Source organism: Thermobia domestica, chromosome 1 (assembly GCF_964235325.1).
Source record: "Thermobia domestica chromosome 1, izTheDome1.hap1.1, whole genome shotgun sequence".
Taxonomy (NCBI): domain Eukaryota; kingdom Metazoa; phylum Arthropoda; class Insecta; order Zygentoma; family Lepismatidae; genus Thermobia; species Thermobia domestica.
Genome location: NC_137454.1, coordinates 226,348,340 through 227,466,048, shown reverse-complemented (window position 1 = coordinate 227,466,048; position 1,117,709 = coordinate 226,348,340). Strand labels below are relative to the sequence as shown.

General features: G+C 35.7%; 8 protein-coding genes across 16 annotated transcripts; 3 read left to right on the top strand and 5 right to left on the bottom strand.

The window, feature by feature from the left end:
* Positions 1–40,816: 40,816 nt before the first annotated feature.
* On the bottom strand, positions 40,817–66,290 carry LOC145678849 (phospholipase B1, membrane-associated-like). Its single transcript, XM_081749417.1, has 6 exons — positions 66,126–66,290; positions 63,497–63,704; positions 61,593–61,819; positions 52,252–52,411; positions 41,223–41,377; positions 40,817–40,864 (listed from the first exon to the last, which is right to left on the bottom strand). The coding sequence occupies exons 1-6, from the start codon at positions 66,288–66,290 to the stop codon at positions 40,817–40,819; spliced, it is 963 nt and encodes a 320-aa protein (XP_081605543.1).
* Positions 66,291–97,018: 30,728 nt separating this feature from the next.
* Positions 97,019–189,133, bottom strand: LOC145694442 (phospholipase B1, membrane-associated-like). 6 transcript variants are annotated; one of them, XM_081770710.1, is made up of 10 exons: positions 188,911–189,133; positions 118,449–118,643; positions 116,971–117,105; positions 116,031–116,165; positions 109,361–109,568; positions 106,762–106,988; positions 105,942–106,101; positions 102,435–102,592; positions 99,696–99,843; positions 97,019–97,411 (listed from the first exon to the last, which is right to left on the bottom strand). In XM_081770710.1, the coding sequence occupies exons 2-10, from the start codon at positions 118,632–118,634 to the stop codon at positions 97,245–97,247; spliced, it is 1,524 nt and encodes a 507-aa protein (XP_081626836.1). In that variant the 5' UTR covers positions 118,635–118,643; positions 188,911–189,133; the 3' UTR covers positions 97,019–97,244. The 6 variants fall into 6 exon arrangements, with proteins under 6 accessions (XP_081626836.1, XP_081626826.1, XP_081626816.1 ...); XM_081770700.1 differs by lacking the exon at positions 188,911–189,133 and adding an exon at positions 188,719–188,900; XM_081770690.1 differs by lacking the exon at positions 188,911–189,133 and adding an exon at positions 159,657–159,803.
* A 27,950-nt stretch (positions 189,134–217,083) lies between these two features.
* Positions 217,084–259,071, bottom strand: LOC145694435 (phospholipase B1, membrane-associated-like). 2 transcript variants are annotated; one of them, XM_081770667.1, is made up of 8 exons: positions 258,870–259,071; positions 252,162–252,344; positions 240,514–240,721; positions 234,277–234,503; positions 232,541–232,700; positions 226,822–226,976; positions 225,491–225,635; positions 217,084–217,294 (listed from the first exon to the last, which is right to left on the bottom strand). In XM_081770667.1, the coding sequence occupies exons 1-8, from the start codon at positions 258,918–258,920 to the stop codon at positions 217,101–217,103; spliced, it is 1,323 nt and encodes a 440-aa protein (XP_081626793.1). In that variant the 5' UTR covers positions 258,921–259,071; the 3' UTR covers positions 217,084–217,100. The 2 variants fall into 2 exon arrangements, with proteins under 2 accessions (XP_081626793.1, XP_081626784.1); XM_081770658.1 differs by lacking the exon at positions 258,870–259,071 and adding an exon at positions 256,033–256,226.
* A 13,322-nt stretch (positions 259,072–272,393) lies between these two features.
* Positions 272,394–721,797, bottom strand: LOC145694414 (phospholipase B1, membrane-associated-like). Of its 3 annotated transcripts, none has more exons than XM_081770617.1 (8): positions 721,560–721,797; positions 317,319–317,505; positions 289,949–290,162; positions 285,694–285,920; positions 284,395–284,557; positions 279,052–279,206; positions 275,037–275,202; positions 272,394–272,647 (listed from the first exon to the last, which is right to left on the bottom strand). In XM_081770617.1, exons 1-8 carry the CDS (start codon positions 721,613–721,615, stop codon positions 272,505–272,507), a joined length of 1,311 nt encoding a protein of 436 aa, XP_081626743.1. In that variant the 5' UTR covers positions 721,616–721,797; the 3' UTR covers positions 272,394–272,504. The 3 variants fall into 3 exon arrangements, with proteins under 3 accessions (XP_081626743.1, XP_081626752.1, XP_081626757.1); XM_081770626.1 differs by lacking the exon at positions 721,560–721,797 and adding an exon at positions 594,467–594,729; XM_081770631.1 differs by lacking the exon at positions 721,560–721,797 and adding an exon at positions 400,101–400,713.
* On the top strand, positions 435,444–508,674 carry LOC145665537 (phospholipase B1, membrane-associated-like). The gene is made up of 8 exons (XM_081732841.1): positions 435,444–435,666; positions 436,957–437,135; positions 462,477–462,690; positions 480,383–480,609; positions 486,643–486,808; positions 493,633–493,787; positions 502,328–502,493; positions 508,195–508,674. The coding sequence occupies exons 1-8, from the start codon at positions 435,444–435,446 to the stop codon at positions 508,359–508,361; spliced, it is 1,497 nt and encodes a 498-aa protein (XP_081588967.1). The 3' UTR covers positions 508,362–508,674.
* Positions 593,263–759,122, top strand: LOC145694431 (phospholipase B1, membrane-associated-like). Its single transcript, XM_081770643.1, has 8 exons — positions 593,263–593,436; positions 666,922–667,114; positions 727,315–727,513; positions 730,891–731,117; positions 736,994–737,156; positions 740,653–740,807; positions 744,781–744,946; positions 753,411–759,122. The coding sequence occupies exons 2-8, from the start codon at positions 666,923–666,925 to the stop codon at positions 753,569–753,571; spliced, it is 1,263 nt and encodes a 420-aa protein (XP_081626769.1). The 5' UTR covers positions 593,263–593,436; position 666,922; the 3' UTR covers positions 753,572–759,122.
* Positions 759,123–894,062: 134,940 nt separating this feature from the next.
* On the bottom strand, positions 894,063–894,407 carry LOC145678842 (protein GVQW3-like). The gene has a single exon (XM_081749404.1). The coding sequence runs from the start codon at positions 894,405–894,407 to the stop codon at positions 894,063–894,065; it is 345 nt and encodes a 114-aa protein (XP_081605530.1).
* A 78,246-nt stretch (positions 894,408–972,653) lies between these two features.
* Positions 972,654–1,094,071, top strand: LOC145667117 (phospholipase B1, membrane-associated-like). Its single transcript, XM_081734862.1, has 7 exons — positions 972,654–972,861; positions 987,991–988,198; positions 1,019,335–1,019,558; positions 1,034,431–1,034,593; positions 1,035,532–1,035,689; positions 1,057,538–1,057,694; positions 1,093,795–1,094,071. Exons 1-7 carry the CDS (start codon positions 972,667–972,669, stop codon positions 1,093,968–1,093,970), a joined length of 1,281 nt encoding a protein of 426 aa, XP_081590988.1. The 5' UTR covers positions 972,654–972,666; the 3' UTR covers positions 1,093,971–1,094,071.
* Positions 1,094,072–1,117,709: the final 23,638 nt, after the last annotated feature.

Here is a 1,117,709-nt window from a genome sequence, read left to right as displayed (position 1 = left end):
CCTCTAATTCTATTTTCTTTATATGAAAAGTGTCTAATATACTACATTCCGAATTATAGGTGTTTAAGTTGTCGATAATGATGATATTTGGAGTTCCAGGCAGAAGCGAGGATTACTGGTTCTAGCAGGACCGATATCAGACGAGACATACTAATTATAGTAGGATACGAGCTACTGCTTGGGTTTGCATCCGAGTTAATCATATCTATTTGGAATCAAACGTAGGACCACGCGTGTTACCCACTAGACCACGAAGGGAGTTGTACTATCCGCTGCGCTTTAGTTCAGCATTCAATTCTAGATGATACAGCATTAAGAACTGGAATGCAATACGGGGCCCGCGGTGGCTCAGTGCTGCCCTTCCCGCTGGTCTAGTGGCTAACAGCTCCTTTGGTGTATGGGGTCTTGGGTTCGATTCCCGGTGGGAGAGCTTTTGGAATTTTGACTGTTCTCGATGTTTGAGTGCTCGTGTCCTTGTCGTTCCAGGTAACTGTTAAAACTTGTTAAAAAACGAGTAGAAGCTCGTAAAATTAAGTAGAAGTCTAGTAATAAGTAGTAAAGCAAGTTAATGAGACACGTTCGGTGAATCAGTTAACTATAAAAAAAATGGTAGAGCGTTCATCTCTGGTCCTTGGTTCGATCCCCCCTCACGCCAATTAACTTTTGTGGTGGACAAACGCCGTGTGTGTGATTTTTCTCGGTGTTCTTCCACTTTCTTCATTCTACCATTTCATTCATTTTTCATTATCGTCTCCTTTAGTCTAGTCGGCATAATCCTGGGACATGAAACAGAAAGATTTCATTTCAAAGATTTTTTGAATGCAATACGATGGTTCGGATTCCTCCTTAAACTGTGGGTTCACTTTTCATACAGCCTCGGTGCTGTAAATGTAAGTTAAACTTCTACAAATAAACAAACAAACAGGATTATTAAGTTTGCCCAGGCGAATTCTTTGCTGTATCATGCGAGTTTATTTCCGTTTTTATATCTTTGTTTGACAGATTGTGAGTAGTGCTTTCGATCCGATTGTAAGTAGATTATACTGTACTATGCCAGTTTACCTTATCCTTGGATAAATTTGATGGCAAAATTTGTGCTGTCAAAATTGATCTCAAAACATGGTATGCTAGAAGGGGATGTTAAAGCAGTGTGTCCCTCTTAAATGGTTCTCTCACTGATACAAACTAGAATTTTTATTTTTGGAATGTATACGCTCGAGTGTTTTCAAAAATATAGTATATTCCCTGCCCCATATACTTATCTTCCGTAGATTTAAGGTGAGTATACTGTACGTTAAAAATATGGGATGAATACACATTCCATTACATCCCTAATTCTCTCCATTAAGTACATAGAACAACATTGAGAAAGTTGTACTATATCTCTTAATACATGTAATTTATGCTCTTCCTCCTCTCCCCCTCTGTACAGTTCACAATTAGATACAGTCATGTTAGGCTGTATTAAGCAATACGAAGCTGAAGTCAATCTCTATTTGTCTCGGTACTCTCATAAGCAGTGAGGGTAAACAATAAATATTAAATCGTACTTATAGATGGTTTTAAACTATAGCACATATTCAGCATTACAATATGCAAGGAAATAATACGAAAATCGATGTTGATACGACGTTAGAAATTTGTACGATTCATTTTACCATTGGTGTTTTAGGAAATCACCAGCTGTCAGACGCGAAATTAACAAAATTTTGTTGTGTTTTTAAATTGTATTATTATTTCATAAAGCTTACTACAGAACAGATAGACTAGGCCTCCTACTAGAACTTTTCTCCGCATTTTATTCACATTCTTTGTGTCGACTGCTTCGCCATCACTTATGCATAATTGGATTCTTCGGATAGGTGTTCCTTTGATATTTTCTTACCCTACATTCCTTTTTCTCTCCGTTACAAAGATAATTTATTACTACATTCCACCTCCCATAGTGTTCCTACAGTGTAGCCATTGTTGCCTTAGTTCATTAACATTTGTTCCTGCATGTTCCATGTAACATCTTCTCCTACAGTTTGTCAGTGTAAATTGTTCACTTTTCTCCGCGTTTCATTCACTTTGTTTGTGCCCCCTGGCGCCGCCACTGTTTCGCCATCACTTATGCATAATTGAATTCTTCGGATAGTGTTTCCTTTGATATCTTTTGACCCGACATTCCTATTTCTCTCCGTTACAAAGATACTTTATTCCTACATTCCGGCTCCCATAGTGTCCCTACAGCGTAGCCATTGTTGCCTTTGTTCATTAACATTTGTTGCTGCATGTTTCATGTAATATCCCTCCTACAATTTTTCCATGTAAATTATTCACTTTTTTCATGTTTCATTCACATTCTTTGTGTCCCCTTCCGGCGCCGCCATTGTTTTGCCATCACTTATGCATAATTGAATTCTTCGGATAGGGTTTCCTTTGATATCTTTTGACCCGACAATCGTATTTCCGTTCTTGCGAAATTGCAAATTGCCGCCTCGGAAGGTGACATTTCAGATGCCTCTAGCGTCCAAACGAAGCCGCATTCACCCATATATATCACTTTTTTTCTGTATATATATCTGAAACGTATTTTTGCAGTACTGAATCCATATTATATATATAATATGGATTCAGTACTGCAAAAATCAGTGGCGGCTAATGTTAGTGTTGCAGCGTTGCGCAACGACCAAAGTATTTCAAGAAAAAAATATTATTTGGTCTAGGAATTAATTCGTGCGGGTGGACAAGAGATGGCGCAACGAACGGAGCGTCCCACAGTTCCGTGTATCCACACATGTGTTGCAAACCCCTGTCATCGCGTATCGTTCGTAGTATAGGGCAGTGGATTAAAGCGTCAACACCAGTTTGTAGTTAAGTGAACATGGCGCAATTTGTGCCTGATAAAGTGTTTTTGCGGGGTGTCCTGCTGCATTACTTTAACATGCAGAAAAGTGCGACTGAAAGTCATCGTATTTTGGTGGAAGTGTATGGTGACCATGCTCTAGCTGAGCGAACGTGTCAGAAGTGGTTTGCACGGTTTAGAAGTGGTGATTTCGGCTTGGCAGACCAAGAGCGAGCTGGACAGCCAAAAAAATTTCAAGACGAAGAATTGACAGCATTGCTCGAGCAGGATTCGTGTCAAACGCAGGAACAACTTGCAGCAGCATTAGGCTTGATCAAACAACAGTCTCCAAACGCTTGAAAGCCATGGGAATGATTCAAAAGATGTCACATTGGGTTCCACATGAATTGAAAGACAGAGACGTTGAAAGACGAAAAACCATTTGCGAATTGCTGCTTCAACGACAGAGCAGAAAGGGGTTTCTGCATCGAATTATTACGGGTGATGAGAAGTGGATCCATTACGAGAACCCTAAACGAAAAAAGGCCTGGGTGAAACCAGGTGAACCAGGTCCATCACAACCAAAACGAGATATTCACTGTGCAAAGGTTATGCTGTGCATATGGTGGGATATGAAAGGTGTGGTGTACTATGAGCCGCTGCAACCGGGTGAAACTATGAATGGAGAACGTTATCGACGACAATTAATGCGTTTGAAGCAAGCTCTGGCCAGAACACGACCAGAATGGGAGAACAGACATGATAAACTTATTGTTCAACATGATAACGCTCGCCCACATGTCGCAAAACCGGTCAAAACCTATTTAGAAAATGTCGGATGGGAAGTTTTACCCCACCCGCCGTATTCACCAGACGTTGCTCCTTCGGACTACTACTTGTTCGATTGCATGAACAACGATTTGATTGGACAGCGGTTTACTTCTTCAGAAGATATCGAAACATGGGTCTCTGACTGGATCGCTTCCAAGGATGAGGACTTCTTTCGCCACGGAATCCGTACATTGCCTGACAGATGGGCGAAAGTGGTGGCTAGCGATGGACAATATTTTTCTTAAGGTATTTATGTATTTTGTGTTTGTACTACAGCTTCAATGTGTGCGTACCAACCGCACGAATTAATTCCTAGACCAAATATTATTAGTAGTAGTAAAGAACAGAAAAAAATACTTTTTAATACTCGCATATATACAATTTAAATAACATATTTTTTTACTTCTGGAAATGTCTGTTCCGTTAATCCGTTTTAAAAAGCGAAAAATAATCCGTCACAGAGTCTCTAACTTATATTGCGTTGCAGCGAGCATACAACGACCAGATTCCTTCAGCGCGGCAATTGGAGCAAAAGTTAAGTCTCCTTTCCCCTATCTCAGAAGTGAAAGGGACTGGTCGTTGCAGTGCTTCTGCAACACAGCACGGTTTCCAGTGAACGAGAAGGTTTTTCGCGCTAAATAATATTTCTGAATTTTATTTCACTAGCAATTAACAAGTGGAATTTGTTTTATGCATTCATATTTTTAAATGACGGGACCGTACTGAAGCAAATCAATATAAAGACAATTTTAAAAAGTGATTGAAGAATTACAAAATAAGAAAGAAAATATCTAGTAGAGGAGAAAAAACAAATGAAAGTAGACCCGCATTTACAAGTTAATTCTTAGTTTATATTGATAATGAAGGCTTCTTCTACAGTAATTTGTGAATCAAATATTAATAAATCAGCATGTAGAATCGCTCCCCCCCTCTGTGGATAGTACCGTATTTTAGTATAAACATATTTCTTTTATAAAATAAGTATATTTTATACTCTTTATAATTTCCACATAAAACTGTATGATGGGGAACGCCACATTGAATTTGGGACTAGTTAGCAATGCTCAGGGTCGTAGCCAGAGTTGGCGTGGGTCAATGAAAACTTGACCCACGACCCACTGACCCACGACCCACCTTGACCCACGACCCACTGACCCACCACCCACCATGACCCACTCTGACCCACGACCCACCACCCGCCGTGACCCACCATGACCCACCACCCACGGTGACCCACTCTGACCCACCACCCCCATGACCCACTGTGACTCACCATGACCCACCACCTACGGAGACCCACTATGACCCACCACCCACCGTGACCTACTCTGAACACGATCCACGGCCTCTTCTGAACTGACTAAAGAGTTTACACTTGTAATAAAACAAGACTGTGAAATTGTCACTAATCGGAGTTTGAATTTCTAGTCAATCGCTCAAGCACCACTCTGTTACAATAACGGTGGATCTGAGCTTTACTATATAAAATGGTAAAGTGTTTGTTAGTGAGGGAATTGAAACAGTTCGAGGTGGGAGGAAATTAGTGTGTGCCTAAAATATACTTGTACTAAGAGAGTATTCTTGCAAGTGTTAATTTCTGAACGCATTCCATAAGAAACTTCTATTCGCAGGAAAATACCCCTGTACAATATGGAAAAGGTTATTGTTTCTCAGTTCACAGTATTTTTCTCACAAAAGACTTGAAAAATCAGTTGTTCATAGGGTATAAAGGTGCTCGGGTACCCTATGTGAGAGCATCTCCATAAAGCATGCTCGTAATTGTAATTTGTGTAATTACTAAAACACCACGTTAAATTTAAGTTACAAATATGCATAATTGCAATTATTATGAATATTTATTCAAAGTAGTTTACCTAAAGCAAAGAAGAGACTTACTAAAAATTAGGTACAAAGTTGAATAACACAAATAAGCCATTAGTAATACAAGTATACATTTTCCGTAACTCGTAATTTTCCACCTTAAAACAAATCTGAAATCAGATTTATTTCCTGTTGGTAACTTTTTGGCGGTAAATCATTTGCAGTGGAATGATATCCATCCTTCAGCCAAGAAATAACTAGCTCGTCTACTTTGAGCTTGTCTAGCGATAGGTAATTAACATTGATGAGCAACAAGTTAGACAATGTTTGAGCACTTAGTCTATTTCTAATATCAGTCATCTGTAAATTCATAAGGGAAAATCCCCGTTCGCACTCTGTCGTGGAAATTGATAATACTTCTAACCGATTTCTGCAACTTCTCATCGACAATCTACTTGTTAGACTTAAGTCTGATAACGATTTTTCTTGGTCAGGTTTGAAATATACAGCAAGTAGTATCATCTCTCTATCACCATACAACATCTTTCCCATATCGACCATGTCAGTTGGCAATGTCGACCCATGTAGAACAGAAACTTCATATACCACGCTTTTGATAGGGAATCTTGTGAATAAATTATCAATTAAAGCCTGATAAACTGATGATTTCTTATTTGTTTTTAAATTTAATTTTTGTAATTACACATGAAGGTTTGATACCATTACCAAGTTCCCTCCCCGTCTAGAAAGCGAAAGGGATCGAGGTTCTTGGAAAGTGTTCAGAGGTGAATCGGAATTTCCCTCCTTCTTCAACTTCAATTACCACACTGCTGTTTACCATGTGCCAAATTACGATTAATTTCAATTAAATTATCATAGTATAATTATTTCCTTGTTGAATTATCAATACTTTTCAGTGGAAAAAAGTATGAAATTTCAAAGTTCCAAATCAAAGGAAATAGACCAACGTAAAGGAAAAAAAATGTAAAATTTTCCATACAATTATGCGTACAATCCAAACTTCAAATTTCCGTGTAATTAAGCTTACAGTACAAATTTTATGCCTATTTTTCTCACAACTTTATGGGTTGATTGCCCTGTACTGTAAGCGCTCCATGTAATAAACATAAGCTTCAGCAATTATTATAACAGAAAGCAATGGATATATGAAGCCAAGCACTATATTGTTTGTTTCTGATTTTTTTTCTTAAATAACATCGATCGTTTTCGATCATTTTTACAAACCAACTCACTACTAATTTTCCATATATAGAAAGTACCCCCCCCCCCCCACACACACACATAAAGGAGCATTTTAAACAATGCTAGGACACATTCTGTTTATTTTCAATGAAGAGTTAATACACTGAATTTCAGCTCCATAAGTTTACCGGCTTGAGAGATACTTTTTTTTTTTTTTTTTTTTTTGCAAAAATTCGGATCCTCACTACCCCCTTAGGATATTATACATTATAATGAAAGCAATATAACATCCCAGTTTGGATTAAGGCGATGATCAGGTACACATAGTTACATTCAATTTTTTATATAACAATTTATATATTACAGTGATTCAAAAATGTATTTTTTCTAGTAGTTAGCTCTAAAAATTCACAGGTCTCGAAAGCCAAGTTGTAGTGTAAGTCCTATTGGTATTATTACTATTAAAAATATCAATATCCAAAAGTCCTGAAGTTCTTTTTTCACTTGGTTAGATATACTCACCTCAGGTAAGTAGACAGAAACAAGTGGAAAAGGAAGGGAAATGAAGGTCTTGAAAGTAAAACGGAGACAAATTTACCAGTCTTCAGAAGATACAGTCTACAATGCAGTGAGCATTGAGGGTCGGTAGATCATACTGAGTCGGTGGGTCGCAGTGGGTCACGGTGGGTGGTGGGTCGCAGTGGGTCACGGTGGGTGGTGGGTCACAGTGGGTCATGGTGGGTGGTGGGTCGCAGTGGGTCACGCTGGGTGATGGGTCACAGTGGGTGGTGGGTCACAGTGGGTCACATGCTGTTGACCCACGACCCACTGACCCACTCAGAAAACTTGACCCACTTGACCCACTGACCCACCGACCCACTGACCCACTCCAACTCTGGTCGTAGCCACGAGCGGGGTCCACCGGGTCCGGACCTCCCAAAAATTTCGAAACTTGACTAACATTTGTAGACTTTACAAAGAAATGATTGATGTAGGCTAAATATTTTATTTTACGCCTCATCATGTACTCTTTCTTTTCTTATAGAAATAATCGTTCTATCATTTTTTTTCTAAAAAGTACAGGTGACAGTAAGTAAGAATTACTTATCGTCTTTTCGAGTGCAGTATAAGACAGGTTCCATATTATGTAGACGTATTGGACCTCCCTGAAATACTTTGAATTCCCCAGTTAACATTTCTCGATGTAGAACTGGCAGTGCTGTTTGTTTTGATGTTCTTTGATTTTTGGCTTCTGTTACATGTTGATCCTTCATCTGGCGGGTTTCGAAGTTTCCTTTCCAGAACATATCACATTGGTAAGCATTGTTTCGCCTCATGTGGAAGTAAAGAACCTACAAATTCTGAATGAATTGTATACCATGACTTCTGTAAATAAATTACAAAAAAGATTGACCAGCTTTCAACTGAGGAAAAACTTGCAATTAAGGCTTAGACAAAACAAGCAAAAGGCAATTCAGGAGAGTGTTCGAAAAAAAAATCCAGTTTAAATTTACAGGATATCTTACGGCAGTAGTGTTGTTTGCACCAGATACATTTCCTCAGTTTATTTTAAATTTTCCTGGATAAACTGTGAATAAAGTGTGTTCAATGTACATTTTTTTATAACAACTAATCTCTGCTACGAACTCTCTTTCATCATCATCATAGGTATTCTGCCTTTATTGGCAGGTCACTTGCTGCAGCTGAGAAGCTTCCATGCTCCACGGTCCTCCGCTAACCTTTTCGTCTTCGTGTATGATCTTTCTGTTTTAATATCATCCATTAATTGTAGTCTCTTTCGGCCCCTCCCTCTCTTTCCCGCCACCATACCCTCTAGGACGTCCCTCATGATACAATCTCTTCTTAGGCAATGTCCCAACCAGTTTCTCTTCCTCTTCCTAATAATATCTAAAAGTGTTCTTTTCTCACCCACCATTTCTAACACTCTCTCATTCGTTTTCCGCTCGACCCAACTAATTCTTTCCATTCTTCTCCACACCCACATTTCGAAGGCTTCCAGTCGATTTTCGTCACCTTTACGTAATGTCCACGTTTCCGCCCCATACAGTACAACACTCCACACGAAGCATTTTATGAGTCTTTTTCTCAACTCTTTGTTCAAGGTCCCACAAAACAGACTTTTCTTTCTTTTAAAGGCTTCTTTCGCCATTCCTACCCTTGCTTTTATTTCACGTTCGCATTTCATGTCATTACTAAGAACACTACCCAGGTATCGAAAACTATTCACTTGTTCTATTTTCTCCCCTCCTACTTTTATATTTGACACAGACCCCTTCGTTCCAATCACCATGGCTTTTGTCTTTCTAACATTTATGTTCATCCCATATTCCTCAAAGCCCTTTCTCATTTTTTCTAACATTTTATTGATTTTCTTTTCAGATTCTGCAACAAGCGCCATATCGTCTGCAAATCTTATACATCTAATCATTCTACCTCCTACCGAAATGCCATCATCATCATGTAGGCTCTTTTTCACTATTTCTTCTAGATAGACATTAAATAGTGTTGGCGAGAGGCAGCATCCTTGTCGAACTCCCCTTCCAATTGCACTCTCTTCCGTCAGTTCTTCCCCTATCCTAACACTTACTTGTTGGTTCATGTATAAGTTTCTTATGAGTCTTCTATCTTTCCATTCCAACCCTATCTTTGTTAGAACTCCCAACAACAATTCCCAATTCACGCAGTCAAAAGCCTTTTCTAGATCAATAAATACAACATACACCTCTTTCCCTTTTTCTATAAACCTTTCACCGATCACCCTTAATAATCCAATTGCATCTCTTGTACCCTTGCCTCTTCTGAACCCGAACTGCTCTTCCTCAACATCTTTATTTGTTCTTCCATATAACCTTCTGTTTAGTATTCGGAGCAGAATTTTAGCTGCATGAGATATGAGACTAATAGTTCTATAATCCTCACATCTCTTTGGGTTCGATTTCTTAGCCATCGGTATCATGATCGTTTTCAGAAAGTCTCTTGGCCATTCTCCTGTTTCATATATTTCATTGCATAGTCGCCACAATTCTTTCTTTCCATTGTCTCCTATATATTTAATGAATTCAATTGGAATGTTATCTATTCCTGTTGCCTTTCCATTCCTAATCTCGGATATAGCCTTTTCAAACTCATTCCGAAGAATACTAAATCCTTTATCATCCTCGTCTACTTCATTTTCCACTTCAACATTTAGGCTACACGGTCTATCCCTACTCTCATATAAGTCTTCAACGTATCTCTCTCTTTAGTCAACGCTGAAGAGGAATTCGGATCACTGTCAGGGACTGAGTTTGCTAGAATGAATCGTTCGCAATAATCTAGAAAAAAATATTTAGTGAATCTACAAAGCTTCTGAAATTAATGTTAACTGTATCTATGGCGTCAGCAAAAGACGAAAAGTTTTTTTTTTCCACATGAGAAAGAATTGACACTTTCAAGGAATTGAATGTCCCAAGAAAGGTTATCACCATTGGTTATGCTTTCCATCGAAAAAGACCTGACCATAAGAATACCAGAGTTCAACCAGCATGTATTAGACAGATTTGCTCCAATCAAAGAGAGAAGAATGAACTTACTAATTAATTAAGGTGATTAATCGGATAAGATATTCTGCATTTTTTATTTTTTAAAAACAATTTTATTTAATTTAACATGTCACATAGCATTTGCATCTAAAGTTATGCTGATTAGTCAATGAATCAACTTTATACCTTCTGTCTCTTATCGTTCGTACTGCAACACCCGAAACCACAATCCACCGGCCGCCACTGGCAAAAATACGTTTCAGATCTGATTTCATTCTATAGTGTAAGATTAGAAAAAGATATCACGAAGCGTAAATTCATGATCCGAAGTTGAGGTTCCGTCTCCTCCGTTAACCCACTATTGTAAGTGGAAGTGATTAGATATCTATAAGCACTTCTGGTTTCAATATTAATACTCATAGAGCGAAAGGAGTAAGAGATAGCGAGTAAGACTTTTTTGATGTGAATTGATTGTCCGAGGAACAGCTTCTATCTTTCATCTTATTTCTCCATTCAAATACAGTTATAGATGTATTACCTCAAGTTTGAATACTTGCTAGTGTGGAAGTCTACCGTAGTTTCACACTGTGTTGTATGTAATCAGTAGGTGGGAAATTTAAACCTGACAGCGAATGTTCAGGTTATAGAACTCGCGTCGAATTGCGATCGTGACAATAGTTTCTTTAAGGTTTTGATGGAGTTCTACAATTACATTCGCTCTATGCCTCGGTGACAATAATCTTCAATACTAGGAGATCACTGTCACTGAAGGTTGTGTTCCATTAAGTACAGGGCTGGGTTAACCTATCTGGAAGCCAGGGACTAGAAAAAATATGTGGTCCCTGCTGACTTCACCTAGTACATTTCTGTGAAAATACAGTAGGAGAGTTAAGGGAATATGTTTCATAATTTTGATCATATTTTATTTTATGATCATGATTGTAGCTTCATAATTCTTTTTAGATGGCCAGTTGAGAATTTAAACAGAGTGGAGGCCCCTGTCCACCTGAAGGCCCGGGGCTATAGCCCCCCTAAACCCCTCCCTTAATCCGGCCCTGGTCAGGTATTACTTTTCACTGATGTGGTTTTGATATAAGTTTTGTAGGCTGAGATCACCTTACACACACTGTTGTTCTCGATACGCTTAAGTCACAGGCCAATACAGACACCTTTCACCAATTCTGTATTCATTGACCTCTTTGAAATCTCAAATTTTGTAACAGCTGTTTGCACACTTCGACACTTACACCTCAATTTTACTCCGCCTGACGTACTGCGGACGATCAGTAAACATACCACTAATAACAGGCAAGTTATGCATAGTGCATATTCATCCTCAATATTATATTCACATTAACACATTACGTGCTATAAACTACAGGTATTTCTAAGGCTACCGTATTTTCAGAGCGTGGCAGACATATTTCTGAAGCTTTTCAGGAGAATGGTGGGAACTTAAGAACAAAAGGCAATTATTGGCAATTCACATTAGTACGAAACTTACGAGAGCAAGACTTTAAAAAACTGGACACTGGGCTTCTGAGCAAGATTTATCTCCTAGCAACATTTGGAAATTCGTTTTAGTTTATTCTTATTTTTTAATGTCCCTTGGCTGTAAATTTCCAAAGGTGTTCGCAAATTTCAGTTGTGCCATCATATTGATAATTGCTTGCCAGTTCAAGTGAGCAAATTGGCCACAAAAATATCATATTACCATGAGACACAGAACAGAAACTACTTTGATCACATAAGAGTTTATAGAACTAGAATAGAAAATACTGCAACAGCTTTTGCTTAAATTCTATCAGCCTATCATATTCTTTCTTGCTCGCCAACGATCACCACCATTAAGTTTATCCAATGCATAAAGTATGCCGCATAATGTGCTACGAAGAGCTTGTTGTTTACAGTCTTCATTCAACTATCAGAAGTTTGTTTTGGTATATAAACATAATACCTAATAAACAAGATCTAATGCGGAATATACGAGTGTATATGGTGTATTTTGTTTTACAGCCCAGCGTTGATTTAGGTTAAGTTTATGAAAGAACGAGGATTTATGTACGCTATACTTTTGAGATGGTCTAGCGTATACTCAACAAACATTCTAGTCTTACATCACTGCTGGTAAATAATGACTTGCTTTCCATTTTTATTCTTATTTTTTTAACTTTCGGTCTCACAACCACAGAGCAGTTATATTGTTTCTGTTTTAAGAATATGCATATGTAATAATTGAAGTTCGCATGCTATTGATGAACTTCGTAAGTTTTGTAAGAAATAACAACAGCTATGTAAAGGAAAATGAGTGCTTAAGGAATGTAGGGATATTTTGGTAGGTAACGTAGGGGTTGAAAGAATGCTGGGACAATGACCAGAAAAGAAAGGACACTCTTGATTAAATCGGTACGCCTGGTAACATTAGATATATCTATTATTTTAATACTCTCTGTCTCTATCTATATAACAACTCGTTTCTTTTGAAACTTTTGGTTTAAACTTCATAAGACAACGGTCACGAACAAATTGATAACATTATCTATTCTATTACGGTGCTAAGGGCATTAGATCATAATAGATCCACCAAAGAAAAGAGATAAGAGAAATAATTAAAATATCAGTTAAACTATTCACATAACCTTACCTTGCTTATTTACTTCGAAAAAGTAATCCCTACAGATGTTAACTTTGTAATCGTTCCTCGCTTACAAATGTAAATGAAGCTGCAATTATAGGAGGATACCACTGTCCGGAAGTAGGTTGCTTTCGATCTGATTGGCGTACAAGCAATAGTGTATGTGTCTTCTTGAATCTCATATATCAATCATGAAACGTGATACTATTTGATCATTCCATTTGTTTCATAACATTTTAAGGAATACTCTATATGTCACGCATCGTATATATATATATCTACAATTCCTTTCTAAGCATTTCAATGTAATATTTCTGGATATTTCGTTAATTGTGTGTATAAACACGTATTATTGTATTCAGAAGTGTTTACAGCTAAATGTATTGGAAATATTTGTATAATATTAACCTAACAGTAATTACATAATGCAGGGTAATCTAACTTTGTAATATTGCACCACAAATGTGAGATACATGTTAATTATTTCACTAGTAAATCTGTAACCATATCCTATTTGATTTTCGTCAAATTTACTGGTTGCTCCTTCCCAGCATTATGTGAGGCTTATGGTCTATCAGATGAACTGGTGAGACTACACAAAAAATAACGACACTGAGCACATTTATATACCTAGTATTTATTACATAAGCTTTTAGTCTTTCTTTAATTCTTAAGTTCAACAATTTCATTTTGAATTTCAGGCAAAAGCAAAGATACTCTCTAAATACAGGATTTTTCAACGTAGCAACTCACGGGTGGTGTAAAGGTAAGGCTTCACTTTCACGACCGTTCACACTGTGAGGTAGCTTTTACGCTTCGCTTTCACAGTGCTTATGACAATAAGAAATATCGAACCAAGGAGTCAGCGCACTAAAGGTTAGCGGAGAATGGGGGAATGGCAGTCACCTAAGCAAAAATCGTTATAATCTAGCTCGTAAAGCACGAAAAGTTTCCGCGATAAGTCGATCCTATAGGTAATTTTGTCTAGTTTATTGTGACCAATTTCAAAATATATCTCTCATTTCATTGCCAAGCTAAAAACGAAAATATGAACATACTCAATTGACCGTTATTTCCCACATGGTTGGGTAATGGCGGTCAGGGATTTTCCCATGCTTTACATATGGAAAAAAGAAACTTCAACACCATTAAGATTTCAAATTTGTTCATTAACTTTAGAATAGTTGGGTATCTACAGGGACAGATAATAAATCGAAGTTTCGTGTAAAGAAGATTTTTAAAAAAACTACTTTTTCATTAAAGTTCCTATATTTTTAGTCAACACCTTAATGTATTTGAAATATAAATCTATTGGTATTAGCAAAAAATCATCAAATGAATATATATAAACTGAATCCAGTAGAAGTTCCTTGTTCAACTTCATCACCTCTGGCCTCTGAGTTAGATTACACTTGAAGAGCTTTGTTTGGGGGGTTGACTGTCAAGACTTATTTATTATCGTTTATTTTAATGTCGGGGAGCCCCCGTCACTGATTGCCATTACCCTATCCGTTTGACCGGGGCCACCCAAAACGCATGTTTTGAGTAAAACACGGTCAACACCAATACACAAACAAATGAATACATTAATTTATAGATTGCTTTAGAACTATATAAGCATCACTTAATAAAAATATCAAATGGAATAGTACTTACAGTGTCGAATATTTTCCCTAATTTACATGAAATGCAGCGAAAAAAACAACACGTCCTCAACAACCTATCACTCCTACAATGGCGTCGCTCTCAAAATTACTTTATCTGACAGCTGCCAGTAAGGCGCCATCATCTGCTTCTATTTACGACAAGTTTTTAACGTTATATTTACTGACTGGGGCTACCTCCTGACCGGGGCTGCCCCTCTCTCCCCTACAGTGAAAATCCCCAGGTTAGAAAATAAATCTCGCCTTTCTACACTGCACGATCCCACTAAACTATGATTTTCTAATTGGAAATGTACAGAAGTAAGTTATATCGGAGATTTTAACAATATCATATTACACATACTACTCACAGAGCTCGATTTTAAATAGAAATATTTTCACCATATTTTGCACTCATAACATTTCTAAAAATCACTAACATGCGTAATTATATGAATTTAACCTACTTACCGTACATTTTCCAAAGTTAATAAGGAGGATCATTAAATTTGGATACATTCCTTCTGCAATTACAGAGTTTTAGTGTATACAACATCCTTAAACATTTAATTTAAATAGGTACGGTAGCTTATATCGTCGGTAAAGGCAGGTACAGGCGTATTTGAATGTTTTAATTTTACAGGAAAGCGATTTGAAATTGTTCGTATAACGTTATACCCAGTGATGTTATTCCAATTTTTTAACAACCGGTCCTGTATATATACATACATCATTATATAGTATATTAGAGGTTTGCACAGGCTCGGGCTGAGCCCGTGGGCTGGGCTCGGGCCATAAAGTTTTAAATATACAACCATATTTCTCGGGCTTTTTCGGGCCTAATTTTGTAAATATGCTGGACAATGATATTTATCGGACCATTCTTTCTGGAGAACTTTCAAAGTACATCTAAATTTGTAACTTGGGACGCCCATACTAGAAATGTATCATTGTGCAATTGACAATAAAGCTAACTGTGTAGTGGAGAAAAAAAAAACTAAAAGTAACAGAAATAAACATGCTTAGCTTATTTTTGAGTAAAAGTTTGAGGATCCAGAGTGTGAATTCCACTCTTTTTTTTTTTTATCTTCACAGCAATCGACACTGACTGTTTTGAGGACTATCTGAGTAAGTCCAGTACACATCCATCTGTATAAGAATTTACACACATTGACAATTTATTTTAAGGATTTCAAGTATTCATGTTTCCACTTCATGAGAATTTATATAAATAAAACGAAAAGAAAAAATATTTAGCTTAACGTCCCACAATATGCACCTTGGCTAAGGGAGACGGAATTTATATAAATAACCATTTTCTTTAGAGATGCATATAGTTTGTAAGTGGTCGTTGTTGTTCGCTCTGAATCATGTAAGCTTTTAAAATGCAAAATTAAACATCTAATTAAATAAAATACAATTTTACGTTAATTATTAAGTTTCTGTAATTTGATTATGACATGAGCTCGGGCCTAAAGGCTAAAACATTTTTCGGACTCGGGTCGGGCCTTTCATTATAAATTCACGGGCCGGGTTAAAAATTCAGGTTCGTGCAGACCTTTAATATATATATAGTGCGTGTGTGAGAGAGAGATGTATAGGTAGATATATAGATATAACTCTCTTAGGAAACAAACCATACAAGGTAGACAAAAGCATTTTTTTTTACTGGATACCACAAATGACAAGAAAAAATCTACATAGCATCCTAATACAAGGTGGCGTGACGAAATTAGGTACTATTGCGAATATCTTAGAAACAAATTACCGAAGATAGTTGTCAAAAAGTATTGGAAAGACCTTAATCCATCAATGGATCGACACGGATTGTGTGCTCGCTGAGGGACGTAATCTCTCAAAACGTGAAGGGCTAAACGGCCTTAAATGCCGAAAGCCCAGAAATCTAAAACCTAAAATCCCCTGCGTTTCAAATATGAATAACCCTCACCGCTATACTCGTGTGATCTCAGTTCTTATTCTTGATATCTGAGCATTTCAGAATAAGAAATAAACCACTTATACCTTGTTCTGCGATTAACCCTTTAGCTGTAAGAATTTCTAAAATCAAAGCTGTAAGAATCTTTGTTTCTACGTTTATTATTATTATTATTATTATTATTATTATTATTATTATTCGCATTTTGTGTAACTTAAGAGTAAATGTTTTAAAATATCAGTATTCTTAGAATTTTTTTTTTGCAATATTTTAAAATTTGAAGATAACTATTCAGGTCAAGCAACAGGGTTCATAGTTGAATTTTTACAATAATTAATTATCCGGGCATCTTTCGGGAATTTGCCGGGCCTGAGAAGATGCCAATTAATTGTATATAGAGCCTCAGCTCCCATGGACTGCAAATTACAAAAGAGAAAGGAACCTGAGGAAGATACCTTTAAGGTAAACAACCGTCAAAGCTTCCTTTTCATAGAGGGTCTTGTTCCGGGGCGCTGTTCCCCTTCCCTCTGTTGCCCTAAAGTAATCTTAACAGCCAAGTTATAAATTAGCATATTACACAAATTGATGCTAGTCCTTATGTGCAAGATTTCATTCAATTGCTAGTAACAATTTTAGCCTCAAAGTCACTAGAAAAAAAATTGCCGATATACTAAACTTGCCTCCATTTGTTGCGTTTTGCGGCCCATGGCCCTGCATTCTTAGCAACTGTTTCGTTGTTTAGAAATAACAATGATCTTGAACAATTTTTCTAATATCTAAATTTGAATTTAAATAACTTTGATACTTAATATCAAATATATGGTTCATTTGAAAACTCATTTTCCTAACTAGCGCTAATTCATTAACTACGCTTATCAGATTATCCGTTTTTACTGAGTACCATCCGTTTTAAAGTTGTTGTTTTTTTTCGTAATCAATAGACCACATATTTATAAAAGTTCATATGACCATTTGTCCGGAAATGCATGGTTACGTAGCTACAACCATTACCTGGCTGACATTGGACGGGGAACTGATGAATGTCATTCTCTTCACCACTGTTTCCTCGATAATGAGCAGGGGACCATGAGTGATACACAGTGGTGCTGTGTCCCACCAGGAAAGGTTATATTTTGAGGAATGATAGTATGGATCATAACAAGCAATCATTCGAGATATCGATGAAACGACCAGTCTATTTCGTGCACATTGTTCCGAAGGCGCATATCTCCAGAACTGATGAAGACATCGAAGTCATCGAGAAACAGGTAGGTAGCACACGTAGTAGGCATGATATATGTATCACATTCATCACACTCACATGTCTCAATATTCCGCGCAAAATCCTGGAATTCATATTCAAATTTCTGTCTACCTGTTGAATTGAAACAATTCAAAGTTGCTTGCTTTCACAACAATGCAAGCGAGTGGGAAAATAAGAGATATTTTCACAAATTTATTTGTCTTCTTTCTTTCACTCGGTCGACTAGGTCATGTGTGTGAGTGTGTGTGTTTATGTCTGGGTATAACAAATGGTTCTGCGAACTCCAAATGTTTTAATAACCGGTTCTAGCGAACCGGCTGAATAGCACCACTGGTTATACCTTACTGCACACTTCATTTTCAACACAGTGTTGCGAAGTTTTGTACCAAGAAAGCTTTGATATTAGTGTTTCTGAAGATCGTATTAAACGTTGACCACGTTGTAATTTCGGAGGGAAAATATGTGCTTCAATCAGTTAAGCGTTCAAGAATACGGTGATGACCAGGAATGATGTGAAATTTTCAAAATGCTGTATAAGTTCAAAATTTCCATGCAATTATTGTATCGCATTGTCCAACAATTCATTGAGACTGTAGCTCTAAAATATCGCTTTAAGCAAGTCCCGCACTATTCAGACTACAGAACTGGTCAAACCATTAGCGGGTGCTCAAGTACACAAAAATCCTGTAAAGAGGCAGACAATGATTTTTTCTAAACACAAAACTATCTTGCTTGTGTATGGTTAGTGCGTTGAGTTCTGCTCGGGAATTACTTCCTTACTCCTTCACACACGAATTAAAACACGAGAAATGCATAAAAGCAGAGTGGTTAGTTATGACGTGCTACGCACCAAATGGATACAGAGGAATCTTACTCATTGATGAAAAGATTTACAGTATTGAGCAAGTTTCCAATGCAAAAAATGAAGTGGCAAACACCACAAATTACCAATAAGGGTAAAGGATCAATAGGGTGAAACGTTCTACATTGATCATGGTGTGTTGAGGAATGAGTTGCGACGGACCTTCTGTAACAAAGGTGTTAAATATCAGTAAAAAGTACAACAGCAGCTAGTGTTGAAGGGACTGGCCAGTCATATCAACAGCTCACTCTTTCAAGGTTGGTACTTTAACTTTCAACAAGGTTCATCAACTATACATGAGCTTGTATAGACTAGTAGTGGTTTGTGCTGAATACCCCTGCTTCATTTCTATCTTATTGGCCTTCTGGTAGTCCGGACCTAAACACAGAAGACTACAAATTATTGTCTGCGATTTTCAAGAAGAAACAACAAAAGATTGTAAGTTTAAAAGATTACCTTCTGAAGGAAACAGCAGATTGTTGATGGTACAAACCTTTTAGAGTTTCTGCTTACTAAAAATATTCAAGTTGAATATGATATGTGATTTGTTTTCATTAGATATCCATATCACTGGTATAAGGACAAAGTCTTGCGACGAAAATACCCAAACGCAAAGATATATGTGTGTGTGTGTTTCTGCGGTCATAATAATAATAATAAGATGAAGAAGAAGGAGGAGGAGGAGGAGGAGAAATGCTTAAATAACATGATACCTGAAATGCTTTTATTAGACAGTACGAAGTTAAAAAAATGATAGATCCACATTGAATGGATAAAATAAACCCAAATTAGGTTAAATCTTCATCGAATCCAGCAGCATCATTTAAGGTCTTGCTGTACTGGTGGGAACAATACTCTCCGATATGTAAAGGTAACTAAGAAAACTCTGTAGCTTTTTCACCCACTACACTGACAATAATCCGTTCTCCGGACAGCGGTATATTGTACAAATATACGGAATCATCTTGCTTACTACAGAAATCAGTATGGAGCATGCGTTACCCATATGCTACATACGTACTGCCCTTAGATGTCACATCATGCCGATGCAGGAGTAGTAGGCCCCGGCGTTGGCGCGAATGACTCATCCTCACTCTCTTTTATGACCGGGGTGAAAGGTCAATGCCCTTGGCCCGGGGTCAATGACCTAGGGGTACCTAGGACCACCCCCTCTAAATTTTGGCAGGGGTACCATGGCCCACCCCCTAAATTTTGGCAGGGGTACATAGGACCACCCCCCCTTAAATTTTGGAAATTGCCAAATCTAAAAATTTAGTGTGGTAGCCTAGGACCATAGTATGTACCTCTATCAGTATTGGGTGTCTATGTCGTTCCCTTTCATGGGTAAAAAATTGCCAAAAATTCAAATTTCGGGGGTTTTTGACCTAATTTATCCCCTTTGATGAGGTATTATTACCCTATATAGTTATATGGGCGTATACAGGGGTCCATTACCTTTCATAAGACATGGGTATATTAATGCACCCCTTGAAAAATTTGGGAGGGGGTACGTTGGCCCACCCCTTAAATTTTGGAAATTGCCCAATTTAAACATTTGGTATTATAGTACCGGACCCTAATATGTATCATGATAAATTTGGGTGGTCCACCTCATTTCCTTCTAGGGGTACAAAATTGCCAAAAATATAAACGTAAGCAATACGTTATACCACGTGTTTGGTTTTTGGCTCAATTTATCCCCTTTGATGAGGTGTTATTACCTTATATGGTTATATGGTCATGTATAGGGGTCCATTCCCTTTCATAAGATGTGGGTATATTAATGCACCCCTTGAAAAATTTGGGATGGGGTACCATGGCCCACCCCTTAAATTTTGGAAATTGACCAATTTAAACATTGGGTATTATAGTACTGCACCCTAACATGTATTATGATAAATTTGGGTGGTCCACCTCGTTCCCTTTTAGGGGTACAAAATTGTCAAAATATAAACGTAAGCATTACGTTATACCACGTGTTTGGTCTTTTGGCTCAATTTAACCTCTTGGATGAGGTTCTATTACCTTATATGGTTATATGGGCGTATACAGGGGTCCATTACCTTTCATAAGACATGTGTATATTATTGCACCCCTTGAAAAATTTGGGAGGGGTACCTTGGCCCACCCCTTAAATTTTGGAAATTGACCAATTTAAACATTGGGTATTATAGTACAGGACCCTAATATCTATTATGATAAATTTGGGTGGTCCACCTCATTTCCTTCTAGTGGTACAAAATTGCCAAAAATATAAACGTAAGCAATACGTTATACCACGTGTTTGGTTTTTGGTTCAATTTATCCCCTTTGATGAGGTGTTATTACCTTATATGGTTATATGGTCATGTATAGGGGTCCATTCCCTTTAATAAGATATGGGTATATTTGTGCACCTCTTGAAAAATTTGGGAGGGGCACCTTGGCCCACCCCTTAAATTTTGGAAATTGACCAATTTAAACATTTGGTATTATAGTACTGCACCCTAACATGTATTATGATAAATTTGGGTGGTCCACCTTGTTCCCTTCTAGGGGTACAAATTTGCCAAAATATAAACGTAAGCAATACGTTGTACCACGTGTTTGGTTTTTTGACCTAATTTATCTCCTTGGATGAAGTCCTATTACCTTATATGGTTATGTATAGGGGTCTATTCCCTATCATAAGACATAGGTACATTTGTGCACCCCGGGAGGGGTACCTTGGCCCACCCCTTAAATTTTGGAAATGGATCATTTTATATATTTGGTATTATAGTACTGGACCCTAACATGTATTATGATAAATTTGGGTGGTCCACCTCGTTTCCTTCTAGGGGTACAAAATTGCCAAAATATAAACGTAAGCAATACGTTATACCATGTGTTTGGTTTTTGGTCGATTTTATCCCCTTTGATGAGCTGTTATTATCCTATTTAGTTATATGGTCATGTATAGGGGTCCATTACCTTTCATAAGATATGGGTATATTTGTGCACTCCTTTAAAAATTTGGGAGGGGTACTTTGGCCCACCCCTTAAATTTTGGAAATTGCCCAATTTAAACATTTGGTATTATAGTACAAGATCCTAATATGTATTATGATAAATTTGGGTGGTCCACCTCGTTCCCTTTTAGGGGTACAAAATTGACAAAATATAAACGTAAGCATTACGTTGTACCACGTGTTTGGTTTTTGACCTAATTTATTCCTTTGGATGAGGTCCTATTACCTTATATGGTAATGTATAGGTGTTCATTCCCTATCATAAGACATAGGTACATTGATGCACCCCGGGAGGGGATTCGGTATCATAGTACATGACTCAACATGTATCATGATAAATTTGGGTGGTCCACATCGTTCTCTTTTAGGGGTACAAAATTGCTAAAATATAAACATAAGCAATATGTTGTACCATGTGTTTGGTTTTTGGTCCAATTTCTCCCCTTTGATGAGGTTTTATTACCTTATATGGTTATATGGTCATGTATATAGGTTCATTTCCTATTATAAGATATGGGTACATTGATGCATGCTTTAAAAATTTGGGAGGGGTATCTTGGCCCATCCACTCGGTTTTAGAAATTGTTTAATATAAGCATTTGGTATCTTCGTACAGGTCTTCAATATGTACCACTATAAATTTGGATGGTCCACATCGTTCCCTTTCATGGGTAAAGAACTACCAAAAATCAAATTTCGGAGGTTATTGACTCCTATTTAGCACGTTATATGGTTTATTACCTCTATATGTTTATGTTCTCTTTTAAATTTGGGAATTATAAAATAACATAATTTGGTAAACGTTTTCTAGGACCCATGGTGTTTCTCTTATGGCCAAATATTCAAAATTTAAAGGTTATTAACCTGCTTTATTGTTAAATGAGTACAGGATTTATTACTTTTTCATAAGACACAGGTGTATTTGTGTACCAATCTTAAATTTTGGGAGGGGTACATTTCTTATTGTCATATCAATAATTGGTAATTGTTATTTGGGTAAATCATTGTGATCACGTGATCAGTTATTGACCTATGATGGGATTAGGAGTCCAGGACATTGGTACATTTAAACTTTGTAGGATAATTTGAGAATGCGTCATTGGTATTGATTATTACAGCCAAATATAAACGTAAGCAATACGATGTACCACGTGATTGACCTTGATGAGGTAGTGTACAGGGATACATAGCTAACCTTATTGAATCTTATGACTCATAGTCTTAAGGGAATACATGCTACAACACTGGCAAAGTTATGGTTGATGTAATTTGATTGGTTGATCACTATCTTTCGTGCAATCTGATTGGCTGATCACTATCTTTCGTACAATCTGATTGGCTGATCACTATCTTTCGTGCAATCTGATTGGTTGCTGATTTTCAAATCTTTGCTGCATTCAGTTTTAAGTTTTGTTTAACATTTAAAAATCTTGGTTTCGTTCAACATTTTGCACTCACTGATAAATATGATCAAAACAGTTTATTTGTTAATCGAATAGTTAAAAACCGGATAAAGTTTGACGGTTAACCGTGAAACGTAAAATTTTTTTAGTTTGAAATTTTTTTGTTTGAAACTTTTTGTTTGAAAATTCTTGCTTTCAAATTTTTGTTTGAATTTTTTGTTTCAAAATTTTGTTTGACATTTTTTTTGACAACTTTTGTTTCAAAATTTTTTTTGTTTAAAATTTTTTTGCTTCGAATTTTATTTCAAAATTTTGTTTAAAATTTTTGTTTGAAATTTTTCGTTTCCAAATTTTTTGTTTGAAATTTTTTGTTTCAAAATTTTGTTTGAAATTTTTTTTCGTTTCAAAATTTTGTTTGAATTTTTTTCGTTTGAAATTTTTTGTTTGAATTTTTTTTTCGTTTCAAAATTTTGTTTCAAAGATTTTTGTTCTAATTTTTTGTTTCAAAGTTTGGTTTGACATTTTTAAAAGTTTGTGCACTCATTAGTAAGGAACCGGAACTGTTTAGAACAAAAACCTTTGACAACATTGTGGTGCAATAGTACACGTCAGAACCTGGGGTTGTACTTGAAATGAAAAAAAAAAACACAATTCATTGAAATGGATCATTTTATTACACTCCACATACATCCATACCAGATACTGGTTCTGGATATTGTCGATACAATGTATTTTGAACTTCTTGCACTAGTTTGTCTTTAGCATATAATTTTAATTCCAGTTGAAGTCTTTTAAGGTCTAATGCAATATCAATTGGTGGAAACTCAATGTCCATTTGATCACAAATAAACTGTTTATCAATACAGGTATGCACCCACGAACGATGTTGACAACCATCACAATGTCTAGATACATGATGTACAATATGCATAACACATTTTTCAAAATAGTACTTTTTCAGGAATATACTAGTTTTGTTACACACTTCCACTGCATGTTTCACACACTGAAATACGCTGATGAATTTGTTCCATTCCGTTTGTGTTAGATAGACCATATTGCGAGGGACATGGAATGTACTCTTTTTACGTAACAGCACCATCTTCTCTTCGAGGACTGTACGCAGCACCACTTCATGATTTGAGCCTAATGATTTGACTATGGTCACATTTAGCTCATCATGAAAATAATCATTCATTTGGTCGATTCGTGAACATAATATTTGCCATTCTTCACAGGTCAGTTGTACACCAAATTGTTCTGCTTTGCCCAATCGAATTACTGGTTCAAATGTTTTAGCACTGATACCAATCATCACATGTTTTGTTTGAAATATATTTATTGGATAATAGCTTGCGAAGATGAATTCTTTATCGTTAGAAGTACACATCTTTCCTCCTGAAAAGCACTTGCTCAAATGATTTCGTGAAATGACAGAGTATTGGTTGATTTATAGAACTACAGCTGACGTCATTGGAAAGGAATGTGCTGACATTTGAAAGGAATGTGCTGAATTTATGATTTCATCACAGTTGCTGACGTCATGCTGACCAACCAAATTCATACAACTACGGCTGACATGTTGATGTTTGAATTCATGATTTCATCACAATTGCTAACGAATCCGGCTGTGTACTAAATTCAAATTGATGACTTCGACCCAAGAGTCTTTTATAGCATAAAGATACAGATCCAGTATTTAAGAAACGTAACAGTTCTTCTTGTTTTGATGCTTCCATGGGTAAATATCTTGCTGGTAAAATTATATTCTTATCATTTTCAAGCTTCACTACGATTCTTAATCCAAACTCTGTAGGGATCATTTGGCTAGCTAAGGTTCTATAAGGTACATTCTGTTGTAAATCAGTAATCTTGGTAAATGATTTCATCACATCACGCGTGTTTAGAAACTGCAGACAAGTAGCCATGATGATGTTATCATGAATACTAACTCGAACGATACTTATATATGATGAAAAACTGATGACGTTGCATTATCATGTTCTGACGTGTACTATTGCACCACAATGTTGCCAGAGGTTTTTGCTCTAAACAGTTCCGGTTCTTTACTAATGAGTGCACAAACTTTTAAAAATGTCAAACCAAACTTTGAAACAAAATTTTTGAAACGAAAAAATTTGGAAACGAAAAATTTCAAACAAAAATTTTAAACAAAATTTTGAAATAAAATTCGAAGCAAAAAAATTTTAAACAAAAAAAATTTGGAAACGAAAAATTTCAAAACAAAAATTTCGAACAAAAAATTTTAAACAAAAAAATTTCAAACAAAATTTTGCAACAAAAAATTTCAAACAAAAAAATTTTCAAACAAAAAATTTTGAAACAAATTTCAAAAAATTCTGAAACAAAAAAATTCAAACACAAATTTGAAACAAGAGTTTTCAAACAAAAACTTTCAAACAAAAAATTTTCAAACTAAAAAAAATTTTACGTTTCACGGTTAACCGTCAAACTTTATCCGGTTTTTAACTATTCGATTAACAAATAAACGGTTTTGATCATATTTATCAGTGAGTGCAAAATGTTGAACGAAACCAAGATTTTTAAATGTTAAACAAAACTTAAAACTGAATGCAGCAAAGATTTGAAAATCAGCAACCAATCAGATTGCACGAAAGATAGTGATCAGCCAATCAGATTGTACGAAAGATAGTGATCAGCCAATCAGATTGCACGAAAGATAGTGATCAACCAATCAAATTACATCAACCATAACTTTGCCAGTGTTGTAGCATGTATTCCCTTAAGACTATGAGTCATAAGATTCAATAAGGTTAGCTATGTATCCCTGTACACTACCTCATCAAGGTCAATCACGTGGTACATCGTATTGCTTACGTTTATATTTGGCTGTAATAATCAATACCAATGACGCATTCTCAAATTATCCTACAAAGTTTAAATGTACCAATGTCCTGGACTCCTAATCCCATCATAGGTCAATAACTGATCACGTGATCACAATGATTTACCCAAATAACAATTACCAATTATTGATATGACAATAAGAAATGTACCCCTCCCAAAATTTAAGATTGGTACACAAATACACCTGTGTCTTATGAAAAAGTAATAAATCCTGTACTCATTTAACAATAAAGCAGGTTAATAACCTTTAAATTTTGAATATTTGGCCATAAGAGAAACACCATGGGTCCTAGAAAACGTTTACCAAATTATGTTATTTTATAATTCCCAAATTTAAAAGAGAACATAAACATATAGAGGTAATAAACCATATAACGTGCTAAATAGGAGTCAATAACCTCCGAAATTTGATTTTTGGTAGTTCTTTACCCATGAAAGGGAACGATGTGGACCATCCAAATTTATAGTGGTACATATTGAAGACCTGTACGAAGATACCAAATGCTTATATTAAACAATTTCTAAAACCGAGTGGATGGGCCAAGATACCCCTCCCAAATTTTTAAAGCATGCATCAATGTACCCATATCTTATAATAGGAAATGAACCTATATACATGACCATATAACCATATAAGGTAATAAAACCTCATCAAAGGGGAGAAATTGGACCAAAAACCAAACACATGGTACAACATATTGCTTATGTTTATATTTTAGCAATTTTGTACCCCTAAAAGAGAACGATGTGGACCACCCAAATTTATCATGATACATGTTGAGTCATGTACTATGATACCGAATCCCCTCCCGGGGTGCATCAATGTACCTATGTCTTATGATAGGGAATGAACACCTATACATTACCATATAAGGTAATAGGACCTCATCCAAAGGAATAAATTAGGTCAAAAACCAAACACGTGGTACAACGTAATGCTTACGTTTATATTTTGTCAATTTTGTACCCCTAAAAGGGAACGAGGTGGACCACCCAAATTTATCACAATACATATTAGGATCTTGTACTATAATACCAAATGTCTAAATTGGGCAATTTCCAAAATTTAAGGGGTGGGCCAAAGTACCCCTCCCAAATTTTTAAAGGAGTGCACAAATATACCCATATCTTATGAAAGGTAATGGACCCCTATACATGATCATATAACTAAATAGGATAATAACAGCTCATCAAAGGGGATAAAATCGACCAAAAACCAAACACATGGTATAACGTATTGCTTACGTTTATATTTTGGCAATTTTGTACCCCTAGAAGGAAACGAGGTGGACCACCCAAATTTATCATAATACATGTTAGGGTCCAGTACTATAATACCAAATATATAAAATGATCCATTTCCAAAATTTAAGGGGTGGGCCAAGGTACCCCTCCCGGGGTGCACAAATGTACCTATGTCTTATGATAGGGAATAGACCCCTATACATAACCATATAAGGTAATAGGACTTCATCCAAGGAGATAAATTAGGTCAAAAAACCAAACACGTGGTACAACGTATTGCTTACGTTTATATTTTGGCAAATTTGTACCCCTAGAAGGGAACAAGGTGGACCACCCAAATTTATCATAATACATGTTAGGGTGCAGTACTATAATACCAAATGTTTAAATTGGTCAATTTCCAAAATTTAAGGGGTGGGCCAAGGTGCCGCTCCCAAATTTTTCAAGGGGTGCACAAATATACCCATATCTTATTAAAGGGAATGGACCCCTATACATGACCATATAACCATATAAGGTAATAACTCCTCATCAAAGGGGATAAATTGAACCAAAAACCAAACACGTGGTATAACGTATTGCTTACGTTTATATTTTTGGCAATTTTGTACCACTAGAAGGAAATGAGGTGGACCACCCAAATTTATCATAATAGATATTAGGGTCCTGTACTATAATACCCAATGTTTAAATTGGTCAATTTCCAAAATTTAAGGGGTGGGCCAAGGTACCCCTCCCAAATTTTTCAAGGGGTGCAATAATATACACATGTCTTATGAAAGGTAATGGACCCCTGTATACGCCCATATAACCATATAAGGTAATAGAACCTCATCCAAGAGATTAAATTGAGCCAAAAGACCAAACACGTGGTATAACGTAATGCTTACGTTTATATTTTGACAATTTTGTACCCCTAAAAGGGAACGAGGTGGACCACCCAAATTTATCATAATACATGTTAGGGTGCAGTACTATAATACCCAATGTTTAAATTGGTCAATTTCCAAAATTTAAGGGGTGGGCCATGGTACCCCATCCCAAATTTTTCAAGGGGTGCAATAATATACACATGTCTTATGAAAGGTAATGGACCCCTGTATACGCCCATATAACCATATAAGGTAATAGAACCTCATCCAAGAGGTTAAATTGAGCCAAAAGACCAAACACGTGGTATAACGTAATGCTTACGTTTATATTTTGACAATTTTGTACCCCTAAAAGGGAACGAGGTGGACCACCCAAATTTATCATAATACATGTTAGGGTGCAGTACTATAATACCCAATGTTTAAATTGGGCAATTTCCAAAATTTAAGGGGTGGGCCAACGTACCCCCTCCCAAATTTTTCAAGGGGTGCATTAATATACCCATGTCTTATGAAAGGTAATGGACCCCTGTATACGCCCATATAACTATATAGGGTAATAATACCTCATCAAAGGGGATAAATTAGGTCAATAACCCCCGAAATTTGAATTTTTGGCAATTTTTTACCCATGAAAGGGAACGACATAGACACCCAATACTGATAGAGGTACATACTATGGTCCTAGGCTACCACACCAAATTTTTAGATTTGGCAATTTCCAAAATTTAAGGGGGGGTGGTCCTATGTACCCCTGCCAAAATTTAGGGGGTGGGCCATGGTACCTCTGCCAAAATTTAGAGGGGGTGGTCCTAGGTACCCCTAGGTCATTGACCCCGGGCCAAGGGCATTGACCTTTCACCCCGGTCATAAAAGAGAGTGAGGATGAGTCATTCGCGCCAACGCCGGGGCCTACTACTGCAGGATATCTGACATCTAACAGTTTTCCGTATATCACATGCATATACTTATGATACATTCCTCAACTATATGTTATATACGCCTATTTGTATGTGAGATCCTGACCGCCTGTATTGTTTCATACGGAAAGTACGTATAGATGGAAGACTTATACGGAAAGTATTATAAAACATGAGCTTTCAGTTATACATCTGCTGTACGTTAAGTCCAAAAACTACAGAAATCACGCATGTAACCTACCTTTTTAAGTACGCCACCTACAATTTTTTTCTCAGTGTACCTTCAAACATCGATATCTCACCTAAGACGTACCTGGAAAATCAAAAATAGTCCCCAGCAGTATCAACGACCTTCTAACCAATATTCTTCAAGGCCATGGAGTCCATCGCAATAGGACTTGGTGGGTCGTGAAGCGAAGAAGGTATCAAGTGCATTTTCATTGCAAGTGCATTGGATCACTCTACTAGGGATTTAAACTGGCGTCCTCTAAGGTAATTCTCCAAGGAATGGAACAGCTAATAAATAGACTGTGCAATGTCCAGGGAGTGTGGCGGATACAATAGTGTTTCCCATCCAAGGCGTACAATGGTGTCCAGGGTCATCTTAACCACTTGAGGATTAACGTTGTCTTGTAACAGGAGGACCTTTTTGAGATTCAGAAGTGCTGGTGGCTCAAGAGTTTGGAGTTTGTCTTGAACGCGGCTCAACTGTTAAATATACATTTTCATTGATGCTCTGACCAGCTGATAGCAGTTCCCGATGCACGATCCCGCGAGCAGTTCACTAGACACACAGAAGGACCTTCTTCTGGTGCAGTGCTGGTTTCGGCTATTTTGGAACCGGTTAATTGAATGCTAACTAATGATGACGGCGCCATAGAGCTTCGTATAATACCCACTTCTCATCATATGTTAACACCCTGTCCAGACATGACTCCTTCCTCAGGCGAGACAGCAAAGAAACACAGGTGTCTGCTCGCGTTACCTTCTGGTTCGGAGCCAAATCATGCGGGACCCATGAATTCAACTTGTAATGCTTCCAAAGTTGATGCAGGTGCTACCGAATAGTTCCTCCACTCACACTGTATTGTAGACCCAGTTCCTCACATGTCTGGCCACTGTTCGCCTCAATTGTTGCCTGAAGATCCTCATTTTGTAAATGTGTTGGTCTTCCGGTAATTATTGCATCTTCGAGTGTTTGATCACCACCCTTAAACTTGTTGAACTAGCGTTGCACTGTCTGTGTAGTTACAATACCCTCACCAAATGCCTGGCATATTTTCCACTCCGTTTCAGCGGCTTTTAGCACCATTTGAACTCATACAGCATATACGTCCTTGTGACGCTCTGTTGGAGTCAAAATTCATTCTGTCTTTACGCAAGTTCACAGTGTAACTAAACTACCACGACTAGGTAGTATGTTGGATATACCCACACCTTAACGACTGACCTTCACCTTATCTCCATTGGCATTGAACTCACAGTGTAAGGGCCAATTGAACACAGACTTCCATAAAAAGCGATAGAGCTTTCTTGGTTACCTTTGTAATTAGAATTTCATGTTTTCCACAACTTCGTTACTACAATATTGATTAAAATGTGTATACTAACTAACTAATTTAAGACTGTGGCCTATGAAGCCCGGAGGTTCATATCCGCGTTGACAAAAGCTTTCTATTGACTTCTGTCCTTAACCAACTGGATCTAGTTTCTACTGTGTATTCGTATTTCTGCGAAATCCATCTTAATATTGTCCTCCCATCTGCGCCTAGGTCTTCCTAATGGTCGTATTCTGATTGGACTTCCAGTCGAAACTTTGAAAGTTTTTCTAATTTCTTCCCTTCTGGTTACATGACCTGCTGTCGTAAGCTTCCTAGACTTGATGACCTCTCCTATCCTGTACACATATATATACATACATATACGCAAACTTGCCATTATAAGGTATATATCAAACTCAGGGTCTTTTGCTCCTCCTCCCTGAAGTTTCAAATGAGGGCCCTGGTCGAATTTGTTTTAGTTAAACTGTTTGGTGATTGTGAACTTCGAATCCTAACGTGAGTTCAAAATTTTATGCCAAAGATCTAGTATCTCAAGGAATCCCTTAAGGTTCTTTGCTTATTTATCTTCACTTTGTGATATTTCTTATGTGTATTTCTGTGATTAACTTAAATGCAGACAGATTTTTGAAGAATATGCAAAATGTAGAAAGTGTCGCATAGTATTACAAAATACCATTAAATAAGGTAATAGTCAATTGCAAACTTTTATCACAGACCAAAAATTTGAGTGCGCAGTTTGTGAGATTATAAGTTTTATACGAATTTTTAAACTATATGAAAGGTCTTGAAAACAATTATCACTTCATATACTATCGTTCAGAAGATACTATCTGAGCTACTTCTTACAGGTTGCATATTCTTAATTGTTCCTATGCTATTCACTAAGGTTAGAAGGAAAAGAAGGATTTAGCTTTGCGAAAAGAGTTAAAAAGATGAAACTCTGTATATGAACTTCTCACTGGAGTAAGCGATCACTTATCCTAAGGTTTTCGAGAATTCAGTTTCAAGGGGGAAAGGGGGCAATTTTCTTAGTTTCTTTTTACATTTAAATTGACATTTTTTACCTGATCATCATAGGAAAACGAATGAAGCGTTCCAAATGAGTTTTCTGTCTACTCTACTCAAATTTATTTTCAAATTGTAGAAAGTTTTACTGTTCTAAATATTTGATTTGAAAACAGTTCATGTCCGTTATGAAGATTTTACTAATATCTTTTGGAGGAGAAGAAGATGGTCAGAGTTCTGTCTGAGTGTGCCACTTAAATAGAGGGCTGTCCCGTATAAAAGAAGTTATGTTTTGTCGAGACAAACAATATGTCCGTATTAAGATGTTCGTTATTAAAACGTGTCCGTTAATTTAGACTTTACTGTATATGCTACACACAGAAATGTTTTGAACGTTCTACCTACACTGAAAAAAATACATATGGCGACATTTCGTGACGCGAGATTTTGTCCTAGGCGAGATTTCATTCCTCGATGTTCTGGCCAGAAGGATTCGTTCTGCCAGATTTTAGACTTCTAAGTTTCGGTTCACGAGGTTTTGCGCAGCAAGATTTGGCCACTCGTGATTGTAGTCCGCGAGATTTTGGATGCGAAGTTTTGGTAGCGACAATTTGTAACCAAACTTAAATAACTGATTATATTAGAATATTATAAATTATAATATATCTCAACATTTTTCTCAATATATCTAAACTCGCGCAACAGTATTTACGATGAGTCCAAGTACATCTATGTCTCATAAAAGTGGGATACAAGTAAAATCTGGTACCAGATCTCCATCAATCCTCCTATTTAAAGCTTTGCAAATATATATATATATATATATATATATATATATATATATATATATATATATATATATATATATATATATATATATATATATATATATATATATGGTGTTTTAAAACAACACCGGCAAAGTCTGGGAGGTGATTACTGACACCAACATAAGACGAAAAGTATAGACCAACTTGGGTGCACAAATGCTTCCTTTAGGAGTTACAAGCTGCCGAAAACACGAAAAAATTAAATTTAGAGTTCCATATCTCCAAAACTATGGGAACTACTGTAGTCGGGTTAAGAATTTAATTAGGAACTAGTATGTACCCTATCCAAATATTAATGTTTCAGAATCGTGCGGTACTTCCGCAACAACTTTTATAGAAGTAGTTAGTGAGTACTTCAAATTAGATGCCCGTAGTCAAACTCTTTCTATAAAAATTGTTACGTGCTTAACTGAGAATTCTGAAACATGTATTTTTGTATAGCGCACATAGTATTAGTTTCTAAGTGAAGTCTGGTTTGGGTACAAAACCTCGCGGCCAGAACCTCGCAGTGACAACCTCGCGGCCCAAAATCTCGCCGGGCCGAAACCTCGCCTGGCCAAAACCTCGCCACCCAAAACCTCGCGGGACAAAATCTCGCTAGTCCAAAACCTCGCCGCCCAAAACGTCGCGGGCCAAAATCTCGCGTCCCAAAATCTCGCCTGCCAAAACCTCGCAGTCCTGATCTGTGGACACATAATCTTGCCTAGTCTAAAGTACGCGGGACGTAATCTTGCCTAGGAAGAAATGTCGTCAGTATAAAACAGCTTTACGACGATTTCTTTGACGTAGCTATATATTGCTATATGTAAATTTTGTAATAAGATATAATTGAATTAAAATAATGAGAAGAAAATATTCTAACGCGTGCTTTGAAAATCTGTATACCTAGGTATATAAAAATGAAAATGACCATGTTTGTGACATCATACCTCTTAAGTCACCAGACCGATTTCGATCAAATTTTCAACATAGATGAGATTCGAGCCTGGGATGTTATTTGTAATTTCACTTTGGCGGCATAATGAAGTGGAGGGGGAGATATATATAAATAAAACTTAATAACTCTTGAACCACGAGACCAATCTCGATCGAATTTGCCAGACAGATCAGGTTCGAGCCTGGGATGGTTTTTATCATTTCACTTTGACGAGAAGGCGGAGACACATAGAAATACATAAAAATTAAATTGGCTTCGTTTGTGGCTTAATAACTCTTGCACCACCCGACCTGTCTCGATCAAATTTCCAATATAGATGGGGTGACCTTAGGAAATTCTAACAAAATCGAACAATATTTATGAAAGTATGAAATAACATGTGAGTTTTTACGTTCCTCAATTATGTCTTGTAGGTTAAAGGAGACGTAGATGATTGGTTATGAACACACAAGATATAAATTTGGAGGAGGCATCTTTAAAAAAATCATTAGTATAATTAAAAATAACTTTTAAACGAATGATGACTTCAGACGAATTTCGCGTGCGGGGGATTTCAATACCCAGGAGGTTAATGTAGTGTCATGATAATACTGGTAATCCTAGTTGAGCATGATTAGAGATGTGCCCTGGAAAGAATTTCTAATTTCGGAAGAAGGAATTCTCCCGAGCTGAACCTCCAAATGAAATAATTATTGATTATATATAGCATTTTTTTAAAAAATTTAATCGGGGTACTAGTCAACCCGCCTTAGCCACATGAACACACACCACGCATGACATTTGAAACCATACGTATAATGAAGCAACGACTATTTGAGTTTCTACTTTTAAAAAGAAAAAAATGCTATGTAAATTCATATAACAAAGAGGCCAACATGTAACAATGTGTTTCAGATTTCATTACACAGAATATTCTTTTTTTTTTTTTAATCTTGTCTTTTGTTTGAGGACGTGCTTCCAGCCAGTGTTTCTTTCAGATGTATTTTTAGAGGGGGCACTGGACCCCCGGAGTTCTGATAGTGCCACCCCAGAGGAGACTAAAATAATAGATCTATAATATAATAGTAAATAGAATAGTACCTTCAGTCCCCTCCCGGAATACCGAGTGTGCCCCCTTCCCGGAACATTGTTTCTGATAGAAACACTGCTCCCAGCGCTAGACGCGTCCAGCCCGGAACAATTACATTCCACTTTTTACTTACGTGACTTTCCACAAAAGCCGTTACTGCTTATTCGTTATAAATAAGAAGAGATACTAAAAGTAGATCTAATAATTGTTCAAGAAAAACAAGAATTGTTTACTATAGCTTCTCATAAATAGTAAATGTCATATTCTCATCTTCTATTGTCGTTCTTGCATATCAGATACAATCCGATAAAGATACCAGAAGTATGTTTCGGAAATAATTATTGCTTTTCATATTTTAACTTTCAAGGCAGGTTTAAATTAGTATCTTCTATGACAATTTAATATAGAATTAACTTTATTATCAAAAAGAAGGTATTTACAAGTGAATACAAAATTAATTTACAAGGTATTTACAAATTAATAAAAGAAATATTTGTAGCCATTAGAGGTGTTAAGTTGATTCAAATACAAAAATTATGTCTATTTGATCATGTTCAATATTTCTTTTAGACAACGCTATAGTCTCGCAACTCCATGCTTTTATGCAAATAACTTTATTATCTTTTAAATTACATTCATTTAAGCAGAAATATCACTACTACAGTAAAGCAGGATTTTTGTACTTGAGTTGACATAGCTGTATATAGGTTAATCATGAGAGTTTTTCTTTGTGTAAATGTAAGGCTTTTCTTTAGTTGGACACAAAAATCTACTAAATTCTGGCTGCACCCAATGCTCTGTTTTCTTCCCTACGGGCTCCAAGATATTGTTCCATAATGAATTGGCCACTACAAAGGAAAAATGAACAGGAAAGTATCAATTTTAATCTTTTAATTTAATATTGTGATTGAGGTTAGGATTTCTATGACATGTAATATTTATATCCTGGTAGTCTTGTTTTTTCGCTTTTTTTACATGTCAATTTAATTTCTTACTCTTGTGAACAGAAAAGAACGGTTTTTATAGACAATATATGAACAAATGCATATCTGTCTCATATTTTTAGCTATAATAAAATAAATGTAGATTTAGATCATATTTGGAGACAAAAATGATACAAAAGCTTATTTTCGGTACTATTTTAGGTAAATTTAATTTATTACTCAGAAATATATTTACCAGCTATCTTCAACGAGGTTATTTGTAACTTAATTTTTTAGAAATGTTTGGCCCTGTGTAACGCAATTTGAAGAAAGGATAACGGTATTTCATGTGGCATAATAACAACCACTTTGAAAAGGAGAGACATTGTTTTCCTATCCTGTAGTGACGCCAGTCCAGTTTCTTTGTTGCAGATTGGTGAAAAATATTTCTATCCAGAAGCAAAGGAGTTTTTAGAAACACAGGAAATAAAAGTAATACTGCAAAAATCCTGATAATCTTCATTAAGCATGATCGCGATATGATACCGGGACAATTTTCTCTCCGGCCACCCACTAAAATCATCACTATCGGTTTTCATTAAAACGGTATTGGCAGCAATGGGAGGGGGGGTCATAAAATTACTCTGCGGACCTATCAAATTTATGGGTGGTCGTAGAAATTGTAAATTTGTCAAGTGGATTGTGTCAAGGCAGGTCTATTAATCATAATTTCCAACAAACAAGAAGTTTTATTCGAATTGTCGCAGATCTAAATTTATATATGCCTCTTAATATAAATTTAAATTTATATATGCCTCTCTCTCTTTTTACATAGTATATTCAATACTCACACCTTCATCGCAAAAAGAATCATTCTTACTCTATATATCTTTGAGACTTTCGACAAAGCATGTGGTACTTACGACGAGCATTTCCTTTCTGAGTGAAGTGAAAGCAATCGAGAGCAAACACGTCATTTTCAGGGATTGTTGAAAGAGGAAATTCTTCTTTGCTGAAAGGTTGAAGGACAACTGCAAAATCATCCTTGTCATCGTAGTCGCCACTTTCAACCTTTTAACAAATAAAAGAAAATAATTACATACAATAGAGCGTCGATTATCCAAAGTAATCGAGGGACATGGGTGTTCAGAAAACTGGTTTGTTCGGATAATCGAACTGTACATGTTTATTTGCCAAAAAGAAGTACTGTACAGTAAATTTATTCATAAAAAGAAGTGTGCTGATTGTTGAAACACAGCGTCTGGCGGCTTGGCAGGTCAGCAGCGCCTTATGAAGGCTCCATTAGAAGCAATGTTCCGCCAGCGGTGGCTCAGTGCGGCGACTACTGTGGGAAACTTGGTTTGGGAGTGAAGGGGATGATGGACGGTAGGGTGGGAGAGTAACAGGTGCGAGCGAGTACACAGTTCGGTTGACCGACCTTCGGATAATCGACGCTCTACTGTAATTGAAAAATCACAGACATATGACATGCTAATAGTAACAGTTATTTTTACAAGGGAACATTCCACTTTGGTGAATTCAATTGCTGGAAATGATTGCTAGCACTGCGTTCAGCACCAAAAGAAATAGAGAAAAAGATTGTGTTTAGTGGCAGACTGTATGCAGGGTAGGGTATAAGTGAGGGCAAAGTGCGAAGATAGAACGTAGAAAATGTCTAGAAATGCCATGTTAAAGTTTGAAACGAGTGGAGGGATTGAGGTCAAATGTTGGATATGAGGATTGCATGTAGAGCTCCACTGAATAGGCGTAATGTGAATCATAGGGGATATCTGAAAAATCGCCATGTTGGAATTAGCGCATGAAGAATATACAGAAAATTAATCATATCGTCGACAGCGTCACAGACTGTCGTATCTCAGTTTCCTAAACTTTTCAGGAGAGCGATTTTTAAGTTTTTACACAACTTTGAACAGTCATAACTCAAAATCTATTTTACCGAAAGCAGAGAAAATTTACCAAGTTATAACTTAAATCATAAGAAATCAGTGTAGAAAGTTTTATGGAATTTGCCTGTAAAAGCTTGTGGAAAATTTGGCGGGAAAAAGATACGACAGTTTGTGACGATGGTAATCCTCTCTTGTATGTAAGATACGACGCATATTTCTTATACTGAGAACTACAGTAATAGATGAACATTCGGAATATATTGCACTTTTATTGAACACCTTCGTGTTTATTACACAAAATAATTTAACAAATGCTTCCTGAGATTCTTGTGGGTAAAACGAAATTCCTGAGAACACACGAGAAACAATATTAAGAACATACTAACCATAACATAAAATAATGCTATGAAGTTGTCATTGCCAGAATATAGAATCTTGCAAAGTAATTTGCAAATTGCATGCTTTGATATTGCACTTGAGAAGGATGGCTAATGTGGTAAGTTTATGTAAAATTGAACATGTTCAGGGTTTTGAATGATTGGAGATGGGCCCGGACACAATGATAACGAGTCCTCGTAGGCGTGGGAGACCCGGGTTCGATTCCCGGCGGGAGCTCATGTGGTTCGGATTCCACGTTAATCAGTAGGTCCACGTCTCATATAGCCTCGCTACTGAAAGGGACGTTAAAAATCAATCAATCAATCAATCAAAACGAGTCCTCGTACTTCTCTGGAGCGATAATTTTTGACAAGTCTGCAAAGCAGGAACTTCTATCTGGTGGATTCAATCTGCGTTCTTTTCAGGGAAATAGTTATGTAAGTGTCCTCAAAATGACTTGTCTTAAACTGAATGCAGTTTGGATAGTCTTTGTTCACTTTCACTTCGGGCATTTCCGTCCAATTGATTGGATCTCCATTTTCGTCATGTCTAACTGACAAAATACAAAGACATTGGGACAGAGATCTAGTCTCATACATCGCTTCTGTCAACACAATGAATGGTATATGGGTTATTTTTCCTTGCCAGTTTAACAATCGGTTCAAGTTGCGAGGGTACAAAATTACTGCCACAGTGCTTAATAGATGTGCTTATAGCACTGTGAACTGAATCTCCCTCATTTTGTCCATGCCTAGATTCAAAGAATCGGAGAGAAATTTCTCTGATGTTCTTACGTGTTTGCACCGCATACCCCATCATAACAACCAACCTGAACTCCTACTAGGTCCATCCTGTATTTCTCTAAGTCATTCGTTACGGATTTTAACGCGCCTCCCTATAAAGAATTTTAATATTCCATGTTCCAAATCTCATGTCCATTTTCTTTTGCTGATGTCGTGCCAAGTTATCAGTCTTGGTCCGAGGCTTCTGTGATTGTTTCTGAAAAAGTGTTTTTTTTTTTTTTTAATTACAGGATGAGTTTGTTAGCCTCACCCAAACCCCCAAGCTGGAGGGCCACTCCTTGTCTGCCCGCGACTGCTTATTCAGTATCTTCGCAGCTAACCTATATATCTAAAGGCCTTCTCCTCGATCCGCAACCGGGGGCCGCGGTGGCTCAGTGGTAGAGCGTTCACCTCTGGTTCATGGGGTCGCGGTTTCCAACCATGCTTCCGCCAAGTGAACTTTGTGGTGGACAAACAGCGTGTGCGTGGGTTTCCTTGGGGTTCTCCCGTTTCCTCCCACTTTCTTCATTCCATCATTTCATTAATTTCTCATAATCACCGTCTCCTTTAGCCTAACCGGCATATCCGTCGGACGTAAAACTCAAAAATGTCATGTCATGTCGATCCGCAACCTGAGGACGCCCCATGCCGTGTAAATATATATGTATACAGCCCCGCATTGATCAAGTATAACATTCTAGCTTATAAGTTTATTTGCTTCGGCTGTTCCGAGCTTAAGATATAAGTAAAAATACATTAGGAACAAATGATAAAGATACTAAGTGGATAACAATAAGAAATGATATAAAAAGCTATGAGTTTATCAGTACGGGACTGTATACCTACTTTTGGGCCACTTCGTATATATAAACAAATTAATTTGAATATAGGCGTATCTATCCAGTTGCGAAAGATCTGTTGCTCACAAACTGTCGTAACTCAAGATACGACTATTTGTGAAAATGGTTTATATGCTTCATCTTAAGATACGACACAGTGACGTCATCACCACCGTCAAAACAACGCACATTACAGACGTGTCGTTTTGAGAAATTGTAGAAGTCAGTGTATGCAACTACATAGTAAAATATCTCAATTTTCGATTTTTTTGAGATACGACACTTTGTGACGCTGTCGACGATATGGCATATTAAAATAAAAATGAAATTCAATAGTGGCCAATACAGTTTGAGATCTCTGTTTAATTGCAACTGTTATGGAACTTAAGAATTATTGTGTAGTTGATACAAAAATGGAGAAAGCAGTGTGCTCATTTGAAAAACGATAAAGATAGACAATCGGGCTCGTCACAGCTGTCTCCAGTATTGAAATTGAAGCAGATTCGACAGGTATCATGAATGCGCCAGGTGCTATTTGCAAACATCCAGTTTTGTAGAAAGCATATATAATCATAGCTTGGAACATTGGTGCTGTAAACTGGAAGTGGGTGAATGATTGCAGGTTACTGAAGTTGTCCCGTTGTTATATTTTGAAGTCAGATGACAGAAAAAGGGTGCCTGTTATATATTTTACGAAATTAGTACACGAAAGGAAGAAAAATATATCTAACAGTTGTATGAGTGACGTGCAACCATCAGGGATAAGGAGTGAGGTAGGTTCAAGATTGTCGGTTTCTATGCCAACTCTTCACCTCTATTGGTTCTCCATGAATCAATGAGGAGCAGCAGTAAGTATATCTTCTCTATAGAAGGCCAGAAAACATCAGTTATGAACTCTTTCAGGATGTCCTTGGTCATATTTGTACTTTTATCAGCATATGAACGAATATTGCGTGGATCGGAACGTTTGTTAGCTGGAAAGTGGCCTCATTCACGTTTGTGATTGTTCCTCATTCACGCCACCTTTACGACAGTATTGATATATTGCCAGAGCGTGGAATGCCTCCTGTTGCAGAGGTCTCAAACTGTATTGGCCACTATCAATTTGAATAGACGATGTGCGCCACGAGCCATATGCTACATGACCCTTTCCCGTATATTCTTCTTGCACTAATTCCAACATGGCGGCTTTTCAGACATCCCCCATGACTCACATTACGCCTATTCAGTGGAGCTCTACATGCATTCCTCATATCCAACATTTGACCTCAATCTTTGCTCGTTTCAAAATTAACATGGAATTTCTAGACATTTTCTATATTCTATCTTCTGACTTTACCCTCACTTACGTCCCACCCTGTATACGGTCTGCCACTAAACACTCTCTTTTTCTCTTGTTTCTTTTGGTGCTGAATGCAGTGCTAGCAATCATTTTCACCAAATCGGAATGTTCCCTTGTTAGTTCAAAATATCCTCAATAGATAATAGACTTCTGCGCATCCGAGAAATACATGTGTTTGTAAAGGTGATGTCCATCGCAAAGGAAATTTACATATGAATTTATGCATTAAGGTTAGAATAGGGAAGGAAATAACAGACGGAAATGTAACTGGAGACAGGAGTATTAAGTTTGGATAAGATTATTTACTTAGATTTACAGGAAGTATTTAAGGAAGTTGTAGATAAAGAGGACATATTGAATTAGGTGGTGAGGTTGTTAAATATATTCGCTTCCAGATACAGAAGTCTCTGAAATGCAAATTATTAAAATATTACATAAATTGACGTTAAGCTATAAACAAAGTGAAAATAAATGTTAAAAAGAACGAAAAGAATTATTAAGGAAAACGAAGAGATCTATGTTTAATGAGAAAATTGGATGCGATAAAGAGATTAGAGGCGAGATAATTAGCTTTAATAACTTAGATAACAGATATTTAAACATGCTATTAAATTTAGTACAATCACTTCGCGCCATCTTTCAAGTTTACTACTAAACTGAAAGAGCTTATACCTAAGTGTTGAAATTATTAACTGAATTGTCCTTATTATTCACATAATTAGTTGTAACTTACTTCTAAGGTTAGGTTTTATAACTTATACTTGCCAACTCTTTTTCTGCTTGCCAATACAAATTTTGCATTTCCCACAGTCTTTGGAATTTGTAGTTTTCATCTCCTCCGAATAGGCATGAACATTCAACCTTATTGAAAATTTTGCACGTTATAGGCCTATTCCTTAATTGTCCATACACCGTTATATCTTTCAAAAGAAAATAAAAGAATAAAAATTATTACAATTGCGCAGAATAGCATAACTGAATCTATAAACCAGAGCTTTCCAAATTAGATGACGTTTGGTACAATAGTATCAAGGAATCAAGGATGTAACGAATTGTTTTGTTTTAAATTCAGAATATAAAACGAATGAAGAGCTCATCATAAAATAATATTATTTTTTTTTTAAATAAAATGTTGATCTTGAACTCAATTTATCACTCATGGTTTTACTTCGTGTACGTTTTGACGACAGAAGAACACTAGATTTTCAGACGGCAAATAGTTAATTATGACCATTAACTCAAGCATGCAATGTTGCAATGATTTAAGCAGAAAAAAAAACTGATGCATTAAGATACAGCCTCTGGAACACAAAACTGGCTTTTCTTTCTGGTATAATTGAAATACTTAAATCAGGCTAAGGGTACAAATCTTAGTAAGTAACAAAATTGCAGCTTTAAGAGAGATATATGAGAGAAAAGAAACGAAAGTAATTCTAAAATGTTTATATTGATTTCTAAATGTGCAATTAGAGACAACCAAAGGAGGGGTGCCCACAAGCAAGTTTTAGGGCACAAGTTGTACCCAAGAGGAATTATTTGGGGGAGGGGACATTTCGCTGAAGGAAATGTATGTGTATTTATTGCTATTAGTGACTAACGTTTAAAGCGCACATAATTTTTTATTTTGCACTCACTTCAGAAAGCTCATTAGAAGTACGAATTCAAAACTATATATATAGTGCATCAACCAAAACTAAATATAAAATGTACTGATCTCATGCATATATAATAATTAGTTTGCATACTTTCACGTTTCGATCAATACAACTCTGAAAAATTCGTTCTTTGTTTATTTTTTTTTTACTGCTATTTTACTTTACAATGATGATGGTGAGGAAAATATGCACTGAGAAAAAAAATGTAGGTGGCGTCCTTAAAAAGATAGGATACATGCGTAATTCCTGTAGTTTTTGGACTTAACGTACAGCAGACGTATAACTAAAAACGCATGTTTTATAATACTTTCTGTATAAGTGTTCCATCTATACGTACTTTCCGTATGAAACAATGTAGGCAGTCAGGATCTCACATACAATGGACGTATATAACATATAGCTGACGAAGGTAATATAAGTATATGCATGTGATATACGGAAAATTGTTAGATGTCAGACATCCTGCAACGGCATAATGTAACACCTAAAGGCATAACGTATGCTGCGTATTGATTTCTATAATAAGCAAGAGGATATTGTATATTTGTATATACAATATACCGCTGTCCCGAGAACGGATTTTTCTCTGTGTGGGGTCAATCCATGCAAAGTGATCGAGAAAAAAGAAAAATTGCCGCTCGACCTTTTCAAAAAATCTAATTTTTTCATGAATGCTTATCCTATATCAGGGTACTTCAAAACCACAGTTAATTATTTTTACATCCCATGGCGACACAGCGGTTGCCGTCATTTTGCTTTTTTTTTATTTTATTTTAGACGTTTGCGTTGTTTTGAATATCTCAGCATGCATTTCTCCTACCAAATTGAAAATTGCTGGACGTTTTTAACTCGCGCAGAGCTAAAACTTGGATCTCAACATTTTTGCCTAAAACCATTTGAAGGGGGCGAAATCAGGGTCTACAGTACCAACATTTTTGGACATTGAAAACATGTTTGGGAAGAGGAAACAACTAACGTAGAGGTCTAAATTTGTGTGTGCATGTAGTCCGGGGTCATAAGTTAATACACAAAAATGTACAGAACTGTAGCTGCTCTCAAAGGCCTGAAGAAAATCGTAAAGTTGGGGAATTATGCCAATTTAGCACGTTTCACTGTCAAGTATCTCCAATTGGCCTGGATAAAAAAAAAAATCTGAAATTTTGGGAATAGATAACTTTAGTATACTGTAACACACAACAAAGCGCGTTTTTTGTTTTTGAGGAAAAGGGGGTCAAAGTATTAAGTAATAACGTCATACTCTAGGAGGTGTTTTGTTCATAAAATCTTCTGGAAATTTACTGGAAAATAAAGTAGGATGAATGGTTAATCCAGTCAAGGCTCTCAATCTCGTTTTTCTCCTGTAGTTGTAACACTGTCTTATCACACCCACAGCAGCACCGGTGATGAATGTCACTATCAGCAGAAGTCGAGTCAAAATGCACACTTGATAAAAAGTCCGTAAGTACTCCTTGATCTTGCTGCTTGCTATATCAATGATATTTAATCATGTTTATTCTTGTTTCAACTGTCAACTCATTCAGGAGACTGTTATTCTTTCGATTGATCTACATTCTCAAGTCAGTGAACACTTAGTCGCTGTAATCACTGACTGCGGAATGCAGATTAAATGAAAGGACAACAGTCTCCTGCATGAGTTGAAAATTACAACAAGAATAAACAAGATTGAATATCATTGATATATCAAGCAGCAGGAGCAAGGAGTACTTACGGACTTTTATTATTATTATTATTATTATTATTATTATTATTATTATTATTATTATTATTATTATTATTATTATTAGTGTTATTAGTATTAGTATCATTATTATTAATAATAATATTACACTATGTATGTACTACCATGAGCAAAATAAATGACGCGTCTCTTTATTTTGAAGTTTTTTGAAAATATCTCCGTTTTCTTTATATGTTCGAAATCTCGGAAGGTTTCCCCAGCAGGACAGGTTAATAACAAACCCGTTTTTAATATTTGTGTTAGATATTAGCTTAAAATAAAGAAATTAGAAGCAAAAAACATTAAATCGACAGAAATCTCGAGAATTACCAACTCTGCTAAAGTGGGAAATTTTCAAGAACGCGAGGGAATTCTGCAGTTCAACACGAAGCAGCGACATCTATGTCAGTGAGAGAAGCGTGGATTAGATCTACAAACGAAAATTTTAACGAAATATTTCTAGTATGTCTTATTATATGCATTATCAGCGAACTCCAAATATATGAATCTATGCTAAGTATTAACGTATAGATAGTGCAAATAGTGGAAATTACCTATGGAAAAAGACGAATTGTTAGCCCAATCGTAATGAAAAATCGTCTTTACTGTAGAACAGATTCAGCTTACGTAAGAAAGCAAATAGCTCAGTTAGATAAAGCAACGAGTTTGTAAACCGAAGGTAGGCGGTTCGAATCCCGTGAAGGACTGTTGTCATTTTTATCACTAAGGTTATTTTATTTATTTTTTATTTGGGAAAGAATAAAATTGTAACATATGTGTAAAACGCATGACGATACCAAAAAAAAAAAAAAAAAAAAAGTGTCGCATTTGCATTAGTGTCTCTAATTTTTGTTTGCAAACAGATTCGTAATTATTTCCCCTGTGCTCACTGATGCATAACGAATGTTTTCCAGTAAATGTTAATTCTAATTTGGAGAATTTTATAGTTTCACAATTCCTCACTACATAGTCTTCTATCTACGTGTTTGGATATTTTGATAACAGATTTCCCTATTAAATGTTTAATTTTCTCTATAAATATTTGTCTTAAATTGAAATTGTTTTGAATTTACTACATAAGCAAAGTTGCCCGAAGGAGGAGAGCTCAAGTAACAGATATTCTACGTAAAAGCAACCTATTGTAGAATGATGATGCTTCTTACCTTCAGCACATAATCTTAACGTTAGAGAGTCAGAGAGAGAAAAATCCTGTTTTTCCTCCCCTAAGACCACTCATCTTAAAGCTCTACCTTTAATGATTCGTGTCACATACTTTCGGCTCTCCAAAGACATTCATATTTATTATTATTATTATTATTATTATTATTATTATTATTATTATTATTATTATTATTATTATTATTATTATTATTATTATTATTATTATTAATCCTGTGACTTTTTGGCGCCCTTCCCCTAGTAGTAGCCTATATTTTACATTTTATCATAGTGTTTTTAATAGTTTAAACCAGGAGCGTCATTTCAGATTTTGCTTTGGGGGGGGCAAGACCTCTTGATATAAGTAAAATTTCGCGTTTTTCACTGATTTACTACTATTCTAATGATAAACTCTATATACATCTCAAACTCAGGGGGGGGCAAATGCCCCTCCCTGCCCTCCCTAAATGACGCCCCTGTTTTAAACCCATTTTCAAAAAGAAATCCTTACCTAGGAAAACTTCACAAAGAATATGGCCCGCTATAAACAATACCAACTCCACCCCCCCTGGTCTAGTGGCTAGCACGCCTGCCTTCTGTGGTACCGGGTCCAATTCCCGGTGGATTACTGTTGAACGATAAAAGTGGTTCGGATTCCACTATAATTAGTATCCACATCTCCCTTGCCCATTAAGGCATAACCGTGGAACGCTAAACTCAAGCAAACAAACAAACAATACTTAATTCCCGGCACTCTTTATTCTACATGCCATCTCTCAATTTTTCGATACAGCCCCCTTAGTACTATGAAACTCTCTTCTTCCATAGTGAAGTGGAAAAAGATCATATAATTGCCACTACTTTACAAGAATATAAACCAAAAACGTCAGTAGAAAGCACATTATAAAATTTACTTTTTGAGGCTCGTTTTGGTGCCCCTCTTTCTCTGGCGCCCCGGGCAGTCGCCCGGCCCTTAGTCCGCCCTTGAAAGTACGGACGCATAACTAAGGACTGCGGAGGAGAGGTTAACCTTCATGTTATGCCACTGGTTTGACGTGTTTGAAATGTTCAGTAAGTGATCGGTTAGTGAAATAATTTCGACAGTTACTGATGTTTAAAGTTTAGCTAAGACAAAGCTACCTAATCAAATACATTTGATATCGGGATGTCACAATTTGATTTTTCCTCACATAAAAAAGATAAAAACAATAGTAATAAAAACCCTTACTCGTACTGGGCTCCTAACTAACTAACAACCTAATTCTTACAGACTAGTTGCTCTGACCAACTGAGTTTCGATTTCTTACACGAAAGAAGTCTGTTATATTAAGAGGCATGCTTTTCATTATCAAAACTGTTCGAAGTAATACGAACATGGCTTAAGAACAGAGACGGAACTGAATTACCACTCGATTGACCTTGAGGGCAAATCACCAAAGCGTAGCTATAAACGTAAGTTCAGCATGCATTTCTCTGGAGTTGTGTTCAGTATTCCTATCTGCCAGTCATGCTTGTTCGTAGGAGTAATATGTTACAAACCTGACCTTTCGATACAGCACAATAGCAAAAGAATAAAAGGGAAGGAATTCTTGCCCTTGTGAACGTTGGATACCACCATGTGCAATAAAACTGTCGCGTCTCCTTGAAGTGATATTTTATCGAAAATAACTCGTTTTCCTTTATATAGTCTATCCGAAGTTTTTGAGGGTTTCAAAATGAGGAAATGTTACTGACAAACAAGAACGCATTCAGGGGTGGGTCCAGGGGGTCCGGACCCCCTCTGAAACCCCAACTTTTCTGTAAATTTAGCCTAATTTTGGGGATTATCTTTTAAAATTTTATTATAATTTATCCTAATATTGAAGTCGGACCCCTCCCGAAATAAATTACTGCATACGTGTCTCTGACAATTTTCAATATATTCGTTAAATAATAAAGTAAAATAACTAAATTAGGAGCAAAAAGCTTTAATAATAATAATAATAATAATAATAATAATAATAATAATAATAATAATAATAATAATAATAATAATAATTGAAGCGAGCTTAACGAGTTTCAACTGTACGACTCAACCAACGTTTGGGTGCCTGTTCGTTCGTCTGCTCCTCTCATAAAAGACATTTCATTTTAATGAAACTAGTAAGTGCCTTCTTTTAGCTCTGCGGAGTAACTATTGCTTGGAATATGAATCTGCAAAACATAAGAGGTAAAATTAACCAAATAGTGCAAGTTTCCACTTATGTATATAAAACAATTTTGCAATATCAACTACGTGAATCTTGTCCCATAAAGAAGCCGAAACCCCTACACCGAAGAGCCCTCCGAGATTTGATCATTGTCCACACGGACTGAAATTGTCATTTGAAGCCAAGACTTTAATATGAAGCCAATAATTTCTTTAAAATAGACGGAAAATTCGGAAGTTATAAGCATTTTCATATTTTTGCCTTTTCCCATAAGGGAGCCGTAGCCCCCTATACTGAAGAGCCCCCCCCTACCCCGCGGAGATTTGATCATTGTCCACTCGGACTGAATTTGTCATTTGGAACCAACACTTTAATACGAAGCAAAATATTTCTTTAAAATAGACGAAAAATTCGAAAGTTATAAACATGTTAACAATTTTGCCTTTTCTCACAAGGGGGCCGTATTAGCCTACACTGAAGAGCCCCACGAGATTTGATCATTGACCACTTGGACTGAAACTCTCATTTGAAACCAAAACTTTAATATGAAGCCAAAAATTAAACTTTTACATCAATTTAAACTGACTGGGTTCCGGTTCCCCCCACTATTGTTTAGTTTAGTTAAGTGGTAATTTGTGACAGCTTCACATCATCAAAAGAATGTTTCACTTCCCCTCTCCTCCCCCAGGAGTTCGTGCTGGATCCACCACTGGAATCAATAGACACTCTTCCTATTCTTTTTGTCACCCTTGATTGTGTAGGGGCTCCTTCGTACAAATAAAGAAGCGGCAATATTACAATCAAGGGGCGCTATATATTAGGTATTCTTTTAGTTACCTACCCCTAACCGCACAGGGCCATCTTTCGTAGAATAAAAAATATTACGTGATATTCCAATCATGAAAGGGGAGAGGATGCTGTAAATATATTTCTTATTCATTTTGTCTGTCCTGCTTATCAAAAATTACTTTCTGTTGGAAGGGTACTGAAATGAGAGGGGCAAAATAAAAAGTCGTACCCCCTCCTACGTGGTTGCTCAAATAAGTACTAAAGAAAGCATTTTAAACTAAGATATTTAAGATTTAAACTAGGAAACTAAGATATCCTTACATTATGTAAGGATGGCATATTCAGGATTATTATTATTATTATTATTATTATTATTATTATTATTATTATTATTATTACTATTATTATTATTATTTGAATGTTTTTGGAGCACCGAAATTTTGTGAGACGAACAACGATATGTAGAGGTTTAAGATGGGTGGTCATAGAGGAGGAAAAACAGGATTTTTCTCTGTCTGACTCTCTAACGTAAAGATTATGTGCTGAAGGTAAGAAGCATCATCATTCTACAATAGGTTGCTTTTACGTAGAATATCAATTACTTGAGTTCTCCTCCTTGGGTCTACTTACCTTATGTAGTAAATTCAAAACAATTTCAATTCAATACAAATACATTGTAAAACTTTTCCGTAATTAAACATCTAGGGAAAATTAAAGATTTAATAGGGACATCTGTTATCAAAATATCCAAACACGTAGATAGAAGACTATCTAGTGAGAAATATTGTGAAACTTTATAAAATTCTCCAAATTAGAATTAACATTTACTGGGAAACATTCGTTATGCGCCAGCGAGCATATGGTGAGCAGTGAGCACAGGGGAAATAATTACGAAACTGTTTGCAAACAAAATTAGGGACGCTAGTGCAAGTGCGACAACGGCATTTTTTCTTTTTTTGGTATCGTCATGAGTTTTACACATACGTTACAATTTGATTCTTTCCCACATAAAAAAATAAATAAAATAACCGTAGTGTAGTGATAAAAAAGTGACAACGGCATTTCCAGGGGATCGAACCCGCTACCTTCAGCATACAGACTCGTTGCTTTAACTAACTGAGCTATTTGCTTTTTACGTGAACTGAGCCTGTTCCGGTAAAGACGATATTTCATTACGATCGTCCTACCAATTCGTCCTTTTCCATAGATAATTTCCACTATTTGCTCTATCTTTATGTTAATACTTAGCATATATTCATATATTTGGAGTTTGCAGATAATGCATATAATAAGACATACTAGAAATATTCGTTAAAAGTTTAGTTTGTAGATTTAATCCACATTTCTCTCAATGACATAGATGTCGCTGCTTCGTGTTGAAATGCAGAATTCCCTCGTGTTCTTGAAAATTTCCCACTTTAGCAGAGTTGGTAATTCTCGAGATTTCTGTCGATTTAATGTTTTTTGCTTCTAATTTCTTTATTTTAAGCTAATATCTAACACAAATATTAAAAACGGGTTTGTTATTAACCTGTCCTGCTGGGGAAACCTTCCGAAATTTCGAACATATAAAGAAAACGGAGATATTTTCAAAAAACTTCAAAATAAAGAGACACGTCATTTATTTTGCTCATGGTAGTACATGAAAGATACCGGTAGACGGTTTGTATCTGAATACTAAAAACTATTTGATTGCCAACCTCGGTAGTTGTGAAGTCTAGAAGTCAAGGACATTGGACACGAGCTTCTAAATTTGGGTTGAGTGTCTAGGTTGAGTATTCGGGCTCGAGTCAAACATTGTTACAAGTTATAGTGCGCTGGCGAAATATGTTCCAAACTGTTCGCCCCGGGTTTAGAATTGTCAACGACTCGTGCAACTCGGCTCACAGCTCATTCTGTATTGAGCCGAACCGAGAAGTGAGCCCAGGTAACAGTTTACCCAACCGAGCCGGCTAGAGCCCTCGGCTCAGTTGAGCAGAACCGAGCCGGCTAAAGCCATTGGCTCAGTTGAGCCAAGTCGAACTGAGCTCGTTATAAAAATATCTTGTGGTCTCATTATCAAGACGAGATGAGATTCGAGCAGTGTACCCCCTCGTGAGCAACACTAAAAGTAGGTCAATTCTATTTTACTGCTTACACTTCTCATGGCTTTCGCTTTCCAGTGTAATTAGGCCATGATTTCAAAACAAGTTAAAACGAGCTGAACGAGAGAGTGATTTATCAAACTCGACGTCAAAAACAGTAAATCCATTCGGAACTCGACTCGAGAAAATTTTCTTTGACTCGACTCAAAACTCGACTTCAATTCTAGTCGAGTCGAGTTTTAGCTCGATTTGTGCCCATCCCTATGCGTTAGAAAAAAATGGCTGCTATTAAAATTAAAGTATATAGAGAAACGTTACACTACAACTAATAAAATTAGAACACATGAAACTGGGGATGAATCAAAACTTGCCAGTAACTCTAAAATCGATACATGCTTTCGATTCCTTTTCCAAACTTTATAGTTATTTCAAACTTCATTCAACTTCATAGTTATTCAACGGGATTCTAGGATACGTAAACTGATCTGAAAGAACTCCAATATTACAGAGTATAGAGAATTCTGTGCATACCTTCAACGAATTATTTTCTAGTAATAAATTAGGCCTGCTCATCAGAACACAGTTTACTCATATTAACCCCTTACTATATATCGTCAATTATGCCAACCTAGTTGTTTCCCGCCGGGAAACTTCAAACACTTTACTTTCAAATTCTGTCTACCATCATCCTCAACCTTTAAGAAAAAGTATTCTTTCAAATGTTTCGAACGGTAAAATATTTTCATTCTCCATTTTTATAAAAACAACAGAAAGTAAAATAAACTACCGATGCCATTGCACTCGTAGTTCACTCACTGAATGTATTGATTTGGAGCTGTCAAAATCTATAACAAAATCTTCCAGGTGCTGCTTGCAAACAGTTCACGTGATTTCTTTGAGGCTGTCTTCATCTTCCAAAAACAACAAGGAGCACTATGATACCTGTTTCCCTATGTGTGTCGACGATTGTCGGTCACTGACATACGTAGTTGATGCTCCATTAGTCCATTCTGGGAAATTCACTTAAAGGAAAGAATATTTGTTTCCGAAAAAAATACATATATTGTAGTTACTCATCCGAAATGTAACGCAAACTAGGTACGTTACTTAAAAAATTGTAACGCGTTACTGTTACAAGTAATTTGGAAAAAATGTAAGGCGTTACTAGAAAACGTTACTTAAAAAGTAACACGTTACTTCCCAAGACTACAGCTAAACTTAAATTGTAGAACAAAAGTTATCATGATACAAGCCTCCGTTAGAAATACTATGAATCATTAACGATCTCAAATATTTATAAAGGAAATAAAATTATTAGTTTAGCAGTTTACAATTATGCCCATAAAATGAAAGAGATAGGGTCTTATTATTTGTCTAGTTCGTTGGTGACAACGCCGTGTTCCCTGAGTGTTCGGATCCCAGAGGAAGAGCATCGAACCTACTACACTGGATCAGATACTATTTTAAATTGGTCGTCAACTTTATGTAATGTCGCTGCTGGCAAAGAATTTAAATATAAATCAGCCAATTAATCAAATAAAGGAAATGGATTATTCGCATGTGAATATCACGGAAATGTTGGTGAAATGAGGATATAAATGAAAGCGGCAGAATCATGAGAAAATTTGTATACCCAGCATGCTCTCACACTCCTAAGATCGAATCATCACTCTAACGCGAAACCTAGGGCGACATGGTGGCTCAGTGGTAAAGCCTTCTTCTCTAGTGTGTGGGGGCACTGGTTCGATTCCACCTTGTGCCAAATGGGATTTGTGGTGGACGAAGATCGTGTTTGTGAGTTTTCACAGAGTACCTCGTTTCCTTCGACTTTATTCAGTCCACCATTGCATTCATTTCTCATCACCGCCTCCTTTAGCCTAACCGGCATAAGCTTGTTGAGTTGAGTTAATTTTGGGTTTAACGTCCCTTTCAATAGGGAGGCTATATGAGACGTGCACCTACTGATTAACGTGGAATCCGTTCCATATTAGCTAACCTCTTAGCCACAAAGGAGCTCTAGTCTGCATAATCGTGTAACGTAAAACTGGAGTATTTCATTTCACTTCTAGTGCGAAACCATCAATTCCCTTAATGTCGAACTATATTAAAAACAGTTTTTATTAGCAAATACTAGTGCTTATGATGTTTTGAATGATAATCTCAAACGAAATTCATACTTACTAAGTCCATGTGCCAAATTAACAAATGAACGTGGAATGTTATTCTTAATATAATCTAAAGCTTTTCGTAGACTTTCTTTGTGCGATTGAACGCTCTTATTCCGATCTTCATAACACTGGTAAGTACACAAGTTGTTTGAACCAAGACTAATGGTGATCATCTGAAAAGAAAAGTAGGATATACAATATAAAAACAATAAAAAAATTATATAGTAATCATGGTGGTGCGAAAAGTATGCCTACACCGATTATATTTCAGTAATATTAGACCAATCACTTAATTATATTACGTAATCAAATCAACTCATAGTAGCTTTGATAGAAAAGCTACACAGCAACGCCAAATATAACCCTTATGGTGTTGAAATTAGTTCTAAAAGCTACAAAAATTTTATGTAAAACATCGCAGGTGAAATTATACTCCTCCCCTAGGTAGTATTTGTGTCATTTTCCACCGATGTTAACCTGAAGTAGTACCAATATTCAACTCACTCTCATGAAAAGCTAATGAGAAATTGTGTCAGTTTATTAACGTTCAATCTGTTTAAAATCCACTTTATCTAAAAAAAAAAAAAAAAAAAAAAAAAAAAAAGTTCTTCTAAATATATATGGTATTCCCTCGTTCTAGTTTTTATATTCAATGTCTGTACATTCGGTAATTTCGTCTTGACTTAGGTAAAAACTACCATTTGAAATCAGCAATATTCGAGCTGATAATTCCAAAGTAGGGTATAGAAACATCTTAGTTTTGGAAACTGCAAACTGGCTGGAAAGATTGTTAATGTGTAATTGAAGATATCGTACGGTTTACAATATTTCATATAGATAGTGACAACGTTTTTTTAAAAAAAATATTTACTTACTATAGAATAAAAATGTCTCATTCTTTGATATACATACGGGCCGCGGTGGCTCAGTGGGAGAGTGTTCACCTCTGGTGCATGGCATCCCTGGTTCGCTCCCACCTCGGTCCAAGTGAACTTTGTGGTGAACAAACACCATGTGCATGGATTTCCTCGGGGTTCTCCCGTTTCCTCCCAATTTCTTCATTCCACCATTTCATTCATTTTTCATCATCACCGTCTCCTTTAGCCTAGCAGGCATAACCGTGGGACGTAAAACTCATTTCATTTGACTCTTTTTTCCTTTGATGTACATACTGGCATGGTGTTAATAGTTTTAAGGTCGTCGGAGAACGCTACAAGTGTACTTATGTGTATGTATTACAGTTTGTATCTGCAATAAAAGAACAACGCTGAAGAATGCCTTTTATGTAATTAGGTAAAATTAAGTGTTCTTGTATAATGGAGCTTTGAGATATCAGACTATTATTCCGCAAAATTATTCCGTTCGGATGGATTGTAACTTGCCAGTGGTACATCGATGAAAGGCAGAAGTATACACAGCAGAATTAGTTGTAATTTTTTCAGCTGAAATAGTGTTTCCTAAATGTTCATCATTATGTCAAAACTAGATTGATACATTGTATTCATTTAATCACTTTAATACTAGTCAAGTCATATTAAAACATCCTTCTCTGTTCAGCCCTGCAACTAAAATACCATCTAAGAAAACGAAAATTTATTTTAAGTCTCTCCAAACTCCCTTCATCATATTCTAAAAATTGTTGGCAACGTTGGAACTCTTTGCTGATAGAGTATATATATATATATATATATATATATATATATATATATATATATATATATATATATACTCAATCTAGCCATTCGTCACCGGACACCCCTAACTAGTACGTTAATACGGTTTCAACAGTCCATCAAGTCCATCAGTATCATGTGGAGCCACCTTTTGCCGCAATTACGTCCACAACCCTTTGAGGAACACTTTCCATCAACTTGCGATAGGTTTCGACGGGAATCTTGCTCTATTCCTCTTGCAAAGCGGCGAACAACTCTCTAGTGTTTTTTGGGCGGCATAGCCTGGTTCTCAAGCGACGCTCCAACTCGTCCTAAAGATGCTCAATGGGGTTGATATAAGGACTTCGGGCTGGCCAATCAAGTTTTTGCACACCTATGGCCTCGAACCACATGTTTATAACATCTGCAGTGTGACATGGAGCATTGTTTTGCTGAAACAGATATGAACAATACCGAATTGTGCCCACAGTGCAGCATAATTGTCCAGGATCGTTTGATATGCATCGGCGACCATACCACGAGAAGCATATCCACACCATGATGCCACCTCCACCGAATTTCACTGTGGGTACGATACACTCTTGTAAACATCTTTCTCTGGGCGTACGCCACACCCACACACCTCCATCGGACCGCCACATCTGGTAGCGCGATTCATCACTCCATAGCACGGATTCCCATTGCTCAAGAGTCCAATGGCGGCGTTCCTTGCACCACTGTAAATGACGGGTCGCATTGCGGGCTATGATAAGCGACTTGTGAACTGAAGCACGACCATGAAAACCAAATGCGATGATCTCTCGGCGGACAGTACGATCACTTGCAACATTACAGAAAGCCGATCGAAACCCCTGTGACATTATCTGTAGCGATGCCTTCCGATTTGACTTCACCACACGTTTCAAGCTTCGACGGTCACGATCTGTTAATATTGTCGGTTTAGTTGGTCTGGATCGGCATGTCATGACTCCCTCCCGCTTCCACTTCAAGATAACATCGCTCACTGTCGATCTGGGTATCTGAAATTTGTTGGAAACCTCACTGGTCGAATACCCAAACTTGCGGGCTTGAATAATCATCCCTTTTTCCGCTTCTCCAAGTTCGCGTCAGGCCCGCAACTTGAGAGCTGCCTCCCTAAACTTTTCATGGCCCCTTCAAACCTCAATACAAAATACTATTATTAATAGGAAAATCACAATTTAGATATTTGTAAGATAATTTTTAATGACTTGGCCCCCCTATCTTATTCATGAGCCCCCCAAACTTCAGTGTCGTGCCACGTGCACAGACGATCCCAAGCACTTTCGGAGGGGTGTCCGGTGACGAATGGCCAGATAGTATATATATATATATATACTCTCTGTATATATTTCTATTCTAATACTAGTTGTAGATATATCATTCTGTGATCGATATCTACAAAGACATTCTGTGGAAATGATTAAATATAGCTCTATTTTTTGTTCTCAGTCCATAGGCATCTTTGTCGAGAATGTCATACATTGTAATCTTAAATCTGTGCATAGTAATCTTGATTCACTGTTCATTTTCCTAACTACAAAGGTAACCAAGAAAGTTCTATCGCTTTTGTGGAGGTCTGTTCAACTGGCACTCACACCATGAGTTGAATGAGAATGGAGATAAGGGAAGGTCAGTCGTTGGTGTTGGTATGTCTAACATACTATAGTGCTGCCAAAATGTCTTGAGCCGTGGCAAAAATGTGAACTAAAGCTCACACCCTCAACACACCCACGCCTTGAGCCAATAAGAGTTCAGCTACTGCTAAGCGAGAGAGCCTTGTAGCCGTCTGTGCCAAAGGCAGTGGAATTCCTTCAGCCGATAGCAGCGCTTGGAACCGAAGACTAGGTATCAAGTCAATGTGGTATATTTATACCTGGTTATGGCATTTCAGTTACACCATGAACTTGCGTAAAGACAGAGTGAACACGGGACCTCCAAAGAGCGTCATAAGGGCGTGTATGCTGTACAAGTTCAAACTGGCGTCAAACGCCGCTACAGCGGAACAGAAGATACGCCAGGCCTTTGGTGAGGGTGTCGTGACTACGCGGATAGTGTAGCGGTGGTTTAACAAGTTTAAGGACGGTAACGCCAACGATACACTCGAAGACGCACAACGTGCCGGAAGAGCAACACATGTAGAAAATGAAGATCTTCAGGCAGCAACTGAGGTGAACAGTGGCTAGACATGTGAGGAACTGGGACTACAATTCAGTGTGACTGGAGAAACCATTCGCAGCACTTCCATCAATTTGGGAAGCACTACAAGTTGGGTCGATGGGTCCCACATGATTTGCTTCCGGCTAGAAGGCAACGCGAACAGACACCTGTGTTTCTTGGCTCTCTCGTCTGAGGAAGGAGCTATTTCTGGACAGGGTGTTGACATGTGATGAGAAGTGGGTTCTGTACGGAGCTCCACAGCTCCGTCATCATTGGTTAACATCCCATGAACGGTTCCAAAACAGCCGAAACCAGTACTACACCGGAAGAAGGTCCTCTTGTGTGTTTGGTCAACTGTTCGCGGCATCGAGCATCGGGAACTGCTACCAGCTGGTCAGAGCATCAATGCAACTGTTTACTGGCAGAAGTTGAGCCGTGTTCAAGAAAAATTCAGAACTCTTGTTCCAGCACTTCTCAATAGCAAAGGAGTTCTCCTGTTACAGGACAGCGCTAAGCTTCATGTGGCTAGGATGACCCGGGACACCATTCTGCGCCTTGGATGGGAAACGCTATTGCATCCTCCATACTTCCCGGACATTGTACCGTCCGACTATCACCTCTTCCATTCCTTGGACAATCACATTAGAGAACGCCAGTTCAAATACCTAGTATAGGTGCAAAATGCACTTAATACATTCTTCGCTTGACGGTCACCAAGTTCTAGCACAATGGAATATATGGCCTTCCAGAACATTGGCAGAAGGTCGCCAATGCTGATGGAAACTATTTTTGATCTTTCAGTAGGTCTTATCGATGTTCGAAGGTGGTGGGTGAGAAAGCGATAGAACTTTGTTACCTTTATATTATCATTGGTGTCGTCCGTTCAGAACAGATAGTAGGAATCAGTTGTTTTACTAACTGATCAATTTTCTACTTCACCTTATTACGAATACACGAAAAATTAAAATTGCATTAAGTTTAACCGAAATGTACCCTTAAATGCCTCCTAGTGCTGCTGAATGGATCTTACTAAATTCAATAAAATATTCTTGTTCCATCCTGTTTTCACTTCCGGTTGATTTTGCAATCTTATTTGCATTATTATTGCAATCATTTGTCGTAAGAGAGGAGTTTGTAATTTTTCTAAAACTAAACCGATCCAGATACTCTCCGATATAGGTCACCTAATTAAACCACTTACTACTATGACATGTAGACTATATTCTAATTTATTTATTTCAGCCAGCGCCTTAAATTGTCTCATAGTTGTCTGGAAGTTTGTTGTAGTAATTGGCTTAAAGTGATTGGTTTGGTAATTTTCTCCCTTTGACCAACAGTATACTATGTTCGTTCTGGTACTTACCGCTTTTTTGTTTGGTCTGATCATCCCCTTCGAAGTAGCTCCCTTCGGTGTTCACACACTTCTGCAGTCGCTGCTGCCATGGTTGGTAATGATAATGAGAGTTACACTCTGTGAATTCACGTAGGGTATGCTATTTTCGACTTGACCTCTTCAACTGAACAAAAGTATCTTCTTTGAGGCGATATTTTAGTCTCGAGGAAATAAAAAATCAAAAGGTGCCAAATATAGAGTGTAAGAGATTATTCATTACACTACTTTTTAATAACTATCCTGCTTTCGCGCTACAGAAATTACCTTGTGGGTCAATGCGGTATTCTGGCGTAGAATCCATATATTTTTTAGAGTTGAGGCATGTTGTCCTCACGTTTTCATGAAATCTGGTCAAGGCATCGGTATAGGTCAAGTTGTGTTAAGTAACTGAATTAACTGTTCTCATCGGGAACTCATTCAAACGTTAGAGTTTGATAAATATCAAAGAACTTAAATAGCCTTAAATTTTGAGCATGATTTTTCTTGGTCTGAGACAACATATTTTCCTCACGTTTAATTATTCTGTAAAAATCTGCAGAAAAAGTTCGTATTCTAAGTTCACTTGTTCAGAGACTGCACACTTGTTCAGAGACATTCGATCTTTAGTCACTTCTGATCACCTTGCTTATATCGTTGATGTTTGTGTAAGTAACTGAGGACTGTGGCTTGCCTTAACGATCATTCTTAGACGCTTCATTCCCCCTCTGAGAAGCGTTTATACCACTAGAATGTTTATAGTCTGGACATACATGTATTATCTTATTCATGTGTTAACATTTGTAATATTTTAGTTGGAGATTATTACAGGGAATTTGATGTTAATCCTTTGTTGGAGATTTAAATTAGTCAGCACACATATTCACGAAATGACTTCTTACAGTAAACTTCATGCAGATGGATGATGCTTTCACACAACATAACCAATTTAACCCGACTGTTTTCCTTCATGAAGCGTGAATTTAGTATTTTGTGTGTGTACCAAACCTCGGTCTATAGTGTAATCATTCTCTCTTGAGGTTTAAACATTTCGAATGATTTCTATCAGATATGATTAACTCGGTTTCGAATACTCGAATACCAAAATTACTAACATTGCCCATATATTTATTTCACTTATAAATACCCGCGTGTTCAACTATGGTAACACTTAATTAGCGCCTTCAATGCATAATGGAATCAAGTTCATTTACCGAATCATTTTGAACATATTTCACCTTCAAGATCTCTATCTGAAGCTCCTTTCAGAGCTAGAAGATTCATGTCCGGAATTGTAAATAATTCTTATAATGAAAAAAAAACTGTTATTTTTCCATGTGCTAAAGCGTAGCACGTCTCTTTTCCTCACAACTTTGGAAATTGGCCCTTAATGTCTTGAATACCCCAATCCATGCGTCACAAACACCAACTACAATTTCTGTATTACGACCTTCATATGTTAGGGTTATCAAGTCTAGGATCCTAAGATGGGCAGGTCATGTAGCCAGAGTGAAAGAAAATAGGGACGTCTTCAAAATTTTAACTCGAAATCTAATCGAAAAACTACCATTAGGAAGACCTAAGCATAGATGAGAGGACAATATTAGTATTGATCTTGCTGAAATAGAAATACAAAGTAGAAACTGCATCCAGTTGACTCAGGGGAGAAGTCAGTGAAAAACTTTTGTGAACACGGCTTTGAACATACGGGTTTCATAGGCCATAAGGTGAGTGAATTAGTTATATGTATTGTTTAGTCTTACTTTCGACTAAAATCTTCAATAAATCAATACAATAAATTAACTTCACAACAATGACATATACCTAACCCAAAATACAACAGGATCCAGATTTACTTAACTTTCAGGACATGAAAATAACCATCAACAAAAGTGTTACCTCCCCTTTGTTCTTCCTCCTGTCCCGGCATATAACACTTTTAAAACTTACGGCCTCCACCGTTATTTACCTCTTAGCGTATCCAATACTCCTGACATTCGTTGCGAATTGTTGCAAACATGACTGATCTATATCATGTCTTCTTTGGAGTTGAGCATATCTTTTCTTCTGCTGAGGTTCGTACCATGCAGAGATCTTCTGTCCTTATAATCTTCAATTGTCACTTATGAATGTTAGTTTATGTATAGTCATTCCACTAATATTATTCCGAGTCATTCCACTAAGATTATTCCGATCAACATGGTCCATGCAATCTGTCAAGTTTATTGAGAAATTACTTGCGCACTTATTGTGTACATTTGATTTTTTTTACTGTCGATGGTCCATTTTATGTTCGTTTGGGAAGGCTGACTATCTAGCATTGTATGAATTATCGTTTTGCTACTATTCACCTCGATATAACATTTTCCCGATACTTTCGAATACCTGTAACACCAAATGTAAAATTCGATTTTCTATTTTTATTTTTGTGAAATTATCTGGCAAGCATTGTAAACGAACACTAGTACATCTACTGAGTTAATATATTCTGTTTTACGTCAGGTGGAACATTACCCTCTGTATCGTAACCCAGGGATGATCCGAGGTCAATGTACGACATCAGAAATTCCGTACATTAGGCTGGAACGCTAATCATTCAGGAGGTAGTATGTTGCTGAATAGGGTTGTCTGAAATCGCAAGACAATGAAACTGGAGAAACAATTAGGAGTGATTTTCTTCTGTGAGTTCAAACTGAAGCACAGAAAACACTAATAATGCATTTGGGCCAGACGTGATAAATGAACGCACCATATGCTGTTGGTTTGTGAAATATCGTAAACGGTGACACAACATTAAGAAGTGGCACTTCTCGGCCACCTGTTAAAGAATATGCTGATGAAGTCCTCTGAAACGCTGTGGAAGCGAATACTCTAACATATGTTGATGTAGGTCCAGACGAATTAGGCATATACTCTACAAAATCGCTCGGCACCTCCGCTCAATCATTAATGTGAAAAAATTGGAGTCACGTTTCCCACGTAAATTTATACCAGCTAAGAAGGATCGCAATCTGGTGTTGTGCGGTTCTCTAGCGTATGAAATAATTAAGGAGATATCTTACTTTCGATTGCCTGTTCTGATAAAAAATTTATCCACTTGAATCTCAAACAGTTGGGCCAAAGGTTGGATCCAAAAGTATCCATCGCTTGCAGAAGGTGTAGTTGGTCATTGTGGTATATGCTCCAGGTGATCCATCATATCCTTCTCCGTCGAGGAGGAATGATTTACTAAAGATCATTAAGAATGGTGAACTCCATGAAATAACCTGGTCAACAGATATGATGTCTTTATGTTGCACTTCAATGAAAACCAATATATTGCAGAGGAAGAGTTGCTGTCCCTTAGTAAGTTACAATATGAAACCCCTTCTCTCCCACAATGATCTCCTGATGACACTTTAAACGACTATTGGCCTCTTCCGTCATCTTGGGAACTTCTCTAATGACCGGACAAAGCAACATATAGTTGAGAACTTCTTAGCAATGTAGATTCCAGATTTTCCTCTCATGGAATCCACTGATACATTGGTTGCCTCTGGAAACTGTTCTGACAATTCAGGTAAACGAGGTTCTTTTCCGAGGTGGGTTTGAAAGTGGCATAAAACAGTTGAGCATTTTAATCGCATCAACATAATATAAAAGTACTCCGCAGTGAATTAAATATGCGTCTTGAAACTTATAGGACATTAATGAGAAAGAGACAAAGAAATGTGCTGAGATGATTTTATTGAAGTTCAACATGTTATAGCTACTATTCTTATATTTCCTAAGTATGTTTTTAATGAATACGTAAGTGAACCTATGGTTTTATTCGTAATGAGTTCTGAGTGCATTGCTTATATTTGTCAGTTTTCTTTCTGTTATATTCGTCAGTTTTCTTTTTGTTTCTGTTGTACAACCTTTAACTAATCTACAAACTCCATTTTCAAAATTTCAATATTTTTTATGCTCCATCAGAAACCAAAAGGGAAAGTTTTGTGTCCTTGATATTCTTGGTCTCTTTTAAATAAAGTTTTACTGCCTACGGCTATTAAAACATTTCAAATGAAAATAAGTATTTTGAAGTGTTTTTTTTTCTTTAAAAGAACTAGATTGCGCACAAAATCATATTTTTAACAGAGATTATCGACCTACCTTCCAGTCATTTTGAAAGTCAACCTGTGGATCGCTTTTCATTCTTTTCTTCAGTATGGCAGCCTCATATTGGGCATCTTGGACAGTAGCCCCATTTACTGTTATCATGAACTTAGAGTCCCTGTGTTGATCGAATATCATTCCTCTTGAATATCCTATTATGTTGGGATTAAACTCCTTTAGAATATTTGGCAATGTTAGAAACTTATCCCAAGTGCCGTCACCCCCTGGTAAAGAAGGTAAGATTATTTATCAGAACATAAAGTTGACTAAATAACTAAGAAAGCAGGATATAATAATAAGAGCATACACTGGGTTGAAAAAAATAGATGTAATGTACAGCATATCAGCAAAAACGCGGGGGGATTTTGTCCCGTGGGGTTTTGGACGGCGAGGTTTTGGCTCGCGAGATTTTGGGCGGCGAAGTTTCGGCTGCGAGATTTTGTCCGTATCCTCCCGTCTATTTTACAAGTAATGATAATTAGAAATTATACTCTGAATAAGTGCAGTTATCTGTAGTCAGGTGTCCATGCTAATTAAATATTCGATAAACGAGAAGAAATTCTAAATATTTACAGGAAAATAGCCTTAAGGTTACATTTTAATATGCAGATACTAATTTATTTAAATATTAATATGCAAGATAATATACATACAAACCTGTACTTTACACCTTGATTCGAATACCTAAATCACACATAATCATCTCGCGTAACATAGTCGCTAACGTTTCACGTATGGTGCAATCGGTCCCGAGTTCGATTCCAGGTGGGGGACACTCAGTCGACCTGCCCTGCGAATCTGAGATGGGGTGCGTGAATGGAAACTTGCTCCATGAGCCACTGACCTATTTCCCACCGTGTCCCACTCTCACCAACGACCCACCACAGCCCATCACCACTTTGAGTCACTCTGACCCAACATAACCAACTCTTATCCACCATCCACCATGGTACACTCTGACCCACAACCCACCAAAACCCATCGTCATAAACTCTGACCCATTATCTAGGCCCTTCCCTCTACTAACTTCAGGGTTTACACTTGTATAAAACAAAGCTGGGAAATTATCACTACGCGGAGTTTGAATTTCTATGGCCAATCGCTTACGCACCGCTCTGTTACAATACCAGTGGATTTGACCTTTATGATATAAAATGATAAAGTATTTGTCATGGGCCATATTACGAAAAATTTAATTTAATTATCATATATCTGTATCATAGATCATGTATCATATACCTGTAGTCATTTCCTTGCTGAATTACAGATACTTTTCAGTGGAAAATAGGATTAAGTTTGAAGGTTTCAAATCAAGGTAAAGTACAGTAAACCAAATTAAAGTTGGTAAAAAGTAATGTAAAACTCGACTGTGTCTCAAAAGTCAAGTAGTAAGTCCTATTGCTATTATTACAATTACAAATAACCGTGTCCAGAAGTGCCTGAAGTTCTCTTTCTCTTAGATATGCTCATCTCAGGTAAGTAAATAGAAACAAATGGAAAAAAGGAAGAAAATGGAGGCCTTAAAAGCAAAACGTAGACAAATTCATCAGTCTACAATGCACTGAGCAGAGTTGGTTTGTGGGTTGGTAGGTCAGAATGGGTACGATGGATGGTGTGCTGCAGCGGGTCACGTCCTGTTGACCCACGACCCACTGATTCACTGCATCTCTGCTGCCAATAATGGCAGAATACTTATGATGATGATAAAGCAAGAACATTTTAAATAATAGTAATAATCACACAATATATTATTAAATAGTTTCAATGCTACATTTGGCTAATATAACGTAACATATACAAAATAGACTAGAAATGTGTAAGTACAATCAAATTCAAATAAACTCACAGTAGATCATAGTGTGGAGCTAAGTTCCTAGAAGATAAGTGTAAATATTACTTACCTCCGACCCATGCTACTCCCTTGTAACTGTTTAATATATCCAGCAAACGCACAGAGAGACTTCCAGTGCCTGAAGAAAAACTTTCTCCGAGAGCAGCGATTACATCGATATCTCCTGGCATCAATTGATGAACACTGGTAGGCCTACTAGGGGATCGGAACCCTTTGGTCTCACACGGAAATTTATCTGGCACATTCTTTTGAAGTAACTGTAAACAAATGCAGGCTATGTAAAGTGATAAAATTATAGTCTAATAGTTTTACCGCTGTTAAAATTTTACGGAAGTGACGAGCTTTCAGTTATATAAGCATACCTCAGGTTCTAACTCGAGTGTAGAGAAAAGTTACGACTAATTAAAATCGTACTCTATTTAGTCCTTAAACTATATTAGATACTTCCTGTATTTACTGAAGAGAACCAGAAAACCATGTTAGATTACATATCAAATTTATCTTTAATTACTTGATTATCACACAAATGGAAAATTTAACGTTTCTGGATATCAGTTTTTTTTAATGCTGAGTTTTCTATTCTGTAAATTACTTCAGGAAGTATCTATATCTTAGCCTGTAATTCCAACTGTAAGAGGAGTTCAAACACCATATATATATATATATATATATATATATATATATATATATATATATAGGTTTATAATTGTCAAATTGCTGAGTAATAGGGTATTACTGGTTTTCTAAAAATATCAGCGTTTATTAGAAAGCCCTCTTAAGGAGCCTATAGTAAAGTACTTCTTATCAAAGTAGCACTGTGAGGCAAAATTAATAGAAATTGCTTTCTCTGTTAAATAGCTATGTAGATGGAACACTTATACAGAAAATATTATAAAATATATATTTTCAGTTAAACATTTGCTGCAGGATGTTACATAGGGTTGTACGTGAAGTTCAAAAACTACAGGATTTAGGCCTACGCATGTAACCTACGTTTTTACGTACGCCACATACGGTTTTTTTCTTTGTGTGAGATATCACTACTTCATAATAAATGTAAATTCAGACTTCCAAACCACTGCCCATCAACCAGATCGTCAAAAGTATTTATTCAGTAAAATCCTTAAAATTCGCATTTATGCCAACGTAAAGAATGTATTTAAATGAAAGTTTTCTGTATTTTGAAAATTGTTTGTAGTACGTATAATAACCTTGTTTCCAACATATTAATATTTTTATTACACAATAACGAATCTAGATAATATTTTTTAAATTTATTTCAGAATAACTTTTCTTATGATTTCCCCAATTATTCGAATATATTCATATTCAATTTGTGTCCAAGAGTCATTAATTTTGACAATTGGAATTCTACTGTATTTCGTAGTAAGGAAAACAAGTATATCAACCTGATATTGAAAGTATAAATCTAGTAAACTTATTTCTTTTTGTCAATCAATTGATTGCAGGGTACGGAGATACAAAATTTCTCTCTGTTGTCATAATCCTCATCATGATGAGCATCGATTAACTGAATTTTGGTTGTACTATTTTCACATTCACACTTCGTGTATTAAAAATTATTCCCTGCGAGAAATCTTCTGAATTCACCATTGGACCCAATACTTACGACAAATATAATGCTAAAAACATTTTGGTAATAATTCTCACTCTTAGTATGCATCAATTACATTGTCGTTTTCCATCTTTGAGTCTTTGAAAGAAAGTATAGGGTATACTTACGCTTATCTCGAAACCAATTATTTCCGAAGCTTGTCGAGGTTTGATTTTTTAATGGCCGACGTTGCTTATCCAGAGTGAGTCACGGGAAATGGGACACTTGAAAGCTGCAACACTGATAAATTGAAGCTCTTGCTGGCTCTAGTTGCCATACCGTCTACATCACAGAGGACCCACTACCCTTTAGTTTACCATGAGACGTTGGCCAGTGCAGGTGCGTGTTCCAGCAGTGGAAGCCTTTATTCGCTAGAAGAGTATCGTTGCTGCTCAGTGGGAGCTGCGATTTCAGTGGCATTTCAGTGTTCCAAACAGGAAAGGAATTACCAAGTGTATGAAACAATTGAGAGAAACTGGTACTATCGTCGACAAGAAGCATGAAGGATCTTCAAAGAGAGTCCATACACCAGAAAACATCGATCTTGTACGCCAGGCTTTGCAGGAAAGTCCGCGCAAAAACACTGCACACATCGCAAACATCAGTGCGTTGCATTTTGAAAGTAGACCTACACTATCATCCATACAAGATATAGACTGTACAACAACTACGTCTGGTTAACAAAAACCTTAGAAAGACTTTTGTGAACTGCTTTTAGACAAACTGAATTGCGATGAACACTTGATTACATCATTAATAGCAAAAGTTGTACATGCCATAGGGGCTAGTAAATTTTTTCTAGGTCTAATTATCTTTTTAAATGAAGGTTTTAATTCGGCTCATTTCAAGTGACTCAACCTGTAGTTATCGACATATCTTCGTCAAACAATGAAAAATATCCGTTTGACAAGTTCAAGAAGACACTCTGCCTACGTCAGTATCTAAGAAACACTGTTTTAAGGTCCCGATCTAAACTTCAGTTAAAGAATGAAGCTAAAAGTTACTTTAAAAATAATTTTAGGAGTCCATAAGTAACAACATAGTGCTCTGAGATGAATCTTACCTTTTGATATTTTATGTGTGCTTTTATTTCGCTCCCTGTGATATTTAAAATGCGTGTAAAAGCCATATATGATTTTCCTAATAACTCTTTGCCAACTATAGATATTTTTGGTTGAGTATCAGGAACCAGTCTCTGTGACAAAGTTGCAGAAAGCATGGTACACATTACTAATATAGTATATATCATATTTCGTCCGTGTTAACCTGTAAAAGATTTTTAAAAATTGCGTTTAATAGCGTTTGTTAAATACAAAACATCTCAGTGAAATACAAATTCAATTTCAGTTCTTGATAATTAATTATATTTGTACATAATATTGTGTATGAAAAACAACGTCTTGAAAGAATTTGGATAATTAGTTAAAAATAAAAAAAAAGTTAACCGATTTCAAACAGAAGAGATGAAACCCAAGAAACGTTGTTTAAAAGCGCTTTTAGAAAGCAGAAAATATTACTACATAGTAAAAAAAAAAACATTAAAAGCAATATAATTCATTTGTCGCAATAAGATAAGTATTTATTTAATCTAATTTGTAACAAATCTATAACTTTACGATCCTATCTACTTCAATGTCTATATTACATTGCATTTTCTTGTTTACTTCCTGTTTTGCAGAATGTCTTATCAGTGTGTAACGTTGTCAAGTTTACCCATTCCTGTTTCGCAGAATCTCGTGAAAACTTTTGGTAGCACCTCAATATTAGAAATATTTGGCGAAAGGAACAAAACACTGACATAAATTTATAAAGAACTGCAACTCGCAATCGTGATTTACTGCAACAAGAACAAATTACATACCCACAGACTTATAAATAAAACAAAAATGGCATTGAACAATAATGGTATGAACCTTAATTAATTTAGTATATAGGTGCGACCTCTTAATATCACCTTGTCTTCATTGGATTCTAATTTCAACTATCCAAATGAATGCAATGAGATACTGCATTAAAGTACGGAATAAGGTCAACCTCGCCACACAAACCTACTCTTAAGGACCCGAGTACTCTGTCTAAACGTCTCCACAATCTTCACCGCAATGTTAAATTGCCTTCTCCAGCAGCCGTATTCTGGTACTGTTTTTGCTTCAAAAGTAGAATTAATCTGTATATATATATATAGATAGATAGATAGATAGATAGATATAATTTATTAATATATACAGTATATACATTAATAATTTATTTCTACTTCCCATTAAACTTAAAAATTAGCTCAACTTAAGGAATCAAATAATAATCTAAACTTTCAAATATTGCTGTATTTACGGGTGAAAGGATGCATTCAGTTCATCAATCTAATTCTCCGCCAAGTAGTCTAGGAAAACCTGTGCCTCCGGGATGTGGGATGCATAGTTGCATAGTCTTGTATGTATGGAAATGCATCAGGAGTATCTTGAGAAGGAACGAGTGGAAGTGTACCTGCTCTCCTAACCTATTTCCTCATATCATTATCAGCCTAGTAAAGTGGAGCCAATCCAATATCTTGTATCTTTCTCTATATAGATTAAGTAAAATGAAACAAACAAATGCGTAATGTCGCTTGCTGGAATGTTTCTCTTGCAGCGTTTGTTGCCGCTTGTCCAAAGTTGGTCATAAATTCTTGCACATGAAGCTGGAAGCAACAATCTTTAACTTTTTTTCTCGATTTTCTGAAACATGCGCGTGTACAATGACAGAATTTTGCATTGCAATAAGCAAAAGAGGAATGGAATAATTATCCGAAATACTTTCCGTGCATTGTATATAACTATGAGAATAGACATGGACAAATTTTAGATGTTCAATCCGTCACTATCCGTCCTTCGTTCCTTTTGCTTCACGGTATGCTGATATGACAGTCATCTTGACTTTCTCAATAATTAATGAAATAATTTCTTTGATACGTGGCTAAACTGTTGGCGTACACACCTTTGGCGCGGGAGACCCGAATTTGATTCCAAGTTAATCACGTGGCTCGGATCCCACGTTAATCAGTAGGTAGTGTCTCATATGGTCTCGCTGCTTAAGGGACGTTAAATTCAAAATGACGTTCACTGTCTGGAAATAATATTACGTGGTAGGTCAGTACTCATACACGCAGATTAAAAGATGGAGGACGAGGTAAATGTCACTGTGCATGGTTGCATATCTCCTGAAAAAGTACTAGTAATGACGTTGTACAAGAGTTCTCTGGAAGCGTCACGTCGGTACAACGTAAAAGTACGTACAACACAAGCCATAGGTAACAAAAAATAAAGAAATTCCGATTTCCGATCTGCTCATATTAAAGACATCCGAATGCTTTTAATGATTATCTGTTAGTACTGATACTGTCGTTTAGTTTATTTGTGTTTCGTAATATACATACTCGTGTGCCATTCTCTACAGTATCTTTTTAAGATCCTTCTTGGCTAAGCGGTTAGAGTACGCCTTTTCGCGTGGGAGACCCGGGTTCAATTCCCGGCGAGAGCTCATGTGGTTCGAATTCCACATTAATCAGTAGGTCCCATTCCGTATAGCCTCGCTGCTGAAAGGGGTGTTAAACTCAAAATGAATCAACTCTCCAATATCTTTGCAAGAAACAACAGAACTTCGGCAACTTAATATTTGTTTGGTTCTTTTGTCATCCTCTTTCATTTGCTTGTTACATTGTGCTTGCGCTGGAGTCATTCCGTCGCTTACGGAAGAACGGGATCAACACTATGGACAGTTAAATGAATTCTTTCAAGGCTAGTTGTACTCGTGTGTTTCTCATCAACCGTTTCAGAACGAAAAACTACGTACTGTATACCACCTCTGTTAAAGGCTACGTTCGTTTAACTGGGTTCATTATAGTGCTAATAATTAGTGCTCCTCTAATTTGGATGTATTGTGTTGTGTGTGTTTCTTTAATGACCAGAAAATCGTTTGAGACATTAAGCGTCCTTACACGAGGGCTATATGATATTTGTGAATGTGTTCGATAAGATATTAAGGTACTACGTCTGTCGTACTAGTGGATGTGCACTTTTCTGTCTTGTGGTGTGATATTTTCTCCGTCATGGTGTAGTCGTGTACATTTGCTAATCGGTATACACAAATATCAGTGGTGTGTGTACTTTTCTGTCTTGTGATGTGGTGTCTTCTCCGTCATGCTGCAGGTCTTGTACAATTGCTAATCTGTATACACAAACATCATTCTTTGGCCGAAAAGTTGCACTAAGTTGCAATCTAGCTATCTTCGATTCCGGTCAGTGACTACAACGGTGGAAGGAACATCTACCATTTCCGATTTAATTTCGCTTCATTTCATCGTCATACGGTGTGCATACCCAACGCCAGTGGTTACAGAGGAGATGGAGCAGTACACACGCGAGGAATTAGCTGACATTCATCTAGCATACGGAAAAGCGGATGGTAATGGCCGTCTGGCACAATGGCTGTACAGACACCAGTTTCCTAATCGTAGAATTCCACACCACGCAACTTTCTCCAGTGTAGATCGAAGACTACTAGTAGCAGGATTGCTATCTCATCGGACAGTAGCTACTACCACAACGCTTGACCGGGTGGGAGTATCGCATACTTTTGAAAGTAGTTCTGCCTAAATTATTAGAGATTGTGTCACTGGCTGTTCATCGAAACATGTGGTTTATGCATATCAGTGCTCCAGCATATTTTGCAGTGGAATTGCGAAATTTTCTCAATACACCCTTTCCGAGCAAATGGATCGGCAGAAAAGGACCAGTATTTTGGCCACCTTGTTCATCCGACCTTAACCACGTGGATTTCTTTTTCTGGGGTTATATGAAACAACTAGTCTATGCGACGCCTGTACAGTCAGAGGAGGATTTGGTTACTTGAATTTTTGCTGCTGCCTGGAGCATTAGGGAATCTCCAGGATTGTTTCAACGCGTCCGCCGTTTCCTTCGCAGCCGCTGTAACCTTTGCATTGAAGTGGTGGGTCGAAACTTTGAACACCGTTTGTTCTGACAACCATCCTCTTTTCATTTCAAAAAAGACTCTCCTCTGTACTTTGCTCCCCACAACTATCTTCGGTATGCAGTTCCGTTATATGATTTGGGACCATAAATATCAGCCCCTGTTACAACAAATATTGCAAGTGGAACAAATGTTTTGTTCACGTCCGTCAGTTTAGAACATTGATTAAAAAAAAGAACGTGCTGTAGTTGCATTTATGTCATATACTGATAAAAATGAATGTACTTAAACAGTTCTGTGTATTATTATTATTATTATTATTATTATTATTATTATTATTATTATTATTATTATTATTATTATTATTATTATTATTATTATTATTATTATTATTATTACCCGCTCCTTATTTGTCTTTTAATAATAGTTTTAGTTCATTTCCTGCAGTAGTAAAATTAGACGCATTCTCAAAACCGTTGCGATATCGTTAATACGATCAGATCAGCAATCGGAATTTCTTTATTTTCTGTTACCTAGTGGCTTATATTACACGTAGTTTTACATTGGAGCGACGTGGCGTTTCCAGTGATTTTTTGTACAACGTCTTTACTAGTACTTTTTCAGGAGGTATGCACCATGCACAGTAATAATTACCTCATCCACCATCTTTTAATCTGCGTGTATGAGTACTGACCTGCCACGTAGTATTATTTCCAGACAGTGAGACGTCCTTCACATGCTCTTGTCCACTCAATTTACGTCATAAAGTGTCCGGGAGTTCCTTAGGGGAATCCCTCGCGCCGCCATTGCACAAATCTTAAAACTGTAAATTTGGATTGAGCAAGTTAGGATCCTTTAACTATATCATACCGCATCACGTCTACGCTCAGTAGTTAGTGCAATATTTAACTCTAAAGTTTGTTTTCTCACGCTTTCGGCAGCCTATAACACGTAAACGTCGCGGTTTCCGCCCTATGTTTGTTGGAACATTCAAGAAATACTTAATTAACTGACATGCCGTCACATGTAGGCCTATACAACTTAAATAAATTTGTAATAACTTAATTAATTTGACACCAAAACGATCAATTAAAGGGGAAATTATTGACTATATTGCATTTATCATTGGATCTACATGTATCTGTTTGTATAAAATTTCATAGCTTTAATTACTATGGAAGTACTTGAAATGTAAGTGGGAAGATTTTTCTATCCAATAAGTAGAAAAGTAATCTTATAAAAGGACTAGCCTTTGGCTAGAAATGGGCTCCGCCCCTAAGCCACCACGTTTGCTCGGTCTAAGGCCTCGCACTTCTTAAAGCCCATAATTCTATCAAATTTCAAGTTTCTTTTCCTATTTCAACTATCTAAAAAATAAGATTTTGTATCCCAAGAAAATGACCATTGAAATAACACTGGAATTTCTTCATCCCCCTTTAGACCCTTTAAAAACTAAAAATATTCATTTTTGGCAATTTTCCTGTGAATTAGTCTCGAAAGGCTACAATTATGCGAAATTTTATCATCCTAATTCTGATGGAAGTGACTAAACGCTTTGGTGTGTAGAAGATGTCCCATATAAATAATTGGGAAAGATTTTTCAGTTCCCCATAAAACCACTCTAAATTTGGAAATTTTTATTTTTGACGATTTATTTAGTTAATGATAATGAAAATGTATAAGCGTACCGAATTTCATGTTTTTATTCCAATTCAAAGTATCTAAAATATGAGATCATAAGTCCAAAAAACAAGCCATTTAAATAACATGGGGAATTTTTTCATCACCCCTTTAGACCCCCTAAAACTTAAAAATATTCACTTTTGGCAATTTTCCTGTCGGTTAGTCTCGAAAAGCTACATCAAGTCAAATTTAATCATTGTAGTTCTACAGGAAGTGCCCAATAATTTTGGAGTGTAAAAGGTGTCCCATATGAGTAACACGAAGATGATTTATCAGTTCCCCATAAAACCACTCTAAATTTGGAAATATTAGTTTTAGTTACTTACTTAGGTCATGCTAGCAAAAACGTACAAGCATACCGAATTTCAAGTTTCTATTCCAATTCCTAGTACCTAAAACCTGAGATTATAGGCTAAAAAAAAAAAAAAAAATTAAATAACATGGGGGATGTTTTCGTGCCTCCTTTAGACCCTCTAAAAATTAAAAATGTTCAATTTTGACAATTTTTCTGTGGGCTACTCTCAAAAACCCACAATCATGCCAAATTTTAACTTTCCACGTCAATCGGAAGTATTCCTTGAATTTATGTCAGTTCATGTAGTTTTATGTATAGTTAGGATAACAAATGTTCAAATTGTGTTCATTGTTGTTTGATGATGATTATGATGACGATCGAAGTCTGACATTCCATTTCAGCTTCGAGATTATGTAAGACTTCATGTAGTACTACCGATAAAAGTAAAATCTAAGCCACTACTAGTTTGTGAACGGTATTGCCACAGTCCTAGCTCTGGAGTCGGCTGAAAAATAGTACGAAATTGAAACAAAAAGGGCTGAATTCATTATTTTAGACCAGTGTAATACATGGTTATACAATACGAAACTAAAAGAGTCAAAGTTCTAGAACACTGTTCCCACTCTTCCAAGACTACAAATCAAGAAAGTACTCATTTTAAAAATTACTTTTTAAAAACATAGGAGGACCCCGAACAACCATAGAAGTAGATGATAAAACTTTTCTCGCACGTAGGAAGTATAACAGAGGCTGCAAATTAAGAGGGAAAACAGTTATCATCTTCGGTACGTACTGTAAGGAAACCAAACGCGCCTCTACTTTAAAGTGACCAATAAACCAAAACGATATTATGGCCATACTGTATATGAAAGCATATGTAAAACGAGGAACAAATCAATCATCTCCGAGTTCGTGTGTAAACAGCACGTTATAATAAAATATTAAAATATAAATTGTTACACCTTATTCTCGCTTATTTCACGTCCAAAGGAGAATAATAATCTGTAAGAAGAATATAAAGTAAGTAAATTGACATTTGTAACGTGAAATGTAGGAAAAGTCTTACTGACACTTTTGAAAATGTGACAAATATTTGTAAAATGGTGCTGAATTGGGTAGAATTGTACCAACTTTTCCACAAAAGGGGCTGAAAATGCAAGCGTGGTACCAACGGGCCGATGAATGAGAAAAGGGCTAAAATTGGCACAATTATACCAAGTGTGGCAACACTGGGTCTGTATTCCGGAAGTCTGGCGTTCGGTCACTAGGGCAGAAGACATTTAAAAAGAAGAAGAAGAAAATGAAATGAAATTTTGAGTTTTACGTCCCACGGTTATGCCGGTTAGGCTAAAGGAGGCGGTGATAATGAGTAATGACTGAAATGGTGGAATGAAGAAAGTGGGAGGAAACAGGAGAACCCCGAGAAAACCCACGCACACGGTGTTTGTCCACCACAAAGTTCACTTGGCGGGAGCAGGGTTTGAACCCGAGACCCCTAGCACCAGAGGTGAACGCTCTACCACTGAGCCACCGCGGCCCCAAGAAGAAGAAGAAGAAGAAGGAAAAGCGATACTCGTGTCGCACCGATATTGGATAAATGCCATGTTCGAAACTCTCTTGCAACTGACAAGTATATTGTGTATATATAAGCCTATGTAATTTGATTTTTTGTTGGCGGACTGTTCAATTTATATACACACACGAACTGCTATTTCGTAATGCAGGCTACTGCAGTTGTAACATTTTCTTAAACAACTTGTGGTACGGTAAGAATTTGCTCGGTCGAAACCGATCTCGAAACAGAATACAAGATAGAAATGTTAGAGAAGGATTCCCTTCAAATATGTTAGTCCTATTAAATATGTAGAACAATACTGGAAACACTATGTGCCTTCAAACGTTTATTTTCCCCAAAAAAGTTCCTTCTTACATGTTAGATAGGTTCTTTTTTTTTATCTTTTAAGCAATACAAACCAGAGACAGTGTTTATTTCTTTTGGTACTTTCCTAAGTAGTGAGTGGTTTGGTTAGATCATGCAACGGCTCAAGTCTCGAAACAGATATATTGCTTCCCGTTAATGCAGTTTTGCGGTAAAAATAGACTATCAAAATCACAAGAGCGGATGTGCTACAAAAACGGTCAGAACGGATAATAGCAGAAATACTCAAATTGCAGATCACCCAAAAATCAAGATGGACAAATCACCCATAAAATGGGCTGAAACGCCCATTAAAATGGTCACAAATGCGAAAGTACAGTGTAGAGATTGTGTACACAAATTGATAATAATAAAATTGGAAAAAGAAGCTACCTAGTAGTATTATGAAGCTAAGTAATTCTAAACTAAAATATATATACAGTATATATATATATATATATATATATATATATATATACAGTATATATATATATATATATATATATATATATATATATATATATATATATATATATATATATATATATATATATATATATATATATATATATATATATATTAATGACAGGGTTAAGGTTTCGATCCTCTTCCTTATTTAATCACAATACATATTAAATTTTACATCCAGATCTATTTAATTAAATCTATACAACAAACGTAGATTAGCACTACATAAATTATATGAAAAGCGTGTTACTTATTTATAGAAGCGATATCTGCTTAGCATTTACATCTTTTTTTTTTTCTTCTAAATCTTTTCCCCCAGTTAGTTGGGGTCGGCTTTTCAAATCATTCTTCACACAATCTCCCTAATTCTTCTTTGCTCGGCAACTCTTCGTTTCTCATTTACTTCTATAGGATTGACTTAGTGAGCAACGTATTTCGAAGGTTTTCTTCTTACCAAACCATCGAAGTTTATTTTCTTGTAGCTTTGCTAATATTGGTATTATCTTTATTGTTTCAAGGATCACTTTATCATAATATTAAGTCCTACCACTGTAAACATCCATTGCAGCGTCTTCATCTCCTCAACATGCAACCTTTTTTCTCTCTCTTCTTCGTCGTCCAACATTTTGCTCCGTATAATGTTGCAGGTTTGACTGCTGTTTCGTAAACTTCCCCCACAATACAGCTCACGCTTTTCTCCATTTTATTCAACCGCTGCTAATTCTACTCTTGCAGTATTCTTTTTCTTCTATTCCTGCATTTTCCTGTAGTATATGACAAGATGGACTTATATAAAGTTTTAAATCAACCCTCGTATTTCCCAATGTCAATTCTTGGAAGCAATTCGTAGCCAGCCAACATTCGCAGAAGTGCGAAGCACAGGAATTTTTTACCCAAAAGGTGCCTCATTTTTCCAGACAGCCCTGCATCTCTCGTCAGACCAAACAAGGTGAGGAATTTGCTACTCTCTTCACTAACACCCACGCAGAATAGACTCGAGCAACGACAACAGATTCTACGTGAGAATGTAATTTTTACCCATCATCAATTTCCTGCATTACTGGAAGCATCAGTATTTTCAATGTAATTTCAATTGAACGATAGATTATTCATTGTATATTATTAGTGAAACAGTGAAGTGAAAACCAAATGTTTCATACGCACTATATTTTAGTTTGGTAGTGTATTCTTGCGCTGCTCAAGAGACAAGCAAATGACGCTCACAAAAGGCGTGTCAGAGTTTATCCAAGACTTCGTGGTGGTATAACATATTATAGTGATACTCTCAAAAAATATCCCACCAAGCTGTAAAGATGAAGATATAACCTAAAGAAAGTTATTTTAGTGACAAATTGCGCGTCGAAATTATCAAACAAATCTAGCAAGAAAATGCAAGTTTGTTTCTAACATTTTATTGTGTTAAAACCTCAATGACGAACTCACAATAGTTTCATCTGCCTATATAAGTGATGTCGAATATGAAGAAGACATAATTGAAATTTGTACCATGACGCTTCTGATATTCAAATACGCCAAATATAATCTTTCGTATCATGATGGAAGTGAAGTACCTACAGTGAACTCCATAATCATCGTATCTGTTCCGTCAAAATCGTGCGCGTTAACGGTATCGCCCCGTGATCGTATAATTTCAATGGGCCTGTTTGATTACAAGTGAAATATTATTTATAATCCAAAAGTGTTATTGTGTTGTTGCATATACATATGTGTTTTGTTTAGTGAAAATCAATATCAAATATAAATGTTATCTACAAATCAAGTTTTATTTCTCAAAGCATGAAATAATATTCAATATTGATAATATATGATTGTTAAACTTGTGCTTCCTTCACAGTGAATGAAAGATATCACCTCAGATATGTACGTAACTTGAACCAGGACTTGATCAAGGTTTAGTATCTTCGAAGTAGGGCAGAACAAACATTTATTTTCGTCTCCCGCTACTCATCTAGCGTTAACCATGCGTATGAATCCCACTTCGTACTTTCTTTTACAGGTGTCAATGAATTTACCCTCAGCCTGACACGACAGTGACGGTGGGCACACGGCATATGCCTCTGGTTTTTCAGATCCTAAGTCCGTGGGAGTGGATTTCTGTTATTTTTACCAGTATTTCAGTTCACTGATTTTTAGTAAATGATCCCACTAGATTTTGAAACTCAATGATGTCGTAAAGTGGTTTTCTCTTTCAGCGACATCCAAGTTCAAACCCGCCACCATTATATCTGGCTTATCCCTCGTAGGGCCACCATTATATCTGGCTTATCCCTCGTAGGGACAGGTACAATGGAAATCCTTTCTACCATTATAAGTATTGATCCCAACTACTTGAATTTCTTAGTTATTACCACCTCTTCTTCGGCTATTCGTATTCTTGTTTATTCGATCATATTGTTGCTAAATGGGCAATATAGATATTCTGATTTCTTCTGATTGGCACAAAAACAAACTAGACCACACAAATTTATTCCTTCGATTATTTGAATAGCACAAAAAGGTATAAAATGCTGAGTTAGTCAAAATGATCCTTCTTCGCCTTTTCTGGTCAGTACAAATGTATTCCTTTGTTTACCTGATTAGTACAAAATTTTAATTCTTTCTTTTTTCTGCTTGGTACAAATCTAAATACTCCATCCGAATTTAGTTCTTCGTTTATTTGAGTATTACAAAATAATATACAATTCCGAGTTAGTTAAAATGGTCCTTCTTTGCTTTTTCTAGTTAGTACAAATATTTTCCTTTGTTTATTTAAATAGTACAAAACGGTACAAAATGGTGAGTTAGTTAAACTGGCTTTTCTCGTTGTTATAAAAGCAGAACACCCAAATATATTCTTTGGTTTATTTGAGGAGTACAAAAGTTATACATAAATTCTGCGTCCGTTTCGCTTTTTCTGGTTAGTACAAATTTATCCGTTTGTTTATTTAAATAGTACAAAATGGTTTAAAATACTCAGCTAGTTAAAATGGCATTTGTCGTTGGTACAAAATTGAATAGGTCACTCAAATTTATCCCTTCGGTTGTTTAAATAGTACAAAATGGTACACAAATATTGAGCTAGTTAAAATGGTATATCTTTGCTTCTTTCTCGTTAGTACAAAAATAAATACTCCATCATTTTTTCGTTTATTTGAATAGCCCAAAATGTTAATTCTTTCCTTTTTCAGCATGCTGCAACACTGTATAGGTCACACAAGTTTATTCCTTCGTTTATTTAAGTAGTTCAAAATGATATAAAAATTTGAGTTAGTTAAAATGAAACTTGTTCGCTTTTTCTACTTAGTACAAATTTATTCCTTTGTCTGCTTCAATAGTACAAAAAGGTATAGACATTCTGAGCTAGTTAAAATGGCATTTCTCATTGTTACAAAACTAAATAGGTCACAGAAATTTAACCCTTCGTTTGATTAAATATTACAAAAATGTATAAAATCCTAAGCCAGTTAAAAAATGGTCCTTCTTCGCATCTTTTCTCGTTGGTACAAAAAACAGAACACCCATATTTATTATTTCGTTTATTTAAGTAGTACAAAAGGTACATAAATACTGACTCCTTATTTGCTTTTTTCTAGTTAGTACTATTTTTTCCTTTGATTGTTTAAATATTATAAAATGGTATAAAATACTCAACTAGTTAAAATGGCACTTCTTTTCTTTTCTTCTGATTGGTAAAAAATTCAATAGGTCACTCAAATTTATACGTTCGTTTATTTGAGTAGTACTAATTTTTTCGTTTGATTGTTGAAATATTACAAAATGGTATAAAATACTCAGCTATTTAAATTGGTCCTTCATCTTTTTTCTGGTTGATACAAATGTATTCCTTCTTTTGTTTACTTAGTACAAAAGTTATAAAATTCTCTGTTAGTTAAAATGGCGTTTCTTGATTTTTTCTCGTTAATACAAAAGTAAATAAGCCACACAATTTTATTCCTTTTTCGCTTTTTTCTGCTTGGTACAAAACTGAATAGGTCACACAAATTTATCCGTCGCTCTGTTTACAAGTTATTAAGGGCTAAATATTTGACCTTTGACCTCGATGGTTAGTACTTTTAGGACCTGTAGTACTTGATAGTTTATCACTAAATATGGAAAGAGCACCTCAATATGTGACTCCGTTTAAAAGTTATTAAGGCTTAAATATTTGACCTCGATGGTCAGTACTTTTCGGACATTTAGTAGTGGATGACCTATTACTAAATGTGGAAATACCACCTCAATACGTTGTTCCATTTGCGAGTTATTCGGGTTTAAACTTTTGACCTCAATGGTCACTACTTTTGGTACATGTAGTAGTTTATGACCTATTACTAAATGTGGAACCAGCACTTCAATACGTTGCTCCGTTTACGAGTTATTCAGTTTTAAATATTTGACCTTTGACCTCTATGGTCAGTATTTTTGGTACATGTAGAAGTTGGCGAAATATTACTAAATATGGAAACACCGCCTCAATACGTTGCTCCGTTTACGAGTTATTCGGTTTTAAATATTTGACCTTTGACCTCGATGGTCAGTACTTTTGGTGCATGTAGTAGCGGATGACCTATTACTAAATGTGGAAACACCACCTCAATACGTTGCTCTTTTAAGAGTTATTCGGCTTTTGGCCTCGATGGTCAGTACTTTTGGGACATGCAGTACAAGATGAATTCTTGTGTAATAGGGGTTGGTAAAATGAACTAGTATACTCCTGCTATTGGTTCATATTCTCTGCTGTATTAAATAGGGGTTAAATTAGGTCATACTCTTTTATACACAGAGAGTTGCGAAAATAGGTGTTCGTAGTCTCTGTGTAATCTCTGCTGTAATAAAATAGGGGTTGAAAAATATGATCACTGTCTTAAGTAATTTCTGCTATGTTAAAATAGGAGGCTGAAAAAATTGCTCATAAAGGAGAACGAGTAAACCCCCATTATTCTCTGTTATGTTAGTTGTCTTTTCTATGTTACATAGGAGTGCGTTCGTACTCTATGTGCTCATAGTCTTATGTAATTTTTGCTGTATTAAAATAGGGGTGGAAAAATAAGTCGAACTCTTTTATTAGGTCTGTTACCTGTTCGTAGTCTTATGTAATTTCTGCTATCTTAAAATACGGGTTGAAAAAAGGACTCATAAAAGAGAACAAATACACCCCTGCTACTGGTTCATATTCTCTGCTGTATTAAATAGGAGTTAGAAAATAGCCCATACTCTTTTATCAGCTCCGCTATATTCGTAGTCTCTGTGTAATCTCTGATTGGTTTGTGTGTTCATTGTATTAAATAATTTCTGTTATGTTAAAATAGTGGTTAATGTTAATAGTGTTATGTTAATAGTGTTATGTTAAAATAGTTGCAAAAAGTGGTCATAAGAGGGAACGAGTACACCCCGATTATGTTAGTAGCCTTGCTATGATAGCACCGCCCGCTGGAGTCAATCCTCTCGCTCGCTCTACTGCCTGTCGAAACAACGATTCATAGCGTACGAGCAAAACAAAAAAATTGGCCGCTAGGTGGCAGGGACAGCCGATGCTTCTCGTCAATTTCAATGTAGCTCTACAGCAATTCGGTATATTTTCCCCCAATTTTTGAAAGAACTAGTACAATTTTTCAATAATTTACTTACATACGTCAAGGTTGTATATATATTTTAAATAAAAATTTTACTTTTAATTAATAAAAGAACAAATTCTACATATCTATTATCACAAAGTAAGAGAATGGTTAACACACAAAAAGAGCGCAATAGACATGTAATCATCGTTAGCTGTATCAGTCAGTAACGCCATGTCATTTGTGATTCGGTAAGTATTTCTCTCACATATAAAAAATAAATAATATGTAATTGAAAATGCATAAAGTATCATCGTTAGTTTCCCAAAGAAGTACATCCAAAATAGAGCAAACACACTCCAAGTAATTAAATTATGATCAACTCAGTTAATAAGACCAACATAAGCAGCTCACATTGCTGGTGTTGACTGAGCACCATCACAATTATATTATTATTATTATTATTATTATTATTATTATTATTATTATTATTATTATTATTATTATTATTATTATTATTATTATTATTATTATGATTATATTAAAATTATAGACAAAAAGAGCGATGGGTCATCATCTCAGAAACACGAGACGGCCGTTGAATCTTATCATTGAATCTACTCACTATAAAATGAAATCAGGATTTACTATCCATCTCCCCAAGATACGTTCTCATATATCGTACATATTTTCTATGCCAACCCAAGAAAGGTACCTGATTTGTATATATCCTGTGCAAGACTGGATTTAACACTATAACAACTAGACACGGGCCTAAGGGTAGAACAATCTTACGATCGCCTGTTGGACCAAAATTTTCTGGTCGCCTTTGGCGTAGGAGACTCGGGTTCGATTTCCGGCGGGAGCTCATGTGGTTCGGATTCCACGTTAATCAGTAGGTCCAGGTATTATATAGCCTCGCTGCTGAACGGGACGTTAAACTCAACTCCACAATATTTTCTCGCGAATTACGCGCTCCACTCACTCCTCCAAATCTCAATGTTATTATCAATAATAATAATAATAATAATAATAATAATAATAATAATAATAATAATAATAATAATAATAATAATAATAATAATAATAATAATAATAATAATAATACGAAACATAGTGGAAATTGTCCAACACTCATTTTTAGAGTTTCAACTGTCTTTCTGGAAATGAGTTTGAATTTTCAAGAAAATGAAAAGCCTTGTCTATGCTTTCTGCACATATGAATAGTGGTTTCTCAATTTTTTTCACTATTATTTCTGACTAGCAGCGTTCACCCCGCTTCGCTGCGGTCACCCCGGAACGCAATAAACTTTGTTACTTAGATAATTTTTACTTTTTCGCTTTCAAGTGATATGATAAAAACCATAGAAGATTGCAGTAAATCTTAACATTATATCGCCTGTCATTTATGTTAACCCGCCCCGCTTCGCTGCGGTCACCCCGGAAGTTTTCGCTTTCAAGTGATATGATAAAAACCATAGTAGATTGCAGTAAATGTTAACATTATATCGCCTGTCATTTATGTTAACCCGCCGAGTGACACGGTCATGCGGGTTGCATATAAATACGTTTATTTTTATACCTATGATGAACTAACAAAGGATTTGTACGTTATGGACACTTGAATGGTCAATTATCTCAAGACACTGGTAATTAAAAATTAAAGTGATATGATAAAAACCATCTAGGGTCCAAATCCTAATAACCCCCCAAAAATAAAAGAAATTGGTTCAGCCGTATTAGCGTGATGAGGTAACAAAGGATTTGTGCGTTCTCTTTTATATATATAGATAATAGCAATTTGTGCTTTTCTTGACTGGGACAGTTCAACAAAGTGCATTCCGCAGAACTGGCAAACATAATGTCTCAGATTTCTTGAAATCCGGTATAGCAGGCTCAATGAAGTCTTAATAGTCCTTTTAATGAGGTGAACGTGACACAGTTTAGAGTATGGAAGTTTACCTTTCTAGATGGCTCTTCTAGTCGTCTATTACTAACATTCAGAGAACACATTGGGCACAGAGTCTTCTTCAGCTTCCGAACTTTACATTTTTTTTAAAAAATCTTCTTTTACAGAATGTTGACAACAAACAACATATCTGGGTAATAGTATACAACAGTTCCTCATCGTGTTCCGTACTTGAGAATAGTTCTTACTCTTGCACCACGTACAGAAATGGTGGTATGTCATGTACAAGTGGTAATAGAACACAGAAGAAATCCAGATCATGTTGTACTCACACTGGAATATGCAGTATGAGTACACCGTGATCTGCGTTTCTTATGTGTGCTATGACAACTTCTACATGAAATACCATAACGTTTGTACGTAATGCAACAGTAAGAACTATCCACAAGCACGAGACATGCAATATGCGTTCAAGTCTCCCCCCCCCCCAACACACATAGTAAAATATAAAGTACAAGGGCACTACAGAGGCGCACATAAAGTAACGGGTACGTACAGGTCTTCACGAAAACCTGTACGAAATGACCCCCAAACCTTCCTTTCTGTCTGCAAACACCGCTAAGCAATCACGCTTGACATGGTACTACTCCGTACACCTCAGACATTTGAAGATCAGCAGTCGTGAAGAAAAACAACACGTAAGAAGAACAACAAAGGTGAATACAGGTTCGTTCTTTTTTATTTTCGTATCAGTCGATAAGTAAATGAAAATCGCTTTGTTACCCCATTTTCAAGTTCCTAGATCCGCAATGAATAATCCGTAAAAGACTGAAATTCGTGAGTCCTCGGGAAATGATGAGGAACTGTTGTATACTATATCCATCTGTCTGGAGGAATTCAGTTACTATCATTCGTATCACCATGTCGTGATATTTTGCTTAGCCATTTTTCTGTAGTTGAATACTCAATGGTGTTTCGTTAAACGATACCCCAACGTTTTCTAAAATGTCTCTTTCTGCCTTAGAAAAGGACATATAACCGTAATACATTTTAATTTGCGAAAACACTGAACCGCACAATGTATTTTCCTCTATGAAATTTATACACTCAAGCCTCGCTTAGTGCTGCACCCATGCGGCAGAATTAGGAAAAATATTCGTACGGTGATCTCCATGTTATTGTCGATGATTCGACACGCAGTATAGAGAGCGAGCGAGAGAAGAGTGACTCCAGCGGGGGGTGTATGATACATAGGAGTGCTGCTAAAATATGAATTCGCAGTCTCTGTGTAATTTTTGCTATGTTAAAATAGGGGTTGAAAAAGTGCTCGAAAAAGGGAACAAGTACACCCCTAAAAAGTGGTCGAAAAGGGAACGGGTACACCCTCGTAAAATCGAACGAGTTTTCGGAATGTTCTATTTTCCATGGTTGGATGGTACGTGGGTCGTGGGGTAACGTGCGACACTGCAAAATCGAGTCCTTGCTCTCAGAAGGTCCTGGAAAAAAACGCGATTTTTAGGGTAGTGTTAAGTCAAGTGTCGCCATCCTAGTAACCCACTTTTCTTACTGAATGGCGGGTTTAGCTATTCCCAATGGTTGACATGTGTGCGTCGTACGAATGTTTATTTTAGCTTCTTTGTGGTTAAGTGGTTAGAGCACGCACTTTATATATTATATATAGGGGTAAAAGTGAACCTGAAAAGGTAAGGGGACGGTAGATAGCGGCGGCATGATGTCACGCTGTCCCTTGCCTATCTTTGACCATTGTAATTCTTTAGGAACCGGGGGGACGCTGTACATATTTTTTCGGTTTGGGGACACGACATCCCCCGTGTTGCCCCTCACTTTTACCCATATATATATATATAGGGAGAGAGAGAGAGAGAAAGAAAATATTCTATTTTTGTTTGGTACAAATTTTCCACCTCAGACAGACCATCTACGTTTTCGTGGTCTGTTATATACTCTTAACTATACTACTGGACGAACTAGATACCACACAGTTTATGGAACATTATGATTAGAGTATTGTTATCAAAGCAAACAGACAATAGTTATAATGAAAATATGAGATTAATTTCTATATAGCCTTACCTTTTCTTATTTTACTAGTGAACAAAAATTGCAACTGAGTTTCCTTCTGATGCTAATTAAATAAATACACTCGCTCTCAGATGTAAATGAAAGACACAAGCAAGTATAACTAATTATAAGAGTCCACAATTACCCGCAAATAAATTTGTTTCGATCTTATCGGCGTAAGCAATAATATATGTTACATCATGAACGTTATAAATCTTATTCTGCCATCATGAAACGTGATATTCTTTCATATTTACTTTTGTGTTATAACACTATGGGAAATCGTTAAAAAGTCACGCATGATTCCTCTACAAATGTATCTACATATTTTAGTGTAACGATTGTATATATTACGGTAACTCAGTATCTAAATATATACTATTGCGTTCAAAACTGTTCATACGTAACTAAACACTATCAAAACGTTTGCATAATATTCAACCATCTTATTTGTGCTTTAGACATCACTGTCGATAACAAGCATAAAGGAAATATTTGAGTTTTATGTCCCAGGATTATGTCGGCTAGGCTAAAGGAGACGGCGATGATGACAAATGAATGAAGTGCTAGAATGAAGAAAGTGGAAATAAACCGGGGAACCCCGAGAAAACCCACGAACACGGGGTTTGTCCACCACAAAGTTCACATGGCGCGAGTTGGGATTGAACCAGGGACACCATGCACCAGTGGTGAGCCATCGCGGCCCCACGATAACAAAAATATTCATCCTCATGGTTCCGTCGATCCAAGAAGCCATCTCTTTCATGGTGTGGCCCACAGATCACAAACTCTGGTGAGGCCTATGCTTTGAATTGCTTCCCGATGCTGTAGTGGGGGATTGGGGGCTTATCACCTTCCCAATGATCATGCCAAATGTAACAACGTTATTTAACGTTTTCTTTTTTTAAATTTTCAATGTCTCTGCCACATGTAATTTAGTCAATTCCGTTTTTTCTGTAAAGAGTGTCCTTCCGCACTTCGCACCATCGTTTCCGTTGGGTATGACTTTCTTTACATTCCTTCAACCCGCCGACAAATCTCTATTTGTTCGGCAGATGTTGCACTCAGAAGAAGGTGCAAGGCATTATGACGCAAGACTCCTGCTCGAAAACGCCGCCTATTTGGATCTATGTTAAAATTTGGACTTTTTCCTTGCTTTAAGTTAAAGAATAGCTCCTGAAATTTTTCGGTAGATCTACCTTCCACCTATACAGGGTGTTTCAAAACAACACCGACAACGTTTGGGAGGTGATTCCTGACACCAAGAGAAGAAAAAGTATATACCAGCTTGGGTACACAAATGCTTATTTTCGAAGTTTGGAAAATAAGCCGAAAACATGAGAAAATGAAATTTAAAGGTACATAGCTTCAAAACTATGGGACCTACCATACTCGGGTCAAGACTTCGCTTAGGAACTAATATGTGCACTATCCAAAAATATATGTTTCAGAATCCTAAGGCACTCAACCAACAGTTTTCAAAGAGGGAGTTTTTCTACGGCTATATAATTTGAAGTACTCTATAAAAATTGTTGCATGAGTAGGAATCTGAAACATGGGTATTTCGATAGGGACATACTAGTTCCTAAGTGAGTCTTGACCCGACTACATAGTTCCATAGTATTGGAGATATAGACCTTTAAAGTTCATTTTTTCATGTTTTCGGCAGCCTATAACACCGAAAGGAAGCATTTGTGCACCCAGGTTGGTCTATACCTTTTGTCTTACCTTGGTGTCAGAAATCACCTCCCAAACGTTGGTGCTGTTTTGAAATACCCTGTATATTGTCCAACCATGAGACATATCTCAATCGACAAATCACATCGAGCTGAACAAAATAGCATGTCTGGGGGTAAATTTGCATGTGTAGTTCTCCAGGAAACCAAAAAAGAAATGAGTTTTTATGCCACTAAAAGTTACGTCGATTGTTACCATAATAATTGACAGTTTTTATTCTTTTGGAAAAATATTACGCTGTTGACGACTAGATACTATCAGGGACGTACGCAGGGGTGGATCCTGGGAGGTCGGACCCTCTAAAATCTCGACTTTTCTGTAAGCTTAGTCTAATTTTAAGGATGATTTCACAAATGTCAATATAATTTATCCATATATTTAATTTGGACCGCTCCGGAAATAAATTTCTGCGTACGTACCTGGCAGTGACGACGCCAGAGGGGGGGCAAGGGGGGCGAGCGCCCCCCCCTAGTAGCTACTTCTGCCCCCCTGACTGCCACCTAGACTGCCCCCCCCCCAGACTCCTACAGTCTTTAAACATTCTACATATAGTATTTTATATGAGTATCGTAACCAATCTCATTGTCAAATTATAGTCTACTTTCTATGCATTTACTATGTGGCAGATTAGTTCTGTCTCTCTTCTTTGAGCGTCTTAGTATGCACGCATATTTCTGTTTTCTAATTTAGCATCTTTAGAGGTAAATTTTTAGTTATACTTCTTTCTTATGATTTTTAATTATTATGCCTAGCGAACAATAGTAGATTTGGTCGACTTGTTTTCTTCTCATTGGATCAACTTCGATTGGAAACAAAAGAAAGGTAAAACCAGTTACGTAACTTGTTTGTGTTTGGTGCTTGGGTTCCCGGGTTCGATCCCAGCCCCCGTCAAGTGAACTTTGTGGTGGACAAACACCTTGCGCGTGGGTTTCCTTGGGGTTCCCCGTTTTCTCCCACTTTCTTCATTCCACCATTTCATTCATTACTCACCATCACCGTCTCCTTTAGCCTAAACTTCATAACCGTGGGACGTAAAACTCAAAGATTTCATTTTTTGTTTGTATTTATCCAGGTTTGAAGTTTTCAGTTTCATATTTTGTTTTATTTAAAACTTCTTTTTTCTGAAACATTATTCTCGGCTTTCAATATTCAGAGGATGTGCTTATAACAGCTTAGTTTGCAGCTACCAGGGCTTACTTTCTTGAAGGGGATAAAAAGAGTTGTCTTTTCCCTTTGTGCAAATGATAATAATAAATTTATGGAATTAAACTGATTCCCAATAAAACGTATTGTCAGAGTGCTGATCTTTCGTTAGTAATTGGTATATACTAGTGCTCCATTACTTATTTTGTTTCAAAGTACTGACGTGACGTCTACCGTATTGACTAGGAACTGTTGAAAAATTCGGAGCCCAACCCAGAAGGAGTGCACGAGGAATGGTGAAGTTTTACTTCTTCTAAGCTTCCCCCGAGAGTCAATAAACTACCTTGTACAGTGCTTCAGTTTTTGCAGAAAAGTTAAAAAATCTGAAGATTTCCTTGCACCACTGTTCGTAGCACTACCTCTATCAGATCTAAAATGGAGTCCTTTCAAGTGCTATTTAAGTTTGGGAAATAAGTACACGTAATAGTTAGACGGAGCTAAATCTGCGGAATAAGAATGATGATCTAGACATTGAAACCCTAGATTATGCAATGCCAATTGTGTTCGCAGGGGCTTGATGGACAGGTGTATTCTCCTGAAGGAGCATAATTCCTTTCTTTTCATTCTCCGCGGCGTTGAACTTTGATTTCTTCTTTCAGTTTTGTATGTAATGTAGAGATTCTGGATTAAATATCTGACCGTTGCGGAGGTAGTCTATGAGTACGACTCCATACTTATCCCAGAAGAATGTTGCAAACAGTTTCTCAACCTACTTCTGTGTCTTGAACTTCTTGGGGCGATGGAGAAATAAGTGCTACTACTCCATTGACTATTGTTTCGTTTCAGGATCATGGTGGCGCAACCATATTTCGTCTGTGGTTACTATTCGTGAGCGAAATTGATCAGCATTAGGGTCAGAAGAAGACTTCTCTTAATGCCGTTACTCTTTTATTCTCCTGATAGATATTTTGGGAACCCATTACGCCGTGAACTTTGCGCATACCCAAGCCATTCTGAGTTATGCTACCGACGAGTTCCAAAGAAATGCCCAGAACTGAGAAAGCGGGGTGCAGCCAGACCTCAGACTATAATAAGTATATTGTGAGTTTACTATACACTTTAAAAACTATATAAATAATAGCTTAAATTATTTTTGTCAGTTAAAAACTGGGGTGGCCTAGGCCCTCCAGCCCCAAGCTATATCCACCACTGGCTGAAATCTTGTAATTTTCAAGAATAATGTCACAAATTGCATCCATGACTTCGGGAAGAGTCATTGCTTTTAATCATCCTGGATGTAAAGCATAATTTGTTGAGAAAACGCCACGTTTATACTAACAAGGAAGGTTCATAAACCGTGAGAGTTGGATTTTGATGAAAATTAGTGACAAGATTCAGTTCGAGTCACTAAGTAAAGTAGTAATAGTCACTGCGCAATTGCTTCGTTGAGCTGCTACATCGACGCCATTTTGAAATCCGGTAGGCAATGTCCAAGAATACCCTTTTTGCACAAAACGGAAAAGGTTTTGGAAGATCTGACTTCACCAATGTAAACCCGGATAGGGCATTTATATGTGGGACTACTTCCGGTGTATGGTCGCCATCTTGAAAGGTGCCCTATTGAATCATGGTCAAATATGATAAATGGCAAGGGGACCATGTGGGGTATCAAATAGCACTGAAATATATTCCTGAATCCATTTCCGTAACCAAAATTTACATATCTGTTTTCACTACAAAGTTAAGAGCTCTCTCACCCACAGGAATATACAAAAACTGTGCGAGTTTCATTTGTGTTAGGCAGTAGTAGTCACTTGCTATGAAGACTATGTTGCGAATAGAAAATAGTATTTATACTGATGAAGATTGTGACAAAAGTGCATTTGTTAAATGTTTGAACTCCTCCACGATCTTGTAAACTAATTATGTATCTCCAGGATCACAACTGAAGAGCGAAAGATTAATATCTAGGTAGGTCAATATTTGCTTATGTGCACTAGTTTCTATTATTTTTCGAATATATATCCGAACAATCCTTTTAATATTCTCTGCTCGTCAGTACTATTAAATGTGTGTTTTATCGTCCATCAGTCAATTCTTTAGCGTTTCCAAATAGGTACAATTTGTTGCAGTATTGCTATTCCATTTTTCACTACAGGTATTTCAATTTTAATTAACGATATCTCTCACTAGGCTCAAGACCTGATTGGTATAGTGGCTATTGTACATCAAGTGACTACTACTGCATTATTTAAAAAGCTGCGACTGCTCGCATGACCGCATTTCATAACACAAATCTAACTCGCACAGTTTTTATATGTTCCTGTGGGTGAGAGATCTCTTAACTCTGAAACGAAAACAGATATATAAACTTTGATTACGAAAATGGTTTCAGGAGTAAATTCCAGTGCTATCTGATACCCCACATGACCCCCTTGTCATTTATCATATTTGACTACGATTCAATATGGCACCTTTCAAGATGGCGATCATGCACTGGAAGTACTCCCACATATAGATGCCCTATCTCGGTTTACAATGCTGAAGTTAGATCTACCAAAAGCATTTTTCATTTTTATGCCAAAAGCGTACTCTTGGACATTGCCTACTGGATTTCAAGATGGCGTCGGTGTAGCAGCTCAACGAAGCATTTGCGCATCGAGTGACTATTACTACGTTACTTAGCATCTCGAACTGAATCTTGTCACTAATTTTCATCAAAATTCAACTCTCACGGTTTATGGACCTTCCTCGTAAGCCACTTACATCTTCACCACTGTATATAACGGAGGAGAGCCCCATGGTGTTTCACTGATTTCCTAATTAATTTACTTCGATGACTTTCCTTGGTGGAACAAAAATGTTATAACAATTAGGATCTGGATGTTCGTGAAATTCGCTGTTTGGGCACACATAATCACTTCAGAGGCTTGAGAAACAATAAGAATTTCATTATTAAAATGAAAATTTGTATTTGTACATACAGAGATATGTTTTTCTAAACTACGGTTTCATTTTTCTACCTAGTACCTACACTCCTTCTGGATTCGACTACGATATTTTCAGCAGCTCCTCGTAAATTCTCTCTCTCTCTCTCTCGATATATATATATATATATATATATATATATATATATATATATAGAGAGAGAGAGAGAGAGAGAGAGAGAGAGAGAGAGAGAAGTAGCATATAGTTACTAGACGAATGTGTTACTTGTAGCATACGCGAATTCCATTTATGTTTAGGCTTCAAAAGTTTCATTGAAAAATATTTCATGTGGAGACGTTACTTATTTGTGTAACAAAATTTACTTGAAATAACTTTAATTTATAATCATATAGGTCTAATATAAAAACAGCAACGAAATACACAATGTAATGTAAAATAAGTCAAACGTAATAAATATGTCATTTCTGGTATGGCAAATAGCCGCCCCCCCGAAAATGTATCTGCCCCTCCTTTGCCCCCCTAAGAACTTAAAGCTGGCGTCGTCACTGGTACCTGGATTTTTATCTTAATTTGTTTAGCCTTTACCTATCGTTGCTAGGAGTGTGTCAGGCACACTTTCCCAAACAATTGCGCACATACTTGTAATAGTAGAATTCTTTATTACGAATAGACTGATATATTTGTTATTAAACGTGATACATTCTGTGTTTTTTGAGTCCAGTGGATGTGCAATCGTCAAGATATAGCTCTTGATTTATCTATACGACTGCCTCTAACTTTCCATGTATTCATGTACGATCATGTAACACAGAATCGTACACCAAATTACCTAATCAAATTGTGATAGATATTTTCAAACAAAATAATTCGTCATAAGATAAAAATCAATAGAAATTACTCTATTCAGTGTTAAGAAAGGTTACGTAATTTACAATATTTTGTGTTTTCGTCTCTAGTATTTAAACCGAGAGTGCAGTATGTAGAGATATGTTTTTCGTATGCATGATCCGAAGGTTCGTTCTGAATGTGTAGCTTAAGGGGTGATATATATATATATATATATATATATATATATATATATATATATATATATATATATATATATATATAATATACACTAGCCTTTGGCTAGCTGGGGGCCAACAAACCCCGCGTTTCCTAAACCTACGACCTCGCATCTCTTATGTGTCAGCCTTTGCATCAGGAATGAATTTCGTGTATTTGCTCTTTAATAACATTTCCTGTATTTGGCACAGCTGGGAGATTCTTCCTCTGACTCTCATGTTTACTCAGCCTACGACCTCGCACCTCTTAAAACCAGCAATTCTACCAAATTTCAGGTTTTTTTTTTCAACTATCTTAAAGATAATATTTTGTATTCATAGAAAATGCCCATTTAAATAAGATGGGAATTTCTTCATCGTTCCTTTAGACCCTTAAAAACGTAAAATATTCACTTTTGGCAATTTTCCTGTGCGTTAGTCCAAGTTCGTTATAAGAAAGTTCGTTTTTAGTTTTATTGTTCTTATTTTCTGCTCTTTTGACATGAAATTTTTCACATACAAGTCTTGGGCGATTATACACATAGTACCGTTATTTCGTTATCAAATTATATTCCTACAACAACATATTTATAGACATGCGAAAATAATTTTGGTCATGAGTGTACAAAATAAGTTGCTTAGAGGTAAATTCTCATGCGTAGTTTTCGAGAAAATAAGATAATTTTGTTGCTCTAAAAATTTACATCGATCGTAACTGATAGTCGTTATTTCGCATTAAGAAATTGTAATTTTAATACAGTTTAAAGTAGCAGAATATGTATCTGTTGTTGTCACTTCCTAATAATGACACATACACATACACACACAGACACACACAGACACGCACACACACACAAACACCCATACACACATACATACATACTCTTTATACACCTATTATTTTAATAACACAAAAGTGCCATTCAAATTTTATAAAAAACCGAAAATATAAAATATACTTAAAAAAGTCTTATTTACTATCCGAAAGTAATAACACACTAGTTAAAACACATAAATTAGCGTGTCTTAAAACACACTAATTAAAATTTATTGCTTATACTAAACGTTTGCACTACGAATAGTAAAGTTGAAACAAGACCCCCTATTTTGTAAGAGTTCTATTGCTAAAGAATGATGAATGAGGATGACTAACAGTTGGTTGAAGATCCGATGTGTCATTTGTTCGTTGCTGGTGGATGACAACATAATGAAATATTTAAAATTTTAGTAACTTCCAAACAATCAGGTACATCGGGCTTATCCTTCGATTAAGGAAGATATATCACTGTGCAAATATCAGTACGAAAAATATGGATGACGATTGTGGCAAAGTACAAGTTTAAAATTATACTTGAAAAATTTTCTTCAGAATATCACCATATTGTCCAAAGTGACTTTCTTCAATAGGGACTTTGTTTCAGTACTTATAACTTTGAAGATGGGTTGGAGTTAATAAAATAATTTCGTTAAATTTACACCTACTCTATAAGTAAATATTCACGATACAGAAGATGGGCGTTTGCTGCACAAGATAAACTGCTAAACGCCGTGAACCGAGCAGTATCAATTGAGTCAAACTGATTCTTCATTTTAGAAAACCACTTAAACTCATATCTTATCGAAGGACGTGTAAATGCTTCGCGTGTTACAATATCTGCTTTTCCATGAAAACATATTCCTTTGTTGATGAATGAAGATTATTGTTGGTGCATGACATATAATTTGAATATATTAAAGAATTCCATAATTATTGTTGACTTTATATACTGACGGGACGGCGAATAATTAATTAAAATATATTAGCTGAAAAGGAGGTAGCCATTTTCAACTTTTAGTGGTAATTGAAACACCAAGAAAACATTTACTAACACGGTTAGTCCGTTTGTAATGCATGAATAATTTATGCATTTGTAGCTCCAAAATCGACATAAAATCAGGAACTTAAAATTGTAAGAATTGGCTTTATTAATATGCTGAAACGAGATTTCAACAGTGGCAGTTCTAGAGGAAAGTCATATTGATAAAAGTTTCTTTATCGCTTCCAATTAAGGGAAGAGAATTTCCTTAATGTCCTATGTGCAAGAATATACCAGAATTAGTATACAGGGTTATTCAAAAAGAAAGAACAGATTTCAAACATTTATTTCTTCCAAACTACAAAAGATAGAAACATGATTCGAACGTTACTTGATTTAGAAAAGTTTACAATTTAAACAGCCCGGATAGAAGTTCCAATCACGGCCGCATTGGCGCTGTTGTTTGTTGTTGTTTGTCTGTAGTGAAATAGCGGCGTCACCGCAGAAGTCTTTTTGTGTGCTACAATTCGCAAAACTTGAATCCATTGTTGCAGTCCAGCAAGCATTTCGACATCAATTTAATAAACAACCGCCACATCATAAGCAAATTTATGAGTGGCATCGAAAATTTGTAGAAGATGGTTGCATCTGCAAAGGGAAAAGCACGGGACGTCCACGCACATCGAACGAGAATGTCGAGTGTATTCGTACACTTTACGAAAGGAGCCCAAAGAAATCCACATCACGAGCAAGCAAAGAACTTCACATTCCTCAACCAACTGCATGCCTGTCACTCTTGAAGATCTACGACATCGAATTGTTGAAGCTGTGAATTCGATAACTAGAGACCAGCTGATTCGTGTGTGGCAAGAAATGAGCCACCGTTTTGACATTTGTCGTGTAACACACGGTGCTCATATTGAATGCACACCATAGTAACTAACAATAAATTGTAAGCTTTTCTTAATCAAGTAACGCTCGAATCATGTTTCTATCTTTTGTAGTTTGGAAGAAATAAATGTTTGAAATCTGTTCTTTCTTTTTGAATAACCCTGTATTAGGTACTTGTCTATCCTTCGCTTTGAAATGATGCGCTCTACCTTACGATGATGCCTCAATCAGCAAAATAAATGCTGATATGTGTTGCCTAAAGGTCAACGGATTTAGTTTTCTTCTAGGTAACAGCTTCGGGAAACTAAGTAACTCCCCCATCCTAATTCTGCAATATTATTAGCATTTAACGAAAGCAAACATGTCCAAAGATGAGTCATGTACCAATCGATAATTTTATTGTGCCGAACAAATTGATATGTGTCACTCCAAACCTCATGCGTAGTTTCCCGGAAAAAAGGGAGGAAATCGAATTTCCTTGTAAAGTTAAAACTTGATGCTCTACAACAGTGGTTCTGAACCTAACTCCTATCACGCCTCCCATTTTATCACATCTTCTTGCCAGTGACTCCCTTATAATTTCTGGTTTGTTAATGAGTTTGTGCGGAATTTTTAATATACCTATTTCGGAGATCTCACGATATCCATCTATTTCTACAAAGGTAGAATCCATTCCTTGTATATAGTGTCCACACTAACAGTAATATATTCTCTATGATGAAGATGCTTTCTCAAGATGGATATTAAGAGGTCATCAAAGTAGCTGATCTAAGCCTACAAGTTCTTGACCAACTGATAGAATTATCGTGCGACAAGTCCTTGCAACTGGTTTTTCTGTAACGAAGACTTGGACAAGTTCTGGATGAAGAGAAGAGAAGAATCCTTTTCTGGTATCTGCTCCTTTAAAAGTAATAATTCCATTTGCTACATTGTACCTGTGCGAAAGTGTTTTTTTCTTCCATGGTAAGCATTAAAACAAAGATAATAAATCGCGTGTCAGTTGAAAATGACTTGACAGTGTGCGTCACGAATATTGGACTAGTTAGAACTGTTATCAGCCAGTTGGTCTTTTTTTTTTAAGTTGTTACTTACGGCAATTTACAAGAGAACTTTCAATGAGCTCACATCAACACCTACCGTGAAATTGCACTCAGAGCAAGCAAGTCCCATTAAAACACCACAAACAAAATAACATCAGTGATTGTGAGCTGGTAAGACTCAAGAACAATGATGAAATGTTGCTTCCTTTCGACAGTTCCACATTACACTTCAATGCAGAACGAAAGTAGAAATGAGGCTCGGCGATGGAATAAAAAAAAAACTAATTGCTTTGACACCAGGAACAACAAATAAGCAATGTGTTGTCACATTGCCCCTCACATTCGTCCATAATTATCCGTAGACAATATTGCGCTCTATGAACTTGGGAGACCGCTTCTGTGTGTAGTCGATTGCTTGCATATCATGAATATAAAATTATGTCCTTGAATCGCGGACAGGAAAATTCAAAATGAATGAAAGACTATATTTTTAGCATACTGCCTCTATGGTAAACCTCAAAATTAACATCTTCTTTGGCTGTCAGAATTTCTATTAATCGACAACAAAAACCCTTCCATTACCCAAAGAAAATCTTGTCCAATTGGTAGTTTTCCTTGTGATACCGAGCAGTTTCTGGAGAAGCACAATAATTGCACAACCTACTGAAAGGACAATATTCAAATGGTTCTTTTTCTCAACTGGCGTTTATATTGATAACACCCTGTATATAGCTTCTCCAAATCACAGAATGATTTGCTACTGGAAGTGTAAAGACATGTACTCAAATCTAATGTACACATTCATCAAAACTAGTTGGAAAGAAAAGCATCTCTCGAAACTGACAAATGTACCTACTACATTATCATTTCCCGTCAGTAAACGTTATATATATATATATATATATATATATATATATATATATATATATATATATATATATCGGTGAACCGTCTGTCTTGATACATCCTTACAACTTTTAAACTAATACATACAAATTGATGAGATTTTTACTATGCAATCAATGCCTGCAATATTGATTGATATACCCTGCGACACTTGTTAAATAACAGAGTTATCAACTCAAAAACATTATATTTTTCAGTTAGTAGCTACTACTTTAGGTTATTACATATTTCACATGTACAACTTCGAAGAAAATTAACAAAATAAGCTATCTTATTCACTGTTGCAAATTAAGGACACTACAGTATCACAAAATGTCCAAATATTTGAGGACTCCACAACAATAATGACGCATGTGAGAAGGATGGGACAATGCAAATACATTGCACTTTGATGGCTAATATTATTATAGACATGATATAGCTTCTTTTGGATGAAGAGATAGAAAGTTAGAAGGAATTAAAAAGAGTGGCTTGTTTCAAAAGATTTTATTTCAGAAAATTGCTTAGATAAGTACCACATCAATCATATAGACGACTTTCAATAGGCGTAAGAGTGATAGTGCCATTTACAGCAATTTGAAATCTCAAACCTACTTTATATGGTCAAAGTTTGCAACACACTTTAAAATTATGTAATTCCGAAATCTACAAAAAAGAATTACTGTAATGTATAGTATCAAAGAAAAGCAACAATTGTTTCAAAATATAATACAAATATACGCCATACCAATGCTTCTTCTTATCATAGGAACAGTTTCGGAAATCGTAAACGGTATTATTAATTTTATACCTATTGAAAACCACCTATGAAATTGAATGTGATGCGTATCTAAGAACTTTTTTTTTAATTTGTAACGGAAAGGCCTGATGGATAATGGAAAGGCCTATTTTCAATTCTTTGTAACATTCTACTTGTTTGAATGATCATAGTACTACTTAGGATGTACATTGTCCCATCATTTTAACTACGCAATAATTGTTGTATTGTAGAAACCTCCAAAGTTTGGTTGTTCTTCAATGTTTATGATTCTGTAGCGTCGTTAGTTTCTAATATTGAATAATAAATGTGGTACTGTAAGTTATGTAGACCTATATAATAATCTGCCATAATGCAATTTGAAAAAACAAATAATTGTTAAGTTGGGAATACTGTTATTCTGGTAACATCGCAGGGTATGCCAATGTTCCCTGTTCATATTTGAACATTATGAAATTTCAGCATTTTGTGTCTATTAGTTTAAAAACCAAAGGAGCGTATCAAGGTAAATGGTGTGTTCCTAATTTACCTTAACCTGCCAATTGACAGTGGGACATACGAACATAGCTCTTTTGTTTGTTTGTTTGTTTCTTAAAGTTCACTGTTCCTCTTCAACACCGGATGTGTATGAGACGTTTATCTACAGTTCAATGTGAACTATCGAAATATATTCAAATTTGTTAATGGCATTTTATAGAACTAATCACACTACCACACTAATCAAAATCTTGGCTATTTTATAAAACATGCATGGAATAGTTTCGTAAGCAGAATGAAAAAGAAATTAACAACATTAAAAAAATAAAAAAGAATTAGTTTATTTATTGTCAATAGCATTTATTTACAATAACATCATAAGTAATAACAATAATAATACTTTAGCTGGTATTTTCAATTTAAAAATTATAAATAAATCTTAATAAATTAGCATTTTGAATGAAGAGACTAGAATTTTTGAAGGTGTTATCAATAACATTTTTTTCACAGCTTATGTTCTTGGGCTTATTTGCTACGGAAATTAAAACAACGCAGAAATGCTTGTGTCTTATCTTCCATGTGTCAAATTGTCAGGATATCGCTGTGAATTTCTGTTGGTGAAAAAGTAAGGATTTTCTGGTGTTGGACACAAAAATCTACTGAATTCTGGTTGCACCCAATGTTCCGTTTTATTTCCAACAGGCTCCAAGAGGTTATTCCATAACGAATTGGCAGCTAGAAAAAGGATGGAACACGTTAAAATCTTCAAATATTTCAAATGAATCACCATACATATATTACATAGACTAATTGAATATGACTCTGGAACCATCAAATTTAACACTATAGGTTGTTTGATTGGATCGGACCTTATGCCTTTTTTTAGCTCGGAGGCTATATAAAACGTGGCCTACAGTTCAAAGTGGAACCCGAACTATCGTAAATGCGTTCAAATTTTCCAAGGCTCTTCCACCAGGAATCTAACTCGAAACCCAGTAAACCAGAGGCACTCGCGCTAGCCATTAGACTAATGGGAAGATATATTCCTACAGAAATAAAGTTGTTGTTACATTTTTTCGCAATAATATGTTTAATAGTTTTAAATACGGGAAAACATATAGACCTATATTCAAGGACATATGATAGGCAATCTTAAAACTTGAACTTCAATAATATAGCTCTTGCCGCTATTCTAGTGACCCACTGTAATATGCCTTTGGTATACGTAATCATGTGTTCGATTTCCCACGGGAGAATATCGAAAATAATTTCACAATCATTCATTTTCATTAATCATCGTCTCTTTTAGCCTAAAGGGCATAATAATGGGATGTTGAACTAAAAATATCTTTGAACTTCACTACACTAAGCCTAGAACAGAAGTGAACCACGCAGGAAACATCTTTTATGTAAGCTGTTTAATAATCACATTGATTGCGTGGACATTCTGAAAGAATTTATAATTCAATTTCCAGCTCCTGAACTTGAAGTCAATGTTAACAACATAAGAAAGTTTAGAGATGGACAAATAGTTAAATAGTTAAGAAAATCTTAGTTGATTATCTTGGTAAGAAAAGTGCATGCATCAGCTCACACGCAATTGCATGTAAGGAATATTTTAGGTAGTCAACACATCACTGAATTGGAATACCTCCTCATTTAGCTGGTCTCGTTCCCAATGACTTCTTTACTACAGGTTGAGTGGGGATAATTTTGATTAAATTTAGAACATCAAAGGCAATACGACGATATCTGCAATGGACGTTCTAGAAGAAGGCTCTAAAATTGATTTGACGATTGACTTCCAAGAATGAGTTTCCGTAATCAATTCTCATACCTAAGCCCTATAATATTATGGAGATTCGTTGTAAATTGTAAACACGTAAATACTGTTTGAACACGTAAGCACTGTATACTGTTACATACACTGTAACTGGGCTCTATCTATAACCTGTTGTGTCTTTATTGTGTACTTCTATGAACCTGATTAATTAGATTAGACTTTAGTCCCTTTCAACATCGACGCTATACGATACGCGGAGCTATAGCTTAACGTGGAATGAGCTTCCGCTTTCTATGAGCCTGATTATCACAATTAATTAACCTTTTAGACATGCCGTGGCATATAAACACACGGCCGATTATTATATTATAGTGTAATATTATAGTAAGTTTTGAAAGTATACCCAATTTGTGCACTATATTTTCTTGTAATCCTTTACTGAAAATATAGGAAGTAGTCATGAATTCAGAAATATACGGTATTTATTTATTGTGTTTGTAAAAGATGAGTGATTTAAAATAACAGTTCCTAAGGGCTAAAAAGATGTTTGCTCAATAAGTTACTGGCAGATTAAATTACAAGAATGTAATTCCTCACTATCTAGTGTACACGTCAAATAAAATCAGGAATAATATTTCCCAAAGAGATCCAAGAAAGAAGGAAGAAAGGCATATTCTGCGAGTCATTGAATACAAAATTATGTAAAACGATTCATCAAATATTTCTTGTTAACACTTTTTTGTTATACAAAATGAAAATAGGGACGTTACTAAAAATATTCGAAATTAAGATAAGAAGATAGGTGAATGCAACGGATGACAAAGTATTAGCAACGATTGGGCAGAATAAATATATTGAAGAACATTCTGCCTTACAGAATTCAGTAAAATATTAAAGAACGGAAAGGAGAAACTTAAATATTGAGACTAAAAAAGTTATATCAATATATTTGTAGAACTTGAAACATACAGCATATATACAGATTACTAAGGTGGTATTGCATTTAACACAGATTATCTGAACAAAGTCGGAGGTAAACAAAAAAAAAGTGTCAAAATTATCAGAAAGACAACTTGTTCAAAGTTCCTCAGTTTGTCAAAATTGAAAATATAGAAAACATATTTATACATCATCTGCTATTGTGATTGTATTTGTTAATTCATCATTACTAAAAGCAACTATCATTACTAAAAACATTCTTTACAAAAATAAACTCTGTGATGTTCCAATTCTTACCTCGAGCATTCCCTTTCTGGCTGTAATGGAAGCAATCAATCGCAAACACATTATTTTCGGGTATATCTGAGAATGGGAACATTTCTTTGTTGAAAGGCTGAAGAACAACTGTGAAATCCTCTTTGTTATCATATCTTCCGCTTTCAATCTTGGGAAAAATAAAACATAAAAAAAGAAAGAATTACTTTCATCGATTATACTATATGAACGTGAACCTACTTGTAGTTTTAATGTTGAAAAAGCACTGAATATTTTACTGTTCAACGTCAATTTAACTTAATATTAAAGAAAGTTTGTGTGCCAACGTATTATTTTAGCAGAAGTTAAAATTATGAACCAATAACTTCTTTAAAATTTTATTCAATGCGAAACTTTATGTATAAAATAGGCAGGGACGTACGCAGGGGTGGGTCCTGGGGGTCCGGACCTCCCTGAAATTTCGACTTTTCTGTAAATGTAGCCTAATTTTAAGGGCAATTTCACGAATTTTAATATGAAATACCCCCATATTGAATTTGGACCCATCCCGAAATAAATTCCTGCGTATGTTACTGGAAATAGGTACCTAATTTGTACCTTTTAAGTAGCTACAGTTTCATTTCTACCATTCAAAACAATATTTTATGTTAGTAGTAATTGATAGAAAAGTGAACGAGTTATTCAAAATTCATTTATAAACTCCTTCTTTTCCATGCTATAGCTGTAACTTAAAATACTATTAAAAATGATTTTTTCTACGAGTGTTCAGCTTGAATCTGTGAAACAAACTGCATACTCTACGGCTGCTTAATATTAATCTTTTATATAACACGAGTACCCATTTAATTCTGATTGCTAATCTTGACTCCCCCATCTTGAGTAAAACAGTGATCAAAATTATTTTTTTTATGTATTACAGAGTGCCCATAAAGGTGTGTAATGATACAAACAGCGTCATTGACATTTTATGGGGGGAAGGTAAAATGAGATAATAATATGAGTTAATAACTTAAAATTTGTCCAAAAGACATATAATTTAGAAGTACGTCACAAACGCCATATGACACACGTCACATCACAGAAACGGCCGTAGAAGCCATTAGACATACATACCGTTGCCACTGGTCATAGACGCCAATGGTCGCTGCAGACATATAAGATAAATCATCTATATAAGCCACATTCACGCTCTGTCATTAGCCACTATATACTAGAGCAGACACTGATCACCGACGACACCAGTGATAGACGCCAACGATACTGGAACCAAGTATGTGTAACAGTGCAATGTCCAGCTGTTTTCCACGCACGTAGTTTAATTTTTCAGTCGTTCCAATTATCATGAAGTATTTTTGATTGAAGTTTCATTGTTAGACTAGCAAACGTGTGGAGAGAATAGTTTATATTAATATTGCCAGTTGATATCGTTTCATTCCAGAAAGTATGCTACTTGGCCGCTACTTAACTAGTTTTGCATCTATCCCAGTTTAGAGTTGGGTGAATCTAGAGGGCCAACAAGGGGTACATCCATAGATAGAGCCATGGCAGGCGCGTTAACTGATTAAATATATCAAATGGCAATGATAATATAAACTTGATTCAAAGTGGGAAGTTATGAAGTTTTATGGCATTAGAAGACAATTTCTCTGAAACAGAGAGTATAGACGACTTATTTCCATTCTATATCTATACCAGCATTGTAGAAGTAAAAATGGAGAATCGCTAATAGAACAGCCCTTTTTAAGGTAATACTCCAACAGATGCTGTGTCGAAGTTTCCACTTTGGCAGTACTGTACATATGTGACTCTGTCAGTGACTAGTACATTACCAATGGGGTGTGCCCAATGAATCCCATCCATGGCCAGTTTTTTGATGTGGCGTGTGATATACGGTACCTGTGACCTAGACTCTGTAATTTATAAAACATTTTAAATCAAGGTTGTATATGAGGAGGAAATATTATAGACAAGTATTATGAGAAAATTTTAAACGTAGGTCGGAGGTGGGCTTTGAATTTTTGCACTTATCGTGAAACGGTTTCTACTGAAAAAATCCATTACCTAATAAAGCCTTTCATTAATATAGTTATAAAAACACCTAAACGTACTGCGAAAATAGCGAAGGTCTATGAACTTTGTTTCTTATTTCTACATATGCATATCATAACATCGAAGATTTCTTCCATTGTGCAAATTGTAGTGTTTACATCTGTTGTTTGTTATATGGTATTACTGTTAAAATATATTGCAATATGTATTAAAATTAATTGTAATCTTATAATTTCCTCTTTTCATGGACTTTCTTTCTCTTGTTACCCTTAAAGACTAAAGAGTAAGCAATTGTATATGTTGGAAATTTTACGCGAAAAATAAATTTAAGAAAACGGTATATTATTGGACACTTTACGGAAAACGCTTTATGAAAGTAGATAGTATATTTATGAACACAACTTTTAGTTGTCTGTGCTTTCTTCTGTCTTTTGTTTTTCGGAAATAGCTACGCCTTCTTTTCCCTGCTTCATTTTTGTCTTTTTGAATTTATATTTTGAATTGCTTATGAAATTTTTACACTAGCTCTGGCGACAAAAGAGCATATGAAAATTTTACACTAGCTCTGACGACAAAAGAGACTTCATAAAGACAACTAACGATGGTAGTTACAGGCTAAACCATTATATTCAAAAAATTCAAAAAAATACCAACTTCCAAAGAATTTGTATTCAAAAGATAAATCAAGTTTTGCTGAAAAAACAAACTTACCAACTCTTTCTCTGCTTGCCAGTATTGCAGTTGAAGTTGTCTAGTTCTTTGTACTTTCTGTCTTTCATTCTTGCCCCCAAACAAACAAGAACATTCAATATTATGAGAGAGATAGCACCTTGGAGGTCGATTCCTGATGTCTCTGTACACTCTGACATCTATAATTGAAGGTAGCATACAGGAGAAAATAAATTAGAATTATTGCATGGATATACAGGTACGTATTTTCATACGTACAATTATGTATATAAAGTTCAAATGCCTAAATTACCTTGTTTACTTTACTTTTGCTATGACCGACTACAGCGTACGCACAAATAGTCGAGTGTGATTATTGCATTGGCTTTTGCTGTCTTTACTGACTTTCAACAGTTAGTAGTAGATAGATCGAGATTGACATGAATTTTTATCTCTTTTCAAGACCAGACCATATAAGGCAGACCGAACCATGTTTCACCAGCAGATATACAGGAAATCGGTCCTGATCAAGTTTACGCACACCATATTTTGCAAAATTTACAGGTAAAATTCAATATTCTACATGGAAAGATATGTTTATAAGGAACAAATTTCTGCAGTTGGCAAATTAAATAACTGCAAGTAATATAACTGTATTTTAGATTTACAAGTGTAGGGTTACTAGTGTAAAATCATTACAAGTGCATCACGACGGTTAAATTAAATGAGTGCATATGAAAGATGACTGTATTAGATACAATTTTTCATCGCCAGAATACATGTGCACAGTGTACAAAAGATTTAATTTGTGCTTACAAGTTTGACGTTACACGTGTAAAACCATTACAAGTGCTACTAGGACTCGTATCATTGCTAAAACCCATGTGTTTTTACAACTCTGGCTTAGATGTATAGGCCATACACTGGACCAACGATTTCATTAAAGGTTTAAGAAAGAACACCAAACGGCGGTCATCAATTTTGGCTTTGATCCTGGTTTTGATCTTTGGTTTTGCACTTCTATTGAATAAACGCACTATACCTACATACCCACACCTAGAGATGCGCGCAATATCTGTTCAGAACTACTAAACTTGAGATCGGACCACGGATATTATGACAGTTTCAACACTTGAAGTTTAAATCTCCATGCTTTGGGTAATCCATTGGGTAAAGTACCTAACCGCAAGACGCCCTTTTTCTGGTAGGACAGGAATAAACTGAACTCACTATTATTAGATTACTCAGGGTTTTGTTCAGTGTTCAGAATCACCGTAATCGAACTTGGAGCCATATGTACACAAAAAGCACTTTTCTTAGTACTCGACCAGAAGCGGGTACATTTTTCTGTGGACAGTTCACACCTCAGCATTAACTAATACCGATAAGTAATTATATCGCTTTATTTATGGCTGTCAAGTCTATCAAAGTCTCTGTTTTAGGTGTGGAAGTAATGTATTTACCTTTAGATGTTGAAATTAATGGGTAATTTCTTTCACGATTTGCAGGTTTCTTCTACATGGTTAATGAAATATTCTTCATTTGGCAAAATCAGGATCTTTACCATCTTAATCTTATGGAAGTTATATACGTAAATTCTACAACATTCTAACCGTTAAACGAAATATCCAAAAATGAGGCATATACCAATCGATAGATTTCATTGAGTTGATATATATATATATATATATATATATATATATATATATATATATATATATATATATATATATATATATATATATATATATGATACTTGTACCGATTATGGCCCGGGTCCCTAATATGGTCCACAGACAATAACTCTGCAGATTTACGTTGTTGCTACTAGATGACAATATAAACTATGTCCTCATGACAAGCGTAAACATATTTGAGCGGCTCAGAGGACATAGTTTATATTGTCATCTAGTAGCACCAACGTAAATCTGCAGAGATATGGTGGGTGGGCCATATTAGGGACCCGGGCCATAATCGGTACAAGTACCATATATATATATATATATATATATATATATATATATATATATATATGTGTGTGTGTGTGTGTGTGTGTGTGTGTGTATGTATGTATGTATGCCAAATTCTTGAGAAAAGGGCCAAAAGCTAATTTCTTTGTAAATTTAAAAATTGATGCTGTACTATAGGATTTATGCGGACTGCATTAAGAATTTCAAAGAGGCACGATGGTCATCAAACCTTACTGAGCTATTTAGAGTTATATTTGATCGTTCTTTTTCTGTGTGTGTGTTAAATACTTACTTTATAAAAAGAACGTTTGGCTACGGAAATGGCAACGAGTTTTGCAGGACATCTCCGGCCCCCGAGCAATAAGTTGAAGAGCTTTGTTGTACTAGAACCATTACAGTTATTGCGATCAAACCGATACCGATACTGAAAGACATCCTGACTAAGCTCTTCATCGTGGCCCTAGCAAAACGATAGTACACTCCAAAATCATCATAAATTCTTAAATTTTAATTTATGTTTAACTAAAACATAGTCCAAAGTTAAGAAAAATATATTACGATAAATATCATCGAGCCTAATAAAATGAAAGGCTTGAGAGCGAATCCTCATGCGTAATTCTAAAGAAAATCGGAAATATCGAACTTTTCTGGCGCTAAAAAGTATGTCTTTAGTTGCTAATGATGCTTAACTTGATAGTTTTTATTTTTCTGGATCTTGAAAACGCATCGTCAAAGAAGTGTATCGGCTCCGAAAGTGTATCTAGTTCTACTGTTAAGAGCTCTGTTTTGTACCTCATCACGAAAATTCTATCTGGTCTCGTCTCGTAAAAAACCCTTTATTCAGAACGCAATTAATTTCCAAGTATTTAGTTGTAGATAAACTATTATTTTTCCTTGAAGTATGATTTTCGAGTTTCTTTGTACATACTCTATTCGTAGCATAGTTAGTCCTTAAAAATAGTCGTTGGTTACGTTTGATATCAACGATGTTGTCATATTAGTCATAATGTCGTAAAAGCAGTTTTTTCTTTTTAAATTTACATCAGTTCATTATTATGGTCTGGGACGGTGAAAAAGTGGTAATCATCTTTCTTAACGATACAAATGCACCTAGCCACCCATTAATCTTCAAGTTTGTCCGAAACCCATTCGACATTTGTTCTGTATTGCTTTTTTTTTTTTTTAAAAAAAAAAAAACATTTTGTACCAAAAACAAAATCACACCTTCGCATATTTCTTTCTATATGGCAGACCAATATCCATCTCCTTCACTATGCTTAGTATTTCAGAAAGCTCCACACAGGCAAGACTAATGAAGATTGACCGTTTTATTCCTCACACACTTGAGGTCCAAGAGTTGTCTATTACACTGCAAAGTCTGAATTGCGCGACTTTTCCGGACACATTGTAGTTATTCCTTGTATAACTTAATCAAGATTAAGATTTATAGGTAGAAAATATATCTTCTAGGAATACAAAACTCATAGTTTCATAATAAATATTATCCATCAATTTAGTAACTGATTTTCTACCTTTATAAGAACAAAGGGTAATATAAATTCAAAGAACAATAACTTACCAAAAACGTGAGTCAAGCTCACTAGTAACCTGGGAACGTTTTGTTGTAAATAATCAAGCGTAGCTTGAATATTGCGTTTATGCCATTGGGCACTTTGTCGCTCTCCTTCATAGCACTGGTAACTGCATAAATCATTCACGCCAATGTTGATAGTTATCATCTATTAGAAAGAAAAAAGAGGAAAAACTAATCACAGATAGTACTGTACTTCATGAAATTTACAAAGGCAATCAGATAGTTGAACTCGGTTATAGCAGCACCGATTTCTGCTACACTTCGTCTACTAAGTCAAATATTCAGTGGGACCCGGTAATTCCTTGTAAGGAAAGTGATTTTATTTCATGCGTAGAACAACAGTTAAAAAAATAAATAAGGATTTTAGCTGTACAAAGTTTTCCATGATAGTTTACGGAAAATGCTGGATACATCCAAATATATAATTTTAATTGCTGAAGTTGCTCGAATATATAAAAACACCTAAGATCTTATACAGAGTCATTTTGATGTATAATTAGCGTCATACTAACGGCTTGACTACTGCAGGAAACATGTTAGTCGAACTCTTTAGTATGGCACTAATCACGCGTCAGAACGACTCTGCATAAGGTCCCTAGGATCTACCTTGAAACTATTTGATTCAACGCACTTAGGGGCAAATCAGCTTTCGTTATATCGACATCAAAATTTTTCAACAGGCGTACCTGTAACAATGACTATAATTGCTATAGACTGTAATAATGATTACGTCATTTCTTATCATTATCATGGTGACCACTATATACTTCTCTATACACGTATACATCCATCCGCTGGCACCTACCTTCCAGTCATTCTGGAAATCCACGTGCGGATCACTCTTCATTCTTTTGGTGATGATAGTGGCCTCGTATGGAAGATCCTCATCAGGAACAGTGTTGACAGCAACATTAAATTTAGCCTTTCTACTATAAGAGAACGAGGTACCTGTAGCGTAACCGACTAGATTAGGATTGAATTCCTTCAAAATATTTGGCAATGTAAGATATTGTCTCCAAGTGGCTTCTCCACCTGAAAAATAAACAACCACCAAACTTTTAGGTAAAATCTAAAAATGTGAACACATGATCTCAAATCTTTATAATACTGTACTAAACAAAGCGAGTTTCGTTTCACAGTGTGAAACTACGGTAGACTTCCAAACCATGCGAATTCAATATTCAAACTTGAAGCAGTACATCTATAACAACTGGTTGCATTAGATGAATATGATCAAAGATAGAACCTGTTCCTCGGACACTGAATCCATATCAAAAAACGTCATTACTAGCCATCTGTTATAGTGTTTGCTCTATGGCGATCAACGTTGAAATAGGAAATGGTTAATTCCTACAACTTTCGGTTTGAACAAAAAGTTAACAGCTATCGAAGCCTATTGTTGAGGCACTGAATTCTTTTCAGAAAACCGTTTGTCAAAATCGCTTACCATTTTTGCTCAATGTACAGTACATCAATATTGAAATCGGAAGAACAGTAGTAGTAAATTTCTACCACTTCCGTTTTATTAGAGAGGTGCGGGTGAAGATACTATCTTTTTACAAAACATTGAATCGATTCCAGAAAACCGCTGTTACAGTTCTATGGTGATCAACGTTAAAAAAGGAAATGGTTAGTTTTACCATTTCGGGTTTGATTGAGGAGTTGATAGATGGGAGGAACTCTTTCTTGGAACACTGAAGCGATTTAAAAAAAAAACGCTTTAAGATATCTTTTACCGTTTTTGCTCTGATACTTCTTCAGACAAAGATGGATAGACGTAACTTTTCTGTAAGACTTTCGATTCGTATCCATAGCGTAGTTTGGAAGTCTAAAATCACTATCTTATGAAAGTTCAATTATAATTTTAATAGCTATAGCATTTATTTAAGAATAATATTTCTAAATTATCGTTTTTTATGAGCTGCTGTTGCCTATAAGATATGTAGGCTACAACCTTGATCTGACCTGTTGCCCAGATGAGGCTGTCGCACGAAGAGATATTTTAAAAGTTGTGTTTCTCTCGTCTCGTTGGCAATTTTACTTTGGAGAAATTTGCTTAAGTGCTTTTATAACTCGCTAGACTTTCAACAGAGCATGCAAAACACTCAGTCACCTATTTAGGGATTATTTTCATATGGCTACTGCATGCTATAATAGGAATTTAACAAATCCTTGGAGTGTGGAAATAGTTTTAATGTATTTATTTATGAAGATAGGCCTTGTATAATAATTTTTGTTAGCCACACAGACGACTATTACCCACCCAAAGGGACATATCCTAGGGAAACCTTGCAGGAAAATTGAAAATGTAGATGTTGGAAACCAGATTTCATTTATTTATTTATTGTATCTTTAGTTTCGCATAAAATCACTAACATTATAGAGGAAAACACCAATTCGTTGCACTGGGACTGTCTTTAAAGCTGCAAGGATATTATGACGTTTAAGCATAATCATATAAGTAGAGTGGTATGGGACGAGAATGAAGTGCAGAAGACATCAGAACACAAGGGATATGATTAAATTTGACAAATGTAGGTTATCTTCTGATCCAGGGCTACTCTGGATCGTGATAAAGACACTGAGAGACAGAGAAAAGACAAGCTGTATGGCGAAGTATTTTCTTTTGCCGTATAAATTACTGTGAGGCTAGGATGGAGTGCATGGCTTTCCAGAACTTGAAAGAGTTTGTAGAAGGAAGAAGGAACATCGACCCAAGTTATAACGCCATATGTGAGAACCGGTCGAAGGAAAGCTTTATAGCATGCTTAGGCAATCCTTTATGGGACGTTTTTTGTTCTTCGAGAGATTTTTCAGCACATCCTTGATACAAACTCCCTGTCCGACTTCACTAGCTCAACCACTGTACACACGCTCAATCTCTGGTCATATCTGATCATCTCGCATACTCTGTTGATGTTTGTATCAGTAACTGAAGACAGCGGCTTGCCTGGATGGTCATTATCTTCAATACTTTCTCTCCCTTCCTAGAAACGTTTATATCACTAAGAAACTTGCACTCTTGACATGTCTCGATGAGCATATTTTCAGTTGGCAACTGTTTAAGTTTCACAAGAATCTTATTGTTAATCCTTTGTTCCACTTTCAAACTATCCATTCTCAGACACAGCACGGGTACACATGTTTACCTAATTACTTTTGAATCTGAATTACCAGAGTTGGGGCAAATCCAAACTGCATGCAGTCGGAGTGAATGAATTGTGCTTCAACACATTACCTACTATTACTGCTTCTGTTATAAAGTATACATTCAGTACGTCATTTGTTGGTCACAGTTCGTATTAGTAAAGTGCTGAAGAGTCCATACTGTTTTTTTTTGTTTTTTTTTTTTTTGTTTTTTTTACAACAAATATTGTGAAAGAAAGTACAAGTCTCTCACTTACCTCCGCTCCATGAGACTCCTCTATCATTTATTAGGAATTCTAGTGGTCGAACACTAAGACTTCCAGCAGCTGCCGTTAGACTGTCTCCAAGTGCACCAATAACATCAATGTCTCCAGGCATCAGTTGATGGACACTGGTTGGTCGAGTGCGAGACCGGAATCCTTGGGTATTACAAGGGAATCTCGCTGGAACATTCTTCTGAGTTATCTACAATACACGAATCATTACTAATGACTTGATTTTTGAACATGACTATTTTATAACCATTCACCTGCCCTCCTCCCCATTTTGTACTTTCTTCATGATTTGGTCGTTGATTATTCCCCTAATATTTCTTTGGATTTTAATTATTTTGTTTGCTTCCTCTTTTCTTCTCATTTAGTCTACGTATGCAAGGTAAGATAGAGCTAACATCTATGAGTTTATTTGCTCAAGTTCCAATTTTGTTATTGACTTGTGTTTTGTCTAGGTGGTTTACAACATACATATTTTTAATATACACATAAAGCACATATAATATATATTTACATTCTTCTACTACTGACTTTGACCCCAGTGTTTACTGGTGTATTGAAATCTAATATAAGTAGTTTGTGTGTCTATATGTCTCGGTCTGTGTGCGGCCTGGTGACTAGATGAGTGAACCGAAAGTTACCAAATTTGGTGACGGGAAGCCCTACCTTGGTCCAGACTCTAGATCAAGATGAAGTGTTTCTTTCCGCGGTCCTTTAGAAAATGACCAACATAATATATTCGTTGTTCAGTTTCTTTACATAGATATTTTATTTGACCCATGCGAAGAATGGGTATTTCAGCTAGTTTACAATAAAATTTCTGTTCTTTCATTGATTTCTTCTCTTTATTTAGTATTGTGTTATATCGACTTTTTTGTATATAAACCGCTATATTAAATTTTCAGGCATACTATGATATACAGGGTGTTTCAAAACAACACCGACAACGTTTGGGAGGTGATTCCTGACACCAAGATAAGACGAAAAATATAGACCAATCTGGGTGCACAAATGCTTCCATTCGAAGTTACAGACTGCCGAAAACATGAAAAAATCAACTTTAAATATCCATAGCTCTAAATATGGGACCTACCGTAGTCAGGTTAAGATTTCACTTAAAAACTAATATATGCGCTATCCAAAAATACATGTTTCAGAATCCTAAGATACTCACGCAACAATTTTCATAGAGGCAGTTTGGCTACGTGCATATAATTTGAGGTATTCATCAACTACCTCTATAAAAATTGTCGTGGAAGTACCGCAGGATTCTGAAACTTAAATGTTTGGATAGGGCACATATTAGTTCCTAAGTGAAGTCTTGACCCGACTGCGGTGAGTCCCATAGTATTGGAGCTATGGACCATTAAAGTTATTTTTTTTCGCGTTTTCGGCAGCCTATAAATCCGAAAGGAAGCATTTGTGCTCCCAGGTTGGTCTATACTTTTCGTCTTATCTTGGTGTCAGGAATCACCCTCCAAACGTTGTCGGTATTGTTTTGAAACCCTGTTATTCTACATTAATTTACACTCTTATTTTTGTCTTGTTTGTTATCAGTATTTACAGCAGTGTTTCTCAAACAGATTTGTTTTCCTTCCTCGTTCTCCTGCCACCTAATCCACTTCAACAAGTTGAGGTGGAGGATAATATCAATGAGTGTGGATCACATATTCAATTTTACTACGATCGTGTTAGTGGACCTTTTAAAATTGTAACATTAATACATCCTACGTCTGTTACTCCACACGATAACTCTTGAACGAAAGGTATTTTATTTTATTTTATTTTATTTTATTAGACTTCCAAACTATGCTATAAGTGTAGGAAGTCTCATAGAACCGGCCTTGGCCGTCCGTCGGTCGAGAGGTTATCAGAGCAAAAACGGTAAGAGGAACAGATGCGGTTTCTCGCAAGAGATTCCATCTCCTCCGTTAACTCCCTATTCAAAACGGAAGCGGTTCAAATTAGTTATTTCCGGTTTTAACGTTTATTGTCATATAACAAAAACGAAAACAGATTGTAAGAACGATTTTTTTTAAACAATTCAGCAACTCAATGCGACATACCACATGGATGAACATGTTTAAAAATATTTCTCTTGGATTCAGTACCATCAAATTGGTATAAAAGCACAATTAGAAATATATCTAAGCGTGGACACTTTTACCACTGGCATAAAAGAAAAGTCACAGACTTTTCCCAGGAAGTTGTTAAGTATTAGTTTGTTTGCCAGAATTTTTTTTTTTAAAAAAAATGAAAACTGATAATGTAGGTAATTTTTGTCTATATAATTACAAGGTATTCTCGCTGATAAAAATCGATTATTTTTTCATGTTTGTGCCGTTTCCGCATAATGATAACAAATATCTTTTAACAATACATGAAAAGAACAAATCACTTTCACTGTCAGCAACTTTCTTTTGAAGGAAAAGGTAATGAGGAACCTTTTCGCCATACAGTAAACAACAACACGAAATTTGATAAATCTCATGTTTGTTACACTAACGGTTATTTGCGCAACAGTCGTTCTTTCAGAAAAAGTGTTCGGGAAGGGGGGGGGGACTGCTGGTACTATTTTATTATTATATTCTACAGGTATTGTTTTGGTCTCGTCCTGGGGAACACTCTGAGAGATCCGGGCGGCATGCCTGGGGGCCGCGGTGGCTCAATGCTAGAGCGTTCGCCTCTGGTGCATGGGGTCCTGGGTTCAAACCCTGCTCCCGCCACGTGAACTTTGTGGTGGACAAACACCGTGTGCGTGGGTTTTCTCGGGGTTCTCCCGTTTCCTCCCACTTTCTTCATTCCACCATTTCATTCATTTCTCATAATCACCGTCTCCTTTAGCCTAGCCGGCATAACCGTGGGACGTAAAACTCAAAGATTTCATTTTTCATTTCCGGGCGGCATGCCCCCTTAAAAAAACATGTCTGGAAGAAACACTGTTGCGCAAAGGAAATAATTTACGAGAAGTTCCTATTTATTTTCTGAAGTCGCAATATCCTATGTGGTTTTGTGTAGGATTTTAAATATCCTAAGTGCCATATGAGAATTAGATTTATAATTTTACGCGTACCACATGTTCTAAAGTACAGCCAGTGAATCAAATCCTGAATCTGTTACAGGAAACATTTTTGACAGACATTAGTGATACTGTCCATTGTGGAAGCGATGATGATGATGATGATGATTATTATTATTATTATTATTATTATTATTATTATTATTATTATTATTATTATTATTATTATTATTATTATTATTATTATTATTATTATTATTTCTTATCTCTCTTTAAACCAGTTTCAACTTAATATGACAGCTGTTTCTGGCAAGTGCAGATTATTGCACAAGTTATTATTATCATTATTATTATAGGAATCTTTCATCACATTTTGAGCTGCCTGATTTCCAAAGTGAAAAAGGAAGATATTTTGCACCTTTATCAGTAAACTGTTCCACGATTGCCTATATATAAGTTCGGCAATCCTATTGAGTTATATAAAGCTTCTTCCTTATAAAGAATTATACGTCTTCTTTATAAAGAATAACAAAGGTAACAGAGGAGACATTTATGTATACTTATGGTTCACCAAAAGAAATCAGGTTTAGTACTAGAGAAAGGGTCACTTTCGGGTGCTTCGACTGGAGTTTTGTCCCTAAAACTTAGTATACATTGTAACATAAAACTTCTTTTTAGATTAGCTTTAATCATCATCACAACTTTGTTCATAGAAAAATTGTACAAATTTGAAGTTCTACTTTTACTGTAACAGTGAGTCTATTGCTAGTCTGCGGAGATTTTATTTTTGAAAATATTCTCTCTAACATTAGATTCATCTGTCATTTACATTTCAACCCTTTGTTTCTCTTTAATCAAAGGTACCTAAAGATTACTATTTCGATATTTGGCTGTGATGTTGCCCTGGAAGGTGGTCCTATGCACCCCTGGAAAATGAAATGAAATGAAATTTTTGAGTTTTACGTTCCACGGTTATGCCGGCGAGGCTAAAGGAGACGGTGATGATGAGGAATGAATGAAATGGTAGAATGAAGAAAGTGGGAGGAAACGGGACAACCCCGAGAAAAACCACGCACACGGTGTTTGTCCACCACAAAGTTCACTTGGCGGGAGCAGGGTTTGAACCCAGGACCCCATGCACCAGAGGTGAACATTCTACCACTGAGCCACCGCGGCCCTATGCACTCCTGGAACATGGCGTCTGAGCAAGGGATCCAGGGGAACAAAAGTGTCCTCAAGTATCCAAAATACTACTACACTGATGTGAGTTGAACTATTTGCACACTTCAGGTCACATGTAGGGCCATATTTACTACTAGGCCTAATGTCGAAAACTTAAAAACCAAGACGAAAAATGCAAAAGTTGAATAATAATAATAATAATAATAATAATAATAATAATAATAATAATAATAATAATAATAATAATAATAATAATAATAATAATAATAATAATCATGATTCAAGTAAAAGTAAACGTCTAGCACGTAATAACCTATTTAACAAGTCTATTGGTTTCAATCATTGATGGTTCCAATGGAGTGGTATTTTAACGTTGTAGTTGCACTAGAAAGTTGCATAGAGACGGCGAGTAACGTCGTTGTACTGTGCACAGAGAGCCTTGCGGATTTGCGCCTTGCAATAACTTACCAGCTTACTAAATATTCATTACAACTTTCACAAAAATGTAGAAACATAGATAGCCCTAAGTTTTTTTTTCTATTGTTTAAAATTTTGTAGGTCGGGATGAAAGGCGGAAAACACTTTACAGCATAGGTGCGGTAAAATATTAAATCCGACCCTGGTCACATGAGTAATATCATTGTTTTTTCTGTACCCAACTCACTCCTTTTTAATGAGAGAGGGCATTGTTTCCCTCCATGCTCCTCTAATGTTTCTAAAAGAAGGAATATTCGACTGCAGCACGCAGCATACTCCAACTTCAAATCCTCAGTTCGAGCTGGACAGTCACTTTTTCTTCTGAATGACTCTCCTATAATCTCACTACAATATATTAAGATATGCATAATATATAATATGCTATGCATAATATACAGGGTTTTCATAAAGTCTGGACGGATTTAATTCGCTTATAATTTACATAAAAATGCTCATATTGAAATCAAATAAAGTGCAAACGGTAGCGGAAGGATTAAATTTTTACCTGTAATCTGCACCAGCTCAGTTCATTCACCGCCACACCACCTCCAATTGGACCGTCTAGGAATCGACTTCTGTGGGCTATTGATGATGCTTTCCCTTACCCTGCTCATTGTTGCAGGCGATGTTGGCGGCCTCCCACTTCGAGGACGGTCCAGGACGCTTCCTGTCTCCAAGAACTTAGCATGCCACTTTCGGATTGCACTCTCAGTCGGTGCCGGCTTTTTGAACTCTTTGGTGAACTTTCGACACACCAGAATTGGTGATTTTAGCTCTGCGTACCACAGAACACATTGCGCTTTCTCTTTCACTGACGCCATCTTTGATACGGTAAAAAAATAGTCTTCTCAGAGGAGTTTTTTCATTTATTTATTTCTTTAAAAGACACACACACCAATACAGCTTACAACTTACTTTTAACAGTCAAAATTGAAACAACAATTAAAACAACAATGGATGGAATTTGGTAAGAAACTGACCCTTGCTCTCCCTCTCCCTCTCTCAACGTGTTCAGAGTTGCAGCTTATCTAACAGTGTTGCCAACTAAAAATTTAATCCTTCCGCTACTGTTTGCACTTTATTTGATTTCATTATGAGCATTTTTATGAAAATTATAAGCAAATTAAATCCGTCCAGCCTTTATGAAAACCCTGTATTAAGATACACAAGGAATATAAATATTAAGACAGATGGGTGCCGGTATCGTTTTACAGTGTGAAACTACGAATGACTTCCAAACTATGCAAATTCAACACTCAAACTTTAAGTAGTATATGTATAACTACTGGTTGCAATAGAGTAATAAGATCAAAGATACAACCAGTTCCTGAGACGCTGAATCCATATCAAAAGGCCATTATTCGCTGAGCTGAAATAAAAAAATCTTTATTCTGGTTTGAATAAAGAGCAAGGGGAGGAGATGGAACCATGATTTCTTGGGACACTAAATCGATTGCGAAAACCGCATCTTGGTGGTATTTACAGTTTCTGCTTTAGGGAAATCAGTATTGAACCGGATATTAGTAAATTTGAACCACTTTCGATTTTGGCAGAATGTTGTGGATAGTCATGAGATGTTATCTTGAGACGCTGAATCGTTTGCAAAAAAAAAAAAAAAAAAAAACTGCTTCCAGCTACCTATTATCGTTTTCGTTCTATGGTAATAAACAGTGAAACCGTACATGGCTAATTTGAACCACTTCCGGTATGAATAAAGAGTTAACGGAGGATGGAACCTATCCTTGGGATTCCTGAATCGATTGCAATAAATCGCATCTCGATATCTCACTTACCGTTTTTGCTCTGATACCTATCAGATAAACCGACGGATATACGGACGAATCCATTCTATAAGACTTCCGACACTCACGCATACCGTAGTTTGGAAGTGTAAAAGAAATGCACACAAGAAAACAAAGTTGCATTTGTTACTCACCACCATCCTGTACATTATTCTAGTTGTATAATTTTAATTACCTGTGATACTGGAAACGCTGGTGAAATTAGAGGAATAGAAATAGGAAGAAGACCCAGTGCTGCGAAAGTGTTACTAGAAAGAATATCAGGAAGAAGGCTGGTCAAGTTTGTTTGAGGAAGAAGAAGTTGCCCCAACTGAAAATGCATTAAAATAAGTTAGAACTCAACTAGTTTTATCGCCAAGATGTACAAGAAACACAAATTACTTAAAGTTACCTATTTTTTTTAAAAAAAAAGGAAACTTATAATGAGAAAATTAAAGTTATGGAATGACATTTTATTTAATTTAGTGGTGATTATAGCAATAAACTCTTTACGTTTAAGTTCATATGAGAAATCTTTGACTACCTTAATTACTCTGATTCTGAATGATACACTACAAAAGGAAAACAGGAAAAAGTGTTTATCACCAACATACAAAATTAACCCCCCCCCATTTCTTTAATGTTCTATTGACATTGTTGCCACTTTTCCTATGTCTTTAGTGCTTATAGTTTTGTAGCTGAAATGCGCGGCAGCCGAACAGACGTTAGACATGAACCAATGAGCTCGGAACAAGTTGCCAAACTTCCGCTGAAAAAAGTTGATTTTAGTAAGAGGAATATTGACAAGGTTTTCGTCTCACTTAGGACATACAGCATGCCGATTGAATGTGACTACTATACCACAGTATAGACAACATTGCTGTAAGTAGATTGGTCTACGCGAAGGTATTGCTTAACATTAAAGGTCAAAAGACTGTAGCGCACAATAGCTTCATAATAACAATCTTATTGATATTGCTGGTGCTTATGTATGTAACAACACTGTATTAGAGAACACTGTGTAACTACGCATACCGTAGTTTGGAAGTGTAAAAGAAATGCACACAAGAAAACAAAGTTGCATTTGTTACTCACCACCATCCTGTACATTATTCTAGTTGTATAATTTTAATTACCTGTGATACTGGAAACGCTGGTGAAATTAGAGGAATAGAAATAGGAAGAAGACCCAGTCCTGCGAAAGTGTTACTAGAAAGAATATCAGGAAGAAGGCTGGTCAAGTTTGTTTGAGGAAGAAGAAGTTGCCCCAACTGAAAATGCATTAAAATAAGTTAGAACTCAACTAGTTTTATCGCCAAGATGTACAAGAAACACAAATTACTTAAAGTTACCTATTTTTTTTAAAAAAAAAGGAAACTTATAATGAGAAAATTAAAGTTATGGAATGACATTTTATTTAATTTAGTGGTGATTATAGCAATAAACTCTTTACGTTTAAGTTCATATGAGAAATCTTTGACTACCTTAATTACTCTGATTCTGAATGATACACTACAAAAGGAAAACAGGAAAAAGTGTTTATCACCAACATACAAAATTAACCCCCCCCCCATTTCTTTAATGTTCTATTGACATTGTTGCCACTTTTCCTATGTCTTTAGTGCTTATAGTTTTGTAGCTGAAATGCGCGGCAGCCGAACAGACGTTAGACATGAACCAATGAGCTCGGAACAAGTTGCCAAACTTCCGCTGAAAAAAGTTGATTTTAGTAAGAGGAATATTGACAAGGTTTTCGTCTCACTTAGGACATACAGCATGCCGATTGAATGTGACTACTATACCACAGTATAGACAACATTGCTGTAAGTAGATTGGTCTACGCGAAGGTATTGCTTAACATTAAAGGTCAAAAGACTGTAGCGCACAATAGCTTCATAATAACAATCTTATTGATATTGCTGGTGCTTATGTATGTAACAACACTGTATTAGAGAAATATAACCTTAAACTATAATATTTTCGGCTACCGAATTCATACTAAGCTCACGTCCTAAATACGAATAATTTTCTAGAGATAAGATCTGTTTTGAAACAGTTTCTACTCACGTTTAGTGTTGTTTATCTTTTACACTAGTTTAATTTTCATTAGTAGACAATATTTTTCTTTCTTTTAAAGAAGTATTTTACACTTATCAAAACTTTATCATCAATAAAGTTAAGTTTACCACTGCTAAGTCGTACGCACAACACCAAGCGATGAGGTGTGTTGAATTGAACGTATGACTCTTGTATCACGCTTGTTTCCAATGCTTCGTTATAATAATAACAAAAACATAATGGTTTTAGTTTCGGGCCACTTTTTCGTAGCCCACCTTATATTATCACATTTTGCCCCTGAAACTGAGCAAAAAAAATAAAAGCAGAACAAATGTGTTGGAAACTTATTTTACATAGAAAGTTTTACTAGTTGTATGTTTCTTAAAAGCTGTCATCGTAGAAACCGTTGTAAATAATTCATTTGGTGACTATTATCCAAGAACGGTATAATCAACAAGAGGGAATCCAAATTAGTGGTAATTAAAAAAGAAAAATATTAAAAGATAATGCATATCGTATCACAACAATAAAATAATTTAAAAGAAAGTAAAAATACCTTATCCAGTTCCTTTTTTACCCTGTCGGGATTGTCTTTGAGGTTGCCTAGAAGTCTAGTGCTGAGATAAATATCGCTTAGCAATGTAGTAAGAATCTGCGGTTCTCGTGGTTGTGGATACTGAATAGTCTGAGCCAATATTGTTAGAGGAAGACAAGCACATGCCAGAAGAAGAATATTTGCCATACCTTAGTTCTGTAAAGAAAACGAATAAAGAAAAAAATATTACGTTATGTTGATTTGAAACAAACTTTAGTATTTACGCAATCTACTTAGTTTGAACTTCAAATACTCATACGTGACTGAGATCTTAAACAATGAATCTTCAGAATACTAGTAATAAATTATTCATTGGTTACACAATGTTTAGGACTACAAATTATCTCGCTCATATTACTTTAAAAATATTCAGAAGTAATCAATTTCAACTAGAAACAAAGAACAAGAATTTTTCTTTTTAAATTTTCATGTGTGTTGAATGGTATTCCACATACAATATGGATTTACTGATGACTTCTGGTTCATCCTCTGTGCATTATAATGATTTAGGGGCTTGTGTATAGTCCGCTCCCCCCAGTTCTTTGTCACCGGAACTGGAAGAGTCACTACAACTACTTATATCGAGAACAAAACCCAACTAGCCCCTGCGGAGCTTCTAACCCGTTCTACTACTACTACTACTACTATTGCTACTAACTACCACTACTACTACTATTATTGCTACTAACTACTACTACTGCTACTTCTACTACTACTACCGCTACTACTACTACTACTACTTGTACTAAAACTTCCTTACCACAACATTTACATCTTAAATCTTTATAACATGCGATTCCGATTCATTATGAACTAGTATGAATCGTTAGAATCACTATGATTCGTTAAAAATCACTGGGGGGGCGGGCTATACTCAATCCGATTTAGGTCTCATTCGAATGGAAGTTTTACGAAATGTTGATGCAGTGTGGACTTTTTGATAGCCTCTGGTTCATCTTCTGTGCATCATAATAAGAACAATGTTTAGCAGAAGGGGTCCAGCTATTTTTTCTGAAAAATTTTACAATTTTGGTAGCTTCTGTTCACATTAGGTTAGATTCTGTTAGGTTATTTTACGTTATGTTGGATTATATTAGTGTAGAGGTTCAGGATAATTTTCGAAAAAATTATAGAATTTCACTTATTTCTAATGATATGAGGTTAGTTTAAGTTAGTTTAGTTTAAGTTAGGTTAGATTTGGTTAGGTTATGTTAGGTCTAAGTACTTGCATCTTTCATTTCTTCCGTAAATTTTGCATTTTTTATATACTTCTGGACCCCTTCTGATAAACATTTACCCATAATAGTTATCAGTGGCGTACGTACAAGTTTATCAAAGGACAGCTGGTTCATGCTCATATATTACGATTCAGGTGTTTGAATCGTAATATAGTAAATTAGAATTTTGCATAATATCTTGCTTAAAGCGGGGCGAGGTTAAAACAATAAAATCTCTTTTTGCGTTCGTTACTATAGTTGTCTGCTGTTCAAAATGTAACTGATCGCAAAAGTTAATGTGCATATTTTATCCTTTTTCATACATTGTTGGAGAATGAGATACATGATGAATAAAAGTGAACGATAATAAAATAGTTCATGAAGCTAAGATTACTTGCGGAAACAGAAAACTTCCCATAAAATGAAAAGAGTGCGGACATGATGGAGCCTGACAAAAATTAACATATCTAGGGTCGAATCTACACTTAGAGAAAAAAGATACGTGACAAACGAAAAGATATATATATATATATATATATATATATATATATTAAGAAACACATACGTAAATCTTGTAATTTCCGAACTTAACGGCCAAAGTATGTATTATACGTACATTTCGTATAAGTTTAATGACGTCATTCATGTGACATCATCTACAGTAAAAGTATGTACGGTACGTATACCATCTATTCATAGCTGTTATATACGGATTGATATAGACTGAAAAGAAAATAGTATGACGTCACATCCTTTTCGTTGCCATGGCGATCGCCATTTTATTTTCTAAACAACAAGTAGCCTAAATACCTAAAGGACCTAAATGAGAAGCAAAAACAATGATGAAATATTTCGGAATAGCAAACATTAGAGTGAATGAAACATTTATGTTTCTTTTTAAATATTTCTAATCAATGAAACTAAAAGAACAGATATAGAAAAAGAAAAGTATACTCATCTTTGTTCATAATCAGATATTAACTTTAAATAATTCTGAAAAATTTTTGATTTATCAATAAGTATATCATAGCATTGCATACGTGAACAGGATTAATGTTTAACAGTTGGTTAGAATATACGCTGAACCATTCATAGTTGAAAATTTTCTTATTGTACTGTTTCTAAATGCTTTAAAAAAAATAAAATAAAAGTAGATAGGGAATATAAGAAAAGATCTGACCTATATCCACTGATGGTCCGGACTGAAAATTTCCAAAGGCTTGCTTTTTCCTCCTTTCTTTTGTAATATTGTAGATATTAATATTGTGCACTTCCATTATCAAGAATGAACATAAGGAAAGTAAATGTCCCGATAGAATTAACATCGTTGTAAAATATTTTTAAATTGTATATTTTTACAGCTATCCTTGTGCCACAGTTTGTCAATCTGCACCTTAGGGTGCTTATATTGTGATAATTGCTTCTTAAGTTGGATTACATGACAATGACGTTTACATTAATTATTTGCTTTCTACCTTATCACTTAAAGATCCAGGGATTTTAGGAATAAGTTCCTTAGATATTACTCTTTTTTATATACATTTTATTGATTTTCTTCGTAATTTCCTTATTCTAAATCTGTATCCTTTCTCACCAATTGTATTAGTCGTTAAAACATTTTATAATTACAAATAAATTTACAGCCGTTGTCCATTGTACTAGACTTTAAAATACAGCATTCACTTCACGCGTTTGTATAGAAAAAAACTTGGCGATCACCATGGTAACGGAAAGGAAATGACGACATCACTATTTCAGTCTATTGAGAACGCATACTGACTATCAGTATGCAGCATAATTGCAAGAAGTACGTAACATACGCCCTGCACATATGTTCGTTACGTTCATCCATAAGACAGCATCTCTACTGTACGTATGTCCCTTTCGTATGACTAGATACAGCATGCATACTGTATGTATGACTCATACGAATTTTCCGTAGGTCGAATATAACTTCTCTATATACAGCATACATACTATTGGTATTCTCACTGCAAAAATGAGATGGTAAAAGAAGTGTTAAAAACAGACTTTGACCATCACTTCAATGTGTTCTATGTTTGTTATTATTAACTTAGAAATAATTTCATATCTATCCGGGGTTAGGCGGTTCGTACAAGACACGACATTCTTTTAAGCCAGATTTGTTTGCGAGTTTATGGAACCTAAATTTGGAGGACGGTTGCAGGGCTGTATGCCACCATTAGCTGGAGTTGTAAGATGGGGATACGGACAAAATCTCGCGGCCGAAACATCGCCGCTCAAAATCTCGCCGGCCAAAACCTCGCGTGGCCAAAACCTCGCCACCCAAATCCTCGCGGGACAAAATCTCGCCGGGCCAAAACCTCGCGTTGCCAAAAACATCGCCGCCCAAAATCTCGCCGGGCCAAAACCTCGTAGGCCAAAATCTCACCTGCAGCTTAATAAAAAAATCAGTGTAGTATAACAATATCTGCTGCTTTTCTTATAAGTAAAAAGAAAAAAAGGAAGGAAGACTTGGTGTGGTGAGAGTAGGGGCGCCGAATTCTACTTCGCCTGAATTCTAAATCTTGCTATGGTTCTGTACGTATATATATCCCACTCCCTTTTGTTGTGTCGACAAAGTGAAATTATAAAAGACATCCTAGGCTCGAACCTCATCTATGTTGAAAATTTGATTGAGATAGGTAGGATGGCTCAAGAGGTATAATGTAACAAACACAGTCATTTAATTTTTTTATATATATAGATGTCCAGAGCATGCATTAGAATTTTTCTTGTCATTATTTTAATGTAATTATGTGTTATTACTAAATATATACATATAGTAATATATAGAACATTCTACATTGAAGAAATCGTCGTGAAAAGGTTTTATCCTGACGACATTTCTTCCCAGGCGACACTACGTCTCGCTTAATTTAGACTAGGCGAGATTCTGTATGGCGAGATCATTACAACGAGGTTTTGGTCAGGCGAGATTTTGGGTATGGCGATATTTTGGGGCGCGAGGTTTTGGAAGACGAGGTTTTGGCAAGGCGAGGTTTTGGTCCGGCGAGATTTTGGCCCGCAAGGTTTTGAGTGGCGAGGTTTTGGCTAGGCGAGGTTTTGGCCCCGCGAGATTTTGGCCCGCGATGTTTTGGGCGACGAGGTTTTGTTCCGCGAGGTTTTGGGTGGCGAGGTTTTGACCAGGCGAGGTTTAGGCCCGGCGAGATTTTGGGCCGCGAGGTTTTGGAGGCGAGGTTTTGGTCCGCGAGGTTCTGGCCACGAGGTTTTGTACCCAAGGGCGGGGAGGTCTGGTTGGACAACGTAACCAAATAAATGGTTAGAGTAGACAACAGTGGTAAACTGCTGGCATGCGGCTGCTTAAGCCATGAGAGATGGAGAGAACTCTAGTATGAAGAGCATGAAATGTTTAATAATGAGCTAGTATTATGTGCAATGAGAATGGCATTGATAAAATACGCGGCTAAGATTATATCGGTCTATGACAACGGTGCATTCGTATATAGTGGGAAGGTGATCGTGGGTAGGCATATCGTGCTAAAGCTGAAACTTCATCTAGTAGCTCATGTTAATTGGGTGTACCAGATCGATGCAGTTTGTAATATAGCGTTAGAGAAGATGGTAGAGGTGTAGCAATGGGGTTGAAAATTATGGACGACGACATATTTTAGCAATGCGGGTATCGAAAACCTTGAGTAGGTCAGATGGAAAGTGTGTCGTTAAAGAACTTTAACTTAAAAGTTCGGAACTATTGATAACCAGGTGTGATTGCTAGGCTCAGAAAGACTTTATACGCAAGCACTAAAAGTTCAAACGGTGACGTATATTAACGTTCAATTGTGTGAGATGATATCTCCAGGTAATATGTTTATCAAATGTTGCACCCAAGTGTTTGAAAAAGTATTAGAGAGCTAAAAGGAGACAAACGTAAACGTCCTGGTCTGCGACTGTTACAATATTTTCGCCGTTTGAGCCAAAATAGAGTCATTTGAATCTTCTTAGAATTTAGCTTTAACTTCCACTTGAGACAGAATGTAGTGAGTTTATCCAAAGTTGGTCATAGGAGTTGATTAATGGAGTCAACAGAAGATTCCAACGTAAGGTTAGCACTGTCATCAGCAAATTATAATGCATTTATTGGAGGCTGAAGTTGATACATGTCGGTAACATAAAGGGTACAAAACTGAACCTTGTAATACACCAACATTGATTGGAAAGTTGATAGATCTGTCATGTGATCTGTACGAAATCAATGGGCTGGTGAAGAAAATTCGCAACTAATCGAACATAGGAATGAGGAAGTAGACGTTTTAGTTTGACAAGTAATCCTTCATCTCAAAAAATATTAAACGCTCGTTCAATATCAAAGGAGATAAAGATGGAAGGCGAATGCTCGTTCAAATAGTTAACAGCAAGGGTAGAAAGCCTAAGTAACTGGCCACTAGTACTATAGAATGGGTGGGATCCAGTTTAAATAGTTGTTGGTTTGTTCTCGACTTCTAGGTAATGAAGCCATTTCCTCAAGATGAGTTCAAGTGTCTTGCTAAACACATTAGTAACGGGCCGATAACGGCTAACGGGTCGATAACGGTTGGATACTTGTGAGGCTTTAAAAATGCTTAAATTATTGCAAGTTTCTATTGAATAGGAAAGTAACCTGTACACAAAATAATAGTATACAGAGAGGCAAGTAAAACTAGAAACGGCAAAGGTGCATTAAGAAGTTGGCGATAAGTAATATAATCTGCTCCCGGAGTTGTCTTACATGGTGTTGAATACCAGTTGTAATATCATCAGATGTGATGGGAGTACTAAGTTGATTTGTGGGCCCAAGCTGATAGACAAAATCAAGGTGAAATGATGGTTGCGTAAGAGATGCCTCGTGCAAGATACAGGTGTTTGCAGAAACAGTGAAAAACGGAGTAGCATGTAAACATTCTCTCACGATAGGTAGTGAAAACTGCCGTCTTTTCTGTATCCGTCATTAGTATTTGGTCATCATTGACTATGGAGCATTGTCGGCTTTGTTTCTGAAAAGCTAGGTCCTTAAACAGATTCCAAAATTTAGTTGGTCTTGTCTTATGACGTAATGTATTGCAGAAGATGCACTAGTCAAGTACTATGTAGTTCTTAACCATACATTGAAATTGGTGGTATAGTAGAAGAAATTGGCTGTCATGTATGTGACTACACTCAGTTAAATATTTGTGTGAACGGTTAAGAATAGTGATAGATACAAGGTATAGAGTAAACAAGGTCTGGAGGATTGGTTGTCAGATTTTGGAACTCTATAATCAACAGTCTGAGATACTAAGGTAGTCATAGTAAGAGATACTCAATACACTCAACAACATTGATTAGAATAGGAGTAGTGTCTGGGAAATGTTCAGTGATATAAGTGCTGTGCTGGTCCCAACGAGCTTTAGTAAAACTATACCTTGGCTGGCGCACGCGATGGTAAAAACGCGTTGGACTTCAGACGTGGAGTTATAGAGAAATATTGTTAGATGATTACTACCGACGGAGCCCAGAACATAAATTACTACATTAAATAAAATTAAATCTTTCAGTTTAACGTCCCACGATTATGCCCTTTAGACTAAGGGAGACAACATCGCTAAGGGAAGTAAATTATGATGGAAGAATTGGTGGAATAGGAGCGTTGGAGGAAATGAAAGTATCCCGCCTAAACCCACGGACACGATGATGTCTCAATAGTAATAAGAGATAACAAATTGTTAGAGATAGTGACTACGTTAGAACTATTATTATACCACATTGACTTGATCTCTAGTCTTCCGTTGCAAGCGCTGCTATCGTCTGAAGGAATTCCACTCGCTTTCTCTCACTTAGCAACAGCTGAACTCTTATTGGCTCAACGCAAGGGTGTGTGAGGGTGTGAGATTTAATTCGTATTTTTGCCACAGCTCAAGACATTTTGGAGCACAATAGTATCGCTTTCTGTACATATAGGGTGTATGCAGAAAGGAACTATGTGTGGTTTAGGAAAGAGTTATTTTCTAACCTGGTGTATGAGAATGATAGATGATGTCTGCTAAGAGAATGTATATTCGAAAGTTGAAATCTAATAAATCAAGAAACGATACTGAAGAAATTGTGTCGATCGAACATAAAATGGTGGGGAAGTAGAGGGTCAGTATAACCTGTTCGGAATTTTTTTTTTCTGGAGTAGGTGGTATGATATGGTGCCGTGGAAGAAAATATTCAACAAATTTAGCCGTACCACCATGTGCATTGTTTTTAGGCTGGTCAAAGTTAGACAATAACGTAGAAAATAAAAACAGTCAAATTATTTTAAACTGGTTTCATTAGGAAGAATACTATCTGTATTGTGCTACGTTGTCAAGGTTTCTCAGAGAACTTGGTTGGTGGGTAGCGAAACAACATTATAAAATAGCAATGAAATATCTTTCTCCTCTATTTTGTACAACTAACGATGAGTGTCGGTATAAAAAAATGGAGGAATGTATAGGGGCAAGAATATATAGCTGCTATGTGAAGTTGGAAAATATCGAAGGCAGCCTTTGTTGCGTAATTGAGAATAGCCTCGCATTGGAGTGGAAATGCATTTTGAAGAACAATAGTGATAAACTAGTCAGTACATTTTCGAGAGCAGGTGGTAGTAAGAAGAATATTTGGGTGGTTGCTGAGATACTTGTTGGGTGTCATGCCACATAGTCGTGAAGAGGCACAACAGTATTAGGCTTATCTGGGAGTGGTTTAGGGTTGCCACCACACTTGTAGGAAGCTGGATTTTTCTCATCGCAAGTTTATACCTAGAAGATTTATTGAGCTTAGGACACTTTAATTTATGATTTCCTTTGTAACGTGAGGAGATGGAAAGATTGGTGCATTTGTTCGTAGGTGCATTATAAATTAAGCACTTTCGCATCATATTGAGAGAGCCGGAAGTAGTATGAAGCTCCACCCAGTGGTGACAATGGTAGATGTAGACATCGTTATTCAGATCATCTACCAGTATCAAATCAGCTATTGAGAGTCAGATCGTGCATTATTATTATTATTATTGTATTATTATAGCAGTATTAAACAGAATTCTCAAGTGGGATGAATGCCATCCTGTATCAGTTCATTGAGAGTATCTTGTTCCATGTACGCAGAATCAACTCCACATATAACCATATATAGTAACAGAGAGTGCCGAAGCGTAGGTAGTGTTTGATATATAGAATTTTGAGAAGCTGAATTTTCATGTTTTAAGATCAAGCATTGCTGATCCTACTTTATAGATAAGATGTTCATGAAAATCAGGCTTCTTGGTTTTTAAGATGATTTCTTTTGAAGTCTTACCATTGATGTTCATCGATTCTGGAACAATATCGGACAAGTTTGAGATAGAATTTCATGATGTCCATGAATTCAGAAGGAAAGTTGACAAAAAGAATGGGAAAAATGAAAGTTTGAGTAGTTTCCAAAGCGTCTCCAGAAACAGATAGTTCATAATGAAGTTGGGTGCTGTTCTTGGGCGAGCGTGAGCGAGAGTGAGATGCAAGAGTTCGAAGGTACTAGGAAGATGAAAGGGGACGCGCTCCTGTGTGATGATCAGTTGGCGGAACCATAAGAGTGGGCGGAAGTTTATGTTGTTCAATTGAGTGCTCTGATGGGTCAATAAGACCCGGCATTTTAGCGAACGTTTGTATAGTAACCCTGGTAATATTAATTCTCCTTTAGCTCAAAAGATTTGTGATTGTTCGGCTAATGTGCTATGCACTGAAGTATTGTTGTTTTGCCACTTAAAGCAGCGCATATAAGTTACTGCTTGACTAGCGTGCCAAGCATCGAAGTTCTGGTGCTTTGCCACGTAAAGTGGATTGATAACCGTGTTAAAACAAGAAAATAAAGCATAGGAGAGATGAAATAACCCACGAGTATCGTCTGAATATTGCGAGAGATGCAATCAGTGTAACTTCCCAAAAAGCCAATTGGAGATCTTTTGTCTGACGTACGCCATGTGTTTCGAAATATAAATTTCATCCCCGTCTGACAATGGAAGGCCATTGAAGGTAGCAACTTATCTATGGAAAGAAAGCAAACCATGGAAGTCTTGTTCATATTATGGCATAAATATCCAGTAACTGACAATGAAAATTTGTATATTAGTTTTCATTTTTTCTGTAAACAAAGTTTCAGACAGTATATTTGACATTTATACCACTACTTTGAAAAGCACCTTATATTTCCTGCAATCCTTCACGAAATAATGTTGTACGGGTATGAGTTTTCTGACAACATTTACGTAAGTGGAAGCGCTGTCGTCTGTGTGTGTGTGTGTGTGTTTTTTTTTTTGGTTATTTGTACTAGGAACATAGTGTGAATTGTATTAAGACATCATATACAACGATGCCAATTAATTACTTGAATTCGAAGAATGTGACCTACGTAAAACTACCATAGGCAGCGGGAGAAAGCACAGTATGTCTATATGGTTCAGTGGGAAAGGCTAAATATGAATTACACGCGAATTTTCTGTCATCTACTACTCATCCAAATAAGCCAAGTTTCCAGAAAATAAGCTAAATTAGCAATTTTGACTATAAAGTTCACGATGGCTGTCGTCTATTTAGGTAACGTAACAAATTACGAAATAAACTAGATACTGTACATGGGTGGTCAGGATGTCACATACACGTGGACTTACGTAACGTACAACTGATGTATGTAACATACAAAAGAGTGATAAATGTCAGAAGTATGACGTAATATCTAAGCAAGAAAAGGGCAGTATGTATGTAGCACACATATAACATATGTCACATATAGATTTACATAGTAAACATACGTATTCCATATATCTTGAAATATACTACTCTCCGGATAACTGTTTTTTTCTGATATACTTATATATACATATAGGCCTATATATATATATATATATATATATATATATATATATATATATATATATATATATATACAGGCGCAGATCCAAAGGGGGCTATAGCCGCCCTTGACGCTCAGGTATATAGTGGATAAAATGGACTTCAATTCGGCTTTACGCTGGATAAAGCGGCAAACTATGGTTTAGTCCCTCTCTTGATCATATCCTGGATTCGCCTCTCTCTCTCTCTCTGTATATATATATACGCACTGTGTTTCCGAGTCATTTTAGTACCTACGATTTCTCCTTACTTCACTCGTTTATTCCTGACTTTTTTGTCAATAAAGTTCTAAAATAACTATTACTGATGAAATTATTAGTCATAGTAGAGAATTATAATTTATAAGAAGCAATTCAGTCAATAACAGACACGTAATTGTTAATAATAAATCCCAGTCAAGAAGTATTTCGAAACATACTCAGACTTTTTTCAATCAATAGTAACAGTCCATTTCCATTCAACTAAGTATAACTTTATAAAACTGTTAGATAAGAGAGTTGAATATCTTGCATTATATTTAGGAAATAAATTATGTTAAATTACTTGCCTCCCGGAAATATTCCAATATGATGATCACTAATGTTTAATATGGAATTTAATTCGATTTCTTAACTATCTGTCTCTTATTCACAGATACAATGTAACAAGCACATAATAACGATGTTTTCAAGTGCATAGACGGAATGATTTGTTGTTTTTTTACAGAAGACTTCCTGTTAAATGATTGAAACCGGAAATGCGGTTATGTCTATAACTTGTTTTTAGGAAGGTCAAAAAACTTCTTAACGAAATCATCTATGAAGGTTCAGATATTCTTCAAGGATAGACACATATACATCATTCATTATTGGGCTTATTTGACACGCAAGATATATAAGTAGGTAAGCCTAATTATTGGGTTTGTCCATCAGTAGTTATATGGAAATTGTGACGTATGAAGTACATATGAGTTACTAAAATATTAAGTTAAAATAAAAACTGCTCACTATTTTTTTAAAATCCTTTCTTCAGTATGATAATAGAGGGCGCGGTGGCTCAGTGGTAGAGCGTTCACGTCCGGTGCTTGGGGTGCCTGGTTCGATCCCAGCTCATGCCGTGTGGACTTTGTGGTGGACAAACACAGTGCTCGTGGGTTTTCTCGGGATTTTCCCGTTTTCTCTCACTTTCTTTATTCCACCATTTCATTCATTTCTCATAATCTCCGTCTCCTTTAGCCTAACCGGCATAATCATGGGACGTAAAACAGAGATTTCATTTCATTTTCAGTATGATAATTTGTGTAAGGAGATATTTTTTGAATAATTGATTAAAGTGTGTAAACAACAACAACAAAAAAAAAAAAAAAACACACACACACACACAAATATACTTATATAAATCAACAGAAAAAGGTATAACTAATTTATATCTTAATGATTTATTTAGATATATTGAATTTAGACTTGTGTATCCCAACGTAAGACGCAATTTGAATTTTATGGAGAGCAAATCAGAGCATTTATGAACGATAAACAATACATAAAATTAAATGAAAGAATACCAGTACATATTGATGACATTTCCGATTACCTTTAAGCTCAAGATTATGCAAGAATGGACAAGTCAGCTGTCCTGGAAATTGATAGTGGCCAGGCGCGCATCCAAAGTTTTTGTTGGGAGAGGTTTAATCTTTGTGGGGAGGTTCAATACTACTATAAGCAACTACGTCAATGTAGTATTGAACGGGATTATTCTGCACCCGAAAAGACGATAGGTAATTGTAAAGTATTTCCACCTATATTTAAAAAAAAAAAAAAAAAAACAATGATAGACCTAGATTGTTTCTATAAAAGAAAGAATATAGATGAAATATAAGTACATTTATTTATAATAGTCCTCTCCAGAGCCAAACTCCATTTACAGAGGAACATAGATATAGTCATATAATTACGTATGATATATAGAAAGAAAAACATTATACATGTAAAAGAGAAAAAGAAAAAACAAGTAAAATAATAATAATAAAATTAAAATATTAGTAGTGTAAATACGAATTTTAAAAAAATGAAAAATAGTTTCCAGTATAGGTTCAAAATTCATAGAGATAACACTTCTTACTAGTTAATTAATTGTTATTCCATACCTAATGTCTCTTCAAAATATTATATTTGAGAATACGCAAATATATATGTAGAGATAGGATAACAGAAGTCAACATCCTCAACTGATAAAACCAACTGATTGAACGTTTTACAGGCTCTAACTATGGAAGACTTCTGGTGGTTTCTAATGTGACGCTATATCAATTACTTTCTTGTTAAAGAAGTATAGTTTTATTGAGAAAATGTACAAATGTATGGTCAGTTAGAAACTGTCGGAGAGGTCCGTATCCGCTGGAGCGCCGTGAGTGCACCCCCTGACAGTGGCAATATCTAAAGCGTTGTTCTGTGATATGTATTTATCTCACTTATTTCTTCAACTTTTAAATGTTTTTGAATAAACCTTAATCTTCCCGTGCGAAGACTGGGAATTTCATCCACTTTACCCATTTATATTCTTGTTTTAAAAGTAAGAAATTGTATGATTTAACCCAAAATGAACAAAAGTGTAGGAAAGCTAAACGATTATGACTAAACACTTCTGAAAATTTAAGTAAACAAGACAATTATTTATATATTTATTTATGAAATGACTGAGGGTGCTCCCAAGCAAGTGATAGTACGCAGTCATGGATCGATGTTCAGAAAGCTACACAGTGCAGAACTTATAACAGCTACAAGTCATCGAAAATGATACTCCAATAGGAAGTATGCACAGTTCTAGTCGGAAAGCTTAAAAAAATCACATAGACCGAAAAAGAAAGTGGAAGGCTAATATAAACCAGTACTGTCAAGAGATAATAGCAATCTCGGATGAATTGGCTCGTTACATGATAAAATCAAGTCACAAAATTCAGTTTTTGCGGCGATGAACTTTTATGATAATTAAACTATAAAGTGAGTTAATTACTCACAGGCGATATTGTGTTGATTTCTTCAACTAACAATCTGTATAGCAAGAAGTAGGTAACTAAATATACAGCTTATACATAATAATACTGAATTCGCGAAATGAAAACTTGGCTTAGCATCATACATAGTAGATTTCGTATAATCCTATCTTTCTGTACGTATTCGTGTTTGTTTTTATGCGTAGTGACACATCTCCAAAGTCATAAACATTGAGCGTATACAGTATATGATATTTTCTTAACTGTACAGAATACACTTAATTATTGTTTACTCTATAGAAGTAATAATTACAAGTACCTTATTAACTTGTTGTGTCAACATTTATCAAGCATTAAAAAAAATGCATTTCTTTGAGAATAGGTTCATAGAGTTAGCATTTTGCGTGTCTTCTATTGTATGACGAGCAAAACTATTTGCAAAAGTATATACAAACATAGTGAAACATAAAAACAAAGTCATTAATGTATGATTAGGATATAGTATTCTCACACTGAATGATAGGTTCAAAAGTGGAAATGACGATCTTCTCTACAATATTCGTCATTTTTTCGTTGTGTAATACATAATAAACAAAATTACGTAATTATCCTTGATTTTGTTGTATTTTCTGGTCTAAAGAATACTTTTTCTCTCTCAGCGTCAAATTCCATCTCAACGAAGGACAAACGCGTAACGTCTTACACCTCTATACCGGTACCATAGAATACGCTGGTGAAGTAAACGTCATTTCCGCTTCCTGTCCAGCTAGCTGGTTACAAACAAACCAGCTTCGAGCGGGTTATATGAAGAAGTTTACATGGTACTCGCCTATGAAAATGATTTGTTTCGTTTTCGGATATAACCATAACAGTTTAAGAGGTACATGCAATGTCTTTTTTTGTTTGTTTGTTTGTTTTCCCAAGAATGAAATTAGAAATATTGTACTATATAACTTATTAAAGAGAAACAAAAACAAAGCCACACTGTACAACAAGCGATATAGTGATTAATTACTTATTGGCCGAACATATATATATCTCAATCTTTTTGAAGAACACTCTCTCCTTGCATATTCTGCCAGAAAGAAGTTAAAACACACATATTTTTAGCAAAAGCTTCCTTGCTCTATCTTTCTTTGTTTGGTTGTTTGTGACATTTTTAGGCTAATTTCGCTGTTTCATATATATTAATACTCAGAACACTGAAAAATCATTTCTTAGTAAACTGATAATTGAATCACACGTTTAAAGGCATACTATAATCTTCGAACAGTGAATGCCCCAGCATGGAATATGATACTCGTCTGCGTCCGCTCTTTCCGATCCCCACCAGCGTTAAGTTCGATAACAATTTTACCTTTGTGATTACATATATGTGTAAAAATTTGAAACACTTGATTCAATTGAGATTTGCAGGTAATGGATGATTTTAAAATTGGTAAATCGGCATTATACCGGTACATATACATATGTAAGACAACCGCATTTAAGTAATCATAATCTAACCTAACCGTACCTTACCGCATATGAATTTTAGTAAGAGTATAGTACAGCCAATATAGTAAAGTTTAAACCTGTTAATTTATCTCATACCGTTTGACATAAAATATAATTGTTACATCCTATCGATCTACGCTAAGTACGCATGTAAAATACGGGATCATTATTTGAAAATTTATGTGTAAAATTTGTCTAATCTACGAAAATACTTCCGTGCAAGAAAATTATTTATGTAGAGGGAGAATATAGAAACAGCGTTAAAAATGTGCCATGGTTATTAAGAAATTAAAATGCAAATCCATTTGTAGTGACTACTAGTCCTGGTTAGTGTACGCTTTTCGTACTTGTCTTTCTTTCACGCATACCCAACTTCACTGATCCGCCTGCTCCCTACAAATGCATCCTTAAGGACAGCTTGAAGCTCGAGCGCATGTAATCATCATAGATGCAGTGTTACGTGAAGTGACCACCCAGCGTAAATTGGTACGTGTTCTTCTTATGAATTTTAATACATGTATATGCTGGCATGTTACAAAACTATACTTCGTTTGTGGTAGACGCAAAGAAAATTATTCAGATAACATTAGGACATTATATAGGATAGTTAAAGAGTCATACTTTTAAATTATTTAATTATTTCTGGTGATGCATTTCAACTTTACCAGTGCCAAGCAAAGAATGGACACCCGCTAACAAAAGAATGAAGAATAAATTAGCAAATTATTTCCACGAAGATGCTAAGTTTCTGAGATTATGTATTTGTAATTGTATGCTTTAAAATGCATTGGTCTGTGATCTGTGCCATTGGTTATTCTAACGCTGTACTTCTTTGTTCCGAATATCTGATCACTAATTTTATAAACAAGTTTCTTCCATATTAAATATTTTCACTGAAGCTAAACAAAAATATGACAGAAGTATATAGCATAACAATTTTCAATAATTTTAATTAAACTCAATCTAAAATTATTATTAAGGGGCGCTCATGTGCATGGTTGAGATTCTCACTCACTTGTTGTCTAGCAAGTTATTGGCGATTGAAGGAATTAAAATGTGGAGTCATTTTATTTCATATTATGATAAATATAGCCTTCCTATACGTAAAAAGTAAATATATTCACTGCTATTCGTGAACATTTTTTTTTTTTTTTCATAATTTTAAGTTTGTCTTTCACAAAACTCACAGCTGCCACATACAACGCCATTGAAACTGCCTTAACAACCACCTTAGCAACAGATTGTTTGTAACCAATATGGCTGCGCCCAGTAAAATTCACAGCAGACGACTTCACCAGCGTATAGTCATTGCTCTGGGCGGTTCGTATCAGCAGTGTTGCAAATTTTTCGTCTCAAAAACGAGACGGAAAGTTCATTTTCGAATTCAAGACTGGAAAAGAAAGTTCTCACGTCTCGTGGGTAACACTGGAGATCTCAAACCTTGATTTGATATATATATATATATATATATATATATATATATATATATATATATATATATATATATATAAGTTTAGCGTCCCTTTCAGCAGGCTATATAAGCTGTGGGCCTACAACTTAGCGTGGGATCCGAACCACATGACCTTCCGCCGGGAGTCGAACCCGGATCTCCCGCACCATAGACGTGTAAAGTAATCACTTAACCATAAGGGAGCTCTGTTTTACTCTTACATGATTCACAGTAAAAAAAAATTATATACTGATAAAGTAATTGTACGAACATAGTAAAGAGCATTTATCTACGCGTTACACAATATTTTTTTCCTCTGTCTATTCCCACATGTGATATATCAAGGATAAATATGGTTTAAAGATTGTTATGTCATACCCTTCGTGGACCACTCGTGACGCGGAAGGATTTTGATAACCTCTAGGTGAAATGAATTTGAAAATCAGGGCATACATTTTATACATAAACTAGTGTTAATTGCCCGCTTCCCTAGGTTAAAATAAGAAAAAATAGTATGTTCCTTTAGTCAGTCACTTTTTGCTATCACTGAAGCGCTCTTTGATATCGGTCATCTTCGACCATTTTGATATATATCCTCCTCCCTCAAGTTGTGGGGCTGAATTTGGATTTAAATGGCATTGGAAATGTCACTGTTCATCTCGGCGACTCCGAAAACTATGGATACGACACTAATATCGGTCAATTTCGATTATTTTTATGTATCTTCCCCGTCCCCCAAGGTAGGTGCTAAATTTGGATTTAAATGGTATCGGAAGTGTCACTGTTCATCTCAGAGACCCCGAAAACTATGGATTTGGCTCTCCCCTAAACTGTACTGTCAAAGAGAAGTGATAAAATCAATCCCGGGCTCGAACCTCATCTGTGTTGAAAATTTGATCGAGATCAGTCGGGTAGTTAAGGAGTTATTAAATCACAAACATAGTCATTTTCATTTTTTTATTCATATTGATGGATTAAGTAAACAAGACGAGATTTGTACAAAATTTACGAGACGAGATGAGAAAACCTTATTTCACGTCTCACCTAGTCTCGCCGGCAACACTAATTTCCATAATTTATGTTATATATATATATATATATATATATATATATATATATATATATATATATATATATATATATATATATATATTTCAAAGAATAGTAAACAAATAAAGAGTTGTTTAAAAAGCAACTGGAATAAAATAAGAATAAAACCAGTAAAAATTTACATACTAAAACACAATTGAAAATAAAGGCTCGTGTGAAATTTGAGTACAGATTTTACAAGATTTTACACCATATTTTACAAGCAATAATCAGAAAGCTTATTACAAACCGAAGATTACATATGGAGGTCGGTGACAAGAGGATATCATTAAACGGTGGTCGTGATATGAAATGGATTGAAAACTCTTTTTTAATAGGATCCAATCTTTCAACGAATGCAAAACTATCGGTAGCATTATTTAAGTATGAAATCAGTTCTAACTTAATTATAATAGACAAAAAAATGTAAATGATACTTGTAATTATAACTAATTTAACGTCGTTAGACTTTTTTTTTCTTAACTCACTGCTATTATAATGGAGACAATGATAATAATTACCAAATATGATAAATAACATTTTATTTGCTGTCAATCAATAGTAGTAACTTTGCTATGAACGACCTTGTTGCTGTTTCGCAAGTAATTAGTATATGAATGTGTAGATAATGAAAATGTGTTTACATCGCTTGTATCGCTGTCGCAGCAGAAAAGTAAGGATCCAAATGTGGACACCTACGTAAATCCACAGTGACACGCATACATTGTATGCAAGATAAATTACGAATTTGAGACATTTATATTGGCGCGATAGTAGAAAAAAAATTCCGTTACTTGATTCTCTCCTGTGTTAAAACCTTGCAATCAGTACAATGACCAATGACATAATTAGGATCTAGCTTAAGAATATCTATCTTCCTCAAGCCCTTCCCATTTTTTTAAAAAATAATCTTTCTAGTCGTCCATGCATTCCATACGTATTTCCATTCTAGCAAAGTTCTCGCTTATCTTAGATCTTTTATTAAGTTCAATTTTGGTCAATTTCTGACATATCTTTAAGATTTCTACAAGGATGTTATAAAATAGAGGATCTGCCCATACGTATCTTCATCCTATGAACTCAGTAAAGCCGAAAAACAACTGAGCATTGTCTGAGCTGGTACGTCTGATTGGCTACTCTCATTTCCGCCATGTTTGTTGGCTCGAAACATTGCGATCTTAGTGGTTCGGAGTGGGCAGAGTAGGTGTGGCAAAGCTGTGACGTATGGCTTCACGATTTTGTTGTATGGGCAGATCCTCAATTTTATAACATCCTTGGATTTCTATCTGAAGCTCCTTTCAATGGTTAAAAGATTCGTTTCCAGATGTTGTAAATACACTGTTATATTGTTGTGGTGGACAAACACCGTGTGCGTGGGTTTTCTCGGGGTTCTCTCGTTTCCCCCCACTTTCTTCATTCCACCATTTCATTCATCTTTCATCATCACCGTCTTCTTTAGCCTAAGCGGCATAAGCGTGGGACGTAAAACTCAAAAATTTCATTTCATTTTTACTGTTATATTGTTAAAAAGAACTGTTTTCTTGTAAGACTTTGTTTCCTTTTCTTTTTCCTTTTCTTTTCTTTCTCTCTCTCTCTCTTTTTTTTTTTTTTTTTTTACAACCTTAGTGATTGTACTTGAATCCCATATGCTTTGAATGCCCCATATCTTAGTTTAATCATTCGTACTAGATTTCATGACAAATCTTGACAACGATGCTCTAGTCCTTTGTTCAACTCTTTAGATACCGTATATTTTCATTCTTCATCGACTATTTCCTTAGAAAATCAAGGACACTATATTTACTACGAATTCAACCGAACTTATCCGATTTCGATCAAGTTTAGTATCTCGGTAGACCTTGACATACTATATAATGTTGTGAAACATTATTATTTGCAGGTGTTTGTCCCAAATTACCAAATTTGGAGATTGGACTTAGTCAGATTTTTGCTTTATTATTTTTAAAATCCTTTATTGACCAAACTTCACAAGGTCGCAGAGATTTACAACTTTAGTAGTTATATGAAATATTATGGTGCGTAATTTGTGAGTTTGGTTCACGGATAATGGAAAATTAGATTTAGGTTTGGGATTTAGTACACTTTTCGCAAATAAATAATATATCGAATTATATTTAGTAGGGAAACGCATCGAACAAACCTGGTTTTAAATGTTAGTTTGAGTCATAAGGAAATAAATGTTGAGATGGTTAATTTTCTCTTGTAAAGGGTGTGTACTCGTAATATTTTTTTTTCAAAGGACTTTGTTTTATTCTTTTTTGAGAGATACGGAAACACCTCAAGATTTATGTCTGCTAATCCTCGAGATTTATTCTGAATCACATCCATTGCGTTCGCTCATGCAAGTTAGAGCACAATATTTATACCCATGTGTGCAGTAAAAATTAGAACTACCCTCATGTATTTACACATTTTTTTTTTCAAAAGGTTACAGATAAAATTTGAGAAGTGATTCATCATGTCATATAGAAGGGGAACTTAAGATCAGTGAAGCCAAAGTATGCAGATAAACAGGATTTCCAGAAGTCTATATTTGACTGGAATATAGTTAATGTTAGAAGTGGTTACAAAATAGACATTAACAATATAAATGCGGGGAGGATGTTACGGATGAACATTTAGCACATTCCAAAACTTTGTGGGATGACTTCAAAATATACAAATTGAAACATGGCCTCTTACGTTTCAAAGATAGAATTTGTAGAGAAGGCCATTGATGAAATCAATTTAACAAAAATCTGCCGCACGAGCATAGAAAGGATATATTTGCTCCATCAACTCTACGTTTTTAATCTCTTAATGCTCAATATATCATATAACCTCATTTCTCAAATTTTGTCCCTAACCTATTGAAATATATTTAGTTACGAATCTATGGTAATCAGTCGTGTATTCACAGGGAGAATGGTGCGAGCGACGCTCCCAGCAAAAGGCTACCTTTTAATAGGTCTATGTATGAAATATTGCACTACTGTATTCTAATTTGATGTAAAACTCCTTTTTTGTATCGTCCAAGAAGCGATCTGCTCCCTTCTGGATCCGATAGTGGTAACAATATGTTGAGATTGATATATATAATTACCGGGGGCGGTGGCTCAGTGGTAGAGCGTTCACCTCCGGGGCTTGGGGTAACTGGTTCGATCCCAGCTTGCGCCGTGTGGACTTTGTGGTGGACAAACACAGTGCTCGTGGGTTTTCTCGGGGTTTTCCACCATTTCATTCATTTCTCATCATCGCCGTCTCCTTTAGCCTATCAGGCATAAACGTGGGACGTAAAACTCATTTCATTTCATATATATATAATTACCGTGCACGCCTTCGATGCAGAAGACCCGATTTTAATTTTCCAGAACCTGAATTTACTTCCCGGTGGGAGCTCATAGTCTATAGTTTGGTAGCATCTCATTTATAGCCTTGGTGCTGAAAGGGACTATAAACTTCAAATCAAGGAACAATGTTAAATATCAAAAACATTCGAATGTTTCTTGCACTTCATTGAATATATATATATATATATAGATATAGATATAGATATAGATATAGATATAGATATAGATATAGATAGATAAATAGATAGATAGATAGATAGATAGATAGATAGATAGATAGATAGATAGATAGATAGATAGATAGATAGATAGATAGATAGATAGATAGATAGATAGATAGATAGATAGATAGATAGATAGATATAGACATATACGAGACACAATAAAATCGAAGAAATTTAAGATCAACGGGTTTATGCATACCATGTTCCGTACATGTCGCTAGACTAAGAAAAACAAGGGAAAGTGTTGTAATACAGCGTTTTAAGGTCGCGGTCAATAGCAATCCAGAATAGACACCTCATTGTCAGTATATGCTGTACGTGATAGCATCAAATTCGTTTTACCACAAGTAACTATTATGTTCATTAAATCATAGGGTTCATTAGTTGCAATCACATAGTATACAGCATATGAGTTATTTTTGTGGGTGTAGTATTAATAATAGAAACGAAAAATACATTACTATTATTGTTATTATATAATAATAATTTCTCCAAGGAATTGCCTTCAATACCACTCTCTATATGAACAGTCTATTAAAACAAAGAACAGTTAACTAAGCATATAATACTGAATTCACAGACAAAGATTAATTCCTTTGGTTGGCTTAGATTTTAGTATCCCTGTAAGCACTGAGGCTATATGAGATATGAATCTACAACTTAACGTGAGACCCCAAACACATGAGCTATACGAAGAATTGAACTGGGTCTCTCCACCTAACACGTGTATGCTGATCATATAGCCACAAGGGAGTTCTAACGTTCTATAATTTTATCTTACTGTGCAAATACTTAATGTACTGATTTTAGGATGCCAACCCCTCTTTTGTTTCTTCCGATGTACAAATTGTTATCAAAATACAATAATGTTGAAAATATCTGTGATTTGTAACACGAAAGTTGTCCCAAGCGGTACACTGAATGTCTGTATGCAGCCACTAACCGTTCTTGAGGTGTGTTATGTTATCTGTTGTAGTACGTTACGCGGGGTAGAACGGAAATGTATGCTAAAATGGGCAGACTGTTATAATGTGAAATGGGAGACCAATCTGAGTTTCGAAAAGGCAATTTTGTGGGTGCTCGGTTAGTTGGTGCAGCGTAGAACGACAGCATGTATTATTCGGCATGCATGTATTATTCTTTACCTGCACCATTTAGATATTTTAATCAAAGGTGTTATAAACTAGCCAACTATTTAATTATTTTATATAGGTTAGAAGAAGAAGTTATATATATTTTAAGAAGATATAATTATATAAATGTTTTGTATTTTAGAATGTTGATTCGGTAACGATAGCAACGATATAACATATGGTAGTAAGATGGCTGTAAGCAGCCTAGATTTAAATATACAATAAATACATACGAATAAGCAACATTTGCAGTTTTTATGTTAATTTAATACGTATGCAACTCACTTATTTGGACTAGGGCTCAACGATTACGTTGTATAATGGTGCCTTCACACCGGGAATAGCTAAAAACTGGTAAGAAGTTTAGTAAACCAAGTTTAGCAGAAAACACAAGTGAGTGCTACAAAATTGTTTTATTCATTGTGTACTGTTTGAAAGTATAGCTAAACTACATACATCATTGAGTCGATTAATAATTATACCATCTTGAGGAGTGGAAAGTTAATATATAGAAACACTAAGATGGATTTATCAGATAGTGAAGTTAACGACATTAGGACTAATCAAAGTGAAACTGGTACATCTGAAAATTTGGCAGATGTCCTCAAACAAATATCCCGTCAAATGAACGACTTGCAACAGCAGCTGGATGACAAAATGGATGCTTTGCAGCATAAAATTAAAGAACAATTTGAGGATAAAATGGATGCTTTGCAGCATAAAATTAAAGAACAATTTGAGGATAAAATGAACAAGTCTCAACAGCAGTTGGATGACAAAATGGATGCTTTGCAGCATAAAATTGAAGAGCAAATGAACAAGCAGTTGGATGACAAAATGAATGCTTTGCAGCATAAAATTGAAGACCAATTTGATGACAAAATGAACCAACTTCAACACAAACTAGAAGATAATATATATCAGCGGATGGAACAGTTACAGCAGAGAAACGACCATAAATGGGAACAGTTACATCAGCAGCAGAACCAAATGAATGTACAAATTAATGCCAGATTTGAGAAATGCGAACAGAAAATGGAACAGGTAGCTGAAACTTATACCGAAGTACAAAATACCGTCGAAGTTATAGAATCGGTTGTAAACGAACATTCTAATAGGATTAAAGGACTTCAAGAGGAGTTTCATACTTTCCAGGAAAAGTATATTTTTGCTAAGGAAATGGAGCGCGATGATGGACCTAGGAATATCAATCGACCTCCTGATAATGGGACAGAACCAACGCCTCATTCCCAAGTAATTTTTGAAGATAGTGGATCATCGGTTGATAGTGAAGCGAGCACCGAATCAGGAAGAAGAACGAAGCATCCTACACGGAAGAGTAAGAACTCTCACGGTAATTGTAAGTGTTCTAAATCTTATGAAGAGAGCACCGAATCAGGAAGAAGAACGAAGCATCCTACACGGAAGAGTAAGAACTCTCACGGTAACTGTAAGTGTTCTAAATCTTATAGTACTGATACGCCTTTGCGATTCAGTGAAATAAAATCCTTAACAAAATTCAGTGGTGTACCTGAGGATATCCCGGCTAGGGTATTTATAGAAAAGTTCGAGGATGAGTGCGAATTAATGGGAATTAAAGAGTCGAAATTCATGAAACTTCTTCCTCATGTTTTATTGCCCCCATGTTTGACTTGGTACAAAGCAATCCGAGATAACATTAATGGGTATTCTGATTTTAAAGAGGCGTTATTGGCAAACTATGAAAACGACTTCATGTTAGCAAATAGGGACGCATTGCTAAGAACGAAATCATTTGACCCTAAGATACATAAAAATGTTACTGAATTTGTAGTGGCCACATATAATGAATTAAAAGCACTCAACCCAAACCAACCAGAATCACGTATAATAGCTTCTGTCCGTATTTTATTACCATTTAGATTACAACAAATGTTGATGACCGCTCAATGTGTCAATTTTAATCATTTAATCATTTTAGTTCAGAGCTACGAAAGTCAATTTCTAGCACAAAGAAATAGCAGAAATCCAGAAAAAAGTCAGGTTACTTCTAGACGTAATAATATTAATTATGCACACATTCGAAATTTAAGTATTCAAAATAAAGATAGTGTTAACTCTCAAGGAAATAGTGTCCATTATTTTGGTACTAGAACAAATAATCAAAATAGTACCGGCAACTCAACTCAACCTAATTATAGATATGGTAACGGTAACAGAAGTTACCGGAATTATAATAGGAATCCTAGTAGAAATCGCAATACGAATCAGCGTAATTGGTCACAAAATAGACTCCTAGATGGACAAGTTTACAGTAACAGAAACTCAAATTCAGTATCTTTATGTAATCGATCAGAACATACTCAAGAGTGCGGAATACAATGTACTTTATTGGAATCTACTAATCCTTTTAATTTAAACTAGATCGTGCTAATGTGGCTTGGATTGAATCCACATCAGCGTTAAGCGTATCTAATCAATCAATTGAGAATGAAACTAAATAGCTATCAATTTGATATTCTAGATTGTACTTAGGATTTTGTTAATGTTTATGTTATCCTTATATGTTAATTTAATATTTGTATGTTAACTGATATTTCATTTTAATCAGTTGTGATCCAATATCAAACCACGTTATCTTATAATTTAATTAACATCAATTTTGTTGATTTTTCCTATCATAATTTCACTTTATCTTTCTTCTTCTAAATTCTATACTATCTATGTTGTATTTTACCTATGTAATGAATATATGTGACACCTAATTATCAAGTGCAGGAAATATATTTTGTAACATCCTTATTTTTAATGAGTTTAAAAATTCAGAGAGCCTCGACCATGTTTCTTTTTTTTAAAAAAAGCTATGCTTGGACCAAAAACAAACTTTTAATTGTTCATAATTTTTGGAATAGACCCTCCTCCACGATATTATAAAGAATTTGAAGTATAATTAATTATAAAAGAATATAATTGATATAAAGAATAAATAAAATGGAATATAAAGATATGTATTTATATGTATTGTGAATTTTGTATATACGAGGGCTATCCAATAATTAATGTATACTTATCTTTGTAAAGTTGTCATACGGTCCAGAATTCTTTCTAGAAGTGCTAAATCACTTCAAGAAGTCCTGTCGGGAGCCATAAAGATAGAACGACAGCATGTATTATTCGGCATGCATGTATTATTCTTTACCTGCACCATTTAGATATTTTAATCAAAGGTGTTATAAACTAGCCAACTATTTAATTATTTTATATAGGTTAGAAGAAGAAGTTATATATATTTTAAGAAGATATAATTATATAAATGTTTTGTATTTTAGAATGTTGATTCGGTAACGATAGCAACGATATAACATATGGTAGTAAGATGGCTGTAAGCAGCCTAGATTTAAATATACAATAAATACATACGAATAAGCAACATTTGCAGTTTTTATGTTAATTTAATACGTGTGCAATTATACAACGTAATCGTTGAGCCCTAGTTCAAATAAGTGAGTTGCACACGTATTAAATTAGCACAAAAACTGCAAATGTTGCTTATTCGAATGTATTTATTGTATAGTTAAACCTAGGCTGCTTACAGCCATCTTACTACCATATGTTATATCGTTGCTATTGTTACACAATCAACATTCTAAGATACAAAACATTTATATAATTATAACTTCTTAAAAATATATATATAACTTCTTCTTCTAACCTATATAAAATAATTAAATAGTTGGCTAGTTTATAACACCTTTGATTAAAATATCTAAATAGTGCAGGTAAAGAATAATACATGCATGCCGAATAATACATGCTGTCGTTCTCGGGGAAACAGTTTCCAACGTGATGGTCACATATTGAACTCATTGTAAAATAATTGGCGAAGAGTAACAGTGAATGAAAAAGAACTTCCAGTGGGAGAGACTGGCAAGCATTGAAGAAGACATAACATCGCGACACTTATTTGATTTACAGTATTATTAATCTAAAAATTGAAAGAAACTATGTTTGTGACTCTTAATGTCTTCAACCGCCCGACCAATTTCGATCAAATTTTTGACGTAGATGATGTTCGGGCCTGAGATATTTATAGTTTTTATCATTTTACTTTGACAGTGCAATTTACGAAAGGTATGGAAGGAGATATATATATTTTATAAAAATGGAAGTGACTGTCTTTAGGACTTCATTACTCTTGAACCACTGAACCGATCTCGATAAAATTTTCCATAGATGAGGTTCAGTCCTGGGATGTTTTTTGTCGTGTCACTTTGACGGTAGAACTTGGAGGAGGGGAAGGAGGAGATATATAAAAACGATCGAAAATGGCCAATATTAATGTCTAATCCATAGTTTTTGAGATCTCTGAGATAAACAGTGACACTTCCGATCCCGTTTAAAACCAAATTCGGCCCACAACTTGAGGAAGGGATATATATAAATGAGCGAAAATGACCGATATTAGTATCGAATCCGTAGTTTTCGGGGCTGCTGAGATGAACAGTGATGTTTCCAGTGCCTTTTAAATCAATGCCACTAAAAATGAAAACAGCATATCTCACGGGTACCAAACACTTGAGATACGAAGTTATGCATTTAAATTTTCCGGGTAATCGATGCTAGTAATAATATAAATTACAATATTATAAGATAAGTTTCTATAAAATAATGACTCTTTTTTTTAATATTGAGCATTGCTGCTGCCCTCGAAGGCGTTGACTGCTACAGTCTGTCTCAAAATTGATTGTAACTAATTATTAAATGCTTCATGATTTTTAAATTCTAAAATTTTGCATACCCTATGGCTCTGCGGAACACCAGTGTGTCGCAATACACTGGTTGGGAATTACTTTACTAGCCTATCATGTGTATTGTAAGTATCATTAAATTTACCTACTTCGTAAGAGAATTCAACAAACATATTGTACAAACTTTTCCTATTCACGACGTTTCGTATCAGAACATAAGCGTTCCTCATGTTTACATTATACTATGTTAGCTTACAAACAACACTGATGGAATGGAAAGATACATGGCATGAACAGTTTCCAGAAGAATATTGTACCGTTGCTCATGCAATTTAGTATTAAGTACAGTCAGCGAGGAGGAGGAAGTGAGCTCAAGAATTGACCAAAACTATTCAATGATGTTGCGGTCTGGGGACTGGACGATATAAGGAAGGTGTTCTAGTTTATTCAGAATTAAAAAAATGAAATCTTTCAGTTTAACGTCAGAACGAGTATGATTCGAATCAAATGTTAAGCTGTAGGGCTATAGCTCATATAGCCTCTGCTAAACGGGATGTTAAATATCAAATTCATTAATTACCAAACCAAAAAACGTAAGCACATACAATATATGAATCACAGTTGCCCAGGGGTGTCCAACTTCAACCTTATCACCGTGAGTTACAGTAATGTTGGCGAGCGCTAATTCGAGTGAAGTTCTTGCCGAATGAATACCTTCGTCCCGGACCACACAAGCTGAATATTCCTAAATAAGAGTGTGGAAGGAAACAAGAATACCCGAGAAAACCCACGGACACGATGCTGTCCACCACAAACTAACGGCCAGGGATCGAACCAGAGACCCTACATACTCGAGGTAAGCATTCTACCACTGAGCCACGGTGCCTCCCCCATTATTCCCAATTAGAGCATTGCCATTTTGCAAAACTGGGTCATCAAGGTCTGGACTAAATGATGCACGTAGTCACCTATAATGTCCATACGCGGTGCGTTTAATAAGTTCCGGGACTACTCCGAAATAAAATACATATCACTGGAAGAAATGTTTAACTACAGTAGGCTATGATAGTTTCGAAATACAGTATATTCCTTGCCGATCCTCACTCTTGGGGCCAATCGTAGAGGCTCTGGAACGCCCAAGAAAATTCGTCCATTTTAATGCTGTTCGGAACCAATATGACACTCTGTATGCGTTGTCGGTGTTGAAAAAATGTAGCAACGTGTTTCAATCAAGTTTTGTGTTACATGCGGTGAAACAGCGACTGAAACGTACAGAGTAATGCAGAACGCGTACGGACATGATTGTCTTAGTCACAGGTCTACACGAGTTGTAGAGGCTCATGAACGTCCAATGAAAATCGTCTATTGTTCAGCACTGCCATCACATCCGTGTTTCTGTACTTGTCGTGAGTGTTGAGAAAATGAAGAAAGAAACGTGCTGCAATTAAGTGTTGTAAATGCGGTAAATAAGTGACGACGATGTGAATAGCGGTAAAACGTACAGAATAGTGCAGAACGCTACGGAACGTTATTGCCTTAGTAAAAGCAACGTGTGCCGGCGCACAGCAATATTTTGGGCCAAAAGAAGAATAACAATCCTTTAACATACCCAAGGGAAAACATATAACTTACTCGTATTATTTTTTAAAAAGAAAATATATAGTAAACAATAAACATATAATTTGATTTTTCCCCTCTTTATTAACAAAACTTGAACTATGACGAAATAACTTTCTAATATTACAGATTGCGTTAGTCCTTTGATCATTTTCTTGGAATATTTAAGTAATTCTGGGTTTTAAAAATCCTGTTAATTATTATTCACATAATTAACTTTGACTTATACGAGAGCTATTAACCTTGATATCATTATACGTGTCTATTCCGCGAATCATCAAGTTAAGTTTTACACTTGAGTATTGCAACAATTAGTAAATTAGAGCTTCCTCGTTCCTGTATACTGGCATACCCGTCTTTGGCGCGGGAGACCAGGGTTCGATTTCCAGTGGTAACTCATGAGGTTCTAATTCCATATAAAGCTGTAATTTTACGTGTCATTAATCTCAGTGCTGATAAAGATATTACAAATCTCAAGCCAAAATTCAAATAAGTAAATTAATTCGAATATTATTATTGTATTGCTGAATATTATATGGTAGACCCTATATATTAATTTGAAGGCATATATTTAGACGAATTATTTATCATTTATATGTCATTAAGTAAAGCTAAAAAGAAATGAAAAGTCTGCCCCAGGATAGGGAAGGGTGGAAACCTAAGTCAAACCAATCGAGAGATTGCTGGCCTGAGATGAAGATGATACGCCATTCGGAAATTAGTTGAAGCAAAAGAAACACATTAAAAACGAACGATCAAATTCTAAACTAAAAAATTCTAATTCTAATTTCATGCTTACTATTAACAACAGCTTAACGTAGTATGTGTTGCCAACTTAACATAAAGCTGTATTTAAAAAAAAAAAAATGACATTACATCAGATTGTTACGTATTTTGACGCTACACGTTAAGTGAAAACATTCAGTACCAAAGTTGTTTGTTAGTGACACAAACCAAGGACGCTACAGCGTCACAAACATCCAAATTTTGGACGCCTCTACAAAAATTATAATACAAGTGGGACAGTTTTCTCAAAATGCTTTACTTCGAAAATGTGGTTACATAAATTTTACATGTAATCAGGCAATCACTCTGATGGTTTTCGATAGAGATACGAATCATAATTGGTATTTGGAGACACACGGTCGAAAAAGTGTAAAAGTCTTCTTTTTAGGCCAGCCTTTCTGAATCAGGTTTTTCTGGGTTTTTCTTATTCACACTAAGCAAATGCCGGAAGGTACCGTACGTAATATACAGGCTCTAACTCGCTTCCTTCCTTCCCCAATTATTTCTTTCTTCCTTTTCCTCGGATAGTGTGATCACCGAGGGACGTCATTCTTCATACGTGACGGGCTAACATGATTATAGATGCCCAGAAATCTAAAATCTTAATCCCAATCCCATAATTGCAGGTTGATGAACCGTTGCGGAGATATGACAAACTATTTGGTCAAGTTGGCAACACGGTTTAAAATTGTGTAATTGCAAGAACTTGTTGGAATTATACTGATTAAAAATGTTCCTATAATGTTATAGAAACCAGCAAAAGCAACAATCATTTTAAATATACCTAAGAAAATATGGTAGACCAGTCAATTCTGTGATTTAAAAAAAGTAGTAGTTACCGAGAAACTGAAATGGGTGGCTAGAATGGGATTCACAATTACTGATGTCATCCTTACGAACTGAATAATTATAGATTCTCACATGTCAATTGATATTTCTTCAATGTAAGGTACTTTGACTCCTTCTGATGTGAATAAGATGAATCTTTACAGAGGTAATGTAGAAATGAAATAAACAAACCAAGTAAAGACTCCAAAATCAAATATCAGTGGTAAAGCGTTCACCTCTGGTGCTTGGGACCCTGGGTTCGATCCCAGCCCCCGCCAAGTGAACTTTATGGTGGACAAACACCGTGTGAGTGTGTTTCCTCGGGGTTCTCCCGTTTCCTCCTACTTTCTTCATTCCACCGTTTCATTCATTACTCGTCATCACCGTCTCCTTTAGCCTAACCGGCATAACCGTGGGACGTTAAACTCAAAGATTTCATTTTCATTTTTCCTCAATCATCTGTCTCCCTTAGCCTAAAAGACCTAATCGAGGGAAGTTAAACGAAAAGATTTTGTTTTATTTTTAGATTCAAGACGAGGCAAGAAACGTGATAATCCTCGTCTCATTTTCGAGACGAGATGAGATATTTCACGATTCTCGTGAGCAGTGCTACTCAAGTATTATATCTCAAACACTGTTGTAGTGTTTCATAGTTCACAATATAGAAACTTTAAATTGATAATGAAGAGCATGTGTCGACATCTGAAAATACGGAAATCATTACACAATATCCTCCAATAATTGAATACGATTTGTTATCATTTTGTGGACCTCTCGTGACGCGAAAGCATTCTGATAACTTCTACATGAAATTAAGGGGAAAAAATTCGTGATTCAGCTTTGTACAGAAATTTACAAAATAACACGAAAAAGTTTCTAGACAAGACGAGAAAGGCTTTCCGAGAATCAATATGAAACGAGAAAACCTTGGAGAATCGATAGGAGAACCGTACGAAATTTTCAATAAAATACGATAAAACCTTATTTCTCATTTCGTTTCACCTCGTGAACAACACTAGGGTTACCTAGATCATTTAGAGAATTTGGGCTCCTTTCAGAGGTACCAACGGAGTGATCCAGATTCGATGCCCGGTAGAGGCTGAAGTTTCTCTCAGCGTCTGAAAAACTGGTAGACTAAAAGTGGTCCGATTTTTGTGTTGACTACGTAGCTTATTGTAATGTAGAAAGTGTGGAACCTAATGTCCACTCAATCCTTGAGCTTCCTATGGCCTGACTCGAACGCCCTATCCTACCCTTTTTTGTATATCTTACCGTTTCTGTCCAGAGTGCATGGAATTTATGTACTCGTATTTTATAATTTTTGGAACAATCAGTAAATTTCTGAAAATCGTGCTCATTTCTAGTTAATTGTTAATGTTAGATGACACGAGCCGGAATAGAAGTAAAAGTTTTGTAAGTTATTTTGATCCGAACCGGGAATTCAAACGTTTTCCCACACTAGGGTTGCTCACAAGACGATGCGAGACCAAATCTTGCGAAGAAATTCGAGACGAGGCGTAGGGATACGGTGGCTCAGTGAAAGAGGGCTTACCTTAGGTATGTAGCGTCCCTGGTTCGATTTCCGGCCAAGTAAGTTTGTGGTGAACAACATCGTGTTCAAGGATTTTCTCGGGGTACTTCCGTTTCCTCACACTTTTTCATTCCACCAATTCTTCCATCATCATTCACTTGTTTCCCTTAGCCTAAACGGCATAATAGTGGGACGTTAAACTCAAAAATTTCGAGACCAGGCATAGCATAGTTGGTCTTCCAATCGAAACAGCTATACTTGCCGAGACTAAACATTAAGGGCCTTATGCAGAGTCCTTTTGTAACGTGATTAGTGCCATACTAAAGAGTTCGACTAACATATGTTTCCTGTAGTAGTCAGGTTTTTAGTAGTATGCTAATCATGGGTCAAAACGACTCTGCATAAGTTGGCAACTCTCTTATGGGATAAGTAACCCTACCTTATACAAACTTTTATACAGTTGTCTTTCTTGCGCTACCCACTGGTCTAGTTTCTGGCGTACACGCCTTTGGTGCACGGGATTCCACATTCGATTTCCATTTAGAGATCCTTGAAATTTAACATATTATGCTAGTCCGGACTCCATCTTAAACTGTAGGTCAATGTCACATATAGCCTTGATGCTAAAAAGGAACGCAGGCCAGCCAATCAGCTTGACCTTCAATATCTTATTTGAAGTAATTTACTGAAAATTTTGGAATATTGTAGCAAACAGTTCTTTATAGTACACTGACTTATTATACTACTTAGTATTGGTATATCATTCACGCTAGTAGAGACTAGGTGTTCATCGTAAAAGGATTCTAGATTCTAGACCCAAACTAAGTACCCGGATACTTGCAAGATTTTTTTTAGCCACTTCATTAGACAAAGTTTTGAATTGCCCTTCATACAACAAAATATATGCTACATACCTTTACGTAATGGAAACAAGACCTGGTGACATCCATACAATTTTAACTACCATCTAGTGCTTCTGTTCAAACTCACATCCATAACTTCTCTGATTTGTTGAAGAAAGTCTATTGTGGATATGTTAAGAATATATAGTTCAGTTCGAAAAGAATGTTTGTTGAATCAATTGATGTGAGAACATTTTACGTAAAATCCAGATAATATAAACAAGGACGTTTTCGTAGAAACAGCGGAAGTAGCTGGTATTACACAGGGAAAATAAGTATAGTTGGTGTTGAAATTGAGTAGCAGCAGGTCATTCACTATGCTGACGAAGAAACAGTGAATTCAAGGTCATCGAGGAAGAAAGCGAAGCGGAAGGACAGGAAAGACTCTGAAGATCAAGGCCGTTCAAGGAAGTTTAACAACGTGGTTGGGAGAAAGTATGATAGGTGATTCCGTAAGGAATTTAAATGCGAAACATAATCCACGCTACGATACAATCATGATGTGGGCGCATACTGCGGTGGCGTAACGGTATACCTTTTCGAACTCAAGCAAAAAAAGGCTTCTGCTGACTTTAATAGAAGCACGAAGTTAACTGATTTTTTTTTTTTTTTTTTATCTCACTTTCTTTCACCATTTGAGATGTCTGTGATTCTAATTTACCTTTATTCGGGTTCGGAACATAACTGTTCCTTCTTGTACGTGTACAAGACGTACACGTAAAGTGTTGACTCCTATGTGATGGAATGACGCCAGTAGCGTATGCAGAATTTCGTCAAAGGGAGGGATTCAAGCTTCCAACTTGATATCATTTCAAGTGTTTGTGTACATATCTTAATAAGGTATTTTGTTATTTTTATTTTTGCATAATGTCTTGCTTAAAAGATGGAGGATTAAAACCAGGACACCTCGCTTATGAACGCTACTGATGGAGAGCATGTTTTTCATGCGCATGACAGCGGAGAGAGAGAAGACCTCAGGATAAACTTACCACTTTGAAGCAATTCATGAGAAATCTCAACAAGAAGTTTTCTATTTCACTAATAAACTCCATATTCTATAAAGACTCTATGATCGAATGGGGCCACCATCTCTATGACATACCTGTAGTAAATTAAAATACCAAAAATTATACCAGTTCTAAAAATTTAAAAATAAATTCTATTACGTAGGCCTATATTGAAATATACCTACTGCAATCATACCGGTAGTCTTATTTCCAATTCTACCACTACAAAGACTTCTAGTCAAATCGTCAAATACAGGAATCTATACCGGTATCCATTATAAGTACATTCACTATTAATAGAACTGACATATTTCTCCACGGTAAACACGGGATAGAAGATGTCAAACAAAATATATTTAAAAACAAATACAAACTGAAAGCAGATTTCTAAACATCGCATGTAATTCCTAAGTTTTTTGGCATTTAGCGGAACGTTCGCAAACGTCATACAGATCCACGTTCCCTGAACATTCCCGCTCCTATAGGACCGTCACTTATTTCTAGCGAGTCACAGTTCACGCGCTGATTTCAAAGTTTTTCAGGAGATCCGACTCGTTCGCGAGAGCATACCATCAGAGAGTGTACTGTTACATTTCTTCCACGAAGCCAGCAGAATGAGTATCTTTGAAATGACTCAAAAATTTGAACTGCAGGTACTAGTAACCAAGTAGAAGACAAATGTGTTTCTTGTACTAAAATCTTCATACAGGACATGAAAATAGATTGTAAAATACAGGACAATCGTGCAAATACAACGCTTCTGGTAATCCTATTAAAGAAAATAAACCTCAACTATTCATTCTTAAGGATAAATTCCAAGATTACTGACTGACATGGATGTGATCTTGAATATCCGATCATACCACAAGAAAGAGGCAAAACAGAGAAGAGAAAACATAGCTACTGTAGAACGGCTATACCTTGCTAACCTTCTAAATTTCCAAAACAAAATTACTTTTACTCTAACAAGTCCTCTATTGTTCTTCGTTAATACATAATTAGCGACTTATTGAGTTGGGTACTCGAGTTTTAAACCTAATCTGGATCAAAGTTATTGTTTTCCATTTTCACACACTCGTAACTTGGACAGGAAGCCGTTAATTTATCATCCGTCATCGCCTAGAAGATATAAGTGTGATACGTTAACAACTTCGTTCCAGTTAAATTCTTCTTCCGAGAGATATGTGCATATCTCTCTCTTTTGAATTCTAAGTGTTATAATTTAAAAAAAAATGAAATGAAATCTTTAAATTTTACGTCCTACGTTTATGCTAAAGGGGTGATGATGAGAGATGAGTGATATGGTGGAATGAAGAAAGTGCGAGGAAACGGGAGAACCCCGAGAAAACCCACGAGCACGATGCTTGTCCACCACAAAGTCCACACAGCGCCGAACCTGGGACCCCAAGCACCGGAGGTGAACGCTCTACCACTGAGCCACCGTGCCCCCATGTGTTCAAATTTGAATGATGTACTACTATTTTTCATTGTTGATATCTTGCACTTCATTGTTGTTCATTTCCTTCTTCGAACGTTTGATAAAATACTCAAAAGAATATTCCAGTTTCTTTGGGAGTCACCTTTGCACCGCCACTGCACTATATCCAATTGTAAACTAATGGAATTTACGATTAAAACTAATGGACATTCTCTTTTATCCGACTTCGACTCGACGTTTTGTTCTTGAGTTATGGCTGTTTTCATTTTTCCGACAAATTTTCGGGTAATCAAGGCCAGTGTTTCTTCCAGACATGTTTGTGGGGGCACTGCCCCCCCGAGAAGAAGAAAATAATACGTCCATAATATAATAATAAATAGAATAGTACCAGCAGTGCCCCTCTGGAATATTTTTTTGAAAGAACGACTGATCAAGGCGCCGAAGGGAGGCTTTTTTTTTTTTTTTTTTTTTTTTACACCAAGTTGATCTATACTTTTCGTTTTATCTCAGTGTCAGGAATCACCTCCCGACGTTTGTTATATTAATTAGGTCACACCTTGTATATAGGACTATATGGGAGCAGGCACGTAGCCAGGATTTCGTAATAGGGAGGGTCCGTGACGAAACACTGTGGTTATCACACCAGGGGCTGGATCGTTCTAAACTATTTTACTGGCAAAATATATTAATTCGTTTTGCCAGGATTTCGTAATGGGGGTGGTAGTGACATGAAATATTGTGGTTACACACCAGGAGCTCGAACAATCTAAACTATTTTACTGGCAACATACCCATATTGGTTTATTATGACAATAAAATGAGGATATTATTTAATAACAAAGAAATCTCCAGTAAAAGAATATTTTTAAAATATTGAAAAAGATATAGTCTTCCGAAGTCATTTGAACTCGGTTCGTCCTGTCTTCTTCCTTCTTTCTCTTATCTTCGTTTAATGCCGTCAAGGATAGCAATAAGACCTCATTGGCAGTAAAAACATACTATAAAGTGGATTAGTGTTGCTGCGAAATTGATTTTTTTTTTTAACACGTGCAACCGGAATCTATGTTTTCAGGCTCATATTATTGCTGATTGGGGGCATTTTTTAAGTTCTACCTGAGAGTCTATCTGATCGAACCGGTTTATCGATTGTCATTTGTAGTCCATAGGATTAACATGGAGCTAGATGGAATTCGGATTGTTCCGTTCTAATAATGTCCATTTTAAACGTGAACCTCTTTCGTTTCCTCCACACAAAACTCCTTATAAAAAAGAGTAGCCAATCGTTTGCTGTAGTTTTATATTATTAACGCTGATTCTTGTTTTTCTCGTTCCTTTCTATTTCGTCGTTCCTTAATTTTTTCATTTATGGTTTTGAACGGGAAAGTCTGGACCCCCCGGACCCACCCCTTGACTACGTGCCTGATGGGAGACATGTTATGTATTAACCACCAATTTTGTTTAGTAACGTAAATAGGTAAACTGTGAAAACGTCTTTACTAGAGAAACACTTTTTAGTTCTTATAATAGTCTAACTTTTTTGTCAAACAAAATGAAGCTCGTATATACCAATAAATCAATATAGCTATATTTTATTAATACAATAGGCACTGATTATTCGAACGCTGCTCTAAAACACACAGAAACAATCTGATTTGTAAATAAAGAGCTTTTTTTTTTAAAAAAAAAAAAATAATAATTGTATTCTTTAAACTGCACTATATCGATTGCACTTCGCTTCTGAAGGTTTTTTTTGGGGGAGGGGGTTAAATGAGTAGCAGCACGAAAAGCTCCTATATTAACTTACCAAATAGACCTGCAAGTTAATTCTTTAATTGATTTATATATATTTTTTGAAAAGTGATTGTACTCTTTATCTGTTCTCTGCCAATGGCAACTGTATGAATGTATATACAATACAAATCTGGTATACAGAATGTTTTTTTTTTTTTTTTTTAATATTTATAATGTAATATTTCGCAGGCCGCCTTTTATAAGAGCGCACTGTACCCTTCACAAATTCCTTACCAGCAGCCACTATATGAATTTACTATACAGAACTGGTATATAGAAGAACAACTAAAACCACTTTTCTATAATGTGATATTTCGCAGGGCGCAATTTACCCTTCTTCACGGGTTCTTAATCAACAGTAGCAGTATATATTTATTGTCCAGAACTATGCTATACAGAAGAATAAATAAAACAGCTTATCTTTGACGTGGTTTCGCAAGGGTGCATTGTACCCTTCACGGTTTCTTTACCAACAGTAACATCATGTATTCATTGTACAGAACTGTGCCATACAGAATAAATAAAACCGTTTATCTTTGATGTGATTTCGCAAGGGAGCCTTATGTAAAGTGCCCATTCTACTTATCAAGGGTTCTTTACCAATAACAAATGTAAGAATTTATTATTAAAAAAGTTTGTACCTTTACTTATAATGTGATGTTTCGGAGGGCGCAACGGGACATGTCCCGGTGTCCCGGTGGGACAGCATGGGCCTCATTACACCCATTTATTACTCGCCTTCTTGAAGGAAATTTTGAAGCAAGAAGACTATGGAAAGCTCGAACAGAGTCTTGCTTCTAAGGGCAATGCCAGTACCTGTCGAGCAACACAAATTCAGTCAAATTCCTTGTCTTGATTTTGATAATCTTACTTATTTTTAATCAGTATTAGAATTGAAAAGACGAGTAGCTGCTCTTCAGGGAAACCACAAAAGTTATCATTTAAATTTTAGTTGTAAGTTACGGGAAGAAAGCAAATCTAATGTACTAATTGTTGTATTCAGCTTTTTGAAGCTGTACAAGAATTTCTTCCGTTAAATTATAGTGATAAAATTTTAATTTTTAACAAGGGGCTTCCATCGAGAACCGCCACTGGAAACGACCTAAAACTAAAAGGGAATACATATTGCCATCAGACTAAAACGTGATTACTGGAACGCAAGGTAAAGTGAAGTTCGAAATTCAGTAATCTTTAAGTGGTCTGCAAGACTCGGAGTAAATAAGAGTTGTTCACTGAAGAGTGAAAATTATATATGTATTATCAAAAACAGTTCTAACGCTTTTGATTATTTTTCATAAATCAATATTTCATTAACAACCTTATAATTTAATATATAAAGGCAACCAAGAAAGTTCTTTCGCTTTTTGTGGAGGTCTGTCTTCAATTGGTCCTCACACCGTGAGTTGAATGCGAATGGAGATAAGGCGAAGGTCAGTTGTTGTGTGAGTATATTTTCTTCAACGTACGATTTTCTTCAAGACTCCTTAGACAATTTTCTTAACGTTTCATACATGAATGTTCCATTAAGAAACGTACAATATGGTATAAATAATTTTTCAATAAAAATTATACAAGCGGTAGTTTCCATCCAACAAAGTAGTAGAAATCAGCTATTTTCCGTTTCAACGTTAACCACTAAAGACCAAAACCGATAATGGATAGCGAGAAGTGGTTTCCTTATTCCATTTCCAACCTTAACTCTCTGGAAATGATAGAAATTCACTACATCTTCCGGTTTCAATATTAAGCTACATTGAGTAAAAACGATAAAAAAAAAAAAAAAAAAAACATATCGACAAGCTGTTTAATTGGAATCGGTTTAGCATTCTAAGAGTAGGTACCGGTACCATATTCTCTTTTAACCTTCTATTCAAACCGGAACTAGAGGAAATCAACTAATTCTGGCTTTAATGTTGATCGCTATAGAGTAGAACGGTTATAGAAAGCGAGAAGTGGTTTGCTGTAATCAATTAAGAGTGGCAAGAATATATGCAGTCTCCACTGCAATCTCTCTCTACTAAAGCCAGAAATGGTAGAAACATACTATCACTTCCGGTACTTCCGGTTTCAATAGTAATTGAGAAAATATGACGTCACACAAATTGACCCTTAAGATATTGCTGTATACATGACATTGATATTTGTTATTTTTGTATTTTCGACGTTGTTCATAAATGTAGCGTGGCCCTGCGTAGCATAGTCGCTAACGCTTTCGCCTTCAGTGTGAGCGGTCCCAATTTCAATTCCCAGTGCGGACACTCAGTCGAAATGTGTAAAAGATGTTTTCAGGCCAGTCATCCTGAGTGAATTTATTTTCCTGCAGTTTCCTCATTCACACCAGGCGAATGCGGGATAGTACCTCACATAATGTTCTCAGCTCGCGTCCTTCCTTCCCCAATCCTTTCTTCTTCTCCAATTCCTCGGGCAGTGTGATCGCCACAGGATGTCATTCCTCATACGTGATGGGCCATATTGCCATAGATGTCGAAAGCTCAGAAATAGAATTCCTATAATCTTCAGTTCTCTTGCACACACCCCAAATCATTTTAACGTGAACTTTCGTTTTCTAACTAAGGTTTTCTCGTAACGTTTCAGCCACTTCTTACAACTGAACGGACATCTTTTTTATAACCTGGTACTTCTATTTTACAGTATAGACCTAAAAAATCTCTCGTTAGAAATATTTAAGTTTCATACAAGATATGAGTAAGCGAATGATTATTTTACCAAACAAGAGTAAATCTTATTTTAAGATTTTATATAGAAAATAATAATAATAATAATAATAATAATAATAATAATAATAATAATAATAATAATAATAATAATAATAATAATAATAATAATAATAATAATAATAATAGTGAATCGTCTTAAATCCTGAAACTTAAAAAAAAAAGTGATAATGTATTAGTATAATGTTGAAGTGTGGCTACTAAAGTAGCTGCATATATGGACAAACAGTTAGATAAAATTGCAAAATAGAGACAAAATTAGAATTTAGAAATAATGACAGTAAACTCGTTGTAATCTCTACTTATGTTCTAGCCCATTTCCAAAATTTTCTTTACAGATGTAGCATTTCGAAAGTAAAATACATTCAGACACATTTAATTCATCAAGTTTGCATGACAAGCGCTAGAGTCAATTTCGTTTCACTACACTTCAATTAAAACTTCTGTTAACTGCACTTAATTGTTGCATAAGATAATAATGGTTACAAACATATACATATAAACTTTTTTGTTTCATAAAAATTAGGGGAAACAGGTGGAAGACATACAGAAATTCTGTTATTGAGGGAGTAAAATGTCAAGTGATAATAGGTGCAAATAAAATGTGAATTTCAGAGTGGTTTTGACAAAGAAGGTATTCGAAGAAAAAGAAAACATGTTAACAGAAGATATCGACAATCAACTGAAGACAATGATAACGATAGCAAGAAAGAAAATGTTAGGCATAGATTTTAGAAGAAGAAGAAAAACGTAGAATGAAAGCCTTCGAAGTTTTGTGCTATAGAAGGATGTTCAAAATTGAGTGGATAGATATATCAAATGAAAGTATGCTGGAAATGCTCAGAGAAAAAAGAAGTATTCTAAAGACTGTTTCGAAGAGAAGAAATATTCAGTGGCGACCTAGCCTGGGAGGCCTAGGTCCCATCAATTTTTGAGTTACAAAAATTATTGAAACTATTATTTTTGAAAGTTTATAGCAAGCATACCTTTTATTCTTTATTGAAATTTATTTGAAGCATTAAATATAATTGCAGTTGCAGTTATACAACATGTGAAACAATACTTGAGGTCTAAAATGTCAACGTCCAACCTAGCCATAATATCCATTAGAAGAGAGTTAAGTTGAAAACTTCTGCAGGACCCATGAAAAATTATAAACTCATGATATTTCTATCGTAAGTTTAGGCTCTGGCTGCCCCCCTCCCCAATTTTTACCTTATAGATCCGCTAATGGAAATAGGATGATCGGATACGTTATGAGAGATGGAGGAATCACGTTATTAACAATTGAGGGAATGGTAGAAGGAAATACAGAGTGGACCAAAAGTAGGTATTCATCAAGTATAACATTCTAGCTGATGGGTTTATTTGCTTTGGCTGTCCCGAGCCTAAGTTATAAGTAAAAAGGCTTTAAGAGCAAATAATAAGGAAAATAATTGAGTTGATTTGGAGTTTAATGTCATGTTCAACAGCGATGCTATATGAGACGTAGACCTACTGATTAACGTGGAACCCGAATCACAGGAGCTCCCGCCAGGAATCGAACCCGCGTCTCCCACGCCAAAGGCGCGTATGCTAACCGCTTAGCCACGAAGGAGCTCGAATAATAAGGAAACTAAGTCTACCTGATGGATAACAATAGGAAATTATATAAAATGAATGAGCTAATCAGTACGGGACTGTATACCTAGTTTTTGGGCAACCCTGTATATTCAGCGAAGGGCCGCGCTTGACTACCGATCAACAACAAGAAATAAGAATAAGAAAAGTACATGTATATAAAAAAATCTGGCTCATGATGAGAAAGAGTTCTATGGTAAACTCAAACCAAGGAGAAGTTTAAGATTACTGACTCGAGAAGGAGAAGCAGACAATACATAAAACGTTGTCTTTATATCAATTCGAATATTTACAAAAAATGTCTAACTGAAAAATAATGACAGAACATCAGAATGGTTTATGAGTCGACTTACCCAAAGTTAATTTTCCAAAATCGCTTGTTGTCACCTAAAATAATGCGTGACAATATGCGTACGCGTGCTTGCGTTTATCCTAACACACGCGGATGTACAGTACGGTCTGTTTCACTTTTTTTAAGTTACTTGTCTTCGTGAGGGCTCCTGGAGCTGAACTGCTAAATTCTCTTTTATAACAACCACCTTTCAAGGTTCTGATACTAACGGTCATGGACCATGCATAGAAGAAAGAAAGAAAGAAAAAACAGAAGTATGATAAAAGAAATGCTGACCCAGACAATATCAAACCTAACGTTCCATGAATTTGAGATTCCGCCCCCTTAGGCCATACTGCCAACGGTGAGTTCACCAAAGCAGTATTTTAAATCTTCGAAGACAAAAACAAGTTTGGTATCTTACCATTTGGTGATGAGGTATCCGGTATAAAATACATTGAACGCTACTAGTAACTGCAGCCGTAAGCAAAAAAAAAAAAAAAAAAAAAAAAAGTTTATGCACTCCCCTTAGGCGTTGTAATATTCACTTGCGGTTCTATTAATCATCACTTTAGTTCACCTAATTGTACGTTACCAACAAGTAACCTTGCCAATGATACAGACTTTTAAAACCCATACAGTGCTGCGTTTTTTGAATGACTTGTACAGAAGAGGTATTAGTATAATATTTATGGTTACCAATGATATAATTGTTCGCCACACAAGGTCAACCCGAATACGTAACGTAAATGAAATTCTTTTTGGAGTGTAATTCCAAGATATTCCATCTTGTTTACAATAAGTTAGCCAGAAATGTAGGAATCTTGTTAAAGGATAATTGTTAGGTAAATTCACTTAAAGATTAGTCTTGAAATATACGAAAGACGTAAACAATACTCTCCATGTAATAATAATAATAATAATAATAATAATAATAATAATAATAATAATAATAATAATAATAATAATAATAATAATAATAATAATAATAATAGTAACTTTATTTTCAGTGCCGTAAACACCTCATTGACAAAAATACAGCACTATGTTAAGACTATTATACAATCATTTAAAACACCAGAAAATTTGTGATATAGAATGAATATTAGTAGGTGAAGACCCTTGTCAGAAGTTTAATATATTAACATTAAAAGATTAAAGCTGATTATAAAATAAGATTAAAATATATAGATTCAGTCAAAAAATCATAAATATATCATAACAGTCTTCGACATATATCATAAAATACGATTAACAGAACTATGGAAATTAAAGCTTCATTTAACTATCGTTTAAATAATGAGTCAACTTTGCTTAAAATTTCGTATCCTCTATGTAAAAGACTGGTTACCTATTGTCACATTTCCACATAAAATATTGGTTCTTTGAATAAAATGTTATAACTAAGGATATTCTGAATATATATAATAATAAAACAATCCAGACCCTTGACATGAAGTTAAAACAATTTAATCTTTGGAAAAAAATATAATAAAATAAAATAATTGCTCTATTGTTTCTCCCAACATATGTTCATTTTAAACTGTTATAAGACATTGTCACTCTTCTCAATATTTCACGTTTTGAATTTAGTGCTACTAATGTTGACTGACTTCTTACACTATAACACGGCACTCTTATTCCTATATTTTTCAAGCAGTAATCGCTACTATATTTGTTATCCAATACATTTGAATAAAGTATTTATCCATAAAATTTCTTCTTTCTGCTAGAGATTGAAGTGCCCAAAAAGTTAACCAATATTCACACTCGTGTGAATAGTGGTCCTTTTTCATTTTATAACATAGTAGTCGTATAAAACATTTCTGCACTGCTTAAAGTTTGTTAAAATAAGTATATTAGACAAACTGTTCCAAACGACTGAACCAAATTCAAGTTTGGATCTAACAAGTGTCTTATATAAGTACATATAAGAACTACCATTTAATAATAATAATAATAATAATAATAATAATAATAATAATAATAATAATAATAATAATAATAATAATAATAATAATAATAATAAACGAAGCCTTTGCTGGGAGTCCTCTCCTTTTTTATTGTCCATTTTCGTGAAGGATGTTCTAGTGTTGAAACTGGATCTCATTAATTAAGACTCGATCAACTGAAGTTGCACATTTTGTACTGGATTTCTTAGGAAATGGCGAACTATAATGCAAAACAAGATAAATGTTCTTTTTCTTTATTTTGTAATAAAAAATAGTTTACTGTTCGAAAAATCTTAAGAGAACTTCAAGAAGACAACTATGTATATTAGAAACATAAAAGTGAAATTGCTAGCTCCTAGTTTTACTTGTGGAGAATCAATATACAGACCTTGCAAAGAATACAATTGAGACCGAGGATTTGCAATGTACAGTTAACGTTATTAATAAATCTTGATCATACTCATAACGCTGAAAAAGGAACATCCAGGCCTATAGAGGCCGCGGTGCCTCAGTAGTAGAGCGTTCACCTCTGGTGTGTAAAAGTCCCTGGTTCGATTACAGCTCGCACCCAGTGAACTCTGTGGTGGACAAACACCGTGTGCGTGGGTTTTCTCGGGGTTCTCCCGTTTCCTCCCACTTTATCATTCCACCATTACATTCATTTCTCATCATCACCATCTCCTTTAGCCTAGCCGGCAAACCGTGGGATGTAAAACTGAAAGATCATTCTGGGAAAATTGTGTGATTCTGGGAACTTGCTAGGGATGCGCACGAGAGAAGATTTGAGGCTGCCTCGTCTCGAAAATGTGCTGTAAAAGTGATGTCTCGACTCGAAGAATGTATATTTCTCTATTGGAAGAGCTTTGTCTCGACTCGAATTTTGTGAGAAAAATTCTGTCTCGACTCGTCTCGTGCGCCACCCTAGAACTTGCTGTAATTACATCTATCAAAAACTTTTGTTATAACGTTATAGAAGCAAAGTAAATAAAAAATGCTTTAATAAATTTCCACAAATATGCCATTTTAAGAAATATATTGAATTTTACTATTTTTTTATATTTTCGGAGTGATTTGATATATCGAATTGTGTTAAACGGCATTATGTTCTTTATGTCTATTGAATACCACCTACGTAATTGAATACGATATATATCTAAAAAAAATTCAAAATAAACCCCTTTGAGAAATGTCAAATTTTAAATCCCTTGGAACCTTTTTCCACTTGTTCGAAATGCATCGTATGAGTATTCGACAATACATAAATAAAATAAAATAAGGAAACGGAAAAAAATGAACAATGAAAAATTCACAGCAACCATAGTTTTGGACTTTGTACATAAAAAAAAGACTGCTAATGTTTTGTTGCTAAAATGATTGTAGTACATTGCGGTAAGGCACAATGTAAAATCAGTCACATCGTCAAATGATCAAAGCATCAAAAGAAATTGTTATTTCTTAAATGGACAAGTGGCTCTTCTTGGTATTTGACGATGTGTCTAATTCATTTTGGGGAGATGACCGTTTACTTTGACTATATCGTTGTTTTGAGTTTTTGACGATGTGACTGACAAGCTGTCCTAAAGCCCTTCATACTGAATGTGTAAATGAACAGTTATCATTCTTTGCTTTCTTATTAGAAATTTCAGGCTCGAATGTTGCGAAAGGCCAACTTGATAGGAGTTGACGTTCTTTTTAGCTATCTTTAGTCTCATTAAATGGATGAATATGAAGTAAAATATAAATATGTTGAAATAACACATTCAAACACATTCACAACACATTCAAACATATAAATAACACATTCAAAAATACTGTATTTGAAAACGAAGGGGAAATCAATAATGATAAGGTGGGTTCTAAGGAAGCACCGTCTGGAACTGGCTGTATGTGACTTACTGTTGAATATGGCCATGTTTGAGAAACCTTCAATAAACAGAATGATTTGTAAAACTCCCTTTGAAGAAAAAAGAACCTTAATAGTACAGGTAATTCCTCGCCGGACTATTTCGCCTTTAAAGGCCGCGGTGGCTCAATGGTAGAGTGTTCACCTCTGGTGCGTGACGTCCCTGGTTTGATCCCAGCTCACGTCAAGTGAACTTTTTGGTTTACAAACACCGTGTGCGTGGGTTTTCTCAGGGTTTTGCCTTTCCTCCCATTTTATTCATTCCACCATTTATTTATTTATTTGCCTGTTTTCCATACAAATGAGAGTATTCTCGAGTGCGCGTGCAGTTGTCAAAAATTACAAAATAATTACATATATGCTATAAAAAACTTACAAATAGAGTAATACATACATAACTATGACTTTAATAAGGTTGCACATTCATAACATAATTGACAGAAGACATCTATATATTGCCTTCAAAAACTCATTTACCAAGTAGTAACGTTTATCTACTACGAACTTGTGAAGATCGGATTTAAACATAGAATATGATTTGTTTTACTTTAGAAAGTCAGGTAACTTATTGAAAATTTTTATACAGTTAATATATACGCTTTCAAAAAAAAAAAAAAAAAAAAAAAAAAAAAAAAAAAAAAAACGAGAAAATTTTGGGGGATAACATGCAAATTATTAAGGAATCGAGTATTGTATTAATGGACATTAGTGTTTTCAATAAATAAGTGTTTGTTACTTTCGGTAAACAAGATAATTTTATATAGATACACACAAAGTAATAGTAATACTTTTTGTCCTCGAAATATGGGCTTACAAGACTTTGCTGACAATCCAAACACAATCCTTAGTGCTTTCTTTTGTAAGCGAAACGTGCTAGTACATTCAGTAGAAAACCTCAAAAAAAAAATAAATAAATAAATAAATAAATAAATAAATAATAATAATAATAATAATAATAATAATAATAATAATACCGTAAGTTATTAAAGAATGGAATTTTGCATAGTACACTGAAACTAAATCCTGTGTTGTGACATTACCTCTTAGTCTACGGAGGCCGAAACAAATACTACTTAATTTTTTTGTTGAGTTGAAAAATAATCCATTCATTGCATTCATTTGTCATCATCACCTTTAGCCTAGTTGGCATAAACGTAGGACGTAAAACTTAAAGATTTCATTTCATTTCTATCTCACCTTTAAGGGAGTTGGATTACAACGTCATGCTGATCTCGGCAATACATTTCTATATATTGTATTCAATTTGTATTTAGTATACGTGAAATGAGGAATTCTTGCGATTCTTCTTCTATTATTGATTAAATATTCATATGACATGATTAGAAGGTTTCTTTATGATCTTTATTGTTTGTCTTCAATTATTTCTCTTAGTTAGTAAATGATGAAATCCATATTGTAATGTTTCTCTTCTAAATTGATTAAATACTTATCAACATTTGTCTTTCTTTTTCACCACTGCGAAATTGACACTTTGAATTGGAGAAAATTCACTAAAATATCTTATGATAAATATCATGACGACATTGACACGATAAAAAAAAAAAGTAGTGGTTATAATATAGGGTTGTCATTCGTCCCGGAAAATCCAGGACCGTGACGGAATCGAGATTTGCATCCCGGCGTCCCGAAAATATTTCTCGGGATGCTTAAATGTCTCGGATTTCAGCGAAGAAGAAAGAAAGGGAATATTATAGTTTGCTTTTTACACAGGATTAGGTATATACGTAATTATTCTCTTTAACTTTTGTGTATGACAATTCAAAAGCTGCAAAAATGTCTTGCTGACATGACCATACATGCGAGTTATTGAGTTGTTAATTTGTTAAAAATAACAGAAATAAAGTAAAAATTCAACGAAAGAAGTTCTTTGAAGATAACAAATGCCACCAGAACATATTGTCAAATGAATTAATCGTTCAAAAAAAGAAAAAAAAAGAATCGTGTTAAAGGAAACATTATACAGTGAATGAACTAAAAACACTCTGAAAGCAACGAAACATAACAGATCCTGAAAATTAAAAAGAAATGTTTACCAGGGGGAGAGGGGATAAATCATCTGCTTACGTTTGTTTAACTAGGGAGCAAAAGGTCTACTAAAATGACTAAAAATGTGATTACATAATACTTCAACAACTATCTAATGGAAGAAATTACATTAGTATATAACAGTTCTTTTCATTCTAAGCACTCCAAAGATTAGGGATGCACACGAGACAAGATTTGAGGCTGTATCGTCTCAAAAATGTTCTGTAAAAGTGATGTCTCGACTTAAAAAAATGCATATTTCTCTATTGGAAGAGCTGTGTCTCGACTCGAATTTTGTGAGGAAAATTCTGTCTCTTCTCGTCTCATGTGCATCCCTACCAAAGATTCTCGTGATTTAGTAGTCGTGTTCCGGATTTTTATTTTTGAAATATGGCAACCCTATTATACTATGGCAAAAACAAAAAAAAATCATTGAATATAGATATATCATTGAATATCCACACATTGACATTCACTGATGGCTCAGTAGAAGAGCACTGACCTCTAGTACTAGGGGTCATTGGATCAATCCCAGACTACGTGATGGGTTTTCTCGAGAATCTACAGTTTTCTCTTACATTCTCATTCCACTCTTCTTTCATAATTGTTCACTGTCAATAATCATCATTAGAGCGACCCACCTTATGTTTTATTTTTTCCAAATTATGCTTTATTGTTAATTTCAACCATTGTTTTATATTAATCGTGCATAATATATAATATTTACTATATATTAAATATCCTAAGTATCTTGATCTATTGATTAATATTTTATACAACCAGTTTTTTTTCCATATTTAATGAACTTTCGACTTAATGCACTGTAAAGAGAGATGCTTTACACGAGTCAGTTTTTTGTGTGCGCCTTACAGGTGCATATATACAGAAAGGGTAGTAAGTATGATGCCAAAAAAAAGAAAAGAAAAAAGAAAAAAAGAAATTTCTGAAGTTCAAGTGGTACACATAAAATATAGTATGAAGTTCTTGTGCACTTTTTGTACATTTCGAATTATCATTCATAACTACGCAGTTATACTTAGAAGAAAACTATTGTTTATTCTTTATTGGAGGTTTTCTTTTTTTTAGGTTTTTTCTTTTCTCCATTTCAAAGGATTACACCAAAAAGTTTACAGAAATAAAAATAAGCTTTTCATTGATGCATTGTTATCTTCTCAAAGATTTTGCATTGTAAATACTGGTTTTAAATATTAATATAGTATGTGAAACTTTCAGTTCAACAGAATTTTCCAAGAATTGTGCTATATATTTTAAATTATGCTTTATTAAGGTGATCTGGTACCCCTAGCAACCTTGAAAGTTAGTCCATTTAAAAAGCATTGCAAAGTTTTTCACTATTTTCTTCTTTATTATTAAAGTTACAAACTTCAAAATTTGAACAAACCTAGAGGAGACACACATCTATGCCTTGTGTGTTTTAGATTTTGAAAAAAACACAGTAAGGAAACCTTTATCTTCAACTTTGAAAACATGGCAACAGTAAGACCTGAACTCCCTGCTACGGTATAGTTTTTCCTTTCCGCCCGAGTCGAGCGGCAAGTTCAGTTCTCTGCCTCGCTCAAGTTGTTCCAATCAGGTGACTCATAAACAGCGGTACAACCGAAACCTTCTTTTCTCATCTCTTTCCCTCTCTCTTTTTTTCTTTCTTTTCATTCTGCGAATTTCTGGAAGGGAAGTTGTCACTTGTCAGCTTACCATTTCCGCAACGTGATCTTTGGGAAAGATTATAGAAAAAAAAATGTTGGAATCAATCTAGGACAAAATTACCCTTTGAAAGCGAGGTCAAAACCCTCTCTTCAGAAATAATTGAAAGATATTTACATGAATAATTTTTTAGGGAAATATGATCAAGTGAAATGGCATGTGGGCAAAATTCCTAGGGCCTGCTTTTTTAAAAATCACTTTCGTTCTTTGTTACCTGCCCACATGGCCAATTCTATACTATCCCCTAGAACTTTTTTTTTTTTTTTTAAATTTTTCATGCACATGTCCGGTGACAATACAATATTGTATAAATTACCATATACTCATGTGTAATGTCTATATCTCCCTTTTCCTGGAAGCGGAGAAGGAAAAAAAATATAGATCCATGTAATGTTCACACTAGCAGTTCCTAATTTTAGATTTTTTTTTCTAATAAATGAAGTTCGCAAGGCGCCTGAAGGCTGTGAGATTCTACCTGGGTATCATGTGCATAGATACACCCTCGATCAAATTCGTATGAAATATCTTGTGCAAACTTTCATTGTGAGTTCGAACAGAAGAGAACCAAGTTTGATAAAGCTGGGTAACGGCTCACGCAACATTTTATGTTCTTTGTAAGTAAATGATGTTGGCTTATTTTAAAATTGAGCATGATTAGGGATGCGCACGAGACAAGATTTGTGGTTGTCTCGTCTCGAAAATTTGCTGTAAAAGTGATGTCTCGACTCGAAAAATGTATATTTCTCTATTGGAAAAGCCGTGTCTCGACTCGTCTCGTGCGTATACCTAAGCATGATTTAGTAGTAAATTTATTTTGCATTATACAAATTTGTTTAAATTATGTAACATCTGTGAAAACCTTGTTGACCAGGCTCGCAACCAGCCACTGAAGTTTGGGGAGCATAAATATACTAGGGGGGCAATCGTAACAATTCTGGGTCTCCGTATCAATGTCATAGGATGCATTGTGGTTTGAGGGGCTAAAAAATTTAGGAAGGGAGCAGGCCCCCTAACCCCCGCCGTAGTTGCACAACTATGTAAGTAGATTCCTCAGTACCGGTACTTTATTTCACAAAATAAACACCACTACTTTATTTCGCAAAAAAATTCTTCACTACGTTATATAAAAATTGTATAACTCGACGGGTCAGTGTGCGAATTGAATATTTTTCCCAGGGCGGATGAATTTCACTCATATACGCACCCAGCTATCACACACGTAAGAGTGGGGAAAAGTTATTCCTGTCTGAAATGAAAATTTTCTCTTGCAGGGGGATAAAAATTTCTCAGAGGAGAAATCCCTGGCATCCCCTCGTCAATTAGCACACTAGGACGGGCCTCTCACAATTTATAAGGAAATCGACGCAAAAGGCTGTAAGATGACATTTTTCATACCTTTTCTTTTCACATGACATATTTTCGACTCCAGACGACACAGGGACCGATCCAGGATGGATTCCTGAGGGATGGGGTAGCGGTGAGTTGTAACACTGCTACTTAGGGTTACTTTAGTTTTATTATGTACAGACTTGAACTTTTGCATCACTGGTGCTTGTGCCATTGGAGGTGGCGAACGACCCTTCCCTCAGGATCCGCCTACAAGTCTCTATGCCATCCCTACAGGATAAAATAAGATACACAATAATGTTTTCCACTTATGTTTGAAGGCATACGCGTAGCCAGAAATATTCGTTAGTCGGGTTTAAATATAGAGCCCATAATAATAATAATAATAATAATAATAATAATAATAATAATAATAATAATAATAATAATAATAATAATAATAATAATAATAATAATAATAATAATAATAATAATATCCGCTTAGTATTGTGTTTCGTAGAACAGATGTAGACTTCTTCATCTGACACTGTCCGTCTCCATATAAACATTTCCCACCCCCACATCTTTAGATTCCAATCAGTCTCGGTGGTCCGTCTCTCTGTTTATTGTTAATTTCACTGGAATGCATTTCTTTATAGTCTTCAATCTTTGCATAAAATTAACAGTCCTCACCTAAAAGATGTGTGGTGTAGTATGCGACGCAATACTTCCCTGTGGGAAACCCTGGAAATGTACGTATTGCAATCGGGCATCTCACCTGAGTCTCCCGTTTAATCAGTAAGTACGCTGGGAATTTTATTTTGTGAGGTGTTCAAAACCCAAGAGGGAGAGCATTTAGAATAGTGATACATATTTTTACAGAAACGCAAAGGAAGCAATATATTTTGTTACGCCCAGGGATGTGTGTAAAGAAATTTTGGTTGGTGTTAGGGGGTGTTTATGGGGTTGGGAAAGATTTTAAACAATGAAACTTCATTTCCTAGTCTTCTCTGGATTACAGGGGTGCCCACAGTCAAGTTTTGGGGCACAGGTTGCACCTATGTTTTTTTTTTGAGGAGGGACATAATTTGTCATTGAAAGTGAAACGATCGAATTTTAATTATACCACAATGATGCTTTTATGAACACGAGTGGCGTATTTAGGAATTTGTTTCGGGAAGGGGTATGCACAATACGAGAATAAGCACTTATATTTTTCCTTTTAGGTGCCGATAAATTTTAATGAAGTTGTGAATATAACAAATTTATTTCGGGGGGGGGGGAGTTGAGCTCGATAGCCACCGACTGATGAACACTAGGTATGAAGGAGAACTTAGCATGAATAACATTTTTAAATAAGTAATTGTCATAATAAAGAATGGTAAATTTGGGGGGAGGACAGTAAATGGGAAGAATGGTAACCTTCAGGGGAAAATAGGGACCTCTGCCTGGGTGTGTATATTCTCTACTCATTTACATTTTCGATTTACACATCATCGAAACATTGTGATGTGTCGTCGTACGTATATGTAAGCCCCTTCTCCACACAGGAATATTGTTGTTGATCCAATTTGAAAGCTAAAATCTTCTAATTTCAATAGATATGAAAGGAGGGATTACAACCTGTACCAACACATCTTAAAGTACGCCACTGTTTGAAAGTATTTCTTTACTAATGTACATACTTTCCAAGAGCTTCAGTTTGATGTGTTAGGTCCTATTTATCGTTTCTAGCTATTTATCATTTTTAGAAAATATTTTTTCTGCATTTATATGCTTATCTATCTATATTTATATCTATGTCTCTCTCTCTCTCTCTCTCTCTCTCTCTCTCTCTATATATATATATATATATATATATATATATATATATATATATATATATATATATATATATATATTACTTCTATCTGTTTACCTGTCTATCAACCGTTCGATTTATCATCTTTCATTCAACATTCAAATACTGCATTGAAATAAAGCTACATAGAAACAGAAGTAATAACCACAGAAATATGAAACACAATAGCACTTCTTTCTTCTCTTTTCTTATGTTTCTGAAGCCGAAAGTCGTGCGATATTTTTCCTCGGTCGGCAGGAATATCTCGCTTTCCGTTGTCTTTTCACGGCACAGACATTTGTACTGCTATCCCTCCTGCTGTCACTCATAAAGTGATTATCCGTCGATATTCACATTTCAAGCAACCACGACTCGAAGGACAGGCAGAAAGACGACCGCTAAACGCGGACAGGGAGGTTCACACAGGAGTCAATAGACATTTCAACAAAAGGAGACACCAACTCAAAATTTGAGTGGGAGGGTTACATCTGCGTTGCCAAGTTTTTAAAATCAAACATGGAAGCTTTTTTACTGTGTTTTTTTCAAAATCTAAAACACACAAGACATAGATATGTGTCTCCTCTAGGTTTGTTCAAATTTTGACGTTTGTAACTTTAATAATAAAGAAGAAAATAGTGAAAAACTTTGCAATGCTTTTTAAATGGACTAACTTTCAAGGTTGCTAGGGGTACCAGATCACCTTAAGCCTGCCATATTTTTTCATGGGAATACGGGACATCTTTAATCTCTCCCTCCCGCTCAACTTTCCAGCACGATACATATTTTTGGAAACATTTTCACTGCATTATTTGAAATGAATACAAATAAGTAGCGAGTAATTAGTTCTCAGAAAACTTTATGCTTCTGGAAAACTCCTATGCATGTTTTGCATTTACACATGACATTTTTTTAAAAATCTGAATATGCTATATTACGTGTAGCAAACGAAAGAAAATCATGCACCTACACAGCAAAAAATGAGGTGTTGAAACAACACAAAATGACTGACACTTTAGCGTATTACTTGTGTGTTGTTTCAACACCAACCATTCAGCACCAAGCACATCGCCCTCACGGTATATCAGAAATACCTCGTTACAGGCTGTGAATATTTGCATTGTTTTTTATTGTTTGGTATGAGCAAAGCGCTGCAAAATATATTTCGCACTTATAGCAAGTAACTAATTACATTCTATGTTTTCTATAATCGGTGACAATACTGTTATTGTAAACTTGTGAATCTTCTGACAACAATTACACAGATAGCAGTGTTTCCATCTGTTTTCTTTATCTCTTATTCTTGTGTCTTAGCACGTATGAACAGAAGATGGCAGAACTTTTGCCTATGTAATTGTAGTCAGACGATTCACAGGTTTACAACACTATTATTGTGACCGATTACAGAAAACATAGAATATTATTCGTTACTTGGCATAAGTGCCAAATATATTTCGCAAAGCTTTGCTCATATTAAACGATAATACCAATGCAAATTCTCTCAGCTAGTAATGAGTTATTTCTCATATGCTCGGAAGGTGATGTGCTTGGTGCTGAATTAACACACAAGTAACACGCTAAAGTGGTAGTCATTTTGTGTTGTTTTTTAACACCTCATTTTTTTACAGTGTACAATGTCCTAAATAGACACAATAATACGCTATTGGCATATAATATGCTGTCTATAAGCATTGTTTTAAAGTTGTAGATGTAAAATAAACAATACGTTCTCACATCTTTGTAAACAGCGCGTAACCGATCCTTGAATTCCGGGATCATTTCACATTATTTCGGATACTTTTGTTCATATTTTGGAGTCAAAGTAGTTCTGGGACAGTTGAACTTAACATCGTAGTTTTTTTCTTTTTTTCTTTTTCTTTTTTTTTTTAATGACCTTTGATGTGTAATCCAATGAACTGTAGCTCTGGTTATAATCACTTAATCTTCCCTGTGCTTGTACATGTAGAAGCGCTTGAAGTCATCTTGTATTTGCTTGTTTTCTGAAGTTGAAGAATGTCCGTGGTACGTAAAACTCGAAATATCATTTCATTTTCATTTATAATCAAAGTTTAGGGATGCGCACGAGACGAGTCGAGACAGGATTTTCCTGAGAAAATTCGAGTCGAGACACGACTCTTCCAATAGAGAAATATACATTTTTCGAGTCGAGACATCACTTTTACAGCACATTTTCGAGACGAGACAGCCAGAAATCTTGTCTCGTGCGCATCCCTAAGTTCGTATAAGCCACTTTTTCCACAATTTTAGTTCGAACATTAGCAGAATAAACTGGCCAATAATAAAACACTGCACAATATAAACGCGGAATACTATTTTATGTACACTCGTGTCCAAAATTATTGTCGCATGTCTATAAATATGCTTTGTACGAATAAAATTTGATAATGAATTCGCCCGGTACTTCTTATAATGTTAGTATGTGTATAATCGGCAAATACATGTATGTGACAAATTTCATGTCAAAAGAGCAGTAAATAAGAACAATAAAACGAAAATATAATTTTCTTGTCCATTCAGCAACATTTCATTTTACTCATTATAATGTTCATATTTACAATCCTTTTCCTATGAAATTTACCACAAATATACGTTTCCTGATTATACACATAGTTTCAGTATTAAAAGTACCCTGCAAAATCATTATCAAATAATATTCTTACAAGAAGACAATTATAGATATGCGACAAAAATTTTGGACATGAGTGTACCTGTACACATGCTACCAGAAGCATTCTGTGGCAAAAGGTAAAGCAGTGTTACGGTTGAATAGTTTGTCAACCAGTCCCAAAGAGAACAAAGGAAAACGATAAGTTTATTTATGCTACCGGTATATAATAAACAAACAGATAACTCCACGTGTTCTTGTGTATTGAAGGGCACACGCTCAAGGGAATAATAAAGATACTCTATAAATTACCAACAAGCAACAAGGACATCACGCGTGAAGGAAGTAAAGGAAAATGTAAATTAGGCTATTAGCCGTTATTGACTTTTGTTGTACTGGTAGAAAGCATTCACTGATGGTAGAGAACATACTTTTGTATTCACATCTTTTTTATACAAACATTATTATTATTATTAGGTTACTTCTCTCTTTGTTCGCATGTTAGAGTCAAATCTCACAACTGAATTTTCACGCGATTCCATTCTACCTAGAGCTCGGGAAATTTTGTACACATACGTAAGATCAATGATCAAGACTGGCTCTAAAATGTGTAACATGTGAATCTGCACGGGGCACAAATTTCGAGGGGCGTCAAAATCTGTCATAACTACAATATTTTATTTAAAATATATTTCTTGTTGGACATATTTCATAATGATAGTAGTTATATTTACTAAGCTGATCTTCTATTTGAATACTACATTCATAAATCATATTTAGGTCGCATTAGTTTAAAGTCACACGGACAGTGCTAAAGCAATGGTCAAACAAATTCCAGCATGAATTACTTCATTGTTGTCAAATTCAAGAACTCAATTCTCTAATAGTAGCGAATACTTATTCCGTTTAGTTAGTTATCACAGTTTTGGTATGAAAAGTAGTTTTGTGTTTGTCACAAGCAAGTTCCTTATCATTGAAGGTGGAAACAATGTTTTCTTTTTTTTAAAAAAAAATAACAGATGTAGAAGGAAAATCAAGAAAAAAAATGCACGTTTAACTGGAATTGCAAAGTGATATATTGAGATTGAAACTCGATATTGAGTTGTATAAATAGGATTACCATCTTTCCTCTGCAAATATGTTTGCTTTACCTTTCACTAACAAAATAGATTATTGTTTAAAGAAAAAAAAAAGCAGATATAACGAGATTGGATTTGTAGTGTTTAGTCCTTTCTGAGTGCGAGGGTTCTTTCCCTCCCCTTCGTTGTTCACGATGGAGTAGCACACTTAAGGGTCTTCACTACAGCGAAATTAAGCTACTGCTAATTTTAGAGGTTTTCTGTAATATCTTCAAAACAAATAAAAATATTCGAAAAGGAGAAACGTAGTGAACTATACAATACGATTTTTCATCTGATACCATTATTACAACTCATCTATCTACTTTCGATTTGCAACTGTAGATAGATATAGCATTTTTTGCGGGTTTTGTAAATAGCGGCATACCAAAAGCAGATAGGTAAATTGTGGTAAAGGTATCACCCACAAAATCGTATTGTCTAGTTCACTACGTTTCTATTTTTCGAAAAATTTTATTTGTTTTGAAGATATTACAAAAAAGCTTTAAAATTAGCAGTAGTTTAATTTCGCTGTAATGAAGACCCTTAAATCCGTGGCTTTTGAGATTTATTCTTTCTGGAGAAAGGAGGGGCGGCAAATCATGCCAATGCACGGGGCGGCAAATTGTCTAGGGATGGCCCTGCCGACGATTATATAATATCTTCATGTGACTTTCATTCTAATACCATAAATTAATTTAGGTTATGTATATGCATAGGCACCATCAGTTAATTAAACAGTGCTTCAACAAATGGCAGAGTAGTTCAATGTTGGTTTGAGTTATTTATGTGGCGGAAAAAAGATAGTAATTACTGACTTTCACTAGTGGTTTATCACCCCTTCGAACACATCGAAATCAGGTAGAATGTTTGAAGTTAAGCAAATTAAAAAAAAAAAAAAAAAAATAGCAGGATATTGAACAAAGGCTAAAAGAATACGTAGCAAACGTGGAGAACCTTTTTTGAAAAACAATATACTTTTTTAACATAGGATACAGTAAATAATATTTTTTAACGTTTGTGAGATAGAATGAAGGAATGAAATTAGAACTATAAGTATTGGAACCGATTTAACTTTTAAGTAACGTATTTTAGTCCTCGATCTCAGTAATGGTGCCTAGTGATTTTAGTCTTAATCCCAATTTGTCATTTCACTCCTCCAAACTAATTAGTTTTTCCATTTTAGTGCATTATATAAAAGTATTGTTTTTAAATACGTACATTTTTTTACGGTTATTTATAGTTTATTTACAGAGTGGAACTCGCTTTTACATACCGGTAGTGTCCTATTTCAGTAATTATGACTATCTTTTACGCAACTAAGTTGTCAATAGAACAGACAATTCAAAAATTATAGTACCTAATAATCTCAGTTGCTAGTTCTAAATGACTATTTCTTCCTTTTCTGAAATTAAATGTCCGAACTTTTTTAAGGCTTTGTGCATGATTATTCACAAGCTATTCACAAGCGGGAAATTTGACAAGAATCACACATCCAATTATTCTCAGACTTTAACAGAATGTAATATAGAAAATTTACTACAAAGCTTACAGCAACATTTAGTACCCAACATCGCGTCCAGAGAACAAAAATAAGGGAGAATATATTGTATATAATAACAAAAACAAGTAACAATGTCAGAGCGTATACCACATTAAGGAGTTTGGTTAGATATTTCGTAATTTTACTAAGGTAAGCTTAAATGAAATTAAGTATACAATAAGTTGAATGCATATTTAAAAAATATCATAGAAAATATTTAAATATTCATATTTGTCGAGTACTGAGTTGTTTAGTTTCATTTTAATGTTGCATTCCAGGGAGAGATTAATAATTTGCACTGTGAGCATTATTCTTGCCTACTAATCTGAAAAGAACTGCGAATAGTCTGTCAAACAAGCTTGGTATCCATAATTTACTCGCATAAGAATAGATAGTAAATCTATTTTTCATTGCCCATATCTTTACCAGAATGAATGAGAGGGTGCTAGAAATGGTGGTGGAGAAAAGAACAATGTGAGATATTAATTGAAAAGAGGAAGATAAACTTGTTGGGACGTTGGCTAAGAAGGAACTGTATCATGAAGGACGTGATAGAGGGTATAGTGACAGGAAAGAGAGAGAGAGAGGAGACGAAAGGGAATACAATTGATAGACGATATCAAAACGAAAAAAAAAAATCATACGTGAAGATGAAGAGGATAGCGGAAGACCGTGGAGCATGGAAGCTTCTCAGTTGCAGCAAGTGAGCTGCCAATAATGGCAGACTACCTATGATAATGATAATGATAATGATATTTTGGGATCATCTGGGTGGATCACCTCCATCAAGGAACTTCATGCGTAACTTTTTGACCCTCTGTATCCTAAACCAAATTGATGGTGATATATCTAGTAGGTCTTGTGCTTTGTGTCTTCAGGATGGATACAAGTACAGACGGAATAAACTAAACCGAATTTTTTTTTTTACAAAAAACAGGAAAAAAGAAAGATAAGTAAAAGAACTTAAACTGAAAGATTTAAAATAAAATGTTTTTAAAATTTTCTTATTGTAGACATGTCCATTTTTTTAAAAAAACTAGTCCTAATTTCCTTTTTTGGATACAACCGTGACTTGATCTCAACACGCTATGCTAGTAATTAATGGCTTAAGAATCTGAACTAAACTGCTCACTATGTTTTTATTTTTGTTGTGTAAGAATTTTAGAGGGTAACTTAAATATAATAAAGTATTTAGAAAACATACCTGAAGAATACTCTACAATGTGGCATTAAACATACTACTAACTTTTCATCAGCTCTTCTCTTAGTGGTCGGAAATATGGATGCACAGTTAATAGTCTGACATCATAATTATGACATACTCGAATCTCTGTGTACTATGAGAGGTCTTGATATTAGCAACAAATTTATTTAAAATAGTATTTGAAGGTAACTATGACCTACTTTCCAAAATTGTCATTAAGATTGTTGTCATTGAATTATTCAGCAAAAAATACACTAATTAATTTTTTTAAAAATAAAAAGAGATGGCGAATGTACTGCGAACATTCAAGTAGATGAAGGTCTCCCTCAAATTCCTCAAGTAACATTAGAATGAGGGATTTCTTTATTAGGACAAAGAAAAAAGAAAACTACTCAAATATCCAATACGGCGACACAAAACATTCTTTTTTCCTAATCTTTACTCACCTTTCTTCATACCCTCAAATAAACCTTCCTCTCCCTTGTGTAACACAGGGGTGCCCACAAGGGGGGGGGGTTGTGACGCAAACTGCGTCATTGAAATATTTGGGGGGGGGGTTAAAAATCTATATAAATATGTTTGAGGGGGTGTAAAAATTAATCGAAAAGTTTTTTTTTTTCATGGAAGAACACCTACGGATAGACAATTGAGGGGGGGCGTGCGTCATGGACATGAGGGGGGTGGGCACCACTGTGTAACATTCTCTCCCACATCTTACACGATCCTCACTCTCAAATAACATTTACACCCTAATTCTAGTTCGCCATCATCCTCAAATAAAAAATTGATACCCTTACTCTTTCACTCGCTCTGATTCTCGATTTGAAGTGTTGTCCTCCCTAAAAAAAAAAAAAAAAAAAAAAAAAAAAAAAAAAAAAAAAAACCTTCACACTCACGAACAAAAATAACCATGAGTAAGAGTGAGAACTACCATCATCAGGGGACAAAGTGAGGAGACCTTCTGTGAATCATTCTTATCCGATTAGAATTACAAATAGTATTTGCTTCACTGTTGCAAGAAATCAAGCAACATAGGTATATATCAATGATTAGATTTACAAAAAGTTCGTTTTTCTCCATTTTCTCGAATACTACCCATAAGATTTTATACAGACATACATAATTTTGCCCTGCTCAATGATGTAAGTGTATTCCATAATGAATTCAATGTTTGAAATGCTCGTCACTTAGTGTTCTTGTTCTAGTAAGTTGGGAGTACTGAACGTTGCATGATCTTAAGCTGTTGCCTTTGTGGTTAGTAGTCACGGACCGCCAAATAGCGCATGATTGTCATGCATTTTCTGTACGGTAGGAATGGAGCCCTTCATGACGGAACAATATGTTGTCATAGTGAAAACTTACTACAAATGTGGTGAATATTATGCAGTGATTTGGCGAACTCCGTGGAATATTTGATCAAGTTGACTTATTCGGTGCAGTTGACTACTAACCGCAAAACCAACGGATGAAAATAATGTAACGTTCAGTGCTGCCAACTTATGAGAACAGAAATGGCGGACATTTCAAAGTCGTGCTCCTTAGCCCCCTTATATCGATTGGTATGTCTCATCTTTGAACATACTTTTCTTTTCATTAAACACTTATAATGTAGGATTATATTTCTCTTCTTCAGATACAGCTGTCGTATACTCTATCTTTTACTTATTTTATGGAAAGGTCCTTGGGAAAGAACGGGGCTACGGTAGCTCGGTGGTAGCCAATGTAGTTAGTGCAAGCGAGCTGTCTGAGGCGTTAGGTTGACATTGTGAGAAGAAACTGAGTTATCCGTCGGAGGTTTGAGTTATTCTGAGTAGCCAGGGCATTTTATAATTATCTTTGATGTTTATATGTTCGCATACCTGTCGGATCCTAGTAAGAGAAACGTAGAGTATGGAAGGTTAAAAAAAAAAAAAAAAAAAAGAATGCTCATCTTTGTAGCAAGTAATTTCTACTTCGATCCCTAGGCGTGTGAGTTTGTAGTAGACAATATCATTCTCACTTTGTCTCACATTCTCATACCACAAATTCTCACATTTCACTATCATTAACCAATCGATTCCTTTGGTCTAAAAGCGGTAACTGCTGGAAGTCAAAGATTCCATTTCTCATTTTCATTTTCTGAAAGTTCTTTTCAATACTGCTTACAATACTCGAAAGAGCAAAATAAAACTTTGATCTATAAGATTTCTCAAATTGATTAGCAGAAACTTTTATACCAGTTATATATAATATCATTTCCCAAATAGAAGAAAAATTATATATGGGACTTCATGATTTCTTTTTTAGTACAAGAATTCATCATAGATAATAACATAAATTTCCCAATAAACTAAATACTTGTATACCTTAGAATGAATTAACCAAAAGTCATCACTAATCCCTTATTGAATACGCCAATTCAGCAAAGTTAGTGTTAAAATGAAACCACAACATCACAGTCACCCATAATGTTCATTTAGGTCCAATGTGAAATGGACATTCTACAAGTATTGAAACAAAAATATCCACTAAATATTAATATATGTTTATTGCCGATCAGAAGGTGTTCATAAACACAATGCATATATATCTTGAAAATAAATACCATTTCTCTTAAAATTGGAGCGGTTTGGAAAAGCATAATGGTATGTCATATTTTCTAATTTTCAAATAAGCTGGAAAAGAAGGTTCAACATTCTCATGCAATTCAACGCAATGACACATACCAAGCAAGCTTCCCCTACCATCTACAGTTCATTTCCCAAATTAAACTACCTACATACTGCTCTATGGTTCAATCCTAATCTATTCTACCTAATAATTCAATTTTACCGAAATTGGCGTGTACCATTATGTTTGCCCGAGCCGGTAATATTGTTAATGAAAGTGTACTATAGTGTTACAGTATCTTTCTCTGTTTGACGGGCGAGCGTAACCTATTTTTGATTTATTAAAAATGTGGGTCACGCTGTAGGTAGTTTACTCTTAAGAAGCCTAAAGGTTCATTATTGGCATAAGCGCCGACCCTGTGCTCGAGGGGCTCGTGGTCCCTCCAAGCTTACTTGGGACCACCTAGGATCTGGGTATCGTTGCTTGGATATTTGACAATGGAACACACAAACCTGATTGCCATTCCCTCCCCCAAAGTTATACAAAAACCAACATGCTAGTTCTAGAATCCAGCATTATATCTTAACCTGCCTATTCAAATTGGAGCTGTGGGGGGCGCGGTGGCTCAGGGGTAGAGCGTTCACCTCCGGTGCTTCGAGTCCCTGGTTCGATCCCAGCACGCGCCATGTGGACTTTGTGGTGGACAAACTCCGTGCTCCTGGGTTTTCTCGGGGTTCTCCCGTTTCCTCCCACTTTTTTCATTCCACCATTTTACTCATTTCTCATTATCACCGTCTCCTTTAGCCTAACCGACATATGCGTGGGACGTTAAGCTTAAAGATTTCATTTCATTTTTTTTTTCAAATTGGAGCTGGGAGAAGCACGATGGCTCAGTGGTAGAGCGTATACGTTTAGTGCATGGGGTCCCTTGTTCGATCCCCTACCAAGTAAGTTTGCAGTGGACAACATCAGGATTCCCATTCCTCCCAGTTTCTTATTCTACCAATTCTTCCATTATCATTCACTTGCCATAGTCATCGTCTCCCTTAGCCTAATATGCATAGTCGTGGGGTATTAAACTTAAAGATTTCATTTTTCATTTCCAAATTGAAACTAATGTTATCCTAATGTTACCCTATCATATTATTTTTCGTGCATGGCCCTAGGTTATTGGTCTTGCTTGTTGTGAAAAGACGCCGCAACGAAGCATCGTATATTTTACAAGTCAGCACATGCAGTATCTACTCATTCTTAGGCGTAAGAATCCTATTATTTGAACATGTTCAGTCCATGTTATGAAATTTCTCTTTTACCCATTTATTTTGTCGTTCCTTTCTTGCATGTTTTTCATTTTATTTCTTCCTAAGTCAAGCATATAGAGCATTTTCTTCTCAAATGTACTGGAAATATACATTTTATTTTTCAAAATTCTTATCATATTATGGTTTCAAAAGTGCTATTACTGCAAAACATACATCACAAAGGGCTATTGTAGTCCTTCGTGTCAAATGGCATATTGAATCCTGTGTCCACGTTTGATTCCTGTTTGTATTGCTGATTGAACTTCCTTCTCATGTAGTTTCAATGTTGGATAGAAACATTAAAACTCAACTGCTCACTGTATCTAAAATGGACCTGCTATTAGGATTCAGTTGTGCATCTTCGCTTGCTAATCAACTTTCGAATTTTAGTAAATAAATTGCAAGACAGTAAAGAATATCAAAAGTTTATTATTTGAGGCAAATATAACCTACTAAATTCTATTAACTGTTTCTGCTTCTGTACGCCAGAAACTTATGTATACTTGTGCTGTGCAGTTTATGACGTCATAACGTATAGGCATTTAGATCTTTGTATTATATGCAGTCTTGAAAAACAACTATTGCTTTATTTAATAGCGTATTTTGTAAGTGTTAAGCGGCCTACTTTCAAACAAATTTTACGTTGTTTATTGTTATTGAATTATTTAGAAAGAAAATAAATAAAAGTAGAGTGCGAAGATGTTTTCTATTCCTAGTTTCGTCCTTCGTTCGATTTGCCATAAAAATAATATCAATCACAAAGGATGGTAGGTAAATATCGTACGCGGTCGATGAAACTTATCTGATATAGACCAAAAGTTTGCATGCTGATAGACCTTGATGAGTTTAAATATTTTGGTATGTAGAACTTTCGTTGCTGAGTTATCAAATTCGGAGTTTGCACTCTAAAAGCACTACTAATTAACTCTATGGCCTATAGAACCCGGAGGTTCAATGCTGCATTTACGAAACCTCTTCGTTCATTTCTGTTCTTAGCTAACTGAATCCAGTTTCTACTTTGTATTTCTATTTCTGCGAGATCCATCTTAATATTGTCCTTTCATCTGCGCCTAGAGCTTCCTGATGGACAGATTTCCAGTGAAAATTTTGAAAGCGTCCCCACTTTCTTCCATTCTGGCTACATGTCTTGCCTACCTGAGCCTCCTAGACTCGATGATCCTAACAATGTTTGGTGAACCGTATAGATTACGTAGTTCCTCGTTATGAAGTTTCTCCAATTCCTCATTTCGTTCCTCTTGGGTCCGAATATTCATCACAGGATCTTGTTCACAAATAGTTTTAGTCTTCGTTCTTTCCTCAGAGTAAACGACCATTTTTGCACTCTCGGATAATAAATAAATAAATAAATAAATAAATAAATAAATAAATAAATAAATAAATGGAGAATTTCTCTAATTGCTATTGCCTGTATAACTATCCAGTTCTTAAACATTGATTTCAAGCAAAGGAAAGTAAATGATAGGACAGTTGATTAACTACTTTAAAATGTAGCATCTCCTTATAATAGAAATTTGGGTATTATTACTGTTTATTACTCGTTTGAGAGTTACTTATAACTGATTATGGGCGATTTTTCACTAATATCAAAACTTATTGGTTCAATATATCGAATTTGTAAACGACAAACCCCTCAGTGCATCACGGTAATTCGTAATAGTAAACAGTCACGCTAACAGATATCGCTACCTACGCTGTTGTTTTCCTGCCTGACGCTAATAGATATTGATATCTACGCTATCGTTTGCCTGCCTGACGTTAATAGACATCACTACCTACGCTATCGTTTGTCTCCCTGATGCTAATACGCTGCTGAAGTCGTCTGCTGTGAATTTTACTGGGCGCAGCCATATTGGTTACAAACAATCTGTTGTTAAGGTGGTTGCTAAGGCAGTTTCAATGGTGTTTTATGTGGCAGTTGTGAGTCTTGTCAAAGACGAACTTAAAATTATGAATATGAGGCTACATATTTAACGAATAGCAGTGAATATATTTACTTTATACTTACAGAAAGGCTATATTTATCATAATATGAAACAAAATTGCTCTATATTTTAATTCCTTCAATCGCTAATAACTTGCTGGACAACAAGTGAGTGAGAATGCCACGCATGTATGTGAGCGCCCCTTAATAATAATTTTAGATTGAGTTTACTTAAAATTATTGAAAATTGTTATGCTATATACTTCTGTCATATTGTTTGTTTAGCTTCAGTGAAAATGTTTAATATGGAAGAAACTTGATTTTTATAAAATTAGCGATCAGATATTCGGAACAAAGGAATGTAGCGCTAGAATAACCAATGCATTTTAAAGTATACAATTACGAATACATAATCTCAGAAACTTAGCATCTTCGTGGAAATAATTTCCTAATTTATTCTTCATCCTTTTGTAAGAGTGTCCATTCTTTGTTTGGCACTGTTAAGGTTGAAATGCGTCACCAGAAATAATTAAATAATTTAAAAGGTATAACTCTCTAACTATCCTATACAATGTCCTAATGTTATCTGATTTTTTTTTTTGTGGCGTTTACCACAAACGGCGTACAGATTTGTAACATTCTAGACTATACATGTATTAAAATTCATAAGGAGAATACGTACCAACTTACGCTGGGTGGTCACTTCACGTAACACTACATCTATGATGATTAAGGGCAGCTTGAAGCTCAAGCGATATAAGGATGCATCTGTAGGGATCAGGTAGATCAGTGAAGTTGCCTATGCGTGAAAGAAAGACAGGTACGAAAAGCTTACACTAGCCAGGGCTAGTAATCACTACAAGTGGATTTGTATTTCAATTTCTTAGTAACCATTGCACATTTTTAACGCTGTTTCTATGTTCTCCCTCTACATAAATAATTTTCTTGCATATAAGTATTTTCGTAGATTAGACAAATTTTACACATACTTTTTCAAAAAATGATCCTGTATTGTTCATGCATACTTAGCGTAGATCGATAGGATCGAACAATTATATTTTATGTCAAACGGGATGAGACAAAGTAACAAGTCCGGTTTAAACTTTACTATATTACCTGTACTATACTATTACTAACATTCATATGGTAAGGTTAGGTTAGCTTGTGATTGCTTAAATGTGGTTGTCTTACATATATGTGTAACGCCATTTACCAATTTTAAAATCATCCATTGCCTGTAAATCTCACTTGTATCAAGAGTTTCAAATTTTTACACATATATGTAACCACAAAGGTAAAATTGTTATCGAACTTACGATGGTGAGAATCGGAAAGAGCGGAGGCAGACGAGCATCACACTCCATGCTGGGGCAGGCATTGTCGAAGATTATAGTATGCCTTTAAAGGTGTGATTCAATTATCAGTTTACTAAGAAACGATTTTACAGTGTTCTGAGTATTAATATATATTAAACAGCGAAATTAGCCTTAAAATGTCACAAACAAACGAACAAAAAAAGATAGAACAAGGGAGCTTAGGTAAACACACACACACACACACACACACACACACCACACACACACACACACACACATATATATATATATATATATATATATATATATATATATATATATATATATATATATATATATATATATATATATATATATATATATATTAATTTCAATCTGACAGAATATGCAAGGAGAGAAAGTGTTCTTCAAAAAGATTTAGATATATCTGTTCGCCCAATAAGTAATTAATCATTATATCGCTTGTTGTACAGTGTGGCTTTGTTTTTGTTTCTCTTTAATCTATTATATAAAAGAGAACGCACAAATCCTTTGTTAGCTCATCACGCTAATACGGCTGAACCAATTTCTTTCATTTTTGGGGGGTTATTAGGATTTGGACCCTAGATGGTTTTTATCATATCACTTTAATTTTTAATTACCAGTGTCTTGAGATAATTGACCATTCAAGTGTCCATAACGTACAAATCCTTTGTTAGTTCATCATAGGTATAAAAATAAACGTATTTATATGCAACCCGCATGACCGTGTCACTCGGCGGGTTAACATAAATGACAGGCGATATAATGTTAACATTTACTGCAATCTACTATGGTTTTTATCATATCACTTGAAAGCGAAAAAGTAAAAATTATCTAAGTAACAAAGTTTATTGCGTTCCGGGGTGACCGCAGCGAAGCGGGGCGGGTTAACATAAATGACAGGCGATATAATGTTAACATTTACTGCAATCTTCTATGGTTTTTATCATATCACTTGAAAGCGAAAAAGTAAATATTATCTAAGTAACAACGTTTATTGCGTTCCGGGGTGACCGCAGCGTTCCGGGGTGACCGCAGCGAAGCGGGGTGAACGCTGCTAGTATATTATATAGTACAATATTTCTAATTTCATTCTTGGGAAAACAAACAAAAAAATGCATGTTCCTCTTAAACTGTTATGGTTATATCCGAAAACGAAACAAATCATTTTCATAGAAGAGTACCGTGTAAGCTTCTTCATATAACCCGCTTAAAGCTGGTTTGTTTGTAACCAGCTAGCTGAACAGGAAGCGGAAATAACGTTTACTTCACCAGCATATAGATAAAGCTTCCTACGTTATCGTTTGCCTGTCTGACGCCAATAGATATAGCTACCTACGCTATCATTTCCCTGCCTGACCGTAATAGACATCACTATTTATGCTATTGTTTGCCTGCCTAACGCTAATATATGCCGCTACCTACGCTATCGTTTACCTGCCTGATGCTAAGAGACATCGCTACCTAAGCTATCTTTCTTTCAGTTTTATGCTCCTTGGTTATGCCGGTTAGGCTGAAGAGACGGTGATGATGAGAAATGAATTAAGTGTTGGAATGAAGAAAGTAGGAGGGAACGGGAGAACCCCGAGAAAACCGTCGAGCACGGTGTTTGCCCACCACAAAGTCCACACGGCGCGAGCTGGTATCGAACGAGGGTTCCGGAGGTGAACGCTCTAGCACTGAGCCATCGCGCCTCCTACCTAAGCTATCGTTTGCCTGCCTGACCGTAATAGACATCATTACCTACGCTATCATTTGCCGGCCTAATGCTAATAGATATCGCTACCTAAGATATCGTTTGCATACCTGACGCTAGTAGATATCTCTAGCGCAGCGTTTCCCAACCTTTTTTCAACTCGCGGCACACTACAACTGTAATTTTAATTCTCGCGGCACATTCATTTGTAAATATAAAATACCGTGTTTTTGTGTATATGTGTGTGTGATTACTGATCTCCTTCTCACAAAGAAGAAAGCTCGGTCACTGGTTTTCCCCGTGGTAAATCATTGAGCTAATTATTTCATTCTAATTTAAAAATAGAAAAAAATCGCAATGAAATACTGGTATAGGACTCAGGTTTTCTAAAATACACTTTCTTTTTCGAAAACTAGATGCAACCTTTCACTAAGAAGGAAAATCACCAAATAACGAAGGAACAAACAAATCTCTTGTACTTTAAAAGTATAAATGTAGGTAATTTGTATGCATGTTTACCTTGTCGAAAGGATTGAATGATATTTTAAAATTTCAAGTTGCAAAATAGTTTGAAACAATAAAGAAGCAATAATGGTTATAACAATGATAAGTACTTTTTTCGACATTAAAAATGTACAGAAAAGTAACACAGTAGGGAACTTATAATTTATTAACACGGTTAATATACGTTACTATTTTAAATATTACACAAAGGTTAGAATTGTTCAATAATATTTTCTATTATATAAAGATTACAATATTTCAAAAATAAGGAAAACAGGTTGGTGCACGAACCAAAATTAATGTGCAACTTGAGTACAATATTCTTTCACCATCTTCTTCAATTGTGGACGGATGGTTGATAAACACACCCTCATATCGTGTTCCGGAGTTAACAGTTGTTACCCGTTCTTACACTTGATTGTGTTCATTGCAGAAAATCCTGCTTCACTTAAGTAGGATGTAGAAAAGGGAATGACAACTTTCACAGCCTTTGCAGAAATAGCTGTAGAAATGTGTAAGAGGCTGCGGCAAATAAAATTCTGTTTTCGAAATAATACCTGCTACACAGTAATGTATGCAGAATAATATATTACAATTACAGTATTTTTTCCATTGTAGATGATCATAGTAATGTGTAATACAAATATATATTTTTCTATTTCTTGCAATTTGGTTGCTATAGAATTAATAATTTTGTTTCGATTTCCTCGCGGCACACCAGCGGCCCATTTGCCCGCGGCACACCGGTTGGGAAACGCTGCTCTAGCGTGTAGGTAAATTGCCGGGGTTAAAACTATTGTGAAGATTTAATTGCAACTTTAAAAATGTGTATATTTTCAATTGAATTATTTCAAAATATGTCAAACAGGATCATCATTAGCGCAGAGCAGGGGACAATTGTCCCCATCTCGAAGCTTGAGTAATGCATATATTTTAATAAATTGTATAGACCTACTTATATACTAATAAGATAAACATGAAACTCTTATTTCGGTGGAGAACCTTGTCGTATTCCCCTCGCAAGTAAAATGTGAAATACGCTGCTGAGGACGAAGGCCGTAATCATATTTAGATTTGAGTATTAACATTTATATATTTCTATCGTAATATATTGTGACAATTTGATTCCAACTTAAACTGTAGTCTTTCAATTTAATTATTTCAAAATTGATAGTGATGACACTGAAATATGAACATGTTTTGCTGTTTGTTATATGAGCAAATACAGTAAGCATATTTTCAACGAACTTAAAAAGTTCGTTGCTGAATTCTCTCTCTCTCTCTCTTTGTGTGTGTGTGTGTGTGTCTGTCTGTCTGTTTGCTATTTTTTTTTTTTTTTTAATTTTGAGCTCTCCATTCGATAGAGCATCAAAAACTGTCTGAGAAAGTGATGGAATTTTTCGTGTCACTCTTACTGTTCCCGAGATATTGGCCATGAAAATTCCAATTTCGAGAGATTAAAGGAGCCATGTCTCGTGAACCGTAAATCATAAAGAGATTATATTTTTCAATTTTGAGCCTCCATTAACAGCACGTGCCTGCGTAACACAACATATTGTAAGAATGCGTTAACAGAAGTCTTAAACAAAACATGTGGAAAAAATTTAGTACTCAAGGAAATCATAAATGGATTAGAGACTTGCACGGGCTGGGCCCAGCCCGAGGACCGAAGCCCGGCCCGGCCCACAGGCCGGGCTTGGGCGGGTCGACTCTGTTATTTCTTTGGGCCGGGCCGGGCTCGGGCGGGCCGACACTGATTTCTCTTCAAGTCGGGCCGGGCTAGGGCCGATTAATTGCAATTCTTTAATAATTATTGACTTTCGTTAAACAATAATTATTAAAATGAAGGCAATCGAAGTGTGCCCGTGAAAAATGTTACAAAATGAGACTTTTAAAATTTTTTGGGCCCGGGCCGGACTTGGGCCAAGAATTTTAAAAATCTTATCGGGCCGGGCCGGGCTCGGGTCGAAAATCTCAAAAATTTTCGGGCCCGGGCTGGGCCGGGCCTAGGTACATTTGGGCTGGATTGGGCTCGGGCCGAAAAATTCGGCCCGTGCAGTTCTCTAAAATGGATAGATATATTATAAGAATTGTTTAAAGAGTATAATAATGAAGTACATAGAAGAATTCGTATAAAACCTGTTGAAGTTAATAAGAAAAATTATTTCCTTTTAAGTTCGTTCTGGAAATGCTCTTGGAGCATTCTCAAATGGTTAGATTTGAACTTTAATATTTATGTTACCACATATTAGTTGGTGTGCAAACTTAAATAAATACATAAAAACAAATGTTAAAACTAAATAATGAGAGCTCTTTAACTAAGCATGATTTTAACTTATAGAAACGGAAGGCTCGGAAGCAACAACTAGTTTTACTACTTGAGAGACGAACATTGATTAATTTTTAAGTAATTAATTTAAATATAATTATAACATTACCTTTTTATCCTTGCAACTACATCATAGTGTGTGCGTGTGTTCATCGTTGCTTCGTGGCATGTGGCGGAACGAAATCCTTTGATTCCTTACTCGTGACGCACATTTTTTGTTGCACATTAGATAACATTACTGCACTACACCATAAACTTATCACACTATTTCCTCGATTGGCAGATAAATGTAACGTCTTACCTTCTTCTGATGCTCACGTTCTACTGATATAACACACCCATCTTTGTGTGTATGCAAGCAGCTGCGTGTACTGATTCGTAAAGATAAACATGGTATTTAGACGTGGTACATTCATTATGCAGCGGTACACAGATACACAATGAAGAATAAGCAATTCTTTAAATTAGAACAAAAACACAAAACACATTATTGTGCTACAATATCCTGTTTTTCTTCTTACTAGAAACGAACGTATCGCACTGACTGGAAGGTGTAAACAGAGTTTAGAAAATATAATATTTCTCCTTCACTTCCAAGTCTCATAAGGCATTGAAATATGTTGTTTTGTTTCAAATGTGGATGGCATTGCCAGTCAAACGAGTATTTTTTTTTTTTTTTTGTCTTTCTAGTTTCTTGAATAGACTTTGTTGGATAAAGTTTACTGGGTTCTGGGAACAAAATGATAGAAACAAGAAAAATGTGTAGGGTCCGTTATTCAAGGCTCTGAACTTAACGGAAATGAGGAGAAAATCCTGGTAGCTTAATCGGATGTAAAACCTTGCGAAGTACAAGAGAAGCACAGTACTGCGCCTGGCTGATCTTTATTTGGTAACACGCAATAAAAGCATAGTAAACACTTGATGAATTTGATGTAACACAAGCGAGAGTACACTATGTTCATAGATCAAGGGCGTTACTTGTTTTTCTTTTTACGATGTTAAGATTCTTATTACAACTATAGGAAGTAGAGAAACAAGCAATTAAAAATATAATGATGATAAACTACGTCTAAGAAAAGAAGAGAAAAGGAAAGCTGTCTCTATTTAAAAACAAATCTCTTTTGTGAAGTTTACGTACCCCTTCCTGTACAACGGGCGTTATCCATTGTTCGATCCCTGGTCGCATCACAATAGATCTCTACTCATATTATATAACTTCCATGTTAGAAAGGACCATTGAATTTCCGATCAACTAATAAAGCTCCTAACGAGAGATGTTAAAGTATAGATTTATATATAGAGAGAAAATTAAATAACTAAAATAAGCATTTGATTTGATTTTTAGTTTATCGTCCCCTGCAGCAGCAGGGCTATATGAGACGTGGACCTACAGTTTTATCTTAGAATTCGAACCACATGAGCTCCCGCCGGGAATCGAACCTGAATCCCCATTACCAAAGGACTAGAAAAGTTAAAAATGTTAGAACTATCGTCATGTTAGAACTCTATAGGAAGGTTCCGTTAACAATACTGTACTTCTGGCCATAATCAAAATATGACCTATCTAAGCACGTCACGTGTGAGCGATAATGTCTCTCGGCGTTCACACTGCCCGGGAAATCTGCAAAAGAAGAAAGGAATGAGGGAAAGATAGGAAGCGATTTAAGATCATTACGTTTGGTACGATCCCGGCGTTTACCTGGCGTAAATAAGGAGAACCCAAATAAAACCTCATTCAGGATGGCTGACCTGAAAAAATCTTTTACACGTTTTCGACGGAATATCACACTGGGAATCGAGTTCGGAACCCTCGTGTTAGAACCATGGTTAATGTGAGAGTGTTATATATATTGACAATGGTGGCATCATGTTAACATTGGAACCAATATACAAGGACACTCACTGTGAATATAGCATTTCCCTGCGCTACTAGGAATGTTTTTTGTTTCGTTTATTTGAGATTTTAACATGCCCTTCCAGCACTAAGATTATGGAATAAGTGAGATATAAAATTTCATACTTAACTATGAATGTCTAGAGAAGAAGAAAATATCATATCTCCAAAATTTTAGTTATCAGTACTAATTATTTAACTCCTAGCAATTTGTATGCGTTACATGATCTTGGATACTATTTGTTTATATCTATACTTTTAAATATAATCAACTAAAATAATAGAAATACTTGAGTTTAGAGAAGACCTTCTATTTCTATATAGCCTATAGAACAAATGTAATGATTATGCTGCTTAAAATGTTTACTAGGTGCTTAGAATCCCCTATCATCATCATGGGTATCTACCACTATTGGCAGGCTGTTTGCCTTAACTGAGAAACTTCTATGCTCCACGGTTTTCTCCTAACCTTTTCGTCTTCACGTACAACTTTTGTGTTTTGTTATCATCCATTAAAGTCTTCTTTGCCTCCTCCCTCTCTTTCCTGCCACCATACCATCTTGCACGTTCCTCATGATACAGTTCCTTCTTTGCCAATTTCTCAACAGTTTCTCTTCCTCTTCTTAATAATATCTCAAATTCTTCTTTTCCCCATTTCTAACACCCTCTCATTCGTTTTCCGCTCGATCGTTTTCCGCTAATTCTCTCCATCCTTCTTCGCACATACGTACATTTCGAAAGCTTCCAGTCATTTCTCATCATTTTTGCTTAATGTCCACGTTTCTGACCCATACAATACAAAATTTCAAACGAAGCATTTTATGAGTCTTTTTCTCAGCTCTTTATTCAAGATCCCACAAAATAGACATTTCTTCCTCCTAGAGGCTTCTTTCGCTATTGCTATCCTTTCATTGCATGTTCACACTTCACATCATCACTAATAATAATACTAATAATAGATATCGAAAACTAGTCACCTGTTCTATTTTCTACCTTCCTACTTCCATATTTGATACCAACCGCTTCGTTCCAATCACCATAGGTTTTGTCTTTCTGACATTTATTTTCATCCCATTTTCTTCGCAGCCCTTTCTCAAGTTTTCTAATATCTTATTATTATTATTATTATTATTATTATTATTATTATTATTATTATTATTATTATTATTATTATTATTATTATTATTATTATTATTATTATTATTGTGAATTTTCTTTACTTGAACACCCTATAAAAGAGGAACATAGGAATGCCAATCTGACTAAAAAAATGTATTTGGTATTTCATATATGCGAATTGCCCAACATTATTGAATATGACTTTCATCGTTGGGTAACTCAATGCTAAAATGATTGTCTACTGAAAATTAAAAGACTTGTATTTGTTTAATGTTTGCTCCATTACGTTGAGGAGAATGAACAATGGGAGTAAAAATTGGTATTTCCTTCATACATCTTCCGATCCACTAATTCTATTCAGAGAGAGACTTCCATTAGGTAGAGCCGAAACCAGCACATTAATTGTTAGAGGTAAGTACCTCTGGTTCACATGCCCCCGTTAGTTGAATTAAGGGAGGTTTTCCGTGTTTTGGCCGCCTATGACAAATTTGCCAACCCACGCTTTGCTATTGATTGCAGAAATTTAATTTTTAGTCGGTAGATGTGTATGGAAGTTCAGCATCTCTGTGGTATTTTTTCATTCTCTATCTTTCCTTCTACATATATGGAATGGGCTCAAATTTTTAGCACAGCTCTAAAAGTGTTTAGACCTTTTCTTGGAAACTATTGAAGGTATTTCTTTACTTTTTATACCACGCACCCTACACTAGCTGGTAAAGCTACCGTAATAGGATTATTTTTCTAGGTTACATACAAAGCTAATAATTACTTTTTTTAAAAAAAATCAAAGATTTTATTAACGTGATTTTTTATATTCATCAAAGAGTAATAGAGAGAAATAAAGAAACTATGCTATAATTGTAGAGGTACATATAAGATTTGTGCAAAATTTTGTTACTTTAGCGTTAATACTTTGTGAGAAAATGGTATACGAGTGTCCCAAAGCGCAATTTTGAGAAATTAAAAGTTTAAAATTTACAATGGATTATCATCAATATGGCGGATCACAACTTTCAGAAAGCATCAAAATCATATTCTTCGTCTTCGGCTTTGTGTTCTTCATCCTTTCTACACCTTCGTTTCGTCATTCTTGATTCCTTGGAAGCTTCAGGGTTGCCAACTCAGATTTGGTTATGCGCTTTTTGTCCATGTCTCGAGGTACTTTGGAGGTATATTCACCGCTTAAAATTTCAGTCTTTTCCAGAACAAAAGTTCTTGCTTCACGCTCACTATTAAAACGCAGAACAGCATCATACTCTGCAATTTGGACGATTTTAGAACCCACAAGTGTTGTTTTTGGGCATCGTTGACATATCAGTGCATTTAAACTTTCATTGGGGTTCTGTGTTTTCCCATGCAAACACTTTCCCAAAAGGAATAGATCTGCAAGAGCTCTGTAGATAGGTTTGATAGCATCTATTACTGCAGCACGCAATGAAAGCTTATGTTCATAATGTTCTCCAGTTGCCTGAGATCTGTTATATCCACACCAAAATGTTCTCCTTTGTTACAAAGCATCTACGATGGTTTTTCGTTAGTTGAATATTTATGAAAATAAGTTGCTCACACTACTTTCTTCATCTCCTGAGCGTTGCCAACGTTTTCCCTTATTGCTTTTTCCATAATATACCTGTAAGTTATCAATTTCTTTGGCACTAAGTTTGCTTACACAGACTAATAAGGAAAACAAAGAACTGTTAACACAGAACAGCAATCAACAGTAAGCAAAATGATCTGTGTATTTTTTTGGGACGACAAAGTAGAAATATATTTACTACGTTGTTACAGAAGAGTGAATGAATAAACAACCTAGAATGAACGCCAAATCAACTTTCGTTTGATTGGCCTTTAATTGTTTTCGATGGTCCAGTGAGAATAATGCATTTTTTAAATTTTGTTTGATTGGTATAGAGCAAAGAAATTTTATATATCCTCATTCCAAAAATTCTAATGTCTACCCGCTGCCCATCCGCTAAGTGTGTTAAGCTTTTGCGGCCCTTCATTGAGTGGGACTCACATTTAATCAATAGTAGTACGTATTAATCTGATGTCGTCACGCTCAGCGGCGCAAATCTGTCTTTAACATTAAGGGAGGGGGGAGGGTAAGACCGTTGTCATAACTTTTTTTAAGCGTTGCAAAATATTTATGGTTGAAAAATAATGCTATGGAGGATCTGGGGAGCAGAGCTGTCTTCAACATTGGGAGGTGGGCAGATTTCAGGCTTATCCTGGGGCAGGGTGAGATGAGAATCATATTACTGTAGATGAATCTGATTTCTGAGTTGAACCTGTTGTATATTATGTATCAAGCGATATAGATGAAGTGGCAGTTTCAAATTGGATTATTGGAGGGACAGTCCTCCCAGTTCCAAGGTTAAGGGGGACATGTTCCCCTCACCCCCCCGGGATTTGCGCCAGTGGTCACGCTCGACATGCTTGTCACAGTTGATTTAATCCAATATCGGGTGTTAGTAACTTGATTCTTTTTATTACTATATCTGGATCCCAATCTGTAAACCATGATTTTCACCCCTCATTTAATACGTATCGTTAATGCAACTATGTTTTAACTTTGAAAACCTATCATTATATACCAAACACTGTAATTTGGCAAATTAATTGAGACCAGTGGCGTAGGGAAGGGGGGAGCCCAGAGAGGCCGCCCCCCAAAAGAGGTCCGGCAATGTACTTTGGTACTTTGATGTTTGTAATTTTTTATATATTTTTATGTTTATATATTTTTATGTTTGTAATTTTTCTATATGTGCCTATAACAGCACTTGCCCCCCCCCCAAACACACATCCTCGCTACGCTACTGATTGAGAACATTCAGACAAACTCGGGAAATATAAAAGAACCTCAAAGAATTAAGTATTAGCTCATATTGTAATCGAAACTTATTCTCTTTTTATAACAATATCTTTAAATTAAGAAAGAAACTGAATTAACTGTAAGGTGTAACAACGTTTGCAACTTGTGACAATTGCGATCAACTAAAAATATCAAAATATTTATTCTGATTCGATAATTAAAAAAGGATATTATTATTATTATTATTATTATTATTATTATTATTATTATTATTATTATTATTATTATTATTATTATTATTATTCTATTATTATATTTTTTCTATAGTTAAGAATGGCAAAATATTCGGGACCCCGAGCTGATGTGAAACTATTTTGTTGTATTTGAAATCGGTGTTAATTTTCACTTCGTGGTCTATCTTGTACTGTCATTGTAGGTCATATATGGATATGTTATATCTACATTGTGAGTTTTCATTAATCCAGCTTTCGAACATGCATTAATCCACACTCTCAGGAATTTTCTGAAATCATCAGCAACTTCGTGCTTCTCAACCATTCTCTCATCTGCCTGTATGTATATAGCCCAGAAATTTTAGACAAAATTTGGGTCAAACTATGCGAAAAATAGTCTAAAGCTGAAAATTGGCAGATTTATTATATTGGATGCCCTGAACGACATATCAAAAGTTCCCTAATCTCCCGTGGTCACTTCCTGCAATTCCAGCCGGTTAAAGTCCAGAGTGCTGGAAAAACAGAAGTTATCACTGGAATGCCTGTTACATACAAACGGCTAAACCAACCTTGCTAAAATAGGTCTCAAATGAAAGATAAAAAATAGGGCTTCAGTTCAAGATGTATATTGTTTTAAGTACACACCATCCAGGGCCATACGAAACGATTGTATCTCTCAAAAATCGAAATGAAACGAAGTTGCTTTTTCTTCCCTTCGTTATGGATGTCTTGCTATCGCAGATGTCGTAAAACTATCCGAATGAAAAAAGTTTCAACAAACTTTCATCTCTCCATCAGTATCTTTGTACTGCATCTACGACTAGTAGTTACGGAGTTACGTGCATTTAAGTGACGCGCACTGCGGGCGGCATTCACGTGGCTACTATGTGAGCATCTGTAGGCCAGATACTTTACGTAATAATTGTGTGAAACAAGTACAATACAAATAATTGTGTGAAGTTGAAAATTTGTACATTTGCTCTATTTGATATCCTGAACAACATATCAAAAGTCCACTAATTTCACGTGTTCACTTCATGGAATTCCATGCGGATGAATTACTGGAATGCTGGAGAAACGCAAGGAATCGCTGGAATTGCTCTTAAGTCCAAACGAATAGATCTACGGAGTTCAAATACAGGGCTCGAATGAAAAATAAAGGAATGGGCTTTATTGTGAGGTGTTAATCACACATCATGTACTGTCGCACAAAGAAATAAAACTTCTAAAAACAATTAAAATAACCCTTTTGTTTTCCTTTTTTAACTCTGGATATTTTAGTATCGCGGTTAGTCCAAAAACTCGATAAAAATCTTTTGAAGCAAACTTTTAGCTTCCTAATGGCATCCATATTGTTTATATAGGACCACTATTTGCAGAACTACTAACATTTAAGCGACGCACTACACCTGCATTGAAAATTCGTCTTGCGAAGGAAATAATCCACGTGAAGAAAGACAAGGGAGATGCTGATGCCTTATAGTTGCTACTACTTAGGAAAAAGTTGAATGAAATCGCAAAGTGACTGTGGTAGCTTCAGATAGTGATATTCTGGTAATGCTTGTGGCTACAATCCCTAATGAACCAACCATCAATCTCCTCATGCCCAGCGTTGGGTCACATGCGGTTCGATTGCACAATATTTCAGATATCCCAAACAACATTGGTGATATGATAAAACATATACTTTTGTGCACGCCATGAGTGGAAGTGATACTGCTTCTGCTATTTACATGAAACGAAGAAATGGCTTGGAGTATACTCAAAAACAATCACAACTACAGAAAACGCTGATTATATTTAATCCGATTGACACAGATTTTGGCTGGGTATCAGAAGCGGGAGAGAAGTTTCTCATTGAACTTTATAACGGCTATGATTTTAAATTATCAGTCAACTCAGGGTATACAAATACAACAGACTTGTAGCCAAGAATGCAATCACTACCTCAATTAATTTAGCAATTCTGCCTCCAACGTCTCCCGTTTCCTCCCACTTTCTTCATTTCACCATTTCATTCATTACTCATCATCACCGTCTCCTTTATCCTAACCGGCATAATCGTGGGACGTAAAACTCAAAGATTTCATTTTTTTCTGCCTCCAACGTCAGCTGCAGCACTTCAGCATTTCCTTCGAGTATACCACCTATACAACAATGACTAGGAAATGATCTAGATGCTTCACAATGAGGATGGAGACTTTTAAATGGCAAATATATCCTCATCCCATTATACTACCGCCTCACCCGAGAAGCTACTACACATCATATCCTGCAACTGCAAGAGAGGCTGCACCGAAAGAAGGAACTGCAAATGCAGAACGGCTGGACTCCCATGCTGCAAAATGTGTAGATGACGTTATGAGTTGTGTCCAAAAAAGTAGTTGACCATGAAGATGAAGCAGACGAGGTCGAACTTCGTTACTAATGAAATAAGGGAAGAAAATATTTATTTTGAAAAAGTTCATTTTTACTTTGTATATCACTGTAACCGTGTTTCTTATGCACCCATTGTATTACGTTAAAGTAACTCAACACTTAATAATGAATATAACTATCTAATGATGATTGGAAATATACCCTTTAGCTGTAAAATGCAGAAACGAGAAAGTGTTGAAGACTAAGCAACCTACCGTCAAATAAAATAGGGAGCTTAGTGGTCAGGCAAATTACGTGAAAGCGCGACGTGTTTTGTTTGAATGTTTATATACACTCAACTACTGATTCTACATACAAATATATATATGTAGAAGTCCGTGCTAAGTGAAGAAAATGGAAACGTTTGGTTTATATATCAAAATGTGGCCTATGTGCCTAACACTGCTCAGTAAAAATCGAACTGTCCTGTATTCACTGTGGAAGTGGTTCAAATAATCTCAGAAGAATGCGCGTGGATATGTCCCACCAGTTCTGAAGTACAACATTTTCATTTTGGCACTTAGCATGGATTTTATAGTTACTCTACAATATGTCATTGGAAAGCTATATCATTGGATTTATATTAAGCTTTTGCAATACTTGTGGTACAACGGCTTTCAGAGTTTATAGAAAGGTTATTCCTAAGGTTATAAAAAGGTTTCCATAAGTTTCATTTCTTTGTGCGACAGTATATGATGTGTGATTAACACCTCACAATAAAGCCCATTCCTTTATCTTTCATTCAAGCCCTGTATTTGAACTCCGTAGACCTATTCGTTTGGACTTAAGAGCAATTCCAGCGATTCCTTGCGTTTCTCCAGCGTTCCAGCAATTCATCCGCCTGGAATTCCATGAAGCGACCACGTGAAATTAGTGGACTTTTGATATGTTGTTCAGGATATCAAATAGAGCAAATGTACAAATTTTCATCTTCACACAATTATTTGTATTGTACTTGTTCCATACAATTATTACCTAAAGTATCTGGCCTACACAGTAGCGTACCCAGGAATTTATTTCGGGAGGGGTTCAAACTAAATATGAAGCTATTTTATATTAAAATTGCTAAAATTGCCCCTAAAATTAGGCTAAATTTTTAAAAAGTCGAAATTTCTGGGGGGGGGTCCGGACCCCCGTGTCCCCCCCCCTTCCGTACGTCCCTGGGCCTACAGATGCTCACATAATGGTCACGTGAATGCCGAGCAATACTGCAGTGAGCGTCACTTAAACGCACGTAGCTCCGTAACTATTAGTCGTAGATGCAGTAAAAAGATACCGGTACCGATTAAGAGATGAAAGTTTGTTGAAACTTTTTTCATTCGGGTAGATTTACAATATCTGCGATAGCAAACGTCCATAACCAAGCAAGGAAAAAGCAACTTCGTTTCATTTCGACTTTCGAGGGCTACAATCGTTTCATATGGCCCTGGATGGTGTGTAGTTAAAATAATATACAGCTTGAACTAAAGCCCTATTTTCTATCTTTCATTTGAGACCTATTTTAGCAAGATTGGTTTAGCCGTTTGTATGTAACAGACATTCCAGTGATGACTTCTGTTTTTCCAGCACTCCAGACTTTAACAACCTGGAATTCCAGGAATTGACCACTGGAGATTAGGAGACTTTTGATATGTTGTTTAGGACATCCAATAGAACAAATCTGCCAATTTTCAGCTTTAGACTATTTTTTCGCAAGATTCAAACCTAAAATGACTGGGTTAATAGTGTTTCTTTCTCTCGATCTCTTTTAGGCTGAATTCCATTCTGACAAGCATCATATTAGTCCTTTCTGCTTCCGACTTGAAGCAGAAAATCAAATCTTGAAACTTCGGATGTTCTTAGCTATCTATGGGATTTCTTAGCTTGTCAGATACCTATTGAGTAATGTTTTCACTCAACAGTCTTCGACTAGTTTTTAGCCTCGATATAAAATATGAATCCTTAATTTGATGGAAACGTATAAGATGAGTAACAAGTTGCTAGCAATCATCACAACTTTCACTTTTCGAATGACCTTAATCGAAAAAAAAAAATAAGTAGAAATCACCCATTTCCGGTTTCAACGTTGATCACCATAGAGTAGAAACGGTAATAGATAGCGAAAAGCGTCTTTCTGTAATCTATTCACCATCCCAAGAATGCATTTTTCCCCCACCCTACTCTGTTAAACCGAAAATGATAGAAATTGCTACTCTGATTGAAATTTGAGAGAAAGTGCTAACCTGGTTTCACTATCAATCTAATATGGCAAACACAGAAATGAAGTGAGAAATGGCTTTTTATCTGTGATCTTCACATTGTAGACGTAAATAGCCTACACTTAATGTGTATTCGTTGACAAGTACATTTCTCATTGCTAGTGATGGTGAATTGTGAAAGTACACAACAGACTTAGGAGTCATAGGCAAGTTTCCTTTCTCGTTGATAACACTGTATGTCGTTAAACTTGAGTTATGACCAGTAGCGTATTTAAGGAGGCTTCCGGGATTAAGCCTTCCCCCGAAATCTTCCTTACTATAGTTAAGTATATGAAATATCTTGCAGAATTTTCACATTTTCAGGCAAAGTCCCCCGAAAATTAGCAAAGACCCTCGAAACAAAATCGTAAATACGCAACTGGTTATAACTGTTCCTAATCGGAAAGATCGTTCGTAATAACTCTTCATCCTAAATTCTTGTAATGACATCTTACAAAAATACATTTGTTTTAAGTACTCTTTAGCAGGGGTAAAAGTGAATCTGAAAAAGTAAGGGGACACTTGACGTCATGCCGTACCCTGTGCCTATCTTTGCCCATTGTAATCTTTTAGAAAGTGGGTGGACGCCATAGATATTTTCTCGAAGTGGAGGGACGACGTCTACCTCTGTTCCCCCTTACTTTTAGCCTTGCTATTTAGTATAAAAGCTTCAACCATCTCGTTTGAATCAACAGTTTTAGTATGTACCCCTAACCCTTTAATTAAAATCTTTAACCCTTTATTTATGTAATGAAATTTCCTTCATTGATAATTCACCCGCCTAGGCTCTACACCAATCACAGAACTGCTTTGCCTCATATGTGATGCATCGGAAGATTCGGTACGATTCGTGGAGCTGTCTTCCGAACGGACACTTGAGAAAACGTAAAAGAATGGAAATGCATCAGCAATGATGGCGAACTTAAAAGACATGACGAACTAGTGACAAAAGTAATAGCACTTAATGAACTATAATACGAACACTAACAATTATTCGAACTGAAGGTAAGAAAATAATAACAAAAATATAAAACTATAACCACATGAAACTTTGCGGAACCCGACAACACTGTAGAGCTTATCCTCAGGAGATTTTTCCATAAAGTGCGAGAAATGAAATAGTTAAAATTTCACGGATGAAGGTTGATAGCCGGGACACATCCTCACGTTCTATTGGATGCTATAATTGGTTGATCTATAGATCAAGGTTCACGACTCGTTGCGATCACTATAAATATGACATCATTTATTGCTTGGATTTGTCGAAACAAAAACAGGAATATGCCATTATATGCATTTTCATGTTGTAATATGTTAATAAATGACATGGTTATCCACTATTCACATTACTGTACTGGTAATACTGTATTTATCCAGTTGCCCATGGTTGCTTCCGGAAAAAGATATGTATATTGTATTGTCATATCACACGTCTTGTTTCTCAAAGACCTTTTAACATTTTCTTTTTTCAGATGAATTCGTGAAAAAGAAGAGTTGAGTATTTAAATGATATGTAAAATGAAATACAAAGGTAATCCAGTTCCTAAGAGTGATTTAGTAATATCATATGTAATGGAGCTTCACATCAAAGTGAAATTAGAGTTAAATATTTGAAACAAGGAAGCTTGAAAAGGATAGTAACTTCTTAGCAGTTATCATTGCTTTTAACTATTGGCCTTGACTGTTGCTTCAGTATGAATAATTCATAACAAATAAACACACTTAAAGAGAATTGTATGTATACTGGAAATTAAAATAACTGAGCAAAGCGATAACCATGATGTAGGGGACGTTGAAAAGACCAAAAAAAGAAAAAAAAATCGAATAAACAAAAGATGGGAAGTTGTTAATATAAAATACTTCAGGATTTGAAATTAATCCATAATAGAACCCGTTTTGAGTTCCAAGACATTTTTTCTTCTTTAAAATAATACAAGAATGAAATGAACTCTTTTTAAGTTTTACATCCCACAGTTTAAAATAATAGAAACTGAATTAATTCGTTTATGGTTGCCACGAACTCGAATTTGCAAATGACTTTAATAGTAAATACTCTCAGTTTTACGGTAATATTACTACTCGTTTATTATTATTATTATTATTATTATTATTATTATTATTATTATTATTATTATTATTATTATTATTATTATTATTATTATTATAAGAATTGGGTTTACAACTAGAGTCCTATCTGTTTATCTTGCATGTGAGGGCCGCAAGTCTGCTATAATACTAGTGTCCCTTATTCTGTGTTTGTCTCTCTTTCCGTTTAGTGTGGGTGTTTATTTTTGAGCTGTTACGCTTTTATATTAAGCCTTTACATTATGTAACATTGTTATTTCTTTGTGATATATATATATATATATATATATATATATATATATATATATATATATATATATATATATATATATATATATATATATATATATATATATATATATATATATATATATATATATATATTGGAAAAAGGAGAGAAACTGCTTTCCTCTGATATCTATTTCTTATTATTCGTCGTGTTTGAACTCCTTAAGTAAGATCATTTTGTAACCTTTGTCATCCATTGTCCTCACGATAATAAAATTGTCATTCTTAACAATTTATTTTATTCTTTCATTTGCAGTTTGCCACACTGCTATATTTGTAAAAAAAAATTGAGGTTTGGTCCAACGCCTTTCTAATTCTCAACCTCCGAACGACCGTGTTTTTGGTTTGATTATTATTGCAGGAAAGGGAGAATTGCAGGTGGTAATGCATTTTTGGAGTCATGCATACAAATACCCTCAAACAACGTGTTTGACGTTCGGATTCCAACGGAGGGCTCGGATTCCAGAGCAAAATCGAATTTTTCTTTTGAATTCAAAGTTCTTTCAGTGGTGTCGTGCATTTGTGCACGGTGGAATTTCACACGGTGCCCATTACCGAGAAATTTCGCACTGTGCTGTTTATTGGATTAATCATTCTGCAGGTGTCGTGCATTTTCACACGATTCACCTGTCAATCACGTGACATCCTGAAACCACCTTCACCATAGGGGAGGGAGGACACAGATCAAATGTGAACTATGTAAGAATATAAAAAAGAGGAAACGTAAGTTAAAATAAATACAAACAATTACAATTAATACTAGAAAAGAAGAGTTTAGAAAATGATTCACTTTCACAAAATGGGTAATAAAAGAAATAACGAAAAAAGAAAGAAAGAAAGAAATAATGAAGAAAGAAATAATAAAAGAAATAAAGAAGAAAGGGTAATAAAAGGGTAATAAGGACAAAATATATAACAAAAAATAAGTACCGGTAAACGAAAGCTATAGTAACGGAGAGAAAAATAGTAACATAAACAATTGGAAAATGAAATAAATAAGAGAAAAACAATAACAAAAACTATCACAAATCGAAATAGATGCAAACGAAAAGAATAACAAATAAAAATTGATAAAAACAGAGAAAAATCATCCAAAATTAAGATAATTAGAAATATAAGATAGAACAATCACAAATTAAAATAAATACAGAATAAAATAAGATAGACGTCAAAGAATTCACTCAGGAAGTTCAAAATCGAAGAAAAATGTGCCCGCCCCAGGGCATATAAGTTTTGGGATTTGTGAAACACACAACATTAGTTCCATACTCGAGGGCGGTTTTAGGAAGAACTTTGTCATCTTGTTATTTTCTGAGCGAGCAGCACGTCACAAAGGTGGATTCTTCATACCTCTGTACATCGTCAATTCATTTTGTTCATTTCATAGCTCATAATTTCAGCTTTTGCAGATAGCTCAAGCTTCTCAAGCACTTTTTTTTAAGGTCTCCAAAAAATAAACCAAAAAATAACGTTTCGTGAAGGTAACATTAATAATATTACAAACGCAGGTAACTATACATTAAATATATAATAACTTAGACTACTACAAGTTTAACGAATTCGGAATTTTCATTAGTTTTACAAAATTTGTTTTCTTTTCTACATTTCTACCAATGGAGATAGCAATGATGTTCTAGAATGTCTACGGCTGGTAAGATGTCCCACAATATGCACGACTGGAAAGTCCTCCACGAAGTCCTTCAAGTGAAGATGTCCTTTGGTGACGTAAGTATTTGTGGATGTGGGTGAAATGCATCCATATATGTAACAGTTGGTTTTATTTTGATCTAGTCCATTATTACTTGGTAAGTCGGCTTGTAATTTTTAAGTATTTAGGTTAGTACTTGTTCCTTACTAGCTTTTGTTTATAATGTAACTGTAGAATCACGCTGTTCACTATAAAGATTTTGATATGTATGTATTGATAGTTGCTTTCGAGTTATCCCATTTTATGTAAACATACTTGTTGTAAGGAACGCACTTTGCATTTCGTATTTCTATCTTATTTTAATTATATGTGAGAAATAAAATGCCGATATATTTTGATTAGTTATACAATCTTATTGCGAAATCAAATAACATATTTCTTCCGTAAATTTTGCAAATTTATGTCCCCACGAACTGGGATAGAATCGTTACTTTTTAAGGATTCAATAACGTATTTTATAATATTACATAGTATTTCTTATTCTATTTTTGTATTATTTATTTCTTCTTTATATTATATTTGTTATTTATTTCCTTGTCTTTATTGAATATTGTATTTGTGGTTCATAGGTTAATTAATTCTTCATAACTGCGACTAATATAATATATCCGTATGTTAAATTCTTATTAACAGTTGAGTTTCAAAGAATTATACTTTACGTAATACCATTTGGCTTTGTACGAGATGTTAATTGTAATGTTTTCAGGTACTACTTATGTGCTTTCAGAAATAAATGACTCTACATAGATTCGATCTTGTATGGTTTGTCATTGTGTAATAGTTATAATTCATTTATTCACAGTTTCGAATTGAATTTTAAAGCTATATGTTAACGCATCTTTAGGCTATCTATCAGTTTCATAGGTAGGAGCACTGATGAGTAGTTCACCTTATTAATGGATAAACATCATAAACATCAATTAAATATATAAATTTAGATCCTAAGATTGACCTTCGAAGTTGTCAATCCAGACATTTCCATGTTTAGTTTATGAACCAACAGACTTTCCACATATTATTTGATCCAGTAAACTAATAATTAGCTGCATAGCTGTTTGTATTTGTTCAATTTTCGATAAATTATGCAGCAACAATCATATCTTCTTCTTTCTTTCTTCTTCACCATATAAAGATGTTTTTTCTCTTTTCTTATGCACCCTCTTATTGCTGTGCAACAAATGTTGATATTAGATTTTTTTTTCAATGTGGGGTTTTTCTTGGAAGTAATATAGTCTCTATGTTAGGTTTATTTTCCTTGTTTCTTTGATTGGTTATTGCAGGTTTTCTGTGAGTTTATTTTTTATTACTTTTTTTTCCTTTTCCATATTACTTCCTTGTAAAAATTAATTAGAATTGAAAGTATGTCCAAAAGAAGATAGTACAGTATATTGTTGTTGATATTTGTTATTATTGTTATTTTATTTATTTATTTATTTATATGTCAATTCCTGATTTCACTATATATTGTATGAGTGTTTTTATTCCTTTCCAGTTCCTGGATGCCAAAATACTTTCATATGAGAGAGGTCCATGTCCCAAAATGAAATGCAGTTGTTGAAGTAAATTGTTTCGATGTGCTTGAAATAACTCACATTCGAATATTAAATGATTCAAAGTACCAATACCTTTATCACACCAACAATGATAAGTGTCCTTTTTTTTTATTTGAAATAATTTGGTCGGAGTTAGTGCAGTGTTAAATAACATGCGATAGAAAATTATCACTTCTCGTCTATTCCATGATGATAAATTTTTTGAAAAACTTGTAGAATTGTCTTCATAAATTTCCCAATAGAGTTTTCCAGGTAAAGAAGGATTTTTATGTCTCCATTGTTTGATTTCCGTCTTTTCATACTCTGATATAATATGTTTGAAATTTTCTGGTGCCAGTTTAATATTCATATTTTGGCCGTTTTGACATGCATTTTTAGCAGCTAGGTCGATGATATTTAAATTTGGATCTAAGTTGACATGAGCTTTACTGAATACAAACGTTATTTGAAAATTGTTTATTGACATATTTGCATAAAGATGTTTTATATTTAATATGATCCAGGTAGACTTTTTATTCCAATGAGTTGAATTTAGAGTCATTAATACACTTAAGGAGTCAGAACATATTACTGTCTTTAATATTTTGTTTCTTTTTATGTATAATAGAGCTTGACGTATCGCAAAAGCTTCTCCTTCGAATATAGAAGTATGTTGTGGTAGTCTGTATTTGATAATTTTGGACTCTTTGGGGATAAATATTGCTGCTCCGACTTTTGAATTTGGAAATTTTGAAGCATCAGTATATATAAATGTATAATCTTCGTCAAAAGTATGAATGATGTTTTTCCAAATATTCTGGTAAATTGATTGTTTGAGATCTTCGTGATAAATTTTTATATAGTTCGGTATTACTGGTTTGATCTGCGTAGTATTTACTTGGTAGTTCCAGACATAACAGCTTAACGTGGGTACTTTCTGAATATATGGACAGACATTTCTTAAATTCAGATATGCTTGAATGAACCATGGTCTGTTTTTTGAATACGGAATATTTCTTTTTTTCAGTATTATATCTATTTGTTGCAATTTATTTACGATTGGAGTATTAGATTTTCCAAGAACATTTAAAATGTATTTGTGTGCGTATTTCAAAATAATGATGTGACTTGGATTACAACCTATTTCTGATAGTAGACCTCTTTTTGGGCAGAATGCCGGTTGAGCATAAATCAATCTTGCTAGTGAATAAAACATCTTTTCCAGTTTGTCGATATGTGGCTGGATGTGGTACATGAATATAATACCATAAAATACTTTTGATATAAAACCTTGTTTAAGAATTGTAACTAGTAATATAGGATTGATGCCCCATTTTTTTGATGAGAGACAACTGAGAAGGTTCTGATATTTTATAAATTCAGACATTAAATGTTGCATGTGTATTCTCCATGTTAATTTTCTATCAAGATACATTCCTAAATACTTCATTTCGCTCACTGGATTGATTATGTTATTTTTCATTTTTATTTTATATTGTAAATTGTTCTTCTTTCTATTAAAGATGATAAATTTAGTTTTTCTTTCATTGAGTTCGAATCCGTTCTGATTCATCCAATCGTTAATTTTGTCTAAGTTCCTTTCTAATATAGGAAGACTGCTTTCGAAGTTATTAGTTTGCATGCTTATCAAAACATCATCTGCGAAGCTTATCAATTGACATGGCTGTAAATTCAATTTCATTAAATCTGAAATGTATATGTTAAACAAGATAGGACTTAATTTGCTACCTTGCAGTAAACCCAATGAAGTTTCCCTAGGAAGAGAGTATGAATTATTCCATTTTATGTAAGTTTCCTATTAATTAAAGAATTGTGTATAATTCTTATCATTTTTCCTGGTATTTTTAGTTTATGCATTTTTTTGATAAGAATATCTAATATGACATTATCATATGCGCCCTTAATGTCTAGAGATACTGCTAGTAGTGAACGCCTTAAGTAGAAAGATTTGTAAACATCTGTTAACAATAGGGACAAAGCGTCTTGAGTTGAAGAATTTTTCCTGAAACCAGTTACATTAGGAGAAAGAATTTGAAAATGTTCTATAAACCACATGAGGCGATTCAGTAAAAGATTCTCAAATATTTTCATAGAACAATTTAGTAGTGCTATAGGTCGAAAGTTAGTTGAATTGTCATTCTGTTGTTTAATTTTTGGTATTGGAGTTACTAAAATTTTCTTCCATGTTGATGGTATAATACCAGAGTTCCAGATATTATTGTAGTAATTTAGCAGTATTTGAAGTCCTTCTGGAGGAAGATTTTTATAATGTTTAAATCCAATGCCGTCTATTCCAGGGGCTGAGATTTTATGTATATTTTTAAGAACTATTTCCAGTTCTTTTATTGTAAAGTCTTTGTCTAATTGTGAATTTGGGTTGTTAAATAAATAAGTGTTTAGTAGCATTCTGTCGTTGTTGACAGAGCAAGGTGTTAGCTTATGATGAAAGGTATCAATCCACGTGAGGTCGTTGATTGTATTCAAGTTAGCATTATTAATTTGGTAATTTCTGAATTTCTTCCAGAGATTCCAGATTCTGTATGTTGACGTGTGCTCTGATAAGGAATTACAGAAATTTTGCCAGTATTGTCTTTTTGCTTGATTGATTATGATTTTTGTTAGATCCTTCTTTTGTTGATAGTTTATAAAATTTTCTGGAGATTTTACATTTATAAATTGTTTGAATGCATCTGTTGACGCTTTTTTGGCATTCTACTGTCCACCATATTGGTTTCTTATTTGTATTCTGTTTTGGGTTTTTAGTTTTATTCCGCTCCTGATTTTTTCTCTCTGATAGTCTGGAAGCAACAATTTTAATTAGTTTGAACAAGTCTTGTTCTCTATTTAATTTTTCAATGTTTTCTTGTATTAAGCTGGTAAATGATGTCCAATTTATTTCCTTTTCCACATGCTGGAGTTTAGATTTAAACGGTGCCTTGCAATTATATGAATTGTCAGGAATCTGTTTTATTATGTGAGTTTTGAAGATAATAGGATAGTGGTCACTATTGCACGTATGAAAGTATGTGGACCATTCTGTTTCGACGTAATGATCTCTTTTTGTTAGAGTTAAATCTGGAGCACTGAAGGAATTGTTCTGTACTCTAGTTGGAGCCCCGTTGTTTATGAAAGTGTATGAAGATTCTGTGAGAATTTTAAGAAATCTGCGGCCTTCTGAATCTGTTCTATTTGATCCCCATATGATATGAGATACATTTAAATCACCACAAATATAATCAAATTCTTGCTGATTTTGTAATAAAGATTTCCAAAAAGAATTATTAACTTTTGTTTTGGGAGGAATATAGATATTCATTAGCTTTATGTTATATATTTGAATTCCAATGTATTGAATATGCTCGTGATGATCGGCTAACTGAACGTTAATAGTTTTAAATGGTATATTTGATTTAATACATGTAGCAATTCCTCCGTGTGAATCGTGTCTGAAGTGGTTGATACAAGTAAAACCCTTAATTCTTAATGGAATGTTAGGTTTACACCATGTTTCCTGTACCAAAACTATATCTGGAGCGTATATGTTGATTAGTGATTTTAAATGATAAAGTTTTCCATATATACTTTGTGCGTTCCATTGTAAAATTACCAGTTTTCTATTAATTTTGGTAATTTTACATATCTTCCTTCCTTTTCTTGTAAGGAATTCCTTAGCATGAAAATTAACAACATTCCTGCCCCTTCATTATATCTTTGTATATACATTGATGTTTGTATGGAATTATAAATAATGTTGGAATAAATTCCTTCGGAAATCAGACAAACAAATGAACATCAAACATTCACAATTAAATTGTAAACAAATAAATATAACTAATGTTAATTATAATCTCGATGCTTGATTTAACTTGAACAGACTTGTAATGGAGCGTTATAAGTGATCCATTACACAGCGGTCCGGTACGATCCATTGAATTGATGTTATCTACATTCGGAAATTTTCGTGTTCAGTGGAAGCAGTTGAGTACGCAGTTCCCATTTGTATTCACAATCGCATTCGGATCCTCACCGAAAGCACTCCTGTGATAATTCCGACACGGACTGCATACATACATAGGGGAGACCGGAGCCCGTTTTCTATAGGGGCACGTTTTCCAACTGGCTTTAATTGTGAAAGGAACCGGTAGATCACTGGCTGAAGCAGCAATGCTTGGCACGCTATCTACACAAGTTTCAGTTGAGTAGCTGAGTTGACGTAGGCAGGAGATCTTGTGAAATAATTTTTTCGAAGGTGTGTAAAGTATCAGGTCTGCATTAAAACTTAAAATAAATAACTAGAGTTAAACATACTGCTTTGACATTGCATATACTAAAGATGGTGTTTTTCCTTTACGTAATGATGTGTTTGTTTTGTAAATATTATACACCATTACTCGTCAAGGTTATGTTGAAGTTCAAAAATAGCGATGGGGCAGGTTTACCAACAACATACGGGGCACGCATTCCAATATTTTTCCGGTCTCAGTCAGTTTTTCTAGTTGTAGTAGGACTATAACAAATGCATGTAAGGCCTACCGTATAAAAAAATCTCCGAAATAACAATGTATGGTACAAAATGCGTAGCCCATGACCAGACACGCAGCCAGGTGTGTGTGTGTGTGTGTGTAAAGAAAGCTAATGTTATTCTATGCTGACACTTTTTTCTTTCTTTTTCTTTCTTTCTTTCTTCTTCTTTTTGCAAAAATGACGTCCGAACAACCCCCTCAAAATATCGAAGCTGCTGTGGCTCTATTCCTGCCTCCCCCCCCTCAAATTACTGAATACGTGTTTGCCATTAACCACATAGTCTATTATGTAAGAAACTTTAATTCTAGTGATGAAGATGATGAAAATTGTTTATGCATTTATTGCTTTGAACCTTTCTCCAACTCTCAGGCAAAGGAAAAGTGGGTGAGGTGCACAAAATGCAACACCTGGGTACACGAAAACTGTACAAAGGGAGGTGTTTTTTTTTTTTTTTTTTTTTTGCGTTCACTGTGATTCAGACGATGATGACTTTTGTTAACTTGTTGATTAGGCCTACCATAATCTCACTTCTATATACTGTCCAAGCAATAAACAAAAGGTACATTGTCAATAAGAGCAACGATTTATTACCTGCGTTTTAGCATGTGAAGTAGTCGGAACACTTTCTCCTGTATAGTTTTAGTAGGCTGGCCAACTTGCCCCGCATACGGGGCACATTTTCCAACGTCAGGTAATCACACTTAACCATTGGTAGTGAAAATCAGTATTTATTTTGTGAAAAAATACCTGTTCCACTTCGTTCATAAAGGTATAAGGAATATAATGATATCCTGTTTACCTCTAAATAGGTTTCAGATAAAATACTACACATGCAATTTTAAAAAGTTGGCAAATGTGCCCCGGTCTCCCCTATGTTCGACTGCAAACACTGCAACACTGTTCGATTCAGCACACATTGGTATGATCTGATGCGGTAGACTCAGCTCAGCTGATTCGGGTCAATCCGGTGGGATCCCAGTGCAAAAAGGCCTTACATATGTCAGACGATTAGTTCACTACACACTCACTCACTCACTCACTCAAACACACACACACACACACACACATCCACACACACACACACAACAGCAAACAACAACAACAACAACAACAACAACACTAATTTTCACCAAAAGTGAGAGACAGAGAAAGACCTAAGGAACACATTCTCATCTTGTACTGATGCATTCATAGTTTCGTTTTCAATGTCCCTTTACTAAAGAAAATTAATTATTTCGAATTTTCGATGTTATTATAATACTAAGAGACAGTGACTTTGTTGTAGTTAATTTCTACTTATGTATGTTTAAACAAGGTTATACTAGAGCTGACATAGACTGTGGAAAAAAATGAAACCTATTTTGAACCTTGGTGGTTTTCATACTTTACACTTGGCTGGTTTCAGCTTCAAATGAATGGAATAATTTAGCCTTCAAAGCAAAGTAAAATAATCTTTTAGAGTCTGTCGAGCCCCTAATTACTATTACATTAATTATATGGAAAGTAATAAAATATGTAGTGGAATGTAATGGTATGTATTTTATTTAGATAGGTTTATATATTTTCACATGTTTATTACATGTTTTGAAGATAATAGGTTATACTTACATATCTACTACAGCGCTTTAACCATAAATATTTCTTAAATGCTCAGACTTTATTGTATTTATTTACAAATATGAAACTTCACCTTCTGGTCACAATTACATTTTTTCGGCATCTAGCACTTATTTGTTATAGTATTACTATTTATTTTCACATTGTCAGATGAACTATTAATATATACTGATGAAAATGCATTTAAGAATTTCACGTATGTAAAATCAAGTTCGGACGAAATTGCACTGGAGAATGTATGTTTGTAGTGAGTAGGTGGTTTTTAGTTTCATGGTCCTAGTATACCGGACACTGGAAAGGACAGGATGATTATAGTGCCCATAATAGGCAATAGTTTGAAGTTAGTCGGACAACCGGTATGCGAACTATGAACGAACATTATATGAAGTATGACTTTCAAGCAGATTTTTCAATTTATGAACGTTAGATAAAATGCTTGAGATTGTTCTCAAGGCGGGAGTTCAGTATGGAAAGCTTTCAGTTTTATGTTTCATGGTTATTCCGTGTAGGCTAAGGAAGACGGTGATAATGAGCAATGAAGGAAATTATGGGATGAAGGAAAAGGGAGAACACGGCAGAACCTCAAGAAAACCTACGTACACTGTGTTTGTCCAGCACAAAGCCCACTTGGTGGAGCTAGCATCGAATTCGGAACCCCACGCACCAGAGGTGAACACTTTACTACTGAGCTACCGCGGGCCCAGGAGGTTGGATTGGGCTTACAGAGTCTTCCGCTAATCCACTATTTCTTTTCATGCCAAATACAACTTTAACATGGCTAGTTCAGTCCGATCGGTTCTGTTTTTTCAGTAGTACTGAAAAACGTACTAAGACAGTCACATATTTCGGACATTCTTATATGAACAGGTGAAAACCTACAAGTTCTTAAATTTTGCTTCCGAGAAAAACGAGTTGAAAATTGCTTGATACTATAAGCTTCTTAAGAAAAGTGTATTACAAACAACTCTATCTTTGATTAATGGCATCATTGTGCTTAAATCTCCTTACCAGTTAAAATTTTTGGTGCGTAATTAATTGTCTTTTATGAACTTTTCTCAATTTTAAGCAAAATGCTACATATACCGTTACCCAGGCACGTACGTAGGAATTTATTTCGGGAGAGGTCCAAATTCAATATAAAGATAAATTATATTAAAATTAGTAAAATAACTCCCACTAAATTTCATTTCGAGTACAGGGGTTTCGGACTTCCTGGACTCATCCCTGTGTATGTCCTTGCCGTTAACTTTTTCATTCTCCTTAGTGAGAGAAAGTGAGAGAGAGAGAGAGAGAGAGAGAGAGAGAGAGAGAGAGAGAGTTAGAGAGAGACACCATATACATTAAAGAGAAGATTGATTGTGCAGTGAAACCTAGATCTGTCGAACGTGTCATCAGCCTTAAAAATTAAGTTTATTTAAAAGATAAAGAAGAAAAGCCAGCTAAAATATTCAGTACTTATTCACACATATGAAGCTTCTTATTTACAGGATTATATTGAGATCATATTGAATATTTGATTGGTTGACCATGTTTATTGTGTTATTCTATAACTTAATTAAAAAAACATAAAATGCTTGACGACTAGAAATCCTGTTGAGCAGCGTTTCCCAAACTTTGCTTCGTGGCCCTTGTGGTTCTCTTAGATTGGATATTAGTTTTAAAATAGACAAAAATAAAATCAAAGCGAATTGCGTATCACTTGTTGTCCTAATACTAAACTGAAATGCCGTTAAGAATCTTTGGATAAACTAGAGAAGGATGACCGAGGTGCTGTGTGACAAGAAAGGACCATAGACCGGAATGATGTGCTGTACTGAAACTTGGGCAATCACAACGGTTTGAAATGATGGAGATGAGATTGTTAATATGGTTATGTGAAGTGACGGGAAAGAATTGAATAAGGAACGATTAAAGAAGAAGCACTGTTAAGGTGAAATCCTTGATTTCAAAGTTTCCAGAATGAGGCTAAGATTGCTGGGATGATGTTGGAAAAGAAATGAAAAGCTGGACTTAATAGATAAAAGAAAGAAGGAAAGATTCAAAATGAAGTGGAAGGACAAGATACAAAATGATTTGAAGGAGAGGGAATGGGGAATAAATGATGTCCATGATAAAAGAAAGTGTAGGAAAAGAATTAGATGGGAATGCTAAGCCTATATAAATATGAGAGAAAGCGGAGACAAAGAAAAAGAATAGAGATTATAGAAATAATATACTATACAATGGAATAAGGTAAAGCTTATGTGAATGCTCTTTGCTTATATAGGTCATTCCATGTCAAATCAACTAATTTTAAAGCATGACCGTGCTTCAATGTCTCAGATTCTCTTCAATTTTTTATATATATTAATACCAATGAAATTACGCTAAATTAATTTTTTCCGATTTTTTGGATGAGAAATGGGTCGGGGAGAATTTTTTTTTTAAATGTGAATTTTGCTTCAATTTCACTTACCGGCACTCAGCATCATGGAAGTAAATTACCATAACTTCCTTATTTTTGAAGTTATTGGGTTCATCCATGTGTTAAATGAAAGCTTGATTTTCGCTCTTTCAGTATATTCTAAGCAACCTTGCAAAACGTTACACTGTCAAACATTAAGAGGCACACAAAGCAAAGGTTTTTTTTTTTTTTTTTTTTTTTTTTTTTTTTTTTTTTTTTACAAATTGTGTCGTTGCTCAAAAGTTACAACTATGAAACTTTTGAAACTGTTTTTGCGTATTCATGTTAACACGTACACGGTATGGTTAAAAATAAAGAGGGCGTTTTTTTTTTTTTTGTAGTTTTGTGTTTATTATTTTTTATGTACGGAAATATACAGTTTTAAGTTTTGTTACAAATTGTGTCATTACTCGTAAGTTACAACTATGAAACTTTTTAAATAGAATTATCTTAGTACATAAATGATATAGATAAAAAGTAAAGAGGGTGCTTTTGGTATTTTTGTAGTTTTTTAATTTTACGTGTACGGAAATAGACAGTTTTCAGTTTTGTTACAAATTGTATCATTGCTCATAAGTTACAACTATGACACTCTTGAAGCTTCTTTTTATAGAATCATTTTATCACATACATGATATGGTTAAAATATAAAAAGGGTGCTTTTGGTATTTTTGCAATTGTTGTTATTATTATTATTATTATTATTATTATTATTATTATTATTATTATTATTATTATTATTATTATTATTATTTTAAATGTACAGAAATATATAGATTTATTGTTGTTAACAGATTATACCTTTTGTCTGAAGTAGTGATGGCCAATTCCGGAATTTTTACTTTCCAAATTCCGGAAAATAAAATCGGAAAAATTTCAGAATTCGTAAAAATTCCGATTTCGGAAAAATCTGGAATTCGGAAAAATTCCGTAAAGTGAAATTTCCAAATTCGGAAAATTTTGCCCATCCCTACTTTGAAGTGACAACTGTCACACTTTAAAACTTTTTCAAATAATCATCTTAGTAAATATTTAAAAATAGAACTGTTGAAATGTGTAGTTTTGGTATTACCATAATATATTTTGTACTTTAACTATGACTTTTAACTTTTTTCCCAATTGTAAAATCGCTTACAACTATCAAATTTTAAAACTCTTTATTGGATTAGTTTGCATTTACTAGGTATGATTAAATAACAAAAAGTTTAAAAAGTTAGCGATACTTTTTTTGTAATAATCTTGCGGTTTTGTGAATGGAAAATATAAGCTAAACCCTATCAACAGAAATAAGAGTTGAGTTGAGTTTGAGTTTAACGTCCCGTTCAGCAGCGAGGTTATATGAGACGTGGACCTACTGATTAACGTGGAATCCGAACCACATGAGCTCCCGCCGGGAATCGAACCCGGACCTCCCACGCCAAAGGCGTGTACGCTAACCGCTTAGCCACGGATGAGCTCCAACAGAAATAAGAAATAATAGACTAACGTACATAGATGAAAACAATAAACATACATACCAGTAACACTTCTTAGAATTTCATAGATTTACATACAAAATGTTGTGTCCTATATTTCACAGCTCATTCTTTTCATTGATGATATGATGTCTTCTTTTAACTTTGCTTTAAGTTGTGTAAGTCCGGGCTGATTGGCTTGTAAAAGATGGAACAGGAACTTTCCAGATGATATTTTCAAAAGGTATCCAACAAAAGTCTCCATTTTCTAGCCAGTAGAATATAGAAGGGCCAGAGCGATTCATGAATTGCACTTTGACATACAACAATAATAATTACAAAAATACCAATAATACCCTTTTTATACTTTAACCATATCATGTATGTGGTAAAATGATCCTATAAAAAAGGTTTCAAGAGCTACACAATTGCAATTTACGTACAATGATACAATTTGTAACAAAACTTAAAACTGTATATTTCCATACATATAAAATATCAAAAAATAATAATTACAAAAATACTAAAATCACCCTTTTTATTTTTTTAACCATATCATGTATGTGCTAAGATGATTCTATTTAAAAAGTTTCAAACGTTTCATAGTCGTAACTTACGAGCAATGACACAATTTGTAACAACACTTAAAACTGTATATTTCCATACATGTAAAATATCAAAAAATAATAATTACAAAAATACCAAAAGCACCCTTTTTATTTTTTAACCATATCATGTATGTGCTAAGATGATTCTATTTAAAAAGTTTCAAAAGTTTCATAGTCGTAACTTTCGAGCAATGACACAATTTATAACAACACTTAAAGCTGTATATTTCTGTACATAAAAAAATAATAATTACAAAACTACAAAAAAAAAAAACACCCTCTTTATTTTTTAACCATATCGTGTACGTGTTAAGATGAATATACAAAAAAAGTTTCAAAGGTTTCATAGTTGTAACTTTTGAGCAACGGCACAATTAGTAAAAAACGCTAAAATTTGCTTTGTATGCCCCTTAATGTTTGACAGTGTAACCTTTTGCAAGCTGAAAGATCTACTAAAAGAGCGAAAATTAAGCTTCCATTTGACACCTGGATGAGCCCAATAATTTCAAAAATAAGGAAGTTATGGTTATTAAGTTCCATGATGCTGAGTGTCGGTAAGTGGAATTGAAGCAAAATTCACATTTTTAAAAAATTTCTCCCCAGCCCATTTCTCATCCAAAAAATCGGAAAAAATTAATTTAACATAATTTAATTTGTATTTATGTATGAAAAAATTTTGAAGAGAATCTGAGACATTGAAGCACATTGCTCTAGGTGATTTGACATGGAATGACTCATATACATGTATTATTATAAAAAATATTGTTGGTAATTTTAAATTATGAAATATATACAATATATACAATATATATATATATATATATATATATATATATATATATATATATATATATATATATATATATATATATATATATATATATATATATATATATATATATATATGTGTGTGTGTGTGTGTGTGTGACCGGATCCAGGATTTTCTGAGGGGGTGCACCAATAACAATCAGTACATCTGAATCAAATTTAATTTTTTAAAATGCTTTTAGGTATCTGTGATGTGTATGAGGAACTGACTTAAACTATTGTGTTTAGCAAAACCGCTTTCTTTTAAGCCCGAAACGGAAACATGACATGAAATTTTAGGAAAGTATTGTTATTTGCACTGCCAGTTTCTCATTTTAGATACCGTATATTCAGAACGAAGGTGGGGTGTACGTTCTCCGGTGTACCCCCTAAATCCGGCAAAGATATATATATATATCCTTTTCCTAATACCAATATAAGAAATCGTAGTTAATACTAAATGAGTATACTAGCATATGTTCAAAACATCAAAGAAAGCGATAAATTTTCTTTCAAATGAGGACGAAAGTAGATTGGTCCCTAGAACATTTTGACTAATAAAAATGATCCCCACTTGAAGAAAGTTTGAGAAACGTTGCTGATGTACAGTAGTGTATTAATTGCATGTATTTTGATTCACCAAACTTAATACTGTCTGATTTGCTTTTTCTGTTAAAAAAAAAAAAAAAAGTTAATTATACTGAAATCCAGTGTATCGAGATATCTTTTGTCTCCTTGTTCTGAAGTACGTTCGGGAGTTTTTGGTCGTGAAGATGTAAGGATTTTGCCGTGATGGGCAAAGGAATCGCTCAAACTCCATTGTTTCCCAGTGACGAGTCTTGTTACCAACTGGTTCCATCATGTTATTCCATAAAGAGTTGGCAGCTGCACAAAAGAACAAGAGAAAGAATAATTTTATTATTTAGGAATATGATAAATTTTGAAAGTTTTTATTTAACTATTAAGAAATAATATTAAGAATGTTATTAAGAATAAAGATGGAATGTTACTCTCGAAACGACATGAGACGAGAAATAAGATTTTTTTTTCATCTTGCCTCGTAAATTTTATAGAAATCTTGTATCTTCTCGATTTTGGAACAATTCTTTATCTGCTCGTCTCGATTCACGAAAACCTTTTCTCGTCTCGCGAAAAACGTTCCTCGTCTAATTCCTAAATTTACATACACTTCTTAGGGTTGTTTCTTAATTTTATCTAGAAGTTGTCAAAACCCTTCTGTATCACGAGAGGTCAACGTAAGGTGTGATATAACAAGATTTAAACCATATTTATTATAGGAATGTGTTTTACAATGACTTGTGTACCTTTAAACTTTGATAAATGACTTTCACTGTCTTTGTAGAATCATTTGATCAATTTATATTTTTTATACTACACTGTTAAAAATAATTTCTTAAATTTGAGAAAGTGTTTCTTATCAGTACACCGAGATAATATTTTCTTAGAAATGAGATTTGGAAATTCTCATTCATACGGAAAGTAACAGTATATTTTCTCGTTTCACTTTATGCAACCTCATCTACTTTACTTCATTTCTCATTGATGAGAGTTTTAAACCCTTGTTTCTAAGAAAAGATATTCTCGGTGCACAGATAAGAAACGGTTTCTCAGATTTAAGAAACTATTTTTTAACAGTGTATGAATCATACAACACTAAAACAATCTTTGAGATGTAAAACTTGGGTAAAGACTCAACAAATTTCTCGTCTCATCTCGAATTTGAAAGTGTCCTTTTCGTCTTGACTTTGAGACGAGAATCGAAATGACACGATAAATTTCTCATCTCGTGAGCAGCATTAGTCTATACCTTCATGTAGAATATTACTATATCCATCTTAGAATCTCAAACAATGTAATAACTAAATCCCTAACCCCGATCTAATTTCGTTAACTATGATAGATACACGTGGAGAAGCGAATGAATAGAGATACTCATTAAAGAAGTGCAATGTATAATACTATTACAATTAAATCTATTTTACTGCTGTATGAAACTGAAGAGTCTTATATAATTACCTTAAACTTAGACTATGGTACGCTGAACGGTATGGTCTCTAGGTAAGTGAATACGTTTACATTGTGCGAACGCCCGCCCAGACGAAAAGACGACCAGGCACCTAAAAATCCCTTTTCCGGCATATAAGGTAAATTCGTTGAAATCTCGAATTTGATATTTTCTTTTTACTGAGCTCCATACATTCTTCCTTTTTATTGTCGGTCGAAAGGATAAATGGGAAGTTAAATGGAGAAAATTCCTTTCTGAGTACATAGGAAAATCCCTTCATAGTTTTTTTTCTGAAAGTGGACAACTGTCCAAGTGTGCGATAATTGGATAGCTTAAACCATCCAGCGAAACAGGAATAACACCTACCAGCTATAATTACTTGGTGGGTTATCTTCGGCGAACCACTGGTGAAGTGGCTACTGATCTAACCTTTCCTTCTACACGAGTACTTTCCAATTATTTCTGAGGTTACATCACAATTTAATGTTATGTCTGTTACAGTTACCATTTTCAAGTCTCAAAATGTATCGGTTTCTTCTTTTAGCCTTCGGACCGATTTCAACGGATTTTGGTAGGATATTTTAATAAGTCACCAGTTACTTTAATATCAACTCCAGTTTAAATCGATGAAACTATTCCTCAGTAATCAAATTTAACTAACACATGACGCGATGCAGAACTGATAACTTGCTGTGAGATCACTACCAAGAATCCACTATCAAAGATCTTCCTTCTTGATATATTTACAAGTTTTAAATATTACAATATCTTATGTCATAGCAATATTAATAGGCGTGTAGAAGCGAATATCTATCTAGTTATTTTATTCACCTTATCTCGATAATCCTCAATTGATAACTTTTCCCTTTTATATTACATGAAAAAAGAAATTTTCTATCGGCTGCTCTGAGCGCTTAGTGATTCAACTAGCTACTTTAAGATAATTGCTCTCGAATGTGCACTGAGAAAAATAATTTCATATTTACGAGGATTTTTTTTTTATTTTTTTTGAAAACATGCTTTCCGGTGAAAACACCATGCCAAGACTGGATCTCGGCGTTCTCGGACAATGGTGTCGATCGTATTAACGGGCAGGCTCGTATCCAGAGGGGGTCTAGGGGGGCCGGCCCCCCCTAAATTTTTGCTGGCCCCCTCTAAAATTTTCACGATAGGCTTGCAAATGAAGTATAATATGGTGATGAATTATAATATTGTTGGATCAGGCCCTCCCTAACTTCAGCCGGGCCCCTCCTAAATTTTTGGGCTGGCTACTGGCCTGTTAACGGGTGAAACATCCAAGCTTAATGTGCTGATGCATGCCAGAAAGTGATTGTTACTTTCAACTGCTGATGTGCGTAAACATATTAAGCTTCGATGTTATCTAAGAAATCCTCGTAAATTTGTAATTATTTTAGTCAGAGTGCCTTCAGGTAGAACACCAAATAAATGAACAAATTGATACATTCATAAAATTTGTTAAAATAATTCAAAGAAATATGTACAAAAGATATGAGCCTATCTTGCACTGAAAACACTAGGGTACTAATTTTCGGAAGGAAGCGGACCAAAATTTATGTACTTGAAAATACTATCCTAAAGTTTGTCAGACTAAACTGAAGCAAACCTCTGGGAAAATACACTCATGGTATGTGTTCGTGGAGCCATACACAGAACTTTCAATAATAAATGGAATAAATTAATCGGTCTCCTATTTATACTTGTTAATTAAATAATTTGGAATATGCTTCAGTTGGAATAATTTGGAATATTATTCTAAAATAATAGGCCTACCCCTCATTATCTCCAGTTGTTTAATTTTCGCATTTTTAAAAATCATTTTGAACTACAGTCCTGGTCTTGTTTCTCAGTGTAACTGCGCATAAATAGGTTAGAACCTTACTTACTCTATGACCTATGGAAGCCGAAGATTAAATACTGCATTCACAACAGCTCTTCATTGACTTACGTCCTTATCAACTGGATCCAGTTTGTTTATTATTTCTCTATTTCTGTGAGATACATCTTAATAGTTTCTCTTCTTCTGGCCTTCCTAATAGCCATTATCCAAATGGGTTTCCAGTTAAACTTTTGAAAACATTTCTACTTTCTTCCATTCTGACTACATCACCTGTGCACCTGGGCCTCCTAGACTTATTGGCTTTAACAATATTAGGTAAAGGTATAAATTATCCAGTTCCTCGTTATAAAGTTTCCGCCATTCCTCATTCGCCAGATCTAGTACTTTTTTCCTGCAAAGTTTAGTACGAATTAATTTTGTTGGATGGTCACACTGCTTCGGCAGTCATGCTGGTGATGTAATCAGTGCCACATTCAGGTCCCTTTTCTTTTCCAGATTGTCGTAAGTATCCACTGTAAAGAGTCTGGGTGAAGCACAAAGCCATATTTGAAAGAGGAAAACGATGAGAAGTTTCGTCTCTATTAGCGATCAAACTCGGTCCACCTAGTTGATAGGTAAACGCCATACGATCTATTCCACCGCATATTGCACTGTGTGAGTATCTTGTTCGTTGCTTATATTTTATTCCCACAACCACTAAAACATCCCTTTAATCTCAATACCGATGGCAGAATGTCGCATTCAGTCGCTCTGCTGCAATTAGGCTTCAACACAATTTTATACAAGAGACTGAAAGATACAAGAGAGATATTGCATAGACTGAAAGTATTTGAGAACAAGATCCTGAGACGAATATTCGGACTAGGGATGGCCAGATCCGGAAATTTCGGATCTTAGATCCGGATCCGAAAAAGCGGATCTTGGATCCGGATCCGAAAATACGGATCTTGGATCCGGATCCGAAATTTCGGATCTTGGATCCGGATCCGAAAAACCGGATCTTGGATCCGGATCCGAAATTTCGGATCTTGGATCCGGATTCGAAACTCCGTGTCAGAAAATTCGGGTGTTCCGAATCAGCAAAATTTTCGAAATTATTGACAAAGTGATTTTCATTCCTATGCTTAAAATAAGATTTTAAGACACTTTTGGTATCTGATCGTGTGACAGCTTTGCGTTCCCTTCATTCTGTTGATATTTGGTTTTCGTGCCTTAATATGTCACAATTACTCCAAATTTGATTGAGTAAAACTGTCGAGTTAGATGATAGCAATCTCATTGTCAGATTAGATTCTAGTGGAAATACTTGACCGAAAAGGTAGTAAATCTTTTTTAAAGCTGTCGTCCTGGTGGAAATTTGTCCTTTGTTTTCTGTAACACTAGTCAAATGCTGGGATGAAACCTCAGTCTCAAGCCCAAGCTTCTTCATTAGACTCTGGCTGCTTACTTTTCTAATTCTTTCTGAGTTATTGTGGTCACTGAATGAGGCCATTTCCTAGTCGTGATGGGCTAGGCCATTGCTAATAGAACAGCCCATAAAATATAGATCAAATCAAATTAAGGAGCAACTTCCTTTTCTTGCTCTTGATGAGCATTTTTTTTCTCTCTTTAAAAATACGTTTCTCTGTGACCGTACCACTACAGTTAGAATTAAGAATTGTAGTAGAGATGAAGTTCTAAATGGCAATTAATGTATCAAAATCAATGTATTAATGTACTGTATGTGTATACAAAATACCATATGGAGCCTCGAGCAGTAACACGTATCTTTGTAATTAGTAATCCACTACTATTAACTCTGCATAGGTTGTATAAGGAGCTATATCATTCATGTAAACACATAGGCGGATGCAGGGGGAGGGCGAAAAGTCGTTTGCCCCTACCCAGCGCCACCATTAACAGTGTACTTTAGTAGTAATTTGTGGCAATTTCAGATCATCTAAGTAATTTTTCACTGCTAGCATCCCCAACCGCCCCCTAAGAATCCATCCGCCCCCTCCAAGAGTCCGTTCTGGATTCGCCCCTGCGCAAACATAATTTTATACAACTCATTCAAGAGTACATTTTGGTAGCTTTTTAAAATTTTTATCTTAAAGGATTGTCATTTCTCGTGGCTACTTATGCAATTTTGTCCACAGGCATACATGCAATTTCCAGTCATTACGCAAATACATTTATATACTTAATAGACCTCGGCTAGTTGGGGGCTTCGCCACTAGACCCCCGTTACTAGGGCCTCGCACCACAAAAGCCTCTAATCATAATCAATTTAAAAAGAAATGTCTGGGGATTTGCCCTTAGACCCTCTGATATCTCATTTGATCGGCCTATGACCTCGTACCTCGTAAACCTACAACCATACCGAATCTCAGTTCAAATATCAAATTGTATGTAATAACATTCCGGTATCCCGAGACATACCGAATTTCAGTGCGAGTACATGGGGGCTTTCCCCCCAGCCCACACATTTGCTCGGTCTACGGCCTCGCACATCATACGCCTGCAAACATAACGAATTTTTAAGGGGCCGCGGTGGCTCAGTGGTAGAGCGTTCACCTCCGGTGCTTGGGGTCCTTGTTTCGATCCCAGTTTGCACCGTGTGGACTTTGTGGTGGACAAACACCGTGCTCGTGGGTTTTCTCGGGGTTTTCCCGTTTCCTCCTACTTTCTTCATTTCATTTATTTCTCATAATCACCGTCTCCTTTAGCCTAACCGGCATAAACGTGGGATGTAAAACACAAGCATTTCATTTCACAAGATAACGAATTTTTGTTCAAATAACAAGTTTCATTTCTCTAACATTCCAGGATTCCGAGATATAAAAGTCTTTTCTCCCCGCCCCTTTACTTCCCCTCTAAGACATACATCAAAAAAACGCTTAAGTACATACCTAATTATTTCAAATGTAAAGTCCAAATACCAAATTCTATGCTCCTAATCTTCAGAGGTTCCCAGATATCGACATGTTATTATAATAATTACAATCCCCACCCTCTTTCCTTTCCATCTCTTTTCTTTTCCTTTTTACTAAAACGCCAAAAAACACTGAAACACATGTCAAATTATTTTCAATGAGAAGTGCAAATACCAAATTTCAAGTCTCTAACCTTAAAGGATATAACATATTAATACAATAATTGTAATCCCCACTTAATTTTTTTCTCGCCCCTTTTCTTCCCTTCTGGGCCACACATAAAAAAAAAACGTTGAAATACGTATCTAATTATTTTAAGTGAGAAGTCCAAATACCAAATTCCATGTTTCTAACCCTTTAAGTTTCCGAGATACAGGCATATTATTATACTAATTGCAATAATTGCAATTACCACCCGTTCTTTTACTTTCTACATCTTCCCTGCCCCTTCTAATTTAAATAAAATCAAAAAGCACTTTAACAAGTATCAAATTATTTTCAATGAGAAACCCAAATACCAAATTTGAAGTATCTAACGTCAAGAATCATCAATATTTTCCACCCCATTTCCCCCCTTCCTCGTCGAATTTCCCAAAGTCCTTCCTTAGTGGTATCCTACGTCACAAACCCTATAAACTGTCCAAATTTCAAGTTTGTAGCTTAAGCGATTTGGTCTGTACGGTGATCTGTCACTCACTCACTCAGTCACTCAGGACTTTGTTCTTTTTATAAAGAGATATTTAAGATTTTATGGGAAAGCCATGGATTTTGTCCTAAGGCCGCCAGTGTCTTAGAAATGTAATAGCTTTGCTATAAACTTTAAGCAATCAACTGACTGATCTGCGTCTATATGTATTATGTAAAATACCGCTTATGATATTTATTTTGCTCGTAATAAAAAAAAATAGAAATGATGACGAAAATTCAAAGACATCCATGATTTTAGCGTAATGCTGCAGGAGTTCAGATCATTGAATTAATCATAAGAGCCGATTGTATAAGATAGACTACATTAAATTCCAATGTGGCACAAAGAAAATATGCAGCATTACTATGCAGTTTTTCAACGTTATAACTCATTCTGAAAATATTATCATAGGTCTCACAAACAATCGAATTTTAATCCTAACTCGATTAATATATAACAAAAGGCAGATCTATACAACTACTGACTTCAGATGAAAGTGGCATACTTGTAGTACGTTTAAAGATATACTAAAGACTAAATGATGGGGTGTGCGGAACAATGGTCTAACCCGAAAAATGTGAAAATGAGATTTTGATGTAATCTTTTGTCATTTAAATTGAATTGTCTTCCCATTGAGTTAGATAAAATTCACCTAGTCAATTTTATACATATGGATATTTTAGTTCTGGGTCTCAATCTAAGGCCTAAAATATTCAAAACAGGAGTATGAATCTGAACTTCGAATTTTCGGGTGTGGATCCAGGAACCGGATATCCGGATCCGGATCCAATATTCAAAACTTCGGATCCGGATCCAAGATACAAAACTTCGGATCCGGGTCCAAGATCCGAAATTCCGGATCCGGATCCAAGATCCGAAATTCCGGATCCGGATCCAAGATCCGAAACTTCGGATCCGGATCCAAGATCCGAAATTTCGGATCCGGATCCAGGAACCGGATATCCGGATCCGGATCCAAGATCCGAAATTCCGGATCCGGATCCAAGATCCGAAATTTCGGATCCGGATCCGAGATCCGGATCTTATAGGATCCGGATCCGGATCTTGTAGGATCCGGATATCCGAGATCCGGATCCGTCTGGCCATCCCTAATTCGGACCCAAGAGGAAAGGGAATGGGGAATGGCGGAAACTTCATAACGAGGAACTACATAAGTTATATGGTTTACCTAACATTGTTAGGGTCGTCAAGTCTAGAGGCTTGGGTGGGCGGGTCATGTAGCTAGTATGGAAGAAAGTAGAAACGTTTTCAAAGTCTTGACTGGAAGACCAATCGGAAAACGACCATTAGGAAGACCTACGCGCAGATGGGAGGACAATATTAATATGGATCTCGCAGAGATTAGAATACAAAGTAGAAACTGGATGCAGTTAGCTAAGGATAGAAGTCAGTGGAGAGCTTTTGTGAACGCGGCATTGAACCTCCGGGTTCCATAGGCCATAGAGTTAGTTAGTTAGTATATTGTATATTCAGAGTTCTTGGATTAAAGAGAGGGTTCAATTATTTAGTAAAAAGTCTTGTTATATCCGATTGTACAGTATAAGGTCATTAAGAAACTTGAATTGTGATTTACCTCTGGCATTTCCTCTTTGGCTATAGTGAAAACAATCAATTGCAAACGCAGAGTTATCTACTTCAGTGTCTTCAAACATTTTCCCTGAAAATGGCTGCAGAACAACAGTAAAGTCGTCCTTCACATCATATCTGCCACTTTCTACCTACGAATAGAATGAAATATTTTGTGTATATGTACATAAATACAATATATATATTGAATTGTAAGCAGAGGCGGATCTAAAATGTAAAAACTGGGGGGGACAGCCTGAACTCAGACTATGGTACTATCATTAGTTTATTATAAACTTTCAAAAATATATAAATAATAGCTTAAAATATTCTTGTCGCTGAAAAACTGGAGAGGCCTAGGCCCACCGGCCCTGGGCTAGATCCACCACTGACTGTAACTTACACATCTCAAAATATTATTTTTAACTGATATTTGTAATGCTTCGAGAGAGCTACACAATAGAAAGTTATTAATAGTGATATTTTATTTGTAGTAAAAGGCATGCTTTGCAAGCAAATAGTAAACTCCATAAACAATCTTCACTTCAATACTGTAGGAATATACTAATTTGCATAATGTAAAATAAGGTAAGCTATGTAGCAATGAGGCGAACAACACTAATGTTATCGCTCGAAAGCTGGTTTGAATTTTGTTTGAACCTGGTCAGAGCTATAATTTGGTATCTTATATATTGACGTTTTTTTTATTCTTAAAAAAATTTTTGCAAATGTATGCTAATAAAACTATGTATCCTTTAAACAGTATTTTATAACAATAAGAATAATTATATGGTTTGATTGATTAAACTCAGTTTAATGCCCCCTTTTAGTAGCGAGAGTACACATCAAAAACTTACGGGGCCTTATGCAGGGTCGTTTTGACATGTGATTAGTGACATACTAAAGAGTTCGACTAACATATCTTTCCTGCAGTAGTCAAGCCTTTAGCATGAAACTAATCACATGTCAAAACGACTCTGCATAAGCCGGACGGTGTTAATACAAGATAACCACCCCTTTAGTATGTTATTTCGTCACCAAGGGACGGTATTGCGGCAAACACTGGTCTTGTTATACCAGTTTGACACAGAGGTAATATTGAGCGGTATTAAATTTTATAGAAGAATTTTACAGTCTCTTATGGCAAATAGTCTCCATTTAAGAACAAGTCACCCCATAATGATTGTATTCGATAAATTAAGTTCAACAAATGCAATTGTTGTGTTGCAAAACATTAAGGTATATACTATGATGGAATCACTAATCACTAATTAATATAAACACCTTGTATCCCAAACCTTCCCAATGGAAAATTCCACTAGTAAAATGTAGGCTTACCAATTCCTTCTCTGCTTCCCAGTATTCTTGTTGCAGCCTCAACGTGTTTGGAACCTTCTCCTCTTCGCGTCCCCCGAACAAACATGAGCACTCAATGGTATGAGACAAATAACACCTAAAAGGCTTGTTTTTAATATCCCTATACACCTTCACGTCTTCCAGGACGAAACACATAAAGGAAAAAGAAAAAAGGGAAGTAAGTTAACTATTTTCGTTACCCATTTTACAATGAAATACTTTCCATTAACATTATTTTCGAAATTACAAAGCAAACTTTTTGTATTATAGCTACAGTGGATTTGATGAGACAATGCATATTTCAAATTATGATACATATTTACTCATTATTACACAGGAAATTGTAACAACAAAATTTAGTGGCACTATACATCGTAGATGTTAACGCTCTCATCTTTGGTGCGAATGATCCCGTGGGCCGTGTTAGATTCCCAGTGCACTCGGTCGAAGAGGTATAGCAGCTTTTTCAGGCCTGTAATCTTAAGTGAGAATTTTTGTGAGTTTTCTAACCTGTTTCTTCTATCTTAGATGTTCCAATTGTATGGTACTTGGTATTCTTAATATATATTTGATAATTACTGCTGATGGAATCACATGTGTGTAAAACTTTCCACTTACCTGTTCGTTTACCTTTACATCAAACACTGTATTTTAAAGAAACAATTTATTTGACTTTATTACTCGGAGGTGTTCAGATAATAAATAATTATAGTGTAAATTTACTATCACCAAATAATAGTAGGTACTCATACGTATGTAATATTCAAAACATGACTTAATTCGAGTTTAACTTAACGTTAATACAGGTCATACTTCGCTGGTTTCCAGCTTTCTCACTGGAGGCACTGCTTGCATTGCCAAGTCTAGGCTAGGATTATTACGTGCTTGTGGACGCAAGCACGGCAAGTCTTAGTTACGGGCGAGAGAGTGAGAGAGACTAAGGGTTTCACCCAAGTGGATACTGCCTTACCGTACACATCAGTGTACAAGATTTTTGGAAGCTTAGCTTCATCATTTCTTCTTCTTCTTCTTCATCATCATCATCATCATCATTTCCACTATACCTTACTACAGAACGGAGATTACCATCAACCCAAACGTGCCTTATGGCATCTCAACCTGTGAGTGGCCAACACTCCGGTTTACCACCAGTTATACCACAACCCTCTTGTTCTTCCGGGACATCGGTCAGACGAAGATGTCATTCATTGGAATGGATTTCTGCCAGCCAGGGCTCTTCAGCTCGCTCCCGTTCACCAGTAGCATCAACAAAACTGCCGCCTGCTAAACGACAGCATAAGATCAGTGACGCCAGCTCTGAATCTTCCATGAATATTGACATTCGAGACGATAACCAGTTTCCTAATCTACCTCCACCGGGTCGCCCTGCTATCTATTCTTATTTACTTCAGAATTTTGACCCGAAATTCACTAACACGAAACTTCTTTTCGTTCAGATTACTAAATACCTACCTCGTGTCAATATCACTCAAATCATAAAGACCAGGAACGGAATGATTATCAAGACACCTGATCCAGAGTTTCTCCGTACAATCCGGAACAAGTTCAGTTTCGAGATTTTCGGAAAGAAATCTACAATGACCAAGCTCAGTGACCAACGTACCAAACAGCCACCTCCGCCGAAGAAATCACCTACTCTTTCTGTTGTTATTCGTGGGGTAGATTCGAGTTATACCGACGATGAGATCCTCGAAGAACTCAAGTTAGAGGGCTACCTTATCATCAAATGCATCCGGATCAAAGGCGACCATGGTCCGACATACATGGTGCGCGTACTTACCAGTTCACAGCAGACCATTGATGACCTGCTAACTCGTGGTGCATATATCTACAAACAGCGCCATCGTGTAGAACCATCCAGGACTTCTTCTCCATTACCTCTTCGCTGTGAGCGCTGTCAGGTCTATGGACAACATTCTACATCTCAGTGTAGAAACCCATTTAAGTGTGGCTACTGTTCGGGCCCACATCCTACACGTAGTTGTACTAATTTGAAATCACCTCCGACGTGCTCCACATGTCAAGAAAATTCACACCCAACATATAGTTACAAATGCCGATCCAAACCAGCTCCTGAGCCATCAAAACCAGAGACAGTAGTGCCACTGCGCATACCCGAGCAAATCCAACCACCTACAAATCCCGCTCTTCAACAGCCTGTAACTGTCCATCAGCTTTTAAAATTTCTTACTCTGTCTTTACAAAACATCCACCCATTCTTACGTAACCATATCGCTCAACAAATTCAGTACGCAGCCAAGGCAATTTTCAACGTTACCATCTCTCCCACATATTCTGGCAATAATGTTTACTATCATTCAAATGTACTGGAAACCGAGGTTTAAAAGCCACCTTGTCTCTCTTCATTGCATTATGGCGCTCTCCTTCTTGTTTTTGAACATACGTTCTCTGACACAGCACAAGCCGCTCTTTGAAGCGCTTTTGCTTGAAGAAAAGATCCATGCCTTTCTGCTTAATGAGACTCATCTCTCACACAACATGGCATGTCGCATACCTCGATTTCAATTGTTACGGCAGGATAGCACCATAGCAGCCAGGCGAGCCAACGGGGGAGTAGCGATTGGGTTTTCTCCTTCCATCCCATTTTGCAGTCATTCACCCGTCTTACAAAATATTCCTGAACATCTTATCACATCTTTATACTATAAAGAACTCTATGTAACAGTTGCCACTTTTTATATCCGTCCTGGTCATGATATTCCATTCAGTTTCTTTCAATACATCTCCAATAATTTTCGCACCTATATAATCATGGCAGACGTGAATTTACACAGCCGTCCGGCGACTCAGCGAGACCAGTTTCTCAATTATATCACTAGCCATACTACCGGTGTGACACTACCACTGCCGAAACCTACCAGGCCTTCTAGCCAGACTACCCCGGATATAGTTATTGTGTCGAGCAACATATCTCATCGTAGCTCTGTTGAAGTACTTGATCTCATTGGCAGCGATCATGCTCCTATAAAACTCCTTATTACAACTCGTTCGGCTACCTCTTTTCAGGATATACCTCCACGAACTACCTATCGTTATGATAAGGCAAATTGGACTGCATACAGATCGCATCTCACAGAAAATCTTTCTGAGCTATCGCCACCAAGTACCGAATCAGACCTCTATCATTGTCTCGAATCTCTGACTACTGTCATGCGAAATGCTACTGCCAAGTACATTCCTACATCTACTACTTCTGCCTTTCGACCATCTTTGCCTCCACAATACCTGCCGTTGATAAAACGTTCTCGTCAGTTTTATAGGGATTTCGTCGCTACTGGCAACCTAGACTCCCTGCATCACCACCGACAACTTCAACGCACCGTTCACAACTATCTCAGAGCTTACAAACTACGGAGCTGGATCAAAACTTGCAACCATCTCGGTTCTCTTTCTCATCCAACGCAGTATTGGAAGCGTTTTCGGCAACTCACTGGGCAAAATACTCGAACAACTTACCCTCTTATTGACAATAATACGCCTCTTCATACCGATACTGACAAGGCTAATGCGTTTGCACAGTACCTTCAGGAAATATTTACACCACTGACGCCTGATTTACCTCATCGTCCTCATCCCGTCGACAGGCTCAATCTGGACTCTCCACATTTACAACCAAATATTCAACATACTCTTCCCGAGAACAATCCTCTTACTGAGCCAATTTTGATATCTGACATTACTTCTGTTGTTGCTCATAGACGTAACACAGCTCCTGGTATAGACTCTATTACATACAGGCACGTTCGAGAAAGCCCCTATATTGTTTTATATTTGCTTGCTCTTATATATACATTTATTCTACGTACTGGCTATGTCCCTGTCGACTGGAAAACATCCAAAACTCTCATGTTTCTCAAACCAGGCAAACCTGCTCACACTGTCAGCTCTTATCGTCCCATTCAATTAACATCAACATTTTGCAAAATTCTGGAGCGTATCATTGTCAAACGTCTTCACTGCTATCTGGCACTACACAACAGCCTTCCTCTTGAACAAGCTGGTTTTAGACCGTCTTTCAGCATCAACGACCAACTACTTCGCCTTACTAATTCCATCTACAACCATTTTAACACAGGACATCCATCTTGCTTGGTCCTGTTTGACTTGGAAAAGGCATTCGATAAGGTCTGGCATCCAGCTCTTATTTATAAACTGAAGCAGCTCAGATTGCCTATTGCCTACCTCCGCTTCATTTGTAATTTTCTCACTTGTCGCCTGGCCTACGTCTATATTAATTTCAGTTGCTCCTTTCCAATTTTTCTTCATTCTGGGGTTCCACAAGGATCGGCTTTGTCACCCTTACTGTACATTCTGTATGTTGCCGACTTTCCTGCTGTTCCAGCTACAGTACAATTCTTTCAGTATGCAGACGATACTGCACTGCTCGCCACTGGCAAAACTATCCACCATCTTAATTTGGCCTTACAAGATGCTATCAATACCTTTGTCGATTGGTGCTCTCACTGGCGCTTGAAAATAAATCCGACAAAAACGCAAGCTATTGTATTCCTATCACCGAAATACCGCTCTCGTATACACCGTAATCCTAGTCTCTTGAATCTTACTGTTCAAAATGTACCTCTCAAGCCTTCTCGTACTGTCAAATATCTTGGTCTTACTTTCGATCACCGCCTTACATGGTCGGCCCATTTGCAAGCTATCGCAAAAAAGGCATATGGTCGTCTCAATTTGCTGAAAAGTCTTACTGGAACAACCTGGGGACTCTCTGCGACTACTATCCTGAACACCTATAAAGTTTTTCTGCGACCTATACTTGTTTACGGTTTTACCGCCTGGTTATCTGCACCACCATCATACTATGAGAAACTACGAATTCTTGAACGGCATGCCTTGCGCATTGCTTTTCGAATTAAGTTGCCCAGTCCAACTCGGGACCTCTATGATCGCCTCACATTTCCACACATCCTCTATCATCTGGAAACACTTCGCACAAAATATATTACCCGGCGTCTGCAGTCAAACCATCCACTTTTACAGCAAACATTTGAAGAACACGCCCGCAATCTCTCCCCCTCTGCTGCTTTCATTCCTCCGCTTTCATTACTGCTTACTCTCTACCGCTACACTATTCCCCCTGACCACCCAGACAGTCGTTACTACGAACCATATTCTTCAGATGCTCATCTCCCTCATATCTGGCCATCATATGCACAGTAATACCTACCGTTCTAACAGGGCACCCTTGTCTTCATTAATGCCTAGCGTCGCCCCTAGGCGAGAAGATAACACGCATTTGTCATACTAACAAAACCTATGTGTTGTGATGTGAACTGCACCTCATTCTCATCTGCTCTCATCCATCTGCTTTGATGCTCTTTCACATCTAAACCTTAAACCAACCTCATGATTATGGTTATTAAAACCATAATGACCTGAATTGTTTGTTAATAAAAATGCTTCTTTAACAACCCATAACCCATCTATTGTTTTCCAATATATTGCAATAGTACATCTACCTCTCTTCCCCTACAGAGGGCGTAACCCTCTTCGGGTAGTTGCTAGCAATTGCTAGCAGGCAAAAAAAAAACGTTAATAATGAGAATATTTCCAAAGCTACTTTTCTTACATTATTAAACAAAAGTTGTAAATGTAACCAACATGTTCTTTTGACAATTACAACACTACTTGAATGACTTACCGAAACCACGCACCAAATTTACAAGAGCTCGCGGAACATTTTCTTGTAGGTAATCCAGTGCTTCTTGTAAATTATTTTTATGCATTTCAGCTGTATGCCTTCCTGGTTCATGGCAATGGTAACTGCACAGATCATTCGTTCCTATGCTGATTGTAATTATCTGTGGCGAAAAAATAGGTCAAGGTGAAAGTACAATACTTTAATTTACTTCTTTGAAAGGTAAAGATTTAATATTTTGAAAGGGAAGTATTCGAAAGATTCGAATTGCACCCTGGGTGTCCTCTCATCTCACTTAACGGCTTGTCAACCCCTGATTTGTGGAAGATGAAAAATTCCACCATTTGAAGTGAGATAGTCCATATATGCTGACAAAATTATTATTGTTTGTTTGTCAGTCGTATATTTTTCCATTCATCAATTGGTGTGTAAACATACGTAGATATCAAATTTTATGGGCTTCATGAGGTTCTAGAGTGATTTTTCGATTTTCAGCTCTTTCTCCAATGAATAAGGGCAATATTGTAAAGGAAAAAAATCAAGATTCGAATTACTCGAAAACAAATTTAATATTTTTATTTATATTTTAGAAGTAAATCTTTCATATTAATTGGATAACTGACATACACAATCAATATTGAAATATTAGGTTATAGATTTTCATATATACGTTCATTAATAGATATTAATCAATTATGTAGATTTGTTTCTAATGTGCTTATGATTTCATAATTTTGTAGTGTTGATGGTCATTAATTTAATACAAACATTTTCTCAAAAATATATATATTTCCGTCTCCCTTCTTTTCCTTTTAGGCAAGATGGGAATTTCTATGTTGCCTAAAATAGTGCAAATTATTATCTTGGAGAAATCAGTGGTTGTTAAGCCTATAGGCGAAATGGGATTAGGTAAAAATGGGACTCAGTTTTGTGTGACAAAAATAATTTAATCTATTATTTATATATTTTTGAAAGTTTATAGTAAACTCATGATAAACCTATCATAGTCTGGATTCCGGCTGTCCCCCCCCCCCAGCTTTTACGATCTAGATCCAGCACTGGTTTCAAAGTTCTGAACGTTCTCTTATTCAATGCTATCCATTACAGATATTCTACTGTAATAGGAAAAGTTATCAATATATGTATGTAAATAATCTGCAAAACTAATTAGTTTACAATAGGTATTTTTCTACCTAGAATTAATGAAATAAAGTTTTAAGCGCTGTTTTTAAGACGTAATTGACTCCTGGATAACTAAAGATTTGAAGAAAAAGATTTTTAAGAAGCATTTGAAAAATAGAACATTTAGAAAAGATAATTCGTTACTTTTTAGGGGTTTTAGTTTTATTGAGGTGTCCCAAACGAATATGTAACTATTTATTATATGTAAATTTAGAAACTGTACGTATGGCTGAACATGTGGAGGGAATAACGATTTTCAGAGCCCTCTTGCCTCTCAAAATACCCAAGATCATGGGGTAAAATGCGATTTTTTTTGTTTAGTTATGTGTATTTAATGCTCACGACACTTTTAATTTTAAAAAAATCAATTTAATTTCTCGAAAGTATAAAGAAGAATATCAATATTTGGGTTGTGCCTTGTTTAACATATGGAAAAGTGAAGACAAAAAGATTAGTAATTTATGTTTACTTTCAGAAGCAACAAATCCAAATCGTGTGAAAGTAGAAAAAATAATTTTATAGTTCCGTGCGTAATATTTCTTGAAACTTAACAGTACCTTCCAGTCGTTTTCAAAATCCACCTGAGGATCATTTTTCATTCTTGCAGTAACTATTCTGGCCTCATACGGCAGATCATCATCTGGGACTGAGTTGACCGCCACATTAAAACGAGCCTGTCGTCCGTAAGAAAAGGACGTCCCTTTACCATATCCAATAAGCCGAGGGTTGTACTCTTTTAAAATATTGGGAAGAGTTAAATATTTCCTCCATGTACCTTCTCCACCTGTAAAAGACAGAAAATTAATGGGAATTCTTGAAATAATAAGAATATTAGAATGGTATTATTGTTTGAAATATTACAAGTGGTATTCTATATGCCTTGTATTTTATTGAGTCTAACTAATCAATTGATTTAAAGCCAATACTACACTTTATAATTATTCACTCACTGTCAATCGATCTGCACCAATAGCTTTCTACCTTCAAATAGACGGGATTAAAGTATATTATAATTCAAAGAAAATAAATAAAGTATAATACGTATTTATATAGATACACAACCCATTAACAGTTTCACAGCATGTGTGATGTGAGGAAAATGATATATTTGAATGAATTCCTTGGTAGTTGACGTTAAATTCGTATTGGATACGGACTACTAGGATGCAGAGATGGAGTGGGTCAAGACTTTTGAGTGGGCCACCCACCGTGACCCACTCTGACACACTGACCCACCGACCCACTGTGTTCAATGCATTGTAGACAGCATCTTCTGAATACTGGTCAGTTTGTCTACGTTTTACTTTCAAGGCCTTCATTTTTCTTCCTTTTTTACTTGTTTCTATTTACTTACCTAAGATAAGTATATGTACGTGAAAAAAAAACTTTAGGCTCTTTTGGATATTGAATTTATAATTGTAATAAAGTAATAGGACTTACTACTTCGCTTTCGAAACACAGTCTGTACGTTTTTAGAAGAGCTGACTAGTGAAAATGTTTTTCTTGATTTACCTCTAACATCATATATACAAAAATAAGTGTAATTATGTGTGTGTGATCATCACGGCCAAATGTCAAAGACAAATGAAATTACTTTTGGTATATAGTTAGGCCCCCAATCCCAATTGGGATGTTATCATATCGCTTTCATTACAATACAGGGTGGGTTCCTTCGTAGCTAAGTGGTTAGCGTATGCGCCTTTGGCGTGGGAGGCTCGGGTTCGATTCCCGGAGGGAACTCACGTGGTTCAGATTCCACGTTAATCAGTAGGTCGGTCCCGTCTCATATAGCCTGGCTACTGAAACGGACGTTAAACTCAAATTCAACTCAACTCATATCCTAAGGGGCATTGGGGGTCCGAATTTTTGCGAAGAATTTAGTATTTCATGAGGGGGTCACAGTGGGTGGTGGTGGATCGTAGTTCAGAGTGGGTCACGACTGATAGTGGGTCAGTGAGTCGTGAGTCACGGTGTGTGGTGGATCAAGTTTTCATTGACCCACGATATCACTAATAGGATGTTGATTGAAGTCCTTCGTTCGAAGTGAACGTCTTCTCGGGGGAAGATGGTAACGGTTTTCTATTATCTCAATTTTATTACAAAGTGACGTTAACGAACAAATGAAGAGATCTAATGGTTAGCCAATGATAATCAACATCTTATTCTCAAATATCAGTCCTATTCGCTCTCGGAGATTTACATTTTTTTTGGGGGGGGGGTCACTTTAGCATATTTCTAACCACATTTGCTAATCGCGGACAAGTTTTCAAATTCTATTATTTTAGAGGCATAGTAGAAAACTGTATTCTAATGTTAGAATTTAAATAAACTGTTACTGAAAATTGAATTTATTCTCTCTTATTAATGGGCTACATATGAAAAATTGATTTGGATAAACATTTATATAGTATATTGTTTTGAATCGAAATGCGTTCTATTGCATTGAGTAAGAGATAAGGATAATGGCTTCTGTCCATGCAAAGCTTACCAAAGTATGTGTCACATTAAGGCAATGCGATGAGAGCTCATGTGGTTTGAATCTCTCGTTTTATATAGTTTTAATGCTAAGGGGAACGCTAAATTCTAGTTTAACCTACCAAAAAGGCTAAGTAAGACAAATTGAACAAACTATGTAGAAGATAATAAGAAAAATAAAAATTTCCGCAGTGAAATTTCAAATTTTTTTACAAGAGTCCTTATCCAAATCAACTCCTCAGTTCGTCCTTGCTTCCTAATCTTGGAACCAGAACACATGTCACTGATGCACGATTCTCGGAACCGATTTCTGGTGGAAGAGGATCAAAAGCATTACACTAATTAGATTCCAGTCTAAACTGTAGGTCTCGACCTATGTAGCCTCACTGTTAACAAAGATTGAAAATACGGACTCTTTCGTGATTATATGGTTAGCGTACACGCCTGATGTGCGGGAGACTCAAGTTCAATTTCCAATGGAAACTCACATGGTTTGAATCCAACGTTAAACTATAGGTTCACGTCTCATATACCCTTTGCCGAACGGGACTTTAAATCTACCAACTAATTAATCAAAAGACAGTCAATACGTATGTCAGTCAGAATTGCCTAGAGATGTCCAACCTCAATCGTATCATTGTGTGTTACACTGATGTTGGCAAGCGTTAGATCGAGTGGAGTTCATGCCAAATGGATACCTTCGTCCTGGATAGCACGAACTGAATATTATTCATGTTGCATACAAGTAAACTACAGTGTGGCTTCGGAAATGAAATAAAATGGAACTTTTCAGTTTAACGTCCCACGTTATGCTCTTTAGGTTAAAAAAGCTGATGATTAAGACAAGTGAATGATGATGGAAGTATTGGTGGAATGAGAGTATGGGAGAAAACGAGAGTATCGCGAGAAAACCAGCGAACACAATGTTGTCGATCACAAATTTACTCGAACCAGGGACACCAGAGATAAGAACTCTACCACTGAATAACCGTGCGCTCCCCTCCTCTTCCCTTTAATTAGTAAGATATAGGGAACAACTAAGACTAAACCTCTTGGCCGACTCATGAGCTTTTTGACAACATTCATTTAATCTCATATCTGATATTTATTATTGTTAACTAGCGTACAGGTAACCAACCCGAAACACTCTACATTCAACGTTATATGTCTACTAGTACAATGTTATTTAACAAAATGGATAACTACATTTCTTTAAAAATCATATTCTTATGATAATAACGCAATGCAATTTATTGTTTTGGATCGAAATAAGAATCTTGAACAGCAAAATATAATTCAAGTTTATTTTTAGAATACACAGCTTTATAAAGATATACGAGGAAGTGACTAGGACATTTTGAGCAAAGTTGTTCTTAATTTGATTTGATTTGAGTTTAGCGCCTCTTTCAGTAGCGAGCTATATAAGGCGTGGAAATACAGCTTAACGTAATAACTGTAATATTTGAGCTTCCGCCGGAAATCGAACCCGGTTCTCCCACGCCGAACTGAGCATACTTACAAACGTCCTTTTAACTTAATCTTACTCTCACTACCCATAAGTTTGAAAGAATTCAGATGTGTTGTACTTCCATTTTTTTTTTAAATTATCGTTATTACTTTTTGTCATCCTGTTTACAATCAAATGAGATAGAAATAAGCCTTATTTGTTTTAATACTAAACCAGTGAGGTTATGTATACGGCTCCAATTTGCTACTTCATATTGAGTAGAATGCTCTAATTTGCTACTTCATATTGAGTAGTTTTGCTTGTGGAAGACAAACTACCCTTTTACTACAGGTCCCACAACCAGTACACACGTTAGAGGGCAGCATGCTGTTTAAGGAGCAAACAGTACACTATAATTTGGCATAAATTACGGGGGTAAATACAAACTAGGAAGACGTGGACCTTGACCAGCCTGACTGTGGTTTTGTTCCCAATAGTGGTCAAAACTCTTAGGCCGTATTTCCTTTCCTTTATTCATAAAGAAAATTTTTAAAAATTCTTCTCGTATTTGTAATTATTTCTAGATATAGTTACCTGATTCAGACTACGACTAATGATAACTTACTTGAACTCGAATATACTGTAAGTCATTAGAGTGCTCAAGTAAATATGTTATCTCGTACATGGATCCTTCAGAGCACAAAGTAACCTGACATTTAGAATAGAAAATCCCAATTTTTAACCCCATTATATTCTTTATGAACGTATATAAGAGTAAAAAAAATTGAAATCTATCATAGAACTTCTAAAGTGAGGTGAACAATCATTAAGTATTTAATTCGATATCATGTACACGTAACATGATTTGCTTTCACGAATAATATAGTAAAACATAATTTTTAAATGAAAAAGAGAGTATTTTCTTTGTTTGGTATTATTGAAAATAGATTATGTCAAATGTGCATCGTCGATTTTATAAAATATTGTATTTGTGCTTAATATCCGTTCTGAGTAATAACGTTTTCTACATATGTCGTTGATATGAGTCGTTTGTAAGCAGATGTTTGGTTAACAGGAAGGAGAGATCATATAATATAATAGACTGAATTAGTGTGACGTCACATCCTTTTCGTTGCTATGGTGATCGCCATTTTATTTTCTATACAAACACGAGCGAAGGCTGAGAAATAACGTAAAAATGGTTATGTGTTATGTACCTGATTGTAAATATTATAGCGATAGCGATTTTTTACATTTCCCATGAATGAAGCAGGAAGAGGAGATGGGAAAAACAATTAGGTAAATAATATTTAGTTTCATAGAGAGAAAATTATAGCCTATATTGACAAGTATTAAAATGAAATGAGTGCAAGTTTACATTTCCTCGGAAATGCTCTTTTTTATGTCGTACTTTTATTGTTTTTTTTTTTTTTTTTTCATTTTGATATTTATAATATCTGTCAAAGTGCATTCATCTTATTCACTGTAAGTTTAAATTTTTCACTCAGTGGTATCGATATTACACACAGTGTTCCAAGCACGGAGAATTACTGTTTTAACAGTTGTTCAAAAATATGTGCAGAACCACTCATGACTAGTTGTTTCTTGTTGTACCTTTTCCCACCAACTTCACTTCGCCCTCAAAGTATTTGAACATTCTAAATAATTTCACAGTCATTGTTTGTATCACATGACACTACACAACACCTCATACTTCAACTCACGTTTGTGTAGAAAACAAAATGGAGATCACTATGGTGACAGAGAGGAAATGACGTCACTACTATTGCAGTCTATAACACAAAAATATGTGTCTTCCCTTACTGAAAAATTCCAGAATTAAGAAAACCCCACAGCGTCCGATGAACATCAAACAGTATACAGCAAGCTTCCCTTGATTGTAAAATCAATTTAAAGCAATCACTAGGATCGCCTACGAGACAAAAGTTGAACCTGTCTCGTCTCGAAAAGGCATTGTCGAATTGATATCCCGTCTCCGAAAGTGTATCTATAAAAAACTTTCTCTTCTGGATATATTACTACAATGTTGTTTGATATTCACTTAGTTATCAATTATTTCACGCTATTTTTGATTATCCACAGAATGATATATCGTATGCTGAGTTCATTTACGTTTCTAATTGGAACATAGAATCTATATGCCACAACAAAGTTTAGTCAATATAATTCTACTGTATAAAATACGTTAGCTTTGAATTTATTGATAAACTAGCTGAACACTTCTTCTTTACACAGGAAATAGGCTTATTGTAGGTATTTGAAACAATTTCCTCTTTAGGACAAGTATTTTAATGAAAGCATACAGACAAAATTTCTTTATGCCACCTCCTTCCACCGTGAATGCCACTATTCATCTCAGCGAACCTTAAAACTATTGATTGGTTACTACTAGTAACTTATTAGTATCAGTCTTCGATTATTTTATGTCACCCCATTTCATAACATGCACATGCTAATTTAGGAAAAAAAATGAATTTAAACGGCACCGGGAGGGTCACTATTCACCTCAAAAACCCCAAGAATTATGGATTGAATGTTAATATTGGTCATATTCGATTATCCATGCGTCATTCGTTTGCGTCTCCACCCCTCACATCTCAATGTTGATGAAAGATGAATTTGTACTTCGCGGGAGTCACTGTTCATCCCAGCGATCCAGAAAACTAAGGATTGGATAATAATGTCCTTTTTCCTTCCCATTCTTCCATGCACAAAATTATCACTGTAATATCGTAAGATCCTTGGAAAGTGGTAACCATATCAAGTATCATTTTGATTGGTTCAATAGTTATTGCATGATGAAATCACACATACTCATAATAAATATAGATCATTGTAAACAATAACTTACCACCACTCCATGAAACTCCAACATCGTTAATGAGGAACTCCACCTCTCTAAATGCCAAACTGCCTGCGGCTGAAGTAAGGCTGTCACCAAGCGCAGCTACTACGTCGATATCTCCTGGCATTAGTTCATGAACGCTGGTAGGTCGAGTTGAAGAACGAAATCCTTGAGTTTCGCAGGGGAACTCGTCTGGAACATTGCGCTGAGATAACTGGAAACCATAAAAAAAAAAGTTCTAATAATCAGATAGAAATGTTCTTGAAAGGCGAAAATATCCTCAAGAAATCAGAGGGCAAAAAATTCAATAGTTCGTTTAGGAGTTTCCAATATCGAAAATATCAGAATAAAGTTAAAATTTTGTTCAAAGAATATGAACTTGGAAACTAAATTTAAAACCAAAGAACAACATAAAAATACTGACGTTTTCGTTGCTTATATTTTGTAAAGCCTAAGGCTTCATTCCAGCCCACTTGCAAGCATTATACCCATCGGTGACGTCATAATTTAAATAGCGTCTGTGCAAATGAACATTTTAGCGGCACAGTTAGGAGTATTGGGTGAAGATTTTTTTTTGTAGATTATCGTAGCAGAAACTAGTTTCTTTGATTTCTAAAAATCATGTGGCAACACAAGTACAGTTCAAAAGTTATAATGAATAGGTGTAATATAAGCTGTATAAAAACAACTGTGTTTTCACTTTTTCCTCGGATGCAATATCAACATAGATACTTCTGTGAAGTTGTCTGGCCCATCTAATGAGTTTATCTTTTTTATATCTACATTTTCAGTATACCTTAGTTTTCTAAGACTCATTAATTACACAAAAATACACTTTTTATTGTAGAAATAAAATTTCCCAACAAATATATAGTTATACCTCAAATAAACAATTTACATAATTTTGCACCTCGTATCGTAAGTTTACTGTAAATTTATGTTAGTTACTGTCGGTTTTTTTTTTTTTTTGGAAAGAAATCACTTTTTGTTCAAGAAATAAAATTGCCCGCCGAGTGTAAAGTCAGCCCATAATCAATTTTTATAATTCTCGAGCTGCTATCGTTGACTTATGTTAGTATTGCCAAGACTAGGGTAGTTGCGCGAAAATACACATTTTATTGAAGAATACTTGCCAAGTGTGAAATTAGTCTGTTTAAAGTTCCAAATGGGGGATTCAGTACAAAAAGGATTCAAGTTCAATTACTAAAATTGTAGAAAAAGACAAAGCTTTTATGCTTCGTTTAAATACATGGAAAAGTGAACCCTTTTTTTTTTTCATTACAAGAGTCATTTACAATATCTGTACGTACACTCATGTCCAAAATTATTGTCGTATGTCTATAAATATGTTGTTGTAGGAATATAATTTGATAACGAATTCACCCGGACTTCTTATAATGTTAGTATAGGTATAATCGGCAAAGACATGTATGCGGAAAATTTCATGTTAAAAGAGCAGTAAATAAGAACAATAAAACGAAAATAAAACTTTATTGTCCATTTAGCAACATTTTGTTTTACTTATTCTAATTTTCGTATTTATAATTATTTTCCTATGAAATTTACCACAAATATGCATTTCCCGATTATACACATAGTAACAGTATTAAAAGTACCCTGTAAAATTATTATAAAATTATATTCTTACAAGAAGACAGTTATAGATAGAATATACGACAATCATTTTGGACATGAGTGTACATGAATCGTTTAAGCACTGAAAGTAGCTTTAAGTAAATAAATTGGACTTGAATCCTTTTGTGCACCAAACGTCTGAAATTTCCATTTCATTATGGTAGTTTATGCTATTTTCTGTAAAACTCATTAGTTTTTATTTATTTATTTATTTATTTATTGTGTACTATATTTCTTTATCTGTTTAGTTTGTATCTATTATCATTATTATTTTGTCATTATTATTGCTTGTTCTGTTGGTTTTCAACAACACTAGCACAAATTTTATTTTGCTATACATAGATTGTATGCCAATGCCACAAACTATACATTAATGTAAATATCGACTCTTCATGAAACTTTGGCTCATTGAGTTGCTTTTCAAATAAACGAAAATATAGTTTTGGTAAAACAAAAAAAATCAACAAATAAGGTTGAGTGTTACCTTTGCTGGCCCGTAAACAGTTTATACAGTTTTCCATTTCAGATTGTTAGTTTATCTGTTGTTCGTAAATAGGGACGATATAGAGACCGAAACTGAGACGGACTTTTATATATCAAGACGAGACCTAGACGGACTTTTATATAATGAGACGAGACCGAGATCGAGATAAACTTCTATAAATCGAGACGAGACCGAGAGGAGACTGAGGTCAGCCTCGGTCTCGTCTCGAATATTGATAACTATTAAAATTGCCTTTACTCAAAATTTGTGTCGTCGCTGTGTTAGATAATATGGGAACGATTGACTGATGTACAGTGGCGTATTTAGGGGTGGTTATCGGGCTCAAGCCCCTCCCGAAATAAATTTTTGATAACCACAAATGTTTCTTACACGTTCCTCAAGCCTCACCCGAAACAAAATCCACTGCTGATGTATATAGCCTTTTCTGTCTCTCTCTCGCTCTATAGGCATATATATATATATATATATATATATATATATATATATATATATATATATATATATATATATATATATATATATATAGGGTGTGTCAGTTTCCTGACATTAGGTAACTATGTTATTATCAGATTTACATAAAAATGTAACCGAGGAAACCGTCTACAAATATAAATTTTTCTATCTAAAGTGAAGGAATTTTTCTAAATCGGACGAGCCGTTTGAGCTGTGCACTCTTTATGCGCCCAATGTTAAATGAAAGTGCAACGTTGTCATTTACCTGGACCCACAACATAAGTGAATAAAGTTATTGTCTTTTACGCCAACGAGTCGATGGCCAGCTCCTTTTTCAAACAGTAACTTCATTCATTTATGTTGTGGGTCCAGGTAAATATCAAAGTTGCATTTTCATTTAACATTGGGCGCATAAAGAGTGTACAGCTCAAACGGCTCGTCCGATTTAAAAAAAAAAAAAAAAATCCTTCACTTTAGATTGAAAACATCATATCTCTTAACATGCCATTCCAGGAAAACTATTTCAGTTGTACATGCATACCAACAGATGATTAAATAATATGACAAAGAGTTGGATATTTTCGTTTAGCGGGGTAGTAATAAAAGAAAGAAACATCAGAACTGTCCAGATTCACCCAACTTACCCTATTTTAATGTGTCCCAAGTTTACAATAATTATTTTAATTACATTCCTTGTTAACAGTTAAATGTTCATATACTGGAATGTAACACACAAATGCCAAATACAAGCCAAATTGTCAACAGTCTCTGCAAAAGCACTAGTAGAGTAAAAGGAGAAAAATCATATACAAATAGGTAAAGCTGTAAAAGGCTACATTGTTAGAAAAGTTTTCTTCCTACATTTTTGCTCTGGGCGGATTCTATTATGTCATTAAACGACATTGAATTGACAGGGATATTTCAAAGGAATTGTTTCCACAAACTAATAATTTGGTTTGTAATAGGGGCCCAAAATAGCTCACTCCCTCACAAAATAATTATTGTGAAGATGTTGATGGAGAAAGACTTAACTCTAGCGATATCTCGAGCGTAGCGAGCGGGAAAAAAATCTATGGGTCTGAAGCCTATATACTAATATAAGTTGATTGATATATTTTAGTATTAAAGAGAGGGACTTTTGGGTATCCCCTGAGTCTGGGAGCCCCGGAGTCTCGGCTCCATTGGCTCCGTTCTTAATCCGCTCCTGCGTATGCCCACATTCATGTCCAGTTACATGTAAAGAAAGTAAAAGCAATTTTGTGTCCAAGTGTTAAAGTATTGTATGATATCATTCCGCATATATGAAGGCTCATAAATATGCAAATTACCGGTATGGGCCGCTAAAATTAGAACAATACACATTGGACCGGGAAGAACTTTGCATCTGAACCAATTTTACACCAATCTGGAGGGGGCACTTCGTGAATGTACCTTGTAAGACGATAATATGCCTCCTTGGCTAAATGCTTGGTAATTTTAGAAATAATGACCTTCAAATCTCACTTTTGAACGCTTTCAGCAGCCTGTAGATGAAACAAAAATGATTTGGTATAAATATTTACTGGATTTATTACTTGTTTCAGCAGCAGAGAAGTATATTGTTTATATTAAGTAGTTTTCAGTTCCATAAAGTAGTTGATGGTAATAACTTTTCTTTCATCTTTTTTTTCTTTCAACTTTTTGCTTTCTTTGCATGAAAACTGCTTCTAAAAATCCTAACCGTGGTTACTAATTACAGTTGTTATAATGAAGCCAGCACTAATCATTTTTTTTTCTATACTAGCTAATCTTTCAGATATTCTTTAGTTATTAGATTAACGACATAAAATTTCTTGTATTTTAAAATAAAAGCAGGCTTCAAGAAACAGCTACTATATGTTTATATTACGTAATTGAGTATCCTCTGCACGAGAATTCTCTGACAAGTGAGTTCAAGGTTCTCTTTACTTCCAGCTACACCTTAGTTGATGGTATTGGATTTGGTTATTGAAAGCACGTTAGTGTTTATAGTGTGACCACCAAAGGTCTTCTTCATTGCTTGCGTTGTAAGGTCAACCAACATTGTGAAGGATGTTTTCAGAAACTTTCTAGTTTGTTGTGCTGCAGGAAAATGCAGAGCGATCACGAAAAAAAAAAAAAAAAAAAAATCCAACATACGTATTATTTTCCTTTATCTGAAGATCGTTAAGGAGTTATTAATAACCTAAGAACCCAGTAGGCCTATGAGTCATTTGTCTGGCACTGGAAACTCACTAACCGTTAAGTTACAAATATTATTTGTAGCCACGTGGGATTTCCAATTGAATTATATCAACTTATTGTTACCTATAGTTATTTTTTTTGTTTTATAATATGACGATACTACTCGTAATTCTATCTTGATTATTTACTAGTTATTGCCGGAGCTTTTGGCTCATTGTACATCATAGATAATTTAACAATGTTATTATAAGTTTCACCAGCAGCCAAAATGCGGTTACACAAATATTAATACTGAAATCTAAATATGATTACGGTCTTTGATTTTGAAATGATATAATTAAGTTGAAACAGTGTATTTTTTTTTAATTGAAATTGATTTGTCACAATAGTTTAAATCTGTAAATTTGCCTACATCCTAATGACATCTAGTAGTGTCAGACAAGCAAATGACAGTACAGGTAGTGACATTTATTAATATGGCTGTGTTCTATTATGAATTTGCGTGGCGCACTTAGCCTTTTGCTGTAGTAATAGTAATAATAATCCTAAGCATGAAAGGAAAAACTGTCAGTCTATGGGTCACATACTAATATGTCACTACCTGTGCTGCCTGCCTGCCTGATACCAATAGAGGTTGTTAGCATTCAGACTGATTTAAAACTATTGTGACACAACTTTAAAACTATGCTGTTTCAAGTTATTTATTTCAAAATAGTGTTGTAGTCATATATAGATTTTACCATTTATATTTGTGTAACTGTATACTAGTTACTGAGCAGACTCAAAAATAAAGTGTTAAAGGTATATTCTTAGAGCTCTTTAAGCACAAAGTTAACCTATAGAGTGCAGCGAGTACAACAACAACAACAACAACAACAACAAATAATAATAATAATAATAATAATAATAATAATAATAATAATAATAATAATAATAATAATAATAATAATAATAATAATAATAATAAAGTTTAATGCCCCACGGTTATACCCATAACAATTGAAAATTTTCTATTTCTATACTTGTGAAAGCAGACTAACGCTGATAAACTTTGTGTGTGTGTTAATTTAGAAAAGATTTTGACGAAACTGCGAAACTTTGTTAGATTGGTAAAGAAAATTGGAATGAAATGTCAGAACAAAAATAACATAACATCATCATTTAGCTTCTGTGATGTTTCTGTAAGTCAGAATGAGTCAGCAATCTCAATCGAAATCTCTATACTGTTTTGTAATGCACACCATAGAATTTATTCTACGTAAAAGCTTTTGTTAGTCAAATCATGCCTAGTGTAAATATGTACAAGTGAATAATGAACAGATTAGATTAAAAGTCGTTTTTCCTTAGGTTTTGGTCCTTTTGACCCCACTGTCTTCCCCCCTTACGCTACTTCAATCTTTGCCCCATTTGAGCCGCGAAATGACGAAAACTAGTACCGATCAATGAATGATATTTACAAACGAATAAACCTGATGTAAATCATATCAAGCAATTTGAGTTGATCTTTCAGTTAGAGCGCACGACTAAATTTTGAAGAGCCCGGCACTGTGTGCCCTCCCTTGGCTACGAGCTTGCTCAAGACATGTTGTTGTATTGGAATATAGGTGAAGTAATATATATACTACAGTATAAGGGACCATCCACATATTACGTAACGCTATTTTTGACCAATTTTTACCCCTCTCTTCCCCTTGTCGCACTTCGTAACGCAAGGCTGAATCCCTCCCCCCTTCGTTACATAACACTTTTTGATTTTTGTTCTTTCACCAATTTTGCTTATTTTGGAGGTTATTACAACATTTTTTTTTAAAAAAAAAAACTGTTTTTAATGGTAGAACTTTTTTTTTTTTTTTAGGAAATGTTTGTATTCTGAATATATTTGTAGTGTTTCTCGCCAATAAATCAAAGTACGTATTAGAAAATGACAGAACCGCAATAATATTTTAACCCCATAAAGTTGTTTAATTAGCCAGCCCTAATTCTTCAAAACTGCACACTGTCGTTTTCCCAAGGAGAGCACACCCATCCTCTTAGGTAACCGATGATGACAAGGTGAAAATATTTGCCGGAAGATGCAGGTGAAAAAGGATCTAAAGAACTGACATCGACCTCTTTTTCAGTGATCCAGGTTGCTTCGTGCATTTGAAGTTCGCCAATGTTGATGATACGAAGTTCTCTTCCTCGTCAACCACAGATTCGAAGTGGCTACACCGTGAAGAAGCAGGGAGTTCTCTTTTGTGAACAAGCTTTCGAGCATCTTTGCTCCTTTACAAATTCCCCTTTTCAAATTCTTCCCAATTCCCAGTTTACCCGTTTTCAAATTCTTCTTGTCCTAAATCAGTGCAATATGCGAATAAACCCGATTTCTTCAGAAATATTAAAATCCAAATATCAACAAATTTAGTACCAGATGAATAGCCGACGAATTAGGTTTTCATTTCTTATTTTGGTTTGCAAATCGTGGATCGTTCCGTCGCGGAAAATATTAATTCACGAAAAATAATTTCTTCTGTTTCACATGCGAAATCCCTTAGAAGAAAGGAGTAAGTAATGATTCAAATCAAAAGTTTTAAATAATATTTTCACAAGGAAGGGACACGCAGTGGCTCCTTTGAGATCCGAACGAGACAATTGTGTTTGCATTTGATATGTTATAACTAGATGAATCCCAAAGTTATACGTACCACCGGGCGGAATATTGTGAGTTAAACATATTTTGTAATGTAAGAACTACAAAAAAATTACCTGGCAGAATAGTTTGAGCTGAGTCATTTGTTCGGAAACGGTTGGGTAAGTGGAAAACTCGGCCAACACTTATCCCATCATTTTCAACGACAAACTTTTTGGGATAAAAAGCTTTGTCCAGGGTCCCCGGCAGGGTCCCAGACCGGGTCCAACTAAAAATTTCCAAATGGCAAGGGGGGTTAAATGGCACATCATTTGAAAGCTGTAGTAAAATGAAAGAAAATGCAGCAAGTCTCGACTCTTTACAACAACCCTGTTCAAAATGGCGACCAAAGTGTGAACAAAAACTTAATTTAAAAGTTCATGGTTACCCCTATAAATCGGAAACGGTGAGACAAATGTGAAAACAGGAAAGGAAGTGTGACATTATTTTCGAAGTACAACTATTTAAGTGAAAACGTCTTGTCCAAGGGTCCCCACATGGTCCCAGGTTGGGTCCAGCTAAAATGTTTCAAATAGCAAGAGAGGTTGGACATCGTTTGAAAGCTCTTGTTAAGTGAAAGAAGATGGAGCAAGTCTCGACTTTCTTTCTACGACAACCCTGTCCAAAATTGCGGTGGGTCAAAATATAAGCAAAAGCTTAATTGAAAATCTATGGTCACTTTGAATCCAAAATTACCGCTTAAAACCTATATCGCAAGGATAAGCATACCAAACTGCTGAAGCTACGAAAACAAATTTGACATTAATGTTGATTAGTAAGTGACTAAAATATGCAAAATGTTAAAAAAAAACGCGACATCTTGAGTTCAAAATGCCGCACTATGTATCGAACGCATATCCAGCTCACACCACTGGTGTTGGAGAAACGAACGTTTATGGTTAATAGTAGATATCCACAAAATATCAAAGAGTATAATCTGTAATCTAATATGGCTGCCAGCGTGAAAAATGAGTTTGTATATAAATATGTTATTTCTTGGAATACTGTGACCAAACCAACAAAGTTTGACGCAGCTCGATGTACTGAAGTGACTTACACATGTTTGGTACTACTCCCCAATCTTGCAAATGATTGTTTTTTTGGTATATTTGGTATTGCTTGAAGTATTGCGATCAAACTAACGAATGACATACAAATGTAACCATCACGAATACGTTACAATAGAGCCCCCAACCTACTGGTGCAGCAAGATCTTTCTGTATGAACTACGTATGGCAAAATTAGAAAAATACCCGAAGGTATTCAACTTTTGTTTACCAGTATGAGTAGGAAGTCAGAGTTGTATGTTCATCGCACATTCGTTATATTCAAGTAAATAATGTCGAAAGAACCGTGACGAACGTGCATTAAGAACAAAACATATATGTGTTGTTACCGAATGAAATAATAGTTAAAGTGAATCGAAATTCAATTGTTCTTTAGTCTTCCTATTATTTCTAAATACATAATAGAGAAAAATAGGGATTTAGTTTTGTACTGTTATAAATGACATAGGTTTTAAGCGACCATCTTGTATTCAAGGTGGCCATAGTTTTTTTCAATTAAGCTTACATTTTGACCCGCCGCAATTTTGGACAGGGTTGTCGTAGAAAGTCAAGACTTGCTCCATTTACTTTCATTTAACAAGATCTTGCAAACGATGAGTTTCTTAACCTCTCTTGCCATTTCAAACTTTTTAGTAGGACCCCACCTGAAACCATGTGGGCACCCTGGGACGAGACGCTTTAACTTAAATTATTGTACTTTGAAAATAATGCCACACTCCCTTTCCTATTTTCAAATTTGTCTTACCGTTTCCGATTTATAGGGGTGACCATGGACTTTTCAATTAAAATTTTGTTTACATTTTGACCCTTAGCCAATTTGCACAGGATTGTCGTAGAGAGTCGAGACTTGCTACATTTTCTTTCATTTTACAACAATTTTCAAACGATGGAAGACTTAACCTCCCTTGCCATTTAAAAAAATTTGAGTTGGACCCCGTCTGGGACCCTGGGGCAAACTTTATTTATTTATTTTTTACCGAAAAAGTGTGTCCTTGAAAATGATGGGATACGTATTGTCCGAGTTTTCCATTTACCCAACCGTTCCCGAACAAATGACTCGGTTCAAACTTTTCTGCCAGCTTTGTAGATTTTATATTACAAAATATGTTGTAACTCACGACATTCCGCCCGGTGGCACGTATAACTTTGGGATTCGTCTAGTTATAACATATCAAATGCAAACATAATCGTCTCGTTCGGATCTCAGCGGAGCCACTGCGTGACCCATCCTTGTCAGAAATAGCGATACGAGTGGGAAGGCGATGGCATTTTCAAGCGGTGGTTACAATTACTAACAACTAACTCGAGAAAAGCGTGTGCCATAAATGCAATGCTGCGATAGTCACAAAACGGAGTTTTCTTGTATTGTAGTATACGCAGAGTTCGTCACCAGTCATGCTGGTGTCTAGTGCATCTTCTAAACCCTTCTGTATGATTCAATTTATATAGTTCACAGTTTTCAAAACAGTAGGAATATTTATTTATCTATATATAAAAATGAAAGTGACCATGTTTGTAACTTAATAACTCTTGAACCAGTCCCATCTCGATCAAATTTTCATCAGATGAAGTTTGGGCCTGTGAAGTTTTATTATTATTATTATTATTAATTATTATTATTATTATTATTATTATTATTATTATTATTATTATTATTATTATTATTATTATTATTATTATTATTATTATTATTATTATTATTATTATTATTATTACTATTATTATTATTATTTCACTTTGAAAATACTACTTGGGGTAGGGGGAGATATATAAAAATGATCGAAAATGACTGATGTTAGTGTCAAATCCATAGTACTTGGAGTCGTTGAGATAAAGGAGTGACATTTCCGATGCCGTTTAAATCCAATTCAGCTTCGCAACTTGGAGGAAGCGGAAAGGTGACATAAAAATGTTTGAATATGACCGATATTAGTGTCGAATCCATAGTTTTCGGGATCGCTGAGATGAACAGTGATACTTTCCATGCCGTTTAAGTTAAAATTTACCCTGCAACTTGGGGGAGGGGAGACATATTAAAATGGTCGAAAAATGTCCGATATTAGTGTCGAATCTATAGCTTTCGGGGTCACCGAGATGAACTGTATCACTTCTGATGCTGTTTAAATCCAAATTCCCAATTAGTACTGCTAAGGGAGGATGCTAACATGTAAAAATAATTGAAAATAACCTATATTAGTGTCGAATTCATAGTTTGTGGGGTCCCTAAGTTGATTGATGACAGATTTGGTGTTCTTTGTGTCCAAACGAAAGGTGTTCACCCTGCGAAGAACGGATAAGTTGCTAGTTTATAAAAAAAGAAAAGAACTGAACAAAATTATTTGTCCAAAAGATTGCACATAAATCTAACAATAAAACCAAAAAAAATACAGGAAAAACATGCATTACGTAACGAAGACCTAAACCCCCTCCTCTCCATTTGTCACACTTAGTAACGCAAGGCCGAACTCCCTCCCCACTTTGCCGCGTTACGTAATATGTGGACAACCCCTAAAACAATTATCTTCAATATACAAAAAATAGCTGCCCCTCAAAAAATGTCTCTTTCTCTCCGCTTGGCCCCCTTCGAAGAAATTCAAGCTGGCGTTATGCATTCCGTTAGGCACCCACTGGCAATAAGTTAAATAAAACTAACAGTAATTGTCTCTTTCTATTTAAAAAAAAATGAAAAAGAAATGAAATTTTTGAGTTTTACGCCCCATGCTTATGCCAGTTAGGCTAAAGGAGACGGTGATGATGAGAGATGAATCAAATGGTGGAATGAAGAAAGTGGGAGAACCCTGAGAAAACCCACGCACACGGTGTATGTCCACCACAAAGTTCACTTGGCGGGAGCAGGGTTTGAACCCGCGACCCCAAGCACCAGAGGTGAACGCTCTACCACTGAGCCACCGCGGCAGCTCTTTCTGTTCAGTTCAATAACAATAGTAAAATTTTATATCTCAAGAAATTCTTGTTCCTTTAACACTTAACATTTTCTTACTTCCGTCGATGGATGATGTTATTTGCAATAATTGCCTATAATAGTGCGTCCAATGAAACGGATTATCGCGAAGTACCTAATTAATTAACAATTTAATAGCAACAGTATTGTCGTATTACTTACCTTGGCAATTTCTCTTTCAATTCTTCTTGGGTCATCTTTCCAATTTTTAACAATCCTAACTCCTCTGTAAATGTCTCCCAGCAATGCAACAAGAAAGTCAGGCTCTTTTCTCAGGGTGTTTGAACAAACGACTGGAGATACCAGGAACCAGAAGAAGAATGAAATGTACGTTGTTCTCAATAACTATACAAATAACAACACAAATATTGTAATTTATGTTCAGTAATAATAACTCTTCACGTTATTTAAAAAAAATTTTCCCTTGACATACTAATTTTCCAATTTATAAATATCGACAAGGTTATAAACATAAAATATGTTTTTTCTGTTAGTGTAACAACCTGTAGTTAAATTTTAACTGCGATGCTGAAAAACTACTGTTTCGCGACCTGAACTTATTAAATGGCGGTCAATCGCAGTATTTTCATTTCTTTTGCTCCAGGAATAGACATACAATAAATATTTGGACCTCTTGACATATGGCACTACTATTTGATGCCAATACATGCTGGAAACACATGCCTTACAGTACGCATTAGCTTTCCTTTATGTATAATTTTTATATAGTCTACATGAAGGAACTCTTAAACTTAAGAAAATTGTTCACTATATTTGATAAAAAGTTGTAAATGAATAAAATGCAAGAAGTCAACAAGTAGGAAAATGGAGGAAAAAAGATGCTTTCCTGTTGTTATTTTCTCAATATGTAAATAATACACATGAGCAGAAAGCATACCAACGTATGGTCGTGTGCTCACACATAACCGCTGCTTTTAATGACTACTAATTGCTATTGGAGTGTCTCACTATATTTAGTGAGAAAGTTTGACAAGTGGTTTAGAAACTGCCGTTGCTCACGAACAGGAGCTGTTAATAGCGTTGTATAGCTTAAAGTGAAAAGTGTAATATATTGTAAGTAAAATTCCAAAGCGATATAATGTTTAGTATCACTATTTAAAATTTCGACTGTTTTTGAATTCCTTAGAAGCAAAAGAGACGATCATAAGGAGTCAAATATAAGTATAATCCTACTTTAGACATTGGTCAGACACAGAACAGCATGGCCTAGTCACAGTACTGTGAGGAATGGAACAAAACGTAGTACTGCATATTTACTCAAGTACATGCTAGGCAAAGGCCTTTTCAACATTGTAAATGAAACACACGATCAATACCTTAGGGTTTTCTCTTTGCATCCTCTCCTGCTTTCCTCTATCCCGGTTTTGACTGTCCTGCCTCTGGTCAGTGTGCGGCCGGCTTTATTGAAGAACATTTTAACTGACTCTCACCAATAAATTTTAACTGTACACCAGATGAGTTACGAGTATGCGATTTTATGCCGTGTGTTTTTGTTTCGATTTTATTCGTGCAGTTTGCGATATATGACAAAGCAGATGAAGTCATATTTCGCAACTTAAAACTATTATTTAAGTGTTCTCTATATTTTTCTTAGTTTTCGATTCGATTTTTGTAAACAACACTGTGTGTCGAAGTCACTGCGTAGAGAAGTCAGTTAAAAACTTATCAGTTCTATTAGGATCCAATCAAAAAAACTTAAAATGTCATTTTTAGGCTTCCAAATCATGCTATGAATAAGTATAGAAAGCATTATAGAAAGAGTCTGTCCATTCATCCGTCTGCCTGCCTGTAGACACACTTTCTGATATGAATTCAACATCCTAAGAAGAAGTATCATCTCCGCTCTTATATCTTAATTAAAACAAAAAGTGATAGAAATAGACTGAAAGTATTTGAGAACAGGATCCTGAGAAGAATATTCGGACCCAAGAGGAACGAGAATGGGGAATGGCGGAAGCTTCATAACGAGGAACTACATAGTTTATACGGTTTACCCAACATTGTTAGGGTCGTCAAGTGTAGGAGGCTTAGGTGGGCAGGTCATGTAGCTAGAATGGAAGAAAGTAGAAACGCTTTCAAAGTCTTGACTGGTAGACCCATAGGAAAACGACCATTAGGAAGACCTAGGCGCAGATGGGAGGACAATATTAAGATGGATCTCGCAGAGATAGGAATACAAAGTAGAAACTGGATGCAATTAGCTAAGGATAGAAGTCAGTGGAGAGCTTTTGTGAACGCGGCACTGAACCTCCGGGTTCCATAGGCCATAGAGTTAGTTAGTTAGTTAGTGATAGAAATATGTCACTTCCGGTTTCACAATTTGTTCCCCAGATATTAAAATTTAAGAAATATCGAGGAATGATTTTTTTTTTTAAAGATAGACTCATGGTGTCAAGAATACGTTTCATCTATGCTTTTACTTTTCTACTTTAGGTCCCTTAGCAACTGAATGACGGCCTCCTACACGCTATTTGTCAGTGGGATTTTTACAAGAATCTATACAAAGATAGGGCAATTGCTCCGTTCTGTTATTACAATGGTTGGAACCTTATTTCTAATTTCAATTTAGAAAGAAAAAGGCAGTCCGAAATTGGAATAAGCTCTTCTATTCATATCCTCTTCAAGAAGTTTCGCTGGATTGCTTCGAATGAGAAAATTCTTTATCCTATATTCTGCGGGGACAAAAGAAAACTAAGTCTGACTGATCCTTGCCAAAGAAATAACAACACTTAGCAGTGCATTCCTTCCCTTTCGTATAACCATCATTAACAAACGTATAGATCAGGAATTTGGAGGGACCTTTTACATAATTAGAGCATTCAATAATTCCTTTCCTCATCCATTCTACACACCTGGTCAATACTCTCAATGACTTCTGGCTGTTTCCAAAACTGAAAAATTAATTATGGGGGAAACAGTCCTGGCCACAGAAATATCTTCAGAAGTATAATTTCCCAGTATCTAAAGCATATTCACCAAAACAACTCCTCAGATGTCTTCAATAGTTAAGTTAAAAGAGTGCAACGATGTATAGAGGCAAGTAGGAACTGTGCTGAAAAATGCCTGAAAAAGTCGCTCAGAAAATAATAACTCTTTCAGACATCAAAAGATAAGTACGGGTCATAGCATTAAGCTTTCTCATCGTTTTTTAAATAAAATTATTTTATGCTACAGTTATTACTAAAACATTTGTTTATGAAATAGGAACATTATAAACATTATAGTTAGAACCACTCTTCAGAATATTTTGATTTTGGTGTAAGACTATTTTGTAGTAGGCCTACTACACCTTGTATTATGGCGTAAGAGTAAAATTCGAAACTGTTTCTTCCGAGAATCGGATTAAAACAATATTTTAAAAATTAATCTCAATGTGTTGAAGGATTTAGCTCACAGGCCTCTAAATACTGAAATAAACAGATAGATTAGCCCTGAAACCCTTCATAGGCATATGCAGGATACCACATTTTGATGAAACATTTAAATCCGTGTAGCCTCCAGGTTATTGTTTTCTTTTTCACGTGCATAAGTCTTTCGAAGTCAAAAACTTACTCACTGTGTTAACTGTCCCCTTCTGGGTTTTTCTAAACAAGAAAAAAGGCCTGCTAAATTTCAGAATTGTTTATGAAATATTCATTTCCTAAATATAAATAAAGTCACTTTAACAGTTTTGAAGAAAATTGTCCGAAAAAAAGACTCACTCCAGAAGAAAACTACTTTCTGCTGTAAAATAGGTGTAATGCCCGTTCTTCTTACGGAAAGAATTGTGTTAATGCAAAATAATTCAAATATCTCAAAGCTATGCAACTTGAACCACAGGAGAAATATTTGGGTTGCATACCTCACAGACACTATTATTCACTACACACACACACACACACACATATATATATATATATATACAGGGTTTACATAAAGTATGGACGGATTTAATTCGCTTATAATTTACATAAAAATGCTCATATTGAAATCAAATAAAGTGCAAACGGTAGCGGAAGGATTAAATTTTTACCTGTAATCTGCACCAGCTCAGTTCATTCACTGCCACACCTCCAACTGGGCGCCATTTACGTCCACACATTCGCGTAGGCGGCGCTGGAATCCACTCACACTCCCACTTCGAGGACGGTCCAGGACGCTTCCTGTCTCCAAGAACTTAGCATGCCACTTTCGGATTGCACTCTCAGTCGGTGCCGGCTTTTTGAACTCTTTGGTGGACTTTCGACACACCAGAATTGGTGATTTTAGCTCTGCGTACCACAGAATACATTGCCCTCCCAAACTGACCCTTGCCCTCCCTCTCCCTCTCTCAACGTGTTCAGAATTGCCGCTTATCTAACAGTGTTGCCAACTATAAATTTAATCCTTCCGCTACCGTTTACACTTTATTTGATTTCATTATGAGCATTTTTATGAAAATTATACGCAAATTAAATCCGTCCAGACATTATGAAAACCCTGTATACTGAAGCTATTGCTATAATGCTATAGAAGAGAAGAGAAACAACAATAATTTTAAATATTTTCTACAAATACGTCGTTTTCAGCAGTGTTACGAACTTTATCAATGTTTATCATATCTCCGGAACAGTTAGAGATATAGAAGTGCTGTAAAATAATTTACATATCCATTACAAACCATAGAAGTAACCATATATAATACTTATCTCACAGTCAGCATGTTTTCGAAATAAAGGCTTTAAAAAAAATATTCAAACCCTGGTAACTTCGTTCCTATTCATTCGAAACAAGTCATACCATGACCATGGTATCCAACACTAAAGTACTTTCGATGTGCATTATCCTGTGCATCTCCGTTGTGCTGTATGTGCATTAGAGGCTTCCGAATATGTGATGCTATAACATCCTTAGTTTGCAACACTGAATAATAAAAGTGGTATTTTAAGTTTGCGTTTGACATGTTGATTTCAAATATGTAATAACCTGACGTAGTGCCCTTCGAAAAAAAGAACTAACTTTAGATTGGTTGAGTTGCTTTTGACTTTAAGGTCGAATTCAACAACGATGCGATATAAGACGTGGACCTACTGATGAACGTAGAATCCGAACCACATGTTGGCTTGGTACATGATTAGATTTGATGAAGATCTTTCTGAGTACATAGGCCTAACATGGTGGTTCTAGGTCACACCTTTCTATCCAAAAATCTGATAACACACACATATTACATATTAGTATAAACAAAATTGTCTATGCTTGTTGATAAAATTGTCCGCAAGAAAACTCTCTGTCAAGAATAAGCTACTCTTTGTGGATTTTCTCCAGAAACAAATAATTATGTCATTTAATGAGACTGTTAATGAAATATTTATTTTTCAATGAAATATCTTAGGGGAAGCTAATAATGCCATGTAGAGGAATCACGCATAAGCCCTCCCCAACGCCATATATATCGAGGACATGGTGGCTAAATGATAGAGCGCTCACCTCTAGTGCGAGAGGTCTCTAGTTCGATCCAAGTCCAATGTCGTCTGCCCAATTTTATCATAAAAATTCACTCTCATCGACCATCTTTCCCCTTCAACTTAAAGAGTATATGTAAAAGGTTTCTTTTAAATATGACTGTACTATAGCTCTATTTATTATTATTATTATTATTATTATTATTATTATTATTATTATTATTATTATTATTATTATTATTATTATTATTATTATTATTATTATTATTATTATTAGTGATAAATTATAAAACCCACGTATTATCGGGAAACAACCAGTGCAACATACTGCATGAAAGCAGAATCAATTTGTGATATGAGTAATATCTGTATTAAGATTTTTATGACATTGTAGAAGTAGATCTTTCGAACTTTATTCCTATCCTCCAAATAAGAATATTTTACTAGCAATAGTGTAGGCAAGGACGGCTAATCTTGCTCAAGCACCCACCTTAAGTTTATATTTTAGTCTTGATACGCTGAATGGTAGGGCCTTTAGGCGAGTGTACACTGTACAGTCTTATTTATTTTTTTTTAAAGTGACCTTCTATCTCTGTTTCAAGACCTATATTCTAACCCAGAGTTTCTCAAACTGGGAGTCGCGGGAGGGTTTCATGGGATCGCAAAAATAAGCGAAAAATGAATAAAGTGATCAAATTTTTGTTTAAATCCATTCGCTTTTAGGGAAGTTACTCTATCTACTATATACAAGAAATGGATTCCACTATTATAGAAATAGATGTATATTGTGAGACCTCCGCAATAAGTATGTTAAAATTCCACACAAGCTTATTACAAACCAGAAATTATACAGGAGTCGCTGGTAAACGATGTGATAAAATGGGGTCGTGATACTAATTAGGTTGAGAACCACTGGTCTAACCCATAGTTAGAATCTAACGGAAGAAATGTACATATTCCTTGGTCAATTGCGGTATGTATTTAGAGCTAAAGTATTAGAATTTCGTGCTTACGATTCCCATGGCACTTTAAAGTGAGAGGGATAGCTAAGATTTTTTGAACAAGATTATGTAGGCCTATACATCAGGACGAACGGACTGACAGATTTCGGAAATTAACTCTTTCGGAGTATAAGAGCCACGAAACACATAAATTCGTTAAAATTCTTGAATTTCTTTTTTTTATCACCATATTTTCTCTTCTATCGTCAAATATTGCTGTATGTGTCTCATTAAGAAACAAACAAATTCTTTACACATTTCTACTATTTTCAATGCTAATATCTCACTACGGTAGCTGTACAAATGTTAATAAAAATTGCCTGTAGCAATACAGGTTTGTTTTTTCCGAAAGAAAGTTGCGTGATCAATTTACATAGAGATGAAGGAAATTAAATAGAAAATAACATAAAGTCATTTGTACAAACCTGAGAGCTTATTATCCTTAATTTGAAGTGTATTTTATATTCATTCTTCATTGTTTTCTTTTAAGAAATAGCCCAAATAAAGCTCTTCAAATATTTTCACACACTAGAAGAACAAGGAACTCACATGCAACATACGTATGATCTACACTACACAGATACTATACCAGCATAACTCATCTATTGTTCAAAGATCTGAAAAGTAGTTTGTTATACCTAGTTGATCATCCTTTTTTCGGCAATGATACCATAACCTTCTGGATATGAAGAAACACAAATCAGATAAAAGGAAGGGTTCTTTTTCAGTTGGTCATCGCTAAGAAATCAAGGTTAACATCTTTTTGGTAACCACTGGCAGTTGTAGCTAGAACAAAGGTCAACAATTTCCATAGAAAAAAATATACGTACGTATGTCCACATATACCTATATCCATACTCATGTAGTCGTCAAGGGTATGTACGACCATTACTATTCTTTATAGCATGCATGTTCTCTACCCAAGATGAAAATTATGTCACGGTTATCCGGCTTAATTCAAGGTTCGATATTTTATATTTCAGGAACATAGTATATTATTATTATTATTATTATTTTCCTTTTTGTAATTTAGTGATATACTGCTATTTTTATCTAGAAAATTGTCTTTGTATTAGGTTCTTGGATCTTCATGCTATTTTTTCTTGTTTTCCTTCTTGCATCTTTTAGTTTGAGAAATCGAAATTTGTATCTAAAATAATTCTTGATTAAAAGTGAACAATACAAAGGAACGGATTCACTTTTCTAAGAAGAGCAGTATGTTTATGGAAACTTGGTTTCAAAAGTAGTCATGCGAGTTCATGTTGTGACAAAAGAAAGCAATTGACTCCCTCCTCCTCCCTCTTGTCACTTTATAACATTTACTTTTAAACAATAATTGCAAAATACGTAACTATACTAGATAAAATAACACTTTACGAGTGTTAACTTTACTATTCATATTTACACATAAATTTTACTATTCATATTTACACATAAATAGAATAAACATGAAAGATTCAAAAAGAGAAAAATTAATAGTGACACGACAGTCTATTTGATTTGTTAATAGATATATAAAGCAACTACATTTACTATGGAGGGGGCGCAGTGGCTCAGTGGTAGAGCGTTCACCTCCGGTGCCTGGGTCCCTGGTTCGATCCCAGCTCGCGCCGTGTGGATTTTGTGATGGACAAGCGCAGTGCTCGTGAGTTTTCTCGGGGTTCTCCCGTTTCCTTCCACTTTCTTCATTCCACGATTTCACTCATCTCTCATCATCACCGTCTCCTTTAGCCTAACCGGCATAACCGTAGGACGTAAAACTTAGATTCCATTTCATTTTATTTTCCATTTATTATGCACATTTTTTTTAAAAATAATATATCCTTTAAAAAAATAAATTCACATGGTCTCAAAGATTAGCTTTTCTGATTTTTTCATGCACAAAGTAAATTCTATAGTACATAAAGCTCTTATTGATTCTAGTGCTTTAACTACGTTTTAAAGAAGTAATTACAACATACTGTATATTGAACTTTAAAATATGAAGAATTAATGAAAGGATGTGACCATAGTCTACATTTTATGTATAATTTTCAGTACCAATTTCAAAATTACATTTGCAAAATGTATTAGTATATATTAGAAGTAATAGAGATAAACAGAGTTAAATTAAGCATCCATATCGAATCAGAAATGTAGCAAACAAAAATTTAAAAGTTATTAGAAACGAAACATCTATAACTCAATATCAAACATTTTACGGAGCTGAAGATTTATACTTAAAATTCAAACTAAGGTAGAAAGAAACATTAGAAGGTTTAATTTACAGTGGTTAAAAAAAATAAAAGGTATGCATTTTTTTTAAAAAAAAATAAATGTTACCGAAAATAAAGAATTATGAACATATATTACGGTAAAAAAAAAAGCTCGAAAATCAGGCTCACACGGAAACATTTACTTTGCAAACCATTAAAAAAAATCCTTTCTTATAATTGTAAACGTATGACTATAATCAGTGATAAGGATATCGTTTTGAATCGCCAGGATGATGTATCATCTGTAGTTCCGAAGAGTTCACCCTTGGAATATTTGAAGTTGTCATGCGTGAATATAGTTCATTATTTTTCTGTATTTTTGTTCACACACACACACACACACACACACACACACATACACACACACACACACACGCACACACACACACACACACACACACATATATATATATATATATAAATATATATATATATATATATATATATATATATATATATATATATATATATATATATATAATATTGTGTTACCTGTTAATATCATTGTAAAAGTATTAATTACTCATCAGTACAATTCTATTACATTGACGTATCTTACATAGCAATAATATCTGATTGTGTTAGTATGATAAATTAGAGATTCAATGTAGATAACACCGGACTGCAAAAAATGATTTGTTGAATGTTTCCTTTCCCAAATTAGTTAAATCTTACTAACTGAGGGACAAGAAAAACGAATTTGATCTCACATTTCTTTTATTAGCTACTGTTTTTAAGAAACAGTTGTTTTAATGTAGCATTGGATATCAATATTTTTTATGTGTATTACATATTTCATTGATACATTTCTCCTGCGTACCAATAGAATTCTGCTACTAAATGATTGTGTTGCAGTAAAAACTTACCTAAGTTGCACAAATGTATATATTATAAACATAAAAAGAAAAATGTTTACAAGAAAGTGTTATGCGATATCAGCTTTTAGTTTCATTCACGTGAGAGACTTTTCTTGGCCTCCGTATGAGTATTCTTCAGTATAGCACAAGAATTATGATTGCATAGAATTAAGTGCACAAGTAAATACGTAATTATGACATTCCTAACTATTATAAATGAAAGTGTGAAAACTACAAACTGAAAAATATGTAAATAGAAGTGTTAACGTATGGTGAAAAAAATTGCACAAAGTTTGCAACACTGCAAATCCTGGCAACAGTGGACCCTGGCACACGATATGAGCTATGCAGGAAGATTAGTGTATCTGTTGTGCATTAGCAAGTGCAGGAGAAGACTGACGCACAACGAAATGAGTTTGACGTTAAATGAGGAACAGCGTCGTAAAATAATCGTGCAATATTGGAAAGACAATTCGAATGTTAAAAAGTCAGACCTTGTGTAACGCTTCCAGGATGTGGGATATTCAAGACGAAAGGTGTATAATATTGTGTCGAAAGTTGAGAAGGTTATGAACGTAGAGAATATGGTCGGTAGTGAACGGAAATCGACACAACTTCGACACGACAAAATCGTACCGAGAACTTGGTAGGAAATTTCACTGTGATAAAAATACAGTGAAGGATGCTTTACAGAAAATGGGAATTACCAGACGTAAACGGAAAATTATGCCGAAGTTTACGGAACAACAAATTGTGATTCAGAAACAACGTTTAAGAACTCTGGTCACCAAAACGTTCACTGCAAGAAATAATGTACTCTGCATGATGGACGATGAGATCTATTTTACTTTAGACGGTCACGAGTGGCAGCCAAAATCGTACTACGATCTAGGAACTGGTGATATGCCTGATTCAATGCGTTTTCCTCCGAAATCAAAATATCCACAAAAGGTGTTGCTATGGCTTGCGATGAGCGAAAAGACTCTCTAAACGTTATGTGAAGTTCTGTCTGCCGAAAGTTAAACAGTTTATCAATACATATCATGTGGAGACAATGTGGTGTTTTGGCCAGATTTAGGCTGCCACTACGCTACATCAAGTCTTGGAGCCATGGCATACGCTACATCCCCAAAATCCTCCTAATGTTCCTCAACTTCGGCCTATTGAGGACTTTTGGTCAAATTTAAAGAGACAAGTGTATGCCAATAATTATCCCTCAACATCCGTTGCAGGTCTTATCCGACGAATCCGTAGATGCTTGAATGAAATTGATACATCGTGTTTCGCGTCACCCATGCAAAACGTTCCCCGCAATTGTCGTAAGGCCAGCGGATACGGCGTAAATTTGTTTGCACATTAAAGTGCAGATGTCATTCTTGTTTATCAATCAGAGAACACAACAAAATTGCGGATGTTCAGTGTGGCAAACGGATTATAATTTTGTGCAAATTTCTTTTTTCAACATACTTTATACATCACCAGTGTTGAATTTGATTCACGTGAACCTTCTCTTGGAGTTCGCATTGGACTTCCCCTGGTGGAAACAGAATACCACCAAATGATTGTGTAGCACTAAATTCAGAACGAAATACTTAAGTATGATATACCTAACTATTACAAATGTACGTTTTATGAATATAAAATGAAAGACATTTGCATGAAAGTGCTTTGCGGTATCAACTGTGAGTTTTATTTACTATAGCGACTCCTCTTTACCCTCCTGTTGTGTTCCCCCCGTGGGACATCTCTTATCAGTGTCCTACAATAGTCAGCAATAATAAAAGCGTTCTAGCTACCTTGACACTTGTGTTCCATTGTGCTAATATCTTGGTGTTAATATCGCCATACTTATCACTAGGGCCAGGAAGTTGAGGAAAAATCCTCTTTTTTACAAGTGCCCGAAGACGAGGCTTAACATAATATATGTTCATTTTGGATCATTGTTAGCCAGAAAATGGTGGATTTTATTTGTCCTTTATTGCCTTTCTCGGCGGTTTTTCTTTTATTGGTCTTTTTAAAAGCTTTTCATAGGTCTTAACGTCTTTTTATGCACTTAATATTTCGACAATAAATTTACTGGCCATTAATTTGAATCACCACCACCTCTTAAACATCTTTTCTTTAGTAAAGAAAATTCAAAAGATAAAACAATCTTCAAGGACTGGACTGATAAGACCAGATCTGCAACAAGCACAAGTCAGATAAGGAGGCTTAAGAATGTCCTCCAGCAAGGGGGCTGAGGGTGGGTAAGTTTTCTTATTTTAGTTTGTACTTCAGTTTGTGGAAGAGCAGACCGTTGTTAACCCATCAGAAGCTTGTATTTCTTGAACATTATATTCACTAAATATGTAATTCTAATTAAATTGGGTCTTAGGTTTTACGTCCAGTTTTTAGGTCCTTTTTTTAGATATCTTTAGGTCTTTTTATGGACTCTTTTTAGACAATTTTTAAATCTTCAAATTCCGAGCCCTACTTATCACTCACTTCGCCGAAGTTATTGTGGAAAAAGTCTAAATGTGAGTGGAGAAAGTGGACTTTAAATGACATATTACAGCATGTCTCATGATACTTCAACAACAGTGTGTTCACACGCTCATTGTAGTTTTCCATTTGCAACTATACAAGAAACCTGTTACTACATCTTTATAAACGTTCCATGCAGCCTTTTCTTTACCACAAAGACCTGATCAAAGGTTTCGTCATACAATAGTTTACGAATTTGAGGACCTATTAAAATTCCCTCCTATTTGTACGCATCATCATCTTTATCCAATGCCTTTACTGACTGTCTCATTAACTCCAGTTTGATATATAATGGGGACAGGAGAATATTCTTCGTAGTAACTGAAGGGAATGTTGTAAATTCTTCTCGCCCGTAACGAAAAATATATTTTTGATTTGCGTCGGGTTCGAACATAGGAACCTTGGATCGTAAACCACGATGTTACCTGTGTAGCCACGGTGCCAGTGTTGGAAGGGCGATTTTTGTTATATATGATATGGTTTGCAAACTTTAAGACGCGTATTCTACGGCGTTTGTGGCTAGTGCGTTCTAGACCTTCCCAAATGAACAGTATATGTTTGGGTGTAACACTTCAAACAAATAACACAGGCACTGCTAACATTATTAACTTACTGGAATTTCACCTGCAAAATCTGTTCCAGTGAATTGTAGGTGATTTTCACGCGAAACCCCCTAAACTGTTTACAGTGTATATTTTATATGCATATTACGCGGCTATATTGGATACGGTGTAGAAATTATGACCCATTTGTATTATTTTCCTCACCTACTAGGTGTAATGGACCTTTATACTAAATTTTGTTTTCGTAGTACGAGCTGTTTGGTTCAGGATTATGTTCAGCCATATTGGTTTTCAGATGGCGATATTTTGAACCGTTTAATGCATTTCGTACACGTCTAATGATACTGTACTATCATAATACAATTCGTTTTCCAGACACGAGTCGTTAACACATTGACATTTTGTCACCGACCCCAAGCTCATTTTATCAAATTTGGAAGAGTTTGAAAAAGACATTGTTAATTTTGAACTTTATTAACCGAGCCTCGTATATAAAGGAATAATCTCAAAGCTTCTTTCATCAGTTTGGTATGTTTTTGTATATGTGTTAGTAAGCCTAGTTTCGACTCTACGGCCGTATATGGTTAAACGGCAGATGAACTGATCACTTGATCGCAGCATTTCTGGTGACTTTCTTTGTGTCTGATTTTCGGGACTCTCACCCGTCACCCACGCACTGTTGTAGCTGAGAGTTGATTGGGCAATGACACTCTCTATATTTGATTTTCGGAACACTCACCTTCCACCCACGCTAAACTGTATCTTAAAAGCCATAGTTAGCTAAGCGAATATCCAGTGGTGTTTCTGCTCGCGTTGACGCACGATTCGTGTTGATCGTTGCTCTGTAGGCCGCCCCTGATCATAAGTCGGGTGCGACATCCTAAGTGATTCGCACGCCTGTCTCATTGAGAGCTGAACTGCTTGTGTCCGTGCTTTATTAAGAGAGCTCCTCTTTCTTCGGGTAGAGCACAAAAATTAATTTGAGTTAACCAAAGATTAAAATATAATCTTTAAATGTGAAAAGAAACTCAGAGTCATTTTCTTCTGTTGACAATATGCGTTATGTGAAGTTACTCGCATATCCCAGAACACCAGTCTATGTTTTCATGTGCTTTTGGTTTTCCCACGAGTGAAATTCTAAAGTGATTATCAGGCAGTTGACATTGGATTAGTGCGAACCAGTTTAAATTTTCGTCTGTGGAACTTGTTTCGGACCCTTGTATCCAGTTGAGATTCGACACCTGGACAGCATCATCAGCGAATCGATTGACCGGTCGAAGAGCATTGTGAATGAAGCCAGGTATGAATTGTTGAACATACTAAAAAGCCACCACAAACCTTTACAGTTAAAATCGGAAACCGCCGTAATAATTACAAAGTAAAACTTTGTTTAAAAGTTTCAATGTTATTTTAAATGTAGGAATATATATTGTTAAATATTATTACGTGCCTAATATATCTTTAAATCAGGTTTTATTATTGACATGTAAAATTGATTTTTAATTCGTTGTGCATGCTTATGCTTAATTACAATTACACATTCGTATTATACGGTACTTATACCCCCGACTTCCGCTCCTCAGCTCCCAGTTGGCGAGGATATAGGTATGGGTGAGTTCGTGATTCGTCGAGGCATTGCTGGGATAGAAACATAAAAGTGAGAGAGAGAATACAAATTAGGTAGAGAGAGAATAAGATAAAAGGGAGTGTTGCGTACACCACACAGTAAATTCTAACCATGACGAAAACCACGATCTCAATTTTGATTGGCCATATTGGATTCAATACGTCAACGTCCGCGAAATTTTAAACCAATAGATGTGTAGTGTTCATACATATATCAATCTGCAAAACATTAAGTCAATCTGCCCATCTTAAGTGGATGAGAGGTTGCTTGCAAAAGTCGATTGGCATGATCTTCGGGCGGCCATATTAGATTGATCCTTTGCTGTCGGCCCGGCATATTTCACCAGTATCCCTTCGTGATCCTCCTCTATCTAAATATATGCTCAGTTTCCGGATCCCCGATTCTTGGGAGAAAACTTTTACTTGTAGGTCCTAGGCGTAAAGGTACACATATTTGAAAAATATTTGTTTCTAAAAATGTTACGATGTTTTTTGAGGGTGTGGCTTGCAACCATGCTCCAGACTCTTTGACATAATGCTTTGATGCGAGCTGAATCAAAATCATTTTGCGAAACTGCCTCGTTTTCAGCTATCTCGTTGATTACAATTTCATCCCATTTTCTTTTCGACTCCTTTGCAAGCGGAATTGTGTTATAAATGCCTCTCGATATCTCTAATGCCTCTGTCAGATGAGGAATATTGAGAATTTTAGAGACGAGCGACAACACTCCATAAGAAGAAGACAAAAATGCAGGGAGGCTCAAATCTGAAACTTGTCATACCCCTAAACCTTCTAAACGAATCGGTAAGCTTGCTTGTGCCCATTGAGTTTAATTTATCTTATAATTGAGTATTGATTGCAGACACATTTTCAAAATGTCATCTAGTTGAAAAATTTAGTTGGTCTGAACCATGTTGGAACGGTACGTAAATATTAGTCAATTTAGGAATACCTAAACAATTTTTTAAATGGAAAAAGGCTATATGTGCTGGTACTTTTTTCAACCTCTCGGTTACTTTTTAAAACTGTTTAGATGATCCTCCAAACAATTATCATATCCATCTTTGTGTAGTGGTGCTCCCAATAATGATATCTCATGAGTTGGTATTGTTCGTATTCCAGGTAGCACAGCTTGAAATTGAACTTCAATGGTAGGATCTGGTGTTCCCGACGTAAAAAATAGCTCACATTTTAATGGATTTATTTGTAATCCTATCTTACTTGATTCCACAAATAAAATATTTAAGTCCTGTATGACTGTCTGTGGTGAACCACCTAAAGTACCATCATCAAGATAAAACATTTAGTTCTGAACGTAACGTACTAATTATTGGGTGAATTGCTAAAACAAATAGCATCGGTCCTGCAGTATCACCCTGCTGACATCCGACCTGTGATGAAATTGTTCTATCTGAAAAATAGCATGGACGGATTAGCATAACTTTGCCAAAAATAGGGATATAGCTGGGGTATAACTCATTGCACTTCTTTTAAAATAGAATCTCTTTCCACAGCGTTAAATGCGTTTTTATGATCTATTTTGAGGATTATATTGTTAGAGTTTTGGTGTGACTTAATGAAAGCACGGGTAGATCTCTTTCCACAGCGTTCCATGCATTTTTATGATTTATTTTGAGGATTATATTGTTAGAGTTTTGGTGTGACTTAATGAAAGCACGGGTAGCATGTATGATTGTTTCACTTTCTTTCTTCGTCGCAAAACAAAGCAGATGTGGTTGCAAATGATTTGTGCACTGATTATAGACTGATGATACAGCTATTTTGGAAGCCAATCTTCTGAACACACATCCAACTGCTATCGGCCTTACACCACCATCTTTTTTTCCGCAGGGCACACAGGTTAGCACCAAAGAGGTATTTACATATATATCCTGATTTACTTTTCCATCTAAAATCAGGTTTACCAATTTCGTTATTGAACTGAGTAAGATCCCCGCCGATTTCGATGTTAGATCTTTTAAGTGTTGAGGTGACAGTCCATCTATTCCTGAAGCAGAACCACTGGGAAAGTTATGAATTGCTTTTAGAACCGTATCTTCCATTACTCTGATGCAAGGGTCTAGTTCTTCTGGAGGATTTGGCATCTCAAGGACCCTGGAAGGAGTTGGATGTTTAGTTGCAAGTATGTGATATGTTTCTTCATTGGAAGGAGATAAACTGTCATCTGATGCTAGTAACTTCAATGCTCCTCTTATATCAAAATCAGAATTTTTTGATATTATTCTGTTTGTTATATCCGATTTGCGTTTCTTGCCAGAAGCTTAAGGACAATCCGTGAAGGAGCTCTCTTTTAAATTGTGCTTGATGATGTTGGTAACTGACTCCGAACTTCACTACATTTCATTTTATTACATTTCAGTATACTTAAAACCTTATTTTTTCACTTGCAGACAGGAGTAAGAATAATGACGTCACCATATGCGATATCGGAGTGGTATTTTTCATTAACATTCACAGTATATCAATGCATTTTTTAAGTTATACTAATGTTTCGTGCTCTCACCCAGAGTCACTCTAGAGGGCCCCAAACGCTCAGAAAAGAATTTTTTCCAAGGACAGTTCCCAATTCTTCTAAACTTCCCTTTTCTCGTACGTCATAGCGGCATCATTAATATAGAATTTGAAAGCCTACAACATTCTCCAGAGAATAACTTATTAATCATGATATTCTGATGAACAATGTTGCAGCAGTATCTATTTAATAACAAGGTCTCCAAAATTCCTTTAAAACACTCCCGTTAATCACTGAAACAACACTGTTTCTTGAAAACAAGAGCTAACGGTACCATTTCATTGTCAATTTCGTGTTTGTGGGACTCAATTTAAGAATTTGGAACTATATTCATTTCAGAAACATTTTCAGTGTTGACCAGTGTAATTTGTGGATTTTCATGTATTTTCTTCTACAGAAATTGAAAATGCAAATGTTTAATATATTCAAATGTTTGTAAGCAGTTTGTAATTAGTTGTGCAAATGAAATTATTATTATTTCTGGAAGTGGAATCAAAATAACTCGAAGCTTCTAGCTGAATTTGAACCTGAGATCACATGCACACATACTAGCTCTCTATTCTAGTTGTTAGACTTGAGACGAATCCTCGATTTCTAAACTATAGTATCCTAGCATTTCAATTCATTGATACGAATTTGTGATTAATAAACTAAAATAAAACGTTGGAAAGAACCAACGAAGATCAAAGCTGGGATTAACCGAATTTAAGCTATGTACGTTACTGGCTGTTTTACTTAAAGTAAATAAATAAAATAACTTTTCAAAAACTAGTTTGTAATGCAGATGAAGCCTAAATGATAGGGAAAGAAGATAAAGTGCTAAGATAATTTTTTGAAGAAATAGTCTGAGTAACATTCAAAGTCATAAACAGTGTTGAATGTTAGATTGCTTCTGCACGTAGACTCGACTTTTACGCGTATTCTAGTAAGAGCGTAAATTTTCATGCAAAAACCCAAGTAGTTATTCGGATTCAATTCGAAACTACAGTATATGGACTATCCTATATCCTCTTTTTTAAGAAACGACTAATATTAAATCAAATAACTAAAATTAGTAGTAGTAAATCAAAAACTATGTTCTTGTATATAAAAAAACATTAATCGTATAAACAAAATGACTATAATTGACACGTTCAGTGTACAAATCTATTTTTAGTCATTTTTGACATATTTCATCTTTAAGACCTCTTTCTCAAGCTCCTTACAGAGCGTAAATATTCGTGTGCAGATATTGTAAATAATTGTTCTATTGTAAAAACCAGTGCTAACTTTTCCATATACTTAAGAGTACCATACAAACTTTATGCGTTCTGTTCTCACAAATTTGGTAATCGACATAATTCCTTTGAGCTCTGAACACTCCATTTATCTTCTACTAGATCATATCTGTTAAAGTTATATATAAGGTTTGTGTATCATTAAGGTAAGATGTGCTTTTGCAATATCGTAAACATAATACTAGAAAAAAGAATGTGTTCATGAAATATTTTTATTTAGTAATCTCTTAAGAACAGAAAAAATACGAGAAAAGATAGGTTTTTCTTTCTTCTTTTTTTTTTTTACTTCAAACGATTCCAAATTTAAAAAGAGAGGAAAAGAACGCTGGTTCTTTTTCGGGTTGAATCAACTGTGCCAAATCCTATCACGACAAAATGAATGAATGGAATAATAGAAGAAATCTTGTTAATAAAAAAAATAATGATTGAATAAATCAGAAATGGATTTATGAACTGTCCAATTTAAGACTATCAGACAATAGAATTCGAAAACAAACAAACAAAAAAAAAAAAGTAGCAGAGAAAAATAAAACAAATTTTTAGTTTGAAGTCTTAGATTGGTATTTGAACTTTTAAACGCTAATTAATATTATCTAATTTGAAAGGATTTAGAGCTTGTCTGTTATTGTCATACCAGAATATTGTGAAAGATTGGATCGAAACTGAATATTACGTTCTTAGCAGTAATTCCTAAGTATATGGAAAGAATGTTTAAGCAACTTAACTTTACAATAATTCAATAAATCTCATTTCTTATTATTTGTCCTAGTAGAAACCTAACGTCCTAGTAGAAAAGTCAGATCCGAAACTTCTCCCGGAAGTTCTACGTTTCTTTTGCAAATGTTGCGTTACACGTGTTTATTTTCCTCTTAAAACGACTTTTACCCATTTTAGAATAAAATTAAAGAAATGGTGCTCCTAGATACTTTACGTGTTTATTTTCCACGTAAACGACTTTTATCCGTTTTAAAAATAAATGTAAAAAATGATACTTTTGACTATATACTTTGAAATGTTTTTTATAAGTTAATGCGAAAAGAATGATTCTTAATTAGAGGAACTGATTTCTCTGATACTGCTAAATATGCGAACAATTGGAGCTTAGTGCTCAAAGAGAAAATGTAACAGACTACGTTTTTATTTTTTATCTAACAAGCTCTCCAATCTCATATATTCAATTAAAGCGCAACAAAAATATTTGTGCTATATTTTCTTGTAGCATTTAAAAAAAATGAAAATGCCCAGTTTCCAATTCAAATGGAAATGCCAGTCTACCTTACTACGTGAAACCTTCCCTAAAAGTTCTCCCATTTTTCTCCGAAAAATCTGCCTATGCTACGTCCTAACCTCACGGCTTTTCCCTAAAATTATATTTGTACTTTGTATTTGTATAGGTAATGTTTAATTTACACTTAGTGATATTATAAACATTATAAATAGTATAATGTTAGTCACAAAATACAAAGTATAATGACATTTTATGATCCACTACGGAGTCTACAAATAGAAAATTCGTCATTTCTGCAACACCTTGCTATAGAAAGTTAAACTAAGCTGACTCAAGAAATAAAATACTGAAAAGTGTCTGAAGAAGATGATATTTAAATTTGACTACTCAAAAATTAAAACTATTTTTCTGGATTTACTCCCTGGTACTAAAAGTCTATGGCATAACACTTTTTTTTTAACGAAAAAGTAGCCGAATAGTGATTTCCAACGTCAATGACTTCACTTGTTTTTTAGTTGAAATATAGCGTCCCTTTTAATAGCGGATATATATGGGGCTGAGAAGTAAAGTAGTATTAAGTCAAAATATTCACCTCACAGGAGAAGAGAAAAGGTGTTTCAAAGACAATATTTTCTTTTGAATCGATTGCTTATTGGCACAAAAAATTTTTCACTTTCTGCTTTCCAGTTGTCCACATCTCAAACCTTTCCTATTGTCCCTCGTACTAATGTAAGTAAGAAAAGATATGATAACTCAATGTCGACCAAAAAGTTACTTGACATAGTTTACCTCTCAGCCCCAGATATGAGATGTGGTCCTATTGTTTAAGGTGGAACCCAAACCATCGAACTCAGGAAAAATAATTTGACATCATAAAAGACTGCCAATGATTCCGCCTTTCCAAACAGTTTTTCATGCATGATATTGATTAATATATGATAATATAATGATATATGATTAATGAAAAATCAACAACCTCCTATATCGAGAGAAACTGGGCGTGTTTTTCGTTAAAAATATTAAGATACCTGCTTATAATAGGGCTAAGTACATAAAAATAATGTTCTAAATGAAGAAATAGCAAAATATTTATAAATTAAGTTTATTACACTATATACATCAAACAATTTTGAAATAAAGTCTCTCATTGGCAACAAATACAAAATGTTCTTTTATGAAATTCATGGAATTCATTTTTCAGTTACATCCGGGAGAATTCTTGGCTGTGCAGATGAACGGATGTTCCTCCGAAGGGCAAAGAAATTTTTTAAATTCAACATCCCAGTCAGGAGTTTTGTTTCCAACTGGTTCTAACATGTTGTTCCAGAGAGCATTTGCAGCTGAAAGGAAAATTAAAAATGCATATATATATATATATATATATATATATATATATATATATATATATATATATATATATATATATATATATATATATATATATATTATAAATATGTAATGAAATTCGAATTTATAACAAATTTAGAAATAAACAAAAGCAATTAAAGAGTTTACAAATATATAAAATTTCATAAATATATGAGCCATATCTTTCTTAAAATTAAATAATAAGCTATATAGAAAATCAAGAATTGGATTTGCAGTCTAACATACTTATTTTTGTCGTCCGTCTAGGACACTGTATTTCCTACGAGTTCAACCGAGCTCACCCGAGATCAAGCGTGGTCTGGTAATAGCCGTTTGACCTGATATACTGTAGAAATGTGTAAACTATTATGCAAGTTTTCACTTCCCGGGTTATGAGGTATCAAATTTTGCATCATATTTATGAAAACAAAAATCCATACCGATGTCATCCCGTTGGGATGAAACTTGTCACCTTGGTAGATTTTGATCTGTTATATAAGCGTGTAAGGTATTACGTTGTGTAGGTTTTCGGTTTCCGAATTATACAAAATCGAAGTTCTACATTAAATCATTGGGCATAATAAACCCATAGTACATACGGTTTAAATTGCAAGTAAACGTCAGTTTTGGATAGAAGAAATCAAATGAAGGATGCTTTTTTTTATCAGCTTTGCGTATTTTTTGCTATTTTGAAAAAAGTTAACCCAAAAATCTAAGTTTATTATTACCTTATAGTATTCTTAATACAGTATTTAAATTATTATATTTGTCCTTAAGAAATTCTCATTTGGTAAACATAGGAAAGTCTTTCCCTGTTTGTCTAGTGGGGAGCAGTAAGAGTGCCTTTGGTGCAAGGGATCCTGAGTTCCTTTCCTGGTGGGAGAGCTTTGAAATGTTAACGCATTACGGTGGCTATGGTGTCAACTTAAACTGTAGATCCATGTCTCACTGTCTCCAAAAACGTAAGGGAAACTCCAACAAATAAACCAACTATAGGAAGTTTCAACTTAAGTTGACATGCATCTAGGAGTTGTATGAGAAGTATATGGTTTATTGTCCTGATAATAACTGGTAATGCCAAGCGATTAAAGCACGGATTTTTATGTCATATTTCAGCAATAAGATTACATTAGAAGGCGGTAACTACCGTAAAACTGAGATACCAACTTATACTCAGGTTTGTATCTGAGACGAGTTTACTCATCAGGAATCCAATCTGGAATCCGCACACAGAAAGCATGCGCCATTAGTCACGGAGTGGAACATGTCCATATAATTAAGAATGTCATATGTTTTAGGTTCGAGAAATGTCAGCCAAAATACTCTTTTTTGTGTAATGTTTGTGTCACTTAAGAGAGTTAATTGTATACGGAAGCTTTGTATAAATTCAATAAGTTCTTTGAAATTTCACCCCATCTGGTCTGCTTATCTCTAAAATTACTGTAGACGGCGACCGTACTACAGTCGATAGCCGATATCACGTGTAGCACCCCACCTTCTCACCAGTGGTAGCCTTCGTGACCTAACACCTGGAGGACACAGAAACAGTCATACGCATAACCCGGTGATCCCGCCGATCCATAATCCAGAGTGATCAGGATAAACATGTGATCCGAAGAAACCCAGCAAGACCCAGAGAGACCCGCAGAAGACGAAACATTCTCATGCACGTGAGGTGTATGTGTGAGGCTGGTAATGTAATTGTAACAAACACGATCCTCTCCTCTCTTCTTCATCTGACTAAATCTATGATTTTCTTTCTTGCTTGTTGTGTGCGTTAATGTGTGTCAAAGCATTACAGCGAAAGATAACTACCAGGTTTAACAGAGTACGAAGTGTCAGAATAGCATAAAAGATAATACATATGGTTTTCTTATGAGAGGTCTCGAAAGTTCAATCGAACGAACCTGCAAAACTTGAATATGAAAAACTGCTGAGCGCTAACAGTGTATAGTTAAATCTTTTTAATAGTCTCTATCCAAAACTACTATATTTTTTCAGTATAAGAAGATGAATAAACATTAAATTATATTTGAAATAATGAATGCATCATACCTTGACAAACAAATGTCACACCTGAAATAAAGTAAATGAATGTTCAAGATCGAGTAGTTAACATAATTAATCCAGTATGAAATCTTGAAGTAATGGTTTACAGCAGATATTTTGGGTCTCTGGATCTGTCTGAGAAGCAACACCCAAACCTAGATGACGCGGACCCAGTATGAATGGAATGACCGTTGTGTCTCTGCCACCCGTTCCACCACAGGTTCTTACCACTATTTAATTAAAGTATTAACTAAAACTTGCTTTGAGCCCAGCTACTGTACTATACTAACATTCAATCTAGTTGATGCTTACCTCTGGCATATCCTTTTTGACTAAAATGGAAACAGTCTTGTGAGAGATATGTGAAGTCCGTTACGTTACCATTTGGTGTCTTTCGTTCAGGAAATATCAAATCAAAAGTAAATGGTTGCACCACAACTGTGAAGTCGTCTTTTACATTATACCTTCCAGATTCCACCTAAAACCATAAGTAAACCATAGAAATACCTAAATGTTATACTTTGTAATAAGCATAGCTCTATTATGTCATGTAACATTTTAGACATAACTTACTTCACTGCTGGCTCTACTGATTATATTGCTTATTTAACCAGCTTATTTACTGTATTTACTAATATTTTAGATAAGTTATCCAGATCAATAATGACCAAATGGCTTCCGGCGAATAAAGGCTAAACACTTAGTATAGTTTGCTCCTTTTTTAAACTCCATGCGTAATAGGAAGTGTGTGATCGGTCGTCATAGTATAAATGAACCGAGATATGACTTTTAAATGTGAAAATATTGTATTTTCTTTAACGTCTTGGTTACCAAGTTCACTCTACAAGGTAGCATCTCTGTTACCAAGCCTTTATTTTAATAAGAAAAAAATCAGGTTTTGTACAGTTAACTTCAAGTGTTCGTAACTCGGGTTTCAATTGGAATGAAGAAGAATAGAAACCTGAAGTAGGATAGAACAAAGGTTCAGAAAATATGTGACTTACGTAAATTCAGCGAATCATTGCCTCAGGAGGGGGAGAGGGAGAAAAATGGGAAATAGCCTCAAAGTATGGTTCCTATTTTGTTCTGACTCACAGTACAATCTGAATGTTTTGTACCAGTAATTTGTTGTACTTACAAATTGCGTTGAGCGCGATGAAGCCCTGTATAGTAATACCTGTATGAAATACAACCAACATGTGAACTCAAGAACTACGTCTTGAAACTTTTCTCTGTTGGAGACTGAAATGAAACACGAATATTTACTTTGAAGTGGAAACGTTTGCAGGAAATATCTACACTGCTAACTATATAACACTCCGTAATACAAGCACACTTCATCGGGAATGAACTAGGGATGACCAGAACCAAACCATGATACGCCTGGCTCCAGGTAATAAAAAAATCAATTACCCGATTCTTAGTTCTAGAACCGGGTACCCGATTCTCGGTTCTGGAAAAAGATACACGATTCTCGGTTCTGGTTCTACTGATTCTCGGTCCTGATTCTCAGTTCTAGAACCGAACACCTGACAGTTCCGAAACCGGACAGGTATCTATTATCGATTCTAGGACCAGCTACATGAATATTGATTTCGGAACGGAATGCCCGATTCTTGATTCTGGAACCGGGTACCCGATTCTCACGAGATCCGGAACTAGGTAACTTGGATCTGAAATTGTCTGGCCATCCCTAAAATGAACATAGACGAGATTCAGAGCTAACGTTTCAAACTTTAAAAAGGTAATATCTGAGAAGGATGAAAATGTGAGTTTCATCGTTATTCCTCCGTACTCTTCAAGTGTACATTTTATAACGACATAGTGCTATCAAGCAAATATTTTTCTTCTTTCTCGTCTGTGTCCAATATCGCACCAATTGAACTTCTCGATCCGTGAAAAAATGCTTTTACGTAAGAAAATACTGTCCTCGTATTGTGATAAAAACTTACAACGAATTTCAATCCCTTTGATACCCTTCGACCAAAGAAATCGAACCAGTGCTCGTTATTTCTCCTTGCTACAAACGGCTAACGGAGCGGGCACTATAATAGCCGGAAGGTGATTAACACGATCGAGATCAAATTTCATACATGTGACCAGAGTCGTGCTAACTCTAAGCACTTATGGGCAGTAGGCATATGTCGACCGTGAGGGTGTGTTACGGCTGAAGTATATATATATATATATATATATATATATATATATATATATATATATATATATATATATATATTGGTATAATTACATACTAATCTCAGAGTTCTTTCGTTTCTTCCCACATTTTAATTCCGCAAAATTCTTTTCCAATTATTTGTTTCCATTAATCATTAGTCTCCTGTAGTCTAAAGAACATAACTTTAGCAAGTTGAACTGTGAATTTCATTACATGTACTTTCATAATCTTCAAGAAATAATAATATTCAGAGTTGAAAGGGCTGAAGGGTGGATAAATATAGGTGCACATGACTTAAGAGATAGAAGGATAGTGTAGTACACTTGACTTAAGAACTGGCGTTACCTTTCCAACTTTCTATAATTTCTCACCTTTGTTTCTTAAAATACGCAAAAATAAAAGAATAAAATAAAAAAATAAGACTCATAACATTACATTACGCTTCAAGGATAATGCGTTATGAGGTATGAACTTATTCAATTGAATTAGCATACACATAAGTCTGTAAATGCTTCTTTACAATTAAATAAAGGACTCCTTGCATATGGTAAATATAGTAATATCTTAAATTTTATAACTAGACATTGGATTTTTATGCAAATGCACATTTTGTTTGCTTATATGCATCTGTGTTAAACTTCACAGAGATTTCTAACAACAATAATACAGCTCGAATTTGAAGTTTTATAGTGCATATAAATGCATATTTCGAAGTTTAGAGCACATATTAGACTTAAGCGCATATTCAGCATATTTTATAAGGTTTTATTTCAGACGTATGCTTATAGCATGGAATAAATAGTTTTAATTTGTATTTTCAACGCATTTACATATTTATGCAACAGAACGGCTATTTGCATGGGAGGATGGAAGAATGCCTAGTTTATGGAGAACCAATAATGTTAGCAACCGATCAGCAGAGCATAGACACTTACAATTGCCAAAATGTTACGAGAAATCTGATAGTGATAACGAAATTGCAATATCGTGTCGATCAATTCAGAAACAAGAGACGCGACGAATGCTGCTCAGTGAATGCTTAGCTGTAGTTGATGGAGTTCGGCACGAGCGCCAGTTAGCTCTGGTGAATTCAGGCGCTCTGTGGAAATTGACGCGTGTCATTGCAAGAAATTCCAACTACAAAACCATTGAAGCCATAGAAAAATAACTTCAAGGATTAAATTTTTGCTTGCCTGGCTACAAATGTCACTATCTGACATCAATAAATGAAAAGAAGCATCTTGTGATATACTGTAAGGCTAATTACGGGAAGGGGTAAATCCTTAAAAAACGAAAACTTTCTTCTTTTTGTGTGTGTGTAGTGGAAACATTTAGAAAAGTGAGGTTTGTATTATGTCGTGTATAGTAAATCCACTCTACTGTACAAATGCGAAGAAAAACTAGAGATTGTGTTCTCATATCATTCTGTTTATTATTATCTCCTAATTTGTGTGTGTTTTAAAAAATTAGGAGTATATAAACTGTAAGTGCCATACAAATAAATTCTAAAGGCAGGTCCCTGAAAGAAAAGTACACTTTCGATGTTATATTTCACCTACAAAACTTTGTCACAACTGTGCTGCATATTTGAAAATGCTCTGTTTTACAGCATTGTTAGTGCATATTTTAACACACTTAACAACATAGTTGGATGCATGTTTCACGAACATTAAGTGCATAAAAATCCTATGTTTAGTGATAACTAAGCTAGTCATTAAATAGGTAACTGCTTATCAGGTCTTTAATGACTCAGATAGTATTCTTTAATACCGTTTATTGATCTATCGTCTTCTTAAAACTATACATAAGAATTTCAGGTACTTGTCAGTTGACGATCTAAATACCAGAACGAAACATCTATTTCAAGAAATATTTCTTTCATTTTGTACTAGCTTTAATCCAACAGAAGTAATGAAAGATAATCTAAAATCACTCTAAATATACGCATTTTGCATTAAAATAAGAAATAATCTCTTTGTTCTTATCTTCAAAAAATGAAGTTTCTTACTTTCCTGTAGACCTTTACCGTTCAATAGTTGCATAAGTCTTACAATATAAACCCATCACAAATTGAAGCACGTTTTATTAGAGTGTCTAGACCAAAAGGGCCTGGTAATTTATTTACGCATTCAGATTATGTTTCTTTCTTACCAATTCATTTTCTGCAACTTGCATGTCTCGCATGATCTTTCTAAAAGCTGGTTTCATCTTCCTGAATCTTAGACCAAACAAACAGGGACATTCCATTACGGACATTATCTTGCAGTTGTCTGGTGTACCGATGAAATCTTGAATTGTTTTCAGATCTAGAGGAAGACAATACGCTCATTAATACAGATGTTGGAACATAATACTATATTCTTGTTTATTATAAATAATAATGAACACATTAAAAGGTTGGTTGTTCAAGAAAAGCGCTTAATTAAATTTTTTAATAGGTATAATTTGGTAATGCGGCTTTTAGAGAAGGAATAACGTAGTCTGTTTGTGTCATATATTCTATAAACCTTACTTTGTTTGAGATGAGGGTTGGTTCATACGTTTCTGATATGAATGAAAATTCAGTCGAATATCATGCAGTTCTGACCCTTATATTCTACTGCTCAAGTCATCTTATCGAAAATTAACAAATGGCACATGTCATTGATATTCTAGAGACTTCATACAATATTATATTAGAACGTGTTGATGTAACAAGTTTCTTTCTTCTTTCTTGTGTGAAGATTTTCTATACAAGAACTATACGCCAGCATTATGAAGATTTCATTTTCACATGTTTCTTCTTCTTCTTCTTCTTCTTCTTCTTCTTCTTATTATTATTATTATTATTATTATTATTATTATTATTATTATTATTATTATTATTAAAATAGACTATATAACAAGAAATTTGAGACAATTACTCATTTGAACCTATCTTGATTGCCATGCAGATCAAAAGATGAAAAAATTAATAAATAAGATTCGTAAGACACATAAAGCGCATAATGAAAAAAAAAAAAAAAGGATGGATCATATTGTAAGGCTGTTGATGGAATATTGAAGCTGCACGTCTTCCATGGGCTCTAGAACAGTGACACTGAATTGAACGGGGCTTCAACTTTCGCCTATTCAAGATTCGCCTAATACCTTCTACCTATGCAAAGTTTCATCAGGCAATGACACAGAGTTAATTTTCTTATTAGGCGAAAGTTGAAGTTCTTTTAAAACTTGGTTCAGCTCGCATAAGTTTGTAGTCCTACACCTCATTAATAGTTACTAGTCCAGTATGTAGGGGAAAATTTTGACAAACCCAGCAAAAATGAGTAGCTTAATGAAACTTTCAGGATAGTTTCCTTTCATCAAGTACAGTACTATCTTAAAAGTCCCTGAAGATCCCTCTTGAACTTCATTCAATATGGCTGCCGTATACAATTTGGCCGGAATTATATTTTCCTTAATTTTTTACCTTAGATTCTATTCTACAGTCATGAAACTTGTTTCAAAATATTTTTGTAAATAAAATTTCCTTTGTTTGATATATAATTAATATCTGTAGGCCAGGTAGATATAAAGTTACAAATGATAGAGCAGACTTGGATCGCTTAACCTTGTACCTGTGTTTTTCTCAAGCGTATTTTTGTGAGTATAATAGTTATATAAGTAATAAATAAATAAATAAATAAATAAATAAAATATTTCAATATGATATAATTACAATTGATATATAAACTTCATATAAAACAGTATAACATCATCCATGTTTCCTCGTGTATCTTCAAGTATTCTAACATTTTGGCTAGATGATGATATCTGCCTTCTTTATGAAAGAGTTTTAAAGGATCAGAAAAATACGCTTGAAGAAACAGATACAAGATTAAGCGACACAAGCCTACTTTATCATTTTCACTTTATATCTACCTGACCTACAGATGTATATATATATATATATATATATATATATATATATATATATATATATATATATTGAAGAGGGAGTGTCAGAGGTAGGAAAGATTTAGGTAAATTGGCTATAAGTTTTTTTTTATACTATTAGCTGTAAGAAAGAAATAGCAGGGGATTTAGCTTAACTTGAGGAGTTTTTGGGATTGGATGGCTGTTTTTAGAATAAAAGCATGGATATACAGAATTGAATTTAGAGAGATGATTTTCTTTTCTTTCTTTTCTCTCTCTCTTTTTTTAATTTTTTAAAGAGCGATTGGGTTTGGGAAGAAATTAGGTGTGGGAAAGGAATATTTTTATTGTGATGTTTAGATATTGAGTGGTTTATTTTTGTAGATTGGGTTTTGTATTTTAAGTTTTTATTTTTATTTTCAAGAGACTTCGTTGTTTGTTTGTTTTGAACTGTTATTTTAGTATTTTTTGTGGTTAAGAATTATATTTATTGGCTATATTTTTAAGGCGAAAGTATACGGTTTTATTTAACTCCTTTCTGCATGATATTTTTATTTAGCGAAAAAAAATCAGTATTGGAAATCCTCATATGGGAACTTGACAAATGAATTAAAATTTGAATTTTAGATTTTTCACTTGATTCCGACGAGAAATAAGTAAGTGCCATATATGACACACTTACAACTCACAAAGAATATGACAGATGACACCAAAATCTCTTATTCATACACGTCAATATCTCACACAGCAGACAAAACAGTTATTTGATGCCTTTGATAAATCACGAAAAAGCTAAAGTGAAAAAAGGGTATATGCCATATATGGCACGGTAAGCGGTAAGGGGTTGACGATGGGCTTAGAGGTTTGCTAACTATTATTAGTGATTCAAATAGCAAGTTTTAGATGTTATGACAGGTGTGGTATAGGATTGTGGGAGGAGTTAGAGAGAGTTTTTTAAACGTGTATTTTAAATGGCAAAACAATTATATTAATTACATTATAATAATTATAAGATGCTGAATTAGCTAAATACAGGATAGCTGGTTACTGTTTTTTCCGGGCAATAGTTTATATTTTGCTTTTTTTTTTTTTTTTTTTTTTTTTTTTTTTTTTTTTTTTTACGGTGCAATATAAACACACGATAACAAGGCAAAAGTTTTTGTCCTTGAACAAAATACACTAAATTTTACAAAACACAAAGAGCATGGACAAAAATGCACGCACCACATTATTGTTTGCTGAAAAATAAATGGTATTTAAAACAAATTAATCAATTACTGTTCAATCACTATCAGTCTTTAATGTGGGCGCTAGCACCAACACACAGATCCCTTTACAATATAAAGAAGAAACGATTTAACACATTCCTAGGGGGAATAATGAAGTATTTGCTTTCAATGAATGGAAAGTGTAATTCAAGCAGGAAGAGGTTCTGTGATTCTCCGGGGATATTTTTCATATCATGACTTCTCTACTTTGCTAGAACCAATGACGTAATAACGTCTTTTGGAGATCAAAATGGGCAATTGTCCCTCCTCTGAATTTGAGATATATATATTTAAAACAATAGTACAGTAATATACTAATAAAATAAAGTGAAACTCTACTTACATTGTTGCAGCATCTCCCATGTCTCCCAGGGGCGGCTTTAGGACTTTAATTTTGGGTAGGCCCGCTCCCTCCCTTATGGATATATATACACATTTAATTGATTAATGAGAGTAGGAAATTATTTTTACAGTAGTGGTTGACGATATTTGTTAAATAATTATCTACCGTTAATAGAAATAGTGGAAAATATATTTACTCTTTATTATATATTTTAGCGTTTATATATTTTTCAAAATTTTTGGGTAGGCCAGTGCCTACCCCGTGTACCCGCTAAAACTGCACTGATGTCTCCCCTTCTTTCCGCTTTCAGCAAAATCTGAAATGATGCTCCTGGCTGAAACTACATAATCGATTCACACGGGAAAGAATCCTCATAATGATGTATCTACAACGCCTCATGGAGTAATTTCATATAGTATCTAGGCTGTTACGCAAATGAGAGGCGTTGTTACTCTTTATCAGATACTTTGTATACGGGAATTACTCTTTATTTATATATTTTCTGAAAAAAAAAATGGTAGCTTCTAATTTTGACTGTTTTTAAGTTAATATTATCATTTATATAAAATATTTTATGCTTCTGCACTAGCCTATATATATATATTTTTCCGAGGGACTTTATTTCTACGTAGTAGGACGTCGTAACATTAATCACCATAAACTAGAAAAATAGTCTCTAATAAAAAAGGCATCTTCTGTTTTCATTATCTTTAGAAATTGTTTTCAGACTAATGATGCCAAGAAGACCTTACATTTCACTAAATTCACGAGAATTTTTCTATCTTCCCTTTTCTTTTTCTTAAAGTTCATCCTATTCTTAGTTCTTGCACTAATTTCTGTGTTAAAACGAAGAAAGCAAAAAAAAAAAAAAAAAAAAAAAAAGATTCGAAGAAGTCGCACTGCGAAACTACAGTAGACTCCAAACTATGGGAAATCAATATTGAAACCGGAAGTGATAGGTCTATCACTTCCGGTTTTAATAGTGTGATTAAGATCGAAAATGTCGCTTGTTCTTGGGATGAGAAATCCGTATCAGAAACCGTTCCTTAGAGTCTCGTACAGACTTTGCTCTATCAGAAATAATATTCCAAGTTGTAGTAAATTTCTAACACTTTCGGTTCCAGTACAAGATTAAGAACTGAGATGAAATCTATTCATGGGATTCTGAATCCATATTAGGATAAGACTTCTATCTGTCTATTACTATGTTTGATATATGATAACCATTGTTGAAACTGAAAATAATTGAACAAAAAAAAATGAAATATTTCAGTTTAACGTGTCATGACTATGTCCTTTAGGCTAAGAGAGCCGGATGATTAAGGCAAGTGAATGATGATGGTAGGATTGGTGGAATGAATATGTGGAAGTACACGTAATTACTCCCGAGGAAATGTACGGACACGATGCTATCCACCACAAAGTTACTTGGTCGAGGATCGAACCAGGGATCCACGCACAAGAGATAAGCATTCTGCCACTGAGTCATCCTGCCGCCTGAAAATAATTGAGTTCTATTCTGCTGGTTTGAATAGAGAGTACACAGCTGCTTTGCTCCGATACAGGTTAACAGACGGACGACATAGCTTCTATCAGCAGCATCATTTGATGTTTTGCTTGTGAAAGCGAGGGTCAACGTTTTCCTCATGCAAAAAGAATTTCAAGTTTTCCATTAGTATTTTATTGATTTACATTTATCAAAGTCAAGGGAATAGAATAATACTGTACTTCTCTTCTGTAACCTCAAATGACGACCATGGGCTCTGTAAGATTTAGGCATAGCACAGTTTGGAATTCTAAAAGTAAAATCTACATCTTTTCTCACGTTTATACAGAATAATAAATTGACTCACTAACATTAAGTTTCTTTTGAATACTTTTTATTATTCTTTCATTATTATATGTTCATTAATTCGACTTAGCCTATGCACGATCGTGTTTAACAACGGCAGATTTCAGTCAGAGAATATTTGGATACATTTCACTTACTTGGCACATTAACTAAGTTAACAATCGTTCTTGGTAGATTCTCTTGCAGATAATCCAGCGCCTTCATTATGTTGTTCTTATGCCTTTCAGCTGTCTTAAATGGATCGTCCTCATAACACATGAAGGCACACATGTCATTACATCCAATCATCATGGTAATTAGCTGAAATATATATATTTTTAAAGAAGTTAAATTACGGATTCTACAATATTATTGGTGAATGTTTAACGAAACAATAAAATGTGAAAACATAAGACGTATACCAATCGATATGTGTTAATGAGCTGAACAAATTGATGTGCAGGAATATAAAAGCTCATGCACATTGATCCATACACTTGTGCACATTGTAAAAGCTCATTCATATTGATGTGCACAAGTGTTAAAGCTCTATTGATGTAGATGAATATAAAAGCTCATGCACACTGATGTGGGTGAATGTAAAAGTTCATGCATATTGATATGCATGAATGTTAAAGCTCTATTGATGTAAATGAATATAAAAGCTCATGCACATTGATGTGGTGAATGTAAAAGCTCATGCATATTGATGTGCATAAATGTTAAAGCTCATGTGTATTAATGTGCATGAATGTAAAAGCTCATGCATATTGTTGTTAAAGCTCTATTGATGTACATGAATATAAAAGCTCATGCACATTGATGTGAATGAATGTAGTGATAGCATGGAGTCGTGAAACTTGACCTAGATCCGCCATTTCAGTATGCAATAGAATGCGAGGATGTTTCCTAGTCGTCAGAACTCCCGTCCATGAAAGTTTGCCAGTGTTGTCTCTCGCGCTTTACAGAGAATATCTGATTTCTGTTGCTGTTTTTTTAAATGTTTTTGCTATTATTATTGTTACAGTTTAATTTGAATAATTGATATTGTTCGTATTATAGTTCTTTAAGTTTGTTGTTGTTGTTATTGTTGTTGTTGCTCGTTCACCATTTCTTCTAAGTTTGGCATTCACGTTTTCTCTAATGTGCGTTCTTAAGGCAGATCCACAAATCGTAACGAATTCTTCCGATGCATCACACGTGAGGCATAGACATTCTACAATTAGTGTAGAGAACAGGCTTCACGAGTCGTCTCGGTCTCTATAGTACTGTTTGAAATTTTATTTTCACTAGAATAGACCAACAATAAAGGAAACCGATATTATCTCAATTATTGTTCTGAATCCTGGAGATCAACTACATAAATATCGGATAACTTAATACAAAATTCTCATAATACGAAACTTTAACAGTACAGTAGTGTACCTAGGTATATTACTTTATTTTTTTTTACTAACCTTCCAATGTTTATGAATATTGACCCTTTTATCTGCTTCTATTCTCTTGACTAGTACTTTGGCCATGTAAAGCATGTCCCGAGAGAGTCCTCCAATCTCTGCCACATTAAACTGTGCGTCCTTTTGACTTGATATGCTGTCACCCAAAGCATAACCGATTAACTTTGGGTTAAATTCCTTCAAGATGTTCGGCAGGGTTAAATAAGTTCTCCAGTCACCTTGACCTCCTGGAAACGAAAACGAAAACTGTGTTAACAAGTAAAATTAATCTCTTTCTGCATGCGGTGTCTAATATATGGTATCGTGTACAGTAATGTGTATTGCTGTAGTTACACAGAGAACAGCGGTAATTGTATTTAATACAAATGTCTTATTTCGTGTTAATTATAAGATATGCTTTAAACCAATACGTGGTGTAGAATTTGGGTGGAGAGTACAGGTAGGTTATTGATCTTCCTTTACAGTCAGAAGGCCGGGTTCGAATCCAATGAGCTTACTGAGATTTCTCTAGAATTGTCTTCAGTGTTGCCAGACAAATGGCAAACTAGTCTTTTAATATGTCTATAGGCTCCAGCCGACTTCCTTTCACTTCCATTCGTGTTGTTATAGCTGTGGAATATTGATGTTCACAGTACAAATCATTTCCTCAGGATAATCTGGAAGTTTTATTGAAGAAATAAATACATGAATAAGTAAATAAATAAACTCTGCTAACGTTAAAGTGGGACGTTAAACTGAAAGATTTCGTTTTACTTTAGAAATAGACTGAAAGAATACTACGTCTAAAGATAGTAATGAAAATTTTCGTAAATGGTAAAACGTTTAATGCTCGTTTTAAAATATTATTCCTACTTCTGAAAAGTTCCTATAGTTCGCGTCACCCGAATTGGCGTGTGGCATCAGCCAATAAGCTCGCAGTGGCTGTTACTAAACTTTCAAGGAGGAATCTAATCATTCATAATTGATTTTGTTCGTATTTGTGGACAATTATGAATGATTACAATAGATTCCTCCCTGAAGATTTAGTAACAGCGCACTGTGAGCTTATTGGCTGATGCCACACACCAATTTGGGTGACACGGACCATAAAATAGCCATGTTTCAAAACGTAAATTAGGCTTAATCATTACTAAAATAGACTCTAAAAGACAGAATAAAAATACTTGGTCAGTTGAAAGGAAGTACACAATCTCGCTTAACGTGAAAACAAATCAGCAATACACAGAGGTGCATATTGCAACTTGGCTGCTAGCTTCCTCCTACAAATTTCCCTTGGACGTCCAAAGGAAGCGTTCCTCAAATTGTTTAAAATGAGAGGCTATTTTTGTTCGACAGAACGTCCTACGGACCATACTCTTCTCTTGTCACCATCGATAGCAAAATTACCATGTTTTATGTGTTTTGAGCATATATCAGTATCAACAAGTCTATATCTGTTTTTCTCACGTAAGTTTTAACATCATATTATGAACAAAGAAACCTGAAAAAGAAAATTATGTAGGCTAAATCAACAGCTTGTTCAATTCATCACATTGCTTTCGAAGAACATTTTGTCAAAGTTCTTCCTCTCCCTCCCTCGTGATTCCTTTCCAGTGCGAAACCAAACTTAGGTTTCTAAAATAGTATTAGTTAAGATTAACTATTAGTTATTTTTAAAAATAATAATTCAGGATATCAAGAATAATTTATAATCATATATTTACATAAGCTATTAGAATTCTATAAATTTTATCTCAGTGAGTTATATAATCTGTTATTTGTACAATCTGTACTTGCTTGTGAGATGCAATTCACTTGAATTTATCTCTTTCTGTTTTAGATTACTGCCCAATCTAAGAGGATCACAAAAACAAACTTCAAGGAGCACTTGTTGTCCACGGACGACAGTTTGAGAAACTCTGATTCAAAGACTATCATTTTCTGGATACCAGGATGCCCATGGGATGTTACTTTTTTTATGATACCAGCGTACCGTTGGATATTCTATAGAAAACCAGATATCCAAATACATCTGTTCCTGAACCTTTCTGCGGGATTCCTGAGGGGTATTTCTGTGGTATTTCCAGGATAATAATAGGACAACTTTTGGATATCCAAATTCTGTACTGTGCTTTCTTCTGAAATCCAAGAGAAACTGCAAGCAAGGGCGCCGATCCTGGGGGAGCGGGGCACGGGTCCCCCATGTATTTTTTATGAATATGTACTTCTTTTTGTTGTATGTATTTTTATGAATACACTATATTTGGCATAATTTGAATTCAATTTGTCTAATAATCCTCATGTATGCCTTCTTAGACCCTTGTCTGCAACCAAATACACCTGAATGCACCTCCAAAGTTACAGATAAATCGGAGCCCTTGACTGCGAGTCTAAATATACTGCACTGCAAAAGAGATACCAACCAGTGTTTGAACATGATTTGGACATATTCTAGAAAGGACCTTTTATTAGTTATTGTTTAACGTGCCTAAAAATGTCTCGAATTGCTCTATTAATGAAAAAAAAAAAAAGATAGAACGTGCCAACAGTAGCTGATGGGAACTGGGCTACGATTGTTCAAACTGTACCTGAACTTCTGATGTATACATTGAGGACATGGGCACAGAAACGAGTTTTAAACTGTATTATTACACTTTACAAATTGATATATTTTCTTTCATTGTTTAAACACATCAAAGCATATTTGGACATATTAAGAAGTTACCAAAAGTTGTTTCTGAAGTATGTCCGAACATTATGGTTACCAGATGTCAAGGCGCTCGTCAGGGGGAGCAAGGTGGGGCGCTTGTCTTCCCTTTAGAGGAAATTGTGCTTTGGAAGATCGAAAACCCAATAGATATTTTAGAATAGATACCGCAAAATTTGAGACTACATTTGAAATGTCGCTTATACTTGCCCCCCTTGGAAACCACAACATGGGCGCCCTTGCCAGATGTCCTCTTTTAACAGAAAATATTTTTCGACGCCCACAAAAAGTCTTGGCATTTTTTCAAAAGGCAAATGGGGAAATATTCTTTTATTTGGGGGTCTAAAGACAACTGTTTGAATTTTAAAATTTGCATTTTATATATTTGTAAATTATGTATTATAAAGTAAATTATAACGTAAATTATAAAGTATTATTACATATATTTATCCTAATAATAAACGGCATACAGGCTATGCCAGCCAGTGCGCCATCCTAATCCTAATAAACAGCGATGCTAACAGTTGTCACTACCTACGCTATCGCTTGCATATATAACGAAGCCCTTGAAGAACTGGATAAGTTGGGGTAGTTGGTGGTTGGTGGGCAAACTTAAAAAAAAAAAAGAACTTTAATGTAAAGAATTACAACTTATAATTAACTACGATTCTAATCCATAACGCACAGAGTGCCATAGGCTCGTACATTACAAGTACTAATTGTTAATGTTGATAATATCACAATGTTCAATTTCCAATGAAATATCTAGTAGTAAGCGTAAAAGAAAGAATCTTAATATTTTCGTAATCCGTGGAAATGAAAATCATATAAAATCTTTCAGTTTAACGTCCTACTGGTATGCCCTTTAAGCTGAAACGATGATTAAAGCAAGTGAGTGATGATGCAAGAATTCGAGGAATGTGAATGTAGAAGGAAACGGGAGTACTTCGGCAAAACTCACGGACACGATGTTGTCCACTACAAATTTACTAGAACGGGGATCGAAGCAGTGATCTCACGCACCAGAGGTAATCGCTCTACTACTGATGCTCTGTTACCCCCCGCTTTTGTAATCCATATTCCATAAGCTTGGTTGTATATTTACTCGCTATAAAATTAGGAGATTGGTCAAATAATACAAATATTTCTGTAAATATTTAAAAAAAATATCCTCCTTTTCGAAGTTTGCCATATAGTTAAGGAACTCTACTGAAAGCTCATGTATTTTTTGCAGTGTGATGCAGGATGAATATTGGATGGATATATAAACTATTTAGAAAGATCTGTGAAATTCCACTTTTTCGTTCTACATGTGAGTAGTCTGTGAAATTGAATCAAGTGTTCCTAATATGTGAATGCAGCTAAAAAATCTCAATGATTAAAATTTTGACCTATGAAATTCAAGAAAACAATTTTACTTGTAAATTTCAATAACTTTATACACACATTTACGTAAAATGTAAGATGTGTTCATTGAATAAGAATTCCAATTCCAGTACACTTCCTTCTTGATTACCTACACATAACAAGTTAAAATAACATTTTTAAAGTTTATAAACATTACTTCACCTATGCTCCAAGAGATGCCCCTATTCTCAATCATGACTTGCAGAACTCTCGTAGCTGCTGCGCCATTCCCCGCTGTCAAACTGTCTCCCATTGCAGCAATCACATCAATGTCTCCTGGACGCAATTTATGAACGCTTGTTGGATGGGTTGGAGATCGAAATCCTGTTACATTACAAGGAAATGGTTCATCTGATCTTCTTGGAATCTGCAGTCTCTGAAGATAATGAAAGAAAAAATATCTATGTACATTTCCAGTTATTATTAAAATGCATAAGGTCAAAGTAAGTTAGCAGGTAAAGGAATTGGGTGACTTCGTACGCGACTCACGAGCAGAAATTTTGGTGACATCCAATATCAAATCACTGAACTCTTAATATAAATGTAGGGGTGCTCACGAACTAGCTTTAGGGCACAGTTGAGCCCATAAGAACATTTTGGGGGACATAATTTTTACAACACATGGTGCAATCAAAATGAAGAGCGGTAAATTTGGGGCCAAAAAGTGTACATTTGGGGTATAAAATAGTAAATTTAGGGGTAGAATAGTACAGTTGGAAAGATAAGAATTATAAATTTGTAGGAGAATAAGATGTAAATATCAGATAGTGATGGGCTTCCCTGTACAAATGTGTTATTTTAAAGAAAAACAAAAGACACATTGAGTACCAACTAGAACAACTTCAAGATGAAATTCCCCACAATAAATTCCTGATTACACCATTGGTAAACAGGCTCAGTGATAGAACGCTTACTTTTATTGCGTGGGTTTCTGGTTCCATCTCCGGCCAAGTAAGTTTTTGATGGACAACATCATGTTCGTGAGTTTTCTCGGAGTACTCCCGTTTCCTTCCACTTTCTCACTCCACCAATTAATTCTTACATAATCATTAAGTTGATAATTTAATCACCATACTCCTTAGCACTAGAGGGCATAATCATGGGACGTTAAACTGAAAGAGTTCGTTTCATTTCATTTTACCATTGATACACACACAGTGAAAAATCCGTTCTCCGGACAGCGGTATGTTGTACAAGTATATGGTATCCCCTTGCTTACTATAGAAATCAGTACGGAGCATACGTTATCCATATGCTACACACGCATTGCCCTTAGATGTTACATCATGCCGTTGTAGGATGTCTGACATCTAACAGTTTCCCGTATATCACATGCATATACTTATGTTACCTTCGTCAGCTATATTTTATATGTGTCCATTTGTATGTGAGATCCTGACCGCCTACATTGTTTTATATGGAAAGTACGTATAGATGGAACACTTTTACGGAACGTATTATAAAACATGCGTTTTCAGTTATACGTATGATGTACGTTAAGTCCAAAAACTACAGGAATTACGCATGTAACCTATCTTTTTTTTAAGTACGCCACCTACTATTTTTTTCCTCAGTGCAGGTAATGACATTGGAAACGACTGGCTATATTGAGAGTGACTAAGACCCGCAGCCAGAACACTAAGACAGGGGGGAGGGAAGGAGACATTTCGGAGAGGAGAACTTAAGATCACGTTACATCCATAGTTTCTTACTAGATAAATGTTGTTATTATGAGATTTCCTTAATGAGATATTTATACAAACGCACACACCCACACACACTCTCTGTGACTGGTGGAAATACTGACGAAAGGCCTTTTTTGGTATCTTCCGAAATTCAGTAGTCGCATTCGTTTCGATCTTTTCTAGGTTGGTGAAAAAAAAAACTATTTTTTAGCTTTGGGAAGTTTCAAACATCCGATGGTGATAAACTGTTTTTAAGATTATCAAACTTTCTGAATCAGATATTCCCCAATTTGTATATGAATTTGATGTTTGCGCGTTGTTCGATCTGTAAAATTACACACACTCCTCCTGTTCATCTTCAGAATAACCGTCACGTTCGTTCATATTTTCATCTTCAAACTAACTGACATTTTCGTTCTTATCTTTAGAGTTCTTTCAGTACGTTCGTTGGTGAAGGTTTCTTCATAACATTGAGAGGGACATCTCTAGATTCTGACTCGGATTGTCCTGTTGCAGAATATTCAGTTTCAATCACAGTTCCATAGTAATATATTTATCTCTACAAGTCAATAGATTTTAACTTTAACTCCTTGGCGTAATGAATTGTTATCAACAGTTTCAATATCTTTGGATGGTACTACATTCAACTCACTTCACTAACACATTCATTGTTATTGTCCAGTATTCAGCGGAGAAAAACAAAGCGTGGGTAATTCTCGGCTGCCTCTTCTGGACTGTATTAACACTCTATCTGACAGCAAATGTTACCGGATTATCATTATTTCTTTCGTCTGTAATAGCGAAACTATAACCGTTCATTGTTCTTAATAATCAAAGTCGGCTTTACAAAATCGACTTTCAGTAGGAACCATCAAATGATACCGCTCAAAAGGCGGCATTGTAACTGAATAAAGCCCAGTCTTAGTATCATTTACTGTATAGTGCCAGGGAACGTAACGACCAATTATATTACACATTTTACATGATGGAAAGACGTAAGCGACACCAATGGCGCTTATATTTATACGTAAAATAACAAGCAATACAAGATAGTCATTTACGCCAGTTGAACATTTCTTACTGGAGAAAAACTATTAGAGATAGAGTTACGTCAGTTCGTCAGATGATAGAGTAAGGTTTGAAGAGTCCACAGTTGAAATATCTAATTTTTTACAGTTTTGGCGCTTATGTCTGTACGTCATATAAGCGACGATAATTTTAACACTTTCATATTGAATGTAGGAAATGTTGTGTATGATGCTTTTTTAAGGGAAGAAAATAAATAAATAGATAAATAAATAAATAAAATGCACATGATCAGTACAGCTACCAATTTTAAAGTAAGCATATTCTCCCTCAGATATACACATCAGTTTATGTTGAATGATCCTTGGAACATTTTATTTCAAGATTTCCTTTCGTGATTTTGTTAAACTGAGTTATTATCAATTTCCACATTACTAATAATAATACTACTACTAATGAATTCAAATCATTTATTTATGAATTTGTTACGTACATCATCATATGCAAAACCATTTTTCTCTTTTTAAAAGAAAGTATTTTGCAAGTGCTGTATTGAAAAAAAAGGAGAAAAAAATTCTATGTGTGTTGTTAAAGAACGAAAAGAAAAGACGAAAGAATCGTCACATTCCTTTGGAATTCTTGAAGGCAGAAAGCATCTGTATCTGTGCTTTATATCAGAATTTAAAGAATTCTTTCAAAGTGCAAAATTATTGGAGACCCGAAAGTGGAGGGAAAGGAAATGGTCTCGTCGTCACTGCTTAGAAAACTTTGTGCCCTCTAGATTGAAGATTTTTTATTCTATTGGGATAAACAGTATTGTTTCTAGTTGACAAGTTTTTATATTTTCCGTTAATTTGTTTCAATTACAGGCAGGTTATAGTAGGTTGAACTTGCTGTTAAAACTCGAGCATTAATTTTACAGAACTCAGTATATTGTATTAATTCATTTTTGTAGTTTAAATTCAAGTGTAACGAATGAAGTACAATAGCAGCGAACTTAAGTAATATGTTGAGTGTCACAATGTCCTCCGAAACTCAATCTTAAAATTACACATACTTACCTTCCACTTGTATCAAACAATATCACTACTTGATACTTATGACCGTCAGTAGGCCATAAGACCGCGCTTATTGGATAAACTGTGTATTTTCTTCAATTTTTAATATACACAGGCCGAATGATGTGAAATACGAACAATGTTTTGCTTTTCCTAACTGACAGTGTTCCTTATATGAGGAAAGATGGTAAAGCTCTTTCTGTACGCTACCCTGATATGATTCACGTGATATGTGTCGCACACTCCCTACATCGATTGTTTGAAAAAAATCCGAACCCTTGATCCTAAAGTGGACAAGTTAGAGTCAAGTGGGGGGAAAATTTGTAAAATCGCCAACTGGAATTGAAATTTTCAAAGAAACAAATTCCGATCTTTTACTTCCCCCAACACCCGTAACCACACGGTGTGGTACCTGGCTTAATGCAGTACTATATTATGCGGAGAATTTTGATGCATTTGTATCTGTGGTAACTAAACTTAACTCAGACGATACTTCATCCATTGAAATTGTTGAAAATTTAGTAAGTGATAGTAGCTTGAAATGTCACTTGGCTTTTATATCTGCCAAGATTTATTGGCTCAGTCTATCAAGAAATTAGAAACTACGGGAGATTTATTGAGTACTTTGGTTAAAGAAGTACAGTGCGTTGAAAGACGAACGTTCTTTCTGTTTCGAAAACTGAAGTCGTAGGAAAGAAAATTAACAATTTGTTTGAAAAAAACATTAGCTATAAAATCCTATATAAAATATCTGAAGTATTGGAAAGCCAAAACACAAGTGAAGTTGGCATGAATATTCGTGATATGCCCCTTTTCAAATACGAGAGGTTAACATCGTGTGACATAGAACGTTCTTTTTCTCAATATAATGTATTATTCCGTGACAATATAGGCATGGCTTAACGACGGACAATTTGGAAAAGACGTTAGTTTTTCAGTGCAATGCCCATTGAATTTCGACATCTGGTGAATAGTAGCTATTGGCGAGTAACAGTATTTATTTTTCTTACGTTAGGCGTTATCCCATACTTTTTCTTGTTATTTTTGGTTAAATACTTTTTAATTCTTAGCAAATATTTTTTTGCATTTTTAGTACACAAAAATAAATATTTTACGGTTTTTTAGCACATAAAAATCCGGGCCCTAATAATTACAATGCATTCCCCAGTTCCGTGAATCATCTAAAGTCCTGTGTAGACGAAACGCAATTGTGAGCAGGGAGAAGAACGAGTCTGTACTCTGTAACCAGTATTCAGAAGCCAAGTGAGAGTTTCCAGGAGTTATTGTAACTCTCCAACAAAAAGTAAATAAATAAATAAATAAAAATAATAAATAAATCTTGGTTAAAAAAAATTATTTTGTATCTACCCAGAAATAAATAAATAAAAGAAAATGTAATTACGCATCTGACTTATGTATTGTATGACGTTCACCTTCCCCTGATTGAGGTATGCCCAAATGCATTGCAGGTTTAACCAGTCACAGACCTGTTTGGGCCCCCACAGAAGTGCGCCTGGCAACCCACAAAACATTCGTGCACTCCACTATCATGTGAGAACGCTGAACTCAAACGGGGTAATGTGTGAAATATTTCTTTGATTCTACGCAACGACCGAAAGAAAGAAAAAAAAATAAAAATAAATTTTGAAAAGGTTGTTATATCTACTTTTGGGTTCCCCTCAAACGCTATCTGTACCGTTTCACTTTCAGTTGATCTTTCACTATAATTATTACAGACCGTTGTTACTGAATCTACCCTTGTACCATTTGAACGTACCTAAAATTCCCTAAACTACTGGGTTTCTCTGTATTTATTCGAAATGAAAATATTAAGTTTCATATTTTATCCATTTAATGGGTATCTCAAGAAAATTTTAATTAAAATAAACAAATAAAATAAAATTGTAATGTATACAGTTATGCTACATTTCTTTTGTTCAGCTGCACGCATGCTCACCTTCTCTATCTGTATTACATTTACTATATTGAACGTTATTACATGCTCTTTACCACAAAATAAAAAAAAAATCATCTTTACAAAAGTTCGCTTTCAAATCTTAAAAAAAAATCCAAATTGTTACTACATCGTCCCGGTTACTTATTAGAATCATTATGAATCATAGCATTCAGTTTTATATTTTATATATATTGCAGGGAATTAAACATCCTGCCCCTTCAAGTTTTGTGTGTGCTATATTACTTATTTTGTCATAAATTATTCATTACAAATTATTCAAGCAGGAATATTCAACTGCTATCACAACACTCATTAAATTTGCACACATCAACATTACATTCTTACCCTAACTTAACCTAATCTTAACCTACGCACAAGTACATACATAAACAAAACACAAAATATCACACTATATAGCTATATATGCACATATTAAGTATAGGGACGTGCCAGAAAGCGAAAACGGATATCTTACCATAGTCTAATTTTCATCATTTTATATCTAAAATTAGCGTTAAAAAAAATCTTTCAAGGTGAACAGCAAACTGATGTTTTTAAATAAAAGTATCGAAGACGGGATACGAACTTCGTACCATCAGTGACGTGGTGCAGCTGTACACACAATAAATTTTCCTTTCTTTCGAGAGTGTACAAAATATTACTACACTATAGATATTTTAGAACGCGTTACTACCGAATTCTCAAATTTTTCCTTGTATGAATCATTACGGTACTACCTAATTAATTTGGTACAGGATTATATTAAGTAAATTTTGTTATGCAAGCCTAAAGAGATATCGAAATTTCTATGGATTTAGTTACCTTCTACATTACATACGAAAATAAGAGACTGTATGTTACGTACATTTTTGATAACCCCCCCTTTTCCAAAGAGAAACTGTTTGGCTTACATGTGAATGATCGAAAAGTAGCTCTGTAGGGAACGGGGTTCTTTACTCGCACATCGTGAAAATGGTAGCTATCACTAACATAACTTCTTGATCGTCAAACTGTACTGTAAAGTAATATGAATTTGGTTCACTAACCTGGTTTCCTGTTTACACTTTCCAAACCACTGTTATACTCACAAACTCGAACACAATATTTTAGAACAAATGTTACATCAAAAAACATTTTGGATTCCACTCCTCGGACATCGAACCTGGACAATCTGCAGGAAATTACTTTATTCCAGTATTCTGCCTCTACCCATAGTTTATTATCTAGGCATTTGGAGACGGGTATTCCTCTTTACGTATTCATTTTCTACGATTCGCTAAGTGCGAACAAAACCGTAGTTACAAAAAAATTTTATCCGAAGATACCAACTTCATCACAATAGCGTTACTGCGCCATGAAACCTTCAGCACCGAAACACCAACTTGCTATTTTGTCCTCGTTTCGCTCCGTCACTCGGTCCTTTGTGGTTTTTTTATGACCACTTTTAACATTCACCACTTTGGTTTTCTTTCGAAGTTAATTTTTCACTTAAAATCATCCAAAATCTTTTGTATTTCGCCGAAAATTATTCACACTAATAAAATCCGTACCATCCACTATGGATGCTACTCTTCAAGGCGTCTGTCTCACAAAGATGATTACGGGGATTGGCTGATAAATCTCGACAACAATAGGATGAACAAATCGTGATTTAAGATGAAAAATACCGACCAATTAACTTTTGACACCTGATAATTCTTCGTTTACGTCAGATGATGCATGTAGAAGAAAGTAATGTTCGATTTAAAGGACTTTTTAAGAATTTATGTTAAGATGGCCGAAAATATAGAAACCAGAAATTATTAAAAATTTACGTAGAAAATTATGAAACTTTTATAGATGACTCCTAACTTCAGAATTCGATAGGAAAATGTTCTGAAGACATGAAAAACACTAAAATATGAAGTTTTTACCACAAAAAATCATAAAACCCAAGAAAATATACAAAATGACACAAAAATTCAATATACTACACTTCTACGAACTAAACTAACCTAACCAAGACACCATTTTTCCTAATGACACGAAATACGACCAAAAAAAATAAGATTTTATACCATGAAATACATATCTATCTACAATATCTAAATTATTTATATATATAGGGTGTTCCAAATTTTCGTCACATGATACCTGTCATCTTGGGAGGTATCATCATGATTTTAAGATGAAAGACGAGAGTTTGCATAACGATTATTTGAAGATATTTAAGAATGACTGGAAATCACGCTGGAAATGAAAATGAAAAGTAAATACTTTGAAAACCATTTTACGATTTTGAAAAATATTCAAACTACAACGTGGTCCGGAATTGGGCGTACCCCTAATTGTGTTTTCTGACGGTTTTAGGTTTTACCCACATTTGTTTGGTAATATTGCTAGGCTTGTTACCAAAACACTGTTAAAGACACTGTTGTGATACCGCAGGATGGAGCACCAGCGCACTTCACGATTCACGTGCGCAATTACCTGAATCAGACGTTTCCTGGTCACTGGATTGGAAACGGTTTTGCATCTTCACCAGCTCCCTTTGCCTGGCCTCCAAGAAGTCCCGATCTGACGACACCAGACAATGCTCTTTTCGGTTTCATAGAGTAACAGGTAAGAAACATTCGATATCACACAACGCAGGAATTACGTGCAGCTGTGGAACACGCCTTCATCCACGCCTTCATCCTCCGAAGTATTTCCGCAAAACATCTGCGAGAACTTGGCGCAGAATTCAGCTGTACTGCGACATGGATAGTATTCAAACCAATGTTTAAGACTCTTAAGACTTCAAGGTAACTGTGTACAGACATTCTACCATAACTAACACTATACTGTTGAAGCTACGTCCACTTCTGGACCAACCTGTATACATACTGTTATGAATTTCACATTTTAGAAATGTGATATTCAAAATATTTCAGATTTAAAAATTTCTCTCGATGTCTTCTCTCGATAATGCCATGGGACGCCGGATGGTAGGGCGTGGTTCGTATATGTTGAATACGATGTTTTTGACAAAACTCCTTCCAGATACGCGAGAGGAACTGTGGTCCTTGGTCACTCACCAAATATTTCGGGTAAGGTAGATGATGATAATACCTCTTTTCGAGGACTGTCACAATCTCCCTTGTATGCGCCGTTCGCAAAGGAAAGAAGCATACAAAGCGACTGTATACGTCCAAGACAGTTAAGATGTATTTATATCCGTGGCTATTAGGAAGTTGTCCCACCAGGTCCAGGCACTGCTTTTCATGACAAAAAGACGCCTCCACATGGTAGGGCTCCTTCCTAATCACCCGATATGAATATCTGGTGCGTGCACAAGAAAGACAGTCCTGTATATACTTCGTGAAACTCTCACGCATACCCCTCCAGTAAAACATGGCTTTTGCGAAAGACAGACATCGTTTCACTCCTAAATGACCACGGTCGTGAACAGCCGAAACTACCAATTTTGTGAGACTGGCTGGAATGACCAGTAACCAATTGGAATTTTGTGAATTTCTAATATAAATTAAACCATTATCCTCGCATATTCGTGCATTGCCTGGACAACCCTTCCAAATGTGATGCAATTTTCTACAATACTCATCCTGTTTTTGTTCTCGTCTAACATCCGCAAGGTTTAAGGAATTTGAATCTGCGGCTGTTAGAAAATTTATGAAATGTTCCTCCTTAACCTCAGGAACCTCAGGAGGGTAGCGACTCAAAAGATCTGCTATCTCATTATCCGTCCCCCGAATATGAACGAACTGAAGATCGAAACGTTGAAGTTTCAACAGAAGTCGTGTCGTTCTAGCATCTAAGTTACGAAGGCCAAACGCATAAGTAACTGCCGAATTGTCACAATGGACGATTGTTCGACGACCTAAAATAAAGTACGAAAATTTCTCGCATAAGAACAGAACTGCAGCCAATTCTAACTGAAAGATAGATAACGAAATCTCATGCGGTTTGATCCGCCGGCTCGCATAGGCAATAACCTCCGGATCATCCTGTCCCGGTGGAAATTGCGCAGCGAATCCAGCGAGGCACTCCGCAGAGGCGTCACTGTATAAATGAAAATCCAGGGAGAAGTCTGGTTGAGTCAACGCTGGAGGATTACTCAATAGTTCCCTAATATAATCAAAACGCTTAAGTAACTCCGTAGAATATTCTATTTTTCGATCTTTCTTAAGGAGATCATAAAATGGAGCTGTCAGCTCTGCAAAATTTGGAAAATGCCGTTTTCGCCACCCCACGAGACCAAGAAATCTTCGGAGAGCTTTCTTCGTCCGTGGAAGAGGAAAATGGCGAATGGCCTCATTACTTTTAGGATTTATTTTTACTGATGATCCGGAAATGACATGACCTAAGAAAGGAATTTCGGTATTAAGAAAATTACATTTGTGGAAATTTAAAGAAAGATTTGCCGAACAAAGAATTTTGAAAATCGTTTCTAAATGATCGAAATGCTCCTCAAAAGAAGTCGAAAAACAGAGAGTATCGTCCAAGTATATGATAAGATAATCTTTGAAGGATGAAAGTTTAAAAAGAGTGTGCATTACTGACTGGAAAATGGCTGGTGAAGATTTTAGACCCATTGTAAGCCGTGTCATTTGATACTGATGACCCTGATACACAAAACTAACATATTTGTAAGAATCCGGATGGAGTGGTATACTGTGGTAAGATTGAGTACAATCCAACGAAGAAAAGACTCGAGCACCACTAACGCGAGCTATCAAGTCGGCAATAGGCTCTACCTGAATTTTTGGTGCAATAACTTTATCATTAATACCACGCAGATCTAGGACTGGCCGAAGACTCCCTGAGGATTTTCGCACAACATGAACTGGACACCGGTAAGGTGAAGGTCCTTCAATAATGATCCCTAATTTTAACCACTTGTCCAAGACTTCTTCGAACTCTTTTTGCAGATGAATCGGCACAGGATACAACTTACCCACCACAGGGACGTCGTCGGAAAGTTGTATCCTATACGGCTCAACTCTTACTACCCGAGGATTCTCAGTGAAGAGACACCGGTATTTAATGAGTAGTGAAGCTAATTTCTGCTGTTGATCAGCCTGAAGATCTGTTCGTTTCGCTACGAACTCTTGAATTTCCTCCTTAGTGACTGAGGGTGTATATAGAGACTCATTAGGTTCCTCTAGGGACGATTCCGTGATAGCGACTAAACAGTAGTTAGGCTGATCCATCGAAATCGTAACAGTTTTAAACGAGTCTAATTCCAAAAAAATTTTCTTGGATTTACAATCTAAAAGCACCTTGTATTTAATGAAGAAAGGAAATCCGAGAATACAATCAGGTTTTAACTTCTGAACTACATACAGAGGAACTTCAAAAATATAACCCTGGATGGTAAAATTTAATACTTGGAAACCCTTCACATGGAATGTCTCTTCTCCCGCAAAACCCCTAAGTGCTAGGTTAGTTTTGGGACGAAGCTTCGCTGACGGATAGACAGCTTGTATTTTTCTCCAGGCATCGCCTGACAAAAGACATACGTCTGCTCCTGAATCTAATACACAAATAAGAGATAAATCTCCTACCGAACACGTTAAAGTTGGTGAGGGATAAGAGAGAAGAATGCCTTTGTCTTCTTCAGACTCATACTCCCTCTCATCAATTACAAAATGTACTGAGAACAAAGGAGTGCTCAAGTTATGTTTCATTTTCTCCGAATTGACTGAATCTATTAATTTAGAATTTGGAGGATATTCATTCAACAAAAGAGGGTTTAATACCAAACTTGAATTTTGAATTTCCGAAAATTTCTCTACTTTGTTTTGGGGAGACAGGGAATCCATCCCGCAGTTCGCAATCTCCCCTACTGTGAACTGCGATATGCATTTCCCGTTCCATTCGCATTTTGTTCCGAACTCACTGTGGTTGGCACGAACTGCTGATAAGACGGAAACGAACCCGCTGCCGTAGCCATGTGCACCGCCTGGGGAGGCACAGTGTTGGGCACTGCTCCACCTCCAGGAGGAACACCTGACGCGTACATCGGATAGGTCGGCGTTCCACCAGAAGTTCCTGCACCTGTCATGTACGGCTGAGATGTACTCAGGTTGTTAAACTGTGGGCTTGCACCATATCGATACATCTGTCCTTGCTCCCCGATATACGGTTTGAAGCGTGGTCTTCCATTGCCTCTTTCCTGCGAGTTCCAATTTTGATGATTCCAATTTCTCCAATTATTCGATCTGAAGGAGGCTCTTCTTCCTCTATTACCAGTACTTGAAGTACTCTGTGAATCATTCGACGGATTTTGTTTCTTGTTTTTCTCTTCCGTTTGGGACGAGGAATCCTTCATCTGTTTCAAGTTCTTCTCTGACTTCTTGGCAATCTTAACTTGACGCACGTATGGTCTTTTCCACTTCCGTTCAATGACAGACTCTGAGTTCTCGGGATAACCTTCAATTTCGGTTAGTTTCAGGATCAGCTGATGTATAGTTTTCGGTTCCACTGCTCTCAGAAGCTTTGATTCATTGGCTGGTAGACAGTCGAGTAAAATTTCCAACAGTTCTGCCTCATCGGGATTTTGAATGGCTGTATAATATTCATCAATTACTTTCCAAGCAAAATCAGTGAACCTTTGATATTTGTTCTTATCATATCGCATGCCTTGAATAAACTTTTTCTGAATTCTTTCCATCTTGCTCGACAAGAAATTTTCTTTAAAAAGTTGTACAAAGTCCGAATAACACTGAATTTTGTCTACTATCGTTCTATACCACGCTTTTGCTCGCGCCGTAAGACACTGTGGTAATAGTAATAATTTACTACGCTCTGAAACGGCTAACAACTCAAAAGTCCGTTCAAGGTCTTCTAGAAAGGATCCAGCTAAACCATACTCACCCGCAAAAATTGGTAAATTTCTTATCTCGGATAAATTAAAGTTTAACGGTCTATTACCTATTAAAGTTTCATTGCGATAGTTGGCGTTCGGAAGAGTGTTACAACCAAGTACGGTACTCTTTGCCCGTTGAGAATTTTGTTTCGAAAAGGGTATAGTTACACAATTTTGTCCTAAATGATATGTTTCTGGCGCAGAGGAAACCGTATGATTGTAGACACCCTCCGGAATTCCAACGTTCATGGAAACCGGATTGGAAACAACCTGGCTAGACATAAGAGGCGAATGACTTAACCTACAACAACCTTGCGAAGCATTACTAACAGAATTGGACACAGATAAACCAGAAATTCCTACAACGCTCGGTATTCCATCAATTCTTTCATTGATCCGTACCGTTCTCCCATCAATCGATGTCAATTGACCTGTTTTAATTATTGAACCCACATTCACAGTATCACTGGCCGTTGAATGGCAGATAGACACCGTCATCGTGGTGACCGCTCCAGTTTCTCCAGTAGAAGATACCGGAACTTCCACCCGGATATCGGAATCTGACGTATCCGATCCAGCGGAACCAGTATACACACGCTTGAGCGACCGTTTACGTGATCTAACTTCAACACGATTGACGCGGTTAGTTAAAGTCTGCACCTTCACATCAAGTAAGCGAAAGCAATCTTTTTGCTTTGATTCCAGATGTGATAACTCTTTCGCAAGAGTATCGCATCTACGATTCAAAGTGTCTTCCGACAATGTCAACTCTTTCTCTATTTCCGTGACTTTGTTGTTCACCTGTCCTTGAAAATTACTGAATGTGGACTGAAGGTCCTTAACTTCCGTTCGAATTTCTTCAACGTCCCTACTCACAGATTCTACTTTTTCAGAAACAGATTGAGTTATCTCAATTTTGAACCTTTCAAATTTTTCATTAAAATTATCATTCATCTTAACAAAGTTTTCATTTACATTCTCATTAATTTGTTCGATTTTTCTGTCTAAATTTGTACTCAGCATTTGTGCAAATTGTTCTAGCATAGCAGTCATATTGACTGAAGACCCTGTCTCAGTCGGCACCTGATCTACACTTGCATTTTCGCGCGCACTAATTGAGGGAGTTTCGTTCGTGCGACCATCGATATCATCACAATTGTCCAAAGACTCAGGAAGATTGACACGTGAGATCTTATTTAACTCACAATTTTTACACAACCAAGGGTCTGTGCTTTTATCTAATTTTGCAACTTCCTCATCGGAAAGATCATAACATTTTGCATGTATCCACAAGCGACAACCATCGCAAAATACACTATATCCTTCTATTTGCTCTTGGCAGCACATATATTCTTCCACTTCATGAGTTTCTGTGCTAGACTTCTGACTTGTCATTATTCTTTTTCTATTTCACATTGTTCCCCAGAGACTACCTTCCAAGCACTCACATGTAACCACATTACTCTCGAGAAAAGGTAAGTAACTATGATTTCAGACTTTTTTTTTTTAACCTTAACCTAGGCTTTCGATTAGTACACTGTTATTCGTAAATTAGTTAAGATTTATTTACACACAAAACTATTTTACTAACATCTTCACTCTTTTAAGGCTTGCATTACATTGATGTCTTCCGGCACAAATAAAGTTTGACAGTTCCAAAACCAGACATAATCCTGGCTGAAAAGGCGCCATTTTTGTAACTCTCCAACAAAAAGTAAATAAATAAATAAATAAAAATAATAAATAAATCTTGGCTAAAAAAAATTATTTTGCATCTACCCAGAAATAAATAAATAAAAGAAAATGTAATTACGCATCTGACTTATGTATTGTATGACGTTCACCTTCCCCTGATTGAGGTATGCCCAAATGCATTGCAGGTTTAACCAGTCACAGACCTGTTTGGGCCCCCACAGAAGTGCGCCTGGCAACCCACAAAACATTCGTGCACTCCACTATCATGTGAGAACGCTGAACTCAAACGGGGTAATGTGTGAAATATTTCTTTGATTCTACGCAACGACCGAAAGAAAGAAAAAAAAAATAAAAATAAATTTTGAAAAGGTTGTTATGTCTACTTTTGGGTTCCCCTCAAACGCTATCTGTACCGTTTCACTTTCAGTTGATCTTTCACTATAATTATTACAGACCGTTGTTACTGAATCTACCCTTGTACCATTTGAACGTACCTAAAATTCCCTAAACTACTGGGTTTCTCTGTATTTATTCGAAATGAAAATATTAAGTTTCATATTTTATCCATTTAATGGGTATCTCAAGAAAATTTTAATTAAAATAAACAAATAAAATAAAATTGTAATGTATACAGTTATGCTACATTTCTTTTGTTCAGCTGCACGCATGCTCACCTTCTCTATCTGTATTACATTTACTATATTGAACGTTATTACATGCTCTTTACCACAAAATAAAAAAAAAATCATCTTTACAAAAGTTCGCTTTCAAATCTTAAAAAAAAATCCAAATTGTTACTACATCGTCCCGGTTACTTATTAGAATCATTATGAATCATAGCATTCAGTTTTATATTTTATATATATTGCAGGGAATTAAACATCCTGCCCCTTCAAGTTTTGTGTGTGCTATATTACTTATTTTGTCATAAATTATTCATTACAAATTATTCAAGCAGGAATATTCAACTGCTATCACAACACTCATTAAATTTGCACACATCAACATTACATTCTTACCCTAACTTAACCTAATCTTAACCTACGCACAAGTACATACATAAACAAAACACAAAATATCACACTATATAGCTATATATGCACATATTAAGTATAGGGACGTGCCAGAAAGCGAAAACGGATATCTTACCATAGTCTAATTTTCATCATTTTATATCTAAAATTAGCGTTAAAAAAAATCTTTCAAGGTGAACAGCAAACTGATGTTTTTAAATAAAAGTATCGAAGACGGGATACGAACTTCGTACCATCAGTGACGTGGTGCAGCTGTACACACAATAAATTTTCCTTTCTTTCGAGAGTGTACAAAATATTACTACACTATAGATATTTTAGAACGCGTTACTACCGAATTCTCAAATTTTTCCTTGTATGAATCATTACGGTACTACCTAATTAATTTGGTACAGGATTATATTAAGTAAATTTTGTTATGCAAGCCTAAAGAGATATCGAAATTTCTATGGATTTAGTTACCTTCTACATTACATACGAAAATAAGAGACTGTATGTTACGTACATTTTTGATAACCCCCCCTTTTCCAAAGAGAAACTGTTTGGCTTACATGTGAATGATCGAAAAGTAGCTCTGTAGGGAACGGGGTTCTTTACTCGCACATCGTGAAAATGGTAGCTATCACTAACATAACTTCTTGATCGTCAAACTGTACTGTAAAGTAATATGAATTTGGTTCACTAACCTGGTTTCCTGTTTACACTTTCCAAACCACTGTTATACTCACAAACTCGAACACAATATTTTAGAACAAATGTTACATCAAAAAACATTTTGGATTCCACTCCTCGGACATCGAACCTGGACAATCTGCAGGAAATTACTTTATTCCAGTATTCTGCCTCTACCCATAGTTTATTATCTAGGCATTTGGAGACGGGTATTCCTCTTTACGTATTCATTTTCTACGATTCGCTAAGTGCGAACAAAACCGTAGTTACAAAAAAATTTTATCCGAAGATACCAACTTCATCACAATAGCGTTACTGCGCCATGAAACCTTCAGCACCGAAACACCAACTTGCTATTTTGTCCTCGTTTCGCTCCGTCACTCGGTCCTTTGTGGTTTTTTTATGACCACTTTTAACATTCACCACTTTGGTTTTCTTTCGAAGTTAATTTTTCACTTAAAATCATCCAAAATCTTTTGTATTTCGCCGAAAATTATTCACACTAATAAAATCCGTACCATCCACTATGGATGCTACTCTTCAAGGCGTCTGTCTCACAAAGATGATTACGGGGATTGGCTGATAAATCTCGACAACAATAGGATGAACAAATCGTGATTTAAGATGAAAAATACCGACCAATTAACTTTTGACACCTGATAATTCTTCGTTTACGTCAGATGATGCATGTAGAAGAAAGTAATGTTCGATTTAAAGGACTTTTTAAGAATTTATGTTAAGATGGCCGAAAATATAGAAACCAGAAATTATTAAAAATTTACGTAGAAAATTATGAAACTTTTATAGATGACTCCTAACTTCAGAATTCGATAGGAAAATGTTCTGAAGGCATGAAAAACACTAAAATATGAAGTTTTTACCACAAAAAATCATAAAACCCAAGAAAATATACAAAATGACACAAAAATTCAATATACTACACTTCTACGAACTAAACTAACCTAACCAAGACACCATTTTTCCTAATGACACGAAATACGACCAAAAAAAATAAGATTTTATACCATGAAATACATATCTATCTACAATATCTAAATTATTTATATATATAGGGTGTTCCAAATTTTCGTCACATGATACCTGTCATCTTGGGAGGTATCATCATGATTTTAAGATGAAAGACGAGAGTTTGCATAACGATTATTTGAAGATATTTAAGAATGACTGGAAATCACGCTGGAAATGAAAATGAAAAGTAAATACTTTGAAAACCATTTTACGATTTTGAAAAATATTCAAACTACAACGTGGTCCGGAATTGGGCGTACCCCTAATTGTGTTTTCTGACGGTTTTAGGTTTTACCCACATTTGTTTGGTAATATTGCTAGGCTTGTTACCAAAACACTGTTAAAGACACTGTTGTGATACCGCAGGATGGAGCACCAGCGCACTTCACGATTCACGTGCGCAATTACCTGAATCAGACGTTTCCTGGTCACTGGATTGGAAACGGTTTTGCATCTTCACCAGCTCCCTTTGCCTGGCCTCCAAGAAGTCCCGATCTGACGACACCAGACAATGCTCTTTTCGGTTTCATAGAGTAACAGGTAAGAAACATTCGATATCACACAACGCAGGAATTACGTGCAGCTGTGGAACACGCCTTCATCCACGCCTTCATCCTCCGAAGTATTTCCGCAAAACATCTGCGAGAACTTGGCGCAGAATTCAGCTGTACTGCGACATGGATAGTATTCAAACCAATGTTTAAGACTCTTAAGACTTCAAGGTAACTGTGTACAGACATTCTACCATAACTAACACTATACTGTTGAAGCTACGTCCACTTCTGGACCAACCTGTATACATACTGTTATGAATTTCACATTTTAGAAATGTGATATTCAAAATATTTCAGATTTAAAAATTTATATATATACTTTTTCGAAAAATAATATGACGTGCCGCATCAATCGGGTCACTGGAAGATCGCCACTGCATTAAAGACTACCAAAGAATGGATTCTTGGTGACGCGACTGACAGATCATGATTGAAATCATCCAATGTGCTTATTGCGAATCTGAAATACTTATTTTTTCGTTCTCGATATACATTTGAGGTCCCTCCCAGCCCTACTACGCTATTCCTAATAGGTAGAGATGGCATTACAAACGAAAAAAAAAGAAAAAGCTGATTTCGAATCTAAGTAGGCCTACCTATGTCGTTAGTAGCTATTACGGTCATTGTGAATACCGTGACAGTCAAACCAAGGTAAAAACGACTTTGCTGCAGAATTAATGAGTCTTTATAGGCATGGGAAATAGGCAAGTGGTGCCATCTATTATGCAAATATGAAAGCACTTGCAAAACTTTAACGATATTATTTCGTAATATAATGTAGTAATAAGGCAAAAACGTTATAAAATATTGAATAAACTGTTCATTCAGTTTCTGCCCTACTGGCTCCAATTCTTACATTAACTATTATAAACCACTATAGATACTGAAATAATTCCTAAAACTAAAACTTGGTTCTGTCCCTTTCTTAAATTATGCAAATTTAAACTCGGTGTGAAAATGTAAGAACGCAAGTTTGATATTATTCATGATGTCGGGAAAGTAGGTCCAAGAAAATACTTTAACAAAAAAAAAAAAAAAAAAAAAGTATCAAGAAATAAGTATAGGTAAAAGAGATGTAGATTCTTTTTAGAATAAATTCCTTGCATTAATTTTTCCAGAAATATTTCAAGAATAACTAGATAAAATATTAGTAATAGCAATTGGTATCCGTACAAACTGGTACGTTTTAAATCAGTGGCGAAGTGAAAGACCCACACATCTAAAACTACATGAGGGTTGGGAGAAGGTATGACGGTGTCAAGTAGGTAAATATGAGAAGTTATTGGATTGTAGAAAGTAAAATTAGGCGTAATATTCGTAGATACATATGAATGTCTAGATCTTCCCTGGTTAAATAGTCACACTTTAACTTAACTGTGTATGATTCTAAGTAGTCTGCAAATTCACTTTTGACGCACAATTGAAAGGAAGGAAGGAATGCTATATTTATTATATAAAAATGAAATTGATCTTGTTTGTGATGAAATCGTGGGAAAACAGCTGACCCAATTAACTTTCTATATATAGTTATCTCGGAATCGTGTTGCCACGTTTGGCCTAATCCTCGTTTCGCCTAACCAATTATCTGACACTTTTATGACAGATAAATGATAAGATTTTTGTCCGCCATTTTAGGCGAAAAAAGGATCCTCGTTTGGCCTAATCCTCGTTACGCCTAAAATGGCGGACAACAAGAAAAAAGCGTGGAAATTCAACTAGAGGGAAATTATATAAGAGAAAATTCCCTAGTATATAAAGAATTAAGAAATGCAAAATATATAGATTAAAACTATATTAACTATTTTCGAGGAGTTAGGAATACCAAAATTCCTTTATGTATTTACTAGGACCATGGATATATACGAATATATATGAGTAAGCGAATAGCAAAACCCGTTAAATTCACATTTTAAAATTTGTGACAAATCGAGAAAAACTGTTTAAACACGTCATAATTGTAAAATAACATTAGAAACTAGTGAACATTAAAAAATTAAGAATAATGTGTGTTGGTCTGTCGAAAGCTGTATAATCACACTAGTCTGTGAATTGCGTTATTGAAGAAAATAGTTTGGATTTAACAAGTTTTGTGTATGTAAATGGAAATAACAGCTTTTGCATCTGGACGAGCGGCCATTTTTGCTGAGGCTCAAGATACAAAACCTATCAAAAAGAAAGGGAGTCAGAGTTAGAAATCAGTATTATCCCTACTAAAATATTGGAGAAGGAAGGGAATGTATTATTAACTGTACATTGCACAAGATTGGCACAAATGAATATGGATACATAAATGCTACATTAATTTTGTTCTAAATTGAAAACAATGGATCTAAATGTGCAAAAAATTGAGTTATGTAACCTCCTCTTCATCATCATATACTAAATGGAAATCCATATCGTCGTCGTCCTCTGGTGCATCACCATTTTCTCGGTTTTCTATTCCTCAAAAACCTCTTTGTAAAACGTGAGATTTGAGCTGCTTTCAATCGTCAAACCCTTCGTAACTACAAGCGGAGTTAATTATACCTATCCGTATACATTTCTAAACTGAATGACTATATTTTGGAAGAGTTTGTAACCTTTTATAGACTAACATATGGTGAATATTAATTGGCCAAGTATCCCAATATATGAATTTGAAATTTAGCAAAACAAAATGTGCAAATGTTGAGTTTGAGCAAAACAGTGGCAGAAAGACAATCAGAAATGGTAAATAAGTGGCAAAGTTTTTTAACATGTTGTACTAGAAGCATGTTATAATTTTGAATGATAATTGACACGCGACATTTTAAGAAAGAGGTTCTGCTGAAGCTGAAGAGACTGTTTAGAGAAGAACCTAATCCAACAATGTTCTGTTCAAAGTAAAGAGTTACCCTGAAATCCAAAACAAACGACTTTTAAGCATAGGATAGTCCACTCACTTTGTCTTTTAGGCTACATTTCGTTTCCAGTTTTTCATGTGTTTTGTACGTTTTCTAGACAATTTTGGTGTTGTCTGATAACAAAATTATGATCATCGTTGCCTAAAGTATCGTGTTCTTTCGATTTTGCGTGCATTTGTCTAGTAATTATTAAAGAAAAGCAAATAAGCAAATAAGGTTAAGACATATAGTGTCTCCATTTTCAGTCCAGGGTACGCGGTGAGTCAGTAGTAGAGCGTTCTCCTCCGGTGCTTGGGGTCCCTGGTTCGATCTCAGCCCGTGTGAACTTTGTGGTGGACAAACACCGTGCTCGTGATTTTCCCGGGGTTCTCCCGTTTCCTCCCACTTCCTTCATTCCATCATTTCATTCATTTCTCATCATCACCGTCTCCTTTAGCCTAACCGGCATAACCGTGGGACGTTAAACTAAAGATTTCATTTTCATTTTTTTCAATTTTCAATCCAAAAAAGAAAAAATGAAAGCACACACTTCAAATTCTGCCAAATAAAATTTCGAATGATTTACGAAGAGTTGCAATAAATATTCAGATTACTAAACTAATCCTGTACAGTACGAAACCTCAAATTATTTGAAATATGGAATTAACCGGGTTTGATTCTGCTTTTCTCATGAGGTTATTTGCAGCTTTGGGATTTAACAGTTTATGGAACTGAATATGGAAAATGGATTTAACTGGTTTTGCAACTGTTGCCATGATGGATTTAACAAGTTTTGGTAACTGGCACATATTTCAATCTCAATTTTGAACTAGTTAAAATGGCTTTTTCTACTGAATACTATTTGGAAATAATAGCTTTCCAACTAAGGTTTCCAGAGCAACCACTATCTCATTTTTTTTAAAAGTTAATTTAACGGGTTTTGCCATTGGCCTACACATATATCGTATATATATCGACACGTTCTCTAACGATCCAAACGATTTATGGTATGGATTCCAAATCTTAAGAATAGATTTCATCTCAGCTTGAGTCTTCTATTAAAGTAAGAACTAGTACAACTTTCGGTTTCAATATTGATTCCTAAATATTAAAAATCGTAAGAGATAATGAGAAATCGCTTTTGATGAGAATTCAGCTTCCGATAAACAGGTTGCATATCTCACACTATCACTCTATTCCTGCCGTAAGTTATAGATATATTTCCGGTTTCAATATTGAATCTGCATAATTTGGAAATCTACAGTAATTTAACAATGTAAAAAGAAACTCAGATGTAAGAGAACAAGGTATAAATGTTTTCATAACTTTGCTCACTGCACCGAACACCAGTAAACCTTAGCCCAGACGGACACCCAACTGAATAAGGGATTCGATTTATCAATAGTAAACATTATTAAAACGAAACAATATTTAGAATTTTTCTTTGATTGAAATTGCATAACTATAATAATAAACTATTTAAAAAATCACAAAAGAAGCATTCATAAACTTATAAAAAAATTCAAAAGTTGCTTTTGTAGTATAATCTTTTTGAGTAATGAATGGGAAGTTTAGGTCTGAATATAATACGAATAATATACGGGAGTGAAACGTGATAACCCATAAATGTGTGTTCATCAAGATTTTACGAACACTTACACTTTTACGAACATTTTTCGTGTTTTGGTTTAAACCTGTTTCTTTTCTTTTCTTTTCTTTTCTTTTCTTTTTTTAACAGCTGGTTTAAACTAGCAAACCCTGGTGCAATGAGTCTCAATTTCAATCTCATCACGCCGATAGTGATTTATAATTTGGTGCCAGCCCAACGAAATCATGTCAGGTTGGAATTGTACAAGATAACGGAGACCTTGTTGATTTATAGTGTTTTTCTGTAAGCAATGTTTTGGACCTTTGGTACCTACTATTCACCCGTATTGTATCCAAGTACGAAGATCACCAGAGTCAACTATATCTTTATTTCTGTCATACGAGTGGAAATGGAGTGTACCAGCAGGACAACCACCCTCGTAACAGATCCCTGTTGACCACCATCTGTTTGGAGGAGCATTCAACTTATTCCTGCTGAAACAACCACCGAGAAGCCCGGATTTCAATCTCATTGTGCATCTCAGAGACTAATGCTATCGACATTCCCGATAGTATGTGAAACGAGTGAAAATTCGACTCAAAAGTTGTAATTTAAAAAGTAATAATAAGAAATGAAATGTATATTTCTTCTTTCTTTGTCAGTAACACATTGAGATGTTTGAATTGTGGAATTATCCAAAGAGCAATTTGTCAGAAATCACTCATTTGGATCACAGTTGTCCATTGTTAAGTTAGAGCAAATTTAGGGATCTTTTGTCAGATCTAGCTCGAAATAGTTACAAATTTCATACGAATTGTAATTACAATAGAATCACAATAGGATCCCTTGTAAAGCATTAACAGTTTCAAAAAAGCGTTGAAACTGGAATGAAAACGTTTGAAAGATCAGCAAAACCAACAATAAAATAACTTTTGCACCTACATAAGAAGAAACACACAAACTATATTTCCTGTAACATACCGATTAGCAGTACCATTTGACAATATCAGATATTTGGAAACAAACTTCAAACTAAAAGTTACTTTTGAACAGCACTCGCCTTTAAACAAAATTTATAACAGGTGTAACTTTTTGTTTTTCTCTCATTTCAAATATAGCCACTATACACTCTGTAAGGGCATTAATATTCTCAAAATGGAACGGAAAAATAACTGTATAATTGTCGAAACACTTTTCCGAAAGCAAATAGTCCTATTACAAATTAGTTATGGGAAAACTAATTTGTATTTCTCAGTTCTTCACATAGTAGGGATTTTATTTTTCGAAAAATTTCCCTCCAGTTTTATCTCCGCGATTTTTTTATAGTTCACCATTTTAGGCAAAACGAGGATTAGGCCAAACGAGTATCCTTATTTCGCCTAAAATGGCGGACATAAAGCTTATCTTTTATCTGTCATAAAAGTGTCAGATAATTGGTTAGGCGAAACGAGGATTAGGCCAAACGATGCAAGATCTCTCGGAATAGAATGGGAACAAAATTTACGCTCAAAAATTGAATATTTGACTATTCTGTCAAGTTAGGAAGATGAAACTCGGTATACAAGCTCCTGGATCAAATTAAATGTACTCATGTCTCAATGGTTTTGAAAATTCTTGTTTTCAGGGTGAGAAGGGGACTTTTTTTTTTACAATTTATTTTTTCACATTTCACTCTGAGCTGGGTTTTTATCATATCATTTTAACCAAAGGATATATCCTAAATGGGTAGAGGAGATTCAAAATTAATGTAGAATACACGGTATATCAAGAGCTCGTCAAGTTAGGAAAATAAAACAGCAGTGTTTTTGAAAATTTTCATTTTTAGAGCTGAGAAGAGGGATTTTCAGTAACTCATTTCTTCACATTGAAAGCGATATTGCCTATAGTTTGCGCTCATATCAGGAGGAAACGTTTGAATAACGTGAAATGAATTTTAGAACAAAGTACCTATCTTGAGGTTAATTTCTATCAAGTTACTGTGATTAATGGGGGTATTCTGAATAGGGTAGACGGAGTTCAATATTTCTTCCCCCCCCCCAAAAAAAAAAAATACATTCTCACGAGCCCGTGAAGTTAGGAAGACGAAATTCGGTGTATAAACTCTTTATTAAAAATAAGGGGGGAAATAGATCACCATTTATGAAAATTTCCATTTTAAGGGGGAAAAATTAGCATTACCTATAATTTCCTTCCTTACATTGAAACCGATGTTGTCGTTTGTTTGTAACCGCATCACAGGGAAACGGTTGACTCCTTTGGAATGAAATTTGGAACATAGTGCCTCCTTCAATCTGAGAGCTTATCATTTCACTTTCATTAAAGGGCGTTTCCTTAGTTGTAAGAGTTCAAAATTTTTGTGACAAATAAACTACTTGATTGGCTTTTATCATTACATGTTCATTCAAATAAGGATTGTAAAGGTGGCTCTAAGATTTTGACGTAAATCTATTCTCTCCGTGCGAAGAACAGCCATTTCACGCTATAGATTTCCCAACTGCAAAAGAAAGACGTCCCTCATTGATGTTTCTTAAAGCAATTCTTTGTTACAATTGTTTAGCGAAAATTTCACTAAACCAGGTTTGTTAATAAACGACTCTTTAACTGAATAATTAACATGATTATAATGTTAATGGGTTAATAGTTAATGACATGAATTAACATGAGGGTTGTTTAAGAGATAGATTTGAAGCTGTCTCGTTTGGAAAACGTTATCATGAAAATAATGTCTCGACTCGAAAAATGTGTATCTGTTTACTATTGAAAGAGGTGTATCTCGTATCTTGTTAGCAGAAAAAGAAGCCTAATCTCGTCTCGTGCGTAACCCTAGCCGCAACTAAATTCTGCTCATACGCAGGAATATTTATAAAAAAATATTCATTAAAGAGTTTGAGTTGAGTTGATTTTGAGTTTAACGCCCCTTTCAGCAGCGAGGCTATGTGAGACGGAACCTACTGATTAACGTGGAATCCGAACCACATGAGCTCCCGCCGGGAAGCAAAACCGGGTCTCCCACGCCAGAGGCGCGTACGCTAACCGCTTAGCCACGAAGTAGCCCATAGGGAGTTTGATTTTATGGAAACTTTTATATATTTGCCCTAACTGTCAACGTGTTTGTTCATTAACGAGACAGAAAATCTCAAAACCTGCTTGATTGATCATCATCAATTTAGAATGTAGAGGGCCGACAGTTAGGAACTGAGTTCTTTAAAGAAGATGATATTCAAAATGGATATGGCAGAAATTAAAAATTTCCCGGTTTTAACACTGATCATTATAGAGCAAAAACGATAATAGTTAACAAGCAATATGTACTATCTTCTCTCTTAACCCTCTACTCAAACCGGAAGTTGCAGGTATAAACCACACTTCCAGTTTCAAAGTTGATTCCTCTAGACTAAAACAGGTTATGCATACCGAATAAACTGTTCTCTGGTATCAATTAAGCGTCCCAATAATATATTCTTTCTCCACTCAAATATCTCTACTAAAACCAGAAATGGTACAAATATATTACAATTTCCGGTTTCAATATTAATTGAGAAAATATCACTCTGCGCAAACCAAACTTATTCACGTGGTGTACATGTGACACTGCTGCTTGTCATATAACATTATTTTTCTCATAAACTAATCTGAATTTAGTGTCAATCAGATACAAAATTTTCAATTTTTCTTTTAAGGTTCTTTTCTTTCTTTCCATTTCCTTCGATCTTCTTTTCTATTTTTCAACAATATGTTTTAATACGAGATAAGATCAAAAAGTACGGTGTATGTAGTTGGACAATGCCAACTATCGATGTTGTGGCAATTTCAACTATAAAGGTAATCAAGAAAGCTCTGTCGCTTTTTGTGGAGGTCTGTGTCCAATTGGCCCTCACCGTGAGTTGAACGCGAATGAAGATGAGGCGAAATCAGTTATTGGTAGAGGTATATCCAACATATTACCTGGCTGTGGCAGTTCAGTTATACCGCTAACTTGCGTAAGGACAGAGTGAACATGGGAGCTCCACAGAGTGTCATAAGGACGTGTATGCTATACAAGTTCAAACTGGGGTCAAACGCCGCTGCAGCGGAGCGGAAGATATGCCAAGTCTTTGGTGAGAGTGTCGTAACTACGCGAACAGTGCAACGGTTGTTTAACAAGTTTAAGGAGTGTGACGAAACACTCAAAGCCTCACCATGTGCCGGACGACCAACATATGTACAAAATTAAGATCTTCAGGTAGTAATTGAGTCGAACAGTGGAGAGACATGTGAGGAACTGGGATTACAATTCAGACTGAGTCGAGAAACCATTCGGCAGCACTTCTATCAACTTGGGAAGACTACAACTTGGGTCGATCGATCCCACATGATTTGACTCCGGGCCAGAATGCAACGCGAGCAGACACCTGTGTCTCTTTGGTATTCCGTGTGGCTAGGACGACCCGGGACAGCATTCTAGTCCTTGGATGGGGAACAGTATTGCAACCGCCATAATCCCCGGACATTGCACCTTCCGATTATCACCTGTTCCATTCCTTGGACAATCACCTTAGAGGACGTCAGGGATCAAATCCCTAGTAGATGTGCAAAATGCACTTGATTATCTTCTTCGCTTCACGGCCCACCAAAGTCTACCGAGATAACATATCGATGTTCGAAGGTGATGAGTGAAAAACTGACAGAACTTTCTTGGTTACCTTTATAGTAAGCCAGGTATTCTAAACCTTTGGTACAGTCAGTTTCGAGTTTGAACGAGTTGTGACATGTTAGTTGGCTGGCTTATAGAGGCAGAAGGGTGAGGACGTGTTAAGAATGTCTGTCGCGCGCCAACATTAAGCTTTGTTCTAAGCTGCAAAAAAGTGCCAAAGAAGCTCACAAAATGTAAAAATCAGTGTACGGCGATGAAGCGATGGTATTGAAGACCGTTTACAAGTAGTACGACCGATTCAAAGTCGGCAAGGAGTCGGTTGAAAACGAACAACGATCGAGACGACCTTCGATGTTAAAAACAGATGAAAACGTGTAAACAGCGGTACGAATGCTTTGTTCAAACAGGCGAATGACTATTCGACAGCTTTCCGAAGAACTAAACATCTCGTGTGGTTTCGTGAAAAGCATTTTAACCGCCGATTAAGTGGGCAAATGGCATCCTTCTTCATTACGAAAATGCGCCGTGCCACATCTTGCTTTTGATCCTCGAGTTTTTGGCCGGAAAAAGTGTTCTTGTCTGCCCACATCCGCCTTAGTCACCAGATTTAGCACCATGCGACTTCTGGCTCTTCTCAAACTGTACTTAAGGAAAACGTTTGGATACCATTCCCGACATTAAAAGGGCCAGAACAGAACAGCTGAACGCCCTTCCGAAAGAAGCCTTTCAAAAATGAAATTTCGATTTTTTTTAAAAAAATAATGAAATCAATTCACATTTTAATATAAAATATATACATTTATAGTTCCCTTATGGAGAACAGCAAATAAGAGAAAATAAAATATCACATCATTCTAGCAAATGAATAGATATTAATCTGCGAATGTTACCTTCTGCACTCTGGCCACTCGTAAGTTCCTTACATTTGCGGTGCTTCTACCTATCATTTCAAACAAGACAGAGCGCAGTGCATCTTCCGGAGTTCGGGCTAATGCGATGGCACGAAGAATATTTCTTTGGCATTCCACTTCACTTATCACAAAGCACAGGCTTGTAATCAATAAATTTGAAAGAACCCTGTAAAGAAAGCGAAAACAAATCTTATTCATGCTTGAAGTAAGATGATTTACAATACATTTAACAAAGTTTAATATGAAAGAAGAGTGCATAGTTATCAAGGATAGTATAAAATAGAGGATCTGCCTATACAACAAAATCGTGAGACCATAGGTCAGTTTCGCCACCCTCACTCCGTCCGCTCCGCCCAATAATATCGCAATGTTTTAAGCCAACATTCATGGCGGAAACGAGAACAGCCAATCAGATGCCGATGTTTTTTTTTGGGGGGGAGGGGGGCTTCATTTAGTTAATACGATGAAGATACACATGGACAGATTCTCTATTTTACATCACTGATAGTTATGGTATGATTTTATTTTGACAGCTTCTGACAGGACTTACAAGTCAATTCGACTAACACTTTTTCAGTTGTTATTCACAGATTTAAATTACATCTCCATTTTAGACGAAACGCGAATTCGTATTTGGTCTTATTTTCATTCCGCCTAACGAAGTTATCAGAGGAAATTGTATCCTTTTCGGAGGGGGATATTTGTGTCCTTTCCAACATTGGATATTCCTTCAGTCAAATAAGGGATCAAATAAGAGTGAAATATCTTTAGCGGTTTAGGCTAGCTGGGATCGAACCAGGGACTTTATGGTAAAGGTAATTACGTGGAATCCGAACTACATGGAATTCTTAACGTGGAATCCGAACTACATGAGCTCACGCCGGGAGTCGAAGGGGGGTCTTCCACGCTAAAGGCGTGTACGCTAATCGCTTAGCCGCCAGGGAACTTTGTGATGAAAGACGACTAAAAGTTTACGACATACTTTACTAAACGTCCGGGAAATTGCGACATACTTGTTTGATATTATTATTATAACTATTTATTATTATTATTATTATTATTATTATTATTATTATTATTATTATTATTATAATTATAATTATTATTATTATTATTAATTTTAATAATAATATTATTTATAATATTCTAACCCTGTAAGTTTTACAATGTAATGACTCTATGTGGTAATGAGCATTATTGCTGCCACTGGAGGCGTTTGACTGGTACAGTCTGTCTCGAAGTTGGTTTTAACTAATTATTATTCATTTTTTTTAATGATTTTTAAATTCGAAAATTTCGCGACATACCAATGAGTAACGACACAATGGTTGAGAACCGCTGCGAGGACATTCATATTTCAGCTTCCTACATCTCAAAATTTCAGAGATCTGGTAAATAACAAAAGAAAAAATGAAATCTTTGAGTTTTACGTCCCACAGTTATGCCGGTTAGGCTAAAGGAGACGGTGATGATGAGTAATGAATGAAATGGTGGAATGCAGAAAGTGGGAGAAAACGGGAGAACCCCAAGAAAACCCACGCACACTGTGTTTGTCCACCACAAAGTTCACTTGGCGGGGGTTGGGATCGAACCCGGGACCCCAAGCACCAGAGGTGAACGCTCTATCACTGAGCCACCGCAGCCCCTAATAATAACAAAAGAAGTTCAAGTGTTATTCCACCCTCTTCCTTAGGACAGTTCCCAACTGGCATGTCGCAAAATTTGAGAAATTAAAAATTATGAAACATTTAATAGTTACTATCAATTTTGAGACAGATTGGACCAGTCAACACGTCTCCAGCGTCAGCAACAATGGTCAGCACTACATAGAGCCACTACTTTATACAGACATATAATATGATAATTTACTGTGTATCAGGGGTGAAAGTGGATCTGAAAAGGTAGAGGGACGCATGACGTCACGCCGTCGCTTGTGCCTATCTTTGTCCATTGTATTTTTTTGTAGAAAGTGGGGGGACGCCACGGATATTTTCTGGAAGCGGGTAACGACTTACCCCGCGTTGCCCCTCACTTTTACCCCTGCAGTATATTATTATTATTATTATTATTATTATTATTATTATTATTATTATTATTATTATTATTATTATTATTATTATTATTATTATTATTATTATTATCATCATCATTAACTAAAAATCAAAGTGTCGTGTATGTTCAATAATGTGTGGTCAGTACAGAAAGGTTGGCTTACGAGGAAAAATTTTTCGAGAATGTTCGTCCAAAAGTTGAAATTTCTACGCTTAGCAGTTTCGGGGATCTGTGATGAATGACAGTAAGTTAATCAACGAGTTCATTTCTTTATCTATATATGGATTAAACTAATTAAATTAGAAGTTGTATTAGCAACATATTTACCTGTTTTACATGGTTTCTGTCAAAGTGATTTAAAAAATAAGAAAAAAGAAGAAAAAAAAGAAACTTTCACTTTCTTTCTGTCGCAGTTGTTGTTGTTCTTGTATGGACTGGAAGGTCTCTGACCTTGAACTCGATTTTGTAACTTGGACGTTATGTAATCGGAGCAGGAATGCTTGGAGTGTTGACCTTCGTAAAATAAAATTGTTGAAATCGGACTGGCATTGAGCCCAAGCTAAAGTCAACGTCCGATATACTGTGTGGTGTGTAGCATCAGTCAAGGTAAACCAACATAATGGTCATATATCTCACGACCACGCTCCCAGCTTACTGCTTTGGAAGACAATCTGAGTAATCGACCCAAGTTGCGTGCTCGCCAGCCAAAAGTCCATGACAAGGGATGCTGTTCCGTTAACAACGCTTATCCTTTCACATAAAGAGCTATATATATATATATATATATATATATATATATATATATATATATATATATATATATTATCGTGTATCGAAAGCAAGTGGATATCATCTGAATCCTTGGTTATTGGGGATCATTAGAAACCTTGGTTAGAAAAAAAAAACTTGGACATACAGGTATGATAAAGAATATACTCGTATTACCAAGAGACGGTAACTGTTTCTTGTATAGGGCAAAATTAAGCAATAGTAAGATGATAGTTACTTATGCAATGAAATAACTCTTTATTAATTGTGGAAATTAATTATTGACTGCAGTGGTGGCTCTTGAGAGAAGTAACAAAAATAAACATTAAAAATTTATTGCTAGAAGGTAAGGGAAGCAAGCTTTCACGTCGACAATACCCTGAAACAAGAATTTTAGGAATGATCCAAAAAATGGATCAAAAGATTGCGACCTTGGCCAATAATTAGATGTTGGGTCAGGAGCCACAAACTTTTTGAACGGCCTCTAGATAAATCGAGTTTTCGTTTATTTCACGGAATAAGACATCAAACTGAGTTAAGTGGTAGTTTTGGTTTTGCTTTTTTTTTTTTTTTTCGGAATAAGAACATCATACTGAGTTAAGTGGTAGTTTTGGTTTTGCTGCACTATATGTAGTTCTCCAGATATAAGGCGTACAAAAAATTTATAATTTAATGGAAAACATTGGATTTTTTGATTCAGGGCCCACAACATTTTTGAACGGACCCTAAATCGAGATTTCATATTTTTTTTACGGAATAAGCACATCATACTGAGTTAAGAGGTAGTTTTGCTTTGGCTTCACTATATCTAGTTCTCGAGATAATAGGCGTACAAGAAAATGCTTGATTGAATGAAATGTATTGGATTTTTTGGATCAGGGGCCACAAAATTTTTGAATGGCCCCTAAATCGAAATTTCGTATTTTTTTCGGGAATAAGCACATCATACTGAGTTAAGTGATAGTTTTGGTTTCGTTGCACTATATGTAGTTCTCAGATATAAGGCGTACAAGAAAATATTTGATTGAATGAAATATATTGAATTTTTTGGATGAGGGACCACAAAAATTTTGAATGGCCCCTAAATCGAGATTTCATACTTTTTGCGGAATAAGCACATCATACTGAGCTAAGTGGTAGGTTAGGTTTGGTTACAGTATATGTAGTTCTCCAGATATAAGGCCTAAAAGAAAATTTATAATTGAATAAAAAACATTGGATTTTTTGGTTGAGGGACCACAAAAATTTTGAATGGCCCCTAAATCGAGTTTTCGTATTTTTTACGAAATAAGCACATCATACTGAGTTAAGTGGTAGTTTTGGTTTGGCTACACTATATGTAGTTCTCCAGATATAAGACCTACAAGAAAATTTGTCTGAAATATTGGATCTTTTGATCCAAAAAATGTGATGTCGCCATTATTATTCAGTTTTGTTCTGAAATCACAAAAAGGAAAATAAAAAATAACAACCATACTCTACAGCTGAATGATACTTACCAATTATGGCGTAAGATGATGTAAATTTGATAAATGATACAAGTACAGTGGAAAGAAACGCAGAAGTCTTATTAAACACTTTCAGGGACATGGGTTTATTAATAAATGTAGACAAAATACGAAAATTCGTCGTGATCATAATACTGCAAAGTATGAAACGTTAAAATATCAAATAATACATTTGATAAAAATAATACTATCACAAATCTAGGATTAACATTAACAGACCCAAACCATGTCCACCAAGAAATTAGATGTCAATTGCAAGCTGGAATTCGAATTATTATTCAGTCCAAGCACGTGGTGGCTGTAGAGTTCTACAACGAGAAAGTCATATAGGCAATAAAGTGAAAACTTTAGTCAATGGAATCAATCCACTAACGTATTAACGAATAGCGATTTTAACGGCGGTTATCTATAGCCCATATCAAAAACACGTAAGGTAAATTTTGTTTTTCTGTTTTACCATAGATAGAGCGATTATCTCGTCTAGGTTCGTTAATAGATAATCCGATAACATATTAACGGATAACGGTGACTGTAACGGTAGCTATCTGTAATACATATCTTCGATACGTGTACATAAAGGTTATATTTCAGTTTTTTTTTTTTTTTTTTTTTTTTGTTTGTTTGCAACAGATAGCTGGAGTGATTAGCACGACCGATTTCATTAATAAAATCAATCCGTTAACATCTTAGGAGGAAGCGGTGACTAACGCGTTCTATCTGCATCTCATACATGGAAACAGTTTGCGCGATCCTCTTTACTGTCTTTGCCAGAGTTTATTATTATTATTATTAGTAGTAGTAGTAGTAAAAATATGAAATCTGAGCTTTACGTCCCACGGTTATTCCGGTTAGGCTAAAGAGACGGTGATGATGAGAAATGAATGAAATGGGGAATGAAGAAAGTGGTAGGAAATGAGAGAACCCCGAAGAAACCCACGCACACGAAGGAACCCATGTTTATCCACCACAAAGTTCACATTGGTGGGGGCCGGGATCGAACCCGGGACTCCAAGCACCAGAGATGAACGCTCTACTACTGAGCCACCGCGGCCCCTTGTAGTAGTAGTAGTAGTAGTAGTACCACCACCAATTCCACATCAAAGGAGTTAGTAAACTTTTTTTTTTTATTTTTATGATAAGTATTGCCAGTGCTAATAGGCTGGGAATAAGTTATTTATTTATGAAGTATGAACTGTTGGAGTGCCATTTGAGGAAACCAAAATTTCGAATTTTATACCCCGGAAATTTACTATTGTTATCATTTATCATTTTTAGGTATAGAGCTTTATGTAATCCGATGAAAACTAGTGAATTCTATGAACATTTGAAGTTATTAGTGATGCTGCGCATTGTAGCTAGGCAGAAGCGAACGAGAGATTTGTTATAATTTACATACTACCATATCTCAGTTTAAACTGGTATTGATTTAATAATCTGACGGCCATCTCTAGCAAGTGCAGATTATTGGAAGAGTTATTCTCCTAATAACTTTCTGATCACATGGCATTTGTCCAAAATTACTGATTTCTGTAGGTTTGTTAAAAGATATTTAGCGTTTATTTGTTTCAATTACCTGACAGAGTTTTGGGCTTTCAGGAACAATAGCTGTAGTTGAGATAATAATTGGTGTTATTGCAATTTTCTGATTTCCATATCTCTTTTATGCCTCCTGTCAGGTCTTTATATTTGCTTTATGCTGCATATTGTCCATACGATGTAACTAAGTGGCACTATCATATCTATGATGGTTACTTCATTATTCATTTTTGTTGATATAATAGTTATGTTGGGTATATTTGCAGGTATCGTTACATCCGTTCTGATTTTTCAATCACAATATAGTCTGTAGGTATTTATCGTTTTAAAACTCCGGATTTGGCTGGTATGTGTAGTCTGATTTGGTATCGATAATTAGTTCCATTTTATGTATCAGAATCTGATTAATTATTTCTGCAACATTAATATATCTTTTGTTGTTGAAGCTATTATGCGGGATGAACCGCTAAAATGTCCCCCCTTCATTTTCTTCATTTTTCATCCGGTATTTTTGCTTTAAGATGTATTTACAGTAGTTTTAAGTTGGTACTATTTTATCCTCGATGGCCATGTACTTCTCCAAGAAAGATTCCAGTTTTCTTGAGCCAGGTATTTGATTGTCGTTTATCTATTTCGTATATCACTGTCTTCCAGGCAAATTTTAAAGGTTCCGTGGAGTTCTTTTGTTCTCCATTTGTTATGTTTTTGTTCATCTAATATTCATAGTTTGTGATTTACTGTCTTGGCTACATAGAGTTAGGCTACGTTGCTTTTGAATCTACATTGCATATTACATGAAATAGATTTATTTATATATTTTGTATGAAATACTGCCAGGGGTGTAGCCAGCAGGTTTGTGTAGGAGGGGCCCGTCGTCTTTTAGGGGGGGGCAACTACAAAGCCCAAAAATGTGTTGCTGCTAGTGTTTTTGAGGTCTAAAAGAAAGGAAAATTTTGGTTTCCTTCTGGAAAACTAAAAACACTATTTTAGCTTCTTCTTCTTCATCTTCTCCATATTATTATTATTATTATTATTATTATTATTATTATTATTATTATTATTATTATTATAATTATTATTATTATTATTATTATTATTATTATTATTATTATCCATATATTATATTCAAGATAGCTTTTATTATGCTTAATCAAGAACTACTGCCCGGGACCAAACGCTATACTTTTGTGCATAACTATAACGGTAACCAAGAAAGTTCTGTCCCTTTTCGTGGAGGTCTGTGTTCAATTGGACCTCACACTGTGAGTTGAATGCGAGTGGAGATAAGGCGAACGTCAGTTGTTGGTGTGGGTATATCCAACATACTACCTGGTTGTGGCAATTCTGATACACCGTGAACTTGCGTAAAGACAGAGGGAACATGGGACATCCACAGAGCGTCATAAGAGTATGTATGCTGAACGAGTTCAAATGGAGGTCAAACGCCGCTGTAGCGGGACAGAAGATATGCCAGGCCTTTGGTGAGGGGGTCGTGACGACGCGGACAGTGCAGCGATGGTTTAACAAGTTTAAGGACGATGACGAAACACCTGAAAACACCACGTGCCAGAAGACCAACACATGTACAAAGAGGAGCTGGGACTACAATTCAGTGTGGGGAAACCATTCGGTAGCACATCCATCAACTTGTGAAGCACTACAAGTTGGGTCGGTGGGTCTCACATATTTTGACTCCGGGCCAGAAGGCAACACGGCAGTCGCCTGTGTTTATTTACTGTTTCGGAGCCATTTCTGGACAGGGCGTTGACATGTGATAAAAAGTGAGTCATATAAGAAGCTCCACGGCGCCGTCATCATTGGTTAGCATCCCATGAACCGATTTTAAAACAGCAGAAACCAGCACTGTTCCAGAAGAAGGTCCTTCTGTGTGTTTGGTGCATCGTGTATCGGGAACTGCTACCAGCTGGTCAGAGTATCAATGCAACTGTGTAGTGTCAGCAGTTGAGCTGTGCTCAAGAGAAAACTCAAAACTCTGGAGCCATTCTTCTGAATTGCAAATGAGTCCTCGTTTACGGGACAACGCTAAGTCCCACGTGGCTAGGATGACTCAGGACACCATTCTCCGCCTTGGATGGGAAACAATATTGTAACCACTATATTCCCCGGGTGTTGCACTGTCCGATTATCACCTGTTCCATTCTTTGGACAATCACCTTAGAGGACGCCAGTTCAAATCCCTAGTAAAAGTCCAAAATGCACCTGATACCTTCTTCGTTTCACGGTCCACCAAGTTCTACCGCGATGGATTCCATGGCCTTCCAGATCGATTTCAGAAGGTCGTCGATGCTGATGGGGACTATTTTTGATCTTCTAGGTTAGGTGACATATCGATGTTCGAAGGTTGTGGGTGAAAAAGCAACAAAACTTTTCTTGGTTACCTTTATATTTAAATTTAAGACCTTGTATACAGAATCTATCTACACAACATTGATTTTCTTTGAAATTTCAGTTAATTTGTTTACGGTTTCCTGACAAAATAATTTATTTATTATTCGTGGCTAAAAAAACATAATTATTTTATTACACTGAGTAGAAATAAAAGAGAGAGCGAATGAAATCCAAATTGAATAAAAACATTGTTTCTCACCAAATTTTCCATCCTCTATGTCTTTTAAAACACTTGTTAAAGCATATAAAAATATACTGTACTTACAAATCAGTTTAGTACCTTTGTTTTATGGCTGTATTTGTAGTACCTTGTTAAAACGTTTGTCTTCAAACTGTCAAATATAAATCGCAATAAATTGTGTAATTTGCTGTCACAAAAAAGTATCCTATTTTTCGATCGGTATAAGGAAGAAATACTATACTATTTTTCGATCGGTATAAGGAAGAAATACTATACTATTTTTTGATCGGTATGGAAAAACAATATTTCTCCATACTATTTTACCGTAAATTATTAATTGTCAATAAACTTTGTTACTTTTAAATGAATGAAGCGAGATAATTTTACTATGATGTTTTAAAAGCTGGTCATTTGGGGGGGCCAGGAAACCATTTGGGGGGCCTGGCCCCAATGGCCCCCCCTTGGCTACACCCCTGAATACTGCAGAAGGTCTTTAGTCTGTTCTTTGTGGAGTTTTAGGATATCTGCGACACCAACGCTTTCTTTTGTATTGCAGCTTTTGAGTGTTTCATTCTGATCATTCGGATCATTCATGTTGAATTATTTAAGACAGTCTGTTCATTTTATAAAGCAAATAAATATGCAGTAATGGGAAAATTTGTTGATGTTTTAACTTCGTTAACATCAGTAAGCTGAGTTCTGAGAATCACTTTTTTTCTTGACTGAAAATCTTCCTGTAATGTAACTTTTACCCTTTTAAGATTTCCATTTTTTTAAAGGTAAATTTTAGACTTTCTCTCAAACAGCTACTGTATCCTTACTATTTATCGTAGGATCATGGTTCATACCTCGTTTTCTTCAGGATAAAGCGTGCTTTCCGACGGTATCATTCACATGCCCATATCATGCATCTGAACCGGAAAATGTGGGAAAACTCGTAATTTTTATTGAAAAATTCCACCGAAACAATTTTTTGCCCCTCTGGCCCGGGCCTGGGTTCATGTAGGAAGCTAAACATTTTTTGAAAAATACGTACTTATGTATGCAATGCGTGTACAAAATTTCAATCTTGTATCTTGAAAACAAAGATCGGAAAAAGTTTTTGAAAATCTGAATTTGGGCCATATATATATTTTGAAATTTGCCTTAAGAAAAACAGTCACTCCCCTCCACCCCACTTGGCGCCGCCAAGTTGACCATCCGATTCCAAAACGCATCTGGGGTGTTCTTTGATCCATTCTTGACATGACCAATAAAAAAGCCAGGTTTATATAGCTGTTATATACACTCTGTAAAGAAAAAATAGCGACACCTCAATTCTCAAGGTAACTTACACAGAAAACCATAGTTGCAGCCGGCTAGAAGAGGAATAGAAGGAAATTATGAGTGTGATAATTTATTTCCATTATCTGTGACACCTATGGTGTATAAATACAATGGCGCTTACTAATTATTTATGTATCAGTAATATTCTCTCTAGATGGCACCTGAGAGCGTCTCGTAAATTATTGGGGTGAGAATTCTGCATTGCATTTGTGATGTGTAAGCCCAAGTAATTACCATTTTGTGATTGTTCTATGCTTTGTAGTTGTTTGAACAGTGTCAAGTGGCAATATTGTTGTTGTACAGTATTGTTTTTGTATGAAATTGTTGCTACATGTGAACTGTAAACAAGTATGATTGGTAAGAAATATGACTTGTCGTCACGTGAACAAGACATACTTCTTGCTTTGCACAGCTAAGTTACATCTCTAAGGGAGATGGCTGGAATACTCTGAATTTACCATTCGACGGCAGAAAAGCAAAAATAGTATCCTTCGTCAACAGTGTAATAGAAAAAAGAAAACATCACCCAGAGCTGATCGCCAAATAAAATCAATGGCACTGCAGAATTAAGGAATGACTTCCCCAAAAATCGTTTTGATCTTGGGTCTGCAGTCAGTCGTACGACTGTATTGTCTTAACTGTATGAGGAGGATATTACGAAGAAGAAACCGCCTGGAAAGTCGAAACTAACAAAAACACTGAAGACTTCAACACGTACGTTTGTGAGGCGATATGCTACTTGGACTTATGACAACTGGAAGCATGTTCTTTTCTCCGTTGAAAAAGGTTTAGAATAGTTGGAAACGATGGTAGTGTGAAGTTGTGGATACGAATGAGCGAGAAACTTGATACGGATTTTGTTTAAGAGATGCAAATATTCAGTTACTGAGTGATGGTATTGGCTTGTTTCACTGTCAAAGACGTCAGAACAATGGATATATGTGAAGAGTCATTTGATGTACAAAAATGTCTTCAAATTCTGGTACGTAAAATTCTTCAAACAGCTAAAGATAACTTTCCTGAAGAAGATATGGACTACTTCATTTTCCAGGACGTAAATGCTTCATGTCAATGAATGAAAATCATTAATACGTGGTGCAAGAATATGACTATTCAAAGACTCATGTGGCCTCCAAACTCACTTGACATGAATCCAATTGTAAAGTTTGGGTCGATATGAGCAGAAGACTCAATAGACAACTATCTCGGATAGAATGGAACTCACGTAACAGATAATCCGGGAGTGATTCCATGAAATCAAGGTTTCATTTTGCAATAACCTTGTCACCAAAAGGCCTCGACGATTCCCCTGCAAGTCCTAAAAGCCCATGGTCTACATATGAAATCTAGTTTGATGTATTGTAAATCTCAATGTTCGTACACAATATGTCTTACTCTTAAGAAATTACGTTTTTTGTTTTGTGCTATTATTATTGATTTTTCATACTTTTATGTATAATTCTTCCCACAGCCGTTTTTGCTGAAAACATACATAGCTACTAATATATGCATATAAATTCATTATATGCATATAAAAAACCTGAAACTGTGGCGCAAGTATTAAGAATGAACTGCTCATTAAAAATATGCATTGTGATATTATCAGTAATTCATTTAAAAACTCATATTGGTTAATGTATGTTGTGAAAACTATATCCGAGCGAGTGTCGCTATTTTTTCTTTACAGAGTGTAGAACCTGAATAAGCGGTCAAAGACAACACTACGCCATGGTATCGAAAGATACCATACGTCCTGTTGGGATATAAGAGTACGTAGGTGAAAAGGTTTTTAAAATGTGACACTAGCCGTTGCTAAGATAGTTATGAGTATGTGCAAATAGTAAGAAATAAGATGTAATGAAGATATGGATTATGGATGTTTTGATTTAAAGTTCAAGACTACAAAAGATATTACATTGATGAGAAATATGATTTAATTAGATTGAAGATACGAATGAGATTTAGTTGAAGCTAGTATAAAGGTATAGATGAAGAATAAACAAGCTTTAAGTGGACATACGGAATATTGATTTGAGTAGACGACTGTTGTAGTAAATTATATGAACTAAGTAATTTTAACCTAACAGATTTGGCGCAGTCGATATACATATAGATAGTTAGATAGATATTTGAGTAGAAGAAGAACGAATAAATCAGTATGTCTTCGTTACCAAGTTTTCCGCCATTCAACAGTGAGACAGATCGTTTATAGTCATATTTAGATCGGTTTGAGCATTTGTGCATTGCCACACAAGTTCCAGAAGAACGGAAAGTATCAACCTTGTTTGCAGTGATTGGATCAGAAACCTTTGAGCAAATATGCAATATTTGTTGGCCTGCTTCCCCTTCAGATAAGTCTTATGACGAAATTAAAACAGCGATGAAAACATTTTATGCTGCCAAAGTTAATCTTATCTCAGAAAGATACCAATTTCATTCAATGAAACAGAAGCCGTACCAATCCATTACCAGTTTCGTATTGGACCTCAAGAAGCAATCGTCATATTGTGGCTACACTTGTTGTTTAGAAGAAAACTTAAGAGATCAGTTTGTATTCGGAGTTGGTGATGAATCGATCAGACGTAAGCTATTGAACACCAAGGATCTGACATTCCAGTTAGCTACGGAAATCGCCCTCAATATGGAATGCACGGAACAACAGTTACGTTTATATAAACCGAGGACAGAAAGTGGGATTAATATGGTGAACACTACGAAGAAGCGTTTCTCAAAATGGAACGACAGACAGGTGACTAGTTGCAGTGTATCATCGCCGAAATCGTCTTTTCCAACGCAATCGTCTCCCCAATCAACATCGCCGAAATCGTCTTTTCCAACGCAATCGTCTCTCCAATCAACAACTAGATGTCGTTTTTGTAGATTGCGTCATAGGAATGGAGAATGTCCTGCGTGGGGGCAACAATGTTTCAAATGTGGTCACCAGAATCATTTTGCTTTAGCCTGCCAGTATAGCACATTTCAAACCCAGGAGAATACCATTGTTCACAATCCCAAATCACAACAGGAAGAATTGTTAGAGATGGCTAGCCAGTTGAACATGGATCACATATTTTGTGACAGTATAGAGGAACCATCATCACATGAAGATCCACACATAGGTTTATCGGATGTCTTATGGTTTGATCAGAAGAGCAAGGATGAAACGAGAGACAGGAAAGTAGTAATGGAAGAAGTACCACAAGTGTATATGTCGGATTCAAAGGAGGTAGAGTTACTTGGTATAATTGATGATAAGCCAACCAATTCTAGCAAACAGGTCTGGTCTAAGTGGTTAAATAGTAGAAATAAGAAGGAGGAGTCTCTAGAAGAGAAGAATACTTCGGAAACATATGGACTGCAAAAGCAAGAACACGGACTGAAAGATCAAGAACGGGATGAGCTTATTATGCGGTTGATCGAAAAACAAAAATGCATGCAAGGACAGATTGACTTCCTGCTGGACAGATGGTATGCTCAGCCAAGAAGATGGAAGAGAAATGATGTTTATTCGATTGAGTCTGACAGTTCTTAAAGAGCATTAACTTTAGGTTTTTTGAGATTAGGTTCTGTTAGAAGCCGGTAGATTTGATGTGTAATGTTAGGTTAGGTTACCGGTTATTAGATTAGGTTACAAAGTGATTAGATTTTGGTTGAAAGATGTATAATTCGTTTTTGTAAAGAGGGGAGAATGTTGGGATATAAGAGTACGTAGGTGAAAAGGTTTTTAAAATGTGACACTAGCCGTTGCTAAGATAGTTATGAGTATGTGCAAATAGTAAGAAATAAGATGTAATGAAGATGTGGATTATGAATGTTTTGATTTAAAGTTCAAGATTACAAAAGATATTACATTGACGAGAAATATGATTTAATTAGATTGAAGATACGAATGAGATTTAGTTGAAGCTAGTATAAAGGTATAGATGAAGAATAAACAAGCTTTAAGTGGACATACGGAATATTGATTTGAGTAGACGACTGTTGTAGTAAATTATATGCAACTAAGTAATTTTAACCTAACACGTCCTAAAAGGGTTAAGTGTTTTCTGTTCAGTATCTCGAAGCAGATTATTCCTAGAAATTTGATTTGTCCTCCTTCTTTTAAGTTTTCTATTTTGCAATGTTCATGAACTGGAAAGCCTTTTGTATGTGTATTTTTCTTCTTTAATGTTATTGACTTACATTCGTCTGTTCTTAAAGCCCTATAGAGTCACGGCTAAAAGCTGTTACTATTTTTAGCAGTCTATAGAGTTGGATTGGGTTGGGTTGGGAAATTGGCGTACAGCCTTAGGTCATCTTTACATAGAAGTTTCTGTGCAATTTTACCTTAAAGTCATAGGAAATATTTGCTTAAGATCTGCTGAGAGGGCGAGAGCTATGCAAAACCATAGGGCACTGACAGAATCGCCTTAGAATATGCTTCTGTTTATATTTTGGGATATTTTCCTATTCTGTTCATTGAATCGATGTTCGTGGGATTTGTTTTATACAGTTGTAATAATATATATATATATATATATATATATATATATATATATATATATATATATATATATATATATATATATATATATATATATATATATTTGGTGGAGGGGATTTAATTTATTGTTTTCACTGTATCAATTATGGCCTGGTCTTTGAATCCTTTGCCACTTGCTTTTCTGTCACAATCTTATTGTTATGTAGGGGACATTTTATTTTCTGAGTTAGTAGTGATGTCATGTATTTGTACATTGTAGAAAGGCACGTGATCGATCTCTAGTTAGCGAAGTTTTTGGTGCTTTTATTCTTTAGTAGAAGAAATGTCATTCCACTTGTTAGAAAGTTGAGGTTGTCTCCTGGGGTTTGAAGAATTTGATTATAATACATAGCGATGCTGCTGTGTAATGTTGTGAATTGCTCGTACCAAAAATTCTGCTTTCTGACATCTGCTCAGTTATGAAAAGTGCTTCCACATTTTCAACAGTTCTGATCTGATAATTTCTTTTTTCAGAGTACTACTTTTGGTATCTTGTGTTCGCCTTTATCTTTATATCTGAAACCAATAATTTATTATTTCATTGATCGTTGGCAATATTCTGTTTGATTATTTTTCTTGTTCCTAATACTCTGGTAGAACTGTTTTAGGTTTTGATGAAAATCATTGTTATGCTTCTTTCAAACAGTTGTTTTCTTGTATCAACGGAGTCTTTCTGCATATACAACTAGTTGTTCTGTGATTTTATCCAGGATTTTAATGAGAGATCAGCAATAATATTCTTTATTTCTAATGGTTAAATTATGTGTTGGACTTATTTCTTCAGATTGGTTGATCTGTTTCCGTTTCTGAATTGTGTCAGCTGACCGATTTTGCTCCTTAACATATTATTGTTAGTAGTATTAAAGATTTCCAGAGCATTATGCTTTGTCAATTTCACTGTGCTTCATAAAAGTAGGACTTTTTAAACAGAGTTTTTGGCGGAACATATTTTCCTAAAAGAGTGAATGAGAGTAAATTCATTCGTTCATTATTAAGTGATTTTTCTATCCCAAGCAGTGCTGATTATGGGAATATCTCACAGAGCATACACACCATTTCGTAAATCGTAAAGGAGGTAGAAGTTAAATTTACCCTTTCATTATCGACTAATTTTAACTCCAAGGACTGGAGATAATTGGGAATGCTTAGAAAACTAAGTATGTGAAATGTTTCCAAATTATGTTTAATTGAGGAGGGTGATCCTTTCTTTTACTCTTCGCTTGTTTTAACTACTTGTGGGATACAAATGACAACGTATGTACGTAAAATTTGATAATTTTTTAATAGTGAATCGTATTTCCAACTTTAAGGTATTTCAGACAAGCTACAATAGGATTGGTAGTGTGGTAGGATATGAAAGGATAGGATGACCAAAGAAGAGTGCGAGGAGGGGCAGTCGAACAGCAAGTTCAAAATAAAAACAACTTTAACAAGAAATTGTGTGTGAAAACTTTTTTTTTTTTTTTGCCCCTACATATTGTTTCTAGATGTCTTTCATAGTTAAGGAAATAATAACTTAAATAATAACATTGAAACCTCACGTAACGCGTATAAATTAAAGCTATTTCCGTCAGATAATTACATTCATCAAATACTCACAAATAAGTATACGGTAATTCATTACATAAATTCTCAGTTTTCAAAATAAAAACAATTCTCTCGTACTCTCTGTAACTTAAAACAAGTATTTTATTACGAAAGGTTCTCTGCACTGCAATCACACAATATCTCCTGAAAAAGAAAATAATTTCTCTATTTGCAGCTCGCAAGTCTAGAAACAAACACTACTCGAGAATGTTACATCATTTTTTTTTTTTTTAAATATACACTTACATGTATTAATATCGTGCTTCGATATCAACAATATTTTTGTAAATTGAACAAATCTATGCGCAAACAGTGGTATGTACGTATTTTCAACAGAATCAATATCTTCGTAAATTATAGAAGGCGCGCCCAGGCGATAGCCAGTCGGGAGACTGTGAATTTAGCACAAAGAAGCCGTCATAAAGTTTGTGGTCCATCTGGAAGAAGAAAAGACCAAACGTTGCCATACGTAGTTTCTTCGTTTTCATCGCCCCCTTTTCTCTCTCCTTCTTTTTTCTTCCATCCATGTGTCTAACAGTGTGTGGGGGCGGGAGGTGTGTGTGTGTGGGGGGAGAGATTGTGTCAAAGAAAAAAGATCATTGACAAAGATTTGGCAACAGTTTGGGTTCAGTTTATCGCCTCTCAGTTACTTTTCAAGGGAGAGAAAAACGAAACAGGACAGTACGAAAAGAAATCTCACACGAGGGTGGCATCCCTTTGTGAGCAAGTGGCTGTCTTTAGACTGAGGCTACTATACATACTTTTTAGGACCAGAAATGTATGTTATTGTTGTTCTTCCCGAGCCTTCAGTTTATCTGAAAATTATTTTCACGCGACATCTCTTGGCGTCAGGTAAGAGGTAGTACAGCTAGGGACAACTATATACAGGGTGTCTCAAAAGTCCCCTGACATAGCGTAACTGTTATTATCAGAGCTACAACGAAATGTGGGAGGAGAAACCATCTCCAAATATAATGTTTTCAATCTAAAGTGAAGGATTTTTTTAAAATCTAACGAGCCGTTTGGGCTGTACAGTCTTTATGCGCCCAATGTTAAATGAAAATGAAACGTTGCCATTTAACTGGATCCACAACATAAGTGAATGAAGTTACTGTCTGTTACGCTAACATGTCGATGGCCAGCCCCCATTTCAAACATGCCCTCATTCATCATACCCTTACAAAATTTGTCCACCTTCCGTCCCACCCTTACCTCCCTCAGTCCCAGGTAGATGGCAATGTTGCATTTTCATTTAACATTGGGCCCATAAAGAGTTTTCAGCCCAAACGGCTCGTCCGATTAAAAAAAAAAGATCCTTCACTTTAGATTGAAAACATTATATGTGGAGACGGTTTTCCCTCTTACATTTTATTGTAACTCTGATAATACCAGAGTTACTCTTTGTCAGGGAACTTTTGAGACACCCTGTATTAGTCTGCGAACTATTGTTAATAATCGTCGCTAACAGACTGAGACGTCTTGCGTTTATAATAAGGATTAAGAATATCTAAAACATTTCCGCCTAAGTATTTGTGCAACCCGTAACTCTTAAATGATTTGAAGTTTACATATTGGCGTTACTCACAGACTGATATACGTTTGTTTCATAATAAGGATTATTACTATTATTATCTTATATTAAAATCAGATTTCCTCTGGTGTTGCAGTGGAGTTACCCAAGATCATTTCTTCTCTACTGAGTACCCTCGTCATCGGGAGCTTTCTTACTATCCTGTTTGCTTGCTGATAGCAGTATTCGCTTTTTGCAATTTAGGAACGAGAGTTTGTTCCTCAGTTCTATCTGAAGAGTGTTTGGTATAACTCCTGTAGCAGATATTAACAGTAGTACTGTGGTTTACAGTTTCAACTTTCCACATGTCTCTAATTTCAATTGCTAGGTCAGTGCGTTTTCCTTTCATTTTCTGCTTACACAGTATTTCTTTTACATGTTGTTTGTTGTCCGATAGTATTTGCAATATTTATTGCGATGGATGATCATTTTGGGGGGTATACTAACTTACTGACAGCACATTTTTGTGGCCATCACCGAAACTGTATAAAGGGCACTGACATCAAATACAGTATAGGTAAGAACCTTCATGATGCCAAAATATCTGACAAAATTATATCAATATCATATTTAATGTATCTTTATCGCGGAAAACTATGAAAAATGTGATATAATTTTGACAACTATCGAAAATATAATGCTCAACGATACCAAATTGAACAAAAATAAGAACCTTTATGATGCCGACATATGTCAAAAAATCATACAAATATCATGATATTTTATATTTATCTTTATCACGAATTTATAAATATGATATAAATTTGACCACTACCTGGCCAGTGGCTCAGTGGTAGAGCGTTCACCTCTGGTGCTAGGGGTCCCGGGTTCAATCCCAGCCCTCGCCAAGTGAACTTTGTGGTGGACAAACACCGTGTGCGTGGGTTTTCTCGGGGTTCTCCCGTTTCCTCCCACTTTCTTCATTCCACCATTTCACTCATTACTCATCATCACCGTCTCCTTTAGCCTAACCGGCATAAACGTGGGACGTAAAACTCAAAGATTTCATTTTTTGACCACTACCGAAAATATAATCATCACCGACAGCAAATGTGACATAAATAAAAACGTCTATGAGGCCAATACATCTGCCAAAATTCACTCAATGTCATGATACTTAGTGTGCCTTCATCACGAGAAACTATAAAAAATATTATATACTTGTAAATTATGTGACCACCAAAACTAGTATAATAACCACCGAGACCAAATGAAGATACATATTTATTATCATGACATTGATATAATTTTTGCAGATAAGTCTGCGTCATGAAAGTTCTTGTTTCTCTTGAATATGGTGTTGATGATCAATATAATTTACGTAGTGATAAAAGTTATATTTTTCAAAGTTTTTCATGATAAAATATGCTAAGTGTCATGATATGAATATCATTTTTGGTAGATATATTGGCGTCATAGAGGTTCATATTTATGTTGAATTTAGTGTTGTTGGCCATTATAGTTTTGAGAATGGCCTGAGGAATGTGTTTGTTGGTAAATTAGACTCACCATATGAATTCTTAATATACGTAAACACTGAGAATGTACACGTTGTTCTTTTTCTTAATTTTAAGGTCCATATTTTAAAACAGTGATAGTATATAATATAACAAGTGGTCACTGTAAATAATAATTTCTTATGTATTTTCTGTGAAATGAAGCAAGAACGAAGTTTTCATTTTGAAATATCGAGAAGTTGCGACATTTTAAAATTTAAGGGATAGTTTCTGTTGGAGAGCATTTTGAGATGCCACATACGTTTCTGGAAGGGCAATTTTTCCTTTTTCTACTTTGAGATATCATTTAGAACATCATTTTGACATCTCCACCAATTGTCAGCTTCTGATGATAAAATTCCAAGTTTGAACCAGATTTTCTCTATAGTGAGATGTCTTTTTACGAAGTATGAAGAAAATAGTTAGGTATGTTTTTGAGAATATCTTTCGAGAAACAACCGCTACCAGTAGAACTACCCTTTCAGGATTTGCGTGAAGTCATATTGTTTTTTTTTTTTTTTTTTTTTTTTTTTTTTTTTTTTTTAACAGATGCTAGCTTTTGGCTAGCTTAGGACTTCGCCACCAGATCCTTGCGTTTGTTCGGCCTACGACTTCGCATCTGTCATAATTCAGCATTTGTTGATTTGTTTCCTTTACGGAAACTCCTGTTTTAATTTATTGGAAGGAAACAGAATAAACAGTTGTGTAGGATATTCCATGAACAATTTTAGAAGTTGATCTCGATAGATTAAAATTCTAACAAAGGATATGATATCTAGGATTTTACACATGCTTACGGAGTAATGGAGGAATGGATAATCAAACAAATGCACTGACAGAATCCAACAACTTAATCGGCATATAGATGTATGAAACTTAAAACTTGTTGAAATCTCGTATTCATTTTTTTTCACTCGTATTTTCAAGCGAAAGGAAAAGAGAGGTGGAGGTTTTGGTGAAGTTAAACATAATTTATTATTTGTTCACAATCACAAACGTAAATATATCATTGTAATTAATTAACTGTCCTGAGTCGTAAAGAACCTGCAGGCACAACTACTTCAAAGGAAACGTCTTTGTTAGAACTTTTATTTGTCTGGCTTAGGTCTTCATATTTTCTCACACAAGGATTTTCCCAATCAGGTTGCTAACAAATATATATATACTCTATGAATTCCCTACAGATATTTCTCATGCGAGGCAATTATGCAGAACATGATCAAATTACCTACAGTATACTCAATATTCCTTAATACTGTGGAGTTCCACATTGAGTTGTCTTCTCTTTTCACCAGTTTGAGTATTTTTGTACCAAACATTGCCATAATTTGCTCGAAATTAAATAAACAACTAGAGGAATACAAGACAGAATAGAATTCTGATCGCCTAATCCTAGATAATTGCTCATGCATATACAATAAACCCTGCAACATATATATTGCTATATAAGATGATGCTTTTTATTAGCTTACCTACCCATATAGCCTATAGAGATATACGAGACTAGCAGCGTTCACCCCGCTTCGCTGCGGTCACCCCGGAACGCAATAAACTTTGTTACTTAGATAATTTTTACTTTTTCGCTTTCAAGTGATATGATAAAAACCATAGAAGATTGCAGTAAATGTTAACATTATATCGCCTGTCATTTATGTTAACCCGCCCCGCTTCGCTGCGGTCACCCCGGAACGCAATAAACGTTGTTACTTAGATAATTTTTACTTTTTCGCTTTCAAGTGATAGGATAAAAACCATAGTAGATTGCAGTAAATGTTAACATTATATCGCCTGTCATTTATGTTAACCCGCCGAGTGACACGGTCATGCGGGTTGCATATAAATACGTTTATTTTTACCTATGATGAACTAACAAAGGATTTGTACGTTATGGACACTTGAATGGTCAATTATCTCAAGACACTGGTAATTAAAAATTAAAGTGATATGATAAAAACCATCTAGGGTCCAAATCCTAATAACCCCCCAAAAATGAAAGAAATTGGTTCAGCCGTATTAGCGTGATGAGGGAACAAAGGATTTGTGCGTTCTCTTTTATATATAAGATAAGAAAGGACCAATATACAATAATAAGATGTATTAAATTAAGATTCTCAACAAAAGCAATTTCGATCGTCTCGGCTCACATGATGAGCATAACAGGCTGTCGTCAGCAAATTCTCAGCGTCGCTGACTATAGCCTAGTTTTAGTGGCGGAGCGTGACATTTCCTAAAGTGTTAGCCTATTTCATACTTACTAGTAGTATTAAATATTTAGGAAAATATGTGCCAATTTTTCTTAAAGGGAGAGTAAGTTTACAGAAAGTATAATACTTGAACACGTTCCCCCTTAGTATGCGATGGGATGAATTTGGACTTAAACGGTATCTGGAGTATAACTATTCATCTCAGCGATCCCGAAAACTATGGATTGGACATTAATATCGATAGCTTTGGAATATTTTCATATGTGACCTCCTTTTCATACCATTCTTCAACTATTTTAGCAATGGAGATGAATTTGTACTTAAACGGCATTGGAAGTGTCACTATTCACCTCACCAACCCTAAAAAACATAGATTGGACTCTAATTTCGGTCGTTTACGATTATTTTTACATGTCATATTTTCACACCTTCACCTTTTAATCCCATGTCAATGCAAGATGAATTAGTATTTAAACGGCACCAAGAGTATATTTACTCATCACATCTATCCCAAAAATTATGGATTTGTCACTAATACAGATCGTTTTGGAATATTTTAATAGGAAAAGATACGAACACAGCAGCACGAGAGAACCCTGTTATGCTGTCAAAACTAAGTAATTTAATGCGCGAATACGTATTAGTTTTTTAACTTTTGAAAGTGTTGGCCGACCTAACACTTATTTGAGTAAGAAATTCCATTTTATAATGGACGGTCGAAGTACCTTCCACGCATAACACTAAGGCCCGTCTCCTGAAGAAACCAAAGCAGATAGAAGCTTGAAACCTTTTGTAACCTTGAAGGGACACAAAAGACAACATTATGCTGACACGGAAAATGCCCCATGGGGTTACGAGGTTACGGGTTACGAGGGGTAAGTACGAGTACTTCGACCGTACTTACGGATGGCCGCCATGATGGATAGAGATACGAGAGCGACAAGCAGTTTCCAGAACTGGTCTCTACAAGTCATTAGCTTTCAAACGAGGTACCACAAGTTTAAAATTTTGTAGTTATCCCCGTAACCCCCTTGAGCGCACCTCATGGGGAGTTCTCCATATTAGCATAATGTTGTCTTTTATGTCCCTTGAAGGTTAGAAAAGGTTTCCTGTTTCTATCTGCCTTGGTTTCTTCAGGAGAAGGGCTTTACTGTTATTCGTGGAACGGACTATACATAGATACTGTACTGTGTAGGTAGATTTACAATGGGTCCACGGCTTACGAACAAGTTTTATGAACTTTTATTCCCTCGGCTTACGAAAAATATTTCGATGTACGAATCCAAACATACACCTATACCGATAATTAATTATATATGTCACGTAATGTTTTTTGTGATTTTGCTATAAACATTACCTCATAGAGTCTGTGTTCAAAAACTACTTCTTCTTCTTCTTCTTCTTCTTCTTCTTTTTTTTTTTTTTTTGCATTTCTTGTGGTTTTCAGACCTCATATAGTTTTGTTTAATATAGTATTAGTTATTCTATATTCCTTATTTTGTTGTATATTCTTCGCCACAGAAAAAAAAACACTTTAAAATGTAAAAGCAACATACAGTAATATGTTTATGTGGCTAGAACGAATTAATTGTAATTTTATTTATATTAATTTCAATGGAGAAAATAGTTTCGATTTACGAACCACATTAGGGAATGGATGAAGTACGTAACCCGAGGGTCGATTATGTGTAATATAGATATACAACGTCTGTCCGGAAAGTAATGCCATAAACTATATTGTGAAGCGACTGTACATTGCAGCACGCATTACCCTCCGGGATCGATAATGGTGTAAGTCAACTACAGGATGAATACTTATTCAGTTGTCTCCGAACTCTCGGAGGTGAATGGTGGGTAATTTCATAAACCTCTGTTTCGTCTCTCCTACAAGTCACGATGCAGTGCTCACGGAACGAAGATACGTATTCAAGTTTTGTGTGAAACTCGGCACGTCTGCAGCGGACCTTTTCTAATGTTTCAATATACCTTCGGGAATGAACGTTTATCACGAAGGAAAGTCTACAGATGGCGCAAGGCTTTTTTTTTTTTTTTTTTTTTTTTTTTTTTTTTTTTTTTTTTTTTTTTTGGAAAATTGTGTAGAGGTCGAAGACGAATCTCCCCTAAGACCTCACCAACCTCCTCAAACGATGAAAATGTGACTAGTGTGAAGAAACTTTACAAAAAGACCGTCGAATGAGTGTTCGTTTAGTGGCCAATATGTTAAATATTCCAAGAACTATCGTCCACAAGATTGTGACAAAGGATTTGCACATGGGAAAAGTGCGCGAAACTTATATTAAGAATTTTTACCGACGGCCAAAACTCTCGGAAAGTGCAAATTTGTCAAGATTTTTGAAACGTGTGAAAATGGTCCTCACATTCTGGACAATGTTATCACCGGTGATGTAACGTGGACATTTCAATACGACCCCGAAACTGAAAGCCAAGGTACCGAGTGGCAAACCTCGGCGTCTTCTCGGCTCAAGAAGGCTCAAATGAGCAAACCAAACACCAACACATGTTTGTTTTGTTCTTTGATATAAGGGGGATTGTCCACCGTGAGTTTATACCTCCCAGGACAACGGTTGCAACTATTTTTTACGTATACATCCTTATGAGGCTAAAAGCAAAGATCCGGGGCATCAGACTAAACATCATCGGCGATTGGAAACTTCATCATAACGACGTGCCAGCCCACACTGGCTTCGTCGTGACCAGCTACTTGTCCAAATCTAACGTGGCAACGCTGCCCCAACCACGATATAGACTGGACTTGGCTCGCTCAAACTTCTTTTTCTTACCCCTTTTAAAATCCCCTTGTAAGAACATTGTTACAGAACAATTGACGACGTGAAATCAGCTTGTGAAATGCCTTTAAATACAACAGGGCTTCCAGAATGCCTTCGCTGACTGGAAATTCCGCAGGTAAAGTTGTATCGACGCGGGAGGATAACATTTAGAATAATGTTAATGTACAAGTATTATTATTCTTATTATTATGTAAATGAATTTATTTTAATACTTGTAGACCTGGTGACATTATTTTCCGGAAACCTTGTATGATAATAATAATGAAGAACAACGTCAGAATTTAAGATTGGAAGGCGGAACATCTCATGGTCATGAGAATGAAATACGAAAATTGTACGTTTAGTTCATGTGTTTTCCAAGGTTACATTTTACTGTGTTGAACTAGTTTCTGACATGTAATCAGTTAAATTCTGAGATATTAATCTACGGTATATGTAATGAAGTCAGTTAAATTAAAAAGATTATCTTGCAGAGTTCTCACAATTCAATTTCTACGCATTAACACTTATATAACGTTCATATATGTGATAATTTTTTAATTCTGATGTCTTGAATAATACTCGTATTTCGTATTGATGAATATATTCCATATTTTTGAGAGTTTTTACCTGTAAACAGACATAACCAGTATTGATCAACCTTATATTTTTATATGATTAGCATTTCTCTTTAATAAATAGCTTTAGCAAATAGAAAAACGCATTCTGAAAGATTGTCCGTCAAGGAGAAAAATGAGCACCACTTTGCACTGAAAGTAAATACTATGAACTTACAGTTTCCCTTTTCTGATATAATTGATGATATGTTTAGCGCAAATGATAGGTCTAAAGCAAGGATTGAATACATTCTACGTTCTTAGCGAAATTGGCACAGAAAATACTATAATATTGGCTTTATTTGTTTAGTACCAGTTATGGCATCATATTAGGCAATACGTCCATTCTTTAATAATTGAGAAATATAAAACATGATTGAGGTACACGCTGGTCTCTAATTTTTCAGGAAGGATGCATGTAAGCATGTATATTTTGCCAGCTTCTGGAAATTCTATTTCTACTAAGAATGACATAAGCTCATAGTTTCTGTAGATAAATATTGACACTGGTTAATAGATTATTTGGACACTATAATCTCAAATTTTACAACTTATTTTAACACTTAGCTCATTTATACTTTTAAGGACTCAATTAATGTATAATTTAGTTCGTTTAATATATTTTTCAAAGATATTACTGAATGTTTCCTACTTTCATTGCTATTCTGAATTTTCTTGGTAAGGAGGTTTGAGAATTTCCAATAATTTTGTACCTTAACCATTATTATCTCGTTGATTTTATTAACAATTTGGTGTATTTTCTATACCCACAGTTGGGATAACGTATAAATACATTTTACCACCAATGTTTTACAACTCGCGTAAATTAGATAATTAGTTTTCTAGAATAATTACTATGTGAATATAAGGGATCTACATTCGTGCGAAAAAAGAAGTGCGTAAACTCTGTACACTCTAATGGTCGATATTTCACACTTACTAAATTTTTCCTTTCGTATTTGGTTGAAGTTGACTGATTTCGTAAGCGGAGAGAGTAGAGCTAGAAAGCTTTGTACATTTATCTATGGTAGAAATTTCCCATTTATCTATAATAGAAACATAGCAGAAATTATCCTGAATATTATAGTTGCTTTTTGCGATAAACTTTGTTTACGACTATTAACAAAGCCGTAAGTGGTTGCGGTAGTCAATTACTGCTAGCTCTACATAAAAAATAACCGGCTCTATTAGTTTTAGAGGTACAACAAAAGTTTTAAGCTTGTTTGAAAGTCCTTAAAAAGGCAAATAGTGATTACTTCTTGATATTTCACGTACATGAATTAATTTCAAAGATACATACAAAGTCAAATTTTACAGCACAAATTGATAATACATGTTTCTTTCACTTTAATGCCCATATTTTAAGACGGTGATAGTATTATGACAAATGATCCTTATAAATAATAATTTATGATATCTTCTCTGCGAAATGAAGTAAGAACGAATTTTCTCTTATGAATTATAGAGAAGATACGTCGTTTTAAAATTTAAGGGATAATTTCTGTCGGCGACCATCTTGATAATGTCACATTTCGATTTCCTCAAGTGGATTATTTTGAGGAGTATGTTGTTCAGAACATAATTCTGAACATCTCCACCTACTTTTATTATAAAATTTCAGATTAAGACACCCGAATACACCGAACTACTACTACAGAAGAAAAAGAACAATTTATGTGGGTTTTCCAAAGTGACGTAAGCGTATATCACCATGCAATCTGTATATCAGCACACAAGATACTTGTTTGAAAGAAAATGTAGGCAAACTCCAAAAATCAAGTGAATATTTTGTTGTTTATACACCCTAATTCACAACTTAGAAAGTTTGTGCTTTGGGTTGGGTGCTTTCAGTTAAAGCTCACAGATTTAAAAATAATCCTGAACATCATATGAAATTTTACACTAACGACCGGGACACTATGAAAATTTACAGTATAGTCATAGTTATGCACTCACATTTTGCTAAAATATTAGAATTAAGTAACAAAAAGTGACACTAAAAGTTTGTGACAGAGTGTAGACTGTTCCTGTGAGTGGAATATCTATGACTAATGTAAGTGCTAGTTTTAAAACATTGCACGAATGATATTCACTTTTGTTTCGGAGTAAACAAAGAACATTGAGGTTTTCAACAATTTTGGGGGCAAAGATGGTGTAATTCAGGGACTGTTTCGACTAAACTGGGGCATCTGTGAACCCTACCCTTAGTGCAGGTATTTCATAATTTGATTATAGACAATGATATCCTAATTATTAATTTCACATCATATTATTTAGCCTATATGGTACAATCTTTCAGTAGCCTGCGCTCCGTCAGTGGTCATTCACACCTTCTAGACAAGCAGTCCCAAATTTGGGAAACACCGAGAACATGCTCGAGTAAGTTGCAGTTGTGGTCTATACTCTTCATGTTAATGCTATTCAATATGTTTGATTATCCTTTCTTTGGGAAATCAAAAAAGCATATATGCAAAACAACTGTTACGAAACGAATTGCATTTTCATTCCATCATGACCATGATGCTTTGACCTAAATTAAGTCTTTGGGTTTTTTTTGTACATAAACGTATTTTTCCAAGGTTTCTTTGTAAACAACAGCATACAAGAAAACATACAATACTAATATTAGTAAAACAGAGGCAATAAAGATGACTTGCAAGTCCTTAACCTACAAAAGACATTGAGTTGTCTAAAACCTATTGCAACTCTTATGGCTATTGAAAGAGAGAACCACAAGTTTTTCATTGTACTGAACAAGTTTATTTTTTAAGAAGGGTTTTCTTTCCTTTTATTGATTTTTAAAGGAAGAATTACTGGTATTCAGAGAAGGATTTCAGTCATTGGGCCGGTGTTTCGAATCGGTCCTGCGATCAGATACCAGCTCCACCACCTTATGCATATTCACCGTTAGATCACCTTCTTGCTATCCATGAACATGATCAGGCCACCACTCACTATAACCCCTGTCGTATATCTTGTCGCCATTCATTCATTCATTGCACATAATTTCATGGACGCACTTCTTTGTTTTCTACCTGACAGGGCTCCAAGTGTCTAAACCCGCTCTGAGTAGCCCCAGAGTAGAAGATTAACACCATTGTCGCAACTAACATCATACATCTTTCTGTTCTATTACCTATACTTCATTTCATCATATAAATTGCATACCATGCTCAGGCCACCTTCTTCTGTATGCTTGACCAGATAAATATATCAATAAATAAATACATAAATCCTGATAACTACAAATAAATGATACTACTAATAAAGGAATGCTCATAACCCCAAAGAAGGCGTTACCTTCTGCGGTCCGTCCATCTTCGGATGGAAATCAAATTGCACTTTTAAAAAGTATACTCTCGGTTGTCAAATAAACATAGAATACATTGCAATATAGGCCTATACTTTTCTTGAGAATCTCAGTGGCTGTGGATTTGAAGAAAGGATTTTTTGTAAGTTCAAACTGACCATAACTTAGTTGATATCATCAATTCAGCAAAAACGTTTGAACACTTCGAACAGTTTGGCAATTTTGTCAATTGAATCTGATATTAGAAGAATATAGACTTTGTATAAAATTCAGAAAGTTTTTGCTGAGAGGAAAGCAAGAGAAATAACTTTAATAAATAAAAAAAATGATAAAGATTCATTTATAATTTATGAATGTTAACCGGAAATTCAAAGAATATAATTCGCTTGCAAGAACACACTTAAATTTTCTTCTTTTTGTAATTATATATGACCATATGCCAGGAAATTCATCGTTATAGAGTTACGGCAATTGAGCCGCCTGACATTGTGAAATAGTCACATTTTGGTCGCCCATCAATGGCATTCAATTTAAACCTCAATAACTCAGTCCCTAATTAAGTCAGGAAGATACGTGGTATCAATGTGTTCCTGAAGGATGAAGCTTTCCTCCGATATGCATTTTGTGCGTGTGGGGAATACCACGGCGGTCAGGAGAGAATAAAATATGTGGTTTCTCGTTCTTTGCATCAGGATTTTGATAATGACATTCATTCCCCCTTGGGAATACACTCATAAAAATTGGTATATGAAGCAATGAGATAGTCCTCTATATGGTAATAGCCTGCACGGAGAAAAAAAAATGTAGGTGGCATACTTAAAAACGTAGGTTACATTCGTAATTCCTGTAGTTTCTGGACTTAACGTACAACCGTAAATAACATCCTGCAGCAAACGTATAGCTGAGAAAGCATGTATTATACGCACTGTCTGCATAAGTGCAATGACGTCATTCGTGTGACGTCATCTGCAGTAACAAGTATATACGGAGGTGATATCTAGCTTTGTGACGTCAGGACCATATACAGCATATTAGTTAATAATGATGACACACGCTGACTCTCAGGACAGAGCATAATTTCAAGTAATATGTATTATACGCTATGTACGTATGTTTCTTGCGTTCAACCCCGAGACAGCATCTATATTGTACTTATGCACCGTACGTACGACTAGATACAGTGTAAGTATTGTACGTATGTATTATACAGATTTTCCTTATGTCGCACACAGCTTGTCCAGATACAGCATACAGAATATCCGTATGCACCATACAGAGTGCACATATGTAGCTTACAGACTGTCTGCATGCAGCATATAGATGATACGTACGTCGCGTACAGGTTGGCCATATGTAATGTATGGATTGGGTGTATGTAGCTTATAGGTTGTTTGTCTGAAGTATACGGATTTTACGTATGTCGCATACGTATTGCCTTTTTGTAATATACGGATTGGACGTATGCAGTATATAGATTATACGTATGTTTCTTGCGTTCAACCCCAAGACAGCATCTATATTGTACTTGTGCCCCGTACGTACGACTAGATACAGTATACGTAATGTACGTATGTATTATACAGATTTTCCTTATGTCGCACACAGCTTGTCCCGATACAGCATACAGAATATCCGTATGCACCATACAGAGTGCACATATGTAGCTTATAGACTGTCTGCATGCAGCATATAGATTATACGTATGTCCCGTACAGGTTGGCCATATGTAATGTATGGATTGGATGTATGTAGCTTATAGATTGTCCATATGAAATATACGGATTTTACCTGTATCGCATACGTATTGCCTTCTTGTAATATATGGATTGGACATATTCAGGATCTAGATTGTACGTATAGTGCACCATTATTGAAGTGCTACAACATACTGCAAAATGCATGATACATTCTTACTGTAATGTTGTCGCATATTGTTTTTCTCTGTATGGAAACAAAAATAGTTTAAAATATGGTTGATCTCCTTTGTGCCAATAATAATAAAATTAACAATACTACACTTTTCAAATCTTAGTTTGGAGCAGTGAAACTGTCAAAAGAAATGTATTTACCTGCAGGGTGTCCTGTAAGTTTGAGCTTCCTGCTAATTCGTTGGAAAGCTACTGCAAAGCCAAGTGTTGAAAAGTGACACAAGCGTTAATTTTAAAATTATGGGCACAAAGAAGGTTAACCATATGTTAAACTATTTTCGTTTTCATACAGAGTAAATCAATATGTGATATATTACTGTAAGAATTTATCATATGGTTTGCAGTTAGTTAGTTGCAGCACTTCAATAATAATGCAAAATGCACAGCCATATACAATCCTATATTCAAACTCAAACAAGATTTACGTACAATCATTTATTAAGCTGTTATCATCCATTGCTTGTACGATATAAAGATTATTTTACCTCATTCTTTTCCTTAATAGAATCTTCTTCTAAAGTGCAGTTGTTACCACAAGAGGCCTGAATAGAATTTTCCAGAAATAACTTCTCTGTACATTTTAATTAACAGGTATGTTTTTTTTGTTTTTTTTTAATATCGCAATAATTAAAATTATGCTGACAGCCGAAAACGTGTTCGCTCACAAGAGATTCCTACTCAGTACTCGCCATTAAAAATGCGACACCAAGAAGGAGACTGGGTAGCTGCACCAAAGTTCCCAGGCAGATACCTAATAGTAAGTGCAGAATATTCTTAACCGTCCGCTGTATTCGCTGTGACAACGTGGTGACAGCGGAGGCGTTGTGCAGCCATCGACTAAACATATTTATCCTTCCCTGTTCTAGACATTCTGCAAATTTGGACTTTCCGGGATGCATCCTTCTTAGTGCAACATTTTAAGCAACGAGCAGTTTAACAGTCTCATACATTGCTTAAAGAAAGAGCAATGATTCTCAGAATTACTCAGAAGATATATATGCAATAATTTAAAACGGTTATTTCAATCTTTGCAATTCAGAGCACGAAAAGAAGTATAGCTAAAGGAACACTGATTTTAGCCAGATAGTAAACTCAATCACACTCAGTACCATTAGTTGCTTGGTGTTATCCGTAAGTCAGAGATCATGGTATCTCATTTCGTGTAGATTTTTACATTTGTTTAATGCTAAAAATGTATTTTATCGCTAATTGAACCCAGTACCATATATATACCGACAGGACGTACCTTAGTCACAAGGTGACATGAGTGAAACACTAAACTGTTCGATTGACACCTGCGGCCTTGTCAACCCTAGAGAAAGTTACAAAGTGATTAAGTAAATACGGAACATAGTTCATACAAAGTATAGCGATGTATGAAGTCTCCGTTTCATATGACTTGGATAAAGGACATCTGAAATATCAACAAAGAAATATATAATGATTTCTTTGGATAATTTGGATTAGTCCAGAATTCGAACACATACGTTGGTAAGTCCAACGTTTTTTTTAATATATATATATACTTCTTTCTTCGGATTCCCAATAAAGTTGACTACTGAAAAGCTGAGTTATAGATTCTATATTAAAACAACTTCGCTAGACATGTTCAGTATACACATTGCCTTACATACAGAACAATACATTAGTTCTTAATGCATGTCTGAAATAATAGTGCTTCGTATAGAATTTTACTTCATCCAATCGTAATAGCACAAAGATAAAAAATATTGCGAGGGATAATATTCTTATTACAGAGAAAAAGAGTTGAAATGACTTAACACTAACATTTTCTTTAAACAGAGATAATATTTTATTCTAATTTATGGAAGAAAGAAATAATAATTTGTAGTACAGTATTTTTATTAGGGTTATATATTCGTACAAAAGAATGTAAATACAATTGGGTCTGTCTTCAGAAAGAACGTACTTTTAGCCACAACCTACACTGCTTCTTTTCACCGTCTTCCAAGCAGAATCCTGGTTTTGTTTTGATGCACGAAATACCTGAAACAAAAATCAGAAAATATTTAAAATATTAAATTCAGTGTGCTTAACTTGGTTGTACTTAACAATACAAAGTATCTTAACATTTTTGAGATTAAATGGACAAAATCTGTTCCGTCAGGTATGGACTTTTGGGTTGCACGTAGAAAAATTATGAAGTGTTTATTGATTCTGAACAACAACTCAAAATGTATTACTATTCAAAAGTAAGTGGGTACCCCAATGGTGTTCGAGGTACCATGGGGTATCTAATGTCTGTATTTTTTAGATATGTGGAAATGTATGTCTCTAAAATGTAGGGAACTGACATTTGTTTACCGAAAACCTCAACTCGGTAAGCCTTAGGGATATTGAGATATGGGAAAATAAAGAGCGACACCATAGAAGTGTGGGGTTTGCGTACTAGGTGGTGCAGTTTTGGAAACGTAATTACGAGGGCTTACAACAACCTCAAAAGTAGTTTCAATTAAATACACTACACACACGCCCTGATGGGGGTTTTCGGGTGTCATGATATTCGCAGAACTCTCTTTTCTAAATATTCTAAAATATGTCTTAATAACGTTTTAAATAACGTTAGAGGTGTGTGTTTACCGAAACCGCAAGTCGGTACGCCTAACAGTTACCGAAATATGATGAAATAAAAAGCGACACCATAGGTACGTGGAGCTTGCATATTAGACAGTACAATTTAGAAAATTAATTAAAATATGACTATCAAGATATTGTCAAATACAGAGAGGATCCATACAGTTATGGGGTTTTCGTGTTAGGTGGTAAAATTTCCGAAACCGGTCATGGAAAGTTAATAAGCATCAGTATCAATTTCATCTTAAAATAATTAGGTATTTCCATGGAGTTTAAGAACATCATGGGGTCTACCAAGATTAAATTTTAAAAGTTTTGGAAAATATATTTTGACATTTGTAAAGAGTACCGTATTAGAAATATGTATTTACCTAAAACTTCCAGCTAGTACATCTAGCAGCTAGAGAGACACCATACACCATCTTGAAATTTCAGAAAACAATTATTAATCCTAACAAAAGTTAAATAAGATGGTACTTATATGGGTTAAGTGAGTACCTCAGACTCGTCAGTACAATTTCGATCGAAAGATTAATTCAGCTCTAAATTTTCTTTGGACAATTCCAAGCGTTCATCGGGCTCTGAAATAAAGTGAACATTTTTTGTCAATATCTAATATAGCAAGCGAGATATAAGGAATTATGTATTTTATGACGTCGTAAAAATAGAGACCCACATGGATTTGTACTTTTGAGTATTTGCTGTAAGAAGAAGAAATTTTAGAAAACAACCGTATATACCTTAATAGACAATTAAATGGGCGGGGCACAGTGGCTTAGTGGTAGAGTGCTTACCTCTGGTGTATTGGGTTCTTGGTTCGATCCACGGCCAAGTCAGTTTGTAGTGGACATCGTATTCGTGGGTTTTCTCGGGGTACTCTCTTTCCTCCCACCTTTGCATTCCATCAATTCTGTCAACAACATTCACTTGCTTTAATCATAATCTCCCTGAGACTAAAATGCATAATCGTGGGTCGCTACACTGAAATATTTCCTTTTATTTAATTTTAAAATTAAATAGGGAGTTAAGTATGATCGTATTTCTATGGGTTAAGTGAATACTCCAATAGTTTCTGCAAAAAAAAAAAAAAGATTAGTTAAATACCCTACCACTAAGCTACTGTGTCCCCGCCCACTGAATTGTCTATTAAGGTATATACAGTAGTTTTCTGAATGTTTTTCTTATAGGAAAGACCCAAAAGTACAAATCCATAAAGATATCTATTTTTACGTCATAAAATATATAATTCCTTATATCTTAGTTACTATCTTAGATATTGACAGCGAATTTTCATTCTTTTGCACAGCTCGATGAACCCTTGGAATTGCCTGAAGAAAACCTAGGACTGAACTAATCTTTCGATCGAAATTGTACTGAGGTACTGATTTAACCCATAGAAGTACCATCTTATTTAATTTTGTTGCGACCAATAATTGTTTCCGAAATTTCAAGCTTTTATTTCACAGTGTTTCTCCAGATGTTAGATGTACTAGCTGGAAATTTTGGGTAAATACATATTTCAAATACTGTTTACAAATGTCAGATTATATTTTCAAAAGCTTTTAAAATTTAATTTTGGTAGACTCCATGATGTTCTAACACCCCATGAAGATATCTAATTACTTTAAGATGAAATTGCTACTGGTGTTTATTAACTTTCCATGACCGATTTCGGAAATTTTAGCATCTAACACGAAAACCCCTTAACTGTGTTGGTCCTCCCTTTATTTGACAACATCTTGATAGCCGTTAGTCATATTTTAATTCAATTTCCGAATTGTAGCGTCAAGTATGCAAGCCCCACATACCTATAGTTTATTCCCCCCCAAAAAAATCAGTTCTTTACATTTTAGAGACATGTATTTCCATATATCTAAAATGCAGAAATTAGGTACCGCATTGGAACCCCATTGGAGTACTTACTCACTTTTGCATAGCAAGGTAAAAACGCCAGTGGTTCTCACTTTAAGTTTGAAAACATACTATTTTGTCTCTTCTCTGAGCATCGTGAATCTGTCGGAGCTGTACCATAGTTGGAAAGACTCACTGATCCTTCCTATAGTGACCATGTAGTCAGAATTCAAAAAGGAGTAGCCCTTGAAGGAAAAACAATATTTTAAAATCCTTGCACCAGTAGTCGTCACCTTAAAATCACAATGTTCCAGTAGTAGTCAGGATTTTCTACCAGTGTTCATCACTCAAATAACTTGACAATTTATTCAAAAACGCACTGTGTATCAGTTTAGGGTTGAGAATACAATATAACGTAGTAAGCTTAATAACTTTGCATCACTTTTAGCACTCAAGAAAGAAAATAAAAACGTTTTTACATACTTTTTAAAGCAATTTCAGAAAGAAAAATGTTAACTAAATTCAAAAGTTAACTGTATATCACTTCCACGTTGAGTACAATATTAAATACTATGTTTAATAACTGTACGTCACTTTAAACTCTCGAGAATGAACATCAACGTTTGTACATACATTTTAAAAACAACAATCTGAGAAACAAAATAAGTTAACTGAATTCAAAATTTAATTATACATCACCTTAAGCTTAAGAATACACTATAAAATGCTGAGATTAATAAAAAATGAAATCTAAGTTTAACGTCCCACGGTTATGCCGGTTAGGATAAGGAGACGGTGATAATGAGAAATGAATGAAATGGTGGAATGAAGAAAGTGGGAATAAACGGGAGAACCCCGAGAAAACCCACGAGCAAGGTGTTTGTCCACCACAAAGTCCACCAAAGAAATATCGAAAAATACAGCAATATCGAAATATAAACAATATCAAAAATCGAAAATATAGAAATATGAAAGAGATAATGTTAAAAAATATGGATATATCGAACAAAAATGGATATATGATCTTGGAATACGATTTGGTGGAATAATGAGGGAGAAAAATAATCATTGATTAAATATTAAATTGAAAAGAAATAAGAGCCTGACGCTCAAATACTTATCTATCCGGCACCCATCTTGATCCCCATAAAATATCATGAAGTGCTTCATTGATTCTAAACCCAATAATAGTAATTTAACAATAAACACAATATATAATTTACTACGCACCTTGAAATGTAGAAATTAATGATTGTAATCCCCAGCTTTCCAATAGACTTTGATTTCTCCAAATGAAGATTCGGATATCTTGTTTCTTCTCAAGCAATAATGGGTTACAATAATCAGTTGCAGTCCAAAGCCAAGTCACTAAGTTAAGCATAAATATAAAAGAATTCATTAGTTAGATGCATACAAAATCCTACGCATGTAAATCCGAATCTACTTGTATTAAATTGTAAATTTAAACAAACTAAATTATACTACAGTTATAGTGACATCAAACATACATTAAATAAGGTATACAGGGTGTCTCAAAAGTCCCCTGACATAGGGTAACTGTTATTATCAGAGTTACAACAGAATGTAGGAGGGAAAAGCATATCCAATTATGATGTTTTCAATCTAAAGTGAAGGAATTTTTTAAAATCGGATGGCCCGTTTGCGCTGTACACTCTCTATGCGCCCAATGTGAAATGAAAATGCAACGTTGCCATTTACCTGGATCCACAACAGAAGTGAGTGAAGTTACTGTCTTTTACGCTAACATGTCGATGGCCAGCCCCCGTTTCAAACAGTAACTTCATTCACTTATGTCGTGGGTCCAGGTAAATGACAACGTTGCATTTTCATTTAAAATTGGGTGCATAAAGAGTATACAGCACATTCATCTTGTCCGATTTTTTAAAAAAGTGTTCACTTTAGATTGAAAACGTCATATTTCGAGATGTTTTTCCTCTTACATTTTGTCGTCAGGGAACCTATGTCAGGGAACGTTTGAGACATCCTGTATACATCATAAGAAGTTCCTTTCTAAATTCTACACGGATGTGGTTTCATTGAATGTGAGGTGGGTGATACACATTAGGCCTTTTGGGAGTACGTCACACGGACGACCGTAATTTTGTGTTCAAAATTTTTATGAACTGGTGGGATATGTGATACATATGGCCACGGGCTAGAATTTTCTCAGTATGTCAAATATGCAATCAGATTTCATGCAATCAGATTCCATGCTTAATTTGGTGAAAAGCTATTGCCAATTGAACGTTACATTTACCTCTTTCTTGCAGATGTTGAACCATGCCGTTAGCACGTGAGGAATGGATCGAAATAATCAAACTGTGGGGCAGGAGGAGTATATGTGCAGTGGTTGCCGATTGCAGAGTCATCCACAATATGACTCTGTGTCACATGTTTCAGTGTCACAGTAATTAACTAAATTTGAGAAGACGGGCACATTCGTGAACATACATCGTAGCGGTTCAAACTCGCGGGACCTTGTTCCTTCCCCATTTTGAACCGGTACATGAAAATGCCATTTACTCCATGTTTGCCTGCGCCGATTTTGAAAATTCCTTCACTAATCGATTTCTCCCGTCGAGTACTACAAGAATCAGTTAAAATCTCGCGGGCCCTTTTTTCTTCCCCATTTTGAACCGGTACATGAAAATGCGATTTTCTTCATGCTTGCCTGCGCCGATTTTGAACATTCCTTCACTAATCGATTTCTCTCGTCGAGTACTACAAGAATCAGTTAAAATCTCGCGGTCCTTTTTTCTTCTCATTTTGAACCGGTACCTGAAAATGCGATTTTCTTCATGTTTGCCTGTGCCGATTTTGAAAATTCTTTCAGTAATCTATTTCTGTCGTCGAGTACTTCAAGAATCAGTTAAAATCTCGCGGGCCCTTTTTTCTTCCCCATTTTGAACCGGTACATGAAAATGCGATTTTCTTCATGCTTGCCTGCGCCGATTTTGAACATTCCTTCACTAATCGATTTCTCTCGTCGAGTACTACAAGAATCAGTTAAAACCTCGCGGTCCTTTTTTCTTCCCATTTTGAACCGGTACCTGAAAATGCGATTTTCTTCATGTTTGCCTGTGCCGATTTTGAAAATTCTTTCAGTAATCTATTTCTGTCGTCGAGTACTACAAGAATCAGTTAAAATCTCGCGGGCCCTTTTTTCTTCCCCAAGCCAATATTTTTTGTATATTTTGAATGTATTCAAGTATGGAACAAAAGTATTATATAATTCCCTTAGTAGGCTTCTCAACTTAATATTTTTCAACTTAAATTTTATTTTAATTATTTATTTTCTTGTGACTCAATATTTAATTGCAATCGTTCATTGGGGAGAAGGGTGGCCATTCTCAAATATATAAATATAGTATTCTTAAAATTTATGTGTTCTCGTACTATTAGTTTCTTCCACTAGACCTGGAAATTGCAAAATTAATACCTGGAAAACCTGGAAAATTCAGGAAAATTGAGTTCCATATTTATCTATGAACACTGCTATTTACAATTTTTTTCGAATAGGGAGAACTGTACAAAAGGGTGTTTTGGGAATGGTATAACAATAGGTTTCTGGGAGTGTTGTTCGAAATGAAATCTTTCTGGGAGTGTTGTTCGAAATGAAATCTTTAAGTTTTACGTCCCACTATTATACTGGCTAGGCTAAAGATAACGGGGTGTTGTTCGGTGGGGGTCAATGTTGCAAATTTTGGGTAAAGTCGCTAAATAAGGGGAATTCGACCTCAACGATAGCGTAGGTTGACCATAAAATTTTCAGTTAAAAACGGGACAGGTTCTTGCAACCCTAGACTTTTAGATCTACCTTTGTTCTTATCAGTGCCTTGATATCAGATTTCCTCCTCTCTCTCTTTGTTACAGAGCGGGTACTTATCAAAAAGGAAAGACACGTTGAAATTTGTTCGACACACAACCAACTGCTAAAACCTCTGCTGCCTTTCGAGCAGTACTGCGAACTATAGAGTATGTTTAATATAGGGAATTTCAGTTCAATTTTTGCCGCTTTGTTATTATTTATACTTTTAAAAGGAGTAAAGGTATTGGGTTTGTTATTTACTTCTTTCATTTACATAAAACGGGACGAATACTACTTTTTTCCATCTACTGACGGAACGGCCGCGACACGCCCCTAAAACGGGACTGTCTCGGTCAAAACGGGACGTATGGTCGCCCTACGATAGCGACAAAAAAAAATTCCGATTGGAGACTTTTTTGGGTGATTTTTAAATGACGATTTACCTACTTACACATTTAGCGACTTTTTGCTGCAAACAAAATGAAAAAAAATGAAATTTTGAGTTTTACGTCCCACGGGTATGCCGGTTAGGCTAAAGGAGACGGTGATAATGAGTAATGAATGAAATGGTGGAATGAAGAAAGTGGGAGGAAACGGGAGAACCCCGAGAAAACCCACGCACACGGTGTTTGTCCACCACAAAGTTCACTTGGCGGGAGCAGGGTTTGAACCCGAGACCTGCAAACAAAATGTTCATCTGTAGAGAAGCATTATTAGTTCAAAACAGTTTTTTCTGTTTGTTTGTTTTAATCAGCGCAAGTGATGAAGAGTTTGAAAATACAGCGTCAGGGCTGGCGCGAGGGGGGATCGAGCCGTGCCACCGCCCAGGGCGGCACGTCTAGTGGGCGGCAAAATTTGAAAAAGAAAAGAATATTATTAAAATATAATGCTTCGTAATAGGCCCACATGGAAAAATAAAATTGTGTTCCCTGAGAATGTAATTTAAACTTACTTCACTCAGATTCAGGAAATTCAAAGCATTCCCCCTCATTTTCAATTATCAAACTACTAGCCACAGGTATCTCGTTCAAGATTTCCCTTGCAGCAGCGTAGATAAGATTTTCAGCTAGAGCGGATAAGATTGTCAAGTGTCTTTTATATTTTTTTTCTATTCAGCAATATTCTAACGCTCCACTCCAAGTACGCAAAAGGTACACTCCCACTTGAGACAGGCGGTTCTAGCCTACAGCACCTAGAGACATTTAGGTTTTAGCAGCGAGTTTTTAACCAATTTACAAATTGTTCATTATCATGTCTTATCAACAATATATATAAATATATATATAATTGTTTTTATATTTAAGCAATACAAATCATGGCCGAACACATTAAAAGAACCATGGGAGGGCAAAATAAATGCGACCATTACTGAGGAAAAGATGTCCAAAATTTTTTAAATTCCTATTCTTAGTGAGTAAATTGAAAGTAAAATACTGTTTTTGTTGAGAGCTGCAACATATTATACTATAGTGCTAGACTGTACACCAGATATTTCTGGTACAAAGGATCGTTCGTTTTGTACAAATCACATACAATAATGGAGAATGGCTTACAAAAATTTGCGAACACTTTCTTGGTTTCGTACCAGTAAAAGACATCACTGGTCTAGCTAGAACTGACAGAAGTAATAATTAAACGGCTAAAAGAAATGAACTTCTATCGAAGATATGAAGGGCCAAAGATATGACAATAGTTCCAATATGAAAAGAAAAAATAAATTCTCAAGATTTACATGTTTCTTTACTAAACTTTATCGTTAACGATGTAGCCACAACATCTCAAGTCCACCGTTTCATTTTTTTTTTTTTTTTGTATAGTTAAAAAAAAGTTTCTGACTTCTTTTCTGCGTCAGTTCAACGTTGGGCCATACTAAAGGAACCTATTAGCAGCCTCACTTTAAAACCATTCAGCACCACAAGATGGGAGAGTCGAGTTGATGCTCTGACTTCACTTAGATATCAAATAGAGGCTTATGATACCTTACTTCAAATAAGTAACGACAATATAATAGAATGATCGCCCATGATGTTCTGTGTATAGCAAACCACCTGCGTGGCTTTACTTTCTTTACTCACTCGTTATGTGGTATGACTTTTCACTCCACATAAACATAGTAAACAAAAGTGTGTTTGATCCAGTAGGGTTTCTTTAAAACAAATCTGAGAACTTTCAGAGGAGCAGAAATGATGCAAAGTTTCAACCTTGCTTAATTGATGCGATGGAGTTGGCATCAGCATTAGATATGGATGATCCATGGATAAGCAATACAGTGCACGCTCGAAGTCGAAAGAAGAGACAGTTTCAATAGAAGGCAGAAGATGAAGCTATTGAAGATCCACAAACAAGATACAAGATCGATTTTTATTACAAACTTCTAGACGTGATTGTGTTAGATTTAAGAGAAAGGTTTGGGCAATTTAAACATCACAGCGAGTATTTCGATTTTCTTTACGATATAAATAATCTGAACGATATGCCACCTGAACTTTTGTCTGAAAAGTGCCTGCATTTTAATACGCGAAGAATCGAAAGATATTAACCCGTGATTTGAAAGACGAACTGAAACTATTAACCGCTATAATTAAGCCTAAAAGTTCATCAAAAGAGACTAAAATTAATCAAGAAATATGACTTTGCTCCCTATGTCAGTGTTGCAGTTATGATTTGGTTTATCTTACCAGTAACCGTGGCAAGTTGAGAAAGAAATTTTTCGAAACTTACTCTAAGCTTATTAAAAACTATCTACATTCTTCCATATCTCAAACACGTTTAAGTGCTCTAGTGATGATATCAATGGAACATCAATTGGCTGAAACATTGGACTACGCGAATGTGATAAAGGAATTTGCTCATACCAAAACAAGAAAAGTTTTTTCAATTAAACTATGTTAAATTGTGTATTTCTATTGTGTTTTAGTACATTATAAGTCTTAAGCTAATTACTTACTTTTGCCGTAATATTTGACTCACTATATTATCTTTTTGCTCCATACTCTATTGGAAACACCTTTTGATATAAAATAAGCTTAAAAATTAAAATTCTTAGTCGAACTAAAGCATACATTGAAAAAAAACTGTATGCCCTGCTGTATATCACGTACAGCAAAATCGAGCATACTGAATATTGTGTCATGTATGGAGTCGTTTAAATATTAAAGCATTCGAGAGAGGCAGTTCAATTTTTTGTTTACTTTTCCTTTTCATACATGTTTTTAAATATGGTATCTTACTTTTTCTTAATATCTGAATGTCTTCTGTCAAAATAAGGTTTGTGGATTAAAGGGGCGGCATTTGAAAGTACCGCCCAGGGCGGCAAAACTGCTAGCGCCGGCCCTGTACAGCGTACTCACTACTCCACAATCCTGCATTGTTATGTTACCCTTGCCCTCTAACGAAGAATAACTACAAACTTGATGTCCTTTAGTTCGCCGAGTTTCCGTTGAGAGACACACGTAATACATCATTACCGATAGCAACAAGATTAGCTATAGATGCGTGAATAAAGGCGAAGAAGGTGTTTGTTATATTTGTCCTCTGGGGTCTTTTAATTATTCTGCACGTTTTCTTTTACAAAAAATTGCTTAACGTAAGTACTGTAGTGTTAATTATTTCGGAACTATTTTGACCACAACATGAACAAAAGTACCCGAAACAACCTGAAATGATCCCTGAATTAAAGGATTGGTTGCGCTCTGTTTACAAAGATGTGAATAGAACCAGCGGCGCAAATCTGTCTTCAACATTGGGGGGGGGGGGGAGAGGGTAAGACCGTTACCATACTTTTTTTGGCGATGTCCAAAATACTTATGAAGTTGAAAAACAATGTTGTGGAGGATCAGAGTTGTCTTTAGCGTTAGGAGGCTGCAGATTTGAGGCTTATTCTGGGGGACATCTATTTTATCTCACGTTCCTTTGTAGCAATCGGACAAAAATCATCAAATTTCTCCCAAAAAACACATTTCAAATCGGATTATTTGGGAGAAGTCCCCCTCAGTTCCAAGATTGGAGGGGACATGTATCCGTCATCCCCCCCCCCCGGGATTTGCGCCAGTGAGTAGAACATATTGTTTAGTTTACATCTACAACTTTTACAATGCTTATAGACAATGAATTTCTCGATTATTTCTTATAGCGACTTTTCACCCAAAATTGGAGTCGTCACCTCTCGTTTCGCAAACTTATTGCCAACATTTTAGAAACTGGTTGCGGGGAGAGCTACAATGGATGATTCAAGTTATTTCGTCGCTTCCGCTGTGAACCTAAGTACAAGATTCCAAAAGTCACATTTTTTTTGGTTCCAAACAATATGTCTGCTGGGTGAAAGCATAGACTGGAATGTGTTGCCTTTCCTACCTTATCTTTAATCCCATAGTAGCTTCTTTCCCAAAGTTAAAAAAATGCAATTCTTCCTTTCTTAATAGTACTTATTACCCAAAGTATTACGTAAGCATTGTATGTTACTTATGTAGCTCACAGAGCCGCAGCTATGGGCGAGCAAGCAAAGCACGTGTCCCGGGCGCGTGGTTGGAGGGGCGCCTAAAAGAGAGGTTATATATTAGTACTTTTCCTGGCGGTATTTAATACTTTTCATCAGAGTGCGAAATCATGAAATCAAAGTGAGAGGAAAAAATGAAATGAAATCTTTGAGTTTTACGTCCCACGGTTATGCCGGTTAGGCTAAAGGAGACGGTGATTATGAGAAATGAATGAAATGGTGGAATGAAGTAAGTGGGAGGAAATGGGAGAACCCCGAGAAAACCCACGCACACGGTGTTTGTCCACCACAAGGTTCACTTGGCGGGGCTAGGATCGAATCCGGGACCCCAAGCACCAGAGGTGAACGCTCTACCACTGAGCCACCGCGGCCCTAAAAGTGAGAGGAGACTGGAGGAGTGAAGAGAGAGAGAGAGAGACAGAGAGAGAGAGAGAGAGAGAGAGAGAGAGAGAGAAGAAAACGCTCGCACTTTTACACTTCAAAGTAAATTAAGTCATTTATTTTTTCTGTCCCCCTCCTCCCCCTCCCCGAAGTTCTACTGTCAAAGTAAATAGCTAAAAACACTCCCAGGCCAGAACCGCATCTACGTTGGAAATTTGATCGAGATCGGTCGGTCGGTGCAAGAGATTAAGAAAAAATGAAATGAAACCTTTGAGTTTTACGTCCCACAGTTATGCCGGTTAGGCTAAGGGAGACGCTGATGATGAGCAATGAATTAAATTGTGGAATGAAGTAAGTGGGAGGAAATGGGAGAACCCCGAGAAAACCCACGCACACGGTGTTTGTCCACCACAAGGTTCACTTGGCGGGGCTAGGATCGAATCCGGGACCCCAAGCACCAGAGGTGAACGCTCTACCACTGAGCCACCGCGGCCCCCGGCCGGGAATCGAACCCGGGTGTCCCACGCCAAAGGCGTGTTCACTAACCACTTAGCCACGAGTGAGCTCATCTGTGAGGCAGTGTAAACCCCCCAAAAAAGAAAGAAAATAAACGCACACTGGATGTTTGCGCAACTGAGGATCAAAACATTCTCAATGGAGTATGAGAAATAGTAAACGTCAATCAATGTGTGCTTTTGCTTATTCATTACTTCGTTAATACTTAATTCCTTCTAGAAATAGTGAAACAATACTATGAAGAAACACTAATTAAACTAATAACAATTACGTTGTATTTCTTACCATACCGTTTTTACCACCCATAGAATTTCAACCTAGTACTATACTGCATTAGTCACGCCGTAACGAAAGCTAAAATTCAAAGACCTGGCACTCGTAACTGTTGAAGCTGTGTTGTAGCTACCTGTATATCACGCGGCCTGCGTTGGTACTCCTCAACATAAATACGTCACAGCCCAAAGCCAGGAAACATCACAAACAGAAGACAGGGGCACAAGCAGTGCCTGACACTTCACGAACTCAAACCCACCAAGACTCAACTCAACATGACCTTCAATTACGTTCTAGAAACCAAACCAATGCTAAGGCACAAACTTACCAACTTCCTATATGAAAACACAAGAAAAAAAATCTAACGTTTTGGTTCCAAAGTGATGACATAACAATAATACTAAAAAGTTTTTTTTAATTTTCAGTAACCCAAACATTAATTAACTAGGGAACATAACAAAGCAAAAATAAATAAATTAAATTAAAAAATAAAAACCTGACAAGTAAGCTCTCCCTGACTTTTTTTTTTTAAAAATTTCAGTGAGGCTGTAAAATATGTCAATATCTTCATAATATATATATATTTCATTGTAAACAAGTTCTTTAAACAAAAGAAAGCTCTGAGAGCGCTTACCTCTGACGCGGTAGGTCCCTGGTTCGATTCCTGCTCCCGACAAATAGGCTTTTGGTGAACACTGTAGGTGTGGTTATTCTTAAGACTTTCCAGTTTCCTTACATTTTCTTGATTCCACCATTATCATGTATCTCATCGTCACCTTCTCTCTTACATTGATGTACAATCATGGGGCGTTAAACTAAAAGAAAAAAAAAATCTTGCAAATATCCTAGTAAAAATGAGTTTTCTAAACTACACTAGTGGCCCCGCGTAGCGTAGTCGCTAACGCTCTCGCCTTCGGTGCGAACGGTCCCGGGTTCGATCCCGGTGGGGGAACTCGGTCGAAAAAGTATCAAAAGATTTTAAGTCCAGCCATCCTGAATGAGGTTTCCTTGGCTTTTCCTCATTCACAGCAGGCAAATGCCGGAGTGGTACCTAACATATAGGTCCCAGGCCGTTTTCTTCCTTCCCAAATCCAAAAATGAAAATGAAATCTTTGAGTTTTACGTCCCACGGTTATGCCGGTTAGGCTAAAGGAGACGGTGATGATGAGTAATGTATGAAATGGTGGAATGAAGAGAGTGTGAGGAAACGGGACAACCCCGAGAAAACCCACGCACACGGTGTTTGTCCACCACAAAGTTCACTTGGCGGGGGCTGGGATCGAACCCGGGACCCCAAGCACCAGAGGTGAGCGCTCTACCACTGAGCCAGCGCGACCCATGATTTAACAGAGAAAATACATATATTGTACATTATAATTACATTACATTACCAATCTTTCGCAATTAATAAACCACAAGTCATTACACAAGCGTGGTTGGTTCGAAGTTTAGCATCCAATTCAGGTCCGAGGCTATCTGAGACTTGGTTCTAGATCTTTAACGTGGAATACGCACCACATGAGCTTCCAGAAGATTCGAATGAACGGGAGGATGAGGAAGATTTCCCCTCTCCAAGTAATTTAATAGTGTTCACTCTAAAGATAAACCGTATATAACTCTATAACTCTCAATCTTTGTCGTTGCAGGGCACTAGTTTGAAGTGAGGTGATCGTGAACAAAAATTGACCTGATGAGAGAGCATTTTCGTATTATGATTTATTACGATATTCGGCAAGGGTTAACACAACAACAATGTGTTCATCAGATAACTTACTTTTCCTGATGAAGCCCCATCTCAGACAATTTACAGGTGGTTTCAGGAATTCACGTGTGGTCAGCTCAGCCTGACTGATGGAGATTGTGCAGGTAGTCCATCGACAGTCATTGTGCCCAAAAACGTTGCTGCTGTTCGTGAAATTATGAACACTGATTGGCATGTGACTTATCGCGAAATTCAGGAAATCTTAGGCATTGTAATGAGCCAAATACAAATAATATTGCACTATTATTTACGTGTAAAAAAACTTTGCACTCGTTGGATCCCACACAATTTAAGTCGCGCACAAAAGACGCCCGTGTAAAGTGGTGCAAAGTTATAACGAAACTGTTCAAGTCTGGATCATCTAATTCGGTGTTTAACATTGGAGCAGGTAATGAAACTTGGATATATACGTACGAACCGGAAACTAAACGACAATCTGCTGTGTGGGTGTTCCGCGAGAACCTAAACCAATCAAAGTTGTTCATGCACACTGTGCCTCCAAACAAACGATTGCATAAGTTTTTGGTAAATCAGGTCATATTGCAACTGTACCATTGGAGAATTGCAGAACAGTCAATGCAGAATGGTACACAACCATATGTCTATCAGAAGTACTGAATGTGAGCAAACAGTTCAACCGTCGTATCATTCTGCACACGACTATACGAGCTCGCACACAGCAGCTGCCACAAATGATTTTCTGGACCAGGAAAGCGAAGTCATGACATCCGGCTTATTTCCCTGATTTAGTTCCCAGTGATTTCTTTTTGTTCCCAACAATAAAGAACATGTTGCGTGGGAAGCGCTTTTGCACCTCCAGAAGAAGCCATCGAGACATACAAACTGCAGGTTTCACAGATACCAACCTCGGAGTGGCATACCTGTTTCAAGATTTGGTTCTATCGCATGAAAATGCACTGCTATTCATGGGGAGTACTTTCAAAAGCAATAAAAAAATGCACTTTCATGTTCTTGCGTTCTATCATTTTCCCGAAACTTTCAGTGCAACCCTCGTATTGCATCACTGAGATATAAATAGCTTTGATTGTATATCTAGAAAAGTCACCCTCTCGTAAGAAGCTTCATTTGAACCCTTCGAGTTACTGCACTTCCCACCTGGATACAACAGGGTAAACGTAGTCTCAAGCAGGCCCGAAACCAGCCACATATGTTTAGAGGGACCATGAATATATTAGGGGGGCAAGTCATCAAAACTTCTCTTACAAATATCTAAATTGTGTTTTCTGTATTGAGGTCTGGAGGGGCCATGAAAAGTTTAGGGGGCAGTTGCCCACTAGCCTCCCCCTCTACTTACGGGCCTGGCCTCAAAACAAAACACTAGAATGTGCGCAACTGGGGATCAAAACACAAACGGAATAGGAGAAATAATTCAAGTGAATCAAAGCCTAGCATAGCGAGTTTTTGCGTATTAGTTGCTTTGTTAATACCTAATTCCTTCTAGAAATAGTGAAACAATACTATGAAGAAAAACTAATAACCGAATGAATCTCAAGGAACCGGAATAATTTCCGACTGATTAAACTAGTTATAAATTCTATAACTTACTGTTCCGTTGAAGGTCTCAACTCCAGCAAGTAGACCTACACAAAACCAAAACTAGGGAATTAAAAATTATTTTTCTTTTTTCATGTCGCACAGCTACGACCTTAGGCCAAAAGAGACTGACAATTAATAGAAGTGAACGCGTTTATGGAAGTAATTTGTTTCCACTCTCCCACCGAGAATCGGACGAGGGGCCACGTTTAGCAAGGCCACACGGAAATCACTAGACCAGTGGGGAAGACTACTAAAATACAAAGTAACAATATATTTAATTTATAGTAGAAATCAAATTAGTGTAAAGAATTGAGAAGGAATCTTATTTTAAATGCCAACAGGGTATATAGTATGCTATTTAACGCAGTTTATCTGAAATCGTGAACTGTGCACACCAGTGGCGTATTTAGGGGGGTGGCTTCCGGGCTTAAGCCCTCCCCAAAATCTTACTTAGTAAAGTAAATGAAATATCTTGCAGAATTTTCACATTTCCAGGCAAAGCCCCCCCCCGAAAGTTAACAAAGCCCCTCCCGAACAAAATCGTAAATACGCCACTGGTACACACCAATATCACGGAACGATTTTTATGACGGTGCCCTTAAACTATACCAACTAAAGAAGTAGACCCAATTGTCTTCGTGACATTAGGGAATGCAGGCAGGCGCATTAGCCCAGGTTGGGCACAGCTATAAAGAAAACGCATGGAAACAAAGTAAAACATCTTTCAGTTTTACGTCCCGCTTGTAACCAGAGTCTGATCTAGAAGGTAAAAACTAAGGGGGGGGCAGAACCCAGACTATGGTAGGTATATCATGAGTTTACTATAAACTTTGAAAGAAATATTAATAATACCTTAAATTATATCTGTCACTCAAAAAACTGGGGGGCCTAGCGCCCCCGGCCCCGGACTAGATCCGCCACTGCTTGTAACGTAATAAAATGTAATACAAGTACTTGATTGATCAAATCTGGTTATCATACCGTGAACCACCACTCGTAAAACAATGAAAATACAGTTACCAACTACTATGTGGTCTTCACGTTGCTGTTAGTAACCACATTATATCTTTACTATTACTTATCAATATATAACATGCTCTGTCTCATAACATCTATAGCATCTGTCCAAGTTAAAATTCAGTTGTTTTACGTTTTTACCAAGCACAGAATATGAACCCAGTCCAATCCTACAATAGTCTCACTGTGAAAGGTGAAATTAAACTGCCTGGCATTCGAACCCATGTCAGGCATTTGCTTTAACGTCCGTTGCAGACTCTCGTGGCGGCTTGCGTGCATACCCATGGCTTTCAACTATGGTTTAGTAACCAAATCAAGTGCCAAGACAAATACAAATAGCAAACACGCCAACTCTCCATATCAAGTTAACGCAGATGGGAGGGGAGGAATGTATACCTAAATTCCAAATTTATGTATCCAAAACAATGAAAACATGTTTTAATTTTGAAAATTATGTTTTCTAGACCAAATATGAACTAACCAGAGATTTCAAGGAACCAGTTCGTCATAAGCTAGAACCATCGCATATCACTAACTATTCAAAATTATATTACTAATTTCTAATATTTCAAACTACTAAGGCAAGGGAATGAGTTAATTTTTTGTGGAAGCTAATTTGAGCTCATTTTACTTTCATATATACATACCAATAAGCTGAAAGTTTCAAGAAGGCCTGAAGATGGTCAAAAAGGGTTCTCAAGCCCTCTCTCCTGGCTTACATCCTAGCTACGGACATGACCGTGTTATACTACTCTATGTGAAGATACGTTCCTCAACCAACATAGGACATTTTTTTCGATTACTTACGTAAAGAAAAAATATTTTATGCAACCTATATATACCTTTGAGTAATTTCAAAATGCTCCAAGATTTCAAATGACTTAATCCAACAGTCAATATTGTATGATATTTAAGTTATGAAATGAGAGCTCGGACCACGGTGGCTCAGTGGTAGTGTGGTCACTTCTGACGTGAGGAATTACTCCCTGTTCAATCCTTGTTCCAAGGTTAAGTACCATAAACTCCGTCGGTCCAGACCTACTATGTAAGTGAACCGGTAAAAATGCACTTTAAACAGAACATTCATAGGAACCAATACTAAACCGAGCCCTGCGGGGTGTCTAACCCCGTTCGCTTGCTGTCACTCGCTCAGTTATATTTCCCTTAGTAAGTAACACTGGAGATCTTATATTTGCAGGATTGGGGGAGAAACTAAAAGATACCCAAAATCACTTGTTCTGCTCAAAGTGCACTCTTACCAGTGAACGAAAATTAAGCAAACCTAACCAAAATATATTTATACGTAATTATGCCAGTTTTTTTTTTTCCTTTTTAATAGAACCACTCAATCGTAATAAAATAATCACCCTGACTACTAAGTAATCTTGACTCGCTATCGCTCACTTGGCATTACTATGTGAATTGAATATTGAGCTTTGATGAAGAAAGTAACCATCCTGGGTACCAACTCTCTTTACTTATATATGCGCACCAGCATTCTAGAACCTTCCCCGTAATTACTGTCAAAGTTGAAGAGCTATTGGGGCTTAACGGAATAAATAGGTCTACACTGTTCCCAAGTGCTTTGTGATGAACAAACACCATGGCCCTTTTTTCCACAGAGTTCTCTCGTTTCCTCCCACTTTCGTTATTCCAACATAATCATTCATTTCATAATCAGTCTCCCTCAGCCCCAGTGCATAATCGTGGGACATTAAACTTTAAAAAAAAAAGAAAAGAAAAGAAAGATTAACGTAGTCTACACAAACTGCTACTTCTATAAACATACCTTCATACATTTACGTAAATAAAAAACAAACGAGCTTACGGAATCTCGCAGCACTGAGGTGAAAGTAAAACAAAACTAATTGAAATGTAAAATAGTAGATCTTCTAGTGCAGGAAAACCAACTTACTTGAAATCCTAGGTGAGTGACCACGATCAAAAATGCTTCCACTCTCCTTCTTATACTAATTTTGCACATCAAATGTCAAGCCAAGACGAAGCTAAGTCGCTTCTATGCTACTGAATTCTGGGTATTACAAAAATAATGACAACCCGCCCGCTAATGCTACCAATGAAAAGGATCCACCAGTTAGTAACCCCTACGGGCAATTTTACTATTGGGCAATGGAAATAAAAAAAAAATGCTTTTTACGTCAAGCAACTGATAGCAGACACTGATATATTACTTGTTTTCTCTGTTGTTTTTTAAACCTTTCAATACCCACGTATTTTTTCTGTAGTGGGACTGGGTTGTTAGTACACAAGATATACATGGAAAGATACAGCAGGCGGCGCGGTGTCTCATTGGTAGAGCGTTCACCTCCGGTGCTTGGGGTCCCTGGTTCGATCCCAGCTCGCGCCGTGTGGACTTTGTGGTGGACAAACACCGTGCTCGTGGGTTTTCTCGGGGTTCTCCCGTTTCCTCCCACTTTCTTCATTCCACCATTTCACTCATTTCTCATTATCACCGTCTCCTTTAGCCTAACCGGCATAACCGTGGGACGTTAAACTTAAAGATTTCATTTCATTTTCAAAGATACAGCACCGAGGCTACTAGGCTATATTAGACGTAGATCCGTAGCTTTCATTCAAACCACATTAGAGAGCACGGTGGCTCAGTGGTAGATCCTTGTCTCTGTGGCGTGAGGTCCCTTGTTCGATCCTCGACCAAGTAAGTTTGGGGTGGGCAACATCGTGTGCGTGGATTTTCTCGGGGTACTCCTTTCCCTCCAACATTCTCATTCCATCAATTCTTCCATCATCATTCACTTACTTTGATCATCGTCTCCCTTACCCTAGCGGACATAAGTATGGGACGTTAAACTGAAAGATTTCATTTCAATTCATTTCATTTCTCAAACCACAGTACCTACCATCGAGAATCAAACCTGTTCTGCATAGGCAGCGAAGTTCTAACTACTTGGCCATGAGGAATCCCATCAGGGGTGTCATTTAGAGAGGGCAGGGAGGGGCAATTGCGCCCCTGAGATTGAGATTTATATAGATTTTATCAATAGAATAGTATTAAATCAGTAAGAAAACGCAAAATTTTACTTATATCAAGAGGTCTTGCCCCCCCCCCCCAAGCAAAATCTGAAATGACGCTCCTGAATCCCATCGATGTATGTTTGGTTTGGTCAACAACATATTTTCCTCCTTTGCTTCTTTCTTTAGTGGTTGAATAATAATAATAATAATAATAATAATAATAATAATAATAATAATAATAATAATAATAATAATAATAATAATAATGAGTTTCTTCGTGGTTAAGCGGTTAGCGTACGCGCCTTTGGCATGAGAGACCCGGATTCGATTCTTGGCAGGAGTTCATGTTCGAATTCCACGTTAATCAGTAGGTCCCGTCTCATATAGCCTCGCTGCTTAAAGGGACGTTAAACTCAAAATCAACTCAACTCAATAATAATAATAACATACATCCAGAAATGCTTTAGAGGTGGCTGCAAATCGGATGATTAATATGTATGCTTCATATACATAAAACAAAACGTAATAGACGACTAGTTAGCTTCCATGGGCACGTTGTATTACAGAAAGATCAGTATTATAAACGTAATTTGGAAGATGGTATAAATATAAAGAAGGCAACAATGTAATCCTGGTATCTTATGCGTTCATCACAGGGATGATACTGCATTGTAATATATATAGAATATAGGAATAGTCTATAGTTGTTTTAAGACATCGGAGAACTCCAGTATGTGACGTAAAATAAAGTGATAAACAACTCCGCTTTTTTCGCCTGTGATCAGTACTCCAACTAAGATTTAAAAAAAAAAAAAAAAGGTACATTGGAAGCTTGTACGGTGGCGTCAACTGCCGTGTCCCCGTACGAATCCTTCCATTTAACACAATGCTTCTTCACGACTGCCGGGTACGAAGAGTTGCTCGAGACAGTTGTTCTAAAGCTAACGGTGGCGGCGACTGTTTTAGAGGAAGCAACTACAGTTGCCCCGTACAAAAGCTCCAATTTAAGCAATACTTCACAAGCAGTGACATAACTCGGTGGTTGCGTGTTAAAAGGACATTAGAAGAACTAAAACACGTAAATGACGTAATCGAATTTTCCGAAGAAATAAAATAAATTTCGATGATTTTTTCCAAACCAAACTTTGACTTTCCGCTGAATAAAATGAAATGAAATGAAATCTTTAAGTTTAACGCCCCAGGGATATGCCGGTTAGGCTAAAGGAGACGGCAATAATGAGAAATGAGTGAAATGGTGGAATGAAGAAAGTGGGAGGAAACGGGAGAACCCCCGAGAGAAACCAAGAGCACGGTGTTTGTCCACCACAAAGTCCACTCGACGCGAGCTGAGATCGAACCAGGGTCGTCAAGCACCGGAGGTGAACACTCTATCACTGAGCCACCACCCCCGCTGAATAAAGTCGAAGTCACTACTTCAAAAATGAAATGAAATGAAATCTCTAAGTTTTACATCCCACGTTTATGCTGGCTAGGCTAAAGGAGACAGTGATGATGAGAGATGAGTGAAATGGTGGAATGAAGAAAGTGGGTGGAAACGGGAGAACCCCGAGAAAAAACATGCACACGACATTTGTCCACCACAAAGCTCACTTGGCGCGAGTTGGGATCGAACCAAGGACCCCATGTGCCAGAGGTAAAGGCCTTACCACTAACCCATCATGGCCTCTATTAATAAAATTGCAAACTTTTTTTCATGTTATAAGTGTACAGCATACAGTACATATATACATTGTATTATTTATACCTTTTATAAACCATGAGTTGTAAGTAACAGACCGTCTAACGTCGTAAATATATTTCACGTGAATTACTTTTCTATATTGAAAGTATTTATCACGAAAACCTATCAACATAATATTTTCAGATTTGAAACGTCAAAAACTGGAATGTTACGCGCTTACAAGTAGGTCAGATAAGCTAGTAAATTTGCATGCATAGTAAAACTAAGTAAAGTTGACTGATAATAATTTCCGCCCCATCACATTTGGTGCCTTAACTCTCTGTGCTACTCGACTATTTTTACAAATTGATTCCCTCCCTTCAGAGTGTTTCACGAAACAAATCTTGGACCCGGTAGAGTTCTCACCTCTGACGCCTTGGGTCCATGGGTCGATTCCAGCTACTGTCAAGTGAGCTTTTGGTGGGCAAACACTGTGTGCGTGATTACTCTTAAGATTCTTCCGTTCCACCACACTTTCTTTTTGCAACCATTATCACCTATCTCATCATCACCTTGGTGGATAATCGCAGGACGTTAAACAAAAAGCTTTATGTGAAAATATTCTAGCAAAAATGGCTAACAGTCTTTTAGACTACACGAAGACGATATTCGCGCTGAAAACGGTTTCTAAGCAAACATGTTATGAAGTTATGAGATTTACTCTATGTTATAGTAATTCTCCTCCGAGGAAGGGACCGTCTAAAAAGAAATAAATAAACACAACATTTACTTTGTGCACCTTGAAATGTAGAAAAAGTTTATAAGCGCCAATGTTCAAAGAATTCTCAAAATTCAGATTCGCCCATTCTTTCTTCTTAACTAACGGGTTAAAATAGGAAGAGTTGCAACCAGAAGTCACGTTAACATGTTAGTGATTTATTAAGCTTAAAGAGAGTTATACTAAAGTAATCGGTAATTAAAGGAATATTTAATTAATGTTATAGTTAACTATTGTACTTACTCAGGCTTTTGTTTCCTTCCTTTGTTCTTTTTAGCTGTAAACAAACCTAGTTCAGTAAATGACTCTTCTTCTTCTTCTTCTTCTTCACCAATTTAATGCCCGAGGCAACAAATATCGTTGGATAGTTAGTAAATATATGAAGCGTATAATAAATTAATAAGATCGTGTTACGTAGTAAAGTATTAAAAGTATAAAGTAGAAGATATAGAATGAAGGGTGTTACGACCTCCCACGCCGTGACACGATATGCATAAACCGACCCGCAAGAAAACGACAGTTGTTCTTTGTTCAATGACGTCACTCATGATGAAAGAAAGAACTGTCCATGGGCGGTCAGAATCTCACATACAGATGGATGTATGAAATATATAGCTGACGTATATAATATACGTATACATATGTAATATACGGAAGTTTGTTCGATGTCATACATCCTGCAGCAACATGATGTAATATCTAAGTGAGAAAAAGGCAGTAATTATGTAGTATATGGATAACGTATGCTCCATACAGATTTCCGTACTAAACGTAAGGATTCCATATATTTGTACAACATACCGCTGTCCGGATAACGGATTTTTCTCAGTGTATGTCTAACTGGCATGCTTCTATGGGGGGAGGAGGGGAGGGCAAATTTGGCCAATTTTTTTGGTCACAATTTGGAAATAACATTTATTTTCAAGGCAGCTCCATTTAAGACTTGTACGCAACAAGTACAAATAAAGGGTATTACCATATACTGGACTGCTACATTGCTTCACATATCAAAGTTTATGAATGTACTCCTAAGGGAGAAGGAACGCCATCTACAAAATTCCGATGCAAAAAACAAAAAAGTACGTGTTTTAATCTCCCTCGTTTGCCGTGGTACCTCTCCCTTACATAAGATCCATCGGTGAAAAGCTTAGTGCTTCAGGAACATGTTAATACCAAAATTATCTTTATACACTGAGAAAAAAAGTGTAGGTGGCGTACTTAAAAAGATAGGTTACATGCGTAATTCCTGTAGTTTTTGGACTTAACGTACAGCAGATGTATAACTGAAAACGCATGTTTTATAATGTTTTCTGTATAAGTGTTCCATCTATACGTACTTTCCGTATGAAACAATGTAGGCGGTCAGGATGTCACATACAAATGGACGTATATAGCATATATCTGACGAAGGTAACATAAGTATATGCATGTGATATACGGAAAACTGTTAGATGTCAGACATCCTGCAACGGCATGATGTAACATCTAAGGGCAGTGGCTATGTAGCATACGGATAACGTATGCTCCGTACTGATTATGTCTATAGTAAACAAGAGGATACCATATATTTTCTTGTGGCTAAAGTAAAGTCTTTAGTACAATATACCGCTGTCCGGAGAACGGATTTTTCTCTGTGTAGCTTAAGGCTAAGTTATTGAGGTTTAAATTGAGTCACATTGAGGAGCGACCAGAATGTAACTATTTCACACCGTCAGGTAGTTCAATGGCCGTAACTTTGTAACGATGCATTTCCTGACATAAGGTCATATGGGCTGTTTTGCTCGTCTACCCATAAGGAATCCACTCCTCATAGTCACGGTACTACTTATTTAGTGACTGTCTGTACTTTATAGAGGTAATATATAAATAAACCGGTTGGATGGCAAGTAATATAACTCGAAAACGGAAATTTTTCAGAAGAGAACTTTGAAGTTTAATATCTCTTTTTAAAAAGTTATATTTATTTTATAAGAGCAAATAAAAAGATAATTATGAAGTTTCTTTTCTAACGCTGGTAGTAAATAACATTCTCTTCATTCGATTTGCATGAAATTTTGAGGTTCAAAGTTCTCAACTGGAAATTCTCATTTTCGAGATTCACCATTTGGCGCCCAAGAGGCCCAAATATTGTCAGTTATCTATACAGAAATAAAGTCAATAGTAGATTACAGAGAATGTGCCTCCGAACTGGTACCCGATTGGGTCATGCAGCTCCTGAAGGCCTGCTCCTCCCATTAATATTGTTCTGAATTAGTATTTTCTAAACTTAAAACTCGTGCCAGATTGCATTATTTTCTTGTGGCTAAGGTAAAGTAGAAGAACGGGGTCATTCCTCCATGCAACGATAGAATCTTACAGAATAAAGAATCACAAAGTCTTGAGAACTAAAAGGCAACGAAAGTAATGGTAAGCAATAATCACTGCTATTCCTCCCCCTTCCTTTCTAGCAACTTTAAACTAACTGAGTGTTGTTGGAAGATAAATACATTATAAGTTGTAGAGTTATAAGTTAATTAACAGTTGGCTGCAAAGACATTATCGTGCGCATTGCCCCGGAGGGTGCATTACTTTCTTTACATTATCAGTTTCGTTTGATCCCACAGTTGCCAAATATGCAGACTTTGGTTAGATACGCAAGTTGATGACGTAATTATACCCTAGTACCATCTTTGGTAGTCATGGCAACCGAGATAAAAACTTCTTCTTTTCCTCATGAGTACCAAATTTGGTACGCGAACATAATTACGTCATTCACTTGCATATCCAGCCGGAGAATGAATCCCCAGAGAGGAACGAGGGTGGAAATTTCATAAAATCAGCAGTATTTTAATTTAAAAGTGAGAGGAATAAATTTCCCCTTGTCCCTCCCTGGGGATTCATTCTTTGGCTGGATATGCAAGTTGATGACATAATTATGCCTGAGCACAAAATTTGGTACTCATGAGAAAAGAGGAAGATTTTATCTCACGTCTCAGTTTGCCATGAGTACCAAAGATGGTACTCGAATATAACTACGTCACCAACCTGCATATCTCACCAAAGTCTGCATTTGATGCAATTGTGAGGTCAAACGAAACTGAGCATGCAGAAATCCATATTTTAAACCCAAATTCGAGCAGTAATATACGGGCAGAAACTTTTATATCTATAATGCAATATATTTTTTAAAAATATATATGAACGCTACAGCTACCGTTTTAAAGCGTAATCTTTACTCTGTCCAAATACATGATAAAACACATGAAATTGAGTACCGATATAGGCCCACGTGAAAGAAAGAAATACAAGCGGCGAGTACCTAATTTGCTACTCACGGCAACCGTGGCAAGTAATGTGAGTACAATTATTATTGGTACTTACGGCAGTCAACCTGTTAACGTTGGACAATAGTTACTTGGTTGGTTAGTGCCAGGTAGTTAGATGAACATGAAACATCACAAGTAGTATGTGCGTAAAGAGTACACTATGTGATCAAAAGTATCCGGACACTCCCCAAAACATACGTTTTTCATATTAGGTGCATTGCGCTTCCACCTACTGCCAGGTACTCATTATCAGAGACCTAAGTAGTCATTAGACATCGTAAGAAAACAGAATGGGGCGTTCCGCGGAACTCACGGACTTCGAACGTGGTCAGGTGATTGGGTATCACTTGTGTCAGAAGTCTGTACGCGAGATTTCCACACTCCTAAACATCTCTAGGTCCACTGTGTCTGAGGTGATAGTGAAGTGGAAACGTGAAGGGACACGTACAGCACAAAATCGTACAGTCCGACTTCGTCTTTTGACTGACAGAGACCGCCGGCAGTTGAAGAGGGTCGTAAAGTGTAATAGGTAGACATCTATCCAGACCATCACATAGGAATTCCAAACTGCATCAGGATCCACTCCAAGTACTATGACGGTTAGGCGTGAGGTGAGAAAACAGATTTCATGTTCGAGCTGCTGCTCATAAGCCACACATCACGAAGGTAAATGATAAACGACGCCTCGTTTGGTGTAAGGAGCGTAAACATTGGACGATTAAACAGTGGAAAAACGTTGTGTGGAGTGACGAATCACGGTACACAATGTGGCGATCCGATGGCAGGGTGTGAGTATGGCGAATGCTCGGTGAACGTAACCTGTCAGCGTGTGTAGTGCCAACAGTAAAATTCAGAGGTGGTGGTGTTATGATGTGGTCGTGTTTTTCTTGGAGGGGGCTTGCACTCCTTGTTGTTTTGCGTGGCACTCTCACAGCGCAGGCCTACATTGATGTTTTAAGTACCTTCTTGCTTCCCACTGTTTTAGAACAATTCGGGGATGGCGATTTCATCTTTGAACACGATCGAGCACCTGTTCATACTGCACGGCCTGTGGCGGAGTGGTTACACGACCATAACATCCCTGTAATGAACTGGCCTGCACAGAGTCCTGACTTGAATCCTATAGAACACCTTTGGGATGTTTTAGAAGTCCGACTTCGTGCCAGGCCTCACCGACCTACATCGGTACCTCTCCTCAGTTCAGCACTCCGTGAAGAATGGGCTGCCATTCGCCAAGAAACCTTCCAGCACCTGATTGAAAGTATGCCTGCGAGAGTGGAAGCTGTCATCAAGGCTAAGGGTGAGCCAGCACCATATTGAATTCCAGCAGTACCGATGGAGGGCGCCACGAACTTGTAAGTAATTTCCAACCAGGTGTCCGGAAAATTTTGATCACATAGTGTATAGTGTATGTATGTGTGTCACCGTTAAGAAAAATCAAAAAAACAATAGATACAATCTGTTAATCAACAGAGTATATGTTTATATGCATAATACACAAATAAGTAACAATATCATACAGCGAAACAAAAACTGTCAATCATTATTGGCAACAAAGATATAGAACGTACTTTTTTAGCAGCCCAATATTGAGTTTTTTTATTTTCTCGAAAACTACGCATGAGAATTTTTATCGCTAAGTATCTCATTTTGCTGACCTCGATGTCGTCTATCGATTGACTTATGTCCTACCTTTGAACAATGTTATAGTTAAACTGAAATTTTAAGTTTGAGATATAAAGACAATTTTATGCCAGAGTTTTTACGTATCTCATTAAACATAATATGAACTATTGTTTTGCTAGCAGTGTTTCTTTCAGAAGCAATGTTCCGGGGGGGGGGCACACTGACTATTCTGAGGGAGGCACTGCTGGTACTAGTCTATTAATTATTATATTATGAAGTATTAGTTTTTGTCTCCTCTGGGGGACACTCTCAGAGCTCCGGGGAAGTGCCCCCCAGAAAACGTGTCTGGGAGAAACACTGTTTACTAGCCTAATATTGAAGCGCTCCGCGCTGGTTGAATATATACTTCAGTACCAGTTTTACCTGAATAAGTGGCATGAATCTCATACGGCCTCAATTTTTCAGGAGGGGGGCGCGGTGGCTCAGTGGTAGAGCGTTCACCTCTGGTGCTTGGGGTCCCGGGTTCGATCCCAGACCCCGCCAAGTGAACTTTATGGTGGACAAACACCGTGCTCGTGGGTTTTCTCGGGGTTCTCCCGTTTCCTCCCACTTTCTTCATTCCACCATTTCACTCATCTCTCATCATCACCGTCCTTTAGCCTAACCGGCATAACCGTGGGACGTAAAACTTAAAGATTTCATTTTCAATTTTTCAGGTTTAAAAAAATCGTTTTTCGTTTCGTCGAAAACTACGCATGAGGTTTTAGATTCTCACATATCATTTTGTTTAACTCAATCAGATTTATCGATTGGCATGTGTTTCATTTTTTTAAAACTTTTTTCTTCGTTAAAAGTTAATAATATTGTAGTTATAGTGGTTCCGGAGTTACTAAGCCGTATACGATACTACTTTCATATAAGAATCTATGAGAGAACTAGAAAAATCTATGATATTAAGAAACCACTGATTACCCTGATGAACCACTCCCTATATTCCTAATGGAAATTCAAATCGTTCCCACAATGCAACAAAAGTGACTCGGCGACACTACCGGCAAGAGTCTGCTACTGGCAGTAGCTAAATGTATCATTGGCTAATTCTATCAGACTCACGTGCTCTGAATGATTTGATTCGTTCTTGCTTTTAGTAGTTCGTGGTCAAAGCCGCAACTAGGGGGGGGCAGAGGGGGCACGTGCCCCGGGCGCGTGGTTGGAGGGGGCGCCGGAAAGAAGATATATCAAATGTTTTAAAAATCGCACCCTTTCCCTTGAGGAACTTATTCTAGAGGTTAAAAGAAATCAAAAGTTTACTTGGCCTTTTCCATGGGACCTCTTTTCGTTGATTTTATATATATATATATATATATATATATAGAGAGAGAGAGAGAGAGAGAGAGAGTCTCATCTAAATAGGTGTAATGTCATACATTAAAAACCTAATATTGCATGCATTTGTTCCCTTGGGCGACCACAGAGAATCCGCCCCCCCTTTCCTTTTCCTACCACAAGGAGCTGTTTGTTTGTATAATTCCATTGAGAACAGCTCTGAAGTTTAAAACGCTGTTATCAATAGGGGTGGGGGCGAAAAGTTCCCGATTTTTGTTGCTTGCTGGTGGTTGAAGAGTTTAGCTCAGACGCGCCCCCTGTAATGTTACGCAATTGCTGTAATGTTTTTAAACTAGAGGGCAGTTTTGTGGCGGAAAAGATAATTTACATGCCTTGATGTATTTAATTGTTTCTTGTACGCCTACCAAGAGATTTTGCGAGTGAAGGCTGTATGAAGCTTTATCTATTAGTTTTGCTTGAGAGCTTTTCGAGGCATTTTGAATTGTTATCTATCAGTCCAACTTATGCTTTATTGTTAATTTCAATCATTTTTTTACATTAATCGTGTATAATGTATAATATTTACTATACATTAAATAATCTAAATATCTTGATCTATTTATTAATATTTTATATTTATGAAGCAATTTCTTTCACATTTAATGAACTTTCTAGTTGATGCACTGTAAAGAGAGATGCTTTGCTCGAATCAGTTTTTTCTATCATTTGTGTGCACCTTAGAGGTGCATTTATAAGAAAGAGAAAGTATACAGAAAGGTGCCCAAAAGGTACAGAAAGTGCTCAAGTTCGAGAGGTACACATAACAATATAGTGTGGAGTTCTTGTGTGCTTCATTGTTGATGGAAAGTTTTCTTCTTTTCTCCACATCAAAGGATTACACCGAAAAATTTACAGAAATAAAAATAAGCTTTTCATTGTTGCATTGTTATGTTCTCAATGATTTTGGATCGTAAATATTGGTTTTAAAAACATTTCTCATCAGAATTGGCATTTTGCAAAATCATTGACCATCTGATCAACACTCAAACTATAATAGAAAAACTTCGACGCTTTGGAACACCCGCGACATCAATAGTCGCGCGGGCTACAGATGTAGCCCATGAAACTTTCAAGCAGAATAACAATGAGATCCTATCGATTTTAAGTTTGACCACACCCTAAACACGCAGAATGATAGTTGATAGAAAGGTACACAGACACCCTTTGAGTTATCATCTCGAATTACTTTCCGGCAAGGAAAATAAAAACGCTGGGCTACAATGGTAGCCCGCGCGCGTATTGGAGGGTTAAAGTACTTAAAAATCGATATAACTGGTTTCATTAAGAATGTTATTTACAGTTGCAATCCATAAGTGATACTTTTCGAATAAACCTTGGGGGGGGAGCGCCGAATTGTGTGTTTGCCCCGGGTGACAGAAACCCTAGTTGCGGGCCTGTTCGTGGTACCCAACTTCCTTGAGTGGCGGCGCCACAGTCTCTACAGTTTCAGCGGGAAGAGCAGCTGAAACATTTTATACTATATTATTACTTTGTGTGTGAAACGCAAGATAAGTAGATGATGTATTTGAAATATGATGATGTACGGTTATATGTGTTGACATATTGAACAATTGACAATGTTAGTGATTGGAAAGTTCGCAGGTATTTGAATCTGAAAATAGTAGCTACCCGGTATTAGCAAAATTAAAATGAAAACTGAGATGAAATATTTCGATTTAAAGTCCCATGATTATGCCTTTGAGGCTAAAGGATACGATGATTAAGGCAAGTGAACGATGGTCGAAGAATTGGTGGAATGATAAAGTGGGAGAAAACGGGAGTACCTCGAGATAACATACGAACACGATGTTGTTCACCACAAACTTACTTGGCCGGGGATAGAAAGGGACCCCACACATCATTACTAAATATAATGTTTAATACATTTCTACTTACCTATAATCATGGTAATGGAGAAAATTTTCAGCGCTGTATCTACATTGATACACGAATTAGGTCTTGTGCACCTTTATAAATAAGTTGTTTTTTACATATCAATTGTCCTTTGTGAATTAACAAATTTGAACTACAATTTTCAAAACGTGGTCCTCATATTTTTAATCTACGCTTAGCAATCAACTAGCTTTTGCAAGTAGTACCGTATTTTATTAGTAACAACAAATATTTCTCACTTCCACTTCACCAGATAACAACGTTGCCTATATGAACGTCGCAGTCGTTATACTTTACAAAATAAGCTGATTTAAATATTTCAACCTATCTTTATTAAGGCTCAAATCATTCTAAAATTTCAAGGATCCAATTTACGTCGTAATTAGTGGTGATTTAAGATCCAGTTGATTGAAGTTGAATTTTTAACTTTACTGGAGCAGATCACTGTAAAACGTAATACTGCAAAAACACTGGTACTCACGTTGAGCACGATCACAGATATGGCCCGGGGCAGGGACGTACGCAGGAACTTATTTCGGGAGGGGTCTAAAGCGTTTCGGGAGGGGTATAAAGCGTCCAAATACAATGTGAGGCTAAATTATAGGGAAATTTCTAAAATTACCCCTAAAAGTACACTACATTCACAAAAAGGCGGATTTCAAGGTGGGTCCAAACCCCCAGGACCCACCCCCTGCGTACGCCTCTGGCCCGGGGATAATTTCATAACTCCTAGGAAAATCCTACTCCTTCAGACATCATCTGAAATTATCACTGGGCCGTGACTTTTCTTTTGTGAGCACCCACTACCACATGCATTAAAAAAAAAAAAATATTTCAGAAACAGTGTTGTGTATAAACTTCAGAAATCTAGTAAAAGCGGTTTTAGACACTGTACCTATCGAAATTAGTATAGATGTTTTCTAAATATACCTGTTACAGAATCATGAATTTCCTGCATGAAAAATATCATTCAGGAATATCGAGAGAAGTATGTGGATGAATATAAATATCAATAAACACCTTCGACTTATACTACAACAAGACTATATCCGCGTTCTTTACTTTCTGTTTGTCCGAGCAATACATTTTGTATGAGGGTGATTCAAATGAAAAGCTTGATTTGAGCTTAACGTCCCGTTCAGCAGCGAGGGTATATGAGAACAAATGAAAAGCTATTCCTTTTTATACGCAAATTAAGGAATACAGAATAATTAAATACAGGGGCATACCAAGGGCCGGGCAATCCGGGCGACTGCCTGGGGCGTCACAGTCATAGAGGCGCAGAAACGAGTCTCAGAAAGTAAGTTTTATAAGATTTTCTACTAGCTTTTTTGGTTTTTGTTCTTGTGAAGTCTTAATCTTTTTCCATTCCACCGTGGAAGAAGAAAGTTTCATAGTGCTAGGGGGAGGGGGGGCTGTATTGACAAATTGAGACATGACATGTAGAAGAAAGAGTGGAGGGGGAGTTGGTATTGTTTATAGCTGGCCATGTTCTTTGTGAACTTTCCCCAGACAATGAATGTTATTGGATTTTATTTGTGTAAATTATTTTAGATTTTAAGATACTGTTTTTATGGAAGAAAAAGATATGACCGCTTTCCCATAAAGTTCCCTAAATTGACTCTGATATAATTTACTTACTTATCAAACTTATGAAAGTTAGAGGATTTCTAATACTTGATAAAACCTGTTATTAAGCTTTAATCTTGTAAGAGTGTTCTGCTTTTGTACAAATTCATGAGCCTACGTTTTATGAATGCAATGGACTTCAACTAATAGGAGCTATATAAAAAGGGTTGTTTATATTGCTGTGCGTAAAACACGTTCAACATATGTGAAATGTGTTTATTGGTATTTCATTTATTAGAATAGATTGTTACATAATCGCATATATGGTAGAATGACTCCTGATATTATTGATATAACAGAACAATTTACAATATAGCAGTAATCATGTCCCTATTAGTACTATTCAATAAATGCTAATCGATATTGTTTTTGTTTATACATATCGGCACAAAAACAATAATAATAAAAACGCAATGTAATTGATATCATATGTATATTTTTAAGGAGTAAATATACCTATATCATGTATTTGAGTGTTACATTTTCTTTGTGAAAAATGGGCTTAAACTATTAAAATCACTGTAATAAAATGTAAAATATAGGCTAGGACTAGGGGCGCCAAAAATTCATTTTGCCCGGGTGAAAATTTTGCCTTGGTCCGTCTCTGATTAAATATACTTGTTTTCGACATAATCTTCATAATTTGTAATCCATATCTTTCAACGCTTTGGAAGTGCGTAGATACCTCATGAGAACAAAGAATTTGGTTTTGATTGTAGCCATTCGTTCACCGCGGTTTCCACCTCTAATACGCCTATTTTTCTTCATAAACTCTTTCAATGCGGCAAAATTCTTGTTGTCCCCCCCCCCCCCCACACACACATTGAAGAAGTAAAATTCAATTCAACTCCCTTCGAAGTGTCTCGATTGTGAAGATTTACGGCAGGCAAAGTGTCCAGCAAATTTGTGCTATTTGAAAGCAGGCAGTGTCCCGATTTCAAAATAGCACAAATAGTCTTACCCTAATTATTGGCATAAATTTTATTTTTAAATTAAGAAATTTTGCGACACATCCCACGGAGCTGCACTATACACTGGCTGAGAAAGCTTGTACTAACCGCTAATTCATACTGAATGTCGAAGTAAATGCTTTCCTTTATAGCCAAAATAGAAGTAGATCTTCGTTTACTACTTTTAATGTGCATTTAGCTCAGTTATATTTCAATGAGTTAGAAATTTCTTAACTTTATCCAGTTTAACCGTGTTACTCTAATCAAAGTACACATACAAATACTAATCATTTACACAGCAAATTATGCCAAACGGCATATTTGAGTATTTTAAATCTTCGTGACTTTTTACTCTTTAAAGTAATGTTGGTCTCCGTTATGTGATTTGTTGATTCACTAGCCAAAGTTGATGGTCACCTGCTCCTTCTGTCAATAATATTCTGGGATGAATAAGCCGACTTCAATTTCATTTGATGCAAGTTGGTTAAATGTATTTTCTTTTCAGCTTACGATTACAAAAATCAAATCTTTGAGGCTTACGTCTGATAATTATGCTGAGACTAAATGATTCGGTGATAATGAGAATAAATGAAATAGTAAATTGAAGAAGGTATGAGGAAACGGGGCAAACCTAAAACAAACGCAAATGGGCTTGTCCACTACAAACTTCACTTGTTACAAGATGGAATCGAACCAGAGACCCTACTACTAGATGTAAACGCTCTATCACTGATGAGTCACCGCAGACCAGCTTACAATTATAATAATATCACATTTCCAAACAGGATTTCAAAACAATTTGCTCGGAAAATTAGAGTTTTTATGATGATTGTGCTAAAAAAAAATAGCTTCAGAATTTTAAAAATATATAATGCATAAAAATCTGTTGTTTCTAATTTACTGGATTTTTACACTCGTATTACTTACAAACATGAACACAGGAAATTTAATTCCATACTTTATTCCAATTTGCACGAACGCTCCAGGTTTGAAAAGAAATACTTTATACTAAGAAACCAAGCGAAATTATCCAGCATTAATGCATTTTAATCTATAATTATAATTGGAAATTTTCTACTACTCTAAAATACTGTGAGCTGTCACATTTTGACATATTCTTACTATAGTTTTGTTATGAAAGTTTGTTAAATTTCTTGGAATTTCGGAATCTTCCACTGTTATGAGGAAAAATTGACCTACGGAAATTCCCATTGCGTAACAATTTACTTGAATACCAGAGTAAAGTAGACAACAAGAGGGAAGTTGTACTCATTCTTGAAACGCATTATTTAAAAAGTCAAACACGTTTACAAGAAATGTGGCGCATTGCATAAAATTAGCTGTTTCTTATGTAATTTTACACGCTGAATCATAATCTGTAATTCGAATGTACACAGTAGTCTATAATTTTGTATTGCATGGGAATTTCGAAGCGTAAAGCAATAACCATTTTAACAGACATAGTAATTAGAGTAAATTAGTATCACGAAAGTTAATTAAAGCATGATGGCTAAATCAGTGACTGAATTAAATTATAATTCTTAACGTTTCTCTACCTTGCAGAAGAAAAAAATCTAGAAGCTTTTGTCAAACGAAATTTCTATATGATAATTTGATTATAATTATTTTATACATAAACCGTTGTAGGTAAATTGTTTTAAATTATGTTAAGATATTTTACAATATAAAATCAAATTATGAAATATTCTACCATTTGTTGAGCAACTGTTTTAAATTATGCTAACAAGGAAGGGTCACGCAGTGGCTCCGCTGAGATCCGAACGAGACAATTGTGTTTGCAGTTGATATGTCGTAACTAGATCAATCCTGAAGTTATACGTGCCACCAGGCGGAATATCATGAGTTACAACATATTTTGTAATGTAGAACTACAAAAGAATTACCTGGCAGAATAGTTTGAACCGAGTTATTTGTTCGGAAACGGTTGGGTAAGTGGAAAACTCGGTCAACATGTATCCCATCATTTTCAACGTAAAACTTTTCGGGGTAAAAAAACTTTGTCCCAGGGTCTTCCGCAGGTTCCCAGACGGGGTCCAACTCAAAATTTTTAAATAACAAGGGGGGTTAAGTGGCAAATCAATCCTTCCTCTTTTAACGGTGATCGCTATAGAATAAAAATGGAAATGTAGACAGCGAGAAGCGGTTTTCTGCAACCAAGTATCCATTTCGAGAATATATTCTACCTCCACTATAGTCGCTCTACTATAACCGAAAGTGGAAGAAATGAATCCTTTCCGGTTTTAACATTGATCGTTATAGAGTAAAAACAGAGACAGATAACGAGAAGCAGTTTTCTTTAATTCATCAAGCGTCCCAAGGATATATTCCATCTCTGCTCAAATCTTCCTACTAAAACCAGAAACGACAGAAAATCAATCCTTCCTCTTTTAACAGTGATCGCTATAGAATAAAAACGGAAATGTAGACAGCGAGAAGCCGTTTTCTGCAAACAAGTATCCATTTCGAGAATATATTCTACCTCCACTATAGTCGCTCTACTATAACCGAAAGTGGAAGAAATGAATCCTTTCCGGTTTTAACATTGATCGTTATAGAGTAAAAACAGAGACAGATAACGAGAAGCAGTTTTCTTCAATTCATCAAGCGTCCCAAGGATATATTCAATCCCCACTCAAATCTTCCTACTAAAACCAGAAACGACAGAATATCAATCCTTCCTCTTTTAACGGTGATTGCTATAGAATAAAAACGGAAATATAGACAGCGAGAAGCGGTTTTCTGCAATTGTAGTATACATCTCGAGAATATATTCCATTTTAGCTCTAGATTCTCTAATAAAAGGAAATCTACTAAAACCGGAGCTGTAGAAATCTACCAGCAGTTCCGGTTCAAAATATTAAGAAAATATCACACCACACAAACCAAACTCCTTCACATGGTGCACAGGTAATATTTGTGTTTCTTTTTTAACTTGCAATATTGTTCAAAGACGAAAAATGTATCAATCGGTAAATCATATCAAGCTAAATAAAGTGAAATGCTTGGGGATAAATTGTGATGTGTAATTATCAAGATAATCAAGAAAAACTAAAACGGCACTGAAATGTATATCTTTCGTTGTTAATTGTAATTCATAGTTTCCGTTCTGCTGGAACAGACTGTATGTCGCTTTATGCACTGTATATATTTTTTAAAAAAAAATACTGTTTACCGGATTGTCTCTGTTGTTTGTCTTCTAATACAAACTTCTCACAGTATCACAGATACTTCTTGTAAGCAAGATTTCGTTTTTAGTTTAACATCCCACGAATATGCACCGACGCTAATCCCAATTGGCAGAAGCTGAGATCGAACCAGGAATGCCATGCGCCAGAAGTGAGCTCTCCACCACTGAGGCACCGCAGCCTCCAAAAAAAAAAAAAAAAAAAATCTTTAAAACTTAATCTAGTTAATAGAAAGTATGGTAGTTACTAAAGTATTAGTAATATTCCAAAATATATTTCAACAAATATATCCTTGTAGAGTGATGTTAAAAAAAAAGAAGCAAGAAAAAAGAACAGATAATTTTGAAAATTCTACATTGTAATTCTGTGACGAAAGCATTTCGTCACTGTAATATACCATACATGACCACTACCTTTCCATAGGCTTCTCACGCTTACGTTTGAAACAGTCGTTATTTCACAACTAAAATAAGCGTCTTCCGTTTCTTTAGTTCATATAAAAAAACTCCAATGACTATAAAGTTTGTTCTATATGTAGTTACATTTCTAGTAAATAAGTAGACTACAGTTTAAAATTATACCTAAAGGTATAATCTGTATCACTTATGTAAGAAATGCTTTAATTACACCAAGTTCCATTAGGAAATATGGTACTAGGAAATACAGGTTTAAGTTTTTTTCTTTCTTTTTCAAAGATGTCCTTGAATTTATATTATTAAGCACGCCATCAATTCTCTTTCATTTAAGTCTTAGAACTCTTTTATTTAACTTCTCCTTTCAGAATTAACTTAAGGTATATGAGTATTCAGTCAGAAATCAGGTCCTAGCTCATTTGTCTAGTTGAACTAAAAGAACGTACTAGGCCTGTAGAACAATGGTAGTAGTCTGGTTCTCATTATACTGTTAAAGTGATTCATATATAAGCCTATATTTGCTTTTGCTCGAGTATTTCTAATATTTGTTTTCAATATTCGAATAATTGTCCGAATGATTATTTGTTATCCGAATAATTGTTCGAATAATTATTCAGCATCTGAGTAATTGTTCCAATGATTATTTGTTATCCGAATAATTGTTCGAATAATTATTCAGCATCTGAGTAATTGTTCCAATGATTATTTGTTATCCGAGTAAATGTTCGAATAATTATTCGTTATCCGAGTAATTGTTCAAATGATTACTCATCATCCGATAATTTTTCGAATAATTGTTATCCGAAATAATTGTTCGAATCCGATTAGTTGTTCGAATGATTGTTCATTATCCGAATAATTGTTCGAATGGTTATTTGTTATCCACTTAATTGTTCGAATGATTATTATTCGTCATCTGAGTAATTGCTCGAATAATTATTTATTTTTCGAATAATTGTTCTTAGATTTTATGTTTCTTCTTAAATAAGAGACACATGATGAGCAGATGCAGAAGAATTTCCTTAAATATTACATTATAAAGAAGTTGTAAATGCTTTATATGCCAGCCTAAATATAACTGAACTTTGAACTGAAGTTACATTCCTGATGCTCTACGAGCAAAAATTATGTATTCAAACAACCCACTAATAAGTACATACTTAGGTATTGTAGATCTAGATGCAATAGACGTTTGTGTTTGTGAACGTAGTACAGACGTATGCATAATTTTGCTTTGCTTTATCAAAACTGTGAATAAGAGCGGGAAATTTTGGAACATCATTTAACAATAGAGTCTAAAATGCATTAACCTTTTTGGAGACTAAAAATAAAATAAAAGATTCTATTAGATTGACTGATTAAAGTTTAGCATCCCTTTCCAGCACCGAGGCTCTATGAGACTTGGACCTGCAGTTTAAAGTTTAATCTGAATCCAAATTTCAAGTCCCTTTACCAGAAATTGGACCGCTCCCTATCAGTTTGGATACCGTGTACCAATGGCATAAGTGCTAACCATTTTTCTTAATTCGCTCCTACTGGGACACTTGTCTCCATGTTCTAATTTCTTTCTTTCTTTTCTTTTTCTTCTTCTTTTCTAATATTTTACTTAATTGAACACGACAGAACAAGTGTGCAGAAATATGAGGCACAGTTAAATATTCAGCAGTGTTTTGTAGAGGGACCCGAACCCCAATAGGGTTTCGTCTTTCAAATATCAGCCGTTGCCTCGATGCTCATGTCCCTATGAACCTTTAATCAATCAATCGATTATTAGAATACCACTCAGATCGCTTTTATTTTCTTTATTTATTTTAAAGTTATCTGATTAACCAAATGTTTCGTAGTTAATGTATTTTCCTAATTACTACACTTTAGTGGTTTCACTTTTTAAATAGACCTTAACGGCAAGCCACAAACAGAGAACCGTTAAAAATACGATCATGCTCTTCAGAAGGATTCGAAACCCCAATGAATTGCGCGTCATGATCCGAGGTTTATTGCCTAGGACCACACGATAACCACTTGACTACGACGCACCGGCTCTAGTCTAATCAGGAGCATGAAAGATTCTATCCGTAGCCCGCTTTGTAGAACTTTACATAACATTGGCACTTAACAATACAAGTGTTCTCTAGTTTTATTAGAAAGATAGATTTCAAGGTTGAATCGTAACATGTCTGCCCTAGCAACAACTTGAAGACCATGAGTAGCATTTTTTAGCATGTTATTAAACGAGATTCTCTCCCAGCCTTTAAGGTTGCAAGTATCTTTTTACCTTGTAATCTATAAAAACTACTTGGCTAACAAATTCATGAACGTTCGTGACCTCTCTCTTTTAATTTCCAGTTTATCTCTTTCTCTTGTCGATATGGATATAAAATACACTAAATATTTCTACAAACTTCTACGTGAATATCTATAAGAAATATGTTTGGATCATTGGAGTTTAGTATCTTTCTTTTCAGCATATTGGCTATTCAGGATCTACTGTTTACCAGAGATGGCGTGGGTCATTGAAAAATTGATCCATGACCCACTAACGCACCACCCAACGTGACCCACAACTCACTGGATACACGATCCTAATGAACCACCACCCACCATGACGCACTCTGACTTACCATCCACCAAATACCATCGTCATCAACTCTGACCCATAATCCACACCCTCCTCTCTACTGACTAAAGAGTTTGCACTTGTAATAGAAGAAGGCTGTGAAAAATCGGAGTTTGAATTTGTACGGAATCGCTTAAGCACCACTCTGTTACAATACCAGTGGATCTGACCTTTATGATATAAAATGATAAAGTGTTTGACATGGGCCATATTACGATAAATTTCAATTTAATTATCTTATATAATTATTTCCTTGTTGAATTACAGATACTTTTCAGTGGTAAATAGGATGAAATTTGAAAGTCTCAAATCATGGTAAAGTAGACCAACGTAAAGACAAAAAAGGCAGTGGAAAATTCACTGTGTCTTGAAAGCCAAGTAGTAAGTCCTATTGCTATTATAAATGCCAATACCAAAAAGTGCCTGAAGTTCTTTTTTTCACATAGATATACTTATCTCAGGTAAGTAAATAGAAACAAATGAAGAAGGAATTAAAATGGAAGCCTTAAAAGTAAAACGTAAACAAATTCACCAGTGTTCAGAAGATATTGTCTACAAAGCGCTGACCAGAGGGCCGAATTTTCGTGACGACACAAAAGCACTTTCAGGAGCTCCTCTGTGGCTAAGCGGTTACCGTACGCGCCTTTGGCGTGGGAGGCCCGGTTCGATTCCCGGCGGGAGCTCATGTGGTTCGGATTCCACGTTAATCAGTAGGTCCACGTCTCATATAGCCTCGCTGCTGAACGGGACGTTAAACTCAAAATCAACTCAACTCAACAAAGCACTTTCAATAAGAATGGGTACAATTTCCGAGACGAGACATGACTTTATAATAACCTTCCAGGTGAAGTCATGTCTCAAGTCTTATCTCTTAGGCAACTTTAATGATAAACACTGAAGAATAACACGACGAAATTATTACAGAAATGATGAAAGTAAGTATTTGGGAATCACAAGAGAAATATGCTTTAAAATTTAGTTGACTATAAAATTTATAAGACCAAATAAAGTTTCGAACATATATGATGTTTGTGCCCAACTATTGACTTAACAAAGTATTACTGATTGTCAGGTGATTGAAAGAACTACTGCTCACGTCAATGGTTTAAAGTGCCTACACTTGGATAAATTTTAAATTACGCTTTTGGTACGTACTTGCTTGGGTACGCTGTATCCAATGCGGTACTTTTTAACGCTTCCATCAATGGGGTTACGAGAAAAATAAATCTCAAATTTAGAATATTAATATATATTTGAGGTCATTTTTCTCGTGACTCCATAGTCGGATATGTTTAAGAATAGTTCCTTTGGATTAAGGATCCTCAAACAAGTATAAAAAGCGTAATTAGTAATGTGTCTTAGCATAGGCACTTTTACTATTGGCGGGAGCGGTAGTTCTTTCGAAGGTTACCACAAATAGAGAGTTAACTCTCAAAAGAAGCAATGAACTTCAAAGAAAGAGAAAAGTTCAACAGGATGTAACAAATTACAAAGCATTCGTAGTAAGGAAACAATGACAGTGTTTGGTGATATGAATGCGTATTGTCTTCAAATAAATACTTAGAACAGATTGTATATGCATCTTTATACAAAGTAGGACTAACATATAAAATTATGTAAACTGTAATACAAGATAAATAACTACGAAGTCTGTTATCATACAGACTTCCAGTGAATCTGCTTTAATATTGAGTCATTGAATCTTCTGCTATATACTATTATTAATCATTGCTTTGATGATTTGGAACAATAATGACATGAATAACGCACTCGTAGCATGATAATTATGTGATAAAACAGGTAAGTTTCTTCAAGTTGTTAGAGAATGATATTTACTTTGATGATTGTCTTAATAATGTATTTGGACACGTTTCTCACTGAATGTTTACATGTTTTCCATTATTGTCATTGCGAGTAGTACGTGCGTAATTGTTCGTGACATGTGTATAAGTGTTTGAAATATGTGTTTCAGTGTTAGGAATGCATGTATATGTGCTAACGTTAGAAAAAGACGAACAACAACAGACACACGCTAATAGTTAGCAGTTTGCATAAATAAATGATATATTCCAGCAGAATAACAACTGGATTTATTGGCAAAAGAACGGACACCCAGTAACATAAAAGTTCATTTTTTTCGATTTTTTTATCAAAATCTACACATGAGCACTTACCTTGAAGTATGTCATTTTATTTAGTACTATGTGATCTATCGGCTGATATATGATTTATCTTTTTAGTTAAACTAAAATTAAAATTTCAAGAGTTCTTCAAACGTACTTCAGTATCAGTTTCATTTTTAAACATGGCGCACGAACTGCATCAACACTTAGATTTCAATAATAATAATAATAATAATAATAATAATAATAATAATAATAATAATAATAATAATAATAATAATTTATGTTGATGTTCTTGAAAACCACATATGAGGTGTTTCATTCTGACGCATATCACTTTATCCAGCTCAATCTCTCTCTCTCTCTCTCTCTCTCTCTCTCTCTCTCTCTATATATATATATATATATATATATATATATATATATATATAACGGGTGTTCTAAAAATGGCGCCCATCGATTACAGAGTACTATTCTACAGGTCAAAATAAAGCGAAAATGTTATATGATGGAATGCCCTCGGGGCCTCCTTCTGCCGCTATGCGGAATCAAAATTTCATTATGTGGCAACATTGCATATTAACTTGGAACCATTAGCATTGCTCTTCTTATCCATCACGCAGTTAAATTGATTGTTAAGATAATAGATGGTGCTAAGTGTCAACGTCTGTTGACTTTAACTGTCATCTGGCAAAAATCGATGTAATTATTTCACGGATTAGTAGATCTGATCTATGATTCTTTATCTGCGACGTTGTCACATAGTGCAATTCGTGTTTCCAGACGCAAACCCGAGAGGAATACATACATATACACACACACACACACACACACACACACATACACTTATATATATATATATATATATATATATATATATATATATATATATATATATATATATATATATAATCTTCCTATTTTTATTCGATTAGTAGTGTTACCCTCCTTGGAACGCTTCAACTAGTGAGTTTGGTGAGATTGTACGCGTGGGCAAGCGTTTAGTCAGTAAGCCTTTTCTGTAAGTGTTTCATGAACATTGCTATATTTGTCTGACAGTGTGTCTAACATGATTCACAAATATAGACGTGTTGATTGTAGAAGCTTGTAGAGTGTATGTTCTGCCTATACAGGATTATTTTCCCGTTATAGCATGATTATGTAATAAAAGCTGTTCGGGCAATATGATCAATCACGAAGATCATTTTACCCTATGGGTATCGTTTTGCCCTTTAAATTTTTGAATCACGGCTTCAACATTTTGTACATCATGCAAAGCCATCTCAGGAATGACACTCCCCTCTTAATTATGAATGGACATTTTAATCATTCGTATAATTTGAAGGTTATTGAGTCACCTTGGTGAATTTCGTCACCATCATTTGTCTACCCTACTCTGTACACATTAGCTCCAAGCCCTTGGCGTGTCAGTCATGTTTCCGTTGATTATTTATTATGATTCAGGATTGAAAAAGTGGTTGAAGAATCATCCAGAGAAGTTGGTCACACTTTTCCACCTAAGTCATATTCTTTGAAGAAGAATATTTGAAAGTGTGCACTTCCATGAATGTCACAAATTGTGTGAAGAAATGTTGAATATGCTTCTACGACCCCGACTCATTTAAAGATGCTCGTTTTGTTACGGTAGAAATCACTGATGAAGCAGAGCATGCAAATGACAAAGAGAGCAGAATACGTTTTTCAGACATTCCCGCAGATGAAACTAATTCTACAGTGTGTGTGGAATCGTCCAATATCGAAGATGCAAGCTTGAAGCTCACTAAAGCACCTGGTAAAGAGTCAGAATCAACTTCTAGGTTTATTAGAGAACTTAAACATCTCGGCATTCGAAACGACCTTTACAAACTAGGACCGACTTCCCCTTATGTTAGGCCAATGTCATTTTTTTCTGTGTCACCTGCTGACTTTCTACTACTACTCTAAATCCAAGGACGACGAGTCATCAGAAAACCGAAATGAGGGGTGCTTCAATTCTGACAAGTAGTCCGTAAAAAAAAGTGCATTAATTGAAAAGAAGTTACAGAAGGCAGAAAAAAGAAAAGACAAGTTAAGAAACGGCGCAGGAGGAGGAAGAGATGGAGAAGATGGAAAGAGGAGGATTGAAAGAAGAGGAAACAGGCACCGGTAAATTGTGACGACATCCTCATAGTAATTCTAAGGACGATAATCCGCAGTGGATTTTCCATTGTGATACATTTCTACATTATGCATAGGGCTTAGGTTGGATTGGATGTCTCATTTGTTAACAGTGGGCCCACAAGTAATATGCTGGTGTTGAAGACGAAGGTTTTATTTCATTTATGATCTGTGTCGACAGAAAAAAAATTATTCTAATCAGAGAATATTCATTCACGTTTCTGTGCCATTAACCTATTTTCATCTGTTACAACAATTGAGAACTGTGTTTAAAAGTATACTGGAAGTGAAAATAGTATGTGCGCTGCAGGTTCTACAAAAATAGATGTTCTCTATTGGATATCTCTTGTATTCTCCATATTTTATTCCTCATACATATTCATACACTTCTAATTATACCACACTTACATAAAAATATCATAGAAAATATCACACCCATGGAGTAAATGGTCATTTGCATTAAGTTTGTAATTTGTTATGTAATGTTTTGATTTTATGATTGTAAAACGTCTAAGCAATCAATGGTAACTTTATATATATATATATATATATATATATATATATATATATATATATATATATATATATATATATATATATATATATATTAGGGTGGTCCACCCCTAAAATGGTTCCATATGGGACTAAATTAAGCCAGGAGAAAAATTAGCTTCATTGAATAATATTAAATATTGCCCCAAGCGACCTAAAATTTTGAATCCGATTACAGTACATAGTATATGGGAAAAATCTGGAATAAACTCATGTAATTTAGAAACGGCTAAAGGTAATACAAAGATACCCTGGATAATAGAAATAGAGGAAGAAACATATCTAACTTTGTATAGTACTGCCATTGTGGCCATCTTGAAATCCACCATCTTGGATTCAGGTCAAATTTTTTAAATAGAAAGAGGATCATGTGACATATCGTTTTGAGGTATCGTTTTACCAGAAGCACAAATCTGGCACTATTTTAAAGAGAGTTTTAGTCATGTAAGAATTATTACCTGTGAAAAGATTTCTCCTTTTCAGATTAATAATAATTTCTCCTTTTCAGTTCTGTTCTACCTTTCAAAGTTAATTTTATTCACTAAAGTGTTTACAAATTTACCTTTATACACAATTCTTTCCTTTATTCATTTGTTTAGCGGAGTTAAACTAGAGAGGAGAAAATGGCGTTATTTTACATGTCAAATGGAAATACATGTCATATACTTCTTTCAATCTTCGTTTGGAGCACAGACACCTGTTTTAAGTTCAAGATATGTATATGTAAAGTGTTGTAATCAGCAATATAATCCTTAACAAATATTCAAGTCTATGTGTAGATTATGGCAGAAAGTGATTATGATCTTAGCAAATGTGAATAACATGTTCTTAGACATTTTCGCAAACAATAAACAAAATGGCACATTTTGGCGTTTGAAACATGAAAATCAACGCATAATTCATGCAAATATATGATTTCTTAATATTGCATAAGGAGTAAAACAATAGAGCAGTTCTTCATCTTTGCAAACGAAACTTCAAAAATGAGGAAGGCGTGTGTGTTGCAGTTGAGGTTTTCAATTGGGGAAAATATATAGCATCTTGGTTGGTTCAGAACAATTTTGTTTGATTTGCATTGAACGTCGAAATCCTTGAACCTACACCTTGTAGTATGAACACTCTACATGGTAATGCTATAGTTCTGTATTAGACAGGAACTGACAAATCCTCACCACTACCACTTAACATTGATCGATCATCAAGACTTTGTCACTAGAAACAAGCACTTCATATGACATGTCGTGTAAAAAACCAGTAATGACAAACTGAATTATGTCGTCAAACTGAATTCCTGTAAGTCTAACACAGAGCTAAACAGACAATAAGGTATAACATGGTTATTGGCTGCTTAGTCTTCAAAGAAATTAAGGTGGAAATAAATCCTAATTCCTCTTGTCCAGGAACATGGGGAACATTCAACTTTTTACTCATTGCTCTTGTTTCATAACTAATATGTTAACCACCAACTTACGTATGAGCCATTGTACACAGGCCTGATGAAAGCTCGTGCTATTACCACTCATACCATGGAATCAGAGTCTTCAACGTTCTCTTGATGTTCAGACGTTATGGATGGAATGTAAAGATATAAAGAAAGGTTTTCAGTTCCTCTGGAGCTACACATCGTATTCTGAGCACTAGAAGGCTTAAGTCAATTTGTGTAGAGCAGTTGCATTAATCAAGCTAGGATTGAAGATGGGCTTTACTCCCTACAACAGTATCACAAGTCATGAACGGGAAAAGTTCCTGGAAGTACAGTTTATACCTCCAGAAATTTCTGAAAAACCAGTTACAGAATCTTTCAACCAGTTAAAGAATCTTTCTTGAAACATATTTCGGCCTTTTTGGGAGAAGCATATTAATGATATATTAATAGTAATCCAAAGGGAAGGCATAACTGTAATCATGCTGTTGCAAAAACAGTTAAAATGTTTGGAACTCGAGACTTCTCAAAGGATCATTCAAAAAAAAAAAAAAAAAAAAAAAAGAGATGCAGTCTTTCATATGGAACTACACGATTTTGAGACCATTCTTCACTTTGTTAAAACCACTATACAGCGTAGGGGGGGCGGGGGCTCAGTGGTAGAGCGTTCACCCCATGCTTGGGGTTGCTGGTTCGATCCCAGCTCGCGCCGTGTAGACTTTGTGGTGGACAAACACCGTGCTCGTGGGTTTTTTCGGGGTTCTCCCGTTTCCTCCCACTTTCTTCATTCCATCATTTCATTTATTTCTCATAATCACCTTCCCTTTAGCCTAACCGGCATAACCGCGGGACGTAAAACTTAAAGATTTCATTTATTATACAGCGTGACATATCGCTACATATGTAGAATGTAGAGTTGCGTGTAAGGAACTTTATTGCCCAGGGTCATTTAAACTACAGGGTGCGACACGTAAAACCGGCCCGTCGTATTATTCTGGTATATTGTGTTTTTGGCAACACTTATATAATCTACCTTCCTACCAAGAGATGGCGTGTCGAGGTCGGGTCGACTTACGTGACCTGCAGCAGTCACGTGCAGCCGCAGCCAGTGAAACTTGTCGAAACCAGTTGAGAAAAGGCCTCGTTGTGTTAAGCCGGGTGAGTGTCAGTGTGTGATAATGCCGTTTTCGATACCCGAGCGTGTTGCCATTGTTGAAGGGTTCATTCTCACTGGATCTTTTGTGAAAACAAAGAATTTGTTTCGGGAGAAATTTTCAGGACGTTCTGTGCCAGCAAAAAGAAGATGATGATGAGAAGATTGGTGTTTGGTGTGCCATTTCCGCCACACGCGTTATTGGTCCCATATTCTTTAAGACGACAGTGAACAGTGACGTGTCCTGGAGGAGTTCTATACACACTTGACCGAAGAGGAGCGTCAGTTATGTTACTTTCAGCAGGACGATGCAACATGCCACACATCAGCTGCATCATTGTCCCTTGTGCATGAGATGTTTACACCAGAGAGGACAATCAGCAAAGGCTTGTGGCCTCCTCGGTCACCAGACTTGTCCACGTGTGACTTTTACTTATGGGGACTGTTAAAGGGAAGAGTATACGAAACAAATCCACACACAATTGAAGAACTCAAGACCAGGATCCAGGATGTCACCAATAGCATTACAACACAAGAACTGACAAGGGTATATATGAATCTCCTCAATCGTGCTCACATGTGTGTTGAAGTGGGCGGAGGACACTTTCAGCACCTGCTGTGAAGGATGCTGTGAAGGTGAGTAGTCATATTCAATACATTACATTTCATTTATGTGTTGTAGTTAATCATATTCAATACATTACATTTCATTTTATGTGTTCACTTTACGGGCCGGTTTTACGTGCCGCACCCTGTATCATCGTCGTTTACCGCGGTACATTAAAACAATGCAACAAGTAGCAAAGGAATATCCGAATTACTGAACTGAATTTCAGAAAGGAAACTTCTGTGTCACGAAAGTCTTTGGTGGATTCACATTGATTGGACCAGATCAAGGAATCGAGCAAGAAAACCGCAAATACGAAGTGATTGGAGGAATAGTAGAAATAACCCAGAATGAGAGATCACTAGACAATCACTTCCTAGTTGAAACAAAGAGCGAACATCGAGTTTTGTGCGCGTCTGGGTAAGACTGCTACAGCAACTTACCAAATGTTACAACAAGGGTATAGAGTCACTTGTTCGTCCCTTACACATGTATTTGCATGGCACAGGTGTTTCAGGGGAGGACGGGAGTCAATTGAAGACGACGAACATCTAGGTGCAGCAAGGACAGTAAGAACACGGGAATTGGTGGAGAAACTGAGAACACTGCTCACAGGAAATAGACATGCGACAAGGTGAATACTTGCTGAGGATTTGCACGTGACTAAAAAAACTGTGGGGCACAGAGAATGTCTGTGCCTGCTTAGTGTCTCATACCTTATCAAATGGCTTACAAAGGAGCAGAGTTGATCACTACAAAGAACTGATTGCTACCACCAATAGAGAGTAGGGACTCTAGCTTTCTTTTCAATATTGTTACTAGGAATGAGACATGAGTTTCTCAATATGACTTATTCACAAAACGTCAAAGTGTAGAGTGAAAGTCTCCTAACTTTTAACAAGCCCAAAAACTACGCCAGTCAAAATCCAGAATGAAGCTTTTGCTCATTGTTTCTTATAATAGTAATAACATTGTGCATAAGAAATTTGTGCCTAGACACTTAATGCTTCATTTTTATCTTGAGATATTGAAGCAGTTACTGCAACGTATCACACGTATGAAACCCAAGTATCGGGGTGATATTCAGTGGCGTTTGCTCCATGACAACGCCCCAAGTCATACGGCAGTGATTGTGAAAGACCTTTTTGTTCAAAAATGAAATCTGTGTTTTTGTCCCGCCCTCTCTATTCACTAGATCTGGTAGCGTGCGATCATTTTCTCTTCCCTAACCTCAAATCTCCACTCGAAGGTTCGTATTTGATTACGTAACAGGTATCAAGGGAACTACGGCAAGGGTTTTCAATAGCAATCCACAAAGGGTCAAAATCCAATCCAATAACCAATCCTATGTTATGGCGACCATGGCGCAAATATGTACGGATAAATAAGGGTCGTCCTATGAATGATCTAAGGTAAGAAACTAACTACTTGAACTCTCATTCCACAGTTGCAGTCTGGATTTGAAATTGCCACACTGTGTATCATTATTAGAGACAGGATGTCAGGCAAAATGCCTATTCTTGAATATTAAAGATATGATCAAAAATAGCGTTGGGAGTAAAAGTTTCAATTTAAACCAATTTTATTTTGCCTATTTTGCCTATTTCGCTCATTCCTGCTTAAATAATTGCGTTAGTGCCTAATGTTGCCTATTCTATGCAATTTTTTGAAAATAAGACTTTAATGGGGGGAAATATATAATTTAGTATTTCAAGAAAGTATTCTGCCTCTTCCGAGAAATATAGATGTTGTTTATAATGATAAGATGCCGTAAAACTTTGGACTGTTATGTGTAGTGATAAAGTGCTGTAGAGAATGTATTTACTAAATATACATGGAATATATATCAAGCTTCGTTTTTATACATACAGTAGAGACCTGCACGGGCCGGGCCTGGTCCGAGGCCCGAAGCCCGGCACGGCCCGCGGGCCGGGCTTGGGCGGGCCGACTCTGCTATTTCTTTGGGTCGGGCCGGGCTTGGGCGGGCTGACACTGTTATTTCTTTGGGCCGGGCCGGGCTTGTGCTGGCCGACACTGATTTCTCTTCAGGTCCGGCCGGGCTAGGGCCGATCAATTGCAATTCTTTAATAATTATTGGCTTTCGTTAAACGATAATTGGAATAAAGCCAAACGCTGAAGAAGTGTGTCCGTGAAAATGTTACAAAGAATGCAATAGCTATTTACAGTTTGTGTTGCTTAGCGGCTTCACTTTCACTATAGAGGATTGCAGGCATTATGCGGTAAATTGAGCTTTGACCTTGACCTTTACTGAACTCAAAATATAACAAGAAGGGGTGGGAATGTTTTGCCTGTCGCTAAACAATATTGCCATCTTCAGTTTATGCTAAAAATCAATTAAGTTAGATTTTTGTTACAGGGAATGGAGTTTTTATTCTCTCGATGACAGGCCAAATTCAAGGAGGCTATGGTACCATTCGGGAGGCAAACGACAGGTTGTGAACCAGAGTTTAGAAAATGTTTCTGAGGGTTAGGTCAAATTTAGTACTACATTTTGAGAAAGATTGGGGCTCGAGCTATTTTTTTTTAAATTATCGGGCCGGGGTCGGGCCAAAAACTTTTAAAATTTATCGGGCCCGGGCCGGGCTTGGGCCAAGAATTTTAAAAAACTTATCGGGCCGGGCCGGACTCGGGCCGAAAATCTCCAAAAGTTTTCGGGCCCGGGCTGGGCCGGGCCTAGGTACGTTCGGGCTGGATTGGGCTCGGGCCGAAAAATTCGGCCCGTGCAGGTCTCTAACATACAGTAAAAGTGGATACTAACAAAAAGATATGTTTCTATATTCTTTAAATATTAATTATGACTTGAATTTATTTCTTAACCCTTTGTTTCCCAAAGAATTTATGATTTTATGAAGAGAAAGAAAACAACAAACTTTCAACGTTAATTGGCTATACAATTTCAGCGCGAATGAAAATCCTGAAAATAATTTAATCTCTTATCCTTAGGTGGCTTGCAAAGTTCATACTAAAATACGGTTTCCTTCTAAATCTACTAGGCTGCACGGAGAAATGAGTTAAAACTGTGCTTTCACACTGAAACCACTGGGCCGGAAAGGGTTAATTGTATTGAGTATTTATCTTCATTATTTCGAATTACATTTTAGTGCTTATTTTACTGCCTTTTTTTTTAAATGTTAAGTGCCTATTTGACTGCCTATGTTCCAGGTTTTTAATGTCTAAACACCCGGTCTCTAATCATTATATTGTTTGAATGCTTATAACAAGACCTCTATTAAAAATATTTTAAATATTTCATAAATGTTTTGTATTGCACTGTATTGTAGACCGATTTACCAGTAAAATAAAAAATAAATATGTACACTAAGAATAAAAAATATCAAATAATAGGCGTACCTTTAATGATAAGTTTATGGTGTCTTTTTTTTATTTAGTTGGTTATTTTGAGCCAGAAAAAAGGTATGTTTGACTTTTGTTGAGTAATTTTATAATAATTACCAATAATCACCAATGAAGATAAGAAGTATTGCATAAGAGCAGTTAATTTTGAAGCCATCTTGGATTTTATGCAATTCTAATATAGAAAAAAATGTCTTTTTTTTTAAAAAAAAAAAAGTCCTTTATACCTTATTTTGAAATCGGGTGAGTTTTTGCTTTTACCTACAGACCTAAACTAATTGTACTAAACCTTCTTTGACAAAATGAATTTTACAGGGAACTGTTAGAAGATTTAGAAGCTAGTTGGATCCCAATTCAAATGGATTGACTATCAAAACACTTAAAGCTGTATTTAAAGTCATTTTCGCGTGTGATTAGCGTCATACTAAGGGCTTGACTACTGCATAAAACATATGTTAGTCAAATTCTTTAGTATGGCGATAGGCACGCGTCAGTACGACTCCGAACACGACCGTTAGTATTTTGTTCTCCAGTTTTCCCGAGATGATTATACTACCTCATTAGTTGTGAATTCAACTCAGTGGCGGCTCAGTAGAAGTCACGTCGATAAAAGAAAAAAGCTAGATTTTATTACTACAGACTGAGGGAAAAAAACTTAACTAATGTGTTAATTCTTTATTGAACTTTCTGAAATTATAAGAAGTTTTCTTTTCTTAGCTTGTAGCGATGTGACACCCTTAAGTGGCGCCACTGTCTCAATTTGAAACTACAAAATAAATTTTACAGCAAAACAAACTTATTCTCCGGGACTTACCTTTGATGATGCCTTAATATCATTTCGGCTTGAAGTGAAGTAATTTTAAACGTATCCACCCTCAAAGCACTACCATTCAGAAACTGTTTTTCACTATTTTCTTACACATAGAACTAGTACAAGTCATTTGTAAATCAAAACACTACGACACTGGCATCTATAGGCTAAAGACTGAGACAAAAAGTGGAAAAACAATAATACAGTTCTCTGAAGTTGCTGGAACAAGTCCAGAACTACAAATGTTATTGTATGTGGAAAAGACATACAAAGTACGAAAGCATCAAACAATATAAACACATATGTGATGAACACACACACATATATAAAAGCAAATATACGCTTACACATTCACAAACTAGAGAAAACAACAGACGTAGGAGGCTTTGGGATCTACGTAACAAACAGTCTTCAAGGGCATATAAGACTAAAGTGAACTTGGATCGACACAATCGGAAATAAATAGGCAGCTATTAGGAGATTGATCATTTGCAGTTTAAAGCTGGAGAAATGTTCCGAAAAGACATAATTATTCCAAAAACTAATACGTCTTAAACACTTCTCCGATTTACGAATATTGTGAATAATTACAGAAGGAGGAAAAGAATAAAAAGTATTAGCGGAAGTGGTGAATGATTCTTTCAATTACTGGCCTTCTTCACCAGGATCCAGAGAGTAAGAGGAGAAACAAGTCTACAAGGTTAGTGGGAAAATTAGCAGACGACCTTCATAGAAGCTCCATAATCACACGTGGTGTGGGATAAAGATAATATCTATTATAGTTAGATGAAAGTTTGTGTTACTTTATTGTAAATAGCGTAAAACGGAACCAAACTATGTTACTAATGAGTGACAGTTGGTGCTTTTACAATTTTATTTGTTTTTAATATGTATTTAATTACCAGAGACCGAATATTTAGACACATAAAACAAGGAAAACAGGTAATTAAAACTTAATAATTAGGCAGTTAAATAGACACTAAAATCCAACTCCAAATAATGAAAATAAACCGGAATTTAGTCATGCATAGTGTTTAAATAATCTTAAAATACACTATACTTCATCAATGTTAGTAGAGTATATTCTTAAAGAAAAAAAGAGAAGAGACGCTTGCTTAGTAGTAAAGCGCTTACCTCTGGTGCGTGGGGTCTCTGATTTGATCCCTGTCCAAGTAAATTTGTGGTGGACAACATGGTGTCCGTGTGTTCTCTAGGGGTACTTCCGTTTCCTCCCACATTCACATTCCACCAGTTCTTCCATCTTCATTCATTTGCCTTAGTCATCGCCTCCTTTATCGTAGCAGCATAATCGTGGGACGTTAAACTAAAAGATTTATCTTAAAATAGCAAGAATGAAATTCTTTGCGTGTATATCTAATAAACAACTAGCAGTGCGGCACGTACACGCCACGCCGTGAAGGAGTATGATCTGTGTGGCGTGATATTTTGTGAATTAATATTGAAACCAGAAGTGGTAGTAGATTGCTATCACTTCCGATTTAAGTAAAGATCTTACAACGGATATGGAATATATTTATTTGAGAACACCGCTTCTAGCTATCTATTATCGTTTTTTTCTCCGTAGCAATCAAAGTCAAAACCGGAAGCGGTTAATTTATGCTATTACTTATTACTATTCATTTATCGTTTCTGCTCAATGTAGAGCAACGTTGAAACTGGAAATTGTAGCCAGTTTCTATCACTTCTGGTTTCTCGTACCGTTTTTAATTTATAACCCCGTGAAACCCGGAATGGTTAATTTCTTCCAGTTCCGGTGGATGGATCACCTGCATAAAGAAACTCGATTCCGAATGGTTAATTTCTACCAATTCCGGTGGATGGATCACCTCCATAAAGAAACTCGATTCCGAATGGTTAATTTCTACCAGTTCCGGTGGATGGATCACCTGCATAAAGAAACTCGATTCCGAATAGTTAATTTCTACCAATTCCGGTGGATGGATCATCTCCATAAAGAAACTCGATTCCGAATGGTTAATTTCTACCAATTCCGGTGGATGGATCACCTCCATAAAGAAACTCGATTCCTAATGGTTAATTTCTACCAGTTAAGGTGGATGGATCACCTGCATAAAGAAACTCGATTCCTAATGGTTAATTTCTACCAATTCCGGTGGATGGATCACCTCCATAAAGAAACTCGATTCCGAATGGTTAATTTCTACCAACTCCGGTGGATGGATCACCTCCATAAAGAAACTCGATTCCTAATGTTTAATTTCTACCAGTTCCGGTGCATGGATCACCTGCATAAAGAAACTCGATTCCGAATGGTTAATTTCTACCAATTCCGGTGGATGGATCACCTCCATAAAGAAACTCGATTCCGAATGGTTAATTTCTACCAACTCCGGTGGATGGATCACCTCCATAAAGAAACTCGATTCCTAATGTTTAATTTCTACCAGTTCCGGTGCATGGATCACCTGCATAAAGAAACTCAATTCCTAATGGTTAATTTCTACCAATTCTGGTGGATGGATCATCTGCATAAAGAAACTCGATTCCGAATGGTTAATTTCTACCAGTCCCGGTGGATGGATCACCTGCATAAAGAAACTCGATTCCTAATGGTTAATTTCTACCAATTCCTGTGAATGGATCACCTCCATAAAGAAACTCGATTCCGAATGGTTAATTTCTACCAGTTCCGGTGGATGGATCACCTGCATAAAGAAACTCGATTCCGAATAGTTAATTTCTACCAATTCCGGTGGATGGATCACCTCCATAAAGAAACTCGATTCCGAATGGTTAATTTCTACCAATTCCGGTGGATGGATCACCTCCATAAAGAAACTCGATTCCTAATGGTTAATTTCTACCAGTTAAGGTGGATGGATCACCTGCATAAAGAAACTCGATTCCTAATGGTTAATTTCTACCAATTCCGGTGGATGGATCACCTCCATAAAGAAACTCGATTCCGAATGGTTAATTTCTACCAGTTCCGGTGGATGGATCACCTGCATAAAGAAACTCAATTCCTAATGGTTAATTTCTACCAGTTCCGGTGGATGGATCACCTCCATAAAGAAACTCAATTCCTAATGGTTAATTTCTACCAGTTCCGGTGGATGGTTTACCTCCATAAAGAAACTCAATTCCTAATGGTTAATTTCTACCAGTTTCGGTGGATGGATCACCTCCATAAAGAAACTCGATTCCGAATGGTTAATTTCTACCACTTCCGATGGATGGATCACCTCCATAAAGAAACTCAATTCCTAATGATTAATTTCTACCACTTCCGATGGATGGATCACCTCCATAAAGAAACTCAATTCCTAATGGTTAATTTCTACCACTTCCGATGGATGGATCACCTCCATAAAGAAACTCAATTCCTAATGGTTATTTTTTACCAGTTCCGATGGATGGATGACCTCCATAAAGAAACCCAATTCCTAATGGTTAATTTCTACCACTTCCGATGGATGGATCACCTCCATAAAGAAACTTAATTCACACACACATGAAACACGCCTCTTTGACGCGGAAGAAATGAGTTCGATTCCCGCAGGAGCTCATGTGATTCGGATACTACATTAAGGTATAAGTCAACGTGTCACATAATGGTCTTGCTGTTGAAATCCATTATCTGTTGAAACCAATTATCTCATGAGGTAGTATATACGTGTAAATTTAAGCGCAATACAACTACACATTGCAATATATATAAACATAATTAGTATAATAGTCATCAACATAGACACTATTGATAAATCATTTACCGCAAACTTAGAAATTTCCATGCACCATGATCTTCAGCTAACTTCTTCGTCCTTATGTAGGAAATTTCTGCCGCCATACCTTCTAACACGTTCCTCTCAATCAATGTCCCTTCCTTTTTTAATTATATCTAAAATTGTTTTTTCTCCCCTACTTTTCCAGCACTTCCTTATTCGTTTTTCCTTATACCCTACTTATTCTCTCGGATCTCTCCATTCTTCTATATACCGACAATTCGAAAACCAATTTTTTTTTTTAAAGTTTTTCCGTCATGTCCATATTCCTGTCTCATAGAGTAGCAATAATTCACACGAAACACGTTATATGTCTTTATCAAGGTCCTACAAAATAGATCTAGATATAATGAAACTGAGAAAACGCAAGTTTAAAATTGAGAACATTTTTAACAATAATTTTTCATAACTACGAGGGTCGGCTGATAAGTTCTCAGCCCGACCTCCTTCCGAATGTACTGTCATGTGAAATGTTTAAATACCAAATTTCTCGATTCTACCATGAACGTTTTTTTTTTATTTTACAGGTAATTGAATGAATCATGGCGGAGCCAGATGTCAAATTCATCCAAGAGGAGTTGCGAGGTGCAATGAAGTTCTTCTTCCTACAACAGAAGTCGCCCAAGGAAATCCATGGTTCCATGCTAGACACATTGGGTGGATAGTGACCTTCATACTCCACTGTGAAGAAATGGTGTGCGAATTTCAAGCGTGGTGAATTTTCAACAGAAGATGGTGACAGGTGTGGCAGGCCAGTGTCAGTGTCAAGTCCGGAAAAAGTGGACCAGATTCATGTCCTGATTTTGAGCAACAGACGGATTTCACTTCAGGAGGTAGTTGACAAAGTGCACATATCCAAAGAACTTGTTGGGTCAATAATAATCCATGATCAGTTGGACATGCGCAAGCTTTCTGCGAAATGGATTCCGAAATGTTTGAACGCGGATCAGAAACGCGAACGTGTGAGACCATCGCAGGTGATTTTACGGCATTTTGCGAACTCCAAGGACTACTTTTTGAATCGGCTTGTTACCCAAGATGAAACGTGGTTGCATTGCTTTGATCCGGAAACCAAACAGCAGTCATGCGAGTTGCGCCACTCAGGATCTCCAACGCCCAAAAAATTCAAAGTACAAAAGTGCGCAGGGAAGGTGCTTGCCTCAATATTCCAAGATAAGGATGGTATTTTGCTCTCAGACTACGTTCCAAAGGGCCAAACCATAACTACAGAGTATTACTGCAGTCTGCTGGCTAAGCTAAAGGACGCTATTTAAAAAACGCGCCTGGGAAAGTTGACATGAGGTGTCTTGTTCTTGCAGGACAATGCTCCCGTCCACAGGGCTGGCAGAACAATTGATTTTCTGACGGACTAAGGTGATAACAGCTGCGGAACAGTTTTTTTTTTTTTTTTTGCAGACCTTGAGAAATCTTTTTTCTTTCTTTTTCTTTTCTTTTTTCTTTTTCTTTTTTCGGGAGGGGTTGGAAAAGTTGCAGCATCGAAGTGCCAAGTGTGTTGACCTTCGAGGGGACTATGTTGAATAGCCTCACACTTTCATGCCTGCAGCACAAGTCCTTCTGGGTCGGGCCGAGAACTTATCAGCCCACCGTCGTATTTCTTATTCCACTATCTATGTACATAAAATGTTATTGCTATCTTCGGTTATTAACTAAAATTAATGGTAGTTCAAGTCACAAATGCCTTTATCTCAGTCTTCACATGCAATTTAAAGCGGAATCCGATTTACCATAATGCATTGAAAACATCCGAGTTTCTCCACTGCGAATCAAACCCGGAATCCCATGCACACATTACATCTACAGTATAAAGCAGAAATTGTACAGCCATGATCATATATACACGGTAACTTGTTTCATTATAATAATAATAATAATAATAATAATAATAATAATAATAATAATAATAATAATAATAATAATAATAATAATAATAATAATAATAATAATAATAATTATAATTATTATTATTATTATTATTATTATTATTATTATTATTATTATTATTATTATTATTATTATTATTATTATTATTATTATTATCATTAAGGACGTAGAAACCTGAATGCTGCACTAACGTGTTGAATTTCCTGTTTGTATCAGTGATGGCACTTCCAGCATTTCCTTTAGAGGCATTGGTTAGTCCTTTATCATCTGCTTGATATTTAACATAGTGTGACTAAAGTTCATTCAACGAACCTTCTGATCCTGATGTAAACAGTACAAAATGGTATTACTCCTCCAGTCATCGGATGATTGGCTATCGGTCAGCGCTTCTTTCGAGAAGCACGTGCTTGTGCCCTGTCGGTATTTTACATATTCCTCGCACGTAGCCATACTGTAAACCGTGATTCGCGCCTAAGGTGGGTCAAAGCCACTTTCTGCGCATGTGCATTCTCTTTTATTGCATTAATTCAATTTAGTTCTTAGACACTGTGTTGTTTCAGTTATATAACTGTAAGGAAATTGCATTTCTGGTAATGAGCCTTACAAGCAACAAAAACATTGAAAAAGAGCTTATTTGACAATGGACTATTTTCTTCTGCCGCATGGATGTTCCAAGGCTCTTTAACCAATAAAGTGAAACAATTAGCACGTGTATCTGTTTACATGAGGTACTGAACGTTCCTTGAATAAACTATAGATGTGAATATTCGATCTACGTCGACTGACCGATCACGTATCGATTGACTATTGGCAAACTCCTATAGCCGATAATAACCAGGAAACTGTTAAATGGAAAATGGTTATATTTCTAATTTTATTTCTATTATTAGTGTGTGTGCATTGTTTATGGATAATGACGAAACTTCTACAATCAAATTGTTATTGATTGTAATCAATAAGACTGAAAAATGTTCCTTATTCTCTTATTTTTCTCCTACTGCTTTTTTTTTTTTTTTAAAAATTTTATTTAATGTATTAAAGCATACAAATAAAAGCATACAACGAACTTCCTTCCCAAGTAAGCTGTAACCGACTAAACTAAATAATGCTGATTTATGCTTTTATTTTCTCTTTTATGCAGTGGCGTAGGGAAGGGGGGGGCCCGGAGGGGCCGGGCCCCCCCAAAGAGGTCCGACAATGTACTTTAGTACTTTGATGTATGTAATTTTTTATATATTTTTATGTTTATATATTTTTTTGTTTGTAATTTTTCTATATGTACCTATAACAGCACTTGGGCCCCCCCCAAACACACATCCTGGCTACGCTACTGCTTTTATGTAATATTCTGTAATCGCTTCAGAAACTTTTGCATAAAAAAGAAGATTCCCATAACTTCACCTACTCCATTAAATTATACTCTTTGTCTGGCAGATTTTCGTTGATAGTGGCTGTTCGCGATCCTAGATGGATCTTCTACATAGCCTGGACCTTTTATATACTCTGGATCCTTTACATATCCTCGTTACGGTTCAGCAGGCTGTGAGGATTTGCTAACACATGTGTGAACCCATACCTTGGAAGAAATTGCGAGCCTGGCCCAGGGGAATTTTATGTTCTTGGCAGAAGTATTGAGAACTGACAACATCGAGCAAATCGAATAAACTGAGCTAGATAATTGGGATTAAATCCAGTGTGTTCTTGAACACTGAGCCTCTGTGGTGATTTTGCTTGTGATATTTTCCGTTGTAGAAGCTTTGCTTTTAACAGATTTAAATCTGATTTACACTATTTATTGTAAAACATATTAACGTGTAACAGTTTCGCCAACTATCACTTTGGCTTCATCTGACACTGAAGTTGGATATTGTCTGATGAAGGCAAAGTGGATAGTTGGCGAAACTGTATTTATTTATTTATTTATTTATTTTCTTTTTTTTTTTTTTTACAACAAACGTATTGTTTTGCTCAGCCAGTAGTTTAAATCAGATTTTGCTTGATTTCTGGCAGACACACATATACTGATGGTGATCAGAACAATGGAAACACCTGTAGTTGGCAACACGTCAGATGTATGGGTTGGCAGTAGTGTCGTGGCACCCGCAGCGCCGGAGCGCTGGTGGTGGTGTTTTAGGTCGATCTCCATACTACGTCAGGCGTAGTGGAACAGCAGTGTCCAGTGGCTGCAGCAGACGGAGGTAGTGTAAAATGGGAGACCTCTCAGAGTTTCAAAGAGGGCAAATTGTTGGTGCGTGGTTATGTGGAGTGAGTGTGACGGCAGTGGCTACTGTGTTAGGTGTGTCGCGTGGGACAGTGTCGAAGGTGATGACGGCCTACACAACACATGGGAAAACCACGTCGGGGAAGCGGAACAGTGGGCGGAAGAAAATCATGAGTGACAGGTCCCGCCGGTTATTAAAGCGCATTGTCACGCAGAACCGTCGTGCCACTGCGGAGCAAGTGACGGAGGAACTCAATCAGCACCTCCCCCACCCTGTTTCGACAATCACAGTCCGCCGCGAATTATATGACATGATCTTACGGGGCGTGTTGCATGGGCCAAACCGCTCATCAGGTACCATAACGCTTTCGCACGCCGCAAATGGTGCCGCGACCATGCAACTTGGACCGTTGAGGACTGGAAACGTGTGATATGGTCGGATGAGTCATCCTTCACCCTATTCCCAACCACGGGCCGTGTTTATGTGTGGAGAACGCCCAAAGAAGCTTATGATCTGCAGTGTCTCCGCCCAACTGTGAAACATAGTGGTGGCTCGGTGATGCTGTGGGCCGCCATATCATGGTTTTCATTGGGTCCTGTGGTCACACTTAGCGGACGAATCACTGCCAACGATTATGTCGCAATTTTAGGAGACCACTTGCATCCTATGATCCGGATGTTGTTCCCGGACAATGACGTCATCTTCCAGGATGATAATGCACCCATTCACACAGCTGGCGTTGTTGCAGCGTGGTTTGAGGAACATCGGGATGAAGTTCAACACCTCCCCTAGCCCGCCCAATCCCCAGATCTCAACATAATTGAACATCTGTAGTCCGTCTTGGAAACACGACTCCGGCGACGATTTCCACCTCCATCCTTTCTCACAGAACTGTCCGATGCCCTGCACGAGGAATGGTGTAAAATTCCACTTGCTACCATTCACGATCTCTATGCCTCCATCCCACGTCGCATCAAGGCTGTTCTGAAGGCGAAAGGTGTCCCGACACCATATTAATCTGGTAAGTTGCAATTTCGTTCAGGTGTTTCCATTTTTCTGATGACCATCTGTAGATAGTCAAAGACCAACAATAAATCCACGAGACAATGAGAAACCAGAATAAGCCCATCACTATGGATAAAGTAAAAACCTGTAGCACCTGAAACAATTTCTCTTTCCTAACCAGATATCAGATTCTCTTTCTAACAGAATTTTGTGTATAATCTTCATTTCATGCTTATCAAGACTTCTGCTGTTCGCAGCCTGAAAAACAAAAGAGTATACACTATTCTGATCTAAGTTCTGGTCATCTAAGCCAATCTCCAAGTTTCAAATTGATAATTCTTTTTATGAGCTTTAGATTCTGCATTCTGTTATACTAGATAGCTCTGTATTCTCTCTAGTACTTACCACATTATTTAATACTAACAAGAAATGTTTCCTAACTGTAAAACGGTTAGGAAATCCTAAAAATGGGTTTTGTAGATCTTTTGTTGTAGATCTTTCTAAAATTGTAATTGCTAATGGCCGTAAGTGAGTGTGAATGGGCAACACGACTTACGATCGTAAATTTTGGCAAATGTATTTTCTTTCAAAGGCTATTATTATTGTAAAGCCATAATACGTGGTTATTCAAAAATCTCAAGACTCCATATTTTTCCCTTCAAAACGGATGAAGTTACGATATATCTGACTTTACCTGCATTCATCAGGTTAGAATCGTTACATTTTAGTTTAACACCGCGTCATGGCCATTATTTTAGAGTCTGTCTTAGGTCTACTGAAATGATGCTACATTTTGTAAGTTTTCAATATAGTACAACTAATAGTTCTAACTACTTTATTAATAGTTCTATTGGATCAAAAGTTATTTATAATTAAATTTGACATCTTACCTGTTACAGGTAACGGACGATGGTGTCGATAACATAGAGGTCCTAAAGCTGGGGAAGACAGTTGTCAACTTTAACTATACACACCCTGAAAGTGCTTCAATTTACCAAGGCACTGTTTGTCAAGTTTCAAGAAGCAGTTAACGTGATGAATGCCCAAAAACGAGTAAGACGTTCACAATGATCCCAGGTCAATTAAGTGACAATGGCAATCTTCGATTTACGGACCATTTAGAATTGAAAAGGTAACAATAGCTACAAATTACCCATATGTAATGATAAACATAACCTACGTAACATCTTCAGGAAGAGGAAATGAATCACAAAAGTATATTAATTTTTTTTTATGAAACTTCAAACTGTAAGATTAGATTTAACCTGAGACTTAAGCCACCAGGAGAATATACGTATTTGGGTGTTAGATATTTCCCAGATGAATTCAAGAAGCATGGTTCTTGGTACTATGACGTCAGTTGCATACGCAGGCATTTATTTCGGGGGGTCCAGACTGAATATGAGGATATTTTATATTAAAATTCCTAAAATTAGGCTAGATTTACACAAAAGTCGAAATTTCGGGGGAGGGGTGTCCGGACCCCCAGCACCCACCCTCTGCGTACGTCCCTGCATGGCATGCACTTACCGTGAGAAATCCAATCGTTTAATTTGACAGTTTTCTAATCATGAAAGTTCATTTCACAAAATGAACAAGAATTTACGTCCACATCCTTACTTGTTCCTATTTGTGAGCGTCAGTGCTACTCATTCACTTTGTGTGCCTCGTAGCTTTTAGAAATGAGACAAGGTGAAAAGAAGTAACATGAAGAATAGGAACACCGCCCATTTGAGTTCGTATATTTTTTTTTTATTTAAGTTTGAATGGGGCTGATCACACAGGTGATTCAGCACTATTTTCTTGTATTGAATATCTGTGTGATACAATTGTCCCACTGTATGATGATTGCTGCTCGTCGGAAAACTTTAAGGAGCTAGCAGAAGATTCTTACACCTGCTTTGTATAGTCCTGTGAGGGAGTTGACTTGTGTGAAGAAATATCAATATGATCAAAAGTCTAAATTCAGTATTTACCGAAGGCATTTGCAGCATTATCAACTGTGAGTACAAGTTTCTAATCCCATATTTAGTAGCACTGACTAAATAAACAAACTTGGTGAACCGTTTGGCAACGCTAACAGTGATCAATATTGCCCTGTATTCTACACATCATTTTCCACCACTTTCCCAAGTGATACAAAACGTCAGAATTGGAAACCTACTCACAATGAGAATGTATGGCACTGACACCTGACTGATAAATTTGCAGCGAAATGTTATTATAATTTGAAATATAAGAGCGTACATAAGTAACAGCAAAACTTTCACATCAGCTATCATAACAGCCAACAAACAACCAAGAACTGGGTATTTCTTTACACACAACCACACAACTAAGCTGACTCACATATCTTACTACCACTGTTGGTGGGTGTAAGGAGGCAGTATGTAATAAAAAGTGTATCCATGCTTTCAAAAAGTACAGTTTATTCTTCTATGACAAGAGATGTTTACGGTGATCATTAAGCTAATGTGATTCTTAATGCCTTGGTCTCTATTTTATTAGCAGGAACTTAATTATATGATTCTATAATATAAACGTTTCGTTGAACTCAAATATAGCATACACTTTGACAACAAAATATTTATATTAATTATTCAGAAAATCATCCTTATGTTGTTATCTTCAGAATGACAGTACTTGTTAATCATTAACGTAGCAAGATATATGTAATATTTGTATGAAATAATGTTGTATTTTATGTACTATGTGGACACACAAATTTAAAATTTGGATGTAGAAATATCAATATAATGAGAAGGCTAAATTCGTACTTTACCAAAGGCATTAACAGTATTACCAACTGTAAGCACATGTCTCTAAACCAATATTTAATAACACTGACTAAAGCAACCAACGAACTTGATGATCCATTTGGCCCCTCTAACAGCGTGGGGCTTAATTTGTTAACTTGTTAATAAATTACATTGTTAACAAGTAAGCCTATGAATATTAATGGAAATGTTTTTAAGAAAAGATTGAAAAGCTTGAATTGATGAAATGGGATCAGTACTGTTGGGAACATCAATTCTTCTCCAGTTCTTGAACAGCTTGAATGTTTTGCGCTCAGTAAATTATTTAAAATTAAGTTCAACAATTATGTATGTAAGACATGATAATACAACGACAAAATTGTTATTTTCTCTGAAATATTTGTATCCTACATCAAAACAGAAAATTACTTGAGACCCCGAAGCCGGTTACTTTGTAAGATGGGACTTCTTTCTTCCAGAACTCTGGAACTGCCACTGTATCTGAATCAAGGAGAAATTCGAAAGTAATTTCTTTGAAGTCTTCTCTTAGCGAATATGAGATTCAAGGACGCACAATTTGCGACACGAATCTTCATACTTCTAAATGCATTAGCTAATTATTTTTAATATCTCGTTCCAGCATTTTAATTTTTAAAAAACTCACCTAAAAATAATTTTTTCTCAGCTTGTACATTTAAACACCCAACGGAAGTGTGAAACAAAAGTTGTGAAGAACCATAATTTTGTATTGTGTTGCCATGCTTAATAGCTACAAAATGTATAATTTTTATATATATTATGTGTGGTAGAACTAAGTTTCCACAATTTTCTTGAAGAATACTTTTCTTATAAGTTTCAAAAACATGTTTATCTACTTTATGAGAATGTATTACTTACATTGCGTAATAATTTTCCCACTACTATATCACATCTCAAGTCATTACTGAACTATTGTCATTCAGTCAAGGTTTCGTATTGTTGGTCATTTCGCTGCTGTTGAAAAGTTTCATGGTGTCACTCAGATATTTTTAGAAACATTTTAGTAGAGGATCAACACAGCACAGGCAGGTAAGAACTTTTTATCGTTAATAATGCATTATTTTATAAATATAAGATTATATTTAAATGTAAACTTACTTTTATTTTTTTATTAAATCGTCATGTAATTAAATTTCGTATGTTTGAAAATATTGTGATAGGGTTACCATACTTCGAAATTGCTAAAATAATACAGCGTGATCGAGACAAAACGCCTTAATTTGAAATGAGTGTAATAAGATGTATTCGATAATAAAGAAGATTCATAGAGCAATGGATACACGAAGTTATGAAGTTTTGTTTATGGAACCCCACTATTTCTACATGAATCCCACGAGTGGCAAGGAGGACGTCTAATCGATACTCGATTTCTTTCCAGGTATCCTTTAGGATCTATGGTGTAATTGTCTCAACTGCGGCTCTAGTCCTCTCACGAATCTGTTTGAAAGTTGTCACTTTGGTAAAGTACAACTTGTCCTTCACATATATCCACAGGAAGAAATCCAAGAGAGTAATGTCATACGACTGGGGAGGCCATAAGATTGAGAAATTACGCCACAGATACCTGGAAAGAAATCGAATATCGATTAGATATCCTCTGTGTCGCTCGTGGGGCTCATGTAGAAATAGTTGTGATTGCACAGACAAACCTTCAAAACTTTGTGTATCCATTGCTGTCTAAATCTTCATTATGTATCAAATACATGTTGTATTACAGACCGTTTCGTCTCGGATTCCCTGTATAAATACAGTACAACCTGTTATCAAAATAATAGAAGTCCCTAAAAAAATAAATATGGTGTTGTACCACTTTTTGCCCTCATGACAGCTTTGATGTTTGTAGAATGGAGTTACAGATTTCGAGAATGGTATCAAATGGAATATTAAACCGTTCTACGTTCACTACATTACTCAGTTTCGTGACAGAAAATGGAGGCGGAAATCTACACCGGATTCATGTCTTCGAAATGGACCCGCACCCGGTTCAATTATGTATATTTGTCAGGGGACTGGACACGAAAAGGGGGAGTTGTGCAACTTCATCCCAATGTTCCTTAAACCATGCCACAATAACTTCAACTGAGTGAATGAGCGCATCATTATCATCCTCGACTATGGCGTGATTGTTCGAAAACACACCTGGGCCATATGATTTAAATGGCCTACTTACATGGTTACATTTCCGTCCTCTAAAGATTAAAGCAGTTGAATGGCACTCCAATTGCTCGCCAATGTTAATATCTTTTTGTTACATATATATACATACAGGGTGTTTCAGATAAAACGTCCAGTGCTTATAAATCCGAAACGGCTGAGAATAAAAAGATGAAAAAAACTGAGATATAGAAAAATGTCATAGGGCGCATCACATGGTGTTGTCGTGGTGACCCACAGGGCCCGCCTTCAAGGGGGCCCAGGGGCCAACTTCAAATTTTCAAATGCGAACATGTATTGAATCATACCTCATTCAATAGTCCTTGAAATACGAAACAACTTTTGTAGGAAACAATTTTCGATTTGGGCCACCGTTTTTAAATGGCCGCAAAAAGTGGGTCCTATATCAGATAAAACGTCCAGTGCTTATAAAATCGAAACGGCTTAGAATAAAAAGATGAGACAAAAACTGAGATAGGAAAATGTCATAGGGTGCATCACATGGTGTTGTCGTGGTGACCCACAGGGCCCTCCTTCAAGGGGGCCCAGGGGCCAACTTCAAATTTTCAAATGCGAACATGTATTGAATCATACCTCATTCAATAGTCCTTGAAATACGAAACAACTTTTGTAGGAAACAATTTTCGATTTGGGCCACCGTTTTCAAAATGGCCGCAAAAAGTCCTGTATCAGTTTGAAGTTGGCACCTGGGCCCCCTTCACGGAGTTTCTTGAGGGTCACCACAACAACACCACTTGATATGCTTTATCATCGTTTCTATCTCAGTTTTTGTTTCATCTCTCTATTCTCAGCCGTTTCTGATTTAGGCCTATAAGCACTGGACGTCTTATCTGATACAGGACCAACTTTTTGCGGCCATTTTGAAAACGGTGGCCCAAATCGAAAATTGTTTCCTACAAAAGTTGTTTCGTTTTTTAAGTACTATTGAATGAGGTATGATTCAATACGTGTTCCCATTTGAAAATTTGAAGTTGGCCCCTGAGCCCCCTTGAAAGAGGGCCCTGGGGGTCTCTACTTCAACACCATGTGATGTGCCCTATGACATTTTCCTATCTCAGTTCTTGTTTCATCTTTTTATTCTCAGCCATTTCGGATTTATAAGCACTGGACATTTTATCTGATATAGGACCCACTTTTTGCGGCCATTTAAAAACGGTGTCCCAAATCGAAAATTGTTTCCTACAAAAGTTGTTTCGTTTTTCAAGTACTATTGAATGAGGTATGATTCAATATGTGTTCCTATTTGAAAATTTGAAGTTGGCCCCTGGGCCCCCTTGAAGGAAGGCCTTGGGGGTCACCACAATAACACCATGTGATGTGCCCTATGACATTTTCCTATCTCAGTTTTTGTTTCATCTTTTTGTTCTCAGCCGTTTCAGATTTATAAGCACTGGACGTTTTATCTGAAACACCCTGTATATACCAGGTGGTTCATTGGCGTCGTACAATTAGAGGTTGGACAACCAACCACACAATGAAGTAAGCTGGGTTGCTTAAATCCAAGGAGTAAAATGCTTACAAATGTACGTCGTCTTTCTATAAAAAAAAAAAAAAAAAAAAAAAAAGTCATACATTTAGGAACTGAAAATGAAATCTTTGAGTTTTACGTCCCACGATTATGCCGGTTAGGCTAAAGGAGACGGTGATGGTGAGTAATGAATGAAAATGGTGGAATGAAGAAAGTGGGAGGAAACGGGAGAACTCCAAAGAAACCGACGCACACGGTGTTTGTCCACCACAAAGCATTTAGGAATTATATTGGTGGTATCATGCGAGTCGCTTTCGCCGATGCTAAAGGTGACAAACTATATTCGTATAGCATAAGAGACGTAGAAGTTGTTTAGAAATTATCACTGCTTCAAGAAACATAGATTTAACAACAATCTACATATACGGTAAATGAGGTAAAACAAACAAAATAATAATAATAATAATAATAATAATAATAATAATAATAATAATAATAATAATAATAATAATAATAATAACCTAAACGTCCGAGTAAAGAAAATTGCTGGAAGGCTGGTTACGTGTTTCAGCGATTACTTTATTATAAGATCGAGCTCCATGACGAAAGATCTGTTGCATCAATTGTAAGTTACTGTTTATAATTAAGTCTAGCCGAAATTCTGAATAATAAACTAGCAATAATCAACTCACTGATCTAATTTGTTCACCAATTAAACAAAAAAATCTTATTTTAGACAATGTAATCTACACCTATAATTTCCAATTAGCAGAAATCAGCAAAAGTCTGTGGGTTTCAAAACATTCACTTAATAATACATCTTTCATCTTAAATAAATAACATCTTACTACATATCTAAACCTTCGATTCCAACTCAATCATAAAATCTCCTGTTTCATTTAACTGATTTAATCCATATATGCCAGATAATAGCATCAAATACATCAGTAATACAATTAAGTCATATAGAAAACATCTTATCTATTTAACAGGTTGACTGCCAAGTTGATTTGAGGGTATTGGTCCCAGGAGGCCATAAATTTCTTCTTACCTTTGGCTCGATTATGGATAGTTATATCATTTTTGTAGCGATATTTTTTCTCCCGAAAATGTACCAATGGGAGCCGAGCACCATATGTGATGTTCATGGTCTCTCACAGTAATTTGTGGCAATAAGCGTCATATATGATGCTCAAGAACCTGGATAGGTTAATAATTTGTGATATCAAACATGAGCATCATATATGGTGCTCATGGCGCCACAGAGAAATAATGTGAGCACCACATATGATGCTCATGGCAGTAAGATTACACGATCGTCATTTGCTGAACGTTCTAAAGTAACAACCCGAAGTGAACGATAGAGAATACTAGCATACGAGCATTTGGAGCACATTCGTAGATGTTCATTTTCATTCCTTGCTGCGAATCCCATGCATAGTTTATATCACCAACAACAACTTAGTTTGAATCAGTGTTGTTATAGGCAGGTGTTGAAATACAATAGGCCTACACAAATGTCTAAAATTATACGTAGTTTCATAGGTTAAATTTTAAATAATCTATACTATACTATGTTTATGTTCATCCCATTTACGAATAGTAATTCCCTATTTATTATTTGTTATATACTATGTGCACAGGATATAGGAACTGAGAAATGAGAAAATATCACGATGATATTATTTCACAAGAAAAGGAACACATATGTACGGAATTATAGACCCATAAGACTCTTCCCGGTAATAAAGTATTACTGACGCGTCGATTACAAAACAGCCCAACCAAGAGAACAGGCCGGATTTAGGACTGGCTATAGCACAAGAGACAATATCAAAATAGTGAGGGGACTGATTCAGAGATCAAACGAGTACAAGTTGCCTTTATCAAAGTCGTTGCAAATATCTATGAAGAAGCCAGTGCGACTATCCTGTTATTTGATTCTACGAAGACTGTGTGAATTGAAAAGGGAATAACGACAAGGAGATACAATCCCCCAAACTATTTACAAACATACTCGAAAGTGTATTCTGTTCTGTAAATGGGGAAAACAAAGGGGATAAATATTGATGGGAAATGTCAGACAGATCTACGTTTCGCCTATGATATAATTCTCTTATCTAACAACAACACATAACTCCAAGATATGATAAAAGAGCTAAATCTAAAAACAAAGAAGTTGGTTTAAAAATGAATACTGAGAAAACGAAGAAGTTGTTCAACAAGTTCGCAATGAAGTCAAAGATAGAAGTGGAAGACACGCAGTTAGAAAAAGTTAACACGTACGTTTAATTGAGGCAGAAGATCTCTATGGATGGAAATATTAAAGAGAAAAATTACAGACGCATCAAACTAGATTGGAGTGCATTCGGAAGAAACAACTTTACATTGAAAAATAAAATGTAGAAGTGCTTGGAACGGAAATTTTTTAACGAATGTATTCTACCTGTTTTGAGGTATGGATCGGAGATTTGGACACTTACAAAATCAGACATTCACCGTCTTCAGACTATACAAAGAAGCATGGCGAGATGTAATGTCGGTGTAACCCTAAAAAAGAGGAAAAGAAATACATGGATCAGAAAGGTGACAGGAGTGAGGGATATATCGCGAAAATAAAGGGTCTAAAATGACGGTGAGTGGGACACATTGTAAGAGTAACTTATGACAAGTAAATAAAAGCAATCTTTGACTGGATACCAAGAGACAAGAAAGACCTAGAAAACGTTCAAATATGAGATGGTGTAACGAAATTAAGAATCTCTGTGGGTTAACTTGGAAACGGATTGCCCAGGATAGATGATCGTGGAGAAATATCGGAGAGACCTTCATCCAGTAGTGGATCAACAACAGTTGATAATGAATAATAATAATAATAATAATAATAATAATAATAATAATAATAATAATAATAATAATAATAATAATAATAATAATAATAATCTTATTAGATGCGGGCCACGGGAATAACAATTAAATTACTAGTAATTATCAAGACAAATCATTGTGTGTGCAATTACGTTCGAATAAGCAGGGAAATGCTGTAAGCTGAACTGATGGGAATCGAAGACAGTCTCTTACATTTTAGATAACTAACTTACCAAGGCTCTCTGATCAATTCTTGTTTTCCATGCGTGCGTGCGTTTCACATTTCTCGTCTAAGTAATGCTGCAGTCTCCAATATCTCACCATTTTTGCGTTCCTCTTAGTATGGAGTTACCAAATGTTTGAATATAAAACACACCAGGTAGACGTGTTTTCATATGTTTGGTCTTTTTCTTTCTTTCTTTCTTTCCTTTTTCTTTCAAGTGCATGTGCATTTTCCTATCTTTCCAGCTGGAAAAGATTAATTGCTTAAGCTCCACGACAGGGATCACACGTCTCAATCTAACATATCTGCAAACCTGGTACGCCTTAGATGTAGGCAACTGCTCTTAAACATAAGTATGGTTGGTCATCTAGTTACGTATTGCACGGCGCAAGTGAACCACCAAGTTTTATATGTACACCTTGTCTCAAAAAGGTTGAGCGCATTCTTTATTGGTGTTTTGAGGCAAAAATTTTCAAAGTCCATCTTCGGGTATCTTCGGGAAATAGTAAACCAGGTTCGAACCTCCAAGCCAGCCTTTGTAATCGGGAATAAGTTTGCAGATGTGTTTTTCTTCTTTTAAATATAATAAGACTTGTTATCAAGTGTTGAAAAAAGCAACATTGATTGAAATACTTAATGACACAATATTTCGAAACTTTGTATTAATGTCACCACATGCTTGTTTGTCATTTAGCTCTCCATACGTAATGGAACATTTAGATATGTAAACGAATCTTTCCATATGTAAAAGAATGCTCAAAGTTAACACATAGAACATAATTATCGCCTAAGTACTAAAATAATAGTCAAAGTAGAACAAAAACAGCGTTTCTAGTGGGTATGAATGTCATAATTTTCTTGAGAACCGTTATACATCGCTAAAAGTACCTTAGCAGAAGTCCTTGTGTTAGCTCACTGGTAAGCTGTTGGATTTCAAATCATAAGGTTGTGAGTTCGAATCCCTTCTGGGGCAATGCTCTTTTAAAATTATATTTTCCGCAATGCATGAAAAATTATATAAAATAATGACATTAAATACATCAGTTGTATATATATAACATAATCATTGCAGAATGTAGTAATTATTATGTTTAAAATATAACATCTGAAATAGGTAGGTGTCCACAGTAGGTCTGTATTATATATATGAGAATGTTAAATACAAGTTAAGAAACTCGTTCACTAGCAATAAATAAATCATGTAGTGTATTTATTTGAAGCTATTTGTCATATAGAGGGTAATTCTCAACATTCATAATACAGCATGTCATTTATGTTCTTGAAAACTTATTCGATGCATAAACCGAGGGTTTAAACAGAGAATCCAAAGTCGCAACGCTCGCAAGAAATTCATGAACCCCAAAGGTCACGTGAGCAGACTGGAATTGTCCTTATGAAGCACGCCACAGCAGAAAGTCTTTACATAGATTTTCAATTCAATTCCTGATATATGCTTTTGCAATGTGGAAGTGGTGATGCCTTTAGTCGCTCTCTCTCGCTCGCTCGCTCACTCTCTATTTATACAGAATATAAAAGTGGATGTATGTGTGTGTTTTAACATAATTCTGATATATCTAGCGCAATTATAACTATATTTCTTACAGTCTGGAAAAGAGTACTGTCGGGATACATATCAAAAATGCTAGAAACTGGTCGATATTAGTATCGAATCCATAGTTTCGTGGTCGCTTAGGTGAATAGTTCTACTTTCAATTCAAGTCCAATTAAGTTCCCATTAGCACCCAGGGTGGTTACGTAGCGACATAAAAATATCGAAATCAATCGATATTAGAATCGAATCGTAAATTTTCAGCGCCGCTAACAGTGCCGCATTTCCCATTAGTCCACATTAGTCCACATTTCACATTAGTCCCATTGCCTAGAGGGCAATATATTTGCAGAGTGCAAAGTTTAAAACTTGAATAATATTTTAATTTTTTCCGTATGAAAAAGTTAAAAATCAAGAGCAAATATACTATTTCATGAACAATCCTCTTTTACTGTTCTAATATGTATAATAATAGCGTAAGAAATCTAAAAATAATTCAGAACACGTTTCACATTTGTTATTTTTTGTTACGTAGTTCTAGCTGTAGCATGTAGTGAGGGGTATTTAAATGTAATAAATTCACTAATTAAGCATATTCGAATTAAGTTTTATTTTTAAGTTAGGGATGAAGGGGCGGAGAAATATGTAGTTATTGGGGCGCCGAGAGCAAAAGTGCGTAGAGGCGCCGAGCTTTTAAATGCAACACTGGTCTCTAAATTAATTGGTAGAAATTTTAATGTCATTTAAGACCAAATTTAGTCCTAACGGTGGCAGTATCCGTTTGCTCTCCTAGGAGAAATGAAAGGGGCTGACATCAAAATATATATATATATATATATATATATATATATATATATATATATATATATATATATATATATATATATATATATATATATATATATATATATATATAAAGACCGACATAATTTTCGAGGTGGATTAGATAAAGAGTGGCACTCCAGGTGCTTAATGATATAGAAAATTAGTTTTTCTTTCTTTTTTTACGTTGGTCTACTTTTCCTTGATTTGAGACTTTCAAATTTCATCCTATTTTATACTGAAATGTGTCTGTAAGGCAACAAAGAAATAATTATATATGATAAATTTAAATTCATTTTAATTCGGAAGTTGAGAAACACTTTGCCATTATATATCGTAAAGGTCAGATCCACCAGCATAGTAACAGAGAGCTTCTTGAGCCATTGACGGTAGAAATTCAAACTCCGGTAAGTGATAATTTCACAGTCTTGTTTTATTACAAGTGTAGCCTCTTTAGTCAACGGAGAAGAGGACGTGAATCATGGGTCAGAGTTGATGTCGATGGGTCGGAGTTGGTCGCAATGGTTCAGAGTGGTTCATAGTTGGTGGTGGGTCAGAGTAGATCACGATAGATGATGGGTCAGAGTGGGCCAATGGGTCATTTGGGTGGTGGGTGATACTGGATCATGGTGGGTCGTGAAAAAAAATTTTCATTGACCCACACCATCTCTGGTTAAAATTGTATTAAAGATAAGAGGCACCGAAGATGCATGTCGGCTATTATTTTCAAATTTTGCACATAGATAGTACCCCACCAGAAAGCAATAAATCTGAAACGGTTCACGGTATCTCGTCCTAGAACTCGAGATGTAGGGGTTTGTCTGATTGGCTAAATTAAGACGTCAATGATTTATCCATCAACAAGCAAGCTTTTTATGATCGTTTCCGTAGGGAAATCAGAAGAACACGTGCCTAGTAATCGTAATATTGATAGTTCGCGTCCACTCCGGGGTATTTGTTTTGTGTTTTTTTTTACTCACCTAAATATAAACAAATCACACATATAGGCATTTTAACATATTTTGGGAGAGTAATTTTGTGGTTCGTTGTCGTTTCATCGCGTCTCTGCCGCTGGTAGTAAAGTTTTCAAAATGGAACTGGGGCCACCGCGGATTGTCGCTGCGGGGCCACCAATTTTTGGCGAGAGGTCAATAGTTGACCATCTGATAGTCCACCGACGCTTACAGCTTAGGGTAATGAACGATGTCTTTGCCTTGTAGACGTCATGACTACCGACGTCGGCAGTCAACTAGCTTTTAGTATTCCTTTACTAACCATCTATCGTTCATGTTTATACACGGTGTTGTAATAATAATAATAATAATAATAATAATAATAATAATAATAATAATAATAATAATAATAATAATAAAATTATTATTATTATTATTATTATTTGTAGTAATAGTAGTATAATTGATAATAGAATAATTATATTGTCTATGTATTGTCTAGGTAGGACTACACACAGGATTTGGCTCGTTTTAGTTTGACTCGACTCTAATCCGAGTCGAGTTGGAGGATATATTTTTCACGCCGAGTCCTAGAGTAGACCTCAAAGATGTCTGTTTCGAGTCGAGTCGAGTTTCAAAGAAAAGTCGCTCGTGCCCATCCCTACTAATGAGAGCTTAATCGGAGTTAAGCGAAATCGAAAGTCACACTATTTATCTAAGCGACCCCGAAAACTATGAATTCGACATTAATACCGATCATTTTCTAGCAATCTTTTATATGTATCCCCCTCCCATTCACCATAGGTAACCCGACAGCAATCTTTTTCAGACTATAAGAAATTCGGTTAAAATTACTCTAGGCCAGTGGTTCTCAATCTAATTCCTATCACGATTCCCTTTTATCACATCCTCTTGCCAGCGACCCTTCTATAATTTGTGTTTTATAATAAGCTTGTGTGGGATTTTTAACATACCTATTTCTATAATAGTAGAATCCATTTCTTTTTTTTAGTGAACAGTGCCGTGGCATGGAAAATCAGCGCTCGGGGCGAGAGTATACGACGATGTCTCCGTACATATGAGTGAGGTCGACAGACTAGCTGCGAAGCGCCACCATGGTTGGCACGAAGCTCAATAAAATTTTCAAAAGTAAACTCTGCCTTTTCTTGATTTTGAGCACATTTTATTACGTTTTTCCTTCTATTTTATACATGTGCACATGCACTTTCCTATAGGGATGCACGCGAGAAGTCTCGTCTCGTCTCGCATATGCGATCCGAGACACGAGACGAGAGTGAAAATTTTATGCGAGACGAGACTAAACCATGCGAGACGAGACGCTAGACGAGACGCGGTTAAGTCTCGCACGAGAAGTCTCGCGAGACTTCTCGCAGTCTCGCAACATTTATGAATTACATTTAATTGTATATTTAGTAATTTTACATTTATTGAGTTTTCTAATTTGAGCGTTAATGCCTCCAGGAACAAAAAAGTGATTGGGGTAATAGACATTTTATGAGATTTATTATTATTCAAGGTTGATTTTCAGAATTAAAGCCTTCTTTAGTTTCTAAACATTATTAAAAAAGAAAAGCTTTGTAAATTGGAAATTTATTACAACATCGATTTAGGACTTTATTTTGCGACACAAACATATACACGCGGGCGCGCACGAATACATGAACTTCTATTTTTGGTCTGAAAAGCAAATAAGACTCCCTATTGCTGCGAAATATGATATTTCTGTTGTTTCTGTCTTTTTCACATTACTACTAGCGATTAATGTTGGGGGATGGCGGGGAAATCCCCTCTCGTCAAAGTTTATCCCCGGCCCGGCTCGCAGAAATAACATGATATTTTTACATGGAATAAGTATTTTCTTTCTATATATTTATCAAAAACATCCCCCTCTAGTTCGGAAGTTTAATTCAAATACTGGTTTGGCAGGATGTCCCTATAGGTTTCGTGGGAGATGGTAGGAATGGCCCTATATCTGTCAGTAATTTTATTTTCTAGATCTGGCAGTATAAGTTGAAAGCGAAAGTTGATAAAATGCGATAATCCAACATTGCTACAAGCCCGAACGAACCAAAAGAATTGGGTTGTATTGTGTTGTGAGGAGTTCTTTTGTTGTGTACAAGCGCTTTTGGTGGTATAAAAACATCTTTATAATGGGAAATCACCCTTCAAGGAAACGACCAAAACGTGCAAATGTTGATAGTGGCGACGATATTTTAGAAGAGGCAAATATTGCTGGAGACCTCTAAGCTGGAAAACAATGTTGGATCCAGCAACAATTTATGCTGGTTTTGCTGTAAATTATGCTATTAATTTGACGAAAATTAATGGTCCAGCGATCAAATTCCAGCACAACTTTTCTTTTAATTTGGAGCGGAGGGGACACAAGTTCGGATACCATATTGAACTCTAGGTTCCGTCTCCTTAGGATGTTATGAACATTCATCCCATGGAAAGCAATGGCAAACCACCATTCACCTTGCCAAGGGACTTTTAGGTCAAATACCTGCCTTCGGACAGAATATCACATCATCATTCATTAACAGCCATAGAATAACACATTGCAAAATTTTGACCTAGAATATATGCGAGACCATGCAAGAAAGTCTCGCGCGAGACGCGAGATGAGACTCAAAATTTTATGCGAGACGCGAGACGAGACTTCACATTTGCGAGACGAGACCTTACGCGAGACGAGACCAACGCTTGAGGTTGCGAGACGAGACGAGACTTTTCCATTTCTCGTCTCGTCTTGTCTCGCGTGCATCCCTACTTTCCTAACATGAGTAACACACTTCCTACGAAATTTGTGCCCCCTTTTTTCGGCGCCCGGCATTGACAGTGGATACAGTAACTGTACTATCTATATTCCCAACGACGAAGGTGCTGGTTCAAGATTGATGTTAAACTCCTTCTTTGAAAGCTCCCGCCAAGTGAACTTTGTGGTGGACAAACACCATGTGCGTGGGTTTTCTCGGGGTTCTCCCGTTTCCTCCCACTATCTTCATTCCACCATTTCATTCATTTCTCATAATCACCGTCTCCTTTAGCCTAACCGGCATAACCGTGGGACGTAAAACTCAAAGATTTCATTTTTCCTTCTTTGAAGAGGCCATTAACGTATCTGATCTAAGCCCACAACTTCTTAACCAAATAATAGAATGATCATGCTACAAGTCTTTGCAACTGGTTTTCTGTAACAAAGACTTTGGACAAGTTCTGCCTGATGAGGAGAGAAGAATATTCTGGTTTAGTATTTGCTGCTTTAAAGTAATAATTCCATTTGCTACATCGTACTTGTGCGAAAGTTTTTTTTTTTTCATGGTAAACATTAAAACAAAGACAAGAAATCGCTTATCAGTTGAAAATGGCTTCATAATGTTCGTCACGAAGATTGAACCGGGCATTGCTGCACTAGTGAAATTACACCATGCTTAGGTATCTCATTAGGTTTCAATTTTAATTGTATTTCAATGTGCAGGTTTTGTTCCATGTGTATTTTTCTAGTATTTATATATACAGTTCTCATTAGTATCATATCATACGTCTTTCATTTAAATTCATTTTTAAACAACTCTGCACCCTTTGACAATGTTCAGTAGACTTATTTTTTATTGTTCTGTACAGTATGTATAAAAAATAAAAGTATGCCTATCAGAACAAAATTCAAAATAATTTCCGGTATTAGATTCTAACTATATTTATCTCTTCCGCTTATCTTCGCGACCTCCTAGGGGCCACGACTCCCAGGTTGAGAAACCCTGCTCTAGGCATACATGAGTTATGTTGGAACATACATACATACACTTTTATATGTATAAATGCAGATAACAGAGAGTTGAGAGAGAGCGATTAAGGTATTACCGCTCTCAATCTCTTCACTTTACTTTTGCGATTCGTGAATTTCTTACGTGACAATTTGGGGCTTGCTAGTTTTTTTGTCTTGAACCACGATCCGATTTTCGATATGCTCTACCTAAATGCTGTAATGCGAATATTGAGAAGTTACCTGCGTATGAAAATAGCTGCAAATAAATACATTACATAACTTATTTATTGCTATTACACGATTTTCTTAATTTGTATTTAATATTCACATATAACATACCGACGTTCTGTCAATACCTCAAATGTTATATTTTAAAGATAAGAATTGCTTATGTCGTGAAATGATATGAATATATATATTCAACTGATATATACAACTGATGAATTGTAATGTAACTATTTTACATAATTTTCATGCATTGAGGAAAGTAGAATATCATAAAAGAATCTCACCTGAACGGGTATCGAACTCACGATTTAAACGCTCGGGGGTGTACCACTGAGCTATCATGACCGCTTTTCGGAAGCTGCTTCTGAAATATAACTGAGCTCATACGTAAATTATTTTTTTCGTATGGAAATCACAATGACGAAACGAGAGTGTAAATATATAGTTTCGAAATATTGTATCGTTAACTATTTCAATCAACTTTATTTTTTTTCTACACTTAATACCATTTCAACATGTCTTATTATATTTAACAGAAGGAAAAACATATCTGTACATTTTTCCCGATTGCTAAGGTTTGCTTGGAGGTTCGAACCAGCAGCTTTAGTTTACTGTTTTCAGAAGATACCCGAAGTTGGACTTCGAAAGTGTTCGTCTCAATACAGCTATCATCATATCGCTCAATCTGTTTGGTATATGGTATATGTTTTTATACGTGTAAAGTCAGTATAACAATTCATTCTTTAAACAGCTTTTTGTATGTATTAATACTTCTTTATAAAAACTGTTTTTAATATTATTATTACGGCGCACCATTTTCAGATTTCTTTCGCGAGTCGTTAACCAAGTCGTTCCCCACAATAGGCGTGTCGTGCAATTAACCAACCACGCGTCAGGTACTAGCTTTTACCTATTGCTTCCTGCTCACAGCTCAGAACATTGGTAACTATGGATAGACGTACAGCAGTAATTACTTGATGGGAGTTGGAAGGCTATTCTGCAACTGCAGCTAGCAGGCGAGTAGGTGTCCCGGCCTCTACAGGAAAGCGATGGATTCGGAAATATGGTCCTACACGTCAAACTGGTAATTTACGATCTTCTGGTTGTCCGCATGTGTCAACCGAAGCCGAAGATGCGAGATTAGTAAACGAAGCCCGGCTAGACCCACTAAAGACGTCTAGACAGCTAAGGGAAGCTTCTTTTTTTCCTGGTAGTAAGCATACAGCTCTGCGAAGAATTCGTCATGCCGGGTTACGTGGCTGTGTTGCTGCCGTGAAGGAAAAACTCTCAGACGACCACAAAATTTACCGTCTCGCGTTTGCACAGGCGAATGTGGGTCGCAATTGGGAAAACGTAGTTTTCTCAGATGAATCCATATTCACAACATCAAATGAGGGACGCCGTTTTGTGTATCGCCCGAGAGGCACCCGATATGACCCTGGATGTGTTGCTGCTTGAAATCGCAGTGGCCATGTATCTATTTCATGTTGGGGTTGGATTTTCAGGCGCGGAGCAGAACAGCTTCACAGAATTGAAGGACACCTGGACAGTGCTCAGTACTTAGATATTATGAGTAATATCATGGTGCCATCTGTACGAGTATTTCAGCCTGATGGTGTAATTCAGTTCCAGCAAGACCAGTCGCCAATACATACTTCCCGTGTGGTTCAGGAATGGTTCGCAGGGCAGCCTGAGATTGATTTAATTGACTGGCCGCCTCGTGGAGCAGACCTCAATCTCATGGAAAATATGTGGGCAGAAGTGAAGAGTACTCTAAGGGATAGTTGGCCTGAGGCAGATCCACCAGAACCCAAGATGACCTGTGGCATCTTGTTTCCGAAGCATAGCTGGAGGTAGGGGAAGGAGATAAATTTGTCACCCATTTAATAGATTCCATGCCCAGAAGAATAGGGCGTGTAATAAATTCAGAAGGGTGATTTTTTTTTATTCTAGTGTTTGTTTTAAATTGATAACATAGATGTAATATTTTATGTAAGACTCCTGTAATTGGGATTCTCCTGTTGGAGTCAGCGGATTTAAATAAATAAAATAAGTATTGGACACAATATTAATGTCCCCGCCTTAACTCCCGAAAACAGTCCTTTTCAGGGCTACCTAAACGCTTCTGAAAATATTTCTAGAAGTAAACCACTCCTTGAATCCGATTTCTGTGCAATTCTACTAACAAAAAAAAAATCTCTGCAGGCTTTGAACTCAAGATGATCTCATTAACAAGCCCGTACTCTACCAGTGAGCTAACATGAACACGCAAATCCAACCTGAAGAAACACGACTTTCAATTTTCGGTATTCCATTACACTGATGGTCATATACTTTGCAAATGTTGTATTCAACTTGGGATATTCCGCAACACATAATCAAAGCGAGAGAGAGAGAGAGAGAGAAATGAATATACAAAAGCATATTCAACGTATTCGAATGAGACTCTAAGTAACGATATTCCGTTCTAAAGAGAATTTGTGTTTCTTCCCGTGACGTTAAGGGGATCGGGAAAAGTTATGTGTCTTGAAGCAGGATCCGACTTTGGATACTCTGTTTACACACTTTCTATATTCGTAGGAATATACTGTATTTCACGAATGTAAATGACATGCTGTATTGAGAATATTGAGAAGTTACATCTGTATGACAAATAGCTGCAAATAAATACACTACATAATTTAATTATTGCTAATAAACGATTTTCCTAACTTGCATTTAACATTCTCATATATAATACCGACCTACTGTGAAAATTATCTCAGATTTTATATTTTAAAAATAATAATTACTACATTCTGCAATGATTATGTTATATATATACAACTGATATATTTTAATGTAATTATTTTATATAATTTTTCATGCATTGCGGAAAATATAATTTTTAAAAAAGGCATTGACCCAGATAAGATTCGAACTCATAACCTTATGATTTAAGGTCCGACAACTTACCAGTGAGCTAACACAAGGACTTCTGCTAAAGTACTTTTAGCGATGTATAAATATTCTCAAGACAATTATGACATTCATATCCACTACAAACGCTGTTTCTGTTCTACTTTGACTTTTATTTTAGTACTCAGGTGATAATTATATTCTATGTATTAACTTTGAGCATTCTTTTACATATGGAAAGATTCGTTTACGTATCTAAATGTTCCATCACGTATGGAGAGCTAAATGACAAACAAGCATGTGGTGACATTAATACAAAGTTTCGAAATATTGTATCATTAAATATTTCAATCAATGTTGCTTTTTTCTACACTTGGTAACAAGTCTTATTATATTTAAAAGAAGAAAAACACATCTGCAAACTTTTTCCCGATTGCAAAGGCTGGCTTGGAGGTTCGAACCTGGTTTACTATTTCCCGAAGATACCCGAAGTTGGAGTTTGAAAATTTTTGCCTCAAAACACCAATAAAGAATGCGCTCAACCTTTTTGAGACAAGGTGTACACTCGCTGAGTTAAGCAACACTTTATTTTTAAAAAAATATTAACGCGTTACAGTTTCGCCAACTATCCACTTTTTTTTTTTTTTTTTCATCAGACACTATCTATGAAACCAAAGTAGATACTTGGAGAGACTGTTACACGTTAATATTTCTCACAATAAAGTATTGTTTTGCTCAGCGAGTAACTTAAATCAGAATTTAGAAATAGTAAAACAATGTAGTTATTTTTATTTATTTCGCAGCTTTAATAACATAAGTCAGACTAGTATTTGACAGTGGCTTGATGTATTTTGGTTTTTGGAAAGAAGGCCAAATTTTTAAAGTTCCATGTTATCTTTTCCATGCTGTTTGTAGATTTTTCTTCACTAAAATCAACGTTAAACACTTCTTCCAATTTCATTTCAATTTAATCTTGTGATTCAAGTTTGAACTCTAGACTCATTGTAACCTGGTTGGCATACGTTTCTCCTCTGGAATCGTGGATGTAAAGGCCATCACGCAGAAATTCGTTCAATATGTCAAAAGAAACCGTGTCAATAGTATTCCCATCAATAGCAATGCAGGCCTAATCAATAAATAATTTTCAACTTGAACTGAGTTCCGCTGAATCTTCTTCACTAATCGAATAATTCACGTAAACTCTTCCACATAGAAAAGCAATCAGGGAGTAAAATCTAATAGAGTACTCAAGTTCTTGTATTTCGCGGTTTTCTCAACTTTAACTATGTACTGACGAACTTTCTCTCCAAGAGGGTTAATCAGTTCATTTTGAATGTCATAAGAAAATTCACACACCAAGAAAAGAGAAAAGTAAGACTTTAACAGTAAGTAGCAAATTAGATAATAAGTATTATTTTTAAGTACTCAATATGTAACTTATCCATTAAGAATATAGGTCTATCTGTTGTATGTACACTATACAACAGAACAACATAAACGAGACCGACATCCAAAACTCAATCAGCTAATCAGTGAATGGAACCTGGAATAGGACAGGAAATCGGGATTGTTCAGGGCCATCATGGGTGACCCTCTATACAAAACTCTCACTGTAGTTAAAGTATGACATAGTTCTTGAGGTGGTGGAGGGTCTTCCCTCCAACAAGTCTAGGTAAGCGTACAAGTAAATTTTGAGATAAGAAACCCAATTATTGCATCACTAACCACCATCAAGATGCTGGTTAAACCATTGATTAATTAGCAACTGATTATTAGCACCGGCGAGCCCCCCCCCCCTGAGAAGATAGAGCCAGGGTAAAGTTATTGTTGACTCCCTTTACACCGCCATTAACACTGAATACATATCACAAAATGATTTCTCAGTAGTAGTTATCGTTTTTAATGTACGGGGATACACTTAATGACGAAGATGAGAAACAATTTTGGGAAGGCTGTACCTACAATATGCCACAAAACAATTAAGGGTTAGGATTAGAAATTAGATTTTTGGGATTTCGAGATCTATGGCCACGCTAGCCTGTCAATTATGTCTCTTGATGGTCACACTGCCTGGGAAATTCGGGAAGAGAGAAATGGGGAAGGGAATGAGCGGACTGGGACCATTATGTGAGGTAAAATCCCGGCGTATGCCTGGTGTGAATGAGGGAAATCTTAGTCTATATGACTGGCCTGAAAAAGTTTTTACACTTTTTAGACTGAGTGTCCCCACCGGAAAGCGCACCATGCGGGGACACACAAAACAATTATGTATAAATAATTTTTCAATATCTGTTGTTTACAATGTACGGTTTCAGAGAACGATAGAGATAAGAACAAATTTAGGGAATGCTGAATCAACAGCAGAAAACAATTTTTCGATATCCTTTACCGTTGTTGCTTACAATTTAATATTTAATATTTGTCATTAGACAGAAGGACGGGCGAACGGACACAGACTCCCCATACTAAAAAACTTCCCATATTTACGCTTACTATAAGAATTCCCATATTTAACACACTATAAGAATTCCTATACTTACGCACACTATAAGAATTCCCATATTTACCGTAATATAAGTATTCTTGTACTTACGCATATTATAAGACTTCCCATACTTATGCATACTATAAGAATTACCATACTTGCACATACTAAAGTCTATGTATTTCCGTGCTTACGCATACCATAGTTTGAATTGAGTTGATTTTAACGTCTCTTTCAGCAGCTAGCTTATACATGTATAAGACGTGACTTACTGATTAACGTGGAATCCGAACCACGTGAACTCCCGCCGGGAATCGAACCTGCGTTTCCAACGACAAAGGCGCGTACGCTAATCGCTTAGCCATGGAGGAGCTAATATATACTATGGTTTGAATATCTACAAGTATAATGAGAATGATAGTAAAAAACAAAAGAATAGGTTGGTTACCCCGAAAATCAAACTAATTAATAGATGCCGAATGTTTAGGCATTAAAAACCTTGAAAAAAGTCAGGCAAATAGGCACTAAAAAGTAACTCGAAAAATGAAGATAAATACTCAATACAATCTATATTATAAAATTGAAAGTGACTATGTCTGTGACTCTTAATCTCTTAAACCGTCCGACCGATCTGGATCAAATTTTCAACGTAGATGCGGTTCTGGTCTCGGCGTATTTTTAGCTATTTACTTTGACGGTATAGTTTAGGGGAGTGGGAGGAGGGGATATAGAAAAATAAATAAAACTTAATAACTATTGAACCACCCGACCGATCTCGATGAAACTTTCAACATAGATAAGGTTCGGGCCTAGGATGTTTTCTTCATTTCACTTTTACATGCAACGAAGGGGAGGAGGAGATTTAAGTCGAAAAAGTAAAAATAAAAGTGTCTGTCTTTGTGACTTCATCACGTTTAAACCACCCGTGACTGATCTTATCCAAATTTTCAACATAGATGAGATTGAGATATAAGGTGGTTTTTATATCACTTTAACTGTAGAACTTAGGGGAGGGGGAGGGGAGGAGAGAAATCTATAAAAATAAATGAAAATAACTCTTGAGCAACCAGATCTATCTTGGTCAAACTTTCAACATAGATAACGTTTGGGTCTTAGATGTTTTCGTTATTTCACTTTTATGGTGGAACCTTGGGGAGGGGGAGGGGGAGATATATATGTATAAAGAATAAAAATAAAAGAGACCGTCTTTGTGACTTCATCACGCTTTAACCACAGGACGGATCTTAATCAAATTTTCAATATGGATTCAATATGGATCAAATTTTCAATATTTCAATTCAAGTTCAGACCTTGGGTGGTTTTTATATCACCTTGACGGTAGACCTTAGGGGAGGGGGAGGAGAGGGGACAAATATATAAAAATAAATAAAACTTAATACCTGTTGAACCACCCAACCGATCTCGATCAAATTTTCAACCTAGATGAAGTTCGAACATGAGCTGATTTTTGTCATATCACTTTGACGATGTAACTTAATAGAGGGGAAAGACATTTACAAATGATCGAAAATGACCGATATTAGTGTCGAATCTATAGTTTTTGAGGTCGCTGAGATGAACAGTGACACTTCTGATGCCATTTAAATCGAAATTCAACTCCGCAAAAATTCAGCTCCAATATATCTACCTAGGTATAATCAAAATGACCAATATCAGTGTCGAATTCATAATTTTCGGGGTCGCTGAGATGAACAATGACACTTCCGATGTCCTGGCCCGCAACATGGGGAGGAGAAGGCAGGCACGTAGCCAGGATTTTGTTAAGGGGGGGGTCCGTGACATGAAGTACTGTGGTCACTACACGAGGGGCTCGACCATTCTAAACTATTTTACTGGAACATATATTGGTTCTTTTAGCCAGGATTTCGTAACAGGGGGGAGGCGTGACATTAAATTCTGAAGGGCCAGGAGCTCGATCAATCTAAACTACTTTACTATCAACATATATTGGTTTGTTAGGACAATAAAATGAGGGTATGTTGGTAAGTATTTTAATAACAAACCATGAAGAAATCTCGAGTGAAAGAATAAAAAAAAAAACGTATTGAAAAATATTTTACAATATTTAAGTTGTTCCTCTGTTCATTCAAATATAACAATTTTCCTTTCATTATGACCTCAACTATTATGAAAAGTACATACCCAAGCATGTCTTGTACAATATTTTACAACATCTGCGTTCCTTTCTGTGTTGAATCAAATGTTAACAGAACTTTCTTTCCACATATTTTTTGTTTTTATTATTCCGTCAACTACTGTCTGTTCCAAATGACAGGTTAATAAACGAGCAGTACAAAATTGTTTTTGAAATAACATGTTTAATGCTGCAAGGATGCGATGACGAAAAATTATGATAAAAAAAATGTCCACGCTATTACACAACGGCACTATGCTTTCGGACGCTTGAAATCTCCCTGACTAGCAGCAGAAATTCTGAGAATTTCGTAACTTTTCAAGAAATTTCAAATTTCCTGACTCTTACAGGTAGGGATGCGCACGAGTCGAGTCGAGACAAAATTTTCCTGAGAAAATTCGAGTCGAGACACAGCTCTTCTAATAGAAAAGTATACGTTTTTCGAGTCGAGACATCACTTTTACAGCACATTTTCGAGACGAGACAGCCTCAAATATTGTCTCGTGCGCATCCCTACTTACAGGATATGTCACTCACCTCGCCATCATGTATTTCAAATAATACAAATCTCCTCATAAGAAAGAGTAACCAAAAGCTTCTTATATTTTTCTATTTTTAACGCTGATCTTCCTTTTTCTCATTTCATTTTGTGTCATCCTTCCTTATTTTTTTTTTCATTTCTGGTCTCGAAGGGGGGGGGAGTCCGGACCTCCCGGATTCCCCCTTGGCTACGTGCCTGGAGAGGGGATATATAAAAATAATCGAAAATGAAAAAATATGAAGGAAAGCTTTAGTAATAGTAAAAGGTTTAAGTAACGAAACATATTATTATTTTTTCTTAATTTAATCCAGCGAAGCGGGTAATTGATGCTAGTTAAAAAATAAATTCAAGTCATAGACAATGTTTTAAAAATATACTTAGGTAGAAACATACCTGATGGTTAATATCTTCTTGTACTTTATACATAGAAACGAAGCTTGACATGTATACCATGTACCATAAGTGTATACATGGTACCATACCTTAAGTGTATACATGGTATACTTGGTAAATAGTTTCTCTATAGCAATTTATCACTACACATAAGTCCAAAATCTATACACTTACCAGTACAAACAGCAGTCCAAAGTTTTACAGCACTTTATCAGTACACATAGTAGTCCAAAGTTTTATGATACTACTACAAACAACACTTACATTTCTCGGAAGAGGCAGAATCCTTTCTTGAAATACTAAATTATAAAAACCCAAGAAAGTCTTATTTTAGGGAAAATGCATAGAATAGACAACATTAGGCACCAAAACAATTAATTTAGGCAGGAATGAGCGAAACAGACAAAAATTGGCAAAATAAAATTTTTCTTAAATTGAAGCTGTAACTCTCCATATAAACTTTAAAACGTTATTTTTGATCATATCTTTAATATTAAAGAATGGGCACTTTGTCTAACATCCGGTCTCTACTGATAAGTTTTAGAATTAATGTGGTCAATTCTCGTTATTCACGTATTGGATATTACAAGGTTAGATATTCTTAGTTATAGTTAACATTTGATGAAACACAAAAATGGTATAAAGTTGAGGGAGAGTGAAGAAACAAAGTTCAAAGAAGGGGGACAAATTTATTTCAATTGTTTGTTTTAACAGTAGAGTCTAATGGCAAAGGATAAAGGGGTGACACGTTATGGAGGTTTAAGAAAACAGCTGTTCCTTTCACATTGATTCGAGGTTCCCGCCAAGTTATAATTGAAATTTTAATGAATAAAAAGAAAACAAAATTTTAAGATTTGCTAGTAACGATAAATTTGTTTAAGAAATGAATAATTTATGCTCAAACAACTCGTTTTACTTAATATCATTTCTTGGTGGGAATACAGGATGATTCTTTATAGGGTTTACTACTTCAATCTGTTATAATTCTTTATTGAACCACTTACAGACTTAGTTTATATGTCATTTTACTGCAAAATACTTCAAGTTTGACTGACGGAGTGAGTAGTTGCGGAGTTGACCACATGCGGCGCCACTGGTCAGTCGTTGAAAATGGAGACTTTCACTGGTGCGGAAAGAGCTAATTGCGTGTTTTGGTTTAAAGAAACGAAGTCAGCAACGAGTGTACAGCGTAATTTTCGCACTCAACACGGCAAGAAACCACAAAGCAGACCAACAGTGTACAAATGGCACCAGACATTTGTTGAAACAGGTTGTTCTGTGCGACACAAATGCTCCAGGGCGCTCAATCGTGACTGGCGATGTAGTGGAAGCAGTTAGGGAGATTTTGTCCGCAGTCCTCGAAAATCTACACGACGTTCATCACAAGAAACTGGTATCCCCCAGATCACTGTTTGGCGTGTATTGCGTAGACGTTTGTCCATGAAGCCACAAACTGTCCTTGGTGCAAGCACGGAGTGAAGCGGATAAACATACCCGACATAAATTCTGTGTTACCGTGTTGGATCGAATTAGTGATGATGAGTCATTCTTGAACAATATGGTATTCAATGACGAATCAACTTTTCACCTTTCCGGCCGAGTCAACACACACAATTGTCGTATTTGGAGTACGGAAAATCCACATGCGCACGTGGAGCTGGTTCGTGACGGCCCCAAAGAGAAGTGTTTTGCGCTGTTTCCAGAGCAAAGGTGTATGGACCAAGAGCACCATCACCGGCATCGCCTATCTTGATATACTCCAGAACTTCCTTGTTCACAGTTAGATGAAAATGACCACGATGGCCACTTGTGGTGGTAACAAGGTGGTGCCCCGTCGCACTACATGGTAAACGTAAGGAATTTCTTGATCAGCATTTCCCAGATAAATGGATAGGTCCTGGTGGACCAATTGCCTGGCCACCACGGTCTCCAAAACACACGCCACTTGACTTCTTTCTGTGGGGGTTTGTGAAAGATAAGGTGTACATCACTCCCCTACCTAATAATGTTAATGAACTGAAACATTGCATCACAACAGCCATCGCGGACGTTACTCCCGAAATGCTGGCTGCTCTTTGGCAGGAAATCGACTTTCATTGGCATGTGTCCAGAATGACCGCAAGTACATACATTGAACCACAATGGATTTGTCACAAAAAAAAAAAAAAAAAAAAAAAACTTAAAGTGTTTTGCAGTATAATGACATATAAACCAAGTATGTAATTGGTTCCAATAAAGAATTATAACTGATTGAAATTGTAAACCCTATAGAGAATCACCCTGTTTATCAGGGGAATACAAGGGTTGCATCATGGACTCTAGAGGAGATGGGTATAGCAGCATACATTATATTTCAATCTTTACAATTTTCACTTTGGTAATCTTTCCCAAATACTTTTAAGTTCTCACGTATAATGATGCATAAGATGAGGGATCGATTTCCGATATAATCACATGTTGAAGTTCATTTCTGACAGTCTCTGAGCTTGTTGTAAAGGGATATGGACGGTAAGTAAGCAAGTTGCAAAAGCAAAGTCATTACAGTACTACGTACGTATTTTTTCACAACTATAGTAATTATTTCTAATTCTTACATAATGAAATATTTATTGTTTCGTTATAGACATGAAGTGGTGGACAGTGGCTGCCATTTTGGCATTGTCTCTGAGCAACGTCCGAGGAGAATCATTCTTTCATCGTTTAAGACAAGCGATTGTTGGGAGTAGAAGTTTTTCGCAAATGTTTACGGATGTCATTATGGAGATCGTGGGAAGAACTGGAGAACATGTCATTAGTACACCGGTAATTAAATAAAAATTTCTAGCATGCTTCCTGGACAATTAATTTTGTTTTTGCGTAGCAAACTTCTATACATGTTAAATATCCATAGCAATTTATACGAGGGCTGCTGAAAAACATTCTGCAAACTACTACTTTCAATGGCACTAGTTTTCTGATATTATAAAAGCGAAAGAACAGACCTTGCTATTTTTAAATTATCTTTGATTATTTATTAAAGTCTATTCGTTTATTTTTCACAGCAGTTTGAAGGAATATCTCAGAAACAATTGTTCGGAATGCATCAACAGCCTCTTCCACCGACACAAATCGCTCACAATATGTCTTATTTCTCATCTGTGGATCGAAAAGAAGTAAGGTGTTAAATCAAGTGAGTGCGAAGAATGAATCATTAATAATTATTAATTCGACATTTTTAGTAAAAGAATCAACGGCTTGGTGTGATGAGCGGAAACTGGCGTTGTGGTGCTAAAAAAATAATGCGATGATTTGGGTTGGTTTTAGGCACTTCATTGATAGCTCCTGGTAAACAAATTGCTGTCTGTTACTCATTACATTTACAGTTCTTGGATCTTATAAAGGTATGGTTACCACATGTCTTGTGTAATCGAAGAAACAAGCAATCATTTGCTTGGCAACATTCCAAGACTCGAATAAATAACTTTTTTTTTTCTTTTTGTCTTATTTGAAACACCCGAACAGTGGATTGTTGTTTAATGGGTCCAAGTTTAGTCCCTTCTACGAATGAATTACACCAAACTTGACTTACATCGTTTGAACTTTTTGAGCATTTTTTTTCTTACACCTAATAACACGAACCTGTTTATGAGCTTCCGTCAGGTTGTGTAGGATCTAGAGCCTTGAAAGATCCCATACGTTTAGGTAGCCATGCAAAGTCGTATGTATCGCTTTCATGTCAATGTGCAAGAATGCCTGAATCTAATGTTACTTTACAGCATCAACATTAGTGGCAAAAAAGAGGCATTAATGGACGACCTTCACGAAATTTATCCCGGAGAAATGTGCATAGACGCCGAAATTCGGAAAACCAATTGAACACAGTCCTATTGGATGGTGCTTCATCTTCACCACCAAAACCAATTTGCTCGATGCATTGTTGTGGTGCTCAATTACAATTGCAATTATTAATAAAAATTAGCATTAAATATTCACAAAAAATTTCCGTTTTTCACACTAAACTACTTCAAACTGCTGTGAAAAATAAATGAATTGGCCTAAACAATCAAAGATCGTTTACTAATAGAAAGATCTATTCTGAATTTAGTAATAGCGGAACATTAGCATCATTGCAAGCAGCAGTTTGCAGAAACTTTCCCAGCAACCCTTGCATGTATTGTATAACATTTTCACACTGACACACAATCATAGTCATCAGTGGCGTGCCGTGACTTTTCTCACAGGGGACTAGGTTCGAAGAGAATGTGTGCTGTAGAGTGGAGGTCCTGAGTAGTATTGTTGGCACCAAATAACACAATTTATATGTTTCTGTAAACGCTTCTTCTACCAAGCCTCTTTCTTTCAAGAAATGGATAATTTCAGTCTATAACGACTCTATAGAAAAGCGTCGTCAACCTGGTTCGTCTTGTAAAATATAAGTTACGAAGCGATAATTACTTTTCTTTATGCAAAAATCAACTCAGATATTCAAAGATTATTAGTCTCACCTTTATTGCTTGATATGTCTTAAATATTCTTTTTAAAACCGTAAAATACATAAATTCTCCTGACTAGGTCAACACATAACATGTACATAGTCACAACTATCCCATAATAATCTCTTACATATATTAAAAACATTCTTCTTTTCTGTTAATTTAAAATGAACATTCTACTAAGTATATTACATATTTATGAGCACTTTTTGCCCACGGTACAGGTAAATATTATACAAACTAAAGTATTTCGTTATAGAAAATGTCGCCCGATAAAGGGACTGAATATAAAAGTCATGAGTGGGCTTGGCTTTTATATTCAAGAACCACTGGTCTGATTAGATTAATGTTCGTACATTACATATGTTCTTTATATTTTGATCACACCTCGTATATATCTTCATTACTTTTTGGTTAACCCTCATATATATATAAAATATTTATTATCATTCACATAAATACATTTACAATAAATCTTTGATTTCATTAATATTTCTCTCTTATTACATTATTATTTATTCTTTATCATTAAAAACATCGTCGCTTAGAAATATAATTAACGAGGGTGAAACACAAATTATCAAGATTACTAGTTTCGATCATTATTACAAACGATGATGTGACAAATAATATTTGTTCTTTTCGGGCGCATTGTATAACAAATAAGTTAGATGTTGCAATTGTAATGTATACATAGTAGCACTAAGATGTCCAAAATAAAGAAGAATTTCACTCAAGGTAGTCATTGAATAATTGATTTTATAGAATGGATCTTATTCTTAACATAATCTTTGATAATTAAACACAAATCAATCTGATATAAAATAATTTTTGCCTTTAACTAATTATAAATTGAATTATGATTCTTCACATTAATAAGAAAGAATAAAAATTAAACATAACCTACGTTTGAATAATCAAATGGAAGTAAATAAATTTATTTTACAGAAACAAAAGACACCTTTTTGTTATTAAATAAACACATTTTTCATTATTATTGTTATTTTTCATTCTTATTTATTTGATCAAGAATGTTGGGTGCTACTAACTCTTTAACTAGATGCATTTCAAATATTTATAACCATCGTTTTCATTATTAATATTAACACAAACTTTAAAACGAAAATTCACAAGAATCTATAACCAACATGGGTTTAACCTAATTTCGTTAACGGTAATCATGTTACATTCGCACTGGCATATGAATCTAATAAAGTGCACTGTACTGCACAATCGTGATTATGTTCTACATTAGGTTGTACATGTCTTTCATCGTGATTTGAATTTTGATACGAAGTACCATCTCGTGAACACTGATTATGTCTATACGTAGGATTGGTAGCATCTCTAGGATTTCGACATGTATTTCTATTGTTTTTGTGTCTACTTCGGTTGATTAGGTTAGGCGGATTCCCTACATAACCTTGTCTATTTTGTTCATTTTGATTGCTAGAGTAGACTCGTCTTAGGTTCGGTTCATTATTATTCACACTTCGGATATTTAAATTCCGAACAGGGACCGAATGATCTGTATTATTCTTATTTTTACCCATTCCTGGTTGTGTTAGATTCATAGCATGATATTGAGTTTCGTAGCATTGTACAAGCATTAATAAATGACTGAAACTCATACACTGTGTGGAAAATAAGATCTGCTGTAATTTAAATGGAAGCAAATTGCGAATCGATGCAATTATTCTTGATTCCGATTGCAAGGGATTAACAACCTTTAATTCATTATAGACATTTACAACAAACTCAACAATAGATTTGTGCAATCGAGGATTGAAATGTTGATTTCTAAGAGTGGCATCTCTGTTTGCCAGCAAAAAGTCATTTTCGTAATTCGCGATCAATGCCGCTTTAAATTCCTCATATGTACTAATGTGATCACGTATTGCCTTAAACCATAAGGAACAAGGTGGGAGTAATACATGGGGTATTAATTTCATGTATTGTGATCGGTCGATAGACATTATATTGCATTCGTCTTGGAACTTCTCTAAGAAAGAACTAGCATTTTCATTGCACTTACCACTAAATTTACTCATGGCTTTGATTTCGCTCATCTTGACACTTAACTTTACCTTTCTTTTCTCACTCCTTGTTCTTGTGGTGTGATTGTTCCGGTCCGTAGCGTGCTGTGTCATGATACCATTTATATTTCGTTCATCAGTGATCTTCGGACAATTTTCCTCTAATATAATATCCTCCTCAGATTCCGGCGAAGGCGTATTTATATCCGGTGATTGGGGAAACTCGAAGCGATCACTGCCCAGATTATTGCGATAAATGTTATCTCTAGCCTGTAACGTTTTAATTTCTTCCTGCATAGTAGCCAACTGGATCTTTTGATGTTTAACGGAAGATTCTATTAACGTTAAATCCTTTTTTACAGCACAGATTTCATGATTTTGATGATCGTGCTTTTCTTGACACTCATCGGCTATCCTTTTTAACTTCTCTTCAAACTGCGAGGATATGTCGTTCATCACCTGGACGATTGTTTGTTTCGTATCGTCTGATTTCAGTTCTATCCGTTCTATTCGTTTACTTAATTCTTCATACTGCTTGCTAGCTTCGTTAAATTTCAGTTCTATCTTCTTTTCCATGGTCTGGCTAACTTCGTTAAATTTCAGTTCTATCTTCTTTTCCATGGTCTGGTTAGATTCGTTTAACTTCTGTTCCATGGTCTTGTTAGCTTCGTTGAATTTCAATTCTATCTTCTGTTCCATGGCCTGGTTAGCTTCATAGAACTTCTGTTCCATGATCTGGTTATATTCGTTGAACTTCTGTTCCATGGTTTGTTTTATCTCAGTCGTCATTTGCATAATTTGTCGCTGCACCGCTAACAAAAGTCGATCCTCAAATGACAAACTTGGTGTTGCACTAATTTCACCTGGATTACTGGTATTAGATTCCTGTTGCACTATTTCACTATCCATTTTTCTTTTGATGACCTTACCGCTTCGTAATACGGTTAAGTTCGTATTCATAAATGGTAATATCCAAGTAAATTCAGCCCTACTTTCCTTCTTCGGGAACTGAATTTTCAAAAGTCCCGGGTTCCGGCACCAAATTTTTATAACGACTCTATAGAAAAGCGTCGTCAACCTGGTTCGTCTTGTAAAATATAAGTTACGAAGCGATAATTACTTTTCTTTATGCAAAAATCAACTCAGATATTCAAAGATTATTAGTCTCACCTTTATTGCTTGATATGTCTTAAATATTCTTTTTAAAACCGTAAAATACATAAATTCTCCTGACTAGGTCAACACATAACATGTACATAGTCACAACTATCCCATAATAATCTCTTACATATATTAAAAACATTCTTCTTTTCTGTTAATTTAAAATGAACATTCTACTAAGTATATTACATATTTATGAGCACTTTTTGCCCACGGTACAGGTAAATATTATACAAACTAAAGTATTTCGTTATAAGTCACAGTTTTATTTGAAAAATCTAAGTGTCTGTAAACCTATATTAATTCACTTCGCAAATTGTTAAAATTAAAAAAAAAAAAAAACTCCCGTAAATTGATTTAAGGGTCAAAAACAAGCAATCAGGAAATCGAGATTTCAAGCACTGAAAATTCTTTAAATCTAACAGCTCAAGAAATTGTAATTCACTGTGATCTTGAAATCAAAGTATCAATAATGTCATTGAAGAGACGCACATATTTAATTTCTGAATCTGTTGAGTCATCTACTTTACGTCTTTTATTAGAAGGTTCCCGCTGTCATCCAATTCTACTTTTCTATAAGTCTTCAAAATCGTTTCTTGCATTTCTAAGTTGAGATACCATCTTTTGTACTTTTTGGATGCAATATTTCACATCCAAGGTTTTACTTTAAAGAATGTTGAATAGTATATCCGTGCGCGAAAAAAAAAAAATGACTGAAAACTTTTAGTAGAAATGCAAAATCGAAATCCTTCAATGATAACTCACACATTTTTTCTTTTTTTCTTTTTTGTAGTCATGAAAGCTTCGGTGTCGCAATTATCTGAATCTTCTACAATGTTCTCAGAACACAGTAAGGGTTCTATTTGATTTTCATTTACTGCATTCACAATTTTGGAATTGTAATTCCATCTTATAGTGGCAACCGTTGGAAATCGCTTAGTTACTTCTGATTCAGCAAGCGCGTTATAGCGTTTCGATGAATATGAAAAGAAATTTGGAATGCCACTTATTCTAAAAAATATTTTACATTCCTTGATGTGATTAACAGATTGAGTCTGTGATGATAGCAGTGTATGGTGAGTGCACTCAAACACCTTTTCACAAAAAATTGTAAACCGTTCAAATGTCCAGAAAATGTGGCAGCTCCATCCATAGCCTAGTGCTACAAGCTTTTGCTTACAATTAAAATGAGAGAGGATTTGGAAACCATGCTCACTTAGAGCAGTCGCAGTGCAATCACTAGTAACATCTGAAAAACAAATAAATCTTTCATGAATTGCCGTCTTTCACGTAACGATTGAATGTTAAGAGATCTTTGCAATGTCCGTAGTTTTGTCCAACATTGTTGCTGTAAGAAGTGTATTGTTTATTTCTGACTTAATTTTATCCAAAATTACTCACCAACACATTTAATAATATAATTCTGAATTCTGTTTGATGTTCCTTTAAACACTCCCATGCTGTGAAGATGACAAGTCAACATGGGCGCCCGAACGAGAGGGCAGGGTGGGTCCCGGACCTTCCTCTGGCTCACGAAAATGTATACGTAATATAGCAAACCACGTATATTAAATATCAGAAATACCAGACGCAACATAGCAACCATGGAGATGGGCCCCTCCCTAGAAAATTTTCTTCAAGCGCCCCTGCAAGACCATTTAGTGTCGTACTTGAAAGTAACTGAATTACTTCAATATAATTTCCCTAATTGACAGAATCTTCCTGTTTGTTATGACTTCTAAATGATAGCTCTTGTTTAGCCATAAAACAAGAGGAACAAATCAATCGGTTCATTAGTTCTCGGTTTGAATCAACTTCTGCATTGCTTGCTCAATTGAAAATCAATTCTGGTTTCCCGAAAGTTTTCAATTTAGTTATTGTGGACAGGTGTAAATAACATTTTTCTTGACGCAACTTGGGTTTGTGAAAATTGTTCATGTCACAAAAGCCATCATTATTCCACACGTCCTTTTCTATGTGGAACAGAATACAAGGCCAGCAATACAGTTTGTTTCTTGTCTTACATGCAGTTAACTATTTTGAAGAAGCAAAATAATCCGTTTTGATATTATGTATGTAATCTTTCATTTTTGTCTAAATGGAAATGCTTGGAGTTGTTCTACCACTGGTTATTATTTGTTGCATTTCTTGAAAATTAAGGAATCCAATGGTCCAGAGTACAAGGCTGAAACGGCCGATCCCCACCCCTACTGTCCCCTATACCAATTAAAGTAATACTGCTTGCACCATCGCTTTGCTGCAAGGGACTAGATTTCTCAGACGAGTCCCCTTCCATACTTTATTCTTCGAGTCATTTGCAAAATATATTGATAATCTAAAAAGTTCACACTTCACTAGATTTGTTAAAGTGTCAAGATTAATACTGTAAATTTAATAGCGTTAAAACTATTAACTGTAAAAAGCAAACGAGCATTAAATTCGCTTACGACAGAACGCCCGTGCTTAGAGCTTAGACAACATAATATGAGGACTAGCTGGCTGGATCCTGTTCCCTTCCCCGAGAAAAGCCGATTAAAACCCGAGCGTTTCCGATCTCCACTTCGCTGTCGCACCCAGCATACGGGCGCTGACTATAGTTGTGTCAGAACAATTGAAATAGTGTTATTTTACGAAAATAGAGAAATACAATGTTTTCGTTTTCTTTGGTATATATTTATCACAAAATACTTTAATTAAAATGCCAGGGGACTAGCCTAGTCCCCTAGTCCCCTTGACGGCACGCCGCTGATAGTCATACGTCTTGCAAATAAAATCAGAAAAATAAACGCAATGCTGAACAAGACTGCACTTATTTAATATAAGAATACATTTACATGTGACGTTTCGATCTTCCAGCCAAGATCCTCATCAGACATACACTCTTGATCGTGTACGTCTGATGAGCATCTTGGCTAGAAGATCGAAACGTGTAAATGTGTGTTTATATTAAATTAGTGCAGTCTTGTTCAGCAGTGTGTTTATTTTTCTAACATTTTCACAGTGAAGGAAACTATTATTATTATTATTATTATTATTATTATTATTATTATTATTATTATTATTATTATTATTATTATATTTTACTGTTTTACGTAGATATGATGAAAATAAATCATTTTTAATATTACGAAAACCAATGATAATGAAAACCAAAGTAGAGAAAAAGTGGTAATTCTAACAAGTACTAAGTTTGTCATTTTACAAATTGTCATTTTACAATTTACAATTTTTGTCATGTTGCAATTTACAAGTAATGCTATTTGTAGACGATCAAAGAAAGCTTGTAGACGATCATTCATTTTTAAAACATTCTATACCCCTAAACTATTTAGAGCCACTTCAATGCAAAAGATAAAGTATAGCAAAATTTATATTCTTGAATCAATACTATAAAACAAGTAGCCGTATCATTTACGAAAATCTTACCAGAAATTTAACAACCTTAAAAAGATTGAAGAAAAGAAATAGCGGTATTTCAAAAGTCTTGTGTATTGCCTTGTGAGTTAGAGTCCGAAAAAATAAGCTGGAATGTTGCATTACCGAAACCCATTGAGGCGCTTTATATCCAGGTACAATAAAATGTAAAAGTACACATTGTAGTGTCGCGACTTTGTTCATTTATTTACCAGAGGGGTGTTTCGCTCTAACTTAACCTGCATCATTGTTTAAGTTACTAACTCAACTCAACTGTTGCGTATCAACTAATTTACAGTATGTGCAATCATGGAATGTCTCCAATGATAGTACACTATTATAGTCATTTGAAGTTAGCCCAAGCGCAGTAGTATAGCGTGCACTTCTCACCAACTTGTTCCGAATTTCTCACCAAAATGAGCCTAAAATCCGCTATTTTGTACCAAAATTTACCCATGTTCCCAAAATCTCACCAAAATCGCCCTAAAATCAGCCATTTTGTACCAAAATTTATCGATGTTCCCAAAATCTCACCAGAATTGCTTCAAATTCCCCTCATTTTCTACCAAAATTCGTGTACAGACCGAAATTCTCACCAAAATGCATGCAAATTTCCTTCATTCTCACAAGAATTGATCAACAGTGCAAATTTTTCACGAAAATGGATGCAAATTTCCTCTGATATGTTTTATTATATATTTTAATACAATTTTATGTTGATTTATTCAATTTATGCTGATTACTTACCGTTTTTCCCCAATCCTTTAAGAAACTTGTTTCTTCCTTCCTTACTCCTCGCTCAAGTGGTGAAAAAATAACTGAACGAGCTTCACAACATGTCCACACAGGACTTTTTCGTTAATCTTGAACGCAGTTGGTCTTGGTATTCAAGAAACTAACTCTAAAGAAAGAATTCACCTATAATGAAATAATGGGATGTCGTAAGAGGAGGTAACTAAAGGGGAAAGGCAGAAAACAATGGATAAAAAAGTAGTCGTATTGGAAAATGTAAACATTCCTTCGACGCAGGGTGCCTTTGTTTAATCAATAGGGAACGATACAATATGTAACAGATGGTCTTTTGGAGCTGTCCCGTAATTTCATCATTTTGTCAATTAAAGAAAGAAGAAGCTGTCACTTTAATGTGACATATAGATGTTGCACAATACTTTAACTGTTGGAAGCCAAAGAGACATGTCAAATAACTTTTAGAAACATGAGAAACATAATAGAAAAGGATAGAATTTGAAATTGAGAAGCTTTTTGTAACATTGTTATAATTTGAACCTTCTGTCATTAAAAGAAAGAAGAAAGTGTGAGTTGAAAGTGAGATATGGGTGTCTGAGAATACTTTAACTGTTGAAAGCCAGAAAAGAGTGTTTTAAACTTGTCAAATAATTTAGTTTCATGTATTTAGAAAACATGGGAAATGTCTATATAGAACAAATGTTAAAAGCGCACCTATATGTTAGCTGAGAATGGCGGTGGTGGGAGAGAATTTTTTGATGGAGAAGTGTAAAGAAAGAAACATAGACACCTGCTTGTATGTGTGTGGCCCAGGTTTTTGGAGGGGCGAAGTGTAATCTCCTGTGGAGTAAAAGACAATGTTTAATTGGGACTGTGACTTCTACCGCATGGAAACTGAAAATATGTGAAAAAAAGAAATAGGAATCATTATTCTAAGGACAGAGAATTGAAGAATGAGATAGTTAAATGTCACATGTTACTTTTTAAAAGTTAATGTATTGCTTCCCCATACTGAGAGACCGCACATAGAATTACATAAGGGAATTGTGTTGTTATTTTGAGCAAAGGACCACCTTAAATTGGCGTGGGACTTGTTAGGCATTTTGTTAAGACCGTGCCACATACGTAGAGGGGAGAAAAAGACTGACCCTTCCTACCTGAGTTTGAAAGAGGAAAAAGACTGAATGAATTGTGTACGCAAGGCAATTTTCCCTTTTGTGCTTTTTGGAAGAAGTCTTCAAACAAGATTTCTTTTAGGTATTTCCGCATAAATGATTTTATCCTTTTAAAAAGTAGAGTAATGAATTAATTATTTATGAATATTAATGAGATGATAATGAATATTAATGAGATGCTAAAGAAAGGATTACGAAGAATGGTTTTTAGTGTTTTTCATATATTTAGAGGTATATTGCGGATATATGTAATATAGAGCAGTACATATTGTACATAAATGTATGAGATAATGTGGGAGGAAATGGGCGCAACTCTAAGAAACGTATTTTATGTAATGATATTGTATTTTTAGTAGCTGATATGGGATTTTAGCATAGAATATCATCTTTTGGATACTGTATGGGTCTAATGGTGTACGAAGCTTAGACGAATGACAAATTGCATGTATATATGATTAGTTTGTAAGTGGGTACATGTATGTGTAGGTGATATGTGATTTTAGCATAGAATATCATGTTTTGGATACTGTATGGGTCTAATGGTGTACGAAGCTTAGACGAATGACAAATTGCATGTATATATGATTAGTTTGTAAGTGGGTACATGTATGTGTAGCTGATATGTGATTTTAGCATAGAATATCATCTTTTGGATACTGTATGGGTCTAATGGTGTACGAAGCTTAGACGAATAAGAAATTGCATGTATATATGAATAGTTTGTAAGTGGGTTCATGTATGTATGTATGTATATTGGTTTTGATATCGGGACAGTAATATATGTATCATATTGTAGACATATTATCTTTCGTTTGCATGTAAGTGTTTTAAGCATGTGTTGTTGGGTTGCATAGCTTTAGGGGCTATACTAGACTGGATGCAAACACCTAAAGTGTTTCTATTGTAGGGTTATATATTGGGACTTTTTATTGAGGTAGCCTTATTTTATCGTATTGTAGAGCTGTATATGTTGTTGTGGTGATATGCTATGTGAATGCAAACACATGAACTGATTATATTGTAGACTTATATTCTGATTGCTTATGTATATAGATTACCTTGAATAACATGTTAGAATGTATATATTGTGATTTTTTACGTACGTAGATGCTTGTTAGACATGTTCTAGTGGTATTTGAAGCACAAAGGATATCACTGTGGTGTAAGTCATTTACATATAGATATGTTTTTACTAGAATATTCTAATGACATTTATTAGTACCTTTACTTACTTGTAAGATGCTTGTTCACCTTGTAGAAGCCATTAGGGCGTCATTATGGTTTCCAACTTAGGGTCATTTATTGTACGAACATAAAAATATGATAAATACGACGTATAAATAACCTTATATGAAGCTTCCTTTATCTTATATAGAATACAGATACCTCGTATTATATCAATATTTGTTTGGAGGAATAAAACATAATATCGTAAATTGTAACGCTTTATTGCATTTTTATATTATACAATATTCTATTTCCCAATATTGGCATATTGATATACATATATAGATATATTTAAATAAGATATTTACTATACTTAGAATATTCTTCATTACTTATTCCCATATTTACATTATATATACGTAGAAGTACCAACAGATAGGTCTTGTGAAAACTTATGGACATACTTAATGATATTATGACCATGTTATGACATCATGCTACCTTTAGACAGTCTACTATTTACATATACACAGAATACCAATCATTTAACACACTGAATACTTTGATAACCATATGGCAATGTTTTATAGTCAGTAATACTGTTATGATTTAATCGTCGTCTATTATTTTGAACTTTCTGATGTGTTTTAGTTTCAGACTTGGATACGATGACAAACCCAGGCTTACGAACAATTCTTCCTGGATTGTGTAACTGTTTTTTCTCAGCTTTATCCCGAACTAGTTGATAAAAATGATCAAAGTTAATTTCTTGTCGTGTACGATGATTTAAAGTTATTCTTCTAATTTTAAATACATAATCTACTTTCCCTGTTTGAACTTCTTTCATTCTATAGGCATAATTTTTTGGCCCTAAACCTATAAATGCATCAATTTCCCAGCCATCAGGAACTTCATTAGTTAACTGACCTAAATAGGAACCCAAAGAAAGTGGAGGCTTTTCATTACGTTGCTGCACAAACATAATACTATCAGTGTCGCAGTACAATACACGCTCAGGATCTATAGCTGTTAGTAACTCGTAAAGTTTTAGACGCGCCCACGATGTGATGAAGGCTGCAAGGACAACATTGGAAAATTTCCACGGTTTGTTTTTGTTCTCATTGTTTTTATATGATACAATGAGATGTTGCTCTCCAATAGGCAATACAGTTTGTACCTCATATTGTGGTGCCCATAGATAACTTAAAAATTTTTCTGGAGTATCCACAATTACAGATTGAGATAAATCTGTTCGCTGTCCCCATTTTCCATACAACGAATTGAGAAATATTTTGGAAATATATCTTAGACCAGGATTTGATTGAATGTTATTTTCCGTTAACTGAATGCATTCATGATCATAATAGTCTGCAATATATTTCTCTTGATCTTGTTTACTTTTGCACCAGCTAGGAAATCCTGAAGACTCCTGTTTCATTTTTAAGAAGGAATTGACATAATCTTTAAACAGATTATCTTCTGATCCAGATAATTTGAATTCAAAAATTTCGATAATTTGTAGAATTTTGTATCCGAGATCTAAAGCTACATAAAGTTCAGGAGTACAGTATGTACCAGTAAGGACACGCTCGGCATCATTATGGATGCAATTGTTGTCACTTTGCTCCATACACGTACGACATAACCCAAACAAAAGGCGTTCATTACATGTATATGGTAAAATTGGAAAATATAAGTCTTTGGGAGGTAAGATACTACATTTAACTAATCCATGAATACTTTGCACTTGTGGAAAGTCAGGCCCCTTGTATATTATAGGTTTACCTATAGGCAATGGCTTACGTGCCATCACCCAGGGGTAAAGACTGGTAATATCATAATATGCCACAAACTCTTCGCTGGTACATTCGTACAACGCATTAAAACATTCTGTACGTCCCCCATGAAAACTATCTTTAGGTACCAAATGATCAACAAGATCATGACACTGTGTTTGAATAAACTGTTGTAATTTTTTGTCATTTTTACCATGTGGTCCCATTCACATTCCCACATTTCAATGACATTAAGATTTAATTTTTTAAGAAATGCTATTTTTGTAGTGGTGTTTTCATACCGATCTTCTAGCGATGTACATTGCTTAGAGGTAGAATCTAGGGACACGTGTCGTAGTGTAGGATAACAGTTTAAACACCCGCAGTATAGCGTGCAGATCTCACCAACTTTGTCCGCAAATCTCACCAAAGTTGGTGCAAACTCATGTTATTAAAATAACGACATGCTATACTAATACATAATGTTTTGTATATGTTTTATGTTTGTATTTTTTATTTTCCTTTGTGTATTTTTGATTGCAACATTGTTTTAATCTTATTTTGTATTTTTGTTTTCAGTTTTGCATTTTTTTAAATTTGTTTCCTACTTGTTATTTTCATTTTGCAATTTAGATTGCAACATTGTGTACTTTAAAATTTGTTATTCCTGCATTTCTAGTTTTCAGTTTGCATTTTTTATTTCTTCACTTGTAATTTTTATTTTCTTTTGCAATTTGGATTACAACATTGTGTTTTAAGTTTTGTTTCTGCACTTTACTTTTGGTAACTTGTACTTTTAATTTGGATTGCAACATTGTGTTTTAAGTTTTGTTTCTGTATTTTTTTATTTTTTAGTTTGCATGTTTCAATTTTTTAAACTTGTACTTTTAATTTTCTTTTACAATTTGGATTGCAACATTGTGTTTTAAGTTTTGTTTCTGCACTTTACTTTTGGGAACTTGTACTTTTAATTTAGATTGTAGCGTTGTTTAATTTTTTTTCTGTATTTTCATGTCAGTTTCATTTTTTTTAAACTTGTATTATTAATTTTGCTTCTGCAATTTTATTTTGTGTTTCTACATTTTGTTTGTAAGTTGTATTTTTAATTTTCTTTCCAATTTAGATTGCAATATTATGTTTTAAGTTTTGTTTCTACACTTTACTTTTGGGAACTTGTACTTTTACTGATAGTATCTGTATTCAATTGCAACACTGACTTAAATTTTACTTCTCCATTTAACAATCAAAAAGTTCCATGTAATAAATTTTAAGTTTAATCATCTTGTGTCGTGCTAAAATAACTTTCTTATGTTTATGTTTTGCTAATTTTAATATTTTCGGAATGTAATTCCTCTGAGCTGCTAATGAAGCGAACGAATAAAATATTTGTAACTATGTTACTTTGTGTTTCTATCGGAATTAATTCTAAGTTCACTTCATTTTTTAATATTTTCAAATTATGTTTGGTATGCTCACACGTAGTGTTCGAGTAATTTATTACGAAAGGTTAAATAAATAAGGAGTTTGCACAGGAATTTTTATATTTTCACAATCAAAGATTGTTCAGAGCTTATTCTGGAAGCAAACAAATAAAAAATTAACAACGAAGTTCTTGCAGAACTGAATAATTGTATAACAAAAACAATAAACTAGTTTAAACCGGTTTAAACCAGTTTAAACACCTGTAGCAATGCAAACAAAACAAATTCTTAGCACTACTAACAAAGGAATTTTTTAGACCGATAACACAGTGGAAAAGCATACAAAACAAGTAGCTATAATTATTTGAAGTGTTGCAAACTTTAATAGTGCATTTACAAATTATATCACATTATGTAATATTACTGTTACTAATTTAAAATATGTTTAAGCACCTGCGTACGAGACTACAAACTAAGTGCGTTTGGGTACGAGACTACAAAAACTAAATGCGTTTGGGTACGAGATTAAATTTTAAAAGTATAAATCCAGCGCAGCAAGCCGCGCCGCGCACTATAGAATTACTACTGTTAAAGTAAAGCCAATCATTGGTATACTCTCTGTTGTTAAATCATTTATTTTAAAATACCAATTTTGTTACAAAGTTACATCTAATAATAAACTTTGAAATATATCTTTGCTGATCTTTAAAGTTACAAGACTTTTGCAAGTTACATTTACTAAACGTGTACACGAATTGTTGATATACTCTTATGTTCATCTTCGGTTAAGTTCGGCAATTTTCGGAACCATTCGTGTGGTACATTAACCAACATGTACAGGAATTGTGGATAAACTCTCATGTTCATCTTCGGTTAGGTTCGGCAATGTTCGGAAAACTTCGGGAAACTTCGGGAACCTTCGGCAATCTTCGGGAATCTTCGTGTGGAGTTCTTGGAATTTCCATTTATTAGTGTTGATAATAAACAATCAATAAAAAGTAAACACACTTCCTGTTTGTACTTTGCGTGCTGTAATTAGTCTAAAACAATTTTATTACGGCACTTTGTAAATTACAATTATCGGAAAGTGCTAAAGGATTAACCGATAAACTTAAAAGTATATCTTCGGTGAACTAAAATATACTTAGTGAGTGACAAGTGGTAGTGCATCGATACTAAACTGAAAAAAGTTACGGGAAGTTTTATCATTGTAGTTAACGGCAAGTGTTAGTGCAATTCCCGACAAGCTTTCAAGTGTGCTGTCGGTAAACTTACAACTAAATTTGTTGTGAACTAAAACAAGTTCGGGAAAGTTTTATTATTATATTTACTGGTAAGTGTAAAAAATTCTTAAAAAGTGTATCTTTGGTCAACACATTGTGAATTATATCATAAAAGTCTACTTACGAAACCTTGTCATTTAAAAAACTGAAAAGAAATATCAAAGTTCTGTGTACATCATTGTGTAAAATATTTACTGTATAAGACAAAAATTCAAATTGCAATTACAAAGTTAGTGTGTCAATCATACAATGGAAGGACAGTCTGTCATCTGTACCATGTTGTCAGCACAAGGAGCACGTGGTTATGAAAATCCAAACGAAGTTTTATTTACATGGGAAGTGATAACACAATGTCATGCTACGGGTGCATGGGTAAGCAACGAAGCTTATTCCAAGTTATTGCAGGCGTTGTTTATGCATTTTGGTTGTGATCCTCATGTTGTTTTGAAAAAATGTAAGTCTGCAAAAGATATTATTGATTTATATCATGTAGGCTTCTTTCGCCAAGATAATATAAAAAATTTAGCTCGTGAGAAGTTTATGGAACTTGTGTCTGAAGGAAAAGCTAATAGTTTAACTACAAATGATTTTAGCGTTTTCATGGAAAATTTTATAAACTTTCCAAGTCCTAATACTAATACTGTATCACAACCTACCATGTATGGGAGTGGTAAAACAAATTAATATTTTCATATTGTTAATAATAGAACCAAACATTATACTTATTTTGGACTTACGGGAAAGGAAGTTACAATTGAACGTATGCACACTAGCGGAATAGATGATCCTGAAAAATATATTCAGTTGTTATTTGAATTTGTAAAGGATCATGTTTTAAATGATGCCGATGATGATATGTATGTTGGTATAACAATAGAAAGTTCTGCTTCCACAATTAATAAAACAATATACATTTCGTGGCGTCAAAAGTCAAATTTAAGCTCCGACATTTTATTTCGTAAAATTGAAAATGTTTTAAATAGTAATGAAAATTATTTATTAGGTGATAAAGTAAATTTCAAAATTCATATTGTTGATTCACGTAAAGGTAGGGGACGAACAATGGGTTCAGCAAAATATGTTGATCTTGTAACACACCTAGAACAATGTACTATTCCTGTACAAAAGGATGTGTATTGTCTTCCTAAAAGTATTGTCCTTGGAATGGGTAGGGCTGATCATCGTTATAACTATGTATATCAATTGAAAAATCATCCTGAACGATTGATGAAACAAGCAAAGGATTTGTGTGTCAGTGCTAAAGTTGACATTGAAATCCATGATGGATGTACTATTGATGATGTAAAAAAGTTTCAAAATAAGCTAGCGCCTCATTATCAAATTGTTGTTTACGAAAAAAATCGTTTAACTCGAAACTACAATGTAATTTATCCTGGAATGCATGCATCAAAGAAAATTTTAATTTTGTATACTGAGGGACACTATGAATTAATTACTAGTATTACAACGCTATTAAACAAGAAAAATTATTGTCAGTATTGTTTGGAAGCTTATCATCGTACCGAAAATCATAAGTGTAACTTCAAATGTCCAATGTGTGAAAAGTATCACAATGATTGTAATAATGATAATAATATTAAACTCGAGTGCATTGATTGTCATAGATTGTTTTCTAAGGATGAATGTTTTGACAATCATAAAACAATAAATGTTTCCGGAAAGAGTTTATGCGAAACAAAGAAAATTTGTGTCCAATGTGGTGATATAATTGACATGCGTTCACGCAGGTCTCAACATGAATGTGGTGAACGTTATTGTAAAACATGTTACTCATATGTAAGCGATGACCATATTTGTTTTGTTCAAACGGCTATGATGCAGCATGTAGATACCTTTTTGTACATTATCTTTGATGTAGAAACAATATTGCTTCCTAAAAATGAACATGGAGAACAAGAACATTGTGTAAATTTCGTAAATTGTATTCATGCTTGTTACAAGTGTAAGGACATGAAGCTTGATGATACATGCTTTGTATGCGGCGATAAAAACGGATTCCGTTCGTTTGATTTTCACAACATTGAAGAATTTGTTAATCATGTATTAATAACTCAACCAATGTTTAAAAAAATCATTGTGCTTTCCCATAATGGCAGTAATTATGATATGCAATTCTGTGCTAAAACTTTGATAATAAACCATCATTTTACACCTGAAGTAATAACGTCAGGGCAAAAAATTATTGAAATGCGTTTAGGACAAAAGATTTACTTCCGCGACACATATTTGTATATGGGAGTTAAATTATCTAAATTACCTAAGACATTAGGTCTTTCTGCAAATTTACAAAAGGGAGATTTCCCGTACTTGTTTAATACATTAGAAAACCAGAATTATATAGGCAAAATTCCTGATCTAAAATATTTTGATCCTGATTCAAGGAGCACTGAAGATCGAGAGCAACTTATCATATGGCACAAAGAACGTGTTGCAAGTAATGAGGAGTATAATCTCCAAAAGGAAATGATTGAATATTGTCGGAATGATGTTAAAATTTTAGCAGAGGTTGTCATTATATTTTCAAACTGAATTGAAGACAAAACAAATGGTATCCAATGTTTTATCGTCGCGTCAACTATTGCTAGTTTGGCAATACTAACATATCGTACCTTATATTTACCCAAAGAAATTATTCCAATTATTCCACCCTATGGGTTTGACCATCGTAATCGTCAAAGTCTGAAGGCAATTTACTGGCTGCGATACTTAGAACGTACTACTGGTAATAAAATTCTTCATTCTGGAAATGGTTTGGAAAAACGATTTGGGAGGTATAAGGTTGATGGATTTGAAACTAAAACAAATACAGTTTACGAATTTCATGGATGTTACTATCACGGGTGTTTAAACTGTTATCCTACACTACGACACATGTCCCTAGATTCTACCTCTAAGCAATGTACATCGCTAGAAGATCGGTATGAAAACACCACTACAAAAATAGCATTTCTTAAAAAATTAAATCTTAATGTCATTGAAATGTGGGAATGTGAATGGGACCACATGGTAAAAAATGACAAAAAATTACAACAGTTTATTCAAACACAGTGTCATGATCTTGTTGATCATTTGGTACCTAAAGATAGTTTTCATGGGGGACGTACAGAATGTTTTAATGCGTTGTACGAATGTACCAGCGAAGAGTTTGTAGCATATTATGATATTACCAGTCTTTACCCCTGGGTGATGGCACGTAAGCCATTGCCTATAGGTAAACCTATAATATACAAGGGGCCTGACTTTCCACAAGTGCAAAGTATTCATGGATTAGTTAAATGTAGTATCTTACCTCCCAAAGACTTATATTTTCCAATTTTACCATATACATGTAATGAACGCCTTTTGTTTGGGTTATGTCGTACGTGTATGGAACAAAGTGACAACAATTGCATCCATAATGATGCCGAGCGTGTCCTTACTGGTACATACTGTACTCCTGAACTTCATGTAGCTTTAAATCTCGGATACAAAATTCTACAAATTATCGAAATTTTTGAATTCAAATTATCTGGATCAGAAGATAATCTGTTTAAAGATTATGTCAATTCCTTCTTAAAAATGAAACAGGAGTCTTCAGGATTTCCTAGCTGGTGCAAAAGTAAACAAGATCAAGAGAAATATATTGCAGACTATTATGATCATGAATGCATTCAGTTAACGGAAAATAACATTCAATCAAATCCTGGTCTAAGATATATTTCCAAAATATTTCTCAATTCGTTGTATGGAAAATGGGGACAGCGAACAGATTTATCTCAATCTGTAATTGTGGATACTCCAGAAAAATTTTTAAGTTATCTATGGGCACCACAATATGAGGTACAAACTGTATTGCCTATTGGAGAGCAACATCTCATTGTATCATATAAAAACAATGAGAACAAAAACAAACCGTGGAAATTTTCCAATGTTGTCCTTGCAGCCTTCATCACATCGTGGGCGCGTCTAAAACTTTACGAGTTACTAACAGCTATAGATCCTGAGCGTGTATTGTACTGCGACACTGATAGTATTATGTTTGTGCAGCAACGTAATGAAAAGCCTCCACTTTCTTTGGGTTCCTATTTAGGTCAGTTAACTAATGAAGTTCCTGATGGCTGGGAAATTGATGCCTTTATAGGCTTAGGGCCAAAAAATTATGCCTATAGAATGAAAGAAGTTCAAACAGGGAAAGTAGATTATGTATTTAAAATTAGAAGAATAACTTTAAATCATCGTACACGACAAGAAATTAACTTTGATCATTTTTATCAACTAGTTCGGGATAAAGCTGAGAAAAAACAGTTACACAATCCAGGAAGAATTGTTCGTAAGCCTGGGTTTGTCATCGTATCCAAGTCTGAAACTAAAACACATCAGAAAGTTCAAAATAAAAGACGACGATTAAATCATAACAGTATTACTGACTATAAAACATTGCCATATGGTTATCAAAGTATTCAGTGTGTTAAATGATTGGTATTCTGTGTATATGTAAATAGTAGACTGTCTAAAGGTAGCATGATGTCATAACATGGTCATAATATCATTAAGTATGTCCATAAGTTTTCACAAGACCTATCTGTTGGTACTTCTACGTATATATAATGTAAATATGGGAATAAGTAATGAAGAATATTCTAAGTATAGTAAATATCTTATTTAAATATATCTATATATGTATATCAATATGCCAATATTGGAAAATAGAATATTGTAGCCTATAAAAATACAATAAAGCGTTACAATTTACGATATTATGTTTTATTCCTCCAAACAAATATTGATATAATACGAAGTATCTGTATTCTATATAAGATAAAGGAAGAATACGTATGCTTCATATAAGGTTATTTATACGTATTTATCATATTTTTATGTTCGTACAATAAATGACCCTAAGTTGGAAACCATAATGACGCCCTAATGGCTTCTACAAGGTGAACAAGCATCTTACAAGTAAGTAAAGGTACCAATAAATGTCATTAGAATACTGTAGTGAAAAGATATATATATGTAAATGGCTTATACCACAGTGATATCCTTTGTGCTTCAAATACCACTAGAACATGTCTAACAAGCATCTACGTACGTAAAAAATCACAATATATACATTCTAACATGTTATTCAAGGTAATCTATATACATAAGCAATCAGAATATAAGTCTACAATATAATCAGTTCATGTGTTTGCATTCACATAGCATATCACCACAACAACATATACAGCTCTACAATACGATAAAATAAGGCTACCTCAATAAAAAGTCCCAATATATAACCCTACAATAGAAACACTTTAGGTGTTTGCATCCAGCCTAGTATAGCCCCTAAAGCTATGCAACCCAACAACACATGCTTAAAACACTTACATGCAAACGAAAGATAATATGTCTACAATATGATACATATATTACTGTCCCGATATCAAAACCAATATACATACATACATACATGAACCCACTTACAAACTAATCATATATACATGCAATTTGTCATTCGTCTAAGCTTCGTACACCATTAGACCCATACAGTATCCAAAACATGATATTCTATGCTAAAATCACATAGCACATACACATACATGTACCCACTTACAAACTAATCATATATACATGCAATTTGTCATTCGTCTAAGCTTCGTACACCATTAGACCCATACAGTATCCAAAAGATGATATTCTATGCTAAAATCCCATATCAGCTACTAAAAATACAATATCATTACATAAAATACGTTTCTTAGAGTTGCGCCCATTTCCTCCCACATTATCTCATACATTTATGTACAATATGTAGTGCTCTATATTACATATATCCGCAATGTACCTCTAAATATACGAAAAACACTAAAAACCATTCTTTGTAATCCTTTCTTTAGCATCTCATTAATATTCATTATCATCTCATTAATATTCATAAATAATTAATTCATTACTCTACTTTTTAAAAGGATAAAATCATTTATGCGGAAATACCTAAAAGAAATCTTGTTTGAAGACTTCTTCCAAAAAGCACAAAAGGGAAAATTGCCTTGCGTACACAATTCATTCAGTCTTTTTCCTCTTTCAAACTCAGGTAGGAAGGGTCAGTCTTTTTCTCCCCTCTACGTATGTGGCAAGGTCTTAACAAAATGCCTAACAAGTCCCACGCCAATTTAAAGTGGTCCTTTGCTCAAAATAACAACACAATTCCCTTATGCAATTCTATGTGCGGTCTCTCAGTATGGAAAGCAATACATTAACTTTTAAAAAGTAACATGTGACATTTAACTATCTCATTCTTCAATTTTCTGTCCTTAGAATAATGATTCCTATTTCTTTTTTTCACATATTTTCAGTTTCCATGCGGTAGAAGTCACAGTCCCAATTAAACATTGTCTTTTACTCCACAGGAGATTGCACTTCGCCCCTCCAAAAAACCTGGGCCACACACATACAAGCAGGTGTCTATGTTTTTTTCTTTACTCTTCTCCATCAAAAAATTCTCTTCCTCCACCGCCATTCTTACCCTAAATACATGAAACTAAGTTATTTCATATGCCTCTCTGGCTTCCAACAGTTAAAGTATTATCTGACATCCATATGTCACGTTTAAGTGACATTTTCTTCCTTCTTTTAATGACAAAATGATGAAATTACGAGACAGTTACAAGAAGCTTCTCAATTTCAAATTTTAACCTTTTCTTTTATGTTTCCTATGTTTCTAAAAGGCATTTCACATCTCTTTCTCGCCTCCTACGGTTAGACTATTTTCAAACATCCATATGTCACATTAAAGTGATACTTTCTTCTTTCTTTAATTGACAGAAGGATGAAATTACGGGACAGCTCCAAAAGACCATCTGTTACATATTGTATCGTTCCCTATTGATTAAACAAAAGCACCCTGCGTCGAAGGAATGTTTACATTTTCCAATACGACTACTTTTTTATCCATTGTTTTCTGCCTTTCCCCTTTAGTTACCTCGTCTTACGACATCCCATTATTTCATTATAGGTGAATTCTTTCTTTAGAGTTAGTTTCTTGAATACCAAGACCAACTGCGTTCAAGATTAACGAAAAAGTCCTGTGTGGACATGTTGTGAAGCTCGTTCAGTTATTTTTTCACCACTTGAGCGAGGAGTAAGGAAGGAAGAAACAAGTTTCTTAAAGGATTGGGGAAAAACGGTTAGTAATCAGCATAAATTGAATAAATCAACATAAAATTGTATTAAAATATATAATAAAACATATCAGAGGAAATTTGCATCCATTTTCGTGAAAAATTTGCACTGTTGATCAATTCTTGTGAGAATGAAGGAAATTTGCATGCATTTTGGTGAGAATTTCGGTCTGTACACGAATTTTGGTAGAAAATGAGGGGAATTTGAAGCAATTCTGGTGAGAGTTTGGGAACATCGATAAATTTTGGTACAAAATGGCTGATTTTAGGGCGATTTTGGTGAGATTTTGGGAACATGGGTAAATTTTGGTACAAAATGGCGGATTTTAGGCCCATTTTGGTGAGAAATTCGGAACAAGTTGGTGAGAAGTGCACGCTATACTACTAAGCGCATTATAGAAATACAAAAATTTTTGTCAATATTTAGTGTTTAATTAGTGAATATTAGTGCTCAAGTCCGTAGAATTAGTGCTCAAATAGTTCTCGAAATACATTGATTACTAAGATAGTTGGGCCAACTTCGCGCTTTCTAAAATGGTTTCAAAATCAAACTGTACAGGGATTTAGTGCTTAATTAGTACTCTTCATCCCATAGGGTTCCAGAACTAGTGCTCAATAAAGAAGGGCATTCGTGACACATTTATGTTTGGGGTATATATGGTATTTGTGAACTTGGTCTAACTTCCTAGAAGAAAATGAAAATTTTCACATCAGGAGTTAGACCTAATTAGCGCTTTCAATTCGTCATAGTCCCAGAATTAGTGCTCAATAAATAAGGGCATACGGGCATACTTATGTTTGTAGTAAATGTGAAGTTGACTCAATCACTTAGGAGAAAATGAAAATTTTTCACGTCAGAAGTTAGTACCTTGTTAGTGCTTTCACTCCCACATGGTTCCAGTATCAATGCTCAATAGAAAGGGCATAGTCCATATTCTTACGTTTGGGGATAAACACGTAGAAGATTTTTTTTATTTACCTCAGGGGTTAGTGCCCAATTAGTGTTTTCAATCCCATATGATCCCCCAATTATTGGTCAATGAATAATTGCATAGGTACCTGACATATATTTGGAATCACCTTTTCGAAGAATGAAGATGTTCTACTTTAATCTTTAAAAAAATACATTTCATTTCGAGAGAAATTGGATTCAGTCATTTTAAATTCACTACGATATGAAGGTCCCTGTATAAGTGTGTATATGTGAATTTTTTATGCATATTAGTTTCATTTCTTGTATGTTTTAGTGATTTTTTTTATTTTTTAGTGACTTTTTTTATGAGTTTCAGTGAATAGTGTGTTCGCATTGACTGGGAACAGTACTTCAGAGTTCTACTCAAGTTTTGTCTGTGTGCATTGGAACAATCTATTGTGAAGTGAATCGAGATAAAGTATTTTAGCATATTTACTCATAGCTGTAGAAAAAGACTAATGCTAATTAATATACAAGCTTTACATTTACATGCTCTTAACAGTGCTACTCAGTTGGTGAGTGCTCCAAGACAGAAGTGTAATGGTTCAACAGAAAAACATTTATACAAATAACAATTACTGCAGAAATAAGTTAAAATAAGTAATTCATTGTAATAACATTTAAACATTATATTAACATATCAACAAAGCATGTCATGTTTAACGTATTTATACATGTATCTTTGGATAAGAGTGCAAGCAAACAACATTTCAAACATTCGTTATTCTTATGATTTTGTTTTTCCTTCATGATATCTGGGTAGAATCAGTGAAATGGATTTTAATCATACTGTTCGTTAGCAGTGGAGGTGATACGTGTCATTTATAAGTACAGCGCATAAACATATTACCCATTTATATATACGTAATCAGTCCCTCCTATTTTCCCTAACATATCTCGGTCAGCTGCTATCCTTATTCTTTTATCTCTGACAAATGTTTGCTCTTCGTGTACTCGCCCCGTATTAAAGACCTTAACAACAATTTAATAGTAATTTATAAGCATGAAAGACTGTTAAAAATGAATGGTACAAAAGACAAAACAAGAATAGTTGCAGTGATGTAGATATTTCACACGGCACTCCGTTTGTTAAAAAAAAAAAAAAATGTTCAAGAAATTGTGTAGACTGAACTTAAATCTTCTTTACAGCTAATAAAGCATAATATTAGAAGGTTTTACAGGATAGAGCTAAGATCGTCTAGATAAAGATGAAAACTCTACTTAGAAGAAAAGGAAGGAGGGAAAGAATCTCATATTGTCTATTGTTATTAATTTACAAAAAAAATTGGGAACTTAGTGAAGAAAGTTACTAGTAAATGTTTAGATGGTTTTATTTATTTATTTTTGTTTCAGAATACACATATCGCTAGATCCTTCGATAAACATTTTACGTGCAACATTTTAAATTCTCGCTCTCCGATGCCACCAACCAGCGTTCACCAGTTGAGACCAGGAGACATTGACATCGTGGCAGCACTTGGTGACAGTCTGACTGCAGGCAGTGGAATAGCATCTACCTTCCTGACTCATGTTATGGTTGATAATAGGGGACTCTCATTTGCAATAGGTAAATATACTTTTTAATAAGAAATTATTATAGGTTATTCATTATGATGGTCAGGATTACGCTATAAGAAGATGGTTTCCCAATCAAGTATTCTTAATACGACAAAAGAAATGACAGAAAATATACAGAGTGCCTCGAAGAATATATATACACAGTGGATTCTCAGGTCATGAATCTATCGCTTAGAAAGGAAAGAAAAAATTTCACCATTAAATAATGTGAACAATGTTTTCTCCTATGTATATTGATTCGTTAAAGTTTAATGGGGACGTCAGCAGCGAGGCTATTTGCCGCTGTCATGAAATATTTCCCTCGGTTCACGAACGATATTTTGATGATACAAACGCACATACATGCCTATACACAGAACCCCACACATTCACGAGGGAACGGTGTGATGTCACTCAGAAATAATTGCATCAAATTTAGTGTCGGAGTAGGTAATGGGAATAGAAAAGAACGTGTGGAAGCATTCGTTTTGCAGGCGTTCGGAATCAGAAATAATGGGCCCTACAGTTCTGGAGAAGTATGGACTGTCAATCAGATATTGATGGGACAATGTCTATGCTTGCTGTTGCTGTCAATGTAGAAGTAGTTAAATAACCTAGACTTGAAACAGAAAAGATGTGCTGAACAGAAAATGCGCCTATGTCCGCCTTCAATCCCATTAAGCAAATGTCGGGATACTAATTCTATCAACTGCCCTTGCCGTTAGTCATCTTATCTCTTGTCCATTGCGTATGCGTCACTAGTTAGCCTACTGAAATGATATTAATAAAATAAAGAAAAAATATACACATATATATATCGATGTCGACGAAGTTCGATTCTGGGACTTGTACTTTCTGAACTGTTCAATGGATATCAGACTTTCAACGTGTGCTGTGGAGCTATTGCATTATAAACAAAACAGTTCAGTGAATAGTATTGGTGTTTAAGTGGATAGGTGTGTGCAAGACCTGAACATGCGACACTGTGTTACATCAACTGCTGTAGGAGATATAGACAGGAACATAGAGCTTTGGGGACATCGACAACCGTCAGTGACCAAATTAAAATATTTCCTTTATCCTTTACGTTAACACAGTTGTGTTCATGGACAGTCTTGTATGTATTCAAATGATTATTTTTGCAGTCCCAATAATATCTAATTGACAGGCCATACTTCTCCAACTGTAAGGCCCATTATTTCTCATTCCGAACGACTGGAAAACGAATGCTTCCACACGCTCTTTTCTATTCCCATTACCTACTTCCACACCAAATTTGGCGCTATTACCTCTGAGTGACATCATGTCCTTCCCTCGTCAGTAATGGTTACGTTATTTGCCGTAAATATTATTTTTCAGAGTTCTGTGTTCAAAAGCTGTTTTTTCTCTCTTCTTTGCATTTGTTTGTTATTTTCAACTCTCATTACTTATTCATCTTTAATTAAGGATATTTGTAGTTTCGTTCTATATTCTTCATTACATAAAACAAGATGTCGGTCGATGTGTTATTAGGGACTACTGAACACGAAACTATATATATATATATATATATATATATATATATATATATATATATATATATATATATATATATATATATATAGGGGAAAGTAGTACACAGTGGATCATTGTACACAGTGGATCAGAAGGCGTTATTCATTTGTTTATTGCACAAATTCAACTAGCGCATGCCAGTTATTCTGTTTTCAGATTACACACTTCTTAACGAAATGTCAACAACTGTGGATGCTTCTAACTTGTGGTGAAGTGAAAAATCTGTTTTCCTCGTGCTAAAGTAAAAATTAAGTAACAGAAGTGAATGCTCTGACTTTGTGATTTATCTTGTAATTTAGAATATCATGGGCATGGGAAGTAGGTAAGAATGTATTTGTAATATAGCATTGTTTATTTTGTTCTACTTTAATAGTTCCTTGGCGTGGGAAATTGTTTGGGTTGACAGTAACAAGTACACAGTGGATCACGTCGGTGTGGTACACAGTGGACCGATCCACTCTGTACCTCATTGTGTTTAGAGAAGCAGTGATTGTATTTGGCATACTCATTTAGAAACACATCATAATATTGGGATCTTACGGAACTTTTACTATCATGTTACAGATGAATGGTTTGACCACGAGGAAATACACGCAAGGCAACATGAAAGATATTTCGATGAGAGAAGCAGTGCGATTAGTGGTAGAGCAGTGATATTCTATTAGACGTGTTGGTAAATTGAAGAACATTGATTACAGAACTTTGAACAGACATGTCAAAAAGTAAGAAAGTACCAGGTGACAATGCTAAAATGAAGCCAAATTATTCTGTACGACAAATTTTCTTTTCAGAGTTGGAGCATTTATTTCCGAAATATATAAAAATGTGCAACAAAATGTGTTAGTCTACCGTGGCCGTGAGGCATTTGGAGTATGAAATTGCCACGAACAACAATATATCGATACCTGCTTCGTGGGAAGTGGCAAAATTTCAGGTCTAGAGTGAATCGTTATAAAGATGTTAGTATTAGAAATCCGGAAGGTGTGTTGGAAAGCGTCTATCTTGGACTCTCAAGATTGTTGTCATTCAACAAACACAATGTTTAGGCATTCTTTAGTAATTTATGTAACTTATCTACAAAATATCCCAAATTCTGTAGCCTTTCACGTATTTCCAACTTAAACATGAACTAGAACAGTTCAGATATCCAAGAAAGTAATAGCAGAAAAAGAAGCGAAGCAATTACAAACTATGCACGAATGGCGAAAATGGGGTCCTCGTTATGACGTGTACTGTGAGCATCGTTTATATTTTTGCCACCAGCTATGTTTTTTCCTAGGAAATATTTTAAACAGCATGTGATCAGTGAGGTATCGCCTAACCCACTTAGTTTGAAAACTCCATCAGGATGAATAAATGAAAAATTGTTACCACATTCTAGCAATAAAATACAACCAGTTGGATGTGCCCGTTTACGTACCATTGAAAGCATATTAAAATGCAGCTGTGGATACTTGATTGTTACAAAACCCAAGGGTATCCATGTCAATATACGAAGCAGCTCAATCTTGGGAGTAGTATTTGCACGAGCAGTGATTCCAACCAACATCAAAGCAGGTTTTAGAAAGACAGGAATGTTTCCTTACGATCAAAATGTATTTGCAGACAATGGTTCTTTTCTACGCTGTATGTACGCAAAAACAGAAGACCAAATCAATGTACCTTCCTCAAGCAACAATCCTTTAATTCAAGAAGTAGAGAATGTAGATGCAGATTCGAAAGAAAATGCTTTCCAGAAAGAACTTAAACAGTGTTTTTGTGTCACCTCAAGAAACATCGTAGAAAGAAATGCAGAAGTCGTTCCTTCACAGAACTCCGGAAAGAGCCAAACGTTTTGAAGGCCAAGCCAGTAAATAAAGGGAGTCCAAATTCAGCAGCAATCTGAAACAAAAAGGATAAAAGAAAGACGTTCCGTCCCGAAGAAAGTGAGAGAAAATTTTAGTTCAACGGAGAATGACGATTTTCAGCCAATTATTTTATAAGATTCTTCAGATGATGATGATACTTTAGAAAACAAAATCTTTTAGTTTGTCACACGATTATGCCCCTCAGGCTAAGGAAGACGGTCGATGTTACTTTAGAGACAGAAACTACTACTTATGATGATTTGAAACAGAGTCAAAGAGAAGTTCAACTTGGTGATTACGTTCTTGTAAGATTTCTTTCACGGGCACATTACATTGGTCAATTCACGACTAGGAAAAACAATGAAAACGACTTTAGATTTCGCTCTGTATCTTACCTGAGAGTTTCATCCAACCAAATAATCCAGATATTTCACCCATACATAATATTTGAATAGTAAGACGGCTTCCAAAACCTCTTGACTAATAATTTGCATAATCACACAAATTGAATCCACAACAAATTGTTTATGCTATTGTGCGTAATTACTTAAACTTCTAAATTTACTAATCCGGAACCAATGAGTGTACAAGATATCAACTTAATTCTCTAAAACGTTTGTTTTATAAGAGTCGTTTGTATTACTTATTTTGGTAATCAATTCCTGAAATTAATAGTATACTATTAGTATCTTGTAATACTTCAATTCTAACTTTTATTTAGAATTTTAAAATTTATTTTGTATTGTGAGTAATACATAGCACGTCCAGAAAGTAAGTTCTGTTTCAATTTATCTCCGCTGCAGCGCTGCGATCGCAGTTCCGCACATGCGCGGTAGACGCTCTGTATCAAGGAGAAGAAAAGTGCGCCATTTGGAGATCGCTGTCAGTCATGTACGCTTTGTTGTGCTTGTTTACAATGTCGTTGTTGATTGAAAATCCCGCCGCTTGTGAAATCAGAGCGGTGATTCGTTTTCTGAATGCGAGTGAAACCAAGTGAAATTTATCGGCAAATTTGCGATGTTTACGGACAAAATACGATGAGTGATTCAATGGTGAGAAGATGGGTCCGAAAATTCAATGAAGGACGTAGTGACGTGCACCATCAGGAACGAAGTGGGCGTCCATCTTTGGTTACAGAAGAACTGGTTCACGCGATTGATGACAAGATCCAGGAAAACCGCAGGGTTACTTTCATCTGTTCTTACATCTCACGTCTTTCCTTGGCGGTCAACACTTCAACAATGACGACGAGCTGAAAGAAATTGTTTCCAACTGGTTGAAGACACAGGCGGCAAACTTCTATGAAAAAGGTATACAAAACCTTGTGCCACGCTATGACAAATGCCTGCAAAATTTCGGCAGTTATGTGGAAAAGTAGTTTAAGAGTTGTAGAATTTTGTGCAATAAATAATTTTTCTGTATCTGTACACAATTTAATTTTATTACCAAACGGAACTTACTTTCTGGACTGCCTCGTAGTACAGATTTTGAATAATGCTTACAATTTTATGTAGATTTGGAGATTTTCAAATGATGGGGCCCTTTATCATACGTTTCTATTCATTACTTTCAATACATTGTTCCTTTGATCCACTGTGTACGCATATATGATCCACTGTGTACGATGGTGGTACACAGTGAATCACTTTACAAGCATTAGCGTTAACTGTAACTGTAAGATACAGAGCAGCGCTACAAATTAATAAATTACTTACGAATGTAGTGGAGACATGTGCCCATGTTCTACACTAAACAAATTCCAGTAATACTTACATTAAACGGATTTATGCCGAAAGTTTTAAAAATTGATCCACTGTGTACTACCTTCCCCTATATATATATATATATATATATATATATATATATATATATATATCACTCCTCAGCACCAAACATAGTTGGTTTCATGCGATAATATCATCCTCACAACTTTAAATTTTCAATGTTAAATATCATGGACTTAGTTTCTCAAATGTCAAGCAAACATAGGAAATTTTGTGTCACTACCATATGCGAAATTTCACATTGAGAGTACAGACTTCTGTTAAGGAAACAAATCACTACAAATTATATATTAGTAATTCAGCTCATTCAATAACAATACGCAGATGCCATCTGATAAACTGTGTATAAATTTCTTTTAGTGAACTCTGCATAGGAACGATTTCTATTGTCGGACATAGTTTAGAATTCAATTTCAGTTCTGGAAAATTTAGTTTTGGAAATACTGTATATGTATAAGGTAAGCGCAGGTAAATACGCCATTTTAAGAGTGTTTTTTTTATGACTTAATTTTCGTCAAACACAAAGAACATGTGTGTTGCAGAGTAGCCTTTTCCGTGTGCACAAAAATTGTAGCAATGATGGCGACTCACTTCTATTTTGTACCCAAGGTAAAAGAAAATAGTGTTACAAAGTTGCGTATTTACCAACACGTGTCGGTAGTTACACCAAGTCTACGATACTACTAGAAACCTTTAATAAATCTTGCAACTGCTTACATTGTCTGTATTGTACGAACTCAAATAATACTACACAACATAGCTGAAGCAAAAAGTAAAATAACTGAAGTGCAAGATGAAGATAAAACAATAAAATGTAAAAATTACAGGTACAATCTCCAAAATTAAAGTGAAGTTTCAAACTCGAAAGATTTAGTCCATTAGAAGATAAACAAACAGTGTCACTGTACTGTGACATAAAAAAAAAAAAACTCGGGTCGGTTCACTCTGGTTTCTTTTGGTCGGGCCAATCGGGTCAGCTCGGGTCGGGTTGTCGGGTCGGGTCAGTCAATTCGTGTCAGGGGTGGGGTCGGGTCGGTCTTCAACACATATAATTTCCACGAAAATTACGATATACCACGGTTTATACCTCATTGGACTTCAATAAAACATTTTCAATGATGTGTACACCATGTCACCATTTTTGTATGTGGGAATTTCTAGAGGGATTTTGTGGGTATTTGATGGAGTGTAGATTCCTGTGTGTGTGTGTGTGATACCTTACAGGATACAAGATGTCGAGGAAGTGTGTAAATAAACCGGACAATTTCTGTTATGTATGTGGGGAGCTGATATTTAAATCATAACCTTTATTTTTTACTCCACTTGTGAGGAAGTGTTATCAGTTATATTTTGGTTGCTGTGTAGGAGACCAGGATAAGAACTGGGTTCCTCACTACATTTGTTGTACTTGCGTGAAACGTCTGACTGGGTGGGCAAATGGTGGACTAAACATGAACTTCGCAGTACCGATGATCTGGAGGGAACCAAAAGATCATTCTTCAGACTGCTACTTTTGTATGACACAGATAAAAGAAATAAGCAGTAAATCTAACCACCCAGTACAGTGGCTGGCCAGTACCCTAATTTGCCATCAGCAATTAGGCCAGTTCCAAACAGTACAGAATTACCTGTACCAGTACCTCCGCCTCATCTTACGGTAAATAAGGATTACGTACTTGAGGCAACTATTGAAGTTCCAAATGAAGAAGATGATCCTACTTATGTAGGAAGCACATCTACATCGGATCCCCATCTGATAACTCCGGGTGAACTAAATGACCTCGTACGGGATTTAAAACTCTCCAAGACACAGACAGAACTTCTTGATTCTAAACTTAAGGCTGGAATTTTGCTCCATCGTGACACTAAAGTGTGTATTTTTCGAAACCTTCATACAGAGTTTCAAAACTATTATTCTCAAGAAAATGATTTAGTGTATTGTAATAATGTCTGTGCTGTGATGGATATACTTGGACATGCACATATAAGTACAGAGTGGAGATTGCTTATTGACTCTTCGAAAACTATTTTGAAGGCTGTCCTTTTGCACAATGGCAACAAATTTCCTTCAGTGCCTTTGGCTTATGCAACTAATATGAAGGAAACCTATGAAAACATCGAAATTGTGTTAGAAACAAATCAGTATGAGAAATACAAGTGGACCGTTTGCTGTGATTTACAAGTCATTTCTTTGTTAATGGGTTTGCAGCTTTGTTATACGAAATATTGTTGTTTCCTCCGAATGAGAGAGCAGGAACAAAGCGGAACATTACATCAAGAAAGAATGGCCAAAGCATGTATTAACTCCTGGACAGAAAAATGCTGTTTATTCCTCACTGGTGAGCCCTGATTAGATAATTCTACCTCCTCTTCACATAAAGTTGGGGCTCTTAAAAAACTTTGTTAGGGCAATGGACAAAAGTAATGCAGGATCTTGTTACCGCAAGGAAAAAATTCATCGGGTTAGTGACGCTAGGGATTTTTGTAGACCCCCAAATAAGATGTTTGATTCGTGACAAAAAATTTGAGGATCCCTTATCTCTGGTTGACAAAGCAGCTTGGTGTCCATTTAAATGTTTAACAGAGAATTTTTTAGGAAACAAGAAAGCCCCAAATTACCGTGAAATGGTGAGTGATTTCCGGCAATCATTCAATGAAATGGGTTGCAACATGTCCCTTAAAGTTCACTTTCTAGACTCCCACCTGTATTTCTTTCCTGAAAACCTTGGTGCTGTTAGTGATGAGTAGGGGGAACATTTTCATCAGGACATTTCCTCCATGGAAAAGAGATACCAGTGACAGTGGAGTTCAAAAATGCTAGCTGATTACCGTTGGACACTTAAAAGAGATGTTCCAGAAACCAAACACAGAAAAAAAATGAAATGAAATCTTTAAGTTTTACGTCCCACGGTTATGCCGGTGAGGCTAAAGGAGACGGTGATAATGAGAGACGAATGAAAATTGTGGAATGAATAAAGTGGGAGAAAACAGGAGAATCCCGAGAAAACCCACGAGCACGGTGTTTGTCCACCACAAAGTTCACTTGGCGGGGGCTGGGATCGAACCCGGGACCCCAAGCACCAGAGGTGAACGCTCTACCACTGAGCCACCGCGCGCCCCGAACCAAACACAGAAGAAAGTCGACAACTAAAACATATTAGTTGAGGTAAGTATGTGTCCATTTATTAAGAAGATACCACTCACTTCGTTTGTATTATTTAATAAGTAGATATAAAATTGTGACACGGTGTGTACATCATTGAAAATATCTTTTATTTCAAATCCAATAAGATATAAACCGTGCTTATATTGTAATTTTCGTGGAAGTTATATGTGATTTTATCTGCACTAATGAATATTGTAAAATGAACAGTACACATAGCATATTTTTTTTATATAAATATGTTTATTTCTCTAGATAGAATAATGCTATTCTTATGAAACTTAGAGGGCTTACTAAGTATAAATCAAGCTAACATACAATATAATTTGTGCGTTTATATACCTAAGGTACCCAAGCTACAAGTATGAAAATGGTTTTAAATAAAAGAAAAAAGAAAAAGAAAATAAATTTGAGAGGAAATTTTCCGAAAACACCTCTGTCACGGGAAAACTGAGGGTGATGGAGAAAAACTGAACAGATTCGAATTCTACGTGAAAAGTTCTATTAGAATCAGGCATTTTCTTCCGTATGCCAGAGAAAAAGATTTTTTTTTTTGACTAGTGTAATAGGTACCATTTTCAAACTCAACAACAATTATTCAAACCGGTTAACGTTGATCGCAGATATTAAAAATACTCACATCCGTATATTATTTATTACAAACGAAAATCTTACCTGCAGATTTCTGCAGAAACGATGTATAAACGATCGCGACAATTTGTGGTTCAATCGAACATGGTGGGGCTAGCACTTAGACAACTCCCCCTTTTTTCGTTCTGTCCACGCACCTGATAGCGTAGAAAAAAAACTTTCGCCTGCGCATTACTGCTCAAACGATGTACAAACAATTGAGATAATTTTCTTTTGAATCGGACGTAAGGAGGTACTACCAATTAGGCAGCCTATACTTTGTTATCGTTTTGGCGCGCACGCAATTATGTACAAACGAAACTTTTGCCTGCAAATTTCTGTACAAAACCGTACAAACAAGTGCGACAGTTTGTGGTTGAATTCGACATGGTGGGAGGGCTATCAATTAGAGAGCCCATAGTTTGTTATCGTTTTGGCGGGGCCACATTTATGTGCAAACGAAAATTTCAGCTCCACATTTATGTACAAAGGCGTAAAAACAAGTGCGACAGTTTGTGGTTGAATTGAACATGGTGTGAAGGCTACCATTTAGACAGACCCCCCCTTTGTTTTCGTTCTGGCGGCGCCCCTAATTGTGTACAAACGAAACTCTCCCCTGCACATTTCTGTATAACTATATTCAAACGATTGCGACAATTTGTGCTTAAATTGGACATGGTGGGGGGCTACCATTTAGACAGCCCCCACTTTGTTTTCGTTCTGGCGTCGCCCCTAATTGTCTACAAACGAAAATTTCGCCTGCATATTTCTGTACAAACGATGTACAAACGATTGCGACAATTTGTGATTGAATTGAACGTGGTGATTGGGCTATCACTTAGAAAGCCCCCACTTTGTTTTCGCCTTGGCGGCGCCCCTAATTATGTACAAACGAAACTTTCGCATGCACATTTCTGTACAAACGATGTAGAAACGATTGCGACAATTTGTGATTGAATTGGACATGGTGGGGGGCTATCACTTAAACAGCCCCCACTTTGTTTTCGTTCTGGCGGCGCCCTTAATTATGTACAAACAAAAATTTAGCCTGCACATTTTTGTACAAACGATGTAGAAACGATTGTGACAATTTGTGATTGAATTGGAAATGGGGAGGGGGCTACCATTTAGACATCCCTCACATTGTTTTCGTTCTGGCTGCGCTCCTAATTATGTACAAACGAAAATCTCGCCTGCACATTTCTGTACAAACGAGCTACAAACGATTGCGACAATTTGTGCTTGAATTCGACATGGTGGGGGGCTATCTCTTAGACAGCCCCCACTTTGTTTTTGTTCTGGCGGCGCCCTTAATTATGTACAAAGGAAAATTTAGCCTTCACATTTTTGCACAAACGATGTAGAAACGATTGCGACAATTTGTGCTTGAATTCGACATGGTGGGGGGCTATCTCTTAGACAGTCCCCACTTTGTTTTCGTTCTGGCGGCGCCCCTAATTGTGTACAAACAAAAATTTGGCCTGCACATTTCTGTACAAACGATGTAGAAACGAATGCGACAATTTGTGATTGAATTGGACATGGTTGGGGGCTACCACTTAGACAGCCCCCACATTGTTTTTGTTCTGGCGGCGCCATTAATTGTGTACAAACGAAAATCTCGCCGGCACAGTTCTGTACAAACGATGTAGGAACGATTGCGACAATTTGTGATTGAATTTGACATGGTGGAGGGGGTACCATTTAGACAGCCCCCACTTTGTTTTCGTTCTGGCGGCGCCATTAATTGTGTACAAACGAAAATCTCGCCTGCACATTTCTGTACAAACGATGTAGAAACGATTGCGTCAATTTGTGATTGAATTGGACATGGTAGAGGGGATACCATTTGGACAGGCCCCACTTTGATTTCGTTCTGGCGGCGCCCCTAATTGTGTACAAACAAAAATTTCGCCTGCACATTTCTGTACAAACGATGTAGAAACGATTGCGACAATTTGTGATTGAATTGGACATGGTGGACGGGCTAATATTTAGACAGCCCCTCACTTTGTTTTCTTTCTGGTGGCGCCATTAATTGTGTACAAACGAGAATCTTGCCTGCATATTTCTGTACAAACGATGTAGGAACGATTGCGACAATTTGTGATTTAATTGGACATGGTGGAGGGTCTACCATTTAGACAGCCCGCACATTGTTTTCGTTCTGGCGGCGCCCCTAATTGTGTACAAACAAAAATTTTGCCTGCACATTTCTATACAAAGGTGTAGAAACCATTGCGATAATTTGTGATTGAATTGGACATGGTGTCGGGGGCTAACATTTAGACAGTCTCCCACTTTGTTTTCGTTCTGGCGACGCCCCTAATTGTCTAAAAACGAAAATTTTGCTTGCAGATTTCTGTACAAGCGATTGTGACAATTTCTGATTCAATTGGACATAGTGGGTGACTACCACTTAGACAGCCCCCACTTGTTTTCGTTGTGGCGGCGCCCCTAATTGTGTACAAACGAAAATTTGGCCTGCATATTTCTGTTCAAGCGATGTAGAAACGATTGCGACAATTTGTGATTGAATTGGACATGGTGTCGGGGGCTAACATTTAGACAGTCCCCCACTTTGTTTACGTTCTGGCGACGTCCCTAATTGTCTAAAAACGAAACTTTTGCTTGCAGATTTCTGTACAAACGAAGTACAAACGATTACGACAATTTGTGATTGAATTGGACATGGTAGGGGGCTACCACGTAGACAGCCCCCACTTTGATTTCCTTCTGACGGCGCCTCTAATTGTGTACAAACGAAAATTTCGCCTGCACATTTGTGTACAAACGATTGAGACCATTTCCGATTGAGTCTGATAAGGGGTGAGGCTGTCTAAATGGACGTCCCCTTTTCACCTCAACTGTAATTAAATTCTTCCTCGAAAAAATCTGTAATCAACACTGTCAGTAGCTACGTCCTCGACTAATATACTTTTACAAGTACAGCTTTATTTTCGTATATTTTTCAACAGTTAACCAATTTAAAACTATCGCAAACAAGAATATGTAGTCAACTTGTTAAATACTTCGCTCCGTAGGAACCCGTTCAGCGCGTGCAACAAGCAAAAACAACATGTTTGGTGTCTCATAAATGACAAAGAAAAAAAAGAAAAGCAAAAGCAGCACGGCAGTGCCTTATCGCAGTCAGAGCTGACAACATAGTTTCGGTCGTCACATACGCCAATGGACCTACAAGCGGTGTACTAGAGTTATACAGTTACAATATAATACGTTGTGCCACAGTAGCGCTACAGGCGGAATGTGCACGAACTACAAATGAATATGGTTCTTACAAGTATCAGTCACTGTTGAACCCTCTTTACGTTCTACACATCCTTTTTTTTCCCACTTTTTGACCTTCACAAGCAGAAGTACCAGGCTTTCCGAGTTCACAACCATAAACTGTTTGTGTACAGAGTACGTTTTCAGTTCTTCGAATGACTCTGCGCGCGAAGAACAGGGGTGATGATCGGGCAACCGAATACGGCAGTCAGAAACACCCGGTTGCAATAATAAATGTAAAATAGAGCCTTGACAATGCCGTGAGGATGAATATATATATATATATATATATATATATATATATATATATATATATATATATATATATCGTGGTCATACAAGTAGTTGATGGAGAAATGATCCCAATAAATTCATTCAAATTGCAAACATTCCATATATATCAATGATTTTTTTTTTAAAAAAAAAAAGAAAAACATTGGTACTGTTCAGTCTTTGAAAAAGACGAAAGTGGGTTAAGTACTGATCCCTTAAGCCCCTATTCTACAACTGCTCTGCAGTTCGAAAATGTTATTATTACCCTTGTTTACTTTCATTTTTAATATTCCCACACAAACAGCTACTTGCGTGTGTCTCTTCACTCTTCTCATTTTTGTACCTTCATTCTCACCGTCGCGTCGTGATAAATCCGATTGGGTAGAAAAGCGGGATTAATTAAGGAAATTCATCTCCATCAAAACGCTGAACACACATTTCACAGTTTCACCGTTTCTGATTTTGAAAACGGCCATGCGTACACTATAAGTCCTTACTCGGCACCTTGTGTATCACATCATCATTAATAAATCATATTTAGGGATGCGCACGAGACGAGTCGAGACAGGATTTTCCTGACAAAATTCGAGTCGAGACACTTCTCTTCCATTAGAAAAATATACATTTTTCGAGTCGAGACATCACTTTTACAGCACATTTTCGAGACGAGACAGCCACAAATCTTGTCTCGTGCGCATCCCTAATCATATTATATATTTTTTAAAAGTAAGAATAAAATCGTGTGACACGTGTTGAAAAACTTGTTTTGCAAGCGGAGCGAGCAAGAAAATTTTTAACAAATCTACGAGAGTCATTTAACTCGAAGTGGCAACATAGTTGTGAAATGGAATGTAACGAATCACTCACCTCAAGAAGCTTACAGTCCTTTGGTGTAGTCTCCGCCAGCCTGTTGAATCCTTTGCCAGATATCTGGTAACCGTTGAATACCTGCCAAAGCTCCACTTTGTGAGAGGGTGTTGATAGTGTGCCCTAAGTCACGAACAGTGTTGGGAATGTCTTTGAAACGTTTGCCACTGAGAGGTTCTTTCATTTCTGTGAAAAGATCAAAATCGCAGGCGGGCGGGTATGGCTCCAGTACCTCCCAACCCCATCGTCGTAACAGAGTCTGTACTGGATTGGTTGTATGACATCTGGCATTGTCGTGTAGGAGAATGGTCCAGACTCCAGGAGGTGTGGACGTTTGAGCCGCAATACTGGTCGCAAATGGTGACTGAGGTATGAAGCACAGTATGCACCATTGACGGCAACGCCTGGTGGAACTTGATGTGACAGGATAATGCCTTCGTGGTCGTATGACATTATCATGATCTCCGTCACGTTTGTTGGCTCTTACCTAAGGTTTTTCGGTAGTGAAGATTATGGGTGGGACCATTCACTCGATTAACGTTTCAATTTTTCAGGCTCGTAGGATCTTCCTCACGTTTCGTCACATGCAATAATGCGGTGCAAAAAGTCATCACCTTCCTCATTGTAATGTTGAAGGTGTAAGCGCGCACATTTCCACCTATGCCACTTTCGAACCTCGGTCAGAGCATGGGATACCCATCTGTATGCAATTTTCTGCATGTCAAGATCTTGTTTTAGCATGCGGAACACTGATTCGGAAGAAATGTTCAGCTCTTGCGCCAATTCATTACAAGTCCAGCTCCGATCACCATCAAGCAGTGTTCGTAGTCTTGCAAGATGAATTTCGTCCATAGCTTTTCGCATATGCCTTCCACCGTGCATTTTGTCTCTTGACTGTCGTCCAGCCTGAAATGCTGCAACCCACCTCGCCACTGTCCGATACGGTAGAGCAGCTTCACCACAGGCCTCCACTAATCCTCTATGAATCATCCTAGCATTTCGCCCTCGTGCCACCTGGAATTCATAAACACACTCTGTTTTGCACGCGTGAACATTGCGTTATGGCGTTATTTCACACAACAATCACTTTAACAATGTCTACTCGCCACACACCGTAATATGGGACCGTAGCAGCGTTGAACTGACTCTTACAAGCCCACGGGAAGCACTACGTTCGTCATTTGTCTCCTGCCCACACGACACTCCAATCGTAATAGTGTTGCCAGTTCGAGTTAAATGACCCTCGTTATATCTTTGCAAACCGACAATATTGATTTAATAAGCTCCACGTCATTTACTCATTTCCCAAACTTTCCGTTTCTTCTTGCTCGTTTGGCGTCCTCTTCCTATCAGCGCCCGGGGCAACTGCCCCGCTCGCTCCCCTAGCTACGGCTCTGGAAATCTAGTTTTGTTTATGCTGAAAGTAAATAGTATGGCATATTAGTTATCTGAAAGTGATATTGAGGAAGAACATTCAAAGTATGTAAAAATATTGTTGCATACTTTAACTAGCTCTTTTTGTAGTTTTCAATTATTTTAGTTTGTTTAGTGTAAAATAATAGTAGAATACTATTTTTTTTTTTTTTCAAGAAGAAAATATCAATTTAAGTATATACATTTTAAACCCCCTCTTGGTGTGCGGAGAATTAACGCTTTCAAATTCTGGACTTCTCTTCGATATTGTCAACACTAAAGTGATTGATTTAATACTGCTGAGTGCCAGTTCAAAACCTAATAAAAGTATATATTATTCAAACACAAAGTCGAGTCACTGGTTTGAGTTCCACGTTAACAATGCTACCATGTTTTTTTCTTTTTTCGGAAAATTTAAGTGGTGTAAGGATTAAAATACATCATCACTAATTGCACATCTTATGCAATTTTTATAACTATTGAAACAAACATTTTCAGTGTCTGTCGGAAGTGATATTTCTGATTGTAATTTAATTTTTTATCAAGAACTAGCATTGATTACTCACTTTACTGGGTTAAACTTAAAAAAAAAAAAAAAAATTAAGTGCACAACTGTGTATCTCATGTGTTTCGTACTCATGACACCGAAAACTATGGATTAGACACTAATATTGGTAGTTTTCGATTATTTTTATATATTTTCCCCTCTCCCAAGTTTTAGAGCTGAATTTGGATTTAAACAGCATCGGAAGTGTCACTGTTTTTCTCAGCAACCGAGAAACCCAGGTACGACAATAATATCAGTCATTTCTGATCATTTTTAAATATCTCCCCCTTCCCCTCCCGTAAGTTGAATCATCAAAGTGATATGATAAAAGCCATCTCAGGTTCGAATCTTATCCGTATTGAAAATTTGATTGAAATTGATCGGGTGTTTCAAAAGTTCTTAAGTCACAAACATAATTACTTTCAATTTTATAATATAGAAAGTATAAATTATGTAATGATTAGACTTCCAAATTTAAATTTCTTGTGCTTATTTGTTTATTTAGTCAGGTGACCTTCAATGTAATGTACCTAATTTTACTTTAATTGTTCAGTACAAAATGATTATTTTACACGTACCATACAAAGAGAATCGCTTCACCTCAGGCTGGTTTCCGAGACACAGTGAATGAATCCTCAAAAGTGTGTCCTACTCCTGAGCTTATGACCAAAGACTGGGTTAGGTTTCTTCTAGTAAAGACGTATTTGTTTCTCCTCGGTGCATATTAATATTGGCGTACTGTACAATTCGTTCTAGCACGGATTTCAAACACTATTCTTATGTCATTGCTGCCGAGACCAACAGCACCTGCTATATGAATGGATGTATTATTATTCTGGAATATGATATCATTGCACGGAAACAACAATTGGACAATAGGATACATATGATCCCTTCAAGTGACGACATAGTCGCAGACATTGACGCGACTGCTATCAGCAGATGATTCACTACAAGAGATTGCGGCCCAAGGCAACCACAGAACCAGCGCCATTTTTTAACAGCTGGGTTGTGATACTGCTGGTGATACGCTTCTTTAGGTGTCTTCTACAGATAAATACGCCCTGTGATTTGAGGTTGAAATAAACGATGACTCATCCGTCCACATAAAACATTTCCAGGTATCAACTGTCTACGTTGCATGCTTGTGGCACCACTGCCATCATGCTAAAGCGTTATAGTGCCTTCTAAGCGGTTTCGCTAATGTAATAGGCCTATGTTGTATGCCCCATATGTTCATGTCATGTAGCTCACGGTGGACTGTAATTCTCTACATACGCTGTGGGAGATGCAACTTGAGTTTCTCTGTTACTTGCACCACAGTCACAGGATGGTTCTGAGTGACAAATCCGCTTTAATGCTGGGAGAACGAGTTTTTATCTTACCACTATTCCTCTTCAACAATTTAGTTTTGCCATGAGTTTTGTTGGTCGCCATTGCTTTCGACACTATCCATTACGGTACATCCAATGCACTTTCCAATTTCGTTACGGTCACACCACATTACCAAGTGACAACGATTTGCCCTCTTTGGACATCAGAGAGGCTCAGTTCAGCTCAGTTCAGTTCATATGCAATTCTGCTGCTCCTTACGTAGTGCGTAGTTTGCACTAACACAGCACCACCAATAACCTGGCTCTGCGATCGCCGCCTGATCGTTGTCAATTTATACATCTGACATATTTCCAACAAATGTTTCCATTAAATTGTTTATATATATATATATATATATATATATATATATATATGTATGTATATGTGTGTGTGTGTGTGTTGCGCTTGATTATGTAGCGAGAGTATGAGGAAGGTGGCAAGTCTGTTGGATATGTTGCGAGGAACAGTGTCGAAAGTAGGGACAACCTGCAAATCTTACGGCAAAACGACATCAGCGAAGAGGAACAGTGGTCAAAAAGAAACCTTCAGTGATAGATCAAGCCGATTATGACCAAACTGAAAAACTATTTTTCTCCTTAACAAACCCTAGCACATAATGATAAGGATTTAAAACTCTGTGCGCTGACAGCACGATTATCTTTCGGGAGTTGAGTGTACGGTCCTTACTTTCACGACAGGTGATTAGAAATCCTGCCCGAGTTTTTTTCTTTTGTTCTTCCTCAGTCTCACCAGGCGAATGATGTGGTGTCATTAAATATGGATTCTGAACTACTTTTATGATAAATTGTATACAATAGTTTTGCAAATGTAGCTCTATGTAAAACATCTTAAATAAATTAAAAGCGTCTAATGCTGAATATATTAATTATGCTTTATTATCTCTGAAATGTATTTTTATTAGCTGAGAAAAATAATATACTTCTTTTTTAATTGTTTATCAGGAGGACAAGGCTCATGGAGTACGGTGCACACGCTTCCTAACATTATAAAAGAATTTAATCCTGATTTGATTGGATATTCGTTAGGAGATTCCAGTTTTTATAGTCGGAAATCCCAGTTCAATTTGGCCTTTATCGGAGCAGGAGTTAAACACATTCTTCCACAAGCTAAAGCGTTGCTTAGAAGACTACAACTTGACAGAGATGTCAATATGGAGAGACATTGGAAGGTAAAGTGTTCTTATTCAATATTAGCAACTAATTATTGATTTAAACAGCATTAGACTTAAACAGTATTAAACAGTAGTAAACAGCATTAGCACAAGTAATGGAAGTCTTGTAGAGAGGATATATACGAGGTATATGACGGTTTGTAGACACCAGAGTAAAAACGATAAGAAATAATGAAAAACGTTTTCCTAATATAGATTCAGTATCTCAAAAGTAGAATCCACTTCCGCCGTTATCCCTTTCTTTCAATCAGAAGTGGTAGAAATGTTAATATGTGTTTCAATACTAATTGCAATAAAGCAAAAACTCATAAGAAATAATGAAAAACATTTTCCTAATATAGATTCAGTATCTCAAAAGTAGGATCCACTTCCGCCGTTATCCCTTTCTTTGAATCAGAAGTGGTAAAAATGTTAACATGTGTTTCAATACTAATTGCAATATAAAGCAAAAAACCGTGAGATAATGAGAAACATTTTTCTAATATAGATTCAGTGTCTCAAAAGTAGGATCCACTTCCGCCGTTATCCCTTTCTTTGAATCAGAAGTGGTAGAAATGTTAACATGTGTTTCAATACTAATTGCAATATAAAGCAAAAAACCGTAAGAGATAATGAGGAACGTTTTCCTAACATGGATTCAGTAACTCAAGAGTAGGTTCCATTTCTCCGTTATCTCTCCATCTGAATCAGAAGTGGTAGAAATGTTAATATGCGTTTTCAATATTAATTTCAACAGAGCAAAAAACAGTAAATGATATTAAGAAACAAGTTTTAGATGCGAATTTAACATTTCCACAATAGAACTGCCCTTTTATGCCCATATCACTACTTAAATCGAAATGGGTTGAAATTCACTGTAACTTCCGGTTCAATTTTGATTTTAATAAATTAAAAGTAGTGATAAATAGCGTGAAACGTGTTTCTTTTAAATATTAATTTACTGTCTCATTGAAAGGTTAACTCTAATTTACTCTAATCTACTTTCTCAGTCCTGACTCTAATACTGTACTGAAATAGGAAATAGTAAAAAATCTACTACCATTTTCGGTTTCAATATCCATTCCTATAATGGAAAAAAGTAAAAGATAGCGCAAAATGGTTTCCTTGATATGAATTTAGTGTCACAAGAATAGGTCCAACATTAACCTTATTTCCTCTAGTCAAGCCAAAAGTTGAAGCACCGTCGCTTTTAGTCTTCAAATTAGATTTTCATAGCGCAAAAACTGTAAGATATAGAGAGAATTAGTTTTTTGGCATAGATTCAGCACTGTAAGAGAAAGTTCCGTCTTCCTCCTCATCGTCAATTGAAGGTTTGATTAATATAATAATCACTGGTGGTTAGAATAATGAACCTGGATACTTAGGGAGCCTATCACATTTTTACAATGTAAAAAGAAGCTCATTTGTTTACTGGTAGTTTCAGGAACAGTTGCGAAGTAATTTTCAAAATTGAAATTTAATCAAAAGTTAAATATGGAAAATAAACCTAAGGACCTATATCAGTATCTGTCTTGTGAAAGTGAGGAAAAACAGTTATAAAAATCTCCGGATGTGTCTTTGATCCTAATTTATAACCTCCTGATTGCAAGTCGAATTATGAATCTTCGCTACCCTTATACCAACTTTTTCTGAAAGTGCTCAATGAGAGAGAAATTAAGATTAAATAATAGTAGTGAGTAAGAGAACAATAGGTCGTTGGTAGAACGCCTCTCTTGTGCGAGAGGTCCTTAATTTGATTACAGACCAATTCAATTTCCGATGGGCAACATCGTGTTTGCGGGCTTTCTCGGGGTTTCCTCGTTTCCTTTCCACATTTTCTTTCCCTACATTTATTTATCATTTACTGTGGTCAATCATTCGCTTCATTTAACCTGAAGGGTTTAACCGTGGGACATAAAACTGAAATTTTGTATTATTTTATTAGAACATAATAAGTTTCTGAATTCCAATTAGAATCCGCAAATAAAATTAAATGATTTGAAAACGTCTTTAATTTTATGTCTTAAATATTCCATATTGTCTAAAGAAAACGAATGATAAACATAAGAGTATAATGAGGAGCAAAAGTAACAACAGAACCCCAGGAAACAATCTTGTCCATCAAAAATGCATGTTGTCAAGAAGTGAACATGAAATTCTTCTAGGGTTACTACATTTTCAAATTTAAAACAAGTATTAATTGTTTACGGTCACATAGAACACGAAATTATCCAAAATAAGGAACACCCTAGTATATATATATATATCAGGACGCAAATTTCAAAGTCAGACGCACTCGCCAATCCAAAAATGATGGTCGCCAGTATCTCTAACGTACAAATTATGAGAGGCCCCTTTCTGGCATTTGGTTTGACAAAATAAGAGATTACATCAGGGTATAACATTTCAAAACCAGACAATCAGATTCAGGATAATCAGTGTTGAATTGGACAACTCATATCAGTGACAATTATTTTCTCACTCTGTCACAATTATTTTCGTGCGAAACAGAAACTGCGCAGAACTGTGAGTTTACGCAGAAACCATTCTTATTAAATAACGGTCGCCAGGCTAAACTTCTAGTCGCCAATGGTGACCGGAAATTTTGCGCCTTATATATATATATATATCTGTGTGTGTGTGGATAGGTGCTGATTGCCACGACTATCGCTGATTGCAAATATGAAGGTGTTGACTGCCACGACGGCGTGCGGACTGTCACGAGCCTGGAAGAAACTGTATTTGGAAAGAGAGGAATTAATCTCTCATACTAAATTTATGATTAGTAATTAATTTAGTAGGGATTAATTTCGTAATCATCACAGCAAATCTATGTGGCATCCTATAAGTTACAAAGTTGCTCACTAAGTGGAACGACATACACTTGGATATTTATAAAGGGATTCTCTTTTCTTTTATACGTACAATTTGCACATTTCATTGTTTATATTAATTGTTTTATTGTATTATTTAATAGATATGATGGTCTGAAGCCAGCTGACAAGGGAAGCTCTGGAGAAAGCACTCGCCTGCAGATAAATAAGCATGTCATTTGAAGGACCAATTCATGCTGATTACAACAGGTAATAAAAACTCCTGTACGTTGAAAACTGTTTGAGATATTCAGCTTGGAAGTTTATATGGGAAAATGAGTGGATGCACGTTTCAATGCGTTAAGTACTTTCTCCCATTGCGAAGCCTGATGGTTTGAACTTGCTATTGCTTGATCACTGGGGTCCATTCACAGACAAATTGTCAATTACAAGTTGCATGACGGATGGCAAAGATGTAATGGTTGAGAAGATACCAAAGAATTGCACACGATTTGTGCAAGCATTTGATTTGTTTTGATTCCGATCAATCAAATATTATGGCAGGAGATTTGTACATAGTATGAAACTTCTTCATTCGGACGTTATAATGTACCAACAAAACAATCAAATAAAGTTTGTGTCCATACGAATCACTTCCGATCACCGCGATACAATGGATTGTTTCAGTTTGCGTTCTACAAGGCAGGTTACGAACAAATTATAGGCCTATAAATTTTGAATCACTTGTCGAATTTGCTTTTTGCTTTGGTTCTGCGAACTGTTCTCTTGACGGATGAGACGCAATTGCACATATAAAATGTTCATGGTACAAGGGAGTCTTTTGCCTGCGTCATTTCTTCATAAAACAGAAGAACAACAGTGATCAATTTTCATCTCTAACCTATGATTATTGTGAACAATGTAATGACTAATTGTATCTAACAAACCCGTTAGTTATTGCGAAGCACTTTTTTTCTGTTACTTCCGATAGCTTTCAATTCGTATGTCAATATTCGTTACTAATTATGTTGTACTTAATGCGTATAAATGCGCATATCCTAATTTTCTCATATAAATTTCCAAGTTGAATATCTCGAACCATTCTCAACCGTACAGGAATTTTATTAGCTTGTCGTAATCACCATGAATAAGGGATTCAAATGGCATGCTTAATTTCTCTGCAGGTGAGTGTTTTCTCCTGAACTTCCCTTGTGAGGGACAGTCAGCAGTGCTTTTTTGATGGAACTTTCAAGAGCTGCTCAAAACAATTTGCGCAGCTGTACACAGTTCATGCTGACATAGGGAGTTCAAATGAGAACACATAAATCGTACCAATTTTGTACGCACCGCTCCCTGACAAAACTGAAAGTACACTCATGTCCAAAATTATTGTCGCATATCTATAACTGTCTTCTTGTAAGAATATAATTTGATAATTACTTTGCAGAGTACTTTTAATACTGATACTATGTGTATAATCAGGAAATGTATATTTGTGGTAAATTTCATAGGAAAAGAATTATAAATACGAAAATCATAATGAGTAAAATACAATGTGACTAAATGGACAAGAAAATTTTATTTTCCTTTCATTGTTCTTATTTATTGCTCTTTTGACATGAAATTTACCACATACTTGTCTTTGCCGATTATACACATACTAACATTATAAGAAATACCGGGCGAATTCGTTATCAAATTATATTACTAGAACAACATATTTATAGTCATGCGACAATAATTTTGGACATGAGTGTACATACAGAGACCTATTTTCTTTGTTAGGAGTTGGTCTGAACAACACGATCCTAAGGTTCATCATGTTTCTTTCATGCTTCTTGGCGTCCGGTAATGTTACGTCTAGCAACTTTCTCTCAGGCTCATGGCAGTCAGCACGCCATCGTGGCAATCAGCACCTTGATATTGGCAATCAGCGCCAGTCGTGGCAATCAGCACCAATAATTGACTGTGGCAGTCAGCACCCCACCGTGTGTGTGGTGTATGTTTCTCTCGAATTTCGTGGATTTTCTAACTTTTTTTTCTATCTTTGATCCAGTTGTATTTTAGACTCTCTTCTGAAAATCTAAACAACAAGTTGCAGTGTCACAAAGTATATAAGGTGAAGGATCAGATCTCCTTAACAAGATAAATTTTATTAAGCCTAGGGTTAAACGGCAGGATTTTATCTCAAATTGAAAGAAGTATATTTTTAAAGATAAATGGATATTAGAAAGTAGAAAATATTTAAGTCATTAAATTTATCAAGTAGAAAGTCATTTTAGTTTCATTTTAACGTTATATGTGTACGGACAGATTAATATTATGTATCCTGAGCATTATACTAACTCGTTAATCTCAACAATACCGCGAGTAGTCTATCAACCAAGGATGATATCGATAAAATTACTCTTGTAAAAGTAAATGGGAAACTGGATTTTGATTGTTCCCATCTTGGAATCAACTAGATGGATCATATCCATCAATAAACTCCAATCCTAACGTTTAACCTTCTACACCCTGGCTAAAATTCATGGTAATCCATCAGGAAGTTCTTGAGATCTGTTTCTCCCGGACGAAAAGAAGGACAGATAGAATAAATATCTAAGGAGCTCTTGGTAAACCAAACTTTCTTAGAAATGGCAGTTCTCTCTTCTATTGTAATATTTATAGATCATTGCAAAATACAGCTATTATATGTTCCATACGAAGCATTTCTTTGGAACCCAGCAGAAATGAATGATACTGAAAGAGCTGGCGGAAATATATTGCACACCCGGTGGAAGGCTGTTACAAGTGAAAAATACACATTTGTAGGAACATGAGTGATAAGGTCTGTTATTCTATCAAAATCGTTCCCTGGAGCACTGGTATTTCTGCAATCTAGGAGTTAATTTGTTTAGTTGCGTTTATGCGAAAATACCACCAGATAGAGCTCGCTTCTTTCTATATATTCTCTTTTAAGCGATGATAACTCAAAATTTGCCATTTTTTTTTAAAGTTGTAACACTCTTCCACTGGGCGTTCGATATTATGCTTGACCTATTCATTGACAAAATCACTCCTTTTCGCCGGTCAGTCTATTCCTTTCTACTCCTTTAAACACGTTTTATTCTTCGTGAACAAGGCTCCTAGCAAGAACCGAAAACTTGTAACTGCAAGGAGTTTATAGTTCATAGCGTGTCAGCTGTAAACTTAAATGTTTTGTTGGTATTTATCCCAATATTCTCTTTCTTTTTAGCTTATTACAATGATGATTGGCAGTAACGACATATGTACAGATGTATGTTATATGCGTATGACGCCAGAAGAAGCTATAGAACAGCATCGAAAATATCTCCAAGAAACCCTAGATTTTATCCAAGAGAATATCCCAAGGACTTTCGTCAATTTAATTCTCCTACCCGGTAAGCCATTGTTATGATTTCGTATATGAGTAGGATTTCTTGCTTTTGTCTTTATAGTTTTCAGTATTTCAAATTTGAAAACCAATGAAATTAGATCATTCAAATACAAGGCAACGGAAATGCCTTGACAAATCTCACTACGGTATATAGTCAGTTCACAATGAATTTTCTTACATACACAATAATATTCTTGTTTGAATCTTGCACAAAGTCTTGTTTATTTATGCTACATTTTGAAACAATCGACATTTGAAGATTCCATTTGTGTCACTCTTTGAGAACGTTTTTCTTGCACACTGCAGACTTACTTTGCTTTCCCTTGTCTGTTCTTTGTAGACGGGTAGATCTTTTCGGACATTTTGCGGAACACATTTGATTTTTGTTTCCTTTGGATGGGACGGCCTCCCCTGAAATTTACTGTCTGTTAAAGAGCTTAGCCTAAAGTACACTCGAGCAATCATTAAACGGAATATCAAAAGTGGAATCTTTTTTATTTACTAGTGACGTATGTGCATTCACTACAAGCAACTTCAATAGCATTTGTTACTAAAGGAGAATATCACATCTTTCCTCGAATTTTTCTGCGATATTCCAGGAGAGACTAATCAAGCAGGTCTACATTCCCATATATTCGCTATAATAAGGAATTTTCTTTGGTTGAGGGACACTTACATCTTTTAACCATCTTTCCACTTGTTAAAGGAGTGCAACGTCTGATGATTTGACAACACTTCCACAGTCTTTCCTTGTGATAATAAGGACTTCATTGTCACTGTCAAATCATATATATCAGCTGATTATTTCTTCAAAACTTTCTCCTCTTTAATTGGACATTCATTCGTTCTATTGATTTGCAGTTCCTGTAGCGCGAATTTCCATTTCCTCAGTTTAACTAACAGGCCAAAACTTGTGAAAAAGTCGTCAACTGAAGGACTTGCTCCTCGTGTATTATTATTATTATTATTATTATTATTATTATTATTATTATTATTATTATTATTATTATTATTATTATTATTATTTTTGGTTCGTCACTATTCCATCCTTTACACACGTCCATGCGGGAACCTTTGCTTGACTGTGAACAACACATTGTCCACTGATTGGTTTCGTACGAATGAACTGTTTCAAGAAATACCTTCCGTAGTATCGAACATCTGTTCATCTATACTAAAGTTGGTTGAGATGGCTCTAAATTTTAAGGAACTTTAAATCGGCATATTCATCAAGGGGGCTAATTTTAAATAACTCAGTTTGTAACGCTCCTCACCAATGTTTGACAAACAAGAATTGTCGTTAATACGAGAGGATCCTTTTCTTCTTGTATCAATTTCTGCTCTTAAACGCGTATGCGCCTTGTATCAAGATCTCCATCTTCACACCAGTACATTCGCTGTTGTAATAGTTTATGGTAACCAGAAAAAAGGGTGGGAATCCTGATTAATTTTTCAGACATTGCACTGATAATTCGAAGTCATGATGATCATTTTATGATACATACATAAAAGTTTAACGTGACAAGAGGTCACACAAATTTTCATCAAGTTGCTTTTCAAAAATGTCAACAGGACTCTTACCTGCAAGTTGCTGCTTCATGTCTATTTGGCATGGGGTAGAACTGTCATTAAGAGAGAATACACGACTGTACACAGAGTCATACTTTATCTTTTCTGTCACTTGTTTCCTTGCTTTTGGTTTTAGACGAAATATTGTCACATGTAATTGCTGACATGCATATTTACACATGTTCGAGAACCTTACGTGGAAAATCGTCCTGAATTATATCCTATTTATATTTTCTAAATCAGACACTATAGCCATATTTTCCGAACGGAATTACAACAAGTTGTTCATCATCCATATCGTTGCCATTAAAACAGAACTCAGGGTGAGAAACTTATGTCGACTAATTGCTGCGTGTAGTTTGTAGTGACCCAAGAAAGAACTATGACAAATCAAGCGATTATTTTCAAGCTGTATATTTCCTTATAAAGTTCTATTTTGTAAGGGGATGAAAGTTATGAAACAAGCGATGCATTTTTATTTGAAAAAAGAAAAAAAAAAAGAAAAAATCAAAATTCTGTATTGCATAAAAGTGTTATTTCATAGAAGATGAAGCGCGTTATTATCGCCTGAGATCAACATTATTTTACACACCGTCGCCCAGGATCCCCAGTTGGGGATCATGCCAAATTATAGTGTAAAGAAAATCAGTGTTTGACCTACTTCTCGGTCTTGATGTAGATAAAACAAAAAGACTAACCAAATAAATATAAATAAAAATAAAAGCATATTTAATTATACAAGTGAGCGAACACATTTTAAATTTAAAAACAGAGAGAATCAAACTTTTTTCATTATATTTGTGCATATAACTCGACTAATTATTTTTTAAAAAACGTGTATTTAGATTTTATCATGTAAATGAGATTTTCGATGAGTTCAAGGCCGTTTGGAAAATGCATATATACATACCATGATTTTAGGGCACTAAAATAGGCATAATTCCTAAAATAGGTCTTCATTCAACAGAAGTATTTGTTTGGAAATTCCTTTTTCAAGATCTTTTGCACGACGAACTATTTTTAACCCACACGATATTACACCCTAGTACTAATGCCATTTCACAGAATTTAAAGCTATTATCAAAAAATTACAAAGAAGTGAAAAAAAAAGAACATATGATAATATTAATACTTGCTGGAGTGAATAGAAGGATTATGTAATGAGTAGAAATAAATGACACTATAAGGAGATATGTGTATGTCAACATAAGGTGATAGTAAAGGAAAAGGAAATATTTGTTATACCTAATAATATGTAGGGCAATGTTGTTTATTTATCACAGTTGTATAGAAATAATTCGTGCATATCTTTCTTATGCATGTATATTGACTATTATATTTTTGATAATGTTTGAATATAGTGGTTTTGAGAAGTTTGATAGAGAATCCGCAATAATGATTATTCTTGGTTGCAATAATGATGATAAACTAATGTTAATTGGTTTCATGATTATGTGTGTATGCATAGGTGGCCATAGGCATAGGCGTAATTACGGGATATGCAGAGTGTGCCTTGTACACCTTAAAAAAAGATTTGATTTTTTTTTCTTCAATTATCGATTGTAAAATTTTGTTACCTGTAATTCTTCAATTTCTTGAAATCACTGTATCTGATTTTTAACACACTTAATATTCCAATAAAACGGCACGTGGAAATATCATAGTAAGAGGATGGGCATACATGGATTACCGTTGTCCACACACTTATGAAAAGGTCTACTTTAATATCCTTTGTACACATCTATTTGATTTTTTAAATTATTGTCTTTAATAAATTCTTTAATAATTTCTTTAAAAAAATCTCTAATTATATGATCGGAGTGCAATCTATGGTACACCGTACGCCTAGCTTCAATGGTTCTTTCATAATAGAAAACTCCATCTCCTCATTTCATAATGCTGACACTCCATTAGGAGCAGGACAATACGTTTCACATGTACTCAACTTTGACACGAGAAGAATAACATTCAATGTCCTGTCAATGATGTTTTATCAAAAGTTATATATATCTTCTCTATATATTCGAAATGTTTGAAGGTTTCAATAGAAGAAAACATTACCGATAACAAACATATTTTTAACATTTTTGTTCAATAATAGCATAAAATATTTAAATATGATGCAAAACAAAACATGAGCTAAATTTATTCCACTATCAACACTGTTACAACGAAATTTTGTAGAGAAAAATTGCATTCCACAACTAAATCTTAAGACATAGGTACGGATTGATCATATCTTATCATATAGCTCTCATAAAACTGTTAGAGATAATACAAGTAGTATTCTAATATTTGCATCTAAACGTTGATTTACAGGTATATCATTAACACAATGAATTTTTTAAATCCAAATATGCCAAAAGCAAACTTCTCTATTTTCCAAAATAAACTTCGAAGTAACTCTTTACAGCACAAACTAAGATAGTAAAGCGAAACAAACGATTGCTCTTGTATGAACCTATGAAAACCAAAGATCGGTAATTAGATCCCGCCTAAGGAAGTACCATTTATGTCTTAGGTAAAATTAAGTAATAATAAAATATTTTGAAAAAAAAACTAGTGATGGTAGGAAAATCGAGATATATCAGAAAAAACAACACATTGAAATCTTACGTCAAATAAACTAAGAATACCTTGCTTCTTGCGAAAAATATAATTTGAAATATTAGTGATTCTTATTTCGTGAAAAAAATTGTTTGTTCGGTGACGTGCTTTCGTAGTCACTGCAAAAGCTTTCCGTTGGATTTTTTACATATAGCATACAGCTTAACGTGGAATTCAAGTCACATGAGCTGGCACTGGGAACCATATATGTCGTATGCTAAACATAGTCACGAGGCAGTTAAATATCAACACCGACTGAATATATCAATAGGGCCTACATAAAATATATTGAGTATATACGGTAGGGCAAAACCTAGCGATTACTTCTTTAAAACAAGAAGCATACTCGCAGCACACTTATGTGTATGGAAAAATCTGACATTAGCGGCAACATTGAATGTGTATTCGTATCCTACATGCTTATCGGCCCCATCCTCATTTTTTTCCAAACTATTTCAGAAATTTTAATAAAGTTATAATTTCTTTATTTAAATTTGTAGAGAAGATAGAATAGTTATTTAACTAACAATTGCTTTCGAGATGGTCTTCATTATTATTAAGTTTCCTATCTAAGTCAGTGGAATCATAATTGAATTAAGGAACTATCCTTTCAGAATGGCCAATATAACCAAAACGCAAAGCATTCACTAAATAACATTTTCTAAGTATTACAATATAGAAAAATTACATAGAAAAATTATGGTACTAATAATATTTTTACTTTTGCTATATCTTGAAAAAAATGTGAAAAAGTGTAGGTGCTACTGATGAGAGCTCGAACATCAAGATTTCACAAGTCATGAAACAATTTTGAGCGCAAATTGATCAGTTCTAAAAGCAGAAAAATATTACTTTGTTAACTGTCCATTCATCAAAACATCTTTTTAATTGCTTCTGTCATATCTTATGACTGGAATCTGGTGCAAGTTGATAAGAATGTTACAAATTTATCACAGTTTAAACTAAGTATATATTTTAACTCGTATCATTTTTATTTCGTCTTGAACATCGAAACGAGACAGACATGTATTTTCAAGAGAAAACATCATATTATCTATATTATTCGAGAAATTCTTAAGACATACCTTGTGCGTATATCTACAGGTGCCAGTTACTTTGTAATTTGTATTTAACAAACCTCATTCTGCGTAGTAATTTATAATATGATAATTTCAAATTGTTTCACGTGACAGGATTTTTTTTTTAGAAAAAAACTTTTAATTTACCAACAAATAGGCAGAAGACAATGTATAGATAGATATTTCGATTGGATCGATTATAATCATTCTATAATAGGCTATCTTCATATGGAATAAAATTCGGGAAGAATTGTTTCTGTGGCGATAATCCTCCGCATTCCTCAAATCATGTGATTAATATCAAATAATTCCAATATGTGAAAAATCAAAACTACAGAAACGATACACTGGTTATACACAAAGACAGTTATTAGTTGGAAACTGTTTTGACTTGTATAAAAATACGTTGAATTTCCTTTGAAGCCTCTTACAATGATTGTAAATGCACAACAGTGAAGGAACGAAATTTTCCATGAAATAAAAGAAGTATTAAGAGCTTCTTAACGTAGAATTGACTACTTCAATTGCCAGAAAACGGTGGCAGCTGATGTTCTGTCCAAGCGATGTTTTTTTCCACGAAGCAAAGTATTGGTGTACCTAATCTCATTGTAGCACTATTTAAATATTGATTTTTCATATCTTCGTGAGCTTTGATATCACACCTTTTATTTCTTATTTCACTTATGAGAAATGTTCGTTCTTTGAGCGGATTTGAATTTTTGATCCCTGATCTCATCACCTTCATGTTGCAATTCATTTTACCTCTGTATTGGCTTTTTTTTTAATTTAATTTTATTTTATTTTATTTTATTTATTTTTTTTTTAGAGGGCTCGTATGCTAGTTTATATTTTAGTTGGAGAAGTTTGCTACTCGCGTGTACTAATATACTGTTTCAATATTTGCTTCGTATAGCAATATCTAGATGCAAATATTGAGATACTGCATGCCATATGTATAATAATTCATGGCAGAACAGGACTAGATAAGATTTGATCAAATATTTCGTATGTAGTTCTAATTTCACGGTAGCCTAACTTTTTAGAGTTAAGATTAAATGTTCAGCTTTGAGGATAGTAACTGAAAATAAGTAATGACATTTTGGGAGCATCTAAGAATTATTTCAGACGTTCGACTGTAGCAGTATTCTTCATAGACTCCTTTCTTGATTAGAGAATGGCTCGTCATTACTTCTATAACTTCCATTTAATTTGTCGCTGATAGTACGATTTTCATCTACAAAATTCCTTTTTAACAGTATTGACAGTGAATGAAAGTTGATATTTATTTTCTGTTTCTAATTAAATTATTTTACGATATTATTGAACAAAAATATTGAAAACATATTTTTTCAGTATCATTCTTCTAATTTGAAATCTTAAAAATTTATAAAGAAATTTCGAATTTATATATCCTGAACGCAGGATAAAACGAGAAACAAATTTCCTACACCGAGGATTGAACTGAGATTATCCAGCCATTTAGAAGATGCCTCTCTAATTACGTTACGCTGTTTCTTCACTTCATAATGGACAATGGTTTATCTTACAAGTTATATTTTCTTTCTATTTACAGACACACTAATATTGCGTAAGAGGAAAGGGTTACCACTTCAATGTTCTTTTATGCTGAGAATGGAATGCTCATGTCTGTTCGGACTTGCTACTAAATTTGATGAAGATTATTTTCGGGAGATTATTGACGGCTTCAGAAGAGTTGAAATAGAGCTAGTAGGTATTGTACTTTACATCTTGCTCAGAATGTATCATGTTATGCAGTATATTGTGAATATGTTCAAACTCATTGTACTAATTTTTTCTTTTCTCTTAAACATAGAATATTACTTATATACTAAAAGACAATTGAATCACTGAAGTTATTGCAAAGTACGAAAGAAGTTATGCAAATAATGTGTGGATTTCTTGGTTTTCATTACTGCCAAATTATGAACTTTCAACGTAAGTTAGAACTGTAAAGCTTGTGCACCTAAAAGTACTAAAGTAGGTTTCATTACACTTTGCTTGAAAACTAAAGGAAAAATGTGAAAATGGCAGCAAATATTTAAGTCAGAGAAATAATAGATATAGTTCCTCGATCATTAATCAATAGTTTTATTCCAACAGTATCGTAGATATTCGAAAGAAATAGACGAAAACTAGTAGTATACATCTCATATGCAAATTCACTCCACTATTTAACAAACTCAAAGATTTCTTGACTTCGAATCAAAAAGACACTATTGAAATCTTTGTGTAATCAAATTATAATTCTTATTGCACATATTTATGACTGCGCAGCTATAGCGTTACTTAAAAGCACAAACTCAGTCACGAATGATTGAAATATATATACTTTGTACACTTTCTAATACAACATATTAATTATTAGTATATTTAAAATCTTGCACTGTTAATAGAAAATCAGAGTTAACATTTAATGTTAAACTGCTGTAGTAGCTTATAAATGTGTACATTGTGAATGTAAATCGCTACACTCATGTAATTATAAATCACTACTAAAGTTCTGTAAAGGAGTCACAGTGACTCAGTAGCAGAGTGCTTACGACTGGTGCGTGGAGACATTGGTTCTATCCCATGCCAAGTAAATTTGTGGTGAACAACATCGTGGTCCGTGAGTTTCCTCGGGGTACTTCTGTTTCTTCCCATATCTCATTCCACCAATTCTTCCATTGCCCTAATCATCGTCTTGCTTAGCCTAACGGTCATAATCGTGGGGCGTTGAACTGAAAAGAGTTCATTTTAAACTTCTGCAAGTTCGTGTCAATAAAGGACTAAAAAATTATGTAATGCAAAAATGTTATATTAAATAAACTTTCGTAAATGCAATTCTCAAGCCTGGGGCTAGCTATGCATATTTATAGACATAGGTGCTTTTAAAAAGCCGAGGGTGAACTTCGTTGGCTAAGGAAAATGAAATGAAATAAAATCTTTCAGTGCAACGTCCCACGATTATACTCTTTAGGCTAAGGGAGATGCTGATTAAAGCAAGTGAATGATGATGGGAGAATTGGTGGAATGAGAAAGTGGGACGAAATGGGAGTACCCCTAGAAAACCTACGGACACGATGTCGTTCACCACAAGCTTGCTTATCCGAGGATTGAATCAGGGACCCCATAAGCGCTCTACCACCGAGCCACCTTATACATAGATAGCTTATACATAGTTACATTTAGTTTCCATGCGGAGGATTAAGAAACTCCATTACCACTATGTACATGATCTTTTTCGAAAAAATCTGTTTATCTATTTTCAGAAATTCCATTTTACTTAAAAAAAAATCAATTTTTTGAAAAAAAATACTTTCCAATGATTTCTTTTGCTCTTAAAAAATCGTTTCTCGTTTTTCAAAAAAATTCTTGTTCTCCAATTATTCTTTTTCGAAAAGAATTCTTTTTCGTTTTTAGATGACTTTTCGTTTTTCAGTGTTTTTTTATTTCTCAATAAATTTTGTTTTTCGAAAAACAAATGAAAATGTTTTCGTCCTTTTGTTTTGTTACTTTTCTTCATATGATTTTTCTTTTAAAAAATTTTCGATTCCCGGCGGGAGCTCATGTGGTTCGGATTCCACGTTAATCAGTAGGTCCACGTCTCATATAGCCTCGCTGCTGAAAGGGACGCTAAACTAAAATCAACTCAACTCAACTCTTTTAAAAAATTCAATCATCGTCCTTCATTTGATTTTCTTTTTTCTTTTAAATATAAACCAAGTACAGTATATATTGTAATCGATTAAACTTATTCGATTTTGACCAAATTGGCATAGCAATAGACCTGTACAAGCTTCGTAATCAGTTGCAATATTATGGTTTGGTGGTCCTTGGTTCCCAAGTTATTAGCAATCAAAGTTAAGTTTGAACTTAATGAAAGAATATTGTATAAGGCACGGAACTTATCCAATCACGACCAAAATTGATATAGTTGTAAACTTCGATATACTTAGTAAGCACATTAAGTATTATAATGTGTCCAGGGTTATTTTCGGTTCCAGAATTATTTCCATCAAATTTGGGTTTTAACTTAGTGGCATCAAGAAATTTCACTAAAACACGTTTGATTAAAATCATCCGATTTTGACCAAAGTTGATATGATCGTAGATCTTGAAGATCTTGGTATGCATACAAGCTCAATATGAAATATGATATAAACATCTTTGATTTCCGAGTCACTGGAAGTCAAAACTTAGTTTTTGATTCTGAAATCAAGAAGCTTTACTAAAACGCGAAAGACAGAAGTCATCCCATTTTTACCAAACTTGGCATGCTGACAGACTTTTGACAAGCTTAGTAACCATATGTAACATTATGATGTGCAGGCCTTTCTTTCCCGAGTTGGTTCTTAAGTTAGGATTTTGAGATGTGCAAAAGACCTCGACCGCACGTTATACCACCTAATTGTCAGGGAACTTCTTTCCTGCCAAGAACTGATCGAAATGACGGAAAAGGAGATTACAGTGTATGAGAAAGGCTTACATACTGAAACTAATAGAGATTTTCTACTGGCACTTGAGAAATGTATAATCATACATTATTGGCCTCAATCATCATGTCTGTTTATCATTGGGAATGCCGTGTGTATAATGAGGTTCAACATTGCAACGACTCGTAATAATGTTTTTGCGTCAATTAGTGATGAGCAAATGCAAGACCAAGACCGGACACATCCAGTCTTGGTCTTGGTCTTGCACTGGAACCCTTGGTCTTGGTCTTCCTCCTGGTCTTGCACACACAGTCTTGGTCTTGGTCTTACTTGCAAGAGTCTTGCATGTCTTGCTTTTAATAAATCTTATGATTTTCATAGGTAAATTTTACTCTGTAAATAAGGAATAGATAATAAATGTAACAATGCACCAATAGTAATGAAAGTACAATGTATGTTTCTAAATGTAACCCTTGTGCAAGTATGATGATAGTGTACAACAAAGATGATGACCATCATTTTTTTAATGGGTGCCCACTAGAGTGTATCGAAAAAAACTTTTTTTCGAAATCCGGCTACGGCTAGTGCGGATTTTTGGCCAAATGGCATCAATAAAACGTATAAAAAATCTCAACTCGATAAGACAACTCCTTCTGCTGCCGAGTAGAGCCCAAATATTAGAAAAACCAACAAAAGATTCACTTTTCAACTGATTTTCAAAAAAAATATTTTTTAAATATTTCCTATATTTTTCGGTCTTTTAAATTATTGAAATAGCATTGGAAAGGAGAAGTAAATATATAAAACAAATTTATTACGGTTATTTCTGTACACCACAAGCATAAAAACCTAGTTAATTATTTGTAAAAATGCACTGATTTTCTGGCGTATCGTACAATTAAATTTTAATATAAAATTATTGAAGTCTCTTGAATAACGAAGAAAACACTTTAGTGCTAAATTCTCAGAGCAGTAATAGTATAAACAATTTGCTCCCAATGCCGTATGCATCTTCTTATCACACTAGATCACCTGCCACCCACCTCTTCCCGAACGCCTCTTCTCTTGTACTTGCCCAGCTGAAAGGATCGGTCTTATCAGTCGCCAGTAGTCAACTAGCTGTGTCGAACGTGATTGTCGCTGCTTGAGTTATTTATTAGTGCTGTAGGAAATTTTAACTAAATAATTTGTTTTCGTATGAAGTGCAGTATGTAGAAGTGAGAACAGTGTTTCAGTTGTGTTAAGTACTTTTTATTAGGAAGAGAGTGACAGATACGCTGACGTTATGGCATCGACAAGTTTGTTACAGTCTGACGTTAGGAATAGCATTATTCTAACACCCAAGGAATTGGGTAGAACACAGCTACCAACCGTTGAACTGTATTGAGACAATACCTATGGGAGCGAGAAGAAAAAATAAGAATTTCGGGATCCCGGAAAAAGCCTTCAACAAAGGATTTATCTTCTATCGTCGCCAGGAAAATTGTAGAAAATTGAGATTACGCCTCAATGAGTGGCGAAGCAATTTTCAGTGTCAGAAGGATTGTTGCAATGATATTGAAGTACCATAATATTGTCCGTGACTTGCAAAACTCAGCAAAGTCCGGTTACAAACTTCTGCGAAACGAATTGCTGATTTTCAACAGTCTGCCAAAAATATTTCATTTGATATAACCTTTTGTAAGTGTTCCGATCCTCTTGCCTGTAACTGCGAAAAAGGAAGAAAAGTGCCAGTGATAGAGGCTCCTTTTCTTCTAGATCAAAGAACCACAAGATTGAGGCATAATGTCAATTTTCTACAATCTTCCTATCGACGATAGAAGATAAATCCTTTGTTGAAGGCTCTTTCCGGGATCCCGAAATTCTCATTTTTCTTCTCGCTCCCATAGGTATTGTCTCAATACATTTCAACGGTTGGTAGCTGTGTTCTACCCAATTCCTTGGGTGTTAGAATAATGCTATTCCTAACGTCAGACCGTAACAACTTGTCGATGCCATAACGTCAGCGTATCTGTCACTCTCTTCCTAATAAAAAGAACTTAACACAACTGAAACACTGTTCTCACTTCTACATACTGCACTTCACACGAAAACAAATTATTTAGTTAAAATTTCCTACAGCACTAATAAATAACTCAAGCAGCGACAATCACGTTCGACACAGCTGGTTGACTACTGGCGACTGATAAGACCGATCCTTTCAGCTGGGCAATTACAAGAGAAGAGGCGTTCGGGAAGAGGTGGGTGGCAGGTGATCTAGTGTGATAAGCAGATGCATACGGCATTGGGAGCAAATTGTTTATACTATTACTGCTCTGAGAATTTAGCACTAAAGTGTTTTCTTCGTTATTCAAGAGACTTCAATAATTTTATATTAAAATTTAATTGTACGATACGCCAGAAAATCAGTGCATTTTTACAAATAATTAACTAGGTTTTTATGCTTGTGGTGTACAGAAATAACCGCAATAAATTTGTTTTATGTATTTATTTCTCCTTTCCAATGCTATTTCAATAATTTAAAAGACCGAAAAATATAGGAAATATTTAAAAAATATTTTTTTTTGAAAATCAGTTGAAAAGTGAATCTTTTGTTGGTTTTTCTAATATTTGGGCTCTACTCGGCAGCAGAAGGAGTTGTCTTATCGAGTTGAGATTTTTTATACGTTTTATTGATGCCATTTGGCCAAAAATCCGCACTAGCCGTAGCCGGATTTCGAAAAAAAGTTTTTTCGATACATCCTAGTGCCCCCACTTAACTAATTATAAGATAAATCAAACGTTTCGTAACCTTTTTTATATATTTTTTTTAACAAATCCAACACTCCACTGGTTTCCAAACTGGAGAGGCTACACCTGAGACGCATGAAAGAATATCAAGACGGCACAGATTACTGAAATACCATGAATTGCATAATTACTTTTACAATCTAAATGCGTCAGATTTTTCTTTCCAACCACGATTAGAAAATCCTTACATTAAACAAACTTCCAATTAAATATTGAGATTTTATTTTACTGTTTCCAATATGTACTCTATGAGGCAGAAACATGGACATTACGCAAAAGCGATGAAAAAATTGCAGGCTTTCGAAACATGGCATGACGAAAAAAGGAGAGAATTAGCTATCTTGATCGTAAAACGAATGAGGTATTAGAAACAGTAAGCAGTAGGGAAAAAAGAAGCATTTTAGATATTGATAAGGGGAGGAAAAGGAACTGGTTGGTATATTGGCTGAGGAGGAACTATATTATGAGGGACGTGCTAGAGGGCATAGTGGAAGGAAAGAAAGAGAGAGAGAGCAAAGGAGAGTGTAGTTCAAGGAAGGTATTAAAACAGAAAATTGCTACGTCAAGAGAAGAAACTAGCCGAGGACCACCGTACATCGAAGCTTCTGAATTGTAGCAAATAAACTGCCAATAATGGCAGAATAGCTATGATGATGATGATATGTTTAGCAATATTGACCAAAAAAAAAAATAATGATTATAATCAAACCTCTTAACATTTCAGAATCTGAGTGAAAACTGAAAACGACTCGACTGTCTATGTCTTTTGTGTAAACCCAATTTATATATACTTTTGACCTATATTAGAAATACAAAATAACGGCATCAAACTCCAAGTTATTTGAAATAACTGTACAAAATTAATCTCATTTGTGAATATGGATTATTATCATCAATTCCCAGTTTGTTGGGTTAAAGTAAAATAATAATAATAATAATAATAATAATAATAATAATAATAATAATAATAATAATAATAATAATAATAATAATATGTTTCGTTAGTCAGTCACTTTTTACAATTACTAAAGCGCTCTCTGATATCGCTCATTTTCAATTAATTTATATAGACCTATCTCCTCCTCTCCCATGTTCCGAGGCACGGCATCAAAAGTGTCACTGTTCATCTCAATGACCTCGAAAAGCATGGATTCGACATTGATAATGGTCATTTTCGATAATTTTTATATATCTCCTTTCTCCCCCTCCCCCAAGGTGCTGTTCTGAATTTGCATATAAACGGGATCGAAAGTATCACTGTTTACCTTAGCGACCACGAAAATTATGGTTTCGGCATTAATATTTAGTCATTTTTGATCATTTCTAAATATCTCTCTCTCTCCCAATTTACGAGACTGAATTTGGTTGTAAACGGCATCGGAAGTGTCAGTATTCAACTCAGTGACCTCGTAAAATATGGATTCGACACTAGTATTCGTCCCTCTGCCAAGCTATGGGGCTGAATTTGGATTTAAGCAGCATCGGAAATATCACTGTTTACCTCAGCGACCCCCAAAACTATAGATCCCACTCTAATATCGGTCATTTTTGATCATTTTTAAATATCTCTTCCCTCACCCTCCCATAAATTGCACCGTCAAAGTGATATAACAGAAACAATCTCAGGTCCGAACCTCATCTATGTTAAAAATTTGATCGAGATTGGTCGTTTGGTTGAAGAGTTATTGTTTTATTTATTTATTTATTTATTATTTGATAACTCCCCCTTCTTCTCCTCTTCTAAGTTTTACTGTCAAATTGAAATGATAAAAACACTTCATGCCCAAACCTCATCAATGTTATAAATTTGATCGAGATCAGTCAGATGGTTCAAGAAAAGAGGAGTCACAAACATAGTTACTTTCAATTTTACAATATAGATTTGTTGTTGTAGTATAATGTTATATCGCTCAATCTTCGATGTGCCGTATACCTCAGGAGGCTTAAAAGTTATATTGATAAATAATTATTCAGAGTATAAGCATCCGCCCTTGAAGTGAAACTTGCGGTCACATTCATTAAGTTTTTGTCAATGCCATAAAAATGTTATTTCGAAAAACTTTCCAAAGGATGTTTGAGTCTCGGAGCCAATGCCATGTAGTCGGCACCTACGGTGTACGGAACTACCTATATTCAATACTACATTTCTCTTTAGTTTTGGAAGAAGAACACCACTAATATGCCTTGAATTGAAATGACGTCTCACGATTATGCACCAAGGTTTAGGGAGACGGTGATGACGAGAAATGACTGAAATGACGGAATGAAGAAAGTAGGAGGAAACAGAAAAATCACGAGGAAAACCACTATATGTGAGATCTTGACCGCCTATATACACTTCTTCCTTTTGCACGGAAAGTACGTTTATTCGGAACATTTATACGAAAAGTTCATACTGTATAAAACATACGTTCTCAGTTATATGTTTGCTACAGGACGTTACATATGGTTGCAGTTGGGTTCAAAAACTACAGGATTTACGCATGTAGCATACATTTCTACGTATGCTACATAAGTTTCTTTTTCTGTGTGTAGATGGCGATCTTTGTTGGTCAACTTTCCACCTCTTTTACAGTTGCACAAGTACTTTCCTGAGGGTTTGCTTTTCACAGTGGTTCTGAAGAGACAATCGAAACATCTGTTGGTCGATGGCCGTGAAGTTTTGAATGTTGTGTTAGCGGAGTGAAATTTCATGAACAGACGACATAATTTCACAAATACACTAACATAAGATTTAAGTGAAATAAACTGTCTACTTTATCTAAAATAACTAATTTGTGTACCTGTTTTATTTGGTTAGTGATTCCTTTTTTGGGAATAAATCAGTTAGTCGAGGAGACAATTTATCCTACCAGATTAATCATGAAATGATTACAGATGTATTTATCTGTTTAATGAAATGTATCAGCAATAATGTATGTCACATTTGTGTAAACTTACCGTTTTGCCACTTCATCAAAGTTATAACTAATAGATTTATTGCAAGAATATGTGATTATCTATTTCATACCCTATGTACTCATATGAATATATTCTTTGTAGGCTACCAATAGCCGTTACGATACAAAGGATGATTTTACTGTAGTTCTTCAACCCTTTACAAGAAAGGTTTTTATTCCCAAGAAGAAGACACCAAATGGTCTTGTGACAGATTTGTCGTTTTTTGCTCAGGATTGCTTTCACATCAGCAGAAAAGGACAAGCTTTAGGTAAGTAGGCAAGAGTATCTCAATAAGAATAGTAATAATAATGACCGTCTCCCTATTCTAATGACTACAGCCCGGATTTATATGCAAAATGCATGTTTATATTAGCATGCAGGAACGTATGGAAAATATTTTTATCATTCCGACTGACTTACTACGAAACTTTTGAAACTTTTTTGTACATTCATCTTAACACGTATATGGTATGGTCAAAAAATAAAAAGGGTGTTTTTTTTTTCTGTATTTTTGTAACTATTATTTTGTTGCATTTTACATGTTCGGAAATATACAGTTTTAAATATTGTTATAAATTGTGTCATTGCTCGTAAGTTACAACTATGAAACTTTTGAAAGTTTGTTTATAGAATCATCTTAGCATATACATGATACGTTTAAAATATTAAAATGGTGCTTTTGGTATTTTTGCAATTATTACTATTATTATTATTTGTATTTTAAATGTACAGAAACATACAGTTTTAGTGTTTTAACAGATTATGCCTTTCCTCTGAAGTAGTGATGGCCCGTTCCGGAATTTTTACTTTCCGGATTCCGGATAGTAAAATCGGAAAAATTCCGGAATTCGAAAAAATTTCGATGTTGGAAAAATTCCGGACTTTTTTCCGAATTTCGGATTTTTTCTAAATTCCTGACTTTTTCGAATTCCGTTTTTCTGAATTCCGGAATTTTCCAAAATCCAGAAAGTGAAATTTCCGATTCCGGAAAATAAGTTCGAATTCCGGAAAATTGTGGACATCCTTACTCTGAAGTGACAATTGTCACACTTTAAAACTTCTTCAAATGATCATGTTAGTAAATATTAGGTATGCTTAAAAGTAAAACTGGTGTAATGTGTAGTTTAGGTATCACCATAATATTATATTTTTGTACTTTAACTATGATTTTCTTTCTTTTTTTTTTCTCAATTGTACCATTGCTTAAATCTATCAAACTTTTGTAACTTTTTATAGGATTAGTTTGCATTTACTTGGTATGGTTAAATAACAAAAACAAAGGCCTCTTTTTTGTAATAATTTTGTGGTTTTGTAAATGGAAAATATAGGCCTAGCAATGTAAGGGGTTGAGTGATTATTACAAAACCTATCAACAAAAATAAGAAATAATAGATTAATGTACATAGATGAAAAGAATAAACATACATATGGTAATACTTCTCAGAATTATAGATTTACATACAAAATGTTGTGTCCTATATGTCACAACTTATTGTTTTAACTGATGATATGATGATTTTTTTTTAATTTGCTTTCAATTGCGTAAGTCCGGGCTGATTGGCTTGTAAGAAATGGAACAGGAACTTCCCAGATGATGAATGGTACCCAACAAAAGTATTCATTTTCTGGCCAGTAGAATATAGAAGGCCCAGAGCGATTCATAAATTGCACTCTGACGTACAAAAATACCAATAGCACCCTTTTTATGTTTTAACCATATCATGTATATTCTAAGATGATTCTATAAACAATATTTCAAAAGTTTCATAGTTGTAACTACGAGCAATGACACAATTTGTAACAATACTTAAAACTGTATATTTTCGTACATGTAAAATGCAAAATAATAATAATAATAATAATAATAATAATAATAATAATAATAATAATAATAATAATAATAATAATAATAACAAAAATATGAAAAAACACCCTTTTTTATTTTTTGACCATACCATGTACGAGTTACGATGAATATACAAAAAAGTTTCAAAAGTTTCATAGTTGTAACTTTTGAGCAATGGCACAATTTGTAAAACAGAACCTAAAATTTGCTTTGTATGCCTATTGAAGGTTGACAGTTTTGTAAGGTTTCTTAGAATTCACTGAAAGACCAAAAATTAAGCTTTTATTTGACACCTGGATGAGCCAAATAATTTGAAAAATAAGGAAGTTATGATCATTTTAGTTCCATGATGCTGAATGCCGGAAAGTGAAATTGGCGCCAAATTCACATTTTTCAAAAATTTCCCCCCGGCTCATTTCTAATCCAAAAAATCGGAAAAAAATAATTTAGAATAATTTCATTGGTATTTATGTATTTAAAAAAATTGGAGAGATTCTAAGGCATTGAAGCACATTGCTTTAGGTGAGTTGACGTGAAATTACCCTTTAATGAGGAATTTAACGAAACCTGAAGAATCATACAATTAACCTCAAATTCAAACGATGACATAGCAATCAGCACCTCTACATCACTATTGTATTTACCTTGGGAATCTCTCAAACAAGAAGCATCAAACATACCATGTCTAGAAGAAGATAAAGACGACGAAATTAATGCAAATAAACTCTATCTTGACAAATAGGAGATTCCAAAAAAGTAAATACACCAGAATAACAAATATACCACACAATATGGTGGTTAGAAATAAGTAACAATATAGAAGAAAATTACAGAAATTCTCAAAAACAACGAAATATTATCCGTACCATCAATAAAGAATCAAGAACGAAGAAGCGTAAACACGAAGTAGAATAATGAGATAACTCTTACTAACATTGCAACAACTACAAGGCACAGTGCCAAATTACGCTATCATTATTTCAAATTTACAAAAGAATATAATAGGTCTAATAAATATACAAGATGCCAATAGAAGACGATTAGAAATAAAGATATAGCAAAATATGAAACAAAAGATGCATGGAGTAAGACTAAACTTCAACATTGAACTGGAGGAGAAGTCTTAATCAAATTTTCAGAAACACTTTGGGTCACAAGCCACTTGGGAAACCAATATGAAATTTCATCTCAAATCACAAGGAACGCTGCAAGCAAGATAAACTTACACTTATGCCATCAATAGAAAACTAATAGAAACCACCACAAAGAGATATTAATTTCTCATTAAAAAAAAAAACATAAACGATACTCATTTAAAAAAAACATAAACGATCATACCACACTAATACAATCGAATGACTGCATATCAGAAGATTAAGTGATTACCGAAAATAATATCAAAATGAATCCAATTATAAATCCAGGAAATTGAAAGGAAATGCACAGAGAAAGATGTTCTTATATCAAATGATCGAGAAAAACAAATCTAAGATCATGAAATGAGGAGCAAAATTAAACCTCTCAGGTTTATGTTTACGACTATACCCTGTAGACTAGATGAGACGGATTATTAATGGAAGTGAACGAGTATGAAAAAATGGTGGGATAAGAAAGCGGAAGGAAAAAGGAGAATATCAAGAAAACCCATGGACATTATGTTGTCCACCAAATTCACATGATTTGGGACCGTACCAAGGACCCTTCGCACCATAGGTGAGCCTTCTCTCACTTTTGTTTATATAAATAAAACTTCCTGCTTTTTATTCCCTATGTATTCTACTGTTAAGGACTGCCGTACTCGATAGAGTCAAGAACACAGAAACATTAAAGGACAGCTAAAGTTGTGCCCATTCTACTACAGAAAAATTCGAACTATCAATGAGTTTCGCCTCACAATCGTCAGCCTAAAGCCACAAACAGCACAACTACTTAACCACTTTCCTTCCATGAAATGGGGAAATAGCCATCATGACCTGAAGAACAAGAGTCAGGATTTTCTACTACTTCTCCATGTTATCAACACAGAAAGAGAACACGTATTTGATGAGAATATGAACTTAATCTCCTCTTTTCAAGCACACTTATATATGGACAACACACGACTTAGAAAACTGAGAAAGACGAAGCACCTGAAAAACAAAGTTCCATACCACAATTACAAGGAAGAATATAAGTTATACAACACTGAATAAACTACCAGTTCAACTATCAAAGCATGCCGTCCAAGTATTTTTGAAATCAATATACTAAATCAACTACGTACCACACTATATGAACTCAATACTTTCGTAGAGGAACAACACATAGATATATGTATAGTGAATTTCAATTCAATTACTATTTTGGGTTTGTGACATTTCTTGCAGTTGAGTATCTTATATCTAGTAAATATTAATTGATACATGAAGGTGATTACATGTGTCACGAAACCCTAGAACTTCAGTTCTTCTACACGTTCTGTATATGTTGTATCCACAATTGTATGTTATTTTAAAACTATCTGCTCACTTCAGCTACCTAATTTACAGTTTACTACATATCATTTCAAAAATTCTAGTAATGTTACTGATGGTCCACAGGCTCAACAATCGTTTCTAGGCACATTTGAAAATTCGTCAGAGTCAATATTGCATTCGATTAGCACACTTAGACAATAGAAGACGTTCAAACTGAAGATCCACATTTGAACATCCACATAGCCAGAATAAACACCATTTATCTTCTATTTCTACTCGTACTACTAAATAGCATATTTCAATACATGGCACAAGAAAACTAATTAGAACTATTTTTGACGATCGTATCTACAAAATTAGAGGTGATCATTTTTTTTACCATGACTATAGAATGCATAACTTTATTACTATTGGTCATGTTTTTGCGAAGTGAGAATTCACCTATTTCTAAATATGCCTTTTGCAGTAGTTGTAACAGAAGAAAACGAGATCGAAATATCTTGCAATATTCATAATTGGAAAGGTTTGTGATAATTCTCCATCAAACCAAGACCCACATCGATAAATGCCTTATGATAGTAAATCTCCTTTCTCCTTATACCTGTCATAGACTCACCGTTACATATCTAAGAGCAATCATCACTGATTCCAGAGCAGTGTGGTTGACTAAATATATGACTACAATAGTGTTTGTTGAAATTCCAACAACAAAGACGCTGTGAATGAAATGAAATTTCCGCCACAGATTTGCTACATTATTATACAGAAATTATTAAAATTTTAAAACTGCATGGCGTAAAGCTTTCACGTTTATCGTGGAATAAAACTGGCAATGTGTTCTTCAGGAATCGCCAGTCACGCTGCTTTAATGCAAGAAGTTCACATGTCATCAACTATGATTTGGCTCTACTTGGATGACTATGCCGAACAAGATGGAGACCGCCCATATTCGATGGGCGATCGTGCAGGACAGGGAAGCAGAGAAGCCCGTCGTGATATGCACATTGCGGTATAAATGTGGCTTTTTGTTCTGTTGAAATACAGTGTCTGATGTTCTCTGAAGAAAATGTATTATCTAGGTCTCTAGAAGTTCGATGATATAGCGGTACTGATGAAGATGCCTTTAATACATAACAACCGGAATCACGGGTTGTACTAAATGCACCTCAGCACCACAACTCGCGTTCGGCTGCTGCGACGTTCGATAATGCACGCTAAGAAATTGCACTCACCACTGTAATGTCTTATGAGTATGCGGCCGTCATTGTAATACCAGTTGAAGCGACATAAGTCCGAAAAACAAGACTGTCTGCCACTCAGCACTCCAGCGTTGTACCCACGCGCCCATTACAGCCTGAGGCATTCATAGTTAACCGAAGCAAAGTAAAAATCCTGTGAATGTCTATTTACATTTTCACAAACTGTACTGTATTGTTTAAACTTTCCCTTTAACCAACATTTAACATTACTTTGTTAAACCTTTCTTTGGTAAATCCTACTATATGATATTACCTAGATTTGATGCAGCATTTCTTTCACTTTATAAGTAGGTTGTCCCAAAAGAAGTGTAAGAAATATTATTATTTGCAATTTTCTCAGAAGACAAATATCTAGCCTGACTCTAACCTTTATCATACAAAAATAATATTGCTTAATTTTTGTTTCAGCCGCTGAAGCTTTATGGACTAACATGTTGCAACCTGTGGGTAACAAATCGGAAGACATATTTAAGACACCAAAAAAGTTGTTGTGTCCAACAGAGGATGCGCCTTATTTCTTCACGGGTAAAAATTCGGAAATCTTCTTAAGAACTGGAAACCAAAAGGAAGACTGACAAACAGTAAAGTAAGACGCATTATTTTCTACTAGAAGACTGAAGACCTTACAAGTATAATGTACCTTTATTTTAAAGTACAATAGAATCCTTAAGACCTTACAAGTATTATGTACCTTTATTTTAAAGTACAATAGAATCCTTATATGACTGGGATTGTAACAAATAATATTATAACAAAGACAAGTTTAAAATCAATTTTAATTATTAGCTTTGTTCATTACTAAAAGATCACAATTTTAATTATATATTTTATTATAGTTTATGCAGTAGATTTGTATAGATTATGATGTATTATTATCAGTTTAATAAACGTATATACACAACGAAACTAGTTTTCAATTTCTATTGTAGTTGACATTCTGTACTTCGAAATAAATGTTGAGAACAAAACACATTAATGTTGTACAATATAAATGTATATATTTGTAATTTTACTAAAGTACAATGACAATGCTAAAAACAATGTTTATACTAGTGGATTGTAAGGCTTGATTCGTATACCACATGAGTGCAACCAAATATAAATTTACTGTATTTAAATTATTACAACTTCAGTTTTCACACAAAAATAGTACACGAGAATAAACATATTCACAAGGTGTTTAGTTGCAAATGATTGTGATACGATGGCTTATTGTTTGTGCTATATTGTATGATCTTCGACCATGATATATGGTCCATCAAAACTGCAGGTTCTTGCCTCCACACTCACACTGTTCACAAAACAATAGGAGAGCGTTAAGCAACTTGAACACTGTTGCCAGCTAAAGGCACACACACACTGTTAAATACATAAATAATCCCAAACATACTCCTTCTGTTGGTCAGCTAAGGTCTGACCAAATAAAACAAAATGATATATATATATATATATATATATATATATATATATATATATATATATATATATATATATATTGTTACCATCTCAAGTCGCCGATAACCCTGATAGCCGGGTTTCGATTCTGTGGTGTGGAGTGGGAGCTAGGGGCGGTGACATAGTGACAGGAGACAGGGGAGAAACATATCCTTCCGGGAACGATTTATTTAAAACTCTGCCTGGCTAAGCTGTGTTCCTGGCCCCTGTTGGCTGTAAGACCGCAGAGCAGCGAACAGAATTATAAAAGACAAAGCAAAGAGGGTCTTGTGCCATTCATGATGGCAGAACGGAATCCAGTTGTAAAGAAAGAACAAGAAAACCCTAAATATATAGATAATAAAATAATAAATCTCAATAGACATATGGTTTCGCAGCGTGGTGTATAGCCTAGCATGGGTTAGTACCATAGTTGGCCGCTAGGGCAACGGCAATGTTAGTTGTACTCTGCTTCCTGCCACGTGTCGACTCCTGCCCACGCGCTCCTTGAAAGGTGCTGGATTGACCTTGGCTATCTGCCCACACACTCCTTCAAGGTGAAATAGAGGTCGTAAAGACAATAGAAAGAAGCTAGATTGGCCTTGACTATCCGCCCACGCGTGGTGCAATGTGGTGCAATATGGTGCAACAAGGTGAAATACGGGAAGTGGTGCAATCGGATGAAACACGGTGAAATCTGATGCAATAGCCACCGCCCCGAGAGTATAAAAGAGGTGAGTTCGACCTTGCTGATGATCCTGTTTTGGGCCGGCACTCAACCTGCGCTGGTCTCGTCTCCAATTTGCAGCAGTTGCGCTACCACTTCAGACTCAGGTATGCTGCCGAACCTAGAAATTATTTCTAAGTTCGCCATCAATATGATTTAACTTGAAATTTCTTAGAGAAGCGATAACATGCCAAGAAAAGCTAAAGGGTTACGCAAGTATTAACACCTTACTTGCTGCTCGAGTCCAGGTATTTCTTAAATCTCTTTTCTTTTTTCTTCTCTTCACATTTTTACAATATGTGGAAATTTCGCGAACCGAGGAGCAGTCTAGAGGCTAGTAACATATATGTAAGATGGAGTAATGTCAGTTAAACTATAAATAGTCTGGTCACGCTGTATGTAACTCGATTGTACTTCTTTTCTTTTTGATTTCTTTTGTAATAAATCCTTTATTATGGAATTCTTATTTATTTATTTATTGGACTCATTTAATGATTTAGGTGCAAGCCAAGAATCCTCACATTTGTACTGGGCGATTCAGGTACAGTCTTAAAATTAAGCCTCTGAGCTACGAACTTCGATGCTACTTCTCTCTCATTAAGGTACCAGTTACTTAATTCCAGACTAGCGGCCGAAGAGAACGCTCAGTTCGAGGTTAATCGCGGATTAATACAGAATCCGTCAGCTAGGAGGAAGAATACGAGAAAGAGAAGTATAGGTTCATTCCATCGAACCTGTCCTGTGCGTATGTTGCACAGGTGGTGGAGCCCCCAAACCATACTCACACACCAACTTACTAGCAATAAATGTAACAGATTTTGGTGGAGGCGCCGGGTACAATATTTTTGGTTTGTATAGTCCTTACATTTACCTTGGCTTGCTTGGTTATGTTATCGCAGGAAATGTAGTTTATCTTTCTTTTCGTAAATTACTTAGTGCTAATATTATAAGTTGTGCTTCGAAACTATAGAAATAGACAGTGTTGTTGCGCTAGTTAAAAAAAAAAATAGCGGAAATTTTTTTTTCTTTTTTGCGAATAGTGAACGTACTTAGTAGCATGTAATCCCGTGCTTAGTGGAGTGCGTTCCGTGACAGTGTTCAGCCTACTAGCCTTATAGCGAATTAATATCGGCGTAATTTGAGATACTTATCAGAAATTATAATTTGATAAAAAGTAAAAGAAGATAAAATAGAACAGCATTAAATTTGGTTTTAAAAATAACAGGAATATCAATATACTACGTAAATTCTACATTTTTTTAAAGGAATAAAAATATACAGGAAGAAGGAAGTATGTCTATTATGATAAATTCAATCTAGAATTATATTTTTTTATTTCCGTACGATTGAAGGAAATAACGCAATGAACCACAACATTTTTGTCTTCTTCCTGTCATTGCTAAAATAAGAAGTAGGTTAACAAGGGCATTGTCACGGACGAGTACTCGCTGAACTGAAAATTGTAAACAAACATGAGTTTTTCGCAGACACTAAAAGCAAAATTGCGGGACATAGGCAAATCACATTGTCCTAATTCACCAGCTCATGATGGAAAGCATAATTATATTATAGATAGATGGCTAAATGTTTTTTGTACAAATTGCCACAAAATGAAATCGCCAGGATATGGTCCTCCTGAATATCCTCCCCCTCCATTTAATCCGGGGCAAATAAATACTTCAGGAGATCTGAATGTTAGTGTCGATAGAACTCTATATCTTGACCCTCCGAGTATTAAGATAGAGGAACCGCCTTCTTCTGGCTGCGTAATGACGCCACTGGCAACATCCAGTCCGGTAGGGACTGAACCAATCCCTGCGACGGTCAACACAGGAACATGTGAGAAACCGCAACCTTTTCCTAGAACTTTGTTTACTGAGGCGGAAATGAATGAGACCCCACCGGGAGTCGATCCGAAGACTTTAGCAAACGAATTAAACTTAGCAGAAGAGTTAAAAAGAGCAGAATTAATCGTTGCAGGTCAAACAGAACCTTGCGGGACTATTGAATTGGAATCTATTTCAGGTGTCGTTCCCAATACCGAATCGAACTTAGTTCAGGGAAGTGAAACAGAAATAGAAGTTCTAGAAAATAAGTCAATCGCAGTTGAGTCGAGCACTAATAGCGACAAGGAACAAATTTCTTCACACGGGCCTGAGGGCATAGAAATAATTTATTTCCCAATTAAGTATGAACCGTCAGAGATTCCTGACCAGTCTGTTCCCGAACAGTCTGGACTGGAACCCGTATATACTAATACTAGTCGTGAACCTTTAGACGCGGATATAAATGAAGAACCTATTTATGCGAGTATTGACGTGGAAAATGAAAAAGAGAGTAAGACAAGTGAATCCATTTCTTTGAGTCAGGGTAGGGATGATGAAATTGTAGACCAAGTTAGAAAATCATTAGAGACAGGATTCTCACCAGTGGTAGGGACCTTAGTTCGACCCTGGGTTAAGCAAATGAGAAATAAGAAAATACAAGTTACAGTATTGCGTCGTCCAGACGTGGGTGATGAGAAAATAGGTCTTGTTTTTCAAACCGATCCTTCAACTGTTATAGAGGGCTTACGCCCTACAGACTTAGTGTTAGGAAAATTTGACGTAGATATACAAACTGAGGCCTTGCCAAAAAGAGATGTTAGTATACAGACAGACTATAGGTTCCCTAAGATGATCCGCATTGAAACGGATCCGGATCTTAAGGTTCTACGGTCCGTTGCTTCGCAAACGCATCCTATTATGTTTGACAAAAACATCCCATTGGAACAAAAATTAGAGCAGCTAGGTGAAATTGATAATTTACTTAGTTCCGTTAAGAGCGTTAGATGGTCGGATGGAAACGTTAGTACTTCGGAATCCGGAGATGACGATATCCTACGGGAATCTTGGTTAAAATACGAACTGAATAGGCTACGACCTGAGGAAGAATCCCTCTCCGAGGAAGAAAAGGAGCATTCCCATAGAAGAAGCCCAGAGTTAACTACTACCTCGTTCAGTAATGAAGACACCTCCCTACCTCCGTGGAACCCAGGAGACGACCTCACATATTCAAATTGGGACCCCCTGATAGCATCAACGCCCCAGAGAACGGCCAGGGATCTGATGCTCATTAAGAGTAGTGAAGGAGAGGATGACAACACCTTTGACAGTAAAACAAAATCTTCAGTCGCCGAAGATAAGGAAAATGAGGATCTTTCTACCGCTCAGTCGCCCAAGCAGGAAGAGGAAGAAAAGGATTCAAACGATAACGAATCATGGTCGGAATCAAGAGTCTTAGAGAACGTTGGAAAAATATTTGAGTACGTCGAATACGCGCCATCAATTGTATGTTTAAAGGAGATTGAAAAACCAAAATCTTATTCACCCCCTTCTTTTTCTCCAAGTACACATCAGTCCAAAAATAGTGTCAGACCCAGTAGTAGTTTATTTTGTGCACCTTTTGTCAGTTCGGAACACAGTATTAGCGATTCACCTGCTACTAAGGAAATGAGGAAGTATCAGGAAACAGGGCGGTATGATCCCCCGAAAATAACGTTTGTCTCTCCACCCAGTAGTGTAGGCTCGCCCACAGATAGTGGCACCAACAAGTTGGAAAATACAGCGGTTAGACCAGAACAAAGTTCGAAATCACCATCACCAAGTAGGGTTGAAAGTAGGTTAAATTCTGCGACGCTTTCGGCAGAAATTGAACCCCCCACAAACAAATCAGAGGATAGAACAACTGAATTCTCCCCGTATGAGAGTGATTCAAAGCAAACATTTAACAGTCAAAGGTCAGGTTCAACTCAAGATACCAGTTCAGAACACAAAGATAACATTAACATAAAATCTGAAAGAGAATTTAAAACTAGTCCGGTTTCAGAACCTTCATCGCAGCCTAGTTTAGAAAAGCCTAAGATCTCAGATTTATACTTAAAGAAAAATACGCAAACTCCACCACCTGAAGGCGGTCCACATACCGCTGAGGCGGATACTGAATCTCAAGCATATCGTATTTACCCAGATGTGAAAATCCCGTTGTTTTCAGGAGGTAGATACGAGGCTGTAGAAAATTTTCTATCATCCTACGAACTCACGGCACGTATATATGATTGGACATCACAGGAGATGGCAGATTTCTTTCCTCTTACTTTAACAGGCTCAGCCAGTGCGTGGTATTTTCTGCAAATTGCAACCCAGCCTACGCTTACCTATCCAGAATTAAAAAGTAAAATAATCTCAGCTTTCCCATCCATCCATTATCGTGTTAATCTTGAGTATGATTTAGAAAATAGAAAGCAGAGCGCAGGCGAGTATAGTTCGGCCTTCATTTTTAAACTAATGAAAGATCTCAAATTTCTTCGTGGACAACTAGAAAAGACTGAATTGATGCATAAGATCAGAGCAGGTTTGCGGTCCGAGCTTTTAGAGAAACTAATACTTGGTGTTGACGACATGAACGATTTAGATGAAGGTATGGATTATCTTAGGAAACTGGAAACTGCAAACCGCATGACATATACGAGAAAACACCCAGAAATACTGTGCTGCAACGAAAGAATAGATTGGCCAGCACTGAAGCACGCCAACGAACCCTATTACATTCCTGTGTCCCATTGCCCGGAAGATTACGTCGGTGCCGAACCGGCAAAGCCCTCTCTTCTACCCTATAGGAATCGGATTTTTAACAACTATGGGATAGGACGGGGTGGCGGAAGTTTGTGTACCGTATCGGTCAGGATAGGGCCCAATTGGGGCTCTGCGCTAATAGATAGCGGGGCCGCTATCTCACTGGCGAAGGCTGATTTTGTACCTAAGCAGTATTTAACCCCCCAGTTTACAAAGGGCTATACCCGGATAAAAGGGGTCGGTGCTAAGACTAGCGAGTTACTAAGAGTAATACGTGTTCCGTGCTATTTCACGGATCATCTCAATAACACTATGCGACGATATCTAGATTTTGCAATAATTCCACCGGAGTATTGTTCATATTCAGTAATACTTGGGGCTGACTTCCTACACAGACATGTTTCAGTTATTCTGCGGGACCATCTAGTCATTGCCAATGCATTTGGAAACGCTGCTCAAGATCTTTTCTTTGAGCTATCCCCGGAACAGAAGTTCAGGAGAAGACGAAAACAGAATGTTAATTACACTCACTTTAAACAGGTTCCGCATATTCGGAAGAGAGATGAACATTTACACAGAAGGAAGTCGGACAAGCAATAACTGCGCCACAGGTGGAACGAATATTCCGACGTGCATGCAGAACCGGTCCCGAACGCCATCACTCGCACTACGCCAAGAAACCGTAAACGCTCTCATAAACAGTATACTGCTCACTTTCCGCGTTCTGAGTGGACGCAACAGAATATAAATTCTCAAGTTAGTGATACCACTAGTTTGGCTAATTCAAATGCAGCTAGCGACGCGACGCGAGCCTCGTCACCGTCGCGGCGGTCTCGACGGGGTAAGCGACGCAGAGGAAGGAAGAAGAAATCCTCTTCTTCCCTCATACCGAATGATGACAGTAATCACTCCTGCTCATCTCAACAGGTGGATGCGCAAGGAACGTTACAACCAGCCCGTACGGAAAATCAGGCCCAACCCTTTGAACCGACTGTAAATAGGATCACGGCATCTCCTGAGAAGGACGCACCAATATGGAGAAATCCCAGAATGTGGAAGGACAAAGTCCCGAAATTCTCCTCCCCCGTGACTTCTTCCACTTTGCAGCCAGCTCCCAGTGAACTGTCGGTGCCACCAAAAAGGCAGGGTGCCACAGACAGTCAAGAGCAGGTTGAGAGTGTGAGTTATACTGGGACCATCCCAGCTGAGGTCACCGTGAGTCCTGAAGAGGACGCTAAAACAATACTTACCTCCCACCAATTTGAACTTCGCGCACCTAATCACCCTTGTACAACTTTACCACTTGGTAAAACCAACGCACATGAGTTGAATAGCCAAGGGACCATTACTATAACTCGTAAGAATAACACACACCCGGGAGTGACACAAGTTACTCCTCAAAATTTGCCTGCAAAGGAAGGGTCTTCACGACCATCTTCCTCCATGGAAATTACTAATAATCTTTATACATCGCGAACTAAAGAACAGCCTGAATCACTTAAGGTAACTAACTCTTTAGGGCAACTGCAAATAACTAAGAAATCTTCGTGTTCTGCATTGGACGATCCCAAACAGAAACATTTGACCGTGGTAGCCAATCAGGCGGTAGACGGTCTGCCGATCTATGATATCGCATTACCACATAGTGTTCAACTAAGTTATCATACCGAATGTATAATGAAAATTGACATCCCTCGGCAGGATATATATTACTGGGACTTTCAACCTTCAAGTGGCATACAAACGTGGTACCATTGCGAGTTCCCAAAATTAACAGTTACAAATCCTACCAGACAAATTAGCATACCGCTAGTAAGCATAGGTTCAAAGGATACCGGTCAATTTTTACCAGCAGGCCTAGTGATTGGCCGACTGACTCCGTCCCCTGGAGAGGATCCCGCTACGGACGATTACAGGAACGAGCAAGACGTCCCCATTCCATCGGGATCCTCAACGTCAGACTCCGTTCGTGGATACCCACATCAAACGGGAAAGAAACGCCCTAATTTACTATTGCCAGGGGTGAATAATACAGTCGTAAAAGATCCATCAATCGAACCAGAACCGTTCGACTCGCCTGATATACCGAGTCCCGTTACTCCTCCTTCCCTTTCAGAATTTGTAAATAGTTCTGATGAATGGGATACCCTATCAGATTACTCTGAATCCGAAATAGATGGCCTGATGGATGATTCGGATGTAAAGCAAGAATTTACGGGTTGTGTAAATGTACGACCCGTGGAAACTGCGCCGATGGCCCAGTTATCATCTAACAAATTGTTTGACAAATATTTTGAGTCATTATTAGCTCAACACTTGCCAGAGATGAGGGACGAACAGCAGCGGGCACGGACAGGAAAGGAAACGAACTCTTTTTATATTAATGCAGTTAAGAACAGTGTTAAGTCAAGCACTAAACCGTGTGGGTTATACCATCAATAATAATACTTCAGTACAGTGCTTCAATTGTAATATAAATATGTTACACTTTCCTTAGAAACAATAATAGATATAAAACAAAATAAAGAAAGAAAAAGAGGAAAATTATTCAGTTACTTTGTACGTCAGTACCACGGAAATTTTGTTTCTTCTTTCCTCCTATTTATACCTATATAGGAGCAGGAAGCCACAGGCTATCCTCTTTGTAAAAATATGCAGGGCATAGAACCATACACTGACGTTGGTGAAAACTGACAGAAAATGTTGTCATGAACGTTCTAATGAATTTCTGCTTATCTTACTTATTGATACAAAACTATTTAACCCAATTATATTAGAACACACGAGATTATACTTTAGAGACATAACAAACCCACTGCGATGAGTAGCGCTATGTAATTGATGGCTAGGGAAAGTACTATAATAAACTCGTCACTGCGATATGCATGAGTAATAACCTACATAACATATAAACAAAAAAAAATTAAAATAAAATAAAACGAAGCAAACGTGATAAAGGAGAACCTACATGCGGTATATTTACCACACACATCTATAACATGTCACAATGGATATCGTTAGTGTTAGAACGGAGAACTTCGAAAAGGGTCCGAACCACAGCGGGGTGGCCAACCTGCTGGGGTTAAGTGACTAACGGATTTTAAGACGAGCCCAGACACCACGAGAAGTTGTAAGCGCGCGAAATCGTTCATGGTGTGAAGGGAATTTCTTTCGAATGAATGTGGGCGCCCATGAATGTGTTCTTTCTCCTTTCTCTTTTCCCTTCCCATTGCACTATAAGTACGATAATCCCGCATAATAAAGTAAAAGTTAGTCCGGACTGTTAATAAGGAACTGCTCGTTTGATACATGCGGATACTGCTAGTTCTCTCCTTCTTTTTCCAACTGAATTGTGGTCACATTCATTCATCTGGTGACCCGGTGGATTAGACGATTAAGCTTTAAACCCATTGCATGGGACATGCGTAAAATTACTCGAAGGTTCTCTCACACATAATAAGTACAATATTTATTATTCACTTACCTTTAGTAATTGAGGTACCAAACACCCCCATCCATGGTTAATTGCACTGTGGAAGAGGGGCAACCAGAACGTTCCACCGTGATGAATTCGCTTAGATCCTCGAGCTGAATACACATCTCCCGTGTTACCGCTAGGAATCCGTCACTGATGCGGAACGTTCCGCGGCACCACGCCAGAAAACGGTCCCTAGTTCCGGGAGCAAGGGAACACCCGTAATTTTCCGGTGAAAACACTAGACGGCAGATCTGCCTCCAGAAGTGGCTAAATATTCTCAGTTGCATACGACGGATCTCTACTACCGTAGGCATCCTGTCGCTCTACTAAGTATAATACCACTGGATTGTACTAACTTAAAAAGCATATACACTTGATAGATTGTAACTTCCGGTTGCACAGGAAGCAGAGCCCTCAAATAGTTATTTTTTTTTCTCGTCCGCCGTCTTGCTCCCTCTCTGATTTGCGACCGGATGAAATTTCTCTTCGCGGCTGACGATTCCAAAGATAACGCTGAAACTACTTGTCTCATTAAGTTTTGTATCGTAATGGTAAAATTCCAATATAATAGTGAGTTTATAGTCTAAATAAAGTACTCACGTCTATGTCGAAGATATACTGGACTCTTAAACTCACATTCTGCATAATGATACAGTAATTACTCGTAGTTATTTTTGTGTGTCAAATAATCAATTTACATAAACGAAGTTGTTAATGTGGTTACTTTGCACCCTTCATATTTATGGTGTAAAGCACCTGACGTACGGTTTCGACTTAACGTACACCCTATTATTTGGATGTTGAAGCCGTCACTGTTTTAATGATGGAACACAGCACCAGTATTTCGAAAAGTGCAGGGACGCATATGCCAGTGAGTCCATATGAATCACTTTCTGATGCATATTTTGTAGCGGTCACAGGGATCACTCTGGATCCTGTCCTTTTTATTGCGAAAGAAATTAGCTTTCTTTGCATTAATGAAACGCCGCTTGGAGAGCCTGTTATACATGACGAAGATCATTTTCTTCTTCGACCTGCATTTCCTTCAGCGGGACTTTCTATCACCCACCGTATTAAAATTGTACAATATGAGGCGGAATCACGCAAAATAGGGCAACTCACTCATCATCATACTCTCCAGTCGGCACATATTCACCCAAAAATGTTAAAACATACCATACGAAGCAGGAATCCTATTAATATTCGGTATATAATAAGAAATTTCCTAGTTGGTAAGTGTCTTTATAGGGAAATAGCATATGGTTGCTGAGAAGAACCACCCGCAACTTAAGAAGAAGAGCGATCTACGCTGAGAAGCCAAAGCCGTACAGTAAAGCGAAAGAATCCAGGAAAGCACGCTTAAGTATAATGTATCACACTCTTTTCTTTATTTGTTTTTTTTTTTTTTTTTGGTTAAAGTAAGTGGTAAAAAGTTCTTTAACATACTTCATATAGAGTAAAAATGGCGGAATCATTCAATTGCAAAGAAGTAAGTGTATTGGGAAGATTACATTTGGATAGTTAATCAACACCCTCTTATTGTGTTTCATCTTAATTATAGAGCGTTGAGCAAGAAAATTGATTGGAAACTGATAGTACGATTATTTGAAATTGGTATTATAAAATAAATTACTATGAAAATTTCTGGTAGATGCTAGCTTATATTTTTCTAAGTTGGCAATTTGAGATGCAAATTACTTGAATAAACAAAATAAACAAAGTCTTAATTAGCAACATAAATCATAAAAAGAAGGAAGAATACAGAACAGTTTATCGTTGCCTTTCCCTACTTCTTATTAGGAATGACTAATTTAACCTCATAAGAATAACGAAGAGATTTAAAACCCAGAACAATAGCAACTTATATGAGCCAAAAGATAATGCTTATTTAACGGATGACGGATCTTCCCCCGCTCACCGCGGAGGATCGCTCGCGAAGCCACAGTGAAGAGAAAAGCATCAGCTGAAATGAGAAGAATTCATCGCCTCCTAATTCCGTAACGAGGAGGAAAGTACACTCGCGTAGTGACAAATGCTAAACCTGAAGCAGTTATCGCTTCTTACCGGAAGTGTTGTGTCGCGCTCCTATCTCCTCGCCAGGGATTGCAGTTATGTATCTCAGTTGAAATTCTCCCGGCAACTATAAATCACTAGTCGGAGTGTTTCTCAAACTGAAGCCCGTGACCCATATAGCCAAACCCTTCAATAAGAAATTAGTCTATCTACAACTCCTTACCTACCATACTTTTTACTTCAATATTGGCCTGCTTAATGGATTACGAATGCCCATTTGTTCAATAAAGCTTCATTGCCCCTTTTGTCCCTCCAATGAGTTCAGAAGAACGCGTATATTTTTCTAGTAGAATAACCAAGGGCCGAGTCGTTTTACATCACTAATCACCCATTATTTTCTGATTCGGGAGCTAAAGCAAAGACTCTCCTCCTACGTGATCATTCCACTAAAACCCATATCGCTTCAAAATCCCTTCAGTTTGTACTCATATTTCCGTCCAGCAAACCTTCTTGTTGCCTTCTAGCGTTGTTCAATTAAGCGTTGTTCAATTAAGCAGGACCAAAACAACACCCGGTTCTGATTCTCTTGATGTGTGGTCAGCGCACCGTTCACCACCGTCGGCGAACATTCCGTTAGTTCACATGCACAGTGGAAAACAGCCCGAATGTGTACTAAACGTTAAAATTGTTATGCTTCTTCTTACCAATGGTTTGAATACAGTACAGACGAGAATGTGTGGTCAGCCACACTAGTCGTCCCCCGTACACCAAAAACTATCTAATTGCTCTCATATTGACCAACTATAGTGTTACAAAATTGGTAGTTATATAACACTGAGTAAATTTTGAACTCGTACAATATTGAAGTCTCGGAAGCAGTCCTTGATTATATTTCCATTGACCAAACATACTACACCTTTGATTACACATAATACGTCGATACTCGAAAAGCACAGGCCTGCGGTGATACTATTCACACCGATGATGGTTAACTAAACCAAAACTTTTACACTGGGTATACTTCTACCCTAATAACCCTATAAGTTTTCACACAAAGAAAACCAAGAATCATTCGATATAATATTGGTGGTAATAACCACAGTCATTTAAAGAAAAAAAAAATTACCCTAGTGAAAAAAAAAACACAATTGTGACCATCCCACGGGTCTTTTCATCTCTTCCCTACTGTACTCATTGTTGGTGTCATATTAAAGCCCAATGACAGTACGCATGTTACAAGTTGCCTCGTTTCAGGAGACCATTTCATTCAGAGACCATTTCATTGAGCTGTCCTGATTACTGCCGTGTGACCCAGAAGGTACCAGGACCCGAGATGACCCGTCGAGCCTAGAGTCAAAGTCTAAGAAGCCGAGTGAGTTTCTACAACTGTTCCAGTATAGCAGAGTAGAAAGGTTTATCACCGTCCAGCCTAGCCACATGTCTGATTGGTGCACGTCAAATGCCTAACCATGGATGCAGATCCTCATTCATAAGAGACTATGACCATTCAACATGACGCTCCCACACTCAAACGTTAAACGGCATGAAATGTTAAGAAGTTTACCAGATGTTAGCTGAATCAGCGGCGATGAACTTTCATAAAGTTTACTACATTCTTATACTTCAAACGTTAAAAAGCCCAAAGCTGACGAGTGCATGGTCAAAGGTACAAACCTTAATGCTGTTGTGATCACCAAAACAACATATTCTAAACTTAAACGCCCTTATGCCACAACTTATAGTTCCTACCCAAAACAAAAGGATTCGAAAACCCTAAATTTCTGATAAAAGGGACAACAAAACTATGCTTCACAACTAATGTCCCGTGACTCTAAACACTGTGTATCTTTGGTTACTAACTAAGGAACTCATAATAAAGGCAAAAAGTAGCAGTGTCAACTTATCCCCGTGAAAAGTGAATAACATAATAGGACACATAGTAACCAATCTCTGGAAGTGAACATTTTCATTATCTTCAATCATATCATCTCTTTAAAAGATCTAGACAAGGACTATTTCTCTTCATCAGTGTTCTGTCATACGTAAAGGACTGATCTTTAGGAACTTTCAATAAAAACGTCCAATGCCCAAGTTGTTTGACAAAATATCACAGTTGTCTTTACTTCTACGGACTGTCAAACCCAGGAGAGAAACCCATCAGTGAAATCCTAAATGGTTGGAATGCAACTTATAACTACCTTTCCGCATCTTGTATAGCCTCGATGCTGAAGCAGAAGGACAATGAACTAAACCGAATATACATCAATATATTGTACGCGCTTCATTAATCATGTAACTAAGTGAATTGTATATGTGTCATTACGTTTATATTGACTCGTTATCTACTGGTATTATCTTATTTCTTTATAACCGTAAAACCATGTTACACTATGAGGCTAACGTTTTAGAAATATTATCATGTATTTGTCTTTTTGTTTACATCACTGAGGGCCTCATGCTATGTTCGTCGGGATTGAACCCGAAACTCCCTATATATGCATCACTAACCACTATATCACTATGCATAGAAATCAGGGATAATAACCGATGATTGTAGGTATCCGGTTTTTCAAGCTAGTATTCTAAGAGATAAAAGAAGTAAATTTTAAATTATGATGTGTATTGTAATTTTTAATATTACAATGTAAAAAAAATAAGTATCTTAAAAAGGGCTATTTTGTCCACTTGTTGTATAGCAGTCAGACAATGAAGCGGAAATCCTGTTTGTAACCACAATAACTTGTGTGCTAAGAACTGTTTCCGCACAACAAAGATATGTATTCCTTTAATAAAGCAACTTTCCTGCTAGCTTGATTAAGCCACAAGAACAGAAATCTAATCTTGTTTTAGATTCTTTTTCTTTTTTTTCTTTTAATATACGAGAGAATCACCTTGGAACCGAACCCCGGACTTACAGGCGAACCCCTTCCCACAGTGCTGACTGATGAAAAACATAGTATATCAGTAATAATAGACACTAATCATAGACTGTGGCAGCCTAGTTATCAACAGTCTCGGGCACGGGTTCGAAGCTGATTCACTCGTATGCACCATTTAATATTACTCAGCCTTCATAAAAATAACAATACAGTGAGAATCTAATCATGCAGGTTGCTAAATAAATCCTAATCATCCTCATCTTATTGGGTTCATTATTACAATTGCATGTAAACCTAAACTTAAAAAAAAAAATATATATTATGTTGAGACTAGGACTTCCATTGTTAGAGGAGGAATCCATTAACTCGTTAATCGATTCCATCTCACTACACCTGTAAAGTGTTGATATAGAAATTATTTCCACATGAAAATAACTAGTAGATCAATGTAACTTTTAACCATTCCTCTCAAACATCGAACTCTGGTACAGTAACTTGAACTCAGTGTCGTTCAGGGTACTAACGGGGTTCGAAGTCGAACAATAAGATAAGTAAGGTTATATGATTATCTATGCGACTAGTGATTCAAAGCATGGAAATGTCCTGTGCGGCCACTGATCGCATGACTCACATAGCCTTGCTTGCGAAGGGCGTATCACAATATGGTACTTAGTAATACTTCAACCTATTCAACCTATGTAATACTTCAAAGTTAACTGTAAAGCGGATCACTCGCCTAATAGTATCATTCCTACCAATCCATGATTCATATATAACTCAGTTCCACAAGGTAGTATTGTGAAGTAAGATTACACCGCCCTTCACCAGTATGTTGTATTGTAATTATCTTAGAATGCTTACCTAACTGTAAGCAGTTAATCCATAATCAAGCAGTGGCATTTCGATCCTTAAGGTTTGGTTCTTATGTATTACAACCTAATTATTAGCCTGTAAGATTTTGTAAGTACAAAACCAAAAGAAGGTACATAAATGCAAGGTCTATTATAACGATACTGATCATTAGGTATCCTTGATGTGGAATTTGATCATACCTTCAATTGAGTACTTAAGTTTTATTTAAAAAAAAATGGACATAAGGATATTGAAATGTCAACTGCTTGACTGGTTCTAATGGGTGATGAAAGGTCAACTAAAGGTAATTATAAGATAAAATCATGAGCAAGGACACACATATCGATGTCGTTAGTTTCAAGCTATCCTCTCATGTTCAATTCTTATCACAAGGGTCATAATATCACTTATTGTCTCAGCCTAAATTATTGTATCACAAAGGTAATTAACCTTTTCTAATTGTCATTCTAAAGCCTTTGATTGTAACTAACGATGATGCACTTGGTTATGTTTCCAAGGTTTTATATAGGCTGGTTCAAATAATAGTGGCCACAATTTGAGTCAAAGAAAATTATGATGCAATAATGTAAGAGTTTCAATACATGTCCTACAGGTAATAAGTTTGTTTCAAAGCACATATTGTGTTTGATCTTTCATTGCCACGACTGCTCCGAGGTAGAAAACAAACGCGTACAAACCTCATAAGACAAACTGAAGTTGATATGTTCTAGTCTGGTGTCAAGTATAATTGATTACCAAGTATTGATGTACTACATCAAGGAATTATGTAATTTTCTGAAGTAACACCAATTGTTCATTATTAACGGCAATCATTCCTTTTGTAAGAGGTTTGGCACGTCGCTAATTAGAACTCTCGTTTATTTCTCACTCATTAAAAAAAAAAAAAATACTCATTCTTCCAATGAATCGTACAAAGGCGTTTTAGGAATCTTTATTTTGTTTGAAGCTTGCCAACTAATTTAACCCTTTGACGCCGGATGGGCATATTTAAAAAAAAAAACAACACAAAAATCTTTTAAATATACAACGTTAGATTTTTTTTCTTTTTCTTTTTTTTTATGGAAGGTTGGGGCAGATGTTACCATCTCAAGTCGCCGATAACCCTGATAGCCGGGTTTCGATTCTGTGGTGTGGAGTGGGAGCTAGGGGCGGTGACATAGTGACAGGAGACAGGGGAGAAACATATCCTTCCGGGAACGATTTATTTAAAACTCTGCCTGGCTAAGCTGTGTTCCTGGCCCCTGTTGGCTGTAAGACCGCAGAGCAGCGAACAGAATTATAAAAGACAAAGCAAAGAGGGTCTTGTGCCATTCATGATGGCAGAACGGAATCCAGTTGTAAAGAAAGAACAAGAAAACCCTAAATATATAGATAATAAAATAATAAATCTCAATAGACATATGGTTTCGCAGCGTGGTGTATAGCCTAGCATGGGTTAGTACCATAGTTGGCCGCTAGGGCAACGGCAATGTTAGTTGTACTCTGCTTCCTGCCACGTGTCGACTCCTGCCCACGCGCTCCTTGAAAGGTGCTGGATTGACCTTGGCTATCTGCCCACACACTCCTTCAAGGTGAAATAGAGGTCGTAAAGACAATAGAAAGAAGCTAGATTGGCCTTGACTATCCGCCCACGCGTGGTGCAATGTGGTGCAATATGGTGCAACAAGGTGAAATACGGGAAGTGGTGCAATCGGATGAAACACGGTGAAATCTGATGCAATAGCCACCGCCCCGAGAGTATAAAAGAGGTGAGTTCGACCTTGCTGATGATCCTGTTTTGGGCCGGCACTCAACCTGCGCTGGTCTCGTCTCCAATTTGCAGCAGTTGCGCTACCACTTCAGACTCAGGTATGCTGCCGAACCTAGAAATTATTTCTAAGTTCGCCATCAATATGATTTAACTTGAAATTTCTTAGAGAAGCGATAACATGCCAAGAAAAGCTAAAGGGTTACGCAAGTATTAACACCTTACTTGCTGCTCGAGTCCAGGTATTTCTTAAATCTCTTTTCTTTTTTCTTCTCTTCACATTTTTACAATATGTGGAAATTTCGCGAACCGAGGAGCAGTCTAGAGGCTAGTAACATATATGTAAGATGGAGTAATGTCAGTTAAACTATAAATAGTCTGGTCACGCTGTATGTAACTCGATTGTACTTCTTTTCTTTTTGATTTCTTTTGTAATAAATCCTTTATTATGGAATTCTTATTTATTTATTTATTGGACTCATTTAATGATTTAGGTGCAAGCCAAGAATCCTCACATTTGTACTGGGCGATTCAGGTACAGTCTTAAAATTAAGCCTCTGAGCTACGAACTTCGATGCTACTTCTCTCTCATTAAGGTACCAGTTACTTAATTCCAGACTAGCGGCCGAAGAGAACGCTCAGTTCGAGGTTAATCGCGGATTAATACAGAATCCGTCAGCTAGGAGGAAGAATACGAGAAAGAGAAGTATAGGTTCATTCCATCGAACCTGTCCTGTGCGTATGTTGCACAGGTGGTGGAGCCCCCAAACCATACTCACACACCAACTTACTAGCAATAAATGTAACAATATATATATATATAAAACGAAAGAAACACAAAAGTTGTAGCAATGTTACAACTGTACTTATTTTTAAACTACCAAAATTTCAATTTTTATCGTTGTTATATGGTAATGCAACTAGTTTCTTGATGGAACGTTTATATGTTCCAGTTGTAGTACGAACCGTCACTATACGAACTAAGAAATCCTTTCCTGGGAACACTTTTTCAATGATGTCCTATTTCCACTGCAATGCAGGAACGTTGTCTACAATCAGCTAACTACATTTCCGACCTTGAGATTGTGTTGCGGTGAAGTTGTCTTAGAGCGTTGTTGAAGACCATGTAAATAATCTCGGGACCATCTCTTCCAAATATGTTGTTTTAGGTGTTGTATCTTCTGGCAACGAGATAAGCGGTTGTGTGGTAGATCGGTGAGGTTAGGCTTTGGTAAAGCTGTAAGTGCTTCTCCAATTAAAAGATGTCCAGGTGTGAGAACACTGATGTCGTTAGGCTCATTTGATAGCACTGTAAGTGATCGAGAGTTGAGACAGGCCTCAATCTGTGTGAGTAATGTTCATCTGTTAACACTGCACCTTTTGTAATACGAACTAGATGGTATTTTATTGATTTTATACCGGCTTCCAATAGTCCTCCAAAATGCAGAGAATTTGGTGATATGAAGTGCCACTGAATTCCTTTGGTCGATATAAAATCATGAACTTGAGAACTAAAAGGATCTGATGAAAATAGCTTATACAATTATTTTTTTAATTTGTTGTTGGCTTCAACGAAATTTGTGCCATTGTCGCTGTATATATTGAGACATCTTCCTCGTCTGGCTATGAATTTGCGTAAAGCTGCTATGAATGACTGCGTACTAAGATCTGTTACCAATTCCAGATGTATTGCCTTGGTGGATAAACAAACAAATAACGCAACATATGCCTTACGTACAGATTTATTTTTAACTGCTCCTGATTTTATGTAAAACGCTCCAGCGTAGTTCACGCCTACGTTTAGAAATGATCTGGCTTGCTGCACACGAGCTGCTGGTAACTGTCCCATAAGTTGTTTTGAACTACTGGCCTTTAACTTGAAACACGTGAAGCAATGATGGATCACTTGTTTTACTACCTGTTTACATCTGATAATTCAATATTTCTGGCGTAGTAATGATATTAATAATTGGGGTCCAGCATGAAGTAATCTTAAGTGTTCCGCTTCAACTATAAGTTTTGTTAAGTGTTTTGAAGACAGAACTATTTGATGTTTGGCGTCAAACGGAAGTTGACTATTCTCCAATTTTCCTCCAACTCGGATCATGCCTCCACTATCTAAAAATGGATGTAAATTGTTCAATTTATTCTTGGCGGAACAATGTTTCCATTACGAAGATGCTGTAATTCGCTGTGAAATCCAATTTCTTGTGTCCATTTGATGCAAACATGGAGCGCTGTATGGAGTTGTTGTACTGAAAGACCTTTTGTAAGTTTGATTTTCTTGTGTCTGATATTATGAACAAAACGTTTACAATATGCTATTGTTTCAACTAACCTTGACAATTTTGAGAATCTTGTTATGGTTTCATTGCACCAATTGTCTAAGGTGATTGTCAATGTTATGGTTTTCTTACTCTTTGGAACTTGATCTGGTTGCAATGAATCCTTACTTGTGACTGACCAATTAGATTTTAAACTAGAAAGCCATTGTGGACTGTGTCACCATAATGAATTGTTCTTTATGGAAACTGCATATATTTTTCTTGAAATCAAGTTTCCAGGGTTGCTTGAAGAAGTTACGTGTTTCCAACAGCTAACGTAAGTTAAGTCTTGAATTTGAGCTACTCTGTTGGCTACGAAAGGTTTCCATTTGTTGCACGGAAAAGCTAGCCATGCTAACACAATGTGGGAGTTGGTCCAAAGATGGACGCTACTTATGTTTAATTTTAAAATTGGTAAAATCTTGTGAACTAATTTTGCCAAAACAACTTCTGCGCATAACTCTAGACGTGGGAGAGTGATTTTATTGACCGGGGCCACACGTGATTTAGCACATAATAACTTAACTGATATTTTCCCTTGTTGATTGATCGATTGCATTTAAATGCAAGCTCCATATGCTCTTTGAGAAGCATCTGAAAAACCATGGATTTGAATCTCCGTTGTGTTTCCTTTAACGAGTACATATCTGTTGAATTTAATATGATCGATTAATAGAAGTTGCTTGTACAATTGAGTCAATTTCTTTGCTAATTCCGTTGGTATAATGTTGTCCCATTGAACCCTTTGCTGCCACAATTTTTGCAAAAAATATTTTGTATGCAATGACAACTGGTGAAGTTACTCCTAATGGATCGAATATAGTGGCAATGATTGAAGCAATCTGGCGTTTAGTAATGCACTCTTGAACCTTCATTGTTGACACCTTGCTTTCAACGAGAAATGTATCCTTGTTTGGATGCTATGACAATCCTAATGCCTTGATGCCTTGCGCTTCGTGGAACTGGATTGGACGCTGCACTTCTCGAAGTTTTGGCGAGATGGATTCTAATAACCTTGGATCATTCGAACTCCATTTTCTAAGTGTAAAACCTTCTTTCCCAGTAACTCTATTAATTGCTCTGGACCTCTAGAGCTTGCTGTATGTTGCTGATGCCACTACAAACATCGTCAACATAGAAATCTCGACGTAATATTTCTGCTACTACAAGATAATTATGTTCTTCTTCGTCTGCTAATTGCTGTAGGCATTTTGTGGCCACAAATGAAGCACATACAGTACCATACGTTAGTGTTTTCAACTCAAAAACATGAATGGGTTCATTTTTAGACCTTCTCCACAATATACGTTGTAATGGCGTGTCTTCTGGATAAACATTGACCATGCGATACATCTTAGCGATATTTGGAGTGAATACTACTGAATGAGTTTTAAAGCGCAAAATGATTTAAAAAACAAATCTTGCTGTATTGTAGGACCAACTATGAGAATGTTGTTGAGGCTTTTTCCGCTGTCAGGTTTTGCTGAAGCATCAAACACCACACGGAGCTTCGTTGTAGAGCTTGTGGGCTTAAAAACTGCATGATGTGGCAAATAGTATGCAACGCTGACATCCTCCTTTTTATGCTCATCTATCCTTACCATGTGACCAAGATCTTCATATTCTTGCATGAATTCCGTATATTTAGCTTCAAAGTCCTGGTGTTGATCGAATCTTTTTTCCAATTGATTTAAATTAACCAATCTGCTGATAACAATCTCCTAAAACTGTACGGTCTTCAAGCAAAGGCAATCGTACAATGAAATGCCCTGTATGGTCTCTTGTTGTATTCTGAACGAAATGTCGCTCACATGCAAGCTATTCGCTTGAGTTGAGTTGAGTTGAGTTGATTTATAGTTTAACGTCCCTTTTCAGCAGCGAGGCTATATGAGACGTGGACCTACTGATTAACGTAGAATCCGAACCACATGAGCTCCCTCCGGGAATCGAACCGGGGTCTCCCGCGCCAAAGGCGCGTACGCTAACCGCTTAGCCACTGAGGAGCTCAGCTATTCGCTTGATCTAGATGTAACAGTAATTTCTTCTAGTTCCCAGAATTTTTGTAGTTGTTGCTGTAGATCTATGTTTGTCTTCACAAAACATGTTGTTAATGGAACATGGGGGTCACGTTCGTGAGGAATGCGTCTTGGCACGATCCATTACAATTCTGTCTCCTGAAGCACCGGAAAAACACCTGGCCGTGTTTCGTGCCCTGACTTCATAATTATGTAGAATACTTCCGGAGCTAAAAAAAAAAAATCTGTCTCCAGGCGTATTAAAAGTAGGATTTGCTAGAACAGTGTCCCTGGGAATGTTCCAATCGTCACAATTAATTCTTTCTTCCGGTAGTTTACTAGTAATGTGAGGGAGAACTGAACAACTTATATTCAATAAAAATGCGTTAACACATGAATGGACACAAATATCTACAGAGTACTTTGTATCAGATATTGCTTGATTTATACCTTGAATTGGAGTATACTGTCTATACCGTTTGATGTTTAATCGTTGCACTAAATTTTCTGTTACGAAATTGGTCTGACTAGCACTGTCTAGAAGCGCGCGACAAGGAACCAAATTTCCCTTGTTATCCCTCACTTTTATTATTGCAATAGATAACAATACTCTTGCGTTAGGCCTAGCCTTTAATGCACAATATGACACTTGCCCTAAATTTTCACTGGAATCTTAGTTGTTACTACGCTCTTTTACCGCGGCACTGCTTACGTTTGGAAACCGCATTGCTTTGTCCTTTGTTACGTCTACATGCAATAATGTATTGTGCTTTTTGGAACACTTTTTGCAACCCCTCGATTTACAATTCTTCAAAAAACGATTACATTTCAAACAATTCATGCATAATTTATTTTTACGAATGCACTCTAATTTTTGGCTGTGTTCCGCATTCACAAAAGACGAACAACAATATAAGGGGTGATGGCTATTACAAAATTCACATGCATTTGAAAATGTTGATAAATAAGTTTTTGATGACTGAATACTTTTTGCTTGCTTGCTTTGTACGCTACTACCCTGCTTCACACCATCAATACTAGTTCTCATGTTCTCAAGCACCTGACATCGTTTCTCGAGAAACGAAAAAATTCTGATAAAGTAGGAAAATTAGAATTCGTATTTTGAAGCTCCCATGACTTTCTAGTAGTTGGGTCTAATTTTGATACAAAGTGTTGGGTCAAAATTACGTCTGTGAGGTTTACGTTTGGCTCAAGTGCTTGTAGCGCATTTATATTGCTAATAGCTGTATTTATAAAAGCGCGAAGTTCACTTACATTTTCTTTATACACTAGCATGATTTGTAGTATTTCGTGAATGTAAGAAGAAGCAATTAGCTTTTTATTTGAATATCTGTCAACGAGTAATTGCCATGCTACTGAATAATTTGTTTCGGTAATTGGTAAATTTTCAATTAGGTTTAACATTTCGCCCTTAAAAGAAGTTCGGAGGCACTGAAACTTCTGTATTGTGGAAATGTCTTTATTCTCGTGAATAAGATATAAAAGTGTCCTTATATGATAACCAATGTTTACAGTTCCCGTCAAATGCAGGCAACTGTATGACCGGTAATTTAACTTGTGCGCTACTGCTAGTGCTATTACTAACAGCTGATTTTTTTATTTCCATGCTTTAAAACAAGTGCTTGCATTTGAGCCTCTAAAGAGAAATACACATTTTTAATTTCTGCACGAACGTTTTCCGCTTCCGCTTCGGGTTCGATTTGATCAATTTCAATAGTATCTTGCACCTCCTGCAACTTTGACCAGACGTTATTTAGATGTTTTCAGTGTGCACGTATTTATTCCATATTGCCTTCATTTGGATCAAAGGCCTGAACAAAGGTGTTTATTCTGGTTAATTGTCCTCTGTATGCAGATCTTTGCCTTAAAAGACGCTGGTGTGATTCAGTCATGATTAAATGCTAAGCAGAAATATGAAGAATAAAAAACTACTGACCTGAAGATGATGTTTTTTCTTTTTTTACCTATGAAATATACTGCAGAAGCCTGGTCTTGGTACAACAGCTGTCCGCCTACACAAAAACGTGATTATTGTTCAACGTGCGTGATAGCACCACATGTAGGACGACACAAACACATTTCTCTTCACAACAGCACAGAACAATTCTCAGAAATTTTTGCAAAAATCTTCGGCCCGGAGGACCAAATGTACAATTTGAATGTATATATTTGTAATTTTACTAAAGTACAATGGCAATGCTAAAAACAATGTTTATACTAGTGGATTGTAAGGCTTAATTCGTATGCCACACGAGTGCAACCAAATATAAATTCACTGTATTTAAATGATTACAACTTCAGTTTGCACACAAAAATAATACACGAGAATAAACATATTCACAAGGTTTTTAGTTGCAAATGATTGTGATACGATGGCTTATTGTTTGTGCTATATAGTATGATCTTCGACCATGATATATGGTCCACCAAAACTGTATGTTCTTGCCTCCACACTCACACTGTTCACAAAACAATAGGAAAGCGTTAAGCAGCTTGAACACTGTTGCCAGCTAAAGGCACACACACATTGTTAAATACACAAATAATCCCAAACAAATGTTATATGCTTCTTATATAAAGTAGAAATCTACTAAATAATGAGAAAGACAAAGACGCATGTTGGGCCATGAACTGTAATACGTACATCCTAACTTAACGGCATTCCAGATGACATACGCTGAAATTTTCAGTATCTCAAAAAACGAATTGTGGCTGATGTTGCAATATAACAGCCGACACTTTACGCAAGGTTTCACTTGACTGGGAACCCAGAATGCATCGGAAAATCGACCAGAATGGTGAACACATTGAACACGTCTTGTAACTGTGAATGGTCCTTGCTGTACGAATAAACTCGTTTGTTGTGAGCATAAAGGAACAGTCGTAATTTCGTAAAGGTTGGCGCTAGACCAAAAACAATGCCATTCAACCTACAAAAAATGTGTTTTTAATATGATATATCACATGCTATGGTTTCCATTTAAGATAATATAAAATTAAAGATTGAGAACGTCATTGTGACGTGTCCTCAAACATATTCCCATCCATCTCTATTCCCCACCTACATTGTTAGTTTGGTTATGTTTCCAGCGTTTATCACTTATTAGGGTGTTTTCACTCATTGGCCCAACCCATGTTATTATTAACTATTCTGCTTTCTGGCAGATAATGTGATTAAAGCTTTTTTTTTATTCTTAGGTTCGGCCCTGGGAATTATTCTTTCATGTTTCTCAATTTTTAGTTTCCTCTTTCAACACCCAATATTTACTTCTATTTTTCAAATCACTGGTCAGATGTATTTTTCTTCTTCTTCTTACTCCTGCCTTCTTCCCCCAGTCTCTCGATGGCGGTATGAAGAAGACAATTTCAATCCAATTGGTATTTCTACGAAGGATGCTGGATAAAAACGTCCTTTTTTCTCCTACTCACTTTAAAAAAACATCGTTTGTTACTATCTCTGTCTATTTGATCTTCTCCATTTTCCTCCAACACCACATTTCGAAGCTCTTTAAATACTTCTGTTCTAACTTCCGCAATATCCAAATCTTGGAATCATTCAGTCCAATACACCACATACAGTACTTCAGCAGTTTTTTTTTTCCTTAGCTCAATATTAAACCTGGTAGTTAAAAGTGATCTTTTCTTGTTGAATGTTTCTTTGGCGCTGGCTATTCTTCATCTGATCTCTTCGTTCTAAATAATTATACAATGTTATTGTGAAACCAGGGATTATATTTTCTTTGTAGACCTTGCACATTTATGTCCCTCTAAACTGGGATAGCACTGCATACTAATGATGTGAAGTGTATACTGCATTTATCAGAGGAGCACACTGATAAGTGTAAAGTAGTGTTTCGTAACTTGGTACAGATACAAAATGGGATATGTACTTGCAGGTGAAAATGAAAGGAAGAATACCGAAGTTGAAGTTATGTCCGAAGGAAGTTGAAAGCAGTAGTATAGAGTAACCAACTAAGATGAATAAGGATGCCGTCATAGAGAGATATGATTCTCGTGTACTGTGAATGAAATTAATTTCATTTTCTCACGGGAAGAATTAAAATGTCCTTTATTGATTGGAAAATACGGATTTTTAATGAAAGTTTGGATACCCTTAGGTCTCAGTTGAGACTGAAAATTAACATTTCTTTCAATACAGTACGTTTTATAATGCAATTAACAGTAAAGGAAAAATATGAGTGACGGCCTGTGAAGGAAGTAACATCTGTAAAAATTATTGCTTTATCGCTATAAACTAAGGGAAGAAAACTTAGCCAATGGACTATATTAGGTAAGTTTTACTGATGTGACTTTCTTCTCAAGCCGTCATAGGAAACATATTATAAAAGAAAGAAAAAAGAAAAGAAAAATATTGACCACGAATCTTAAACTAACTAACTAGGCCTATGGAACCCGGAAGTTCAATACTGTGTTTACAAAAGCTCTCCATTGAAATCTATTCTTAGCCAACTAGATACAATTTCTATTTTGTATTTCTATTTCTGTAAGATCCATCTTAGCATTATCCTCCCATCTGCGCCTAGGTCTCCCTAATGGTCGTTTTCCCATTGGAATTCCAGTTAAAACTTTGAAAGCGTTTCTACTTTGTTCCATTCTGGCTACATGACCTGTCCACCTGAGCCTCCTAGATTTGATGAATCTAACAATGTTTGGTAAACGGAATAAATTATGTAGTTCCTTGTCATGAAGTTTCCGCCATTCCCCATTCCCGTTTTCTTGGGTCTGAATATTCGTCTCAGGATCTTGTTCTCAAGTACTTTCAGTCTAAGTTCTTCCCTCAAAGTAAGCGGCCCTGTTTTGCAACCATACAGAACAACAGGCATGATTATCGTTTTATATATTTTAAACTTTAAATTCCTTGACAGAGTTCGCGACGACAAAAGATTTTGAACTGAATAATAACACGAATTCCCTCCTTTTAGTTGACATTTAATTTCTTCGTGAATATGGTTTTGGTCTGTTAATATCGTACTTCTTTGAAAGTATCCATTTTATCGAAAGTATTATTTGATATTTTAACGCATCCATAATTTGAACTCGAATCACTGTGCAGAATCTGCAATTACATTTTAATAATCAAATATCATTAAACTGAAATATATTCAGTATTATTGTTTATAACTTGTCAACACCCTCACTTTGAATAGCCCTGTACTCGTAGAAAAAAAATACTAGACAGCCAATGACCTGTTAGCTCCCTCAGGAAAACAAAATTGATCAGAATTGGATCAGATCGTTAGATTTTCGTTCGATCGCTTCACGCATAGTGACATAATACGCATAATCTTATAGGTGGACTAACAAGGTAACCTGTTAGCCCTCCATGGAAGTGAAATATATCGAGATTACGCCAGATCGTTTGATCTTCACCCGTACTGACGTAATACACACAATTTGTAGGGAGTTAATAAGTTAACCTGTTCGGTCTCATTAAAGCAAAATTGAATAAAATTATACCAGATTGTTTGATCATCATTTGATCGCCAACAATTTCCGTTTGATCGACACGCGTAGTGACGTAATACCATAATTTTGTGAGGAGTTAACAAGTTAAACCCTGGAAGTTTGATCGCATTTGATTGTCACGCGTAGTGTCGTAACTTTGTATGTTTGTGTGTTAGTCCATCCGGGGTACAAACAATCTCAAGGACGACTTGATAAATCACCATGAATTTTGGGCAGGATAATTTTATAGAGGGCTAAAAATTTAACTTGTTCACCTCATGGGTGAAAATTGATCGAAATTGGGCCTGATCTTCGGATAGTCGTTTAATCGCGATTGATCGCCAACAATCATCTTTGATCGCCATGCATAGAGACGTAATGATCATATTTTGTTGAAGGAGTTAATAAGTTAGCCTGTTCGCCTAGATGGAAGCAAATTTGATCGGAATTGGGCAATATTGTTTGATTGCCGTATGATCGCGTTTGATATGTGAGCAATCAGTGACTAAAATCAGTCAAGAATGAGTGGGGAAGTTAGCCCTATTTATGGAGGGTGGATTAACACACACCTGAATTTAAAAAAAAATGTTCTGTGACACACACAAATCAAAAATTTTGCTTACGCAAATTAAAGACTTCAATTCAATATGGCCCACATTTTTAGATGCATCACAATTGTACCCTACTTGATTTAAAATCAATCAAGAATTCGAATGTAAACGTACATCTTTTCCCTTCTTTTAAAACTGTGCTGTATTATAATTTTCATTTTAGAAATAAATCCAATTTTAATACAATATAGTGTATCAATAATGTTGCTCATTAGACAAGAAATGGGAAACATTATTTCACAAAACTCTTAGATTTAGGGAAGAACGGTTTATTCGTTAGCGTCCTAAAAATTATGCTGCCCAAACTAGGAGCCATCAAGAGGTTCTTGAGATTTTCTCTAACCCGGACGAGTGGAAACACGGAGATAAACAGGGTAATACACTATGCATGGCGATCAAGTGCAATTTGAAAGCAAACTTTTGTGATCTTATAGCACATAACAAAACACGTAAGTGCAGCTGAACCTTTTAGTTCAAATAGACAAAATAAAATAGAATTCCCGATGACAAATGTTTCTTTTGACACTGCTTTATTTACCGCGTGTCATTGGTCTATTAGAAGCATTGACCATCTTAGTGAATTGTGCAAACTCTATTTCCAAGTGAAAGAGGTACACTTACATCGTAGTAAGTTTAGTGCTATGATCAGGAATATTTTATCTCCATACTTTAAGGAGAGCCTTCGGAAAGACATTTGTGACAGTGACTATAGCATTCTTGTTCAGGAATCAACAGATATTGGTGTAGTCAAACAGCTAGGTTTATGTATCATTTACTATTCTGATACACGTTCTACTGTCGTGTCTACTTACTTAGGAATGTACGAGTTACAATCGGCTGATACTAATTCAATTGTGAAGGTACTAAAAGTAACTTTGAAAGATTTCGGGCTTGATTTGAAGAAACTACGCGGTTTAGGGACTGATAACGCTAATGTCATGGTGTGTACCAATTTTTATAAAAAAGAAATCAATCATCTCGTGTTACTTCATTGTGTTTGTCATTCTGTGCAACTAGCTGTGTCCACGGCGGCCTCCGAATCACTTCCGAGAAATTTGGAATTTATGATTTCCGAAACTTATAACTGGTTTGTTCGATCGCCTCTCCGGCCACAGGTGTACACAGAACTGTACAGAGCTATAAATGAAGGGTCTAATCCACTTAAAATTGTACAGGTGTCCCATACTAGGTGTTATCAATAGAAATAACAGTGAAACGGATTCTTGTGCAATGGCTGGAGTAAAAAACGCATTTTCAAATAGTGCGGAACATTGAAAAGTGCTACACATCTGAATTGCTTTTCCAAATGTACACTGATCCGAATAATGAAGTGTATTTTTTATTTTTGAATCCTATCTTAGCAGAAACCCAACACGTAAATCAATCTTTTCAACCGAACTCTGTTGACCCAAGTAAGCTACTGCAAGATCTTGTCTTGCTTATTGAAAGGACTGGCACAAAGAATAGTTGTACCAAATTGTCCAGTTAATTTGTTAACGGAGAATTTCAAAACTATGTGAGTTCCAAACCTTATGTGAGTTATGATGTTGAGAAAAGAATAGGACAACTAAAACGGCTGGTGAACTTACGATTGAAAATGAAAGCACAATTAGGGAAAGATGTACGAATTTTATTGTTAAGCTGGTATCACAGCTTCAACAGCGTTTACCTGCAAATGTTGAAATATTGAAAAATATTTCAATGTTCGCACTAGAAAACTGTTTGAAGGTGTTAAAGGATCCAATTATTCCTTTGGCGGAACCCATGGGCTTTCCTAAACCATAACAAAAATCGATTTTCAATGGCAAAAACTCACGTTAGTTGAGTGGAAAAGAACGGAAAATTCTACAGCGTTTTGGAGTGAAGTTAAAAAATATAAGGATGCAGCCGGAGAAAACCCTTTTCATGAACTTTCTAATCTCGCTCTGTGTCTGCTTGTTTTATTTACCATGGTCAAATGTAGAAATAGAGTTTTTAGCCAGCTCAATCTCGTGAAGACGAAACAACAAAATCGAATGGGAAGAGAGATGGTTGACGCTATTCTTACTACTCGTGCAGGGTTGAGACGACTCGGGAAGTGCTGCCATGATTTCGATTTACCTATTTCCATATTAAAAACATTCATAGTATGACAAGAGCGACGTACTCAAATGTACAAGTTGAAGACGACCAATCGGAAGATGAATTAGCTCCATTAATGAATTAGTGGTAAGTTCTTCTATGCTTTAATTTTTTTAGTGCATAGATTGTAATAAATTAAAATATGCAACTTTTTCAGGTGTAGCGGGATTTTTAGCTATATTTGTAGATCGCGATATTTTTTGGTGGAATTCTGGCGGTTTTGGTTTTCAATTTAGCGGGATTTTGTGCAAACTCGTTGGCAATACTGGGCAGAGCTAACAACTCCCGGTACTGCAGAAAGTTTCTTTTTAGTTTAGCGTCCCATGATTATACACTGAGGTTACGCGAAATGGTGATTATGAAATGGATGATAATGACGAAATGGGGTAATTAGAAGGAAGTTGTGGCACACCGAGAAAACCCCCGCATATACTCTACCAAAATGCTACTTACTGGAGCTAGAATTGAATTAGGGCCCTCACGCGCTGGTGGGTACTCTAGCATTGAAATACCATAGCTTTAGTCGTGTGTTTGTATTTTCTCTAATTACTAAAAGTATGTTTATTTTTGAAAATTGGTGAAATATTCATAGTAGTCATTATTAAGTTTCATCTTCTGCTTCAGTTTTCATTCACTATTTTTTCTCCGAAAATGTTGATAAGATTGAAATTTTGGTTACCGGAAAAGAATTTGACCAGCACGGTGTCAGCAATGATGTAGAAATATCCTCCTGCAACGGGGGAAAAGTTAGGGAGCATTTGACTCCTGTGTTTTCGCAGTGGTGCCCACCCCCCCTTATGTCCATGACGCACCCCCCCAATTGTCTACCCGTAGGTGTTCTTCCATGAAAAAAATCTTTTCGATTAATTTTTACACTCCCTCAAACATATTTATACAGATTTTTTAACCCCCCAAATATTTCAATGACGCACTTTACGTCATAGCCCCCCTTGTGGGCACCCCTGGTTTTCGATAGGTGTTCAGTTCTTCGAAGTGCATGTCAAGTCTTAATACTTTTCTTACATATTATAGTACTAAACATATTTATATTAGGCTAAATACTTTACTACTATGGTTTAAAAAATATATTTATTGTGGTTAATAAGGATATATGCGTAAATTATAGTTGTTTTATACGATGCATAGTGTGAACTGTGCATTGAAGTCCGTATATATTTGCGACTGCTCTTGTGTGTAGGTCTCTTGGGTCCCCTTAGAAAATATCCTGTAGTTGTCGCTGTTGAATAGAATTATTGGGTAGGATAGTTGAACGCTGACCTACTAACAGTTTTATATTATTATTATTATTTTAAGTTAAGAGATTTTTATTGTTTAAGAGATGTGAGACACAAAGACGTCGCAATAGCTTGTCTTCAACCAGAACTCGAAATGAGCGAAGAAAAACTAGAAAAAGAAAGAAAAGGATATTGGCTTAGAACGGTATGTTGTATGTTGTATATTTCATTCTTATGTTGTACTATTATCTATCTGTACTGGTCTTAGGAATAAGATCAGAGGTGCAATAACGAAGCAGATTTTGTAAAGGAAGAAAAGGAAATTGTAATGAGTATTATTGTTCCTTCCTAATCTTCAATCTATCATCCTTCTATTTGTTTAATTCAATACCGTAACTAAGGAACAATAATACTCATTACAATTTCCTTTCTTCCTTTACAAAATCTGCTTCGTTATTGCACCTCTGATCTTATTCCTAAGACCAGTACAGATAGATAATAGTACAACATAAGAATGAAATATACAACATACCGTCGTATATTTAATTATGGAACAGTAATTCTATATAATTTGTTCCTTTCCCGTGGTTCTTAATAAATATCACTTGAGCCATAATATATATATAAAAGAACATTATAACGTAAACACTATTTATTTTTAGCTTCACTTAGTGTTCAGGATACAAACTTATAATTCCTTTAACATCAATTGTCCTGAGAACTTCCTAATCTTCAATCTATCATCCTTCTATTTGTTTAATTCAATACCGTAACTAAGGAACAATAATACTCATTACAATTTCCTTTTCTTCCTTTACAAAATCTGCTTCGTTATTGCACCTCTGATCTTATTCCTAAGACCAGTACAGATAGATAATAGTACAACATAAGAATGAAATATACAACATACAACATACCGTTGTAGGCTTACAAGGAGTTTGATCTGCTTTGTAAATTTGGTCGCCATCTACTGGAAAACCATTGTATTAAGTCCTGGGAACAAGCGCTAGATGTCACTACAATGCATAAACCAATTCCTTTTAGCGGCTTCATAAGAGAAAGAGAGAGAGGGAAAGAGAGAGAGAGAGTAAAACATCTTCCAATTCATTTGCTTCGTCTACTGTGATGCCTGTTTCGTCATGTACTTCAAAAATGAAAGAACCAGCTAAAAAAAAAAATTCTTATAGGCCGTATTTGGAATAATCACCTCGAAAGGCTTGCCAGCTTATTTGTTGAAGTTTAACGTCCGGCTTCAGCAACGACGTTACAGGCGACCTGAACCTACATTTTAAGGTTGAATCTTAAACACTGTAACACGTTTAAAAATTTCAATCCTTTTCCACTGAGTGAGAATCGAATCCGATACTATGTGCAGCAAAGGCAAGCGCTCTGAGAACTACACAAGAGGAAGGGCTCTGTCTCTCAGTAATATCGCCAGATAATTCTGTATTTCGGATCTTGAACTACGTGAAGATCGTCTTTGAAACAGGGTATACCAGTAACTATACGTTTTTCTTTTACAATCTTATAAAGGGATATGATATTTTCCTGTGGCATGGTGTTCAGTAGCGCCAACTCTGGTTAAAAAAAAGAAAAAAAGTGGTAGCAACTTTTACCATTGATGTGAAGTGTTTCTGGCCAAGGCCAGTGACTTTATGGTGACATTGTGCTCGTCGTTTTCTCGGGATTCTGCCATATTATCATTACAGAAATTATTTCATAATCGTTCACTTTGATTAATCATAGGTCTATTTTAACCTGAAGGGTATAAAATTATAAATTTCATCTCGTTAATTCTTTTTTCTATTGTTCCTCCCCTACTGTAAGGATAAAAATTCCTTATATCGGAGTAGTTTTGTGTAAAAGTGAAAATCTACACAAGAAAAATGGTTGTGTTAATTACATATAATGGCAGTGTTAATTCAACACAATGACATTGTGTTAACCGAATTGTGTTCATCCTCATCAGATTTTGGAATAAATTGTTAAAATGATAGTGGTTATATCAACTATTTGACATGCTAAGTTGTAGTATGGAATAATTATAGTAATACGTTTTTATTTACAGTTGCCAAATAATCACATATACAAAACACATTTTCTTTCTATTAAATGGAAATAGATTACCACCATGAGGGATAATAAAATATGTGAGATTGGAACAAATTATTTATAACTCATTACGAAGAACGAAATATAGTTGGCAAGAAAGAAGAACATCATGGACTGCAATAATGAGATTTGGCAATCTTGCATTCAGAATAAAACAAGAACATCGAGAAATGATTAAGAAAAATAATCAAACCCAGTATCGAACTCAAATGTTTCTGGTTTAACATCATATTGAAGAATATTTATAGGATAACAAATATAAGAACATTGAAAGCAGATGACAGCATTTCTACTAACGTTAACTTTTCAGAAAATTCATATGCTCTTGAAACTATTAAGTCATTGTTCATTAGTTTTTCTTTGTTGGTTTGTTTGCTTTACTTGAATTAAGTTCCTTTCAGCAGCGAGACTACATAAGACCGAGAGCTTCATGTGGAATCCGAACAACATGAGCTCCAAAAGGAATCGAACCCACTTACGCTAACAATATAGCCATCCGAGATCTCTGACGTTCGTCACTTTGTGTCAGTGTCAAATATACCGTGTAAAACTTTGTTCATAAGTCAAAATAATTCAATTCAATAATAATTCAACAAACACCAAATTAAGAACGCTGACCGAAAATGTATTAAGTAACAATTATCAGGCAATTGCATTAACTGAATCTTGGCTTACTAACAGGCATAATGACTCTGAACTCTTTGATTCGCGGTATGTCGTGGTAAGAGCTGACAGAAATATTGTTAATTCTGGTAAAAAAAAAAAAAAAAAAAAAAAAAATGGGTAGTGGTGTTGTATTAGTTGTAAATAAAAATATCGTGTCCAGAAAATTCCTTCCCCAAACATTCCTGGCGTTGATTGTATTACAGTAAAAGTTTTTGTAGATATGGTTAATTGTATATATATTGGTCTTGTATATATTGCACCTGGGTCAAATCAATCAACATATAGAGAATATTTTGAATACATATTTAGTGTACTACAACCAAAGAGTAAGATTCATTGACAGGCGACATATAATCTCTCACAGGTGACGGGAACTGATTTCAATTTTTTAACATCTACTGGAACCTGTCAAGACTTATTTCACTTAATGAATTTTTATAATTTACAAACTTCAATAATATCAAAAACTCGTATGGCAAAACGCTTGACCTAATACTCTCAAATCTTACCAGCGTAGAGCTCACACACGAACACCCTCCCCTTTTACCGGAGGATGCTCATCACCCAGTCCTCCTAGCTGAATATAAATGTATTAACTCTAGAAATGCTAAGTGTACAAACAAAAGCGAATTAAGAGACTATAATTTTTTTAAAGCTGACTTTGATAAACTGTACCGCGAAATATCACTAGCAAATTGGGAACCTATCACAGATAGTTTGACTGTAGATGGCTCTGTTGATTTTTTCTATAATACACTCCATTCTATTTTTGACCGATGCAACCCGAGAAAAAGAGCTAAATTCAATTATCCTACTTGGTTTTCAAGTGACATAATTAGATTAATTAAAAGCAAATCATATTACCATAAGAAATGGAAGCAGGATTCTCGGGACGCACTTTGTCACTACAATAAATTTAAAGAATTGAGAGCTCTTTCTAAAAAAAAGTAATTTCTACTGCATACAATATATATTTAAACAACTGTGAGGCCAATATTATAAATAATCCTAAGACTTTCTGGGCGTATGTTAAGAATAAAAAGAGTAATTCGGGAAGTAATATTTTTCATTATGATGGTCAAACTTTGAGTGACGATGCTGATATTGCAAACGCGTTTATGGCAAATTTTCAAGTGACACACAATAAATCGAGCTACAATCTTATTCCTGTGGAGCAACACAATAATTCGGAAATCCTGGACAAATTAAACATTAACTTTATAGAAATCGAAGATGTGGAGAATGCTATTAAAAAACTTAAACCACGGTCATCTTGTGGACCGGACAAAATACCACCATATATCATTAAAGGCTGCTCAGAAATACTGAAACATCCCCTACAAGTTTTAACAAGTCAATAGCTTCTTCTACATTTCCTACGAAATGGAAGATTGGTGACGTCTGTCCCATTCCCAAAACAGGCTGTCCTACAGACCAAATAAAAAATTATCGACCGGTAACCCTACTATCTGCCCCATCTAAGATATTTGAAATTATTATATACGAAAAATTTTACTCAAATGTACGGTCAGTAATATCTCCCTTTCAACATGGTTTCATGCCAAAGAGGTCAACTGTAACTAATATCTCAGAACTTACACATTTTATAGCTAATCAAGTTGATAAAAAGGAACAAGTAGATGTAATTTATACAGATTTCTCCAAGGCGTTCGATGTAATTAATCACGATATACTTCTAAGCAAACTTGTGACATTCAATTTTTCACGAAATTATCAACAACTTATAGCATCCTATCTTTACCAACGGAAACATCGCGTTCGATACAAGAATATTTTAACTAAGGAATATGTCGTAGACTCTGGTGTGCCTCAGGAATCGAACTTAGGATCTCTGTTATTTATACTATTTGTTAACGAATTACCACCTGTAATAACATCTTCCCACAAGCTTTTGTTTGCTGACGATCTAAAAATCTATCGCAGTATCTCCACGGAATTAGACGAAATTTCTTTGCAAAATGACATTAATGCTATTTCCCAATGGTGTGAATCAAACAAGTTGCTACTAAATATTAGAAAATGTAAAGTAGTATCATGCACCAGGAAAATAAACTATGTACGCAATGTGTATACTATTAATCAAATGCCAATTGAGAGAGCGGATTATGTTACTGATCTTGGAGTCACTCTGCAGTCAACCTATCATTCGATATTCATGTCAACAGAGTAATTGCTGAGGCCTTTAGGAATCTTGGCTTTGTGATGAGATTAGGAGGTGATTTTTCTAATACTAATGCTCACAAAACATTATACAGTGCCTATGTACGGTCTAAGGTGGAATATGCAGCGATAATATGGGGTTTTAATATTAAGAAATATATAAACAAAATCGAAAACATTCAAAATAAATTTGTGCGCTTTTTGACATATAAAGAAACAGGTATACATCCAAAATTTGAGAACTACGAAGGTCTTCGAAACAAATATTCATTACAATCTCTTGAAAGCAGAAGAAGTAATTTCATATTATCTTTCTTACATAAAATAAATCATGGTGCAATAGATTCAGAATATTTGTTATCAGAAATCAAAATTCGCGTCCCACATAGAGCAACGAGATCCCATAATGACATATTCCATCTCTCAGCGCAAAGGACTAATGCATTAGATGTATCGCATATCAGAAAAATGTGTATGTTGTATAATAAGATGTCACAAGAACACCCAGATATAGATATTTTTAGTTACAAACAAAATTTTCATTCTACATAAATTTGTTTTATCCTGTATATCGTGCTATTTGTATTTTAACGTATATACAACAAGGGGGACGAAATCGGCGCCCTTGTTTAGAAGTTATTGTGATACCTTGTCAAGTCGTTGTTTTTAGTTGAGTTGAGTTGATTTTGAGTTTAACGTCGCGTTCAGCAGCGAGGCTATATGAGACGTGGACCTACTGATTAATGTGGAATCCGAACCACAGGAGCTCCCGCCGGGAATCGAACCCAGGTCTCACGCGCCATCGTTGTTTTTAGCAAATAAAAGGTATGGTTGGTCACGGACGAATAATGAAGTCTTCGATATTAGTATCAATGGTTTATGTTGATCATGCAAACTGAAGCCTTACTAATTAACAATTCAGGATACAGGCCGGTAGCTAGCCCAAAAATGTAGAGGGAAGTAGAAGTTAGGGGGGCCCGACCTAACCATATTATAGTTCATCACTATATTATAGTTCATTTGTAAGCCTACCGTGAAAATTTTAGGGTCCCGGCCCACCCTAGCCCCCATTGTATATGGGCCTGTCAGGAGATATATTTAAATAACAGAGTAATGCTGTTCCTATTTCCGCGTTCCTTCAGTCATCCACATACAACAACAACGTTGCATATTCTATTCCTTCGTAATCAGGGCAATAGTGCTCGAGCATTTTGTAGAAGAAAAAGAAAGAAACAATGTAAGCAATATTTGTCGATTGTTCTATATATGTATTTCTGTTTGTATTGAAATAGTGACAAATGTTTTTATATGTGTGAGTCTCCTTGACAGTTAAATGTAAGATTTTGAACTGTGATGTAAAATCAGTTATTTCTTATCAAATATATTGCTTTAGAGTCTGAGATTAATGTGCATTTCTTGAAGTTATCGCTAATATGTGTAATAGTTAAAATATATGTATAAACTGAGGCTAGTGTGGTTATACAGCGTATTAATGGTAGATTCCACACCAGGAACATTTGTTTCATCTGAAGTATAGTAAGACTATTGAAAATAGTGTTATTAACAATAGTGTAATAGTGTTAATACGACATCAAAGATTGATTAATACAAATGAAAAGATGAAGGAAATTGGAAGAAATGCACCAATTTCAGAATCACCTAATTCTGAAGTTCAGCATTTTATCTACCGATGAAAGAACTGACTGAAAGCAAATTAGAATCTCAGAGTGGTCAATTTTCAAGTCAAAATGAACAGTTAGCAATTCAAATTGAAGAAATAACAAATAAACTGGAACAATTAGAACAAAATCACAGTTCTAAACTTAAACTATTAGAAAAATCACAGTTCTAGACTTGAACTATTAGAACAAAATCACAGTTCTGGACTTGAATAATTAGAACAAATTCACATTGCCAAATTTGAACAACTATCACAACATCTAAGGAATAAGGGTTGGGAGAATTAAAAAGGGCCCGCGAGATTTTAACTGATTCTTATAGTACTCGAAGAGAGAAATCGATTAGTGAAGGAATTTTCAAAATCGGCGTAGGCAAGCATGGAGAAAATCGCATTTTCATGTACCGGTTCAAAATGGGGAAGGAAATCACATTTTCATGTACCGGCTCAAAATGGGGAAGGAAAAATTCGCGGGTCCTTTTTCCTTCCCCATTTTGAACCGATACATGAAAATGCGATTTTCTCCATGTTTGCCTTCGCCGATTTTGAAAATTCCTTCACTAATCGATTTCTCTCATCGTGTACTACAAGAATCAGTTAAAATCTCGCAGCCCTTTCTTCTTCTCCATTTTGAACCGGTGCATGAAAATGCTATTTTCTTCATGCTTGCCTGCGCCGATTTTGAAAATTCCTTCACAATCGATTTCTCTCGTCGAGTAGTACAAGAATCAATTAAAATCTCGCGGGCCCTTTTTTCTTCCCCCCAACCGGAATAAGTTTAGTGAAATGGAAGAGCGGATTGATAATAACACTGCTCGGATTGATAATAATTCTGTTCAAATTCGTGGCCTGCAGTGTGAATTCTTAGATTTCAAGAACAGTCAACAGAATAACGTAACCCAGCGGAATCTTCATAATTGAGAAGCAGTCCCGGAAGTATCCCAAATTGCTAATTCACCAGACAGTAGTGATGGGTAAATTCCCGGGAAGATATTTTTCGGGAATATTCCCTGGGAAGATTCCCAAAATGGGAATTTATCCGGGAATTTATGTACAATCAGAAAGAAAATTGCATTCTATTACTATATTATGATTTCAAAGTCGAATTAGTTTTTATATCACAGCATATTATTACTGTTGTTCACAGAGGATTCTTTAAAATGTATATTCTGAACGGTACTATGTTACTTTATTAACAATTTATTATATTTAGAGAGTACGCATAAATGTAGCTATATTTATTTACAATATGTTTTATCAATTAAATATGCGTGAAAAAATTATATAGTAACAGTTTAAATTTATATGTAAGTGGATTTGCTCAACTTGACTCTATTACTGATATTATAAATACATTAAATTTATAAATGTTATAAACCAATTAGGTTGGATAAATGCTAGAAGATACATGTCTCACCAATTTATCAACAATTGCGCATACATATTTATGTTCACAAAATTTGTCAGATACTTACTTATCTTTATATTTTAGCACGTAACATTGCCATACAGGACCTTTCATTCTACCTATTTCTCGAAATTCTATCCGTTATTTCACATGTAAAAGAAGTCCAAGTACGTCTCCAGAAATTCGAGTCAGAGAGAGGAGACAGAGCGACGTCTATTACTAATGGTGGTTCAGGGTTTATTAATAGTATTTCATCTCTATTTCTACATAATTCTAAATTACTTTACAAAATGGTTCCTTTTCATCATTTGTAAATTAGTACTTTGCCAATTTTGACTGTTCTTTAGCATTGGGGGCCAGCTTTTGCACCTACTTTTTTGCGATATTCTATTCCGATGCGGTTGTTTTATGGTTTCATACGTTAAATTACGTTACCAACATTAAATTCAGACAGCATTGCAGAGCGAGCGTTAGCGAATGAAGGCGGGTTAGAACCCCCCATGGCACGTTGTTTTCAGGGAGTAATCTACACCCCCCAACACCCCCTAACACCCCTCTAAATTTCTTTACACACACTCCTGGATGGAAAAGGAATACTCCCCCAAATCCAATTGTATCAATCAGTATCATATAGGTTATTTATTACATCAAGTTAAAAACGGTTTAGCGTTTAGGAAAGAAGGCAGTATTCTTATTTATTTATTTCACTTCAAAATACGAAGCGACCTCGTTCTCATGTACGGCTTCGAGTATCACATGACCTTATGGTTTCGGACGGTGTTTCGATCGAAACAATTGACAAAACAGACCTGCTTATACATACCCTCCTGGGCTCCGCGGTCGTTTCCGGGAAAAGAGATTGATGGACAGATGCAGATGACTGAAATTGGAAAAGTCTTGAGCGGTCATTCACCTACCTTCTCCTCAATAAGGAAAAATGCGACAATATAGTAATAAGCCTATACCAGACTCAGTTGGTAAGTGCTACTCTGCAACAGGTTCGCAACCAGAGGGGGCTAGGGAGGGCCTGGCCCTCCCTTAACTTTTCATGTCCCCTGCAGACCTCAATACAAAATGCACAATTTAGATATTTGTAAGAGAATTTTTAATGACTTGGCAACTCCTTACATATTCATGGGCCCCCAAAAGCTCTGTGGCTGGTTTCGAGCCTGCTCTGCAAGTGGTGTATCAACGGACAGACGTTAGAAGGGCGTAGTCAAAACGTTTTTATAAACGAAGAGATCGATCGAAATAATAATTATATATATTTTAGACTGAGTCTAGTGTTATGCAGGAACGCATTTGGCGCTAGCTTAATTTTTTGTAAAGTATATTTTTATTCACGTAAATTCATTGAGTGGAACAGGGCTCATAGCGAGTCACTTTTTTAAAAAACAAAATTTACTCTTTTTAAAGTTGGTCACTAAAAGTTACTTTTTTGAGAGGTAAAGTGACTTTTTCGTGTGATTTATGTTTTGCATTGGCAGTTTTCTAAGAAAAATATAAAAACAAATGGAAAAAGCAGGAATTTGTTACTCATTACTCTTCTGAAAGCTTCAATACATGCTGCCACATGTGAAACAGTCAGCTTTATTCTCAGTTCAGCTTTTATTCTTTCTAAAGCACAGTAGACGGTTGGTGGATGCTTAAGCTCTCAAGGTGGGATTGAGAACCCTTCTGTGTCTATTCTTTCTTCTATCATAATAATCTTTTAGTTTTCTCTTGTAATAGTTAATGCTCCGTTCAAGGCTGTGTGTGTGTGTTTGTGAGGTTCATCATGTTCGTCTTGTGTTATGCTTCTTGTGTGTTCTTCTTAAGAGTAGCTGATGAATTTGAATATTTCACGTTTTTGAGAACTCTTAATGCGAAGTTAAATATAATGTCTGGGATAAAGAAATTCGGAAATAGGCCAGAACTGGTTCCATTCAGAAGCTTTTTACATCTGCTACTTCTGCTTACCGTAACTACAAAGCTTACTTAGAAAACCTAAGAAAGGAGGAAGCTCAAAAAGAAGTAAAGATGAAACAAAACAACAAAGAGAGAAGTGATGTAGTAACCGACAAAGGAAAAAAGGGGCATGATGAGATTTTGGTCACTTTTACCTGTGCTTTTGTCCATTTTTGGTCACTTTTCAACTATTTACAAGAGACAAGACCATTATGAGCCCTGGGATTATTAAAATTAGGGTATATTAAAGAAGACAAAACAGAAAGATACGAAATATTTGTAAATTGAAAAACTGTATTTCTGGAAAACAACTAAATCAATGAATAATTTTCTTATGAAAGATAAGGGGCAGGAACGTAGATTAAGAGATCAAATAATATTACAATTAACGTTAACAACAGGGTTAGAATATTAAAATAATGAAATTGGAACCATGTACAGTATAAATTACTAAACGAATGTGATTTCAGTATGAACGAGTGAATTTTTTCCCAATTAATATTTTGAAAAAAAATCACCCAATAAAACTTGCTGGGTGTGAATAAATTGAAATAATAGCAGAAATTTGCAAAATAATTATAATAATTCGCATGTAATCAATTCACGTGTAATTACTGGGTAAAATAGTGGAGGTTAATTCCTAATACAGTGAAAACTCTCTTAACGGGCATCTCTCAATAGTGGACATCTTCATAAGAGAACAAACTTTCTCATTCTTCCATTCCATAAATATGTGTGGTATTGTGTTATGAAAGAGAATCCTTCCTTTTAGGGACACCTCTCATTTACGGACAAATAATCGTGTTCCACCGATGTTCGTTTTCAGAGAATTCACTGTATTACTTAGTTTAATAATAATAATAAATGCTCAAATGTGTGAACTTACTTTATTGAACCTACCATTGCGAAGAGTTGATATTATTATTATTATTATTATTATTATTATTATTATTATTATTATTATTATTATTATTATTATTATCAGCAGCAGCAGCAGTAGTAGTAGTAGTAGTAGTAGTAGTAGTAGTAGTATTGCAATAGTTGCGTAACAAAATATACTGTTTTCATGCTTGAGTTTGTTTTAAAATTATATCACTATTCTGAGAGCACACACCCCCTTTTATTTTGAACATACCCCCAAGTAAAAATTTCTGGCGTACTTACTGGTTGTTTTCTATCTTGGTTACCAACAATTCACTTTCTTTTCTCACATAAATTACATCCACTTACCTTTCCATTTTGTATAAATCCCCTACTGCCTTAAAAAAAAAAAAAAAAAAAAAAAAAAAAGGTGTTCGATACTTTCTCGACTACTTGAACATCACTATCAACTCATTTCTTCCGTAAATCATCCTACGTTTTGCTAGTTTTGGCCCCCAATACAGAACAATTACCTTACTTTTTAGTTCAAATGGAAATGGAACTTTAAAAAATCATATTATTAGCTATATAAAGTACCGTCAAATAATTTTAAATTTTTAAACCTCCAAATTCTTTAAAACCTACAAGTAAATCATAATATATTAAAATAAAGTAATTAGTCATATATTCTTATAATTTGGAAGATAAAGTAAAGAAATGAAAATAAATTCCTTCCCGGGAATTTATAGGCCAGGGAAAAAAGCCGGGAATATTCTCATTTTTAAATTCCTTTCCACCGGGAATATTCCCACTGTCCATCACTACCAGACAGTAGGTCGCAAAATGTAACAACAAGGATAGTTTCCAACACAGAACCAGAAAGTGAAATAGAAGAGGACAGAATACAAGGACCATCAAGAAAATATGAGTATACTAAACATAACCCAATTAAATCTAAGCAGTTAAAGTTAACGGTAAAGTTCAGTGAAATTAGAACATTAACAAAGTTCAGTGGTAGAGTAGATTATATTCCCGCTAGCATTTTCGTTGAAAAATTTGAGGAAGAGTGCGATTTAATTGGTATAAATAAATCTATTTTAAGGTCTTGCCTTATGTGTTACTTCCTCCCTGCTCTACGTAGTACATAGCAATTAGGTCTAGATTACGTACGTATGAAGATCTTAAAAGCATTTTGTTTTCAAATTTTGAAAACAATTTTATTCTAGCTAATTGAGACGTCTAAATTTGTAACAAACGTTGTGACACCCGTATAGATCACTGTATAATATTATGGATTTCGTTACCTACAACGAATTGAAACAAGTCAACCCATTTCAACAAGATTCCCGAATTATAGCACCAATCAGGGTTTTATTGCTACGTATATAAATTAAAGCAAGTATTACATTCTTCCAAATGTATGAACTTTAATCGCTTACCAAAATTATGAAAATCAGATGTCTGTTCAGTAGCTATAGTGCAAATAAGAATACACGTAATAATCCTAATAATTCCTTGTCTATACGTAACATTAGCATTAAACCTTGTACAAATACTAAAAATTGCAAATCCAGACAGAACGGTGATGCAATTAGGAACAATGCAAATAATAACATTGCTTTTAGAAATAATCGGTACAGGAATAATAATAGCACCGTCAATATAACACAGTTAATCGTAATACGTTTAATAATAATCGAAAATGGCAAAAGATTTTATGGTAGAAGACAAGTAAATAATGAGTCGAATTCTCCTTGTAATAATGCACAAGGTAGAGCTGTGCAGTCTGACTTAAATGACACAGCGTACAGGACTAGTTTAACCTAACACTTGTTGTCATTGGACGGATTGAAGATTATGTAGACAAATAAAGTTCAGTGTTGTCAATTGATACATGTTTCAACTAGTGAAAACGTTTTAAACTCTTATGTTGATTATTATTAATAGAATTTGAGATTTCGCCGCTGGGCCTCAAAGAACCGCTATGTGTTAAAAGCACAACTTTACAGGAGAAGCAAAAAACATTCTATTCTTAAGGTTTTGCGAAATATACACGGAAACACTTGAAAAATATAATAAAATTGATTCTGCGTATATTATGCGCTGGACATTGTTGTAGCTTGCTTCAACAACATTATATTACAACTTTTGTGTTTACCTAGCACATGTCGATTTATGTTTTGCGTTTTTATGAGCGCATAGAGGGTCAATACGTACCTGATTAGAACTTGAAGAATTTAATTTCAATCCACTATTTTTTTTTTATTTTGTGGCAAAACAATTGAATGTTCACTTATCACATTATAAGAGACGATGCCTAGCAGCTTTGAGGTTTATTTGCCCGGCATACTCCATTTTCGACAAAAATGTCACATAGCGGTTCTTCGAGGCGCAGCTGCATAATGCACTTCGTTTTATACAAAAACAAATAATTGCAAATTAAAACTTGCATTATTTAAGAAGTAATATCAAAAGCTAATTTAAATAACGTTTGATTTTTCAATTACTTCTTGATAGAATAATTCTATTCCATATATAGGGTGTTAATAAACTATACCGACAAATTGTAAGAGGTGATTCCTCACATCAAAATAAGAGAAAACGTTCATATGGACCTATGGCAAAAATTATCGCAAGAAAGCTAAATTTCAAAAGGCCCTAATTCGAATTCCAGAAACTCTTGACAGTGGGAATGACCCTTATCAGCGTAAAGGAAGTCACGCATACACAATCCAAAAATGCATATGACATCAATTTTCAATGGGTGTGCAGGGTATTCTGTACAGATTATAATTCTCAAATATCCTCTCAAGAGTTTTCAGATATACCTTGATTTCAAGATGAGTCCGAAGTAGGCAGGAGGTAAGCCTTGACAACAATCGACATCCAGTGGTTCGGAGGGAAGTGGGAAGTGTTAGGAAAAGGCAGCTCCATGTTTTTTGTGTTCTTAATAACGTCTGAGGCGCAGTGGCGGATCTAGAAGGTAAAAACTAGGGGGGGGGCAGCCAGTACCCAGACTATGATAGGTAATTTAAACGTTCAGAAATATATTAATAATAGCTTAAATTATTTTGTCACTGAAAAAACTGGGGGGATAGGCCTCCGCCCCTGGCCTAGATCCGCCACTGGTGATGCGATGTATTTCGTCACGGTATATTTCACGTTTTCTTCACGTCTAAGCGTGAAAGAAAACATCGCACTATGCTTTTTCCCGACTACGAGAGATCATGCTGTTGACGATTCTTAATACTTCCAACATTGTGCCAAAGGATTACGTGTTCACGGTTGCCAAGGCTTATCGTTTGCCTACTTTGGACCAATCATAAAGTCAGAGCATATCTCAAAATTCGGTTCATGGCATGTCTGGGAATTTGACCCTGCAGGAAATACGCTTCACACCCATTGAACATTAATGAAATAGGCATTTTTGTATTGTGTATGCGTGACTTCCTTTACGCTGATAAGGACTGCCACTCCAAAATTTCTCGAATTCAAAATAGGGCCTCTTGAAATTTGGCTTTTTCGCGATTTTGGACAGCCCTAGCTCTGAAACTATGCACTTTCCCCCACAGGTCCATAGGAACTTTTTCTCTTATTTCAATGTGAGGAATCACCTCTTAAAGTTTGTCGGTATAGTTCATTAACACCCTGTATAATTTTAAAGTGGTACCAATTAGTGTTTGTTTCTTTCTCTTTAATTGTCGTTACAATTTATTGTAATTTTTGTTTTATCAAATTATTCTTTCTGATCTTGTGACTACTGCGCCCGAACGAAAAGGACATCCTTACGTCGTATTGTAATTTGTAATGGCTCAAATATACAGGGTATTTCAAAACAACACCGACAACGTTTGAGAGATGATTCCTGACACCAAGGTAAGACGAAAAGTATAGACCAACCTGGGTGCACAAATGCTTCCTTTCAGAGTTATTGGCTGCAGAAAACTTTAAATAATAATAATAATAATAATAATAATTTTAAAGGTCCATAGCTTCAAAACTATGGAACCTATCGTCATCTGGTCAAGACTTTACTTAGGAACTAGTATGTACCCTATCCAAATATCCAAGTTTCAGAATGCTGCGGTACTTCTGCAACAATTTTTATAGAGGCAGTTGGACAGTACTTCAAACTATATGCTCGTAGCCAAACTCCCTCTATAAAACTTGCTTCGTGAGTACCTTAGGATTCTCAAACATGTATTTTTGGATAGAACACATATTAGTTCCTAAGTAAAGTCTTGACCCGATTACAGTAGGTCCCACAGTTTTGGAGCTATGGACCTATAAAGTTATTTTTTTTTTCATTTTTTCGGCAGGCTATAACTCCGAAAAGAAGCATTTGTGCACCCAGGTAGGCCTATACTTTCCGTCTTATCTTGGTGTCAGGAATCACCTCCCAAACGTTGTCGGTGTTGTTTTGAAACACCCTGTAAACAATACTGAAATAATCAACTAAAGTGTCTAATTTTGAATATGCCCTATTTCGTCAATATTTGAGTAAATATAAGTAATTATTATAAAAAGGGATATCATAAATGAGATATTAAAATAAGTATGTGAAATGAATGATGTTAATGAATTTGTAATATAAAGATAGTTCAAATGTAATGGGACTATATTGCATGTATGTCATAGAAACTAATGTACGGTCCAGGATTCTTCATTAAATCCTAAATGGTATATATATTTCTGTTTGTACGTTGCTATAGTGATGGTTTTTTTTTTATATAAGTGTTGTGAGTCTCCATGACAGTTAAATGTAAGATTTTAAACTGTGATGTAAATTCAGTTATATCTTATTAAATATTGTGATTTTGAGTCTGAGATTGGTGTATATTTCTTGAAGTTGTATCTAACATGTGTAATAGTTAAAATATATCTATGAACTGAGACACAGTGTGGTTATACACCTAGTTCTTTAACAGTAGTTCACACTGCAAAATTAACACAGCTTAAAGAATGCTCTAGGTCAAACCGGTGACACTGCGCTGATGTTAACCGCAACACCGAACCATTGGTGTTAAAGTAACACGCTAAAGTGGTATTCATGCTGGAACCACTGGCCTTTGTTAAGAGTTATTAACACCACCATTTTCATTAAGATCATCCTCAATTAATTATTTCTTATACGCATAAGTGGTATCCACCAAACAGACTGTATATCAAGGTTATCAAAATCGGGGTATTTTAATGAATTCTAAGGAAATGTTGTAGTGATAGTCACGGCATAACAAGTGTCACATCCTCTGCTTCGATAGAATGCCCCGCCTATTCTAACATACACCCAATTCACATATCTCTTTAGTTATATTCTTAAAACTTCATGAAATATAAGGGTGCTGCAAGACACCGTTGTCCCTCAATTGTGGGTGTTGAATGTAGATATAGACCAATTGTGATTTCAACAAGACGGATCGACCTCGCATATAGCCGGAACTAGCACAGCTTTCTTGCGATATACCTTTCCTTGTAAAGTAATTTCTAATTATGGTATCATCTCCTGGGCACAACGGTCACTCGACTTCATATGTGCTGATTTCTTCCTTTGGAGTTGAGTTGAGTTGATTTTAGTTTAGCGTCCCGTTCAGCAGCGAGGCTATATGAGACGTGGACCTACTGATTAACGTGGAATCCGAACCACATGAGCTCCCGCCGGGAATCGAACCCGGGTCTCCCGCGCCAAAGGCGCGTACGCTAACCGCTTAGCCATGAAGGAGCTCTTTCTTCCTTTGGAGATATCTGAAGCAAGAATTATTTCGAACAGGCTGCGAACCATTCCTGAGTTGAAGAACTGCATCAGAACTGCCGTTGGCAATATTCCAGGTAATATATTACGACGAATTATGAACAGCTTCTAACGCCGCTTAGATGAATGTATTGTCCAGTGGGAACATCATTTGAACACAGAAATATTCGAACGTTAAATCACCCAATCAAATTGATCTAAAAATTTTCAAATTGCAGATTTATAACTATTATTTGACATAAAGTGTAATGAATAAAAATCAATTATTTACATATAATGTTAAGAAGTCTGCCGCACCTTGTATTTTCTATAAGTTGGATGTACTTGCTTTCAATGGAACCGATGGTGACTAATATATACATATATATTACAATAGTTTGAATAAAAGTGATACACAAGTCTAAATAGATACCTGAAAAATTATCTGTAGAGGAGCGAGGAGTAATACCAAAAGACGGGGAATTTCAAAAACATTAATTTTTAGGAAATTACAACTTTGTGAAGTGAACTGAAGTGCTCAATTATTTCTTCGCGTAACTACTTGCACAAGAAATATTGAAATTTGAGAGTGTTGATAAACTGCGTGAAAAATTCAGAGAACCAATTTCATACCTGTTTGTACTGAAATTGCTTTCACGTTGACCTAATAACCTGTAATATCATCTCGTTGTTCTTTGTTCAGGTGGGAATTGGAAAATTCCATCAAGTACTGTGTAGGATAATTCCAAACGGCAGGCGTATAGCCCATTCGGAATTTTGCCACTACAATACATTGACAATGAGTTTTGTATTTCAGGAATTAAGTGAAAAATCATTTCAGTAGGGATGTGCAGTGCCAATTACAAGCCTTTTTGAAGATTGATAAAATTTACTAAATAATACGAGATAAAGTTTTAAAAAATTCCAATTTTTTTTCAGTATGGTAATTACTCGTAATACCTTAAAATTAGAACACAGTTCTCGACATTTGCACTGCTAGAAAAGTAAGGTAATTATATACTGTTATAGAGAACCACATCCAGTGTTGTAAGCGCCCTATAGTTCAGGAGAAGTATGGCCTGTCAATCTGATATTGATAGGACGGAGCCTTTGCTCGCTGTTGCGATCAGTGCAGAAGTGAAAAAAGTAGAATGAAAACAGAGGAGACGAGCTGAACAGATAATGCGCCAAAGTCCGCCCTCAGTCCCACCAGGCGAATGCCGGGATACTAAATCATCAACTGCCCTTGCCATTACCCACCGTATCTCTATGAAGAGGAATTGAAATACATTTTTAAAAAAGCAGTCTCATCTGTTTTATACTGAAAATGTACTTTTTAGCATAAAGTTCCTTGTACTATGTATGCCTGCTATATTTTTTAAAATTTCTGTTAACAACCGTTTCATTATGTCAAAAAAAGTACATAACTCACTGTACGATATAATAATTTTGACTACGGTATTTTCTAATCTTGTAGAGACCAACTTTGGAAGCCAATTTTACGAATATGGCATGTGTGTAGACAGTAAAGGCATTCTGTCTTATGTGTGCCCGGCAACAAAAATGAAACGCTCGTGTTCAATTTGTGTTCACACTATTAAAGTGTTGTGTTTGTGAAACATGCGTGAGTTATATTTGGAGTCTTGAACGCAGTTGTTACGAGGCTGTTTCTGTCCAATATATTTTGCTGCTTTCTAATGGCGAGTAGACCAAATTAAAATATTTCCTTTATCCTTTGCTTTAACCTAGTTGTGTTAATGAACAGTCTTGTATGCATTCAAACGGTTATTTTTGTTATGGACATCCACAGTCGTTTCCATTTTAAACATCACTAATCCCGAAATATATATATTTAAATTCTCCTCACAAACACACAATACTTTAATTTTGATCGGCGCCACGTCGTAGATATCAAACACCCGTACAAATGAAATCAGTTAATATTGATGGGCTCAAACATTTAATACTTGCTTACTGACAGCATCTTTTAGTGTGAAGAAATACAGCAACTTCATTTCGACCTCTTCCCTGGAAAACTTCTGGTGACGTCCATGATTAACTTTTGTATATATTTTCCTTACATTTTTAATATTATTTCATTGAGCTAACTAGTGATGTATGCCTAATTGGTAACGGCAAGAGCAGGGTAGTTAATAGATTTAGTATCCCGGCATTCGCTTTGTGGGACTGAGGGCGGACATTGGCGCATTTTCTGTTCAGCTAATCTTTCCTGTTTTCATTCTACTTTATTTAACTTATTCTGCAACTTTCTTCTAACAACGAGCCAAGACTCCGTCCCATCAATATCTGATTGACGGGTCATACTTCTTCAGAACTTCTTCATAACAGAATTTCAGCAATTTGTATTTATTAGTTTAAACGTTAAAGGCATATCAAGATCACCCTGTATACTATCCTTTTGATTGATTTTTAAAAGAAAAATCAAATGAAGAAAATGAAACAATAAAACCCAAGAAAGCTTTCCGGAGTTTTGCAAAAAACGGAAAACAGTCGAAAAACGAAAATTTTTCGCACACGAAAAAAAAAATGATCGGGAAACGATAAACAAAAGCGAAAAAAATATTTCATGGAAGAAAAATCTTCGAGAAAACAATTTTCTTCAAAAAAAAAAACGAAAATGAAATTTTTTTTTTTGGCCGTCTCTAATAAAAAAATCAGACATGTAGTGGCAAGCACCACAGTGTAACTCTTTTCCATTCTTATGTTAGGTTACGATAGGGTTAAGTAAGATGTAACATTCGCTTTTGTATATATTTAGTTACTGTAGGTAGATCGTTCGGAATTACCTCATTAGTGGGATAAATCCGAATTTTCGTATATATTCATTTAACTTGCCATGCATCCTGTACTGTCTAAGAGACTGATTAAATACTATGTAGTCTGAAACACAACATAACCATCTTTTATTTAACATATACATTTATGTTCACAGTTTACGGTCTCCCACAAAAAAGTGGGAATTCTTAATTCGACATTGCCCTTCTCTGCCTTACATTCAACACACAAGCGTTTGATGCCACTTCTGTCTATGAACACTTACGTGAAGGCAGGGCTGTAACTTGTGCGTGGGAGGGGCAGAGGACAACTTCCTTCTAGGGAAGCTCACCGCCGTTCGAGGGGGACCCATTTTAAGATAAAATTTTCTTATTCCATATACGATACGATCATGAAATTATAAATGAAGCATCAAACAGGTTCACTACATTACATAAACAAAACAACACACAAAAGGTAAGTAAAACAAAAATGAGTCGTGGGCCCATTTCAGTAAAAAATGTCTACTATTAGGGACCCTAGAAATAATATTTATTCGTATGCATTTGAAATTTGTCAATATTGTCCCCTTAATTAGGGCTAATGTGTCATGTATGTAACGGGCCCAGGAGCGTGCGAGAGGGCCCACAGTAGTGATGCGCACGAGACAGGATTTATGGCTGTCTCGACTCGAAAATGTGCTGTAAAAGTGATGTCTCGACTCGAAAAATATATATTTTTCTATTGGAAGAGCCGTGTCTCGACTCGAATTTTGTCAGGAAAATCCTGTCTCGACTCGTCTCGTGCGCATCCCTAGCCCACAGCTCCGGGGGTCTAGAAAGAGTAAGAGAAAGATGGAAAGAGGAGGTCCCAAGATGTAGAAAAACAACTTTTCTAGAGTTCCAAATACGCGTATTAATGTTTGACCTTCTCCCCCCCCCCCCTTAGAAAAAGATCTCAGCTACGTGAATGATATTTACGTTTAGGCTATATGTGAAATAAATTTAAAGAGATAGAAGAAAAATATAAATGAAACTTTTGGTTGGTTCGATTAGTTTAAGTTCCTTTTCAGCAAGGAACCTATATGAAACTGGGATCTACAGTTTTAGGTGAGTTTCCAACCCCATGAGCTCCCATTGTGGTTTGAACTTGAGTCTCCTGCAGCAAAAACCCGTACACTAACTGAGCACGAAAGAACTCTAAATGAACATTTATTTCACCTCGCGAGCTTTTAATATATTTGTCGCAGGAGAGAAAGTTACGAAATAAAGCATCAATGCTATTGTATTTTTAATCCTTAAACATAAGCAAACAGAACTTGCAGAATAGAAAATAATGTAAAACAACATATGATTTAATAGGATAAAACAACAATGTTTCGGATTCCACCTGAAACTGTAAGTCTTCGCCTCGCATAGCCTCGAAAACACACACTCCTCTTCTACAGACAAACATCAACAATCTAAAGAAGTAGCACTTGATCAGATCATAACCGTGGGACACCGATGGTGAAAATCCGTTCAGCAAATCCAACTTTGAAACTTCACATCAACAACATAGACAAAGATCCCAACTTCTCTATACTAAACAAACGTGTCTACGAGCAATATGATCCAGAGCTTCCTCGTAGTTAAGCGTTAGTGTACGTGGCTTTTGCCTAGGATACCTGGGATCGATTCACCGCGGGAGCTCATGTGGTTCGGATACCACGTTAAAGTGTAGGTCCTCCCCTCACATAGCATCGATTCTGAACGGGACGCTAAAATTAGAATCAAAGGAAATCAAATCAAGCAATATGATCCAATCATGGAGGTCTTCTATTAGAACAGACTGAGCTTTCCACATTGTTTTGTGACTCAAGTTTAGTGCTGAAGAAACACTTGTATTCACTTTCACTACATGCAGTTAAGCTACGATACTCCTTTAAATTTAATGAACACTATACTGAATGTTGTAGTTGAAACGTTGTTTTTACTATCATCAAAATTATGCTACCGAGATTTATGGAGCAGTCCAGGCGGGAGGGGAGAATAACAGTGACTCATCAGTAGGGCACTTACTCGTGGTGCGTGGGGTCCCAAGTAAGTTTGTGGTGGACAACAGCGTATTCGTGGATTTTCTCTATATACTCTTGTTTCCTCTCCCATTCTCATTCCACGAATTTTTTTTATCATCATTCACTTCTCTAAATCACCCGTCTTCCTTAGCCTAATGGGCATAATCATGAGACGTTGAACTGAAAGATTTCATTTCCTTTTAAACACATAGTAGATCAATGATCATACTTATACAGGAAGCTAATGAATTACTACGATAAATTGTAATAGGTGATACCTCAGATCAAAATAACAAAAAAAGAAGAAAAAAGTATGATCCTGTGGGTAAAAGTACGCTTGCAGAACTAGGGCTGTCCAATACCACACTGTAACATTTAGAACATGAGAAACAGTATAATGGCTGTTAGAACAAGAACGAGAAACAGTATAAAGATTGGTACCATATCAGAGTCAAGAAAGTCAGACATACGACACCCAAAACTGCATATTTCAGCAATATGCAACGTGTCTGCAAGGGATTTCTACAGGATATAATTCAAAGACATGCTCCCAAGAAAATTCTCACATATACTATGACTTAAAGGTGAGTTCAATGTAGACAAAAGGTAAATCTTGATACCAGTGAGCTCATAATGCAACAGGAAATCGGAAGTGTTAGAGACCGCTAGTCCGAGGTTCCTCTTATTTGGAATTAACACGTGCTGCTGTGTACTGTTTTACGCTTATGTGTGTTCAAAACGTGAAATACACCACGTGCCCGACTGACAGACACCTCTCATTTACGGTGAACATTATGACCGATCGGTGTCCGTTATTGAGAGGTTTGACTGTAATAATATTGTATAATTTATGCAATGTACATTTAAATAAAATGCACTCACTATTAGCTAGCTGGTTACTTGTCTTGCTTTACCGGTGACACACATACGGTACTTTTAACAGTGATGTACTTATTACTTGTAACATAGGTCATTAATTTACTGTATTGTGAGAGCAACACGTGCGAAAAAGGTGATAGTGAAACAAATCTTATGCATCCCAATTTAACATTACACGTCTCACCAAAGTACGCTATTTGGCAAATGCCGCCTTGGAGTTTCGCAAAACATTAAATACTCATTAAAAAAGTAAACGAACACGCACACTGAAAGGTATATACGCCTTATCTCCTCAATTTTCTCCAGCACAAGTATCAGAGACAAGAAGATCGATGCGTAGCTTGTAATAAGGAACCCAAATACACCCTATAATTTATTGCCACATACTACGTATACTATAAGCCTAAATTTATATGGAATAAAAGTATGCAAACATGCGTGTACTTCTGGGAAAGAAATGTGCGAAATAGCCTCCGGGCTGGATTTTGGAGACTCGTGTCATTTGACAGTGGTCGCCGTGGGTGTTCGAAGGACTACTTGGTCACGATACCCATATCAAAAGACATTTCATGCTTAATTTCTTCGTAATGAAAAGAGGAAAATGTTGGAGACTAATGCCCTATTGTCTTTTCTTAACGTTTAAACGAGCACTACGTAATACATATTATTTAAGTTGCAGGCCTATTGTTATCTTCTTTACTTATAACTAGGTTAAACACCATTTCCCAACCAAAAGGACGTATTTCTATCAAATTTTCTAGGTCATATTTGATTTACATCCACCACATACAAAAAGAAAGTTTAACAAGATCATCATTGTCTAAATTACAACTATTAAATTCATTATTTAGTGCTCTCCTTTTAATGTTTAAAAAAGAATGACAAAATGTACTTATAACCTTAACGATTTATTGGGAAAAATTGAACATACAAAACTTATCGAAGGTAGAATTTGACATAGGAAGGCATATCGAAGGCATATTATAACAAGCGGATGTTTCATACCAGTATTACATATTTTTATCTTTTTATATGAATAACCTTTATATATATACTAGCGTCAATTACCCCCTTCGCTGGGTTAATTTAAAAAAAAGTAGTTATATATTCTATTAGTGAGCCACTTTTTACTATTACTGAAGCGCTCTTTGATATAAGTCATTTTCGACAGTTTTTATACATACATACATACATACATACATACATACATACATACATACAGTGGCGGATCAAGGATATGATCAAGGGAGGGGCTAAACCATAATTTGCCGTTTTATCCAGTGCAAAACAGAATTGAAGCCCATTTTATCCAGTGTAAACCTGAGCGTCAAGGGGGGGGTATAGCCCCTTAGCCCCCCCCTTAGATCCGCCCTTGCATACATACACACACACACACACACACACACACACATATATATATATATATATATATATATATATATATATATATATATATATATATATATATATATATATATATATATATATATATATCCCCTTCCTTCAAGATGCGGGGTTGAATTTGGATTTAAATGGCATGGAAAGTGTCACTGTCCATCTCAGCGATTCCGAAAACTATGGATTCAACACTAATATCGGTCATTTTTGATCACTTTTAAACATATCCCCGCTCCCCTTCTCCTAAATTGCTCCGTCAAAATGAAATGACAAAAACGATCCCAGGACCGAATTCATCAATGTTGAAAATCGGTCGGGTGCTTCAAGAGGGATGAAGTCACAAACAGTGAATTTAATTTATATATATATATAATTTCATTTATGCACACTTATGTATGTATGTATAGCATTCTACCAAATATGCCTTCTCTATAGCTAGGGATGTGAAGGTAACTTGAAATGTGATAGGATCATTGGGAGAAGCGACTAGTGAGATGTAATTGAGCAGTCTAGCGATGTTAGGCTAGCAATCGTGAAGCGAAACTCAGCACGAGTCCGACTCCCCTTAAGTGCTGATTTCAGATTTCACTTGGAGGATTTTCGATACACAGGGGATGAACGTATTATCACAAAAACATTGGTATCCCACGTTGAACTCGAGCCAAGACATACCCTGGGGGCAAATCTTCCCCTGGAAAACCCACGCAAATAATCACTACCTCTGAAGAGCATAGAAATTTTTAACCACCCTTTATGTGCCTGTATTCTTGTCCCTGTTGAGTCTTGTAATCATCAGAAACATCGGAAAAAGAAAAGAAAAGAGCAAGAAAAAAGTGCTAAGCGCTAACCTCTTGTGTGAGTTGTCCCTAGTTCGATGACAGCCCATTTGGATTTATGGTGAACAATCATGTTTTCCCGTTTTGTACCCAATTCTCATTCCACAATTTTTTCATGATTATTCACTTTAATTAACTGTCTGTCTCCTTTATCCTAAAGGGCATAAAGGTAATACCCTAAACCAGACAATTTTATTTTATTTTCATTTGTAATAAGATTTTTTGGTTTGTAAGATATCCTCAATTCGGACATCTACAACATTTTTACAGGTACAATTTCATTCCTACCTGAAGATGGGCGTGCCATCGCCCTCTCTTGCACCAGTATCCCCAATAATGTTAAGAAAATATATATGTGAGCGAGTCGCCGTAATCTTACAGTTATATATATATATATATATATATATATATATATATATATATATATATATATATATAAAATAATGTATAAATTATGGGTTTGAATATATTTTTCCTTTTCTTTGCAGAGTTAAAAGGATTTGATGAGTCTAAACGCATTTTTCTTGTCGAGTCTGAATCCTTTATGGAACGGTAGTAACAGAACTATACCCATTGAACTCTTGATTCAGTTTGACCTGTTTTCAGACGTCTTTGCTCTGTCTTAGGTAATTGTTGAGTCTGCCAGTCGCAGTGGCGAATCTAGAAGGTAAAAACTGGGGGCGGCTACCAGAACCCAGGCTATGATGGGTATACCATGAGTTTACTATAAACTTTCAAAAGTACATAAATAATAGTTTCAGCTATTTTTGTTACTGAAAAAAAAAAACTAGATTTGCCCGGTTAGATCTACCACTGGCCAATCGTACAGTACGTGATATTGATACAATATTTCATCAGTGAATATTTTTACCTGATATAATATTTGTCGTTCGTTTATCTGAGCACTTTTAATTTTGTATGTACACTCATGTCCAAAATGATTGTCGCATATCTATAACTGTCTTCTTGTAAGAATATAATTCTATAGTGATATTACAGGGTACTTTTAATAGTGATACTGTGTATATAAACGTGAAATATATGTCTGTGGTAAATTTCATAGGAAAAGAATTATAAATACGAAAATTAGAGTGAATAAATCAAAATGTTGGTAAATGGACAAGAAAGTTCTATTTTCGTTTTAGTGTTCTTATTTACAGCTCTTTGGACATGAAATTTGCCACATACATGTCTTTGCCGATTATACACATACTAACATTATAAGAAATACCGGGCAAATTCGTTATCAAATTATATTCCTACAACAACATATTTATAGATATGCGACAATAATTTTGGACATGAGAGTACATCTCAATATTTGCCTCTAGGTTCTGTTTGGTTGATACGTTTTCTTTAGATCTACACCGTTGCCTATGGGATTTACAAATATTTTATACATTTTTCAGAGTATACATAATTCTGACTAATGAGAATATTTTTGAATAACTACATGTATGTATAATTGTGTTCCAGTTGCCGAAGGGAGGATTTGTTTATGAATCATTTTTCTGTTCGCTGGATACAGAATTGTATCTTCATATTGGAATTTATGTGAACAAAGGCTAACATTGAGAAACCAATTACCCAAATGTCAAGACACCACGCAGTAGACAATTTCAACAATAGTGTTGTACTTTCGCGTCCCTATAATGCGCAAATGAAATATTATTTTCCTCTGCAACCTCCTTAGTAACATCATACTACGTTCTTACGACACGACTTTAACCCCCTATCCCACTTTGTTTCTTCTTCGTTATCCAAAAATTACAGAGTAGGCTCTTCTAATGGCAAGCAAAAAGACAAATATCTTCAACGGAGCGCTATTGTTACGAACATGTCTCTCGTACCTCCGAAGCCTTCAAAGATATTTCGTGCCAAGTCCCACCTCTCAAAATACAAGCATTCTTCATGTTGACATCACTTTTCTCTCTAGGTACGTTAATCCTCACAACTAGAATTGCATAACCAATGAAGAATCCATTATTTGTATTATTTTCATAACTTTATGTACGCCGTATATAATTTCTTGAGCAAATTGTAAATAGTTTTTTTTTTTTTTTTTTTTTTTTTTTTAAGCAAAGACGACAAAAGAGATTTTCTTTCCATCCTGTTTCTCAGTCACACATGCTCCGTTATTGGACTCTGTTCTTTCAGTAGGTTAAAAAAAGACACTAACATTTATATTACGTTTCACGATTTTTTTCTTGGTGCACTCAGGGCCGGCTCTACGATATGCATTTGCACGGGGCGGATTGTTTCGAGGGACGGGAAAATTTGTCATAATTATATTATTTAAAATAAATGTTTCGTGTTGGAAACATACTTCATGATAATGATAGTTAAATTTAGTAAGCTGACCTTCTAATTGAATACTACAGTCATAAATCATGTTTATGTCGCATAAGTTTAACCTGTAACTGGGCGCGTGGGGGTAAATTTTACCCCCAGGTGTGAAAGAAGAAAGAGATAAAATACCACGCACTTTGATTTTTTATTTTTTTATTACATGTTATTTCATGTTTATTACATTCTATATCAAAACCTATTTTAAGTAATAGTCTATGTAATACCATAAATTTGTTTGACAATAAAACTGAACAATACTTTAATCACAAAAGTAAAATAACATTGGGGGAAAATTTACCCCCACGCGCCCACTAACGGTGAATAAAAGAGTGTGCCTGGTTAAGGGTTAAGGTCACATGGAAACAGTGCTAAAGCAAATGGTCAAACAAAACCAAGCTTGATTGAATTGCTTGATTGTTGTCAAATATAGAAACTCAATTCTCGAACAGTAACGAACACCTGTTCCATTTAGTTAGTTATCATAGTTTTGATATAAAAGCTAGTCTTGTCTTTGTCACAAACAAATTCCTTATCATTGAATGTGGAAACAAGTTTCCTTTTAAATTTTTTAACACGAGTAGAAGGAAAATCAGGAAGTAAAGATAAAAAGAGCTAGTTGCGGAAGAATTGCAAACTGTTATATTGAGATTCAAGCTTGATATTAAATTTAATTTTAAAAAAAGTATTAGATGAAAGTGACCAAAGTCGGACCCCCATTCTTTTTTTTTTTTTTTTTATCTCTAAAACCATGATTGCTTATTATTTTCAGTGGCTTTTTTGCAGATGAGTCTCTTGATATGTCTGCGAAAAGTATGTGCGGTTTAATGTAGGTTACAGCTAATCAGATTTTGTTAGGAGCGATTTTCGTAAAATGCTACGAACATGCGATGTGGAGAAGGTGTTGCCAAAGTCGGAGCCCTCTTATGATTAAGGTTAAATTTATAGAAAATTACAGTTTATGCATTGAAATATTAAGATACATTATTGAGAGATATAAAAGAGTAATGTACTAAAACACGTTAATTCAATACAACGATATTTATTATGAAGAATTTGGTTTAACAACCGACAAGCACAAAGATCTCTATATTTTCTGTTTTCAGGATTGATCCTCTTGTGGTTTTAACATTTTACAAGGTTTGAAAATACGTTTCCTTTGTTACCTAACTACAAACGTCACAAATATAGATCTCCTAGTCGTTGCTAGTACACTTTTCATGTGCCCACAAACCACACACTGCACATTCAATCCACAATTCGTTTCTGCAGTCCATGCAAAATTTCTCACCACAAAACAAACAGTCAGTATCGTCTTCAGTTGGATCATTTCCTGGAATATCGAGATCGAAATATCCACTATGCAATGAAGCAATATCTTCATTGCCTGAAATCATATCTTCTTCATCATTATTTTCGTTCTTGTTTCCTTTCTGATGTTTCCTTCCTTTTCTTTGTCCTTTACATTTAGCTTGTTTACGTTTATTCCCCATTGACCTCTCCAAGGACTGCATTAGCTCACGTTTGTATGGTGAAGATGTTATCCCTGCAGATGAAGTTGCCTTCCAACCTTATGTCGAAATTGTCTTCTTAATTCGGAGCACTGAACTGATGTCCATTGTATCCACCTCATAACATACAGGGGCAGTCGAAGGGCCAGGATGATCGATCGTGGGTAGCGTTGGAGAAGTGGAAATTACAGTCTGGTGAAGAGTGGTCATTGCTGGAGGAGAAACCTTTTCCCCATCAGACACGCTAGATATGGTGTTTGTGTCTTCCCTATGCTGGGTGTCTTCTGAGGCAGGAATGAACTCTGAGTTCTGGAAAACGTTCCTGTTCACGGGGTAAAGGCCGGTGCAGCGAAACCCATTCACTGCAATCTCTGCTGTTTGGCACTTGATGTAAGCTTTACCGAAGAGGTCCATAACGTCAAAAGCTGTTATAGGTCTCTGGTTTCCTCTAAGCCGAACACGCACTTCTTCACTATAATATGCTTTGAGCGGAGACATGAAGGTACGATCGAGGGGCTGCATTTTGTGAGTTGAATGGGGTGGTAGCGATATGATTGTGAAGTGATTATCTCTAGCAAGGTCAATGACGTCGATATTCCGTATATGGCTGGAATGCCCACCTAGTATGAACATTACTGGTTCCTCTTCAGATGGTTTAGTTCGGCGAATGAAACTTTTGAACCATTCAGTGAATATATGAGGTTGAACCCAACCAGACGGATGCACAGTAACAATCGTTCCAGGAGGCTTCCCTCTTTCTAGAGTTGCACTCATATTCCTACTCGGAAATATCACAAATGGAGGGACAAAACTGCCGGCTGCACTCATTGACACTATGACGGTAATCAAGGAACCTCTCTCCGCTGAGGTGATGGCACCAATCTGATGTTTGCCTTTCAATCCAACGACGTGAGGAACTTTGCTCTGCACAATTGACAAACCAGTCTCGTCAACGTTCCAAATGCCATCAGCTGTGTAATGTTTTTTCTCTAGCTCTTGTGTGTAGTTGTCAAAAACTTACAAACGTTCTCTTTTGTAAAGCCAATGGCCCTAGCATATGATGTTCCAACTGGTTTTCGCACTGCTAACTGTGCCTTGTGTCGCCTCAGAAAAAGTTTTAGCCATTTCTGACGGGCACCTTGATCTTTAAATGTATGAACCAGGTTATTCCTAATTGCTAAATTCAATGCCATTCTTCGCAAGTCGGCCCGTGTCAAACCAAAGAAACCGTTCTCCATCACAAGACAATCTCAACTAACTTTTGTTCATGGTAGGAACCAAGTACTGTAGGCCTTACCATTTTTGTGTGAGCTGCTTTCTTTGGGCGTCCATATTTTTCGTTTGAAAGTCTCATCAACGTTGTTTTTGGTACTTTGAATATCTTGGCTGCTTTTTTCCAACCCATTGTCTTCTTTCTAACTGTCTTAATTGCATTTTCCATTTGTTCGGGATCCCATCCTCTTTCACGAGCAGGGTCGTTTGTATGGGACATCTGAAACAATATATATTGTGGCTTTCTTAAGCAATCGGAACTCTATTTTACTTAGACACAAAACATTGTAAGATTTCAGAGGGTCCGACTTTGGCCAGTACATGGGGGTCCTACTTAAGACACTTTGCTCCTTATCATGTTTTCCTATAATCTTAAAATTAAGCAAATGAACAAACAAACCTTTACCATATTTTCGAAGTATAGTATTTACCAATGAAGAAAAAAACAACATTGTGACACCCTCTACGTAACGAACTTCACGCTTTTTTGCACAGCTGCAAAAACTTTCACTCAGTCTATAAATAATAATGACGCAACTACCCCGCTTGTCGTGACAATTCGATGTTGCCATTTTCATAGCGCAATAGTTTCTCAGTCTTCTACACGTTCAACATTGAACCATTAGGCGGCAGCACTTACCAGCCAAAATACACGGGGATTCGACTTATGGACCGGGATCAGGGTCTGATGACTTTCATCTATCATTTTTCTTCTGCAGGTGCGTTTACTTTCTCTGTCACTAACATAATAGATTATTATTTAAAGAAAAAACAGACACAATGAGATTGTACTGTTTAAGCCTTTCTGAGTGCGAGTGCTCTTTCCCTCCCCATCGTTTTCATGATGTAGCATACATAAAATCATGGCTTTTCAAATTTTGATCTTTCTGGAGAAACGGGTGGTGGCAAATGATGCCATTACAAGGGCCGGCAAATTGCCTAGGGCCATTCCTATGTGTACTCAAATGTCTTCTCATTAGGAATAATTTTTGCATTAACTCCATCTTGAAAGATTTCTTTTGTGCAAAAAACAGAACTGATTTTCTAACATTAAAAGTGCTCAGTTTTATATGTAGGTACACATAATGTAATGTATCGATTTTTGAGCGACTCGGAAGAGGACAATGCTAAGCGCTACTTCTGGTGTAATTGAGTTATTAGGTGGAATGTGTTTGAATCGTACCACAGAATAGTATGTAGGTGATTTAATTTCGAAAATGTATCTGCAGATAACAGGATAAACTTGATTGGTACATATTATTGAATTTGATGCATGAGAAAATAATCGAACTTTGTTTTACAGTTTATGCTACTCGAAATTTAAAACAAGTGACTTTTCCTTGACCACCCGAGCCATTCATTTCACATAATTTCATTGATAGTAGTACACGACTAATTAGCTTTGGTTTCAATTAAGAAAACACAGGATAGATTTATTTTTCATTTTACGAATTACCAAGCTAATTTTATACACTTGAAATTGCTATTCTTTTTGAAAATTTGAAGGAAGAGTTGAAGCAATAAATACTTTTCTTTTTGTGAGCGCACTTCCTATTTCCGAGTGTCTTCATTCAATATTTAGGAAACATGGACAGCGAAAATCTTGTCTAACTTCATATCTAGTGATTTAATTGAACTGAACGTTAGAGAAGTGTCTATTAATTGACTGGATTAGCATTCTGTTTGTCTGTGCGTGTGTTCCAAGACTATATTCTTGCAAAATATATATCCAATTTTAATGAATTTTCGTACGTACCTTCCATTAACTTACAGAAATAACCTCTGCAATTCATCAAGCACAAGGAATTAAAGAGGTTAAAATTCCATCCCGTTTTGCAAGTTTGTATATACATATACAGTGAAAAACATTTTGCAATATAAATTACGTTAAAATTATTCAATTAGTATAAAACAAAGAAATATAATTCTCCTTCAAACATTGCGATCATCTTTACAGCTTAGAGATAAGATCTTGCACGAGTGGAATTTACTAAAAGTACGTTAGATTTTTAAACAATGTGACGCATATTTTCTTTAAGGGTTCGCAATCATCCCCTGTGGAATGAGGTTTTAAAAATCAATAGTGTTCCCACTAGACGTAATGACTAAGACGACACTTATAGTCTCGTTTTAGAGACGAGACGAGAAATTTCAAAGGTTTCGTAGGAAACACTGGTTCTCTCAAGTCTTACATTTTAAACACTGTTTTAGTGGTAATGATTCATACTATAAAAACTATATATATATATATATATAAAGGGATTAAAATGTGATGAAAGAGCGTTTATCAAACATATTAAGATACACAAGTCATTACATGATATATTCCGGTTATAAATATGACTTAAATGCAGATCTTGTAACTTATTACATTATAATCGTTCTCTATTTCCTTACATAATTTAGTATTACCTGGATACATAGTTCAGTCTGAATATTGAATTTCCTCCTATATATAGATCAGATAATAATAATAATAATAATAATAATAATAATAATAATAATAATAATAATAATAATAATAATAATAATAATAATAATAATAATAATAATAATAATAATAATAAAAAGTTTGAAGTTAAACCCTCGTCATACATCATAACATGATTTAGGATTAAACTATTTATGCAATACTATTTAACTATTACACTGCTTAAACTATTTATGAATATTCTGTTAAAACTGCTTCCATATTAAAATGAAAACCAGTCCACTTTCTATATGAATTAATTTTTATTATTATTATTATGGAAGGCTTTTGTAATAATATTTGAAAAATTGTATACTATTATTTTTGTTACACAACTTGTATCCAGTGGCGACTCTTGAAATAAGTAAAATCGGTGAAAATTTCAATTTTATTTTGAAGCTATCCGAAGAACGCTTGCCTAGATGCTAATTCTTGTATGCATCCTTTCGAGGCTGCATGTTTATATAACTAATGCAGGATGGATGTAGGTATAAATTGTGCCCTTGCATGTTAACAAATACGAGCTTTCCGCTACATGCTCAATGTTAATTGATAAAATTGCATGGCTCATACACCTATAAACGTAATTCGTTTTGTTTATTTTCTTTCTTTTTTCTCTTCTTTCTTTCTTTTTTCTTTTTCTTTTTTCTTTTTTCTTTTTTTTGAACCACCAATAATATTAATTTATTGTGTTGAAAAGCAGCATTTTGTTTTGAATCAAGCATTAACACTTCAGAAATATTCTTGGAAGATATTCCAAAACTATTTGCAATACATATAATATCTGTGCCACCTGGGTTTTTCCCTAAGCGTCCTCGTGGTTGTATTGTTAGCGTATTTGCCTTTGGCACGGGAGACCCGGGTTCGATTCCCGGTGGGAACTCATATGGTTTGGATTTCATGTTAAGCTGTAGTTTCTGACTTTCTTGTCACTTTTTAAAGCACATGCTATGCCTTTCTTTGATACAGGAACCGGCGTCTCATGCAGAGCTTAATTGTGGGATTATAACTGCATTTGGCATCGAGAAGATCTTTTATGTAGCCTTCTCGTTGTATTGGCCAATCTTCGGTCCGATTCTTCAACATCTCATTCGCTATACTTGGAGGGCGCGGTGGCTCAGTGGTAGAGCGTGGGATTTCTCGGGGTTCTCCCGTTTTCTCCTACTTTCTTCATTCCACCATTTCACTCATTTCTCATTATCACCGTCTCCTTTAGCCTAACCGGCATAACCGTAGGACGTTAAATTTAAAGATTTCATTTTTTTTTTTCGCTACACTTGACCGGGTAAACTGATATCCAATATTTCTATACAACTGGAGCTATTATTCACTTCGTGCTTGGCAGTGCTACTATTTCTTGGTAGAAATAGACACTATAAATAGGAAATGACTTATGTAAATAAATCAATATAACATTGTTTCGGTATGGGACCATTATAATGTAAAAAATACTAATAAGGATGGGCAGAGCGAGTTCAAGCAAGTTTTCTTTGAAACTTGTCTCGATTCGAAACAGACATCTTTAAGCTCGACTCGAGAACTCGACTCAAAAAAAAAATTTCCTCCAACTCGACTCGAAACTCGACTCCAATTCTGGTCTAGTTTCGAGTTGTATCGAGCCAAATCGAGAGAAATTCTATGTGTGGCTTCAAAAACTCTCTTGAAGTATCCTACTTAAAAGAATATAATTATTATCAATGACACTACTACTACTACTACTACTACTACTATTACTTATTATTATTATTATTATTATTATTATTATTATTATTATTATTATTATTATTATTATTATTATTATTATTATTATTATTATTATTATTATAACAAAACAAACATGCTAGATAGTCGGTTTCCATCTGAATAATAAAAAGTAGTTGACTGCCTACCTCAGAAATTGACAAGTCTTCAGGAGGCAAGGAAATCGTTCACTACGTTCTGGATTTGAGTTCCGGAAGAGCAAGTATTCGGGGCTCGCGCCGAAAGTTGTTAAATGTTATAGGGCGCCGGCCAAACATGTTCAAAACGGCTGAACTCAGGTTTAGGGTTATCAATGGCTCCAGCTCATTCACTATCGAACCGAAACGAGAAATGAGCCGAGTCCACAGCTCACCTAATCTAGCCGGCTCGATCCGATAGTTCATCTAAGCCGAACCGAACTGAACTGAGGGCTCATCCCAGCCGAGCCGGCTCGGGCCATCGTGTCAGTTGAGCCGAGTTGAACAAGTCGGTGGACTTGTTTCAACCGAGCCGACTCTAACCGATGGCTCACCTGAACCGAGTCGAACCGAGTCGGTGGCTCATCCCAACCGAGCTAGTTCGAGCCATAGGTTCTATGTAACCGAGGCGATCGTTCATCCCAACAGAGACGGTTGACATCACTACCCGAGTTGGGCTAAAAAATTCGATCATGTATATATATATATATATTACCATCATGTTATCGAGACGAGACGAGATGCGAGCAGTGTCCCCTCTCGTGAGCAACACTAAAAGTATTCCATATTATTGCTTTCATTTCTCATATCTTTCGCTTTTCACTCTTATCAGACTATGATTTCAAAACGAGTTAAAACGAGCTGAACGAGCGAGCCATTTATCAAACTCGACTCGATCTCAGAAACAGTGACTCGGCTCGGGGCTCGAGTCGAGAAAATTACCTTCGACTCGGCTAGAGACTTGACTCGACTTCGGGTCGAGTTTTAGTTCGACTAGTGCCCATCCCTAAAAACTAAACTTGGCGTACGATATAAATTGTTTGAAACTATTGGTTTATACAAGTCAGCGTAGTTAGGAAACAAATACTCTTTTTTCCTTTTCAACTATATATATACGCACTACACACACACACACACACACACACACACATATATATATATATATATATATATATATATATATATATATATATATATATATATATATATATATATATATACACAATATAACCTCGTTAACACGAACTCCCTTAAGCCGAACACTCGGTTAGGACGAACAAAATTTCGGTCCCGGCATCGCTGTACGTTATCTTATAGGAAGTTTTATCGGTTAACACGAATTTCGGTTAGCACGAATTACGAACTAATTTTTAGTCCCTTGAGTCAGTAAAGGTTTTGATTTAACACGAACTTTCAATCCTTTTTTTTTTTTTTAAGATCATTTTTCTTATTTCAGATTTCACTCCAGATCAGTTTTGTCATACAGTATTTATACAGACGAAAATTGCCTTGTAAATAAGAGAAAAACCAGAAACAGGTATCTTTCCTCTCTTATGAGGTGTTGATTCTGTCCTCCGTCAAGCGCTGAACATGCACGGCAGACGAGCTGGGGACAGCTCGAGACAAAACATCTCTCCCCTGTAACTCCAAATTGGTGACAGCAGTCATAAATACCTTTCCGTTACTAGCAGTACTCATCCTGCTAGCGGAGTTATCAATTTTATAACTTGACCTGGATTTTCTGCGTGGAAACTTTTTTAAAAAAATCTTAGAAGATAGGATAATAAACTTACTGTAGTGATTTCACTTTTCAGAGAATGGTACCGAGACCGAAACTAGTCTCGCTCTCGATCTTTACTCGAATTTGAGACCGAGGAGTGCTTTTCGAAATCGAGACGAGACCGAAACTCTCAGTCTCGTCTCGATACAATTCTGTGGATGGTATCAAGACGGACAATAGTCTTGGTCTCATCTCGAATTTGGAAGCGAGACGAGATCAAGACTACTCAGTCTCGTCTCTATACCATTTCTAGTGTTTTCTATGACATACATAATATACTGTAGTGGTATGTATAATCTGTATACTGTAGTGCGTATGTATGGAGAAAATGTATTCAAATAATAAAATTTGGGTCACCGGTTAACACGAATTCTTTTAACACGAACTCCTGATTTTTCAGTCCCTTGGAATTCGTGTTAACGAGGGTTTACTGTATATATATCACAGTAAACAAGATGCCTAATTTTCACATTATTTTTTCACGTTCAAGAATTGCAATATCAATTATGGAAAGTTGTAGTCTTTGACTGTTATCTTTTTAAAGTATCTTTGTTAAAAGTAATCTATTAAAGAAAATAGTTTGTAAAATTACCATCACATTGTCTGAATAAAGACGGTTATATTTCTGTTCTCAGCAACTGGTTTTTTAGTCATTTACATACTATAGTTATGGGCAGTGTAAGTCGCTTTCTTCACCGCTATTTCTTAGCTTTTCATTCTTCCTTTTCTATAACGCTTTGAAGTACGCGTTACTTAGCGCACTTATTTGTTTTATCAAGTACACCATACTTCACTCTATGTCCTTGTTTGACTCTCGATTAATATATAATCTGTTACTTATGTAAGGTCACTTTGACTTCTAAGAAACTTTTACTTTTGATGTAGGTCACATTGCAATTAAAAATATCTTGATCCATTGTATGGAGACATACTGTAAGATGTCCTATATAACTATGCTTTCAGGAACAATGTGACTCACAATGTAGCAATAGTGTAGGTATAATCTTAAACAGAAATGCATTCTCTTCTCACACGTACTGTTTCGTCAATAACTCTGGAATGTTATCTTCCAATTTGAATAGTTTTATTGTGGACATTCATCATATATATTTTAGTAATATTCAATTTTGCTTTCGTCTAGATGAACAAAGGTTCTTCACATGGTGGTAATAGGTTTATAAGAAATATTTGAAAGCTGCATATGAACCCCTTTTTCGATTCTTTCAGTTCGAGCTCACGTGGTGTTAGGGTTTGGTGGGCTGTCTCGAACTCTCGTTTCGTACTCTGTTTTCCTTTAATGCAAGTGCTGTTTTTGCTTTATTTTATTTTGGATTCAATATTTATAGCATTCCTGGTGTCACTATATTTTCCTTTTTATCTAAATTGAATTTACACTCTAATATTATCGTTTAGTGCAGGCAAATTCGGGTTTATGCCCACGCCATTTTGGTTACGACTAATATCGTGACCACGTTTTCTCAGTACGTACAATTTCATTACTTTTACATTTAATCTACAAAGGTACCTATATCATTTTTTTCTTAAGTGCAATAGTCGACTTGGCTACCAAGGTTGCGACTTTCCTATTACAACCACAAATGTGGTTACAGGATTAGTAGAAGAACTCTCTTTTCCCCACCCTTACAGTGTATATTTCAATCAAAATTGAATAGTGAAAACCCAACTTGACTCAAGTGTTCTAAAAAATATTTTCAAACGATGCAATCCTATTCTGTGCGAATCCCTCTTTCCTCTGAACGAAATGCTTTTAATTAAGGTGTATTTGTGAAACTACATTAGTGTTGTCATTCCTTGTATGTAGTTTCTTCTCCTCTAATTGTTCTAACTCTGTTTCTTCCATTATCTAACCGCTTTTGTGTATTTTCCCCTTCCTCTGCTGTTCTATCAGTTGGACCTTGCATGCCTGGTTTTTCTTCCAACGTGTCTTCGTTCTCTCGCTGGCATTGTGAGGTTCTTATTGAAACTCTACGTTAGGAACAATCAAAAACATTTCATGACATGTAATAATGAAAATTAGATTATATTTAAATGTAATCATGAATGACTGTTCTTGCCATAAATTTTGAACTCTTACTGTCTTCCTTACTGCATGCATTTTAATCAAATATATTTAAAACAAAAAATCGAGGTTAGTGTATTATGTTCGGTTCAGTTGCTTGGTGTTGATGCAATGACAAATAATAATTACATTCAGTTTTATTAGTATAGTACAGAATATTATTGATCCTTTCATCTCTGGTTTAAAAATTATTATTATTATTATTATTATTATTATTATTATTATTATTATTATTATTATTATTATTATTATTATTATTATTATTATTATTATTATTATTTTGTAGAATGAGCAATTTCTTTGGCTTTTGCAAATGACATGGAACATCCTTAGAATGTTTATTTAGATTTGTCTTTTAATTTCCTAATTGCTTATGGCAAACTATGATCGATTCCAGGATTAGTAATAGGAATTAGGTTTCTCGGTTTTCGGCATCAATAGCCCCTTCCGCATGAGGGATGATGTTCCTCGGCGATTACACTATCCGACGAAAGGGAAATCAGAGAGGGTTGGGAAGTGAAGGAAGCGGCCTAGGGTCTATATGTTAGGTACCATCCCGGCATATGATCGTTTCCAGAAAGACCTACCAAAGTTATATTTAGTCGTGATTTTCCTTTTTTTTTCTCGAAAATATAAAGAAATGTTACATATTTTCAGAATGAACATATTTTTGCATGATGTATTCAGAATAAATACTCGCTAGTAAAATTACATAGCCTACACGGTGTCTCTGTGTGCATAAATACGGTATACTATACTAGATGTCACAATACACATAACTAAGTTAAACGTAATTAAGGACATTATTTAACCATGACTTAGAAAATTTACTTTTTTATTTAAAGCACGTAACAACCGCATGTACTCCGAAACCTTGGCTTAGTATTGATTTTTGTCAGGTGATTTGTTGGCCGTATTATCTGTTTAATCTAACAGAAGCAGAAACAAGTTTATACATAACTGTGATGTTAACAAGTGTGAGCAGAAGATGCAATCTGCATGCATAGAAATTAATTGGGAATAACGTCACGTTCAACGAATGGTTGCTCAGTGCGTGAAATATTTAGGGCAACAGTTTTTAGTACTGAATTGCAACTCTTTTATTGTTGAAAGCCAATACAAGGTGGGTAGGAAACAGCATCGATATCGTGCTTTCCTTCCAACTAAACTCTATGTTTTGTCATTTTCTCTCTATTCTTACTCTAATGTGTTAGTTTATGTGTATGTTTCTTACCAGTATAGACCGAATGTTCGTAGAAATGGAAAATTTGCAGTATATAAAAATAAATCACATTATGTTTGTGACTTCAAACCACTTGAACCATCGGACCGATCTTAATCAAATTTTCAACATAGATAAGGTTCAATGCTGGGACTGCTATCATTTCACTTTGATGGTGCAACTCCGGAGAGGGGGAGGGGGGGAGATATTTAAAAATAATCGAAATTGACCGAATTTAGTGTCGAATCCATAGTTTTCGGGGTCACTGAGACGAACGGTGACACTTGCGATGTCGTTTATATCCAAATTCACCCCTTTATGTACAAACTGAAACGTATTATCCCAGTGTGAAGAACGAGTATTCTGCTAGTATGTACTAAATTTAACTTCAAATAATGCCGATAAACATTTAATGGCATACTTAGTGATCAAAGAATCTAGAAAGTACCTGCTTGATCGTTGTTTGTAGAAAATAAATTATTTTTAAAAAGGCCATGAAATTATGTCCTTGGTATCTACATAGTAGTAAATAAATTATTTACATTTTATCATCACAATCTAGTTTTACACACAACAGTCCAAAGAAAGAAACGCTGAATAAGTTAATAAATTACCAGTGATATAATGGGGCGTATGCGGAAGTGTGCAGCATATACTCACCTAATACTTTCCAGTCATAGCCAGCGTATAACTCTCCATACATATACGAAAGAACAAGTGTATACACTATATGTGTGTGTGCGTGTGTGTGTGTGTGTGTGTGTGTACGCTATGTTTCTGAAAACGATCGAGCGTATACCTACCAAAAACATTTGAACTATGGGTACTAATCCAATTACAAATTTTTGATTTTGGCTAAGTCTTTATTTGACTGCAAAAGCTCGTTCACATTACTTGCGGTGACGTCTTTCTGTGTATCGGAACAGAACTTGGTCTTACCCTGGACAAAATTCGTTTGTTATTCGTTTTAAATTTCAAGGAAGATACAGGAACCCTGATTGGAACAATGCCTATACTTATCCAATAAAGTGTTGATTATAAAGAAAATGTTAAAAGAAAGTATTAATCAGTATTTAAGTAATTTTATAAGCAATATAGAGCTAAGTAGACATTTTTTTTTTCCTTCTATTGAAGGATAGTTCTCCTGAAAAACTTACCGTGTTTATTTTTGTCGTATTTGTTAACATTAAGAGATAGTCACTTTATCAAATATTCGAACTCTAGATTTTAACTGCTAAAAATAGAAGTTAGCTGCTTCCTCTTGGTAATCCCCATGAGCCTTATGCTTTCCTATTCTAATGTAACGTTATCTACGTAAAACACATCAACATTCCTCAGTTCACTCAGCAAAATTCGTTATACATTTTTTTTTAAAGAAAAAATGGGGGCGGAGAGAAACTTCCTTGGCTTTTAAGTTTTTGATCGAGTCAATAGCATTAATTGTGACCTTTCTCCTCCCGAACTCAAAATTTTTCCTTCTCAAGTTCCTGTTTTTTTTTTCCTTTTTTCAAATATATTTTTTTAAAATTCAATATTATTAAAAACATAAATTTGCTTCTTGAGGTATGAAAGGAACGGTTCTAATGCCTTCCAAGATTTCTGGGTTCAACTTCTTAAACAACGGTATTATTGTTTTCTATCAGATTTTGTTGCTCTTTTCTTTTATACATTACAGAGTAGACATAATATTTTCCCCTCTTTTTCTTCATATACTTAATTAACGCAATTTGTATCTGTCTAGGTGTTCTTCCAATTAGGGTGGGCCGCGATGACTCAGTGGTACAGCGTTTACCTATGGTGCGTGGAGTCCATGGTTCTATCTCAGTTCGCGCCAAGTGGACTTTGTGGTGGACAAACACCTGTGTGTGCGGGTTTCCTCAGAGTTCTTACGTTTTCTCCCACTTTCTTCATTCCGCCATTTGATTCATTTCTCATCATCACCGTTTCCTTTAGCCTAGTCTGCATAAGCGTTGGACGTAGAACACAAAGATTTCATTTTATTTTTATTAGAACTTACTTTCTTACAAGTACACAATATACTGCAGTTTTTCCATCTTTTTTAAACTCCACTTTACTACCTGATCATCTTTCGATTTTAATTTTCTACTTGTGATCGTAATTCACGTCGATTCCGTCAAATTTCTATAGATTTCATCTAACTATATATTTTCTCGTACTTCCCTACTTTCCTATTTTCCTCCTTCCTCAATTTCTTTTGTGAAATTCTTCCTTGCATTATCCATTTACCCTCGCTATTTGTGTTTAACTCACTGTGCATCTTTCTTTGGGTTCCGGTATTATTCTCTTTCCATGCCCACGTTTACGGTACTATCCGCTACAATTTTTCCGTAACTCATGGTTTCTTAGTCGTTTTCTATTCTTAGAGATATATAAACTGTAACTGTCATAGAAATACATTCTGGAGAGAAGTTTCTGAAAGGTAAAGTTATACGTATTTCACCTACAAAACTTTGTCACAATTTTGCTGCATTTTTGAAAGGCTCTCTTTATTGCATTGTTACTGCATATTAAGAGCATATTTTAACACATTTAACAGCATAGTTGTATGCATATTTCATGAATTTTAAGTGCATAAAAATCCGATGTCTCGTTATAATATATGGTTCAATCTGCAATGCATTGTCCTTAATGCTGTAATCCAATCACTGGACAATATCAAGAGGCAGGCTTTGAGAAAAAGCAATAAGTTCTGTATAATGTCACTTTTGAGTCCTTCTTGGAATTATAGTGTTCTCCTTGCAAATAGTGGAACGAAATAATTGAAAATTGGTTGTAAATTCTAGATCATAATCCGTTTGTGGTAGTATTTCTGAAACATGCAAGTTTCTGACAAACCATGCATGACTTATGAAGTCCATTAAAATTATTCAAATTGCAGAAAATTTCTTTCTTCGGATCGTCATTGCTAAGCTAATGTAAAAAACAAATTTTACATCCGGCGCAGTTGGTAGGTATACTGTTGTTTATTAACAACAAGGACATGTGCTTCATCCTTTCATTAAATATGATTTCTCGCGCTCACACAAACGATCTTCTTTACAACGCCCACTTCGTACCCACTCAGAGTTCATCATCTGAATAAAACCATTCTAATATAGTTTTTAAAATTTACTATAAGAAAGGAAGACGTAGTTCTCATTGTCCATTAATATTTCCGATATTCGTGGTTCCGGGTTCGATTGTCAGTGGGGAACTTGTCTTGAATACGGTATCACCCGAATAGTGGTTTGGATTCCACTTTAACACGTTCACTGCCACGTGTATACTTAAGTATACACACGGCGTAGGTAAGTACAGGCCACGTGTATACTTAAGTATACACACACTAGGTTTCCTTCCTGGTCATGTGTGTTCTTAACTATTGAACATCCTACTTTGCCCTTAGGAGAGATATCACATGTGACCTGAGTGTCTTTTATTTTGCTGTCAGTTTATGGAATTTGTTTCCTGGGGAAGAGGGATCAAGTTTTGAATCCAGTACATAATTTTCTTTTATATTGAAACCTGCTTTTTGGTACAGTATCTATATGCATCATATAAAAACAAAAAACAGCAAGCAAAACTAACTTATAGATATATGGGTATGCTGTTTTCTTTTTACATTTTGTTTGAACAATGTATATAATGTAATGTATTTTTCCACTACAGAATATAAAACATTATTTTCTAAATTGTAATACATGGAGAAAACGCACATAAATCTGATAAATGTCAAACAATTAAAGCTTTCCTGAATTGTAATTAGAAAGAAATATGAATTAGTGGTTTCCTTCTCATATCTAATATCTGATATGATCACTAATATCTAATATGACTTCCTTCTAATATCTAATTTCTGTTATTAGAAGGAAATATGACAAGTCTAATGAATCTCATTGAAGCAGTCTCTACACATATATGGACTCTTAGGGCGGGTGTTACAATAAGTCACAACTTGAGGTACACGCTTCAGTTTACCATTTATTAGCTGACCACTTCTTCCATACTTTTCAAACACAAAACACATCGCCTCTTTTTGGATTTTTCCAGAACTTTCTGTCAACCAAATAGTGAGAGTTCTCCTTTCTTGCCGTTGGGCTTGTTTCTTGAGGCTGGGGTTGGTTGCTTGGGGTTGCCAACGACAGGATAACTTCTTCTCTAAAAATCTTTTATAGTAAGATATTTCTCTGGAATAATAGGCGAAGGTGTGAAAATGAGCAAGTGGAAAGACATGAGGGAAGTATTGATGATTTCAACAAAGCACTGCACAACTGTCTACATCCAAACAGGAGAGGTGAAGGTAAAGGAAAAGCTCAATACATTGTCGACTACAATATAGGGAAGTCTTCAATGGCTATATATATAATCAAATGGCCTTGCATGATACGTTTTCTGGCGCTGTAGCAAGTGACAGAAAAGTCATTATTGAATTACTGTGGGAAACAAGATTAGTAATACAGTACAACCCCTCAAATCCGAACCCCGGAAATCCTAAAACCCGGCAAATCCGAACACGTTCTCAGGAGAAAGAAAATAACTACAGCTGGAAAATGAAAAAAATAGATTTAATCACACAAATTTAGTTTTTTTTTAAGGTTTTAACATTTTTAGGCTTAATGCTTATTCAAAATCATTATCTAATTATATTCTTACAAGAAGACAATTTGGACATGAGTGTACACCCGCCAGTCAAGGTCACTGCCCTTTCGACTACTGGGCCACCCTGTCTAACCTCAGTCGTTGTTTTACCGCAAATTCAGGGACGAAATAAGTACGTAATATTATTTCCCGGGTAATCCGAACCCCCCGAAATCCGAACAGGCTTCAGCCCCAATTAGTTGGGATTTGAGGGGTTGTACTGTATTCCTTTTCAACAATATATTATGCCAGGAATAAGAAGATAGTATAAAAAACAACCTACCCATGAAAAGTATATTATACATTGTATCATGCTAAAGACCCAATAAAAACGTTGAATAAGAGTGAACGAAACAATATATTATCCGTGTATACTTTAGTATACACGTGGCTTGGAAAGGACTATGAACCGTCCCAGGCCATGTGTATACTAAAGTATACACAGCTGAAAATATATCAAAACATCAAAAACAACACTGAAACCATTAAAAACTGAAACATCAAGTTAAAAATGTCACAAAAGTTAAAAAGTAAAAAGAATTGAACGTTTGGCCTGAGCCCACCCATAATCCAAAATTACGCTTGGCAGTCAACGTGTTAAACGATAAATTCCATCTCATATAACCTAGTGACTGAAAAAGGACAACCAACCAAGCAATAAAGGTACCTCCATCACCTTCCACGTAGTAAACTTAATTTGCTTCAGCTATTGCGCTTATGATATTTTGCAACAATGGCGTAAGGTAATTTATTTCCACGAAGGACGATAACATCTTAAACAATTACAAATTTACGACTCATACTTTGTTTACATGAAAGTCAAAAGTTTCGAATTCATCATTGTTGTTGTTTTGTTCGTTGAAGTTCTTTATTATTTTTTCAGCACCTAGGTTATGTACAGTCCGCAGCAAAAAACCTGCAACATGAGCAAGTAAGTTTATTGTGAAACTACGTGTAACAGCGCAGGGAATCAACATAACATCTAAGTGGCACAAATCACGCCAGGAAAAACTTTGGCGTCCTCTCCTGCACACTTATTTTCTAGCAGAAGACTTCGTCGTTTCACAATAAACTTACATGTTCATGTTGCAGGTTTTTTGCTGCGGACTGTACAACGTGGGCCACAGTTTAGTGTGGAATCAGAACGATCGTAATACCTTTTAGTGCTCCCCACCGGAAATCGAACCAGAAATTACATTAATCAAAGACGCACAGTCTAGACAGTAAACTAGCAGGAAGGGCTAATTTCTTGTGAATACCTACGTAATGGAATTCTTTGCTCTGATTGGGAGTCGATTGAACTCAAATCTTTGTTACTAGGAATTGTTCTTTTTATGTACAACAGATCAATAGTATACATCAATCCATGCATAATAACACTCACATCCAATAGATATTAGGTAAAATATTGGCACAGAAACTCATGTTATGGCTGAAAGAATCTGAATGTTTATCGCTGCAGAAACGAAAACAGTCAGTGCATCCTTCCTTGCGCCAAATCAAAATTATTTCTTTCTTCCAAGTTACCCAGTGTTCAGCCTTCAATGTTATATCTAGTACCTACCTTAGTCAGCTGCTTTATTGGATTAATCTGACAGCACTGCTGCCCAGAGGATTTTTTTTTTTAGTTTAAGGTCCACGATTATGGTCCAAGGCTGAGGGGAACGGTGATGATGAGGTGCATAATAATGGTGGGAAAGGTGGGAGGAAACGAGAGAACACCAAGAAAACCCACCAACACGATGTCTATCTACTTCAATGCCTATTTGGCTCAGGCTGGGATCGAACTAAGGACTCCATGCGCCAGAGGTGAGCACTCTGCCAACAAGTCACCATATCTTGGCAGGCGGGTTTGAGGGAGCAGGTTGCACCCATGAGATTTTTCGGGGAGTCATAATTTTTCACTTAAAGTTGCACAATCGAACCTTTAATTATACCATAATAGTGCTTTTAAAAATGGCAGAAAGTTCCGAAAGTTAATACAAGTAAAATTTAGTCTATAAAACAAGTAATCTTGGTTTTGTCAGAACAAACTCTGGTCTTCAGTACTATTTATTTTCATGAGAATCGTAAATTTGAGGGAATTCTGCCCAAACACTTAAATGGTATGGGTTCTGCTGGCTGGCGGAACTTATATTCAGATATTTCAGTTCATCACTTGTGAGGCACTCTGTATCGCAGTATGATACACAAGATTATTATTCATATATTTGAAATGCAAACTAAAATATTATATCTCTTATGTCAGAAACGTAGGCCACCCAAAACAGAGTATTCCGTAACACGAATTTTCAAGCTTTCTATAGCTGCTTATGTAAACTCTTTATGCCTAATAGACATTCGTAGATATCGACAAGGAAAACTACGATTTCTAAACTTTGTAAGGAGTTATGTATAAAGCGTGTGTTTTTCTTTACTAATTTTCTTGTTACGCAAAATAAATTACTAATTATTGTGCAAATTTTCTATAATATTCTTGAAGAAAGAAGTGCTTTCATTTAAAAAGAAAACAACAAAAGAAAGGTATGGCATCTAATGACAAAGATAGTCATTACTCAAGTATGTGTCTGTGCTTTTCCTAGACATGGAATTATATTTAATTTTGGTTTCGCGTTTACCGTCCCTTTCAGCAGCGAGTTTATATGAGACGTGGACGTAAACCTTCATGTGTGATCCGAACCCGATGAGCTTCCACCGGGAATCGAACCGGGGATGTCACGCCAAAGACGCGTAAGTACCCACGAGGGAGCTCACGTGGAATTATAGTACAGAAGAGTTTTCTCCTGACAATTTTCTGTTTTGTTCTGTTTCGTTTTCTATTTTTTTAAATAATATTATTTCTTACAGTGTTGGCTGTCATAAGCTCATAACTGTAGGTATATTCAATCTTCATTTGATTTTTCTTAAAAAAAAAAAAAAAAAAAAAACTGTTTAGAATAGTAGATCATTATATGTCGTACCCAATCGGTGGAACCAGTGTTTCTTCCAGACATATTTTTAAGGAGCACTGCTCTCCCGGAGTTCTAAGAGTGCCTCCCCGAAGGAGACCCGAAGGAGTGTCTATAAAATAATAATAAATAGAATAGTACCAGCAGTGACCCCCCAAATACGAAGTGTGCCCCCCGGAACATAGTTTCTGAAAAAAACACTGGATGGAACTTACCTGAACTTTATCAACATTAACATGGTGGTACACCTAGACGAGGTTAATATACGTGTGACATATTAAGGTGTACAAACCTTTGATTCCCGAGATATTGATAATCAAATTTTTTGGTTTGAATTGAGAAAATAAAAAAAAATCAACAAAACTCAATCAATTAAACTCATTCGATCTTTACCAGATTTGGTACGGTAATAGGGTGGATTGATTTAAATCAGACTGATTTAAATCACGATTTAAATCAAGATTTAAATCACTTGATTTTTTAAATAAAAATCGTTGATTTAAATCGAATTCCGAAATAAATGAATTTAAAGTGAAAATAAGTAAAATCCCGTTTCTGTTCTGTTATTTCGATTATGGAAGTTAATAATCATAATACAATGAGATTCAAATGTACAGTATAGTATGAAAACAAGTGTCATGCAGAGGATGATTAGGGAAAATCCCGTTTTGAACAGATAACGGAGCAATCCTTTCTTCTTTTCGTAACAATGGGTTTGGGTTTTAAAATCGTTAACTATTCCAACGAAGAAATTACCATCGACATTTAAGACGAAAATTATTTTTTGTACGTGTCTGTTTGTTTGTTCCCAGATAATATGGCGTATTTAGAGGGATCCTATCACCTCTCTCTCTCTCTCTCTCTTTTTTTTTTTTTAATTTTATAACTTTAGGCGAAATTGATGTATTTCATGCCGCAAGCTAGTTCTGAGTTTTTAAAAATAAGCCCTTGCCAAATATCAGTAACTTTTGTGAAAAAAAAAAGTGTCATTTTGATAAACGTTGTTGTACTTTTTCCTTATTGCTTAACCTTTATCACCTATTTTTAGATGATAGGGTAGAATCTTCATTATTCGATTAAAAAGTACCAATAAGGCTTTTTACTTCGTTTTCTTCAAGATTGGAGGCATTTTAGAACACGTTACATATGCTTCCATGCCTTTCTGCGTTGAAGCATAATGTGTGATGACGTCATAAATTTAAAAATATATTTTTTGTTATGCGTATTATTATTATTTTTTGACGGGTTACACTTTGCATTCAGAAGACTGAAACTTTACACACTCGTTCAGTGCACCCTTTATAATTTTCAGATGTTTTCAGATCTCTGCGTGGAAACAGCGGGGTCCAGAGGGGCAAAAATGTTTCAAAAAGGATATTTTTTAACAAAAATAGCTTTTTTCGTGATTTTCCCGCCTCAGATGGAGACATATGAATGGTACCGTTTGAAAGGCTGTTCTATTCTGAAGAAAATGATGTACGTACTATGCTCCTAGGATAAATAGGGATGTCTCAGGAAACTGTTACCTGAGATCCTGTTTTATACGGGAATCTGGGGTATTTGGGGAATATTATTTTTCGCGGGCTTACTTTTGCACCTACAAGACTGAAATTTTGCACATTTACTCAGTGCACCCCTCAGTATTTTTCAGATTTGTTTCAGATCTCTGCCTTAAAACAGGGGGAGGGGTCCACAGAGGTAAAAATTTAAGAAAAAATATATTTTTAACAGAAAATTCCTTTTTTCGTGATTTCCCCGCCCCAGATACATGATGGAGACATTTGAAGGGTACCGTTTGAAAATTTGTTTTATTCTGAAGAGAATAATGTACAAATCATGATCCTAGGATAAATAGGGATATCTGAGGAAATCTTTATATTACATCCGGGTCATCTGGGGCATTGTGGGAATGTTCTTAGCTCATTGTTAAATAGCTTCCTCACCCTTACTACTCAAGATAGAATCTTGAAATTTTGTATACACATTTAGTAAAGCTCTTAGTATTTCCTAGTTGATTTTGAGATCTGTGCGTTAACACAGGGGAATCCAGAGGGGATCAATTAAAAAAAATTCCGATTACTCTCCAAATTTCCCGCTTCAGGGACATGATAGGGAAATGTTAATTTTACCGTTTCAAAAGCTGTTCTATTCTAAAGAGAGTGATGAATGTACCATGATCCTAGGATAAATTGGGATGATGCTGTAGCTGCTTGACTGAAAGTCTATAATTTACCTTAAAAAGAGCCATAATTTAAAAGGGTTAAGAAACATTCTTTGGGATTGATATAGGTTAACGATTGGGGATAATTCAAAATTCAACCCCACTACTTTCACTTAAATGACATAATTAGCGTTTAATACTAATTCCTAATGCTTTTTCTTCAGTTCGCGACTTGTATTATACGAGGAAAAAGATTTGATTTAAATCAAAAAAATCAACAAAAATGATTTTTTTTAAAAAAATCATGATTTTTTTCCACCCTGGTAATACACGAACCTAGTACACATGCAAACTTAGTATGAAATACGGTAATATAGTATGCAGACTTTTGGTTTCGGACAATTGTCTACCGAAATTGGGTTTGGACTCAGTAATATCAAGAAATTTCACTGACACGCAATTGATGAGCTTATCCGATTTTGACTAAAATTGTCATAGTGGTAGAGCTTGATTATATTAGTGCGCATTCGAAACGTTATGGTGTGAAGATCTTAGGTTTTCAAGTTATTGTTCCTTATAGTAAGTCTAAGCCTCAACTCTGATGGCTATTAAATCGGAAGCAAACCTATCTAGACAGCATAAAATCATAATTCATATGCGCACTAAGTTTATGAAAGTTTATCACCATTTTAGATATGGTCATCTCGAGTTATTGACCATCAAAGTTCGGGTATGGATGGACGTAGTCAAATTTTCAACCTTTAACTAGATGAGGTCAAAACATTGACTAGATCTTTTCACCAAAATTGGCATGGCGGGAAACTGTTGTAATGATATGAAACATAATGGTTTCCAGATTTTTGGTTCTCGAGAGATTTGTCTAGCTCGGGATTTGGTTTTACTGACATGTATTGATGAAGCCCATTCAATCTTAACCAAACCTAGCATAATGGTAAATCTTGTCAAACTTCGTATGCAGATACACATTTTCTTTTCAGGTTCTGGTACAAGCGCAATATCATATAATCATTCTATTTCGTACTGAAATATCGCCTTTATTATCGAGGTCCTTCACAGAAGAAAACGCAAGTTGCATACGGAAAAAGGTAGGTTACATAAGTAAATCCTGTGGTTTTTGAACTTAACATACGACTATAGGTGACATCTGTAGCAAACGTATGACTGAACACCTTTGTTTTATAACACTTTCCATAAGTGTTCCATTTATACGTATTTTAAGTATGAAACAAAGAACTGTATATAGGCATTCAGTATCTTAATATACAGATGGACGTATACGTATAACATATAGTTCTATATAGTATGTATACTAATATACGGAAGACTGTTAGATGTCAGACATGATGTAGCGGAATGATGTAACATCTGAGCGGGAAAAAGGTAATAGAGGAAAGTACCCAAATTCCGCCCAGTAGCGTAATTTCGCTCACCGGGATGTTTTAGTTATTATGAGTTGACAACTCTGCTGAGTGTCTGCCCCGTGGAACAGCAATACTTCACAGTAATCTATTAGAAAGTCAATAGCGTGGGATGCGTGGTAAATACACACTGACAAATCAAATAATTTTAGTCATCTGAAGTATTTCAGAGGAGCTCCCTTCTTATGAAACTTGCAATTGAAGGTAAGTTTGTTTTGTATTTCAAAAAATAAAAATGAAATCTTTGAGTTTTACGCCCCACGGTTATGCCGGCTAGGCTAAAGGAGACGGTGATGATGAGAAATGAATGAAATGGTGGAATGATGAAAGTGGGAGGAAACGGGAGAACTCCGAGAAAACCCACGCACAAGGTATTTGTCCACCACAAAGTTCACTTGGCGGGAGCAGGGTTTGATCCCAGGACCCCATGCACCAGAGGTGAACTCTCTACCACTGAGCCACCGCGGCCCTTTTGTATTTCAAGTTCATGTTTGTAATTAGTGACAATTGAAGTATAATGTTCAGTTATACTTTGGCTGGAAAGAAGTGTGAAGCCGTGCTTTGGAGGTTGATCATTACCATGCAAAAGAAATCCATATTTCGCCCATTTGGTAGATCCTAATTTCGCATATTGCGAAAATGGGAGACCAGTTTGTGTAGAACTTGATAAGTGTACGTTGATAAGTATCGAAAATGGGATAATAAAATGTAAGACGAAAGTAACTTTTTTTGTATTATTTTGGAATGGGGTCAAGAGGAGGAATCTTCGCATTTTATTTCTGCACATTACAGTTTTATCTCTTTCCGTTCGACTATTGCGCCAGCATCGACAGCATGAATATCGATTTGTGGAAAGTGAAACTTTACACAGATAAGTCAAAATGTACTCCCGTTTCTTTTCAGATGGGGAGTACATTGTGGATGGCAACAAAAACAAAAACATAGGATAAAGAAGGTGAAAAGTGGGTTGCGTGCACAAAATATAACACTTAGTTCCATGAAACATGCGCTGGCCATGGAGCCAAAGATCCCGTTTTTACTTGTGATACTTGCCTTGGTAACTAGGGATTAGTTTTAGAAGAAATTGTGCCGTGAACAAAATAAATTTGCATTCTCCGGAGTTTACTTTTCTCTTCTTGAAATATATACATATATAGTTATGTGTGTGGATATTAATATTTTATTTTTAAAAGCTTGTGACATTTTTGTTCAGATTGTTGTCAAAGTTTAGGACATGGAAAAATATGTACTGGGCGAAATTTGGAGCCCATTTTCAAAATGACAAATTTTGCATTAATGAATAGACCTAAATATTTTCTTCATATAGATTGCGTAGATTATTTTTAAGGTGCAATGAGTATTTAGGTAGTAGTGTGTAGAATACGTAATAATATTTATTTGCTTTTCATAGTTTTAAGTATAAATGCTATAGAAAATAGAAAAAAAAGTGGGCGAAATTTGGATACTTTCCTCTACATATGTAGCATATGGATAACGCATGTTCCGTACAGATTTACGTACTAAACATAAGGATTCCATATATTTGTACCTAGTTACAATATACCGTTGTCTAGATAACGGATTTTTTCATTGTTTCTTATTGTCTTTTCTAGATATATTTTAAATAATGAAATGAAATCTTTGAGTTTTACGTCCCGCGGTTATGCCGGTTAGGCTAAAGGAGACGGTGATGATGAGTAATGAATGAAATGGTGGAATGAAGAAAGTGGGAGGAAACGGGAGAACCCCGAGAAAACCCACGCACACGGTGTTTGTCCACCACAAAGTTCACTTGGCGGGGGCTGGGATCGAACCCGAGACCCCAAGCACCAGAGGTGAACGCTCTACCACTGAGCCACCGCGGCCCCTATATTTTAAATAATGTTGGCGAGAGTTAACATCCCTACCGAACTCCCCTTCCAATGCACTCTCCACTCTTATTTCTTCTGTTACAAAATATTTAATATTTTTCTCAGAATATTTAGAAAAATGATTGTTGCTATTAGAATAATTACTCAAACAGTTGGCCATTAACCAAATTATTATTAAGAGAATTGTATATTATTACAATAATTATTCAAATCTATTGTCCTTTATTCAAATTGCTATTAACATAATTGATCGTTATTCAAGTAGTAATTCAAATAAAATTAAAAGAATTGTTCGTGATTCCAAGTAATATCAAAACAATTGTTCCTTGTTGAAACAATTATTCGTTATTTGAAGAATTGTTATTTATTCGAATGACTATTGAAGGAATTATTCGTTATTAGAGTAATTATACAAACAATCACTGTTCAAAAAATTGTTCAAATGTAAAAACTTTTGTTCCGGCAGTAGTGTTCTATCACTAAACACTGTACCATGGATCCAGATTGTACAGCAAAATTTTACAATCCTAAGAGTCGTAAAAATTTAATCTAGTTACTCTCAATAATAGATAATAGTATAGTAGAAAGTTATTATTATTATTATTATTATTATTATTATTATTATTATTATTATTATTATTATTATTATTATTATTATTATTATTATTATTATTATTATTATTATTATTAGATTTTAATTGGGACGTCAGCATCGAGGCAATTTGTCAACCGTCACGATCAACACAAACAAAAACGCAAGAAATATCATCCTCAAACCTCTCTCGTTATCTGCAGAGCCTCGTAAGCCTCGATTACAATGAATGTAGTATGCAGGGTACACACGGAAAAGAAAATATTTGACAGTTGCCAATTTTCTTTTGCCAATAACTCGGGAACAAATGAATTAATTTGGATCTTTTTGTTGTTATCCTTAGGACAGTTATGATTTGATAACTTGACAAAATCCGTATCTTAATAGATTAATTTATTGGTGAGTTATTAGGAAAAGAAACGTCAACACAAAAATACTTTCTTTCGTGACTGGACACTATGAGGAAGTGAGAAATGTGATTTTTTACTGTATAAATTTTCATCAACTTATTACATTGCAAGAAACGAAATTTATTTGAATAATTTATTTGTTTTCAATTATGCATTGTAAGATAATGGAAAATGCGGTTCTATTGGAAATCTATTGGAAATTGCGGTTCTATTGGTTTTTAATTATACCAAAATCAATTGCAGTAATCATTGTTTATCTCTAACATTCTCGCTTTTACTGCGAGCTGTCAAGGATTCGATTCCCTTTGTGGACACTCGGTCGAAAAAGTGTAAAAAGCTTTTTTCAGGCCAGTCATCCTCAGTGAGGTTTCCTGGGTTTTCCTCATTCATACCAGGAAAATGCCGGGATGATACTGAACATAGCGATCCCAGGCTGCTTCCTTCCTTACCCATTTTTTTTCTTCCTCCTCTTTCCCTGGATAGTGTGACCGACGAAGGACACCATCCCTCATACGTGACGGGTTAATATGGTTATAGATGTCGAAAGCCCAGAAATCTAATTTCTGAATTCTTCCTTGAATCATTGTTCATCAGGGAAGCATTTTGGCTGAATAACGTCATAAAAATGTATTAAAACAATTTAATGTAAAAAAAGAAGAAAAAGAAAAGAAGGAACAACAATATTCTGGCGCAATATTACATACATGTATTTGGGTTCAACAATCTGACTTTTTTTTTTTTTTTTTGTATGCAGTAGAGAAGCGTGTATGTGTATTTGTTTTTTAAGAGTGAAGAGAGGGAGTACGAGTGAAATCTAGAAGGAGTCGCCCAGCCAACAGGAGATTTAATGTGATGTAATTCAGCGCATGAATGGATGGAAGAAAAGGTAAGCCCCGATATTTCAAGGTTACGTATTGCCCTTCTTCATCAGAGAGCAGCAACAGAAGAAGACCCGTGCTTGGAAAGTGAGGACAACCGCTGGACTGGACACTTTAGTCGTCGGACCACTTTCATCTAGTTAAGACGAGTTAAAGGAAATACATTTGTGGTTACTAAAAAAAATAATAATAATAAAAAAGAAACAATCTCTTCAGACTGACCTGTATCAAGGTAGGTCATTAGCACTTTTCTTACCGGTAAAAAGTAAAATATGCACGTTCTAAATTAGTACTGTGAGGAAGCAGGAAAGGACAAGAATCAATCATTTTAGCGCAATAAGTTTCTAACACTGTTAGCCTAACATGCAACGTATCATTAAATATGTGTTCGTGTCCTTCATACTTCAATTATGTGTACTTACAGTACGTATTTAATATTTGTATCTGCCTCTGGAGCAATGTCATTATTACTTGTTAAACTGGTCATTGAACAAATCTGTGACATAACATTGCATCCGTATTTTGTCATATCACATCATTATACAGTGAAGTGAAATATTGGAATACATGACGACAAAACCGGTAAGTTAAACATTCTCATTTCTTATTTAAAGCGCACAATGTTTTTGTTTACATAAAAGACTTGTCTAAAATCTTCAAATGAAAGAGAGGGAGAGATAACAGATGAAAGTCTTTGGAGACGGTAGCACAGAAGTAGAGCTCTCACATCTACTGCATAGGATTCTGGTCATCTAGTGCAGGGCACAAAATTTCCGGTCGCCAGATCGTCATTGGCGACTAGAAATTTAGAGCTGGCGACCAGTTTTCAGTAGGAATGGTTTCTGCCTGAACTCACAGGGCTGCGCAGTTTCTGTTTTGCACGAAAATAATTGTTACTGAGTGAGAGAAAACACGGAATGTGAAGTCTTTCTTTGTCAAACCAAAGGCCTGGGGGAAGGGACCTCTCATAATTTGTACGTGAAAGATACTGGCGACCATTATTTTTGGATTGGCGAGTGCGTCTGATTTTGAAATTTTGCGCCTTGATCTAGTGGATAGGTCAGGTCTCAGCCAGTATGAATTGTGATGGATAACATTATTTCTGGGAGTTTTTTTTTTTTTTTTATCGTTGTCCTTTTCTGCGTGTGGTCTGTGAGTGTGAACTGACCCAAATCAACACTTTTTTGAACCCCTGACAAAAAAAAGCCAGGCCCTTTCTTATTTCACAAATTCAATAAAAATAATGGCAATAATGTACTCACCGATTTTGAAGTCCTACGGTAAGTAATTCTGTTGGTGGATGCGAAGGCTGCATTCAAAATAAAAGTAACACAATACTTCACTCTATGCCACCCACACGCTTTTCCATAGCCAAACTGACATTTTAAGAAGACTTGTCTACAATGTTGGTGTGACGAAGACGTGTATTAGGTTAGCCTACATAAGTTAATACTATCTAATATATATTCAATTCTCATTAAACTTAGGCGGATCAACTCTGATTATGTAATTTTGTTTCTTAGTAATTTCATTTTAGAAAACTGACCATCACAAAAAAAAAGAATCCAATGCATTAAATGACGTTAATGTGAATTTCATGAAAGTGAGTAACCCCACAACTAAGCAACGAAATACAATAACGTTCAATATCATTTTTTTTTTTCCTGTTAAAACGGATATTTTTGGTAATAACGGGAGTTCAAAAAGGACTATTGGCAAAACTAAATGAAAGTTTTCAGATGTAACTTCCTTCCTCATCGCAGTTTTCATAAAATACTTTACGTCAATTAATATTAAGGTTATGTCATATTTTAACCATGTCGGTCCGTGTCGAGCATTGAAGTCTTGTATCTTAAAATGGCTCTTCATGTAACCCTCAAGACGAGGCTACAAAGCCTTATATATATATAAAGAACCTTGGACTTTTTCAGATTTTACTTTAAGCGGTAAGCACCAGCTATTGTGCTAAATAAAAGTGTATTGAGCTCCCTTCAATCAACTAATGAAAATTATCATCCAAGGGATCTCTCGTTCGATCCTGGCTATATTAATTTGTAAAGGATAACGGATCATGAAATTTCTTAGGGTTCTTCAGTTTCTTCTCACTGTATTATTTTGTGGCGTCGCGTAGCATAATCACTAATGTTCTTGTCTTTGGTGCGAGCGGACTCGAGTTCGATTCCCGGTGGGAACTCACAGTCGAAAAAGTGTAAAAGCTTTTTCAGACCAGCCATCTTGAGCGAGGTTTTTCTGGGTTTTCTTCATTCACATGAGGCAAATGCCAGGATAGTGCTAACGTATAGGTCCCAGGCAACTTCCTTTCTTCCCTTTCCTCGGATACTGTGATCGCCGACGGACATCATCCCTTATACGTCACAGGCTAACATAGCCATAGATGCTGAAAGCCCAGAAACCTAATTCCTAATCCTAACTTTCTTATTTTACGAATTGCATCATCGTCACTCACTTACATTTGTCATTATTGCTGTTTAGTCTACAAGACATAATCGAAGAACTATAATGTGCAAATTTTAAAGAATAAATAATAAATAATGCAAATTTTAAAGAATACCGTATGTACGAGAAGAAATCACAAAGCTGTACAATATTTCCATATATGATAAGTGGATCGGGTAGGAGTCTAAATGAAAGAAAAGAAAAGCAAAAATCTAAGAATAAACGTGACAATGCCGGAGGCCAGAACTAGAAATTGATTTGGTGATGTGAGTCTAACGTCTTTCCATAAACTCCTCTATACCTCTGGTTGTTTCCACTTTAATTTCGTTGAAGTACTCCTGAAAAAAATTCGCTGAATCAACTGAAGGTCGCGTAAAGGAATTCCCAGTTGGGAACCTAATATTTTCATTAAGCTTCACAGTTTTCTGAGTTTACTGGTCTGGTCATAGCAAGGATGTTCCCAGTCTTAAAACGTAGCAATAGTTTGTTGTTTGAGGACTCAAAATGCTGCAATACATGTTTTCTTTATGAACTCATAAGATAGAAAAAGAAATTAAGGAAATAGGGAAGATTGGCAAAATAACAGTCATCTTTGGTGCGAAGTTAAAATAGTTCGGCCCCAGGCCTGTGTTCCCAACTTTAAAAAAAAAAAAAAAAAAAAAAAAAGCTCTTCTTATGATTTTACGACTATTATACAAGGATAAATAATTTTTAGATTTAAAACATGTTATTGCACAAAACATATATAAAATAATTACTGAGTACTAATATCCTTATTTAAAGCTGTATTTATATTTACATATTTGGGAGCAGCTTGAACTTCATTATTTTTCCTTACATAATCTACAGATTCTCTGCAAATGTAATGATAATTCGTAGTTATTTCAAGTTCAGTTTTCATGAAATCTCAATTGTATCCGTTCCTAATGTCAGATTATTTGTTTTTCATGCAATAGAAAAAAAAAAATGCGTTCCATGTAAGCATCAGATGCTGGCATACTCAGAACAAAACCACGAATTTCATTCAACTTCTGGGCATCAGTTCTTTTCTCTTTTGCTTCTGTCATTACACATAATTAATTTTTCCACAGTATTACCATTCAGCGGAAAGTTTTGCATTGATATTCTCTCTATGTAGAGCAAAACTAGAAGCGGAAGGTGTGATTATATCGCTGTTTTAATGCGCTATTTGATATACTGCTCACATGGAAATCGATAGTGCAAAAACAGTGATTTAAACATTAAAAATACAGTGTATTCCGTTCAAAAGTCACTAATTTTAATTAATTACTCAGGAAATGCGATGAATTGTGAAATAGCTGTATAACCAGATGAAATGCCAGATCTTAAAGTTTTGCTTCAAGTTGTTCGTTTGCTCACTACGCGTCGCCACGGTCACATAAATAAAAATTGCGAGTATATTCAACCACACGCGCAGATAGTGGTGTGATATGCTGAGACGAAGTCTGTGATTTTCAATGCAGCGAAATTTCAACTCAGTGTACGAAAGAGTTCGCACCTGAAGCTAAATCAATTAATATCCCAGAGCTTTGAACTCACAGCTGCGATATGATTGCAACAGCATCAGCAAACATGTTGGAGGGAACACAGAGAGAAGTTGAATACAAAATGGTTATTGTTCGTGCTACCAATAGGACAGATATGAAGGTGTATTAGAGTATGGAAAATAAAATCTACAAGTTTTCCTTGAATCCTCCGAAATTTCATTGCCATACTATTCATATTTTCTTTTCTCGATTAACTGAAATGAAGAAGGTTTCAACGGAACATATTGTACACTTTAAGTGGAAGAACTACCGTACGTAAACAATTCCATCTTTAAAAACGCGGCAGATTTAAATAACATTTTTTTTTTTTTTTTTTTAATACGGGAGATACAGGTCCAGGATTCATTAAAATCAAGAGCCGCTAGAAAGTTTAAGAATTGTCGAAATAAGTGATCTTCCCCATAATACGGGAAAATAGCAATCCTCCCCGGACCATGTGAATTTGTGGTAATAATATATACTTCCCCCTACTCTTCCCATTCCGGAAAGTTTTTCACTATTTGTCATCCGTCTTCTTTAATCTATATAACACAACATTAAAAATAGCTAATTTCATTCATTTTAAAAGCAGTTTGTGCTCTGGATAATGCTTTGCCATAAAATTGGAATTATTGTTTCAGATAGAGTTCATGAGCATACAACTGGTGTTGGCGATCATATGTTCAAATCTTGATGAGGCCATAAAAGCATAGTTTTCGGTACTAATTCACCGTTTAGAAGAGCGGTTCTGCTATGCCCCGTGCATCTTACGTCAACTCAACGACTTCGTTCAAAAAGTAGCGGGTGGTTATAGTATTTTGGCTGGTCAGTGTATGTATAGGTAATGCTCCTTCTAATTGTTATCGTATATTTAGCTATGATTCCAACTTACCAGCGGTTGGCTATTACATTACGATTGGGCAAGAAAAATTAATTTAAAATTAAAAATCTGTTAGGTGAAATGCGCGTTCTTCGTACCGCAGATTAGGTTTATGGAAAATATTTGAAAGGCGCGAAAAAATCATTTCAAATTGGGAAGTCTTTATTCTTTGCATAAATAAATAAATAAACCTCCATTCTCCTTCTACCTATGGAAACTCATTTCAATCAAAGTGAAATTATAAAATTTCAGATTAACCAAAGTGTCATGTTCAAGAATTCATTTTAAACAGTGTGACCGTTTTCTTACTTTCGTAATTTTAATAGAAAAATTAAAATACACAATAGAAATTGCCTCCCTTCTTCCATTTAGTGTCTGTATAACTAAAGGAACTCCTGAGAAACTACTTTTAGCCTACTTTTTCAACATCCCTTTCTCCCACCAGGATATGTATATGTAAACAAAGTAACATATTAAAACGCAGTTGACAGAAGTGCTATTTTCTATATATATATATATTTCTGACGGCGTGGATTTGAATAGAGAATAAATATACAAATATACATTCAGCTTTGTTAATACAAGTTGTTTCTTCCGAAGTTTCGAATCGTTATTAACTGGTTTGGAGTTACACAAATATTAATGTTCAGATTTAACATAGTTATAACCTTGAGCTCCTCCGTGGCTAAGCGGTTAGCGTACGCGCCTTTGGCGTGGAAGACCCGGGTTCGATTCCCGGCGGGAGCTCATGTGGTTCGGATTTCACGTTAATCAGCAGGTCCACGTCTCATATAGCCTCGCTGCTGAAAGGGACGCTAAACTAAAATCAACTCAACTCATAGTTATAACCTTGTCTATTTAGAAATAAATTCAAACAAAGAAGTTCCTAAGTTGCAGTTAAATCTTTATAATAGTTTTAAATCAGCAAATGTGATGCCATCAATGTGATACAATGCAATAGTGCCATCTATTGACGTCAGACGACAACACAAGTAGCGGAACAGTAAGTGTTAACTATATTAGGAATTATTATGTTCTCACAGACTGAGACACTTTGCTTTAATAATAAATATTAGTTTCTTCCCCGAATCTTTGGCTTGCCTTCAAATTGTCTGCACAGTAGCGACATATTTTGATGTCAGGTAGAATGTAGCACTGCTAGCGACAACTTTAGCATGACTGCGAACCATTAGAAATTTTTGTGATTAACAAGGTGAAGAGTTTTGCACTTTTAAGAAGCACTAAGAATATCCATTATCTTTGCCTGAAAAGTTATGCAACTATAACTCTTAAATGCCTTTAAGTTTGTATATTACCTCCCCAGGTACAATTACTCCCAGTAAGCAAGCACGTCTGCAGTTAAGTTTAAGTTTGCTCTTAATTTATCTTGACAGACATAAGCTTAGAAATTCTCTCTGCGTATGGCTTTACCAAATATAAATTTCAAGTCATGGTTGGACTCCTGATAAGTTTAAGGTGTAAACCTGTGTATGCTTAGACCAGATGTAAGAACGAAGGTTGTGCAAGAATGCATGCGTGTTAGCCTTAGAGGTCCTCTCTATGTATGGCTTTAGCAAGTGTAAATTTTATGTCATTCTTGTGACATATGTCAATTTAAAGGAATTTTAAGACTTGTCTTATATTATGTATTATTGTCAAGTCTGAAACAAGCTTAGAATCGAGGAACTAGCAAGTTTGCTATAGCCTTGGTTAGGTCTGGAGTCATGTAAATGCAAACTTGTGCAAGATTACAGACATATTCTTGAAAGTTTGAGTAAGGCCATTAAATGCATTTACATTACTCCAGATCTAACCAAGGCTATAGCAAACTTGCTAGTCCCTTGGTTAGGTTAAATATTTGAATGCTATTAGAGTCACAGACTGAGATATTTTTGTATTATAAATAGGATACACGAAGATAAACAAGAAGGCTATGTGGAACACAAGGGGATGCATGGCAGATTTATCCATTTTCATAAAAATACGTAGTTAGCCCACTCAATCCACCTCTACTATGAGGTCAGTTTTCCCAAAGTTGACACCTATCGAAATGGTCCTTTTCGTACCTGAAAATCAAACTCTAAAACATCCATTCAAATATTTAACCAAGAGTTGCTCAATCTAGAACAAAGAATTCAAAGAACTCCAAATAACTTTTGCGTAGTAACGTGAAAGAGATAGGGAGGAGGAAAAAAATTGAAGCGAAGGAAGTCATAAAACTCTTCGCAGTTTTTTATTTTTTTTAATACAAGAACGTAATTGCGATGTTTGCTCTGTTAGAAAAGCAATAATAATATGAAAAACGTACATCATCTTTAAGGAAAAATAATAAGGAAGTTTCTTAAGATAATAACCAACTTCAAAGACTATTAAATGTTCCAGATAAAAGGCATTTGAACCAATGTGTATGCACTAGATTAATCATGGTTTAAAACCTTGTTATCTTGACATAGGTCAACACCTTACGATATAATGGCTTATTTCTAACAACCAATTTTCTCATAATATTTTAAAAATTTTCCTTACGTAATCAGTGCCGTAACAAATATCATAGGATCTTCTGCAGAATGTTTCATCAAATGGCTGGAATGAGGTCACATCTTTACCATCATACGTAGATAAGGGTTGTAAAACTCGGATTTTTTTTTAAATCGGCTTAGTACCCAAGAAATAAAGAAAGAAGAAAAAGCATTTACATTTTCTTTGTGTAATTGTGATATGGTGTTTGTCTCGTCATGTATTTCAAAACCGGAAAAAAATAATTGAGAAAATGAACTTTAAATTTAGACATCTCAACTTTGATTTACAGAACTGATTTTAATGCACAATGGCATTGCCTGGGACCTATTCTGGGAGCTTTAAATACGACTATCAGGAAACAAATTTCAGATTTAGAATAACAACGCAGTCGTCTTCACTAATGCATGTCTTATATGTGAATGGTCACAGCAGGAATATGCACATATATTAAGGGGAGGAGGATCTTCGGTTAAAAGCAAAAGAAACCAACCGAAATGAGTGAAAAAATGTACTTACAAACCCCGTATTAATTCAAAGATCTAGACCAAATCTTGTACACAAGAAGAAAGTGATAGTTGGTGAAAGTTATTACAAATGTATTCCGTGAAATATCATGAGCATGTTATGGATTATACTCCAAAGTATAAATATTAAAGCAGCTGTAACCACACAAACAGGTGCTCGAGCACGTAGATGTTGAATATTGTGCTTAGGTACTTAGACAACTACTATAATACCTAAGTAAATATCTGTCTCGAGTATGATATACCATGTACCATATGCATTTTGGCAGAGCTGGGCGATGGCCGGTGTGAGAATAATCAAGTGCCGTCCAACGAATTCTCGCTAGGGCTCAGGTTTGAAGACGAAGGACCTGACCTTATCTTGACAAAGTTTTCTGATTGACTTCTGGGCATGTTGAAAAGCCCCCACTCTCATATGAATTTTTGGTATGGGAGCTGAGTGCATTTGTTGTTGAAATTGAACCTGCAGTTGTAGTGGGTTTGTGAAAATGTGAGTTCCCACAGGCTGTCTCTGACGATGATTTCTAGCATTTAAACGCTGTAGTTTTACATCTCCTTGAAATTGTCAGTGAAGTGCTTGGCTTGTAGATGGGTGAATCTCATGAGCGAGTTGATGAAAGTTTCGGTCAACCCCATATGGTCATGTGAAGAGCTTTTAGAGGTGTTATCCTACCCAGAGTGCTTCTGGAAAGGCAATGCTTGACTTTTAGGGCGAAACGTCAGCGAGAAATGTCATGAAGATAGTGAGTTTCGTGAAGATGCCTTCCATTTGGAGTTGACGAGCCGCTGAATGCGAGAGCATTCAAAAAAGTTAACAGGATGCTCGGCTTTGTAAGTTTTACGTTTAACTCGTGTCGCTCTATCTTGTCTGGTGCACTTGTAAATTAAATATAATCCAGCACATTTTAGGCACCAGAGCTGTGCATGACAGGTAGATTGCGAATGCCTGAAGCACTGACACTTTAAGTGCTGGAAGTAAAGTTTCAGGGGTTCTATGCGAATTTTCATGTTTCTCTACTGCCGTACCGAATTGAAGTTTGTTCACAGCAAATAGCTAGCACATCAAAGTTTGCTTGAATAGCACATTCTATTTTTAAATAATCTTTCATAAAGAGAAAGGTAGGAATTTCCTTGCACTGGTGAGATATCAGATGCTTTAATTCATAACCTTGGTTGTAAGAATAATCATATATATATATATATAGTTTTTCAAAACAACACCGACAATGTTTTGAAGATGATTCCTGACATTCAAAACAAAACAAAATGTATAGACGAACCTGGGTGCACAAATGCTTCCTTTCGGAGTTGTAGGCTGCCGAAAACATGTAAAAATGAACTTTAAAGATCCATAGCTCCAATACTATTTAGCCTATCGTAGTCGGGTCATGACTTTACTTAGGAACTAATATTTACGCTATCCAAAAATACATGTTTCAGAATCCTGAGGTACTCATGCAACAATTTTTGTAGAGGGAGTTTGGCTACGGGAATATAATTTGAAGTACTCATCAACTATTTAAAATATATATATATATATATATATATATATATATATATATATATATCACCACTGGTTGGAATAGGAGGTAGAGGTGTGCATAGTGACTTCTTCCTCGGCGCTTGAAAGGGCCACATATTGATTATAAGTTGGAGAAGGTTGTGGTGATGGAGGTGTGGAAGTCCATCGTGTTTTTTTTTTCGCTAATTGAAATGGTGCTTCCAAGCCAGTGTCGTCTTCTGCTTTTCGCGTAATGACTGAGCTTTAATCGCTAATGGTAATGTTTCCTTGCACTGCCGTTGGAGGAATATCCTGTTCAGTAGCCGGGGGAATAATTTTCATCACTGTTGATAAATCCTCCTTCCGATAGGTATAGCTAACTCTGAGCATAAGCAGGTTTGAGTGCTTCCAGAGTAGGAATTTGGTTTTCATAAGTGAGTTGACCCTGAATTACATCTCGTCTTGTAGATGAAGCGTTGAATTGTGCCATTACAATCTCAAGCCTCTATCTTCGCTTTTTCTACTTCTTCCTCTCATTTTCAGACCTAGAAGTGAAAAATAGATGAGGTAAATTAAAGAATATTGAGTTTACCCGGTGGTCGGCAATCTTATTGGAAAATGAGATTTCGCAGAGTGTCCAAGTAAGGACGGAAGAGAGGATTGATGATTGCACAAAGGTATTATTTATTATTAATACTCCACTTAGTTAAGCCAGAGTGGCAAGTGAAATCCATACCTAATTGACCTCCATATTTGAATGTCTTGTGTGAGTATTGTATGACTGGTGCAAACTCACGCTGGATTCTTCCGCACACTTAAACGCGTATGACCACACATACAACTGTCGCGTTGTTCAAGACATAAAATATTGTTATAGCTGAATGCTACCTTCATCAACTCGTCTCAGCACATCAGGCTCTTCAGACACAACCGACAACGTTCTCGATACTGTAAGAAGTAATCGTACGAGAAGAACGCGGGGCCTGAGAGTATCTAGCAATCTGTTGTTCAGTATTTATGGCCTCACGTAGGGAGCCACGTGGCAGTGATTAGATTAGTGCTGCTCGTCCCTTAAATTAGGGCAGCCTGAACTATTCTTCTGTCCAGGAACTCCCATACTTGGCGGAGGCACTGGCGAGCATATCTGATGTAAGAACCCTCTGCCTCCTATCATACACAGAGTGCGAGGAGCAATTCTTCCGAACGACCTCGCAGCAGCTCCACTCTACGCAACGAAGTCGCTTAAGTAAACAGTAGTGTGGTTCTAGCGTTCCAGCACAGCCCATAATCCTCAAATAACTACATTCGTCGTTGGTTGGTAGGTTGATTTGGAGTTTAGCGTCCCATTCAGCATCGAGGCTATATGTGACGTAGACAATCGACAACCTTCAACAATCGGTTTGCTCGACAACCTTCAACGTATTCATAATGTGGCTCCTATGGAGATTACGAACAACTTGTTCTGTATTGTATCAGATACATTAGGACCTTGAAACTGAGATTAGGATATCCTCCAAAGCAGAAATGTTAACTCTATATCTCAAGCGAGCCAAATAATCATCAGCACCAATAATGCGGTCCGCTACCAAAAGAACAACTTAATAATCTATGTGAGAAGTGAAAGAATTCATAAAATCTTACCTAATGTTGTAGGTCTTTTAAAAAGCAGAAAGAAAAAAGAAAGGGAAATCTGGATAATAGATGGATACCTATTGTTTCTTGCCTGACACTTGGTATCCTTTCCCTGCAATCAGTCTTTGGTAGTTAGTACTCACACTGGCGATTTTCAGACTAGAGGTGAGATGAATGTCTGTTAACTTGCACCACATTCGAGATTTGTTCACACTAATACGTACTACTGAACATCAAGGGTGCCAAACGCGGGGGTCTGGGGTCCCGAGTCTCCAATGCTCATGCAAGTCTCATGTATTTTTATTGTTTTATATTTTGTTATATGTATTTTTTTAAGAATATACAATATTTGACATAATTTGAATTCAATTTGTCTTAAAATATTCATATATGCCTTCTTAGACTCTAGTTTGCAACCAAACACACATGTGAGTGGGTCTCCCCAAAGCTACAGACAAATAGACTCCCTTGTCGAACATGGAAACTATGTGCGATGCCAATTTCAAGATTTCTAGGAACCGCGCAGAGAAGCACCTTACTGTAAAACGTAGGGATATTCAGGTCACAGAATTTTTGTTTTAGCACTAAGTCTATTGAGCTATCTATTAATTTCATTTCGATAGATCTGAGATCGTTAAACCTTTCTGCTAATTCAGTTCTGAAACACTGAAGCTTCTCGGTAGATGCTTTGTACAAAATAACCTCCCTTGAACTTGTTTTGTGCTTAGCACAAGTTGGGAAGTGTGTCGAGACTCTGAATGATTTTACCTGATTATTAATGTTTGTAATTATCATGTCTTATCCTTAATAAATAATTATTTTTTTCTTTTTTTCTTCGGGTAAACTGAGGGCAGCAGGCAAACGAAAAAAATGAAATGAAATCTTTCAGTTTTACGTCCCATGGTTCTGCCGGCTAGGCTAAAAGAGACGGTAATGATAAGTAATGAATGAAAATGGTGGAATGAATAAAGTGGCTGAAATGGAAGGACCCCGAGAAAACACACGCAGACGGTGTTTGTCCACCACAAAGTTCACTTGGCGTGAGCGGGAATCGAACCAGGGACAGCACGCACCAGAGGTGAACGCTCTACCACTGAGCCAGCAAGGAAACAAGTTTGACATGCCTGCTCCAAAGACATATTGAAATCGAGCTATCTATACGGGATGTTCTTAAGTGCCCTTCCACCAGTGTCCATACACATGTTCAATAAAAATTACAGACAAAATATTTTCATGGTGTTACTTTAATGTAATGTAATGCCATTAAATATATATATATATATATATATATATATATATATATATATATATATATATATATATATATATATTGGGTTGACAACACTATTAATCTTGTACTATCACAGAGTATGCCAATCAATGTCTATGTTTACATCGTACAAAATTTCAGTGTTTTGTGTTCATGAGTTTAAAAGTTACGAGGGCGTATCAAGATATATATATATATATATATATATATATATATATATATATAGGGTGAACGTAACAACGTGGACAAACTTTAGCAGGTGATTCCGGATACCTGTATGAGTAAAACGTCTTGAGAACACATGCAAACCCTTGGGACGCTACAGGGCGCCGACAGCGTGAGAATATTAACTTGAGAGCCCCATATCTCTACTATTCTGAATGACAGAGCTAAGCTGCTCGAAACTGCTCTATCCAAAAATGCCTATGCTGCAAGCGTGACATTCGTACGCAAAAGAGTCTCCAAACGATGTGGCCCCTGAAAGTTTGTGCCGAAATGTGGGTCCTAATTTCCATGGTTCGACAGCTAGACAAACAGCAAGCAATGATTTGTTGTCGGAAATGTCATATCACCAACATTGTCAATATGGCGCATTAATTTACATTTGCTATGCGGGGTTGCATAACGGTAACAGCAGGCGGGCGTTACGTAATAACAAGACTATGTTCTTGAGTGACCAGAACTGAGAGGGGGGAGTCTTTTGAAATGAATAGAAGTAGCACATTGTGTAAAAAGCTGGAACACGTAGATATGGGAGTTAGTCGTACCACAGATCAAAATAGAGTGCAAGAACTCGACACTATGAAATGTGAAAGACTACTAAATAAGACAGACGTGAACGTGTATGCAACATGTGGACCAAGTAAACTCTATTGGTAGGTCAGTCTTGTCCCATTGTCACGTCTCGAAGACACTTCTCGGGTTTGAAACGAGACGAGACAGGAAAAGGTCTTGTCTTGTGGCAACACTAGCACGAACGCGAAACAGTTGTGGTTAATGGGGACACCGAAACATTAAGCTTCTAGGAATGGTCAATGTCATGGCAAATAATTGAGAAATGTAGGGGCCATCTCGGTCCATTGCCGTACAGATACCATTCCGACATAGTCCTGGTTTTAGTGAGAAAAATACTGACAACTGTTATGATGGCCGCACCGGAATGTAGCAATATTATTGTGTGGCATGTACCTTAGGGTGGTTCAAAAAAAAAAAATTACACGAAATTGGCTTACGGCTAGTGCTAATTTTTGGCGAAATTGGCTACATAATAAGTGTGCAAAATTTGAACTCGATCGGTGGAAGTCTTGAAGTGCCGCATCGGACCTAAAATTTGAGAAAATATTTTTTTAAAAAATAGTAATTTTGATGGAAATTTTCAAAGTAGAATTTTTTCTCTGGTGATGGCATTTTGCATGTAGGTCATATCTAAATGATATAAACAATGCTACAAATAATATTAACGAGCATTGTAGGATCTCTATACCTGAGTTCGAAGGTTTTGCCGAAATTTGCTTAACATAAACAAAATTTGTATATATTTCTTTATGACTTTTCTTGTTCCGATAAAAATAAAGCGCATTCATTTTGACAACTCGTACGGTTTATGATGTTCTTCGTCTGCAGCTCTTATCTTATTTCCGAAAAGAAAAAAGCACGCTTTCTTTTCGAAAATAGCCCAGAACTCACCACGAGGAAGTGGCTGCAGGTCGAGTTCCGCCCTCCCATCCACCTTTGCATAATTGCGTATATTAGTTTACTATGCAATGTTCAAATAGTTGCTATGTATTTATGGTGTAGTTTTGTACTTTGCTTTTTTGGAAAATCGGGAATGTGGTTACAAAATTTAAGTGTTGCCAAAACAAATCTTTGGCGCTCTTGTTTGCCACACACTGACACTGCTGCCTCCGTCACAATTTTCAAATGTCTTTCGTCTGCTTGAGCATGAAAAGCGAAACAAGTGACATCTTCTCCCAGATAAGATGCTAAGTTAATGTTGCTCGTTTCAGACTTAAGTGTCATGTCAGTGGTGGTTCAGACAATTGGCACTTAGACCAATCAATCATATCGACATAGTTGCCTGCTTCGACCACAATTGCCGAAACTATGTATTCTCGGGTGACATTAGGAGATGAAGAACTTAAAGATCGTGCTTTTAGAATTCTCCTCCAACCAAGTATCCTCACGTTTATGTCCTTATCAGAAATCAGTGTCAGAAGGTTTTCCTAGTGGACAAACCAGACGTTTCTCTTCAACACAGGATAGATTATATTTTTTGTACTTATCGTCCATGCACCGGGGAAGCAGATAAAAGAAATTATAGATGTAGACCACCTTCAATGCACGATGATTTTTTCTTGATGAAAAATCAAAGAGGAGCATACACGTTTACAATGTATTGGACGAATACGTTTCAGACAGATACTCCGTTCCAATGTACAGACGTAGTATTCTATTAGCAGTTGTCAGCCACCTAGCATGCTGTAATTTCCCAGGATGGCTCTCAGCCAGTCCAGTGTTCCAATTGCCGGTTGAAACAGCTTTACAGATGCAGAGAAGATACTTTTGGTCAGAGGTTAGGCTCTCCTCTGCTAAGTCGGCAGTCCAAGACACTCACACAGGCTGAAACTGTTGCATCGACGGCATGTTCTCGCAGTTTTGTAGCGTCAATCCAATTGGCCCTGCGAACGTAGTAGATCCAGCACTTTTGCCATCAATATCTTCAATGATGTCCGCAAGGGACGTTCATTTGTGTGCAAAAGACAAACAAATATTTGGTAAGATTTTTGAGATGGTATTAATAACACCATTCTTCAGTTCCGTATAAATGGACGTTCCATTGCAATCTACTACGACGAATCCCGACGTATCGATATCATTTTCTAAAAGAAAATTTCGGATGGCTTCAGCAATGTCGTTTCCTTTTCTGTATGTAGGTGTTACGTGACCGAGGGACCCTGGCTTAAGTATAAGAACAATGTGCTCCTCCCTCGCAAAAACCCGTTAAGATTTATTGCCCTTTTTCCGAATCGTCACTGTCTCATCACGTCTTCTGTTAAAATTTAACCCTTTCACTTTACTTGACTTGAGTGATGATGGAGTTTCCTCTGGAAACGTTTCACCTATTTTCTTTCTCTCTCTAAGAACTTTGTTTTAGTCAATCGCTTTTTCCTTATCATCAGCAGAAACAAGACCCACTTCTTCCAAAAGAGATGAAGGTAGAACAGCTGTTTTTCGTTTAGAAATTTGGGTCCTGTAGACCACACTAGGGAAGTTAGGAAGTTAAGTCTCATTTGCTGGAAAGGTTATGTGGATGCTTTTTGTCTTTTAGAAGGGTGATACTTCTTTTCTGAGTCCGAGGTTTCCTTCGTCTCATTTTCAGTTTCATTTTGGAACAAATCAACGGTAAAATTTGAGGCACCACTAACTTCATGTTTTTCCTTCGATTTAGACCTCTCTTCGTTACAACGAATCTGGTTTTGTCGACATTTAGTTTCTCTTGAATCTAAACTTGCAATAAAATGTTTTTTAAAGTGCGCTGGTCAATCAAGAAGGGTATTTCCAAGGGAAGAATCGAATTCCTTTTTCCACAATTGCAATAAACAAGTGGATTGACGCACTTTGCAATATCAAACAAGATAGCATTAGCCTCTTTGGAAAATCAGCCACCCTAGAAGCACTCGATGTCCTCTTCAACGACTTTTGAAGCTGACGAATTTTTGAATGATAATCCAATATTCGAGCCATGGTTGTTCGTGTACTTAAAATAGCATCTTCGCTAATTGAAGCCTTATTCCAAATCTGTTTTACTTTCCGGGCAACTAATCTAGCTATTTCTTCCGTAGATGAATCCTTCTGAGCGTTGAGCTCTCTTCTAATCTCTCTCTTCCACAAAAATGTTTCAAAGACAGATGAAACTGTTGGAAATTCACTAAGTTTCTGTGGTATTCCAATTACGTCATGAACACAGCCAGTAGATCTCAAACTTGATTTCCTGGCCATTGTTCCACAATAATGAGAAAATAATACAGTTTAACACACGTTCAACGTCCGAACACTACAGGCCAACTTCATTTCGCGAAATAAAGACACATTAACGCACCACATTCAACGAAAGGATGAGCCCTTTGAAGAGAACGCACTTTCCTTGATTTGAGTTTAACTTTTATTTTGAAGTCAAACTTTTAGTAAATGAAATACAATACCAATAAGTAATACTTTCGGAAGAGTATAATAGCGATTAATGTTAAAATTGTAAACCATGTTCTACCAAATGCAACAAACTAACGAGAACAACACTGTCACTGACAAAACTCAAGCCGATACTAATTTGTTAACGCTTGGACCTTGGGTGAGTCCACTGCAACAGGGAAATTGGATTGATTCACCCACCCACCCCGTAATTCGGAGGCTGCAGCAAATTAGATTCGCCCTTTGTGTCTTTCCTCTGATACGAATTTCTTTAAAATAACTTAGTGACGTACTTGTTAAAAAATGGTGCTAGAAGTGAAAAGTTGTTCAGATAAGTTATCTGCAAGTTCTAAGCTAAGCCCTCAGGCCTGAGCAATGTAACAAAATATTAAATATTGATACGCCCACTTCCAAATATATATGGGAATGCGGCGTAGGATCGAAACTGCGTAGCATCGAAACTGCGTACGATCGAAAAATTCAGCTCAAAACCTGTTTCGATCCTACGCAGTTTCGATCGTACGCAGTTTCGACGCTACGCAGTTTCGACGCTACGCAGTTTCGACCGTACGCAGTTTCGATCCTACGCAGTTGCCCTGAAATAATTTAAGTTTTAATCATGCGCTCAAAAAATATATTTTTTTTCTCTCTCTCTTTAATTTGTTTAACCTGTGCAGCTATAAATTAGGGTTATATTCATGTACTCCACACGACCTAAACTGCGTAGGATCGAAACTGCGTACGGTCGAAACTGCGTAGCGTCGAAACTGCGTAGGATCGAAACTGCGTACGGTCGAAACTGCGTAGCGTCGAAACTGCGTAGGATCGAAACTGCGTAGGGTCCACACTGCAGGTAGGATGGACAAGTTACAGGCGTATGGATTGAGAATCAATTATGATTTGTAATGATGACTATGTCAGAAGTGTAATACTAACTTTGAAACAGCTTCGACGGAATATAATGTAAAATAGTTATGTAATATGAAGAATTTAAAGTAATGAAGAATATGATGTATAATGAATATTGAAGGATAATAATAATAATAATGTTTAACGAATATTTCGATTGTAAAGATATTATTTCTAAAGGCTATCAGAAAGTTAGAGAAACAAAAGTCAGATAAAGATTCATATGCTGTTCTGTGTGTACTTGTCTGCGTAATATGAATGAAAATTTATATGATTTTATGTACAGCTTAACGACCTAATAACCAGTTATTCATATGTATGTCAACAACGTTACAATATTGTACTTCGCTTTGGGAGTTTCTCATTTGTACGCTGAACCTCAAATCGATTTATAATTGGAACACGTACCCGTGGGGGTAGGAGCATTTCAATGTATTCCGTTACATTTCACAAAAATATTTTTAACCGTAAAAGATTCGAAATTAAACTACTATTCAAATAGAGAATAAAATTACGAAAGTTTACAACTATTACTGGAAATCAATGCTGTCATCCATTTTGAACATTTTAAAAGAACATAGTTTCTAATGTATTGAAATTTCATTTCTTATGAATAGTTTGAAACGTTGTAAATAGTTGTAAAGAACCTGCAGAAAATTCGTCAAAATCCTCCTACAATGGGGAAGCCGTGTTAGACATGGAGTTAGTGGATGCAGATGGTGGCATCGGAAAAGTCCGGGTCTCCCGAGCACAGTGGTGATATCAGAAACCGGGCCCCAGCCATGAGGCTCCAGAAAAATGGGGTCCCGAAGTTTTGGGCGCGGGTTCTTTCTATACGCCTATTAAACATGGAATTGTATGTGGGTGGGTGGTGAAGTTTTTAAATGTTCGGGTCGTCTGAGCACAGTGTTAACGTCAGAAATTGGGCCCTTGTCTCAAAGGTCCAAAAATGGTGTCCCGAAATTTTGAGCTTGGCTTCATTATATTTTTCTTTTAAGCATGGAGTTATTGGATACATATTGTGGTGTTGGAAAGCTCCGGGACCTGAGACTCCAGAAATGAGATCCCAAAAGTTTGGGTTCAGGTCTCTTTTATTTGCCTATTTAACATGGTGTTGTACTATAGTGTTAGCGTTTGAAAGGTCGGGGTCGATTAACGAAAGCGGTAATGTCAGAAATTGGGCCCTGGCCTCGAAGCTCCAGAAAATGTGGTTCCGAAATGTTGGGCTTGAGTCCACTCTATTTCTCGTTTCAGCATGGAGTTGTTGCATACAGATGGTGACGTTGGAAAGATCCGATTCCCCTCAGCACAGTGGTGGTCAGGAACCGGGCCCCCAGAAATGGAGTCCCAATGTTTTGGGCATGAGCCCCTTCTATACGCCCATTAAACATGAATTGTTGTACGAAGGTGAAAAACTTGTATCTTCGTAAAAAAAAAAAAAAAAAAAAAACTTGTATCTTCCTTATAATTATTAGATAATAATCTCAGCTCCTAAACACGTATAAAAGATACCGAAGTTATATTTCAGCAAAAAACAATTACCATAAAACATCTCTTTGCGTGTGTAATGACTGAAATGTATTATACTTTGCTTCCCTCCCAAATAAATAAATAAATAAATAAACGATTACAGTCGATAAGCGTAAATCTGGCAGAACCTATTTTCCGAAATCTAAAACAAATCACGCAGATTGTTTATTGCTTGTTCGCGATTGTCCACATCACATTTTCGGTTTTTCATTGTATGTAATTAACTATACCATAACAGAAATTCCCGCTACGAACAAATTACACGTTAGGTATACGCCTATGTGTCTCGTCTCGAGGACTTCCGGGCCGCAGTGGCTTAGTGGCAGAGGGTTCACATATGCTGCGGGGCCCTGGTTCTATACCAACTTGCGCAAAGTGGGGTTTGTGGTGAACAAACACCGTGTGTGAGGGTTTTCTTGGAGTTTCCCTTTCCCACAACTCTTTCATTTCACCATTCCATTTATTCTCATCATCTGCGTCTCCTTTAGTCTACCCAGGATGACAGTCGGACATAAAACTTAAAGACTGCATTTTCATTTTCACATTTGGAGACCCTGTATCTGTGTTCCTTGAGTGCCCCAAATGCTAAATAATAATGGGTTGGAAGGCCCATGAAGTTTAGTACCTGGTACACTCATTATCTCAACTTGCCCAAAAAGTTAAGGGCTCACGTTAAGTTAACGCCCCAAAACTTTGATTTTCACACCTTATTAACTATATTGGCCCAAAAGATGAAATTTGTTAGCCCATCGATCTTTATCTCGACTAGCCCAGAAAGTTGGGAGGCTCTGGTGAAGTTAGCCCCCAAATTTTCGGCGCCTATATCACATTAACTATGGGAGAACGAAAGCTGAAATTTGGTAGCCTATCCAGCCCGTAGACAGTACTATGTAGGCCATTCATTCTCTGGACCAGCCCAGAAACTTTGGGGGGGGGGGGCTCACGTTAAATTAGAGCCCGAAATCTTTGGCGCGCATATCTCATTAACCCTTTCGGGACAAAATCGATTTTGGGGTTTTTGGTAGACTTTCAGTTAATGATTTATTGCCCAAACACTGTTATCCCGATTGATATCGTTTACATCTTGTATTTTAAAAGAGGGACATGGCTATTTTTTGGTGTAAGTTAGATTGCAGTGTTGCTAACGGGAGGGATTATTGAAAAAATGTAGGAGTGAAATTTAAAAAAAAAAATCCCTAGCCGAATTTCATGATTTTTTCTAGCTGGGAACACCGAAGCCACAGGGGTTCAAGTCACCTAAAAAGAATTTTCTGGTATGTTGACAAGGTACAGTAAAAACCTGAAGTCGCTGGCTGCCATACAAAGAGAGAAAGAAAAAAACTCTCTCATAATACACATCGAATTTTGGCACTTCTTACGCGTCAGAAGCAAAAATCAGCATACATGGTGGTTCACCGTCTTCCCTAATTATTCAATCGTGCTCCTCTATGGTGCGTTTTGTAGGCCAAGAATGATTCCAGACAGTTGTACGTTGGTTTGAATATAGCCAAGGACACTGAAATAATAGGCTGGAAAGGATAAACTTCCCAAATTTTTTACAAACAATTACAATTAACATTTTCTGTAGCTGGCAACATTGCTACCACTCAGAAGCAAACAATTTTAAAGTAATCTTTGGCCCACCAATAATATATTCAGCTAGTATCATGATGATATCTCTCAAATTAAGCATGTAATTTTAAAAAGTATATCATTTTTCCTAGAAAGTCACTATTATCCTTAAAATTATGTAATATGGTATACTGTAAGACCGGAATTGTAGTGTCCCCAATTATCCAAGTGAAACTTTTTATAGTGCGTTGTGTAAGTCAAGGATGAGGCTTCCAGAATCTGGTATGTTCGTTCCAATGTAGCCAATAGAAGAGAAGGAAATAAGAGGCAAATTTTAGAAGGGAAAAAAGGAAATTTTTACCAAAAAAAGTCTGGAAATAAATAGTTCTATGGCTGGAAATACTGCTAAGAGACAGATGCAACTATCTTCAAATAAACCTTAGCCCACCACTAATATATCCTGAAAGTATCATGTCGATATTGAATAAACGAAGCTAGTAACTAAAAATTAATAGATTATGGTAAATATAAAAGTGAGAAAAATCAAGGATTAGAACCTTAACGAAAATGAAATGAAATGAAATCTTTTAGTTTCACGTCCTACGGTTATGCCGGTTAGGCTAAAGTAGACGCTGATGATGAGAAATGAATGAAATGGTGGAATGAAAAAAGCGGAAGGAAACGGGAGAACCCCGATAAAACCCACACACACGATGTTTAGAACCTAAATACGAATTTATGGTGCGCCTCCTAATTACGCAATTGCAACGATCTGTGCCCAAGTTTGTTCAGTAAGGACCGATGTTTGACTGACGTAGTTCACTTGCGCTCGGACGTATAGGTACGGAATTATAAACATAAACTTCGAAAATTGACAAATCTGAAAATACTTTATCTTCGCATTGAATTTGGACCCCTCCTCCAAAGTAAGTTCATGCGTATGGTACGTACCACCATACTACGATTTTTAATTTCAGTAAAAATCCCTTTGTTTTCTTGCCCCCAGGATAACTATATACTCTGCCAGTTAATATGTTTAAAACATTTGGAGTGATGTATCGTCATGTGTATAGATTAACCTCTTGCACACAGAGAATGTTTCTTTTCCAAGATTTAAATAAAACTGAAATGTTTTCCATTTCCATACAGAATTCAATTCACCTAAGATGTCCAAAGTTCACCTAAGATGTCCAAAATTCAATTCACCTAAGATGTCCACAACAATTTTTATGGAGGTAGTTGGAGAATACTTTATATCATAGGCCCGTAGTTAAACTCCCTCTATAAAAATTGTTGTGGAAGCACCTCAGGATTCTGACATACGCATTTTTGGATAGGGCACATACTAGTTCCTAAGTTAAGTCTTGACCCGACTGCGGTAGGTCCCATAGTTTTGGAGCTATGGACCTTTAAAATTCCTTTTTTCATGTTTTTGGCAGCCTATAACACGTAAACCGTCGCTTGTAGAGGGATAAATTCTTAAGGTCTTTTGAATTTGGCTAATCAGAGTGCTCCTTTAACCCGCGTATATTCGACGATAACCGTTCGGGATAAAATCTGCTCGCCATGTAGACCTAATTTTATTACAAAATGACGACTGTCTATTTACTTTATTTTGTAGTTCTTCCATATTCACTTTCAAATGATCGGCGCCAGATGCCATCTAATAAAGTTGATGCGTTTGTTGCTTCTAGTACACAACCGTTTTGAAAAAGAAGCAATAAATGCATCAAATGTGGGAGATGAATTTAGAACACCAAAATGGTACATTCCTAGCACATCTTGTGCTGTTAGGGTTTCTTCAGAAACATTTTGTAAAACAATTGAAAACACATCGCGCGGTTTGTATTTTGAAATTTTGCGTATACTTGGATTTGTTTAAGTATTTCTTTCTACTGTGTTTGCCTGTAGCTTCAGTTCATAAGCCTTTATAATTAGATACCCAACATATATGGCAATCACGCAGAAAACAACACCGAAGATTCTACACTTGTGTTAACACACAGGCTGTGTGTCATTTCAACTAGCGGCATTTGACACACAACTCCAAACGGAGAGTGAGTTGTTCTAACCACTTGTTTGTGTTATATTTTAACACAATCGTGCTAACACATAGGCATGTCGTTGAAATAATACAACGATTTTTTACAGTATAGGCACTTCCAGTAGAACTACAAGGATTAAATTTGGCAAAGTTTTTAGCCTCCTGGGACTATATAGAAAATTTCCAAAAGTGAATATTTTCCATTTTTAGCAGCTTTAAAGAGACAAAAAACTGTGTAATTTAAATAGACTTTTTGGATGTACAAAATCTCATATTTTAGGTACCGTAATTGAAATCGGAATAAAAACTAGGAATTTTGGTATGTTAGTAGGTTTATGAGGCGCGAGGCCGTAGGATGAGAAATTTTGTATCTGGCGACAAATTCCCACCTACTTAAAACTAAACTGATTATATAAACATTCAATTTTGCCAATTGCCAAGTTCATAAAGAAATTGAAAATCACAGCAACTGGGTAAGTAAGAAAATGCTAATCCAAATGTCAATTGAAAGAAACGGAAGTCTTTTAAGTAAATATTGGCAGCAACGCATTCTAATTTTCCAACTTGGTCAAAAGTTAACAGGGTTGGAAAAAATACAGTTTAAAAAAAAAAGAACAAAACGCGTGTTTAAAACATGAAAAAAGTGTTTAAAATGTTTTAAAGATGTTTTAAAAAACACACAAAAAAGTAAAAGTACATGTTTTAAACATTTTGAACAGTTTAAAATATTATTATAACATATTTCAAAATCGTGTAATCACGTATTTATTAAGACTTTTTGCTCTTTCAACCGATCTTTTCATTTATTTTATTCTCTTTAAGACTACACAGTGTTGGGTACAGAACATTTCCGTATAGATTAGTAATTTTCAACTTATTTCATATAACGACCCCTTTTATTACACCCTCTTGCCAGTGACTCTCATACAGTAAGTATTTTCTTGGATATAGTAAGCTTTTAAGGTAGATTTTAAAATTTACCAACTATAGAGGTTTCACACAATCTATCAATATACATGGCAAAACAAAAGTCCTCACCATCCTTGTGCGTTGACAACGGGTTGAGGGAGAATGATGAATCTTGGAAGTGGTCTGACACATCAGATGGTGCTATCAAGCATCATGGCGAACATCTGTGCTTAGTATTCGAAATTTCAAATGCAAATGGTGTCATGTTACATGAGGGCTAGAATTTTACCAGAAATGCTGTTGTGCGGTTATTTTAACCATAAAGAAAATCATTTCGAGTTACCGCTTCTAAAAGTTTTGTAGTTATGCCTTTAGGGGCTAAGCTAGCGTTTCGTGGAGGTGGGTGAGATTTTTGTTGCAAAATTTGATTACTACTTCATAACACTGGTGCTAATAAAATTATTTTATAATAATAGGGCTACGTTTTCGAAAAGTAATGTTTGAAGCACACTTCATATTGTGCTAAGTTTATATTTTCTGCAAGTCTATGTAATTGGTTGTTTTTTGAGTCAAAAATTTATTGACGAAAGGTAATATTTGGGGCGTTCAGAGTACAATAGATCCAAATCCATTTTCAATAAACTTCAGTTTTCCTCAGCAAATGAATTCTATTTCAAAAAATAATACTTCGCAGTCAAGAATCCAAAACAAATGTAACTAAAACCATGCGAAAAGGCGTGGGATAGTTTCATATGACAGCCGCTAGTAAGGGCGTCAGTGGAACAGGAGGGCAACCACCCTCATCCGCACCCTGCATTTCAGATTTTGGGGACGGTAAGACAGTTTTAGAAATCTTTTGATAAGCAAAGTCCAACAGAATAAGCCTGAGGTAATTACACCGAATAAATACGAAGAACATACAGATGATTAAAACTGGGAAGTTGCTTAGGTCCAATTTCCTGAATTTTAAGCAGGCCCGAAACTCGAAAGTAGAGCCACCTTTGAAATCCTTGGGTAAAAAAATTATACAAGAAAGCAATATAGGCCTATAGCTCCTTACGGCCAATGATCAAAATCCGTATTTATTCGGTGCAAGGACTTCAATTTTTAAATGTTGGACTTTGCTAAGCAAAATGTTTCTAAATCTGCATTACTGCCCCAAAAATCTGAAATTCAGGGTAGAAGGCGGATGATTTCTAAACGAACGCCCCTATCTAGCGGCAATCATACAAAATTCTAGATTCCTTTTTTTCAGGTAGTTTTTCTTTCTCTCATCTCGGATTCGTGGTTGTGAAAATATGACATTTTACGTCGATGTATTCTTTTGGACACATTCTGCATTTATGTAACGTAATTATGCATCATTGACTATGATATTCGGAGCTTGACTTGTTAATCATTCCAACGCTGCAACATACACAATACAAGTATAATGTTAATATCTTAAATGTATGAGCAAGGAGGGGGAAGGGAAAATTAGCTCTCCTCCCCATTCCGTCAACGCCCTTGTCTAGCGGTTGTCCTATGAAACTCTAGTCCACACGCTTTCCCGTGGTTTTTGTTTCATTTATTTCATACCCTATGCTACGAAGATATTACGTTTGCTGAGCAAAAGTGAACCTTTCTGAAAATGAACTTGGGTCCCTTGTGCTCTAAATGTTGAGTTGAAGCCAAATTTATCCTGCAACCCAAGTTTGTTCGAAACATATAAAATTAGTTTGTTTAGTTTGATTGATTACATCTTGCATCAGTAGCAAGGCTATATTAGACAGGGCTTTTTGTTTAAAGTGGGATCTGACCCACTAATTTTGAAATTTTACGTGGGATCGCAGTCAAAATCTATACAGCAAATTCCGACGCCTCGTGTCTCTATCCTCAAAAATTAATGTTAAAAGACTGAATATTGCACCCTGTAGCGTGGTACATACATACAAACAAACAAATTGAGATCAAATTGTCCCAGACCTTGACGTTCAGCACTAACGTTATAATAAGTATCACACTTGGTTAGTTACGTGATCGACTGCCATACCTTGCGTTTCTCACCTGGTCTCTTCATACAAGCTATGCCAAGTTGTAAAGTTTCAAAGAAAATTTAGAACTGTGGTGGGGAAGAGGTACGAAATAAAATTTTCATAATATAATGAAAAAGATATTGTTGATACAAAATTAGTTGTTACCTGAAGTTTCCAGTTGCATCTCAGCCACACCACTGACGTTAGATTCATCAGAAGCAATTTTCGGATCAAAATTTTTACCATTTGTTTGGGTTTCCATTTTTACCAAGCATTGCATTTTTTATAATGATTTTCGTTCTTGGAACTAAACCACCCATTTCTTTCTTACACGTTTTGTGACAAACTCGTTTGATCGTTTACTTACCTGATTGAGTTTGAGTTACTCTAATAAATTTGTATCAAATCATGTCCTTCTTTTCTTCACGCATAATCCATGTTAAACGATTCCATGTTGTACGGAGACAGAACTAACATGTACTGTACAAACGAATGCTTGCGATATTTTAATTTCAGAACCTCAACGTCGCAATGAATACAACACAACAGTTTGTTTCCGTGATAATTATTTTATTTATTTTTTAATATCAGTTCTATAAGTAGTCCAACCTTCGACTACGACACTTTCTCGCAAGTTAACTGAGAAGCATTTAAATAATACAATATACGTTAAAAATAAGGGGGAAAAGAGACAAAATAAATTGTAGATCACCACATTGACCTGCTGTAGCCACGAGAAATCAAACCATTCACATGGGAAGAAAATAGTCTTCTGATTGGGGAGCACTTTTGGACAGTTCTCTTGCTCTGGAAGATTTCTTTTTTTTACGAACATAAAATAAAATGCAAATAAACATATGTTTAAGACAAGTCTTCAAAATAAACGTGTTTAAAACAAAATGTTTAAAACATAAACAAAATTTGTTTTAAACAAAATCAATTGTTAAAAAAAAGTTTTAATCATTTGTTTTAAATATTTTGTTTTAAACAAAACAACCCTGGAAGTTAGTAAATTTGGGACGAAGCCCAAACTAGCAAAAACTTGAACTAATTACATGAACCTTCGATTGTGCCACCTGCAAAGTCTATAAAAGAAGTGACAATTCACAGCAACTAGGTAACTAAGAAAATGTTAAGCTAAGTCAATTGAACTTAACGGCAATCTTCTGAACAAGGAATTTGCCAACTTGATCAGAAGTAGTGGCTTTTGGGGGGAGGATTCTCCTTTCTCCCTGCTGAGACAAGACTTAGCTTTTTTGGTCCTTCTGAATAAGTCATAGTCCCCCAAGAAAAACTTCCTGGGTACACCCCTGTATGATTATTTAATTATATTTGTCACTATTTTATTTCTCAGTTTCGTATCTATGCACTTTCGATCGTACGCAGTTTCGACCGTACGCAGTTTCGATCCTACGCAGTTTCGACGCTACGCAGTTTCGATCGTACGCAGTTTCGACGCTACGCAGTTTCGACCGTACGCAGTTTCGATCCTACGCAGTTTCGACGCTACGCAGTTTCGGTCGTATACAGTTTTGATCCTACTCCGATTTTTCCCTATATAACTTCAAAAAAATACTATTACTTAATATTCTGTGATTATAAAATAATTGTTTTTTTATTGTTCGATCATAAGACCTTATCTGTTTTCGATCCTACGCCGGTTTTAGTTTCGATCGTACGCAGTTTCGATCGTACGCAGTTTCGATCGTACGCAGTTTCGGTCGTACGCAGTTTCGATCGTACGCAGTTTCGATGCTACGCAGTTTCGATCCTACGCATGTAACCCATATATATGGGATACGCCCACTCCCAGTGCAAAGCTTCAAGACAGTACAGTGTTTCAAACCTGAGGTCCGCAATGCAGAGTACACAGGAGAAGACACAAAAAGTGAAGTGGTGTTTAAACGTAGTACGTAGTACAGTAGCGGCATGTAGCAGCAGTCACGACATATCTATCATGTTTACTATACGAGTGTGCCTTGTGCGGGAACGTGTGTTGTGTGGAACTGGTAAAATAGCCTATTATTCCTACCGAGAACAGGCTTATATTTTGTTCGTGTACGGCCAAGCAGACGGCAATGATTGGGAAGTAGCAAGAATTTACGCGATGTATCCTCATCAACATCAACCGAAGTATCAACATCAACCGAATCCCCAAATATTTGCTGCAATATTTTGGCGTTTGCGTGAAACAGGATCGTTTGAGGGAATGCCTGAACGTGGAGGCAGTGTGGAGTATGTTCATGCATCAAACCTCGAAGAACGTGTACTTTAACAGATTGCAAATAACCGCAGTACAAGAACTAGGCAAGTAGCCCACCAGTATGATATGAGCTAAATGACTGTGTTAAGTATTTTACACGAAAACAACTACTATCCCTATCATCTGCAACTTATCTGGGCATTATCACTTGTGGATTTCCCTCCACGAGTTTTTGCCAATGGCAAGGCAGAATCCGCTTCGTTTTCAAAAGACAAGGCGTCCAAGTGTGAAGTAAATTAACCGCGCACAATAGGAAACAACGATTCATAGGTCATAACTCCTGCATGAAAGTGCTATTGTGTCGTTAAAAATGAATGCACTTGAGAATAACTTACCGATGTTAAGGAACGTTTTGATGTTAGGACTCATGTTAACGTGTGGACGTCTGGTGCTATTTCAAAATATAACACTTTGTATCACGTTGGCAAGACTGACAACCCAATTACCTCAAATATTGATTAGTTTTATTCTCTATGTTAGTGTAAATGTATTTGCATAGGCATAGTTCCACTTGATTGTATTATTGCTGTAATATTGAACATTTCCTTTCACTTTTCCATAGTGAGCCATAGTACGGACTCGACATTTGAACACCCTGTATCTCGGAAACAAAGTGGCATCGGACCCATGTTTATAGGAACATTTTTACTTATTTGTATGTCCACAATCACCTCGTCACTCTTGGGTATGCATTTATGATGCATCCTATATATATATCTTTCAGTTTAACGTCCCGCGATTGTGCCCTTTAGGCTAAGGGAGATAATGATTAAGGCAAGTGAATAATGATGGAAGAACTGGTGGGTTGGGAATGTGGGTGTACTCCGAGGAAACCCACGGACACGATGTTGTCCACCACAAACATAGTTGGTCGGGGATCGAACCAGGGACCATAGGTAAGCACTCTACCCTGAGTCACCATGATCCCTAACGGTATATATATGTGTGTAGTGTCTTAAACATAGTTCCACCGATTTTGATGATTTTTTCTTTGTTTACAAACTAAAGATTTCGTCCTAAATAGGTTAGCTTCAGACAAAAGAATATAAATACCGATCATATCCTCGTTGCAGGCAAAACAATGTGAATACCAATTACTGTTACACTTAATAATGAGGAAGGTTTATCAAATAACTGTCAATTCAACTTGCGAAATCATAGGCCTAATTGATCACATATTCATAATATTATATCCATTAAATATTGCGTGTAGTCTACTGTAATTGCTACGTATGATTGAATGTAAAAGAGAGATGTTATTATGAACTTTTCATGTAATTTGTTCCAAAGATATACTTTAATCTTTTAGTAGTGTAAGGCGCCATAAAGACATTAACCGCAGAAATAACACAGAGCCCCCAGGGGAATGATGAGCACCAAAGCGCTAAAAAAAAAAAAAAAAAAAAAAAAAGTTGCTTTCATTACTTACTTTTCCTAAGAAACGATTATTTAAATGGTAAGGAGAATGGACTACGTGATTTCGTTGTCGTAGAACAATAAGACGTAAGGGTTGAAATCCATATCTATCTAGTAGAGCCATATTTACACGCTTTTGTTTTCCTCTCACTGGATGTAACATATGTTATATATCAGTATAAATAAAATGAAATTATGTTAGATCATTATCATAAAACAGAAAAAAAAATAAAAATTGCAGCGTTACTGTATTCCACGTGAATTAGTTTGATTTATATGACGTGATATTTTTCAGTCAATATTGAAACCGGAAATTGTAGTATTTCTACCACTTCCTGTTTTAGTAGAAAGATTGGAGTAGAGATGGAATATATTCTTGAGACGCGTAATTGATTCTAGAAAATCAGTTCTCGCTATCAATTATCCATTCTTAATCTATAGCGATCAACGTTGAAACCGGAAATGTTTTTATCCTGCAACTTCTGGTTTAAATAGATGCTTAAGTGAAAAGCTGATACTTATTATTCTAATCGATTCCAAACACAAATGGTACTACCTATCGTTTCTGCTTTATAGATCGATATTCAAACCATGAGTTTTACTGGATTTCTGTCACTTTCGGTTTTGGTAGTGGGTTAAAGGTGGACGCAGATGAAACATATCCTTGCGACGCTTTATCGATTGCTCTATACTGATTAATATGAAAATCGATAATGGTTTATTTCTACCACTTTGGGTTTGAATATAATTTCCATCAAGGAACTCGATTCCTAACTATCGATCTTCTGCATCTTGGATAAAATTGAAGTGGCGTATTAAATAATTCTTCAGATAGAAAGTATAAAGCATTCTTTAAAAATATACAATATAAAAATACAACGGATATCTCTCGGTCTGAGGAAGATTTTATTTGCGTCAATTTTCGCACCTAAGCTATACGAAACCACACTTTCTTGATTTCGTTTAAAGTGAGATGTGATCCATTGTAGTCTGTTCCATGTTCTTCTACTAAGAATTGCACATCAGAGCCATGTACTTTGGGCTCAATTCCCGGCGTGAGCTTATGTGGTTTGGATCCCACGCTAAGCTGTAGGTCCACGTCTCATATAGCCTCGCTGCTGAACGAGACACTAAACTCAAATCCAAATCCGATGTTACAGTAATTCTGAACCTCACCTTCTTCTACCTAGAGACAAGGTGTTCAGAAATTTTACTCGTATTTTCAACACTTCTGTGTTTTTTCTAAGTTGTTCCTACTACGTTAATTATTAAGAAGACTGACAGCCAAAGTTTCCAATAAATAATACATTAGTTTTACAATATTATAAAAATAAATAAACCTTAAGTTTCTCATCTTGTCCTACTCTCCCCTACTTATTGACTAACTTTAATAGAGGTAATGTAATATTGATTCCTACAACTGCTCAGATAAAGAAGCAAGACAAAGAACAAATTTTATTACGTGCATTCATTTTTACGTTACTTAACCATTCTTTTCATGTAATAGTGTCAAAAAGATTGATTTACTTCTATTGTTGAGACAAGGAAGTTAGTGCGCATTCTACCTCCAAGGGTACAACAAGCGGTGATTGCGCGTAATGCTAGTCACGTCTTGAACAGCAATTAAGAATGTTGCAGCTTTATGGTCAACTTATCAATACGTTTGTTTTTAAGACGCATGAGGAAATATCTTTATGCCCTTGGCTGGTGCATTCTTTGGCATTACAATCTGTTTTGCTTCCATGTGTGCTTATGTCATTATGTCATTGCAGGCTTGTAATACATTGAACACTTATAATGAAACGCTCGATTCTAAGAGCTTTTCCAATATTGAATGATTCCAAGCAGGGATGTACACAGGAATGTATTTCGGGGGTCAGTTCAAAAATTTTCGGGAGAGTTCGAATTCCACATGAAGGTAAATTACCGTATATTAAAATTTATAAAACCAACACTAAAGTTAGACTAATGTACAGAAAAGTCGGGATTTCTGGGGATCTGGATCCCCAGGACTAGGGTTGAAATATTTTTTGATCCAAAATACGGACAGACTTTGAAACGACGACGTATCAAACATACGATGCCCAAACACAAAACAAATATTTTGATTTTTTTTTTTTTTTTACCTAAAAATCACCTTCTTCGGTTATCTTACAATTGTTTACTGTAATACTGAAAACACCATTGGAAACTAACATATTTTATATTTTTTTCATTAACACAAATATAATAAATTATGCCATTATATTACTTATATGAAATTTAACCAAAAGAACCCTAGAATGGAAAAATGAGACACTTTTCAAAAACATAACTTACTTTATTAATAGTAACTAAAATATATGATGAAAACAATTCTTTTTTGCTCAAGATTTTAGCCATTTCCGACACGGACATTTTCGGGCTAGGGATGCGCACGAGACGAGTCGAGACAGGATTTCCCTGACAAAATTCGAGTTAAGACACGGCTCTTCCAATAGAGAAATATACATTTTTCGAGTCGAGACATCACTTTTATAGCATATTTTCGAGACGAGACAGCCACAAATCTTGTCTCGTGCGCATCTCTATTTCGGGCAGCTCCAAAAACTGTCAAATACGGACATTTTCTTATTTCATGCTTTGTACGATACGGACCAGAGATGGAGTGGGTCAGTGGGTCGGTGGGTCAGTGGGTCAAGTGGGTCAAGTTTTCTGGGTGGGTCAGTGAGTCGTGGGTCAACAGCATGTGACCCGCCACCCACCATGACCCACTGCGACCCACTGACTCAGTCTGACCTACCGACTCACTCTGCTTACTGCATTGTAGACAGTATATTCTGAAGACTGGTAAATTTGTCTGCGTTTTACTTTCAAGACCTTCATTTCCCTTCCTTTTCCATTTCTTTCCGTCTACTTACCTGATGTGAGTAGGCTATGTCTAAGTGAAAAAAGAACTTCAGGCTCTTTTGGATTTGATATTTTTAATTGTAATAATAGCAATAGGACTTATGCTACTACTTGGCTTTCGAGGCCTGTCAGTTTTTAGAGAAGCTAACTACTGGAAAAATACATTTTTGAATCACAGTAATGGATAAATTATTATTAAAAAATGTAACTATGTGTGCCTGATCATAACGGTCAAATTACAAAGTTAAATGAAATGACTTTTAGTATAGTTAGGCCTTAATCCAAACTGGGATGTTATATTGCTTTCATTATAATACACATCCCAAAGAGGTAGTGAGGATTCGAATTTTTGTGGAAAAAACTGAGTATCTCGCAAGCCGTTAAACTTACGAAGCTGAAGTTCAGTGTATTAACTCTTTATTAAAAATAAACAGAATCTGTCCTAGCATTTTTTTTAAAATTCTCCTTTATGGAGGGAAGGGAGGCACTTTCTATATTTGGAAAGTTGGAAGTGAGTTGGTTTGTAAAAATAATCAAAAACGATCGATATTAGTTAAGAAAAAAAAATCAGAAACAAAAAATACAGTGCTTCGCTTCATATATCCATTGCTTTCTACTATAATAATTGTTGAAGCTTATGTTTATTATATGGAGCGCTTACAGCACAGGGCAATCAACCCATAAAGTTGTGAGAAAAATATACATAAAATTTGTACTGTAAGCTTAAGTACACGGAAATTTTAGTTTGGATTGTACGCATAATTATATGGAAAATTTTACACTTTTTTCCTTTACGTTAGTCTACTTACCTTGATTTGGGACTTTCAAATTTCATCCCATTTTTCACTGAAAAGTATATATAATTCAACAAGGAAATAATTATACTATGATAATTTAATTGAAATTCATCGTAATTTGGCCCATAACAAACAGCAGTGTGGTAATTGAAGGGGAAGAAAGGGGGAATTCCCAGACACCTCTGAACACTTCTCTGAAACCTCGTTTCCTTTTGCCTTCTAGGGGGTAGATAACTTGGTAATGACATCAAACTTTCATGTGTAATTACAAAAACTAAATTTATAAACGAATAAGAAATCATCAGTTTATCAGGTTTTAATTGATAATTTATGCACAAGACTTCCTATCGAAGATGTGGAAGGTGAAGTTTCTCTTCTCCATGAGTCGACATTGCCAACTGACACTGTCGATATGAAAAAGATGTATGGTGATAGAGATGTGATACTTCTTGCGGAGTATTTCAAAACTGACCGAGAAAAATCGTTATCAGATTTAAGTCTAACAAGCAGATTGTCGAGTATTACACATTTCCACGACTGAGTGCGAACGGGGATTTCCCCTTATGAATTTATAGATGACTGACATTACAAATAGACTAAGTGTTCAAACATTGTCTAACTTGTTGTTCATCAATGTTAATGGCCCACCGCTAAACAAGTTCAAAGTAGACGAGCTAGTTATTTCCTGGCTGAAGGATGGACATCATTCCGCTGCGGGTGGTTTACCACGAAAAAGTCCTGGAGGCCAACAGGAAATAAACCCGATTTCAGATTTGTTTTAAGGTGGCAAATTACGAGTTATGGAAAATGCATACTTGTATTACTAATGGCTTATTTGTGTTTTTTAGGGATGGGCACGAGTCGAGTTACGAGTCGAGTCAAAGGTAATTTTCTCGAGTCGAGTCGAGTTTGATACATGGCTCGCTCGTTCAGCTCGTTTTAGCTCGTTTTGAAATCATGACCTGACTAGACTGGAAAGCGAAAGCCATTAGAAATATAAGTAGTAAAGTGGATTATTTTTAATGTTGCTCACGAGAGGGGACATTGTTCGCGTCTCGTCCCGTCTCGATAACAAGACAATAGATTTTTATAAGGAGACAGTCTCAAATGTGAGCACCAATAAAGTATGTATACTGTGTAGATCTTACTATCAAGGCTGAGACTTGTACGGTCGAATTTTGAGCCCAAGCAAAAGCTCAACCCAGGCAGTGATGTCAACAGGCTCAGCTCGGTTCAACTGAGAGAACAGCTCGATCAGGCTCGGTTGGGATGATCCATCGGCACGGCTCAATTGAACCGATATCTTAAGCCGGTTTGGTTGGGATGAGCCATCGACTCGGCTCAATTGAGCGAAGGCTCGAGCCGACTTGGTTGGGGTGAGCTACCAACTTGGCTCAAGTGAGCCGATGGCTCGAGCCGGCTTGGTTGGGATGAGCCATCAGCTCGGTTTGGTTCGGCTCTGGTGAGCCATCAGCTCGAGCCTGCTCGCTTGAGGTGAGCCATCGGCTCAGTAGACATTGCATGCAAACGATTTTTCTGAGATCGGCTCTGTGGTGAACGAGTCGTGAGCCGACCCATTTAAACCAATTGCACCATTAGAGTCGGCACAGATGATTCAACATGATCAAATGGATCGAGTTCGTTTGTTCACTAGAAGTCAGATGTCGCTTTTATTGAAGTGACTGTATATCTAGATCAATGAATCTTGTATCTGGGCCCTAGTTTAAAAATTCTTAGTTCGGATATGAGGAAGACTATTACAAAACTAAGTTCTTGCACAATCAGGTGTAAATTTCCAACTCGATAAATTTCTTGTGAGCTACACTAAGAAAAAATGTAGGTAGCGTACTTAAAAAGGTAGGTTACATGTGTAATTCCTGTAGTTTTTGAACTTAACTTACACCAGGCTTATAACTGAAAACGGTCCATTTATACGTACTTTTTGTATGAAACAATATAGGCGGTCAGGATCTCACATACAAATGGACGTATATAACATATAGCTGAGGAATGTAACATAAATATATGCATGTGATATACGGATAAACAGTTAGATGTCAAACATCCTGCAACGGCATGATGTAACATCTAAGGGCAGTACGTATGTAGCATATGGATAACGTATGTTCCATACTGATTTCTGTAGTAAGCAAGAGGATTCCGTGTATTTGTACAATATACCGCTGTCCGGATAACGGACTTTTCTCAGTGTATCTTGAAGAATTAATAGACAGAAGCAGTGATTAGTAGTTTTCGTTGGTTCAAGTTAGTGAGGCCATGGCAGAGGCGGATCTATGAGGTAAAATCTGAAGGGGGGGTGCAGTCGGAACCAAGATTATGATAAGTATACCTTGTTTATTATAAACTTTCAAAGTTATATAAATAATAGCTTAAATTATTTTTGTCACTCAAAAAACTGGGGGCCTAGTCGCCCCTGACCAATGCCTAGATCCGTCACTGCACCATGGGTCCCTAGCCCTCCATTTTTGTATGACTCTGGTACTCTAAATCGTCTCCTTAACTTTGAGAGCTTTTTGCTCATACAGAATATCAACCGGAAAAGAATAATAAATTTGCTTCTACCGCCTGTTCAAACCAAAGCAAGCAAACTTGTCGAGAATAGAGCCGGAACCGCACACATAGAGGGCAAGCATATTCGCCATTTGGCAGGAAAGAGGTAGCAAAAATGACCACTGTTCCCAGTTAAAGTTTCCTTAACGTAACAATCAATTTTCACTTTAGACCTATATACAATACTCAATTATAGATAGTGTGCGTGGGTTTTCTCGGGGTTCTCCCGTTTCCTCCCACTTTCTTCATTCCAACATTTCATTTATTACTCATCATCACCGTCTACTTTAGCCTAACCGGCATACGCGTGGGACGTAAAATTCAAAGATTTCATTTCATTTCATTTCAATTATAGATACAAACGCATACATAGGTAGCAAATGCATTCATCAAGAAATTACGTAAATGCAATAATAATTAAGAAAACGGTCGAGTCGAGTTGGAGGAAAGTTCTCGAGTCGAGCTGAAAGGTGTATGTTTCAAGTCGAGTCGACTTTCAAAGAAAACTAACTGGTACCCATCCCTAGTGTTTTTCAAGTTTGTACCTAATTTTTAATGTCTCTTCTTTCCTTTTCATAAACTAGAAGGTAAATTACTTTGAATAAATATTCATAATAATTGCTATTATGCATATTTGTAACTTAAATTTAACGTGGTGTTTTAGTGATTACACAAATTACAATTGAGCTCCTCCGTGGCTAAGCGGTTAGCGTACGCGCCTTTGGCGTGGGAGACCCGGGTTCGATTCCCGGCGGGAGCTCATGTGGTTCGGATTCCACGTTAATCAGTAGGTCCACGTCTCATATAGCCTCGCTGCTGAACGGGACGTAAAACTCAAAATCAATCAATCAATCAATCAACAAATTACAATTATGAGCATACTTTATGAGATGCTCTTACAGACAGTACCCGAGCACCTTTATACGCTATGGAAAACTGATTTTTCAAGTCTTTGGAGGAAAATACTGTGAACTGAGAAATCATAACCTTTTCCATATTGTACAGAAGTATTTCTCTGCGAATAGAAGTTTCTTTTGGAATGCGTTAAGAAATTAACACTCGCAAGAATACTCTCTTAGTACAAGTATATTTTAGGCACACACTAATTTCCCCCCATCTCGAAGTGCTTCAGTTTCCTCATTGACAAACACTTTACTATTTTATATCGTAAAGGTCAGATCCACCATTATTGTAACAGAGTGGTGCTTGAGCGATTGACCGTAAAAATTCAAACTCCGATTAGTGACAATTTCACAGTCTTGTTTTGTTACAAGTGTAAACTCTTTAGTCAGTAGAAGAGGCTGTGGATTATGTGTAAGAGTTGATTACGAGATTTTGGTGAGTCAGAGTAGGTCACAGTGGATGAGAGTGGTTGATGGTGGGTGGTGGGTCAGAGTGGGTCACGGTGGGTGGTGGGTCATGGTGGTTGGTGGGTCACGGTGGGTCGTGGATCAGAGTGGGTCATGGTGGGTGGTGGGTCAGTGGGTCGTGGGTCACGATGGGTAGTGGGTCAGTGGGTCCTGGATCAAGTTACGGACACGGGCATGAACCCAAAAATACAAACAGTCCGTACAAAATACGGACATATGGCAATCCTACCCAGGACACACCCTTTACATACATCCTTGATCCATGCACTGTATAGACCAGTGGTTCTCAACCTTTTTTGACTGACGACATACTCTACTGAAAGTCCAAACATTCATTATATAATCATTTTAAACAGACCAGAAATTTTATAATATAGAATGACTGTTAGAGCAGGTTAAGGCCTTTGTCAGAAGGGTAATATATTAGGATTATAAGGTTCAAACTGATATATAAAACAAAAATTAAAAAAGGAACAAATCAGTTTCACAGGATACTATTAACAGAACTATGCAAATTAAAGTCTTATTTAACTACTATTTAAAAGAATGAGTCAACCTTGCTTAAAATTGCACATCCAGCACGCAAAAAATTTGGTCACTTTTTGTCATATTTTAACATAAAAGACTGGTTCCTTGAATAAAAGATTATAACATAAAAAGACACTGAAAATACACAATAACAATAAAATCAAGATTTTTCAGCTAGAACCCTTGTAAAGTTGAAACTGTTTAATTTTTTTTTGTAATAAATGCTCTGTTATTTCTCTTAGCATATGTTCATTTTAAATTATAAGACATTGTCATCCTTCTTAGTATTTTGCATTTAATGCTACCAATGTCGATCTATTCCTCACACTAGAAAATATTCCTATATTTTCTAAGCAATATTCGCTACTATATTTGTTATCCAATACCATTTGAATAAATAATTTATCAATAACTTTCCTCTTTTCCGATAGGGATTGCAGTCTCCAAAATGTTAACCAATATTCATATTCATGTGGATAATGATCTTTTTTCCATTTTATAACATAATAGCCTTATAAAATATTTCTATACACCTTCGATTTTGTTAACAAATATGTTAGATAAACTGTTTCAGACAACTGAACCAAATTCCAGTTGGGATCTAACAAGTGTCATATAGGTACATGTAAAAACGACCATTTATAAAATCAGGTTATTGATAAAATATAAAACCTATTGTTTTTCTTGTTGATTGCACTATATCATTTATATGATTACCAATTTTAATTATCTGTAAAAAAAACTTTAATTTGTTCAAATTGGTCTATTGTTGTTCCATTAATTTTACATTTGCTAACAAAATATTGAGTTTTATTAGTGAAAGTCATGTATTTAGTTTTTTTAGAGTTGATCATTATTAAATTATTTTGACACTAATGATTTACTGTATCTAATTCTTTTTGCAACAGATAACTATCATACTCGGTATTAACTATTCTAAAGAGCTTTATGCCATCTGTGTACAACAATAGGTCTATTTTTGAGTATTTGACTTTTCCTGGTAACTCATTGCTAAACAGAGAAACAAAAATTTTAGGACATCCCAACAAACGGATCAAAAGTTTGCGATCTTGACCAAGAATTTTAGGAATGATCCAAAACATGCATCAAAAGATTGCGATCTTAGCGAATAATGAGTTTTTTGGATCAGGGGCCACAAAATTTTTGAACAGCTCCTAAATCGAGTTTCCGTTATTTTTTATTTATTTATTTATTTATTTAGGGAATAAGCACATAATATTGAGTTAAGTGAAAGTTTGGATTTGGCTACATTATATGTAGTTCTCCAGATACAAGGCCCACAAGAAAATTTTTGATTCTAAAATATATGGATCTTTTGATCCAAAAAGAAGCGGGCACAGGGAAGATCCTTGAGGTATTTCCTTTCCTATTTAACTTTGACTAGATTACATTCAATATCTTTACTTTAAATGTTCTGTTTGATAAGTAACTTTCAAACCATTTAATATATGATAGTGATTGGACAATGTTTAACTTACTTAGTAATAATTTGTGATCAACGGAATCAAAGGCCTTTGACATATCGATGTTTATAACATCTAACTGTAAATTACTTTCTAGTGCAAAGTACATCTACATGTAATAATAATAATAATAATAATAATAATAATAATAATAATAATAATAATAATAATAATAATAATAATAATAATAATAATAATAATAATAATAATAATAATAAGCATTACAATTGTGTAACCAATTACTTTTTATAATGACTCATATGCACTGACCATTATTGCTACCGTTGGAAGTGTTAACTCGTACAATCCGTCTCAATTTTAATTAATTATTAAATTCTTAATAATTTTTAAATTCTAAAATGTTGTGACACACCTTACGGGACTGCGTGATACACCAGTGTGTCGCGACAAGTCGGTTGAGAACCACCGTATAGACAACAAGTGGGACGCCAACGCAAAGGAAAAGAATCATGGGTTTATTTTTACATTAATGTTTAGAAATGGACAAAGGCGATTTGCGTCAAAATTAGCAACATTATTTTCCATCCGCTATGAGACTGATCAAAGAACAAATATTTTTTCATTAGTTCATTGGCCACAAAAATAAATATTTACGTCTCAAACACTTCTTTAAGTGTAAACGTTGAAAAAGAATCACACACAATGCCATTAGTCATTGGATATATTAAGTAACCAGTCGGCATTGATTGCAACAGCACGTGTACAAGTTATTCTGTATATCGAACTTAAGCATCAGAACCTCATTAAAATTCAGTTCTTGTTGTTGCCAGGTTATTGGTCAGCTGTACTGGCAATGGAAGGAGAAAGGTCATCGGTGTAGGCGATTATTACCAAAAAGGCTTCAGGCTAACCAGTTAACTACTAACCTTAAAAAAAAAGAAAAAAGCAAAAAAAGAAACTCAACACCACAATTGAGATAAGTGATGAATGTTTTTTTTTTTTTTTTTTTTTGGAACAGTATCTCTTTATTGTGATGATGGTTTGGCCAACCACTGTGGCGTTCTCCATCTATGGTTATTTGTCGATGGTTGTTGAAGGTGGCTTGCAAAACCATTTGATTGTTCTTTTCTCAGATATTATTTATGTCACTTGAACTTGCGTAAGCATTTAGTGATCTTCAACCGTGTAAATATAAGCAGCGTGCGTGTGGCATGGTGTCAAAGGAGAGGGAAAATAATATTTGAAATTCCCTAACGAGGATGGTATGATACGTCTTTACGAGAAATAGAAACCTTATAAAACACGACTTTCTTGCGTGATATTTGTACACGTGTATACGGCGTTCCAAAATTTAGAGTCGATTTTCAACATTAGAATTTTAAAAGGAAATTAACGTTCAGTTAAGCCATTTTGCATCCATATAAAATATTTCTCTACAATTAGAAAGCTTGTGTTAACTTTCATTTAGATTTAGAAACTGTCGTCATGATCTTAGAATAACGTAAAAAAGCATTTTTAACCAATCATTTCTTGCCCATACTTTTTCCAGTACCTACATATCTTTTCTGGAAAAGAATGTAAGGCTCTAGACCCGTCATTTCCAACTACGTGCTCTGAGACGTCACAGTTTGCTTCTCGGCTTGTCGGTGAGAGGGGAAGGCATTGGTAGACAACTTGACATTTAAAAAAGACAGTGTTGACAGGAAAGCATCAATACTGTAGCCGATAGTTTTGCAGATATATTACTCGTGAGTCCATGATTAGGTGTACGCTCAGGAGTGTAGCCAAGGGGGGCCCATCGAGGACGGGCCCCCCAAATGGTTTCCTGGTCCCCCCAAATGACCAGCTTTTAAAACATCATAGTAAAATTATCTCGCTTCATTCATTTAAAAGTAACAAATTTTATTGACAATTAATAATTTATGGTAAAATAGTAAGGAGAAATATTGTTTTTTTCCATACCGATCGAAAAATAGTATAGTATCTCTTCCTTATACCGATCGAAAAATAGGATACTTTTTTGTGACAGCGGAGTACACAATTTACTGCGATTTATATGCTTCAACAAGTATATTTTTATATGCTTTAACAAGTGTTTTAAAAGACACAGAGGATGGAAAATTTGGTGAGAAACAATGCTTTTGTTCAATTTGGATTTCATTCGCTCTCTTTTATTTCTACTCAGTGTAATAAAATAATTTTTTTTTTTTTTTTTTTTTTTTTTTTTTTTTTTTTTTTTTAGTCACGAATAATAAACATTTTTGTCAGGAAACCGTAAAGAAATTAAGTGAAATTTCAAAGAAAATCAATCTTGTGTAGATAGGTTCTGTATACAAGGTCTTAAATTTAAAGGTAACCAAGAAAAGTTTTGTTGCTTTTTCACCCACCATCTTCGAACATTGATATGTCACCTAACCTGGAAGATCAAAAATAGTCCCCATCAGCATCGACGACCTTCTGAAAACGTTCTGGAAGGCCATGGAATCCATCGCGGTAGAACTTGGTGGGCCGTGAAACGAAGAAAGTATCAGGTGCATTTTGGACTTTTACTGGGGATTTGAACTGGCGTCCTCTAAGGTGATAGTTCAAAGAATGGAACAGGTGATAATCGGACAGTGCAATACAGGGGGAATATATTGGTTGCAATATTGTTTCCCATCCAAGGCGGAAAATGGTGTCCTGAGTCATCTTAACCACGTGGGACTTAGCGTTATCCCGTAAACGAGGACCCATTTGCAATTCAGAAGCGATGGCTCCAGAGTTTTAAGTTTTTGTTGAGCACAGCTCAACTGCTGACACTACACAGTTGCATTGATACTCTGACCAGCTGGTAGCAGTTCCCCAAACACACAGAAGGACCTTATTCTGGTACAGTGCTGGTTTCGGCTGTTTTGAAATCGGTTCATGGGATGCTAACCAATGATGGCGGCGCCGTGGAGCTTCGTATAGGACACACTTTTTATCACATGTCAACGCCCTGTCCAGAAATGGCTCCGAAAGAGTAAATAAACACAGGCGACTGCCGCGTTTCCTTCTGGCCCGGAGTCAAAATATGTGAGACCCATTGACCCAACTTGTAGTGCTTCACAAGTTGATGGATGTGCTGCCGAATGGTTTCACCACACACTGAATTGTAGTCCCAGTTCCTCTTTGTACATGTGTTGGTTTTCCGGCACGTGATGTTTTCGGGTGTTTCGTCATCGTCCTTAAACTTGTTAAACCATCGCTGCAATGTTCGCGTCGTTACGACACCCTCACCAAAGGCCTGGCATATCTTCTGTCCCGCTACAGCGGCGTTTGACCTCCATTTGAACTCGTTTAGCATACATGCTCTGTGGATGTCCCATGTTCCCTCTGTCTTTACGCAAGTTCACGGTGTGTCTGAATTGCCACAACCAGGTTGTATGTTGGATATACCCACACCAACAACTGACGTTCGCCTTATCTCCACTCGCATTCAACTCATGGTGTGAGGTCCAATTGAACACAGACTTCCACGAAAAGGGACAGAACTTTCTTGGTTACCTTTATAGTTATGCACAGAAGTATAGTGTTTGGCCCCGGGCAGTAGTTCTTGATTAAGCATAATAAAAACTATCTTGAATATAATTTATGGATAATATAATAATAATAATAATAATAATAATAATAATAATAATAATAATAATAATAATAATAATAATAATAATAATAATAATAATAATAATAATAAGCGAAAATAGTGCTTTTAGTTTTCCAGAAGAAAACTAAAATTTTCCTTTCTTTCAGGCCTCAAAAACACTAGCAGCAACACTTATTTTGGCTTTGTACATTGTAGCTGCCCCCCCCCCTCGAAAACGACGGGCCCCCCTACACAAACTGCTAGCTACACCCCTGTGTACGCTGCCAATACTTGCTCTGCTATGTCATTTCCTTCTCCGTTTCTCATTATGTTCCCCTTTGCTTCTGTCTTCCATTTGATTTTTTTTAAAAGTCAATCACAAAGATAATATGTTACAGCCATGCCTCTCCATCACAGTCTAAAAATAATCATTACTCCAGACCAAAGCCAGTGTAACTAGTAGACTGAAAGTTCAGTCCAGATCCCCTGTTCAGTTACGGTCCAGACACCGTTGATGAGGTACCCCAAAGGATTGTGGTATACTGTATATGAGTGCTATATACTCTTTGGATTACGCTAGGACAACTACAGACTCTTATCTCACTCTGGATATGTCTAATACAACTACATTCAATACATGAGAAAGTATACCTGGGCAAAACATCTCGTGGTAACACCTGTTAACACAAGCGGGAGTTCATAACTCAGGCCACAGACGTGATGTACTGGTAAGGATTCAAACGCCACATTCATGTTGACATTCGGCATCAAGCTCAAACTCACAATCTTCAATTCTAGGCTCCGCGTCACCCGAACTAGCGTATGGTGTCAGCCAATAAGCCAGCAATGCACTGTTACCAAACCTTCAGTAAAGAATCTAATCATTCATAATTGTCCACAAATACGGAAACTAATTCGGCTGACGTCATACGCCAATTCAGGTGATGCGGAGTTATAGTCCTTCCATTGAGTATCACCGTGAAGACATAAAAGTAACATTAACCTAGAAAATATTCATTAGGTACGGTGAATAGAAAACATTTGATCTTGACCAATTTTGGGCATGGTGGCAGATCACTAGATCTTTATGAGCTCAGTATGCATATTAAATATTAGGGTACCCAGATCCTTGAGTCTGGAGTTATTTGCCATCAAACTTAAGGTTTATACTTATTTAAATCCAAACCCAAAGCTTGATACCAAATCATGAAAAACCAAAAGTATATATATACTACAATATTTCATACACATGGCTTGAACAAACCCGTTAAGGAAAGTAAGTGCAATATAGTCAAGATTAGCTTACAAATAAAAAAAGGACAAAAAATTTCACCTTATACGGAAATTTAGTAATTCTCAGACTGTAAGACCACGCTATTACTCCACACATAGGGCAGTTGCAGATGACTTCTGCGAAATTGCATTGGCCAATTTGCAGATGACTTCTGTAAGATTGCATCCGCCAGTTGCAGGTGAATTCTGTAAGAATGCATCGGCCAGTTGCAGATGACTTCTGTAAGATTGCATTCGCCAGCTGCAAATGATTACTAGCGTTTGAACTAGACTTCTTTTTAATTTTTTTAAAATCTTTTATCAGACATCTATGTCATACGTTCTTTCAATGTTGGCGTTCTATCAAAACTAAGTCAGTTTTTTTCCCTTGTTTCTCTGTGGAACCTTTTTTTTTCATGTTGTTAAATCGTGTTCTTTTAATCGAAAATAAACTATTTACGAATGATAATTGAATTTAAGTATGTTTGTACATGACTGTACAATTTAAAACAAAGAGCTTAATTGTATCAAAAAATTCCGATGAATAAAATCCATTATATTTGCTGAAATGAATTCAAATAATAGTTTATGGAGCTTTTACTTTTAAGAAAGTAATTTGTTTGATTACATGCAATGAAACAATCACAAAATAAGTATTTTTTAAAAAATTATCTTAGTAAACTATAGTATATGAAGGCACATTGGCTCAGTGGTAAAGTACTCACTACATATGAGAAGGATTCATGTTTCGATCCCTGACCTGGTTTGTTGTACTTGGGAATGTCCTGTTCCCCTCCACATTCTCATTTCACCAATAATTTCATACTTGTTCATTTTCATTAATCATCCCTCGCATTTAGCTTACAAGGCATAATCATAAGACTCTAAACTACATATTCCATTTTTCTTATATATATATATATATATATATATATATATATATATATATATATATATATATATATATATATATATATATATATATATATATATATTACAAAACATATTTACTTGATTTGATTTGATTTTCAGTCTAGCTAAAATGCAAGGAGGCTATATGAGACATGGACCTAAAGCTTAGACCCCTAACGTGAGATCTGAACCACATTAGCTCCCATCGGGAATTGAACCTAGGTCTCCCACGTGACAGGCCCGTTTGCTAACTGCTCAGGGTCTAACCACGATGAAGCTCAACATGTTTACTGATAGACCTATTACACAATATCTTGTGAGTTCCATCGAGGAAAGTTGAACCTTTTCATAGAGAGACTTATTTTCCCTGATAAAAGTAGATGCCACGTTACTGACAAAGTTAACAGACACAATATCTGTATGCGGGAAACCGAACGACTAATGCGAAGATTAGTTCTAGGGGTGACTCTCCAAAAGTTAACGTTTTCTGTCCAATTTCCTGAAGAAATGCACGGTCCTTTCTTTCTTCTCTCTTTTTATTGGACCAACTATTATTGCGTCTCATTCCTGGACATGTTGGGAAACTACTTTTATCCCAATTCACCATTACATTCTACAATTGGACGGAGCTCCCTCTTTTTCAAGGAAATCTGCAAGTGCTTCACAATCCTGTTCTTCCATAGTCCTGGATTGGATGTGCTGCAAATGTAGAGAACCCATCTTCTCCTTTGGCCATCCCATTTGCCGGATCCTATACTAAAATTTATGACTTTGCAACGTGGCTAAAGAAATCATTTACGTTAAACCATTGCCTACATTCATCCGAAAACTTCGTGATCGGATAACGCATCCACTGCAGGTCGTTATAGCGGACATGCTACACCAAATATAAAATGAATTTGATTACGTTGTGAATGCGTGTCCTGTAACATAGGGAGCACATATTGAAGAATTCTAATTTATCTTCGGTATATTAATACCTACTTTTTAATTCGTATAAATTGACGATAATGAAGAACACAAAATATTATAGAAAGTTACTGCATGAAAGTTCCTGATAGTATCTGCAGAGTGCTATTAAACACGCTACTAGTTGTTTCCAGAACAAAAGTCAGGTGCGTAGTTTGCGACGTCATAACTACCTAGATTCAAATTTCTGCACTATATGAAAAGCCTTGAAATTCATGTAATAGGATTTTGCAGATACTTTGCTATATTTTTGATGTTCTTCTGTATGGATATCTAGGGTATCTACTAAAATTCAAAACAATAGGGTTGAGCGTGCAGAAACTCTTAACGCATTAAAAAGAATTACAGTTGCACTCAGGCGCAGATCCAAGGGGGGATATAGGGACCATAGCTCCCTCCTTGTTGCTCAGGTATACACTGGATAAAATGGGCTTCAATCCTACTTTACACTGGATAAAGCAGCAAACTATGGTTTACCCCTCCCTTGATCAAATCCTGCATGCGCCACTGGTTGCACCTACACATTGCACTCGTGTACGGTGAGAAACTGCATATACACTGTATTAACTTTTGAACTGTACTGCATATATATATATATATATATTCGGGATGGGCAAAACAGTTTTTTATAAAAACCGGAAACCGGTTTCTATAAAAACCGAAAACCGATATTTCGGTTTTCTCCAAAACCGGTTCGTTATTCTTCAAAAAACCGGTTCGTTTTTTCACTGAAACCGCTTTCGATGAAAACTTTTGGAAAAAACACAAAACTATTTCTGTAGAAACAGAATCGGTTTATGGAGAACAACGAAACACTATTCTGGTCAGAAATAGAACCAATTTTGGAAAAGAGCGGAACCAGTTTTGAAGGAAATCGAAACCAGATCTCGTGGAAAAGCGAACCGGTTTTGGAGAAACCGATAACCGGTTTCGGTGAAAACCGAACCGATGTTTGGATAAAGCTGGAACCGGTTTCGGTGAAAAACCGTTTTTTGAAAATTTTCAAAACCGGTTTCGGTTTTCCTAAAAACCAAACACGGAAAAACCAGTTTTTGTGCCCACCACTAATATATATACTGTATTAAGATTTGAAACAACTCCGTTCTTTTATGTACACAGGGTGTAATATAGTTGATTGTAAGTGCCAAGTAGAGAACTATAAGCAACGTCTTCTTCATCTTGACAGTAGTTTAACACAATTAATAAAGTCGAGTATCCCTAGCTAGAATAATGCTAGTTTTTTGCCATTCGATTAGTACAGAGATAGTCATGGTTACACTAACGTTGAAATAAGTCACCTCGGGTTTTAACCTAAAAATCGTGAAGCCATCAAAAATGGTTCTGATATTAAGCTCATAATAAGTGTTGTGGAACTTGGCCATCACTAGAAGATAAGGAGGTGATTTTCAGTGGCGGCTCTTACAGCAAAAATTACATTTTATAGCTACAAGCTAAGAGAAGAAACTTATCTAATACCCTAATTCTTATATACAAGAACTATAGCAGGCCCAGCAAGAGATAGTCTCTGACGTTTCTCACCACATGCGGAGGGACAATGCATCCCCTACTTTGGTACTAATGTTACGAACCACGGCCACTCTGTCTTACACCATTAATTAAATTGTCACTGTAGATACACCGAAAAAAGCCTTGACACGTGAGTAGTGGTAACGTCACTGCGAGCTGTCAGAGACCTCTTGCTGGCTCCCCTATAGTACATTAGATGAGTTTTGTTCTTCTAGTTTGTAGCGATGAAATCCTAAGCTTTGCTGATGTGACCTCCCTTAACAGATGCCACTGGTATTTTTGAAAAGATTTTTCGAAAATGTTCAAATGCCAGTCAAGAAATTCAAAACATAGTTTTCACGTTGTATAACCTGATCATTAACAAGGTCAGGAATGCAGATTACACGATTATTATAGCTAGAACTGAAGAAGGACTACAAGAGATGTTGGGCAAATTAGTTGACATGGGGAAACAATATAAAATGGAAATCAACACCGAAAAATCAAAAGACATGAGAATATCCCGTGGAAACGCGCCCTTACATGTCCAGGGTAAAACAAAGAGAAAAAGAGATCAGGTCAGAAATAGCCCTAATCAAAGAGGCATTGAACAAGAAAAAAATCAGCCTTAACTGACAGGCGTAATATCGGACTAAAAAAGAAGTTCGTCAAGTGCTATAAATGACGTATTGGACTGTATGGTTCTGAGACTTGAACGTTACAGAAGTTAGAGAAGAAATGTTTAGAGAGCTTCGATATATGGTATTGGAGGAAGATGAAGAACATAAAATGATTGAAGAGAGTAACAACCATGATTTTTGAAATGGGTAGGTAAAAAGAGAACGCTTTTAGATAGCATCCTTCATAGGAAGACCAATTGAATTGGAGATAACTTGAAAAGAAAATGTCTTCTTCACACCGCTATAGACGAAGAGATTGAAGGGAAGCGAAGAGTAGAAAACAAAATACAACTGACCGATGATTTGAAAAATAGAAGAAAATATTGGGAGTTAAAATAGGAATATGAAGATAGAGAAATGTGGAAAAAAGACTTCCAGGACCGAACTTTAAAAAGTAGAATAAAAATAAAAAAACTCATTAATACCAGAACCTGGCAACAGGCAGTATACTTAATAATAATAATATTTAATAATAATAATAATAATAATAATAATAATAATAATAATAATAATAATAATAATAATAATAATAATAATAATAATAATAATAATAATGTCTATATAGGAGGACTAGAATTAAGTATGCAAGGCTTGTTTACAGACGACACAGATCTTGTTGCTTTTAATCTAAACTGATAATCAATACAATGTTACCAAAAGCAAGAGAAAGCTGTGTGAAATATGGGATGGAAACAAACAGTAAATGAACATTTGAAGCAACACAATTAGTATGTAGAAATTTGTCTAGTTGTTGAACACGAAACATCAATATTTCAATATATGAAGAGGGCAGAAAAACTCAAATAAGGATAGTAAGGCGTCTTTCGAAAGAGAAAACTTTTCTTTCTCTTTTGGTGGAAGGGCAGTGTTGAGAAGAAGAGAAAAGTAATCATGATTTGCTTGATGTGGATTATTGTGGACCGACAAGAGACCTTCGAAATGCAGGTATGGAAAGAGTGAAGAAAGTTAGCAAAGTTGAACGGAGAAATAATAACCAATGCACGGTGCTGGAGCTTGGTTTTATGAACATCAAAATGAATTAAAACACCTCCTCTGTTCCACTGAATTTTCAGATCTCAACTGTATTAAGTACTTATGATCAGTTCAGAAGCTCAGATTCGAGAAGAGCTATTCTTTTCATTCTTGCTGTTCCATTATTTTGATAAACCTATGTATTTTGGACTATTATTGGACATGATCAGAGACTCAACAAAATTTGTAAAGGTGTGCCTCATATTCTTACTCATCTTGCAGCAACCATGACTATTCATTCCTTTTGAGAGAACACTATTGTCCTATCACTGTTTTGCAAATGAAGATGACTAAACAGTTATTTGCTGGAATGTTATTAATTCATTTTAAAGCGTTCTCATCGTGTTGTTTATGTTTCTGTCTATTGAAATGCAAATGCATCTCTCGATACATTCGTCACCTTATTCAAGCTTCAAGGTGGCAGCGTCAAGTACGTACAGCAATAGGTTGTCACCTTGAGTAGAAAGTTTAAGTAAATAAAGTTTGTTAAAAGTTTATCAACTTTATACGTATTGTGTGGAGTTTACCAAACAAAGAAACAGTCATTATTTGTCCAAATGTCTAGTAACCTAACTGGTAATTTCGTCAAGATTCATAAAATAAGCTGTAAGTGTTAAGAACTCATTCAATAAAACACACGATTTCATCATGTAGGGGCATAGAAGACTGGAAGGGGACACCGAAGATCTGACAGGTTTCTATACGGCTTTGGCTTTTGTGAGAGATAGCAGCCCGTAAATGAACTATGAATTGAAAAATAATTCAGGAACGTTTAAAGATTCTCTCTATTCTTCTAAAACATTGGCGTATGTTACTTTTAACAATCTTTTATACTGTGTACTGGTAAAGTTACAGCTTGTCAGGAGATATTGTAGAATTTGCAGTAAATGCATGATATACAAACATTTTTGCTTTTAGCATTATTGTTCGTAGAATTCTATATCTGCTTTATCAGATTAAATTTTATAGATTTGTATGTAGGGATGGAAGTTCGATCACAACAGTGCAAGAATCATTACTATCAAGCATTCTTTATTTTTCTAAAATGTAAAAATAATAGATCAATCATTTAATGTATTATGATTATTATTACTAGCACAAGTGACCAGCTTTTCACAAAAAACAATATTAAAATTATGGGCAATATTTCGTCATTGAAGATGTGATACTTCATATGTCCAATTTGTTAGCTTTTCAGGAGACGAAAAAAAAATCATCACTATATCTATTCACAATATCAACATTTCAGACCTTCTAAAAGGTGTTTTATCTTTTAAAAACACGCTGATACCGCTGCTCTCATCACAACACATATGGCTGTAATACATTAAACTCACTGGCATACGAGGTATCATCTGGAGCTGCCAACAATCGACATGCAAGCAAACGCTGTAATCGATTGTTTCCCAGCAATCGGTCTTGTGACGGACGAGAGTTTGCTAGAAAATGGGTTATTGCTTTCTCATCAAGTTTATGGCAAAAACTCAAAATCTCAAATATCGGATATACGAGGGTTCACATCTTCAACGACAAATTGTAACTGAATAGAATAGCCAGGGGTAAAAAGTGAAGCGGAACGTGGGAGGACGCCTTTCCTCTACCTCCAAAAATATGTACGGCCGTCCCCCCACTTCCCAAAAAATTACAATGTGCAAAGATAGGCAGGGGGACGTGACGTCATGCCGCTACCTACAGTCCCGCTATCTTTTCAGATCTACTTTTACCTCTGAGAATAGCCCAAATAAAGACCAGTTACCCCTGTCACAAAACAAGGAACTGAGCAAAATAAACAACAAGGAACGCCTTCAGCCCTGTCCATGTCGATTTCGTGTGCCCAGTTGACATGCACATTCTTGCCTAAATTTGGACTTAAACGTTAGCAAAACTGTCACCAATCAGTATAACGAACCCGATAACTGTAGATTCGACACCATTTTCTGTAATTCTGGGTATTACAGTTTGTTATTTATTTAGAATTGTAGTTAAAATGGTCGATGGTGTTGTGAATGCCTCGAGTCCCTTGGATCAATTCTGGATTTATTGTTTAATTGGTGATGAGGTTAATTTAGCATGAAATGCTATTTTCTCATCATATATACGAGGAAATTTTGAAATTTGGAGTGAATTTACCCTTGAGTACAATCTAAGCAACTATGATGAATGGAAATCGCAAAGGAAAATAAATAACATGTTGAATCGAAATTGAATTTCTTACGAATGATATAGTTTAAAAAGTTTTTTTAAAAAATCTTGTTATATACAGTACACAAATTTCGAACATAGGGTTGATTTAACCTGCTTTTACCCTTTACTTTTGAGGGATTTCAATCCATACTTTCCTCATTGGTCTAGTGGCTAGCGCACCATATTTGTTGCATGGTATCATCCCAGTTTCGATTCCCGGTAAAAGAGGTATGAAATTTGAATGCATTACAGTGGTTCAGAATGGACTTTAAACTGTAGGTCCATCTCTCATATTGTCTCGGTACTGAAAGGGACAATAAATTTCAATTCAAGGAACACATTTCAATTCAAAACAATAGACTTGTTTTCTAACATTGGAAGAAAAACACATGCTGAATTTCATTTAAATGGTATAAGTAATTGTATATGAATTATCTTTGAACTGATTGCCAAGTAGACGGCAGATATACAAATGCAAGTTGAATCTAAGATTGATAAATCTCTCTTACCCTCACTGTGATCACTCTAGAGATGTTAGCTACACTTTTGTCGCAAAGATTTGGTCTAATAAAATATAAGTCGTCTTTTCCTACCTAAATAAAATCAAGAAATAACGTAATTTGTTATATTTTTCTTTCTTTTTAAACAGCACGTGTTACAGTAGTATAAGTCATTAACCTCTATAGAAGAGTAACTGTGAACTTTTAATGCTTGAAGGTCGTTCGACATCAGCAACCTTGAATCCATAATTGGGTGACCAGGGGAAACAAGTATAGCGTCTTCCTTGTTATTATCTGTGTCCTTCACCATGTAACAAATTACCAATCTTTTTAAGTGTTTTCTTAAAATTAAGTACAGGGCTAAAGCAAATTTGGAAGAAAAAACTATTTTATTCCTCAGACAGTAATCATTTCAGAGTGGAAATTTCCTTTCCTCCACGGAGCTACTAATTTTCCCCCGGGGCATATCTCAGATCGTGTTCAACTGAGTACAAATATTTTTGCTGTACTACTTTCACGTATGCACTAAAAGTACCTTCGGAAGGGGAATGTTCTGAAATCATCCCTGCTTCAGAAAATTGAAATACATTTTGTTATTTCTCCTTGCACGTGTTTGACAATTGGTTGCTGATTTTTTTGTACCCTTTCTTCACTGATAAGGTAAAATAGAATTAAATCTAAATGTTAAGAGTTTATCATCATCTTCAGCAGATTACCCAAGCATCGCAGTCAAGATTCTTTCCAGAAAATTTAGTTAGGAGAGGGGGAGGAGAAAACCAAAATTTGATGAACGGCATTGGAATATTACCATATTTAATAAATGATGTGCTCTACACAAGAATGGTATGTACAGAATTAAATTTCCAGGGGATCAGTCGGGTGTCTACGGAGCGAATAAAGAGCTCCTGAGGTATGCCTAAAAAAAATACTGATCACAGTTGAAGTAGGACAAGACCGGAATCTAAAAATAAATAAATAAAATACACAGTAATACAAAACGTGAATACTTCGCCTTTCCTTTGTATTTTGTTTACAAATTTGCCAGATGACAATTAACTCTGATTGATTTTTGTGTTTTACCATACGACTCGTCGATCCGTTAATTAGACATGAAGAACATGTTAATTATATATCAAATACTGTAATTAATTTGCAAACATCTGACAATAGTGTCATTTATTCAGTTTTCAGTAAATTCAAAGTGATAGTGGAGACTTTAGTCCCCCAAAAAATGTTAAGCAGGGAAAATTATCTCTATTCCCTCAGAACTTCATGCCATAATGCTTCGCATTCTGCTACCCTTAACAGATCACTTGCTGTAAAATTAGAACGTTCCATGATCTACAATCTTTCGTTAGTCTCTTCGTTACTATGCAACGGTTGAACACTTTAAAGTTGGTCATGGATTGTAATATTCTTGTATCTCCAGTCATATCGTCTACCACGTTTTTAATAAGAGACTATTAATACTACTACCACTATTATTATTATTATTATTATTATTATTATTATTATTATTATTATTATTATTATTATTATTAATAATAATAATAATAATAATAATAATAATAATAATAATAATAATAATAGGAAAACAGATGAAGCGAAATTAAAGATGTCAAAGTGAAGACGAAAGTTTTGGGGAGTGAAGGAAGTGAAAATGAAATAAATAATAGAAAATGTGAATAAATAAAAATACTTAAGAACAGAGGTAACAAGTAAGAAAGAAGTCAGAGCTTCCTCGGACTATATGGTTAACATACTCATCTTCTGTATGGATTATCCGGGTTTGATTCCCACTAGAAAGTGTTTTCGATCCCACTATGAACGAATGAAGGTTTTAGAGTAAATATTCAGAAACGCATAATTCTACCATTGTGTTGTATGGCGAGTGAAAACTTTTCGCTAACGAACAGAGAAAAATAGATGTAGAGTTTTTTCAGAAGCAAACATTTATAACAAAATATTTGTCTCTCAAAGTGAGAAGCAAACGACTGAATTTAGGACGCTGCATAACGCTGAAATTCTCAATAACTATAGGCCTATGTAATCGAACATCATACGGTAAGTAAAGTCAAAACGTCTACAATGGGAGGGGCATGTCACACATATTCATATACAGAGAGTCCTAGTTGGGAGCCCTTTTTATTCTTATTTTTCTTTAGTTATTATTTGAGTACTTTTTTTTCTATAAACTTCAACATGCACCTGTGTATGATTAGCATTATTCGTACTTTGTTTCCGCATTTGTATTTACGTAATTTCACTTAGTTTCATTATCTATTTACAGGAGTAATAGCTTATTTTTTTTAAAAAAAAGATAAAGATAAAAGTTGTCAGAAATGTAGGAAATCAAACTAGGTTATCTTGTTATCAACTGGCTGTTTTGCTAGTGTTCAGAATTTTTAAATTTTATGTTAATTGTAAGTCACGGCTATGAATTTCACAAAACTAATAGTCAGAATACGTTTTCTAACAGTGAAGACAATGACTGCATAATATGTAGGCTAATTATAGTATGTGCTATCAGAACAATAAGTGACAACAAATGTTATTTCTTGCTTACATTCGATTTTCAACTGCATATCCTTATAGACAGAACGAGGTCATTAATTAGTATGACTCATATGAAGGTAATCAGCGAGAAAAGTTAAGTCTTAGGAAGGTAAAAAGAATATGTTGAGGACATATATGAGAGTAGAAGTAGACCGTGTGGCCTAGATGTTGAAGTAGGAAACGAAGTACCCGAGGATGATAAAGGGTTTAGTAATCTTCGGGTTGAGTTTTAAAAAGCTATATCCGAGATTAGGAACAGAAAGGCAACTGGAATAGATAATATACCAACCCGAATTCATTAAAAATATCGGAGACAAGGGCAACAAAGAATTGTTCCGATTCTGCAATGAAATATATGAAAGAAAAGAATGGCCAAAATATTTTCTGAAGACGATCATGATATCGATGGCTAAGAAATCGAATTCAGAGAGATATGAGGATTATAGAACTATTAGTCTCGTATCTCATGAAGCTAAAAATTGTGCTTCAAATACTGGACAAAAGGTTGTGTGGGAGAATAAATGAATAATTGAAGAGGAACAGTTCAGGTTCAGGAGAGGTAAGGGCACAAGAGATGCAATTGGATTATCAAGGGTAATTGGTGAAAGCTTGTATAGGAAAAGGGAAAGAGGTATATTCGTTTGTCCTATTTGGCAGCTTGAATTGGCCTAAAGTTGGAAGTTACAAATAAGGCTGGAGTAGAAAGATCGGAGACTCATAAGAAGCTATGAACCAACAAGCAAGTGTTAGAATAATTTAGGAAATGACAGAGGAGGGTGTAATTGGAAACAGAGTTCTACAGAGATACTGTCTCTCGCCAACGCTATTTAATCTATCTAGAAGAGATAGTGAAAAAGAGCCTAATAGTGAAAACGGTATTTCGGTAGAAGGTAGAGTGATTAGGTGTAAACAATTCGCAGATGATATATCTGTTGTTGTGAAAACTTAAGGAAGGGCTGTCAAGAATATGGAATGAAAATTAATGTTAGAAAGACAAAAATCATTGTGATTGGGCGAAGAGGCCGGTATCAAATATAGAAGAGACGGGGAGAAAATAGAACAGATGACTAGTTTTCGATACCTGGGTAGTAGTATTTATGATGATGCGAATGTGAACTAAAAGCAAGTGCGAATGTGAAATGAAAGCAACGATAGGAATGACGAAAGAAACCTTTAAGAATAATAGAAGACTCTTTTGTAGGAACTTGAGGAAAGAGTTGAGAAAAAAGACTCATAAAATGCTTTGTGTGGAGTATTGTACTAGGGTGCAGCGTTTTACCACTTTTTTCTCGAAACAAAATGTAATACCTGGCAAAAGTGGCCAATCTACATGGACATTTCAGGTATAGATTTTTTTCAAATCAGATAATATCTTCTGTGAGAACTATTGCCTCAAAGTTTCAAAATTTACCTGAAAATACAAAAAAATACCAAAGTTATTCATTAATTTTAGTTATGTTAAAGTAAACATATTTTTTGGTTAAATACATGTCAGTTGCTATGAAAACGGACATTCAAGTATAAAAATGCCAGTTATATGTCCTTGGGGGGGGGAAGGGGTGCCTCCTCTGGGGCCAAAAAAGGGGGCAAATTCAGTACAGTTAAGCGGTTGTGCAGCTCCTCGCTCACCTGGCAATATAGCCTGGCCAAGTGACCCAGAGCCCACCGCTGCACCTAGGGCTCCTCTGCTAGACCTATCCAATCTACCAACCATATGTTGGGCCGGATGAACTGATCCGATTAGTCACTGTCAGGAAAAATTGTCACAAATTGGGACTTTGATTGAAATTTAGACGTAGCTTGCCTAGAAAGTAAGGTTGAACTGATTATTCAGCCTCTAGCATCACTGGCACATACTCGGGAGGCTTCTTCAGTGACAAATTCACTATCCGTTCTACTGCCACCGTGTCGCACGGATGGACGGTGAAGGACCATTCTGGCACAGTGTTGCCAGGGAGTGAAAGTTTGACCATGAGCTGTTTGTTTGGTACTGTCCATAGAACTTACTGGTAGTACAGTTATTGAAACATCAGTGCTTTCCCAAAAGATCATTGCAGTGCAATCGTTGGCCTCAAAATTCAGTCTGGGAATGATGTTATATCTAATGGAGTTATGGAGATTCCCTGCTTCGTATTCTCGAGCACTAAGAATCTTATGTAATGCATCTTGTCGGACAGCAAGTCGACCATCGGTCATCACGGCGAGAAGAAAATTTCTGGGAGTGCAAAGAATGCATTCGTCTGAATGAATGAACAGATTACAGCCTGGTATTCCCTTGGTAAATATCTAGATCTTGAATGGCATCAAAGACATGAGAGGACCATCAGCAATGGAAGACTATGTTCTGATACAGCATTGCATAACCACACAGACTCTAAGTATGATTGTCAGAATTTCTATTAATTTCTTGGTAGGTTTTTTGTTGCAATATACAATGTTAAAATTCTTTTTGCACTAGTCAACCAGCTAGCTTTGTTTAGTTTGCCAGGGAACATAGAAACAAGCTCTTCCGGGCATGCTCTGGAGTCAATGGCTTGAGATATCTGGAACAAACATCTCAGGTCCTTACTGAATTTTCTGTGCTCTTTTGGACTATGATGAGGTAAGCCACATTTTATTGGTTTGAATAGGAACACTGAAAGCTTTTTCACAGTTAGATAGTTTTGAAACTATGGGATGTGTAAGAATAGGGGCTTGAATAAACGACGTGAATATGCGTGAAGAGAGCTCGGAACAACAGTTCATTAAAATGTAAGAGATAAATAGCCCATTGCATTTGTTTTCCTGTTAGTTCCTCTAATTTTCGAAGAACAACTCCATTCCAAGCATGTTAGTGTACTCTCAATATGTTGGTTACGTGACACTATCCTCTGACTCTGCACATGACGAGACCAGAGCTATTTTCGAATACATCACACCCAAGAACCTCAACTTTATCAAAGCCAACTCTGAGTTGGTTCATGATGTATTCGAAAATAGCTCTGGTCTCGTCATGTGCAGAGCCAGAGGATAGTGTCACGAAACCAACATATTGAGAGTTACGATAAGCCACAAGTGATGAGTGTTTTTCTCTAATGATGTCTGTGTATGTTTTAGTGTCATCCCTTCTATCATCAAAGTATAGGAGTTTAATGGGATCACCATTTCTAGACGTTTCTTTTAAATTCCGAGCAAGTTTAAGTTTCGCACGCCTTATTTTGTTCCTGTCTACAGTTAAATCAGGTGTTATGTCACTAGATTTTTGAGAAGTTATAATTCCAGCCTTTGAAGCTGCCTGAAGCACAGTTGTTATATGTGCCGCAGCTCTCTCGCTTACATTGTAGCTCTGAGCAATCATAACAGTTTCAGTCAAATCTACGAAAGTCGTTCCCAAAGTAATGCATCCTCTTTTTTTTTTATGGAAACTAATGGAGATACATAACTAACAACAGCATAGCTACACAGAGCAATATTTCAGCTACAGACTCATTTTTCCACATAGTTCTCACCATTTGTTATGCACTTTTCCCAACGATGAACCAGAGCCTGCATGTTGCGCTTGTAAAAATCGGCATTCCATGGACTGTCTTCTGGATTCCGGCTCGTAGTGATAACACCACGTATCATCTCCAGTGACGATGCTATCCAAAAAATTGTCACGTTCATCTTCATATTGGTCCGGCAGGTCCCGAAGGAAAAGGCAAGGACGAAAAAAGTTGTAGAAACGCTTAATTGTACTGAAATTACCCTCTTTTCCGGCCCCAGAGGAGGCACCCCTATACCCTCCAAGCGCATATAACTGGCATTTTGAGACTGGAATGTCAGTTTTCATAGCATCTGGCATGTATAAACCCAAAAACATGTTTACTTTAACATAACAAAAAAATGAACAATTTTGGTTTTTTTTTTTTTTTTTTTTTTTTTTTTTTGCAATTTTAAGTTTAAGTTTGAAACTTTGATGCAATAGTTCTCACAGAAGATATAATCTGATTTGAAAAAAAAAATCTATACCTGAAATGTCCATGTGGATTGGCCATTTTTGCCAGGTATTACATTTCGTTCCGAAGAAAAAGTGGCAAAACGACCCACCCTAGTATTGTACTGTATAGGGCAGAAACATGGACATTACGCAAGGGATGTGGAGAAGAATGGAGATAATTATCTGAGCCGAGCGGAAAACGAATGAGTGGATGTTAGAAATAGCGGAAGAGAAAAGAACAATTTTAGGTATTATTGAAAAAGAAAGAGAAACTGGTTGAGACATTGGTTAAAAAAGAACTGTGTCATAACAGATGTACTAGACTATATGGTAGCAGAAAAGAGAGAAAAGGGACGAAGAAGGCTCTAATTGATGGATGATATCAAAACACACAAAATTGTACTTGAAGACGAAGAGATTGCCTGAAGACCATGGAGCATGCAAGCTTCTCACTTGAGGCAAGTGAGGTACCAATAATAGCAGAATACTTATGATAATGATGATCAGTTAATATTGCATTTTAAGTGTTGAAAAATAAGGGGACTTGAAGGAGAAATTACCCTCTTTAAGTTTGGGAAATACAAATTCTTTAATAATGTATACTAATAAAAATGTGAAACTCATTTTGGTTGACAATGTTCCCGCTATCAAAACCTGAAATGACGCTACTCTATGAAAAACCACATGATATATCAAATCGTCAATATTTCCCAAACTAAAAAGACTCTCTTTTACGTAAAATAGCATTCATATTCGAAATGTAAGCAATAAAATAATAAACGTTCTCAAGCATGTTTCATTACTTCTTTTTTCTAAAATGCATCCTTTGTATTGAAATTTGATTTAAAATGTAATAGAAAGTGATATGTAGAACATCACTCATTTATCCCTTTTAGAGTTGTAAAACATGAATTTTGTCAATATCAGTGGTGGCTGTTCCACAAGAAGGAAGGCACGTTGACAATGACGGCGAAATGGCTCCCTCTCTAGCAAAATTCCCTTTCTCAGTCTTGGAGCTTCTAGTACTTTCAAACTTTGAAAGCATTCTTTAAATTCTAATGTGAGGCACAAATCTTACAGGGAAAACAACAATGGGGTTTTCATTGCTTAATCGCATATCCAGTAGATATCTTCACTGACGTCAATCCTGGAAGATACAAATGCGGCCGTTCTCTTCCAAAGTACGCGTTTGGACCCCTTAGGATCTAGATATTGTTACAGTCTCTTTGCTTGGATATCTGATTACGAAACACACATAGATGAATGGGCTCTACCAAAATTATACAGAAATTGGCGCCGCTGATATTTTAGATACAGAACTATTCAACTTAACTTTAAATAATTTACTCACTCAAATGATTCCTAAGTCGCTTTTCAAGAAGTGGAAAACAAATAATATTCCCAACATTGATCAACCTCACGATGATCTTGAAGTTTTGCTGGCGTCCATTATTAATCCAATGTTCTCGGGATTGCTACCAGAGTGAATGTTGCTGTGCTGAGCTTTCGTTACCATACAGCAGTAACAGCTTCAGAGCAATGGGTTGGAGTGTGCTGGTCGTACAATTTATATTTTAGCCTTAGGAGTTGCTATTGGCCAATAGCGTGCTCTGATGTTGCCGGTAGAAACTGTTCTCTGATTGGCTGTTGGTTCTTTTCGTACTGAGAAGTTGAATCCAGATGTCAGGTAGATGATAACCTTCGTCTCTATTGATGGGGGACTTGTGCGTACAGTGAATAGAACTTCATGTAATTTCCTCTCCCAGAACTGTTTGCTTTTCTTTAGAATTTCAAATTGGTCCCACATAGCCGTTTGATTATATTCTATTCAGTGTTCGGCTATTGCAGATCTTTAAGGTTGTTTCAGTCTGGTGTGTCGCTGGTGTTCTTTCATTCTCTCTTCAATTTTCCTTTCCGTTTCGTCTATGTAAGTGGCGCTACATTCACATGCGATCCTATAGATGCCCGGTGTCTTTAATCCCAATGGGTCTTTTGGGGTTGTTAGTAAACTCTTGGTCTTTGGTGGGGGGCAGGGTACCGCTTTGATGTTGAATTTCTTCAGTAGTCTTGCTAGTTGTTTTGGTGTATTTTCCATTTATGCAATAACTGAAATATTTTCCTTATCTGAAGTATTGTCCTCTTTTCTGACGCAATTATTGTTGCTGTATTTTCTCCTGGCTGTCTTGATCTGTTTCGACGAATATCTGTTGAATTTAAATACCGTTTCCACGTGAGAGAGTTTTGTGTTTATATTATCTGCATCTGCTATTTGGTGTGCTCTATGTATTAGAGTATTTAATACCTCCATCTTCTGTGAAGGATGATGAAAACTGATATCATCAAGGCCTTACAAGGATGAGGTAAACTTAGTGGCCTAGACTTCCATGTGGTTTCTTGTATACAAGTACGTCCAGGAACGAGAGTGTTCCTTCTGTTTCTGTTTCCATTGTGAAATGAATGTTGAGGTGTATAGAATTCAGATGTAAGAATTCGTCGAGTTTCTGTCTGCCATGGGGCCATATGACGAATATGTCGTCTACATATCTGTAAAATACCTTAGGTTTATATGTTGCCGTTTCCTGTGCTTGGTGTTAAAAATGCTCCATATAGAAGTTTGCTATTACTGGAGAGACCCATTGCCACTCCATCGCTTTGTTCATAGAAATTGCCATGGTAACTGAAATAGGTAGACGTTAGGGCATGTCTGAAGAGATTCCTTGTAGAAGTGTGATTCCAAGAGTTTAATAGAATCTTCTAGTGGTACCTTCGTCAAAAGGGAAACCACATCAATGCTGACGAGTATGTCTTCTGAGTTCGTCTTAATGCTGTGTAGTAATTGTACGAAATGGCTGAAGTTTCTGATATGGTGTGTACAATCTCCTATCAGTGGCTGTAGCAGTCCTGTTAATTTCTTGGCCAGGTTCTATCTGGGCCTCCAATGGTGCTAACTATGGGTCGTAATGAAACTTCTTTCTTGTCTATCTCCGGAATTCCCTAAATCCTTGGCGGTATTGAACCGGTTACATGAAGCTCTATTCATTCGTACGCACAAACACTCCATCAACAGAGACGAAGGTTATCATCTATCTGGCATCTGGCTTCGACTTCTCAGTACAAAAGAAAAAAAAAATGAACAGCCAATCAGAGAACAGTTTCTACCGGCAACATCAGAGCACGCTATTGGCTAATAACAACTATCAATAGAAACACAGTAACCCTTAAGACTAAAATATAAATTGTACGATCAGCACACTCCAACCCATAGCTCTGAAGATGTTACCATTGAATGGTAACGAAAGCTTAGCAGAGCAACATTCACTCTGGCAGCATTCCCGATGACATTGGATTAATAGTTGATCAACCTATTTCTTCAATTTGAATTTCTAAATCGATTCTGTAGAAAATCATTTTTTTACATACTCATTAATGTCCATAATCCTACTTATTAACAGTGATATTTAAAACGGATACAAAAACTGAATGATGATGTAAAGTTAACTGGTTCTTTTTCTAATATGTTTATAATATTTATATACTCATAAAACAGGGACATGATAATACTTCCATGATTCGTTGAAATTCATGTATGGATTGGATTTCGATCGAATGTAAAGCAAATGAGTAATTCGTTCGACTATTCATTTCGAACACCAAATTTTCTAATTACTGTTGAACGCCAAATCTGAATCATATATACTTCTACTGGAAATAGAATTCTGGTATCTCATTCCAATGTCGCGTTTGCTAACTATATGCTCACGAGGAATCTCGAATATGCATGAACTTTGGCAAGTCTAGCGTCCACCGAACCTATTGAAACCCCACGTGTGTTTCCCACCACTCTACCCTATGTAAATTGGCAATTGATTCAAATTCACGATAATTCCAACCTTTACCCTAGTAAAAGGAATCGAAATTCACTTTTATGTATTTCTTTGCAAAGTTTGAAATTTTATTTTTCGATATTTTCCTGCTCTCTATTTATTGGTATTTTATAATAATATAAATAATTATCGTTTAGTTGAATCACAATTGTACTTACATAATTGACTGTGGTTTCGCATATATGCTTTAACAGTAACTTTTGTGATACGTAAATTAATTTAAAATGTTGTTTAACCTGCTAACATACAATCGTAGAACTTTTCCTGGAATTCATATTTCATTCACGATAATTAACAGTATGTGCGTCACTATTAGGAGTGTGTGTGTGTCACTGTTAGGAAAGTGTCTCAGTGTCAGGAGTATACGTTACTATTAGAAAAGTGCGTCACTGTTAGAAGTGTGTGTGTTACTGTTAGGAGCATGTGTCACTGTTAGCAGTATGTATCAATGTTAGGAGTACGTGTGTCACTGCAATAGGAGAATGTGCGTCACTCTTATGAGTGTGTGTCACTGTAATGAGTATATGTATCACTGGTATTAGTACGTACCTCACTGTTAGTAGTATGCGTGTCACTCTTAGAAGTGTATGTGTCACTGTTAGGAGTATGAGTCACTGTTTGGAGAGGCGTGTTTGTGTCACTGTTAAGAGTACGTGTGTCACTATTAGAAGTATTCGCGTTACAGTTAGGGAAAACCAAATAACAATAAATACAATCTACTACTTATCATTTTTTCTTATACATTTACACATAAGAACGAAAAGGAAAATTCAATCAATTATTTTACGTATACAATAAATAGATTATGAGCTATAAAAATTCAGTTCTTTTCATTTTCTTGAAATCTACGCTGAGAATTTACCTTCAAGTACTTGTCATTTAGTTGTGTTAAATTTCACGCATCGAATCATATGCCTCTTTTTTGACTATAGTTAAAGAAAAATTTAAATTTAAAAAGTTGATAATAATTTTGTATCATATTTAATTAAACCATACTGTGTATCATAATCTCGTTAGAGTCATAATGAAACACATTATCAAGGTATATTTCAGTTCGTATCGTTTTGTTCAGCCCTCATTAAAATCTGCTGATTGGTACATTTCTCATCATCAATTTTTTTCTCTCTAAAACTATTCTTAAAATTTGACAGAATAATACGTTTTCTTAAAAATCTATCAATCTGTGGTGCATCATGTTGCTATGTTTGAATGTTATTTCGAATATATGTCTGATTTGTGGTGCATTTTGAAGGAATATTGATGAGTGCTATATTTATCATAAACAAATTCAAATTAATTTACTCTTAGCGTGTCTGTTAAAAATCATATAAGAAAGTTGAGCCAGATATATGAAGAGAGGTTGTTGTGAGTCTCATATCCGGGATAGAACTTTGCTAAACATCCTTATTACTACCTACATTATGCATATTATGAGGAAATTATTATATTATCCGTATTGTTTGCATCCCTTTCTGAAACATTTTCCTCGTGTATCTTTTCACTTTTTTCCAAGCAATTAAAATAATAATAATAATAATAAAACGACGTAAGACTCGAGCATTGTCTTGACCTTTATGCATTTATGGAACTTTTTTTTCGTTTTGCTTTTGGTGGGAAACAATATACTCTGATGATATAATTGAAGCAGTTGTAATATGATGTATTTTTTGTAACAGCTCGAAGTATTTCACATGGTTACATAGTGGTAAACAGAGACGAACGTCTAATTAAGCTTATAAAGGAAGAGAATTAACCTTATATTGCGCTCATATAGTGTCGTGTAATATCATCCTTTGTGTGAAAGAGTTAAGTGTTTGTAGAATTCACAATCGTGAAGAAGCTTCCACATACGAAGCTCATGAAAAAGTGTGTATGCATTTTTCGGAAATTTATTTGTGTTCTTTTTCACACCACAATTTTCTGTTCAATTTCATGCATCAAGACTTTCTGAACTTGTAAGTAATTATTCTCTATGCCTTATTTCTAGAGAAACCTTTAATAATAATTTTTAAAACTTTTTTTTTAAATAAATGTCCTCTTAGATAAATGGTGATGATTTATCTTTGAATTACAGACAAAGTAGCAAGATCGATACCAGGTTGCTATATATTTTTCTTCTCATGAACACACACAACGTTTATTCTTCAAGAGTATTTCCATTTCAATCACAAACTTCATTTTTCTTATAATAGAAGTAAAAATGATGTTTTATTTTACGTCAATTACGTGTCAAACACTTAGAAACCATTCTTATGGTTTCATTTTATTTACTTTGTATTATTTCATATCCTTTACGTGTCTAATAGACATCAATTGTCTTTTTTCATGCTATTTAAATGTCTAACATATATTTAGAAAAATCAAATGTTTTATTTCATGTCATGTACGTGTATAATAGCTACTTTAAAAAAATAAGAATGTATCTTTTCATGTCATTTATGGGTTCGTCAGCTACTTAGATAATTGGAAAGATTTACTTCATGCTATTGACGTGTCTACTACTTAGAAAATTAAGATATTTTAATTAATATCACTTACGTGACAAACTGCTATTTAGAAATATCAGGAATTTTATTCATGCCATGTCTGACAGCTACTTGGAGGAATCAAAAGTTTTATTTCATATCATCTTCATGTCTGTTTTTTAAAAGAAAAATCAAAAGTATTACATCATGTAATCTAGGTGCTTAATTGCTATTATGAACTCTTGTTAATTCGAACTTGAGTAATTCGAAATATTGAATAATTCGAAACAAAGTTTATTCTTCTTGAAAACTGGATTAAAAACAATGATAAAAATCATGTGTAAATAGAACTGCTGAATCACCTGTTTGGATAATTCGAAGTAATACAGTATAAGAATGTTTAATGTTAAACAGATTACAAACAGAATCCAGTTTCAACTATTCTTCAGTTATCCAGGGGCAGCCATTGGGAAGAGTAATACTGCTATTTGATGATGGTAAAGAAGATTGGTGATGAAGTAGAGAAAATGTATACCAATCTAATCCAAAGATTCTGAAGTGGTTGAAAATTTAAGAAGATTTATTGAATGCCAACCGGGTGAAAAACGTGTTTCACACAATACATAAAATTGAAAATTTTGATGATCCGAATAAAACCAATCAAATCAAAGTCAAAGAAGATCACGAATTTCTTTCAAAAAATAAATAAAATTGAACGTTCTGTTGATTGTATAAAAGCACTCGAATTAAAGCAAATGATGATCACGAACTTCTTTCATACAGTACATATATATTTTTTATTTGATACGTATGAAGACAATCAAATCAAAGCAAATAACGATCACGAACTTCTGTAACTGAGAAAACATCGTTAAGGTTGCTACTTATGTATGGGGTTTTTGGGTTAATTCAATGTAAGTGGTACTGTACTTAAGTGTGCTTTCTATGGCAAGTGTACGAATAAATGTCGCTTGGATTGTGGTATTGTATCATGCAAATAATACGGTATAATATCACAGAATAATAATAATAATAAGGTAAAGTCTATTGCATATTATTATTATTTTTCATGAACGTAGAATAGTTTTCTTAATTTTATGTAAGGTATTTGAAATATTCTACATATTTTTAAATATTTAGAATTTTGAATAATTCGAATTTTTGTTTCATTCCCTTAAATTTCATATTAGAAACAGTCCACTGTCTTTTTAAACAATCAAAAATTTTATTTTTTAGCGTTTACGTTACTAATAGTTACATTTAAAAAATCGAATGCTCTATTTCATCTCATATATGTACCTAAGAACTGCTTAGAAAAATTGAACGTTTTGCTTCATGTCATTTATTTTTCTGCTATTTAGCTGAAATCAAAAGTTTCTTTTTATGTCATTTATGTAACTAAATGCTATTTAGAAAAATGAAATATATGCTTCATGTCATTTACGTATCGAGTAGCTAATTAGAAAAATTAAAAATTTTATTTTATGATCTGCACGTGACTAACAGCCATTTAGAAAAATCAAAAGTGTTTTATTTCATTTTATGTACAAGTCTGTCATTTAGATAAATCAAAGTGTTATTTCTGTCATCTACATGTTTAATTGTTGGTTTTTTAAAACATCTAAAGTTTTACATCATGTCATTTTTGTGTCTAACACTTGCTTAGAGAAAATGTTATATTTAAATCAATCAATCTCTCTCTCTCTCTCTCTCACTATATATATATATATATATAGAGAGAGAGAGAGATATAGCTATAGATATTCATGACTAAAATCTACTATACATGATCATATTTTTCATGATATTGTATATCGTATTCAAGATGCAACCAAACTAAAATTTGAACTTATATGATCTCTCATTGTGTGTTATTCTGGAACAGCATACAACACTTCATGCAATATGTTAATTTTAGTCAGCATTACTTCAGAGAAACATGTGTAGAGTGTTGTTTTGTGTCACTACTATCTTCTGGATCACTTTGAATATAAAATATCGGTTAAATTTTATTAGTTAATGTCATCCTCAGCGACAGAATTATCTGAATGACTGATGGTTAAAGCATAACAAAAATGAAGGTTGTGAATAGTCATTACATATTGAACACTTCCCACATGGAATAGTGGCTAATGCACGTGATGCGCAGAGTTCCGGGTTCGATTCCCCTTAGGAGAGAATAGAAAGTTGGTCGTATTACTGTAGATTTCGCCTTAAACCCGCGTTTCGAATAGTCTCGGTCTTGAAAAGGGACACTAAACTCTAATTAATTAATATTCATAATTTTTTTCAAGTGTCTACGATTGTGAAATATATGCTCATGTCAGTATTTACGCACATTCCTGACCGAGGGTGGAATATTTTTAAAAATCGAGATTCAAGTATGATATGAAGAAAAAGATACTCTATGTTGAAAATAACGTTAGTACCACAGCATGACCAACTCTTTTATCCCTACGTTACTGGCTGTAGGAGAAGCTGATATTATTGCTTATGAGCTGTCAGAGCAATTCCTGGATTTGATTATTGAAGCCCTACCCGATTGCTGCTGGCTAAATGTAAACGTACTCGTACTGTTTAGCCTATACAGAATAGAACAAATAATAGGGAGGGGCGCAAAATTGTCTTGGCTCTAGGGGCATAAAGTATGTAAATACAGACTTGTACAATAAATGACAAAAGTTTTTTTTATTTGATGGAATTAGTTTTATAAATAACGTCAGAATGGAATGACAGAGTGCAGTTTTCAATAGATTAAAAAGAATGTAACTTTCAGTACTTTCCAGCCATATTATAATTATTCCTAAAATAAACTTTAGCAAACGGAAAGAACTTTTATTGCTGACTGTACAAGGTATCATACTCTATATAATCTCTATGCATCAGGTCTTATTACTTCACTTTGGTACACTGTAGAGATAGACAAGGGTCTTTACATTATGTAAAATGTGTGAAATTACCTATCTTAACTAATATATCGAATGATAAAATATTAACAAGAGAGTAACGGAAATTATTATTAATATTGAAATCTTGGATGTTGAGAACCTATAGAATTATCATCCAATTGTTATTTTACAGTAATTTTAAACTTCCATAGAAGAAAAAGTAGATAGTCTACAACATATGATAGCAAAGTGTTATCATGTTATCCAGGCCACACTCCTCAACAAACGAAATTCCGCTCCATGCCTTGACGCTATTACCTATACTCTGATTAAGAATGCTCCTCCTGTTGTCTTCACCATACTAAGTATCAGTTATACATTCATACTTCGAACTGGTTTTTTCCCCATCACTTGGAAGTACTCAAAGGTCTTACTTTTTCCAAAGCCTAATAAGCCTCCTTCTGACCTCACGTCTTATCGGCCGATACAATTAACATCTACACTAAGCAAAATTTTTGAACGCATATTAGTTCGCCGCCTTCATGACCATTTGCAGAATCACGAGTTACTTCCGTTGCACGAAGCTGGGTTTCGACCTAACTTTAGCATTCTAGATCCTCTGTTACGCTTCAGTACTTCTATATATAACCAATTCAATCGAGGCCATCCATCTAGTCTGGTCACATTCGATCTAGAAAAGGCGTTCGATAAAGTTTGGCACCAGGGTCTTATATACAAGTTATACTCTTTTCAACTTCCCCGCTCTTACATTAGACTTATACATTCCTTTCTTACAGCCCGACTTGCCTACATCTCCATCAATGATGCTCTGTCCTTTCCAGTCTTTTTGAATTCTGGCGTTCCACAGGGATCTTCTCTTTCACCCCCATTATATTTGCTGTACGTATCTGACTTGCCCATTATTCCTAACGTACAACTTTTCCAATTTGCTGACGATACAGCATTTCTGGCTGTTGGTCGGACAATTACTACTATTCAATATCGCCTTCAACTGGCCATTGATGCTTTTGTCGACAGGTGTGACATCTGGCGATTGGCAATCAATGCTACGAAAACGCAAGCGATAGTTTTCTTACCATCTGGACGACGATCACGGGTCCATCGAAATCCCCACTTGCTACGTCTCCATGTCGACAACAGTCCGGTTACAATCCATAGTACTCTTAATTATCTTGGCGTTGTACTTGACTCCAAGCTCACTTGGATGCCTCATCTTCTTACAGTCATCGAGAAAGCCAAAAACCGCCTCAATTTACTAAAACGCCTAACAGGTACCACGTGGGGTCTAAATTCTTCTCTCCTCCTCAATACATACAAGGTTTTCATGCGCCCAATTCTAACTTATGGCCACACAGCCTGGATATCAGCTCCCCCTAAATATTATCTTAAGTTAGCCATTCTCGAACGACATGCGTTTCGTTTAGCCTTTCGCATCCGTCTACCACATCCGACACGCCTTCTTTATGAGCGCAATTTTCCTCCACTATTATCACATCTTGAGGCTCTCCGCTCAAAGCACATACAGAAACGCATTGAAACTGCTCATTCCATATTCCTGAGCATTCTCCGCAATGACCGAGACAATGACACTCCCGCTGTATATTATCCCACACCTCTTCGGCATCTGATGACCCTTTATCATCTCAACATCGGCCCAGACAACATTGATCCAGAAGTTTTTGACATTTATCATCCTGGCACAGTTTCACCACTCATCTATCCATCTCATGCACAGTAAAACCATCTGAGTTTGTCTCCATCAGTTCCTGCGTCGCCCCAGGAACAGAAGATAACAGCATTTGTCTAAATAACATCACCATGTGTTGTGGCGTCATAGCACTTCACCCTCATACCATCCATCATTACAGATTTAATGACTGTCGTAAGTTTAGCTGTTAACAATAATGCTTTCATAGCTCTTCATGTATTCAACTAACCACTATATGTTTGCTGTATTTATTCATTTCAGGCACCGCAGTTCCAGCAAGACCATAATTTATTAAGCCAGCCAATCTGGACCAACATCCACTGCAACTGAGGCTTGTCCTCACTCAATTGATGACCCTCCCCATGAAAATGAATAAAGTTTCAAATAAATTGATAATTAAATAGCACCTAGACCATCTAACGATAACTTGGACTTCTTCTGCTATTCTACCTAACTCTTACCGAAGAAAGGGAGCAACCCTTTGAACGGGTAAACGTTAAAAAAAAATATCATGTTTAATGGACATAACAGCTACTTAGAAACATCAAAACTAGCTATATTCTTGTTAACGTATACCTTTACAAGAAATATGTGTGTCACTGTTACAAATATGTGTCACTTGTACACCACGTGAAGGAGTTTTGTTTGTGTGGAGAGTTATTTTGTCAATTAACATCGAAACCAGAAGGTTTAGTATATTTGTACCTTTTCAACTAATTGAAGCTTAATCGATTGCAGAAAATCCTTTCGTACTATCTATTATCATTTTCACTCAATAGTGATCAGTAGTGCTGTCCAAATCGGTTTATGAAAAAACCGAAAACCAGTTTTTGAAAAAAAACTGAAATTTCATAAAACCGAAATGTCGGTTTTGAAAAGCGCACTTGCGGTTTCCGTTTTGAAAATCGCTTTTGCGATTTCGGTTTTGAAAACCGCATTTGCGGTTTTCGGTTTTCAGAAAACCGGCTTTCTCAAAAACCGAAAACCGCAAATGTCACAAAAATTTGACAGCACTAGTGATCACTACTAAAACCGGAAGTGCTTGATTTTCTGCCATTTCCGGTTTAAATTCAGAAATTAGATAGAAGAAGTAATGTATTCTGGAGACTCTTAATTGATTACAGAAAGTCACTCCTCGCTATCTCTTACCGTTTCTATACTATAACGATCAACGTTAAAACCGGAAGTGGTCACTTCCGTTATAGTACAGGGATTAAAATGAAGATGAAATATTTTCTTAATTAATTACAGAAAACAACTTCTCGCTATTATAGTTTTCATTCTATGGCGATCAAATGTGAAAACCATGGAACGTAAAACTGAAATTTTTCATAACACTTCATGTCATTTCAAACGTTATAACCGGGAGTTGTTTATTATTGGCACTTCCGGTTTCAATATTAGGTTAAGAAAGAAGATAGTACATATTCTTAGAACGCTAAATGGATTTTTTTAAATAACACCATGTTTTGCTATGTATCACCATGTTTTGCTCGGTATACGGACAAAATCTCGCGGCCGAAACATCGCCGCCCAAAATCTCGCCGGCCAAAACCTCGCGGGACAAAATCTCGCCGGGCCATAACCTCGCGTGGCCAAAACCTCGCCGCCCGAAACCTCGCGGGACAAAATCTCGCCGGGCCAAAACCTCGCGTGGCCAAAACCTCGCCGCCCAAAACCTCGCGGGACAAAATCTCGCCGGGCCAAAACCTCGCGTGGCCAAAACCTCGCCGCCCAAAACCTCGCGGGACAAAATCTCGCCGGGCCAAAACCTCGCCGCCCAAAATCTCGCCGTGCCAAAACCTCGCCGCGAATGAAACTTTCCTTTAAAATTTACCCAATGTGTTTCCTAATATGCAATTCCACATTACAAATAATAATAATAATAATGATAATAATAATAATAATAATAATAATAATAATAATAATAATAATAATAATAATAATAATAATAATAATAATAATAATAATAATAATAATAATAATATACATAACATCGTGTGCGTGGGCTTTCTCGGGTTATTCCCGTTTCCTCCCACTTTCTTTATTCGATCATTTCCTTCATCCTGGTCATCTACGTCTCCTTTAACCTATAGGACATAATCAAGGGACGTCGTAAAAACTCATATATTGTTTCACATTTTCATAAATATTATTAGACTTTTGTTAAAATTTTAAGTTTGTGGATGTTCCAAATTGCACGAAACTAACCTCGTTAGTTGTCATTACTTTCCTTATGCAGACTTTCTTTCCCTATAACCAGTTTAAAAACATCCTGTCGCCCTACCTTCACATTGAAATCCTCTAATACAGAAATAGAATTTTCATATGGTATCGCGGGACTTGGTCAAATACCCGTGATACTTCTTCTGAAACAGCGTCTTTTATACCGTCATCCTTATCATCTGTTGGAACATTTACATTTTGGTCAGGCGAGATTTTGGGTATGGCGATATTTTGGGGCGCGAGGTTTTGGCCCTGCGAGATTTTGGCCCGCGAGGTTTTGGGTGGCGAGGTTTTGGCCAGGCGAGATTTTGGCCCCGCGAGATTTTGGCCCGCGACGTTTTGGGCGGCGAGGTTTTGGCCAGGCGGGGTTTTGGCCCGGCGAGATTTTGTCCCGCGAGGTTTTGGGCGGCGAGGTTTTGGCCAGGCGAGGTTTCGGCCTGGCGAGATTTTGGGCCGCGAGGTTTTGGGAGGCGAGGTTTTGGCCAGGCGAGGTTTTGGTCCGCGAGGTTATCGCCGCGAGGTTCTGGCCGCGAGGTTTTGTACCCAAACCGTTTTGCTCTATGTAGATCAGTATTAAAACTGGAAGTTGTAGTGGATTTCATCCACTTCCGGCTTTAGTAAAGAGTTAAGAATGAAAATGAAATGTACTTTTAGAACGCTTAATCGATTGTATAAAACCGCTTATCACTATCTATTACCGTTTTGCTTTATAGTGATCAACGTAAACACCGGAAGTGGTCGATTTCTATCTCTTCCAGTTCGAATATTACCTTCTTCAAAGAATTCGACTCCGATTTTTTGGCCCTCTACATCCAGATCAAATTTGGTAGTGATCTATCAAGTACTTTATATGAGATCTCTTGTCTCCCGGATAACGTACACACGAACAGACAGAGCAAAGGAGTTCTGATAACCAAACTCCTTAAAACTTGATACTATTTAGTGTAATTTTATTTTAATCGTTGAACACACACATATTCCACATTCTCATTACCCCAATTCTGGAAAATTAACCCCTTTGATTAACCATCGGTCTTTTTTTTTTTTTTTTTTTTTTTTAGCTTACAGAACACAATTGATTAGAAGTTTCGTTTCGTTTGTACAGTAAGTACAGAATGACAATGAACTATATGAAACAAAACCGTCATAATTTCTAAACGGTTCACGTAATGACGTTTGAACTGCATGGCTGAGCACAGGGCATGATGGAAATTCGTATGCGCATGCTCACGCAACATATTGGTGTCGGCCATTTGCAAGTAAAAATGTCAGGATACAGCGTGCAGAAGCGTATAGCACTTGTGAAAGCCTATTATGTGAACAATAACAATCCGACTTCGGCGCAAAGGAAGTTTATGACCGAGTACAAGTTATAAAGACAACCGGTTTAAGTGTGCTAACAATTAAGAATTTGATTCGCAAGTTTGAGAAAACCGATAGTGTTCGTGATAATAGTATTGGCAATGTCGGTCGACAAACAAGTGTGAAAACACTTGAGAACATCGCGAAGACACGCTCTCTGTTTCAAACCAGCCCACGAACATCGATCAGACGAGCTGCACAACAGATGGGAATCAATCGGGAGACCCTGCGACAAATTGTTGTTAAAGACCTCCCATACAAAATTCAAAGCCGTCAGTCATTAAGCCCCGTCGTCATGGAACAGCAGTTGATTTTCCCGCAGCACTATTGTCCAGAGAATTGACGACCAGGGATTTGGTGTGAATACGGTTTGGTTTAGCGACGAAACCCACTTTCATTTCGATGAGTTCGTTAATAAGCAAAATTGGGGTATTTGAGGGACTGAAAATCCGCATTTCGCAATGGAAAAGTCTCTCCACCCTGAACGGATGATGGTGTGGTGTGCAATGTCCAGCCATGGAATAATTGGTGTAATATTCCTTGACGGCACGGTGACAATACGCGACGGTTTTGGAAAACTTTTCATACCCATTATCCAAAGTGACCCTGATTTCGGCAAGATGTGGTTCATGCAAGGCGGAGCTCGACCCCGTCAGTCCATGGGACTGTTTGACGTCCTGGAGGAGTATTTTGAGAACCGCATTCTGGCTTTGGGATACACAGAGGCCTCTGGAAGGGGACTCGCTTGGCCGCCATATTCCCCGGATCTGAACTCATGTTACTCATTTTTGTGGGGCTATGCTAAGGACAAGGTGTACCCGAAAACCATTGTCGATCTGAAAACTGCCATTCAGGTCATCGACAGTATCGATGTTCCGACACTTCAGCGGGTCGTGCAGAATTCTACTGTTCGTCTGCGCCACATCATTGCCAGAGATGGCAGACATATCGAACATGTCATAACCTAAATCCGAATGTCTGTAGTGCCATTTACATGTGCAATACAGTTTGTGCACTACGTAGTTTGTCACTAATGTCCGTTTTATTACATATAGTTCTTTAATTGTCACCCTTTAGCTACTCCCGTTAGTTAATAGTTTCTTTTTAGTATAAGTAAGTAGGTTATAAGTTACTTTTTTGCAGCAGAAAATTGTATTTATTAATTAAATCCCTGATCTTTATTAATTAATTTATTAAACCATACTCTCTGTTGCAGAATGCATCTGTTTCATTGGTTTATATTTCTGCTGCTAGCAACAAGTAGCGAAGGTCAGAAGCTATTATCACGTATCCGAACAGCAGTAGCTCGCAGTAATAATTTCCCTCAGATGTTGACTGATATCATGCTAGAAGTACTAGGGAGATCAGGCGAATCTAAGCAGAGTATAAGGGAACTCTCAGCAAGAACTGTAAGTAGGAATAAATCATTTTACCACACACATTATAATGTATAGTCTGGAACGAAAAATAACAAAATTTTCAGTTTCTAAATTTAAGAAGTTTTATTGTTTTTACTTAAAATTCAGAATATCTTTCTACTTCTAAACACATTTCGAATATATGTGTTAAAATTATTACAAAGTGTTAACTGCGCCTTCACACTAGATCTTGTGAGCGTTCATGTGAACCTGTAGTGTGAAGGCACTGCACACTTCGAGATTGTTGTTTCTGATTCCACACTTAGACTGGTAGCATAAAAAGCATACCTATCTCATATATAACTCTGTTTCTCAAAATTTGCTCTATGAGTTTTGATAAAAACGTTCCTCATATACAACTGGAATAATTCATTCTACAGTGTAACGAATGTCATATTTTGCCTCAGTTCGGAGTTACTTTGATGCAAATATTCTGGCAAAATTGTGGCATCTTTCACTTTGTTTCATTATGCTTTCCGCAATATGCGAAATAATAACCTGTTTGAGGAAGGCTACTTTGTCCCGCCTATACATATATATTAGTAAAAGTAGTGGCATATATTACAAGTAGTGGCTGAATAAAAAGTAGTGGCAAAATTGTTAAAGTTCGTATCTGGTTTCTTGCTCAGAAATGCTTGATACCTGATAAATTATACCAGTATCACATTCTGCTGGATGTGTTTCTGACGTCGTACACCGTCAGCGAGTCAATCTTTGTCGATGTTTCGCAGGGATCACCATATGGCACAAATAATGGCTTCTCTGGTGGCGTAGTGCTCCCTGCAAAGCGGTTCCTTAATTTTGGCGAAAAGGTTGTCACGAAGTCCCTGGAAACATTGTTGTACATTGCACTCACGTACCACTTCAATCTTCATCCACACACACATCGTTCATCTTCGTACATTATTATGGGACTTTCAGTTTCTTCCTCTTTTTTTGCAGCATTTGCTGCTTTTGGCTGAATGAATAATACACAGTCGATACCACTTGGTACACTTTATCACCTCACATTCCTTTATCAGGTACGGAACTTATATAGTGCTGAGACACAACCCTCTGAGCTGAGAATAGTGTTGTCATCATAACTTTTTATCCAACCTATATACATATATAACAAAGTGATAGCAAATTCGACTCTGGTGTGAGGGGTCTCTAAATTGATCGCAAGCAATATAAATTTATGATGGACAATGTTGTGTTCGTAGTTTTTTTTTTTCTGGAATTCTTCCATTTTCTTACATAATCTCATTTTACCAACCTTACATTATTCACTTACTTTAAATAATCATTAAAGGCGGGTCTAGAAGGTAAAAACTAAGGGGGGGGGGGTGCAATCAGAACCCAGACTATGATAGGTATATCATGAGTCTACTGTAAACTTTATATAGGGGTCTATGATATATATATATATATATATATATATATATATATATATATATATATATATATATATATATATATATATATATATATATAATATTAGGGATGGCCAATTCCGGAATTCGGAAAAATTATTTTTTTCTTTTTGTAATCCTAAGAATTTTGTTCAAATGCAAACGAACAAATTTCCTTTTTGTAATCCTAAGAATGTATGATGCAAGTTAAGCTGAAACTTACATCCTAAAATATACACTACTCAATCTTCCCATGGTTAATGAGATGTAGTCCAAAAGTACGATGTACTCCTAATATTTAATTTTTGTTTTACTGTGATATTGTCCAGAGGTAAGACATATACCACACTGAGATAAACAACTTGACATGATGAAGATGTTATTATACGTAGTTTTCCAGAAAATCGTGAGAAACGAATTTTTATGAAGTTAAAATATGCGTCGCTTGTTGCCAGTGTGATGCAATTGATAACTTTTATGCTGGAATAGTCTTATTATTATTATTATTATTATTATTATTATTATTATTATTATTATTATTATTATTATTATTATTATTATTATTATTATTATTATTATTAATCGTTTATGTACTGTAAAAGAAAAATATGAACCGTTAAGTAGTAGATTTTATCTGTTGTTTTTTGATATCTTCTAACAGTAATAACAAACTGCTTGTAAATACGCAATGATTATTAAGGACAATGGCATATTAATATAAGGACTACTCTCCAGACTAGCAATAAACAATAGTTGCAAAAAAAAAAAAAAAACTAACTTGGGCATGTCAGAATGTTCGCGAGAATATAGGGACGCATTGAGACTCTAGCAAAGAGCGTTGTGTTATTATTACTCAAAGGGCCGTACGATGGCGGCATTAACGCTAATGTTAATGGCACTAATGAGCACTTACTTGCTCTAACGGTTAACCTCATTTTTGAGATGATTCTTAGAAGTGGGCGTGTTGGCATGCAGTTAGAAGACTTATATCCATTATTTAAAAAGCACACGTTATCTGTGGAGTACTAACGATTTGCGTCACTATCGAACACTAATATAGCACTAGCGACGATTAAAGTCGAAATTGGAGTCTGACATAAGTGGCTTGTCAACTTCACGTACATTATATTTTCCTTGAATGCGAGAATTTTGCGCCCGGGAAATTTGCGCCCTACCACAAAAATAAGAAAAAAAAATGCTCTCGCAATATATTTGCACTGGGATGTTTGCGCCCTACCCCCAAAAAAGGGGAAAATGCGCCGGCTATATTGCACTGGGATGTTAGCGCCCTACAATTCAACTTATTTTTGTATTGTGTAAAGTAACTTCCACTCACACTTGAACTAGGCTTGCTTCTCATCGTCTCAATGAGTTACTCCATCCGTTATAATATTCCGAACAAATGAAAAAAATACAATTTTAGTTCACTAAAGGGCAGTTCATACAAATACAATTTTTCATTATACTACAAAATTTACAATAAAAGTATAAATGACTCAAAGAGTATAATTTAATCTACAAAAGGCTGTTTGGCTCTACCCAGATATCTCTGTTCACAATCCTTGCGAGTTGTTTGGCTTCTTAGGACACAAAATATAGAAAAGAAAATGTAAAGTGAATGTAAAATCAGTTCAGTAATATTATCAAGAAAACTATGTACAGTGTGTTTACTTGCTGGAATTACACTTCAAACACACAATTGCGTTCAGTCGTTCTTTCAGAAAAAATGTTCCGGGGGGCACACTTAGTATTCCGGAGGGTGTCACTGCTGGTACTATTCTATTTATTATTATATTATAGACGTATTATTTTGGTCTCCTCCGAGGGGGCACTCTGAGAGCTCTGGGGAGGCCAGTGTTCCCCCAAAATCATCTCTGGAAGAAGCAGTGATTGCGTTGATCCGTTGTGTTCTTTTGGCTTATATTGAAGTTTATTCTCCCCTTATATAGCCACAATGAAAATAAATCACAAATGGCATGGTTATGGGGGGAGGATTGTTTATGCTGTAATGTCAGCCCCTCCGAGCAAATGCGTAAGGTCCAAAAGGTTCTTTTATTTCGCAGGGCTCAAACTTACCGGTGGAGGTACATCGCAGGCGCAATTTTCCCTGTTCTTGAGGTAGGGCGCAAATTTCCCAGACGCAAAATTCTCGACACCGTTCGAATGACCTCGGAAGACTATATCTTTTTCAATACTTTTTTATATTTTTTTACTTGAGATTTCTTCATAGCTTCTTATTAAAATACTTACTAATATATCCTCATTTTATTGTCCTAACCAATCAATATGGGTATGTTGTCAGTAAAATATTTAGATTGATCGAACCTCTGGTGTGTAACCACAGTATTTCATATCATCCCTCCATTAGAAATCTTGGCTAAACGAAGCAATATATGTTACCAATAAAATAGTTTAGAATGATTGAGCCCCTGGAAATAACCACAGTATTTCGTGACAGACCCCCCCTTCCTATTACCATATTCTAGCTACGTGCCTGACTCAGCTAATTCTCTACATTCTTTACCAAGCACACATTTTCTAAAGCGGAAAATGCTCTCTAAATATCTAAGCTCAGTATTTTCAGCAGATGCACAAATTGGGTAACATTCTATCTACATGAATGTTATATATGTCGATTACTGGAAACCGCTTCACGCTATGTATTACCATATTTACTATATAATGATTAACGTTAAAACCGGAAATGGTTGATTTGTACCGCTTCCGGTTTGAATATTACATTCATCAGAGAACTCGATTCTTAACTATTGACTCTGTACATCGTGGCCAAAATTGATGGTAATCCATCAGATAATTCTTGAAACTGTTTGTTTCACTGACGGACAGAATGAATATATGGATATAGAGTTTTGATAAACTAAATTCGTTAATGAGTGATGATGGAACAAATATAAGAAAGGGAACCAAGAGTAGGCCTACCACCGGAAAAAGTTTCGAACACAAAATTAGCCATCGAAAACCCACATGTCCTGGGTTAGAATACCATAGATGAAAACTCTACCACTGAGTCATCAATCACCCGCTTATTAGTTTTATTAATTATTATATTAATATAAATTAATGAATGCCTGCTTATGTTAATTATTGAACAATTACATTGTATACTTCGTAAAGTCAAAAATTGTAAATTTGTATTTACTGTACATACAGTGAGTGCAGAAAGTGTTCGTACACCTATGCTATTGAAACGAGAATGCCTGCGAAAAAGAAACAAAAAATGTAAGAAGTGTAATAACACACACAATATGAATAATGAAAACTAAGCTTTATGAATATATCAATAAAGAACCACAAAGACAAGTTTAATGGTCAGAAATTAAATAAATTCCGTAGAAAGTGTATAGAGTAGACGCAAAAAGAGATCGTACACCTGACGTACGAATACGAAACAAAGATACCACAACTGGGGTTCACTAGTATTCACCTGAGTATACACCTCTGTATAGCATGACGAATAACAGAATGAGTTTAGTTGTGAATACGAGTGAAAACACTGCACGGTGGGCTCTCAAAATGGGAAGCAACCGAACAGAAACAAATGAGGATACAAGAAAAGTAATTATTAAATTGCATAAGAAAGGTAAGTCTTTGAGGAAGATAGTAAACTTTGCAGACAGGCCTCGTTCAACAGTACAAACAATAATTGCGATGTATAATGTTTCTATCACTGTGCGAAAAAAAAAAAAAAACCTGGAAGACCAAGAGTGTTGAGTGAACAAGATAAACGTTACATTATTAGGGAAAGAAAAAAGGTTCCGAAAAGTAGTGCTGTGCAATTGGCAACGGATCTGGAAACACGCGGTGTTAAAGTGTCAGCCAGTACAGTGCGGAATATTTGCAGGGTATCATGGTCGGATAGCCAGGAAAATGTTATGGGTGAACAAGACAAATCGTATAAAGAGACTAAAGTTTGAAAAAGAGTATAAAGATAAGGGATCAGGCTTCTTTCTGGAATAGGATCATATTTTCGGACGAAAGTAAATTTAATCTTATCGAATCCAATGGGAGGCGTATGGTATGGCGCAAGGTGAATACATTGATGAATCCTCAAAATCTCGTCCCTAAAGTAAGACACGGAGGAGGGTCCGTGCTCGTCTGGGGTTGTATGAGTGCCTCAGGAGTGGGTCGTCTCCACTTTATCGATGGAGTGATGATCCACAAAGTGTATATTAACATATTAAAGGAAAATCTCCATACTAGTGCGCAGAAAACAATTTATTGTTCAGCAAGGCAACAACTCCAAACACACAGCGGAAAATACTCGATTGTGGCTACTCTATAATACTTTGAAACAGCTTCGCACACCTCCCCAATCTCCAGACATGAACCCCATAGAACATCTATGGTCTGTTCTGGAGACAAGAATCAGAAGGCACAGCTTCTCTACTAAAGAAGGCCTGAGAAAAGCTATTCAAGAAGAATGGGACATAATCAGTTCCGAAGCTACAGAACTACGAACTACTACAGGTGAAATCAATGCCACGAAGACTACAGACAATCATTAACGCACAGGGTAATCCCACAAAATATTAAATAACGTAATATACTTTATAAGCATTAATTCAATCATAATTGTACGGTGACTTTTTGCGTTTACAAAAAAGGAATTCTCTCTTTTCTTCTGAACAAAACAGTGATTGTCTTTGTTTGCCCTTTCTCTTGTATATAGAAATAAAATGTATGAATGTGTAGTCTTAGTTCTGGTTATATATATATTTTCCACCTCCCGTTCTCATGCTAGCTGTTTCCAATATAAAGTATGCACGGTGTACGAACACTTTCTGCGCTCACTGTAGGTATGTTGACAATAAGCGAATGTTATTAGAATATTTGTTGAGATTTCTTTTCCTTCACTGCCTTTCGCCTGGTTAAAAAGTAGTTTGCAGTGCTTTGGAGCAGCTGCAGGTGGGAACGCGATAATGTTTGAGACATACCGGCGACTTTTTTGTGTGTGAAAATAAGACCTTCCTCATAAAGCAGTAAATAACTGCAGCAGCAATTGTCTACGTAAGTGATAAAGACATATCCAACTACAAGAAACTAATACAGTATATATATTCATTATTGTGTTTCTCTTTTAACAGCTACTAGCTAGGGATGGCCAATTCCAGTATTTTACTTTCCGGAATCCGGAAAGTAAAATCGGAAAAATTCCGAATTTTTTCTAAATTCCGGATTTTTTCCGAATGTCGGAATTTATCTGAATTCCGGAATTTTTCCGAATTCCGGATTTTTTTCTGAATTCCGGAATTTTTCCGAAATCCGGAATCTTTCCAAATTCCGGAATTTTTCTGAATTCCGGTTTTTTCCGAATTCCGGAATTTTTCTGAATTCCGGATTTTTTCTGAATTCCGGAATTTTTCCGAAATCCGGATTTTTTCCGAATTCCGGAAAGTAAATTTTCCGATTCCGGAAAACAAAATTTTCGGAATCCGAATTCCGGAAAATTTTGGCCATCCCTAATATCTATCTATCTATCTATCTATCTATCTATCTATCTATCTATATATATATATATATATATATATATATATATATATATATATATATATATATATATATATATAATTTTTGTTTTGTTACTCAACAAACTGGGGGCCTAGGCCCCCCAGCTCCGGGCTGGATCCGCCTCTGATTATCATCATTATACTCTAGTCTAGAGAAAATAATGTGGGACTTAAATATTTACTTACTTATCGTATGGTATTTATTAGCACCACACTACTGAATCTTAAAAGATTATTATGTTAGTACATATGCATTCCGTCCGCTACTTCATACAATAACTCTTGAATGAAAGAGCATTTTTATTTATTTATTTATTTATTTTCAAAAGACAGCAGAGCGATTATTTCGAACAAGTTCGTTAATGGAGTTGATCATTTAACACCTTTACGGGTAACGGTGACTTTAACGTGGCTACCCATATCACATTTCCCAGGAATGGAAATATGTGCTAAAGTTAGAACTTATTTTAGGGTGAAGAGTTGTTGAGAATGGGGCCACAAGGCTATGGTCACACGTTACGGAATACTGGCACATGCCTCTATTTAGTATATTGGTTGCTAGGATAGATACATATTTTTGGATTGCAATCAGATCAAGCTATCAATCAGATTTATAGGATGGAATCTCGTATGTTCTTTCATAGTAGAATCTGTTTCTCATTATGTTAAAATGATTATATGAAAATTAGCTGGAGCATGGTTAGAATTAGATATTCATGTATAGAATGTAGAAGTAGAGAGTAATAAATATCTCTTGAAATGAAATTTTGACGATGAGAAATGAATCAAATGGTAGAAAGAAGAAAGTGGGAGCAAACGGGAAAACACCCAGGAAACCCACGCACACGTTGTTTGTCCACCACAAAGTACACATGGCGGGAGCAAGGTTTGAACCCAGGACCCCATGCACCAGAGGTGAACGTTCTACCACTGAGCCACCGCGGCCCCTAAATATCTCTTGAGTTAATAGTGTTTTGATGTTTAGTTTTGTACAGATGCTTAAGTTTAACTCAGAACTTAGGAACGTACTCTTATGAATGTGGAGGTTCTCAGTTGTGAATAATAATTAAGAGTAATTTGTGGCACAGTTGTACATTATACATTCCCTCTCCAAGACTAAGACTGGCTTAGGCTTTGAGCTAACTTGGGATCAAGTTTCAACAATAGTAAACTATTTTTTGAAGATAAACGTTGTTCTGAGATTAAGTTGGTTTTTGTTGGTTCTGAGATTGGTATCATTTTAATCTCAAATTTAAGATTTTTTTGTTAAATCTAAAAAAAAAATGTATTGACGTGGTTAAATCCTCATATACTTGGGGTATATAAAGGTATGAATACTAATATAATATTGAAAATTTTAACTATCAGCATTGATTAATTCATAAATGCAAAGTTTCGTCCTTACAATCTTTATTGTTTTTAAGTATCCAAGTTTACGCGTAATCCTTAGCTATTGCGGACTAAAATTCAAATTATTATTAAGGTAACCCATTCAGGCTCAGTTGTGTACATAGGTTTGACATCTTCGTAGCTACTTAATGCATATACTAATTTATTCGTGACGTTTCATCAATAACAGATTTCGAAACGAAATATTTCGACCACTTTCCACAGGTAATTGTGGAAACAAAAGGTTTGCAAAAACAATAAATAATAAACTGACCCAAAATACATGCAGAGATCCTTGTAGCTAAAATACCACGCGTTTAATAGTGTATTGTTGTTGTTCGTAGTAAGATATACCTTAATAGATCTCTTATGTGATAAATCATTTACATATGTACTCCTATCTTTACCCCCACCTCTTTTCTTCTGTTCGTCGGTCGTTTGGTCAAAAGCACAGTTGTCTTGTTCTTTAAAATGATAGCCCATCTATTATGTATTTGACATTTTTGTCGGTCCTATCATTATGCTAAAAATGTGAAAGTATCGTGTTTCTTCCAAAAAGATAACTCTCCTCACCTTTTTGGAGTCCGCCGATGTAATTGAGGAGGTCACCGTCCTAACGGAAAGGTCACACGTATACGAAACGCTCATCTGTGCCGGGTACATAAATGGAAAACATTTCTCTCTCTCTCTCTCTCTCTCTCTCTTTCTCTCTCTCTCTCGCAATGATTAAAAATATTTTGCAATATTTTTTTCTTCATTTGGTCACTTCATTTTAATATACTGTATATGCATAAAATATTCTTCGTGACTAATGTTGCGAAAGTGAAATAAAGCATTTCATATATACTTTATTTTTACGCGGCCTAGAAATTAATCACCTTGGCTACAATGTATGCCTAATTAAACGCAAGGGACCAAACTTATCTAATGAAATACAAAATTACCTAGAAATACTTGGTAACATCTTCAAATACCAATGCAAAGAGCATTTTTAGTGTGAAACCTAAACCAATATATCACTATTTTGACATTTGACAACAGATATAACATTTGGTTAAGGACATTTGCTTAAATTACTGCATTGCGCTATTTATTTATTCACAATTGAAACTTACTAAAGGTTTAGTAGCATTGATTTCCCTCAATCATGAACTTTCTATTTCAGAATTCAGATGGGTTATCCCTTAATCATGTTTGCAGAATAACTGTGCTAACTCTGTAGTTTAACAAAGGTTATTTATTTTGATTGCATAGGTTATTCTATGCAGATGTATTCCTCGAAGGTTCTTTTTTTCTCTTTTTTTGAACGTGTACACTATAAATTGTAGTGTTTGATGATTGCGTTCCAACCTGCGGTGAAGAGGAGGGCAATTTTAGCATTATAAAGATTGAAGTAGGGTGAAGGATATCAATTAGTCCGGATGCACATTGACTAGAGGTAGGACAGCTAATCTGAAGGAGGGAGAGGCAGGAGAGGTTGCGGAGAGAGAGAGGACTGAGCCCATTGACCATTTGTCTCAAACCACATCTTCGAGTGATTGCTTAGCAGTGTGCTCGAATATTGCATTATTCACAATTCCGTACCTCGGCTCGACTTTCCGTTATCAATGTACGACCGGAAGAAAGCAACTTTGCGGAATCGTGGTTCTGGAACTACAGCTCTTCACTAAACTCACCCTAAATTTTATTGAATAACTTAATTTCAAGACGATAGAGAATATGAAGAACGTAAAAAAAAAAAAAGCCAGCTAATAAACTATTAATTAATCTCGAATCTTTCCTTATAGCCCAGAAATTTCAGTTTCAGTTTAACGTTTCACGATTATGCCTGTTAGGCAAAGGGAGACAGATTATAAAGACAAGTAAATGATATTGATATAACTGGTGCGATGAGAACGTGGTAGGAAACGGGAGAACCCGAGAAAACCCACAGACCCACGGATGTTGCCCACCAAAGCTTACTTGACCGGGGACCGAACCAGGAATCCCACGCACAAGAGGTAAGTGCTCTAGTACTGAGCCAACGTGCCCCCCCACCCAGAAATTTTCGTTAGCAATTTATGAAGTCATAATTGTTGGGCACCCAAACTTATATCCTATACGAAAGGCTTTCAAAACAATTACGATTTGATGTAATAGCATTTTCCAGGCACTATCTGCTTCATTTTCAACGTCGTTGGTGTTATTCATTGCCTTTAAGTTATTCACTTTAATTGAAAAAGGTAGGAATAGAGCTGAGCGAAATCCTTAACAAAACAAATTTATAAAACATATTGATACTATGCATATTTTTCAAAATAAAATTTAGCAAAGATGTATAAGGAAAGTTTAGTGTCTTTTGTTAGAAAAGAGTAAATATTAAGAAGGGATAATACGGTACAACTATAACCATCCCTCCTAATTGCCGGTATTGCCTGTACGTACTTGCTTAACCTGGAGACAAGACATTGGAATTAGGGCATCCATTTTATAGCATTCACTTACTAGGTTTCAGGCATCTGAATGTGGAGACTTGATCAACTTCAAATCCAGGAGGGAAACAAAAAAAAAAAAAAAAAGGTTGAATTTTTTGGTAATTTTTACTATTGTGAACACACACACAAAAAAAACTAATAAAAGTTACAGATTCGAAATTTGATAATAAAGTCGATCTATTTTTCTTAAGATCATGGTCTTAAATTCATTAAACTTTACCCTCCATTAGCTTTTCCTTTAGCTTTAAGCTTCATTATTATTAGCTACTTGTAAAAGATATGGGCCGCGCTGGCTGGAAGCGTATGTGTAATAAATGTGAAAATATCACTGAAGCTTTAAAGTTAAAATATTACTTACTCTTATCTCAGGGTTTCGTGGCCTCGGGCTTCTGTCGAGCCTCCGTTTGCTGCTAGCTTTCCATCTAAAGTTACCTGTACCATAACTCTTTTAACTCTTTATTTGCTCAACAATAAATTTTGGTTAATGAAAACTTCATTGTTCATTTAGTTACTTTAATAATTGAAATGAAAGATAAAATGAAAGTTACAAATATAAATACAGTTATCACGTTGTTGAATGATAAATGTTATTTATAGAATATCAACTTTATATTAATTGCAGAATTGTATTTAACTCTGATTGAATTTACAGGTTGATTGAAAATATTTTATACTTCACCTAACACAAGAATATAAGTTGGCCTTTTCTTTAACACCAATAATTACATTTATTTTGCAAAACAAAAGGGAGGAAATTTAATTTTACTCAAATTATAAATGACCTTAATTCGAGGGTGTGTCATTTGGAATTTTAGCTTTATCGCGCACTGCACTCAAATTCAGTTAATGAAATGTTTGCCACTTTACCTCCTTTCTGATGACTGTCCGTTGAACATCTTCCTTTTCTTCTAGCAAGGTAGCTCCGCTGACTCTCCGTGTAAGGTATCCGTGTTTCTTTGTTGTCTCGTTCCCCGGAAAGTTTTAGATGGTTCACACTCTTGAAAAGTTCGCAAAGTTCCAAACGCTTACTCCATTTACTGCGTTTTATCACTACAGGTGACGCCACACTTTTATAAAACGTTGATTAAATTATTATACTTATTATACGGTCTTCTGGTACAAGAAAGAATTGCAATACTGTTCTTTTGTCACAGTCGAAAATAGCGTACTCTTGCGGCCTCTCGCATTTTTACCACTACTTGCCCCACTAAAACTGTCTTTCACCGCTCAGAGCGCGAAGATGTATTATTATACGGGTTGTTACCCCTGAATTCAGTCTGGACTTCGCAATTCGATGATCTCGACAATTTGATTCTCTCAACCTAACTAAAAACCTTTTTGTCCTCTTTCTGTCCTCTTCCTTTATCATTTCACACTAATTACTTATTCATTTTTTTGTTTCTCCTTTCCTATTTGTCCTTTACACACTCTGACCATTTTGACACACCCCTTGTCTAATCTAACCAATAATTGTTCTTTTCATTTTGTTTCATTAAGTTTCATTTTCTGTCTTATTGGTTTCTCTCCTTTTTCTTGACCACCCTCTCTTTTCATTGGTTTTTCTCCTGTTTCTTAAGAAAGACCTCCCCCTTTTTTTTCAAAGTCACCCTCTTTAGCCAGAGACCCCTGCTGAGGTTGCCGCGCTACCAATTTAGAATGATCCTCCAGTGCCAAATGTGAATACCTTACGAAATTATCTTATTTTCAAATATAGATTTTACTATTTATTAAACCCGATTTTTTAAATATTATATTCTTTTGTGACAATTTAATTTGATTTTCTCAGATGTTTCTTACTGGAATATGCATATTTATATTTCTATGACAATCTTGTCTTGCTATAATAGTGGTGGTATTAATAATGTTGAATAAAACAATATTTCTATCACTGATAGTGTTAATAATTATAATATTTGTTGGTTAAATAAGACTAATGATAATTATGGTATCCCTATAAAATGTCTATATCTACTTGAATATGTTATACACAACTAAAATGATCCTCCTTTTTAATAATTCTTTATGCAAAATACTAGTTACCAGTAATGATGATGATAATAAAAATAATAATAATAATAATAATAATAATAATAATGTTATTTTATTCTAAATATTTTCACAGATTATGTACTGCTTTTAACTAGTTTAGGAATGATCTTTTGCCTAGCACTTAATTGATGCTGTTAATACTTATATGATTATATGTAATATATAGATCTCATATACATAGCGATAGAGAGAGACAGACAGACAGACAGACAGACATAGGGAAATCCTTTCAAAGAAATAGTGCTCCATTTATTTGTTTAGATTTGCGTATAAAATATACTCAATTTTGATCATTGTTACGTATTATAGTAATTTTAGTTAAGGAAATTCCCCCACTTTCTCTCTGTGTATTTTTTTTACCCCCTCATCTTTCTACGTTCCTTGTTCTGTGATTTTTTTCCTTAGGGTTGCTTTTCAAAGACCTTTTCTTTTTTTCTCTCTCTCTTGCGGCTGCAAAACTGACCGCTTAGGGACAGAATCTTCTTGTGGTACTTTTTACATGTCTCAATAAATATCGATAGACGCCGGAGAGTCTTGAAAAAATTTCTTAAAATGACCACAAAACTTAGCCGTGTTACTTTTCTGTCACCATGCGTTTTGTGTTTTCGCTTATGTGTAGAATAATTAAAATATTTTTTCTAGCGTCATGGCCAGCCATTCTGGACCCCTTACGTAGCCGATTTTGGGTGGTTTTCTCTTCTTTTCCGAAGCGAAGTGTCAGATTCACAGCGTTGGGATAATTTCTTTCAAACATGTGTTTAACTGTTGCCACATCTCTACGCGTCTAATTCTAATAATCCATTATATAGCTCATTATTCTCGCTCGTCTCATTACTAAATAGTATTATCCCTCTCGCGGCAATGTTATCTATTTTATTATACGTTCTTAGTAGCGAAGCTTTATTTATACTTTAAAATTTTGCTTGCTTATTGCTCTTATAAATGTGACAACATATTGGACATTCTGTTTCTGTTAGTATGTCCCCAGATAGTCTGGACTGTGTGTATGTTAGCTAGTTTTGGGAAATGGTTCACCCACGGTTTAAAACCGCAGTTCGTCTGTTATATCTATGGCGTATGTTATATTTTCTTGAAAGTGCGTTGGTGACAAGCTACAAGTAACAATCTTAAAATAAATAAATGGTCTGTTTCATATCAGTCAATGAATTGTCTATGTTAAAATTCCTCTCCAGGGTGGTAAAGACGCTACAATCTAAAATTTCATGAAAGAAACCACGAAACTTACAAGCTTGTTGCGTATTTTTTTTTCTCGTGTGTGGCCGTAAAATAATGAGGACTACCCTCTGTCTTTTTTCTTTCTTTTTTTTAAAGGAGAAAAGAATTGGATGTATGCAGCCGTCTTGTTTCTTTATACTTTGTTAACCTTAATGAATATAGTTAAATAATATATATAATTAAGCAATGAATGTAGTTAATTAATATATATATATTAATATATATATATATAAATATATTAATATATATATATTAATTAACTACATGTTTGAAAGAAATTACCCCAACGCTGTGAATCTGACACTTCGCTTCGGAAAAGAAGAGAAAACCACCCAAAATCGGCTACGTAAGGGGTCCAGAATGGCTGGCCATGACGCTAGAAAAAATATTTTAATTATTCTACACATAAGCGAAAACACAAAACGCATGGTGACAGAAAAGTAACACGGCTAAGTTTTGTGGTCATTTTAAGAAATTTTCTCAAGACTCTCCGGCGTCTATCGATATTTATTGAGACATGTAAAAAGTACCACAAGAAGATTCTGTCCCTAAGCGGTCAGTTTTGCAGCCGCAAGAGAGAGAGAAAAAAAGAAAAGGTCTTTGAAAAGCAACCCTAAGGAAAAAAATCACAGAACAAGGAACGTAGAAAGATGAGGGGGTAAAAAAAATACACAGAGAGAAAGTGGGGGAATTTTCTTAACTAAAATTACTATAATACGTAACAATGATCAAAATTGAGTATATTTTATACGCAAATCTAAACAAATAAATGGAGCACTATTTCTTTGAAAGGATTTCCCTATGTCTGTCTGTCTGTCTGTCTGTCTCTCTCTATCGCTATGTATATGAGATCTATATATTACATATAATCATATAAGTATTAACAGCATCAATTAAGTGCTAGGCAAAAGATCATTCCTAAACTAGTTAAAAGCAGTACATAATCTGTGAAAATATTTAAAATAAAATAACATTATTATTATTATTATTATTATTATTATTATTATTATTATTATTATTATTATTATTATTATTATTATTATTATCATCATCATTACTGGTAACTAGTATTTTGCATAAAGAATTATTAAAAAGGAGGATCATTTTAGTTGTGTATAACATATTCAAGTAGATATAGACATTTTATAGGGATACCATAATTATCATTAGTCTTATTTAACCAACAAATATTATAATTATTAACACTATCAGTGATAGAAATATTGTTTTATTCAACATTATTAATACCACCACTATTATAGCAAGACAAGATTGTCATAGAAATATAAATATGCATATTCCAGTAAGAAACATCTGAGAAAATCAAATTAAATTGTCACAAAAGAATATAATATTTAATAAATCGGGTTTAATAAATAGTAAAATCTATATTTGAAAATAAGATAATTTCGTAAAGTATTCACATTTGGCACTGGAGGATCATTCTAAATTGGTAGCGCGGCAACCTCAGCAGGGGTCTCTGGCTAAAGAGGGTGACTTTGAAAAAAAAGGGGGAGGTCTTTCTTAAGAAACAGGAGAAAAACCAATGAAAAGAGAGGGTGGTCAAGAAAAAGGAGAGAAACCAATAAGACAGAAAATGAAACTTAATGAAACAAAATGAAAAGAACAATTATTGGTTAGATTAGACAAGGGGTGTGTCAAAATGGTCAGAGTGTGTAAAGGACAAATAGGAAAGGAGAAACAAAAAAATGAATAAGTAATTAGTGTGAAATGATAAAGGAAGAGGACAGAAAGAGGACAAAAAGGTTTTTAGTTAGGTTGAGAGAATCAAGTTGTCGAGATCATCGAATCGCGAAGTCCAGACTGAATTCAGGGGTAACAACCCGTATAATAATACATCTTCGCGCTCTGAGCGGTGAAAGACAGTTTTAGTGGGGCAAGTAGTGGTAAAAATGCGAGAGGCCGCAAGAGTACGCTATTTTCGACTGTGACAAAAGAACAGTATTGCAATTCTTTCTTGTACCAGAAGACCGTATAATAAGTATAATAATTTAATCAACGTTTTATAAAAGTGTGGCGTCACCTGTAGTGATAAAACGCAGTAAATGGAGTAAGCGTTTGGAACTTTGCGAACTTTTCAGGAGTGTGAACCATCTAAAACTTTCCGGGGAACGAGACAACAAAGAAACACGGATACCTTACACGGAGAGTCAGCGGAGCTACCTTGCTAGAAGAAAAGGAAGATGTTCAACGGACAGTCATCAGAAAGGAGGTAAAGTGGCAAACATTTCATTAACTGAATTTGAGTGCAGTGCGCGATAAAGCTAAAATTCCAAATGACACACCCTCGAATTAAGGTCATTTATAATTTGAGTAAAATTAAATTTCCTCCCTTTTGTTTTGCAAAATAAATGTAATTATTGGTGTTAAAGAAAAGGCCAACTTATATTCTTGTGTTAGGTGAAGTATAAAATATTTTCAATCAACCTGTAAATTCAATCAGAGTTAAATACAATTCTGCAATTAATATAAAGTTGATATTCTACAGGGGCGGATCCAGGGGGCGATCGGGGCGATCGCCCCCCGCCAGAAATGGAAACTTTCTTATTTTACATATATAAATAAAACCCATCCCAAAGTTTGAAGCCCTTAAAAGTAGCAGTATGACAACCCACCGCCCCTCCCAGAAGTCGGTCCTGGATCCGCCCCTGATATTCTATAAATAACATTTATCATTCAACAACGTGATAACTGTATTTATATTTGTAACTTTCATTTTATCTTTCATTTCAATTATTAAAGTAACTAAATGAACAATGAAGTTTTCATTAACCAAAATTTATTGTTGAGCAAATAAACAGTTAAAAGAGTTATGGTGCAGGTAACTTTAGATGGAAAGCTAGCAGCAAACGGAGGCTCGACAGAAGCCCGAGTCCACGAAACCCTGAGACAAGAGTAAGTAATATTTTAACTTTAAAGCTTCAGTGATATTTTCACATTTATTACACATACGCTTCCAGCCAGCGCGGCCCATATCTTTTACATACTAATATGCTACTCCTAAATTCGAGCTAAATTAAAGTTGCATTTCTGTTTTTGGCACTCACTGGTAATGTGATCAAAGAATTGGAAACCGTTTATTTCTGAATCGAAGAGTTAAAAACCGGAGAAAGTCTGCCGGTTAAAGATTAAATGTGGTTATTCTTGGTACATTTAGTTTGAAAGTTTTGGTTTCAAAACTTTATTTCAAAATTTTAATTGTGAATTGTTTGGTGTTCAAAATTTTGTTTCGAATGTTTTTAGTATGAAAATTTGAGAAAAGTTTTGTTTGAAAATTTTATTTAATTTTTTTCAAAATTTTTAATTGAATTTTTTGTTTTAAAGATTTTGTTTGAAAATTTGTTTGATATTTTTAGTTTAAAATGTTGGTTTGAATTTTTAGTTTCAAAAATTTTGCTTTGAAAACTCAAAATTTTGTTCAAAAATATTGTTTTAAAACTTTTAAGTCTGAAGACTTTTAGTTTCAAAATTGTACTTTAAAAATTTTAGTTTGATAACTTTCAAAATTTTGTTTTGAAATTTTTAAGTTTAAAAATGTAGTTGCAAATTTTTAATTTAAACATTTTGTTTTAAGTTTTGTTTAAAATGCTTGCTGAAAAATTTGGTATGAAATCCTTAAGTTTCACAAATTGTTTGAAAATATTTAGTTTAAAAATTTATTTGGAAATTTTTTCAAAATTTTGTTCGAAAATTTTTAGTTTCAAAATATTGTTTGGGTGTGTTAGTTAAAAATTTTTGTTTGAAAATTTTGGTTTAAAACATTTTAAGATCTGAAAATTTTAGTTAATTTGTAAATTCTTTCAGTCATCGGTAAAGCACCGTTTCATCGGAAAAGAACTGGAACTGTTTAGGACAAAAAGATCTAACAAAACTGCTTCATCATGACGCAGTAGTACATGTCAGAATATGTTAATGCAACGTCATCAGAATTGCAACATATCCGCTTATATATAAATATCATACGTGATAGTATTGATTATAATTTCATCATGGCTAGTTTTTTATAGTTTCTAAACACACGTAATGTGATGAAATCATTTACCACGTTACCGATTTACAACAGATTATACTCTATAGAATGTCATCTAGCCAAATGATTCCTACAAAGTAAAAGCATTCAAACAAAATTTTGAAAATAAAAAGTTTTAAACAAAATTTTCAAAACAAAATTTCTCCAACTAGAAGATTTAAAACAAAAGAATTTTGAAACTAAAAGTTGTCAAACAAAAAATTCAAACCTAAATTTCTAACAAAAACTGAAACTATTTTTTCTAAACAATTTTCAAACAAAACATTCAAAACAAATTCTTGAAACTAAAAAATTTTACACTTCCTAAATTAAAAGTTTTCAGAACATTTTTCAAAGAAAATTTCTTGGAATAGATATATCTAAACTTAAAAATTTCTACAAATTGAAATTAAAAATGTTTAAACAAATATTTTCAAAAATTTCAAAATATTTTTTTCAAACTAAAAAAAATTAAAACCATATTTTGAAACTAAAAAATTCAAATTAAACATACAAAATCTTTAAATTGAAAAATTAAAACGAAAATTTTGAAACTAAAAATTTGTGAAACAAAAATGTCAAAGAACGTTTTCTCAGTTAAATTTTCATACTAAAAAATATTCGATACAAAATTTTGAACAGCAAAAAGTTTTCAACTAAAATTTTGAAATAGTTTTCAAACCAAATCTTTTAAGCGAAATTTCCAACCAGAATTTCATGAAAATTAAAAAGAAATCTTTTAAATTAAAATGCACCTAGAATGACCACATTTGATGGTTAACCGGCAAACTTTCTCCAGTTTATAAGTATTCGATTAAGAAATAAACGTTTTTTTAATTCTTTAATCACATTACCAGTTAGTACAAGAAAAAGTTGAGCAGAAATGTAGAAACTAAAAATGGTAAAACCAAAATTTTCAAACTAAATTTATGAACAAAAAGCTTTTAATTTAAACAAATTTTTTAAACTAAAGCTTCTCAAACCAAGCTTTTTAAATAATTTAAACAGGAATCGATAAAATGTGAGGCTAAACTTTTAAAATGTATGCAGCAGATTTGAAAGTGATCAACCAATCACATTCCACCGAAAAGTAGTGATCAACCAACCAGATTGCATCAAGAATAAGTTTTCATTGATTAACCAATCAAATTGCACTACCTTAGACAGTGAGTTGGGACTAAAGTTCAAAGTATTGTTGCATATCAATCGATTTATTGGGTATTATGTGTTAAAATTTTGACCTTAGGCAATGAGTCATAACTACAATTCTACTAAGTTTCAACGTGTTAAGATGTTATGTCATCATACACAAATTTGAATTATGTTACAATTTATCTTACTGAACGTTAAGCACAACATTTAAACTTCGCGCCTCATAATAAAATTTTATCACAATTCCCAAATTTAAAGGAGGTACCTCTCCCAAAGTGCATCCATATACCTGTCTTTGAATTAACCATATAATCATATGGTATAGTTAGGTCTCATTTTAAGAAGATAGCCTCCGGCAATTGTTTACTCTTAGAAAGAAATAAGCAGAACTACCTGTGGTCTAGAAACATGTTATTTGATAACTCAAATTTAAGGAGTGGTTCTATGTAACGTAACAAAGTTTGAAAAGGTAGCAATAAGGTATACCTGTCCTATAAATGAAAATAAATCCCTGTACACAACCATATATTCAAATAACGTCTTAAATCTCATCAAGTTAAATAACACGAATCTAACACCTTCTACCTGGTACAACGTGTTGCTTACGTTTCTATGTTGGTATATTTTCATACATAGGCAGGGATAATCAAGACCAGAAATGCACAGAAATGTATATTTGGATCCTAAAGAATATTTATCAATTATTGTTTGTTGATTATTCCCAAACTAAAGGGGTGGTTCTAAGTACCTCTTCCAAATTTTTAAAGAAATGCATCAATATACCTATGTTTTATAAAAGAGAATAGACCCCTGTAAACAGTCATATAATCATTTAAGGTAATAAGACCTCATCAAAGGAAATAACTGGGTCATTAATATCCGAAATTTACATTTTTGGCATTTTTTACCCATGAAAGGGAACAAGACGAATAACCCAAATTTATAATGGTATTTATTAGGGCCTTATATTATTATTCCAAATTTTGAAATGGGCAATTTCTGATATTTAAGGGATGGGCAAAGTATCTTCTTCCAAACTTTTAAAGTGGTGTGCACTAATGTACCTATATCTTAAGAAAGAGAATATACACATATATATGTCCATGTAACAATATAATGTAATAAGATTTCATCAAAGGTAATAAATTGGGTCAATCAAACATTTTCCACGTAGTCATACATTTTTTTGACAATTTTTAACCATGAAAGAGAACATTTTTTGAAAGAGAAAGAGAAAGAGAGCAATTTTTAAATTTTGCAATTTCTAAAATGTAAGACGTGGGCCAATGTACTCTCCCAAATTGTCAAAGGCATGCAGTAATGTACCTATGTCTTAAGAAAGAGAATATACGCGTATAAACGTCGATATAATCATATAATGTAATAAGATCTCATCAAGGGGATAAATTTGTTCAAACTCCTCCAAAATTTGAATTTTTGGCATTTTTTTACCCATGAGAGGGAACGAGTTGGACCCCCAAAACTTATAGGGGTACATACCCTGGTCCTAGGCTACCACACCAAATTTTTAGATTTGGCAATTTCCAAAAGTTAAGGGAGTGGTCCTATGTACCCTGCCAAAATGTAGTGGGTGGACCAAGGTACCGCTAGGGCTAAAGGCTACCTTTGACCTATGACTTCACAAACATTTTAGCTGACTCGGCTCGCTATCCATAATGGGTTCATGGCAAATTTGAGACATTAAATCAGTCAATCCTAGTGGTAAACAGCGGAAACAATGGTCAATTCTAACCTTAAATAACATAAGTGCGTTACGAAGTCGTGAGGGTTCATTAAAGTATATCGTCTATCAGAAAACATTGGAAAACACTGCTTTAAGAATATTTACGAATCCCGCCTCAATTTTCCCTAACTTCCAAGTCTTAGGAAACGTCAAAGTATAATACTGTTTCTTTCTTTTTCTATTTTTTTCTTTTTTGTAATTATTTAGTACTCAGAAATTGGTGCTTGAGAGCACTTCTGTTCCCAATTTATTTCTCAGTACCAAAGAATGTATTTAAATCGATTGTGACATCGTAGGTTTAGATTAGGAACAGATTAAGAGTGAAGACCAGCTCATAAATTCTAACTGCTGTACTCAGTAATATTTTGTAGGTGGCTGGCCATACGTCCCACTTTAGGCGTGACAGTCCAGCACTTTAGATTGGTATTCCGCAGCCAAAGAAATGATTGGCGACACATCACGCACTAATATCACACTAAGAGCCTATTTGTAGACCTGTAAAACATCTGAGAATCTGTTCACATTTATTCCAAATTTGAACCGATATGATTGCCTTGTTGTTTTACATGCAATCAATTTATACCTAGCCTGAGCGAACTGTAGTTGATAGCATTCTTTTAGTCCTGTCTTCGTTTTTGCAATAATACTGCTGTTCTGTTTGACTTAGTTGAAGACGTCAGATTCTACTGGCACATGAGATTTATTACATTTTAATGTACAGTTAGCCTTTATGGTTTCACTACGTATTAATCTACTTGTGACAATTGTGCTCGAGTGCAAGCTGGATCGACGAGATAACAACAACAAAGATGTGGCATATATACCGTACTTGTTCAAATTTTGCCTCCAGTTTGTTTCATCACCAGGGTTGAAACAAGCATGAAATTAAACTAACAATTGGAGATGGAATCTCCTTTCGCTAAAAAGGCAAAAGCAGAAAAAAACTCCCATGTTCGATGTGACATGCTGATCGTAATTTTCTGTTTCTCACAATAGTAAATCAAATGTCACAAAGCATCTGAAATCTGTTCGAAATCTGTACCCACAATAGCGAGCTGTAATAAAGGTTTTTAGAACAGTAATATTTGAGAACACGAAAGCCAAGTTAGTAGCTGCCGAATGTACCTTACCCTGGAATGCTGTATTTCATAACCACAATTTTCGCTCTATGAATTGCAGCAGCAAGTTAGTAAATAAACTGTTTGTGGCCGGGTTTTACTTGTGTGTTGACAAAGTGCGAGACGATAATAATCAATGTTCTTAGTCATTTGCCACCAACCAACTTCAACAAAAGTTGAACAAGACCAAATTTGTAGTAGTATTTCCAGACACTTCCAATCACAACAAATAAATAAATAAATAAATAACGGTCTTTCAATTCTTAGTGAGATATCTTTCCGTCATCGGATGTCGAGGTCAAGTTATCAGATCTCCAGTCACACTATGAAAAAATACTAACTATTTGAGAATTTGTAAATAATGTCTTGGAACAGAACAATCTGGCAACAAAATAACTGTAGGATTTTTTGCTGATGATGCCAGCAAAAACTTTGATGTGTTATTAGAAAAACAATGTATTTGTGAACATAAAAACTTCAATTCGATGTGAGGTCCTATATTGTGTGAGGGAATGTAAAGGACAGCTAACTGTCGTCCTATTAATACTGAAACAGTTTCGGTTGAAAATATTTTTGTTTATATTTGATATGCAAGCTATACTTATCGTGTTAAAGAATGGAAGGAATTTTGTAAAGTTACAATGACTGACTACCAACGTGTTCTAGAATGTTGAAAAAAAAAAAAGATAGTGTTCGCTTAGACCAGGGATGCAAATAAGCAACAACATTTTACTAGCGCAAGAATAAAGCTACTAGCCCATATTCCACAATAGAAATCATTTACTTACTTTCGGTTTGATACTTAATATTCCGCCGCACCGATGAACCACTCGTTTTCATCCTGGGCTTTAGACCATACGCCAGCAGTAGGGAGAGTTCTGTGAAATCCTACATTTAATCACAACAGAAAGTGACCTACAGTAATGTAAACTTTCTTCTAAAAGTCATACACTGAGCTTTGATTCTTTGTCTATATTTTTTGTCATTTTTCATGGCACTGTGCTGTAAATTTAGGAACAAAGCATTTCAACTATTAAAATCTCATCTATAATTGACGATTCTTGCACAATTGCAGACCGGAAACAGAAACATATTTGTTCTTTATAATATAGACTTTCTTAACCCATAGCACATGTAACCTAGAGGAATTTGGAAGACTATTAGAAAACCTTAGTGTCATGCTATGCACATTTCCAAACTTAATGCATATGTGCAACATGGAGTTGATTTTACTTTCTATTTGTGGCGGATTTCAACCCCAAATTCTGAGTTCTGCAGTTGAGTGAGACCAAGACAGCACTGCAAAACAAATTAGATACCACGAGAGGAGCGTTCGAGTGCAAAATGGTTAGAATTAGTAAAACCAAGACAGGATATTTATATTGTCCTTTCAGAGAAATATGTAATCGAAAATACAAGAATACGAGTGAACAAAGAAGAGGTGGTAATGACGAGAAAATTCAAGTACTTGGGATCAAAAATGCAGGAAAATGCAGGAATAGAAGATGTAAACATCAAAATTAGCAACGGTTGGAAAAACGGAGAGAAAAGGCAGAAGTATTGTGTGACCGTAAGGTACCAATACACCTTAAAGGGAAAGAAATACAAAATAGTAGACATCCATATTATATGGAGCGGAATGTTGGACGGCGAAAAAGAGGAAGAAACAGAAATTGCATATTGCAGATATGAAGATGTTGCGGTGGATGTGTGTGGAGTGACGCGGAAGGACAGAATTAAGAATGAAGCGATCTGCGGAACAGTAAAGGTGAGACAAGAAGTACAAAAACTGCAAGAAAGTAGACAGAGATGGTTTTGGCATGAAAGAAGAAAACTTTTGGAATACGTAACTCACCGAGTAGATGCTATAAGAGCTGAATGGGAAACGAGCAAGGCTGACCAAAAAAGAAGTATGAAGATTGTGTGAAGGACGATATAGTACAGTTTGATGGTCACAGTGGATATAACACAAGATAGAAACAGGCGGTGGAGAGGGATCCGAAAAGCCGACCCCAGCTATCTGAGACAAAGGTTTAGAATAAGAATGCTTCTTTTGTCAAGTTATCAAAAACAAGGACTTTTCATCATAATTTTACTCATTTGGCTATGTTTGTCATGTTGTAAAAGAAAATTCCTTGGAATCTACTGGTTGACACTTTAAGTCTTCAGAAGTTTGGATTTCACGGATTGCATTGTTATTAACATATTACTACCATTCTAGAACATAAAATGGTTAAAACCACCAAAATACCACTAGAAATGTTTAAAATCATCACTTGAATCCTACCAGATAGGAAAATGAAAAACGAAAGCTACAAATTTCTCATACGAAACGGATTCTGATTTATTGAGATTTACGTTATCTAATTATAAATAATGTAAATATAATTGTAAGTAATGTAGAGCGAATTACTCCTAAAACTGAATTACTTCTTCAAACGCTATAAAAGTTCTCCTTTGGCATGGCAACTGAATATCTCGCCATTATTAATATTTCTGGATATCGTTGGAATATTTCCGATTCAGTAACTGTTCCTTTGTTGAAAAAGTAGAATGTGTGATCGATGAGCAAGACTGCATATATTAGAAATTCAGTCCAAAAGGGAAAAAATGGAGACAAAGTGATTCATGACCCGCTAGATTTCCTTACTAGGCACCAGATTAAAAATTTCCGCACACAAAAAAAGAAAGCATTCAAAGCCACCAAATTTCGTGGGAAAAACTCTAAATGGGCAACGCTGATGGGGAATTTCTCATTTAGCTACATAGATGAAAAAGAAGAAAGAAAAGAAAGAAAGAATAAAATGCACTGTGTTTAGAAGAAAGTACATAACAAAATCTTGTTTGTCTCTATTGTTAGTACTTTCATCACATCATCCATAGCTGCGATCGAGGCCGTTCGAATTTTATGATTAAATATAGCCTTTTGAGTGGAGGTCAACTATTTTAGCAGCTATACAACCTCGTTCACTAATATTAATCCATTATATTTCTTTGTAATACGACAATAAGACCTTGACAATTTCTATGGGCGGAAGTTGTAAATAAACGAACAGGCATTACTAGACACTTTTAATTTTAGAAGAATCTTACATTTATTATTATTATTATTATTATTATTATTATTATTATTATTATTATTATTATTATTATTATTATTATTATTATTATTATTATTATTATTATTATTATTATTATTATTATTATTAATTCGTTTTTTGTATACATACAAGAATATCTTTAATGTGACTATCTACTCTACTGAGGATTTTATTTTATGGTTGTATTTAAACAGAGTATCATAAAAGTCTGGTTTCTTTGTAATGGTGATTTAGACAAAGTTTAATAGACGCCTTTCTTCTCTTACCTCTTACATTTTGTTCTTGAATATCCTTATGTATCTTTAGAGTGCATAAGTTCATGGTAGATTATTATTATTATTATTATTAATTGTGACAGATTTTGCTGATATCGTATATTCTGAGAGAAATAAACTGAATTAATTTAAGAAATATTTAAATAACATAAAAGTAGTGTTACCCACGAGACAAAAAATAAGATTTCTCGTTTCTCCTAGATTCTCTAAACTTTTTTTCGTCTCGACTCGATTTTTCGTCTCGTTTTGTACAGAATTTATTCCTTCAGTTTTCTCAAGAAGCCATCAGAACTCTTCTGCGTCACCATAGATCCACGGACGGTGTGATATAAGAATATTTAAATCATATTTATTATTGCAATATATTGTATATCGAGATATTTCTCTTCTGTCAACATCCTATGAAACCCTCTCAAACATTCTACTGTATTAGCAAAAAATTATTGGAGATTATAATTGCAGATTTAGAAGAAACCGATCAACTATCGACCACATACAGAAATACTTATCCCCGTTCATGCTAAGTGAACTTTGTGGCGGACAAACTCCGTGTGCGTGGGTTTTCTCGGGGTTCTTCCGTTTCCTCCCACTTTACTCATTCCACCATTTCATTGAATAACCGTCTCCTTTAGTCTAACCGGCATAATCGTGGTACGTAAAACTTAAAAGATTTCATTAAAAAGAAATGGAAATACAATAACCCATTACATCAACTATTTATTGATTTTAGAAAGGTCTACGAACTCAATTAGGAGGGAAACAAAGTTCAACATTTTTACGAACTTTGGATACCGAAAAAGCTAATTATATTAGGCAAAAGGCCAAGGGGGATATAACTCTCCCCCTTACGAAACTTTTGCCACTATATTAGAAATGTTCCTTAGGGTCCTTAGACTCAGAAAATAGTTGTCAATCAACATATACGTGCAACACCTGGGTCCTGGACCCTTAATCCTTTAGCACGCGTGTATATTTACAGACATCGATGGGATGTCTTTAAATGATTGTAGATCAGACCGTTAGTACGATGCTGGAACAAGTTATACCTCGATCGAATGATAAGATTACAGGCTTTCACTTTACGTAATAAACGAAACATTTCATGTACAAAGGAAAACTAATTGAGGGATATTTAAGAAATTTTCCCTTAAACACGCCCTTTCTCAAGATTCTTTTAGTTATTACTTGGCAATACTACAAACTAGATGAATAATAAAACGTATTTATGTGTTTTGTTTTATGTTCAACTTAAACTGGAAATTTTATCTTGTTCTTTCAAATAGCAACAGAGGAAATATGTATTTTATAGTCTTCCCAGGGTTCATAATAGTTTAATTTCATGGAAGTATGAGTATGAATTTGTGTCAATGTACAGTTGTTACGTGGCAACACTACAAACCACGTAAATAATAAAATGTATTTATGTGTCCTCTTCTATGTTCAGCTTAAACTGAAACTTTCGTCTTGATCCATCAAATAGCAGCAAAGGAAATATGTATTTTATAGTCTTCACAATTTTCATAATAATTGATTTTCAAGGAATTACGAATATCACTTTGTGAATGTTCCGTTTTATTTTTCTATAGAAAACAAATGGTACAAATTATTCTAATTGATTTTCTCATTCGTTATATTATGACAGATTCCCAGTACCGAGAAATCTCCCAGGAAGGAATTATGGTTTATTAGTCCATGGTATAATAGAAATTGTTTCACAGCAATAATTTTACTGTTGTGCGATTATATTATGTTATTTTGAAAATACTTGTTGTTCTGCTATCCTACAATGAAAACAACTTACAAACATGTACGTTGGTATGTGAATTTATCAAAAACTCTCGAAGTTACATCGTAGGGCATGTATTCTTATTACATGTGCACACGGATAATAGAACTTAATGTAGTATGTAATATGTAATATTTTAATTGCCGTAATATTAAAACAAATGTTATATTCTTTGTGATCTGGTCTGATAATTGTAGCACATTCGCCCTGAAATCCGCATGTTCTCAATTATTCTGAAGAAGAATGGCAAACAAAAAGAAGCCAGTCAGACAGACGACAATTGCAAGAAGAAAAGGGATATCTGTTATGAAAAATCGAAAATTCTGTATAATACACCAGGTATAAGACCAAACTGATATAAGGACGAGAAATTTCATCGAAAAAACTTCCATATAAACTTTCATGTCAAAGAACTGCGATAAGAGAGTGACACTGCAAAACTGCACTGCTTTATATCAATTTGCATCCAAATTCCTACAGAATACGACACAAACAAACACGGTCTATCGGTAAGACTACCAAAGTTTCACAAAATTCCCACGATTGCTAAGTCGATCTACTAAATCATGATGGCGAAAAATTGTACACTCTTAGTGGATAATTCACAGTATTTGAATCGTACTACTATACGACGGTATGTAGCCGAAATCCTGCTTAACGAGGAGCATTGTGTATTTTGCCAGAAATAGAGCTAAAATGAGGATAATGAAAAATAGGAAAGGGTGTTTCATGGGAAACTCTAGTGATATGCGTCACTAGAACAGCTGAACGTGCAACTAAAGGAACACCTATTCAGTAGGAAGATCAATCATTACTGTTGTAGATTGAAGAAGTGGATTTCATAAAAGCCGAACCACAACTTGTACCAGATCGTCGAGCTGAAATTGTTCATGGGAGAAACGTACCTATAGATAAATTCGTTGAAGGCGCACTCTGTGTAGGTATGTCAGTAAATGTTTTGGTTACTGAAGTAGCTTTATTGTTACTGCGAGCTTTTATTAATAACCATCGACAAGCATCAGATCTTTCGTGGCTGCCCACGGCAAAATTGCTACATTCCAAGAGTTGGGATTCACCTCATCTCACCTACATTTTTAGCTCATATCTATCGTTTCAGCTGCAAGTAATATAGGCTCTAGGCTTCCTAAAACCCGTGTCGCCAAATTTTTAACATAAGATGTTTGTTCAGTTGTTTAAGGAGTAATATGGTTGATGTCAAAACAGATGCTCCTATGTATAACAGTCAGATATCTCACAAGCAGTACAGAATTAATAACTCTGCTCAACCGTACGGGCCAGTCGTATCCATATTCACAAATATTAGAATTTGAAACAGCAATGTATGATTGTGTTGTATCCGTTAGATAATGTATGGATGCGTTTAACTAGCAAATAATACTTTTGATAAAATAGTGGCTTGCTTTGAGGGAAGAACGTAGACTGAAAGTATTTGATAACAAGATACTGAGACGAATATTCGAACCCAAGAGGAACGGGAATGGGGAATGGCGGAAACTTCATAACGAGGAACAACATAATTTGTAGGGTTTACCGAACATTGTTCGGGTCATCAAATCTAGGAGGTTCAGGTGGACAGGTAATATAGCCAGAATGGAAGAAAGTACGAACGCTTTCAAAGTCTTAACTGAAAGACCAATCGGAAAGTGACCATTAGGAAGACCTGGGCGCAGATGGAAAGACAATATTAAGATGGATCTCACAGAAATAGGAACACAAAGTAGAAAATTCATCCAGTTGGCTAAGAATAGAAGTCAGTGTAGAGCTTTTGTGAAAGCGACATTAAATCTCAGGGTTCCATAGGAAATAGTGTTAGTTAGTTTAACATATAATTATGTTGTCGAAAGCGGTGATGACCTCAAGCCATCAGTCTTAAAAGATTCATCTATAGTCTTTCCTTTTTGAAGGAATAATTTCCGAGGATTTGCATATCACTTCCAGTTAAGAGGGTAAATGCAAACTGCATGAGAGATGAGGTAAATCTAAGGTCTTGGTATGTATCATTTCCGCCGAGGGCGGCTACGAAAAAACCCACACCTCTTGGTGGTGATTAACAAAAGTTCGCAGTAACAGTAAATCTGTTTCATTAACCAAAACAGTTACTGGCATACCTGCACAGAGTTCGCCTTCAATAAATTTATTTTTAGGTATGTTTCTTCCATAAACAATTTCAGCTTTACGATCTGGTACAAGTTGTGGTTCGGCTTTTATAAGATCCACTTCTTCAATCTACAACAGTAATGATTGATCTTCCTACTGAATAGGTGTTCCTTTAGTTGCACGTTCAGCTGTTCTAGTGACGCATATCACTAGAGTTTCCCATGAAACACCCTTTCCTATTTTTCATTATCCTCATTTTAGCTCTATTTCTGGCAAAATACACAATGCTCCTCGTTAAGCAGGATTTCGGCTACATACCGTCGTATAGTAGTACGATTCAAATACTGTGAATTATCCACTAAGAGTGTACAATTTTTCGCCATCATGATTTAGTAGATCGACTTAGCAATCGTGGGAATTTTGTGAAACTTTGGTAGTCTTACCGATAGACCGTGTTTGTTTGTGTCGTATTCTGTAGGAATTTGGATGCAAATTGATATAAAGCAGTGCAGTTTTGCAGTGTCACTCTCTTATCGCAGTTCTTTGACATGAAAGTTTATATGGAAGTTTTTTCGATGAAATTTCTCGTCCTTATATCAGTTTGGTCTTATACCTGGTGTATTATACAGAATTTTCGATTTTTCATAACAGATATCCCTTTTCTTCTTGCAATTGTCGTCTGTCTGACTGGCTTCTTTTTGTTTGCCATTCTTCTTCAGAATAATTGAGAACATGCGGATTTCAGGGCGAATGTGCTACAATTATCAGACCAGATCACAAAGAATATAACATTTGTTTTAATATTACGGCAATTAAAATATTACATATTACATACTACATTAAGTTCTATTATCCGTGTGCACATGTAATAAGAATACATGCCCTACGATGTAACTTCGAGAGTTTTTGATAAATTCACATACCAACGTACATGTTTGTAAGTTGTTTTCATTGTAGAATAGCAGAACAACAAGTATTTTCAAAATAACATAATATAATCGCACAACAGTAAAATTATTGCTGTGAAACAATTTCTATTATACCATGGACTAATAAACCATAATTCCTTCCTGGGAGATTTCTCGGTACTGGGAATCTGTCATAATATAACGAATGAGAAAATCAACTAGAATAATTTGTACCATTTGTTTTCTATAGAAAAATAAAACGGAACATTCACAAAGTGATATTCGTAATTCCTTGAAAATCAATTATTATGAAAATTGTGAAGACTATAAAATACATATTTCCTTTGCTGCTATTTGATGGATCAAGACGAAAGTTTCAGTTTAAGCTGAACATAGAAGAGGACGCATAAATACATTTTATTATTTACATGGTTTGTAGTGTTGCCAACTAACAACTGTACATTCACACAAATTTATACTCGTACTTCCATGAAAATCAACTATTATGAACCCTGGGAAGACTATAAAATACTTATTTCCTCTGCAGCTATTTGAAGGAACAAGACAAAATTTTCAGTTTAAGTTGAACATAAAACAAAACACATAAATACGTTTTATTATTCACTTAGTTTGTAGTGTTTCCAAGTAATAACTAAAAGAATCTAGAGAAAGGGCTTTTTAAGGGAAAATTTCTTAAATATCCCTCAGTTTTTTCCCTTTGCATGTAGAAATGTCTCGTTCATTACGAAAACTGAAAGTCTACCATATTACAAATCGAGGTGTAACTATTGCAGTATTGCACTGATGGTCGGAACATTAACACGAAATCATACTCATACTTCCATGGGCGCCCGAAAAAATTTTTCTAGGGAGGGGCCCATTACCCTAGTTGCTATATTATGTTTGGTAATTTTTATTTGTATTAAGAAAATCTTAAGAAAATTTAAATTGTTTTCGTGAGCCAAGGGGGGCCCGGGCCCCATCGGGCTTCCACCTTTGAGTGTCCATGCATACTTCCATAAAAATCTATTATTGTGAACCTTTGATGACTTTAAAATACATATTTCCTCTGCTGCTATTTGATAGATCAAGATGAAATTGTCAGTTGAAGTTGAACTTAAAATAGGACACATAAATACGTTTTATTATTCACCTAGTTTGTAGTTTTGCCACGTAATAACTAAACGAATCGCGAAAAGGGACGTATTTAGGGGAAAATTTCTTAAATTTCCCTAAATTAGTTTTCTTTTGTACAAAGAAATGTCCCGTTTATTACGGAAACTGAAAGCCTGCAATCTTACAAATCGATCGAGGTATAACTTCTTCCAGTGTCGCACTAACTACATAATTTATAGTTTACCAAACGTTGTTAGAGTCATCAAGAGCAGGAGGATCAAGTGGGCAGGTCATGTAGCCAGAATGAAAGAAGGTAGGATCACTTTCAAAGTTTTAACAGGAATTCCAATCGAAAACGATCATTAGAAAGTCCTAGGTGCAGGTGAGTGGACAATATTAAGATGTATCTGCAGAAACAGGAATACAAAGTAGAAAGTGGGTTCAGTTTGCTTAAGGGTAGAAGTCAGTGGAGAGCTTTCGTGAACGCGGCATTGAATCTCCTGCTTGTAAAGGCCATAGTGTGTGTGTGTGTGTGTGTTTTTAAGTATATTGTATAGTGACTTGTGTATCTATAAACATTGATAAATGACTGTGATTATCTTGATGCAATCAATATCGATTTATAGTTTTTATTAAATTAAATCATGTAATATTATAACTGAGATCTAAGATTTAGGTCAACTAGTGTTGCCCACGATATTCGTGCAACACTATTCTGATTGCACTATTAGTCATCGTACTGGTAGGTCGATGATTCTTTTGTCAAAGTGCTCCTGTTGCGTTGTAGGGGCACTAGGGAGGATATCTGCTATGAGAACTCCTTGACCTCTATCATATACACTAAGAATTTGCTATTGATACAACACAACCCGCTCAACGACTTTCCAGCCTCACTCTGCCCTACTGTAGGACTAGGCACAAATTCACTTAATTGGGCAATACATTTGCTAGCATTGCAAATATTGACTGTTATCCACATACAACGAATTCGCACACATAACTACGTTCGTCATGTTGTTGAACGATCTTCAAACTTAGGATATGTGGAAGTTATACGACGAAGCAGCCACTTTCAGAGATCTGGGATTTGTTTCGGATATCTTAATTGTCTAATCATATGTTCCAGTGTTCTTTATTGGCCGTTTTATTCCCAATTGGTAAATAAGTTGGCATTTATTATGTTCAAACTACAGTACTTGCAAATTACCCTCCATAGAAACAACGATCAACCTACTTACTCTCTACAGTGTTTGATGTACAGAGATTTTCAAATTAAAGTCAGCGTGTGTCTGCTCTATAGACATATATTCTGTGGTTCAACTTTCTTTCGAATCAGGCAACACTTGGGTGTTCTTAAATATGCATTCATCAGTGTAAATAATTTGTTTCCTTGAATATTCATAACAAATAATGATTTAATAGGCGAACCGGGAAGGAGCTACAAAATTTCCTCTTAAGAGCCAGATATCCGATCGTGCTCAATATATTACCAGTAGAGTTCCTTCGTGGTGAAGCGGTGAGCGTACGCGCCTATGGCGTGTGAGATCTGGGTTCCATTCCCGGTCGGAGCTCACGTGGTTCGGACTCCACATTAATCAGTAGGTCCACGTCTCATATAACCTCGCTGCTGAAAGGGATGCTAAACTTAAAATTAACTCATCATTACCGATATTTTTGTCATACATTTCACCCTTCCTCTTCCAGGGTATATTAAAATTCCCTCTTCCGGGGAAAATCACCACTGTTCACAAGATCAGATCTGCTACAAATTCCTAGTTTTGAAGTTATAGCATTATACTTATTTATTGAAATTCTCAAGAAAATTTTTCACACGTTTCTTATTAATTCCAGTGTCACGCAAGAATTACCAGCTCAAGCATTTTATGCTATTTCCTGTACACACTGTATAAGCACGCACGTATAGAATCAATCAATATACAGGAGAATGTAAGCGGGAGACAATTTACCAGAAAAAAAAAAGAGCTAACACGGAACTTAGATGATTTCTGTTTGAACTTGTATCACAGTCCCACCCAGTTTACGATTTTTTTTAGTTGTTTAAGAAAAAGAGACAAAAAAACTAAACCAAGCAGTAATTGCATGGTTACAGTGTATTACGTTCTACATTATAAATTACCCTCAAATATGATAATAAAAACTGTACAACATTCAAGGAACAAGCTTGTTCCCTCATCTTATTACACAAAATTATTTCCCGTACAAGTAAAAGAGCAGGGGAAAAAATGCGTTTCGAATGCGAAAAGAAAAAGCTCAAAATCACTTCAAGGTTAGCTGGTGAGGTTTATAATAATATTTTACGTTAACTCTATTCTAGGTAGAAGACTTTCTTCTTTTTCTTTTGTTTCTTTCTTTTTCTCTTCTTTTGTCAATTAGAGTGCTGAAAGTTGCTTCCTTGTTATAACATGTTACAAAATATAAAATAGTTTTCTTTCTATTTGCTTATGCGTGCACTTACATGCAAGCATTATGCACGATTACAATTTGCAGCCTAAAGGAAGGTTTCTGCATTTCTTAATAATGTGGAGATAAGATTTTACTGATGTCGGTAAAGCCTGACCGTCTTGTGCATATCGCCAACAGCGTCAGCTGATGCAGTTCAGCATATATATATATATACACGAAGTACTTTTGATCTTTGCTGACTTGGAGCATTTTGTCTTATTAAGTTAATTAAAGAGTTTGGTTATGATTACCCTGTTCGTGTCCGTCCTTCTGGGAGACAAAAAATTTCAAGTTCTATTCTACTTAGGGCATCACCACCCCCAAACCTGGTCGAACTGGTTAGATCAGATTTTTAAGTTGATTACTATAGAGCAAAAACGGTAACAGATGAAGAGAAATTGTTTTAAGCATTCGATTAAACATCCCAAATATATTGTAAAACTTTGTGTAATTTCGTCTCATATAAGGAAGAGGTAGAGCAGTTAATAAAAAGAGTGTCCGGAATCGACTCCCACTACCAGTTTTTATTATAAAAATCCACTATATAAGAGTATTTGTACAAAATACTATACAATTTGTTCTCTATTTTAAAGGGTAAGTAAAAGGTAGTCTTTGACCGTAAGGTCGCAGACAGGATCTCCAACAGAGCCCCGAAGCAGGCAAAGTGGAGTGGAATTAGGTTCCCAAAGCTCCGAAGCAAGCAGTGGGTAGGTTAGATGGCCAACAGAGCCCCGAAGCAGGCAAAGTGGCTGAGGTTTGGATTCCCAGACAGAGCCCCGAAGCAGGCAAAGCCAGGAGAAAGGATAGGCGTAGTCCCGTAGCAGACTAGAGGCCCTGGGATAGGTTACTCCTAAAGTCCCGAAGCAGACAGTAGGAGGGTCACCAGAAAACTGGTGTCGAGTTGAGTTGAGTTGAGTTGAGTTGAGTTGAGTTGTTCTTGGCGGGTTTTAGTTTTCGAAGTTTCGAGCTTTTGCTCTTGCCTTCCATGTTGAGTGTTCTTTTGGCTTGTGTTTTGTCTTCCTATTTGTGTTTTTGGGACTGCGACTGTCGCGAGCCCTCCTTGGTGGTGTTGTAGGCTATCACGTTCCTACGGAGGTCGTGGCATACGAAATGTTTGTCTTCGGGGGGCGATTGTTCCTATGGCTGCAATGTCGTCGTTGATATGATTGCGGACTGTTGCCCAGAATCTGGCGGAGAGCTGTACCCTGACTTCTTGAAGGAATGGGAGTTCCAGGTCCTCGTGTGTTTGGGCGGTTGTTGTGCCAATCTCGTGTCGAGTGATAGCTCTTGCCGCTTTGTTCTGGACAATCTGTAGTTGCCTGTGATGAGAAGGTGCAGCGTGCTCCCAGGCCGGGTGTGCGTAGAGTAGAAGTGGTCGTACGCAGGTCGCGTAGACGTTTCTTCTTGCTTCGTGTGTGAAACTGGGGCTCAGTAGGATGGCCATCAGTGCTCCAAGTCTCCTGGTGGCCTTGGTTGCGGTGTCGGACAGGTGGCGTCGGAAGGTCAGCCGGTGGTCCAGGATGACGCCGAGGTATTTGGCTTCGTTCGTGACTTGCAGGATGTTGCCGTGCATCATCAGGTTGTAGACTCTCGCCCTGTGCGCCCAAGTGAAGTCGACCAGTGTGGTTTTCGTTGGATTTACTTTGATCTTCCACTTCTGTGTCCACTCTTCTAGTTTCGTGATGTGGCGTTGCATTGCCCTCTCGACGTATCTGGCGTTGCGATTCTGCGCGAAGACCGCTGTGTCGTCCGCGTAGGTAGCGAGGAAGGTGCCATGGTCCGTCGGTATGTCAGCCGTGAAGAGTGAATACAGGAGTGGAGAAAGGCAAGATCCCTGTGGTACTCCTGCTTGGATCGGTCTGCTGTCTGTGAGTTGCCCTTCTCGAAAAACCTTGAAGCGGCGTTTGTGGAGGTAGCTCTGGATCAGTTTCACCTGATATTGAGGGAGTCCCGCCTGGAGAAGTTTGTGGACAAGTCCATCATGCCACACCCGGTCGAAAGCTTTCTCGATGTCCAGAAAGAGGCCCAGGGTGTGGCCGCCTTCATTATACTGTAGGGTGATCTTGTCCACTACTCGGACCAGCTGGTGAGCGGTGCTGTGGCCCGGCCTGAACCCGAACTGATGTTTCGGGATGAGGTCGTGAAGTTCGACGTGTTCCAACATTCTTCTGTGGATGACTCTTTCCACTATCTTCCCCAGGTGGGAGAGGAGACTGATTGGCCTGTAGTTCTTCGGCTCCGTCCTGTGTCCCTTGGTCTTGGGAATCATGATGACTCGAGCTTCCTTCCATGCGGGCGGGAAGTGACCAGTTCTCAAGATCCCGTTCGTGATGCGAGTCAGGAGTACCACCGCCTTTCTTGGAGCACGTTTCAGGGCGAGCGATGGTATGGCGTCAGGGCCTGCTGCCTTGCTGCTGTGAAGCCGTTTGATGATGTCGGTCAGTTCCCTCGGTGTCGTGAGGGCTGATGGCGGAAGCTCGTACTCCTGCTGGAGGGTTCGAAGGCTTTCCTGTACCGCTGCTTCTGTGGGGAGATCAGGAGGAGTGGTGTTCAGTCGGAACGTGTCTTCCAGGTGATCGGCGAAGACGGTGGCTTGTTCTGCTGGGTTGTGTACTAGTCCATGCTGTCCTCGGAGTGGTTGGGTGCGGGGAGGTCCTGGTGGTCGCGACACTGCTCTCAGAAGTTGCCAGAAGTCCCTCGTCGGTGCATCAATGGCGCGAAGTTTTTCGTCCCAGGCAGCGTGGGTCTGTCGCTGTAGGCGGTTTTTCACCCTTTTCGTCATTGAGTTCCACAATGTTTTGTATTGTGGGTGGCGGGTCTTCTGCCAACGGCTTCGGGACCAGCGCTTGATGGCGATCAACGCTGCTGTGCGGAGATCTTCCGGTTTTTGTTGAGCTTGGTGCTGCTGAGTGGTTGACGCCAGTCTGTACGCTGACCTGATTGCCGTGGTCAGTGTTTGGACGGTTGTGTCAATGTCCTCTGGGGTGTTCACAGGAAGTCTGGTGTCGATCATATGCGTCAGCTGACGAGTATAATCGTCCCAGTCGGTGGAGGTTTTCTTCGGCAGGCTGTGCACTGGAAGATGATGGCGTACTGCGATAGAGAAGAGCACAGGTATGTGGTCAGACTGGAGGTCGTGCAGCACATCTGGTCCGTCCAGGATTGCGGTGTTGGCCGAAAGGGTGATGTCCAGCACATCTGGTTGTCCCCCGTTCCGTGGGAAGTGTGTGGGTTCCCTCGGTGCCGAAGGGATGAGGTCGATCTGTCTGAGCGCGCGGTGGAGCGCCCTGCCATTCTCGTTGGAGACTCTGGAGTGCCACGCCGGGTGCTTGCAGTTGAAGTCTCCTGCAAGCAGTACGCGGTGTCCAAGTCTTCGGAGCAGCAGAAGGTCTGGAGGATGGAGTCTGTTGTCTGGAGCTCTGTACACTGACACAATGTGCAAAGGCCCATCTGGTGAATGTATCGTGACTCCGGTAGCTTCGATGGACTGCATGGCCGGAAGCGGAAGGTGATCATGCGGTATCTGGGATTTAATCAGGATTGCCGTCCCTCCTTTTCTTCCCTGACGGTCGTTCCTGTAACTAGTGTAGTTGCGGACTCTGAGAGACAAATGAGGCTTCAGGTGAGTCTCAGAGAGCAGGGCTACGTCTATGTTTTCTCGAACTAGGAAGTCCTTGAATTCCGCCTTCTGTTTGGTGATGCCTTCCGCATTCCAGCAGACCATGCGAACCGCTCGGTGTATAACGGATCTATTGTGTGCCATCATCGATGAGGGAAGCAGCGACGTCTAGGAGAGTGGTCATCTTGGTGATTGGATCCTTGGCTGCTGCGATCTTCCGGAGGCCCTCCTTGAGTTTCTGGAGGAAACTCTTGACGTTTAGACCGGTCAGCAGACTCAGGATTTCCCTGATCGATGATGCCAGGCTGGAGTCTGGCGCTGGGGTTTCTGTGGCTGACGCTGAGGTGTCGGTGGCGGATGTTGAGGCGTCTGGTGCTGGAGTTGGGGAATCTGTGGCTGTCACTGCAGTGGCCGTGTCTGGTACTGCAGCGTCTGTTGCAGGATGGGGCGCCTGCGCCTTTTGGGGCCATGGTGGACTGGTTGCTGCCGTTGGTGGTGCAGTTTCTGGACTCTGCTCTGCGGGGGGTGGGGCAGTAGGTTTGGGTGGCCGAACATCTGGTGTTGATGGTTTTCCGGGCTTCCTGGTTTTTGATGGGCCTGCTTGGTGGGCGGAGTTGGGCGGAACTTCCGTGGGGGGTGGGATCTGTTGTTTGCTGCTTGTCCTCTTCTTCTTCTCCGCTTGAATGTAGGAGCACCCTTGGTAGTTCGCAGGGTGTGCTCCCTGACAGTTCGCGCACTTCGCAGGGGTGTCGCGGGTCTTCTTGGGACACTCCTGTGTGACGTGCATGTCCCCACATTTCACGCAACGGGCAATGGCGTGGCACGTCTGTTGTGAGTGACCAACGCGTTGACAGCGATGGCACTGCAGTAGATCGTTCCCTTTGTACGGCTCAACCACCACTCGGTACCAGAGTAGGCGGGTGAGCTCGTAGATGTTTGGTTTTCCTGGCGTCTTTTGTAGCGAGACGAGAAATAGGGGGAATAGGGGTCTGGTGCCCTGCGCATCCGGCCTACCTCTCATCTGGTGCACTGTTAGGACAGAGTGTCCTTTCGCTTCCAGTTCCTTTTTTACATCTTCTGGGTCTGTGTCTATAGGGAGCTTCCTCACTACCACCTTGAGGGGGCGGGAGGTCTTTGGCAGTTCAGTCGAGTAGGGGTAGTTCTGCTGTTGGCAGAACGCCTCCACTTTTGAATGATCACTCATAGTTAGGCAATGTAATTTGATGAAATCCTTGTTGAACCACACTTTGGGGGGGGATGTGAGGGTGGCCGCCAGTGTCTTCATCAGCGTGTTCTGTTTTTCCACCCCATATATGAATATGGGGGGCACTTGTCTGGCTTTGATGGGTGGGGTAGATCTATGCTCTTCATCTTCTTCTTCCATGTCTACCTCAGTTGTGGAGGTTGATGGCCCTTCCTGGGGGGGAGCTGTCACTTGCTGGTCACCTGGGGTCAAGGCGGAGAAACGATTTTGGCACTCGGTCCTGAACTCCACCAGGGAGCTCACTGGACCCGTTGATGCCCTCTTCAATGATTTCCGGGGGGGTTGCCGGAATCCATCATCTGACGTGGTAGATTCTTCAGTGGGTCTGGGGGGGGGCGGCACTTCTGCTGAGTCTCCTAGTTCCGTCTGCGGTGAAGTTTCTTCCTCTCTCTGCTGTAGAGGGGGAAAATGTTGAGATGATTTGGTGTCAGGTGCGGGCTCCTGTATTGGGGTCATCAGGGGGGGTTCCTGTGGGGTTTTTGTTACTTTCTTGGCCTTGGTGATGGTTACGCGTCGTTTTCGCACTGTGCCCAGGGCGGTGAATTTGAGTCCCTGGAGCTGTTTTGTGACGGTGTTAAGATTGCTTGGGGGGGCTTTCCTGGGGCGGGGCACCTTGCTGGACGTTGTTCTGCCTTTTCGTGGTGCAGGGGTTAGCGTGTTCCCTTCATTCATGGCTTGTATCACTGACGTCAAAGTCTTACTTATGCACTAATGTTCAAGTGGCCCTTGAAAGGACCGCTGGGTCTTGCTAGCACGGTGATTTTATTCTGGGGGGGAATGCTCGTAAGTGCCGGGAGCGTTTGGGCGTGCTCCGGCCGGCCAATTTTTCTTTTTTGCCGATGTGGTCGAAAATATTTAGTTTTTTAATAGAGAAGCGAATCTAGTCTGTGCATATACAGATATGCCATTCAGTTTATATAGTTGGATAGTTTATTCAGGGAGGAAGCATACACTTCTGTCGTCGTTTGGGGATAACTGACGAGCGATGCACTGGTACTGTCACTTTTATATGGCTCTGAGAGCAACCGAGCTCTGTGATTGGCCGGTGAGGTTGCGTCTCTCCGACCAATCAGATTCGTTGCTTTCTTCGGGGACACACGCGGAAATCGAACAAAACTGTATTGCGAGTACGAATTGGCGGTTATTGTGGCTGTTGTTCGTTGTGCTAGCTACCCTACTCCTACTGCTAGCTAGAGCATGCACACTTAATTTAACGAAAACAGCCACTTACAGTTATCGTGCCGCGCTGAAACGTCACCAAAGAGATGATCGAATGTTGATGCACACGCAATATATGAGTGTTGGGCGAAATAAAGTTTATTTCCACATAAAATCACGTTTTTTCGAGGAGCGCGAAAAAAATAGCCTCGTCGCTCTCCTAAACATTAACTGCCTTCGTCCATCCAATTTATAGGGTCCTTTTGGGTGGCGGTGGCGCTGCTGCTCCGATGTCGTCTTCTGCTCCATGGGAGGGGCTAGAAGCCGTCGTCTGCATGTGATTATAGGTCCCTCTGGCGGGAGATCCTCTTGCTGAACCATGTGGTGTTGTTTGTAAATATTGAAGCGTGGAACTGCTTATTTACGACATCACATAGGATATTACAATATATATTTCTGCTCTACCCTGATTCTCTAATAAAAGTGAGAGTGTCAGAAACACACTACAACTTCCGGTTTCAATATTGACGTACGTGGAGAAAATATGATAAGAAGGGGAAGTTTCTTGGAATCGATTTAACGTTTTAAGAATGTGTACCATCTTTCCTTTAACCCTGTAGCTAAACCGAAAATAGTTTAAGTTAACCACTTCCGGTTTTAACATTGATCGTCAGAGACTAAGAACAGTAATAGAGAGCGAAAAACAGTTTTCTGTAATCAATGTGGATCTTCAAGAATATGTGCCATCTCCAATCTAACCTCTCTATTAAAACTGGAAGTGGCAGAAATCAATCATTTTTAGTTTTAACGGCGATTGTTATACGATAAAAACAAGAAGTGGTTTCTTGCATTCGACTAAGCATCGAAAGAATACATATCGTCTCCAAACTTAACTCTGGATTAAAAGCGAAAGTGACAGAAATCCAGTATCATTTCCGGTTTTAATACTAATCTACATAGAGTAAAGGACAAGAGATAGCACGAAAGTTTCCTTTGGAATCGATTTAGCTCTCTAAGAATAGGTACAATCTTCTCCCTTAAGTCCTATTTAAACCGGAAGTGGCAGAAATAAACCATTTTAATATTAATCTCCTTAGTAAAGCCGGATGTGCCAGAAAGCAGTCACTTCTGCTTCTAAGGTTGATCGTTATATAGTATAATTGATAACAGAAAGAGAGAAGTGACTTTCTTCAATCAATTAGACATTCCAAGCATATATTCCACCTCCACTTTAATCTGTCTATTAAAACCGGAAATGGTAGGAAATAAAACACTTCCGGTTTTAGCAGTAATCACTGTAGATAAAAAAAGAAACTGATAGAGAGAAGCAATTTTCTGTAATCAATTAGACGTACTAACAATTCATTCTATCTCCATTTTAATCGTCCTAATAACAGAGAAAGTGCTATAAATGTACTATCACTTCAGGTTTCAGTACTGGAAAATACCATTTCATACAAACCAAGTTTCTTCACGTAGCGAACACATGTCACTCCTACTTGTTTTCGAACTACATGATTACATTCATCAGAACTCGCTCATCTGTTAAAATCACGCTTCATTTACATTTGCTGCTTACATGTATTATTAGGCTTTCTAATACATCTAGATCAAGCGCATTTGAGAACATGTTGGACTATCCCACATTATAGGTTTCTGAGAGTAAGAAACGAGCAGGTATTACATAGTCTCCTAGTGCTGTCAGGTCAAATTTGAACGTGAATGACAATGTCCAGTACATTTGGGTAGTGAGACACTATAGATAGACATAGTGTGAAACTTTCGTGCAAATTAAATTCAAAAACAACGTAAGTCAAGGAGAAATCGAAAAATAATGCACAGTACGTTTTGTTGGCAAAATTTATACATCATCGTAATCATTGATAGGTAAATTCTGCCCTTATTAGGGAAGCAAATGGAGAAACTTCCATACATCACGGCTTCAGCTAATCTCTTCGTCTGCACTTAGGAATATTCTGTTTTATTATCATTTATTAACTGTAAACTCTTTCGCTCCTCCCTGTTTTTTCTGAACTTCACATATGAATTTTCATGTGATACAATTCCTTCTCAGCCAGTGTCCCAATCAGTTTCTCTTCCCCTTTCTAACTACATCTAGAATTATTATTTTCTTTTCTTTTCTTTTCTTCTCTTCTCTTTCTGTTACTTCTCATGCGTTTTCGGTTCGATCCAGTTAATTTTCTTCATTCACTTTGACATTCACATTGCAAAAGCTTCCAATCTTTCTTAATTACTTTTGCTTACTATCTATGTTTGTGCCTTATTGTAAACAATACTCCATAAGATATATTTTTTAGGTTACCTTTCTTGACTCTTTACTCAAAGACATATAGAAACGACTTTTCATTTTCCTAAATGCTTTCTTAACCTTCCTATCCTTCCTTTTATTTTTTGTTCTCCCTAATAACACTACTCAATTACTGAAAACTTTCTATTTTCTCCCTTTCTACTTCTATACCTTGGTATTTCATACTATCCTCCTTATGCCAATAACCATTACCTTTGTCTTTCTAACGTTTATTTAAACTTATTTTCGTATACATTACTAAACCTATAAACCTATACATACACAACGAAACTACATCATAGGCCTACCTTATGTATTTTTCAACTTTAGCATCAAGACACTTGATATATCCCAGTGTTGCACTTGCACTAGATATTTAATATATATATATATATATATATATATATATATATATATATATATATATATATATATATATATATATATATATACTTGTACCTTTCGGGTGGTACAGGGTGGACCATTTATCTTGATACGCTATTATAACTTTGAAACTAGTAGACAAGAAACGCTGTAATTTTGCATCATGCAAATATTGGTGGGAAGACATTGTTTAGCATACTTTGCAATACTACTAGATTTAAAGTGTTGCCAACCTAACATAAAGTTGTATTTTTTCAAATGACAGTACGTCAGTTTATAATATACTTCAAATCTACATGTAAACCGAAAATATACAATGCCACACTTGTCTTGAAGTGTTGCAAGCTATGGACACTATAGCATTACGTCAAGTAACAGGTAAAAGATTTTAAAACAAAAAGAACGAAAGGTACAAGTATAAACCTAGGCAATGATTCTTCTAGATATTACGTTCGTTAAAGCCCTTTTGTCACGAAGGCTTTTAAACGCATGAACTAGGTAATTTTGATGAAGGTACCAAAGAATCGTGGAACGGTATAGAAATATAGAGAACTCAAAACAAACTTACAAGTAAGTCAACGATTAAGAATAGAATAGAAGAAATGGCAGAGGACGGTGCAATTGAAAGCGGTAGTAGACAAGAATATTGCATCTCATCTACTTCATTCAGTACACAGTGAAAAATTTATGATTTCAGTACAAGAAAAGACGGTATGAGTCAGAAGGATTAACCAAAGAAGTGAACGTAAAACACGGGATTAGTTTTTGGTATATAGGTAAGATTAATTCTTTTGTATTCAAAATGTGAATGGGAAGAAAATAGCAGTCATAGCAATAACAGAAGTTTGTGAAGAGGAGGAAGAAAAGCATTGGTGAAGACCGTTGAATTAAGAGTAATTAGAATATTAATCAGATACCGAACATTGTGCTGTACAGAGCAGACACATGGAGATTATGAAAAGGAGACAAAAAAAAAAGTAGATTGGTTGATGGACTTGCTCTTTCAACGCTGAGGCTACATTAGACGTGGGTCTCGAATTCGGATCTCTACACCGACGGAAATGACGTTAAACTTTAGCAAAGAGGGAGATCATAAAAAAAAAGTACTAGAATTTTTCTCATATATTTTGTGAGCAGTGAGGGCGTAGCTGTGTGAAATGAAAAATCAATGAAACCATAGTGATTAAGAGAGAAGAAAAGAGTACAATTAAAAAACAAATAAAAATAACACATGTCAAGTCATCGATGTGAAGAAATTGTATTCTGAGGGGCGAGACAGATGTGGTGAACGGAAGGAAAGTAAGTCTACAATATGCCATATATAGAGTGAAATTGAAGCAGATAATTCGTATAGTGCGAAGAACTTAACTAAGAACAGTAGCGCATTTCAGATAATTACTGTATTGTTATATATAAAAATTGCACACCACAATGTTACGCACACTACGACGTCCCTCAGCGACCACACTATCCGGGGAAAGAGAAGGAAAAAAGTGGCCTAGTACCTATATGTTAGGTACCATCCCGGCATTTGCCTGGTATGAACGAGGAAAACCTAAAAAAACACTAATTCAGGATTGGTGGCCTGGAAAAGCTTTTTACACATTTTCGACCGAGTGCCATCACCGGGTAGAATAAGGAAAAGCATTTGTGCGTGCGTGTGTGTATTTGTGTTGTTTCATCTTATTGCCTTATTTCCGTTTGATAGGACCTAATAATGATTTTGAGTTTGAGTGTTCTGCGTACTGCAAACTGAGATTATGAAGAACGGTACCTACAAATAAGGAGGGCTGCTAACCACAGTCGGAGCTTGAAACCTGGTGCACAGACCATGATATATAAGACTAACCCTCAAATTACAGGTCGTTTCCCACCACACTGTCCCGCCTTCAAAAGAATACTGGCTCATAGGACCACTTCACTGACTTCGGCTACCTAAGAAAAAAGTGTGTGAGATAGAATGTTTAGTGCGAATTATTCGAGTCTTTTGTTTTCTGTAGACAGTTTCCGCTTTTTCTTCTTTTTTCTTTCCTCTTTCTTTCTTTCTTTTTCTTCCTCTTGTTCTTCATCTTGTTTTCGTTCTAAAGTTTTCGAGTTATCTTACGTGACCACTCAATTTCCGAACCTTGTCACGTAATTCTCAGTTCGACAAATATATATAGAGATAAAAAAAAAAAAAACTTGCTAAAAAATTAGAGTCGATTAAGGAAATTATGTCTCAGTGTTTCTTTTCTTTCCCCTTTTTGTTAGTATTTGTTTGAAGAAGTTTCGTAAAGGATACATAATCTTTTTCAATGCCAAATTATTATCATTATTATTATTATTATTATTATTATTATTATTATTATTATTATTATTATTATTATTATTATTATTATTATTATTATTATTATTATTATTTAGCAAATTTCGCAGAAAAAAGGGTGTTCTCTTAATTCGACTCTTAAACGATAGGGCCTATTAGGGATGTGTTTATGCATAATTTGAATAAAGGTACAACGATTTTCATTATTCTTCTCGTGTTTGAAAAGTATCATTCACATATGGCCCCATATAAATTTCATCAGCACGTGATGATATCCTTCGGAGGTAAATCGTGAAAACTTCTCAACGGCTAATAGTGTTCAAACTGTGTGTGTGTATGTTGATGCATAATTTCCTACGGGATAGACAAGGGTTCGAAATCCTGTGGGCAATGAGGGGAAACTCCACCACTTAATATATTTAGAACATCCTCCTCACTAATAGAGTACTGGGGTTGACTAATAATGATGCTGTTGTCAAAACAGTAGCGTCATTTCAGATTTGGCTTGGGAAGGGGGGGCAAGACCCCTTTATCTAACTAAAATTTCGCGTTTTTCACTGACTTACTACTATTCTATTGATAAAAATCTATATAAATCTCAAACTCAGGGGGGAAAATGCCTCTCCCTGCCCCTCTAAATGACGCCCCTGTGTCAAAAGCTTGCGAATTAATTACAGTAATTCATATATAAGACTAATTAACATATATTTCACTTGTAAGTCGAATTAATGGATTAACTAGTGGCTAACTGTATCCCTAATCTTACATAGTTTGATAATTATGGATGTTTAAGTATGTTAAGTCTAATTTTAGTGCGAAAAGCTTTTATTTATTTTTTTTTTTTTAATTTCTGTCTCCCCTTTCGTATGTTATTATTTCACACCATCTGGCATGGACCGATATATATAGACATATTTAATACAGTATGTTTCATAGACCGATCGATTTTATGGGAAGTCAATACCCTTATCTTTAGTTTTTAAGTTCCCATCTAAACTGCTGTGATAACGAAAGAAAATGGAAAATAAAACTGTAAGTTGACAAGATCATTGGCGCCCAAAGGTGAGGGCAGGGTGGGGCCTGAGATCCCCTCTGACTCACGAAAATATATTATATTTCTTAATACAAATAAAAGGTACCAAACGTAATATAGCAACCTGGGATTTGAACCCCCCCCCCAGAAAATTTTCTTCGGGCGCCCACGGACAAGAGAGAAAACTACCTCCATCTGAGTAGGCGTGAACTTCAATAGAAGGACTTTTGCCGCTTGCAACCTTTTTCTTCAACTTGCCCAATATAATGTGAACAGAGTTACCATTTCAAGAAACTTATTACTCGTTTAGTAAAGTTTCAAAGAATCTTTCTTTAAAAAAAATAATCGATTTATATTTGCATTTCAATTTTTCATATAATTTATATTTACGCCTGAATGTTTGATTTTGCAATACGTTATAATATGTTGAAATATCTTAAAGAATAAAATTGTTTCATAAATGAAAGTAACATTATAATAAACATAACAGACAGTTATTTGCTCTGATAGTGAACATTCTGAAAAGATGGAAATTAGAGTATGTGAGATACGTTTTTTCTATTAAAGTGAGTATGTGATAAACCATTCAGTGCTTATAAGTTACAAACGATTGAGGATAGAAAGATGGAATAAAATGTTAAATAGAGAAATGTCGTAAGGTGGATTGACTGGAGAGCACTGTTTTTCCCACAGGACTCCTTATCATGGGCACTGAGGGTGGGGGTCACTCGAGAATTTTAAGTGGGAAGATGTGTTATTTGATATATCATTAAAAAAAAAAAGTTTTCTGCAATGGAAACAACTTTTGTAGGGAGGGTCGTTTCCGAAATGACCATCATTTAAATGTGAGTTCTTGCATAGTCAGATAAAACGTCCAACAAAACGGCTACAGATAAAAAAGATGAAACAAAAAGTGAGATAAGAAAACCTCACAGGGTACATTGAATAGAAAGTAATACTGTTGTTCCTACAGACCCCCTTTCATGAGACACGTATTCGAAAAAGGTTTATACGACCGTAGAAAAACTCACAATTAAATCATGGCCATTTTAGAAACAGTGTACCCACAGAAAAAGTTTTTCCTAGAAGTTTTTTTCATGATCTTTTATGATATATCAAATAACATACTCTCCTATTTAAAATTTTCAAGTGACTCCCCCAGTGCCTCCCAATAGGGGACAATCTGGGATAAGCACTACTGTGCATTAAATGCGCCATATGACATTTCCCTATCTCACTTTTTGTTTCATCTTTCTATCCTTAGCCGTTTATAATTTACAACACTAAACGTTTCATCTGATATACGGTACTTTGTAATATATACAACATATGAAACGTGAACAAGGATCTAGTTTTTGTGTGTATATTTGTGTTTGTAATTGATTAACATGTTTAAAATGTTGAGTATATTGGTTTGTGGTAAGCAGCAGTGGGTACGCAAAGGAAGTACTCCGAGTTTTAGCCCCTCCTTGATCAACATATTATGAAAAATATATATATTTATGTTATATACCCAAAAATACTGAAGCCATGAAGTTCAGAAACTTCTCTTTGATGAAATTCTGTGTACGCTACTGATGAAAAGTATTACATGTATGGGTTTCCTCCAAGTTTTGTCTTCCCTTCGATCACACTTTTGCAGCACTAATTATTTATTCATCAGCCCATTTCATGTACTACATGACCGGAAATTCTTATATATATATATATATATATATATATATATATATATATATATATATATATATATATATATATATATATATATATATATATATATATATATAGAATAACCAGCATATCTGTGGAACGTAAAACTTAAAAATTTCATTTCATTTCATTTCCATACTTGACAACATTGGCGTCAGCAACTCACAAACTTTGGGGGGGGGGGGAGATTTCTGGGGGTCCTATCCCGGAAAATTATTTTTAAAAAAAGTCTTCATACTTTGGATGTTAAAGAATTTTTGACTTAAACAGAAACTTAAAATTTTTTGTATTTTATTTTTATTTTTGATAGTCTTTTTTTTTTTTTTTAATATGCTGCTAAACACACGCACACACCTTACAGTTTGTTTGTTTATTCAAACAGTAAAATTCAACCTTGTTTTACAATTTTAATTAAATTGAAAATGATACCAAGTGTATGTCAACAACAAAATAATGATAAAACATAATGTGAAGTGAATACTCAGGACTAATAAAGATTTTAAAACAGGTTTTAGCCCACAAGCTTACAACTAATGTAAATGAGGCTCAACAATGTATAATTAAAAACTTAGTTGAAAATTATGTTTCTTTTGGTAAATAAACTCGCTTTGCTGCTCGCTATCTAAAGGAAAACAATTTGTAACGTTACAGTTTACTCCACCTGCACCTTCATAGGGACAAAAACTGACTGCCATTTTTTCACAATTGGAGACAAACTTTGCTGCTACTTTTTTAATATACATTTTGTCTAATATTGTTTTGTGGACAAGGATGTTATAAAATAGAGGATCTGCCCATGCGTATCTTCATCATATGAACTCAATGAAGCCAGAAAACAACCGAGTATCAGCTGAGCCGGAGCGTCTGATTGGCTACTCTCGCCGTGATTGTTGGCTCGAAACATTGCGATCTTAATGGCGCGGAGTGGGCAGAGTAGGTGTCGCGAAGCTGTGACGTATGGCTTCACGATTTTGTTGTATAGGCAGATCCTCTATTTTATAACATCCTTGTTTGTGGACGTAGCAAACTGCTACATGGTTGAGCCTCTTTTGGGTTATAGTTGACATAAAATATATCTTGAGTTTCCGCAGAGCAGAAATATTGAAAAAAAAAAAAAGTGTTACAAATATTGAGTGTGAGACACGTCCTCGGTGTCCCCAGTGCGATTGACGCCCTAGTTGGCAATAGTGGAAGTAATATCTATTGTTCTTTACTTCCTTCACTATGTTAAGAGTTGAAGAAACAAGCCTCCCCTCAACGATACATGCACAAAGGTAGATTTTTAAATTGTAAACCTAAAACTTAACAAGTTTGATTTACACCCTGTCCGTGTGTCGCTCCGTCCGGGAGACAAAAATCTCCAGAGCTACAGATGGATCACTGACAAATTTGACAAAATCCTAGGGGGTCAAAAGTTACGAAGTAAATTTGTTATTGAAGTTCGGAAGTCCAAATCGAAAGTTATAAAAACTAATCATTTCCGGTTTCTACGTAGAACACTGTAGAGCACAAATTGTAATAAAGAGCAAGAAACGGTTTTCTGCAATAAATCCAGCTTAACAAGAATACATTACACTTCCATCTCTAACTCTCTATCAAATCCAAAAGTGCAAGAAATCCACTGACACTTTCGGTTTTAACATTGATCTACAGAGCAAAATCGATAAGTGACATCAAGAAGCAGTTTTTTAAAAATCGATTTGCTGTTACAAGAACTGTGCCTTTTTCTCTTTTAACTCTTTAGTCAAAAGCCAGATGGGCATAAATCAACAACTTCCGGTTGATCCGCATAAAATAAAAACCGTAATAGACAACGAGAAGCGATTTTCTGTAATCAATCAAGTATCCCAAGAATATATTCCATCTCCAATCTGATTTCTCTATTAAAACCTAGAGCGGCAGAAAATCGACCATTTCCGGTTTTAATGGCGGAACTGTTCACTGTAGATTATATATGGTAATAGATAGAGAAAAGCAGTTTTTTGTAGTGGATTAAGTGTTCCCAGAGTACGTTTAATTTCTGTTCTTAACTCTGTACTAAAAGCAGAAGAGGTTGAAATCCACTGCAACTTCTGATTTCAATAAGGCTCTACATAAGGGCAAAAAACAATGAAAGGTAGAGAGACGCTGTTTTGAGAATCGATTTAGCGTTCTAGGAGTAGATACCTCTTCTCTCTGAACACCTTACTCAAACCAAAAGTGTCAGAAATCATCCACTTCCGGTTTAAAGTTGTTAGCTATAGAATAAAAACCGTAATACGTAGCGAGAAATGGCTTTACGGTTGGGATCAAGAAATACATTTCTTGGTTTTCGGCTGTGTTAGCCCGTCTTGTGTGAGGGGTAACGTTCTTCGGCAATACATTAACGAAGAGAATTCGAGAGAAAGAAAGGAATGGTGAAGGAAGTTTGCGGCCTGGGACAATTGTGTTACGTTCTATCCCAGTATGGACCTGAAACGAATGAGGAAAACTGAGAATGACTAGCCTGAATAAGCTATTTACGCTTTTCGATCCATTGTCCCTACCGGGAACCGAACGTGGAATCATTCGCTCCAAAGGCAAGACTATTAGAGACTACGCTACTCGTGCCCATGAGAATCGACTTTTTGTAATCAATTAAGCAATCCAATAATATATTCAATTCCAGTCTAATTTCTGTACTAAAACCAGAAGTAGCAGAAGTAAACCAGTTTCCGTTTTAATATTGACCCTTTTAGAGTAAAAATGGTAACAGACATTGGCGCAAATTCCGGGGGGATAAGGGGGACATGTCCCCTCCAATCTTGAAACTGGGGCGACTGCACCGCAATAATCCTATTTGAAATACGTTTTTTGGCGAGAAATATGATGATTTGTGTCCGCGATTGCCACAAAGGAGAATGAGTTGAAATTGGATGTCCCCCCAGAATAAGCCTCAAATCTGAACGCCTCCCAATGTTGAAGACAACTCTGCTTCTCCACAGAATTGTTTGTCAACTTCATAAATATTTTGAACATTGGTAAAAAATGAAAGAAAAAATTATGGGAACGGTCTTACCCTTCACCCCCAATGTTGAAGACAGATTTGTGCTGCTGGTAACAGATAGCGAAATTCAGTTTTCTGCAATCAGTTAAACTTTCGAAATATATATTCCATCTCCACTCTAATCTCTCTACTATACCGGAAGTAGTATAAATAACTACCACTTCAGGTTTCGACAATAATTAAAGAAATAGCACACCATATGACCAAACTCCTTTATGTAGTGTACACGTGGCACTGCTTATTGTTTTTTCTTTCTTTCTTTTTTTCTTTTTTCTTTTTTTTCTTTTTTTTTTTACAAATAAAAGTATTAACCAAGTTCAGAGAAAGTTCCATAAAGAAGAAAATATTTTAAAAATTACTAAAATTCAGAAAACAAGAAAAAAGCGCTAAAAAACAGAAAACAGTTCACCCGTTCTAGTAAGGTAAGCACTTACCTAATTGAATTTAATATAAAGCAATGACTTTGAAAACTTATCTGTATTTTATTGAATATACCTATATAAAATTTATTTTTTAAAAAATATTGAAGTGTGCCAAGCCAGACAAATTAATGCCTCAGAAATTAGTATTGAAACTATAATTTTATACTAGGCTTTAATAGGTAGTTTGGCATGAGACAAACCTTTTTTTTTAATAGATAATAGTAATAAAATTTTAATCAATCTTATACAGGTGGATACACCATAATATAGGTATTTAAGTAGTTTTTTTTTTAAAACAAATTCATTGTCTTATAATAAATTCTTAAATTCTGTAACCTTGAAAGTTTTCTCGTTTTAAAGCCAATCTGCCTTCAAAGTGTATTCTTTCAAACCACTACACAAAAACGTTAGAATTTCGGAATAAAATAAAAGAGCTAGTCGATGGAATCCCATAGGTATATATATACGCTTAGGCAGGGTGCGAATTACCGGGGGGGATGAGGGGGATTTTCCCCCTCAATCACATTTTGTTCCCCCCCCAAAGAAGTCAGCTGAAGTATGCCCACCGGAGATGCTCGCTTTCCCCCTCAAACTATGCTTAGTATAACTCCAAATTTCACTGATTTTTGTTATTTCTTGTAAATTTAATTTTCTAGCTGTATTTCGAAATGATCGATGTAAACTGTTCAGTTTTGGTCATTTCTACTTACCACCTAATTACCCACTATTTTCAACGTTGTTTAGTAGAACTATATTATTATGACTACGGTTGTTACTTGCAACTGTACCTTCGGATCCTTCAGTTCGTCATCGTTTGTGAATTTGAATGTACTAATTGCGTATAACAAAGCCACATATAGATTTATAAATGTTCTTAGCGGTTGGCCAAGAAGAAGTAAACAAATAGCTTCCTCTACCATACTTGGCGAAGTTCGGATATGTCATATTCATCCTCTATATTTGTATCGATTATCATCTTATTTTAATTTTTGTTATAACATGTTATTTCATTTTCCAGTGTACTCTTTGTTAGCACATGGTCTTCATTCCCTAGTAGGTTGTATGTATGCAACTCAAAAGTTGCATTTAATTTGTGATAATTAGCATAGTAATCACTGCTTTTACAGTTTACGGAAATGAACTTTTGAAACTGTACTCAAAATCTGAGATATAGGTATTCTCTCATAAGTATATGTTAACGTACACGCTGGGGGATACGCTGCTAGTGAGCAGACATGTTAATGAAGGTGATTTTTAGGTGAATAAGCGAATAATTCAAGATTTGTTTCAGCATTTGTTAATACGACTGGTTCTCCGTGTCATTGTCCGTGTCTGTATAAGCATTTCAACTGGAGCGGGTTTCTTTAAAAGTTAACCCTTCATTTTCCCATCTTTTCGCTATACAGTTTGCTGTCCACGCAATTAATGTTGTCTGAAAAACTTCAGTGTAATGTTTTACTTTATTTAAATAACGTAGCCCATAGTGAATCAACTCATCTTCAACCTAACAGTAAAGTAATTTTTAAGTGTTGACTTTCCGTGCCCATCACGGAATCGATATTTGGAGAAAAAAAAGTCGTGATGAGCACAGCTTTAGCGTGAAGTAGAAGCACAAGCTCGAAATTTGAATTGAGAGATTTTAAATATTTGGCCTTCGATTTGACCTTGATGTGAGAAATCGGGATCAGCAACAATCGGGACCATCCAAAAAAAAAAATATATCCGGTTTAACTGATAATTTTAGTGGTTTTCACAAGACTGAAGTAGGTTTCTTTTCGCAATCTGTATGTTTTAATGCAAAGTGGAAGCTTTCAATATGAGTGGAAAAATTAACATATGCTTGTGATCATGGCTATCGCTGGAGCCGAATTATTAACTAAATAAACCTTAGAGAGCTACGGGGACAAGAGTGAGTACAACATTAAAACACGTTCAGAAAGGTTTAGTGGGGTGTGGGTATGTCACACAATATATGTGTGCATAGTTATTGTCGGTAGATTTATTAAATTAATAAATCTCTTATTTATTACACATGCCACACACACACACACACACACACACATATATATATATATATATATATATATATATATATATATATATATATATATATATATATATATATATATATATATATATATATATATATATGGGGGTAAGGCATTTATTGTCTCATTTTGAAATTTGAACCTTCAGACTATGTCCTTTGGCCTAATTTTATTCCCCCCAATATAGGTTATCTAATTCGCACACTGCGCTTAGGTGTTTCAATAAAAAAAAAAAAAAAGTATAACTAAAGAAATGAATAAATAAAATTATAAAATATAGTAATATATAGATACGGAATACTCTACTCTGAATATCCTTAAGAAAATATGTAATGTTTCTTTTAAGCGGTCGGATTTTCCGATACAATAAATTCTTATTGTAATCCACACTCTATGTATTTCATAAAATCGATATTTCTTTTGTTTCTAGTGAACTGAACAAGTATAATATTCTCTTTTAAATCATTTCAAAACATAGTACTGGAAGCGAACTAATTGATATTCACGTGAAATAAATTAGTAGCTATTAAAGAATACATTTTTCAATATCTGTAATTAAAATTGCATAAATTCCGACATTTTGCTACTCTAATTCATTATAATAAGCTTAAGCAAATTTCTCTATAGTATTATTGTTACTAAACTGTCATATTTAGATTCGCACATAGTCTATTGCAATTGTTTACCTTCGAGTGAGCACTGGTATGGAGCAAGGTCTTCAGGAAACAATACTACATTCAAGATTTTTGGCGTGTTTGTATGTGTCCAGTGTTATTTTCAGGCATACTCCCTCCCTCTCCCCTCCCCTGGAGTTGATCAAATATCTCCACCCGGGATTAAGGTAAATTGTGTGTGTAAGTAGATCCTTTAATAAATAATGTTCCAATACATCCCCCTACGTTTTAATTTAAGCCTTCGCCTCCTCCTCGCGAACGTTAAAAGAAGAAAGACTGCACGTGTTATACTCCGTACATGAAATACAAAGTTTGTCTCTCATGTGGAGAGTATTCTGAGTGTTGCGAGGAACGTACTTGAATATCAGATTTAAATAAAAATTTCCTTGAGTTTACGAATTAGTTTAGAGTTGCAGAGCTACTGAACTCTCAAAGGAACAAGACGGACAGTGCGAAACTTACAAATTTGGACTCCTAGATGGAATATGCAAACTGGTATCATAGTATTCAAAGCCTGCGATAGAGGTAAATAAAAAAAAAAAAAAAAGAAACTTAAGCGTACTAAAATCAGAGGTGGAGATGTGATTAAAATTGTGTATACTTACCTGGAACTGGAAAGATATTTAATTTTTCTAAAGGTTGAATAACGATTTTTGTGCATACTTGATCATATTTAAACACCAACACATGATTTATACACTTCCACACTTCACACACGCACATCACAGGTACAGTTAAAGTTCAATATGTTAGCTCTACAGTAGCAATTCGTTCTTTATGTCCACCAAAAATTCAATATTTTATATTAATTTTATACTTTGTATTATTACTATTTAAAAAGAGAAAAGAAAGTATATGTCACTCTACTAACCGGAGCACTGAACATTAACCCATTTACTCAAAACAAGTCACACTAAGGAATTTTCTTGTGACAATTAGAACATTTTTTTTCCGTCGTTATAATGGTGGTTCTTAATCTTTTAACAGAGAAAAAAAAAGTCTACTTTACTAAGTAAACTGTAATAAATTACAATCCTCAAATAAGGTCATGCAAAACAACGAAAAGTAAACCCCGTTATAATTTGCACCTTCTGTAGTTGCTGTTACTCTTGATGTGTTCTATTTTATTGTAGATATTTTCAATATTTTAGGAATGCTGTTTGTTGATTATGAAAAGGAGCTTACTTGTTAATGCACTTGCTCTTATCTTATGTTTACTAGTGAAACGTTTCCTTCAAGTATTTTTAAGTTCTTGGTTGAAAACAAGTTATCTGTATTCAGAATTCTTGGAGAACTTAATGATATAACAATTACTCGAAGCCAGTTCCGCCATAATATGTAGTTCCTTGCATAGCAAAAGGTCATCTTATCTAAAACTAAAATTACGAGTTTTGCATTTCCTAAGATTGTTTCGAATTGTGGGATGGATCAATGAACTGATTTTCTTATGACAAAAAGAAAGAAAAAAAAAAGTGAATTGTTTAAGTTTATCGATGAGATCATTAAGATGAAGTAAATCATTACACTTCAAGATTTTTATTAATTTGCCACACACAGTGCAGCAATTTGAAATCGAGACTGGAGCTCTAAAAAGAAAGTGAGTGAACATAGAACGTTTCTTACCTTGGATCGTTCAAAGTACGACTTTTCTGCATCATCCATACATCGTTGCTTCCTGGCTATCAATGCATAGAAGGATTGCTGAAAGTCGTTTTGAGGAATGCTGTTGAAAAACCTTATCGGGGTCTTTTTGACGATCCTTACATAATCAAAGTCCGAACTTTTGAGTGTAGATTTTAGTTTAGTAAATATAAAATAATCACACGGGGTCAGATCTGGTGAATAGGAAGGGTGGGACAACTTCCCCTCTTGGGACAAAAAAAAGTTTTGCATAATCACTGCCTTGTGACTTGGGGCATTATCATGGAGCAAACGCCACTAAACATCACCTGATACTTGGACCTCACACGTGTGATACATTGTAGCAACTGCTTCAATACCTCAAAGTAAGATGAAGCATTAACTGTCTCTGAAAGTTAGGAGACTTCCACCCTGCACTCTGATGTTTTGTCGATGGATTACATTGAATAACCCATGTCTCATCCCTAGTAATGATATTCAGGAGGAAGTTAGGGTCCCTATTGAAGGTAGCAATCAGTTTTTTTTTTTTTCAGTGATGAACCCTATCCAGTCATTTATTAAGGAATGAAACGGGCACAGACCTTCCTCTTGTTGAGATCGTGGATTATTATTTGCCGTACAGTTTCTTTATTCACGTGCAACACCTCAGTAAGGATTGCAATATCGCATTTCGATCTTCCGTGATCGGTGTTCTCACTTTCTACACCAATTCCTGTGTTATCACTGTTTTTCTTTCACACAGATGTTTGTCGTCTTCAATTGACTCCCATTCCTCCTTGAAACGCCTGTACCATGAAAACACACGTGTATGAAATAAATAAGTGGCCCAATACATTTGTTACAACATTTGATTAGTTTCTGTGGCACTCTTCCCCTGGCGCATAAGAAACTTCATGTTCACTTTTTGTTCCATGTTGACCTCACGACATAGCATAGCAGCACCTGTCTACACTCATCACGCGCACACACGTAATTGTAAGCCAAGATCAATGCAGTTGGTGTCAGTTACTCAACAAACATTCCTCTTTTATTTGCTCCAAATCTAATTTGGGCAGCTTCGTCGCATCTTCAGAAACAAAAACAGTCTCGATTTAAAATTGCCGCACTATGTATAGTACTTCTCTAGTCTGGTAGCAAACTCAAGTTGATGACGTACAAGAGTATTGCCAAAAATATCTTGTCTGACGCTGAAATATCGCGATACTGATAATAAGCCGTTTGTGGCATATAGTGCCAGCTATGAAAGAAATAACGTATCAGTTTCAACTGCCTAACAGCTTCAGTTAGTTAGAGGCAGTCATTTTAATCAATCACTGTGCGTTGACCTCTGGCATAGTGCATCGCGTGATCTATCATACGCGATCTATGGATCTCATCCAATCTTGGTCAATATTAGCATGGATTTATGAATGCTCATAAATATGCACATTAACCGTATCGGCCGCTAAAATTAGTACAATACACATTGGGCTGTGGAGAACTTTGTATTTGAACCAATTTTACACGAATCACGAGGGGACACCTCTCAATGTACCTTGATAGACTTGCTTAATACCAGCGTGAAATAATTTCCTTTGGAGACCTTTAGCTGCCAAGTTAGCTCGAGTTTAGATTTTCACTCAAATGTTCATAAAATAATGACCAATTGTTATTTAGAACAAAAATTAAAAGAAAATCAGCACAATAAACAATTTGCTAAGTATTAGTTTGAGGTTAAACACCAATGTACTAAACATTAAATAAATTTCAATATGTACTCGTGATAAATATTTGATAAAATTAACGAATGATGAATTCTTTCAACAATCAGTAAACTCATTAAATAGTGAGAAATCGATTTTCATTCCATATTCTTAACGTTTGTTCAAAGGTTTGTAAGCATTGTGCTAACACATTTATGACTAGCAGTTAAACAAAGTATCTACATGCACAGAACACTCATTTTTAAATGTTACCTACTGAGAGAATACTGACAAAAGAGCCCACGTAATTGCTTAGTAGAGAAGAACGTTTATATGCTTTCTATGATAACTAGAACGAACCAAATCATTTGGCGTGATTTTTAAAACATAAAAACATCTTCCGTTTCAAATTCAACTTTAGTCGGATATGGTAGTTAATGAACTTCAATCCAAATCCAATCAAGGTCGGATATGGGTGTTATTATTTTATCCAGATTTCTCAAAAGCAACAAAAGTATATCCGTTCATAGTTCGTTTTAACTACCTATCGTAGATTAACTATTCTCTTAAGTAGATGACAATCTAGTCTCAAAAAGTTACATTGGATTGCTTGGAAATTTCAAAAGTAAGTCACAAACTTAGTCGATAATTCAGCTAACAGAAAAATAACACAAACGAAACATTCTTTTACCTTCAAAACTGTGTTTTTGTTTTCTATATCTAACATGTAGCAGAAGTCAATGGTAGTTTGAGAAAATTAATAGGAAACATGCACTTCATATTCTTTTAAATACCATATTCGAGGCATCAGTGCACTGTTAAGTGCATCCTTACAAGTAGTACATACGTCACTAAATACAATCAGCTACTTAACACTGTATTTTTTTTACATAAATAAATGGTTTGTTTCAGCAGAATAAAAAAGTATCATTTATGATATCAGGTAGCCTGAAAGGTAGTGAGACTTCTGTGCATGAGATGATATTAGTGTCTGAAATCACACTGTATATATGTCGCAGCACGTCAGGCATAACTTCATCCGACAGCTGATAGTTGAAGCTAATATACAGTATGTGCAAAAAGTAGATATTGGAATTTTTGTGATATAACATAAGGTATTGCGACGTAAAGATGAGTGAACTCTCAACAAAACTGCGCTATATTTTACACTTTTATTTCGATAAAGACGCAAATGGTGCGTAGGCTTGCGAAGAAATTTGTACTATTTATGGGTAAAATATGTTCTCAAAGGCAATTGCCAAGAGACTACTAAGCCTCTCTCATTCTGGAAATGTTGATCTTCAGAATGCTCCTCGCAATGGGTGAACTATCACACCAAAAGTCGTGCAAAACTGGCATGTAAGTCTAAATAATCATGATATCTCCAATTATCTAAATTTTAATCACTAAACAATATTAAAACATTTGGACAAAGCCGGCTACGGAAAGAAGCTCAACGTTTGATTGCCATATGATCTCGATGGAATTTCCATCAGCGAATCTGATGAAAAGTGGATAACCTATGGCAACAATGTGCGAAAAAGAAGTTGAAGCGAAGAGAGACTGTAGCAGAGCTCACACTGACGCTCAGAAAGATTATAATGCTGTGTTTTTGGTGGATCATGAGCTGCTGCTGCTGGGCAGAGCGATGAACTCGGACCTGTACTGAACACAATTAGCGCGAGTGCACCTAACAATTCAAACAAAATGGCCTAAATTGGTCAACAGAAAGGGTGTCGTATACCACGCTGACAACGCCAGACCACCACACACATCTTTAACCAGCAGTTAGAAATTGAGAAAACTTGGCTGAGAGGTTCTAATGCATACACCGTATAGACCGGATCTGAAAACGTTAAATTATAATTCATTTCGGTCTTTGTATGTACAACTCCCTAAATTGTGTTAAGATAGTTTCAAAACAGGTTTGTGAAAATCAAGTGCCACAATTTTCTTTAAATCAAAAGCAACAGTAGTTCTATAGCGACAAGATTAAGGTTGTTATGGGAAAATAGCAAAAGGTCATAAAAAAATAACATAATGTGGTTTCATAATGTTATTCACAAAACATAACAAATTTATTCTCAATTCTGACCTCCAAACGCTCAATACTTTACAGATAACTTCATGTTATTGGCAAGGAACCAAATATATAGTCTACAAATTTTACCGAAATTAAACTTCAATTTTCTCGAATACTACGCATGAGAGATTATCTCTAAGGATCTCATTCTGTTCAACCCTTAATCTGATCCATCGATTGAAGAATGTTTCATATACGGAGAAAATTAAATAAAAATGAAAATTTAAGAGCTAATCCTAATTTTGGGCTGTGTCGCATTAACCATGCCATGTTGCTCGTGTCAGTGGCGTAGGGAAGGGGGCCCAGAGGGGCCGGCCCCCCAAAGAGGTCCGACAATGTACTATGGTACTTTGATTGTAATTTTTGATATATTTTTATGTTTATATATTTTTTGTTTGTAATTTTTCTATATGTACCTATAACAGCACTTGCCCCCCCCCCAAACACACATCCTGGCTACGCTACTGGCTCCTGTCATAATCAATAGTTAGATGAGGTTGTACCTCAATATGAATTTCATCCTAACACATCCCGTGGTTATCTTACAACATAAAACATTAGGTTTTTAAATATTAGTTTTTTCTCTATTTTCTTGGAAACTATGGATGAGGACTTACATTACACTTACCATATAATTTTGTTAGGTTCAATTTATATCCATATTTCTCATCATTGGACATTTTCCCCACGTTAAACATTAATAATATTGTATAATTTCCTTGTTCACATAGATGTTTCCTTTCTTCCTTTCTTTAGTAAATAATAATAATTTTTGTACAATTTCCTTATTCACATATGTTTTTTTCTTCATTTCTTTAATAAGTAATACTCTTCACTCTACAAAGTGTTGAAAACCATTCTACTCGTACTAATCATTAAAGAGAAATTGGGGAAATAATTTTATTTATTGATTAATACTTATGAAACTAATCATCTTCCATATTTCCTTTCCAGTTATTTCAAGGTGAACCATTTCCTTGTGACACAACCAATTTTCGATCTCCATCGCCACCGACCAGTGTTCACAAGCTTAGACCAGGAGACATTGATGTGATAGCTGCCATAGGGGATAGTTTGACAGCAGGAAACGGAATTGCAGCTCGTAACGTAGCCCAACTTTTAGTTGAAAACAGAGGCATCGCTTGTACCATAGGTAAAACGTTATTCTGTTTATGTTTTTATTTGTTTCATAATGTTGCTACTATTGGAGTTATGTAATTTTTAATTCTGATAGCCAGGTTATCTGATTATTGACCAACTTTAACATACTTATAAATTAATTGCAGCAGAAACAAAATCTGCGTAAGGGTATCGTATTTCCAGAGGGTGAAATCATGACATTTCTATGAAGCTTTCCAATTGAACACTACGTTTTATATGATAACCAGCTGAAATGACCGCTTTTCGCACTGGAAGAATACATTTTTAGAAAGTATTTAACTTTATTTTCCCTCTTAGAACATATTTCAATGCATTATATATATATATATATATATATATATATATATATATATATATATATATATATATATATATATATATAAACATAAAATATTCTGCTGTTCCATAAATTTGAAACTCAACCTTGGGATGTTCCCTTTATGCAAAGTGATTGTGATAGAAATCCAGCTTGAGAGATGTACTGTTCGGAAACTCATTTCAAACAAGTTATTCATTTCCCCGTGACGCAACCGCAAACAAACACTAGAGAACGTCGATTTTAATATATCTAAAACAATTATACAAAATGTTCCTCTTTTCCTTTAAAACCAGAAGTCTAGAAGTGCTACGATGCGTGTCCGCTTATTATTAACCATTAACGCTTTTCAGGATTTATGCTGTGTTTTGAGAAGGAGCTCATCAAGTTGGTGGAGCTCATGACGTCATCTATTGCACTTCAAAAATACAACACAAAAGGCTTATTTTATTTTCTCGTAAATGCTGTCTAATAGATTTTATGAGATCCAAGAACACATACATATGTCGTCGACATGACCATTAGACAGAGTACACGTGTTATGGTTTCTTTCCTCCTTCTTCTCTCCCCGTGATTTTCTGTACGAACCAAAATCCTAGGATAAATAGTGATGATGCAGTAGCTACTTGACTGAAAGACTAAAATTTACTTTAAGAATCCCAAAATCCCAAAAGGATTAATGAAAAATTTATTTACCGAGTTCCATCGTCCTAACTGGAGGAACTCGTGAAATACTTTATTTTTGGATGAAATTTTGATCCCCACATCCCTCTTAGGGTCCCGAGAATTATAGAAAATGGTCCGCTTGCTCTTGCTTAAAGCAGGAAATTTCCAAAACGCTGTAATACATTTCCATTTATTCTTAATGCTTATTTTATGTACTGAGTTTAATGATTCTTGTCCGAAGACTACAAGACTCGTACATGAGATTTTCACATAAATTTTGACATCCTTATCCACCCCTTAGGATACTTCCTCGACTTTAAGTGTCCTAGATGGGGGTAGATACTATGTTCTAAAATTTATACTGTTCAGCCATTTTCGTGTAATATGATAACACACAACAGATGTCACCGTTTTCATTATGGGAAAACGTATACCATTTATCAAAAGGAAAATTTTCGAAAACGCTGGGTCCACTCCTAAGGGGAAAAAGAGGGAAATTCTCTATACTATTGAAATTCCTCTTTCTTTATTCAAGTAGTACCCCGCTGTGGGGATTCTCTTAAATTGCAGGTGGGAAATTCGGTACGCAATATCTTCATGTAAAATTACCGAACATGTTATGGAGCGTTTTCGTTAATTCAACTTCTAGAAGGGGAAAGGGTATAATTTCTACAATATTAAAATTTCTCGTTTTGTATTTATTACATCTTCCCGTGCGAAGAGCAAGCCTTTTTGTTATAATATAAGTATCATACGGAAACGATTATTGGCCCTCATTTCATCCCACAACATCCCTGTGCTGTTTCGGCCTGATTTCCCTAGTTGTCAATATAGCAAAGCGGCGTCGCAACTCTATGAGATAAATGACATCAAGGCTGTGCATTGGAGTGCAAATCCATCAAACTGTCCTGAGTTACGATCAATCGAACGGTATTGGGCTCAGGTGAAACACAAGTTGAAACAAACGAAGAAACAGTCCACCAATGTTAGATTTTTGTAAACAATTTAAAGCAGGCCCAAAATCATTCAACAGTAGTAGTGTAAAATTGCTCATGGCACTCTTTAAATCAAAGTTTGTGGTTGTTTATCACAAATTAGTTCTTTCTCATTAGATGTCTATTACTTTATTCACAAATGTTCATACTTTTTGTTATAAACGTATTGTCTCCATATATTATGTTTTTACTGTTTTCTGGCAACTTCTCCGTGTCCATTTTTTCTGGAACAGGCCTCATTTTATCTCAGAGCTCATAGCAAGTCAAGTTAACTAAAGGTTACTTTTTTTCAAGTTAGTCACTAAAATTTACCTTTTTCAACTTTGTCAATATAAGTTGTTTTTTGAGGGGTAAAGTTTTGTGTGTGTGTGTGATTTATGTTTTGTATTGATAGTTTTCTAAGAAAAAAATAAAAATATGGAAAAAGACAGAAACTTATTACTTATTATTCTTCTGAAAATTTCAGTACTTGCTGGCATGTGCAGCTGTGTTGCCACATGTAAACTAAGTCATCTTTATTCTCACTTCAGTCTTTTATTCTTTCTAAAGCAAAGTGGGTGGGTGGTGGGTGCTTAAACTCTCAAGGTGGGTTTGAGAGTTCTTCTGTATCTATTTTTTTTCTAGAACCGTGCAAATATGTAATTAATAATGAACCTCTAAACACAAGTAATCTAATTTCTTTTATTAGCTAACAAACTGAAGAAAAATCATTTTTAATCTTAACATGTAATAACATTACGTATTTCAGCTATGATCCATCCGGCCCAATGTTGATTGAAAAAAAAAAAAAAAAAAAAGAATGTAAAATTCAATTTATGCGCAAGTTTGGCATCAAGATTTAAAGTTACTTTTCGATGAGTTTTTTTGTCACTTTTTCATGAGCTTTTGGGTCACTTTTGATCTATTTAGAAGAGACCAGACCACTATGAGCCCTGTTATCTCTATAATTTTTAATGGTTTAGCTTTCCATGACCTCTGTTCTAATTTTAAAATATATATTTTTGTATTGTTCTATAGTTTGAAAGAGATTATGTTTGATTTACACTTTTTTATAAGTGTTACTCAGATTTTTTTTAGAAGAATCATAAAGCAGTGTGTCGTTACGCATTAGTTTTGTCGTAACGTTAACAAATAACCTCGCTACTAACGTCTCCATTAAAAACTAATTATTTTTATGGATAAAATAACATTTTAATATTGTAATCAACTAATCTAATTAAAAGGAACATCTAACTTTTACTTCCTAGTATTTTCAACGACATTATTTTTTACATATATTTTTTAAGAAATGAAGAATTACACATAAATTTTCATAAATATATACCTGTTTATTATATTTGTTGGAATGATATGTGCAAAATTAAGATTTTTCATTTAAATTATCTCTTATAGGTGGTCAAGGTACGTGGCGTAACTACGTGACATTACCAAATATTCTAAAAGAGTTCAATGGAAACCTCATTGGCTATTCGCTACGAGATTCTTTCTGGTATAACCCCAACTCTCAGTTCAACGTTGCGTTTGGGGGAGCTGGAGATGATGACCTTCTGGGCCAGACGAAAGCATTGTATAAGAGAATGGTTCATCACCCGGATGTCGATATAAAGAAGCACTGGAAGGTACTAACTATCTTTTTCCGAAAATAAAACCGGGTCTTACATTATATTTTTTTTTTTTTTTATCCCGAAGACATATTAGGGTTTGTCTATTTATACAAATTCATAAATATCTGTATACAGTTATTATATGTAAATAAATACAGTGATCCGGCAGCTACTGGGGTATATTTTGGGGGTAGTGCTTATTCTTGAAGTAAGGATTATATTACTAACAATCTGAAAAAAATATATTAGGGTTTATTTTCTGGTTGGGTCTTATTTTCAGGGAAACACGATATTTGTTTAAACATGTTATGGATATAGTGTGCTTGCGTTCCAATATTATGGAATCCGAAAGAATGGACCTTTCTGTGTTTAAGCCAATTCGTTAACTTTTAACAGCAGTTTGAGTAAGTACCAAAGAAACTGCTGTTCGAATATGTTAACAGCTGCTTCAGGAGACACAAATCGCTCACCACATCTTATTTTTCATGTGTGGGAGTAAAGGGAAGTCATTAGGTGTTGAATCCGGTGAATACGGACAATGAGTAATTAAATCAACATTTTTACTGAAAAAATCCAACAGTTTGGTGTGCTGAGTGGGAGCAGGCATTGTGTTGGTGAAGAATGATGCGACGACTTGGGTTTGTTTTACTCAATTCATTGATGAATTCTGGCAAACAAATTGTTGTCTACCACTCAGCATTTACAGTACTTCGATCTTCTGAAGCTACAGTTGCCACATGAGCGGTGTAACCGAAAAAACAAATAATCATTAGTTTGGCAGTTCACCTCAAATCAAATGTTTTGTTGGCTTCGGTTCACTTTGAAATATCCAAAGAGTTGATTACTGCTTAGTTTCGCCTCCTCTGAATAGATCCAAGTTTCGTTCCCTATAACGATGTAGTATATACTAAATTCGATTTAACTCTGTTTTATTTTTTTTACACCTGTTTACACGAGCTTGATCAAGTTCTGTAAGATCCGACAGCTTGAACCTGGGTTCTCCGTATATTCAGGTAGCTGTAACCATGTAATATCGTTGCTTTCATATCAACGTGCAAGAATGCTTGAATCTTATGGTTTGCCACTGACAATTTCAAGCCCAGCATCAACATTACTAGTGACAACAGGTGTGGATGAGCGACCTTTACGAAATGGTCACTGAAAAATGTGCAATCCCGCTGATATTGGGAAAACCAATTGTACACAATTCTATTGGATGGTGCTTCCTCCTGAAAAGCCAAATAAAGTCGCCTAACGATTTATGTTTCAGGTATTCTTCCCGCTAGCATCATCATAGCTCCGTTGGACTAGTTGTTAACTGACCATATAAAATATCCACTTTGCTGTAACCAATCTGGCTTTTCATAATGATAACAACGAAACCAGCAGAAATCTACAATTGTATCTTTAGTTCTCTACAAGTCCAACGAACGAAAACCGAAAGCCATTCTTCAAGTATACGGCCGATTTATCATTCCCTTTGTGGGACTTCTCGTCCTTAAGAAAAATCTACGGTATGACTTTCTCTTCTCCTTATGAGCATATACTGCGTTACTACTTTGCAAACCAAAGAATCAACTTATTAATATGTACCTATACCTAAACAACAAGCGCAGCGAAAACAAAATTATAATAGTAGGAAGACTGTTTAGTTACACAATAAAAACATGTAATGTCGAAAATAGTTAAAGAAGAATTCAATATACAAACTCATAGTACCCACTTAAAAAGCATAATTTATGAGGGCGCAAATATGACAAATCCAAAGAATATATCAACATCATTTAATAAATATGTCACTAATATAGGGCAAACTCTTATTAAGAATAAAGAAACTAGTATAACTAACTTAATGAAACTAAAATTCTTTTTGAAATGTAAGAAATTGATATTCTTAAAACTGGTAAAAGAGAGTAAAATAATCATCGTAATTAAATAAATGAAAAATTCGAATTTGGTTGAGATTGATGAAACATTTGACAATTTGATGCAAAGTTGTTATAAAATATTAATTAAACCATCATGTTGTCGGCCAAATATCTATTTCATTAGCCACAGGAACTTTTTTTTTGGTAAACTAAAAATTGTTAAAACTAAATGTTACATAAGAAAGATAACCGAAATGAACTAGAAGACTATAAACCGATAACATTGCTATCCATGATAGGTAAAATTTTGGAGGAAATAATGTTTTATCGCGTAATGGATTTTATTTATAAATATTCTACTTTATCCAATGCACAACATGTTTTCTTGAAAGGTAAATCTACTAATACAATCATTTTTCATTTTCTTGAAACCCGTAGGAAGTTGTTGGATAGGAAAGAAATATTTTATATTTAACAAAAGTCTTTAATTTAGTAAATCATAATATATTACTAACAATACTTGGTTGTTATGATATTAGAGGCCTAGCAAATAAATGGTTTGAACTATCCTTAAAGATCGGAGGCATACAAGAATAATTAATTATAAACATAAAAATGTGTAGACTATCAAGTGAAGAAATTATTAATCATGGAGTACCACTAGGATAAATTCTAGTGCCACTTCCCTTTCTTTTTTATATAAATGATCATTATGATAATATTAACATTACTTGTGTTACTTTATATGCATATGATACAAATATACTGTGATACTTGGTGGGAAAAATGAAAGCAAATTAGTTTCAGCGTGCCAACTGGCAAGGAACCAACTTTCAAGTTGGATAAATAAAAATGACCTATTATTAATACAAATAAAATATGCCCCTTAGATTTTCATAATGTTAAAAGTAATCAAACCAATACAAGAATAAGAATAGACGATAAAACAGTTAAGTATATAGAAACTACTAGCTTCCTCGGGGTTAAAATTTCTAAAAAAAATATTATCAACTGGAAACCACTTATAGAATATGTAAGAAGTCAGTTAAGAAAACTGTGTTATGCAATTAGATGTGTAAGAGATAAGATTAATGTAAAAACAGTTAAGTGTATATATTACTCAAATTTTCATTGTATGATAAAATATGACTTGATGTTCTGGGGAAATACACCTAAAAGTTTTGTCATCTTTAGACTACAGAGGAGAGTGATAAGAATACTAGCAGGGGTAGAAAATTGAACTCTCCTTGCAGAAACAAATCGACTCTTCCCCCAATGTATTTGTTTGAAACATTAATACATATGAAAAAATATAGTAGTGAATTGTTAACAAAGACATTCACAGACACAGGACAAGAAGTAAAGAAGGCATTCACTTGTACAGTCCACAGCAAAACATCTGCAACATGAGCTTGTAAGTTTATTGTGAAATGATGAAGTCTTTTGCTCCAAAATAAGTGTGCAGGGGAGGACGCCGAGGTTCCTCTTGGCGTGATTCGTGCCACTTAGACGTTATGTTGATTCCCTGGGCTGTTAGGCGTGGTTTCACAATAAACTTACATACTCATTTTGCAGGTTTTTTGTTGCGGATTGTACAAGGAAGACATTCATTTGTATACACAGAGAACGAACAAATATTTTAAATCAGTTATTCACAAAGGTACTGTCTTATACAATCCACTTCCATAGTTTTTTAAAAAATTAGGCCTCTGTAAGCAGCTTTAGGATGCAGGGGACTTTCAGCTCAGCCTTTCTGTCCTCATCTTTCCCAATATATTTTTCGGTCGGTGACGTCACGTGGAGGTATCGCCAAGAATGTTACAAAATAGAGGATCTGTCCATACCACAAAATCTTGAAGCCATATATCACAGCCATACTTATCCTATGATTGGTTATTTTCCTACCTGTGAAAGGTTATTCCGGGTAATTTCTTCTCACTCATATTTGTACAGCCATACATGTAGCACATAACCATAGTATAAATTTGAAGCAATGACTTAAGTAAAAATAAACGGCAGACATACTACATGTCTGCATATGAATATCACAATGTTTTGAGCCAACATATATGGCATAGACGAGAATAGCCAATGAGACGTATCAATGATTTTTTTTTTTTTTTTTTTAGCTTCTGGGCAGATCCTCTATTTTATGACATCCTTGGGTATCGCAAAGTGTCGTTCAAGAGAACTAGTAAAATACTGCATACTCGACTATGCTAATTGGTGTACTATTTCAAGATGGGCAAAAGTCCGTCCACATAACCTCACGGACAGGGAATCAATTAGAACACTAAACGCGAACGGGGGCCACCTGTTAATTTATATACCTTGTTTAGGATCAAAGTTAGAAAGTATTTGGTAGAACAATGCTTTTACTCTGCTGAAGAATATGCTTAAAGTAATTCGTATGCGTAAAATTAAATGTGTAATAAGGTGAATTAGGGAATCTAGAATAATCCATATGCAATAATTGTATATATGTTTATGTATATATTTTAAACTGACATGTCCAGTTTGTTGTATGACGATAAACGGATGCAATAAATTATAATTATGATTATGACTATAACAACATTACTAGCGTTTAACTAGAACAAAAAGCCTGAAAATGAGGCACATGTCAATGGATAGGTCTTATTGTGCTGAATAAAATAACATGCATTACTATAGAAAAGATTATACGTAATTTTTGAGAAAATAGACAAAATAAATTTCTTTGTAAACCTAAAAATTAATACTGCCTTCAAACAAGAACCATGCCACTTATTATGGTGAAACTAAAGACATAATATACCTTTATTAAGTTTAATGTTATGACACCAGCAGGACGAAAAAACAGAGTATGATTAATGAGATATTTCCTAAAAGTGTCGTTAACTCTTAATTTTAAATTTTTCTGTTTAACTAAGATATTGTCCAAACATAAGGCATACGCTAGTCGATAGATCACACCAATCTAAACTACGCATCATATTTGTAAGTAAACTTCCATCTGTACTTTTCCAGAATTTCGAAAAAGTTCACTTTTATGGCACCAAGAAGTATGTCGTTTGTTCCTAAATACTACTACTACTACTACTACTACTACTACTACTACTACTACTACTACTACTACTACTACTACTACTACTACTAATAATAATAATAATAATAATAATAATAATAATAATAATAATAATAATAACAGGATGCAAAATTTTAAAGTCAGACGCACTCGCCAATCCAAAGATCATGGTCGCCAGTATCTCTCAAGTACAAATTATGAAACGTCCCCCCCGTCCCGCGGCCTTTGGTTTGACAAAGAAAAATATTAGATTAGAGCATAAAATTTCAAAACCAGACACTTAGGTACTGGATAATTACTTTTGAATTGAACAATTCATATACCGGTACATGTTAAAAATATCCTACTTTGACTACACGTTTGTATAACTCTCTTTCTCTGCATTGAAATACCAGTTCTTGACTCCATTTCAGATCAAAGTCCTTAAGTGAAGGGCCATTGATGGAAATTGTCAGCAAATCATCCAGTATCAGGTAAACCATTTCGATTGAAAGTGAGAAAGGAAAAGCGAATTACAACGTTATAAAGTCTTCACTCTTCATGTTTGTTGTGAAACTTCACATTACGTGTTTTCTCTCACTGAGTGACTATTTTCGTGCGAAAAGAAACTGTGCAGCCGTCTGCTTTTAGGCAAACCCCCCCTACTGAATACTGGTCGCCAGCTCTAAATTTCTAGTCGCCAATGGCGACCTGGTGACCGGAAATTTCGCGCCCTTATAATAATAATAATAATAATAATAATAATAATAATAATAATAATAATAATAATAATAATAATAATAATAATAATAATAATTGATAGATTTTATTTGGCTTTAAGAAATAGTTATTCATTTCTGTACTTCATATTATGTAGCTAAGTAACACTGTTAACTAACAGACTATCTATTGTTGTTTATATTTTCCTATGCTCCCTTTGCACATAGCACTTACAATTTAATTTTACTTATTTATAGCTCATAAGTATATTGTCAGGAAATAACGACATTTGCACCAACATCTGCTACGAAAATACTTTAAGCGTTGCAGTGGAAAAACATAGGAAGCGCCTGCAGGAGGTTTTAGACTTCTTGCAACAAAGATTACCAAGGACTTTGGTGAACCTTATTTCTGTTCCCGGTAAGAGGTAGGATATTTTAATTTCTGAACGCTATCCTCTAACTCTTTCTCTTGCCTTTAAATGTTGTTAAGCTCTTATATCTACAGAGGATGGGTCAATGTATGATTCTAGCAAATCCTCACATACCTCAAACAGATTTCTGGCTAGAGAGTGTAATGCCTAACTGTAAAACACATTCAAAATTGACGGGGTTAGTTTCTAAATTAAAAAAAAAAAAAAGTAAAATTAATTGTACGAAAATGAATCGTCGATGTTCATTGTTATTGAAAGCATAAGGAAATTTCATACTTCTTATAGTACAAAGATGTAATCATAGTTCATTCTTCTTGAACTTCACTGAATCACTAATAATAATAATATACATTGTCAAGTTAACACATTTTTTTCTAGTTTAACGCTCCACGCTTATGCACCGAGGCCAAGCAAAACGATGATGATACGTAAATGGAGAAAACAGGAGAACCTCGAGACTATTCACCTACACGGTATTGTCCATCACCGAATCCACTTGGAGGGAATGGGAATCGAACAATTGATCTCACACGCCAGAAGTGGGGACTCTACAACTCTATTTCACTACTAGTTGTAGATCACTTTTTCAATCTCTTTCAGGTTTTGGCACACAAACTTTGTAATTTAAAATCCTACGGTACATCTGTAACAATTTCACTTTTTTGTTTCTTTCCTTTACATTTTTGATCATAAAGAAACATTACAGGTACACAATATATATACACATGCAATTGAATAACAGAAAATCATTTGAGGTGATTAATAAATACTTTATTATTGCAGAAAATGAAAAATACTTATTTTGTAATGGGAATCTGCATCATTAATTAGATCCTTCGTTACACAGAAGAGGTTTCGTCGTGACACTCTGCGTAAAAGTGACTGTTGTAGGTAGATTGCAAATAATATAAGCATTTGTACTGTGCATTTTCCTCTTGGTAGGGTTTACTTTTTTTTTTTTTTTTTTTTTTTTTTTACAAGTATATATCAGAATATGTTACATACTTGTTATCGTAGAGATACTAAAGATCAAGAAAAAACGTTCAAATTTCAAGCTTTCTTAATATAGCTTAAAAATATATGAATCAATTATTTCAAAATCCATGCTTATTTTATTCTTAATGATACCCACATTTACATTTTGTTTCGAGTTAATCAACAAAACATGTATATACAATTAGAAATGAAACGAAATTCATTTAGTATTCTGAACCCTGTACCACTATATAGAGACTTTGGAATGATGGAGAAAATACAGGATTATTTTAAAATTGTATGGTTGCTCTTTAAAATATCATATGTATAATTACCGGCCAATATGAAAGGTTCTCTCTTTGGTCGAGAAATTTGAAGCTTAAAATAATCATGCCTGTTGTTCTGTATGGTTGCAAAACATAATCACTTACTCTGGAGGAAGAACTTTGACTGAAAATGTTTGAGAACAAGATCCTAAGACGAATATTCGGATCCAAGAGGGACGGGAATATAGAATGGAAGAAACTTCATAACGAGGAACTGTATAATTTATATTGTTTACAAAACATTGTTAGTGGCATCAAATCTAGGAGGCTAGTTTATGTAGTCAGAATGAAAGAAAGTAGGAGCGGTTTCAAAGTTTTAACTGGAAATCCAATCGAAGAACGATCATTAGGAAGACCTAAGCGCAGATGAGAGGATAATATTAAGATCGATCTCGCAGAAATAGGAATACAAAGTAGATGATGTATATCCAGTTCGCTAAGGATGGAAATCAGTGGAAAGCTTTTGAAAATGTGGCATTGAATCTCCGGGTACCGTAAGCCATAGAGTTAGTTTTTATATATATATATACATACAGGGTGGTAGGTAACTCCACCGAAAAGCTTTGGGAGGTGGTTCCTTATGCGAGATAAAAGAAAAAATTTCTAATAAACATGGGTCGAAAAACGTCTCCTTTCAGAGTTATGATCTACCGAAAATTCGAAATATCACATTTCAAAACGCCCTGGCTTAGAATCTATAGGGCCTATCCCAAGCGGTTTAAGGAATTACACATAAACTGGTATACGTTCTATCAAAATATCCATGTTTCAGAATTCACCGGTACCAGCGAAACGAATGCATCATTAGTACTTAGAGTATTCCTATACTTCAACTTTCTTTTTACAGTTACTTTCACCGATAACGGAGGATGGTAAAACATGGATATTTAGATAGAGCCAATACTAGTTCCTATGTAATTCCTTAAATCACTTGGGATAGGTCCTATAGTTTCTAAGTTAGGTAGTTTTGAAAAGTGATTTTTCGAATTTTCAATGAATCATAACTCTGAAAGGAGACGTTTTTCGATCCATGTTTATTAGAACTTTTTTCTTTCATTTCATATAAGGAATCGCCTCCCAAAGTTTTTCGGTGGAGTTGCCTACCAGCCTGTATATATATATATTTCTTTAGTCGTCTACAACTATACCCTTACTAGCGTTGACGGTTTGCTCTGTTGAGATAGTAGATGTGTACCTTCACGTGGTGTGTCTTAAACAATGTCCTACTCTTTAAGAAAATTCTTGTGCAGTTCAAAATTCGGGAACACAGCTCTCGAAAGCCAATCACTACCTGCATTTTCCGATTTTCAGAGTTGCGTCAGATGTTAGATTTGATGAATGTCCTTTACTCGTGTTTCAAATATATGTTGTGATAACCTTAGTCAATATTTAGTTAGTGAGCTTCTTCGTGGCTACGCTGTTAGCGTACGGGCCTTTGGCGTGGGAGATATGAGTTCGATTCCTGGCAAGAGCTCATGTGGTTCGGATTCCAAGGATGTTAAATTACAAATCAATTAACTCAATATTTTGTTAGCGCCATCAAGAAAAGACTGAATTATTGAGTACTCTGCGAATATGTCTAAAGAGCTTCAGTGATATTGTAGTATTGACGGACGTGTTTATATTGTAGTATCTTTATTTGTTTCTGTTAAGAGCTCTCCCGTTATTATTTTTTCAACGACTTTCGCCATGCCAGTGATATATGTTCTCTGTATGATTTACAGCACTAAATTTTTTGTAAGATTCTTAAAATAGTATTTTAAAATTTACCATTGTTTTGTTTCAGAAAGAAGTGTATTATTATGTGTTTATGTAAACAAATATTACGGAGAGAAACTTATTTAGAATTTTCAAATATTCTTCTAATTTGTAGCATTTTCAAGTATCCTTTTATTTTAAAGTATTTCTTGAAGAAAGAAATTTTTCTATTATTTAATTCCGTCTTGGATAAGAATAAAAGGATTTTTGAAGAGAGGTAGATAGTATGGTTTGTTTGAAGTTGACTCTAGATGGGTAACACAAAATCACAGAAAAATAAGTTCGACTTTTAAAGACTGTTTTATATATGCCGCAAACTACACTCTAAGTTTATGAAATATAAGCCTATATATAAAGAATCCATAAGTTGAATATGATCTTAACTTACAGATTCTTGTGACTTAGCCTATTTTATTTTTTACAGATCATTTTCTTCTGACTAGAATGAAAGGAAAACCACTTAGATGTCAATTGTTACATCCATTTGAGTGTGGATGCCTTTTCAGTCGAAGAGGAGAAATGCTTAGAGATGAGTACAAAAAAATCATTCGTGGATTCCAGCAAGTAGAAAAGGAATTGGTAAGCAACCACGTGATTATTACTCACTTTCTGTGATTTACTCCTGTCCATTGTAATGTTTCATCATCTCGATTAGCGCCCTTTCTATTTATCAGCACATAGATCATCTTCTCTATATTTGCTTCCACCTCTATTCTTTTACTAGTGTGAGGACTTATAGATCATAATATAGAATTTTATAAAATTGTATTCTGACACAAACACCAAAACCTTGAAAAAGGCATAACAAAGAAGCCAGCATTTTTTCAGGTATGTAGATGACACACTTGTAATATTTCTACTATTACAGAGATTGTGGGAATTAAGAAACAAATGGTATAAACTTCTGAACATGAGTGTTTAACTAGTGCTTCGAAAGTAGATTCGTTCCTAAAGTAATATAGATACTTCTGTATTCAGAAGTCAAGTTGAGTAGAAGTACGAGATCTCTGGAATTATATCGGGGCTAATACTACATGATCTCAACACTCTAATTGGGCATCTGTGTGTTGTATTAGGTAAATAAATAAATAAAATAATTTGATTGCTCAATAACAGAAGCTAATCGCCGAACATGAAACTCGACGAAACAAACAATAATTTGTTTTATATATATTAATAAAAGGAGGAAACAACCGATTTAAACTTAATTTTTTATACAACAAATCCTCTGTAGGTGGGAATTCAATAACATACGAAGAGTGAAAAAGTGATTGACTGGACCGAGACTCGAACCTGGAATCTCCTACAAATCGTTCCGATGCGTTAAGCACCCCGCCAATGTGTAGTGGTTAATGCATCGTTACGACATGCTGGAGATCGCGAGTTCGAGTTCCAGTAGAGTCAATCACTTTTTCACTCTTTATATATCAATAGTTTGTTTCGTTGAGATTCATGTTCGACGATTGCTTTCTGTAGACTAAAGCAGAAAGTAAGAAATAGATAGCTAATGATATGATATTGGAAATGAACGTACTCGCAAACAAGGCAAGACAGGACTTCCATCCCAATGTAACGCCTTAAGTAAAATAAATCTAACGCGAAAATTCGTTCTTCTTACGATAGTAGAGACCCGTTATGGATGTATGGCTAGTATTCCGTATTCTGCGAGAGAGAGTTTTGGAAAGTTTGGTTAACAACTATTACTACTATTACCACCACCACTACCAATACTACCACTACTACTACCACTGCTATTATCACCACAACAACAACGATTACTACTATTAATGATAATAATTAAATAAATAAACAAATAAATAACGAAAAATCTCAAAGGGAGCTCATGTAATTGGTTCTCACATTAAGCTGTAGGACCATGTTTTATATAGCCACGATGCTGTAAAGTTGTTTCAACTTTAGTACTGAATCTTTTGTGTGTGAAAATGGTGACATTAAAGTTAACTTTGTAGTATGAATGGAAATGCAGGGGCCGCGGTGGCTCAGTTGTAGAGCGTTCACCTTTGGTGCATGGGGTCCCTGATTCGATCCAAGCTGGCGCCAAGTGAACTTTGTATTGGACAAACACCGTATGCGTGGGTTTCCTCGGGGTACTCTCGTTTCTTTCTGCTTTCTTCATTCCACCATTTCATTTATTTCTCATTATCACCGTCTCCTTTAGCCTAACCGACATAACCGTGGGACGTAAAACTAAAGATTCCATGTCATTTCATTTCACGAATGGAAATGCATTTCTTTATAATAGCTCAGAATCCTTCCTCATTCATCTTTTCTTAATTGAACTTCCGAAATAAAAAGTATAATACTCTAGGTTGTAGTGCCAAGTGATGGGAGATAAGAGAACCAAAAACGTAGTTTAAGCATAATCACAAAACTGAAATCAAATTAGGAATGTTTATTTTGGTATTCAATGTCCTAAAGCAATATACAGAAACAGACATAGCATAATTTTTCTAATTCAGATTTTAATTTTATTATTTACCAGTTTCAGTTTTCTTATGTGAAACTACTGAATAGATTTTGTAACAACGTTCATAAAATGCATCTAATACTTTTATTTTAAGAAAATGAAGGTCAAATATTATATTTCGTTTAGAAACATGAAATTTCAAGTTTTAACTTCTGTAAAAGTTTTCAATTATGTTGCTGCTATGAAGTATTTAAACCAATTTGAATTATCGTTCGAATTTTGGAGATTTAAAATCCTGAACTCGAGTCAATTTGCTCTCTGCACTGACACATATTTTTTCCTGATTCTTTACCGGAGTGTCACTTCTCCCTCAAAATCTGTGCCGTAGTATCGCTCCACTCTATTTTGACTCCACTACACTCCTGAGTGTTTAGCAATTTGAAATAAGTTATATATTTTTTGTTCTTATATGTAATTTAAATATATGCATATAAGAAGTTTCTTAAACCACTATAATTATGACGATACCACATAAAACTGCATACAGCTAGGAACAATGTGTGTGATAACTTCATATTTATTTACAACTTTTCAAGTAAATCCTTAATTCAGACAATGCAGTACTTTTAATAGGATAACGAAATTAAATATATCGACCAATGTATTTATTAAAATTTAACCTTTTGGACAGTAAACAATTAATGTTTAGCCTATTCATGTTTATTTATATTTTATTAAGAAGTCGAAGTCATATATACAAGTTTCTAAGGGCTTTCTATTCAGAACTGAAGACAAAATAATTTATGCATTAATCTAGCAAGAAAGATATCACTGATGTAAAGAAAATAAGTATTTGAAACAAATTCTTCTACAAATAAGTTCAGAGATTTCCGAAACGAGGTCAATAATCAAATTTATTAACGAGATTGTATGCACACGGATACAATCGTTATTTGTTTTTCGTTTATTCATTTTTATGAAGTATCTTTTTAACCCTTTAATTGGCAAGCATTGATAGCATTACCATTATCATATTTCGTTTGTTTTTGTGTTTGAACCATGTCTTCCTAATCATAATCTCGTAATTTTGGAGTATTTTTGTACTTTGGTTACAAAATACAGAATCTTAATTTCAAAGCAACATTGCCATAAAATTGGTCTTATGTGTAATTACTGAGCAGCATTGCCCTATTATGGTCAAATAGCATAAGAATACTCTCAGTAATTAGCAGCAGTTTCGTTGAAATATTTTCCTACATAGCAAGAAAACACATAAAAAAAATAAATAAAAATAAAAGAACTTTCGCGGAACGTAGAAGATAAAGCTTCTACAATACTAAATTTGACTGTTCCCTGTTGACGAAGATTAGAAGTATCTAAAGAAGCAACCTGCAAATCATATATGAATATTATATGAAAGCAATAATGCCAACTAAATAATTACTGAAATCATAATTCATGCGGATAACGCAATAGAATGTGGTGTTGCTTGAGAGCAACAGTGCCAAATAAAGGGTTAATGTTAATTTTGAATAAGAAACTTAGTTTAAAATTCAGTTTTACTTTTATAATTACTAATTCTATCTGGTTTTGAGAGTTGGCGAGGTTCTCTCATCGTCAAATGGCTTGTAGACGCGCCAAAAATTGTTCGTAGATGTATAAGCAAAACTTTTCCTAATGTACATACTCTAGTTATTGCAATTATTGCCTGATTATGTCATGCTTTTCACAGAAAATAAATGGTGTGCTTTAACTCACAATAATATATATATAAATGAAATATTTCATGTATACACACACACACACACACACATATATATATATATATATATATATATATATATATATAAATGAAATATTTCAGAAGTCATGGTATATGAAACAAAAGTATACCATGTTTAATTTAGCTATGTTAAGTATTCTATTCATGTGAGGAAAAGGTACTTCCATACTTAAACTTTCAATATGCTTTTGAAGAAAGAAAGAAAGAAAAAAAGTAGAGAAAATATGTTTAATACTCCACTTATACATGCATTGTATTAAAAAAAATCAAATATAGATTAATAATTATTGGCGAACGATTCTATTTATTGAACTTATTTCTTTTCTTTAAAATTATATTAGGCAGCCAGTGGAAAATACGATACACGAGATGATTTCACAGTAGTAAATCAACCATTTCCAGTTAACGTAACAATACCCGAGATAAAAACAAGATATGGGAATATGACAGATTTGACATACATGTCTCAAGACTGTTTTCATTTAAGTCAAAAGGGACATGCTACGTGTAAGTAAAAGAATATTTCTTAATACTTTACATATTTTAATGAATAGAAGAGCTTCAAGCACGATTTTCAGAAGTTTGATGTCTAGCTATATCGTTCCAGTGATAGAAGTGACTAACTGATAAGAAAGGTGATCTATTCCGAAAGGAAATGATCTTACCTTAGCTAATTTATAAAAGGTATATACCACTACAATTCGATATATATAGTAGAAAATCAATATCTACCTTAAGGACAGAAGGCAGAAACGCTAAAATTCACACAAAATTAAAATTTTTACCCAGTATATCTTAAAAACTATTTTAACCTTTCCTCTTGAAGATGCATATTAATTTTTGAACGAAATATACATGTATCTACATGCAGTGTTAAGATGTAATTGTTATTGGAGTCGTGTCGAGGTAGAATCTGATTTTAATCTTGATTTTTAGTTTTTCTTAGGGTGACTTGTATAATATGATTGTTCTCGCTTATGAATTATTTCATATTTGTTCTACCATATAGTGCATTCTCTTTGAAAAAGGTCATTGATAATTTGGTTCAAAATATATTGACTTGTAGTGTTGCACGTTATTACGGGGAAATTTTTGAGGTAAGATTTTATTTTATTCCTTTGTGTATATATGTGTGTTGACTCTATAATAAGATTATTTTCTAACACTTTTTTTTCTGTTTTGAATAAAACTTTCTTGATCTAGATAGTTTATACTATATGTATGTGTGTGTAATACATAACATTTAGCTCGCAAATTGACTATTCAGAGAAAATAATAGTGCAGAAGATTTTTTAAAAGAAAAATTTGTGCACATTGGTTGAAAGATATGTTAAGTACCTACCTCAAGCTGGAATATTATCATGTAACTTTCCTTACATGGCGTATCCTAAGGGAGAATGGGGTTAAAAATTCATGGCAGAAATAGAATATCTTACTACACTTTCATTGATGTGCGTATCCTAAGGAGGAGAGGAGGCTCAAACATTATCCTTGAATCTAATTCTCCTCGTGCAAAGAACGGGCACTTCAGCTAGTATGAAACCAAAAGTAATGCGGCTATTTTTCCTTTGTTTTTGTTAGATACTTGCATATTAATATAAACAGATAAAATGTCTTTCTCCATGTGTCAGTTCATCACAAATTGAGAACGCTTCACTTTAGAAAGGAAATTACACCTCTACCTTCTCAACACTAACGGCAATCAGATCCTGGAACTCCGTAATTCTTCTTGCGTATCTGATAGAATATTTGAAGCACAGTACAATTATTGAATGTCATAAAACACCTTTAATCGTAAAATATATTGTAGAAACCTAAATTGGCAATTGAAAATGTAAAAAAAATCCATTTCCAATAATTTTAAAAAAGACTTGTTATTTATCTTAGACAAAAAGCGACATCCATTCAATAAAGTCATTTTTTATCTCTAGTTTCTGAGCTTGAGGTACTATCCCAGTGTTTGCCTGGCGTGTTTTGAGTGAAACTCGGGACAATTGAGTCAGGAATTTGAATCATTCCTGTAAGAGGAATTCTATTCCTGTTCTCTATTACATAAAATTATGCAACTCTTTGTTACTCTAGAAAATTGTGTACTTACTCCTATCTAGAAATTGAAGTTTAAGAGAATGTGAGTGGTGCAAAGTGTGTCCCACGAAACGCGTATGGAACTTCACGGATTCCTTGTGCATTTTTTTCTTATTTCTAAGTTTAGTTCAATGTCTCATCATTTATACTGTGCACCAGGGTTAAGGGTGACTGTGACGATATGGATAATAGTGGTAGCATAACGAAAGTGATACGAAGCGGGAGAACACCGAGAAACCTATGCACGCAATGTTTGTCTAACACAAAAATGACAAAACGCATTTGGCGGAAGCTGGGATCGAACTAGGAACAGCGCCAGACGTGAACTATCGCGATCCCACAAGGAAATTCAATAGTTTCATGTGTACAGTAGAACATAAAAGCTTAAATGCTATTTTAAATAGAAATATGGCTTTAAGTATACTACATAATTTAATAAAACCCAATATTACCCAATAGAACCCAATTTTGCCCAATAAAACCCAATTTTACCCAATAAAACCCACTGGGCCGGGTTTCTTTAAAACATTGTTCTGGGCCGTTTTTTTTTTTTTTTTAATCTGGATTTTCACAACCCAGGTAGGCACAGAAGAAAACGAAGAGTGGTACATTTCTCTCTGAAAGCATAATAGAAGAAAAATATGATGAAGTAATTGATAGACGTAGTATAGTGATAAAGTAAGAATTAATTTACACTTTCAGTAATTTCTTGTCTTAAAGATCTGAAACTTATACATGGATATCTTTGATTTTCCCCTTCGCTCATAGAAATAACTTAAATAAGAATTCGAATACCAGATGACAAATTTGAGTTCCGTATTACAAATTTAAAATTCGAAAACGTCTAAATGAATAATATAATACATATATTGAAACTATGGTCAACATAACGTGATAAAATTATTGTTCATGACAAATAATTTAAAAGCCTGAAAAGGTTATGGTATTCGAAGGCAATTTGTCTGTTTTCCTTTACTATGGAGGTTCGTCATCAGAGATTAAGTCATCAACTAGCAACTTCAATTTATTTTAAAAGTAATTAGTGCTGTTCTCGCTTAGCTGTGTTTATCTAGAATTATATATAACATTAAATTGAAAGAAATTGAAAATAATTATTCAGATATTTCTGGTAAATACATATTGTTCTTTTTAAATATCTGATTCAGTACTAAAACACAATGGCACAATATTACACCATTGTACCAACTATTCTTGTTAACACGTAGAAATAATTTATATACTTTACTACTTATTTCTTTTAGTTTTTATACACTTATTTTTTTCTGTTAACACTGATATTAACAAAGGTTATAGTACATATTGAAATCACCTTTTCTTATTCTTTAAGATTAAGTTTTGTTGCAAAGGGACCCGTTCATATAATGTTGTCCTATAACCAGATAAAAGAAAAATAATTAAATTGTCACAATTAGAATAATAATTTTGAACACATTTGTCGATTCTTTTAATTAGCTGAAGCTTTGATTGGTCGACTAATTGACTCATGAATACATCTTTTCCATTTATTTGTATATTTATTCAAACAATTTATTTATTGGCAAATAGATCAATTTGATTTGGTAAATGATTATGGATGTTAAATAAATGTTAGGAAACTATGTCGAGAAAGGAAAATTAAATAAATTAATAACAAAATAGTAACTGTTTTGTTTTGTTTTAGAAACAAGTGGAATTATCGGTTATTTTTTAAGTTAGTTAAAATGCGATTATTGATTAAATTAAAGTAACATGTGGTTCAATTTTGGGTTACATGATTGGTTTAATGCTGATAGCTGTAGCAATTCTTAATCACAAATGTCTGTATTATTTCCACAACGAATTTCGATCTTTGTGTGTATATCGTTGATACAAAGATAGAACAAAAGTCTACAATATTTTCATCATATAACGAAAAAGTTAAAAGATAGTGTATATATATTCGAGTGGATCGAAAAAATCAACAGTTGTCCAATTAAACAGCACTTGGTATCAAAAGTTGTGTATTGACTAGTATAACATTTGTGAATTTTTTCATAAATTTTGTACTTCATCTTCATTCCCCGCAAGGGCCTCAAAATTTTGCAATTTTTATGAAAATTTCAATTTTTTGAAAATTTTGATTTTTCTTAAAGCTGAACAATGAAATCGAACTTGGTGTCAAAAGTTGGATAATGACTAAATGACCACTAAATTCATGATTTTTAGAATAATTTGCATCTTCATTCCCCGCAAGGGCCTGAAATTTTGCAGTTTTTATGGTAAATTTTGAAATTCCACCTAACATATTAAAAAAGTTTTAAAATCCGTCAAATCACTTCACAATTGCTTAAGAAAGAGTTGTGTTCAACTACCATACCATCTATGGTTTTGAAATAAATTTTGTACTTTATCTCATTACCTGCAGAGACCTTAAAAGTTTGGAATTTGTACAAAATTCATTGAAGACACTTGACAGTTTTCAAGAATTGTCAAATAATATCCTATTAGATTTCAAACCTTGTGCGTCGCTAACATAATTTCGATGATTTTTAAAAATATTTCTCATTCATCTTCGTTACCTCCAACACGTGTTGAAATGCAATTTCACAGTAATATCTAAAAATACATTGAGAATAATATTAACATACATCATGTAAATGTAATAATTTTGCATTGAAATTACTGTTGATATGCACCTCTTTGCTGGGTCCCAGAACCATTCAAAACTCAGCACGAGGAGGTGGCTGCATATAGAGTTCCGCTCATCCTCCCACCTCATCCACTCTACCTTTGGAAATTATCTCTTTAACTCGTTGGTTTGAATTCATATTTTGTTTCGAATGTGTTCATAATTGACATATCCAAAAGTCTTGCTCTGATAAATCCATCTCGAGCTAAGACAACACACACTTCAAACGAAGCTTCGATAACAGTTTTAACGTATCTCTTGACTGCTTGGGTGTGACATGGCAAGTGGAAAATAGGCGGAAGGACAGATGAATGTCCTGTTACAGATTTCTGTAGATCCTCCTCCGACAAATGTCTCGTCAGGAGTGGATCGGTTACTTCACGTTCCTGCCAGTTGATTAGGTCAATGTAAGCCTGAGCACTAAAGTGGACTGCTGGAATACTGAACTAGGGTACAAGAGGTGTTTGGTTCGACTTTTTGATATTGCGTCACGTATAACTAGTTCTCGAATATGCTTTCGATCATCGGCGAGCATAGATATCAGTAAATTCTCCGGATGCACGAAGAAACCATTGACTGTATTGTCCTATTTACAATGAGCTTCAGTTCATTGCTTAAGTGCCGTGAAAAGGTATAATATGATTAATATAAGTTCATAGAACATGCTTGATAATAGGGTTACATTTAATGTAAAACCACATCGAAGCCTACCCTTTGATGATGAATGTAACGAACTCCTTCAAGTTTGAAGATATGTCAGTAGTTCTTATGTACACTCTAACCACTACATTACTAGTAGTGATCCATCTTCCATAGGATAATTTTCCAGGACTTCTTAATGCAAGATTCGGTGAACAATCACCAGCAGAGATTGCTTTGCAAATATTGCACATATATTTTTCGTCTGTGGTACCGACGTCTTTTTCTTCCATGGCCAGGAACGTTCCTTCATTCTCTTGAAAATTAACGACTGATAAATCCTCACAGTCGGTTAAACTGTTTCCTATAGTTCGCGAGAACTTTTGAGGACCACTGTTGTGCCATCTAAATGCTGTAGAATATGCCTTAGAATATACCATAAAAACTGCAAAATTTCAGGCCCTTGCGGGGAATAAAGATGCAAATTATTTTAAAAATCACTAGCTGAAGCTTTACACAGTACTCTTTAAAAACTGCATCATTCACATATGAGCACGAATCTCCTTGTTATTTCTTACATCTGTACATGTCCCTTACAGACACAAATGAAAGACGTCTTGATAATAATCGGCAAAGAGTACCATAAAGGGGAGATTTTTTCGATTAATTTTTCAATATCTCGCACCGTTTGCATGACTGAGCTTACTTCCAGTTGGAGTTTCTAATTTATGTATGATCAATGTTATCTTTCTTCTTGCATGCAGTATGTAATAAGCAAATACATTACATACACAATTAATTATAATGTCAGTAATATATTGTGTTCATTGGGCAAAACACTTTAAAAAAAAGATTCATTTTAGCCTGGAGAAATGGTTAGCCTTCGTTTTTCATTAACATTTGGCCATTAAACAAACGCCTGAGAGACATGCAACCCCTATATGCAATGTTGTTGGAATGTATAACCGATAGGATACGATGCTTTTTTTACTTTTTAACAATTTCAACTTTTCAAGTGTACCCCTAAAGAATGTAATAAAGAAATAACAGTCATGTTTTCTTTTTAAAAAATATTCAATTAGAACTGGACATTCTACGCAAAATTTGGAATCGATCAGCGAAAACGGCACGTTTCTTGCACTTGTGGTTTTCGAGCTCTCATTGACGAAAGGATTGGAGACAAACATATAAACTTCACTTTGGAGACAAACACATAAACCTAGCATTTTAATATATAGATGAATTGTGTAGTCAATCTAGTCATTACTTTCTAGTGCTACTTTCGTTACCTAGTTCAAAATTCATTGGGCAACTTAAAAAAAATCAATATTTTTAAAAAATATCAAATTCTCATAAAAATTGCAAAATGGCCCTTGTGGGGAATGAAGTACAAAAATTATGAAAAAATTCACGAATGTTGTACTAGCCAATACACAACTTTTGACACCTAGTGCTATTTAATTGGACAACTTTTGATTTTTTCGATCCGTCCTAATATACAGGGTGTTTCAAAGCAACACCGACAACGTTTGGGAAGTGATTCCTGATACCAAGATAAGACAAAAAGTATAGACCAACCTTGGTGCACAAATGCATCCTTTCGGAGTTACAGGCTCCCGAAAACAAGAAAAAAACAATTGAACTTTAGAGGTCCATAGTTCCAAAACTGTGGGACCTACCGTAATCGGGTCAAGACTCACTTAGGAGCTAATATGTGCTCTATCCAAAAATACATATTTCGGAATCCTAAGATACCTACGAACAATTTTTATGGAGGGAGTTTGGCTACAGCAGTGGCGTATTTAGGGGGGGGGCTTCCGGGCTTAAGTCCCCCGAAATCTTACTTAAAGTATATGAAATATCTTGCAGAATTTTCACATTTTCAGGCAAAGCCCCCCCGAAAGTTAGCAAAGCCCCCCCGAAACAAGGTCGTAAATACGCCACTGGGCTACAGGCATATCATTTTGAAGTACTCACTAACTACCTCCATAAAAGTTGTCGCGGAAATACCGCAGGATTCTGAAACTTGGATATTTGAATAGGGTATATACTAGTTCCTAAGTGGTCTTGACCCGATTACGGTAGGTCCCATAATTCTGGAGTTATGAAGCTTTAAAATTCATCTTTTCATGTTTTCGGCAGCCTATAACTCCGAAAGGAAGTACTTGTGCACCCACGTTTGTCTATACTTTTTGTCTTATCTTGGTGTGAGGAATCACTTCCCAAATGTTGCCGGTGTTGTTTAGAAACACCCTGTATATACCAATCAATAGATATCATTGAGCTCAATCAAAATGACGTGGGAGAACGTAAACTTTCATGTATTGTTTTGGAGGAAATAAGGGAAAACTAGAAATTTATCCTGTACGATAACCACGCTTCTATAAAGATAAAACTGATGCTGAATTATAGTCTACGCCAGTGTGCGAATTTATGTCCACTTAAAAATACCCTAGAGGGGGAAAAAGTTATCCCTGCCAGGGATAAAATTTTCCTTCTCCAGGGTGGGAAAGATTTTTGTCAGGGGGGAAATCCCTGGCATCCCCCCCGCCAATTCGCACCCTGGTCTACGCTTGGCAGCTTTTCTAGGTTTCCAGTTTGGTGGTAGCAAACCGACAATTCATAGTATGGCTAATGAAAGATTGTCCAAAATTGTGATAAGTATAATGTTGCCCAAAAATAAGACTAAAAAGACCATCGACCACATCGAGCTGAATAAAATTATATGCTTGAGGGTGATTTCTCATATATAGTATTCTAGAAATTCAAGAAAAGCAACTTTTTAGGACACTAGTAAGAATATGGTTCTTGGTCAATAGTAACTGATGGTTTTCATTCTGCTGTTATGTACTGCAATATAAAAGTTCAATTGCTCGTTGTCTTCCGACAGTGACATACATACACTACTTGTAATATAATGATTTTTCAGATCCAGTATATACAGGCCTATATTTATATATCGTGCGCCCCTGTGCTCTAAATAATTTGCCCCCCCCCCAAATTTGATCCTGCCCTCTAAAGCGACTAATATTAAAGTTGAATTCATAGTTTTTGGGGGTCGCTGAGATGAATAGTGACAGTTTAAATCCAATTCAACGTCAAGGTCGTACTCCACACCCCAGGAAGGGCCAATGTTTTAAAAGTAATCGAAAACGACAAATGTTAGTGTTGAATTCATAGTTTTCGAGGTCACTGAATTTAACGGTATAACTTTTCATGATGTTCAAGTTCATCCTCACTCCTTGAATGAGCTAGTTAAGTAGTAACTACTGTAATTAAAACGAATTAATGCACATATTTTCTCGTACTTGCGCGGGTCTCTGGGGATTGCTAGTTTTAAATATTACTTTATTGTGAATCTTTAAAAAAAAAAAAAATCAAAATTTTGCTGCTCCCTAAATTCTGCAGCCCTGTGCTCGAGCACAGAAATGACACTTACCTAAGTACGGGCCTGACTATACGGACTATAAGTTTCTGTATTGCATAGGCCTAATATAAGTATTTTATTATAGTTTAAGTTTTACAGTACGATTGTAGTGAGTGTATATATATATCATAAATTTTACTATCTATTTGCAGGCGCTCGTGCCCTCTGGAGAAATTTGCTGGAGCCAGTGGGGAATAAAAGTGATTCATGGGATAATCTTCCACCACAAGGATTCTCGTGTCCTACAGAAGATGCGCCGTATATTTTCACATCAAAAAATTCCAAGACTTTTCTTCAAACGGGAAAGCAATGACAACCTTTTAATTTAAATTGAAGCTTTCGTACTGTTGTGCTGTGAAGTATAGAACCAAATATATATATATATATATTTAGAAGAATGACGGAAGTACTCATACTACATAATGTGCCATTAGTTGTTTGTAGTTAGTTCCTTTTGTTTTATTTACGTTTATTTTGTCATGTAGTAGAGTATCGTTTGCGCTGTGTCAAAGCCTCTTTTATAAAAATTCTTGACTATTTTTACTTGTATGTATATCCTTAACTAGGAAGTAACATTTTACGCTGTACAAAGTGCGCAAAACTTTAATTTTACATTAGCCCGCTTTCCTTTATTGGAAGCTGGTATTCTGTGCTGTACAAACTGCGCACAACTTTCATTTTGTGGCTGTTACCCAGTATAATTGTTAATAGGAAGTGGTATTCTGTGTACAAGATGCGCGCAGATTTAGTTTTGTATTGCTCCACAATTGAAAAATAACATCACTCTACGCTGTACAAAGTGCGCATAGTTTCACATTCAAGCTCAGTCGACCTCGAGTAAAATAATTGCGTGAAATCTCGTGTCAGCACAAGCGAAGTAAGTATATAGTGAGCCAGAGCCTGAGTGCGAAGCTTGTCTAAGAATTAAATGGGTACAATATTTGAGCTAATATGAGTCTCATTGAGAATAACAAGCTCAAGCTTGAGCGAATGCGATTCAGAGATAACGTCAGCCTCATTGAGATTAGCGAACGTGAACCGTTTGGGGGATATTTAAGTCTGTGATAAGGCTAACCTCATTGAGATTAGCGAGCGTGAGCCACTTTGAGAATATTGAATCTGAGACAACGTTAGTCTCATTAATATTAGCGAGCTAGGCGACTTGTAAGATATTGAGTGCGAGATATTAATGAACCTCATTGATATTAATGAACGTGAGCACGCCTGAACACCAATTGCAAAATCGCCATGTGTATATACAAAAAAGTACCTAACAGTGCATAAGGAGCGTACAGTTTTCATTGGTGTCATCTTATGAACAGACTTTCGATGGCAAAAGACAATTTTTCGATTCTTCGGGTTCTTTAGTTACTTTGGCATAGTGTTGACGATCTACATGACATAGATTCAGTTACCAAGCTTTAGAACGAATATTTATTCTCTCCTAATGCATGGACTTATTGAAGATGAGAGTATCAATTTACTTATATTGTTTTATGCATATTTTCTCCCATAAGCGCACCCAAAATTAATACTTGGGAGTAGAAGCTATTTGAACGGTACGTGAGGGTGCTTTATATAGTGCAACTCATCCAGGTGTATTCACACTCGCACCTTTTAAATGTACAGTATCTTTACAAGGAACTACAGACACAGGAAGAAATGAAGATATTTATATTTCGAGTTATTGTCTCAAAATGTTATTGTTATTATTATTCCTATTCTACATTTCTGCTTTTTGAGTCCTTAATTGTCTTTGGAGAGTTTGGCTCTCTTATTTCACCCGTAAGTGCGCCAGTGTTTTAGGGATTCTATGAATATAGACTCTTCTTCTAAGAGTGAATAATAATAATGGTAATAATTATATAAAACTTGCCAAACAACACAATCATGAACTCTGGTAGAAGTAACATTGTTCAACATTAAATTCTGTTCATAAAAGATTATATAATTATCCAAATGTAAAAAGTCGCCGGTGTCTTTTGTGTTGTAACTAGAGATGCAAAAAAGCCGGCTTTTTTGAATTGATAGTTTTTTTCACATAAAAAGCCGGCTTTTTTGGAAAAAAACCGAGAATTTTGGAAATTTTGGCTTTTTTCATTTTCATGATTTTTCTATCCAAATAGCTTTCTTATAGTATATTCTATAGTTAGATAAGATTTCCGCGACCTGAATGCTATATTTAGCTCTGTAATTCACCATCAAGATGGATGGAGCACATATTTTACGAATTAAAGCTAACATGAAGAATGTAGTATTTGAGGGCAATTTTACAGGTTATTTAACTTTATTTTAACTTTTGAGTTATCGACATTTTTTTCCTTCTCTAGATCATTTTAGTTTGTCATCTGTGTTTCATTTCTAAGAGCTTAGTACTCCAGCTTCTAGCACGAAAGTTAAACTTACGTTTTTCTATATATCCGTCAAAGCATACGTTTTTCAATATGTCCGTTAAACCGTATTTCCACATTTCTGTTATACTGTAGTTGTGCAATGATTTAGCAATAATTTTCCAGATACAACCTTGAATACCAATTTATACAAATCAATAGCGGATTTAGAAAAGTACTTTGGGAGGGGTTTCTCTGATTGTTTCGTTTTCTAAAAAGTCCTAATTTTATTTGGGAGCAGCTTGAAGTTTATGAGTACAGGCATAACTAATATTTCGTTTCGTTTATATGTTTAGCAATAATCTTCCGGATACAACCTTCAAGATCATTTTATACTGAGAATCAGTGGCGAATTTAAAAAAGTGTTTTGGGAGGGGTTTTCTTACTACTAATGTTTAGTTTTTCTAAACATTCGTAATTTTTATTTGACGGGAGCTTAAAGTTTATGAGTAAAGGCATAACTAATAGATATTTCGTTCGTTTTAGACATTCCACAACTTTGGAGAACAGGCTTCAGTCCGAAAGACCGATCCTCTAACCTTCGCAAAACCGTCACTGCTGGTAATTAGTAATAATAACGATTTAAAAACAATAAGAAAGGAAGTCGGCCAACTCCTACACTCCTAGTCGGCCAGTACACGCACTATTTCTACATTCTCAGATGGAATGGAGGAAGGCTTTGTCAGAATGGTCGAATGCTGGGTTGAATCCCGGACTTCCCGATAGAAGCGCAAAAGCCAACCACTCAGTCACGTTTGTTGTGCAGTTGTATTTAGCTTAACTTAAATATATTCCGTAGTCTTTTTTTTTTTTGTTCCGTAATGATATGTTGAATCCCTCTTGTTAAAAATTCAGAAAACTTGAGGACTGGGTAAACCGTGATGGTCAAGGGCGCCCATGTTGTGGTTTCCAAGGAGGGGCAAGTATAAGCGACGTTTCAAAAATAGTTTCAAATTTTGCTGTAACTAATGTAAAAAATCTTATTGGATTTTAATATTCTGAAGTACATTTTCCTCTAGGGGGGGCAAGCGCCCCCTTAACCCCCCTGATGGGCGCCCTTGATGGTGGTTATAAAAAACTTGACTGTAGAATTTCAAGAATATACAGAACCATGTGCAGCCTTTAATTGTATCATACAAATCTAAGTATTTCTCTTATGTTTTATTTTAATTTTATTTTGTTTCAAAAAGAGGGTATGGAATATTTTGAAGTAAAAATACTACATACAATTTTGCTAGTTATTTGTGTATTTTTTTAAAGAAGTTTTTACTCTTAGGGTTGGCTCGTTTACACCAGCTGTTTTTTTTAAATAACTGGTTTAAACTAAAAAAAATAAAAGAACAAAAATGCGAATCGTGTGAACGTCATGGTGACGTTTCACATGTCAAACCATCTGCATTAGTCTTATTTCCTTTTCACCTTTTAATCAAGGTGTCCCATGTTCAATTCTCGGTCGAACCACAACCCTTCTTTCATGTGTAAACCAAGTACTCTTTCGGATGTCACTTTAAGCGAAAGTCTTCTCCTTGATAACCTCGGTATTACGTAAGGATGTTAAGCCTAAACATACTAAACGAAACCAAATTATATATTTCTGCATGCCTGTTGTTTTATAAAGAAGCGAAGGTTGCTTAAATATATTGATTAAAATTGGTAAAATTTATCGATTGCCTACTTAGCTTCCAACATTAGCTTGGATTGGACTTTCAATGATACCTACATACTAAATTTGTAATTTAATACCTCAGTTTTAGAAAAATAAACACACTGCTGAACAAGACTGCACTTATTTAACATAAAAACACATTTACACGTGACGTTTCGATCTTCTATCCAAGATCCTCATCAGACGTGTTTTTATGTTAAATAAGTGCAGTCTTGTTCAGCAGTGTGTTTATTTTTCTGATTTTATTCGTAAGACGTTGACTATGATTGTGTGTCACTCAGTTTTAGCGTACTGATTATAATACGTTGACCTTTAAATTTTACATGCGAATTAAATTTTACAGGATTTTCCCGTTATTGTTTTACATTTAAAAGAATGACGGGATTTTCCCGATGGCTAGGGCGGGAGTTTCTCAATTTAAGAAATTTACTGACCGGACTTCTTTAAGCTTATGGGACTTCTTCCAGCATAACCCCGTTGTTGAATAATAACACCAAGGCGAAACAAACTTATTTCTGTGAATATGTAATATAAATACATAAAGCAAAATATCTAAATCAAAAAACCTGATTTAAACCCCAAAAAAGCCTGGTTTAAACTGCCCCCCCCCAAAAAACGGGTTTTTGGCATTTTCAGAAAGAACCATGGTTCTTGCCAACTCTGCTTACTTTTGTATATAGGAGGTTAAAATGTGTTTATTATATACATTGGTTAATCCTTTGGAATTCATAATGTAAAAATGTTAAAGTAAAATTGTTTAAAATATCTTTTCGAAATTCATGGTTTACTTTCGAGGTTTTATATTATTATCGGCATCAACCACTAATTAAATGACTTTCTGTATTATAGAGAAGCGAAACAAAGTCTGCTTTATCGATTTAAAGCAGAATTTTGAAAAAAGCCCAAAATTTCCCGAGCAAAAAAGCAAAGCAGAAAAAACCGAGTTTTTTTCCAAAAAAGACGTTTTTTTTCCGAGCCCTTGCATCTCTATTGTAACTATACGAAACAATTGTTTTATACAATAGAAATCATGCATAAAATTCAAATTTTAAGAGTTATAAATTAACTATGTAAGCCATTTATTTTTGTTAACTACCTAGATATTTCAGTGATCAATATACAGCATGCTTGGAAATTCGATCACCAAACTACAAGAAATTATTTGTTATGTCAAATGGAAGAAAAAAATCTGATTAATATGGGTCGAAAAACTACTCCTTTTAGAATTGGGAAATATCGGAACAGCCGAAAATGGGAAATATCACGTTTTAAAACGCCGTATGTTGAAAACGACAGGACCTATCGTAAGCGGTTCCAAGAATTATATAGAAACTGAATGCACTCTATCTAAACACTAACGTCCTATTATCTTCCGGCATTGACAAAATGAAAGCTAAATTAGTATTTAAAAGTATATTCTCGTTCCCCTTATAGAATTCGTTTCGACTTTTCTTAACTCTTAAAGGAAGTGTTTTGGATGCATGGTTTTCAGATTTCATTCTTTCATTTGATATAAGGAATGACCTCCTAAAGTTTGGTCATTGAAGTTTTCAATATTGCTAAAACCTTAAAATTAAATATGCTTCAATGCTTCAATTAAATATTTTGTTTCATTACATTGTGGTACACAATAATATACTGTATTTAAAACAAATGTAATGTGTCAACTTATGTATGATTTTATTCATCTGGGCATGAAATTCGTGTATGAAGCTAAAAGTTTATTTATGATTATTGTTCATTCTTAAATGTTAATGTATTAATTTTATACGTATATGAAGAATTAGCTATTAAATATTTCAATAAAATATTTTCTGTTGTTTATTAATTTGTACTGTTCAAATTTGTTACAAAGTTCCTTCATGGCAATATGATTACTACTAAGGAGAGGTGACTTCCATTCCCAGTGCCTCATGTGCTACGGAGTCTATGTTAAGGTGTAGGTCTACTTTTCTCATAGCCTCCGTACCGATAGGAGTAGCATACGTTAAGGTTTTACTTGTTTTCAGGGGAAGATTAGATACCAATATAGATAGGGTTCTACGTTTGTCATTAGTATATTACTATAATATTGATTAAACTGTACATTTACCCTATCTTAAACTCAGAGTCCTGGTCGATAGAAACGTTAATCTCCATAACGAAGAAGCAAATTACTTCCAATGTTAATGCTGGCGATTAAGATCAAACTTAAAAGTTTTTCGCTACACGGTCACTCCCTGCTCCTTCAATTTCTGAATGTTAGCAAATAACCCGCAAACATTAAGAAAGTGAGCCAGGTAGTATTTGCAAATTGCTAAAAAGACATAAACAAATAACTGTTTCAAGACAGTTTCCTAATATTTAAAAATCTGGGTGTGCAGTTTATGAGGTTATACATTTTTATGTACCCAAGCTTATACACTATACGAAAGGTCATATTTTGCCTAAAAGTTTAAACATTTAAATTTTTAAAAGTTTAAGAAAGATTTCTAAAAGTTTAATGTTCTTAAGTGTTTGTAAGTTATTCGGATAGTTGTCTGTAAGTTACAAGGAAAAAGTGGGGCTAATTGTAGGTCCTTAAGGTATAACCAGACGGTTATAATAGAGATACCGTCTAAAACATTTTTAGTAACAGTCCCCTTATCAAAAATTTTTTGGATCGCCCTATATAAATTTCGTATATATTGGTAATGCGTAAGAACATACATCGTTTATATTGTAAATATATATATCTCCGTTTTAATGTAAACAGGGAAATTTTTGGGATTTGTAGGATTTTGAAACTCATAAATTATTAAAAAATAATTTCTTTTCACTTATTTATTATTTCTTTATATGTTCTTGCCATATATGGGCATCTCAATTAAGAAACCATAATTGAAGTTAAATTACAGTTTAAGAATTGGATGTTGTTGCAGGTTTTCTTAAATTATTTGCCAATAACGTGTCAGATAGCATATTCACAGTACCAATCAACCCGATGTGATACCCATATTTAGGCTAAAACCAGTTTGATTCAGTTTATACTATTTTTTATTCGATTTTATTCAGCTCCGCGCGAAAATTCTGGTTTACTATTGGCAACTTGACCCGTCCTCAGTAGTTGGTGCCATAGCCATAGTGTCTTCGTCAATGTAGTTTGGAAGCAGAAAAGTTGTGGTGAAACAAGCTGCCAAGCAATATTCATGGATATTAACGAACTACATTTAAATTCAGGTGGTTTCGAACTAAAATAGAATTGAAATTCAATAGTAAGGAGAAATATAAAACTGAAAACCCAAAAGATTAACAATGATTGCGAAGCAGGAGTCTAAAAATTAGAATTCTTAACGTTTGACAGAAATCGCTATCTTAGATGCAGGAAATGGAAAGGGAAGGCGCCCTGAAACAATGATTTTCTATAAGTTCTCAAGTATTCAATGAAACTAAATTTTCAGAGATTGTTGTGCCCTCAGTGATTTACCCTCCCAATTTCCAAAATTTAACCAATCTGTTAGGAAACCTGCATAGTTAAATATTTTTGAGTTATAGTGATAGGATAATGTGTTATAGTGATAGGATAATATGTTTATTCGTATTAGAATGATTCTGAACATGTATGTCTAAACCTCCTTTGGGAGCTTCTGGACATGGGTTAATTAAGTTGTTCTAGTGGGTTCGTTTTCTCTCAGAAAAGGACCCAAATACTTTTCGGCATAAATTTACGTTTAGAAAATGTGAGGTTTTGGAATACAAAGATTTGATCACTTATTCTACCCCCATTTTTCCCGCGAGAGTCTGAAACAATAATATGATTATGTTATCTACATTAGTAAATCAATTCAAAACATGTGTAGGTTCCCATGATATTTATGTGTATTTTTATGTTTAGATATATTTATGTGTATTTATATGCATGTAGCAGTATTTAGTATTTACTGCAAATGTTCAGTGAGTGTGAGGACATATTTATTGGCAAAGTAATACCTATTTATTTATTTATTTATTGCCAAAACTTTTTATCTCTGCGTATAAAGGACATTACCTCCTGTCTGAATCTATAGTGCTTTCTATATTAACTGCATACGCATAAAATCGTCACACAGATATTGAAATTCGCAATGTACACTCATGTCCAAAATGATTGTTGCATATCTATAACTGTCTTCTTGTAAGAATATTGTAAGAATCCCCACGTCGCCGTACCATGCAATAGCCATGCGTACTACATGCGTTAATAATAAATAAAAACAAACAGACGACGGTTCCGAAGAGGAGTCGCTCACCATCGCCAACAGTCAGAAGGACGAGAATCACAAAGGAAGCCGACAATACAGGATAAAAGGGACCTGCACGCCTCGAAAAACATCAATCTTCCCGGATTGATCGAAACACCTAAATACCCTTTCACGACGCTCGGTCACCGAGAGGTACCCATCCTTATACCCACGACGCTCGGTCATCGGGTTTCTTTCCTCTTTCTCACGACGCACGGTCACCGAGAGAGAGAGAGACACCTAATCTACACCCCTTTCACGACGCACGGTCACGGAGAGTACCTCACCTCAAAGCCCACGACGCTTGGTCACCGGGCTCCTATCTCAATCTTACCTAAATATTAAAGGAATTACCTATTATAATTTGTGCAAATAAAAAGATTTTTTTATAATAAAAGGGTGAAGGGAAAAGTCCAAATCCCGAGTACATTTATTGCTCTACCCAAGAAATTTTACAATATAATTTGATAGTGATTTTGCAGGGTACTTTTCATACTGATACTATGTGTATAATCAGGAAGTGTATATTTGTGGTAAATTTCATAGGAAAACAATTATTATAAATACGAAAATTGGAATGAGTAAAATAAAATGTTGCTAAATGGACAAGAAAATCTTATTTTCGTTATATTGTTTTTATTTACTGCTCTTTTGACATGAGGGCCGCGGTGGCTCAGTGGTAGAGCGTTCACCTCTGGCGCTAGGGGTCTCGGGTTCGATCCCAGGCCCCTCCAAGTGAACTTTGTGTTTGACAAACACCGTGTGCATGGGTTTTCTCGGGGTTCTCCCGTTTCCTCCCACTTTCTTAATTTCATTCATTACTTATTATTACAGTCTCTAGCCTAACCGGCATAATCGTGGGACGTAAACCTTAAAGATTTCATTTCATTTTTCTTTTGACATGAAATTTGCCACATACATGTCTTTGCTGATTTTACACATACTAACATTATAAGAAATACCGGACAAATTTGTTATCAAATGATATTCCTAGAATAACATATTTATAGACATGCGACAATAATTTTGGACATGTGTGTACGTAAAAAATTCGATTTAGATCAGTAAGCTCGAGTCAAGATTAGACTTTTTTTTAATCTTGAGTTTGAGCGAGGTTACGACAGAATTTCCGCATGTCGTATTCCATTTGTCATTACTGGATGGACAACGTGAGAGAGAAGTGAATGTTAAAAAGCCAACATTCACTAAATTTGTCAGTTCATTGATATAGTTTGGTTAAGGTATGTGCGAAATCATTAAATAGATTATATAAATTAGCAATGTTCTAAATTTCATTCCGATCTAAGCAGTAATAGCTCGGAAATCTGTATTTTTCAACTTTACGTTCGTGTTTAACAGCCAACAGCTGATTACGATTCGTTTAAACGATGTGTTGAGTGATGGTTTTGAAATTTTGTTGTCCGTCTTTAGATTGTTCATGCGTTTTAGTAATAAATTAGTGCGTGTGTGAATGTGTAATAGTATGACCATTGGCGCAAATCCCGGGGGGATGAGGGGGACATGTCCTCTCCAATCTTGGAACTGGGGGGACTGTCCCCCTCAATAACCTGATTTGAAATGTGTTTTTCGGAGATAAATGTGATGACTTGTGTCCGATTGTCACAAAGGAAAGTGAGATGAAATTGATGTCCCGAAGCCTCAAATCTGCCAGCCTCCCAATGTTGAAGACAACTCTGCTCCCCTGATCCTCCACAGCATTGTTTTTCAACTCCATTAATATTTCGAACATCGCTTACAAAAAAAAAAAAAAAAAAAAAAAAAAAAAAAAGACGATCTTACCCGTCGCCCCCAATGTTGAAGACAGATTTGCGCCGCTGGCTGTGACAAAAGGAAACAAAGTTTCAAACAAAACAGAACTTCTTTTAAAACTCAGAAACGTATAGGGTATACTTTCGATTTAGCACCTAAATATTGCTTAAATCTATGAAGAACAGAAATTGCTGAAAGAATAAATTGCTTAAAAAAATTAGCTGGTTTGCTCCAACTTTGGATTTTTAAAATATAATAATAATAATAATATCATTCAGTGCTCTTACATAGTATCTACATGTTTTAAAATACTAATGTTTAAGAAATATGAAGATAACTTTTACATTTATATAAACATTAAGACATCTTTCGGGAATTTGCCGGGCCTGAAAAGATGCCAATTGATTATATAAGGCCCTCAGCGCCCATGGCCTGCAAATTACAAAGGAGAAAGGAACCTGAGGAAGATACCATTAAGGTAAACAACCCTCAAAGCTTCCTTTACATAGAGGGTCTTGTTCCGGGGCGCTGTTCCCCTTCCCTCCGTTACCCGTAAGTAATCTTAGCAGCCAAGTTAAGAAGGTGCATTTCGCCAGCCCCCCCACCTTGGAGTTTCGAAAAAAAACCTATGCCAATCGTTTGTGCTACGTTTGTGCCGGAATGTACCACAAAAATTTTCGTTTGTACCACTTCCGGTACGAAGTTATAAGGGTTTTAAAGTGGGGGGGCTGGGGAAACGGCAGCCCCCCACCTTGGAATTTCGAAACGAAACCTATGCCAATCGTTTGTGCTACGTTTGTGCCGGAATGTACCGCAAAAATTTTCGTTTGTACCACTTCCGGTACGAAGTTATAAGAGTTTTAAAGTGGGGGGGCTGGGGAAACGGTAGCCCCCCCACCTTGGAATTTCGAAACAAAACCTATGCCAATCGTTTGTGCTACGTTTGTGCCGGAATGTACCGCAAAAATTTTCGTTTGTACCACTTCCGGTACGAAGTTATAAGGGTTTTAAAGTGGGGGGGCTGGAGAAACGGCAGCCACCAAACTTCGAATTTCGAAACAAAACCGATGGCAATCGTTTGTGCTACGTTTGTGCCGGAATGTACCGCAAAAATTTTCGTTTGTACCACTTCCGGTACGAAGTTATAATGGTTTTAAAGTGTGGGGGCTGGAGAAACGGCAGCCTCCAAACTTGGAATTTCGAAACAAAGCCTATGACAATCGTCTGTGCTATGTTTGTGCCAGAATGTACCGGAAAAATTTTCGTTTGTACCACTTCAGGTACGAAGTTATAAGGGTTATAAAGTGGGGGGGATGGAGAAACGGAGGCCTCCAACCTTGGAATTACGAAACAAAAACTATGCCAATCGTTTGTGCTACGTTTGTGCCGGAATGTACCGAAAAAATTTTCGTTTGTACCACTTCCGGTACGAAGTTATAAGGGTTTTAAAGTGGGGAGCTGGGGAAACGGCAGCCCGCCACCTAGAAATTTCAAAACTAAACCTATGCCAATCGTTTGTGCTACGTTTGTGCCGGAATGTACCGCAAAAATTTTCGTTTGTACCACTTCCGGTACGAAATTATAAGAGTTTTGAAGTAGGGGGCTGGGACACGGCAGCCTCTCACCTAGGAATTTCAAAACAAAACTTATGTCAATCGTTTGTGCTAGGTTTGTGCCGGAATGTACCGCAAAAATTTTCGTTTGTACCACTTCCGGTACGAAGTTATAAGGGTTTTAAAGTGGGGGGCTGGAGAAACGGTAACCCCTAAAGTGAACTTTCGAAACAAAACCTATGCCAATCGTTTGTGCTACGTTTGTGCCGGAATGTACCGAAACAATTTTCGTTTGTACCACTTCCGGTACGAAATTATAAGAGTTTTGAAGTAGGGGGCTGGGACACGGCAGCCTCTCACCTAGGAATTTCAAAACAAAACTTATGTCAATCGTTTGTGCTAGGTTTGTGCCGGAATGTACCGCAAAAATTTTCGTTTGTACCACTTCCGGTACGAAGTTATAAGGGTTTTAAAGTGGGGGGCCGGGGAAACGGCAGCCCGCCACCTAGAAATTTCAAAACTAAACCTATGCCAATCGTTTGTGCTACGTTTGTGCCGGAATGTACCGCAAAAATTTTCGTTTGTACCACTTCCGGTACGAAATTATAAGAGTTTTGAAGTAGGGGGCTGGGACACGGCAGCCTCTCACCTAGGAATTTCAAAACAAAACTTATGTCAATCGTTTGTGCTAGGTTTGTGCCGGAATGTACCGCAAAAAGTTTTGTTTGTACCACTTCCGGTACGAAGTTATAAGGGTTTTGAAGTGGGGGCAAACTTCAGAAACATCAAATTCTATACAAATAGAGATAGAAACATTGAGTTAACGCCAATCGTTAGTGCACTTAAAAGCACTAAGCACTAACGTTAGTGCTATCATATTTTGGGATTTATTCAAGATTTTTGGTGGGGGGGCCAACTTCAGAAATATCAAATTCTATACAAATAAAGGTAGAAACATAGTGTTAACGGCAATCATTAGTGCATCATTAGTGCACTTAAACGCACTAAGCACTAACGTTAGTGCTACTATATTTTGAGATTTATTCAAAAAATTTGGTGGAGTGCTCAACTTCAGGAATATCAAATTCTATACAAATAGGGATGAAACATGGGGTTAATGGCAAACGTTAGTGCATCTTTAGTGCACTTAAACGTACTAAGCACTATCGTTGGTGCTACCATATTTTGGAATTCATTCAAGATTTTCGGTGGGATGGGCAACTTCAGTAATATCAAATTCTATACAAATAGGGATGAAACATGGGGTTAATGGCAAACGTTAGTGCATCTTTAGTGCATTTAAACGTACTAAGCACTATCGTTGGTGCTACCATATTTTGGAATTCATTCAAGTTTTTAGATGGGGGCCAACTTCACAAATATCAAATTCTATACAAATAGAGGTAGAAACATGCAGTTAAAGACAATCGTTATTGCATCGTTAGTGCACTTACATGCACTAAGCATTAAGGTTAGCATTACCATATTTTGGGATTTATTCAAGATTTTTGGTGGGGCCAACTTCAGAAATATCAAATTCCATACAAACGTTTAGTGCTTTCTAGAAGCACTAACGATACACTAATGAATGGCATTAATTTTTTTTTGTGCTTGAAGTTGACGCAAGTTCACCGTGACCTCCAAAGATATTGTACCTGTAGCACCTACACTAATGAAGTACTAACGTTAGGGGTTGGTGCACTAAGAACCACTAACAATTACACTAGAAGATATCATTAGTGCTTTTGAATATGGCGGAAATTTGATGCAATTAAAAATTCCCAATAAATGTCTTATAGGAGTTTAGTGACATGTAATTGTCCATAACTACACTAATATTGAAGGACAAACGAAACAGTTAGTGTTTTCTAGAAGCACTAAGGATGCACTAACGATTGCACTAGAATAGATCATTAGTACTCTTGAATTTGACGGAAATTTGATGCAATGAAAAATTTCCCATAAATTTATTATGTGTTTCGTTACATGTAATTGGGCATAACTAAACTAATATTGAAGTTCTAACTAAATTGTTAGCGTTTTCCAGAAGCACTACCAATGCACTAACGAATAGCACTAAGTTTTTAGTTAGTGCTTCAGGTGGGGGCGCTAAGTTCACTCTGGCCTCAAAAGGTATTTTAATTATGGCACATTTACTAATGAAGCACTAACCTTAGGTGTAGATGCGCTAAGAAGCACTAACAATGCACTAACGATCGCTCTAGAAGAGATCATTAGTGATTTTGAATTTGGCGGAAATTTATTCAATGAAAAATTTGCCTAAATATCTTGTGAGTCTCGTGATATGTAATTGGCCATAACTACACTAATAGTGAAGCACTAAAGAAATTGTTAGTGCTTTATAGAAGCACTAACGAATTGGACTTTTTTCCGTTAGTGCTTAAAGTGTCGGTGCGAAATTCACGCTGACTTCCCCATAGGTTTTTTTTACTTGTAACACCTACACTAATGAAGCACTAACGTTAGGTGTTTTTGCTCTAAGAAGCAATTACGATGCACTAACAATTGCACTAACAGAGGTAATTAGTGCTTTTGAATACGATGGGAATTTGATACAATGAATAATTCCCCATGTGTTTCTTATGGGAGTTTTGAGACTTATAATTGGCCATTTCTACACTAATGGTGAAACACTAACGAAACTACTTGTATCTTCTAGAAGTACTAACAATGCACTAACGCATAAAACTAATTTTTTCGTTAGTGCTTGTAGTGGGGCCTAAGTTCACGATAATTTCGAAAGTTTTCTTTCCTTGTAACATTAGTGCTTCCTAGTGCACCAACACCTAAGTTTCGTGCTTCATTAGTGTAGGTGCTACAAGTAAGAAACCTTTGCGGGCCAGCGTGAACTTGGTTCCCACTTCAAGCAGTAACGAAAAATAAGTCCATTCGTTAATGTATCGTTAGCGCTTCTGCAAAACACTCATAGTTCCGTTAATGTTTAACTATTGATGTAGATATGGCCAATTATATGCCACAAAAATCCCATAAGAGATTTATGTGGAATTTTTCATTGCGTCAAATTTCCGCCAAAATCGAAAGCACTAATGACCTCTTCTACTGAAATCGTTAGTGCTTCTTAGTGCATTAACACCTAACGTTAGTTCTTCATTAATGTAGGTCCTACAAGTAAAAAAACCTTTGGAAGCTTTCATAAACTTGGCGCCCCACTTCAACCAATAACGAAAAAATTACAGCCGTTTTCATTAGTGCTTCACTATTAGTGTAGTTATGGCCAGTTACATCTCAGGAAACTCACGTAAGAAATTTAAGGGGAGTTTTTCACTGTGTCCAATTTCTGCCAAATTAAAAAGCACTAATGATCATTTCCAGTACAATCCTTAGTGCATCGTTAGTGCTTCTTCGTGCACCAACCCCTAACGTTAGTGCTTAATTAGTGTAGGTGCTAGAAGTAAAATATCTTTGGTGGTCAGCGTGAATTTGCGCTCTCTTCAAACACTAACAAAGTAATTAGTGCATTCGTTACTGATTCCTGAAAATACTGACACTTTGTATTTAATTTGATATTTCCGAAGTTCGCCCCCACCAAAAATTTTGAATAAATCTCAAAATGTGGTAACACTAACGTTAGTGCTTAGTGCTTTTAAGTGCACTAACGATGCACTAACGATTACCGTCAACCCCATGTTTCTACCTCTATTTGTATAGAATTTGATATTTCTGAAGTTGGCCCCCCACCGAAAATCTTGAATAATCCCAAAATATGGTAGCACTTACGGTAGTGCTTAGTGTGTTTAAGTGCACTGACGATGCACTAACGATGCGCTAAGTTTAGTGAAAATCTGTCTGCATAAATATGGGTAAGGGGCTAACTTCATATGAAGTTGGTCCCCCACCAAAATCTTCAATATCTCGTAAACGCTGATAGCACTAACGTTAGTTCTAAATGCACTAACGTGCACTAACGATGCATTAACGATGTGCAACGTTTGGTGTAATTTGCGAGAGGTGGGGGGCCAACTTCAGGCACGTAATTTTTTTGCGGTACATTCCGGTAAAAACGTACCACAAACGATTGACACAGTCTTATCTCGAAATTCCATGGCAGAGGGTTCTGGAAACGGCAGCCCCCTAGTTAAAACTGTCATACTTTTGTACTGGAAGTGATACAAACAAAAATGTTTGCGATACATTCCGAAACAACCGTAGCACAAAAGATTGCAATAGGTTTTGTTTTGAAATTCCTAGGTGGCGGGCTGCCGTTTCCCCAGTTTTTCCCGCCTTATAATTTCGTACCGGAAGTAGTACAAACGAAAATTTTTCCGGAACATTCCGGCACAAATGTAGCACAAACGATTGGCATAGGCTTAGTTTTGAAATTCCAAGGTTGGAGGCTTCCGTTTCTCCAGCCCCCCCCACTTTAAAACCCTTATAACTTCGTACCGGAAGTGGTACAAACGAAAATTTTTGCGGTACATTCCGGCACAAACGTAGCACAAACGATTGGCATAGGTTTTGTTTCGAAATTCCAAGGTGGGGGGGCTCCGTTTCCCCAGCCCCCCCACTTTAAAACTCTTATAACTTCGTACCTGAAGTGGTACAAACGAAAATTTTTGCGGTACATTCCGGCACAAACGTAGCACAAACGATTGGCATAGGTTTTGTTTCGAAATTCCAAGGTGGGGGGGCTCCGTTTCCCCAGCCCCCCACTTTAAAACTCTTATAACTTCGTACCTGAAGTGGTACAAACGAAAATTTTTGCGGTACATTCCGGCACAAACGTAGCACAAACGATTGGCATAGGTTTTGTTTCGAAATTCCAAGGTGGAGGGGGCTACCGTTTCCCCAGCCTCCCACTTTAAAACCCTTATAACTTCGTACCGGAAGTGGTACAAACGAAAATTTTTGCGGTACATTCCGGCACAAACGTAGCACAAACGATTGCCGTAGGTTTTGTTTCGAAATTCTAAGTTTGGAGGCTTCCGTTTCTCCATCCTCCCACTTTAAAACCCTTATAACTTCGTACCGGAAGTGGTACAAACGAAAATTTTTCCGGTACATTCCGGCACAAACGTAGCACTAACGATTGGCATAGGTTTTGTTTCGAAATTCTAAGTTTGGAGGCTTCCGTTTCTCCATCCTCCCACTTCAAAACCCTTATAACTTCGTACCGGAAGTGGTACAAACGAAAATTTTTGCGGTACATTCCGGCACAAACGTAGCACAAACGATTGCCATCGGTTTTGTTTCGAAATTCTAAGTTTGGAGGCTGCCGTTTCTCCAGCCCCCCCACTTTAAAACCCTTATAGCTTCGTACCGGAAGTGGTACAAACGAAAATTTTTGCGGTACATTCCGGCACAAACGTAGCACAAACGATTGCCATCGGTTTTGTTTCGAAATTCGAAGTTTGGAGGCTGCCGTTTCTCCAGCCCCCCATTTTAAAACCCTTATAACTTCGTACCGGAAGTGGTACAAACAAAAATTTTTGCGGTACATTCCGGCACAAACGTAGCACAAACGATTGCCATCGGTTTTGTTTCGAAATTCGAAGTTTGGAGGCTGCCGTTTCTCCAGCCCCCCCCACTTTAAAACCCTTATAACTTCGTACCGGAAGTGGTACAAACGAAAATTTTTGCGGTACATTCCGGCACAAACGTAGCACAAACGATTGGCATAGGTTTTGTTTCGAAATTCCAAGGTGGGGGGGCTACCGTTTCCCCAGCCCCCCACTTTAAAACTCTTATAACTTCGTACCGGAAGTGGTACAAACGAAAATTTTTGCGGTACATTCCGGCACAAACGTAGCACAAACGATTGGCATAGGTTTCGTTTCGAAATTCCAAGGTGGGGGGCTACCGTTTCCCCAGCCCCCCCACTTTAAAACCCTTATAACTTCGTACCGGAAGTGGTACAAACGAAAATTTTTGCGGTACATTCCGGCACAAACGTAGCACAAACGATTGGTATAGGTTTTTTTTCGAAACTCCAAGGTGGGGGGGCTGGCGAAATGCACCTAAGTTAAGAAACTAGCATATTGATTTAACATTCATGCTAGTTCTTGTATATATGCTGTTCCCTCATTCCTAGTAACGTTTTTAACCTCAACGCCACTAGAAAAAAAAATGGGGAAATAGGGGAATAAATTACTTACCTGAATACACTCACTGAATTTTGCCACACGAATAAGGAAAACAACTCTTAGCAACAATTTGATTGTTTTTTTTTTTTTTTAAAAGAAAAAGATTTGTCATTGTTAATTTATAAACCTCTTTTAAAAAAATAAACTGTTAAAAATTTCGAGATATGAAAATTTTCTAACAAATTTTCAATATATTGCTGTATAGCAATTTTAAATAATACAAATGATTTTCAGTGGTATTCAAATGATTTTCGTTTCACGTTCTGTATTGTACCTACTGTAGATCTCTATTTGAATTCAATGTTGAAACCTTAAGAAGTAGATCTACAAGTTATGGTTGCATCAGAAATGAAAGCGTGATGCATATTAAAAAGTTCCCCGCTATCTCTTACAATTATTACTATCTAGGAACCAATATTGAAGTCGGGAGTTTGTCGTCTCAGCATCCGGCTCCTAGCTGTTGTAATGGGTCTGCATGCTGGTCAAAGTTATAATGATACCACCCTCTGAACCACCATGTCGGGGACACATTACTACATGCCACCATGTATTTGGCTGCCCACCTTCCTGCCGATATGTTGCCGTAATAAAACCACTTTTCAGCCGCAATGGCGGTTCTAGAAAGCGTGCCACCATCTGGATGGCGGTCCTTCTTCCCGGCGACGTGGTGGCCTTATAGGAATAATTTTGTGAAAGTGTATCGGCATGTGGTCATCGCCTCGCCATGTTTCAGTAGACGGATTTCCTAAATGAGCTAGTGGTCTAAACCCACAATTTGGAGGTTTAGCTGTAGCATGTATTTATCTCACTCTTACATGCACCTAAATCCACAAATACTGTGTTCATCCACAAATACTTCCATCTTAGCAACACTGGCGGAAATCTCGGGGGGATGAGGGGATATGTCTCCTCCAATCTTGGAACTGGGGGGACTATCCCCCTCAATAATCCGATTTGAAATGTGTTTTTTGGGAATAAATGTGATGATTTGTCTCCGATTGCCAAAAAGGAAAGTGAGATGAAATTCATGTCTCCCCAGAATAAGTCTCAAATCTGCCAGCCTCCCAATGTTGAAGACAACTCTGCTCCCCTGATCTTCCACAACATTGTTTTTCAACTTCATAATTGTTTTGAACACCGCTTAAAAAAAAAAAAAAAAAAAAAAGGTTACGGGAACGGTCTTACTCGTCCCCCCCCCCCACCTTTAATGTTCAAGACAGATTTGCGCCGCTGAGTATGACTACCATTTTAATATACTAAACTTTCGGTATTATTATGTGAATACTAAATAATTATTAACAAATGTTACAACATGAGTAGGCAGTTGTAGCTATATTGTAGGTTAGTTGACAATGTTGTTTGCATCTTATGTGAAATAATTCCGATTCGCGGACCAGAGTTAGAAGTTTTAGGTAACATTTCTAAGAACCGTATACAAATAAATAGTGAATAATGAAATCAACGAATAAGCTATATCCGAATTTCGAATTGTGAACGTAGAGGAGTGTTAATCTTTGTTTGGTAACAATCAGTTTTAGTTTTTCGAATTTTTCGCTTACGTTAGTTGAAGTTTAACAAATTTTCGTTCGAAGAATAAGAGTTTCTAATCATCTGTTCTATAAAGCGCCGATAGTTACGAAACCTAAGTAACCTTAGTTTTGAGTATAATGTACTTACATGTAGTGGCCCCTATAAATGTAAAGATATCAATGCGCTAAGCATTCATGGGCGTCGGTGGATGAAGTTGAAAGGTGTCTTGAGGGATATGTCACTTAGGTAAATAAATATTTCTATAATGATTGAAGAGTTGATAGATTTTCCTCTTCTACATAGATATATATGTATAATTTTTCGCGTCGTAAAATATAGGTACCAAGAAATTATTTAGTGTAAGCCCCTTTGTAGTTTGGGCCACATAGTTAGGTACAATATGTATATGTGGTTAAACATTGGCTCTCGATATCGAAATTTTCTTGTGATTGAGTGTTTATAGTAGGCTATGTTTATACATCGAAACCTGATATGTAGACATAACTCCATAAATTGAAACAAGTTTTAGCGAATGGTATTATTAGGCGTGTGTATAGGTGGTAGTATTGACCAAATACAGAGTTTTGCTTCTTTCTAGTGTATGTACGTATGTAGTTATAAGTAAGTTATGCGTTCGAATGTGAACACGCATTAACATTAATGGGATGCGACGACGGATAATGTATAGCAATATAACATACATTTTTCTGATTTTGGTGAATCAAATTCGGAATATTACACGTTGTGGATTAAGTATTAAATAGTTCGGAAAATTGTGTGTAACAGACGAACGATTTGCGAAACCTAGATTTTTGGGCGTTACCTCTCTTCTGAATTTTTTAATGAGTTTTGAATTTCTTTCTATTTATATGGGTTTGGATTGAGTTTGTTTAAGGACTGGCTGAAAACAGACAATAGTATACACATACTTTTCTTTATTTTGGTACTTCATTTCCGTACCAAGGGTCCGCCCCCTCCTCTTCTGCTATTATTTCTGTTTCCATTAGTAGTATTATCTGGGATCTGGCGACCAAGTTTCGCGCCCCTGCGGATTGGTAGCGCTACCAAAATTTCGACCTACATCAACTTGGTATTCAAAATTATATTTATTTAATTTTTGTTTTTATTTTTTGGCTACCTATTCGATATCTTTATTATTTTCTTTCTTCCCTTTTAAACTATTCTCTTCATCTCAATCTGCTTTTCTTACTCTTCGCTTCTGCGTGGCTTCTGACAATTTTTGTTGTTCCCAGCATAGACTGGCTGTGATCTTGACAAAGTAGGCCAGATGCGGCGAATGGTGGGAATTTCATAAAGCATTTTCCTTTGTGAGGTCCTCACCTGAGGGCACAGACTTGCTCTTCGGCAAAGGGACCCCCCTTGTGATCGTGTGTTTTGAGGCTCAAACGTTTCGGCTAATGAAAATAAAATTTTCTGTCTTTAAATCGACGCTTATCGTGTCTTTTTGTTGGGTCCGAATATCATCTTCGGTAGCATCTCTCTCCTCAAACGTCTATGTGCTGTTTTATTTTGTCAATCTTCTTCTTTTTAACCTTACTTCTTCAGAATTTTTTTCACTACCTTCCCCCTCCCCTTTTGAAGTTTTTTTAAAATAATAAAATAGCCTCAATTATATTTTGATGTTCGGGAAAGTATTAAAGAATGATTTTATATTGAATATTTCTGCGGGTGAGATATCTTCGCAATATATGTAGGGGATGTTAATTTGTGATCGTGGAACCGGATTGACGGTTTAATGCCTCTCTTTTTTCAATCAGCGACCTTAACAATCTATATTACAGTCTCCCTTGTCGGGAGCAACAAGCTTTAGCATTGAGTTATTCGGGTCTCAAAGATGGTATCGTTGATAACCTTTAATTTTGACGATTTAATTCAGAGCTGTAATATTGTTGCTCTTTCTTCTGTTGTCAATTGTGGGCCCACAAAATTTTAGTAGTAATGTAGGTTAACTATATGACGTTTTGGAGATATGGGTCTGGAACACTGCAATACTATTTCGAGTTTTATTTTTTTTAAAATAAATATTACTTTTGTTTACTGTACATCCGTACACTTGCTAATTACTACCTAATATGTAAGAGTGTTTTTTGAAGTACACATTTTATTGATCTAACGCGGTTATTTGTTTTCTGCTCGAGAGTTATGTTATTATCGTTTCATTAGTAATTTTGAAAAAAAAAAAATGTGTAAACTGCGCATGTTTCCGCGAAGCAATTGAGTATAGACCCTAATTATACTTGTGAATGTAATGATATTTTGTCGATATACGTGTAATAATGTATGATTAATATGTTTTTTTTTGTTTAACATGTCAATCGATGAAACGACGTTCTTTGCTATGTGTTTTCCCTTCTAGTATCTACCCCGACTAAAGTATTTGGTGGCAAATTTATAATTTCTAGATTTTCGTTTGTGTGAAGCATATAAATGTACCGCCAAGATTGATGAATGTGGGTTTTGTGTGAAGTTTTTGGGTGTCTTAACTCTGTTGTACTAACATCTACTAAAAGGCATGTATGGGATAAAGTAGATTACTAGGTTACCGTAATATATTTGTGAACCATGCAGTAAAACTCTGATTCTCAGAATGACCCAATTTATCTCTAACCATCTTTTCCTCAGTGATTAATAAATCTTCACATTGTGATTTTCATCAGTGCTAAATTTAAAGGGAAACTTAATGAATTACAAATTTCAGTGATTCGTTTTTTTACAAAACATGATTACTATTCAATTCATTGGAGATACTTTGCAAATAATATTTATTCCTACTGCCATTAGCTTGGATAATTGTTCGCTCCCAGTACCATTCAATTTGCGAAATCAGTTTTCAAAAATTTCTTTGGTAAAGGTGATATGTTACCCATATACATATATGTAACTATTTATTTGGAAAGTAAATAAGCAATTTGAATATCACGAAATTGGAATCTTGAAAGGACGGAAAATAAAAACCAATTCTTGACTTTATAAGCTATTATGGCATTATGTTTGTGTTTAAGCGTCGTACTTAAATTTGTGATTTTTTTTTTAACTTAACGAATCTAGTAAGAGTGCAAATGCATTATTAAATATGAATAATAAATGGAAGCTAAACCAGCGCAAAGTGAAATATATATACTTTAAATTTGAAATTATTAACTTCTGAGAGTAAAGAAATACTTTAATTCCGTAAATAAAGAAGCTACCACATAAAGATCAAAATTGTTTGTGAATCAAAGGAGAATTTGTCTCCTCGTTGTGATACATAAAACTGAATCTTTAGCAACCTTCAGTAGCATAATATTTTTACATACGTCGTACTCATATCTGACATTAAGAGACTCAAAACAGAAATTCTGATGTGTCGTTTTTTCTTTTCGAAATTTGTTTAGACGACATGAACAGTTAATATGAATAACAATCTATATAATTTAATATAATATCACGATAATATGTAAATGCCTTTTGTAAATGAAATTATTTTCTTTTTTTTTTTTTCTTTTCTTACCTTCCTTTCTCTGATTATAATAAAATTTTGTGATGAAATGTAATTAGTGATTTTTCTTTTAAATTATAAATAACCTTTATATCTAAATGTTTATCTTTGTGTGGAATGAGTGATAAGTGTGACGTAGTTTTGAATATAGGAACCTACGATAGTATTAAGAAATTGTAATTATTTACTTCCTAAACATTGACTAAGAATTTGCAGGTATCACTACAAGCTCTTCATCTGAATTTAAATTTTTCTGTTGTTAATGAATTATGGCTCTTCGGCACTAACGAAGTTGAGTGAATAGAAACCAGTGACATTAGTCACCTAGTCCTGAGAATCTCCTGAGAACTTCGTTGGCATCTTAATGTTGCGGCATTCAGTTGATTTTTATTATTTTGTTCTCCTTAATTTCCAATATCTATCCAACTGTTATACAAAAAGTACGAATGCAGTATATATACCAAAACTGATTGGAAATCATGATTGCAGAAACTAATATAAGCTCTTTTTTTTATCAGCTGGGCTGGGTCTAAGTAAATCCATACTGAGTATTTACTTGGATCCAGGTCTGTGTTGTATGGGTCAGCATGTGTCTAGCTGCAACCAGGTTTAACATTCATTTTTTTTTACATGAAGATCAACAGGAAAACACCACATATGCAATGCATTATTAGTTTTTCTCTTTTTCAACTACATTGCAATAATTATCTCATACTTTTCTCCGCTTTTCCTTTTTTCCTACCCTCCTCTATTATTATTATATCTTTCCCATATCTTACTTGCAATCTTTTCTCCACTTCCTTTATCAACTATTCTTTCGTGATAGATTATATCTTTGAAAGGTCATTCTATTTCTTTCCTCCTCTTCGTCTTCCCTCTCTTCTTCCTTCTTCTTAAATTCATTTTCTCTTCCTAATTTTTAATGTAAAAAGAAGAAAGGAAATATGATTGCGTCGTTGCTGTCGTGTACTACGCTACACGTTGTTTTAATCTAAATCAAATAAAAATCTTAGGATGTCTGATGACTACTTTAGACAAAGAGGAAAGTGATGTTAAATTTCCTTTGTAACGAAATATCGCTATAAAACGGAATCAACGATTTACATTTAAATTTAAATTTTCTTTCATTTTTAAAATAACAACAAGTTCTTTTATTTTTATTCTTTCTAACCATTTAGTACACGACTCCCGAGACCCCTAACGACCCAATTATTTTTTTCTTTTTACAAAGATTTAGTAATTAACCTCAGTAATAAGAGTGTGGCTATAGGAAATACAGGGTGGCCCAAAAGTAGCTATGCACCCCTGCATTGATCAAGTATAATATTTTAGTTTATCGGTTTATTTGTTTCGACTGTTCCGAGCTTAAGGTATAAGAAAAAAGGCATTAAGAACAAATAATAAAGAAACTAAGTCTCCCTGATGGATAACAATAAGAAATTATATAAAATGCAATGAGATGATCAGTACGGTACTGTATATCTACTTTTGGGCCACGCTTTATATTCTGTCCATTACTATTAGGCTGTGGTTATAAGATGCGAAGTAAATGGATTGCTTCATATGTAAAAGCAAATTAATAAGGGAAAATGCATGCATGATATGCCAAAACACTTTTCGTACTGCCTTTGACGACATTTTAAGTTTGTGAGAATGGCGTGTCCTTCCCAATTGCGTAATTTCCAAAAGCAAAAGTATAAAAACTACAATTCTTGGTTGACCAAAATAGTCGTTCTCTGCAACAACATAATTTTGCTATGGCTCAGTGAAGATTGGATTCCGTGGAGAAATAAGTCTTGAGTCTTTGATACGAAGACGTCTTCAACCGTACAGTGCACAACACTATCATCAAAGAAATCCTTTCTTCCCAGGAAATGATCTATATGCTGGAAAAAGTGGTAGTCAGCAGGAGAAATATCGGGATGAAGAACATGTTTCGTAGAGAGCCTGTATCATCCTTAGTGCAAAATGTGATGAGTCGTGTCGTGCAACGTGAGAACACCATGTCTGTTGAACATTCCTGGATGTCTACGGGCAAGTTTGCGGTGCATTTCATCTGCACCGATAGTTTCATCTCGCCTGAGAAAGTCATGATGGGTCACTTCCACCATAGACCACAATATTTGGAACAACACCTTCAGTGGGTTTTTGGAAATTATCCTGGACATTCATCACGATCCAACCATTGTCCTAATTGTTTAAAATTATCATAGAAGATCCATATTTGTCCTGAAGTGACAATGCAATGTAGTAAACCTTCACTACACACAGCACTACACACATTCAGACGACGATTCTTGTTGGTTTCTGCCATGTCTGGCACCCATTAGTTCAACTTTTTAATATTACTGATTACACAGAATCGCCAAACACCGGTGGTATGGTGTGTGTCTAATTCGTCTGCAATGCCTTGGACACTTTTGAAAAGGTACTCTTCTAATATTCCTAAGAAGCTAAGAAGCTACAGACGTGATATTGGTCTGTGGCCACGGAGCTCATTTTGCAGGTTGTCACCGAAACATAATTCGACAAATCAACGAAGAATGGTGTGTTCATCCACAACTCCTGGCGTAAATCCATTGTTCATTTTGCACGTTGCTGTGGAGAATTTCCCAGTTTGAATTCGTAAAGAAAAAAAATCACTTTCGATTGTGTATTCTCCATGGTTCACTTCATAACATCCTGTAAAACTAGGCACTCCGTCAAAACTGTCTGGGTACCCCGATCTATTTTATGTACGTGTACAGAATTTGTGACGATAGTCTATCTCAAGTGGAAAAGTCTCTGTTAGCCTCAATTGCTGTCTGAAGATCTTCATTTTATACATGTGTTGGTCTTCCGGCACGTGATGTGTCTTCGAGTGTTTCCTCTCCGTCCTTAAAGTTGTTAAACTACAGCTGCACTGTCCGCGTAGTCACGACACCCTCTCCAAATGCCTGACATATATTCCATCCCGCTGCAGCGGCGTTTGACCCCAGTTTGTACTCGTACAGTATACACGCCCCTATGATGCTCTGTGGAAGTTACAAGTTCACTCTGTCCTTACGCAAGTTCACGTTGTAACGGAACTGCCACAACCAGGTAGCATGTTGGATATACCCATACCAAAAACTGACGTTCGCCTTATCTCCATTCGAATTCAACTCATGGTGTGAGGGTCAATGGTACACAGACCTCCACAAGCGACGGAACATTCTTGGTTACTTTTATATTATTGACTGGCACATTCCAAACATAATGAAGTTTTTAATATTGAGTCTGTGCAAATAGTTAAATGTATATGGATATTGTATTCAATGTAGGAATACTGAATGGTGCTTCCACTTTGAGAGTAATTGATGAATTCTGTGAATGTGGTATTTGCTTGGATTGATGGTTTATTATAGTAGGATCATTACGTTCAGTGTTTGAGCAACAAATATGACTGACGTAAAGAACACATATATGGCAGTGATTCAACTAGTGTATGCTTCTGCTTATTAGATATAGTTCTACGCATTGCTAGCTGCCAGATTACGTATGTGTTAAGACCTATTGTACTCATCATGCTATCAAGATCTACATAAGGACCAGGAACCTAATAAGAAGCTTCACATTAGCTTCTTTCAAGAAAGTACATCACCCGTTTTATTGTATTGGGTATGAAAATGTGACCCTAACTCAAAGAGAAACCCCGGTGGGAGCTCATGTGGTTCAGATTCCACGTTAATCAGTAAGTCCACGTCTCTTATAGCCTCGCTACTAAAACTCAAACTCAACTTAACTCAATTCAAAGAGAAACAGAGGATCTCTTTCCAAAAAGTTCTTTAAACAAAACAAAAAATAAAATAAAATAAAGAACAGGGCAAAAATGGAAGAACAAGGGCGAATAGAAAAAGCTACACAAAGTAGAACTGTCTAATAGTAGCAGATCACCGAATTGTTGATAACACAAATGAAAATAATGTGCCTGTAAAGAACAGGAGACATAGCTCACAAATGAAATACACAAGACGTACATAAATTGACTGATTATTGCAAATTTAATGACTCTTTTTTACTTGAGGCCATATTTCACGAGATCTACGGTTGCTATTCATTAAGAGCTATGTTCGATCCATGCTAGTTCTGTTAAAATTGATGAATATTCATTACTCTGATAATTTGTTTTCAATACTCGAACTAATGATTATTATTTGAATGACTATCGAATGAACAAATTAAATCAAATAGTAAGTTACAAGAAGTTTAACAGTACTAATCGAAACTAAACGTGAGTTCGTATCTAAGACAAGTATCCTTACTGAGATTCTCATGAAAAGCACTCTTGATCACACAAGGCAATGTAAAATATACCGTCTTGTTAAAAAAAAAAGAAAAAAGGCCACCTATTCATTTCAAAAGCCATGTACTCTAATGCACATTTGGAACTATCAAATATATATATATATATATATATATATATATATATATATATATATATATATATATATATATATTGATATATTGATTATATATAGGTCGATTGAGGTCTCTATTTAAAGATAAATTATTTGAATTTTCTATAAACGTTGTGAAGACATCCCTTTAAAGAGAGGTATGTGGACAAGAAGTCTGAAAAAGATTGTATGTACATTGAGTATTTGTTTGAAACTTTGTTAGGAAGATTTGTTCATTATGCTTAGAAAACAATGGGAGGGTAGTATGAAATTGGACCTTAGTATGTTGGAAACCATCACATTTTACTTGCAACAAGTTAGGATTAAAAAAGGAGCTTTTGTTTCTACGGCGACCAACCTTCGGGTTTCGTACATAATAGAGTCAATTATCCAATATGGATGGAAATTATACTTATCAATTTCAATAGTTGCGAAAATCAGTTCCACATTAAAATTTTATTACGTAACTACATGTGACATATTAGTTACATGTAACTCATATGCAGCTAGCTATAAATTGTAATTATTTTATTTGTAAAACGTAATTTACTTACATTTTAAATACATTCCTGGGTTCCTCACAAACAAACTATTTTTAGATCATTAACATAAAACTATGAATTGTAATTATCATATTTACAGGAAAAACTTACATGGATTTTAAAGAGAGAGTTTGTTTATGATATAACAAATAATTTTTTAAGCGAAAATTAGTAAATTATTATGAATATGGTAATTTCAAATTTATAGTTTTATGTTAATAGAATAAATGTGACGTAGTACTACCTGTGAGAATATTACATTTAAATACAACTTATTTTTGTTGATCTACACCACAGTTATATTCAAAATGATTATGATTTGCGAGAAATTCCAGTAAAAATATGATTGAAAACAATTGAGAGTATTATATTGTCAAACAACAAGCCTTTCCACCTCAAGTAAACCTAGTAAAGAGGTAAGAAAACTCCTAGATCTTTCTATGCTCAAGAGAACGGTAGTTTTTCAGTAAGCCAAATCACTATCAGTTCAAGATATTGTTTCTAAATTTACAGGCTCTGTATATTAAGTGTTCTTGAAGTCAGTAATGCTTACTTCGATTTAAAGCTAGTTCATCAAAGTACAGCCCAAAATACACAGCTATTTCTATTCCCAGTATGGACAGATATTATTATTGTAGGACATTACGAGTATTATTTGGCTGTCTCGTACTGTTCGACAAATTCATGGCAATCGTTTAAGCTAGTCTCGAACCGGAAAAAAATAAAAACTATTACAATGACCTATATGACTCCGAAGAAGAGGCTTTACTGACGTTCTTTCTACAGGCTCAGAATATGGCTTCCACGGGCCCTTCCACATGCTCACAGGCATTAATTACATTAAGTATAAAATACGAAAATTTAGTTACGAAGTTTCAGGTAGAATTTCTGTATTGTCTGTTTCTTATTTTACTCCTGACATGCTACAGACTTAAGGTACCACTTAGGAATATCATTTAAATACTGTAATGTTTTGTTTGGTAGAGTCTTGGCTGACTCTGGATTCATCTTTTATTATAAAAATAGTTTTATGAAAGTTTTTACAACGTTCTTTTAGTCTTTACATGTTTTCATAGTTCAATAAAGATCCTCGGCATACGAAAGTGGTTACGGAATAAAGGTTCAATTGTCTTAAGATCGTAGGATCGAGCTCCTAGGATAACGCCTTCGCTCATAACAGCCTTAGCAGTGGGTGATTAAAGAATATCTACTTCGCTAATAACAGTTCCGGGAGAAAGTGATTAAAATATATCTTCTTCGCTCATATATCGCTCATATGGTTTTAAAGGAATTCTCCATAGCCCATGGCGACTCCAGGAAAATGTGTTGGTAGATGAGTGATCAGCGATAAAGTAATAGTTTCCTTTTCTTGAAGTTTTCTTTTATAGGCACCTTCTTGGAGAAAGGACCCATGAGGGGAGGTCGACCGCCTTCGTGTTTTTTTTTTTTTTCGAATCCTATCCATGTCTTCCTGGTGGTCTCGTTTCGTCTTCTGCTATTGTTCATTCTATGAACGTAAAACACGTCTTCGTAGTAAAAACATGTGATTGTTGTATATGAGGGTATGGAACCTTACAATATTATCTACATTTCGAGCACATCAAGACGGTTCAAAATAAACATTATTCCTATTTAGAAATCAGCATAGCCTTTTTTCCAACATTGATCACCATAATCGACATGAGCCCTCGGCTTGAATCTGCAGCTGTAATAAACATAAACAATTTGTGCTATGAGTGTTCAGCCCGTCATTATTGCGATACAGATAACATTTGTAACTCGTATATGTACGAGCACTAAATTGAGTATATAAAATTAGATACAAATTATAGTACCTTGAGATATAAATATGGACGAATAGTATGGACGAATTTTGAAGATGGGAAGGGAGGAGAAGGACAACAATGACACCGGCGCCTGACAGGGAGAAGGAGCGGCAGGCGCCTGGTGAGAAGAAAGGTATGGCATAATTATCTAATGCCCTAAGGTTATAGTGATCTAAAAAAAAAAAAAAAAACTAATAACTTTCAACCTATTGAGCCAGTGACCTTGTAGCGTGGGAAAATTCATATCGTAGGCTATACATATTATAGACCGGGTTATGTTAATTTAGGTTATGTCAGAGGTAACTGAAATCAATCATTAAGTTATCAGAACTGATTCAAAGTCACATGGGTGAAAATCACCCAATCAGGTGCGAGTAGAAATGAACTTTTGAAGCATTATTGTGAAAATATCACGATTCGTAACAACAATTGGCGCAGAATGCCCCTTGTCTAACTACTTATCTGACCTCGAGTCTTCATTCCTTATAATTACACATTATGAAGACATAATTAGAACTTGTATATGCAAGAATGTTACAAAAGAAAATTTAGTTTTAGACAGTTGATTATCGGCGTATTTACCTTTATTATTGGTTGCACGTCTTTTTTCACGATTTTGCCACAGTATTTTCATTGGAGTTTTATTAGATCTCATTACCGTTAAGATTCACAGACACTTGAGGTAAAAGATAAGGATTTGAAGGTATATTTTTGATACTCTGGTGAATAAATGGTAAACATTCTCCCTTTGGGATCAGACATACTCAGTCTTGCTGCTGAAAAAGAATATTAAGGTCCAGACAAACAAACACAAAACATCGTTAATATAATTTCATTTTCTTATTTAACATAGTTCTTAATATTACCTGCTGTTATATTTAGCTCGTTCAATAACGATTGACACTCCCCCTATAACAGGTGCCAAGTAGCAGTTGAAAATGTTTGTTGATGTATGTATTAAGATAGACTATAGTACTATCAGACCCCACTAAATGGTTTTGTTTCTTTCTGTCGGTAGCACATTGTAGCAGCAGTTGTTCCAAATTGCCAGGACTAGTGCTCTCAACGGGTCGGGTCGGGTCGGGTTGAAGACCGACCCGACCCGTGACCCGACTCGACTGACCCGAACCGTGATCCAATCTGATTGACCTGACCCGATAACCCGACCCGACAACGCGACCCGAGCTGACCCGACCCGAATAACCCGACCCGACAACCCGACCCGAGCTGACCCGACTGACCCGACCCGAACTGACCCGATCCGAATCGGGTCGGGTCAACCCGACCTGTTTGAGAGAACCTGTTTTACCTCGAAATGCTCAATTACAATTTTATTTACACAAAGACAATTCTAACATACAAGATGATATTAACGATGCTATTTGGATATACGAGTTACTTGTCACAAAACTAATTACGCTAGGAAACTAAAACTATACTCAAACTGTCTTTCTTAGCTAACTTTTACAAGTGGTAGCAATTGAAACTCACATGAGTATATGGTAACCTCTCACCCGAAGTCCAAGGTTAATCTCTTTGCACATGGCTTAAAATAAACGTCTCTGTTGCCTCCGTTTTCACTCTCCCCCTCTGCCAGCCTGAATCCCCATTATATTACAAAATGTTATCAATCTTTAATTTCAAATTAAGTGCTTTATGATTTTTTTTTCAATTATAAAGTCTCATTAGTTTCTATCACCGTTGTCCCTTAGGACAAGTTATTATAACAAAGGAAAAACATATTAATGGTTCCTCTTGATTACTTTTCAAGGCCTTTTCTTATAATTCACTTAAGCACTATCACTTTTTTTTTTTTTTTACAAATTATCATATCCATTTATCCCATTTTTTTTTTCATAGAATCTGTTTTCAACACATTATATTATCATGCGGTATTAAAACAAATCTGGAACTTCTGATATTTATTTACCTCCATCATTCCATCCGGAAAATTAGTGTGATCTGTACACGAGGGAATGTTTTCGGGCTGCTAAAATTAAGATTACTGGTGCCATGCTATAACTTTGAGTTTCGCTTTATCTCAAGTAGATGCAGACATGTCAGAAGGTTTGATCCTTGTAGATACACTAGTTCAAACGCTGTCCAAGATGAGGTCTGGTAACTATGACTCTCAACGAACAATATTCGAACAAATTTATCAAGAATGTTTGGAGATGTGCAAAGAAAATGGTCTCGAATTCCAGAGCCGGAAATAAATAGAATATAGGGGTTCCTCGTGGAAACGAACTTGACATCCGCCATCGAAATATCACAAATTCATTTTGAATGAATCTTTTCCTTCATTGGATGCAGAAAACGAATTTTCTAAAGATAATATATCTATCAAGAGACATTTTTCTCCCTAGTATTGATAGACTATCTCTGATATTGAAAACCGCCTTGTTTCATGTTGCAAAAACATCAGATCAATCACCACTCTACATCCAAAAAGTAAAAACTTTTTAAAATTACAACATTGTCGAGCCTATAACCCAGCATTATGGAGTGATCTGCAAACATTAAAGTGAGAACTCAAAATCCTCCCAAACACAATTAATAGAGCAACCCAAAAGCATAAAAAGCATATAAAGCATATAAAGCATAACAGCAATTTACACATATGGTTGGTACCTTGAACATGATTGTGATTGTCTAAGGTCCAGAAGAAACTAGTTTTAAAAGCATAATTTTAGAAAATAAAGCATAAAGCATAATTTAAAATATATCGCACAATTCTTGGAAAATTCTCTTTAACTGGAAGTTTAACATACTGTGTTAATATTTTTTAAAACCAATATTTAAATGCAAAATCATTGGGAACATAACAATGCAACAGTGAAAAGCGTATTTTCATTTCTGTAAACTTTTCGGTGTAATCCTTTGATGTGGAGAAAAGAAAAAAAAGTAAAAGAAGACATTTTTCCGCCAACAATGAATAGTATGCAAGAACTCCATACTATATTGTTATGTTGACTTTTTGAACTTAAGCACTTTCTGTACTTTTTGGTGGCATCTTTTACTTTCCCTTTCTGTATATATGTACCTGTAAGCAGGGACGGCGTTAAGGGTGGGCGAGGGTGGGCGACCGCCCACCCGATGGATGGTCTCGCCCACCCCAACAGAAGTAGAATAATGAAGGTGACCAGTGCCAGATTTAGGTTTGATGGGGTCCTAAGCTATTGAAGATAATGGGGCTCTTTGTATTTCTAGCTTTCTTTTTCAGCGACAAAATTTCGCCTTTTTTATTTGAATATATGCTATATGGTAATTTATGGACCTAATACATATCTAAGTACATTTTCGGATATATTTCGTTATCTTAACGTACTATTTTGAATACATTACAGAAAAACTGTAAAATTTATAAAATTAACGGTAGTTTAATTTGGTCCCAATAAAGCCCCTTGCCGATCTTCTCTGTTTTCTTTTTGCACCAACTATGGTCAACGCTCCACGCCATGTTTCTACAATATGTGGAGGCCGCATCATTTCTCATTTCAAGTTGTTTCTAGTCAGTTGGGTAAAGTTTGAAACGTTTCCAGGGATCCGATGTAAGTAAATACAATCTGAATATCATCCAGGGTTGGTAATTACTGCCTGAAGCTCAACTAATCGTGTAAGCTTTTTCCAGGCCAGGTTACTAGAGTAACTCAAAATGGAATGCAACTCTTGAAGATTACACAAGGTGTAATACGACACAAATTCGCTGGAAGCAGAGGCGAATTTAGAAGGTTAAAACTGGAGGAGGGGCAACTAAAACCCAGATTATGATAGATATATCGTGAGTTTACTATAAACTTTCAAAAATATGTAAGTAATGGCTTCAATTATTTCTGTCACTCAAAAAACTGGGGGCTTAGACCTCTCCGACCCCTGGTTAGATAAGTCTCTGGCTGAAAAACCTGTTGCAATAAAATTATTATAAGTCCTATAAATGTAGGTAGCATCTTTTTACTGCGACGTGAAAAGATGTTGGTACCTTGCCTTGCTATGTAGTAACTAGTGCCGATAACCTAATGCATTCAGTCTGCTGCAAACTAACTTACACAACGTAAATTCGGGCAGTTCTGAACGTAACAATACATAAAATACTGTTAATATATACAAACGAACGACTCATATGCCTATAACGAATGGATGAAATCACTATGATTCGTGCTCCTATCCTTCCCTTTAGTCAGGGGCGGATCCATTCTGAATGTTTGGGGAGGCAGTCGCTCGAAGCCAATAGGTTTCATTTTACGTTTATAATACAAAGGTGAAAATTCTTAGGATTGGTTTTATTTTTAAAATAAAAAATATTCAATTCTGGGGGCGATCGCCCCCTGGATCCGCCCCTGCCTTTAGTGATCCATTATTGCACTCTATAGATCACTATATGAGCTCATCCGTGGCTAAGCGGTCAGCGTACGCACCTTTGGAGTGGGAGACCCGGGTTTGATTTCCGGAGAGAGCTCATGTGGCTCGGATTCCACGTTAATCAGTAGATTCCGTCTCATATAGCCTCGCTGCTGAAAGGGACATTAAATTCAAAATCAACTCAAGTCTATAGATCACTTTGAAAATGAGTGCCAAGTTCTGAAAGTTATGAAAATACTTCTGCACACTACTTTTCATACTTACGTACAGCGAAATATCTATAATTTCGCGATATAAAGATTATTGCCGCTTAGGGCTGTACTTCCAATATATTTTACTATTATTTCGCCAGCTTGTCGATTCATGTCTTCTACTTATGCATCCACTGTTACTAGACTCAATTTCTTGTCGAATTCCAAACAGTACGTGAAAGGGTAGTACTAGAGTTCTATCCGCATACAAGATACTGTATCACTTATGCTGTGAAGTCTTATTAAAATAGTTAAGTGTAATGGCTGTAAAACAGGGTCCCGATTACAAATGGGGCTCTGAAACAAGATCCCCATTACAAGCGGAGTTGGGAAACGAGGGTTCCATTATAAGCGGGGCTGGGCAACAGAGATCCCATTGCAGGCGGTTTGGAAATCAGGGCCCTATTACTTGTTTCATGAGAGCTTAATACATAATAGTACAGAACACTGTTGTTGTATGTGCGTTTTATCTTGCTTGCTTTTTCATATTATTTGGAAATGGCTACAGCCATTTTTCTTTAAATTTTTTTGGGGCCCCCAAGCTTTTCCGTAAATCTGGCACTGAAGGTGATATCCTATACTTCAAAAGCAATAGGTATTACTTTCGATTGAAATGTAATAGGTTCTAGGACTCTGTTTAACTCTGCAATGAACAATGATTTTAAGACAGATACTTATAGTAATATAATGATGACAAAAGTCGTGATAAGTGAATTAAAGTTTAACACACACATACACAATCGTGCTATTGAAACGCCAGTGTTTGTATGTGCTGCACTAAAAAAAAAAGTATATTTTAAAAAGCCGACTAAATAATGGACAGGTGGCCAGTATTGTCTATTGTCTCATTTCAGAAAGAGAGGGAGGGTAATAGTGCTTTGTGTCGGCGCGATAGCTTCTTATAAAAGGGTTGCAGCTTGCAATTGTTTACAGCAATGTACCAATTACCACATCTCTTATCCGTGTGGCATTAAACAGATTTGAAAAAAACCTTATTACAGCAATTTTGAGTTGATCTCTGTTGCGTTCAGAAGTCTCGGTGGTCGGTGCTTGTTCAGCTAATATGTCGAAAAAACTTATCAGCGATCTCTTCTCAGGCTCAGTGTCTTCCTTGTGTTCAAAGAAACGCGATTTTCAATCCGTTGACGTTAGTGATAATTCTTCTTCAATAGAGAAAAAGACAAAAATACAAATACATGTGACAACCAGGATTCTCAATTTGAAGTGTTCGATTACGAAGAAAGTGAAAAAGAACTAGATGCTGGAGAGAGCGAAGATGACAGTATTGCTTCTGAATATACTGATTTATACTTTTTGTCTCTTGCTTTCTTGTAATAAATCCCTCAAAGATAAAAATGTTTGCATTAGCCTATTTTATCCTTGGTTTACTTCACCTACTTGTTGTGTATTTTATGTTATTAACGAAAAGTAGAGTATTATCTGTTAGTCTGTGTTGTTGGAACCTTCTTTCATTTCTATGCATTCATGTACATTAGAGTGTATCGAAAAAAATTTTTTTTTCGAAATCCGGTTACGGCTAGTGCGGATTTTTGGCCAAATGGCATCAATAAAACGTATAAAAAATCTCAACTCGATCAGACAACTCCTTCTGCTGCCTAGTAGAACCCAAATATTAGAAAAATCAACAAAAGATTCACTTTTCAACTGATTTTCCAAAAAATATTTTTTAAATATTTCCTATATTTTTCGGTCTTTAAATTATTGAAATAGTATTGGAAAGCAGAAATAAATACATAAAACAAATTTATTAACGGTTATTTCTGTACACCACAAGCATAAAAACCTACTTAATTATTTGTAAAAATGCACTGATTTTCTGGTGTATCGTACAATTAAATTTTAATATAAAATTATTGAAGTCTCTTGAATAACGAAGAAAACACTTTAGTGTTAAATTCTAAGAGCAGTAATAGTACAAATAATTTGTTCCTAATGCCGTATGCATCTGCTTATCACACTAGATCACCTGCCGTCCACCTCTCCGCGAACGCCTCTTCTCTTGTACTTGCCCAGCTGAAAGGATCGGTCTTATCAGTCGCCAGTAGTCAACCAGCTGTGTCGAACGTGATTGTCGCTGTTTGAGTTATTTATTAGTGCTGTAGGAAATTTTAACTGAATAATTTGTTTTCGTGTGAAATGCAGTATGTAGAAGTGAGAACCGTGTTTCAGTTGTGCTAAGTACTTTTTATTAGGAAGAGAGTGACAGATACGCTGACGTTATGACATCGACAAGTTTGTTACGGTCTGACGTTAGGAATAGCATTATTGGGACACCCAAGGAATTGGGTAGAACACAGCTACCAACCGTTGAAATGAATTGAGACAATACCTATGGGAGCGAGAAGAAAAAATCAGAATTTCGGGATCCCGGAAAGAGCCTTCAACAAAGGATTTATCTTCTATCGTCGCCAGGAAGATTGTAGAAAATTGAGATTACGCCTCAATCTTGTGGTTCTTTGATCTAGAAGAAAAGGCACCTCAAGCACTGGCACTTTTGTTCGTTTTTCGCAGTTGCAGGCAAGAGGATCTGAACACTTACAAAAGGCTGTATCAAATGAAATATTTTTGGCAGACTGTTGAAAATCAGCAATTCGTTTCGCATAAGTTTATAAACCGGACTTTGCTGGGTTTTGCAAGTCACGGACAATATTAGTGTACTTCAATATCATTGCAACAATCCTTCTGACACTGAAAATTGCTTCGCCGCTGATTGAGGAGTAATCTCAATTTTCTACAATCTTCCTGGCGACGATAGAAGATAAATCCTTTGTTGAAGGCTCTTTCCTGGATGACGAAATTATCATTTTTTTCTTCGCGCTCCCATAGGTATTGTCTCAATACATCTTCGATAGATAGCTGTGTTCTTACGAATTCTTTGGGTGTCCCAATAATGCTATTCCTAACGTGAGACCGTAACAAACTTGTCGATGCCATAACGTCAGAGTATCTGTCACTCTCTTACTAATAAAAAGGACTTAGCACAACTGAAACACGGTTCTCATTTCTACGTACTGCACTTCACACGAAAACAAATTATTTAGTTAAAATTTCCTACAGCACTAATAAATAACTCAAGCAGCGACAATCACGTTCGACACAGCTGGTTGACTGGCGACTGATAAGACTGATCCTTTCAGCTGGGCAAGTACAAGAGAAGAGGCGTTCGGGGAGAGGTGGACGGCAGGTGATCTAGTGTGATAAGCAGATGCATACGGCATTAGGAACAAATTATTTGTACTATTACTGCTCTTAGAATTTAACACTAAAGTGTTTTCTTCGTTATTCAAGAGACTTCAATAATTTTATATTAAAATTTAATTGTACGATACACCAGAAAATCAGTGTATTTTTAAAAATAATTAAGTAGGTTTTTATGCTTGTGGTGTACAGAAATAACCGTAATAAATTTGTTTTATGTATTTATTTCTCCTTTCCAATGCTATTTCAATAATTTAAAAGACCGAAAAATATAGGAAATATTTAAAAAATATTTTTTGGAAAATCAGTTGAAAAGTGAATCTTTTGTTGATTTTTCTAATATTTGGGCTCTACTCGGCAGCAGAAGGAGTTGTCTGATCGAGTTGAGATTTTTTATACGTTTTATTGATGCCATTTGGCCAAAAATCCGCACTAGCCGTAACCGGATTCGAAAAAAAGTTTTTTTCGATACACCCTAATGTACATTCTTGGAGGGAGAGGAGTTAAAGCTACCTTGAACTTCATCGACTACACAGTACACACCGTTATTATTGCTTAAAAAAATAAAAATAAAAATAAAAAAAACTGGAAGTAGAGGTAGTGTCTGCCACACGGAATTCTGTAGGTCGAGCCTATAGCCCATCCTAAGTCCTGCATTTCTGCAGTCCCACCAGGCGAATGCCGGAATTGTACCTTCCATAAGGCCAAGACAGCTGTTTTCCACATCCTTGTTTCTCCCCAATTTCGGTCTGAGCCTTAGTTAACTAAAGACTATAAAAATTGAAAATTAATTATTGTGAAAAAATGTTTACATTGCCCAGTTCTCATTTTCATTGTCCGCTCACCCAGGAACTAGGTCCGCTTCTTTCCGCCCACCCCATCAAGCGTTCCTGGCCCCGTCCCTGCCTGTAAGGCGCACGCACACAAATGATAGAAAAAATTTATTCGAGCAAAGCACATCTCTTTACAATGAATTAAGTAGAAAGTTCATTAAATATGAGAGAAAGTAGTTGCAAAAAGATATCAATAAATAGATCAAGATATTTAGAATATTTAATGTATAATAAATATTATACATTATACACGATTAATGTAAAATAATCATTGAAATTAACAATAAAGCATAATTAAAAAAACATAAACAAGAAATAAAGCATAATGGGTGTTGCTCTAACAATTAAGTTGTATGAAGACGAGAAGAAAACCAAAGCTGATTCCTTAACGAATTTCGTTGATCTTCTTTGTGTCTACAAAAACGCATTCTTAGAAACCTAGAAGCTAGGTATCATCTCTGTGATTATATCAGTTTCTAGTGCTACATGTGAAAGGCCATTCTCTTCTTTGAAAAGATTAAAGACTTGTATACGCAATTCAATGACTCATGATAGGTTGAAAAACAGTGTTACTTTATATTGAGAAGAAAATTGCTGAATCGTTAGATCTTTAACAAGTTGTGGATATGTTTGCTGTTGACCACACGAATAGAAAGATCCTCTTCAAGTAGAGGCATGAACCTATAAGTTATTTTTTTTTTACCTGTAAAAGTGTGTTTGCTTCCACTTAAGTCAACCAGCTACACATATTTTAAACGCCATGATTAAATAACTATTTACTTATATTAGAAATCAATTGCATTAATGAATCATAGTTGTTTGAGGTACTAAATTCTTATATTTTCACTGTTTTCCAAAGAGTAAAATCATGAACCACAAAGATGGAAACATTCACCTTGAATACACACACACACACACACACACACACACACACACACACACACACACACACACACACACACACACACACATACATACATACATACATATATATATATATATATATATTGGAGGTGGTCCCCTCAAAATCCTCTTGGGCCCTTCATTGCCCTCCCCTGAAAAAAACTCTAGCTACGCTACTGGACACCATGCACCAGAGATGAATTTTCTACCACTGAGCCACCGGCCCTGTTTGGGCTTCGTAGTCCATATCCAATATCTCTTTTGGTGTTGCTTAAACAACTTCTAGTTTTGTTCTAAATTCAGACTCCATATTGGCGTAGATATTAATATTACAGTCGATTGGTAAAATCAATCTTCCACATTTAAAAATTAAAGTACACACAAGTACAAAAATAAGCATTTACCATAAAAACACTAGCTGCAAGTGTTCAAAATAGATTTATGGTTTCTATAAAATCAATTGAAAATTGCTATTTTTAATTAGGCAGCTAGTGAAAAACAGCAGCTTTCGACTCCAGCCGAGTTTAAACTCAACCTAAACTCAGTTGACCAAAGTGAACTGACCCAACTGACCCGACCCGACAACCCAACCCGACCGAGCTGACCCGACCCGACAACCCGACTCGAGCTGACCCGACCCGAGTAGCCTGACCCGACCCGACAACCCGACCCGACCCGACCCGTTTGAGAGCACTAGCCAGGACGCTGGTGGACAGCGAAAAGACAGCATGGAAGCAGACACACATGGGCAACGGTGGAGAATGTGGTTTCTTTGGAGAAAAGGAGTGAATACTTCAGACATCCACAACAGATTATTAGCCATATGTGGGGACACAGCACCAAGTCGCAGATCCGTGTTTCGTTGGGTATCCGAATTCTAAGAAGGCAAAGACAGTGTTGCAAAAAACAAAAGCACTGGGCGTCCTGCAACTACATGCAGACCAAGCAATGCCGCGCGAGTGAAAGATTTGATAATGGAGCACAGGAGAATCACGTTTGATAAACTAGAGAAGGAAACAGGTTTATCACGGGGTTTCCTCTACACTATCATTCATGTGGATTTGAAGCTGGACAAGGTGTGTGCACAATCGGTACCTCATGACCTCACCGTTGCACAGAAACAAAAGCGTGTGGAGATTTGCCAGCAGTTGATGCAACAGTACAGTGAAAATTCGACCGAGTTCTTTGAGCGTCTGGTCATCGTCGACGAAACTTGGTTCCTCTACGAGATTCCAAAAAAGAAACACCAGTCCATGGAATGGAGCCATACTGGAAGCCCTGGTCCGAAGAAGGCACGGATGGGACTATTCGTGCGGAAACAAATGGCGACCGTTTTCTTGGATCAGGAAGGGATACTGCTGGTGGAATGGCTCCCTCCCAATACGTCCATCGACAGTGAGAGCTACTGCAGTTCACTGCATAGACTAAGCAGAAGCATCCAACAACGCCGACAAGGAAAATGAGGCCGTGGCGTTCTTCTCCAACACGACAATGCACGGCCACATGTCAGTCGCCAGACAATTTCCACAGTGAATGAACTAGGGTTTAGTGTACTGCCGCATCCTCCATATTCGTCGGATCTGGCTCCTAGCGACTATGCTTTATTAGACACAATGAGGGCATGAGAGGTAAAAACAACACAAATGAACTCCACGCATTTGTCCGCCAGTAACAGAGAGATACTCCCAAAGAATGGTTTGCTACACAAATAAGGAAGCTTCCAGAATGCTGGCAATGGTGCATAGACATTGCCGGGGAACACCTCTAAAATAAACTGTAATCGTTTGTTCAATAAATGGTTCCTGTGAAAACAAATTAATTGTAGTGCCAATCATTTCTGAACGCCTCAAGTATAATATTCTATTTTTCTGTTATGCTATACGACTAAATAACTTGATTTTATATTCCAAAGAAAAATGAAGTGAAATATTTCAGTTTTAAGTTTGACGATTATACTGTATATATGCTAAAGAAAACGGTGATGAAAATGGAGTGAAGAAAGTGGGAGGAAACAGGGACAATTCCGAGAAAACCCACGAATATGGTGTTTATGCACTACAAAGTCCACTTGATGCGAGCTGGGACTGAACATGAGATTCTACGCACCGAAAGGTTAACACTCTATCAGTGTGTAACCCCCGGCTCTTTATACTTAAGGAATATAATAGTTCGGGCAGTCGCAAGAATCGGAAAAGTTACAAAATCCCAATTGTAAACGAAGTACATATGTTAATTTGTAAAGTTCAGAGTTCATCCCATATAACCCCCTGCTAACTTTAATTTGTTTCTAATATCCCACAATAGCCTTTCTGTTGAGATAAGAAGAAGAAATTATGCGCACAGAAGCATGAAATACAGTAATAACTAGAACATCACATAACCTTTGGTTCATACTCCTAGGCCAGCATCTGTTAGAGCCTTGTCCTCTAAATTTTGAACAATCCACATTTTCCATCAAGAAAAATACGAATCCGAATAAAATGCTGCTACTTACGTTATGTCTTTTTGCAAAAGGATATTGCTATCTTTCGTGTAGCAAAACAGGCTGTCCTTCTTACTGGTTGTGAACTCCATGCTACATACATTTACTATTGCTACTATTGCAGATGTTTGCTAGTGATCTATGGATGACTAAACAGTACAGAAATACAGTATGAGCCAATGACAAAATAGGAGTCCTGTGTATAGAAAATTGTGTAGGCAGAGTATAGGCAGTCACCAGTTAATCGTGCATGACCATTATCTTCGTCATTTATGCACTTGCCTGTTTGTTGCAACTCCACTTTCAAGTACTACTATTGTTCTTTAGTGTGCTCTGTACTTACTAGTGGTGCTCACGAGACGAGTAAAGAAATGAGGTATTCCCGTTTCATCTTGTAAATTTTGGAGGTCATGTATCGTCTCGATTTTCGAGTGATTATTTCACGTTCCGTATCCATTTTCGAAAAGTTTTATCCGTTTCATCTAAAAAATTTCTCGTTTAATTGTGAAGATTTATGCACTTGGCTTTTATTTGCGTACTTAGTAAACTTTGCACTTACTAGTTAGTAAGAAGAAATCTCAATGCTATATAGGGATAAATATTGGATCATTAAATTTGAAAGAAATCTATATATCATCCAGTTTCCTTCATGAATATTTATACTCAAATGAACGTAGTAGCTATTCATAGCATGGAACTACAAGTAATTAATTTTAACAAGGAAAATTATCGGAGTATATTTCAAATTCAAAGATACTGAAAAAACTTTTGATCACACAGGTATAATAAATCTGTTAGCAATGATTTAATAATAGTGAGATGAAATAGAAATGAGATGAAATACAAACTCCAAACTACAGTAAAACAACGGAATAACGATAAACAATTTCTTTACGCCGCATTGTTGCCAATCCAAAAGAATACGCATCCACCATACGGATGCACGAACTTACGCATCCACCTAAGAGAATAATAATAAATCTAATGTATATTTAACCGAAATTACAAAAGAAGGTTCCATAAAAAATTCATTCATGTAGAAAATAGGCTGTCCTTTTAGGGAGTTCTTATGTTACATAACCAGAGTAACAGCACGTCACTTAATGACGTCACTAACCTGGAGCACTTCATGCGCAGTGTATCCATAAGCAAGGCAGAATTACGGCTGAGATAATGTATCAAGGTGGAATATAATTTAAGAAATACCTGGAATTTGTTCGTGTACTGACGGACGATAAAAAAAATTGACGTTGTTCCCACCGTTGTATGAGTGCGTGTGCTCGCCGAGGATGTCATCCCTCCAGCGTGACCTGCTTAAGGCCATAGATGCCGGTAATGGCCATAACTTGTATCAATAAATAAATCAGTATTGAAGAGCGAGCGCTAGCAAGCGAAGTCGGGTTAGAACGCTGCAATGCACGTTTTATTCGTCCATTATAATTAAAAGCAAATAGTAATTGCAAAGTTTTCCATTCCGCACATGGCATTTCCAATCTACTCAGTTGACAAATTACTCACATATCAATATCAATTATCTTTAAGCAACATGAAATAATTCCACCTGTAAACATTGTGTGTGTGTGTGTGTTTTTTTTTTTTTTACGTAGTTTTGGTCCCCCGTAATCCTACATAACCCGATAACGAAATGAAGGGTGTGAGGCCAGAACATGGTAATCAACAATTTTACTATTTTTAAAAAATTAAAGGTTTTCTGCTGCACAATTCATTTTCAAAGTCAGAAAGCTGATTTTTTTTTTCATAAGACTATACATGAAGGATTAAACGGATAACGTTAAACAAAGCGGTATGCGTTGCTCTCTATTGGGTGCTGCAAAACGCAGCAATTTCAAAATTGTGGGTTGTAATCTTCTTGCCTCACACCCTTCATTTTACATATTTCTTTCGAAAATTTTGCAGATTCAATGTCATAAAATAGGACGGCACCATCGTTTCCTATATACAGTAAACGTATATAATTTTTAAAAATTAGTAGTACAGTCCTCTTTTACACACAGTCATTCATTTTAATCATAAAATTACTGTTTTTATGTTCATGTATTCTACAACTGCATCCATTTATCACATACTAATACGATGTAGGCCTATCACTAATTTTTATGTTAATTAGGCCTATATATTGTAGATCTCCAAATTTTTGGTGGCAACAAATCTTTCGCGGGGTTCATAATCAAATTACGCATGTGAAGATGCTATGTTTGCATACAAATATATAAATATTTCTATAAGTATACTATTTCATTAATACATGATCTTTTTTCTAACATATTTTCTTTACCGGTCTGCTACTCTAGTAATAAATTGACATCAAATCAGTTGGAAACACTGCTCACCTTAATATCACATTTAGTGACGTCATATTGTGGTGGTGTTATGATTTTGTCAACCTAAGATCTTCCTACTTTTTTTAACTTAGAAATAATTTTTTAAATATAAAACTAACTCAATATTACATAGATAGTTTAAGCTGTTTAATACTTAGATAGTATGATATACATAGTTTAAGTCTAAACCGTCAAATCATGTAATGACATAACGGGGATTTAACCTGACACCTTCATTATTTCTTATGTAATGCATTTGTGATAAGAAATTAGTTATCCAGAATACAATACGTATTCTACTCGGATAAATTTCGTTGATTTCCTTGACTATTGACATTGTTTCAATTAATTTTATATTGTTTTAAGTAATTCAGTAATTGTTTCAAGTTGACGTAATGAGTTTTTTCTTGTTTATATATGTATAATAAAATATATTAAATCTTGCGTATTCAGATTATATTAAATTATTATTATATAGAGACAACAATTACAATTAAATTTCAAGATCTACATTTCAATCTTACTTATAATTGATTTGATGATTGCAGAAAGCACTTGATTACACTTTTAAAAAATAACACTAATTTATTAATATTTTCTGAATCTCCAGAGGTATACGTAACTTTCTGTATATAATAGAAAAAGGCCAGAGTTGAAGCTTTTACAGCATTGTAAACGCAACGTTGATTAAAGCCTGTCTCAGACGGGACTGAAGTAAGGCTGCGATTCACGATCCAAAACTCACGACCTTACTTAACGATCGTGTGAGAAGTAACTTGCCCTTACTTCAGGTTAAAATTTTCTGCTGTCTTTATTTGGATCCTGACTTGGAAGAAATAGAAGCAGTTTATATTTTCTTCTGGAGTTCCATACAACTACCGATCAGAAAAGAGTAGCGCCTGACGACATTCAACTATTTCTCGCTGTAATTTCAAAACAATGCTTCCTGGACAAGAGAAGCATTATAGATATTAAGAGTCATATGAAAAATATGATTTTTTTTTTGTATAACGTGAAGCACGATTTATATTATTTTTTTTTTAAAAAAAAACTGCAAGAATAAAGACCTTAGTGAAGGTATGCAGTGAAGTAGGTAGTGTCCGCCCGAACATTACAGGTGTGAACAAATGTAATTATTTTTTAAAAGAATAAAAATAGGTGATTTAAATATATTGTGCAATTTGTATACAAAAAATATAACATGTTTAAAAAAGCGTGCAGATTTACTTTTGGCGCACTACTCGAAATAATCGTTCAAAAATCAGAACTCCTTCACTAATTTCCTTCTTATTGTTTTCTAAATTATTTGTGTTGAGCGACATGAAAGTATCCACATGGCATAGTTAAAATTCAGGGGTGTATCATAAGCAATAGTTGAAAAATTATAATTCTTTTACTATTTGCATATAAATACAGCGTCCGGATGCATGCATAAAAACTACAGCCCAAAAAATACAAAACAACCTGCGCTAGGTCGCCACTAAAAAGCATGAATACAGTAGAGCGTCGATTATCCGAACATCGGTCAACCGAACTGTGTACTCGCTCGCACCTGTTACTCTCCCACCCTACCGTCCATCATCCCCCTCACTCCCAAACCAAGTTTCCCACAGTAGTCGCCGCACTGAGCCACCGCTGGCGGAACATTGCTTCTAATGGGGCCTTCATAAGGCGCTGCTGACCGGCCAAGCCGCCAGTCGCTGTGTTTCAACAATCAGCACACTTCTTTTTATGAATAAATTTACTGTACAGTACTTCTTTTTGGCAAATAAACATGTACAGTTTGATGATCCGAACAAACCAGTTTTCCGAACACCCATGTCCCCCAATTACTTCGGATAATCGACGCTCTACTGTACTATCTAATCGAAGCTGGATGGTTCAAGTGTTAGCGAGGGGGTGCGTCAGCGGAACTTAGGTAATTTCGTCACCGGAAATTTCGCCACCGGAATTTTCGTCACGGTAATTTCGTCACCAAAATATTAGCATGTAGGTAATTTCGTCACCGAAAATTTTGACGTAGTAATTTCGCCACCGGTAATTTTGTAATCGAAAATGCCCAGTGTCTTATAGAACATGACACAATGAATAAATTCGAAAAAGTTTTTGAAATTGCATAGATTATTAAATAAATAGTTACAATAGTTATATATTATTTTAAATATTATGTCTGAGATAAGAGAGAAAATTTTCAATAATTCTATCACAGAAATATTAATTAGCATGGAAAGTTTGTCACGGTTATCTTTTCATATTTCTTAAACTAAGTAGAGACAAACTAAGTGACCAAAAAGCTTACCTGATCTTAATCAAACTTGGAAAGCAATTCAGTTGGTATTGTACTCTGCAAAATCGAAGTTTCGGATACTCGACGCAAGAACAAACACCAGTAGAAGATCATATTGCCAGCTTCAGTAAATGTTAAAAGCACAGGCAAAATGGCCCCTAATGAGTTTGTATATTACTATTTACACATTTTATGTTTTGCCAATATCAAAATTTCCAAACAGAATTTTGTGTCGACAACAGAGCAGATATCGCTGCTACGGCTATTTCATCCTCTTCGGATGAACTCATATTGTGAAATAGAAAAAACAATAATATTTACAATTACGACAATTGATTATCCTGCGCGTAACACATTCTTCAAGTGTTTTTCGTCTGTTTAATACAGCGACCACGAGAGACTCTGTTGGTAAAACCTACCTAGTTTTAAGGATTGTCTGAGACCCCTACATCACCTCAGGATAAAATAAATTGCATGGAAGTTTGAGTTAAGCAACACTGTCAAGTTGTAACCTGGATTGAGGACTTAGTTCAGATCCGTGTGAGACAGGCTTTATACTAGATTGAGTACAGAAAGATGGCTATTCAAGAAATTTAAATAGTTTTCCTTTAATACCTTAATAATACACAATTGACTCAGGTACTTTCTCGAATCATCGATTCAATTGGAGTATATTTTAAAAAATGAATTACGTATATTTAAAAATTAGGAAATGCTTTTTCATGTATTTGCAACCTCTTTATCAATTTATAGCTTTTGTACAATGAATTCGTATAACATTAAGATAGTGTTTCGGATTATGTCTTGGATGAACTAGTGCTGCCTTCGAAACTTGTCTAATTTTTTCTCAACTTGTCTCGAAAAGGAGACAAGAATTGTCATTTTGCTCGTTGCCGCCTTAACTTAAAAACAAAATGTTGTACGCATCTCATGGGAACACTAGTGTTTAGTCTGATAGAGTCTGATGAGAATGGAAGAAACAAACACTCTGTCATAGAACAATGAGTGGTGTATGAATGCTCTGGATAAACTAATCCATAATTTGGCTCCCAGTTTCGAGAAATTGCTTAGAGTTCTTTGCTGTGAACAGAAACGGAGCTTTTGCCGTTGGACATGGTAATTTCTTGGGCCACTCAGTAATTAAATAGTCCGTTTTGTTGCCCACTGGCTCCAACATATTGGTCCACAATGACAAAGCAGCTGAAAAATGAAAAGAAGCATAAAATTGAAAATCAATTATTAAAAACTGGAAACATATTATCATAAGACTACACTTAAGACGTAAGTCTCTTCATTAATTTTTCTACTGCTTTTCATTTATTTACACCTTTTATAATCGTTAGAAGAATAAAGAAATAACAATCATGGTAAGAGTAGAAAAGTGACTAGGCTTACATCAGTTTTGTTAAGCGCTCTTTATAGTAATTTCAGGAAGATGAATCCAGTAATTTTAAACCATATCCACCTATGAGGTCACGAGGAAAAATATTTCAAACGTGAGATATTAAAAAATATATATATAATTATCATAAATTTGAATAATATTTCTCGTTATCTCACCAGGTTCATACCTAGGAAATGGCAAGACGAATCAGCCCCTACCCTTTAACCACTTTCAGCCCCTTGGAAGTTTCAAATGTTTGTTGGTAAATATATACTCACTCTGATCTGGATCTGAGCCAAGGATAACACATGTGGAACAATGCGGTAGCGTCTGATGGATTTTCTGAATTCCTGAAGTGACACATTATTGTGGTCGGGGACATACCGAGATGGATAGACAATCGTCGTGCGCTGGTGGATTGATTTACATCAATTGTATATCAATGATCTCAGAATATATTACCCTGAGACAGCCGGACCTTTGCTGATCGTTGATAATTTTACAACCTATTCGAAACTTCTGATACCAACGAGTTGCTGTAATGTGGTTCACCGTCCCTTCCTTTTAAGCACGACAAATGTTTCGATTTGCTACCGCAGTGATATGCTCGAGTTCATACAGTAACAATTCTCGTATAAGATGTTCTTGAACATCATTCTCACTACCACTGAAAACTCACTAAAAATATTGACGGAGTGATAGTCCACTTGCCACACTATCTCCTGGTCGAGGTTGTTCTTGTACTATCGTGAAAATTTTAGGGGGGCCAGCGAAAATTTAGAGGGGCAGCCCCCTAGACCCCCCTGGATACGGGCCTCGCTACATAATTTGATACATCTCCACCAAATAGGCTATAAATTTACAGATTACCCTTTTCGAACCTGATAGTAAAATTTGTGTACATCATATTTAAGATTCATATAATTTACCAAAAAGTGGTCGATTGATCAGTGCTGCTATCCACGACAATTAAGTGTTAGTTGCGCAGACATTTATCCAAAGTCAAACAAATCAAAGAAGAGAACTTCTCGTAAGTTAGACATTCCCCGTAGATCTTTGGGTGTCTGATGCAACATTTAGATTTGAAAATATATCGGCCAAGATAATAAAAAAAGTACTTAATTGATTATTAAAGGATGATCCAGATAGCCTATTACAATTCTGAGAGGTAAAGTTGAATGTAGAACCCCTAGGTGATGGCATCATTTGAAAAGTGTCTTGTTCTGACGAAGCGAATTTTACTTTCAGAAGCTCCGAATAGGCTGTAGCAATTTAGAGGTTGAAAGCACCGAAAGAAAAAAAAATGTTGCTCATACAAATTAAGTGGCGGCGGAATGAGAATTGCATGGAAATAATTTGGATATACACTATCTAGATTTAGTCCTCTATTTATTATAACTAATAACGAAATAATATACGTATAACAACAACAAGTAAGCAATATAATGAAAAATGTTCTTTGGCTGTGTTTCAGTTTTTCGCATAGGTTACGTTAATTTCAATTTCAAATTTCCAATACTCAAAATATAGAAAATGTTTTTCGTATTTAGTTCAATTCAATAATTAATTTCACTTCCAAAAGTTCCTTTAAAGCAGTTCAATTGACAGCCATTAAAGCTTATTGAAGCTAACCGATTAGCACATGTTCGCACTAGTTTCACATGAAACTTCTTAAGTATCAAAATTACCTTTCTTGAGTTACAAGCACAAAGAAACATACGTAAATACATAAGAAATATATATATACTAAGCATATTAAACATATTTGATATTAGTTATAGACATGAGGACCAAAGAAAAATATAATTTATATAGATATAACATGGCACAAAATAAAGTTAAGAATAATATGAAAATTTTCCTCTCCTAATTTCTAATTGCCAAACGCATCGCCTGAAAAATAGTTTTCTTATTAACTAGCAAACCTGCTATCCAATGTAACATACTTTTAGAGTATTTTCAAAGCCGAAAACAATATGAATTTAACATATTTAGGAGAGCCTACTTCTCCACCACTGTCAGTTGTCGAATCAAGAGCCGTAATGGCGATCCTCCCTTCCACCTCAAGGAGGAAGGTTTGTACTTCGGAGAATCGCCACTAGAGGCGCTTGTATTAAATGCGTAACTGTCCTCATTCTATAACCTACCAAATTTTCTCTATTATTTACAATATTTTCCTTTATGTGTCGATTACGTTACATAAAAATTCCCTGTCCCCGCCAAAATATATATGTATAAATACATATATATTTTGGACTACAGAAGTTAATCGGCACATAAAGGATAATAGACTATGACCATTGCAAAAGGAACAAAAATATTGTACATACAGTAATTCCAGCGACGACCACTTACAACTTATGGACACACAAAACTTAGATGGATGAAATACCGCGGTATTATGATAAGATGATACACCCTTTCACATCTCACTACACTAAGACACTATACACTTCACTGCCAGATATCTGGAAAATACAAAAATGAAAAACACACAAAATAACTGTACAGAATATTATTGTTACATTTTAAAAGAATTTCTCAACTACATTTTACGTTTGGCTTACTGAATTATAAGGCTTAACGTGATTAACATTTCTCTTTATAATACGCTTAGGATTAGCAACATCTTGCAACCACAATGTATTTAAATTTGGTTTGCTCAAAACTTTAAAGGGACCTTCAAATAAAGGACTTAACTTAGGTGTGAAATGTTTGATAATTGAGGCCTTTTGGAACTTCTTTACCAAAACTAATTGATCTCTATGATAATTTGGCAAGTCTCTGGTTTTAGAGTAACATTTCTGCTTCCTTTTCCAAGATCGATCAATATTTTCAACAAGTTTCGCCATTTTCTCTTCTTTATCAGGAGTACTATCTAGTTCTTCCAAATTTAATTCCCATAGAACATCCAAGGGTGAAGACAACTTACGACCAAGATAGATCTCCGCCGGCTCAAATCCAGTCGATTCTGAGACACACATGTTGAGCGTATACTGTATTTTCTTGATGTATTGGGCCCAATCTGATTGATGCTCATTAACATACGTTCTCAGAATGTTCTTAATCGATCGAATCTGTCTCTCCGCCTGGTTGCTACTAGGTGAGTAGGGAGCTGTAGTTATGTCCTGAATACCAAGGCTAAAAAGATGTTGCTTCATGTAGAAACTTGTGAAGATCTGTGCACGATCATGGACGACTTTATTGGGAATTACCAGAAGAAAGTAAAGGTTTTCTAGCTTACTGCAAATAACTTTGGAGCTTAAAGATCTTAGTGGTCCTATCATCACAAACCTGGATGCAGCGTCACAAACAATAAATAGATGCCGAAACGGTCCTGAGTTCGGAAACGGCCCAGAGGTGTCAAAATACCAGCAGTGGTTAGCTTTGGTTGTTTTTCGTGAGTAATAAACACCCTGTTTCTTCCTATTACCATCCTTGCACGTCTGACATCGCAAGCATCCTTGGACGTACTTGCGAACGTCAAGGAACAAATTCTTCCAACTGCATCTTTGGGCAATCTTGGCTGCTGTCCGTGAAAAGCCGGTGTGACATCCGCCCACTTCATCCTCGTGAAAGAATTTCATGATGCTGTGTTTCATGGCTTCAGGCACTAAAATCCTCCATCCTTGATTCTTCCTTCCTTTAGTTTTGACAAAAAGAATGCCGTCATTTATTTTGTATTTGTCAGCAAGCTGACCCTGCTTAACCTGCTCCATAATTCCTTTTATCTCTTGGTCTTCACTTTGTAACTCCTTAAGAGGACGACTGAACACAGGTGCATTCCAGAAATTAGCCAAAGGTAAATTTACTGTTTGTCCTTTAAAATCTTGAATTTCGTTATATTGATCATCAAAATTATGAAACTCCACTCCATTGTTAACTCTAGACCAGAAATCTGCCAAAAAGTTCTGAGACGTCCTTAAATGAATAATTTTAAATTGAAATCGCGATATTTTCTCTATCAACGTTCCATACTTCCTCATTCTTTTATGATTACGTAACAACCATGTTAAGGAAGAGTTGTCAGAAAATACAGTACAAGGTTTAATTAAATACATTTCAAATTTCTGGAGTGCCAAACAAAGAGATTTAAGTTCCAATTCAAAAATGTTCTTAGACCAATCGGACTCAGGAACAGTCTTAGAAAACAAAGCTACAGGTCTTAGAAGTTTTTCTTCATCGTACTGCGAAAGAATTGCAGAAAATCTTTTAAATGAGCTGTCACAATGAATGACAAAAGGTTTATCCATATCAGGCACACGCAAAATAACATGATCTACAAAGGCCTGCTTTATTCGTTGCAAGGCTTCCTGTTCTTGTGGTCCCCAATGAAATTTATTTTTTACAGAACGTAATTTATGCAAAGGAGCCATAATTTCGGCGTAATCAGGTATGTATTTCTTATAATAATTAAAGTAACCGCAAATGCGATTAACGCCCCTCCTGTTTTTAGGCTGAGGTAGATTTTGCACAGCTTCTACACGCTCGGGATCTATTCTAGAAAACCCACCTTCAAATTCATATCCCAAAAATTTTATCTTTGTTTGAAACAGTGATAATTTCTTTTTCGACACAGCTATACCCCATTTACGCAGTCTTTCTAAAACTTCTTCTAATATTTGCTTGTGCGTTTCAACATCCTTGGTGTGTATAAGAAAGTCGTCACAAAACACTTCTAAGTTTTTACCTATCATATCACCAAAGATCTTGTGCATAAAGCTAGTTAAAACGAATGTACTACATCTGAACCCCATTGGGAGTTTACGATGAACAAGCAAGCGAGTGGGCGTGCAAATGGTAGTATATTTCTTGCTTTTTTCAGAGATGTTCATCTGAAAGAAACTTTTCCGAATGTCTAACCTAGAAAACAGAGTATCTTGGCCTAAGTTGGCTATAGTAGCCTCTACATGTGGGCTAGGAAAGCTGGTTACCCTAACCTTCTTATTAATTTCTGAGAAGGCAACAACTAAACGTTTAGATTTGTCGTTATTCGTCACCAAAAAACATGGAGACGAATAAGTAGAATAGGGGACCTCTTCTAAAACGCCCTCTTTTATTAACTCATCAATATGGGATTCCAGTTCTTTTAATTTACTTCCTGTAACTTGGTACGGTTGTAATCGAACAGGGGTGGGATCTTCCATTTCTATCTCATAAGTAAAATCCTTAATTTCGCCCAAAGAATTAGAGATAACATCTGAGTAAGAATTACATAAATTTTGGACATATTCTACCAATTCAGGATGCTCATCTTTTAAACTAGGTGAAATTTCAATATTATCTACCTCATTATTTTCATTCTCGACTAAATCGTAATTTTTATTGGTGTCCTTATATAATTCCCTGGAATTGAAAACATTATTAAAACAACATAATTGATTAGGAATAGTGCTACCTGCGGTTTGTCCTTGGACTGGCTCCTCCTCCCTCCTTCCTTCCTTCCTAGGATCCTCATTCAAACTCCGTATGGTACGACCAGGATAGTTCCTTTTCCTTTGGACAGGCGCCTTGGGTTTGGAATAGGTGGAGTTTGATTGACTAATCACAGGTATAAATTCACTGGAAGAAATATCTGAACGTACAACTTTAGCAGGCACTAAATCTTCCCTCCAATGTAAGGGCACTGTTAGGTTTAACGTGGTGATAACAAGTTTCTTTTGGGATATATCTATAATAACCTTATTGTCCAAGATGAACTGATTTCCCAATAGAATATCAAAATGGGTAGAGTTTGTTACGTAAAACCACAAGTGAAAGTCTATATTACTAATTTTGATGGTAATCTTGACCTTTTGATGGAGCGTTACAACAGTCTCACCTATTCCCACAGTGGTGAAGTTGGTGGGTATAATGTTTACCTGTACCCTATTACGTATAAGGTTCAGAAATTTCCTACTTATCAGATTTACACAGGACGCTGAGTCCAATATACAGGAATTTGAAACACCATCCACTGTTACTGGAATAAATAGCACTTGTTTATCCCTTTCTAGATGATTTAACAAAGTTCGAGGTAAGAATTTTCCTTGGGATGTAACTTTGGGTAAGGAAGGACAGGAGTTTTGAAAATGTCCATCTTGTTTGCACCGAAAGCACTTAATATTCCTTTCCATACGGGATTTTTGAGGTGAAGAGTTTTTATCCGAAAAATCCATTGGTTTAGAAAAGTTCAAAATACCTTGAGCGAACTTTACATTACCCTTTAATTTACAATAATCATTATTATACCTGATAAAGTGGTCGCAAGATTGAGCAATGGTCATAAGCTCGGGTACAGTAGTAGGAATCTGATTTGTGAAATATCTCGCATAAATATGCGGAGGTACTAAATTGGTTACTATGTCGCAAAACACGTGATCGTCATAGTGAAGACCCAAAACATTGGCAATACTTAGTTTCTCTTGCAGGAAGGTATACATATTTTCGTGCTCTAACATAATTCTGTAAAAATACTGACTCACAAATTGCGTTCTACTAATTGTAGATACGAATCTTGCAAGCAAACTAGAACAAATCTGTCCCCAATTGTTAGATATACTCAAGAAGGAATATAAGGTGCGGTTAAACTCACCACGAGTTTGTTCTAAACTCGCAACTAAAATTACCTCTACAGTCATTTCCTGCCGCCTAATTATCTCGTCTAGACGAACCAAAAATATGAAAGAAGAATGACTTTCAGTTCCGTCCACCACAGGTAAAGAATGAATTTGTTTCTGCAATGCAACATAGGCACTCTGGGATACATGCTTTCGAAAGTCACAAGCTAAGGCGGGTCTAGCCATAGTGAAACCTAAGTTATCTTCACCTAAAATAGGCCTACCAGTTTCAAGATTATTACTCAAACGATTTTGAAATATATCAGTACTCTTAATATCAGCATAGGGCTGTTTTATGTGAGTTTCTTCAGTGTCACCCCTAAGTACATCTGTGCCACGAGGCATATTAACAGTTACATGTGAATCTAAATTTTGACTTCTTTCAAAGTTAGACCTAGGAAAATGCGGATTAGATTCAGATAACATACAACCATGAAACTGAGTTTCGGGGTAATGAATATTCCTTACATGTGATTCCTCTATTGAACCCACTTTTCTTATGCTAATTCTCTGCCCTTGCAAAATATTAGAAGTTTGAGCATGAGCACCCATTTGCATTTGAGAAAAGGTAGACATTATTTTGTGCGGTTTGAATTGATTAGCTCGTAATAAATGCGGCGCAAAATCGCACCCTGTAGTTTGAATTTCATTGTAAGATGAAGAACTCCCTTCAGAGTAATTACCTACACACTGATTTAAACAATTTAATGGTTCACACGCACCTCTTACTGGCACATGTTCCGTAATTGGCAGTGTGGTTTGAATTCCTATATTACAAGTACCTTCCATTTCATTTCTAAGGCGGCCTTCATCTTTACCTGCACTCAATTCAGATCCTTCTACCGTACTTTCATATTCAGACATATTCTCACTATCGTCAGAAAATTCTATAAGTAAATTCTCTCGTCGTGCCATGTTCCCTTATTTTTCAATAAATTTACCCTTTTTACAAATATTTACCAAGTTCTTTATTATTTCCATGCACGCACAATGTGTAGCCCTTTTCACCAAAGCTATCACAAGGCGATTACGGCTCTTGATTCTTAAAATATAATTTGTATGTAGCAATTTAGAGGTTGAAAGCACCGAAAGAAAAAAAAATGTTGCTCATACAAATTAAGTGGCGGCGGAATGAGAATTGCATGGAAATAATTTGGATATACACTATCTAGATTTAGTCCTCTATTTATTATAACTAATAACGAAATAATATACGTATAACAACAACAAGTAAGCAATATAATGAAAAATGTTCTTTGGCTGTGTTTCAGTTTTTCGCATAGGTTACGTTAATTTCAATTTCAAATTTCCAATACTCAAAATATAGAAAATGTTTTTCGTATTTAGTTCAATTCAATAATTAATTTCACTTCCAAAAGTTCCTTTAAAGCAGTTCAATTGACAGCCATTAAAGCTTATTGAAGCTAACCGATTAGCACATGTTCGCACTAGTTTCACATGAAACTTCTTAAGTATCAAAATTACCTTTCTTGAGTTACAAGCACAAAGAAACATACGTAAATACATAAGAAATATATATATACTAAGCATATTAAACATATTTGATATTAGTTATAGACATGAGGACCAAAGAAAAATATAATTTATATAGATATAACATGGCACAAAATAAAGTTAAGAATAATATGAAAATTTTCCTCTCCTAATTTCTAATTGCCAAACGCATCGCCTGAAAAATAGTTTTCTTATTAACTAGCAAACCTGCTATCCAATGTAACATAATTTTAGAGTATTTTCAAAGCCGAAAACAATATGAATTTAACATATTTAGGAGAGCCTACTTCTCCACCACTGTCAGTTGTCGAATCAAGAGCCGTAATGGCGATCCTCCCTTCCACCTCAAGGAGGAAGGTTTGTACTTCGGAGAATCGCCACTAGAGGCGCTTGTATTAAATGCGTAACTGTCCTCATTCTATAACCTACCAAATTTTCTCTATTATTTACAATATTTTCCTTTATGTGTCGATTACGTTACAAGGCGTAACTCTATATATCTATTACGCAACACGAAACCCCTATTTAATACTTGAACAACAATTGAATCAACCTGGGCTTACTGTTTTACTGCCATCTAGGAGTGACACTTCTAAATGTCAGTCACATCTCCTACCAACGGGGGCAGAGGGTACTTTGTCCCCACCTACTTACAGCAAATTTATGAGACATACTAACATAAAGGTATACGCTTTCACTAAATATGTTAAGCAATAACACACTTTTTTATAATTTAAAAAAAAAACGATTAAAAGAGTAATTTAAAAACATACTGTTTTGGGCACAAAATAACCCACCGTTGGTAGTGCGAGGGTAACTAAACATATATTATGAAAGTACAAGTAATAAATAATTGGAGACAAGTTGAAATAACATCAGACGTATATTTGTGGTGGAAAGCATCCCAAACGTGCCCCTTCCTATTAAATAGTTTGAAGCTGAATCCAAAATGGCAGACTTCAAGATGGCCACCATGATGGCACTACGGGGCAATAGATGCGGTTCTACCTTTTATTTCATTACTCATATCTAAGATATGATAACGCTCCCTCTAGACGTTCTAAACTTACAATGTACCTTTGCTTCACATGTATATTGTAAATACATTGAAAACCTGAGTTCGCTTAGGGCACCACTTAATATTATTTAATTGAGTTATTTTTTCTCATGTGTTACTTTGGTATGATATGGAACCATTTTATGCGGTGAGAGTCAAAAAATCTCGAAAGTCGAAAGATAAGCACCACCCTAATATAAACGGGTATAATTAAGGATGTCCTTAAGTCGGTTAAAAATTAGATAGATATAGTTACCTGAAGCGTGTCCTCTTGCGTTGGGATGCATGCAATCTACGGAAAAGTAGTTACGAATAGTTGCATTTTTTGGTAGAAATACAAACGCTTTCAGTAGGTATGTTTGATAGACAACTGTGAAATTGTCGCTGGAACTGTATTTCTCAGCCTACGAAAAACAAAATGGAATTAACAATATATTGCTACTTTTCATAATTGTATTTTAATTTATTTGATTGTGTAATGCAAGAAGAAAATAACAAAAAGTTAACTCCTGTAGAAGTTCTTGAGGAAAGTCATATTAATCTAAGGAAAGAATACTTAAGTATGATCCAAATATTATTTACAAAAATTGTTACAATAGGTAGACGTAAACATTTTTGCTTAGATCTGACTTCGTTCAACAGCAATCACTGACTAGCTCTTCCCATAATAATAAAGAAAAACGCAGCATATGTAGATATGCATATTGATGTCAAACTATTCTGTATAAACTGAAGTAAAAAAAAAAATATCTAATCACGAACTGAATACTAGTTGTTTGCGTACTTCAGAAAAAAAAAATACCCTTTCATTGAATTTAGGAAATATTTATTGCTAGCAGAAGTTCTCGGCTTCCCGCCAGAATGAACATTTTTATGCACAATATTTGAAAATAAAGAACTGAATAGAATAAATAACGATTGTCAACCCTTTAGACATTGTCTCTTTCAATTTTAGAGCGGCTGACCTTCGGCGTTGCCTCAATCAATTTCCAGGCAAGCTCATGTCCAAATTCTTGATTAAGCTTCAGTCCAAAATGTCATCAAATTAGCGACCCCCGAAAACTATGCATTAGGTACTAATCTTGATCATTTTGTCCATTTAATTTTTCACCCCTTTGGAATCTCTCCCATGCTGACAGAGCTGAATTTCGGCCTATACGGCATCTGGACTTTCATTATTTATCTCTGTCACCACGAAAACTAAGAACTTTACTTAAGGATCTTCACTACAGTGAAATTAAACTACCTCTAATTTTAGAGTTTTTCTGTAATATTTTCAAAACAAATAAAAATATTCGAAAAGCAGAAACGTAGTGAACTAGACAATACGATTTTGCATGTGATGCCTTTACTACAACTCACCTATCTGCTTTTGGTATGCTGCTATTTACAGAACCCGCAAAAAATGCTAAATCTATCTACAGTTGCAAACTGAAAGCAGATAGATGGGTCGTGATAACGGTATCACATGCGAAATCGTATTGTCTAATTCATTACGTTTTTGCTTTACGAATATTTTTATTTGTTTTGAAAATATTAGAGAAAAACTCTAAAATTAGCGGTAGTTTAGTTTCGCTGTAGTGAAGACCCTTAACATCGGTCCTTTTCGATTACTTTCACATTTTTCCTCTTCCCATCCCCCAAAAGTGTTAGAGATGTCCTACCCCTCACAGTATATTTCTAAATTTTAAGTCGCACGTTGTTTTTAAATATGAGTTTACAAAACAAATTTCGTCTGTAGGATCTCAATGTTTAGTATAAATTATACTCCATCTCCCCCACTCTCAACCCCTTCTATTCCTCATTAGGATACGTGTCAAAAAAATGTAAATAGCCTACGATCTCTTCTAGACTTTGCTCTCTTCAATATACTTACTTTAGAAGTATGACAAGCCAACAGCGTGGATTTATGTGCCAGACAAATATACAAATAAAACAACATTCATTTTTACATATCTAGGTATAAGACAATAGTAATCAATATTAGTGAAGTTTATTATCAATTCGAAATCCCAACTTTGAGAGCCAATGACTCAGTAATCAAAAGAATCCACATGAAGATATGGTATATGTCTACTAAACAAGTCAAGATTTACCTTCATGCTAAAATTATTTGCGTTGATGAGCTCTGTGAATCATGTACAGTAATGTATATGAGCGTATAATTAATTTCAAGCGACGAAAGGAAAGAAGGAAGTATTGGTGATCGTGAAAAGAAAATCAAATTCGATATTCTAACGGATTTACACGTTTCACGGATCCTGTATACCGAAAAACGCATATTTTGATGTTTGTCCATCTGTTACTCTGAGGGAAGATCGTAGATTGAAAGTATTTGAGAATAAGACCCTAAGATAAATATTCATAACGTGGAGCTACATAATTTATATCGTTTACCAATGTTAAGGTCATCAAATTTAAGAGGCTGAGGTAGGCAGGTCATGTAGCCAGAATGGGAAAAAGTAGAAACGCTTTCAAAATTTTAACTGGAAGTCCAATCGGAAAGCTACCATTAGGAAGACCTAGACACAGATAGGGGGACAATATCAACAAATAATAAAAAAGTTTAGAGATGAAACACGTGAGTTTTTGGAAACATGTAGGGGTACTCCACTTTTCTCGGGATACTTCCGTTTCCACCCACATTATCACTTCAGAAGGTATTTTATCATAATTCACTTGCCTTAATCATCCTAACGAGCATAATTGTGGGACGTTAAAAAGAAAGCTTTTCCATTGAGTGTAAACCGTTTCGAACTCGAAAGCCCCGATTACATAAGTTCACTTTTGAAACAATATTCTCTATTGGCACAGTATGGTGCTGTCACCGGGAATAGAGCAAGGCACGGTGGTCACCCCAACCGATGTCAGAACGCGACACGAAAGTTGACAATCAGTAACGTCAAAATATATTTCAATCCCTATTTAGGGCACTGAATCGGTGATTTGATTTTTGAAATAATAAAGAAAATGACCTGACCTAGGGATCCTCGAAAGATTGTTTTCAAGGGGAGAGAGGAGAAAATGATTGATCCAGAAATGCAGCTTAATTATACACACACATTGTAGAGGTCTGCACAAGCTTGTTCCGGCCTCGAGCTCACAAAGCACAGATCACTTCGGGTTCGGGCCGTAAATTTTTAAATATATAACCATATTTATCGGCTTTTTCGGGCTTAGCTTTGTAAATATACTTATAACGATATTTATCGGACCATTCTGTCTAGACAACTTGTAAAGTACAACTAAATTTGTAACTTGAGACGCCTGCACTAAAAATCTAATTATATCATTGTGCAATTGAAAGTAAAGGTAACTGTTTAGTGGAGAGAAAAACTTAAAGTAACGGAAACAAATATTTTTATGCTTAGCTTATCTGTGAGTGAAATTTAGAGCATCCAGAGTGTGGATTCCATTTTTTTCTTCACAGTAATTAACAATGACTGCTTTGAGGACTATCAGAGTTCAGTACACATCCATTTGTATAATAATTTGTACATATTGACATATTGTTTAATATTTGGAGTATTCGTGTTTTAATTTCATGAGAATTTATATAAATGAAATGAAATATTTAGTTTAACATCCCACTATTATGCACGTAGGATAAGGGAGACGGTAGTTATATAAATGCCTTTTTTCTTCCTAGAATTCATGTAGTTAGTGAGTGTACACGATAACCATTATTCGTTATCGCTGTTATTCGATCAAAATTAAATCTGTAATTGTTGTAAATAAAAATACAATTTTGCGTTAATTATTAAGTTTCTGTAATTCGGGCTTATTTCGGACTCATTTGATTATTTCAGGAGTTCGGCCTAAAGGCGAAAACATATTTCGGCCTCGGGTCGGGCTTCGCATTATGAATTCACGGGCTGGGCGGGCTAAAAATTCCGGCCTGTGCAGACCTCTAACACATTGATGCATGCTTGACAAAATATTTCACGTAAAAGAACAGTTAAATCAGTAGTTTTAAAAAAAGGCCATGAGTCAGAAAATGGCCAGTTGCTTTAGTCCAACTTTTTTATTTATTTAGTTTTGAACACACAAGTTTTTCATTTCGTACAATGACAAGAAAACTCTACTTTTTCAAACAGAGGTGGGCCATTTCATGTCTTTGATGATTTTAAAAGAATAAGCTGTTTTTTCTTGATTGTTTCATAACTTTAGTTTTCTAACTTCTGATCTTTGCAAAACTACTGATTCAGTTGTTTACTCTCATTGCATAACTTTAAAAGCCACAGGAAATAGTGTTCAATATAAGAATACTGCTGAACTGCCCTTCTTCATACGGGAAAATTACGATTGTGGAATTAGTATTTGCAGAAAATTTGAATCTTCTATTAGACAGGAAAGTAAACGAATTCTATCCATATAATGTAAAAAGGAAGTAATTTTTTATTCGTTTCTGACTGGCACAAAGCAGCTTAATGACCCGAAAACTGCAAGTTTAACACTAACTTTAATCATTTTGGATACTTTATTTTCACTCCTTGTAATCCCTCATGCCTATGGGGTTGAACTTGAACTTAAAGAGCATCTTGTTTGTTACTATTCATCTTGGCTACCTAGAAAACTTTGGAATCGGCTCTGTTATCAGTCGATTTCGATTATTTTTACATGTTACCCACTCCCATTCGTAGAATTATTATAGGTGTCTTACGACCTCAGTATTTTTCTCAATTTGTGGCTTCTACCTCTCAATTTTAAAAGTTGTTAATATGAATTTAAAACTTTACTCTGTTGGAATTTATATGGAAAAGTGCCATACTTGAAAATATCATTGTTTAAATATTTTTCCATAATGAACCTCATTAATACAAGTGTTATTTATTTCAGAAATATTTTAGCTTTCCTTGGATTGTAAAAGTCAATGGCTTGAGATTCAGGTAGTTTACATAATGGATCACTCTGACTAGCCAAATTAAAAAAGACCTCAACGATTTATCCCTCAACATGCGACGTGTCCTTCATCCACTAGATAGTGAAGTCGGAAGAACATCCACCAACTGTTCAAAAGGTTGGTGGTAGGGCCCACTCCAGCGTACTTCTCTTAGTGTTTTTTAGACTTACTTTAATGTAAACAAATTACGCATAAAGATGATTTAACATATTTGGGGGGTAATTTCGTAGTTCATTGGCGTTTCGTCTCACCTCTGCCACTGGTGGTATAATTTTCAAAATGGATGTAAGGCCACAGCGGATCGTAGCTGTAGAGCCAATTATTGCGAAAGGTCGCTAGTTACCAATCGCTGGTCCACCGACGCTTTCACGTTCGGGTAGCTTGAGTTTCAGGTTGTTCACATAATAAGTTTTCTTTTTCTATATTTCACAAAAACAAAATGTCCATACAAAATATTGTAATAAACAGAAAATATGTACAAAAAGTACGTTTGAGTGCGTGGGCCAACGGTTAGAGGTTTTTATTTTCCCAATATCGATTAGACTGGATAAAATGTTGAACTTAACAATTTTCAATGCATATTAATGGCTCGTGAAACATTTTATTATAAAGAAATACCCGAAAGATATACGGAAGCATTTTCATTAGCCTAAATCCATAACCGTGAGACTTAAAACTTAAAATTTTCATTTCATTTTACTTTCGAAGAGATATATATAAGCTGTAGTTTCACACAACATTTAACGTCCGTGAACTTGGCCCCCCCACTTTGAGCACTAACGATAAAATTAGTGTCAATCGTTAGTGCATCGTTAGTGCTTCTTAGTGCACCAACCCCTAACGTTAGTGCTTAATTAGTGTAGGAGCTACAAGCAAAAAACCTTTGGGGGGGCCAAGTTCACGCTGCCCCCCCACTTCAAGCACTAACGAAATAACTAGTGCCATTCGTTAGTGCATCGTTAGTGCTTCCTAGTGCACCAACCCGTGACGTTAGTGCTTCATTAGTGTAGGCTCTAGAGCCAAAACAATGGTACACGCTGGCCCCCCCACTTCAAGCAATAAGGAAAGGAATAGTGCCGTTCGTTAGTGCATCGTTAGTGCTTCAAGAAAATACTAAAAGTTTCGTTAGTGCTTCACTATTAGTGTAGATATAGCCAATTATATGTCACGAAACTCCCATAAGAAATGCATGGGGAATTTTTCATTGCGTCAAATTACCGCCAAATTCCAAAGCACTATTGACCTCTTCTAGTGCAATCGTTAGTGCATCGTTAGCGCTTCTTACTGCAAAAACCGCTAACGTTAGTGCTTCATTAGTGTAGGAGTTATAAAGAAAAAACATTTGGGGGGCCAAGTTCACGCTGCCCCCCCACTTCAAGCATTAACGATAAAATTAGTACCATTCGTTAGTGCATCGTTAGTGCTTCTAGAAAACACTTATAGTTTCGTTAGTGCTTAAATATTAGTGTGGTTATGACTTATTACATGTCACGAAACTCCCATAAGAAATACATGGGAAATTTTTCATTGCGTCGAATTACCGCCAAATACAAAAGCACTAATGAATTCTTGTAGTGCAATCCTTAGTGCATCGTTAGTGCTTCTTAGTGCACCAACCCTAACATTAGTGCTTCATTAGTACAGGAACTACAAGTAAAAAACACTTTGAGCCTAGCGTGAACTTGGCCCCCCCCACTTTGAGCACTAACGAAAAGATTAGTGCCATTCGTTAGTATATCGTTAGTGCTTTCAGAAAATACTAATAGTTTCGTTAGTGCTTCATTATTAGTGTAGATATAGCCAATTGTAAGTCACGAAACTCCCATAAGAAATGCATGGGGAATTTTTCATTGCGTTAAATTACCGCCAAATTCGAAAGCACTAATGAATTCTTGTAGTGCAATCGTTAGTGCTTATTAGTGCACCAACAATAACATTAGTGCTTCATTAGTGTAGGAACTTCAAGTAAAAACCCTGTGAGCCTAGCGTGAACTTGGTCCCCAGCTTGAGTACTAACGAAAATATTAGTGCTATTGGTTATTACATTGTTAATGTTTATGGAAAATACTAATAGTTTCGTTAGTGCTTCACTATTAGTGTAGATATAGGCAATTGTAAGTCACGAAACTCTCATAAGAAGAACATGGGGATTTTTTCATTAGGTCAAATTCTCACGAAATTCAAATGCAGTAGTTGTCTCTTCTAGTGGCATCGTTAGTGTTTCATTATTGCTTGCTAGTGCACCAAGACCGAACATTAAAGCTTCTCATCGTGAATGCTTTTATTGGCTAGCGTATAGTTAGCTCCCCTTAAGTTTTATTTTCTACCGTCCATACTGTTGATGCACTAATGTTTGGAGTTCTGGAATAAGAGGTACTAACACTACACTATACTATAACCATTACACTATATATGGTTATTAGTGCTTTTAAATATGCGGGAAATTTACAAAATGAAAAATGCTGTGTCTAAATTTAGCCCCGCACGATTCTTAAGTGCTAGTAAAACTATTTACATGGTTAGTGCTAAGTAATTTCACATTAGTGCACTAAACAGTAACGATAGCACTATCATACTTTAGTAGTTATTAATGAATAACTCGTTTGGGGCTAACTTTAGATTTTTCAACTTTTACACATTTTTTTAGTAATTGTGCCACAAAAGTGGGACTAACACCAGTGGGTAGTGCATTAATAGAGCCCTATTAAACACTGATTGCTGTCATAGTTTAGGAGTTATAAGTGAATAACACATTCCGGGCTAAATTTAAATTTATCGAAGTTTACAATAATTGTCTCACAAAGGTGGAATAATCGTCAAAGGTTAGTACTGCGTTAATACTCCAAAAATCTCTAACGTTAGTGAAATTGTAGTTTGGGAATTATTAATGAATAACTCGGACGAGACTGAGTTTAAAAGTATCGAAAAACACTAATTTTCTCACAAAGGTAGGACAAACTTTAAAGGATAGCATCCTTAACGCTTCAAAAAATAATAAGTACTAACGTTAGTGCTATCATATTTTTGGACTTATTAATGAAAACTCAACCCGGCCTAACTTTAGGTTTTTCAACTTAAACAGTTTTACACTAATTGTAACAAAAAAGTAGGACAAACACAAGCGCTTACTGCATTGCTAGAGCTATAAAACATTAAGAATTCTCGTTAGTGCTTTCATGAATAGTCCGGATAGGATTGAATTTAAATTTTCGAACTTCACACTAATTGTCCCACAAAGGTAAGATAACCGCCGAAGGTTAGTGACTGTTAGTGCTTCATGAAACACTAATCACTTAACGGCAGTGCCGTCACAGTTTAGGAGTTTTACCAAATAACTCGAGCGGGGCTAACTTCAGGTTTTTCAATTTTTACACAATTATTGTAAAATTTGATAAATTTTAATTGAGTTCCGTCCGAGTGATTCACTGATAACTCTTAAACTGTAATAGCACTATCGTCAATGCTTAGTATTTTTGAAGCACTAAAAAAGCACGATCCTTTAGCGATTATCCTACCTTTGGATTGACAATTATTGTAAAATTCGACAAATTTGAATTTAGGTTCATGCGTGTTATTCGTTAATAACACTTAAATTATGATAACACTAGCATTAGTGCTTATTCAACGGAGGACTAAACGCTGGTTTGGTCCATTTTTGTCAGACAATTAGCGTAAAATTGTACAAAATTTAAAGATCTAAAGTAGCCCTCCACCCCCCGAGTTATTCATTTTTAACCCCTAAACTAAGATAGCAGTAACATTAATGCTTAGTGTCTTTCGGAGCACTAACGATGTACTCATCTTTGACGTTTATTCAACCTTTGTGAGGCAATTATTGTAAAATTTGCTAAAATTAAATTTAGCACAGAGTGAGTTATTCACTTATAACTCTTAAACTATAATCGCGCTAACACTAATGCTTCGTGTTTCGGGAAGCAATAAGGATGCACTAACTTTTGACGTCTATCTCACCTTTGTAGGACAATAATTGTAGAATTAGAAAAATGTCAATTTAGTCTTGCAAATAATGTTCACTAATATAGAATTGAATCAAAGCACTAACGTTAGAGTTTAGTGTACTAATGGGTACTAACGATGCACTAAACATGTCAAACGTATCTTTAGTATTTGAGATGCGTGCGGGGCTAAATTTAGACGTAGCATTTTACACTCTCTAAAATTCTTCCACCAAATTTAAAAGCACTAATAACAATATATTAGTGTAATGATTACTATTACGTTCGGGAATATAATAGAATGAAAAATACCCCATGTATTTCTTATGGGATCTTCGTGACTTATAATTGGCTATATCTACACTAATAGTGAAGCACTAACGAAACTATAAGAATTTTTTACAAGCACTAACGATGCACTATCGAATGGTAATAACCTTTTCGTTAGTGCTCAAACTGGGGGCCAAGTTCATGTTAGGCTCAAAGGTTTTTTTACTTGTAGTTCCTACACTAATGAAGCACTAACGTTAGGGTTGGTGGACTAAAAAGCACTAACGATGCACTAAGGATTGCACAAAAACAGATCATTAGTGCTTTTGAGTTTGGCAGTAATTTAACGCAATGAAAAATTCCCCATGCATTTCTTCTGGGAGTTTCGTGACTTACAATTGGCTATATCTACACTAATAATGAAGCACTAACAAAACTATTAGTATTTTTTGGAAGCACTAACGATATGCTAACGAATGGCACTAATCTTTTCGTTAGTGCTCAAAGTGGGAGGTTAAGTTCACGCTAGGCTCAAAGGGTTTTTCACTTGTAGTTCCTACACTAATGAAGCACTAACGTTAGGGTTGGTGCAATAAGAAGTACTAACGATGCACTAACGATTGCACTACAAGAATTCATTAGTGCTTTTGTATTCGGCGGTAATTCGACGCAATGAAAAATTCCCCATGCATTTCTTATGGGAGTTTCGTGACTTACAATTGGCTATATCTACACTAATAATGAAGCACTAACGAAACTATTAGTATTTTCTGGAAGCACTAACGATATACTAACGAATGGCACTAATCTTTTCGTTAGTGCTCAAAGTGGGGGGGCCAAGTTCACGCTAGGCCCAAAGGGTTTTTCACTTGTAGTTCCTACACTAATGAAGCACTAACGTTAGGGTTGGTGCACTAAGAAGTACTAACGATGCACTAACGATTGCACTGAAAGAGATCATTAGTGCTTTTGAATTTAGCGGTAATTTAACGGAATGAAAAATTCTCCATGCATTTCTTGTGGGAGTTTCGTGACTTACAATTGGCTATATCTACACTAATAATGAAGCACTAACGAAACTATAAGAATTTTCTGGAAGCACTAACGATATACTAACGAATTGCATTAATCTTTTCGTTAGTGCTCAAAGTGGGGGGGCGGGCAAGTTCACGCTAGGCCCAAAGGGTTTTTCACTTGTAGTTCCTACACTAATGAAGCACTAACGTTAGGGTTGGTGCAATAAGAAGTACTAACGATGCACTAACGATTGCACTAAAAGAGATCATTAGTGCTTTTGAATTTGGCGGTAATTTAACGCAATGAAAAATTCCCCATGCATTTCTTATGGGAGTTTCGTGACTTACAATTGGCTATATCTACACTAATAATGAAGCACTAACGAAACTATTAGTATTTTCTGGAAGCACTGACGATATACTAACGAATTGCACTAATCTTTTCGTTAGTGCTCAAAGTGGGGGGGGGCAAGTTCACGCTAGGCCCAAAGTGTTTTTTACTTGTAGTTCCTGTACTAATGAAGCACTAACGTTAGGGTTGGTGCACTAAGAAGCACTAACGATGCACTAAGGATTACACTACAAGAATTCATTAGTGCTTTTGTATTCGGCGGTAATTCGACGCAATGAAAAATTCCCCATGTATTTCTTATGGGAGTTTCGTGACATGTAATAAATCATAACCACACTAATATTTAAGCACTAACGAAACTATAAGTGTTTTCTAGAAGCACTAACGATGCACTAACGAATGGTACTAATTTTATCGTTAATGCTTGAAGTGGGGGGGCAGCGTGAACTTGGCCCCCCCAAATGTTTTTTCTTTATAACTCCTACACTAATGAAGCACTAACGTTAGCGGTTTTTGCAGTAAGAAGCGCTAACGATGCACTAACGATTGCACTAGAAGAGGTCAATAGTGCTTTGGAATTTGGCGGTAATTTGACGCAATGAAAAATTCCCCATGCATTTCTTATGGGAGTTTCGTGACATATAATTGGCTATATCTACACTAATAGTGAAGCACTAACGAAACTTTTAGTATTTTCTTGAAGCACTAACGATGCACTAACGAACGGCACTATTCCTTTCCTTATTGCTTGAAGTGGGGGGGGCCAGCGTGTACCATTGTTTTGGCTCTAGAGCCTACACTAATGAAGCACTAACATCACGGGTTGGTGCACTAGGAGGCACTAACGATGCACTAACGAATGGCACTAGTTATTTCGTTAGTGCTTGAAGTGGGGGGCAGCGTGAACTTGGCCCCCCCAAAGGTTTTTTGCTTGTAGCTCCTACACTAATTAAGCACTAACGTTAGGGGTTGGTGCACTAAGAAGCACTAACGATGCACTAACGATTGACACTAATTTTATCGTTAGTGCTCAAAGTGGGGGGGCCAAGTTCACGGACCTCAACATTTAGCCTCAATACTCAAGCAGGGCGTTAAAATTCCTCATATCTAAATGCTGGAACAACATCCACTAACACTACTTCTATCACTCATTTTTAAGCAATTTGACAATATAGATTTGAATTCTCTTGACTATTGTTTCAGCATAACACTTTCTATTTTATTATAACTGAAACAAGAGTTTTACAGAACATGGCTTAAGTTGATAGGCGGCAGCAGAAATTTATCATGATACGGACACATATGTGATGTATAAGAGATGGCGCTGTAAACACTAAGTATTGGGGAAATTTGCTCTCATTTTTTATTCACTTTTTACTATTTACAATTCATTACTTTCGACAATTTTATTACTCGTATTTGTTAGATCTTCATATACTGTTTTCCATTTTCAATATGTTCATGCGTCCCTTATCCTTCTTAATTACATTAATAATGGGAGAAACAATTACATTTAAAACAGACAAATTCGGCCATCTTGGCACGTGCCATTTTGGTACATATTCTTATTTAAAACATTTATAATTAAAACAAATATAGTAACTTAGTCCACAGGGCTCTAAGGCCGGGACTTCCTTTATGTATCTCTCGAAAGGGAGGTTACTGAAATTGAACTGAGTTTTACATTCTAAATGTAAAAGCGTACACTTTGCTGAAGACAATGGACATTGAGTTTTCCCCCATTATTAAACAGCTATGAAGTAAAGTAGTGGGATAAGCGTCAGTTTCATATCCCGTTGATCCTGGGTTTGATTCCCGTTGGGTAATTAAAGAAAATGTTTATCATTTGTAATATTGATACTTCCAATGTAAGATAACAAGGAAAATATTCAGTTTCTCTCGGTCATAATGTTAAAATGACTTTCTTCAGTGAACTTGCAATAGGAAAGTGAACTGCGGAAGACAACTACAAGATGACGTCAGCCGTATCAACCTTGATTCATAGTGTGTGTGAACATAACGTATTTAGCGAACAATTGATGAATACGTAAGGCATATCTTTAGTATAAATAAGAAATACGACTGATAAAACATAAACTTTATTCTTTCTCACCAACCAGTTATAAGTTTCTACTTCTTCTACTACTGCTAGAAATATTAATGCTTTAAGCAATTCACCATTTCAGATACGTTTCGTATACGCTCCATATATTTCAATATCAATTTCAGTGCATACTCAGTGTGAAAAGTAAGATAATTCTCCTCTGGAGAAAGAAAATATGTTGAAAAGAGGAGAATTGGAGAAAGTCTGTCAATGGAAGCAATCATTTACAAACTTATTTCCAGCAGTTGTTCTAGATTTGATATTTTCATCTACTTTCAAGCATTTTTTTGATTCATGCGTGGTCAGTATTTTTATTTCATACAATATATGGCGAAATAATACATTACATACACAACAATGTTGAGAATAATATATGGTGTTCATTGGACAACACGATCCGAACCACAGAGATTCATCTCAGAATGGAGAACTGTTTCGTTAGTCAACTAATTTACAATTTTACCTGCATAAACAACTAGATCAGTGCTACCAACCTCTGTCAGTGGCGAGGAGAGTTTCGTGTAAGTTGGGTTGCATATGTCCAGGAGTTCTCACAACTGCAAATGACCTGGACTCTAAGTAATGGCATTATTGCACTTAAGGGAGGGGGGGGGCAGATACTTTTGCTGGTATCTGTACATACGACGGAAAATTGTGTCATTATAGGAACTTTATGTTCCTCTTTGTTTTCCTTATATACTACTACTACTACTACTACTACTACTACTACTCCCACTACTACTACTACTACTACTACTACTACTACTAATAATAATAATAATGTGTATCTCTTTTGACTTGAATACATCTCTTAAATACGCTAGAAATAACTATACAAATTATATTTGAGAATATTAAAAACTTACCAATTCTTTCTCCACTTGATGAAAACTTTTAATAACTTCTTTCATTCTCTGCCTAGTTTTGTTCGTTGTGTGCAATCCCAGTAGACAAGGGCAATGCACGGTATGAGAATATAAACATGACAATGATTTTCTGTGAAACTTGTTTAAGATTGTTATATCTGTATATAAAAAAAATGTCAATTATAAATTTTCCGGTTGTTACTTTGTGTTAATACAAAAAACAATTAACTATACGAGAGGATCTGTTACCATTAAAAACTGAAATTAAAATAATACAAATTTTATTTTGCTTAGACTTATAAAACTAAATTATCATTTTTAAAAAAAAAATGCGACACTGGAAAATAATAATGTAGAAAATATATGGAAAATAATCATGCAAAATGACCACACTAATGACTTTTAAGTAACTTGCTGGGAAAATAAAGGAAGATAAAACATTGGTCACTCAAAGAGGTCGTTCTCAGCGGCCAAGAATGTAATGTAAAATAAAAGCATTAATCGTTTAGAGAGGCCGAGAATGTAAAGAAAGAGGAAACCTGGGTCACATGCAATCCAAATCTTTTGTGAGGTAAAAAAAAAATCCCCATATTCGGATTTTCGAGAAAGAAAATACTTTCGATGGAGAGACTAGCAGTCTGTAAATTGTAACTTCAGAGGAAAATGTAACCAAGTGCAAAAGAAATTGAATGGGAATGTACCTACCATTTTACAGATAGATAAGTCATAAAATCTCAAGAAAGAGAGATGGAAAAGTAATCTAGGTTTGGAAGAAATTTATCAAGTTAGGTGGAAAAGAAATAGAAAAATACGAAGCAGAGAATGTTTCACGATGTCAGGCAATAAGAGATTTGTCGGAAAGGAATTAAATACATTCTTTATAAAATCTTTACAAAGATGATAAAAGTGGAACAAGATGTTTAATTTATAATAGGGTAATGATGATATCAGTTAGGCAAAAAAGAAACTGGTAACACTGTAATTCAATAGGAAACCATTAACAGGAAAGAAAGAGACACATTGACTCTAGTAAAATATTTTTAAAATGTTGTATAGAAAAAAGTAATTGTGACGAAGCAGACAGATACGATTTGAAAGGATTAAAGATATAAGAGGGTGATGATTAACTTTTGTTTTCAGATAGAACTTACTTTTAATTGGTTACATTTGACATTTTCAATGAACGAAGAAATCAAATCCAATTCTAATAATTTTGAAAGTATTTCGTCTTTAAAATCTCTGTCTACACCCATTTTAGGGCACAAAAGATTCATGTCTAAATATTGTAAATAACCATTATAATGTGAAAAAGCGGTGTTAGCTTTTCCATGTTTGTCTAGTGCAAAGTTTACATCTCATTTTCTCTCAACTTTGTTGTACTGTGAACGATCCTTTTGATTCAACCAGCACAAGATGACAACGGATACATGAATCTCACAGATTGATCAACAGAAGTAGAAAGAAAAGATCATGTTATAATATTGAGGAGTTTGATGCAATAAGAACGTAATTCTGAAACATGCAGTTGAAGAAAAACGATGTTGAAAATTTAAGTAGTGTTTTTCTTACATAAAACAATGTAATGTGCAGCATTTTATTCCGATATTGAATTGAAATGTTACCCGGAGGCTAAACAAGGGTGGCAAAAGCCACAAACACGTTTGATGCTAAAGGGCGTAAAACTCGCTTATGCTCTTATTATATCAAGGTCCTCAATCTCATATAAGGTAACAACCTGTAGTTCATTCACAGAACTGAAATTTTCGTGGTATGTGAATTTTCACCTTTTACACCCGAGGTCTTGAATTTGATAACTTCAATTTTTCTCAAGGGCAACATTGTTGAGATTAATTTGTACTTCATATCTTCTAATGTTTTATAATTTTCTTTCTGTAAAGGAAATAAAAGAACAAAGCTATCATTAATGTAACTGGTAATTAATTTATCTATGCATATTACCTTTATTTGTTAGAAGAGACTGACTTGTACTTTATAATAACAGTTACAGTCACCAACATTATTATTATTATTATTATTATTTTTGGTAATTATCCTTTCTAAATTATTCTCTATTTTAAATTTGTTTTCTAACACACATTCTGGAACGCAAGTATTATTGTATTTTAAATACCTTAGGATTTGTCTACTAATTAATATTGTATACAGAACATTTTCTTTCATACCAATAAACTTAAATCTCATGCTGCTAGATAATTTTCATTGATTTTTTGTGATAGTAAAGTAAGTCTAGTGATAATTTGTGATAGTAAGATAGTTTTACAACTACATTGCAATAATAACTAAACTTTGCGTAGAAATAACAATCTAGTTATTCATGTTCTCCCTGAAGAGGTTAATTGCAGGATTCATGTTCTCCCTGAAGAGGTTAATTGCAGGATTTATGTGAGCATCAAGATTCTTGTTCGTGGACTGTATTATTTTGAACACAAAGTTTGTTGCACAATATACTATTTATTATATTGTAAACACACAACTAAATACACTAATTGCTATACATAAGCAACTACACACTATGCAGTCACACACGCCACGTTGACACTTATAAAGCACTATAAATTCTCCAGTGTTGCCAAATACAAAACAAAAGAATAATGAAGTGCGGCTGAACATACCGCCCACCTTGAAATATCATTTCAACACTACATATAATTCTACACATTACTCTACACTACACATTCTACATATTATTCTTCATTAAATGGAAGAGGAGAAATTTTTACAATTGGTCGTTTGAAGATACCTTTGCTAGTTTTAATAGTAACAGTTCTAACAATATTATCTACACCAGGATGAACAGCAACTACTCTTGCTAAATTCCAATGTTGAGGAGATGTCTTATCTTCCTTCACTAATACTAAATCATTGATCTTGATATTAGCACGTTTACACCACCACTTTGGCCTTTGTTGCAGCCGAGACAAATATTCTGTTTGCCAACGGTTCCAAAAATGTTGGACCAATCTTTGAGTTAATTGCCAGCGTGACAAATGATTGATTTTTAATTCACACAAATTTGGTTCAGGTATTGCTACTAATGCATCGTGAATTAAAAAATGACCAGGAGTTAATACCTGATAGTCATTAGGATCAGAAGATAGAGCAATTAATGGTCTAGAATTTAAACATGCTTCAATCTGACACAAAACTGTATACATTTCTTCAAATGTGAGTATAGTGTTACCAACTACACGTCTCAAGTGGTACTTGACAGACTTTACACCAGCTTCCCATATGCCTCCAAAGTGAGGTGAGGATGGTGGATTAAAATGCCAATTTATAGATTGCATACTGAGGTAATTACATACAGACTCTTTTGAATCACCATTCGTTACAAGTTTCAGTAAGGATTTTAATTCTTTGTTTGCACCTATGAAATTTGAACCACAATCACTGTAAATATCAGTAGGTTTTCCCCTTCTAGCTATAAAATGTTTCAAAGCTGCAATAAATGACTCTGTTGAAGCATCACTTACCAATTCTAAATGGATTGCTTTGACACTGAAACAAATGAAGAGTGCTACATAACCTTTGAACAATTTTGAATTTCGACTTTTCATATTTTTTAATATTAGTGGACCTGCATAATCTAAACCGCAATGCAAAAATGGACGAGTTGGTGTTACTCTACCAACAGGAAGTTGACCCATTAATTGAGAGGCTGTTACACCTGACTGTTTGTGACATATTACACAACTTTTTACAATTTTCCTTACAAAGTCACGACCACCAATAATCCAAAACTTTTGTTGCAAAACAGATAAAAGTAACTGTGAACCTGCATGAAGATGCTTTATATGTTCAGATTTTACAAGAAGTTCTGTAATTCTAGCATGTTTTGGAAGTAAGATAGGATATTTGAAATCATATGTTACACTAGCATTTTGCAAGCGACCTCCAACTCTCATGACATCATTTTCATCAAGAAATGGATTTAAACACAATAGTTTGCTATTATAAGGCAAAGGTTTTTTTCATACGTAAGTATTTTATCTCAAGTGGATATTCTGATTCTTGAGCTTGTTTTATCCAATGCATTAATGCATTTGACAACTCCTTTGTAGTTAATGGTCCACTGCATTTTAACTCCTGTTTACCTTTACTATTCCTAATAAATCTTTTACACCAAGCAGTAACACGAACTAACCTAGATAATGATGAAAATTTATCTACTATTGTACAGTCAACCTTAATGTGCATGTTAACAATTGAAGACTTTTGCTCACATTGAACAGAATCTAGATTTTTGCAATTAATATTTACAATAGGTAACTCTGATTCCATCAGCCACTTTGGTCCATTCCACCATAGTGAATAAGACTAATTGTGACGGATTCAAACCACGAGAACTACAATCAGCTGGGTTGTCTTTGCTCGATGTGTGCGCCCATTTAATAAAAATTGATTGTTGGATCTCAGGTACCCGGTTAGCCACAAATGTTTTCCATTTACTCGGACATGAAGAAAGCCATGCTAACACAATAGTAGAATCTGTGTAACAGACAACCTGTTCAAACTTGATTAACATTGCCTTAATGACCGTATTGACTAATCTACATAACAATACTGCAGCACACAATTCTAACCTAGGTATTGATATTTGCTTTATAGGGGCAACTTTGGTCTTTGCAGCAATCAGGTATACTTGCACATTTCCAGATGTATCTATACAACGTACATATGCTACTGCAGCATACGCCTTTTCACTAGCATCTGAGAACCCAATTAGATCATATTTCACAATATTTTCAGAAGAAATACACCTTTTGATCTTAATCTGTCTCAACAATGGCAATTCTTGACAATATACTTCCCACGAGCGAGCAATATCATTTGGAAGTACGTCATCCCATTCAATTTTTAATTTCCATAATGATTGTAGCAACAATTTTGCAACAATGGATACTGGAGATAACCAACCAAGCGGATCATACAATTTTGCAATATCAGGTAATAACATTCGTTTTGTCATTACTGACTTGTAAGTGGGAACAACAATAGAAAATGAAAATGAATCACTTGATGGATTCCACTGTATACCTAAAGCTTTTACATTCTCATCTTCATTAAAACAAATTAACGACTGAGTTTCTCTTAAGTGAGAAGGTATACTATTTAGCACATTCATGTCGTTAGTAGACCATTTTCTTAATTCGAAACCACCTTTGTGTAATAATGCTGTTAATTCTGAGTACAATACCATTGCCTCACTACTATCAGCTGCACCTGAAACTAAATTATCAACAAAGAAATCGTTCATGACTAATTCTGCAACTCTGGGATAACAATGACCTTCATCTACAGCTAACTGTTGCAAACACTTTACAGCAAGATATGGAACCGAACTGGTTCCATAAGTAACAGTTAACAATCTAAAATCACTAATAGGTTGGTCAACTGTTTCTCTCCACACTATTCTCTGGTAATCAGAATCAGTTTGATCTACCTTAACTTGTCTGTACATTTTTGCTATGTCAGCACACATTGCAATTGGATGAGTTCTGAACCTTAATATTAATGGGATAATATCATCTTGTAATTTTGGACCTACCATTAAGTTGTCATTGAGAGATACTCCACTGCTAGTTTTAGCACTACCATCAAATACAACCCGCAATTTAGTGGTAGAACTACTTTCATTTAAGACACAATGATGCGGCAGATAATAAGATTCAGATACAAGCTTATCAAGTTCTACATCAGGAATTTTTTCCATGTGACCTAAGTCTAAGTACTCCTTCATGAAATCACAATATTGTTTACATAAATCAGGATCTTTCTGTAACTTACGTTCCATCTGGCATAATCGCTTTACTGCTGTGTCCCGTGATACACCTAGAGGCTCAACATTTTCTCTAAAAGGCAATTTTACAATATATTTACCATCAACATCACGTTTGTAAGTTTCAGCAAAATACTGCTCACATTTTTGCTCTTCAACGGATAAATGTTGTACAGTTGGCAACTCTTCTACTTCCCAGAATCTTTGCAATGTTTTATTGAGATCAACAGAAACAAAATATGACTGAACACTTGATGTGTTATTCGTTAAGTTAATCTGACCACACAATACCCAACCTAACACCGTTTCAATGGCAGACGGAGCTCCATTCGTACCTACGTGTCTCCTACTGAGCAACAATAATGGGAAAACATCAGCACCTAACAACACATCAATAGGGCCGCTTTTATTAAACTGTGGATCAGCTAAGTTTACTTGTTTCACAATTTCCCAATTACCTATATTTTGAATAGTTACTCTGGGTAAGTTACTTGTGATTCTTGGGACTACTATTGCTTTAGTATGAATATTATTATTACTGTACAATGACTGAAAACACAAATCAACTATTGCATGAGATTTTCCAACGTTAGAACCAGTAACACCTGATATGCTCATGTTTATTTTCTCTTTGTTTATACGTAATTTCTGGACGCAACGTTCAGTTATAAACGATAATTCACTACCACAGTCGATAAGAGCACGAAATTGTATCAACTTATTTGCATTATCTTTGATATTTATGACAGCGGTGGACAACAACACCTACCATTTTTAATCATACCTATGCATGGAATCACGTGAAAAGTGACCTCAAATCCGAGATATAAATATTTCAAATTTGAGATAACTTTTATCTTGAACTGTATGAAGGATATGATTAAAATAGTTCCGTTTAATCCGGCAGCATTCTCACGTTACTATGAAATATGCAGTTAGAAATTCATCTAAGATTTAGCACTTTATTGCTCCTATTGACATGGGAAGTAGTACTTTGCAATTCATGTTCTATTAAAAATAACTATACCAGAATTTATGACTCAATGATATAAAGTGTTTCAACTTACCATAATATGGAATGAGATTAACAAATGATCTTGGGAAATGTTTCTGTAAAAAGTCCAAAACTTGCTCAAAAATTTGCCTATGTCTATCAACAATATCCAACTTGTAAGAAGTCGTACACATGTTTGTACACAGATCCGAGGCACCTGATTGTAGTGTTATAAGCTGTAATAAAACACATTTGTCATTTTCAATATATATATAATTACTGCACATATATTATGATAAGATCAAACTTTAAATAAAGACGAAGGATAAAACTTTGTGGAAATAACCCACGTTAGTAAGAAAACACAATATAAAAAACTATCTAAATACCCTGGGCCGGTGAAACAAAAGAAAGGGAGAATTAACTAAATATCATATGATAATGAAAGGAAAGAAATAAAGAATTACATAAATACCTTAGGCCGGAAAACCAAAGAAAGAAAGAACTACCTAAATACCATATGCCAGTAAAACGAAAAAAAGAAAGAATTATATAAATACTCGAAGCCGGTGAAACCAAAGAAAGAAAGAACAATTTAAAAAACCCTTATGGTTGTAAAACATAGGGAAGAAAGAACTACCAAAATATTCTATGTTAACAAAACAAAAGAAAGACAAAATATGTAAATAATCTTGACGGTAAAACAAAACAAAGAAAAAACTATCCGAATACAGTATGTTGGTAAATAGAAAGAAAGAAAAATCTAAATACCTCATTCCGGTAAAACAAAAGAAGGGAAGAACTATCGAAGTACCATATGTAGGTAAAACAAAGAAAACAAAGAACTACCTAAATACTCTATGTCTGTAAAATAAAATAATGGAAGAATTGTCTAAATAATGCATACCAGTAAAACAAAAGAAACAAAGAATTATCCAAATATCCTATGCAGGTAAAATAAAAAACAACTATCTAAATACTATATGTTGGTAAAACGAAACAAAGAAAAACATATATAAATAGGCTAGGCCGGTGAAACCAAAGAAAGAAAGAAAGAACAATCTAAATAACTTACGATGGTAAAACGAAAGAAATAGAGAACTACCTAAATACCGTATGTCAGTAAAACAAAAGAAAGGAATATATACCTACATATCCTATGACGGTAAAACAAAAGAGAGATAAAGCAATCCAAATACTTTATATTGGTAATTCAAAAGAAAGAACAAAATAAAATACCGTAGACCGGTAAAACTATAAAATACTAAAGAAGTGCCTAATTACTCTATCAGTAAAACAAAGGAAAGAATAAACTTTATAAATAACCTATACCGGTAAAAGAAAAGAAAGAAAGAACTATCTTACCATTTTATGTTTTACTTTTTGTTGGTAAAACGAAAGAAAGAAATAATTATGTAAATACCGTATAACGGTAAAATAAAGAAAGAATGAACTATCTTAATAACCTATGCCGGTAAGACAGAAGAAAGAAAGAACTATCTAAATATTGTAGACCGATGAACAACAGAAAGAAAGAACTATCTGAATGTTTTAGGCCGGTAAAACAAAAGGTAAAGAAGAACTATCTAAATATCATAGACCGATGAACAACAAAAAGAAATAATTATCTGAGTGCCTTAGGCCGGCAAACCTAAAGAAAGAAGGAAGTATCTTAATATACTAGACTGGTAAAACAAAAGAAAAAATATATAGCTGTAAATACCACATATCGGGAAAATAAAAGAAAGAACTATCTGAATACCTTATGTCTGTGAAAAAAAAAGAAAAAAAAAGAATTATCTAAATACCCTAGGCTCACAAAATAAAAGATAAAGTAGCTAAATGTCCTAGAAGCGTACTTGGTAGACCCCACGTACATAGGGTAAGGTTTGATGGGAATTAGTATTACAAAAATAAAGCAAAAACGTACAGAAAAGTTAAAAATATATATTGGCCAAGCAACAACTTGCTTTAATTTACCCAAAAGTTTGCTTCTCGCACTTAGTAGAATCTGCAGACGGTCAAGTCAATTTACTCTGATTGGCGTTTGTTAGTCATTGTGACTTCCCAGTCTCATGTCATTAACCCCAGTCTCACGTGGTACGACGTCATACAGGGTGATCCCCAAGTGGGCGTACCCCTCCTTTAGTTGCAACAGTATAGTGTTAGTTATGGTAGAATGTCTGTACACAGTTATCTTGAAATCTTGAGAGTCTTAGGAGTCATAAACATCGGTATGATCACCACCCATATCGTAACACAGCTGCGCTAAGTTCTCGCAGATGTTTTGCAGGGATTCTCCTGAGTCACGAGGGTGAAGGCGTGTTCCAAAGCTGCACGTAATTTCTGCATCGTGTGATATCTTGTGTTTCTTACTTGTTGCTTTATGAAACCCCAGACAGCATTGTCTGGTGTCGTCAGATCGGGACTTCTTGGAGGCCAGGCAAAGGAAGCTGGTGAAAATGCACAACCTCTTCCAATTCAGCGGCCAGGAAACGTCTGATTCAGGTAATTGCGCACGTGAATCACGAAGTGCGCTGGTGATCCATTCTGCTGTATGACAATAGTGTCTTTGATACCTATTTCTTCCAATTGAGGCACCAACAACTCATTAAGCATCTATAATTAAAAATGTCCATTAACATTGTCTTCGAAGAAGTAAGGTTCAAAAATATGTGTTGCACTTATTTCAGCAAACGTCATCACGTATGGTGGGTTTCTGTCCATTTTTGTAAAACTGGGGGTTTTCCTTACATCACGTTACAAAGTTCCGAGAATGCATCCTCCGGTAGATAGTACACTCGTCTGTGAAGAAAACTGCACCAGGAGATCGTTAGGAAGGAAAAGCCTTAAGGAGAGTTCTGTATGCCTCTTTGCGCGCATCCATGTCGGCGTCCTCAGTTCATTCACATGCATTGGACGGTAAACCTTTAATTTTAGATCTTCTTTCATGTGCCTCATTATGGTGGTCCGAGGAATACCAAGCTCTGAATACCTTTTATGTGTTGATTTTGAAGGCGACTGCTGCACTGATGTTTCCACTTCACGACACGTTTCCCTCCGTTTTGTGGGTCGATCGCCTCGGGGAAGGTCTTTCACACTCCCGTAGCAAATGCACGTTTTCCCCATCCTAACATTGTTGCTTTTCTTGGTGGATTAATACCAAAGCGGTCTGTAAATTCCGTTTTAACACTTTCCATGGCGTCACCTGTGTAACGCCTTTCGTGAAGCCAAACCGCAACCATTAATCTTTGTTCAATGCTATATGGACTTCGATCACACATTTTGATTACTCCAGCTTCACTGCAAATAACTGTTACGAAGCAGAAAACAGCAATAAACAAATGAACATGGATAGCAATGTTGCCAGACAATGCCAAGCAATGTTACCAAACAAATGAGACTAAAGCCTAAAACCGTCAGAAAACATCAATTAGGGGTACGCTATCGTCCGGACCACGCTTAAAATAAGTGATTTTTGTTTCGGAAGATATATTTACTCCTATCCGCAAAATTTGGAAGGGGCACATTGGTTCATTCCCTTAATTTTGGCAAGCTCTGGGAAATAAAAGAAGAGGTTTATGAGCTGCAGATATGTACCTATGAAAGTTCAAGGTTGTTCCTTTGGATGGATAGAAGTACCAAAAATTGATATTTTCACTTTTGTCTATTATTTTTTATTCTCCATGATGGGTGTGTATGATCTATGGAGCAACAACTCACTCTTTTCCAAGGATATTCAGGGCTGAATATGTATTCCTGTGGCCCATTTTGTTCCCATCGATGCATGAGATGGTCCAACCCTACTCTTATGCTCTAAGATAGGTGCTTTTGTTTGGTCTATAGATGAGTATATTGCTCTCTTGTATGATTGTCTGGAACCAGGTGCGTATCCCCGTGGTTTCTCAGAATAGATGTGAGTCTTTTCCTTCTATGGGTAAGAATGGCCAAAACTAGAAATTTAAAGGTGTTTGATTGATTGATTGATATTTAATGGGAACATCAGCATCGTGGTTATTTGTCTCCGTCACGATCAACACGACTGCTCAAACATGGACTATATGTTTAAAAACGAACATATTTATATCAAAGGACCAAAAATTGTTACAAAACATAAAACCGAAAAGAATAGATAAAATTATAAATATATAATTAGACCCTATCACAATAAATAGTAATAATAGTAACAATAAAGGAAATATTAATAACAATAACAATAAATATTATGAAAAATCAATAAAAAGGTAGATATTAACGTTTGAGGCGAACCTTTCTACGTGGGACAAGTACAGTACCGTCCGCTCAGTATCCATCAGGGTGTCTTCCACAATGTCAAATTTCAAACAGAATGCAGGTTGTTTACGGACAGGTAGATTTTGTTTTTTTTTTTTCGCGAAGAGATCCATATCATTGAGAAGGCGTATATGCTGACCAAGTTTTAGGCCGGCGATATAAAGTGAGCGGCAATGAGCTAAAGTACAGCGAAGACCAACACCAACAGAAACAGGTGGGGATTTGGGGAGTTGTTTAGTAGATGCGACAGGAGTCTTAATTGTTAAAGTTTTGTCGGGAACAAGATCTGTTTGGGTTGGCACAGATTTACAAGAAGCAACTGGCACACAAAGGGAGAAAAGGACGCCTTCTCTTAAGCGAGGCTTAGCATCAATAGCAAAGATCTTCTCATGATCATTAGCTCTTGGAAACGTTTCTCATGTTGAAAGGCTGAACAGTCCCGAGACTAAGCAAAATGCTTGCTCTTGCTTTTGACACTAAAGGACTTAGTCGCTGTACAGTATTCCGCACTATGACTACTTCGCCACAATTTGCATAATGAGCAGCATTCCCATTACACGACGTGCTGATATGGCTGAAGTGTAACATTTAAATAGTATAAAAATGGAAATTCTGAAGTTCGTGAACAGATGCGACAAATGCTTAAATGAAGGTGGTGGTTATGTAGAGAAGATGTGAAGGAAGCTTCAGGTAGGATAGGTAACAGAATTGTTTTTCCAATAAATATTTTTTAATTTTTTATAAGCAAACGGTCGTTTTTTTTCTGGATGACCTCTGTATGAAACCAACATTTTTTCTAATTTTTCGTTTTTTTGGGGGGAGGGCTAGAAAAAATGATAAATAACTTTAACAAATTATTTCGTCCCTTTACAAAACTAGGATGGATCAGTCTTACACTTAAGTCTTTAAGATAAGATAGAGTTTAAGGTGAGATAGAGTACAGTTTTATACGTGAGAATCTTTTGAATCTGTGAATGGGGCCAGCCATTGCCCTTTATTATCCAAGATATGTACTTATAGTCTTATGTCAATGTGTAGACAGTTGATCCTATGAATGGACATTTTGATGAGCACTTAATACCAAGGTACTTAACTCTGTGTTTCTCTTCGATTAGTGAAAAGTGAGCTACTCTACACCGTTTTGCTCTAAAATGAGGGCTTAAGTAATCTTATTATTATAATTTAATGATAATATCATGTTCATGAATGGCATAACTGATAATAAATCTATGCAATATCATTATCAATATAACATACTACCTTATATGGCTTCAAACTATTTAATTATTCATCGCCTTTTAACACTTAATATTTAACATGAAACCTCATATATTAGTGCGTTAATTGCATTGTATAATAGACACAAAGGACCATCACACTCACAATGGCAAAACGTTCTCTTCTCACAGATTGATTGAACATTATTATTGTTACTCACTTTGGCTATCCAATATGACTGAACACTTCATCTAAATCATTGCATACTGGTTTAAGAAAAGGTAAATAGAAGATTGGAGTCGATAAGATACTTAATCGTAATCCCTATTTCTGGGTATCTGCAACTGAAACCTAAACTAGCAGCAAACTTTACTTTCAGTTGGTTAGTGACGCTGACAGATGCGGTAGCTGTTGTACACGCTGTTGTATACAGAACAAAATAGATAAAATAAATATTCCCTACCGTTGTTCCATACTGATCACAAAAAACAATCATTGACACAGAAGTTTGGTGTGGCTATGAATAAGGTAGGAGGGGCCAAGTTATTAAAAATTCTTTTACAAATATCTAAATTGTGATTTGTGTATTAATAATAGCATTTTGTTTTGAGGTCTGGAGGGGCCATGAAAAGTTTAGGAGGCCCCCCTGCTGCTGAAATGAAATTTAACTTCAGAATAGTCTTCTCATCACTCTTTATAATATGTACTACTAACAACATACCAGGTAGAGAGTTATATTAAAGAAAACATTATTGACGTTCTTTGTCCACTCGCCCTTACCTACATATGATCTACATATGATCTAACACATCACGTGTAGCTCTTTAAACCTCCCATTTTCCAAGCATTGTAAGAAAGAGAAATATTTTCCGAATTTCTGCGTGGTTTATTAATAATCTCGACTTTGCTCCATCGTATGTCAATTTCAAAAGTATATAGAAATGCATCTAATTATCAAATGAACTAGCGTATTTGGTTCCCTGGTAAGGGGAAACTTACTCTGTCGTTCTAGTCATCTCAAGATTTAGGGCTACTACTGTGTGAAACGGATAACTTCGGAAAACTGGGTGCTTAAGGCGGCCAGAGAGTCGTCTTGTCCACATCACATCCTGTTGAACACCTAAGTGATGGAAGTGTATTTCTTTAATTTCATACTTCTGTGAGTCATGTTTGGTTAATCGGAATAAGATGTACCCTTCCTCACTATCTCAGTTATTAGTTCATACACTATAAAAAGTACATATCTTTATACTCCCAAATCTACACTTTCAAATTAATATGATTAAAGGTAGTTGAAGTCCTCGTTAGACAAAAACGTGAACGACAAATCCTCCCATAATAATTCGTACTTTACCTTCCAGCGGTTTCTATAATCTGGTACAAGTCGTTCCATTCTCTTTACAAGTGAATACGCCTCATACATCAAATCACCATCCGCTGCACCTGGAAAAGCTACATTCAGTTCCGAATCTTTGTGGTAGAATGATGCATCTCTTAGAGTGTAACCTTTTAGAGAAGGGTTAAACTCTTTCAATATATTCGGAATGGTCAAATGTTGTTCCCATGTCCCAAGACCACCTAAAAAAACATTTAGAACCATTTAATCAATAAAAATGCTTTAGGCTTTGAAGCTTTCACTTTTGTAAAACATAAATTGGAGTGGAGTACTAAATCCTAAATCCTTTGATTACATTCAGAGTAATTTAAAGAAATAAATGTTCTCTAATTAGGGCATGCAACAATAAGTAATATTTACCCAATTTGTTTGTTACTCCAAGGACACGTAGATCTAAAAATAATGAATATGATTCGAAATCTTATCATACGACTACTCATTGGGCCAAGAAATCATTAATTTAAGTGCATTTGCTTAACGTTACGTTCTTTCAAATGATTATAATAACTTTGACTAATGAACACTCTATGGTTTAGAAGGATATATTATATTTTACACATATATAGGTATGTGGTCAATGCGTAGTTCAAATTTGATTCTACTTATGTATTATAAAGTGGAAAACCTGTTACAGTTGTTAGTGTGTTAATGGGCAGGAATATTTTGAGTAACTTGCACATGCTTTGAAGTTAAGTTGTCGTTATATATATATTAGGGCTCAGAGGGTGTCAGTACCGATAAACATGGTTTGCGAGCATTGTAATACATTAAGGATTCGTCAGCCATCTTACACAATTCATCATTTTTATCAACATTTACATTAAAATTACTCTGTTACAATTACTAATAATAAAACTGAGTGAATTAGGTGACTCAGATCTAGGTCTAACACGAAAATATGAAAGTGCAATTGAGATTGTACTACTACTACTACTACTACTACTATTACTACTACTACTACTACTACTACTACTACTAATAATAATAATAATAATAATAATAATAATAATAATAATAATAATAATAATAATAATAGAAAATTAAAAAGACAGCCAGAAACACGCGGAATGAGATACATATGCCATGGTGTAACGTCACTCTATTTTAAAATAGATTTTGTTGTGTATTCGTGATTAGATCTGTTAAGTTTAATTGCGGTTGAGTTACATCAAGTATTATGTAGTTAATCGTAATGATTTTGATTGAGTGAGAGCTAATGGGTCTAGATTGTGATTGAACAATAAAATAAAAGATAGCAGAGCATAATATAGAATTTATTATCATTGATATCACTGATTATTTCTACTGATATCACTTAAAGTAAAAGCAGCATAGTACATGACTACACTAGCAGATAAAGTAGGTTCATTTGTGGGGGCAATCACCAAGATGATGAACGTAAAATAACGAGAGCTAGGTCGTCATTTCGACAGAAGATACGAATCTGGCACCTAGTTAATTTAAAGGCAAAGTATTCACTGCTATTATACTGGATTACAGTTATTATGTTGTCCAAGAGCACCGATTTCTCTGTAATTTGGGGGGGGGGTGCATTCATAAAAAATACATTTAACAATACATATAACAATAAAAATGCATATTAAAAAATCATTCATAAAAAGACATGGGCCCACATGAGTTTTGGGGGAGCCCGGGCTCCAAGGATGGGCGCCCTTGATGATGTCTAGTATTGAAAACTGGCGCCAAGTTAGAAAAAAATTTTGAGCACTTTTCCACATTACTTTGGAGTGTTTCTTAACATCGTCACACAACCTTACACTAAGATATTTTCTAGTTTCTACTTGTCTCTTGGTATCCACTTCAAGAACTGCTATTCTACATCGATCATAATTTCGTCACGGAAGATGTCTAGCTCCATAACAGCTCAATGCATTTATTTTAATAATAATATCCTTCACTCTTATCACTGTCTGATCCATACGGCTCTTTCTCTAATCTGTATGAACATCCTTCTATTTGTCATTTTGTAGCTTGGAAATGGTGAATGTCTAATTTTGTTAGTGTCCACGCCTCTAACTCACATTCAAGAATAGGTAGAATACAATCATTGAGAATTTTATGCTTCAGTTCCACTGATGCTTGATTTTCACAATGAAGATGTTCCTTCCGAATTTGCTCCAGCCCACGTCTGTTTTTTTTTTTTTTTTTTTTTTTAAGTTTAGCCCAAATGAAATTTTCTGTCTCAGATAGATTTAAGCATTCACTTCTTATCCCACATTATTACCTGCAATCCTTAATTTGGTTGCGAAGTTGTTTTGTTGGACATCACTTTGGTCTTGTTCATATCCATTTTCAACTTCATTGCCTTGCTCTTCAAACTTTTATATCTTCCAGATCTTTATTGTTGTTTGTAAAGAGGACGATGCCATTAGCGAAACGAAGGAGAGTCAGATATTTTTCTTTATATTTATCCCTTCGTACTCCTATATCAGAGATCCAAAAACGTACTAAAATTTGTTTGTGAAAAAGCCTAGAAAAAATTGTATCACCTTGGTGTATGTTCTTCTCTATCCCTATTGTATTTCTACAGCCCAGCACTTGTATATTTGCAGTAGCTTTTTTATAGACATTATTTATAACTTTTAAATATGCTTCTTCGACATCACGTACCCTAACAGTGTAAATAACCGACGAGGTCTTCACGAAATCCAAATATTTTTCATAGTTAATGAACGCAGCACACAATGACAATTCATACTGTCTTGTTTGACCGTTCTATCAGTTTCCTCAACACTTGCATAAGATCTACTCTGCTGTAAGAAATCTAAATTCAAAGTTTCTTGTTAGGGTGAGATTTCAATAACTTTCAAAACTAAAACCTTTGTAAATGTCAGGAACTGTTTGGGACCGTCACCTCCACGGTTCCTGTGTTCGGAATAACGCGTGTTGTGATGGATTTTGTCATGGTATATTATACGTTTTATCACGTATAAGCATGATACAACAAATCGTTGCACACATTATGCCGAACACACAAGACCGCAATGATGCTGTTAAAACTTACCTTTTGCCTAATTTAGACCCACCTCAAATTCAAAGCACTTCTCAGAATTCTGTTGTGGACGTGTTTTGGAATTATATCTTTTATAGAGTCTCTTACACACTCGTTGACGTTGTTGAAATAGGTATTATTGGATTGTGTATGTGTGACTTCTTTACACTGATATAAATCATCACTTCACGGTTTCTCAAATTCGAAGTAACAGGTGGTGAAATGTATCTTTCTCACAATTTTAGAAGGTGATATATATATATATATATATATATATATATATATATATATATATATATATAGAGAGAGAGAGAGAGAGAGAGAGAGAGAGAGAGAGAGAGAGTGTAACAAAAGTCCCTTGCGATAGGCCAATTTAGTTATTAGTGCAGATAAGAAAAATGTAAAGAGAGTAAAGTTGCTGGAAATGGTGGGTTTTCAATCTTAAATGTTTAAATTTTTCAAATCGGACCAGGAATTTGGGCTCTTCTCTGATAGTCACCCCAATTAATAACTGAAAAGCAAAGTTGCTAGTCAGTGTGAAAATAGAAATATTAGTTCCCGTAAGCAAACTTTATGTAGCGAAGAAATAACAATATACAAATCTGTCGCAATCTTTGACATCGTGGGGTGTAGGGTGTGCAGGGATGGTTGTTTGGTTCTGAAAATCGTTTAAGATACGAAATACATAATGCAGTTAAATTACATCTCACACTGTTGCTTATAAAGTTTACTGGATAGACTGTACATGTTTCTGAGAATAAACTTACGTACCACATGCACGTACTGTACACGTTTCCAGACGCAGCATTTCTGGGCTCACTGCAACGCGTGTTCAAATTGGTTCCTCATCTGCTGGTAGCACATGTAAATACTGTGTCTTACACTGCCACACACACACGCCACAACATTTTATATATTGTTTCTCGACACATGTGTGAAATGTTCTCCACGTGATCCACGGTTCTGAGTCTGGTTCAAGAACTCCACAAATAAAAATCTTCTGGTGTTACCTGGCTGACCATTCCACAGCATCCTCTGCGACCAATCCATTATCCAGGGTGTTTTATCCATTATGCTCTGCTATCTTTTATTTTATTCTTCAATCACAATCTAGACCGATTAGCTCTCACTCAATCAAAATGATTAAACTTAACAGATCTAATCACGAATACACAACAAAATCTATTTTAAAATAGAGTGATGTTAGACCATGGCATGTGTATCTTATTGCACTTGTTTCTGCCTGTCTTTAATTTTCTATTATTATTATTATTATTATTATTATTATTATTATTATTATTATTATTATTATTATTATTATTATTATTATTATTATTATTATTATTATTATTATTTCAATCTCAATTGGCTCTCATATTTTCCTGTTGGAAATAAAATAAGCGCCCCAATGCCAAGGATATGCCATTCAAATATGGCTAAATTGTGGTCTCAAGATTTGGTCTGATGTTAAACTGTCAGGCAGGAAAACAATATCTAATAGAACATTGCCGCCCGTACCATACATTCACTTGAGAATCAGTTTGATGGTGAGTTTCCATAACTATGTAGGGGTTATTAATAGAGCAATCCACACCATTATATTTTCACTGTACCACTTAGATGGAAAGTAGCTTCATCATTGAATAGAATATTAGCCTATAAGTAACGTATCCTTCGTATACATTGCAACTTACATAACTTTGTTAAATTGTCTCACAAGTTACCTTTTAATCGGATTTATCTCCCACTGTTTGTTGTTCAGTTTGAAAGTAAAACAATTATAATTCACTACTCTGACGTTGCCTTTCTGCTATTGTTATGAATAACAATAAAGTAATGACTAGTGGTGGAGGTAAGGTGAAGTTTCATGTCATGAAGAAATGTAGAGAAGGATCCGGATTTAGAGTTCCACGCTTTCTTAACCTCAGTCATAGTCGAGGTAGGTGGTCAATACAACACCAAGGCTTTCTTTGCTACCCCACAATTGTCAGCAGGTATTCATATTATCTCAAAGCTGAGTAAGCTCCAGAGCCTCTAGTTGCGGAGATGATGGAAAATGCATCTGGTTCTCAATATCCCGGAAATCGAATCCATGTCGTAAGCATATGCTTTATTGCTTCGGCCACCGAAGCCAGTGTTGATAATATTTTTATTCTTGAGCTACAATGGTAAAGTAATGAAAACCTAATAGTTTGACTTCGTAACGGATACAAATTTAGACGGCCCATGCTGAAATTAAAATTTTGCTCATAAGCATGCATTTCGATACAGAGTGGACTGCTAAAACCCGCATGATCCTACGTATCACCATTCTCAAGATAGTAGAGGGATAACAGACAGGAGAGGTATGACAGACAGATAAACCAATGACAATAGCGTCCTGTAACAATTACTAATAGAAAGAACATAAACTCATGAATTTCTAGTAGTAACCTCTACTTGACGTAATTACCTGCACGTGTTGATATATACGCCACGTCACAATTCTTCAATAGTTCTATAAAATATTTACAGTTAATTCAAACTTATAGTAATCGTATTCAAGTAACTTAAAGCTTAAATGTCCATTAGCGAAACATTATTTCTAAGATGGTGCCTTAATGTATAATTTAGTTATTAAACAATAAATTTAGAAATCAATATATCGAGTATCTACTCAGTTCATAAACTATATATCGTATGAAGTTGTTTTCATAACTTTTTTCAATATTATAACTTATTAACAATTCAGTGTTCGTATTATGTTATCAAGTAAAACTATTGAAGCAATCGTTATACATTATGTCGTAAAACTACTTTTTTGTATTAAAGTAGTCTATTTGTGACATTTAATCATTAGTGACTCACGGCGGAATATTGGATGTGGAGGCAGCTGTGAATAATATGTAAACCAGAGAGATACTAGAAACCCCAAGTTTCCATATTTATTTTCAGGAGATTGTCACCTATGAATTCCTTCGAAAAATATGGAAATCCTTCCCGATCACGAAATGTTTAATGTTTTAGTTGGATCAGACATATATGTTGACATAGGTTGCTAGTGGTCTACTACTGCCACGCTTAGTTGCAGCATGCATGGAGAACATGCCCGCGGCCGTTCGGTCTATTTGATGGACGGATCCCGCTAAAATGTGTCGCACCCCGCCCGTAGTTCCTCGTTACACTATTGTATCCGCGTGCACGTGGTGCACCGTCAGAATTTGTCCCCTAATTCTGACTCGCCGAAGCGATGTAACCCCCATTCTTTGAGGGAGTGGGATACGCCCACTGCGCGGCCGGACCAAGTCCTGAGTGCCTACCAGTTCATCTATTGGTTGAGGCAGACTGCTAGCGAGCCAGTCCTACCATGCTCTGCAGGCATGGCGCCCGAGCGTTATAAGGCAAGCTCACCTCCCGCCCATTTTCACCGTTACCCAGATTCCTGGGAATGGCTCCCACAAGCTACCGAATCCTACGGTATGACTACAGCCCGGCAGAGTCCAACACAAATCCGGGGCCCTAGGCAATGCCCGAGGGGGCTTGTTCAATCCCGGCCCTGCCTACCTCTATCGTTCAACTGGCAACCGCCTTGTCGGTAGAGGTACCACGCACACGTCGAGATACTCCCGTATGTCATCCCGGACCCAATGGTACGTGTTAAGTCACCATTTGAGTTTGGTGCCGGCCCAAATCCTCCAGAGTTTCCTCTCTTTGGCGGGATCAGAACCGTTACCCAGATTCCTGGGATTGGCCCATCCCCCACCTCCGTTTGGTCCCCCTGCAGGCAGGACACTACCCCCTGGTAGGGTCGTCCAAACAGTACGGGACTTCCTCTAATTACGGTAGAGGTATACCGTACATTACCAGAGCCAATGACTGATGTAGACCGTTTGCTCAAGGCAGACATTGTCATTTAAGAGCCGTGTCTCCCCTGGTAGGCCCGCCCAAACAATACGGGACTACCTATCTTTAACGTGTTTAGGTACCAAGTACACGTTGTAACAAGCTACTTGTCCGGATCCCAATGGTACGTGTAAGCCACCATTAGAAGGGACACCCACACCCTTCCTTCGGTAGGGTCTTTAAACAATACGGAACTACCTATTCTTACGAGAGAGGTTAACCGTACATTACCAGACCCAATGGCTGATGTAGACTGTCTACCTTTAAAGACAATGGCCATTTGGGAGCGGCGGCTCCCCTGGTAGGGTCGTGGCTTCTGCACCAAGCCCACACTACTGGGACGAAGGAGTGACCCACTTCCTCAGCGCTAATGAGGTACGAGTAAGCGTTAGGGTACTAGGTATCCCATCCCGGACCCAAGAGAACGCATTACTCTCTCATTGAGGGAGTACCTACATCATCCTCCCGGTAGGGCGCTGGATCTGCCTACACTCTTGGACACACCAGCTTTCCACTCTTTTTAGCGTGTTGGGGGACCACGCAGCCTTATCTCCCGCACCCAAGGGCACGGCCTAGTTGCGCATTTCGGGGGATACCCGAAGGCTCACCCCCGCCGGTAGGTGCGGCAGCCTAGGACTACCTACCCCACTGAGGAAGTGATGGTATCACACGTACTCTCCCAGATCCAATGGCACAGTTTAGTCGCCCATTTCAGAGGATACCCAAGAGCTCACCTCCGCCGGTAGATTGTTGACCCTGCAACGCACCCGCTGCCATGTGGCAGTTAAGGTACCGACAGTGGGCCTAGGCTACAGGACCACCCTATCTCCCCCGTGCGACTTCCGCTCCCGGAACCAGATGCGAGATCGGATAAAGAAAACGGGGGTACCTTCCCCTTTCTCAGCACGGGCTTGGGACCGGTGGAGATTAAATACATTTGCCTGGGGAACTGACGAACCTTCAGGAAGTGAATAAAGCTGCGAAGGAAGTGTCAAAATTCCTTACCCACTTTACCCAATGTTGTTTCAAACCAAGAATCTTTTACTTCAGTGTCTTAGAACATAGAATTTCTAACTTGAGTATAGAATGGGCATGACAGAATTACGGTTGGATGGAAATGACATCCTGAAGCTTATGGACTTTAGATTGTTGTTGCTTGCAGCCTGCTGACATTACATCATCAGAGGGGACAAAAAGCATCAAGAGATGATAAAGAATAAGGAATAAAAAATTTCTCTCTTAGAAACGAGATAAACCCAACCACCACCCAGTACAAAAAGGCTAGACTATGGTATGCATTTAGGAGGGAATATTGGATGGCAAGTTGTTTATATGTGAAACCTGTAAAATGTTCCTCTAGGTAAGTAAGAATAACTGCTTTGGAAAATTCTATGAAAATTGAACCTTAAATCGCATATATTGCTCGGACATTTCAATTTTACTTACATGTAAACAAAAGAAACTGGTTAATACGAAGATAACCTACACATAACCACGTTTATTACTGATATGATCAGAAGAATAAAACTAAACAAAAATTATTATCACATATTGTACGTCATAGAAATTTCACTTGTAAATATATTTTATTTAATAATAACTGTCTGTAATTAGCATTAGAAAGACAATAGGATTATCACATTTGTCTTGTCCTATGTCCATATACCCTTTACTGGAGAGGTATTTTTTCTACCTTTACTGATCTTCTGTAATGTTGAACAATAATAGTATCTGAGTTCTCTGTAATCGAGAACACACGTTAAATAGTATTGTTCGGGAGAACTGTTTAATATCACGTCTCTAATTGTTTGGGCCAAACGCCAAAATAAACCTTACCTGATGTATACGCAATTCCCTTATTCTCCACTAGCAACTGTAGAAATCTCTTGGCTTCTATTCCCATTCCTGCTAGTATACTCGAACCTATAGTTGCTACTATATCAATGTCACCCGGTCTTAGTTGGTGAACACTTACTGGAGGAAGTAAAGACCGTCCGTTAGCTAAGTCGCATGGGAGTTTTGTATGCCTTGTATTTTGAGATACCTGAAATGACGTAAATGTAAATGTTTCCACAAACAAAAGAAATGTTCAACTGGAAAAGTTTGCAAGATGTAGCTCGACAGCAATAAGCTTATGACTGAGAGACTGAAATTGAAGGAGGTTTTGAAAATATTGACTCGTACATTCATTCATTACTGTTTGTTTAAAGGAGACTGTCACGATAAGGCTGATGACCGACACATTCTATGTTGCAGTTGATTAACAGTGAGGCATTCTTAGTTTCGTCTTTTATACTTGATAATGTGGCGTGTTTGTTATGGCATATTTAGCTATAATTTCAATTTATCCAGCGAATAAGTCATTCCTGTCGAGCTATGCTACATGTATAAAACGTCAGGTATATGCCAATTCCGTTAAGAAGAAAGATGAGAAAAAATGAAAGAAAGTTGATAAAATCTAAAACGAAGAGATTCTTTTATTCAAATCAGTAGTTTCAGTTCCACACTGTTATAATGCCCTGTGTTAAATTTTAAAAAAGCAACGTTATCTACTTAGCAAGCTGTTCCCTTAGTCCCTCACCATACTAATAATAGACCATTTTGAGGAAATAAATTTGTGGAGTTTTAGGTTCCGTCATACATCAATGCACACATTTCTCGTGTTATATTTGTCTGATCTTACGTTCCTTCTGATCGAATAGCCGTCTGAACTGAAAACATCTCTTTCCCAGTTAACATAGGACGTGTTACTAATATGAAAAAAAAAAACAGCTGTTTCGATTGGAGAAATTCCACCATTTTAGATTGAAAACAATCTGTTTCTAACAACTTTCTCCTCTTCCGAATGTTTCGTATATCTTTTTCTCTGCACTTTGGTATATCTGTACACTGCGTAGGGGAAAGTCCGACAAAACCGGGAGCCAAAATGTTTTTGCTTGTTCCTCAGCATCTATGTGGATAGTATAGCTTGAATTAGTTTTCAAATGCTAAATAGATTTGTTATTGACACAAAAATGTTTATTTCAGTGGAAAAAGCTGGTAAATTTCGAGAGCAAAAACAATTTTTAAAGAGTATGCAAAAACTCGGTTTTGTCCGACGAGGTCGGATAAAACCGGGTACATATAAAATAATTATAAGAAACTTTTCTTTTACAAGAAAAATATGTAATTACTCCAAGAACCAGTACAGTAAGAATCAATACTAACTAGCTAACTAACTAACTCTATGGCCTATGGAACCCGGAGGTTCAATGCCGCGTTCACAAAAGCTCTCCACTGACTTCTATCCCTAGCTAACTGCACCCAGTTTCTACTTCGTATTCCAATCTCTGCGAGATCCATCTTAATATTGTCCTCCCATCTGCGCCTAGGTCTTCCTAATGGTCGTTTTCCGATTGGTCTTCCAGTCAAGACTTTGAAAGCGTTTCTACTTTCTTCAATTCTAGTACATGAAGCCTCCTAAGCCTCCTAGACTTGACGACCCTAAAAATGTTGGGTAAACCATATAAATTATGTAGTTCCTCGTTATGAAGTTTCCGCCATTCCCCATTCCCGTTCTTCTTGGGTCCGAATATTCGTCTCAGGATCTTGTTTTTAAATACTTTCAGTCTATGTTCTTCCCTCAGAGTAAGTGACCATGTTTCGCAGTCATACAGAACAAAAGGCATGATTATCGTTTTGTATATTTTAAGCTTCAAATTCCTCGACAGAATTCCCGACGACAAGAGATTTTGAACCGAATAGTAACACGAATTCCCTGCTTTTAGTCGACATTTAATTTCTCCGTGAATATGATTTTCCTCTGTTATATTGATCCTAGATATTTGAAACTATCCACTTTATCAAAAGTATTATTTAATATTTTAACGCATCCATAATTTGCTGTATTCCGGTCCCGACGCACTTCCATATATTTAGTTTTCTCTGCATTTACTGCTAAACCCATGTCTCTGCAAGCGTTTAATAAGATCTCTGCATTTCTTTCTATTGCTCTCCTATCATCCCCTATTAAATTTACATCATCAGCATATGTCATAAGCTGGTGAATACCGTTCAACTCTAGGCCCTAGTTACTATCTTTGATTTTCCTTATAGCGTATTCCAGAACGAAGTTAAATAATAATGGCGACAACGCATCTCTGTTTCAGGCCATTTTCGACGTGGAAGCTCGTGGACAAAAATTTTCCTACCCGGACTTTACTTTGGGATTCATTTAAACATATCTTAATTAATCTAATTAGCTTTCTCGGTATTTCAAGTTCTGTAAGAACGTTGTATAATGTTTCTCTCCTAACCGAGTCGTACGCCTTTCTAAAATCAATAAATAGTTGATGTACCGGGGTATTGTATTCCCACTTTTTTTCGAGTATTTGGCGAATGGTAAAAATTTGGTCGATAGTTGATCGATTTCGTCTAAACCCGCACTCATAATCTCCAATAATTTCATCTGCGTATTGGGGGTCAGTCTTGCTAATAGAATATTTGAACGGATTTTATAGGATATTGACAGAAGAGAAATGTCTCGATAATTATTACAGTCAGTTTTGTCGCCTTTCTTGTGAATTGGAACAATGATTGATTCTTTCCACTCTTGTGGCAGTTTTTCCTTGTTCCAGATAAGGAGAATGAGTTTGTGTATCTTGTTCCACAATTTTTCGCCTCCAGCTAAAATTAACTCAGCCGGAATTTCATCTACACCCGGAGATTTGTATTTCTTTAATTTCTTTATAGCGGTTTCTACTTCTATTCGGTTGGGTTCTGGAATATACGGTTCTGCAGTGTGCATCTCCTTTTCTCCACGCACACTAGTTTTTGGTTGCGTGTTAAGCAAATCGTCAAAGAAATCTTTCCATCTATTTAAGATGCTATCCGTGTCAGTGAGAACTGTACCGTCAGATTTCTTTAATGTATAAGCACGAGGTTGATAGCCTTTCTTAAATTCGTTGATTCCCTTATACATGTCTCGGATGATTTTATTTTTACTATTATCTTCAAGTTCCTTAATTTTAGCTTTCAGAAAATCGCGTTTCTTTGTTCCAAAAATTTTGGATGTTTCCCGCCTGATATCTGCGAAATTTTGTGTAGTTATTTCATTCGGATTTTGTAGCCAGTTTTGCCTGTTTTCTCTTCTCTGCTAGTTTTTTTGCATTCCTGGTCGACCCATGGTTTGTTCCTACGTATTTCCGCGTGTCCCAATTTTTCTTTTGCGGAAATTTTAATGCTATCTCTAATTTCAATCCAGGTATCCTCAACACTAGTGCATTCCGAATCTTCTAAAGCCGAGAATCTATTCGAAACTTCAATCTGGTATTTCTCTCTTACCTGGCTCTCTTCTAATTTCTTTAAATTGAATCTCTGTTTTCGGACAATGAATATTACCTTTCTTCCTTTATTCAACGATAACCTCTCTCGCATTAACGCTGCTACCAGATAGTGGTCAGTGTCACAATCAGCCCCCCTAAACGACCGGACATCAATTATGCTAGATTGCCTTCCTTTATCTACTAAAACGCGATCAATTTGACTATGTGTTTTCCCGTCCGGTGATGTCCAAGTGTATTTATGAACGTCGCGATGTGGGAATTTTGTACTCTTCACGATTAGGTTTTTGGATGTTGCAAAGTTCACGAGTCTAACACCTTTGTCGTTACTTTCCTTATGCAGACTTTCGTTCCCTATAATCGGTTTGAAAATATCCTCTCGTCCTACCTTCGCATTGAAATCCCCTAATAGAATTTCCATATGTTATCGCGGGAGTTGGTCAAATATCCGTTCCACTTCTTCGTAAAAACTGTCTATTATATCGTCATCCTTATCTTCAGTTGCGGCATGTGCATTTAAAACAATAATATCACACCACCGTCCCTTAAGAGTAATGAAAGAAAGTCTGTCAGTAACAAATTCAACCCGTTTAATTGCTGGTAATATACGTTTATGAACGAAAAACCCTGTTCCTAACTGGTGATTTTTATTTCCTTGCCCGTAAAAGAACGTAAAATTTCCGGAATTCACAGATCCATTTCCTTCCCACCTAACTTCCTGAACTCCTACTACGTCCATCCTGTATTTCTCTAACTCACTCGTTATGGATTTTAATGCGCCTGCCCTATAAAGACTCCTAATATTCCATGTTCCAAATCTCATTTCCATTTTCTTTTGCTGAGGTGGTGCCAAGTTATCAGTCCTTGTCCGAGGCTTTTGTGAATATTTTTGAACAAGTGTTTTTTTTTTACAGGATGAAGTTGTTATCCCTACCCAAACTCCCAAGCTGGAGGGCCACTCCTAGTCGGCTGTCCGCGACTGCTTATTCAGTATATTCGCAGCTAACCTCTATATCTAGAGGCCTTCTCCTCAATCCGCAACCTGAGAACGCGCCATGCCGTGGTGACAGGTATCCGCAGTAAGAATCAATACAACTGAAAAATATGTGAGCTTAAAAATTACCGAAAATATAGAGGGCTAGATTATATTAGACCAATAACATAAAAAAAATAACTTTGGTCACGATTTTATTAAATCTAAGAACGAAAATCACAACTAAAATTTCATGATATTCGTCCACATTCCTACAAATTTTGTGTGCCCATTCTTTACAGTTAAGACACTGTATCTAATTTTCTCAGATTTACACTGTACTACCCGGTTCTGTCCGACTGTTGATGTCCCGGTTTTATCCGACTACGCCATTATTCAGAACTACAGGCCTAGCATCTCTCAAAGAGCACAAAAATCCTGATTCAAGACATGAAATAACAGCACGAAGAGATATTATTATATGTTGTATGTTTACATAAGTCAGTCTTCCAGTGATTAGGAACAGCAGCATATTATCGATGGGAGAGAAATTAAATCTTTTTCTACCCAAATTCTTCAACACATCGCCAACAACAAAGGAGTCACTTAATCAGCTTTCTCTTAAACTAAGAATGACATGGCGGCTGTTTGCAACTAATTCCATGCGTTGGCCGACAGATAGTGGCACTAATATAGCCCGAAAATCCATTTTACGGTTTCATCCACCTACCCGGTTTTATCTGACTTTTGCCTACTCAGGGAAGATTTTGAGGTTTTATCCTCCTTGAGTGAGATATACCGACTATAGTTGGTGAAACCGTCACACGTTAATAATTTTTACAATAAACACATTGTGTTCCTCAGTGAGTAGTTTAGATAAGATATAAATCTATTAAAAGTAAAGCTTGTACATTGGCAAATACAACAATAAGCGTTTACTAGATTTATACATACATAATTGACATGCATAAAACTTACTTCATTACCCGCAATTCGTAGTAGTGTTCTTACTGACCACAAATGGACGTGATGAAGATGATGACGCAGACTATATCATTGAAACATTACGTAACCTAACGTAACGTACTCTGAGTGTAGTGGTTTTTCAGCAGTGAGGCTGTGTCAGACGTAGGCCTACTGCTTAACATGTTCTGGTGACCAACTAACATCCGTTAAGCATCCGAGTACATCACCTTTTGGAACAAGAATGGCAGAGTAAGTCTGGCATTTTGATATTACACGTTTCCTGGTAAACTTTAAGAACTGGCTCTTGTCATATGAATTCTGATGCTTACAGAAACATTCTGGAGAATTGCATGCTTCTCAATGCATGGCAAATTTACGAATGGGAAAATGAAACGTCAACTATTCTCTATCTGTATATCGAAAGCTACCAAAGGATAGTTTAAATAAAATCAAGAGACTGACCTCTGAAATTACCGGAGCTCAGTTCGATCAAGCATATATAGAATATCATAGTCAGGAAGTGGGAGGCTAGAACTGAAGAAACTGGAGTACACAGAGCTTATGTCCCGGGAGTGTGAAATAGCATCGGAAGAATGAATAAATGAATGTGCTTTGTCCATTCGATGAACTGTCACCTCAACAGCGTAATGGAAGCAGAAGGTTGGTAAACTAATTACAATTGACAAAAATGCAAGATGAAACCTGTTAAGTAGTACATTTCTACCATTTCCGGTTGAAGTAGGGGGTTAACGAAGGACATGAAACATGTTCTTTGAACGCAGGATCTATTCTGGGAAACCTCTTCGACTTTTATTACCAGTTTTGCTCAGTGGAAATCAATATTGTTACCGGAAGTACAAGTAAGTATTTAAAATTTCCGATTCTACGAAAGTAATATGAGTAGAGACGGCATCTCTTCATGAGACACTGAATCGATTCCACAAACTGCTTGAGACTATAGTGTTTTCTCCATTGCAATCAACATAAAGACTGGAAATTGTTGATTCTACCACTTTCAGACAGTTAAGAGAGGATGTATCTAATCTTGGGATGCTGAATGGATTCCAGAAAATCATTTCCCGGTATGTCCTATCCTCCTTGTTCTACGTAAACCATTATTGAAACTGGAAATCCAGTAAATTTCAATCATTTCCGGTTTTGGGAGAGTGTAACGGCTGGAGAGATGATTACTCGATTACCCTTTAAGAAAACGCTTCTCGTTATCTATTTCCATTTTGTTCAATTTCAATCAACGTTGAAGCGAGAAACGGTCGATTTCTACAACTTCCGCTGTAGTTAGAAAATAAAGGGAAGAGATTAAACGGTAATAAAATATGATTTTTGATCTTGACTTAGCATTGAGAGGCAATTAGGAAACTACTTCAATTAAGAGTTTGGCAGACTTAGTTTTGAAACTCCGTAACAACCGCATCGTGAGTTCGATGTACTGACACAAAAGACTCAATAAAAGCTGTTTAGTACATCCAGAAATCAAGTAGCAATTCCGTTGGAGGTTCTGTATTGACCCATATCACTCAACTAAAAGCTGTTTGGAGAGAATAGTTCTGGATTATAATGTGAAGGATCATTATTATTATTATTGGTAAATTAAGTTTGATGGCCATAAGAATGGAATGCTAGTTTGGTGTACGTTAGGATTAAGCTAGGGACTCAATATACCTATATGAATTCAAAACTAAACTGAAAGCAATTGATCTATAATTTCGAATTACAATAAAGAATCTTTTCGTCACACGCTGACTCTATATTCAAAACAGTTTCTGGCTATGTCTCCAAACATGAAATAAAATGAAATTTCTAGTATAATGTCTCACTATTTTGCTCCATGAGTAAGGAAGATAGTGGAGATAATGGATGAAATGTTAGAATGAAAAAAAGTATGAGGAAACGCACATACACGATGTTTGTCTACCACTAACAAGGAGACTTACGGAAGTGTCACTCACCGATTTGAATGAAGCTTTGAAAACTTGTAGAACATCGAAAAATAATCGACACGTATTTTGCTGTTTCGGCAATGGTCAAGATTTAAGGGTGGAAACCACCCTTTGAAGGTTAGAGGTGGTCTCTGAGCATAGACCAAAAATAACCATTTAGTTTAGAATAAAACACACTACCAGGGTTTTTTTTTAGGACAGTTGATTTAGAATCTGACGTCAAAATTGCAAAATTCAAAATGGCGGATCCAATATAGTGATTACAATTACAAAATGTCTTCTGATTTGAAATTCTCTGCAGTTAGCCAAGAACAATTATAGTTGGAAAAGATTACTGAGAGAAGGTTGCAGACCAATTTGATACCCCCTTCTGTACTAATTTTAATGGGATGCTTGATTAAAGTGAGTCTCTGCACCTCTCACTATAGCGTTTACAGAGACACAAACAGTAGAAAGTGTGAAACAGTCAATAGATCTGAGACTCACAGCTACACCATAGAGCCTTTAAATTCTGAAAATGGTGTTTTGTTATCACCGTTGTTAATTATTTTACAGGAAAAGAATGGAACATTTGGCCCTATAGTCCAAAACAACCTCTTCTAATCTGAAAATGTCCTTATGAAAGTATCAAATTCGGGAAAATTAACATCAGGTCTTGTGGGATCATGATCTCAAGAGGTTTTTCTCCCAGCGTCTAATGCAAAGTCCATTTTGTTATTAGATTCGTGAAGTGGTAACAATACAATTAACCAACTTTTGAACCTATTTTACGAAAAAAAGAGTACCTCAAAACCATTCGGCCCTAACAACTAGTGGAATTCAGCCTCTCAATGTGTTAGTCTTTGGGCCGTGGAAAGACTTCTTGAGATATTTTACTGATATTGTCCTCTAGAACTATAACATAAATTTATATCTCCGTAATAATATAATTTAGATCAAAATCACTGATTAATAATCAGTTTTTTTCTCTCAGATTTGCAAATCTTATTAGATATGCGTGATACAAAAACAGTTATTTGGAACAATATTGTGTTGCATTTTGCGATTTGTCACAGTTATTGCTGCAATAAGGTCGAGCTTGGTGTAAACAATATTTATGCATCACACACTATTTTTAATAAATATCATTACTGTGAAGCGTTTCCTCAATAAATTCATAATTATAACATTGAGGATATATGAAGTTCTGACAGTGAGAGGCAAGGGCACTCACTATACAGAAGTACCCCGAATTGGGAGAGGTCTAGAGACTAACTTTAATGAAGCATTCTGTTAAAATATAGGGGTTTCAAATCAATAGAAAGAGACTTCAAATAGGTCTGCGATCTTCTCGCAGTAACCCCTGCCAAATATAATAATTGTTCTTGGTTAACTGCAGAGAATTTCAAACCAGAAGACATTTTACAATTGTAATCACTATATTGGATCCGCTATTTTGAATTTTGTAATTTTGACGTCAGATTCGGAATCAGCTGTCCTAAAAACACCCTGGCAGTTTCTTTTCTTCTATATTAAATGATTTTTTCTGTCTGTGCTTGAAGACCATCCCTAACGTTCAAAGGGTGTTTTTTACCTTTAAATCTTCACTATTGCTGAAACAAGAAAAGACTTGTCGATTATTATCCGATGTTCTACAAGTATGCAAAGTTTCATTCAAATCGGCGAGTGACACTTCCGTAAGTGTCCTTGTAAATTCACTTGGCATTAGGTAGGATCGAAATAGTGACTCTACATACTACACATCAGAGTTGAGTGTTTTGCCACTTTGCTTTACCTTTAAGTATTTTATTGTGAATTCAGTGAAAATTTGGTTGAGTTACAGATATTATATATTTAAAAAAAACTTCAAGGTAACAGCTCAACAGTAATGAAAGACAGTACAAATAACAATAAGAAAACAAAATAATTAGCAAAGTGGTTTTATTTATTAAAGTGAATGGAAATTCGCTTCGCATGAAATCCTTTAGAATACGCAAATATCCGTATGAAATTGTGGTTAGTACATAAAGCATTTTGTACACTGCAATTGAAAAACTACACTTTCATTTTTCGTTTTAAGAGAATATTTTAAACCTGGGAATATAATTACATCTGTTTCATTAAAATGATATGGGAAGAAGAGACAAATTTTATCCACTAGAGTGGTAAAAAAGATATCATATCTTCTGAAACTTTGCAACTTTGTAAGCCATGCTCAAAAGTATTAATATTATTGCCGGAATCAAAAATATTACAAAACACTACACCGAGTTAATAGAATCTGTCTAGTGTTTCGTGTTTGTTATTGATGATAATATACCAAAGTGATTAGAGCTTGTTGTTCAAATAAAGAAATGTCGCCAGATGTAAGGCGAATTGAAGCTTGATTCTTTGAGTTGGATACAAAGCGTCACGTAATACAACGTTGTTATATAATGTTGATACAACTCTTTGTCTGGTAAGGAATCAATCTTGTGATTCGAGCTCCCTCGTGGCTAAGCGGTTAGCGTACGCGCCTTTGGGAGACCCGGGTTCAATTCTCGGCGGGAACTCATGTGGTTCGGATTCCACTTAATCAGTAGGGCCACGTCTCATATAGCCTCGCTGCTGAACGGGACGCTAAACTAAACTCACCTCACCTCAATCTTGTGATTCGCTAGTGAAGTATAAACTATGTCCAGAATTGAGACACATAAGTATGGGAATTTAATCGCGCACGAAACTATATAAATAGGAGCCGCAAATTTAACGCACCGAATACAAGTTGAGACAAGAGGTTGAGATCCATTCTTATTATTGGCAAACAAACCAATGCTATGTTTGGGTGGGAATGTCTTTGCTTTCAAATAATTGTTGGGCAAAGTTCAATACTTCTCCACTAAACAAAACCAATTGGTAAAGTGCAACTCGTAGTAACGCTGAATCTCAGCGTTCTTCTATGGTTTACAAGTATTAATTTCCGAAACCACTATTAAAACCGGATGTTGTACTAGTTTTTATTATTTCTGATTACAGTAGAAATATAATATCTCTAATAAAATCAACTGTCGAAATCACGAATCCATATAAAAATGATTGTTGCCTCCTACTACTGCTCTCGCTGTATGAGAATCAATATTGTAACCAGAAAAGGAAGCCCTCGTATATTACCATTTTTGCGCTATGAGATCAACATTAAAACAAGAAATAATTTCCTTATGCTACTTTCGGTTGGAGGAGATGGTTAATTCAGGAAATGGAATCTACTATTGGAGTGTTGAATCAATTCTAAGTATTCTCATCGTGCTATCTCTTGTTATATTTACTCTTATACTTTCTGGCAAACAGACGAATGGATTGACATAACGGTCCTCTAAGACTCCTTATGCTTACCCATTTCACACTTTTGATGCCTAAAATTCTGAACATAAGTGATCAATTTAAGGATAGTTTTCTGTCATATTGTATCAAGAAAATTACTTCCCCTCTAGTCAAAGACAACTCTACTATATTTTAATATTTTTTCAAAGTTATTGGAGGATAAATTTATTGATTTGGTATTTTCTTTTGTGGCTGACTGTAATTTATCAAGATTTTTGTAGAATAAATTGATCTATTTGCTTTCTCTCCAACGAATGGCTAATATCAAGGAAGAATGAATTTTTTGAAGTTCATGGTCAGCTTGTTCGTTATTTAGGATTGTGTTTGTTTCGATTATGCAACAAAAGTGTTGGAGGTTTAACTGTATATCCAGTTCTCATGTCCTATGTCAGATTTCTCGCCACAAGGGAGCTCAAAATTACGTTTTTGTCCACATCTTGAAATATTTATTTATTAGAGAAGGACTAGAAGTACATGAAATGGAAAGCTCTTGGAAAAGGATACCCTGGTAAGGAAAGAAAAGACGTTTTTCAAAATAGCGATCAAGTGGGTTACATAATATAATAATATTGAAGGAAGTGAAACTGAGTTGAGTTAATTTGAGTTTAGCCTCCCTTTCACGAACAAGGCTATATGAGACGTGGACCTACAGCTTATCCTAAAATCTGAACCACATTAGTTCCAGCCGGGAATCGAACCGGGGTATCCTATTCCAAAGGCGTACATCCTAACCGACTAACCACGAGATAGCTCAGAAGTAAAACTGGGTTGATCGCTTGTTCCATCTTGATTTTATACTTAGTGGCGTCTATGTATCCCATTCTTACTTCTGTGCTATTACTGTGATACTGTGATTCTTTATGGTGCTAGCGGCTAGACGACAAGCAACAGAAGAGATGTACTGTTTTCATTTTTTATTTTCTTCCTTTTTTGAGCGAGAAATGTCTGTATACTTCATTTTTTGTCGAGCCCTGTTTTTTGGAGTTCGGTTTTGTGTGCTTGGTTGCTTGCTTACCTTCATAAGTAAATTCTTGACTTCAATGAGCACTATGAGCACATGAGATCGGAAATATGTGTTTTTCACTATAGATATGTACGTACCAGAATATCGATTTATTTGGACGACATTATATTCCATTAATTCTTGTCACCTCTGTTCCTCCCACAAAAGTGCATTCTGGTAATGAATTTACGTCATGTTTCCGCGCCAAATTTATAAGAAAAATAACAAAAGAAAGCAACTGGCTCGGAGGCGAGAGAAGAAAAAACAACGTTAAGTGTTTATTTCAAATACCTGAAAGCTCTTCTATTTATTTATTTATTTATTTATTTGTAATGTACCATTACAGTTGAAAGTAATGGCAACTTTTTTTTCGCACCCTGTACCTAGTATTTTTTTTTACTTCGATTTCGGTTTAATTACACAATTTATTTATTCTCCTTACTTCAAATTAAATGTAATGAACCGAAAGGTTTCATTAGTAACCATATTCCCACTGAATAATATATTTATTTATATTTTGATTAATTGTAAATCCCATTTTCGCATATACAAGTTGAATAGTTACAAGGTTTACCATTCTGACGTCATACCGAAACATAGTTCCGTCATTGGAAATAAATTTTCTTAATTTCAGACCAATGTAGAATTTAGTCAGGTACCTAATTTTTCCCTCACCCCCTCTCACTAGTCCATAGTCACTTTCAGATCCGGTTATATCTAGATTTCACCAAAATTCTATTCGCTTTGTAATTTCCGCGGCTGTTAGAAAACGCCCTGATTGGTGGAATTCTCCAATCCCTGGCGTTTTCGGCGCAATGTTATCATAATAATCAAGAACGACTCTACGAGCACAGCCGTGGAAATCAACTACGCTATACTGGCGGGTAAAGACGTGGATTTCGAGTGAAAAACAGGTAAAATTTAGACTAAATGTCATCGTAAACGTCATGTGATCAATCAGGAGCCAGGAAACCCATATTTTTGTTGAAAGAACTGTAAAACCAGGGGAAAATATCTGATTCAGGATTTCGGTTTGCAGGAAGCCATGTTTGCTGCCCAGATAGGATAGACAGTATAGGAAAGTGATTTTTTTTTTTGATCTTTTCAAATTCAGTTAGGGATTAGGGACAATACGACCTGGTTTCGTACATATATTATAGTGTGTATAGTAAATGTGATTTTTTTTATTATTCAGTACATGGTACATGGTGGGTTTCATAGCGGTAATACTAATTATCATAATGGCAGCTTAAGCTAAGAAAAAGGGGCTCCTATTCATTTCCAAATTGAACCATTTCTAGCGGGTGAATGGGTTAGTTATTGTTTGTTTTAGGGCCTTTTCCCCTTTCAGGGGAAGGGTTCCTCAATAAACCTTGTTAAGGTGCCTCTAGGGCATCAATCTTTAGTAATCATTTTGTAAACCTGTTTCAAGTAATTGGTCAGGTCAGTTGGACCTAGGGTTACCCTTCTCATTTTGCCCCCCATCAAGTTCAATAGAGCCAACTCTATATACCGACAAGGAGTAATATGATTAAAGGTGCTTGCCTTTAATATGCATGCAATTAAATGGTGCTTGCTTAGTTAGTATTTATGTGTAGTATTTATAGTGGTGTGTGTAGTTAGTAGTTCTGAGTGAGTGCATGATTTTACCATAAAGACAGTGTATTAAATATGCGTCAATTTAGTACCATTTTTCTAACTATACATAAATAAACGAGAGTAAATATTAGATTTCTGATTAATAAGTACAAGTATATATTTCAGTACACGGTAAATTATGCCTCCACTACAGCGCCACCGTGTCCGTTTTCGGTAGTCAATTGTTTGTTGACATTACGACGTCGCATGACTTAGTGATCTAAGTTGTTTAATTTTGGCCATTTATTCTCAAATTACATCCCGTGGACATGGTTTTCGGTTCAGATGAGTATACTTTCATATAAGATAGCATGAGATCTTACTGTACTGAAAATTACAGCTTGCTAGGTCCAGTAGTAATCGAAATATCCACTGAAATAAAGAATGCCTATTTTCTTAATAGAGGTATTTTTCCATATGCTGCTACTATTTGTTTCAAAATGTAGTTTTAAATTCTCTTTTCCCGTGGCTGTAGAAAATTTCCATTGTTGCTTTAGTTTTATCAGCAAATCAGAAATAAATTAATCGTTGACAATTTAATTTTCAGTAAATACACGTATGATTTTTTTTTACTGCGAAGTAAATACGATGTGGGTGCTTCGAAACAAAGAGTCAGTGGTTCGATGAATGTTATCGTGTAGTAGTTTGAGCGTGATAGATTGTGATAATTATATATTTATTAGTGTGTAATGTAAATATGTGTATGGCCTGCGTGTAAAATGTATGAAATAGGGTGTCTATAAAATATTACTTCGCGCGAAAATGAGTAAATAATGAATGAATGTAATGATATATTAGTAATATGATATAAAATATGAATGAGATGATATGACACCTATATTTAAATGGATAGGCCTAGTGTATATTATATAGTGAGAATATGAATATGTTTACTAAAAAAATCTCTCGCGTTTTGACTTCTACACCAGTACATTCATCCAACCGAGTTTGTTATTTGGATAGTAAAGTATAGTTGGGAATTGTGTGTTACTTCGCATTTAAGTACCTCATAGTAACAGCCCCGGATTCTTAAGCCTTTCATCAGATAGGGTAGCATCATGTGGGAATTACTTCTAAAGGTTGACAGAAATGATAATTAAGAAAACTAACTGCTATATCCTGTGATCGTTGAAAAGTACAGGTTTGGTCATTTGTACCTTTAACATTCATTGACTCTTCAATATTTTTTTTTCGTTGCTTACCTTATTTATTTATTGTGCAGTGTTCATATAGCTGACAGCTCAGTTCGGACTATCCGATTAAATCAACTGCTACTAAATTAATATTTATGTCATTCGCGTACCCGGACGTCGACCCATGACCCTCTTAAGTATTTACGTTCCTTTTCTCAGTTTAATTAGTTGATGGAAATTAACGACGTCCCAGACTTTGGCATGTCTGCGCAGGGTAGCCATCGGTGATGTTTGGTCATTGAAATCACCGATCCAAAATTCAGTTTAATTTTTTTATTTTGGCAAATTCTCATTAGGGATATCGTATCTATTACTCTAGTTTCATTACTATTCTGGACTCTCCTAGTTTCTTAGAGGTCGGATGATTTTTTTTTCTTTTTGAAATTCTAAATTAGCGCCTTCTCTAACCTTCCGGTGGATTCCGGAATCTCCAAGGACTCAACCGGATACAGCGAGGAGGGGAATTTCCTTAAAGCTTTCGTCTTTCTGAAAATTCCCTTGCGGGCACGGACTAGTTGTGTGTTTGGAGATAACTTTTGAGTTTACGTATTTAAGTAAACCACTCCCTTTTTGGCATAAAAGAGAATATTTGGTTATAGTATTTTGTATACGTAAATTCGACCACTTATCTTTCGTAGTTGTAGTGTTCTGTCTCCTCTCTTTTTACTTATACTTCTTCTACTTCTTCTCTAAACTTTTTTTAAAACCCTTCTCCTCCCCCCGTTTTCTGAAACTCATGAAAACATACAATATTCATATCACTTATTTCGATCGTATGTACTAACTGAGACATCGAGGGATACAATTCGTGGAGGTGTTTCAGCACAACTCAGGACCATTTTCGCGATATTCAACCCACCATGGGAAGGGGCTGACGAGAATGTACACTATGCTTTCAGATTCGCAGAAACTTAATTGTTATTCATTGATCGTACAACTTATACCCGCTGATTACTGATTTCTGGTTTTTCTTTCTATTGATTGGTTATATGGTGTATGTATTAGTAGTTTGGGCCCACTAGTTTCGAATAACATTGATTTTTTCTTTCTCTGTATATACATCTATATATGTACTTACATAGTTTAAAGGGTTACGTACCTGCTCTATTTGTTGTATTTCCACCTCTTGTGTCAACTTACTAAATAATATCAACCATTCCTTTATACGCGGATCTTAGTAAATTGAGAATTATTATTAATTATCGGGTTTATACATATACATTTCAATGTTGCAACCTTATGAAAAGAAAAATAATTTTGTTAGTCAGGGTTTTTGTTTTGTCTTTGAGCCAAGCCAGCGTGAATACTTGTTAAATATAAAAGGGTTATGTAGAATTTAAACGTCGACGAATTACTGAGATTGATATTAGAGTGAAATTGATTATATTGAGGAATATGAATATATATATATATATATATATATATATATATATATATATATATATATATATACGAGTATGTATGTAAAGGGCTCGGTATTTACCCTGGTTGTTTTAGGTTGCCATGGATTTTTGACACCCGACATTGATCAATTATTTGTGATGTAAAGTATTACCGCGTAACTTATAATTAATGACACTTTATCGATTTGTTAGTAATGTTTGTAACTATTCAATTTTTTAATACTATGTCAAATGTTGCATGGAACAAGTAGCAGGTCGTAAGAAAACAAAACCCTAATCCTTATCCTAATTTATTTTGCGAGATCATAGTGAAATCAGTAAGCTACGAAACAGTGTGCCCCACCAACGAATCCTTCTAGCAGTAATCTATGAAACAAATCCTCCCCTACGACTGGAAAACATAACTATTTGTCGTTCGTCAGTTCTGTGACTAGAATCTTTTGACTACACGATCTAGACCAGAAAAAAATCGATGAACTGATTTTGGTAATAATTTAGGAATGTGAATACAGGACCTAGATAGGTCCAGAGACCTAGCTCCATTGAGACATATAGTGTAACGGAAATAAGTTCCCAATGTTTGGGACTGGACTCGATATTTTAAATCTCGATAAACTTTGAATATTCTTACCAAGTGCGTTAAGTGACGAAATAAAAAATATATATGTAATATGAAACAACTATTTGTATGTAATTAAAACCAAAACGACTAAATACTCTCATGGACACCAATCATAGTGAATAAAGAGAGTTGAAAAAGGAGTTATTATCGACGTGAGAACAAAGACTCATAAAATTGTCGAAATTCCTCCTCTTGGGACAGAGACTCAATAAAATGCTACTAAAGTGTTTTTTTTTTTTTTTTTTTTTTTTTTTTTTAAAGAATGATTAACCAATTTTTTTCCACAATGTATTCGTTGCATTGAATCTTAAATATGTTGACCTTTGAATTCTTTTTTTTTTCCTTTAGTTTTTGTCTTTCGTCTTTTGTCGAATATTATTTTTTTTTAAATGTAATCCAACTTTTAATATCTCTAGAAAGAGAAATGTGTTATTTGATATTGTTGAAAGTAGCAGATTTCTGTGCATGCTTATGAAACATTCTTTTTCATGTATCAAATTTTTCCTGTTATGTCAAACTAAGTTTTTCTTTTATTGAAATGTAATAAATGTCTATAGAAATGTAGTTAGGTTAGTTTAATTCAACTAAATACAACCTGAAGTATACATTGTCCTGCATGAATGTGTGTGTGAGTGAAATGTAGGTTTAGTATTAAGTGCACCAATTATTTTGACATATATGGGTGACTTATTATAATTAATGGTAGTTGGCAATTAAAGTCGTTGAATGTCAATACTAACTTAATTTAAGTTGGCTCTATGAAGGAAGCAAAAAGGACTGAAGTAACCTGAACGAACGATCATCATGAGAGAACTTTGAAAGTCAGAATGTTCGACAAATAGATGTATTGCTCTGTTTTTTTTTTTTTTTTTTTTTTTTTTGTGGTCGATTCTAACATGCCATCAACTTCGTCGTTTAGTTTTCAAATATTGGATATTAGTCTAGAACTTCTGGAAATATTGAATAAACGGTTAAATTAAACTTTCTCATCTATCTCAGAGCTAGATTGGGATAATTCGGTAGTTGGGGTTAAATGGATCTAGGTCTGGGATGTATGGGTTAACATGTGTCTACCTTTGATCACCTTAATACCAAACATTCACCCAATAGCTATTGGAAATGATCCCAATTCGATAATAATTCACTTTACTTTAGAATATTTCTAAAAAATATCTAGTAATAGTTCTTTTTTTCTTCTTCTTACTTTCTCTATTTTTCTTCTCTTCTTATCCCAACTTTCTCTTCTCTTCTTTACTTCTTCTTCTATTTTAATAAAACTGAAAAGGGAGTCGTGACTGGCAATTCCATATATAATAAACACGGTCATGTATTTATTTATTTTATTTTATTTTCTTCAGAAGTCAGATAAAAAGTTTTCTCATTTCGATTGAACGTAGTATGTTCGAAATTAAGAAATGGATAATTATATTCCAATATAATTAGACATAAGCCTATAGCTTCATGAATATCCCCACCAGGGGTGAAGGGTTCCCACTCACGACTTATTCCATGCATCACATTTGTTGCAGAGCTTTCTTTCTTTTTCTTTTTTTTCTTTTATTTAATTTACCTTTTCATATTTATTTATTTATTCTAGTATTTTTAGAAATGCTCAATTTCATTACAAAGACAATAATCCTGCCAAGAGATTAGTTAGAAAGAGATGATAAATAATTTAGTAATCACGTACCTTTTCTGACTCTAAAACGTCTCCTGTTCTTCCAACTATCGCGTAGTATATATTGTAGGTCATCTCTGAAAAACTGTGACTGCCCTTTATGGCTTGTCCTAAACGACTCATCAAGGATTGTCCATTGCTATTATCACAGAGTATTCCAAAATATAATGCTAGTAAGAGAAATCTGAAACAAAGAATACGCTTTGTACTTATTTTCTAGCATATCGTATTTTCTACATCATCTAAATCCACTACGGTTTTTAATATGGATCGAAAAATACCGATTAAAGTACTTACCTTTTCAAAACTAAGAATGAAATTACTTGACGAGAGTACACACAGTGGAAGTGAAGGAAACACACAATCTCCTTACACGCAAATACATCCTAAAGTGCCACAACTCGAAGACAAGCAAACTAATAAACTGGCTCTAGATAGTTCAATAATTAAGCATGAGAGCTATAAGTCGTTTGCTGAAGCTCCAATGAAGTTACTAAGAGCGAGCATAAGAGAATGCAATCCTCATTGAGTATAGCAAGCTCGAACTCTTCACAGGCACGAGCCTAATGAGAGACATGAACGCGAGATCAAGATAGTGTGAGATAGCTGAGGAAAATTAGTTTGAGGGAGTGAGGTAACGTGAGCATCATAAATATTCGTGAGCATGAGCTCCTTTTGAAAATAGCAAAAGTTCACCACTGCTACGAATAAAGCTGTCCAACATGCGTGTATTTTATCTTTGAAATAATAATAATAATAAAACACAGAGTGGTAAATTGAAAAAGAAAACATCCTTACCCATTCAAAGCTATTCTTACCGGTATTTTCTTTCTTTAGCTTTCTAAACTGAATGTTTTACAATACCTATAATTCTCCGTTGGGAGCAGCTGTAGGTGCATCCAATATTATTCATTCAGCATTATGAGCACATGAGGTCGGAAATATGTGTTTTTCACTATACATATGTACGTACCAGAATATCGATTTATTTGGACGATATTATATTCAATTAATTCTTGTCAACTTTGTTCCTCCCACAAAAGTGCATTGTAGTAATGAATTTACGTCATGTTTCCGCGCCAAATTTATGAGAAAACTGACAAAAAATCAACTGGCTCGGAGGCGAGAGAAGAAAAAAATGATATGCAAACGTATAGTTTTGTATCCCATGCTAATGATCTTTAGACTAAACCAGAGAAATCTCTAATGGAAGTAAATTATCGCAAAGTTATTGGTAAAATTATAATCTGGGAGAAAATGAAAAAAAAAAAAAAACCTCGAAAAAATCCACGGGCAAAAAATTGTCCACCACAAACTCACTTGAAGTGAGATCAAACCAGACATCTTTTGGACCAAAGGGAAGACTTTCTCACTGAACCACCATTCCCCAAGCAATAATCAGAACCATTAACGTTTGTATCATTAAATATGGCGAAATACAACAAGGTAGAATGTCATTTTCAATATAGAATTGCGAACTTCCCTGTGGCTATATGGTTAACCTACGCACCTTCGTCGCATTACTCAGTTTCAATTCCTGGTATGAACAAATTCAGTTCGTATCCCACTTCGATCTGTAGGTCCATGTTTCATATCGTCAATGACGAGGGGCAAAGTGGTGTTTCTCGAGAAACCGTGATTTTGAGTTATGACTACTATACATCTTTACTTAACTTGTCTATCAATCATACACATTTCATACTTGAATTCCTTACATTAACGGAGATATGGACTTTCTGAAAATGTCCTATCTTCAAATTAAATGTCTCAAAAATCTTCAAAGCAGCGTAACTAAGATTCGCTCTTTTATTAAATCCTTTGTGAATTTTATTTTTGAATTAGGAAGATGACGTAAATTACTTTCTAGATATAAAACAAAAGGAAAACGAACAATTAACTTTTCTTTACCATGACTGTCGGAAAAGTAAAAGCAATTATGCATAATTTGCTTGACAGCCATACTTAATCTCATGGTCATTATGGAAGTATCAGACAAATTTATTTCAAAGATTGTCATTTAGATTAACTACACGGAAGTATCACGCACTTTATATAAATAATACAAAAGTAAATAACATCAACCAAAAATCGTTAGTGCATTAACTCGAAGTCTTTGAGGATATTACTACAGTATTTTTAAGATGGTACACCTGTTGATAGAGATTCTGAATTTGGGAACTTTTACGGAAACCTTCCACATTATAGGGTAGAAAGGTAAAGTCCCTGTAGAAGGTCTAAAACTGTGGTAGGAATTATAACTATTATTAAGAACCTAGTACATACTGTTACTTAAAGTTAATTCATGCTGTGATTATGTTAGTGTAGTACTATGCTTAAAATATAACTACAAATATTCATTATTTTTATTATTCAAGTAAATTATTTGAATAAAAATATCCGAAATGCAATAGAAATACGATTTAACTGTTATATAAAACAATGGAACCCGTAATAAATTTGGCGCTGTTAACAATTGTAATGGCCAGGATAATTTACAGTTGCAGTGTTCTTGTTTTGTTAAAAGTACATTAGTGTGCAAAAGTTAAGGATAAAGTGGATGTAGTAACCTAAAATTTTCCACAGCTTGACGTCAGCGTGGTCATAGCGCCGAATGAATCCGTTTCCCCAACATGAAACAATTGAATGAAAGAGACGAGACAGTGTGAATCAGTCAGAGTTGCTAAGGTCCATTGTGAAGATGTTACAATAGTATGGTTTGGGGAAGAATCATCGAGAAACTGGAAGAAATATAAAGTGTGACGGGTGTAGTTCAGGAGTGTGATATTGCCAAAACATTGTTTCACGTACAAGAGTAACATTCCAAACCACATACAATGCTATCCAAGGGAGATGTGGTAGTCAATCACAGATAATTACAACAGAGAACAATCGCTACTTTGTGAAACAGGCAAGACCGAGGGGTTGAAACGCGGGATGCAATTACAAATACTGCTAAGGGACTCCAAATCATCCAATCTCATACTCCACAGTGTTGCGCAAACTGCATGTAGATGTTCTCTTTGGACGATGGGCATTGCGTTATATTCCGTTGACACCTGCATTCGTTGGCAACGCTTGCGGTGATGCCAAGAACATCACGACTTTACCGAGGAGGAGTGGGGTTGTCTTCTCTTCTCCCATGCGGACATATTCTGTCTGAGGATCGATTCTGAATGTACACTCACCTGGTGAGGAGTGAAACACTCAATGATCCGAGGCACATTGTCGAATATGAACATTTTGTTGATTCGGTATTGTAGTATTGGAAAATGTGTTTCAAGGGCACCCCAATTTTCGAACGTGGTACACTCATCTCCCAAATATTATGAAGTATACTCCTATTCCATGTTCGTCTTTTCAGAGGTGCAGTACGCTACAAATACATATCTATGGATGATAGTGCGCGACCGCGTTGAGCAAAGTAGATGACAGAGCTCTAGGAACGAGAAGATATTCGCCGAATGTACTGACCTGCCTATCTCCCGACTTGAATCCCATACAGCACAATTGGGATGCTTTGGCAGATACCTTGCAACACGTTCAGGTGCACCAACATCCATACAACAGTTGTCAAGAGCGTTGGTGAGTAATGAAACTCCATACCACAACAATTCATTACCAACTTTTCAAACAGATGGAAGCACGCTGCAAAATGTGAATTAGTTTCGAGGACCATCTTACTCCTTCTTTAAGTTCAGAACCATCATGAGTCGCAATGTTTTCAGTTATGTTATTGGCTCTAAGTAAAAATGTAATTTCCCCCTTCTAATAACGTGTTTCTTTACTCTGTTTCCTATACCATAATACAACATTTAGTTCCTATGTTTGCTTAAAGTTTCATCAGTCTATACTATCAGTCTATAGTATGCGAAATTTACTTTTGTTCTTACGTTTTGCACACCAGTATACTTTTTGGTAATATTCTTACTTTGTAAAATCAATTGGTAAACAATAGGTGTAATTTTCTCTCTGAATTAAGGATTCGAGTATAATAATACAACGGCCCTTATTAGAAAAAATATATTGCAAAAAAAAAAAAAAAAAGATACTTCTTGTAAACATTGAAAATTTAATTTAGATCTATCAAAGGAAACGGCAAGTTTGAATACGTGATGCACATTAATATTTCCCCTCCAAAATTTCAGTGTCATCGGTGCATTCTTGAATGATTAATATTATCTCTGTACCTTACTTATAATATCAGAATCGCGCAACTTGAATTTTTTTATTCAAATGGGAAGGGAAATGGGTGTAATGGATTCAGGCACGTTTCTTCCCACCAAGAGAACAATATAATCAATATTTAATAGTACCCTGAAAAAGTCCAAATTTAAGACTTTCTTGTGCAAAGACTCGAAGCAATGTATTGAAAGTGAAATTAGTAGCAAGATATAACGTTAAACGAAATATTTAAAATATCTTTCTTGTAAAATTATAATCAAATGAGCTAATCAATATGACATTGCATTGTAATAATAATAATAATAATATTTATTTCTGTGGCATTAGTAGACTAATAGCAATAAATCATAGAAATATAAACAAATATTGCGTTCAATGTAACCTCGTATGATACCTATTGAGCAACACAATAATGAAAATACGCTTGGATTGAACAATCGTTCCTTATTATATTATTACAAAATGTTTTGTAGAATCAAACTAGAGACATCGTTGAAATTACTACACATAACATACTTGAATATAAAAATAAAGCTATTTTACTTATTAAAATAGAGGTCACCTAGAAGATTAAAAGAATTGGTCAATCTTCTTCAAATTACAGAGTTGGATTCAAGGTTGCTACGGTTTGTATATTACATATATTATACGTTGGTACTCTTATATCTATATTATATGGGCAATATTTACTATGATATACAATGTCAAGTATTTTCTAAACAAAATCTTGCTCAATAATATAAAGGTATCCAAGGAAGTTCTGTAGCTTTTTGTGGAGGTCTCTGTTCAATTGGCCCTCACACCGTGCGTTGAATCAGAATGGATATAAGGCGAAGAACAGTTGTTGGTGTGGGTATGTGCAACATACTAGCTGGTTGTGGCAGTTCAATTACACAGTGAACTTGCGTAAGGACAGAGTGAACATGGATCCACCACAGAGCGTCATAAGAGCGTATATGCTGTATGAGTTCGAACTGGGGTCAAACGCCGCTGCAGCGAGCCGGAAGATAAACCAGGTTTTTGGTGTTGTGGCTATGCGGATAGTGTAAAGGTGGTTGAACAAGTTTAAGGACGGTATGAAACACTCAAAGACGCACCATGTGCCGGAAGACCAACACAGGTGTAAAATGAAGATCTTCAGACACCAATTGAGGCGAACAGTGGTCAGACATGTAAGGAAGTGGGACTGAAGTTCAGTGAAAGTGGAGAAATCATTCGGCAGCACCTCCAACTTGGGAACCACTACAAATTGGGTCGATGGCTCCCACATGATTTGACTCCGGGCCAGGAGACAAGCTATGTTTCTTTGCTGTCTCTTCTGAGGAAGTAGCCATTTTTGGACAGGGTGTTGACATGTGATGAGTAGTGGGTCCTGTGTGAAGCCCTACGGCGCCGTCACCATTGGTTAGCATCCTATGAACCAGTTCCAAAACAGCTGAAACTAGCATTGTACCAGAAGAAGATACTTCCGTGTTTGGAGGACTGCTCGTGGCATCATGCATCGGAAATTGCTACCAGCTGGTCATAGCATCAATGCAACTGTGTACTGTCAGCAGTTGAGCCGTGTTCAAGAAAACTCAAAACTCTGGAGCCAGCACTTCTGAATCGCAATGGGATCCTTCTGCTACAGAACAACGCTAAACACCACGTGGCTAGAATGCCCCGGGACACGATTCTATGCCTTGGATGGGATCTTCCAGGAGACAGTGTTGTATTATATTTAGTAATTTGTTGAAGGATTTCAATCCGACTCATTCCGATTCAGGATCGGGGCTGAAGCAACGAGTCTCTTCAAATTACTCTTACAATTTGCAACACTGCTAAATGTTATACACATATTCTTGTTCATCGTTATATAGTCACCCTTCTTGTGTATTCAAAGGGATTAATTGGAATATTTGGTGACATAGAAATAAAGAAAATGAAGTAAATCGACAGAACATAAAGCTTATTCGTGTTACATCTGGAAAATAAGTATCACATTGATTTACAGTTAAATTAGCATGATTACACAAATGCTCTCAATCGATAACACAAATGAAGAGTCCAAGGGAGAAAGGGGGGATGTTCACTTTTGGGCAAAATTTAGATTTTCATGCCACCTTGTAGAGTACGCCGAGTAGTTTCATTCACTATATCAAAAATGGGAAAAAGGTTTAGGGTTAGCCTGCCTTAGTCGTTAAAAATTCCTTGTAAATGTGGAAGACTCTTACAATGGAAGAAGGGGGCATTCACTTTACTCTTATTTTTCTACTTTTTTGTCGAGAAAATCCGTGTTGATGTTCCAGTGTAGACAGACTGATACAACTAAATATAATGCCAACAATCTATTTGTTTTAAAAATAGTTCGCAGTAATTTTTCAGTGGACATTGAAGGGAAGACTTGGCTGACGATGATTCTGGATTGGTCTCCAACTCAAGAAAGGGGAAGAGACACGGACGTGTTAGTAATGCTTCAGAAACATTATGAGCTCAGTGTTTTGAAACAGGTGAAAATTGTAACTGTAGAAAAAAAGTATTTTGTCCAATTACAAATGTCAGATACTCAAAAACTAATACATGATTTCCATGTATTGGGGAATTGGAATTCGCAATGTGCTCACCTCGCTGGGCTAATCACAGTGCACTTCATAACCAGAAGAAAATGTAGCAATGAAGCAAATGCGAAATTTCATTATGCTTTGTACTCTTACAGAGTCAGAACAGACGAACATGGTAATGTCATTGATGTTCCAGTCTGTCAGAAAGCTTTCTTACATTTCATGGAATCAAAAAGAAGAGATTAGAACATTCAGAGAACATTCATCGTTCTTTAAACTGTTCCTGAATTGCACCTACTGATGGCAGAGGGAAACATGGCAATCGTATACACAAACTTTCTGTAGATAAGCATGATAAAATAACATATTCGATCTATTAAAAGTCGATGTAGCCGCACAGAACCTCAAAAATATACCTTCTCGAGGTACTTAACATAAAGAAAATGTATGAAATGTATTGTGAAATGCACAGTGAGGAATATCTGTGAGCTTACAGAAACATACAGACTCACACATTACTATGAAATAAGAATAAAAATTAAATGAGAAGGCTCGTATTGTAAAAATCATATTATGCAACCATGATGTACCCAATCTATCCATGGTATTGTTCTGTCACGGACGTCCGTGCAATACAGGTATATTCAATGAATTATTATTATCATAAATAAGTTAAAAATATTACACCGTTGCCCCAGTACCTGATTTTTAACATTCTAATGTCGTCAAACTCCTTTAAGCAACTGCAACCTTCCGTAAGCAATGTTAGACAGTTGTTGATACGACGTTGGCTATTAGGTCTGCAAGTCAAAAGTACCCCACTTGTTCTCCTTTCCCACTCTTCCATACTTGGTACTGATTCGAGGATAGAAGTACATTTCCAAAACGTTCGTTGAACATTAAAGTACCATTTTAAATCGGTTGGGAACAGTTTGAATAGGATGCTATAATCAACATGATAATTGTTGGTGTGATAAGATCGTTTCCTCTCTTTTAAAGGAAAGTTACCTACATCAGAATAAAAATGGCAAGATCTGCAACCTTTGAAGGTCTTATGCAACCTAGATGCTCAAATCTTCTATAAGGAAATCCCAGGTAAGTAATTAGAGGAGCAAAGGAGAATAAAAAACGACAAAGGAAGCAAACAATTTTATTTAATAATATTGTTTATAATTTGAAAAACAATCGTGTCCTTTTCCATTGTTTTGGCTACAATAGCCCCCTTTTCTCCCAGTACAAACCAACCTCATGACAGTTTTTTTGTATTCTTTTATAGTTTGAGCATATGATTTTGCAAGCTAGTTTCCAATATAATAAAGAACTTCTAAACCAAATTTGAAGTAATTTTCGGGAGTTTACGGAATAAAATGTTTTGAACTTTAAAAATGCTTTCCTAAAAATTAGTAAAAATGGACATCCCCCTTTTCCCCTGGAATCTTTAAAATTGTCTCCTTTTTGATTCATGTACTCGTTAATAGAATGCTAATTTTAGGGAAGATATACAACAAAGAGGCTAAAGTATACAAACCCTCGAACTCTCTGAGAAAATGAAAATGAAATGAAATCTTTAAGTTTTACGTCCCACGGTTATGCCGGTTAGGCTAAAGGAGACGGTGATGATGAGAGATGAGTGAAATGGTGGAATGAAGAAAGTGGGAGGAAACGGGAGAACCCCGAGAAAACCCACGAGCACGGTGTTTGTCCACCACAAAGTTCACTTGGCGGAGGCTGGGATCGAACCCGGGACCCCAAGCACCAGAGGTGAACGCTCTACCGCTGAGCCACCGCGCGAACTTTCTGAGAGTTCCACTGATTGCATACTGCTATTAGATATGGATTTTTATACGATCACAAATGTATTGAAGATCATTACCTACTACGTTACCATGAAAGAAATGCCGTATGAAGTGTATCAACCTAAAATAAAGTTTTTACCTTGGTTTACATCGAGTATTCTCCTACTCTTCAGTCGCTCATTTGAATAAATCCAGACTTCACACATGATTTGTATCTGTATGAATTGAGAATAGTAAATAGCTTCACTATTTGAAACCTACGTATCATTTCAAGATATATTTCACTTTGTCACTTGAACACTCTCATGTATGTGTCTTACTATGAGAATGTATTTTGTAGCGTACCTTGTTCAGAATTTAAACATGTAGCGTACCTTTACTTATGTTACTTTACCTTTACTTACAAAACACTGCATCAAAATCATTAATTTACGTAACATTATTTATTTGGTATTAGCATTTCATGATATCTTGCATTCAGTGCCGGATTTACATGTAAGCTAAACAAGATATAGCTTAGGCCCCCACTCTCTTGGGGGCCCAAAAATTTAAATCAACAAACTGGCTATAATGTAATTTCCAAATAATGAGCAAAAGTAAATAAGATAAAACGCATATACACCAACGGTATTTTGTAGTATTAGGCTCTTATGAACCAAGTAGTGATTCATCACTTTTAATGGGGCCTTATTTCTCAGTGCTTCTTACAATGGGACCCTATTTTCCAGCCTTACTTATAATGAGGTCATCATTTCCTAGACCTGCTTGTGATGGGGTCCCTGTTTTACAGTCCCGCTTTAATGGATCTCCTGTTTGGCACCGAAATTGGAAATAAAGGATCAGGTGTCTCATCATTCTAATATAATATGTAATGAATGTATCCAAATGATAGCATTGAAAGTTAGAGAATCATTTTTTTTAATGATTTAAAAAGCACAGTATTCTTCAGTTTATTTGCAAGTTGTACTCCTGCCCTGTCTCACATTGATAATCTTACTGCTATTTTAAGGTATGTCCCACCAGATGGGCTCCCTATTGAACATTTTCTAACTTTCGTAGAGAGGTGTAGCCATTCAGGACAAAGTATAGCAAAGATGGTGATAATAATCTTACAAATGAATGTAAAATTGATTTTACAAGTAGTGTGTGTCGAGGAGAGTCATATGATAAAACTGCCAATATGTCATAAAAATACAAAGGTATGAAAGAAATAATATCGAAGATTAATAAGTATTCTATATATATATTCCATGTGCAGGTCATTCCTTAAATCTTGTTGATAGAGCAACAATTAACTGTAGTCTATGTACAGTAAACTTTTTTGAGATTATTCAAAAGATATACAGTATGTAAAATCTTTTCATCATCTACACATAGATCGGTGGTGGTGTTGTCATTATTCAAAGATGATTCTAAAGTTCCAAAATCTTTGTCAGAGATTAAATGGGAAGCCCATTCAAGGCCCACAAGTGCAAATATTTGACAGTTATGATGAAATGATTTCTGTATTGCATCAGCATTATATTGACACCACAGAGAAAGATGAAATAAGAAATCAAGCCAGAAATCTTTTGAATAAAATGGAGCAGATTGAATTTATGGTAAATTCTGTTTGGAGTTATTTGCTGATGAATTTCACAAAGTTTGTCAATCACTGGAAGACTCTAAAACTAGCCTCGATGTATTCAGTAAATCGTATGCTTCACTTTTGGATTTTGTTAGATTCCAGAGATCTTTATGACCATTTTGAAGAACATCAAACAACAAATTACCTGATGTTGCAAGAAAAGTAGATCTAGAAGGAGGCATATAAATGACGATGAAGATGATGCCTTAGAAAACCTTGAGTCAAGAGAAAGTTCAGAATCGAATCATTTGTATCTGTGATAATGCATTAGAATCTAAATTGGCACACAGAGCATCAGTACGCAATTGTACTACAAAAAAGTTGTCATTCCTAGAAAAGAAATAGATACGACCGAAGAAGAAATTCGTGAAGGAGTCAATGCTTTAAGACAAACATATCCGGAAGATGTAGACATGAAAGTTGTTGGAAAAGTAAAACATTTTTCAATAATGTGTTAGACAGTCAAGGTCATGCACATGAAAATCTGACACATCAGGATCTGTATCCAGTAATATATAATGACCATGTCCAATCAGCATCCCCTAATGTAGAAGCAATCCTAATAATGATAATTTCCTTTGTGTGATGATTTCAAATTGCCGTGAAGAAAGAACTTTTCTCAGCCAAAGAGGGTAAAAAATAAATTTAGAACAAGATAGTTTTATGACAAAGTAATGTAGCCTCAGCCTCGTGTGCAAGAAAGTGAAAAGTTTGGTGATATAATCAATGACTTTGTTTCGGCAGGAAAGTGTTTTAATGTAGATAGTTTATGATAACGAATCATGATAAAATTATACAGTTGAATGAGTATTGGGAAGATAGTAATATAATAACTCACATTAAATATATATGTAATTGATATTTTATATGAATATGGTATACGTATTACTACAAATAAAATCTTTTACACCAAGTTAGTGTGACAGGTTACCAAAGGTCTGCTGTTCCAATGAATAGTGTGGATTACTATGGTTATATTGATATTATATAATGCATTCTGTTAACTATAATTGTGTTGAGTGTAGGTTATAACATAATGTCATATTAATAGTGTTATATATAGGGCAAGTTAAAATGATAGACCCGATTTCAGAATTTATTGTGTGAAATTTAATAGTCATATGTTATTAAGAAACATGTGCTAAGAAAGGTAACCTTTCAAAGTTTTCTTGAGAACTGGCAGGATCTTAAAAACCTTAGTGGGTGGTAATCGGAACTGTCCGAACAATCATATCCTCTTACTAGTGACATTGTAACTTATGTTCAACGACGTTGCCATAGCTTTGGTCCCCATTACAGTGTGATTAATGGCTTACACATGTGGGTCCTTTCTTTCTATATAGAGAAGGAGGAAATAAACACTGACCAATTTGCCTGCATATATAGATCATTCCTTCTCAATGGAAAAAGAAATATTCTGTTGAAAGCAGGTTGAAAGTATCAAATAACAAAGCAACATCAAGCACTCGGAGTTTCCAGACTACTTTTTTCTTCGCCAAAACATTTGAGACATTCCATTCCATATGCATATGACGGAGAAGATCAGCTTTTGCTCACCCCCTATTTTTGCCGAGAGCTGCCGTCCAGTTCGAATTTTGTTCCTCTCCAAAGGAAGAAGGAAGATTTTCCCACTCAAATTGTCAAATAACAAAACAACACAAACCATTTGGAGTTTCCACGCTACTTTTTTTTCTTTTTCGCCAAAACCTTTCTCAAGTGACAGAGAGGAATGCGCACTCCTCTGGTCGAGAATTGTCAGCTAGCTTGAATTTCTTGGCAACACCGGATTTCGGAGAAAGTATCTGTTTCACTACCATGTAGTAGGAGGAGAAGGTTAATAGGTCAATTTTCCATACTTCCCCCCAAGGTTTTTAAAGACGTTTCAAAAAGTTTACTTACAAACGTTCCATGTGAGCACCTTGCGTAATACGGCACACATCAAGCCGATGATCCTCTCCAACCTTTTCCAGCATGTTCCGGCCAATATCAGCAATTGCTACTGATGCGAGCACACAAGTCATTCAATGTTGTTGGAAGTGATGGTATGTAAAGATGATGTTTTACAAAATCTTACATGAAGAAATCACATCGAGTCATGACACTTGTACACCAATCACAGACTTGTTTACATGATAGTGAAACACACAGAAAGATCTCTGCCCTCCATTGAAGGCCATTTTCCTTAACTGTACGCTGCTAACTCTTAGGGGTAGAAAGTGGAAACACTGGGTGTAAACTAAACTTTAAAAGTTAGCCTTTCGAACCACATGTCTTACAATAACATATGTATATTAGATTTCACAGAATGAATGTCTGAAATCAGGTCCATCAATTTGACTTGCCCTGTATAATTATTAGTAGTTTTGCGTAATATAAGCTATTTACACGTCTTATTTGATGTTATAACAATCTTCCAGAGACTAAATTATGATGAGTCTGTATATTGTGTTTCTAAAGAATTTTGCAATATATTGTAAATATTGTAAAATCATAAAAAGCGCTTAAGTTAACCAATAAGAAGTGAATAAACGTATTTAGATATCTATTAGACCCATAAAGTACTATATAGTATTTATTAAAACTACCAAAATGGCGACATTTTGACTCAGAAAGAAAGCTAGACATATAAAGGCCCCATTACTTTCAATAGCTTAGGGTTCCATCAAACCTAAATCCGGCACTTTGAAAGCATTTCTACTTTCTTCCATTCTAGCTACATGACCTGCCCACCTAAGCCTCCTAGACTTGACGACCCTAACAATGTTGGGTAAGCCGTATAAAGTATGTAGTTCCTCGTTATGAAGTTTCCGCCATTCCCCATTCCCGTTCCTCTTGGGTCCGAATATTCGTCTCAGGATCTTCTTCTCAAATACTTTCAGTCTATGTTCTTCGCTAAGAGTAAGCGACCATGTTTCGCAACCACAAAAACAACAGGCATGATTATGGTATTGTATATTTTAAGCTTCAAATTCCTCGACAGAATTCGCGACGATAAGAAATTTTAAAAAGACACTAAACTAAAAAGTACGCTGGGGTGGGCGCGAACCATCAACTTTATGATTTATAGACGTGTGTTCTTCCGACTTCGCCAGGGACGATGAAAAAATAAACTAGGTTGTAGTGGTATAAGTCATTGAGGTCTTTTTTTAATTTGGCCAGGGTGCTCCTTTAACCGTGTATATTCGACGATAACCGTTTGGGATGAAATAAAATGCGTTCGCCATGTAATTTTATAACAAAATGACAACACACATCTATTTACTTTATTTCATTGTTCTCCCATATTCACTTTCTAATAATCGATGACAGTTGCGGTCTAAATTCATAGAATTACACGTACTCACCTCAAGATTTTTCACTTCATGATGTAGAAGCATTGGTTACTCTTGACTCCTGGATCCCAAGAGGTGTTGCTACGTTTACGGCATGGACTTCGATCTAATGTCTACAATTACCACACATTTGTGGTTATTTGAGAAAGATGTAAAACAAGTAGCAGTGTCGTGTGTACAAAACATGAAGAAATTTTATTTGTATTGGATGAAGTTTTCTCAATGAATATTGAAACCACTTCTCGCTTTATATTATTGATTTTACTCTGAATGTTAAAGTAAATATTAAAACCGGAATTGGCTGATTTCTGCTACTTCCGGTTGGCATAGAAAGTTAAGAGAGAAAATAGCATCTACTCTTAAAACTTTAAATCGATTTCTAAAAAAATTTAAAAAAAAACTTATTCTCGCTGTTTGTTACCGTTTATACTGTTAATCTTTCATTTTTTTGAGCTATAGTGATAATTGTTAAAACAGAAGAAGGTTGATTTCCACCACTTTTATTTTAAATATCACCTTCATGAAAGATTTGGTCCCAGCTTTTCAACCTCGACATGTTGACCAAAATTGGTGTTGGTCCATGAAAATAGTTCTTCAAAGTTTTGTCTCCCGAACATTAAAGCACATACGGATAGACAGGGTAAATATATATCTATATATATATATATATATATATATATATATATATATATATATATATATATACAGGGTGTTAATGAACTATACCGACAAACTGTAAGAGGTGATTCCTCACATCAAAATAAGAGAAAAAGTTCATATGGACCTGTGGGGAAAAGTGCGTATTTTCAGAGCTAGGGCTGTCCAAAATCGGGAAAAAGCCAAATTTAAACAGACCCTATTTCGATTACCAGAAACTGTGGATGGTGGTCTTTATCAGCGTAAAGGAAGCTACGCATACGCAATCCAAAAATGCATATTTCATTAATTTTCAGTGGGTGTACAGAGTATTCCATGCAGGGTGAAATTCCCAGACATGCCATCAACCGAATTTTGAGATATGCTCTGACTTGATGATTGGTCCAAAGTACGAAAACGATAAGCCTTGATAGCAGTGAACACAGAATTCTTTGGCGCGATGTTGGAAGTGTTAGTGATCGTCAGCGAGTTTCTAATACTCGGTAAACCCATACTACAATGTTTTCATTCACGCTTATAAGTGAAAAAAAAAAAAACGTGAAACATACCATGACGAATTACATGACATCACACATTATTCCGAAGAAGAAAAGCATGGAGCTGCCGGTTCCTAACATTTCTAACTTCCCTCCGAAACATTGGATCTCCATTGTTCTCAAGGCTTACCTTCTGCCTACTTTGGACCCTCCTTAAAATCAGGGTATATCGTATCTGAAAACTCAACTGAGAGCATATCTAAGAATTACACCCTGTAGGGAAAACCCTCTACAGCTATTGACAATTGATGGAATATGCACTTTTGGATTGTGTATGCGTGGCTTCCTTTACGCTGATAAGGTCCACCATCCACAGTTTCTGGAATTCGAAACAGGGCCTGTTGAAATTTGGCTTTTTCGCGATTTTGGACAGCCCTAGCTCTGAAACTATGCACTTTTCACCATAGGTCCATATTAACTTTTTCTCTTACTTTGATGTGAGGAATCACCTCTTACAGTTTGTAGGTATACTATAGTTCATTAACACCCTATATATATTGGACCTTAAGCAAAGTCGCTTTTAGCGTTGTATTAAGAGCTTGACTAACGCATGATGCAAAGCGTTCCGTATTTAGTAACAAGTAAGTGAAGTTAACAACGATCTATAACGAAAAAGTCCAACCACTACTTTTCCTTAGGGTTGTACAAATACAAAAGGAGAAATCAATATAAGAGAAAAATAGGAATCACGTAACTTAATTTCTCCTAAAGAGTTTGGACAACCCTGTAATAGAGTTGAGTTTCCCTTTTTCGATATAAATCGTTTTTAACATCACTTATATGTTACTAAATATAGAACAAGGTCTTAACACAACGCCAGAAACTACTCTGCATAGGGCCTATTAAGTTTTGATAAACTGAGCTTCTTTATACAGATGGTAATCAGAAAAATGGAAACACCTGTAGTTGGCAACACGTCAGATGTATGGGTTGGCAGTGGTGTCGTGGCGCCCGCAGCGCCGGACCGCTGGTGGTGGTGTGTTAGGTCGGTCTACATACTATGTCAGGCGCAGTGGAACAGCAGTGTCCAGTGGCTGCAGCAGACGGAGGTAGTGTAAAATGGGAGACCTCTCAGATTTTCAAAGAGGGCAAATTGTTGGTGCGCGGTTATGTGGAGTGAGTGTGACGGCAGTGGCTACTGTGTTAGTTGTGTCGCGTGGGACAGTGTCGAAGGTGATGACTGTTTACACAACACACGGGAAAACCACATCAGGGAAGCGGAACAGTGGGCGGAAGAAAATCATGAGTGACAGGTCACGCCGGGTATTAAAGGCATTGTCACGCAGAACCGTCGTGCCACTGCGGAGCAAATGACGGAGGAACTCAATCAGCACCTCCCCACCCTGTTTCGACAATCACAGTCCTCCGCGAATTGCATGACATGAACTTACGGGGTCGTGTTGCACGGGCCAAACCGCTCATCAGAGACTATAACGCTTTCGCACGCCGCAAATGGTGTCGCGAACATGCAACTTGGACCGTTGAGGACTGGAAACGTGTGATATGGTCAGATGAGTCACCCTTCACCCTATTCCCAACCACGGGCCGTGTTTATGTGTGGAGAACGCCCAAAGAAGCTTATGATCTGCAGTGTCTCCGCCCAACTGTGAAACATGGCGGCGGCTCGGTGATGCTGTGGGCCGCAATATCATGGTTTTCATTGGGTCCTGTGGTCACACTTAGCGGACGAATCACTGCAAACGATTATGTCGCAATTTTAGGAGACCACTTGCATCCTATGGTCCGGATGTTGTTCCCCGACAATGACGCCATCTTCCAGGATGATAATGCACCCATTCTCATAGCTGGCGTTGTTGCAGCGTGGTTTGAGGAACATCGGGATGAAGTTTAACATCTTCCTTGGCCCGCCCAATCCCCAGATCTCAACATAATTGAACATCTGTGGTCCGTCCTGGAAACACGACTCCGGCGACGATTTCCACCTCCATCCTCTCTCACAGAACTGGCCGATGCCCTGCACGAGGAATGGTGTAAAATTCCACTTGCTACCCTTTATGACCTCTATGCCTCCATCCCACGTCGCATCAAGGCTGTTCTGAAGGCGAAAGGTGGCCCGACACCATATTAATCTGGTAAGTTGCAATTTCGTTCAGGTGTTTCCATTTTTCTGATCACCATCTGTATATATATATTCATTGAGTGTATAACTTACCTACAGTTGAAGTGTGACATTCTGCGCAAAATATTCGGACAGAATGACTATTTTAAAACAACTAAACGCAAAGGAATACAGACAAGCATAATGGAAATTATTAAACAAAGCTAAGAATTACAGACACAATATACACGCAGAATCACGCAATATACACACAAACTATTAACTGCTGTAGATGTAATTACACAAGTAACAATTATTTTCAAGTTCTTGGTAAATTATTAAAAGCTTTATTTTTTACGTAACTTCGTCATTTTTTGCTCATATAACATACAAAAAACACAATGGATTCCCACGGAGTACTGGATTGCAAGAAAAATACTGATTTGCCCTGGAATATAAACTTAACTTCTTCTAGAACGCCGTTCGAAATCCAAAATGGTCCAAGTTCCATCACATGTCGTTGAGTACCTTATTCTTTCGACTTCACCACCATCCTTTGGTTACACTTTTGTTAACTTTGTATATTGACTTTTTTTCACTGAAATCGAAGTCCCTTTCAGTGTTGCCAATGTGGGGGGAAAGTCGCTAAATCTAGAGTATTTCAACTTTAGAATTAGCGACTAAAAATAATATTTGCAATTAGCGATTTTTTTTGGGCGACTTTTAAATGACGATTTGGTGACTTACTTAGAAATTTTAGCGACTTTTGTGCTGTGAACAACTTGTCCTTTTGTAATTAAGTACTATTAGTTCAAAACAATTTTCATATGCTTGTTTTCCTTTTGGTTATTTGAAACAGTCTAAGCGTCAACGAGTTCGGCGAATAAACAGTCTATAGCATGTGAAATCCCAAGAATCATGTTTTGTTTCCTGGTAAGCTACGTCTTGCCCTCTAACGAAGTTTAATTTTAACCTTCAATATGTTTTAGTTTGCAGTAACAGCTCGAATAAACTGCGAAGTGAATGTAAGCTTTTAACTTCCTTTAATTTTTCTGCTTTTAACTTCCTTTAATGTAAGCTTTTAACTTCCGTCAATTTGATCATAAATTTAAATAATATAAACTGTACTAAAAAAGAGATTATTAAGAAGGTACTGTAATCTAAATTGCATATATACATGGTGTTTGAAAACAACACCGAAAACGTTTGGGAGGTGATTTCTGACACCAAGATAAAACTTAAGGTATAGACCAACCTGGGTGCACAAATGCTCCTTATCTGAGTTACAGGCTGCCGAAAACATGGAAAAATGAACTTTAAGGGTCCATAGCTTCAATACTAAGGAACCTATCACAGTCGGATCAAGACTTCACTTAAGAACTAATATGTATATTATCCAAAATTACGTGTTTCAAAATCCTGAGGTACTCACACAGCAATTTCTATAATGGAAGTTTGACTACTGGCATATAACATAAATTACCAACTACCTCTATAAAAATTGTTGCGGAAGTACTGAAGGATTCCGAAATGTGCATATTTGGATATAGCATATACTACTTCCTAAGTGAAGTCTTAATCCGACTACGGAAGGTCCCATAGTTTTGGAGCTATGGATATTTAAAGTTCGGTTTTTCATGTTTTCGGCAGCCTATAACTCCGAAAGAAAGCATTTGTGCTCCTAGGTTATACTCCTATACTTTGTGCTCCTATACTCCTATAAGCATTTCTGCTCCTATACTTTTTGTTTTATCTTGGTGTCAGGGATCACCTCCCAAATGTTGTCGGTCTTGTTTTGAAACACCCTATAGATAGATAGATACATAGACACCCCAAATTGGAGTCATTTCACCTCTCATTTAGCAACTTTTTGTATCAACATTTTGGGAACACTGGTGCCTTCCCCAGTAAATTCCAGCCCTTCTCAATGGTTACACAGATCTGCAATGAAACTTACATAAACCTCATCACCTATTGAGTGCGGCATACCTTGTGATTTTCTCGTCATCAAAAAACTTTCAGTACTATGTTACTATCCTTCTTTTCGCATTTTCTCCTTGACACATTCAGGCTCTACACTATTCTCATACATTTGACAAAGTACACTAGAAGGAAGAAATTCCACTTTGATATGAGGCTAAATATAACTGATCTTTGCAATTATATAACTTGCTAAATATAACTTGCAATTTCTTAGTAAATATTTTTTCATCTGTAAGCTAGCGAAGTTATGAGAAGGGCAGACTTCCATTTAAAAGTGTACTTTATTCTACATTTGCCAGTGTATGATACTTTACGAATATACCAGGGAAGCAAGAAAGTTCGTGCGCTTTTGAACCACTCCCGCGTCCATTTGGCTGCTGCGGCGACATCTGTCGCCGTAGCATGAAAGTTTTGACTGTTTGAAAAAGCTTATTCATTGACGCATCAGCCACGGTGAATATAACAACGCGTTTGTCAGTGTAGGGTGTAAAAATCGCTAGTGATCATATCAGTGTCAAATGAAGTTTTTAGAGCTTGTTTGCTTTACGAGTTTAAATTGGGGACAAATGGTGCAGAAGCAGCTAGAAAAATATGTGTTGCGCTCGGAGAGGGTGTAATAAGTAAATGTACAGCACAAAAATGGTTCCAGACCTTTTCAACTGGTGACGAGACCTTTCAAGATAAGCCTCGCTCTGGGAGGCCTAAATCAGTGGATATGGACCACCTGAAGGCCTCTATTGAAGATTATTCCAGTCAAACATGTGATGAATTTGCTCACCGATTCGAGGTAAGCAGGAAAATTATTCGGGTGAGTGTGCATCAGTTGGGGAAGACCTGAAAACTGGGTCAGTGGGTCTCTCACGAGCTGACCGCTGTGAGCCAAGTTCTAAGACTGAATATCTGTTCATTTTTGTTGACGAGACACAAAATCTGTCCAATTTTGGACCGTATAATAACTTGTGACGAGAAGTGGGTCATGTATGACAATAAAAAACGGTCATACCATTGGCTATCACCGAATGATCCGAAGCCTTTGACTGCAAAACCGAACATCCATCAACACAAGGTTATGCTCTGTGTTTGGTGGACTACAAACGGTATCGTGCACTACAAATTCTTGGGACGTGGTAAGACAATTACCAAAGATGTGTACTCATCACAACTGAGAACGGTAGCCACCAAACTGACCCAGAAACAGCCAGCACTAGTGAACAAAAGAGGTGTGCTCTATAACCAGGACAACGCGCGCCCTCACACCGCAAAACAGGCGCTGAAAGTAATCTCAGAACTTGGTTGGGAGCTTGTATCTCATCCTCCCTACTCCCCAGATGTCGCCCCTTCGGATTGCCATTTATTCTTGGCCATAGACAACTTTATGCGTGGCAGGCAGTTCAAGACTGAACAAGACGTCAAAAATGCAGTTGCTGAGTTTTCCGAGTCTCGGGAACAAATATTCTACAAAACTGGCATTTACAAGCTTGTTGAGCGCTGGGAGAAGGTTGTAGAAGCAAATGAAGGCTATTTTGCCGAATAAACAAACCGTTAAAACCCTGTAATTGACAGTTTTCTTCCATAGTATAAAAGCGCACGAACTTTCTTGCTTCCCTGGTAGTTAATGCTCTACTAAATTTAAATATTGAAAATTCAATGCTTAGCAAGGATCAATTAAGAATACCTTCCTCCTACGTTAGAGGGCCTGCATACGCCAACATCGTTACTTTCGACTATCAATCAATTGTGGACTTATTTTTTTAAAACTTACATTCAAGGTTTTTGGACGATCTTTGGTCGCAGCCTAGTAGACTCCAAAATCTTAGTCAGTTTTATCGTAAAGCTCAAATTACACATTTAGTAGATGTCAGATGAGTTTATCGAATGGGAGATATTGCCAGTCTGAACGAATCTTATTTTATCATTATATTGTAATGTATCATGGCGCTTGTGTTTACAAACATTCTAGACGTGCACCTGTTTATGAACAATTACATGTACCTTACGATGGAGTACTACATCTTATGCTGGAGTACAACAAGTTGCAGACGAAATCACATGACGACGAGGAAACAGCAGTGCCACCGCCTCCCGGAGTGCCTATTTAACGGAGAAGAGCCTGCGATGGTCAAATTCCCTTTCTGGGCTTGCAGTGGATCCTAGTAAGTACCTACCCTAACACAAAACCCTTGCTTGCAGTGGAGCTAAGGCCTCTTTCACATTATCCGGCGATTTGCCGGATCCGGTTTCGGCCCCTTTCATATTATCCGGCGTTTTGCCGTGGATGAAAAATATGCGAGCAGGGTTGCTGTGCAACTTGAAGAAACTAAACTCAGTGACTCTTGTCGTGTGGTGGTTGTAATGGCAGACGCAAAATGTGTTTTCTACTCGCCTTGTTAAGACACAGGCAGAAAAATAAAAAAAAAAAATGGGTTCACCCTTTTTTAGAGAAGCGGTATCTTGAAGGAGATTTTTCTATACTGTTTCCACAATTAAGGGAAGACGAAGGAAAATTCTTTAATTACTTTCGTATGTCTACCGCATCTTTTGATGAGTTGTTGGATCGCATACGGACCCAGCTGCAGAGGCAGAATTCAAAATTTAGGAACTGTATTCAACCTCCAGAAATGTTGGCTGTAACATTAAGGTAAGATAATTTGTATTTTTTATACACATAGATAACGTTAAATTTAATGTAATTGAAAAGATGGTTGAGGAAAGGATCTGAGTCAATTTCGTGTAGTCATAAGATATTGAAGAAAAAACATGTTAAAACATTTCACTACAATATACAAGACGAAACACTCAACACAAGAAGTCAATTCCTTTATCAATAGTACTTTACATATAGTCACAACTGAATTTTCAAGGTAATGGATCCAGGTCCCTTCTGCAATCAATAGAATAATGTAGCCAGTGGCGGATCTAGCCTGGGGCCAGGGGGCCTAGGACCCCCAGTTTTTTGAGTGACAAAAATAATTTAACATATTATTTATATATTCTTATAAGTTTATAGTAAACTCATGATATATCTGTGATAGCTTGGGTTTTGGCAGCCCCCCATGTTTTCCCTTCTAGATCCGCCACTGAATTTAGCCTAAATTAGTAATAAAAATAATAATGTATGGCTAGGCAGAGTATAAGATTTCTATAACATTTTTCCCGGGCCCCCTTTTTCCTTGTGATAATTTCGAATTCTAAGGGGGAGCGGAATAATTTCACGCCAAAAAGTCTTTTTCTCAAAGACCATTGAAAAGGGGACTTTTTTTCTTATGTCTACTAATTCAAAACTTCGGGACCAATTCATCCAATTTGTTTTAATTCTAAATTTTTGATTTTGTTATTTTATTATTACTTTTTTTTTTAGATTGGTCAATATAATTTTCTCCCCAATTCGAATTTTTGAGTTAGAAATGTTAGGCTCGGCAATTTTGGATTACTCCTGAGGGCAAAATAAGTTTCCAATCGAAAAGAAGTCCAAACTTGTTGAAAGTAAGCAAATACTACATGATCCTCAGATTCGACCGTAAATTGACCTGCAAAATTCAGATTGGAAAGACGGGTAGCAACCTCCTTTTTTTTTTAATTTTTGAATATTTTCTTAGAAACACCTTATAACACATTTTAGGTCATATTTTTCCCGCTACAATTCGTATTTTTGAGTCAGGACCGATTATCACGACTAAGGTACGATGAAGGGGGTTATAAATTAAAGTTTTAAATCCAAATCAAATATTTTGTCTTAAATACTGTCTCTCTCTCAATTTAGTACGCGAATAACTTTCGACGAACATTTGTTGTGTTAAAAGAATTGTGAAGAAATAAGTTAATATTAAATTGTTTCACTTTAATAAAACGAGGGGGCCGTGGTGGGTAAGTGGCAGAGGATTCACCTCTGGTGATCTCCTGGCCCAAGTTCCTTAGCTGATGGGGGCTAAGTGTGAAAGTAAACGCTATCTTGAGTTTCACCATTGAGCTCAGTGACTCCGAAAGCTATGGATTTGACATTAATATCGCTGATTTTCGATTATTTTTACATGTCTCGAAATTCTTCCCCCCCCCCTCTGGTGATCCCCGGCCCGCATACAAATGGTGGCTGAAGTCATCGCTAATGGCAGTGTTACCATTGATCTCAGCGAGCGCGAAAACTATGGATTTGACACTAATATCGGTCATTTTCTACTACTTTTACATGTCCGGGTAAACGCCTCCCTGAGACCTACTGGTTCGAATTTTGCAAAAAACGCATCGGTTTGATCTGGAGCCTGGACCAAGGTACCCGTGACCAAATTTTGGTAACTTTCGGTCCACTCGTATGGTCCCTAGGCCGCACAAAGACAGACACATAAAATCTTTATTTTATTTATATTAGATTATTATTATTATTATTATTATACTATTTCGGGTTTATTCTTTTGTTTTAAGCGTTCCGATTATTGACTCAAGCGTCTTTAAAGCACTGCTCTAGTCTCTGAATTCAGAGGACTATTCAAGAAATTACAGCCAGATAATTATAAAATATATAAAGTACGGTATATTTATCAAATATCACATCATGAATTCTCTCTTGCTTTGCGTAGCAAAATAGTACATAAATATATAGCAAAAGACTGTAATGCTGAAATATTTGATAATGTATATTTCAATTTTGGGTTACCACAAATTTATAGAAGGTCATTTGTCCAGTGCTACATGGACATCTCTCAATCTTCTATTACATAGAAAAATAATAATTTATATTGATTTCGACACTTCGGTAGTATTGGTCGTTTTCAATTAATTTTACATGTCATCTTTCCCCATATATTGTATATACAGGTTTGGTTAATTACTCCAGATGTACTGGGCTAGAACATAACCACATACACAAACACACTCCACATAACACAGAAAACCACACGCTCCCATATTATAGCAGCCACTTTCTGCTCTTTCCTGGCAACACTTGCTTCCTCCCCCAACACCCATCCGGTAGTTTGCCGCGTATATGTGAAGAGCTTCATTGCTTGTAATGTCCCGCTTGGCTATACACGGCGATTTGCCGCGCCGGATTCTAGCAGGGAGATCCGGCTGTTTTTGCTCGCCGAATGAATGTCCGGCGACCGCCACACATATGTGAAGAGCTTCATTGCTTGTAATGTCTTTCTACCTCGTCCGGCAATTCGCCGGAACCGGATCCGGCAAATCGCCGGATAATGTGAAAGGGACATAACAGTTCCTTGCAGTGGTCGAAGTGAGACGGTATGCGATGGTATGCCATACCACCTCTGGTTTTTCGGTGATAAAGGCAGAGCTGGGCTTAAGCCAATTGGACCGATTACTCCCAATCGGGCCCCGCGCCTAAGGGGGTCCCCGCGCTAATGCCGTATACTCTACTGCCCAGTCTAATCTAATCTCCAGTGCTGTTTTAACAGCAAACAAGTATAATGTGGATCCTATAACTAATTTTTGCTCCTAATACATGTAATGAATACATACCATTCTGCTCGGGGGACCGCCAATGCTTGCGGGCTCCTGAGCAAGAGGCTCTGCTACTCTCGGTTGTCAAGTACAACACAACATATTGAAATATAGGTTCACTCATGTCCAAAATTATTGTCGCATGTCTGTAAATATGTTTTTGTAGGAATGTAATTTGATAACGAATTAGCGAGGTATTTCTTATAATGTTAGTATGTGTATAATTGGCAAAGATATATATGTAGCAAATTTCATGTCAAAAGAGCAGTAAATAAGAACATTAAAACGAAACAAACTTTCTTGTCCATTTAGCAACATTTTGTTTTACTCATTCTAATTTTCGTATTTATAATTCTTTTCCTATGAAATTCACCACAAATATACATTTCTCGATTATACACATAGTATCAGTATTAAAAGTACCCTGCAAAATCATTATCAAATTATATTCTTACAAGAAAACAGTTTGTAACGTGCTCTCGTTATAAATATGAAGCTCGTTCGTGGAGGCTCTAGCTATTTTAATATAGTCTAGGACACGTATCACGTAAAAATTAAATTTGTCTATATACGTACCTTTTGTAATAATCATCAATGGTAAGACGACTCCAGAGTATAGAAAGTTGTTCAACAAACACAGGGCAACCATAAATTTAGGCGAAAGTATATTTTTTAAATAATAAGATATTTAAGTCCTCTTTACTAATAATTTTATAAACTTCCTTAAAATATTCCAAAAAGAAGATTCAAAAGGCCTCTCATTACACACATTTAACAAGAACTAATACTGTTCCATTTAAACAAGCACTTGGCATAATTCATAATCAAACATTAACGTCTTCAATGCTACAATAGTCCGGAATAATTCACTTATTACTTTTAATATTAATCCTTTTAGTCAGTAAAGCTGATTTCTTCGAAACATAAGTGTAATTCAAAAACAAACTCACCTTGATCATGTTACACCATGGAGATTGTAATATGTACACTCATATACGCTTTGAGGGAAGACCGGTTACTAATATTGAAAAAAATATTACTTCTCGAGGTAGTGGCACTATGAAGTTTAATACTTTTAATGAATAACGAACTGCAATTCACTTCAAATCCAAGAATAACTTCTTTTCTATATATTCCAAATGCAATACTATTTTGCTTTTTAAATTTGCCCATCTAACTTTTGCAACGATTTAAACACTTTCCCAACTTCTGGAATCAAACACTCCACTTTATTCATTTCAGTTTGAATGACCTTAGCGTCACCCAGAGGGATAGAGCCAGAACAAGTAGTTCCAAATATTGCCAGATATGGCACTTTAAAATCGCATATCTGATTACATAACCGTCTCAATAGAAATGAGGGAAAAATATTCGTAACGTCAATACGGTACAAGTTATAGATATGCGACAATCATTTTGGACATGAGTGTACATCCTTGGACACTACAAGAGAGGGTATGGCCTCTCCCTAACAAGTAAATGAATAGTTTGTAACCCCTCTCCCTAATAAGTAAATGAATTGTTTGTATTAAGTTTCCGGGCATAAGCAAATATTTTCTGAATTTAATGCTGAAGTAATCTCTATTTTTTTTTTTTTTTTACGTTTACAACTTCTGTTGTAAAAGTATATATTATGTCCAGGGAGTATTCTGCACACCCGCAACACCCCTAATACTCCTCCAAATTTCCTTACACACACCCCTGGGTGTAAAAATATTGTTTTCTTTGAGCTGGTGTAAAAATGTGCATCATTATTCTGGGTGCACACCCTCTTTTATTTTGAACATCCTACCAACTAGGAAATTTCGCGGGGTGTTGCTCTGACTTCATATCGATACTGTGCTCAATTGACTCTTTTTTATATATGAAACAATTTCGAAAACTGAGAAATCCTCGATCGCAAGCATGTTTGAAATACAAGGATCAAAAGTTCAAAACTGAACAGATTTTGCAGGAAGTTTGAAGAAACTATTTTTGAGATAGACGTTTTATTTTTGGTATTGAAGTGTTTTCTTCGGTGCCCAACACAATGGTGAGGTCAAAACATACGCATTTTGCAAGGTAAGGGCAGTTCTTAGGGTTGGGAGAAGGTGAATGGTAATAACTTCTTACAACTTGCAAATTGCCTCCTGTTGGGCACACCGTGTCGAAAAGTTAATAAATTGTATTTGTTACCTCTATTCAACTGTATTATTATAATATCCCGTTCCTGTGTGGCCACCTTCTAATTGAACAATGACATTTGTTTCTGAAACACTTTGCCAGGCGTGAGAAATTCAATGAAGAACATCATGTTATTCATATTTAATCTTGTGATAATCTATATTCCGATGTTCTTGCGTTTTGTAGGTAAGAGTGGGACCCATATTTTCTCAAAAGACTCTGTCACCAATATGTTTTGCCCGGATCAGCTGTCTAGCAAAAGATTTTGCACTTTGCGCACTACAACACAGTATCATACAGGGTATGTGGAAAATAAAGATCAGTTTAAGGTTAAAATGAAGTTAAACTAAATAATTATCCACCACAGGTAGGCTCTGACAGTGAATACTAATATCAGTTTACACCACCGTCATTTTATTTGTAGTCAATACCAAGGAACTGTCGCTTCAAACAGATTGCGCAGCGCCAGAGCGCCGAATGACTGCGGAACTATCCTAAGCAGTACTCCGAACCCTGTTAGCCTATGCTTATTCATTGCGGAAAATAGTTTTTCAATACATCATCGCTTGCCATTTTTTCAGTGAATTGAAATGCATATTATGCGAAAATATTGATCAAACTTCAGTGAATATTTGAAGATATTCAGCTACAAAATTTTTAAAATAAATGAATAGCGGGAATGTGCACTCAAAGTTGTGAACAAGGTGGCTTTTATTCTGGAGAAAACTGATGTTTGCATACATCGTCGCTAGCTGATTGTTTGTTTCTTAGCCAAATTTACCGCCGAATATAGTAAAATATTCCCTGAAGATTCGGCACTATTTACCAACAATCGCCATTAAAATCCAATGAAGAATTTTAAAAAAGTAAAGAAATGCTAGAGATGAGATATTGAAACACTGTCTTCGAGAATGCATAAACAGAAGCTGACTGGGTTCAAAGTTTCATTCACGTTAATTCCGCGGGCAAGAGTTTTGGAGGCAAATGTCATTGTTCAATTTGAAGGTGGCCACATAGCAAAGTGATAATTGAATTGAATGAATACAGTGGAGTAGGGATGGCAAATACATTTTGTCAGCCTATCGACCCGATATGCCAAACAAGAGACAATCGCTATTACACTTCACCTACTACCTAATAAATGTTCTCATCTTGCAAAATGTGTACGTTTTGACCTCAACCATTGTGCTGGGCATCCAAAAATGCCCCCCGATACAAAAATGAAGCCTTCTATCTCAAAAATAGTCGTTTCAAACTTTTTGCAAAATCTGTTCAATTTTGAACTTTCATCACTCGTAATTCAAGCACGTTTGTGATCGAGGATTTCTCCGTTCTCGTAATTAATTAATTCAAATATAAAGAGGAGTCAATTGAGCATAGTATCGATGTGAAGTCAAAGTAACACTCCGCGACCTTCCCTAGTAAGTAAAAGTTCCTGGTGCTCTTACTGATTATGTCGTGTGACACTACAATGAATACCGAGATGGTATCAGTGCGACTTCTTTGCATATCCTTTCTTTTATTATAGCTACATATTAAAGATACAAAAGCAGAGGACAAACTTTGCCCTCTCCTGCGAAAAATTCCGTCGATGTATTTTTTTTAAATCAAGGCAGGAAAACCGAATATATACTAGTGCATACTGAATAGATGGCTGCTTATGAAGGTTTATCTTCTAACTCGAACAATCCAATGGAAAATATGTCATCCACCTTCCATCAGTTCTTTAAATTTTGTAATTGTGTCATCACCATTTCATTTTGTCTGCAGTCGATAACGATTTCGAGCTGATTATTATACCTTTCATACGTAGCTACCTAAATGTTCTCACTAGCGTACATTAGGTTTTCCTGACTTGAATTCTTTTCAAACAGATACAGCTGTTAAGAAATCTTGTAACCAACGAATACACTTTAATGTACATTTCGTTATGTCTTACAAATATAAACTTAATGGAAAGATATACTTCACTATTGTATTTCTCGTAAAATTAGCCCAATTTGATATATAACATGACCCCCATCCTATTTAAAAAAGTTGAACAAGATACAGAATGGCTGACTTCAAGATGACGGCCATGATAAGCATACCCTGAAATAGATGTCTACTTCCCAGTGTCGGTTAATGTCTTTTTTCATCCTTTTACCCGTTTTACAAATGAAATAAAATTTTCAAACTTGAAACACATTGTCAAAGTTCATTCTGATCAATCAGGTTTTTGACCACTACGGCTGTCTTTATGGACAGAAGCATTTTAAATTCTGCTTACACTCGTTTCTTGATTTTCCACATTTCTCTACCTAATTTCGTCAAAAAAACTATATTTCGAATCGATAGGTTTATTTGTAAGAGAAGAAAACTATGCAATACTGGTACAGAGCCTTCTTGATAAATTGCGAGGCATAAGGGTGAAATGTATTTTAAAATTTATTCATTGTCTGTATTTCCATTTGGATTATTTCTCTGAAAAATTAGCTGCTATAAGCAACGAACAGGGGGAGGGTTTGCACCAGAGAACTAATATATATATATATATATATATATATATATATATATATATATATATATATATATATATATATATATATATATATATAAACCTGGGGCCCCGCAAAATGTTCCCAATTGGGCCCCGCACCACCTAAGGCCTGCCCTGGATGAAGGCATACCGCCTCTGGCTTTTTAGTGATTAAGACATATCGCCGTGGAAGAGTAGATGCTAAATACCTTTATTAAATCCATTTTTTTATACACAGTACAGGGTCAGTCCTTAAAGTAGTAGGACTGAGTCAATTAAAAATAAGATATTGACAGAAATAGCACTTACGCTTAATATTCTTCGAAATATGATCCTCCTACATCCGCACACCGCTGCCAGCGGGATTTCTAGTTTTCATACGCTTCCTGGAAGGCGGAAACTGGAATACTGTTCAGCTGCCTCGTCACGGCCTGTTGTAATGCCTCCACCGAGCTGTGATGATGCCCTTTCAGGGTGGTTTTGAGGCGGGGGAAGAGGAAAAAGTCTGGTGGGGCAAGGTCGGGACTGTAGGGTGGCTGAGGCAAGGTTGCAATGTTATGTTGGGCCAGATACGCCACCACTCGGAAGGCTGTGTGGCTCGACGCATTGTCATGATGCAGTCGCCAGGAGTTGGCGATGGCTGGGCGGACGCGGACGATGCGTTTCCTCAGCCGTTCCAGGACCTGGAGATAAAAAAAAACTACATTGACAGTCTATCCGTGTGGAACAAATTCCCTGTGGATTACTCCTTGTGAATCGAGAAAGCAAATGAGCATGCTTTTCACTTTTGATTTCGTCATGCGCGCCTTTTGGGGCGTGGGGAATTTCGGGTGTGCCATTCCGCGCTTTGACGTTTGGTCGCAGGGTCATACTCAAACGTCCACGTCTCGTCCCCAGTCACCACATTGTCTAACAAGTTTGGATTTTCACTCACTTCTTCGAGAAGGTCCTGGCAGATTCGTTTGCGAACGTCCTTTTGCTCGCCTGTCAGCACTCGCGGCACCAACTTTGCACAAATTTACCTCATTTGCAATTGTTCGGGCACAATTTCGTGAACTCGGGTTTTAGCAATGCCAAGTTCATCGGCAATCATGCGAACAGTTAATCTTCGGTCACTGTCCAGCAAATTCTTCACTCTTGCAATATTTTCCTCCGTTTTGGATCTCAAAGGTCGTCCTGACCGTGCAGCGTCTTCAACTTCTTCTCTCCCTTCCCTAAACAGCTTGTGCCACTCAAACACACTCGATCTTCCAATGGCGTTATCACCGTACGCCGTCTTGATCATTTCATGAGTCTCTTTCCTAGTTTTACCAAGCTTCACGCAAAATGTGATGGCGTAACGCTGTTCTAAAAGATTGGCCATGACGCAGCGTGCCGAGGGTCATTCGCAGAGGTTACGATGACGAGCGATCTTTACCCTGCTATGGCTGGCAGCCGACTGGCTGCTGCTTCCTTTCTTTCCTTAGACCCACCTCAACCAACAATAGGTGGAGTAACCGCCGTCAGTCTGTAAAAAGAAAAAAAATCAGTCCTACTACTTTAAGGACTGACCCTGTAATTGACGAATAGTTTTGCACGTGAAAACATTTTATTCCTTATGTAGAAATAATTTCTAAATTGACAACACCGACATTTTTTTTAATCTTTTTCCTACTTTTGTTTGTAAAATGAAGTATTTTCAAAGAAGTTTATCTAATTTATGATTTGATGTGACATATTGAATTGTTTCTTTTGTATGTGTGCGTCTTCTTTTCTTAATTCATATAAATGCCGTGTTTTGAGCATGGGCGGATTTAGGGGTTGTCTGCTGTGGGGTCGGATCATACGGGGGTTTGAAATACCCCTCATTCGAGTGGAGGATCCGGGAGCTTTCCCGAAGGAGATTGTTAATATAAAAACTCGGTTTTTGAGCATTTTCGTGTATAATTCTCTATAATATTAATACAACATAAGGGGATATTCTTTTATTTTTTATTTTCAGAAAGTTGTTGGGGATAGATCAAAGTATCTTCATGTCCCTCCCTCCCCCACGTAACTAAAGAGAAACTCTCCAGTGGTTCTCAGTCATTATGTAGCTAAATAGAAATGCAATATTTTAGGCAACATACCCCAGTGTATTTCAACATTTAGATAGGTGGTATGTCGAGTCAAAATCATAATAAAACATACCGCTTCTGCTTTTTTTCCACTTCGAACCCTGGTTCCTTGTCCTTCTTGCTTGCAACGGAGCCTTGTAGGAGGCTTTCCTCTCTTTCTACTAGCAGTGGAACAGCGAGAGAATCCTAATCACAACCGTTATCTTGGAACCGTTATTTTGCATCCACCTTGGAATTACTGCGTATACAATTCAAACTCGAAAACACTAATGGTGATGCTGGTGGTGACGGCGACATCGTCGGTGAAGGAGTCTCTGCGCGCTGAATCTCTTCATCAGAAAAATGATGAATATGCAGTACTTCATAATCAGAAGATAAATAAATAACTCTTTGCCAGGATTTTACTCATAATCACGACCTAATGCTGGAAAAAGAGTGAAAGGTGACTCATCGGACCACATTAAGGATTTCCAGTCCTCAGCTGTCCAACTTGCATCTTTCGGCACTAGTGTGTTCACACTGAAGCGATTGTTATAAATTGCAACGAAACCTTGGATGATCAGGTTATTGAATCTGCATCGGATTGTGAATGTCGCAATATTGTGCTCCAGGTATTGATTCGGTTGCAAATCACTTTTATCACGCTAGTTCTGGATTTCTTGCTGAAAATCCTCTTCAACGATCAGTGATCCCTATTGCTAAAATCTCCTCCTTGCACGACTGTTCTCTGGCGATGTTGTTTAACCATGAATTCTTTAGGGGCTCGAGTTCCTCGCGACACATTTAACCTCTTAACTTAACGTATTATTTTTCACTAGCCTATACAAATTAAACTATTACCGGTATCTTTTATTAATAAAATTTTAATGGTCGTTGTCAATGAATGTTATTTCTTAACTTTCAAGGTTATGCTCAACAAAGCCAGTTATAGTGCTTTAAAAATGTCAGTTTAAAATTCTGAATATATTTCATTTGCCAAAAGCTAAATATACAGACTGCAAAATGATTTCGTCAAATGAACATTTCACAATTTTTTTTTCTAAATCACCATCGAACTTTTAAAAACTATGCAGGAAAACACAAACAATGAAAATGCTCACTTCACGTTATTAACAATGTATTACAATCAGTCACTTTAAACTACCGAGAACTTTCGTTTTGTCATAGCCGTTGACATTACTCTCACTTTCTGATAGACTTTACCCTAAATTTACATGAATAAAATGAAAAATTCTACGTGTTCAAGAATAATAAGTCAAGAAACAAAGCTAATAATAAGCTGTTAATAATTTACTTTACACTTTTATGTTTGGCATCTAGCTGAACACCGTGCGCATGATGCAATGCTATTATCCAGTGTTCGTAGGGTTTTTCTGAAGAAAATTTCCTTCGCTTGACACAAAATTTTTCCTTTTGAATGAAAATTTCCCTAGTTTGTTGTGTATCCAATCCAATTCCTATGACAGAAGTTATGTTCAAGATTAATTTAGTTATATTGAAGGAAGTGCCAACCAACCACATTTGTTTTATTTATTTGCTTTTTGCCTCTAGTTTTCGGTTTTTTCTTCACTTATTTCTTACAAAAAATACAAATATACACAGCCATCAATGGGTGTAAATTATACTACTTTCAACACTCTCTCACCAAACGAATTATTGCTATTTTAATGGTTTATTTCTGAAGAATGAAGAAAAATTTGAACATTGATCAGTCAGACAGTGGGAGAATTTCCCTGGATTTTCACGTTTTATTGAAAAATTCCCTTTTTCCTTCTTTGCTAAACTTACCTATGAAATTTCTCTAGATAAGGGAATTCCATTTAAACTACGGACACTTCTATCATCTTCACACTCTAAACGTAAGTAATGGTATCACATAACAAAAGGTGCAAATTCGTGGTTTAAACAAGGTTTATTGAATATTTCAGGTTGGTCATTATATTGTTGGGATTATAATTTTTCATAAAAAATTAAAAGCACAAGATAATTCGGGATTTTAAGTTAAGGAGATAACATATTAATCATTTTAGATACACTTGTGGCAACTATCTCCGCACCCAATCTCAAAGTCTCCCATTTTGCAACACAACCTTCTACCCGCTTTAACACAGGAACTCGTTCTACCTCACGTGACATACTATAGACGATTACTACTTACATATCTTACGTGTTCAAACTACAGGTCCATTCATTATTTTGAAAACCATCTGTATAAGGAATTTAGTAGATTTTAGTGAAAATAACATTTCTAAAAAACGCCTTTTCTAATACCTATTTCTTCTGTCCTGGTTTGCTTGAAGCGGTCCCACCTTCCATTCCCAGTGGGGGCACTGAATAACAAAAGTGTGAAAGCTTTTCAGGAGAGCCATTCTGAGTGAGGGCTTCCTGGATTTTCCTCATTCACCGCAGGAAAATGTTTTAACGATACCAAAGATAATGGTCGCCAGCCGTTTCCTTCCTTCCTCGTTCCTTTCTTCTTCCCGAATTCGCCGCGTAGTATAATTCTACTGATGGCGCTCAAAATGCAATCTGGAAATCATATGTTAACTCCCTCCTCACCATCTGGTTCATATGCGTTCTCGCAAGTTCCAATTCCGGTCACGTTAGCTGGAACTCTATATTTGAAATCCATAAATTGTAAAAATGGTTTAATATTTCATTTTCTTGTCCTTTTATTATCCGATAAATGTATATATAGGGTAAACTATCCAATAGTCGACCGAATTTGATTACGAAAAACGTAAGTCGGTATTTTGTGTTCTTTCTTTAAATGAATTTGTCCAAAAAATGTGTATAATACTCTGTGCACTCTCTAGAATCATGGGATTAGGTTAGTTTTCAAAAATGTTATTACATTCATTTATTACATTTTTTTTATTATAAATGTGACAAATTTTGCTGTAGTCGACCACCCAAAATCTAAGTTCGACCACTACGTATACCAGTAGTCGACCAGGATTTCCAAATTGTCCTTCTAATCTCAGAAATTGATATTAAAACACATTTATAATTCACAATATTTTAAATAAAAATTGTGGCTACCATTGGATCTAAAACACAACATTTTTTTTAAATAAATACAGGCCTATTCGACACATTTGTGCAAATTATATCTGAATGTGTGAAGATAGGCTATTTTTAAAGTTGAACAAGAAACTAACGTAACATATTATAAATATAGTTTATAACAGCAACTAATGACTTCTCTATAGAATAGTTATAGCCTAAATTAATAATAGAAATAGATATAAATAGTCATTTCGAAGGACAACATTGACTCATAAGAAAATCCTCATCGCTGCTGTCGCTATCTTCGCATTAATAGAAACAGCTTGAGCATTGGGAATCTTCATACTCTTCTGCAGTATGTGCTTCCAAATCAGGAAGAACGCTCTGTGAATTTTGGGAATGCATAGAAGATGGGTTTTGCACAAACAGTCTGCACAAGTTACACATTCGGGCTGTAATTTATTGCTTTCGTCGATATTTCCTTTGCATTGACTGCAAATTTTATGTTTAATTGTAGCACGTTCCACTGATTCAGGAATACAATAATAATGCTCAGGGATATTAAAAGCACTGTTTTCGCATGGGTTCGATGTTTCTTGCTCATGATTGACACTATCAGGAATGCTTTTCCGGTTCTCAGAACTTGATATCCCTTTGTGTACTTTCTTTCTATTGCCAGAACGCTTGTTGTTTTCTTTCGCTGAAAACTTCTCAAGGCAAGCCCCTTTTCGATTTTCTTTTTCTTCTAACTTCCTTCGTTTCATTTCTTCCTTTCCCTCATAATAATTTTTCCATTCTACTGAAGATATGGCAAATGGAATTTTGTTCGAAGATCTCGATCTAGTTCCCCGGCAACGTGTTTTCTCAGAGTCTACCTTTGTTGGCCACCACAGATGCTGCTCAAAATTTTCCAATGAAGCTTGATTACTTCCACATTCGGGAGGAACATCTTGCCCGCTGCTGAGAGGAGAATCATTAAATGTCAATGGACTAGTGCTTGTGTGGTTAACATCAACTGTTAAAGCCTCAGGAGTTGAGAGTAAGGAACCTTGTTCATTCGAAGTTTCAATGTTGTGTTCAGTTTGATTCTTTGCTTTCTGTTGTACTTTCAGCCAGAACTGAAATAATATTGTTTCTTCATCACGTACACTTGATTTGCCCTGCGATTCTCTCACTATCTCAAATTTGTCCAGTTTCCAATCCCAGTTCATACTTCATCAGTTCAACAGTATTTCTATATGCCGCAACTGTTGGCTCACAAGCTGATGGGGTTTCACTCGTAGATTGTGGTGGGATTTCACACACACTTACCGCGTGACTGGATTGTGAGGCGTTTGGTGGGACAATGCATTTTGTGTAATCAGTGGCATTTGGGTCAAAGGGAAAGAATCCACACTTTCGAAAGGCATTCCTTATGATTTCAAGGTTGGCACGATTTTGTATAACTTTAGCTAGAAGTGGGCAAAAATCTAACTTGATGAGGACCTTATACGAATTTTCGGTTTGCCATTCGTGGACAGCTTTCCGCCAAGCACCCTTTAAACTTCTAAATACACCTACATCTGCCGGTTGTAATATGTGGGTCGCGTTGGGGTACAAGGCGTACAGAATAATGCCATTTTCAGAGCACAAGTTACTAGTGTTCAAGTTTAAATGGGTTCTATGTCCGCCAACGAAGAAAAGCACGGGAAACTTTGTATTTCTTCTTTTCAACCAAGGGAGCAAACGTTAGCAATGTATTCATAGAATGTTTCAGATTTCATCCATCTACTATCGGATAATCCTAATCCCCATTCTTTTGGTACATTATTTACCAAATCTTTGGGTGGCTTCACATAGGGGAACACTACCATAGTTGGCAAAATGCTTCCTACAGCATTGAATCCAGGTAGAACTGTAATTATATCCTTTTCTGTTCCAGGAGCCACTTCATATAAGTTTTTCCAACCTTTGGGTCCCAAAATTATCCCAGTTTGAGGACACAGTTGAAAGTTTGTCTCATCAGCATTTAGAATTTTTTCTGAATCTTCCAGCAAATCATGACAATTAACGCTAGTTAGGTACTCCTTCAGTTCCTGAAATCAAGATCTGATTGCAGTCTCTGTAACACACGCATGTGCTTTAGATACTGTTTGCGCTGTCCAGGTCTTCCATTCCTCAACGGCGAGACTGGATATGACTTCACCTTCTTGGCAAAAAATAAACAAATTAATTAATTAATCGAACAAGTAGCTTCATAGTGTGAATGAATCTCATTCTCCGTCTTAGCAAGTCAAATAATTGATCAATATTCTGCAAGGAGAGAACACTCAACATTCTTCAGCACCTAAATCAAAGGCATGAGATCCAAGTCTGAATAAAATATTTAAAACTACAATATCAAATATTGGCACGCAATAGGTATTTACAGACATCCAATACTAATCTCTCTCTCTCTCTCTCTCTCTCTCTCTCTGTTTCTAATTATATTTTCTTCATGTGCTTTTTCAAAGTTCTTCAAATTCATTTTATTTCATTTTCTTACCACAAATATTACTCTTCTCTAAAGTCGACCACTTTGTTTCCAGTACTCGACCTCCCCGGTCGCCTACTGCTTCCGTTGCTTTAAATTTATTCTTTTGTGATCTAAACAGCATATTAACTTCAAAACTTTCAAGCCATATACTTTGTTAATTAATTTCTTACGAATTTCCAAAATGGTATTAGTCGACCACCCTGGTCGACTATAGAAATTGACCGTTTGAAAGAATGCAGTAGTCGACCTCCCCCATTCTTTGTCCCAAAAGAAACAAATGTTATTATATTCAAGTATTAAACTAAAGAACTAACCCAACACAAGCTTTTTGAATATTAAAACCTGAATTAGTAACGACCATGATGGTATAAACACATTTTTCCTACCCGTTGTCAGTATTCCAAAAAAATATGATCCTTCTGTGTTTCTTCCGTCTCCTGCTATAGTCCTAAACACTTTGGCGCGATTCAGGCTAACCGTGTCAGACAAAACAATACAAGTTTTCAGTAATACCAGACAATGTTTAAAGTTTTCAGTAAGACATTCCTTGGAATTCACAGTGGAATAGATTTAATCTTAACAATGTATTTTTTTCCAAGTGGTCGACTACTAACCTAGGTCGACTATAGCCGGTTCCACCCTATATATATATATATATATATATATATATATATATATATATATATATATATATATATATATATATATATATAACTGATAACATATATAAAAAATAACATGTGAATATTTCAAATTAGCTGCTCTAATTTCCAAGCGTCAAACAAGCAAACACGCCTCAACCGAATGAAGCAAGACTTTCTTAATAGTTCGTACTTCACTTTGATTCAAGAAATTGCTGCTAGTTGGCAGCACAGTACAAAGTATTATCGCTACCCCGTGGACTAAAGTCAATTGGGGGTAAACTGGGCTAGCACCCCGTGCACCGTATTGGGAGGGTGCAAAATTGGGCAAATATTTGGTTGAATGTTTTGGTTTGATTGGTCAGGGAGCGCTAAGGCGAGATTTGCCCCGGGCGACAACAAGTGTAGTTGCGTCGCTGACTAAAGTCGAATATCGCAGCGAATAAGGATGCGCACGAGTTGATACATTTCTCGAATCTCGTCTCGACTTGACTCGAATTCGAGTCGAGATTCGAGTCGAAGCACACTTTGTAAAATTCGAAACGAGTCGAGACAAATGTGTTTCTCCACTCGAATTTTCGAGTCGAGACACGAGTCGAGTCGTGACTGGTCGTAAAAATCTCGACTCGACTCGAATGTCTCGAAAATCTTTCTATAATTTTAAATATTATTTTGAAGAAAGTAATCACCCAGAAACAGCCATGAAACCAATTACAGCATTTATTACTTTAGAAATGTACAGATCGTATAAATTCAATAGTTAATCTTTCGAGATCAAGATTTAATTTTCAGCTCAATTCAGTTAATTAAAACTAATAATTAATGTCGTGATATTTGATTGTACTTCAAATATAATAATGTTAATAATATTTGATTATCTAGTTTGTATAAAACTATTATCCATAGCCTATATCTAGTTTGTATAAAACTACATACTGCTGTAAAATGAACTTCATACATTCTCTTAATGAGCAATTGGCAGTAGATAGTAGTTTAGCATAGTTATAATTATTGTGTTTTCGTTCCCATGAACTTAATAGGGCTACATAACTTCTGGATTATTCGTTTCACCAACTATGAGGCTTTAGTGTGTTGCAGCGTATCACGAGTTACGGATAATATAGTAACATTTGTTGTACATTATATATTATGCTACGAGACTATTTTACATAGTATATTACAATAAATGGGCTGCTAGGATGCCAAGAACTAGTACAGAACCTTTCACTTCTATAGATAGGTATTTTTTTAACAGAATTTTTGTAAACACTAAATTATAAAACAATAAACTACATACAGTAGTTATGGTTTTGGTTCCCAACATAAAAGAAAAAATGAAATATTTGAGTTTTACATACCACGATTATGCCGGCTAGGCTAAAGGAGACGGTGATGATGAGAAATGAATGGAATGGTGGAATGAAGAAAGTGGGAGGAAACGGGAGAACCCCGAGAAACCCCCCACACACGGTGTTTGTCCACTACAAAGCTCACTTGGCGCGAGCTGAGATCGAAAACATAAAATAAATATGTATTGTTCATGAGATATTGAGCCTCAACTTTCACTACTGAAAAATTTCAATTTTGGAGGTAGGCCAATTGGCATCAAATCAGTTCAGTGTAAGATAAATACACCACTCACTCTACTCTAGTATCATAGTTGTTCAGGAGTCTGGGATTTCCAACCTCTTAAATGGAAGCTGAATGATTGCTTGATACATGCTGACTATATAGGAGTAATAGTGTATAAAGTTACTAGCGTAAATTCCGGGGAGGGAGGCGATGCGCTCTGACGTCACTTCAATTACATCCCAGATATGTTCGATTGGGTTCAGATTCGGCGAGTTGGGGGTCCAATACATACTCGAACTTGAAACACTCCACCACACTCTTGCCCTTGTGACATGGTGCATTATCTTGTCGAAAAATGCCACTACCGTTGGGAGGTATGGTCGTCATGAAGGGGTGTACGTAGTCTGCAAGTAGTGTGCGATACGTCTCGGCTGTCATGCTCGAGCTCCGCTAGACACATTGATGGTTACGTGAATTTCCCCAGAGCATAATTAAGCCGCCGCCAGCTGTCTCCGTCCCGCAGTACAGGTGTCAAGGAGCTGTTCCCTTGGAACGCGACTGATTCGTTCCCTCTCATCGTCATGATGAAGGTATCGGGATTCGCAACGCTCTGCCACTGCACCAAGGTACAGTGGCGATGGTCACGTGTTCATTTCAGTCGTAGTTGCCGATGTCGTGGTGTTAACATTCGAACATGGATGTTTCGTCGGCTGCGGAGGCCCATCGTTAGGAGTGTTCGGTGCACTATTTGTTCAGACACACTTGTACTTTTCTCACCATTAAAATCTGATGTTAGTTCCGCCACATTTCGCTGCCTGTCCTGTTTTACCAGACTGCCCAGTCTACGACGTCCTACATCTGTAATGAGGCGGGGGGGGGCAACCTCTCTACGTTTGGACGTCGTTTCCCCTTGCTTTCGCCACTTGTTAAAGACACTTACCACAGCACTCCTCGAATACCCGACAAGTCCTGCAGGTTCAGAAATTCTCGTCCCGAATCTCCGCGCCATTACAACCTACCCTCGGTCAAACTCTGATAGATCGCGCTCGTTCTCCATTCTACACACGGCCAGCACTCTCACTGATACTACATGCACCGTACGCATGTCTGACTAGCAGGCATTCCTCGGCAAGTGACGCTGCTATCGCCTGGACCGGTTTCTACCGATAGTAGGTAGGTGGTCATAATGTTCTGGCTGATCGGTGTATTATAAATAAATTAAAAATGTAGGAAATTTTCAATATTTTGATTAACTTGCAGGAAATTTCACAAGTTTTGACAAGGAGCAACTGACTTGGACAAGACAACTGATAGTTGATGATGCAATCTTTTTTTTTTTTTTTTTTTTTTGTTTTTGTTTGGTTTAGAGGTGTGCGGCTTTGACGTCAACAAATATTTCATGCCTTTTAGAATTAGGTGACCTGTATGTACACATATGGTGCCAACTCTCTCCAGCAACCTACCAAGGATCATTGCGTCCATGCCAAGACGCGTCGACGTTATTATCCGTGTCAAAGGTGAACCTACTGTCAATTAGGTAGGTAGGTCATAATGTTCTGACTGATGTGTGAGTATATTTAACTCGTATATTTTGTTTCCACTAGAATTTCGAGATGCCTCGTCTCGAATTTGAGTCGAGTAGAGACAAACATATTTTCGAGTCGAGACAACATTTTCTGATACGAGTCGAGACAGGCTCGTGCTCATCCCTAGTAGCGAAATATAAACAAAAATAGACACTGTGAACTAAAGTCGAATCTTATAGCCAAAGGCTCAAATTGTCAGTTCGATTAAAGTCGAATTTCGCAGGGAAAGAACTAAATTTGAGACTGCAAAATATTTACAGAAATACGCATTGGAGCGTAGAGTTTTACTCCAGGTGTATGTATGTATGTATGTATGTATGTATGTATGTATGTATGTATGTAGACCTATGTATATATGGGGACTATGTATGAAATGTGAGTGCATGTAACTTTATTGCTCGCCAACTACTGCCGGATTTGAACCAAATTTAATGAGTAGATAGTAGTATGGAACGAAAATACACTTTTTGCGAAATTGATTTTGCGATAGGGCTATTTAGTCGTGTCCTTACCTGAATATCAAGTAATTAAAATCTTAAGTCGATTGGTGACGTCCTTCAGGTGACGACTTGGCTCTCACTTTTTAAGGTAATAATTTGGAGCTTTTTCACATTAAAAAAAATAAACATGTGATATTCGTATAGTGGTAGGAATATTTGTTTTGGTTTCTCGCTCCTTTAGCACATAGAAAAATTCCAGTTCGATAGATCATATCGTTCAGGTGACAACTTGAATCTAAAAGTATGTTAATACGTGTTGAAATTTGAGAAAAGGCGATAATATACCAAAAATTCATGTCAATATTTCCCTCTTGTTTTTCGGTAACAATTACAAAGAAATGCAGTGAAAGGCTTTTTAAAAGTATCAATACCTGCATCATGCACGAGAAATCTCTAATAATCCACTGGCGAGGAGGAAGAAAGTTATGTAATAAAGTTAAAGGTTGAAGTGTAAGCTTATGCAGATCATAATTCATTTTTGTGTTTGTTTTTAAACAGGCAGGGTTTCCAGGTCTTTTTTTTTTTTTTTTTGGCAGGTCCAGTTCTATAATAGCAGAGTTCCAATACTCTGCACTAGGGGTGGACGATTCCTGAAAATGGAAACCGCGGTTTCGGTTTGCCACTTAAACCGGTTTGGAACGGTTAACCGAAACCGAACCAAACCGTTCCCAAACCGAACCGAACCGAACTGATCCCAAACCGAACCAAACCGAACCGAACCGAACCCAAACCGAACCGAATAGTGCCCTTCAGAACTGTCCGTAGAACTTTGACAAACTAAACTGTCCAAAGGGTTTGAAACGTGGTTTCGTTTACTATTGGCTAACCAAAACTTAATCAAACTCCGTCAAAGCAAATTCAGCTGTGTCCACATGGAGCTGAATTTAATCTTTAACTCACTAGTAACATACGACCACTTTGCAGATTTGTGTATAATAAAAGAATAAAATAGCAAAGAGCCTGAAAGTACTCATTGCAGTATATATATATCATTTCATATGTCAACGGAATTTAAAAAATCACTGGTAGTGATCAGTCTTTGAAAAAGATGAAATTCATTGGGTTAAGTTCTAACCTGTTAAGCCCCCATTCTACAACAGCTTCAAATTCGAAAATATTATTCTCCTTGTTTACCTTCACTTTTAATATTCTCGCTCAAATAACAGCTTGCATGTGTGTCTTCATTTCTCTCATTTTTCATACTTTCATTCTCACCGTTGTGATTAATATTATAAGAAAAGCGTGATTAACTAACCAGACTCATCATCCTCAAAACGCCGAACACATATTTCAGACTTTGACCGTTTCTGATTTTGAAAACGCTCCTACGTACAATGTAATTCAATACTCGGTACCTTGTATATCACATGGTTAACAAATCATTATATAATTACTGTAAATAATAAGTACAAACTTCTTGTGTGTTTTACTGAAACGTTTGGATTGCGAGCGTAGCGAGCAAGAAAATTTTTAACAAATCTATTTCTTTGCAAACCGACAACAATATTGATTTAATAGGGCGCCAAATTTTACGGGGCACCACATCGTTTACTCATTTTCAACACTTCTTTTTTCTTATTGCTTGTTCGGCGCCCTTCCCCCGTAGCTACGGCTCTGGGTGTGGTATCTTCTCCGTCACGATGTAGGTTTTGTACATTTGCTAATCGTACGCATAAATATCATTCTCTGACAGAAGAGTTGCACTAAGTTGCAATCTCACTATCTTCGATTCTGGACGTGGACAGTGAACACAATGGCGAGGAAACATCTACCATTTCCCACTTTAATTTCTCTTTATTTCATCACCATACGACCAACGAGTGTGATTACAGAGGTAATGGAGGAGTACACACGAGAAATTGTAAAAGATCTAGGCTTAATAATAGACCAAGGGCTTAGCTGGATTAAACACATTTCTGAACAGTTTATTAAAACTAAGCGCATCTTACGACAGCTTTATAAATTAAAAGGCTATTTGTCGCAAGAAACAAGACTATATCTTGTTAACACTCTCATTTTGCCTCTGTTCTATTACTGCGATTCAATATATGATAGCTCTCTCTCCACTCAAAATACTAGAGCAATTCAGAAAATACAGAATTACTCTTTACGCTTCTCTCTCAATTACAGAAAGTCTTAGCATATTCTGCCGGTACCTAATGAAAACAATATCCTAACCATGTCCCGAAGATGATATCTCCGATACTGTTGTTTACTATACAAAATAGATTCACATAAAACACCACCTTACTTGCATCATAAATTAACATGTAGATCAAAAATTCACCGTTACAATACCCGAGGAAGTAATAAACTGAATATGCCCCGGCATTCTTGAAAAATAACAGAGAAGGCATTTTCGATTTCGGCAGTAAGAATCTGAAACTCCCTACCAAAGTCAATCACTGACAAACCATACAATTCATTTAAATTATCACTCCAAACATTATTATTTAGAGATCAGAGACAAGGCATTGGCACACAAGAAACGTTTACTACAGTATGAAATTGGACTAACAGTATTAGTTTTTTTTTTTTTTTTTTTACATTTACATTTACTGAGTGTTTTGTTTATCCTTAGTATTATTGAATGTACCATGTTATGCTGTTATTTGTAGCTTGTACCTTATTTGTGTCTTTGTTTTTTCTTTCTTTTCTTTGTAATGATGACAAGGGTTGGGTGGCAGAGCAGCCTCAGGTTGAACCTCGCCCGCTGAAATAAAGAGAAATTCAATTCAATTCAATTCAAATTGGCAGAAATTGATCTGGCATACGGGAAAGCGGACGGTAAGGGCCGTGTGGCACAACGATGTACAGACAACAGTTTCCTAATCTTAGAATTCCACACCACGCAACGTTTTCAGGTGTAGATCGAAGGTTACAAGAAACAGGATTGCTGGAAGCACACAGGCCCAATGCTGGACGAAACAGAACCGTATGGACTGTGGCTTTTGAGGAGGAAATTCTTGCTTGAGATCAGAGAAAACCGTCCACCAGCACACGGGTAGTAACTGCTGAAATTAACACCCATCTTCGGCAGATTCGAAACATGCATCACGAAAATCAGATGTACTATTTTCATGTTCAAAGGGTACATGCATTACACGCCATCCACGTAGGCGGGAGTTTGTCCAGTGGCTACGCGAACCATGCTAATATGTCCCGCTTCATGTCTCGTATTCTCTTCAAAGATAAAGCTATGTTTTCCCATGATGGAGTGATGAACACTCACACTCAACATTTGTGGTCTGAGGCAAACCCATATGGAATGTCAACTCGTGCCCATCAGGAACGGTGTTCTGTGAATGTGTTGGCATGAATCGTTGATAATTCTCATCAGACCGTACCTACTACCACAATGCCTAACCGCGTAGGAGTATTGGATATTTTTGAAAGAGATTCTGCCTGAACTACTAGAGACTGTGCCACTGGCTGTTCATCGAAACATGTGGTTTATGCACAATGGTGCTCCAGCACATTTGCTGAGGAGGTGCGAAATTGTCGCAACGCGTCCTTTCCGAACAAATGGATGGCAGAGAAGGACCGGTATCTTGGCCACCTCGCTCATCCGACCTTAACCACTTAGATTTCTTTTTCTGGGGCCATAAAAACAACTAATCTGCGCGACGCCTGTGCAATCAGAGGAGGATTTGGTTGTTCGAATTGTTGCTGCAGCGTGGAACATTCAGGAAACGGCAGAGTGTTTCAACGCGTTCGCAGCGTCTTTCCCTTCGACGCAGCTGTAACCTTTGCATTGAAGTGGTGGGTTGAAAGTTTGAACACCTTTTGCAGTGTCCGTTCTGACAACCATCCTCTTTCCACGTAAACAAAGACTCCCCTCTGTACCTTGCTCCCTACAACTACCTTCTGTATGCAGTCCCGTTATACGATTTGGATCCAGCAATATCGGCCCTTGTTACAGTTCATATAAATATCCTGAATGGAAGGAATATTTTGTTTCATATCCGTCAGTTTAGATCATTGATTGAAAAAAAAAAAGTACTGTAGTCGCATTTGTGTGATGTACTAATCGAAATGAATGTGCTAAAACGTTATGTGTATTATTATTATTATTATTATTATTATTATTATTATTATTATTATTATTATTATTATTATTATTATTATTATTATTATTATTACGCGTTCTTTATTTGTCTGTAGTTCTTGTTCAATTACTGTAGTTGTAAAGGTAGATGCGTTCTCAAAAGCGTTGTGATAATTATATGAGCAGATCAGCAATCGGAATTTCTTTATTTTATGTTACTTATTGGCTTGTGCCGTACGTATTTTTACATTCTAGAAACGTAAAGTTTCCAGTGAGTTCTTGTGTAACGGCTTTACTAGTACTTTTTCAGGCGGTATGCAAGCACACACATTAATTTTTACTTCATCCGCCATCTTTTATCTTCGTGTATGAGTACTGACCTGCCACGCAGTATTATTTCCAGGGAGTGAAATGTCCTTTACATGTTGTTGTCCACTCAATTTACGTCATAAAATATCAAGGAATTCCCTGTGCCGCCATTGCACAAATCTGAAAACTGCAAATTTGGATAGAGCAGGTTAGGATATTTTGTCGATATCATGCCGCATCACGTCTACAATCAGTAGTTTGTGCAATATTTAACTCTAAAGTTTGTTTTCCCACGCTTTCGGCAGCCTATAACACATAAACGACACGCCTTTCGTCAAAAACAGCATAAATTTTCTTAGTTACCTGATAATATTACACACGATATATTCCACATACAGGTGTAAATCATGCTTTCCCCCCCAGTCATTTCAAGACGAATTTAATGTTTCATTCTAAATGTAGCTTCTCCTGGAATAGCATCCACCCTTCAAGTAACTGCCACCTCTGCCACGGTACCTCCTAAATCCGCCCATGCCGTAAAGTTGTCTTCCAACTGATATTAAGAGTTTTATTCCAAAATTCAAAGCATCAGTAAAAGTACCCACACAAGTACGACCCCTAAATTGTTTCAGTACTATCAAAATAATTTTAATCTGAATAAAGTTATACCGAAAAATGTAATATTCACCATTATTATAATGTCTGGGTGGACGGTTGCTAATAATGCAAACTGCATTTCTGTCGATTTCAAATATTGAACTGAAACCGCAACAAAACAGTCCTTAAAAAGGTCCCAACAGTTCTTAAACCGAACCGAACCATTCTACAAACCGAACCGAACACTTTACAAACCGAACCGTTTCAAAACCGAACCGAACCGTTCCCAAACCAAACCGAACCGTTCTCAAACCATACCAAACCGAACCGTTCCCAAACCGAACCGGACCGGTTTGAAGTCAAAACCGATTGATTCGGTTTAGACTACAAACCGAACCGAAACCGGTTAACCGGTTCTTGGAACACCCCTACTCTGCACAAAGCATCTTCCAAGCAGGTATTTCTTCCTAAATTCCCCTTTCCTGGCAACACGTCTTTCCTTTTTTTCCCTTCCTTTAGACAGCTTTTAAACAGTACGCGGTCTATTGTTCCGAAGCGTACCAAATACGCTCGAGCTAATGTTTTCTCGCCGTTTTTATTGCTTTCGCGTTTGCAGCGCATTGTGATTAGCCATCCACATTTAAATACAGGTCAGGTATTCCAAGCGTACGCATGAGCAATAAAAACGTTTTGCAAATGCTTTTAATATTCGCCTACTAAGTGTCACTGACTACTAATGTCTAGAATACAGGGCGTCTGGGAGAAGCAGTACAGAGATTTGTTTGTATGCTACACGCCAGGAAGAGCACCGGGTCAAGTACATACTCTGGACCTCTGGTAAGATTACTAGAATCCTGCGGCGGTCTAAATGTTTAAAAAATTCAGCCAATTGTAGGTGATTGGATCGACGATTTCACGATTTGGACAACTTGAGCATCCACTAACAGTACTGTAAAAGGCCGAAGTCCTTCTCCTTCATCTGCATATCAAACTGCAGATGAGGGGCACATTTGCATATCATTATGTAAATGTGGTAATTTGTAATAAAATTAATTGCTTGGAAATTAGTATGCATATTTAATATTATCTTATTATTATGATTAAAATTGTTTAAACACCGAGCGTAGTACGGAAATATTAATACAATATTGTATTATATTGTATTTATTCATGTATGCTATTCCTTTATAGGCTAATGATATTTGATTTTATTGCGTGCATATCATTACTGGGACATTGTATTGTATATATTATACCTGGGAATGAAGGAAGATAGTCATTATAATATTCTACATTGGATTAATTAACGAAGAAATAAGGCATAATCTATGGATTCATGCATTGAAGTTTGGAACTTTGGAAGACGGAGCTACGCTGACAGGAGATCACCTTTATCTCCAAGCAGGGAATTAAGTATGCAGATTTCTTTACTTTGCATTTTATGTAAATTTTTAACCTTGGTTTGAATAATCCCAGCCACTCCACCTTGGTTTATTAAAATTATTTGTGGTGGTGTTTCTCTGGTATCCGTAGTTTCGGCTCTGGCTACCTGCACCTCACAAAAACTGTGGCGCCCCAGCTATCGGGCTGGACTTCACGTGCTGTTTAGCCACACAAAAACTGTGGCTACCCAGCTCCAGGGCTCGATATTCCACGCTCTTGCGCCAAAATCGTGGTGTCATCAGCGTAAAGTGCGATAGAGTATTCTTTATATATTCAGTGGTCAGTGTACGTTTGGAAGTAAAATTTTGCGGTTTATATTTGTCAATCCCTGAAAATTTCCAAGAACTGCGGTGTCTTGTATGTTGAATTTATGTTTGTGCTTTGACTTTTGTGCTTTGTAACAGTGTATTAGAGAATTCAGGCCTATTGAAGTTAGGGGGTAAGTGAATATTGTATTACATTTTTGTCTTAATGGTAGTAACGAGAGCACAGGCTCGTAAAGTGGAAAATATGGATCAACAGTTTATTAACGAGGATTTCGCTCAGAGAGCAGACGAGCTCTCAGAGGAGAGTATAGTTGAAGCGCAGGGCGCTAACGAGCGCACTGATAGCGTAGTGGGAAACGCTGAGGTGGTGGAAACGGTTCCGCCAGCCACCAGTAGGGAACCGGAAGTGTCTTTGCGGGAGGAAAGTAGCGAAACGACTATCAATCCGGAAAATGTTGTTAGCCCAGCCAGTAACGTAGGTAGCACTATGGAAAATATTAGTAGTCTAAATTAAGCAGCCATTTTAAGTGAAATATTACAAGGCCAGCGTAATCTTGAGAATAAATTAGAGAGTAAATTAGAAGAAAGTTGAAGAAGTTTAGAGAAACTAGAGAAAAAGATAGACGAAAGTAACAGCAATTTAGGGAACAGCTGTCAGAGGCTTGAACAAAGAGTAGAGACCGGCCTGGAGCACGTACATAGAGAGACGAAAGATATGTATAAACGTCTCGAGCATTCAATGGAGTCTAGTAATGCTCGTCTTGAACTCCAGTTGGAGACTGTGAGTTCGAGACTCGAGCACAGTGAACGGGAGTTGACTGAGCGGCTAGAGATCACCACAGTGGAGCTTAGGGGGGAGATCGAAGGCGCTCGTGAAGACCTGAACTCACGTGTAGCGGAAACGGCCAATAAACTCGAAGAGAATTATAATGACCTCACTGAAAATATACAGCGTGTCTCGTCTCGTGTAGAACAGACCACTCAAAATCTCAATAACCAGGTCAGGAGAGTGGAAGTAAGTTTTGCTTCCCAACTAGCCAGACTCAGGGGGGGGGGGAAATCGAGCAGGAAACATAGCTCGAGGAAATACGATCAGAGTGCAACGGTAGTATCCGCCAGATGCACGATACCGTTCAAGACGTATGCACTCAGTTGGAGAAGAAGATGGAGGAATGGAAAAACTCCATGCAGAAAGAGACGAGCGATGCGATCGAGGGACGTCTCGCGAACATCTCTGTCTCCACCACACAAGAAAGACCTCCATCGCCAAACAACACCTCGAGTCGCGACTTGCACGGTTCTCAACCTGGGAACCTGGCAAAAGCCCACGAGACAGACCCTGTCCCGTCAACGTCTCGCTTATGTAATCATGAGACGAGACAGAATTTGGCCACAGCATTAGGTCTCATTCACCGAGACGTCACTTTGCCGGTTTATATGGGGACCGAGACCGAAACAGAGACGTATAATTTTCTTCAAGACCTGGACCGATACTTTGAGGTCACAGGGGTACCAGACGAGATGAGATTGAGCTTCATACCCAGGGCTGTGAGGAACACCTCGTATCAGTGGTTCCAAGTGAACCGGAGTAAAATCCGAACTTATGAAGACTTCGTTCATGAATTCAGGCAGTGCTACTTGAGTGAGGAACGTCTGGCTAACTTGAGGGCTAACATACTCACGTCACATTTTGATAGTCGCGTGCACAAATCCGCAGCAGAATATCTGTTGGATTTGTTGCACAAGAATAGCATACTGGAGCCTCGTATGTCAGATGCCACATTGTTGAAAGTACTCCCGAGGCACTTTCCTAACTGGTTATTTCGGGCTATTGTCTCGTCTCGCCCGAAAACCATTGCAGAGTTACTTAATTTAGTTCAAGAACTGCAGTCTTCGATGTCAAATCGAGACCAGTTCTATCAGCAGAACCCGAGGAAGGGGGTCAACATGCTCCAGGTGAGCATTGACACCGAAGAAAATAGCCCCCCGGCCATAGCGGTAAGCAGCTGGCTCGTAAACAAATAAATAGAACACGAGATAACCAGCGTCCTTACCAGAGACGTAGACAATACACCAACCAAAACAACCAGCGCTCACCACCCCGTAATCAGAGCAACGGAAGTGGGTCGTCTGGTTGGTCACGTGGGACAACTCCCACACCCACCACAACAACAAAAGTCGTGTAGCCCGCGGTAGGAGGGGAGGAACGCGCAACACGGATAGTCAGCGAGGGAATTCCTTCAGACGGGAAGAGGAAGAAATCCAGTTGCTCGAACACTATGACCGTGCGCCCCCTCCACCAAACCAGCATACCAATGTTACCAGGAGTAACCAATCCTCATCTCCTTCTTCAAGGGAATGAGGATTCTCCGCATGTACTTGCGGCGACGGTAGGATGGACACGGAGAGAACTTGTTCACCCGAGTTGACGAAATTACAACCCAAGTATGTGCGAAATTCAGAAACTAGTTTAGAGAATGAAAATATTGATAATTCTTGCGAAACTGCAGTAAAAGAAATTTATACATCAGTAGAAGAAAAAGAAGAAGAAAATTGCAATGTTTGTTTACAAATAAAGGCTAAGAAGCATTTTGATGAAGGCATGTTAGAAAAGAAATTAGTATTATTGAGTAGGAACGGAGAACATATAGACATAGACAGGGAAATTTATGAGGAAGCTAATGGCATTTTTAAGAACCTTTTTGACTCTTGTAATGAACCGTTACCAGCAAATAACGTCATTTCACTACCAGAGATAAATGTGTGTTTATTTGGAAAGGAAGTAAATTGTTTATTGGATACCGGGGCGACCTGCTCCGCAATTTCAAAAGAATGTTGGGACACCGTCTCAATTAGCCAACCCCCACCCGCATTTTTGAGTGCGAAGAATATACGGGTAACGTCTGCTTTTGGTAGTAAATCAGCGACACTAATTGGCCAAACTCTGTTAGTCATTGTGATACAAGGGAAGGAATATTATACTTTAGGTATAATTATTTCAGGCTTAAATAGGTCTTTGATATTAGGATCCAACTTTTTCACTGAATCTCGTGCCGTGTTAGACTATGACACCGGCCTTCTACATCTCAAACATCCTCATGATGTAGAAGTAGCGTTTAGATCTGTAGATTGTGAGACTGAAGATCTAGTAGTTCGATGTTTGGAGTTGAATGGAGAGTGCATTAAACCATTTAGTTTAATGGATGGAATAGATAATGTTAATTGTAATTTTTCCGTCAGACGAAAGACGGAAGGCCATACGGGTTATTGCACAAAATGAGTCTAAGACCTCCAGAGAGCAGGCCACTCGTGCACCGAACTTGGACGATGGAAGGTTCCCAAGTGCCCAAGAAATGGCAGTTCACGTATTCCCACCAGAAGAGTGGATGAAAGTGAAGACTCGCGCCTCCCATTCAGAGATAGAAGAGTTTATATCGAACTACTCAGATCTCTCAGCCTCCCAAAGAGATGGTTTGAAAGTTGTGCTGCTCAAGCATCAAGCCTTTTTGATGTCAAGCCAGGTTGCATAGCTAACTACGTGCATGAGATTGGAGTAACGGACGAACGTCCAATCAAGACCAAACTTTATCCTTACCCTAAAAGATACAGGAATTTAGTATCCAATGAAATTTCGAGATGGCTAGCGTGGGGGGTGATCAAGAAACAGCCTACGGCGTATATCAACCCGTTGGTAGTGACACCTAAGAGTGATGGACGTATTCGAGTCTGTATCGACGGCGAGCTCTGGCCAAAATATCTGGTGATTTATCTGACAGACCAATGCCTTCCTTGTCTGTTCTCCAAGACATATGTGATAATTCTTGGTTCAGCTGCGTGGATGCAACTGAAATGTTCCTCCAGATAAAGGTTAAAGAAAGCGATCAAAAATATTTAGGATTTTTACATGAAGGTATATCCTACGTTTTTCAGAAACTACCTTTTGGTACTAAACAGAGCCTTGCTTCTTGTGTTAGAGCTTTAGATATGCTTATAGGTACTGAAGCGCGAGAGTACTGCGGCGCGTATGTCGATGACCTGATTTTAGCCGACAGGAGCTTCAGTGATCATCTTGTACACCTTGACAGAGTGTTGGGTTTACTTACTGCAGGTGGCCTAACTCTCAGGCTGAAGAAGTGTAACTTCGCAAGGAAAAGTTTAAACATACTTGGTTTCCAACTTTCTCGATCCGGTATCGGCAAAGATCCGGAGAAAGTGAAGTCGGTGTTAGATTTCAGAACACCCCGGAACGTGAAGGAACTGCGTTCCTTCATTGGCTACTGCCAATATTACAGATGCTTCAGTAGGAAATACTCGGAAGTTCTCCATCCGTTGTTCCACCTACTGAAGAAGAATGTGAGGTTCAAGTGGGAACCCGAACATCAGGCAGCGATGGAGAAGATCAAACAGATCTTCCAAGAAGAAGTTGTGCTGAAGACCGTCCTGCCTGACAAACAGCTCATATTAGAATCTGATGCGTGTGACATTGCGTGTTCATCTCTATTGTACCAGCGTGATGATAATAATGACATTAGGGTCATCGCGTTTACATCACGCGTGTTCAACGCTGCGCAGAAGAATTACTCCGTAACGGAGAAGGAGTTCTTTGGACTGATAGATGGGGTTTTTAAATTCAAGCAATATTTAGTAGGAACTAAATTCATAATTCTCAGTGACCACCTTGCTCTTAAGTTTATCCTGTACTGTAGGCTTACAAACCAGCGCATCACCCGGTGGGCGATGCTGCTCTCCAGTTTTAACTTTGAGTTTCAGTTTGTAAAGTCCAATGAAAATTTGAGTGATTATCACTCAAGGTACCCTCCTCACACAGAAGAAGACCTCAGTGTTGCACGGAAGCCTATCCTCCAGGAGTCGCTGATGTCCATACTGACGGAAATTCCATGTGAGTTGAGGAAGATGATAGCCATACTACCGGAGATGCAGTCTTCAGATTCTGTCTACGGCAAGATCAAGAGAGAAGTAGAAGAGAAGACGGACTCACCAAAAGTGAATGGTGCTTGTCACCGTTTCGAAGTTTTGAACGGACGCTTATGTAAGCGTGACCGGGAAGGAGTCCGAATATGCATCCCAGAAGTGCTAGTAATTCCACTGCTCGATTATTACCATTCAGATCGGGGGCACATGTCGGCCAGCAAATTATTACCACTCCTATCTGAATTCTTCGTATGGCCAAAGATGCGAGCAAGCGTGAGGAGATATTGTGCTTCCTGCGAATTATGTCAGAAAAGCAACCCTCCCCATTGTTATCGGCCGGGACCACTGAATCCCGTGGAAAAGCCAGGCTACTTGGTCTGTGCTGATTGGTTAGGACCCATAACCAAAGGAATTGGGGGAGTCCATTACATTCTTGTGTTCTACGATGCATTTTCTAAACTTATTGGTTTATACGCTTGTAGGAAAGCAAACACTGCCACTGCAATAAGGAAGCTTAAGGACTACTTAAAAGTAAACCCTAGTGTGGAACTCGTCTTGACAGACAGAGGGTCACCATTCCAGTCTGACCGCTGGAAAAATGAGTTAGCAGACCTTGGTATCAGGCACATTACTTCTACTCCATATTATCCCCAGGGAGAAATGGCGGAAGTAGCGGTGAAAGCGACCGTACGTTTACTGCGTAAATTGTGTCATGATAACCAAAGATTGTGGCCCAAACACTTAGAGAAAATAGAGAAGTGTTTGAACTCTGCGAAACACTTGACCACTGGCGTGTCAGCCTATGAATGTCATTTTGGACAGTCTGTGTGTAGAGACATAACCAGGCTCTTCGAGATCCCAGAAGTGGAACAGCGCCATGACGTGCAGTATTACATAGAGATTGTCAGGAAAAATCACAAAAAGAATGCTGCTGCACGAAAGAGAAATTTCGACAAGTCACACCGTACAGTAGAGTACAATGTGGGTGACCTTGTTTTATCTAGAGTTTTCCCAAAGTCGGATGCTCTAGCAGGTGTTTCTAAGAAGTTCTTACGCTTATTTTCAGGCCCGTGGAAAATTGTCGCTACCACGGGAAGAAACATGTACACACTAGCGGATCCTGCGACAGATGAGGTCAAAATGACCAGAAATGCTTACCTACTCAAAAGGTATATTTCTAGAGAGGAGGCAAACAACAGTGGTACTGGTGCAATAGAGACGTTATAGTATCACACATGACGCATCGAACCCCGGACTGGACAACTAGTGTACATAGTGTAGTGCTATATAGTTTAGTTTAGTGTATTTGTGTATTAGTGTATTGTGTATTTATGGGGACTTGTGTAAATTCAGGTTAAGTAAGTTAGGGCTTCCTGAATTCTCTGAATTTAGCTTTTGTTTATTCTATTGTAATCATGTTTATTGTGTTTCACTTTGTGATTTACTTGGTATGATTTGTTTTTTTATATATTGTGATTATGTTTCAGGAACATTAATGTGCCCTCTTTATGATCTACGTCCTGTATTAGCAAATACAGCACCTAGAATCATAGGGGGGAAAAACTGTAGAAGGCCGAAGTCCTTCTTCTTCATCTGCATATCAAAATGCAGATGAGGGGCACATTTGCATATCATTATGTAAATGTGGTAATTTGTGATAAAATTAATTGCTTGGAAATTAGTATGCATATTTAATATTATCTTATTATTATGATTAAAATTGTTTAAACACCGAGCGTAGTACGGAAATATTAATACAATATTGTATTATATTGTAATTATTCATGTATGCTATTCCTTTATAGGCTAATGATATTTGATTTTATTGCGTGCATATCATTACTGGGACATTGTATTGTATATATTATACCTGGGAATGAAGGAAGATAGTCATTATAATATTCTACATTGGATTAATTAACGAAGAAATAAGGCATAATCTATGGATTCATGCATTGAAGTTTGGAACTTTGGAAGACGGAGCTACGCTGACAGGAGATCGCCTTTATCTCCAAGCAGGGAATTAAGTATGCAGATTTCTTTACTTTGCATTTTATGTAAATTTTTAACCTTGGTTTGAATAATCCCAGCCACTCCACCTTGGTTTATTAAAATTATTTGTGGTGGTGTTTCTCTGGTATCCGTAGTTTCGGCTCTGGCTACCTGCACCTCACAGTACCTGCTTGAAATCTGAACAGGACAACGTTCTACAGACCTAGAAAGGAAAAAGTGGTAAGATGCACAAAACCTGGTGGTTGACAACAGCAACCCAAATCCTGCTCCTTTACTTAGCCATAGACGACAATGATATAAGCAAGGACAACATCACGTCCGTAGTCTTCCACATTATGAAAGTTTATACTCCCACGTGGTTTCCATTAAAAGAAAACCACCTTACACAGACGGACAACGACACATCTGGACACTAATTTCAGCAAGAAAAAGCAAATATTTCTACCGCTAAACGAATATCACATGTTTATTTTTCTAAAATGTGAAAAAACTACAAATTATCACTAAAAAAATAAGAGCCAAGTGGTCACCTGAAGGACGTCACCAATCGACTTAAGATTTTCTTTGCGATATAGAGGTAAGGGCACACATAAATAGCTCTACCGCAAAATCAATTTTTTTTAAAAAAAAGTGTTTTTTCGATAAACCCTAGTAAATAGTCCGTGGCCCAATGAATAAAAGTATGCTATATGTGTTGGTCGGCTAGGTTCGCCTCGGCTCGACTCGCCTTTTACGTGTTTTATTTCATCGTAATTACTTGCTGGATATGGCACACATTACTTAATCGAAATTTTGGGAATATCATCTTTCAGTTAAGAACATTAAATGACATACTGTTTCTACATAAGATGCACATAATTCATAAGTAATTGATTTGTAATTGTAATTCTGTAATAATACCGGTTGTGTTATTCTTTCTATAAAAATAAAGGATGATAGCTAAGATTATGGCACCTAAATTAGTTCGTGTAGCTGTTACACTACTTGAAATGTTATTTACGTTCTAGAAAGTCTGAGAATCAGTTGTGACTAACATTGTGTTTGGTAAGGAGCTGTCGGGCTTCGATAAGAGCGTGATTGTTTGGTATCATGGATACGGCTTGACAAGTAGCGCCATTACAGCTAAGCTGAATATGCCCAAATCGACAGATTCGTTCGTGCGACGTAAATGAAAGGTGAATGGACATTGAAAGAGTATTACAGCACGACTCAGCAGACACAGTTGGCCATCAGACAGTACTGTCCTCAAACATGATATTGTGAAGAATATCATAGAAACTTCCAATGGTCCTAATTTAACAATAATATAGAAGTTTAAAACACACATTCACATATAAACCATAGCAAACTGCTGTCTATATGAACTTATCTTGTGCATCAACTGTCATTCTCAGCTAAATGACGTGTATCGACCAAATTGTTCTTGTGGATTACTTTTTGTGTTGATCGACTTTCGTTGGTTTGTCCAATTGTCTTGTCGGCTAATTATGTATTTGTCGACTAACTGTCGTGTCGGCCAGTTGTTTATCGACCAAAAGTTTGGGCCTTATTTACTTTGGGAGTTAAGTCTTTTCAGTCGATTTCTCAAAAACGACTTATTTGATTTTATTCATATCTCATTTTTTAAAAAAAAGACTTTGTTCATATCTCAATATGCCATAATTCCGGGGCAGTTTATTCTTGTGACAAATTTCTCAAAAATAATTCAAACGATTTCATTCATAATTCATAATTAATAACCCTACAATACAAGATAAGTCATTTCTCATGAAAAATGCTCACGAGAGATAGCTTAGTCTTGTGGGTGGATTTATCTTTTCTTCGGACGATTTTCTGAAAAGAATCTGGCGATTTTGTTTTGTATTTTATATATAAATATTTCATCAATAAATCTAGAATGTTGCGTGAATTACTTCTAATGAAATCTGTAAGAGGCAGTGAATTTGGGGGATGAGTTTTCTTTGCACGAAGGTTTCCGAAAACGTCTTATATATTTTTTTAAAAAGAAATGTTTAATGTTTCAATCTACTAACTGTAAAATAATGTGATTTAGTTTCAGTAGGAAATTGAAGCGAGAAAGTTTAGTGCGAGGCCCCATATCTTTTACTCTTCTTTCCCGTAATAGCATGCATTGCGCAAAAGCCACTTCTTGTCCATAGCATTGTATTCATGGTTTATTTGTTGGTTGATTAGAATTTAGCGCCCCTCTCAGCAGTGAGGCTGTATGATACGCGATCTCACAGCTTAATGTAGGATCTAAATCTTATGAGTACTCACCGAAAATCGAATCCGGGTCTCCCACGCCAGAGACACATAGATAGTAAATGTTTACCCAGAATTTCAAGATAGCACGAGAAAAGGAGTGTCAGAGATCTGAAAGCTGATAACTAGCATATCATCGATTAAATCATTTGAAACCCTGCTTCTAATTTTTAGACAATGAAATGAAAATGTTGAAGTCTTGTCTGATGCAAACATCGACTGAGGAAAATCGTTTTACATACTCTGCAATGCCACCAGATTAATAATATTGTCAATATAACATAAAGCTGTATTCTTTAAAACGACACTTTCTCAGAACTACATATTTCAGATGCACATGTTAGGAAAAAGTTGAGAAAAAATACCCATAAAGCTGATTTTTTCAGAATAATATCCTTTGTTAATGTATTTTGACATATCAAAAGTCCCCTACTCTCCGAATTGTGCTTTCTCTCAAAATGGCGGACAAAGATGGCGGCCACGAAATTTCAACTTGACGACTTCGGAAGCCAAAAATTAATGTACTTCTTTAAGACATTTGGGAAACGTATCAAGTATAAATGCATACAGGAAAGGCTGAAATTAAATTTTTATGGTACTTATCTTGTCCAACTTCAATTTTGATAGATTTAAATTTGTTGTATAAATAAAAAAGTAAATCGAAATATAACCTTTTTATGTTTGGAGGCAATTATATTAGAATACAAATTAGAAATAAGGAAGATTGTTTGAATGAAAAGTTGAAGATAATTTTATGAGCTTTAAAATGAGGTATTTCCTTTGCCTTTACGTAACTTGATATAGATTCTATGTGGAATCATATGCATCAAAAACAATAATTGTTGCTGACGAAGAGATGTGCTTTTGCACATATTCGACGTATCTCCCACAAAGATTGCGGTACGTAACAGAAGCTGCTGATGTTGAAGGCCAAACCACACGATGCACTAAAAATCCACCATTAGTGACAAATTTGGAGTTAGTAGGACAGTTTACAGAGGGCACGATATCTTCAATTACGTTGAATAACTTTGACTTTTATGTTTTCCTCATTGAGAATTCATCGAAGATTACTAGCGGAAAGATCTTAATTCATATGACAAATGCTTTGAAACTTCAGCTTGAGATTTCAAAACGCAGACTGTGCGACTGAACAACTGAAGAGGGTTGATCTCCAGCACATCTTCAGCAACTTTAATGATATGTCGAAATTGGAGCGACAAGGTCTTTTCTCTGCAGCTTTAAATCACCAAAATTCTTGCTACACATCTTATTCATTATGGCAGTTCCTATTTTCTTTGCTCAGTTACAATTTGTTGCTTCATTTGATTCAAGACCAGTAGCTACATAATTGAGGTCTTTAGTCATTTTGTGCTACAAATGGTGAATGAGCGTCAATCTATTGTTGAAAGGTGTTAATCCTGTCTACCACGACTTTTTCGAGACTCACGAAGCTCAACATGTTCCGTCGAAGATTCAGCTTTATAGGAGCTTATAAAATTATCTACAACTTTTATCTTCAATTTTTATTTCTTCACTTCTGACTTGTATTCTAATATAACTATCAGAGCTCCGTTGTGGCTCAGCGGTTAGCGTACGCGCCTTTATCGTAGGGGACCCGGGTTCAATTCCCGGCGGGAGCTCATATGGTTCGGATTCCACGCTAATCAGTAGTTCCAGTCTCATATAACGTCACTGCTGAAAAGGACTTTAAACTCAAATTCAACTGTAATATAAATGTCTCCAAACATACAAAACTTGATATTCTCTTTAATTCTTTTATACATATAACAAAATTAAACCTGTCGAAACTGAAGTTTGACAAGATGATTATCATAAAAATTTAATTTCAGTCTTCTCTGTATGCATACATACTTGATACGTATCCAAAATGTTATAAAGAAGTAAGTTATTGGCGCCCAAAGTCGTCAAGTTGAAATTTCATGGCCGCCATCTTTGTCCGCCATTTTGAGAGAAAGCACACGTCGGAGAGTAGGGGATTTTTGATATGTCAAAGTACATTAACAAAGGAAATTATTCTGAAATATTCAACTATATGCAGTTTTTCTCAACTTCAAGCTATTTTAGGTACAAAATGCCTGGACTATTATTATTCAGTGTTCCAAACTGAGGATGCTTTGTGTTCACAAGCATCATATTAGAGTTTTCTCCAACACTAATAACATTAATAAGACGAAAGGGCTAACGCAGATCCAAACTAATTCAGTATAGAGCGTAATGATCATCACGTAACGTCTTTCGAACAAATAGTAAAAAGGTTATAAGGGATAGAAACTTTGACCTTTTTAAACGTTTTATTTCAGAAAACTGCTTGGATAACCCTCCCCGATAAACACCACCTTTACCAAAACACTTATGTATTGGGTGGGGGATATTGCGTAGTACAGTGACATTTAGAGTTATGTCGGTGGTAGTTCACTACCAGGAGGGCCAACCCTACCGAATTGGTCTAAATGGAGTAGCCAGACATAGAGTGTTCTGGGAGAAGGCAGGAATTCTCCATAGCAAAGTTGGCGGATATCATAGTGATTGATTCCAGGTGTGGTAAGAGTGACTAACTTATAAGACGAAAGAGAGCGGTCTAGAAATGGTGGGGGGAAGGAACAATTTTAGATATACTTAAGAAGAGGAAGAGAAACTGGTTAGGACATTGGCTAAGAAGTAACTGTATCATAGGGGATGTACTAGAGGGTGTTGTGGCAGGAAAGAGAGGGAAAGGCAAAGGAGGTTACAATTAATGGACGATATCAAAACAGAAAAATCGTATGTCAAGACGATGAGGTTAGAGGAAGTGCGTGGAGTATGGAAACTTCTCAGTTGCGCCACGTAACCTGCCAATAATGGCAGAATACCTCTGATAATGATGTTTAATTACCATGCCTAATGATGAAGATGGTACTATGAGAGCATTCTTTGTATTTGTATAGGACCTTGTGTATAATAGTCCCTAAACATTGAAACTGCAAATTAAACATAAATCGTATTTCCCTATTCACAATGTACGACTCTGTGTAACACATGGAAGATTTCACACGAAGTCTGTTAATTATATACTATTTAAGTTATGTTAAACGGAATTGTTGAAATAGTTGAACAAAGAATATGTCAAATTGTGAGAACTAGCCAAGGTCACATACGATGAAAATGACGTTTACGTTGACAATAGACCTTTAAAATCCCAAGCCAACAATAATAATTATTATTATAATTATGCACTAATTCTATAATTATTGTGACTCGCGTGTTGTTTGTATGTTTACATAGTATCATATTCTTAATTTAAACTATTACACTTTGATACTCCATATTTTGTTATCAAAGTTTTTTTTTTATAAAAGTAATTTAACTTAATGTAAACTAAATTACATTAAGAATTCTATAGTTTATTGTCTTCTTTTAATGGTGCAAGTTCTAAAGTTTTACCAAACCTGAATACTTACTAAAGTACGGCCGTTATCAGTCTTTTTACAGACCATCTCACTTTCTTATGAGATTCACTATGTGGCAACATTGCAGAAATCTCTGTCGAATGTCAGCAGCAAGAATTGTGTCCCTGCATGTATTTGCCTTTGCTCCGTTGTAGCAGTGTACTAACGTGATCAGAGAGAGAGAGATCTGGTTGCCTCTAACGTAGACGTTTATCGTAATTCATGGATGTGGAGAAAGAATCAAGGTATTTTGTAATATACCATTACAGTTGAAAGTAATGGCAATTTTTTTTTACGCACCCTGTACCTAGCAATTTTTTTTTTAATTCAATTTCGGTTTAGTTACACAATTTACTTACTCTCTTTACTTCGAATTAAATATAATAAACCCAAAGGTTTTGTTAGTAACCATATTCCCACTGTATAATATATTTATTTATATTTTGATTGAGTGTAAATCCCATTTACGGATATATAACTTGAATAGTTACAAGGTTTACCATTCTGACGTCATACCAAAACATAGTTCCGTTATTGGATATAAATCTCCTTAATTTCAGACCAATGTAGATTTTGGCCAGGTACCTAATCTTTCCCTCACCCCCTCTCACTAGTCCATAGTCACTTTCAGATCCGGTTATATCTGGATTTGCCAAATTTCCATTCGCTTTGTAATTTCCGCGGCTAAAGTTTTCTTTCTGATTGGAGGAATTCTCTTACCTCTGGCTTTTTCGGCGCAATGTTATCAGAATAATAGAAGACACCTTACGATACGCAGCTTATATTTTCGCCTACCTATCTGCGTTAAAAGAACTAGGATTTTAATAGAATTCAGGTAAAAATATGATTTAATTTCATAATTGAACACTGAAGGCTGTGTAGGAGCCCCCAAAACAGTGAAAAAAGCTACATTTTCCGTAAAGAAACAATAAGTTAGTGAAGCATCCAGTTCTGTTTTTCTAGGAAGCCATGTTTGCTGCCCAGCTATAATAGCAGAAGTGAAAGAGTGACTTTATTTTTTTTTTTTGTTATTCCAAATTCAATTAGGGATTAGGGACATTACGACCTGATTAGTGCATGTTGGTCGTGTATACAGTAAATGTGATTTATCATTATTTATTTCGTAATTGCATGTATGTAGTAGGTTTGATAGTACTGTAAATAATCATAATGGCAGCTTAAGTTAGTTCAAAAGGGCTCCTATCCCCTTTTCCAAATTGAACCAGTTCTAGCGGGGGAATGGGTTAGTTATTGTTCGTTTTAGGGCCTTTTCCCCTTTCAGGGGAAGGGTCCCTCCGTAAACCTCGTTAAGGTGCCCCCCGGGCATCAATTTTTGGCAATCATCATGTAAACAATTGGTCAGGTCAATTAGACCTAGTGTTACCTTTTTCATTTTTGACCCCCTTTAAATTAAATAGAGCCGACTGTATATATCGACGAGGGAGTAATGTATTTTAAATTTAATGTGTTAGGTTATTTTCGTCAACATGCATGTAACTAAATGGTGCATGTTTAGTTTAGTTAGTTGTCTTTATGTATAGTACTAACAGTGGTGTATGTAGTTAGTAGTCTTGTGTGAGTGTGTGAATTTTCGATTTGGACAGTGTATAAATATGTGTTAATTTAGTACCATTTTCCTAACAGAAATAAACCAGAGTAAATATTAAATTTCTGATTAATGAGTACAAGTATACATTTCAGTACACGGTAAATTATGCCTCCACTACAGCGCCACAGCGTCCGGTTTCGGTACTCAATTGTTTGTTGACAATACGACATCGCATAACTTAGTGATCTAGGTTGTCGGATTTTAGTCATTTATTCAAAAATTACTTTCATTGGACATGGTTTTCGGTTCAGATGAGTATACCTTCGTATAAAATAGCATGAGATCTTACTGTACTGAAAATTTCAGCTTGCTAGGTTCAGTAGTTAATGAATAATCCGCTGAAATAAAGAACACCTATTTTCTTAATAGAAGTAAAGTCCATATGCTGTTACTGTTTGGTTCAAAATGTAGTATTAAATTCTTTTTTCCCGTGGCTGTCGAAAATTCCATTGTTGCTTCAGTTTTATCAACAAATCAGAAATAGATTAATCGTTGACAATTTAACTTTCCGTAAATCCATGTATGATTTTTTTTTAAACCTGCAAGGTAAATACAATTTGGGTGCTTCGAAATAAAGAGTACGTGGTTCGATGAATGTGATCGTGTGGTGGTTTGAGCGTGATAGATTGTGATAGTTATATATATATATATTTATTACTGCGTAACGTAAATATGTGTATGGCCTGCGTGTAAAATGTACGAAATAGGGTGTTTATAAAATATTACTTCGTGCGAAAATTAGTAGATAATGAATGAATGTAATGATATGTTAATAATATGATATATAATATGAATGAAATGATGACCCCTATATTTAAATGGATAGGCCTAGTGAATTTTATATAGTGAAAATATGAATATGTTTACGAAGAAAGAAAGAAAAAAAATCTCTCGCGTTTTGACTTCCACACCAGTGCATTCATCCAACCGAGTTTGCTACTTGGATAGTAAATTATAGTTGAGAATTGTGTGTTACTTTGCATTTATGTACCTCCTAACAACAGCCCCAGATCTTAAGCCTTTCAATAGATAGAGTAGCATCATGTGGGAATTACTTCTAAAGGTTGACAGAAATGATAATTAAGAAAACCAACTGCTATATCCTGTGATCATCGAAAAGTACAGGTTTCGGTCATTTGTACCTTTAGCATTCATTGCCTCTCCGAGATTTTTTTTTTTGTTGCTTACCTTATTTATTTATTGTGCAGTGTTCATATAACTCAGTTCGGACTATCCGATTAAATTAACTGCTACTAAATTAATATTTATGTTATAGCGTACCCGGATGTCGACCCCTAGTCCCCTTAAGTATTTTCATTTCTTTTCTTAGTTTAATTAGACGAGGGAAATTAACGACATCCCAGACGGTGGCATGTCTGCGCTGGGTAGCCATCGGTGAAATTTGGCAATAGAAGTCACCGATCCAAAATTCAGTTTATTTAATTTTTTTTATTTTGGCAAATTCTCATTAGGGATATCTTAGCTATTACTCTAATTTCATTACTATTCTGGAATCTTCTAGTTTCCAAGAGGTCGGATGATTTTTTTTTTTTTCTTGAAATTCTAAATTAGCGCCTTCTCTAACCTTCCGGACGATTTCCGGGAACCTGCTGGTTTGGGCCGGATACGGGGATCGGATTTCAATCTTACAACCAAATTCTTGTGGGATTGGGATCTGATGGACACAGAACTTGCATCCTTGGCAGCAGGGCGTTCCTTGAGTCTACGTATTTGAGTAGACCACCCTTTTGGCATGTTAAGAATATTTTTGCTATGGATTTGTTGAGATAGAAATTCGACTTTCGTCTTTGTAGCGTTAGTTATTTCCCACTTAAGTCTTTGGCGCCACTATTTCTTCGTCTTCCTTCTTCTCTATCTCTCTCTGTCTTCATTACTTCGAGATTTTTTTTTTTAAATTTCAACCTCCCCCCCCCCGGTTTCTGAAACTCATGAAAATGTAAAATATTCCATATCATTTATTTCGATCGTATGTACTAACTGAGACATCGAGGGATGCAATTCGTGGAGGTATTGCAGCACATCTCAGGACCATTTTCGCGATATTCAATCCACCACTGGAGAAATTGACGGGAAGGTACACTATGCTTTCGGATTCCTAGAAACATTCGTTATTCATGGATCATACAAATTATATCCATTGACAACTGATTACTGGTTTTTATTTCTATTGATTGGTCATATAGTGTGTATGTATTATTAGTCTGGGCCCACTAGTTTCCAATAACATTGATTTTTTTTATATATACATCTATATATGTACTTACATAGTTTTAAGAGTTACGTGCCTGCTCTATTTGTTGCATTTTCCACCTCTTATATCAACTCATTAAATAACACCAACTATTTTTTTGTATATATACGCGGATCTTTAGTAAATTGAAAATGATTATTGATTATCGGGTTTATTCATATGAAATACAATGTTGCAACCTTATGAAGGAAAAAAGGTGAATTTTGATAGTCAGGGTTTTTGTTTTGTCTTTGAGCCAAATAAATATAAATATTTATAAAATATGAATACTTGTCGAATATGAACGGTTATGTAGGATTTAAACGTCGACGAAATACTACGATGGATATTAAAGTGAAATTTATTGTATTGAATAATATGAATATATATATATATACGAGTATGTATGTAATGGGCTCGATATTTACCCTGGTTTTATTTAGGTTGCCATAGATTTTTTGACACCCGGTATTAATTAACTATTTGTGATATATAGTATTCCCGCGTAAATTGTCATAAATTACTTTTGTTGAGTTGTTATTAATTTCTGTAACTATTAAAGTGGAATATAATGTTAACTACTGCATGTGAATAAAACAAGTAGCGGGTCGTAAGATAAATAAGAATAACCCTAATCCTTACCCAAATTTACTTTGCGAGTGAAATTAGCAACCTACGAAACAGTGCGCCCCTCCAACGACTTTTTCCATCGGTAAACATGAAACGAATCCTTCCCCTGCGATCGGAAACCAAACTATTCAATATTTAGAATTTTTGACTACAAGATCTATACTAGGGAAAAATTTAGTGATCTTAAATTCAACGAACTAAAATCTGTTTAATAAGTTAATGAGAATACCGGAATATGGAAATATGTTCCCAATATCTGTGACTGGATTTGATAAGTTTTCCTTAATATTGACAAACTTTGAAATTTTAGATAAAGTGCGTCGAGTGACGAAATGAGAAATATAAATATATATGTGATATGAAGCGACTATTTGTCTATAGCTAAAACAAAAACAATTAAACACTCTCATGGACACAAACCACAGTGCGAAAAGAGAGTTGGAAAAAGGAGCTATTATCGATGTGAGAACAAAGACTCATAAAATCGTCGAAATGTCTCCTCTTGGGACAGAGACCTAATAAAATGTTACTAAAGTGTTTTTTTTTTAAGAATGATTAACCAATTATATATATATATATATATTTTTTTTTTTATTTTTTCTTTCTTTTTCCGCAACGATACATATAGATTCATTACACTGAATCCTAAATGTATTGATCTTTGAATTTTTTTTATTTTTTGTCTTTCATTTTTTTTCTTTTCCTTTTGTCAAATTCTCTTTTATGTAATGCAACTTTTAATATATATATAGGAAGAGAAATGTGTTATTTGGTCTTGATAAAATTAGCGAATTTCTATGCATGTTAATGAAACATTCTTTCCATGTATTAAATTTTTTCCCTGTTATGTCCAACTAATTTTGCTTTTATTGAAATGTAATAAATGTATATAGTAATGTAGTTAGGTTAGTTTAATTTAACTAAATACAACCCGAAGTATACATTGTCCTGTATGAATGTGTGTGTGAGTGAAATGTAGGTTTAGTATTAAGTGCATCCATTATTTTGACATATATGTGTGATTTAATATAATTAATGGTAGTTATCAATTAAACTCATTGAATGTTAATACTAACTTAAGTTGGCTCTATGAAGGAAGTAAAAAGGACTGAAGTAGCCTGAACGAATGATCATCATGAGAGAACTGTGAAAGTCAAAATCTTCGACACATATGTGATACTCTGATTTTTTTTTTTTCCTGTGGTCGTTTCTAACATGCCATCAACTTCGTCGTTCATTTTTCAAATATTGAGTATTAGTCTAGAACTTCTGGAAATATTGAAAAAACGGTAAACTTAAACTTTCTCATCTATCTCCGAGCTAGATTGGGATAATTTGGTAGTTTGGGTTAAATGGATCTAGATCGGGGATGTATGGGTTAACATGTGTCTACCGTTGATCACCTTAATACCAGACATTCACCCAATAGCTATTGGAAATGATCACAATTAGATAATTATTCACTTTCCTTTACCATATTCCTTAAAATATCTAGTAACAGTTTTCCCTTTATCACCTTCTTACTTTACATCTTTCCTCTTCTATCTTCTTTCTTTTCTTCATCTTCTTCTTCTATTTTTTAATAAAACTGGAAGGGGGGTCGTGACTGGGAATTCTATATGTAATAAACACGGTCATGTATTTATTTATTTTATTTTATTTTATTTAGAAGTCCGATAAAAGTTTTCTCGTTGCAATCGAACCTAGTATGTTCGAAATAAGAAATGGAAATTATATTCCAATGTAATTAGGCATAAGCTGATAGCTTCATGAACATCCCCACCAGGGGTGAAGGGTTCCCACTCACGACTTATTTCTGTGCATCACTTTTGTTGCAGATTTTTTTTTTCCAATCAGTTGTAGATTGACGCGCAGCGACAGGATTCGTTGTTATGGCAACGGTGGTTGGCTGTGGCAACGGCCCCCCCTTTTTCCAGTTTTAGAATGGCGACACGTGACAAGACTGTTGCCATGGTAACGCATGTTTACTGTGGTAACGGATCTGAAAATGCTTATTGAATAATACCAGTTATCATGCCAATCAGTTTGAATTGGTGAACCGCGACAAGAATGGTTGTCATGGCAACGCTTGTTCCCATGGCAACGGATCTCCGTTTAAATGGCGACCGATAGATTTGAAATTTTTTAAGAATGTTAAAGAGTGAGGTTGAAGGCATGTTGAATTGATTACAACATTGAAATTAATAAGAGAAATTTTATAGTCAAATGAAATAAGTAAAGTCGTTGGCTACTTTGTCATTTTTGTTTCCTTTTCTAAGGGGGAAAAAGAGAAGGAGTGTCCAAATTTTTCTAAAATTAGAATTAAACGCTAGAAGGGTTTCAAGGAAGGAAAGAGAATGGGAGTCCTTTAATTTATGAATAATACTTGTCTGGATAGCGAATAAGTATTTTATAGTATATGTGTATTTCTGATGTATATATCTTGTCTTTTGTAAAGTGTAAAGTGTCTCAAAACTATGGCAACAAAAAAGGTTGTTGTGTCACAGGACGAGTGTGATGTCACGTGCACTCAATGCACATTAAACGAAAAAGAGAAAAGATCTCGCGCCCCGCGGAGACTTATAAGATGTACCGGTTGTGGACTAAAATGGATCCACTTTGCTTGCTCCAATTTGGACGATACTGCTGAAAATGCAGAAAAAGTTCAAACCGGCGAAATAGAAAAATATTGTGAGGACTGTGAAAAGGACCGAGGCCAAATATCTCCAGCGGAGATATCTGACCTCGACGATGAGGAAAAGAGTGGAAATCAAAGTGATTCTCGGGATCAGACGGCAAACCCGAAGGAAGGAATGTCATCTGGAGGGTCTGACACGTCTGCATTAATTCGCCAGATGATGGAGATGATGAACGAAAGATTCACTAACATGGAACAAAATAATACAGAAATGAGGCGTGAGAATACAGAAATGAGGCGTGAGATAAATGAAAAGTTAGACCAGAATAGTGAAAACTTAAGGCGTGAAATAAATGAGAAGTTTGATACCTCGAAACGAGAGACCGACGCTCGATTCGAGGTATTAAACAATAAAATTGACCAGATCTGTTTAGACTTTGCTTCTTCGATGAGCAAATTGAAAGAGCAAACATCTACTGAACTGGAGCAGGTTAGATACCGGGCCCAAGAGTCCACCGAGCAGCTCAGAGACGAAACAAATGAGAAATTCAATGAAATAGATATAAGGTTTGAGAGTACAAACAAAAGATTTGGTGACATCGAACAAAAAGTTGAACAGCAGCAGGCTGAAATAAGTAGATTGAATGTTGTAATATCCGACCTATCAATAGAATCTAAACTAGAGTCGGTTGACCAAAGAATTAGTCGAATTCAAACCGAAGTAGACAGTATTAAGGGGAATATTACTAAATTGCAAATCGCCAAGTCTGATATCTCCTATCCTTTTCCTGATGGCGATTCTCCAGGGAAAATTTTCCCAGAAACAAGTAATGTCCTCCCGGGTAAGAGTCAAGTGTTGCCTGATGCACGGGACACAGCAATGTATTGCTCCCCGCATCAGCCAACCTCGAAATCATGGTTGAGTAATTTTGATGTACCGATGCAGTCGAGTGTTGTGACTACAACAGTCACTAGCGTAAATGCTCACTCTACCTTTGGAATGGTACAATCGTACAGCGTGCTGCCAGGAGGGGAAAGGAGATGTGCCGGACCGTCGGTTACTACCGTGGTGGGTCCTAAATTCGAACCTTACATGGTCAATACTAATTATAAAACCTCTCTTGGTCATATGGGAGCGTTCAGTTCAGCGACCACTCCGTCGGTGGCAAATCCGGTGACAACCCCAACTGCTCAGGATAATGCGTTGATTCCACTGAATTCTTTTCCTGCCCCGTATAGTATGAGCTCTAAAGTTTCCCTCCGGGATATTGAACGTTTTCCCACTTTCGATGGGAACATTACTAACGGGTTACCTCGAGTTTTCCTGCGGAGACTGCAGCAATATTTAGACATGTATAAACTTACTGATGGGGAACGCCTGCAGATAGTTGAAAAATGTTTGATCGCCGCTTCGGGCGCATGGTTTGCTTCGGTTAAATACCAAATCCGGACGTTTAGTGATTTTTTGATTCTTTTCAAAGAAGAATATTGTAATGAGCACATCGAACGGCTCCAAAAGAGAAACTTACAATCACTCCGGTATGATCGCTCCAAGTATGGGTCCCTCTTGGACTATGCTTGGAAAATTATCGAACTATATTATCAGATAGCTGAACATCCCTCTCAGGCTGAACTTGTAGATATTATAGTTAACGCTCTTCCACCCGATGAGTCCCGGGCCATAGCGTCCCACTTGTGCCAAACGGTGCGAGAAGTCACCTCACGTTTAGCTGCCTTGTGCGGCAAGGAAGTTGGTGGTCCACCAAAACGATACTTCGCCCGACAGGCAAAGATTCTAAAACCGACGAAGACGAAGGTAACGGCAAGTTGCCAGACAGATTTCCTGAGTTATACCCAAGCTGGATCTCGTTATCCTAGTGGGTATGGCTCAGAAAACAACAATAATGGCCGGCGACTGTTTAGGAATCGGCCCATGTTCAACAATCGCCGGAGTTATCGTCCCTATGACCGTACCAACATGGCATCGAACCCGGATAGGGGCGATAACACCAGGAGGAATTTTAACAGGACGTACGGAAGAAGGGAGAACGGTAATAGTCAGAATAATAGTAACAATAATGTAAATCGACCCCAGAATTCAATCCATTCGCAAGTGCGTGGTAACGGTGAGCCTAGAACAATATTAAATGGCAGTGATAGACGGGAAACTGCGGCCTAATGTCATCTGATATGCTAGTCGACGGCTGAAGCCTTACGAATTGTCTCTGTCGATTTCTCAGTTAGAACTTCTGTCCGTTCTATTGCTATATGAACACTACTGAAAAAAAAAAAAAAAAAAAAGAAAGTATCGGAACTCACAATTTTCGAAATTTAAAGATTTTCAATTGTACAGAAGATAAACGTAATGAATTACTCGCGCAATACCCCAAGTAGATATAATATACTGTCCTAGTGTGACTGGTAACGTTTGAATGGGATGAATGAGTGTGTTAACTTAACAAGCATCATTAGTTGGTATTCCCAATTAGCAAAATTTTGTTATTCTAACAAAATTTTGTTAATGGGCCGGGGAAAACTGTAATATACCATTACAGTTGAAAGTAATGGCAATTTTTTTTTACGCACCCTGTACCTAGCAATTTTTTTTTTAATTCAATTTCGGTTTAGTTACACAATTTACTTACTCTCTTTACTTCGAATTAAATATAATAAACCCAAAGGTTTTGTTAGTAACCATATTCCCACTGTATAATATATTTATTTATATTTTGATTGAGTGTAAATCCCATTTACGGATATATAACTTGAATAGTTACAAGGTTTACCATTCTGACGTCATACCAAAACATAGTTCCGTTATTGGATATAAATCTCCTTAATTTCAGACCAATGTAGATTTTGGCCAGGTACCTAATCTTTCCCTCACCCCCTCTCACTAGTCCATAGTCACTTTCAGATCCGGTTATATCTGGATTTGCCAAATTTCCATTCGCTTTGTAATTTCCGCGGCTAAAGTTTTCTTTCTGATTGGAGGAATTCTCTTACCTCTGGCTTTTTCGGCGCAATGTTATCAGAATAATAGAAGACACCTTACGATACGCAGCTTATATTTTCGCCTACCTATCTGCGTTAAAAGAACTAGGATTTTAATAGAATTCAGGTAAAAATATGATTTAATTTCATAATTGAACACTGAAGGCTGTGTAGGAGCCCCCAAAACAGTGAAAAAAGCTACATTTTCCGTAAAGAAACAATAAGTTAGTGAAGCATCCAGTTCTGTTTTTCTAGGAAGCCATGTTTGCTGCCCAGCTATAATAGCAGAAGTGAAAGAGTGACTTTATTTTTTTTTTTTGTTATTCCAAATTCAATTAGGGATTAGGGACATTACGACCTGATTAGTGCATGTTGGTCGTGTATACAGTAAATGTGATTTATCATTATTTATTTCGTAATTGCATGTATGTAGTAGGTTTGATAGTACTGTAAATAATCATAATGGCAGCTTAAGTTAGTTCAAAAGGGCTCCTATCCCCTTTTCCAAATTGAACCAGTTCTAGCGGGGGAATGGGTTAGTTATTGTTCGTTTTAGGGCCTTTTCCCCTTTCAGGGGAAGGGTCCCTCCGTAAACCTCGTTAAGGTGCCCCCCGGGCATCAATTTTTGGCAATCATCATGTAAACAATTGGTCAGGTCAATTAGACCTAGTGTTACCTTTTTCATTTTTGACCCCCTTTAAATTAAATAGAGCCGACTGTATATATCGACGAGGGAGTAATGTATTTTAAATTTAATGTGTTAGGTTATTTTCGTCAACATGCATGTAACTAAATGGTGCATGTTTAGTTTAGTTAGTTGTCTTTATGTATAGTACTAACAGTGGTGTATGTAGTTAGTAGTCTTGTGTGAGTGTGTGAATTTTCGATTTGGACAGTGTATAAATATGTGTTAATTTAGTACCATTTTCCTAACAGAAATAAACCAGAGTAAATATTAAATTTCTGATTAATGAGTACAAGTATACATTTCAGTACACGGTAAATTATGCCTCCACTACAGCGCCACAGCGTCCGGTTTCGGTACTCAATTGTTTGTTGACAATACGACATCGCATAACTTAGTGATCTAGGTTGTCGGATTTTAGTCATTTATTCAAAAATTACTTTCATTGGACATGGTTTTCGGTTCAGATGAGTATACCTTCGTATAAAATAGCATGAGATCTTACTGTACTGAAAATTTCAGCTTGCTAGGTTCAGTAGTTAATGAATAATCCGCTGAAATAAAGAACACCTATTTTCTTAATAGAAGTAAAGTCCATATGCTGTTACTGTTTGGTTCAAAATGTAGTATTAAATTCTTTTTTCCCGTGGCTGTCGAAAATTCCATTGTTGCTTCAGTTTTATCAACAAATCAGAAATAGATTAATCGTTGACAATTTAACTTTCCGTAAATCCATGTATGATTTTTTTTTAAACCTGCAAGGTAAATACAATTTGGGTGCTTCGAAATAAAGAGTACGTGGTTCGATGAATGTGATCGTGTGGTGGTTTGAGCGTGATAGATTGTGATAGTTATATATATATATATTTATTACTGCGTAACGTAAATATGTGTATGGCCTGCGTGTAAAATGTACGAAATAGGGTGTTTATAAAATATTACTTCGTGCGAAAATTAGTAGATAATGAATGAATGTAATGATATGTTAATAATATGATATATAATATGAATGAAATGATGACCCCTATATTTAAATGGATAGGCCTAGTGAATTTTATATAGTGAAAATATGAATATGTTTACGAAGAAAGAAAGAAAAAAAATCTCTCGCGTTTTGACTTCCACACCAGTGCATTCATCCAACCGAGTTTGCTACTTGGATAGTAAATTATAGTTGAGAATTGTGTGTTACTTTGCATTTATGTACCTCCTAACAACAGCCCCAGATCTTAAGCCTTTCAATAGATAGAGTAGCATCATGTGGGAATTACTTCTAAAGGTTGACAGAAATGATAATTAAGAAAACCAACTGCTATATCCTGTGATCATCGAAAAGTACAGGTTTCGGTCATTTGTACCTTTAGCATTCATTGCCTCTCCGAGATTTTTTTTTTTGTTGCTTACCTTATTTATTTATTGTGCAGTGTTCATATAACTCAGTTCGGACTATCCGATTAAATTAACTGCTACTAAATTAATATTTATGTTATAGCGTACCCGGATGTCGACCCCTAGTCCCCTTAAGTATTTTCATTTCTTTTCTTAGTTTAATTAGACGAGGGAAATTAACGACATCCCAGACGGTGGCATGTCTGCGCTGGGTAGCCATCGGTGAAATTTGGCAATAGAAGTCACCGATCCAAAATTCAGTTTATTTAATTTTTTTTATTTTGGCAAATTCTCATTAGGGATATCTTAGCTATTACTCTAATTTCATTACTATTCTGGAATCTTCTAGTTTCCAAGAGGTCGGATGATTTTTTTTTTTTTCTTGAAATTCTAAATTAGCGCCTTCTCTAACCTTCCGGACGATTTCCGGGAACCTGCTGGTTTGGGCCGGATACGGGGATCGGATTTCAATCTTACAACCAAATTCTTGTGGGATTGGGATCTGATGGACACAGAACTTGCATCCTTGGCAGCAGGGCGTTCCTTGAGTCTACGTATTTGAGTAGACCACCCTTTTGGCATGTTAAGAATATTTTTGCTATGGATTTGTTGAGATAGAAATTCGACTTTCGTCTTTGTAGCGTTAGTTATTTCCCACTTAAGTCTTTGGCGCCACTATTTCTTCGTCTTCCTTCTTCTCTATCTCTCTCTGTCTTCATTACTTCGAGATTTTTTTTTTTAAATTTCAACCTCCCCCCCCCCCGGTTTCTGAAACTCATGAAAATGTAAAATATTCCATATCATTTATTTCGATCGTATGTACTAACTGAGACATCGAGGGATGCAATTCGTGGAGGTATTGCAGCACATCTCAGGACCATTTTCGCGATATTCAATCCACCACTGGAGAAATTGACGGGAAGGTACACTATGCTTTCGGATTCCTAGAAACATTCGTTATTCATGGATCATACAAATTATATCCATTGACAACTGATTACTGGTTTTTATTTCTATTGATTGGTCATATAGTGTGTATGTATTATTAGTCTGGGCCCACTAGTTTCCAATAACATTGATTTTTTTTATATATACATCTATATATGTACTTACATAGTTTTAAGAGTTACGTGCCTGCTCTATTTGTTGCATTTTCCACCTCTTATATCAACTCATTAAATAACACCAACTATTTTTTTGTATATATACGCGGATCTTTAGTAAATTGAAAATGATTATTGATTATCGGGTTTATTCATATGAAATACAATGTTGCAACCTTATGAAGGAAAAAAGGTGAATTTTGATAGTCAGGGTTTTTGTTTTGTCTTTGAGCCAAATAAATATAAATATTTATAAAATATGAATACTTGTCGAATATGAACGGTTATGTAGGATTTAAACGTCGACGAAATACTACGATGGATATTAAAGTGAAATTTATTGTATTGAATAATATGAATATATATATATATACGAGTATGTATGTAATGGGCTCGATATTTACCCTGGTTTTATTTAGGTTGCCATAGATTTTTTGACACCCGGTATTAATTAACTATTTGTGATATATAGTATTCCCGCGTAAATTGTCATAAATTACTTTTGTTGAGTTGTTATTAATTTCTGTAACTATTAAAGTGGAATATAATGTTAACTACTGCATGTGAATAAAACAAGTAGCGGGTCGTAAGATAAATAAGAATAACCCTAATCCTTACCCAAATTTACTTTGCGAGTGAAATTAGCAACCTACGAAACAGTGCGCCCCTCCAACGACTTTTTCCATCGGTAAACATGAAACGAATCCTTCCCCTGCGATCGGAAACCAAACTATTCAATATTTAGAATTTTTGACTACAAGATCTATACTAGGGAAAAATTTAGTGATCTTAAATTCAACGAACTAAAATCTGTTTAATAAGTTAATGAGAATACCGGAATATGGAAATATGTTCCCAATATCTGTGACTGGATTTGATAAGTTTTCCTTAATATTGACAAACTTTGAAATTTTAGATAAAGTGCGTCGAGTGACGAAATGAGAAATATAAATATATATGTGATATGAAGCGACTATTTGTCTATAGCTAAAACAAAAACAATTAAACACTCTCATGGACACAAACCACAGTGCGAAAAGAGAGTTGGAAAAAGGAGCTATTATCGATGTGAGAACAAAGACTCATAAAATCGTCGAAATGTCTCCTCTTGGGACAGAGACCTAATAAAATGTTACTAAAGTGTTTTTTTTTTAAGAATGATTAACCAATTATATATATATATATATATTTTTTTTTTTATTTTTTCTTTCTTTTTCCGCAACGATACATATAGATTCATTACACTGAATCCTAAATGTATTGATCTTTGAATTTTTTTTATTTTTTGTCTTTCATTTTTTTCTTTTCCTTTTGTCAAATTCTCTTTTATGTAATGCAACTTTTAATATATATATAGGAAGAGAAATGTGTTATTTGGTCTTGATAAAATTAGCGAATTTCTATGCATGTTAATGAAACATTCTTTCCATGTATTAAATTTTTTCCCTGTTATGTCCAACTAATTTTGCTTTTATTGAAATGTAATAAATGTATATAGTAATGTAGTTAGGTTAGTTTAATTTAACTAAATACAACCCGAAGTATACATTGTCCTGTATGAATGTGTGTGTGAGTGAAATGTAGGTTTAGTATTAAGTGCATCCATTATTTTGACATATATGTGTGATTTAATATAATTAATGGTAGTTATCAATTAAACTCATTGAATGTTAATACTAACTTAAGTTGGCTCTATGAAGGAAGTAAAAAGGACTGAAGTAGCCTGAACGAATGATCATCATGAGAGAACTGTGAAAGTCAAAATCTTCGACACATATGTGATACTCTGATTTTTTTTTTTTCCTGTGGTCGTTTCTAACATGCCATCAACTTCGTCGTTCATTTTTCAAATATTGAGTATTAGTCTAGAACTTCTGGAAATATTGAAAAAACGGTAAACTTAAACTTTCTCATCTATCTCCGAGCTAGATTGGGATAATTTGGTAGTTTGGGTTAAATGGATCTAGATCGGGGATGTATGGGTTAACATGTGTCTACCGTTGATCACCTTAATACCAGACATTCACCCAATAGCTATTGGAAATGATCACAATTAGATAATTATTCACTTTCCTTTACCATATTCCTTAAAATATCTAGTAACAGTTTTCCCTTTATCACCTTCTTACTTTACATCTTTCCTCTTCTATCTTCTTTCTTTTCTTCATCTTCTTCTTCTATTTTTTAATAAAACTGGAAGGGGGGTCGTGACTGGGAATTCTATATGTAATAAACACGGTCATGTATTTATTTATTTTATTTTATTTTATTTAGAAGTCCGATAAAAGTTTTCTCGTTGCAATCGAACCTAGTATGTTCGAAATAAGAAATGGAAATTATATTCCAATGTAATTAGGCATAAGCTGATAGCTTCATGAACATCCCCACCAGGGGTGAAGGGTTCCCACTCACGACTTATTTCTGTGCATCACTTTTGTTGCAGATTTTTTTTTTCCAATCAGTTGTAGATTGACGCGCAGCGACAGGATTCGTTGTTATGGCAACGGTGGTTGGCTGTGGCAACGGCCCCATATGCCAGTTTTAATTTTTTTCTTTTCTTTGGAAGTAGGTGAAAGTAGGGCTGTTCCGATAATCGAGTAATCGATAACAATTCGATAAAATTTCAAAACAGTTTCATCGATAAAGAATTTTAATTTTATCGAATTATCGAACTTTCGAGACTCCCGAAATGTTCGAGACTCTCGAAATGATCGAGACTCCCGAAATGTTCGAGACTATCGAAGTGTTCGGTACTCTCGAGGTGTTTGAGACACTCGAAATGTAAGAAACATTAGACAACTTCGAGACACTCGAACTATTTGAGAGTCTCGAATTGTTTGAAAGCAGCAAATACAGAAATATATCAATATGATAGCATTTGTCGAGTCGCTAGAATATTTTGAAAAGTTCGGGATTATCGGAGTGTTCGGAAGAAACAATGCATTCAAGGTTATCATAGTTGTATATAATATGTATTACATATATGCAGGGTGTTCATATTAAAACTTCTCTCCTTAGCAGTGAAGTGAAGGAAAAGTTTTTTCCCCACAGATCTGTACAAGGTTTAAGCAGTCTGTCAGAAGAGAGAAAGAGGAAGGGAAAACATGCATCACCCGAATGGAATTGGAACCCAATACACCATTAGTCTACTAATAGTCACTTTGTCGATTGCGCCAATAACGGGGCGGGCAGAAAAATAATTTTACGTATGATTTCGACAAATACAACTTTGCAATAACTTAAGAGATGAAAAAAAGTTGTTTGACTAGCTTGGCTGCAAGAAGGAATCATTGGAGAGCTGAAGGAACCGAACTGTCCATCACTACTTTTGATAATACCCGAAAATTTGATAATACTCGAAATGTCGATAAAACCCGAAATTTCTTTAATACACGAAATGTCGATAATACCCACCCAAACTTCGATAATACTCGAAATGTCGATAATACCCGAAACTTCGATAATACTCGAACTGTCGATAATACCCGAAACTTCGATAATATTTGAAATTTCGATAATACCCGAAACTTCGATAATACTCGAAATTTCGATAATACCCGAAACTTCGATAATACTCGAAATTTCGATAATACCCGAAACTTCGATAATTTCAAATACTCGAACGGTTTCGAGTAACCGATGACAACTCGATAAATTTTCACTCCCGAAGTTCGATAGGTCCTCAGCCTTATCGAACACCCCTAGGTGAAAGACGGAGTAAATGGAAGTTATACGAGTAATGGCGTACCAACCATTTATGGGGTCTGTGGAATTGCTTGTAGAATGAGTTGTCATTACTCATAAAATTTACATTTATTCTGCTGAGTGATTTTTAGTACTATGTAGCAGAGAAATAAAATACTACGAAGAAAAGTACAATTTCTTTCTTTTAAAAAAATTGCAAATATTTTAAATCTAGAAGATTTGTTTGCAACCCTAAAAGGAAGTCAATAACTGTGAATGTAAGGTTAAACAACAAATGACCTCATTCCTTATCAACTTTCACAAAATTTACAGACCTCAACATAACGGAAACCGTTTTATAAATACTTGAAGGTTGGTTAAAGTTTATCGTCCCTTTCAGCAGCAAAGTTACTATATGAGACGTCGACCTGCAGCTTAACGCTGGATTCGAACTTCGTGAGCTCCCACCGGGAATCGAAGCTTGATTTCTAGTACCAAAGACGCATACACCAATCATATTCCCAGGTGGAAACTTTTTTCAAAGAATTATGGTATTGAGCCAGCGATAAAATTTGCGGAGAATATATTACTGCAAAAGGAAAAACTTGCGTTTCTAATGACGTCAATGACACAAACAGTATGAGATATCAATTACAGTAAACTCATGATAATCCTAAGTAATTCGAACCAGGCCTACCTCGGATATCCATAAACTTGGATCACGCGGACATAGCTGTTATTCATTACAGTAGTAGGTGCCGTTAATGACAGAATTTTTATTCAGGAATTTACAGTATACTAAAACGTAAAAATCAATACAGGGTGTCCGAGAAGTCATTCCCTGATTACAGAAATTGATAACTCAGGCTAGAAATACGATAGAAATATGAAACTGGTGTTGAATTGTTTACAAACTATAAAAGTTTTGGTCACATCAGTACACTTCCACATGAGCACCCTTGGTAGCACGTAGCACATCTATGAGGTTCTTGGTCGACCAGACCTCGGAAGGTCAGAAACCGACCCTGTGTTCTTGAACTTCTCATACCAGGCTTTAATTTAATGCTCTTGACATCAGGTGGAGTCCTCCCAAATGTTGTCTGGAACTGTCTCTGCACCGTGGTTAGTGATCGTGTCTCATGGTACCACAGGACACACTGTGCCTTCTCCTGGTTGGTTGGCATGGCTTCTTGGGCTTCTTACTTACGTACTACAAACCTAAAACAAACAAAATTGAGACTTGGTAAAACAGAACAAACCTAACACAGACAAAAACTTTTATAGTTTGTAAACAATTCAACACCAGTTTCATATTTCTATCTTATTTCTAGCCTGAGTTATCAATTTCTGTAATCAGGGAAGGACTTCTCGGACACCCTGTACTTTTACATATAGACAGTACCATACAAACTTATTTATTTATTTTTGTGGAACCTCATTTGGCCTCTCTTTGGTGCTGGAATGTTATAACGGTACACAATGACAGATGTGTGAGCCCCGAAGCTTTGGGACTTAATGGCTCAGCAATAGCCAGTTTCCACGTCATCTCTTACAAGTATAATCTGCATTTCCTTTACACTGTCTCGGTTAGTCCAGAGGCACATTTAACAGGAACTCGGATAATCGAGAGTCTACTGCAGCACTACAAACTAGAACTAAAACGCAAATTTTGTATCGCGTTGGCGCAAAACTCTACGGAATGAGGCCCAAAATCGTTAACGAAAAACTGATGATTGGTGTCAGCATGGGAAACGTTTTGCATGGTGCAACGTCAACAAGAGGGGCGGATTCCGAGAGAAGTCCCGTCAGTAGATATTAACATATTAATGTTACAAGCCACAACAAATTAACTGCATATGAGGTATGATGATGCTTCGGTTATGGAGATTAACTTGAATTGTCTTCGCGGGACACAATGCCTCAGTGTTAGAGAACTCACATCCGATATGTGATTCCCTAGTTCGATCCCCCCTCATGGAAAGTCAAGTTTGTACTAGAGAAACGTGTATGTGTGAGTTTTCTGGGGATTCGCCAGTTTCCTCTCCTTTTCGTCATTCCATCATCTTCAGCTCTCTCATTGTCCCTCTTAGTCCTGATACATAATCGTGGGATTCTAAATGTTTAAAAAAATAATGGTCTGAAAACAGAAGTTCAAGAAAATGGACTGTTTTTTTCATTGTTATGCATATTTTATTATTAGTACTAACTGAAACTGCGCTCTCTATACAGCGTATCATTCACATGTGAGTATGAATCTCCTTGCTATTCCTCACATGTGTACATGCCCCTTTACAGACACAACTCAAAGGGGCATTTACACATATGCTGCTCTCTTTAAAACTTGAAAAATCAGTGAAAAGAACTCATGAAATGCTGATAACAGTTTTATGAAGAACATTCTGTCACCTTGAAGTGTGTTCATGAGTAGTTTAATCGTTTTCGAGATGCACAGGTAACTATAGAAAACGTCTACGGAACTGACCGGTCTGAAGTTGCACGCACTTCGGACAACGTACAGGGAGTGAAGGAACATTTGGATCAGGATTGTCATGTTTCATTGCGAATGATAGCGGAGAAAGTGGAAATTGGTAGCAAGACGGCCCACTTCGTAGTGTCCCATGATTTGGGTAAACATAAGCTTTGGTCCCGACCCGTGCCTCACATTTGGTCCCGGAACAAATGAAACACTTTATTGACACCTGTAGAAATCTCATAGATATAACGGATCGAGATCCAAAATTCCTGAAAGCCATCGTCACGGGTAACAAGACCTGGTGCCTGAGGTACGACCCCGAAGGCAAGTATCAAAATATGAAGGTCCATTGTCACCGAAAAGGAAGAAGGTGCGAAATGAGAGATCACTTATATAGACAATGGTCATGTTGTGCTTCGACTCTGAAGGTCTCATCCAGATAGAATTCCTCCTTCAGGATATCCACATCAAATGCCGCTACGAACATGGAAATATGGAAACGTCTGCTGCAGCGGATCAAGCGGGTACGCCATCAGTACGTCAAGCAAGGCCACTGAACCCTGTTCCACTTCAATGCCTGGCCACACATTGTCTTTCTGTTGCAGCATTTCCTGGCCAACAGGGAACTTGTGTCATTCCCTATTTTCCAGACTTGTCTTCCTCGGACTTTCTCTTGTTTCTCGAATTGAAATCAGCTCTGAATGCCAGAGGTTTGCACACATTTCGTATATCCAACGTAATGTCCTAGAACCCCTAATCTGCATAAAATTACAACCTAATGTCCATAAAGACGAGTACGCCACGTCTTATATAGCTGTTTCCAGAAGTCTGTTGCCATCAGTGGGGATTATTTCGAGGCACAGAACTGCTGTTTCAGATAAGACAACAATTTATTCGAAATATGAACTCATTCAATAAACTGTTTAGACAGAGGTTGTACATATGTAATCAAGCAATGGTAGAAAACAGCATATAATTATATACTTTATGATAAGTCAGGAAGATCATTTTTATTGAAAATTCTGACAGTGAAAGGTGGAAAACAAGTTTTAGAGAGAAAAAAGACCTCAAATGATATTATTAAGGCACCAAAAGAGCTTATGGGTCATTCCATGTCAACTCACATAGAGCAATGTGCTTCAAAGTCTCAGGTTCTCTTCAAAAATTTTTCATACATAAATACCAATGAAATTATGCTAAACTAATTTTTTTCCGATTTTGTGGATGGGAAATGGACCAGGGAAAAATTTTTCAAAATGTGAATTTGGCGCCAATTTCACTTTTCGGCACTCAACATCATAGAACTAAAATTACCATAACTTCCTAATTTTTCAAGTTATTTTTCTTATTCAGAAGTCAAATGAAAGCTTAATCTCTGCTCTTTCATAAGATTCTAAGAAACCTTGCAAAAGGTTACACCGTGAAACAATAACCCTTTTAAATTATGATGGCACAATACCTGTACCGTGGCGTCGACCTTCGGAATTTGCTTTATAAGTCTCTAGTAAAGCTTTTTAGACCGGTTTTTTGCATTCACTCAAATATGGAAGCATCATAGAACATATTTTATGGGAATTTTGCAGCCTGGCGTGCTCTGCCTGGAGGCTGTGACGTCACAAACATGGACGATGGGTTTAAAAAAAGGTATATTTGAAAAGTTTATTCAAAAAATCCCTGACACATTACTATTTACCCTAGAATCATGGTTTCTACCTCGTTGCTTTCGTTATGAGACAGGCTTTCGAAATGTACCACTCAAATTTCCCTATCGTGTACCAGAAGCGGGAAAATCTCGTCCATAGGGGATTTTTTCAAGAAAAATTTCCCTTTTCACCATTTTTTTCTTCACAGGTACACGATAGCGAAATTTGAAGGTTACCATTTGAAAGGCTGCCTTACGCTGAAGAAAACGAGGTATGACTCATGTTGCTAGAGTCAACAGATGTGTGTCAAAAAAAATCTCAATTTCTTTAGTTTTTTTTTCATTTTTTACACATTTTTAGACAATTACTTTAATAAAGTATCTACAGTAGTATCACTATTTATTCTAAAGTCATGATACATACCTCGTTTTCTTTGGCATGGACCAGTCTTTCAAACGGAACCGTTTGCATGTCTCTAGCATGTACCATAGTAGAGGGGCCAAAAATCGGGGGTAAAAGGGATTTTTTGACAATAATTCCCTTTTTCGCGAATTTTCTCTACTATGGTACATGCTAGAAACACGCGAGTGATACCGTTTGAAAGACTGGTTTTGGCCAAACAAAACGGTGTATCAATCATGTCTCTACGATAATTGGGTATGAGTCAGGAAATTTTTATATAAAAATGGGTTATCCATTGCTCACATGGGGGAAAGCTGATACTGTTTGCACATGGGACAATATTTTGTTCCTCTCTTATTTTTCAAGATATAACATTGAAATTTTGTACAGTTATTACACATAGTACGGTATGTAGTATGAGATTTTTGGGGCTCCGTGGGTTGACACAGGGGCTGCCAGAGGGACCCAAAATCGTGGAAAAAGGGATTTTTTGCAAAAATTGTGCCTCCATTGAAACAAGCGTACAATGGGAGAAACATCGCGAGGAAACACGTTGTCATATTCCTTCCTCGTTGGCAGCAACACGGTCGCATTACTAGGTGAAAGTCAGATGGTGCGAGGGTGTCCCCTAGTCACACCAGGCGAATGCCGGGAGGGTACGTGCAAACCATGCCCTGGCAAATAACCACCGACGCCTTTGCAGGATTAACTCGGGTCCTAAGCCAAGGGTAGCCCGGACCCACAATGACGTGGACGCGCGATGTATCTTGTGTGCGTACGTACAATATGAAATATCTCCCAAATTTGGGAGCATGTGTTGTTTCGAACAGCACACTCATTTATCGTTGCCAGTGATTGTGTGGTGGTACTCTTGTTGATTGAGTTGATTTTAGTTTAGCGTCCCTTTCAGCAGCGAGGCTATATGAGACGTGGACCTACTGATTAACGTGGAATCCGAACCACATGAGCTCCCGCCGGGAATTGAACCCGGGTCTCCCACGCCAAAGGCTCGTACGCTAAGCGCTTAGCCACGAGGGAGCTCTAATTGGTACTCTTGCAGATCCAGTGGCTAACACGTATATGACCTTGCTCAAGACAGTCTATGCGACCTCGAACAGATGTCAGACACAGGGCAGAAGAAGCAATGCTGCAGCCAAAACAGGTAACACAAGCGTGTAGAGTCCGAGAGTGATTAACCTCTGCAGTGAATTAACGTTGTCCGTGTACTGGGCAAGGTGTGGTGCATTGAGTTCTACTACCCCTGTGCATTACAAGCTCGTGACGGGACGAATACGAAACTTCCACAAGCAGTGAAACCTCTTTGATTGTGTTGATCTTTGAGTGATTGTAGTAGGAAGTGTCGGTAGTAAATAACATTCATGCGGTATACGAATTTGGAGGTATTCCAAATGTTCGTGATTTTAGGGGAATGCAGGGAAAATTGTAGGGCTGCAGCTCGATTATACACGGTGTACACTGAACGCTATCCTCAGCGATACGCTATTTCCCACAATCTGCTGCGGAGATTAGCAGCACGATTGCGGCAGACAGGTAATATGCGTGGACGGTATAGTGTCCGGAGAAGAGTCGTACAAAATGAAGACGTTGCCATTGAGGTACTTGCCGCTGTTGCAGTAAATCCTCATGTATCTTCGCGGCAGATCGCACGAAATCATGGTATCATTCAAGGTAGTGTCCTGTGTATTCTGTGGAAATCACGTTTTCACCCGTACCACCTCTCTCTGCACAATCGCGTGAGTAAACACTCGAATTTCATTCACTTTATTTTATGGACTGATGGAGCGACATTCTGCAGTGATGGCAATGTGAATCTCCAGAATGCACATTACTGGGCAACGGGGAACCCTCACTGGATGAGAGAATTCAATCGGCAACACCGATGGCGCATTAATGTGTGGGGTGGCATTGTAGGGGCTCAGGTCATTGGGCCATGTTTTTTTGCTGGTCATTTAACAAATGCAATGTTTTGTGATTTCTTGCGACACCATCTACAGCCGCTATTGGAAAACTTACCACTCCATATACGTCAGACGCTGTGGTTTCAATTAGATGGCTGTCCAGCCAATAATGCTGCCATGTATAGGGAAGAGCTAAATGTTCTATTTCCACAATGCTGGATCGGAAGAGGTTCCAATCCACAGTTTCCTCCGCGATCACCCGATCTTACCTATATGGACTACTTTTTCTGGGGTCGAATTAATAATCTTGTGTATGTCAACCGATCAACTACAATTCGCAACATGCAACACCGCATTACAACCGCATTCCGGACCATCATATATATATATATATATATATATATATATATATATATATATATATATATATATTATATCCCAAGTTTGAGGGTACTTTTCTACGTATGGACAAGTTTGTTTTTAAACTATTAAATTGTATTCAGCGTTCTCAATTTGTTATAAAATGTGCAATGAAAATGTATCCAACTAGATTGTTTTAATATAGGCATAAGCAGTAGTTCATTGATCACAATTTTGAGGTCACTTTTTTCGAGACCCCATTGATGCGTATGTTTAAAAGTAATTCAATTAAATTCAACATCCTTAAAGTAGTATAGAAAAAAAACATACTTAAATATCTTTCACTCTTTACTTATTACAAAGAAAGATTGTTGCTGCAAATGCTGAATACAATGTAGATAATAATCTGTCAAGGATAGATAATAGGGTGGGCCGAAAAAACTTTTTATTTTTTTTAAAAGTCGCTATAGCGCGGAAAAGTTGCCTATGGTACTGATTAGAAAAATTAAGAAAAAAATTTGAAATCGGTTAATAACTTCCGTTCGGGCATCGCAGTTAAAGTTTACCAAAAATGACGAAAATATTGTGATTTTTAATTTCTTTTGTCTTATAAATAAATAATATTTAATTGATTCCATGATTTATTTTCGTTAATATAAATTGTAGTAAAGTATAAAAATAGTTACAGTGTGTTGTTTTGTTTTATGTTTTCCAATTGCACAACTTTACTGATTTTTTTTTTAACTTTATGTCCGGGGTAATTTTGCACATATGAGTTAAATGATTAGTTTAAAAACAAGCAGATTGACAGGGAAATATTTCACCGCAGTCCGACAATTTACTGGATTTAATCCCACTTCCCCTCCGCTTCTGCAAGATAGCTTGACTTTGAGAGTGTTTGAGCGTTGTTGCTGAATGCTGAACACTGCAAGTTTTGACACGCATCCCGTGTCCGTCACGTCCTCGTCATTTCCTCACTTAGTGATTAAGTGTGGCGTTGTTCAGAAGTCCTCTTCAGTGTTAGCTGTGTTATTACATTTGTATTAGTTGTTCTTTATAATCTTGAATTATAGTGGTTAGTATTTTGGTTGCATTCCGTGCGGTGATCTTTCATAGCGCTACAATGGCAGCTTCGAAGATGATTACGAGGCAAAACTTTGAGTGTCCTCTTTTTGGACATCCCAGAGGTTTGCCACTAACTAAACTGCCTACATATGAAGATGTACTTCGGTGTTGTTTTCACGAAAGACTACAATTGTACCCAAAAACAAACAATGCAGAAGTGAGCTTTTCAAAAGTTGCTGGGATAGTAGCAAGAAAAAAAAAAAAAAAAAGAACATTTATGATAGAGCGTCCATTCCTACCGTTACTGAGTACAGGACCGTGCAGCTTGTTGTTGCGTATCATGACAGTTACAATAAACTTAGAAAGTCGTACGGTCGTGATTTGAACAAGCCAACATTTGCAAAGAAGATTGCAGCCTTCAAGCAAAGACCATTATCGTTATTTGATGTGGCAACATGCAAATGTCCTATGATTTTGAACTGTACGTGTGATAAAACAGAAGATTTGTGTGAATATTTAATTTCTATAAAGTGCAAGTGTAAGTGTGGTTTGGGCAAAATTGGATCAAAGAAACGAAGAGGCTAACTTCAAGGCTGAGAAGAAGAAACTACAAACATAAACGTGTTTTTAATGATACGCCTTGGAGTTCATCAACCATTTTTGAAAACGACCCTACAGATTGTTTCAGTTCAAGACTTCAGCAAGACGGTTCGGGCTCTTCCGAGTTCTGTGAAAGTAAAAATGATGAGTTCGTCCCAGACATCTCCACCAAAACTCCATCAGAATGGCAAATGAGGATAAAACTGAAGACAACGGCACTAAATAGTGATAGATTTGGTGTATCTGACCGTGCTACTGCTGCAATTGCTTCCAGCGTTCTACAAGATATTGGAATGGTGACAGACACGGACTATTTTCACGTGGTCGATAAAAATAAAATACGGAGAGAGAAAAGTCATATCAGGAGATCTTTGCAGTGTAAACCTGATACTTTGCTTCGTGCTCTATACTTCGATGGGCGCAAAGATGATGCTTTGGCAATTGAACGTGATTCTAAGTTATTTCGTAGACTTCAAAAAGAGGAGCAGTACACTATCATTCAAGAACCTGGGTCGACATATATTGGCCACGTTTCTCCATCATCGGGATCTTCTACTGATATCGCTTCCAGCATAATTTCCTACTCGACTGAAATTGGCATTTCTTTGGACGAATTTGATGTTGTTAGCAGTGATGATACTGTTACCAATACAGGATGGAGGAATGGTGTAATTCTGCATATTGAACTTCATATAGGTAGACCGTTGCAGTGGCCTGTATGTCTTCTCCATTTTAATGAGTTGCCTCTCCGCCACACATTTCAACACGTTGATGGGGAAACAACAGGTCCTAAAACCTTTAGTGAGCAAATCGGTCAACTGCTTAATGGCTGTGAAAGATTACCTGTAGTTGAATTTGAAAGAGTTGACTGCATAATCCCTGAAGTAGACCGTCAAATTCTCAGCAAAGACCAGCAGTACCTTTTGGATATTTCAAGATCAGTAAATGCAGGGGAATGTCCAAAAGATTTGTCCTATCGAAACCCTGGCCCTATGTCCCACTCAAGATGGCTGACAACCGCAAACAGAATTCTTAGGTTGTACATCAGTACTGAAAATTCCTCAGAAGGTATTAAAGAATTGGTACTTTTTATATGGGGTTCGTACGTGCCTTTGCGGTTTAAAATCAAAACAAGCCATTCTTTTTCAGATGGTTCGAAACATCTTTTTGAAGCAATTGCTACAACAAGATACCTCCCTGAAACTCTTCGGCAAGTGGTAGAGCCTGTAATTGAGAGAAACTCATTTTTTGCGCATCCAGAAAACTTGCTCTTGGCTATGATAACGGACGAAAGGAAATATATTAGAGACCTTGTTTTTAGACGAATAATAAAGGCAAGACAGGCAAAAACTAAAAGAAAGACAATCAGGCACTTCATACCACCCAAACTCAATTTTGGTGCTAAAGATTATACTGAAATGATTGACTGGTCGACCTGCAAAGTATCTTCTCCTTCATTGTTGCGTCGAATCAATGATGATGAAATTAGACCCCTTATACAGAGTAGCATGGTACCCGATTGGGAAGTTGTAAGAGGGTTCCCTTGCCACACAAGCTGTCGAGAGACATGTAAAACTGGTAACAGAAGCAGCTGGCAAAGTATGTTGTGCTCAGTCAAGAGATGGATATATCAGGATATATCAGCCAAAAATCTCATTTCAAAGTGAATCCTCATTGCTAAAACAAGTGAAAAAATCAAGGATTAATAAAAAATATGTAAAACACACCTGCATTGGATGGTTGAATGGAAAGGGTGTGGGTGGAACTCGAACTTCAGCCACTTCCTCGTGGTGAGTTTTGGGTCATTCCTGTTTACGAATGGGCGAAGAGCTGCAGATGAAATTATTTAAATTTTAAGTACAATTTTTAAAAATAAAAAAAGTTGCATAAACTGTTTTATAATGTTCACTTTGCTTTTTAAACCAGTCATTTAACTGAAATAATCCAAACTATGTTATACAAATGAAAAATGTTATTTTTTGGAAAATAATTTTCAGTTATGTTGTGAATTTAAAAAATACAATAACTCTTTTCTACAGTTTAATACAACTTATATTACAGAAAATAAATCATGGAGTCGATTAACCATTATTTATTTATAAGACAAAAGAAATTAAAAATCAAAAGATTTTCGTCATTTTTGGTAAGCTTTAACTGCGATGCGCGAACGGAAGATGTTAACCGATTTCAAATGTATTTTTCTTCATTTTTCTAATCAGTACCAAAGGCAACATTTCCGTGCTATAGCGACTTAAAAAAAATAAAAAGTTTTTTTTTTCGTCCCACTCTAATAGACAATTCGTAGACACATTCTTTAGCATTTGCAATTTCTTCCTTTATTTCGTCTCGATGAGCATAACTGTATTTAATAAGTTTTTTCTTAAAGGAAAGTTACAAACTCGTTCTTATACCCTTGATAAGCTGTCTACTAATGAAATTGCTCCAAATATTGATATTCTTCTTTCTTTTACGAAGTTTGCACTTTTTGCAGTTTGCGCTGTTTCTCTAATAGGAAAACCGACGATAATTTCAATAGGAAAATCGACGACATTGGTTTGTGTACTTTTGAAAAGTCAATGTTCTTTGTCTAAATGGTAATCATGTTCTCTATCAATTAGGCTCTTATCATAAGGCATTGAGCTTGATTTGTGTTAGTGTGTACCACAAAACTCGGTAGGGACTATTTCCTGGCCCTGTTGTTGACCACAAAAATGCTATTAGAAAGAAGTTTTCACATTTTTCGCAAAATCGCCAACACACACCATGAGAATTCACGGTGAACTACACGCTCAAATACTGTCTGCGTATTCCTTTTTCTAAATAAGGGTTTCATTTAGAAATGGTGCGCTGGTGCCCAGCGGTCGTGTCTGAGACTAGCGGAAGATAGTTGGAATTCACTCAGAAAGAGCGCCAACTATTGTACCTTTCAATACAGCAGTTGGATTGTCTGTCAGAATTATGAATGGCAATAATCCATTTCGAATTTTCTTGCTATTTCTTACGAAATAGGTCGTAGAACTTGTTGTACAGCAGACAAACCTAAATTCTACAGGCTCCTGCGACAGGTTCATTATCGCTATCGATGCACATGAAGATGCCGTTTCCGTTTTGGAGCTATATCTTTTTATATCTGTCATGAAGAAAGATAATTAGGATGTACAGTGACGTATATAAGTCCTTGATCAGATAATGGCGATTGCTTTGACACAAAATGCAGAGTACGAGAATTAAATGTGGCATATCTGTAGTTTGGTATGGAGAAGAAACAAAATTGTGAACCAAAGGTTTAAGAACAACTCAAGTTATTAATATAAACTATGTCAAAGATTATTGACTTATATCATTATAAAAGATATTATAAAACGTTTTCAAACGATGAATAATAACGTAGAAATGTGTAAGTGGAGGCAAAGAAACCTAACGTAAAGACATTAAAGACGAATCGTGTAGTGTGTAGTGTTCGCGGTCAAGGCCAGTAATCTGGAGGTCCTCGAATCAGAAACACGACAAAAATTTCTTTTTACTTTAGAAATTTTGGCGGCGACTGATCGGCAATGACACAAATTTTATTATCTTCAGATGTTTGAATACTCGAATGTTTCAATATTTGAATTATCGAATCTTAACTAATAATAATAATAATAATAATAATAATAATAATAATAATAATAATAATAATAATAATAATAATAATAATAATAATAATAATAATAATAATATTAATAATATTAATAATAATAAACTTTATTTTAATAATAATAATAATAATAATAATTTTCTCGTAACAGATGAAAAGCTCATCAAAGCACAGTTGATACCATTACAAGCAGAAACGTCATATTTGGCAAGAATATTTTGGTTTTGTTTAGTTTTGCCCCGAGAAGAGGAATTTCGAAACTTGTTTCTAAAACGAAACAAAATCGAAACGAGTATTAGCATTTTTTATTCGAAGCTGGACAAGGCTAATTGAAATAATCGTCTCACTTTGGAGATGAAAATCGAGACGAGACGAAAAGTATCATAAAAATTTCAAATCTTATCTCGATTCTCGAAATACTGTATGTCCATTTTTTAAGTAACATTTGTTCTGTAAACTGAATATGATATGCTATAAGGTTACTTTGTATTTTGGAGCTCATTCAATTATGGTCTGTGCACGTATTTCCGTAGTAAAGCTTTTATAATTACTTCTGGGTATCATAAAAGTTAATTATATGAGTTAATTTTTAGTGATATTTAGTTATTTTTCTTCCAGTTACTTTCCTTGAAACGTACAGTAGCGTACTTTCTACTTGAAACTTCAGCGGAACGCTTTCGTTTAATATTTGGATAGCTGCAGAAGTGTGTCCTGGAGGGCCAGACTCCCTCCCAGCAATGCCGACTTTTCTGTAAGTTTTGTTTATTTTTAGGGCAACTTTAAAAATTTTAATACCATTATTATTATTATTATTATTATTATTATTATTATTATTATTATTATTATTATTATTATTATTATTATTACTGACGTTTTGTGAATTTAAATGTTCATCCTGCTCCGAAAAGGATAAGCCCTTTCCTTATGGTTGTTTCAGTCGTAGAGATCTCAGCTCTGGAGCTTCTGTCCCTGGATCTATCCCAGCTCTCTCGTAGTGGATACTGTGCTGGACAAACGTAGTGTGTGTGTTTTAATCGGGATTCTGTTTCCTCCCGCTTTTTTTTTTATTTCACTATTTCTTTCATTCTCATCATTGACGTCTCCTTTAGCTTAGGCGGCATAACCGTGGAACGTCAGTCACTAACAAATGCAACAAGCATCAGAATATTAACTCTGGGAAATTCATGATTAAACTGACGCTCACTGCATTTCCAGAATAAAATTTGGAGTTCATATAAAGATTGATCATCAAATATTTCTCAACGTTTGCTCCCCTAAGGCTGTGCTTTACCAAAATAACATCCTATATTAAAATACGCATACCTTTGTACCACAATAGCAATGAATTTCACACCAATTGTTTTAAAAAATACCTTCTTCTAATAGTCGCTACTAAGCATTTTTATGGTGAGTTTTATGAGACTTTTAGAAGACGGATGTAGCCCCATATGAGTCACTGGAACATAAACGAGCATCGGAGCATTACTTCTGTGACATTTGTGATTAAGCTGACGCTTACTGCCGTTTCAAAAATACAATTTTGGATATTGGTAACACTCTAACCATCACCTTTTTACGTCCATTGCTCCCAAAAGAGGAGTCTTACGCAAAATAATGTTCTAGACGACTACTATACTAGCATGAATAGCATTGAGTTTTGTAAGAAATAATACTTATCTATCCCGAAATCCTATCAATAATCATTGAAGAAAACTACTTAAGAATTTAATATTGAATCACTCATAAGAAAAATGAAATTTGAGTCTACTCCCCTAAAAGAGGGGCTAACCAATGACTTTCTCTGATTTACTGTTAAAATTTGAAAAAATTCAGTTTCCAATGAGAATGCCAAATTTCACATTAATAGTGTGAAAACTTCATCTTCTCCCATCTTCTTTTCTTCCTAGAAAATTACACAAATTATGGAATATATATATAGGGGAAACTATACAGTCGTGGGCACCTTAAGGCATTCTTTTTAGTTTATAACTGTTATACGTTTGGCTATATGTATCTAATATTTGTTAAATAATATTGTCACAGTATGGGCTTTAAAACAAATATGATATCGGACTGAAATGTAACGTTAGATACGTGTAATTTTTTTTTTAAAAAAAGTACTATAACTTTTATAGTGATGGGCCCTACAGAGACTGAGTTGGGCACTTTTGATTACAGTTATGGGCACCTGTGCAGAAATTTCTAAAATTATTTAATAATGTCAAGGTAGATTACTTTGTTACATAAATGCATAATACAGCATCTCGTTTTGATGTTTTGTAGTTTTATAGTAACAATTTTAATAAAGAATTAAGAACTTATGAAATCAGGCACTCTGTTTGCCTAATCGCTGTCACTTTCAGTTTCGTCTAAGATCTGCAAACGCTGGATGCAATAACATACATCATCATCGTAGGCTTCTCCACAGCAAGAAGGCAAGCTTTATGAAAGGCCTGTCCACAGCGTTTGCAGTTCATTTCTGGTAAACGAGGTCCTACACTCTCACGATACTGGTTACAAAATCCAGAAAGTGAAAAAAGTACGGTTTTCTAATTGTTCCGTACTGTTTTCCAACACCCTCACTTTCAATATGTTTGAATCTTCTTTGGATGCTGAAGAAGAATGAACTCCCAGATTTTTGGTCTCTTGCAGTTCGCCAAAAAGCACTCGCTTAGCCGGAGGGGCAGAAGGTAATTTCTCCAAATCAGCTCCAGTTATACCTGTACGTTCAGAAGACAATAGATTAACACTAGGAGTATCTTCGTGTCTTTTTTCTACTTTCCCAGCTGGACCTGACTGTTTAACTTCTCTTTTCCTCTTTCTTCCTCTCTTCTTTTTCTTTTGTCTTTCTTTTCTCTTTGTGCAGCTCTTTCCATTTATCTGATGTTATTACAAATGAGAATCTTTGAATATTGCGACCTTTTCGCTTTGGCGTTTCTGGCCATACAAAAGTCCTTAAAAAGCGGCATTTCTGATTTCTTGATTGGGTACATTTTACCCCGGTCAATAGTTCTGTTTTGCTCTTCTGGTGTCACCTCAACTTAGAAGTGCTTGCTTCCTCAAGTTGTTCTGCTAAAGCACTTTCAGTCTGTCGTAATCTTGGTGAGTTTGAGGCTTCATCTGACGGCAACTCATCATTTGTGTGGATTTTTATGAGCGTTTCATCTTTAGAAATTTCTTCAAATATCTTACAGAGAAGGCGAAAATCTTCAGATTCGCTCATCAGTTCCTCTTGTTTTTGTGTTACTGACAACGATCGACTTGAATCAGAACTAACAATTGTCGAAAGTATAATAGGAGAAACGAAAGAAAGTAACAATTAAGAAAAAGAAACACAAGAGTGGAATGGACGAAAGAAAGAACAAAGAATCCAGTTCTTACATGTTATAAAATTTGACAAAGATAGTATTATTTCTGAACAAAGAGCACAAGAAAATAGAAAATCGATGATATTCTTAGAAACTGTAAGAAGGATTATTGTATCGTAGGTTCATGGAATGCGAAAAAGTAACAAATTTATTTCGGGGAGGGGGGCTTGAGCCCTATAGCCTCCTAAATACGCCACTGGTACAAAGGTATTCCTGCAAGTAGAAGTTTCTTTTGGAATACATTGAGAAATTAATACCTAATCTGCACGAATACTCCTCAAGTACAAGCATATTTTAGGCACATACTAACTCCCCCCTCCTTACTGGGGTCCCGGGTTCGATCGCAGCCCCCTCCAAGTGAACTTTGTGGTGGACAAACACCGTGTGTGTGGGTTTTCTCGGGGTTCTCCCGTTTCCTCCCACTTTCTTCATTCCACCATTTCATTCATTACTCATCATCACCGACTCCTTTAGCCTAACCGGCATAACCTTGGGACGTAAAACTCAAAGATTTCGTTTCATTTTTCATTCCCCCCATCGCGAAGTGCTTCAATTTCCACCTGCTTAAAAGGGATATTCTTTTCCGCTGTTTGCATCGTAGATTTATTACTTTTAAGCTTTCGAAAGTCTTTCTGTGTTAAGTACGAATGAAAACAGGATAATTCCACTTCGTTACAAAGATATTAATACAACTATGAAGAGGAAAAAAGACTGTACATGTCCGTGAAAGAGGGAGTTCCCTCCCTGAGTAATTAATAGGCTCATGGATTAATTTGTCCGGCATTGAACCACTTTAGAGGTTGGGAGCAAAGAAATTCGGAAATTGAAAATTAAGGACCACTGTTATATATATATATATATATATATATATATATATATATATATATATATATATATATATATATATATATATATATATATATCCCTTTCTTATGGGATAACATTAAGGATTTTTTTAAAATAATCTTGTATTTTTAAAGATACGATTATCGATACTAGATTATAGACACAATATCTTTCGATATACTGAGTACATTTATTATGACCACTTTCCTAACCGTTTCTATGGAAAAGTTTTCCTGCGTCTACCAAACATTTTATTTCAGTTATCGTAAATAAGTATTATGAGTTTTTTTTTTTTTTTTGTCTCTATAAGACCTTGTATATGACCGTAGTTAAGGATTCAAGCTGCAAAACAAAAAATGTTATTTCCTGTTCATCAGGTACGACTTCGTGTAACATATCGAAGATTTCACACCAGGCGTATTAATTAGATACAATTTGCGTTACGTAAAACGAAACTGTTAAAATGCTTGTACAAAATGTGAAATTGTGAGAAATGTCAAATTGTCAAAATGTCAAATTGTGAGAATTTACGATGAGTGACGTCCTCGTTGATCTTCAAAATCCCAAGCCAGTAATATTTATACAGTAATTCTGTAATTCTTGTTAACAATGTATTGTTTCTACGTTTACATAATATTTTTAATTTAAATTTACTTCACCTTGAGAGCTTAGATTTTTGTTCAAATTGTAGAAGTTTTGTAAAATTAATTTAATAATATAAAATGGCTTTCATATACAGGTTTAAAGTTTATTATCTTCTTTTAATGGTGCAACTAATTTTTATTTTTATTTTATTTTTTTTTATTTTTTTATTTTTTTTACCAAACCCGAATACGTACGAAGATACAGTCTTTATCAGACTTGTATCCAGTACGTACAACTTTCTTGCGTGATTCACTAAACGAAGTCTCTGGGAATGTCCGCAGCAAGAATTGTGTCCCTGTGTGTATTCGTCTTTGCTCCGTCGTAGCAGTCAGAACTAACTGGCTGATAAAGACAGGTCTGGTGTGTGGCTGGTTGTCTCTGAGTTTATCGGAGTCCATTGGTGTGGATAAAGAATCAAGGTACTTTTTTTTCTTTCTTCGAAAGTAAGTGAACAGCAGAGTAAATGGAAGTTATATGAGTAATGACATAATTATTTACGGATATGCCTTAATTGATTTGAGAAAGTGTCATTACTCACACAAATGACATTTACTCTACTGAGCAATCTTAAGTATCGCGTAGCGGTTAAATAAATTACTACGAAGAAAAGTATCTACATTAAAAGAATTTCAAACATTACTGTTAAAGAGTGATTACAAAAGATTTGTTTGTAACCCTAAAAGATAAAACAAAAACTGCGTGTTTAACTTCAAACAACGTTGTGTTACAGACAGCAACACAACGCAAATCATTTCATAAATACTTGTAAACAAGTTGGTGGTCAATTAAAGTTTATCGTCACTTTTACCAGCGAGACTATATGAGACCTGGACCTATATGTTAACACGAGTTTCGAACTACATGTGCTCCCGTTGGAAACTGAAGCTGGATTTCTCCCACCAAAGAATAATATGCTAACCACATAGCAGGAGAGAACTTCTTTTTAAAGAGCTATTCTGGTGAGTCAGTGACAAAATTTACAGAGAATAGATTACTGCAATTGCAAAATTTGCGTTAATGACGCCATTCCCAAAATCAGAATGAGATACGACTCGTATCAATAACTAGAAGCTAGAACGCAAATTTTGAATTGCGTCGAAGCAAGGTGCTACAGATGTTTTTTTCAGTGTTGAAAGATGACAAACGGAAAACTGTTGATTTGTTTCGTCATGGGGAAAGTGTTGCACGAAACAACGTCATCAAGAGAGACAAATAACGCAAGAAGTCATCACGTCGGTAAAAATTAACATTTTAAAGTTACAAGCCACAACAAGTTAACTGCACAGAGATTAGATAGTGCTTCAGTCAGGGGCGGATCCAGGACCGAATTCTGGGGGGGCGGTGGGTTGTCATACTGCTACTTTTAAGGGCTCCAAACTTTAGGATGTGTCTTATTTATATATATAAAATAAGAAAGTTTCCTCTTCTGGGGGGGGGGCGATCGCCCCGATCGCCCCCCCTGGATCCGCCCCTGGCTTCAGTTAAGGAAGTTAACTTTAACATTTTGCAACGACCAGAAAAGCTTCAGTGGTAGAGTGCTTACACCTAGTATCTGGATTCGAACCCAGCTCGTGAAAAGTAAAATTTGTAGTGGACAAATATGGTGTGTGAGAGTTTGCTGGGGACTCGCAAGTTTCGTCTCACTTTCGTCATTTCACCATTATCAGCTTTCTCATCATGCCTTCCTTGGCCTCGGTGCACAATCGTAGGACGCTAAAGTAACCAAAAGCTGGTCTGGAAACTGAAGTTCATGAAAAGCATTTTAAGCCATTATTTCTTCAGTATTAAGCATCTTTTGAGTATTATTGGTATTATATTTAGTTTCGTTATATTACTACAACTAATTAATTATTATTATTAACGTGTTATCAACGTCAATGGTAGCGAAGCCGTCAAACCAATGTATGTCAAACCAATTGAAATTTGTTTTCTACAGTATGTTGTCTTTTATTTATTTATGTAGTTTTATTTATTTATTTATTTTACTCATTTAACAATCACCAGATACAGCTCAGAGCCTATTTTATACTGGATATCTAACAACAACAATAAAAAGGATTTGGGATGGTATCGGCCAGGGCTTGTTTAGAAGGTACCTCCCAAGCATTTGCCTGGTAGGACTGAGGAAATACCTAGGAAACCCCAGTCAGGATAGTCTGCAAAGGGAATCGAACCCCGACCTACCAAATGCGAAGCCTGTAACAGGACCGATTTTCAATCGTCCTTTTTACATATTTCTTTTAAAAAATATTTTTTTTTCTTTTCTTTTCAATGGTACAGTAAATTTTCTTTTCTTCCTTCCGTTTGGATAGCGACGGTTCTTGTTAGGTTCTCCGCAAATTATGCGTGCGAATCGGATCAGACGCGAAAATGCGAAACATTTTCGAACATAGCTTGGGGACTGCGCGCGAAAGTAGTGTTAGACCGACGCTATGATTATCTAATAAGACGGACGAATATATATCATCAACGCTATTCCATCGGCGTAAAGAAAAATGGTGAAAATGCCAAAATTTAGTGACCCTTGTGACTTTGATAATATCATTTTAAAGATTATATCGAGCACCTATTGAGGTAAGATTTTACGAGTCAATTTAAGCCAAGCACTAGAGATTCATTAGTGAAGAAAACTGGTCTGTTGGACACACCATGTTGGGCTATGCTTTGTGGAATTTAGAAAGTGTAACGATTCGCCTTAAGAAATAGTGAAAATTGATATTGAGGATTGCTTCCCTTCGGTAAAAGTTAAAAGGTTCGGGCAAATTAACGTAATAGAAATTGTAGGGGCTTGGCTTGTAAATATATATTTATCTGTGAGAGTGTTATATGTCATGTTTAGAGTATAAAATGCCTGAAAGAAAATTGTACAATTTTAACATGATTTTCTAATTCGGTGTGCTCCCTCCCTTGACTATTTCAAAGGGGTCCCTGCGATGTAGTCGTTAATCTTGTCTATTATCACCAGTCTTTACGTTATTTGATCAGAATGAAGGGTGTAACATAATCTCTTGTTTTTTTTTTTTTTTTTTTTTCCTGGAGCACATTATTCGAAGGGAGTAAGGTTGGCAGTGGTTATTGTTTTGAATTGGTGTGTTATAGTATTGGTTTTCTTATAGATATACATATCAGGACATACGTGTGTGTATTTTCAACTAGTGAGCTTGCATTCTCTCATGTGCCAAAGCAAATGTGCTATTTTCTTTAAGAGTGTTCCGAATATAAATTTTCGCCGTAGATTTGGTTAGTAACATAACGTTAATAAGATCGAAATAGCAAAGAATACGTATATTTCGGATTGTTTGGACAAACAAATTACAGTAGTCCCTGTCTTAAACGTCCTACGGTTAGTGCACTTTCGTTCACTGTCCTAGTAAATATAGAGAGTCGAAGAAATTGAAGATGGTAATTCTGTTTTTTTTTTTTCTCTTTTTCAATAAAGTAGTTACCTAAATTTGGAGAAGTTCTGTTTAGGTATAGGCCTGACGACCTATTTAAGACGGAAACTTGATTCCGATATAACTGTAGTGCACTCCTATAAATCATGACTGGAAATTTTTCAAATTTATATTACTTTTTATTAAGTAGCATTATATCTTTATCTATGCATTATGCAAAGTTTCTAGACCAGTGGAATTAAGTATCTCCCACAAACATTACTTCATTGCATAGAAGGTTAGGGAAATAGATAATATCTCAGGGTTTTAATTTTCTTTAAATATATAATTTATGGTAATTCTGTAGTAGTTACGATCTTGTCCTGGGTTTATTTATTTTACGAATTTAACGTTCACCCTTTATTTTCACTCTCTTTACCTAGAATGCAACTCCGCTATATTTAAAAGGTTTATATTTTCTTTTTTTAAAATAAAATTTTGATTTATATAAATACCAATATATCGTACATTCACTCGTTCACTTATAGTTTCATATTTACTTATAACAATATTAGCTATTTTCTTATTTTGTGTAGAAGTTCATTCTAGTTACGTCGTACACGTGAAGGCGCGAGTTTCTTCATATATATATATATATATATATATATATATATATATATAAACACGCTTATAACTTCCTGTCAGTCCTAACTCCCATTATTGTCTGTGGTTTGTCTTTAATATATCCAGAGTTCAAGTAAAGTGAATTGTCTGTTTTAATCTCCTTCCAGGCTTTGATAACTGGTTTATGGGTACGGGATGAGCTCCAGAAATGAATATTGTCCGAGTCTAGTACATAAACATTATCACACACTCATCAAAACATTACACTCTACACAAACACACACATACCGCATCATATATATCACACAAACATCTAAAGTTTCCCCTCATTCGATACGTAAATACATACACTTTAACACAATCATATATACTTTAAATAAGAATTACATAGGATTACACACATTACATGGATATTTCAGGGTTTTTTTCTTTTCACGAATATTCACCTTTGGCGAAGAAAGCGTAATTACATATGCAGACGTATGAAGTGGTAAAAATTAAATCCTACACGTGATATTTAGACTTTAGGGACATTCAGATTTCGAGCATGGATGAAGGTTTACGTTATCTGTTATTTCGAGTTTACTGCCATTGAGCGGGTCGATACCTGCATGATAATGCGTTGTCACACTTTCGGAAATAAATCTTATTCTAGTAATTTTTATTATTTTTTTATTTCAAGCTATTTAACTATTTCTAGTATATTAGTACTAGTCTGACCAATGCTTTTCTCTATTCGAGTTCATCACATTTTTGTGTATTTTTTTAAATTTCTTATTTTAGCTAGACGTTTTATAAACATGTTAGCTTTGCTTATTTTCGATCAGCGACTGATGTCTTAAGATAAGCCGATACTAAGAAAGTGTTGTCGTCGTATCCCTCTCCCCTCTTTCTTTTCTGTGAATTCAAATGTATTGCTGCCGCTAGAGGAGTCATACTGAAAATAGCTCGTGGAGACTGAACCACTATTTGAAAATTTCTCTGTTTTAGAATTGTTCTTAAAGTTATATAATTTATTAGATGTTAATAAAAGCAAGACTATCCATATGGAAGGTGTCCTGATGACGGCTGAAACGTAAGTTAAAATATTAGATAAGGTTTTTTTTTTTTTTTTTTTTTTTTTTTTTTTTTACTAGCAACTGTTAACTGTTAACAGCAAAACTGTTAAAAGGAATGATTTAAAATTAAATAACTTAAATTCTGAATATTCAGCCACTCATTTAAGAATTAAGATATATTCAGGTAATAGTCTGGCCAGAGAAATCGATTTTTTTTTAAATTTTATGATTGGAAAAGGTGTTCTATTATGCTTACAAATATGGTTACATATCAGATTGACTTTGTGGTTTGTGAAACTGTATGTTCAATAGAAGCTGTACGTAATCGGTGTCAGATAGAGTCGGCCTGAGATCTTGGGTTTATGATAATTTATTAAATTTTGCATATGTATGAAGAAATTAGATTTCGAGAGCGCTTCGTAAATGGCAGGTTCTTTAGAAACTCCATATGTTTATAGTCACGGATGATAAAACATAAATGCTAAGTAGTATTTCATATATTTATAAATACGAAAAAATAATTGTAAAATTATTGTGCGTCCGTGCAGATGTTTTTTTTTATAAGTATTTTTTTTATCTTTGTTGCACTTAAATTATTGTAAAGATAGATCGTGATCCTGGTGAGTTTCTCAAATTTCCTACCACGTTGTCTTTGTTCTCTCGACTATAGCCATTGCTCTGTAGTTAATATATATAAGCTAGGGCCCTTTTCTGATACTGCAATTATTAAACTTAAGCAGCTTTGAATTAAGAAACTGTTTTGTAACTGGTAACGAAACGCAATGCTTTCATACCATAAGCCCGAGTCATTCCGTCTGTAACTAAAGAAAAGTTGTGAAATAAAATCGAAAAGGGAAGGTTCACATGTATTTCATACGAAGGATACAGTTATTCGTAAAATAACACCATTAAACCAGAGAGAAGAAATGAAAGGATCATTCTGATATACAGTCGAAGTGACCAGGAGAAGAACCTACTGAGAGCCACATTCGAAATTTTGAAAGACATATTCAATAAAGTATCTTAATTCCTACAGCATGAATATGTCGTCTACAAATCCCCAATGAGTTAGTTGGCTATTTGCTTGTACGTTTAGCTTTGTTGCTAGGTTTCTGAACTGAAAGTATATTATAGACAACATCACGCAAACGAAAGGGAAAGGCATTCTTCCCGTGAAACCTTCAGTTGTCAAATGAACTACCATAAACGTGTTAAATGAAGGGAAATTATGACATCTCATACATAGTTCAATCCCATGATTGAGAAGGCCTAGTGATGAACAACATCATGACCATGGGGTTTCTCGGAGTTTTCCCGCTCCTACATTCTTATTCTTTCCTCCAATTATTTCACAGTTATTATTTTCATTAACTATGTCACCTTTAGCCTGAACAGCATAAACCTTGGACATTAAATTAAAGATTTTATTTTATAATAGCTCACAAACGGAGTAATTATTTGGCTTTGAAATAAAATTACAGGCTCAACATTCCTCATAAAAGTTGTTCAACATTAAGTGTCCTTTCGAATGAGGCATTGAACATACCTCTAATATACAGGGTGTCTAAAAAGTTCCGTGATATTATAAGAGTTACAACAAAATGTAAGAGGATAACCCGTCTCCAAATATGATGTTTTCAATCTAAAGTGAAGGATTTTTTTTTTAATCAGACGAGTCGTTTGTGCTGTACACTCTTCATACGCCCAATGTTAAATAAATATACAACGTTGCCATTTACCGGGAGGTGGATAAATTTTGTAAGAGTATGATGAATGGAGGCATGTTTGAAATAGAAGATGGCCATCGACACGTTAGCGTAAAAGACAGTAACTGCATTCACTGATGTGGGTCCCAGTAAGTGTCAACGTTGCCTTTTCGTTTAACACTGGGCGTACAAAGAGTGTGTAGCCCAAATGGTTCGTCCGATTTAGAATATGCCTTCATTTTAGATTGAAAACATATTTGGAGACGATTTTCCCTCTTAAATTTTGTTGTAACTCTGATACGGTAACAACAGTGTTACCATATGTCAGGGGACTTTTGAGACATCTTTTACTTTATTCATTATCTATACATAGTAGGCCCTTTATGCTTCTTGTAAGTGTAAATGTAACTCTGTGGTTATTGTTTTCAAATGACTGAATAGTAGAATACTGAACTATATTTGATGATTTTAATTTTATTTATCTCAGAAGGAATGCCAAGCGAGCGAATTATTCCACTGCCACTGACAGCCAAACCTCGGGGGAAAAACATTAAGAATATCGAATTAAGTATGAGAATTTCAGTCAAATCAAGGAGGATACTCAATCTAGAATACCGTCCGATGAAGAGACTTCTGCAAGTATTCTGCGTTCAAATTCACCAGCATTTCATTTTGCTTTTAACTGTTTGTTTTGTGGTGAGCCTGATAGATATGACGGTAAGTGGAAGATCACTGTCTAATTCCACTAAAAGCTAATGCTTTTCAAGAAACAATATTGAAATTACGTGAAGAACGCAATGAATGAAAAACGTGAAGAACGTTTATTCCCAAATACTCAACTACTCGCAAAAAAGCAACCTCTCTTTCAGTCTGCATGGGCCTGACTTTTTTCTTCGGTTCGTATTCACCTGATAACATTCGCTTTCTTATCTTTCCTGCAATCCCCCTTCCTGTTCTAAAATGTACACTACAAATAGTGTGGTACACTGCGTCTTTCGCAAACAAATATCTGACATATTCAGTACAACTTTTTGACAGTCATGGCCCAATCATCATTGCGTTCTATTGTTTCTTGAAAAGTATTAGACAGTTTTTATTTGAATTAGACAGTGATCCTTCCACTTACCGTCATATGTATCAGGCTCACCACAAAACAAACAGTTGAGAGGAAAATGAAATGCTGACGAATTTGAACGCAGAATACTTGCAGTAGTCTCTTCATCGGACGGTATTCTAGATTGAGTATCCTTCTTGATTTGACTGAATTTCGCATACTTCCTTCGATATTCTTGATGTTTCCCCCCAGGTTTTGCTGTCAGTGCAGCTGCACATAATTCACTCGCTTGGTGTTCCTTCTGAGATAACTAAAATTAAAATCATCAGTTACAATGCAGTATTCTACTATTCAGCCATTTGAAAACAATAATCACAGAGTTACATTTACACTTACAAGAAGCATAAAGGGCCTACTATGTGTAGATAATGAATAAAGTAAAGGATGTCTTAAAAGTTCCCTGACATATGGTAACACTGTTGTCGTCAGTGTTACAACAAAATGTAAGAGAGAAAACCGTCTCCAAATATGTTTTCAATCTAAAATGAAGGAATGTTTTAAATCGGACGAACCGTTTGGGCCATACACTCTTTATACGCCCAATGTTTAAAAAAAGGCAACGTTGACACTTACCGGGACCCACAACATCAGTGTATGAAGTTACTGTCTTTTACGCTAACGTGTCGATGGCCATCTCCCATTTCAAACATGCCTCCATTCATCCTACTCTTACAAAATTTATCCACCTCCCGGTAAATGGCAACGTTGTATATTTATTTAACATTTGACGTATGAAGAGTGTACAGCACAAACGGCTCGTCCGATTTAAAAATGTTCCTTCACTTTAGATTGAAAACATCATATTTTCAGACGGTTTATCCTATTATATTTTGTTGTAACTCTGATAAGAACAGAGTTACCCTATATCAGGGGACTTTTGAGACACACTGTACATTAAAGATATGTTCAATGCCTCATTCGAAGGAACACATAATGATGAACAATTTTTATCAGGGATGTTGAGCCTGTAATTTTGTTTCAAAGCCACACAATTACTTCGTTTGTTGTTATGTCTGCCGTAAATGACCACCTACGGCGGACATATTAGATTTAACGACCTTCCAGACTGAATATTCTTGATGACTTTTTCAGGTTTGCTTAGAATGTGCTCAGCAACCTTTTCGTCGCATGTTTCATTTCTATTGCAATTTGTTCAATGTAAAGTGTCCTTTTTACGTACGTTGACTGGACTCCAACATTTTAATTTCATTTTCTGTTATATATATACTTACACTTCTCAGAAATATCTTCACTTGTATTTCTCATGTATCTGCATTAGTATGGCCTACAACACGAAAAGTGCTTTTATATTCGAGACTGAACGAAACATTTGACGAACCTTGTGGATAACATTAGTTTACCCAAATATTATTTCTCAAACACAATTTTATTGTTACATGATTTGTAGTATTCAACTATAAAATTGATAAAGAGATTGTACAAACATAATGAAGATTATTTGTCAACGTTTAGATATACGCAAGTCATTTCAGAATGACTCCAATAACAAACATAGTTTAAATGTTTGTATATCACACTCTTTGTGGATCTCTCGTGGCGCAAAAGACTTTTTATAACTTCTAGATGAAATTAAGAGAAACACTGCCCATAAAGTTTGTATAATGATTAATGAAGCGAAGCAATACGAGAGAGGATTTTTCGAAAATCGAGACAAGACGAAACATCAGAATCTACAAGACAAGGTGAAATGACGAAACCTTATTTCTAGGGATGCTCACGAGTCGAGTCGAGTCGAGATTTAAGCCTGTCTCGACTCGTCTCGAGAAAATGTTGTCTCGACTCGAAAATATGTTTCTGTCTCGACTCGTGTTTCGACTCGACAGTCTCTGTCTCGACTCGACTCGAATTCGAGTCGACACGTCTCGAAATTCGAGTCGAGACAAAATGTACAAGTTAAAATATACGCACACATCAGCCAGACCATTATGACTACCTACCTAATTATCAGTATGTCGACCTTTGGAACGGATGACAACGGCGACGTGTCTTGGCATCGACGCAATGATCCTTGGTAGGTCGCCGGAGAGAGTTGACACCACATATGCACACGCAGGTCACCTAATTCTCGTAAATTTCGGGGAGGGGCGAGGCGCCATGACGTCACGTTCAATCACATTCCAGACGTGTTCGATTGGGTTCAGATCCGGCAAGTAGGGGGGCCAGCACATCACTTGGAACTCGTTCCTGTGTTCCTAGAACCACTCAATCACATTCCTGGCCTTGTGACATGGTGCATTATGTTGTCGAAAAACACTACTACCGTTGGAAAACATGATCGTCATAAAGGAGTGTCCGTAGTCTGCAAGCAGTGTGCGATATGCCTCGGCCGTCATTATTCCTTGCTCGAGCTCCACTAGACACATGGATACTCGCGTGAATGTTCCCCAGATTATAATTAAGCGGCAGCCAACTTGTCTCCGTGCCGCAGTACAGGTGTCAAGGAGCTGTTCTCTTGGAAAGAGATGGATTTGCACCTTTTCATCGTCATGATGAAGAATTTATCGGGATTCATCAGACAATGCAACGCTCTGCCACTGTGCCAAGGTCCAGTGGCGATGACCACGTGTTCGTTTCAGTCGTAGTTGCCGATGTCGTGGTGTTAACATTCGCACATGAATGGGTCATCGACTGCGGAGGTCCATCGTTAGGAGTGTTCGGTGCAATGTGTGTTCAGACTAGTGTTGTGAAGGCCTGAAAAAAAAAAAAAAAAAAACGGAAATTTTGGGTAAAAAAAGTTTTTTACGATTTTACCGAACTTGATAAAAAACCGGAAAATTTGGGTAAGATTGAAATTTTCGAATATTTTATTATATTATGCTTTCAAAATTAAAAGCGTTTTCTATTTACTAGTTTAGAGTTAAGATAATTGAGTACTTATGTTTCTTGTATTAGAATAGGGAAATTTTGTACACAACTCATCCAAACACTTCAAAGTTAGTACCGTGATAGAATGGAGTTATGGCTACCAAAGAAACTAAAATATAATCCTATTTAGCTTAATTAGTATAGACGCAGTAAAATTATCTTGAGCAAGATTCTGAAATTCTTCCTTGATTGCAGGGAAGTGTTGAAATAACGAGGCCAGAATCATTTTAGTTAATATGTTAAATCAAACATATATTTTATAGAGATATCTTCCTTGTTCTATATAAAATTTCCGGAAATTTTGAATCCATTAGAAAAAAAAAGTTCGGAAATATTGGCAAAACGGGAAAATATAGTTTAAAACTATTTTTTGGCCTGATGCTAGTAATCTTACTTGCTGTAACATGTCTGCAGCATATACAGTAGGAAGTCGAAAATCCGAACTAATTGGGATCACAGGTAGTTCAGATTTTTTAAAATGACAAAAAATGCCGTTTAGGCTTTCATATACTGTACGGTATGTTCTTCAATCGATACAGTGACTATTCAGTACATACAGTAATTACAATACCGAACGTAAGGCTACTTACATTTAATGTTTCTGAAGAACCTGCTCGTACATTAAATTACACTGATCTTGTAAGTTACACTAAAACTTATAGGCCTAAGAGAAAATAAAAATAAAAATATGTATGGCAAACAATTACATATGAATGAACTTTTGTAAAAATACTGACTTCACTCAACGTCGACGGACACACTATTGTTTGTTTATCGCTAGCGTTAAGACAAAATGTAAAAAGTTTCTAGGGACCGGGTTGGGATTTTTGACGTTTCGGATTTTTGACGTTCGGATTATCAACGTCCTATTGTATATACAATGTATTTCGCTAACGGAAAAATACTTAAAGCAACAGGTTTTAATTCTACTTTTTAGTTTTCTGATTTCTGGTAAAATCCCTCTTTATTCTTTGTATATTTTTCGAAAAACTCAAAAAAAGAGAGGATCTTATTTACACATACACACATATATCGAACAAGTGAGTGAATTTGAGCAGCGAGAAAATATTAAAGGGTTGAGTGTGTGAAACTTCCGTTCGTTATAATTACAGACTAGCAGAATACCGTTCTTTGCATGGGCACAAAACTGTCACCAATGAACTTATGGAGCCCCAAAACTATGAATTCGACATTAATACTGGTAATTTTCAATTACCTTTACGTGTCACCATCCCCCCTTAGAGTACTAATGGGACTGAATTTCGATTTAAACGGCCGGAAGTGTCACTGTTCATCTCAGCGACCCCGAAAGCTATGAATTCGACACTAATATCGGTCATTTTCAATAATTTTTATATATCTTCTCCCTCCTCCAAGTTGTGGGGCCGAATTTTGATTTAAAGGTCATCGGAAATGTCATTGTTCATTTCAGCGACCCCGAAAATTATGGATTCGACTCTAATGTCTGTCATTTTCCCCTCTCCCCTTCCCTGAAGGTGCACCTTCAAAGTGAAATGATAAAAATCATCCCGAACCTCATCTATGTTGAAAATTTTATGGAGGTCGGTCCGATGATTCAGGAGTTATTAAGTTAGAAACATAGTCACTTTCATTTTGATTGTAATAGATGATCTGTCGCATTGGAAAATATGTGTTTGTTTACATACAGGATTTTGTTTATAAAGTTTATAAAAGTGTCTATATTAAAATATTAAATAATAGTAATTATATGTTTTAGTGCATGAGTATTCGTAAATTTGCCTACTGCTCTTTCTCTTAAGAAGTGATTTGGTTAAAATAACAAAACTTCACTAGATCAAAGAGCATATTAAGATATCATTCAAGAGACCTATTTGTTGCAACAGAAGCACTTCATGTTGGTAGGCTTGTATGTAACTGTAAAAGTTCTGTAATTAATGAACATTCACGAATAAATTACATAATACAAATATGTGCAGACTATTAATTTTCTGCTAGCTGAAACTGCGCTCTCTACAGTGCATCATTCACATATGAGCGTGAATCTCCTTGTCATTCACTATACAGATACAAGTGAAGGACGCCTTCACAAAAATCGGAAAGGGGTTTTATAAATGGGAAATTTTTTCGATTATTTTTTTTTAATATTTTGCACCGTTTGCAAGATTTAAGCCCACTTGTAGTTGGAATTTCTAATTCATATATGACCAATGTTTCCTCTCTCTTTGCATGCATTATGTAATAAGTAAATAAATTATACATATATATAATTATGTCAGATATAGGGAGTTCATTGTGAAAAAAAAAAAACTCCCTAAACAATTAAGATTCATCTTAGACTGGAGAAATGGTTATCCTTAGTTTTCTTATAATTTGGCCCCGCCAAGTGAAGTTTGTGGTGGACAAACACCGTGTACGTGGGTTTTCTCGGGGTTCTGTTTCCTTCCACTTTCTTCATTCCACCATTTCACTCATTTCTCATAATCACCGTCTCCTCTAGCCTAACCGGCATAACCGTGGGACGTAAAACTCAAAGATTTCATTTCATTTTTCTTATAATTTGGCCATGAAACAAACGCCTGAGAGATGTACAACCCCTATATACAACTATGCGATGTTGGAATATATAACTCATAGGGTATGATGCTTTACTTTTTTCAAAAATTTCAGTACTTCCACTGTACCCCTAAAAATGTAATAAAGAACTAGTGGTCATGTTTTTTTTTTTTTTTTAAATATTCAATTAGAACTGGAAAATTTACACAAAATTTGGAATCGAACAATGAAAACTTCACGTTTCTAGCACTTGTGGGTTCAAGATCTCATCGTCGAAAAGACTGGAGACAAACATATACGCGTAAATCTAGTATTTTAATATATACGTAGATAATGATTGGGATAGTTTTATTTTCGATTGCTAATTTTTTAATATTGGCAATATTGAAATTTCACGCGATTGAAGAAACAACATATAATTACTAGTAAAATTAACCTAATACAAATATTTTTATTTTTTCAATTTTTCCAATTTTTCGAGAAGGAAATCGAAAAAAACGGTTTTTACCAACATATTCAAAATTTCGGGAAATTTTACAACACTAGTTCAGACATACTTGTACTTTCCCAGCATTAAACTCTAATGTTGGTTCCGACGCAGTTCGCTGTTTGTCCTGTTTTAGCAGTCTGCCCAGCGTACGACGTCGGACAAATGTAATGAGGTGGGAGGCTCCCAACCCCTCGACGTTTGGACGTCGTTTCCCCTTAGTTTTATCACTTCTTGAAGACACTCAACACAACACTCCTCGAACACCTGACAAGTTCTACAGTTTCCGAAATTCTCGTGCCGAGTATTTCTGAATGAGTATTTTCTTCAAAATAATATTAAAAGTTATAGAAAGATTTTCGAGACATTCGAATCGAGAAATACGTTTGTCTCGACTCGTCTCGAAGTTTACAAAGTATGTCTCGACTCGAATCTCGACTCGAATTCGAGTCGAGTCGAGTCGAGATTCGAGACATGTCTTGACTCGTGCGCATCCCTACTTATTTCTCGTTTCGTCTAGTGGATAATGCTAATAAAAACCCATGCGACTAATCCACTCAAAAATCTTGACCCACACCATCTCTGCTATCAACCAGTTCTATTGAATCTTAAACTTATATATTTCTATTTTCTTTCAGGAATCGTATTCAATAATTACAATGCATACCACTTCTTACACCATGATGTATCTACTAATTGCATATCTTGCAATATTATGTGGAAATAGTAATGGAGAGTCCTTTATCAACCGTATGCGTCATCTTATAACTACAAGTCACAGTCTTCCTGAGTTTTCATACAACGTTTATTACGCTTTAGCTGGAAAAACAGGAGATATTCTCGATGTCGAAAAGGTACGTAAATTCAACTGCGTTAGTTTCTTTCATATGTTTACTAACAAGGTACAATCGCCAAGTGTACTCTCGGAATTCGTGTAAAATTGATCCAAATGCAAAGTTCTAATGTGTATTGTACCAATTGTAACGACCTATACCGGTAATTTGCATATTTATGGACCTTCATATATATCCGGAATTCAATCATATACTACTATAACGCTCGAATACAAAATTGTTTTTAGTTTCTTTAGATGTAACTGGACATCAATGTAGGCATGTGAAAAACAAATTGCATTAAGTACTGCTTGTTTCACACAGTCTACCCACCCCGGCCGCCATCATGAATCCGCTATATTAATTCCAGTTTCGGTTTTTCAAATGGGAATATGTGCAAGTGATACATCAAATTAATGTACAATTTTCATGGAAATTCACTTGTGTTGTGAATTTTACCCTAGTTTGTACCGTTAGGAAGGTATTGAATATTAAATCCCTCCAGGCACTTTACGAATAGACATCGCAGAGTAATATTAGTTATGCTTACGTTTTTGATGTTGAAAAATCAAAACAATTCCTAGCTGGACAAGTACTTTAGTATAAATAAACTCTTGAGGACACTGGTGTCATAATGTTATTACATTTCTGTGAGTGATTGTTATTACTTCCATATTATACTATAACAAGGAAGTATTGTATTACGGTCAAAGGGCCTAATGTAAATCCAAATACGACCAGATTTGGGTGAAGACTTACCATTTTTGTATTGACTTCTGTATATGTGTGTGTATGTATGTAAGATTCAGAGAATATTTCTCCAACGGTAAATCACATAAAACATTACATATAATCACGGGGTCCTGCGCAATTTTCTATTCGGTTCATATTCATGAAGTGCCCGACATTTAACATGCAATACCTTGCAAGTGGTACAAGCTACGGTAAAACTCACTACACCAATGAACTTCCGAGAAAACTGTACATGAATATTGTGTATAACTTGCACATATTCTCATTTGAAAAACCGAAAGTTGAATGCAAAATGGTGGATTTAAGATGGCTGCCAGGGTGGGTAACATGTTAGAGAAGGAGTACTTGATCCAATTTGTTTTTCATATGTCTACATTCATGTTTAACTACATCTTAAGAAACTAAAATCTATTTTGTATCCGAGCATTGTAGTAGTGTATTATTGAATTCCGGAAATATATGCAGGCCCATAAATATGCAAATAACTGGTAACGGGGCGCTAAAATTAGTACAATACACATTGGATCGGGGAGAACATTCCGTTTGTATCAATTTCAACAAATCTCGAGAGGACACTTAGCGAATGTACATTCATGTCCAAAATTATTGTCGCATGTCTATAAATATGTTGTTCTAGGAATATAATTTGATAACGAATTCGCCCGATATTTCTTATAGGAAATAATGTTAGTATGTGTATAATAGGCAAAGACATGTATGTGGCAAATTTCATGTCAAAAGAGCAAAAATCAAATAAAATAATAAAATAAAAATAAAACTTTCTTCCCCATTTAGCAAGATTTTGTTTTACTCATTCTAATTTTTGTATTTATAATTCTTTCCCTATGAAACTTACCACAAATATACATTTCCCGATTATACACATAGTATCGGTATTAAAAGTACCCTGCAACATCATTATCAAATTATATTCTTACAAGGAAACAGTTATAGATATGCGACAATCATTATGCACATGAGTGTATATTGCAAGGTAACTATGACCAAAAATATTTGAAAGAAATACTTTAAAAAATATGTACCTTAGGAAATCTGATGTATCTCCTCTATTTTGCTATTTTTATTGTTGAATTTTGAATAGTATAGGTATTCAATCTATTATTGTGCAAATTGGAATTCAAATTTTTAGACGTTATTAAAAATATTTATACATTTGAGGAGTGTATGGCATTTAAACATTCTGCCATTAGATTTTATCAAAATTAAAAGACAATTAACTGATCACACTCTAAGGAAGAAAACAAATTGTGATAGTATTCAGTTTGAATTGTCGACGGACTTACCTATTTATGTTTCTGAACCAACTCCTTTATAAATCTAGAATTGCATTGCAAGGTTCAGCTATTTAATAATGTCAGCTTTACTAAAATAATGGTTTGTACTTACAAGAAATTCCCTTTTATAAGATTGTACAGTTCGCAGCATAGAAAATGTTAGAAAAAGTTTAAGTCCGACTTAGGAACAAACACTTGTACCCTATGTTTATGCATTCCGAAACACACTTCTCATCGACTAATTACTTCCGGTGTTCAACTCAACTCAGCCCCTCCTCCACCTCTCCTTGTGTAAAGCGGTGCGTGTCGTAATATACTCTTTCCATTCAGACGGAAAAACACAGAAACCAGTTTAAGAGGTTTATCGCTCTAAACCGTATCCTTCATTCGTTTGTTCTGAAATGCCTTTCTAAAGCCTGAATAAAACGAGACGTCACAAAATGTTCCTATAGCTTCATAAATACCCTTATTTGCATTCTTTCCCTTCTTTAAAGGCTGCATATCACATCAACCTAGGAAGATGCTCCTTGTGAATTTTATGGAAATTGTTAATCGCAGCAGTAGGATTTGTGCTTCCCAAAGTCTGTAATGTGTGCGCAGAGCTGTAACAACTACTGACAGAAATGATTGTTATTCATTTCTTGTCAGTAATTGCAAGAAAATGTTTCAGTTGGCGTCATTTGGGCTGGACAGAAGAGTGTAATTGTCTCCTCCCTTGAGCTTGAGAAATACATATTGTTTGATGAAATTTGTAGTAATATAATAAAAAAAGCTCGATTCCAGCTCGCGACAAGTAAACTTTATAGTGGACAAACACTGTGAGCGTGGGTTCTCCCGTTTCCTTCCACTTTTTCATTCCACCATTTCCTTCATTATTTATCGTCACCGTCTCCTTTATCCTCCCTGCATAATCGTGTGACGGAAAACTTGAAGATTTCATTTCATTTTATTACTAATAAAAAAATGAAACTATTATGTCGGCGGAGAATCTCCCCCTCCCCTTGGACACTGGCAAATTATAAAATGACACTGCTTTTAACAACAAACCTATATAGCTATGATAACACATTGCTAAAGAGCTTACATTTGATTTCAAGAGTCGAAAGTTTTATCTCAAGCCATAACAGTTCATGGACGATATTGAGAGAGAGAGAGAGAGAGAGAGAGAGAGAGAGAGAGAGAGAGAGAGAGATTCAAATATGGAGACAGGAAGGAATTATTTACATATACAAGTTTAGAATTGGAGAAAAAATGATTGGACAGCATCCGTATTATGAAAATTGTGACTTTGTGAAACAGAAGAAGAAAGGTTCCGAACTGCGAGGATCGCATTAGGCAGTTTAGAATTAAGATGGGGCATCAGATGATTATGAAGGGAGAGAAATATCTTAAGATCTGGGGAATTACGAATTTTAAAAAAATACCTTTCGAGCCGGGTTTCGAATCACGAACCTTTTCGTTATTGATCCATGACTTTATCCACTCAGCCACGGAAAAATATATTTACAAAGCCATCTTGCACTTACGAAGGGGTAAAAACAAGTGAGGAGCGCTCATCTGAAGTGCCACTATTCATCTTTCCGAACAAGAAAACTATGAATTCGACACCAAAATCTTTCGTATTCTATTACTTTTTTACATCTTATCTTATCCCCTCCTAGGGATGGTTTCTATGTCTTACACCCCACAATAAATTGTTCAAACGGTAATTTGCACATATACTTAATTGATTTGTATTTCCTTCAGGAGTTCATGTTACATCGTACCGCTTACTATACTTTTTTCTGAGTCAAACTTCCTATATATATATATATATATATATATATATATATATATATATATATATATATATATATATATATATTACAGTAACAATGGATTTTTTTATTACCGCCCGACTGTCGTCGCCGTACAAATAGTGAGCATGATATGACGTAGAGAAATGAATTACACAAAGGTAGTAGGATTTAATATCAACATTGGAACATCATAAATTAAACAAAAGTATGTAATAACAAATATCATATTTGAATATAATTTAGTCTTAAACTAGTTGTGAATACAATTATTTTAAAATTGAGTTTTTCGGTTGCATAGTATGAGCGTGGCTAGAAAAAAAGTCAGTAAGAATGGTCGGGATTCGAACCTAAGACCATCCAAGTAGGAATCCCTTACATTAAACATGGATGTTAAAGACAACGGCGCAAAGTATTTTGCACTATTTTATCATATAGTTCTACCAAGTATATCTTAATGAACACAATAAGAATAAATTTTACTGACTTAAAATGTGTTCTTGAACAAGAAGAAGTTCATTATACGTACACCCTATACGCATTACAGACTTTGGGAAGCACAAAATCTACTGCCGTGATTAACAATATCCATAAAATACCCAAGGAGCATCTTCCTAGGTTGATGTGATATGCAACGTTTGAAGAAGGGAAAGAATGTAAGTAAGGGTGTTTATGAAGCTATGGGAACATTTTGTGACGTTCCGTTTTATTCAGGCTCTAGAAAGGCATTTCAGAACAAACGAATGAAAGAGACAGTTTTAGAGCAATAAACCTCTTAAACTGGTTTCTGTGTTTTTTTCCGTCTGAATGGAAAGAGTATATTACGTCACGCACCGCTTTAGATATGGAGACGTGAAGGGGGGTTTGAGTTGGGTTGAATACCGGAAGTAATTAGTCGATGAGAAGTGTGTTTCAGAATGCATAAACATACGGTACAAGAGTTTGTTCCTAAGTCGGACTTAAACTTTTCGTAACATTTTCTATGCTTCAAACTGTACCTGTATATGTATAAATTAATATTAAAAATACAAGAGAAATTGTACTGCATTAATAACGAAGTGTTTTTAATTAACACAGAAGTTGGTCGTAAATAAAAGATATCGTTACTATAGTATGCTTAAGTGTGTTCATATTTTGTCAGTAAGAACGTTCATAGCTTTGTTTTAAAAGTTACTATGATTTCGAAATTTTAATCACTCGTAGGATGGTTAGTGGGTGGCAAGATTATTTATTTTTTTCTGCTTTACAGAATTCGCTTTGTTTAAAATGTTTTTTTTTTTATCTGATTCTTCCATCACAGCTACTTGGATGGTTGAAGTAAGTGAAGTTATCTAAATTATGTTCTCAAGATGATTAAGATAATGTATGTCTTTGCTCTTGATGGAAATAATATGCGCCTTTATTTTGTAAGTTTACCCATACTTCGCGTAGATGGATAGTTGATTAGTTTTTCAACCATGTATAAACATCCCACCACACCAATGATCTTTTCTGGTTGAAAGAAGCTAATGTTGTTATAGGCAACATCACTAAACAGTTGGCAAGCCCTCTTAGCTTCGTGGAACATCTTACTATATGCTTTCGAAAAGCATCTATACTTTAAAAACCACGATTAACATTTTAGTTCAAAATTGCAATGAAGTATGAATTATGCCTTGATCAAGCACGTAACTGCACTGTCTCGTAAGAAAAAAAATCCACACTTCTCTCTTTGAAAAACCTTATACTCTGACCCACATTTGGAAGATCAAACAAATCTAAATTTTCTTAGATCATTGAGATCATTATTAACAAACTATTAGAATTGCCTACGAGTCTACTTGTAAATACTAAATGTAAAATTTCTTTTTTAAAACAAAAAGAGCTCATAATATTTTGTATCGTTTGTCGACAACCTATGTGTTAACTAGACTTCGGATTGATATGCACTAAAAAATGACAAAATATGCATGCAAATATGCACTAAAAATCACGAAAATATGCACTGAAAATATACAAATATGCACTAAAAATTGTAAATATGCACCAATCAAAAGCTAAAGTTAAATGAGGAATTTTATTATCTTTAGAGAAAACTGTTGTACATCTTGAACTACATATACTTAGTGTAAAACTATGATGCATTCATGCTACAATACACAACTGTGTAGTCTTCAGTGTTTTCTGGCAAAACCTGCATTTATCAGTTAAAACATTACTGTACATCGAAAATGTTCCTTCCGTGTCACGGGTCGTTAAGGGACAGTATTTCAAAGGAGCAATGTTACTTCCCGATAAACCTGAAATTCGTGCGTCATTGTTCACAGGAACACTTTACTTACATTGGAGAAGAATTTTATGCCAGGATTTCTCGCGTCTATTGACTATGTGTTTCGAAGAAATGCTTGTCCGATTGGTCCTGGTGGTGTCTGTTTAGTTATTGAATCAAACACTTCAAATGCACTACGAAGTCGTAATCATCGCTCTTCTAATCTCGTTATGATCTTTGAAATTGAACTGAAATGAGTATTGATAAACGCAAATTCGCTTTTAATGTTTTCAGCTCCGCAAGCTTTCATGGCTTCTTGAATACATTTGGTTTTTTCGGGCTCAAACAGAATTTACAAATGAAAAGAATGCGCTAAGTATCTGTCAATAAAGAATAAATATACTCAGAGAAGTAAATAAACATTTCTAGCATAAGCATATAGTAAAACTTGCCTATCCGAAATAGAGCAGGACTCGCAAAAATCTCAGTTAAAGATTTTAAAGCTATCGAAGATAGATTTATGCTAAAATAAATAAATAAATAAATAAGGTACATACATATAATGGACATAGTGAGATAAATTAAAATGTACATAGGCCTACCGTATTCAATTACAGTATTTATTTATGCTACGAATTAATACACATAAAGCCTACATAAGTAGGCTAACAAGAAAACGAAGAACTTTACAGACAACGTAGTTCATGTACCTAACCTCCCACAGAAGGTTTAAAGTTTTTATAAACGCTGCACTCCGGAACTTGAACATTTCCGTTTAAAAGTATATTTTAACATCCGTTGTTCGCAACACAGGTTCCGCCTAAGCAAGAGAATTTAACACATTTTTTTAACATTAAATTCATGGAACCGTGAAATATTTCCATTTAAAATAAATTTCCGTTTAAAAGGAGCCTGTTGAGGGCAGTTTTTACTGTATTAAAAACCTGTATTCAAAAACCTTATGTTCTTGTTTAAAAGAAAATAAATCCACTTGAAATTATTTTTTTTGTGTGTGTTCAATTATGTGTAAATACTAGAATATATTTTGCTAGTGTAGCAGCGTCCGTTTCAAACAGCAATAATTTACAATATACTGATACTTTAAATGGTATTAAGTGATTTGAGCGAGACATGGAGACATAACAGAAGACTTAGTAGGAAAGTTCGTTTCGAGAGGCTGAGGTGCGAATCAAAGCAACACAAGCTTATACTTAAATACTCTCTTAAACTCCTTAAAGGAGAACTTTGGAATTTATCTCCTTGTCCCAGAAAGTAATTACTGCAACAAGTTTTAGATTTTATAAAGGAAATATTTTAATTAATTTAGAGCTCATTTTCAAAATGTTCTTCATCCCTTCCCAAAATACATTTTTCAACGGTTTCTTTTGGATGAACTCTGTCGAATATAAAAAAAAGCCATATCTGGGTTGTTTCATAGTTGTATAAACTCCTTACCAGACTTGAAACTACTATAAACATATAAGAAGACCACACAATAGAGCACTGCTGAAGTTTGAGCTTTTGCTGCCGAACAAAATAGAAATTTCCTCTTCTAAAAACAAGCTTACTTACTTTGAAAATATTACTTGTTTAGCATACACTTTGCAAAATATATTTTATTTTTGAATTGTTAACGTCTCTTAACTTCAAACCATTGTTTCAGAAGATAACTTCTAGAAGATTTTTCGTGCCTATTTAGTTGTAGTGCGATATCTTTGTCCAATTTTTATCCATTTTGGTTCATCCAAGAAAAAAAATTGTACCATTCAAATCAGGGGCGGATCCAGGGAGGCGATCGGGGCAATCGCCTCCCTCCCAGAAGAGGAAACTTCCTTATTTTATATATATAAAAAAAACCATCTCAGAGTTTGGAACTCTTAAAAGTAGCTCTAAATGGCAGTATTACAACCCGTCCCCCAGAATTCCGTTCTGGATCCGCCCCTGATTCCAATTAACAAAAAAAAGTCATTTCAAAATTTCGACCACTTTGATTATGTGTAGTGCAACATTTTCAAATTTGAATTTTAACTAGCTCAGAATTTTGTCCATTTTTGTCCACCCAAGAAAAAAATTATACCATTCAAATTAACAAAGGAAGGCCATTTCAAACTTTCGGTCACTTAGATTACCTGTAGTGTGACATCTTCAAATTCGAATTTTAACTAGCTCAGAATTTTTTCCAATTTATGTCCATTTCTGTTCACCGAAAAAAAAAATTGTACTATTCAAATAAACGAGGGAGAGCCACTTCAAAATTTGGTCACTTAGATCACTTTCAGTGCGCCATCATCAAATTTCAATTTTGACTTTCTCAGAACTTTTTCCGAATTTTTGTCCACCCAGGAAAAAAATTGTGCCATTCAAATAAACGAGAGAGGGCTATTTCAAAATTTGGCCACTTCGATCACCTGTAGTGCGACATAATCAAATTTTAATTTTGACTATCTCAGTACTTTGTCCGAATTTTTATCCACCCAGGAAAAAATGTACCATTCAAATAAAGGAGAGAGGGCCATTTCAAAATTTTGGCCACTTCTATCACTCATTGTTAAACATCTTCAAATTGGAATTTTAACTAGCTCAGAATTTTTTCCATTTTTACCCATCTCCAAAAAAAAAAAATGTACAATTCAAATAAACGAGCGTGGTTTATTTCAAAATTTCGGCCACTTCTGCCACTCATAGTGCTACATTTTCAAATTCGAATTCTAACTAGCTCAGAATTTTGTCCAATTTTTGTCCATTTTTGTCCAACCAAGAAAAATTTTTATGTCATTCAAATAAACGACAAAGGGTGATTTCAATATTTGGCCACATAGATCACCTGTAGTGTAACATCTTTAAATTAGAGTTTAAACCAGCTTAAAATTTTGTTCAATTTTTATGCATTCATGTACCACCAACAAAACATTTTGTACCATTAAAATAAACGAGGGAGGGTCATTTCAAAAATTGGCCACTTCTATTGCCTGTAGTGCGCCATCTTCAAATTCGAATTCTAATTAGCTCAGAATTTTGTCCAATTTCCTTACATTTTTGTAACATCAAAAAATGTACCATTCAAATTAACAAAAGAGGCTCATTTCAAAATTTTGACCACTTCGATCACCAGTATTGTGACATCTTTAAATTCGAATTCTAACTAGCTCAGAATGTTCCTTATTTTTTGAAGATTTTTGTACCAACAAGATAGTTGAAATTAAAATTTGAAAATGTCTCACTACAAGTGAACCAAATGGCCAAATTTTTAAGTGACCCTCCTTTGTTCATTTCATTGGTACAGAATTTATTCTTGGAGGTACAAAAATATTCCAAATGTCGACACAATTGTGAGCCGATTAAAATTCGAATTTGAAGATGTCGTACTACAGGTGATCGAAGTGGCCGAAATTTTGAAATAGCCTCCCTCCCTTGTTTATTTGAATGGTACAAATTTTTGAGGGGTGGACAAAAATGGGCAAAAATTGGATAAGATTCTGAGCTAGTTAAATTCAAATTTGAAGATGTCGTACTACAATTAAATGACCCCAGATTTTTGTTTTAGTGTTCTTATACTGCCACAGGACCACACAATTTCAAAGCCACACACACAATAGTAGCAAGTTTATCTTCCGGGATGGGTAACGTGGAAATTTTGTTGTAGGTGATTCGACACCGTTATTTATATCTTCTTCTTCGAAAAAGGTGACAGTCATGCATCATTGCCAGGAGGATGAATTATTCACCCCTTTCTTATTCTCCTTTCACATAATCTTGGAAGATATTTGAAACCGATAACAATGACCCATTTAAAGATCTTGAGTCTATATATATTAGAAACTTGAAATTCTATTTATGAGAAAAGTTCTTGGACGTTAAAAATTCAATTTGGTCGTTCCTTTAAATATGCATTTATTTGCAGTAACAATATAAGTATGCACTAACCTCCGAAATATGCAAATATATGCATTATAAAACTCTGCTATTTTATCCCAAAGCAGCTGAAACAAATTTCTGTTTAAAGAGCATATCGTCCCTTTCCGGCATTAATGCAGTAAGCGACATTTTGAAAATCTTACAGGAGAGGCGAACACTGAAATTTTGATGGTTTTTCCTGACTAACGTTTTCTGAACTATTTTCGTAAGAAAAATACAGCTAATATAATTAAACAAGCTCCGTCAAATAGGACAGTGACGTATATAATAGCTTAAAAATATTCATTTATTTTAGCGCTTAATTCATTTTTGCTTACAAATTTTTTAACAAATCAATGCTTCAAACGACATTCATTCAAATGTACTAATGCATTAAGGGACACTGTCATAATGAGATTGCGTTAAGCGACATTTAGGGGAAAATAAATGGTAATAAATTGCTGATTCGTTAATTGAAGAATGTTAGTTGTATACTGATCGGTAAAATACTGAACGCTTCTTGAAATAATGCTGCTTAAAATAAATTTGACAAGAAAAATGCTTTGACTTACTTCTCCTTTATATGTAAAAATTAATCTAATCTTCTGAATAGTTAAGTTAATAATAACTGACACCATTATTTAGTTTTCTCATTTATTTTTAGCGTTGTTTAAAATTTAGTAAAGCTTAGAATATTGCAAATTATTACTGATTTGTTAAGCTTACTGATACAATGAAAATTTGCATAATTCATTTACTAAATAAATGCAAATTGTCGAAACTTCACAAAACTGTAACTTTATCAATTTTTAACTATTGCAAGAAAAACTAAAAAAATGATGACAACGTGTTTCAATCTTGAATTTCTTCTTCATCTTCATCTGTCTCAGGGAGGGTATCTTGTACTTCTCCCGTGTGTGACAACTGCTGGTAGAACCCGTGTAGATGCATTGGTAGAATATTCTGATTAATAATTTGACAAGATCTTGGTATTTGGCCTTACTGATAGGGATGGCTGCTGCATAAAGTCTGCTTGGCTACTTTTGTCCTTGTGGGCGAAGATTCAGTGTAAGATACCCTGCGTCCTTAGTCATTGAATACTTAACTTTGACAAATTCACTATTTTTTGAAAAAATGATAACTCATTTTTGACAGCAAGAAAGGTTCCCCTGACTCATGTTTCTTAGTACTGAAGATTTGGGATGCCAAAGTTGACCAATTTCTAAAAGAACCATGCTTCCATAATTCATGGCTGTTGCTTTGTTCTTGCCATTCTCATGACGGTAATCCACTCGGATGGACTTTCAATTTTTTGATTATGAGATGCTTTCTCAATTTGACTATGCACACTGTCCACAGGCATATATGTGTGACCTGGTACCAACTAATTGATATGGATTCGTTGTAAGTTTTTGGATTTTTCAAGTTGATATTTTAACATGGCCAAAATATTTCTATTTTTGTTTTGACCGGCACAGTCATCGCAATACAGGATTACAGTTGAAATATTACCTCGTTCGTTCACTACATCTATATATCTCGAAAGGATAGAAGCGATTTCATTCTAACCTCGTTTACCTTCGCTCTCATCCCATATATAATTGTTCTGCTTTTTGATTCATATATCGAGAGATTGTATACGGAATACTTTCGTCTGTAGTAAAAAAGCATGGAATCGTCATGAGGTACGCTCAAAGATAGGTTCAAATCGAAACTCGCGACAAGTGTTCCTTCCTGACTACCACCCACTCTGCTGTTTTTCGAAACGAGCCTTAGTTGCTTTTTCATCTTCAATATGTCGGGTGTAATCAGCCCTCTCTTCTTGGGTTACGTCTGTCTTGTTGGTAAAGGCGATTTCTGGCACTTGTCCTTTTTGTGTCTATGAAACCCAAGGTTGAATTTAGAGTTAAATATATAACGAAAAACCCTTTCACTCACAGGAATATTTCCTTCTTCGTTCATTCCACGTGAGTAAATCGTACAGAGATAAGTGACGTTTTTGAGATCCTCGGGAAGATATAGTCGTGTTGTTGTATTTCTACAGTAGTGGGAAAGCACTACAGGAAGTCTTTGAATGAATTCAACAACGAGCTTCACATCTCACTCGGATGTCGCATTGGGGCGAACTGAGTGGCGTCCTCGACCATCAGGTTTTGCTGAGCCTTCAGTGGATTGTGTAACAGTGTAATTCACAAACCTTTGTGAGGTATCTAAGGTTGAGAGCAAGAATTGAAGACAAACTCTTCTATAGCCTTCACCTTCGTTAATAAAATACTGAAAAGATGACGCCCGTGGGCTCTCTCCATGAATCCTCCTTCCTTTCACTGGAACATGTCTGGTTGCTCTTAAGATCCAGTTCCTTTGATCATTCGGTTTTAAAGACCAAAAGTGTCTAAATAATAATTGGCGCCTCTCTTTCGTAATATCAGAAAACGTCTTTGGGCAAGACTTGCATTTGTTTGGTTGTACAGTATTTGTTTCTTCTCCATTCTTTCTTGCCAGTTTCTGTTGTAAGCTTGGCCACTTTGCTTTAATCTTTTTTTTTGTCTTTTTGAATAATTTTCTTTTTAATTCTCAATTTCTTTTCCCTTGGGGGCGCGGTGGATCAGTGGTAGAGCGTTCACCTTCGGTGCTTGGGGTCCCTGGTTCGATCCCAGCACGCGCCGTGTGAACTTTGTGGTGGACAAACACCGTGCTCGTAGGTTTTCTCGGGGTTCTCCCGTTTCCTCCCACTTTCTTCATTCCACCATTTCACTCATCTCTCATCATCACCGTCTCCTTTAGCCTAACCGGCATAATCGTGGGACGTAAAACTAAAGATTTCATTTCATTTTTTCAATTTCTTTTCCCCTACGATGTTATTTTCTGGTGTAAAAGTAATCTTTCTACTTACAATTTTCCTCAATTTCCTAGCACCGCTTTCCTCATTGCAACCATCATCTGAATTCGACTATCTAGCTGAATTTAACGAAATTCTTTTTCTCTTAACATATAATATACCTAGGTATATTCATCTGATGAAGTTGATGTTTTTTCCAACCAATCTATTGCGTTTTCGGAAGGACAAACCTGGTTAAATATGATATCATCAGTGGCGTATTTACGATTTTGTTTCGGGAGGGGCTTTGCCTAAGAATGCGAAAATTCTGCATGATATTTTATATACTTTACTATAGTAAGATTTCGGGGGGGGTTTAAGCCCGGAAGCCCCCCCTAAATACGCTACTGGATATCATCGTCAGAAAAATAGTCTAAATAGCTCAGTCCCAAATTTGTTCTTTTTTTCAAGTTCCGTTTCTCAGCGAAATAATGTTCATATGTTTCTCGATTCTTTTCTAAAGTTCCCTCTTCATTCGGGTTTAGGGTCTCTTCCTCTACTGCTGTCTCCTGATGTTTGTTTGGGTTTTTCTTCCCTTCTTCAGTCTTCTCACCCTGGTTTAGTGTCTCTTCCACTGCTACTGTCTCCTGAAGCTTGTTTGGGTTTTCCTTCCCTTCTTCATTCTTTTCCTCATTGTGGTTTAAAGTCTCCTCCACTGCTACTGTCTCTTAATACTTGTTTGGGATTTTCTTCCCTTCTTCAACCTTGTTCTCAACCGGGTTTAGGGTATCTTCTACTGTTACTCTCTTCTGATACTTGTTTGGGTTTTTCTTCCCTTCTTCAGCCTTTTTCTTATCCGGGTATAGGGTATCTTCCACTGCTACTCTCTTCTGAAGCTGGTTTGGGTTTTCTTCTCTTCTTCAGCCTTCTTCTCGCCCGACTTTAGGGTATCTTCCACTGACACTTTCTTCTTACGCTTGTTTGGATTTTCCTCTCCTTCTTCAGTCTTGTTAACACACTATTTTTTCCCAATAGGCGCTCTGAAGTCGTGTAAATTGGACGCTTGTGCAGCTTCGGAAGTTTTCGCCGAAGAACTTCTGCACCGAAATATGAAACCTTAAAATGAATTATATGACGTTACACACTGTTATTGCAAGTAAAATAGCAGTAAGTAGCTATAACAATATTACCGTTTACTTCAGAAGTGAGGCTGAGAGCTTCTTACGTATATTTTTAAGATAGCAAAATTGCTGTAAGGAAAAGTATTTGTTCTTAGCAGGTAAATAGAGCTGCAACAAATACTGGAAATCATTGATATTATTACATCAAAATTGTTTCAAGCGACTTAGAACTCTCTGTCGCTTCAATATGTCGCTTACTACACTTTTGCCACGAAATATTGTAATAATCATGTTCTTACCTCATTTATTTGCTCCAAGCACGAAAATAATTTGGTGTTTGAAACAATCTAGACTGCAAGTCAGTTTCTTCGTTTCATCGGAAACATTTATGCAGTAAATACAAACGACTGAGTGTTACTCACGACATTTTTGCCTCCAGCAAGTCTAATTACACCCGTGTAAGAGACATAGCTATCTCGCCAACGGTTAAAAATAGAAACATAGCGATTAGACCATTCGATGCGCCTTAAAATTCTGAGCCAAAAACTGCAAAAAAGTCAATTTTGTAAAAAATGTCGCTTACTGCGTTAATGCCGGAAAGGGAAATATCAATATCACGTCAGTAAAAAAAACATGCAAATATGCAAAAATCCGAAGTCTAGTGATAACATTGAAATACTTTTGCTTCTTCTAGAGATACACAAAGACCAGCGGTGCTTCGTTTAAATGACAAGTTGTAGTAAGCAATCAGAAACACGAGTGTCAATTCTTTGTATTTTAGAAAACTTTATGACGGCAATGACTAATTTATGTATAAGTTGCGAGGTGTATGTATGTTTTAGCTTTATTTGTTACACAATCTACAACTTTTAGGTGCAATTAGTGTTGAGTTCAACCACGGGATTAGTGTTAATTAAAAGCTAATTTTTACCTTTATTTGGAATGACATAACCATCTGATGTTGCATCTTTCCCGAGCTTTTGATGTTGTCGGTGGAAATAGCCAAATATATATATATATATATATATATATATATATATATATATATATATATATATATATATATATATATATATCCAAAGTATAGGCTACTAATGAAGAAAAATAATCTTTGATTAATATGCCATTCGAACAAAATTGTATGTCAATAAAATTTCAAAGATTGAATGCAGAAATCCTGATAAATTCTTATTTTATGATTGCTGTATTTTGTGTCCAATTTCAGGGAACCCAAACTGTAAGAGGCATTAATTTTCCGTGCGATGTACTAAACAGACGGTCCTCAACTATTCCTGACAGTGTCCATCAATTAAGACCAGGCGATATCGACGTAGTAGCTACTATAGGTGATAGTTTGTTGGCTGGAATGGGTAGTGCTGCCAAAAATGTATTACAATTGCTGGTGGAAAATAGAGGAATTGCTTTTAGCTCAGGTGCGTCTTAGATGCTTAGATATTGTTTTACTATTCTGATTCTGTCTACACATACCTAGCCTTTTTATCATTTGATTATTAAACGAGATAGAAGTAAATGTGTCTTTTCAGTGCATTGTACCATATTTTAATCATGTAAATCCCTAGGTTAAGCGGGTTTACATATCCAGACTCCTAATTATGAAAACATTTACGATTAGTCCTACCCAGTCATTTCAAGGATGAAACAAGTTTTATATAAATTACACTGCTCGACAAAACGAAACTTTTTGAAAGCTGTTTTTGATTTGACACCTGATTCCACATAATTTGATGTTGCTAATTACGAAAATGAAATTAGTTTCTCTCCATTACATCAGGTTTTCTCACAAATCGGAAAACATAATTGCGTAAATTGTGCGATTTACACAGCAAAGCTGCTAAGATAGGGTAACATTATGACTACATATTTTAAACAAAGGAACATTATTTTGTTTAACAATCTGACCTTCGATGTTCTAAATTATTAAGGTCATTGATGAACAACTTATCTCATTTTTGTCTCCGCCTTTTTACTTGGAAACTTCTAAAACTAGATTTCCTTTTGTGTGTAGTTCGTGAATCTTCATGTACAAGCGTCCAACAATAATCCGGCAACATCTTTGTACTCGAACGTCCCTGATAGCAGCATTCAATTGCTTTGATGTCCTGGTGAAATCTTTCACCATGTTCGTCACTTAAATCAACCAAGTTAGAAGGAAAGCTGTCTAAATGAGAGAATAGGAAATGAATCTTAAGATTCATATTTCACCCTAATGTTTTAAACGTCTTTAGCATATTAAACACAATGTACTTGTAATTTTCCTGTTTGTTGTTCCCGAGGAAATTTTGACTCACGCCCCTGAATGCACTCCATGCTTCCCTTTCAACATTTATCATACATACAATGTTCAAAATATGAGTCCTTAAACAATTTTCTGATCTAATGGCCAATGAATATTCCTTCTTTAAACTTAGCACTTGAAAGTTCTGGAATTTTATCACTAGATACTCGAAGCACTCAGAGCTTTGACAAACTGTTTCATTAGGCCTAGTTCAATATGCAACGATGGTAATATGACTTATGAAGGGTCTACGTGGCAGAAATTTTCCATATTTTTACTTCCTATGTTGCGGTTTTCTCTGAAAGTCCAATCAGTTGGTGTCCAGTGTTATCGCGTTTTCCTCTGCCCCTTTCGCAAATGTGGCATGGATATTTGGTGAACCGTTACTGCTGTCCACGAAGTCCTCATATCCCCTTTAGATCGACGCACAATAACCACTGATGATGCTCGTCTTTGATTTTTTCAAAATCATTTCCATATTTTTGTAAGTCTTCTTTAAATGTAAAGAATGAGGAATTGGTACAGAGGGTTGTGGGTTGCTGTTGTGAAGAAGCACACCGTCCAAACTTCTTTTATTGGAATCAATTAAAAGCCTCTATTCCTCTGCATTATGTTCATCTCTTGCGAGTTTTATCATGAGCTTTCTGACGTCGTTGCAAAAACTAAGTTTTCTTCAGCAGAAAAGTATTGTTCAAATTCTTTCTCACGATGTCTAAAATATGAACATGATGTCCCTGAAGCCAATGTTTTTTTTTCACTAAGCCTTGAGCCTACTAGTTCCGCTGCTTGCTTGGACAGATACAAGACTTGCACTAAATCGTTTAACTCCTTTTTTGTAAATAAGTTCGCTTCAGCAGTTTCCTCTTCTCTGCCGTACATCTGATCACTACATTTGGTGCTACTAGAAGCAGATATGTAGACAGTAGTTCTTGCGGTGGGTTAGGTACTGGGAAAGCAGAACCATGTGGTACAGGTCGTAATGCAGATAGCAGGTTAGGATATGTAAGGCTTCGTTTGTTTTTAGCGGTAAAACCTTTAACATCATACGAACAGAAATATTAGTCATTACTATGACCTTTTGCTTCACGCTATATCATTGGTATTCCGAAACGTGAAGATGTCTTCTTACCTTTTGTCAAGTTCTTAGGTCTTCTACACATACTTTACATATTGTATGTGGTACAAATGATTTGTCTTGATCCCTTAACGTTATTACGAAATAGGCGTAATATGCACGTTTCACAAAAAATGTAAATTTTTTCTCGGTTTTGACACTAAGTAACTGCCACAGATGTAGCAGAAATAATAAGGATTGTGCCGACACTTCCTACGTTCCATTTCAATTCAACAACAAACTGCAAAGCTAGACAAAACAACAAAACATACGGCGACCAGTAGTTCTCACAATCACAGCTTTTACACAGTGCTGTTATTGCGTTCTCAACGAGTAACGCGTTGCTATACTATTCAGTGGTACCAGATATTGTACATATTTTTTCAATGTTAGCAGAATAAGTAACTGCACGTTTTTAATTATAAATTCAAACGTAATCAGAAGAATATGGCATCGAAAGTATCTTTTATATTTGTAACTATAACCAGTCTTCTTCAGAAACGCAATTATGCTGCTATTTTCATCCCTCCCTCCCTCTATTTTAAGAAAAGTGTACGTGATAGTGCAAAACTAACTACATTTTTGGATTTTCCAGGTCAAAAACATTAAGAAAACATTAATAGTTTCCAAGCAGTAAAATCATTGTAGAGCAGTGTTATTAGCAATAAAATCGAATGTAATTTACTCGGAAAATACTTTTATACATCGCAAGACCTGTAACGTCTAAATATTCACCGCAAACTCATAGTCGTACTGAAATAAAAGAAAGCGAGTGTGGAGTAGAAAACCACCTTACATAGATGTCAGAAGAAGACCTCCGAAGGCATACTAAGCAGTCGAGCGGTTTGGGTCAATAGCCCCATAACCAGATGTTATTTGTCCAAATTCATCACGAAGTTACTTTTTTTTTTCAAAGTGTCTTCCTATTTTCATCCGGAGACTTAGAATATTTCTTTGAATAACTTTGTGGCAACTCCTTTTCATTCAAATCCGATTAGAACGCGAATTGCAAGTATAAAAACCATAGATAAAAACAAAATATTAAGTATATAACTATTTCATTATTATCTTCTGATTTGAAACAAAAAAAAAACTATTTATAAACAGTGCTGATTTCAGAAGTCTCCTTGAAAGGACCATCAATATACGGGGGAAGGAGTACTGTTAAAATACTGGCATTCCAGATTGACCAAAATCGAAAATAAGGTTCCAAAGAGGAAAACTTAGCTCGAGAACGGTACCAAATTCACCCAAAGATCACCCCGTGAGATCATCACTGTTTAAAAGATTTTCTTAACAAACAGAATATTACAATTATTTTTCGTTCTACATTTTGAAATGGCAAATTTATAGCTTATAGAGAATTGTAATAAAAGCGTCAAGAATTTTAATACTAATTACGTAAATATTATAACTTATTGATTTTTGGTCGGATTAAAAATGGAATATTTTTTTCAATTGCACTTGAAACAAGTCCTCTCTATACAACATTAACTGAAAAGTTATGTGAAAGTTCCATTATTTAATCAATATGCTTATTAATATATTATATTATAATATTTTTTACTATTCACTGTTGCATAGACTTCATTTCCAAAATTAAAATTTCGCAAATGTATATTGGAATAGTGCAGTTTTGCAAATAACTTATCATTTAGTTCACATAAGTGCTGGATTGCTTTGTTTTGAAATTCGTACTTTAACATTTACTACAACTACTACTACTACTACTACTACTACTACTACTACTAATAATAATAATAATAATAATAACAATAACAATAATAATAATGATAAAATCATAGTCGTATCTACTGTATATTACAAAATTTAAAGAGTAGACAATAGATGAGTTAAATAAAATCAAATCTTAAGTATGCTTTCTATACGTATATATACCTTTCTTGGTCTCAATTTGAAATTCTATTTAATCGAATTCAACATTAACACAAACAGATAAGACGAGAACAGATAAATGAAGTTGTACTATTTTCAGATTCGAACTAACCTTGATTGTTGCCTTATAATCTACAACCGAGCACCTTAGACTACTCGGTTCGGTGACAACTTGTGATTGTATTAAACATGTTTTTAGTAGAGCCTCTTGTTACAGTATGATTTTTTTGTGTTGTGTGAAATTTAAGCCTAATTTGCCCTGATATAATATGCCCATTGAATTTTTTATATTTATGATATTCATTACTTTGACGTAAGAACTAATACACAATAACACACTAATCAAGGCTATGTGATAATATGTAAAAAACAGTATCACGTAACAGTTTCAACACAATAACTGTGTCTTCATCAGACTTCCACTCCTTCTCTTGGAACCGCCTGGAAGAGAAGGAGTGGAAGTCTGATGAAGACACAATTATTGTGTTGGAACTGTTACGTGATGCTGTTTTTTTACATATTATCACATAGCCTTGCTCAGTGTGTTATTGTGTATTAGTACAAAATGGAAACAAGGCCTGATAGAATAGTTATATGACGTAAGTAGTGTAATAATCTAATTTCTGGGCCAAAACGATTGTCATATTTCTTTTCAGTCCTAACGTATAGTACTTCTGGGCCAAAATTCCAGGCCAACCCACTTTGGAAATATCTCTGACCAGCACAGATTGAGTAGGGTGCTCTGCTCATAGGCTTTTATGACATTTAAAATCATAAAAACTTACATGTAAATACGTATAACTATATCTACAACTCTTCTATCTTATAATGTCCCCACTGCAGGGTATGTGTTCCATCTTTTGGAACACTTCTCTTATCATCTACACAACTTAAAGCTAACTTATTTATTTCTACACTGTACAAATCGTGCTTATAGCTTCTGTTTAAATTCATTATTTTATAATATTCTTTTTGATTAAATAAACAGTCTTTATAATCGTTAAATGAAAGTTCTTTACTTATAACATTTTTCTTAACTCCTTTTATTTTTTTACAACATTTATCTTCTTCGAATTTGATTGAATACATTTTTGATCTTAAACCAACAAATTCTTTTATGATTGTTCCTTTAAGTTCATCTTTTATTTTACCCAGTACTTTCTTATTTATTTGTGGTATCACCTATTTGTTAATTTTGGGTAATCACTTGTATCGAAGTAATTAATAAAACTTTTAAAGTCTTCGTATATATATTTTAGTTTGAATTTGATAAATGTAACTTTCTGTATCTTTGTAACAAATTTCTATTTGTCTTGATACTTAGGTTTCATCACATTATAGTGAAAATCATTACATTAAATGTTTTGACAAATCTAAAATTGACATACTCACATAGATCGGTTTGTTAAATTGCACTTTAGCTTTATTCATATGAACAGCTACTAAATTTTCGGTAAAAACTGTAGTACTTCTATAGTTTGGTTTTGTTACAAGCTTTTCAAATTTTTTCTCATCACTTACTAGTTTAATGTTAACTCTCTTTCTAATATTTACCATAGTCTTTCCAAAAACTAAACTGTTCATTAGCTTGTAAAAGTCTTTCTCAAAATCATTTGTTGCTCTAGTTCTCATCTGTGTGTTTAAATCTATGTAATTCTTTAACCAATTTGTTTGCTCTAATTCTATTACTCGATGAATTTTTTAACTTTTAATCCAAGGGATAAACATTGTTTTAAGTTTCGATAGTGAATTACATATTTTCTTTATTGTATAATGTTGTTAATGGTTTTGATTGTTTTGAACCAGGCGGATACATGTTTTGAGGTGCTAATGGGTAGACTTTGTGATAGTCATGCAATTCTTTCAGATATTCAAGGTCAGCTTCTAAAATGTAACCTTTTTCACAAATATCAGGAACATTTGCAAAACCTGTTTCTTTTATTTCTTCTTCATTTAGTCAATTAAATCACTTAAATGGTAAGTATTTGCTCATTGCCCATCCATATAAGTTGTTAGCATCCAAGTACATTAAGTAAGAATCATCTTTATTTTCATTATAATCTTCTATAAATTTGTACTTTGCTTTTACATATCTTTTACGACATTGTGAAATTCCTCCTCGAATTAGAGACCTGCACGGGCCGGGCTTGGGCGGGCCGACTCTGCTATTTCTTTGGGCCGGGCTGGGCTTGGGTGGGCCGACACTGTCATTTCTTTGGGCCGGGCCGGGCTTGGGCTGGCCGACACTAATTTCTCTTCAGGTCGGGCCGGGCTGGGGCCTTTTAATTGAAATTCTTCAATAATTATTGACTTTCGTTAAACGATAATTCTAATAAAGCCATACGTTGAAGACGTGTGTCCGTGAAAAATGTTACAAAGAATGCACTAGCTATTTACAGTTTGTGTTGCTTAGCGGCTCCACTTTCACTATAGAGGATTGCAGGCATTATGCGGTAAATTGAGCTCTAACCTTGACCTTCACTGAACTCAAAATATAACAAGAAGGGGTGGGAATGTTTCGCCTGTCGCTAAACAATATTGCCATCTTTACTTTATGCTAAAAATCATTACACACTCTACAATACATATTGATTGGGAAGAGTACGCGTATGAATACGCTCAAAAATTAGCAACATTTTCTTAGTGAGCTTAAAGAAGAAGTTGATTGGCTCGTGTCCAGTGAAGAAAATAGCTGGAGAAAGTATTCACTGAAACAAGCTATTGAGATTTGTACGCAATTCAAAGAATATTTACATTGGGGTATACTTTCTTATCAAACAGTTTTACTCAAATTTACGTTTCTAAAAACCTTTAAAGACGAACTCTGTTGGGTTATAGTTTCTAAAAGTTGTCGCATCACAGGAAGAGAACTAACAGCTTTCTTGAGAGAATTTGATTCTCTTATTGATTGACGAGCTATTACACCACTGCTAGACGAAACACACGTGAGAAACTATCAAAATAAAATTTATTGGCCAAAAGTTAGTTTACACGATAAAAGCGAAAAATTCATTCTCGAGTTCGAAAGCAAAGGTTTAGAATTAAACAGGATAATACACACTTGTTGCGATAGGAAGTTCTCTGAAGACTTTCTAATAAAAATGAGAGGCAAGATCGATATGTTAGAATTCTTAAGAGTAAATAAACATGTTCACGATTCCCTCAAAAACAAACTAATACTACTCTCAGCATGTTTACGCTTAAAAAGCTCAGAAGAATGCCCAATATGTAAAGAAACAAAAACTCAATTGTGTAAAATGACATGTAAGCATGTGTTCTGTTTTAAGTGCATGCTTACCTGGCTAAGAGATAATAACACTTGTTCTTTGTGTAGAACAGTTATTAGACTTAACAATAACAGCAATGAATATCCTGAAAAAACATCTTAATTTTGACAGCCCGCTTTATTTTGAGTACACTGAAGAAGAAAAAGAAGGATAGAGTTAGGATAGTAACAGTGAAGATTGATGTTGAGTAACTTGTTTTAGTTTTAAATTTGTTAAGCTTTTATAAAATAATAATCATACAAGTTATATTAAAAGTTTCTACACGGGATTAGATATTAACCGATCATATAAGCAATCAATTTCTTTAACCAAATCTTCTTCTAATAGGGATGTCCAAAACTCATTACCCTTACCTTTACGAATATCTAGTTCTTGTTGCATCAAGTTGAATAACGTAATACTGTTAGGATCTCTAAACTTTTCGTATATTATCTCATGATCTGGATATTTTTCTTCTGCTTCATTAAGAGGTTTATATAGACTACTCTTTTAGCATCTGGTAGCATAATAAGGGGAAGGATCATTAAGTTTCTTCTTCTTGTATAAAATTAGGCAATTATCTTTTAAAACATCATCTGTATATGGTGCTGCTATTTCTTTTAACGCCTTGTTTTGAATCTTTAATTTTTCCATTAACTCTTCAATTTCTTCTACTCTCGATTGTAACTCTTCAACGTCTTCTCGGTATTGTCTAAAGTCTTGTGTGAACCAGTTTTCCATAATATCATAGCACTTGTCATGGAAGTCTTGTGATATCCAAATGGCAATAGAGATTAATATCTTTTTGTATACATATGTTCCTGAGATGTGTTTGTTTTTGCATCTCCCCCTTTACTAGATACTTAGAGCCACTCCTCGAATTCAGGGAGTCGAATTTCTCATCATAGTACTTTATTAGTTCTTTTGATTGTTTATTTTCTAGCCAGTTATCAAACCTCTTACCACCATTGCAAATAACTTAGTAGCATTGAAGTTTCCTGTGTTCTTATCTATAATCAGTTTAAAATCGCCAAAGATATCATACCAATAGTTACCTTTAATCTGCTCGTAACATATCTCATTCAAACTGATCTCTACTAGCCATATTTATTAATTAAAAATTAAATGTATTTTTTCCTAACCTTTTATGGCTATTAGTCCATAACATTACTTTTACTTTTATCTATCCAGCTATTATGTGAATCATCAAATCCTAACCATTTAACGTATATTTTGTTACCTTTCTTTCTGAACACCTTTTCCACCAAGTATTCATCGTTGTTTCGTCTTTAATAGTTCTGGTTCGTAAAATCTACCTTTCACATCTTCTTCTTCTAAATCTTTAATTCTATACGTAGGTGGATTAGTTGGAATAACTTCGCTAATAACAAATACTTCTGTTGAGCAATTAGGTGTATATCCTTTCTCAAATAACCCTTTCGATTTACTTATACGAACATATTTACCAATCTTATACTTCGGCTTAACATGCTTATATTCTTTCTTATACACTTTATCCAATGTTCTTTGCTCATTCCTTTTATTAACTTCTATAGGTTTTAAACCAATTGTTCTATGCACACGATTCTTATACTCGCTAACTACTGCTGGTAATATCTCTACCCATTTATACTTTCCTTGTGTTGTAAATTTCTTCATGTTTTGTTTAAGAGTTCTATTTAATCTCTCAACAACAGAAGCTTTCTTACCACTATATGTTGAGTAATGATAATCTTATTTTCCTCCATCAACTTCTTAAATTCTTTATTGTAAAACTCTTTGCCTTGGTCAGTTTGAAAGTTACTAGGTTATCTAATTCTTAATATTGACTCAAATGCTTCTGTAACAAATTTACCGCTCTAATCTTTAACAGGAACAGCAAAAGCACATTTCGAAAACACATCTATATCGTTACCCAACACTTGTATCCTTTATTTAACTAGGAAACATCTTTTAATACTCCTCTATCCATTTCCATAAGATCTGCTTGCCATAAATCATCTATACCTTTAGCAATAACACTTAACCTAGGATAATTCTTTCTGGAGGGTTTGTGAATTTCTTCTATAATGTCTTCTCTAATACCTTTACCTTCTTCTAGTCAATCTTTCTTTTTAAGGAATTGAGAGTTAGTAACACCACATAAGAACAAATACCTTTCTTAATATATCTTCCATTCATGGTTTGCTCTATTCTAATGGTATTTTTCTTCGTATCTGTTGATTTCTTACACTTAACACAATACATCGTGTTTATTATATAGAAATTTGAAATTCTTCATTACCTAATACTACACTCCTAACTTTATCATCACGTGATTCGTTTTCATCTTCATCTTCTCTTTAATTTGTCTTGTTTCAGATCAGGATCTTTGAATGGTCTAATTGTTAACTGATCATTTATATTAAAGTGTAATGGAAAACTTTCAGCTAGAATGTCATTTAAAAATACGTCCATATGATATGAATTGAGACTTGATTCTATATGCATTAACCTAATTCTATAAACAAATTTGTATGCGGCACCTAAATTATATACAAAAAAGAGTGGTTTCTCCAATCTTCTACCAATCGACATGGTAATTCTACAGTTTCTTGTCGTGTAAGTAAATGAAACTCTTCTTTTGTTGATTCAAGCTGTTCTAATGTTGCAGCATCTTTATCGATAGCATTAGATACATTAACCAATCTTTTATTCTTAAAATCAACCCAGGATGCATAATTTGAGGAAAAACTTTCTATTTTTATTTTATATTCTGTAAGCTCTTCTTTCTACTTTTAATATTACCAAAAATATCCATATTTATTCTATACCATTTTTTACGAAAGCTCTCTTTCTACATACATTATAACAAACAATAATTGTCCTTCTTCCATAGCAGAATTTTTATTTGGTATAATCGTAATTATATCGTTCTTGTTAAAGCTAAAAGGTAACTCTTCAATTCTAGTATTGCCCAAATATGTGTCTAGAAACTATTTATTACAGCTTAATTCCATGTGTATTATTTTACCATTATAAACAAATTTGTAACCATTAGAGAGATTAAATGTTCTAACGATTGGCTCCTTAACGTTTTTAGCTCTCAATCGGCATAATAGGGGTATAGTTTCTTTCTGCATTATCAATTTTTCGGCGTCTTTCTTCAACATTTGAAAGTCTTCTTGTGTAATATACATCTTAGCATCAATCGCATCCTTCGTGATATGTGTCTTGTAACGTTTTTAACACATCTTCAAATCGTTTTCTAATTGACTATTAATATTGGCTTGTAATGATTAATGTTGTTTTACGTTAACAACATTATTTAAATTCTCTAATAGTTTTAATTTATCTTCACTAATATTAATACCACTTGTCCCACTGTTAACATTACCAAAGATATCCTTTATTTATTATATAAAAATTATATCTATTTAACAGCGAGAAGAACAATTATACGAGCTCCACCAAAATCAATCAACTCACCATTCTCATCTCGAATTGAAACTTTGAAATTATTCAATTTGTTGTGATGTATTGGTAAAAATATCTTTTCACTAGGCTCATATATAATTGGTTCTCTAAATTCTGCATTTGTTCTAAATGTTGCGATTAAATCTGTTTCGTTATGCGTTGTATCATTATGTTTTAAAATCATACCTTCTGCTAAATCACAGTTAATATATACAGTATCAAATAGATGAAACTTTGGTACCTTATCTCCGACACGTTCTTTGTTTTCAGCTAAGTTCTTCTCAGTAAAACCTAATACAGTATTAATGGTACCTAAGATTGTCACAATGCTCATGGAATATTTTAACTCTATTTTTCTTTCTGTCCTCGGTAAATTTAATATTTTATAAGCATCGGTGGAGTATGGAAGATTTGGTTTAATATATTCTTCCAATTCTTGTAAATTATATTGAACAGGTTGAATTATGAGCTGTTTTGAAAATTGAGGATAGTTAGGAAAGTTACTACTAAATATTAATTTATTATTTCTTTCTGTAATGTTTTGAGTTAAGTATGTGTAAAATCCTGCAAGAGCTATTTCTAAGTTGGTTTCAAATGGGCAATGCAAAGACATGTTTAATACAGATGAATAACCATTTAAATTAAATACTTTCATTTATTATATAATAAATAATAAAATGCATAATTGGGATATTAAGGCAAGGGTAACAGAAAAAGCTACAAAGAAAAAGAGGAACGGTGTGTTGTTACCTGATGATATAAAATGTTTAATAGTTGGACCTAGTGGGTGCAGAAAAACAACGTTAATGATTGATAATTTCTTGTTAGCACCTGAAAGATTAAATATGCAAATGTTTATATCTATTTTAAAACCCTACATCGACCTAAATACCAGCAGCTAATACAACTTTTCCAAGACAGAACGATATATTAATAACACAATTGCAGTAGTAAGAGGAAACAACAAAGACATCATTCCATTAGATGAATGTGAGAATGATTCTGTGGTAGTGTTTGATGATTTCATTTTAGAACAACAAAACCACGTTAGAGAATATTTTACTCGAGGTCGTCATAAGGGTTTAAACTGTTTCTATCTTGGACAAACTATTCTATAGTACCAAAACAATTAATTAGAGATAACAAACTTTATTTGTATCTAAACAGGACAATGTGAATTTAAAGCATATATATGATGAATTTGTTGGATCTGATATGCCGTTAGAAACATTACAATCACTCTGTAATAAGTGTTGGGAAGAAGACCATGCTTTCTTACCAATAGATATGACTAGAAAAACGAATAATGGTCAATATAGAAATAAAATTAAAGACCTTTTAAAAATACAGTGAATCAAAGGGGATGAAATGCCTTCCTTGTCAAACATACATCCTCTCAGTTTTTTATTAACGAACCTCGAACGTATTATCTCATTATGAGGCCAAATCAAACCGGAATAAACCTTAAACGTAAACAAACGCGAACAAACGTACTTGAACGTACCTAAACGTGATTGAACGTGGATGAACAAAGGTGAACGTAGATGAACGTGTATGTTTTGTTACGTTGTGTTGTGTTTTTTTATTCTTCTTTATATAATAAATGGATGTTAATAAAGCTAAGAAATATAGAAAGTTAAGAGAAGAACTTGCTAAAAGATTTAAGGAAATTAAACAGGATAATCGAAGTAAATATGAGAAATATAAAGATCAACCTGTTATCGATGCAATTAAAGATTTAGGACAAGATTTATCAAAACTAGCAGAAGAAAATAAAAATATAATTTAAGAGTTAGTTCCAGTTGTACATAAAAGCGCGAAAGTAGATTCAAGCTTATTAGTGACACCCCAGTAGAGGCTAAAAAACGAATAAACAACGATCTAGTAGAGGCTAAAAATATAATGAAATTATCAAATCTATCTGGAATAGATATATATAACCAACTTTGGGTCCAACACTAACAAGAAGGAAAAGAGGAGAGGAAATTAAAATATATAACGAATTATCTAAAGAATATATATGGATGGATGATGTGAGAAAGTTAATTGATCGATTAATAGTTATTGACGGAGAGGAAAATCTGGAAATGATAATTTTTATAATGAGAAAGTAGGCATAATGGATACGATTAATTCTAAACTCTCACAATTTATTCCTAATGATCCGAAGGTTATAGGTTATTTGATAAAGATATTGAATACGTTGTCACCAAAATTATGGAATAATGAGAATTATGGAAAAGAACTAATGAATAGGATTTTAAACACGAAGGGAATGCCAGAGTTACATATACCAGGTTATGAATTTTGCGGCCCTAACACAAAGCTACAAGAAAGGTCAGAAAGAGGGGATAAAGGTATTAATTCCCTAGATGAAGGTATTAACATGATATTTACTACAGAGATAATAAGGATACAGCTTCTAGACATATTGCAGACAAAGAGTTAAAAAAGAAAGCATGGGAAAGAGCTTTTGCTAAAGATGCAAGCTTGATAACAGAACGATTACCAGCTTTTGGAACTGCTTTGGCTAAGAATACAAAAGTAAGTTTGGTTTAGGTTTATAAGTATTGTGTTTAATTTTTATGGATTTTCCATAAAATTTTTGAAAGTTTTATAGTAAATATAAGTATGAAGTTAAGTAGTTTTACATTTACAATACCTAACGAAGAACTTAAGAAATTGAATACTGATCACATTTTAACAAAGAAACAGTTAACTGATAACGCTAAGAAGATTAAAGAAGGTAGAGAAATGCAGTTATCTCTTTCTATACCACAAGTGAAGAAAATAAACAAAGAAATTAAAAGTAAAGACAATATTCATTATGGCGGTTTTATATTTACTCTTCCAGCAGCAATTTTAGCTATAATAGGTGTTCTAGGTTCTGTTGCTACCGGAGCTGCTGCTATAGCCAAAACGGTAGATGATGCAAAAAAGAATAAAAGGAATTAGAAAAACAAAAAAGTCAACTTAGCAATGAAAGAAAAGCAAGGTGGTAAGCTTCCAAAAACGTAAAGCCGAAAAAAGTAAAGAAATTAAACCTGTAAGTAACTTGGATATAATTCATCTTGTTAAACAGCTTAAGATAAGAAATTTTAGAGGTGTATATATGAGCGATGAATTACCTAAAAAGCCAGAAAAGAATGAGTGCGCCATGGTTAATTTTGATACGTCTAAAATATAGGAACTCATTGGATTTGTTACTGGAAAGGACGAAATAGAAAGTATGTATTTGATTCATTCGGAGGTAATCCACCAAAAACACTCGTAAAATATCTTGGTCATAACATAGAATACAGTAGCAATCGTATACAACATTTTAACGAGGTAATATGTGGGCATTTATGTATTGTAGTATTAAAAGTGTTTACAGATGGATATAGTTTTTCAGAAATTATTAGTCAGGTGAATAGGAATAAGGATATTTGGAGAAGTTATATTTAAGTTGTTTTTATGAGTTTAATCCATAAAAGGTTAAAAATATTTTTCTTTATAGTAAATATGGATAAAATAGTCATATGAATTACAATTCTTTAAACATAATCAAAAGATAATCGAAAATTTAAATAAACCAAACAGATCTATTGAGTTTGATATAGATTTTGGTGATGGGTTTGTTCATCCGTATTATGCTGATATTTATGTAACTTTTGAAATTAGAGGTAGAGTTGCTGATGGTGAATATACTAGTGGCCAAAATATTAGACTTATTAATAACTTCTTCACAAACCTGTTTTCTCAAATACAAGTTAGTAAGCATGGACAGATATGGGATATTATAGATTATCCTGGTTTAACTTCGAAGCTGTAAATACATGTATGACTTCAAAACTAGAAGCAAATCATTAGGATGAGAGTGGATGAGAAGGAATTACATGGCGAAAACATGAAGAAATAGTATTTTTGCTAAGACTTTTACAAGGATTTTGTTCTGATTATAAGGATATTATGTGGAAAGGAGGATTGAAATATACATTTAATAAAAGTGGTTCTGATGATAATGCATTTGCTATTTGGAAAACAAAAAAGCAGGATGGAACATATGAGAATGATGAACCACATCCAGGTAAAGTTAAGATTACAAATATGGAGTTGAGAATCCCTATTGTTACTTATGAACCTAACTATGCTATTTTGCTAAGATCTAACATGTTAAAAGAAGGTAAGATTCCTATTTCCTTCAACTCATATCAATGTTTACAGAAATCGGTTAGTGGCAAATATTTGGAATTCGATCTAACTACGCAATTTAACTCAAGTGAATTTGATATGCCTAATTTCGTGATTGTATTTTTCCAAAGTGATAGGAATGATAATCAGAAAAGAGATTCAAGCTATTTTGATCATTGTAAAGTCCAGGATATCCATTTTCGTAATTCTAGAAATGAGGTTTTTCCTTTGGAATCTATGAACTAGATTTTGAAAAACATAATTATCTCAAAGCTTACGAAATGTGTACGATATAAAGAGAGTTACAATTGGAAACACTGAGATGTTTTATTATCCTAAAGATTTTTTAAAAATAGACCAATGTTGGTAATTAATACAAGCAAGCATAAACCAGTAACTGTAAGAGATAGAACTAAGTTGAAATTGACTATTACTTTTGAAAGCGATGTACCAGATAAAACGATTTGTTATGTTGTTATGATTGGTAAGAAAGCTTTGAATATAATGTGCAAAAAGAAAAAAATGAGAAGATATAAATGAATTATATGTTTATTAGATTTGTTTAGTTTGTAAATGTTTTATGGTAATATCATAAACACTTATTTAATAAAAATGAATATTTCGGATAACATTCCACGAGAGAACCTAATTGCGGTAATTGAGGATACGATACTAAACCTTGAGAAATTATTAACAAAAACCCAAAGGAAGTTGAAAAGAATAAAATATGCATATATCACTCTTATTACGTTATCAATTCTACTATCAGCTTTTACAGAGTTTATTTATATATTTATTCCTGTTACAGATATTCGATTATTACAACAGCATTTGCATCAGCTTCTGCAGTAATCACTGGTCCATCAATACGATTTAATATAGCTTCGAAGAAAGATTATTATAAAAATATGGTGAATCAAATTAAATTGTTTACAGATGAGCTTAATGTTATTATGTAATGAATGGAGAATTAACAGATGAACATACAAAAATATTGCTGATAGAATTACCCATATATTGAATGAGAGAGAATCATTACCAAAACGAATGTTTTTTGAAAATTTTTGTACAACAAATAGGAAATGTCATCACAATTAAACAAGAAAAACAATATTAACGTTTTAAGACTTGTTAATTTGCAAGATCTAGAGGAAGGGAAATCATACGAAATAACCTTATGGAAATTGATACCAACAAAATTCACTCGTGAAAGAGTATTAGTACATTTAAATGAGAAATACAAAGCCATATTATCGCAGAGATATAATGAAGATACTGACCAAGTTTTAAGAGAGATGAAAACTAAGAAACTGTTTATGAGATATAATGGAATGAAAGATCTTTCTAATAGTTATAAATTGCATTAGCTATTCTTTAAAACTGATTCCAAAAAGAAAATATGAAATTAAAAAATTGAGTAGTTATTATGGAACTTCAGCAGAAATTCATTCTTACTAAAAATTTCAATGTAATTGTGAAAAAATTGCAAAATGAAATGCAAGTACTATTCGAAATCAATGGTTGTTTATTTAGCTTGAACTATGATCAATGGACTAAGTTTAAGAAATCGATGTTTCCCATAGAGAACGAAGTTAGCAGAAGATTCCATTACCAGTATCAAAACTTGTAATTTTAATTATGTTTTAAGTGTTTTTATGGTTATAAAGTTATAAAAACCGAGATCTTAAGACATACACTACGCATAAGGAAAAGCAGTAATTTTGAATGCCAATTGAATTTTAAAGATGCATATATAAATAATAGATATATTTGAGTTCTTGTTATAATATCCTTAGAGTTCTGCAGCCCACATAACCTTTGAAAGATAGTAAATGTATTTCTCTATTGATTTTCGTTTGAATTTTCAAAATCGACGAATATTTGGTGAAGTTATAACAAAATCAAAATTTCGGGAACTTTTTACGGGTTTATATTTGAGTTTTCGGCAAAATATTATTTTTTAAAAAAGTCTTAAAATTTTAAGTGGATTATGCTAGTATTTTTTCAAATATATCAATTTTATGATTTTGCAGTGTTGCAAACTTAGGATCGAATTTGTTACTAGACTTAGAGATTTTTAATTTTATGGGTTGGCAACATTTATGGGCCACCTAAAGACTAATTTCGAAAATTAAATATCAGCCCTCTATCTCTTATAGGAACCAAGATATCCATAATTTTCATATTTTTTGTTTTAAATTTGCCGGCTAGGTGAACATATTCAAGCAGTTACCCACTTACTCAACAGATGGCGTTACATATCATTTAGTTTATCACTTTACTAATAGATGTCTCTTGCTGTTACCAAGCTCTTCAAATATTTATATGCTTATCTAACAGATGGCTCTGTCTTTATGCATCAGTTTCTTCCTGTATGCATGAATAAAAGAGGGAATTTTCTCACCATTCTATAGCACTACCCAGTAGCTCAATTGGCTAATGCGCGGTTCCATAAAGCTTGTGGTTCGCAACTGACAACGTAAGTTCGAATCCTTGCCGAGGACTTGCAAATTTATATCTGCGGCCGGGGTATAAATTTGTATTTTCCAAGGAACTGTAAAGTGAATTAACGGTTGTGTTCCATCTCAGATTGCTACAGTGTCCTCACCTCTGACCCAAGTGGGGGATGATATAGAGGCCGCGGTGGCTCATTGGTAGAGCGTTCACCTCTGGTGCTTGGGGTCTCGGGTTCGATCCCAGCCCCTGCCAAGTGAACTTTGTGGTGGACAAACACCGTGTGCGTGGGTTTCCTCGGGGTTCTCCCGTTTCCTCCCACTTTCTTCATTCCACCATTTCATTCATCACTCATCATCACCGTCTCCTTAGGCTAACCGGCATAATCGTGGGACGTAAAACTCTAAGATTTCATTTCATTTTATTTTTTTCAAGTGTGGGATGTGGGTGGGCGTCTCGGATAATTGGAAACAACAAAAATAAAAGAAGAGGGAAAACCTGGTGCCAGTGATAAAATAGAAACAATAAGGTTGTAAGCTGTGTTGGTGAATGTTGTGACTCGTTTTCAGATAGGGACTACAGAGGCTGAATGGAAAGCCACAAGTGCACTTACAGACCTCAAAGAAAGCTAGATAGAAATTGAATAAAAAATCCTGGGATCCATCTGGAGGGGGGGGGGGAAACAACAACAACAAACATCAGTGCTGACTTCTCAGGTGGATTTTGGATTTCTGCGATAACGGTTTTGCCGGAATAAAGTCCGATTTTTAACATATTTATTTAACCTATTTCATATCATCTCGTGTTAGGGCGTTTCAGAATAAATGCTATATTTGTTATACATTCCTTCTCATTGGATTTTTGCAGTTAATTTTTAACGGATTTTAATAATTCAAATGTCAAATGAAAGCTTATCAACTGAAGATTAAAATGCAATAAATATATTTTTGTATAGATCCGTTTGCAGATAATTAGAGATAAAGTATTTATGGATGTCATAAAGCCTATGCTCTTGCACTATGTAATTTAGTAATAGTTAGTTGTAAGGTTTTGCTCTTGGTTGTTAATTCTAATTGGTTCTAATGTTGGTTTCTTTGTAAAATCATATTGAAGGCTAATTTGATTCGTTCCTCTTAGTGAATTTTGTCATAAGAGAGAAGAGTTGTAGTTTTAGATGTAAGTTTTTATGATTTTAAATGTCATAAAAACCTATGCGCAGAGCACCCTACTCAATCTGTGCTGGTCAAAGATGTTTCCAAAATCGGTTGGCCTGGAATTTTGACCCAGAAATGCTATATGTTAGGGCTCAAAATAAATACGTCCGAAATGAGGTGGGCTATAGTTTTGGCCCAGAAATTAGGTTATTACACTACTGACGTATGATATGTGTTACTAATATAGTTTCTATTACGTATTCGTTTATTAATATTATATACATTATCAGAATTATTTATGACCTTTCACGGCAAGTTAATACTGATGCGCAGCAGAAAAAAGGAAATCCGTTTTAATGACTATTCTAATACGAGTCAGAATGAACATTTCTAACAGACTGTCAATATGTCTGCTCACAAGGCAATGGAGAACCGTTTGTTGCTCTGCGAGGGGAAATCATAGGCCGAGCTACAATGGGGCAAACTCTCCGTCAGATTGCTGTGGATCTATTCTGTAACAGTTAAGAAACGGATTCAGAGACATGAGAAAACTGGTGAATAGTTCACGTTTCGGTCAAGAAATGGGAATCATAAAGTAACAACTGAAACTCAAGATCAAGCGTTAGCTACGGAAGTAATCAATACGCCTGTATGTCACACGCCGATCCTTTGGGCAAAGTCAGAGAACATAATTGCGCCCAAAAAACAATAAGCAAAATATTATAGAATGCTTGTCTACACTGTTCATGACCCGCTACGAAGTCTTTCCTCAGTGAAACTCAGAATGGGCAGACAAATAGAATGGGCAACTCAACCTCAGTCATATTGGGACTCAGTCATCTGGATTGACGAGAAGCTTTTCAAGTCTAACCAGAAAGGCAGAGCTATATTGTGTAGATCACGCGGAACCAGGTATGCTGCATAAAATATTATCAGAACTTCTTGTTCAGGAAAAATATCAGCACACTCTGGAGATATATGACGGCTGCTGGCCCTCGAGATTTTGTTGCAGCTTCCGGAAGAACGAAAAACAGTATTTACGTTAATATTCGCGAAAATACATTATTGCCATCCTTAGAAAAAACAGAAAGAGTACATATGCATAACAGTGCTGTTCACACTTCTAGCCAAACACGAGAGTGGCTAAGTGAACATTCAGAGCTAATGTGTATAGAGCGAGCCCCTCTATCCTCAGATTTGAAGATCTGTGGGCCTATATGGTGCAAGAATGGTAAGAGAGACATCAATACAGACCAGTTTCTTTAAAATCATGTTATGGAATTGTGACATTTTTGTGACACACCGTCATATTGCTTTAGACTTGTATCTACTATTCCCTCAGGTTTTAGGAAATTATTTCTTTGGAGGTGACTACGCGAAGTATTAGTGTGTTACTTTTGTGTAAACGTTTATTCAAATTCCATTTATTTGTAATATTTTCTAAAGAGTGACACATTTGTTCTTCTTTTTTTGTTTATGTACTTATTAGTTCGTTAAGACGTAAGGTAAGAGTTGCATATCTTCAAAAAAGTATTTCCGAATTTACCTTGAACGTTTTAGAGAACATATTTATTTATTTTTCTTATTCGCATGTCATTCCCAATATTACTTTCATTTCAGTTCAATAATGACTTTATTTCACATTTTAGATAAAAGTATTCCTGCCTTACTTCTCGATGTTTTTATTTTTATTTTGGTTGTTTAACTCTTCTTAAGTATAACTTCAATTCGTATGAATAAAGAACATTTTGTTTATTATCATTTATTTAGCTGAGTTCGAATTCGAGAAAAATGTGATATAATTTAATTTCTTTAATAACATAACATTAATGAAGTGTTGCTTCTCATGAGTCCAGTCGACAGATGAGAATTTAGATCCTACCGTGCATTAACCTGGTGATTCTTTACGCAATGACAAGCGAAATACACATTTTAGCTGTTCTTTATCCTCCATAATAATAAGTCAATACTTTGTACTGGTTAAAGAATAAAGCAATGACGGGTTTGTTAAGAACACTTTGCGAAGAGCACTATTATAATGTTTTTCAACCTTAATTGGGAAGAAAGTGATAACACGAAAATGTAAAGATTCACAATAACTCATTTAATATTTACTGCCACTGTAATTGTCTATATTTCTGGAAAAGTACAAATGAATCAAGAATATTTTTAGTAGGTAACATGTTTCTGTTTCCTCGATTCGAACGTGAAAATTACAGCTTAGGCAGTGGCATATCGAAGATTGAAAAGGTCGATTAGAGTTGACACCCCTCCCATGGAGTCTTCTATATACTGTTGAAATGAAAAGTATTTCAGTTTTCTTAAATCGTAGATAAGCAACGATCTGTGTGTAGAGAACGATTAATTTATACTACGATTTATCGCTTATAAAAGTTTATGAGAAAAGAAGATAAAAGAAGATGAGAAAAGGTATAGTATACATTCATCAAGAAAGAGCAAGTAAACGAAGGGACTTCGTAAACCTTGCAACTTCACGCTTCCTCCTTCCCCCCTTTTGGTCGTACTTGCGTGCTTTGTCTTTCCCTCTTCTTGTGATCTAAAATACAGCAGTGAGTTCTGAAATTTGTAATATTTCTATTATTATTATTATTATTAATTATTATTATTATTATTATTATTCCATTAGTATTAATAATTTTACCAAATTATATTTACTTCCACCAAAAATTCTGCATACCCTCCTAGTGCAGTGTTATTTTTTTTTTAAATGATCATTACAAAATTATCAAGATAAATTGTAAAGGGACATTACAAGTGGTGCTTTATTCATTTCACCCTTCACTTCTGCAAGTAGCTTGCCCTCTTTATTTGCTCTTCACGTCTCCCCAGGAGGAGACTACGCTTTCCGCAGTTGGAAACTTTTGTTTTCGAGCGAGGTATTATGACTGTCTGTTACAAATTACAGTACTGACTCGTATGAGAAACGTCAGTAAAATGGATCTTTCTGATTCTACTCTGCATGCACCAGTGAATTTCATGAAATATCATTAATAATCCTTATAATTGCTATAATGATTATGAACGAATATATAATAGAACCTATATCAACAACTTATATCATTCGGCAAAATAACAAATATCGAAAACATGAAAATTTCAATTAACATATCTCATCAGGACAAAATAAAGTTAAGTTTCAGACATTACAAAACACATTTCATATCGTAACAAGAGGTGATACACGAAACAAGGTTGCTGCACTTGCAAGATTTGTCATAGCCGCGTGGTCTAAGACGTTCGGTTGAAAAAAACATAGGTACCATTCAATGTTAGTTCGAGTCTCACCAGAGTACATTCTTATCTGTTCACGACGACGATATATACAGGGCCGGATTTAGGGAGAGCAAAGGTGCACTGCACGAGCTTCCCCTCTTCGTTGTAAATATAGACTATCTAAAACTTTTTGCCATCATTATTTCGTTTGGGGGTTCAAAGAAATCAGAGTTTTGCAAGTCAAAAACTTTGCAGAGCAATAGTTTAAGTTAATTTTCTAAAGGTCGAAGAGAAAGGATTCACCAAGCAAAATAATATAATACTTGTCAAGTATGGAAGAAAACAAAAGTCAGGAGGAGAGAAGAACATTTTATCCTGCATTCTACTTGCGATCCTCTTTAGAATACTTTCCTAAGTTCCATGCTTCAGTGTTGTCAGTTCTATGTTTCGGTGTGAAAGAATATTGTCATATGTCAGTTTGAAGGGTTTCAGTATGATTGGTTATTTTGGTATTTGTTGGTGCAACCGCTATCAGACAATCCTGGAATCGGCCCTGGGTGCACCCCCTCAGAGAATCATGGATCCGACCCTGTATATATAAGGATAAGTGGGATTTTATTTCGTTGAATATATTTATTGACTACACCAGAAATTTCGAGACAGGCACGATCACAATTTCATTATTATTATTATTATTATTATTATTATTATTATTATTATTATTATTATTATTATTATTATTATTATTATTATTATTATTATTATTTGTTATAGTACGAAATTCAAAACGAAAGAATCCAGCATTTATGTAAACTAAATGATATGTTATTTGCGAATTTGCACTCGTCCAACATACATTTGCGAAATTTTGATTTTGGAAATGAAGTGTTTGCAACAGTAAAAAGTAAAAATATTACAATAAGATATGTTAATAAACATATTGATTAATTAACTGAATTTAAACATGGCTTCTCAGTCAGAATTGTAATTCTTTATGCTTTTATTACAATTCTCTATAAGTTAAGAATTTGCCATTTTAAAACTTAGAACGAGAAATAAATGTAATATTTTTTTAGGGAGTAACCTGAGGGAGATTGCTGTCGAAGAAAGCTAATTAAGAAATTTCCCCTTTTAGGGCCATATTTTCAATTGTGCTTAATGTTGACTACGACTGTTTTAGCAGTACTCTTTTCCTCCACATATTGATATTCCTCCCAGGGAGACTCTTCTGAAATCACCAGTGCTTATAAATAGTTATGAATCAGAGGATAATAATGGAATAGTGAACACACTTAGCCTAATATTTTGTTTTCATCTGTGGATTTTAGATTCGCAATTCATATAATGTTCCGTTCTAATCGAGTTTCGAAGAAAAGGAGTTGCCAAAAATTATTAAAAGAAATGTTCTAAGTCTCTGAATGAAAATAGAAACACAATTTGAAAAAAGGAATTGATGTTCTACTGGGTTTGTACTAGTGCTGTCAAAATTGGTTTTTAGAAAAACCAAAAACCAGTTTTTGAAAAAAATGAAACTCATAAAACCGAAATGTCGGTTTTGAAAACCGCATTTGTGGTTTCGGTTTTGAAAACCGCTTTTGCGGTTTTAAGAAAACCGGTTTTCTCAGAAACAGAAAACCGCAAATGTCACAAAAATTCGACAGCGCTAGTTTCAACACAGAAACATATGATAAATAGAGTATAATATCAAAACCACTCGACCATTTCGTATTCCTTCCTTCGCTGTTCTTTTGACCTTTGTGTGTACTGGCTTTCTGCTCCACACTCACTTTTATTTATGTTAGCACGATTATGTGTTTGCGGTGAATGTGTTGGACGAACAGCTCTTACGATATGTAAAAGTATTTACGATTTTATGTACTAACAATTTATATAAAAAAGGTTGCATCCTTGAAATGAGTGGGATTGGAGAGATCGTAAATATTTTCATACTTAGGAGCTTGGATATGCAAACCTGCCTAACGTGGGGATTTACTTGATTAAAATATGTTAAAAGTTTATGCTCTGTTTCTGGAATCAATAGCATATTAGTCTTCGGTCAATGTTGGAAATATCTTGTGTAATTTGTGTACTTTTTGTTGTTAAGTTTTTATTGTAAGGAAGAATAAATGAAATTCTGGAGAGACTTTATCAACTGCATCTGCATGAAATTTGTCCGTAAATGTTTCACAAAATATGAACCATACTGCAATAATATTTATGTTTAAAAATTATTACAACCTTTTTAAAAAATCATGTTAGATTAAAATAAATTAATGTTTTGATTGATTGCGCGACGAATTAGGAAAACTAATGACTTCAGTGGCTAGTAAAATTAACTTATATTTATTGTAGATTCATGTAAGATTCTGTTGTAAAATTAGTGGACCTAAAGTCCAAATACAGACTCGAATATCCGGCTTGCGTCTATCCGCTTAAAAGATCTTCGTTATATGGTGAGAAAAAAATTGTAGGTGGCGTACTTAAAAAGATAGGTTACATGCATAATTCCTGTAGTTTTTGGACTTAACGTACAGCAGACGTATAACTGAAAACGCATGTTTTATAATACTTTAATGTACCATTACAATCTATGTAATGAAATCGTTAAGAGGGGTCCACTATTTTTTGCACATATTGTACCATACAATTTTTCCAAATATATTTTCGGTTTATATAATATATTCATTCGATTAGTATTCAACTCAAAATTAATGTGGAAGCTTGGAATAATTTAGTAGAGATTATATTTTTGGGGAATAATATCTTTATTTCTACATTATTGCATGATAGTATCTTGTATATGGGTATTTCAAATGGACAAATATTGAAACAATCATCTTAATGCTATACAAAAACATAGGCCCACAATTGGACAGAAATTCTTAAAATTATCCACCAATCTGGTTTTTGGCAAAATAATTTAGACTCCCTTCGTCCCTCTGAGATGCCCATATCCTCCCAAGATCCGGTTTTATCCAGTTTTAACTATTTTTCATTCGTTTTATAATTTTCCACCGCCAAAACCCTTTGTTCTGATTGAACTATTTTTTTTGATACTATGGTATCAAGGAACGGGAATCATCATTCTAGAACTTGCGACGATTGAAGCAACAACCACATTAGTTTACTGCAGATATTTTTGATAATTTTACAGATAAAAGGACAGAAATAGCAGGTAAAATTAGTTAAAATTAACAAGTAAGTTTGCTGGCAGCATTCACAGTCCCAAAGATATTGAAATCCTATCAGAAAACAGACTTAAAACGGTAAAATATGGAAGTCAGTTGCGCCAACGCTTGTTTGCTGATATGAATAGTGATGGAGAGGAGCATAGTACTGTGTGTTAATCATCGGTTTTAACTGATATTTTCGGTGCTCAAGACCTTTCAAATCTCCTTTTCACTCCTCCCAGATTTTCAGTTTTAGGGGTCGTTAGACATGTCCATATATATATAGCTTCAATTTGTATACGTAGTAAATGTGATTTTTTTGAATAATTAGTAGCATGTCGGTAGGTTTTCTTATAGCTAAGTTAATTTTCATTATGGTAGTGTAAACTAAGAAAGGAGCTCTCACTCACTCTTAAATTGAGCAAGCTTCCAACTGAAATGGGTTAAACGATTTTTTTTTGGGGGGGGGTACATTTTCCTTCAGGAAAAGCATCCCCACAATTTAGCAGTTTTGATATATCCTTCTAATAGCATTAACACACAAATTTGAAAACATGATTTAGTTTTGCAGAAGGGCTACTTGGGTCTAATCATTTCTTCTCTCTTATCTTCAGTTCATAGAGCCAATTAGGGAAATCAGACAATTTCATGTGGTTCATATATAGTTAAGTGATGTGATAATTTATGTATTAGCATGTGTAGTTGTATGTGTCAGTATTTACTTTCTTGGGTATGTGAAATGTAATCTGCATATGTGGAAGTGAGTAGCATACATTTTAGTACTCAAAATGTGAGAGAATGTATGAAATATTTATTAAGGGATAGTGTATTGTTGTTTATTTATTCATCGTTATTCAGTTGTAATGAGTGCATTACTCCTTCTTGAAGAGAACTTCCGTGCCGTAATTATATAGTACGTTGCGTATAATTAATAATAATAGTGCAAAACCACGTTTAAAAGTGCAAAGATTATTCAGTTATGCATAGGCTATTTTAGACTATTAGCGCTACTGTGTTCGAATTCGGTACTATCCGCTGTTCGTATTCCTGTCAGTCGAATGTCTTAGTGATGTAGTTTATACGAAACTGACCTTTTTTTACGATTAACTATGCGTAAATATTATTTCTGGCCTATATAAACAAATAGTAAGAAAAAATTGATTCAAAATTGAACGTTCCTGAATGTTCTACATAGTCGAGTAATTAAAATATTAACAAAAATAAACTTTGCGTTCATTATTAAGCAGAAGTTAGAATATGTGATGCTATTTTTCGTGATTTAGACTACGACGCTAATTGCTTTCCTATTCATGATGTAGAATAAACTTCATTGTTGTCATCAGAATATAAACGTATTTAATTAATATTATCGTTGATAATATTACTGTTCTTTGAACATATATGCAATTCTTAAGTTGCGAAGTGGAATATAGTACGGCTTTGTTGTAAGAAGGTCTTGCTTCGTGTGATGTCTAGTGTATTGGTCAGTGCGCGATTATTTTCTGTAGTGGTGTATAAGTTGTGTTTATATAATATGACTGTTTTGAACAGTCCTTGGTATATTTAAAGTATAGGGTGTCCGCTAGTGAATCTACGTTATAGAATGGTATGAAGATAAATAAAAGATATATATAGATATTAAAATGAATGTGAATAAATAATGGGACATCCCTGGATGTATGTGCTTAATGTATTTGTTGCCACAAGTTAAAGTATTCAGTATTTATGTATAATAATGAATATTTCGAGTACTGATCCCTACACTAGGACTTCGCACGAGGATGTATGCATTGTGCAGTTAACTGACTTTATTAGCACTTCGTAGTTTGGCGTTGAACAGTAATAGTATCTATTCATTGAGAATCATGTCTGGCAGGGTGGATAGCATCATACAGGAAACAGTTCGAGATATTTTCCAATCGATCACGGAACATAATAGCCGTTTGAAGAATTGGCACCGTCGAAATACATGCGTTTAGTTTGCATTAATGCCAATATCCGGCAACTTTAATTTTTTTCCACGTCATCCATCCTGGCTAAGTTATCATTGTTCGTAGAGGTGACAGAGTGGATAGGATCAAGAAGTTTAGTAAATAAATTACCGCAAACCTGGTCAAGTAACCTGCCAGGGCGTCAGAAAATTCCCAATGTCTATAAATGTTCATTTTCTTCTATTTATAGTGGACTTAGTGTTTGAAATTAGGTGACGGCTCAAGGTTTGCACCCTTGCGAACTGGTATGCGTCTGGTGATGTTTTGGCTCTATTAACTTACCAGTACAAAATGTCAATTATTTAATTTTTTATTTCGGCAAATCCTCAATTAGGATTTCTTCTTTTATTGACTTTAGTCCAGTTTTCCATACTTTCCCGAAACTCTATTCAGTTTCTGAGGGGTCGGATAATTTTTTCATTATTTAGAAATCCTAAATTGAGAAACCACGTTGATTCTCGGTAGTGCCGGAGTCTTCAAGGTCTCAGCCGGAGACAGCGCGAAGTGAAATTTCCATAAAGCCACTGTCTTTGTGGAAATCTCGCTCTGAACACGGATTTGCTGTTGGTTTGGACACTATTATTAGGCTACGTATTTAGTAGGTGACCAATTTTTGGTATATGGAAGAATATTTGTGTATGGAATGTTGTATGTGGAAATTCGACCACTGTAGTTTTAGTGTCCTAGCTTATTCCTTTGGCGCCGCTTTTTCTTTCTCACTTTCTTATCTATTCCTCTACTCTCTTTGTCAAGATTTTTTTAATGTTAAATTTTAACCTCGCCCCGAGTTTACAAATATCGACTGTTTAATATATAGCTTTTGAACTAAAATTACCTGCTGAGACGTCGCAAGACACGATTCGTAGAGGTATTTATTAGTGTGAAGTACAAAGTAAACATTTTAAGCCATATTGACGGAATGCAGGAGCGAACGATGGTCTGATGTATGATTAAATTTTTTTTTGCGTTTCCTTCTATCGTCGTCTAATTAGAATCTTCGTCAAGTTAATACCTAATCCCACTTTTGTTTACACTGGTAACTCTGAATGTATATATTGTTGTAGTTATCTGGGCCCAAAAGTGCTGTCAGTATCTTTAGTTACATTATAACTATAGTCTTTTGTTTACGTGCCTGCCTCACACATTGAATGTCCGCTGTTTTAAACAGAATACTTGAATATATGAACTTTATCTTTATGCGCGGGAAAATAATGATTTTATATATGCGTGATATATCGAAGCTAAAGTGTAAAGTGTCGCAACCCTAAAATTCAATTTGTCGGGGTTAATAATTTGAAAGATTGAATAAATAATGATTATGTCGAAATATGAATATGAATATATATTGAATGTGAACATATTATTGAAGTAAAATGTATAATATTGAATTGAGTAAATGAATTTAAGAGTAAAGAGTCTTGGAACCTTACCCCGAACGGTTCTTGGTTGCCACGGTCGTGGAATATCCGATAAATATGAAGTGTAAATGTTAAAAATATCGCCGCATGTTGCATATTATTTTTAATTTGTGTAATATTTCTTAATAACCTCTGTAATAAATAACATTATTTATACTACACTAATCGCATGTAGCATGGGCTAAAGGCAGGTCAACACAACCCTAATTTATTACCAAATCTACCCTCAAACCAGTGAACTGAAATCCTACTGTATAAATTACATTTGATTCCATCCCTCCTGTGCAAATCCTAAAATTCAATCAGTGTTTCCACCTTTATAATCGTGCTCTCGTCGACGAAGATCTTTCTGGACTGCAAAAATTCTCGTCTACTAGTTTTTTTTTTTTTTGTTTTCTTTCGAGTTGTGCGAATTTATTAATATACTAAATGTGCTTAGTTTATGATATAAGGCGATAATAGTTCAATATATACATAAGATATATATAAGTATATCTGCGGAGAAACTATGTGTTGGTTACGATCAGTAACCTAATGTCATACGTACGTATGAAAAAAAAAAGTAAACTGAAATGTTTTGGACACCACAAAAGGGTGTTTTGCTTTAATATTTGGTGCGATATAAACGATCGTCCTTAACTACGAGACAGGACTCGTAAATTCACTCAACATCTTCATATGTTTGAAAAGCCTCATTCGAATCCTTATATAAAGTTTTTTCTTTTCTTTCTTCATTCAGTAATAGTTAGGTAAAATATAAATATTCTTTTTCAATTTATACCACATGTTCCGAAGATTTAAGCTAATATATATATATATATGTGTGTGTGTGTGTATGTAATCTTAACACTATTGTTCAATTTCATGTGAAGATGAATACATTCATATGTACGTTGATTACATGCTCAGATTAACTTATGTCTTACTCTAGAATAGATGTAATAAATGTTTATAAGATCGTAGTTACAGTGTTTCTATTACATTATTTTTATCCAAGTCGATACGCTGTCCTGTATGTATCTGAGTGTGGTTGAATGAATGATATACATAGTTTTTAATTGGTGGTATTAATATTGATTTACGATGATAGTGTCTGTAATATATATATGTAATAATATACTAATGCACGAAAAATCGGCTTTATATAAGAATTCGTATACTAAGTAAAGGTTATATAACGTTTGGAAATAACAGGCAAAAAACTAAATTAAACTTTCTCGTCACCCGGGTTGGGTCGGGGCAACTCCCACTTGCGTAGTTGTCTGGATCCAGGTCGGGGTTGTATGAGTGAGCATGTGTCTCTTTTGGATCACTTCAACATCGATCCTCAGCAACAGCATTTAAATATAAATTACCTTTCAGTAACTATTCAAGTTCCCTTACCATGTTCCCATAGCTATCCAGTAATTCCTTCTCCTCTAACTTCTTATCTTCTTCTTTTCCTTCCTTCTTTTCTCTTCTTCCTCTTTGTCACCCCTTTTCCCTATTTCTAATAAAAACTGAAAAGAGGGGTCGTGACTGGGAAATGTCGCTAATGACACGGTCATGAAATTGTTTTAATTTCTTCGGAAGTCCGATATGAATTAGTCAACCATAAAACAAGCATCTGAAGTTAGAAGAATATTTCTTAATTTAATTTATTTTAATATTACACATTTGGGCTAAATTATCAAAATTACAAAAGACTTTGAATTTTAGTTTTACTAGCGATTTCATTCTGTTTTTCCAAATCACGACGTCTTGTTTCAATACTTTCTTTATAAGTGTTCCATCTATATGTACTTTCAGTATGAAACAATGTAGGCGGTCAGGATCTCACATACAAATGAACGTATATAACATATAGCTGAGGAATGTAACATAAGTATATGCATGTGATATACGGAAAACTGCTAGATGTCAGATATTTGCAATGGCATGATGTAACATCTGAGGACTTTGCCTATGTAGCATATGGAAAATGTATGCTCTGTACTGATTTCTATAGTAAGCAAGAGGATATCGATATTCGTACAATATACCGCTGTCCGGAGAACGGATTTTTCTCTGTGTAACACAAGAACTTTTTTGAATAATTTAACCGACTTTTTACATTTTTATAAACACACTAATTTGAATGTTATTTTATCAAAGCGTTTTCTTAAAACGATAACTAAGTTTTACCTCTCTTTATCTTACGTTTACCTTTTTACATCTGTGTAATAATTTATTAATGAACAGTAAGGTAAATTCATGCTGTATTAAAGTATAGATTTTACTGCATAAATACTAAAATAAGTTCATACTTTTTTAATAAAATAACTTAAATATTTTTCCCTACGAATTAGGTTTACATTTTATGTTAATCTTTTGTTAATTTCAAAATTGTATATATTTAAACTGTACAGATTACATCGTTTTTTGTTTCCTGCAATGAGGTTTGATATTACAAAATTTATCTTAAAAAATGTACAATAATTTTATCCTTGACTTCATTTTCATGTAATAATTTTTTAAAACGTACACTACAGTATATAACGAACATTTATGAAGTATTTCATATACTAAGAGGTCAGAAAATATGAACATCAGCGTGCTTTGATAAAAGAAAATTTTTTAATGGTATGAGTGATGTAGGACGTGAGTAATTACCCGACTATGGTCCGTCCAATTTGTTTCTTGCCTCTCCTGGCTTACTGCCACATTAGAAGGTTTAGTGCCGAGTTTACCGTTATTCTAAAAATTCGTTCATAATACAGTACGGAGGACATTATAATGTAATAATACATTACGGTAATATGGATACTAGTACTACAATGTAATAGTATTACTTAGGTAATTAATATTGTATCTATTTACTCAATATTATTATGTTTAGAAACAATATTTAACCATAAGTTGAACAATAATCTCACGATAATTATATTTGTTTTTAAATAAAAAGTTTGATTTATTTGTTCATCTTCAGGTGGCCATGGGAAATGGAATCAATATCCAACGATACCAAATATTTTAAAAGAATTCAACCCTTCTCTGGAAGGCTATTCCATTGGAGATTCATCATTCTACCATAAAGATTCTGGACTCAATGTGGCATATCCTGCAGCCTCGGAAGATGATCTTCTCTTTCAAGCACGTGAACTCCTAAAACGACTACAGAATACTGTACCAGATTATAAGAACCGGTGGAAGGTAATATCTAAATTGCAGATGCTTATTCTGGATTTGCGTTAGAGTCAAGTAAACGTCTCATTAGGTCTGTTCTTTTCTTATAGGATCTATAAATTACTTTTAAATCATTATATTATTATTTGGTACAGGAGAACAGTGAAGAAACCTGATCTCAAGTGAACTATGTTCTGAGATAACATCTATATTAAAAAGAAAAACTTAAAATCACTGGTGTTTAGTCTGAGAAGCCAATCAGTACAATTTTAGTAATAGGGATGGATAATTATAACTCGTATTTTTATTATTGTTGAATGTCATAGTAAGAAGCATAGCATACAATGCTATCAATAAGGATGACCGGGATACTAAAATGAACTACACACTACGATTTATCGAATACGAAATAAATTTTATATAATTCCTATCAGAAAATGATTTTCTATACGATAAAATTTGCAACATTGGGAATATTTTATTTCCTTCATTCCCTTAGTCATGACATATCTTTACAACATCATATAGTGAGGTTCTTTTTAAAGGATTGGAGGAAGGTACACTCATGTCCAAAATTATTATCGCATGTCTATAAAGATTTTGTTCTAGGAATATAATTTGATAACGAATTTGCCCGGTAATTTTATAATGTTAGTATGTGTATAATTAGCAAAGACATGCGTATGGGAAATTTCATGTGAAAACAGCCGTAAATAAGAACAATAAAACGAAAATAAAATTTTCTTGTCCATTTAGCAACATTTTATTTTACTCAATATAATTCTCGTATTTACAATTCTTTCCCTATGAAATTTACCACAAATATACATTTCCCGATTATACACAGAATATCAGTATTAAAAGTACCCTGCAAAATCATTATCAAATTATATTCTTATAAGAAGACAGTTATAGATATGCGACAATAATTTTAGACATGAGTGTACATACCAAGTTTCATTAAAATTGACTAAGCTTTGCGACAACTATAGTGAAACAGAGAGACTGAGTCAAATGGTAGTAATCTCTTACTTTCGTTTCAATGACGTATAATACATATTTAATTCGTATTTAAGGTTATTTTTATGTTTTATTAATAGAAGGGAAGTTCGAAACATAATTATCTTTTATCTGGAATTATACTTGCTGCACTATATTATTATGTTTTGAAAAAAGTAGAACAATCAAAAAGGACGAAACCAGATGTAAAATTGTAATACAATATTCTTTCCACGAAAAGAAGTAAAGTGTACTTCTGAAAGCTTCGAATATGAACCAGCACACTTGTAGGAAAGAATGATACTCATTATGCCAGATATTTACGTGCTGCATTTCTGTAATAAATTTCAAGTGATTTTTATATTTCTATTGTGTGAAACCTAAGATTCAACAATTTCTCTGCTTTCGTTGCTTCTTACACTATTGTGTTATGTGTTACGTAAACTTCATTTGCAAACGTAATATATATATTTGTTAACAGGTCTTTAAATCATATAACAAGACCAAATGCTTACGAGAACTGATTTTTCCACACCTGCCGTAATTACAAACAGCAAAATAAACTATCCTGTAAACAAACAAACAGAGAGACAGATAATGCCTATCCTGGACTAAGGTCCTGTCATCTCTGTATCCTGTCAATAAGTGCCTATCCTAAGCGGGACAGGGAGTTTCAGTGTGTGCCAGAAGTAGAGTATTTCACAAACTTGTAATGTTAGGGAGATGGAACTTAGTGTATGAACTCCTTATTAAGAAAAAAGCTAATATTTGCTTCAACGTATTCGGAATTTCCTATTTTCCGAGAACAAGAGCAATTTTCCATTTTTAATCAATACGTCAAAAATTACATTAAGGTTGTCTATCTCATAATCATGGGGAAACGGTGATACATTGGATTTTTTTTAAATGGGTTGGCAATTAGCTCAGACCAGGTTTTCGTCACGTCACGTTTCGTAAAATGTGTATCCTAAGGAGAAGAGTGGCCCCAAAATTAATAGACTATCACAGGAGGACTCAAAATCAAAAGAAATAGAATTTCACAGCGCCCTTCAACTTAAGGTAATGAATTTTGTTGAATAACTCCAATATTTAAAAATAAGCTAATGGTTATCCGAGCTGTTTTGGAAATTCCGAGTTTACAGGGAAAAGTGTAGTTGTAAATAAATTTTGACTCACATTCAAATCGTCTGTAGCGTCGCGAGAAACCGGCTATGCAACTTGAAATTTATTTTTATGATCATAATATGTTTCCGAGCCAATTTTACAATGCCACTTTTATTAAACAAAATATTCTTAGAGGAGGAAGGGTTCAAATGTATGGAAAAAATGGGGTACCTTACTAGACCCTTAATTCCGAACATACATAATACTCGTAATAGAGATTGGTTATTAAAAATAAGCTTGACCGTGTCCAAGTGATCTCAAAACTATCACTTCTAAAGAGGATAGTGGATAATTTCTATGTATATATTTTGTTATCCCATTTTCTACTCAGAAAATGGTCAAAACGAGATAACAGTTTCAAAATTAGTATTTGAATATGGTGTTAGTAACAGTTGTGTTTCTTGTGTTCCCGTGGGATTTTATATTTCAGTTCAAATGTATATCCTAATAGGGGCGAGGAAGTTTAAATGAAGATTTCAAATGTTCTTCCTTTTCTTGTGAAAAACGTAGATTTCGGACAGAAAATACATACAAGAAAAATCAATCTAAAATTTTTTACACATGAAATATTAAAAAAGATCCTTTAATTGATATTTCTCAAGATATATTTTGTAAATACATTTTTCCTAAATTAGTTGGCTGGATTCGTAGAGCATCGTACCTGAATCTAATGGAAAATCTATTGGCAGAAGTTGCTAGAACTCTACAGGAGAATTAGGCTGACAAACTACCAAAGATAGCTAACAAGCTTTGGGAACTGATTTTCAATGCATGAGAAGGAGTGACATATGGTCATTATAAGGAATCGTTTAACAAGAAGGTGTGAAATTTGGCAAATAAATGTTTAATTAAAAATGAGGAAATATGTGTCTTAGTTTTTCTAAAAGAAAAATTCCGCTTCTGGAAATGGAAAGTAGCTCGTTTCTATAATATTCAAATTTTCTTTTTTTTTTTCTGTTTTCCGTCAGAAAATGAGCAATCTAAACATGCTAAATTTGGAAGTGTAAAATTTGGTATATAAACTTTTAACAAAATGTAAGGGAAAAAACTATTCTGGAATTCTTCCCTAAGGAAGAAAAAAATATAGAATGCTCAAATGTGTTTTTCTTTATTTCCGAAAGTACCGAATATTGGGATTCGCTTAAGTTGGAGGTGTGCTTTTCGGTACACAATCTATTCATTAAAAATACGTGATTCAGGATTTTTAATAAAATCTTTATTTGAAGGAGAAATGGAGAACAATTTCTACAATTTTTACATGTCTGGTTTTATATTATTACATCTTTCTGTAGGCAGAAAAGACACTTTTTTTAGTGTCGATAACGGTTAGTGACCATTTATTTTCTTACACGAAGATTCCCCTTGCTCACTGTATTCATTTCAGGTTTAGCTTGGATTGGACAGACTCTCCAACGTACATACTTTCACTTTTTCATTAGTATACTATTATACTCTTGACTAATGTATATATATGTATTGATAGATAGATACATAGATAAATATAAACTCAGGATTGGCAATTGCCAACACAGTAAAAAATGGTTGTGTTAATTCAACTCAATTTTAACACAGGGCAGTAATTCCAGCCTGACTACCACTATGCGGTGTTAGTTCAACACAGACCCCGCGGTGTTGCCGTTTAACACAGGGGGTGTGTTAAGTCCTTAACACACAACCGGTGTTGAACGGTATTAGATCCGGATCTGTGTTAGTATTTTCGCTGTTGATTCGACACCATCTCAGGGTCAGTAGTGTGGAAAAAAGTGTGGAGTGCAACTTTGGCGATGTTGCACTAACACGAAGAAAGTAATACAGTGTGTAGTGTGTTAATTATTTTGTGTTAATATTACACCATGTCAAGTATCAATATAACACAGTCTAACCCCGCCGTGGCCGCTCCCAAGCCCGTGCTGAGAAAGGGGGAGGGACCCCCAATGGGCCGATGCCTGTGGCATGCATTGTAGCCACAGTGTGCCTTGGGGGAGATTGGTTCGGGTGGAAGCTTGGAGACAAACTTCCATTCGAGTGTCCTGAGCGAACTTACACTTCTCCTTGTGAAGCTGTATGTAAAGCAGGACAACAACTTACCGGCGGAGGTGAACCTTCGGGTATCCACCGAAATGGGCGACTAACTCGTGCCATTGGATCTGGGAGAGTACGTGTGACACCATCACTTTTGCAGTGGGGTAGGCAGCTTCGGCTGCTGTACCTACCAGTGGGGGTGAACCTTCGTGTATCCCCCGAAATGGGCAATTAGGCCGTGCCCTTGGGTCCGGGAGATAAGGCTGCGTGGTACCCCAACACGCTAAAAAAGAGTGGGTAGGTGGTGTGCCCAAAAGTGTGGGCGGATCCAGCGCCCTACCGGGAGTATGATCTCGGTTGTCCTCAAAGAGAGTGCTATGCGTTCTCTTAGGTCCGGGATGGGATACCTGTATCCTAACGCATACTTGTGCCTCAGGAGTGCTGAGGAAGTGGGCGGGCACACGACCCTGCCAGGGAAGCCGCCGCTCCTAAATGGCCATTTTCTTTAAAGGTAGACAGTCTACATCAGCCATTGGGTCTGGTAATGTACGGTGTACCTCTACCGTAATTAGAGGTAGTTCCGTACTGCTTGAACGGCCCTACCGAGGAAGGGTGTGGGTGTCCCTTCTAATGGTGGCCTACACGTACCATTGGATTTCGGACAAGTAGCTTCGCTACAACGTGTACGTGGTACCTAACACGTTAAAGATAGGTAGCCCCGTATTGTTTGGGAGACACGGCTCCTAGGGGCTTGGGGAGACACGGCTTCCAAATGACAATGTCTGCCTTGATCAGACGGTCTACATCAGTCATTGGCTATCGTAATGTACGGTGTGCCTCTACCCAGTGTTGAGAAGTAACGTAACGCAAGTAACGCGTTACTTGTAACGCGTTACTTTTTAAGTAACGTTTCCTAGTAACGCGTTACATTTTTTCCAAAGTAACTGTACGGGTAACGCGTTACAAATTTTTAAGTAACGTACCTAGTTTGCGTTACTTTTTTCGCGTTACATTTCGGATGCGTAACTACAATATTTATATTTTTTTCGGAAACAAATGTTTCTTCCCTGTAAGTGAATTTCTCAGAATGGAACAATGGAGCATGAACGATGTCAGTGACGGACGATTCCTGCACTGTTCGCCTTTTCCCGTTTCGCCTTATGACCTTAGCAATAAAATTTGCATGTAAAACCTGTTATCACTTTTCATCTTAATGTAAGGCTGAACGGGGAATCTCGATGTGCATTTTCTCATTTCGCCTTACGAACTTTATGTTGGTAGGCTTGTAAATACATTCATAGATACAATTTGATTTGTTTATTTATATAACAAAATATAGTGCCACTTGCTGTTTTTGGAAGATCAGAACAGCTCACGGAAATCACGTGTACTGATTGCAAGCACTTGGAAGATTTTGTCTTATATTTTGACAGCTCCAAATCAATACATTCAGTGAGTGAACTACGAGTGCAATGGTACTGGTAGTCTATTTTACTTTGATTGATGTTGCTTTTGTAAAGATGGAGAACGAAGATATTTTATCGTTCGAACATTTTAAAGAATACTTTTTCGTAAAAGCTGAAGATGATGGTGAACAGAATTTAAAAGTAAAGTGGTGCCCCGGCGAGAAATATTTATCAACAACTAGGATGCCGTAATTAACGACATACAGTAAGGGGTTAATATGAATAAACTGTGTTCTGATGAGCAAGCCTACTTTATTGATGTAATGTTGATGGTATGTAATATTAGAGTTCTTTTAGATTAGTTTGCATATCCTAAAGTCCCGTTGATTATAGAGTTTGGAACAACTAGCTTTAAAAAGCAAGTATCAATTTTAGAGCTTCTGGCAAGTTTTGATTCACCCTCAGTTCATGTGTTCTCATTTTGTCACTTGTAGTGTAATGTTTCTCTATATTCTATATTTTAAATTTTACATAGCAACATTGTTATTATTATATAATTAGTTTAGCAGAATAATAATAAGCAACCATTTTTCTAACGCATAGGGATGGGTACGAGTAAAGCTAAAACTCGACTCAAATCCAACTCGAGTCTCGAGTCGAGTCAAAAGTAATATTCTCGAGTCGAGTTCTGAGCCGATTTCCTGTTTTTCGCGTCGAATCGAGTTTGGCTCGCTCGTTTTAACTCGTTTTGAAATCATGGCCTGATTACACTGGAAAGCGAAAACCATGAGAAATGTAAGCTAAGCAGTAATATGGAATACTTTTAGTGTTGCTCACGAGAGGGGACAATGCTCGCATCTCGTCGCGTCTCGATAGCGAGACTACAAGAAATTTTTATAACAAGCTTAGCTCGGGTCGTCTTAACTGAGCCGATGGCTCAAGCCGGCTCGCTTGGAGTGAACAATCGGCTCGAGCTGGCTTGGTTGGGATGAGCCATCTGCTCTCTACGACTCAACTGAGCGAAGGGCTCTAGCCGACTCGGTTGGGTAAGCTTCTCGGTTTGGGCTGTGAATGAGCTGTGAGCCGAGCTACTCGAGTCGTTGACAATTCTAAACCCGGGCCGAGCAGTTTTGAAGATGTTTGGCCAGTGCCCTATAACTTTTAACAATGTTTGGCTCGAGCCCGAATACTCAACCTAGACCCTCAATTCAAATTCAGAAGCTCGTGAACATATCCTTGACTCCTAGACTTCACGCCTATCGAGGTTGGCAATCAACTACTTTTTTAGTATTCAGATATAAACCGTCTATCTTTCATGTTTATACACAGTGTTATTAATATTAATAATAATAATAATAATAATAATAATAATAATAATAATAATAATAATAATAATAATAATAATAATAATAATAATAATAATAATAATAATAATAATAATAAGTTGTAGTAGTAGTACCATTGATAATAATTATATTGTCTATGTAAGATACTTGAAGAGAGTACCCGAAACTATACGCCAGATTTGGCTCGACTCGACTCGAAACTCGACCTGAATTCGAGTCGAGTTAGAGGAAATTTTTTCAAGCCGAGTTCTCGGGTCGAACTCAAAGATGTTTGTTTCTAGTCGAATCGAGTTTCAAAGAAAACTTGCTCGAGCTCACTCGTGCCCATCCCTACGAGTAACGCAGTATGGCATTTTATTCAATGTTACATTACATTAAAATGTTCATATAGCTCTCAAGTAAAAATTTGTCCTTGCATTTATATAAATCGATCCAGAACGTGCTATAATAGTAATAATAATAATAATAATAATAATAATAATAATAATAATAATAATAATAATAATAATAATAATAATAATAATAATAATAATAATAGCGGTAGTAATAGTAGTACGGAAAACTGAAGTAATAAAATTTTTTTCACATATTCAAAGTTTCGGACCTAAAAGTAACGCATTAGTAACGCGTTACATTTTAAGAGAATGTAAAGTAACTTGTAACGCGTTACATTTTTGCAAGTAACTTACCCAACACTGCCTCTACCGTAATTAGAGGAAGTTCCGTATTGTTCGGACGACCCTACCGGGGGAAAGTGTCGGATTCCTGCCTGTAGGGGGACCAAACGGAGGTGGGAAATGGCCAATCCCAGGAATCTGGGTAACGGTTCTGATCCTGCTAAAGGGAGGAAACTGGGTGGGATATGGGCCGGCAGCAAACTCAAATGGTGACCTAACACGTACCATTGGGTCCGGGATGAGATACGGGAGTATCTCGACGTGTGCGTGGTACCTCTACACGACAAGGTGGTTGCCAGTTGAACGACAGATATAGGCAGGGCCGGGATTGAACAAGCCCCCTCAGGCATTGCCTGGGGCCCCGGAATTGGGTTGGACTCTGTCGGGCTGTGGTCATACCGTGGGATTCGGTACCATGCGGGAACTAATCCCAGGAATCTGGGTAACGATGAGCGTATGGGGGAGGTGAACTTGCCTTGAAACGCTCAGGCGCCATACCTGCAGAGCATGGTAGGACTAACTCGCTAGCAGTCTGCCTCAACCAGTAGGTCAACTGGTAGGCACTAAGGACTTCGGTCTGGCCGCGCAGTGGGCGTATCCCACTCCCTCAGTGAATGGGGGTTACATCGCTTAGGCGAAGTCGGAATTAGGAGACAAATTCTGACGGTGCACTTTGTGCACGAGAATACATAGCTTATATTGAGAAACTACGGTCGGGGTGCGACACATTTTAGCGGTACCCGTCCATTAAATAGACCGAACGGTCGCGGGCATGCTCCCCATGCATGCAACTAAGCCTGGCATAGTAGATCACTAGCGAACAATAACACAGTCTCTCTGTTACTTCAACATCATTTTCTTATTTCAACACACAATCCGTCATAATTCAAGGTCAAAGGCATGTAAGTAACACCGTTTTGGTGTTAATTCAACACTCTCTGAGTCAAAATTCAAAGTCAGACCACCAGATTAACACCGTGTTTGGTGTTAGTTCGACTTGACTTCTGTGTTACTACGACCCTATTTCGATATTGAAATAACTCAGTGTGTGGTGTTGATGTTACCATCTTTCTGTGTTGGAAAACCATGTGGTGTGCATGCTTAAGCTTACGAACATTCTAATTTTAAAATAAGAATAGTAAACAACAGAACACTTCATACAGAAAACCTTCATAACAATTTTTGTTATCCTCTCCAACATTTATTCTGGAGTATTTCTTGAAAGTGCGAAACACAACTTCCACCAAGAATAATAGGAAACTCTTACCTACATCTTTATAATATGTTTGCCTCTTAATCGTGATTCTACTTGTTTTCCGCCATTTTTGAATCACAGTTCCCGGTGTTGACTGGTGAACTCTAGTGCAGTGTAGAAATAACACATTAATACGATGTTGTTTTTCGCTGCTGACATATTTCTTCAAAAACATTATGTAAAACAATTGAAAACACATTGCGCGGTTTGCATGTTGAAATGTTGAATATACCTGGATTTTTAAAAGTATTTCTTTCTACTGTGTTTGTCTGTAGCTTCAATTCATAAGCCTTTATAATTAGATGCCCAACATATTTGGCATTCACGCAGAGAACAACACCGAAGATTCTATACTTGTGTTAATTTAACACACAGGATGTATGGCATTTCAATTACCGGCATTTGACACACAACTCCAAATGGAGACTGAGTTGTTCTAACCATCTGTTTGTGTTATATTTTAACACAATCGTGAAAACACATAGGCATATCGTTGATATAATACAACGATTTTTTACAGTGTAGGTTAAATAGTAATGATGCAGTGCATTTTTGAAGTATTTACATATATATATATATATGAGAAAATGGGTCACCTTTAGACTTCAAAACTTTCTCCCACATCAGTTTTCAAGATACAAGATTGAAACTTTGCACATTTATTATGTTCATACCAATGTATTTTCGAAAAAAAAAAAAAAAAAACACTTAGATCTCTACGTGAACCTAGACTCGGGACTGAGAGGCGAAAAAATTCCAAAAACATTTTTTTCGTAAAATCTCCCGGTTTTCCCGTTTTTTGTTGTATAATACGGACAAGCGAGTGGTTCCGTTGAAAAGTATGCTTTATTCTAAAAAAAACGGGGCTTGAAACATGATCCTACGACAAATAGTAAGGATGCAGTAGTTGTTTGAGTGAAAGTATAAAATATACCTCAAGAAGTGGAAAACCTAAAAGGGTTAACGTGAAAATCTGAACCATATGATCTCCTCTGAGAGAATCGAATATGAATTTCTCACGCCAGAGTAAACGTTAAATGCAAGAGAAGAATGAGTTGTGATTTAGTTTAATACATATATAATCTAATATTCTATCTTACATAGCTGTGATATATATTTATAAATTTATTGCATTCAAATATGAATGCTCTTTGCCAATATAATGCAGATTCTTTATTTACAAACAAAATAGAGCTTGCCTAGCGAGGATTCGAACCCATGATAGAAACAAATATTAATACGCGAATTCATTTCGATATTCACTAGACAAAGAGCGCATGACTATTAGAATTTTGGTTTGTTTCTATTAGTTTTGTTGACGGTGTACTTTCCAGAGTTTCCATACTTTTCTGAATATTTACTTGGAAGCAATGTCCAGTTGGTCTATTGCACATTGCTTGGAGGGAAAGTAAATTTCCCTTGTAAGGAGATTTGAGGAACTTAATTATCTAACTTCAATTTGTTTTAGACTTATGAGGGTTATACCTTACCTCAAACGCCCAGAACCACATGAAAATATGTGTAGAATTAAAATTGTTTATCTAAAAAATAGTGGTATGAGATATTCGTCTCTTCACCTGCGCCGTCTTACCACGAGATACATTTAAGTAATAACCTCCTAAAGGTCAAAGAAGTCTACTTTAGTAACGCGAAGAAGTAAAATATCGATATAATAGGGCCAAAACATACATATTTACAATGTCGGGACCGATTACTATATTTCCCTCTACCTAAAATAATTACGCTATCTGATCAAACTTTTTCCACTGACCTGATAGTGTTCAACGATGTGGTCAAAGCAAAGTAGAACAAAACAAAAAGCACATCTGACTAAAGCCACTTTTCACATTCAATAGCACTTTTGCATTCAGGCAGTCCAATATCAAACGCCACACTAATTACACTTTCAACCGATGATATTGGTATGTAATGATCATAAGCTGCCTTTCGCCAAGCATGGTGCAACATAGGCTCTTACTTCGGAGCAAAAAGTTGCTTGTATAACCCAGAGTGAAATCTGATGATAAAATGACAATCGTGTAATTTTAATTGTGATTTATAACATTATATTCTTACAAAATCATCGATCCTTCTCACGTAGAGCTTATATTGCCTAAATAAGTACACAAGCAATATTTTGTTGGCAATATCTTGAGCGTCACTCCTTGTTCGAAAAACTTTCATCTAACAGATCTCTATGGGCTGACCAGGAATCATACAGTAATAGGTTCTTCCCATCGTCACGTACATGTTCACCAAAAACAGTGGTTAAAAACTTTTCATATGGTCAGTAGTCATTTTTAAACTTTTGCATACATCTACATGAATGTTTCGTGGTTGGGCCAAAAGTGCCTTGTGTCTCTTGGAAACAGATATAGAACTTGTGAGCTAATTAGCCACTCATTGATAAAGCCACATCAATTGTATAGCTATAGATAGAACTACACACAGACAGAAACACGCCACCTGTAGTTTTCTTGCCTCTGTGAGATAGTATTAACAATTAAACATTTCCTAATTAAGTTGACTTTGGTCTCAAACATTTTCTCTCTCCACACTGCCTTCTCCTACATATTTGCTTACTTTCTCCTCAAATTCTTGTGCTTTGCGACGAATACTATGGTCTTATTTTATGTCCTTATGTGTGATGAACGCAGTGATATGCGTGGAAGAAAAGCCATATTCATCCTCAAGTTTGTTGATAAGAGTAATTGAAGTTGTGAAATTGTCTACGCCAACAACTTTAGAAGCTTCTAGTACCCACATTTTCAAATGCCAATAATGAACACCAGATTCATACGTTCTTGTACTAACAAATTGAAAGATTACTTACTCTTCTATCGTTTCTAATTGTGACAGTTTATTTCCCTTGAACTGAGCTTGTTCTCGCCTTTTTCTAGTCATATATTCTGATGTTACTTTGCAATTTGATATACTTCCAATGCATTTTTAGCGCTTTATAAGTTTGCTATAGGAGTTGAAGCCATGAATGTAATAGTCTTCATGAAAGTTCTGCAGTATATTGTAAACAATATTTTGTAATATACTCGCTCTCGACATTTTGGGTGGAGATTGTTCGCACTTGCTTTTACTAAAAGGTTCCTGTTGGTCTGGAGATGAAAGTCTTGTATTATTGGACGGGCCAACTTCAGGTAAAAGGATCTGCCTGTCCATCAAAATCACTATACCTATCCAGTGTATCTTCTTGCATTTTTACGTGATCATCATTGTTTTTGTGACATTATGCTATATAACGTAATAGCGAACTCCATATCCTCGACTCCGATTACGTTTGCACGTTCAGCACGACGCAAACTTTGCCTCAAACAGTTCGACAACGATCTTGGGATTAATTCACCTCATGATACCGATGTACATTTTTTACACTCTAACTCACATCCGACCACTCCAAAAGAAGGCTTTCTACTGCAGTTATACTATTCACACAATTGGAGAAAGTGCTTGTTCGTGCAGATACAATATTCCGTTGTTGAATGGCGCTACCAGACAACATCTGGGTTTTGCATGTAAATGACTGTTACCTCTATTTTGGGGATGGGCGATTTGTAATGTAAGCACATTTTCGTGCGGTTCTGACATTCGAGGTCACACAAATGCCTTGTTAGCCTCTGGAAGTTAGTCCCACATTTTGCGACCAGAAGTGTACAAGCAACCATTATGAAAAATCCAGTGGAATTGTACCTGAATTCTGGAAGCAGTGTCTCATGTCAACTCGGAAAAGATAATTGAGAATAATTGCTTATTAAGAAACTACTCTCACACTGTTTCCTCAGCTAATAGATCCACACTTATTAAAAAATATATTTTGGCTATTATGAATTCTACGGGACAAAGTTAGACAAAAGATTTTTTGTAATAAGAGATTTATTAAAAATGTTATTGTAGGGTGTGATTCTCTTTATTCCTCTGGTATCATATTAAACAGTAGGAGTCGTGATTGGACGACAGAAAACAATCAAACGATTGTTAGATATTTCAATTGCTGAAAATCCAATAAAGTTTATAACTACTCTATAAATACTGAGAAAAAACAAGCGATGAGTAATGTATAAAAAAATATTTGACGAATTGGAACGAGTTTTATCCCAGGAACTGGAGATTAAATTCATTATCTTAATTTAAAAATTTAAGGATGACTTTACAGAACAACATAGTTTTAATAAGATATACTGTAACTCACAGTATTATGTTAAGAAGGAGATGCTTTTCTCTCTCTTAATTATTTAGAGAATATTCTTTCTCTAAATAATATTTCTCTACCTATGTTGATGACAAGAAGAATATTAATGAAAATTTGATGTTAAAATTAGAATTTTAAGATGTTATTGAGAAATATTATTCAAATTTTGTGAAGAACATTATTTTGCACCGCATGAAACAGAAGATTCAAGTTAGTTTTAGATGCACGTAAAATTAATTCATTAACAATGCTTCTGGTTCCTATTACTTCGAGTTTTGAGGAGGCACCTACCTATTTAGATAATAACTTTCTCTGTAAGACAGATCTTTCGTTTGCCTATTCGCAATGTAATAGAACAAAAGAGTAGACCGTTCATAACTTTTATTGTGTATAAAAGCCTATACAAAATCAAGAAAACATGTTCTTTGCAAGCAAGCTCTATTTGTTTCATGGTTTGTTATGCCTCGTACTCCTTTCCAAACATTCTTGCTATTGGAAGAGACAAAAAATGCTACGCAATTTTTACTCCAAGATTTATTTTGTAGTTGCAAATGTTTGATTTCTATTATTATATTGGTTGCCACTTTCCTCTGGAAAATAATAATAATAGTGCAAAGACATGATAATTTACCTACTTATCCTATTGTTAATTCAATTATAATAATAAGTTTCGTGTTTACAATGCTCTTTTCTATTTCTTACTTCTTCTAATACTTTGTTTTATTTTTATTCGTGATTGGTTTATTAACTTTATATTTTAAAAATTATTTTTTACTAGTAAGCTGTAAGCTTATTGTGTACTGTAAATCATTCATCATTAAAACAGAAATAACAAATTAAAGAACAAGGTTTATGACTTAAGTTTGTGAATTGTTTGGTTCACAAAACAAACAATTGAGTTTACCACAAGCATGTGTTTTCGTGCAGTTAATTGAATTCTTACAACTTCGTTAACAGTCGAATATCAAAGTTGAATTTATCACTGTAGTTTTCTCTTATATAATTGCATACTTTATTAAAAAGAAAACAGAAGAACTTTTATTCCATGTTGCACTTGATCCGTATCATACTTCAAATTGCCAAAATTAGGAAATTTTGAATTGTAAAAAGTCATAGAAAATATAGGAAGAACTTATGCGTTGTTCTAGTAAGTATAGTACCATATGAATCAGATAATTATAATTTAAAAAGTAAGCTTTTGTTATTTCAACCCTTCATTGCAAATTGCAGGTCAAGAAAGGGAGTTAAATTTCGTTACCAATATTAGTAATTTTAGCGAGTAATTTTCGCGTATTAAAGTTCAATTAAGAGTGTTAATGCTGAGGTAAAAAATTGAATCATCAAAAACTCAGAATAAAATATTTCTTTTTACAATGTTTTGAAAAATCTAGTTCTCAGGTATGAAAAAAACACTAACGTTTGCAAAGTCACTAATTGTCACGCGTTGCTTAAAAGGGCCCGCCACTCACAAACTAGCTGAGATTACAGTTTCTAAACTCATACTTTATTCACCATATTTGCCAGATTTGGCCCTATCAGTCTTTCATTTGTTCTAGAATAAAAAAGCCACAAAACTTTTCAGTCGTTTCTCATACATTAAGCTTACAGCCTTTCTAAAGAGCTTTTTATATAAAAAGTGTAGTATGTGGGAGCAGAAAACACACTGAAGAGGGAATTGATGTTTCATTTTAGTTTGACTTCATGTGAGTATATACAAGTAAATATTATGTAAAAAATTCAAACTTTCACAAAAAAGCACATGACAGAACATATTCACAATAATAAACATATCATTGTATCGTATACTAATAAATTGCTTTCGATTGGAGCTTCTTACAGTACAGTCTGGAAGCATAGAACTTTGTACAAATATGTGCCAGTCATTCTACACATGGGACCCTGTTGAAAGACATAAGAGGAAACTTCAAGAGCTTTTTAATTTTCTACAAAAACATTTGCAGCGAACGTTCGTTAATCTGCTCTCAGCTGTAGGTAAAGAAATAAAATACTTCTAGTAAATAATACTTAATTGGACTATTTGAATTGTCTTATTGGGATATGGAAACAAACAATACCATGTTTGAAATATCGAATATGTTAAAAATTTGATTGTTTTACAAACAAATAAAAATATATTCTCGTTTATAAGGGTAAAAGCAATAATAGTTTTTATAACCTTTAATTACGTATGTGCAAATTTAGTTCTTTTAGTCATAAGCAAAAGACATTCACACTATTGTTGTTTTACTTTCCTTTCTTTTTCTTAGTTCCTATATTAGATATTACTTTAGGGCAGAGGACGGGAAGGGACAAATATATAACTGTGTGGCAGGATTTGAGGATATTTTGTGGACGTATGGGCTATCCAAAATAATAAAGTCAGCGTTGTCAACTGACAGAGAAATTTACTAGTAGGCTAACTATTAAGGTTCAGTTAAATCCGACAAAAAGTTTTCGTCAGGGATGAACATGCATTATAAATACAAGTGTTAACATCAACATCTGTACAAATATGAATCAAGGTAAATGCAAAAAGGGAAAACTGAAAGAAATTCGAAGAGTATGAGTATATTGTCTTTTCATTACTTTGTATATGTATTTGCTAATAGTGTTCTGCATACCCTGCTCTGTACATCTATCACTTACATAAGACTATATCTGATTATAAAAGCAGGCAATATTCAGCATGGATAATATTTCTATACAAATTACTAGATTTTAATTAATTTATTAATTTGTGAATTATTGGTAATATTGTTTCCCAGAATTGAAAAACAACAATTTACTACTTCACAGAGCGAAAGATTTTTGCCTTTAGACAGAATAACGTAGATGTAACTAATGTAATATAAAATTAATTTATCATATTGAAAGAAATAGTAATTACATTTACTATTAATTCACCATTGGACATTTTTATGTTCTTTTAGATTTAACAATTACACGAGAATTCCAGAGGAAGTCATTTCCGTGTTTGTATATACATACTGTTCATTGTCCTTGTCTGAACAGATTGTCAGTTACAGAAAGAAGAATTCAGAAAGGTAAAATTACTGCTCAAGATTTTCATAAAGTGGAAGAAGAAATAGTAAGTTCTTTTGTTCGTAATGTGCTATATTATTGATCTGTATTATAAGTTTTTACTTTTATAAAGTTAAAAAAGTGTAGATGCAAATGGTTACCAAAATAATAGAAATACCTGAAAAAAATTCAACTTACCTGATTAGTATGACATTAGACCACCTTTCGCCATCAGAACAAACCTGATACGGTGTGGAATGGAGTGACAGATGTCGAAAACGGTACAAAGTGGAATATATATACCATATTACGAGTCCAATGTATGGCTCAGGTATGCGAGAGAAGTGTGAGGGGGAAATCGGGCACGGACCATGTCTCACAACGGATCACAAATGTTCAATCGTGTTCATGCCCATGGATTGGGCGCGCCGGGAACGGCGTTTAAGTTCAACCTGATCTTAAACCACACCGCCACTGTTCTTGCTGTATGAATAACCACATTATCATCTTCGAATATGGTGTTATCACATGAAAACATCAGAACCACAGGATTGATACAGTCTCCTAAAAGGGCAATATAGTCACAAACAATGACACGACCGGGAAGCGTCAGCACAGGACCCCCAGAATATTTCGGGAAAAGAACCATAATATTTCAGTCCACATATAGCAGATGCACCGCAATGTTTCACGCTTGGGCGAAGATAATGTAGATGACACGCTTCTTTAGACGCCCGCTACACAATAACACGGCCTGAGACTTGAGTTAAGATAAAAAATGATTCATCCAATCATCCAATCATATCACACGTTTCCAGTCATAGTAATCCGTGTTGTACGTTAGCGGCACAATTGCGTCGTGCTAAAGGTTATTTCCCATATCAGCGGCTTTATCCGTGCAACCAGGCTTTTTTTACCCATGTCAAGTTACTTGCGACCAAATGTGGTCGTCGACATAGCCTGTGGAATGTCCTGTTTCAGATACCCTGTTATTTACACCGCAGTCGTAAGACAGTTCTGACTGAAATCCACTATGATGCATAGCGTGTTCTGTCACTGAGAATATTCTTCCGACCCTGTTGCTCCTCGCTGGTTTGTTTTTCTCATATAGTTTGTAGACTTCATCAATGCCCAACATACTTGTCACGATGTAACTGAGCTCATCAATTTGGTCACTTTGGAAAACCAGAGATGTAACCCATTTTACAGTGCCGAAATCTGCTCAATTCACTACTCACTCCCGTTCTACTGCTTCTTACATAGTTTGGATTTTGCCTAACACACCACCACCGACAACCCGGCGTTATGATCGCAACTTGATCATTGTCAACACAGGCATTTGATGTGTTCCAGCTCCAAGTATTTCTCATATTCTGATAACAATCTGTACATTGTTTATTTGGTTCGTTTCATTTGAGCTTAGCATCCTATTCAAAGTCAGGGCTATATGGTTTAAGGTAGGATCCATACCAAATGAGATCCCGTTGGGAGTTCAACACATATCTCTCACGCCACAGATACGTATGATGATAACTACATGATCACGTGGGAGGTACCGTCCGCACTTTCTATTTTAGATTAGGAATAATTGTTTATTCTTATTTATAGTTTTATAAGTAGTTTCATACAATACTGCTGAATATTAAGAATTGAACACCAAGAGGGATTCATCGGATTTGCTTCACAGAATCCGTAACGATACAGATTTCAGAATCCGCAACGATAGAAGAACAGTTTAATGATTAGTAGTGCATAATGATTAATATCGATTAGTGTCCTTTAACCTACAAGGCATAACAGAGTTACAAAAAATTGAAATATTTCATTTTTCATTTTCCTTTGGTATATAAAAAACAGTTTTTTAATCCCATAGCATAACAGAGAAGTATAACATTATATAACAAGGGGTAATATTATGAAATGCGTTAAAAGAGAAAATGCAATTATATCAATTTATGAAGGTCTTGTGATATTAATTATGTTTTTGTGTTCGTTTGTTTGGAACTTAATGTTCATTTTCAGCAAGTAGGCTAATGAGACCTCTCTCGTCCCAGAGGCAAGGACACTTCTACTTATACAAATGGGATCAAAAATCGATGTGCCTGGCAAACCACTAGATAGTATATCAAGTGTGTTTGCATCTTCACGCTAATAATATCTGATAACATTGGAATGCAAGTACTATAAGAAAATCATGACAAACAACACCAAAATCGAGTTGTAGCAATCAAGACGCCACCGAATATTACAGCCTACACCAGCACCTTCCAACATGAGAAGTGCGGTGTTCACAGCTCCCAAAGTGTGTGTTTATTGTTTGAAAAACGTTGAGATACTCTGTTCCATCTAGTCTGTAGTAGAGATCCTTGCGGATACCAAATTTGACCTTGTGCGACTGTTACTAGGGTATGTAAGCATAGACGTGTGTTGGGCAGTGTTGCTGTGTTTTAGGTCACCCTGTGGGAAAATTTCGCCTTGGAAACGTTCCCTGGGCTCTGGGTTGCTAAGGTGAATATCGTATTTCGTGATTTTTTGAAAATGTAGGATGAGAATTCGTATATTCAAGTTCCCCTATAGATATTTCTTGGGTGCCAGGTGAAAGTTTTTGCAACAACATCAGAATTGAAATTTAGTTTTGGTCATATCGCATTGGACACCTATATAAACAAGATGAAACATGACTTTCCCAGGTCTTGATTGAATAGTTCGTTATTTTGGATTCCATTCAGCATCATCTATGAACAGAAGCTGAGATATTGAATGGTGGAAGCCTCCCATAGCATTTCATAATGTTTTCACAACATAGGATGAAAATTCATATATTGAAGTCCCCAGTGGCCTTGTGTTCCACGTGAAAGGTGTTATTTGAAGAACCACATCAACGAAAACTATAATATATGGTGATGTCTGTATTGAAGCCGGGATGAGATATTTTTTTGAAACACAGCCCCACAGAAAACGATGATGTTGCTATGACTAGTATTCAAAGTCACTTTTGCAGATAGGCCAACGATCAAATTACGTCAACGAATTGGAAGTTAGTATGGCCTTGAGGTCACACGAGAAATTGATTGTGGTTAATGTGGCCCTGAATATATGAAAACGTGTTTAATAATTGAAGGATGTTTTGAGTAATGCTTCAAAGCCACTTTTTTTTTAGCCTGAATGATATGAGAAAGTACTCAGTTCATAAATTCCATAGGATAGAGCCTCCGATTCATGTTATGACATGTTTTGTTGAAGGTATTCATGTGTGTGTGTGTGTGTGTATGTGTGTGTATGTACGTGAAGAAAGCTTGTATAGCATGGGAAAAGAATAGTTATAATTGACAAATGATAGGCTGTACATGTGTGCAGTGCCCCGTCTTCTAGTGAAGTCAATATCTGAGTTCACTTGCTGTTTTATTAAAATTGGTAAGTAAAAATGAGCTTAGAAATATTAGTAGTAAATAAATAATAATAATATTTAAGTTACACGTCCCATGAATATGTCATGAAACATTAAAACTGTATATCATCGTTTGTTTACAAAGGAGCTTAAAGAATAAAGGAATGAAGTTTATTGCTCATAGTCTCTTTTCATGCTTGTTAGCGACAATGAATTCTAACGAAAAAGAGACTCACACATACATAAGCAAATCTGAATGAGCTGTGAATGTTTGTTTCGTGCTCTTTCTCTTCGTTGTACATTGAATTCAGCGTTAAAAGGTGTTTAGTTCAAGAACAAAAGATAAGGTATGATGCCAGACTATGTAATTGTGTGTGTGTGTGTGTGTGTATGTGCTGATAGTTCGTATTTCAATTCCGTTCAGAGATGAGGAAAATGTCTGGAGTCTTGTATATAACAGGTGGTGAACGCTGAACGAAAAAGATGCATCGCTTGTAGTTGAAGGATAAAATAATATACGAATCAAGATGTGCGTCTTTATGTGTTTCAGTTTTGATAATATGAAATGATAGCTTTAAGTTAAATCACAGTCCACATGCAATGATTGTTTCTGACACCCCACGTACAAACAATCGTCCCTATACTTACGTAATATAAATAAAATAAAACTGTTTATCTGTCTGTCTGTCTGTTGTATGTGCTCGGAGACCAACAAACATGATTATTTTAACATTGAACAATAATCCCATGCCAGAATGAAGAAAGTAGGAGGAAACGGGAGAGCACCGAGAAAACAAACGAGTACAGTGTTTATCCTCTACAAAGTGGAAACGGCGCGAGCTGGGATCGAACCAAGGGCCCCAAGCATTGAGCTACCGTGCCCGAAGTGAATGATGATGGAATAAAATGTGGAACGAGAGAGTACATTGAAAAAACTCACGGGTACAATTTTGTCCACCAGAAAATTACTCGCTTGGAGATCGAATCAGGGGCGCTAATCACCAGAGATAAGTGCACTGTGCCCCGTAAGGGAGAGATGAAATCGTTCAGTTTAACGTCTCACAAATATGCCCTTCACGGTAAGGGAAGACATGATTAAGGCAAGTGAATGATGATGGAATACAATGTGAAAAGAGCGTACCGCAAGAAAACTCACGGATACGATGTTGCTCACCACAAATTTACTCGCTTGGAGATCAAATCAGGGAGTCTAAAGAGCAGAGATAAACACACTATCATTAAGACACTATCATTAAAAGAGACAGAGAGAGACAGAGCGAAAGATAGAGAGAGAGAGAGAGAGAGAGATGAAATCTTTTAGTTTAAAATCCCATAAATATGCCTTTCCTTTTCCTTAGGGGACATATGATTAAGGCAAGTGGGAACACATACAGTTATGGCTTTCAGGAGAAGCCAATAGCATCATTTCGTTGAGTTTTAGAGAAGGAAGCAGGGAACAGATATAGGTCAAGTTTATTTCTTACTTGAAGGGCACGGGGGTTCAGTGATAGACCAGAGGGCTTACATCTATTGCATGGTGTCCTTAGTTCGATCTCTCGCAATCATTGAGACATCGTGCCCATCGTAAGAGAGAGATGAAATGATTCAGTATAACATCCAACAAATATGCCCTTTACACTAAGAGGACACATGATTAAGGCAAGTGAATGATGATGGAATAAAATGTGGAATGAGAGAGAGTACCACCGAGAAAACTCACGAATACGATGTTGTTCACCACAAATTACTCGTTCGGAGATCGAACCAGGGACCCTAAATACCAGAGATAAGCACACTTTATCATTCAGACACTGTGGCCACCGTAAGAGAGAGATGAAATGTTTCAGTTTAACGTCACTCAAACATACCCTTTACGATAAGGGGACATATACAGTGGCATCTTTCAGGGGAAAGCGAATAACGTTATTAAAATATTTATGTAACAATTCTAAGTTGAATATCTGGATTTTAAAAGTACATTTCGTTGAGTTTTAGGGAAGAAAGCAGGGAACAGATGTAGGTCAAGTTTATTTCTTAGCTGAAGGGCACGGTGGCTCAGTGATAGATCAGAGCGCTTGCATCTATTGCATGGTGTTCTTAGTTTGGTCTCTCGCAAGTAAGTTTATGCTGATGTAACGTCCTATGATTATGTCGTTTCGCCAAAGAAGACAATGAGTAAAGGAAGTGAATGATAATAGATGAAGAAAGGTAGTGGAAAAGGTAGTACTCCGTAATACAGTGTAGAAAATGACTGATATTACTATTGAATGCATAGTTGTTGAGATCAATGCTAAAACTCAACAGGCATTCATCCCATTCTACTTGGGTATAGGTAATAATGGAATAAGTAAAACGGTCGATATTAATGTCAAATATATAGTTTCATGCTCGCTAAGATTAATGGTGAAACTCCGGAAGAATAAGTATAAAAATCCACGCACAGAGTGTTTGTTCATCAGAAACCACTCTTGAAGCAACCTGTGAGCATACAGTTGTTTCTCTGACGCTTATTTTATTGAAGAAGTAAAAGAAAACATTTTTGGTACATGTGTGATACTGAAAAGGTATGCTTTTCGTTTACTCGATATCATAAAGTTGTCTTACTTTTTCCTTATAACAATTTTGAAATCTATATATATATATAACTGTTTTATAACTATTTGGAAGGTGTTTATAAGTAACGAGATGAATTTATTTTTCCTCTCTATATATGTGTTCCTCTATATATATACAAAGAGGAAAATATCCTTTTTTAATATATGAATAAAGTGGAAAACAACAAGAACAGTGCGCAAGAGCTATTAAAAGAGATTACAGACTTTATTCATGACGTAGAAGAAGAAGAAGAAGAAGAAGAAGAAGAAGAGTACGTACGAAATAAAGAGACGCAAGTTATTCTAATGGAAATACATTATGAAATCAGGGAAGAAGGAAAAGAAGATGATGAGTAAATATACCAACAAATGTAATTCCTCAAGAAGGAGAAGATGAAGAAAGAAGTGCAGTTAATGAAATTGAAATTGCAGAAACAGAAGAAATGATGAACATTGAAGAAGAAAGAGATGCAGTTAATGAAATTGAAATAGCAGAAGTAGAAAAAGAAGCTATAGAAGATGATGAAGAAGAGAAATATAATGAACTATTAGAAATATTAGAAAATAGAGGTAACAGAATAATAACAGAAGAAAAGGAAAGGAAGCATCCACTTGTATTGAAAAAAAATTAAAAAATGATTAGAAGAAGAAGAGGAAGCAGAAGAATTGCAAGCAGAAGAAAAAGACGTCGAAGAAAATTTAAATAATGGGGAGTTGCTAAATCTTACGTATTCGCAGATAATAGAAGACGCTTACAATGAGGAAGAGAATACAGAATAACAAGAAGAAGAGCTTAACGAAAATGAACTAGAAAATTGGTTTAACAATTTATTTCCCAATCCTGGAAAAGAGGAAGAGAAAGAAGAAATATATCCATATATTGTGGAAATATTAGCAGAGGTTAATACTGAACATGAAGAAATACAAGTTGATTTAGACGAAATGGAGAATTGCTATCTGAATTTGAAGCAGAACGAAACACAAATGTACAAGTGGGATTTGGAAATAATAATCGTAATCATGATTACAATAGATTTTATATAATAGAAAAACATTGAAGACAGTCGAGAAGGTAGAATATGGAGGGTAAAATGCTAAGAATCCGTTTATCCCCCGCGTGTGCAGATGAAAATCCTTTTACGGCAATTGAAACAAGTCTACGGGCTCTAACATATTATTTGTTACGTAATGTGAACCAACATGATTACGTAGAAATATCAATCACAAATGAAAGAGAAGGCGATCGCCATTTTTGGCTGTCGTCCAGAGAAGCAAGAAATCTCAGCAGAAGTGTTATGGACGAGTTATGAGGAAGTACTGCAAAGTAATGCGGATTTTCTTATAAACGAAGATTGTGTAGTGAACTTTCATCATGTACGTATGCCAATAGGACAAGGCCCTTTGAGACAATTTGTTATTAATACCAATAAATATGTAAAGGCAAAACGTGGTATTATCACAATTAAGAACAAAGGTACAAGATGTTTAGCACATGCAACCGTCGTTGCCATATAATTAAAAAGACACAAGGGGAGAAATCAAACCGAATACAGTAGATATAAAAATCAAACTAATTACATAATAGAAAAAGAAGCAGAAGACCTGTGTGAAGGAATCAGTGTAGATCTTATTCAAGGTGGTGAATTCCTCAAATTCGTAAATTTCAAGAATTATAAAATTACAGCGTATAAGGGATTTTCAGGAAATGGTGTCATGTTTGGAGCACCACGAAGCGATAACGAGAGAACATCTTTAAATTTACTTTAAACAGATAATCATTACAACGTAATTGACAGCTTGGTAGCATGTTTTAGTTGCAATTTTTGTTAAAAGAAATATGAAAAAGCATGAACATTTGAAATATTGTACAGCTGTATGTTACTGATGTCAACAGAAACAAATATATGATTTTAAAGAAGACCATATTACATGGAATGATTGCAATCGTGAATTTTATGGTCAGTCATGCTATGAATATCACAAGTCAGCTCCATATCAAAATATGTCTTTATGTTCAATTGAGAAATGTTGTGGCCAATGTTTGAAAATTTATATAGTAAAGGAAAAAGGATTTCACGTATGTGGAGAAACGTATTGCAATATTTACTATACTATAGTACTACATAATCACGAATGTTATATGAAAGTGAACGAAAGAAAATCAAAAAACAATCAAAAGATTATGATGGAGAAGAAAGCTATGATTGTATGGTGTTATATTGAAGGTACACAAGGATGCGGAAGTAGAAGAGAATAACACAAACATATATGAACATACACCTAATGTCTTGTTAGTCAGCATGCATGCTACCATTGTTATGAAGATAACATTATGAAAAAGAATTGTATCGTTTGTGGAAAACGTGAAAATATATTTGATAGAGAAAACGTAATAGAAGACTTTCTCAAAAACGACGACCAAACATTAAGACAATAAAATCCATCGCCCGTAATACGAAAGACTATGATGCACACTTCATTATTAAGACCAGGTTTGAGAAAATGAATCCCTTCCTTCAATGTATTACAATCGTTAGTACATGTAACTTATTGTATCGAAGAAATTTCTTAGACGAAAATACTATTGGTATCATACCCAAGAACGGATGTCGACGGAGAGATGCACAATCAATTGAAGCTGTAGTGTAGAGATTGGGAAGAAGAAATAAGAAACATTCAAATTACCAATGCTGCACGTAGTAAGGACAAACGGATGGCATCAATGAAAGTCGATGTGAAAGGACAAACCTCGATACAGGAAAAATACACGTGTGGGAGTATGAAGGATGTTTACCCATGGCTGTATTTCTTTATCCTAATGACAGAGATAAACTCATATAACAATGCTAGATACCATGAAATCTCCGTATGAAGCAACAAGGAGATTTAAAAATTAAAAGATTCTGGCCTCGAAGTTCACGAAATATGGGGTTGTTAATTTAAAAAAAAACATTGGCAGAAAATGAATAATTGAAGAAGTATGTTAGTTAAAAGCCGTACAGAAAGAAAACTCCATTGAACCCTCGTGACGCTTTTTTATGGAGGACGTGTGAATGCCATAAAGAGTCTGAAGAAGAAAAACTGTGATACAAAGATGTTATTATTTTATACCCCTACGTGTCTAAGACTAAGAAATTTCCGATTCGGCATCCCACTAACTATTTGACTGGAGATTCAAATATTCCCAGTATTGAAGAGTTAGAAGGATTAGTTAATTTAAGCATTCTTTCTCCAAAACCTCTCTTCCACCCGCTGCTGCGTAATAAACCAAATGATAGATTAATGTTTCCACTGTGTCGTACATGTTGTGATGAATTAAACCAGGCACCTTGAACTCACAGTGGTGAAAACCGAATTCTACATGGTACATGGGTACCAGATGCAGTAAGAAAAGAATGGGAAAAAGTGTACAAAATAATGGATATTCTTAAAATTTGGTCTTATGATGTTGTTCAATATGATCAAGAAATAAATATGGGGCTTATTTTCTGAATACAGAAACACCTTCTTGAAAGCAAAAACGGAAGGTAGTGGATGGGCATCATGGTGTGAAACAGATGAGATAAAAAAGAAGTACATAGAGCAATTTTATGAAAATGAAGGAATACGTCTATATGTAAAGAAAATAAAAATAATCCAGAACTTAGGAGTTTAACTAAATTAATGTTAAATTCATTTTGGGGAAAATTTGGTCAACGTGAGAACATGGGTCATGTAAGCATCATTAATGACCCTAAGGAATTATATGATAAATTAACATCCCACAATATAGACGTACATAAAACATTTCCAGTTAATGATGACATATGTGTATATTGACAAAACACAGATGAAGTTCTTATTTCACTAGCAACATTAAACGCTGATATAGCCGCATACACAAAAGCACAAGCGAGATTGTAATTGCACAAGTATTTAAGACAACTACAAGAAAGAGTATAACCTGGTAAAAGCATAATTCCAACTGGTAACATTTAAGGCGATTTAACAAGTGAATTACTCGAACATGGTAAAGAGGCATATACCTCACAATATGTATCAGCTGGACCCAAGAATTATGCGTTACGTATTTTTGATCCCAGTACGAAGAAGGAGTACAAAGTATGCAAATACGAGGCTTTTCATTAAATTATGAATATTTTCAACACTTAAATTTTGATGTAATGAAGAAAATGATAGTAGGTAATGAAGATGAGGCAAAAGTAGAATCTCGTCCCAACAAAGTCAAAGTCACAAATGAGAAAAAAATGTCGCGGGAAAGTTCATACTATCGTTAACATGCCCGAAACTAGTCCTATAAAGTGAATTACAGCAAACGGCGTAGAATTCCAAATGCATATGATACTCTTCTGTACGGTATAAACTCCTTCCAACAAAGAAAGAGAAAAGTAATATGGTCATTTAGAAATATACGGATGAGGAGAGAATTATTACACTTCTTAACATGGATATGACGTGGAAATATCCCTTTTTATGTATTGTTGCAGCACCAAGTGGACGTGGAAAAACTTCCTTTGTAATTTCTGTAATTTATCAGGTATGGTTAATACATCGTTTCGTCATATTTATTGGTAATATGGAGAGTGGCAAAATGATTACAGAGAAATTTCGACGAAAGTACAATTTATTGAAGGATTACCTTGAACAAACCGTACCGTGAACCGTAATGTAGTTGATTTCTTTACAAAAGCGTTCTCATGAGAGAAATCTTATTGTAATATTTATTACACAAAATGTATTTCATCAGGGAAAAGGAAGCAGAGCTATGAGCTTGAATTGCTCTTATCTTCTATTATTTAAAAATCCAAGAGATAAATTACGAATTAAACATATGAGTTATCAGCTAACTCCTGATAATCCAAAATTTCTTCAAGAAAGTTTTAACGACGCAACAAACGCCATATGGATGTTTATTGATTTAAAACAGGAGACGCCAGATGAACTTGGTTTTTAAACAAATATTTTTCCCAATGATATTTATCATTTATGTTCCAACGAAATAGAACGAGAAGAATGGATGCTAGTTTTAAAACTGTGTTTGTTCATTCTATCAATATGTCTCCAATAGTAAAACACGGAGGTCTTCTTTATACACTGAGCAAAGCAAAACCTAAATTACGTATAGCTATAGTTGCAAATGTAGACTCTTCAGTGATTGGTAGTATTTGGAATGTTGTTAAAATGTATTAAATGGAATGTAGCTTTTTCAAAGACACAGAAAAAAGATTAAAGCGTTAAAAGAAGACGTTGCGATAATTTGTTAACAGGAGAAACTCCATCGAAAAGAAGAAGCATTTATTAGTGCAACAGCGTAGATTCATTCTGGCATTATTAGCTTGTATTTTAAGTGGTGCATTATCAAGTTTACTATTCCGTTAGTGAAGAGCACGCAAAGAAAATAATTTCAGATTCACCTGAAGTTCTGAAACGTTTGCAAATACAAGCATCATCCTCATCAGCCATGAAGAAACGTGAATCTAGTTTGGACCAAGAAATGCAACAGATTTTACATTTATCCTTTTTAGTGATGATGAAAAATGGAATCAATATAATAATGTTTACATTTAATACGAAAACAAGAAGAGCCTGTGACACTTTCGATTATACCAACTAAATCAGAGAAGACTGAAGTAGAAGAAGAAATATTGTTATCTATACTCAAAATATTTCCTACAAGCTGAATTACTACTGCATAGAATGAAACATGATCAGTGGCGTCTCTGCCATGTAAAATTTGGGGGGACATCAAAGAAAATGATTTAAATGGTACTACCTAGTCCAACCTGTTTATTATCTTCAATTCCATTTACGGACCCCCTGAGGTATATCAAGAACCCTGAGGTATATCAAGAATTCTTATAGCCTAATCGTTTCATAGCCTGAATATTATACACTTAATAAATATAATTTTATTATTTATGTTATTCTGTCATTAGTAAATAAAGTAAATGAGAATAAAATATTAAATATTTTGTACTTCAAAATATTTGGGGGGACGCGTCCCACTCTTCCCCCCGCCAGAGACGCCCATGAACGTGATTATAACATCAAGTGGGATAATGAGGGAACTGTTTACATCAAAGGTGATACACTAGAAGGATCTCACATTGTAGATTTAACTTGTGATATGTCGTGATCACGGAAGCACACAAATACACCTGGATGGGAAAAAAAATTTTAATTATCTATCTTCTAATAACACACCACTAGAACTTATTGAAAATACAAAACATTTGTCATATATTTCACGACGAACTAAAGCATCACCAGTAGCATCAACCTCAAGGAGAACAAAATACTCGGAAATTGTTTGTAGAAGAAGCAGAAGTAGAAAAAAGGAAACGTGCGTGTAAACTTCTAGTATGGTCAAGATGGAAACCATAAACAAACTGTTAAAAAAAATATTGCAACCCTAAACATACTGCTTAATTTTCATTTGCTAAAATGCTGTTGATAGCTTCAAAGAAAATTCCCATACACTCTATAAGAAAGCGGTTACTAAAGCAATCAACACATACGTTACGCAAACCAGAACGTCGTCGTTTTTAAAAAAAAAGATTTCTATGTACTGAATAACATTGACGATGAGTAGGAAACTGATATGAATAATCTTCAGTCTCCTCATAAATTTAATGACGGATATCGTTATATTCTTACAGTGATAGATGTGTTCAGTCGATATTCTTGGGTTCTGCCACAAATGAAGTCTTAAAAGCATTAAAAATTGTTTTCAAAGACATAAAACCAGTTACATTCCGAATATATAAGGGAAGTGAGTTTACTAATAAAACAATACAGAAGTACTTCAAGGAAAAGAAAATGAAACATATTACAACTAAGAATCCTGATATAAAGGTTAGTATTGTAGAGCGTTTTAACAGAACTCTAAAAGAAAAAAACGTGCAAGTATTTCACAAAGTATCAAATGTATAATTATGTAAACGTATTACCTCTTCTCGTGAAATCATACAATGAAGGTTATCATTCAAGCATGAAGATAGCACCTGCAAACGTTTCTCAAAAGTATCTATTAAAATATGGCATAATCAATATGATAATAATTTTAAGAAGAGGAATCCGGATTTCTCAAAACATCTTAAGATTGGTGATACAGTAGGAATTAGTAAAACTAAACGTACATTTGGTAAAGGATACATGCAAAACTGGACTCGGGAAATACTGAAAGTGAGAAACATAACACCCAGAGATGGATCTGTTTATGAAATACAAGATCTAAACAAGGAACCACTGGATGGATTATTTTATAGAGTAAAATTACAACCTGTACGTTATCAAAAACCGTTTTACATAGACAAAATCATATGCTCAAGAAGAAATTGTAGCAGAAAAGAATATCTTGTTCATTGGAAATGATATCCTTCTTTCGATTTCAGGATACCTGAAAGAATATCAAGAAGCACAATGGAACTTGATAGAGAGTTTTAAGTTACGTTTCCCAGTAATAGTTGTATGAAATATATTCCTGACAGCACCTTAACGACATACACTACTAAACTTTATCAAAGAGTGGAATTTCGTGAAAAGTGGGAAGTGGCTATTGTTGAGAACTATTATCCTCATTCAATTTTACATATTAATGAACAAAGAATGATTTTTTTACAAACCTGCAAACAGTGATGAATGGAAGTTTATAACTATTCCTGTGCGTTATTACACTGATATTTCAGAGTTGATAAAGATAATTAATATGCACAAAAGATTCAGAAATTTACATATTTCCTACATTCGTGAAAGTAATGGCTGTTTTATACGACGTCTTAATAAAGATAGATGTGGACGTTGCATTATCACCAAGTGTTAGTGCGATTTCATCCAAACGTTGATTTAAAGGATATGCAACAAGGCCAAAAGGTTCCAAATTTACGTTTAGGACTTCAATCTACAACGTATGTATATTGTTGGAGATACAGTAGCATTTGGTGGAGATACAGTAGCACTATTATTAGGTATGATAAATATGAATCCTGTGAATCATACATTTGGAAGTAGTGCTTTAGAAATATTTAATCCTCCACAGTGTATACCTATAGAATAGATGCATTTTGAACAAATCAAAATAGATATAAGAGATAGTACAGGCTCTCCACTGGTATTTACTTTCGGAAATGTATGCGTTAAACTACATTTTCGATCAGTGAGAGAACATCAACAATTATGAATAATCCATATTTCCAATATTATCAAAAACAAGCTCTTTCTGGAACTGGAAACGTTTATGTTGGATCACCTTATGAAGTTGGACATGGTATTGGACGTTTCCTTAGAGGATTATATCGTTGTGTCATGCCATTAGTAAAACAAGGAGCTAAAGCAATAGGAAAGGGATTATTAAAATCTAGAGCAAACGTAATTAATGATGTCATCTTCGATAAACAACCTATTAATGAATCCTTTTATCAACGAATAGGTAAAGCAAGATCCATCTGGCAAGAAAAAGCTACAAATAAATTTAAATATATGCTTGAATCTGGATATCATCGAAGGAAAAGACGAATTACACATCATTCTATATTTAACACTTCATCATTACACATCATCAAGCAGAAGAAGAAGTGCAAGAGGAAACGTACACAGACAGCAAAGAAAAATCAATCTTATAACAAGAGGAAATTGTCAGACAATATCTTTGATTAAAACCTCATTATGACTTTCTTACGTCATCACTCGAGCGAGTGTGTAAGAAATGAACTACATTTTTTTCTACAAAACAAACACAAACCAGTATATTAGATAACAATGTTGTTACATATAAACGAATCTGTTTACTAACTGATAATGCACTTACAGAATTTGTTATCCCAGGAACAAGTGATGACTACCTAGATCTACCACATACTCTGCTTTGCATTGAAACTCAAATCGTTAAGCCTGATGGGTCAGCAATTGGTGAAAGTGATAAGGCTTTGGAACCTATCAATGACTTTTTTAATTCTATGTTCAGTGAAGTGGACGTGTATTTAAATAAGAAACTGATTTTATTTCCATCTCATAATAATCCAGATCGATCATACATTGAGTAACCGTTAAATTATGATGATTTTGTTAAAACATTCACCTTCAATTTTTGTTATGGTTTCAAGATACTGCTGGACATATGGATTCCAACACCTACTGGTAATAGGGTTTTTAACAACGTTATGAATTAACAAAAAACAGTGCAAAATTCGACATGCTTGGACGTTTTCATTATGATTGTTTTAATCAGGATAAACTTTTAATCCAAGGAGTAGAATTACGTATCAAGTTAATTCCTGCAAAGCCAAACTTTTGTGTCATCGCTAGTGATTCGTCTGTTGAGGCTAAAGTGAATATTTTAGACGCTGCTTTACATATTAAAAAGATTGATGTTAGTCCTACAATAAAACTAGCACATAACAAGCTTCTACAATCAACAACCGCCAAGTGTCCTCTCACAAGAGTACAAATGAAGCCACTCGTCATTCCAAAGGATCTTCAATCAAAAACAATCTAAAATGTATTTATGGGAGTATTACCAACTCGAGTGATTGTGTCGTTCAGCCAAATTATGCCTATACAGAACGATAACTTCAAATCCATTTCATTTAAAACATTTTTAAATTAATTTTTTCTCATTATACATTGATGAAAAACCTGTACCTTCAAAAGGTTTAGAACCAAATTTTGAAAACAAAATCTATGTTTCGTCATATCATACCTTATTCTGCGGATCAGGTATTCACTTTTCCAATATTGGCAACAACATTCCTCGCATTGAATTTCCTCAAGGGTACACTATCTTTGTTTTCGACATTACGCAAGATGGAGAAGCAGCGCAGTGCAGCATTGGAGTCTCATCAGGCATGGATGTGTTCGTCTGGAAGTTCATTTTAAGAATCCTCTACTATCTCCTGTCTCATGAATCACATATGGCGAGTTCCAGTCACTCTTAAAAGTGGATCACCAAATACATCTGGATTTCTTCCATATGGAATGCAAGATATTCAATTTCTATGTAAAAATTCACTTTCTTATACATTTAATAATACACTCAAAGCTTGACATCGTCCCTATGTGGACATTATTAATACCTATTCCTATGCTTTAAAGCTAAAGGAAAGTCCTTAAACGATTTTTATTATACATTCTAATCACAGCCGAAAAAATATTTTCGATTATTTTATCTATTATTGCAGGTAATCATTTCTCCATTTCTTCTTCTTCTTTGTTTTGTATACATATAATGATTTCTTCATTATAATGTGCTATTTCTTCTTCGTTTGTTATGGATACTTATTCTTATTTCCTTATTTGTTCGTTATTGATATCAATAAAATAAACCTTAAATTCTACCTATTACTGCAAGTAATCATTTCTCCTCCTTCTTTTTTGTTAAAACATTTGTATTCATATTATCATTTCTTCGTTTGTTTTGTATACTTTTTATTTGTTCATGATTATAGATAAAATAATTTTAAGTTATGCTTTTCAGTTTTTTCATTCCACAGAATAAAAAATCGTCATCGTGTGTATGGGCAGCATAGTTGTACAGTATGATGCTATCTACGTTCCATCATCATCACCACCAATATAAAAATTAGTGTGGAGTCATTATCATCAATATAAAAATTTCAAGTGGATTTTTAAAGACTATTATTATATTCTGTGTGTGTGCGTAAAAAGTGTCTTTTTTAAATAATTCACACCGTGAACATGAAGGAACTGTGTTTAAAAAACGTTTTTTTTTTCTAAAAGAAAGATGTACTATACTTACCACCTTTTTTCTTCTCTAAATATTATCATGTTATCATCGTGTTGTTATCATTGTCAATAAGTAGATTGTATTCTTCTTTTTGTTTAGAAAAACATGTTTTATTTATTGATTTCTTCGTTTCCTAATAAATATGTTTTATGATTAATTATGCAATTAAATATATATATACAGGGCATTAGTGAATTATACTGACAAACTATAAGAGGTGATTTCTCGCATCAAAATAAGGGAAAAAGTTCAAATGGGCCAAAGCGAAAAGTGCATAGTTTCAAAGCTAGGGCTGTCCAAAATCGCGAAAAAGCTAAATTATAACAGGCCCTATTTCAAATTCCAGAAATATGAATACTAGTTCTTATCAGCGTAAAGGAAGCTACTCATACACAATTCAAAATTGGATATTTCATCAATTGTCAATAAATGTAAAGGGTATTCCCTACAGGGTGTAATTCTCAGATATGTTTTCAATAGAGGTTTCAGATATACCCTGATTTCAAGAAGGGTCCAAAGTAGGCAGGAAGTAAACCTTGACAACAATGGACATCGAATGGTTTGGAGCAAAGACGGAAGTGTTAGGACCCGGCAGTTGCATGTTTGGTTGTGTTCAGAATAATGTGTGATGATATGTATTTCGTCACGATATATTTAACGTTTTCTTCACTTATAAGCGTGAAAGAAAACATCACACTATGCGTTTTCCCAAGTACGAGAGACCGTGTTACTGACGATAATTAACATTTCCGACATCACGCTAAAAGATTCCGTTTCCACTGCAAAATGGTACGCCAATCTCTAAATCTCGAATTTTTGTAAAGGGTACCAATGATGGCATATTAAGCTTATTTAACAAATTCATTGACGTTGACATCTTTAATTTGATGTTTCTTCCTTCGCAACAGCTGCTAACAGAATGATCTACGCAAACACATACGTGTACGCTCTCTACCTTTCGTTTTCGATGTCATCATCCTTTCATTCGTTACTTTTCATCACGTGATCCTACTACTTTAGGTACACACACACACACATTAAAACTTCCTTCCAGGAAAAATAGCCACGAATTACTACACCTCCTTGACAACAACCCAATTTCACGTGAGAACTCAACGCCAAATTCCAGCTTGCAACTACTGAGCTTAAGCACATAGTCATAATACATTATACAAATTTCCTATCCGCAGGGATCTCTACTTATGTCCTATACATTTCAAAGATTTATCAAATCGAAAATCTGTAGAACTGTTAGGAGGAGCGAAAGAATCGCGAAAATAAACATTCCCATAACTTACTATAATTGCATATCTATTAACGAGGGAGTTCTTTGCATTGAGAACGGAAAATGCCAGCATCCCGTGAAGTCCTTTCGAATAGAATAAATATCAGAGGCGGAGATACTTGCTGTTATGTAGGTTCTATGTAGGGGTAGGGCTGTGCGATATCGAAATTTCGATATCGACATTCGATATTTTTCTGATATCGATATCGAATAGATATATCGATATCGACAATATCGGATATCGATATCGAATATCGATATCGACAATATAGGATATCGATATCGAATATCGATATCGATAATATCGAATATCGATATCGGCAACATTTAATATTGATATCGAGAACATTAAATATGGATATTCAACATATTGATTGGTCTTGAATATTCATGTTGATACATACAATCTGGTCTCAAAACGTTTCAATGGGGGATATCCCAGAATACTTGTTAGTCACAGAAACCAGACTTGTGTTCCTTCTAATCCACCAGACTTTCCTCAGAAAAAAGTTAATAAAAATAGTCATTTAATTTCTTTCTCAGCTATCATATTGGTCATCATTGCGGAAGTAATGAGAGTGAAACAGGGTGACATAGAATATGCGTGTTTCATTTGTGTGTAGGTGTTTATTTCATGTATGTGCGATTGTGAATGTGCACGTGTGGCGATATGCGTTTCAGAGAGAGAGAGAAGTTCTTTCTATAGCATAACACGTGCGTGCGTTGTATTTTAAGCTCACGCACAAACAATACTTGACCCAGTTATGGACGATAGGGTCCGTGGTGGCTCAGTGGTAGAGCGTTCACCTCTGGTGCATGAGGTCCCCGGTTCAAACCCTGCTCTTGCCAAGTGAACTTTGTGGTGAACAAACACCGTTGCGTGGGTTTCCTCGGGGTTCTCCCACTTTCTTTATTTTCATTCATTTCTCATTATCACTGTCTCCTTTAGCCTAACCGGCATAATCATTGGACGTAAAACTCAAAAATTTAATTTCATTTCAGATATGGACGAATGACGTACCCGATCAACAAAAGCAAAATCGGGGAATCCCCGTTTCTCTTTTGTGCTAATCATTTGATGCCTCACTGCAACAGGAAATCGATGCATATCTTTCAGTGCCATCTACAGACAGTGGTGCTATTCAGCCGGTTCGCTAGAACCGGTTGTTAATATATTTCGAGTTTGCTAAACCCGAGTGTTATATTTCGAGTGTTATAGCCAGGCATAACAGTAAATTTTATCCAGTTATACCCAAGAACGAGCAAGTTTCAGTTTGTTTAGCTTTGTTCTTAGTAATTCTTACAGCTACAGGGTTAGATATATTATCTCTCAGAATAAGGAATAAGCGATTTTTTCTTAATTTCAAATGGGCTGGTTAGATATCAAGAATGCAAATTGGGATCACATTAGTGCAGTGGTGACTGTTATTTACATTTGAAACGCATATATACCATTATCAATAATTGTTGATCCATTGCTGGATTAAGGTGTTTCCAATACTTCGTGACAAACATCTATTTTGGGTAATTCATTTCCAAGATATTCGCAGTGCTACCTAATTTCGTCACAAGACCTTATATTAGGTTGCTGTGTAGGTCTCTACTTGTCACTTGTGGTATCCAGTGAAAAATTTGCCTTTGTCTATCTTGCATGATTTGCTTCCTAAGAGAGAGGGAGAGAGAGGGGCGTAAATAAGGGCCCCGCAGACCCCACATTGCGGGCGGTCCAGGCCATCACGAGGCCCCCAAATTGTGATGTAGGACATGAAAAGGGGCCCCATTCTACGTTGTCTGCGGGATGGCCCCCAAGCCCTTAGTTACGCCACTGGAGACAGATATCTTTCTATGTATCCATCTACTATCTCTCTCTCATATATATATATATATATATATATATATATATATATATATAACCAGTCACCAAAAATTAGAATAGCACCACTGCCTACAGATATGGAAGAAAACCTCCTTCACTGGAGGAAATCTCATGACAGTGAATTTCCAAAATTAGCTCTTCTGGCTCGTAAGTATTTGTGTAGGTACCAGCGTTCTATCGGAAAGAGTATTTAGTTGTGGATGCAATATCGTAACCATTGGCGTCTCTGGCATGTAAAATTTGGGGGACATCAAAGGAAATAATCTAACTGCTAGTGAGTACCTAAATAAATTAAATTAAAATAAAATATTGAATATTTCGTATTTCAAAATATTGGGGGAACGCGTCTCCCCGTCTCCCCGGCAGAGACGCCCATGATCGTAACTGATGCTCATACTTCACTTACAGTTAGTGCAGAACATGCGAAACAACTGATTTTCTTTCCATGAACAAAAGAGCTCGTCCCTAAATAGCAGTGTCATGAACTTCAATGCATCATACATTTCTAGTTGAAAACTCAGTGCTAATAGGCATATTTCTAAACAAGACAGTTATTGTTCATTTTTCTCTGTATGTGTGATGTGTCTGTTTATGTTCTTCTAAGTTGTCCGTTAGCTTTACAAATTTAACATTTGGACTTATTATTTTGTAGTATTCTATTTTAATATCCAATTTTAAAAAAGCACGCGATCAATAGAGATCTCTTTCATGTTATTATTAAATTGATAATCTTTTTGTATTAAAGAGCTTTACGCAAAGACGTGAACATGAACTTAAGAGGTTTCTTGTTATTGGTTTTGTGCTAACTCATATCTAAAAGTGTTCATGTTTTTATTAAATTTAGGCTAAACCTTACGTCTTATACCATTATTCAGTTCTGCTTATGAAATCAATTTAGAAAGGTTGTAAGTCATTTCTAATAACAGTGCACCTAATAATGGATATTCTAATACTTAAACAAATCCAAAGAAATAGGGAAGTGTTAATACTACCTAAACAGAATATTTAGGTCTGTGTAGTGAAATGACAGAATGGAGGGTTTTGTTTGTTTTAGTGGGCTGAGTTATGTGGCTCAACATACATCTAGTAACCACATACAAATAAACTGAAATTTACTACTTTGCACAAAAAACTAGTAAATTCTTGTTTCCCTGTCTGTTTAGATTTAAGCAAATTTTAGCACAGGCATTTGATTTTTCACTCGCAATGGCAATACAGCACAAACATTAATTGTAGTGAGGATATCAAGTTGACTCGATTAAGGAATGCAGCCATGTTAATGATGAGAAATATTTTGGAAGTTAAATACACAATATTTAGGTGGATTAAGTAGACGTAGAAACATCCCTACCCCACCGCCGCCGATTTGGACTATCTTCAAAAGGAACCAAATTTTTAACCCATACTAATCCTCTGTAAATTTGGGTTCATTCTGTTAAGAAATGAAGTCAAAAGAGAAAACTAAATATTTACATGGAATGTTGGGAAACATAGTCCCCAAGCCCTACATTAATTTGACTCATGAAACGGGGTGTTTTTCTGCCTCATACGAGTATCGTGCAGTTTGGTTTCATTCGGTTAAGAAATGCAAATGCAGCTACTATCGGGAGCCAAAAAGCGTTATATATATATATATATATATATATATAAAGCAAAACCTGCCGCAATTTTTTCGAGGAAGTGTGAAACACCAATATCGATATTGACAATATCGGATATCGACAATATCGGATATCGATATCGAATATCGACGATATCGGATATCGATATCGAAAATATCGAATATCGACGATATCGGATATCGATATCGAAAATATCGGATATCGATATCGAATATCGACGATATCGATATATCGACGTCGATATTTTTGCGATATCGATGATCGATATAAGATGATATCGATATCGACGATATCGATATATCGACATATCGCACAGCCCTATGTAGGGGACTAATTGTTTTTATCCAGTGTGTTTATAGTAAAAGGCTCTTGTACTGTGATTTTAATGTTCCTTTTATTGTTTCCTTAGGCTGCCAGTTATAGCAACAGCAACAATTTCACTGTGGTCTATCAACCATTTTTTGCCAATGTAATTGCAGATCTTAAGACTATACCAAAGAATGCAACAATAAATAGTTACTTTGCTATGGACTGTTTACATCTTAATCCACGAGGACATGCCCTCGGTAAGTTATTAATTTATTAATTATTCTCTCCATATTCAAAATTGGCGATTCAGTTCCAGTCATAGATACTTGTTGTAATCCTTGTTAAGTGTTATTTCACTAGGCACTTATTTTTCCGAAGGTGGTTTAACATATCACTAAACACATATAAATATTACTTTCTTCGTCTGGTGATTAGTCAGTTATATCTTATATTCATATGTAGGGGTAAGATCTACGTAACAGCATGCAACACTTGGTCTTACATTATACGTTTAACATTATTCCGTTTTAAAATATTACATACGAAACGAAACGAAAATGTACTCTAGCATTTGGATATGCTGATTTGATCGAGAAAGTGGCGTCATTCAAACTACAGCAAATTTAAAACAACAAGAATTCTTTACTTCTATGTAGAATTTATATTCATTACGTTATTAGTAGTAAGTCAGGAGCGGATCTGACTTAACTGAAGGATATATGTATACTTGTATTTCGAAAAGAAATTATGTAATTAGAAATGATTAAGAAGTATGATTTGTGTAGCCCTCACACGTTTAATGCTTTATATATGGTACAGGGTGTCCATAAAGTCCGTGCCACCCTGTGGATCTTCGAAACGACTGCGAACATGTGAAAACACAAAAACAAGTCCATCATTATTTTGAGGGGTTTGAATTTTGAGCTGTAAAAGGTCCACCCAAGGCAACAACTTGAAAGGTTTAAATGTCAAAGGGGTTCGAGTAATGCATCATTGGAAAGGTCTCGACAAAAGAAATATTTTGTCGTGGAAAGTTCCCAGTCCTTATGTTCACCCCATCCAAAATGTTTGAGGTTAACATTTGGTGACCATAAAGTCCGTGGCCACCCCGTGTATCTGCGAAACGACTGCGATTGTGGGAAAACGAAAATACACGTTAATTATTATTATAACGGTTTGGAATTGTGTGCTATAAAATATCCACCCTAGACGCCCGAAATTGGTGTAAGGGGTCGAGTACCCCTATCGAGTCGTTTGAACGTTTCAGATGGCAAAGTGGGTCGAGTAGTTTGAACGGGCTCGACAAAAGAACTTTTGATATAAGTTCTGAATTTGCTAGGTTGTAGAAATTTAAAATGGCGGTGAAATCGTATTTCGAATTGAAGGCCAATTTGACGAGGACGGTCCTTAACTCTTTGTGTTTCATGAAACTTGTTCACAAGTTGGCGCACATACTGATGATTTATACAAGTACGTTCGCGATACAATTCATTAAATCTTCTAGCACTCCCAGATGGTTTCGTCAAAATTCTCCAAATCGAAAAATAAGTTCAACTACATCTTTAGCAGAATGTGCTCCTTCGATACGATTCATTATGAATGTCGTAAGAAAATCTTCAGGAAAACTCGAACAGTCACGCAAAAGCTCCACCTTATATCTGGAGAACTACATATAGCGTAGCCAAACCCAAAGTATCATTTAATTCAGTATGATATGCTTATTGAGTAAAAAATATGAAAGCTCAATTTACAGGTCGTTCAAAAATTTTGTGGCCCCTTTCCGCTTCCTCTAACTGCTTGCGGCTTTAATAAAGACTTTCTAAATATTCATTACGTGTTTTGTTTTCGTCACCGCTTTCTACCATACTTCTTTCTTTCTTTCAGTACATTAGATTTTGGTCCCTGTGATTTGAAACTCCTCTTAAACGTCTTACAAAACCACATCTGCACTTCCTATATTTCAATCTTTTTCTTTCTCTCCACATTCCTGTCTTAACCAATTCTCCTTGGCAAGTCTGAATTTTTGTATGATCTGATTTCTTATTCTAAATATTGCTCAGTAGCCTCATTATTGTTGATATTCTTGGATTTTCTTCTCTCACCTATTAATTCCAGTTTTTTATTTATTCTTTTCTTGCTATTTTCTTTTTGTGATCTAATATTTCCTTCGAGGTAGTAGGTACAACAGTTTCTGTGAAAGACCGTAATAGCTCAGTTGTAAAGAGTTCACCTCTGGTGCATGGGGTCCGTGGTTCGATCCAGCTCACGCCAAATGAGTTTTGTGGTGGAGAAATACTGTGTTCGTTGGTTTCCTCGGGGTTCTCCCGTTTCCTCCCAATTTGTTCATTCCACCATTTTATAACCGTTACTACTTTATTTAAGTAGATTTTGCAGACGCTCTGTATATTTTAGAGAGATAGAAATCATTTTATTTTTGCGGTGCAAATTTCTTTCTTCGATGGGAGCTGCTAGTAACAATTTCTTTTCCGCGAATTAGAACAAAAGTCTTTCATTGTTCACCAATACATGTATGCGAAATGTTGTTTTGTGGTGAGAAGATTTTAGTGAGTAACAAAAATCACATTCATTTTCTGAACTATATGTATGAAAATCATATTTCTATTAGTCAGACTATTGCCTGGCAATATTGTTCAGCCATTTTAATCTGAAAGTTCTCACGATTAACTATCGTCATCTTTTTCCACATTTGTGGAAATAGTTAAGTGTCTACACCCATATCAATGTTTATTGTTGTGATTGTTTTACCTCTATATAATTTGTTTACACGTAGTGTATTTAATAAATAAGCGTAGTATTATTTTATATAATAAGTTTTCGTTATATGTGTGAATGATGTTTCTCAGTGTCGTGGTCTGAGAAATCATCTGGAGTCCATGAAGATTTGGAGACAAGACATCCGAACCAAACGGTGTTTGTTACTCATCTCATTGTTGAGACCTAAGTTCGATCCGGGAAATGTTGTGTAATATCTTTTTGCAAATACTCTTTAATGTCTTAATCAGGTAAGTTCGGATCTCCTGAAAGTACTTGTTGATGGGACAGCAGGAGTAGATCCGCAAAGGGGTTACAGAATAAATGGCACCCTAAAACAGGAACAGGAATCGACACCGTTGGTGCTCGAACAGATACGGAATATGTTCACAGAATAATGACATCTGAAAACAGCGACCCGAGTCGAGGTATTTGCTGCTGGAACAATTACCATTACAGAATCAATATAACTCTAAAACAGAAATCCGAATCGAGACAGTTAGTGCTAGAATACTTACAAAATTAATACTTTAATATACCATTTCTTTTATAGCGTGGAACCAGCAATTTAAAAAAGGAGCTTTAGCTTCCCGGTGATTCTAATCATATAGTTTAAGTTTATTTATTTATTTATTTATTTATTTATTTATTTATTATTATTATTATTATTATTATTATTATTATTATTATTATTATTATTATTATTATTATTATTATTGTTATTGTTCAAGATAACACATCAGGAAGTAGATTTGGGTACTAAGTTAGATTGAACTTTACAGAGAGCGAATGAAAATAAAGAGAATTTTGTCGAGTTAAAGAGTGAATTATGTCAGAAGTTGGACTCCGTACAAAAAGAATGTCGTGAAAATAATCCAAAATTAGAACAAAGTATTAAGACCGTAGAAGCTGAAAGTAAACGTAGAAATGAAATACACGAACAAAAATATGACGGCATAACACCAAAGATCTATGACAAACTGGACAAAGTCAGTTAAAGTACCAAACAGGCAATCGAACTCTTACAAGGCCATTGTCGAAGTTAAGCAGTAAATTGAAGAAAAATATCATCGTGAAGAATGTGGAGAGACAAAATTTTGTAAAATTCAGAACTAGCTGGGAAGTTTGCATGAATGCACACAGTTCCTCCAAGGTCACTTGGAATCAACCCGACATGTATGTCTGAATAATAAAGTGCGCTGTGTTAGTTTACATATAGATACAGTCAATAAATTAGAAGATGTGCTCGACCGTATCCAAGGAAATTTCTGAATGTCTAGAAAAGCAAGGAAAATATAAATAAGGTGATGTACGAAGAAATGAATCTCACAGATTGTAATATGAAAGTAAAAACCGAATCTAATGCAGAATGGCGTGCTGAGATACGTGCAATAGATAAGAATATAAAATAAATTAGGCGTGGTATTGATACAGCTTGCTCAGAGAATGGAAATAGAGCACAGGAGTCTGAACCCCAAGTAGAGATAGATATTCTAAGACAATTTAGAACAGACACAACATCGATCCCGCTTATTCTGAATCCAATGATCACTTGTAGTACTAGTGTAAATTCCGAAGTGAAGGTTTAATACGACAGAAGTAACAAGCACACTAAAACAGATAATACCACAAATCGTAGAGGTAAAAGGCATAAACGAGGTAACAGCTACAACAACAAGCAGCAATGAAGATCAGTGTTTAAATAAGACGAAACTTAAAAGAAATCAGAACAAGACCGCACACGATATAATAATAACAATAGAAACAGAAGGAACCGACAATCACGATCACATAATCAGAGCTATAACACAATACAGGAATCGCAAGTTGCTTGATATCCCTAAAAATAGATATGTATGTAGAAGTAATCAATTAGGAACAGACAAAACAAATGCAACTATCAAAATAGGAATAGTAACCATAGAAAAAGAAAGAGAAAGGTAACTAAGACTTTCACGTAAACGTAACTAGTTGAAATTAATTGTACAAAATTGCTAGGGACAATAAAGGACTTTTATAGAAGTCCGAATGGCCGAAGATCTTTTAACACGATTCTTCAATGTTTCAGACCTAGCAAATAGGATGGAGGATTTCCTTCAGAAATCGATATGACCGAAGATTTTGTGTATAAATATTGAGTTTTCAGCCCCAGCACAACTGAAGGAGAATTTTCTCCAGAAGTCGACAGCACCTACTAAATATTTGTGATGTTTCAGCCGTCTCAAAGATATATTGATATAGATTGTTCATTCAGGAAAGCGACGTACTTTATTTGTTTTCAAAATTAAGTTGAAATAATTAAATAGATATTAAATTTCATTTTATTTTCAGCTACCGATTATGAGAGAGACTGAAACAAAGAACTACGCATTTTCCTTAAACTTTCTTTTGCTTCCAGACTTTAAATTGTTAGATGATAAAAATGTATTACGTTTTTCTTTCTTTTGTTTTGATAAGAAACCCGCTGCATTTTCCAACTATCTGCGTTTACGTCTACGAAGAACGGACCATATAATTCATTGATCCTTTTCTTCTTTTCGTTTTGCCCACACTTCGTACCTCACTTATCTACCAGACCTTATTAATAATTTACTTTTAGCTCAATATAAAAAAATGAAATGAAATCCTTAAGTTTTACGTCCCACGCTTATGCCGGTTAGGCTAAAGGAGACGGTGATGATGAGAGATGAGTGAAATGGTGGAATGAAGAAAGTGGGAGGAAACGGGAGAACCTCGAGAAAACCCACGAGCACGGTGTTTGTCCACCACAAAGTCCACACGGCGCGAGCTGGGATCGAGCCAGGGACTCCAAGCACCGGAGGTGAACGCTCTATCACTAAACCAATGCGCCCCCTAGCTCAATAAAATTAATCTTTAATTTTAGATATTACACTGAGAAAAATCCATTATCCGGACAGCGGTATATTGTACAAGTACAAGGATTCATTATGTTTACTAAGGAAATCTGTACGGAGCGTACTTTATCCATATACTACAGAGGTACTGCCTTTTACCCGCTTAGATATTACATCATGTCGCTGCAGGATGTCTGACATCTAACAATCTTCCGTATATTACATACGTATACGTATGTTAAATACTTCAGCTATATGTTATATACGTCTATCTGTGTGTGAGATCCAGACCGCCTATATACACTCTTTCGTTCGAAATGGCTGACGTCATTGAACTACCGTCTTTTGCTTCCGAAACGAGGTTGTTTACAAACGGAAAAGAAGAGAGGAAGGAAACAAAAGCCTGGGTAAGTACAATAGTTAACTATTGCTTTAGTTAAATATTCCATTAATTATATATTCTTTTAGTGTAACTTGCTTTAATATAGTACTAAGTAAGTAATATAGTTTATGACTACAATTCTTACTATTGTAACTCGTTAATGATTGAGGAGAATGGAATGGGTGAATCTGAATTTTGAGAAATCTTTGAATATTAATGTTTTGAAACATTTTACGTTTCAAGGTAGGAAAATAAATGTTATGTGTTTATTCATTCCGTTTTATATGTGACGATTTAGTACTTGGTGCAGAGTTACTACAGGATTGCTTATCATAATTGCTAAGAAATCGTTTCCAGCGCGAAAATTTCCTTCTGTAGTGAAGATTTAGGATTTAGATTTCAGGGCTTTCGGCATCAATGGCCTTGTTAGCCCGTCACACATGAGGGTGAGCACACTATCCGGGGAAAGGAAGAGAAGACAGGATTGGGGAAGGAAGAAAACGGCCTGGGACCTATATGTTAGGTACCACTCCAGCATTTACCTGCTGTGAATGAGGAAAACCCAAGGAAACCTCATTCAAGATGGCTGGACTTAAAATCTTTTGATACTTTTTCGACCGAGTTCCCCCACCGGGATGGAACCCGGGACCGTTCGCACCGAAGGCGAGAGCGTTAGTGATTACGCTACGCGGGGCTACTTGTGTAGTGTAGAAAACTCATTTTTACTAGGACATTTGCAAGATTTTTTTTTTTTTGCTTTTAGTTTAACGCTCCATGATTGTACATAAATGTAAGTGAGAAGGTGACGATGAGATACATGATAATGGTGGAATCAAGAAAATGTAAGGAAACTGGAAAGTCTTAAGAATAACTATACCTACAGTGTTCACCAAAAGCCTATTTGTTGGGAGCAGGAATCGAACCAGGGACCTAACGGGTCAGAGGTAAGCGCTCTACTACAGAGCTTTCTTTTGTTTAAAGAACTTGTTTAAATTGAAATATATATATTTTACGAAGATATTGACATATTTTACAGCCTCACGGAAATTTTAAAAAATAAGGTAATCAGGGAGAGCTTACTTTTCAGGTTTTTATTTTTTAATTTAATTTAATTTAATTTTTATTTATTTATTTATTTTTGCTTGTTATGAGCCCTAGTTAATCAATGTTTAGGTTACTGCGAATTAAAACCTTTTTTAGTATCATTGTTATGTCATCACTTTGGAACCAAAAAGTTAGAATTTTTTTTCTTGTGTTTCCATATAGGAAGTTGGTGAGTTTGTGCCTTAGCGTTGGTTTGGTTTCTAGAACGTAATTGAAGGTCATGTTGAGTTGAATCTTGGCGGGTTTGAGTTCGTGAAGTGTCAGGCACTGCTTGTGCCCCTGTGATGTTTCCTGGCTTTGGGCTGTGACGTATTTATGTTGAGGAGTACCAACGCAGGCCGCGTGATATAGCTACAACAGCTTCAACAGCTACGAGTGCCAGGGGTTTGAATTTCACCTTTCGTTACGGCGTGACTAATGCAGTATAGTACTAGGTTCAAATTCTATGGCTGGTAAAAACGGTATATTACTTTCATGGTGTGGTAAGAAATACAAAGTAATAGTTATTAGTTAAATTAGTGTTTCTTCACAGTATTGTTTCACTATTTCTAGAAGGAATTAAGTATTAACGAAGTAATGAATAAGCAAAAGTACACTTTGATTGACGTTTACTATTTCTCATACTCCATTGAGAATGTTTTGATCCTCAGTTGCGCAAACATCCAGTGTTTTTTTTTTTTTTTTTTTTTTTTTTTGCTTACACTGCCTTACAGATGAGTTCTCTCGTGGCTAAGTGATTAGTGTACATGCCTTTGGCGTGGGACACTCGGGTTCGATTCCCAGCCGGAGCTTATGTGGTTCGGATTCCACGTTAATCTGTAGGTCCACGTCTCATACAGCCTTTCTGCTGAAAAGAACGTTAAAATCAACTCCGCACTGCTTTACAGATGCAATTGTTCGATTCCGAGTCCGGGCAGGGGGCGACTTTTATATATACAATCCAACCATTTTAGTTATCAGTCAGTGATGCTATATATATATATATATATATATATATATATATATATATATATATATATATATATATTACAAAATTGAAAATGACTATGTTTGTGATTCATAATCTCTTAGGGCCGCGGTGGCTCAGTTGTAGAGCGTTCACCTCTGGTGCTTAGGGTCCCAGGTTCAATCTCAGCCCCCGCCAAATGAACTTTGTGGTGGACAAACACCGTGTGCGTGGGTTTCCTCGGGGTTCTCTCGTTTCCTCCCACTTTCTTCATTCCACCATTTCATTCATTGCTCATCATCACGGGCTCCTTTAGCCTAACCGGCATAACCGTGGGACGTGAAACTCAAAGTTTTCATTTCATTTATTCTTAATCACTTGAACCGCCCGACCGATCTCGATCAAATTTCCAAGGTAGATGTGGTTCTGGCCTGGGAATGTTTTTAGCTATATACTTTGAGAGTAGAACGTAGGGGAGGGGGAGGAAGGTGACAGAAAAAATAAATAAGACTTAATTTACTTTGAAGTGTAAAAGTGCGAGCGTTTTCTTCTCTCTTTCTCCACTCCTCCAGTCTTCTCTCACTTTGATTTCATGTTTTCAAACTCTGATGAAAAGTATTAAATGCCGCCAGGAAAAGTACTAATATATAACCTCTCTTTTAGGCGCCCCTCCAACCACGCGCCCGGGGCACGTGCTTTGCTTGCTCGCCCATAGCTGCGGCTCTGTGAGCTACATAAGTAACATACAATGCTTACGTAATACTTTGAGTTATAAATACTATTAAGAAAGGAAGGATTGCATTTTTTTAACTTTCGGAAAGAAGCTACTATGCGATTAAAGATAAGGTAGGAAAAGCAACACATTTGTATGCAAATGAAGTGAAACACATTCCAGTCTATGCTTTCACCCAGCAGATATATTTTTGGAACCAAAAAAAAAATGTGACTTTTGGAATCTTGTACTTAGGTTCACAGCGGAAGCGACAAAATAACTTGACTCATCCATCGTAGCTCTCGGGGCCGCGGTGGCTCAGTGATAGAGCGTTCACCTCTGGTGCTTGGGGTCCTGGATTCCATCCTAGCCCCCGCCAAGTGAACTTTGTGGTGGACAAACACCGTGCGCGTGGGTTTTCCCGGGGTTCTCCCGTTTCCTCCCACTTTCTTTATTCCACCATTTCATTCATTGCTCATCATCACCGTCTCCTTTAGCCTAACCGGTATAATCATGAGACGTAAAACTCAAAGATTTCATTTCATTTCATTTTAGGTCTCCCTTCAACCAGTGTTGCCAAAATGTTGACAATAAGTTTGCGAAACGAGAAGTGACGACTCCAATTTTGGCTGAAAAGTCGCTATAAAAAATAATCGAGAAATTCATTGTCTATAAGCATTGTTTTAAAGTTGTAGATGTAAACTAAACAATATGTTCTACTCACTGGCGCAAATCCCTGGGGGGGATGACGGATACATGCCCCCTCCAATCTTGGAACTGAGGGGGACTTTTCCCCAATAATCCGATTTGAAATGTGTTTTTTGGGAGAAATTTGATTATTTTTGTCCGATTGCTACAAAGGAACGTGAGATAAAATAGACGTCTCCCAGAATAAGACTCAAATCTGCAGCCTCCCAACGCTGAAGACAACTCTGATCCCCACAACATTGTTTTTCAACTTCATAAGTATTTTGGACATCGCAAAGAAAAAAAGAAAAAAAGAAAGAAAGTATGGTAACGGTCTTACCCTTGCCCCCCAATGTTGAAGACAGATTTGCGCCGCTGGTTCTACTCACATCTTTGTAAACAGAGTGCAACCAATCCTTGAATTCAGGGATCATTTCAGATTGTTTCGGGTACTTTTGTTCATATTGTGGAGTCAAAATAGTTCCGAAATAATTAACACTACAATACTTACGTTAAGCGATTTTTTGTAAAAAGAAAAAAATGCAGAATAATTAAAAGACCCCAAAGGACAAATATAACAAACACCCACTTCGCCTTTATTCACACATCTATAGCTAATCTTGTTGCTAGCGGTAATGATGTATTACGTGTGTCTCTCAACGGAAACTCTGCGAACTAAAGGACATCAAGTTTGTAGTTGTTCTTCGTTAGAGGGCAAGGGTAACATAACAATGCAGGATTGTGGGGCAGTGAGTACGCTGTATTTCCAAACTCATCACTTGCGCTGATTAAAACAAACAGAAAAAAAGAATGTAAAAACTGTTTTGAACTAATAATGCTTCTCTCCAGATGAACATTTTGTTTGCAGCAAAAGGTCGCTAAATGTGCAAGTAGCTAAATCGTCATTTAAAAATCACCGAAAAAGTCTCCAATCGGAAAAAAATTGTCGTTATCGTAGGGCGACCATATGTCCCGTTTTGACCGGACAGTCCCATTTTAGGGGCGTGTCCCGGCCGTCCCGTCAGTAGATGGAAAAAGTAGTATTCGTCCCGTTTTATGCAAATGAAAGAAGTAAATAACAAACCCAGTACCTTTACTCCTTTTAAAAGTATTAATAATTAATAACAACAAAGAGGCAAAAATTGAACTGAAATTCCCTATATTAAACATACTCTATAGTTCGCAGTACTGCTCGAAAGGCAGCACAGGCTTTAGCAGTTTGTGTGTTGAACAAACCTCAACGTGTCTTTCCTTTTTCATAAGTGCCCGCTCTGTAACAACTGGGGGAAACTGATATCAAGGCACTGATAAGAACAAAGATAGATCTAAAAGTCTAGGGTTGCCAGAACCTGTCCTGTTTTTAACTGAAAATTTTATGGTCACCCTACGCTATCATGGAGGTCGAATTCCCCTGATTTAGCGACTTTTCCCAAAATTGGCAACATTGACCCCCACCGAACAACACCCCGACATCTTTAGCCTAGCCAGCATAATAGTGGGACGTAAAACTTAAAGATTTCATTTCATTTCGAACAACACCCCCAGAAACCTACTGTTATACCATTCCCAAAACACCCTTTTGTACAGTTCTCCCTATTCGAAAAACCTGTAAATAGCAGCGTCCATACATAAATATGGAACTCAATTTCCCTGAATTTTCCAAGTTTTCCAGGTATTAATTTTGCAATTTCCAGGTATAGTGGAAGAAACTAACAATACGAGAACACATAAATTTTAAGAATAATATATTTATATATTTGAGAATGGCCACCCTTCTCCCCAATGAACGATTGCAATTAAATATTGAGTGACAAGAAACTAAATAATTAAAATAAATAAAATTTAAGTTGAAAAATATTAAGTTGAGAAGCCTACTAAGGGAATTAATTAAATACTTTTGTTCCATACTTGAATACATTCCAAATATACAAAAATATTGGGGAAGAAAAAAGGGCCCACGAGATTTTAACTGATTCTTGTAGTATTCGACGACAGAAATCGATTATTGAAAGAATTTTCAAAATCGGCGCAGGCAAACAAGGAGAAAATCGTATTTTCATGTACCGGTTCAAAATGGGGAAGAAAAAAGAACCACGAGGTTTTAACTGATTCTTGTAGTATTCGACGACAGAAATCGATTATTGAAAGAATTTTCCAAATCGGCGCAGGCAAACAAGGAGAAACTCGTATTTTCATGTACCGGTTCAAAATGGGGAAGAAAAAAAGGCCCGCGAGATTTTAACTGATTCTTGTAGTACTCGGCGAGAGAAATCGATTAGTGAAGGAATTTTCAAAATCGGCGCAGGCAAACATGGTGAAAATCTCATTTTCAAGTTCCGATTCAAAATGGGAAAGAAAAAAAGACCGCGAGATTTTAACTGATTCTTGTAGTACTCGACAAGAGAAATCGACTAGTGAAGGAATTTTTAAAATCGGCGCAGACAAGCATGAAGAAAATCGCATTTTCATGTACCGGTTCAAAATGGGGAAGAAAATTGGGCCCGCGAGATTTTAACTGATTCTTGTAGTACTCGACGAGAGAAATCGATTAGTGAAGGAATTTTCAAAATCTACGGAGGCAAACATGCAGAAAATAGCATTTTCATGTACCGGTTCAAAATGGGGAAGGAAAAAGGGCCCGTGGGTTTGAACCGCTACGACGTATGTCCACGAATGTGCCCGTCTTCTCAAATTTAGTTAATTACTGTGACACTGAAACATGTGACACAGAGTCACATTGTGGATGACTCTGCAATCGGCAACCACTGGACACATGCTCCTCCCGCTCTACAGTTTGATTAGTTTGATCCATTCCTCACGTGCTAATGGCATCTGCAAGAAAGATGTAACTGTAACGTTCAATTGGCAATAGCTTTTCACCAAATTAAGCTGCATGAAATCTGATTGCATATTTGACATACTGAGAAAATTCTAACCCGTGGCCATATGTATCATATATCCCACCAGTTCATAATCAATATTTTGAACACAAAATTACGGTCGTCCGTGTGACGTACTCCGTAAAGGCCTAATGTGTAACACCCATCTCACATTCAATGTAACCACATCCGTGTAGAATTTAGAAAGGAACTTCTTATGATGTATACAAGATGTCTCAAAAGTTCCCTAACATAGGGTAACTCTGTTATCAGAGTTACAACAAAATGTAAGAGGAAAAAAATCTCGAAATATGACGTTTTCAATCTAAAGTGAACACTTTAAAAAATCGGACGAGATGTTTGTGCTATATACTCTTTATGCACCCAATTTTAAATGAAAATGCAACGTTGCCATTTACCTGAACCCACAACATAAGTGAATGAAGTTACTGTTTGAAACGGGGGCTGGCCATCGACATGTTAGCATAAAAGACAGTAACTTCACTCACTTATGTTATGGGTGCAGGTAAATGGCAACGTTGCATTTTCATTTCACATTGGGCGCATAAAGAGTGTACAGCGCAAACGGGCCATTCAATTTTAAAAATTCCTTCACTTTAGATTGGACACATCATATTTGGAGATGCTTTCCCCTCCGACATTTTGTTGTAACTCGGATAATAACAGAGTTACCCGATGTCAGGGGACTTTTGAGACACCCTGTATATCTTATTTAATATATGTTTGATGTCACTATAATTGTAGTATAATTTAGTTTGTTTAAATTTACAATTTAATACAAGTAGATTCGGATTTACATGCGTAGGATTTTGTATGCATCTAACTAATGAATTCTTTTATATTCATACTTAACTTAGTGACTTGGCTTTGGACTGCAACTGATTATTGTAACCCATTATTGCTTGAGAAGAAACAAGATATCCGAATCTTCATTTGGAGAAATCAAAGGTCTGTTGGAAAGCTGGGAATTACAATCATTAATTTCTACATTTCAAGGTGCGTAAATTATATATTCTGTGTTTACTATTACCATTATTGGGTTTAGAATCAATCAAGCACTTCATGATATTTTAGAGGGATCAAGATGGGTGCCGGATAGATAAGTATTTGAGCGTCAGGCTATTTCTTTTCAATTTGATATTTAATCAATGATTACTTTTCTCCCTCATTATTCCACCAAATCGTATTTCAAGATCATAAATTTTCATTACTCATTTGTGACCGTCAGCCTACATAACATATTCGTAGGACGTAAAACAAAGATTTCATTTTTTTTGTTTCTATCTCTTTTCTCCATAGCTCTGAAAAATAATGCCTTCAACATCATAAATGTGTATGCCACTTGCCTGCTTTCGCCTTCAGTCGTCTTACTCTTCGGACATCAAGAAGCAAAGCAGGTACTTTGCAGTTGGCATAGTTTTGAAAGGGTGTGACATAACATAATGATGTTGGTGTTGCGATGTTCAGTAACGTAGATAATTAAACAATGCTAGTAAACAAATCGAGTAGCAATTGTAATTTTTAAGCTTACATGCCTTTCAGACCGGCCATTTTTTTTACAACATATTGTTATTTCTACTCTATATGAAATATATTCTGAGGTTGTGTTTTGGGGGACGTGGTAGCTCAGTTGTGGAGCGTTCACCTCTCCTGCGTGAAGTTCCTGGATCGATCCCAGCACGTGCTAAATAGACTTTGCGTTGGAGAAACACTGTGTGTGGTTTTTCTCGGGGTTTTCCCGTTTTCTCACACATTTTTCATTCTGCTATTCCATTCATTCTCATCATCATCGTCTCCTTGAGCATACCCGGCATAATCATGGAACGTAAAACTCAAAAAATTCATTTCATTTCATATAAACTTTGTTGCAAAGTAACCCTATAGCTGAAGATACTTTGCAACACATACAAAAAAGTATTTTCAACATACGAACATAGTGTTTCTGTGTAGTGTTTTCTCTTCTCTATTTATACATTTCACTTCCTACACAAAACTGCATGCAGTCTACAAATATTGAGGTTGGACTTACGGTACCGGTGTCAGTACTTAGTACGAATTATTGATATTTGTAAAGAAAATTATGTATTTTCTGGTACCGACATAGGAACCACATTCTGATAGTTTAGTATGTCCCACAAAAATGGCAACTCAAGAACAGCAAAAATCTTCGAGATCTGATTTGCCTTGGTTGCTCTTTATATGCAAGAATATCATCCCAACCGTAATCAGTGGAAGATTTACGGGATTTGAGGCTTTCATTCTAAAGCTCACCCAAATTACAGGATTTCTTTTTTTAAAAAATCTGATGTTAGTCATTCCTATGCGTCTACGCTTCAAGCCCTTCAAAAAGTCTAGTCGTTTCTAAATAAAGGAAGTCTTTCTGTGTGAAGTCCCTCTCAAACTATTTTTCTGAATCCGCCGCTGTTCGTAATTTATTTTCCAACAAGAAATCCATCCCGATATTTACCTGAATAGGAAATGTTCCTAAAGTTAGATGGCAGGAGGTACCAGTAGTAATAATTTCCTATCTGACGGGTTACGTTTGATCGGTGCAAAGTAGCCCTGATTAGAGGCTGAAACAACCTTCTCCCAATTTTATTTTTCTATGACTTTAAAACGTTTCACACTTCAATTTCAACTATTGTCTCAAAGTCCCATTTTACACAGAGTATTCTACGAAACTGACTTGACTTTGACGAGAATTCTTGTAGGTGATATCTTTCAAATTTTGTCGGCCTTTACAGTGACTGCTTTCCATACCTCTACAACAACAAACCCTTCAGGTAATTAGAACTGATGTTAACCGCCAACCAAATAGTCAAAATCCAGTTAGATGTTCTATCTTACGGTGACAATTGAAACTTTCTCTTTACAGTCCATCATTTTACCGACAGAGGACTGTGAAACTTTTGCCGTATTTTGTGCAAAGTTAATCCTGAAGTGCAAAATAATCCCGTCTTATGGTACTTACAGAATATTAGTCAGCAATTTTCACATTAATTTTAAAGCTGACAACAGTTGAAGCCTAGGGCTGTGTGATATTTAGATCGAACGGTTGATATTTTCAAATATCAAAACATCGAAATCGAAATTTTTGATCGATATATCCATATTTTTTATCTCTTTCGTATTTCTATATTTTCGATTTTTGATGTTTATATTTATATATTGCTGTATTTTTCGATATTTCGAACAAGTTTCGATAGTTTGTCGATATCGATTATCTATATCTAAATTCGGATATCGCAAAGCCCTATCGAACCCCCTCCGAAATGAAGTTTTTCGCTATGGACCTGATTAGGGATGCGCACGAGACAAGACGAGACAGAATTTTTGTTACGAAATTTCAGACGAGACAGAGCTCTTCCAATAGAAACGGATCCAGTTTTCGAGACGAGACATAACTTTCGCTGCACCTTTTCGAGAGCAGACAATCTCAAATCTTTTCTCTTGCGCATCCCTAGACTTGATCATGAGTTATCCAAAAAAACAAAAATGTTAATGAGAAATAACATGTAAATACACTATAGGTAGCTAAAACATTTTTGTTTTCATTCTTCAGTAATGCATTGTTATTAATCTCAGTATTTTTAGTGTATTCTTAAGCTTAAGGTGATGTATAATTAAATTTTGAATTCAGTTAACTTATTTTGTTTCTCATATTGTTTTTAAAATGTATGTACAAACGTTTTTCATTCTTGAGTGTTTAAAGTGACGTATAGTTATTAAACATAGTATTTAATATTGTACTCTTAACGTGAAAGTGATATACAGTTAACTTTTGAATTCAGTTAACATTTTTGTTTTTAAAATTGCTTTAAAAAGTATATAAAAACGTTTTTATTTTCTTTCTTGAGTCCTAAAAGTGATGCAAAGTTATTAAGCTTACTACTTCACATTGTATTCTTAACCCTAAACTGATACACAGTGCGTTTTTGAATAAATTATGTCAAGTTATTTGAGAGACGAACACTGGTAGAAAATCCTGACTACTACTGAAACATTTTGATTTTAAGGTGACGACTACTGGTGCAAGGATTTTAAAATATTGTTTTTCCTTCAACGGCTACTTCTTTTTTAATTCTGACTACATGGTCATTATAGGAAGGATCAGTGAGTCTTTCCAACTATGGTACATCTCCGACAGATGCACGATGCTCAGAGAAGATACAAAATAGTATGTTTTCAACCTTAAAGTGACAACCACTGGCGTTTTTACCCTACTATGCAAAAGTAAGTGGGTACTCCAATGGGGTTCCAATGCGGTACCTAATTTCTGCATTTTAGATATTTGGAAATACATGTCTCTAAAATGTAAAGAACTGATTTTTTTAAACTGAAAATTGCAACACGGTAAGCCTTATGAATACCAATATATGGGAAAATAAAGAGCGATACCCTAAGTATGTGAGGCTTGCATACTTGACGCTACAATTCGGAAAATGGATTAAAATATGACTAACGGCTATCAAGATGTCATCTAATGGGAGGACCAACACAGTTACGAGGTTTTCGTGTTAGATGCTAAAATTTCCGAAACCAGTCATGGAAAGTTAATAAACACATGTAGCAATTTCACCTTAAAGTAATTAGATATCTTCATGGGGTGTTAGAATATCATGGAGTCTACCAAAATTAAATTTTAAAAGCTTTTGAAAATATAATCTGACATTTATAAACAGTATTTGAAATATGTGTTTACCCAAAACTTCCAAGATAGTACATCTAACATCTGGAGAAACACTGTGAAATAAAAGCGTATGAGATCTTGAAATTTCGGAAACAATTATTGGTCGCAACAAAATAAAATAAGATGGTACTTCTATGGGTTAAATGAGTACCTCAGTACAATTTCGATCGAAAGATTAGTTCAGTCCTAGGTTTTCTTCAGGCAATTCCAAGGGTTCATCGAGCTGTGCAAAAGAATGAAAATTCGCTTTCAGTATCTAAGATAGTAACCAAGATATAAGGAATTATATATTTTATGACGTAAAAATAGAGATCTTTATGGATTTGTACTTTTGGGACTTTCCTATAAGAAAAAAAATCAGAAAACTACTGTATATACCTTAATAGACAATTCAATGGGCGGGAACACAGTAGCTTAGTGGTAGGGTGTTTAACTAACCTTTTTTGCAGAAACTATTGAAGTATTCACTTAACCCATAGAGATAGATCATACTTAACTCCCTATTTAATTTTAAAATTAAATAAAAGGAAATATTTCAGAGTAGCGACCCACGATTATGCATTTTAGTCTCAGGGAGATTATGATTAAAGTAAGTGAATGTTATTGACAGAATTGATGGAATGCAAAGGTGGGAGGAAAGAGAGTACCCCGAGAAAACCCACGAATACGATGTCCACTACAAACTGATGGCCGCGGATCGAACCAAGAACTCAATACACCTGTGGTAAGCACTCTACTACTAAGCCACAGTGCCCCCCGCCCATTTATTTGTCTATTAAGGTATATACGGTTGTTTTCTGAAATTTTTTCTTCTTACAGCAAAGACTCAAATGTACAAATCTATGTGGGTCTCTATTTTTACGAAGTCATAAAATACACAATTCCTTATATCTTGCTTGCTATATTAGATATTGACAAAAAAATTTAGTCTGTCTGAGGTACTCACTTAACCCATAGAAGTACCATCTTATGTAGCTTTTGTTAGGATCAATAATTGTTTTCTGAAATTTCAAGATCTAAGCTAAGATCAAGATCTACGCTTTTATTGTATGGTGTCTCTCTAGGTGCTAGATGTACTAGCTGGAAGTTTTAGGTAAATACATATTTCTAATACTCTTTACAAATGTCAAAATATATTTTCCAAAGCTTTTAAAATTTAATCTTGGTAGACCCCATGATGTTCTTAAACTCTATGGAAATACCTAATTACATTAAGATGAAATTGCTACTGATGCTTATTAACTTTCCATGACCGGTTTTGGAACTTTTACCACCTAACACGAAAACCCCATAACTGTATGGATCCTCCCTTTATTTGACAAAATCTTGATAGTCATATTTTAATTAACTTTCTAAATTGTACTGTCTAATATGCAAGCACCACGTACCTATGGTGTCGCTTTTTATTTCACCATATTTCGGTAACTGTTAGGCGTACCGACTTGCGGTTTCGGTAAACACACATCTCTAACGTTCTTTAAAATGTTATTAAGACATATTTTAGAGTATTTAGAAATGAGAGTTCTGCGAATGTCAGGGTACCTGAAAACCCCCATCAGGGCGTGTGTGTAGTGTATTTAATTGAAACTACTTTTGAGGTTGTTGTAAGCCCTCGTAATTACGTTTCCGAAACTGCACCATCTAGTACGCAAACTCCACACTTCTGTAGTGTCGCTCTTTATTTTCCCATATCTCGATATCCATAAGGCTTACCGAGTTGAGGTTTTCGGTAAACAGATGTCAGTTCCTTACATTTTAGATATTTGTACTTTTGGGTCTTTCCTATAAGAAAAAAAATCAGAAAACTACTGTATATACCTTAATAGACAATTCAATGGGCGGGAACACAGTAGCTTAGTGGTAGGGTGTTTAACTAACCGTTTTGCAGAAACTATTGAAGTATTCACTTAACCCATAGAGATAGATCATACTTAACTCCCTATTTAATTTTAAAATTAAATAAAAGGAAATATTTCAGAGTAGCGACCCACGATTATGCATTTTAGTCTCAGGGAGATTATGATTAAAGTAAGTGAATGTTATTGACAGAATTGATATAATGCAAAGGTGGGAGGAACACAGTAGCTTAGTGGTATTTTCATATATCTAAAAAAATACAGACATTAGGTACCCCATGGTACCCCGAACACCATTGGGGTACCCACTTACTTTTGAATAGTAATAAACACTTCATAGTTTTTCTACGTGCAACCCAAAAGTCCATACCTGACCGAACAGATTTTGTCCATTTAATCTCAAAAATGTTAAGATACTTTGTATTGTTAAGTACAACCAAGTTAAGCACACCGAATGTAACATTTTTAAATATTTTCTGATTTTTGTTTCAGGTATTTCGTGCATCAAACCAGGATTCTGCTTGAAAGACAGTCAAAAGAAGCAGTGTAGGTTGTGGTTAAAAGTACGTCCTTTCTGAAGACAGACCCAATTGTACTTACATTCTTTTGTACGAATATATAACCCTAATAAAGATACTGTACTACAAATTATTTCTTTCTTCCATAAATTAGAATAAAATATTATCTCTGTTTAAAGAAAATGTTTGTTAGTGTTAAGTCATTTCAACTCTTTTTCTCTATAATAAGAACATTATCCCTCGCAATATTTTTTATATTTGTGCTATTACGATTGGATGAAGTAAAATTCTATACGAAGCACTATTATTTCAGACATGCATTAATAACTAATGTATTGTTCTGTATGTAAGACAATGTGTATACTGAACTTGTCTAGCGAAAGTGTTGTTTTAATACAGAATCTATAACTCAGCTTTTCAGTAGTCAACTTTATTGGGAATCCGAAGAAAGAATTAAAAAAAAAGTTGGACTTACCAACGTATATGTGTTCGAATTCTGGACTAATCCAAATTATCCAGGGAAATCATTATATATTTCTTTGTTGCTATTTTCAGATGTATATTTTATCCAAGTCGTATGAAACGGAGACTTCATACATCGCTATACTTTGTATGAACTATGTTCCGTATTTACTTAATCACTTTGTAACTTTCTCTAGTGTTGACAAGGCCGCAGGTGTCAATCGAACAGTTTAGTGTTTCACTCATGTCACCTTGTGACTAAGGTACGTCCTGTCAGTATATATATGGTACTGGGTTCAATTAGCGATAAAATACATTTTTAGCATTAAACAAATGCAAAAATCTACACGAAATGAGATACCATGATCTCTGACTTACGGCTAACACCAAACAACTAATGATACTGAGTGTGATTGAGTTTACTAGTTACTATCTGGCTAAAATCAGTGTTCCTTTAGCTATACTGCTTTTCGTGCTCTGAATTGCAAAGTTTGAAATAACCGTTTTAAATTATTGTATATATATCTTCCGAGTAATTCTGAGAATCATTGCTCTTTCTTTAAGCAATGTATGAGACTGTTAAACTGCTCGTTGCTTAAAATGTTGCACTTAGAAGAATGCAGCCAGGTCCAAATGCCAAAGTCCAAATTTGTAGAATGTCTATAGCAGGGAAGGATAAATATGTTTAGTCGATGGCTGCACATCACCTCCGCTGTCACCACGTTGTCACACAGCAAATACAGCGGATGTTAAGAGTATTCTGCACTTACTATTATGTATCGGCCTGGGAACTTTGGCGCAGCTATCTTGTCTCCTTCTTGGTGTTGCATTTTTAATGGCGAGTACTGAGTAGGAATCATCTTTTGAGCGAACACGTTGTCGGCTGACACCATACTTTTAATTATTGCGACATAAAAAAAATGTACCTGTTAATTAAAATGTACAGAGAAGTTATTTCTAGAAAATTCTATTCAGGCCTCTTGTGGTAACAACTGCACTTTAGAAGAAGATACTATTAAGGAAAAGAATGGGGTAAAATAATCTTTATATCGTACAAGCAATGGATGATAACAGCTTAATAAATGATTGTACGTAAATCTTGTTTGTTTGAGTTTGAATATAGGATTGTATATGGCTGTGCATTTTGCATTATTATTGAAGTGCTGCAACTAACTAACTGCAAAGCATATGATAAATTCTTACAGTAATATATCACATATTGATTTACTCTGTATGAAAACGAAAATAGTTTAACATATGGTTAACCTCTTTTGTGCCCATAATTTTAAAATTAACGCTTGTGTTACTTTTTAACGCTTGGCTTTGCAGTAGCTTTCCAACGAATTAGCAGGAAGCCCAAACTTATAGGACACCCTGCAAGTAAATACATTCCTTTGGACAGTTTCACTGCTCCAAACTAACATTTGAAAAGTGTAGTATTGTAAATTTTATTATTATTGGCACAAAGGAGATCAGTCATATTTTAAGCTATTTTTGTTTTCTTACAAAGTAAAACAATATTTGACATCATTACAGTAAGAATGTGTCATGCATTTTGCAGTATGTTGCAGCACTTTAATAATGGTGCACTATACGTACAATCTAGATCCTGCATATGTCCAATCCATATATTACAAGAAGGCAATACGTATGCGATACAGGTAAAATCCGTATATTTCATATGGACAACTTATTAGCTATATACATCCAATCCATACATTACATATGGCCAATCTGTACGCGACATACGTATAATCTATGTGCTATGTAAGCTACATATATGCACTCTGTATGGTGCATACGGCTATTCTGTATGTTGTATCTGGACAAGCTGTGTGCGACATAAGGAAAATCTGTATAATACATACGTAGAATACGTATACTGTATCTAGTCGTACGTACGGGGCACAAGTACAATATAGATACTGTCTCGGGGTTGAACGCAAGAAACATACGTACAGAACGTATATTGCATACTTATTGAAATTATGCTCCGTCCTGATAGTCAGTGTGTGTCGTCATTTTTAAACAACATGCTACATACGATCCTGACGTCACAAAGCTAGATATCACCTCCGTATATACTTGTTACTGCAGATGACGTCACACGAATGACGTCATTGCACTTATGCAGCCAGTACGTATAATACATACTTTTTCAGCTATACGTTTGCTGCAGTATGTTATATACGGTTGTACGTTAAGTCCAGAAACTACAGGAATTACGAATGTAACCTACGTTTTTAAGTATGCCACCTACAGTTTTTTTTCTCAGTGTAGGTTTTAAGATTTTTAGGAAATATTAACACATGCTACATGTGTAAGGGAATCGCATTGTCTAAAAGCGATTTTAAGTCTGTGGTGAGTTTCCGCACTCTAGCTAGTGGGAGGACTTTTGGTTTTATAATATAGCTTGCATAAAGTGTTTTAAATTTTAAAATTATTTTACGAACCCTCTCATTTCTAAATCATTAAATATGTTATTACATATGATTTACAATTAGTGTTTAATTTCTTGTAGAATATTTTCCAAAGATATATTGAGATGCACAGAATAAAACAGATTTTACTCGCTGTTTAATATATATACATGTGTACATTTGTGGTTAAAATTTAACATTTATCCATAATTCGTAGAATATGAAATTTTATAATTCTAACTAATCCCAAATGTTTCTTTTTTAGTGATAATCTTAGATCTTGGTTTCATTTTGACGTGTTTATTGGAATTTTGTTGAGTCTCATTTACGTCGTTACCCGATTTAGAATTAATATTTAACTTCAAATTCCAGGATATGTCATGACATTTTTGTTCGAGGATTAACTGCTAGGAAAGGGTTTAGACCTAAGTTTAATTAGTGATAACAGGCATTCCCTTGTTGGATATGAGTAGGTGTAAGAATGTCGTGTAAAAACGTATTCCTCGAACTAAAGTAGTAATCTTTTGTTTTACATATGAACAGTTATTATGATGTTGAACGGTCGTCTTTCTCTCATATTTATATGTATGTGGAAAAATGTTTAATTTCTAAATTGTCTTGTAATTTCGGATAAACGTTCTTTTTGTATTCATCAGACACAGTTAGCAATCGTAGGGAAACTTCTTCGGACAGGATATTTTATGAGAATAAATATGTATATATTATTACAGCAAGGCAACACTTACTGGGATTGCAGTTCTATTGCAAAGTGGACTTGGCTAATCCATTGGATATTCCGTAGCTAACTCTATTTTGCCATCAATCTTAAAATATAGTTGTTTTTCTTTTAAGTGTAGTTATTAAGAATGTGTATCTTCCTGTTAAATATTTCCAGTATATTTTGTTGTCTAGTAATATTCTAGTGAACCTCTTAGTGTTTATCAGCCATAATAATGTTATGTGTACTTGATGCTAATACGTTGTAATGTTTTTTTCACACTAATTTTGTGAAAGTTGCATTTTACTTATAGTGTGCCCCAGAAACTATTTCTGTTTCTTTCCAGCAGCATGAAGTCATAACATTTTATGATTTTTTTTCTGCCAATTATCTTACAAGCTCGATGACTTTGAATTTTAATGTCTTCATAAGAATGTTTTAAATATCTTTCGTAGGAAAGATGTTTAACAAAGTTTATCATAACTGTCTTGTAGGGAATTTATTTTTGATGTTTCAGGCCCAACCAGAAAGTTGGAATGTCGTTGACAATACTTTTGAGTTTATATCGCATGTTTTCCTTTTTATTGGTCTTATGTAGGGTTATGGCACTATATATCAAACACTTATGGGCATTAGTATGAATATTTAATCAATATTTTCTATCAGTGAGGAACATGCCCCTATATAGCGATAAAACTTTAATGATGTTAGTTATTAGTTGAAACCAGTCTATTATGACAATTATAATAAACAATTTTGAAATTTGAGACGCATTTTAATAGCAAAGTTGTATTACTTCTTGTAACGAACGCGTTGTGCTATATATCGATCAATGAGATTTTAATTGTAGAACAGGATGTTTCATATATTGAACAGCGAGGTATAAATATCGAACAGTATATTTTATTTTTAAACAAGTTCACTTGAAGGGTTTTATGGATATAGTAACATTGTAAACACATTGCAACAATTCTTAAATATAAACTAAGATAGCAAATGCAAAGATAAATGCATATTAAAATGTTCTAAGCTACAAAATATTTGTTTCATACTGCCCTCTTCAGCATAGACAGAAGCATCTTATGTTAATCTTTTTTCTTGCGTTTCTTATTCTTCTTCAGTTCTTCCCGGTTTTGTTCGGAAGATATTGCATGCGTTTTCTTCAACCTACACTGTTGAGGTTTCTCGGGGGCTTTAGGAATTTTGAGAAACTCCTTGAAAGATTCATCACTACTACTTGAGGAAGGCAAGCATGCTAATTCCAAAGCGGTCTCATCTTGATGCAATAGTTTTGGCTTACGAATTTTTACTCCACTTTTGAAAATCGGCACCTGAAAGATCCTTCTTGGGTGAAAGCAAAGTACGTCAAAGTCGGCACTGAAAGATCTTTCTTGGATGAAAGTAAAGTACGTACACCTCTAAGTGTTCATTATTCTATGTGAATTCACAGTTATCACTTTCTTGCTCTTCGTTTTCTTCTTCTGAGCTTGAACCATTTGTTTAGTTTTGATCAGTCAATTTAGTTTCATATGTCGCACTGTGCTGAGTTTTAATACTTTTCTAATAAGCATCCAAATCTGGATCACAATCACTCTGTTCCTCTACATCACGTCTTAGTTTGTCACGGAACATATTAAGATCACGCATGGCAAGAATTCTTCCAGATCATCAAACACGAACTTCATTTTCTGATGAGGAGTAGGGAACACTTGTTGAGAAGATGAAGGGGTACTCTGGTGACTCTTTTGCTGTGGTTATCCCACTGGGGTCTTCAGAATATCGGCAACACACTTGCTATAGTCCACAATAACAGAACTGAATGGATAAAGATCACACTTATGAAATGCGCTTTTCACAATTTCTGGTTTGACAGCATCATCCGAAATTTTCTTCAACTGCAGTACAAAATTTGCCTTTTGTTAGGGATGCTCCGAGACTTTAGATTTTCTTGTCCTAAAGAGCATTGTTCAATGCTAGTTTTAAGGGTGAAAATACGCCTACGTCTGCTGGTTGCATAATACGGGTGGCTTTTGGGAAAAAACAATACAACAATATTTCATGATTGTGACAATATTCATGATCTGAAGTGATAGATTACTCCTGTGCCCATCAAGAAAGAGAATAACAGGAAGCGTGATTTTCTGTCTCTAGCCACGACCTAAACCAATGGAGTTAAATAAAGATGCTGCAGTCTTCATTCAACCAGTTTCTGTTCTCTCGTAGATCCATGGCTGAGGCACACTATTCTTCATAATTTGCTTACGTCGTATGTTGCTGTAGACGATCATGGTTGGGGCGCAACGCCTGTCAGCACAGAAGTTGCCGAATACTGTTATGCATTTTTTTCTATAGATCTTGCTGTAATTTGAAACTGTTCTCCTCTCACACCAAGTTACTTTCCGGAAAACTTGTGGAAGGGGAAGTTTATTTCGTCTGCGTTGAGGATCCTTCTTCGGTCTTCCATATATTGCATTTAAACCCCCAGAATCAAGATAGCTCGAAAACTCAGCAAACCAGCCACGTATTCTCTTCGAAACCGCAGACCTGCCCTTGCTAGTAGTTTCAGCCTTCTGAGCCAGGCAAGGTGTCGTCCCATAAAACACATGAACCAAGTTTTCCCTGGTCTTCCATGCTTGAACGATGTACTTCTTCCTGAAAACTGTACAATTTGCTGAATAATGTCCAGTAAATTACTTTTCTTCAACAAAACTCCTCACTTTACTATGTTCATAATCCTTTCAGAAATTCCGTCTTCTTGTTGTGGGTTCAAGAGCGGCTTCCATCCAAGAGCAATCTCAATCTTCTGATGCCCAGATAACATCATTGAAAGTTGTTAGAGGAAACTGGGAGACTTCGATGCCTGCCTTTGGACATCATACCGAACCTCACCTGCTGAACAGCTTCAGTCAAGGCAGATAACGAATACTGGCATCGTTTCAATTTATTTTCACATGCTTGATTCTGTTTTGGGGACACCTTCCTTGTTGGGACTCCTAATTTTGCTTATTGTCAAGTTCTGAGCAGCAGTTAAGGAAAATCAACAAAAATGTAAAAAAGAAAAAAAAAGGCCTTTCTTTCTTAAGAGTAACTTCTGCGTTTACTAACCTATACATTGAGGAAGACAGCCCGGGAACAAACGTCTGAAATAATGTTTGACAAACAGACATTCTAATAGCAATTTTTTGACATGTAGGGGCATGAAACGTATAAACCCGTTAAAAATTTTCGAATTTGAGTTTTCCACAATCGCCATACTTTTTGCTCTCCTATCGTTCCTCGGATACAAAACCTTGACTAATATATAGTTTAGCTCATGCAAATAATAATAATAATAATAATAATAATAATAATAATAATAATAATAATAACCTAGTTCAGAAGACGCCAGAAGTTTCGAGTTTACAATGGAAATGATTTATAGTACCAAGATGATTTTTTTGATAACCAAGATGATTTTTCCAGAAAACTTGCAGATTTCTGTTGATTTCATTAAAAGTAAAATAACCTACCAAATTATAACAAAGCAAGATATTTTCTTTATTTTTGGTTCGTACATAACTATTGTATTATAATTTTGGACAAACATAATTCGGCCTAGTAAACAAATATCACTTGAATTGAAATAGATCCATTTCCAGTCACTTTGAGCTATTTCTAGCGCTAACATGCTTCATTTGTGTAGTGACAAATCAGCATTTAACACTTTGACTGCCCATGGTCATTTTTGAGGATGGACCGTGGAGTCAACGTATGTTTGCCTTATAGCCACCCCAGGTCACGAAGCGATATTCATATAATATGTACCTGCGGACCTCAATATTCAATATTCCAAGTTCTTTTAAATCACATCTTGCTCCTGGTGAGAAAGAATGTGTGAGTCACACAGGGTATATTTGAAGATACATTTTTGCATCCAACACTTGGATACCCAGGCCCAGCAGTTTGGATACCCAGTGCACTTCATATATCTCTAAATTACTGGAAGAGGACTTGAATAATAAATGGCTTGAATTACCGTAAATTTAAAATCACTTCAATATACTTCGTTTTTGTGACTATATGTATTAGCTGTGTATTACATGTATCCATTAGCTGTAAATATGTACCGTAAAAAATTGGAGAGTTTGAAATTTCAGTTATTCCTCTTTCCTTCGTTTCGAGTACTCATTTGTCTACCTCGAGATGCTAGCACTTCCCTTCTACTCCAAAAGAGAGAAAGTTAATAGACCGTCTAAAGAGTTAGAAAGGTCGAAGCCGAACTTTCACACATAACGGTCCAACTGAACTTCTTAAACTTTTAAGCTATTACTTAAACTTTCTTGATGTTCGACTGAACATAGGAAATGTCGGCATTCTGAGCTCCATTTATACTACTTTCCGCATCTTCAGCACTGTCTATGATAACTGCTGCTCTTCCATTAGTAGAAGCAATATTTGGAAAGGAAGAATACAGACTTTTGCCTCAAATGTATGCGACAGCTTGCCAGGAACTGAAGAAATATCATTACTAGTGGATAGTGCTGATACAGGAATGAAATATTGTGTGAGACTGAGGAGACTATTACCAGTCTCTTCTGGAATGCTGCAGAAACTTCTTGCTGCCTTACTTGCAATATCGCCTCACAGCACGAGCGCGTTCATATCACCAGCTTCGAAGTATTCATCATTTGTCAATGAGTGAAAACACGACTTCTACAGTCAGTAAATTCGTGGACAGTACCCAGAATAGCAAACCTGTAGAATCCACGGTCTTAAACACTACACTGTGGCTCAGGCTTGTCACTCTACATTAGCAGATCATCTGCAACTTTCCTGCAGCGGATTCATCTAGTTTTTGGCAGAACTTGATTTTTGCCTGTGAGCCATATGCGGCTTACATGGAAAGCAAGGAAACTGACACTTTTTATTGATAATACATTGTTGCATACCATTAAAATACATTTCTTTTACAATTTTCATGGTTTACAACAATGTAATATTAGTAAAAAAAGTGTCAACTTCCTTGTTGTTCCTGCGAGACACATATGGCTTACAGGGCTTAGAGTAAATTGGTTCTTCTGAGACCTTGTGAGTCATGTTTGGTTCACGCATTATTTTTCCACCAGGAGCCAGATCTGGCTCAAAAATTTGGAATATTAAATATTGAGTGTTATTTGAGTTTCCTGAATTCTAAAATGCGAAGTACCATAGCTAAATAAAAGCCCAAACAGATTGCGTATTTTCAACAGCTTAACATCTTCCTTGGATATGGATGTATAATTCGGAAAGCTAAAGGACACCTACGGTAAGTTTTAGTGTGAGCCATATGAGGCTCAAGGGGCCTCACGAAGCAGTTTAGTGTGAGCCACATATGGCTCACATGGCGGTCAATATGTTAATATCTCTTCTCAGAAATCGGACTATAGCAAGCGTACAAATGCACGTTTACATTATTTTGAGAAAACAACATCCGGTGTTGAGCGTGAAATTGAGCATGATTTTACGCTCAAACTATGAAACTTTTGAAACTTTTTTTGTACATTTATCTTAACACGAACATGGTGCTATGGTGAAAAAATAAAATGGGTGGTTTTTGTGTTTTTTTCTCATTATTATTTATTTATTTATTTACTTATTGTATTTTACATGTACGGAAATATACAGTTTTAAGTTTTGTTACAAATTGTGTCATAGCTTGTAAATTACAACTATGAAACTTTTAAAAATTTTTTTTCTAGAATCATCTTAGCACATACATGATACGGTTAAAAAATAAAAAGGGTACTTCTGATGTTTTTGCAATTACACTAGTCAACAAGATTTTGGCACAGAAATGAAAATACCTGATTGTAATGGAACTTTTTACGTAGAATTCGAATCTACAATCAGTTATTGTCCATCACCCTCAGTTTCCCCATGACAGAGGGATTTTTGGGAAACTTCCCCTCAAATTTTCTTTCTTTCTTTCTTTCTTTTTTTCTTTTTCTTTTTTTTCTTTTTTTTTTTTTTACAATTTTTGTATCTGTAACTCGGGTATCCTTAGGTATATAAACATACAAATTGCATTGTATGTTAGCTTGATTTATACTTAGTAAGCCCTGTAAGTTTCATAAGAATCGCATCATTCTTTCTAGAGAAATAAACATATTTATATAAAAATATGCTAGGTGTAGTGTTCATTTTACCATATTCATTAGTGCAAATAAAATTACATAAAACTTCCAAAAAATTACAATATAAGCACGGTTTATACCTCATTGGACTTCCAATAAAACATATTTTCAATGATGTGTACACCATGTCGTCAATTTTGTATGAGGGAATTCCTAGAGGGATTTTGTGGGAAATTCCCTCCAAAAAGTAGTTTATAAGATTTTTTGTCTTAATTTGCTATTTGTATATAGTGATACAAAAACAGGAACTGCACTAAAACATAATTTTATGTCTACTTAATAAATAATACAAAAGAATTGACTGGTATCTTCTTAATAAATGAACACTTACTTACCTTAACTAAAATGTTTTAGTTGTCGACTTTCTTCTGTGTTTGACTTCTGTAACATCTCTTTTGAGTGTCCAATAGTAATCAGCTAGTATTTGTGAACTTCATTGTCAATGATATCTCTTCTCCATGGAGGAAATGTCCTGATGTAAATGCTCCGTATGCTCATCACTAACAGCACCAAGGTTTTCAGGAAAGAAATCCAGGTGGGAGTCTAGAAAGTGAACTTTAAGGGACATGTTGCAACCCATTTCTTTGAATGACTGCAGGAAATCACTCACAATTTCACGGTAATTTGGGGCTTTCTGGTTTCCTAAAAAATCTCTGTTAAACATTTAAATGAACAGCAAGCTGCTTCCCCAACCGGAGTTAAGAGATCCTCAAATTTTTGGTCACCAATCAAACATCTTATTTGGGGGCCTACAAAAATCCCTTCGTTGATTTTAGCGTTACTAACCCGAGGAAATTTTTCCTTGAGGGAACAAACTGCTGCATTACTTTTGTCCATTGCCTTAACAAAGTTTTTGAAGAGTCCCAACTTTATGTGAAGAGGAGGAAGAATTACCTTATCAGGGTCACCAGTGAGGAATAAACAACATTCTTCTGTCCAGGAGTTAATACATGCTTTGGCCATTCCTTTTTGATGTAATTTTCCGCTTTGTTACTGCTGTCCCATTCGCAGAGGAAAAACAATATTTCGTATAACCAAACTGCAAACCCATTAACAAAGAAATAACTTTTAAATCACAGCAAACGGTCCACTTGTATTTCTCATAATGAATTCTTTCTAACACTATTTTGATGTTTTCATAGGATTCCTTCATATTAGTTGCATAAGCCAAAGACTCTGAAGGAAATGTGTTTGCCATTGTGCAAAAGGACAGCCTTCAAACTAGTTTTGGAAGAGTCAATAAACAATCTCCACTCTGTACTTATATGTGCATGTCCGAGTGTATCCATCACAGTTCAGACATTATTACAATACACTAAATCATTTTCTTGAGAATAGTAGTTTTGAAACTTTATGACGGTTCCTAAAAATACACACTTTAGTGTCACTAAATGCAGCAGATTCCAGCCTTTGTGTCTAGAAGCAAGAAGCTCTGCCTGTATCGTGGAGAGTTTGGAATCCCGTACGAGGTCATTTAGTTCACCCTGAGTTATCAGATGGGGATCCAATGTAGATGTGCTTCCTACATAAGTAGGATCATCTTCTTAATTTGGAACTTATGTAGTGGCCTCAAGCACGTAAACCTCATTTACCGTAAGATGAGCAGGAGGTACTGGTACAGGTAATTCTGCACTGTATGGTACTGGCCTAATTGCTGGTGGCAAATTAGGGTACTGTACTGTGTGGTTAGATTTACTGGTTATTCTTTTATCTGTGTCATACAAAAGTAGCAGTCTGAAGAATGATCTTTTCCTTCCCTCTAGATCATCGGAACTGCGAAGTTCATGTTTCGTTCACTATTTGCCCACCCAGTCAGACGTTTAACGCAACTACAACAAATGTAGTGAGGAGCCCAATTCTTATCTTGGTCTCCTACACAGCAAACCAAAATATAACTGATAACACTTCCTCAAGAGTGGAGTAAAACATCGACGTTGCGATTTAAATGAAGCTCCTCACATACATAACAGAAATTGTCCCGGTGATGTACACATTTCCTCGGCATCTTCTATCCTGTAAGGCATCACACACACACACACACACACGAATTTACACTCCATCAATCATGAAGCAGCACAAATGTAATCTAACTCAGTGCACCACAACACAACACAGTCTATTCGAACTCTACAATGCACAAACACTTCAACTTACACGCGGCCACATCTAAAACACGTCCAGCTAGGACTGTCACTCAACGCTACTCACAGTCATCAGGCTACGTGAGTTATCAATTTTTTATGCATTGTTGCCAGATCAAAATGTTAAAATGTAACATATTTTCCACAGAAAGAATGTGCGTATTTGTGCTTGTATTTGAGTGTCCATCTATGTGCCGACAATACTACGTCAACGTTAGGATTTTGTGTTTGGTAAAAGTATTGCATAGTATATTCTTTACTACCTATAAATAGACACAATAGTTTATATCTCTAAACAGAACAATGCGATTCACTCGAAATTAACACTATTTATTAAATAGGCACAAAACTATGTTTTGTTTCTGTATCACTATATACAAATAGCAAGTTGAGACAAAAATGTTTTATAAACTACTTTTTGAAGGAAATTTCCCACAAATCCCTCTAGAAATGGTGTACACATCATTGAAAATATGTTTTATTGGAAGTCCAATGAGGTATAAACAGTGCTTATATTGTAATTTTCGTGGAAGTTACATGCAATTTTATCTGCACTAATGAATATGGTAAAATGAACACTACACACAGCATATTTTTATAAAAATATGTTTATTTCTCTAGAAAGAATAACGCGATTCTTGTATTTCCGTACATGTAAAATACAATAAATAAATAAATAAATAATAATAATTAGAAAAAACACAAAAACCACCCATTTTATTTTTTCACCATACCATGTACGTGTTAAGATAAATATACAAAGAAGTTTCAAAAGTTTCATAGTTGTAACTTTTGAATAATGGCACAATTTGTAAAAAAAAAAAAAATGCTTTGTATGCCTATTAATCTTTGTCGGTGTAACCTTTTGGAAGGTTTCTTAGAATCTGGTGAAGAAGCAAAGATTAAGGTTTCATTTGACTCCTGGATGAGCCCAGCGCCAAATTCACATGTTTCAAAAAAAATTCCCGGCCCATTTTTCTTCCAAAAAATCGGAAAAAATTAATTTAGCATAATTTCATTGGTATTTATGTATGAAAACATTTTGGAAAGAATCTGAGATATTGAAGCGGTGGTGTCTTAAAATTAGATGATTTGACATGGAATTATGTATTGCCTGATGGAAGTGAGAGAAAATCTCGAAAAATCTTCAGTCGGAATTAGTGGCTGCAGGTAAGGACCTCCGGATCTATACCCTCTGAAGGCCTATAGCTAAACTACAATGACCTAATCACTGATACAATTTGGAAGTAAAGTTAAAAGAGTTCACAAATCATTCATACATTTCGTGAATGTACCTTGTCAGTGGTAGACTGGGACTCCCTGGTTCGATTCCAGCTCCCGTCAAATGGGCTTGTAGTGGACAAATACCATGTGTTTCATTCCTCGGTGACCTCCCCTTTCCTTCTCTTCGACATTCCATTATTATGATCCATCTCATCACCACCGTTTCCCATAGCCTTGCGTAATCATGGGCCGCTGAAGAAGTAATAATAATAATAATAATAATAATAATAATAATAATAATAATAATAATAATAATAATAATAATGTATTAATCCTTTCGCTGCAGAATTAAATTTTTGAGTGGTTCCTGGAAAAGAGGGCAATGAAGTAGCCACAAAATGAAATTTCCATATTTTAGTGAAATATGGTTAAGACATCAAAATATATGCTAGAAATACATAAATTGTATAAACGACTGAACACGTCAAATTCAGTCATCCTATTTCTAACCTGACCGCTGCTACCTGTTACGTTTTGAACTATTTCAGACTCCAAATCTGAAAGAATGTCAATTTCACTCTCATCTCCTGACACATCTGGATCAGAATCTAGCAAAAATGCAGCTATTTGACTGGCGCAGATTGTCTTACTGTTGTCTGGCATTCTTTCCTGTTGTACTTACATAGCCTCAAAACCGTAAACACATTACAACAGAATAACGAAAAAGCTTTCGTATTCATTCGTGATTACCCTCAGAATTCTAAGAAATCGCCGGCAGTTGGCTTCACAATGCAACGCATTATCACTGTAGAAGTGGAGGCAGAGGACGTACGTGTTCTGATTTCTGTCATACTTTAGCAGTGCATACCAGGCTCCCCCAGTTTTTTTGAAAAACAAAAATAATATAAGTTATTATATATTTCTAAACTTTATAGTAAGCCCATGATATACCTATTTTAGTCTGGGTTTTGGCTGCCTTCCCCGTTTTTCTTTCTAGATCTCCCATTAATACATAGGTATACATAATTTATTTCTTATCTATGCAGTGATTTTGAATTGTGTCTTCAGGAACTATATCTCACGAGGGAACCTATCCAAGTGCAACTCTGACTTTGAGTCGAGAATATGGCCGTTGGGTACCTTGTTCCAAAAGAACATAACACGAAAAACGATACATCCTCGATCTCAACCTTTGCGGAGATATAAGCGTGAAAAGTTAAAAATTGAGCTCCATTCTATACCCTAAAAAGTCAGATTCCGGGTCAGATTTTTCGGAAACGGTCGGGTAAGGAAACTCCGTGAATACATATCAAATAAGTACGGGGAACACAGCACCTTTTCAATGAAAAATTTGTGTCCCCGAGGTACTAGGCAGGGTCCCAGGCAGGGTCCAACTCAAAATTTGCAAATGGAACCGGGGGTCAAGTAGCATATTGTATGAAAGCTATTGTTCAATAAAAGAAGATAGGACAAATTAAACTCTCTACGATAACCCTGCGCAAACAGGCAACTGGTCAAAATGTCAATACAACTTACATCAGAAAATCTATGGCCACGCTTCTAAATCCGTTAAGTTGCGACAATAACAAAACAGAAAAACACGTTTAAAAGTACAAGGTATTGAAGTAAATCAAATTCCTGCAGTCTCTCACAGAAGCGCCCAACGGACCATATCCAAGTATAAGTGTGACTTCGAATGACCAATGGACCATACAATGACCATGGCCATTGGATTTTGTGTCCCAGAAGAGAAAGGATACATTATCAATCGCAACCATCGTGGAGGGTGAGTAGGTCAAAAGGCAACGGTATATACTTCGCGAATCGGGACCCCAAATTCGCAGATTGCACCGTGAAATTTCTATCGGAGGATTTGCTGAACAAGAAACATGATGGTAAAGACGAAAAAGAGTGACACCTTGAAACTGTGAGGCGACTTGGAGAGGAGTGGGGTTGGAGAAAACTTCAATAATGGTGCAGAAATAAAATATATCGGAAGATGCTTTTCTAGGGCTGTAGGGAATTCTCAATAATAATATTTCCTTAAAATATAAAGTTGGAAACCAGTTTGATAATTGTAAACTCGGGAAATAAAACGATAACAAAGTGGGGTGGGAGACAAGTCAAAACATAGTGAACGTACCAGAAGGTAGTGTTTCATAGAATATTGGCACACAAAACATCCTGTGACAATACAATATTGATTTGCAGAAATATGCAATTTATTGGAATAATGTGTGAATGAAATATAAGTAAACAAAACTGTGTCCAAAGAAAATAGATATACAACTTCGCATGTACGTGTTGGTGTATTTATAGAGTATTACTTCAATAAATAAAACTTATATTGCGCTAGACTAAATAAAAACAAATAGCTGCCTTTTGAACTTCTCACCCTCCACGATGGTTGAGATTGACAATGTATCCTTTCTCTTTGAGGACACGCAATCCAATGGTCATAGTCAGTCTATGGAATTTTGAGTAGGACCCCGCCTGAGACTCTGTGGGTGCCCCGGGGACACAAAGTTTTCATTCAAATGGTGCTGGAGTCCCCACACTAATTTGATATTTATTTACTGAGTTTCCTTACCCGACCGTTTCCGAAATATCTAACCCGGAATCTGACTTTGTAGTGTATAGTATGGAGCTCAATTTCTAACATTTCACGCTTGTATCTCCGCAACGGTTGAGATCGAGGATGTATCCCTTCTCGTGTTATGTTCTTTTGGTACAAGGTATCCAACGGCCATAGTCTCGACTCGAAGTCAAAGTTACACTTGGATAGGTTCCCTCGTCAGTGTTACTCTCCTACCTCTTGGTCATTCCGACTTTCACACTTTCTAGTGGAGCAAGTAACATACCCTTCGTAAAGTTCAACAGCAAGCATTCAAACAACAGTTTAAATGAAATGAAATGAAATTTTTGAGTTTTACGTCCCATAGTTATGCTGGCTAGGCTAAAGGAGACGGTGATGTTGAGAAATGAATGAAATGGCAGAATGAAGAAAGTAAGAGGAAACGGGAGAACCCCCAGAAAACCCACGCAGACGGTAAACAACAGTTTATATAGTAGTTATTCTCATTCCATGTTTGCTCGCACATTATAAATCTATACGCATTAAGTGGACAGGTATCAATTGAATAAAGAGTTCTAAGAGCAAATGCAGACTTTTTTAATAAAAAAGATAAAGATTACAAGGAGTGTCTAATGACAGCAGGATTCCGAATCTCCACATTGGAGAATCTCAATCGTGTCTTCTTCTTATGGTGGCTTATGTGGAAGTCACGCTTACAGTATATGGTATTTCTAGGCACACGATTGCAGACTTGAAGTTTTTATATACGTGTCCTTCAGTGCTGTGCAAAGAATTAGAGTAATTCTTCCCGTGTGATGTAATATATTTTTGTACTTTTATGCTGAACTATGTATTACCTACTATTTAAGCTTTTATTACCTGAATTTAATTTTGGTTATCCCAAATTTTAATATTCTTTGAAAAACGCCATCATGTTTAGTGATATTCTTTGTCATTCTTAATATTAATGTGCATTTAAACTAAAGAATGAACTTATAATGGTTGAGCCCAAGAGCTTATCCAATATATGACATGATCTTGAAATGAAGTGAGTACGAAGTGTCAACCTCAGTGAGATAGTATTAAACGAGAGTTGTAGTGACGTCACTATTTGCTCGTCCAATAGTGGACAATTTTGGAATAAAAGCTCTTGGGATCGGCGATAATGTCCCCTCCTTCAATATTTAACTTTTGTATATTAATATATACGAGATCACATTTCTATTTTCTTCGTCTTTTCCAGCTGCATTATCCTTGTGGACCAACATGCTTGAACCAGTAGGAAATAAAACAAAACATTTCTTTTCCTTGTGGCCCAAAAGATTGAAATGTCCGACTGAGAAAGCTCCTTTCTTTTTTACGGCAGAGAATTCCAAATACTTTATTGAGAATGGAATGCAATTTGCTAAGAATAAATGAACATTCTCTACCTTAAAGCTAATATAGTTGTTTGTAATGGCTAATATTTTCACAATGTAAAACAAAGATTTTAAAATATAAGATAAAATAAACTATATGAAAAAATGCATTAAAATTTGAATGTGTTAAAATTATTTGTTATTTAGAACCTCATGAGGTAATCGTCGGTGGGTCAGAGATGGGCAACTAACGACATCGCGGCAAAAATTGGCGGCCCCACAGCGACAATACCACTTCTGTTTTGGAAACTTTACTACCAGTGGCAGAGATGCGACGAAATACCAATGAATTAGAAAATTACTCCTTCAAAATATGTTAAATCACCTATATGCATAATTTGTTTACATTAACGCGAGTCTAAAAACCACTATAAAAAGTACCCGATGGTGGGTGAGAACCACCAACCTGATGATTACTGGATGCGCGTTATCTTACTTTCTAAAGACTTTATTGACAATTGAATTACAGATAAATTGGGCAGTTACAAAAGTGATACACAAGCAATGGTTGAGAAAAAAAGAAAAATTGAAAAAATAATTGAAAAATAAAATAAAACATGAACAATTTACAATTATAAAAATAAACACGAGTGTTATGAAGCTAAGACGATCATTACTTCAAAGAGTTTATGTGTATATTGCACGACCATGAAACTATCTGTAAGTTTACTACTTATAGCCTATGAAAGGGAAACATATAGCATTAAGTTTTGCAAGATGGGAATACAATAAGTAATTGCATGAAAAGATTTTTAAAAATATGTCCCACCAAGACATGAGCTCGGATCGCTGGATTTAGCGTCCAGAGTGCTATATATACATATGCATACATACACGCACATACATAAACACATATATTTGTATATATATATATATATATATATATATATATATATATATATATATATATATATACGTATATTATGAACAGGTCATTTATATGTACAGTGGGTCAGAGAAATTCTTGATGTACAAAGTCCGCGAGATAAGCAACCCAAGTAACGCCTGCTCCAAGGTTAATTGCGCCTGGTAGAGTAGCTAGAACAGCAGCATGAAGTTGCCCTCAAGTGTTGAAAGAACGCTGGCTGACGAAATGACAAAGCGAGTCTTTGAATACTTGTACTCACACTAAACAACACAATGCCAGGAAAAAAAATATGCGGACATCAGAGGCTCCGATGAGTAGATAACAGTCAGGGGACTTAAATAATCTTATAATTAACTCAAATGAGGGATTATAAACAAGTTAACTTAACTCAAATGACTATACATATATGCGTATCAAATAATATACGGATAGATTATGCGGTATATGTAGTACGACATTTTTTAAATGAACACAAAGCCTTGTGCTGAGTTTCGAAACTATTAACAATAGTCCTACCTGCAAATCAATTAAAATATGGCTCAGTCATTCGGGGAAGAGCCCAGCCTCCTATGAAAATTTTGGGGGTCTAACAGAGCCTGAGCTCCTTGGTTCCGACTCCACTGATTGATACGTAATACTACTTCAAAAGAAGAACTTCTCCCATTTCATTACTCATTAAATAACTTCTGAAAATGCTAAATGTTTGTACGCAGTAATTTATTTGTAAATATTAAAAATGTAAAATTCGATAACACTCAAACGAGTTGGAGAACTTATCCGTACTAAGAGTATTTTTCCTTAGGTTGCAAATACAACTGAAGGTTCCTGATTTGTATAATATTTGTGAAAATTTACACATTGAGACAAGGAGTAAAGAGGAGAATATAGTGTCAATTAATAACAATTTAAAAATGCACGAAATTAAGGGATTATATCAAATATAGAACCATTAACAGAATTAACTCTGTAATTAATTTTCTCCATTCATTTTTCTTCCTTTATTTTCAGGATTATATCATCACTAAATTTCTCCACTGGAGATTATCTTCGTTTAGCAGCATCAAACTGGAGCAAAGCCTTGTAAATGAAACACTTTAAAAAAACTAAAGGGAGCAAGCGGGAATCGAACCCGGGACAGAAAATTGGCCAATCACAACGCTAACCATACACCTAAAGCGCTACTTACTCGGGCTCGCCTAAATAAAGAGTGTTTTCTGTTCGCTGAAAACAGTACCTTGTTTATAGTCAAATCGATTGCCAAAACACAGGAATATGGAGCATGTCGAGTCCCTACATTGGCTCACTATGGGAAAGTAAATGGAAATGTTCAATATTACGGGAATAATACAATCAAGTGGAATTATAACTGTGCAAATACATTTATACTAACCTAGAGAATGAAACTGATCAATATTTCAGCTTATTGGGTTGACAATGTTGTCAACCTTGTACAAAGTGTTGTTTTCAAATAGCAGTAAACGTCCACACTTTTAGCCTATGATTGCTAAAATCAAAACATTCCTAAATATGGGGCACTGTCTTCCGAAGTTTATGTGTGGCATAAATGAAAGCTGCGTCAAAATTATGATCATCACCACCCGACGGGAGTTCACGTGCTTCGGTTTTTACGTTAATACGTTAATGTGTCATATAGTCTTGCTGTTGAAAGGGACGTTAAACTCCAAATCAATTCAACTCATTAAAAACATAGTTCTGAGTTAAATACCAACTTGAAAACATACGTCCAAAGTGAAAATTATTCATGCTCCTGGTATATATATATATATATATATATATATATATATATATATATATATATATATATATATATATAGAGAGAGAGAGAGAGAGAGAGAGAGAGAGAGAGAGCAGAATATATATGGCGATATACTTCATAGGGCCGCGGTGGCTTAGTGGTAGAGCGTTCACATCTGGTGCATGGGGTCCTTTGTTCGATCCTAGCTTGCACAAGGTGAGATTTGTGGTGGAGAAACACCGTATGTGGGTGGGGTTTATCAGGGTTCCCCTGTTTCCTCCCACTTTCTTCGCTCCAAAATTTTCATTCATTCCCCATCATCACCGTCTCCTTTATCTAGCTGACATAAGCATGGCACGTCTAACTTATAGATTTAATTTAATTTCATTGAAAAAATTCCTATAATTCATAACCTGCATCTTTATAAAGCAACTTGAACGATCATATAGATGAATAATGCTTTTGGATTAAATCGCAATTTCAGTAATCTGCAATATCTTAGGTTTCTTATTTATTTACATCAAATGTTTAATTATTTTATACTTTATAGTAAGAAACATGAAATGAAATCTTTAGTTTTACGTCCCACGATTATGCCGGTTAGTCTAAAGGAGACGGTGATGAAGAGAAGTGAATGAAATGGTTGAATGAAGAAAGTGTGAGGAAACGGGAGAACCCCGAGAAAACCCACGAGTACGCTGTTTGTCCACCACAAAATCGATATTAGCTACTATATAAGACACAATTATTTATACCTTTGGTGTGGGAGGCCCTGGTTCGATTCCGGATGGAGCTCATGTGGTTCGGATTCCATGTTAATCAATAGGTCCCGTCTCACATAGCCTCGCTGCTGAAAAGGACACTATACTCAAATTCAACTCAACTAAACAATTATCTACGCATTGAATTTAATTAGGAAATCGGTATTGTTATCATAAGAGCAAGTTTATGAAAATGATATGTATAATAATGGTTGTATATAAAATAGAGTTTGCGTAATGTTGTAATGCCCAACTAGGGTTGCAATAGTTCACAGTTCAAACTGCCAATCCCATCATTCTAATTATTTCACTTCAATGTTCCTGTTCCAAAGTTGTCCCTGAAATGCATTAATATACCAGCAGAAGCAAGCAAATAGTCGCTGCTCAGACTAGTGCTCTCAACGGGTCGGGTCGGGTCGGGTTGAAGACCGACCCGACCCGACCCGTGACCCGAATTGACTGACCCGACCCGATGACCCGACCCGACCCGACTGACCCGAACCGTGATCCGATCTGATTGACCTGACCCGATAACCCGACCCGAGCTGACCCGGTTGACCCGACCCGACAACCCGACCCGAATAACCCGACCCGACAACCCGACCCGAGCTGACCCGATTGACCCGACCCGACAACCCGACCCGAATAACCCGACCCGACAACCCGACCCGAGTTGACCCGATTGACCCGACCCGACAACCCGACCCGAATAACCCGACCCGACAACCCGACCCGAGCTGACCCGACTGACCCGACCCGACAACCCGACCCGAACTGACCCGGCTGACCCGACCCGACAACCCGACCCGAACTGACCCGATCCGAGTCGGGTCGGGTCGGGTCACGGGTCGGGTCGGGTCAACCCGACCTGTTTGAGAGCACTATGGTCACGACACTGGGTGAACGCCAAAATGCACTCACATTGGGAAACTAGTTTTAAAAGCATAATTTTAGAAAATAAAGCATAAAGCATAATTTAAAATATATAGCACAATTCTTGGAAAATTCTCTTTAACTGAAAGTTTAACATACTGTGTTAATATTTTTTAAAGCCGATATTTACAATGCAAAATCATTGAGAACATACCAATGCAACAATGAAGAGCTTATTTTCATTTCTGTAAACTTTCCGGTGCAATCCTTTGATGTGGAGAAAAGAAAAGAAGAAATTTTTCCGCCAACAATAAATAGTATGCAAGAACTCCATACTATATTGTTACAGTGACGACGCCAGCTTTAAGTTCTTAGGAGGGCAAAGGAGGGGTAGGTACATTTTCGGGTGGCGGCTATTTGCCATACCAAAAATGACATATTTATTACGTTTGACTTATTTTACATTACATTGTGTATTTCGTTGCTGTTTTTATGTTAGATCTATATGATTATAAATTAAACTTATTTCAAATAAAATTTGTAACTAACAAATAAGTAACGTCTGCACATGAAATATTTTTCAATGAAACTTTTGAAGCCTAAACATAAATTGAATTACTTTCGCGTATGCTACAAGTAACACATTCGTCTATATGCTACGTATCTCTCGCTCTCTCCCTCTCTCTCTCTCTCTCTCTCTCTCTCTCTCTCTCTCTCTATATATATATATATATATATATATATATATATATATATATATATATATATATATATATATATATATATATATATATATATATGTGTGTGTAGAGAGAGAGAGAGTGAGAGAGAGAGAGCCAGAGAGAGAATTTACGAGGAGCTGCTGAAAATGTCGTAGTCCAATCCAGAAGGAGTGTAGGTACTAGGTAGAAAAATGAAACCGTACTTTAGAAAAATATATCTCTGTATGTACAAATATAAATTTTCATATTAATAATGAAATTCTTATTGTTTCTCAGGCCTCTGAAGTGATTGTGTGTGCCCAAACAGATAATTTCACGAACATCCAGATCCTTACTGTTATAACATTTTTGTTCCACCAAGGAAAGTCACCGAAGTAAATTAATTAGGAAATCAGTGAAACACCGCGGGACTCTCCTCCGTTATATATAGTGTTGAAGAAGTAATTGGCTTAGTATAAACGTAGCAATTTCTCAACAAATTATGCTTTACATCCAGGATGATTAAAAGCAATGACTCTTCCTGGAATCATGGATGCAATTTGTGACATTATTCTTGAAAATTGCAGCATTTCAGCCAGTGGTGGATATAGCCCGGGGCCGGAGGGCCTAGGCCACCCCAGTTTTTGTGTGACAAAAATAATTTAAGCTATTTATATTTATTATAGTCTGAGGTCTGCACCCCACTTTCTCAGTTTTTACCTTCTCAGCAAAACTTGTGTCAGGGATTCTGGGCATTTCTTTGGAACTCGTCGGTAGCATAATTCAGAATGGCTTGGGTATGCGCAAGTTCTCGGCATAATGGATTCCCAAAATATATGTCAGGAGAATAAAAGGGTAACGGCATTAAGAGAAGTATTCTTCCAATTTGACCGCAATGCTGATCAATTTCGCTGACGAATAGTAACCATAGATGAAATATGGTTGTACCACTATGATCCTGAATCGGAACAACAGTCAATGGAGTAGTAGCACTCATTTCTCCATCGCCCCAAGAAGTTCAAGACACAGAAGTAGGTTGAGAAACTGTTTGGAACATTCTTCTGGTATAAGTATGGAGTGGCAGACTACCTCTTCAATGGTCAGATATTTAATCCAGAATCTCTACATTACTTACAAAACTGAAAGAAAAATTCAAAGTTCAACGCTGCGGAAAATGAAAAGAAAGGAATTCTGTTCCTTCAGGAGAATACACCTGTCCATCAAGCCCCTGCGAACATAACTGACATTGCATAATCTAGGATTTCAATGTCTAGATCATCATTCTTATTCCGCAGATTTAGCTCCGTCTAACTATTACGTGTACTTATTTCCCAAACTTAAATAACACTTGAAAGATGCCATTTTAGATCTGATAGGGGTAGTGCTACGAACAATGATGCGAGGAAATCTAGATTTTTTTTAACTTTTCTGCAAAAGCTGGAGCACTGTACAAGGTAGTATATTGACTCTCGGGGGAAGAGAAGAAGAAGTAAAACTTCACCAATCCACGTGCACTCCTTCTGGGTTGGGCTACGAATTTTTCAGCAGTTCCTAGTCAATATGGTAGACGTCACGTCAGTACTTTGAAACAAAATAAGTAAAGGAGCACTAGTATAAACCAATTACTAACTAAAGATCAGCACTCTGACAATACATTTTATAGGGAATCAATTTCATTCCATAATTTTATTATTATCATTTGCAGGAAGGGAAAACACAACTCTTTTTATCTCCTTCAAAAATTAAGCCCTAGTAGTTGCAAACTAAGCTGTTATAAGCACAGCCTCTGAATATTGGAAGCCGAGAATAATGTTTCAGAAAAAAGAAGTTTTAAATAAAACAAAATATGAAACTGAAAACTTCAAACCTGGACAAATACAAACAAGTTACGTAACTGGTTTTACATTTCTTTTGTTTCCAATCGAAGTTGATCCAATGAGAAGAAAACAAGTCGACCAAATCTACTATTGTTCGCTAGGCACAATTATTAAAAATCATAAGAAAGAAGTATAACTAAAATTTACCTCAAAAGGGGCTAAATTAGAAAACAGAAATATGCGTGCATACCCAAACGCTCAAAGAAGAAAGCTTGAGGATTAATCTGCCACATAGTAAATTCATGGAAAGTAGACTACAATTTGTCAATGAGATTGGTTATGATACTGATATATAATACTACATGAAGAATGTTTAAAGATTGTACGAGTCTGGGGGGGCAGTCTAGGCGGCAGTCAGGGGGGCAGAAGTAGCTACTAGGGGGCGCTCGCCCCCCTTGCCCCCCTCTGGCGTCATCACTGTATTGTTATGTTTACTTTTTGTACTTAAGCACTTTCTGTACTTCGGTGGCATCTTTTACTTTCCCTTTCTGCATATATGTACCTGTAAGGCGCACACAAATGATAGAAAAAATTTATTCGAGCAAAGCACATCTCTTTAAAATGAATTAAGTAGAAAGTTCATTAAATATGAGAGAAACTAGTTATAAAAAAATATCAATAAATAGATCAAGATATTTAGAATATTTGATGTATAATAAATATACATTATACACGATTAATGTAAAATAATCATTGAAATTAACAATAAAGCATAATTTAAAAAAAGCATAATTAAACAAGAAATAAAGCATAATGTGGGTTGCTCTAACAATTAAGTTGTATGAAGACGAGAAGAAAACGAAAGCTGATTCCTTAACGAATTTCGTTGATCATCTTTGTGTCTACAAAAACGCATTCCTAGAAACCTACAAGCTAGGTATCATCTCTGTGATTATATCAGTTTCTAGTGCTACATGTGAAAGGTCATTCTCTTCTTTGAAAAGATTAAAGACTTGTATACGCAAGTCAATGACTCATGATAGGTTGAAAAACTTAGTGTTACTTTATATTGAGAAGAAAATTGCTAAATCGTTAGATCTTTAACAAGTTGTGGATATGTTTGCTGCTGCCAACACGAATAGAAAGGTCCTCTTCCAGTAGAGGCATGAACCTATAAGTTATTTTCTTTACCTGTAAAAGTGTATTTGCTTCCACTTAAGTCAAGCAGCTACACATATTTTAAACGCCATGATTAAATAACTATTTACTTATATTAGAAATCAATTGCATTAATGAATCCTAGTTGTTTGAGGTACTAAATTCTTATATTTTCACTGTTTTCCAAAGAGTAAAATCATGAACAATAAAGATGGAAACATTCACCTTGAATACACACACACACACACACACACACACACATATATATATATATATATATATATATATATATATATATATATATATATATATATATATATATATTGGAGATGTCCCCCTCAAAATCCTCTTGGGCCCTTCATTGCCCCCCCCCCTGAAAAAACTCTAGCTACGCTACTGGACACCATGCACCAGAGATGAATTCTCTACCACTGAGCCACCGCGGCCCTGCTTGGGCTTGATCGTCCATATCCAATCTCTCTTTTGGCGTTGCTTAAACAACTTCTAGTTTTGTTCTAAATCCAGACTCCATATTGGCGTAGATATTAATATTACAGTCGATTGGTAAAATCAATCTTCCACATTTAAAAATTAAAGTACACACAAGTAGAAAAATAAGCATTTATCATAAAAACACTAACTGCAAGTGTTCAAAATAGATTTATGGTTTCTATAAAATCAATTGAAAATTGCTATTTTTAATTAGGCAGCTAGTGAAAAACAGCAGCTTTCGACTCCAGCCGAGTTTAAACTCAACCTAAACTCAGTTGACCAAAGTGAACTGACCCGACTGACCCGACCCGACAACCCGACCCGATAACCCGACTGACCCGACCCGACAACCCGACCCGATAACCCGACCCGAGTGACCCGACCCGATAACCCGACCCGAGCTGACCCGACCCGACAACCCGACCCGAATAACCCGACCCGACAACCCGACCCGAGCTGACCCGACAACCCGACCCGATTAGCCTGACCCGACAACCCGACCCGAGCTGACCCGACTGACCCGACCCGATAACCCGACCCGAGTTGACCTGACCCGACCCGTTTGAGAGCACTAGCTCAGACGGTGAAGTCATGGACTCCGTGCACAAATCTCGCTGCGGTCATAATTGTTCATAGTCGGGATTCAATTGCTACGAAGCATATTTTTACTTTGCTGAAGCATTTAAATCTCTCATTTTTATTTGCTAAAAGCCAGAATCCACTCCTTTAATTTGATATGTGTTGTTTGACTTAAGGTGAGCACTGCACAACAGTGTTTAGTATTCTGTCCCTCTTTTCATCAAGCAATTTTTACACGTTAACAGACAATATTGTACTGACCTTGTAAATGCCTCTAGGCATAAGACAAAATCAAAATGTTAACACACTGTTCTGTGAGTACTAACTCAGCAGAGGCTTCGATTTACGTTTACTTGCTATGTGTCTGGTCTCTTTAGAAACAACAGCTATTTGTCGTATAAAGAAATTAATTTGTTCCATTACTTTTTTTTAACGTTCATCCACTAAAACTAAACAATAATTTGTTTTACAGAAAAAAATATGTAAAGTTTTACTCTTTCCTGTTTAAAATTTAATCCTTTTCCAGTGCTATATGCTAATCAGTGCTTTATTTGTAGAGTGTAAGAGGAATTTATGTACTTCCTGCTTTTCCAGGGTGGGAAGAGTAGATCTACCCCTAAAGAAACATAACAACTCTCATAAGCATCATCTGTTAGGCAATATTCATTCTACAATACTGCAATTTTCCATCTCAAGTAATACGTATAATAATAATAATAATAATAATAATAATAATAATAATAATAATAATAATAATAATAATAATAATAATAATAATAATAATAATAATAATAATAATATTTTAGTATCAGACTTGAAGAGATCTCTATATGATACATGTTTTCATGAAAATAGTCACTACTTGTTACGTACTCAGTTGGTCTTCTATTCTCAGCGGGAGCTCATGTGGTTCGGATTCCACGTTAATCAGTATGTTCTGTCTCATATTACTTGCTGTTGAAAGTGACGTTAAACTCTACGATGAAATGAAATCTTTGAGTTTTACATCCCACGTATATGTCAGTTCGGCTAAAAGAGACGATGATGAGAAAAAATTGAAAAGGTTAGAAATAAATGAAAGGTTAGAATGAAAAAACTGTAAGAACCACGAGAAAACGCACGCACACGGTGTTTGTCAACCACAAAGTTCAGAAGTGCGCTAGAAGTGAACGTTCTACCACTGACCACTGCGGCCTGGTTTAAACTCTACATGTCTAACATGTAATACTTCCCAAATGTAACACTCCGATTTTGATAAAATTCAGCAGGTAGATACTACACATAAACGAATATATGTTTTTTTATTTTCTGCGGAAAAGCGGTTTTAATGGGCAAAAGATCCCACCAAAAATTTTGAAAGTTGACGTCCGAAAGGCAAGTAGAAGTGGACCGAAGTGAATGAAATTGTGTGTAGATATTATATTTCGTGATCAACATGTGTCCTCATCCGATTTCTTCAAATGTGGTACATCAACAGTAAGAACAAACAGTATAGCATATTTTATAGTATTTCGGGAGGCACTTTTAACCCTTACAATGTTTTCCCGCATAAACAGAAAGACGTGTCGATTGATATCCTATTTACTGTTATGTGCCAAATTTGAAGCAAATCGGATGCGGACACTTGGGAAACACGTGAAATCTTATTTAACATATGCAATACCTACACACAATTTCATTTGCTTTGGTCCACTCCTTCCTGTGCTACTACGGTAAAATTTACTTTTCCCGGGGGTGGCCTTGGCCCCAAAACAGTATTAGGGCCAAGGCCCCTCCGAATTGCACTTTTGATATTTCGTAATCAACGGTTTAGAAGATCTGTGTCCCGCCTAACTCTTTTTCTTTTCTTTTTTTTTAAAAGGAAAATTCGAAACAGTATTCCCTCATTTCACGTCTACAATATTTGTGCACAGTTTCATTAACTTCGGTAACGTCCTATTACCTTTCGGGCGTCAAATTTCAAAATTTTGGGTGAGGGCTTTTGCCCCTTAAAACCGTTGTTCCGCAGAAAATAAAAAGCACATATTCGTTTATTTTATGTGTAGTATGTATCTGGCAAATTTTATCAAAATCGGAGTGTTACACTTGGAAAGTGTTACTTGTCAGACAGAACTAGTCACCTGTTGTATTTTCTCAGCTCCTACTTCCATATTTGACACCGATCAATTCGTTCCAATCACCATGGATTTTGCATATCTAATATTTATTTTCATCCTATATTCTTCACAAACTCTTCTCAAGTTTTCAACATCTTGCAACAACAGCCATATCATCCCCAAACCGTATACACCTAATCATTTTACCTCCTAACCAAATAATATCTCCATTATGTAGACTTTCTTCGCTATCTCTTATAGATAAATATTAAACAATGTCGGCGAAAGATATCATTCCTGTCGAACTCTCCTTCAAATTACATTCTTTGTCCACTGTGCATTCACCAGCGAATTTCCATGACAAACCATGAATAATTATTATATATAATATTTATGGACGAATATGTCGTAGAACCTATATCAATAACATACATCATTCCTCAAAGTAACAAATACGGTACATCATTTCATTTGCTCTCGCTGCCGGTCTAGTGGCTAGCACGTGTGCCTTTAGGGTACGGCGTCCTGCGTTCGATTTCCGCTCGGAGAATATTAACTGTCTTTAACGTTTTTGTGTTTGTGTCCCTGTCATTCATGATTATTGGAAATAACTGTGAAATGTGTATACCGAGTAGAAAATAGAGACAAGTTACTGAAATACGTTCGGTGAATCAGTTAACTTAAACAAAAGAAAAAATGGTCTAAAGCGCTTGCACGTAGATCACTCTTAAAGGTTAGTTCGAGTCCTCAAAGCAAAATTTGTCTTTTACCTGTTCTCGAAGTTTCTCTTTGTGTTTCTATCGGATTCGATTAAATAGAACTTCGAATAGAGACGTCATGGAATCCGTTTATTGACTAAGCCAGCAATTCTGATAAAGATAAAGACTATGATTTTATTATTAATAATACAATTATTATTATTATTATTATTATTATTATTATTATTAGTTAAAGTACGAAGTTTAAAATGAGGTGATGCAGCATTTACGTAAACTAAATGATAATTTATTTGATAATATTCACTAGTCAATCATACATTTGCGAGAGTTTCCATGGGAAATGAAGTGTATACAACATTGAATAGTAAAAATATTGCAACAAAAATATATTATTAAAAATATTGATTAAGTAATTGGAGTTAAATATGCCTTTCCAGTAAGAATTATATATAGAGAGGATTTGCTTTAAAGTGCAATCCACACAATATTCGAGTTTTAATCCGACTAGAAATCGATAACTTACACGATTTACTTCATTATTTTTATAAATCTTTATTCTTGTACGCATTATAATTCTCTTTAAGTTACGATTTTGCCATTTCAAAACGTGGAATGAGAAATGGATGTAATATTCTATTTGTTAAGAAAACCTGTGAAACTGATGATTTCAAGGGGTGGCCTGAGGGAGAATTTGAGACACTGTCGACATAAAAAATTTCCCTTGGAAGCCATATCTTCGATCATGCTCAAAATGGACTAATAGCTGTTTCAGGTGGTTTCCGTCCTTCATATATTGACAATCCCCCAGGAAGAGTCTTCTGAAATCACCAATGCTTATAAATAGTTTTTCAATACAAATCAAAGGATAATAATGAGATATTGAACATACTTAATATTTTGTTTTCAGCTATGGATTTTAGATCTGGAATTCATATAATGTTCCGTTCTAATGGAATTTGAAAGAAAAGTAGTTTCCAAGGACTTATTCAAAGAAATGTTCTCAGTACTCTGATGAAAATAGGAAAGCACTTTAAAAAAAAAGACGAATTCTACTTACAAGGTTTGAACACATAAATTTCTGATTGACAGATTATTCACTCAAACTGCTCGACCATTTCACATCAGTTCAAAGCGTCTCTTTTGACTTTTGTATAAAGTGGTTTTCTGCCCCACACTTGCTTTTGTTTATATCGGTATGACTATGAGTTTGTGGTGGTTATTTGGACGTTACAGGTCTTGCAATGTATAAAAGTCTTTTTTCGTATAAATTACATTCGACTTTACGTCCTTATAACTTATATCAACAGGTTGAATCTGTGAAATGATTGGGCTTGGAGTGATCATAAATATTTTCGTAGTTATGAGTCTGGATATGCAAACCACTTAATGTGGTTACTTAGCTATATGAAATTTGATAGGAGTATAATAGACCGTATTTGATTCAAATTAAAGGAGTTCTGTATTTTGTTTTTCAAAAATCTGTAATGTTGATAATTTAGTGAATACTCTCTGAGTCCTCAATGGACACTTCAACTGATTTGTTTTATTGCTCTAAAAACAACGTCAGAGCTAGCTGATTACAGGGAACACTTCCTTTCGCACATGCGACGATTCTAACTAGTCGCAATTTGCGACTGAATTCCGGTCTGCTACTCGTGCGCTTAAAACGAAGACCACCATGTTTGTAGGTCACTGGTCGGCATTTTTGCCGATCCCAAACGTTTCAGTATTCTTGCCAATTTGGTGTCAAGAACAGAACCCAACCAACCCCTACGGCGCCTTCTAACCCATTCCTGCTACTACTACTACTACTACTACTAATAATAATAATAATGCTAATACTAATACTAATACTGCTATTACTACTTCTACTACTACTATTACTATTTTTGCTATGGATCTGTATAGTACAAGGGCAAACTTATTTTAAGGTGGATCACTAGTTGTTCTCGGTGCTATGCTAAACACTGTTTGAATAGTGCGGCGAGGTCAGGTAGTGTCGAGTGTTTACTGGTGCCAGATAATAAAGGAAGTAATCATGGACTTCTGTTTGGATACTTACTATAGAAATTAGTTTTCGACCCTTACCACATTCACAGCTAAGTTCCGCTTCTCGAACTGCAACGCTAGAATCCAGGAATTAAACGTACAAATTTGGAAACTAAGCATTATGGCGTTCTGCGCAAGTTTCTTCTCAAAATCTATTTCCTTAATTGTAAACTAATATTTAAATAAAATATCAAACATAACACGAAAAACGCTCAAACAATATATCTATTTTGTAACAAGATCGTTACTTTAAAGTACTTTACACATTCAAATAAACATTTCAAAAAATTGAGCTCTTCAAGTAAGATCTAACAGCAAGTGCCATCTTGTGTGCTTATTGTAAAACGAATCAAATATTTTCTTTTATTTGTTACCTTTTTCGATATCAGAAGACACGACCAAACGAATCAGTGTCTTGTGTTGTAGCTGAAACATAACTTTGTCTTATAGTACAATATCTATAATATGTAACGTTTGCGCAGTAGTTAAGGGAATGAGTTAAAATATGTATTGACTTTCGGGTGGTGATCCACCTTAATGAAAGAAGTTTAATGAAATTTTTACACAGGATTACTTTTCTAGGATGGACGCGTATGTTTTAAAAGAGTTAAATTGTATTCAGCATTCTCAAATTTTTATAAACTGTGCAATGAAAATGTATCCAACTAGATTATTTTAATATTGGTATAAGCAGTACTTCATTGAGCACAAATTTGAGGTCACTTTTTTTTGTGACCCCATGGATGCGTATGTTTAAAAGTAGTTCAATGGAATTCAACATCCTTAAAGTAGTATAAATAAAACATACTTAGATATGTATCACTCTTGTACTTATTACAAAGAAAGGTTGTTGCCGCAAATGCTGAATACAATGTAGATAATAATTTGTCAAGGATAGATAATTCGTAGACACATTTTTTTTAGCATCTGCGATTTCTTCCTTTATTTTGTCTGTATTTAATAAGTTTTTTTTTTTATAAAAGGAAAGTTGAAAGCTCGTTCTTATACCCTTGATAAGTTGTCCACTAATGAAATTGCTCCAAATGTTGATATTTTTTCTTTCTTTTACGAATCTATGCAGTTTGCATTGTTTTTCTAACAGGAAAAACGACATTAATTTCAATCATTTTTTTTGCATATTTTTGAAAATTCAATGTTTTGTCTAAATGGTAAGGATGTGCTCAATTAATTTCTTATCATAGGTCATTGAGCTTGATTTGTGTTAGTGCGTACCACAAAACTCGCTAGGGACTATTTCCTGGCCGCAAATGTTTACTGCCCTGTTGTTGAACACAGAAATACTATTAGAAAGAAATTTTCACATTTTTCGCAAAATCGCCTCCACACACCATGAGAATTCACGTTGAACTACACGCTCGAATACTGTCTGCATATTCTTTTTTCTAAATAAGAGTTTCATTCAAATTTCGAGGATGAGTGGACCGTGGAAGGTAATATATTGTATGTGACCGGAAATATGTTCAAGTTTATGGAGTGTTTAGTGTGCAGAAAGGTTGCAGTTCGTACTTTATTATGAGCTGAAGTAGGAAAACGTCTTAGGATGTATGTCTTGCAGGTAGTGTCTACATAAAGAACAGGGGGGAAATATAATTTCCTCTGTATAGATGTGCGGGAATTGTGATGGATCTAGACTTTATCCCTCAACGGGTTTCTAGGTTTTTGTGAACAGATTGTACCTAAAGGAAGAAAGATTTTCCGCTCTATGTGATATCGTCGCAAAAAGATTTCCTGTTCTAAAAATAAATAATTTATCAATGAATGAAGACAGAGGTAAAATTTTGCTTTTCTATCGTCTATCGCTTGTGCGTAGGTTCTGTCAACATGCGAAAACATAATTGTTTATGGGAGCGGGCTGTTTTTTTCTCTTCTGCATAGATTACATTGTCAGTCAAGCTTCAGGGAGGTTAAAAACCTAGTGACAAAGTACGGCCAGCAAATTATCTTACTTTCAAATACCTGCAACCACCAATCCACCCCTCCCAGAAATTACTTTTGAACTCAAGCTTCCTGTGTGATGCAGTGTCTCTGTGTGAGTTGTGGTTTTAATTTTTAGAAACGAAGTTATGCAGAAAATATATGAAGAAAATTTCTTTCCGATACATTGTTGTTTGTTGGACAAAAATGGAGGTAGAGTTTCTCGCGGTGCTCGTGGTATAATAGAACAGTGGAGTATCGTGCTTCTTCCGTCGAGGAGTTCATTGAGTATTTTTTGGTCGAAATTGAAAGGTTCAAGATGGCGCGTACGTATCTCTCGAAGAGACTATTGCTGAGTTACTAGGATCCGAAGACATGGACTTTGAGGAAGAGGATCAGCCCGACGGGTGAATGAGGATGAAGAGACCAGTCTGCCAGTAAAGATGACGGACTATATGGTTGAGGTAAGTAATGTTGATCATGTAAAGGACAATAATGTTGAGCAAGAGGCAAAACCGCTGCTGTCCAGCGGTCGTGCCTTATACTAACGGAAGATAGTTGGAATTCACTCAGAAAGAATGCCAACTGTTGCACCTTTTAGTACAGCAGTTCGATTGTCTGTCAGAATTATGAATGGCAATAGTCCATTTGGAATTGTCTTACTGTTTCTTACGAAATAGGTCGTAAAACTTGTGGTACAGCAGACAAACCGATATTTTACAGCCTCCTGCGAAGGTCCAGTGTCGCTATTGTTGCAAGTGGAGATACCGTTTCCGTTTCTGAGCTATACCCTTTTATATCTGTCCTGAAGATGATTAGGATGTACAGTGGCGGATATAAGTCCTTGACAAGGTAATGGCAATTGCTTTGACACAAAATGCAGAGTAAGAGAATTAAATATGGCATATCTGTAGTTTGGTATGGAGAAGAAACAAACCTATGAACCAAAGGTTTAAGAACAACCCAAGTTATTAATATAAACTATGCCAAAGATTATTGACTTATATCATCATAAAAAAAATCTAGAACATTTTCAAACGATGAAAAGCGAAGTAGAAATGTGTAATGGAGGCAAATAAACCTAATGTAAACACACTAAAGACGAATCGTGTTCTTCGTAGTTTTCGTTGTCAAGGCCAGTAATCTGGAGGTCCTCGAATCGGAAACACGACTAAAATTTCTTTTTACTTTTGAAATTTTGGCGGCGATTCATCGGCGATGACACACATTATATGATCTTCAGATATTTAAGTACTCGAATGTTTCAATATTTGAATGATTAATTCTTTACTAATCATGATAATGATAATAATAATTTTCTCGTTAAAGATGAAAAGGTAGGAGCTCATCATCGCACACATCATACCATTACAAGCAGAAATGTCACATTTGGCAAGAATATTGCGGTTTTGTTTAGTGTTGCCCACGAGAAGAGGAATTACGAATCCAATTTTTAAAACAAAAGAAAATTGAAACGAGCATTAGCATTTTTTATTCGAAGCGGGACAAGACTAATTGAAACAATTGTCTCGCATTGGAGATGAGAATCGAGACAAGACGAAAAGTATCGTAATAATTTCTAGTCTTATCTCGATTCTCAAAATAGCGTATGTCCATTTTTTAAGTAACAATTGTTCTGTAAACTGAATCTGATATACTATTTTGTTACTTTGTATTTTAGAGCTCATCGAATTATGGCCTGTGTATGTATTTCCGTAGTAAAGCTTTTATAATTACTTCTGCATATCATAAAAGTTAATTATATGCGTTACATTTTTGTGATATTCAGTTATTTTTTCTACAGTTACTTTCCTTAAAATCTACAGTAGCGTACTTTCTACTTGAAACCTTAGCTGGACGCTTTCGTTTAATATTGGATATTTGCAGAAGTATGTCCTGTAGGGCCAGACTCCCTCCCAGCAATGCCGACTTTTCTGTAAGTTTTGCCTATTTTAGGGCAACTTTAAAAATATTATTATTATTATTATTATTATTATTATTATTATTATTATTATTATTATTATTATTATTATTATTATTATTATTATTGAAGTTTTGCGAACTTAATGGTTCACCCTGCTCCAAAAAGGATAAGCCCTTTCCTTATGGTTGTATCAGTCGTAGAGCGCTCAGCTCTGGAGCTTGCGTCCCTGGATCTATCCCAGATTTCTCGTAGTGGGTACTGGGCTGGACAAACGTAATGTGTGTGTTTTAATCGGGATTCTGTTTCCTTCAACTTTTTTATTTCACTATTTCTTTCATTTTCATCATTGACGTATCTTTAGCTTAGGCGGCATAACCGTGGAACGTAAAACTTAAAAACATTTTTTCTTAGGGTTCTTGTGACGTTAATAGCAATACGCTATACACTGAATTTTACTGGAAACCTTTCGATTAATATTTATCTAGTTCTAGGGACTTACGCAGGGGGTATGTCTTGGTACTCCAGACGCTTCTCTCCTATTTTGTTAATTTTGTCTAATGTTAGAAACGATTTTACAGATTTTAATACAATTTATCCTCATACTGAAGTTCTTTATATTATCATTACTGAAGGTTTGTGACTTTAATATTACGTCCTGTTCCAACAAGTTTGAGGACATATTTGGGCTGTTTCAGTGGCACGCTCCTGTTCACATTAATTCGAAAAATCGTTCAGACAAAATAAGTTCAAACAAGTAAGCGTATGTCTGTCAAAAGATCTTTCCACAGATCTTTACAGAGAGAATTGCATTTTTCCTCCGTTCTTTACATAGTTACTAGGTGCAAGCTCTACATGTGTCCAAAATAGCCAAGGGTGTTGAGGCGCTCCGTCTTCGTAAAGAACTTGTGACACCTTGAAACTAGCTCTCAGATATTTTATTTAATGTTTATCATGAAGATATGATGAAATAATTATAAGTGTAATGCTTGTTATATATGTAAATTGCAAAAGTAATGATTTAGTAATAAAATTAGTGTTTACTGTGTACATTGCATATTTGTTTTCCTTTAGTTCAAAACAAATACCCATAAGGTTTCTTGGTTTAAAATCTCTAGAATAATCAGTGACACTTAAATGGGTGAAATTAGCCTGAAATAAATGCAAATAAGCATACTGAAGTTGGTACTATAAAGGATAAAAAAAACTGTTTGGATATTGTCTGAGGATGAATTGCCTTATAATTGTACTTTCGAAGTATTTCCGTTATTTTTGAAGTGTCAGTGTCTGAAGGGCAAAGAGGGGGAAAAGGAAGATGTCAGCTTCTGAACGATATGTATCGAAACTTTGCATACCTTAACAGAAAATAAGTAGGATTTGTTTTCATCACGATACATAGTAACGCCCATTCTTTGGGATTATGTATGTGTTATATTGACATTTTAACAAAACATACATACGAATACAGATACAACGATACGAGTAGTTACTTTTATTTTAGGTTTGTATTTCAATATCTTTGGGGCAGAAGGTACTTCAAAATGAAGCACAAGCTATGTTAGAAAAGAAAAGAAACGTGTACAGAAAAAGGATATATAGATATAATTGTAATTTGTTTTGCTGTTGATACGTTGCTGGAGAGATTCGTTGTCATAGCAACACAATATAAATAAAATATAATATGGGATCCATATTGTGCAAAATACACGCATAATCTTGAAGGTGTCTACTTATTTTAGTAATTGTGTGCCATAATAAAAGTCAAATATATAAATGCAATATGAAATATATTATGGTTTTCCGTAGCCTAGTTTATGTATAAGTATAAACTGAGGACCTTTGATTAAGTGTCGTTATACAGAAAACAGTAGTTCCTATTTGCAAAAATTTTGATTGAACAGATTTATGTAACGTGTTGGATATAGCGAACGAAAATATTATTAATATTTCTAGCAGTATTAGTAATAATCGAAGAGGTTCGGAACAATTAAACAATTGGTAGGAAACAATGACTTTTATTTTTGATCAAACACTTTTATGACTCATACTAAGTATGAACATTATGTGTTCATGGATTGTTTGCTAAACAAGTTACGTTCTCAGGCAGTACGAATTAAGATTGCAGACATATTGTTGGTACTTTCATTGAAGAAAGTCGTTTCAACTTTAAAACCAAGAGAAACTGAATATTTTTCATGTCATTATACATCAGAATGGTATCAATATACCAAATTATAAAAAAATTCCTTAAATTACCTCGAAGTGAACCGAGCCCAGAACCCCTAATTTACGAAATCAATGCTCACGCCACTACCCTAAAACTGCTCTGTTAAATGAAAGAAAAACACTCGATATGAAGTATATATAACAATTTGCACGCGTTTGCTTTTCCAATGTTTTAACAACTGCGAAACATTGTGATTTCTATATAGTCTAGAGAATTCAAATTAAAATTAGAAAAAAAGGACACAATCACGGAAAGACATGAAGAAGAAAGTGGTCTTATGATTGATTCGAACCCTTAACTGGCACACCACTTAACTGGAACCTGGTGCTTCAAATAATCGTTTTTCCTGTTTTTATGGTTCACCGAAGGAATCTCCGGAACATGTCTCCATTTTCTACTTGGTTATGTTTGTTCTACAGTTATTTCCAGCAATCTTGAACGACAGGACACGAACAAAAATATTTGAAATTTCAAAGGCTCTCGCGCCAGAAATCGGACCCGGGGCCCCCACCACTGAACTATCTGATGGGTGGGGTACCTGGTTCGTTCCCAAGTTAAATTGAGCTTCAGGTGGGCGACATCGTGCTTGTGGGTTTTATTGGGATACTCCTGTTTCCTTCCACTTTCTCATTCCAATAATTCTTCCATAATAATTGTTTTGAACATAGTCTCTTTTATATAGAGAAAAATACCTGGAGAATCGTAATTCAAATGTGAAACAGCAGATTCATAATACCTCAATTTAAAACGAAAATATTACACATCTTTCGGAACTTTTCCAATATAGCAATTCAAATTCTAAAAACACACACCTTCTTGCTACAAGAACGCCAATTTTCACATTAATTGACCTAAAATAGTTTATTCCTGTGTGTCCCTGCTAAGGATCTTTATGCCAAATTTTTATGTGAGTTTTGGGTGGGAGCTGTAGCCCCATATCAGTCACTAACAAATGAAAGAAGCATCGGAATATTAACTCTGGGAAATTTATGATTAATCTGACGCTCACTGCATTTCCTGAATAAAATTTGGAGTTCATATAAAGATTCATCATCAAAGATTTCTCAACGTTTGCTCCCCTAAGACGGTCTTTACCAAAATAACATACTATATTATAATACGCACACCTTTGTACCACAATAACAGTGAATTTCACATCAATTGTTTAAAAAAAATAACTTCTTCTAGTAGTCGCTACTAAGGATTTTTATGGTGAGTTTTATGTGATTTTTAGAAGAGGGATGTAGCCCCATATGAGTCAGTGCAACATCAATTCTATTACATTTGTGATTAAACTGACGCTTCAAAAATACAATTTGGGATATTGGTAACACTCTAACGATAACCTTTTTATGTTCATTGCCTCCAAAAGAGGAGTATTACGCAAAATAATGTTCAAGACAACTATAATAGCATGAATAGCATTGAGTTTTGTAAGAAATAATACTCATCTACCCCGAAATCCTATCAATAATAATTGAAGAAAGAATTTAATATTGAATCATTCATAAGGAAAAAGAAATTTGAGTCTACTGTCCCAAAAGAGGGGCTAGAGAATGCCAAATTTCACATTAAAAGTGTGAAAACTTCATCTTCTTTTCCTCCTAGGAAAATTACACGAATTATGGAATCTATATCTATACTATATCTATATCTATATCTATCTAACTATCTCTCTCTCTCTCTCTCTCTCTATATATATATATATATATATATATATATATATATATATATATATATATATATATATATATATATATATATATGGGCATTTGGGCAAAAATAGGGGAATATAGGTTTATCTCGAAGTTTGCACTAGTTAACGGTAGTTGATGGTAGTTGATGTCACAAAACAATAACAACATCAAGCACTAGACATTTTCCAATACTCGGTTAATTGGTTTGGGTTCGGTTTAAGGTTAACCCCTATTTTTTGTTCTAAATTTTTTCGTATTCTTTTGTCGTGGGGTCTCACAGACCCCAATAGCGTAGACTGTATCTATATTGAAAATTACCACTATCAATTTAATATTACAATTTATAATGACCATCTTAGACTGTATCTATATTGAAAATGACTACTAACAATTTACTATTACAACTTACGATCACAACTAACTTAACCTAACCTAATATCGTAGATTGTATCTATATTGAAACTCAAAACTAACAATTTACTGTTACCATTTACTATGGCCACTAACCTAATCTAACCTAATAATTTATTATTTCGCTTAATATTTATTTAAAAAGAAAATCCTCTTCTGTTTTAAAATTTAATCTTTATTAATGCTCAAAATACAATTTCACATTTGGTACTTTTCAACCTATTTCTCATTATTACAAGAAAACTAAGTTTTTTCACGTTTATTTACATGTTGCAACAAATAACTGCTTGGTGCTCTGCACAAAAATTTTTGTTGCATTTTTCACAAACTAGTTTACTTTTTCTGTTCCTTTTCCTATCACAAAGATGACAACGGTTTCCTCTGTTTGCAGATGACGCTGAAATTTTTGAAGTTCTTTCAGTTTTGGAGACTCCAAAGTGTTTCATTGCTTCAGTCACTGATTTTGCTAACCGTGCTGATATCTCGCATCTTCACTGCATGTGAGGCTTTACCATGTCCTCGACAAGGCTGGTTAAAAATTTACGCCTCGCATTGAGTTTATTGCATAAATCTGGATTTTGAAAATTATAGATGCATTCAGCGCAGAATCATCTACCATATTGAAGAACACAGCTAATGGCCACCTTCTTGTTTGCCGTTTTGTTGTGAATTCTCTTACCATTTGGTCAAATTTATCCACCACCCCATTGGTCTTGTTATATCTGGCTTTTTCTTACCTGTGTCAGATACAGCGGTATCATGATGCTGCGTGCGGAGTAAAATCACAGCTTTGCTTCTCTTAGGTGCATAACTTACGATCGTTAGGTCTCCGTTGAACCCGAAAAGAGATGTCAATGGACTACGAGATTTACTAGGTTGCATAATGTCCGGGATTTCACGTTTGTTGTTCCTCATCGTTCCAACTAGAGTGAGATTCTGAGTTAGCAGGTACTGAGCAAGTTCAACACTTGTAAAATAATTGTCTATAGTAATGTTCCTTCCACTTTTGAACAAATGTCTTGAAAGTTTCAACACAAGGTTCTGAGCCAGATTCTTCTCCACAGTACAGAGCTAATATTTTCGTCTGTTATGACAGTTCGAGGTCTCTTCGGTTCAGACATAATAAAAAAGAACAAAATTTCATCCGAAAAGCTAATTGTTTGGAAAACCAATTAGCCATACACTACACTACAATGATTGCTTACAGGGAGAGACGAAAACAGAGGTCACACTGGCAAATGAAAAAAATCTTAACTTTTTCTTCTCAGATTGGAAGAAATTGCGATCAACTAAAGTTTGTTATACATGACCAAACTTTGCATGCATCAAATTCTGGATGCGCGTATTCCTAATTCGATCAAATAACTTCAGCAGTGGATGCAAGGTATATTCATTTGTAGATAACAAAGTCCCACCTTCTAGATTGTCAATGATAAATTTGCAAGTCACACAAAGTTACGTCACTCCGCAATTTTCCAGTGATAATGTAGAGGGTAGGACTGTGCTACCTACAAATGAATATACTTTGGACTTACCGGTGAAGATATCTAACTTGCCTAACTGAGATAGGGCCACTTGGTCGATTCGGTGGTAAACTAATACACATAAATACGCTGAAAGAAGACAAACGTTCTCCCATCAGCCTTATTTGGAAACATTCTGTGATTATTAGAGTAAAAG

Coding starts and splice junctions, on each gene's coding strand:
- LOC145678849 (XM_081749417.1), bottom strand. CDS start 66,290: ATGTGTACCATGCTTTCTGCAACTTTGTCACAGAGACTGGTTCCTGAT. Junction 52,412..61,592: donor ACTTTCAAAATGACTGGAAG/GTAGGTCGATAA, acceptor TTTTCTTTTCAG/ATGATCACCATTAGTCTTGG. Junction 41,378..52,251: donor TAATTTGGCACATGGACTTA/GTAAGTATGAAT, acceptor TTCTTTTGAAAG/ATATAACGGTGTATGGACAA.
- LOC145694442 (XM_081770710.1), bottom strand. CDS start 118,634: ATGGCAAATATTCTTCTTCTGGCATGTGCTTGTCTTCCTCTAACAATA. Junction 109,569..116,030: donor CAGCGTTTCCAGTATCACAG/GTAATTAAAATT, acceptor CGTGTATTGTAG/ATAACTCAGAAGAATGTTCC. Junction 106,989..109,360: donor AGGAGTCTCATGGAGCGGAG/GTAAGTGAGAGA, acceptor TTTATTTTTCAG/GTGGAGAAGCCACTTGGAGA.
- LOC145694435 (XM_081770658.1), bottom strand. CDS start 256,101: ATGTGTGGACGTAAATGGCGCCCAGTTGGAGGTGTGGCAGTGAATGAA. Junction 240,722..252,161: donor TTGAAAGAGAAATTGCCAAG/GTAAGTAATACG, acceptor TATGGTTTCCAG/TTATCTCAGCGCAATGTTCC. Junction 232,701..234,276: donor ATTTTGAAAACGACTGGAAG/GTACTGTTAAGT, acceptor TTTTCGCCACAG/ATAATTACAATCAGCATAGG.
- LOC145665537 (XM_081732841.1), top strand. CDS start 435,444: ATGGAGACTTTCACTGGTGCGGAAAGAGCTAATTGCGTGTTTTGGTTT. Junction 480,610..486,642: donor ATATGGAGAGACATTGGAAG/GTAAAGTGTTCT, acceptor CTTTCTTTTTAG/CTTATTACAATGATGATTGG. Junction 502,494..508,194: donor CAGAAAAGGACAAGCTTTAG/GTAAGTAGGCAA, acceptor TTTTTGTTTCAG/CCGCTGAAGCTTTATGGACT.
- LOC145694431 (XM_081770643.1), top strand. CDS start 666,923: ATGCATCTGTTTCATTGGTTTATATTTCTGCTGCTAGCAACAAGTAGC. Junction 667,115..727,314: donor GGGAACTCTCAGCAAGAACT/GTAAGTAGGAAT, acceptor TTTCCTTTCCAG/TTATTTCAAGGTGAACCATT. Junction 727,514..730,890: donor AGGCATCGCTTGTACCATAG/GTAAAACGTTAT, acceptor TATCTCTTATAG/GTGGTCAAGGTACGTGGCGT.
- LOC145694414 (XM_081770617.1), bottom strand. CDS start 721,615: ATGCACAAAAATCGTTATTCAACCTTTAGAAAAATTAAATATCTTTCC. Junction 317,506..721,559: donor AAATATCTTTCCAGTTCCAG/GTAAGTATACAC, acceptor CTTTCTTTACAG/GGTTCTTTCAAATTTATTGA. Junction 285,921..289,948: donor GGGCATCTCTTGGAGCATAG/GTGAAGTAATGT, acceptor TTTCGTTTCCAG/GAGGTCAAGGTGACTGGAGA.
- LOC145678842 (XM_081749404.1), bottom strand. CDS start 894,407: ATGGCCAATCTTTTAGAACAGCGTTACGCCATCACATTTTGCGTGAAG.
- LOC145667117 (XM_081734862.1), top strand. CDS start 972,667: ATGCATACCACTTCTTACACCATGATGTATCTACTAATTGCATATCTT. Junction 988,199..1,019,334: donor AGGAATTGCTTTTAGCTCAG/GTGCGTCTTAGA, acceptor GTTCATCTTCAG/GTGGCCATGGGAAATGGAAT. Junction 1,057,695..1,093,794: donor TCCACGAGGACATGCCCTCG/GTAAGTTATTAA, acceptor CGTCTTTTCCAG/CTGCATTATCCTTGTGGACC.